The sequence below is a fragment of the Muscardinus avellanarius genome, assembly GCF_963383645.1.
Source record: "Muscardinus avellanarius genome assembly, chromosome: 20".
NCBI lineage: Eukaryota > Metazoa > Chordata > Mammalia > Rodentia > Gliridae > Muscardinus > Muscardinus avellanarius.
The window spans coordinates 11,927,261-12,747,260 of record NC_137806.1 but is presented as its reverse complement, the minus strand read 5'-3'; the positions used below and the strand labels follow the sequence as shown (position 1 = coordinate 12,747,260).

Sequence of the window (820,000 nt, the reverse complement as noted above, 5' to 3'; positions counted from 1 at the left end):
CACTACTTGCTGAGACTGTCCTCGAAGCTGTGATCCGCCTGTCTCAGTCTCCCAAGTACAGGGATTATAGGTGTGGGTTACCACACCCGGCAGGGTCTTACTAAGTTGCTAAGGTTGGCTGCAAACCTGCAGCAAGACCCTTGGTAAACCATCCTGTCTCAGCCTCCTAAGTACTGAAATTACAATCATGAGTACCTCCACACCCCACCGCCACTGTGGTTTTTCTTTTTTCTTTTTCTTGGTGTGGGGGACTGAATCCTAGGCCTCTTGGAAGCTAGGCAAGGCTCGCTACTATATTTTCAGTCCTTTTCATTTTGAGACAAGGTCTTACTAAATTTCCCAGGCTGGCCTAGAATTTGTAGTTCTTCTGCCTCAGACTCCGGAGGAGCTGGTATTACATGATTGGGCCACCATGCCAACTACTTTCCGTATTTTGTTTTATTTTATTTTATTGTGGTACTGAGGATTGAACTCAGAGGCATTTTACCTCTCAGCTACACACCCAGTCCTATCTTACTACATTGATGAGATTCTCACTACTTGCTGAGGCTGCCCTCAAACCTGTGATCCTCCTGTCTCAGCCTCCCAAGTACTGGGATTACAAGGGCGCACCACCACACCCAGCTCTAGAAGTTTTAGATCAACAAAAATGGATTAGGTAGCAGACCAGGCGTGGTGGTACAAGCCAGTAATCCTAGTACTTGGGAGGCTGAGACGAGGATCTTGGTTTGTGGGTAGCCTCAGTTACTTAGTGAGACCCTGTTTCAAAATAAAAAAAATAAAAAATAGGGCTGGGAGCGTAGCTCAGAGGTTAAATGCCCCTGGGTTCCACCCCAAGTACCGTCAAAAAAACTAATAATGTTTTTGGATCAAATAACAGAGTTTCACTGGGCAAGGTGATGCGTGCCTGTGATCCAGTACTCGGGAGGTTGAGGCAAAACACCCTTAGGTTTGAGGCCAGCCCCAGCAAATTAGTGGGATCCTGTTCCAAAAAGAAAAAACAAGTAACAAAAATGGCTGGAGGTATATCTGGGAGATAGAATGCCACTGGCTTCAATTTTCAGTACAAAAAAAAAAACAAAAAAAACCCAGCAAATTTTCTGACATCTCGTGATCTGTCTTGAATATTGTTTGCCTGTAATTGGCCTGAGGCTTAATACCTGAGGCTTAATAGCTGAGGGTATTAAGAGGTGGAAACTAACCCACTGCACTTGTTTGTTGGTTTGTTTATTTATTTATTTATTTATTTATTTATTTATTTATGGTACTGGGGATGGAACCCAGGGGCATTCTACCCCCGAGCTACAGCCCAGCCTTGGTTTATTATTTTATTTGGAGGCAGGGTCTCTCTAGGTTGATGATCTGTACTTGCTGAGGCTGTCCTTGAGCCTGCGGCCCTCCTGTCTCAGCCTCCCGAGTACTAGGATTACGAGGATGCGCCACCACGCCCGGCTTTAACCCACTAAATTTAGAGGAGGGACTGTGGAAAGTGCTTAGGATAAGATCCTTAGGTGGAGCCCAGCATTGGATGTTCGTAGTTTAATATAGTGGGATGGAGACTCCACACGGAGTCTGAGTCTCACTCCCGGCCTCTGTCTGAGAGACTCTGGCTGGACACCGGAGGACACCGCGCGACCTTGGACGCCCAAACTGTGAGTTAAATGCACCTCTTCCTTGTGACAGCAGCTGTCTCGGTGTGGTACCTGGGAAACAGAGGCAAGAAGATGACCGGCTGGAGGACAGCTTCAGACACTTTGGCTCCTAGCAACCTAGGAGACCCAGATTCAAAGCGAAAGAAAGAAAGAAAGAAAGAAAGAAAGAAAGAAAGAAAGAAAGAAAGAAAGAAAGAAAGAAAGGAAAAGAGAGAGCTGGGGCAAAGGTTGGAGGTAGAATGCCCCTCGGTTCCAGTAATACCAGAAAGAAAATATTTCCACCTCAGGTATTATCATTATAATGGTGGAAAAATTGAAATGCACCCTCCAGCTTTGTCTCAAAATAAAAATATAAAAAGAGGAGTGGCTCTTTTTACAAGTGGCTCTTTTTACAAGTGGCTCAAATTACAAGTGATAGTTTTTTTTTTGTTGTTTTTTTTGTTTTTTTAGTTCTCTGAGCTACACTCCCAGCCCTTTTTTTTTTTTAAATCTATTTTGAAACAGGGTCTCATTCAGTTGCCAAGGCTGGCCTTGAACCTGTGATTCCGAGTCTCAGCCTTCGCATACTGGCATTACAGTGTGTGCTACCTCGCCTGGCCGAATGCATATGGGGGTTGGAACCCAGGGGAATTTTGCCTCCGAGCTACACCCCAGCACAATTTTTTTAAAAATATAAATTCTTTATTTTGAAATAGGGTCTCACTGAGTTGCAAAGGACCTATGTAGCTGAGGCTGTCCACAAACCATGATCCTCCTGTCTCAGCCTCCTAAATGCTGGGGTTACAAGCCTGCGCCGCCACACCGGGCTTGAATGGATCTTTTATTGATACGTGACTTTGCACCATCCTGCCTCCATCGTTTGGAATTAATAGTTCAGTGTCATGTAGCTCTTCCGGATGTGGACAAAGCCATCGTGTAATATCAGAAGGCACATCGTGTCACTGTAGTCTCTAGAAAAAGCTGAAGTTTGGGGGAAACACAAGGTTTCCAAAGTTTCAAATTTCACTTGAAAGTTAAAATTTTATCATTGGCACCAAATACTGCCAACTGTTTGCTTGAAATGTTAGGCTCACTTGGCTTATTTTGGAGAAAATATTTGTGAATTCCTAGGTCAGAATCACAGTAGCTTATCAGTTCTTTCAAGGAAGATGGCGGCCCATGAACAAAGCGTTTAGTTGAGAGTATATCTCGACCTTTCTTTTCTTTTCTTTTTTTGGCCTTACTGTGTATTGAACCCAGGGGCATTCTACCTCCTAGCTACACCTTCAGCCCTATTTTTTATTCCTTATTTTGAAACAGGGTGTAAATAACATGCGGAAGGCCTCAGTGAGTAGCTGAGGCTGGCCGCAAACCCGGGATCCTCCTGTTTTAGCCTCCAAGTACTGGGATTACAAGCGCGCGCCACCACGCCCGGCTCCGATTTTATTTCGAAGCAGGGTCTCCATCAGCTGGTGAGACTGGCCCGCAACCTGCGATCCTCCGGCCTCTCCCCGGATTCTGGGATTGCAGGCTGGGCGACGAGCGCGCGCCGCACGGGCTGGAGGACTGGGCGCGCGGGCGGCGTCGGGGGCCGGGCGTGTCGGGAGCGCGCGCGGGCGGCGTCGGGAGCGCGCGCGGGGCGGTGTCAGGGCGCGGGGCGTGCCGGGAGCGCGCTCGGGCGGCGTCGGGGGCGCGGGGCGTGCCGGGAGCGCGCGCGGGCAGCGTCGGGGGCGCGGGCGCGGGGCGTGCCGGGAGCGCGTTCGCGCGGCGTCGGGAGGCGGCGCCGGCGTCTTCGCGCCGCACAAGCGTGTCCTCGGCGCTCGCCGTAGCGGCCGGCCCACGGCGCAGGGTGCGCGGTCCCGGCGCCCGCGTGCGGCTCGGCAGCGCCCTCGGCCCGCCCGGCCTGCCCTGCCGCCCGGCGGCGGCGCGGAGCCTCGTCCCGCGGCAGGTGAGCGGCGGCCCGGGGCGGGCGGCGGCGGCGGCGGCGCGGGCCGCGGGGCGGCGGCTGGAGGTGACCCGGCGCCGGGTCCCGCCCGGGCGCACTTTGTCTCGCGGAGGCCGAGCCGTGCGCGGCGGCGGGGAGGGCGGCGGGTGTGGGCAGCCCGCGGCCTCAGCATCGCCCTCGCCGAGACAGCCGCGCTGGCGGCTGTAACCGGGCCCTTTTGCCCGCAGACAGCGTTGCGGGCCTCCAGAGGAGTTCCGGATGGAGTACTTGTGCACGGGGCTTCCCTTGCCCGTCTTCAGATGCTGCGTGCCCTGCAGCCCGGAGAAGCCGAGTGCTGAGACGTTCACGTGCATCAGAAACGCTCTGCCTGCCGTCCTCGTCCTCTGGTGATCGGTGTAAATATGGCAGTGGCCTGTTCGTGTCTGTGCCTTTACCAGGCTGTCAGCAAAGGTTGATCCTCCTCCTGCTACTGGGGGTGGAACCTAGAGGCATTTCCCCCCTGAGCTACATCCCCAGCCCTTTTTATTTCTTATTTTGGAGCAGGGTGTCACTAAGTTGGTGAAGAGGGTCTTGCCAAGTTGCAGAGGCCGCGGGGAACCTGTGATCCTCCTCTCTCAGCCTCCCGACTACTGGGATTACAGGTTGTGCCACCATGCCCAGCTACTGTACACCCTCAGAGTTTCACCCCAATTACTGAGCGCCTGGTCAGTAGGCCAAGCACTGATGCAGGAGTGAAGTACACCCAGCGGGAGCTTCAGTTCCCGGTGGGAGGGAGAGGTACTAAGAAACAAGTACCTGGAGAAAATAAGTGCTATGAAGGAGATGAGATAGGAGAAGGTTGTTTCAGATACTGTGGTCAGAAAAGACCTTCGACTTTATAATCTGAAAAGGAGCAGTTTTGAAGGAGGAGTGCTCCAGTGTGAGGACCTCACTGAGAAAGCCTGGAGGCTGACACGATTCCAGCAAACACAGCAGCCAAATGAGGGTGGGCCTGGTCGGAGCAGTTGCTGGCCTTGCCAGAGCGATGGCCAGCCATGTATTATATTTAAAGTTATTGAAGCTGGAAAGTCAGGTGTGGTCATGCACGCCTGTAATCCCAGTACTTGGGAGGCTGAGACAGGAGGATTCAAGATTAGCTACAATTTAGCCAGACTCAGCAACCTAGGGAGACCCTTTTTCAAAAAAAATAAGACTGGGGGCAGAGCACAGATGAAATGCGCCTGGATTCAATCCCCAGTACCACAAAAATAAATGAAGTGCATTGGAAAGCTTTTGAGTTTTAAAAAGCTGGGGGTAAGCCGGATGAGGTGGTGCAGGCCTGTAATCCTGGTTGTTGGGAGGCCGCGGTAGGAGGATCACAGGTTTGAAGCCCCCCCTCGGTGACTTAGGGAGACCCTGGCGTACTGAACTGGTCCTAGACTGTGCATGAGTGCGGGAGCGGTCCTGGGTGTCTGGCTTGGTTGGAGGATGGTGGTGCCTGGGGCTGGGCCTGTCAGAGGGCAGGGAAACAGGTTGTATGGGAGTGGAATGATTAGACATGCTTACTTCAGTGGGGGTGAGAAGCAGGCATTGGGTGTGCATGTCCGGAGTTTAGAGAAAGGTCATTCATTCATTCAGTCTGCGGATGTTTCACAGGCACCAGCATTGGGCCAGGCGATGTGGAGATACTATTGAAAAAGTGGTGTGGTGGCGCACGCCTGTAATCCCAGTACCGTGGAGGCTGAGACGGGAGGATCTCAGGTTCCAGGACCGCCTCAGCAAGTAGTGAGACTCACCAACCTAGAGAGGCCTTATTTAAACATTTACTAATAGGGCTGGGGGTGTAGCTTGGAGGTGAGTGCCTCTGGGTTCAAACCCACACACAAGATAAGAAAATGCAACTTATATACCCCACTATGTTTGTGTGTGTGTGTGTGTGTGTGTGTGTGTGTGTGTTTGTGTTACTGGGGTTGGAACCCAGAGGCTTCCTACCTCTGGGCTATACTCCCAGACCTATTTTCTATTTTATTTGGATATAGGGTTTCACTGATTTGCTGAGAGCCTCTCTCAGTAGCTGAGGCTGGCTTCGAACCTGTGCGATCCTCCTGTCTCAGCCTCCCAAGCGCTGGGATGACAAGCGTGCGCCACCACGCCTGGCCTACTGTGTTTTGACCAAAAAGCTATTAACGCTGTCCAAAGCGTCAGTGTCATTTGGGTGCAGAATTAAGATCTGTCTCCACTTCTTGCCCTGTACCCGGTGTTCCTCGATTGTAGACAATGCTAGCCATTTCTTAATCTTTCCTGAGATGTGTCTTGTGGGTCCAGCACAAGTGTGTGCACATCACTCTCCATACCTTATAAACGTGGCAGCATATTTCACCTGCTTGCACGCTGCTGTTGTGGTACTAGGGCTTGGAGCCGGGGACGATCTGCCTCGGAGTTGCGCCCCAGCCCTATTTCCTTTTTATTTTGAAACAGGATCTCACTAGGTTGAGAGTCTCAGTACTTGCTGAGGCTGTCCTTGAACCTGGCTCCTCCCGCCTCACCCCCCCCCCATGTATTGGGATTGCACGTGTGCCTGGCTTATGTTCATCTTTAAGAAGGTGTAGATTCATCTGATTCACGACTTTCTACTTGGCTTTTAATTGGGAAAAGCTTATCAGAGACTTTAGAATGCCGTAATTCTTTTAATTCTTAAGTCTGAAGACATTGAGTATGCTGGGATTGTGATTTTATCTATCTACCTGTGCAGTACTGGGAATTGCACCAGTGGCTTTCTACCTCCGAGCTACACCCGCAGCTGTATTTTTTGGTTTTTATTTTGAAACAAGGTCTCACTGAGTTGCAGAGGGGCTCACTAAGTAGCTGAGGCTGTCCGCGAACTGCGATCCTCCTGTCGCAGCCTCCCAAGTACTGGGATTACAAGTGTGTGCCACCATGCCCGGGTTGATTGATTGATTGAATTGCAGTACTGGGGATGGGGTTCCATCCTGAGTTCTGAGCTATATCCCAAGCCCTATTTGTTTATTTTTTATTTTTCTGTCTATTTTTTTCCAGTAGTGGGGATGGAATCCAGAGGCATTCTACCTCTGAACTATACCCCCAGACCTGTTTTTTATTCTTTTTGTTGTTGTTCTCGTACTGGGGGTGGAACCCAGTGGCTTTTCTACCTCCAGGCTATACTCCCAGACCTATTTTGTATTTTATTTGGAAACAGGGTCTTACTAAGTTGCTGAGAGCCTCGCTAAGTAGCTGAGGCTGGCTTCGAACCTAAGCGATCCTCCTGTCTCAGCCTCCCAAGTGCTGGGATTTCAAGCATGCACCACCACGCCCGGCTTTTATTCTTTTTTTTTTTTTTTTTGAAATAGGGTCTCACTGAGTTGCAGAGGGCCTCACTAAGTAGCTGAGGCTGTCCTTGAACCATGATCCTCCTGTCTCAGCCTCCCAAATGCTGGGTGTGTAAGCATGTGCCCCACGCCAGGCGTGAGATCATAATTTTAGATCTCCAACTTCTGTGGCATAATTTGAGCCTTGTTGATTGAGTCATATGAAAGAACAGGTATGATTTTTCTTCAAGTTGCTTTAAGTTTTATTCTTGCCACTGGGGATGGAACCCAGGCCATTCTGCCTCTGAGCTACACTCCCAGCCTAATTCTTATTTTTTATTTTGAAATGGTCTCCCTCAGTTGAGAGCCTCACTACTTTCTGAGGCTGTCCTTGAACCTGCAGTCCTCCTGTCTCAGCTTTCCAAGTACTGGGATTATAGGCATGTGCCACTATGCCTGGCTAAGTTTTATTATTTTGAAAAATTAACTAATTTCATCGTGTTTTCTGCTGAATTTTGTTGTTGGTACTGGGGGTTGAACCCCAGGGGCATTTTACCTCTGTCTCTGTCTCCCAAGTACTGGGATCACAGGTGTGTGGTCTCTGCTGAATTTCTAGCACTTTTTGTACTGGTGACACTTTGATTTCCAGATAACTTTCCTTAGCCAGTTGGTTGGGTTTTGGTTTTTGGTCCTGAGGATCAACCCCAGAGGCATTGTACCTTTGAGCTACACCCCAGCCCAATTTTATTTCTTATTTGGAAACAGGTTTCTCTATGTTGATGTGTCTCATGCTTGCTGAGGCTATCCTCAAACTTGTGATCCTTCTGTCTCGTCTCTGAAGTGCAGGGATTACATGTATGCACCACCACACCCAGCTAGCCAGATCTGGTTTACTTTTAATGTAAACCAAGCTACCTATTTTTCTGAGATTGTTCTTGATTTAGGAACCGTTTAGCCTGGCATGGTGGCACAAGCCCGTAATACTTGTTCTTGGGAGGCTGAGACAGAGAATCACGGATTTGAAGTCAATCTCAGCACTTTCACAAGGCCCTCGGGAACTTAGTGAGACTCAGTTTCCAAATAAAATAGGTCTGAGGGTGCAGCTCAGTTGTGGAATGCCCCTGGGTTCAATCTCTAGTTCCAGAAAAGGGAACTATTTAAATCAGTTTGATTTTTGCTGTTATTTCTGTTGCTGTTGTCTTTTTTGTTGATCTATGAGTGATTAAAGTCAGCAGCCAATTTCTAAAGAAACATTTCTAAAGAGAAATGTGGCCTCTATTAGGTAATACCTAGTACTCACTGACAGTGTGTAGGACAGTGTGAAGAGCTGGGTGTGGTGGCCACGCCTGTGATCTAGTGCTTGGGAAGCTGAGACAGGAGGATCCTGTATTTAAGGCCAGCCTCAGCAACTTATCGTGACCCTATTTTAAAATAAAAATAAAAGTCAGGTGTAGTGGTGCACAACTGTTATCCCAGTACTTGGGAGGCTGAGACAGGAAGATCTCAAGATTGAGGACAGCCTCAGCAAGTAGTCAGACTCTCATCAACCTAGTAGGACCCTGTTTTAAAATAGTGCTGCCGGCTGTGATGGCGCACGCTTGTAATCCCCACGCTTGGGAGGCTGAGTCGGGAGGATCACAGGTTCGAAGCCAGCCTCAGCTACTTAGTGAGGCTCTCAGCAACTTAGTGAGACTCTGTTTCCAAATAAAATATTAAAAAGGTCTGGGAGTATAGCCCAGAGGTAGAAAGCCTCTGGGTTCCACCTCCAGTACCACCAAAAAATAATAATAATAAAAAAATAAATAAAATAAAATAGGGCTGGGGGTACAGCTTAGAAATAGAATATTCTTGGGTTCAATCCCCAGTAACACACACAACACACACACACACACACACACACTCTCTCTCTCTCTCTCTCTCTCTCTCAAGTAAAATAGGACTGGGGCTGCAGTACAGGCCAGAGGTAGAATGCTCCTGGGTTTGATCGGTACCATACACACCGCCATAGGAAGACTGCCATGTGAGCTCTGAGCTGGGCTCAGGGCACTCGGCTTGTGCAGGTCTTAGGGTTCTGCGTGAAGGCTTGAGTCGGACAAAGGGCTTGGTGGGCTTTCCCGCCTAGCCACTGGACAGCGGCCCCTGTGAGGCCTTCTCTTCAGTCAGGTGCTGGTTTGTTTTGAGCATCGTCACACCTGTCCCCGCACCGCTGGAGGTCTAGAATATGGCAAATCCTTAATCCCTGCCAGCTCAGAAGTTGGGTCTGACTCCACTGTGGCTGGCTTGCAGGGAGTGAAGTGTTTGAGTTACCTGTAAATGTCTTGTATGTTTCTCACCTTGGTCTTATTTCTTTCTTTATTTTTTGCGGTACTGGGGATGGAACCCAGGGGCATTCTACCCAGTTCTATTTTTTATTCTTTATTTTGAAACAGGGCCTCACTGAGTAGGTGAGGCTGGCCTGGACTGTGATCCTGCCTGGGTTTGCCAGCCGCCTCCACCTGTGGCCGGCCTCTCTCTTCCTTCACTGTTTCCTGCTACGTGTGCCCAGGTAGTTTGTAGAGTGCCTTTCAATTAGGTTTGTGTGGTTGCTTTTTCTTTTTTCTTTTTAGCTGGTATCAGGGATTGAACCCTGGGGCATTCTACTTCTGAGCCGCCCCCCCCCAGCCCTATTACCATTTATTTATTTATGTGATACCAGGGATTGAACCCTGGGGCATTGTACCTCTGAGCTACACCCCCTGCCCTATTTTTTAGTCTTATTTTTGAAACAGGGTCTCACTGAGTTGCAAAGGGCCTCACTAAAGTAGCTGTGGGTGGCCACGAACCGCGATCCTCCGGTCTCAGCCTCCCAAATGCTGGAATTACAAGCTCGAACCACCACACCCGACTACCCCCAGCCCTTTTTAAAAAATTCCTTTATTTGGAACAGGGTCTCCTTTAGTTGCTGAAGGCGTTGCTTGATTGCTGAGGCTGGCCTCAAACCTGCGACACTCCTGTCTCAGCCTCCCAAGGAATGAAATTATGGGGTGCGTTACCACCCCAGCATGGCACTTGGCACCAGTATTGCTGACCTTTCTTGAGCCCCGCCCAGCCTTCATATTGCAGGATGCAGGACGTCACAGAGGCGGTTATGAGGAGGCTAACTCTTGTTTGATTAGTGTCGTATCTACCAGAGTGTTTTTGTTTTGCTTTGTTTTGTTTTTATTTCTGTGGCACTAGGGATGAAACCCAGGGACGTTCTACCACCAAGCTACAGTGCCAGCCCTGTTTTAGTCTTTTATTTTGAAATAGGGTCTCATGAAGTTGCAGAGGGCCTCACTAAGTTGCTGAGGCTGGTCTCAAACCTGTGATCCTCCTGTCTCGACCTCTAGTGGCTGAACTACAGGCTCCTGCAACTGCCTAGCTCCTGCCACTTTCTGTCACTGGTAAAGTTACTATCTTCTTGTAATTGGTAGATACCCAGGGGAGGGTCTTTAACTGGGCAGAGACCTGTTCTTGTCTCCTTCGCCCAGGGTCCAGCACTCTGGTGATGCTCCCATAGCGATTGCAGTGAACTCTGAGTAGCGTTTGCCTGAGGCTCGTGTTGTGTTTTGTTACCGCCCCTCATTAGCTGCTGTGCGTCCTACTGGGCACGGTGGCAGCCACACACACCTGTGAATCCAGCTGCTTGGGAAGCAGGAGGGTCCTTTGAGCCCAGGAGCTCAAGGCCAGCCTGGACAAGGTAGTGGGACCACCCTGTGATAAAGAAAGAGTGAAATAAGGAAGAGTTGCTGGCTTTTTGCATTTATTTATTTAGTACTTTGTTCTAGCCAGTCTCAAGTTGTGGATGTTTATTTCATCCTGTGGTTTTTAATCTAACGCTATCATTTTGTTGCTCCAGCTGTTTCAGGTTTGGCCTTTCGGTTGGAGCTTTGCCCCTCCTCCTTTATTTGGAGAGCACTTCCTGGTTCCTGGCATCGCAGGGTGGTCCTGGCTCAGCCTGTATCTTTAACTCACTTTCCCAGGGCCTGTTTCTTTGACTGAGGAGTGCTCTTTAGAGACCAAGGTCTGGATGTTGTGTGCATGGATCACTAGAGGTTGTCTTCTAGGTGATGGACTCCCAAAGTAGGCGACCCATGGGGGTGGCAGCCTTAGGTGCGCCTGGAAGTGCCGAATAAAAATAAGTGCTCAGTGAGGTGTTGGGGGTTGTTGGGTTGTTTCTTTTTCCTGGAAAATGGGTGATAAACCAATACATAAGGGAATCTGCTCTAGGCTTTTCTCAGTGGATAGCGCTAGAAATACATAAGCAAATCCATGCATGCACAGACATCTGTGTTTACCTGTGTCTGTGTGGGGCACATGTGTGCATTGAAAATCACCGCTCAGTCGAGGTGCAGAGGCACACGCACGCAATCCCAGAAATTCGTGAGACTGAGGCAGGAGAATAACAAGTTCAAAGCCACAACTTAGCCAGATCCTGTCTCAGAATAAAATAAGGCTGGCTGGGAGTGTAGCTGGTGATGGAGCCTGCTAGCATAGCACCAGGGCGTTGTGGCTCCCCTTGCGTGGAACTCTGTGACTGGGAATGACAGTGGTGCTGCAAGCAGCAGAAGGTATCAGAAAGAGTAGAGGTCCCTAAGGAGTCCCAGTCTTGGGACACAATGAAGCTCTCGCTCACAGCAGTGCTCTTTGACTTGGTTTTAGACTGCCTGAACCAAAAATAATAACACACTGACTTCATAGTTCTCAGGATTGTTGTTGTTGTTGGTGGTGGGGTTACTGGGGGTTGAACCCAGGGGATTCTACCTCCCAGCCACATCCCTAGCCCTATTTTTTTAATGTTTACTTTGAAACAGGGTCTTGCTTGGTTGATGAGACTCGCTGCTTGCTGAGGCTGGCTGTGAATCATGGTCCTCCTCTCAGCCTCCTAAATGCTGGGATTAAAATGTTTTCATCACGACCAGTAGAAACTTTGTAACAGTTAACTCTCCATATCCTCACCTTCAAGAAACTTGTTTATTTATGGTACTGGGTGTTAAACCCAAGGGCATTCTCCCCAGACAGATTTTATGCTTTATTTGGAGATGGGGTCTCACTAAGATGCTGAGGCTGGATGTGAACCTGTGATCCTCCCATCTCAGCCTCCCAAATACTGGGATTATGAGTGTGCATCACCACGCCTGGATCCATCTTTATGGGTGTGTGTGTGTGTGTGTGTGTGTGTGTGTATAGGTTGAACCTAGGAAGGCGCTACCTTTGAGCCACGTCCCCAGGCCCCAACCCCTGTTTTTGGTACCTGCAGTTGAACTCATAGGCAGTCTGTCTACCTTTGAGCCTCACCTCCAGGCCTGGTTTCCAAATTATAGAATAGGTCTGGGAGTATAGCCCGGAGGTAGAACGCCCCTGGGTTCCACCCCCAGTACCACAGAAAAATAAATAAAGTGCAGAAAATAATCTCATGGCTATGTCAGGGTGATCCCGAGGAGTTAATGAGGTGGTGTATGTGCGTGGCGGGGTTCTGGACCTGTGCGGTCCAGCTGTACCACTCTCATCAGTGACTCTGGTCACTGCCGTGCTGCTGCGGGGCAGAGGACGCCCAGCTCGTGTCTTCCTGTTAGAGGGTGAGTCAGTATGTCTTACCGTTTGCATAACCTGCAGTATTGCTGGGCTCCCCTTATTCTCTACCTCCTTGGACACTTGTGAGAGAAAGGGTTTTGGAATGGTCTCCTCCCCTGGGACCTGGGAGTTTGCACAGGGGAGTCTACAGAGTCTGAGGGGTCATTAATATGTGTCCGATTAGCTGGATCACTTTTTATTTATTATTTATTATTATTATTATTATTTATTTTGGTGGTACTGGGGTTCCTGGAAGCCTTTCTACCTCCGGGGTACACTCCCAGACCTATTTTATATTTTTTTATTTGGAAACAGGGTCTCTTAAGCCAGCGCAGCTGGCTCCGAACCAGTGTGATCCTCCTGTCTCCACCTCCCAAGCGTGGGGATTACAAGCGTGCGCCACCATGCCTGGCTGGATCACTTTTTAATTTTGTACAGCAAATTTTGAACCCAGAGGCATTCTACCTCCAAGCTGTACCTCAACCCTGTTTAATTTTTTGTTTTGAAACTGTCTTTTTATTTTTATTTTTTTTTCAGTTCTGGGGCTGGAACCTAGGGCATTCTACTTCTGAGCCCCCCCCCACAGCCCTATTTTTTATTCTTTATTTTGAAGCAGGGTCTCACTGAGCTGTGGAGGGCCTTGCTGAGTAGCCGAGGCTGGCCGCACCGCGGTCTTCCGGTCTCGGCCTCCCGAGTGCTGGATCCCAAGCGCACGCCGCCGGCCGCCGCATCGTTTTGAAGTTATCCTCCGGCGTGCGTTTTGTGTGGCGTCGGGACGTAGCAGGGGTTACTGCCCGCGTGAAAGCTGGCTCATTCATCTGTCCAGAACAGAGAACCAGCTGAAGTGCTAATAAAGCTGTAAGACGTGAAGGTGGCGCAGCACCCTGAAGTGTGCTCTCTCAGGAGCCTAGCCCCATGCGCACACACGCACGCACCGTGCACAGTTCAGTGCCTTTCCCTCCCCTGCCACAGTGGTTAGCTCGCCCAGGAGGCCTCCAGCAAATGGTGGTTTTCTCCCAGAGCCAGGGTGTGTGGGTCGCTGCAGCTCTTTCCTGGCTGTACTGGGAATTGAACCCATGGCCCCATGCTGGCTGGGTAGGTTAGGCACTCCTACATCCACAGCCCACTTGTCCCTGTTTTAAAAGGCTATTAGTTTCTTAAATTCCCTATTTACTAAAAAAAGTGAGAAAGGAAAAGAACGCTAAACCTCAAGCTAATAAGAGCAATATGAAAATGGTAAACAGTGTAGCCGCACGCGGGGAGGCAGGAGGGCTGGCTGGCTGCTCTGGGCAGACGCCGCCGCTCGCCACCCCTCCGGCTCAGGCTGAAGGTCCCTCCTGCCCGCTCCTCGCTGAGAGTTGTGATAGACTCTACTTCTTTTTACTACTCTCCCCAACTTTTTATATCTAAGAAAAAGAAAAGGAAAAAGAAAAATATACATTTATTTATTTACTTATTTTTGGTATTGGAGATTGAACCCAGGGGCATCCTACCTATTACCTGCACCTCTAGCCCTATTTAATAGTTGTTTTTGTTTGTTTGTTTTTAAACAGGATTTCTAGCCAGGCGTGGTGGTGCACACTTGTGATCCCAGCATTTGGGAGGCCGAGACCAGAGGATCGCGGTTCACAGACAGCCTCAGCTACTTAGTGAGGACCTCTGTAACTTAGTGAGACTCTGTTTCATAAAATAAAGAATAAAACTAGGGCAGGGGCTATAGCTCGGAGGTCAGATGCCCCTGGGTTCCATCCCCAGACTGGGCGGAGGGGTAATAAAACAGGATTTCACTGAGTTGCTGAGGCTCACCTTGAACTTGTGATCCTCTCTTGTTAGGCGTGTGCCACCATGTCTGGCTCTTTTTATTTTCTGTTGTTTTTATTATTATTATTATTATTATTATTGGTAGTACTAGAGACGGAACCCCAGGGGTATTCTACCTCTACACTACATTCCCATCCCTTTTTTTCCCTTTATTTTGAAACAGGCTCTCGCTAAGTTGCGGAGGGCCTCACTAAATAGACTGAATCTGTGGTCCTCCTTTCTCAGTCTCCCAAGTACTGGAGTTGCAGGCATGCACCACCATGCCCAGCATCCCCCCACCCTTTTAAAAACAGGGTCTTGCTCAGTTGCTGAGGCTTCTCCTGAGCAGCCCCCGTTTCAGCCTCCTCCTTCCCTTCTGTTCCCATAAATAGTTTTACACAAGCCCGGCTGTCCTGCTCCTCCACTTGCTGCCCAGCGCCTTGGTGAGGGAGGGCTCGGCCAACACACTGCCCCTCCGTGCGGGCAGTTCCGCTAGCTTCCGACCGCCCTCAGTGCGGCTGCTTTCCTGGAAGTCCTGCAGAGACCCGGTGGTCCTCGGCCATGTCGCACCCTCCGGGAGGCTGTCCTCCAGGAAATCCCTCTATTCCTTCTTGTGGTCTGCCGTCAAGCTACCCCACCCCGTACCTATAAGGCCAGTATAGCCACGGCAAGTGTCCTGCGGGTTTGCAGTCTGCGTGGCGACAGAGTGACACCTGTTTCAGGATGAACAGTGGACAGGAATGGGGAGGAAGCCAAGTGGCGCGGTGCTGCCGGCTCCAACCCTAATACCACCAAAAAGTGGCAAACCTGCTTGTGCATAGACTTCGTCCAGGTGGGCTTTGCTGGCTGCAGGCCGAGGCTTAGCGATACCTGTTGTCTACAGTGTGTCTCCTGACGGCATGCAGAAGGCCCTTCAGTGGGAGTTGTGGGTGATGCTGACATACTGTAGTTTCCTCTTGTCAGTAAACATGTGCAGCAATTAGAGCATAAATTGTGTTCTTTTTGTTTGGAGTACTGGGGAAGGAACCCAGGGGCATTCTACCTCTAGACTACACGCCCAGTCCTATTTTTTATTCTTCATTTTAAAACAGGGTCTCAGCTGAGCATGGTGGAGCACGCTTGTAATCCCAGTGCTTGGGAGGCTGAGACAGGAGGATCGCACAGGTTCCAAGCCAGCCTCAGCAACTTAGTGAGACCCTGTTTCCAAATAAAGTATAAAATAGATCTGGGGGTATAGCCCGGAGGTAGAATAGCCCCTGGGTTCCACCCCCAGTACCACAAAAAAATAAAAAGAATAAAACAGGGTCTCACTGAGTTGCAGAGGGCCTCACTAAGTAGCTGAGGCTGGCTTCAAACCCCTGCGATCCTCCTGTCTCAGCCTCCCAAGCGCGGGGATTACAAGCGTGCACCACCACGCCCGGCTTAAGTTGTGTTCTTAAACCTTTAAAAGAACACCCCTTTAGATTGGTAAGTGTAGTGACCCTTTCTTTACTTGCACTGGTGTATTATAGTCTCACATCCCAGTGCAGGTCACAGAGACAGTGACACCCATGCACACGCCCATGGTGGGCTCTCCCCACTCGCCCTCCCGTGCAGTGTGTTGAGATGGACATCTCACACGTGCACAGAATGTCCATGGACGTGGTTCCTCGTTGGCCCTCCCTCCGCCCAGCCCTTCCCTGGTCCACCTCCCTGACTCCAAGGGGCTTTCCCATCCGTTATCTGAAGCCCTTCCGTGTCCTGAGTGAGAGAAGGCGCAGGCCCTTCGCTTGTGCCTGGCTGACCTTACTTAACAGTGTTGCATCCGCTTACCTGAAATGACATTACTTTGCTCATTTGACTGCTGTGTAGAATGCATGTGCGCAGAGCCCACAACGTTTCAGTCTGTTCATGCTGATGGATAGTGAGGTTGGCTCCATAACGTGGCTTTGTGAATTGTGCTGCTATAAATATGGGTATGTATGTACCACTAAAATGATTTCTGACTTCAGGCTCTTTGGAAAGATACCCAGGAGGGCTATAGCTGATTTTTTTTTTTTGTGTGTGTGTGTGTGTGTGTGGTACTGGATTGAGCCCAGAGGCATTCTACCTCTGAGCTACACCCTCAGCCCTATTTTATTCCTTTTTGAAACAAGGCCTCACTAAGTTGCTGAGGCTGGCGGTGAACCTGTGATCCTGTCTCAGCCTCTCAAGTACTGGGATTACAAGTGTGCGTCACCATGCCTGACTAAACATCTTTTTTTTTTTTTGTACTGGGGATTGAGGCATTCTACCTCCACACTGCCCCAGCCCAGTTTTTTTTTTATTTGGAGACAGGGTCCCATTGGGTCCTGAGGGCTGCTCAGCTCTGAATCTGCCCCGCCCTATTCCTGCCACTCTGCTTGCCTATCCAGAAGTGGGGATTAAGGGCTGAGCTGTGCCCAGGGAGGCACTGAGGCTGGCGCAGGGGGCAGGCTGCAGAGGAGGGGCTCGGCCCCAGAGGCCGGGGAGGTTGTGACCTGTGCAGGTGCCTCCTGCCTCCCCAGCTCAGGCCACCCTCTGCTGGCCGGGCTCAGCCTGCAGTGCTGTTGAGAAAGCGTGTGCTCACAGAGCTGCATGTTCCGAATCAGGGCCTCGAGGTGCTCCTGCCTGTGTGTCATAGCCCCATCGCAAGGCAGTCCTAGCGATGGCGGCGCAGGTGCACAGCGTGTGGCGGCTCCCCTGCGCCCCCCCCCCCCGTGCAGGACGAGGTTGGCAGTGGAGCCCTCACACAGACAGGGAGTGCGGAGGCCATTCCTGCACTGGCACTCCTCCTGCATTATCTGTGCTGTCGCCCGTGGGAGCGCCGCCTGCCCAGGGTGTGCCCTGGGCTTGAGTCTTGGTGGTGGTATGGGCTGCCTCCCTCCTCTGCTCTGTACACCCTCCTCCCCCTCCATTGCTTCTCCCCATGGTGGGGCAGGAGAAGAGGTTTCAGTTTCGCTTGGCTTTGGCTGTGGATTACTTTGAAACGTTGAAATGTTACAGCCCTGGAGGAAGAAACGTTGGGGATGATGTGACCCTGTGCCAGAAAGGACTTTCCTCATGCGCTGGGAGTGCACGTAGAAGGTCTCTCTCTCTCCCTCCTTTTTTATGGTACTGGGGATGGAACCCAAGGGCATTCTACCTCCGAGCTCCCCCCCACCCCTATTTTATTTTTGTTTTGAAACAAAGTCTCCCTAGGTTGATTAGAGTCTTACTACTTGCTGGGACTGTCCTCAAACCTGCAATCTTTCTTTCCTCAGCCTCCCAAGTGTACTGGAATTACAAGTGTGTACCACGCCTATATAGAAGGTTTCTCTTTTAATTCTCTTCATAGGATCTGGGTTGAGCCAGGTTATAACTTGGATCTCTTGGCCCTTGGCCTGGGAGCCCAGCACTACCCATGGCTCCTGGGCCCAGCAGGAGAGGCCTGGCACCCCTGACGGCCTTCGAGGACAGTGCAGCCAGGGCTCCCTCCTGGACCTGCCTTCAGTGAGAACAGGGGCACAGGCCCAGGAGCTGAGGAGCAAGACTTCCCCGTGAGACCTTAGCTTCTATCTTAAAACCTTACAGGGACGTTGTGCTCCACTCCCCACTCCACAGTCATCCCTGTTTTCATGTAAACGCAGATCTCCTCCCTGCTCTTGCCAGGGCTGAGGCCCCGGGAGGAGCGCCTTTGGTGCTGAGGCTTCAGGAGGAGAACCTTTGATACTGAGGCTCAGGAGGAGGAGCGCCTTTGGTGCTGAGGCTCAGGAGGAGCACCTTTGGTGCTGAGGCTCCGGGAGGAGAGCCTTTGGTGCTGAGGCTCCGGGAGGAGCGCCTTTGGTGTCCGTCCTCATATCCTTGCACACCCATCGCTGAGTGCAGACCACAGGGATTCGTTGCCATACCTTCTGTTGAGTGGCCCTTGCAGCTTTCCTGGAGAGAGGCAGCTTTTGGGGAACTGGAACCCACCTTTCCTTGAAAGTATCTAATGAGGAAGGCTTAAGTCTTTGAAGTGGCGCCCTTCATTGTTTTGTGGCTTTGAGGGTTGGCAGACACAGCTATTCTTTTTTTTTTTTTTTTTTTTCGTTATTGGGGATGAAGCCTGGGGGCATTCTACCTCTAAGCTACACTCCCAGCCCTATTTTTTACTCTTATTTATGTACTTATTTATTTTGCGGTACTGGGGATGGAACCCAAGGGCATTCTATCTCTGAGCTATACCTCCAGCCCTATTTTTTTTAATTCTTTATTTTGAAACAGGGTGTTACTGAGTTGCAAATGGCCTCACCAGTAGCTGAAGCTGGCCTCCCGTCTCAGCCTCCCAAATGCTGGGATTAAAAGCGTGCGCCATCACGCCCAACTAGTCTTTATTTTTCAAACAGGGCCTCACTGAGTTGCAAAGGGCCTTGCTCGAGCTGAGGCTGTCTGCGCCGCCGTCCTCTGTTCTCGTCCTCCTGAGTGCTGGGGTCACAGCTGAGCCGCCGCGCCCATGCTGAGCCGCCGCACCCACGCAGCTGTCGTACTCTCACCTTGCAGTTGCTCTTTCCTCCTGTGTAGCAGGCTGGTTTTCTGTGGTGCTTTACAAGCAAGTCACTGAGCTTGTAGTACTCATGCTAACACCACTGTGTTTTTAATTAACAGAGTTCAGCACTAAGCCTGCACAATGTCTTTGAAACCAAGAGTAGTAGATTTTGATGAGACATGGAACAAGCTCCTGGCCACAGTTCAAGCCGTTGTCATGCTGGAGCACGTGGAGAGAGCGACCTGGAACGACCGCTTCTCGTATCCTTTGCATCTCCATAGATGGTCTTGAAACGGGATTTCTTGAGAAGAAACTCGGCGTTTCCTTACCGGATTCTTGTCTGCGGTGAGCAAAGAATGACACCCGCAGACCGCAGGAAGGGGAGTAAGAAGTTTATTGGAAACATCAGGGAATAGGAAAAAGTGGCCGAACACCCCTAAGGGCTGTCGGGGCTCTGGTGCCCAGCAGCTGCCTTCAGGACAATACTTGAGAGGGTAGCCCAAGCCAAATGCCTTCAGTTGCAAGCTGCTTTCTTCCAAAGTCTACGCGATCTGCCAGAAAAGAATAGGGAAAGTGGTAGAACAGCCCTAAGGGCTGTTGGGACTCTGCTGCCGAGCAGCTGCCCTCAGGACAATACGTGAGGGTAGCCCAAGCCAAATGCCTTCAGTTGCAAGCCGCTTTCTCCCAAAGTCCACGCGATCTGCCAGAAAGGAAGTTCAGGTCACTACCCGAGTGTAGCCCAGGCCAAGTGCCTTCAATTGCACCCCACCTTCTCTCAAAGCTAACACGACCTGTGAGAGAGAAAAGCTCCCCAACCGGGAGGGGTTCCCAAAGTGGGTAACCATCCTGGTGACTGGTCTAGGGGGTTATATATTTTTGCATGTCTTCTGTTGGTTGGAGTCTGGAAGGCAGTTCTTAAAATTTGCATAGGGTATTTGCATGTCCTTTGAGGGATCTCCTTCCAGTAAAGGTGTGAGACTTGCTCCAGGGATGTCTCCTGGGTTTGTTGATTAGTAAACAGATGGTTTTGTGAAGCTTTGGTTATTCTTATCTCTGAACCTTGGAAGAGCTGGTCTCTTTTAGGAGCCTTAGAAGTTAATTAGTAATCATTGCTCCTCAGGAAATTAAGTTTTTCTACTGAGGCCTCTTCCCTATCTGCCTACTTCCTTTTTACCTCTTCAGTCTGAAATTGATGCCTGCAGGCCATGGCGCACTGTGATCCTAGCACTTGGGAGGCTGAGACAGGAGGGTTGCAGCCTCTGAAACTTAGTGACCCTGTTTCAGAGTAAAAAATAAAAAAGGCTGGGATTATAGCTCAGAGGTAGAATGCCCCAACACCAAAAAAAGTAAAACTGATGAACTTGTTAAAGTGAGAACAGGTGTGAGCTTGTTGAAATGGAAGAATTTACATGTAACTAAGTAAAATGCTTAGTTGCTTATCCAAGTTTGTCACCTGTGTGTGGCAGCCAGTATTTCAGAATCTCTCGATTTTGGCAACTGTGTTCTGAGCACTAAGTGCATCTGGCAGGCTTGCGAGCAGTTGAGACCAAAGCAGACTTCTTCACCCGTTATCTTAGTTTTTATTTTTGGGGCGCTGGGGATCGAACCAAAGGGCATTGTACCTCCCAAGTCACACCCCAGCCCTATTTTATGTTTTAATTTTGGGGCGCTGGGGATCAAACTGAAGGGCTTTGAACCTCTGAGCCACACCCCAGCCCTATTTTACTTTTTATTTTGGAGTAGGATCTTGTTAGGTTGATAGTCTTACTACGTAGCTGAGGCTGGCCGTGAACCTGTGACCCTTCTGACTCTGCTTCCTAAGTACTGGGATAACAGGTGTGTGTGACCATGACTGGCCTTTTACTCCCATTATAGTAGGTAAAACAGAAACCATTCCATTTTGGGCCCATGGTGGCTCTGCATGGTGGCAGCAGAGTAGAGAGGAGGCCTGCCCACCACACGGCCAGGAAGCAAAGCCAGAGGGGCCTGGAGCACTTCAGGGGGAGGGTGGGGGGGTTACCTGCCTCCAGGATGCCCCTAGAGGCCGGCTTGCTGAGAGCAGGCAGCGCGCTGGGCCCCGGGCATGCCAGGGAGAGCAGGGAGCTCGGAGGCTGTGCCGGGCTCCAATTTCTACCCTCCTGCCCAGCCCATGTACTGGGGTTACAGGCCTGGGCTGCCTCACCCAGCCCAAAGCAGGGTTTTGATTGAATGATGGTTGTCCTCATTAGTAGACAGGGTTTTATATGAAGTGCAGTTCTGAGGCTCTCTGGGTCCCTGAAACTCGTGTCCCGTGCCTCCTGGCCTCTCCTGCCCAGCACCGCCCTGGTGAGCAGCCTTGGGTGGGAGCACAGCTCTGCTTTTTGTCCCGGGGCGTGGTCCCGCCAGACTTACTGCTCAGCTGAGCTGAGCTGAGCTGAGCATGGCCAAGCAGAGCAAGCCCTGGCTCTGCCGCGGCGGGGCCAGTGAGGACGCTTCGGCGGCCTGCAGCGTGGCGCGGATGGAAGTGCCGAGCCCGTGTCTGGCTGGCCTCCTGTGTGACTCGACCAGTGTCGTGTCCTCAGTTTTGAACTCTGTACAGCTGGAGTAGCCTTGCGACGTTGCTTTGTGTCATCTCTTTCCTTGCAACACACGTGTGAGGTTAGTTTACTTCAGACGATGTTGGATGAGGTGTTGCTGCTGTCACTGGAGCGCTGAGAAGGATGTGTGCCACGGGGCTGGGGCCCAGTGCAGCAGGCCCCAGCGGGAGGCGAGCCCCGTGGCCGCAGCCACGGGAGGCAGAGGTTGCCTGCTCCACTCAGCTGCCCCAGCCCCGCTGTCCTGTTCATGGAGTGGCCCAGACCCAGGTGCCTGCTGCCCGCTGGGCGCCGCTATGTGAGGCTGGCGTGCAGGTGCAGCGCAGCAAGTGACGGGGCTGGTAATGAGCAGGGTCCTCAGCAGTGACAGCTGGCCGCTGTGAGCATGGCCAGGGGGTGATGTCTAGAAATGGTCTCTTTCCTACCACAGGACAGCCAGCACATTTGGTGGTTTAAGAGAGAACAGCTCTCTTGTCTCAGAGCTATGTAGTCAGAAGTCTGGTTTCAAGGCAGGAGTTAAGGGTGCAGGTCAAGGCCCTCACCTAGACGCCCTGTGCATAGGAAGGCCCTTCCTTGTCACCTGGGCCCCTGGTGACCCGTGCTGAGTCCCGTCTGGTACCTCTCCATCGCAGTCAGTGAGCTGCGTGGCCGACCTCTTCGTGCTGACTCCTAAGTCCTCCCTCCCTGTGGACCGAGGGGTGAAGGTGGGCGGAGTGGGGAACCAGGCTGCTGATTGGTGGTGGTGACTGTGCTGAGGCCCTGGGCCCTGTAAAGGCCACATGGCAGGAAGCTGGTGCAGCCCACACACTAAAGCGGGAAGGCCTGGGGGAGGCTCCAGGGTCTGCCCGTTACAGCGCTGACAACGCTAGGGTTATGTATACTTGTGAAAAGTTTCAACCACTTTTATGTAGTCAACCACTTTTTGTCCCTTGCTTGCTAATTGCTGATTTCATAGATAGTATATTTTTCACATGTTGTATTTTTGTTCTTTTTAGAATGTCAACGAGTTCCTCCTCCTCTTCCTCCTCTTCCTCCTCCTCCTCCTCCTCCTCTTCTTCTTCTTCTTCTTCTTCTTCTCCTCCTCCTCCTCCTCCTCCTCCTCCTCCTCCTCCTCCTCCTCCTCCTCTTCTTCTTCTTCTTCTCCTCCTCCTCCTCCTCCTCCTCCTCCTCCTCCTCCTCCTCCTCCTTCTTCTTCTTCTTCTTCGTGGTACTGGGGGTGTAATCCAAGGCCTTTCTACCTCCGGGCTATACTCCCAGACCTATTCTGTATTTTATTTGGAAACAGGGTCTCACTAAGTTGCTGAGAGCCTCACTAAGTAGCTGAGGCTGGCTTCAAACCTGTGCGATCCTCCTGTCTCAGCCTCCCAAGCACGGGGATTATAAGCGTGCGCCACCACGCCCAGCCTTTATTACTTTTTGTGTGTGTGTGGTACTGAGGATTGAACCCAGGAGTAGTCTACCTCTGAGCTATATCCCCAGTCCTATTTTTTTTTTTTTCAAACAGGTTCTTGCTAGGTTGATGAGATTCTTTCCTACTAGTTGAGGCTGTTTTAGAACCTGCGATCCTCCTGGCTCAACCTCCCGCATAGGTAGTTTTAGGTGGCTGCGATTGTGCAGTGGTGAACTGAAAACTCCAACACAGGATAAATACGGTGGATGCTGTTAGATGCTGCGTGAGTGATAAGACATTGGTATATGGAACGGGCCGGGAGTGTCACCCTAGTGGACACTTCCCACCCATCCTCTTCCTAAAACAGAAGAAGGTAAGTCCCATTGTGGGCCTGTTTCCAGTAAGCATCATGTACGTTACCCATGGCGGACACACTGAGATAGATAGTAATCTCAGTACTTGGGAGGCTGAGGCAGGAAGATCAGAAGTTTGAGGTCAACCTCAGCAACCTAGCCAGACCCTCTTTTAGAAAAGAAAAGGGCTGGGGGTATTGCTTGGAGGTAAAATTCCCCTGCTTTCAGTCCCCAGTTCCAGAGAAAATAAAAAAGAAATAGGGTCTTGCTTTGTTGCTGGAGGTCTCGTTTAATTGCAAGGCTGTCCCTGTACCTGTCAGCCTCCTGCCTCTGCCTCCCAAGTCCCAGGGTCACAAGTGTGAGCTCGCACCCGGCGCTGAGCCCAGATTTCTTTGTTTTTCTTTGTTTCCTTTTTGTGGTATTGGGATCGGAACCCAGGGCATTGTACCTCCGAGCTGTACCCTCAGCCCTATTTTTTAGTCTTCTCATTGTTGAAACAGAGTCTCACTGAGTTGCAAAAGGCCTCGCTAAGCTGCTGAGGCTGTCCGCGAACCGCAGTCCGGTGTCAGTCTCCCAAATGCTGGGATTACAAGTGCGCCACCACTCACACCTGAACCCTTATTTCTGAGCGTATGTTTTGTTCTATAATATTTTCTGATCTTTGTAATAAACTCACTTGGCTCCATCCTGGTTTCTCCTCTCCCACCGTGCGTGCCTCTGGCACGGGGTGACGCGCACGGGGCTGTTGGGTTCCGGCTCACAGGTCGCTGATCGGGGACATGTGTCCTGTTCCTCGAATGCCTTTCACCCTTCACAGCAGCACATCAGACGCCTTTCCGGCATCTACGCATGTGTAGAGGAGGACCGGGGCTGACTTTGCCTTTGCCTTTTTGTTCTTGGTGTGATGCTTTTAATTTTGGAGGCGCGCAGAGGACTTGATAGCAGTGGAGGGGATTAGGAGAGGAGATGGAGGGGAGAGGCCCCACAGAGGCTGAGTGGCAGCCAGCTGCATCCGGCCCTGCTCTGTCGCCACACGGGCCCTGGTGGCCAGTGCCTGTGCCTCGCAGAACCTCAGCGGAGTAAGAGCGGCCCGCGGGGTCCTGTGAGGGGGCGAAGGCGCTCAGCATGGCTAGCTCTCTGCCTCTGCTGGGCAGGGTGAGGCTCAGCCCCACTTTGGGAGATTCTGGGCGACTTGATGTCCCAGAAACAATGTGTGGATTGTAACTTCTCCAAGGGATCATTCGCCTCTTAGTGCCTTCAAAACATTCTCAGTAGGAGCCTGTTGAAAGAATACAGTAAGTGAATCTTTCAGTGCTTTTTAAAATATGGTTATGTATTTTACCTTGGTATAGATATAAAGCAATATCGCAATATTATATGTACTATGACAATATTATGTGTATCATGAGCTTAAATAAAAAATGTTTTTTAATATTGAGTTTGAGTTAATTCTCAAGTTTAGAATTACAGCACTAGCAAGTGTGAGGACCTTAATAATTTCACTAGAGATATCTACGCTTTATGTGTGGCCTACCCTGAGCCGCTTGGAGAAAGACTTTACACAGAAACCAAGATTTTTTTGGAAAACCATGTTCGGCATTTGCACAAGGTAAGGAATCAATGGCATATGTACGTAGGCTAAGTATGTTCATAGCTGCGGTATATCAAAGTCAGGCTTTTTGATCTTGGCCCTCCTCCTCCTCCCGTATTAATGTTTGCTGTACTTGGAGTGAAGTCAGGAACACGCGTGCGCGCTCTTCTCTCCCACCCCCCCTCTCCCTCCTCCCCTCTCCTCGGTGTGTTTTTTTGGTAAATATCTTACTGTTAACCTGTTATCTGCCTTTTCAAACACTATATGGTCTTCTAAAAGCCTAAAATTAGAAAGGGAAATCTTAAGGTAAAAAGTATGGTCAGCTAGGTGTGGTGGGACACTTAATTCCTCCCACTTGGGAGGCTGAAACAGGAGGCTTGCAGGTTCAAGGACAGCCTCCTCAACATAGTGAACCTCTCAGCAACCGAGGGTGACTCTGTTTCAAACTAAGAAATAAAATAGGGTTGGGGGTGTCGCTCAGAGGCCGAACTCCCTGGGTTCAATCACAAAAATAAAGAGCATGGTGGAGAGCCTGCCGAGTGATGGCTGTGCTCTTGCTCAGAAGTGCTGCAGTAGTTTTGCTAAGTAGCTGTCCTGACTTGTAAGCATGGGAAGCTGGGAGAGACCATGGGCTGCCTGGGCTGGAGTGTGCGTGTGTGCGTGCGTGTTACTGGGATGGAACCCAGAGCATTCTACTTCTGAGCTATTCCACCCCCCAGCCCTTTTTTTGAAACTTGTATTGAATTTATTAATGAATCCTTTTGTGGTAGTGGGGATTAGACCCAGGACCATTCTATTTCTGACCTACACCTTTTTATTTTTTTAATTTGAAACAGGATCTCACTAAATTGCTAAGATTGAATTTGGACATGGTGGCACAGGCTTGTAATCCCAGTGCTTGGGAGGCTGAGAAAGGATTGAAGGTTCAAGGAAGGCCAATCTCAGCTCCTTAGTTAGGGCCTCTGTAACTTAGATCTTTTTCAGAATAAAGAAAAAGGGGGTGTAACTCAGAGATGGAATGCCCTTGGGTTCAATCCCCAGTTCTGCAAAAAAAAAAAAAAAAAGAAAAAGTAATTTATAATGCTTGAAGTACGTGTTATTAGAACATTCATTTTTACAGTCAGTAGTTTACAGTATAGAGTATTAGCGCTTCCTACGTAAAAGCATCCCTTCTCTTTCCCAGCGAGTCCTGGAGTCTGAAGAACAAGTACTGGTCATGTACCACAGGTGCTGGGAGGAGTACAGCAAGGGCGCTGACTACATGGACTGCCTGTACAGGTAGGGGGCCGCCCGCCCACTGGATGCCCGGACTCCCTGCTGCTGTGGAAGGCCGGCCGGCGGTGTGGCGTTTGGGCTGTGACAAGTCACACTGCTTGTTGGCATGACCCTTCCCTGAGCCCAGAGCACGAGCTAAGCTTGACAGAAGTCAGTGTGGAAATTCAGCTTGAGACCACTGGGCGACGGCTAAGTCCTTGTGGTGTCTCCCTCTCCCTCGCTCTCTCTCTCCCTCCCTCTCTTCCTCTCTCTCTCCCTCTCTCTCCGGGACCTCACGTGCGCTAGGCAAGCGCATTACTGTTTAGCTGTATCCCCAGACCCATACCTTGGATTTGACTTTAGCGTTTTGTGGCAATAGTAGCTTCCGTCCTGGTACCTTTCCTCTCTCTCAGCTTCCTAAGTGCTGGGATTACAAGCGTGCACCACCATGCCCAGCTTCTTTTTTTTTTTTTTTTTTTTTTTTGGTGGTACTGGGGATGGAACCCAGGGGCTTTTCTACCTCTGGGCTATACTCCCAGACCTGTTTTATATTTTATTTGGAAACGGGGTCTCACTAAGTTGCTGAGAGCCTCACTAAGTAGCTGAGGCTGGCTTCGAACCTGCGTGATCCTCCTGTCTCAGCCTCCCAAGCGCGGGGATTACAAGCGTGCGCCACCACGCCTGGCTTTGTTTTTTATTTTGAAACAGGGTCTCACTAAGTTGCTGAAGCTGGCAACCTGCTGTCGTCCTGTCTTGGTCTTCCAACTACTGGGATTACAGGCATGCACCAACTGTCTTAAGCTTTGACTGTTGAGATTAGAGATCAGGTTCATTGGACTTGACTCTGTGAGAGCAAGTAGCAGCTGTCCTACCCGATACAAGACATAAGGCCGCACCCATCTGTGGTGGCTTGAACACGTGCGGGGCCTGGAGCCGACGACTGAGGACAGGCCCCAGCCGTGGCTCTAGCAGCTGAGTCCAGGTTCACAAACCCGGGGCCACAGGGCTCGCACAGGTGTGAGGGAGGGAGCTGGCATCTCAAAGCAGAATTCTGAGAATACAGAGGCCAGGGCTAGAAATGCACCCTAAGGGCGCGTGTGACCGTGCAGAATGTCACAGGTGCGTGGAGGGCCGGAGTCGCTGGGGGCAGGGAGTCCACGGTTAAAGGGAGTGGCCGAGGCCCTGACGTTTCAGGTGGGGTTACTGGAACAGCGTGGGGGCGCTGACCCCGGGAGACCTGGCGTGGAGCAGAGGGGAGTGGGGGACACGTGGAAATGGTAAGATGGCACCTACTCCCTTCTCCCATCAGGGAGCGCGTAGACAGAGTTGCTTATCTGGGATTTACACACCAGGTGTGTGAGCTCCGTGCACAGACAGGCTTTTATTTCTTCACCTTTTATTTTTGGTACTAGGAATTGAACCTAGGAGCATTCTGCCTCCCAGCTACACCCCCAACCCCTTTTTATTTCTTTTTTCAAAACAGGGTCTTCCTGTTTTGAATTGCTGAAGGTCTTGCTAAGGTTGCGGCTGGCAGCAAGCCTGTAATCCTCCTGCCTCAGCCTTCCAAGAACTAGGGTACAGGGGTACGCACTGAGCCCAGATTTCTTTCCTTTTTTACTTTTGGTGGTACTGGGGATTGAACCCAGAGGCATTCAATGTCCAGGCTACATCCCCAGCCCTGTTACTATCCTTATTTTGAAACAGTCTTACTAAGTTGTGGAGGGCCATGAGGTGGTTTTGAACATGACCAGGGTAATAGTGTTTATTCTACTCCAGAAGTCTTATTTCTTGTCCCTCAGGACTGATCCTTCCATCTGCTTACTGTGCTTCTTTTTCTCTTTTTTCAGGTCTGGGGATGGAGCCCAGGGGCATTCTACCTCCAAGCTACACCCCCAGCCCTATTTTTTATTCTTTATTTTGAAATAGGGTCTCACTGAGTTGCAAAGGCCTCACTAAGTAGCTCAGGCTGTCCACGAACCGCGATCCTCCAGTCTCAGCTTCCTGAATGCTGGGATTACAGGCGTGCGCCCCACGCCCAGCTTGCTGCTTTCTATATTTCTAGTTTCTACATAATTTTTGTTGGACTGGCACTGAACTGCTCTGTAGCTCATGTGTAGCCCTGGCCTGATTGTCCTAGCCCCGCCCTCTTGCTGCCGCCGCCTGCCACCCAGGGATATGGTGTTTGTGTTCCAGGTACCTCAACACCCAGTTCATCAAGAAGAACAAGCTGACTGAGGCTGACCTGCAGTACGGCTACGGCGGCGTGGAGACCAACGAGCCGCTTATGGAGATCGGGGAGGTAAGACGCTCGGGTGATCGCAGATGTGCGTTATACCTGTCTTTTTTAAGGACACCATGGTGAGTCTTTTTTAAGGACACCATGGTGAGTCTTCTGGTTGTCAAGGTGTAAAGCATACTAAATGTTAAGTGAATTAAACACTGAAATACGCAGAGCAAAAGATGACATTACTTTTCATTCATTTTATTTACGTGCTTATTGGTTCTGGGGGTTGATCTCAGGGGCATTCTACCTCCAAACTACATCTCCAGCCCTTTTTACTTTGTATTTTGAGAGTGTCTTGCTAGGTTGCCTCCCACCTGCACTTTCCCTGTGTCTTGGCCTCCTGAGTCCTGGGATTACAGGTGTGCACCGGAGCTTCCCGCTCAGATGATAGCTGTCCAGTGTGTTAAGGATACTGCAGCATGGAAAACTCGAACTTATTTAGACGACGTTGAGACTCCTGGAGTTAAAAAGCACAAAGGCCAGTACTTAAAAGTACTACAGAGGCCTAGTAGAGAAAAGACACAAATTTTTGGCTCTAACAAGTTTATTATAACTTTGTATAAAAAGTATTTAAAGCAATCAATAGTAAAAGAATAAAATGTTGAGTTGAGGTAATTTAAGTTCTCCTATGTTTAAATGTTTAAGTTACTTATAATGTATATACTGATTTTGAAATCCTCCCGTACAAGTTCATTTATTTAACACACGGAGTAACCAGACACTGGGGACATAGTGGCAGACAAACAGGAGGTCCTGCCTGTTACAGATGGAGCGTGTGAGTCCAGGGAGGAAAGAAGACACTAGACAAGAAACACGGTGCCAGGTCGTGAAGAGCGCCAGTGAAGGCACGAAGCAGCTGAGAGGCATATCAGTAGAAGCGTAATTAGCATGTGCCTTTTTTCCGTTTTCTTTTCCCTGGCACTGCGTATTGAACTTGGGTATTCTACTCTGAGCTACACTCTAAGCCCTATTTATTTATTTTGAAAAAAGATCTCACTAAGTTGCTGAGGCTGACTGTGAACCTGCGATCCTCCTGTCTCAGTCTCCCAAGTACTGGAATTACAGGCATGTGCCACCCCACCTGGATATACCTCTTGACCAGGTAATCACATGGCTAGTAATCTGTACTTGGAAAATAAGAAGGTTTAAGTATCCCTTGCAGTCATTGTGAATTGGCTTTTAGTGGGTGAGCAACCTAAATTTCTAACATCCAACAATAAAAATCATACAGAGAAGAGTAACTGCTGTGACCTGCTGCAGAGACAGAGTGCAGAAAGTGGTGGGAACAGCTCCCAGGGGGCTGCACCACGGCAGTGGGCGTGGCCTTCTGCCTCGTCCAATGGCTGCAGAGGAGAGGCACATGGGAGATGCCGAAATCTCAGCAGTGGTTGCTTTTCATTAGCAGGTTTATAAGCGAATATCTTACTTAAAATTGTCCCCATCACCGCACCAGCTAGTCTATTCATCTTCCCAGAGGAGAGCACCATGAACACTTTGGTTTGTAGCTTTCCTGAGCTTTACTCATGCATTCATTTGCATAAGAATATACGTACACACTTTATGGTTTTTTAACAATGCTGTCATACTATGTAGAAAGCCTGTAGCCTGTAATTTCCTGCCTTTTTGGTTTTGGGGAGGTTAATATGTCTGGAAATCCTTAATTTCTGCAGTAGGAAAATAGCATAATTTGTTAAACTAGTCGCCTTGGTTTCCAGGAGGCTTGCTACGTTGCTGGGGCTGGCTTTGAACCTGTGACCCTCCGTCTCAGCCTTCCAAGTCCTGGGGTTCCAGCTCTGTGCCACCATTCCCTGCTTCCAGTTCTTGTTACCGTGGCACTGTGCTGAGCATCATTGTTCATTCATTTTTTTGAATTTTTTTAATACCTCTCTGTGCTGAACACCGTTCTGCACGTTGAATACGGCGGTGTGCAACAGAAACGACTCCCCGGGCCTGTGACCAGAAGGCGCCCGGGGTGGTGCGCAGGCCAGAGTCTGTCCAAGCGCATCTGGATTGTTAGCGCTGCGGCCTGGCCCTTAAAGCCTCTGCCGTTGCCGTTTCCCAGCAGGCAGGAAGCCTGGGTGTTCATGGATCACCATCTTTTTCCCTCCCACCTGTGATAATGAGAGAAAACAAAGGTGAGACTTGAAGTACATTTCTTGAGGAGCGGCAGATACTTAGAGTAAATGTAATTACCAATGGGTGAAAATAACGTAACCCTGGGGACAGAATAGAGAGGCCTGGAGCAGCCTGTATGGACACGGTTGTATCAGGAAGAGCACAGTCGATGCAAAACCAGTCAGTGAGTGCAGCCGTGCAGGGATGAATTTCCACAGCCTATATAAAGAACTCCTAGATTCCGCCACAAACAAGGCAGACAGAATAATGGGGCGAGGGATGGATGGACATTTCACAGGAGAAAATTGGGGACAGTAGATGTGAAAGGAAACCCAGTTTCATCCAAAGAAATGCCAGGGTCGGCCCCAGGAATTCCGCAGGTGCCATGTGATGCCATGACACTGGCAGAGGCCTGCTGAGTCCTGGCAGGACAGCAGGCGGCAGGCGTGGGCTGACGGGCTTCTGCCTCGCCTGTGAGCAAGGTTGGAAAGCCAGGCGCCTTCCCACAGTAGGGCTCCAGGTGCACCAAACTAGGAGTCCAGCACACCAAGCAGCAGCCTGTCTCTCATAGCAGAAAACGAGCCAGAGCCACAGAGCCCATGTCAGCAGTGGGTGGAACAAGGAGTCATGGCGTACTCATAAACAGGGCACGGGACGCAGGCAGCAGCCAGTTGCAGGCTGTCTCAGTGGGATGAGCTGCGGTGACAAATGTCAGTTTTCAGGAATCATGTAGAAGACACGATAGGGTTTTGCTCCTAAGATCAGCAAAGGCCAACTTCAAGCTATCATGTGGCTTGCACACACCTAGAGTACAAGCAAGGGCGTCACTACCACACACTCAGAGTAGCAAGGAATCAGGAGAAGAGGACGTTCTGACCGCCGTGGTGGCCAGGTTTGGCTTCGTAATTTAAAGCAGGCAGTGAATGCAGGCTGTTTTACTATTCGTTAAAACAACCTACCTACACTTTTTTATATTTGTGTGAGATAGTTCCTAACTTTAAAAATCAGTTAATACCATTCCCAGACCCACACACACAAAAAAAATAAATAAAAATCAGTTAATAGCCAAATAGCCTGTCTATAGTACAGAGCATTTAATAATCAGTAAAGTTTTTATAAAAGTCAAAGTGAAAACCTTAATTATATGCTTTGTACAGTCTGATATGATGGTCATTGGCATTTAAATCAAATCTGTTGTACTTGGGAGGCTGAGACAGGAGGATCGCAGGTTCAAAGCCAGCCTCAGCTATTTAGGCTCTCAGCAACTTAGTGAGACCTTGTTTTCAAATAAAATATAAAATAGGCCTGGGGGTATAGCCTGGAGGTAGAAGGCCCCTGGGTTCCACCTACAGGACCACCAAAAAATAAATAAAAATAAATTTTTAAACAATTTTTTTCATTTCCCTTCAGTTTTCATTTAAATTTTGAAATCGTATTTACGAGTATATCTTTTGGAGGGTTTTTTTACTTTAAAAAGTCGTGGACAAGTTTTGTCAAGACTAAAAGCAGCAAGTGACTGAGGCCTGTGTGCTTCTCTGGCAGCTAGCACTGGACATGTGGAGGAAGTTGATGGTTGGGCCGCTTCAGACCATCCTCATCCGCATGCTGCTCCGAGAAATCAAGAGGTAAGTGCCGGCGCGTTTCCTCCTGAGGCAGTGCGGCTGTGTGGCCTGCGGGCAGCGGCACGGCTGCACGGCTCACGTATTCATGAGCCTCACGCTGCTCGGCACGGCTGCACGGCTCACGTGTTCATGAGCCTCACGCTGCTCCTTCCTGGCAGGTCGTTGGTCCAGAGCCTTGTGTGCTTACTGCAGATGTGAGCGCCTGAGGTCGGTGGCTGCTGCTACCGTCCTGAAGCCTCTGGGCCTTCCAGGCTGCGCTTTTGATATTTTACATATGCACTCAGGTTAGGTCCTAAGGAGGGCCACTGCGTGGTGAGGCACACCTATGGTCCTAGTACTTGGGAGGCTGAGCCAGGAGGATTGCAGGTTCCAGGACACCCTCAGCAACCTACTGTGACCCTGATTCAAAACAGAAAATTAAAGGGCTCTGGGATGCCCTGGGTTCAATCCCTAGCACTACACACATGCACGCATACAGTTAGAAGCAGGAGTTTCATGACTTCTGGACAAAGTTGTGCTTGGGTAGAGTTGGCTCTACAGGAAGATGAGAAGAAAGTCTAAGGATGCAGACAGCTGGGCGTGGTGGCGCACACTTTAATCCCAGCATTCAGAAGGCTGAGACCGGAGGATCTCAGTACCCGGACAGCCTCAGCTACTTAGGCCCTCTGCAACTCAGTGAGACCTTGTTTCAAAATAAAGAATAAAAAGTAGGGTGGGGGATGTAGTTCGGAGGTCGAATGCCCTGGGTTCCAGCCCCAGTTCTAGGGGGGAAATAAAGAGTGTGTAGACGGAAAACCAGATGGTAGTGTGATGTGAGGGTGGGGGGCGATGACCGTTGCATGTGGGCCAAGCACGGCTGGCTTCCAGGTGCACACTGGGAGGTTAGTGCTGGGGAGACTGAGTCAGGAGGGCCACAGGTTGGAGGACAGCCTCAGCAACCTACTCAGTCCTTGTTTGAACATAAAATAGGATTGTGGGTGTAGCTTGGAGGTAGAATGTCCCGGCTCAATCTCCAGTACCAAAAAGAGTTAAGATGAAATTCTCTCTTCACCATTGAATTTTGGGAGTCTAAATGAGTACGCAGTTGCTGTTTCTGTTCTGATGACCATTTGCTAGGTAATCTAGCTCTGCCAGTCATTGTATGAGGTGGGTCTTTTCTCTATGGGTGTTGTTGACCAGCTAGCAGGTTGTTATCGTCACAGGTAATTATCAAGTACCCTCAGATAATAATCTCCTCTGGCTTTAAGAGGGCTTAGTGTGCCCTCAGGCACATGTATATTCTAAACTTTTTATTATAAACTGGAATGCAGATACAGGAATCCACATGTGAATGTATAGCTTAATGAAATGCCTCTGGCTCTTTGAGGTTTTTTATGGTTCCATACAGATTTAGAGTTTTTCTCCTATTCTGTGAAGACTGTCATTGGTGTTTTGATAGGGATTGTACTGATTCCGTAAATTGTTTGGTATAGTATGGATTCCCCCCCCCCCATGGTGCTGTATACTGAACAGAGGGGCATTCTCCCTCCAAGCTGTAACCAGCCCTATTTAATTTTTATTTTGAAACAGGATCTTGCTAAGTTACTTGCAGTCTCACTAAGTTACTGGTGCAGGTCTCGAGCCTGTGATCCTCCTGTCTCAGCCTCCCACATACTGGAATTACACATACATGCCACCATACCTGGCTAGATAGCATGGACATTTTAATAAAATCAATTCTTCCAGGCCACAAAGGAGAGATAATCTTTTTGATTTGTGAACCTTTCAATTTGTTTCATCAGTGTTTTACAGATTTTCTTTTTGTTTTTGTTGTACTGGTGTTTGGTGTTTGAACTCAGGAGTATTCTACCTGTGAGATACACCAACAGCCTGATTTTATTTTTCGTTTTGAAACTGAGTCTCACTACTTGGTGAGGCTGTCCTCGAGGGAACCTGAGATTTCTTGTATCAGCCTCCCAAGTATTTGGATTCTAGGCGTGTACCACTACCTGCAGCAGGGTGTTTTTATAATTTTTACTGTAGAGTCTTCTACCGTTTTGATTAAAGTTATTCCTACTCCCATCCCCCTTGGAGTTTCTGTAAAAGTGAATTAACTTTCTATTTCAAATAATTTGCGCTTGGCATATAGTATGCTGCTGATTTTTGTATGTTGATTTTATATCCTGTAACTGCTGAATGGCTCTGTTCTGACAGTTTTAGTGGAATCCTTGGAGTTCCATACGTATAGTTATGTCATGCGTGAACAGTGACGGTTCAGGTTCTTTCCTAAGTGGACACCCTGCTCTTTCTCTCTTGCCCAGTGGCTCTGGCGGGGACGTCTAGAGCTGGGCGAAGTGGCCGTCCTGGTCTAGTCCCCGATCCAGAGTGGAAGCTTTGAGCTCTCCCCGTTTGGCAGGTGGTAGCTGTTGGCATATTATAAGTGGACTTTACTATTAAGGTATTAACAGATTTTCTCTAACACTAGTATTAGAGTCCATGGCCTCCCATTTGCTTTGTTAGAATTAAAGAAGTAGCGTCTTAGTGTTGGCCTGTGTTTAGCTTTACAATCAAACCTTGTTTACTGAGATGACTCTGTGTATGTTAAGTATGATGTGTATTAATTAAGCTTGTACTATGGAAACATGTTTTCTAAGCTTCATGTACATATTGCCCTTGAAGCGCTTTATAATTTGGTTTGTCTACTGAAAGAAGCGGCCCTCTCGGTGTACTTGGGCTCTTTTTCCATAGATATTTGCGTTCTCAAGAATATTCTGTGTTCTGCCCTATTTTAGTGATCGTGGTGGTGAAGACCCAAACCAGAAAGTAATCCATGGGGTTATTAACTCCTTTGTTCATGTTGAACAGTATAAGAAAAAATTTCCCTTAAAGGTAAGAAGTCTCCTTTAAAAACATAACTAATAGGCCTTTAATTTCTTAATTAACATGTTCTAAGTTTTTCCTAATGTGCTTTTTAATTGGTTTGCCCAGTTTTATCAGGAAATCTTTGAGTCTCCCTTTCTGACTGAAACAGGAGAGTATTACAAACAAGAAGCTTCGAATTTATTACAAGAATCGCACTGCTCTCAGTATATGGAAAAGGTAAGAGGCCGCGCCCCGCTGTGCTTGGCCCGAGGCCTGGCCACGTTTCCTCTGGGGGATGGGCTGCGTGTCTGGCCGGAGCTCCGCGTGATGGCTGGCCGTGATGCCGTGGCCGGGCCCCGAGCTGCGCGTCCTCCGGGAAGCGCTGAGCTGCTCCGCGTCCTGCTCCAAGCGTTTTGGTCATTCTCCATTACACATTGTGATCATCCTCAGAATTAATGTATGTGCACAATCCTGGCAGAATAATAGATTTTTGTGCGTAGTGATTTCTTTAGGAAACGGTAAGGATAGAAGCTGTTTGCATTTGTGTCTCCTTTGCAATTGAAAGGAAAAAATGGAGGGAGAATTATTTAGGTATTTGTATGAATAGTTCTTTTTCTGTATCAAATTCTTGGAAGTCTGAGTAGGAACAAAACCTCCAGAAAGAACTTTTTTTTTTTTTTTTTTTTTTTTTGGTGGTACTGGGGTTCCTGGAAGCCTTCTACCTCCCAGACCTATTTTATATTTTTATTTGGAGACAGGGTCTCTTAAACCAGTACGGCTGTCTTCGAACCTGTGCGCGATCCTCCTGTCTCTGCCTCCCAAGCGCGGGGATCATAAGCGTGCGCCACCACACCCGGCTCCAGAAAGAATTTTAATCACTAAATCAACATGTCAGTCACCATATTTCTCAGTAGTAAAAAAAAAAGTTATAATAAACATTGGAACTTTTAACCAGGTTTTTCATTTGAAGTGCTGGAGTTAAGCATTTTTTAAACACAGGGACATTCTACCCTTGAGCTATACGCCTAGCCCTTTTTCTTTTTTTGTGGTACTGGGGATTGAACCCAGAGGCATTTGACCTCCAACTTCTACCCTTAGCCCCATTTTACTTTTTATCTTGAAACAAGGTCTCACTAAGTAGCTGAGGCTCTGCAAACCTGTGATCCTCCTGTCTCAACCTCCCTAGTACTGGGATTACTAGCATGCACCACCACGGCCGGCTTTATTCATTTATTTATTTATTTTTGAAACAGGGTCTTGCTAGGTTCTGAGAGTCTCTTAAGTTGCTGAGGCTGTCCTGAGCCAGTGGTCCTCCTGACTCAGCCCCCAGATACTGGGGTCACAGGTGTGCGCCACCGTGTCCAGCTGGAGTCGAGCAGTTTATCAGTGATGGCTTTTATTTGTGGCTGGACGAGAAGAGAAACCTGGCGGAGGCCTAGCGCTGCCCCCCGCCCCCAGGTCGCGGAGCCCCACGGTCCCCGGCCGGAACGAAGGCTGCGCTGCTGAAGCCTCTCTCAACCACTGAGGAGCGCAGGCTCCGCCCGCTGCTAAGCACGCTCAGATCTCCCCTTGTGCTGCAGCCCAGCTCTGCGCACGTCCTCTAGATCCACAGCTGCAGCCACACCGGAGTGTCCAAGTGCGCACACGCCCTCTGTGTGAGCAGGACAGCTGTGTGCGAGACTCGAAAGAACAAGCAGCCCGGCATGGGGCACACGCTTGGACCCACCCCTGGGCTTGGGAGGCTGACACAGGAGGATCGCAGGTTTGTGCTCAGCCTCAGCAACTTAGGGAGGCCCGTTTCAAAATAAAAGACTATAATAGGGTTGGAGGTGTATCCTGGAGGTAATATGGCCCTGAGTTTCATCCCTAGTGCCACAAAAGAAAGAAAAAAACAATCAGAACAAAGTATGACTCGGCTCTAAGGCATGAAGCGTGCCGTGTGCCGGGACACGGTGCGCCTGAGGACGGCAAGGGCAGCGCGCTGGGCCGCTGAGAGTGGGCAGAACATCAGCAGCGGGCAGCGGGCACGCGGCCAGGGACCTTCCTGCTCCATGTTATAGTTTCTCTTTATAGTTTTTAGGGTGAGGAAGAAGTTTAAAAATAGACAGTGGGGACGGCCATGAAACACCGAATGTGATCAGTGCCGCTGAACTGTGACCTGAGATGTTAAAGTGGCAAGTCCATTGTGACCACTGAGATGTTAAAGTGGCAAGCCTGGATATACATTTTGGATGCAGGTTACGATTATAGCTCAGTGGTGAGTGGAGGTGGCGGCAGATCACATCAAAACAGATGATTTAGCCAGTGTGTGGCTCCTGCTTGTGATCCCAGCACTCGGGAGGCTGAGACCGGAGGATCGCAGTTCACGGCCAGCCTCAGCTACTTAGCGAGGCCCTCTGCAACTTAGTGAGACCCTGTTTTAAAATAAAGAATAAAAAATCGGGCTAGGGATGTAGCTCAGAGGTAGGATGCCCTGGGTTCCATCCCCAGTACCGCAAAAAAAAAAAAAAAAAAAAAAAAAACAGAACAGAACTGATTGTGAACTGTGGGCTTGCGTTATTTACGCAGACTTCGTTTATTACCTTTGCTGTGTTTAATGGAGCTGATCAGGTTCGCCCACCCGAGTTTCTTACTGATGTTGTAGACTTCTCACAGACAAGCCTGGTAGTTCATAATTTTAAGCATGTATTTCTATAGGTCCTAGGTAGATTAAAAGATGAAGAAATTAGATGTCGAAAGTACTTACATCCAAGTTCCTACACAAAAGTGATCCATGAGTGTCAGCAGCGGATGGTAGCCGACCACCTGCAGTTCTTACACGCGGAATGTCACAGCATCATCCGGCAAGAGAAGAAGAACGGTGAGTGGCCTGTGCTGCAGGCCCAGCTCCCCGCCTGTCCTCCGTGGCCCCTCAGACGCACTTTGCGGTAGCCTGGACACTCCCTGCGCCTGCCGCCACTTGCAGATTGTGTAGTTACGAAGACAGGCCGGTAGTGAAGTGGAGCGGGGAGCCCGTGCTACGTGAGCTGTCTGTGAAGCAGCACTTGGTGCTGATCCGCCCGGGTGTCCCCAGTGAGACAGCTGACCGCTGCCACAGGTGCTTGGACACACAGACCACGTAAGAGGGTATCTTTGTAACTGAGGCAGGAAAGACGTTTCTAAAAGATCACAGAAAGCACACAGAAGAAAGGTTGATCCAGAGGACAATGTTAAAAATTTTGGATCACCAGGCTTGATGGCACACGTTTGGAATCCCAGGGTTCAGGAGGCTGAGACAGGTGAATCATTATTCGTTCGAAGCCAGCCTCAGCTATTTAGTGAGGCTCTCAGCAACTTAGTGAGACCCTGTTTCCAAATAAAGTATAAAATAGGTCTGGGAGTATAGCCCAGAGGTAGAAAGCCCCTGGGTTCCACCCCCAGTACCACCAAAAAAAAAAAAAAAAAAACCAACTTGGGATCATTAGGACAATTAAGACCACTTGGGTTTGAAAAGACAGCGGTAGTTTATCGCGGCGGCTGGGGAGGGAGGTCAGTCTGACAAGGCGAAGGCAGCTGAGCAGGGCCTGCTGAGTGGAAGCTGAGCCGTCAGGCATGCAGATGACCTCCAGAGAGCCATTCGGACAGTTCAAAAGACTGAAAGGAGGGCGGACTGGAAGTGTGGAGGACCGAGACTTTGTTATACACTGGGTGAGAGAGTCAGTTGGAGGGTCACTTTGAAAAGCAGAAACGGCCATTCTGGCAGAGTGTATGTACACTTGGGGCCCAGCAGACCTCCCAAGCATGCACGCAGGAGTGTACAGAAAAGATAGGTACAAGGCCGCCAGCCATGCTGCCTGTAGTCACCACACTGGCACAGTCAAGTGTCACATCCCCGGGTGGGCAGCGTGCCGCCTGCCGGCCAGTGGAACAGCACAGAGGCATGGTCAGAGCACAGCAGGTCCTGGACCTGTGGAGATGGTATGGAGCAGCAGAGCCCAGGATGGAGGCAGTGGGCCTGGTCCCCAGGGCTGCCCACTCACTCAGATCTGTACGCCTTCTCTAAGTGTATTATATTTCAATAGAAAGTTTACAGCAAAACCACCACACTGAGACATCCCACTTCTCAGTGTTGGAGATCAGAGCCTTTTCTGACATGTTTTGATCAGGGGAGCTTCCGCTGATGGGTTCTCTGCTTAGAAGGGTCTGCTTCAAGCCAGGCATGGTGCCACATGCTTGGGATCCCGGTACTGGGGAGGCTGAGACTCGGGGATTGCAAGGTCTCTGAACCAAGTGAGACCCTGTTTCCAAATAAGAGATAAAATTGGGTTGGGCTAAGTCTTGGAGACAGAATGCTCTGGGCTCAGCACCCACTACTTTCCAGCATGGACACAGCCATCCACTCTGGGGGTTTGTGCTCAGATATTCTTGCCCATGTGGAAGATTATTAATTGCAAAATTATAATATCATTGGAAACAATGATATTGTTTTATCCACTTTTGTGTAATTGTGATATATCCACATGAAGAAGTGCTATATGGTTGGAACTAGGTGGAAGTGGCTGTGTACTTACACAAAGTACCTCCAGTTAAAATATGTTTTGCAGCTGCGAATGGTACACGAAATGCCTGGCACGATTTGTGTAAAAGGAGCAGAGCAGAGTGTTCTGTTGAATGTGTGTCCAGCATGGCTGTCCTTGGGGGCTGCCCACCTGCTCTTCTGGACCGGACATCTGAGCTGTGCAGCTCCTAGGTGACGGCTTTAGCACTGTAACAGCGGTCCTCCTTTCCTGCAGACATGGCCAACATGTATGTCCTACTCCGAGCTGTGTCCGCCGGTTTACCTCACATGATCCAGGAGCTGCAGAATCACATCCACGACGAGGGCCTTCGAGCAACCAGTAACCTCACTCAGGAAAACGTGAGTGGTGTACGAGGCGCTGGAGCGGGCTTTCCCAATCAGGTTTATTGTGGGCTTTTTTTATTTTTTATTTTTTATTTTATTTTTTTGTGGCACTGGGTTGGAACCCAGAGGCTTTCTACCTCCAGGCTATACTCTCAGACCTATTTTATACTTTATTTGGAAACAGGGTCTCACTAAATTGCTGAGAGCCTCACTAAGCAGCTGAGGCTGGCTTCGAACCTGTGTGATCCTCCTGTCTCAGCCTCCCAAGCGCGCTTTTTTTGTTTTAAAAGATTAAAGAAGCTGGGCGTGGTGGCGCACGCTTGTAATCCCAGCATTCGGGAGGCGGAGACCGGAGGATCATGGTTGGCAGACAGCCTGAGCTACTTAGCGAGGACCTTCGCAACTCAGGGAGACCCTGTTTCAAAAATAGTAAAAAGGACTAGAAATTAGGGCTAAGAGTGTAGCTCAGAGGTAGAACGCCCCGGTTCCATCCCTAGTACTGTAAAGAAAAGAGAAGAAAGAAAAAATTTTGTAGGGCCAACAAATGAGTTATTCAAATGTTTTAAATCTGTGATCTGTTAGAATTTTTTTGAATTATCAAAATATTAGAAAACCATTGAATGAGATTGGCTGCTTCCGTGTCTATGTGTTGTGTTCCTTTGTAACTTGAAGATTAACAGTCTTCCCTATTCAATAAGCTTTCCAGCTTTGGGGAGGTACTGGTTTGTATTGTTTAGGTTTATTCCTGTTATTACTAGATGTACTAGTGTTTATGGTTAGACTTACAGGTTCGCGGTGTTGGATGACATTGCGCATAGAAACTGAGTCCGGAAGTCAGTCAGGAGGTGGGGATATAATAGGCGAATGCGTTTGTCGTGGGGCCCCACACCACCCACATAGTTGAGTGCAGGTGCCAGTCCATGGCCCTCTCCGCTGAGGGGGCTCGCTGTCAGGAGGGATCTCCCCTGAGGCGCTGGCCTGCTGCCTGCCCGCTTCCTGGGGAGGGGTCTGTTCTGTTCTCACAGTGCCCCCCACCCTCAGCTCCGAGGACTTTGCAGGCAATCTGTGTTTATATGCTCTTCTGTGAAAGGGATAGGCCTGGAATTTCAAAGATTTATCCTGTGGCCCCTTCCCAAACATTCTGTTGGATTGGCCCGGGGCATTCACGGCCGCGCCAGGCCCGGCCTGTTACTGAGTGCTCAGATGGCAGGCTCTGGACAGCCGCTTTTGAATGACGGCAGATTTCAGCAGCAAAGTTGTAGATACTTTTTTTAAGTTTCAGGGTTTTTTGTGTTTGTTTGTGGGGATTTTTGGGGGGGTTTGTTTTTTTTTTTTTTTTTCCCAGTACTGGGGCTGGTATCCAGGGCATTCTCTATCTGAACTACCCCCAGCCCTATTTTTTATTCTTTATTCTTTATTTTGAAACGAGGTCCCACTGCGTTGCAGCAGGCCTCACCAAGGAGCTGAAGCTGTCCGCAAACCACGATCCTCCTTCTTGTCCTCCCAAATGCTGGCGTTACAAGTGTGCTCCACCGTGCCCAGCTAAGTTTCAGATATTTAAGACCACCTTAGATAAGAACATTTCCTAATAAACAGGGGTGGGGAAGTAGAAGTGTAAGTGTGTGTGTGCGAGAGGAGGGACGTCACTTACTTGAGGCACATTTGACCCTTGATCGTTAATAAGACTAATTTAATTTTGGATTTCTTTAAATGTGGTTTTATAGTTCATACTTTTATTTTTAGATGCCAACGCTGTTTGTGGAGTCGGTTCTGGAAGTGCATGGTAAATTTGTTCAGCTTATCAACACCGTCCTGAATGGCGATCAGCACTTCATGAGTGCACTGGACAAGGTAAGTTGCGTGCGCGTGTCTGTGCCTGGATTCTCCCCATCGTGAAGGCAGATCCAGATCTAGACGCGGGGATTGACCTGAAGGAACTAATTTCACTGTGAAAGTCAAAATAGTAATAATAATTTATGGATTTATTTATTCATTGTTTTGGTGGTAATGGGGTTCCTGGAAGCCCTTCTACCTCGGGGCTACACTCCCAGACTTATTTTATACTTTTTCATATGGAAACAAGGTCTCTTAAGCCAGCGCGGCTGGCTTCGAACCTACGCGATCCTCCTGTCTCCGCCTCCCAAGCACGGGGATGACAAGTGTGCACCACCACGCCCAGCAAAATAGTAATAGTTTAAAATTACGAATTGAGCTGGGCGTGGTGGCGAACACTTGTAATCCATTAGTGGGGAATCTGAGACGGGGGCTCACAGGTTTTTGTGGCTAGCCTCAGCAACATAGGAAGGCCCTCCACAACAATATTGAGACCCTGTTTCAAAATAAGAAGTAAAATAGGGCTGGGGGTATCGTTAGGAGATAGAATGCCTCTGTGCCCAACCCCCAGCACCAAAAAAAGTCAAATTGAATATGTGTGCAATTTTCCATTACTATGCTAATAAGCAGAATTGTTAATAAACTATTATGTTTTGAAAATACATACACAATTTTAGTATTCTTTTTTGTTCTGGGGATTCAACCCAGGGGCATTTTACCTCCAGTTAAACTCCCAGCCCTTTTATTTAATATTTTGAAACAAAACCCCCATGGCCTTGAACCCATGTTCTTCTGTCCCAGCCTCCCAGGGAGTAAGGATTACAGGGTGTGGGCTGCCATGCCTGGTTTTAGTATTTTTTAGTACTGATTTTTCCTTCACATACAATATTTAGGCTGTATTGAATGATATTTGCAAGAAAACAATATATTTCACAAACTTGTTTTTGGTATTCCGTGTAGGAAGTTTGCTTGTAAGGTTGTAAAGTTTAAACACAGCATTAATTTATATGTGAGATTTCAATAATGCATTATAAAGAACACCTTGTAATAGAAACGGGATATATAATTATTACCTGAGCAGAAATTCAGCTGGAGGGAGTGCTCCCTGTGGTAGATAAGCAAACAGTAGGCACGAGCTTGCCCCAGATGCCAAGGCCCTGCAGCGAGAGATGCTGGCAGAGGGCACAGTGGGGGCGGGCGGTGGAGGGGACCCTCGCCTCAGCCCCTGGCGGGCAGCTGGGGAGCCTTGTGGCTACACAGCCTGGCACGTGTGTGGCGTGCGCTCGCTCAGTACCCTGGTTTTCCCCTCAGGCCCTCACGTCAGTTGTGAATTACAGAGAACCCAAGTCTGTCTGCAAAGCACCTGAACTGGTAAGTCTGATGATCATCTAAATTGTCTTATGAAAAGTCCACATTTGAAAAGGAAAATTGAATGGGATCTCAAATCAGTCTTTTGTAGCATTTTCAAAAACGTAGATGAAAATCTGTATCCTCTCTTAACTGGCATTTATGTAAGAATGCGGAAGGAAGACTGTGCCCTTAAGTAACTGAAGGAAAACATTTCATTTTACAGCATTTTGGTGTGCATAGACTTTTCGTGAAGATTTTGTTATATCTGAAATCTGAAGGAGACCTGATAGATTTTAGTAACCTTTGAAGGAAACTTACTTTGAAGGTTGTTGTAAGTAATTGTTAATGTCAGGAAGTCAAGGGCCACTCAGAGCTCACCCAGGTGTTCTTGCAAAAGTTGGTACGGCTCGGGCCCTCTCGTGGTCTCCAGGCGTCGGTCCGCATTCCGAGCTGTTTCCGGGGTTCTGTGGGCTCACCTCGTGCACGAAGCGCGGCGATTGTGGCTTGCAGCACCGGCTTGGGGCGCGGCCCGCCTGGTGACCCCGTCACCGCTGCTGGCTCGGCTGGCCTGTCCCGACACCTTTCCTAAGCTCTCTTACCAATTCCCTTTTGAGCTTGCGAAGTACTGCGACAACTTACTCAAGAAGTCAGCCAAGGGCATGACCGAGAACGAAGTGGAAGACAAGCTCAGCAGCTTCATCACGGTCTTCAAATACATCGACGACAAGGACGTTTTCCAAAAGGTGAGCGTGAGGGGCATTCAGGTGAGCGCAGCTTTGCTCTGCTTTTGAACTTTGAATCGTGAGAAGGAAGTAACCTTTACGATTGTTAACCTAGTTCTACGCAAGGATGCTGGCGAAGCGTCTAATCCATGGGCTGTCCATGTCGATGGATTCCGAAGAAGCCATGATCAATAAGCTCAAGGTGAGGCGAGCTGCGATCGGCACTAGCCTGGGAGTGCTGCCGGCACACAGGCGCTCCTGTGCGCAGTCACAGGGCCGCCAGTGGGTACGGCACGCCGGTGCCGCTGGATGTGTAGGTCCTCTGCTACCAGGACAGATGCCTCGATGTGTACATTGCCAGAGAACGATCTTCACGGTAATGGGTGAGCCAGGTGTGATGGCGCACGCTTGTAATCCAGCATTCAGGAGGCCAAGACAGGAGGATCGTGGTTTGCGGACAGCCTCAGCTACTTAGTGAACCCCTTTGCAACTCAGTGAGACCCTATTTCAAATAAAGAATAAAAAATAGAGCTGGAGGTGTAGCTCAGAGGTCAAATACAGACAAACCTGCAAAAAAAAAAAAAAGAAAAAAGATTAATTGGTTACTACCAATCTTTGTTTTTCTTATGGTGCTGGAGATGGAGGAGCCCTGGGCCTCTTGTAGAGGTGGCGGGTGCTTTACCACTGGGCTATGTCCCCAGCCCCAGTAGTAATTTTAAAACAACTAATATTATTGATATACCAAAATACCCTTAACAAGTTTTGGAGTGCAGTTAAACTTCAGTTCATTTACTTTACTTTCACTTGTACACTGATAGAAGTAGATTTATCTCTCACTGGCTGTTATTACAAATATGTTTAATTTCCCAGCTAATATTCTTTCTTTTTTTTTCCGGTAATAGGGGCATTCTACCTCCGAGCTACACCCCCAGCCCTATTTTTTTAGTCTTTATTTTGAAACAGGGTCTCACGAGTTGGAGAGGACCTCACTAAGTAGCTGAGGCTAGCCACAAACCACAGTCCTCCTGTCCCGGCCTCCCGAATGCTGGGATTACATGTGTGCGCCACCACACCTGGCTTTAAGTCACCTATTTTTAAAACTTTTTTCTTTTTTTTTTTTTACAGCAAGCCTGTGGTTATGAGTTTACCAGCAAACTACATCGGATGTATACAGACATGAGCGTCAGTGCCGACCTCAACAATAAGTTCAACAATTTTATCAAAAACCAAGACACAGTAATAGATTTGGGAATTAGTTTTCAGATATATGTTCTACAGGTGTGAATGTGTTTTTCATTGACATTTACTTTTTTAGTGTGCCCATATGAAGGATTAAAATGGGACCCTGATTACATTTGTTTCAGTTAGTGAGTTAGGGTTTCCTAGTTACCTGTCGTATTGGTTTGGAATGAACACACCACAGTAGTAATGCGGACGGTTCCATCCACATGGGGGAGGGAAACGGTATTGCATCTGCCTGAGTCTCCCTGCTCTCAGGTCAGAGGTTGAATGTAACATTTATTCCCCTGTGCTTCCAGGCAGGCGCATGGCCTCTTACTCAGGCTCCTTCGTCTACGTTCGCCATTCCCCAGGAACTAGAAAAAAGTGTACAGATGGTGAGTTTGCGGAGAAGATGGAGAGTCGAGGGAGTGGAGGGGTGTGCGTGTGCGCGTGTGCACGTATGCAGGGGTGCGTGGGGATGGTGCCCAAGGGCCTCGGCATGCTAAGCACACGCTCCTCCACTGGGTTGCAGCCTGGCCCAGTGAGTGTTTTCATATTATATTTTCATATGTTCTCATATTTTTAGTACTTCCCTTAAGTCTTAATGGCACAGGTGACTGAAAAATATATGTACAAACTATAGTCTCTCTGCTCTTTAAAAAGAATGTGATTTATCCTGTTTTTTTAAGAGTAAGAAATACATATTGCCAAAGACTTCTGTTGCATCTTGGCACTGTAACTTCGATCTCCCAAAACAGGATAATTTACATTACTCTTAGTAAATACGTGTTGTCAAAGAACTATGTGGAACCCTTGGCACTATAGCTTCGACCAGTTGTGTTGTGTTTTGTTTTGTTTTTTTGGTACTGGGAGTGGAGCCCATGGGCTTTCTACCTCCGGGCTACACTCCCAGACCTACTTTATATTTTTATTTGGAAACAGGGTCTCACTAAGTTGCTGAGAGCCTCAGTAGCTGAGGCTGGCTTCGAACCTGCACGATCCCCGTCTCAGCCTCCCAAGCATGGGTATTACAAGCGTGTGCCACCATGCCCGGTGCTTCGATCAGTTTTAAACTTCAAAATACTGATGTTAAGACAAAGTTTAGAACATTTAAATATCATAATTTCATCTTTCAATTTGAGTTTTGAGTCATTTTATACCTCATTTATCTCATGTAATACTTTTATTTCTGTCTTCTAATTTTGGTGAATATATGTGGATTGTGAAATAATCCTAGGAAGCTGTATTGAAGCCAGAAATTTCAAGTATATTTGCTTTCAAATATATTTGCCTGAGTAGAAATCCTAGAATGCTGACCAGAAAGTTTCTAAAGGAACAGGAGATAAAACAGCCATGCGGAGACACGACTCACCCAGAGTCCTCTTTACGCTGTCAGTGGTCTCGAATCCCTTGTCCAGAATTCTGAGGGCCAGAAATCTTTCCAATTTCCATTATTTCTATCATCCGGAGTTTTGGACACTTGTGTGCACATAACCCACTGTCTTGGTTGCCCCCAGCCTAGCCCAGCGCTTGTTTTGGCGTCCTGAGCCTCGTACTCCTGGCCTGGCCGTCATTTCTCACCCCATTTCTGGCGCACCTGCGTCCTCACTGATTCGCCAGGCAGGCGTGTGGGTTCTCTAGTTGTGCCTTGTGGTTCTGGATTGTCAGATTGAGGGCGCGCAACCTGTGGTCATCGTTAGTTAATTTGAGGCTATTGCTGTTCACCCCACAGTTCTGCTCATTAGCAGTGGCTCCAGGTTTCCAGCTCCCTCCTGCCCTCCTCACCCCAGCCCAGCTACTTCCCGGCTCTCTAGTCTTTTGTCTGCACACTGGCAGTTACGTTGCCGACCTTGGTGGCAAAGGTCACGTGTGCATTACTGTGGGTCAGTAGTCCTTGGTGGCAGAGGTCATGTGTGCCGTAGTGTGGGTCAGTAGCCCATTCCTTTTTATTGCCAATAATACTCCATTTTGTGGACATGCCACATTTTGTTTATCTGCTTATCCTTAGAGATCTGGGTTTCCCCTTTCTGGCATGTGAAGAACACTATCTTGAATATCTGTTTACAGATTTTGTGCAAACATGTCTTCCTCTCTCAAGAACTGATCGCCTCTGGATTCTCCAAGAGAGGCTCCTTATGTCGTGATTGGATGGGATTCTGAGCGGCAGTTTTTTCTAGAGAAAAGTGCATCACCCTTTAGCAGTCCCTCATTTGGGCAGTGGCCGGAGGTTGTGAGCCATGCACAGTTAGGAGCTGTGGAGTAAAAACGTGCCAGGACGGTGGCCCACAACTGTGATCCCAGTACTTGGGAGGCTGAGACAGGAGGATCACAGGTTTGCTGTCAGACTCAGCAACTTAGTGAGACCCTGTTTCAAAATAATATAGGACTGAGTGTCCGAACTCAGTCCTCAGTATGTTAAATAAATAAATAGGTAGATAAAATAAGAATTATAAACAAGTAGTGGAGGATCTAGACTCATACTTCCTGGTTTCAAGTGCCATTTTCTACTGTCTGACTTTTAACCTTCTGTTAAAATGATAATTGTAGCCAGGCATGGTGGCATGCACTCGTAATCCCTGCGCTTGGGAGACAGAGACAGGAGAATCACGCTGGTTTGAAGCCAGCCTCGCTGGCTTAAGAGACCCTGTTTCCAAATAAAAAATATAAAAATAGGTCTGGGAGTGTAGCCCGGAGGTAGAAAAGCTTCCAGAAACCCAAGTATCACTAAAAAAAAAAAAAAGAAAGAAAGAAAAGATAATTGCATCCCTTTAGAAGAATGAAGTGAGATGATAGAGCTAAAGCACTTTCACTTAGTATATAGTAAATACTCGAGAAATGGCAGCCGATACTAGAAGTTATATTAGTTGCAGAGAAGCGTAGTATCATCGGCCAGATAAGAGTTTCAGAATAGGCATCTCATTCTTTTAGAACGTGTTACATCTTCTCAGAAAAGAGATCATGGCACAAACTGTCCTGGAAACTACCTGAAGAGCACTTGTGTGGGGAGCAGGTGTCGAGCCAGGCCATTAAATGTGCCTCAGCAGGGTCGTTACAAGCGAGTGTCAGGTGAAGCGTTGGGTGGGTTTGTAGCTCTCTGGGAGACTCGTGGCCAGCACGTGCTGCGCTGGGCCCCTCGCACAGAAGGGGTCTTGGTGTATTTGTGAGCAAGCAAGAGAACGGTTGTGATTTCCTCTCTTAGGACAGCCTTAAAACACTGATTTCTAAAACCTCTTTCTCAAATTGAAATTGGGGGAGAGAGAATTTTCTTTTAACTTCTTCTCTTTGTGTGTGGTACTGGGTATTAAACTCAGGAATGCTCTACCACTGAGCTACACCCCCAGTCCTATTTTTTTTGTTTTTGGTACTGGGGTTTGAACACAAGGGCATTCTATATCCAAGCTATACTCCCAACCCCTTTTTATTTTTTATTTTGAAATAGGATCTCTCTATGTGGCTGAGGGTTTTGCTAAGTTACTGAGGCTGGCCTTGAACCTGCGATCCTCCTGTCTCACCTTCCCAAGTGCTGAGATTACAGGCAGGCACTATCAGCCTGGCTTTTTTATTTTATTTTTTTTTTTTTTGCAGGTCTGGGGATGGAACCCAGGAGCATTCAGCCTCCAAGCTACACCCCTTGCCCTATTTTTTATTCGTTTTAATTTGAAACAGGGTCTCACTAAGTTGCTGAGGCAAGCCATGATCCTCCGGCCTCAGCCTCCCAAATGCTGGGATTACAAGCGTGCTCCACCACGCCCGGCTTAGCCTGGTTTCTTTAACTTTATGTCTTTTCTCTTCCTGTAGGAACTGTTTGCCAATAATAGTTTTTAGTCTTTGACCTTTTTTTGTGTGTGTGTGTGATACAGGGTCTTGCTAAGTTTACAGGCCACCCCAGTGCCAGGACTTGCCAAACCCAGGGTTTTGTTTCTTTTCTTCCTGTGTGCGCGCGCGCGCGCACGCGTGTGTGTGTGTGTGTGTGTGTGTGTGTGTGTCTGTGTGTGTGTGTGTGTTACTGGAGATATTGAATCCTGGGCATTCTGTCTCTAAGCTACATCTCCAGTTCTGTTTTATTTCTTATTTGGAAACAAAGTCTCACTAGGTTGATGAGAGTCTCACTACTTGCTGAAGCTGTCCTCCAAGCTGCAACCTCCTGCTCGGCCTCTCTGGTCCTGGGGTCACAGGCCTGTGCCACCACGCTCCCTCACACTCAGGGTTTCTGCCGTGCTTGGGGCTCCTGGTTGGAGCTGTTCTCTTGCTGCAGGAGGAGCAGACGGGCAGCAACTAGATCCCATGTTGCTGATTGGTGCTTAAACTTGGAGACAGTTAGAAGGTTAGGCGTGGTGTGCAGGCAGAAGCTTCGCAGCCCTGAGCTGGCTTGACGAGGCTGTTCCGTCTTCTCAGAACTCGTGGCTCAGTGTCACTTTCCCACCACGCATTTCGCGCTAGCTCTTAGGGGCTCAGGTTCAAATCCCAGGGCTCTATGCTAAAACCGTGCTCTACCACTCAGCCCCAGCCCCAGCCCCGTAACATCTCTGAACTCTGTGTTTTTAGACTAATGTCCTCTAATACACATTCACCAGGGAAGGGGTTTTAAATTACAAAGCTACATTGCGTAGAATGTAAAGATTCCCCATAAGGTCAACCACTGATGGTCCACAGGAAGCCCTGGCGCTGGCTTGCCTTGGTCCAGCCCAGCACTTGTCGGGTAGCTGTAGCGCATTCATCGGCAGGTCACTTCAGCAAGGCTACGTACTGGCAAATACACGGCCAGAAATAAAGACACGATTTACATTTTCATGCTAAAAATATGTGCTGGGCTCTTTGGTCCAAATTAATATCATTAAAATAACCATAGATTGCTGACTATGTCATTTCTGAATTAGTACAAAAAGTCAAATCTGCAAGTGCTATGGTTTACCAGGAAACGCTCTGGACAACAGTATCCATGAAGAGAGCTGGGTGGGTGGGCAGCATCGCCCTGGGAGATGGCGGCGCGTGCCATTGGGTGCTTGGGGAAGAGCCGCCTTGGTGGCGGCTGCACCATCCTGCGGGCATTGCCCTCAGCCACACCAGCAGGCCTTGCTGTGCCTGCCTGGCATGCCCTGGGCATGTGTGCCGTGAGGCCTGCTTTGGGCCGTGCGTGCCGACATGCTTCTTCACCATCTGCCAGGCACCTGGGTGAACCCGAGGTGCAGTGTCCTGCCAGGAACGTTTTAGTGTGGTGATTACTGGATAAGGTGTGGTACAGCAGCTGAGAATAATCTGACTGTTTTTCTTTTCACAGTTTGAATTATTTTATAGCCAGCATTTCAGTGGAAGGAAGCTCACATGGTTACATTATCTCTGTACAGGTAAAGTACCTTTAATTTTAGCTGGATTAATGAAGTTCACCTGATAGAATTGTGCCATTTAGGAAGATTTTCTGTGTGCTAATTCTAGTTTTTAACCTTTCCTCCATCTGCCTTTCTAGTTTCCATTAAAGAGATTGACAGGAGGATCACAGGTTCAAGGCCAGCCTCAGCTACTTAGTGAGGCCCTCCACAACCTAGGGAGACCCTGCTTCGAAACAAGGAATAGAAATAGGGCTGGGGTGTAGCTCGGTGTAGTGCCCCTGGATTCTGTCCCCTGAACCAGAAAAGGAGATGTAGCCGTAGAGTGTGGTGCCTGGGGCGAGTCACAGGTGGAGTGGGTGGCTGGGACGAGCTGGCCGAGGCTGGGACTTGGGGGCAGCAGGCCTGGGAGCTCCTGGTGGGAAGCTTGTCTGAGGAGGCCATTCACTGCCTGCTAGAGGGAGGGCTGGTGTGGCAGTCGCAGGGATCCAGTCAGCTGCCGGGCGGTCATCTGAGAAACCAACCAAGGGCCCTGCACGCATCCAGATACTGCAAAGCTGAGAACCGAGCGCCCGGTGTGAGCTGTAAACCACAGCACAGTTGCATAGTGACTGGAACGACCAGAATGAAGTCAGTGCGCGCCCTGAGGGTCAGGATTCTGCTAGGCGCGCTCTAGTCTCAGTAGCTTAGCAAGACCCTGAGTAATCTAGTGAGACCCGGTTTTAAAATAAAAATTAAAAACGGGCATCTAGGCTATAGCCCAGAAGTAAAACACCATCTGCAATCCCAGCCAAAAGAGTCGAGCCTGTTGGTGACTGAACTCTCGTTGCTTAAACAGCTGCACCGTGTGAGGCCGTCCCCAGCCACAGCGTCTCCCCAGGTCTGGCCGCCCTGGCTGTGCAGGTGGCTGCGGAGGTGGTCACCCTGAGGGTGACAGCGGAGGTGGTCAGAGCCCTGGCTGGTTGCGCCTGGTTGTCCTGAGCCCCACCCCTGTCTCCCAGCATCGTGCTGCATTGAAAGGGCCAGGTGGGTGGCCAGTGCCCAGGCTGTGCGCTGCCCAGGCTCATTACAGGTAGAATGGCGTCCTGAGGCCAGGCGGCCGTGGTGGGTCGTCGTGCTGGTAGGGGCCACCTAGGCCGTTTGGAGGTGAAGGGCCCAGGAGCCCCTTCTCTGACACCTCGCAGGTGGAGACCAGCCGGAAACGCCTCCCAATGCGCATCACTTCGTGGCACTCCACTGCCCTTCAACCTTCGTTACTGAGCCTCTCCTGAAAGACGAGATGTAGCTCCAAGAGCTGAAACCTGCAGAGGACGGAGGGGCTTGGAGCCCTGCGGAGTCCTGCCCGCCGCCACTTCTAAGGGGACCCGCCTGGGGAATTATGGCGGCCCTATTTCCGGCAGTATGCCGGTATCAGTCTTTGTGTGTGTAGCTGGGGGTTGAGCCTGTGTGTTCTACCTCCAAGCCACACCCCAGCTCCTTTTACTTTTTATTTGGAAACAGGCTCTGGCTAAGTTGCTGAGGCTGGCCTTAGACCTGCGATCCTATCTCAGCCTTCAAAGTGCTGGGGTGGGGCGTGGCGGCAGGCCAGCGGATCGGGTCTCACTTCCTACGTAGTCCCAGCATCTGTCGCCTGTCGTGACTTTTGTTGGCTCCTGTGCTGTCTGGCCAGCCCTGAGCACCTCCGGGCGTGAGTGTCCTCTGCCCAGCGGGTCCTTCGCACTTTTGGCTGCACCCTGACTAGTAAGAGAGTAGAAGTTGATGCACCCGATCCCCAGCGATGGCTGAAGAGGAGCCAGGAAGAGGCGGGGTGGAAGCCTAGTAGCTTCCCCTCTGGAGGTGGCGCGGAGCCCCCGTGGGCGGGGCTGCCCTCAGCGTATCCGGCTCCCACGCTCCCCGTGGCGGTCGGAGACTGTCTGTAGCCCAGAGCTACTGCGTCTGGAGGGATGCGAGTGCTCATAGAGGTGGTAAAGCCATTGTAGGCAGTGCTTTGCTGCCTACCTCATTTCCAGACGTGAAATTGAATGAAGCAGGAAGCTCTGTGTCTGGAGTAAGAGGTGTAGGCGTCACAGAGACGAGGTATAGTGTATGAGGCTCAGCGCTGCTTACCTCATTTCCAGACCTAAATAGTAGTCAAAGCCTCGGCAGCATCTTGACGATTAGCAGTACTGGGGTTGAACTCAAAGTGTGGGCTCGCACACTGAGTGCAAGAACACGCCCGGAGCCAGGCAGTGAGCTACACACCGGGAACCCCGGCGGATGGCAGGCGTGAGGACAGCCTCAGCAGGTTGTGAGGCTCGTCAACCTCTGAAGAGCTGCTTCAAACTAAAAATAAAGTTGGGCTGGGCATAGCTGGGAGGTAGAGTGCCCCTGGGTTCAATCCCCAGTACCACACACACAAGAAACAAAATGGGTAATTGTAGGTGTCACTGCCAAAGACATAGGTCTGGCTCAGGAGGAAGGGGACCTGCCTGTGCCCCTCCTGTTTCTTTTTGCCCCAGTAATTGCTGGGAGAAAGCGTTCTTCATGAGGCAGGCAGCTCTGTGGGGAGCTGGCAGACACCTCGGCACAGGCAGGGCCACGGGAGCACCAGGCTGGGCCAGGTGTGCTAGGCCCCTGCCTAGGTAGGCTGCCCAAGAGCCTGAGCGCTCCTGGGCAGATGCCTGCCTGCCCGCTCCCCTCCAGCTTCCTCTTTATTGTCTGGGTTTTTTCCATCTTGGCCTCCCCTTAATATTTAAAGACATGTCTCAAGCCTCACGGTGAGGTTATGGTGTCTTAATTGTGCAAAGTGGTCTTACAATGATTTAAGAAGTCTTGATTCCCTCAGGAAAGAAAAACCAGAACAAAGCAATTATTGCATGAGTAGTTTTGGAAGGGTTTTTCAGACGATCGGTTTTTGTTTTCCTGTAGGTGAAGTGAAGATGAACTATTTGGGCAAGCCATACGTCGCCATGGTTACAACGTACCAGATGGCCGTGCTGCTGGCCTTCAACAACAGCGAGGCGGTCAGCTACAGAGAGCTTCAAGACAGCACGCAGATGAACGAGAAGGAGCTGACGAAGACCATCAAGTCCCTGCTGGACGTCAAGATGATCACCCACGACTCGGAGAAGGCATGTGGCGCCCCCTGAGGCCCTCCCTGGCCCCTGCTTGCCTTTCCTCTTCTACCTTGGTGCTGGGTGAATCCGGGCCGAGGGTAACCCAGCCACACCCTGGCCTTTTTATTTTACTTTGAAACATGGTTTTACTGCCTGCTGAGGCTGGCCTTAAACCTGAGATCCTCCTGTCTCAGCCTCCCAAGTACTGGGATTACAGGCATGTGCCCCCATGCCTCGCTGACTGAGGCAAAAGATGCTGTAGCCTCTCATAACTTTCAGAATTTTTCCCCATGTGTTCAGTTAATTTGTTTCATGGCTCTGATTTGGAAATGACAGCCCATTGGTGTCATGTGCACACACATTTAACATGTGTGACATCAGCCCAGGTGCTCTCCACAACACCTTAACATCAGGATTCAGTCACCACCTTTTTTTTTTTTTTTTTTTTTTTTTTTTGCGGTCCTGGGAATGGAACCCAGAGGCATTCTACCTCTGAATTACACCCATAGCCCTATTTTTTATTATTTATTTGGAAACAGTCTCACTGAGTTGCAAAGGGCCTCACTAAGTAGCTGGGGCTAGCCATGACCCAGGTCCTCCTATTTCAGCCTCCCAAATGCTGGGATTACAAGCGTGCACCACCACGCCCAGCACCACTTTTATTTTTTGTCCTGGGAATTTAACCCAGAGGCATTCTACTTCTGAGCCACACTTTTAACCATTTTTATTTTTTATTTTGAAGCAGTGTCTTTCTAAGTTGCTGAGGCAGTCCTCAGCTGTGATCCTTCTGTCTCAGCCTCCCAAGTACTAGGATTACAAGCATGTGAGACCATACCCAACAACTTAAAAGTTTTTTTCTAAAACATGTCATTTCACTTTACAGAAATTTACAAAATACAGATTGCTTGTTTACACTTTAAATTTTAATTATGAATCTGCTACTTACTTAGCAGAACTACTTATGTTTTATTGAAAGTTAGTCCACCTGCCTCTGCCAAGGGATTCTTGATCTTATGCAGAGGAATTCCACCGTATGGTGGCAGAGGCTCTGGAAGCCTCCACAGAAACGGTTGCTAACATTGGCTTCACGCCCGGCTGAAGGCCTGTCACTGTCCACTGTTCGCCGAAGGGCCATCCTCACATCACCACGGCCTGGGAACCGCGGCTCATGCACCTGGTGCAGCTGCACTCTGGTTATGTCACGTTAGTATTTTGTTATTACAACATTTAAAAATGTTGGTTGTCACCGGGCATGCACGCTTGTAATGCCCGCGCTTGGGAGGCGGAGACAGAAGGATCACGCAGGTTTGAAGCCAGCCACCTGGCTTAAGAGACCCTGTTTCCAAATAAAAAAGTATAAAAATAGGTCTGGGAGTGTAGCCCAGAGGTAGAAGGGTTTCCAGGAACCCCAGTACCACCAAAAAAAAAGCGTTGGTTGTCTGCCAGGTGTGGTGGCGTACACTTGTAATCCCCAGGCTTCGGAGGCGAAGACAGGAGGATCGCACAGGTTTGAAGCCAGCCTTACTGGCTTAAGAGACCCTGTTTCCAAATAAAAATATAAAATAGGACCTGGGCGTGGTGGAACACGCTTGTAATGTCCACGCTTAGGAGGCTGAGACAGGAGGTTTGCACAGGTTCGAAGCCAGCCTCAGGTACTTAGTGAGGCTCTCAACAACTTAGTGAGACCCTGTTTCCAAATAAAATATAAAATAGGTCTGGGAGCATAGCGCAGAAGTAGAAAGCCTCTGGGTTCCACCCCTAGTACCACCAAATATATATATATATATATTTTCAAGCTACGCCCCCTCTCTTTTTATTTTGAAACATCATCTTTCTAAGTTGGGGAAAGTCTTGCTGAGACTGGCCTCAAACATGCAATCCTTCTGTCTCAGCCTCCCAAGTACTAAGAGTACAGGCCTGTGCTACCACACCTGACATAAACTCATTATCTTTATAATGCTTAAAGTTATAAGTTTAGTTTTTTACATGATCATTAATACCATGTAGTCATTGCAGCAAACTCTGATTTAATTAATTATTCTGAATGTAGGAAGACATCGATGTAGAATCTTCATTTTCATTAAATATGAACTTCAGCAGTAAAAGAACAAAATTTAAAATTACTACATCCATGCAGAAAGATACACCACAGGTAAGTGCTTTTTAATGGGATTTATTCTTGAAATACCTAAGCATTGAACTTTACAAGTCAAATTTACTCTGAGATTGTTTTACTCTCAAAATTAATAATATGATATGTCTTGTTTTGGTTTATAGTTAGCAATTATTAATCTTACAGTTAAACAGAAATCTCTGCTAGTAATTCAAGTTTTAAAAAAGTAGTAACTGGCCAGGCTTGGTGGTGCACGCTTGTTATCCCAGCATTCGGGAGGCTGAGACAGGAGGATTGTGGTTCGCAGACAGCCTCAGCTACTTAGGCCCTCCACAACTCAGTGAAACCCTGTTTCAAAATAAAGAATAAAGCCGGGCGTGGTGGCGCACACTTGTAATACCCGCGCTTGGGAGGCGGAGACAGGAGGATTGCGCAGGTTCGAAGCCAGCCGCGCTGGCTTACGAGACCCTGTTTCAAAATATTTAAAAAAAAAAAATAGGTCTGGGAGTGTAGCCCGGGGGTAGAAGGGCTTCCAGGAACCCCAGTACCAAAAAAAAAAAAAAAAGAATAAAAAATAGGGCAGACGGTGTAGCTCGGAGGTCGAATGCCCCTGGGTTCCATCCCCAGACACACACACACACACACACAGTAACTAATGCCAGGCGTGGTAGCACACGCGTGTGATCCCAGTGCTTAGGAGGCTGAGGCGGGAAGATCGCAGGTTTTGAGTAGACCTCTTCAACTTAGCCTAGACCCTCTAGGACGCAGTGAGACCCTATTTCCAAATAAAAATAAAATACAGCTTGAGGGGTGGCAAGGCCCTCGGGTTTGATGCACCCCCCGCAGTAATAATGGATCACTGAGGAGAAAGGTTGTTGCCTCGTCTCGTCTGGCCTTAAGCCATCTTAAACGTGGCTTGGGCTGGACGTAGCTCAGTGGCAGAGCACTTTCCCAGCGTCTATAAATCTCTGGGCTCCACCCCACCCCAGAGTAGCTTTGCTTTATGTCCTTTCCAGAAATTTCTATCTCAAGTATTAGAATCTCTCAATCTTTGTATTTGTAATAAGGGAAAAGTTTGCTTCTCAAACCCTGGGCTGCGGGCTCCTGGGTCTTGGTACCACGCAGCCGCTACCCTGGCCAGCTGGTGATTCGTAGCCCTGCGGCTAGGACTGCCCGTGCGGCTCCCAGCGCCTGTGTAGGAGCCCACCCGCAGGTGAGGCAAGGTGGTGACCTGGCGTGGCGTCCATGCCACGGCGCTCAAAGGAGGAGTGTCTGGGAAGTGTGACGGCTGGCTGGCGTGGCTGGCAAGGCCCTGCCGCGCCCGCTGCTCTGTCTGGGCGCCTGGCCCGGCCCATACTTGGGCAGCCATGCCTGCTGCCAGCGTCCCTGGTCTTGGCCGGTTCGGTGTGGTCTTTAAAGCACCCTCCCAGCCTTCACCTAGAAGCCCAGCGACACCCACCACAGGTGTCCTCGCACTGGTCCTGCGGCACGGCGCAGCCACTCTGGGAAGAATGACGCTCACTGTTGGTGGAATTGTTTGAACTTTGACAAAATGCTAGAGTTCAGTCGCGTCTCACTTGCTAGTTTTGCAAACAGGAAATGGAGCAGACGAGAAGCGCGGTCGATGAGGACCGGAAGATGTACCTCCAGGCGGCCATAGTCCGCATCATGAAGGCCCGGAAGGTGCTGCGGCACAACGCGCTCATCCAGGAGGTAAGCCCGGCACGCCTCGGGCTCCCGCTTGAACCAGGGACCTTACGCGCGCCAGTGCATCGAGTCTCCTGTCCACCCCTGAGGGACACGGGCAGAGCGGCTGGGCCGTGGCAGCCCCTTTGGGGTTTGCACAGAAAGGGAAGAAGCACATTATTTAAATAATATGCAAATACAAGCCAAGTGTGGTAGCACACACTTACTATCCCAGCACTTGGGAGGCTGAGACAGGAGTATCGCAGGTCAAGGCCAGCCTCGGCCATTTAGTGAGGCTCTCAGCAACTTAATCTGTTTCCAAAGAAATAAAATAGGACTTGGGTATAGCCCAGAGGTAGGCCCCTGGGCTCCATCCCCAGTACAAATAATAATATGCAAGTACACGTCTGGCTATATCCCATGCACGGGGAGGAAGGCGCGCGGTGCTGTGAGGGTGCAGGTGGTGTTCTGATGGTGCTGGGGCGGCCTCCTGGCTCGAGTGAAGAGCCATGAGAGCCGAGGCCACGGTCCACGGAAGCGCGCGTGCCTGAGTCTGTAGACACGCTACTTCCAGCTCCGTGTCTGCGCTCGGTTTCTTCACCGTGTACACAGTAGGCTTTTCCCTGCTCTGCATAATAAGCCCCCTGGGGCCACGGCCCAAGCCCATAGGTGTGCCGGCCCGCCCGCCCTCGAGCCCGTCTGTCTGGACGACTGCTCGGTGTGTGACGGCCCCATACCCACTGCGAGCGCCGTCCGTGTCTGCCGCACAGGTGATCAGCCAGTCGCGGGCGCGCTTCAGCCCCAGCATCAGCATGATCAAGAAGTGCATCGAGGTCCTGATCGACAAGCAGTACATCGAGCGCAGCCAGGCGTCGGCCGACGAGTACAGCTACGTGGCCTGACGCCGGCCCGGCCCGGCCGTCCGCGCAGCCCCTCTGCTGTTTACATCACCAGTGCCACGTCACGCGCGTCCGAGAAGACGCCCAGACATCGAGCCCACACGCGCCGCGCTCGCGGTGTGGGGCGCCTTGGGCGCCATGCTCGCTCTCCCTCCGCGTTTGCAGTTGATGTGGTTTTTTTTTTAATGTATCTTAAAGGACATTAAATAAGAACTTAAATATTGTAATATGACAGATAACTAATAATTGTATCTACATTAAAATGACAAACATGATATTGCTGCTTGTCGAATAAAAAAATAAAGAAGTGGAAAGTCTCTTTGAATGAGGGTGGGGCTGCAGGCTGCAGGAGGGACGTGCGCGGAGCCCCCGAGCCTCCGGCAGCGTGCGGCCTTGTCCCTAGTGCTGCCTGCGCCCCGTGCAAATGTCTGGGGCGGCTCTTGAGCGCACAGATGCACTCGGCATGAACATGCCTTATTCGTATGGGTTTCGGGCGCCACTGTGTGTTGAGGGCGTGAGCTGTGGGCAGGGCCATCCGCTGTGGGCGGGCCGCTCGAGAGCCTACAGGCATGGTCTGCTGAGCAGCACTAGGCCTGCCCAGCCCGGGCCCCGCTCTGCTCCCTCGCCCTCTCCGTGTGCCCCGCGGTCACGCCTTGCTCAGGGCTGCACGCAGAGCGTCGCCTAAATGCCTTCTTACATCTGTGCTCCTTGACACGGGCTGCCGTCTACAGAGACACTCCTTCCTTGGTTTATTCTAGATGAGTAGGATGGGTGAGCACCCTGGCCCGTCACACACTCGTTACCTGGCCCCACAGCACGTGCAGGGTTTAAAGCTGGAATATTTTAAGACCTATCCTGCCTACAGGTCACAATTCTTGTTCAGTTTGTATCTCTAACATATAAGGCCCTTAAAACAGAACCAAACAACCCCACAATGATTTTATTCCTAGCAAATAAAACACCATTCCTCAAGGCCACCTTACATATGGCTCCATATTTAAGTTTCCCTGTGGTGGCGATGGCGGTGATGATGGTGGCGATGGTGGCGATCTGCATCGGGCACTCTTCCGACTCATGTCTCAAGTGCTCTAGAAACCTCCTGAGCTAGCGACTCTTGTTGGACGTTTCTTCCCAGAGGGGGTAATGACAAACCCTGTGGTATTGTACATTCACTGTCAAAAACGAAATCCTTGTTTTGATAGTTTATTGGTAAGCTTTCCAAATTGGTTGTGTCTTTCTTAAATATTTATAAATGATCAAATAACTCTTATCCTGGTATTGAATTGTCAAGAAAATATTTTCGGTTGGAAAATACAAAATACTTGTGCTGAGTCAAGAGAAGGGACTGGCAAGAATTGTCTTCACATCCTCCCCCTGACCTCTGAGGAAGCCTTTTGCAGAGACGCTGTTCCTGCAGAAAGGGAGAACGGGCCACTGCGCCACGCCCGGCGCCCGGGAGGACGAGGAGGGGTCCTGCGCTGCGGTCAGACAGCGGCGGGAGCCAGGCTCGCACCTTACGAGGCGGCTTCCACCAGCACGTCGATGGATGGAGCCATCATGTGCTTCACAGCCAGACACCAGCCCTTGGCAACATGCGACTTTCCCTCTGCAGCCAGGTATCTTAGTTGCCACTGTGGGTGTGGATTGATTCCATGGTCACGTCTAATGTGTTAGAAACATTTGCTTTAATAAATACCACAGGCGCCCTGGGGGTTGTGTCTTATTTATTTTATTGCGCATTCCACGCTGTGACTGGGTTTTGGCAGCTTTCTTAACCTCTGAGTACAAACTGACTGCTGCTTGCAAGTGTGACTCTAATGATTGGATATCACCCCGGAGGAGCGGTGCTGCTGTGGGGCGGAACCGAGGTGAGTAGACCGCCACAGACTGCGGCTCCTGGGCTCAGATACCACTCCAAGCTGGGCCAGGCATCACCGCCTCTAGAACAGCCCGTACAGCCCATTGGAATAACTCCATTTATATATAAGGAGGGTTTTTGTTTTGTTTCTGGTTTTGCAGGTCTGGGGATGGAACCCAGGGACATTTGGCCACCAAGCTATAGCCTCTGCCCTATTTTTTATTCTTTATTTTTGAAACAGGATCTCACTGAGTTGCGGAGGGCCTCACTAAGTCGCTGAGGCTGTCCGTGAACCGTGATCCTCCTGTCTCACCTTCCCGAATGCTGGGATTACAAGCGTGCACCACTACGCCAGGCAAGGAGGGTTTTCTTGACTTCAAAATAAAGCGTCAATTCCAATCAATGTGTAGCAAACAGTTCATATTTTAGCTTCTTTTTTGGTACTGGGGATTGAACTCAGAGGTGTTCTTCCTCCAAAGCTACACCTCCAGCCCTGTTTTATTTTTATTTTGAAACAGAGTCCTGTGATTCTCCTGGCTCAGCCTCCCAAGTATTAGGATTACAAGTGTGCACCACCATGCCTGGCTCAGGTTTTGGGGGTTTTTTTGTTTTTTGTTTTGCGGGTCTGGGGTTGGAACCCAGGGGCATTCGCCCGGCTTGGTTTCTTAAAATGCTTTCTTAAGCCAGATGTGGTGGTACATGCTTGTAATCCCAGTGCTTGGGAGGCTGAGACAGGAGGATCGCACAGGTTTGAAGCCATCCTCAGCTACTTAGTGAGGCTCTCAGCAACTTAGACCCTGCTTCCAAATAAAGTATAAAATATGTCTGGGAGTATAGCCCAGAGGTAGAAGGCCCCTGGGTTCCACCCTCAGTACCACAAAAAAAAAACAAAAAAAAAAAAAAAACCTTATTTAATTTGGGAGGCTGAGACAGGAGGATCATGGTTCATGGACAGCTTCAGCTACTTAATGATGCCCTTGGCAACTCAGTGAGACCCTGTTTCAAAATAATTTAAAAATGGGGCTGGGGGTGTATATCAGAGGTAGAATGCCCCTGGATTCCATCTCCAGTACTGCAAAAAAAAGTACTTATTTAAGCTGATCTAAATATTAGTGATTGTGGGGCTTGCCACTGACTCATGGAAGAAGGTACTGGTAAATTTAATATTTTACATTCACATGTATGACTATTAGCTGTTTCACAGTGTATATATACTTAAAGTTATCAGTTAAAATGTTTTGAACTATTTAGTAGCAATGGATAATAATTCAGTTTTTATTTTATTGTAGCACTGGGGATTGAACCCAGAGGCATTCTGTCTCTGAGCTACACCCCCAGACCAATTTTATTTATTTGGAAACAGGACCTCACGAAGTTGCAGAGGGCCTCCTAAGTAGCAGAGGCTGGCTTCGAATCTGCGATACTCCTGTCTTAGCCTCCCACGTACTGGGGTCACAAGGGTGCACCACCACAACCAGCTTCTTAATTTCAGAATAAAGACGCAGACTTTAATATAGTGCTTGTTCACAGCCAGTCTCGGCTACTTAGGCCCTCTGCAATTCAGTAAGACTGTTTCTAAATAAAGAATAAGCTGGGCATGGTGGCACACGCTTGTTATCCCAGCATTTGGGAGGCTGAGACCGGAGGATCGTGATTCACGGACAGCCTCAGCTACTTAGTGAGGTCCTCCACAACTCAGTGAGACCCCGTTTCAAAATAAAAGAATAAAAATTGGGCAGGGGGTGTAGCTGAGAGGTTGAATGCCTCTAGGTTCCATCCCCAGTACCCCCTCCCCAAAATATAGTATAGTGATGCTGCGGGCCATAGTTTATAGCTAAATGGATGGAAATTAGTATAGCTAAATGGTTGAAAATTGTTGTTTTGTACCATGCTGAAGGCCAACATGTTAGATGAAGCATCCTTAGATGAGCCGTGAACCCCCATAGGCTAGATGCAGGGAAGCTGGATTTCCCGGCGGGGGCAAGTTGGTCCCCGGTTGCGATCCCTAGGAGACTGCCCTTCCCTGGTGCCCTCAAGTCGGGGGCTCCTGCTGTCCACCGCCTCGGACATCTACGCTGCTCGTGGGGTCTGCTTGGTACAGGAGCTGCTGTGACCGGAAAGGACAGGTCTGTGTCTGTGTGAAGCTTTAGCCAAGCCTTAATCATGGCATTCCAAATGTGAGTGCGTCTGGGGGCCCTGGCCATTGTGAGGAGGGTTTTGGAGAAGAGGCTCGAGGTGGGGATGGGAGGGGGCATGTTCTGCCCAGAGGAAGGGCGCCCAGGGTCCTGGGAAGAGCTCCGGGCTCTGAACCAGAGGGCAGGGTGGCTGGATTGCAAAGCCTTGAGGCAGGGCAGGACACACTTGCACTTAAGAGCCTGGGGACTGCGGTGCTCTCTAGCCAGGTAGTGAGTGTGTGAGTGCTCCTGGTGCTTTCCCGTGCCATGCTCACACATTTTTTTTGCTTTGGTGTTTGCAGACTATCTCATTTGCAGATTGTAGCAAAGAAGGAAGGACGTCCGTGCCCATGGAGCCTGGCAGCCCGAGGCGACCTGTGGGAGGACCACGCAGGGCACGGGGTGACACCCCGTGACCTGGCTGGTGGCAGGGGCCGCGTCCAGGAGGCCTGGCCTGGCTCAGCGAGACCCCAGAGGGAATGTGGCCGGCAGGTCGCAGATCGACGCCAGCCTCAGCAGTGGTGGGACTCATCAACCTAGTGAGACCCTATTGATGGGCTGGGTAGAGCTCAGAGGGAGAATGCCCCTGGGTTCAATCCCTGGGTCCACAAAACAGTAGGGAAGAGAAGGGATGACACCTAGGCTTTTGTCTCTCATACCTGAGGCCGTTCTGTGAGAGGGTCATGGAAGGCTGATGGAGAGGGAAAACTAGCCTGGGGGTGTCAGGTTATGAGATACTGCAGGGCTGCCCTGGGGCTGTGGCCTGGAGGCCATCTCTCCTCTAATGCAGGCCACTTGGGAGGCTGAGGCAGGACCACAGGTCGGAGGCCAGAGGCCAGCCTGAGCAATTTAGACCCTGCTTGAAAATAAAAAAGACAGCCGGGTGTGGTGCACGCTTGTAATCCCAGTGCTTGGGAGGCTGAGACAGGAAGATCACAGTTCACAGCCATCCTCAGCTACTTATTGAGACCCTGTTTCTAATAAAATATAAAATAGGTCGAGGAGTGTAGCCCAGAGGTAGAAAGCCCCTGGGTTCCATCCCCAGTAACACACACACACACACACACACACACACACACACACACACACACACAGAGAGAAAGAATGAGTGAATAAATATAAAATAGGGCTATGGTGTAGTTTGGAGGTAGAATGCCTTTGGTTCAGTCCTCAGTACCACAAAAAAAATTAAAATACATAAGCCCAGTGTGTAGCTCAGAATTAGAATGCCCCTGGGTCCAATCCCCAGTGCCAAAGAAGAGGGGCAGTCGGTGCTTTGGATTGTGAGTTAACGTCGAGATTCAGTGTGGCCAGAGGGCAAAGCCTTTGCTGCCGTGTGAATGCACAGCGCAGATTCCCAGCCAGAAGCGGAGCACAGTGGGAAGGCCTGGTGGCCCTTGATCCAGGCGCCACGTGGAAGAGGGCCACGGACAGGTGCTGGGAGGCTGGGCCGGCGCCAAGGCAGCCACAAAGACTACTGCTGGTAGTCTTTGGGGACCAACTGTGGGAAAGGATTTGAATAAGAAGGGGACATTTTGCCAGGTTGCACCTGTAATCCCAGTACTTGGGAGGCTGAAATGGGAGGATCATAGGAATGAGGCCAACCTCAGCAATTTTGTGATAAACATAAAATATTTAAATAAATTAAAAGTATAAAATGAAAAGGGCTGGAGGTATAGCTCAAAGGTAGAAGGCCCCTGGGTTCAACCTCCTGTACAAAGAAAGGAAGAGGGAAGGAGGAAGAAAAAATTTTAAATTTTTATTAATGTATTTTTCTCCAATTTCAGCAGCTATTTGTAGTTACAACAATGGTTTACAGTTCCGATAACTGAAGGGTTGCGCCTGGCGTGGAGGGAGGCAATTTTTAGGCGGGTGGCCCGATGGGCCTTCCGCGGACCTGCCTGTAGCCACCCGTGAGCCCCCTGTGTCCTGGCCGCACGTCCTCCGCCCCGCGCCACGCTTCTCTAGCTGGGCAGTTCAGTTGTCTTCTAGGGAAGAAAGGAGTGAGCCCTGGTAAGCACGGCTTGCTTTCAGGGGAGGCGAAGCCGGTTCCGCATAAATTGTACCAAACACTTGGCCAGAGGTCGATGGAGCAGCAGCGGGTGTGTGGGCAGTAAGGGGAAGCGGAGGGAGCACTTCACAGACGACGCTTTTCTCCAGTATTAGTTCTGTGCTGCTGAAGTAACAGGTGGTCCTGGGCGGCCCCTTCCCTGGTCTTAGCCAACGCCCTTGAGGCTTGCGTTGAGGCCTCCGCTAGAGGCGGTCAGAAATGCGGGGCCGGAGACGGGCCCTGGGGAGGCCCGAGGTGGGAGACACTTTCCCACTGAGGAATGAAGCGGATCGTTATATCATGTGTGTTACGTCACGGTGAATCCCACGATCCTGTATAATCTGAATCCACGATCATGTAAAACCACGCGCGCGCTTGCAGGCACACCAGCTCCCCACAGGCCCGGCCGGGATCTTTGTCTCCCTCTAGTGGTGGCAAGTGGAGTCATTCTTTGTAAGTAACTTACATGGGGTGCAGCGCGCACACCTGCCATCCCAGTACTTGGGGGCTGATAGGCTTGAGCCACTCAGCAACTTGGCGAGCCACTGTTTCAAGAGAAAAAATAAAAAGGGCTGAGGGCGCAGCTTGGAGGCAGAATGCCCCTGGATTAAGTCTCCAGTACCCTCCAAAATAAGTAAGTAAACAAACAATAAATAATAAATAACTGGGGTGAGCGTTTACTCTTTGGAGGACATGGAGTTTTCTCCCGGCCACCAGAGTGAGAGTGATTTTTCCTGTTGTCATGGTAACTGGTGTGTGCCGCAGGCTGCCAGAGCCAGAGCTGCGGGCCACGCAGGAGGACTGTCCTTCAGTCCCCACCCCAGTGCTGCAGTGCGGACACTTTCAAGACGCCGGGAAATCCTGGTCCATTTACAAGCTCGCCAAGCTGACTCCAGGCAAATTACTTCGTATCTCTGAACAAACCAAAAGGGTAGCATTGCTGTGGAGGTGGAATCAGATCATTGATCTAAGCTCCTGGAGGCTGTGACGTTTATATTCTGAGTTACCTTTGCTTGTCTATGGACTCAGGCCCCCTGGGTACCAATTTTAAAAAATACTGCTCTAAATATGTTTTTTTTTTTTTTTTTTTTTGGTATGTGGTACTAGGGATTGAACCAAGGGCATTCTACCTCCAAGCTATAACCCCATCCCTATTTTTTTTTTTGTTTTTTTTTTTGGTACTGGGGGCAAAACCCAGGGGCTTTTCTGCCTTTGGGCTACACTCCCAGACCTATTTTATACTTTATTTGGAAACATCTCACTAAGTTGCTGAGAGCCTCGCTAAGTAGCTGAGGCTGGCTTCGAACCTGTGCAATCCTCCTGTCTCAGCCTCCCAAGCGCTGGGATTACAAGCATGCGCCACCACGCCCGACCCAGCCCTATTTTTTATTCTTCATTTTGAAATAGGGTCTCACTAGTTGTGGAGGTCCTCACTAGGTAGCTCAGGCTGGCTGTGAACATGCGATCCTCCTGTCTCAGCCTCCCAGGTACTTGGATTGCAGGGTGAGCCACCAGAGCCCAGCTACGTGGAGGCAAGCTTGTCATCCCAGTACTTGGACGGCTGAGACAGAGTCGCAGGCTGAAGCCTCATCAAGCATCCTCAGGTGGCTCCTATTTTTTTTCCTTCCTTTTATTTTGGGGGATGTTAGAATTGAACCCAGGAGCACTGTACCTTCAAGTTACATTCCAGCCCCTCCCTCCCTTTCGTCCTTCCTTCCTTCCTTCCTTCCTCCCTTTCTTCTTTCTTTCTGCAGTACTGCGGAGGGAACCCAGGGGCATTCTACCTTCGGGCCACACCCCCAGCCCCATTTTATATTCTTTATTTTGAAACAGGGTCTCACTGAGTTGCAGAGGGCCTCACTAAGTAGCTGAGGCTGTCCTCAAACCGTGATTCTCCTGTCTCAGCCTCCCAAATGCTGGGATTACAAGTGTGCGCCACCACACCCAGCTTAATTTTGAAATGGGATCTTGCCAAATTGCTGAGGGCCCCACTTTGGCAGAGGCTGGCCTCAGATCTGCCTCAGCCTCCCAGGTGCTGGGGTGGGCAGCTGCACACCGGCTCTGCGTTCTGATCTTGGGATCGTTCTGTCCTCACATCTGGCTCTGCTCCCGTGGGCGCTCCTGGGAGATGAACAGGGACGCACAGGGCAACAGCCCTCTTGGCCCCTCAGGGCCCTCTCCAGCGTTGCAGGAAATGCAGGCAGGAGCTGCGGCCTTGACTCTTCCTCCTCCTGCACCTTGGTGTTGTGGAGAGTTCACGTTTCCTTTCTTTTTTTTAAAATTTGAAGCAGTCTCCAACTTATGGAGACTCTGGACTATAGTATTTTTTTGTTTTTTTTTGGTGGTACTGGGGGTGTAACCCAGGGGCTTTTCTACCTCTGGGCTACACTCCCAGACCTATTTTATATTTTATTTGGAAACGGGGTCTCACTAAGTTGCTGAGAGCCTCACTCAGTACCTGAGGCTGGCTTCAAACCTGCGCGATCCTCCTGTCTCCGCCTCCCAAGCGCAGGGATTTCAAGCGTGCGCCACCACGCCCGGCTGTCAAACCCCCTTTTTCTAAATGATTTGAGAGCCTGTTGCTGATCCACTTCTCCAAAATATTTTAACATGTTTCTCACAGTGAAGATATTTCCCTGCAGAATCACAAAACCCTGTGAGGGCATATTAACGCGTTCCATCACTGCTGTGCTCCCCCAGCCCCAGGTAGGATGAGCTGGCTGGCCTTTGATCTGAGTTCTCCTGCCAGGGATTGAGCTCCAGAGAGCTGCATCCCCAGTCCCCAGTACTTTATTTTTTATTTTTGGTGGTACTGAGGATGGAACCCAGGGGCCTACTACCTCCAGACCTATTTCATATATATAATTTTTTTTTTTGGCAGTACTGGGGCTGGAACCTGGGGACATTCTCCCTCTGAGCTATACCCCCAGCTCTATTTTTATTTCTTGTTTGAAACAGGGCCTCACTAAGCAGCTGAGGCTGTCTACACCACAATCCTTCTGTCTCAGTGTCCCAAATGCTGGGATTACAAGCATGCATCACCATGCCTGGCACCAGTACTTTATTTTATTATCAGAAATTCTTAAATCTTGCTGGGCATGTACCTGTAATCCCAGTGCTTGGGAGGCTGAGGCAGGAGGATCGCGGGTTCAAGGCCAGCCTCAGCAATTTAGTGAGACCCTCAGTAACTTAGTGAGACTTCGTTTTACAAAAACTAAAATAGGGCTGGGGGTGCAGCTCAGAGGTAGAACATAAAGTCCTGGGATTGCAAGCGCACACCACCGCGCCTATCAAAGGTAGAACACCAAGTCCTGGGATTGCAAGAGCACACCACCGCGCCTATCAGAGGTAGAACACCAAGTCCTGGGATTGCAGGTGCACGCCACCGCCCCCTGTGGCATTATCTTGAGTCTTCTACCTGATAGAGCAGGTCTTTTTAGTTATTTCCTCAGAAGTGCTTGGGAAAGTTTTGCTTTTTCTCATACATTTGTTATGTTTTACCTTTATTATTATTTTGTATTTCTGTAGTCCTAGGATTGAACTCAGAAGTGTTCTACCTTCAAGCTATACCCCTACCCCTATTTTATTTCTCATTTGGAAACAGAGTCTTGCTAGGTTGAGGAGAGTCTCCCTACTTGCTGAGGCTGTCCTTGAACCTGCGATCCTCCTGTATCAGCCTCTCCAGTACTGAGATCATAGGCGTGCGCCACCACGCCTGGATCTATTTGCTATGTTTTATAAAGCAAACAAGCACAGACTCTGTTGTGACTTTGTATTAGAGTGGTGTCAAACCTCTAGACCATTATGTGAAGATCTAATGGTCTTCGGTGAAGCCTTCTTGCCCATAATATAAAATATCACTTTCTACTTAGCTCTTTTTAACACATTTCAATAAAAGTACATAGTTTCCTATGTAATTTGCATATTTTTATTAGATTTATTGATAGATTCATTAAGAGATTGGTGTGTGTGTGTGTGTGTGTGTGTGTGTGTGTGTGTGTGTGTTGGACCAGGGATTGAACCCAAGGGCATTCTGCCTCCGAGCTACACCCCCAGATCTACTTTTTCTTCTTTATTTTGAAGCAGGGTCTCACTAAGTTGCGGAGGGCCTCACTCAGTAGCTGAGGCTGGCCATGAACCTGTGATCTTCCTGTCTCAGCCTCCCAAATACTGGGATCACAAGCGTGTCTACCACACCCGGCTCTCATTAAGCGATTTTAATGAAACGTTCTCATTTTTTATTATTAGTGACCTCAGTCATGGTCAAGTTGATGTAAACCAAGTTACACGTTGATGTTCTATCACTGTGCTAAAGTCCTGTCTCTGGAGTACTTCATGAATCTCTTTTAGTTTTCTGTTAAGACAATCACATCATCGTAAAGTAATTATAATTTGTGGGCTGGGAAGGTAGCTCAGTAGTTAGAGCACTTGCCCGGCATACATGAGTCCCTGGGTTCCAACCTGGAGCCACACACACACACACACACACACACACACGGCCGCTCCAGCAGGTGTGATGGTGCACACCTGTCGTCCCAGTGCTTGGGAAACTGAGACAAGAGGATCTCAAGTTTGAGGCCAGCCTCAGTAATCTAGCAAGAAACTGTTTTCAATTTTTTTTTTTAAAAAAAGGGGGGGGTACGGAGGTGTAGCTCAGAGGTGGAATGTCCCAGGGCTCAATCCCTAGTACCAAAAAAAAAAAAAAAAAAAATCTATTCTGCAATTCCAGGCTGACTTTTTGTGACTCCGAGTTCAGGTCTAATGGTTTGCTCTGACTTGCTGGAACACGCTCCCGGGAGAGACAAAGGCAGGCTCTCTAGTGGAGATTAGCTCCTCGGGAAAGAGGCAGCGAGCCCGGAGCCCGCAGCAAGCCCAGGCAGGCTCCGTGGGTCAGGTACTCTGAGAGCCAGTCCCTGAAGAGGAGGCTGAACTCCTGCTCCCAGAGATAAGATCAGCACTGTGGAGGAAATGTCAAACTTTAAGAAATCAAAGCAAAGCCTGTGTTACCATCGCCTACTCAAGAGTCTTAGCAGGTATCGTGTGTGTGTGTGTGTGTGTGTGTGTGTGTGTGTGTGTGTGTGTGTTTTGATGGGGATTGAGTCCAGGGGAGTTCCTACCTCTGACTTGCACCCCAGCCCTTTTTATTTTTTATTTTGAAACAGGGTCTCACTAAGTTGCTGAAGCTGGCCTCCGAGCCCATAACCCTCCTGTCTGAGCCTCCCATGTACTGGGTTATAGGTGTGTGCCAACGTGCCCAGCAGCCACAATTTACCTCTATACATAACTGCAAAATGGAATGAGCCTTCCCGGTTGCAGAGAAGCTGACCACAGCGAGGGTGTCCCCTAGGGGCTCTGCTGCAGAGGGCCGTGGCAGGAGGCAGGGGCGCTGCTGAGGCTGGCGTGGAGGAAGTCGAGCTCCCTCTAGAGGCCGGAGCTGGGAAGGCCTGTGCTCTACCAGAGCAAGCAAGGTCTTGTTCCTGAAGAACCTTTCCAGAACATTACCGAGAAAGCTCCAGGCCAGCTAGCATGGGCAAAAAATTCTGTAAAGGGGAAAAACGCCTTTTTCATAAAGCAGTCTAAAGAGGTCAATGTGGAACTGAAAGGCAATAAATAATAACCATCTTGGAATTTAGAAATAGAGGTAACCTAAATTAAGAACTTAATAGATGGGCTAAGTGGTAGATTAAACACAACTGAAGAGAGAATCAGGGAAATAGAAGATAGATCAGAAGGAGAGCATACAGAGGAGAAGGTGAGAGGCCGTAAGGATAGAGCTAGAAGGTTCTAAATCTGCTCTGCCCAACATGGCGGCCACTGGCCATGTGTAGCCACTTAAAAACTTACAATTAAACTTGGAACTTGGTTCACTGATCCCTCTAGATGCATTTCAAATGCTCAGTAGCACCAGCACAAGTACAAAACATTTCTGTCATTGTGGCAGGTTCTATTAGTGTGAGTTTATATATTTAACTGAGGTCCCATGAGGAGAAAATTGGGCAGAGGCACTACTTGAGTGGTTTTGGACAATTTTCAAAACTGAGAAAAAGCATCAAGATGGTTTTCAGAAGACCCCAAAAAATTCCAAACAAGATCATCTCAGCTTGGTTTGTAACCCCAGTACTTGGGAGGCTGAGAAAAGAGGATCACAGGTTCAAGACTGGCCTTGGCAACTTAGCAAAACCCTCAACAACTTAGACCCTCTTTTAAAGTAAAAAAATAAAAAGGGCTGGGGTGTGATTCAAGAGGTAGAGTGCTCTGGGCTCAATCCCCAGTACCCAAGTTAGACAGCACTGAGTCAATGCTGATGGGTATCACAGTGAAGAGTGGAGTAGAACAGAGAGCCAGACACAGACCCTTGAGGATGTGGATACTGATTTTGACAAAACTATTACTGCAAAGTAATGGAGGGAAGATGTGCTTTTAAATAGTGGTTCTGGCTTGGCGTGGTACCACGTTCTTGTAACGCCAGTACTTGGGAGGCTGAGAAAGGAGGATTGCAGGCTCACAGCCTCTGCAGCTTGAGACCCTCAGCAACCTAGCAAGAGCTGTTTTAAAAATAAAGAATAGCCAGGCGTGGTGGTGACACTTGTAACCCCAGAATTAGGGAGGCTGAGACAGGAGGATTATGGTTCACAGACAGCCTCAGCTACTTAGGCCGTCCACAACTTAGTGAGAGCCTGTTTCAAAATAAAGACTAAAAAAAAATTTTTTTTAAATAGGTGTAGTTTGGAGATAGAACCCCCTGGGTTCAATCCCCAGGACCACAAATTACATATATACATACATACATACATACATACACACACACACACACACACACACACACACACACACACACACACACATAGTCCTGGAATAATTGGGCATTCATGAGGACAAGAAATGAAACTTGATCGCGACCTCACACCATGCATAAAGGTCAGTCCCAGATAGGCTGAGACCTAAGTGTGAAAGGGAAAATAATAAAGCTTTCAGAGTAGACTAGAAGGCCGGGGTTGGCGCTCAGTGCTTGCCTAGCATGCTGAGGCCTGGGCTTCCTCTACACTTGCGTTTTTAAGAAAGATTGAAGCATTTTCCTACATTAAACGTAAGAGCATCTGGGCTGTGGGTTTAGCTCAGTGGCCAGGAAGGGCTTGACTGGCATGTGCAAGGCCCAGGGTTAAATCCCCAGCACCAGTGCCACAGAGAGAGAAAAAATAATAAAGACTTCTGTTGATGAAAAGAGAGGACAGGCAGAATAAGGAGTCAGGCACAGCCTGGGAAAGGATGTTTGCAGCATGTATAGCTGACAGATGTCTGTAATACTGTTACAAATCAGTAAGAAAAGGACAAATGGTGTCATTTTAAAGGTTGGCAAGAGATTAAAATTTACAAAAACAGAAATCCAGATGGCCCCCAAAACAAATGACACGATGCTCAACTTCATTAGTAATGAGGGAAATGAAAATTTAAAACACAATGAAATGTCACTACCCACTCACCAGAAACGCTGAAATTTAAAAATCGAGCAATTTGAGGATTTGAAGCCATCAACAATCCCATGCAGCACTCGTGGGCGTGAGTGGAAACGGTCCCTTTGGAACACGGTGTCACAGTGTGCTGCTGTTTTTTGTGTGTGCACATTGTGTGTGCGTGTGTGTAACTGGGGCTGGAACCCAGGGGCATTCTACCTCCAAGCTAAGCCCCAGCCTGATTTTTTATTCTTTTTTTGTGTGGGTCTGGGGGTGGAACCCAGGGGCATTCGACCTCCGAGCTACACCCCCTGCCCTATTTTTTTTTTTCTATATTTTGAAACCGGGTCTCACTGAGTTGCAGAGGGCCTCAGTAAGTAGCTGAGACTGTCCGCAAACCGCAATCCTCTGGTCTCAGCCTCCCAAATGCTGGGATTACAAGTGTGCGCCACCATGCCCGGCTTCTACTTTTTATTTTTTATTTTGAAACAGGGTCTCACTAAGTTGTGGAGGGCCCACTAAGTGGCTGAGGCTGGCTGTGAACCTGTGATCCTCTCGTCTCAGCCTCCCAAGTACTGGGATGACAAGCGTGCCCCACCACACGCAGCTGGTAGTGTCTTATAAAGTTGAAACTATGCGCACGCTGTGGTCCTGTGAATCTACTCATATACATAAATACATATGCATACATATGTATAAATAGTGGGGAAATATATGTATCACATCAATGCAAAGAGACGCATATGAAAGAATATAGAAGAAACTTTGAAATAAAAAATTATTGACATAGCCCAAGACTGAAAGGAACCCGAGCGCCCGTCAACAACAGCACGGATAATTTGCTCTGCTGCACAGAAGCTTTTTGAATTGAATACCATTCCATTTATTAAGTCTCACTTTAACCCCTGAGCGCCGGGAAGGTCTCACTGAGTCTCAGCACATGGGAGCCTTGGTCCTGTACACTCTTCTAGTAATTTCAGAGTCTCTCGTCTAATTTCTAGGTCTTTGGTCCATCTTGAGTGGACTCGTGCAGGGTCAGAAGTTGGAGCTTAATTCCATTCTTCTACAGAAGAGTGAGCAGTTTTCCCAGCTCCATTTGTTGAGAGGTGTCTTTTCTCCAGGGCTTCTTTTGGCCCCTGTGAAGCCATGAAGAGTCTAAAGAGAAAGCCTACAAAAAGGGGCATTGATAATCTCCGCTCCTCTTCTGAGAGAGGCCCACTATCTAGAATATACAAGGATCGCAAGAAAAATTAACACCGAATCACCCAAACCAAAAAAATGGGAGCCTGAGCTGAATAGACACTACACAAAAGAAGAAATACAAATGGCCAGTAAATATATGAAAAAATGTTCCACATCGTTCGCCATGGAGGAAATACGCAATAACGCTGCACTGGGATTCCAGTTGGAACGGCAGTCAACACAAGCACTACCAAATGCTGGCGAGGGTGTGGGCCACGGGAACTTTATACACCGCCGGTGGGAGCAGCCGCGATGGAGGTCATGTAGAGGGTCCTCAGAGGCCTGGGATGGACCCCCCAGGACCCAGCCCGACCACCCCTCGGGAGCTTTCAAAGGAATTAGAGTCACAAGAGTCAGTTCACAACAGCCAACTGGACCGGCCTGGTGTCTGTCAGCAGGTGAAAGAATTATGCAGCTGTGTCTAGATGCACGATGCAATTGTGCTCGGCTGTAAAGAAGAACACATATGTCATTTGCAGGAACGTTGAGCTAAGAGATCAGCCAGTCTTAGAAAAGCCAAGCTATGTTTTCTCTCATAGGTAGCAGATAGAAATTGGGAACAAAAAGAAACTTCAGACACAGGAAGAGAGGAGACTGCAGGGGGCCGGGTGGGTCTAGGGAGGGGAAACCGGATGGAGGAAACAGTTCAAATGATACTGCATGCTCAGACGCGATTGTCAACACCCATGCCAAAGGCGGGTACGAGATGGGAGGAGGACGAGCGACCTGCAGGGAGACACCCCGCGCTGTGTCTGTCCCTAAACTCCGAGCCTCACTGTGATGCATTACTACCGTACACCAGGAACAGTATATTACGGGAGAGAGACAGACCGAGAGACAGAGAACCCAGAGCAGGGATAATGGCGGTGCATTCATGGAGAGGCGAGGGGAACCCCATTCTTGGAAAGCGAGGCGGGTGATCAGCCGCTGCTCACAGGTCCGTGGACAACCAGGCTCCAGGAACAACCGAGGCGCACACACTCAGCCCAGCGAGCCGCCCAGAAGGGAGCCGACGCTGCGCCGGGTCCACCTGGCACCCCGTTCTTCCTCCTCTTTCTGGGGGTGAGGGGGTTTCTTTATCCTGCACCCCACACTCTGGATTCCTGTGTATTTCTAGGCCTTCCTCTTGCCCTCCATCTCGGTGGGACCCCTCCCCCACAGGGCTTACCGCGGACTGCAGCTGCCCCCTGGCTGGTACCGTATCTGCTTGGAGTATCCTGCAGGGCCAGGGCCACCCACCTGAGGTATCAAGACCCTGGATGGCTGTTTATCTGAAACCGCTCACCTCTGCCTTGGTGGGCCAGGTGAGACCAACAGTCCTTATTTCTTTCTTTTCTTTTCTTTTCCTTTCTTTTCTCTTCTTTTTAATGCTGGGGATGGAACCCAGGAACATTCTACCTCTGAGCTACACCCCCAGCCCTTTTAGTTTTTTTATTTTGAAACAGGATCTTGCCAAGTTGTGGAGGGCCTCAGTAATTTGCTGAGGCTGGCCTCGAACCTGCGATTCTCCTGGGTCAGCTCCCAAGTACTGGGAAGGCACTCAGGTGCCTCCATCCCTAGGGCACCCACTGCCTTTGTTCACAGCATCTCCGCCCACCTGGTTTTCTACTCTAGCCCCTCGCACCCTCGCAGATCCCCTCCAGCAGCCAGCCTTTGTCCAAGCACAAATCCCTTTGCCTCTGGGTCTTTCAAGAGCTCCAAGCCACCTGGGGATAAGCCAACATTCCTTTCCTGTTCCACACCTCCCGCTTCCTGTTTCCCGCCACCACGCGGAACCATCGAGTTCCAATCCGCAGTCCTTTCTGGCTCAAGCCCTGGTCAAGGTCCTGGGGCCTGCCCTCCCGGGGCCACGACGCCCCGGCTCCCACTCCGGCTTTCTGCTTGGAAGCTGCTGCTCAGTTCTCGCCCGCGCTCGGCTGCCTGGATTGTAGTATCTGTGTCCCGCGGCCGCTCAGAAGACAGCAGAGATTCACGTCCTCTGCTGGGCAGGAGGCCCCACGGCCTCAGGACAAAGTCTTTGCTCTCTCTCTTCCCTTGTTTTTATTATTTTATATTATTTTGGCGAGGGTGGGGATCGGACCCAAAGGTATTCTACCTTCGAGCTCTACCCCCACAGCCCGATTTTATTTCTTATTTGGAAACAGGGTCTCACTAGGTTGACGAGAGTCTCACTACTTGTGGAGGCTGTCCTCAAACTTACAGTCCTGTCTCAGCCTCCAAGTGCTGGGATTGTAAGTGTGTGCCACCATGCCATGCCCGCCTTCCCATTGTTTCTCTGCCCCTAATTCTGCCCAAAGAAGAGACTGCGGTGAAGTTGAAATGGCCTCACAGCTTGCACAAGGGTGTGCACCTGTAATCTCAGCACGTGGGAGGCCGAGGCAGGAGGATCATAGGCTTGAGGCCTCAGCGATTTAGCAAGACTCTGTTTCAAAACAAACAAACAAAAAAGACCTGGGAGTGTAGCTTGAGGTAGAGTGACTGAAGTTGATAGGCTCACAGGTGGCCACTCTTACCAGCACAATTAATTAATCCAGCAGTGTGTGCCTGGGCTGCCCCGACCAGGCCTGGCGTAGTTCTCTCCCAGAGGGCGTTCTCAGGGTGGAGACCACTGCTTCACAAACAGAGGCCTGCTCCTGCTGCCCCGCCCCACCGGCCACCTTGAGGCCCAGACTGCTCTCCGCCCGGTGATCCCAAGCAAAGCGGTAAGAAACAGTAGAATCAGTGCGCGGATGGCACCTTCAAATCCAGTCCCGACGCCAGCGCCCAGGTTGATTTCTGTTATTTGCTCTAGGATTCTGGCTGGTCATAAATAATTTGTAAATGTCTCTTAGGTGCAAATGTGCACCTGTTGTTGCTGTGTGTGTGTGTGTGTGTGTGTGTGTGTGTGTGTGTTGTACTGGGGATTCAACCCAAGGACATTCTACCTTTGAGCTACGCTCCCAATCCTATTTTATTTTTTATTTTGAAGCAGGGTCTCACTAAGTTGCTGAGGGCCTTGCTAAGTTGCTAAGGCTGGCTATGAACCTGCAGTCCTCCTGTCTCAGCTTCCCAAGTACTGGGATTACAAAAGTGTGCCACTACACTCAGCTTGACCTGGTTAAAACACACACACACACACACACACACACACACACACACACACAACCAGAGATGGTGGCACATAGTTTTAATCCCAGTACTTGGGAGGCTGAGACAGGAGGATCACAGGTTTGAGGCTAACCTCAGTAACTTGTGAAATCCTCTGCAACTTATTGAGACCCTGTTTCAAAATAAATAATAAAATCGGACTGGGGTATAGCTTAGAGGTAGAATGCCCCTGGATTCAATCTCTTATACCACAAAAAAAGAAAAAAAGAAAAAAAAAAAGAACAACTTGGGTGTGGTAGCTGATGCCTATAATTCCAGTATTTAGGCTGAGAAAGAGGATTACAGGTTTGAGGGCAGACTCCGCAATTTAGTGAGGCCCTCAGCAACTTACTGAGGCCCTGTTTCAAAAGAAAAAATAAAAAGGATTTTGGGGTGTAGTCTAGAGGTATTCTGGTCCTGGGTTCAAACCCCAGTACCAAAAATAAAATTAAATACGGGAACAGCTTCAGGTCTTCCTGAAGTGCAGACCTCCCCACACCTCTCTCTGCCTCCAGCAGCCCGCGGGGCACCGCCAGCTTACATAGTCTTAGCTAACACTCATTTTCTCTGCGCTCTATCCACATGTTTATCCCACGCTCCCAGAACGGTGCTTGTTACGTAAACGTCCAAGCCTGTTGTGATCTTTTGGCTGGCGCTCTCCAGGGCTGTGTCGACGAGTGTGTGGTCGCCCAAGCCAGCTCTGGCAGCCGCCCAGTTCCCTCCCATCACCCCTGCGGTGGCGGGCATCCACGCAGGCAGCAGCAGATCCCCACCCGTGAGGCTCCCCATCCCGCACGACCTCTGGAGACCAGCTTTCCAGGCCCCACACAGGGGCTGAGCAGCCGCCTGGGAGTTGGCCACCGTCGGTGTCTTGCAATAGAAACCGGGGAAGGGGAGGCTCAGGCGGGAGGCTGGCGGAGGTGGAGATCCAACTTCAGCTTAGGCGCCGTGCCTGGTGACCGACGGTGCACACCTCACCTGGAACGTCCCACGAGTCTCCTCTGAGCGGTGCAGCAAGGTTCAGAGGTGTCCGGGCCACCACCGTGTGGAGCCCGGCTCTCCTCCACCGCCCCCTGCCGCCTTGACGGCCGCCTGGAGTCGGCCGGCTCTGGACTGCACCTCTGGAACGGTGGCCCAACCAGCTTTCCCTCCTCTAAGTTCTTCATGTCAGGTATTTTTGGTCACAGTGGTGGAAACGGGAACCAAAAAACACCATCCTCCTGCGTAAGCAGCACAGAATAAATAATGATTGCCAAAAGATATCAAAGGTGCATCTAAAAACACCCCAGAAGCCAGGCATGGGGCACACACTTGTAATCCCAGTACTTGGGAGTCTGAGACAGGAGGATCGCAGGTTTGAGACCAGCCTCATCTACTTAGTGAGGCCCTTCACAACTTAGTGAGACCATGTTTCATGATAAAGAGTTAAAAAGCCGGGCGTGGTAGCACATGCTTGTAATCCCTGCGCTTGGGAGGCGGAGACAGGAGGATCGTGCAGGTTTGAAGCCAGCCTCAGTTGGCTTAAGAGACCCTGTTTCCAAATAAAATATAAAATAGGTCTGGGAGTGTAGCCCGGAGGTAGAAAGCCCCTGGATTCCATCCCCAGTACCACCAAAAAAATGAAGAGTTAAAAATAGGGCCAGTGTATAGCTTGGAAGTAGAATGCCCTGGGTTCAATTTCTAGTACCACAAAAGAAGGTAAGAAAGAAAGAAGGAAAGAAAGAGAGAGAGAGAGAGAGAGAGAGAGAGAGAGAGAGAGAGAGAGAGAGAGAGAGAAAGAAGCCGGGTGTGGTGGCACGCGCTTGTAATCCCAGTACTTGATGGAAGAGGATCGCACAGGTTCAAAGCCAGCCTCAGCTACTTAGTGAGACCCTCTTTCCAAATAAAATAGAAAATAGGCTGGGTGTGGTGGGCACGCTTGTAATCCCCGCACTTGGGAGGCAGAGACAGGAGGATCGCACAGGTTCGAAGCCAGCCGCACTGGCTTAAGAGACCCTGCTTCCAAATAAAAATATAAAAAATAATAGGTCTGGGAGTGTAGCCCGGAGGTAGAAGGGTTTCCAGGAACCCCAGTACCACCCTAAATAAATAAATAAATAAATAAAATAAAAATAAATAAATAAATAATAATAGAAAATAGGTGGGAGGTATATCCCAGAGGTAGAAGGCCCCTGGGTTCCACCCCCAGTACCAAAATAAATAAATTAATTAATTAATTAATTAATTAAAAAATAAAAGTAGAAGAAGAAAAGAAAGCAAGCCGCAGAAATCCTTTGCCTCAAGTGGTAGCTGCTGAAGACAGTGGTGCCCAGGGCGCAGCAGATGCAAACCAACAGCACAGCGCGGCGGCCTCGGCCTCGGAGGCCGTGAGCCGGGACTGAGGCTGCTCCTGTCCCTGTGAGCCTTGGCTGTTGGCAACTCCACATCTGTGACCGTGAGGTGCCCCAGGGGAAGGTCCTGGGGCAGGAGCCTCGCGGCTGGCTCGTGGTCCCCAGCAGGGCTTAGATGGATGCTCCGCCCTGCCCCATTCCCAGGAGATGCCTGCCTTCTGTGCTCCAGCTGATCCTATTTCCAGCAGGCCTGGCCAACAGCTGCAGACCGACCTTGTCTTCAGATGCCTTTTTTTTTTTTTTTTTTTCCCAACTACAGTTTCTGGAAAGAATTCCAGCTGTCTCCATCCTGCTTCTCCTGGCTGGAATTTTTGAGTTTCAAGTTATTTTACCTTTCCAGGGTGAGCCAAAAATAATTATTTCCCTTTTATCTTTCTTCTTTTTTTTTTTTTTTTTTTCAGGACTGGGGATGGAACCCAGGGGCATTCTGCCTTCAAGCTCCACCCCTAGTCCTATTTCTTATTCTTTATTTTGAAACAGAGTCTCACTGAGTTTCAAAGGGCCTCACTAAGTACCTGAAGCTGTCCTCAAACCACGGTCCTCCTATCTTAGCCTCCCAAATGCTGGGATTACAAGCGTGCACCCCCATGCCCAGCTTTGTTCTTTATTCTGAAACAGGGTCTCACTGAGCTGCAAAGGGCCTTGCTAAGTAGCTAGGAAGAGAGATCACCTGTAGTATTCATTTCCAGGAGAGGCGATGGAGCAGATTCTGTGCTGAGCCTCCAGCTCCAGAGGCCACCGCCAACTGGGTCCCAGGGTTTCGGCAAGCAGTGTGTGAAGCCCGGAAGCCTCCCCTGGAGCAGCTGGTAACGAACCAGCCTGGCTCAGCCACAGAGCACCCGCAGCCGGGACTCAGGCCTGCTCACTCTGAAGTCCTCTCTAAACCCGGATCTTGCATAAGAGCATCAAACTAGCAGAACATTATTATTAGTAGTAATGGTCATAGTTGTGTGTGTGGGAAGGTGGTAGTGGGGATTCAACCCACAGGCATTCTACCTCGGAGCTACAATTTTATTTTTTATTTTTTCTACCCAGTCCAATTTTATATATTTTAAAATTTTATTTATTTATTTATTTATTTATTTATTTATTTATTTATTTTTGCAGGACTGGGGATGGAACCCAGGGGCATTTGACCTCTGAGCTACGACCCCTGCCCTATTTTTTATTCTTTATTTTGAAACTGGGTCTCACTAAGTTGTGGAGGGCCTCACAAAGTAGCTGAGGCTGTCCGCAAACTGCAATCCTCTAGTCTCACCCTCCCGAATGCTGGGATTACAAGCGTGCCCCACCATGCCTGGCTTATTTTTTGTTTTTGACACAGGGTCCTGCTACCTTGCCGAGGGTCTCACTACTTGCCTAGGGGTGTCTTTGAACCTGTGATCCTCCCATGTCAGCCTCTCAAGTACTGGGATTACTGGACCTCACCACCAAGCCAGACAGCAGATTCTGCTGCAAAGCCCTAGCTGCTGAGGGCTTGTGAAATGTCCTTCTTGTACTTCAGGAGGGAGGATGCATTAGAAAAGGCTGGAAGGCGGGCGTGGTGGCGCACGCTTGTAATCCCCGCATTTGGGAGGCTGAGACAGGAGGATCACGGTTTGAGGACAGCCTCAGCTACTTAGTGAGGCCCTTTGCAACTCAGTGAGACCCTATTTCAAAATAAAGAATAAAAGCCTGGTGTGGTGGCTCATGCTTGTAATCCCAGCATTCAGGAGGCTGAGATCTGAGAATCACGGTTGACAGACAGCCTCAGCTACTTAGTGAGACAATCCACAATTTAGTGAGACCTTGCTTCCCAAACAAAGAATACAAAATAGGGCTGGGGGTGTAGCTCCAAGGTAGAATGCCCTGGGTTCAGTCCCCAGTACCACAAAAATAAGTAAATAAAAAAATAAGGCTGGATTTGTAGGTTAAATGTAGAATGCCCCAGGGTTCAATCCCCACTACCTAAAAAAAAAAAAAAAAAAAAAAATTAAAAATAACCACAAAGTGAAAAAGCTGCTGGTGTAGGTGGAGGTAGAATGCCCCTGGTTCCATCCCCAGTGCCAAGCTAATCCAAGCCATAACAGAGTGTGCAAGGCGAAGGCCCTTGCGTGTGCCCAAGGTTAGAGAGCGGTTCGTCCTGTGAGCTGGAGCCTGGGTGTGTAGCCTGACTCGGTGGGAGCCAGAGGGCAGCCCAGGCCGCCAGGGCGGCGGTGGGCGTGTTTGGAGGAAGCCTGCCATTTGAACTTTATAAAGAGCGCCCTAAAGTGACTGTTCATCTCACGACTGAAGGCTCTTTCTTTTTGGCATTTGAACAACTGAACTATGTATTTATTTAAGACAAAAAAGGTGGGAGTTGGGGGTGGGAACTGACTTAAATAATAGAGATAGCCAGCCTGCCTTGATTCTAGTCTCTCTGACTTGAGGAGGAAGCCGTGAGCGGCCTTCGCAGACTCCAGCTGGAGGCCGCCAAGCTGGGCCCCTAGGCCCTGAGCCTGGCCCCGTGGGCGCCCACAACAGTCCAGCAAAAGAACAATAGGAGACTTCTGGGAAGATGGCGGCTGAGAAAAGCAGGGCTTAAGAGCCCCGCTAACAACCAATCTCCATTACCACAAAATCAGTGCCTTTCATAGCCAGAAAACACCATCACCAGAGAAACAAAAAAAATCACCAGGCTCCAGAGAGAAAGCGGACTGAGAACAGAGCTCAGAGCCACAGATGAGATACACTGGCCTCACACCCAAGGACGCGGCAGCAGTGGCGAATTCACCGGACGGCTACAGCAAGCCGAGGTGAGCCGTTGTGGAACAGTCAGGCGGGATCTTTTGGCGCAGGGAGCATCTAAAGCTCCCAGTGGCTGAGCTCAGCACACGCTGCAGGGACGCAGAGTGGAACTCAAAACCAGAGAAGAAAAAATACGCCAGCCTCACGGCCGAGGGCGTGGCAGCAGCGCCATATTGCCACCGGCGGCAGCAGCAGTGACTTCACCGATTCCAGTATAGCTAGCTACATCTGCGTACTCGAGAACAGTGAATCAAATTGCGGGCCCCAGAGGAGAAATCCCAGTATTGTACTCCCTGGGACTTGACCCAAAGGGTGAGTGGTGGTGGCAGAGATATCACACCATAGGAGAACGTGCAATCTGGCACCCCCCATAGTCTAAAGCAGCCTCTATTGACACCCTGGGTCGGAGACTCTGTGATACAACCCAGTAAAGGAGTAGTGGGGTCAGAGATACTACAGACTCAAGATCCAGAGCACCTTAAGTGAAGTCATAGTGACCCAAGGGAAGAACCCAGAGAAGGCACAAACTTCCGAAATCATGGGAAAGAGGAATAACACTGGAGCAATGAATGCCCACAACCCCACAACATCAGAACCCGATAAAACAGAAAATCAGAGATTTCTAGAAGATCAAATCAGGAAAATAACTGTAGAAATAATAGAGGTGCTTCGAAAAGAACTCAGAGAGAGCCAAAAAGAGATAAAGGATGCAATTAATGAAGTAAAGGCCTCAATTCAAAGCATGAACAACCGATGAGACCACATGGAGAACAGAATCTCGCTCTTAGAAGATGATCATTCCAAAAATGAACGCATAGTTTCTAATCTAGAAAAAAATATCCAACAGCAGGAATCTGACATTGAAGAAATATGGGCCCATTTTAAGAGAGCTAACCTAAGAATAATTGGAATAGAGGAGGGAAAAGAAAGTGAAACCCAAGGGATCAACAATCTCTTCAAGGAAGCAATAGCAGAAAATGTTCCAAACATAGAGCAAGAGGTTGATACACAGGTCCAGGAAACTTATAGAACTCCCTTTAGACAGGATCGGAGAAGAGGATCCCCACGCCACATAATTGTCAAAATGACCAATGTGGAAGCCAAGCAGAGAATCTTAAAGGCAACAAAAACAAAGGGCCAACTGACATTCAGAGGCAAACCAATTAGAATCACTCCAGACTTCCCAAACCAAGTCATGAGAGCCAGAAGGGCTTGGAGTAGCATATTCCAAACTCTGAAAGAAAACAACTTCCAGCCAAAAATTTCCTACCCAGCAAAACTTTCTATCAAATTAGATGGAGAAATAAGAAGCGTCCATGACAAACAGAAACTGAAGGAATTTATGTCTTCAAAACCAGCGCTAGAGAAAATACTCAAAGAGATTAACTACAAAGAAGAAATAGGTAACACTCACCAGAACCAGAGAAACAAGAGTTTCCATCCAACAGACAACTAAGATTGGTTATCTGTGGAGATTCATTATTTATGTTAGTCTTTTACCTACCTCTAAATTGTATTGTTTGCCTTTATTGTTGTTAATTTTTAGGATTTCTAGTTGGAATATTAATATACCTTCAGATATAGCATTTGGAAATATTTTATCCCATTCTATTAGTAACTTTTAACTCTGTTTACATTGTCTTTGTATATACAATACTTTTTTATTTTTTAGGGAGTTTGTATACTCTTCTATTGCCTGTGCCATTGAAATCATATCCAAGAAATCACTGCCAATTTCAATGTTGTGAGGTTTTATGACCCAGATTTTCTCCTAAAAGTTTATAGTCTTAAGATTTATATTTAGGTCTTTTATCTATTTTGAGTTAATATTTGTATATGGGATTAGGTAAGGGTCCAATTTTATTCTTTTCCATGTAAGTATTATTTTTCAACAATATTTAGTTAAAAGATTATTATTTCCACCACCAAATGTTCGTGGAAACCTTGTCAAAAATAACTTGACAATATAGGGAAGAATTTAGCTCTAGGCTTTTATTTAACTCCAATGGTTTATATATCTGCCTTTAGAACAGTACTACACTGTTTCAATTATTGTAGCTTTATATGGTTTGAAATCAGAAAATATATATCTTCTAGCTTTGTTCTTTTTCAAGATCGTTTTGGGTATCTAGAGTCCATATTCCATATTAGGATAGATTTTTTTCTGAAAAATAAATATATAAATATATGATAGTTTCACCTAAAAAAAAAAAAGAAAAAATATTCTCTGGTAAGAAAGAAAGCAAAAAGAAATATTGAAATGTTATCTTTATGTTATCAAAAGCTTGGTATCAGACAAATGAAACTGTTATGTGAGATTATCATTTTTAATTTTGGATAAATTGCTATAATACTAGATGTCAACCACTAAGCCAAGCATGGGAAGGAGGGATGGGGAGGGAATGGGGTGGGGATCGGGTGGGGGTTGACTGGCAATGTGTGCATGTATGTCTACAAAAGTTTGTATCCCACTATGATGTATGAATACAGTGCACCAGTAAAAAATTAAAAAAAAAAAGAACAGTAGGAGTTACACATCTCCAAACATCTGCACGGAGCTGGGCGTGGGGCACTTGCTTTTCATCCCAGTACTTGGGAGGCTGAGACAGGAGGATCGCAGGTTGGAGAACAGCCTCGGCAAGTAGTGAGACTCTCATCAACCTAGGGAGACCCTGTTTCCAAATAAAAATAAAATAGGGCTGGGGTGTACCTCAGAGGTAGAACGCCCCTGGGTTCAACCCCCAGTGCCGCCAAAAATAAAAACAAACATCTGCACAGAACGACTCAAACTAAAGCAGCCCAGATGTGGCTCTTACAGATTGGTTCTAAGTCATGGTTGGGGACACTTTGCAGCTGTGTTAGGGGAATGCTTGTGGCCCTGTTCTCCGAGGTGCTCAGATGCCCCCGGTCAGCCTGGTGATGACTTTATTTATTTATTTATTTACTTATTTATTTATTTTTATTGGTGCATTATATTCATACGTCATATTGGGGTAAATAACTTGTGTGTACAGATATGCACACATCACTGATTTAACCCCTACCCAATTCCCATCCCATTCCCTCCCCGTCCCTCCCTCCCTTGCTCGGCTTAGTGGTTGACTTCGATATGTTTAAGTACATTGTGTGTTTTAGAGATTTTCCTCTTCCTCCCTCCTTTCTCCTCCTTTAGGTTGTCTTGTTTGCTCCTCTATAGGATTTCCTTTTTCTTTTTTTCTTTTTTTTTTTAGCTTTTATAACTTTTATTTGGCTTACAGTGGTTAGTTCTCATCCACGTTGACTGTCTGCAGATTTTTAAGGTGGTAACGGGAACGTAGGTGACCAAGGTGTAAAGTTTGTTGGGTGAGTCTTCATCCTGATTCCGCTTTCTGAACAATCACACAGGAATCCGATATGGAACGTGCCTGATTCCTTTGGCCCAGACGGCTTTGTTGAGCCTGGTATCAATGCGCACATCTGGAGTCCCCATCTCCTTCATGGCAAACTTCCGGATCTCCTCGAGTGCCCAAGGGGCACGCTTCTTAAAACCCACTCCGTGGATGCGCTTGTGAATATTGATGGTGTACTCCCACGTCACCACCTCGTTGATGGCTGAACGGCCCTTCTTCTCACCACCCTTTTTTGCGGGAGCCATTTTGCCGGGCCCAAGTTGGAAAGGAAGAGCACAAGTGATTGTTGTCTAGGATTTCCTTTTTCAAGAGTTCCTCCTATGACCCAATTCTCCCTAACTCTCACATATTAGGAAAAGCATCTGATTTCTTATTTTTTGTGACTGACTAATCTCACTTAGCATAATGTCCTCCAGTTCCATCCATTTCCCTGAAAATGATGTAATTGAGTTTTTTTTTAATGGCTGAGTAAAATTCCATTGTGTACATATCCCACAGTTTTGTAATCCATTCATCTGTTGATGGACATCTTGGCTGGTTCCATAGTTTGGCTATGGTGAATTGTGCAGCTATGAACATAGATACATATGCATTAGTTTGGTAGTTTGGTTTCTTTTCTTTTGGGTAGATACCCAGAAGTGGTATTGCTGGATCAAATGGTAGATTTGTTCCCATTCTTCTGAGAATTCTCCATACTGTTTTCCAAAGTGGTGGCACTAATTTGCAATCCCACCAACAATGTCTTAGAGTTCCCACTTCTCCACATCCTCGCCAGCATCTGTTGTTGTCTGTGTTTTGAATGATTGCCATTCTAGTTGGAGTTAGGTGAAATCTCAGGGTAGTTTTGATTTGCATCTCTCTGACTGCCAGTGAGGTTGAGCATTTTTTCATGCATTTATTGGCCATTTGAATTTCTTCTTTCGTGAAGTGTCTATTTAGTTTGCTTGCCCATTTTGTTATTGGATGCTTTGTTTCCTTAGTGTTGAGTTTCTTGAGTTCTCTGTATATTCTAGGTATTAGTCTTCTATCAGTGGTGTAGGTGGCAAAAATCTTCTCCCATTCTGTTGGCTCTAGATTGAGGTTCTTCATAGTTTCCTTTGCTGAACAGAAGCCCTTCAGTTTCATGCAATCCCATGTATTGATTCGCCTTTTAATTTGTTGTGCTTTTGGGGTCTGGTTGAGAAAGTGTGTGGACTTGTTTCTCGGTCTTCTATTCCGCTCCATTGCTCTATGTATCTTTTTTTTTTTTTGCCAGTACCATGCTGTTTTTATTACAGTGGTTTGTAGTATAGTTTAAAATCAGGTATTGTGATTCCTCCTCCATGGTTTTTGTTGCTAAGAACTACCTTGGCTATTCTGGGCTTTTTGTTATTCCAGATAAATTTAAGGACAGATATTTCTATGTCTGTGAGGAATGATCTTGGTAGTTTAATGGGCATTGCATTAAATCTGTAGATCACTTTTGGAAGGATGGCCATTTTAATGATATTTATTCTGCCAATCCATGAACATGGAAGATCCTTCCATCTTCTAAGATCTTCTTTGATTTCTTTTTTCAGTGTTTTATAATTTTCTTTATAGAGATCTTTTACCTCCTTAGTCAAGTTTATTCCTAAGTATTTTATTTTATTTTTTTTTGTGGGAGATACTGAGTGGAAGTGTTTTCTGAATTTCTTTTTCAGTAGATTTATGGTTAGTGTACAGGAAAGCTTCTGATCTTTTAAGATTGATTTTGTATCCAGATACTTTGCTGAATTGGTTGATCAGTTCTATAAGCCTTTTGGTTGAGTTTGTTGGGTTTTCTAAATATAGTATCATGTCATCAGCAAATAGTGAAAGCTTGAGTTCTTCTTTTCCTATTTGTACTCCTTTGATTTCCTTTTCTTGCCTTATTGCTCTGGCTAGAGTCTCTAGTACTATATTGAAGAGAAGTGGTGATAATGGACATCCTTGTCTCATTCCTGTTTTTAGGGGGAATTCTTGAAGTTTTTCCTCATTTAATATGATATTGGCAGTGGGCTTATTGTAGATTGCCTTAATAATGTTGAGATATGTTCCTTCTATTCCAATTCTCTGCAGTTTTTTTTTATCATAAATGGATGTTGAATTTTATCAAATGCTTTTTCAGCATCTATTGAAATGATCATGTGATATTTGTCTTTGATTCTGTTTATATGGTGAATTGCTTGGATTGATTTTCGTATGTTGAACCAGCCTTGCATCCCTGGAATGAACCCTACCTGGTCATGGTGTATGATTTTCTTGATGTGGTTTTGAATGTGTGTTGCTAGTATTTTGTTTAATGGTTTTGGATCTAAGTTCATCAGAGATATAGGCCTGTAGTTTTCCTTCCTTGAACTGTCATTATTTGGTTTTGATATTAGTGTGATGTTGGCTTCATAGAATGTATTTGGGAGAGTCCCGGTTTTTTCTATTTCATGAAATAGTTTGAGGAGTATTGGGGTTAGTTCTCCTATAAAGGTTTTATAGAATTCACTTGGGAAACCATCTGGTCCTGGGCTTTTCTTTGCTGTTTCAATCTCTTTGATTGTTATTGGTTGGTTTAAGTGTTCTATATCTTCTTGACTCAGTTTAGGAAGGTTGTATGTATCTAGGAAGTTGTTGATTTCCTCCAGATTTTCCATTTTGTTGGAGTATAGTTTTTCAAAGTAGTTTCTGATAATCCTCTGGATTTCTACACTATCAGTAGTAATTTCTTTTTTTTTAATCTCTTATCTTCATAATTTGGATTGATTCTCTCTCTCTTTTTTTTAGTTAGGTTGGCTAGTGGTTCCATTAGGATGGATTACCTTGCTTCAGCCCTTTACCTTGAGTTTTTCCTATCTTTACTTGTAAGGTGTATTTCTTGTAAGCCGCAGATGGATGGATTCTGGTTTTTAATCCATTTTGCCACTTTATGTCTTTTTATTGGGAAGTTGAGGCTGTTTACATTCAGTGTGATTATAGAGATATAATTTTTAATTCCTAACATGTTAAGATTTTATTTCTGTTTGAGATACTGTTTATTCTTCTATGCTTACTTGTATGCTGGATGGAAAATCTTGTTTCTTTGGTTCTGGCGTGTATTACCTATTTCTTCTTTGTAGTTAATCTCTTTGAGTATTTCTCTAGCGCTGGTTTTGAAGACATAAATTCCTTCAGTTTCTGTTTGTCATGGAAGCTTCTTATTTCCCCATCTAATTTGATAGATAGTTTTGTTGGGTAGGGAATTTTTGGCTGGAAGTTGTTTTCTTTTAGAGTTTGGAATATGTTACTCCAAGCCCTTCTGGCTTTCATGACTTGGTTTGGGAAGTCTGGAGTGATTCTAATTGGTTTGCCTCTGAATGTCACTTGGCCTTTTGTTTTTGTTGCCTTTAAGATTCTCTGCTTGGCTTCCACATTGGTCATTTTGACAATGATGTGGCGTGGGGATCCTCTTCTCTGATCCTGTCTAAAGGGAGTTCTATAATTTTCCTGGACCTGTGTATCAACCTCTTGCTCTATGTTTGGAAAATTTTCTGCTATTACTTCTTTGAAGAGATTATTGATCCCTTTGGTTTCACCTTCTTTTCCCTTCTCTATTCCAGTTATTCTTAGGTTAGCTATCTTAAAATGGGCCCATATTCTTCAGTGTCAAATTCTTTTGGAGTGATCATCTTCTAGGAGCGAGATTCTATTCTCCATGTGGTCTAGTCGGTTGTTAATACTTTGAATTGAGGCCTTTACTTCATTAATTGCATCCTTTATCTCTTTTAGACTCTCTCTGAATTCTTTTCGAAGTTCCTCTATTATTTCTACAGTTATTTTCCTGATTTGATCTTCTAGAGATCTCTAAATTTCTGTGTTATCAGGTTCTGATGTTGTGGGGTTGTGGGCATTCATTGTTCCATTGTTATTCCTCTTTTCCATGATTTCTGAAGTTTGTGCCTTCTCTGGGTTCTTCCCTGGGTCACTACGACTTCAATTAAGGTGTTCTGGATCTCGAGTCTGTGGTATCTTAGTCCCCACTACTCCTTTACTGGGTTGTATTGCAAAGTCTCAGACCCAGGGAGTCAATCGAGACTGCTTTAGACTATGGGGGTGCCAGGCTGGGCGTTCTCCAACGGGGGCCTGCGACTATGGTGTGATATCTCTGCCACCGCCACTCCCCCACTAGCTTGGACTGCAAAAATCTTGGACCCAGGGAGACTATCTGTGCAATTCCCTGGAAGTACAGTACTGGGATTTCTCCTTTAGGGGGCTGCAATTTGACTCACGGTTGTTTTGTGCGCTGGTGGAGCTATAGTGGACTCGATGAACTCGCTGCTGTCGCCGCTGGCAATATGGCACCACTGCCACACCCTCAGCTGTGAGGCTGGGGTGTTTCTTTGGTTTTGAGCTCAGCTCTGAGTCCCTGCAGGGTGTGCTGAGCCTGGCCCCTGGGAGCTTTAGATGCTCCTTGCGCTGAAAAAACTGTTGAGTTACACCCGGCTGTTCTGCAGCTGCTCACCTCAGTTCGCTGTCCACCCCTCCTCTCTGGAGCCTGGTGGCTTGTTGAGTGTCTTAATCTGGAGCCGTCTGGTGAACTTGCCGCTGCCACTGGCAGTATGGCACAGATGCCGCGTCCTTGGCCTTGAGGCTGGCGTATCTCCTCTCTGGTTTTGAGCTCAGTTCTGTGTCCCCCTCCTCTCTGGAGCCTGCTGCTGCAAGGGAAGATGGCACCGCCGCGGCTTCGCGCCGTGGTTCCGGCCGTGGCACTGCGGGCTGGTTTCTTTCTGGTGTCTGGTTGTTCTTCCAGCCCTCTTTTTCTCTGTCCCTTGTATTTACAGTTTTTATTTCTCTGCTGATGGTGTTTTCTGGCTATGAGAGGTGCTGATTTTGTGATAATAGAGATCAATTGTTAGCGGGACTCATAAATGCTGCTTTTCTCCGTCGCCATCTTCCTGGAAGTCCTGGTGATGACTTTAAATGTCCCCAGGCCCCTGCTTTCTACCCCTTTACATATGCTCACCATTTAGGAGAGAAATAGATAATACCATTTTTAACTCAAAATAGACAATGCCTTTTTCAATTCAAAATAGACAATGCCATTTTCACATACATGTTAGGGTGAAAAAATCAAACTTTAGAAGCATACAAAGAAGCTGAGTATGAAGGCACATGCCTATCATACCAGTACTTAGGGGCTGAGACAGGAGGATTGCAGGTTTAAGGCCAGCCTCATTAATTTTGTGAGACCCTGTTTCAAAAAGGAAAAAAAGATTAAAATGGCTGGGGGTACAGTTGGTAGGTAGAATACCCCTGAGTTCAATTCCCAGTACCAAAAATATAAATAATAACAGGCTGTGCACATGTGTGTATATGTGGATATATGTATGTATGTATGTGTACACACCCATATATGCAGAATCTAATTCTTACATTAAATAGCTAAGCCCTTTATAAAGAGGAGGCTGTAACATTGGAGATCATGACCTTGGCTGCTGTGGCCAGCCAGGTCAGGCCTCGGGGGCGTGCAGTGGCCACCACGCCTGTCCCTACATGGCCGACGCTGACAAGGTCCTGTCCCAGCTCACCATGACCTCGTAACTGCCATTGCTCAAATCCCAGCCTCTCAATAAGGTGCTTATTACTGCAGTCCTTAAATGATTTAAATTAGGTGGAAAACCATCTCCTGGATTCCATTTGATAGAGCCTCAGGGTTGTGAGCCATGCCATTGTAAGTCCTGCTAAATGCACCGGCAGCCAGCCCAGAGCTTCCCGGGGGCACGGGAAGGGATAATCCTGAGTAGAACCACTCAGCCTGGAGTCTTGGCATCTGTTTATGTAAAAGACTCTGAGCACATCTCCCTGGTCCTGCAAATGGGAACTAGCACGCAGCTTGACCTCTTGCCAGCGTGCTCTAGATGTCACCGACCCAGCCTGGCCAGGGCCAAGGGAAGCGAGCCGACCATCACAGCCAGCTGTGGGTGAGCTCCATGCTACAGCGCTGGCCTGGGGAGGCCCTGGGCCCCAGCCCTGCCATGAAATAAATAATGAGCGAGAAAGAGAAGAGAAGGTGAGAGGAGAGGGAGAGAAAGAGACAAGAACATTTTGAAAGTTCAAGAACTCATTCCTTTGTCATAGAACTTGATCTGCTATCCTGCCAAGCATGGTGGCACACACTTGTAATCTCATACTTGGGAGGCTCAGACAGGAGGATCGTAGTGCCTGGTAACTTAGTGAGACCCTCAACAACTCGGCAAGACTCTGTTTCAAAGTAAAAACTACACAGGGCTGAGAGTGTAGCTGGTATAGCACGCCCTCGGGTGGGAGGGCCGGGAGGGAGGGGGATGAGGGAGACACTCTAGGGTAAACTGGCTTTATTGAGATAAAACTTATGGAGGGTCTCCAGGAAAGGATGGAGCCGTGTCTGTTCGCATGCTGAGGGTTTGCATTGGTCAATCAGGAGGGAAACACATTCTGGCGGGTAGCGCTTAAGGCAGGCGAGGCGGGAAGAGGTCGCGAAATGTCCCGTGTGGGCTGTGCCAAGCCAGATTTGAGGACGTCCTTGTCAGCGAGGGGCTGGTCAGCAGGAGCCTTCAGGGAGTGGAGTCGCGTTTGCTCTGGCCCGTTGTTTACAGAGTGTTGTGAGTGTTGCCCGGTGTCGTTTGACAAACCCATCTAGGCTCGTGGCCTCTCAGCAGCCTCTGCCAGCAGTCCAGACGCATCAACGGTGTTGGCCCTCCAGAGGTGCGAAGGTACCCCCACAGTCCCCACTAGCCGCTGCGTGCCACCATGTCTAAACGCGTTCTCTGTGAGTTCCTGAAACTGGTTTATATCCCATGCTGTGTACAATGTCCCCAGTTCAACTCGCAGAACCAAAATTAACCAATAAAAAGTCTGGGGGTGTAGCTTGGAGGTAGAATGTCCCTTGGTTCCCTCTCTCTCTCTCTCTCTCTCTCTCTCTCTCTCATACACACACACACAGTAAACAGAAGGATTGTTTATGGACAGGAAAAAAGGCTCTGTGAAGGAATGGCAGGTGGGGCTTGTGTCTGGCAGTGTTGCGGGCTGAGGTATTTATTTATTTATTTATTTATTCATTTATGCGGGTCTGGGGATGGAACCCAGGGGCATTTGACCTCCGAGCTACACCCCCTGCCCTATTTTTTATTCTTTATTTTGTAACCAGGTCTCACTGAGTTGCAGAGGACCTCACTAAGTAGTTGAGTCTGTCTGTGAACCGCAATCCTCCAGTCTCATCCTCCAGAATGCTGGGATTACAAGCATGTGCCACCAAGTCCGGCTTTATTTATTTAATTTTTTATTTTTATATTTATTTATTTATTGATTGATTGATTTGGTGGTACTGGGGTTCCTGGAAGCCCTTCTACCTCCGGGCTACACTCCCAGACCTATTTTTTATATATATTTTTATTTGGAAACAGTGTCTCTTAAGCCAGCACGCTGGCTTCGAACCTGCGCGATCCTCCTGTCTCTGCCTCCCAAGTGCAGGAATTACAAGCGTGCGCCACCACGCCCGGCTATTTAATTTTTTTAATTTTTAATTTTTTGCAGTCCTGGGGATGGAACCCAGGACATTCTACCTGCAAGTGACATCCCCAGCCTTCTTTTTCCTCCCTCCCTCCCTCCTTCCCTCCCTCCCTCCCTTTCTTTCTTTCTTTCTTTCTTTCTTTCTTTCTTTCTTTCTTTTCTTTGCAGTACTGGGGATGGAACCCAGGGGCATTCGTCCTCCAAGCTACACCCCCAGCCCAATTTTGTATTTTTATTTTGAAACAGGGTCTCACTAAGTTGCAAAGGGCCTCAATAAGTAGCTGAGGCTGGCCGCAAACCATGATCCTCCTGTCTCAGCCTCCCAAACACTGGGATTACAAGCGTGCACCGCCATGTCCGGCTTATTTATTTTATTATTTTAAAGCAGGGTCTCACTAGTTTTCTGAGGGTCTTGCTAAGTTGTTGAGGCTGGCCTCAAACCTGTGATCCTCCTATCTCAGTCTCGCAAGTGCTGGAATTACAGTCGTGAGCCACCATGCCAGGCCATTAGCATCTTGATAGACTATTGAGGTGATGGATATTGGGGGGACCTGACTTCTCAGGAAAGTAGATGGGGAGAAAGTGTGTGTGGGTGCCTTCTGGAGTAGCTGGGCAGACCTCAGCGGTCCTCTCTGGCAAACAGCTGAAAGTGCGGGGGACAGCTGCTGAAGTGAGACCTCGGGGCCACCATCCCGGAGGGCCATGACCTGGTGGCCGGGACGGCGAGCTCAGCTGCCAGTGACAGGTGCAGTGGGCCCGCGGCCCCAGGGTCATCCTGTGTGGCCGCAGCTGTCTGGGCCGGGTGGAACATTTGGCGCCACATCTGGTGTCAGCGAGGCGGTGACCACAGCACATGTTTCCTGCTTCCTCGGGTATTCAGGGATGAAGGCAGTGGCCTTGGGAGCCAGGAATGTGGGAGGAGCCCGTCCTGTGGGGGGGTTAGGGGGTTAAGGCACCTGGAGCCTAGGACCTGCTTGGAGGGAGGCAGGGCTGCTCTCCCCAGCCGTCACTGGGCTGAACCCTGCCTCACAGCTCTGGTTCTTATCTATTTTTTGTTTTTGTTTTTGTTTTTTGGTGGTACTGGGGTTCCTGGAAGCCCTTCTACCTCTGGGCTACACTCCCAGACCTATTTCATATTTTTATTTGGAAACAGGGTCTCTTAAGTCAGCACAGCTGGCTTCGAACCTGTGCGATTCTCTTGTCTCCGCCTCCCAAGCACGGGGATTACAAGCGTGCGCCACCACGCTCGGCTCTTATCTATTTTTTGGTTCTGGGGATGGAGCCCAGGGGCATTCTACCTCTGAGACATACTCCAGACTTTTTATGTTTGAAGCAGGGTTTTCGCTGAGTTGCTGTTGTCTTGCAGAGTATCCAAAGGTCGCTCCGGACCTATGATCCTCCTGTCTCAGCCTCCCAAGTACCAGGGTTATAGGCTTGTGCCAATGTGCCTGGCTACTTATTTAATTATTTAGGATATTAGGAATTGAACCCAGAAGCATTCTATCTTCAAACTATACCCTCAGCCCTACTCATTTTTTATTTTATTATTTTGTTTGCGTGTGTGTGGGGAGTACTGGGATTGAAACCTGGGGCGGTCTACCTCTGAGCTACATGACCAGCCCTATTTTATGCGTTATTTGGAAACAGGGTCTCACCAAGTTACGGAGGGCCTCACTTACAATCCTCTGTCTCAGCCTCCCAAGCGCCGGGATTACAAGTGTGTGCCACCACGCCTGGCTTTTACTTATATTTTGAAACAGGTTCTTCACCAAGTTCCAGAGGCTGGCCTTGAACCCTCAATCCTGTCCCAGCCTCCCAGGTACTAAAATCACAGACGTGGGCCTCTGCGCGCAGCACAGAGTGGTAATAAATAAATAGTGGGTGGTAATGTCAGTCCATCACAGTTTCGTACTAGCTCTGTGGGATGAGGGAGTCCCCGCAGTGCCTGTGGCCGTGGAGTGAAGGTCACTGAGCGCCACACTCGTTCTTAGGAGGCTGTGCCGGGGTCCCTCGCGTGGCCAGCACTGGGTCTTTAGGCAAGAGATTTGCAGGCAGCCCTGGGTCTGGGCCCTGGTTCCGCCTCTCAGAAGCTGTGTGTCTGGAGACGAGTCAGCGTGAAGCGTCCTTGGGGATAGAAAGGACCTCGAATGGCCGTTGTGTGGCGGGTGAGACAGGCCAGGGTACATCTCCCGGAGAGGCATGCAAGCGGCAGGCATCCCTCTCATCTGACCTTCAGGACTGTCCTTGGCAGGGGCCATGTGGGGCCTCCCTGTCTCCCCACACGAGTGCCTCCCTCTAGTCCCGTCTCTTCTCCCTGGACTTCCAGACCCTCCTCTCCCTGCGTCTCCCCAGGAGCAGCCTCGCTGGCCTCCCTCTGAGGTACTGGCAGGAGTGAGAAGCATCTTTTCCTGCCCGCCTGGCAGCAGCCTACAGGCCCCTGGGTAGGTCCCGACCCCAGGGCGGGCCACGCTTGGCAGACCCGGCACGCCCTGGCCCCCAAGCGGGGCTCAGTGAGGACCCGAGCCCCTGTTTTTCTGACCACAGGACTGCAACGGTATTGTTGAAATAATGCCCAGAGTAGTTTGTGATTCTTACCCACAATGGTATTAAATTTACTTCCTACATTTGACCTTGGCCAAAAGACGGAGAAGCAAGGAGATTGAATTGACTTCCCAAGAAGGCCGTGGGGGCGCACACTTACAATCCCGGCACTTGGGAGGCTGAGACCGGAGGATCACAGGTTCGAGACCAGGCCCAGCTACTTAGCAAGGCCTTCCACAACTTAGTGAGACCTTATTTCAAAATAAAGAATAAAGCTGGGCATGGTGGGGCACATTTGGAACCCCAGTCCTTGGGAGGCTGAGACAAGAGGATCACACAGGTTTGAAGCCAATCTCAGGAACTTAGGCTCTCAGCAACTTAGTGAGACACTGTTTCCAAATAAAATATAAAAATAGGTCTAGGAGTACAGCCCAGAGGTAGAAGGCCCCTGGGTTGCATCCCCAGTAACACACACACACACACACACACACACACACACACACACACACGAATAAAACAGAGGGCTGGGGGTATAGCTCGGAGATAGGGTCCCCTGGGTTTCATCCTCAGTACTTCCAAAATAATAAATAAATCAATATATGTCCTTTGACAAAGGTGGTAGTCCAGCCATCGCCGAGGGAGCCAGGGCGGGCCGGGCACCGCCATGGGAAGGCTCCTTCCGGTGGCCCGCCAGCCTGGCCTGCGCCCCTGCATCTGACATTTGCAAACTTTTGGAAGTCTGGGGAGCCTGAGAGCTCTTTTGTTTTTCGGAAACAAGAGACTTATTGTGACTTTTCTCTTAATGCTCAAATATCTATGGCGCTTGCCCAAGGATCCAAGTACTATTTATAGGCCAGCTAATGAGGTGGTGCTTGCTCGCAGAGTCGGTTTTAAAAGCCGAGTAATCATAGTTTTTTACATAGTAAGGAAATTTGTTTTCTAAGTTCTGCAGGGCCCAGCCCCGCCCTGCGGCAGGGACCAGCTGAGCGCAAAGCCAGCGCGGCCTCTCCGCCCCTGCCCTGGCGCTGGCCCTGCTCAGCTCGCCAGCATCCCCACCGCTGGGCCAGAGCTAGCCTTGCTCCTGGGGCACCAGATCGCTCTTCCTGCTTCTCAGTGACTAGACGTGAAGGGACGTAGCTGTTCACCACGGATCATCCAAGTTAAGAGCAAAATACCTTACGTATCAGCAGCCTCGTACAGTCACCACCTAAGGGATGCAGGTAACAGGGACAGGCATCCTCACTCCAGCGGATGATGTAAGGGGGCGCAGGGGGGTTGGGAGCCCAGAATCCGAGGCCAGAAAGGCCCGGGTTCACATCCTTATCCAAGCCGGGCGTGGTGGGCACGCTTGTAATCCCCGCGCTTGGGAGGCGGAAACAGGTGGATCGCGCAGATTCTAAGCCAACCGCGCTGGCTTAAGAGACCCTGTTTCCAAATAAAAAATATAAAATAGGTCTGGGAGTGTAGCCCGGAGGTAGAAGGGCTTCCAGGAACCCCAGTACCACCAAAAGAAACCACAAACACAAACAACAAAAAAACCCCCAAATCCTTATCAAATGCAGATGGTGGCAGTACCTACCTGGGAATATTGGTGTGAAGATTAATTTTTAAAATGTAAAGGAAGCCGGGCGTGGTGGCGCACGCTTGTAATCCCAGCATTCGGGAGGCTGAGACAGGAGGATCGCGGTTCACGGCCAGCCTCAGCTACTTAGTGAGGCCCTTTGCAACTCAGTGAGGCCCTGTTTCAAAATAAAGAATAAAAAACAGGGCAGGAGGTGTCTATTGGAGGTAGAATGCCTCTGGGTTCCACCTCCAGTATCACAAAAAATAAAAGAATGCTACTAATAAACAGGCTTTTTTCTTTATTTTTGGTACTGAGGATTGAACCCAGGGGCATTCTACCTCTGAGCTACACTACTAGTCCTTTTATTCATTCATTTATTTATTTATTTTGTGAGTCTGGAGATGGAACTCAGGGGCATTTGACCTCTGAGCTACTTAGACCCCTGCCCTATTTTTATTCCTTATTTTGAAACAGGGTCTCACTAAGTTGCGGAGGGCCTCACTAAGTAGCTGAGGCTGGCCGTGAATCGCCATCCAGAGCTGGGATTATAAGCATGGGCCACCACTCTCAGCTTAATAATTATTTTTAAACAGAGTCTCACTAAATTGCTGAGGCTGGCCTCAAACTGATCCTCCTCTCTCAGCCTCCCCTACGCTAGGATCAGAGGCGTGCACCCCCTTCCTCGCTCCAACCTCCCTTTAAGTCACCCTGGGACCAGACTTCAGCACTCCTAAAACCCCTAACACCAGCTCAGAGCTCACCATACAAACGAAACCCCTCGCCAAAGCCGCGTGCTTACCACCAAGGGAGGCCTTCCCGAGCGCAGAGCCGGGTGGACAATCGGTCGCGTTGGCGGGCCAGCAGCTCCCTGGTCCTCTCGGCCGGGTTCAGACTGGGGCCTGCGTCGTGGACGTGCCGTGAGCAGGTGGTGTGTGGGCCTCATGTCGGGCAACGCGGGTGAATGAGTCCACAGCATGGAAACCATCCAAGCTGTCACCGAAGCCAAGAGGTTCCCCTGCGGAAGTAACAGAGCTACGTCCTCAGAGGGCCTGCAGACGCATCGGTGCAGCTAGAAACTTGTGCCGAGGTTGGAGCCTGGCCAGCCAGCCTGCCTACTGGTATTGGGGATAGATCCAGGGGCATTCTATCTCAGAGCCACAACTCCAGGGTGTCTCTAAGTTGCTGAGGGCCTCGCTAGATTGTTCACCACACAAATGTATGATCCCCCAACCTGTGATCCTCCTGTCTCAGCCTCCCAAGTACTGGGATTGCAGGGGCGCACCACCACGCCTGACTGTTTTCTTTCTTATTTACAGGACCCCAAGTTAGAACATGTCAGTCTACCTAGAGAGCTGGGTTTCATTCACAGATGCAGGACCGGAACAAAACTGGGCCAAGACTTTTTTAAACTGAGATTTAATTAAAAATCCCACTTGTTATGTGGATAGGTCACATCCAGGCAACATCTCTTCACAGACGCTGCTTCTGCTCCATGCGGGCTGCACGGGAAGCTCTGACTAGCGGCTTGAGGAAGGTTTTTAAGTCCTGCCTTTAAGAATCTATAGCTGGGTGCAGTGGCACACGCCTGTGATCTCAGAACTTGGGAGGTTGAGACAGGAAGGTCACACACACACACACACACACACACACACACACACACACACACCAACACCAGGACTAACCAGGTAGTTCATGCCTAAAACCTGAGTTCTTGGGAAGCTGAGGCAGGAGGATCATAGGTTTGAGGCCAGCCTCAGCAACTTAGCAAGTGTTTCAAATTTTAAAATATAAAGTAAAGTAGGGCTAGGGATATAGCTCAGAGGTAGAATGTCCCTGGGTTTAATCACCAGTACTCAAAAAAAACAAAAACAAGCCAGGCGTGGTGGCGCATGCTTGTAGTCCTAGTACTTTTTGGGAGGCTGAGACCGGAGGATCACAGGTTCCTGGCCAGACTCAGCAATTTGTGAGACCCTATACAACTTAGTGAGACCCTGTTTCAAAATAAAGAATAAAAAATAGGTCTGGGCGTATAGCTCGGAGGTAGAATGCCCCTGGGTTCTACCCCTAATACCACCAAAATAAATAAAAAAACAACAAAAACAAAATATAAGATAGAAAAAAAAAGATAAAAAAGAAGGGAAAGGAGAAAAAGAATCTGTGAGTAACCAAAGAAAAGGTCTTCCATCGTCTGTGTAGGAACCTTGGTATTCTGTAGCAATAAGGATGACTTGATTGACACTATTTGGATTTCTCTTTTCTTTCTTTTTATTTCTATACTAAGGATTGAATCCAAGGATGCTCTGCCTCAGAGCTACGCCCCAGCCTTACTTAACGTGTTTTTTTTGCTAAGCGGCTGGGTGCCCCCTTAATTGTGGAGGCTGACTGAGAGCCTGCGATGCTCCCGCCTCAGCCTCCCAAGTACGGGGATTATAGGCAGGCACCACCCCGGGTGGGCTCACAGACTCCTGAGTGTGTGTGTGTGTGTGTGTGTGTGTGCGCGCGTGTGTGTGTTGCTGGGCATTGAATCCAGGGCCATTCTACCTCTGACCTACGGGATCCTTGTCTCCTGATCCGGTGATCCGGTGTTGAGGTAGACTGAACCTAACACGGCCCCATCTTTGCGCAGAGCGGGGTAGGGCCGGCGCTGAGGACCCCGCTGTCCCGGCTGCCCTGGGGGTGATCGTGTGGCGCCCGCTCAGCTCGAGCCTCCGTTAGTGCCCCACTGGCCTGGACCATTTTCCTTGCTGACACGTTTCCCAAAAGCCAGTGATGCCCTGTTTCCGTGACGGCGCAGCTTTGGGATGGAGAAGAGCACGTGGAGCGACTCTCGTCCTTTGTCTTCAGAGACATTAATTATCAGAGCTAATGACAACGTATTATAGACGGAAAAAATGCCTTTAAATGTCTCGCCACAGTAAAGTGGTAAGTCCGCGAGGCCCCGGAGATGTTAATTAGCCCGATGCAGTCATCCCACAGCCTGGTCACCTAGGGAGGCGCCTTGCTTTAATGGTGGCACACACTTTAATCCAGTACTTGGGAGGCTGAGACTGGAGGTTCGCGGCCAGCCTCAGCCACTTAGTGAGGTCCTCTGCAACTTAGTGAGACCCTGTTTCTTCCTCTTTTTTTTTTTTTTTTTGGTGGTACTGGGGTTCCTGGAAACACTTCTACCTCCGGGCTACACTCCCAGACACCTATTTTTTATATTTTTATTTGGAAACAGGGTCTCTTAAGCCAGCACAGCTGGCTTCGAACATGCATGATCCTCCTGTCTCCACCTCCCAAGCACGGAGATTACAAGCATGCGCCACCACGCCTACCTTCTAGTCTTTATTTTTGAAACAGGGTCTCACTGAGTTGCAAAGAGCCTAACTAAGTAGCTAAGGCTGGCCACGAACCGCAGTCCTCCAGTCTCAGCCTACCCAATGCTAGGATTACAAGCGTGCGCCACCACGCCTGGCCCCAGAGATGATATTTAGAGAGCCAGCATTGCGGCCTCGGCGTGAGCTCGCTCAGCACAGAATGACTGAACGGCCATCCCGAGGACTGGCCGCAGGATCCCTGCTCCTTGCTCTGGTCCCTGCTGTGGAGATAAGACTGCGAGCCTGCCCGGGGAGGAGGGCTGGGCACCTCCTCCCGTGTGGCTTGAATGACCCGCACCCGGTGGCGAGGTCCAGGAAGCTGCTTCCTCCAGGCACCAGCTCCCGGAGACTGAAGTCAGAGGGGGCGCACGCCTTCATCCCAGTCCTTGGGAGGCTGAGACAGGAGGATCACAGGCTCAAGGCCAGCCTCAGCACTGTCTTCAGCAACTTAGAGAGACCCTGTTTCAAAATAAAAAATGAAAGGGCGGGGGTGTAGTTGGGAGTAGGAAATCCATGGGTTCAACCCAGTACAAAAAAATAAAACGAAATAAAAGACAGCCCGAGGATTACTAAATCATGGGGAGAAGCTCATCTATGGCCACTCCCTGGCCACCCTGCCGGCTGCCGCGGCTCAGGGCAAGAGAGAACCAAACAAACACTCGTGTCCCGGGGCTGCTGGCTTCTGGCAAATTAAATAGTCAGAAATACCACCATTTTTTTTTCTTTGAGCTTCCTAGTCCCCCACTACAAAGAAAATAGCAACTCTATACTTGGAGTTAGTGGTGCTGAGAATTGAACCCAGGGATAGTCTACCCCTGAGCTACATCTCCAACCTTATTTTATTTTTTATTTTGAAACCAGGTCTCACTGAGGGGCTCTCACAGATCCGCCGAGTTTGGCCTCAGACCTTCAGTCCTCTTGTCTCAACCTCCTAAAGTACTGGGCTAACGGGAGTGTGCCATCACACCTAGCTCTGCAAATATACACTGCTGTGCGTGTGCATGTGCGTGTGCGCGTGTGCGTGTGCGTGTGGTACTGGGGATGGAACTCAGGAGCCCTCCGCCTCTGAGCTTCACCGCGGCCCTGTTTTATTTTTCATTTGGAAGCAGGGTCCTGCGGCTCCTGCAGGTCTCCTGTGGCTGAGGCTGGCCCCAGGCCTGCCGTCCTCCTTCATCAGGTGCCGGGAGGACAAGCGTGCGCCACCGTGTCTGGCTAAATATATACATCTGAGCAGCAAAAAGAAAATATAACTTCACCGGTATTTTGAAATTACAGTGTGTGTCTTTTAGGTTTAATGTAGAACATTGAAGCCCTGACTTTTATTATAAGTCAGAGACTTTTTAGCTCCCATCGCTATATTTGGAGCTGACTCAGTAAATATATGTTTTGAATTTTTGCGTTTATTGTTCCTGACCAAAACAAAACAAAAGCACCCCAAAACTACAGAGGACTGTTTATTTTGGGTACTGGGGAGTGGATACAGGGGCACTCTACCACTGAGTGACCTTCCCAGCAAACTCCCCCCATTTTTTTTTTAAATGGGATCTCACTAAGTTACTGCGCACTGGCCTTCAAATCTGTGATCCTCCTGTCTCAGCCTCCTGGTACTGGAATTACAGGTGTGCACTCCCATACCCCACTCAGTAAGTCCTCTCGATATAGAAACCTGATGGTCAACACTCTAAGCCTAACTAGTAAAAACGTTCAATGTAAAGCCTTACTCTATCCACAAAAGGAAAGATTATAGAGTACACACACATACACATGCATGCACACACACACATGCATGCACGCACATGAACGCACACACATGCACACATGCACACACACGCACACACACGCACACACATGCACACACAAATGCACACACACGCACACTCCTCCTTTTTGCTGAAGTTCTGTAGTGTGTTTGTGTAATTAGCGAATAAGAACAAATAAGGAAATGTTTTAAACTCTGAGATTTTAGCAATAAAATGTTACAGTATATTAGAGCATATTTAAATGAGGTTTAAAAGAAACCTTCCCCTACCCTGAAAGGTAATCAATGTGGATACACACACATAGCTAAAATTCAGATGTACAGAACTTCTCTAATAGCTAAGGCCTTCTTAAACCATTAGAAATGATGGTCAAGCCGGGCGTGGTGGCGCACGCTTGTAATCCCCACGCTTGGGAGGCTGAGACAGGCGGATCGCGCAGGTTCGAAGCCAGCCTCAGCTACTTAGTGAGGCTCTCAGCAACTTAGTGAGACCCTGTTTCCAAATAAAATACAAAATAGGTCTGGGAGTGTAGCCCAGAGGTAGAAAAGCCCCTGGGTTCTACCCCAGTACTAAAATAAATAAATAAATAGTCTTTTCCCCCTCAGATTTAGGATATTTTTCTGAAATGAGGTCTCACTAAGTTACTGTGCACTGGCCTTCACCCATGAGCCTCCTGTCTCGGCCTCCCAGTACTGGAATTGCACTGGATTTAAGACTCTGTCACATGTCCCTGAAAGACAGGAACCCTTACTCGCTGGCTGACCTTCCGCGCTAGACAAAGGCGCACTCTCCTAGCCGCTCCTTCTGCCCTGGGTCGTGCCAGCCAAGACACCCAGCTGGTGGCAACCTGAAGCCCTCTAGCCCACAGTTTTCCAGAAGCCTCCTCTGGAACTCTGGTAAAAGTCGGTTCACCAAGCGGGCCGGGGGGGTCTGCAGAGGACGCTGCTTCGGGGCCTGTGGAGAGCTGGGGCTGGGAGGTGGCAGTGTGGAGCTGCCGGGCCTGAGGTGGGTGGCCGCAATGTCTCCTGACTTGGCCATCTGTCTCTATCTCTATCATCTATCTACCTTTCTATTGAGTTTAAACCCAGAGACATTATAACTCTAAGCTACACCCTCAGCCCTATTTTCTTTTTCTTTTTTTCTTTTGCAGTATTGGGGATGGAACCCAGGGTCATTCGACCTCCAAGCTACACCCCCAGCCCTATTTTTTGTTCTTTATTTTGAAACAGGGTCTCACTGAGTTGCAGAGGGCCTCACTAAGTACACTAAGTAGCTGCGGCTGGCTGTGAACTGTGATCCTCCAGTCTCAGGCCCGGCACCTCCACACCGCCGCTGCCCAGCTCCAGAGGTTAGCGCTCATGCCGGTCAGAGAACAGAGCCGAAGTCTGCACCAGCTTGCTCAGGCTGCAGGATCGGCCAGCGTGGTGGCGCACACCTGCATTCCCAGTACTTGGGAGGCTGAGACAGAAGTATTTGCAGATTTGCAGCCAGCCTGGGTGATTTAGTGAGATCCTCTTTCTTTCTTTCTCTCTTTCTTTTTTTCTCTCTTTCTTTCGTGGTTTTGGGGATTGAACCCAGGGGCATTCTACCTCCAAGCTACACCCCCAGCTGGTTTTAAAATTTATTATTTATTTATTTATTTATTTTTGGTGGTACTGGGGGTGGAACCCAGAGGCTTTCTACCTCCAGGCTATACTCCCAGACCCATTTTTATATTTTATTTGGAAACGGGGTCTCACTAAGTTGCTGAGAGCCTCACTAAGTAGCTGAGGCTGGCTTCGAACCTGCGCGAACCTCCTGTCTCAGCCTCCCAAGCGCGGGGATTACAAGCGTGCGCCACCACGCCCAGCTTAAAAATTTTTATTTTAAAACAGGGTCTTGCTAGGTTGATGATCTCATTACCTGCCGAGGCTGTCCTTGAACCTGTATTCGTCCTGCCTCAGCCTCCCCGTACTGAGATTACAAGCGTGTACCACCGTACCCAGCTGAGAACCTGTTTCAAAATGAAAACTAAAAATAGTGTTGGTGGTGTAATGTCCCTGGGCTCAGTCCTTAGTACAAAAAAAAAGTGGGAGATCCGTGAACATACCGTGCTGACAAACAGAAGATCTCTTGTGGGTTTAAAAATAAACTTCATCTTCTGCGCAGACCTAAGCATTCTTCTTTTATTATTTTATTTTTTCCGGTAGTGGGGATGGAACCCAGGGGCGTTCAACCTCCGAGCTACACCCCCTGCCCTATTTTTTATTCTTTATTTTGAAACCCAGTCTCAGTGAGTTGCAAAGGGCTTCACTAAGTAGCTGAGGCTGTCCGCGAACTGTGATCCTCCTGTCAGTCTCCCGAATGCTGAGATTACAAGTGTGCACCACCACGCCCGGCTTTTATTCTTTATTTTTGAAACAAGGTTTCACTGAGCTGTAAAGGGCCTAAGTAACTGAGGCTGTCCTCGAACCGTGATCCTCCGGTCTCAGCCGCCCGAATGCTGGGATTCCAAGCCTGCGCCCCACGCCCGGCACAAGTATTCTGATCAGACTCTAACTCGCTTCTATCTAGTCCAGATGTTGAAGCTGCGTTTCTAGGACCATCTCCAGCGTTTCTTTCACTTCTGAAATGCGCGTGTCTGTCTCCTGCGCAGAGCGGCAGCGGCTTCTGCGGGCCCCGGGGAGGGAGACAGGTCTGAGCGTGCCCGCCGCAGCAGCTTCCCAGGCTCTGAAGCCAGTGAGAAGCCGGGCTCTGATCCCGGAGAGCTGACACCCAGGGAGAGGGCCCGCTAGCGCCCTCAAAACCCAGTCCAGGCTTCCTACTTGTCTAAAAAAAGTCTGACATCTTTTCCTGAAAGCCCCCCTCGAAACCACATGCTGCTTCTGCACGCCTCCCTGCCTTTATTTATTTGTTTGTTTATTTGTGTGTGTTTTTCTAGGGATTGAACCTGGGGGCATTCTACCTCCAAGCTACACCACCAGACCAATTTTTAGTTTTTTATTCGGTAACAGGGTCTCAGTAAGTAGCTGAGGCTGGCCGAGAACCTGCGATCCTCCTGTCTCGGCCTCCCAAGTACGGGGATTACAAGGATACAGCTCCGTGCCTGGCCCTCCCTCTTGACTCCCGACACCTTTTGCCTGGTGCTAGACGGCAGCAGCCTGCGGACCCACGGGAGGAAGAATGAGCCGCACAGTTTAAAACCAGCCATTGAGCAGGGCCACCGTGCCCCACGTCTGCAATCCCACGATGGGAGGGTCACAGGTTCGCAGCCAGCCTCAGCTACTTAGTGAGGTCCTCAGCAACTTAGTAAGACTCTGGTTCAAAATAAAGAATAAAAAATAGGGAAGCCGGGCGTGGTGGTGCACACTTGTAATCCCAGCATTTGAGAAGCTGAGACGGGAGGATCGCGGTTCACAGCCAGCCTCAGCTACTTAGTGAGGCCCTCTGCAAGTTAGTGAGACCCTGTTTCAAAATAAAGAATAGCCGGGCGTGGTGGGCACGCTTGTAATCCCCGCGCTTGGGAGGCGGAGACAGGAGGATCGCGCTGGTTTGGAGCCAGCTGTGCTGGCTTAAGAGGCCCTGTTTCCAAAATAAAAAAATGTATAAAATAGGTCTGGGAGTGTAGCCCGGAGGTAGAAGGGCTTCCAGGAAACCCAGTACCACCCAAAAGAATAACAACAAAAAAAAAACAAAATAAAGAATAAAAAATAGGGTTGGGGGTGTCTCTCGAAGGTAGAGTGCCGCTGGGTTCCATCCCCAGGACCGCACAAACAAACAAACGTCAGGCAGGGCGCTGTGGCGCGGCCTGCAATCCCAGTGCGGGGGAGGCTGAGACAGGAGAGCATCCCAGGTTCAACCAACGAGCAGTAACGTAATGACACCCCGTTTTATAAAACTAAAAAAACAAAAACAAAAACCAATCCAGAGAATGTAGCTTAGTGGTAGAGTAGACATGGGTCCAATCCCCAGTACCGTGAAATAAAACCAGCCAGGCGTGGTCACACAAGCCTGTAATCCCAGTACTTGGGAAGCTTAGACAGGAGGATCACAGGTTTAAGGACAACTCTGCCAATTAGTGAGACTCTCATCAACCTAGCAAGACCCTGCTTCCAAATAAAAATGAAATAGGGCTGGGAGTGTGGCTTGGAGATAGAATGCCCCTGAATTCATTTCTGGTACAAAAAAAAAACCCCAAAGCAAACAAACAAACAAATAAATAATAAAACCAGTGACCTGGGTAGGGTGGTGCAAACGTGTAAATCCCAGTATTTGAGAGGCGGAAATAGGAGGATTGGAGGTTCGAGGCCAGCCTCAACAACTTAGTGAGGCCTTGTTTTGAAATAAAAAATATAAAGGGCCGGGGGTGGCCAGGCATGGTGGCGCACACTTTCAATCTCAGCATTCGAGAGGCTGCGTTCATGACCAGCCTCAGCTACTTAGTGAGGCCCTTCGCAACTCAGAGACCCTGCTTTAAAATAAAGAATAAAAATAGAACTGGGGGCGTCGCTCGGAGGTAGAATGCCCCTGGGTTCCATCCCCAGTATATATTTATTTATTTATATACATGTATATACGTATAATTACATGCATATATATATATATTTTTTTAACATAAATCCAAATGGTAGACAGACCCCAGCACCTCTGGTTGGGCCACAGAAGGCCCAAGCTCTGGGTCGTGGAGGAGCTGACCAGGGGCCTCAGGGGGCAAGTGGACAGTTTCCATGGGGCCAGTGACACCCAGCCCCGGGCAAGTCCAGCCTGTGGCAGGGACCGACTTGCGAAGCTGATTCCAGCGCTGGGGCCCTCACCCGCAGCCCTCTTGACCCCTGGGTGCGGGCAGCAGTGGGCTGTGGGCACCCGGCAATTCCTGGAACCGAGACCAGGCGCGACAGCACTTGCTCAACCTGAAAAGGGGCGAAGTCCTGAAATACTGGCTGGGCGACTGCCTGCCGGGACCCTGCGGTCAGGATGCGCTGAGCAGCTGGAAGGGCGCGCTGACGCAGCAGAGGCCGCAGGGAGCCCCGAGCTGTAGGAAGTCCCCGGAGCCTGTGTTAGGAGAGGCATGGCGCTTACTAATCCCCCAGGCTCCTTCCTCCTCTTACGTCAGATCACCTCAAGTGCGTGAGTCATTTATTGAAGATAAAAGTCAAGGAAACGTACAATTAAAACACAAATGTGCTACCTGGAAAGGAACCACAGAATGCCTGCCACATCTGGGACCTTAAATGTTTCCCCCAAAGGCCCGTGTGTTACAGGCTTACTTTCCAGGGTGGTGAAACTTTTAAGAGGTGGCACCAGAGCCAGGCCTGAGGGCACACGCCTGTAATCCCAGTACTTAGAAGGTGGAGACGGGAGGATTGCAGGTTGGAGGCCGGCCTCAGCAATTTAGCAAGACCCTGTTTCAAGATAAAAACTAAAAGTGCTGCGGTGTAGCTTGCTGGACCCCTGGCCCTTCCTCTCTGTTTTCTCCCTGGCCTAAGTGAGCAGTTTGGCTTTACCCCGCTCTCCCTCCAGGGTGCGCTGTCTCTCCTCAGGCCTCAAAACAACCACAGACTGAAACCTCCAAAACTGTGAGCCCACATAAACGTTTCTCTTTATAACTTGATTTATCTCAGGCATTTTGTTATAGTCACAGAATGCTGGCTAACACCGTACCATAATTATCTGTTAGAGAACATGGGAAATTTAGTTTGTCCGAGGAATCAGCCTGCCAAATGGGGGACCTGAGGAATGAAGGGGTTACCCAGTTTTGTGGGAAGATACCAGAACCTTCTGGAATTTTCTGATACTCTCTGAGGAGAAGAGGGAGGAGGAGCAGTTAGGGCTTGGTACTGCCTGGTGAGGAGCCAGTCTAGGAGGTAGTGTGCTCCCCGGCAGTTTCACTAAGGACTTGTTCAGGCAATGTGTAGAGAAATCTGGCTGTCAGCGGGGACTAGACCCAATGCCCAAGGCTCACTTGAATCCAAGACTTGTGTCAGGTTGCATTTTATTTTATTTTGTTTTATTTTATTTTAGGAACTGGGTGTGGAACCCAGGGGCTTTTCTACCTCCAGGCTGCACTCCCAACCCTATTTTATATTTTATTTGGAAACAGGGTCTCACTAAGTTGCTGAGAGCCTCACTCAGTAGCTGAGGCTGGCTTTGAACCTGTGCGATCCTCCTGTCTCAGCCTCCCAAGCGCGGGGATGACAAGCGTGCGCCACCACGCCTGGCTGCCAGGTTGCATTTTAAAAATAGTGGCCACAAGCTGGGTGTGGTGCCGCGTGCTTGCAACCCCAGCATTCGGGAGGCTGAGACAGGAGGATCCAGTTTCCCCGCCAGCCTCAGCTACTTAGTGAGGCCCTTTGCAACTCAGTGAGACCCTGTTTCCAAATAAAGAATAAAAAGTAGGGCTGGGGGTGCAGCTCGGAGGTCAAATGCCCTAGGTTCCGTTTCCAATGCTGGAAAAAAAAAAAAAAAAAAACAATTAGTGGCTACAAAATCATTCCTGAATAGTTTACGTCTTATTATTTACTTATTCGTTGTGACATTGGAATTGAGCCCAGAGCCGTTCTACCTTCTAGCTACACCCCCAGTCCAAGTTTTATTTATTTGGAAACAGGGTTTCCTAGGTTGATGCAAGTCTCACTACTTGCTGAGGCTGTCCTCAAACCTGTGATCCTCCTGTCTCAGCCTCTCAAGTACCAGGATTACAAGTGTGCACCATCATGCCTGGCTATGTGTTTGTTGGTAGTGGTTCTTTTTTTTTTTTTTTTTTTTGGGTGGTACTGGGGTTCCTGGAAACCCTTCTACCTCCGGGTTACACTCCCAGACCTATTTTTATACTTTAAAAAAAAATTATTTTTATTGGTGCATTGTAATCATACATCACATTGGAATACAAGACTTGAGAGGATATACAAGCACACATCATCCAATTAGCCCTCATCCAGCCCCCATCCCATTCCCTCCCCCTCCCTGGATCCCATGCTTGTTTGGTGATTAACTTTGATACATTTGTTTGTGTACCTCCTGCGTTTTAAAGAGGCTCCATCCTCCCCTATTCCATACCCTCTGATTGGTCACCTTAGTTGCTTCACTATAGGGCCCTTGCTATAACTCAACCTCCTCCTAGTTATTGCTCCCTTTCCTCCTAGTTATTGCTGATTAGGGGAAGCATCTGGTTTTTATTTTCTGCGATATTTCTCTGTGCATGCCGTGTTGCAAATACCGATTCCACTCTTGATGGCACCAATAGTGGCCTGGCTACCCAGTGGACTGATCTAGACCTTGCTGGCTCAAGCAGCGGCCTTGCCTCATAGGAGGCCCCTATTCTGGTCTCGCTGGTCCCGACACCGGCCTAACCCCTCAGCTGGCTCCGATCCCAGCCTCAGTGGCCCCAGCACCGGCCTAGGCTCACGGAAGGCTCTGATCCCGGCCTTGGAGGCCTCAGTAGCGGCCTTGCCTCATGGCAGGCTCCGATGCCGGCCGCTGGCCCTAGCACTGGCCTAACCCCTCAGCAGGCTCCGATCCCGGCCTCGGAGGCCCCAGCACTGGCCTTACCTCATGGCAGCCTCCGATCCCGGCCTCGCTGGCCCCAGCACTGGCCTAGCCCCTCAGCAGGCTCCGATCCCAGCCTCGGAGGCCTCAGTAGCGGCCTTGCCTCATGGCAGGCTCCAATGCCGGCCACTGGCCCTGGCACCGGCCTAACCCCTCGGCAGGCTCCGATCCCGGCCTCAAAGGCCCCAGCACTGGCCTTGCCTCACGGCAGGCTCCGATCCCAGCCTCAGAGGCCTCAGTAGCGGCCTTGCCTCACGGAAGGCTCCGATGTCAGCCGCTGGCCCCGGCACCGGCCTAAGCCCTCGGCAGGCTCCGATATATTTTTATACCTTTTTATTTGGAAACAGGGTCTCTTAAGCCAGCGCGCCTGGCTTCGAACCTGTGCGATCCTCCTGTCTCCGCCTCCCAAGCGCGGGGATTACAAGCGTGCGCCACCACGCCCGGCTTGTGTTTGTTTTTTAAATAATTGCTTTCGTTTTTGGTACTGGGGATCAAACTGCCAGCACTGAGCTTGGCTTCACCACTGAACTACATCCCAGCCCTGCAGCTTGGGTTTTGAAAGACTTGTTTATCATGATTTTCAAATTACTAAGTGAGATTATAGTTTTCTTTATTAAAGTACGCCACCTCAGGTTTTGAAATCAATGTAGTATTTCGGAAGATAATTCCCTTTTTATTTTAAAGATTTGGAACAATTTAAGCAGAATTTAAAACTACCTGGTGTGTGTGTGTGTGTGTGTGTGTGTGTGTGTGTGTGTGTTTTACTGGGGATTGAACCCAGGGACATTCTGTCTCTGAGCTACACTCTATCCCTATATTATTTTTTATTTGGAAACAGCCTCTCACTAAGCTGCTAAAGGTCTCGCTAAATTGCTGAGGCCGCCTTGAACCTGCGATCCTCCTGTCTCTGCCTCCCAAGTACTGGGATTACAGGTGTGTGCCACCACACTGGGCCGCTGCCTGCTCTTTAGAGATTTGTAGAATTTCCCTGTGAAACCAGGTGGGCATATTTGGAGAAACTCTTTGACAAAATTCTCCCTTTTTTTGTTGTTGTTTTTAGTATGAAAATCAGTCTGTTTTGATTTTCTTTCTCTTCAGGAGGTCCATTTTCCTAAATTATATTTTCCAAGAAAATTGCATGTTTTGTTCAAGTTTTCAAAATTCCTTTCATGAAATTAAACAGAGTATTCCTTGTGATTATTTTAATTTAATATAGTTTTTGTTATTTTCTTCATACTGTTTCTTATTTTATATGTTTGTACTTTCTACTTTTTCCCTTTATTATTAGGTTAGCGAATTCTTTTCTTTTTCTCCTGTCTGTCTGTCTGTCTGTCTGTCTGTAGTACTGGGGATTGAATTCAGTGCACTGTACCTCCAAGCTACACCCCCAGCCCTGTTTTATTTTTTTTATTTATTTATTTATTTATTTATTTATTTATTTATTTTTGGTGGTTCTGGGGGTGGAACCCAGGGGCTTTCTACCTCCGGGCTACACTCCCAGACCTATTTTATATTTTATTTGGAAACAGGGTCTCACTAAGTTGCTGAGAGCCTCTCTCAGTAGCTGAGGCTGGCTTCGAACCTGCGCGATCCTCCTGTCTCAGCCTCCCAAGCGCGGGGATTACAAGCGTGCGCCACCACGCCCGGCTGCCCTAATTTTTTATTTTGAAACAGGGTGTCCTAGATTGCTTACAGTCTCCCTACTTGCTGAGGCTGTCCTCACACCTGCGATCCTCCTGTCTCAGCCTCCCAAGTACCGGGGTGACAGGCGTCCCAGCTACAGATTCCTAAAGGCAGAACTTAACCGCCTTCCTCAAGCCTCTAGCCAGGCTTTCCCTGCAGCTCAGTAGGCGGCCGCCCTCTCCGTGTTTAGATTCTCTGGCTCTGGGAAGGACGGGCCGCCGTGTCCGTGTCTGATCGAGGAGGCGGCGCTGTGCACCCCTCCACTGGCAGGGTCTTTCCGTGTGTCCGGCTGAGCCGTGTGTAAAAGTGTACGTAAACACTTGGCTTTTTGCTCTCCCAGGAACTCAGGGAGACAGGTCAGAGCGGCTTCCCCGAGGGGAGGACGCGGCTCAGAGGGTTCAACCCGGCCGTGTCCGCACTCTGAGTCCAAGCGCTGGGTCCCACAGCCACAGCCTCACTTCTTACTGCTGTGCTTCTTCTGTGGCCGGTGTTATCTGTTATTGGCGCATAATAATTGCACATATGTATGGGGTGCAAAGGGAAGATTACAGACCTGTATAAATTATGTCATGAAGAAATCAGGCCGGGCGTGGTGGGCACGCTTGAAATCCCGCGCTGGGGACGCGGAGACAGGAGGATCGCGCAGGTTCGAAGCCAGCCGCCTGGCTTTAGAGACCCTATTTCCAAATAAAAATATAAAATAGGTCTGGAGTGTATCCCAGAGGTAGAAGAGTTTCCAGGAACCACAGTACCACTATAAAAAAAGAAAAGAAAAGAAAAAAAAATCAGGATAGCAGTCGGGCGTGGGGCCACGCCTGTGATCCCAGCATTAGGGAGGCTGAGACAGGAGGATCATGGTTTGAGGACAGCCTCAGCTACTACTTGGTGAGGTCCTCTGCAGGTCATTGAGGCCCTGTTTCAAAATAAAGAATAAAAATTAGGGATGGGGGTGTAGCTTGGAGGTAGAATACCCCTGGGATCCATCCCCAGTACCTCAAAAATAATAATAATTGAATTTTAAAAATAAAAAAATCTATCCCGAAGCCAGGCGTGGTGGCGCACACTTGTAATCCCAGCACTCGGGAGGCTGAGACAGGAGGATCGCAGCTCGTGGACAGCCTCAGCTACTTAGTGAGGCCCTTTGCAACTCAGTGAGACCCTGTTTCAATATAAACAATAAAAATTAGAGCTGGGGGGTAGCTCGGAGGTAGAATGCCCCTGGGTTCCATCCACAGTACCTCAAAAAATTAATTTAATTAAAAAAGTCTATCCCGGGGCTGGAGAGCCGCTGCTTAGTGGTAGAGTGACAGGCACAGCCCAGTACCCCTAAAAAAAGAGCCAGGGCAAAAACCCAGTTGTTTTTTAGCTCTCCAGTTACAGGGTGGATTTTATCAGGCCACTCCCCTGTGCTGATGGATCCCTCGAAGGTAGCCCTGTGACTGTTAAGGAAAGTCCAGGATCCAACATGGCAGAGCCTGCTCGGCAGCCTCAGCCTCCCAGCCTCCCAGCCTCAGCCTCCCAGCCTCCCAGCCTCAGCCTCCCAGCCTCCCAGCCTCTGCCTCCCCAGCCTCCCAGCCTCTGCCTCCCCAGCCTCCCAGCCTCTGCCTCCCCAGCCTCCCAGCCTCTGCCTCCCCAGCCTCCCAGTCTGGTCCGAGTCCTTCCTCCTCGCTCACTACGGGGTGCTGACCTTACTTGGTGTTTTGTGTGTTTTGAGATCGGGTCTTGCTGAGCTGTTCAGGCTGGTCTCTAAGCTGCGGGCTCCAGTGATTCACCCTGCCAAGGAGCTGGGACTGCTCTGTTTGGGGCATTATTTATTTATTTATTTATTTATTTATTCATTTATTTATTTTTTGCAGGTCTGGGGATGGATCCCAGGGGCATTCTATCTATGAGCTACACCCCCAGCCCTATTTTTTATTCTTTATTTTTGAAACAGGGTCTCACTGAGTTGCAAAGGGCCTCACTAAGTAGCTGAGGCTGTCCACAAACCGCGATCCTCCTGTCTCAGCCTCCCAAATGCTAGAATTACAAGTGCGTGCCACCATGCCCAGCCTTGGGATAGATTTATTATTATTATTATTATTATTATTATTATTATTCGGTACTGGGGATGGATCCCAGGGGCATTCTACTTCCAAGCTATAACCCCAGCCCTATATTTTATTCTTTATTTTGAAACAAGGTCTCACTGAGTTGCAAAGGGCCTCGCTAAGTAGCTGAGGCTGTCCATGAGCTGCGATCCTCCTGTCTCAGCCTCCCAAATGCTAGAATTACAAGTGTGTGCCACCACGCCTGGCCCTGGGATAGATGTTTTTGAATTAATGTATGTGTGTGTGTGTGTGTGTGTGTGTGTGTGTGTGTGTGTGTGTTACTGGGGATGGATCCCAGGGGCATTCTACCTCCGAGCTGCATCCCCAGCCCTAATTTTTATTCTTTATTTTGAAACAGGGTTTCACTGGCTTGTAAAGGCCTTCACTAAGTAGTAGCTGAGGCTGTCCTCAAACCTCCGCCCTCCCGTCTCGGCCTCCCGAGTGCTGGGATCCTGAGCGCGCGCCCCCCGCCGGCCTGTGCTGGGCTTCGTGGGTGGCTTCCCGCCTCTGGACCCTCCCCAGGCCGGTTCCCTGCAGCCCAATACAACACGAGGTGCCATGTTTCGTAGAAGGCAGCGGCTGTTGAAACCAGGGGCGCTCTGCCTCTAGGCCACACCCCCAGCCCTTTTTATGGTTTTTAATTTTTAATTTCATTTTATTTTGAAACAGGGTCTCACTGCGTTGCGGAGGGCCTCCCGGGGTTGCTGCAGCTCACTGGCCGGTGCAAACCTACAACCCTCCTGTCTCGGCCTCCCACGTCCTGGGATCCCAGGCATGCGCCACCGTGCCTGGCTCTTTTTTTTTTATTTGGAAACAGGCTCTTGCTAAGTTGCTGAGGCTGGCCTTAAACCTGTGATCCTCCCGTCCAAGCCTCCCAAGTACTGGGATTCCGGTTGTGTTCCACTGCATCTGGCAAACTATGGCTTTTTTAGACAGGCTTCCTGACCCTCTCTCCGGACCCGCACACACTTCCCTGTTCTCTGTGGGGCCTGGCTTCAAGCACTGCCCACCACTGGAAGGGCGTCCTCTCTCGGGATAACCGGTGCGACCTGCTTCCCCAGCCGCGCCCGCCTCTTCAAGCCAGGGCTGGCCCAGCCTCAACCTGAGCGGTTTCCAGCCGCCCCACCCGCGTGGGCCCTTCTCCTTCCCATGAATTGTCAGGCACTTCAGGTGTGTACTGAGCTCCCAGAAGCCAGTACTGACCCCACATATTTTCAGGGAGTAAGATAGCACCCTGTGTCAGACGCTGGTGTGTCGTTCTCAATTGGCCATCGCTTGCCTCGTGGTTAAAGCTGGCTCTGTGCGCCGGGGGGTCATGGTCCTCCGCCCCGAGCTGCCTTGGCTGGCCCAGAGCTCAGTTTGAAGCCCTGGCAGAATGGCCACATGGTCAGTGGCGGGCCCCAGCCAGTGTGGTGGCACATGCCTATAATTCTAGTACTTGGGAGACTGGGACAGGAGGATAGCAGGTTTGAGGCCAGCCTCGGCAATTTAGCGAGGCCCTCAGCAACTTAGTGAGGCCATGTTTCAAAATAAAAAATAAGCCGGGCGTGGTGGGCACGCTTGTCATCCCCGCGCTTGGGAGGCGGAGACAGGAGGATCGGGCTGGTTCGAAGCCAGCCGCGCTGGCTTAAGAGACCCTGTTTCCAAATAAAAAATATAAAGTAGGACTGGGAGTGTAGCCCAGAGGTAGAAGGGTTTCCAGGAACCCCAGTACCACCAAAATAAATAAATAAATAAATAAATAAATAAATAAATAAATAGGCTGGGGTGTATCTGGAAGGTAGATTGCAACCAGTACCGAAAGAAAAATATCTGACACTTAAAACGTATACAAAGTTGCACAATAAATACCAGCGAACCCACCATCTCTAGGAAATGAAACAAAACTAAAGTAATTGTGCCCCTCCCCTCTCATCCCGCCAGGATCCCGAGGTACCGTTAGAGGCTAAGGCAGGAGGGCCACACGTTCAAGACCAGCCTGAGCAACTTAGAGGACCCTGACTCAAAATAAAAAATAAAATGGGCTGTGGTGTACCTCAGCGGTAGAGTGCCCCTGGGTCCAATCTCCAGTCTTACCAAAAAGAAAATCACTAACGACGTGTGTGCTGGCGCACGCCTGTAACCCCAGCACTTGGGAGGCTGAGAGAGGAGGATCGCACGTTTGAGGCCAGCCTCAGCAAGTAGTGAGACTCTCATTAACCTAAAATGACCCTGTTTCCAAAAAATAAAATAAGGCTGGGGGGGTGTAGCTTGGGGGTTGAATGTCCCTGGGTTCAATCCCCAGTGCTACTAAAGAAAAAAATTACTAATATCGAGAGCCTGACTTAATTTGGTGTAATGAAACAGAGACAGGTTGTGCTAATTGTAGGGTATAGACATTTTGGGTGTGGACAGGAGCCCCGTGCAGGGAGAACCGTATAAATAGAGGGAAAGTAAAATGAGACGCAGCGCTCACAGAGGGGCAGAGGGAGGGAGAGAGGGGAGGGAGGGAGGCCGCAGACGTGAGGCCCTGGGTGGCTCTGCCTGTCTTTGTTTGGGACGGTCTTTGTAACCTTCCACGTCTCCCTTGAACTCGCCGGGCGACATCCTGAAGATGAGCTCTCTCTGCAGAGATTGTTCCTGAAGCACGGGCCGCGCAGTCCCTCGAATACTCGACCGGATTCATTCGTTCAGTCTCTGCTGAGCTCGGACCTCGCGCCGGGCTTGGCACAGCCTTTGGTCCACCCCGACTAGGAAGACACGTTGCGCTCGGCCTCCCGGAGACCCGTGTCCAGGCCCGGCCGGAGGGCGCGGGGCCGGGGTCCTGCGAAGGCGGGCAGGAAAGGCCCTGCCGGGCTTGATTCTATCTCCATACGGCTTCTATGACCAGACCCTCCTCCTCCTCGCTCTTCTATACTTTTTCAGTGTTTAAAATTTGTTTCTAAGTCTCTCTTATAATTTAGGCCAGAGCTGGGCACATGGACGCAGGCTTGTAATCCCGGTAGGCGGGAGGCTGAGACAGGAGGAGTGCGGGGTCCTGGCCAGCCTCAGCTACTTAGGCCCTCAGCACCTCAGCAAGCTCTTGTTTCAAAATAAAAAATAAAAAGGCTGGAGTGTAGCTTGGAGGTAGAATATCCCTGGGTTCCGCCCCCAGTACCACACACACACGCACGCGCACACACACGCACACGCACACACACACACACACACACACGCACAGCTTCCAATCGTCTGCCTGTCTGCAGGCCCGGGGACCACAGATGCTCAGCGGGCCTGGCAGGGAGGAGGAGGGGACAGGCCGGCGCTGGGGGCCCTGGCTGGCCGGGGGAGGGCGAGGCCCGCGGGCTCAGCTGCAGGCCGAGCACTCTGGCGTTAACCTCGCTGACCCTCGGGCGCCCCTCGCTCGGGGAGAGGGCCAGCGGGTCCTGCGTGAGCAGCTCGGCCGAGGCCTGGACGCTGCTCCCCGTGTGCGGCAGCCGAGCCGCCCGGTGCTGGGGAGCAGGCAAAGGCGAGGCCCCGGGTCTGGGGAGCGCGGCGGGGCAGGACGCCTGGCAGACGGCTGGTGGTGAGCCGGGTCACTTTCTCAGGAAATCAGGTTTTCAGACCTCCTGACCACAGAGGGGTTCTTGGAAAATCAGAAAACCCACTGCATTGCCAAGATGCGCTCGAAGCCATGCTGCGAGAGGCTCCTGGGAGGATTTCCCGCAGCCGCCCGCCCTGTCTGCTCCTGCCCAGACTCGCCCAGCCGCTCGGCAGGGTTGGCAGCAAGGTGGCTCACTAGCTGTCTCTGCTCAGAAGGCTGGGTCCCCACGCTTGTTTTGTTTTTGTGGTGCTGGGAATTGAACCCAGGGGCATTCTATCTCTGGGTTGTACCCCCAGCCCTATTTTTTATTTATTTGAAAACAGGGTCTCACTAAGTTGCTGAGGCTGGCCATGGATCTGTGAGCCTCCTGTCTCAGCCTCCCAAGTACTGGGAGGATAGATATGGGTCAGCTTAGTTCCTGTATCTTGTAGAGAAATGTTCCAGGGAATAGGAATGGCATGTGCAAAGGCCCTGGGGAACCAAGGGGGGCAAGAAAGGAAGTAGAAGGAGTCGAGGTGGTCGTGGAGGGCAGGCACTGGTGAGCAGAGTCCCAGGCACGACCTCTGCAGGGGGCTGGCCTGCTGCTCCTCGGCCCCATGCTTGAGCCAGGCGGCTCTCCTGGAGTATTTGTATAACTCCGTCCGTGTCTGAAGGGAGGCTGAGACCTCAGCCCTTTAAAAACTTATTTTTTTTCATATTTTGTTTAGAAACAGGGTCTCACTAAGTTGCTGAGAGGGTCTCGCTCGATTGCTGAGGCTGGCCTCAAACCCACAGCCCTCCTGTCCCAGGCTCCCAAGTCCTGGGATGGCAGGCACCACAGCACGCCCTGTGATGTCTCTCTCCTTACCCCTCGCCTTTTCTCTCCTATTTAAACTCAGAGTTCCAAAGGGAACGTTCAGAGCAATTTGGAGCTTTGTTAAGTAAGACCACACCAGGTGGCAAATAGCAATTTAATTCTCCTTGCCAACGGAGCTAAAGACTCAGAAAGCTCTTCATTAGAGTGGAAAGCTATTAAGTCTGCTCTGGGATGCAGGCGCGTGGCGATTGGGCTCTCAGAAGAAATTCTTTTAATGCACCTATTAATTCTCCAATTCATCTCCCGCCTGCTAGAAAGCCGGGTCCAGGCACCGCCAACATTTCCTTGGAACAAATATTTGCGCAGGAGCGCGGCGTTGGCTGTGGGGCTTGGGATTTCAGTGAACTGGTCCTCTTGGGCTGGGTGAGTGCCGGAGGCGGGGCCGCTGTGCCCTAAGCAGGAGCCTCTCCAGAGGCGGCTCAGGGAGGCCAGGGTGGGGAGGCTGAGAAGCCATGGCGGGGAGGGCCCGGGAGCTCGCGGCACCCACCCCGCAGAGGGGGGGAAAGCCTAAGACAGCTGGGCCCGTGGCCTGTCATCCCAGCACTGGGGAAGCTGAGATAGGAGGATCACAGTTTAGAGGCTAGCCTCAGCAATTTAGCAAGACCCTGTTTTAAAATAAAAAACTCAGAGCCAGGCGTGGTGGCGCACTCTTGTATCCCAGCACTGGGGAGGCTGAGACAGGAGGATCGCGGTTCGTGGCCAGCCTCAGCTCCTTAGAGAGGCCCTTTGCAACGTAGCGAGACCCTGGTTCAAAATAAAAAATTAAAAATGGGGCTGGGGGTGAAGCTTGGAGGTAGAGTGCCCCTGGGTTCCATCCCCAGTACTGCAAAAACTAAAATAAAATAAAATAAACAAAGTAATCAAGAGCCAGGTGTGGTGGCTCATGCCTGTCATCCCAGTACAGAGAGCCTGAACAAGACTGTCATCAACCTAGTAAGACCCTGTTTCAAAATAAAAGTAAAATAGGGTTGGGGTGTGGCTTGAAGATGGACTGTCCGGGAAACCGGGGGTCAATGTCCATCACCAAACAAATAAATAAAAATAAATAAAAAAAAATAAGCGAGGCGTGGTGGGCACGCTTGGAATCCCAGCCTTTGGGAGGCTGAGACCGGAGGATCACCGTTCGCGGCCAGCCTCAGCTGCTTAGTGAGGCCCTCTGCAACTCAGACCCTCTTTCAAATAAAGAATAAAGCGCCGGGCGCGGTGGGCACGCTTGTCATCCCCGCGCCTGGGAGGCAACAAGACAGGAGGATGCGCAGGTTCGAGGCCAGCCGCGCTGGCTTAGGAGACTCAGTTTCCAAATAAAATATAAAATAGGTCTGGGAGTGTAGCCCGGAGGTCTGAGGGTCCAGGAACCCCAGGACCACCAAAAAAAAGGATGAAAGAGGGCAGGGGGTGTGTCTTAGAGGTGAACACTCCTGGCTTCCATCCCCAGTAGTGAAAACCAAAACAATGGCTGTTAGTTAGCATTAGCATTTATTTGCGCTGAGGTCGTCCTTCCTGCAGCCCGGCGAGCTGTGCTCCACCCGCGGGGGCTTCGTCAAGGCCTCCCGGGGCGGGGTCTCGGTGGGCGAGGCCTGCGGAGTCGGGGGAAGGGGCCCTTTCCCGGGACCGTGGCTTGTCCTCGGGGCGAGGAGAAGCTAGAGCCCCTCCCGTCCATCTGTCCCCAAACAAACGCCCAGTGCCCCCCCCAGGGCACTTGCTGGCGCTGGGAATTCTGAGGCGCTGAACTTTAGGTGGGGGAGGCGCCTCCTGGACACGAGACAGGTGCTGGGAGCCGCCGCCAACTCGGGGTCGGAAGACTTCGTGGGGCAGAAGATATTTCTGCTTCTTCTTCTTGTGTGTGTATTACTGGGGACTGGACACAGAGCAGTTCCCTCTGAGCTACGCCTCCAGCTTGCTTGCTTGCTTTCCTTATTTATTTATTTATTTGCAGTACTAGGGATGGAACCCAGGCATTCTACCTCCGAGCTGCACCTCCAACCCAATTTTATTCTTTTATTTTGAAACAGGGCCTCACTAAGTTGTTGAGGCTGGCCTTAAGCCTGTGATCCTCCTGTCTCAGTCTCCCAAGTACTGGGATGATGAGCTTGTGCCATCATGCCCAGCTTATTTTATTTTTTTATTTTGATACAGGGTCTTACTAAGTTGCTGAGGGTCTGAATAAGTTGATGAGGCTGGCCTTGAATCTGCAATCCTCCCATCTCAGCCTCCCTAGCACTGGGATAACAGGCATGCACCATCCCATCTGATGGCAAAGGCTCTCTCCTAAAGCCGACCTAAGAAACTCCGGAAGGGCTCTCTAAATAACTGGGGATTATTTACAAAAGGCCGCATGCAGATTCTTGCAACATGTGGACAAGAAGGTCATAGATATAGTAGTGTTTTGCTATCATAATTCTATTGCCCTTTGAACGAGCGCACGTGGCTTAGTCTATACAATAAATAATAACAGCCAAAATCTGACTGTGGACATACATTACCTTTTATTGTTGGTGGTGCTGGGCGAGTTCTACCTCCAGACACATCCCAGCCCTATTTGTTCTTTATTTTTATTTATGTATTTATTTTCGCAGTACTGGGGATGGAACCCAGGGGCCTTCTACCTCTGAGCTCCACCCCCAGCCCTATTTTTCATTCTTTATTTTGAAACAGGGTCTCACTGAGTTGCAGAGGGCCGCACTAAGTAGCTGAGGCTGGCTGTGAACTAGGAGCCTCCTGTCTCAGCCTCCCAAATGCTGGGATGACAAGTGTGTGCCACCATGCCCGGCTTTATTCTTCATTTTGAAACAGGGTCTCACTAAGTTGCAGAGGGCTTCACAAATTGCTGAGATTGTCTTTGAACCTGTGATCCTCCTGTCTCAGCCTCTCCTCTACTGGGATGATGTGTGTGCGCCACCACGCCCGGCTCCTTCATTAGGTTCTAATTTTTCCCCCCTAATACCGGGGATGGAACCCATGGGTCTTCTACCTCCGGGCTACACTCCCAGACCTAATTTATATTTTATTTGGAAACAGGGTCTCACTAAGTTGCTGAGAGCCTCACTAAGTAGCTGAGGCTGGCTTTGAACCTGCGCGATCCTCCTGTCTCAGCCTCCCTAGCGCGGGGATTACAAGCGTGCGCCGCCACGCCTGCTTGTTGGGTTCTAATTTTGAAGTTTGTTTTCTCAGCTGACTGGATGTGTCTCGGGCACCCTGGGGCTGTGATCTAACATCACCATCAGATCAGCATCTGAAAACATTTGGCTAATTTTTAAAAAGTCGAGGTTTGAACGTGCCCCCCCTTCTGTCTGAGCATCTGCCGGGAGCCCTGGGGAGACCGTCTGTCCCCTGACTTGTTTTGGACCAACTGCTCATTCTTGCAGGCAGAGGGGGCTGCTTCAAGGTTGGACACTGTGAATCACAGCTTCAGAGGAAGGCGGCAAACGCCAGGCTCCGCCAAGCAGCCTGTGGGGCTGGCCTGCGGCCAGCGAAGCCACCTCCCGCACACATCTCAGAGGCGCCGCAGGGAGCCGCAGCCTGGCCCAGCCAAGCCCATGGAGGGGCAGGCGCAGCTCTGGGTCTTGGGCTGTTTGGGTTGGATGTGATTTGTTTTGGTGCTGGGGATTAAACCTAGGGGTGCTCTACTTCCAAGCTACACCCCAGCCCTTTATTTATTTATTTTTTTGGTGGTACTGGGGGTAGAACCCAGAGGCTTTCTACCTCCGGGCTATACTCTCAGACCTATTTTAAATTGTATTTGGAAATAGAGTCACTAAGTTGCTGAGAGCCTCACTAAGTAGCTGAGGCTGGCTTCGAACTTGTGTGATCCTCCTGTCTCAGCCTCCCAAGTACTGGGATTATAAGCGTGGGCTACCATGCCCGGTGACCCCTTTTCTTTAATGCATTAGTTCATATTTATTTTGTGAATGTATGGTACTGAGGATGTTCTACCTCTGAGCCATGCCCCCCAGCCCTTTTTAGGTTGAAATAGGGGCTTACTAAGTTGAAGAGGGCCTTACTAGGTTGCTGAGGCTGACCACGAACTGGGTCAGTACTGGGATTACAGCTTTCAAATAAAGTTTTTTTTGTTTGTTTGATTTTTTTTTTTTTTTGTGGTACTGGGGATGGAACCCAGGGGCATTCCACCTCTGAGCTATACCCACAGCCCTATTTTTTTTATTCTTTATTTTAAAACAGGTCTCACTGAGTTGCAAAGGGCATCACTAAGTAGCTGAGGCTGTCCGCGAACCATGATTCTCCTGTCTCAGCCTCCCAAATGCTGGAATTACAAGCGTGCGCCACCATGCCTGGCTAAGACTAATGTTAAAAAGGGCTGGAGCTGGGTATGGTGGCACAAACATGTAATCCCAGTACTCGGGAGTCTGAGACAGCAGAATTGTAAGTTTGTGGCCAGCCTTGGCAACTTGTGAGGTCTTCTACATCTTAGACCTTGTTTCAAAATAAAGCATTAAAAAGTAATAATAATTTCCAGGCATGGTGGTACATGCTTATAATCTTAGTACTTGGGAGGCTGAGACAGGAGGATCATGCAGTTTCGAAGCCAGCCTCAGCTACTTAGTGAGGCCCTCGGCAACTTAGTGAGACTCTGTTTCCAAATAAAATTGAAAATAGGTCTGGGAGTATAGCCCGGAGGTAGGAAGCCCTTGGGTTCCACCCCCAGTTACACACACACACACACACACACACACACACACACACACACACACTGTATCCTGAGCCTCGTTAGGGAATGGACGCCCCAGAAGAGCAGGGCCTCCTGCGTCTCTCTTGCCCACTGATGCCCCTGCCAACTCCTAGCAAGATGCCCGGTGCTCAGCGAGTGAGCAGGCGCCTGCTGGCCGGTGCCAGGAGCCGCGTGTTGGGATGACCCATCAGCCCTCACAGCGCGCTCCTGCACTCCTGCGAGCCGGCCTTGGCCGTGGCTCCCGTTTTACAGAGCAGTGGGAGTCCCGGCGGCTCAGCTAGCTTGGGGGCCACGGGTGTGGGCGGCAGGAGGAGCCGGCGGTCTGGCCCCAGAGTCCACCGCTCCAGGCTGAAGTTCCTCAGAGTCAGCCCTCAAGCTTCATAGTCCGCTCTTAGTATTTCTTTGATCACCTGACTTTAATTTCCTATAAACTATATTTTTGGGGGGAGGAGGACTGGGGATTGAATCCAGAGGCGCTCTATCTCTGACCTGTACTCCCAGCCCTTTTTATTTTGAAACGGGAGTCTAAGTTGCTGAGAGCCTCGCTGAGTAGCTGAGGCTGGCTTCGAACATGAGCGATCCTCCTGTCTCAGCCTCCCAAGTGCTGGGATTACAAGCGTGCGCCACCACGCCCAGCTGTATAAGCTATTATATTTTTCATTAAAAATATATCTGTGGAAGCCGGGCGTGGTGGCGCACGCTTGTAATCCCCACACTTGAGAGGCTGAGACAGGAGGATCAGGTGGGTTTGAAGCCAGCCTCAGCTGGTTTAAGAGACCCTGTTTCCAAATAAAATATAAAATAGGTCTGGGAGTGTAGCGTGGACATAGAAGGCCACTGGGTTCTATCCCTAGTACCACCAAAAAAAAAAAAAAATATATATATATATATATATATATATATATATATATATATATCTGTGGAAAGTCAGATGTGGTAGCACATGCTTATAATCTCAACACTTGGGAGGCTGAGACAGGAGGATTGTGATTGGCAGCCAGGCTTAGCTACTTAGGCCCTCTGCAACTTAGTGAGACTCTGTTTCAAAATAAGGAATTTTAAAAATTGGGCTGGGAGATGTAGCTCAGAGGTAGGATGCCTCCCTGGGTTTAATCCCTGGTACTGAAAAAAAAAAAATTGTATGGCTGGGCGTGGTGGCGCACGCTTGTTATCCCAGCATTTGGGAGGCTGAGACCGGAGGATCGCAGTTCACAGACAGCCTCAGCTACTTAGTGAGGCCCTCTGCAACTCAGTGAGACCTGGTTTCAAAATAAAAGAATAAAAAATAGGGCAGGGGGTGTAGCTCGGAGGTCAAATGGCCCTGGGTTCCATCCCCAGACACACACACACACACACACACACACACACACACACACACACACATACACACACACACACACACAATTGTAATCAAGTTTTCTCTGTTTTATAATATGAAAATTTATTATTATTATTTTTTAGTACCTGGGATGGAACCCAGGGGCTTTTTACCTCTGGGCTACACTCCCTGGGCTACACTCCCAGACCTATTTTATGTTTTATTTGGAAATAGGATCTCACTAAATTGCAGAGGGCCTCACTAAGTAGCTGAGGCTGGCTTCAAACCTGTGCGATGCTGCTGTCTTAGCCTCCCAAGTACTGGGATTACAAGCATATACCACCATGCCTGGCTAATAATTTTTTTTTTTTTTTTTGGTGGTGGTATTGGGGTTCCTGGAAACCCTTCTACCTCCGGGCTACACTCCCAGACCTATTTTATATTTTTATTTGGAAACAGGGTCTCTTAAGCCAGCGAGGCTGGCTTCAAACCTGCGTGATCCTCCTGTTTCTGCCTCCCAAGTGCGGGGATTACAAGTGTGCGCCACCATGCCCGGCTAATAATTCATTTTTAATAAGTAAGTCGCTGGGTGTGGTGGCACATACCTGCAATCCTGGTTTTCGGAAGGCTGAGACAGGGGGATTGCAAATTCAAGGCCAGTCTCAGCAATTTATCAAGACTCGCAGCAATTTATTGAGACTCTGTTTCAAAATAAAAGATAAAAATAACTGTGGGTATAACTCGGAGGTAGAGCACTTCTGGGTTCAATTCCCAGTACCCCCCAAAAAATAATTATAAGGCAAAATTGTATGTCTTAAAACTACAAATATAATCCTTTAATCCTTAATTTTCTATATCCTTAATAATTCTTCAGGGCAATTTTATCTCTTTGAAGTCATCAGATGTACATAAATGATACTGTGTTCATAAAGACACAGTCTTAGCGCTACACACATGGCTAAGTTCGTGCTCTGTGGCTACAAACCACACCCTCATATGTGCCAGAGTGTGTGTGTGTGTGTGTGTGTGTGTGTGTGTGCGCGTGCGTGTGTGTGTGGCGCTGGGAATGGAACCCAGGAGCATTCAACCTTTGAGCTACATCCCAAGCCCTATGTTTTATAATTTATTTGGAAACAGGGTCTCACTAAGTTGCTGAGATGCTCACTAAGTAGCGGAGGCTGGCTTTGAACCTGTGCGCTCCTCCTGTCTCAGCCTCCCAAGCGCGGGGATTACCAAGTCTCACTTTGCTGAGGCTGGCCCTGAACTCCTGGGCCCCAGCGGCCGTCCATAGACACTTGCCCTTGTGGCACTCAGCCAGCTTTTCTTGTTATGATTCTTTAAACTCAGGATATACAATGAGGACATACAATTAGGAAAAAGGGAGCCGAGGTGTTTTTGCTGTTGTTTTGCTTTGTTTGTTTGTTTGTGGTACTTTACTTATTTATTGCAGCACTGGGGATGGAACCCAGGGGCATTCTACCTCTGAGCTCCACCCCCAGCCCTATTTTTTATTGTTTATTTTGAAATAGGATCTCACAAAGTTGCAGAGGACCTCACTAAGCAGCTGAGGCTGTCCATGAACCTGGGATCCTCCTGTCTCAGCCTCCCAAGTACTGGGATTACAAGACTGTGCCACCACGCCTGGCTTACCCCCTAGAACGATTTCTTCTTTTTCTCTTTTTTGGTACTGAGGATTGAACCCAGGGGCATCCTACCTCTGAGCTGCACCCCCAGAACTTACCTTTTAATTTTAAAACAGGGTCTCTCTATGTTTCTGAAGGTCTTGCTCAATTGCCAAGGCTGGCCTCCAATTTGTGATCTTCCTGTTTCAGCCTCCCAAATGCTGGGATTATAGGCATGGGGCCCCTGTGCGTGGCAAGGCAGTCATTTTTACCAAGCGCTCCGTATAATTCAGGTATCCTTTTATTTCCTTCACTACTGAGACCAACGTGCAGATGAAAAAAATATACCCAAGTTGCCTTTACAAATGTGGAGGTTGAGGCCGAGTGAGACCCATTCGCGCTAATCGATAGGTGAGAGTTCTGGAATCTCCATGAGACTGGTCAAGGCCACGTTGCCCAATGATGTTCAGCTGCAGTTGGGCAAGACCCACCAGCCTGTCCCGCCCTGGGCTCCCACCTCCGCGTCACCAGAGACTGGGAGCTGACGGGGCGTCCTGCCCACCATCCTGTTCAGAGGCTGTCTTGTTTTGTTCCTGCTTGGAGTCATTAAGTATCTTCCCTGTGACTAAAATAGTTGCCATTGCTTCGGCCCGCGCTCACACACGCCCGCACTGCCTGAGCCACAGCCTTGTGGGGAGGGCTCTGGGGCGCGGGCGAGTCCCGGCAGGCCTTGGGTTATATATATTTTCTCCAGCCTCTTCCTTTGGCGTCCACAGACAACTGTGTGTGCTGTTCAATTGCGACCTGCTGGGGAACAGATTGTGTTTTTTACTGCTTTACGTTCCCCTCATTCTTGAGAGCCAGGGTGCTCAGAAAAGATGCTTGGTAGCAGAGTTGCTGCCTTTTTGTTTTAAAACAGGGTCTCACTGAGTTGCCAAGGGCCTCACTAAGTAGCTGAGGCTGTCCACGAACCACGATCCTCCAGTCTCAGCCTCCCAAATGCTGGGATTACAAGTGTGCGCCACCACGCCCAGCTTTCTTCCTTTTTAAGTAGCTTAATACTGCTGGGCATGGCGGTGCACGCTTGCCATCTCAGTACTTGAGAGACTGAGACAGGAGGATTGCAGGCTTGCGACCAGCCTCAGAACTCAGTGAGACCTCTCAGCATTCGGGAGGCTGAGACAGGAGGATCGTGATTCACAGCCAGCCTTAGCTACTTAGTGAGGCCCTTTTCAACTTAGTGAGATCCTGTTTCAAAATGAAGAATAAAAAATAGAGCTTGGGGTGCAGCTCAGAGGTAGAGAGAGTGTGGATTCCATCCCCAATACCAAAAAAAAAAAAAAGTAATAAATTAGCTTAAATTTTGCTTCCCTAAGCAATGTAATTTTTTTTTTTTTTTTCCTGAGGTGAGGCTGGTGTTGAGACCTTAGAGGCTGGGATTGGAGCCTTCCGGTCAGCAAGGCTGGTGCCGGGGCCTGCGAGGCTGGGATCAGAGCCTGCCATGAGGTGAGGCTGGTGCTGGGGCCTTCGAGGCCGGGATAGGAGACTTCTGGGTGGCAATGCCGGTACCAAGGCCTGCGAGGCTGGGATCAAAGCCTGCCATGCAGCAAGGCCGGTTCTGGGGCCAGCAAGATTGGGATAGAAGCCTGCTGTGAGGTGAGGCCAGTGCTGGGGCCTGTGAGGCCAGGACCAGAGCCTGCCATCCGGCAAGGCCGGTGGCTGGGCCTCCGAGGCTGAGATAGCAGACTGCTGGGTGGTGAGGCTGGTGGCAGGGCCTGCGAGGCTGGAATCAGAGCCTGTCGTGAGGCGAGGCTGGTGCTGGGGCCAGTGAGGCCAGGATTGGAGGCTGCCATGTGGTGAGGCCGGTGCCAGAGCATTTGAAGCTGGGATTAGAGCCTGCAGTATGGCATCCATGGGGAAATATCACACACACACAAAAAAAATCAGATGCTTTCCCTACTATGTAAAAACTAGGGAGAAATGGGTAATAGGAGGAACTCTAGTTGAAGAAGGGGCCTGTAGAAGAGCAATTAAGGTGATGTGTCTGAGGGGATGGGAGGGGGGAGATGCACATTAAAGGACATGATGTACTTAAACGTATAAAAGTCAATCACTTTTATATGTGGGAGGGAGAGGGAATGGGGATTAGATAAAGGCTGATTGGGTGATGTGTGCTTGTATATCCTCATAAGTCTTGTATTCCATTGAGATATTTGACTACAATGCACCAATAAAAATAAATTTAAAAAAATAAAGAAGCCAGGCATGGTGGTGCACGCTTGTAATCCCAGCACTGGGGAGGCTGAGACAGGAGGATCTTGGTTCACGGACAGCCTCATGTACTCAGTGAGGCCCTCCGCAACTCAGTGAGACCCTGTTTCAAAATAAAGAATAAATAATTGGTCACGGGGTGTAGCTCGTAGGTCAAATGCCTCTGGGTTCCATCCCCAGACCTGCAAAATAAATAAATAAATTAATTAATTAAAAAAATTAAAAATAATGAATAAAAAATAGGGCTGGGGGTGTAGCTTGGAGGTTGAATGCTCCTGCGTTCCATCCTCAGTATATAAAAAAAGAGTTTCTTCTAAAGCAGTTTATTTCTTGGTGGTACTGAGGATTGAACCAGGAGCATTCTGTCAGCTATTTTTTATTTTGAAGCAGGGTCTCACTAAGTTTCTGAGGCTGGCCTCAAATCTGTAATCCTCCTGTCTCAGGCTCCCAAGTACCGAGATTATAGGCATGTGCCATCATGCCTGGCTTCCGGGAGCAGTTTTATTTTTTATTATTTTTTATTTTTTTGTGGTACTGGGGTTCCTGGAAACCCTTCTACCTTCAGGCTATACTCCCAGATCTATTTTTTATACATTTTAATTTGGAAATAGGGTCTCTTAAGCCAGGGTGGCTGGCTTCGAATCCGCACGATCCTCCTGTCTTTGCCTCCCAAGCACGGGGATTAGAAGCGTGCCCACCGCGCCCGGGCCGGGAGCAGTTTAAACACATGAGTCTTTGGCCTCCATAGATTATGTGTTATCTAGGTAAATTATAGAATCTGTGCTAATTGATACATCTATTTATGTTGATATGAAAAAATATCCAGTGTATGTTAAGTGAAACATAAATTGGAAAACTATACCCACTAAGTAGCATTTGTTTAAAATTTTTATTTACATATTTATCAATCATACACACATGTATGCATGTGCGTGTGTGTTTCTGTGTGTGCCTGTGGGATTGAGCCCAGGGGCGGTCTATCTCCAAGATATACCCAAGCCCTATTTTCCATTTTATTTATGTATTTATTTATTCATTTATTTATTTATTGGTGGGACTGGGGGGTGGAACCCAGGGGCTTTTCTACCTCTGGACTATACTCCCAGATCTATTTTATATTTTATTTGGAAACAGGGTCTCACTAAGTTGCTGAGAGCCTCACTAAGCTGCTGAGGCTGGCTTCGAACCTGTGCGATCCTCCTGTCTCAGCCTCCCAAGCTTTGGGATTACAAGCGTGCGCCACCATGCTTGCCTTCATTTTTAAAATTATTATTATTATTATTATTATTATTATTATTATTATTGTTATATTATTCTTGGTGGTACTGGGGTTCCTGGAAGCCCTTCTACCTTCGGGCTACACTCCCAGACCTATTTTATATTTTTGAAACAGGGTCTCTTACGCCAGCTCAGCTGGCTTCAAACCTGGGTGATCCTCCTGTCTCCGCCTCCCAAGCGCGGGGATTACAAGGGTGCGCCACCACGCTCGGATTTTATTTTTAAAACAGGATCTCACTAAGTTGCAAAGGGCCTAAGTAGCTGGGGCTGGCTGCGAACTGCAGTCTTCCTGTCTCAGCCTCCCTGAATGCTGAGGTTATAAGCGTGCGCCACCACGCCCAGTAAAAATGGAGTTTCTAATACATATTTGTGTCATGCTTCATGGAAAACTAGGTTCACAAACAGTAAGACTTGGGGAAAGAGGATGTACCCGAGTGGATATCTCTGAAGGGAGGGGACTGGGTGTGTCTGGATTTCTCTTATCTGTTTCCATTATGTCTGGGTTATATAAACCAGCATGAAAGCAGAGAACTGTGTAATCAGAAAAACCAGGATGATAAACATGTCCATTTAAAACTGAAAAACTCATGACCTCTGGTGCTTCTAAAGCAGGGGCACAGTATAAAGAGAGCCAGCCAGAAGTGAGTCCGCCATCTGCTCCCCCCCCCCCGTGTCTGTCTGTCTGTCTGTCTGTCTCTCTCTCTCTCTCTCTCTCTCTCTCTCTCTCTCTCTCTCTCTCTCTCTGTGGTACTAGGAATGGAATCCAGGGCACTCTACCTCAGAGCTATACCCCCAGCCCTATTTTTTTTTTATTCTTTATTTTTTATTTATTTATTTATTTATTTATTTTTTGCCGGTCTGGGGATGGAACCAGGGGCATTTGACCTCCGGGCTACACCCCCTGCCCTATTTTTTATTCTTTATTTTGAAACCGGGTCTCACTGAGTTGCAGAGGGCCTCACTAAGTAGCTGAGGCTGTCCGCGAACCGCGATCCTCCAGGTCTCAGCCTCCCGAATGCTGGGATTACAAGCGTGCGCCACCACGCCCGGCTTTATTCTTTATTTTTTGAACCAGGGTCTCACTGAGTTGCAGAGGGCCTCACTAAGTAGCTGAGGTTGGCCGCGAACTGGGATCCTCCTAAACGCTGGGATTACAAACGTGCGACACCATGCCTAGCCTTTTCTTTTTCGTTTGAAACAGCATCTCACTAGGTTGATGAGAGTCACACTACCTGCTGAGGCTGTCCTCAAACCTGCGATCCTCCTGTCTCAGCCTCCCACGACCTAGAATTACAGATGTGCGCCATTAAGCCTGGCTTGTGTGTTACATTTCATACACCACTGGCCTTTGAACGATCTCATCCGATGTTCCAGCGGCTGAGAGCTGAGCACTTGGACCGCTCCTGCCACACAGATGGCGAACAGGAGCATCGCAGCGGCTCGTTACTGAACTTGGCCAACAACATACCGTTGGAGAGACGCTCCAAAAATAGGGCTGGGGCTGTATAGTTCAGAGGTAGAAGGCCCTTGGGTTCAATCTCCAGTCCCACAGTGATAATAATAATTAATTAAGTACGCTGGGGATATATCTCAGAGGTAGAGCAGCCCTGAGTTCCATCCCCAGCACCATAGTAAATTAAATAAATCAATAAATAGCTGGGCGTGGTGGTACACACTTGCTAAGACAGGAGGATCGGGGTTCGCGGCCAGCCTCAGCTGCTTAGTGAGGCCCTCTGCAACTTAGCAAGACCCTGTTTCAAAATAAAGAATAAAAAATAGGGCTGGGGGTGGAGCTCGGAGGTAATGCCGCTGGGTTCAGTCCCCAGTACTGCAAATAATAGTAGTAGTAGTAGTAGTAGTAGTAGTAGTAGTAGTAGTAATAATAATGATGATGATGATAATCTTTTGAGGCAGGGTCCCATGGAATTGCCCAGGCTGCCCTTGACTTTGTGATTCTCCTGCTCCAGCCCCTGAGCTGCTGAGATTGCCAGCACACACCATGCCCAGTGAATTTAAGTTATCCTTGATTTCTCTTTCTTGTTTTATTATTATTATTTCTTCTTCTTCTTCTTCTTCTTCTTCTTCTTCTTCTTCTTCTTCTTCTTCTTCTTCTTCTTCTTCTTCTTCTTCCTCTTCTTCTTCTTCTTCTTCTTCTTCTTCTTCTTCTTCTCCTTCTCCTCCTCCTCCTCCTCCTCCTCCTCCTCCTCCTCCTCCTCCTCCTCCTCTTCCTCCTCCTCCTCCTTTTGCGGTACTGGGGATGGAACCCAGGGGCATTCTACCTCCGAGCTACACACCCCCAGCCCTATTTTTTATTCTTTATTTTGAAACAGGGTCTCACTGAGTTGTGAAGGACCTGAGTGGCTGGGGCTGGCCTTGAACCACAATCCAGTCCCAGCCTCCCAAGTGCCCGGATGACAAGCATGCGTACCACGCCCGGCTTTCTCCTTGTTTAATTCCACCTGGTCGGTTTAGGTGTCTTTGGACCCCACAGATCCATCCAAGTCCATCCTCACCCTTCCTCTGCCCTTAGTTCAGTATAATTTCCTCTGAGGCTCCCTGCCAACTCCATTAAACAATTACCCTTATCAGGAAGCTTAGCTGCCACCTCTGACCTCAGGCTTCCCAGCCTTTGTTCCCCAACAATGGTACTTTGTATGGTGATGGCCTGTGGCCACCAGTCTCTTCTTCTCTTCAGAAAGAGAACACCCTAGTACCCGTTATCCATCATTTGGGAGGCTGGGCCAAGAGGCTTGCAGGCTCAAGGCCAGCCTCAGAAACGTAGCGAGACTCCATTTCAAAATTTAAAACAAGAGCCAGGCGCTTTTTTAGTAAATTCCAGAATTTGGGGGTTAAGACAGGAGAACCGGAGGTTCGAGGACAGACAGCCTCAGCAAGTAACGAGACGCTCATCGACCTAGCGAGACCCTGTTGTAAAATAAAATTGGAAGCCGGGCGTGGTGGCGCACGCTTGTAATCCCAGTACTTGGGAGGCTGAGACAGGAGGATCACAGTTCGTGGCCAGCCTCAGGTACTCAGTGAGGCCCTCAGCAACTTAGTGAGACTCTGTTTCAAAATAAAGAGTAAAAAATAGGGCTGGGGTATGACTCGGAGGGAAAATGCCCCTGGGTTCAATCCCCAGGAGCAAAATTAATTAGTGAGTTCATGAGGATCAGGAACTGGGTGGTGGGAAGCTGACTCGTCAGCAGCCTGGCTCCTGGGAAGCTGAGCAGGAGAGGACGTCCCTGCAGCCCACGCGCTGGAGACCGGGGTCTCGCAGGCTCATGGCGGCCCCTGCTCTAGCCCAGCCGCCCGCCTGAGCCTTCCCTGCCCAGGTCCCCAGTGCTTGAGGGTCTGAGAAGTTCACTCCATCTCCACGCAAACCTGTATTGTCCTAACCTGTATTATCCCAGTGCGCGGTCCCCCTCCGCACGGCTTTGCCCTCTCATTTCTGAATGAAGCGGCTTGGCCATACCTCAGCCGGTCTTCCAGAGCTGTCCTAGCCCACCTCCCTCCCAGAAGCCCCTGGCGCGAGCCTGGTGGGCACCCATCCTGTGGATTCAGTCACCCGCGAGTGTCCTCGGTGAGCCAACCTAAGACGTGCTGCGCTCACTTCCTCCAGGCTCCCACCCCAACGCACTTTCTCAAGGTGCGTGTGTGTTTTAAATCTTTTATTTTTGATAGCGAAAGTCACTGTGAGACTTCAAACCTTTTTCCTGTATAAATTACCCAGTCTCCCGTCTTCTGTTATAGCAACAGAAAATGGATTCTTTTTTTTTTTTTTTTTTTGGTGGTACTGGGGTTCCTGGAAGCCCTTCAAATCCGGGCTACACTCCCAGACCTATTTTTACATTTTTATTTGAAAACAGGGTCTCCTAAGACAGCGCGCGCGGCTGGCTTCGAACCTGCGCGATCCTCCTGTCTCTGCCTCCCAAGCGCGGGGATTACAAGCGTGCGCCACCACGCCCGGCTAGAAAATGGATTCTGATGGGCCTCTAAGCATCGCTGGACACCTTCAGGACTTTCTGGGAACTGAGCAGGAGAGCAAGGATGTGGTAGGATTAGAGCCGACAGAGGCGGAGGCTGGCAGGATGGGTGGAGGCTGGCAGGATGGGCGGAGGCTGTCAGGGGAGGACTTGGTCATGGATGGTCCATGAATAAAAGTAAACTTGCCGTAATCCTAGGGCCGCAAACGAGGTATATTTGGATCACGTTAGCCCCTACGATAAAATCGCGAGGAAAAGCAAAGGGCTGAGTAGCTCCAGCAGGTCCTCACAGGTCCTCCACGGTTACCTCTGCTTTCTTTTTTCTTTTTGGTACTAGGGATTGAACCCAGCTGCGCTCTACCACCAAGCTACAACCCCAGCCCGTTCTCTCCCTCCATCCCTTCCTCCCTCTTTTTATAAATCTTGAGCCCAGAGCCAGGCATGTTGGTAATCCCAGTACTTGGGAGGCCGAGACAGGAGGTTCGCAGTAGAACAGCCTCAGAAACGTAGTGAGATTCTCAGCAACCTAGCAAGACCCTATTTCCAAACAAAAACTTAAAAAGGGCTGAGGATGTAGCTTAGAGGTAGAACACCCCTGTGTTCAATCCCCAGCACCACAATAAATAAATAAAGTATATATTTAAAAATCCAGACAGGACCTCGCGAGGTGCTGAGGCTGGCTCCAACTTGCCGTCCTCCTGCCTCAGCCTCCTGTGCAGGGCTCACGTCCAGCGGCTCTTCTGCTCTGAATGTCCTCTGTGCCTTTGTCGATTATTGTTCTTACTCTACAGCTCACATGAGCTCATGAGTCATAGAAAATCCGTTGCTTCTAGAAGCCAGACATGGCGTGTGTGGGGGAAACATCTGTAATACCAGGAGGCTGAGATAGGAGGCTCACAGGTTCAAGGCCAGCCTCAGCATGTTAGTGAGACCATAAGCAACCTAGTGAAACCCTATTTCATAATGAAAAAATAAAAGAAGTTGGGTGTTACTTGGATACAGAAAGACTCAGTTTAATCTGCGGAACCAAACCAAAAAAAAAAATTTTTTTACAAACTTGATTACATGTTGAATTAATAATATGTAGGAGGTATTAAGTTAGATAAACTGTAAGCATTAAAATTAATTTTAAGCCGGGCAGCGCTTGTAATCCCAGCATTCGGGAGGCTGAGACAGGAGGATCGCGGTTCACAGACAGCCTCAGCTACTTAGCGAGGCCCTCTGCAACTCAGTGAGACCCGGTTCAAAACAAAGAATAAAAAATAGGGCTGGGGGTGTAGCTCGGAGGTCGAATGCCCCTGGGTTCCATCCCCAGATGCGCAAAAAAATAATAATAATAATAATAATAATAATTTTAGCCAGACATGGCAGTGTACACCTGTAATCCCAGTACTTGGGAGGCCAAGACAGGAGGATGGCAGGTTTGAAGACAGCCTCAGCAAACAGGAGACACTCATCAACCTAGTGAGACCCTATTTCAAAATAAAATAGGGCTGGGGGTGTAGCTCAGAGGTAGAACACCGCTGGCTTCAATCTCCAGTGCCACACACACACACACATCCATTTCATCTGTGGCTCAGAGGTTTGACATTATAAATGTGGTTCGTATCATAGTTCTCTTGGCCAACAGCAGTCGGCTTTCTTCTCTCCCATGAACAAGTGCTTTTCCTGGGTACCACGGGTACCTCTAATGCATGTAACACTCACCATGCTCTCAGCGGATGTTTCTTCACTTCTGAACCCTTTACCAGAGAGAGGGCCTGTGAGGGAGGACCTTCCAAACCCGGGGTGTAGTCCAAAGCCTGACACAGACTAGGTGGGGGCTGGGCGTGCGGCGCAGGCCTGGATCCCAGTCCCAGGAGGCTGAGACGGGAGGAATTCAGTGAGACCCTGTTTCAAAATAAAAATGGTGAGGCCTGTAGCTGGGAGGCACGATGCTGCTGGGTTCAATCCCCGGTACCCAAATAAATAAATAAATAGTTGGACAGCAATTCTCTCCTGAATGAATGATCCCCTTCTATTAAACCTCACGTATGCGAGGCCAGGTATGTGAGACTCTTAACATTACATTGGACGCAAAATGTAAGAGTCAGCACGAATAGGTGTGTGGAATGCCCCAGAGGTAACTAGACTCTCTACAGTGTAACTGAATTTTAAGAACTTCTGGACGTGTGTACCTTCTTTGATAATTAATTTATTTGGTACTGGGGTTGAACCCAGGGGCATTCTACCTCTGAGCTATACCTTCAGCCCTATTTTTTTTTTATTTTGAAACAGGGTCTCACGAGGTTGATGAAGGTCTCACTAGTCCCCGAGGCTGTTCTCAAACCTGCCATCCTCCCGTCTCTGCCTCCCCAAATACTAAGATTACAAGTGTGCACCACCAGGCTGGTGTTATTCTTCTTTTTTTTTCTTATTGGTGCATTTTAGTCACACATCTTTTTTATTTATTTATTTTTTTTTGGGTGGTACTGGGGTTCCTGGAAGCCCGTCTATCTCCGGGCTACACTCCCAGACCTATTTTATTTTTGGAAACAGGGTCTCCTAAGCCAGCGCGGCTGGCTTCGAACCTGCGCGATCCTCCTGTCTCTGCCTCCCAAGCGCGGGGGTTACAAGCGTGCGCCACCACGCCCGGCCAGTCACACATCTTAATGGGTACAAGATGGTAGAGGCTGCACACAGCATTCATCTAGCCCTTCCCCGATTCTCCTTCCTCCCCTCCCCGCTTTATTCTTATTTTTGAAACAGGGATTTGCTAAGTTGCTGGGGGTCTTGCTAAATGGTCAAGGCTGACCTTGAACCTGTGATCCTCCTGTCTCAACCTCCTAACTGCGGGGATCACAGGCGCACGCCACCACCCCCGCCTGGCTTCTTTGTTCTTAATTATTAACTTTCTCAGGGCGAGGTACTGGTAATATGATGCTGTGCCCAGAACACATGGGCGTGTATCTATTTCACCATACGCGTGAGCCGAAATTATAGTCTGTGCACTCACGCCTGTCCTTGTGCAGACAGGCCCGGAGCCCAGATAAACCCGAGTGCGTTCTCCGACTCACTGGGGTATTAGAAACCAACCGAGGCCACCGGCTGTGAAACAGAGCACAAGGACAGAGAAAGGTCCTAGTGTAAAAATCAGAAACGTGCAGAATTTAAGAAGGTAAACACATTACAGACACTTATGTCCCTTGACTGTGATCATTCGGCTTCTCATTGGAACTTGGTTTTTTTCCCTCCTTTTTGTGGTACTGAGGATTATTATTATTATTATTATTATTATTATTATTAGGAGGAGGAGGAGGATGGAACCCAGGGGCATTCTACCTCTGAGTTACATCCTAGACCCCCAATTCTGTTTTTAATCTTTGTGTGTGTGTGTGTGTGTGTGTGTGTGTGTGTATGATACTGGAAATGGAACCTGGAACCCAGGGGCATTCTACCTCTGAGTTACACCCTCAGTCCTATTTTTTATTCTCCTTTTTGTGTGTGTGGTGCTGGGCATGAAATCCAGGGGCTTTTCTACCTCCGGGCTACACTCCCAGACCTATTTTTAATATTTTATTTGGAAACAGGGTCTCACTAATTTGCTGAGAGCCTCACTAAGTAGCTGAGGCTGGCTTCGAACCTGTGCGATCCTCCTGTCTCAGCCTCCCAAGTGTGGGGATTACAAGCGTGCGCCACCACGCCTGACATTTTCCTTATTTTGAAGCAGGGTCTCACTGAGTTGCAGAGGCCTCACTAAGTAGCTGAGGCTGTCCACGAACCGCGATCCTCCTGCCTCAGATTAGCAAATGCTGGGATGACAAGTGTGCGCCACTACGCCCAGCTCCTATTTTTAATCATTTATTTATTTATTTATTTATTTGTTTATTTTTATTGTACTGGGGGTGGAACCCAGGGGCTTTTCTACCTCCAGGCTATACTCCTAGACCTATTTTATAATTTATTTGGAAACAGGGTCTCACTAAATTGCTGAGAGCCTCACTAAATAGCTAAGGCTGGCTTTGAACCTGTGCGATCCTCCTGTCTCAGCCTCCCAAGTACTGGGATTACAAGTGTGTGCCACCACACCTGGCTTGGTACTGGGGAATAAATCCAGGGGCATTCTACTTCTGAGCTACACCTCCAGCCCTATTTTTATTTTTATTTTGGAATAGGGGCTTGCTAGGTTGTTGAGAGTCTCACTACTTGCTGAGGCTGGCCTCAGACCTGCCATCCTGCTGTCTCGGCTCCCAAGTACTGGGATTCAGGGCATGTTCCGCCGGACTGGGCTGGGCTTGCCAAACTTGACACCTCACAGTTAGGAAGGTGGCTGGCCTTACCCATCTTTATGACTAGATGTTAGTTGGGAAGTTCATTAGTGAAAATAGTTCATTATTTCTCATGAAACTTTGTGAAATATACTCAAGACACCCAAGGGTCTGGCATCTAAAATTACAGAACGCAAGCCAGATATGGTGGCACACGCTTGTCATTCCAGTATTTGGGAGGCTGAGATAGGAGGACTGTGGTTCATAGATAGCCTCAGCTACTTAGTGAGGCCCTCTGCAACTCAGTGAGATCCTGTTTCAAAACAAAGAATAAAAAAATAGGACTAGGGGTGTAGATCGGAGGTAAAATGCCCCTGGGTTCCATCTCTAGTACCAAAAAGATAATAATCAAAATAAAAATAAGATTCCGGCGCATAAAGTGGATGCAAAGGTATACACCTGGGACCCCAGCACTTGGGAGGCCAAAACACGAGGATTTAAGATTTGAGGACACAGCCGGGCGTGGTGGCGCACGCTTGTAATCCCCGCGCTTGGGAGGCTGAGACAGGAGGATCAAAGCCAGCCTCAGCTACTTAGTGAGGCTCTCAGCAACTATTGAGACCCTGTTTCCAAATAAAATATAAAATAGGTCTGGGAGTGTAGCCCGGAGGTAGAAAGCCTCTGGGTTCCACCCCCAGTACCACCAAAAAAAAAAAAAAAAAAAAAAAAAAAAGATTTGAGAGCAGCCTCTTCAACTTAGACTCTGTTTCAAAATACAAAATAACAAGTGCTTGGGACCTAGCTCATAGGTACAGTGCCCCTAGGTTCAATCTCCAGTACCCTAAATAAAATAAAAATTTTAAAATTACAGCCAGGCGTGGTGGTGCAAGTTTGAAATCCTAGTACTTGAGAGGGTGAGACAGAAGGACTGCAAGTTACCTCTGCTTCCTGGGCAGCCCCAGCGAGTACTCAGACTCTCAGCACCTTAGCAAGACCCTGCTTTGAAATAAAGATAAAATAGCCTTGGAGGTGTAGCTCAGAGGTAGAGTGGTCCTGGACTCAAGCTCTAGTACTATAATAAATAAATAATAGATATAAAAATTACAAAGCCCAATTTTCATTATTAATTAGTAGAAGGGAATGATTGCATCTAGATAAACCAGGTAGATTTATTTATTTATACTTTTTTTAAAATTTGGAAACAGGGTCTCTTAAGCCAGCATGGCTGGCTTTGAACCTGCCCGATCCTCCCATCTCCGCCTCCCAAGTGCGGGGATTACAAGCGTGCGCCACCACGCCCGGCTATTTATTTATTTTTTGCGGGTCTGGGGATGGAACCCAGGGGCATTTGATCTCCGAGCTACACCTCCTGCCCTATTTTTAAATCTTTATTTTGGAACCGGGTCTCACTGAGTTGCAGAGGGCCTCACTAAGTAGCTGACGATGTCCGCGAACCGCGATCCTCCGGTCTCAGCCTCCCGAATGCTGGGATGACAAGCGTGCCCACCACGCCCGGCCATAAACCGGGTACATTTAAACAAAGCTATAAGAGCCAAGTGTGGTGGTGCATGCCTGTAATCCCAGCATTCGGGAGGCTGAGACAAGAGGACCGCAGGCAAGACCAGCCTCGGTATTAGCCAGACTCTCAGCAACCCAGTGAGACCCAGATTTAAACAAAAATAAAAAGAGCTGAGAGTGTGACTCGGATGTAGATGGCCCCTGGGTTCAATGCCTGGTACAAAAAAAAAGTATAAGGATTTTATTTTTATTGTTGGTTGAATAGATATTATCATTAGTAAAACCCTTATTAATGAAGAGAGGGGGAAATGATGTAAATAAAGTTATACACATATACTGTGTTGTTGTTGTTGTTGTTGTTGTTGTTGTTTGTGTGTGGTGCTGGGGATAGAATCCAGAGGCTTCTACCTCTGGGCTACACTCCCAGACCTATCATATATTTTTTGGAAACAGGGTCTTGCCAAGTTGCTGATAACCTCACTATGTAGCTGAGGCTGGCTTTGAATCTGTGCGAGCCTCCTGTCTCAACCTCCCAAGTGCAGGGATTCCAAGCGTGCGCCACCACGCCCGGCTTATACTGTGTTGTTAATTTTTTTTTTTTTTTTTTTTTTTGGTGATACTGGAGATTTAACCCGGGGACATCCTCCTTCTGAGCTACACTACTACTACTACAGCCCTTTTTATTTTGAAACAAGGTCTTCCTAAATTGTTTGAGGCTGGCCTCCAACCTTGATCCTCCTGTCTCAGTCTACCAAACACTGGGATTCTAGGCATGCACCACCATACCTGGCTGAGCCCAGGTGTTCTACCTCTGAGTTACACCCCCAGCCCTATTTTATTTTATTTTTTATCTTGAAACAGGGTCTCACTGAGTTGTTGAGGGCCTCACAAGTAGCTGAGGCTGGCCGCAAACCTGTGGTCCTCCTGTCTCAGCCTCCCAAGCACTGGGATTGCAGGTGTGCCCACCATGCCCGGCTTGTCACCCGTCTTATTTACGCATGCCTTCTTTCCCAGTGGTGCTAGAAACACTTAGTTGCCACTTCCTGTAAAATATTTTGAAATATATTTATAGGACTAGTTATCTAATTCTGACCTGTAGTCAAGTCAGTTAGTTTCTTTCTTTCTTTCTTTCTTTCTTTCTTTCTTTCTTTCTTTCTTTCTTTCTTTCTTGTACTGGGGATTGAGCCCAGGGGCATTCTACCTCTGAGCTGTACCCCCAGCCCTTTTTCCGTTTTATTATTTATTTATTTATTTGTTTATTTATTTATTTATTTTTTGGTGGTACTGGGGGTGGAACCCAGGGGCCTTCTACCCCCAGGCTATACTCCCAGACCTATTTTATATTTTTATTTGGAAACAGGGTCTCTTAAGCCAGAGAGGCTGGCTTTGAACCTGCGCCATCCTCCTGTCTCAGCCTCCCCAATGCTGAGATTGCAGGCATGTGCCACCATGCCCGGCTGTTCTTTATTCTGAAACAGGGTCTCACTGAGTTGCAGAGGGTCCTACAAGTGGCTGAGGCTGGCCGTGAACCTGGGATTCTCCTGTTTCAGCTTCCCAAGTACTGGGATTACATGTGTGCGCCACCATGGCTGGCTTGAGATGGACTTTTAATTAGAATGCTTTTCAGAAAGCCTATTCTAGCTGGGCGTGGTGGCGCACGCTTGCAATCCCCGCGCTTGGGAGGCTGAGACAGGAGAATTGCGCAGGTTCGAAGCCAGCCTCAGCTGCTTAGTGAGGCTCTCAGCAACTTAGTGAGACTCTGTTTCCAAAAATATAAAATAAATGTAGGGGGATGTAGCTCAGAGATAGAAGGCCCCTGGGTCCCATCCCCAGTACCAAAAAATAAATAAATAAAAAATAATAACGAAAGTCCATTCTAAACGAGTGTACTTTCTCATGTGCACAAACACGAAACCTACGCCCATCACCTGTGATGTTTGTGGACCCGGGCTGTGGGGCTTTGTGTGTGTGGTGTAGGCGGTGAAACTCAGTATCTCTGAGCTGTATCCCCGGCTAATTTTACCTTTTCATTTTGAAACAGATCTTACAGCATGGCCATGTGCTGTCCTTAGCAGCCTCCTGTCTCAGCCTCCCAAATACCAGGACTATGGGTGTAAGCCCCTGACACCCTGCTGGACCCAAGCATTTCCCCCCCCTTTTCTTTGGCACTAGGGATTGAACACAGGAGCACTGACTCGTCTAGCCAAATCCTTAGCCCTTTATATTTTTAATTTTGAGACCTGGCCTTGCTGTTTGCTGAGATTCTCACTAAATTGCTGAGGCTGGCCTTGAAACTACACTCCTCCATTCTCAGCCTCCCAAGCAAGCACTGGGATGGCAGGTGTGTGTCACCGTGCCCACTTGGATCAAGAATTAATAGAGGGAGAGGACCTCAGCAAGAGCCGCCAGAATTGAGACAAACTCCACTTACCTAGTAGAAATACTTGTTGCAGCCACCCTGGTCTAGAATGAATTTTCCCCAGAACATTCTGGAAGGAAACCTGGAGTCTTTGGAGGTCAGCATCACAGGAATGTGGGGGTGCCCTGGACAGTGAGGAGGGCATACAGCACACATTTATTCCCCGATTCGCTAGGACAGAGGACAGAGCGTTGGTAAGGGCTCGGATGAGTTTCATAAACTGCCATGTCTGGGCCGGGCCGGCTGCTGGGAACTGCGGGAACTTTGGAAACAGATAAACTTTGTCCGGTTTCCTTATTTTAAGGTGGGAGGTGGGGTGGGAGCGCCGGGTGGCCAGCAGCTGTAAACACTCAGGTCTATGCTGGCTCAAAAGGGCTGTACTGCCTTCCGGTGTTCTAGAAACCACCGGCAAAGGGGACTTGGCTGAGTGTGGGACGCGGGGGGGTCTGCGATGACTGCTCACAATTGTGGTTTTTTTTTGGTGCTGGGGAAGGAACCCAGAGGCATTCTGTCTCTGAGCCACACCCCCAGCCCTATTTTCTATTTATTTTGAAACAGGGTCTCACTGAGTTGCAAAGGGCCTCACCAAGTAGCTGAGGCTGGCCACAGACCTGCAATCCTCCTGTCTCAGCCTCCCGGGTGCTGGATTCCAAGCGTGTCCCACCACGCCTCGCCAACTGTCATTCTGTAGGCACAGTGGAGCCAGGTGTGGGGGCGCACGCTTGTCATCCCTGCACTTGGGAGGCGGAGACAGGAGGATCTCCATTCCCGACAGCCCAGCTACTTAGTGAGGCCCTCTGCAACTTAGTGAGACCCTGTTTCAAAATAAGAATAAAAATAGGGCAGGGGATGTAGCTTGGAGGTCGAATGTCCTGGGTTCTATCCCGAGACCTGCCCCCCCCCCAAAAAAAAAGCTATTATAAAACAAAAACAGGAGGAGAGTCCTTGGGAGGCTGAGAGAGCAGGATTGCAGGTCGAGGTCAGCCTCAGCAAATTAGCAAGACCCTGTTTCAAAATAAATAAATAGAGCCGGGCATGGCGGCTCACACTTGTAATCCCCACGCTTGGGAGGCTGAGACAGGAGGATCACACAGGTTCGAAGCCAGCCTCAGCAGCTTAGTGAGGCTCTCAGCAACTTAGTGAGACCCTGTTTCCAAATAAAATATAAAATAGGTCTGGGAGTGTAGCCCGGAGGTAGAAAAGCCCCTGGATTTCATCCCCAGCAACACACACACACACACACACACACACACACACACACACGAATAAATAAAAAAGGATATAGCTCTGAGGTAGAATGGCCCCTGGGTTCAATAAAAACAAACAAACAAACAAACAAACGGATGCAACCCTACAAAGCCACATTTAGTTACTCAGCGTGCAACTCTGAGACCAACTTCAGTTACTGTTCTTGGTCCAAGTTCTCCGTAAACGTCTTGTATTTCGCAGGTAACCATCTTCTTGCGGGATAGATAAGCTCGCGGCTCCCCTCAAACCCCACCCCGCGCAGCCTCCCCCAGGGCCTGCGGAGAGTATTTAAGATAAAGTTGAAAGAAACAGATTTGCATTAGGGCGGCTATCGTTGCAGACTTCTAAAGAAACAAAAGTGTTTGAATTGCCTTCGGCTAGCATCCGCGGTCCTAAGCGGGCGGCCGCGGGGACGGCGCAGGAAACCCCAGGGCAGACAGTGGCGGGGCTCCGGGCGGGCCGGGGACCCTCCCCCACGGGCCGGGGACCCCCCCACGGGCCGGGGACCCTCCCCCACGGGCCGGGGACCCCTCACCGCGCCCCGCGCCCCGCGTGCCCAAGGGCGAGAACCGGCTGCCCGGGGCGATGGCGGGCGCCCGCGCCCTGCAAGGGGGATGAACTCAACCAAGAGCGCGGCTCGGCGGAGGCCCCGGGCGCGGAGGGCGCGGCCCGGGCGGGGCGGGCTGGGCTCGGGCGGAGGCCGGGCGCGGAGGCCGGGCGCGGAGGCCGGGCGCGGAGGCCGGCGGCGGCGAGGTCGCGCCCCGCCCCGGGGGCGGCGCCTGCCGCCTGGCGGTGCCGAGCGGCCGCCCCGCCCTCCGCCCTGCGCCCTGCTCGGCCCCGCCGCCGGCCGCGCACACGGAACAGGTGGCCGAGGCCGGCGCCATGGAGGCCCGGCGCGCCCCGTAGCCCTCCCCGCGCCCGCCCGCCCGCCCGCCCGCCCCGGGCCCCGGGCGGCATGAAAGTGACCGTGTGCTTCGGGCGGACCCGGGTGGTCGTGCCGTGCGGGGACGGCCACATGAAGGTGGCCAGCCTGGTCCAGCAGGCGCTGACCCGCTACCGGAAGGCCATCGCCAAGGTGAGGCCGGGCGGGCGGCGGCGGGATCAACATGGCCTCCGCGGCCCGGGCGGGAGGCGGGGCGAGCGCGGGCCTCGCTGGCGCCCCCCGCCCCAGGCCGCCGGGCTCCGGGCCCAGGAGCCGCGGGCTGCGGCGGGCGGGAGGGCCGGCCCGAGCCCGGCCGAGGGTCCCGGCCCCGGAGCTGCAGCCCGGGATCCCAGCCCCGAGCCCGGCCGAGGGTCCCGGCCCCGAGCCCGGCCGAGGGTCCCGGCCCGGGAGCTGCAGCCCAGGGTCCCAGCCCCGAGCCCGGCCGAGGGTCCCAGCCCGGGAGCTGCAGCCCAGGGTCCCAGCCCCGAGCCCGGCCGAGGGTCCCAGCCCGGGAGCTGCAGCCCAGGGTCCCAGCCCCGAGCCCGGCCGAGGGTCCCGGCCCCGGAGCTCCAGCCTTTGCATCCCACCCCGAGTCCCAGCCCCAGAGCCGAGCCTGGGAACCCCAGCCCGGGAGCCCGGCCCTGGACCCCAGCCCGGGAGCCCCCTCGCCCCCTCAAAGCGGGACCCCGGCCCGGGACCCCAGCCCGGGACCCCGCCCGGGACCCCGCCCGGGAGCCCCCTCGCCCCCTCAAAGCGGGAGGCCCGCCCGGGACCCCCGCCCTGGACCCCGCCCGGGACCCCCGCCCGGGACCCCAGCCCCCGCCCCGCGCGGCTCAGCGGGGAGCTTTCCGGGCGCGGAGCGTGGGGTCCGCCCGGCCAGCCCCCTCCCCGCCGGCGCAGCCCCCGGGGCCCAGCGCGGGGGACCCGGCGGCCCGGGCCGGGGGCGGCCGCGGCGGGCGGCGTGGAGTCGGGGCCGCGGCCGGGCGCCTTCCCCGGCCCGGCGGGGGTCCGGGAGCCCCCGGCCCGCCGCGAGCATGCAGCATTGTGGCCGGGACCGCGCACGGCCGCGGGTGGCCTGTCTCGCCGCCGCGCCTGCGTTTGACCACAGCCCGCGCTGAAGTTTCTCCCGAGCACCTGAGGATATTTCCTTCGCGATCACGTTCGGGGGGAGTCTGTTTGCTTTGGGTTTCCCGTGTCCCCCGAGCGGAGTACCCCGGGCCCGGGGGGGCTCTGGGACCCGGGGAAGGGCCGGCGGCTTTGTCTGCCTCGCTGAGTGTAAGCGGGTTGCTCAGGGTGGCGTCGTCCTCCAGCTTTCTAAAATTACGGAGAAAAAATGTTTACCCTAGTTTTATTTTTATTTATTTTTTTTCGCGGTACTAGGGATGGAACCAGGGGCATTCTACCCCCGTGCTACACCCCCAGCCCAAATTTTAAATTCTTTTATTTTGAAACGGTTGCCCTGAGTTGCATAGGGCCTGAGTAGCTGAGGCTGTCCGTGAACTGCGATCCTCCTGTCTCGGCCTCTGAAATGCTGGGATGACAAGCGCGCCCCATCGTGCCTGGCTTTACCCTAGTTTTAGTATATATGAGGGAAATAGCAAAGATTCAATGGAGAGTTCTTTTTTCTTTTTTATATTGGAGATTGAACTCAGGGCCGTGCTACCTCTGAGCTCCATCCCCAGCTCTTTTTAATTTTTGCTGGGGAACCGTCTTGATTGGTTGCTGAGGCTCACCACGTGGCTGAGGCTGTCCTGGAACCCACGGCCTCCTGTCTCAGCCTCCCAGGTACCGGGATGACAGGCATGTGCCGCTGTGCCCGGCTCTGGAGGCAAATTTTGAGGGATGTTTAAGGACCCAGTGGAAGGTGTTGACTTTATTTAACAGCCGTAAAATGTTCCTTACAGTTGGTTGAACTCTGATTGAAAATCAAACAAAATGAGTGGAGATGGGCCACCCGTTTATCTTGCAGAGTTGACAGGGACCCACCTTACCGTTTGCAGTTTTAAGGTTTGTATAGACAAGTAGGTTCTGTGTATTCTGGAAACCAGTGTTGAGTGGCGGAAGGGGGAGAGACTCGGTAACCCACTCGAGTGTGCTCTGGTTCCCAACTGGAGAGAGGAGGAGGGACATTTCCTGCTATTTTTACATGTTAAAAACTCGTCAAACATTATCCCGTACACAATTGACATTGTCAGTTAAATTGCCCGTTTGGGAGATACAAATATAACGGGTTGATTGAATCATTAATTTGTTCTGCCCACAGAAATTAAGCACTTACTGTGTCTAAGGTACTGTTGGTCATTTAGGGGACCCACTGACTGCTTTGTGGAAAATGAACTGGAAAAGCCTGGAACAGACTCCAGGGTCCCTGGGTAAGGGACCAGTGATGCAGATTGTCATGCTCTGGTACCCAGACAGCTGGGTGTCCTTGGGATGCTGTGTGGGCAGGCTTGAGAGGCTGTGGCCGTCTATTGGGAGTGGTTTCACACTATCTTGGGAGCACAGGAGAGGGAGTCTGGGAAAAAAGAGCCATGTGGGTTAGGGTTAGTGCAAGATGATGGCTAGGTGGCTGGGGCGAGGATGGAGTGGGAACGTGGTTACATCGGTATCAGGGTGGTCAGAGGTGATTCAGGGCAGAGTTATTTTTATTTATTTATTTGTAGTGCTGGGGATGGAACCGAAATACATTCGACCTCCAAGCTACACCCCCAGCCCTATATTTTTATTGTTTATTTTGAAATATGGTCTCACCAAGCTGCAAAGGGCCTCACTAAGTAGCTGAGGCTGTCCGCGAACCGCCATCCTCCTGTCCCCGCCCCTGAATGCTGGGATGACAGGCGCGCCTAGATGGTCTTGAAATGCAGCCCGTTTAGTAGGGCGATTTTAAGTGGTCTTTACCATCCATAGACTTCCGGTGTTAGATCCCAAGACTGTTGACTCAAATGTTACCAGGGTACATACATTTATAAGTTTTAAATTGTTAAGGCTAAAGATTGTTAGATTTTCTTCACCTTTTCCTTTCTCCCGTCCTGTGTAAGATGATTATAAGACAAAAACATATTAACACTGTTTTGACTTATTATTATTATTATTATTATTATTATTATTATTTTGCAGTAGAGATTGAACCCAGGTGCAGCTCTGAGCTGCACCTCCAGCCCTATTTAATTTTTTTTTTTTTTAATTTTGAAACACCTTCTCACCTATGTGGCTAAGGCTAGCCTCACACCTGCAATCCTCTCGTCTCAGCCTCCCAACTACTCGGATTACAGGTGTGTGCCACCACACTTAGCAGCACTGTTTTAACTTTATTCTCTTATCTGTTCTGTTTAATAGAACAAGACAAATCCGGAGCTGGGAAGTTAGTTGTAAAGTAGCGATCTGGTTGGGAGGAGACATGTGGTGCCATGAGCCCCCATCTGGTGGGGAGAATTGTGGGCAGAACACATGGATTGTTTAGAAATCAACTCAGTTCCCCCCAGCCAAGAGAGAGAGAGAGAGAGAGAGAGAGAGAGAGAGAGAGAGAGAGAGAGAAAGAAAGAGAAAGAAAGAAGAAGGAGGAGGAGGAGGAGGAGGAGGAGGGAGGGAAAGAATCCCAAGCCCCCATTTATTTGTATATTTGAGCTGTTTTCTCTTCAGGTTAAACAAATTGATTTTTGTGGGCATTGAAATGGCATGACTTGGTGCCAGAAGTGCCCTCAGTGTCCAGGCTCACACTCTCACAGGCTGCATTTTGGTTCTTGAGTGAGAGGTCTTTGTGCTGGGGTTGCTGGTGGGTGGGCCCGCTCTTGGCCCTCCTCCCCGCCTCCTCCCCGCCTCCTCCCCTCCCCACAGGGCGGGCTTGTACCCACGCCTGTTTGTCCCTCTCTTCTCCAGCCTGCGCTGACCCCTGGGTTCCCGGTGGCCGGGGCCGCTTCTGGGGTCTGGAGGGAGCCCTGGCCCCGTGCGTGGCGGGGTGAGTGTCGCATGGTCTGAGTGTCGCGCGGTCTGGAGTGTTATCCGTGGCCCTGGGCAGATGGCTGGCTTGTGCTTTCTCAGTGAGAAGCGGTGGCCCCCAAAAGCTCCTGCCTGGTGGGCTGAGCTCTGGTTCCTTGGGGCCCCAGCATCGGCCGGTGGCTCTGGGGGAAACTCTGGGAAGTGGCTGGGCCGGCCTCTCGGAAGGGGGACGGTGTCAGCCCAGAAGGCTCAGGCTGGCAGGTGCGGTCAGGTTCCTGGAGGAGGGCAAGCTATGGAGCCAGGCGAGTCTCCAGGACCTCAGGGGCTTGCTGGTCCAGGAAGGGCTGGTGTATTTGTGCAAAGCAGCAAGGTTCAGGAAGACGTCTTCAGCCATTTGGAAGAGATTTGCCTTAAGTATGAAGACATGGTGGTGGTGGTATTATTATTACTATTATATTATTATTTGTGGTACTGGGTATTGAATCCAGGGCCATTCTATCTCCAGGCTACACACTCAGACCTGTTTTATTTTTCATTTTGAAACAGGGTCTCACTAAATTGTGGAGAGCCTCACTAAGTAGTTGAGGTTGCCAGTGAACCTGCGATCCTCCTGTGTCAGCCTCCCAAGTACTGGGATTACAAGCGTGCACCACCACGCCCATCATCATCGTCATCGTCATCTGCGGTGCTGGGTATTGAACCCAGGGGCAGTCTACTTCAGAGCCATGCCCCCAGCCCTGTTTTATTTTTCATTTTGAAACAGGGTCTCACTAAGTTGTGGAGAGCCTCACTAAGTAGTTGTGGCTGCCAGCAAACCTGCTATCCTCCTGTCTCAGCCTCCCGAATGCTGGGATTACAAGCGTGCGCCATGATGCCCGGCCAAAGACCTGGTTCTGACAGGGAGGAAGGGGAATAAATGGGGAGGGGCGTCGATGGTATCTGCAGGCTCCCAGAGGGGCCCGGCCGCTTCCTGCGGGACGATGCCTGTGAAGTTCTGTAGAACTGGGGCTGGTCAGTGAAGACTGGTGGAATCACTGATTCATCCTAATGGCCTGACCGCTGCCAACACTTTCCCAGGTGTCCCCTGGTCCTGTTGAGCTTGTCTTTGCTTAGGATGGCCATGCAGACTTGATTGAAGGACCGTGAGGTTCCCGTGTGACCCTTGGTCAGAGGGATGGGTGCACAGGAACTGATTGTCGGTGTGTTGTACAACAGACCAGAAATGATGCCCACAGCGGCTGTATATCAGGTAGATTATCTGGGCCTTTGCTTCGGGTCCTCAGACATACTTGCTTAGCAGCATTATTATACGTATGTTTTGTAGTACTGGGGATCGAACCCAGGGGTGTTCTACCTCCAGCCCTATTTTTTTTTTTTTTTGGTGGTACTGGGGTTCCTGGAAGCCCTTCTACCTCCGGGCTACACTCCCAGACCTATTTTTACATTTCTTTATTTGGAATCAGGGTCTTCTAAGCCAGCGCGCATGGCTGGCTTCGAACCTGTTCGATCCTCCTGTCTCTGCCTCCCAAGTGCGGGGATTACAAGCGTGCGCCACCACGCCCAGCTTGTTTTTTTGTTTGTTTGTTTGTTTGTTTGAGACAGTGTCACAGAGTTACCATGCGTGAGATTTGAGCCTGTGATTCTCCTGTCTCAGCCTCCCAAGGTTGCAGACATATGCCGCCATGCCCAGCTGAAAATGTGCTTTCTTTTTGGGGGGAGTTATTAATTACCTGAATCAATCACTCAAATCCTGATTTTTATAAAAAAACAATCTTGTTTTTTATATGGTTGGCATGAAATTTTTCCATGAATCAATGCAACACTCTGTTGTTACACATTTACAAGTTGAGTGAAGCCTTTAGGAAAATAGTTATACTGTAGCAGATTGTGAGAAAATAGAGACAAACTTAATAGTGAAACATGATAGCCGGTGTGGTGGCGCACACTTGTAATCCCAGCACTTGGGAGGCTGAGACAGGAGGATCATGGTTTGCAGCCAGCCTCAGCTACTTAGAGGCCCTCTGCAACTCAGTGAGACCCTGTTTCAAAATAAAGAATAAAAATTAGGGCTGGGATGTAGCTCAGAGGATCATGGTTTGCAGCCAGCCTCAGCTACTTAGAGGCCCTCTGCAACTCAGTGAGACCCTGTTTCAAAATAAAGAATAAAAATTAGGGCTGGGATGTAGCTCAGAGGTAGAATGCCCCTGGGTTCCATCCTCAGTAGTGTGTGTGGGGGTCTGGAGTATAGGTCAGTAGTGGAATCTCTGGGACCAATTCTTGGTACTGCACACACACAAATGGTCAAACAAAAGTCATGAACATTTTGTGTCTTTCCTCTCAGAAAGGAAAAAGAAGCTGAACGTGCTTCGAGGCTGTGTCTCCCCCCCCCCCCCCCCCCGGCTGGGTCCTGCGCCCAGCACCTGCTCCTTGTAGGGACCCTCTTGCTTTCCAGCTTTCCTCCAAGTTGCACACTGAGACTCCACGCACGGGGCGTTTAGTGCACTCTCTCATCTCCCCGCCACACTCCCTTTCCTGGACTGCAAACTGCCTCTCTGTGTGTGCCCAGTGAGCCTCCACCAGGCCTCCGGAGCAGCTTCTGGTTGGAGTCCCGCTCTTCTGTGATGCAGGTGAAGGCGCTTCAGGGCTCCGGCTCCCTGCAGGTGAAGGACCCCACAGCCCTGCCTTGGCCCTCTTGACCAGAGCCAGTGTCTGCCACACAAAGGCCCCGTAAATACAAAATTGAGAATGAACACATCCTAGCATCCCCCAGTAGGGACAGCTGAGAAGACTGTGGCCAGCACTTGTACACTCCAGGGGCATCAAGATTCCTAAATCTTAAAGCACAAATGACTTGTGAGTGGACTGGGTGCTGGTGAGGCTTAGCGCTCCTGCAAGACGCGGTTGCTCACCCGTCTCCGAGAGTTCCGTCTGCTGCGGACAGTCCTGGGGTTTGAGCTGGGTTCGATTCAAGGCAGGTGGCCAGGGCCCTGTGGGGTCTGGCGTGACGCACACCTATGCCTTGTCTGGCGCCTCTAGTTGTTGGCTGCGGCCTTGGGCCAGGGCCAGAAGTAGATAGACATGTTTAGGATCTGAGCTTCGCAGAGTGGGCCTGGCGCATGGGCCGCGCTTCTTGGTTTCTTGGCTCACCATGTGCGGGGAAGCGCCGGTTGTTGGAGGAACCATCCAGGCCCCACGTGGGCCGCTAACCTGCAGATGGAGCCTCCATCTGTCCTGCGGGGTCTGCCTCCCAGTCGAATTGGATGTGGGCTGTGATGGCCACATTCAGCAGCTGATCCCAGCCCTCAGTGTTCTTTTCAGGGCTGGAAAAATAGGCAAAATTGAGCCAGGAGGTGCAATTTTCCATCGTGTGGGAATCGCCCCTTGGTCCACACAATGCTCAGGCCTTCTCAGTTGGGGGCATGGCTGTAGAACATTTATACATCGATGCATACATTTATACATCGACTATTTCTGGTACATTTTCTGCTTCATTATATTTTTTTTGCTGTACTGGGGATGGAACCCAGGGACATTTTGCCCAGGGCCTACACCCCTAGCCCTATTTTTTATTCTTTATTTTTGAAACAGGGTTCTCACTAAGTTGCGCGGGGCCTCACTAAGTAGCTGAGGCTGGCTGTGAACCTGTGATCTTCCTTTCTCAGCCTCCCAAGTACTAGAATTACAGGCATGCACCACTACTCCTGGCACAAATAAAATTTTAAGCTCTACATCATATCAATTGTTTAATTTTCTTTCTCTTACTCTCTTTTTTTTTTTTTCTTCAGTACTGGGGATGGAACCCAGGGGCATTTGACCTCTGAGCTACACCCCAGCCCTATTTTTTTATTCTATAGTTTGAAACAAGCTCTCACTGATTTGCAGAGGGCCTCACTAAGTAGCTGAGGCTGGCTGTGAACCACGATCCTCCTGTCTCAGCCTCCCAAATGCTGGGATGACAAGCGTGGGCCACTACGCCCGGCTAAATGGGTGAATTTTATGGTGTGTGATTCTATCTCAATAAAGATGTTAAAATGTGGATTGCATAAGCCACTCTGAATACAAGTCCATTTTTAGGTATTTTATAGTTCTGAGAATCCTGTAAAACAACACGTGTCTGTGTGTCAGAGATGTTTAGCTGCCCTCAGTGGAAACTGGCTGTTTTTAGGAGTTTTCTGCTCAGTGTGTGGGTGCGTTTCTTGCCCTCCTGGTGTGTCCTGTTTCTCTTCCACCAAGCCCTTGTACCTCCTTCCGCCTCGTCGTCCACCTGTCCCCTGCAGCCAGAGATGCCTTCCTGCCCAGCTCCCTGGCGGCCTCTGCTGAACGCAGAGTGGGAGAGGAGGAGGCTTGGAATGTCGAATGTGGTAGAAGAGCCCGTCCGGTGCTGGCCTAGGCTCTGGGCGAGCTTGAGGCCGGCGCATCTCTGAGGCCTGTGAGCCTCCATTCCTGAAAGTTTTCGCCTCTGAGGCGAAGTTGTTGGGTAGGTGCCAGCAGTTGGGTAGGTGCTTCTGGGATCGGGAGGCAGACGAGGCAGACAGGCACCGGCCTTCGAGGGGCAGGCAGGGCGTCCAGTCGGAGGCCCCTCCTTCCCTTATTTGAAATGACCGGACGCCCCTCAAATGTGTGTCGTGTTGAGAGGGCGAGTTTTGCCTGGAGTGTCCTTCAGACTTTCTGTTGCTTCATGATTAAGTGTCTTTAAGGAATATCATGCTCAGAAATGATGTCCTAGCAAGACCATTTTGAATTATAACTAAATGGTGCATGTTCACACACGCGTGTGCGCACACATACGCACGTGCCGTGCTGTGCGGGTGGTTGACAAAAAATAGGTATTTTGTTCTCCTTTTTTGAGTATGTTTTTTCACATTTGTGTTTTGGTTTTTCTAAATCCAAAATGAAAACATAAACTCTTTCCCAGGGAACACATCTGTTCTATCACAAAGGCATTTGAGATGTGGTATTGGGGATGGCACCCATGGGCCTTCTGCCTCCAGGATACACCCCCGGACCTATTTTATTTCTTATTTGGAAACAGGGTCACGCTAAGTTCTTGAGAGCCTTACTGTGTTGCTAAAGTTGGCGTTCAATCTCCGATCCTCCTGTCTCAGTCCCCCAAGACCTGGGATTACGAGCATGCCCAGCTGCGATGTGTAATTTATGGTGGCTTTGAAGCAGTGTGCAGTCACTGGTGGGAGATGGTTGACCAGCTTCCTGCCTGTGGGTTCACTCTGGACTGAGGCTCCATCCTTACAGCTGCCAGCACCTGCAGAAGGAGGCAGAACGTGCGGGGTATTGGATGGGGTGCACCATCACCTGGGAGGTCACTGATCATCAGCCCCATGGAAGCTGAATATTGGTTTGGGTCCTTCACCACTTTTCAGGAGCTCTGGGAAAATCTCTTTGGACCAGTCAGGAGGCTGTGAGAGTGTGCCATTGGGCTTGGCGACAACTTAGACAGCGGTGTCGGGAGGGTGGCGGCGCTTCACCTCTGTCTGTTCCGTGGAGGGCATAAAGCGAGTGTCTGCAGCCTTGTGAAGATAGGCTTTTTCCAAAAAGACCTGGAATGCTAGCGGAGCCCTGGCCTTTCAGTGATTCTATTTTTCTTTTTTACGGTACTGGGGATGGAATCCAGGGGCATTCTGCTTCCAGACTGCACGCCTATCCCTATCTTTTATTCTTTATTTTGAAACAGGGTCTCAGTGAGTTGCCAAGGGCCTCACTAAGTAGCTGAGGCTGTCTTTGAACCTGTGTGATCCTCCTATCTCAGCCTCCCAATTACACGAATGCGCCACCATGCTTGACTTTGGGGGTGTATTTTGGAGGTAGAAAACCCCTGGGTTTAATCCCTAGTAACACACACACACATACACAGGCAAGTTGACATTTTTATGGCTTCTGTAATCCTTCATTATATAGGCCTGATAATTCATGTGCCATAACCATTCTTTACCCTTCTTGGGATCTTAAGCTGGTGATCTGGGGCTGGTGGGGCAGCAGCGCGGGGGCGCAGAACACCCTCGGCCTGGTCCTTGGTTGGGAGGGACAGCAAACCCAACCCATAATACCTTAGTTGAGCTGAAGGCACCGTTGCCAGTCGCCGAAGACTTCTCCCAAGACTTGACCTAGTTACCCTCCTGGACCGGGCACTATTCCGGGAGCGGCGTTGTGCGGGCTCGCCGGGGTCCTTGGCAGGCACGCAGCCCTGCGGGTCGGGCCTGCGCAGCCGGCACCACACCATCCTGCACACCGTCCTGGTCTTTGAGACGCTCCTCCCCGCCGTCCTCTGTCCATACCTCAGTGTCCATACCTCAGCGTGGAGAGTTGTCTTCCTCTGTCTGGAGGACCTTAAACATCTTGTTAATTCAAACAACGCCTCCTTCCTCCTTCCCCATGTGCTTGGGAAGTGGTTAGGTGGTGATTAAAGCAATTAGCCTAACTGTTGCGCTGTTTCTATTTCGACTCCCATCCCTCCTGGTATTTGTAAACATTGTTTCACAGGAGCATCTTGGAAATGCCTGCTTCGGTTTCCTACAGGCTGGGGACAGAGCGCACAGCACTGGAGATGAGACTCACTCCCGTCTCGTCCCTCCCACAAGTGTGCTCTGCTAATGGGAGCGAGGCACGGTGCGCCCACAAACCCCCTGGAACGCGCGAGCACCACAACACAAGACTGCGGAGAGTAACGGGGACTCTAGATGGGTCTTTTTATTTATTTTTTGTAGTCCTGGGATGGAACTGGGGGCATTCTACCTCCAAGCTACACCCCCAGCCCTGTTCTTTTATTCTTTATTTCATTTTTTTGGAGGTATTGGGGATGGGACCAGGGACATTCTATCGCTGAGCTACACCCTCAGCCCTATTTCTTTTCTTTATTTTGAAATAGGGTCTCAACTGAGTTGAACCGCGATCCCCCTGTCTCAGCCTCCCGAATGCTGGGATTACAAGCATGTACCACCATGCCCAACTATTTTATTTTATTTGTAAAGAGCCTCACTAAGTTGCTGAAGGTCTTTGCTGGCCTTGATCCTCCTGTCTCAGCCTCCCAAGTGCTAGGATTACAGGCATGTTCCTGCACGCCAAGCCTTATTCTTTAATTTTAATTTTAATTTATTTATTTTTGGTGGTACTAGGGGTGGAGTCCAGAGGCTTTCTACACCTTTTTTTTTTTTTGAAACAGGGTCTCACTAAATTGCTGAGAGCCTCACTAAGTAGCTGAGGCTGGTTTCGAACCTGTGCAATCCTCCTGTCTCCGCCTCCCAAGCACGGGGATTGCAAGCGTGCGCCACCACGCCCGGCCTTAGATGGATCTTTCCATGGGTGGGGCTGTGTTCCTGGTGGTTCTTTTCACCCATGAGAAGGGAAGCTGCTTTCTGCCTGGATGGAGGGATCGGCATTACGAGCCCAGTGACTGCTCTTGGTGACCTAGCGCTTCCTGGGTCGGGGCTGATGGTGAAGGTCTGGCTCACCCCTGCAGGGTGCTCTTGGCCCAGCTTGGGGAGCTGTCGGAGTGTGCGGGACAGCAGTACCTGTCACATCTTCTCAGCCCCAACTGCTTGAGGAGTTCCAGCCAGGCAGGAGGAGTTGCGGGCGGTGGTGTCAGGAGCCGGTGTTACACTGTCATCCTAACCAGGACGGGGTGTGGCGCGCCTGTGTGCTCACTTGTCTGCTGGAGTGGCCGCCAGGATGTGGACCTGAGCTTCCAGCGAGGAAGCTTGGGCTTAGAGGATGCGGCCCTTTCAAGAGCTGGGGCTTTTGAGGCTGCGGCCCCTCGTCTTGCTCTGGTTGAGTTTTATCTGGGGAAGCAGTCGGGAGCAGCGTGCTCGGCTAAGACGCTGCCCACTCCTAGTGACGTCTAGTCTGAGCTTAGTGACTCCTGACCAGTGGGTTAACGAAGGTGGGCAGTAAAAAGAGAGCAATGGAGATTGGAGATCTCCAGACTCCAATCTGGGAGGGCGCGTCAGTTAAGATAAGTTAGAGCTGGGCGTGGCGTCACACGCTTGTCATCCCAGTACTTGGGAGGCTGAGACAGGAGGGTTGAAGATAAAAAATAAAGTTCAGAGACAGCCATGGTGGCACATGCTTGTCATCCCAGCATTCGGGAGGCTGAGACAGGAGGATCGCAGTTCTCGGACAGCCTCAGCTACTCAGTGAGGCCCTCTGCAACTCAGTGAGACCCTGTGTATATATATATATATATATATATATTTTTTTTTTTTTTTTTTTTGAGCAGGGGGTATACTCAGAGATAGAGTGTCTCTGGGTTTAACCCAGGGTTATTGGTCTTCTCTCCCCTATCATTTATATATTTATTTAATATGAAAGGGGAGAGAGGACCATGACCCAGAGTCATGATAAGCGGCCTCTGCTGACCTCTTTTTAGGGGTGCCTGAGGCTCCTCCCCTCAGCCCCTGCCCCGGGTCCCCCGCGGTGCTGTGTGTACTTAGCAAGCGCAGAGCCCAGCACTGAGCTCACAGCACTTGTAGCATGCCTGCCAGAGGCTATTACAGCAGAGCACACTTCCTCAAGGGTTCTTTCAAACTGCAAAGCGCAGTTCTTTATAATAATATTTACAAAGATTGTCTTCAGATCTACCCCAACTATAAGAACATGCTAATATGGAATTTTATAGGCCTGATGGAAATCACTGTAAGTGCACAGTGTATCTGAAGGAATGTCCGCGTAAGAATTTTTTTCTATTCAGCAGTTGGAAATAGCACTTGAGTATCAGTTGATTAGTAAGTGTTGCTTAAAATTAATGTACATTTGTGTACTGCTGCCTAGAAACCCCAAGTGAGGGCCGTAAGTGAGCACATTTAGCTAGATCTCGGCGTCGTGGGTAGCAGTTTGGGTGGACCCAGCTCGGTTTTTCTTCTGTATTTAGGGTGACGGGGGCTCTGCTGCCGGGCAGCCTGGCCTGGAGGGTTTTCAAGTGCACTGTCCACATGCTGGGGTTGGTGGGCTGACCGAGGGTGGGCTGGGTCTACACTGCACTACCTGGGTGTGGTGTTTCCAGCATGCAGTTCCCAGGGCACTTGGGTGTCTGTATTATTATTATTATTTTTTTTGTACTAACGGCTGTACCCAGGGGCATTCTACCTCCAAGCTACATTCCCAGCCGATTTATTTATTTATTTATTTATTTATTTATTTATTGCAGTGCTGAGGCTGGAACCCAGGGACCTTCTACCTCTGGGATATACTCCCAGACCTATTTTATATTTTATTTGTAAACAGGGTTCTCACTAAGTTGCTGAGAGCCTCACTCAGCAGTTGAGGCTGGCTTTGAACCTGCGCAATCCTCCTGTCTCTGCCTCCCAAGTACTGGGATTACAAGCATGCACCACCATGCCCGGCTGTTCTTTAGTGTGTGCGTGTGTGTGTGTGTGTGTGTGTGTGTGTGTGTTACTGGGGATTGGACCCAGAGGCATTCTACCTTTGAGCTGCACTCCCAGTCTGATTTTATTTCTTATTTGGAAGCAAGGCCTCACTAGGTTGATGGGAGTCTCACTATTTGCTGAGGCTGTCCTTGAACCTGGATCCTCCTATCTCTGCCTCTCAAATACTAGATTACAGGCATGTGTCACCACACCTACCCAGACCATTTTTTTCATAGGGTCTCACCAAGTTGCTGAGGCTGGGCTCCTATCTGAACTCCTGTCTCAGCCTCCAAAAAAAACTTATATATATATTTTTTTTGTTGTGAAGCTGGGATTCGAACCCAGGGGCAGTCTATCTTGGAAACTATACTCCCAGCCCTCGATTACTTTGTATTTTAAAACAGGATCTCGGTGAGGTACCATGCTGGTCTTGAACCTGCTATCCTCCTGTCTCAGTCTCCCACATGCTGGGGTTTCCAGGCGTGGTCACTGCGCCCGTCTCTGGCCTCAGTTTGGAGCACGCACACTCTCTCTTCCCTGTTTTTGGCTGCCCGTAGCCCTTATCTGCAGGCCTGGCTGAGGAAGTGCCTGGACCGGGGTGGACACTTAGATCAGGATCCGCGGGCCTTGCTGGCCTGGAGCTAACAAGGCCCCGCGCTGTCCCCTCTGGAGGGTGCTTGGCTGCCGGAGCTTCCTTCAGCCTCTCCCCACTCGCCCCTGCACGCCTCCCTGGGATCTCGGCGCTTGGTAAATCAGTGCTGACGGAGGGATGGATACAGCGTGCACGCATGCTTTATTTAGACAGATACACTCTACAATTTGCCTACTGGGTTCTGTCCTCTGAATGAGAATACTTTCCATTATAGTGTCAAGGCTGCACCCACTGGATCGCAGCCGCCGAGGCCTTGCCGTTCCCTGTGGAAGCACATCGGTCTTTAATAAGTGAGGCAATTTCCAGACTTGTCAATAATTAAGCAGGAAGATGACAAGCTCTGGGCCAGCCCGAGCTGCACGGTGTTTCAGATGAGAAGTCTACGGTCCCCACTCGGTGCCGGTGACATTTTAATTGTGATAAATGAAACACTGTGCAGGAAACTTGGAAGTAGAGGTGATTCTAAAGAGGCTCACACAGAATCTCATCACTCAGAATAATCTACAATTTAAGAGAACTATTTTTTCTTCATTTTTCTTTTTGTACTTTCGGATGTTTGTAGACACGTATTTGGAGGTGGGGCTGAGCATTGAACCCAGGGCCTCCCAAATGCTACATATATATTCTCCCTCTGAGCTGTAGCCCGCCACAATTTTTCTTTTCTTTTTTGTGATACTAAGGATTGAGCCCAGTCTACCTCTGAGCTACATGTAGCCCAGCCCTCTTTATTTTATTTTATTTTATTTTATTTTATTTTATTTTATTTTATTTTATTTGGGGTACTGGAGATTGAACCCTGGGGCAACCTGCCTCTGAGCTATACCCCTGGTTCTATTTTTTATTCTTTATTTTGAAACAAGGTCTCACTTAATTGCACAGGGCCTCAGCTGAGGCTGGCCACAAACTGTAATCCTCCTGTCTCAGCCTCCCGAATGCTGAGATTACAAGTGTGCGCCATCATGTCCAGCAGCCCAGCCCTATTTTATTTTTTATTTGGAAACAGAATCTCACTAAGCTACCGACAGCCTCACTGCGTTGCTGAGGCTGGCTCTGAACCTGCCATCCTCCTGTCTCAGCCTCCCAAGTCCTGGGATTCCAGGCCGGTGTGCGCGGTCACAACTGGCACAGTTCACAAGGTTTAGGTTCACAAGGTTTAGATTGCACAGTATTCTGAGGAGCTTGGCAGGATCTCATGCCACTCTGCCGTGTCCCGTTAGGGAAAGAGAGTTGTCTCTGCCCAGTGCAGCAACACACGTGGTGTACGCCATCTACCCCTGGCTGCTTAGTAGCCATCTTAGCTGTCAGGGTGACTGTGTGACCAAAGTACTTATAACTCCCTACCTGTGTAACAATGTGTCGGAGAACAGGAGCAGTGAGGAGGAGGAGGCTCTGTTTGCAGAACTTGAGGCAGAGCTGGAGCCTGTGGCTCTGCTGCTGAGCAGGCCGGGAAAGCACAGAGTGTGGGGTTTGGTACCCGCGCAGTCTCACCTGTCACCAGTGATCTGGAAGGTCTCCTCTTGGGTGAGAGGGCTGAGGCTCATGGGAAGGGCCTGGCCCGGAGCGTGGCTCAGGTCGGCGTGTGTGGCAGTGTCTGGTCTGCGTCTGTGTGGCTGCCCACCTGGCCTGGTTTGTGTTTGTAAATGTGTGTTGGTGCCCCTCTGGTTTGCACTTGGGTGTGTGGGGCGGCATTTGCTACAACTGTTTTGCCAGTTTGAGTGCTTGACGGCTATAAACTATCTTTTCTTCAGTTTCAAACTTGTGTATCTCCTTCCTTCCTCCCTCCCCTCCTTCCTTTTTTTTGGTACTGGAGATGGAACACTACCTCTGAGCTACATCCCCAGCCCTATTTTTTATTTTTTATTTTGAAACAAGGTCTCACAAAGTTGCAGAGGGCCTCACTAAGGAGCCGAGGCTGACAGGGAACCTGTGATCCTCCTGTCTCAGCCTCCCATGTATTGGGCTTACAAGCGTGCGCCACCACATTTGGCTGTGTTTCATGTTGGATTTCATTTCTCTACCTCTTTCTGTCTACTGAAGTCATCTCTTGACCAGCAGCATTCCACAAGTGCGGGCAAAGAGGATGAGGATGTTCAGAGTGGCAGAAATGCAGGAGAGATGCTTTTTGGGGGGTTATTAAAACGTATATGCTGAATAAAATGTTCTTCTTTTCTTAAAGATTGTCCTTCAAGAGTATGAATTTCAAAGTGTAATATTAGGGAAAGAAGGAGAAAACCTTGGGTTTATATTTCTGGGGTTGCAAAAACATATCTGTGTAAAACGTGCAGGTTTTTCGAGATTGAGGTTGTTTGAGATGTGAAAAACTGCATTTTCATCTGTGTGCTTATATAAAGATGTAATCTAACGTCCCGGGCAGCTCTGCTGTGTGGACTGGAGGATCGATGGCATTCCTAGAAGCAGCACTAGTAACGATTTCCCCCATGAGCACTCCGAGGGCCTGTCTAGTGGTCGACGTGTAGAATTCTCCTGCAGCACCCGGAGTGGGCAATCAGGTTAAAATTTGTCCCCCTAAGTCAGTGTGCGCAGATTCCAGGGTCCGTAACCACCTCCAGCAAGTCGTGCGGCGCAGAGGGACACGGCAGGTCACTGGATTTCTGGTCCACATTGAGAGGCAGAACGGGAGCGAGTGCTGGAAAACGTGCTTTGGGAAGACATCGAGGAAGGGAGAGCTCGTGCTGAACAGCAGGCGTGCTCCCACCCGACGGCCGGGAAAGCTTAGCTTACTCCTCCTGCCAGCACTCTGACCACCTAACTTAGGGGACAGAAGGCGTATTTTCTTAAGGTTTTGGGGTCAGTCCATGTGAGGCTGGGGACCGCGGATCTGGGGACATGGTGGCAGAGAGTGGAGAGGAGAGAAGGGCTGTGCCTCACATCATGGGGGCCAGGAGTGAGTGAGTGAGAGAGAGAGAGAGAGAGAGAGAGAGAGAGAGAGAGAGGACGAGCGTGAGCAAGCGAGCAAGCAAACGTGCATGTGTGTGTACAGGGGAGGAGGAGAGGAGCCATTTAAGTCCTCTCCAGGAGTGAGTGAGAGCGCGCGTGCAAGCGTGCATGTACGTGCGTTCCTGTGTGTGCGTGTGTGTGTGTGTGTGTGTGTGTGTGTGTGCGTGTGTGTGTCCAGGGGAGGAGGAGCCATTTAGTCCTCTCCCAGGCCGCACCCAGGGCCACCTCCAGCCCCGCCCGCGGGCTCCCTCACCCAGGTAATTGCTTCACAGTGCGCTCACCCACTCCTGAGGTGACAGCCTCGCGGCTCAGTTCACTCAGCTCCAAGCATTAGGCTCTTCAGGGGACAGTTCGTATTTAACTATGACACGTAACTGTCCTAGAATTCCTAAGATGAGAAGCAGTAAAGAGGAGAGGGAAGGATGTGCGAGAGAATCCTGTAAAAAGCACATTTGGAAATAGGAGAAAGCTCATCTGTGCTCAGCCCCACTCTTACTAGTATTTGATTTTCAATGGGTGAATTGAAAGACCACAAAACCCTCATATCAATGTTTTTTACTGGTTCACAGGGGTAAGAGTGCCTCCCCACATATCCCACCCTCCATACTGGAGATTGAACGTGGGGCATTTTTATTTTGGAACCTCCTCTTGCTAAGATACCACGTGTTAGCCTCAAACCTGATATCCTCATAGATCAGCCTCCCAAGTACAGGTATAAGCCACTACACCTCCTCTTCTCTCTCTCTCTCTTCTCATACAACCCATGGGCTGTCTACAACTCTGGGCTATACTCGCAGACCTATTTTATACTTTATTTCAAAACAGGTCTCACTAAATTTCTGGGAGCTTCACTCAGTAGCTGAGGCTGGCTTCGAACCTGTGTGATCCTCCTGTCTCAGCCTCCCAAGCACTGGGATTACAAGCGTGCTCCACCATGCTCGGCTGATTTCAACATTTTTTTTTTTTTTTTTTGCGGGTTTGGGGATGGAACCCAGGGGCATTCTACCTCCGAGCTACACCCCAGCCCTATTTTTGATTCTTTAATTTGAAACTGGGTCTCTAAGTTGCGAAGGGCCTCACTAAGTAGCTGAGGCTTTCCGTGAACCGTGACACTCTGGTCTCAGCCTCCAGAATGCTGGGATGACAAGCGTGCGCCACCGCGCCCGGCTTGATTTCAGCTCTTTGAACCTAAGGAAAGATGGCTAGTCCTCTGGCAAGTTTATCTGCGGGTCCCAAGGGCGGCCGAGCAATCCGGCTCCCTCTGAGGATGCCGGCCGTCCAGGTGCAGCGGGCGGGAGGCTGGCTTCTCCCTCTGCTCTGGGGAGCTGAGGGATCTTGAGCGCCAGCGCCCTGATTCCTGCTGCTTGAGGAATGTGTTCTGGCTTCGCGCCGCCCTCGGCCGCCCGCAGTTTCTTGGTAGCTTTATTTTGCTGTGATGATATTTGCCGTCCAGCAGCCAGTTACAGTGACATCTGAAGGGAAACAAAGTACATACGGTAATAGTTGGGCCAAAGTACATTTCCTCCCCTGTTCTCTTAAGTTAAAAATATCTGCCGGGCGTGGTGGCGCACGCTTGTCATCCCCGCGCTTGGGAGGCAGAGACAGGAGGATTGCGCAGGTTCGAAGCCAGCCGCGCGCGCTGGTTTAGGAGACCCTGTTTCCAAAATGAAAATGTAAAAATAGGTCTGGGAGTGTAGCCCGGAGGTAGAAGGGCTTCCAGGAACCCCAGTACCACCAAAAAAAAAAAAAAAAAAAAAAAAAAAAAAATCTAAAAATTATAGCTACCAGCCGTGTTGCAATTTCTCAGGAGGTGCCAGATGTTGGTACTACTTTTCACAGCATTTGAGACTCGGAGAGAAAAATTCCAGTCACTACATAGACCGGACCACTCACTGTCCTCACCCGCTGGGGCTTGAACTGGAAATGTTCTGCTGCTGAGCTGCACCCATGGTCCTTTTATTTAGTTTACCTCTGTGTGTGTGTGTGTGTGTGTGTGTGTGTGTGTGTTTGTTTGTTTGTGTGTTTGTGTGACTTTGGGGGGTTGAACCAAGACGCATTTTACCTCCAACCTATATTTTAGCCCTATTTTGTTTTGTTTACCTTTTTTGCAGTACTGGGGATGGAACCCAGGGGCAGTGCACCTCCGAGCTACCCCAGCCCTATCTTTTTGTCTTTATTTTTTGCAGTTCTGGGGATGGAACCCAGGGGCATTCGACCTGTGAGCTACAGCCCCCGCCCTATTTTTTATTCTTTATCTTGAAACCCGGTCTCACTGAGTTGCAGAGGGCCTCACTAAGTAGCTGAGGCTGTCTGCGAACCGCGATCTTCCGGTCTCAGCCTCCTGAATGCTGGGATTACAAGCGTGCGCCACCATGCCCGGCTTGTCTTTTTCTTTTTGAAACAGGGTCTCACTGAGTTGCAAAGGACCTCACCAACTAGGTGAACCGTAATCCTCTGGTCTCTGCCTCTCGAATTACAAGTCTCCTGGATTAGAAGTGTGTGCCCGGCTTCCAGCCCTATTTTATTTTTATTTTGAAAATGAGTCTCACTAGGTTGCTGAGATTCTCACTACTGGCTGAGGTTGTCCTTGAGCCTCTGATCCTCCTATCTCATCCTCCCAAGGACTGGGATTACAGGCCTGTGCCACTACACCCGGTTTATTTAACTTACATTTATTTATTGTTTATTTATTAATTAATTAGTTTATTTAGTGGTCCTGGGGATGGAACCCAGGGGCATTCTACCTCTAAGCTACACCCAGCCCTATTTTTTATTCTTTATTTTGAAATAGGGTCTCACTGAGCTGCAAAGGGCCTCACTAAGTAGCTCAGGCTGTTCGAGAACTGCGATCTTCCCGTCTTAGCCTCCCAAATGCTGAGGTCACGAGCATGCACCACCATGCCCAGCTTTAATTTACTTTTATTTTTAGACAGAATCTTGCTAAGTTGTCCAGGCTGGTCTGGAGCTTGCGATCCTCCTGTCGCAGCCTCCCGAGTTCAGGGGAGCGGCTGGGGTGACTGGCGGACGCTGGCTCATGCCCAGATTTGCTTGTCTAAAAGGTACAAGAGCATCTCCACGTGGTAGACCACAGGTTCAGTCCTGGGCCGCCCAGCGGGCCCGGGCTCCCTCCTCGGCTCAGTCCGCTCAGCGTTTGGCTTCTTTCCTCCATGGAACTGTGAATTGTAGTCAGGGTGACGTTTTATACATTTTTACGTTGTGTAAATCAAATGCAGTGCTAAGCACTGTAGGGTAGAAGTTGTAAATTTATTTCTACTCTTCTCTCCCAGAATCCTCGCCTCCATTTGGGAACAAATGATTGAAGATAAATGTCTTTTAGGAAAGGCTGCGGTGTTTAGAGACCCGCTCTTTCAGCCTTGCGCTTTCCCCGGAAGCACCCCCTGGACTTGCTTTTACAAGATTTTGTTAAATGAATTTTCCTTTGAAGCAAGCGTTGGCTGTATATATAAAAGCACCGAAGCCTGGTGGACGTCTTTATTCTGCCCTGGTTCCTCAAATGTAGAAACCACCAGAAGCCAATAAAAAAAGAAGGGGAAGTAACCGAGGGGCAGACAGGAAATAGCAGCCCCCCTGGCGAGCCGCGGGAGTCGGGGTCACCAGGGCAAGTGAAATAGCACAGCTGCTGGCTGGGCTGCGGCCTTCACCAGGGAGCGCCGGCGCAGGCCCGAGGTGCGCCCGACGCCTTGATTTATGCCCACGCGAGCCTCCCTCCACCTGTGGGTGCGCACGGGCGGGGACGGCGGCCGAGCTGCATTCCCATGCTGGGCCTGCACCGAGCAGCCACAGCCGAGGCCTCTGAACTGCTCCCTGCAAACACAGGAAACCCCAAGCACAGGTGGCCTCCCCGCCGGCCACGTGCGTGCAGGGCACCTCGCATCCAGCCCCGCGCCCCTCGCGGCGTTTCGCAGCGTCTCCTGATGACCGTGCGGGACCGCGCGTCCCCGCTGATGTTGCTTTGGTAGTTGAGAAGTCTTGTTCTACCCGGAGAGGCAGAACCGGGGATTGAGAAGCAATTTGGGGTGCCGATCTCCTCCTTTTATTTTGCTTTTTAAGTGTAGCTTCTGTAAGAGCTGTGGCAGGAGGGAAGAAGGGGTGCACTGTTGTCCCTGGGGTAAAATCAGCACGAGACCAAAGACTGAGTTTCAGCCTCGCAATGAGGTTATTAATGAGTCTCAGTAGGGCTCTCACGGATTTCCTCCTATTGTGAGCCCCGCTGACCTGCAAGGAATAATTCCTTAGTGGAGTGTGTGTATGACAGCGTTCTGATTACAGGCTCGTAATAATTAGATGTTTATCCCTAGAAAATGTTGCCAGCAAAAATGTATTAGTAGAGTAAGAGAAGTGCTTATGTATCTAATCATGTAAATCGCAGTTTTACTTCCCGCGTTACACGCGAGTTGCTCGCAAGGGCTAGTGAGCCGAAGCCCCGAGAGGCCAGCCCCCAGCCGGGGCGCTGTCATCATCGTAAACGTCCAAGTCTGGGGGAAGAAATGGGGAATTGGGAATATATTCAGCGATTGGTTTTGTTTTCCAGGTTAGTTTTGTCAAGGACAAAATAATGCCTTTGTAAGATAAGTCTCCGTAGTTTTAAAACCATTTGTACTGAGCCGGGCGCGGGGGCGCACGCTTCTAATCCCAGCACTGGGGAGGCTGAGACAGGAGGATTGGGGTCTGCAGACAGCCTCAGCTACTTAGGGAGGCCCTTTGCAACTCAGTGAGACCCTGTTTCAAAATAAAGAATAAAAAATAGTCTGCATGTGTTTCTTTGAGCCCTGGGGAGTCTCCCAAGGTTGTAAAGTAAAGTAGAGCCCTTGAGAATCCCCCTGGCTGCGCGCGTGTGTGTGTGTGTGTGTGTGTGTGTGTGTGTGTGTGTGTGTGCGCGCGCGCACGTGTGTGTGTGCACGTGTGTGTGTGTGTGTGTGTTCTATTGTTCCACCCACATACGTGCCCCTCCTGGAGCTGAAGGAGCCTTCTCGAGTCGGAGACCAAGCAAGGCAGTGACTGATCTCAGTGGAGATAATCTCCTCCTGCCCCAATAGAGCTTCAAACCTTACTTTCCTCCTCGACTTAAAGAAAAAAAAATTGTGAGTTCCAGGTAATCCTGGGCATTCTGGGGTTTCTCTTCCAGACAGGGGTCTCTGGATCTGCCGCATTTTTCTTTCCTTCTTGGCTGCCTGCCCACCCTTGGGTTTCAGATCTGTGCTGACTGCAGAGCTCCGCAGTCGGTCAGATTAACTGCCCCAAGTGGTGGAATATTTCCTGTCTCAGGTGTCTGACCTCTTGTAAGTGCCTGATAGCGATTTTCCTTGGACATCTCAGTTAGCCCTCAAGACGGAGCTCAGAGGCGGTACTGAGCTGTGTTTATTACCCGGCTTGCTCTCAGTTCTGGAATCCACCTTCATCATCCGGGGCCCTTGGCTGCCTGACGGGTTGATTCTTTTCTGGTCACAGCTGTGGGTGAGTTTTACTTTCTTCAGAATTCCTACAGAGCTGGCCCGGGTCTCGCCACACACCCCTGCAGTCTTGAGCGGTGCAGATTTGTGGTTGAAAAGGGAAAGGTCCCCTCTGTCCTGCGGCCCCTTGCGACAGTAAGGGGCAGTGCGCCATCTAGCCGGGGCAGCGCGGCGTCTGGCTGGCTTGCCTTTCATTGGTACCACGGTCCTTCCTGCCCTCCCATGGCCGTACAACCTCTGCACTCTAGCAAACTTCTTGACCAGAGGATGTCTTCTGTTGGCAGCCTGTGTCCACTGCCCTGTCTCGGTCCAGTGAAGAGATTTGTTCTTTTGATGGTCAATCTTTGCTTAATGGCACAGCAATTTAAAGTTTGGCTGTATTTTGATCAATTTCTCTGTCATATTTCCCCACCTACGTAACTTTTGTGTCCTACAAGTCTCTAAATTAAAGGGATTTTGGACCTTAATAAAATGCCCACTTTTCCCTGGGGATTCTCGAGTTTCCCTTGTCCAATTGTCCCTTGTCTTCAAAGCACATTTGCTGCGGGGCCTGGGGTGTGGCTGCTCATGGCCCCTTGGGCTCCTTCATTCAACACCATTAACAACATCAGCAACAACAACAATACCAACAGCAGCAGCAGCAGCAGCAGCAAAAAGTAGAATTCCAGGTTACTGAGCGTTGGTATCCATAAAGGAAGCATCGCTGTGTTGTTCCGTCACACCAGTGACTTCAGTCAGCGTTCTACAGTTTGGGTGCCACTTGCTATTTAGTGTGATCGGCTTCAGTCAGTATTCTGAGGTTTGGAGGCCACTTAATGCTTGGCGTGGTTGTAAAACAGCGACAGACGCGTTCGTGCGGGAGTTGTCATTCACATCCATTTGGAGAAGGAAGTTTTATCTGTATCCGTATCCCCCCAACCGTGGTCTGGAGTTGGTTTTGGTTTTTTTTTTTTTGGTGGTACTGGGGTTCCTGGAAGCCCTTCTACCTCCGGGCTACACTCCCAGACCTATTTTATATTTTTTGAAACAGAGTCTCTAACACTAGCGCGGCTGGCTTGGAACCTGCGCGATCCTCCTGTCTCCGCCTCCCAAGCGCGGGGATGACTGGCGTGCGCCACCAGGCCCGGCTGGTTTTGGTTTTTGATGGCTGCTTTTGTTTTGCTTTTAAATGATGAATTAATTCTGTTGGCGTTAGCACAATCATTGACATTTGCATTGTGTCACGTGCATTTAATTAATGCATATGCAGTCCACTATAAATGTTTGCTGAGAAATAATTAGCACTGTTTTTCTTTTTGCAACATTTCCTAAAATATACTCCAGACCCATTTCTTCTTGCACTCAACCAGGCAAACGGCAATCTGGTCCAGTGCTGCTGGGGAGCTGGGAGTACTGGGCTCTGCACAGAGAGGGAGCGCTGAAGGACCAGGGGCTGCGTGTGGGCCACATAGGTGATGCTCAGGGGCAATTTTGCGTGGAGCGTTGTCTTTTGAGAAGCCATCTCTGTGTCAAACCCCCTGCAGTTTGTTGTGAGTTCTTTGGTTAGCGAAGTGCTTCATTATTGACTGTGTTTTGGCACCCCGCTTCTCTAATAAGAATGGAGACCAAGTTCCCTCTGCTGTTCACAGATGAGTCATTCATGACCTTCTTTCTTAAGGAATGTTACTTTTCCTCCCTTGTCGGTTTGCATGGAGACTGTGCGTGTTTATCGAGTTTTTTCTTGGAGAGGGTTAACGGGTGGCCTGTGTTAACTAACGCAGAGCCCCGGCTTAGAGTCAAGGAGGTGGGGACCCCCGGGAGCAGAGAGTGTTGGTTTACTTCTGAACATTTATTCAGCTGGTCACTAATACAATTAAGTCTGGAATTATTCTAATGGGAAAGCTCCTAATTGGAAATGCGGAGCACTTATGGGCTCTTGGACTCCATCAGACGTAGGAAAAGAACACCAGGCCCAGAGGACGCAGGGTTCTCAGCGGAGGGCATTGCCAATGAAGAGGCATGGACAAATGTCAGATAAACCTCATATATTAAAAATGAAAATATTTTCCTTTCTCTTATTAAGTTGGCAAAAGCACAAATCATTAGAATTTTCAGTGCTGCAAAGTCACAGTGACCTGGCGCGTTTGGACGTTGCCAGCGAATTTGGGCAGAGTCCCACATCTCCTTTGAACGGCAGCTTGGCAGGATTATTAAGATGTACAAAGATGTTTGTGCCCATCCAACCGTCTGACACGCTCTTGATCCCGAGGAACCCGAGACCGTGGGCAAGGATATTCAGTCTAGCATCACTTAATTTCTGAAACAGTCGGAATAGCTTCAAAGGTCCGCCCACAGGAACGTGGCTAAATAGCCATGGCTGATCTTCACAAGAGGTGCCGAGCGTTTTGTTAAGTGGATATATAAGGCCTCAAGGGCAGCCAGGTGCTAGGGCGCATGCCTCGGGTCCCAGGTCTTGGGGGGATGAGGCAGGAGGGTCTGAGCAGCCCGGCCAGCATGAGGTAACTTAGTGAGACTTTGTCTTCAAATTGAAACCTCAAAGGGCTGGGGGTGTAGCTTAGAGGTGGGCCACCCCTGCATGTAATCTCCAGTACACACACACACACACACACACACACACACACACACACACGCACGCACGCACACAGTTAAAGAAAAGATGAAATAGTAAAGGGAGAAAGGCCATAGGAGCCAAATAGAGCGCAGTGCAACTTGAGCACCGTCAACACAGGGTCACTGAGGTGGGGCCAGGCCACCCTTAGGGGTGGAGAGTTTGTGGACAGACACCTTTCCTTTCCTTTCCTTTCCTTTCCTTTCCTTTCCTTCCCTTTCCTTCCCTTTCCTTCCCTTTCCTTCCTTCCTTCCTATTTTCCTTCCTTCCTCCCTCCCTCCCTCCCTCTCTCCCTCCCTCCCTCCCTCCCTCCCTCCCTCCCTCCCTCCCTCCCTCCCTTCTTCCCTCCAGTACTGGGGATGGAACCCAGGGGCATTCTGCCTCCGAGCTGCATCCTCAGCCCCGTTTTCTATTCTTTTTTTCGAGACAGGGTCTCACTGAGTTGCAGAGGGCCTCACTGAGTAGCTGAGGCTGTCTGCGAACTGCGATCCTCCTGTCTCAGCCTCCCAAATGCTGGGATGACAAGCCTGCGCCGCCGCGCCTGGCTACGCACTTTCTTTTCTACTTTTTGTTTGTGATGCAATTTGTCATGAGGTAAGAGGACACTGAGGGATGAGGTCGGGCTGTGGAAGGCCGGACGCGGGTGCTGGGATGGTTTCCACCCAGACAGGTCAGCTTTTGGAGCGCCGCCTGGCCTGGATGGAGCTCTCCTAGACGCCTTGGAATGAGTGCAGGCACTCTGGTAGCGTGTCTTAAAGCTCAGATTCCATCTGTCGCGCCTGTCTGTGTTTACAAAGGTATTTATCGCAGCCTTGCCAGCTCCAAGAATTTACGCTCCGGAAGCATGCAGAAAGAGATGGTTTTTGGTTAAGCATTTTACAGTAAATCTTCTACTCATCCAATGTTTTGACTCATTTTAAAGCTTTGGACCATATTTATTTACTCTGCTTCTAAAGTTCTGCCGTATTTGATATTTTCAGTTGATATCAACATTTAAAAATGGGTTTACAATTGATGTATTGACTCATGCTTGTAGCAAGTGTACAGGATTTACTGTCTTTTCCTGGAGTACCAAACATATCCCCAAAGGTTCCCAAACAGACCAAGTTCCCGCCTGAGATAACTAGTTGAAATCCACATACAGTGTTGACGTTTACATGCAGGCTGTGAGCTGGTGGTGGATCTTTTTATTTTTATTTTTTTGTAATACTGAGGGTGGAACCCAGAGACATTTTACCTCTCAGTGACACCCCCAGCCCTCTTTCTTTCTCTTTCTCTTTCTTTCTTTCTTTCTTTCTTCTTTCTTTCTTTCTTCCTTCCTTCCTTCCTTCCTTCCTTCCTTCCTTCCTTCCTTTCTTTCTTTTTCCTGCGGTACTGGGGATGGAACCCAGGGGCATTCTACCTCTGAGCTACACCTCAGACCTATTTTTTATTCTTTATTTTGAATCAGGGTCTCACTGAGTTGCAAAGGGCCTCACTAAGCAGCTGAGGCTGTCCTCGAACCACAATCCTCCTGTCTCAGTCTCCCAAATACTGGGATTATAAGTGTGCACCTCCATGCCTGGCTTAAAGGTGGATCTTTTTTTTTTTTTTTTTGACTGGATTTTTTTTTTTAATTGGTGTACTGTATTCATACATCATAGTGGGATACAAACTTTTGTAGACATACATACACACATCACCCAGTCAGCCCCCACCCGATCCCCACCCCATTCTCTCCCCATCCCTCCTTCCCATGCTTGGCTTAGTGGTTGACATCTAGTATTATAGCAATTTATCCAAAATTAAAAATGATAATCTCACATAACAGTTTCATTTGTCTGATACCAAGCTTTTGATGACTTAAAGATAACATTTCAATATTTCTTTTTGCTTTCTTTCTTACAAGAGAATTTTTTTTTAGGTAAAACTATCATATATTTATATATTTATTTTTTAGAAAAAAAATCTATCCTAATATGGAATATGGACTCTAGATACCCAAAACGATCTTGAAAAAGAACAAAGCTAGAAGATATATATTTTCTGATTTCAAACCATATAAAGCTATAATAATTGAAACAGTGTAGTACTGTTCTAAAGGCAGATATATAAACCATTGGAGTTAAATAAAAGCCTAGAGCTAAATTCTTCCCTATATTGTCAAGTTATTTTTGACAAGATTTCCACGAACATTTGGTGGTGGAAATAATAATCTTTTAACTAAATATTGTTGAAAAATAATACTTACATGGAAAAGAATAAAATTGGACCCTTACCTAATCCCATATACAAATATTAACTCAAAATAGATAAAAGACCTAAATATAAATCGTAAGACTATAAACTTTTAGAAGAAAATCTGGGTCATAAAACCTCACAACATTGATATTGGCAGTGATTTCTTGGATATGATTTCAATGGCACAGGCAACAGAAGAGTATACAAACTCCCTAAAAAATAAAAAAATATTGTATATCTAAAGACAATGTAAATAGAATTAAAAGTTACTAATAGAATGGGATAAAATATTTCCAAATGCTATATCTGAAGGTATATTAATATTCCAACTAGACATCCTAAAAATTAACAACAATAAAGGCAAACAATACCATTTAGAGATAGGTAAAAGACTAACATAAATAATGAAGCTCCACAGATAACCAATCTTAGTTGTCTGTTGGATGGAAAATCTTGTTTCTCTGGTTCTGGTGTGTGTTACCTATTTCTTCTTCGTAGTTAATCTCTTTGAGTATTTTCTCTAGCGCTGGTTTTGAAGACATAAATTCCTTCAGTTTCTGTTTGTCATGGAAGCTTCTTATTTCTCCATCTAATTTGATAGAAAGTTTTGCTGGGTAGGAAATTTTTGGCTGGAAGTTGTTTTCTTTCAGAGTTTGGAATATGTTACTCCAAGCCCTTCTGGCTCTCATGACTTGGTTTGGGAAGTCTGAAGTGATTCTAATTGGTTTGCCTCTGAATGTCACTTGGCCCTTTGTTTTTGTTGCCTTTTAAGATTCTCTGCTTGGCTTCCACATTGGTCATTTTGACAATTATGTGGCGTGGGGATCCTTTTCTCCGATCCTGTCTAAAGGGAGTTCTATAAGTTTCCTGGACCTGTGTATCAACCTCTTGCTCTATGTTTGGAAAATTTTCTGCTGTTACTTCCTTGAAGAGATTGTTGATCCCTTTGGTTTCACTTTCTTTTCCCTCCTCTATTCCAATTATTCTTAGGTTAGCTCTCTTAAAATGGGCCCATATTTCTTCAATATCAGATTCCTGCTGTCGGATATTTTTTTCTAGATTAGAAACTATGCGTTCATTTTTGGAATGATCATCTTCTAAGAGCGAGATTCTGTTCTCCATGCGGTCTAATCGGTTGTTCGTGCTTTGAATTGAGGCCTTTACTTCATTAATTGCATCCTTTATCTCTTTTTGGCTCTCTCTGAGTTCTTTTCGAAGCACCTCTATTATTTCTACAGTTATTTTCCTGATTTGATCTTCTAGAAATCTCTGATTTTCTGTTCTATCAGGTTCTGATGTTGTGGGGTTGTGGGCATTCATTGCTCCAGTGTTATTCCTCTTTCCCATGATTTTGGAAGTTTGTGCCTTCTCTGGGTTCTTCCCTTGGGTCACTATGACTTCGCTTAAGGTGCTCTGGATCTCGAGTCTGTAGTATCTCTGACCCCACTACTCCTTTACTGGGTTGTATCACAGAGTCTCAGACCCAGGGAGTCGATAGAGGCTGCTTTAGACTATGGGGGGTGCCAGGTTGCACGTTCTCCTATGGTGTGATATCTCTGCCACTGCCACTCCCCCACTGGGTCAAGTCCCAGGGAGTACAGTACTGGGATTTCTCCTCTGTGGCCCACAATTTGACTCACTGTTCTTGAGTACGCAGATGTAGCCGTACTGGACTTGGTGAATTCGCTGCTGCTGCTGCCGGTGACAATATGGCGCTGCTGCCATGCCCTCGGCCGTGAGGCTGGCGTATTTTTTCTTCTCTGGTTTTGAGCTCCACTCTGAATCCCTGCAGCGTGTGCTGAGCTCAGCCACTGTGAGCTTTAGATGGTCCATGCGCCGAAAGATCCCGCCTGGCTGTTCCGCAGCGGCTCACCTCGGCTTGCTGTAGCCGTCCAGTGCCGCCGCAGTAAAGCGCTGCTGCCGCGTCCTCGGGCGTGAGGCCGGTGTACCTCCTCTGTGGCTCTGAGCTCTGTTCTCAGTTTGCTTTCTCTCTGGAGCCTGGTGATTTTTTGGTTTCTCTGGCGATGGTGTTTTCTGGCTATGAAAGGAGCTGATTTTGTGGTAATGGAGATTGGTTGTTAGCGGGGCTCTTAAGCCCCGCTTTTCTCCGTTGCCATCTTCCCGGAAGTCCTTAAAGGTGGATCTTAATCAATGAAGAGGCCTATCTACTTTGTACACTAGTGACTTGTGTTTCTCTGTATATTTTCCTAGAAAAAACTTGAAAGTACTTTATAGAGAAAATGTTCTTTTGAAAGCCAGGCCATTATGTTATTTTGAAACCCTGGGTCATTCTACCTCCGAGCGACACCCCCAGCCCTATTTTTTATTCTTTATTTGGAAACAGGGTCTCACTAAGTTGCTGAGGGCCTCACTAAGTAGCTGAGGCTTGTCAGCTTGTGGTTCTAGGGAGTGAACTGAGCTGTGTGCTACCTCTGAGCTCACTCACTGCCCTCCATTTTTTTTTTTTTTTTGAAAAAGGGTCTTGCTAAGTTGCCCAGGGTGGCCTTGAGACTGTGATTTTCCTGCATAGCCTCCCAAGCACTGGGTCACAGGTGTGCTCTGGTAAGCCCGGCGAATCTCAGCAGGCATTTCTGAGCATTGTGTAGGTACCACACACTGCGCCGTGCTGTCTCCTCTGTATTAGAGAGGGTGCTTTACCATGTTATATTAACCTTTGCTTTTACAATGTAATAATAGGCACATTGAAGACTTAAAAGTCTTAAAAGATTAGCGAGGGGTGCAATACCCTTGCAAATATAACGTTTGATAGGAAAAATTCCCACTGAGGGGTCCCATCCCTCCGACCCCCATCCAGAAAAGAAAGGGTTAACTAATCTTCAGTTGATTTGGGTACCAAGCCAAATCAACTAAAAACTAAATATTTTGTTTTCTTAGACTTAACCAGTTGTTACTTGTTCCCCATTGTATTTTTTATCCCTTTCTGGGATTAAAAATATAAAAGGATGCCAGGCATGGTGTTGTATGCTTGCAATCCCAGTACTTGGAAAGGTGAGACAGGATGGCTGGTTCACTGACAGCCTCAGCTTCTTAGGCCCTCTGCAACTTAGTGAGACCCTGTTTCAAAATAAAGAATAAAAAATAGGGCCGGGGGTGTCGCTCGGAGGTAGAATGTCCCTGGGTTCCATCCCCAGTACCATGCAAAAACCAAACCAAAACAAAACAAAAAAAAAAACACCCAAAAATGTCCCCCAAAAACCAGATTAAAAATACAGCTCTTACACTAGGCTCTCTTCTCTTCTCTTCGTGGGGGACTGTTCTTCAGCTGTTCTGACCACTGAGCTGTGTCTCTGTCTCTAGCATTGCCCATTCTGGTTTTTTTTTTTTTTTTTTCTGTACCAGGGTTGGAACTCAGGTGCATTCTACCTCGGAGCTACACATACAGCCCTATTTTTTATTCTTTATTTTGAAACAGGGTCTCCCTGAGTTGCAAAGGGCATCACTAAGTAGTAGTTGAGGCTGTCTGGGAACTGCAATCCTCCTGTCTCAGCCTCCCAAATGCTGGGATTACATTTTTTTTTTTATGTACAAGTGTAGCTACCGCTGATCCTCTCGGCCCTCCTCCCTATTCTTTGCTATTTTTCCTTTCTTCTCTGAAAAAAGGGCACATGGACCTTAAAGAAGTCTTTAGTTGTTATTCCTAGGCAGTGCGGGGATGGAACCCAGAGTCTTGTGCATGCCAAGCCGCCCTAGCCCCACCTCAGAGTTTTAAGCCACGCGGAATTATAGATGAGTGTCCATTTGAAAAGTCACACAAGGGACAGCTCTTACCCAGTCAAAACAAGACCTCCGGCTCCAGGGTCTTCCTGTCAGCCTGCACACCGTTTCCTTATCTATAAACGGGGGCCTTAGTCTTCAAGCTCCCTGGAGCTTGAGTGCAGTGCTCATTCACTTTTTATGGTAATCACATGCCTTATTTTCCAGAGACAGCACTGATTTGAAGTTGGAGGGTAAATTAAGGCCTTGCACCTTCTTATTTTTGGTTGCAAACTTTGTCATTTGAGTGTTGTAGTAAGAATCTTATGGTTTTAGCCGGGTGCAGTGGCACATGCTTGTAATTCCTGTACTTGGGAGGCTGAGACAGGAGGATCGCAGCTTTGAGGACAGCATCGGCAAATATTGAGACTCTCATCAGCCGAGAGAGACCCTGTTTCCAAGTAAGAAATAAAATTGGGCTGCGTGTGTAGCTCGAAGATAGAATGCCTCTGGGTTCGATCCCCAGGAACACACACACACACACACACACACACACACACACACACACACACACAAATGCGCGCGCTGATTTTCTCTGACTCTTTCATCTGAAGGATTTTCCTGTCCGTTTTCCATTTTGTTTCTGTTAGCACTGTACTCTTCTGAGGCAGCATCTCCCACCGTCCCCGGGAGCCTGGGAAGATGGAGACTGTGGCTCAGCAGGCGGGGAGCGCGGCCTGAGGTTGCCCGGGAGCTGGGAGGCTCCGTACGTGGCGCGTGCCTTCTATGCACATCACTTATCTTGAGAGTCACTGATTTTTCTGAGGAAGGAAGTTCATGCTACTAGTCTTCGTGTAATTTTAACATCACTACGAGACCAGGTTGTTTGCTGTGCTTTCCAGATTGCTGACAGATCAAAAAGGCGGCCTCCCCTACCCATTCTTTTTTTTTGTGTGTGTGGGTTTAGGGATGGAACCCAGAGACATTCGACCTCTGAGCTACACCCCTGCCCTATTTTTTACTCTTTATTTTGAAACCGGGTCTCACTGAGTTGCAGAGGGCCTCACTAAGTAGCTGAGGCTGTCCGCGAACCACAATCCTCCTGTCTCAGCCTCCCGAATGCTGGGATTACAAGCGTACCACGCCCAGCTAATCCCCTACCCATTCTTGAGCTTGCACTAATACTAATTTTTTTTGGTGTGTGTATGTCATATTGGGGATTGAAATCAGGGACATTCTGCCTCAGAGCTACACCCCCAGCCCTTTTTAAAAATTTTTCTTTTTGGAAACAGGGTCTCACCAAGTCATGAAGCCTCACTGAGTTGCTGAGGCTTTGAATTCATGATCCTCCTGTCTCCCTCTCAAATACTGAGATTACAAGTGGGTGCCACCACTCCTGGTTATAAATACTAATTTTTTGCAGAAAGCTTTACTTACTCAAATAAGAATCTTGTCTCTGAGTAGCTATACTTTTTATTATTACAGAAACACACACACTGCATGATACCAGCTGGAGAATACTACACATTGTTAAAAGACTTTAAGTAACCCGTTATTGAGAGCAATCCCTAGAAAAATAGCAGGGCTTAATAGTTTCAAAGACCAAAAAATGGCCTCCTTTTAGCTTGAATTCCGACAATTGGGTGCAGTGGCGCACACCTATTATCCTGGGATCTGGGAGGCTGAGACAGGAGAATATTAGGTTCAAGGTCAGCCTCAGCAACTCAGTGAGAACTTGATTCAAAATAAAGAATGAAAAATAGGGCTGGGAGTGTAGCTTGAAGGTAGAATGCTCCTGGCTTCCATCCTCAGAATTGCAAACAAACAAACAAAAACCCCAAAACCCCAAAAGGACTGGAGGTCCAACTTGGAGGTAGAATGCCTCTAAGTTCAGTCCCAGTATGATGTTGGGGGGGACTTAAAACCTTAAAAGGTTGGCCTTATTAATTTGATATTTGCTTTTTGTTAACAATTTTTAAGAATGTGTACACTGAAACAGGAATCATGTCTTTGACATACAGTGTTGGTAGGGCCATTAGAATTATTGTACATTCAGCCGGGCGTGGTGGCGCACGCTTATAATCCCCATGCTTGGGAGACAGGAGGATCGCGCAGGTTCGAAGCCAGCCACGCTGGCTTAAGAGACCCTGTTTCCAAATAAAATATAAAATAGGTCTGGGAGTGTAGCCCAGAGGCAGAAGGCCCCTGGGTTCCATCCCCAGTACCACAAAAAAATAATATTGTACATTCATGATTTTAATTTAATTGGGTGCAACTTTGTTACCAATTTTCTTAAAATTTCCTTTGCTCAAAGATCTAGTGTCCTTACATTTGTCATGGCGATTTGATAAAGTGTCTTGCTCAAATCATGTGTCTCCCTTTAGCAGGAGCAACAAAAGTCTGTAAATAACACGAGTGTCAGTCCTTTAACCTGGTGGGACTCTCCCCGCCTGGCGTCGCGGGGTTGCCGACTCCTTTAACAGATGGGTCAGTTGTAAGCGTGGAGGATCTCCCGCAGCCTGCGGGGTGCAGACCCCGGCTACCGGAAGGGCGGGCTCTGCACCCGACCCTGGCGTGTGCGCTGTGCAGGGCTGTGCATATCTGGACCCAGCGGTATTTGCTCAGCCAGTGTAAGTGCGACTGGGCGGCTGTTTCTGCCAGGCATCTAAGTCCAGTGTGAGTTGAGCATGGATTATGCATATGTTTTTTCTAATATATATCCTATTATAATTTTTATAATATATATAAGCATATATATTTCCCCCTTGATACAGGTTTATTTAAAAAATGGGGGATCCATGGTCAAGGGAGAATGCGGGCCTCTCAAGAGGGAGAGACTGCTTTGGTGTCTGTAAGTTCTTATTTATAGGAGACCCTTGTGAGGGGGTGTGGGGCACACAGCAGGGGTCCTCAGGCTCCCAGCGTGCCTAGGTGGCACCTGAGCTTGGCCTTCCTTATGGAGTCTTTGTTTACTGAGCATTTCAGGAATCTCAGGTGGGAGGGGGTCATTGTGATTAAAGTTTTGGCCTACTGAGGACTTTTGCCTAAAAAGAAGTGTGGAGATAAGGGTTATGAAGTTTCTAGATTTTAAAACTCTAATTTCTGCTGCTTGTACAGTTTGTCTCCTTTTATACCTGTGATTAATTATTTTTCCTATTCTGCCTCGTTTCCCCTCTGAGGGTCGGGTTGATGAAGAGTGAGGCTCCGTCTTCTGTAGCTCCTTCAGGTCCCCTGCCAGAGACCAGAAGTCTTACCCTAACTGACCCAAAGGAGACACTGGGAATCTATTTTACAGTCAGGTCAGAAGCCAACATCACTGAAGGCCAGGCCCCAGGAGTGTGAGCATCAGGAGATGTTGCCTGAAGTTTCTGTTTTACCCATCATGCCAAGCCTGCCGCCAGCTGTGGAGTTGACATTTGTAAGCCTGGTTATCTGGTCAATAAAGCCATTCATCTGCTTCTTGAAGATATTGCAGTGGGCATCTACACGAATAATTGCCACGTTAGGGCATTGTACAGTAACTCAGATGGATCTTTTTTTTTTTTTTTGGTGGTACTAGAGATGGAACCCTTCTATCTCTGGGCTACACTCCCAGACCTATTTTATATTTTTATTTGGAAACAGGGTCTCTTAAGCCAGTGAGGCTGGCTTTGAACCTGCCCGATCCTCCTGTCTCCGCCTCCCAAGCGCGGGGATTACAAGCGTGCGCCACCACGCCCGGCTCTCAGATGTATCTGTACCCTGGACCATCCGCTGATTAGCATTTCAAACTGGAAGTCAGGTAGCAACTTATTTGGTTATATGTAACATTGTGGAGGGTGATTTTAGGATATTCCTATATCTAGGATATTTTTAGGGACTGATCTGGGCAGTGGAGTGGTTAGTAACAGCAGAGACCCCTGCAGGTGTGCATCCTTGCATCCTGCCAGTTGGTTGTGAGGAATGAGGGCAGTCCTTCCTCCCAGAAGAGAGGGTTCTTGGCATTTCCCTTCCTGGGAGGGACACAGGTGGGTCTGAAGTTGTTTCCAGGTGTGACCAGCCTACCTTGGCTTTTTGTGCTAGGCTGTTAGGAAATTTCATTTTAATCTGGTATGTTCCTGCGAGGCCTCAGGAAACGGGTCTGCACCCACTCTGCTGAAAAACCCCATTGTTTCTGCCTAAAAGGACAGAATGTTCATTCCTGTCCCCTCGGTCCTTCTCAGCGTACCAGCCTGAACATGCGGACGCCTTCGCCCGGGCGCCTGTTGCTTCACGAGGTGCCAAGCGGTGAGGAGCGGAAACGGCTCCTTGGCTCTGAACCCAGACACCAGCAGCGGCAGTGACCGCAGGGCTGCGGGCAGCTCCACAGTGCTCCTTTCCTCTCTGTTTTGTCTGTTTTTATTATTTTCTGGTTTTCTAACTATTTTGCACTAGCACCATGCTCCGCGGGTTACGTACCGACGGCCTCCGTAATGGTGTCGATGGTGGTGGCGATCTTTAACCGTGTCTGCCCTGTGCCAGGCCCCGGCTGCCCGTCGGTGGTCTTCTGTCTGTGGGTGTGGTCACTGCTGTTGGCCTCAGAAGAGGAAGTGGGGGGACTGCAGAGTCCAACAGCTGGCCGGGCAGAGCCGCGCTCAGAGCCGGGCCTGATGCCTTCGTGCCGGGACCTCGGTGTTGGCGGATTGGGCTGTGGCAGTTTTCCATATTTGCTTTCAAAGGCCAAAACACTTTAGTCCAAGGAGTATAAACTTTAAAAAACATGATAAATTTCCTTTCTTTGTACTTTCCTAATGAGCATCCTGAATGTGTGTATGTTTTAAAATGACAAACTTTAATACGGGTCAACCCCCTCTCGCCCCTCCCTTCATTTCTTTCCCTGCGGTGCTCCCCGCTCGGCTGCAGAATGACCTCAGCTTTCTGGGGCTGTAGTTCCCAGGGGAGCCTCTGAAAACTGCCCCAAATGTGAGCTCACAGGCCAGGGAGCGCAAGCCTGGGGCCCACAGACCTCCCCAGATCCGTGGTGGATCCTGAGAACACGTCACTATGTCACTGCAGGGAGGCCACTGGGACTTGGGACACATGGCTTCGCCATACTAATTTTCTCTCAAAGCAAAAATTCTAGGTTCCTGTGGTCCATGGTGGGTGAGACCTGCGTCCCAGGTCCCTGTGTTCACGAGCCACCATCACCCGATGCCAGTCTTCCTCCAGGCTGATTTTCCATCTGCCCCCACCGCGGATCTTCCGACAAGTACTTCCCTGTGCCTCCGACACAAACCATCCCTTCCTGCCTGTGCCTGCACCTGGAAAATGGCCGGCGAGTCTTGAAGCTGAGCCCCACGGTTCGCTCTGCCAGGCCTCGCCGTCCCTGAGAGTGGCTCAGTCACCTGATTCATCTGCCCCCAGATGCCCATGGCTCCTGTTGCTTTACACACTTTCTTGCAACACCCAGGGGAAGCATGCCTAGAAGTGGCTTCATCACGTCCAGGTAACCCTGGATGTGGGGGTTGGGGCTCGTGGGGAGCTGAGAAGGGTCAGAGCTCTGGCTTGCAGGTCGGCGGGGGCTGGAGAGAGCAGCGGTTCAGGGATGTTCACGGCAGCAGCAGCAGAGAGTGGTCGCTTTAATCCTACGAGATAGACGCGCTGTTGCGGTTCAAAGGTGTGAGAAGTACTGCTCGTGGACTGGCTGTAGCTAGGAAAGACCTTGGGAGCAGATGGGGCCGGGGTCCCCAGAGAAGAGGGAGACTTGTGTGTGAGGGCCGGGAGGGGTTTGGCTGGAGGATATAGTTGACAGGTTCTATGAAATGGAGGGTCTTGGATATAGGGCCATGAACAGATTCTTAATTTAGAAAGTAATGGGGAGCCAGGCGTAGTGGCGCACGCTTGTCATCCCAGCATTCGGAAGGCTGAGACAGGAGGATCACCGTTCACAGACAGCCTCAGCTACTTAGTGAGGCCCTCTGCAACTCAGTGAGACCCTGTTTCAAAATAGAGAGTTAAAAATAGGGCTGAGGGGTGTTGCTCGGAGGTAGAATGCCCCTGGGTTCCATCCCCAGTACTGCAACAAAACAAAACAAAACAAAACAAAAACGGGGAGTGATTGGAAGTTTCTAAGCAGGAAATTAAGTGATGGAGCTCTCCTGTAACAAGATCAAGCTGGCTTGATGGCGGGGTGGACCAGAGCAGGGGCCTCCCTTCCTCCCGTTCTCAATTCATGTCACTTAGGGAAAGAATCTTGGGAACCGAGTGGCTGGAGAATCGGGTAAAATGGCACTTGGGGCTCGCCACCAATTCCAGACCCAAGTGGACCTTGTCAGTCTGGGATGGACTTACTGGGGCCAAACTAGCCTTCCTTCAAAACAAATGGCAGCAGCGGAGACTGCGAGCCGGCACCTCGCAGGCTCATCAGAGGACGGTAAAGGTAAAGGGCGTTACGTTCTCACAGGTTAGGCCAGGAGTGGCATCACCGGGCGAGTGCGAATTGAGTTCAGCTGTGTAGCGACACAGCGCCGTGTGGTTTTACACAAAGAAAAGCACACTCACGATTCTCGTATGATGCGGCTTAATAGAATTCTCGGTAGTCACCCTGTCAGAGCTGATGGCTACGTGGATGCTGGCCTATTCCTAATAGGGAGTTTACAGTCGCTTTTCATGGTCTTTATTTGTTTTTTAACTTTTTTGGTGGTACTGGGGTTCCTGGAAACCCTTCTACCTCTGGGATACACTCCCAGACCTATTGTTATATTTTTATTGGAAACAGGGTCTCTTAAGCCAGTGAGGCTGGCTTCGAACCTGCGCGATCCTCCTGTCTCCGCCTCCAAGCGTGCGCCACCACGCCCGGCCTGTCATGGTCTTTAAAGTGCTGAAGTAGTGTCCTATTTTAATACTGAGATTTCCGAGAAGAACGGGGCCAGTTCATTGGTCTCGTTCTCCTAGAGTTGGAAATGTTTCATGGAGAGGAGATCCACTTCATGGTCTCGCTCTTCCGCCCAGTTGCTCCCTGTTTGGTTAGGAAGCCTTTTTGGCACAGCCGGCTCTGCCCAGGCCTCCCTCCCTTCCTCCCGTGTGTTCTACTCAGCCAGGCTGACGGCTCTTGAGTGAGGTAGCTTGTCATACTATAAGCACTTTGCACCCGCATTTGTATCCCTTAAACTCCCCGAGAACGAGGCTCCTGCTTGTCTGGTCCTCTGCTGTATTCCACGTTCCACAGATATAAAAAAAGTGAGTGAACCAATACACAGTTCTTTCTAAAGCATTGATGTTGGGCTGGGTTTCTGTTGAGTGAGGTGAGAACTCTCGTCATTGCTGTAATAATAGCCACCTGTAGGGGGATTGGCGGTGTTGGCACACTTCCGCCCCTGGTCTGTTAGGACGAGACCGAAGGAGCGGGCCCAGGGGACGGGAGGGTGCCTGTGCACTCCTGTAGGAAGCCGGCAGGTGGGTGATTGTGTGCACACCTGGCGTGTGCAGTGAAGACCGGCCGTGGGCTGGACTCCAGGGGCCACCATGATGGCCGCCGAGTGCAGAGACACAGAGCTTGTACTAATGGCCAGAGTCTGCGCTGGGGTCAGAGTGCGGGTAGTTGCTGATGTTTGGGAGGGCCAGTTCCTGCTGGTGGTCACGGTTCAGAGGCTTGGACAGAGCAAGGCCAATTGAGGTGGCCAGGCTGAGTTGAGACTTGTTTTTGCGATACTTGGGATGGAACACGGGCATTCGACCTCCGAGCTACCCCCCCACCCCCAGCCCTGTTTTTAGTCTTTATTTTGAAACAGGGTCTCACTGAGCTGCAAAGGGCCTCACTAAGTAGCTGAGGCTGTCCACGAAACCGCGATCCTCCTGTCTCAGCCTCCCAAACACTGGGATTCAAAGCGTGTGCCACCATGCCCAGCTTGAGTTGAGACTTTCTTTGGCCATGGTTAGATTTGGTGCAGGGCCTTCTAGACTTCCAGAAATGCCACTTGAAGGCAGTGTCTTGATGACTTGGCTGTGGGGCGGGTGTTGGTCAGCACTGAGGCCACCCACCATGGCCGGCGGTGCCCGGATCGCGGAGCTCAGTGATATTGGCAGTCGCCAACATCAGGCATGAGGCAGGCCCCGAGCTGCAGCATGCCTTCACCCTGTGTGGAAGCTGCCAGGCGTGGCGACTGGCAGAGACCTTGTTGGAAGCTGGGTCACGTGGGCAGTGCCGGCTGGCCAAGGGTCGCCTCTGTTCCCTGGTTGGGCTGCGGTGGGTTGATGGGGTTTCCTTTTGCAGGAGGGAGGGGCCGTGGGAATTTGCAGAAGGGGGTGACGAGCATCGCTCTCGGGTGTGCTGGAGTCTCATGGGGTACTCCGCGAGGACCACAGTGAGCGGGGTGCGGTGCTGGGAACCGGGGACTGCCCTGCCTGCACTTAGGGGAATCACACCCTATCTGAGCCCAAGGACCACACCCTGATTAGGTTTTGCAGGTCCTGGCGTGTGAGCTGGGCTTGCTGCAGGCTGGTGCTCGCAGAATGCAAGTGGCCCGGCGCCAAGGCAGGTTCCTTTCACCATTCCAGGGCCCAGCTCTGCCAGACCTGGACCTAGAATGTCCTCAGAGAACTTACCAGGGGAGCGTGGGACTGCACCAGGGGCCCAGTTGATGAAGAGTGTCAAAGAGGGACAAATTTTCACACACGTTTTTAAAAACAAGTTTATGCTTTTTTTTTAAAAATAGAGGTTGAGGTTGAAATTGCATTGCTTACTTGGATTTTTCATCTTCAAAGAAATCTCATTCCAGCCGGGCGTGGTGGTGCATGCCTGTAATCCCAGCACTTGGGAGGCTGAGACTGGAGGGTTGCAGCTTTGAGGCCAGCCTGTACATTCCAGTGAGAGCCTGCTTAAGAAAGAAAAAAGAGGCCGGCTTGTAATCCCAGTATTGGGGAGGCTGAGACAGGAGGATCGCGGTTTGCAGACAGCTTCAGCTACTACTTAGTAAGGCCCTTTGCAAGTCAGTGAAACCCTGTTTCAGAAAAAATAAAGAATAAAAAATAGGGATTGGGATGTTGTCTGGAGATAGAATGCCACTGGGTTCCATCCCCAGTAACACAAAAGAAAAAGAAAATAGGTCTGGGAGTCTAGCTCAGAGGTACAACGCCCTGGGTTCAATTCTCAGTACAGCAACAACAACACAAAAATCAAATAGACGCTGGGCGTGGTGGCACACACTTGTCATCCCCGCGCTTGGGAGGTGGAGACAGGAGGATCACGCAGGTTCGAAGTCAGCCACGCTGGCTTAAGAGACCCTGCTTCCCAATAAAAATATAAAATAGGTCTGGGAGTGTAGTCCGGAGGTAGAAGGGCTGCCAGGAACCCCAGTACCACCAAAAAAAAAAAAAAAAAAAAAAAAAAAATCCAATAGATAAAAGAGGGCTTACAGTGCCCCTCCTTCCTGGACTCTGGGAATTTTGCCTGGGATTGCAGAAGAAACAGGGTGGGAACTGTCCATCAGTCAGCACCCCAGGGAGAACCTGGTGCCACTTTTCCAGATAATTCTGCTCCCATCTTAGCAAGTGTGCGTGGCGCAGGCAGGTGCTCATTAGCTCATTCATGGGGCTGGCTTACAAGATGTGGAGTCTTCCAGGCTGCTCCCGAGTTGGGGCGCCCTCTCATTACCTCTCCCCTTAGCCCCCGTCCCTCCCTCGCCCCTGCTCCAAACACGCCTTTCCCAGGAGCCCCAGCCATGGCGGAGCATGCTGGCCGCGCTGCCTGGGCAGGCCGTCTACCGCCCCTAGCCCTTCTCGCTCCTCACTGTGCCGCTCCCCAAAAACCCGGTCACACAGGTCGGCTTTGGTTTCATTCCCCAGAACCAAAGCTCTGTTATGAGCGCCCGTTGGCTTTTGTAGTCGGTGCCCAGTGCCCGGTTTCTGGCTCCTAACAGGCACCGGCCGTGTGCTCACTGCGGCCTCGGAGGTTGCCGGCGCCCGCGGGAGGGTTGCAGACCTCGCTCACCCGTCTTCAGTTTGCCCAGGCAGCTTTCTCGGGCCACCTCCGCGAGCGGCCCTGGTGTGTCCCGTCTTGCTGCTCCCTGGGCAGGATCTTGGCAGCGTCTGGGTCACTGGAGGAAGTGCGGGGTCCTTAGGACCCGACTCACTTGCTAGTGTCCTGTGCAGAATCTTTCCTGGATTCTTTCCTGGCTCTAGGGACTCTGAGCGTGGTGGCGCACGCTTGTCATCCCAGCATTTGGGAGGCTGAGACAGGAGGATCACAGTTCGCAGACAGCCTCAGCTACTTATTGACCTCCTTTGCAACTCAGTGAGACCCTGTTTCAAAATAAAGAATAATAAAAAAAAATAGGGGTGTAGATCTAGCTCAGAGGTGGAATGCCCTTGGGTTCCATCCCCAGTACCTGAAACAACTAAAGAAAACAAAAGACAAAAGAATGGTGGCTCACATTTGTAATCCCGGCGCTTGGGAGGCTGAGACAGGAGGACCGCGGTTCCCATCCAGCTGGCGCTTGGGAGGCTGAGACAGGAGGACCGCGGTTCCCATCCAGCTTCAGCTACTTAGTGAGGCTCTCTGCAACTCAGTGAGACCCTGGTTCAAAATAAAGAATAAAAAATAGGGCTGGGGAGCCGGGCGTGGTGGCGCATGTTTGTAATCCCCGCGCTTGGGAGGCAGAGACAGGAGCCAGCCGCGCGTGCTGGCTTAGGAGACCTTGTTTCCAAATAAAAATGTAAAAATAGGTCTGGGAGTGTAGCCGGAGGTAGAAAGGCTTCCAGGAACCCCAGTACCACCAAAAAAAAAAAAAAAAAAAAAAAAAAAAAAAAAAAAAAAAAAAATAGGTCTGGGCGGGGTATAGCTGAGAGGTAAAATGCCCCTGGGCTCACAATTTCTAGTACCTCAAAAAATAAAAAATAAAAAATAAAAAAGAGAAAGAAAGAAAGAAAAGGAAGAAAGAAAGAAAGAAAGGGGACAGCGTGGCCGTCTTTACACAGTGGCCATGCAGCCTCTGTTGCGGCCCCGTGGATGCGCTGGGCTCGCCCCCCCGCAGCCCTGGTGCTGAGCTCCTAGGAGGCCCTAGTCTCCCACCCATGGCCTCGCTTTCCATACCTCCAGTCTTCCCCTTCTGAATTTTTCCTCATCATTTCTCATCTTTCCACCCTACCTCCTCCATTTAAATATTTAAAATGTGCCAGCTGGTAGGAATCCCGGCTCGTCTCCGCTGGCGTTCAACGTGTACCTGTACCGTGGTTTTTCCATTAGCTTTTGCCCCAGCAGTTTCTAATCAGCTCTGGGGCTGGTAGCGGAGTCGGTAATTGTTTCCTGATTAGGAGTCAGATTTGACACTTCTATTGAAATGTTTTGCTGTCTGGATATGAAGCAGATGGTCGCTTGTGGCGGAGCAGATGTCTGTCGAATCAGAGCATTTGAAATCTGTGCTTGTACCTTGAAGTGTTTTTCTTGGCAGATGCCCGCTTCTGACCTGCTTGTTTAGCTTGGGGTGATCTCTCTCTAATATCGGGCTACACAGACCCTTACAAACATCTGATCCGATACGTCTCATGAAATATGCAGCACCGGTTACCTCACGATGCTTTAGTCTGATGCAGGAAGCCAGTGATTCGGCTCTGCATTCCCAGTTAACAGGAACTCTTGGTTCATGGCACTGGAAGTAGGTGGTTTTGATTAAAGACAGTTCATTCATGTTCTCTGGCCAGAGTGGCATCCGTGTGGTGTTTCATTGCCCAGACTGCATGAAAGCTGCCTGGGTCTGAGATTCCTCTACCACCCAGGATCTGGTAGCCTGTGTGCAAATTACCAGAGCAGCAGCGCCTCAGTTTCCACACCTGTGCAATGGGGCGTAAGCAACAGAAGCACGGGGGATTCCTAACTCCTGCACAGCGTGAGCTGCCTCTGCCATGATGCTTCCTGTATTTCTCTCCTTCCCATGAGGAAGAAGGGCTGGAAGAAGTCCAGATTTTTTTTTTTTTTTGGTGTGTGGTACTGGGGATGGAACCCAGGGGCTTTTCTACCTCTGGGCTACACTCCCAGACCTATTTTATACTTTATTTGGAAACAGGGTCTCACTAAGTTGCTGAGAGCCTCACTAAGTAGCTGAGGCTGGCTTCGAACCTGTGTGATCCTCCTGTCTCAGCCTCCCAAGCGCGGGGATTACAAGCGTGCGCCACTACGCCTGGCTAGAAGTCCAAATCTTAACAGAGCATGGCAGTGCATGTCTGTGATTCCAGTACTTGGGAGGCTGAGACAGGAGGGTCGTAGGTTCAAGGCCAGCCTCAGCAACTTAGTGAGACCCTCAGTAACGTAGCCAGACCCTATTTCAAAATAAAAAATTTAAAAATAAAAGAGGTTGGATTGCAGCAGAGAGGTGAAACACCCCAGGACACAATCCCCAGCACTAAAAAAAAGTCCAGATCTTAAGTATTTTGCTTTTATAAATGTACAAGTGGATGTGAAGTCGGTAGACCTTTTAAAGATTGGACCCAGGGGCATTCTACCTCCAAGCTACACCCCAGCCCTTCTATTTTTTTTTTTATTTTGAAACAAGATCTCACTAAGTTGCTGATGCTGGCCTGGAACCTGCCATCCTCCTGCCTCTGCCTTCTGAGTACTAGGGTTACAGGCGTGCACCACCACGCACAGCTAAGGTTTCTTATTCTTCAAAACATTTTACGCCCCAGCGGCACATCATATTTGCACAGGGGCGGTTTTGTTGCGTGGGAGGCGGTGAGCAGTCATCTTCATGGCTGATCCTGCTGCGGGTGCAGCTCGAGCGTGAGCAGGGAGGCTTGTTAGGGCCAGCACAGTCCTGCTCTCCTCCCCTGCTCCCTAGGGGATAGTGAAGCTATTCTGTGGAACATTAGAGTTTTGATCAAGTATGTAACATCACATAGATAAAGCCCTTATTTATTTAATTTATACAGTAGTGCTAGGGATTGAACCCAGGGCTATCTACCTCCAAACGACATTGCTAGCCCTTCTTTATTTCTTATTTTGAAACAGGGTCTTCTTAAGTTGCTGAGGCTGTCCTTTTCCTTTTTACTTTGTGGAACTGAGGGTTGAACCCAGGGGCATTCTACTACACCCCCAGCCCTATTTTTTATCCTTTATTTTGAAACAGGGTCTCACTGAGTTGTGGAAGGCCTCACTAGTAGCTGAACCCGCATCCTCCTGTCTCAGCTTCCCAAGTACTGGGATTACAGATGTGCTTTAACCTGCCTGGCTTTCAGACTTTTTTAAAAAGTCGGATGCTTGGTAAAGTAGGCCATAACATTCCAGGATTCTGGATTCTGAACTGTTCGTGGATGAACTGGGTGAGCTTAGGGTTGGAAACAATATTAGAAATGTCTGTGTTATCATCTTTTTTAAAGTTGTTTAAGCGGCAGTGAATGTATGAGCTCGACACAGAATGTGTGTAATGACTTTTTTTATCTGCAAAATAATAATCCGAATTGGGATTGCCCTTTAATAAGGCTAGACATTCAAATGCATAGGTCCTAAACTTAAGCTTAAATAATGTTATCTTTTGCTACAGGCACATGTATATAGATAAGGATATTATTTGATTTGCTTGTTTGTCTAATTCATATAATTTATCTGTGGTGGTATAGCACATTATCCCTACACTTAAGGGATAAGAAACCAAACACATCAGACTTTTACTGACTCAGTTTCTTGGACCTGGACCTCAGATGTGGTGGGTTGGAGCCCCAGTGCGTGGTGTCTTGGGAGGGGTAGTTCTCTGATGGCCTGTGGGGTGGGGTGCCCTGGGGCACAGTATCTTGGAAGGTTGTTGTCTGATGGCCTGTGGAGTGGGGAGCCCGCTGTGCTCAGTGTCTTGGGAGGATGCAGTTGTCTAGTGGTTCCTGTGGGGCGGGGAGCCCTGGTGCACGGTGTTGGGTGGGTGGGGACCTGCTTCCAGGCGCTCTCAAGCAGCTCTTGGCAAGAGGCTAGGCCCTGCCATGTGCAGTTGGTCATTGGGAGAGCCAGAGAGACCCAGGGCGGACAGCTTCTGCTGCACCCAACTTATTGGGAGCCCATTGGCCAGGGGTTGCTCAGGGACACAAAGACCAGGAGGGAGGGAGATGTTGGGGCCTGTGGAGAGACTGCCCACATTAAGTTTATACTAAAACATGGATTATAAAGCTTGGAGTTACACTGAAATCCATACACCTAATGCTCAGCTGAGGATTTTGATAAGTAAAGTTTTGTTTGCAAAAAAATAAAGAATAAAGAAATCCTGCTCCAAGGGAAACGAAGTTCTTTTTATTCATAAATGTTCTGAGCTGATATTTAAAGTAATGGGAAAGAGGAAAACTCAGCTTTTCATTGTATTCAAAAATAAGCCCTGAGACTTTCTTTTATTTCATAGTGAGATGTGGCGACTTGTGAATTGGCACCCCGGCTTCCTTTGTTCACTAATCCTTAGCATTGCTTTTTACCTGAGCACTTTGAGTTGGCTGAGGTCCCTGTGCTTATTAACGAGCTGCCTGCTGGAAGTTTTGCCCTGTGCTGGGTCAGGGACTGCAGAACTGGCTGCCTCAATCAGCCTCCTCATTCTATTTTTGGTTAACAGTGATAATTGTTTTTTTCATGTTTTTTTTCCTGGAATTTCATGCCTGAAAGTTTCATGTCTAAAAAGGCAGGTTGGTCTTAAGAAAATTTTCACTGGGCATGGTGGCACATGCTTGTAATCCCAGCCCTCGGGAGGCTGAGACAGGAGAATTGCAGGTTCAGAGCCGGCCTCAGCAACTTTGTGAGACCCTGTTTCAAAATAAATGAAAAAAAAAAATAGGTCTGGGGTGTAGATTGGAGGTAAAATGACTCTGGGTTCAAGCCTCAGTACAGGCACATTTACACGTCACACTTTAATGCCGGGGGAAAAAAAGAGGAAAATTTTAGACCCGCATGGTGGATGCCAACAGCCAAGCTCTTCCAATGCGAAGGCAAGACCAAGCCCAGTCGCCAGACAAAGTGTGCTCCACACACCACCCGGAGGACCAGAGTACTGGGCGCGGGCCTCTTGGTACAGCGGAATTCCCGGTGATCCTCAGCATACATTGTTTCTCGTATTTTCCTGGGCTCTGCACATGTTGGGCGTGCTCTGGACCGCTGAGCCGCATCCTCAGTCCTTTGTATTTTATTTTGAGACAGGGTCTTGCTAAGTTGCCTACAGTGGCCTTGAACTTGGGTCCTCCTGCCCCAGCCCGCAGGCGCTGGGTCAACTCTAAGGAGTGCCTGAGGAGAGACCCGTGGCGCCTCCACGCCGCCGCCACGCAGCCCCGCTGCTGCTCCGGATACTGATCTGCGGCGCAAGCTTCGTCCTTTCTGTTCAGTTACGACTACTAGTTAACGATCGAGTTCAGTAGTGCTCGCTGTTTTTGAGTCTGTCACACAGACGCCCTGGAAATGTGTGTTATAGATCTGTGGAGGTTTCAAAGTAAGTGATGGCTCACAGCGAAGGATTCGAAATGGCAGCCCAACCTGAGAGCCCTTGACTTAGCACCTAGCACCGGCAGCGCTGCCAGATCCGCGACTTTTCTTACCTTGCTCCTTTGAAAGGAACGGCAGTGCCTTTTGTTACTTGAGTCCACAACTTGAAACTCAATCCTGCAGAAAAGATAAGGGGGTAAAAGCTCTGGGGGAGAGAGCAGTGGGTGTCGGGAACCTGTTGCCAGGTCCCCATCCCTCCTCTGCTTCAGGGACCGGGAAGCTTGGTGCTGCACACGGCTTACGGGCTCCAAAGGACAGAAAGCGTCTGTAAACGGTCGGTTTTGTTTTTGAGGGAAGAAGGGGCAGGATGAGGGGCGCTATGTGCCTGTACAGTAATACTGATCCCGATCAGCGCTGTAACTCCTGCTGCTTCTGCGCAGCATCTTACTGTGGGAGGGGCATTTCCTTCTGAGCCCAGAATAAGGCTGGTTGATTATCTGCAGGATTGCAGGGGAGCCCTGCTCCCAGGACGAGCACAGGCGGGGCCGCGAGCGCGATTCCCATCACTGCCTTCACTCAGGGGTAAGCACATCCGGCTCGAGCCTTGGGATTAGTAGCTCCCCTGTTGTTTTCTCAATATCATTGACTTCTTTAAAGAAATTTTTTTTTTTTTTTTTGGCATGGTACTAGGGATTGAACCCAGGGGCATTCTCCCTCAGAGCTACATCCCCAGCCCTATTCTCCTCCTCCTCCACAGGGTCTCTAGGTTGATGAGAGTCTCACGACTTGCCGAGGCTGTCCTAAAACCTGCAATCCCCCTGTCTCAGCCTCCCAGGTACTGGGATTACAAGTGTGTGCACCTGGCCTGTGATTTCCTTCTGACATTAGCGACCAGGACAAAAGAACAGCAGGAGGAAGGGCACTTTGCACGATTCAGGCGCACGCCGTGCTTTACAACCACCACATCACGTGGCTCGTTCCAGTGGCAGTTCTTTGGGTATCCCCATCACTGAGGACAGACCATTCTTGTACATCACTTGATTTAAGAAGAAAACGCCCATTAGGAAGCAGGTGCCGACCTTGGAGTCCAGCTTCAGCTGTTACCACCAGTGACGCAGGCCGGCACCCCACAACCCCAGCCATGCGCCCAGGAAGGGCTTCTCGCCACGAGGATGTCTGTGCTCCTGGGCCCTGGCGTGGCCGGGGGTTCTCAGCCACGCTCTCTCTCATCCTGGCCCCATCGGAAACCTCTAGACCACTGCACTTGTTTCAGATGCTCTGGAAAGTGAGGCCCTTGCTTTGGTGGAAGGCTCCAGTTTGTCCTTGGTTTTAAGGATTTCCTATGTGGCGTTCCGTGTCTTTGCAGTGAAAGGTTAGGGTCCTGGCTGATGAGCCTGACTCCTGTTCTTACCACCACCAGGTCTTTGGATTTGGTGACGTGTCCTTCCTGCTTTTAGTTATCCATAAACTCCACTTGTTGAGGGGGATGTTTGTTTCTGTGGGGATCATTTTTTTTTTTTTTTGGTGGTACTGGGGTGAAACCCAGAGGCGTTCTACCTCCGGGCTATACTCCCAGACCTATTTTATACTTTATTTGGAAACAGAGTCTCACTAAGTTGCTGAGAGCCTCACTAAGTAGCTGAGGCTGGCTTCGAACCTGTGTGATCTCCTGTCTCAGCCTCCCAAGTGCAGGGAATACAAGCGTGTGCCACCACGCCCGGCATTGGGGATCATTTTTTAAGAGCTGTTTACATACATGCAGTTTCACTTGGGGGATTGGCTGTAATCTAACAGAGTCTGAAATAGTGTGTGTGTGTGTGTGTGTGTGTGTGTGTGTGTGTGTGTGTGTGTGTGATGCTGGGAATTAAACTCAGAGGAATTCTACCCTTGAGCTATGCCACCAGCCCTATTTTTTATTTGAATACGGGGTCTTGCTAGGTTGCTGAGGCTGGCTTCCAGCCTGTAATCCTCCTGTCTCAGCCTTCCCAGCACTGGGACTCTGCTGTGCACCACCACATCCAGCTTGAAATAGCTCTTGAATTTAGTTCCAGCTCACCTCTTCAGAGAATGCTAGAATTCATAGATGTTACCAAAAGAGAGAAAGCCAGCGATTTCAAGCAGGCTTATTGCAACAGAATATTTTTTTTTTTTTTTTGGTACTGGGAATGGAACCCAGGGCATTCTACCTCTGAGCTACACTCCCAGCATAAGGCTTAATTTTTTTTCTTAATTTTGAAATAGGGTCTCACTGAGTTGCAAAGGACCTCACTAGCTGAGGCTGTCCACGAACCGCGTTCCTCCTGTCTCAGCCTTCTGAATGCTGGGGATTACAAGCGTGCAGCACCATGCCTGGCTCTTGCAACAGAATATTCCATACTAAAAGAACATTTCTGTACATGATGTGTGGGCCACATAGGTGCCTACAAGATCGGTAAATAGAAAATGTGGCCCTTGCTTTCAAGGACTTTGCTTATTTGGGGAAGGGATGAGAGAGAAACCGGGTGTTACCCGAAGAAGACATTGCAGAAATAGCCGCTGAAGACCTGGAAGTTTTCATTGGCACTGGGAACAGATGCTTGTAGAGTTCACGCTAAGGAGCGGCCCGGCCACAGGGCACATTCTGCATGCGGGTGTCCTGGGATGACTTGTCTCCTCCTCCTCTAGTATTTTGGGAAGCCATGGTTGACAGTTCTCAGTACCAGTGTGAGCCTGCCGTTAGCTCCCAAAGCCTGCTCCTCTCAGGCTCCTGACAGCACCTGCCCTGGCTCCTGTTAAGTGCGCCCCCTTCCTTACTTCGCACTCGGAGATGGCTCTTGTGATCCACCCCTTCGGTGGCTCGCCCCTCCTGACTCCTGCCTCTCTTTGGAGGCTGGGTTGGCTTGTCTAGAGGCAAAAGGACTTAAAGCAAGTGTGCTCCTGGGAGCCGGGAGTGGTGGCGCACGCTTGTAATCCCAGCATTCGGGAGGCTGAGACAGGAGGATTGTGGTTCATGGACAGCCTCAGCTACTTAGTGAGGCCCTCTGCAACTCAGTGAGACCCTGTTTCCAAAAATAAGAATAAAAAATAGAGCTGGGGGTGTAGCTCAGACGTAGAATGCCCCTGGGTTCCATTCCTAGTAACACACACACACACACACACACACACACACACACACACACACACACACAGAGCTCCTGGATTTCCTTGCTCAAACTTCAGAGAGCCCAGAGCGCACACGGCGCTCTGCCCTGCTCTGCAAGGCTGGGCTGGCGGGCGCTCTTTTGTGAGTAGTCAGGCGTTCCCTTCTGTCCCCGGGCCGAGAGGCAGCCGCGGAGCACAGGGCCGCCTTATTCTCCAGAGCGTGGGTGCTGTTGGCCGTGCTGGGCGCGTGGCAGGGCCTCAGGAGCACGCTGTGGTTGCCACTTTGAGGGCCTGCATCCCTGGGTTTCCTTTGCTGCAATCTGCTCGCCCTTACACCGGTAAATGGAGAGGCAGCTGGTGCGGCAGAGGGACTGGCACCAGTGGGGTTGCGCCTGGCACCACTCTGCCTGGGCTTGTCTGCCTGCTCTTACAGCTCCCTCTTCTCTGCGCTGTTGACCCACCTGCCCCGGGGTGCTGGAAAAGGTGGCGCCCACTCCGGCCTCTCACTGGGCACAGGGCCGTCGGGCCGTCGGGGCTGGGCGCCCTGCGGTTCTGCGAGTGCTCTGAGTGGCTGAGGGTCAAACACCCGCTGCCCTGGCTTTATTCTGCCATGATAAGACAGGGTGAAACATTTGGAGAAGGAGGTAGTGCCAGAGGAAGGAAGGATTTCACCGTGAAGGAGCTCTGCGGTCGGGATGGTGGCCATGGCCCTGCCCTTGGCGGAGCCCTTCCTGACCACCCGGCTTGCAAGCGGAGAGGATCGGCACGGATCAGCCGCAGCCTCTGGAGATTAAGGTTCCAGCTCTTTATTTCCTTGGCGAGGCATAAGTGCGGCACGCACGGCCTGGCGCTTGCCTTTTGTTTGAAGATTTTTTGAAGAGAATCCCCCAATTGAGATACGATGTTTGGTCACATCTGGCACTTTAAAGTGCTGGGACTGGTTGTGTATCTGTCAATTCTGACTTAAACTCAATTTTTTTTTTCTTAACAAGACTATTAGCTTTTTCTCTGTCTTTGAGAACATTTAAATGGAGACTGTTCTTAAGATCTAACAAATAATACACAGGAGCTGGGCGTGGTGGTGCACGCTTGTCATCCCAGCACTTGGGAGGCTGAGACAGGAGGATGGTGGTTCGCAGACAGCCTCAGCTACTTAGTGAGGCCTCTGCAACTCAGTGAGACTCTGTTTCAAAATAAAGAATAAAGCCGGGCGTGGTGGGCACGCTTGTAATCCCTGCGCTTGGGAGGCTGAGACAGGAGGATTGCGCAGGTTTGAAGCCAGCCATGCTGGCTTAAGAGACCCTGTTTCCAAATAAAAATATAAAATAGGTCTGGGAGTGTAGCCCAGAAGTAGAAGGGCTTCCAGGAACCCAGTACCACCACCAAAAAAAAAGGAATAAAACTAGGGCTGAGGGTGTAGCTCAGAGGTAGAATGCCCCTTGGTTCCATCCTCGCTCTCTCTCACACACACACGCGCACACACACCACGCACACACACATACCACACATGCACACACGCACACGCACCACGCAGCCTCACTGTCAGTTGTGCAGGGGCCTCTGCTTTCCTTCAAGTGGGTGATGTTTCCAGAGATGCCGCTGTCTTGAATGAGTTCTTTTGAAGTTTCCTCCTGAGTTGACCTGGGAATGGGAATGAGATGGGCCTTCGCACACTACTTCTTTTTGTGGTCCTGGGGATGGTGGCGGGCGAGGTGCTGTGAGAGTTTGTGCAGGCCTGCGCTGCCCAGGGCGTGTTGTCCCTGGGGGAGAGCAGAGCTGGGCCGAGAGGACCTGCTGCAGTGTGGAGGGGCAGCAGCCCCAGCCCCTTGGCCCATGTGTTCTTTTCCATGATGTTTAGAACAGAAAAGATGGCTTTGCCTGGGCTCTTTGCTGGCTGGGAGGTGAGTGAGGTATGGCTGGGCCAGCTGTGAGGGCGCAGGGCCGTGGGCCTGGGGTCTGTTTTCCAGACACCTTAGTGACAGCAGGGACGAGGGCCGGGAGGGAACGAGCTGGCCAGCGTGGCGACCGTGCAGAGCCCTCCTGTGAGGTCGGATTCTGCAGCGCCTGCGTGTTCCCTCGGTGTTCTGTGAACGTGCCTTGACATCTTTCACGAGTGGTTTTCAAATCAGGGTTAGTCATGGAACCTCTGACTAGAGGACCCCTTGAGGGAGCACGGCGTGACGCACACGCTGTAGCCCTGCCTCTCTGGCAGCAGCGAAGGGCGGCTGGAAATGGAAACTGTCGCTTTTGTTGAAATACAGGGCAGGTGGCAGTGGAAGTTAGTTTGGTGGGGATTTGGCTTTGCAACCACAGTTCTCAATTTTGCATTTCTTTATTTTTTATGGTGGTGGGGATTGAACTCAGTGGCATTCTACCTCTGAGTCACACCCCAGCCCTATTTAATTTTTATTTTGAAACAAGGGCCTCACTAGATTAATGAGTCTCATGACTTGCTGAGGCTGTCCTTGAACCTGTGATCCTCCTGTTCAGCCTCCTAAGTACTGGAATTACAAGCTTGCACCACTCTCCATGCCTGTCTCTCTTTTTATTTCTCCTCCTCCTTCTCCTTTTTTTTTTTTTATGGTACTGGGGATGGAACCCAGGAGCATTCTACCTCCGAGCTACACCCCTAGCCCTACTTTTTTTTTTATTTTTTATTTTTTTGCGGGTCTGAGGATGGAACCCAGAGGCATTCGACCTCCGAGCTACACACCCTGCCCTATTTTTTATTATTTATTTTGAAGCTGGGTCTCACTGAGTTGCAGAGGGCCTCACTAAGTAGCTGAGGCTGGCCGCGAACCGCGATCCTCCGGTCTCAGCCTCCCGAATGTCAAGCCTGCGCCACCACGCCCAGCTCCCAGCCCTAGTTTTTATTTTTTATTTTGAAACAGGCCTCACTGAGTTGCAAAAGGCCTCACTAAGTAGCTGAGGCTGGCCATGAACCTGTGATCCTCCTGTCTCAGCCTCCCAAGCACTGGCATTACAAGTGTGTGCCACCACGCCCAGCTAATGCCTGGCTTCATTTCTGATTTTTAAGTTAGGGAAAAAACAAAACCCAAGAAAATTAGCCAGAATTTGTAAGCCAGAGAAATATACAATTTCAAAAAACAGATTTCTATCCTTAAAATGTTAGCAAGAGCTGCAGTGACTGTCAAGCTCTTTTTGTTGGAGCTGTTTGGGTTCTGTGATAGGCAGGGTTTCAACAGAACAGCACGCAGGCGCCTGCTGGACTTCAGGTGTGGAGGTCCTGCTGGAGGGCTTGAAGGGCTTGGTCCCAGCCTGTGGTGCTGTTGGGAGAGAGCGAGGTCATTGTGCATGCGTCTCCACGGGGTATTGGGAGCCTGGCCTCTCTCCCTCTCTCCGCCGTGAGGTGAGCGGGCATCCTTCCCACACTCCCACCTTGGTGCACTGAGCCACCACAGACCCAGAGCTACAGGACCACGTGAAGAGCCCAAGTCCTTTTCTGCCCCTTGGAGCTGCCCGTCGGGCATTTTGTCGCAGTGGCAGACAGCTGACTGTGAGCAGGAGCCTCTCCTCCGTCCAGTCCCCAGTCCCTGCACTGTGCAGAGGTTGGAGCGCCCCGCCCGACACCCAGAGACCGCCCTCCTCCCAGCTGGAGGACTTGGCTCTCCTGCGGTGGGAATGTGCAGGGATTCACTAGTGCTTTGCAAGTCAACTTCCGGCTGGCTCCTCAGAAGAAAATAAATTCCTATTTCTCTCAAGATTCTGGAAACATAGAAACTTAACCTAGAGGGCTTTTCACTTTTCATGGTTTTCTTTTTTTTCTTTTCTTTTTTTTTTTTTTTGGTACTGGGAATGGAATGGAACCCAGGGGCTTTCTACCTCTGGGCTACACCCTGACCTATTTTGTATTTTATTTGGAAGCAGGGTCTCACTAAGTTGCTGAAAGCCTCACTAAGTAGCTGAGCCTGGCTTCGAACCCGTGTGATCCTCCTGTCTCAGCCTCCCAAGTGCTGGGATGACAAGCCTGCGCCACCACATCCGGCTTAAGTAAGTATTTTAAGAAACTAAGCTGGGCGTGGTGGGCACGCTTGTCATCCCAGCATTTGGGAGGCTAAGACCGGAGGACGCGGTTCGTGGATGGCCTTAGCTACTTAGGCCCTCCGCAACTCAGTGAGACCGTTTCTAAATAAAGAATAAAAAATAGGGCTGGGGGTGTAGCTTGGAGGTGGAATGCCCCTGGATTCCATCCCCAACCCTGCAAAAAAAAAAAAAAAAAAAAAAATTAACAAAGTTGGCATGTTTTTAGGCTTGACTTTCTTTTTGTCTTCTTGTCCTGGGGATCAAAGACCAGAGTGCTGTGCTTTGCCACCGAGCTACATCCCAGCCCAAAGTCGGCAGTTTTTAAACCTGAGACGCTTTTAGTTACATTTATTCTACATTATATGAAACTGGCTAAAGTTTGGGGGTTCCTTATGGACATGCTTAGAAAGTCTTTAGAAAACTCAATTTGAAACATTTGACTCCGTGATCTAAAACAGTAAGTCAGAGCTGAGCGCAGCGGCTCTCGCTGGTCATCCCAGCGCTTGCAAAGGTGAGAAGGGGGCTGCTGGACGGCTGCATCTGAGAGCTGGACGAGGTAGCGCACGCTTGTGATCCCAGCACTGGGGAGGCTGAGACAGGAGGATTGCGGCCCGTGGACAGCCTCAGCTGCTTAGGCCCTTTGCAACTCAGTGAGACCCTGTTTCAAATTAAAGAATAAAAAATAGGGCTGGGGGGTGGATCTTGGAGGTAGAATGCCCCTGGGTTCCATCTCTAGTACTGCAAAAAAAAAAAAAAAAATCATCTGGGCGGGGTGGGGGGAGCCCAGCTTTATTCTCTGACAGGCAGCATGTGCTTTTCTGTGACTCTGATCACCTGGGTAGAGTGTGGGAGCCGCCTCGCCTCGCAGTGTCCCGCTGAGCACGCATGCCCGCGTTACTCTGTGGGCGTGGCACGGAGCTGCCTGGAGAAGTACCTTACCATGCACAGCACGTTTGGGCAGCTGCTTGTCTAGCTGTTCCACCGGGCGAGGCTTTGCAAACAGGACACCCTCGGCTGACCCTTGGACGTGGCATGTGGTCCCTATTTTGAGAGAAGGCTGCGTGAAGCTGTGGAGGCCCAGCGGCCCGCACATCTCTGCACCTGCGCTGGACCGGGTTGTGCTGGGAGGAGGGTGGGCTCTCAGGAGAGTGGCCTGTGGCGTTGGGAGGGAGGAGGCGCCCGGCTCTCCCTTCCTTTACTTGTTCTGAGGTGAGATGCCACTCAGCAGTGGGTGGGCAATTGGTGTCCTAAAACCCCACGTAGAAGCCCAGGGCTCAGGGAGGGGCGCGGCTCAGTGGTAGGGCTTGCCTGGCGTGTGTAGGGCCCTTGGCTCCATCCACACCCCCAGAGCCCCACCGAAGGAAGGAGGACAGAGCTGTGAGGCTGACCAGACAGCTCCTCTGTCTCTTCCCATGGGGCAAGAAGATACCGTGATTCAATCATAAACAGCCAAGTATTGGATTAACTTAAAAAGCTTTTATTACTTTTGAGATAGTAAATGTAATATCCTCGCTATTGAATTACTCTTGATTGGTTGGGCATGGTAGCACAGCCCTGGAATTCCAGTACTCAGGAGGCCAAGATGGGAGGATCGCAGGTTTGAGACCAGCCTCTCAATTTAGGCAGACCCTCAGCAACTCACCAAGACCCTGTTTCAAAATAAAATAAAAAGATAAAAATATAAAAGGGCCAGGGGTGTAGTAGCTTTGAGTTAGAATTCCCTGGGTTCAATCCCCAGTAAACATCCCCCCCAAAAGAGAGAATTCCTCTTAATGACTGTGTTTTATTTTTATATTTTATTTAAAAATTAACAGTAGTGTGTTTTTATCACAGATAACTTGCTTTGAAACATCTGCACACTGGAGTGTTCAGCCAAGCTGATTAATAAGTATATTATGTGGCTTTCTGTTTTGTGGCTTTAGCATCTAATGTCCACTTGCGCTTGGTTTGTGACCCATGTCTTGAAGGCGTTCCTTCTGCCTGACTCTAGTGTGTCTTCTGCCCAGAACCTTTCTTCCCCGCTCCCTCCTAAGCACCCCCATGGCCCTCACTGCTCCCTCCACTGGTCAATGTGTGTTATTACTGTTTTTGTACTAGAGATTGAATGTGTCACTACGTCCCTAAATTTGTGTGTGAGTGTGTTTAAGTTTTGAAGCAGGGTCTTGCTAAGTTGCCACGCCTGTCTTGAACCTGTGATCCTTCTATCTCAGCCTCTGTGGTACCAGGATGACAGGTGTCTGTCACCACCCCGGGCTTGAATGTGTTTTATTTTATTTTATTTTTTTGGTGGTACTGGGGTTCCTGGAAGTCCTTCTTCCTCCGGGCTACACTCCCAGACCTGTTTTATATTTTTGAAACAGGGTCTCTTACGCCAGCATGGCTGGCTTCGAACCTGCGCGATCCTCCTGTCTCCGCCTCCCAAGCGCGGGGATTACAAGCGTGCACCACCACGCCCGGCCCTTTGAATGTGTTTTAAAGTTGGAATTTGACATAGAAAATACCACCTAGGTAATAATAATTAGAGAAACCCGGCCATCTGGCCCATTGCCTTTTGACTGTAAAATGAAGTTGTGCTCTTTGTTATTATTTCTGAGTGACTCTGGAGAGCCACGGGCCGTGCGATCGGAAGCGCTGCGTTGTGCCGCATCCACCTGCCTCCCTTCTGTTTCCCTCACAGGCTCAGGGCATCTGGATCCCTTAGTAGCAGAGACATGTAATTTCACAGGCTGCCACGATTGCGGGGGGGTCCACACCGGGGCTGTGCTGCCGTGCCAGACAGAGGAGGGGTGCAGGGGAGGGCCTGACAAGTCCTAGCCACCGGCCCAGAGGGACAGGGCGCACAGGCTACCAGCGTCCCTGCGCCCTCCCCAGCCTGGGCGTTGATTCTAGCCCTCCCATGGCCTCCGTGGTGGGAGCACTCATGGCACCTTCTGACACCCGGCTCCAGCCAGTGCTCTGGGTAAAGCTGGCAAAGCTAGGTAGGATGTCGGCGAGGCCCGGGAATGGATCTCAAACAGGAGCGTTTGCCTTGGAGGTACTGTGGTTCTGTGCTGTGTCACTAGGTGTGGGTTTCACGATCTGAATTCCAGTGGAAGGCGAGTGAGGTGTAGCCCTGGGCTGACTTTAGGGGCTTCTGCGAGGAGAGACCTGGGCTGTACTCTGCGCATATTCTACAGCCCGAGGCAGACCGCCCCTCCTCCACGATGCCGAGCGCAGCAGCCGCCGGCAGTGGACGTGCAGGTGAGAGACGGCTCCGTGGCTGGCTCAGTGTCCGGTTCCTCCAGCGTCTAGAGCGGACCCGCCAGGCCTTTGCTTGTGCAATTTGTCATGAAACTCTGGTCGGCCCCAGGGGCTGTCTGGCTGGGGGACAGACGTAATGGAAATGTGAGCAGGGATACGAGGACAGCGCCATCTAACGGAAGGTCGGCCAGGTCCAACACACAGCCCCTCCTCAGCAGAGCTTTGCAGCCCAGGAACCTCCATCTCATCTTCATTTCATACGTAAGGAGACTGAGCTCGGGGATGTAGTCGGTGGAGGAGCGCAGTCTGGGACCCCAGAACACAGGGCTGCAAGGCTCCCGCTGTCCTTGAGTCACCGTGCCGGCTCTGAGGGGCCCGCCTGTCTTGTTTCCTTTCTTCTTCTGAAAAATTGATTTTATAAATAATAATAAGAGCCGGGTGTGGAGGCGCACACTTGTAATCCCAGCGTCTGGTAGGCTGAGACAGGAGGGTCACGGTTCGTGGCCAGCCTCAGCTACTTAGTGAGATTCTTTGCAACTCAGTGAGACCCTGTTTCAAAATAAAGAATAAAAAATAGGGCTGGCGGGTGTAGCTTGGAGGTAGAGTGCCCCTGGGTTTCATCCCTAGCACAGCAAAAACAAAACAAAACAAAACATTTTCAAAGCAGTGAGAAATGCATTCTGTTCTTGCAGGCCTAGCTTCCTGTGGGTAGGCGGCACGGGAGCGCCTGGGCGTTCCCAGAGTTCTCTGCGCAGGCTGGAGGAGGCAGGTGGACCGCTCTGCATCGTGGGGTAGCAGGTGGCTCATTATTACATCACCCGTGACGATCTCGGGTTTTGTTTGATCACAGTGAGACCCTTGGTCTTAGGCTACAGCTTTCCTGCCAAGAACCCCATGAACAGGGAACCCCGGGAGAAGCTGTGGAGTCTGGGAGGTGAGGACGTCCTGGAGCCGTGCTGTTCACGGGGCTCCAGACCCAGCGCCGGGAGCCGCGGAGGCTCTGGTGTGGCGGTCGCCCGTGTCTTCTGCATCCTTTCTGTTTCATCCTTTCTGGGTTCCATCCCCAGTACTGCCAAGAAACAAACATATATATGTGTGTGTGTGTGTGTGTGTGTATGTATGTATGTATGTATCCCATAGTTTACGATGGAGACAACACACGTATGTTCCTCCTCCAAGGTGAGATAGGAAAGTTGAGGCAGAAGAGAAGAAAACACCTTAAAAATGGAAGGGGTGGCCGGGCGTGGGGGCACAGGCTTGTGATCCCAGCATTTGGGATGCTGAGGCAGGAGGATTGTGCTCAGCTACTTATGAGGCCCTTTGCAACTCAGTGAGACCCTGTTTAAAAATAAAGAATAGCCGGGCATGGTGGCGCACACTTGTAATCCCCGCACTTGGGAGGCAGAGACAGGAGGATCGCACAGGTTCGAAGCCAGCTGCGTTGGCTTAAGTAAAAGTCCCCGTTTCCAAATAAAAAGAAGTATAAAATAGGTCTGGGAGTGTAGCCCGGAGGTAGAAGGGCTTCCAGGAACCCCAGTACCACCAAAATAGAATGCCCCTGGGTTCCATCCTCAGTACTGGGGAATAAAACCGGGGGCCCTTCTCAGCTAGGGCGTGTGGTGGGAGCCTGTCATTGTTGCTAAGGGTGTGGTTCCCATATCTTTCGTTATGGAGTTGCCTTACTGTTCACTATATATTCTAAGGACTCTTAATAATTCCAATTCTAAGGACTCTTATAATTCCAGCACTTTCAAAAGCTGGTGAGTTGTCCTGTTCACAAACAAAGACCTGCACTTATTTTCCGGATGGAGGTGTTCCAGCTGAGACTTCAGCCAGCTTGTCTGTGTTGCGAGGGCTTTGCTGACTTCTGTTAGGCCGTAATAGGTTTGCCAGTGAGCTGGAAGTTGACCGAGTGTGTTCACGATCAGGAATTATGTGACCCGGGATCTTCTGCCTGGAAAACGGGCATCTTGGTCATACTGAGCAGCGGGGAGGAGACTTGCCTGTGTGGTGTGGGGCTGCACTAAGCCGCATGGCTGCCACTTCTCCAGAGGATGAAGACAGCTGGTCAGGAGTTTGGGTGTCCGCAAATCCCAACACAAGCTAGAAATAGCCGGCCCCTTGTTCATTGAGACCTCCCTCCTGCCCTCTCTCCGTCCTCCTCCCTCCCTCTCCCACAGGCGTTCTACCACATGTTCTAGGCCTTTTCAGTTTTTATTTTGCCTCCAGAGTCTTGCTAATTTGCTCAGGCTTGCCTTGAACCTGCCATCCTCCTGCTTTAGCCTCCCAAGTACAGGGATTATAGATGTGTGCCACCGAGCCTGGCTACTGAAATTTTCCTTTTTTTTTTTGTGTGTGTGTGGTACTGGTGGAACCCAGGGGCTTTTCTACCTCCGGGCTATACTCCCAGACCTATTTTATACTTTATTTGGAAACAGGGTCTCACTAAGTCGCTGAGAGCCTCATTCAATAGCCAAGGCTGGCTTCAAACCTGTGCGATCTTCCTGTCTCAGCCTCCCAAGTGCTGGGATTACAAACATGCATCACCACGTCTGGCCACGAAGATTTCCTTTTAAAATAAATGTGGGCCCTATAAAAACACAGCAATAGGCTTTTCCATAGGCAGTTGCCGTATTTCTGCGTTTGACATTTTATATCGTTTGGGAAATGTAGTATTGAAGAATCCATTAGCCTCTTGGTCTGCTCATCTGGGAGTAGACCAGATCCAGGAAGCCTTTATACTCCGTTTAGGGGTAAAAGTCCTTGTGTAAATATTCCGTGTGTTTGCACTCTTGCGTGTTTTAGCAGGTCAGGCTGATCATTTACTGGTTTGAACATCAGCAATGCTCTGTGCCCTCTCTACTGTCCATGCAGTGATGTCTAAAAATTTTTAGGGAGATTTTGTTTCAAGATAAAGAATAAAATAGGGCTGGGGGTGAAGCCCAGAGATAGAATGCCCCTGGATTTAATCCCCAGGACCAAAGAAAAAGAAAAAGAATTTTTGGACTACTGCTTATCAAACTTGGTATAATTAATTGGTAGACTGCATTGTTTTTCTTAGGCTGTGATCTCTGGACCTCAGAAAGAGAAAAATATGTCAATTCTTTTCTGTTCCAGATATAGAGTCAGTCTTTGAACCACTAGAAGAGGGTTGGGGGCATAATTTGTTGTTCTTACAATATGAAAGAGGCTGGTGGAGACACCCAGAAGTTTCCGAGCAGACCTGGGCATGGGTGCATGCTTGTCATCTCAGACCTGGGTGTGGGGCACACGCTTGTCATCCCAGCACTGGGGAGGCTGAGATGGGAGGATTGCGGTTTGCAGACAGCCCCAGCTACTTAGCGAGGCCCTCTGCAACTCAGGGAGACCCTGTTTCAAGATAAAGAATAAAAAATAGGCTAAGAGGTAGAATGCTTCTGGGTTCCATCCCCAATACTGCCAAGAAACAAACATATGTGTGTGTGTGTGTGTGTGTGTGTGTGTATGTATGTATATATCCCATAGTTTATGAAAAATGGAATTATTCATCTGGTATGACAAGATGGGTCTAGTCCTAGCTCTTAGAAGATGAAAATAAAAGGTGCTTTTAAAATAGCCTTATCATGCCGGGCGTGGTGGCACACGCTTGTAATCCCCGCGCTTGGGAAGTGGAGACAGGAGGATCGTGCAGGTTCGAAGCCAGCCGCACGCGCTGGCTTAGGAGACCCTGTTTCCAAAATGAAAATGTAAAAATAGGTCTGGGAGTGTAGCCCGGAGGTAGAAGGGCTTCCAGGAACCCCAGTACCACAAAAAAAAAAAAAAAAAAATAGCCTTATCATTCCCTCCAGTTACTCTCTGTAGCCAGGCATGGTGGCGCACGCTTGTAATCCCCACGCTAGGGACACTGTGACAGGAGGATCCCATAGGTTTGAAGCCAGCCTCTGCTACTGAGTGAGGCTCTCAGCAACTTAGTGAGACCCTGCTTCTCAATAAAAAATTTAAACTAGGGCCGGGAGTATCCCCCCCCCAAAAAAAAAAAAAGCAAGATTCTCCTTAGAATTATAGATGTGTGAATCATGGAGGGTCACCGTGTGTGTGTGTGTGTGTGTGTGTGTGTGTGTGTGTGTGTGTGTGCTCGCGCGCGCGTGCGCGGACACTTACCTCTCTGTAACCGGATCTAGGCGTTCTGCTGTGGACGGTCTCGGCTGCTGCAGAGGCGCAGAGGAGCGTGTGGCTTCCGTGGAATGTTTAACCTCTTCCCTGGATTCCTAAACAGCCACGATCTTTCCTCTGTGCTTTTCACTTTTTTGGGGGGTAAATAGAGATAGATTTATTTAAGCAATCGATTTCTCATTTTTGTTAGAGCTCACACTGTTTAATCACACACACACACACACACACACGCACACGCACACACACTCATACACACGATAACTTTTAACTGGATTCGACCAAGTACATATCGTAAGATTCGTGGCCGGGTGTGGCGGCCCATGGTTGTAATTCCAGCAGTACTCGGGAAGCTCAAAGAACATAATTCCAGCAGTACTCGGGAAGCTCAAAGAACGTTCCCGGGTTTCTGCTTCACTCTCTTTGGGGAAATCTGGGCTCCCCTTGGGTGGGAACAGGCAGCAGTGGGCTGGGTCCTGCCTCGAGGTCAGAGGAAGGAAATGCTTCAGGCTGAAGGCAGTTTGGGGGCTGGCAGGCAGCTCTTTGAGCTGGAACGATGATTTGAGAAGGAAGAGCGACAGAGGAGGCAGAGAATTTGGACCGTGATTGGTTACGCTGGGGGTCAGTGCCACACCGAGTCCGGGTTCCAGTTTGTATGTAGTGAGCATCCCGTGAGCATCCCTGTGCCCCGTAATGTGGCCCTCCCCCGTTTTCCACGGGGATCCGTCCCAAGATCCCAGTGGACACGTACAAACAGAGGGAACCAGCCCTGGGTGTTCAGGGCCTCTGCCCATAGGCTCTGCTTCTGCGTTCAAGCAGTCGCGGGTGGAAAATAGTTGAAGAAAAATATTTCAAATACAGTACAGAAAGAAATACTCTGTGCTGGACGGGAACAACTTTTTCCTTGTCATCATTCATTAGCGATACAGTGACCACACGGCTTCCACGGCAGTCACATAAGGTGCTTTACATGATCTAGAGCTGACTTAGCGTGCGTGGCAGCCGGGCGTGGTGCCGCACGCCTGTAGGCCGGGCACTGGGGAGGCCGAGCAGGAGGATCGCGCTTCACGGACAGCCTCAGCGACTTAGTGAGGGCCCTTTGCAAGTATTTGAAGTTCTGTTTCAAAATAAAGAATAAAAAATATTTGCTGGGGGTGTAGCCCTGAGGTGGAATGCCCCTGGGTTCAATCTCCAGTACCGCAAAAACAAAACACCCACAAAACTCAAGTGCACGGGAGGGGACGTGTGAGCCCTGTGCTGTTTTGTAGGAGGACTTGACACCGGTGGAACTGGTGCGGATGGGCGAGGCCCGCGCCAGCCCTCGGGAGCCCTCGGGAGCCGCGCTCTTTCTTCTTACGCACACATGATGAAGAGAATGTTGAATTTATAAGTTAGGCAAGAGATAAACCACACCGAAGATGAAACAAAATAGTTATAACGAGATTCTGCCATAAGTTTTGTGAATGTGGGTTTTCTGCTGAAAGAATCAAGACAAATGTTACTAACCTTGGGCCGTGGCTGGCATAGGTGGCTGAGAACACAGAGCGCAGGCCACGGGCGCGGACGAGCCGGCGGTGGCCTTCCCCTAGCGATGGTGGCTAGCAGTTTTCAAAGATCCTGCTAGTAGTAACTCCTGCTCCAGCATCTTCATCGAGCTGCCCACGGGGGTGGGATTTTCCTGCACGCTGTAGATGAGTGACCAGGGAAAGGAAAGGCCGTCTCACGTTGGAGTAGATGCTGGTGAGTTACATTGAGAAGGAGAAGCCGTCCCTGGCTCTCTGGGAATGCTAGGTTATTTTTGTCAAGTGGTTAGGTAAAAAAGAAGTCATCATTGATTCAGTTTTTCTTAGCACTGGTGAGTCTCACTTTTTTTTTATGGTGCTAGGGATTAAAATCGGGCAAGTTATCTCTGAGCTATACCCTAAGTCTGCCCTCCCTCCCGCCCTCCCTCCCTCCTTCCCTCCCTCCTTCCCTCCCTCCTTCGGGTGTGGGGATGGAACCCAGGGGCATTTGACCTCTGAGCTATACCCCCTGCCCTATTTTTTATTCTTTATTTTGAAACAGGGTCTCACTAAGTTGCGGAGGGCCTCACTAAGTAGCTGAAACTGGCCGTGAACTGCGATCCTCCTGTCTCAGCCTCCTGAATGCTGGGATAACAAGTGTGCACCACCACACCTGGCTGGGCAGATTGCTATTCTTTTTTCGTTGGTTACACAGAATCCTTTTTCTTTCTTTTTACTCTTGACCTGTCAGTTCTGAGGTTTGGAAAGCAGTAAGCCTTGGGTCCTTCTCCATGATGGCTGTCTCACCGAATTTAGTGGGCTTACTTGACTTCTTTGCTCTCCTCTTGCAAATATTTGCAAATTCATTTCAGTGTTTACTCTTCCTGTGGTTTAACGTGAAAATATAGATCTGGACAGGCGTGTGTGGAGGGGCTGGGATTTCGCGCAGAGGAGGAGTGCTGGCCCAGCGTGCACCGGGTCCTGGGTTCACCCCCAGGTGCTGCGAGGAATGAACACGTGTGTAGGATGACGAGACAAGCGTTGGGCTAAACGGCCAAGAGAAGTTTTGGTTCTTGCTATCCGGCTATTATTTGAGTTAAAAAATTGTGTTTGATTTTAAACCTTATCTTTTCTCAGCTGTTATTGATAACTTTCAGAGTCTTTGTATATCTCTCAAGGATTTTAATGGCAGATTATTTTATCTGTCTGTCTGTCTGTCTGTCTATCTATTGGGTATTAAACCTAAGGACATTCTACCTTTGAGCTACACCCCCATTCCTATTTTATTATTTTTTCTCTTTTTTGCTGTACTGGGGGTTGAATCCAGGGGCATTCCACTTCTGAGCTACACCCCCAGCCCTATTTTTTTATTTTTTTTATTTTTGAAACAGGGTCTCACCAAGTTGTGGAATGTCTCACTAAGTAGCTGAGGTTGGCCATGAACCTGCGATCCTTCTGTCTCAGCTGTTACAAGTGCTGAGATGACAAGCGTGCGCCACCTCGCTCGGCTCCTATTTTATTTTGAAACAGGGTCTCAGTACTGTGCTGAGGGTGTTGCTAAATTGCTAAGACTAGCCTGAAGCCTCTTGAATCCTGATATTATAGGCACATACCACCATGCCTGGCTATTTTATATTCTTTTATGGTCTAAAAGATAAAAGGTGTGGTCCCCCCCCCCCCCATACTGGGGATTGAACCCAGGGGCATTCTACCTCTGAGCTACACCTCCATCCCTATCTTTTATACTTTATTTTGAAATAGGGCCTCACTAAGTAGTAGAGGCTGTCCTTGAAATGTGATCCTCCTATGCCAGCCTCCCGAAAGCTGGGATGACAAGCGTGTGCCCCACGCCCGGCTGGCACAGCCTTATTTCAGAGAACATTTTGCTATAGGTTTTTGTGTTGCTTCCAAACAAGCCTGGGGCAGTTGCTTAGGCAAAGCGGCCTCTGCTTAGCGCTAAGGTTGGTGGTCACTCGCGCAGTGTCTGCCGGCTGTCAATGCGGTGCTTAGCGCAAAAGACTACCAGAACAGACCACGGTGGGAGCGCGTGTAAAAGCCACCTCCCGCACTGCAGGCTGATGGCCTCAGGCTGACGGCCGCGCAGCCAAGCGCCACTCATTAGCCTGTGTGTTCCGTGCCGCAGTTTAGAACTCAGACCTGTTCTGAGGAAGGGTCCCTAAAAGATGACCAGTCCTCATTTTGCATCGAGCCTTTTTTCTGAATAAGAAACCACGACGAAACAGAGAGAAACCGTGGAATAAAGAAGCTGCTCGGAGCGTGTTGTAGGAATGCCGACGGCGACGACCTGTCACTCATGCCTACATTCACGGAGCCGCGGATACCGTCGCGAGGTGGACACTGCCCATGGCGTGTGTCTTTGCAAGTTTCATAAGTCTGGAGAACAGACTTAGGATACTAGAGCTGGGTGCTGAGTGCCGTGGCGCAGCCCTGTAATCTCAATACTTGGGAGGCCAAGACAAGAGGATCGCAGGTTCAAAGCCAGCCCCAGCAACCTAGTGAGGCTGTCAGCACCTAGCAAGATCCTGTTCCAAAGCCAACAAACAAATGAACAAACAAAAACGGCTACGGGTGTAGCTTGGGGGAAGATGTCCTAGCCCAAGTACAACAGCAAAACAAAAAACACCAGAAAGCTGGGCGTGGTGCCACACACTTGTAATCCCACACTTGTAATCCCTGTATTCGGGAGGCGGAGACAGGAGGATCCAGGTTCATGGACAGCCTCAGCTACTTAGTAAAGCCCTCTGCAACTCAGTGAGACCAAGTTTCAAAATAAAGAATAAAAGATAGGGCTGGGGGTGTGGCTGGGAGGTAGAATGCACCTGGGTTCCATCTAAAGAGAGAGGGGGGAGGGAGAGGGAGAGGGAGAGGGAGAGGAGAGAGAGAGAGAGAGAGAGAGAGAGAGAGGAAAGAGAGAGAGAGAGAGAGAGAGAGAGAGAGAGAGAGAGAGAGAGAGAGAGAGGGGAAGACATCTAGAGATGCCTCAGGAGACCACACTGGCGGTTGCTTTCCTCTCCCGTGGAGCATGGAGGCTGGCAGCAGACAGCTTCCCACACTCAGAGACCTGGAGTGAACCGCTTAAGCACTGGATCTGAGGCATGGCCGAAGGGCAGGGTTTACTGACTACCCAGCATTCTCCTTTACCCTTCTGGTGCTAGGAGGAGCCGAGGCTCTCTTCTTAGGTGTGTGTGCTTACTGAAGTGGCCCCCTCCCCTACTGGGAACAGGATCTACTAAGTTGCTGAGGTTGGTTTCAAACCTGCAATCCTTCTGTCTCAGCCTCTGAAAGGACTGGGATTACAGGTGTGTGCCGCCAGGCTCAGCTGGATACCCCGTCCCTTTCTCTGAGTCTATCCAGCAAAGGAGAGACAAGTCGGGCTGGGGACAGATTGACTTTGCTGCGCAGGCGCCTGCTGTGTCGTGGACAGTCCTGTGCTTACACAGTGCTTGCTGAGTTGCGATGTAAAGCAGGGAGAGATTCCAGGTGTAGAAGGAAGAGTAGTAATTGGGCCTTTTCTCAAATTCTAAATCCACTCACATGCTTTAGGAAGCTCAAAAAATGATGGAAATCTGGCTTATTTTACTAAAATTTCATTTTCTAGCACCAAGGATTTTTGTATAGTATGCATAAAGATTCCAGAGATGACAATTTCATTGATAGATGAACTCAGACAATATTGTTGTGAAATGACAGATGCCCCACAGCACATTTTCCCATGAAGAGAAATATCAAGAGATGACACTTCGATCCCTTTGTCTTAAAATTTTATAGCTGAGCCGGGCATGGTGGCGCACATTTGTAATCCCAGCATTTGGGAGGCTGAGACCGGAGGATCACGGTTCGCAGCCTCAGCTACTTAGTGAGGCTCTCTGCAACTCAGTGAGACACGGTTTCAAAATAAAGAATAAAAAAATAGGGCAGGGGGTGTATCTTGGAGGTCATATGCCCCTGGGTTCCATCCCCAGACCTGCCAAAAAAAAAAAAAAAAAATTTAGGCCGGGCATGGTGGCGCACGCTTGTAATCCTCACGCTTGGGAGGTGGAGACAAGAAGATGGCGCAGGTTCGAAGCCAGCCGCGCTGGCTTAAGAGACCCTGTTTCCAAAAAATAAAAAAGTATAACATAGGTCTGGGTGTGTAGCCCAGAGGTAGAAGGGCTTCCAGGAACCCCAGTACTGCCAAAATAATAATAATAATAATAATAATAATAATAATAATAATAAATTTTATAGCTAGACTGAGGCTGGTAGCAGCAGCACCCTGGCACAGCTATAGCACTGTGTTTGCTTGTAGGTTTGGGCCAGCAAGGACTTTACCGAGTCCACACAACCACCTGGCGACACTGAATTTAGTTTTATTTATTTATTTATTTATTTATTTATTTATTTATTTATTGGCAGCACTAGGGATGGAACTCAGGGGCATTGATCTCCAAGCTACAACTCCAGCCCTATTTATTTTGTATTGTTTTTTTTTTTAAATTGCGGGTCTGGGGATAGAACCCACAGGCATTCAACCTCCGAGCTACACCCCCTGCCCTATTTATTATTCTTTATTTTGAGACAGGGTGTCACTGAGTTGCAGAGGGCCTCACTAAGTAGCTGAGGCCGTACGCAAACTGCGGTCCCCTGTCTCAGCCTCCCGAGTGCTGGGGTTACAAGCGTGCCCACCACGCCCGGCTAGGAACATTCTTTATGAATTGCTGTCTAGTTCTGGTTCAGGCCACAAATTGGAGCCCTCCATTTTGATGGGGCTTGAGGGTGCTGGATGTGTGTTTTGTATTTTTTCTTTTCTTTTTTTTGCAGGTCTGGGGATGGAACCCAGGGGCATTCGACCTCCGAGCTATTCCCCCTGCCCTATTTGTTATTCTTTATTTTGAAACAGGGTCTCACTGAGTTGCAGAGGGTCTCACTAAGTAGCTGAGGCTGTCCGCAAACCGCGATCCTCCGGTCTCAGCCTCCCCTCCCGAATGCTGGGGTTACAAGTGTGTCCACCACGCCCGGCTTGGCTGTGTTTCATTGGAAGGATCGTTCCTCCTTTCCCATCCTTTTGAACTCGATCTCTCCTTGGGGAAGGCCCCGGTGCAGCTCGGCCCGCAGCACAGCGAGCCGCTGGCCCGCTGTCTGATGGGTTCCGGCCCGCTGGGAGATCCTTTATGTTGATTTGTTCCGTGAGGCTTCCCCAGTGTTCTTGTAATTAAGTGGAAACTTTCTGAGCACTTAGTTGTCAGATTGGTTTATTGTGGAAAACTCTTCAGCATTAACTCTTCAGCATAAGTCAAGCTGTACTGTTTTGAGAGACGTGGTGTCCGCTTTCCATGTACAATACCTCCAATGCTTATAATGACACTTTAAAAAAATAGCTTTCTATCTTCAAAAAAGTAGGCAGGTTTCAGCGTTTTAAGGATTTATATGAGGATGCTTTCGGCATGTTGGCTGCTGTGAAGCCCAGGGTTACATTACATAGCACACACGACTTCGACAATGAACATATCACATCAAGTTCTTGACTGTTGCTTCCAGGCAACAAGAAAGAAGATTTATGTCCCACTGGGCAGTAAATCTGTCTAGTTGGCAATGACATCACCTCGACTGAGAGGACTTAAAAATAGGCAAAGCTTGTTATTTACTGTCAGCCAGCGAACAGCGTCAGGACAAACGCCAGTGTGTCCTTTGAACAGCAGGCGAGGTCCTCGGAGGCAGCACCATCCTCGCGCTCCTCAGGGCGCACGCTTCAGGAGTGCAGAAGTCTTGCCTTCTTTTTTCTTCTCAAGTGCCACCACATTACTCTAGTTTGGGAGAGGATTCAGGATGTGGGATTAGCTGACTGCAAATGTGACCATTTTTCTAATCTAGGAAATATTAACAATAATAGTAGCCGGGCGTGGTGACGCACACTTGTAATCCCAGCCTTTGGGAGTCTGAGACAAGATGATCACAGCGTTGTGGCTGGCCTCAGCTACTTAGTGAGACCCTTTGCAACTCAGACCCTGCTTCAAAATAAAGACTATAAAAAAATAGGGCTGGGGTGTAGCTCGGAGGTATAATCCTCCTGGGTTCCACCCCCAGTATTGCTAAAAAAAAAAAAAAAAACAACCCAAAACCCAAAACCAAAAACCAAAAGGTAGCAAGTGCCGAAGCCCTTAGGCATTTCATTTGATGCTGAACACACAGGTTTCCTGAAATGTGCTTGTGTGCATTGGAAGCGCTGTGTAATTCTGTTAAATACACGAGAGCCTCAGTTTGAGAGCGTTTTCTAGAAACTTTTTATTGTAAGTTCTTGACTGAGGACAGAGGAGAGCGAAGCGCTTTGGGGTATCTTCTTCTCACCCACATCTAGCACACACGAGCCTGGGCATCTGGTGTCCGCTACTGTAGACCTGATATGTTTGTTCTTTTAAACTATTTTGGTAGTGCTGGAGATTACACCCAGGGGTGTTCCACCTCTCAGCCACACCCCTGGCCCTATTTTATTTTTTTCAAACAGGGTCTCGCCAGGTTGCCGAGAGTCTCACTATTTGCCAAGGCTGTCCGGAACCTGTGGTCCTCCTGTCTCAGCCTCCCGAGTGTTGGGTTACAGTGCATGCACCACGCCTGGAATGCTTGCAGGGGTCTCGGGCTGCCTCAGGTGGGCAGCTTTCAACATGGTGCATCAGATGTCAAGGTGCAGGTGGGCATGAGGGGCCAGACAGGGATGGGCCTGTGCTGGGGATTGCATGGGGTGTGTGTGTGAGAGACAGAGAGAGGGGGAGAGACAGACAGACAGACAGACAGGAGAGTGGTTACCAGCGGGGCTGGGAGGGTTTTATTCTAACAGCAATGCTTAAGGCAGAAAGAAAACTTCAAAGGCTTCAGAGCCAGATACAAGTCAGCATACACATAAACTTGGATCCTTTTTTATTTACTTAAAAATCACCTGTGCTGTGCTCAGAGTTGCTTCAATGAAGTGATCACGACCTCCTTATAATGCGAGGCTGGGGCGTCGTGCCTTCAAGTCAGAGTCCAGGGGGGCTTGCGTGCCTTCTGAGGGGTGGTTTGGAGGGCAGTTTATTATTTATTTATTTGTGGTACTGAGCTGGACACAGTTTCCCGGAGGGCTTTGGCCTCAATGGAGCTAGGGGTGCCCTCTGCAGGTCGGAGCGAGGGCTGGGGCCCAGAGCACCCCAGCCCTGGGTAGAACGGGGTGGGGAGAGGCCTAGTGCTCCTCTGCCGCACAGAGCCCAGGGCCAGAACCCCTCAGGTCCTTGGCAGCCTGGCTAAGCAGCTCGGGTGCCCACGGCCCAGGGCCTCTGCTGCGTCACTGCGATCGATACTCGAGCTTATTTTAAAACGCCGTGTCCGAGGGCGATGCAGAATTGATGAGGTGGTTTTTTTTTTTTTTTTTTTTTTCCCCTTCCCAAGCTGGGAAGTGGCTGTGGAAGATGGGAAACAAAGTTTTCTGACAGGTCGGAGACAAGATTACTCTGATCTGATTGCTATCTAATACACGTTGGCTTTCTAAAACATTGTTTGAAATAAGTAATCGTGGCGCTGAAAGGCATTTGTGATTTTATCTGAGACAGATGCTGGCTTACAATTTGGGGTGTTGGTCATCAAAGTTCCCATACTCCTGTATGTCGAAAACGCAGTTATGTCCGCATGGTGTGTTCACTGTGTCTCCTGTGCGGGGTGTTTCTTTATGGCCTCATCGGATGCCGCGCCTCAAAGGCGCCTCTACCCCTTGAGTCAGTTTAGGCACTCGCCAAACGAGAATATTTAGTGTCTGTTTTGGGAGGTGATTTAAAAATGCTGTGTGATGCCGGGCGTGGTGGCGCACGCTTGTAATCCCCGCGCTTGGGAGGCGGAGACAGGAGGATCACGCAGGTTCGAAGCCAGCCATGCTGGCTTAAGAGACCCTGTTTCCAAAAATAAAATAGGTCTGGGAGTGTAGCCCGGAGGTAGAAGAGCTTCCAGGAACCCCAGTACCCCCCCGCCCCCCAAAAAAATGCTGTGTGCGCTGCAGATGCGAGAGGTCCGCGCCGGCCCTGGGATGTGGAGCGGCAGGCTTGTCTTTGGCCATCCCGCTGGCTCCGAGCGAGTGCTTTCTCTCGACTGCCCACTCGCCAAGGGCGACTCCTTTGCGGTCTCCTGGGCTGCCGAATGCAAACACTGATGGAGGTACTGAGGAGGGGCTGGCTTGGGCGATAAGCGTCTGCTGGCTGTAGAACGGGCTCGATTTCTTGTGGTCGCCACGGGCCTGGGTAAAGTGGATTTGTCTCCACTCAAGCCCGGTCCTGCCTTGGGGTGCTTTTCAGACCTGCTCTTTCAGGGGAACCCTGTTTCCATTCTGGTGCTGGGGATGGAACCTGTGACCTGTGCTCTAGCTCTGGCCCTAGGGCCCAGCAGGTCCCCATGCAGGGTTAGAACAAGTGACCCGGGTTTCGAGCTGCACCTGCTGCTGCCTCAGCTCCGAGGGGCACGCACATCCGCCCGGTGCCCTCTAATTAGCCTGGAAAGTGTTTGCTTTTCCTGTCATTGTTGCTTCCAATCGTGGGTGACGGCCCTCAAAGACAAACTCATCTACTTCAAGTGGGGTGGATTTAGACTTATTAGGTAATTTGGGGATTTTTTTTTAAACTTCAGTGTGTTCCCAGGCCATCTATTACAGATTTTAATTTTTTTTTTTTTTTTTGGTGGTACTGGGGGTGGATCCCAGAGGCTTTCTACTTTGGGCTATACTCCCAGACCCATTTTTTATATTTTATTTGGAAACAGGGTCTCACTAAGTGGCTGAGGCTGGCTTCGAACCTGCACGATCCTCCTGTCTCAGCCTCCCAATCTCGGGGATTACAAGTGTGCGCCACCACGCCTGGCCTTACAGATTTTACTTTAGGTGAGTTAGGAATCGATGCGGTACGAGGCCGGGATCATTTCTAAGGAAAGGAAGTTTCTAAAAGCAAGGAAAAGCAAAAAAAAAAAAAAAAAGAAAAAAAAAACAAAAACAAAAAACAAAAACAAAAAACAAAACAAAACAAAACAAAATAACAACCAAAAACAAAAAAACAAAACACCACACACACACAGCCAAAGAGGGTCAGGGTATGCATGCGATTCAATTACTTGAGGGCGTTGTTTCCTATACTTGCCTGTTCCATGGCTGAAGTTCTGGGACCAATCACATTCTTCCTTTGCCCAGTTAAGAGACAAGTTCCAGCTGGGCGTGGTGGCACCCGGTGGCAATGCCAGCCTTTAGGAGGAGGAGACGGGAGGATCGTGGTTCACAGCGATCGTGGTTCACCGTTGCCACTCAGACCTTGTTTAAAAATAGAGTAAAAAATAGGGCTGGGGGTGTAGCTTGGAGGTAGAATGCCCCTGGGCTCCACCCCCAGTACCGAGACCAGCAAGTTTTGGCAGGAGGATCCAGCGACCATGGGGCAGGCTCCCCCGGCAGCAGACAGGCCTCGTCAAAGCAATGGCCACCTCAGCTCCACCGACGTTGTGCCGCGGGTGGCTTGGCCTCAGATGTCCAGGAGGGGCGAGCTCTGGTACCGCATTTGCCCTGCAGAGGCTGCTTTTATTGGATGGCAGGCGGAATGTGTACCACTCAGCTGAAAATCGAAGGTTTTGAACTCAAAGCTGATGAACGTGTGGCCCGCAGCGTGGCTGCCATGGGGGTGGAGCACCTGGGTGCTGGTCCCCTTGGTAGCACCTGCTGGCTGCGCTTTGGGAGCAGCCCCCCAGGAAGACGGGAGGTGGCCTCTCGTGCTCAGAGGAGCAGGTCTGTGGCCTCAGCTGTCAAACAGGCCTGTGTTTTTCTCTTGCCTGCTTGGCCGGCTGTTCATTTTGACATTGGTAAGCAGGATGAGCTGCTGCACTCCATCGAGGGAAGGCTTTGAGGAGTTACTGGACGGATTTGAGGCATGAGTTATACCAGGAAGACTTAATTAAAACAAAACCCAAGCCAGTGGACGGAATGGGGAGGTCATCAAACGCCCTTCAGGTCTTAGGGTTGAAGTTTGATTTGGGTTCCCTTGAAACGCTTTTTCTGTTCAGACCCCAAACACGGGGTTCGCACTGGCTGCTTCTGGGGCAGCTTACCTCATTTACTGGTGGTTCAGATCAGGGCTGGCACTCGGCCAGGCCCCGGCACCAGGTACAGGGGACCAAGAAGAGTCCTGTCCCAGTCGCCCACGGGGATGGCCCCGCCGAGAGGGGCTCCTGTGGCGGTGAGCCGGCGCGGGCGTGCGCTGCGGTGGGCGGGCTCCTGCCTGGCGGCTCCGATGCTCGCTCCTCACGTGTTCTCGGTCTTCAGTGTTTCCCATGCTCTCCTAATTGCTCTCCTACTTGATCGGCACTGAACTTTTATGATTGGGGATTAGAGTGAACTTGACCGCATCCCGTGGCTCGCCTCCCAAACTGACTTAGTCTCAGGACAGGAGCGCCGTAGGCTTGGTTATACCTCCTGCGTTTAAAGCACAGGTAACTTCGGAATAGGTGTTAAGAGGTTTTGGTTTTGTTTTGCCTTTATTTTATTTTATTTACTTTATTTTTTTTGCGGTACTGGGGATGGAACCCAGGGACATTTTACCTCTGAGCTACACCCCTGGCTCTATTTTTTTTTTATTCTTTACTTAGAAACAGGGTCTCACTAAGTTGCAGAGGGCCTCACTAGGTAGCTGAAGCTGACCACGAACCGCCATCCTCTTTCAGCCTCCAGAATGCTGGGATTGCAGGCGTGCGCCCCCACGCCTGGCATGTTTTGCTTCTTTGGAGGTGCTCGGGTGGGGCCCAGGGCCTTGTGTGTTTTCAGCAGGCGCTGCACTGATGGCGAGACACGCCAGTCTTGTCTCCAGTTCCTCTTAAAGTGCACTCGGCCTCCCTGGGGGGCTGTTCCTCTGTGTATTTGGCTGGTTCTTGCTGGCAATCTGGACAGGACTGTGACCCCGCTTCCCGCAGCCTGCTTCTCTGCTTTGGAGATGCATGCTGAGGTTTTAATACCATTAGGACTCGGGTGTGGACAGCTTGTCCAGATGGATGGTGTCTACACAGCTTAGAACTCTGCTGTTGCCAAGGGCGCACATGTTTGTGCTTGTTAGGTTTAACAGGCTGTTGTAGGGAGATCGAGGGCACTTTTAATTTTGCATTACGAGTTGTTTTCAGAATCAATTTATGTATTGGTAGGAATGGTTATCTTATACTCAGAAAATCTTTGTGGAGTGTTTTTTGATGCTACACAGGGGATGTAGCTCAGTGCCAGAGGGCTTCCTTGATGGACTTGATACAAGGCTCTGGGTTCCATCCCCAATACTTGCAAAAAGGAAAAAATAGAAAAAGATGTTTCCGGGAATGGTGGCTTCAATCCCAGCATTTGGGAGGCTGAGACGGGAGGATTACGGCTCACAGACAGCCTCAGTTACTCAGTGAGGCCCTGTTTCAAAATAAAGGATAAGAAATAGAACTGGGGGTGTAGCTTGGAGGTAGAATGCTTCTGGGTTCCATCCCCAGTGCTGTAAAAAATGTTAATTTTCGTTCCACAGCACCATAGACTGCAATGATGTACGAACCCTTCACGGTGGCACAATTGGCTTTGGGTGCCACCAGGTAAATGGTGAGCTCAGCGCAGTGCCTTCTGCCATGTGGAGCCGCTCATGGCTGCGCGGAGGCCCCCCAGGCAGCACACCGCGCGCGGCCTCACCAGCCGCTGGGTGGTCCGTGGGGTGGCACTGGCTCCTTAGGCTCCTGTTTTGTCCCCTCCTGACCAGACGGTTTTGCTGTTTGAGGTCGTCCATTCCCCTAACTACTAGTGGTGTAATTATATTTTGCTTGTTTCTTTGCCTCTTTGCAGGATTTTTATCAAACTTTTACATGCCCTATGGGCTACTCCAGTGGGAGCCGGCTGTGGGTGTGCGCCTGCCTTCCGTGGGCGCTGAGACTGGGGGCCGCGTGCCCCTCCCCCCCCCGAGATGCATGTAGTGTCATTTCTTACAAGCAAAAGGGTAAACTCTGAGGACAGAGAACCATTTGCGTATTTCAGGCATCTAGCCGCTGTGGAGAATTAATATACGTGTTTTACATATATATATTTCACAAGATATCATGAAGCCTTTACTTGGAATTCCCCCATTTCAAATGTCCCTTTTGGAAACCAACCAGATGGCACCAGAGAACAGCTTGGGTCCCATTAGGCCATTTCAGGGGTGTCTGTCAACACATTTTGAAATAAATGGGTTAGGGACAGGATGCGGGCTGACTTTTGGCCAGGGGAGCTCGTAACGGACAGCAGTGGGTGTTTTGGGGCGCGGGGCTCTGTTGGGGAGTGTCCCTGCTCTTCTGGATGCTGGCTAGAGATGTCTGGAGGGAGGGACCATTCGCTGTGTGACCCACATCTAGCTCTGTGCCTGCTCCTGGAGGCGTCTGTGAACGTTTGCTGACTGCATGGGTATCTTAGCTGGACACTCATCAGATAATAGCCCGTGAGCGTTGTCACGATGGCCTTTTATTTTTTGGTGGTACTGGGGTTTCTGGAAGCTCTTCTACCTCCGGGCTACGCTCCCAGAGCTATTTATACTTTTTATTTGGAAACAGGGTCTCCCAAGCCAGCGCAGCTGGCTTCGAACCTGCGCGATCCTCCTGTCTCCGCCTCCCAAGCGCGGGGATGACAAGCGTGCCCACCCCGCCCGGCTCACGATGTCCTTTTAAATGCCCTGGGAGCTCGAGTGGAAGCCGGGGTGCAGCAGAAGACAGGCCAGGTCTGTGGTGGGGAGAGCCCCCTGGGCGAGGAGACGCAGGCTTGGCAGGCGTGGGCACTGGAACAGCTCGCGGCTGGATGCTGGGAGTGTCATGGACGCTGCCTGTCTCTCTACCTATGGAAGGTGTGTGTGGCCACCAGGCTAGGGAGCACCTCTGGTCTTGGGCAAATCTTTTGAAGATGGCATCATGGATCCCTCCCTTGACCGGGGCAGGAATTTCCTGGGAGGAGAAGCGGCCCCGCCTCTGGCAGCAGCCGTCCTGAGGGACACTGGGCGCAGGTGGCGGTGGCCGGAGCCACGCTTGGGGCAGGCACCCTGCCTGGTGCCCGTGGCACTTGTGTGGGCATGATGTGGTGCTGCGGGGGCCTGGTGCGGCCCCCAGGCCGTGTGGGGTGTGTTGGATTTGAACACAGGGGACCTAAAGGGATGCTGGCTGGCTGCTGGCACGGGCTGCCGAAGAGGAGGCCGCAGGTGGGTGTCTAGTTCTGCCCCAGCTAGGTTTTCCTTGTATTTTCTCCTCCTCTTGTGTGTCTCCCCCCCCCCCCATCCCCTTCTTCCTCCTTCTTGGAGACTTGAAGCCAGGGGCATTCTACCTACAAGCTCCACACTCATTTGTCTTTATTTTGAAAGTCTTGTGTTGCTGAGGGCCTCGCTACGTTGCTGAGGCTGGCCTGGAACCTTCCATCTTGCCGTCTCAGCCTCCCAAGAACCGGGATCACAGGCGTCACCACCTTGCCTGGCTCCTTCCTTCTAGTTTCTTCTTGATTAGGGATATTTCTTCGGGTTTGGTCATGTTTAGTAGAGCCAGGTGTAGGGAATTATGGCTGTCTGGTTAAGTAACTTGAGAGAATTTCTCTTAAGTAGGAAAAAATCAGGAGGAGAAGGTGGATTAAGTGATGTGAGGGGCCTGGGGAGCTACTTTGAGGCCCGATTTTTGTTTCAGAATTCGGAGCTGTTGAGAATCTATCGTATTTCAGCGAGGTTTCCTTTCCGGGTCGGAAGGATTCCTTTGGGTCTATGTCAGCCTCTCTTTCCTGGTTAGTAAACAGGGAGAGGAGCTTTCTCTTTTGTTAGGCAGGATGAGTAACTTCAAGCATCTCCTCGGTTGGCTGATTCGGGCAATTTCTTTTATGCACATAAGAGAAGCCGGCAGTCCTTTTACTTTGAAACATAGCACTCAACACCGCTGACCCCGCACGCGCTGCGTCCCAGGGGTGTAGACCAGCCTCGGTCTCCCGGACTGCACTTGTGTTCCTGGGTTGTTTTTTGTGCCCCCCTGCAGCTTTGAACCCATTTGAACCCATTTGCTGTCTGGAACAGGAATAATAGAATGAAATGCCCCCCCCCCCTTTTTTTGGTACTGGGGGTTAAGCCTGGGGGTGTTCTGCCTCTGCGCTACGCCGCAGCCCTTTTTATTTTGAGGCAGGGTCTTAAGTTGCCATGATTGGGCTTGAGCTGTCCATCATCCTGTGTCTCAGCCTCCCGCACATTGGGATGACAGGCATGCGCCACCGTGCCCGGCTTACAAGGTGATTCTTGAATCTATTTACCCTTGACGCGGAGAGGCGGTCCTCTCTCCTGTGGACCTTAAGTCTGCTGCCTGGTGGGTGACGCTTTTTATTACTCCTTAGTTTTCCACTCTCATCTAAAAGTTATTTGAGCCAGGTGTGCTGGCGCACACTTGCAATCCCAGCATTTGGGAGCCAGAGACAGGAGGACTGCGGTTTGAGGACAGCCTCAGCTACTTAGGCCCTTTGAAACTCAGTGAGGCCTGGGTTCAAAATAAAAAAATAGGGTTGGGGGTGTAGCTTGGAGGTAGAATGTCCCGGGGTTCCATCCCCAGTACTGCAAAAGCTTTCCTCTTGGGTCTATCCTGTACACCCGTCCCTTGGCCAGCCTGTTGGGCTGTCCTGGGAGAGCTGCGCATGTCTTCGGGGGAACAGGGTGGATTCCAAGTCGAGTGGCATCTAGCTGGCATTCCCTGGCTGGCTGCTTTCCTGTCCCCTCTCAGGCACGTCAGTTTCCGGCTCCTCCGGCTCCTCATGCTCTTGGTGGAGCTGAAAGCCTTGCCCTCGCAGGGTGGTGTGAGCGGTACTGGAAAGGTGCGGCCAGGGACGGCTGGGGTGGCGTGTCACCAGCGGCCCGCTCGGGTGCCTATGGCAGCGAAGCTCACGGAGAGAGTTGGAGCTTTGGGGCAGACTGCCTATAGATCCACAGTGATTTTAGGGACTTGGGCCCAGGCGGGTCTTTCCCCACTTCTTCCATAGTGCCTATCTTGTGTGAAGCTTCGAGTCTGTCTCCAGCCCTCAGGGGTGCTGCTGGCGCCTGAACCCTGTGCCTCCCCAACTCCCCAGGATGTGGTGTGGTGGGAGTGTGGCCGGCCAGGGTGAGCCAGGGTGAGCCTCTGTGTTGCCCTCCTTGCCTGGGGCTATGGGCACATTTATCTGGCTGTTGCTCCCTTCTGTCCAGAGTTCCTGGACTCTTGCCTGGGGACTCGGCTGGGTGAGAGACGTGTTCACCTGGGGTCTGGGCTCCTTGTCCTTGCAAAGGACACTTCTGGAAGTCCTTTTCCATCTAATCTGTCATTTGGAATGTAAGCTAGTAACGTCTCGGAGCCTTTCTGGAACCAGCCCCAAGAGGTGGACGATAAAGGGCCATGAGTCTCCATCCTGGCCTCACAGGGCAGGTCCCAGGTCCTTTCTACAGAGGATAGCGTGATGGGTCTGTCCTGGTACTGGATGGCGGGTCTGTCTTTTCTGCAGAGGATAAAGGGTGATGGGTCACTGTCCTGGCACCGGACAGCAGGTCCATCCTTTCTGCGTTGGCAGAGCACAGCCTGTGTTAGCTGGAGTTCTCTGAGAAGGCCTTGTTAAGTCTTTCCTTCACCCACTAGGGTGATTTTCATTTTTTCTTCAGTACATACTATTTATACAACAGTGCTTTGTTCTTTGTTCTCTGCTCAAAAAAAGCTGGAGATGGTCCCTGCCTTTTAGAATCTTCTCTAGAGAAAACTGCCACACATCTCGGGGAAAGGCCGGGCAGTGAGCAGCTGTGTCCAAGGCCAGCAGCAGGTGCTAGGGCACCTCTCGTGGGGAGGCGGCTTTGCCCAGACCTGGATGGACACGCACCCTTGGGTGGTCTTAAGATGTGCTCCAGATGTGTGGGGGAGGGAGAACGGAGCCATGGAGGTCATTGTTCAGTGGCTCTGCCTCCAGCACTCTCCAGCACTGAGGGGTGATCAGTAAACAGAGTAAAGGTTCAGTCCAGGCCACGGGGCCCGAGCCAGAGGACGCGGGGCGGCTCTGGGAGCCACAAAAGCGGCTTGGAGTGAGCTTTAAGAGCCTGGCTGAGGGTATTGGAGTTTGACCTTTGGAATAGTAATGTAAAAAACGTACGTGTGTGTGTGTGTGTGTGTGTGTGTGTGTGTGTGTGTGTGTGTGTGTGTTTTCAGTACTGGAATGGAAGCCAGGGGCTTTCTACCTCCAAGCTAATACCCCCAGCCCTATTTTTAAAAATATAATGAAACAGGATCTTACTGAGTTGCAAAGGTCCTCACTAAGTAGCTGAGGCTGTCCGGGAACCGCGATCCTCCCGTCTCGCCCTTCCAAATGCTGGGATTTCAAGCGTGCACCATCGTGCCCAGCTAAAAGGGATATTTTGTGCTGGTTTATGTGGTCGCAAGATGCAGGGCAGGATTGCAGGCTGGGGATTTGGTGGTGGGGGTGAGCTGGATGGTTATCATATTTTTGAGAGCAAGAAATGAATAGGAAAGGAAATCAGTAGTTAAAATGGTAAAATGAACATGTGTGTAGAAAAAACAGGCCCTCTTGCTCGTGGAGAGCACTTGCTCTGACCTGAAGATGCGATGATTCTGTCTGTGGCATCCTGTGGACAGCATTAGATCGCTGCTTGGTGCCTCGTTGATGGGACGAATTCAGCCGTATTGTTACATAGCTGGCTTCCCATTCTGTTGCACATCAAAGCACCTATTTACTAAGCTTATTTCCCCCGCATGTTCTTCACGTTTCTAATTACTGGGTAAATGGTTATATACAATTTTAAGCCTTATTCTTTTGGGTCATGGTACCCAAATCCATCCCTCACGGGCTGGTGGTATAGCTCACTGGTAGAGCACATGGATAGCGTGCACAAGGCCCTGGGATCCATCCCCAGCACTGTAAAAAGACGAGAAGAAGCCATCTCTCCCCCACCCCGCCCCCAGTGTATGTGATAATTCAGTGCCAGGGCGATGAGTGGGGGGTGTGCGTGTGTGCACACTGGCTTCCTGAGAACACGTCTGTTATATTTAAAATTAACCTGGCTTCCAATTTGTTCTGAAAACTCAGATTCTTTCAGTTGAGACTTACACACAGTTCCGCCGCCTCCTCCAGGGCTGGCTTCTTCACGGTCCCCAGCCCAGGGCTCTGCGGCTCCCCGCCTGTAGCCTGGGGCGCAGCGAAGCTCCCTGAGGCCTTTCTCCTGGTTGGAGCCTAAACTCTTCCTCAGCTTTGTGACCAGCTCCTCCTGTTTGCTCCCGCCCGAAGTACTTGCGTGGTTTGCATTTTCTCGGTCACACTTTTGCATGGTATATGTGTGGATAAATGTTTGCGTGGAGAGAGAATATGAGCCTTTTAAGGCAAGCGGCACCCATCACTTCATCTCCAAGTGCTTTGAGCATACCTTCTAGGAGTGTCTTTAAACATCTGTAAAGCTATTATCACAACCTGGAAAATTTCTTAGAATCAAAGAGTCCCTATCAGACTTCTCAGATGTCCCCAGGGTGTCTTGACCCACACCGGGAGCCAGCCAAGTCTCACCTGCGCTCTGCCGTGCCCCCTCAGTCTCTTGGATCCAGAGTAGTGCTCCATTGATTTTTAAATAAAATCTGAAGACTGGACTAGGAAATGAACCCCTGACATTCCTTGACCTGGATTCACCCGTTGCTAATGTTCTAGGTCATCTGCTTTCTTCCAACCTGTACAAACACTTAAGCACCTGAGTACTGCAGGGGCCCTGAGGCCAAGCAGGCTGTCAAAACACTTCCTAAAGGAGGAAATTTACATTACACGGTTCTGTGGCCCAACATGGAAGTCTTCGCTTGGCCTTTCTCAGTTTCTGCGCTTTGCAGATGCTGCATAGATTCTGGGCCTACATTGTATTTAGCTGTCAGATAAACTTAAAAAGTCAGTTTAATTGGGCTTGGTGGTGCACGCTTATAATCCCAGTACTTGGGAGGCTGAGACGGGAGGACCACAGGTTCGCTGCCAGCCTCAGCTACTTAAAATGTTTCAAAATAAAAACTCATGCTGAGGTCTTAGAGTTGAACCCTGGGTTCAACCCCTAGTATCTCCCCCCAAAAAATCAGTTTAGTAATAAATGAGAAAGACCAGCAAACCAAAAGTAAAGCTCAGATTCCGGGTTTGTCTGAGGATTTCCTTGTGGCCATCGACTTTGGTTCTCTACCCCCTGATTTCTCCGTTTTCTGTCAAGATTACAGCCTGGATAGGTTAGGTTAGAGGTGGATTCTGGCAGCTTAGAGGAGAGTTCTGGGTAGCTTCAGTTACAGGAGGACTGGGTGGGGGCTTAGACTAGAGGGTTCTGGTTGGGTTAGGCGACAGAGCTTGGCTGGGTTTGGTGACCAGTGAGTTGTCTTTGGGTTAGGCTGGTACAGGAGGGTTCTGGATGGGTTAGTTAGTAGAAGGGCTCTGGGAGGGGCCTGGAGGGTTTCTTTTGCTGCCGGTAGGGATGAAGAAGACAGAAGGCTGGATCTAGAGAGATGGACGGGCAGCTTAATAAACTTGTAGTCAAGTAGGATTTGATGAAAACGCTGTCCATTCGTGGTTCCCAGATGCACATCCTTCTATTCAGTGTAGTTAAGTTTCCTGGCGGGCTTTGAAGAGAGGTCCTGGGGGGGAGTCTCTCGGCTCCCCTGGGGATGTGCCCTGAGGAGTGGAGGTTTGTGGCCGGGCTCTGGGGATGGCTCTGGTCTAAAATTGTGGCAGAGAGAGGACAAGCCACTCTGGCTCTGCCTCATGGGGGCTACGGTGCATGCCGGCCATACCAGGGATCACAGGTTCAAGGCCAGCCCCAGGAACGTAGCAAGACTGTCTCAAAAAACGGGCTAGGGGCCAGGCGTGGTGGTGCAGGCTTGTAATCCCAGCACTTGGGAGGCTGAGACAGGAGGATCGCGGTTGGTGTGCAACCTCAGCTACTTAATGAGACCCTGCTTCAAAATAAAATATAGGGCTGGCGGTATAGCTTGGAGGTAGAATGCCCCTACGTTCCATCCCCAGTACCGTGCCCAAAAAAAGACTAGGCATGTAGCCATCGGTACAGCTCCTGTGGGTTTAAGCTCCCGGACTGCAAGAGCAAACAACGAAATACACCAGCAGCGAAATACACCAGCAGCGTCAGCTTGGGCGGCTCCAGGTGAGTGGCAGGATGGGCTGGAGCCCTGGTTGGCTGCATTTAAACCAGCCTCTTGGCCCCATCGTGCCTGAGAATAGGGCTCAGGTCGTACCCTCCCCTGCTGGCTAATGCTCCCAGAGGCCCTCGGGAGATTGTTCAGCGCTGCGCTGTGACTGAGGCTGCTGCCTCCCCCTGCTGACTGCCTTTTGAAATCTGCTTTTCTTAAACCAGCTTTTTAAAAAATTTATTTATTAATTTTTTTGTTTTTGTGGTACTGGGGTTCCTGGAAACCCTTCTTCCTCGGGGCTGTACTCCCAGACCTATTTGTATACTTTTTTAAAATTTGGAAACAGGGTCTCTTATGCCAGCAAGGCTGGCTTCGAACCTGTGCAATCCTCCTGTCTTCGCCTCCCTGCGCTTATAAAGACAAAAGACAAGCTTGTGCCACCAGGCCTGGCTTTAAACCCGCTTTTACCTTCATGCTGCACTGATGGTCCTTGAGGGGTGGGAGCTGTTTCTCCCAGGAATCCTATAGCACTCCGGGCAGTTGTGGAGGGCCTCACTAAGTAGCTGAGGCTGGCCGTGGACCTATGATCCTCCTGTTCCAGCCTCCGAGTACTGGGATTAGAAGCGTGCCTTATTTCTTAGTTTGAAACAGCTTTGGTAAGCTGCTGAGAGCCTCACACCTGCGTCTTCTGTTCCAGCCTCCAGGTATGGGGGTGACCGACGTGTGCCGCTGCGCCTGGCTTTTGCCTTTCTCTTCCCAGTGCCTTCTCTTATTTAGCTACTTGACTGGACTGTCTTGTAATTTTACTGCCCTTCCTGTTTTATTTTGTCTTTTGTCTTTATAATTTTTCCCCCCAAACGTGCTGGGATTTTCAAGTGTTCTCAACTCTTGTTTGGCTTCTCATTCTTAGTATGTTCATCCTCTCGTCCTCTCTCCCTTCCGTCTTCCTCTGCCACCTGGCGCACCCGCCTGCCCTCCCTTGGGGTCCCAGTGAGGGGCTCTAACCGCATCTTCTGAGGAGCCTCTGCGCCTTTCAAGTTGTGCTGTTTGTTTTGGTTTCTCCTGCATCCTTGGCCGGCCCTCAGAAGTCTGTGTCTTGGGTGTTGGCTCTGATTTCAGGGACACCAGGGAACTGGAGGCTGGGAGTCCAGCCAAGGGCTCACTGCTGTGAGCTCCCGCAGCATCTGTGGGCAGGCGCGCTCGCCCTGGCTCTCCTCACTGGACGGTCAGAGGCCCAGGGAGCTCTTCCCCCTCCAGGCTGCCTGCATTTGGGGACAGGTGGAAAAGGACTGGATTCCTCGGGGCTCGGCACACAGGCTTCCAGGCGCCGACCCACTTCTTCAGCTTTGACTCTCAGTGGCCCTGCAGCCTGGAACTTCCTGTTCAGACCCACAGTCGCCCTCTAGGAACCAGCCTCTGGGAGGCCAGGAGGGAGGCAACCTCGCTGCCTGGGGTCTCAGGCCACTGGGCTCCCCTGCGGCCCCTGTGCCTTCCCTGTCTTTGTTTTTGGTGGGGTGCACTCGGGGACTCCTAGGGGGAGATGGTACTGCTGCCCCGCTTCCTGCAGCCCCTGGCTTCCCCACTCATCTGGAAGATTCCCCAGCTTCCAAAACCCAGGCTTTCTTCTGTTCTGTGTCTTGTGCCTGGGAATAGCCAGCATCACGCAGCCCCCCATGTGTTGTGGTTTCTTTGGGCTGCCGGGGGCGTGAGTTTCCATCTGGCCAGCTGTCCCCTCTGCCCCCCTCACGGCCGGATCCCTGCCTGCTCAATAGCCATCCCTCTCGGCCACGGTTGATAGGTGGCATTCCTGCGCAGCAGCCTTTTGGTGGCGTGGTGATGTCGGGACCCCGGGGCAGGAGTCCATGGTTACGTCTGAGTTAGCAGAGCCTCAGTTGGCTCAAGGGGGCTTGTCAAGCCTCAGCTACGTCATGAGTAGGGAGAGCAAGATGGGCGGAGAGACCGAGGCAGAGGACGGCGGGAGTGTGCTGGGGGTGTGGTGACAGGAATGGGGTTGAGGGAGGAGGGGACTGGGAGATGGCTGAGACTTCTCTAAAGGACGCTGCTGTTGCTGGGCATTGTGGTACCCACCTGCAATCCAGTACGTGGGAGGCCAAGGCAGGAGTGTGGCAGCTCAGGCCATCCTCTGCAACTTAGCAAGACGCTGCTTCAATAAAGAAAAAAAGAATAACCCCAGCGTGGTGGTGTATGCCTGCTTGTAATCCCCAGTACTTGGGAGGCTGAGACAAGAGGATTGCACAGCAACTTAGTGATACCCTGTTTCCAAACAAAATTTGAAATAGGTGTAAGAGTGTAGCCTGGAGGTAGAAAGCCCCTGGGTTCCATCCCCAGTACCACAAAAGAAAAAGGCTGGGGTGCAGCTCAGAGGTAGGATGCCCCCTGATGACTTCCTTGCACACTGTTAAGGTTCTTTGGACTATTAATAGTGAGCTGGAGGTGGACTTCTGGTGTGCCCCAGGGCACCGTGGAGCAGAGGAAGCCTCCAAGGGGTGGCTCTGAATGTTCTAGAAAGTCTGGATGAGAGTCTTTGTGGGGCGCGCGGTCTGAAGGACCAGGTTTTCAAAGCTGCGCTTCAGGGGCCAGTCTGCTGGTGCGCAGACTGTTGTTGTTGTTGTTGTTGTTTTTTGTGGTACTGTGAGTCCTGGAATCCCTTCTGCCTCTGGGCTATACTCCCAGACCTATTTTTATACTTTTTAAAAATTTGAAAACAGGGTCTCCTAAGCCAGCGTGGCCGGCTTCGAACCTGCGCGATCCTCCCGTCTCCGCCGCCCAAGCACCGGTTACAAGCGTGCGCCACCACGCCCGGCTGTAGAAGTGTTTTAGAAGCGAAGTTGGTGTTGAGGGTGTGCAGCTCTCATCGGAGCTTGCTGGGGCGGGGGCGAGGGGAGGCCAGAGGCCTGTTCAGGGGCCAGCTAAGGGACACTGTGCCCGCTTGTCCCAGATGGCAGTTGCTTCCCGTTCCCTTTGGAGAATTCCATTTGGTTGGGAAGGCTGGACACAAGTGGCGGGGCTCGCGTGGGTTTTTTCGTTGGCAGCTCAACAAATGTAGAAACGACCAATTCAGAGCAGCCTCCACCGTGGGTCCCTGAGGGCTCTGGAGTTGTTGATGTCAGCTCCCTGCCATCAGATGGGTCCAGCAGAAGAGCAGATTGCCCGGGTGCTTGTGGCCCCTCAGCGCGGTGGTGCCTAAGTCCTCTCATAGAGGCCTGGGTGGGCGAGGGTGCAGGGGCACCAAGGTTATTAGCCTTGTAGCATTTTTTTTTTTTTGTACTGGGGATGCAACTTGGACATTCTACCTCCGGGCTACACCCCCAGCTCTATTTTTATTCATTTTTGAATAGGGTCTCAGAGTTGTAAAGGGCCTCACTAAGTAGCTGAGGCTGTCTGTGAACTGTGATCCTCCTGTCTCAGCCTCCTGAATGCTGGGATTATAAGCATGTGTAGTAGCTTTTATTTTTTCTTTTTGGTGGGACTGGGGGTGGAACCCAGAGGCTTTCTACCTCCGGGCTATACTCCCAGACCTATTTATATTTTATTTGGAAACAGGGTCTCACTAAGTTGCTGAGAGCCTCACTAAGTAGCTGAGGCCGGCTTCGAACCTGTGCGATCCTCCTGTCTCAGCCTCCCAAGCGCGGGGATTACAAGCGTGCGCCACCACGGCCGGCTAACCTAGTAGTTTTTATAGTAACATTTAATAATGTTAGCCTGAGCCGCGTGCTCCGCTAAGTGACAGGAGCTAGTTATGCTGCATTTTTAGAGTAAGCATTCCATCGAGTGGCCCTGCCTTCCTGGCCTGAGGAATCGCTCTCTGGCGCGGCTACGGGGACCGTGCGCACGGTCTGGAGGAATCTGTTCTCTCACTGACCGTTTATCTTCTTTCCACTCTTTCCCCGAGAAAGAACCCTAACAGGCTTCCCTTCTTGGAATACACAAAATGCGGAGTTAAGGGAGCCCCCTGGTGGCGGGGAAAGGAGCAGCTGGCGTGGGCTCCTGTAGGCTCCCTCTCCAACAATATTCAAAACAGGGCTTTATGGTTTTTAAGATGAGGATGCCCCTTTCCTTCCTTTGTCCCAAGTTCTACTTCTCAGGGAGGACCACTGCTAGATACTTATTTACTTATTTTGCAGTACCAGGCATTCCACCTCCGAGCTCTACCCCCAGCCCTATTTTTTATTCTTTACTTTGAACCAGGGTCACGCTGAGATGCAGAGGGCCTCACTAAGTAGCTGAGGCTGCCTGGGAACCACGACCCTCCCGTCTCAGCCTCCCGAATGCTGGGATGACAAGCGTGCGCCCCCACGCCCAGCTCTCTTCTTTATTTTCAAACAGGGTCTCACTGCGTTGCAGAGGGCCTCACTAAATAGCTGAGGCTGGCCACAAACCCAGATCCTCCTGTCTGTCTCCCAGAGGCGGGGGTTACAAAAGTGCGCCACGCGCCCAGCAACACACACATTTTCAATTCGCATTCACACAGGTCACTATCAGTTCAACGTGCCAGTCGGAGGTGCGGTCTGGAAGTAAGTGGGAGGCTAAGGCAGTTGGCCCGGCCAGGCTGTCCTTGTTGGCCCCGGGAGGGTGACTTCTGGCTCCATGGAGCTCTTAGTCTGAGCGGCGGGCCGGGGTGGCTGCGCGTCTTGGGGCAGGCTCTTGGTGCCCAGTGATCATGGTCACTCCCTGTGTGCCCTCGGGATGTCTGGGCTCAACGGAGTGGAGGGTCCTGGCGCCGTGGTAGTCGCGTGCTTAGATGCCGTTTAGCTGGCTTCTCTAAATAGGGGTTTTCTGTGCTCACCTTCTCACTGGCTAGTGGATTGAGCAGGTCACTTTCTTCCAACTGGTCACGTATGCTTACAGGATTATCCTGTAGTATTCCGTCCATACTATTTGTTGACAACTCTGTATAATATTCCACAGCACACTGTTGAGAAGCACGCTATGAACCAAACTTACCGTTAATGAAGTTAATCAGATTTTGTCACGGTGCTTGTAACATGGATGCCATTTTGCCTGTGGTGACGGTGCTCGCCGCACATTCTCCTGGTCCGGCTCTGTCCACCCGTGGTCTTGCCAGCAGTCTTCATCCTGAGCATCTCTGGTGCTTCTGTAAGGAGGACTCTGAGCTACCATGATGTGCGACTTAGGTTTCAGAGATTAGCAAAGATATGGGGTTTTCAGACAGACTACATGTTGCTTGCTTTTTAGAATATTTATGTAGATTGCACTGAAGGACTTCATAAGTACACTAAAAAAATCACTTCTTACGCGGTGAATTTTGCTGGTTTCTGCAGTTCCTGTCATAAGGTTTATCAGTATCTGAGCCCAGAGAGAGGATGCACTCATCTATAATAAAAGGGAAATTAACTCAGCAAAGTTAGGGAGCTGCCAGAATTTATCCTTTGCAGCAATACTGTTGAATCCTGTGGATATGGTGTATTCTGTTCAAGGGGCAGGAAGTTCAGTCAACCTGTTGGCTTTCCTGGGCGATGCTGAGGCTGGCCTGTTACATTTGCTCCCTCTGTTCTTGGTGTAGGATGCGAGCTACTGGATTCAGGTGCATCGCTTGGAGCACGGAGATGGCGGCATCCTAGACCTGGACGACATCCTCTGTGACGTGGCGGATGACAAGGACCGGGTGAGTTCCAGCCTGGCGGCTGCTGCTACATCATTCACCATTCGCAGGGACTGGGAGGGAGGGAGGGAGGGGTGCGCACGTGGGAGGACTTCCTTTGTGCTCTGACCACGAGTCGCTTTTGTTTTACAGGGAGTCTCAAGAATCTCTGGTTCCTTGAATGCCAGGGCATAATGCTTTTCTCCATGCCTGGGCCCTAGACCCCAGGTTTTGGAATTCCTAAATTGAAGCCTTGTATTTTTATTTATTTATTTTTGCGGTACCGGGGATGGAACCCAGGGGCATTCTATTTCCAAGCTACACTCCCAGCCCTACTTGTTATTCTTTATATTGAAGCAGGGTCTCACTGAGTTGCAGAGGGCCTCACTAAGTAGCTGAGGCTGGCCATGAACCTGTGATCCTCCTGCCTCAGCCTCCCGAATGCTGGGAGGACAAGCGTGCACCTCCACGCCCGGCAATTGCAGCTTTTAAAATTGAAATAGCGTTGCAGAAAGGTTTCCTTGCCCCCTCCCCATTTCCTCCAAACCCTATCTCCCTTGGCCACTCAACCCCTCACTAGGAAGACTTTGTCTCCGCGTGGGATGTCCACGGTGTGAGTCCTGGCCCCAGGCCAGGCAGGACTCCTGGCCGCTCCTTCCCAGCCCTCTCCCTTGCTTTGCCTGTTTCTCAACACGGGGCGGGCGGTGCCTTCAATGTCACCTGAGGCTTTGGCGTGAGGAGGGCGGATGTGGTTTTCCTGCTGCACCCTGGGAAGGAATGAGGAGCATTTGTGGCGGGATGTTTGGCTTTGTGTATGAAGGTCAGCAAATTCTTGCTGGCCCTGAGATGTGAGGCTGGGCCGGCTTGCAGAGCTGTGGGCCTCATCTTCTGCGTCTGACTGGACTGAGGCTGCAAAAGGCTGGCCAGCGACGTGTGTCGTCCAGCTGTGCCGAGCTTCCTGCCTGGGACATCCCCCTGCTCATGTAACGCCCTGGAGCAGCACAGGGTGTTGGTCCTGCCTGGCCACCCCAGGAGGGTGGAAACCGGCCTGGCCTGCGGGACGCTCGTTCAGGCAAGGTGCTGCTGCTTTGTCTCGCCCCGGCCACTGCTGTGGGTCTGAGAGCTGCGAGAGCCCAGTTGTTGGGTCACATCCATGTCTGCATTTCTCTTTTTTGGTACTTGAGATTGAACCCAGGGGCATTCTACCTCCAGCCATGTTGATTTTTGTTTTGAAACAGGGTCTTGCGCACAGAACCTGAGGAGCTGAGGCTGGCCGCGAACCTGCGATCCTTCTGTCTCAGCCTCCCAAGTACTGGGATTACAAGCTTGGGCCACCATGATCAGTTCTTGTGTTGGCTCTGACCCCGGGGATCCTTTTGTCTCGACCTCCCCAGTCCTGGGATGACAGTCATGGGCCACCATGCCCGGCTTGATTTTGTTATTTCTTATATACATTTGTGAATATAGCGCAGGCTGGCGAGTGTATACACACACCTATAGATCATATGGGGGAGGGTTGTACCCTGGAGGCCGAGCCAGGAGCGTAAGTTTAAGGCTACTTCAGCCACTTAGTGAGACCCTATCTCAAACAATAAAAAGAACTAGGATGAGCCGGGCGTGGTGGCGCACACTTGTAATCCCAGTGCTTGGGAAGCCGAGACAGGAGGATCGCATGGGTTCAAAGCCAGCCCCAGCTACTGAGTGAGGCTCTCAGCAACTAAGTGAGACCCTGTTTCCAAATAAAGTCTAAAATAGGTCTGGGAGTGTAGCCCGGAGATAGAAAGCCCCTGGGTTCCATTCCTGGTACCACAAAAAAACAAAACAAAAGGGTGTGACTTATTGGCAGAGGGCCCGTGGGTTCACATCCCAGCAAAGGGTCAGGGGTGGGAGAATATTTATATATATTTGATTAAAAATACCGTGAGTGATTTACAACCACAGAGGAGTTGTTCCGAGTTGCCGTTTCTGGTAATGAGATTGCCGACCCGCACCTCGTTGCCATGTCTGGTAATGTGACTGCCGACCCGCACCTCGTTGCCGTGTCTGATAATGAGATTGCCAACCCGCACCTCGTTGCCGTGTCTGGTAATGTGACTGCCGACCCGCACCTCGTTGCTGTGTCTGGTAATGAGATTGCCGACCCGCACCTCATTGCTGTGTCTGGTAATGTGACTGCCGACCCGCACCTCGTTGCCGTGTCTGGTAATGAGATTGCCGACCCGCACCCAGCGCCCGTTCCCACAGGTGCTAGATGCATGGTTCACGCCAGCACCGTGGGGCAGGCAGCTGTCTCCATGGCTCTGAAACGTGACTCCCAGGAGCTCCTCCTGGAGTGCTTTCAACTCTGGGCGCCACTGCGAGGGGGATCTTGACACCTGTTTTGTTTTTAAATTCAAAACAAAGCGTTATGCTTCTCCTAGATAATACAGTTCTTCTAAAAAAGATTCTGTTTGGTGACGACCCCCCCACCCCCCAGGCAGGTTTAAAAGGAAGATTTCCAGCCGGCGGGTGTGGGGCCTCAGCATTCTGGAGGCTGAGACAGGAGGATCGTGGTTTGTGGCCAGCCTCAGCTACTTAGACCCTTTGCAACTCAGTGAGACCCTGTTTCATACATAATAAAAAAAATAGGGCTGGGGGTATAGCTTGGAGGTAGAACACATTTGGGTTCTATCCCTAGTACTGCAAATAAAATAAAATAAAAAAAAAAATAAATGAAGATGCCCAGCTCCGGGAGGGAGACTGCATCCCTCCTGCCACCTGCACTATAAAACTCTCCCCGGTGGCCCTTGAGGCCCACCCAACTTGAAACCATGCCTTGCATGGGAATGTCTCCGAGGCGCGTGTTTTCTACCTGGTTGCCCAGGCGGGCTGAGCTCTGTGGCCAGGCCGGCAGGCTCGGGGTCCGCTCCGTGGCTCCAGTGCCTCTGAGGTGTCGGCCTGGCCTAGTCCATGACGGAGGCGTGGGTAAAGTTGTGAATTGGGTGGCTTTGTTGAAAAGCTGGTTGGAACTGTGTGTAAAAGTGTGGTGGAATTGTAACAGAAATATGCATATCCATTGGGAAAGTTTGAAGGGTCAAACTAAGAAGTGTCCAGTGCTAGGCCATCAGGGCTTCCCTGTACTATAGTACTTGAGAGGCTGGCGTAGGTGGCTGGACACTTAGAGTCCAGCCTTGTTTCAAAGTACAGGGCTTGAGGTGTAGCCCAGAGGTGACACCCCTGCGTTCAGTCCCTAGTGCCAAAAATAAAAAGAAAAAGTATCAGTGATGTGTCCATTTATAATTTTCAATAGTTCTGCCTAATTCCAATATGAAGATTGTATTGGGCAGGTCTAAATATACCTAAAGAATAGAAACCTTATTTTTTTTAAGCTTTAATCTTAGCTGGCATAGGAAGGGGATGATTTTAAGTCTGATAACCTGGAGTTGAAATCATTTGTAGAAATTTCAGCAGCAAGATGACTTGATTACTTTCCTCCTAAACAGATTTGAGAATCTAAGGGCGAGAATATTGAAGTTACACTGTCAAGTAGAACACTAAATGTCAAATTTCAAAGAGATTATTTCCCAACCCCGAAAGGTTTTTGCGGCCACAGTTCGTCCTACGCGGGCGGGCAGCCAGGCGGGCGTCGGCGGGGGGGAGTCGTACCATCTCTGGCGTGGGTGACGGGAAGGGCGAGCGCCTGGGGCGGCCCCTGGCACGGCTCCTACGACCTCGCTGGACCTGCCTTGGGTGAAGCCTCAGAGGCTCGCCGCCCGGTGCTCCCCAGAGCCAGGGCAGATCGTGCTTTTCTGGCCGCGTTAGTCGTAGGCGTGGGGGTGGGTGTAACGCGCATGGCCCGGGTGTTGCCTCACAGGCCGCGGCTTCTCTGGTGGGACCGGAGCACGCTGTCTGCCTTTGCATCGCGGCCCCATAACTTCTTTACGAGGCTAGGCAGATTACCTAACCTCTCTGGCCTCAGCTTTCGTATCTGAAAGCAGTAGAATGTGGTACCTATCTTGTCACGGTGGTGTTTCTGTTTTTATTTTTGTATCCTAGGGACTGAATCCAGGCGCATCCTACCTCTGAGATATGCTCCCCTTTTTATTTTTATTTTTTGTGGTACTGGGGATTGAGCCCAGGGGCATTTTACCTCCAAGCTCTGCTCCCAGCCTTATTTATATCTTGAAACAGGGTCTCTGTAGGTTGTCTCACTAGTTGCTAAGGCTGGCCTCGAACCTGCAATCCTCGTGTCTCAGTCTCCCAAGTACAGCTGGGCAGAGGCTGTGGGCGGAGAGAGGAGCAGATTAAAATCCCTGCTCTGGACGGAGGTTGCGGGTTGGCGGCTCAGGGGCACCAGGGTGTCCGGGATGCAGGGGGTGGACGGGGTGGGGAGCTGGGGCACACCGGGGCGTCCAGAGGCTGTGCTAAGGATCTCTGGACCCTGATACTAAATGCAATACAGTCAGCTAGACTTGGTGGGCTGCCTGTGGGCTTGTCCTGGCATCGCCAGATGTATGCTTTGCAGTTTGCTTGGAAGAAGGCATCGCAGCTGGGCAGGAGAGGAGGCAGGTGTGGGAGAGGGTGATGTGGAAGTCGGGGCTGCAGAGGGGGCCGAGTGTGTTGGAGACGGGAGCCCCGACGTGAGGCCGAGGGTGCAGGAAGACTTCCGCGTGTCAGTGGATGCCCCGAGGACAGCCACCACGTTCCTTCTATGGGAGGAAGAGGAGCGAGGATTCGTGCTGGGGCTGAGCCTTCAGCTGGGACCTTGACTGATGCGGAGATGCTGCTGAGACCCCGGGCCAGGTGTCAAGCAGTCACTCGACGTGCCATTCTGATGCCCGGGGAGAGACCGGGGCTGGAGATTTGAGTTTGGAAACCGTAGGTGCTTCCGCGCGGCAGGAGTTCAGACACTCCAGCCAGTACGCTTGCTTGGTTCCGCTGACGGTCACACCCTTGACTCGACACTAGCCCTCGACAGGATGGAAAATACTAGTACATTTTTATACCAATGAGGAGCACAAAACTTAGTTGTGTTTTTTTTTTGAAAGAAAAACAACTTGAAAATCTGTAAACAGATTACTCTTTCAGACTTGAGGCACTAGTTGTATCTCTAAAACATATATATGTATGTATGTATGTATGTATGTATGTATGTGGTACTGGGGGTAGAACCCAGGGGCTTTTCTACCTCTGGGCTTTACCAGACTTTTTTTTTTTTTTTTGGCCAGTCTAGGGGTGGAACCTAGGGGCATTTGACCCTTGAGTTACACCCCCTGCCCTATTTTTTTATTCTTTATTTTGAGACAGGTTCTCACTAAGTTGCAGAGGGCCTTACTAAGTAGCTGAGGCTGTTCATGAACCAGTCTTCCAGTCTCAGCCTCCCAAATGCTGGGATTACAAGTGTGTGCCATCACGCCCAGCTCCCAGACCTATTTTAGACTTTATTTGGAAACAGGGTCTCACTAAGTTGCTGAGAGCCCCACTAAGTAGCTGAGCCTGGCTTCGAACCTGTGCGATCCTCCTGTCTCAGCCTCCCAAGCGTGGGGATTACAAGCGTGCGCCACCAGGCCCGGCCTAAAATATATTTTAGATATATACTGAAGGTTTACTGAAACATTGACGATGACGTTCAGAAAGCCAGCCGGCATTTGCGGCAGCCGTCGGCCTGTGGTATGAGAGCGGCAAGCGCTTGCTGACCGCTCAGGGAGCACTTAATTAATGTAATCAAAACATGGGACAAAAGCAGAGACTCTTCCAGAACGAGAGCGGGAGATGACTCTTCAGGATTCTGAGGTTTGTGGTGTCAGTGCATAGAGTACAGGCCGGCCTGTGTTCTTTCACAAGATTACTGAGCGATTGTCCTTTCCAAGGGCACAGTCCGGTGGCAAGTGCTTGCTCTCGGGTGCTTAGTTTTCTTTTCTTTTTTCTTTTTTTGGTACTGGGGATGGAACCTGAGGGCGTTCTATCTCCAAGCTACACCTCCTATTTTTTTATTCTTTATTTTGGAAGCATAATTTAATTCCAGATGCTTTTTAAAGAGAATTGTGTGGAGGTGGGGCATGCAGGCCGGCTACCTGGCAGGTGAGTTCAGGCCGGCCCAGGTGTGCAGTGCTCCCTGACCCCTGGGGCTGGCTCCGAGGCCAGCCTTTGTGTGCAGCCTGGAACATTCCTCCTTCAGTGAACACGCCTGGTAGGTGCTCCTCCTGCTGCCTTTGCAAAGGGCTGAATTTGTTTTTTTTTCCAACCTCTGGCGGGGCAATACTGTTCATTGCAAAAAAGTAGCTGAGGCTGGCTTTGAACCTGCGGAATCCTCCTGTCTCTGCCTCCCAAGCGCCTGGATTACAAGTGTGCGCCACCGTGCCCGGCTGAAAGAATGTTCCTTTTAAGTGTGCTGTGCCTCAATTCCTGGGTTAGGGTCAGTGCGTGGCTCTGGGATTGGTGGTGCTGTACTGTGAATATTCACAGAATGCTTTGCCGAGACCCATCTCTGTACTGTCCTGTGTCTTCAGAAAACTTCTTTCCCCCGTGTGCTAGGGGTGGAGCCCGGGCCCTGCGCACGCCGTGCACGCGTTCTGCCAGCCGTGCCATCCTGGGTCCCCTTCCCACCGTCTCTCCCCTACCAGCGGCGCCCTGGGCCCCCAGAAGTAGAGGGAGGCTGTTCTTGCTGCCTTTGGGAAGGGCATGGAAGCGGGAAGGACGCGCGGGAAGGTTCTTTTGTGTATTTCTGAGTAAATTGTGTGCACCTGGGCGTCGGCTCCACCACTCCTCTCACTGGAAGAGAGTCACGGAGCGTAACCAGCCAGTCCCACGATTGGCTCCTGACCCGTGGCCGCCATCTGTCTGGCAGCGAGTGGGTTAAAGAGACGTCTCTGAACCCGAGGTATTTACTCACACCCAGCTGACTCCAGGTGTTGCGACGCCCTGTTTTTCTCCAGGCCTGTTGGGCTGGTGAGGGACGGGCTGCCATATGCTCTGTGGGCCGTGGAGGCTTCCGTGGCGCCGGCTCTCCCAGTCTCCGCCCGCCCGTGGGCCGTCGCCCTTCCCTGGAGCTTGAGCCAGACAGTGAGGACTGTTTCTTGGGATCCTTTGAGTCTGGTTAGTGTTGAGGTCGGGACAGTGTGGATGCGGCCTTGCTGAGGGATGGAGGCGGCAGACAGGGCCAAGAGGATGCCTGCAGAGAGGTACCACTCCTTCTCTGGTACCTCCAGGAAGGACTCGGTGAAGGCCCTGAGGGCTTCACGGTCCCTGAACCTCAAAAGAGCCACTTCAAAAACCAGCAGAAGGCAGGTTGGTACTGAAACTTGACATTTTCTTAGGGGTGGAAAGTAACCGCCCTCGCGTTTATTCCATAGGATTATCTTGAAAAAGTCTCGGGATCAGTGGCTTCAAATTTCTCTGTTGTTTGAAACATCAGTCTACTCGAGGAGTGGAGTATTCACGTGTGTTTATTTATTACAAGGGTGTTAACACATGCGTCTCAAAGCTAACATCTGCTGTGTTATCTAAGGTCGTGAACCCAGGCATCCCAGTAAAAGATGGGTTGACTTTTGTGAGCGGACAAAATAGTAGAATTAAAGCAAATTAGTGTTTATGTAAGTTCCGTAGGGATATTGTTCCATAGGCTTGGAGTAGCGTGCCTTTCTAAGGAGGAACTGGTAGGCTACTAGACAGAAACGAGAGGAGGTGAGTCTGATTGCGCCTTCTTGGTCTGTTGCTTTACTGTCTGTATGTAGGATCTCTTTAGGCTGTTAAAACTATACACACACACACACACACACACACACACACACACATATATTTAAAAGCACCATCGGTTACAAGTTAAATTACTCTTCTTAATACCTTTTATGCTATTTTAATCACCCAAGTCAAATAATAGGTTAAAGTAAAACCCTGCCAGGTCTGGTGGCACCTGCCTATAATCCTAGTGGATGGGAGGCTGAGGCAGGAGGATTGCAGGTTTGAGGTCAGCCTCAACAACTTGGTAAGACCCTGTTTGAAAATAAAGTAAGACAAAGGGCTGAGGGTGTAGGTTGGAGGTTGAAGCTTCCCCCTCCCCTGGATTAAAATTCTACTACCAGAAAACAAAACAGGAAAAACCTCACCGTGACGGCCCTTAAACTATTTTCGGGTGAGTGGCGTAGGTTTTGTGCGCCCCCTGTGGTCTCTGGATAGAAGGGTGCTTTGTTGAGTCGCGAACACTGATGATTCTGAACCATCTCCTCCTACAACCCGAAATCAGCCCAGCTGAGTGGCAGGCTTCTGGCACTTGCTTAGGGATGGTTATCTTTCAAGGTTTAGGGCAGTGGACACGAATGTGTACGATCAGTTCTGTGCTTTGGGCTTTGCGTGTCTGCTAAGTCTTGTTTTATTTCAGTATTCTTCCCCTATTTCCTTATCGCCGCAGAGAACACGAGCGCACTGAAAATCAAAGCTGCGCCAGGCTGGGCCTCCATTTCGGAAGCACCCCTGACCTCCACAAGTGACAGCTCTTGGGTGTTTGCTGATTAAAAATTCTCAAATCCTGATTTACTTGAGTGTGAAAACGTTTTGTTCCAACCAGTGCACTTTGATTACAGACACAGTAAAACTTATTTTTGGGAAATTAACCCTTCCACGTAGAGAGTTTGGGAAGTGGAAACGCAGAGACGAGGAGGATCGCAAGGAACTTCCTGCCAGCATGGCTGTTGCTGTGGGTGGTGGAATCTGCTCCTGTGGGGAAGCAGGAGGTGAAGCCCTGCGTCTGAGGGTGGGACCGGCGTCCTATGTGACACTTGAGTTTCAGCAGGAGCGCCTTGTTGCTAAGGAGTCCGCAGCATGGTTCCCAAAAGGCGGCCTCTGCGGGCCCTGCCCGAACCCACTTTAACTAAACTCCGAGGGCGTGTCTAACTTCCTGCCCGAAGAGGTTCTGATCGCTTGTCGGCCTAGCGTTGGCAGGGAGACCAGCGATACTCAGCTCTTGCAAACACGCTTTTAAATTAGGAAGTCGGGAGCCGCACAGGTGAGGTGTGCTCCTGGGGGCAGGTCCTAGCGACGCCCATGGAAAAGGAAGGTGTCGCTCTTTTTCTCAAGCACGACTCGTCCCTCTGGGTGCTAGAAGCAGGTGATGCCGTAGCAGCCACATGACTTCAGGTGTGCACCTGACGTTCGAGGACAGGTTTCCTTAGAAGCAGTAATTCAGCACGAGTGCTCTTTCAGGGCCGGGGGTGGGGGCAGGGGGATGTAGTTAGAACTGAGCTATGATCGCCCAGCTGAGATCTACTTGAGGTCAGGTGTTAAATGGGGAGGGGTTAAGAAAATTGAAACAAATATTGGGCAGTTTTGGTTCATTCAGTGGGAGTTTAGTCGCTAGCCAGAGTGACTAACCCTATCTTAACAAAAATCATAACATGGCTTCTGAAAAGTTTGAATTCCCACATAGCACGCCATATACGGTCTAGTCAGTCCATGGGCTTCAGTCGTTTGACACCTGGGTGGTGATTAGGTACATATCCAAGTCTCCATCTTGATTATGTAGAAAATCTCCCCTAGAACGCTATCCCGACAAGATTGCTGAGCAGTGGACCAGCAGGATCGCCAGCCCAAAGTTAATTTAGGGAACTCAAAACAGCTGGGTGTGGTGGCGCGCACTCGTAATCCCAGTACTTGGGAGTACGAGACAGGACTTAGGCCTTGTTTCAAAATAAAGAATAATTGGAAAAAAAAAAGTAGGGCGGGGGGTGTAGCTCCGAGGCAGAATGCCCCTGGGTTCCATCCCCAGTGCTGCAAACACAAACAAACAAAAGAACCCAAAAATCAACACATGAACTTTTGAAAGCAGTAAGTTTAAAATATAGCTCATCTGTTGGAAACCTTCCCTCTACAGGGAGTGTGCAGAGAGCACAGGGCCCGGCATCCTAGGACTGCCCTGCCCGTGTGGGCCGAGGTCATTGTGAACCGAGTCCAAATGTTGGGGCTGAGGCGCCCGGGTGGGTTTGGAATGGAGAGGACCTGGAGGCTCGGCACGTCTCGTGTGCGTGCGCGTGTGCGTGTGCGTGAGGGCCACGTGCTGAGCGGTGCTGTCTCAGGAGTTCACATCCCCGTGAAGGGCGCGGCTGGCCGCAGCAGAGCGGCATCTTGAGGCCCGCTTCCTCTGCACGGTGATGCCGACGCTTCTTGTTAATGAGAAAGACGCAGGCCTGGCTCGCAGAAGCGGGACGCGCCAGTTTGTCATGAAACCCTAAAACACGCGTGTTCTGAGTGCTGCCGGAGCCCTGGGGAAGGGCCTGTCGTGAGGCGGGAGCAGCCGTCTCCTCCCTCGTGTCTGGGGTGCCGTATCCAGTGTGACTCGGAGTGCGCGGGCGTGGCGGGCGTGGCTGACTTGTGGCTGACTTGTGTTTCCCGCGGCAGGAGGAGAGGCGCTGTGTTGTCTGGATCGCACGGGGAACGCTCGACATGCTCTTTCTCGGTTAAGAGCTGCGAAGTCACCTCACTCTGACACGGGAACTTGCACAGTTAGAACTCAGTCCACTATTATATCCTAGAACGACGCTCTTAAATATTTTTCCAGCTTAGAAGCAAGCAAGATGGACAGATGACTTATTACACGTGTAACCACTCACAGAAAGGGACGGGGTTTCTAATGCATTTTATAAATGTCTTAACAGGGATTAAGTAAAGTTAACTAGACTTCCTCATTATGGGGCAGCGTTAGAGCCTAAGGTGTCTCTAGAAGGAAAAAGATGGGCGGTTTCTCTAAACCCTGCTCAGCGGCTTCCCAAAGCCTCTGGGGGAAGGTAACTTGCACCTTCCTTCCCGTGCTGAAGATTGAGCCCAGGGGCATTCTGTCTCCTGGCAGCATCTCTGTCCCTTTTTGCTTCTTAATTTTGAGGCAGGGCCCCGCTAAATTGCTGAGGCTGGCCTCAGGTTTGTGATCCTCCCATCTCAGCCTCCCAAGTACTGTGATTACAGGTGAGCTCAACCATGGCTTGGTGGGAGCTGGCATTTCACCAGACCTTTGGGAGCGTGGTAGACACGATATGCTCTTAGGTTTTGTGATACTACTTTGCTCTGTCAGTATTGAAACGTTAGATCTTCCTTTCTTCTTCCTGTGTCATGAGAGTTGTGTGTTCTTTAGCATTTCAGTTCCAAACTTACATACAGCTCATATTTCAAGTATAACTTCTGATTTCTATAATATCAAACTTAGCTCTGCCCTATCTAATTAGGTGAAAATTTGCATACTACAGTAGTCAGTGGTAGTTTAAGAGCCAGGTGTGCTGATGCATGCTTATAATCCCAGTATTTGGGAGGCTGAGACAGGAGGATCGCCAGTCTCAGCTACTTAGCGAGGCCAGCCATAACTCAGCGAGACCTGTTTGAAAATAAAGAATAAAAAATAGGGCTGGGAGTATAGCTCAGAGGCAGAATGAGGGTTCTGAGGATTCAAACCTCAGACACACACACACACACACACACACACACACACACACACACATGTGCGCGCACACACACACAGGTTTTGGAAGGAAACTGGGAAGTGAGAGGTTGGCTAAGACTCTTTGGTGCCTTTGCTTTTGGGGGCTATCCTTGGCGAGCCCCCACTGGGTGCGGTAGGCCTGACTCCACTCTCATGCTCAGAAGAGGAAAAAGCAATGGCTTGGAATGAGGACCCATGAGAGCGTCGGCAGTCTGCTCAGATGGCCGAGCCATTCCTTTCTTCTCCTCTTTTTTTCTTTTTTTTTTTTTTTTTTTTGGTGGTACTGGGGGAGGAACCCAGAGGCTTTCTACCTCCAGGCTATACTCCCAGACCTTTTTTATATTTTATTTGGAAACAGGGTCTCACTAAGTTGCTGAAAGCCTCACTAAGTAGCCGAGGCTGGCTTTGAACCCGTGCGATTCTCCTGTCTCAGCCTCCCAAGCGCGGGAATTACAAGCGTGCGCCACCACGCCCGGCCTCTTCTCTTCTTTTCCTCTTTTAAAAGGCAAGGTTTGCCCCCAGGAGCACCCTGCCCGCTGCACCTGACCTCTCCTCGGTGTGTCCCTGTGGGACCACGCTGTTAATCCTCCTCCTCCTCCGTACTGGGGATGAAACCCAGGGGCATTCTACCTCTGAGCTACACCCCCAGCCCTATTTTTAAAATAAATTTTTATTAGTGTATTGTAGTCATGCATCTCAATGTGATAAAAAACTTGTGGAGATATACACGCACACATCGCCCAGTCAGCCCCACCCGATCTCTAACCCCTTCCCTCCCATCCCTCCTACCCCTGCTTGGCTTCCTGATGGACTTTGATGTGTTTACGCACGTCGTGTGCTTTAGAGTTTCCCTCCTCCCCCTCTTCTCCCCTCAGATATGTCACCTTCACTGCTCCTCTGCAGGGTCCCTTCTTCATCTAGAGTTCCTCCTGTTACCCATTTCTCCCTAATACTTGGCACATTAAGAAAAGCATCTGATTTTTTATTTTTTGTGACATTTCACCATAAATGCCATAATTTTGTTCTCCATTATGGCTGGGCAAAATTCCATTGTGTACATATCACATGGTTTTGAAATCCACTCCTCCATTGAAGGACATCTTGGCTGGCTCCACAGTTTGGCAATGATGATCTGTGCAGCTATGCACATGGTTGCTCATGCATTAGTTTGGTATTTCGGTTTTCATTCTTTTTGGTAGATACCCAGAGGTGGTATTGCTGGATCATTTGGTAAGTTAGTTTTCCTTCTTCTGAGGATCTTCTATACTGTTCTCCAAAGTGTTTGCACCAACTTGCAATCCCACAACAATGTATTAGAGCTTCTATTTCTCCACACTTATTCCCACTTTCTGAAAACCTGAAGCCAGAAAGCGAGTAACTTTTTTTTTTTTTGCGGGTCTGGGGATGGAACCCAAGGGCATTCAACCTCCGAGCTACACCCCCTGCCCTATTTTTTATTCTTTGTTTTGAAACCGGGTCTCACTGAGTTGCAGAGGGCCTTACTAAGTAGCTGAGGCTGTCCGCAAACCATGATCCTCCAGGTCTCAGCCTCCCAAATGCTGGGATTACAAGCGTGTGCCACCACGCCCGGCAAGGCGAGTAACTTTGACAAGGCGATGCACTCACTATTTTTTCTTTATTTTGAGACAGGGTCTCACTGAGTTGCAAAGGTCCTCACTAAGTAGCCGAGGCTGTCCGCGAACCTGGAGCCTCCTGTCTCCGCCTCCCAAATGCTGGGGTTACAAACACGCCCAGCCTTTCTGTTAGGCCTTCTTTGAAGCCCGACTCCAGTATAAGAGTTCACATCTTGCCTGCTGCTCTGGTCAGTGATAAGGAGCCTTTACGATGCTCATTGGACTCTCTGTAAGGTTTATCTGAAGGTCAGAGACTTCTTTCTATGTTATCTCACTGGGAGCCGCTCCCTGGTGTCTGTTTCTGTCTGCTCTGTGCTCCTTCACTGGGTCTGGCTGGAGCCCTGGGTGACTCATAACCCAGGCCCAGTTTCAGCTGTGGATGAATAAATGGGTCATGTTTATTCTTTCCCTGGACTCTGCAGACTGAGGTACGGTAATAGCTGCACTTGCTGGTGACCTCTGAGTAGGGCGCCGCCCAGCCTGGCGATGCTCTGGGCTCCCTCCCTGCACACCCACGTGCCTGGCCCGTTTCTCTGCTGCTCGTTTGCTCAGTGTTAACTAACCCCAGGCCGCAGAGCGGTAGTTAGCCAACTCATTCCCCTCCGTCCAAAGTGAGCCGTGTGTGGGGAGTGGCCGGCCGGCAGGCTAAGGAGCTTGGTGTTGGCCCTGAATGAAAGCCCCAGGTGTCCTCTGTGCATCAGGCTCGGAGTATCTGAAAGTAGATATTATTGTACAATAAAGTGCTCTTTTATTAGTTAGAGATTAGCTGACTTTGTCAGCACGTTTGGTACATGAAATACATCTTGTTGTTCTCTCTTTCTCAGGTAGAGTAATTAAAGTTCCAATTAAAAAACCCCCAGCATGTCCTGAAGGACGGTGTAGAAGACTGGAAAGCTCTGTCACAGATGCTTTCGACCAACCGTCCAGTAATCATACTCCCAGCCTTCCTGCTGCGCGGAAGGCAGTCTAACACGTGAAGGGGTGCTGGCCATCCATGTAGGGTTTGAAGTTGGCATTTACTTAAATCGCCAATTCCTTAGGTCAGTAGATTCTTCTCTTTAGTGCCAGCTTCCAGAATGAGGGCAAATTGGGGCATGACAAAAACTTTAAAAATTGTAATGGAACCTGATGGTTCTGAGTCCTGCTTTAAAACGCTCTCCCAGCCTGGAGCGCTGCGCCCGCTTCTGCGGAGGGCCGAGCTTCCTGCCTGCTTGCCGCGCACCCATCGCTCCTGTTCGCCTCTGATCCAGAACGGGGCTGCGGTTCCAGATGGGGAAGCCAGCGTTGCTGGGCTGCGCACTGCCCCGGGGACTGTCTGTCCGTCTGCGGTGCTGGTCAGCGTGTGTGGGGCTGTGGGCAAGTGAAGCAAGGGACACTGCCCACTCGGGTCCCGGGTACTGAGTGTACGGGCCTCCGCTCCCGAGTTTCCCTGTCCTCTGACTTGGGCACCACGGCCCCCAGAATGCGCCTGTGTAAGCTTCTCTGAACTCCTCCGCATGTCCAGTGGACCTCAGGTTTGACGATGTTATTCTAAATTTCCCATTTAGAAGCCGGGCGTGGTGGCACACTTATAAACCCAGCATTTGGGAGGCTGAGACTGGAGGATCGCGTTTCTCGGACAGCCCCGGCTACTTAGTGAGGCCCTCTACAACCCAGTGAGACCTATTTTCAAAATAAAGAATAAAAAATAGGGCAGGGGGTGTAGCTCGGAGGTCAAATGCCCCTGGGTTCCATCCCCAGACCCGCAAAAAAAAAAAAAAAAAAAATCTCATTTAGCAAAATATGCACAGATATAATATTGGCATTTATGTAGATATTACGTGTTTCACCAAACTTCTGTGCTATCATAAGCCCTATTTAATGTCAAGGAAGTTTTTAGAAGTTTCATCTTGGAAAATTACTTCAATTATTAGAATTGGAAGAGGAATTCTGTGAAGGGAAAGTTGTTTTAATATATCTCATATATATAACTTTAGTTTTTGGTGGTACTGGGGGTGGAATCCAGAGGCTTTCTACCTCCGGGCTACACTCCCAGACCTATTTTTATGTTTTATTTGGAAACAGGGTCTCACTAAGTTGCTGAGAGCCTCACTAAGTAGCCGAGGCTGGCTTCGAACCTGTGCGATCCTCCTGTCTCAGCCTCCCAAGCGCGGGGATTACATGCATGCGCCACCACACCCGGCTCGTAGTTATATTTTGGGCCGCTATTTTTTTTTTTACTGATGTTATGGGTTATTTTGACATAATGGGAAGATTTGGAGTAAAAAAGGAATGCGCTTAAAGATAATACACAGTTGCGTGTGTTGGTGCCTGCCTGCGATCCCAGCAGTGCGAGGCTGAGATGGGACTGCAGGTTTGAGGACAGCCCCGGCAACTTAGTGAGACCCGGATTCAGAGCAACCAAAGGGTTGGGGGCGTAGCTCTGCGGTACAGTTCAGTCCCCAGTAGAAACCAAAAGTAATATGTGTTTACACGCTCAAGCCCCGAGTTAGGTAAATTCTGAAAGATTCACGAGCACGTGAGCAAAATGCTTCCCTACAAAGTACTAGTTTGTAGCTGGAGTAAATAGCCTCTGAAAGGACAGTTGTCAGTGTGTGGCTTTTTGAATAGGCAATTTCTAGTGAGTGTGTGAGCAGAAGTGATTCGGATTTATCCTTAAAGAAAGACCATTACTGTACCTTGACTCACTTAGGCTGTTTGACGTCCCGATCCAAGTGTTACAGCCTGCCGTGTTAGCACAGGGCTGCGGGGGCTAAGCCTCCCCCTCCCCCAGCCCTGCCACAGGGCAGCTGGTGGGTCCTCTGCATATACCAGTTCCTGTATGAGAACACTGGGATGAGAACACTGAGAGCGCCAGGCGGCACATGCTTGTAATCCTAGTACTTGGGAGGCTGAAGCAGGAGGATCGCAGGTTTGCGGCCAGCCTCAGCAACTCAGACCCTGTGTCAGAATAATCCCAGGTGTGTAGCTCGGAGGTAGATTGCCTCTGGGTTCCATCCCCAAGCACCACACATGCGAGTGGGCACGTACACACACACACACACACACACACACACACACACACCCAGTGCGAGATACACAGGGGTCTGTTAAATTATCCTCTCAGTGTTAGTTGCATTTAAAAAATGTCATGGGAGCCAGTTGTGGTGGCGCACGCTTGTAATCCCTGTACTTGGGAGGCTGAGACAGGAGGATCGCAGGTTCACAGCCAGCCTCAGCTACTTAGTGAGACCTGGTCTCAAATTAAATAAGAAAAATAGGGTTGGGGGTATAGCTCAAAGGTAGAATGCCCCTGGGTTCTGTCCCTAGTACCACACACCCGCACACAAAAAAGTCATAGGAGAAGCTGGGCACACTTAAAATCCCAGTACGTGGGAGGCTGAGATAGAAGCGCGGGTTCGCAGCTAGCCTCAGCTACTGAGTGAGGCCCTCTGCAACTTAGACCCTGTTTCAAGATAATAAAAAAGGATAAGGATGTAGCTTGGCGGTAGAATGCCCCTGCGTCCCATCCCCGGTATCGCCAAAATAAAGCCATAGGAAAAGTGAAAAGATTTTTGTAATCATTATTTCAAACTCTACCAGGAACACTAGGAAATTTTATCTGGCTCCTTTTCGGTGGCAGGAACTCCGGGTCAGGTGCGGAGTGCAGGTGTGTGTGGGCCCCAGGGCTCGTGGGGGGCTGCAGGCTGTCCTGCGGGGCAGGCCTCCTGCTTCCTTGCTTGGGGGTCTGAGTTTGGGGTGCACTTAGGTGGGGTGCACACACCCGGGCTTGCTGATCTCCTGTATTGCATTAATTCTTACTAATAAATGGATTTTGTGGGTAAAGCCAGTGAATTTGAAGAAATTAGACACTTGGGAAATCTTTGTGTTGTAAGCTTGGCCTTGGTGCCGGACTGGCTGACCAGTGCTTGGCACGTCTGTGCACTCGCCCACTGTTACGGACTGGGAGAGTATGGTTGTGGGGAAACTGTTCCCAGGAACCCCTGCTAGGGTCCCGGACACACTTCCTCTCAAACCACAACAAACCCAAAACGACCCAAAACAGAAAAAATTCGCGGGTTCTTGTCCTAAGCTATGAATAAATATGCATAGCGTGGACAGTTGCTGTAGATTTAAAGAAGTTTATTAAAAAGATAGAAATATAGGAGATAGTCACAGCCCTGTGCCCGAGAGTGGCACAAGGGGGCAATTCGAATGAATATACCAAAGAACTCCAGTATACTGAGTGTTTTTATCCTGATCAAGTCCGTGCAGGTCCTCTGATCTGTAGATACGCTGCCCTGTCTCTAGCCCAGTTTCCTGCTGTCTCCAGCGGATTTGCCCGGAAGGGGGGGCAGCCCTGTCTTCCTGCCTCCCATCCCTTAGGCCATCTGTCTCTCCTTAGAAATGTAAAGAGACCTCTTCCCTGGCTCTGGCTTTCTATCCTTCTAAATTACAAGTCCCTTCTTCCTGCCAGTCCTGGCTTTCTTTAGTATAAACGATATATTTTCAAAATTGGAAATTTTCCCCAATACTGATACATTAATACATTTTAAAACCTCTTCCCAATACTAGTACACCCACCGATTGCCTTGCTGAATGGGTCCATGGCCTTCTCCTTTCACAGATAAGGCCCAGTGATAACTCACCAGCCACAGATCCGCCTAGCACTGGCTGTGACTCCTCCCCATCCCCATCCCCATCCCCATCCCCATCCCCATCCCCATCCCCATCCCCATCCCCATCCCCATCCCCATCCCCATCCCCATCTCCATCATCTCCTTCTCCATCGAGGGCTGTGACCTTCTGTTCGCATGCAGCCCAGCTCCCAGGGACTTTTTTTTTATACTGGGGATTAAACCCAGGGGTGCTCTACCACTGAACTACATCCCTAGTACGTTTTATTTTGAAACAGGGTTTTACTAAGTCTGAGGCTGTCCTTGAACTTGGCCTCTTGAACAGCTGGGAGTACAGGAGTTGGCCCGTGCCCTGCTCAAGTCTCCGGGTTTGGATACCTCTGCCTTCTCTGCTAAGTTCCCATCACAGGCTGGGGGGCTCGCCCGATCTGCCTGTAAACCCTGTTTCTTAGGTTCAATTGTGTCGTGGTTTCTCTTTTCCTTACTGGATCCTTGACTGTACTTAGTATATAGTAAGTCACATCAGGATAGAGAGCACGCTAGATAAATTCATCCTGTGTAATTTTGTGACTTAAAGTAGGTACCAATCCTTAAAGCGAAAGAGTGGAGTGCTGCTTGAGTCTGCTGCTTGCTTTGGGATCCAGAAAAGTGGAATGAAGCTGAAAAGCGCGAGGGTGGCAGAGACGTGTTAATTAGTGAGATCTGTGGCTTTGGGGACAGATGCAAACACAACTACAATCAATGGCGTCCGTCGATTTTAATGAGACCAAGTAAACTTTGTTTTCCTTCTTGACAAAGATTCTTTCATCCCTAGATGAGTCCCACACTCCCACAGACATCTTTGTCTTGGTTCCCACTTTTCAGTTCCCTTCCTTCACCCTGAAACTTAGGGAGCCAGAACATGGCGTTGGAGGCTGGCGTCTGTGTTCTTAGTCTGGCACAAGCCAGACTCTTGCCGGAACTGTCAGACCTGGGCTTTAGGTGCCGAAAGCTCAGGGTCAAAGTTAACATGGCTCCATGCAGGGGAGAGAGAGAGTGGGGGGCAGCTTGGTCACCCCTGGCCGCAGCCCTGTTTCAAATGTTAAACCTGTTTTCGCTGGGCATGGTGGCGCACACTTGTAATCCCAGCATTTGGGAGGCTGAGACAGGAGGATCGCGATTCATGGACAGCCTCAGCTACTTAGCGAGGCCCTCGGCAACTCTGTGAGATCCGGTTTCAAAATAAAGAATAAAAAACAGGGCAGGGGGTGTAGCTCGGAAGTAGAACGCCCCTGGTTTCCATCCACGGTAACACTCACACACATATCCCAAAAAACAACCATTTTCTCCCAGCATGCAGCCCTGCAGCCTGCTTTCTGCTCTTGCAGTTTGCCCGTGGCATCTGCTCCCGGACCCCAGGGTGACCCCAGACAGGTGGGGCAGGTTGCTGTGTCCAGCGGGAGGGGTCCCTGTTGCTTCTGACTTCTCCTGCTCCTTGTCCCGGCTATTCATAGTGCGGGCTCTCCCTCAGTCCCCAGTGCACACATAGTTAACGGGCAAAGCCACCGAAGGCAGGTGGGCAGTCACAAGTAGGCCACGGTGGCCACCATCAGTGCCTGTCCTTCAGGGCCTTGCGAAGTGCCTGCGGGTTCTCAGGGCAGGACAATAAGCGATCGCGGATCTCAGTCTATTGGCTTTTGTACTGAAGGACGACTAAAGCAATCACAGGCGTGTGCTTTTCTCCCTGACATCCTTGTCAGACAGAGGTAATGATTACGCCGTGTGGTAATCCACGGCACCCTCCTGTCTGCCTGGGCCTCCCCTGGTTTCCTTTCGTGGTGCCAAGTTTTAATTAATATACTTCAATAGTTTGAAAACTTGAGTATGTATACTTACATCGTTAGTAGCAATATTGAAGATTGTTACTGACAATATATTTATCATGTGCCATTTCCTGGAATTAAGGTCAGTTATCTGGAGTTTGAGGAAAACGCAAGAGGAAAATGGTTCCAGATGGTCTTCTGGTGAAAGCTAAAACCGGGTAGGAGAGGTCTGGGAGAATAGGGAGTGAACTCTGGGCGCTCAGCAACGCCATCCCAAGTCTTAGGAGGGACGGTGGTGAGGAAACTTGATAAGGGAATTTAAAAACATTACTCCTGGTTTTTACTTTTTCCTTTCAAACCTCCAGTCTGCACACGCTAGAAAGTTTTGCCATTTTGCTAATACCTGAGGTCCGTCTCCACACCATCTTTTTCAAGTATCTGGTTTACAGTTCACTGAGTATTTGACTGGAAGCCTTCTTAGGGCGTTTTACTTGATTTCTAAAGAGCATAGGGATCTCTTTTGCTCAGCCCCACGACAACTCTTGGTTCCTTCTCATTCTTGTGGCTTGTCTTTGTGGAATTCAAAGTTCTTAAAAACCTAATTTCCAGTCTTACTTTTAAGCCGGGCCCTCTGGCTCCCCCTAGTGCCCGCTCCTCGCACTGCCGTTCCCGTGGCCCTCGGTCCAGCTGTGTGTTCCTTCATCGCTGCCCTGGAGAAGGGACAGTGGTCACACTCCTGGGGTTCTCGTCCTTCTGTGTGCCCCAATCCTCTGCGTTCCCTTTTCTGAAGGCTGGCAGTGCAGTCAGTCGAATGCACTCCACACCATCAGGAGAAACTAAACTGTTCAGACACAAAGAAATCAGGGCGAGCCCTAGCTGTGCAGACCCTGCGCCTCCCAAGCAGAGACGCTCATACGAGGCTCTGCGTTGTAACAGTTCAAATGCCGCCTTTTATCTTTTATTTTATTTTGTGGTACTGGGGTGGAACCCAGGGGCTTTCTACCTCCAGGCTACACTCCCAGACCTATTTTATACTTTATTTGGAAACAGGGTCTCACTGAGCTGCTGAGAGCCTCACTAAGTAGCTGAGGCTGGCTTCGAACCTGTGTGATCCTCCTGTCTCAGGCTCCCAAGTGCGGGGATTACAAGCGTGCGCCACCACGCCCGGCTCTCCAAACACCACCTATTAGAAGCCTGTAATGGTCTCAGACAAGGCTAGGTTTACTTGTTTGAACAAACCTGTTTTCCAGTTGCCCGTGTAGTACAGGCAGGCCCATTGAAGCCCATACAAGTCTTTGTTACCTGTGGGAAACCGCCGTTTTCTGAACAGGCTTGAACTGCGGATATGGTGGACCCTCCCTAACTGTGGGTTCCAGATTAAACATATTCTGGAAACAAAATTGTGCTTGTCTTGAACAGGTGGACTTTTCTTGTTATTGCCTAAGTGATACCGTGTAACAGCTATTTACCTAGCATCTACGTGGTCTTGCAAGGTATTAAAAGTAATCTACAAGCTTATGAAGGGGCTACAGCTGGCATGGCTTCACCTACAGCTCCTTATTGGCCTGTTGGCCATGTGTCTGTGGGAGGGGGGCTCGGCTCTCCATCACAGCAGGGCTCTCTGTGGCAGGGCACTCTTCACAGTAAAATCAGTTTTGTAAGTGATGGCACCTCTGTGCCCAGTAACTGGTTTCTCTCTTTTTGTTTTGGTATCTGCAGATCATTTCTCATAAGCCCGCAGCAAATGATCTTCACGCTAGTTCTTTGAACTGTTTCTCACGATTTTGCCAGCACCAAATGTGTTTATCCTCACCTAATCCCCATTAGGGCCCTGCCGTCACTTTCATATTTTTATAAAAGTTGTCAGCTTAATATTAAAGCAATTAATAAAGACAAGGTGTGAATTGTTCTGTTAACTTGTGCCTCCGTGTTGACGGCAGCAAGTTATAAGCTTGGTGCCGTAACTGGTGTACATGTCTGTGTACATGTCTGTACATGGCACAAATGTTTCCCTCCTGGAATTCTCGGCTTTGGGCCCCATAATTGCGTCTCCAGGAAATTGGAGTCAGAGACGGCAGAGGCTCTTCACAGCCCAGGCACCCAGGGTGCAGCTTCCTCAGGGCTTCTGGGATGGCTTAGATGAACTGTGTCTTCTGTAGCGTTGTGCTGGCCGAGCTCCTTCCCGTTCCTTTTCTCCTTCATTCATCTGTTTTACTAGAGATTGAACCCAGGGGCTTTCCTAACCAAATTTTCATTTTTATTATTTTTATTTTTGGTGGTACTGGGGCTGCTGGAAGCCCTTCTAACCTCCAGGCTCACACCCAGACCTATTTTCATATATATATATATATATTTTTTTTTTTTAATTTGGAAACAGGGTCTCTTAAGCCAGTGCAGCTGGCTCTGAACCTGGGCGATCTTCCTGTCTCCGCTTCCCAAGCGTGGGGATTACAAGTGTGCGCCACCACGCCTGGCCCTAACCAAATTTTTAAAAAGTTATTTGCACACATTTAAAAAGTTATGGTGGCGCACACTCCTAACCCCTCGCTTGGGAGGCAGAGACAGGATCACAAAGGTTCGAAGCCAGTTTGCTGGCTTAGAAGACTCTGTCAAATAAAAAAAATACAAAATAGGTCTGTGAGTGTAGCCTTGAGGTAGAAGGGTTCCATCCCCAGTACCATTAAAAAAAAAAAATTATTTGCTACTGGGGATTGAACCCAGGGGCATTCTATGCCTGAGCTACAGTGTACCCCAAGGCCTATTTTTATTTTTATTTTCAAACAGGGTCTCACTAAGTTTCAGGGAGCCTCACTAAGTTGCTAAGGCTGCCCAGGATCCTGGGAACCTCCTGCCTCGGCCTCCCTAGTACTAGGATTATAGGCGTGCGCCCCACACCCAGCTACCAGCCCTTTTACTTTGAACCCGGGTCTCACTAAGTGGCTGAGCTTCTCTGCTTAGCCGGCTGACCTTGAACCCCAAATTCTCCTATCAGCTTCCCAAGTATTGGGATTGCAGGCAAGTGCACCACGCCCAGCCCCCTTGTCTGCGCCTCCTGGTCCTGGGGTCTAACACCTCAGGCCGCACCCGGTACTTCACATTCCTTTGTGGGGATGCTCTTAGAGGAGGGAAAGTGTGTCTGAACAGGAAAAGATTACGTTTTTCCTGTCCGTAAGGACCTGGTGACCACCTCTTCACCAGGGGCCAAGGGGCGACACGGCCCGGCCTCGCCTCCTAACCAGGGGCCCGCAGCGGGCTCAGGCTCAGGTGGGCACCGGTGTCCAGCCCAAGCGCCTGGACGGAAGCTCGGCCGCGGCGGCACCTTCCCGAGTGCTGTTTCCACGTTGGGACAGTCTGTTCCCTCCTGAACAGGGCGGCCCCGGACGGCAGGGGCCCGGGTCCTCAGCACTCCACAGGCCCTCCCCGCCTCTCTCTGCCAGTGCACTTTCCCCTGCCCACGGCGGGGCGGGCAGCGCGCTCCTGGCCCCGCAGGCCCCGGGGGCGTAGGTGGACACTCTTCCACTCGCTTGAGCTACGGACGCGCCATTCCAAATGCAACTGGTCAACGTCTAATTCATGCTGTTTGTTATTTTTATACTCAAGTTCCTCCTCATGCCTAGAGAATTCGGGTAGTTACTGGAGATGGTTGTAATAAACCTCGGACCGATGCATTTCTGTTCTGTGGAATTTGGCTTCCCCCCAGGTGGGATGTTCTAGGGAGCTGATCAGCTCCCGAGAGAGGCAGCCGTTTTCTTGCTACTCAGTGAGCTGCGCCCCATCCCACAAGTGTGCACTCTGGTGACTGCGGCCAGGGTCCGTGGCCACGTGTAGGACAGCGCCGTCTCCTCCATCCCTGCCGCCGGCCTCAGTCACACTGCCACTGTTCAGCAGAACTGTGTGTGTGTGTGTGTGTGTGTGTGTGTGTGTGTGTGTGTGTGAGAGAGAGAGAGAGAGAGAGAGAGAAGGAGAGAGGAGAGAGAGGGAGAGAAAGAGAGAGAGACTGGGGATGGAACCCAGGGGCATTTGACCTCCAAGCTACGCCCCCGGCCCTATTTTTTAGTATTTTTATTTTTATTTTTTTGCGGGTCTGGAGATAGAACCCAGGGGCATTCAATGTCCGAGCTACACCCGCTGCCCTATTTCTTATTCTTTAATTTGAAACAGGGACTCTCTGAGTTGCAAGGGACCTAAGTAGCTGAGGCTGTCTTTGAACCACGATCCTCTGGTCTCAGCCTTCCAAATTGTGGGATTATAAGTGCGCACCACCACGCCCGGCTTTTTTTTTTTTTTTTTTTTTTTTTTTTTGGTGGTACTTGGGGTGGAACACAGAAGCTTTCTACCTTTGGGCTATACTCCCAGACCTATTTTATATTTTGTTTGGAAACAGGATCTCACTAAGTTGCTGAGAGCCTCACTAAATAGCTGAGGCTGGCTTCAGACCTGTGCGATCCTCTGTCTCAGCCTCCCAAACGCTGGGATTACAAACGTGCGCCACCATGCCCGGCTAGTCTTTTTATTTTTGAAACAGGATCTTACTAAGTTGCAAAGGGCCTCACTAAGTAGCTGAGGCTGTCCACAAACTGTGATCCTCCGGTCTCAGCCTCCCGAATGTTGGGATGACAAGCGTGCACCCCACGCCCGGCTTGGCAGAACTTCCTAACCTTTCCCGTGTTCTGGCATCTGGCGTTTGGGGCTCTGGGAGGAGAATCACGGCTTCTTGGCTCTCTTGTCACCACGGCCCGGTCCGCTCGCTCTCCTGGTGCGCTCTGTGATGGCCAGAGGGGACCAGCAGGGAGGCCTCCGCATTCCCAGATCGTCCATGGAGAGTGTTACAGCAACTCAGGACTGGGGGAGAAATGCCCAGCTTGTGGGTTGGGTGCTGGTGTAGACAGTCAGGACGACTGTTGATCAAGAATTTATATTCATCTGGGCGTGGTGGCGCATGCTTGCATTCGGGAGGCTGAGACAGGAGGATCACGGTTCATGGGTTGCCTCAGCTGCTTAGCGAGGCCCTCCACAACTGAGACCCTGTTTCAAAATAATAGAAAATAGGGCAAGGGTGTAGCTTGGAGATCAAATGCCCCTGGCTTCTATCCCCAGACCTGCCCCCCGCCAAAAAACTGATATTCCCCAACATTAACTGATAGAGAGTGAGCTGTGCCTAACCAGAGTTGCTCCGAGGCTGCCTGGGACCTTGGAAACGGCTCCCCTCCACAGCCCCAGTGGCACCTCAAAACCCCAAACCCCCACCTGCCCCTTTGAAGTCTAGCCATCGATCTCTCAGGAGACTGTACCCCAAAGATAGAAGTTTGAAGGAGGGGCAACTGCATGGTGAGCGATGGTAAAGGGATTTCACTTCGATCTTTCCGGGGAAAACATAAGGGTGCAGCTGAGTGTGGCGGTACGCACCTGACACTGGAGGACCACAGGTTTGAGGATGGCCTCTGCGGCCTTGTGAGGTCCCCTCAGCAATTTAACAAGGCCCTGTTTCAAAACAAAAACATAAAATAGGGCTGGGGTTGTAGCTCGGAGGTAGAATGCCCCTGGGCTCAAGCCCCAGTACAACACAATAGAAACAAGACTAGGTCCCCGGTGTCCTGGGATCTTACCCACAATGCCCGGCACCATCACCAGTGTGAAGAGAGGCTGTTCACCGCGCCCTTGGCCTTGGCTTCAAGACAAATGAGTCAATATTAAACTATAAACCATGCACGGAAGTTCCTGGATTCTCTCTCAGAAACTTCTTTGAAGCAACTCAAAGTTGCTGAGTTTATTGCAGTGCCTGCAGATCATCTTGGCTTTATGGGTTTTAGTCTTGGGTTCACATATGCGTTTTAAGACGCTCTAGCATCCCGTGAAGCTTGGGTCTGTTTATATAAGCCGAGCGCAGGCCTCAGACCATGTGTGCGCCACCTGGCACCGTCAGGAGGAACGAGGTCTTTGTTTATAAACAGATGTATCACGGGCACTTTGGGTACAGTCTGCAGTGTTTCCCTCTGGAGCGCACACGTGCCTGCATGTGCCAGGGAAGGAGAGAGACTCGGGAGAGCTCCTTCCACCCTCCTCTTTGCCACCGTTCTTGAGGTTTCCACTTGGGCCCACGGAGCCTCCAGTGCTCACCCAGCCACCATCCCCAGACACGCAGAGCTGCGCTTCCAAACGCGCTTACCAGTTTTTGGTCAAACACTTGGAAGAGCTAGCTCATTCCAGGATTCTGCTCAAGTAGGCCTTAAGCATTTGCTAGTAATGACTGGAAGAGGAACGCAGCCTTCTAGCACTAGTTCTCAGAGTGCTCGAGGCACATTCCAAGGATGTGGCACGTTCTCAGTGTGATCAGGTCCCTGGGTTTCTATTCCCAGTACTCCCTCTTCCAAAGAGATGAAAGAGTAATTAATAATGCTTTCTGCAAATACTTCCACACTTCCAAAAAACTGAATGCCCACGTGTGAGTTGTGTGGTTCTTGTTACTGTTGTAAGTGGTCTGTGGGCTGTTTTTCTTTATTCAACTAAAGTTTGTTGAACAGGAAAATTAAAACTAATAGGCAGATTGGTGCAGCTTTAACAAGTCTTTATTATAAAATCAGTAGGAAATAGAGAAGAGAAGGAAAAAGCAGCGTACTGGTACGCACATGGGAGAGCCTCAAATGGAGGTCTGATCCCAGCCATTAAATAGATTTTGTATTGGTCTCTTCTGATCAGCGTTACCAAGGCAATAGGCTAGTAATGTATTTCTTAGCCAAGTGGTGTCTCTTTGTCTCCAAAGTGCAGGGGTCAATTATCTACCTTGTTTCCACCTCTATTTTATGGGGCTCACCAGCTATGGGTGCGTTGAAGCACCCACAGAATTTACCTTTCCTGTACCCGGCCAGGTCACAAAGGAGAGAAGGTAGACAGAAGCACTGACTGCCTCTGCGTATTTTTAGGGCCAGAGGCTTCAATTGTCTCTAAGGCTTCTAAGGCTAAAGACCTTACTTTTCTTTACATCCTTACTGTAGGTTAATCATTAGGACAAAGGGCAGAGAGAGGGGAGCCCCTCTCTCTGCAGTGGCCCCTCCCTGTAGTGCCTGCAGCACGCGGGCTCCCCCTGCTTTGTGGGGATCAGAGGGCCACGAGAGGGGGTTGGGAATTCGGGGGAAACTTGTATCCAGAAGAGGCGGTCATTGAGCGGCGAGGGTGGAGGACGCTCCCCCAAGCTGCGCGGCAGGTGCACGTGAAGACCCTCCGAGGTCGAATGAGGTCCTGGCAGGACTTCTCTGGGGTTATTAGTGGCTGATGATCCGACTTTGTTTTATTGCCAAATTACTGTTCTGCTCTCTGAGGTATGAAGTGATATTAATGACCGTTTTCAATGAGAAATAATACTTTATAGCACTGCTATCATTTAAACATATTAAAATGTGTTGTAATGCACAAGAACCCCCTGGGGGGCAGGGAGATGAAAACTTAGGAGTTTAATTTGAAATGCAGTTGGGAAATTATTTGGACAGCCGAGAAAGCTTTAGGGCAAAATTTCAATAATAAAGTATATTATTTTCTAAACTATTCATGAGGGAGATGTCTGCTTTGCTTTTTATGTACCTGGACTTAATTATGGTTACAAAAAATGAAAAATAAATGTTTAGCTAATTGTAGTCAGTCATCTGTAAAAATCCAAAACAAAAATGAAAAATTATTGATGACTGTTATTTAGGAAGAAACATACTATTTTTTTTTTTTTTTTGGCTGCAGTATTCAATATTAACCACTAGCCCAGTATCTCTAACTTGCCTTTGCATAGACACAGCGCCTTCTGTTTTGGGGTGGGGTGTCTTGAGGTTACCATGGTACATACTATTTTTTTTTTTTTTTTTTTGCGGGTCTGGGGATGGGACCCAGGGGCATTCGACCTCCGAGCTATATCCCCTGCCCTATTTTTTATTCTTTATTTTGAAACCAGGTCTCACTGAGTTGCAGGGGGCCTCACTAAGTAGTTGAGGCTGTCTGCGAACTGCGATCCTCCTGTCTCAGCCTCCTGAATGCTGGGATTACAAGCGTGCGCCACCACGCCCGGCTTACCATGATACATTTTTTAAAAAATCAAAGTTCAGAATTAGTCCGGCCCTTCTTCAGAGAGCAGCCACTTAAAGAGGGGTTCTTTTTGTTCTTTTTTTTTTTTTTAGCCTGAATTTTATTCTTACTTGTAGTATTTAAATATAGGCTGGGGATGGTGGCGCATGCTTGTAATGCCAGCATTCGGGAGGCTGAGACAGGATAATCGCGGTTCGCGGGCAGCCTCAGCTACTTAGGCACTCTGTAACTTAGTGAGACCCTGTTTCAAAATAAAGAATAAAAAACAGGGTAGGGGGTGTAGCTCGGAGAGACGTCTCTGGGTTTCATCCCCAGCCCCCCCCCCCCCCGAAAAAAATATATGTTTGTATGTATGTATGTATGTATGTATGTATGTATGTATGTATATCAGCGGACACTTAGAACATGCCAGGCACAATCATAAAATCTGTTGGCAGCTGATTACTACCTCCTGCTTACATTTTTACTTAAAGGCGGTTTCTAATGTCTCAGCAAAGCAGGTGCCCACGAAGCCACTCAGCTGCTCTGGGCCGATGCTCGATGTCTTGGCTGAGCCTTTCATTTCTCCGCTTTGGGTTCCGTTTGTCTGCAGCTCTGGTCATAACAGGTGCCCCTTTTGGAAATGAGTGTACCTCAGTGTCGCAAAACAACTTCACGCACAGCACCCGCTTGGTCTTGCTTGTTTAAAATGCACAGCCAAGCCGGGCGTGGTGGCGCAATGCTTGCAATCCCAGCAATAGGGAGGCTGACACAGGAGGATCCGGGTTCACGGCCAGCCTCAGCCAACAACTTAGTGGGGCCCTTTGCAACTCAGTGAGAACCTGCTTCAAAGCAAAGAATAAAAATTCTGGCTGGGGGTGTAGCTCGGAGGTAGAATGCTCTGGGTTCCATCCCCAGACCTCAAAATAAGAATAAGAATAAACACACACCCTGACCTCTGCCACCTTCTCCTTATGTTTAAGTTACGGTGTTCTCTCTTGCCTTTTTAAGAAGGCGGTATTGAAGGCAGCGGAGACAGGTGTCTGGAGGACTGACACGTGCTGCTTCCTTGGTCGCCATCATCCCAGAATTCTCCTCTCTTCTCAGAAATGGACTTCTAGTGTCCAGGAAGCTCTCGGGCTGGGAGTGTCCCGGCGCCAAGTCCCAGTAGCGGAGATGGATTCAATGTGACCGCTGTGAGCACTTTTATTTTTTTGGGGGGGGTGCTGGGGATTGGACTCAGGGACATTCTACCTCCGAGCTCCACTTCCAGCCCTACTTTTTATACTTTATTTTGGAACAGGGTCTCACTGAGTTGCAAAGGGCCTCAGTAGTAGCTGAGGCTGTCTGCAAACCGCGATCCTCCTGTCTCAGCCTCCTGAGTGCTGGGATCATAAGCGTGCGCCACCATGCCTGGCTTGGCTCTGCACCTTTTTTGTCATCTCTGACAACCAGGAGACACCGTGCTCAGACTGTCTGGGGTGTGTCTTCGCCCTTACGGCTTCTGTGACCTAGCGATGTCCCTCCCGTGGTCTGGAAGACGGCCCCTTCTCCAGCTGCCCGGGGCCACGTCCGTGCCACAGACCCCAGGAAGCCCACATGTCCCAGTGGCCAGAGGCTTGCTGGAGCGAGGGGCCCTTGGGATTTAGCTGCCACTGCTGCAAAGCAGTCGTAAAACATCAAGCTTGGAAAAACCCCAGTGCACTGGGTGAAGGCTGTCTTCTGGGTCTCTCCACGGTACACTGTTTCTGGCTGCAGGGGCATGTCTTGCCTGGACTGACGTCTGGGGCCCGGGCCAGGAGAAATGGTTCTGAATTCTGTTTATTGCCTTTTCTTTGTTACTTTGGTTTGAGCGTCAAATCCCAGTCACCGTGGGCAGCCTGGCTGCACGTTCTGCAGCCTAAAAAGCCGTGCAGGCAGCACATGGCATCAAAAAGTGTCGCTCGCCTGTCCCTGTGCGCGCCCCAGCGCCTCTCGCCTGTGACTGTGAGCCAAGGTCACTGCAAAACGCTGGCAGACGTGGTGCCCGCTCCAGTCCTCGTTCCTGTCGGTACTGGATGCGTGGTGTGTTTAGACCCGACGGGCTTCTGTGGGACGCTTGCTCCTCGAGCTCTTCCTGTGCGCGAGCTGTGGGCGGCGCTCGGGACATCCCAGCACTCAGGCGCGGCCCACTGGTGCTCACAGGCCGATCCTTGCTGTGTCTCGTGGTCGGCAGCTGAGGCGTAGAGAGGACTGCGCCCTGGGCTGGACGCCCAGCCAGCTGTCCTTACCATGAGAGCCGTATCACTGTATTTTGAACCAGCGATTGGACCCAGGGGCGTTCTGCCTCAGAAACATACTCCTGTTTCTTTTTTTTTCTTCTGAAACAGTCTCACTAGGATGCTCAGGGTCTCACTAAGTGGTAAAGGCTGGCCTTGAACCTCTGTCTCCCCAGCACTGGGGTTTATGGTGTGCACCACCACGCCCGGCTGTGACGACCACTTTCAAACCAAAGAAATGGGGGGAGATCCACGTGAAGACTAGGAAGGGAACGTAGGGGGCCCGGCTGCGGGAAAGCGAGGCGGGCAGCCTTCCTGCAGGGGAAGGCAAGGCCAGCGGCACCCGGGCAGGAAGGAGGGCTCAGCGTGCGCAGGGAGGCTCCGGGCCGCCGGTCCATTCCCGTGCCTGCCCGCGCGTCCACTCATCTACTCGCCCACCCACTCACCAGCCCACTCACCTGCCCACCCGCATATCCATCCACCTACTCACCCTCCCATCCATTATCTATCCACTCATTCATCCACCCACTTACCCCCGGGGCCTCAGATGTGTAGTTGCCGAGGCTGGCCTTTAACCTGTGATCCTCTCGTCTCAGCCTCCCAAGCGCTATGCTTGCAGCTGTGTGGCGCCATGCCTGGCGCCTCTATGTGGTTTTTCCCTTTTTAAATTTGTTGTACAATTTGGGTCTCTTCCTTGGTGAGCGCATGCCGGGCCCATTCCATTCTTTTAAATGATCAGTAACTTTTCTTTCTTTCTTTCTCTCTTTCTTTCTTTCTTCCCCTCCTTTTTCTTTCTTCCTCTCTTTTCCTCTCTTTTCCTCTCTTTTCTTTTTCTTCAGTACTGGGATGGAACCCAGGGGCATTCCACCTCTGAGCTCCACCCCAGTCTTGCCCTCTATTCTGAAGCAGGTCTCACTGAGTCGCAGAGGCCTCACTCAGTCCCTGAGGCTGTCTGTGAACCACGATCCTCCTGTCTCAGCCTCCCAAATGCTGGGATGACAAGTGTGCGCCACCACGCCCGGCTTCCCTGTTTCTTAATATTACTGAATTAATGACCCTCGCTCTCCCTCTTCATTAAAAAATGCTGTGTTTAACTTGATGGAATGTATGCCACAAATATGCAACTGTGGTAAAATCGATGGGCCAGAGGGAGCGTGAGCTCGGTGTATGCCTAAAGACGCCCGTTGGATGCTGGGCTCCAGCCCTGCAGGTGGCTGACTCCTGCAGGGACCTCGTGGGCCGTCGACCCTCTCCACGGGCGGAGTGGACTTAGTCTGCTGCCTTCGCCTCAGTTGGCGCTTCCATGGCTCCCAGATGCCCTCCCAGGCCACAGCCCCGCTCACTCTTCCTTCCCTGAGTGCGGTGCGGGCGGCGGGGGCTGGCTTCTGATGTTGGGCGGCCCCAGGAGGTTCTGTGGAGGGGTGTCTGTCTGCTGTGTGTGGCGGGTGGTGTGTTAAGAGCTGACTGCTCGGAGCCTCATGCATTTGCACAGCCCCACTCTAGCTCTCCCTTCCCTGTTCCCTGGGTGGGTCGAGGTCCTGAGACTACTCGGGAGGGGCTGAGCTCTGACGCTTGCCCCCACGCCGCTGACTGGGCTGTGCTCCAGGGTGTGAAATGCTCCACTCTCCTGGGTTAAATGACCTGAGCATGGTGGGGCACCCCTGTACTCCCAGAACTTTGGAGGCTGAGAATGGAGGACTGCAGGGTGGAGGCCAGCCTCCGTAACTTAGCAAGACCTTGTTCCAAAATTAAAAAGTACTGGGGGTATAGCTTGGAGGTAGAAATGCCCCTGGATTCCATCCCTAGTACCAACAAAACAATTCTCCTCAACCCCAAGTGTTATATTTTTCTTGTATTTCTGTGTGTGTGTGTGTGTGTGTGTGTGTGTGTGTGTGTGTGCGTGTGTGTGTGTGTGTGTGTTACTAGGGATGGAACCCAGGGGCTTTCTACCTCTGGGCTACACTCTTAGACCTATTTTATACTTTTTGGAAACAGGGTCTCACTAAGTTGCTGAGAGCCTCTCTAAGGAGCTGAGGCTGGCTTTGAACCTGCGCGATCCTCCTGTCTCAGGCTCGAGGTGCGGGGATTACAAGCCCGCGCCACCACACGTGGCTTCCCTGTGTGTTTTAGAGTGGTCGTTATAATACATGCCCTGTGTTCCCCGCACACTTTCTGAAGAGATGTATTACCTTTCCCCCCAGAATTGCCTAATCACACCTTCTTTTACAGATTAGAATGGATTTGAGAGCAGAGGAAAATTGAGACATGCTAAGCATGCCAGGACCCTAGCCTAGTTAGAAACGATTCTTGAAATCTTATCCAGCCACATTTCATATTTCATAGTCCTCAGAATTGTGAAAGAGCTTAATTTTGTTTTCCTTGGAGGGGGAACTAACTGGGAATCATAAATAAAAAGACAAAAGATGTTTGTGGATGATTGAACTCAGTTTATAACTCCCTTCCAAACTCAAGCACTACCCCAGGAAGCACAGACATTCCTATGGCTTTTGCAATAGTTGATTAAGGATAAATAGTTGAGCTCTTTCTGTTCTTTGACCCAGAAACTTGTGGGCTGTGCGGGCGATCCGCGGGCTGCCCAGCAGAGGGCGCTGCGGGCACGCGCTCGAGCCTCAGTGCCGCCGCCCAGCCCGGGAAGCCGTGGGGTGTGGACGGGCTTTGCACTAGCAGGCTGCGTGCAAGTTACCACCGCGTCGCGATGACCTTGGTAAGGTGCCTCCGAAGATCCTCTCTCCTCCCTCACGCCCGAGCACCTCACAGCGGGGCCTCTGTCCCTGCGTCGCCCTCCCCGTGAGCTTGAGTTTTAGAAAGGGACTCTCAACTGTGGGGGAGTCCAGGGACAATTAAAATTTTTAGTGTGATTTCAACACCAAACAAGGAAAGCAAGAGTTCCTCGCTGGCAGTTCCACAGCTCCTGTTGATTCTTAGTTTTTCTGCAACACCAGGGGCTTCTTTGCCTGCTCTGAGCCCTGGAGAGCGGGGAGCCTCGTGGGGCGCCTCCCTCCGCGTGTCCACTTGTGTTCCCCAGCCCTGGGCCGTGTGTGTGTGTGTGTGTGTGTGTGTGTGTGTGTGTGTGTGTGTGTGTTGGTACTGGGGATGGGACCCAGGGGCATTCTACCTCTGAGCTGCACCCCCAGCCCTGTTTATTTTGAAACAGGGTCTCACTGAGTTGCAGAGGGCCTCGCCAAGGAGCCGCGGCTGTCTGCGGACCGCGACCTTCCTGTCTAAGTCTCCCAAATGCTGGGGTTACAGGCGTGCGCCCCCACACTTGGGTATCCCTTTTATTTTGGACTGGGACTGAACCCAGGGACATCCTCCTCCTGAGTGACCCTGTCCTTATTTGGCTTTATTTTTCTGGCAGCGGGCTCACTAGGTTGCTGAGAGCCCCGTTGAGTTCCAGGACTTCCCCGACGCTGCTGGCCTCGGCCCTCCTGGCACTGGGGGGTTGCATTTGTGTCCCACCAGCCCGGGTCGCCTCCAGTTTGGGGCGTTTTTCCTCGGGTTGCGCGGTTCTCAGACAGCCCGCCGCTAGGGGGCAGCAAGCGCGCACCGCCCGCAGGAGTGCAGGCTTGCCTTCGCCTGGCGTGGGGACCCTTGTGAGAGCAGAGCTCGCCATTACTGAATGCCCGAAACCCTGTGGCCCAGCGCCCTCGTGAATGCAAAGGCGCGGTCGGGACATTCTCGGAGGCCAGGCCCCACACAGGACCACTTGTAATCAGCACTGACACTTGTGGATGGCCTGGGCTCCATGCTCAGGGTCCTCTGTCCTTGTAGAACTTTCCAGATAGGTGGCAGGCCTTGGATAGGGAGCTTTTCATGATCTTGAATGGCTTTAAGGCATGGAAATAGTGTTAGTTGGGAGAAAGCTTAAATACTGGCTTTGTCTTTGTTTTTGAGAAGAATGGAAAAATACATGCAAATAAAGATATATGAGTTATTCATCTTGCAAGAAGCTATGTTCTTAGCACCTAATTGGGTCCTTGCTAGCAGGTTTATTTTACTTATTGATTTCTGGAAAAAAAGCAAAAATCCAGAACTTTTTATTTTATTTTATTCCGGTACTGGGGATGGAACCCAGGGCATTCTACCTCCAGGCGACACCCCCAGCCCTATTTTGCATTCTTTATTTTGAAGCAGGTTCTCACTGATTTGCAGAGGGCCTCACTCAGCAGCTGAGGCTGTCCACGAACTGGGATCTTTCTGTCTCAGCCTCTCAAATGCTGGGATTACAAGTGTGCGCCACCACGCCCAGCTTCATATAGTTTTAAATGAGTAAGGCAAAGTAGACATTTGTCTACTAGGTTTTTATAAGTGACTGCAAAATTAAAATTCTAGCCCTTTTCAGGTGTGTGTGTGTGTGTGTGTGTGTGTGTGTGTGTGTGTGTGTTACAGGGATTAAACACAGAGGCATTATACCTTTTGAGCTATACCTCCAGCCTGATTTTATTTATTTGGAAGCAGGGTCTCTAGGTTGCCTTACCTGGCTGGCTCTGTCCGCAAGCCTCCTGTCTCTGCCTCCTGTGTACTGGGGGGCAGGCACGCCATCACGCCCGGCTCTCTTCATTTTAACTTTCCCCGCACCTCTCAAGAGCCCCAGCGTCTCTGCACTGGCTGTCACAGCAGCTGGGTCTATCACAGGACCTCTCCACCTCCTCCATTCTGTCGTCCCTCCATTCCGTCACCAGGCAAGTTAGCGCAGAGACGCAGCCCATCACAAAGCCAGTCCATTTACCCTGCGCGTAGGTGGATACGCGCAGGCCTGGTGGGAGGTGCCTCTTTATCCCCAGCATGGCCGGCACCGAGACTCTCTGCGAGACGGCTCTGCTGTGCTTTGATTTTGCGCCCTGGCCGCCGTCCTGGTACGGTCAGGTCACACTTAGCCGCTCTTAGACTTTTAGAGCCTCTCGCGGCGGACCCCGTGTTGAGATGGGGCAGAGGGCAGCATGGTGGTGGGGTCAGCGGGAGAGGTGGCGGCTCCAGCCCCATGCCGGGTGGGGCCACTGGGGGCCGGATAACCGAGGTGAGGGACACGGGCGGGAAGGCCCGGCGGTGCCTGGCCGCGCCGAGCGAGGGTTTGTGCAGAGTCAGGGACCCGGGCTGAACCCCACACAAGAGGATCGGCCAGCACTGTGTCAAAATCCGGCACCTGGTCCACACTTCCCGTGGGTCCACACTTCCCGTGGGTCCACTCTTCCAATAGGAAGGGCTTAACCACACCTTCCTATTCTTACATCATCCTGTAGGACTGAAGGAAGAGAAAAGAACAGTATTTTAAGATAGATGGATTTTTTCCCCACGTACTGGTTGGTTGAAGCTGAGTGCGGTGGCCATGCCCATAATCCCAGAAACTCCAGAGGCAGGACGATCTCAAGTTCAAGGTCAGCGCCGCATACCTTAGACCCTGTTTCAAAATAAAAAGGGCTGAGGATGTAGCTCGGTGGCAGAGGCCCCTGGGCTCGATTCCCAGTAATACAGTAAATATAAAAGGGGAATAGAAGTGTGGAGAATCATGGGTGCCACAACCTTGAAGCTTACGAGGTACTAAGGACTTATCACCCTTAATTTTCTTGGGCCTATCAAATAGAGACTGGAGTGTCCCAGAGGCCCTTCAGAACAGAAATAGAAAGGCTGAGAAGCTTTCCCCACCGGGAAGAGGGACTGGAGTAAATTGTGTCCCCCCGCCCCCGGGCCCACAGCTCGGCTGCTGGGAGGTGAGCAGGGCAGGCTCAGCAGGCCCGCTTCCTCCGGCGTCCTAGACCCACAGGGTGTCTTACCACTCCTGCCGCAGCTGACAGCCCGCAGGCCACGCCGGCCTGCTTGGGCCCCGGTTATCGCCCCATTTGGAGCAGCGCTGGACCGTGGGATGTGCAAGCTTGCTCTGGGCCTGCCGCTGGGCGCCACAGCCTCGGGACCCGTGGAGGCCCGTCCTTCCGGTGGGCACTGGACGTGAAGCCGCTGTTTCTGGCCCGGGTGTTTGGTCAGCAGTGTCGTCTTGGCCTGCTGGCTGTGTTCACCCGTCCACAGCTCCATGGCTTTAATCTTAGAACTCGCCAGCACGCTGCAAGGGCTCTGTTCCTGGAGATGCTTCGGGCTCTAATATATTTGAGGGCGGCATCTTTAGGGTCTCTCTGGAGCAAAGCGCCTGTCCCCGCGTCTCAGGAGAGGGGTTTGTATTCGCTGTTGGCACCGTGCACGCAGGAATGCGTTTGTTCTGCTCTTACTGAACAGAACAACTCTTTTTTAAAATTATTTTTATTTTTATTTTTTTATGGCACTGGGGTTCCTGGAAACCCTTCTACCTCTGGGCTACACTCCCAGACACCTTTTTTTAAAAATATTTTTTATTTGGAAACAGGGTCTCTTAAGCCAGTGAGGCTGGCTTTGAACCTGCGCGATCCTCCTGTCTCCACCTCCCAAGCGCGGGGATGACAAGCGTGCCCACCACGCCCGGCGAAAACAACTCTTGAGAAACTCACCTCTGCCGTCCTCAGCGCTTCCTGTTCCTGCCTGTGTATTTCTTGTTTAATTATATCAGTGGTCCATGCTTATGGAAGAAGAAACTAGAAAAGTATTTTCAGTGGAAAATAAAAATACCGGCATACCTTACCTCTTCCCTCTCCTGGAGGGAAAATACAATGACCCCACTGCTTGCTTGGAGAAAGTCTCTCCAAGTGGACGGGCATTTTAAACACCCACAGGAATGTGTTAGGTTCTGGACCCCCATACGGGGCAGGGGCGGGGCTGACCCGCCTACCCTGCGAGACCCAGGATGTTCCCATGGAAAGCCACTCCCCTTTGATAAAAAGGGGACGGCGGGATCGAGGAACACAGAAGCCTGTGGGACAGAGAGATTTCTACATCCGTGGAAGGCTCTCTTCCACGTCTCTCCCACCCCCACCCCGCACCCGCGACACGGGGGTGGGGGAGGGAGCTGCCCGGGACTAATGGGCCGATCTAATAGAGGCTTATGGCACCTGCATGGGTAATCTCGCGTGTCTGTAGAACTCGCCAACCTCGCCAATCATACAGAATGGTTCCTGCTATACCTGCTGTTCTGCCAGGATATCTCGGAAATGTTTCTGCATCAGCAAATGCGCACCGACTTCATCTGTTAACAGCTCCTTAGTAATCAGGGGATAATTTCTCCCAGGTCCCCAATTTCTTTGTTTCCAAAACAAGCTGGGTTGAAGAGGGTCCGGGGGTTCTCCCCACACCACTTCCGGCGCTCAGAGCTTGGAATTCTGCTTCCCTTAGGGAAGAGGTTCCAACGCCGTCCACGCCTCCCCCATGGCAGCTCGGGCTGCCTGAGTTCTTCGCCCAGGTCCTCTTTGTGGTTGGGGCAGCTCAGAGGGCCGGCAGGGTCCCGGGCAGAGGCGCTGGAGGCAGGGGTGCTGGCTGCCCGTGCCGGCTGGGCCGAGCTCCAGGCAGGAGGACCAGGGTGCAGGGCCCCGCGTGTTGCTGGCCACAGCCTGGTCCCCGCCCCAGCCGCCGCCTCCCTGAGCCATAGGGGCCCCGGAGTTCGCGTCCCTATTTTTACTTAATAGGTAAAAACAAGTGTCTAGAGATGAGGGTGCGGATGCTGGGTGAGTGCTCACGTCGGGATCCTGAGTGCTGTAACACCGTCAGGACACCGCAGCTCACGGCTTCATTTTCTAGCTAATAACCATTTGTATTTGTATATAATTAGTACAATCAGCTTTCGACTGCATGAGATTTTCAAAGTACACGTTTTCTTTGTGTGAACCCAGTTCTAATTTCCCCTAAAAGCAGCGTTTCTGGATTTTACCCGGCTGCGGTAAATGCGGCGGAGGCCGGCGTTGGCGCCGGTGCTCCTGACCTGTGTCCAACTCTCCAGCCTCTCTGCCCACCACTGTTGTCTCATACCTTTTTTTTCCCTTGCACTACTGGGGGTAGAACCCAGGGGCATTCTACCTCCAAACTATACTCCCGGCCTGATATTTTTTGAGACAGGGTCTCACTGAGATGCAGAGGGCCTCACTAAGTAGCTGAGGCCATCCGCGAATTGCGATCCTCCTGTCTCAGCCTCCCGAATGCTGGGATTACAAGCGTGCGCCACCACGTCCAGCTGGGACATCTGGTGGGTGTGGTTCTGCAAGGGTCCTCTGGAGGGGTGGGCAGGAAGGTGGCAGGAGTTAGGCTAGAGACAGAAGCACAGGCCCAGTCTCTGAGGCCTGACAGACAAGCCCCACTTCCTCATCTCTAACTGACAGCGTTATGAATTTTTAGGTCTCTCCTGTTGATGTTTAAACAGAACTGCCTGATTATTTCCAGCCAAATACTAGCCCTCGCGCTGTGCGCTGGGAGACGCAGCGTTCCTTTGTGTACGGCAGATTCCACAGCGCTGGAGACCCAAGGCAGGCGGTGGGTGGACAGGCGGGCCGGGACCTCAGGCACGGTTCCAGCCGGACCCTGGGTGCTCCTGCTGCCGCGGGCCACTGCCCCCTCGCTGGGGCAGGCCGCCGCTCGGCCTGGGGAATGTTCTCTGCACCAATTTAGAGGAGAAAACGCTGGCCCAATGGCCGAGCAGGTACCATGGCACGGTTGCTCACGGGCTTCAGTGTGACCACTCGGATTTGGGTTGTTGGACAGTGAAGATCTTTGTTCCCAGAATCCCGTTCTGCCTTGGGCTTCCTTAAGAGAGGATGGGAATGGACCAGGTGCCCAGCCTGGGCTGGAGGGAAGCAGAGCGTCTGGGGTGCCTTCCTCAGGGGGTGCCTGCCAGGTCTGGGCAGGGTGTTTGGACCGTGATTTAAACTTCCAGGAGATTGACAGCTTGACGTACGCAGAGGGAGCCTGCTTTTCCAGGTGGGCCGAGGAAGCGGGCTCTGCAGGACTTGAGTCACTTGCAGATCCCCAGGTCCTGGCACGTCTTTGCTTGTCTGTACTTTTAGACCTTTGGTCCCATCTCGGGTTTAATGTACGGTGAGGTGGGAGGTTGGTGTAACAGGGCCAAGTTGGACTGACCGCAGGGGCCACTGTGTGCATTCCCACGTTTATTTGTGCTCCTGGGGTGGGACCCAGGGGTCTTCTACCACCGAGCTACCCCTCCCCAGCCCTTTTTATTCTTTTGAAACAAGGTTTCACTAAGTTGCAGAAAGCCTCACTAAGTTGCTGAGGCTGGCCTCGAACCTGTCTCCGCCTCCCAAGTACAAGTGTGCACCTCCACGCCTGGCCCGCATGTTTATTTTATTATGCATTAGATATTTATGTATAATCAGCTTAATTTTTTATAATTATAGTCAGATATTTATTCCCATGTTTCTTTTATATTCTACATTAGCTCTTTGTAAGTTTAGTTTTTTATTTATTTATAGTCATATTTATTTATATCCGGAATATATTCCATGCCTTATTCAGATATTTATTTATATTCTCGGTATATTTCCATGTCTAAATATACTGTATCTGCAATATTTGCTTGATGAATAAACACCATGGACCACTGACCTCGGGAAATGACAAATTGTCCAAAAATAATCTTCTAGTCAAAGTTGAGAGTCTCGACTGTTTCAGCGCGTGCTGTTCTGGTCAGAGGGCTGTGAGGTGTAGGGTGAAGCGTCCGTCCTGAGCGAGTGAGCAGCTGGGGTCTTCCTCATGGAGCCCATGTGCACAAAACCTGTTGATCTACACAGGGACGGGGCCTGAGAAGCTGCCCTGTGAGGTTTCCATCCGCACGCTGGAAGCGCTCTTTGTGGGTTTGCAGTCGGTGGTCCTCCCAGCGGGAGGACCCACCCCCAGATCTGTCTCCTTTGACCTCCACTCACTTGTGTAAAGAAAAGGGCATCCCCACCTTTGGGCTTCTAACTCCATTTTCACATGCGTGCGCACACACATTACCCTCCTCCTGCCCCCCGCCTGCCTCCCGCTCTCCTTTTGGGCAAGGGCTATAAAGAGTGATCACAGTAGTATAAACCTTTCCTTCCTCAGGTGCAGATGCATGAGTTGGGGTTGGAATTTAATTTTAACGGGTTTTGTCAAACTGCTAAAAGACACTGAAAATGTTTAATATGAGAGTCGGGTACAGTAAATCCCACTGCGGCTAGCTAGAGTGGATGTGCGCAGCGCATGGGGGCGGAGCGGGTTTGTGCCCGGGGTCACTGGCTCCTGGCTGCGCCTCCTGGCCCTGCCCTGCAGCCCCGATGCCAGGGGCTCATGGGGAGTGGGCCCAGCGCCCCCTCTCTATGGGGGCTTTAAGATCTCTTCTATCCACTCGTAGACTGCTTGGCTTTTTATGGGGTTAAGAAGTCCTATTTGAAGGAGGGAGGCGAGCCACCATTGGTGTAGACCGTCACGCCGATGGTGTTCCGTGAACATTGCTGCCTGGAACCCACGTTTTTCTTTACTTTTCGCCTGTTTTCCTTTCTTGCGGGGTTGATGCTCTCCAAGTTTTCAGTCTTGTTTGCCAAAGTGTCATGGGTTTCGGTCGCAGGTGTAGCCATGCCTTGACCTGCGATGCTGTAGGTGCCATCACCAAAGCCCTGTTTCAGGTCCCCGTTTTTCAGGCTAGACGAGACTGGGCAGCAGGGCCGCCCCCACTCCCAAGTAGGGCCACACTTGGCCCTTAGGGTGGGAACAGCCACACACTCACGCCGGCCACATCTGTGGCCGCTGTGAGCAGCGCTGGGCGCTGAGGATGCCTGAGCCCTGAAGCCTAAAGGACCCACTCTGGCTTTTCATAGGAAAAGCTTACCAACCCTCGAGCTAAGTTGCCTGATTAAATGATACACTGCTGAACATGGAAATTTGGGGCAAGAGTTTGGCCCACTAAAATGCCAAGAAAACCCCCGTTTTGGGCGCACGGCCGGCGACTGGTGCAGTTCAAGCGCACAGGTTCAGCCTCACACGCAGAGGCGTGGGTCTGCTTCAGCCGGCAGGAGCTACTTGCGGCTCCACGCGGGGAGCCGCCTCGGTGGGGTTAACACGGCGCGAGCATCAGTTGTCTCTTTCAGCCCGACTTGTGCTCCCATCCGCTCCGGGTGTGTTTGTCGAGGCTTCCGCAGCCGGACGGGTGTTCGGGTGTTCGCTATTTCACCATTTCTTCCTGAGCCTCCGGGGCCAGAGGCACCGAGTTGCACTTGTGGCTGCAGATGCAGAGCCCGGGCGGGGAGCGCTGGGTCCGCGTGCACGCCCGCGTGAGCACTCCCGGGGCACGGGCGGCAGGGCACGGCGGCAGAGGTAACGGGCGACACGGCTGTGCCCTGAAAAAGCGTGAACATACCAGTCATCAAACGATTTGACCACGCCGGACGTTTCTCTTACTGCTCTGTCCTAGTCTTTTTTCTTGTCTTTGTGAAAGAAATGGAAAATGACCGACCAAAATGTGTCCAATAAATTCATTCCACTGTAATTTATTCGGTGCACTGATGGAGCCTGATCGGTCTAATTCTAATTGATATCTTACTTCCAAATCAAAACTCACTTTGATATCTGGGACGACTTTCTCCCTCTCCCCCAACCATAGAAAGGGGAAGAAAATTTTATTGCTGCAATTGTTACCTAATTGTCCTCTTCCGACGATTAAAATGGAGTTTTTAGGCAAAGGTTCCAAGTAGAATTTTTTTGAACCCTTGAAGAACACACTGTTGACTTTGTCTTACTTATTTTTATTGGTGCACTGTAGTCGCACATCTTAATGGAGTACAAGATGGTAGAGGCACGCAGGCGCACATCACCCCATTCCCGCCCTCCCCGCCCCCTGCCCCGTCTGGCTTAGTGATTGGCTTGCGTGTGTGAGCGCACACCCTGCATGGTGGGGAGTTCCCTCCCCTCCCATCGCCCTCAGTCCAGTCGCCGTATTTGCTGGTCTGTAGTTTCTCCTCCTTCACCTAGAATTCTTCCTATGATTTCCTTTCAGATGCATAATTTGCTTACTTGATATTCCTTTCCCTGTTGACCCATGATATCTTGAGACTTTGGATTTTAATTTAAACCGACATCAGTTTGCAAATCCCCAATTAATATTTATGTGAAATTTATATGAAATGTAAAAATCAGAAAAATTAATTTTTCAGGTAAATGATACTTTTCCCCCAGAATGTTTTCCAGATTTAGTTCTAGAGTGTTTCTTTTGGTATGTTCCTAATACATGTGGGATATTGCCTTCTGAAGAGTTCTGTTTGCTGTTTTAGCAACGAATGTGGCACGAGATATAAGCTAGATTTGATTTCTTTTAAATTCTCTTTGAAGTTTTGGAATTGGCCATCTTTGGAAGTAACTGGGTCTTCTACTGAACTTTAAGAAACATGACATTTATCTTTTTTTGTGGGTCTGGGGATGGAACCCAGGGCCATTTGACCTCTGAGACACACCTCTGCCATATATTTTTATTCTTAACTTTCTTCTTCTTCTTCTTTTTTTTTTTTTTGGTGGGTACTAGGGGTGGAACCCAGGGGTTTTCTACTTCTGGGCTACACTCCCAGACCTATTTGATACTTTATTTTTAAACAGGGTTTCACTAAGTTGCTGAGAGCCTCACTAAGTAGCTGAGGCTGGCTTCGAACCCGTGCAATACTCCTGTCTCAGCTTCCCAAGCACGGAGATTACAAGCGTGCGCCACCACGCCGGCTTTATTCTTTATTTTGAAACAAGGTCTCACTGAGTTGCGGAGGCCTCACTAAACAGCTGAAGCTGTCCACAAACTGCCATCCCCAGCCTTAGCCTCCCGAATGCTGGGGTTACAAGCATGCGCCACCACGCCCGGGTCAGAAAAGTGAAATTTAAACGATTGATCGGCATGCGTGTATTTGAGAAGTCTTTCCTTCGTCTTGCACAGGGTGATTCGTTACTTGAGCTCCATGGTTTACGTAGTTGTATTATCAACATGCATGATAAACACAGATATGCTTGGGTACACAGTCCTCTTCAGCCTCAGAGAGAAATCTGATGTTTAAAAAATTGTTAATCCTGTGCATAATGTGATCACATTTGTGTTTGTTGGGATGGATTTTCACAAAAACTTGAAGAAAATAATGACTCCTTTGGAGAGCGTTGTATTTAATGTGCTGGTTTTATGACGGGTGGGGGGGGATGTGCTGCTCATATCAGCTCATGATGGGTTGTGGGCTCTGTCCTAGAAGCTTTCAGGAATGTTCTTGCGGTGCTAGAATTGAACAGACATGTCATCCTCGGCTAAGTGTCGGGAGGTTCTTGTGCCTCATGTGACCTTTCTCTGCAAACCTCAGAGCGGCTTCTGCCTCCTCTGTGCCAAGGCTCGGCTCCCAGCCTCTCCGCCTGACCTCCCGCGCCCTGGTGCGCACTGTCCTGCTCAGCAAGGCGCGGGGAGTTCTGTGCTCACTGTGAACACGGAGGGCTCTGGTGGGAAGGGGGTGGCGCCGTTGCGTGGTTCTGGTTTTGTTTTTGGGTCTGTTTTTTGGGCTTATTTTCAGGTTTGGTTGCAGCTGCTTGTCCTGTGGGTAGTTTTCATTTGGAACGAGAGCAGGTTATCATGATTTCAATTTCAGTCAGGACCCCCCCCCCCCCCATCAGCTTAATTATCGCAAGGTGAACTTTCTTCTGTCTATCTGTGCGGGTGTAAGCTGATCATGTGTAAGCAGAGCAGAAATATAGAACAAAAACAAGAGTCCAAGGTTGATATTAGAGCCCAGTCCCAGTTTATTTCAAGTGACTGTTTCATTCAGCATGCTGCCTCCTTGGTTTTCTCTGTCCTGTTTTTTCATAAGAAATGGCCTACATTCCCAATTAAAGGATAAGTTTCTGTGATACTGATTTTAGCTCTTTTCTGTGTTAGTGCTCTGTGACAGATTTTGTTTGTAAAAGTTTGTTCTCCTCCTGGGTCTGATGGGGGGCGTAAGGAGAATTGGTGCATTGTGAACGCCCTGTTGTCCAGTGATGGCTAACCTGGGTCACTGGAAAGAGGCAGGAAGGCCGGGTGGGATGGGGCTGCCTTGGTCCTGGCTGGACTTCTCCACAGCTCCGTTGCTAGCGAGGATTCCTTGATACCTTGGAGACCTGTGGAGCAGGAGGCGGCCGACAGGGAGGCCAGTTTGCGTGCTGCACGCACGGCAGTGAGCTAGGGCGCGTGACCATCTGAACAAGGTCTGCGTTTCCTACCTGCTTTGAGATCCAGGGAAGGGCACCGGCAGAGGTGGATGGGATGGCAGTGGGTTGTGCCCTTCATTTCCCCGGCGTCTGCCATGGCGGAAGTGGTTCACGGTGGGCATTCGGTGTGTTTGCTGTAGAAATAGGTGGAAGGCTGTTCTGGAAGTTCATCCTGGCAGCGTCCAGATAGGTCTGTGTGTGTGCGGTGCCGGGGGTCCCTGCGAGGGAGAACTTGGTAAAGTCAGGCCTCACACAGATGGCCAAGGCTGCCCAGGAAGCAGGGTGGTTCTGGCAGAGGGTAGTAGCCGGGGATATTGCAGAGGGCACTCAGAGATTTCTAAGGGGTGGTTAAACCAGGCGACACGCCAGTGCTCTTCGTACTCTGAGACTCTAGTAACTGAGCACCTCCTGTTTCCATCACGCTGCGTGAGCCCCAGGGGGAGATTCAGCAATGTGTGAAGCTAGATGCCCGCCCGGGCTTAGGGAGCCTCAGTCTCATGGTGGTGGTAAAATGAAAATCAAAGACACTGAGAGTAGACAAATAAATGATAAATCCACACAATAAAACCCAGGGTGCTTAAACCATTTCTTTCTTTCTCTCCATTTGTTTAGTAAAGATGTGAGCGCCAGTAAACATTGTAGGTGCAGGGGTTTTGTGGTGGAACGGCCAGCGTAGATTTCTAGAGGATGGCCGACTCTGTTGGTGCTATGGGAGTGCGTTCAACTCTGGCTTAGCTGGTCGAGATGTCACTCCGTGTCGCCAAGAGTTGAGGGGAAGCTATTTTAAGTGGGTGGAAAGGGAGCACATTTTTTTTTTTTTTTAAAGCAGGAGTCAGTGAAATTTAACCAAAAGCTAGATGAATTTCTGAAATGCGTGGACATGCGCACGTCTTTGGATGTTGGAGTCCTCAGGCTGGGAGGCGTCTGAGCTTGGGCTGGTTATTAGCAGGCGTTGTTAGCTGGACCTCACCGAGCGCTTCGTGAGCAAATGCTATATTGTCTTATGTTCTTAGGATTTTAAATAAAGATTAGGAAGCTTCCATTTGAGGGGACGTGGCAGAGGATTTGTGCTTATTAGCTCTGGGTTATGGCTTAGAGAAGTAGATCCTTGATGGTTCTTTGTGGCAATTGTGTGATTTTTTTTTTTTTTTGGTGAATATAGCTAAGTTTCAGTGTTTATGGAGAGGCTGTAGTTAATATTTTGAAACATACTTAAGATTTCAAAAGTGGGCATAGTGGCACATGCTTTTAATCCCAGTACTTGGGAGGGTAAGACAAGAGGATCCAGGTTCTTGGATAGCCTCAGCTACTTAATGAGGCCCTCTGCAACTTAGATCCTTTATTTCAAAATAATAAAAACTTGTGCTGGGGGTTTAGCTCAGGAGATAAAATGCCCCAGGGTTCCAACCCTTGTATTACAAACACACACACACACGCACACGCACACACACCAAGCTTTCAGAAAATGGTGCAAACTAGTTTTTTGTATATTGACTGCAGTTTTCCTTCATAAACTCAGAGGCTGTCTGCCAGAGGATATTGGCCAGAAAATTATTTTTAAACTTTTTGTTGTTGTTGTTCTACAGGAAATGAATTGGTTTGCCCTTTTCCCGTGGAACCGTTTTGTCTGGATTTCTGTTCTTGTGATGGGTGGGGAGAAGAGGAAAGCCACACATTTGCTAACACTCTGGCTGCTGTGTGGTGGTGCCATGCCGGGGACTGAATGATTGAGATTAATTGTAAGCTGGACCATGTGCATTTCAGAGTGGATGGTAATGAAATAAAGCGTAATGATTTTAGCATTGTGCTACTGGGCTGTGTTTATGGTACATGGGTCTATTAGGCCTACAAGATACACTTTGCATTTACATAGATGTTGTGGAGCTCAAATATCAAGCCATAGAAAGACTTCGGAGCTGTTTTCTAATGAAAAATAAGGAGTTAATAGGTTTTTGCATTTCACAGATTACCGTTTTTGCATTTCACAGATTACCCAAGAAAGGTGTAAGCTGACCCAGAAAGCCAACAGGTGGTCACAGCCTGTGTGCACGCATTAACCAGGGCCAAGAGCTGCTGCGTGACGGACTGTGTACTTCACTGTGTTCGTCTATTTTTACCAGTTTTATTGGTGCCCTGTAGACCATTAGACACCACACTGACCTTCAGAGTGATGTGCTCAGACATGCAGGTACTTAGTGTGCTTCCCTCTGTGTCCCGCCCCCACACATGCCGGTGGGATTGGTAGCGATACCTTCGTGTTTGGACATAACATGTGTGTGTGTGGTGCTGATGTGCCGTTATTAGCTGTCTCCTTCCGCATCCTCCTTTCCCTTCCTCCTGCCTCCACAATCCACTCATTATTCTCCTGCTCATCCGTCTCCCTCTATAGTTTCCACAGATGAGAGAAAGCACTGATATTCTGGGCCTGGCTGATGTCACGAAGGGTATTACTCTCTGGCTCCGTCCATGACCTAGTTTGCTCTTTACGGCTGAGTGGAATTCCATTGTGTGTATGTGCCACATTTTCTTTATCTGTCCAGCTGTTGATGGGCACCGAGGCCGGTCCCATAACTTGGCTCATGAATCGTGCTGCTATAAACACGAGGGTGCGTGTATCGCTATTATATTCTGACTTTAGTGTTTCTTGGAACAATACTAAGGGGTAGCATAGATGGGCCACGGAGTGGTCCCATTCCTAGTCTTGAGGAACCTCTGTGCTGATTTCCTAGTCATTGTATTAATTTACAATCTCTCCAGGAGAGTAAGAGAGTTCCTGTTTCCCCACACTCTTGCCAGCATTTATTGTTTGTATTGCCATTCTCACTGGAGTTAAACAGGACCTAAGTATACTTTTGATTTGCATTTCCTTGGTTGCTGATGTTGATCAGTTTTCAATTATTTGTTGGCCATTTGTATTTCTTCTTTGGTGAAGTGTCAGTTCAGTTGCCAATTTTCCTTTTCTTTCTTTCTTTTTCTTTTTCTTTTTTTTTCTTTTTTTTTTTTTTTTGGTGGTACTGGGGATGGAACCCTTCTGCCTCCGGGCTACACTCTCAGACCTATTTATCTTTATATTTTATTTGGAAACAGGGTCTCTTAAGCCAGCGCGGCTGGCTTCGAACCTGCGCGATCCTCCTGTCTCCACCTCCCAAGCGCGGGGATTACAAGCGTGCGCCACCACGCCCGGCTGCCCATTTTCTTTTTATTGGATTGTTTGGTTTTATTTTTAGTGTTAAATCTTTTGATTACTATTTATACTCTAGATACTAGTCCTCTGTCAGAGGAAGAGCTGGTAAACACTCTCTCCCATTCTGTAGCCCTCCCTCAGATTCTTGGTCTTATCCTTTGCTGGGCAGAAGCATTTTGATTTGATACTATCCCATTTATTAATTCTCGGATTTATTTTCTGAGCTTTGGGGATCTTACTGAGGCCAGTGCTTATATGTTGGAAATTTTGTCGTGTGTGTGTGTGTGTGTGTGTGTGTGTGTGTGTGTGTAATTGTTTTGCAGTACTGGGGATGGAACCCCGAGGCATTCTTTATTTTTTATTTTGAAACAGGGCCTCACTAAATAGATGAGGCTGCCCTCAAACCAGTGATCCTCCTATCTCAGCCTCCCAAGTACTGGGATTATAAACATGTGCCATCATGCCCATCTTCTCCTGTTTTTAAAGTAAAAAATGCATTTATGTTAGTGCTTTAAAATATTTTGAGGCCGGGCGTGGTGGCGCACGCTTGTAATCCCCGCGCTTGGGAGGCAGAGACAGGAGGATCGCGCTGGTTTGGAGCCAGCCTCACTGGCTTAAGAGACCCTGTTTCCACATAAAGTTAAAAAATAGGTCTGGGAGAGTAGCCTGGAGGTAGAAGGGCTTCCAGGAACCCCAGTACCACCAAAAAAAAAAAAAAAAAAAAAAAAAAAAAAATTTGAGATGAGTAGACAATCATAGGCTAGTTTTATTTTCTTCTCTCTTGCCTATAAATTCAGGGGGGAAGGTTATTTTTGGTTGTGGACTTTAAGTAGAAATATTCATATTTGCATTGTTTTGGTTGGTCTGTGATCACCAATGTAGGTTTAAGTTTTGTATAACAACTTGGAGAATTATGAAAACCACCTAGAAATCAGTTCAACTTCTAATACCCGTGAAGTACTGTTTACTCAATGGCTGGTCATCTCCCTCGGCCGTCGCTCAGCTTTGTAATAGTTTGAATTTATGGTTCTATTTTTCCTAAGGGGTAATTTCTTTTTGATTGATTGGGAAACTTAAAGTATATTGTATCTAAAGATTTGGGGATATATTTAGGAACCAGTGTACTTTAAAGATTTTTTATTGACATGTATATTTTGCATGCCTGTTTTAGACCACCTGGGTGTATATACAATAACAGGCAGCATTTCCAGCCCATAGCTGTATCACGTGTGGCCTACGGGCTGTGTTTAAGAGGCACACTATATTTGGGTTCTTTTATTCTCAGCATATGAAGTTTATTTTTTCATCTTAATGTACAGGGTTTAAAATAACTATCAGTTTTGCTTCAACTTTTGAAACTTACTATTTTATTATGGAAGATTGAGGCGCCGCCGAGGTGACGGGATTCATGTGATCGGTCTAGGGTGCAGAGTGTTCTTTAGATTTTCCTGTAATTTCATTCTGATTTGCGTTGGAAGAAAACCCAAAAATGGTTGAGGGGGTTTTTCTGGCCGTATTTGGTGTTAGATCTGAAAGGGCTTTGGAAGCCCGAGGTCCCGTGCTGTTTCTTCTGTGCGTCCACCTCGGCACCTGCGGCCTCTGAGCTTCTGTCCACGGTCGGCTCCCCACCTATTCTGTTTTTGTTTAAATCGCGCCTCTGTAAGGGGTCATGCTTTCTTATAAAATTGCTTTCTATTTCTAGAAAAATTCCACCTCTTGCCAGACTTCCTTCCTTTCTGCTATTAGGCTGAGACACCAGTTGTGTAAGAGTAAATACATTTGTTAGACAAAGTTATATGCAATGTCTTACTCCAGGTACACAAGTGTAATGGAAAACCTCTATTCGTTGTGTTTTGCAAGTAACTAGTAAATACAGAACACCTCTGAAGGCTCTAACGAGTCCTGCCGGCCACAGAGCCTTGCTGGGCCAGCGCTGAGAGCCTGCTCAGCATCGGCAGGAACTGGCCCAAGTGGACCTGGTTCTAGCTCTGGGCGTTCCGTCCTCTTGGGGCCGAGTTGGCCCCACATGGTGAAAATGGACTGATTTCAGCTCCTTAAGTTGCTCGAGGCCTAGCATGTTCCCAGCAACGAGGACTTTGCAAAATTCTGTTTCTCTGTCAGCACATGGATGTATTTTGCGGCACAGGGCTTAATCCTACCATTATTAGGAACAGCGAAGCACGGTCGTTGTTTCCAGCTCTGCCCTCAGTGCAAACACTTGTGTCGTGTGCACACAGCCCCGGTCAGTTGAATTTGCAGGTATAAAGAAGCCGCTCATTTCTGTAATCAGAAGCTCTGCAGGGGAGGATTGCTTCAGAGAAGTGCGTGCCTGCCAGTTGGTCGTTCCTTATAGTAGCGGTCAGCTTCATTTTGCTCAGAACCAATAAAGGTTATGAACTGAAAGAAAACACCACCAGCAACATCATCATCATTATTTTGGGTAATCAGGATTGAACTGAGGTACTTTCCCACTCTGAGCTGCAACCCGGCCCTTTATTTTTATTCCTTTTTTTTTTTTTTTTTTGGCCATACTGGGGTTGGAACCCAGGGGCATTGTACCTCCGAGCTCCATCCCCAGCCCTATATATATATTTTTTTTTCATTTTTAATTTTGAAACAGGGTCTTACTGAGTTGCAAAGGGCCTCACTAAATAGCCGAGGCTGGCTGCGAACCGCGATCCTCCTCTCTTAGCCTCCCAAATGCTGAGATTACAAGCATGCGCCACCACGCCCGGCTATTTTTACTATTGAAACATGGTCGTGCTCAGTTGCTGAGGGGCTTGATAAGTTTTTCAGGCTGGCATTCCACCTCCGAGATATACCCCCAGCTCAATTTTATGTCCAGTGGATTTTCCCTTCCTGTATTCCTCTGTGCACCATGGTGACTCTTTGGTATCTTTTCATGCTTTGAGAAGCGCTGTTGAGAAGGGGAAAAAAGTGCTGGGGTCTTCATCTCTTCCTGCCCCAGGAATCTCGTGCCATCTCAGGAGCAGGCGGTGGGGACCACGGAGCCCTGGGCCTCTTGGGTGGACCTGGCTGCCTCGCACCGCTTGGGTTTCCGTCTGCCGTGAGTCTGTCGTACATCTTCTGCTGGGCTTGCTGGCCCCGAACTAAATCCTGTTAAATTCATAGAGCTTGTCTTCATGCATTGGCTAATTTTAGCCTGGTGTTGGTAGAGGAATCTTGCTTTAATGTGTGAATATTAATGTTAGATTGTTATAATTAACTGACCAGAAATAACTATGGAGTTGAAAATGTACTTGGGCTTCCAAGTCAGGGCTGGAACAGTTAGGTTTAGAAATGTTTTTTTTCTACCATTTTTGAAGAAATACTGCCTTGAATCCCAGATCAGTCACCTTATGAATAACTCGCTGATGTGTGTGTCTGGGGTTTTCGCATGCTGGAACTGGGGGTTTATCCAGGGTGTCTTGGTGAGGCTCCTGGGTTGCAGAGATGAGTCGGGTACAGACAGGTCCGTGGAGACCAGGGAGGCAGGGTCTCCCAAGAGCTGCTGTTGGAAGGGAGTTGCGTTTTATAATGGGAAGACAGTGATTTCTCTCTTCCCTAGTTTCATTTTATGCTATAAACAGTGTTGGGGTGATGACGGGGTTGGGCATGGCGGGTGGGGGACGAGTGGATGGAGGCTAAGTGGAGTTTGTTTTACTGGTCTGGCCTGCAGAACAGCTTTGGCTTCTGCAATGGCCCGTGCTGGTGGGGTAGCTCAGAGAAGGCCTACAGTGTGCAGATAGAGCTGGGTGTGCAGCCAGAGACAGTTCGCCCCAAGAGCACAGGCGGCTCTTCCCGGGGACCAGAGGCCTGAGAGCTGGGGCCGGTGGGCAGGGACCAGTGGCACCAGTGGGTGGGCACTTTGTTCAAAACTAGGAACCTCATGACATGGAGCACAGAGCTTTAGAAAGCAAGCTTGTGGCTCGGGGTGGCCCGTGGCAGGTGGTCTTCTCCAGGCCGGTGCTTTTACTCTCAAAAAATAGATGAGCAAATAAGGCAACCTAATTGAGGTGGGTAGGAGGGGGGAGAGGGAACTTCCCTAGTGTACATGATGGACATTCACAAACCGAGCAGTCAATCACTGAGCCCACCGTGCAGGGGCAGGGATTGGGGAGGCGCTGATTGGGTGATGTGTTTATGTATGCCTCTTCCATCTTGCACACCATTAAGATGTACGACTGCAGTGCTCCAAGAAAAAATTAAAAAATAATTTTTAAGTTAATGCGCGCGTGCGCACGCACACACACACACACACACACACACACACACACACACACACACACGACCGTTCCCCCCGACATGGGTTCTTGATTCTGACCCCAGAGCAGCCGTGGGGAGGGGCTGCCTGGGTTCCTGCGTGCTGGCGATGCCGTGGCTCTCCTGCGGAGTGTAGATGGCTCCTGGAGGAGTGTGCCCGTGTCACGTTCAGACCCATCTATGGTTCCCATAGGGTGGGCTTGCTTTACCTCCCCTTTCCTACAAATTTGAAACAAATAGAATTATAAAATCAGGTATCACCGGGTATCTGTGGGGACCTTAGATTTTGTATAAAATGCGGAGCGTTGCCTCCTTAATCACTCCTCGTTGCTCACTGCCGCTCTCCCGCCGTCCCAAGAAGTTACTTCATAATTCAGCTGGGTTTTGAGCTGTTACACGCTAAGAATTCCGATCGTTGGCCCAGGCCCATCGCCGCAGCCGCAGCCTGGGAATGCGATCGTCGTCTCATTCTGATCCGAGTGTGAAATGCTGCAGTTCTGCGCACACTTGCACGCGCCCCGGAGGGCTGTTAGCAAACACAGCTTGCACGTGCTGTGCACTTATCTGGAAAACAGTGGGATTTTTTATGGTTCTAATGTAGTGACTTTGTGGGCGGGATTGGGTTGAGTTGTCAGTTTGGGATCTGTGTAAGGAAAGACACTTGGTGCTGCCTTTCCAGGAATTTCGATTGGCCACCAAAGGTTACAGTCGCTGCTGAGCACATATCTCAGTGTATCTGTCTACCAGTCCTGGCAAGTCCTCGTGTGCTCTGGCTGTGGAAGGGTGGTGCCAGGGATCCTGCTATTTTTTTTCTTTTTTTTTTTTTTTTTTTGCGGTTCTGGGGATGGAACCCAGGGGCATTTGACCTTTGAGGTACATCCCCTGCCCTTTTTTTTTTTTTTATTCTTTATTTTGAAAAAGGGTCTTACTAAGTTATGGAAGGCTTCACTATATAGCTGAAGCTGTCCGTGAACCGCGATCCTCCGGTCTCAGCCTCCTGAATGCTGGGATTACAAACGTGCGCCACCACTCCTGGCCCTATTTTTTATTCTTTATTTTAAAACAGGGTCTCACTAAGTTGCGAGCCTAACTAAGTAGCTGAGGCTGTCCTTGAACCGCGATCCTCCTGTCTCAGCCTCCCAGATGCTGGGACACAAGCGTGCCCACCACGCCAGGCTCTAATTTTATAGAGATGGCACTTCTACGTCTCTGAGGACCCCCTGAGAAGCCAGCCAATCATAAGAAGTCCTGGGACGTGATTCTCTGCAGCTCACAGACTGATGAAGAGAATCAGATCAGACTTGAGTTCCCCTTTTTCTAGACACATCTTTCGAGTTCTCCTCTGTGGCTCTTGGTCACTCACTCTGCTGAAGTTTGAGGTGCTCCCGCTCCGTCACTCCTCCCTCTGACCTGGAGCACGTGCCACGTTACACACACCCATGTGCTGTGTGCAGATATCTCGATCAGGTGCTCAGGCTGGGAGAGCACGGCCCTTGGGCTGAAGGTAGCCCAGGATGACCTCGGCTCGGGACCCCCAGGGCCCCATCTGCCAAGGTCAGAGTTGGGAGCCCTGGCTGCTGTGAAGCAGCTTCTTCAGAGGAGTCCAGCTCACCGTGGCATCTGAATGCCTCTGGGACTAAGGATGCTTGGCCCCGTGCCGCCCTCTTCCAGGGTATGCATACAGGGGTTGGTTCACATGACTCTGGGGTCAGCACTAGGGCCCTCGTCTCCCAGGGAAGTTAGTAGAAACCCCCAGGCGGGTTCAAATCCAGAAGGACCATGAGTGAGCACTGCCGGTGTTCCGCTGCTGGGGGTTTGGGGCGTTTCTGCTGCGTGCACTGTTCATTCTGCTGTCTGCCAGATGTGGGTGCGTTCTTACTCTTCTTTGTAAGGTCCCAAGGAGCCTGTGTTTATCAGCTTAAGCCACCTCCACCCCAAGAGGCTAGCAGCACCCAAAGCGCAGGATATATCTACAGTGGACAAGCGTGACTCGCCCGGCTCCTCTGTCCGCACGCCTGTGTCCTGGAGCCCAGCAGCCGCCGCCTTTCTCTTTGCTTGTGGTGACTGCGCTGAGATTTTCTGCTGCCGGGACGCACACTTCCTCTTTTACTTGGTTCTTCATGTCCTGTCTCTGCTGCTAACTGCTGGCCACGCTGGAATGGACATTACGGCCTCACGCGGTGCTGTGCGCCCCGAGGAGTTGGTGGAGCCCCCTTTGTGCTGGTTGCTTTGCGAGTTGCGGTTCCGTTCTGTGTGTTGAGCTCGGATGGACTTGGGAGCCTCCTTCCCCAAGCCCAGGGTGACACTCCCTCCGCTGTTCCGTGGGTTTCTTGTTCGCCTGCCTTTGGCATTGATCTGGGAAGTCTGCACGCAGGGGTAGCCCTTGCAGGCCCATCTGCACAAGCCAGCATTTCACTGGGGAAAGAGTAATAGGCCTGAGGTTCTTGGGCTGTGTCCTGTCTTCTCTGCTATGGGCAGGGTGCTACGGGACAGAGATGAACTCTTTTAGGGACAAGAGCGTGGCTTCATGGACTCCAGGGCAGTGGAGCACGAGGCCGGTGGTCCTTCCTAATTTACACCTGCAGCCCATCAAGGCACCCTTGCTTCATTCTGGAACAATCTGAACAACCTGCCAGCCAAGAATGATTTTCAGAACAGAGCATGTATTGTTCTAGGACGCTCACTTGGGTCCCATTTGCTGTCCTTAATTTTGAATGCCTTTGCCACCCTGACAGTGCACAGTACTTTCTCTTCTCTGCTAATACTCGTCTCAGCCAGACGGACACATTACAGCACAGAACACATCACATCTTGAGGTTTATCAGTGTGTCAAACCACAGCCTGTTTGTCAACTACCGTGAAGTCTATGTGACAATTTCTTACGTCACTAATGGTATCGAGGCCTCAAAAGATTGTTTTTTTGAACCTCAGGTTTACTATTTGTTTATTGTGTGTGGATAATGGAAAGGGTTTCTTTTTTTTTTAAATTTTATTTATTTTATTTTATTTTATTTTATTTTTTTAATTTTTTATTGGTGCACTGTATTCATACAACATAGTGGGATACAAACTTTTGTAGACATACATCCACACATCGCCCAGTCAGCTCCCACCCGATCCCCACCCCATTCTCTCCCCATACCTCCCTCCCATGCTTGGCTTAGTGGTTGACATCTAGTATTATAGCAATTTATCCAAACTTAAAAATGATAATCTCACATAAGTTTCATTTCTCTGATACCAAGCTTTTGATGACTTAAAGATAACATTTCAATATTTCTTTTTACTTTCTTTCTTACCAGAGAATATTTTTTTTCTATTTTTTTTGGTGAAATTATCATATATTTATATATTTATTTTTCAGAAAAAATCTATCCTAATAAGGAATATGGACTCTAGATACCCACAACGATCTTGAAAAAGAACAAAGCTAGAAGATATATATTTTCTGATTTCAAACCATATAAAGCTACAATAATTGAAACAGTGTAGTACTGTTCTAAAGGCAGATATATAAACCACTGGAGTTAAATACAAGCCTAGAGCTAAACTCTTCCCTATATTGTCAAGTTATTTTTGACAAGGTTTCCACGAACATTTGGTGGTGGAAATAATAATCTTTTAACTAAATATTGTTGAAAAATAATAATTACATGGAAAAGAATAAAATTGGACCCTTACCTAATCCCATATAGAAATATTAACTCAAAATAGATAAAAGACCTAAATATAAATCTTAAGACTATAAACTTTTAGGAGAAAATCTGGGTCATAAAACCTCACAACATTGAAATTGGCAGTGATTTCTTGGATATGATTTCAATGGCACAGGCAACAGAAGAGTATACAAACTCCCTAAAAAATAAAAAAAAATATTGTATATCTAAAGACAATGTGAACAGAGTTAAAAGTTACTAATAGAATGGGATAAAATATTTCCAAATGCTTTATCTGAAGGTATATTAATATTCCAACTAGAAATCCTAAAAATTAACAATAAAGGCAAACAATACAATTTAGAGATAGGTAAAAGATTACCAATCTTAGTTGTCTGTTGGATGGAAAATCTTGTTTCTCTGGTTCTGGTATGTGTTACCTATTTCTTCTTTGTAGCTAATCTCTTTGAGTATTTTCTCTAGTGCTGGTTTTGAAGACATAAATTCCTTCAGTTTCTGTTTGTCATGGAAGCTTCTTATTTCTCCATCTAATTTGATAGAAAGTTTTGCTGGGTAGGAAATTTTTGGCTGGAAGTTATTTTCTTTCAGAGTTTGGAATATGTTACTCCAAGCCCTTCTGGCTCTCATGACCTGGTTTGGGAAGTCTGGAGTGATTCTAATTGGTTTGCCTCTGAATGTCACTTGGCCCTTTGTTTTTGTTGCCTTTAAGATTCTCTGCTTGGCTTCCACATTGGTCATTTTGACAATTATGTGGCGTGGGGATCCTCTTCTCCGATCCTGTCTAAAGGGAGTTCTATAAGTTTCCTGGATCTGTGTATCAACCTCTTGCTCTATGTTTGGAACATTTTCTGCTATTGCTTCCTTGAAGAGATTGTTGATCCTTTTGGTTTCACTTTCTTTTCCCTCCTCTATTCCAATTATTCTTAGGTTAGCTCTCTTAAAATGGGCCCATATTCCTTCAATGTCAGATTCCTGCTGTCGGATATTTTTTTCTAGATTAGAAACTATGTGTTCATTTTTGGAATGATCATCTTCTAAGAGCGAGATTCTGTTCTCCATGTGGTCTGATCGGTTGTTTGTGCTTTGCATTGAGGCCTTTACTTCATTAATTGCATCCTTTATCTCTTTTTGACTCTCTCTGAGTTCTTTTCGAAACACCTCTATTATTTCTACAGTTATTTTCCTGATTTGATCTTCTAGAAATCTCTGATTTTCTGTTTTATCGGGTTCTGATGTTGTGGGGTTGTGGGCGTTCATTGCTCTAGTATTATTCCTCTTTCCCACAATTTCGGAAGTTTGTGCCTTCTTTGAGTTCTTCCCTTGGGTCACTATGACTTCACTTAAGGTGTTCTGGATCTCGAGTCAGTAGTATCTCAGACCCCACTACTCCTTTACTGGGTTGTATCACAGAGTCTCCGATTCAGGGAGTCGATAGAGGCTGCTTTAGACTATGGGGGGTGCCAGGTTGGGCATTCTCCTATGGTGTGATATCTCTGCCACCGCCACTCCCACACTGGGTCAAGTCCCAGGGAGTACAGTACTGGGATTTCTCCTCTGTGGCCCGCAATTTGACTCACTGTTCTTGAGTACGCAGATGTAGCCGTACTGAACTTGGTGAATTCGCTGCTGCTGCCGCCGGTGGCAATATGGCGCCGCTGCCATGCCCTCGGCCGTGAGGCTGGTGTATTTCTTCTTGGTTTTGATTTCCACTCTGAATCCCTGCAGCGTGTGCTGAGCTCAGCCTCTGGGAGCTTTAGATGTTCCTTCGCCGAGAAATCCCGCCTGGCTGTTCCGCAGCGGCTCACCTCGGCTTGCTGTAGCCGTCCGGTGAAGTCGCCGCTGCCGCCGGCAGTATGGCACTGCTGCCGCTTCCTCGGGGGTGAGGCCGGTGTATCTCCTCTGTGGCTCTGAGCTCTGTTCTCAGTCCGCTTTCTCTCTGGAGCCTGGTGATTTTTTTGTTTCTCTGGTGATGGTGTTTTCTGGCTATGAAAGGCGCTGATTTTGTGGTAATGGAGATTGGTTGTTAGCGGGGCTCTTAAGCCCCGCTTTTCTCGGTCGCCATCTTCCCGGACGTCCTGGAAAGGGTTTCTTAAATAATTCAAATGTGATATATAGGGAAAACTTGGAAAAATGTGTATTGAGCCATGAGGCTGACAAACCATGAAGCCAGACAGACGAGGAGGTAGAACTTCTGGAGGGCTGGCTTCTGCTCTTGCTCTGACCCATCACTAGACATTAAGTCCCTGGTGTTGTAGAACTTCATAAAACTGGAAGCAGACCCTGTGAACAACTGTTTCTGGATTCTCTTGCTCATTATTATGGCCCTGAGAGTCATCTGTGTTGGGTGTAGCAGGAATTCTTTCTATGTAGTATTCTATAATTTCAACATTTCATGGTGCCATCTTGATAATTCAGTCTACTGTGGATAGACCTGCACTGCTTTGAATTGGTGTTATTTCATACCAAAGGGAATATATTTGACACTTATCATGGATCTTTTTTGGGGGGGAGGGAGGGTACTGGGGATGGAACCCAGGGACATTCTACCTCTGAGCCACACCCCTAGCCATGTTTTTATTCTTTATTTTGAAATAGGGTTTCACTAGGTTGAGGAGGGCCTTCAGTAAGTTGCTGAGGCTGGCTGTGATCCTGTAATTCTCCTGTTTCAGCCTCCAAATTACTGGGATTACAAATATGTGTGGAATATCTCCTCCCCCCCCCCTCTTTAAACAGAAGCCAAAGCCCCATCCCTAACTCGCAGTGGAGGAGGTGCGGTTGTCCTCGGGATGCTGCCTTCTGGTGCTGTCTGGCCTCCTGCATCTGCAGATCCAGGCTGCCAAGAACACCAAGCCCTTCCCCACTGGTCTTTGAGTCATATTTGTGATAATACCCGTCGGCTACTAACTCGTTCCTGCCCCCAGGACCCTGGGACCTCTTCCTTGACCATTGCGTTGTGAACCTAGACACTTCTGCGGGGTTTTCTGTGCGTCTTTGATGAGGCAGAGCCTTGTGGGGTTGTATAATTTCCCCTCCCAATATTTAAACTCGACAGCTGGAAGCAATTCCCTGTTTGTGTGTGGAAAGCTAGTTAGATCCCACCCTCTCCAGCAGTGTCTCTCCAGATTTATTCAAGATTTAGATACTATATTAAAAAGCGCTGTCAGGAGGGCCTGATGGAACATAGTCTTGGGATGTGACTCCCGGAGTCCCTGGTCACTTGCAAAGCCAGGTGAGGGCGGGCCTTTCCCTACAGGCTTCTGTGACATGGGTACTGGTGTAAATGGACCAGAGTTAAGGAAAAAACCCCAGGAGAAACCCATTTAGGCCACTTCTTGATCACGGAAATGACTGTGCAATTTTATTAAGTCTTTCTAGTGGTTGGAAAGACAAGTTTAAAAGTCATAGTCATTAAATTAAGTGTAAATTGTGGGTCATTTCCAAGCCGCTGTTTTTAACAAACGGATGAAGCGCAGGCCGGCTGCTTCAGGGAGCGTGCTGTGATGGAACGGGGCGTCCAGCACGGGCGGGCCTCTGCTCCCTTGTCCTCAGCCTGTGGTTGGCTGTTGGAGCGTTGAGCCCGTTCGTCGCTCTGAGGTGCTACAGGAAGCTGTCGTCTGCGTGCTTGGGGGCAGAAGTCATCATTGGAGAGGCTCTGAGTGCAAATCCACGGCAAGTGGTTGAGCTTGAACTAGCCGAGGAGCAGAGGCTTATAAAATCACATGCGCTTTTCATCTTTTTAACAAGGAGACCTTTCTTTCTTCCAGTTGAACTGAGGGGTGTGCTACCAACATGATACACCTTAAGCCCTTTGTATTCTTTTCATTTTGAAACAGGATCTCGCCAAGTTACTGAGGGTGGCCTCTAACTACCCTCCTCCTCTCTCAGCCTCCCAAGTGGGGGGCTGCAGCTGAACGTGACGTTTCTCAGCCTTCTCAAAACCCTTTGGTCTCTTGGTTTCTACTGAGAGAACAGTATCAAGCCTCAAAAGACAGAAGTGAATTCCTCACCAAGTCAAACGTGTCTTTTACTTCTACATAATAACGCCGAGACTAGGCTTGCCGAGCCCTCCTTCCTGTGTGGTACTGAACCAATTTTCTGAGTCGGCACCGGCGGGCTTCCTGTTCCCTTCTGGGCGATCTCTGATAAAGCACCAGTCATCTCAAGGTTCCGTTCAAGTCCACTGATGGAAATTGCGAAATGCAATTTAGCTTGAGGAATTGAATTACTGTTTTCTAATAGCTCTGAGATATTCAGTGATTTATGGGCTTCGATGCTGGCAGGTGTGTGTAAACACACGCGCTAGTTAATGTAAATAAGTGATTAGAAATGGTACGCAGTCTAGGCCATAGAGACACACATTAACTCGCTGGCTGGCAGAGTAGCTAGGTTTGCTTGTCTCAGCCGTAGCTCATCCACCGTTTTGTACACTCAGTGCAAAGGGGGCTCGATGAAACAATGCCTGTTGTATTTTCAAAAACCTTTAAATAGGGACCGGGTAGGGTGGTATTTGCCTGAAGTCGTAGTTCATGGGAGGCTGGTAAGGAGGATCACACGTTTGAAGCCAGTGTGGGATAATTAGTGAGATCCTGTTTCAAAATTTAAAAAATAGAAGCCGGGTGTGGTGGCACACGCTTGCAATCCCAGTATTTGTGAGGCCAAGACAGGAGGCTTGTGCAGGTTTGAAGCCAGCCTCAGCTACTTAGGCTCTCAGCAACTTAGACCCTGTTTCCAAATAAAATACAAAATAGGTCTGGGAATGTATCCCAGAAGTAGAAAGCCCCTGGGTTCCATCCCCAGCACCACAAAAAGAAAAAAAAAAAAAAAAAAAAAAAAAAGAGCTGGGGCATAATCATTGGTAGAGCTCCTGAGTTCAGTCCCTTGATCAAGAAAAGCCAGCCAGCCAGCTTAGCAAAGCGTGAGGGCCTGGGGTGTAGCTCAGTGACGGTGTACACGCTGGGCACTGAAGCCCGTAAATCTCTGAATATCTCATAACCTTGAGTTTCAGCGCCAGAGTCCCTCCCCCACCAATGCCCTTTAAACATACATGCGTTCGCGCACGCACACACACACACACAGGTCTATATATGTGTATATGTGCATGTACGTGCGGCATGGCCTCGGATGTGTCTGTTTTCAGCTGGCCTGTCCTCCAGCTTATCACTGCTCTCATTCTCAAATGTCGATCAAAGGAGAGAGAGAATCTGAGCTGTAATTCTCGTATCTTCCTTCGCTTCACACCATCGAGTAGAAAACCAGAAGGACCACACTCGCTGGTTCCCAACACTTGCCGAGCGCTAGGTAACGGAGAACCTCTGTTTAGGTGCACATAAAGTAGGATGATTTGGCCTTTGCAGGTGCAGGCTCCAAAACAACCATTTTGCTACGGGAGGTAGATGGCCCGTGGGTGTGCGCGTCCTGCCCGCAGGCTGGTCCATGTGATGGGGCTGGGGCTCTGGGTAGGCGCGGTGGTGCACAGGCCTCACTCTCTCATTCCTTCCCGTCCCTGGACAGACAGACTTCTCTCTGGACAGAAGCAGGAGTTTAAAGGCATTCATTAGATCTATGGGGAGAAAACGTGGGGGTTTAAATGGTTACAATAAGGACAGAAAGGTTTTGTTTTTACTTAGCCGGTGCCTGTCTCTGCACAGTTACTTCTAAAAATGATTTTGGGACCTCGGGTCCCATACATTTTCAAGAATCAGGATTTCCATAGGAGATGCCCTAAGGGGCAGGCACACCTAGACTTTTCAGTAGTGTCTGCTTTTAGGAATCATCTTGGGGAGAACTGTCTTTGTAAACCAGGAAGAGAGCCCTGAACTTGCCCTTGCTGGCCAGGGAGCCTTCGCGGATTGTAGGATAGGAGGGGCTCCTGAGCGAGCCCTGCTGCACTCTCCTCCCTTTTCCTTAGCAGCTTTTTTTTTTTTTTTTTGGTGGTACTGGGGTTCCTGGAGGCCCTTCTACCTCTGGGCTACACTCCCAGACCTATTTTTACATTTTTATTTGGAAACAGGGTCTCCTAAGCCAGCGCGCGCGGCTGGCTTCGAACCTGCACGATCCTCCTGTCTCTGCCTCCCAAGCGCAGGGATTACAAGCGTGCGCCACCACGCCCGGCCTCCTCAGCAGCTTCTAACGCCTCCTGCACCCTTAGAAACCGAGCAGCAGGATGCACGTGAATCAATGAACATACAACCGTGTGGTCTGCGCGCACACGGTTTTCAAGTCAATGCTATTGTCTTCTCCCCCTTTCTGTCTCAGAGGGAAAATTGGAAATGAGGGTGGGGCAAACGTCAGGTGCAGCAGCTCGCGTGTCCTGAGAGCAGAGGCGTGCCTGCCGTGTTGACTTGCTCCATCTACCTAGCGTTGGGCTGAGTCTCACTCATCAGAGGGGCTGAGTGGCCCACAGCGTCCAGGCAGATGCCTCCCTGGCTCTTGTTAGCGAGGCTGAGACAGGAAGATAGCAAGGTCGAGGCCAGCTTCAGGAACTTAGGGAGATGCTGCTTCTAAAAGAGGGTTAGAGTGCACTTGGGTTCAAATTGCAGCACCAGACAACCCTCCTTCTCCCCAAACAGCAGCCAAACCAACAACCAAACCAGAACAGACAAGAAAAAGGAAGGCCGAGATGCCCAGTGTCGGTCCTGCTTTACCCCTTGGGCACCTGCAGCCCTGGGAAGGGTGTTTTCAGCGACAGCAGCGTCGACGCCCGTCTCGTTCTCTGCTAGGCTCCGTGGCCGTCCTTAGACCTCCCCCGTGTCTCTGCCTCCCTCCTCCACCGCAGCCCACTTCACATTAAAGGAGCTATGTGGGTATTTAATTCTGGAACTAGAAAGTGGTCTGGGGAGGAGTGCAGGTCTGCCGCAGGGTCCGAGGCCTGCCCTGCCTCACCTACAGATTGCGTCTTGGTGCTTCTGGGCCCTCCACACCTCTGCAGGTCAGGATTCGGAGAACCTGGCCGGGTTCCCGCAGGCCCATCTCTTCACGTTCTGGGTTCTTGTGATTTCCCAGAGCCTTGCTTTCACGTGTCTTATTTGTATGGCCGTTAGTCGATGCTTAAAACTGATAGGTATTAAAAATAGTTACTTTATAGGACTGATCTGTTTTTTCTTATGGTTATTGAAATAAATCAGTAAAAATCTTTTTGAAGGATTCTGATTCTCTGTCTTTGGCTGCTAATCTCCACTTTTTATTTTCCAGTACTGAGGATGGAACCCTAGGGACATTCTATCTACAAGTTATATTCCCTGTCCTATTTTTTATTAAAATAAATTTTTTTTGGGTGGTATTAGGTGTGGAACCCAGGGGCATTCTACCTCCGAGCTATATCCCTAGCCCTATTTTTTATTCTTTATTTTGAAAAGGGGTCTCACTGAGCTGCAAAGGACCTTACTTCACTAAGTAGCTGAGGCTGGCTGCGAACTGCGATTCTCCTATCTCAGCCTCCTTAATGCTGGGATTACAAACGTGTACCACCACGCCTGGCTTATTCTTTATTTTGAAACAAGGTCTCACTAAGTTGTGGAGGGCCTCACTAGGTAGCTGAGGCTGGCTGTGAACCGCGATGCTCCTATCTCAGCCTCCCAAATTCCGGGGTTATAAGACTGCGCCACCCCGCCCGGCTTACCATCCACTTTTTGAATAAGTGATTCCACATTCAAAATGCACACGCGACAACAGTCTCCACGAGCCATTTAGCTCCCGCCTTAGAAGCCAGCGTTGTTGTGTGTGTGCTGTCCAGTCTGTTTCTGTGCACACGTCAGCCAGTGCCTACCCTTACTTTGCAATTTGTAAAAGTCTACAAAACTGTAAGATTCTGGGGTTTAACGAAGGGCGGGGCCTTCAGGGCGGAAGATAGCATTAGAAGGAGATGAAGTGTGTGCACCTGGCCCCTCTGCAGTCCAGCCCGTGTGCCACGCGGGCCTTTTCTTCCTATGGAGCTGGTACTGCCCGTGTGCCACGCGGGCCTTTTCTTCCTATGGAGCTGGTACTGCCCGTGTGCCACACGGGCCTTTTCTTCCTATGGAGCTGGTACTGCCCGTGTGCCACGCGGGCCTTTTCTTCCTATGGAGCTGGTACTGCCCGTGTGCCACGCGGGCCTTTTCTTCCTATGGAGCTGGTACTGCCCGTGTCCCACGCGGGCCTTTTCTTCCTATGGAGCTGGTACTGTTTGTAGGTTCCCAGAGCCTTGCCCCCTCCCACCCTCCAAAAAAGGGGGAAGATTGATGGGTGGGCCTCAGTACTAGAAATGGTGAAGAGTTTGCAGGCAAAACTTAGTAGATTGTTTTTAAAGGAAAAATTAGCATCCAGTTAGTTTAATTTCAATTCCTAATAGACTGATGAAATAAACATTAACAAGAATGTGTAAACATCTATAAGATAATGGAAGCAGGACTAAAGACTTTAAAGTACTAATCATCATACAAAAACCTGATTGCTTTCCTTGATAGCTTTATAGAATTACTTGATTAAACAAGCCCGTCGTGGTTAGATATCATGATTTTGAGACAGCAATATTTTTGAACTCTTACGTGCCAAATTAGCGAAATTGAATGAAAAAATGGTAAGTGTGCAATAAACTGTTCAAGAGGTAGTGACTATTGAAAACATATCAAATTGAAGAGACCCACAGGATAATGTGTATATTTTCTTTAATGATCTGGAAGAATTAGTTCAGCAGTGTATTAACGAAATCTGTGGGTAATGGTGAATGGGTGCTTTTTTTTTTTTATGAGTATTAGCAGTGAGGTCAGACATGCATGTTTACTTTACCAGACAGACAAAGACGTTTTCACAAAGATCACTAATATGTCTAGAAGAGATACCAAACCCGTGGGATGAAGGGAGGGAAAATCTGATGGTCACGTTTTAGGAGATGACAGTAAAATGGCACTGAACTAGCCCATGAATTGGATATGGGCTCCAAGTACAATTACTCGAAAGTTTTCCAGTCCAAATAGTGAAAGAATGTCAAGCAGTCCTTTTGGAGTATTACGTTCTGTCTGCTCAGTCCAATTACCAGCCATTATTTGATGGCATCAAGATGGGGCACCCAATAACTTTGACTCACATAATGGATCAAAAGGCGTGTGTCTTTCAGTTGGGGGGAAAAATACAGAAGTAGAAACACATTGTATAGACACATGACAGTTGGCCGTCAGGTGACCTGAGGACCATCAGCCCTTTTCTGGGGTGAGTACGCCTCCCTCTTTTCCTCAAGGGCTCGAATGGGCAGAGGGGAGCCTCCGGTGCACCCTACCTAGGCACGGTCCCCACGCTGCACGCAGAGCTCGGGCTTGGACAGGCTGCTGTGCCTTACAGATGTGACGGGCAGCGCCCCGCTGCAGTAGAATTGAAGCCCTTGACCCCTCACACCAAGCAACGGCTTTCTTCCTGAATCTATTAGGAAGGCCTGCCCTCGGAGTACCGTCAGACCACATGGCTGTGCCTTCTTCATTTGGGGACGCAGGGAGGGTTTGTCTACATGCACAGAGGAGAGGTAAGCTTCTGTCCCCAAAGCAGTACCCTGGGCTGCCCTTGGACGTAACAGAGTCTCACACCAGGAAATGCTTTTGTCTACTTTGGACCAAGAAGAACTGACAGTTCAAAAGAGTCAATAGCGCAGGCCAGGTGACATAGCTTCACATTTGTGTATCGGGGGTAGGTTTTATGATGAGCTGTGCTAAGAATGTGCCATGATGTGATTTATGTATAGCAAAGGCTTTAATAAGCAAATCATACAGAAATTGTATCATTATCGATGTGAGTTGGATAGGTGGAGATGAAGGAAGTTAGTCCTTGATTCACATTGATTTATTTTTTTTTTTTTTACAAAAATACCAGTTTTATAGACAATTTTGGAGCATTAGAATGATAGAAAATTGCAAAGCACATTCTGCTTGTGGGAGGAAAATGGCCTGTTTTTCTATCTTGATTATTCCAACATACAGTCAATACTAATATCATTTGCATTGTGCTTTGGTGTTTACAAAGTAGATTCACATACATTCTCATCTTTCATCTGTGCAGTGACCTCTGGAAGACAAGATTTCCTAATTATGTTTTTTAATGTCTATTTCTTAACTCTGTCCAAAAGCAGATTGAGTGAGTTCCATCTCCTCAATTTAGAAGGCTGGACTGATTAGCTGTTTGAGAAAACATTAGAGAAGACAGAGGAACAGAGGAGGCAGGACTCCAAATAACAAACCTCACACCTGAATTGATTTGTGTAGCAATCTCATTTTCCCAAAGGCTACACAACAAAAATGAAAATGCAGCCCGACGGTTGCAGTGAGAGCAGACAGCGCCCGTGCCTCTGGTCTGTTATGTAGAGCAGCGTCTTTCATGACGATCTGTTTGCAAGGATAGGAAACCCAGGTATCGTGTTTTTATAAAGACAGCTTTGCTTTTCCTTAGTGATTTGCTGTCCTGCTGGCTTAGCCATAAACTTGATTTAGATTTTGTAGCATTGCACACTAACATGCCTGCATTTATGTCCTAGTTATAGTTAAGTGTTTGGGGAGTTTGGGATGTATATTGCTTTATTAGTGAAGAGTAAATGTGGTTTAGGAACCCACATCCCCCAAATGGTAATCGCAGCAGCTTGAACATGTTAGAAGTTTCAGCCTCCCAAGTGCTGGGATTACAGGCATGAACGGCCTCGCCGGCTCGCCCCTTCTTTAACGGACCTAATACTGCCTGGAGAACTTCTAGTGGGTTAAAATTCTAGCTTACCATTGCTAGACTTGGCTTTAGAGAATGGAAGAACATTCTAGCCACGGTCTTAAGACCGTCATTATTTTTTCCAAATGTTACTAGGGATAGCAGGAGACAATATGTTTTATAGCACAATGTTTAAGACCTCTGAGTTGGCAATAAATTTGCATAATGAAACTTACAGCAAGTCTTTGTATTCCTCCTGGGGATTCCTTGTTTTGGGTGGACGTCTGTCAATGGCTGATATCCTTTGGTTGTAGTGCTGATGGGGAGCAGCTTGCTGTAATTGAAAGCTTGCTTTCGTTGCCCAGTGAATTAGCTCCTGTGTGCCTCAGTTGTCAGGCGTGCTAAATAGTACTTTCCCGGCCCTGAGATACCGCCTGCGATACTGTTACTGTGGGGCTGTTTCCTATCCGCAACCAGCAAATCCCCTGCCTCTGAAGGCAACTCCAGCACCGGGCTTCTTCATTGAACTAAGCTCTACGCCCAGTGAGACAAATCTTGCCTTCCCAAAGACCTGGATCTTAGTGCTGGGTCTGCCGTGCTTGACATCACCAAATTGCTGGGTCTTTCAAGGCCAGCAAGTGTCCTTTTTATTTATTTATTTTTTTATGGTACTGGGATTTGGACCTTGGGGCATTTAATCCACCCTAGCCTGACTTTTTATTTATTTTGAAACAGGGTCTCATAAGTTGCAGAGGGTCTCACTAAGTAGCTGAGGCTGGCTGTGAACCTGCAATTCTCCTGTCTCAGCCTCCCAAGCACTGGGATTACAAGTGTGCGCCGCCATGCCCGGCTCTCACATTGATTTTTTTTTTATTTTATTTTATTTTATTTTATTTTATTTTATTTTATTTTATTTTATTTTATTTTTTGTGGCACCGGGGATTGAACCTTGTGGCATTTTACCTCTGACCTATACCACCAGCCCTACTTTATATTTTTGAAAAAGGCCCTCCCTAGGTTGATGAGTCTCACTACCGGCTCAGACGGCCATCAAGCCTGCGATCCTCCTGTCTCAGCCTCCCAAGGACACCCAGGATGTCCTCACAGTTAAAACAAAGGGTTGACTTGAAATATTGTTTTCTACTTCCAGAGTTCTGTAACTGTATAATGATCTTATTTGGCAAGTGGGAAGCCTCGTGTGTGTTGAGGGCAGACTGTGCAGGCGGAGAGTCTGGGTTTGACTCCTGGCTCTACAATTGTCCTGGTGACTCCCGTGAGCCTCAGTTTACCATATGTAGGTGGGCTGATGGAGCTCGCCTTAGGATGGCTGGGTTACACGGAGATGCTGAGCCTCAGTTTACCATATGTAGGTGGGCTGATGGAGCTCGCCTTAGGATGGCTGAGTTACACGGAGGTGCTGTATGTAAAGAACCAGGCGTAGCAGCGGACCCACCGTGTTGCTGGTGAACCCTGGTTGCTCTGGCTAACCTTAGAATTATTTGCGCTGGACACCGTGGCGCATGCTTGTGATCCCAATGACTCTGGAGGTTGAGGCAGGGGATTGCAAGTTTAAGGCCAGTCTGGGCAAACTAGTGAGAATCTGTCTCGAAATTAAAGTAGAAAAAGGCCGAGGATGTAGCTTAGTGGTAGGGTACCGCTGGATACAATCCCCAGCACTGCAAGGGAAAAATTATTTTATTCATTGGCATGAGAATACTGCCTCATTTGGTTTGTGAAAAATGGCCTATTTTAAGAATTCTTAAAATAAGAAAGGAAGATTTACCAGTTAATACTCAGGGTATTTTTATAGCTTCTTTGTACAAAAACAGCACTTTGGAATTTCCCTAAATATGACTGCTTTCAGTGTGCTCGGATATGATTCAGTTAGAGTTCTTCAGGCCGGGTGTGTTGGTGCGCGCCTTTACTCCAAGCGACTTGGGAGACAGAGGTGGGGGTGTGCGAGTCTGAGAAACTTAGCCAGACCCTGTCTCAAAAGGGAAATAAATAGGCTGGGGACGTAGCTCAGTGGAGAAGCGTCCTTGGTATAATCCCTAGTATCTTTAAAAAAATTAGATTTCAAAATAAGATTTTGCTGTGTTTTGGATAAAACAGGAATCCTTTTATTCCTGTGATGACTTACAGAACAGTGGTCGGAGTGTTTTGAGAAGGGTGCCTTATTTTAAAAACGTTTATTCTAGCATCAATCCACACAGCAGAACAACATTTCCTATCCACAAAAAACATAAAGCTTTGACTTAAAACTTAAAGGAAAATACTATTTTCTAGTAGTCCAGTGGAATTCTTATTGGAAAATTTATTTTTCATTGACATTTTGCAGATAGCAGACATGGCTTGTTTTACTGGCGGTGGATTTGTGTGGGGAGCGGGTGGAAGAGAGGAGTTCTTGGTGTCGTTCGCCCTGGGTTGACTGGCTGGGCTGCGTTGTCGTCAGTGGAGCGGCCGCCCTCGGAAGCGCCTTCCCTTCTGATTCTGGGTTGACCCGTAGCTCGGTGTGTGTGGTTCAGCGCAAGGTCTCTTGGCTGAGTCGCTCACTTAAGATTATCGTCAGAGCCAGGCACGGTGGCACCTCCAAATTAATTCAGTACTTGGGAGGCCGAGGAAGGAATATCACAGGTTTGAGGCCAGCCTCGACCCTGTTTCAAAATAAAAAAGTCTGGGGGTGTGGCTTGTAGGTAGAATGCTTCTGGATTCAAATCACAGAAGGAGACAGAGTCTGCTGTCAGTCAAAATGTCCCTAGGAGTAGATTAAGCAAATCCCACAGCAAATAAGTGGATATGTTTGAGATTTTTTTTCCTCTCTCAAGTAATTTCCAGAAAAGATCTATGAGTCATTTGCTAAACTCACTACACAGGCTTATTAACGAGCTGACCTCACACGAGTGGACAGGCGCTGGAGGGACGTCCGTGTAGGTTTAGGCTCTGCCATCGTGCCCGTGCTAAGTCTCAATTAGGATTTACTTACGGCGAGGCCCGGCGCCTGGCTTTCTCCCTGAAGTCAGTGGCGAGCCCGCCGACTTCACCTCGTCGTCATTCCCCGCGCCGTCAGCCTGCCACTCACTGGTTCTTTCCCTTGTTTTTGTCAGGAAAGATGACGGAGCCAGGCTGCTTAGAAACACAGCCACATTCTCAGCCGGAATGTCTGTTCTCGGTGCTCACCTCCACACGCAGGGGAGAAGACTGAGTCTCACCACTGACGACGTTAATTGATCGCGAGTTGTTTAAGACTAGACTCCCTTTCGTTTTTATGCATCAGACGCAGAGGGAGCTATGCAACGATGTGTTTTGCGGTGGCTCGAAGAGCTGCGGCAGTATCTAAACGTGTGCTGGTGCTTTAGTGTGCAGGTCCGGACACCGGCCAGCCTCCAGCATTGTCTTTGGGTCTTGGAGATGGCTTCTGTAGTGCTCTATTTAGTTTCTGGTAAAATTTCACATCTATCTCCTTCGGGAGAATTCTGATTAGTGCGGTCAGGGGTGACACACTAAATTAGGGGCAGGGAGAAGGGTAAAATGAAAACCAGCGCCAACCGGTTTATCCATAGTTTGTGTGCGTGTGTGTGTGCGTGCGTGCGTGTGTGCGTGCGTGTGTGTGCGTGCGTGCGTGCGTGTATGTGGTATTGGGGGTGAAACCCAGAGGCTTTCTACCTCTGGGCTATACTCCCAGACCTATTTTCTATTTTATTTGGAAACAGGGTCTCACTAAGCTGAGGCTGGCTTCAAACCTGTGCCTCCTGTTTCAGCCTCCCAAGCGCGGGGATTACAAACGTGCACCACCACGCCCGGCTTATCCATAGTTTTATGTGGTAAAAAAAAAAAAAATACTGCTGCTCTCCCTCCCCCAGTTCTTGTCCAATAGTCCGCGTTAAAGATATTTTGCCCCACAATGTAAAGAAATGAATACGTGTTTCCATGGGTGACTTCACTGGACTTGAATTTGTTTATTTTTATTTATTTATTTATTTATTTATTTATTTATTTATTTATTTATTTTGTGGTACAGGGGATGGAACCCAGGGGCATTCTACCTTTGAGCTATACCCCCAGCTCTATTTTGTTATTCTTATTTTTGAAAACAGGGTCTCACTGAGTTGCAAAGGGCCTCACTAAGTAGCGGAGGCTGTCCTCGAAGCGTGATCCTGCTGTCTCAGCCTCCCAAATGCTGGAATTACAAGTGTGCGCCACCACGCCCGGCTCTTGAATTTGTCTTCTGAAGAGTCCTTGGCTGTCATAGTTCTTGAGAGGCAGATATAAATGGCCAGCAGTGCTGACCAGGGAAAGCTCTGCCAGCAGACACACACGCCACCTCCCAGAGGTGAGTCGAGCTGGGTCCTTGGTTTCACAGCGTAGCTCTGGCCCTCTACAGCACCTCCACAATGTCTTTAGTGGTGATGTATTTCTTAGTCACGCCTGTTGAATCACGTGTTTTGAGGCTTTGCTGGAGCTTCCTCCTCAAATACCTGTAAGACTACTTCTTCCTTGTTGAGGATGATGTATAAAAGTCACCGGCGGGGTTTACGGATGACAGCAGGGTCCTGGCTGGCACCGTTTACTCTGCCTTTTTAGAAAAGCAAACTGCCATACCTAGTCAGCTTGGTGTGGCTGTGGCAAAATACCTTTCACAGTTCCTTTGCTACATAGGGAATTAAGAGTTTACCTTGGCTCACGGCCCGAGTCCAAGATTGGCTGGTCCCCTTGGTCTGAGCATTTGTCGAGGTGCATATCACCGCAAAAGTGGGTGCTTCCATCAGAAAAGAGGTATCGGGGAACACTTTCCTTCAAGAACATGCTCCCATGACTTGAGGACCTCCCATAGGTGAGGCCTTTTAAGCACCACAGCACCTCTGGACAGTGCTGTTCCTGGAGATGAAGGATACTGCTCTGGGCTGCAGCAGGTGCTTAGCGCCCATCACAGGCCTCACCCGTCAAACCCACTGGACAGACTCGCTGGTTCCCTTCATGCTTGGCGGTTGTCTAGCAGCCCTGCTTTTTAAGTTAGGAGGCAGAGATTTCAGACTGCACATAAATACAGGATGGGATCTCGAGTTATTTCTGTGTCAGTTTTCCATTAATGACTACTTTGAAGGGGGGGTTGGAAAGAAAATGCCTACTACCTAATGGCTATGTCCTAAGGGTTTAAACTCTAGTGGAAATTTGATACTGAAATCACAATTTTCTTTAATTAGATAATTTAAAAATCATTGGTTCTTGGTCCTAATTAGGAATAGTGCATTTTTGTGCACTATTAAGCTTCATATAATATCTTCTAAAACAAATATCGTCAAAGTGGAATTTAATTTGGGAATTTGAGCATCCTGGGGATTTTGTTTTACTTAATGTCCTCTAACCTTCCCCTTGACATTACGAAGGTGCGCACTTGTAGAGAAGTCTTGCATCGGCTGCTCTGGACGTCCTAGACACCGGCATGGCGGATGGTTCTGAATGGCTGCCTAGCAACCTGGCTATTCTGGCCTTTGTTGTTGACAGTTTTTATTACAAACTGCACGGAGGTCTTGAGGTTTAGCATTGGTTTTTCCCAGGTGTATCCTGAGGTAAGAGGGGAAGGTATGCCAAGACTTGGCTCTGTGATTCCCTGATGCAGATGCTGTATTCAATGGGCTACAGTTTAATTCAGCCCAAGGACATCTCATAGCTAATTTGGCTTCACTGTCTCACTCTTCATTTGAGGAAGCTAAGTCTTAAGTGGGGTCCCATGCTGTTCTTGATGAGCTTTTTTCTGGAATACACTACCTTTTCACGAGGGTGATCCCATCTTAGAGTTGCATGACTTTGAATTTTGAGTTTGCCTTTGATTCCTGGAAGATGTTGAGGATTTTTCCGGATCCTCCTTGTGGTAGGAACATGGACTTAGAGGTCATGCTGTATCATGTGGTCAAAGAGCCAGAGAACAGATTCCCAGAGGAATTGTGGACAAGCCCCTGCATCTGCTGATGGTCAGCTCAGAATCTCCGAATATATGTCTCTCTTAGTGAAACTCGATCTGTAGGAAGGCTTGCTACAAATAACTAATTAGAAACTTTTGCTTTTTATTGTTGAAAGTAGTTTTTAACCCTTAGACCCAATAACTCCTCTTTTTTTTTTTAATATATAATTTTTGGTGGTACTGGGGTTCCTGGAAACCCTTCTACCTCTGGGCTACACTCCCAGCCCTATTTTATAATTTTATTTGGAAACAGGGTCTCTTAAGCCAGCAAGGCTGGCTTCGAACCTGTGTGATCCTCCTGTCTCCGCCTCCCAAGAGTGGGGATTACAAGTGTGCGCAGGGACATTCTAATTCCAAGCTACACCCCCAGCTCTATTTTTTATTCTTTTTTTGAAATAGGGTGTCACTAGCAGAGGGCCTAAGTAGCTGAGGCAGTCGGCGAACCGCGATCCTCCTGTCTCAGCCTCCCAAATGCTGGGGTTACAAGCGTGCGCTCCCACACCTGGCTTTAATAATTACTTTATAAACTGTTCCTTTTTTGGCATCCTGAAGTGACATTCATTGATCATATAGGCTATCTATAAATATGTAGTTTCTTTTTGCCTGTCTACTTATGAGTTCTTGTAGTATATTAATCTATGCTAACATTATAGGTTGTATTATAGGCAAATCAGTGAACTACGAAATTAAAGTTAAATGTAAAAGAAATAACTTAGAATAATAAAAATATTATTCGAATATCCAAATGCTCAGGCACAACTAAACTGGAAGTAAATGCCTGTGCAATGTCAAAGCACTACCCACTATGTAGGACACTCATAAAACACGTTGAAGTTGACTGAGTTATTTTAGCCTGGAATACAATAATATAGCCTTGAAATTCTTGATGCTGAATACAAAGGTTACATTAAGTCTCCAGAATTTTGAATGCTAGTTTATTATATACTCACCCCTATATGTCAAGGTAGAAAATATTCTTTTAGGATATGAATTATAGGAGAACATGCGCGTGCGTGCCTACACACACACACACACACACACACACACACACACACACACACACACAAAACTTGCAGTACCAGGAATGGAACCCAGGGTCTTGTACCTCTGAGCCACACCCTCCAGCCCTAGTTTTTTTATTCTTTATTTTGAAACTGGGTCTCACTGAGTTGTGAAGGGTCTCGCTAAGTAGCTGAGGCTGTCTGCGAACTGTGATTACAAGTGTGTACCACCATACCCAGCTCATTTTGATTAAAAATTAATTACCAAAAGAAAATTAAAATCACATCACCTTTCTTTCCTAGGTTGGACGTCTTCAGTACAGTTTACTTTCTTTTTGAGACATGGTCTCAGCCCATTGCCCATAGTCCAGCCTGGCCTCGAACTCCCGAGCCTCCTGCCCCAGCCTCCCTCCAGCTGGGATCATAGGTGTGCGTCCCACTCCTCACTCATCATCACCTGCTTTGAATACACTACGTCCAGTGGTTAGATTTTACTAGCCTGGCTTACTTTTTCTTGGTAGAGCACAACGTGAGTTCACGAGGTCTCGTGTAGAAGCCAAGTGTAGACAACACCTGCTGAGCTGTGCTGGTGCTCAAGCCCGGCTGAACTCCGCCATGGGAGTGCGCCCCGCTCTTTTGAGACAGCGACCTTCCTTGGGCTGATCTTTGTATCCCAAACTTTCATTAGTAAACAAACCTATTTCTCAGTGCAATTCGGTAATATTTTCAAGATATCAACAACTTTGTGGAAAGCATTTAAAGCTAATAGTTGTTTGCTTTAGTAATTCATTGCTCCGAGTGTCCATATTTATCATAATTTGAGAAGTGATTTCTCTTTGTGGAAATTTGAGTTGCTCGTAACGCAAGAGCAAATAATTGCTTACCGACTGGAGCATAATGATACTTGTTTGCATTCTCTCACCAAGTCGGACTCCTACATTGTTATTATTTTTTCCTGTTATTATTTTTTAGGAAACATTTTTGTTTACCTGAATAACCGGTACAAGTGAAGCGCATCAAATTGGTATCCATATGAATTCTCACATGTAAATACCACACAGTGTAGCGAAAAGTTGAATCCCTGAGCCAACCATCAGCTCTTAGTTTTATTAATTTTATTTTGAGACGAGGGCTCTGTCACCCGGCTAGCCTCCAGCCGGCTGGCCTCTGGCCTCAGCCTCCCCAGTGTAGGATTACTGGCAGGTGCCCCAAACCCAGGTTTTCCATTAGCACTTTTTCAATACTTTTAACTGGTGCAGTATAGCTTCCCATCACTGTGATAGGGGCCTACAGGCATGCCTCATTAGCATTTTTAATTGAATGAATCATTGCTTTCTTCAACGAAAGTTTATATTCCATCTGTTCTTCTGGTTTATTATTCTTTGGCGTGCCATTTGCTTTATTTCCCAAATATGTAAGATTTTTGCTTTTGTCGTTTAGATTTATTGCTGGTGGTGTTCCCTCGTGCTGAAGAGGAAGCCTGGTGCTATTTATGTTTTAGAGTAGCTGATTTACAATGTTTAACTCCACCTTTCAGGGCTAGAAGGAGACAGTGAATTAGAGGAAATGTTAGAAAAATGCCTTTGCTACCTGAGTGCCGCATAAAGGCTGACTGCTGCTCTCCGCTGTCCTTCAAATGTCATCTCCATCCTAATGTGATCCCCATCGTCCTACTTGATAACATCGCCGCCCCAGTAAAATCACCAGCATCCCATTAATATAATCAATATGGATCAATTTTCTCCTCGCCACTCAGGAAGAGAGAGTTCATTGCTCTAATTATAAAGCTTTTGCCCCAAATCTAACCAATTGGATATTTTACGCTTGCTCCAGGGCGGAGCAGAGATGCTCGTGGGGGCATCCTGCTGTGGCCCGCTGCAGGAGGGGGCCTTCCACCCAGGTGGGCGGGCTGTGGGTCCCTTCCCCTGCGGCCCTCACGGGGTCCTCCTCTGGGGTTCTTGAGGTAGCAGCTACTTTTGCAACAATGCTAAGATGCCACAGGTCTTTTCCCTTTGATTCTTTCTAGAGCAAAAGTGGGTTTTTCTAGAGGCTCCTTGATGTGTGGTGACATTTGGCCGACAGTGTGCGTGTGAAAATACACATTTCATATAAGGTCCGAAGCTCTCATTTTTGATCTGAGCGGTGTTGGTGGCTGTGGCCCACATCCGAGAAACTGCATGTAGTACTCGGCCCCTCCCTGGAGAGAGCCGAGGTCTCCATCCTGCACACAGGAGGGATAGGAGAAAAGGAGAATCCTATCCTGTGCCGCTGGCCTTCACCCCAAAGCATTTTAATACCAAAAGAAGGCCGATTTAAGCTCACACTTTTCTATTTGTAACGATTAATATACCCCCCTCAACGTGGGACTCAATAATTAACTGTTGGAATTTTGAATAGAAACATAACCACCCATTACCAATGCCTTTCTCTAGACGAGCGCATTCTCCCCGCCGCCAGCCCGAGGCAGGCTAGCTGTGCATCCCTGTCGTCAGCGTGAGCGTTGTGCCTAGAAAGTAACCCACCAGGTGTAAAGCTGAGGATGTTTTTGAGTATTCAAACCGCGACTAAGAATAAACAAATTTGGAAAGCAAAAATAAAAATTCTCATTATGGGAATACATACTCTCCCCCCATTTCAGAAAAATCTCATTTGTGTCTGCGTGAGGTAAGCTAAAAGTGTATTGGTGGCACTGGAATCATTAGAACCACCACCTCCTATTTTCAACAAGATGCCAAGACTTCAAGAATGAACGAGGGGATGTTTATAATCCTGCTGTTGACAGCTGCTTGAATGAGGAGGGCAGACTTGCTTCACGTGGCCCCTTAGTTCTCATTCACCTAGCCATGGATAACCCGAGTTTTACCACTTTTTTCTATGTCAGTAGAAATTTTCTAAAAGTTTTGTTTGCATTTCGGCATGACAGCTTATTTTGGGTTGTTTATTTCCTTATTTTGGCAGTATTGGGGATTGAACCTAGCTGAGCTACATCCCTCGTTTTTTTATTTTTAAATTTAGGGTCTAAGTTGCAGAGGCTGGGCTCGAATTTATAAGCCTCCTGAGTAGTGGAGTTATAGCTGTGCGTGATCGTGCTCAGTGGTTTAAGAAAAAAAAATACGGTGACTTAAAACGCAGTATACTTAAACATTTAAGATTATCTTGTAAATAATTTCTCATAATATAAAAATATTTTAGAATCCAAGACAAATGTCCCATGTACATTTTCTTGAGGCAACGAGGTCAGCTGCTCCCCGAGCTGCTGTTCTACAGAATGACGTTTCTTTGCAGGCTCTCTGCGCTGATGTTTAGATATTATTCCAATATATCTGTGTGTGTGTGTGTGTGTGTGTGTGTGTGTGTGTGTGTGTGATTTTGCAATTTACTCTCTTTGCTTACTCCAAAGATATTTGCCATGCTTTGCTTCTGAAGGAAAATATAGTTATTCCTCAATAATTATTTATAAAAATGCTGTTCATCTGATATTACCAGAATCTTTTAGAGCTGTAGCTCAGTGTGTGTTGAACATGCACGAGGCCCCAGCACCAGCCAAACAACAAATAGACATGTTATTAAATATTACACATATTACACACACATACCTAAATATGAAGAGAGCTGTGGGCAATGTGAGTTTAAATTTGAATATTAATGCCTTTGCGACTGTCTTTGGATGTTTTCATTAGCATTTTTATTTGGATGTAATAATCTGCACTGTAAATGTAATCAGCCTGTATCAGTAGACGTGCTTCATAGTCAACACTATTAGGGGAACAAGTTAGGAGCAGCAGTTGGGCGGTTGAGATCGGAGGCGCCCCACGCACACTGGGGCCTGGAGTGCAGGGCTCACTTGCTGACGCCACACGTGCGAGCTCTGCGCGGGGCCGCGGCTGTTGGCTGTTCGGCGCCAGCATCTCTGTCTGTTCTTGACCTTCCAGCTGCCGCTTCTGAGCACGGCGGTCACGCAGTGCCTCTGCATCCCACCTGCACGATGCTGGGTAAGGCATTGTTCTTAGAACTTGGGCTTATTATTTCTGAAAGTAAAACGTCTCTGATTTTTCAATGAAGTCTATAGGCTTTTTATTTTTACTTATATGAAAGCTTTTAGAATCTGTTTTTATTTCCGTTTTTTCCCCCCTATTTCTCTAGACTCTATTAAGAGTCTATAAACCAGAGTGACGGAGACAGGAGGATTGCAGGTTCCAAGCCAGCCTCAGCAACTTAGGCTTTTACCAACCCAGTGAGACCTTGTTCCCAAGTAAGAAATAAAATTGGGCTGGGGATGTAGCTTGGAGGTAGAATTTGTCTGGGCTCAGTCCCCTGTACAAAAAATAAACACGATTTGATCCAAACAACATTACTTAAGACCATAATAATGAGGTAAATGTCTCATCTGCCAGTAATGTTGCTACACTGAGGGTCTTGAGTGTTCCCCAAAGGCTTCTGTGTGAAGGGCTGGGTAACCAGTTTGGTCCCATGGAAAGGTAATGGCCCTTTAAGAGGCAGGGCCTGATGGAAGTAAGGTCATGGGGGTGTGTCCTCAGAGTGGATATTGGGGCCCAGCTTCTCTTCTCCCTGCGTCTACCTATGAGCCAGAACAAATCCTCCTCCTCCTCCTCCTCCTCCTCCTCCTCCTCCTCCTCCTCCTCCTCCTTCTTCTTCTTCTTCTTCTTCTTCTTCTTCTTCTTTTTTGGTGGTACTGGGGTTCCTGGAAGCCCTTCTATCTCCAGGCTACACTCCCAGACCTATTTTATTTTTGGAAACAGCGCGGCTGGCTTCGAACCTGCGCGATCCTCCTGTCTCTGCCTCCCAAGCGCGGGGATTACAAGCCTGTGCCACCACGTCCGGCCCAAACCGTTATTCTTTAAGTTGACTCAGGTGTTTTGTCCTAGTCCCGCAAAGCTGACTAACCTAGGAAATACTCTGTTAAGACTGGTTGACTGTAAATGCCCAGCCCTCATGGCGGGAGGAAGCTGTTCACATTTGTAACCATCACTTGAGTTGGGCGAGTCGTGGTCCAGCTTTTAAGGTCAGTGCCAGCCCTCGCAGGATACACTGCAAGTTTTTGAAGGCAGATGCTAAAGCTCTTTGCATACCCACCACCCAAAGAAGACAACTGAGTGTTGCGTAGGGTGGTTGCAGAGGACCTCCCACAGGAAGGAGAGTGGAGAGGAGCAGGAAGACGGTTCCTCCTCTTTCTCTGCTTGCCTCCTGGTGGTGGTTCTCCACTGGACAAACTCAGTGAGTTTGCTGGTGCAGAAGTGTACATTGTGCGCCTGGGGGAAACTGGTTGTTGGGTAGCGCAGTCCTACGATAGTTGAAGCTTTCACATGGTTTGAGGACAGATGGCCGGAGCGTAAGCTTAAAAATGTTAATGTCAGATGTATTGTGCACAGCATCTTGGTAACGTGGTATTTGCTCAATGTCCAGCTGTAGCTGCTGGTTTCTGGTCTTCCTGTTTTTATCTTCTTGTTTAAAGGAATAATGTCATGACTATTTTAAAAGCCACCGAAAGTTTTTAAATTAGTCTGTCAAAGCACATAGCTGACATCGGTGGCCCTCCGTCTTTGTGTTCAATAAGATTTTGTAAGAAGTGCTGTGGATGAATCCAATCTCGGCTGGAAATTCTGAACAGACCAGTTGTTTGTTAAGTTAAACCCATACAAAAAGAAAACACTGCCAGAGCATAGGGTTCCTTAAAGTCCTTATTTCAGAAGCGACTTGGGGATTGACATTTACAGTACTGACAATATACAATGCACTCAGGTCAACTTTTACTTCCATATAGTGAATATTATTTAGAACGGGCTAATTTCATGAGTTTATAAGTGAATGTGTTGACATTGTTTTTTTTTTTTTTGTAGTGACTTATTAGTATTTGGTTTTCCGAATAAAATAACCCAGTGTGCAGTCTTGTAGATATGATAAGCGTTGCTATCAACGCTTGGGCTTTTTCTCTTCTGTGCTTTACCTAGCGATCCTGGCAGCAGAGGTTGGCTCCTGCTCAGATCTCATTAGGCTCAGGTTTTGAGTGGTGCACTCAGTTAACGGCTCTAAATTGCATTTCCTGTTATTAGCTTCCTGTGTAGCTGTCTTCCTTAACTAGTCAATACTCTTTATGTCCGAGTCTTTATGGAGGAAGTGCATGTAAATAGAGAAATTAAATTGTATCCTAAAATTTGCATAAAAACCCTGGAACAATCTGAACAGTTGAAGGAACGTTTTTCTTCATCCCTCAAAAGAGCACATTCACGAAAGTTTTGATGAAAACATTTCAGGAAAGGTCCTTCTCTCCCAGCACTTGTGGGAGCTGCCACCCGGGCTCCTGGGCACCGTGAGACGCCATCGTGGGAACATCAGGTCACTTTTTTTGTTATAAGAGCAGAACGTGGTGCTCGAGGAAGCTCCCAGTTCATATTTGTGCCCCGCTTTCTTGGGAAATGTCTCCGAGTCTCCAGCCTGTGTCTCATCTGCTCTGATGTGCTTACCACACCTCCCAGTGTCCCCCGAGTCTCCCTCTGGATAGTTTCTTCCCCTTCACAGGTGATTCTAGGACCGTCTCATGGAGGCTAAGGCTTGTTTTCAGGGAACTCGCACCAGTACACAGGCTTTGCTTCCCATTTCTGGCAGGAAATATAAGACTTTTTGCAAAGCAGATTTCCTGGTGGTGGCTGCAGTAGAATCTGACAGCATTTGTCCCCCACAAAGCATGGTTGATCTAGCCCCAGACCCACCGCAGTAAGAAAGATCCCGCCGTGTGTGTGTGTGTGTGTGTGTGTGTGTGTGTGTGTGTGTGTGTGTTTTACTAGGGGTTGAACTCAAGGGCATTCTACTTTAAGCTATACCCCAACCCTATCCTTTACTTTTTTTTTAAACAAAGTCTTACCAAGTTGTGAGGCCCTCACAAGTTGCTGAGGCTGGCCACAAACCTGTGACCCTCTCAAGTACTGGGATCACAATCGTGCGCCACTGCGTCCGGTTCCCTCTCTTCTTTTGATAGAATATGTTCAGTTGGATTGTCCGTGGTCAGTTCAAGCACAGCTTCAGCAAGTAGTGAGACTCATCAACCTGGAGAGACCCTGTTTCATGATAAAAATAAAATAGGGTTGGGGGTGTAGCTCAGAGGTAGAGTGCCCCTGGATTCATTCCCTAGTACTGGGGGAAAAAAAAAAAAGTACAACCTACAAAAAACAAGTACAACTCAAATTATGGAGGAGCAATTAAGGTGACCAATCAGAGGGGATGGGATGGGGGAAGATGGAATCTCTCTAAAGCACATGATGAGCCAGGCGTGGTGGTGCACACTTGTCATCCCAGCATTCGGGAGGCTGAGACTGGAGAATTGTGGTTCACGGACAGCCTCAGCTACTTAGTGAGCCCCTCTGCAACTCAGTGAGACCCGATTTCAAAACAAAGAATAAAAAAATAGGGCAGGGATGTAGCCTGGAGGTCAGATGCCCCTGGGTTCCATCCCCAGACCTGCAAACATGATGTACGTAAACAAATACATCAGTGTTAAACACTAGATCAAGTGTGGGATCGAGGGAGGGGGAGGGCGTGGGACGGGGACTGGATAAAGGCTAATTGGATGACGTGTACTTGGATAGCCTCATAAGTCTTATATTCCATTGTGATTGACTACAATGCACCAATGAAAGTATATTTAAAAAAGGCATAAAAAAAGAATTGGGAGCAAATGGCTTGCAGTGGCCAGTTGTTAAAGAGCAGGTTGTTTCCTGAGTGAAGTTGCTTAATTCTTCTATTATCATGCGTTTTATCTGGCCATATGGTCTTCCGTAGTGACCAGATGAAGAACTGTCTTGATATAATTAAACTAGCTTTCATAATTGGGTGTAATTGGGCAGCAGACTATCGTAGCTCTTTTTTTGGGGCAGCGATTCATATCACTGATGGTCTCCACTTACTGCCTTCGCTAGCAAGGCAGTCTTGTGAGCGAGGGCTGTGGGCCCGAGACAGCAGCCTCAGCTCAGCCTGGGCTCCTTAGGCCGCTGTTCTGCGCATGTGGGCAAGCACTTAGCTCTCCTGGCCTGAGTTTACCCATCTTTCAAATGAAGACATGTTATATAACTACCGTAAGCCGTTGTTGTATAATTAAACGACTTACATGAAATTTTTAGAAGTGTTTTATTTCATAAATAGATTAAAATGATCATACTAATGACTTGCAAATATAGAATGAGATAGTAACATGTGTTTACTACTTTTTTGTGCTGGGATTGAACCCAGGGGGATTCTACCTCTGTTGTACACCCTCAGCCCTATTTTTTATTCTTTAGTTTGAAACAGGATCTCACTAAGTTGCAGAAACCTCACTAAGTAGCTGAGGCCGGCTAAGAACCACGATCCTCCTGTCTCAGCCTCTCGGATGCTGGTATTACGAGTGTGCACCACTCTATACGGCTGGACCGAGATCATTTGAACTAGTTCTTCCTTATTTCTGCATGAAGGTGCTGACTTATTTCCAAATACCCGCACAGGACGAGCTGCGATGGTGATCCGCATCCTCCTAGCGCCTGCTTTCTGCTTCTGAGCATGAGATCCACGCTAACATTGCCTCAGAAGAAAAAATCCTCAAAGTGAACTTCGCAGCTGTCACTCCCTGCTACTCTACTTTCTCTGTGCAGATTGTGAGATCCAAGCCCCCATTCTTGAGAAGGCTTTGTCCACAAGGGACTTTTTAAAACATAATCCTTGTATCTGTTGATAGCCACCTTTCAGATGCAGGAATTATCACTACTGGAGCCACTTATGAAAATTCAATTGCCAAGTACTCACTGTGGAGGGACCAAAGCCTCCCAAATGCCGGGGTCACAGGTGTGCGCCACCACGCCCGGCTATTTAAGCCTTTTAAAATATTTTGCTCAAACAAAACCCTTTCTCCCCCCTTGGATTCACATGAAGGCCTGCTGCTGGGGTGCAGAGCCCTGGGCCAGCTCCCGGGACCCTAGGGCGTTGTCCGCTTGCTCCAGGGGAGACGCGTGGCAGGGCCAGCTGGGAGCTGCGGCGTGGCTGCCGGCCGCTTCCGTTCTCGTGGGTCATCTGTGCTGTGCGCGGATGTCTCTTTTGGGCGATGAATTCTCTTTTCTAAGCTGTGGAGACGGGTGTTGGCGAGTGGACATTCATACCCGAAGCTTGGTGAGTGGGTGTTGTCCCGTAGCAGTCCCTCTCCTCTTTCCTATGTCTAACTCCTCACTGATGTGATGCAGGCAGTGTTTGTCTCAGCATTCCAGGTTTTCTTTTAGAAAGTCTCTTGAAAGGCCTGGAGTTCTAGTGCTTATAATGAAATGGGGCTTTTTAAAAAATAAAGCTTCTCTGGCTCCTTCCCCAGTGTGTATTGATGACCTTGGCCCAGCAATGCGTGGGTAATTCTAGGCACTTCGTGGTTACAAGTAAGAGGGCCAGGCCTTCCCACCTCGGGCCTGGGTGAAAAACATCAGAACAGTTTTGTATCAATTAGCTGACAAGCCTTTTTAATCTTAGATCAATGAAAAGCACTACTTGGCCAATAAGATCAATTTAATCAAGTGCAGCTCTTGTAGGACTCGTTCACCATTAACTAAATAGAATGCAGAGTAAGGTGCCTGTGTTTCAGACACAGAGCCGGGGGTGGTGGTGCATACCTGTGATCCCAGTACTTGGGAGGCTGAGACAGGAGGATTGCAGGTTTGAGGCCAGCCTCGGCAATTTAGTGAGTCCCTCTGCAGCTTAAACACTGTTGCAAAGTAAAAGGTAAAATAGGGCTCAGAGGCAGAATGGCCTGGGTCCAATTCCCAGTACCAAAACACTACTCCATGGAGAAGTACAAAGGAATTAAAAAGGAGTGTTTAAGAGGGGCTCCAAGACATAAAAGGAGGTGGTTTTAGGACGCATCTTCCTTTTGGGGTAGACTTTGGATTCTAAGGGAGTTGATCCTGGGCAGAGAAGGCCGTACTCGTGGGTTTGAAAGCTCTGTGTGGCCGGGCCGCGGTGCGGGGGGATGGCGCTTGCTGAGCATGGCGAGGGGCTGGCTTCATTCCCAGTGGGAAGGAAAGGAGGAGGCCAGGAAGCAGGCCGAAGGAAGGTGCTCGGGACGGCGTCATGGAGGAGCAGAGGCTGCGCCGGCTTCTCCTGGGAATGGCGTCCCTCCAGCCTCTTGCTGGATTAGCTCGAAACGAGTGGAGGGCTTGTGAAAGGGGGTGGGACTCGACCCACTTTGTGTATCACTCAACACTTGCGGGTGTTGGTCGAAATGCTGAGTATTTTTTTATTCTAGAGAGCGAAGCAGCCATGGTGGTGGACTCTGCCAGAGTCCATACGGTGGCCAGCGGGATGGAGTCGGGTTTCTTTTGAGAGCTGTAGCAACATCTACGTAACAGCACCTACTCCAGTTGGTGTTGGGATTGGGGCACGCGTACAAGCCCCTAGAGGAGCACGACTAGGGATCCTCGGCTCAGCAGGGGGTGTAATGGCAGCAATTCAGAGTAAACAGGAGCTAAGAAATGTTTGGCATCTTCTAGAGAGGAGTGCAGACATCTCTCCCTGTTACATATGTAACAAGAAACACCAAAATTGTCTTTATCTTTGATTTAAAAAACAGTCCTGATAAGCCGGGCGTGGTGGGCACGCTTGTAAGCTTGTAATCCCAGCACTCGGGAGGCTGAGACCTGAGGATCACGTTTGTGGACAGCCTCAGCTACTCAGGCCCTCCCCAACTCAGTGAGACCCTATTTCAAAATAAAGAATAAAAAATAGGGCAGGAGGTGTAGCTCGGAGGTCAAATGCCCCTGGGTTCCATCCCCAGACCCGTAAATAGAGTCCTGATAAAATAGTAACCATCATCAACAAAATAAATTACACCTTTTGTATGTTCCAGCTACCCTCTTAATAATATTTATAATCTCTGGGTGTAGACTATATTCTATATGTTGCATTTAGCTTATGAACATAGTTTTGGTTGAGTATAACCTATTCTTCTCTCCAAGACAACAGACTTGGAAATAAACACACATTCTAACAGTAACAGTGACCTCCTTCATCAGAAAAGGATGCAAAAACAGATCCCAGAGCTGACAACAAGAAGCTCCATAAGTAATTGACCTTTGTATCCTCCTCCTCCTCCTCCTCCTCCTCCTCCTCCTCCTCCTCCTCCTCCTCCTCCTCCTCGCAGTACCGGGGATGGAACCCAGGGACATTCTAACTCTAAGCTACAACCCCAGCCCTATTTTTATTTTATTTTTTTTAAATTTTGAAACAGGGTCTCACTACGTAGTTGAGGCTGACTGCAAACCCACGACCCTCGTGTCTCAGCCTCCCAAGCACTGGGTACCTATCTTTACCACTCATGGGCTTTTAAAGGGGAAGGAATCCTGCTTGGCTTGGGAGAGAAAGGGTCAGGTATATCTGTGTGTCCAGAAAGATTCTGTAGGAGAGTATCCATGCCCTGCAGACCAGGAATATCTTTCTAAAGCTATTTAGGGTGTGAGCTTAGCGCAGCAGAACAGAGCAGATCGGGCGAGGAAAGCCTTGGTGCGGGGGGCTAGTTACCGCTGGATGTCACGACCGCAGCAGCCATGGACAGAAAGAGAAACTCGTGTTCATCTAAATCCTCTTAGAGAACGGGAGAAACGTAGTACAACTATCCGTGTTAAACCTGTTTTGCAAATAGAATGTCAGAGCATGTTCAGCTAAGTTTCTTCTGTTTCACCTCGCAGAAGCCAAATAATTTTAGCATCAGAATAAAAGAAGAGTGTGGCGGCGAGGACGCCCCGGTGGTCTCCGCAGCCTTAGCCAGCAAGGGAAGTTACTGGAAGCAAGGACCCTGTTGGTCGGCATCCGGAGCCAGAGCGCCTCCACTCCATCTCCGGATTCCTGCTTGCTTCGGGGCTTTTCTTTTGTTCCTCTGTGCCCTCGATTTCTGTGTTAAATCTGTCTGTCTCATGTTGCTGAATTTCCCTATGAGAGTTCCACCTCCAAATGGAGAGCGGCCCTTCTCGGTTCCACTCCAGAGTCTCTGGAGAGAGACTCCAGTTAATGGAGCGTGGGTGGAATGACCTCGATCTCAGTAGCACGCGTGGAGGCGCGGCGTGTGCTGATGGCCGTGGCCGCAGTTGGTGGTTGGAGCCACACAGAAAGCCTTTCTCACCAGGGCCCGCTCCTTCAGATAGGCAGTATGGTGTGGGCAGAGAGATTTTTTGAAAATGGGGGATAGCACCTCGATGTGAAGGAACTAGTTTTTTGAGGTACTCATGATTATAAAAGACTAAATGTAATGTAATATAAGCAGTCATACACAGAAGTTATATAATCTACCTTCTTGGTTCCATGCATCCTAATAGCTAAAGAAAAATGGATATATTCACGATTCTATGGTCATAAAAATTGTCATTTTCCCAATTATTTCTAGCAATAACTTTTGGGGAGATTATTTTCCCTGGCATGCAAAAATCGATGATTTTTGTCTTCAAAATGAATTTTAAAATGGAAGGAATTCACCGGGCGTGGTGACACAGGCTTGTCATCCCCACACTTGGGAGGCGGAGACAGGAGGATCACGCAGGTTTGAAACCAGCCTCGCTGGCTTAGGAGACCCTGTTTTTTTTTTTTTTTTTTTTAAAGGTCTGGGAGTGTAGCCCGGAGGTAGATGGGTTTCCAGGAACCCCAGTACCACCAAAAAAAAAAAAAGGAATTCTCATTTCCTTCCTGTAGAAACGTGACAGCATCATTCTATTGGTGTAGCCTGCAGCGCACATCTCATGTTTCTTAAAAGCTGACATTCACCTGTTATTTATTTATTTATTTTTTACAAAGTTTAAGTTATAGATGAATTTTAGATTCATAGCAAAATTGAGGGACAGCTACAAAGCTTTCTGGACTCTGCCCTTACAACTACTCAGCACAGCCTTCCCGCTGTAAACATCCCCAGCGGCGGGGCACTTGGGACGGAGAGTAACTGCATTTCCACTGAGTTTATGATTTAAATGGGTATTCACTTGGGGTGTTGTCCATTGTAGGTTTGAAACGACACCATTACGGTAGCCTACAGGACTCTTATTGCCCCCAAAGCCTGTGGGATCTACCTACTCTCTTGCCACCCACCCCTGGGTTGCTACCTGTGAAAGGCTAAGTGGGGTTCCTTTCATGCAATTAATAGAGTCTCAAACACTGGGCCAAATGTCTCAGTATCTTATTATTGATTTTATATATATTTTCTTTTTTTTGTGGTACTGGGGTTCCTGGAAGCCCATCTACCTCCGGGCTACACTCCCAGACCTATTTTATACTTTCTTAATTTTTGAAAACAGGGTCTCTTACGCTAGCGCGGCTGGCTTCGAAACTGCGCGCTCCCAGACCTATTTTATACTTTTTTTAATTTTTGGAAACAGGGTCTCTTACGCTAGCGCGGCTGGCTTTGAAACCGCGGTCCCCCGTCTCCGCATCCCAAGCGCGGGGATGACAAGCGTGCCCACCACGCCCAGCTCATTATATTTATGTAAGAATGCCTTTGGCTACATTTTTTTTTTTAACTGAGAAGAGTTAGTGAGATCTTAATAAAAACGTGTCATTTCCTCCTATTGGTTCTTTTGGTTCAATTTTAAAGCTCAGTTTAAACAACAGCCCGACAATGAGATCTGACTCCTGCTCAGCCATACGGTGGACATCGTAACTTTACCATTTTTTTGAGGCAGTTGTTAAAAGTTGGTACAAAGAATTGAGTCTTGAGCAATAAAGGCGTTTGCCAGCGTTTCATTAGTGACCTTGAACATGAGTTAATGGGGCACCGCGTTCCAAACATTTCTGTTCAATTAGAGGAATTGTGGGCTTTGAAAGCAGTAAGCAGTAATTGGCACTTACTGGATTTAACTAGGATCTGCGTGTTGTATTTCTGTCTTAGAGCACACATCATGTTGTGTTGTGAGAACTTTTTTTAAACTCTGTTTTGAGAGTGCAGCTACCTTGTAGACTTTCACCCAAAGTCTCTTCCTGATTTTAATGTGGAATATTTCCTCCCTTTAATTGCCAACATGTTTTTCAAATATTTACACGCAATTTTTTAAGGTGCTAATTGGCACTTGAATAGTTGATGGATGTTAAACCTTCGGAGTCAGCATTAGCTGAAAGCACGTTCGCAGTGCGTGTCTGTGTCCTGGCCTGGGACTGCGGCAGGCACGCGTTGAGCGCATCCTCAGTCAGCCAAACGCCCGCCGTAGCAGGCACAGGAGTGGCTGCCTGGAAAGCACAGGCCGCCGGCCCTCGGGCTGCCCCAGCGCTGGGTGGCGTCTCTGTGGGACTGTGATGGCGAGGCCCTTCGCGTTCTTTAGAACAAAAGCACTGCACAGTTAGGTGAGTGCAGCTCATTTGGTCCAGAGGGGCTAACCGAAAGAAGAGAAAAATCCCGGTATTGAGCAACGCACGCTCTTCTGTATCACACCTGCATCCCGGTCTATGCTTTTTAAATTCGGTCGTTGCAGTGTGCTGTTCTTAGCCTGTTCTGTCAAAGGAGCACACTCCTCCCCCAGTGCTCTGGTGACACCCTTCAGGTGTGTGCTGTGGGGGCCTCTCGCCCCCTTGGCCGTTACTGAGCTCCTGCCCGGGTTATTCTCCAGGGTTAGTCTGGAGGAGCAGAGGAGGCAGCCCCCCTGGATTGGGCTCCCAGCACTCTGAAGGTGCAGGAGCCGCTTCTCAGCCCCGCTGCTGTGTCTGCAGCCAGGGACGGGGGGCTGGGAAGCGCGTGCAGCCCTGGCCTCGGCTCATTCCCACTGAAGCAGCCTGGGACGTTCTGTTCTCTGTGGCCTCGGGGAAGCGGCTGTTCACATGTATGTTGTGTGCGGCTTTTAAGGTGTTTGGATGGATGGAGGTGTCGTTATATTAGCTGCTTAAAAATCATGAGTTTGTAGGAGCCAAAAAAGTTGAGATATTTTCCCTTTTCATCGTGAGGGCTGTGGTCTACGCTCTAATAAGAAACAAGCTAATGAGAAAAATTTGAGACTTATCTAAGTTTCTACGTGATATGGGAGCCTTCAGAAATGAAGACCCCAAGACACAGGGAAATTTGTCCTTGTTTACGCTTAGGTCTGATGAAGAGCTGCCAGTCATATAGAACTGCCATTGGAGCAAAGGAAACGGTAGCGGCCCAGAGGAAACGCACAGGGCTGAGCTTGTCAGGTCGGTGTCTGGCCCGCCAGGCACGCAGGGCTGTGCCCTCTGTCAGGTAGGTAGGTCAGGGAAGTTCTTCCTGGCAGCTCTTCCACAGAAGGAACAGAGCGGGGCCTTCGTCCAGGTGTCTGGCTGACTTGGGGGAGAAAGATTCAAGGTTCTGTGGCTCACCGTGGGGGAGAGGAGCTGTGGTTTCTCTGGGGAGAAATAAAAGCAGGAGAAGGTCACATAAAGATGGCTCTGAAGGCCACCCCAAGCTGTTCAGTCCGAAGGGCTTGGCCTACCGGAGCGCCGCGGCCTAGCCCTGAGCCCGGCCAGCCCCGTGGGCAGCCGTCAGCGGTGGCCGGGCCTCCCGCCCTCCCACCACGCACGCTGGAAGAACCGCAGGCATTTCTTCTCACCCCTTGACATGTGTATGTGCAAAGTTTTGTGACTTTGTTCACATCCAAGTATTTCTAGCCAAGCCATTTGCCACTTTTATATTGGGGTTTCATTTACAATTCCATTTGATTTAGGTCGCTTTTTTGCATGCATTTTCAAGAAGATAATTTTTAGCTTCTTCCTATAGTTGGGACTCAGGAGAGGCAGCTAAATTGGAGGCCATTGCCCAAGTGTTAACCGCATTAAATCAGCACTCGGAAGAGGGAGTCTTGGTGTATTGATGTGCAGGTGGTGTGCACTGTGGCTTGTGGTGTGGTGGTGTGGACCGCGCTGTGCAGGCAGGTGTAGGTGGTGTGCACTGTGGCTCATGGTGTGGTGGTATAGACCGGGCTGTGCGGGCAGGTGCAGGTGGTGTGCACTGCGGCTCGTGGTGTGGTGGTGTGGACCGCGCTGTGCGGGCAGGTTGACTTTAAAGAGTGCATAGGTACAAAAGAATAGATTTCTTAAAATGTGAAACACATTGTTTTTGAAGTGATAATGTCTTTTTTTTTTTTTTTTTGCGGGTCTGGGGATGGAACCCAGTGGCATTCGACCTCCGAACTACAACCCCTGCCCAATTTTTCATTCTTTATTTTGAAACCGGGTCTCACTGAGTTGCGGAGGGCCTCACTGAGTAGCTGAGGCTGTCCGTGAACCCGCGATCCTCCAGTCTCAGCCTCCCGAATGCTGGGGTTACAAGCGTGCGCCCCCACGCCTGGCGAAGTGATAACTTCTAATAGCATACTCCTTCCATTTAATTTTTAAAATACTTAAAAGTGCATAACAAAGGTTTCCCCCCTTTCCCCTCCAGGTTGGAAGAAAAACCTAATTATCCCCCAAATGGAGTCACTATAAAATCACATATGCCCCCAAGGAGGGACATTTGGTTTTCGTAAGCTCTTGTGAACATGATTTCCTCGAAACTTATGTGGCACCGTAATATTTTTTTCACAAGGAAGGGTTCCGTTTGTGTGTGTGCTTCAGGCTCACAGGTTAAAGGTGGAGCATATTCGATGGTGACGTACCCCGGGCCCGGTGCTGAGCAGGCCTAGCGCTGGGCGCGCCAGCTGTGTGCTCCAAGGGCCACGCCGCGTTCAGAGCCTTTGGTTTCTCTCTTAACCAAGTTGGCCTGGCAGTGAGGAGGTCCAGGAGAGCGCTCGCTCACTGTTACGCTCATGGTGACTTGATTTGAAGTTAGCGGGTTGCTTGCTGATTGGCCTGGGCTCGTGGGTCAGGCCGGGCCACCTGAGTGGTCTGGGCACGGTCTCCTTGTCGGAAGTGTGAGCTCCGGTTGGCTCAGCTATTTGTCACAGTGTATGCGCTAGAACCTTCTTTCAGGCCTGGGGGTCTAGCCCAGTGGTACAGCGCTTGCCTGCATGCACAAAGCTCTGGGGTTTATCCCACAACAAACAAACAAACAAACACCAACACAATGCAAACCAACCTTACGGAGAGGCCAGAGAAACCAGCCCATCTCACCTGTAGAAAGGATTGCAAGTCACAGAAGGACCGCTAGCTATTTTGTACAATTTCGGGAGAGAAGAAGCTCTCACCTCTGCAAAATGAAGAGGAAGGTTGCGGTGAGGGAACGTTTTGTGACATTTGGACTCAGAACGCTTCGTGGACATGACTTACACCAGAGCTGCTCGTCTTTTTCATCGGGTCCTTCCTGCTAAGGGCGGCCACCCAAGCTCAGTTGAAGCAGTCTCCCTTGTCCCAGCAGAGCTCCTCATTCTGAAGATTGCAATTGTAAGCTACTGATTTATTTTTAATTTTGGTGGCGCTGGAGCTGGAACCCAGGGCCTTCTACCTCTGAGCTACACCCTCAAGCCTATTTTATTCTTTTTATGTGTCAGCGTCTCACTAAGTTGCAGAGGCTGGCTGCAAACCCTAGATCCTCCTATCTCAGCCTCCCAAGTACTAGTATTATGAGACTGCCACCATGCCTGGCTTGAAATTTTAAAGACAGTATAGTTTTTCTATGACAAAAACATTCTGGATCAAAATTTCTTCTGTTGGAGGAAAGTCAGCTAAAACATACAAAACGAGACCCTGGGGCAGGGGTCTCACGGCGCCATTGCTTTTCTCTGGCCCCCTCCTTGGCAACGCTGGGTACTTACTTACCTTTCCTGAGTTGGACCTAGCTGAAGTGAGTTTACGAGCAAGCGGACCTGGGTTATTCCTCTCCTCGTAACTGAAAGCTGCCTGCTTCTGATAGTGGCGAGCAGGGTCTGGGCTTGGGGCGTGTTAGGACGTGTGGGAGGTGACTGGCATTTCTGTTTGAAGTGTTGGCTAAAGAGAAGCTGATCAGAGTCTGCTTTCGTGGTGGCCTTGACTTTAGTTCCTGCCATTGCTCCAGGAATCAGAAGAATGATATTCTCAATGGCAAAGATCCAAAACCGGGCAACGGAATTGTACAGACACGTCTCGAAAGAAGAAATACAAATGGCCAACAAATACATGAAAAAATGTTCAGCTTCATTGACAGCCAGGGAAGTGCCAGTCACAACTACACGAAGAGTCTGTCTAACTTGAGTTATAATGACAGTCGTCAAGAATAGAAATAACCAGTGCTGATGAGGATGTGGGGAAATAGAAACCCTTAGACACTGTGGGTGGGATTTTCAATCAGCACAACCACTGCGGAGACCAGTACAGAGGCTCCTGGGAGACCCCAGGATGAGATCCATCCTCGTGACCAGCGCTACCACTTGTCCATGTCTTTCCAAAGGAACTCAAGTTAGATGCTGCAGTGATCCATGCGAACCCATGCTTATAAGGCACCATGTTTATTCACTATGGCCACACTGTGGAACCATCCTAGTTTCTGTGTTTATTCACTATGGCCACACTGTGGAACCATCCTAGTTTCTGTGTTTATTCACTATGGCCACACTATGGAACCATCCTAGGTGTCTGTCAACAGATGATTGGAATTTTACTCATCCGTAAGGAAGAAGAGAATTAGGTCACTTGCAAGAAAATGGATGTGGCTAGAGATCGTTGTGTGTGAAAGCAGCCAGGTTCAGAACGTTGAGGCTCGTAGGTTTTCTTTTATATGTGGAATCTTGAGCGAGAAAAAAAGGGAAATAAAAGGACTTCGGATAAATGAAGAAAAAGCAGGAGAATTAGTAGAACGGGGTTGGGGAAGGGAGTTTGGGGAGAGGAAAAGGAAGCTTTAAAAGTTTAAAGACTGTTAATGTCCATCTACGAGGGTATCACTACCAGTCTCACGCGTGCGGGGAGCAGGGTGGGGCTGGTGGGACTCGGGGCAACACCAGGTGCTGTGTGCACATGTGCTGCACTTTGAACCCACTGTGGTATGTGATTAAATGCACCAACAAAAGTATATAAAAATACATTTAGTGTAAAAATCAGAGTGGTGTTGAGATTTTCCTAAGCAGTGTCCTTGCATGAATAGTTCATACTATTTGGATGATGGTCTCACTATTCTACACAATATGTAAGATATTATGTAAAACTAGGTTTCTATGGGAAACGAGATGGACAGATTGAAACACTGCCTGTGACCTGTAGACACTCCGGTGTCTACAGAAATCCCTTTCTAGGATTAAGGTGCGTCACTGGTTACCAGCGAGCTCTCCGAGTGCAGTCCTGCCCTCTGGGGCCACCTGAGAGCTGGCGCCGAGTCAGCCGTCGGGCCACTCTTAATGGGCGCCGTCGCGCTAGTTTTGAAGCTCGTAGCAGCGCACCACCACTTAGGACATCATGGGCAGCTTGTCTCACGTGGAGTTTGTAGGCTAATTTTCTGATAGTTTCTAAAACTGATGGTTAAAATGCTCTACCTCGTTAGCCATTCTTAAGCATAGTCATTGCCCCCAAATATTTTTCCAGTGCACACAGTGCATTTCTCTGACTATTGATCACTGTTTTGGCCGCTAAAGCAGGAGATGCCAGGTCCCGCCATTGACAGAAGCGGAAAGCTGTCAGTGCTGATGCTTCTGATTGGGAATGCTCCTGGTACGGATCGCTCCATCCCCCGGTCTTGTCGTTTCTATGTAAGGCTGAGAGCTAGCCATGTGGTATCCTGTCTGAGCTTAAACACTGCGCGTCTCAGCATAGTAAGTCTCTGGATGAATTCTCGGCAGTGATGCCTGTGTTTTGTGTACCATGATTACCTCCGGTCATGATTAATTTCCATGGTGTGTGTAACATTTATGATCTTCCCAAAGGAGAAAACGACGTGGCATGATTCTGACATTCACGGGTGTTTAATGTGTGCTGTAAAGAGTTCTGTGTCGCCCTTTGAAATTCCCATTGTTGTTTTTTTCAAAGGGTACCGTGAAAGTAAAGCAAACACAGTAAGAGATTCTGTTTGTAGGAATTTCCAGTGGCCGCGTGAGGTGCTGCACGGCTATAATCCCAGTACTCGGGAGGCTGAGCCGGGAGGAACGCAGATTCCTGGCCAGCCCCAGCAATGGAGCGAGACCCCCTGTAACTTAACGGACCCTGTTTCAAAATAAAAAGGTGTAGGGATAGGGGTAGCTCAGGGGAGGAATGCCTCCGGGTTCAATTCTCAATACCACAAGAGACAAAACCAAACCAGGAATTTCCTCGTGTAATGACTGTTCTTGGCTGAGGTGTTTTGAACTCAGCTGCTCCTGGGATCAGGCCGACAGTAGGAAGCTCCCTGTCCAGTCTCGAGGACCCCTCCAGCTCCATAAATCCACATGAATATTTAAAAGTTTCATTAGCCACATGGCCCAGGAAAATTTGTTATCATCAGGTAATGAATAACCGAATTTCATTTTACTTGTTAGAGCAAACTTAAACATTTAAAAAATAGTTCTTTTGTGTGCTTGAAAACTAGAGTGTAGGCCTATAATTCTTGCTTTTTCAGGTAATTCATTTGTGTTCTGACATGAATAACTTTTATCTGGCTGTCAAAAGTCCTTCTAAGATGGTCTTAAAATCTAATTTGCCTGTTCATTGTGTTGAGCATAAAGAATATATTAAATGTCTGAAACAATGTGTGAGAGGAAGAAAGCCAGCTCGGTTAATTCCAGTGAAAATAAAAGCCATATTTATTCCCAGAAGAATACGGAGACATGTCGACGAGATGGCTATCGATAATTGCTGTGACCTGTATCAGGCTTATTTTCCTTTATACAAAAATGTATTCAACCTGTGGGCGCAGCTTTTCACAATAGCGCCGTTAAATGTGTCATGCTCAAGTGGCTAACTCAGCTGAGTTTTAAAAAAAAACCTTTCACCGTTACTTTGATATTATCATTTGCTATACGTTGATAAATTGCTAGGTTCTAAAAGCATAGAACGTAGTACTTTTAACTTTATTGTAAATATACTTTTATATTAAAATGGGCTCATCATGTAAAGAACTGGAAAAAAATGGAAGTTTATATAAAGCAGAACATACAAACTCTACGATTTTATAATACTAAATATTTAATATTATTTTTGTGCTTTTTTTTTGGTGGTGTTACTGGGGGTGGAACCCAGAGGCTTTCTGCCTCTGGGCTATACTCTCAGACCTATTTTCTATTTTATTTGGAGACAGGGTCTCACTAAGTTCCTGAGAGCCTCACTAAGTAGCTGAGGCTGGCTTCGAACCTGTGCGATCCTCCTGTCTCAGCCTCCTTGAGCAGCTAACATCCAAGATGCTTAAAGTGGATAACATGTACTGGCCTTTCTCTCAAATAGTCTCATCTGAATGGTGTTGGATTAATGGAGCTGTAGGCCTAGAATTACCTAGCTATTTTAGGACTAGAATGTTCTAGACTTAAGATTTGGAGTATTATATTTAAATATAGGCATGAAATATTGGCTTGATTCTAATGGCAGTCAAATAAAAGGTTTTTACGTAGACCTTCTACATACACTTCAAAGGGATGTGATATTTTTAAATTTGTACCCCTCATGCCCTTTAAGAAAAGTTTTAGACTGAACTTGGATAATTCTTTTTTGTCTTTGCCAAATTTTTATTTTTTCTTACTTATTTATTTTGGTACTGGGGATGGAACCCAGGGGCATTCTACCTCTGAGCTTACACCCCCCAGTCCTATTTTTAGTCCTTTATTTTTGAAATAGGGTCTCACTGACTTGCGAAGGGCTTGCCATGTGGCTGAGGCTGTCCGAGAACCGCGATCCTCAGGTCTCCGTCTCCTGAATGCTGGGATCACAAGTGTGCACCACCACACCTGGCTGCCAGATGTTTGTTTTAAAACACCTGGAATTGTCATTGCAGTGTGGCTGTGCATGTCAGGTGTCTGCTGTCCCGAGAACTGGCCTCATGGTTTCCCTCATAAATGATACTGGGTATGTGATGTTGACACACAGAATTTCATACTTTTTCCGTAGAACTTCCAAATTGACCATTAATTGGCCTTTTTTTTTTTTTGCGGTCCTGGGAATGGACCCCCCCAGGGGCATTCTACTTCCGAGGCGCCCCCCCCCATCCCGATTTTTTATTTACTTTGAAACAGGGTCTCACTAAGTTGCAAGGGACCTCACTAAGTAGCTGAGGCTGTCCACGAACCACGATCCTCCTGTCTCAGCCTCCCGAATGCTGGGATCACAAGTGCGCGCCACTGCGCCTGACTTATTGATCGGCTTTCTGATAAAGCTTTTGCTTAATTCAAATGGCGAGGAAAATGGATCCCAGAATCCTGGCTGCCACTTTCTGGAATGATTCACACGCCCTCAGATCCCCTTAGTAACGACGCCTGCAGCCACTTTTCTTTAGGGTGTATGTGATTAGAGTTCTTTTAAGTATGATGACTAACATTCATTAGGCTGTGTATAAAAACATATTTTTGACAGAATTCCCAGCTTACACTTCCTATTCTTTCCTTTGCTGGGTGGTTACTCTCAGTTGTTCTGGAAGCCCAGAGAAGCATGTTGAGGTTTCTCCTGCCTCAGTCTGGGGCTTCCCATTACTGTCGCCCTGTCTGGAACAATTGGACACTGGTTTCGCCAGATCGAACAAAAACTGTTGTGGCTGTGCGTGGTGGTCCATGTCTGGAATCTCAGTACTTGGGAGGCTGAGAAAGGAGGATCACAGATTTGAGGCCAGTCTCAGCAGCTTAGTGAGACCTTCAGCATACACCGTGTTTTAATATAAAAATAGCTGGGGGGAGGTGTGGCTTCGAGGTAGAATGTCTCTTAATTCAATCTCTACGACAACCACCAACAAAAACAAAAGTAGCCAACATGTATGGTGATTAGGAAGTGGGTTTCTGCCTGTCTTTTTCCTTTTTGGTCCTCCCTATTTTCTTAAATTTTAGATTTCCTTGTTGTTTGAACATCTACCCCTTTGGCCCGTTGTGATGCTCGAGAGTAGTTTTATCATTGATGTTGTGTGAGAATTGCTGCCTCTAAAGAATTCTCAAATAAACGGTTTATTCCCAAAGTGCGTCTCACAGGGACCTTTCACTTTCTGGTAAAGATTTCCAAGTGGCAGTGTGTGACGGGCCCCGCCCATCAGCCAGTAAGTCCGAGAGCTAAGATGGCGCTGAGCGGAAATCTTCCCCAGAGCACTTAGGTGGTAAACAGCTTTCAGGAAGTGACGACAAGAGCATGAGATACACGGGAACACCGCATGCCATAGGGCAACAGCCAATGGACTGGCTGTTGCCATGAGTTGTGCACGTGAACAGTCTGCTGATTGGCTGTTGGGCTCTATATAAGGGGAAGATTTCTGGGGGGAAAGAGAGAGAAGAGAAGATTTACGGGAAGAAGATTTGCGGGAACTGTACAAGAACCTGGGGTAATAAAACTGCTTGAGGAAGATCGTGTAAGAGTCGTCACTGCGCACGACAAGTGGTTGGCCCGTACGGGGACCTTCGCTTTGATCAGAACCTCGGCAGTCCAGGGCAGCCGGCTGGTAAGTACTCCTTGACTCCGAAAAGGGAGGAGGAGGCTCCGTTTACGGAGGGTTATTTTCCCCGATCAAAGGGGGCTCCATTAAGGAGGATATTTAGTAAATAAGGCTCGCGGATAAGCGAGGCTCGCGGAAAAGCGAGGAACAGCGCTGTATTTTCCCCGATCAAAGGGGGCTCCATTAAGGAGGATATTTTTTAGTGTAAGTAAGTTAGAGAATCGGGCTGGTCCTGATTCGACAAGATGGGAAATAGTCCATCTCACCCATTGCATAAAGCATTGAAAGCTTTGTTGAAAAGTAGAGGCCTAAAGCTTAGGGACAAGACAATACAAGATTTTCTCGAACAAATAGATAGGGTAGCGCCATGGTTTACAGTATCAGGGAATCTTTCTTTAGCAAGCTGGGATAAATTGGGAAGAGACGTAGAACGCGCCGAAGAACAAGGTATTGTCACAGGAGGGACTCGGCCGCTTTGTCGGCTGATTCGTGCCTGTTTGGAAGAAAGGCGCTTTAGAAAATTTGTGCAGGAGGGCCAGGCAGCTTTAGACGGTGTAAAAGAGGAACGTTCAACTTCCTCTAAAGTGGCCAGTGAGGAGGATTCAGAGTCAGAGGGGGAGGATGAATCTGAGGAGGAATTAGAGGCCATTTGTAAACAAGTGAAAGCTTTTGAACTGATTAAAGAGGAAATTTCGCCTCCTCCGTATAACCCTTCTGCGCCCAGAGCAGGAGAAGGTGTCTCTTTTAGTAGTCAGATGTGGAGAGATGCGGGAATTTTTTTAGCAAATCAAGCTTTCCCAGTTTTCCAGCTGCAGGAGGGGGGAAATCGTTATCATGAGCCTTTGGACTTTAAAATAGTTAAGCATCTCGCAGAGTCAGTTCGCACATATGGGTCGTCAGCTGCTTTCACTATAGCAATAATAGAGAGTTTACATCGCTATGCCATGACCCCAGGAGACTGGCAAAATTTGGTTAGGGCCACCTTAAATCCTGGCCAATATTTGGATTGGAAAGCTTATTATATAGAATATGCCACTGAACAAGCTGCACGTAATCGAGCAGCAGGAAATTCAGCCTGGGATATAGACATGCTGATGGGCCAAGGACGATTTGCTAATCAACAGCTTGGGTATCCACAACAGGTGTATGAACAAATCAACAGACTCGCTACCCAGGCCTGGAAGGCCCTCCCTAACAAAGGAGAGGTATCTGGTAACCTTACAAAGATTACTCAAGGATTGACTGAACCCTTTTCAGACTTCGTTGCCCGTCTAGTAGAGGCTGCGGGAAGAATTTTTGGGGATTCTGACGCGGCCATGCCGCTCATTAAACAATTGGTCTATGAGCAATGCACTAAAGAATGCAGACAGGCCATCACTCCTTACAAACACAAAGGCCTAGAGGTGTGGATGAAGGTGTGCAGGGAACTCGGAGGACCCTTAACCAATTCAGGACTTGCTGCAGCCATTATACAGGCCTCCGGACAACAAAGTAAGAATAGTACCAAAAATGGCAATTGTTTTTCCTGTGGAGCGACAGGACACTTAAAACGAGATTGTCCTAAGTGTAGGGCGTCCCAATCTTATCCTTCTCCTCCTGAGTATTGTCGTCGATGTAGAAAAGGAAGGCATCCTACTTTTGAGTGCCGTTCGGTTAAAGATATCGATGGCAACCCCTTGCCCTATACTGGAAAGCAATCATCAAATACTCAGACAAAAAACGGGAGGGCGGGCCCTCGTTCCCAGGGCCCACAAAAATATGGGAACCCTCAGGTGTATGGGGCCATGGAGACACAGCCACCTCAGTGGCCCAATTTACAGCCTCCGGAACAGTCCGGCGAGCCACTCCAGGTTCGGCAGGATTGGACCTCTGTGCCACCTCCAGGCTGGTATTAACGCCACAAATGGGGGTTCAAATTATTGAAACAGATTTTCAAGGTCCTCTGCCACCTAATTCTGTTGGCTTACTTTTTGGAAGGTCTTCCTCTACCATGAAAGGACTTGTAGTCCATCCGGGGGTTATAGATGAGGATTATACCGGTATTATCAAAGTGATGGTTTCAGCGCCCCGGGGTATCGTTGCCATTTCCCCTGGGGATAGAGTGGCACAGTTACTTTTGCTTCCCAGTCTACATGGTATGTTTCCTTCAGCAGAGGGACGACGCGGTATTGGTGGGTTCGGTTCTTCAGGAAATGAGTTAATATCTCTTGCCTTTGATATGGGAACTCGTCCCTTGATAACCTTGGACGTGGAAGGCAAGCAAATCCTAGGACTTTTAGATACTGGGGCAGATAAAAGTGTCATCGCCTGTAAAGATTGGTCATCTTCATGGCCCACTCAAAAGGCTACCGGAGAACTTAGAGGTTTGGGTTATGCTAAAACCCCTGACCTCAGTGCTAGGGCTTTACATTGGAAAGATCAGGAGGGACATAAGGGGCAGTTTGAACCCTATGTGCTGGAGCTGCCAGTTTCCCTCTGGGGAAGAGATTTATTAGTGGACATGGGATATTCCTTACAAAATACATCTTATTTCCCCCAAGCCCATAATATTCTCCTTCGCCAGGGCTACCACCCTTCCTACGGGCTGGGAAAACACCTCCAGGGACGTAAAAGCCCAATTCCTACTAAAGAAAAGAGTGGTCGCGAGGAACTGGGTTTTGTGCAGTAGCCACTGAGGAGGCAATTCCCATTACCTGGAAGACGGGAGATCCAGTATGGGTTCCTCAGTGGCCTCTCTCCCGTGAAAAGCTTGAAGTAACAAGGAAATTAGTACAAGAGCAATTACAGTTAGGCCATATCCGGCCATCCACCTCTCCTTGGAATACCCCGATTTTTGTGATAAAGAAAAAATCTGGAAAATGGAGGTTATTACACGACCTCCGAGCCATAAATAGCCAAATGCAGATTATGGGGCCAGTCCAACGAGGGCTTCCACTCCTCTCTGCTATTCCGAAGGAGTGGCCACTTATCAGCATAGATATAAAAGATTGTTTTTTCTCCATCCCTTTAAATCCTGCGGATACTCCTCGTTTTGCTTTTACTGTTCCCTCTATTAATCAAGAGGAAATTGACAGTAGATATGAATGGGTGGTCCTCCCACAAGGAATGGCCAATAGCCCTACCCTCTGTCAATTATATGTAAATAGTGCTCTTGAGCCCGTAAAAACCAAATTTCCAGAAATTCGGTGTATTCATTACATGGATGACATTTTGTTAACCACAAAAAATCCCTCCATACTTGAGGAGGCTTATTGTCACCTTGTAAAGATTTTGGAAACTCATCAATTATTCATCGCCTCAGAAAAGGTACAAAGAGGAGAAAATATACACTTTCTTGGCAACATTGTTCTCCCCCATGCAGTCCTGCCTCAAAAATTAATCATCCGCACTGATCAACTAAAAACCCTCAATGATTTCCAAAAACTGTTGGGAGACATTAATTGGGTTCGACCCTTTTTACAAATTCCTAACCATGCCTTGAAACCTTTATATAATCTGCTCGTAGGCAATCCTCAATTAGATTCTCCTCGCGTCCTTACCGATGAGGCCCGCCATGCGTTACAATTAGTAGAACAAGCACTTACGAAAGCGTCTCTCCGTCGAGTGACCCCTGGACAGCCATTATGGGCTTGTATCCTGGCCACTGAAAAACAGCCTACTAGTGTTCTTTGGCAACAAGGACCCCTTCTTTGGATTCACCCCAAAGTCTCCCCTCAAAAGGTAGTTGAATATTATCCCACCAGTGTAGCAAGCCTTGCCCTTAAAGCCATTCAGCAGTGCATCCAACATTTTGGCAGAACGCCCGATAAGTTGGTGGTACCGTACACTGCTCTGCAAGTACAAACGCTGGTAGCCACTATTGATGATTGGGCTATACTTATGTGCTCTTTCAGTGGTGAAATAGACAATCATCTTCCCAAAGATCCATTGTTACATTTTGTTCTGGAACATCCTCTCATTTTCCCATTGGTCACTAAAAACAAACCTGTAGCTAATGCAATTAACATTTTTACTGATGGATCCAAAACTGGTGTGGGGGCCTACCTAATAGAGGGAAGCGATCCTGTTATCATCCAATATTCACATACCTCTCCACAACTGGTTGAATTAAATATTGTTTTAGAAATTTTTAAGAGAGTTTCTTCTCCTTTCAATTTATTATCAGATTCACAATATGTGGTTAATCTGGTTAGATCGCTTGAATGCGCGGGTCAACTCTCTTTACATACTCCTATTCATTCTATGGCTAGCCAAATCCAGATTTATATACATTTAAGAAAGACACCATTCTTTATCCAGCACGTTAGGGCACATACTGGATTACCTGGCCCTATTACATATGGAAATGATCTAGTAGATAAACTCACCAAGATACATATGATTTTTTCTCTTACTCAAATGCAACAGGCACAGGCATTTCACCGTCAATATCATGTAAATTCTAAAACATTACAACAGCGATTTAAAATCCCTCGACATCAGGCTCGGGAAATTGTAAAAACCTGTAATGCCTGTGCCCCTTTTTTACACCCCTCACATGTGGGCATTTGCCCACGAGGCTTGCTCCCTCTACATCTCTGGCAAATGGATGTAACTCACATATCTGAATTTGGAAAATTGAAATATATCCATGTTTCCATAGATACTGTCTCTGGAATTATTCATGCATCTGCTCATGCCGGGGAAAAGGCACATGACGTCGTCAATCATTGCCTTGAGGCCTGGGCAGCATGGAATATGCCTAAAGAAATAAAAACTGATAATGGCCCGGCTTATACTTCCCAAAAATTCACATCTTTTTGTTCACAGATGGGAATAACTCTAAAGCATGGCCTTCCGTACAACCCTCAGGGACAGGGTATTGTGGAACGCGCCCATCGTACTCTTAAAGAATGCTTGATAAAACAAAAAGAGGGAATTGGAACCAATATGAAACCGAAGCAGCGCCTATCCTTAGCCCTTTTTACTTTGAATTTTTTGCAATTAGATGTCAATGGCAAGACTGCTGCCGATCGTCATTTTGCCCCCTCGGGTACGAGCCAGGGTTTCGTGCGTTGGAAGGATGCCCTCACAGGGCAATGGAGGGGACCTGACCCAGTGCTCACATGGGCCAGAGGCTCTGTTTGTGTGTTTCCACAGAACGGCGCCGATCCTGTCTGGGTTCCAGAGCGGCTGACTCGTCTGGTGAAACAAAAGGATGATGAGCCATCGACTGATTCTTTTGGGGACCATGATACTGTGGAATTCCAAGGATAGGAAGTGATCCACAATGGGGGCTTTTGACTGCTTTTTCTTTTCTATTGCCTTTGAGTCATTCTGCTCAAGTTCTTCCCCGCTTAATCCTTTTACCTTTTCCCCTTAAAATTGGCACAGGAGCAAATTCTACTTTTGCAGGTTATAATTTTACTTATTAGAGCCTGACCATGGCCTTTCATTCTAACCTATTTGATCTGTGGCTTCTTTGTGGGATAAATGGCAGTTGCACGGATTTAGCTCCCCTTGTCATGATTAATGATAATGCGTTTATTGCCGCTAATCTTTCTTGCGAGCTTTCTGCATATCCTACAGATAACCGGTCATCGAAATTTGACAATTTGACAAGACGGTTGCGGTTGGAGATCATCAAAACCAATACTACTCAAGTTGACCCGGTGATGGCCCGCACCTTGATGTCCTGGATCCAACAAGCAGCTCGTCATTTAAAAGAGTGGGCTGGACTGGGTGCTCTTGGTCTTTGTCTGGTCTTACTGTGTATCTTATGTCTCTACTGTCTTAGAAAACTAATCCGTCAGCGCGCTACAGATCAAGTGCTCATAGCTCAGGCATTTGCAGCCATGGAGTTGGGACAATCCCCTCAAATATGGCTTGCGGCGATGGGAAAGTCTTAATGACAGGATGCCAGCTAGGACTGCACTCGGGACCCCGGGAGGGTGCATCCCGAGGAGGGCATGCTCAACTGCATACGGGTTGCCACTGATTCTTGTCCCGTCCCTGGCAAAAGGTGGTGGGCCTAGAAGCCCCTTCCAAACATACAGGGGTTGAGTCCTCTGTCCTCTCCTGTCTGAAAAAACAAAAAAGGGGGAACTGTGACGGGCCCCGCCCATCAGCCAGTAAGTCCGAGAGCTAAGATGGCGCTGAGCGGAAATCTTCCCCAGAGCACTTAGGTGGTAAACAGCTTTCAGGAAGTGACGACAAGAGCATGAGATACACGGGAACACCGCATGCCATAGGGCAACAGCCAATGGACTGGCTGTTGCCATGAGTTGTGCACGTGAACAGTCTGCTGATTGGCTGTTGGGCTCTATATAAGGGGAAGATTTCTGGGGGGAAAGAGAGAGAAGAGAAGATTTACGGGAAGAAGATTTGCGGGAACTGTACAAGAACCTGGGGTAATAAAACTGCTTGAGGAAGATCGTGTAAGAGTCGTCACTGCGCACGACAGCAGTGTTCCTCAGGCGGTGGCGGCACGCTTCCCTGTTCCGCAGCTGGGCCTCTGTGGCGAGCACCCACGATCTTTTATGACCAGGAAAACCTTCCTCTCATAATAAAGTCTTCACAGTGCCTCCCGAGAGCCTCTTTCTAAATGTTAGTGGCCGGCGCTGGGGGCCGTGGCCTTGGACCCACGTGTGTTATCCAGGAGGGGAGGGCGGCGCCGAGCCGAGTGGGGCCGTGCCCGGTGCTCAGCCCTTCCTGCCGGTCTCTGCGGCAGGGTTTCCGGGCGCTCGGGCTGGGCCGCGCTGCCCTGCTGCCCTGTATGCTGCCCTGTATGCTGGGCAAGCGTCTGCCGCTTCCCTGGCGGGCGCCCGCGGGATGCCAATGGCCCTCCTCCAGTTGTGACCGCTGCCTGGGTCTTTAGTGATCACCACTGTTCCCGGTGGGGGGGTTCCCTCCTCCTCGAGACCCCGCCCCACGGTGCCTGTGCCTCCCACACCCCCGCACCCCACGCACTGCGCCTGCAGAACTTGGTACCCTGGTGCTTCTCTGCTCCCCACGCCCGCCATACCGTTGTAACTGGAAACCATGGGAAGCCTCTTTTTGTGGCTTGGGCGACCTTGAAGGTGCCGAGTGTCTTAGGATTGCTGTGGCCTAAGGTGGCCATTTTCAGTCTCTGGGTTTTCTTAGTGCGAGCTCCCAGGGACTGCCACCTATGCCCTCTCCCGCAGGGACCGCTGCAGCTGCTGGGGTTGGGGGCCCGGAACCTGGCTGCAGTTGAGGCCCAGACTTGCACCGCCCTCCTCCCCGTGGGTCGCGATCAAACACAGGCGACAGGTGGTCCGTGGAGTGGCAGAAGCCTGTGGCTGCCTCTGTTTAGGAGCCCGTGGTCACAATCTCCTCGGGGCCGCGGGGCTTTGTGGGAGATTCCTAGGGAAGTGTTCCTGTTAGTTCAGAATGCTCCTGTCGATGGCTCAGAGGGAATCTGGGTGTCCCATTAGGAATCTGGATTGGATTTCAGTGCAGATGGCTTTGCCGTCTTAAAGGACAGATTAGGGAGATTTAAATTCTCATTTTTCTAAAGGAAGTATTTATGAGTTAGACGCTTGAGTGTTGGAAATCCTCTCCTTGTTTCTGCATTTGTGTTTCTTATACAAATACCATGTGTGAAATATCAGTTGTAATACACTTATGTGTAAGGATGAAGGTTTTTCTGTAGGCAATAAATCCTTCAAGTGCCTTATTAAATAACATGTTAATGAAGGCTTATTAATGTTGTTTTTTTAAAAAAATACCATGTATGTATATATATACACATACATATATGGTGACTTTTTAGAAAATGTTAATAAGCCTTTTATGTGTATATGTGTGTGTGAGGGGGGGGGAGGGGAGGGAAAGCAGGATTGGGTTTTATTAAGTTTCCGAGGCTGGCTTTGAGCCTATGATCCTCCGGTCTCAGCCTCCGGAGTGCTGGGATTATAGATATATATATGCCACCACGTCTGCCTTTAATATATCTTTATATAGCATATTTTGATTACTTTTTAAAAGTATTGATTTTTGCTTTACAGTTTTACCTACATCATAATTCAAGGCTACCTGGGAAATCTATACTTTCACCTTTGCAGTCCAGGAAGGGCTCTGTGCTCTAAAATGGGTTGCTGCCGGTTCCTGGTAATCTAGCTCTAGCGCCTGCTCATCCGTCTTTGGCTCCAGCCACTCTGGCAGCTCTACTGATTTCTAGAGTTGCTCAAGTTTCAAAAAGATCAGTATGTCCAGGGATGGAGCACCGCCTGTGCCGTTTGACCCAGAGCCTTCCAATCAGAATGCGGAGATCTCAGCAGCAAAGCCTGCGCATTTTCATCAAGGAAAGAAACACAAGTAGCTCTGCCTCATTCTGCCTTGGCCTTGACACCGCATGTGTTTCTTGCAAACTTAGGGGAAATCGCTTCGGTTTTTTGTGCTATTTGGTTTTGGATTTGTGGATAAGCCATCCTCAGTCAGATCATTGTTGGCTAGTCAAGTTGGTATCCCAGTCTAGAAGAACCTGTGCACTCGCAGGAGAGTGTTGACTGCACCTTTCTGCAGCCCCTTCCTCCAGAAGACTCCTGCTTCCTCAGAGACCCACACCTGGCTGCTCTCTTCTTGACGCCATGGCCGGTCCCCTCCCGGTGCCCCACGCCCATCCACTCAGGTTTCCTTTCTCCATACAACTTTCTGTAGTTACTCCTCTCATGCATGTGTGATGGATACTGCCAGCCGCCGATGCTGATCGAGAGGGCTCAACGTGAGAATGCCGCTCCTGAGCTCCTACAGAACGAGGGAATGACCTTGGGCTCCCTCGGATCCCCGCATCTCAGTGTGGTGGTGTACCCCAGCCTGTCTGGCACGTTGTCTTGGTGTCTTCAAAGGCTTCTTTGCTTTTAATTTCTAGGATTGAGATGGCCCAGGTGAGGTTCTAAGCTGTCACTACCCACATTCTTATGCACCCACTGTGTCCGATACATCAGAAGAACTTTAGCTGGCATTGCCACTGGGAAACCAAGCTCCATGAGGGAACAGGAGCCAGTGAGCCTGCCGCTCCCGGTGCCTGCTCTTACTAGGCACTTAAATTTCTGTATTCTCTGATGGCTTTTAAGGCTTCTCAAGGAATATTTGATAATAGGACTTCTGACTTAATGCTTTTTTCAGGGTTTTATCATTCTATGGGGGGGACTAATTAGCAATCTAACTTATGTTTTGTTTTCATCCAGCGGTCCCACTGCTGTGACACAAAATACCTGACGACCACAACTTAGAGGAAGAAAGATTTATTTGCTCACAGCTTTGGAGGTTTCAGGGGTGCGGTCTACGTTAGCCCAGGTGCAGTCTGTGAAGCTCAGGGAGGGAGATAGGAAGCAGAGATAAAAGTGGGAAAGAGCTCTCAGCTCACAAGGCCAGAAGCAGAAAGAGCTCAGAGAAGGGGCCCATGAACATATGTGTCGTCCCCAAGGCCCTACCCCACCTGCCTAGGCTACCAGCCCTAAATGTTACGATGGATTCACCCACTGATGTTGGTAATTCAGTCACATCATCTCTGAACATCAGTGAGCGAGCTCTTCAGCGGACATCCTGTATCCAGACCGTAACAATTTGCGTCACATCGTATACGAGTTTCACTCAGCCCGAGACCTTTCTTGGGTAACAGGATTGTGCGTGAAGGCCTCGCAGTCTTACCCCGTGGCATTCTCCCTGGTACACTGATTACACCTGTAATGAGATGTCACAGCTCGCGATGTCCTCTTCTCCTCCTCTTTCCACACTTGCCTAAGTGTGCTTCTCCATCTGACAGTAGCGAATTGGGTCAGGTTTCAGGTGGCAGCAGTTTATAAATAATGTTCTTTTACCCGAAGCAAAAGCAACAGCCTATTAGTGGTTTGTTTATGTCTCAGGTTTGTTTTTATTTTTAGGCAATCTTGATGTTGTTGATTGTCTGATCAGAGCTGTGTTTTACAATAAACACTAATTTGGCTAGTTTTTGCAGCTATATTTCCTTTTAGGTTAGTGTTTAAAGACATGAAATCTTTTAAAGACAAGCCTGGAATCCCAGGACTTGGATGTCTGAGACAGGAGAATCAGGTTTGAGGCCAGCCACAGTAATTTAGGGAGATCCTTGTTCACTTAGCAAGACCTGTTCAACATTTAAAAAAAAAAAGTTTCTGCAGTGTCTTTTTTTTTTTTTTTGGTATTATCACTCTTCTTTAAAATTGTGGTCTATGCAAACTGAATTCCATCCTCTGTATGGTTCTCAGCTTTGGGTCAGAATAGTATCTCCAGCATTTTCTGTGGTTTCAGAGAGAATTCTTGATGAGAAGTGTGGGCCCAGGGCCGGCGAGGTGGGCTGGTTGCCGTGGATTTTGTGAACACACAGGGTCTTTCCCCAGCTGGGGGAGCTCGTCTTGCTCTTGCCATTCTTCTGGTCCCATCCTTATATCCTTCTACAGCGCTGTCTTCCTTTCCTCTGAATCTTCTTACCTTTTTGTTCCTGATTTTCTTTACACATTATATGACCCGATTCAGGATGGACTGAGCTTTGAAGTAAAGGAAGGAATAAAAAACTTGGGTAGTTCCTTCGTTTCTACTTCTGACTGTGACCTTTATCACTTGTGCCCCACCCTAACTTTTCTTCAGATTCTATAAGTCAGGTTTTCATCACTATAACAAATACCTGGCATAATCAAATTATCAAGAGAAAAGGTTAATTGGTGCTTGCAGCCTGTGTTGTGCTGGCCTGTTGCTCTGGCCTGTGGTGTGGTAGGCAGGCTGCACAAAACCGCCCACCTCTTGGTCAGGGTGCGAGGCCCCAGGGAGGAGGAAGAGACCCGGGTCCCACAGTCCCCTCGCAGGGCAGAGCCTCTATGTCTTCAAACTTCCCCCTGGGGCCCATCTCCTAGAGGTTTCAGCGCCTCTCCATGGTGCTACACTGAGCCCGAACTCTTACACGGGGATCTTTGGGGGTGATGGATGTTCAGAGTGCAGCTCAGTCTCGGAGGTCTTGCACATCGGCCAGAGCCTCAGGCTTTGCTCAGGCCTGGAATGTCCGCAAGATGCCTCCTCCCCAGCGGTCACCTCAGCTTAGGAAGAGAAGTGCAGAGCCAGAGTCACTCTGGGCTTCTACGAACCTAGTTGTCATTTCTGGGAATGCAGATGTTTTCTGGTGGTTCAGATTTGTGGTTTTTTTTTTTTGAAAACTAGTTCATCAGAGGGTGATGGTGTGCTTTGGGAAGACTCTCAGCTCTAGTTCTTGTTTATATTGTATTTTCCATGAACACGAATGGCTTTTCCTTAAGTCTTGGGACTTGATCAGCCCGTCTGTGGGCCATGACGCGGCCACGTGCGGGGCCGTGTCCCGCAGGATCTGCTTGGACCATAGCCAAATGCCTGGGTCCTCTGGGTTTTCTGGGTTTAAGATAGCTGGCCAGTGGTACTCTCCATTTTGAGTATTAAACAAGGTAATGTTTGAAAGGTCTAACCATAGCGGTGGTAAGAAATATTAAGTGGCTCTATTGTTAAGATTGTTACCTTTTATTTTTGGCACTGGGTGGGGAGGTTGAACCCAACAGGGTCTCGAGGCTGACCTGGAACCTGTGACCCTCCTGTCTCAGCCTCCCAAGTACTGGTGCTGCTGTTGCCTCAGTCACACTCTAATGCTCAGGAATGCTGTGTTATGAGTCTTGTAATGCGTGTAGAGTGACTGCTTACACCTAGGGTAAAATGTGAACAGAGAGGACAATATCAGAAGAGTCTTTAGTGTGGACATGGGAAGATTTAGAAGATAGAAAAGATTTGCTTCTTTTACTGCGTAGCTTTCTGATATCAGAACAAGATGATAGGACTTTGGGGCCGCTTATCGGCGCTTGGATGTCAGAAAGTGCTTTTCTTCTCCTTTCTCTTGGGGCTGGCATCTGTGAACCTGCCAAGTCCACGTGGATTAAATATCTTTGTGTTTTCCCCCCTGTGGAGCAAGTTCACGTGTAGCTTTATTAAACTACTGACATAGTGTCTGCCTACGTTTTAGTAGCCGCTGGGACATTGTAGCCGTGTGACATGAGCTGAGAGAGTTGGTGCCAGAGGAGAGGAGGAATGCAGGCCCTGGGGTCCCGAGAACACGGGCTGTCTTTGTTCTGCATTTCCCCACTGTTGCCTCAGATTGTGGGCTTAGAATCCTTCACACCTACTTGGTGTTGAGAGAAAAAGCAAGATCCGGGTTTTACTGAGCGGGCTAAAGAACAGGAGACACTGACGTGGGGGCTGGTGTCCGTCCTCACCGCGGAGCGTGCTGAGGCATCCTCGTGCACAAGGAGAACGCGGCTTCCTGGGTCCCTGCAGGGGTGGCTTTAGACTGTAATGTCTGGCGGATTTCAAGTGTATTGGATGCTTATATTGACTTGCCTGTGTTTTTCTAAAGGATTATAAAGTGCTCTAATATTAATTCATCATCTATTTATTGGGCACCTGTTGGGCAGGAGCAGGGGCAGGGCACCCAACTTAATGAAATGGACCCTTTCACAAGGAAATCAAGAACTGTTTGCAAAATTTTCATGTGCTAAGCATATTGTGAAGATGAATTTGTCTGCTCAGTGTTGAACAAATATTTGTGCATATAATTTCTGCACATTAAAATTGCTTATTTGTATTTTTAAAAATATCCATTCTCAATTATTGATATTCTTTTAGGGCCAGTGAGAAATAATTTAGGCCCCACTTACTGCAAATATGTATTGACATAACCTGGGCTAATATTGACTGAACCTCTGAAATCTCAAGAACTGTGAGCAAATGAATCTTCCTTTTGCTATTTTGTGTTATGGTGGTGAGAATGACATGACTTTTCATGAGAAAGGGCTGACGTGTGTCCTCAAGGGTGCAGTTACTGGTGGTTGTACTTTATGACAGTTTCCTTTTCCTACTCTATGAAACCACATTCCTTGAGTAACTTAAATCTTTTTTTCTTCTCAAGTTCTTTTGAACATGGGAGGAAGAAAGAGAACCCACAATCTCAGCTGTAGTCCTAATTTCTATACATGCACCACATTTACATCGGGTTCCTTACGCTCATAGCCCCAACCTTCCCTCAATAGTGATATCTCTTCTGGTGTGTCCTTAGCTGCCAGCTCCCGGCTGCACCACACTCCCGCCCACAGCTGTCGGTGTGTGGGATCGGTCCACTTCTCCTAGGCCTGCTTGTCCTGGAGCTCCTCCTCTGCCCAGCCTCCCAGGCCTGTCTTGGAGGTCTCCCGGGGCACTGCCCTATTTCTGCATCTTAGCTGTCTGTCGTCACTGCAGCCTCTCTTTGTGTAGGCCATCACGACTTCATTATTGGCCTAAAGCTCCATGCGTTTTTAGCTTCTTTCCCTTCGCCCCTTGAAACCTACTGCAGAATAAATGCCAAGTACGCTGGTGTGCAACCCAGATGCCAGTTGCTGGGTGGAGTTCCTGAGGCTTCCCGTGGCTCCCACACTTCTCTACTGATGTGTTGATCGCCAGCATTTATTATGGGCTTGCTGCATGCGGGAACTGTTAGGAGCAGTTTGTCATCTTTAAATCAACAGCAGAGGTGACTCCTTTAACTATACTGATCCAGTGAGCTGAAGAAACCGCCCAGGAGCCCCCAACTGGCCGTCACCCCTGGACCCCTGGTGGGGATCCCAAGTGAGCCCAGTGGCTGCAACCACAGGACGGAGGGACACCCCCTCGACTGGCCCGGGCCAGCTGTGTGTGTGTGTTGTGGGTGCAGCCGATGAAAGAGACTTCAAAATACATTTAAACTTAATTTTTGGTGCTTGGTTAAATCCATTACATGGTATTTACCTTCCAGAAAATTTGTACTAAATTTTAGTATTTAAAATGATTTGTGGGTTGGGGAAACATTTAACTTCTATGTTTTTTTTTTAAACCTGTTAGGTATGGAGGTGGGGAGAGTTGACATGCAATGAGAATTTTGTGTTCAGGGTGTAGAAACATCACTAAACCGGTTACATTAATGAAGACTTGATAAAGGGTATTATTTAGCTACTTTTTGAATAAACCTGCCACCTGATTGAAACGGGGCTAATTTCATCAGCATTGTATGGCACGCTGAAGAGAATCTAGGCACATGTCAAGGACACTTGTCTTTCCTTTGTAGAAGGTATTGAAATAATGAGCGGAGGGAAAAAAAAGAGCTAGAAAATGTTTGAACATTTTTCTCTCTGCCCCGCGGATATTTAAAAACCGGGCTTTCTTTTTGCATGCAAATTGAACTGAAAGTCATTTTGTGTCATGTAACATTGGGTGTATGTTTTACAAAGCAAATTGACTGAACTTTGATCTTTTGTTATTATTGGCCTGTGGCTAGCGGTGTGAATACTGACTTTATTATCCATCTTCTGTGCTGAACTTCCACTCAGACCCAAGTGAACAAGACTAGTGACTTCCAGGGCGCCTTAAGTTGGCAATCACTGAGTACTGACACCCGGCTCTGGTGTTTTCTTGACTTAATTTTCTTATATTTAATACTTTTCTCCCACTGTGTCTTACTAGAATCATCTAGGCCCTTTTTTTCTTTAACTCAGTTAAGTTCTCATTTTTCTTTTTTTTTTTTTTTGTGGGTCTGGGGATGGAATGTAGGGGCGTTTGACCTCTGAGTTACACCCCCTGCCCTATTTTTTATTATTTATTTTATTTATTTTTGGTGGTACTGGGGTTCCTGGAAGCCCTTCTACCTCCTGGCTATACTCCCAGACCTATTTTTTATACTTTTTAAATTTGGAAACAGGGTCTCCTAAGCCAGTGCGATCCTCCTGCCTCTGCCTCCCAAGTGCGGGGATTACAAGTGGGGATTACAAGTGTGCACCACCACGCCCGGCCTTTTTTCTTTTGCAAAGGGCCTCACTAAGTAGTTGAGGTCTGCAAACTGTGATCCTCCGGCCTCAGCCTCCCAAATGCTGGGATTACAAGCGTGCGCCACCACGCCCAGCCAACTTCTCATTTTTCTGTGGGTGTGTTTAGAAGGAAGCTAAGTTACCAGTGAAGCCTCTGGTTCAAATCCGGAGGTCAGCAGCTACAGCTTTTACCCTCAAACAAGACCCCTGTACCAAAGGTGGTACCAGGCTAGTTCTTTGAGTTGGAAATATCACCTTGTCTTTAAATGCAGAGAGAAGGGTTCCTTACTCCTCCTACATCACCCATTGGTCTGACATTGTGTTGACACTTTGTGACTGAATTGCTTAGCGGCTCCCTTGTTTGGAACAATTGGAGTCTCGGTCAAACTTTCTTTTCTAACTGCTTTTAATTTTCAATTAAAATTTAGAACCAAGGAAGTGGTCCTTCACATTTCTACTTTAGGAAACAAAGTTTTCCATTACCAATTGCCATAATAAATGAAGTATTAATTGTTCACCAGATTTGACTGGCAGGAAATTTTAGTGATGATTCTCTTTTTTTAATTTATTTATCCCAGTACGGGAATGTCTAGGTTCTGGGAGATTGCGTTATTTCCGAAAACATATAAGCTCATTTTGCCGCCATCTCTGAAGATGTCTGATACAAAGTCTAGCACAGTGCTCCGTGGTACAGATCACGAGAAGGCAATGGCTGTGACTTCCACGGGTCTCCTTCGTATCCATTGAAACATACGCATCTTGGTGGCTGCATAGTGAGAAGGGGCTCTGCAGACGGGTGACTGGAAGGGGGTCCGGAGGTCTCTCCAGAAGCAGGGGACACCTCTACTCTGATCTTCCTGGCTTTTGGCCACATCACAGAAAATAATCTAAGGACACGCTAGGTTTTAGCAAAGAAGACAAGCTTTATTCGAAAGCCAAGGTGAAGGTTTGCTCTCCCAGAGAAGAATGTAGGCTATCTCAGGATCTAACGTCAGATTATCTTTCTAGTTTTAGGGTACATAATAAGTAAGCTATGTCCAATCCAAAGGGGCTGGACTTCCCTCGGGATTGGGACTAGCAATCATGTTTCCCGTCAGGGATCTGTTCTGGCATTTGGTTTCCGCTTACATCAATGTCTCTCGCAGATTGATGGTTGTTTGATTGTGTGATCCGGCCAGAGCCTCATGGACCAACCAAGCATTACATTGGTGTCTGTGGAAGTCTGATGTTTCTTGATTGGGTGATTCTCCCAGAGCATCATGGTTCAGTCAGATGTTAGTCCCAGCTTCCCCATGTTAATGGTCTCTTCCTGTTGCTACATTCCAGAAAACTCGTAGGAAGCTGAGAAGTCACAAAATATGCTAGGTTGTTCAGTGTGTCCAGCAGTTTGGTCCTTTTCTGTCCCTTAGGCTTCCTTCTCCTCAAGCTGTCCCCTTCCCACATCCTCACAGGGCCGTTTTTTCTCTAGAGACTCAGTTTTCTCTCTCCAGGCCTATATTCCATCTTGAAAGTTTCCGGGACCGTGAAACAGATGTGGACTTAACATTTTTCAGCTTCACTTGAAAGGCACAAGACCACCAAGGGCTTTTCTAGGTAAGAAAGCCGCTTTGCTTTGGTGTTACCACATGGAGGGAGAAGTCCCGTGAGGCCCACCTGGTGCTGCTGGACAGCACAGCCATGTCAACAGCTGTCAGAATGGGGATGATCTAGGAGGCCGGGGTGAAGGGAACAGTGGTTTGGGCAGCTTAGGAAGAAGGTAGAAGGAACACTGTGGTCATACCTGCTCCTTAAATCCAAGTACCATCTTGATTGGCGCTGTAGGATTTGGTAGGTTTCTTCTTTGGCAGGACAGGGGCTGAACTCAGACGCTTTTGCACGCTAGGCAAACACTCTGCCCCTGAGCTACCTCCCCAGCCAGGTGGCGTGTCTTTACACTTTAGATTAAGCGTGGAGAAGGGTTGTGGGTGTGCCCGTACCTGTGACATTGGCTTGTCTCACTCAACTCTATTTCTACTGTGATGTTGGATGTTTGATTACTAGAACACTTAAAAAAAAAAAAAAAAAAAAAAGGAAATCCCGGATCCTGGACTGACATCTATTGAACGTTATTCTTGAGGGATATTCTTATTCTTTATTGTGGCTGCTCCTGAATACATGCCACACATATTGATTTCAGCCGAAGTGTTCACAGACAGAGCTCCCTGTTGAGGTGTTGGGTTGAGTTCCCACTTGCACATGTTGCTTGCTGCTGGACATTGTATGTTGGAAGGTTGGCAGGGTGACCAGGGTTTGGGGGGCACTCAGATGGGCGAAGCCGTCTCTGAAGTTGTGGAGTTGGGGCCGAGGCAGTCTTGGGGCCAGGTCTCAGGCCACAGTTCAGAGAAACGACTCCCAACTCTCTACCATTCTTGGTTTAGCCAGAAGAAAAAGTGTCTGGTTTTCAGTGTGCGTATGTTAATTTTCAGTTCATTGTAATGCTTTGGGTCTTCTTATTTTAATCAGCTAAAATATATTTAATTCTTAAACTGCTGATGAAGCACAGACTTAATCTTGCGTACATAACATTTAGAGTTGTTCTTGGCAAGCCTCGGCTTCTCCTGCAGTGAGTTGGATTTTATTGGTTTCACTTGTGTTCCTACATTACAAACCTTCCTTGGTCTGAGTATTCTTTTACTATTGTTTTGCTTATTGGTCCAGTAAAACCCTAGCTGTATTTAAATGAGTTTTTAATGAAGCGCGATAGCAAGTAAGGCTCAGAGGATGATTAAGGACTTAGCGCTGTCCTCATGTCATTAAAGTAAGTCCAGCCATCAGAAAGCTTACAAATTGACTTTCTAGTTCCTTTTTTCCATGTCTACATAATAATTAGCTATCACATCGTTACATTAGCTTCTCAGGTCCCCGCTCCTCATTTCCCAGTCTTGCTGTGGGCTCTTAGAAAATGAAGTATTCCTCATAAGATCACCACTAATGCCAACTTCTCCAGTGTGGAGCCTCCAATTCTATCCGAGACCAGCCAGCTTCAGAATAACTTTGCTCCGCTTTTCCAAACTGTCCTTTTACTGTCACGTAAGCAGCAGCGCAGGCTTGCCGTGGCCTCCTGGGTAGTACACAAGGATGGGGGGAGGGCGGCAAGGAGGGGAACCAATGGCTGGGGATCGGCTAGCGGGATGCATTTGCATATTTTCATGTGGTTTGCGGGTGACTTACGAAGGGCTGTTAGTTGAGCGTAACTCTCAAATTGGGAAACTAATTAGTCTGAAGGCTCCAGGGGCGACAGCGCATGTCACCTGAGGGACAGCAGAGTTAAATCTCAGTTCAGAGACGTTTGCGCCTCAGGCCGGGAGCACCACAGGCAACTTTCTTCCACTCTCATTTCTAGCTGGAGCAGAATATTCTTAAGCATTGTAATGGAGTTCATCCTTCTTAAAGGATGCTCTTGGCTCCGAGGTCAGGTGACCTTCGACCTGGGACGGGTGGCCCCGGTGGCGGTGGCAGAAGCGAGGTGCACCTGCTCCTGGCGTGCGTGTGGGCTCCGGTGCTGGAGGCCTTCATACTGGCCACTGACCTCGGTCACCTGCCATCTTCCTTCTGAAGGCCGGCCTTGCAGGTTCTTTAGATTGTCTCTGGCTCCCTGGGTCAGACCCAGCGGACGCCGGCAGTAGGAGATTGTCTGCAAGCCTCTGGCTTCTGCTGGGAAATGTCCAGAAGCTGAGGTGGGGGTGTCAGAATCGTGTTGACTTGCAACCTTAGGTTGGTCAAGGAGAAATGGAGATGGTCAGACCTGGCAACTTCTCTGCAATCTCTCCAAGCCTGGGCATCTGGAGGGAGCAGGATGCTGGGAACCAGGCAGATGTAATTTACAAGCTTCGATCCACTCTGTCTTTGCAGCCTGACTGTCCTCTCGGAGCCTCGGATTCTCCATGGTACACTGGAGGCACCGAGGGGCGGCATGAACCTCCCATCGAAGAGCTTCTTTTGTGGCTGTGCACTGGAGGAGGCATCGCCCAGTGAGGCACGCCCCGCTTTCTATTCTGCGTTTGTCCTGCTTTTATTTGCAGCATCATTGGCTTGTAGAATCTGACACCAATTGAACTCTCAGCCTTCATTACGCTGGTTAATCCTTGTACTTACAAAAACGTGCCTTCATCACCCACCACAATACATTTTAGTCATAGCAGTGGTAAGCCTGTGCCCGTCGGGTTCTGAGGGTTGCTGGCTTCATCTCGTAAAGATAGACAGGCTGAGGTAGACGTGCCGCTGTTAGCTTCCTCTTTCTGCCACGTGAAGCTGGTGGCTTGAGACAAAGCAAGTTTATTATCCCAGATGGCACGCACTGACCGGTCTCACTGGCGAAAGACGCGCCTCAGAGCCAGGGTCCCGCCCGCGGTCTGGAGGACCGTCTCTTGCCTCACCGAGATGCTGTTGCATCCTCTGATTCCTGCCTCCTGTCTCCATCCTGAGAGCCAGTGAGCAGCATCTCTCCAGCCCAGCCAGGAATACTTGGTCCCCCCCCCCCACTCATTCAATCAGACGGGCTCACAGAATTACCCAGGATAATCTTTCCCTTTGGAGATTCTTGCCTTGAATCCGATCTAAAGTCCCTTTTGCCAGGGAAGGTAACACGGGCTGGTGCTAGGGATTCGGTTACGGCTCCCCTTGGCGAGAGGCTGTTGTCCTGCCTAGGGGACTGCCCACCTCTTTCCAGGTGAGGCGAGGCACCCACAGCCGTCTTTAGCACAGGACCAGAGCTGGGTTACAAGCAGCCCATGCCCAAGTCCCTGCTGTCTGCCACTTCACCACAGGCCCTTGTCGACATTCAGCTTATAATTTCCCCGTTAGAGGGGGCACTCTAAATCCACATGGCTTACAAGCCTTTACATGTGACATTTCTGTACCAGGTTTTCTTTTGGTTCTGAAGTTTCGGAGCGAGGAGATGATGTGCCCTCGATGAAGCAGGAGGGTTTGGGATGTTGTTCAAAGTTTATATTTTGAAGGATTAGGGGTGTCACCCAAGCACAGCTTATTTTTTCTCACGGGAACACAGGACAGATAAATAACTAATGGAAATTAAAAATCCACCTGCCAAAAATGATCTACTACATGGACAGCAGTACAGATCCCACCTGTTAAGATGTGGAGTCAACTTGTGGTCTGGAAACGCAAAGACCTTTCCTTTCCTTCTTGAGGGGCACAGCAGAGACGTTAGCATGTCATGTTCTTGCAGAGGCCCCTCCCGGGCTCTTCTGCTGCGTTACTCTCTGCATTCTTATTGAGTAGAATTTCTAAAATTACACATCCTTCCAAATTTAACACAACATTACGTCATATCTGCACCTGGCACTTAAATTTTGGTTTAAAAGAAAGCTGTAAAATTGTGTGTTATCGGCCTATTCAAATCACCAACTGTGAGTCCGCCACTGAGATTCCAGCAGCATTTGCTCATGCCAGCTCAGATTTCCCGAGCCTCCTGTTTGCTCAAAGTGCCGGAGATCATTATTGAAACGACTCCACGTGTGTACGCTCCTCCATCGTGTGCAGCATTTAAAGACGCGTGCTTTGTCATTATCACTGTTCAGAAAGGACTTGATTCCTGAAAGCAGATATCATTGCAGAGTTAATAAGAAACTTGAATTTGATTTGCTCCTATTTATTTATTTATTTATTTATTTATTTATTTTTTGGTGGTACTGGGGGTGGAACTGGGTGCTTTCTACCTCTGGGCTATACTCCCAGACCTTTTTTATATTTTATTTGGAAACAGGGTCTCACTAAGTTGCTGAAAGCCTCACTAGCTGAGGCTGGCTTCAAACCCGTGCGATCCTCCTGTCTCAGCCTCCCAAGGGCGGGGATTACAAGCGTGCGCCACCACGCCTGGCTGATTTGCTCCCAGTTAAACACCAAAATGTCAAAACTTCATATCTTCAAAATGCATTTTAAGCTACACACTTTCTAAAAGCTATGATTATGTGACCTTGAAGTTCAGAGATCTTAAATGCCCGTACTTAAAAATGGAAAAGCACAAAACTTGGCCCTCTACCTACATCTGCAAATAAAGTTTTATTTAAACATAGACATGCTCATTTGTGTGTGTGGTCTGTGGCTGCTTCGTGTTATGGTGGGGTGGATTAGAGCTGATGTGATGGAGGTGACATGAGCCACAGATCCACAGATTTTTATTTATGGTCATTTTCTGAAAGAGTTTGCTGATCCTTGATCTAGTGGAATGTCTGAGTGTCTGACACCCGGAGACACTGGCCAGTCAATGTCAGATGAGCAAGTGGATTTTATTACCGCACCTGGAAGCTGGTGTTTGCATAAAACACCTTTGCATTTCTGCAGTTGTTAAGATTCTCTTCCCCCTTCGTTGCCTCCTGTGAGGTCAAGAAACCCAAGCGCCCCTCCTGTTGTGCCTTCTAACCGTCCAGCCTCCCGCCAGATTCTGTAATCAGCCAAGCACACGTCCTGCCCCAGCTGGGTCCTGAGTTCACTGTTTGGTGTGCTTCCTTCACCAAGTGATAAGGTTCAGCGTTCATGAGGATAGCCTTTGTCAAAATGACCGAACTGTCTAAATCCTGCTCAGATTCTGTAAATCTATGGTGTTGTCCTCTCGCAGTAGGAGTGGGTAGGAGCAGGGCTTTGGGACGCCTGGGCTGGAGGCAGAAGAACTGGGTCATTTTGCCTGTAGGTTCATCCTTCCCTGGTCACTAGGCACAGGACGGCAGGTGATTGACCAACGTGATGGACATCATTTTCAAAGATGTGGAATCGTGTTTAAGAACTGTCTTAGTAATACGATGAAATAGAGTATTTTTTATGGAATTTTTAACATTGTACCCAGTGTTTTAAAATTTTCATTTGAAATCATGTTACATTTTAGAAAAGTTGAAGAAATAATTGCAGAATATTTCATACACTTGTCACTTAATCCCTGCTATTAACATTCTATATAGTTCAAGTACCATTGTCAAAAATAGGCCAGCACGGAGTCAGTGCTATCAACTGATCTTTTCACATTTTGGCTCTTTTCTTAAATTAACATTTTTTTCTTTTCAAATCTTAGATCCAGTTAAGAATTACAGTAGATGGAGTTCTTATTTTCCTCAGCCTCCAATTTACATAATTTCATCATTCTTTCTTTAACTTTCATGACCTTTGTACTCTGAAAGGGTATTATTTATTCTGTGGAATGTCCTTCAATTTGGGGCTGTCTAATGTTTCATGATTAACTTGAAGTTAAATGCTTTTGGCAGGAGTGCCAGCCACGGCAGTGATGCCATATCCTTGGTGTATTTTATCAGACGGCTCATCATATGCCGACTCTTAGCTTGCGTGGTGATGCTGACTCTGGTTAGCGTGGTGTCTGCCAAGTTTTTCCACTGCAAAAATAATTTTTATTTTTTCCTTCTTAGTTAAAATATTTCCTATTGGGAGACATTTTCAGATATGCAAATGTCCTGTTTCTCATCATATCCCCCCTCCGCCAACCTCCCCACTCCACGTCGACTCTAGCTTCCGCTAGGCAAGCCCGTCAGCAACACTTGATGTAGAGGTTGTAGAAGATGCCTAATGAATCTTCCATCTCTATTCCATGATTCCTCTGTCTTCATTATCTGGAATGTTCCCTACAGAGGGGCTCTTCATTCTCCACCATTCATTTAACTTTCCTGTAAGCCATTGTGGAAACTTGCGTATTGATACTTGGGGTTATCATCCAGTGCTTCCATTACTTACATGTTTATGAGTTGTCTCCGCTTTGGCCACGAAGCCCCTTTTGGTTGGCACCTGCCCCTTTGATGTGTCCCTAGCACTGTTGAATATTTGCTCACGCCTGGCATCACAAGGTCATTGCCCCTGGCCCTAAAAACAGCCACTTTCCCCAGGAGCCCTGGCTTATCTATTGGAGAATGATAATAGCAAGATTTGGGCACTAGGTGTGTTCACTGGTACTGAGATATCATGGCTTCTAGAGCCCGTGAGGGAACAGAGCCAGGAAACACGCTTGTGTACTCACGCACGTATTAAGACATCTACTTAGCTGTCTGTGCGTCTGTCTTGTAATCACTTACCACAGCATAAGGTTTCAGTCAGCAGTGGTGTGCATATACAGGGGGAATCCTTTAGATCAGAGGCAGCCAGACGTTTCCTGTTGCCTAGTGACGTCAAAGCGCAACACGCGACTGTGTGTGTGGTGATGTTGGTGTAAACATGTCTGGGCTGCACAAGAGCGCTGCCCAGGGGTTATGCGATACTTGAGCATAACAAAGACGACTGTTTCCCAGGTTGTGTTGGTGATGTTGTACTTTTTGTCATTGTTACAGAGTACAATCCTTATTTTAGGAATTGCGCCTTTCTATGCCAGTCTCCGGGACTAGTTGCATCCAGTGGCCAGTAGAGGGATCGATGTGTCCAGTCTAGGCGCTCAAGTGTGCTCCAGAAGGTCTATCCAGTGACACATTTCTTCAAATGTTATTTTGTTATTATGCAGCACACGACTGTACCTACTTATGGAAGCCAAGTTTGAGCCAGGGGTGGTGGTGTACAGTTACAATCCCAGTACTCGGGAGGCTGAGGTAGGAGGATTTACACGTTTGAGGTTGGCCTCAGGAATTTAACCTTAGCATTGAGTGAAACCCTGTTTCAAAATAAATACAAAGGGCTTGGGTGTAGCTTGGAGAGAGAATGCCTCTATGTTCAACCTCCAGTACCCAAATAAAACATAACCCCAAATCAAAACAACAACAAAATGAATTTTGAGTTGGGTGTAGTTCCACACCTCTAATCCTACCTACTTGGGAGACTCAGGCAGGAGTTGAGGTTTGAGGCCAGCCAGGTCAATTGAGACTCCATCTCAAAAACCTAAAGAGCTGGGGGTGTGCTGTTTAGTGGTAGAACAGCCCTGGTTTCAGTTCCCAGCACCACGAAACCAGACCAGACCCCACGAGTGTGTATTGACATCTGATTCCATTTCAACGCCACAGAGAGCTTTGCCACATCACTTTCGGACTGTGAGAACACTGGATGTCATTACTCAAAATGTTTTCACTCGTGGTAGGTGTGTTGGCGTGTGTGTGTGTGTGTGTGTGTGTGTGTGTGTGTGTGTGTGTGTGAACGTACTTGTGTTAGAGAATTGCTAAGCCATGCAGTCGTCCGAAGCAGATGGACTCGCTGGAACGCAGTCTGCGGGGCCAGCGCTGTCTGTCCTGAAATAGGATTTTCCAACCTAAGCTCCTGGATGCTCTTCCTGCCGGTTCCGCGCGGTCATGAGATGCATCCGCGGCACCTTAGTTTTGTTTGCGAGCTTTTGGACTCTCCTGGTGTCCCCTCCTCCACACTGCCATCCTTGTGGGTTCCAATTACCAATTTCTCTCTTAGATAATTGAGTCATTATTGTGGCCCTTAGATTTGCAGCTTTATGTAAAAATACTCAGAAAATGTCATTTCCCTCTTATATCCCGGTATATTCCCATCTTCCCTTTCTTTTAACCTTCTTCCTATCTGCTTCTTTTAATAAATAACCTATTTTACTAGATATTTTTCTTTCATATATTTTTATGCAGAAATCAGCAAATATGTGTAATTTTTAATACCTCCTTCCTATGTGAAGAGTAGCTTATGTGTATGCACGCACACAACTGTATATACATATTTACACATGGACATGCAAACATTTTGGCATTTTTCCTACCCATTTAACAGTATAAGCTGTGTTAAAGTCAGCTGGGCATGGTGGTGCACGCTTGTAATCCAGGGTCTTGAGAGTCTGATGCAGGAGGATCACAGGTTCACAGCCAGCCATAGCAACTCAGAGTGTTTCAAAATAAAAAGTCGGGCTGGAAATGTCGCTTGGAGGTAGAATGCCCCCTGGGTTCAATTCCCAGTGCCGCCCCCCTCCAATAGTAAAAAGATCTAAACTGATGCCTGAATTAGGATTCTGTGATAACAATGTTTTACTGTTTTTCACCTATAGGATTTTGGATATAAAATTTACAAGTTAGAAAATGTAGAGGTCAATCACCAATTTAAGGGCGGCACTCGGTTAACATTTTGTTTGCTAAAAGTTAACATTCGGGAGTGCATTGATAGTATTTTTCCTCTGCAGAGTTCTGTCCAAGTGGTATTCTTTGTTTGGTGCCTTTACTCACATGTGGACTCTGCCTGTCTTCCAGCTGGTCGCGGTGTTCGATGAGCAGGACCCTCACCATGGCGGCGACGGCACCAGTGCCAGCTCCACGGGCACCCAGAGTCCAGAGGGGTTTGGTAGCGAGCTCGGGACCAACACTGTGTCGGCCTTCCAGCCTTACCAAGCAACAAGCGAAATCGAGGTCACGCCTTCGGTTCTTCGTGCAAGTAAGTGGCAGCCCTTTGGTCTTGGGCTTGGCGCGTCTCATTCATGATTACAGGGACGCCAGCCTTTGTCGTCCATCGCTGCTCCCAGGACTGGAATTTATTACCATTTTTATCTGAAGTTCATTGAAGATGGACCTTTGTCGATGGCTTTGGCAAGAGAAGTAGACAGCCATGTTCATTTTTATAGCGTGGAGTTTTTTTTATTTTTAAACTATAGACAAATAGTTTTAATCATTCAAGGCAAATAAGGATGATAGTGGAAGTTAGATTAGCTGGATCTTTCCTATATATTTCATAATTCTAGAAATAATCGAAGAGATTCTCAAACCCGCATCCCGGAGTCTCTGCCCCGTCAGTTGTAGCCTTGACTGATGATCCGTGAACGCTCTGGAGAGCTGCAGAAGACCGGTCCTCAGGCCCAAAGCTACCTCCAGGCTCTGGGGGAGCTGCCGGGAAGACGCCACAGGAGTGGAAAGATAGGGACATAGGGAGTCTCTGGTAGGACCCTGTGACCTAGCGCGCTTGAAGGATGCTCGGTGGAGAATTCTTCCCCTTTCCGGATGATTCACTAAGAAAAGGAAGACACTTTTGCATAGTATTTCACGTGGACAGTTATAATTGAGCTGTGTTGTTAAGTGCAGGATGGTCCATTCCGAGAAACTTAGACCTTGAAATCTCATTTATCTTTAAGGCACCTCTGTAAACACCTCAGCTTTTGCAGAGATAGTTTGGTCTTGTATGGGCTCATTGGCTGGTCTTCAGTGGGTCTTTATCTAGATAGAGAAGATGTATAAGAGTATGCAATATGGAACAGCATCTAGAATGTCGATAATTAACAGGGTGCACAATCCATTCTTCTAGAATTCATCTCTTCCTACCTTTTTTTTTTTATTTTTAAAGTACTGGGGATGGAACCCAGGGGCTTTCTACCTCTGAGTGACACCCCCGATCTAGTTTTTATTCTTTATTTTGAAAGAGTGTTGATAAGTTGTAGAGGGCCTCACTAAGTAGCTGCGGCTGGCCATAAACCTGCAAACCTCTTGTCTTAGCCTCCCGAGTACAAGGGTGCACCACCACGCCTGGCTTTATTCCAAATTTCTTTTTGGCCACCTGGAGCATTTTAGTAATTTGCTTCTAAGTGTTTCTGATAGACTTTTTGCTTCTGCTTTTCCTTAAAGATATATATAAGGGATGGGATGGGTGGGTCCAAGGGTAGCTGAAGATGTATCTCACATGGGCCAGGCCCTGGCTTCCATCTTTTGCACTGGGGGAAAAATGTATAGGAAGTTAAAGTAGAGAATATCAGCTTCATAGTTAGCAAATCCCATGGCCCATTGGAGTCTGCCTGCAGAGGTGTGGGGACCCAGGAGCTGCATTGCAAGGGTGTTGCGAAGCCATGCAAGATTCTGTGCGGGTGTGGGCTGCTGCTAATCGCTGCCCGCAGTGGCCGAGGTTCTGGTACAAAGGAAAGCGTTTCGACAGAAGCCTGCGGGGGAACAGCTACAGTAAGTTGTTTTAGTTGAACACCTTTTTCCTTTTCATTTCTCTCCTTCTCCTGTCTCGCTCTGTTGCTCAGGATAGACTCCACCTCTTGGGCTCAAGTGATCCTGCTACCTGAGCCTGCTGAGCAGATGGGGCTTTTGGTGTGCCTGGCTGTGCCCAACTTGTTCATTTGGTCATACCTACGTGTGTGTGTGTGTGTGTGTGTGTGTGTGTGTGTGTGTAGATGTAGGTGTGCTTGTGCATGTGGATAAGTGACCAAACTGATTTGTGTAAATGACATTTGATCACTACCAAGAGCTCTTTAAAAAGTCTGGCGGATTTCCTTGAGCCAGGTACCACGCATGGTGTATGGGTGAACCCTAGTTTCTTTTATCTGGCACTAGCTCCTGAAGCCCATACAGTCATGAATACTTACAAGGAACTTAGGTACAAAAAGCACATTGTCTAAGCATGATTAAAGGGGCTTTAATTTGCAGCATCAATTCTAAGGTAGTGGAGGTTTGGGAAACAGTGGCTCTCTAGGTGTCAGACCACCGTAATGTCCGTACTTAAACATAGCACCTGTGGTTACATTATCTTTTGGTTTTGAATTTGTTTGCTAAAGCAAGGCGCACCTTTCATTTAGCTGGACCATAAAGCAGATGCTGTGGAAGCTGCAGACCTTGTGTGCGTGTTGGGAAGAGTCGGAATGACTTCCCCTCCATCAGCTTTTATCTTTTGCCGCCTCTGGATTCAATGTTTTTTTCATGTAAACACTTGCATTTGGCGAGTCCTGTGTGTTAAAATTTAAATGCTAACTTCAGCTTATATTCTCTTGTTTTTTTGGAGAAAAGTTATGTAAGGTGCTTTAGATTTTATGGCCTTGGCCGATGCTAGGTATGTATGTGTTGAGTGTCTGTTGCGTACAAGGCTCACGAGTATGTAAAGTAACCTCTCACACATTCTGTCCATCTATTTTTTAATATCTGAAAATTTCTAAATTTATTGGTGCATTGTAATCATACATCGTCATGAGTTACAGAATGGCAGAGCTTCCATGCCCACATCACACAACTGCCCTCCCCGCCACCCATCTATTACGGTGACTTCTCACGCTCTATTAGAAGCAGTCTTCAAGTAGAAAGCACGGTTTTGTCTGTGCTTGCCAGTGTGTTGGGCCGTGAGATTCCAGAGTGGGGTTACTGTGGTCCATTCCTATGAAGGATCTGTGTGGTCTTCCTTGTTTATAAATTTGAAAACCAGGAAGCATAGGGTAGTAGATTTTTCCTCAGTTGAGGAATAAGCAACTCTACTTTTTACTTCTTACAGGAAGAAACAGATGTGTGAAATATCTCACCATATATATGTGTCTAGTTGGTGGCCCCAACATACCAAGAATAACTATTTTCTTTCTTTCTTTCTTTCTTTCTTTCTTTCTTTCTTTCTTTCTTTCTTTCTTTCCTTCCTTCCTTCCTTCCTTCCTTCCTTTCTTCTTTCTTTCTTTCTTTTTCTTTCTTCTCCCTTTCCCTTTCTCCTTCCTTCCTTCCTTCCTTCCTTCCTTCCTTCCTTCCTTCTTTCCTTCCTTCCTTGTACTGGGGCTGGAACCCAGGGGCATTCTATCTCCGAGTGACACCCCACAGCCCTATTTTTTATTCTTTATTTTGAAACAGGTTCTCACTGGTTTGCAGAGGGCTTCACTAAGTAGCTGAGGCTGTCTGCGAACCGTGATCCTCCTGTCTCAGCCTCCCAAATGCTGGGATTACAAGCGTGCACCACCACGCCCAGCATCCATTCACTTTAAAATACCATAATTTGTAGAACCTCTGGGACGGGGGCAGTGAAACTCAAAGGAACCCCCAACTGGTCATGTAGGCGTCATCAGTCTTAGATTGTGGGTGCACGACTGGCCGAGTGCATGGAGACTAGTGCAGGTGGGGAACCTTTCATCTGAATTACCTGGGACCACAAGTGTTTGGGATTTTGGAATGTTTGCATATCTGATGTGAGAGATGGCACCTAAGCTAAGTACAAATATGGAAGCCATACGTGTTTCATACACACCTCATGCACACAGCTCGAAGGTAATCTGACAGAGTTTCCGTGCACCTGCGTTGACGGGCCCCGAGCTGTGCAGTCGGGGGTGTGGTTTTACCTCCTCACATCGTGGCGGAGCTGGAACATTTTCAGGTTTTGGAGCGTTTTGGATTTTCCCATCAGGGATTCTCAGCTGATAATGCATTCTGCCATTCCTGATGGCTAGGTGGACACAGGCTTCTGGGTACTAATGGGAAGGCATGCAGCTGTAAGAGTCTGAAACCCAGTGGTCCTCAGTTTGGATTCGACATAACGTAATAAATCTACAGTATGTTTTATTTCTAAAAAATGGAGTGTGAACCAAATGAAAAATCTGGCATGTATTGAGCGAAATGTCTAGACTTCACAACCATCGAGCCACTAAGCCTTTCCTGTAGCCTCTCTCTGTGCTGCAAATGGCATTTCCCAGGAGCAGAGGTCAGCCCTCCTTGGAGAAGTGAGTTCAGGACCAGTGGAAGGTGTGTGAGGTGATACTGGATCCTCCTGTCATACCAGAAAACGAGAAAGGAACTAACTCGGGGCCCCTGCTGACCAAAGGTGAACCGGTCAGGACATCAGGAAATAGAGTAGCAAAAGTAAAGAGTTTATGAGAAATAAATAGGCAAAGTAGAAGATGCCATCAGTCAACTTATTTGGAAAACTGAGAAAAAAAGAATCGCTTATTATGCATCTCTCATCATGTATCATGGAATAACCAAATCATTTCCTTTCATCCGTCCGCCCGTCCATCCATCCATCCATCCATCCATCCATCCATCCGACCATCTGTTCATCCATCCGTTCGTCTATCCATCCATCCATCCATCCATCCATCCATCCATCCGACCATCTGTTCATCCATCCGTTCGTCCATCCATCCATCCATCCATCCATCCATCCATCCATCCATCCATCCATCCATCCTCCCTCCGTGGTGTTCTGCCTCTGAGCCACACCTTCAGCCTAATTTTACTTATTTTTATTATGAAACATGCTCTCCCTACATGTTGTCTCCTGGAGTTGTTGAGGGTAGTCTCAAACCTATCATCTTTCTGTCTCAGCCTCCTAAGTCCTGGGATTACAGGTGTGCACCCACACTGGGCTGGAAGTTTCTTTTTATATGAGTATTTCAACTGATAAAATGCAGAAGTACCGATGGACTCATGGTGCCCTGTTTCTCTACCCCCAGTACTTTCCATGGCTCTGTGGCTCTCAGTATTATTGCTGGGGCCTGAACATGTCTCCCCAAATTCTCTCTTGGACTCAGTACATCGCAGTGCACCCCCATTGCTTGCTGGTCCTAGTGGGAGGTGTCACATCCTCAGGGCTCTACCGCTAAGGATGGGCGAATGTGGAGATGACAGTCGTGGGGCAGAGCTCGCCCCCCTCCCCCCACCTGCCACGTGGGAACCCTGCCCACCCTCGTCACTGGTTCACCTGGTGCTGGCCGTTCTTACCTGGGCTTCCTAGCCCACAGCTGCGAGAGAGTCAACTTCTGTTCTTTATGAATCGCCCCAAATAAACTAAGGCACCCATCAAGCAGCGCCACCACTAAAAAATAACCATCCTGTCCTAATTATCCCGACTAATCATCCCCAGAATACTTCAGAGAGGCCGTCTGCCTCCTGATGGAGGGTTGCACTGCCTCCCAGGAAGTTCCTGTGGTTAGAGAAAGAGATTATGACCCTCACCCGGCATCCAGACCCACCCGCCGGTTCGCAGGAATCAGAGAAGCGTTTAGCAGCATGGTGTGGGTGAGCCTCCTCAGGACTGGGTGAGCGTCCTGCCAATGAGCGCCAGAGGGCAGAGGAGGCAGAGCAGGTGCTTACAAACTGCTGGCGTCTTCATCGAGAGCTTTTGCCATGAAGCCTGGGTCTCATTTAATTTTTTTTTTATTTTTTTATTTTTTTGGTGGCACTGGGGTTCCTGGAAGCCCTTCTTCCTCCGGGCTACACTCCCAGACCTATTTTATATTTTTGAAACAGGGTCTCTTACGCCAGCGCGGCTGGCTTCGAACCTGCGCGATCCTCCTGTCTCCGCCTCCCAAGCGCGGGGATTACAAGCGTGCGCCACCACGCCCGGCCCTGGGTCTCATTTAAATCCTGATCAAAATGGAACTTAAAAAAACAGGATGTCACTCGTATGCCAGTCGGGCATTGCACACTAACTCTGGTATTTGATATTAAGGGATTATTATTTTTTGTGGTGTGGATTGAATCCCCGGACATTCTACCTTTGAACTATTTTATTTATTTTATTTATTTTTTTGTGGTACTGAGGGTGGAACCCAGGGGCTTTTCTATCTCTGGGCTATACTCCCAGACCTTTCTTTTAAAAATATACTTTATTTGGAAATAGGGTCTCACTTGCTGAGAGCCTCACTGAGTAGCTGAGGCTGGCTTTGAACCTGTGCGATCCTCCTGTCTCAGCCTCCCTAGCGCTGGGATTACACGTGTGCACCACCACGCCCAGCTTTTTTCTTTACTATTGAAACAAGGTCTTACTGAGTTGCAGAGGGCCTCACCAAGTATCTGCGGCTGGCCACGAGCCTCTGATCGTCCTGTCTCAGCCTCCCAAGTAGTACTGGGATTACACTATTATTTCCTCAAGTATAGAAATATTGTTGAAATTATTTGTGGAAGAACTTTATCTCTGAGTAATACTTCCTGAACTATTTGGTTGAGATGATGTAGCTGAACTTTAACACAATTCAGGCGCGGGGCGCAGGCCGTGGGGAACAGGGCGCGCTCGGGTGCAGGATGCTCTCGTCTGCTGTTGTATGTTTAAAATTACCCTTAATGTTGGGATCTTTAATGTCTTGGAAGTTTACTTGTTACCTGTTTCCATAAACTTCCGCCCATTTTGTATAATCTTAAATTTTTACCCAATATATTTTAAGACTCAAATATCTTTTATTGATCACTTTTTCACATTTCTCAACAAAAAAGAAAATTCATAAAAAACACCAGAAGAATCTCCTGTAAAGTTAAATATACTGTGGTAATTATTATTCATTCACAAACACATCAAAGCCAATCACTAAGCCAAACACGAAGAGGAGGGAGAGGAGGGATGGGGTGGGAGTTGGGGAAGGGCCAATTGGGCGATGTGTGTCTGCATGCCTCTACCGTCTTGTACTCTGTTAAGATGTACCACTACAGTGCACCAGTAAAAAATTAAATAGTATACAATCGATCAAAGTAGTATCAGGATACACATACGTAACAAATTTTTCCTTTTTAATGTGGGGGTGCATGAAGACCCTTCCAAGAGGGCTCGGAAGCCTGTTGACTGAGCGCTCGCTGGCGCAAGGAGCCGGCCATAACCCTCTGCCTTTGGCCAGGCTTCCCGGAAGGTGGACAGATGGGAAGGACGCCGGGGCGGAAGCGGTGGTTGTGGGCAGCTTCGGGCCGGCCAGCCGGAGGGCAGCGCGTGATGTGGTCACAGCTGGGCATGTGCGGCTTCCCGGGTGCTTGCTGGGCTGGGTGCATCGGCAAGAAGGAAGGAAGAGATGAGTTTATTTGAAGCAGTATTAGCCGATCCTGCTCATTTCCTCCATGCGAAATTGGAAACAAGCGCGAGCCTCGTCCGCTTGTGTTCTGCTGTGACCACTGAGGGATGCCATCCCTTCTAGACGCGGTGGAGCGGCAGGACCCTGCCCGGTGGCCGCAAGCCCCTGCTCCAGATGAGCACCCGGTCACTCTGGAGGCTTCTCCGGTGGCTGTGCCTTTCAGCAGTGGTGGCGTCCAGGAGAGGTGATGCCTACATTGTTTTAGGATTTTTTTTTAATGTTCAGAGTTGGAGAAGAGCCGCTCACGGCATCATCACGATGTTAATTCTAGGCACGTGGGCTCTCCTGGCCCCTCTATAACATGGCAATAATGAGATTGTATTTTATGTCACTTTATCTCCGTCTTTTATTTTTCTGTCTGTGCAAAATCTAATAGATTTTTATTGGGCCCAAAGGGATTATTTTCTTCTAATACAAGGAAATAATGCGCACATTTCCTTTGATCCTAAGAGTTGATTTTTGTTATTCTTATTTTAAAAGAAATTAAAACATTGTCAGGGACTCCCTAAAAGCACCGTGGACTTTGGACATGCGTGTCCTGGGTATGTCTAACCCGTGTCTCCTGACTGTAGAAAAATGGGTTTTCAGGCCAATAGGCGTTTTCTTGAGAATGATGCTAATTGTAGCTGCTCGTGATCTGTGATCAGCTCTCTTGATTGTTCAGTATTAACCTGGTCTGGCTGAGAAGACCTGATGTGTTCTGCGGTATGCAGTTCACAAGCAAATCATTGGCCTCAGGACGAATAGGTTTTTTCACTTTAAGATATTTTTCTTTTTGTAATACCCAAGCAGCGTGTGTGTATATGTATGTACGTGGGTGTGTTTGTTGTACTAGGGACTGAACCCAGGGTCATTTTTTACTACTGAGCAACACCCCCAGCCCTATTATATTTTTTGTTTTGTTTTTAAACAAGGTCTTAGTTAATTCTGTAGTCTAGCTAAGTTGGTGAGGCTGGCCTTGAATCTGTGATCCTCCTGTCTCAGCCTCCCAAAGACTGACTTTACCCATAAGCACCACCATGCCTGACTCAACAGGTTCTCTTAGCAGCCAGGCATCTGGGGACAGGCAGCCTGGCTTTAGCAATGTGTCAGGTTCCTTTGCATCCCAGAATTCTGTTCTTTTAGCGTTTGCTGAGATGGAGATTCAAGTTTCTTTGGAAATGTCATATGTAGTATTGACGGCAAAATTTCCCAAAGTGATATTAAAATTTTTTAGTGAAGCAGCTGATTTATTACATTTTGTTTTAGTAATTTTTAAGTGTGTGTATACATATGTCCATACATATGTATGTATGTATGTTTTGGCTGGGGAACCTGTGGATTCAACTTGGGTATTCTGAGTTCCTGAAGCTGACCTTGAACCTGTAATTCTCCTGTCTCAGCCTCTCAAGAACTGGGATTAAAGGCATGTGTCACCATCCCTCGCATGTTTTAACCTTTTCATATATACATATATACATACATACACACACACACACACACATATATATATATTATATATATATTTTTTTTTTGGGGGGGGTGTGTGGTACAGGGATGGAACCCAGGGGCATTGTACCTCCAAGCTACACCCTCCAGCTCCATTTTTATTATTTATTTTATTTAATTTTGTACTGGGAATGGAAGCCAGGGGCATTCTACCTCCAAGATACAATCCCAGCCCTGTTTTTTTATTCTTTATTTTGAAACAGGGTCTCACTGAGTTGCAAAGGGCCTCACTAAGTAGCCGAGGCTGTCCTCAAACCACAATCCTCCTGTCACAGCCTCCTGAATGCTGGGATTACAAGCCTGCGCCACCATGCCTGGCTCTTAACTATATTATTAAAATTAGTTTTATTCATTATTTCAAAATATTCTGAAATTTTCATAGTGACTTGTAAGGTTTAATGGCTTCCTAAGTTTTGGAATTTGAAGAAATATTGTTACAGAAAGCTTATGTCATAAAGCCAGTTTCCTTTCTTTTTTAATCTCTTAATTTTTCTTACCCAAGAATTTGCAGGTCGGTGTCCTCTTTCTGGAAGACCTAAGATCTTTGCTGTAGAGATCTACTCTCTTAACACTAAATGGCATGAGAATATTCTTCTTTGGATCTGATTTAAATATATATTGAAAATAGAAATACGATTCCTGTTGCATCCCTCTGAAGTTGTGAAGTGGAGCACGACATAGGGATGGTGTTTTCAGTATTTTAAATAATTACCTTCTTACTGTGCGCGTCCTACTCGGCAGAGAAAACCCATCCAGTTTTCTTGTAGATGCAATCTGATTATTACATGTTGACAAGGTCATATATCTATTAATTGGATTGGAGATGGGATACAAAATTGCCGTAATTATTGTAATTTTCTAGCTAATTGCAGGGTTGGTGGTGAATATTTTACTTCTGCGAAATGCAAAACAGTATTCTATCAGTCGTTGTTCTGTGGGCTTTCAGACACTGCTTTGGGTCTTCGGTGCTTTTTGCCCATGGCCTGTCTCTCTGCATCTCTTGGTCCACACCAGCTCCTGAGTGTCACAGTGCTGGTTGGCGGGCCGCTCCTCTGGTCTTTGCTCTGTCTTTTGCTCTGTCTGCCTGTTTGCTCTGTTTGCTCTGCTGTTTGTGAACTGATGTCCTCTCCCTTCAGACCTGCGACACAGGTTGGGGGGGTCAGAGCCATTTGGAAGAGGAATCCTCCGCTTTCTTGTCACCTGTGGCCTGCTTTAAATACGCTCTGAAATGAGCTTAAAGGGGAAGACCGCATGTGCTTTGTGTGTTCTTTGCTTGAGTAAAAATTAAGGAACTTGTCGAGCAGCCCAGCGAGCATCACAGCTCAGGGCGTGCTTGGCGTGTCCTCTCTCGGATTCAGCTTTCTTGGAGCTAAGCTTGTTTCCGAAGAGGGAAGCGGAATTGACATTTTAAAAATAACAGGGTGCAACAAGGTGCGTGCGTTTGGAGGATTGCGGAGGGCGCGCCGTGCCACTGAGGGGTGCTGGAAGCTCCCTGCAGAAGGCGGCAACAATGGACTGATATTTATTCCCTCCTGAAAGCTGAGCCCGAGGCGCAGGTGAGAGTCGGCAGACCTAATGAGCAAGTTGGCAGAGGCGACGCCGCTCCGCCCGGCTGGCCGCCTCGGCTGGGCTGTGGGTTCCAGAGGACCACGCCTAAATACCCCAAACAGAGCCGCTCTTCCCCACAGAGGCTTGGTACTGCGAAGAATATCTATCTTAATCTTCAGATTTCCAGTTAAACAACCACCAACTAACATATGGTGACTTAGGTTGTAAAATTATTTTTAAACTTCACATGTTCATTAAAAAAGAAGGTCAGATATATAGTCCTTAGATCCCAACCCATGTCAACACGAGGCTAAGCACACCACTCAAACATAATGAGCGCTTGCCCCGGTGGCCTGCGCATGGCCTGCTGCCCCCGTGTGGAACCCCCCGCCGCAGGGTGGTCTTTGCAAAGGATGGCGGCGATTGTCTAAGCTTTTTGACCAGGCCGCCTCACCTCCTGTGGCGCTCAGGGCAACCCAGACGTGTGCGGACACTCCATCCAGGCCGCCACTGATTTGTGTCCATTACAGACATTTGGAAAAGATTTTTGTACCTTTCACGTGATGGTCCTGTAGCAAACTCTCAGTTCCCCTTCCATATTTGGCCATTGGAAACTGAGGCCCGGTGATGGGAAATGGGGCTGGGCTACGTGCTCCAGGCGGAGCCACAGCTCAGGTCTAGAGACAAGCAGAGGCGTCGCCAACCTTGTGTGAATCCTTTGGTGACCCCTTTCTTGGTGTATTTGTGGCGTTTCCCAAACTCAAGTCAGAGCATCTTTGTACTTTCCGTTGGGCATCAGGACTTTACAATATCTTTAAGCAGAATAAGCATTTGACCTTTGCATCAGTTCTGCCCATATGAAACACTTAATTTTCCTTTTTTTGCTAGTGTACTAAGCGTACTCTCTTCTCCAGAGGTATTTCTCTAGCCTCTACATACTTAATTTTTCTGGATGGTACTGGGGATTAGATCCAGGGGCCTTTGACCTCCAAGTTATACCCCCAGCCCCTTTAATTGTCAAACAGGGTCTTGGTAAGTTGCTAAGGCTGGACTGGAGCCTGCAATCCTCCTGTCTCAGGCTCCCAAGTATTGGCATGACAGGTGTATGCCACCACACCCAGATAAATGCTTAAACTTTTAAAAATCTTTCCACATATGTAAAATACATTTTCTATATAACAGTATCCAACAGTCTGTTTTCCCTAGGAGCATTTTCTGTCGATTTTCTGCACTGTGTGATCAGGCGTAGACTTGGGCCCGTGGCCACACTCTTGGCATGTGATCCTTGAAGGCAGCAGGATCCTTAGACGTCTCTAGAAGTTGCTTTTGCATGTCCATAGAGTGGACCTGCACCCCTGTGCGCCCTCGTAGGTAAGAGGCATTCCCCTACCCACGAGACTCCTACCGCCAGTCACAGTGGGCCTCCTCCCCTTCATTCTAGCCTTTGTTTGACTTGACCGAGGTCTCACCTTGAACCCTTGCCTCTGCATGCTAATATATCTGGTATGTCCAATTATGCCATCTATCCAGTGCAGAAACGGTTGCATTGAGAATTTGTAGCCGTAATTTAGCTGTGGCTGTTGTTTAGGAAGTATCGTTTAACCAAAGGGAGGAGGCCTGTTTCCAAACGGCGGTGCACGGGCATGTGTCCGTCCCTAGACAAAATGATTCTCTGAAGTCTTTGTTTCTCTTGTGGCCGTGGTGAGGACGCACGGTTTGTTTTTATCTTCATCCCATCCACGAGCGGGCTCTTTGCCTGTTACTGTGTCAGAGACTCCTATTGAGGATCACTTTGTCAGCGTGAAAGCCGGGCAGTTGAAACGCTCTTTTCTCCTCTCCCTGCACTTGAGAGCGATCTCTTGCTTACTTGAATGTTGGCTTGCTTATTTCCTTGTTGCTTTTAAGGTTGGAGAAGGCTTTGCATTCCCGGTTCTCTTCGCTTCTGTCTGCAGTTGTTCCTCGCTAGAGATGAGCCTCGTAGCTCAGGACGGCTGTGTCAGGCCCAGTGCTCAGAGACCCAGGGAGAAGGAATCCAGGCAGCGGGGTGTTGGCAAGCGTGCCTTTGATGTTTTAACCTCCTCTGACTCTTGAGGCATGGACGCCTACTCAGGGAGGGTGACGTTAAAAAGAACAGCAAGCCGGGCGTGGTGGCGCACGCTTGGACTCCTAGTACTTGGGAGGTCGAGACAGGCCAGCCTCAGCAACTGGGGAGGCCCTCCGTAACCTAGTAAGACCCTGTTTCAAACTAGAGACTAAAAAATAGGGCTGGGCTATAGTGAAGCAATTAAGGCGACCAATCAGAGGGTATGGGATGGGGGAGGATGGAGCCTCTTTAAAACTCAGGAGGTACATAAACAAATGTATCAAAGTTAATCACCAAACAAGCATGGGATCGAGGGAGGGGGAGGGAATGGGATGGGGACTGGATGAGGGCTGATTGGATGATGTGTGCTTGTATATCCTCTCAAGTCTTATATTCCAATGTGATGTATGATTACAATGCACCAATAAATAAATTAAAAAAATAGGGCTGGGGGTGGAGCTTAGGTAGAATGCCCTGGGTTCCATCCCTGGTAACACACACACACACACACACACACACACACACACACACACACACTAAATAAAACAGATAACAAAAGCCAAATCAAAATTAAAACCTAAATCGGTTTACTTGATCATATAGTTGTGTGTTTACTCAATTGGTTTGCATTGACTTTGGCTTATCAGTTCATCGTGTGGCTTATTGATGCTCCAGCACTGACAAGTACCTGGCAGTATCAGCTTATAAAGGGGACAGGCTTGTTTTGGCTCCTGGATTTTGAGGTCTGGGTCCATGTTCTCTTGGCCCTGGACTGTGGTGGCCAAGTTCATCATGGTGGGAGCACGTAGCCCCCTCTTGTCTTCCAGAAAAAAAAGGGAAAAAGGCCCAGTCTTCCTTCCAGCGCACCTTGAGACCTGACTGCCCCCCATGAGGCTCCATGGGACTTCCACCACTTTCTAGGGGCTTCACAGGCTCACCGCCAAGTCTGCGACACATGGGACTTTGGGGACGGACCACATCTAAATTGTGGCACCTGCAGATCAGCGTGTCGCTGTTCTCCTGAGTGAAGACTCTTGACACTGACTCCACAGCGTGTGCACCATGTGCTCGTGAGGCAGACGTGGCCACCATCTGGGGTGTGTGCATGGGGACCTTGTGGCAGAAGGGGCTTGAGGGCGCTATCTCTGGACATAAGGGCATGGGTGTGCTCTGTAGACATCCTCCCAGCTCAGATACTGGGTGAGTATTTTCAGTGGTTTCCCCTCATATTGACATTCAAAAGCACCTCAACTTTAATCTAGAATATAAAGTCAAAGGTGGACGCCTTGGCCGCCCCCCATCAGCCAGTCTCCCTCTTGCTTGCTGAGCTCACCTTGGGCATCTGAGTCACGCTGTGTCCACCCGTTTGGACTTACCACCTTCTTATGTTACCTCTGTGGCCGTAGAATGTTTTCTGTAACCCCATTTCTTGGTTCTCCTAAGGACTCAGCAGCTCCTAGCCTTCATTTTTCTACCCTTTCTTACAGAGTTTGGGGCAAGGACTGTAGTCACAAGAGCTTTATGTATATGTTATGTGTGTATGTCTGTGCATATGTAGTTTATATAGGATTATAGAAGGATATAACTTCAGGAATATAATAAATTTTAAAGACAGCTCTCATGTTCAACACTGGAATAACTAAACCTGGCTCAGTGACAGGAGCCTCGGACCCACCATAATACAGAAGAAGCAGTAACCAAAGGGCATTTTAGAATCCTGCTTGCTTGCTCAATCTATCATTACTTTTAATTAAAATGTCAGCTTGGGCCATGCCTGATCCATTGGTTAATTTGTTATTTAAATCAGCTTAAGAAGTATTTATTTTAAATATAGAATTTGTGTTAATGAATTGGAAAAGAATATCCTGTTGCTTGGCAGAAATGTTACAGCCTAAAGATTTATGACTTAGAATAAGGAAACCCAGCTGGTGATGGGTTTGTGTAAGTAGCACATAAAGATCTACTCTAATAGTTTTCGACAACAGCCATGCTTTTGTGAGAGGGGTTAGGATTGAGAGGCAGGGAGAAGGTTCTCAAAGCGTCAGCAACCTAGAACTCTGTTGAAGTCTGGGCGTGCGTTTCTGATGCATGGACTTGGTGTGAGACCGTGCCCCTGGTGAGGCGGCCGGGGCGCGCCGGGTGGACAGGGCTGAGTCTTTGCCTTCTGCCTCTCTGCTTCAGCCAGAAACGCTGGTGGCTCTGCTCTACTTGTTTTCCCCCTCTTTAGAATTGAGAAATTTGCTTAAAATTGAATACAGAATTTATCTGCCCCCGATTTTAAAGAGTAGAGCCAGTATAACCCCGTGTTTGTGTATGTATGTATTCGCCTCTGTGTGTTTGTCTGTTGACGCTGTAACACATGGCCACAAATCTACTGGCTGCACTGTGGACAGGATGCAGTGGTGGATGTCAGCACGCCGTGTGCCTCTCACGGGGGAGATCAGGGGTTGGCGGGCCTGCCTTTCCTTTGGAGGCTCCAGGGGAGGACCCGTGTTTTTCTGTTTTTGTTTTTGTTTTTACCGTTCTGGGCTCTGGAAGCTATCTGCGTCCCTGGTGTGTGGCCCTCATCCACCTCTGCCCTCCTCAGCTTTGCACCCTGGACCTGTTGTCCCATCTCCCTCTGGCTCTTGCCTCCGACTCCCTCCTGCTTTTCAGGGGTCTCTGGATTACACTGGACTTTCTTTAGATAATCATCAGGGTCTCTGTTCTCTTCAGGCTGCTATCACAAAATACCTTGGGCTGGGTAGCATATGAGGGATGGAGATGTCTTTGTCCCAGTCCTGGAGTCTGGGGAGGGCTGAGAGAGGCCTGGGAAGCCTGCCTTGTTGCTGCCGCCTTACCTGGTGGTGGTGCTGGGGGCTCTGTTGCAGGGTCACGCATCCTAGCCAGGAAGGCAGCGCTGCCTCGGGGGCCCCAGCTCCTTACCCCTTCACCTTAGGGGATTAGAATTCCAATCAGAGAAGGCGAGGGGTGCACACATTCAGCCCGAGACACGGGGACGGTCTCCTTCTGTCTAGATCTTCATCACGTCTGCAGAGCACCTCTTGGCTCAGGACAGCAAGCGCTGGGGAAGTGGGTGTGAGCATCCCTGAGAGGCGCCCTTATTTTTGTCTACCACAAATATTTACAGATATTGGCCCATCAGGTTCACTCAATTAAACAAGCCCTCAGAGGACCGACCCTGTTCGGTCCGTCCCCTGCCAGCACTTCCCTTTCCAACATAGTTCGGATGGCTGTGAGTGTCCTCGGGTGAGACGCTGATTCTCTTACCCAGAGTCTCTGAGCAGGGGAGATAACGCCTTCATGTACAGAGTGGGGCAGGGCGCAGCTCAGCGCTCTGTGCATGGGAGTCTCCCCGAATCCAGAGAGAATACACTACCACTCCTGAAACTGGATAGCGCCAAATCCTATATGTATGCCTACAATAAAGCTTATAATTTAGACATGGTTAGAAATGAACAATAATAACAAAATAATTACAAAAATGTGCTTCCTAACGGTTTTGTGATTGTGGTGTCTTCAACTCTCTTACTGTACTTCATTCCTGTGCTGTGAGAGGACATATAAAGGAAGCACTCGATGGGCTCTCAGCATATCCAAATTACCTGCATCACAGCTCTTGCATTTGGGGGCCATTATTAAGTAAAATAAGGGTTACCTGCTAAGGCCCTGTGTCACTGCATCGGCCAGTCAAGGTAACCGCGGTGGGTAGTAAGTGGCTGGCGAGAGAGTAGCATATACCGTGTGGATCTCTGCTCAAAGCGAGACTTGGCATCCTGCAGAGGGGAGCGGTGGCGTTCACCACCTTACTCAGAATGGCATGCAGGCGTAAAGCTGTAAAATGGTCATTTCTGGAATTTTCCACCTTATATCTTTAGATCCCAGTTGACGGCAAGTAACTGAAACCATGGAAGGCCAAACTGAGGGCGAGTCTGGGGACCACGTGACATAAATTTTAATGTCTTAAACACCGGGTGTGGTGGCCCACGCTTGTAATCCCCGCGCTTGGGAGACTGAGACAGGAGGATCACGCAGGTTCTAAGCCAGCACAGCTTAAGAGACCCTGTTTCCAAAAAATAAAAAGGTATAAAAGTATAAAATAGGTCTGGGAGTGTAGCCCGGAGGTAGAAGGGCTTCCAGGAACCCCAGTACCACCAAAAAAAAAATTAATGTCTTACAGTGTGGAAAAGATACCACTTTCATTATTTTATAAGCTTGCTTATTTACTTTGGTGTGGAGCTGGACATGGAGTCTGGGCCCCCCGGCATGCTGGGCTGGTGCTGCTGTAGCCCAAGCTGTGTGCTTCCCGGCTATGTATATGAAGGCACCATCTTCCCTGGTCAGGTGACTGTGTGTGAGGATTAGCACCTGACCCGAGGGCTCAAAGGCTGGCCAAAGTACGTGGGAAAGGGACGCACAGGCGATGAGGTCCCCGGCGTCATCAGTATCTGAGAGCTTGTTTTAGTCAGGTGAATCCGATGGGGCAGTATTTTTAAAAATAAAGCTCTTGCCCTTATGGCCTAATTCAGTTTGCTTGAATAAAAATAATCTGTGGTAAGAATGTTGGTTGATTTTTAAGGGTCTTTTACATAATTAAAAGATTGATAATAATTGCTGACTTTCCTACTGTGTGAAATTTTGATTGGAAACCCCATACACCAGAGGGTCAGGGAGCACAGAGGCAGACGCGGTCTCTTACAAGTACTGTCTCGCTTAGCCAGGTATGGCAGTGCATGCTCGTACTCTCAGTACTCGGGAGGCTGAGACAGGAGGATCGCAGGTTTAAAAACAGCCTCAGCAACTTGTGAGTTTCAAAACAAAGAATAAAATAGGGCTGGGGGCATAGCTCAGAGGAAAAATGCCCCTGGGTTCAATACCCAGCACTGCCACACACACAAAAAGATGAAACTTACTGCAACCGAAGTTACTGTGTGATAACGTAACTTGTGTTGTTATAGTGTGTGTTAGTCATCATGGGATGCAATTTCCATTCCCAAAGTTCTTTCGACATTTGGTAGTCTTGGGCTGTTTTCGATGTTTCTAGTAACTCTGCTCTGAGCACTAGACCCGAACACTGACCTAAAGAGCTCTTTGTGCTTCTCAAATAGCTTCTTGGGCGTTTACCAACCTTTTAAAGAACTAAAGATTTTCTTATGCACAGCACCTTCTAGTTTGGTGTGTGTGTGTGTGTGTGTGCGCGTGTGTGCGCACACATGCTACTTTTTCTTTAGTATGTACTTTTCTAACATAAATGTTGTGGCACCAAAAGAAGCTGGGTGTGGTGGCGCATGCCTGTGGCCCGGCTCACGGGAGCCCGAGCTTTGTCCTCTGCCAGCAGCTGGCTCAGTGCTCTGCCTGTAAGTCCACGGGACGGCGGGGTCACCAAGGGCGGGGAGTAAGGTAGCCTGGCTCCAAATCATTAGACGGTAGACAGTACACGCAGGTGCCGTCCAGTCCTAGTGAATGCAGGCTGGTAAGAGACGATTGATCTGTATTGAATATCACATGTCCCCACACTCAGGTTCGAAGAGGTCCTTGATCTTTTCATTTTATTGGCTAAAGCCATTTAATATGAATGTGTTTTTACAACAAAGAAGTGTTTTCAATGTTTTTTCATGGGCTACAATTTTTATTTCATTCTTACATTCTCCGAGATTGGTAATTTACATGGAAACTTCGTAAACACTTTTTACATCTGTTTGAAATGGACGTGCTTCATTCGTGTCCAGTGCACACTCCATCAGTGTGGAAACTGAGACCCACTCATCAGCACACGTATCTACTGGAACGTCTCAAAGCAGCCGCTCACTCGGCTGAGGATCGGCTTTGTTCTTCTGATTGGAAGGAGCCGTGGGTGGCGCCTTCTGTCCAGGTGTCAGAACAGGTCGTATGGCTTCAGAAGGGAAGTTTGATTTAGCTGAAGCTTTATAGTTATGGGTTCGCCTTTGCCAGTGTTAACGAAGGAATATATACTTAAAGGAAAATTTAAACACGTTCGGTGATTCCTGGGGACCTAATTTCCTTTCAGGCGCCGAGCTTGTACACACCTTGGGTCCCCCTCGCTCACACACAGTAAGTGGTGTTCTGTGGCCCGGGTGATGTGTGTGTCTTGTGCAAGTGTAGGGGCCATCGGGACGGTAGTGTTCTAACAGGGAGTGTGTGTGTGTGTGTGTGTGTGAGAGAGAGAGAGAGAGAGAGAGAGAGAGAGAGAGAGAGAGAGAGAGGGAGGGAGAGACAGACAGACAGACAGACAGACAGACAGACACAGACAGACAGACAGACAGACAGACACCCGTTTTGCGGGGATTCCTTGCATCTACATTTATATATCCGCTCCAAGTGATTATCATTATTTAGTGACTGAACTCTGGATATGGGTGTAAGCCTTTTTTTAAAATTTCAAATCTCCATAGCAAGAATTAAGAATGACATGACATATGTGAATGAAAATAAAACCCAAACCCCTGTTCAGAGCCCCCGTGGGACTGGTCTCCTTGTCCAGTGTGATTAACAAGTCTTTATATGCCGTATCCTCTGGATATCTTTCTTGAGTTACTTTCCAGGATTCTTTTCTGATAATATATGTCACACACTCACCTTTCCCGCAGGCAGGGTCTTGCGGACATTATTAATCACATGAAGCTAATAAACGGGGCCGTCTGTCTGCTTTTGACTGCGCGTTATAACTTGCTGTCAGTTCCAATGAGCTTCAATCCGCTTTCTCAGTTTTATGCCACTCATGTTAGAAAATCTCATTTGGAAGTCTTATCTTTCAGAACATCTTTTAGTACTATACTTGAAGGGCATCAAAATCATGTTCAACTTTTTTTTTTTTTTTGTACTGGAGATTGAACCACCCAGGGATATTCTCTCCTGAGCTCCACCTCCTACCCTATTTGATTTTTTAAATTTTGAAACAGGATCTTAGTAAGTTGCTGAGGCCGGCCTCAAGCCTGCAGTCCTCCTGTCTCAGCCTCCCTAGTACTGGGATTGTAGGCAGGTGGTCCCAAGCCTGACTTGAGTTTCTTTAAAAAATATTTCCATTTGCTTCGAGTTGCTTCATTGCCTCTTGAATAATTTTTCAGGAAGCCCTGCTCACTTTGTGTGGTTAGGCCAACTGCTTTATGTCCATAACTCGTCTATGATCAGTTTTGCCTAATCATTCTTAAATAAATGGAAGAAGTCACATGACTGTAGGCTTGGCACTGGTCAAAGTGCATCTGAATAAACGAGGCTCAGGCCGCCTCTGGACGTGCTGTTCACATTAAATTCCACACTGCATCCAACTCGTTTCAGTTATGGGAGAGCCTTTCAGGAGGCTTGCTTTTAGCACCCCTCCCGCCCCCCAATAAAACCAAATTTCCCTTGGCTGAAAGACTTTCAAAGTCAGCAGAACGGCTGTAGCGTCACGGTGATGACGCAGCCTTCTTATGTTTGGTGCAGGATACTAAGGATTGGACCAGGGGCGTTCTATCCCTGAGCCGCGCTCTCGGACCTTTTTGGTTTTTGTTTTGACTCTCACTCAGATGCTGAGAAGCTCGCTACACTGCTGAGGCTGGCCTTGAACCTGCGACCCTCCTGTCTCAGCATTATAGGTGTGTGCACCACCACACCCAGCTACACTCTTGCTCAAAGCCCTTTATCCCATATCCTTATTTTTATTTTTTGCGGTACTGGGGATGGAACCCAGGGGCGTTCTACCTCAAAGTGACACCCCCAGTCCTATATTTTATTCGTTATTTTGAAACAGTGTCTCACTGAGTTGCGAAGGGCCTCGCCAAGTAGCTGAGGCTGTCCACAAACATGGAGCCTCCCGTCTGAGCCTCCTGCGTGCTGGGATTTCAAACGTGCCCACCACGCTCGGCTACCCCATGTCTTTACACATTTGCACTTCTTTTTATAATTTTGTATATTCCTGATTTTTTACTTTTTCTTTTTCTTTTCTTTCTCCCCGTGCTAGGATCCAATCCAAACCCTTTTGCATGCTAGGCAAGTGCTCTACCACTGAGCTACATCCCCAGACCAATTTCATTTTTATTATAGAATATTTAAATATATCCACATCTAAAGCGATGGCTACAACGAAGGCCCACGTGCTTTGCAGTCCTCCTGCCTCAGCCTGCCAAGTCGCTGGGACTGTAGGTATGTGCCCCTTATGATTGAGCTTTTAATAATGACTTCTTTTTAACCGTCCACTGTCAAATTTTTGAAAATTTAATAATCTGGTCTCCTGTAGCGGCTTGACCAGTCTCCCAATCCCCCGCATCAAGCAGAGACAGATCGTAATGTTTTAATTCTTGGAAGACATTGATAGTTGGTTCCTGCAGAGGATTCCAATGGCTAAGTCCCTGGAACAATTTTAAAATATCAAGGAAGAAGGGAATCCTAAAAATGGATTGCGCTATAGACTGCCAGAATCGTAACAGCGACTGGATTGGGTCAAGATGGTAAGGAAGGGCCATTGGAACCCATCTGCCCGCGGTCGATCGTGGTCCATGGCTACACTCCACCATGGCTTACGTGTTACCACATCGATCTTGACCAGTTATGCCTGGGAGTTTTGGAATTGTAAAAGACCACCGTGAATTAAGGCGTCTGTCTATCTCCCAGCTCCTTCTGAATACTGCCCTTTCTGGAAGAGGCTAGGGGCAGCTGGCTACGGTTACTTGGTAGGATACGGGTGGTGTGCAGCTGCCATCTACAGCTTCATAGGGATGGGGAGGAGGGGGTCTTTCCCCGTGTTACTCTTTCCTAGTGATTTAGCTGTCATATCAAAATATTTAATGTTTTAATATTTTAATTCAGTAGCTATGTTTTGACATGGAGCCAGTCCTCCCAATAACCAGTATATTCTTGATAATTCTTATGATTAAATTGTAGAGACTGAATACTACTGTTTCCCAACAGGAATTCAGCATTTCCCTTTTAGAAATGCAAGTTCAAAAATAGTGTGGTTTGTCAAAACATTGTTGAATCCTTTGTAAAGGAATCATATTTGGGTCATACTAATTCCTACCCATAGCTTGCTTTAGCACATACGAGACGTTACAAAATCTGAGATGTCAAAGATTTAGAAATTTTGAGATTATTTTTTCCTCATAAAAGAAGAGCAGGTTTTATTTTTTTCTTGTTTCTTGTGTATAATTGAAATGTTATTGTTTGGAATAAATTGATTATAATGATTAATTCCTTCAATATATATTTTGAGAACTAAGTTCCAGAGGTGCTGGAATAAGTGGCTTGCGTGTATGGAACTGCTTTGGATCCATCGACGCAGACATACTCTCCTGTGCATAAATGCAGTCGATGCTGCACAGATCCAGTAATACCACACGTGTGCTCTCGCGCGGTAAGTCTGCTGCTGTGTGAAAGAATAAAAACAGAAATAAAAAGGGAGCCGTGGAAAAGATAGACGCAAATCGGAGTTGAGAACTGAGCCCGAGGAGGAGAAGATGTTACCTATAGCAAACTGTCCACAGGACCTATTGCTCGATTCCCAAAGCTGTGGCAGTGCTTCCTGAGGCCTGGGGAGATTGGGCAGGATCAGTGTTCTGACCGCGCCCTCCTTACCGCCTTCCTGACCGACGCGTGCCTTGGCCCTCCGCTGGTGGACCAGCACACCCCTGCGTCTGTCTCCTTGCTAGACTCTGGGGACAGACTCCCCTCGGTTTTAAGTTTTGATATTGCATTATGTAGAGATGAGTTTGTTTCCGTGAAAGCGCAGTGCCATCCTGTTCTGAGGAGTCACCAGGTATGAGATTCTAGAATAAGATTAAAAGCAAAAAAATGACACCGAGTTTAAGTGAATTGGAACTAGTCCTTGGGAACACACGCACCTGCTATTTCTTGGAATTCACTTTGCTGCGTCTGAATTACCCTCTCCTTCTGCAGTTTTTATGGCTTTTGTTGCTTAAGTTTCACGTGAGGAGAGTGTATGTGCAAAGGACGTATGCCCAAGTGCAGCGGGGGTGCCCCAGGGCGCGTCACGGTGCCCCAACCCCCAGGCCCTGGCGTTGACTCCATGAAGCTCAGAGGCAGGGGGTGGACTCTGGAAAATGAATTGTATTCTATTAATCTCACTTCTCTATTGGCCATACATAGAAAAACTTGGTAAATGTTTTCTTTCTGGGAATTCTGATTTTGCTATTCATTCCCTCAACTTCCCAATCATTTAGAGGTAAATTATCAGAAAAAAAACTTGGGCTATATTTGCCTGCAACAACTAACTAGGGAGTTCTCACTAAATGATCAATTCAACTGAAGATCCTAAAGCATTTGACTGAAAATATTTTTTCAGATATTAAAATATATATTTTTATTTTTTATTTTATTTATATTTTATTTTATTTATTGGTGCATTGTAATCATATATCACATTGGGATACAAGATTTGAGAGGATATACAAGCACACATCGTCCAATTAGCCCTCACCCAGCCCCCATCCCATTCCCTCCCCATCCCTGATCCCATGCTTGTTTGGTGATAAACTTTGATACATATGTTTATGTACCTCCTGCTTTTTAAAGAGGCTCCATCCTCCCCTATTCCATACCCTCTGATTGGTCACCTTAGTTGCTTCACTATAGGGCCCTTTCTATAGCTCGACCCCTTCCTGTTGCCCCTTGCCTCCTAGTTTTTGCTGATTAGGGGAAGCATTTGATTTTTATTTTCTGCGATATTTCTCTGTGCATGCCGTGTTGCAAGTACCGATCCCACTCTTGGTGACCCCAGTAGTGGCCTGGCTACCCGGTGGACTGATCCACACCTCGCTGGCTCAAGCAGCGGCCTTGCCTCATGGGAGGCCCCGATTCTGGTCTCGCTGGCTCCAATCCCGGCCTCAGAGGCCCCAGTAGCGGCCTTGACTAATGGCAGGCTCCAATGCCAGCCATTGGCCCTAGCACCGGCCTAACCCCTCGGCTGAAAATATTTTTTTGAGCAAAAAATATCAGCTGTTTTACAGGATGGTGGGGCCATACTGTGTTCGAGTAGATTGAGTGCACCTAGGACTTTGTGATCATCTAAGTAAATCGTCCTGACATGGGTACAAGAGCAAATGCCATCATGGTTATCAAAGCTGGGCATAAAAGTTTAGACATTTGACTGCCCAGGCAGTAGGGCATTTTCAATATTGTTTTCTAAAGATTAACTGTCAAAATTTAGGTCCTGTAAAGAAAGTGTTTTAAATGGCTTAGAGCATACTGCTTATTACTGATGTTTCCAGACAAAACAGCCCGCCTGTACCTTCTTTGTTTTCATTTTGGTGCTGCGGACTGAACCCAGGGCATTCTTTTTCTGAGTTATAGCCCCCACTCACTAAGTTGCTAAGCGTCTTGCTAAGTTGCTGAGGCTGGCCTTGAACCTGAGACCGCCCTGTCTCAGCCTCCCAAGTACTGGGATTATAGGCATGGGCTGTCCTACCCAGCTTTCTTATTTCTAAAAATCAAAAGCTGAAAGTTTTTTAGCATAAAATCGGAGCCCTTCTTGTTACAGAGGAGGACAGTGGACACAGGTGAGAATCTGGGCAGCCCAGTTCTGTTTTAATCTGTGTTCAAGTGTGTGCCTTACTCTTTGAAGACGTGCACTTGCACGAGCTTGTCCTCACACCAAGTGATGCCTACACACCTTCTGTGCTGTCTTGTCATCCCGGGTGACTCCTCTTCTTTTTGTGTTGAGTCAACGTGTGGCCACATTTGCAGGAGAAGACAAAGTATGTCTTCCTCAGAATCTGTCCCAATGCAGATAAATTTTGTTAAGTCGAATGAGATTGATGACCATCCCCGCTTAACACAGAGCAGAGGGAGGGAATCTAATTTTTCTCTTTTTCCACACCTCGTTTGCTGTAATGAAAATGGCGTTCTGCTTTTCGTTTCCAATAAAATGATTTTCAATATTGTTGTCTGTGACGTTTGGACAATTAGAATGCATTTCTTCAGCCTACTGGAAATGCTTTCATGCTTTTTCTTTTCGGTTTCTTCCCAGTGGCCCTATCTGTGGTTGCCTAGGAAACCACTATTGGGTTGAATTTTGTTTGCTTGGCTCTCAGACTGGCAGAGTTATGGGAAAAGTTCTTGGTTTTAGAGTTGCAAAGGTGCTACTTAAGTATTAGAAATGTTTTCTCAATATTAAAGTGTTTTATCTCCTCAACTGAAAAGCAACCGAACATGTTTGATACTAATATAAGACTAAGTAGAGGATTATTATTTTCTTTGATTACTGTGGGGATTTTGTTTGTATAAAAATCTGCAATCAGATTTGAGGTTTCAAAGTAGGCTTGTTCCAAATATAGCACTTTAATAAAAAACAAAAACACCTTATGTAAATATTTGTTTACTTCCTCAGGGAATCGGGGAATGTATTATGATTCCCCAAAAGTGCAACTATAAAGGTAAAAGCATCTCATAAACATTCATTGAGATATTAGGAGATGCAGGTTATCTTGTCCTATATTTGATGACTAGAGAAACTATTCCCTTTATATAAGCTTTTCAAATTAAAGTTAGAAGAAGCAATAATTCTTGGGTTTTGTTCTTTCTAAGTGAGCAAAAGTAAAGTTGAGAGTGTAAAATTGTGTTTTCTTAATCACCCTTGAGCTGAGTTTGGTGTCCTACAAGCTTGTTTAACACACAGACCATTTCAGGGAGATGTACGGTTGCAGAGTCAGCTACCACCACCCCTGCGGCTACTGAGCCTGCAAATGAGGGAGGAGCCGGGACTTGAACCATCACCGCCTGCAGTAGCTGCTTTATGGGACGCGCCCCGGGGTCTTGCTACAGCAGCACAGCCCTAGAGGCTCACTAGGAATGCAGAATCCCGGGCTCTGCTTTAGTCCTCCTGGGCGAGGATTTGTGTTTTCATCAAGGTCCTTTGGACCTGACCTGCAGAGCTGTCCAGTCCAGAGCTGATTCCTAGTTTTGACTGCACATTAGAGTTACCTACAGAGCTTGTAAAGACGACTGGGCCCATCCTAGGCCAAATCTTCAGGATTTCTGTCTGAGAGCCCCAGGACCAGCATTTCATATTTTACTGCCAGGTCACCTTAATGACGCTTGAAGATTTAGAACCACCAAGGTGGTTTAAGGGAGTGTCCACACTCAAGTGAGGCTGAGACCTGGCTGCCCGCTTCTGCCTAGGCCAGCTGCCGGACACGAGCGGGCTGAGACGGAGCCCTCCGGGGGACTGCTTGCTGCCAGCAACCAGAGTGCTGAGCATGTAGTCAGTACTCAGTCGATAATTGTACGGACTCAGTGAGTTCTTATGCTTCCTTTTAAAGCTCTAAGCACCATGAACATTCGTGTTCAGGATGAAATTTCATTCATGACCAAGTCAAAGTATGGAGGCGTGGGCCAGGACCCTAGCTTCAGGGCAGAGCACTTGCTAGCATCCTCAAGCCAGGGCTTCCATTCCCAGCACTGTGCGTGCTCTAACTGAGTGAATACTAAACACACACACACACATAAGCAAATCAGCTCACCAGCCGGCCTGAAGGAAGAACAGTGCTTTGTTGGAAGTTTCCCATCTGAGAGTAAGGAAGAGGTTTACCATTGTGAAGTAGAAACATACGAATTATGGACTAATCACGAAGCCACATAAGCAGAGAGTTTCACATGCGAACATTCTTTACAGGAAATCAGCTCACAAAATTACACAAAATCAGCTCATGAACTACTTGGTCTACAAGTTAGAGGAGAATATTACACTTTTATGTAGTAATATGGAGTAAAGTTTGTAATAATAAAGGAACGGGAAAATAATGTTTTTCAGAAGTTAACTTGGCAGTTACTGAAGAACTTGAATCCCTAATCAAATAATAGAAGACAAATGTGCAAGGATAGGGCACTGCGCATTTGGAGAATATATATCTTCAGTGCAATCGATAGTTCATGTTAATTTTCGAGAGACGAATTACTTGTCAGATGAAATTGATAATCTAAAAATGTAATTACATGATTGTTGAACTAAACTGGTAAAGTGGAAGTGATAGGGGGAATTTTATGCAGCTACACACATAAAATCATACACGGAGAGTTGACTTAGATTGGCTCTCAGATATTCTCACAGGACAGTCGGTATTGCGTGATGCTAAACAGGGCAAAGTTAATAGTAAAATAGAAGTGTTATTGTTGGCTTTCTGGCTGGGGGATTCAGCAGCAGCACGTGAAGCAGCAGGTCTTTGCCCTCAGCAGGAAACCCATCCTTTTTATTTATTTATTTGTCCCCGTGGGCCACCCCATATCTATAATTGTTCTTCTTTGCCAAAGAGTTTACCCTTGTACTAGTTGGGACACTCGAGGTGAAAAGAATGGGTTTGGATGGAAGTCACATTTCTGCATCTCGTGTTCATGTAGGCTCAATTTGCAATCATTTCTAAGTGGCATTTTCTTCCCTGGAGATGGAGTTTGATCAGGGAGACAGACCAGCAAGTACCAGTGCTAACCAGTGACCTGGGCGGAGGCCTGCTTCCTCTGCTCCCCTGGGCTCTTGGGCTCCTTAGGGCACTGCCCCCCCAGGCTGACCTGGAAGAGAGGGCTCTGCCGAGCTGGGCGCCGTGGCCTTCTGACTGCCTGGTCACCGCCCAGCGGGGTTGGAGCACTAGGGCTGGAGGCATTGTTCAGGGTTTCATTGGATGGCACTGGGACCCAGCCTGACCAAGGATTCTTAGTCCCTGCATTTGGCTTGGGATTTGGGGAGAGATGATGCCTTTTGTTGGGTGATGAGGGGAGGGAGCCAGGTCCGGAGGTTTAGAATCCTGAAGGCGGGTTCTAACCTCCGTGGCGTGTGTTTATAATGTGGTTCTTCCCACGGTGAGATGTATCTTCAGAAAATTGGCCTGATGATGGGAGATGGTCTTCAGTTTTCATGAAGAGTAATTATGCAAGCCGGGTGTGGTGGTGCACGCTTGTAATCCCAGCATTTGGGAGGCTGACACCCGAGGATCGCGGTTTGTGGACAGCCTCAGCTACTTAGTGAGGCCCCTTGCAACTCAGTGAGACCCGGTTTCACCAATAAAGAATAAAAAAATCGGGCTGAGGGTGTAGCTTGGAGGTAGAATTCCCCTGGGTTCCATTCCCAGTATTGCCAGAAATAAAAACCACTCAAAGAAGGAAAGATGAGAAGCCCTGGTCAGTGGATGAGGGCTTGGGTGGGGTATTTAACAGTTAAATGTGTGTGTGTGTGTGTGTGTGTGTGTGTGTGTGTGTGTGTGTGCGTGCGCGTGCGCGCGCTTTGTAGTGCTAGCACCAATTCATTATTGGATTTACCCATTTCTTCACTTCCTAAAAAGCACCTTATCCAGAGAGACAAATCAATATTTACAGTGCATCAGTGCCACAGAGGATTGCAGGTCCTGTGATGAGGGTTTACTGCGGTTTTATCCACTCTTCAAAGCTGCATAGACATCAAACAGCCTCTGCTGCTGTCCCAGCCCGGTGACATCGCACGGTCCCTCTGTGCTTTATCCAGCAACTTAATTATTGAAGATCTTCCGCCTTTGAGTTTTCTTTTAAATATTTCAGAGGAGATATACTTTGAACATCTATATATTAAATAAATCAGAATTACGAGGCTAGAGAGTTTTATGATTATCTTAGCTTGATGCGTGCCAGTTTTCCTGAAGATTGAGGCTGAGGCATCTTAGTGATGAGGACTAAGTCGCCTTCGGTGTGAAGCGCCTGTCATTCCTAATTACCGTAAGAGACACGGCGGCCCGGGGGATTGGGGCTGCGGAGGTAGCCATCCTGATGGCTGGGCAGTCGCGGGAAGAGCGTCCTCGTGGCACCCGAGTCCTCCCTGGCACAGCAGGCGCGGTGGTCGCCTCCCTCCTGTGGCGGTGGGGCCGCGCCTGACCCAGGGCTTTGGCTCCGCACTTTGTGACAAGGTGGTTGTTCTTGTGTCTCTTCCCGTATAACCAGTGCACTGCGCCCACAGACTGTGACCTTTGTGGCCCTGGCTCTCGTGCCTGCTTAGTCTCCGCTGTCACCTGGAACAAATTCCTCAGCCTTTGGGAGCAGCTGCTGATGCTCCTGCTTTGAAACACATTTTTTTAGTTTGTTGCTCATGAGTCGCTCTTAATACGATGCTTGGTGATGGTCCCGGTGAGGGGTGTACGAGCACACATGGATTTGCAGGTTCTTAGCATTAGAGCGCTCTACCTGCCCCAGCAGGAAAGCCCTGACCTTATAGGCTGGGGACCGAGATCTGGAGACGGGAGCCCCCGAGCCAGGGTCAGGGCTAAGCTAGTGCCCTCAGCGTGTGGTCTGCAGGTCCTTAGATGTCACCGAGAGCGCTCAGGGAGCTCAGAGGCAGAACGGCCTGCAAGATATCAGTAAACACGTCCTGGGGCTGAGGGTGCGATCGTGCCAACGCCGATGGCTGACGGGCACGAGGCCCTGGGTTCTCTGCCCAGCACCGCAGAGAGACAGACACCAGCTCTGTGCTGTTGACGGGTCCGTGTCTGCACCAGTGTTGCAGGCCCCGGGGGTAAAGCTCTGCCCACTTGGCACTGACTGATAGACTGTAGCAGCAAGTACATCCTGCCCACCTCCCAAACACACACACACACACACACACACACACACACACACACACACACACACACACACACACGAGTTTTTGAACACCACGCTATTCCTGAGCTGGAGGGAGGCAACGTCCGCTTGGCCTGGAGCACGTGGATTTTCAGTGTTTCCTGACAGTGGGGAGTGGGTGAAGCTTTCCTGCTGTGTGTGGAGGAGTGGGCCCCTGCGAAGAAACGCTGTGGGCTGGTTGAATGCAAGCACGTGTCGTTTTTATTTTCTTTTTAAAATGGATCGCTATTTTTCTCTGAAAGGGCAGAAAGACTATGGTGGAGGGCGACTGGGAATCTGGCAGAGGGCTCAAGGAGGTGACATGTGCCTGTCCGTCACGGCGCACAGCTGGCACTGTTCTTGCCAAAGATAAAGTCCAAACTTTCCAGCCAGGCGTGGTGGCGCGCACCTGTGATCCCAGTATTTGGGAGGCTGAGACAGGAGGATCGCAGGTTGGAGGACAGCCTCAGAAAGTAGCAAGACTCTCGGCTACCTAGCAAGACTGTTTCAAAATACAGGGCGTAGGGAGCCCCAAGAGAGTGTGCATGGGCATCGTCGTCACATGGTTTACCCGAGAGACTATATTGCGTGGATGACGCACGAGAACTAGAGAACTCGGGGTGTAGCTTGGAGGTAGAATGCCTCGGGGCTCAATGTTTAGTGAAGGATAGATTTGGGGTGCTTTTATTCCACTGTGACCATGACAGGCTCCTCTCACGAGATCAGCGGAGGTCTCGGCACAGCTGATTCTCTGGTGTGAGAGGTGTCCACATTTAGAAAATGCACATAGCTCAGTAAGTAATATTTTTCCAAATGTAGAATTCTTCATGGGTAGGAAGATCCATTCAAAGTGTGAGGTAGCCGAGTAGATTTTAATGTAAAAGAGAAAGTTCCTATTCCTGTTGCAGCCGGCCTTTGAGAAACGACGCTTTGTGAAGTGTGGAGGTTAAAGAGCAGTAGCCGCGTCCTGCAAGGGACTAAGATGTTGTGACCTCTCTGATCTTCCTTCCTTCCTTCCTTCCTTCCTTCCTTCCTCCTTCTTCTCTCTCCTTCTTCCTTCCTTCCTTCCTTCCTTCCTTCTTCCTTCCTCCTTCCTCCTTCCTTCCTTCCTTCCTTCTTCCTTCTTCCTTCCTTCCTTCCTTCCTTCCTTCTTCCTTCCTTCCTTCCTTCCTTCCTCCTTCCTTCCTTCTTCCTTTCTTCCTTCCTTCCTTCCTTCCTTCCTCCTTCCTTCCTTCCTTCCTTCCTTCTTCCTTCCTTTCTTCCTTCCTTCCTTCCTCCTTCCTTCCTTCCTTCCTTCCTCCTTCCTTCCTTCCTCCTTCCTCCTTCCTTCCTTCCTTCCTCCCTCCTTCCTCCCTCCCTTCCTTCCTTCTTCCTTCCTTCCTTCTTCCCTCCTTCTTCCTTCCTTCCTCCTTCCTTCTTCCTTCCTTCCTCTTTCCTTCCTTCCTCCTTCCTTCTTCCTTCCCTCTTCCTTCCTCCTTCCTTCCTCCTTCCTTCCTCCTTCCTTCCTCCTTCCTTCCTCCTTCCTTCCTCCTTCCTTCCTTCCTCCCTTCCTTCCTTCCTCCTTCCTTCCTTCTTCCTTCCTTCTTCCTTCCTTCTTCCTTCCTTCTTCCTTCCTTCCTTCCTTCCTTCCTTCTTCCTTCCTTCCTTCCTTCTTCCTTCCTTCTTCCTTCCTTCCTCCTTCCTTCCTTCCTTCCTTCCTCCTCCCTTCCTCCTTCCTTCCTTCTTCCTCCCTTCCTCCTTCCTTCCTCCTTCCTTCCTTCCTTCCTTCCTCCCTCCTCCCTTCCTCCTCCCTTCCTCCTTCCTTCCTTCCTTCCTTCCTTCCTTCCTTCCTTCTTCCTTCCTCCTTCCTTCCTTCCTTCCTCCTTCCTTCCTTCTTCCTTCCTTCCTTCTTCCTTCCTTCCTTCCTTCCTTCCTTCCTTCTTCCCTCCTTCTTCCTTCCTTCCTTCCTTCCTTCCTTCCTTCCTCCTTCCTTCCTCCTTCCTTCCTTCCTCCTTCCTTCCTTCCTTCCTTCCTTCCTTCCTTCCTTCCTTCCTTCCTTCCTTCTTCTTTCTTTGCTGAGGATGGAACCCAGGCATTCTATGACTCTGAGCTACACTCCTGGTCCTATTTTTTAGTCTTTATAATTTTTGAAACGGGGTCTCACTGAGTTGTGAGGGGCATTGCTAAGTGAGGCTGTCCGCAAACTGCGATCCTCCGGTCTCCGCTTCCCGAATGCTGGGATTACAAGCGTGCGCCACCACGCCCGGCTTCTGACTATTTTTTTATGAAGTTATTTTACCTCATATTCTTTAGTAGATTGTAGCAAAGCCAGAAGAATCCACATGCCTTTTATTAAGCAGAACCTAGCAGACAGGCACATTCTCCCCGTCAATACACTTTGTTTTGTAAAATAGCTTCTATAAACTTCTGTTGTTGATGTTAACATCTAATGGGTTTATTACTGTTGTTTTACAGTGCATAAATATTTTAAATTCTCTCGTTCTCCCTTGCAGAATGGCAGTAGCACCAGCTGTATCTTGTGTAATTCAAGGTGCTTGGGTTCCTGAGATAGTTGGAAACACTGGCGTAGGCCCATTCCCTTTGGGCCTGCTTTATTATCTTACACGTGTACTCCCCCTTTTAACCAACAGACTTGTATCCTTCTCCCGTCTGAGTGTTTCTGAGGTTTGGAGCCGTCAGTGAGAGGCAAGTTGTGTAGGTTTTAGGCACTTTCTTCCACGCACCCATTGAAATGGCGCCGTGAGTTCAATCGTAGATGATGTCTCGGTGCGTATAATTCTTTTTTGAAAACAACAAAATTCTTTCCCCCTATAAAACTGAAATCGGCGTTGACATCCACTGGTAGCTAGATTGCAATTTGTTACACGTTGCTGAGTGGCAGAACTTACTTCGTGGTCGGTGTAGTGGCCGAGCACATGGGCAGGAGCCTCAGGTTTCCACTGGGACGTTGTTTTGTGACTCTCTGTTCTCCAAGGCGCCTCTGAGCCCCAGCCTACTCACCTGTGCAGTGAGTCACACATGGCTAACCATTTAAGTTATTATCTAAATGCCAGGTACCATTTAAATAATATTAGATCCCTCCAGGTTAAGGTATTATTCCCAATGCAGTGTCCTTAAACTTGTGTCTGTGTAAACTGGGTCAAAATACCTCGGAGTTTTTATGCAACCATAAAACCAAGAAGAAATTACAAACCCATCCAAACCCAAATGGGCTCCATCATGGAGAGAGGTGATGATGTCTTGCTGAGCCTAAATCTTTGACATCATGAACACAGGCTCCTGCTGGGTTCTCTTCTCTTTTAACAAAATTATATTTAATTGGCACATGGTAATTGTATGTATTTACAGGCCACAGTGCGCTACTTCCTTCTGTACACAGAGTGCGATGGCATAGACACGGGGTGTCGTGTGTAACCAGCACATCTGTCTTCTCACGAACTCATCATGTTGCATGGGGGATGTTTAATTTCCTCCCTCCCTCCCTTGTGTGTGTGTGTGTGTGTGTGTGTGTGTGTGTGTGTGTGTGTGTGTGTGTGTGTGTTTTGCTGGGGATTGAAACCAGGAAGGGCATTCTACCTCTGAGCTACATCCCCAGCCCTGTTTTATTTTTCTTAATATTTCTGTTTTGAAACAAGGTCTCCCTAAGTCGCGGAGGGCCTCACTGAGTAGCTGTGGCTGGCTATGAACCTGCCATCTTGTCTCGGCCTCCCCAGTCCTGAGATAACAAGCCTGAGTCCCCACGCCTGGCCTGGCTGGTTTCACTAACCTAGTGTGGGGTCGTCTTACCTGGGCTGGTGTAGGCTGCTCCTGTGTATTCCAGTGAGCTCTTCAAACTCTAAGAACACCTGGATTCAACGTCACTCTGTCCCTGAGGTGACAACCAGCTGCTTGCTTCTCTTATTATCAGCCTGGCTGTCAACTCTCAGACCCCTTCCTGACTTTGATAATAGATGCAGATGTCCACGTCCACTCTAAATCTGCACAGAGGTATGCAGAGAAAAGACCCAGACTATATTTTTTTTATTGATTTCACCAAAATGGAAACATGCTTTTGTGGCGGAAGCACTCGCAGGCCGGCTGCCTGGTGGACCGTCTCCCCGCGGCCTTCCCTCGCTGTTGATAGAAATACCGCTGGGTGCTCGGCCCCTTGCCTACCCGGCGCAGACGCCCTTCCTCGGGCTGTGGAAGCCCCTCATCTCTCAACCCCTTGCCCTGCAGCCACACTTTATTCAGAAAAGCCCCGGACACATCAAGAGGAGAGAGAGCAGGATGTATTTTTTTGTGTTTCACACAAGCCAGTTAAAGACGGTGTTCTTGTCTGGTCATAGGGAGAGTCTGTTGGAATCACCCATCTAACAGAAAGCATGGCTGCAGCCTGATCTCCCCAGGAAATTACAAACACCAGCATGTGAGCTGCCCTGTCGTGGCCAAGCAACTCACTGCGATTATAAGCCCTGGGTTTACTTGGGGGTGGAATAGGCTTTTATGTGCTTGTTAGAGGTAGTGGGTGGTGGACACTGCTTTTGGTCTTTATGCCTGTCCCTCTCTAGTGAGCTGTGTTCCATTTAGACTGGAGTACAGGGCGGGGCAGGCGGGGACTGAGCCACTTAACCCCCGGTCATTAACCCTGTAATTGAAAAATAGAACCATATCCAAGCAACGTTATAGTAATTGTCCAAAATATCTTAGTGCCCCCCCATTTTCACTACTTTTTTTTGCTTAAATTTTTCATTGATGACTCTGGGAATAATTTTGCTGCTTCTTGGGAGAGAACTTTCCATCTAATAAGAGCACTGTAATATAACATGCATAGATTCTTAAATGGCATGGTTGGGAACTTGTTCTGAGAATGACTGCACAGTTCTTATTCTTGTTTTTATTTATTTATTATTTGAGGTGCAAATTATAAGCGGTGATGGCTGTCACAGGTGTTTACACACAGTGAAAAAGCTAGAAACCATCCTTTCTAATTTTCGTGTATGCGCTTCTCCTTGCCAATGAAGATAACACTAATAATATCACAGCGTGGACGCAGATGTTCAGTGCGGTGTGAGTGATTCGCATAAGCCTGCTCTTTGCTGGTGATTTCTGATTTGGAGGCTGTTGGATTGACAGAGGTTTGTATATCGAGTTCAGGCAGTTCAGAGCCTGTCTCTGGGTCGACAAGGATCCTTGTCCACACCACTGACCAGCGCATCCAAGTGTTTCTCAGAGGGAGTGAGCTTACCACGTCATGGTTAAAAACATCTTTTTAGAGTTGTTTTTATTAATTTTCTTAAGTAAGCATTTGACTCGAATTTTGGTTCTTGACACCAGATTGCCCAGCATTTAATCTGGGTTTTGTCTCAAGTTTCCTGTTTTCGAGTAACTCCATCAGGGAGGGGGCTCTTCAAGCTCTTGAGGATTCTTGCAAGTCTTACTCTTCTTTCTGCTGTTTGTAGTTCTTTACTTTTCTCTCAAACGTTTGACTTGTATTTTTGGTCTTAAAAATATCTTCTACATAATTGCATCTAAATCTCGTGCCTTACGCTTCTTTGGTTTCGAGTGACTTTTCCTTCCGAGTCTGCCTGGGGGCCCAGGAGTCTTATCCTTCTTTCTGCTCTTAGAATTTCGTTCTTCTCTGATCCTGTCTACCAAGAAGTTCTCAGAGCTGCCAATGCCGATGCTGGCCTGAATTTGTTATTGGTTCTGTTACCAGCAAACTCTTCTTCTGTGTGACACAGTTGCTAACCTACTGTCTTTTCCGTAGCGTGTATGTGAGTTCATAGAACCGCCAGAGACCTCCTGCATCTTAGCACAGCGCTGTGCACGGTCCAGTTTCTTAAGGATAAATAGATTTGTGCTGTGTATTCTCTTGTAATATTTTATTGAACAAAAGAATTATTTTATTCAACAAAATATTTATAGACTAGGCAAACATTGCCTAAGTCCTGTATTTTTAATTCAGTAGATTCAACTAAAAGTTAAATCTGTTCTTAGGTTTCCTTTTAAATTACACGCTTATTTAGGAATGCAGGGCTAAGGAGCATTAACGATTGGCACTTTTTTGTGTGCGGACTCGGCACGGCGTCCTGTTATCTTCTTTGGTTCTCCCAGTACCTCGAGGTTAGGGCAACTCTTCCAGAGCCCCACAGGTAACCCCCAAACGATGCCCTGACACCCTCTCTAGAGCTAGCACCTCCCGCATCTCTTTAACCACAGAGCTCAGAGAAGCCAGTGGAAGTTGTATTTAGCGTCCTGACCCTCTGTCCACCTCTGCCTCCCTTTTGGTATACTGAGGATTGAATCCACGGGTGCTCTTCCTCTACCTACACCTCTATGTCTTTTATTTGGAGACAGAGTCTTGCTAAGTTCCCAGGCTGGTCTGGAGCTGGTGATCCTCCTGGCACCGTGTCCAGAGTGGCCTGAGGTCAGGCTGGGCCCCTCTGCCCCTTTCAAGGGGCGTCATGGCGGTCTCTAGTCTTCGATGCCTTGCCTGTATGTCTCCGTCCGTACGGTTTTCTGACGTCCGGGCCTCGTTTTCAAGCACGGTGTCTTGTGTGTTCACAGATATGCCTCTGCACGTCCGGCGGAGCAGCGACCCCGCTCTCATTGGCCTCTCCACGTCCATCAGCGACAATAACTTTTCCTCTGAGGAGCCGTCCAGGAAGAACCCCACGCGCTGGTCAACGACAGCCGGCTTCCTCAAGCAGAACTCTGCAGGCAGCCCCAAGCCCTGTGGCAGGAAGGTAACACCTCGCAGTGTGTGTGTGTGTGTGTGTGTGTGTGTGTGTTACAGGGATTAAACACAGAGCTGTCCCTGTTCTGTTGGTTAGCTGCTCAGTGAGCAGCGTGGAAGACTTGACAAGCATCCTTCAGTGTAGGCAGTAAATTAGCACAGTGTGTAATGAGATACGGAAATCATGCCACGCCCGTCATTGTCAGGATGGATGTCGCTTGGGATTCGCTTGGTTTCTCCTTTGTATCTGTGTAAAATTGCCTGGGAAATATTTTAAAATTTTATTTTGCATTTTAACATACTTTTCCTGCTAGTTCAAGCAAAAAACTTAATTCGTTTAATAAGCTTCAATAGGGAACAATGTATTAGGAAAATACTGTGTACTTTAATACTTTAGTTTTTTATTTATTTATTTTTTTAGTTAGGGATTTAACTGTTAGGGCCAAACTCGTCCTGAAATATTTTGTTCTCATAAATTCTATGAGGGACCACATTGGACTGATTTCTTGTTAAGATCACCTTGAAATTTTAGAGGATTTAATCAGGCAGTAGACGAAGAAGCAGAACCCAGTTTTTAAATAAGCCTTCTCTTCTGAATTTACATGGATATTCACAAGCGTATAAACAAGTCACGTTTGCAGGGTTTTTTTTTTTTGTTGTTTGTTTGTTTTTTTTTTTTTTTTTTTTTTTTGGTGGTACTGGGGTTCCTGGAAACCCTTCTACCTTCGGGTTACATGGCCAGACCTATTTTATATGTTTATTTGCAAACAGGGTCTCTTAAGCCAGCGAGGCTGGTTTCGAACCTGCAAGATCCTCCTGTGTCCGCCTCCCAAGCACGGGGATTACAAGCGTGCGCCACCACGCCCAGCCTATGTTTGCAGTTTTAAGCAATCCATTTGAAGCCCGGTTTGGGGAGGTTGAAGGGTGCAGGGCCCCAGGTGAGAGGGTGTGGTTTCCAGCGTCTTGGGGTTGTGAGCAAGCCAGTTTCACTTGCAGCAAACACAACCAGCTCTTTTAATTTTTAAAATTTTTTCTAAAATTTATTTTCGTCTGACATTGAGAATTGATCTTAGGAGCATTCTACCACTGAGCTGAACCCCCAGCACAACTACTTTAATTCGAAACAGGGTCTCACAAAGTTGCAGAGGGCCTCACTAAGTAGCTGAAACTGGCCGAGAACCTGCGATCCTCCTGTCTCAGCCTCCCAAGTACTGGATTACAGCGTAAGCCACCACACCCAACTCTTGCCAGCTCTTAACACATCTCCACCATGAACGGACCGCATGCTTAGAGATCCTGTTGCACAAAAACACGGAGTAAAATTCCATCGTGTACATAGGGAGAAAATGGAACACAGGAGGAACTCTAGACGGAGATGCTGTAGATGAGCAAATAAGGACCCCCCTGAGGGGAGGGGAGGGGAGAGGGGAACTCCCTGATGTACAAGATGCACGCTCACCAACATAAGGAGGCTAGTCACTAACCCGAACGTGAGCGGGAGGGAATCGGGAAGGGCTCATCGGGTGATGTGCGCATGGATACCTCTACCATCTTGTACTCCATTAGTATGACTACAGTGCACCAATGAAAATTAAAACACACTGGGCGGGCCAACAGAGCATGTCCCCAGGCAGCCTGGAGCAGCTGTGAGGACTGTCCTGCACCAGCGGCCTGCCATTAGGACAGATGTGCTGCCACGCCCACTCCAGCCTGCCCATCTTCCAGGTGTTCAGACCTTGCAGGCAGGGCCAAGACACCACCCTTTGCCCACCACCATTTGTGTCCAGCCTGGAGGGGCACCTGGCAGTGGGGCTCTGCCTCCAGCCTCTGAGCACAGGACATCAGGAGAGGGCGCAGGTGCTTACGGCCAGTTAACCTGCCCACTCCATTCCCAGGGTTGAAAATGACACGTGTCTGTCATTGTGAGACACTGGGGAAACTGGTAGAGAACCACAAAATAATGTTATCCCTGGTTTCCAAACCCAGCAACAACCATCAGTAGAACAGAGGGCAAGAACAAGACTCAGCCTTCCAGGCGCCCTTAGTCACCTGCCTCCTGGAACTGGGCCCCACTGCCTGCAGTCCACCATCTCCTCAGAAGGCCATGAAATTCCTCACCCCGATGAGGTCAAGGTGTCATGATGCAGGTGCCCCGCCGCCGAGCCCCACTGCCCTGAGGACAAGCCTTCTCCAAAGGCGCCTTCGGGTGCTACATTTCCCACCCAGGACACTTGGTTATAAGAGGATTTCTCATCTTTATATTTGGGAAGGAGTTTGTTAGAGAGATGCCCATGCTGGGCAGGCACAAAACATTAAACATATGCCTTCCCGTGGGGTCCGCGAGGACTCACCCATGCTGGGTAAGCTTAAGAGGTTACACGTTCCCCTCAGTCTTTCTTACATAACACGGGCATACATTTGTGAAATGTGCAGCCTTGTGACTCGTTGACCCTTAATGGTTAAAGTAAGTGATATTTTCAAATACCCGATGAACATAGTTGGTGCCTTAGATTCTGCCAGACTGAATTAGCAAACAGATTTATTTTGTAGAGCTGGGGATGGAACCCAGGGACATTTCTACCACCAAGCTACACCCTCAGCGCTATTTTATTTTTATTTTGAAACAGTCTTGCTAGGTTGACAAGAGTCTCAATATTTGCTAAGGTTGTCCTCATACCTCTGATCCTCCTATCTCAGCCTCCCAAGTACTGGGATTACAGGCGTGTGCCACCACCTCCAGCTCCACAATTCGTTTTAGAACCATGTTACCAATCATTTTAAATCTCATTTTTGGGCACGCTAGCTCCGTTCGGACGTGTGTGAGCATATGCCATCACTCCTGGGCTCTCAGTGGCAGTACCTCCGTGCCTCTCTGACGTGTCAGGGCAGCATAAGCAGAATGTGAAGACGCTGCCCAGCAGGAGCTTGCAGAGCCCAGGCCTCCACGGGCTTTTGGATTTCTTAAAAAGTGTTGGTACTTTTATTTGGAGGTGAGCTATAGCGGCCAGGGAGTCCGGCTTTCATCAGACTCCCTGGGACATTGCCCGCCTCTGCATCCAGTGTTGGTGGAGCACCACCTTCGCGCGTGTCTTAAAGGGCACTTTCTCCTACTTCTCACGGAAAGCTAGGTACTGCATTTCCATTTGAGATGTCTCATGTATCTAATATTTCATCTCGGGGAAGAGGATCTCAGCCAGTGTGAATGCTGACATCAGTTGGCCACCTCTGTGCCTCTGTGACTGAGGGTCCAGCGAGTCCACAGAGAGCCTTTGACTCGCCGCGTCTGGAAAGATTGGCGACGCACGTGGCAGGATTGAGGCCGGAGGATGGAGACTGTTTCCACTGCGCAGTTGACCCCCGCCGCGGCTCTGTCCCCTGCAGAGTGACGGACGTTGCTTTCCTAACTTAAGTACCCCTTCCCCTAAAATAACGAGACTTAGGTAGATTCAGAAAATGGCGTGTTGACAAATTTCCAACAGAGAGTGTTACCAGGCGGGGGGAAGCAGAAGATAGAGAACAGATTGCGTCGGCATCATTAGCTTTAAAAAAAAAAATCACAGAAACCCTGGAATATTTCTTACCCCCTGGGCTTATTATTTCTGTTTGATCTACTCACTGGGCATGTTTGGTGTCTCCTAGCACCCCAGATCCCCCTCCCTCTGGGAGAGATGCTCGTAGTTACAGCTCTGTCGTCTCTCCTTTCTATTCGTCAAGTGAGCTCCTTCTAAGTTTGGAAAGTTTCTTGTTGTTGTGCTGTGGATCCAACTCAGTACCTTGCTTAGAAATTTTTTTATAGACATCTCCTATGGTATGTTTTAAGGGCCCCAAACATTTTTTCTCCACTGGTGGTAATACTGCTTCTGTTTTTACTTAGCACATAATGGAAGCCGCGCAGAGGAATGTGGTCATTTGACATCCTGAGTAAGACTGGCGTAGACATCTCAGTATCGTTAACTCCAGCACTTCTGCAGAGCTCAGCTCCACACTATCCGTACGGATGCTGGCTGTCCTTACTGCGAATGAGGAATTGTCTTGCAGTATAGTTAAATTTCTAGCAAATCCCCCTAATTTCTGTTGTTTTGAGAGACATTTCCCATGTCTCATAAAGATGATAGCTTGCGTAGTGTTCTATCACGGGTTAAGCTTTTTATACTTGGTGTTTATTAACTTTATTTCCTGAGCTTTCTGTTGTTTGACATTTATATTTTTGCGAATTTTGTTTGCTCTTATAAAGTAACCTTTACACGTGCCCTTCAGAGACTATCCTTATATATCAATTGATGCTGACATCTCTGAATATTTTCTTAGACTAGATTTCTGGAGTAGACTTATTTGATCAAGGAGATGAGTACTTTCAAAGCCATTGCTGATTGTTTCAGGTAAATTCATGAATAATAAAATGTAAGTTACACGTGATGTATAAAGCACTATGAGAAGTCCCAGACAGGTTACAGGTGCGGTTTCGGGTGTGTGTGAAGAAAAGGAATTCACTTTTTTTTATTCGTGGGTTCCGGAGTTGGCTGTCTTACCAGACTTCAATGCTTCTATTTGAGCATGTATTAGAATTACCTGTGATATTTTAAGAGAGAAAACACTCAGGCTTTTTACCCGCTACAGAAAACGCGTTTGTGTTTCTTACGCTTTTCCATTGAGGCCAGGGCTCAGTCTCTCCTGCTGACACCTCAGATCCAGCTGAAATGGGCAGGTGTACACGCTTGCATCTTACGAAAGGGCAAGCGGGAGTCAACCAGGTATTTCAAGATATCTTCTTTGTAGACCTTTATTTTTGGAAATCATAGAATGGAATTGGGAATATTTATTGCATGTGGTGGTGTGACATTTCACCTCTCTTCATTTTGGGATTGCACAAATTTATCATTTTCAAATGAAACTCAATTAAAATTAGTTTGAGTGTTTAAAAGGACTTATAACTCATGGAAATATTGGCTTTTCCTATCGGCGTAGAACCAGAATTGCAGACTTAATTCTAGAGAGAAAAGCTGTGATGCTCACGGTCTTTCTGGCACACGGTGTTTCTGCATCCCCTCCCCCCAGTTCACTAGGATACACCCATTCGTGGTCCAGACACAAGTCCCAGGCTCAGCAGTGAGGTCACAAACCCTCATTCACAGTCACGGCACCTCCAGAAGGTGTGGGCACTGTTTCATTGTGAGCGAGAGGTTTATAGCTACTGTGCACACCATCGGTTAATAAATAATACCCAGCCCAAGTGCACTACTTCTCTAAGTAGCTTCTTACGTGTTTGCTTATTTATTATGCAATGATATTCTACACTTTAGCGCGCTCTCTCCTCTGTTCCCATTTCAACACCTGTTTTCCTGGTCTATGCTTCTCCTGTTTTATTTTTCATGGTTCTAGGGACTGAACCCAGAGGCATTCTCCCTCCAAGCTACACCCCAGCCCAGTTTATTTTGATGTTTGGAACAGCGTCTCTCTGGGTTGATGAGAGTCTCACTACTTGCTGAATCTGTCCTCGAACCTGCAGTTCTCCTGTCTCAGCCTCTCTAGCACTGGGATGTAAGCCAGGCACATCATGTCTGCCCTGACTTATTTTTTTCTAGCACATAAGCCCAATTGTCATGTTGGTAGATTTGAAAATACTATTTTACTTTTAAACTAGTGCCTTTGACCAGTTGTTCCTTGAGGGGAAAATTTTTTTCTCTTTGGTCATTCGTGAGTCAGGCACAGCTGCCAGCGTTACAGTGACTGTCCCAAATCCCAAAGGGTGAGCCGAGATGGTTCTTAAAGCCAAACATTCCCTCTTTGGCAGACCTATAGCTGTGTTTAATTTTCTGCAGCATTAGCTTCGAGGGAGACCCAGCTGAGACCTGGATCTTAGACTACTCTGCTGAAACATTTGTATTTTCTGTTCAATGTCTCGAAAGCCATGAATTTTACCCTTCTCTTTTACATGTTAAAAGACTTTAAATTGCACACAGTGAATTCCTGCTTTTAGTCAGCGGTGGTTCTGATCATTCCTGCACGTCTGCGCTTACCTAGCTTGATTTGTTAGTAACCTCGTCTCATCTGTTTCTGTGCTACATTTAGGAATACAGTCTGCTTCATGTACTTTCATTATTGTAACGTACGCTCAGAGTTTTGAATTCTAAGGTGCTATTGAGCAAGCTTTTATTTGAGCCTGGGTTTTTTTTTTTAGAGTTTGCAAATCACCCCAGGAGTGTAAACCCCAGATAAAGTCAGTCTTTATTGCCCCCCGCCCAAGACACCTGGAGGACAAAGGGAAGTGAGTTCATTACCTTCTCCATCCCTGCTCTACCCGCGTTTCTTAGAGCTGAGGGCAAAGACGTAGTGTAGACTAAATTACATTGGTCCAAAATTCACATAGTCTTAAATCTTTGGCGTTATTTCCACTGCTTTAAATTGATTTCTGTTTCCAAATTTTGGTAACTTAGGTTCTAAACTTAACTAGCTTGAGTCACAAAGTACTTGAATCACAATGTCCTTATCCACTTAGGTCTTTCAGCCCCATCTCATTGCTTTAAATTGACTTCTGTTTGCAGATGTTATTAACGTCGGTTATAAACGTACCTCGTTTGCATCACAGAGTTAGAGTTGGGCACTTGAAGCCCCACTTTAACAAGCAGTGTCAGATGGAATGATTTCCGTCTGCATATCCTTGGTTTGAGTTCACCTGTCTTCCCTGCATTGCTGAGTGCCCTGCGCCTTTGAAGGAGTGCGGCCCACTCAGACCTCTGCACAGTGGAGGAAGAATGGCTTCCATCTATATGAGTCAGCTGAAAGTTACTACGATGAAACACTTTCGGCAGTTACCTTGGACAGAGCCGAGATTGAGCTGGCGACGCCACTCAGCGGTAGAGAGCTTCCCAGCATGCTTCGCAAGGCCCTGGGCTCCATCCCTAGCATCGCCTGCAGGGGGCACGTTCCAAGAATCCCAGCGGGTGGGTGTCTCACACTGAGGCAGTGGGAAGGAACTCACTTCGTTCCTTCCCCATCTTAACCACACACTTATGTTGTAACTTTTGTAGTTTCAAAAGCAGAACAGCACCAATTTATTTTTCCTTCACAACTTTATGGGAAGAAGTTTTGTTCTCACTGTTGCATGCAATTTTCTGTCTCAGAAGTTCAGGATTCTCAACTTTTCACAAAGTAAGCCCTTCACAGCTTTCTTTGGCATATCTTTGTTGTCAGGAACACTACTTTTGCATTACTGAGTGAAGTAAGAGTTACTTGAACACAAGCACTTTGGTGTGGTGACAGTGGATACGAAAAGCTTGAGGCTACTTAGTTACTAGCAGGCAGGTAGCGTATACAGGGTGGACCCACTGAATGAAGCGATGAGTCACTGACTGGTATAAAACGAGAGGGGGCACACGATTTCATCTTTCTTTCGAATGACATGCAATTTAAAACTCATGAACCGGGGCCGGGTGTGGTGGGGCAAGCTTGTTATCCCAGCATTTGGTAGGCGGAGATTGGAGGACTGCAGTTTGCAACCTCAGCTACTTAGCGAGGCCTTTCACAATTCAGTGAGACTCTCTTTAAAAAAAAAAAAAAATCTCATGAACTGTTCCTGTAATTTCCTGCAGGTTTGTTGGCCATAGTCGACTGCTCTAACTAGAGCCTCACAAAGCTAAACCACAGGTGAGGGGAACCAGCTGCAGGACAGCCTTGCACCTAAAGTTAGTCATGCTGAACACAGGTTGAGGATCCCAGATTTAAATATCCACGTCTCATTCGGGAGGCGGAAACCAGAGGATCGGGGTTCACAGACAGCCTCAGCGACTTAGCAAGGCACTTCGCAACTCAGTGAGACCTTGTTTCAAAAAAGAAAAAATTCTAAAAAATAAGGCCGGGGGTATAGCTCAGAGGTACAATGCCCCAGGGTTCCATCCTCAGTACTGCAAAAAAAAAAAAAAAAAAAAAAAAAAAAACCAACCACCACCACCACAATAAAAAAACTGAAATATGCCACAATCCAAACCTTTTTGAACATGAGAACATAATACCACGGTTGGATATATCATTTCACACCATGAAGCTTTGGTCCATGTGTAATATTACTTAAATATTGTGACATGTAACATTTTTGCATTTGGACTTGGGTCCCATCCCTAAGATACCTTAATTCTGAATATTCACGTATTCTCTAATCTCCTAGGTCTAAAATCTGAAAAACTTTTTGTTCCAAGTATTTTGGATCTTGGGCACTCAACCTATACTGTGAGAAAAAAAAATTCTATTTATCAAAATGTCTTAATAGAATTGATTTGAACTGATAGAGACTGCCAAATATTCTGCCTTCTTTGACAAGTTGATTTGATTACACCTTCATTTTTTGGGTGTGTAAATCAATTCTTTTTCCCTTTTCTCTGCCGCCAACTTTCTCCCTCACATTTACTCTTTAGAGGATGATCTGAAGGCCAGGAACGTCCACTGAGGAGTTTTATTTTATTTTATTTTTGTGGTACTGGAGTTGGAACCCTTCTACCTCCGGGCTACACTCCCAGACCTATTTTATATTTTATTTGAAAACAGGGTCTCTTAAGCCAGCGAGTCTGGCTTCGAACATGTGCGATCCTCCTGTCTCTGCCTCCCAAGCGTGGGGATGACAAGTGCGCTCCACCACTCCCGGCCACTGAGGAGTTTTTTCATAGCTGTCTTCTTCTGAGTTTGGTCCTGGTGCTGTTTTGACACCATGCTCCAAGGAAACCATCAGGAGGCACAGAAATTAAACCCTGGCAGGAATGGAATCAGCAGTGTGGTTACTGAGGATTCTAGCACGCCTCTTGTAATTTTCTAGCACAAAATTTAGCTGAAGCCATAATTACTAATTTTCCTTGGGTCCTGTCATTTCGGGTTAGATATTCTGAAATAGTTGCTTTTGCTCCACGTGTGTCATTTCCAGGAGAGAGGAGAGAGTGGGAAATTGAATTCTTTCACCACAACCACAGTATTGAAAAATGTTTGAAGTGTGAAATCTTCCCATCACGGGGGAATGTTTGAAACCATATGATACGGAGGGCGCAAAGGGAGAACTCTGCAGGAAGTGTTTTGTGTTCCAAAAAATGGTGCGATTCCTCATGACCTTTAAAAAGGTGTTCAGGATTTTTGTGCTGAAGCACAGTCTCCGCGTAGTTGGTTTTCCTATACCAACACGGAAACGCTCATCGCTCTGTAACTATCATGAAATAGTCCTGAATTTTGCAGCGTAGGGATGTAGACTTGCCAGGAATCTGACCATCAGCTGAAGGAAGAGCTGTTTCTGGGGGATAAAGCCTGGAGTCTTGGCTGAGCGGCCAGCCATCAGATTCCAGCTCCAGGCTTCGGCTGGGTTCTGCGAGGAGATTTCTTCTTACTCAATTGGAATTGGCTTTTGGAGAGGTTGGGGCAGAAAGCACACTTACTTTGGGGACCCGCCGGGGAAGAGATTCACTCTCTAACCAGCATAGAGCTAGCGGGATGAAGGAAATTAGCATGCCTGTCCCCGCCTGGGCGGCTTCTGACACCTGATGATGTGGCTGTCCATTTAGATGATAAGGAAAATCCCATTCACAGCGGGGACAGCTGTTTCTTTCTGGCAAGGAAGTTTCCCCTGCCCAGCTGAAAGCTGAATGGCTGCTTGGCATGGTCTCTTAGGTAGAAGATTAACATTGAAAAATGAAAATTATAGGGTAATTCCTTACAGTATTTTAATAATATACTCTATGTTGGAAAAATAGTAAATTAGTAAATAGTAAATTTGGATTTTATTTGTTGAGATTACTGATAGATTTCTTTGTTTTTTTTTTTTTAATTTTTGGTACTGGGGTTTAAACCCAGGGACATTCTATCCCCAAGCTAGAGTCTCTGCCCTAGTTTATTTTGTTTTAATTTACTTTTGCATTTATATATTTTTATATAAACATATATATATACATACACACACACACACACACACATATATATTGTGTGTGTGTGTGTGTGTGTGTGTGTGTGTGTGTGTGTGGTACTGGGGTTTGAACCCAGAGACATTCTACCTTCAAGCTACACCTCCAGCTTGATTTTCTTATTTTGAAACTAGGTTGATGGAAACTCTCACTAATTTCTGAGGCTTTCTTCAAACCTGTGATCCTCCTGTCTCAGCCTCCCAAGTACAGGGATTATAAGCATGCACCACCATGCCCAGCTTGCTTTTGGAGTTTGGGATAGGATTTCACTAAGTTGCTGAGGCTGGCCGCAAACTTGTGATTCTCCTATCTCTGCTTCAAAGTGCTGGGATTAGAAGCCTGTGCCACTGTGCTCTGGCTCTGATCGATTTTTATAAGTCTAAGGAAAAAGATTTTTTTTATTTTGGATGTTTACCCATGTACAGATAGAGGCATTAATTTGATCATGGAATGAAATAGATTTAAAACCACTTCTTCCAATTTATTATAAATACAGCTTGATCTTGTAAAAGGTAGAGGAAATAAAATCTGATCATCTGCTTTTTCCTTATGAAATGTAGAATTGAAAATATATTTGATTTAAAATTTTTGACTACTTCACAGTTCTACCCATATATATAGTCCTGCAAAGTGTATATAGTCCTGCAAAGATGTGATCATGATTCTTATATTTTAAAAATTATTTACCTTTAGCTGGGCGTGGTGACGCACACTTGTAATTCCAGCATTCGGGAGGCTGAGACCTGAGGATCGCGGTTCGCGGACAGCCTCAGTTCCTTAGGCCCTCTGCAACTCAGTGAGACCTGGTTTCAAAATAAAGAATAAAAAAAAATAGGGCAGGGGTTGTAGCTCGGAGGTAAAATACCCCTGGGTTCCATCTTCAGACCTAGGGAAAAAAATTATTTACCTTCAAATATTTTCAAATGGAAAATAGATTGGTACTGTACACATTTTAGTGAGAAATAGTGAACATCATATATTGTGATATAGAAAATAGTTTTTTTGATCTCAGCATAAATGCAGAATCACAGCTTTTCTGACCACACTCTTTGTGTGATCCAAAGTCCACACAAGACTCTTTGGAAGAACATTGTTTAAAATCCTAGTAGGACGTGCAGATGATGCAACCGAGAAAATAATGTAGGGGTTTTGCTTAGTGACTACAGGTATATTTTCTAAGGTCCTTGCTCAACTGATGGTGATTTAAGATTACTGTAATTGTCGAGCTTTTACTCTACATTATTTAATAATGTGGGTTCATTTCTGACTTCACCGTGAACTAGAAGAACCATTGTGAGGATGCCTGTCAGCTTTATTCTTCTTTTCCATTAACTCCTCAAAGTTGGTTGCAGAAATTTAGAAATATTGAATTCAGGTACCGTGAACAAAGACAGGCCCTTTGACCGCTAGCCGCCGTCTTCCGTAATATGATTATTCTGTAGTGCTCGGCCCTATGAATTACATGTCATAATTGACTTGAATTTAATAATAGCACACCATCTTTAGATGCAATTAGCAATAATCACATTTGCCGCCGGCATTGCATACTGTGGGTGTGATGTTAAATTGAAAACCGCATACATCAGTGGTATACATCTTCTAGCATAAGTCTAAAAATAGTTTTTGCATTTCTGCGGAAATACACTTCACTGAAGTTTATCTTAATACCTCTAAAGTGTTCCCTTAACTATTTTTGAAACAACTTGTCAGAGTGTTCTTTTGAATTTCTGAATTCTGAAAACACATGAAAAGAGAAACATAAAAGTCATTTTTGCAAGGGGCAGGCGCGGCGCCCTAGCCCACGTGCACAGCGCTGGGTTTAGAGGTGAACGGTGCTCGCTGCCAGGCTTCACTCTAACGGTAGAAACAGCAATTTTAAAAATTAACTAAATGATAAGTTAGCACTATAATTAAAGTAAGATTAGGTTACAGCCGTAACAGAAGCGTGGTGTGAGTACTTCTACAGAGAAACAGGGAACGTTCTTTAGAGAAAGTAGTGTTTGAGCTGGGCTTTGATGGTTAACTGTTTATAGGGAGGCCACTTTTCTGAGAGCCTTGGCTCTCCAGAGCAATTGTGATGAGAAGACTGTGGGGTGCAGCTGCTTTCTGAAAGCTCCTGGGTCCTCCTGCGGTGTGGTCTGCAGGTAGGGGGCGGTCCAGCTCATACTTTAGCACCACTGGAGAGGAAGGGGTGGGGCAGGCCTCGGCTCAGCTGGAAGCTGCTGTTATAGGTTCACGTGAGAGGCATCTAGGCCCTAAAGGAGAGCTCTGGTCCAGGAGTAGAACCCTAGAAAAGATCGTGGATTCCCGAGATTGCTGAGATAAGGAGGGGGAGAGAGGAGAAGATGGGCGTCGTGTGTTTGCGGAGGGTGAATGAGGTGATGGTAGAAATACATTTCAGTGGTGTCATAAGAAAAGACACGTATAAAAAGCAGCCCAGCGAGGCGGATTTTATTTGTGCATAGGAGCTGGTGTGATAATCTACTCAAATGGTGGGAAATGAGCATGTGGCCAGGTCCCCAACCAATAGTGCCCGGGACCGTTGACATCAAAATTACACTTGCGCTCCACCGTGTTTCACATTGGTCCTCTCTTTGCAGTCATTTAAGCTTCTGTCCCAAGTGCATTTATCTGCCCTTTCTGATTTGCATTTCTGATCAGGTATGTCTGTGGGCTGAGGTATAGAACCAAATTTTCTTTGCTTAGTGCTAGAGCTGTTTTTGTTATTGTTTTTTGTTTTTGGTGGTACTGGGGTGGAACCCAGGGGCCTTCTACCTCTGGGCTAGACTCCCAGACCTATTTTCTATTCTATTTGGAAGCAGGGTCTCACCAAGTTGCTGAGAGCCTCACTAAGTAGCTGAGGCTGGCTTCGAACCTGTGTGATCCTCCTGTCTCAGCCTCCCAAGTGCGGGGATTACAAGCATGCACCACCACACCAAGCTTTTGAAAATCATTTAAAAAAAAATTCTTATTGGTGCATTGTAGTCATACATCTTAATGGAGTATGAGATGGTAGAGGCACGCAGGCACACCTCCCTCGTTTCGCCCTTCCCCCACGCCCATGTTTCAAGGGGGTCGACTTAGCATTTTGAGGTGCGGAGCCTCGGGCTGTGCACGTGTCTCCCTTTCCTTGGGCTGTGGCCTGCTCTTCATGTCCACGCCCACTGCGAGGTCATCCTGTTCGTCGATGCCCAGTGGGATCCTCATCTTCCTGGCCTTCTCCTTGACCTGTGGTTTCTTCCCTTAAAGCGGCCCTCAGCTGCAGTGACCAAGGTGGACAGACCTGTTCTAGTAAAAAGTTCTTGCTGCTCATATTTAATTTAGCAACCAAGAATTAGAAGAGGTTTCCAGTTGTAGGTAAATTCTTTTAAAAAGTTTATGAAATATTAAGTCAAAGTTTATATTGGTAAATTTTTGTAGATATCTTGCTATCTATTTTCATATGTCATAATTTGACATATATTCAAGACTGTCAAGTGATGCTCATCTTAGTTTTTGGTAGAACTCTTGAAGAGAGGCTCGAGCTAGGGGGCATCGCCAAAACCTGTTATTTGTGCTTCTTTGTTTCTGTAGTATTTTCATCTAATTTAAGGAATGAAGAGTAAGTACCGATTGTGCACTTAGTGTTTATAGTCAAAGTCTTCACAAAGGTATCAGAGAGAATATTACATTTAATGTTCCTTGACATATTGATTTAAGTGGATTGAACTGGAGGTGACATATTTAATTTGTTTTTGTAGGATTTAATTCAGATTTTGTTATTGAACTAATAATCTGACATCCTCATATCCTAGATTTGTTATCTTTTCAGAATGCTGAAATTTTGTAGCTCAAAAGTCAAAGTGAGTTGTAATAATTTATTAATGGAAAGAAACGTCAGATAGCATGGTAGTTCCACAGAAGGCTAAAAACTTGGTTAAAAGGCATTTATTTATGTAACGACATCGCTTGTCATAAAAACATGCCATAGTGAGCAAATTTGCATCCATTATGTTTCAATATTGTCAGGTTTTAGCTGTTTCTTTTCTTTTTGGGTATTTGAGCTCATCCTGGTAGCTAGCATGTGAGGTCGGTAACAGAACAGCCCAGAGACTTTTAACTCTTGATTCAAAGTTAAGAAACTTCAAGGAATTAAAGGGGCAAATTTATTAGACTTGCTTCTTATTCCATTTTTGATGAGTTTCAGAAGCTACCCCACAATATAATTATATCATTGGAAAGAATAAAGGAGGAAATGACATGATTAAGAGATATTCAGTCTCGCTTAGAAATATTTTCAACTTTTTGGTGCACATGGTTGGCCTGGGGAGACTGATCGGGACAGGCGTGTGCAGTGGAAGAGTGTTTTGCCCGGTGTGTGGTCACCTTAGAGTCTGTGGTCCGTAGACTTCCTGTCCTCGGCACGTGGCCACCTTTCTGCTGTCTAATCTCATTGGGTGAAATGTCCGCCATCAGCTATTTTGTGTAGACTTGGAACAAGATTTCTAAACTCTAGATTCATTTTTCTGTTACTTGTGGAAAAACCACAGTGTGCCATTAATTTGCAAGTTCTGATGTTTGACAAGATGCCTTTTTGTCTCTTTTTGAATAGAAAGATGAAAACTACCGGAGCCTCCCGCGGGACACTAGTAACTGGTCCAACCAGTTTCAGAGAGACAACGCGCGCTCATCCCTGAGCGCCAGTCACCCGATGGTGGACAAGTGGCTGGAGAAGCAGGAGCAGGTAACAGGAGTGGTCCTGCGCGTGCGACTTGGGTCCCACCCCCTACTCGTGTCTCCAGATGTCTGTCCCCTCGCCTGGTGATTGGAATTGGAAGTACATGATTTTGGTGAACTTTAAGTATCTAGCCTAAAGGCAGAGTATTTTTGTGCCGGTCACATCTTTCTTATGAATAGTTGTGAATATTTGCAGATTTCCTGGAGTGCTGGGCTTTGAAATTGGCGCTTTGCAGAAGCTCGGCAGTTGGCAGTCAATAGGGCCGTTCGTACGCTTCCAGGGCTCATGTCCTGCTCAGTAAGCACCAGCTCATGGCAAGTCAGAACTTCCCGATAGGTCTGATCTCCCTGAGCTTGTTAGAGGCTATGGTATTGTTTAGGTTTATAGGTTTTAGCGTTTCTAGAGTTCACTTGGTCACTTTGCAGAAAAGCAGTCCTTCCTGCAGTCAGAATCACTCACCATTCAACAGAAAGGACTTCTTCCAGCGTCTGTAGCTTAGAGTGCAGACTTAGCATGTGTGAGGCCCTGGGTTCCATCCTCGGCTCCGGAGCGAGGGCAGGAGGGAGGCCTGCTTCCTATCGGTGTTCCTTCCAAGGAAGACAAGGAAATTATTTGATAAGTTAATTAATTGTTTTTTGTTTAGTCTTTCTCCTTTCCTATGGAGAATCCCAGTGTTGTCTGTGTCACTTTAATTAGTTTTTTTTTTGGGGGGGTGGTCTCTGTATCAATGTGATGTTGTGTAGGTATGCATTATGAAATGACTATGACAATGAAGTTAATAAACACATCACCTCACATGGTTATCCTTGTGTGCCCCTTTGTGATGAGAATCACTGAGATATTTTTACTGGCGTAGTGAAATTCAAGGGTACAACACATTCATCAAATAAACTGACAAACATCTCTCACCTCCTTCTTCTTCTTTCCCGGCTCCTGGCACTTACCATGTACCTCCGTTATGGTGAGTTTAATTTTACTTTTGAGATTCTACACATACATGAGACCACGGGGAATTTTTCTTTCTGGGCCTGGCTTATTTCATTTAACATAATGTCCTCTGTGTCCATTTATATTTTTATAATCTTCAGGATTTCCTTAGTTTTAAAGGTTAAATAATATTCACGTGCGTGTGTGTGAGAGAGATACAGAGAGACAGAGACAGACAGATAGACACAGACATCTTTCCCCATTTATCTGGTGATGAACATTTAAGTTCCCATATCTTGGCGATTGTGAATAATCCTTTAATGAACAGAGGTGCAGATATGTCATTGACACATTGATTTCATTTCCTGTAGCTACAGACTCAGCTCAGTTGGAGCTGGATTTTCTCTTAAGTAGCTTACTTGTACTACGTTGGAGATTTAATCTTATGGCCAAACTGGTCTGTCCCTCTGTTTACTCCTCTAACAAACGTGACTCAGTGTAGAGACCCTGTCTCAGGCTGTGTTCTGTGTCCTGTGATGTAGAGGTTCTACAGTCAATCTGCCTGGTGTTTGAAAGACTCAGACACTGATAGATTAGGAAAGCCTTGGCTGCCAACAATGACAGCCTTGGTTCCTCATAAGGAAACACTGATATTCACCCATATGATGGGTGAGGAGGGAGGGAAGTGGGATACCGTTGGAGCTTAGCATCCTAAGGGAGCGTCTGGGTTCCCCATCATTTCAGGGCACCCTCCCCAGGGCCACCTGACTCCACACGCCTTCCTGGCCTTACCCCAGAACCTGCTGTCATGTTCTGCACAGAGCAGGGACAAGGCCGTTGCTGTCCTTGTGTCTTTTTAAAAGTAGTTAACCCAACCCGGATGTGGTAGTTCATGCTTGTAATCCCAGCATTTGGTAGGCTGACACAGGAGAATCGTAGTTCACGGGTAGCCTCAGCTACTTAGCAAGGTCCTTCGCAACTCAGTGAGACCTCTTTTAGAGTTGGGGGTGTAGCTCAGAGGTAGAATGTCCCTGGGTTCCAGCACAGTACCTAAAAAAAAAAAAGTAGTTAACCCTTCCCATAGTCCTCCCTATGGCGCCCTTGCTGTTCTGCCTGCTGAAATTGCAACTTGTTTTTGCTGTCTCCTAAAAACAAAAAGCAAAACAGAAAAAGAGAAGCGAAACCAACTTTTAGCCTAGGGGTTTAAAAAGATAATACTACTCTTAATTTTTAAGGATGTAACTTATCTTACTATTACAATTGTAGATCTGTTTTTAAGCAAGTCATATCGTTTTTCTTTGTGATCTTGATATGATAGATTTCTTTTTAAGCAAAAAAGATTTCGCTCAGAGGCCACAAACACACAAATTTTCCCTCAAAGACGGAGATTCGGTTCACTTCTGTTGACATCATTTGAAATATTTGTTTTATGATACAGAGGTTTTGGAAAACAGACATTCCTTCAGTCTGCGTAGGCAGCATTAGCTGATTAATTCCTGAGCCTACAACCATCTTCCGTGGTCCAGGCATGAATGATGATGATCGATCACTAAAGTTGGTATGATGATCCTGTCTAGCTGGAAGAGTAGAAGCCACTGATCTCATCAACAGAATTACACTGAAATCTCTTTAGTGGGACCAGCCCCCAAGACAATGAAGTCCAGCCGATGAGCCTGCTCGTGGGAGCAGCGCTGTCGTTGTGGTTGAAGAGGAAGAGGAGCAGGTGCCGCCTCGTGTACTGGCGATCTGCCCGCCATGCCCGTTAATTGCGAGTTTGCTCCGCTAACTCTTCCCTGAGTCTTCTGAAATCACTGACCTCATGCCCCTCCTCAGGCCTTCTTTTTTCTCTTTAGCTTTTGCCTTTAAAATATAGAAAAGGGATTTATGTCCATGCATAGAGCAAAGTTTTGAACAGTTGGCAGAGAGAAGGAAGAAGGGGAAGGGGAGGAGGGTGCGGAGAGGAGGAGCTGGTGGTAATGTAGTGGTGGTGACCCTCAATTTGAAAGCCTTCAGTCTCTGCAGTAGAACCACTCTGCCTCACTGCTGGAGAGGTCCAGAGAGTTCTAGATGTTAGGTGCCTCTGTGGCGTTGTTTTCTCTCTCTTCTCATGATCGCTGCTGCTCGAGGCTTTCAGACCCCATCAGCCTCGACAGTGGGGTGAACAGCGGAGAGGAAGGACGGGCTGAGCCTGTGCTCCTCCAGGAGTGCAGGTTCTGTTGTTCCCCGGACCCAACGAAGGGAAACTCTTTCCCTCTGTGCGTAGATTGGTTTAACTTAAGAGGTGCTGTCTCTTCTCCGACCTCTGCGTCATTGAGCAGGGGGCCTTGTCCTTCTCTGTGGGATGAGCTGGCCTCCCCCAGTGCTCCACCCCAGTCCTACAGCAGCCCCACCCCAGGTGGCCCCTTGTGTCTTTCAAAGAGCACCGATTTTACTACTTCTGTCCTGTGACTTGTTTTTCTTGAGATCCCAGAGGAAGTGCCGAGGACCAGAGCCTAAATGGTTCGTTGTATTCCTTTGAAAAAGTTTTCTTCTGAAACGTTGACTCTGAGACTCAGGAAACAAAAAGCAAAACAAAACCCCTGCTTTTGATGTTGAACCTTCTTTCCAGAAGTTCAATCCTTCAATCCATTAGAGTTTCCATGACTCTGCATGGACTATAATTTGATGTTGGCAGATAACGGATCATAACGCCACTTTGTTCTTATACCCTCTTGCTTTATTGCAACTAATAAATTCCACAAAAGATGAGACAGGGACTTTATAGGACACAATTGGGAGAATTTAGGACCAGAAAGCAGAGGGGCCTTAAGGCAAATGTAAGCTATTTGGGAGGCTGCTATTTTCATGACGTTCCTCAGTAAACACACCTGAACCCAATTAACAGAACCAGCAAGGAGGTGCAGGTCCTCGTCCCCTACCACGGCAGCGTGGTGGTGCAGATGGACCGTCCAGGCCTTCAGAGAGGACCCTGTGACGTAGGGGTCACTCCACCAGGAACAGCTTCATCCAACGGGCAGATTATACTGAAGAAGGAAAATTGACTCGTGTTGGATGAGGACACAGTTCTACTGTGAACTTAGGTGTCCTGAACACCCACCTTCGTCCCCTTGCTAGCTAAAAAGGAATCCTACCATCCAGGGGCATGAGTGGGAGTCGCAGAGCCAGGAGCTTTAGGAGCAGCGAGGAGGCTGATTTTGTTTTGCTCCTGATGCTGGGATGGAACCCAGGGCCTCGCACGTGCTGGGTGCGTGTCTCTTCTGAGCTGCGCCCCAGCCCCAGGTCCCCTTTTTCTTCTTGTTCTATGTACCTGTCACCCTCTCCAGCCAGGAAACATCTGCTCTGTACTTGAATAGTACATTCCAAGCTTTTGGTGGTGATCTCCTTCTGAAAGGAAGGAGACTGCTAAAGGAATGCCATCTGTTTTTTTTTTTTTTTTTTTTTAATTGTAAGTGGAATTTCTTGAGCCCTAGATATTGGAATATTAGCTGGGTATTAAATAAAAAATATCTTTATATAGAGTAGTACTATAAAGTAAAGACAGATCACTTGGCCCATTGTAATAAAAACCTATTCACACCTGTTTATTCTGATAATTAATTTTTTTTTTTTTTTGGTGGTACTGGGGTTCCTGGAAGCCCTTCTATCTCCGGGCTACACTCCCAGACCTATTTTTACATTTTTATTTGGAAACAGGGTCTTCTAAGCCAGCGTGTGTGGCTAGCTTCGAACCTGCGCGATCCTCCTGTCTCTGCCTTCCAAGTGCGGGGATTACAAGCGTGCGCCACCACGCCCGGCTTATTCTGATAATTTAAAACCTTTGAAAATATTTGTATTCACACATTATAGAAAAAGTTTGTTAATTTGTTTCATTTTCACTTTTTATTATAATTAGACCTTTAGACATTTTTTTTCCTTTTTTTGTTACTAGGTATTAAATATAGGGACTTTCTACCTCTGAGTTATACCCCAAGTCCCATTTATTTTATTTTATTTCATTTTATTTTATTTTTGTGGTACTGGGGATGGAACCCAGGGCATTTTACCTCTGAGCTACACCCCCCAATCCTATTTTTGTTTTATTCTTTAGTTTGAAACAGGGTCTAAGTTGCAGAGGGCCTCACTAAGTAGCTGTCTGAATCTGTGATCCTCCTGTCTCAGCCTCCCAAGTACTAGGATTACAAGTGTGTGCCACCACACCTGGCCTTTGCATTTTTGATTCTGAGAAAAGGGATCACTTGGGCAATGAGGTTTACTTTGAGCCTGAGATCCTGTCTCGACCTGCCAAGTTCCAGGATTAGAGATGTGTGCCACCTCACCCGGCCTGGACCCACTTTTAAATATCTCTGGCAAAAGTAAAATTAAAAGATAGTAGAGAAGCATTTTTAAACTTATGCAGGTTTTATGGAGGCAGTTAAAAATCTATTTCTCTCCCGGTCACTCGGTAAGTAATCAGGTGCCCGGTCTTGCGTGGTTCGATGTGGTCTTCTAAACTGGCGAGTGTCTGGGATGGTCCGGTGGAGGCTCCTGTTCAACACAGTTCAGTACAGCTGGGTTTTTCACGGATCTCCATATATGGAAGAACCCCCCCAACCCCCCAGCACTTGTTAAGACTTTGTAAAACAACAAATTCTTAGATTGAGAACTAGCCATATGACATAAAGAAGTTTGTTTCCAGAGCATGAAATGGTCATACTTTTGAATGAGAAGATTAGGAGATGGCTTATTCAGAAATCAGATGACTACACACTGGCCTGTGTAGTCACTTGGGTTACAGCCCTGGAACACAGGAACTGTAGAAAGTCATGTGTAGGGACAGATGGGCTTCGTGGCACGGCTGTCCTTGATGGGACCTGAGATTGGCATTGCCGTGTGGTCATCAAAATGTATTTTTTTTGTTTGCTCTTTAGCCCAAAGGCAATGAGTGCCCAAATGATTATTCGGATTATCTGATTAAAAATGACTTAAGTTTCCTTTCTTTAAATTGTGAAAGCCTATATTTTTCAGAGTCAGAAATTGATTAACATGATTTCCCGTTGGCAAGCCTTTAAAAAAATTCATGTAGAAGCAAACATCATTGTGTTTTTCTCTAGCAACACCAAATGTAGAAACTAAAAACATCATGATTGTTTTAAAATTAAATTTAGTTTTCATTATAAAATGCCAGAGATTTTTTTTCATAACGGAAATCTGTCCTGCGCCCAGCAACACCAAAAACAAAGCCAAAATCCAATCTTTTAAGAGAGTTGTCTTCCACCTAGGTATATTAATAAAAGAGTAGATTTTGTGCGTTGACACTAGGGTCACTGCTGCTTTACTGCTTGTTTAAAGTTGGCCTGTAATGACGGACGTGTGTGGCACACGAGTTTCTTCACGAGCCCTGTGTGCTTTCTCCTTTCTGCCCGTGAGTGGCGAGTGGGACCCTTGGTGGGCTTGTCCTTAAATGGACAGATGGACTTCCTGGAGAGGCCTTTGTGGCCTCACACATGGCCACCCTGCTAGGTATATTCTCCTGAGAGATGTTATCCTTACATATATTTTAGGACAAAAAGACACATCTAGTCTGAGCCAGGTATTCAGGATTGGGATGTGGGGGCCTCCTTTCTGGCCCTTGGCTCACCGATGGTGTGGCTGTATCCTAGGAAAATAAACTGCAAACTTCCTTTTGCTTGTGCACACAACGGGAGAAACAGTCCTCCTTAGGCAGGTGTGGCTTTGGGTTGTGAATGACGCAAGCTGCAAGGCAGCCTCAGGTTCTGATGTGTCGTCCACCCTCCGAAGGTGGTGCCACTCTTAACTAGTTTTCTTTCTCTTAAGAACGGGCTCAGTGGTACCACTTCAACAAAGCTCTCGTGTATTGAGCACCGTGTATGTGTGTGTTCCACCCTGGGGATGGAACCCGGGGCCAGGCGCAAGCCCACACGTGTTCTACCGCGGAGCTCCACCCTGGCCCCGAGGAACCAATTTACTGTCCTAACCACCCTTTGCTTGCTCCCTGGGCTTCCGATTTGCGATGCTGGCGGCTCCATTTTCATCCCTGGTGTATTTCCAATGCCCTCCCCCTCCTTTTGCAGAATTGGATTTTTGCTTCTGTGGCATCTTATCGGAATTAGAATAAAACTTAATCTTTTTAAATCATCTCTGGTTCTTTTCTGAAAGACATAATCTGACACAGAAATGACATTAGTGTTAATCTCTGTGCCTGCGTCCAGTTTCTGCATTTCCTTTGTTTTTGGCAACCCTGCATGGGTTTAACAGGATTAGATGGTGGAGTGCTATTTCAGAATGCTAAGTGTCCCCGCAGACGTCTGCCTGGCCCCTTGCTAATAAGCACGTGGCTTACTTTGGATGTGAGTGGGTCAGGTGGGCTCAGTGTTGCAGGCTTGCTTTTGGAGCTGGCTCCCAGAGTTGGAAGTTTGCACATCAATTTCTCCTTTTCCTTTATGACTGGTCATAGTTACTGGTTTTTTGGCCTGCGGAGCTCAAAGCCTGTGAGTCAGAAATTCCACTGTGTGAAAATTTGTGGGTGCTGTGTGGATTAACCTTCATGGGAATCTGTTAGTAGCTGGCGAATTCCTTGCCTGTGAATAAAGCGGCTAGAAGCAGACATTGAAGAGTCTGCACTGTGGATAAAGATGCAACTTCAATTTAACTGTGACCTTCAGGTGTCGCTCCCTATCTTCATCACAGGCAATCTTAGACTTCTCGGAAGCCGCGTGATTAAATACGATTGGCCGAGTGCTTGCTCATACCATAATTCTCTTTACTCGCCCATCTGCCTGTTGTTTGCTTTGGAGAACTTGGTCTTTATTCCTGTTTTGCAGGAGCGGTTAGAATTGCTTTTCTCTACAGAACATTGGGTAAGAGACTGCATTCCCATTTTTAGCCTACCACATGTGGTTTGCACTACCTGTCTCCTACAGCCTGCCTGTAGACACTGAGTCATTCGCAAGTCGTTGTTAATTTGGGGATTTTATTATCTAGGTGGATAGACCCTTTCCTGGTTTTTTTTTTTTTTTTTTTTTTTTTTTTTGGTGGCACTGGGGAAGCCCTTCTACCTCCGGGCTACACTCCCAGACCTATTTTTTACATTTTTATTTGAAAACAGGGTCTCCTAAGCCAGCGCGTGCGGCTGGCTTCGAACCTGCGCGATCCTCCTGTCTCTGCCTCCCAAGCGCGGGGATTACAAGTGTGCGCCACCACGCCTGGCCTAACCCTTTCCTGTTTTATTATTTATTTTTTTTTGTGGTACTGGGGTTCCTGGAAGCCCTTCTACCTCTGGGCTACACTCCCAGACCTATTTTTACATTTTTTAAATTTGGAAACAGGGTCTCCTAAACCAGCACGCGCGGCTGGCTTCGAACCTGCGTGATCCTCCTGTCTCTGCCTCCCAAGCGCGGGGATTACAAGTGTGCACCACCACGCCCGGCTCCCTTTCCTGTTTTAAACACCGCCCTGTGCGGGCTTTTCCCCGCACCTTGGCATAGTCTCCAAATGTTCCTACAAAGTTCCCCTTCTGAACACTAAGACATTTTGATCAATAGTTCTGTCTTTACCCCCCAAGGACTGCAGATATGTCTGTCTCCGTTAGACTTTTCCAGGTAGCAAATATGTGCTCAGCCACCCACTTTCAATGTCCTAAAGCAGCACGCCCTTTGTTGTTGGCTGTTTGAAGCCCCTACTAGCTTCCATAATGTTTTCTGAGTGATTAAATGTTTTCGCACACGACATACTTAAAAGGACCAAGCCCATTTAGGAATATTCCTTTTTCCTTTCCTCCCTCCCTGTCTGGTGCCAAGGATGGAACCCGGTGGTGTTCTACCAGTGAGCTACTCCCCCAGCCCTTTTTAGTTTTATTTTGAGAAAGGGTCTCATGAAATTGCCAAGATTGGTCCCAAACTTGTAATCCTCCTGCCTCAGACTCCTAAGTTGCTGGGATTCAGGCGTGCCCTGCCTGGCTGAACCTTGTTTTTTTCTAATACCATGCGTGATGGGTGGTTCTTTGAACTTTTTCTAATACCAGCGTGATGGGTGGTTCTTTGAACTACTTTATCAATGCCATATGAATGATTCTATGGTTTTTATGAATTGTGAGTTAAAAGCTGGACATTGTAGGCAAACTAACAAAAACTGGTGGATATGAACATGAACATTTGTAAAGCCTGTGCACAGGTGCTCTTACAGCCTTCAACTCCGCGAGAGTATGCCTTTGTAATTAGCATCTGCATAGAAAAGACTGAGGGATTATTGCAGACTGAAGGACCAAGAAAGGAGGGAAAGGGAAGTTCTTTCAGGGCAAACCCGCGCTCTCTTTGCAAAACTTGTGCAATGAGGCTGGGTCCACAGCTCAGTGGGGGCCATTTGGGTTGCTGCAGGCGCCCCTAGGTTCCAAGGCCTGGTGATAGGCAGCCAAGGTCTTTTTTTTTTTTTTTTTTTTTTTTTTTTTTGCGCGGGTCTGGGGATGGAACCCAGAGGCATTCTACCTCCAAGCTACAGCCCCTGCCCTATTTTTATTCTTTTTTTTTTTTTTTTTTTTTTTTTTTTTTTTTACAATGGGTCTCACTGAGTTGCAGAGGGCCTCAAGCCAGGGTCTTACCTGCAGGAAAATCCTGTGAATTTCCTGGGACCCTTTTTGTAAGTGTGCACATGTCAACTGTTAGAGAAGCTGTCCGTTCCTGTCTCCCGTGCTGTGAACCACGGGGTCAGCTCCATCACGGTTGAGGCCATGGTCTTGGGAACGCTGGGGTCTCGGGGCTCAACAGAGCAGCTGGTGGGTATGCGGGGCAAGGGCCGCAGATCACTCAAGCCTCTTATGAAGCAGTAGGAAAAAGCCCAGACATGTGGTTATTATTAGCCCAAGATGGTTGTCAATTCTATTATTCTAAAAAATGTAATGACTTACGTATTAAAATGTATAATTATCACGAAATATTGAACTATTCTTTGTGTTTATAAAGTGACATGAGTTTTCTGTTTAATTGGAAAATATTTGGACAAACTATTTGATTATGTTGAATAATATATAAAAACTTCAGTTGAATGTAATATAGTTAATAGTCTCTCCTGAAAATATTGTTTGGGAGATTTTTCCAGAGTTTATAGGTTATATTTGTTTTCATTTGAATGAAGATAAATTATGCTTTCGTTTTGAGACTCCAAGATGGCAAAAATTTCCTGTTAGGATGAAATTTTTTCCTTATTGTGAGAAAAATGGATTTTTAGTGCTTACATATTTAATATACAAAATGTAGATACTATAAATTTAATATACAGTCAATGTTATACATGATTTCTTTTTAATTTTATTACTTATTTAATTCCCTGAGTAAAGCTTGTTTGTCCTTTGTCTTCATCTTTTGTGTTTTTGTGTGCATGTGTGTGTGCATGTGCGTGCGTGCGTGCGTGCGTGCGTGTGTGTGTGTGTGTGTGTGTGTGTGTGTGTGTGTGTGTTACTGGGACTGGAACCCAGGGGTGCTCTACCACTGAGCTACATTCCCAGCACTCTTTATTTTATTTGGAATCATAGCCTTCCTAGGTTGTCAGGGCTGGTCTTGAACCTGCAATCCTCCTGTCTCAGTCTCCCAAGTCCAGGGATTACAGGTGGGCGCCACCAGGCCCAGCTTCTTGATTCTTTCTTTAACTTACATTCTCTTAGCTTTTTCCTCCTAAATTCCTAAGATACGGGGATGCTGAGCCAGTCCTATCAGAACTTGCATACAGGGAAATGTAAACATGCTGCAAACGTGTGTGTGTGTGTGTGCGTGTGTGTGTGTGTGTACACTCTTGCTCGCGCGCGTGCCTCTTTGTTTCCTTGGATTAAACCTAGGCCCCTACACATGCCAGAAAAAATGCTCTGTTTCTTAGCCACATCCCAGCATCCTCCATCAGGCCAACATCTGTCTTTAAGTGGTCAATATTCATTAAATTTTGTTTAATTGGAGGGCATTATATTAGTAACTTGACTGAATAATCGTAAGGGGAAAACGTGTATATGATTTTATGTTTAAGAAACGTTTTTAAGCTGGACGTGGTGGCGCGCGCTTGTCATCCCAGCATTCGGGAGGCTGAGACCGGAGGATCGCGGTTGGCGGACGGCCTCAGCTCCTTAGTGAGGCCCTTTGCATCTAAAAAAAATGGGGCTGGGGGTGTAGCTTGAAGGTAGAATGCTCCGGAGTTCCTTTCCCAGTACCACACACAAAAAAGAAATACCGAAAAAGAAAAGGTTTTTCTTCCTTTGCCTCACTCTGTGACTTTAAATAATACTTCTGGAAGTGATAGATCTTTGAAATTCACATAAATTAGACCTTTTGAAAATTTTTTCTATTTCAAACCTTAGATATTTGCATTCTTTTTCTACTCTGCTCTAGAACTGGAGCATTCCCCACCCCCTCCTCCTTTGGAGACACCTGGTCCGTTCTTACTGTGTAATTTACTAGAATCAAAACAGAACGTGGGCCAGGAGGAGTGTACGGTTTCTGAAGGGGGAGTGGCTCACCACTTCTTTCTGGAATATAGACTACTGTGTGTGTGTTGGAGATGTGTGTGCTGAGCTGAAACCCAGGCTTTGCTCATGCTAAGTGCGTTGCCACTGTACTAGCCCTGCCGCCCCAACTGTTTGGTTTTTATAACTTGGGTACATAAATTCTGTGTGAACAAAATCGTTTTCTAATCCCTTAATCTCTCCTGAGGTGAGGTGCTGTTATAATTTTTCTCTGTGTTAACATATCTTCCCCTCATGCCTTAGACTCTATGTTATATAAAAGCACAAGAAACCATCTGTTTGAAAGATTCAAACCTGTGGCATCGAATGGAATCTCTGCCAGTCCGCAGCCCGCCGCTGGAGGGCGTTGACGGCTGGGATTCATCTCCTGAGATGTAAGATGTGCATCTGCCGGGAGGGCTGAGATTTTTTTTTATTTAACAATATGTTTTATTAAAGCTATTAAATCCAGAATATCATCATGTCAACATGTGGGCATAAGAGAAAATTGCTAAGATGTTTTTCACTATTATTTTTTCCTACCGAGTCTTAGAAATCGGGAGTGGATTCTCCATGGACAGACATCTCAGTTTGGACTAGCTGTGTTTCAAGGGCTCCTTATCACCAGTGGCAAATCGCTACCACACTAAACAGAAAAGGCCTAGAATGTCACGGTCCCAGGTCCCGCAAGAGTCCGGACGCACAGTACTGTCTGAGCGCAGAGGGGAGGAGCACCGGGGTCTGCTGACGTAGGGCTGAGAATTTTGACCGACAGATCCTAGTGTCTCCTTTATAACCTGGCTCTTCCAGAAGGAACGCTGGCAGTCAGTATTTTCCTACTGTCTCTTTGGTTATGAGAGGTCTTGTTTTCTTTTTCTCTAGTTCTGCCACTACCCCCCCCCCCCTTTTGGTAGTACTGAGGTTCCTGGAAGCCCTTCTACTTCCGGGCTACACTCCCAGACCTATTTTATACTTTTTTATTTTTTGGAAACAGGGTCTCTTGAGCCAGCGCGTCTGGCTTCGAACCTGCGTGATCCTCCTGTCTCCGCCTCCCAAGCGCAGGGATTACAAGCATGCCCACCATGCCTGGCATTCTGCCACTTCTTTTGGCTCATCCAGTGTTGGGGATGTCCTGGCTAAGGAGACTCTCTGGGTGACTCTCCGGGTGTACCAACTCTGACATGGGAGCCGCTGGGTTTTTGGTAGTTCCTGATGTTTCTGAACTTCATTTCTGATGTGTCGGAAGTGAAGCTGGTAAGGTGTTGGTATCTGCAGTTACAATAGCAAATATCAGAGATACATAGAAGGGCAGAGATCTCCTCAATTTTTTCCTTTTATTTGCAACATCAAAAATGTAGATCCGAAGCCAGGCGTGGTGGCACATGCTTGTAATCCCAGTACTTGGGAGGCTGAAACCGGAGGATTGTGGTTCGTGGATGGCCTTAGCTACTTAGTGGGGCCTTCTGCAACTTTTGAGACCTTGTTTCAAAATAAAGAATGAAACAATAGGGCTGGGGGTGTAGTTCAGAGGTCAAATGCGCCTGGGTTCCATCCCAGTACTACCAAAATAAAAAAAAACATAGATCAGAAGCTCTCACTGGCACAGAGTATGAATACGTATTCTGTTGATTATGGACAAGAAACATGGAATTCCTAGAACTGTATTTAAGTGTCTGGGGTGATAGAATGTCTGTTGTGATTTACATATCTTATCATTCCAGCACCTATAATGTTGAAAATCTTTGTGACAGTAAAACCCTAAGTAAAGCTGCTTTCATGTATTAAAAACTGTGTTAAGACATGGAATTTGAGCCTCCCGTCCCGGGTCTGGTGAGCTGGTGCTGTACCGTGCTGTGAATCCGCTGGTGGCTGCAGTCTTGCGAGGCGGTTTTCTCTAGGACACCGCTGGGTCCTGGCTGCTGCGCCTTTCCCAGCAGTGTTTTTTGGGGTGTTTTTCTGCACTTCGGTAAAATTCCTTTTCTCAGCACGGCTAACCCAGGCGCTGCTGCTTCTCCATCCCTTCCTTCCTACCTCCTTTCCTTCCTCCTTTCCGTCCACAAGTGGCCCTCGCCTCACATGTGGACCACAGCAGCACAGCGTCCATCTTCCCTGTTCCCTGCGGCTGGAGCCACGTGGACAGGCCCACTGCTGGACTCCCAGGCTTTTCCTCCCCAGGGCTGGGAGTGCTAACATGGCTAAGGGCTGCGAGAAGTGTCCGCCATTTGGTGATCTGGCCTGGGATTCCATAGCAAGTGTTTCACGGTCCCTCCGCCCAGGGCCGCCTTTGTAGCTGTGGATGGTGAAACTCAGGCTGGTGGGTGTTGTGAGTGCAGTCCCAGCTGCTGGGCGATAGCGCAGCTGGCGGCTGGCCTGGCGGGTGCCTCTGCCCTCGCGGGGCGGGTCATCCTGATGCCCCTGGAAATCCCATCCCACCTTCTCCACTGCTGGACTCCTTCCTCTTCCAGGGCTCCCGTCCTCCCTCTCTGGGCATGTGTACACGCTGGCCGATTCTTCTCTCTTCCTAAGCCCTCTTCCGGTCTCTCCTCTGACCAGTGGTCATCCTGACTCGGTATCTTCCTGCTCGGCCGCTCAGCCACACACTCCCCACCAAAAGCAAAGCAACGCCTTGCGCAGTGCCGTTTTAGCCCCGCATCCTCCTTGCCTGATGCTATTTTAATTCCACATTCTCCTCCTGTCCTGCACGGGCCTCAGGGCGCTGCTGCCTGTATCTCTGCCTGTATCTTTGCAGAGAGGTGAGCCCGGGGCCGTGTCCCCTGGGTGTGCACCGGCATCCCGGCCTGACTGTGCTTTGATTATGTACATGACTATGTAGAAGTGTCTGCTTGTGATTTTTATATCTAAAAACACTTCTAATAACCTTTCTTATGGTCAGCACTTGGATAAAAATATATACAATCGATAGAATAATATATTTTCTTACATCAAATGTTTAGCTTAACAATTGTCTCTACTAGCTTGTGTTGGAGAAAGTTTGAGGAGTTAGGGCAAGGAATGCCAGTTTGATTATATCAGGAGAAATCTAGGCTTTTGGACTTACTCATATCTGACGTCCCTGGAGGGGACTAATTTTCCTGAGAACTTTGTATTTTAATCATAAACAGACCCAATCCAGTAATAGTTTCGTAAACCTTTGGCTGAGACTTTGGTATTAATGTCCTGACTTTTTAGGAAGAAAAACATATTTTTGTGGGTTGGCCAAGAAAAATAGGTCTCAATTCAAATAAAAATAATGTATTTGTTATTTTAAAGGGATTTTTCCACTGAGCAATGTGTTAAACTTTTTGCTGATTTAGTTGTCCAACACTGGACACGATGTAGGCTGGGGATCGATGCATTTCCTGTGGCTCAACATAATTATTTGAATTTAAAAGATTTTGCTTTTGACTTGGGGATAAGTTATATTAGATTGTACATGATTATTTAACTGTTGACTTCCATCCCGTTTGTTGAAGATTTTAATAAAAGGATGAATTCCGTGTGTTAATTTCTTAGCTATATTTGCAGTGGCAAAATGCACAGGCATATTGTTTAAGGGACTTAGTGGTGGCTCCTCTTAGACCCCTGCAGACTGTCCCCTGCTGTTAGCAAGGGGCCAAAAAGGCTCTCTGACTCTCTGGCATCCCTCTGGGCTTTCTGACATTTTATCTCTAAGCTCACCTGTGTTGGTGAAAGTCTCTTTTTTCTGCATGAATGTGGTCCTTGCCCTAGCTGAGGATTTATTTGCATTTCTTTGAACTTACATATTCCCAGCTTCTCCTGCAGCCCTCCAGGCTTGCGTGTGCTTGCTGGTTCCAGCTCAGCATTCCAGCTCAGATTCTGCAGGCAGGAAGGTTTTCTACCCTATCTTCCCTTCCCTGGGTGGGCGAGTGGCCCCTGAGTGGTTCCTAGGCAAATAAGGACAGCATGAGTGAAAACCGGTGGCTCTGGGCCTGGCTACGGAGGGAGCTGTACATCACACAACTGTCTCCCCGTGCAGGAGTCCTCCTCACCTGTGACATTATGAGTCATTTTCCAGTGTTTCCTAGATCTAGAGAATTCAGTGATGGCCTAGCGGTTCTTGCTTTGTGTAGTCTTACTGTGTGTCTTAGATTTTGAATTTCCTTCCTTCTCTCCCATCTTCTGTTGCCAGGTGGGTAAGTCACACCTGTACTCCCGCACAGACACACCTGTCTCTCCCGCTCCCGCTTGCTCTGCTGTTGGCCACGTTCCCTCAGACTGGACGGGTGTCTCTGTTCCTGTTGCCATCTGTCCCTTTCTAAAATAAATTCCACATATTCCTGTTCATTTTACCTCCCAAATTACCGGTTGTGCAGCCTCGCCCAACCATAAAAGCATGAGTGCATTCTCTGCTGCACCCCACCTTGAGCTCATTGTTTGGTATTCTGTGTTCTCTGCCGTCCAGATTCCAGTTTTATTGTTTTAGATGTGGCCTTGCGCCATGGTCTCATCATGCACAATCTCTGCTGCTGCAGATGGCCGTACCTTCTGGTGAAGTCAGTCTGGTTTCTTCTCCTTCAGGTTCTAGAATGCTAGACTCTTCCCATGTTGGCACCATGGTGTTCACCACTGAAACCAGTCTCCAGTCAGTGTGCTGCCTGCTTGCTTCGAGTGATGTGTGCACGTATGGCCTTCATCTTGTGCCCCATTAAGATGTATGCCTGCAGTGCACCAATAAAAAAATAAAATGCCACCCTCCTGCCAATGGAGCGTTAGAACGAGGCTCGCCACCTGCAGGCCCAGCAGGACCCCAGCCTTGTTCTTGCTCTATTGGCGTTCTGAATCAACTATGTGACCTCTAACTTCCAGGAGGAACAGGGACCTGGGCTAGGTGACCACACGATGAAAACTGGTATTCCAAAAGTCAGTCTGGGGAAAAAATGGCAAAAATTTGAGAAAATCTGAATCATTTATTTCAGTTAATGAGCTTTTCACAAAATGCAGCTGCTCACCATCCCAGGGCGAGATGTGAGGTGCTGCGTGGCTTTTGACTGTAGTGAGTGCTCGAGGGTCCATGCTTCCTAGGAGCAGGCGGCGATGGGCCCTCAATCAGAAGGTGCTGTGCCAACCCTTCTCCGAGGCTGTCAGCAGCCTGACCTCTGAGCCCCCGGGGCTTCTTCAGGGTAATTGGGGAAGCTAACTTTTTCTCCCTAATTCAGCTGGTAGAACCTTTACTGATCATGCCCGAGTGGTTAACAGCTTCTACTCTTGACTCAGGAGATAGATGTTGGGCTTTTGTGCCGGTCAGCCATCTGACTGCGGCAGTGTGGATGAACTCGTTCCTGTTTCGATTTTCTTATTTATAAACTGACAGATGATAGAACACATCTCAGGAATTTTGGAAGGATTAGATATAATTGAGTTCAACAACTAATAGTTATGTGAATACTATAGTCCATGGTCAATAGAAGCTAGTTATTTGATTACCATGTGACAGTCCAAGCTGAATGTAGAACTTGTTGTTCTTGGCCTGTACTCATCCTTACAATGGCTGCAGATCCTCAATTATTAGAAGGAAAATCGCTGCCTGGAATACAACGCCTTGTTGGATGGCATGACAACCAAATTATGTACAATGTTCCATTCTTCAATCTAGGCTATGATTTTTTGTATCTAAAATGAATTTGCAGTATATTATCAGTAGTTGTGTGTGTACGGAGCTGGGGATGGACCCCAGGGGCATTCTACCTCCGAGCTATACCCCCCAGCCCTATTTTTTATTCTGTATTTTGAAACAGGGTCTTACTAAGTTGCCGAAAACCTCACTAAGTAGCTGAGATTGGTCTTCCAGAATACCACACTGTAATGGTGGATGGTAATTTCACTAGAACAGGGTGCAGAGGACTGAGGAGAAAGGAGGGAACATGGAGTGCTTAGAGAAGGTCGTGGAAGGCTGTCTTGCTGGGTTCTTAAGTGTTATGGGAAGACGGCGCCCAGCTGCCCACTGCGGGGAAGAGGCCCTTGCCCACTTGATGGGGTTGTTTGTTGAAAATTGAAAGTTAGACCCTAATTACTCCCAATAAGAAGCCTGATTTCATCATGCTTTGTATTTGATTAGTTCCTTCTGGACTCTTTCAAAGACCTTTCTGGTTCTCACTGACCCAGATGGTTTTGTGTTACTGGAATATGTCTCGTTGTCTGTTTCTTCCAGTAGAGTATTATGGGTATATTTAATAACACGGGCCTTGATTCTGATCCCAAGGGAATCTGACATTAAAACGTCTGTTTATGCGAGGGACCTTTTTAGGTTTGTTTGATAGGAAGTACGAAAGGGCTGGTGATTTTGTTTTTACCTTCTGCACATGCAGTGTAGTTAGTAAGACAATGCAGGTGGCCAATGTCCACTTTTAGCTTCTCTATTACTTTCCCATTTTATTGGTGCTCTTAGGTAAGATTGCAGATGAATCATCACACCTTTTGGTATACAACACTTGGAAATACACCATATAAAAAGGGAACTGAAGGGTTAATCTCTGTGCCGAGCTGCATTTTGCTGGAATAATCCCACTGAGGGACTTTCCATGAATAAGGAGATAAAAATTGGACCTGAGTTTGCTGGTTTCCTTTCAATTCCCCATGTGATTATAAATTTAGCAGGTTGTTAATATTTGAACTTTAATAATGATTTCTGTGAGTTGAAAAACACCACTGTGATTTTAAGGTGGTCTGGAAGACCTGGGTGATTGTTGTACAATTTAACTTCTTAAAACTCCAGTTCTCATTACAGCAGTTTTGATGACAGTAAAAACACGAGTTTTTTCTTTTTTTTTTTTAACTCCAAGATTGAGTTGTGGTATTTACATAGATGTGAATCTTGGCACTGTATTTAGGATAACTTTTTGTTAGTTCATTTGTTACTTGTATTTTTATTTTAGTTAATGAATAAAAATTTTATTTGCCACATACAATGTATCGCTTTGAAATATGTATAACTTGTGAAATGGTTAAACTGAACTGATGGGTTAAATATTAGCTCACATGTGTGTGTGTGTGAGAGAGAGAGAGAGAGAGAAAGAGAGAGAGCGTGAGAGGAGAGAATTGTAGTGAGAACACTTTAGGTGTATTAGCAATTTTCAAGAGTAGAACACATTTTTATATTTTTATTAACTGTAAATTATTAACATTTTTATTAACAGTAAATCCTTTGGATGCATTCTTCCTGTCTTCCTGACCCTGTGGCCTTCAGCCAGCACACCCCACTGCCCCGCCTACTTGTGCCCCCTGGTGACTTTGAATTAGTTGCCGCAGTTAGTGAGATCCTGTGGCATCTGTTTGTCTGTGCTTGGCGTATTCACTTAACATCCTCTGTGATCATCCCTGTCATTGTAATTGGTGAATGTTCTTCTCTTTCGAGCCCAGCATGGATATATGGTACTTTTTCACTTCTTATTCGTTAGCTTGGCTACTGTAGATGATGCTTCATTTGACCTGAACATGCACACGGCTCTTTGATGCCGTGGCTTTGTTTCCTCTGGGTGTATATCATTGGTGGGGTTTCAGGAGCACAAAGTGAGTTCTAGATTTAATTTTGTAAGGAACCTCTTTACTGTTTTCTATAATGGCTGTACTAATTTATATCCTCACCAATTGTGTCAAAGTTCTTATTTGCATCCTTTCTAATACTTATTTTTCTTTTTGATAACCATTCTAACAGGTGTAAGGGAATATTATAGTTTTAATTTGTATTTCTTCACTGTTAGAAATATTAAACTTTAATATCTGTTGGCTATTTCTATGTCTTGTTCTGAGGAATATCTATCAGGTTTTGTATTCTTATTAAAATTGGCTTTTCTCTTTTGTTTCTATTAAGTGTCTTGTGCTTTGTGGATCTTACCTCCTTCAAACCATTTTGTCTCTTCACTTTTTGTTTTTGTGGTACTGGGGATGGAAACCACAGGTCTCTTACCACCAAGAACTAGCACTTCCTAACTTTGACTCTTTTAAGATGTAGCATTGTTCTGCTTGTTTTCTGCATTAGAGACCTGGGGCATGTACCAGTCTGTGAATTGCTGAAGGTTGCCCAGTAAGTGTATCTTGGTTTCAGATCCAGGGCTTTTTAGTTCTCAAACCCAGGCTTTTCTAGAAACATACAACTGTGTGGTCATAGGCGGCTTATTCATAACCTGACGTTCCAGGGCAGAAGGTGTCCTGCCTGTGCATCAGGTTCTCTTGAGGGTTGATCTCTGAACACGCATGGTGTCCTCGCTTGCTGCGTAGGCCTCTGCTCTTGCCTCTGACTGGGATGAGCTTTCTCTAAGACACTCGCTTGGTGTCTGCCGGACATCTGGCAGCTGTCGGGCTGCCCCGCCGAATGCCCCCTTTGTCACCTGTACCTTCTCACTCTCCTTACCTTATTCATTTTTGGCATTCACACCTCTTTCATGTGCATGTAGTTTGCATATTTACTGCCGCCTTCCATGTACATTTTCTGCCTGTGTCTATTCAAGGCAGACTTCAAGAGAACTGGAATCCTTTCTGTTTTGTTCACACATCGTCCTCAGTGCAAGGACGAGTTTGCGTGTCACAGGCATTCAAGAATTGAGCAAGGAAATAAATAGATGTGAGAACTCCCTGATTTCATTTGTCAGTTACTGTTTTTACAGTGTATTGATATATTCATAGCTTCTTTCAGATTTTCACTTTATCTGACTAGACCTGCAGTTTATTGCAAAGGGTAGTCATATGCCTTTAAGATAAATCAAGAAAACAGTAGACATCTGGTTACCGCTGCCTCAGTGTCATAGAAATGTATAATATCAAAGACTAGTAGACTGGTTCACTTAAAGCTTTTCCTTGGAATCATTTTGGAAAGAGTAAAATTAGTTTGAAGATAATCAGAATTCATATTAATGTGTTGATGGGCATATATATATTTGAGGCAATAGACTACATTGTGGAAGTTCATGCCACATACTTGTGACAACTATATAACATAGATGAGTGCTGTGGTCTGTCTTTTGGTACACACCCAAGTCTCCATTTAATCACACAGGAGCTACTGGGCATGCACAACATGTCTAAACCTGGACTAGGCACTGACTCTTATGGACACAAAGAAAGTATTGTTGCCCTTGGTCACGTTAAATAACCCTCCACAGTGTTGCAGGCCATGCAGAGGGCACTCGGGCACCCTTGGCATGCGGATCTGCAGAACCACACAGGTCAGGCTTGCACTCTGAGAATGTGCTCCACTGCTTCCCAAAGATTGGATACCCATCTTGATCTGTCTCCCATGTGTTGATTGCTTGTTAAAACATTGAATAATGTTGATCAGAGCCAATGTTTTAGTAAAACAAAGAAAAAAAAAATTCCTCTTCACTTGTATACATTGGCTTAACGATACACTTTTTGCTAAAAAGTGCTTTGGCTTAATTTCAAAGTAAATTAAGGAGAAATCATTTTCTTATAAAAAGAGATGTTCACCCTTACAAGGGTTCATGGGAATGCACATTAAGCTTCTTATAGTTTAGAGAAAATTAAAATTACTTTTTTTTGTTGTTGTTAAATAGTCCTTTACTGGGTTGTATCGTAAAGTTCCAGACCCAGGGAGTTAATTAAGGCTGCACGACACTGTGGGGTGCCGGGATAGGCATTTTCCAATGGGGAACTGTGACTAGGGTGTGGTAACTTTGCCACCACTACTCCTTCAATGGGTTGGACTGCAAAATCTCAGACCCAGGGAGATTATCAAAGCTGCGCAAGTCCCTGGAAGTGCAGTGCTGGGATTTCTTCTTTAGGGGCCGCAATTTCACTTACAGTTATTGTATGCGCTGATCGTGAGCCTTTGCCGGTGTGATGAACTCGCTGCCGCTGCTGGCAATATGGCACCACTGTTATGCCCTCGGCCGTGAGGCAGGCGTATTTCTCTTCTGGTTTTGAGCCCCGTTCTGAGTCCCTGGAAGGCATGATGAGCTTGGCCACTGGGAATTTTAGACGTTCTTTGTGCTGAAAGAACTGCTGAATTATATCCGAATGATCCGCAGCTGCTCACTTCAGCTCCTTGTTTACCTTTCTTCTCTGGAGCCTGGTGCTGTGAGGCATGATGGCGCCTGTGTGGCTCTGCAATGCGGGCTGGTTTCTTTTCTGGTCTCTGGTTGTTCTTCTAGTCTTCTTTTTATCTGTCCCTTGTGTTCACATTTTTTATTTCTCTGCTGATAGCATTTTCTGGCTATGAAAAGCACTGATTTTGTGGCAATAGAGATCGAGTGTTAGCTGGACTCATAAATGCTGCTTTTCTTGGTCTCCATCTTCCCGGAAGTCCTAAAATTACTTTTAATATAAACTGTTTGCAAGGACACACTCCAATAGGTACATTAATGTGCTGTATGTTGGAATGTAATTAATAAAGCTTTTGTGAAAGCCAATTTGGTATATTTATCTTTGATTTTAAAATTCTACAAACTAGAAAGATTGCCTACAGAAATAATTTTGTATGAATAAGTATACTAATTGTTGCACAAATAAAATGCTAAAAACAAGTTACATTAATGGAGGAATGACTAACTTAATTTTATATTTTTAGTATAGAATACTCTGGGGATATCAAAACAGTTGAGATAAAGACATATGTATAGATATTCAGAGATTTGCAAGACATGTTATTAAGTGAAAAGAATAAATTTTACATAATTGGTATAATATATTTTAATTCTTATAAAATTATACCTGAGTATATGGACATATTGGTTCTGGAAAAGCATAAGGAAATTAGAGGGATATTTTTCAAATCATAGTCATGGTTAATTTTAAAGAGAGGACTTAGAATTATAGGAGTGAAATATTTTATTCTATATACTTTAGTACTAGTTAAGACTTTTCTGAAACAATCTAATGATGGGGACATACTCCCCATAATATTTTCTACTATTCTTAAGTGGTTTCATTCTCATTCTATTTCTTTTCCTTTCCTCATTCCCCTCTCAAAACTCACATTTTCCTCTAATTGATAACTTACTTGGTGGCCAGTTCTAAAATCTTAACATATGTTTGATTTTATGAACATACAGTGTTTTTTCTATGCACTCTTGGGAACAAGGCAGCCATCCCTTTTCTCAGAAAAGGGGACACGATTAGGTCACCCAATTAGTCCTTTCTTTCTGAAAGCAAAGAAGTGCCCCTTGGTCCTCACGAAGGCTCCCTAAGCCCTGTCTTCCCGTCTGTGACGTGTTGGTGGCTTGACATCCTCCAGGGTGGGTGGTTCTTGGCCATGGGCACTATAACCAGGGCTTTTCCCTCTCTGGGGAGTCTGTGGGACATTTCTCATACCACACCTGTGTCACATCATGTCCTCACACTAATTCCTAGTCGTCTGTGGTCCTCCAGAGGCCGCCAGACCGTGTCCCAGGTCACTGTTGTGACCCTGTGCCCGTCCTGCTGCCTAGCACCTTTCACTTTTCTAGTGTCCTGTGGGATTCCTGTGGGTGAACTTGTATGTCTGACCCTCTGGGCTTTTCCATGGGGGCCTTGTGAGAGCTGAGGGTGCTGGGAACGTCTCTCTAGGTGACTCTCCCCATCCTTTCTTATTACCTTTGCTTTTTCAGAAACCCCAGGATTCTGCCCTGAGAATGTGACTTTAAGCTGGGCTTTTCCAACTGTTCTACCAGCTTTTCTCCCAGGTTTCATCAGCAGGGCAGGGTGGGCTTTGCTCTCAGGCTCTTTCATTACTAATGGTGACAGGGACTTAGGGGAGTTGAGGAGAAGCCCCGGTGTGTGGAGTGCAGAGCACTTCTGGGTGCTAACCCTGGGTGGTACTATACCATTATTAGGAATGGCCTAGGTTCAAGAATTGAGATAGCTCTGGTTGTTAATAAAGATATTTAAGATGAAGGGCACACCTGTGGAGGGACTTGGTTTTGGCCAGGAAGCAAGCAGCGATTATAATGTAAAACATCCTAGCTAAAAGTAATTAGCAAGTGGAAAGAGAAGGGGAGCTAGGACTTCCTCATTCTAAAGACAGGTTTACATAATAATTGATATCTAGTTAGGATGGGGGAGGGTATCAACCTTCATGAGTGGAGAAACCAGGGTGTAGACTACAGTTAGGTGGGAAGAATTAAGGGGACAGACTTTACCTATGTCAGAGGTAAGTAGGAAAGAACAAGATGGAGGGTGTCTTGTCTGTAAAAAGCTGTTCTTTGTTTTGTATTTTGGTGATTTTGTTCGAAGCACCCCCTCATGTTAACCTGGGTAGCATGAGGCTGTAACTGCTTTCTGTATTTCTGTCTTTTTAATAAACTTATTTCTATCTTTAGCAAGAGTCCTGACCAGTGTACATCTGTCATGAGTTGGGACAAGAACCGTGGTTTTTTTGAATTATTCCCGGGAGCCTAACAAAGGTCCCCAGGGACAGTTTCCCCAAACAGTAACACTTATCTTCAAACTGTAACAGGTACCTTGATGGCACTGCCTCTAAACAATCAGAAGAAATCAGGTCTGAAAACCCTGTTTCTTCAACCTGGTTATGTTTGACCCAGCTACTCCACAACTTTCTTACTGGTATTGTTACGGTTTAAGATGATTTGGTTTTGGGGAAACTGTCTCTGAGGACCCCTGTTAGGGTTCCGGGCACAATTTCCCTCAAAACACAAAAAAACCCCAAAACAGGAAAAACAGAAAAAACCACGTGTTCTTGTCCTGAGCTAAGGATAAATACACATTAGCCCAGACTCTTGCTGAAGATTTAAAGAAGTTTATTAAAAAGATAGAAATACAGAAGATAATTACAGCCCCATGCCATTCTTGGGGGGGATCCATGTGACTGCCCCACCACCAAAGATATAACATATGGACCAGACCTTTTATACCCATGACCTCCATCCTGTTTACGTAATTCTGATGTAGGTTCCTCCCCAGGCAAGGTGTCTCCTTTCATGAAGGTCGATCCCTCCTCCCATCCTAGCTAGACTATCCAATTATTACGTAAACCTGTCTTTAGAATGAGGATGAGGAAGTCCTTGTTCCCCTCTCCTGTAGACTTGCTAATTACCTTTAGCTAGGTTAATTTAAGTTTCAATAGCTGTTTGCTTCCTGACTGAAACCGAAACCAGGTCTTTCTTTCCCCAGGTCTGCTGCCATTTTGACACAATTATCTTTGAAATATATCTATTAATAATCAGAGCTTTTTCAAATCTTCCCTAGCCATTCCCGATACTGGTACAAGTATCACACATTTTCCTACCAAGTAATGACCCTTGGAGATTGGGATTTTATTAATATTTAACTTGTGGCCTTAAAGAGTGTTTATGGTCGGGCACTCCCTCACACCTCCAAATTCCATTTCTTTCATGTAGAGGTGATGTTCAAAATGACCCAGAACAGACCCTGATGGTGTCTCTAGACGGGAGCGAGTTATGATGTCCACTGGACTGGTCGAACCCTGAGAACCCCAGGTGGAATCAGGGGAGCAGCAGCCAGGAATTCTTGGAGATAAAGAGAAAGCAGGGATGAAAGCAAGGAAACTTATTTTAGAAATTGCCTAATGAGGAATTCAGAGGTTTGAATGGGAAATAGTATTTAGCATTCAAAAGGTTCTCAAATAAGTGAGAAGAGGTAGCCCTTGAAAGCTAATCTGAATAAGAAAGGCTGAGCATAATGGTTCCTATGTGCCCCCTTCCTTTGTCTCCCTTGAAGATGGCTCTCATTGTTCACACACAATTACACTTGTCCAGGAGCCCAGTCCTGTAGATGTTCAAGTTTTAAAAACTAATATTTTAAAATTTATCTTAAATAGTCATCAGTTACAAAGTCTATTTTTCTACCTGGCAGCAGTACTACCTAATAAGTTTCTTTATTTAAGAGGGAGAATTCCTGCTCCTGGCAGCCCACTCCACCTTGGCCTACCATTTGGAAGACAGATAAGCAGACATCTGACTTCTCTTTTGTCTGGATTTTTTTAAGAGTAAATGTTTCAAGCATAGAATACTTCTGACCCCTGAGTGTGACCTAAGTAAATAGTTCATTTTTTCTAAATGAAAGTAACTGACACCTGCCCTATTTTCTGTGTATATTTTGTTCTGTAGATCATTTATGTAATCATTTTTGCTAAAAACCATAATGAGTTTCATTCTCCGAAGGCACCTCTTTCTGGTAAATATTGATAAGGAAGCTTTTCATATAAAAGGAGCTGAAGTTTAAGTCCATCTGCAAATTATCAATTCTGGATTTAATTATATCTCTAGGGATAAACCGGAGGAAACCAAAAGTACTAACATAATTAGGCCAAATTGTGTAATCAAAAAGCAAATGGCCTGGTTATTAAAACTAATGAAACAATTTCCCAGCATTTAATTCATTTCTCTGTTTCGAGAAATTTTCAGAGAACCTAATTGTGTGAAGATGGACATTTGTGTGCGGCCCCTCCTGGGCAGCTCTCTCCTCTAGACCCTCTGTCCGGTGGATATTGGCTTTCTAAGTGGTTGTGTACGCGACAGTGGACAGCTCTCAAACATGGGGGAGGGGGAGAGTGCGGGGAGGTGGGGTGCGGGTCCTTGAGCAAAGACCACAACAGAGGGGGAGTTGCCCCTAAACCCCTCAGCTGAGGATGAGCCAGGGCTTGGAGGACAAGCTGCGCCCAGCTCCGTCCCAGAGCCACACCCCAGCCCAGTCTTTTTCTAAAAATGGTTATTCTCTAATATCATCACTTTCCTTTTATATAAAACGGAACAAACTGGTGAAATCTGTATGACTAAGATTCACATCACTAGTTTATAAGATTTTGTTAAAATTCAGAAGAACAAACAAGCTTCTGCTAGATAAATAGGTAAATCTGCCAAGAGCACAAATGACTGCTTCACAAATAAGATCTCATTCGTCACGGTTTTCCAGAGAGACAAAACCCAGGGATGGATGAGTGGGTGGACAGAAAGTGTGTATTAATTTCCAGAGCGGGCGTTATCTTTGGCAGGGGGATCTTAAACACGTCCATTGTTCTACCCCGGCCCAAGAGAGGAATTTCATATTAGGAGTGACTCACGTGATCGCGGAGTTTGAAAATTCCCAAGATCTGGAGTTGTCGGAATGAATTCCCAGGAACGCTGGCGGTGTAGCCATCCGTTCTGAAGCTACAGGCAGAAGCCCAGGGAAAGCTGCCGCGTCTCAGCCCAGAGACAGGAGGAGACCTAGGTCTTGTCTCAGATGACGGCCAGGACACCCCACCCATGCGCAGCCTTTTAGCTGTGTTGGGTTTTCAGTCCACTGGTTGAGGCCACGGCCTCATGCAGTGGCAGCCGTCTTCTCCACTTGTCAACTCCACACAACAACTAAATGTTCCTCTCATCCAGAGACGCCTTCCCAGACACACTCGGAATGTTTAGTCCATCACCTCACACCGTGTGACCCAAGTCAACTTGACACATATCATTAAACAGCTCAGCGATAGTATCTTTAACCTGACCTCTGCAATCTTAGTCAAACTTGAGTAACAACACAATTTCTCACTGGTCAGGTTAATTATCAGGTTGTGCATGTGTCTACTCATCCACCTGTCTGTCTACCCATCTGCCTATCTTGGTATCTGTCCAGTCAGGCAGCTAGGCAAGAACTCAGAAGATCGTGGCATGCTGGTGTACTTCTGTAGCCCCAGCTTTTTGGGAGGCGGAGGCAGGAGGATTAATTGAGCGCAGGAAACTCGGTTCGTTTACACTGGCATCAAGCTGGTGAGGGAGACCCTGGCAGTCTCCAAGGTGATCCCTGTACACATATTCTTGGAGGGGAAGTCCAAACACCAGCATCGTTTCCTCTGTTCTCAAGACCCACTGTCATACCAGACACCAAAGGAGAATCGTCTCTCAACCCAGAAAAGAGAGGCTATGAAAAGCAGGTCGGTTCACATCAATTGGCTTGGTCCTATGTGATCATCCTGTCTCCGCCTCCCAAGTGCAGGGATTACAAGCGTGCGCCACCACACCCGGCTATATTTCATTATTTAAATGAAGAAAATGTATATAATTTTAGAAACTGGAAGCAAACACCAAAACATAGTGGAAAATAGAAATTATTGTGTATCTTTTTGCAGGAAAGATGGACATCATATGTGCCAGGAGGGTATGGTCTTAGAGGGGTGGCATCTTAATCACTGCAGCCACACGTCACCGCAGGAGGCGGGGATGTTTGTTACATCTTCAGCTTTGCTTTTCTTACACAGCAGGCAGGGTTGGGTCGCTGCCTCCTCAGCCCCGCACATTCGGAAGGTCCGTATAAGGGCTTCGCAGAAACTAACTCATCTGATCACCATAGAAATAGGCAGTAGATACCGTCCCCCTTCCCATTGTTTGGGGAAACAGAGGCAGGCATGCGGGAATTAAGTTGGTCCGGTCCTGTTGTGACAGGCCACGTTTCTATCCACTGTGCCTGGCTGCCACATCAACACCACATGAGGCTAATTCCTTAAATCACTGCTTATTTAAATTTTAACTTGTCTGGAATTTTTTATCATATTCTGGGTATTGTGGGTAACGCAGTATTGCGTATCTAATGAGGTTTCGCAGTGTCGCCCACTAGCTTTATGGTAAGCTTCTGGAGCCCTAATTTGAAATCGAGCACTCAAGTAAATCATTGTCACCCTGCACCTCATGTCAGACGTGCTGTAGGCTTCATTTCTTTAGAAATCATAAAATCCCTTGATCTGCAAGAAATTGACCAACTAGGTTTTGCTTTGTTGACGTCAAGAACACTGAAAGCAAGACATATTATTTGCAGTACTGGGGATTGAACCCAAGGGCATCTACCTCTGAGCTATACCCCTATTCCTATTTTATTCTAATTTTGAAACAAGGCCGCAGATTGATAAGAGTCTCATTACATGCGGAGTCTGGCCTCGAACCTGCAATCCTCCTGTCTGTCTCTCAAGTACTGGGACTACAGGCCTGCCCCACCATGCCCAGCTTAAAGTTTTGGGTTTTTAATCTGCTTACTTCACCCCAGCTGTTAACCGGTTTCCAGCAAGCTCATGGCTACACTTTCTTTGTGAAGGCCTCATGATGCATCGGGAAATAATAAGCCCGCGTGAATCCTAGTAGGTGTTTATGTGGGTGGGCTGGACCCAAGACCCGCGGCGGTTCTCAAGGATCATGCTCCTGCGGTGATGTTGGCACTTCTGGGACCGAGACATTGTTTCTTACTGCTTTCTTAACAAGCCCTTCACAACTAGCAGCGCCAGCACATGTCTTTGTCACCCAGGGAAGCAACAGGAAGAGTGCGTCTGCGTTCCTGCTGAAAGCCCCTGTGAACTGTGGCGCCATGCGGCCAGGCCACTGCCTTGCTCTGCCTCCTCCCCCGCCACCTGTGCTCCTTCCAGTCTGTTTAGTGGATGAGTCTTCCAGCCCGCTTATCTATCTGATTACTTGTTTCTCGTTGTGAACTTTTCTCCCACGCAGGATTCTGGAGCGCGGCGTGGATTATTTCACTGCTCCTTGCCGACGGCAGGGACCGTCCTGCTCTGGACGCCCCTGCGATGGGCTGATTCTCTCTATGCCTTTGGTCCTTGCCAGAGTTGCTCTTCAGAGAAATTGCAATCAATATAGTGATATATTTATATGAAGTTATTTATTTATTTATTCATATATTTATTTATTTTGTGGTACTGGAAATTGAACCCAGGGGCATGCTACCTCTGCGCTACACCCCCAGCCCTCTTTTATTCTTTTTTTTGAAACAGGGTGTCACGAAGTAGCTGAGGCTGGCCGCAAACAAGCGAGCCTCCTGTCTCAGACTCCCAAGTACTGGGATTACAAGCCTGCGCTACCACACCCAGCTAAAAAGTGATTTATGAGGGTATTATTGCCTTTTAAAATAACTATGAAATGGTCTTTTTTCTTATCCATTTTTGTTTTGTTTGGCTGGGGAATTAAACCCAGGGGCATTCTAAATCGGAGTTATACCTCCAGCCCTTTTTTATTTTTGCTTTTAGACAGGGGCTGGCTAGGATACCGAGGCTTGTCTCCAGCCTGCGATCCTCATGTCTCAGCCTCCCGAGTACTGGGATTACAGGTGTGTATACCACACCTGGCTTCTTTGATCTCCCCTTACCCTCTTGTCAAACTGGGTTTCCAGATTCCAGGGGTATTCTACCTCTGAGGTACACTCCTGGCCCTATTTTATTTTTTATTTTAAAAACGTCTCACTAAGTTAGCCTGTGCTACTGGTAAAAATCCTGGGATCCTCCTGTCTCAGCCTCCCGAGTACTGAGATTACAGGAAAAATGGCTTTTATTTTGGAAAAAAAATTTTTTTTGCTCATTGTAAAAATACTTCAGGTTATAAAGATACAGTAAAAATTTCTTGTAAGTTCTGCCACCCAGTAAGCGCCAGGGCTAATGTGTCCCTTGATTTATAACTCTTGCTGTTCATTGTTTACATGTTTTCCTTAAATGGAAAATTCCCACAAAAAGTTTTTACTAGGAATGCTCACTTTATATGCAAGTACATTTATTACATGTTCAGAATGCAATATTGGTTTGGAACATGAATTTTATTTTCTCCCGGATCCTGGCCCCGCCACTAAGTGTCTTGGCTCACACGCACTGTGGAGTAGACTGAGTCTCCCTTCCGTGGGTAAAATGAGATGAAATGGCGAGAAATTGGAAAACTTAGTTCCATGTTTCAGATCTCAGCTCTGTCACTGCAGAGAAATAGGAATTATTTTCTAGACTTTATTTTCTCCTAATAAGGATTCTTAACCTGGCTGTGAGGTTGACGGACACAGAGAGTTTGCGCCGTCCGGATGTTTAGCAAGGCGGCTTCTCTCTTTTTCCTTAAAAATGTGAGTTTTATAGGTGAGGTGTTTGCCGTGTGGTAGTCGTGTTCTGTCACAGCAAGCTTCTGGGATAAGGTTGTGGTTCTCTGAATACAGAGGAAGGAAGCCGAGCTCGGGAAGGGCCCGGGGCGACAGGCGTCTGCTCTTCGTTACGGTACTGTGCGGGCCCATGGGTCGAGGATGTTTCTGAGCATAATTTAGCACAAAGTGTTCAACAGTCTGTAATAATGAATATTTCGCATTATTAGCAACGCAGCTCTGTCACCCAAATGATAATGAGCTCCGATCGTTGGGAGTTTGTTATCGGGCTCAGTCACGTTTGACTAGTGATGAAGGACACGCTTAACTCTTCAAAAGTTCTGCACATCTTGTTCATTGAAAGGCTTCTAAGAGCTTGATTGGGGCTGTGCGTGGTGGTGCACCCCACTGATAGTACTTGGGAGGCTGAGGCAGGAGAATGGCAGGCTCCAGGACAGCCTCAGCAATGCAGCAAGACTCTTGGTAACCTAGTGAGAGCCTGTTTAAAAGAAAAGAAAGGGCTGGCCATGTAACTCGGAGTAGAATCCCCCTGCTTCAGTCCCCAGTACTGTGCAAACACACATGTTGAGGACTGAGTTGAGGTATTGAGGATTAAGGAGCTAATGGGAACCTGGAGAATCCTTAATAGATGCTAGCAATTATTTTTAATTTGTTGTGTGTCTGATCGATCTATCTATCTATCTATCTATGTATCTATTGCGGTACTGGGGATGGAACCCAGGGGGTACTGGGGATGGAACCCAGGGGCATTCTATCTCCAAGTTACACCCCCAGCCCTATGTTTTAGTCTTTTATACTTTTTGAAACAGGGTCTGCCTGAGTTGCACAGGGCCTCGCTAAGTAGCTGAGGCTGTCTACGAATCGCGATCCTCCGGTCTCTGCCTCCCGAGTGCTGGGATTGTCTCTATTTTGATGCTTGCTATGGAACCATGTATTTTAAATTTGTAGGGTTTTTCTTTTCTTTTCTTTTTTTTTTTATTTTATTTTATTTTATTTTATTTTATTTTATTTTATTTTATTTTATGCAGTACTGGGTATGGAGCCCAGGGGCATTTGACCTCTGAGCTACAACCTCCAGTCCTATTTTTTATTCTTTAATTTGAAACAGAGTCTCACTGAGTTGCAAAGGGCCTCACTAGCTGAGGCTGGCCTCCAACTGCGATCCTCCTGTCTCAGCCTCCAGAATGCTGGGATTACAAGAGTGCACTATCACTCCGGGCTCAGATTTTTATCATCTTAATTGAAGTTTTTTTTTTTTTTTTTAAACAAGGGATTGAATTCAAGGGTATTCTACTTCCAAGCTTCATCCCTATTTTTTTTTATTTTGAAACGGAGTCTTACTAAGTTGTTGAACATTTTGCTAAGTTGCAGAGGCTATCCTTGAACCCATGATCCTCCTGTCTTAGCTTCCCAAGTACTGGGATTTAGGAGTGCGCCATTACACCAGGAAGAAGTTCTTATTGGTTATCAGAAAGTTTTAGATTTTTTTGTTATTGACTTAACTAAAATGAATTTTCAATCTTAATAATTCAAATTTTAATTTTAAAAGCATTTTTAAGCCAATGAGAAATTGAGCATTTTGAATGAAAAGTTATGTATGGTCTCTGAACACACTGAGTTAGGTAAGTGTAGTCTTCATGTCAGTGCGTTAGTCATCTCATTTCTAAAATAAAACATTTTTTGGCGGGGTGGTAATGGAGATTGAACTTAGGGGCAGTTCCTTCTGAGCTACCTCCCCCAGCCTTATTTTTATTTTGAAACAGGGTCTCACTAGGTCGATGAGAATCTTACTACTTGCTGAGGCTGTCCTTGAACAGGCAAACCTGATTTAGCCTCCCAAGTATTGGGATTACAAATGTGCGCTGCCATGCCCAGCTTTAAAATAATTTATTTTTTATGGTACTGGGGGTTGAACCTAGAAGCATTCTACCTCTCAGCTATACCCCAAGCTCTATTTTTTATTCTTTATTTTGAAACAGGGTCTCAATAAATTGCAGAGGGCCTAAATAAGTAGCTGAGGCTGGCTGTGAATATGAAATCCTCCCGCCTCTGCCTCCCAAGTATGGGAATACAAGTGTGTGCCACCACGCCTGGCTAACATCAAACATTTTTTAGACATCATAACAATGAAGTTTAGAATAATATTTTAAGAAGACAGGAGTTTTTTTTTTTTTCATTAAGGCTCAAATTAAAACCATTAGGTTTTATTCTGGTACGCCAACAACATCTGGGTCCAGACAGTAAAATGTGGTTAAAACACTTCAGCTCAAGGGCAACCACTTGGCCACTGGTGTGTGGTGCGGGAGTCCCTGACCAGGGAGAAAGCAGATCTTCCTTAGTGTATCACGGGGTGCGGGCAAATCAGAAGTGTGTGAATGAAGAGATTGTAGAATATGATTGGACATTGGACTGAATACTGTCCAGTGTGATTCCTCCAAGTCCCAGAGTCCTGGCAGCCAATGAGAGGCAGCCTTACATATTGGAACTTAGTTTTGAGATCCATCCTTCCAGTAATGGGTGCAAAGGAAGTGGAAATCTCACAGACTACAGTAAACGCTGTGTCTGATCAATGTTTTCTGGAGCTGAGGTCCTTTGGGCTCACAGGGATGAAGCTCGTGGCAGCTTTTGCAGCACAGGGACCGAGCAAGTTCTCGCTGAGTTTCTGTTGAGTTCCTTTAAGCAGGGCTTAGCTCACGCTACGTGAGCCTGGCTGTCCAGAAGCCTAGCAGCTATTAATTTTCTTCTCATAGAAGATAGGTTTATTTTAAAGGGTCTTATCATTATCTAGTATTTTCTATTCTCAAAAGAACTTGAAGGCAGGTATTTTCTAGTGACTGTTTTGCTCTCGTCACGGCCGTGAAGTCAAGGCGGGTTCCACATTCCGTGGCTCGTTTCCGGAGACGCTGCTGTAGGCTTTCACTCTCTTGTGAAGCCGCTGTCCCCCAGATGTTTTGAATTGTTTCCCATGTATGATGGGAAATTACTTTCCCCTGTGACTTGGCCAATTAATCAAGTTGTTCCAACATTAACACAGACGCCTTCTGGAATTCTATTTGTGATACGTAGGGGACTTGGAAACACATTCCTCCTGGGATTATTTTCCACCAAATGTAATCCAAAAGAAAACTGGCTTAATTCATTCTGTCAGCATCCAAATAAATATTTTTCTCTAGGATAATATAGCTCATTAATAGTTAGCATGGCTCTCATTAATTGAGGAAAATCTTCAAAGTATGAAATAGGGTACATGCTTGTAACCCCAGCGCTTGGGAGGCTGAGACAGGATCGCACAGGGTCAAAGCCAGCCTCAGCTACTGAGTGAGGCTCTCAGCAACTTACCGAGACCCTGTTTCCAAATAAAGTGTAGAATAGGTCTGGGAGTCTATCCTGGAGGTAGCGAAGCCCCTGGGTCCCACTCCCAGTACCACACACAAAAAAGTATGAAATAGATAATTTCATAGTAATATAGCTGAACTATATAACTTTTTTTCTGTTAATAATAAAACATGAGGAAAAGTACTGTAAATTTGTTTGAGCGACAACCATATGAATTACTTCGTAAGCATAAAAATCAAAGATGGGTAAATAGAAAATTCAAGTGGAGAAGTATAATAGCTTTAGTTTTCTACAAAGCAGTTTTTAGATGTTCAATTGGTTTTTTTTAATTGTAGGCTTTTCTCTTAGGTAATTATTAAAATGTTTAGTTTTTGAAACACAGAATTTGATCTTTTAAATATTAGTACTTTTGTTACATGGCAACGAATTAAGGCAGAATTCACTTTTAACTTTTCTAGTCATGATTTGTACAAGTTTTCAGTCCCATCCGTTTCTTTTTTCATGTGTGAAAGTAGAGAATTACTTAGTACTCAAATAGGGAAAAAAAACTGAACTAAAATTTTTCTCAAATTTAAATGACAATTAGGAGTTTATCTAGAATTTAATTTTTGACCACATGAATCTTTGTGATTTCAAAAGTATATTATCTCTTGGCACTTTAAGGGGTTTGCAGTTGATGATAAGCCTTTTTACTACTAGCACACTGGAAGAAATATTACTAACTTTTTTCTAGGAAATATAGAACAAATAGCTTCACATAATACTTCTACCTCAGCTGGGCATCATGGCACATGCTTGTAATCCCAGCATTCAGGAGGCTGAGACCAGAGGATCACAGACAGCCTCAGCTACTTATGACCTTCTCAATTCAGTGAGACCCTGTTTAAAATTAAAAAAAAATTTAGGGCTCTGGGTGTAGCTCAGAGACAGAGTACTCCTGGGTTCCATCCCCAGTACTGCAACAACGACAAAAACAAACAAACAAAAACAAAACTTCTGCATCCCCCTGAACACCATGCATCTGAGATTTACTTTTCTTCCTCAGTTCATCAAACCATCAAATGTTTACTTTCTCTTTGTTAGTAAAAGAAAAAACTGAGGCCAGTTAAATTTTACCAAAAAAAAAAAAAAAAAGTTTTAAAGCCAGGCAACTTTCCAGACAGAATATTCAGCTATTTTGTTATCAGGAAAAGAAGAAATAAAGTACAGAGATTGCCTGATGGTACAGTCCCATTTGCCTTATTTAGGCAAATCCCCAGCCTTGCTGGCATTGGCTGGGGGCTCCTGTGATTGACAGCGGCTGATGGCTTCCTCCTCCTGGTGTACTGGAGTAGGTTGCTCTGTGCCTCCATATCAAGGTAGGCTGTAGCGCACTGCACATAGAGGCCGCTTTGGGCCTCATCTTATCATTCTCCCCTCTCCTTTGGCTGCTTTGATTCTTCTTTCTCTTTTGTAATATTAACAAAATCTTTTCTCCTTTGTGAATGAGAATTCAATCTTTGGCTCTTTGGGTCTTCCTTTTTCTGGAAACCTGATAAGGTAATGTAGCCTTTTTTTTTTATGATAAATGTCACTCATGATTGGTAAGTCTACTGAGCTCAGCAAACTTCACCTGGGCAGCGACACCGGTGGCGAGGTTAGGAGAGACGCTGGCTTCTCTGGAGCAGGAGGCTTTGAGCCAGAGTCGCCCTTGCACCTGTTGATGTGAGCCCCTCCCCTGACCCGAGCTGTCTCCCGGGGTCCTGGCAGCTCTGAGCGCTGCTGGGAGCGAACTGCCTGTGGACAAGAGCAAGGTGCACCCCGGCTGGACAGCTGCGTTTTCTGCCTGTGCGCCTTATATCATTAGCGTGGACCTTTTGTTCTTGGCGTTGCCGGTTCTTGGAGTAACGAGGCAGATGCCATCCTCTGTTGGTTCTGAGGTGCCCTTTGTCAGGGGTTAATTCTCTTGCATTCTGCGTGAACTATAATGGCGGTCTTGTCTCAGGCCTTCTGTCTACCACACCGCCTTGGAGGACAGGCACAGCGTCTCCCTATGTATTTATTTAAAGTACTTGGCCGGGTGTGGTGGCACACGCTTGTAATCCCCGTGCTTGGGAGGCAGAGACAGGAGGATCATGCAATTTCGAAGCCAGCCGCACTGGCTTAGGAGACCCTGTTTCCAAAAATAAAATAGGTCTGGGAGTGTAGCCCGGAGATAGACAGGCTTCCAGGAACCCCAGTACCACCAAAAAAAAAAAAAAAAAAAAAAAAAAAAAGTACCTGCGTCCCTCAGCTCAGGGTTCTTCTGTGGTGCCAGCATCCCTGGCCTCTCCACGTCACCGCAGGAGGAGGTTGACAGAAGAACCGCTTGCCTGCGGGTGTTTCCAGGCCGATGGGATTGCTCAGAGCAGTCATCGGCTTTTTGTTTGTGGTTTCAGAATCTCATGACCTCTGTCAGTGGTCGTGAAGGAATGGCCGGATAACTTTTGAGTTTTTGAGGAGGCTGAGATCACGGCCCTTCACAGATGGCTTCTTATTCATAGACCCTTTACACGCCGCACAGAGACCGTGCATAGCCACAGGCTGGCACAGTTGTTGACATTTCCCTTTGAGCATACTCTCCACCACTGGCCCATATGTTTCCCTGCTTCGCCATTCGTTTGATTGGGCTGCATGTAGGATTTAGTTATTTTATCTTTTCTCGATTTGTTTTCTTATCCCAAAGATATTTTATGATGAAAATACTTTGTGTGCAGCAAAGCACAATAAATATCAGGTGTTTCTCAGTTTCTCAGTTCTAGAGAGTTATTTATTTGATCAGGCAGTATGTTTATATTAACTTTTTTGCAAGGTACACAGAGTATGTGTGATGTATATACATGGTTAAAACTTTTTTGGGGGGTACTAGGCATTGAACCCAGGAGCATTGTACCTGTGAGCTATACCCCTAGCCTTAATTTTTATTCTTTATTTTTAAATAGGGTCTCAACTAAGTTGTGGAGGGGCCTCAGTATAAGTAGCTGAGTCTGGCTGTGAACTCGGATCCTCCTGTCTCAGGTGCCACCACGTCTGGCTAAAGTGTTAGATATTTGTGTATAATTACCCTAAAATATTATCAGTGTGTATGGCTTAGGTACGAGGTACTTAACATTTATTTCCATTTTCAGAGATACTTATAAATTGCTATTTGTTCTGCAATTTCTGTGCTTCAGGGAACTTGTGTACTTGTGACATGGACCGTCTTAGTCCTCCCAGGAGTCCTAAGGAGAATGTCTTTATATTGTTCATATTTTACTAAAGAAGGACCGAGGTATAGAAAGGACGTGGCCTGTCTGTGTCTATCCAGTCAGCAAATGCTGGGTGTCTTGTTTGTGGTCCAGGGGATCAAGCCAGGGCCTTGCGCACGCTAGGCAAATATCCAGACGCCGGGCTGCTGTGCCTCACATCCTAAAAAGTGACCCCATGTTGCCTGGGCTGGCCTTGAACGTGCAGTCTTCATGGTGGAGCCTCCTGAGCTGTTGGAATTCCAGCATATTTTTTTTTTTTTTAAATTAAGGCTCTGAGCTCTTAATTTCTAGGCTGGGCAATAAAGTGGAGAAAAGGAAAACAAAAAGTGTATTGCTTCATGTAGGAATTCTTTTTTTTTTTTTTTTTTGGTGGTACTGGGGTGGAACCCAGAGGCTTTCTACCTCCGGGCTAGACCCAGACCTCTTTTTTTTTTTTTTTTGAAATGGTCTCACTAAGTAGCTGAGGCTGGCTTCGAACCCATGCGATCCTCCTGTCTCAGCCTCCCAAGTGCGGGGATTACAAGCGTGCGCCACCACGCTAGGAATTTTTTAACACTGCAGTTTAAGACCGTGGTCTTTAATATTGCTTGGAGGCATGTGTAAATTAATGCGCTTCATTCACTATGGAACTGCGATGGAATTCAATGTAGAACTCAATGGAATTTAGTGTAGAACTCCTGCTAAAAGGGGCTCTGGGGCCAGGCGTGGTGGTGCACGCTCTTAATCCCAGCATTTTGAGGCTGAGACAGGAGGAACATGGTTTGAGGACAGCCTCAGCTACTTAGTGAGGCCCTTTGTAATTCATTGAGACCTATTGAAAATAAAGAATAAAAAAATAGGGCTGTATGTGTAGCTCGGAGTTAGAATGCCCCTGGGTTTCATCCCTAGTAACACACACACACACACACACACGGATTGTGTGCAGTCTCAGCTTGGAGGTTAGTGCAGTGGATTCCACACCCTGGGTTCCATCCCTAGAAAAACACACACACACACACACACACACACACACACACACACACACACACACACAGACTGTGTGCAGTCTCAGCTTGGAGGTTAGTGCATTGGATTCCACAGAGTGGTTCCCTCAGCCACTGTCGCTCGGCCTTGGGGCTTTCAGAGCTGATCAACCCGGGCCGGTCAGCTGCATCAAGGGCTGCCCTGGGGCTCGGGGCAGATAATGGCCAGCGTGGGAACCGTGGACGTGGAAACGAGCAGTTACGGGTGCGCTCCGCCACCGAGGCATCTCATTCACGCAGCTACTTCAAGGGCGACATGGACGGTGCCGCATCCTGGGGGCATTTCGGTGGAGCGTAAATTCTTTATGAACCCTGAAACCAAGTGTGTTCAACTTACACAATACCTTTGATCTCTTAACCTTTGGCTCGTGAAGAGCGGTGCTGGCTCTCCTCCCCAGCCCCACTCTCGCTGCAACAGCCTCCTCTGGGGAGTTGATGTTTACATCCAAGTGCGGTTCTTCGGCAGGTTCAAGCTGCTGTTAACCTCGGAGATGGATTATGAGCTGGTGCTTAAGAGAGATAGATGACTAAGAAGTGCGTATCAGAGCCTCTCAGGACGCAGGGCCGTCCGTCTTCGAGGAGCCTGGCTCCACGCAGAGCACCGTATTCAGGAGGCGCTGAGCATAGCTTTGAGTCGCAGAAGAGCCCGGTGCCTCTTCTTACTTTGGTAGAGGCTCAAAAGAAATGAGAGCAGGGCATGGTAAGCTGCGGGGTCCTCCCTTCATGTCCCTTCAGCAGCTCGGTGCGCCGTCTTGTTCCTTGAACCTCTGGCTCTCTTCATTTTGTTGGTTGACATCTCTAAGACGGCACGTACATGTTTATGAAATTCTCAGATACATGGATAAAAATCCAAGTTTTTCTCAATGTGTACTTTCCTAATATAGGTGCTTTAATAGAGTAAAAATACAATCACTGTTGTCAAATTTGTGAAGTAGAAACATTAACCTATAAAGTACATGTGTATATCAATTATACCTATAAACTTCCAGGAAATACATGTTACACTTAATTTCTTTGGGACATCCCTAGAGATGCCTCAGGATGACTTGACTTTAATTCATTGTGATAATATTTACTGAGAGTCTAATTGCTGCCAGACACTGCAGATAGGAGGTCAGGCAGGCGTGAGCCTCTTAACCATTGTGTTTGGAAATTTGAGCCTTTTCCAAATATTCTAATTTGGTTAACAAAACTATTGATATTAGACAAGTTTATCTTTATTCAAATGATCTTGAAAAGCTAAGTTAACTTATGAACTCAAGTGGAAAGAGAATGGCCAATATTACGAAAAAGAACGTTCTTAAGTGACATTTCATTTATTTCTATGAACTGTCCATTTATTCCATCCTCGCCTTTCATACTACCAACATACTTAGCCAGTGTCTATGGCACACTGTAACCGATCTCCTGCAAAGCACTGCCTTTGTAAAATGAAAAGGAGAAGTGTTGCAGCTGATTGCATGGCTATTGATGCTTTTTCTTGATACGTAGAAGAAGCAAAAGTGGTCTTTTGTGGCTCTGGCCTTAATGCCTTTATAAACACCTCTAGATGATAAGTCTTTTGGGTAATACTAAGCGAAATTTCCCAGGATTTAATATGGAGTGAACGATTCCCAAGCCTGGGATTCTAGTCACTACATGCACCTTTTTACAGATAGTGGTAGTTCTCATGGATTATGGTAGTCTCAAATGTTTTGATCCATAAAAATGTGTAAACACCTGTCTCCAGTGGCACCGATATTTATTAATATATCATAACTTTGTAGAAATATATAATTACTTCCTGAAATGGAATCAAAATAATGAGATAAGAAAATTGGCAGACACTGAAGCTCAGTTTTCTTTCCTCATTGCAGCAGCATCTCGCTGAGCTTCGGGGATACGGCACGCTCTCTGCCGCTTTACAGTTCAGTCTCCACACCCACATACCCGCCTTGCCCTCTGACATCAACACCATCATCGCTAGAGCGAAGGCCTAGTTGTAGGACAGAATGCCTGCTCTGCTCCAGTTTTATACCATGATCTTGCTCGTTGGAGACCCCACTGTGTGACTCCTCTTTTCTTGTGCTGTTTGTAGGATGAAGATGGGACAGAAGAAGACAGCCGTGTGGAGCCGGTGGGACATGCCGACACCGGCTTGGAGAATCTGCCCAACTTTTCTCTGGAGTAAGTTCCTGATGGTTTAAGTTTGTAATACACATGTAGCTTCCTTATTGCAGCAAGTCTTCCAAAGGTACGTGGCATGTGGAATGGTTGTGCTTAGCTACGAACACGCCTGGCCTCGCTCTGTTGTCTGGAGAACATCTTCCATCTGTTGAGTTAATCACATAACATGAGTGGCCAGCATGGAGGTTCACACGTACCTGTCCCGACTTTCATGCCTCGGCAAATACTATTCCATTAGAGTACTAAAATAGGATTTGATAGAAAATGTCATGTTAACAGCACTGTAAATGATGAGCTCTTTTCAGAGTGCTGTGTCTGTGTCTGGGTCATTTGTTCTTCATTTTTGCTAAATTAAACAATGTAGATGTCCTTATTTACTTGAAAAACAATTTTGGTCATGTCACCTTAGTCACTATCGTGTGCATGTATATGTATATATTTTTTATTTAAAAAAAAAATAGAATCTCCCAAAACACTTGATGGAAAAAAGAGAGGTCATAGATTCATGTTCAAGGGACCTTGAACATAATTTTAAGTGTAAAAGGGCAAAGAAAAGGCATTTTTCTATATCATCACAACTCTCTAATTATTGCAAATAATAGCCAGTTTAGAGTGGAAGATGTTCTCGAACCTCTTCCCTTAATAGTTTAGAGCAGCAGGAACGCCCATCCCACAATCTTCCTTTGGCCCTGGGTACAAGTGGATCCCGTCCTCCTTTGCCTTCCCAGGGCGGGCTCTGGGAACACTCTCGGTGAGACGCGCACGTGCCCGGCTTGTCTTATATTTCAATATGTAGCAACCAGCCCTTGGCGCCTTTGCATGGCGAGTTACTTGCTGTGGCGCAGTTCTTTTTAGAAAATGTGTAATAGAATGAATTTGAAGTGACACAGTTCTTAGTTGACGAGCCAATAATTAAGCAGATTTTCAGATTGATTAACAGTGTCTAAAACAGGAGAGCCGTAGAGAAGGGCGCTCTATAAACACGCGCCCTCCTCTTACCGCAGCTCAGGAAACGGTGACTGTGAGCTCTCCCAGGACCCAGCCATAGGGGCAGTGGGGATCTTCACCTCTGCTTCCCTGAATCGTCACCGCCCGGGGTGAAACTCCAGCCTCGGTAGAGTAAGGAAAGGATTATCAGTGAGACCCATGTCAGAGCACTCTATCAACTATCCAGTGCAGTGTAGCTGCTATCGCTGCTGCACTTTCACGCAGAGTCCTTGAGATAGATACTGGCGTGCCGATGGTCAGTGGCGGTCCAGACTTCGCCCTTCAGCGCAGGGGCTCGCGGGATGGAGGGGAGCCTGTGTGGCCCGGGAGCAGGCCTGTGGCCTCCAGCGCAGTCCTTTCTGACGAGGCTCTCCCTCCAGGCCTCAGGCTAGCTGGCAGGTATGTGGTGTTCGCTGTCGCCTCCCAGGCCATGCTCCATCCCCGTGTGTGCGGCCGTGTGCGTGTTGGCTGGGTTCCTGTTCGTCCTCGTGTGTCGAGCGTGCGTCCGTGTCGTGGCGGTTCTGTTCTGTTCTGTTCTGGTTTGTTTACAGTCCATGTTCATGCTCCCTTCATTCATCATTGTCTCACAGTGATATGGTAAAGCTCGTCCAAGTCCCCAACGATGGCGGGCCTCTGGGGATCCATGTGGTGCCTTTCAGTGTGCGAGGCGGCAGGTAACGTATCTCCTGGGTTTGTAACTGAATCCTAATGTGGAGTGTCTTATGTTCATTCCTGCTCAGATGCAGAGTGGGGCTGGCTTAGCATGTTTTCGGTTGGACGCATTTGGTCGGGGCCACCGCCACTTCATTCATGTGGGGACGTCCTAATCATGGACACTTAGCCTATTGGAGAGGGCCTCATCAGCTCCAGGAAGAAACCCCACATTTAAGTCATCCCAGCACGTGGATTGTTCCTCACAGCCCAGCTAGCGTTTGACTCTCCTGCAGATGGATGGCTTTGGAGTCAGGCTTGCCCTGGAGTTGCAGAGTTAGGGAGAGCTTAAAGCAAGTATGTGGAAAAAGTCATTTCGTAAAAGTTATCTGGATACCTTAGGATGTTGACTCGCCCTCAGTTTACCGTTATGCTTCCTTAGTCCTTCAATTTTATACGACTCTGGTAACTATTTAAAGCTTAGAGTTTGAAAGCTGAGAACCCAAAGCAACTTAGAGATGTCTCGTCTATGTGTGACTCTGTCCCTTTAACACCCTACTGCGGGTGGCTCTGGATGCCATTGCGGGGCAGAACGTCCATGCATTCTTACAATCCCACAAGTTTTCTAGGAGCTTCCTTTATTCTGCTTTTTAAAAAATTTCTGTGAAATAATATTTTATTTGGGGTTTTAACGTACTCAAACAATGCGTTGGCTGTCCCGCTAGTGCCTGGTGGGCCTCTGTCTTCCACAAGTGGGGTGTGTTGCATCCATCGCCAGGCACTGCACCCCACCCCCATCATTGAGCCCACTGAAATCTAATTACACCTCTCCTTTTTGTCTATTTTTTACTTAGTGTAAAATAAAACACAATTATGACCTTTTTAGCATCTTAATGTTGAACTTCTCATTTTTTATTCTTATCACCTAATATTTTGTTTTTCATTTAGACTTGGTTTTCATGGGGAATAAAATGGGGAAAGTTGGAAAGTTATCTTAGACCATGACTGAGAACTACTGACTGATAGCTCAGACCAGTGACCGAGAACTTAGATCCGTGACTGAGAGCTTAGTCCAGTGGCTGAGAGTCTAGACCATTGCCTGGGAGCCTGACTAGAGACTTGAACTTGGACAGGAGCTTCAAGTTCAGTTAAAACTTGTACACACCTAGAGTGTTGTAAGAGGCCAGTGGAGTAGTAGCCTCAAGGTTCTGATAACACACGCTTTAAGTGTGCATTAGTGACTACAGTGAGTCCAACCGAGACCCTTGGTAACGCACGTGGATTATGGGCTGTGCTGTAGTGCGCTGGGATTTGCCCAGGACCTCTCTGCAGCCCGCGGGGTCCTGAGGGCCGAGCCACAGTTCATGTCCGGATGCTAAACTTGCCTTGGATTCTGGTGGTGTTAATGTGTGGCGTGGGGCTCTTTCCTCTCCTTTGCTTTGATTTTCAGTTCTGAACCTGAAGAAGTGTTCAAATTGCCTCCGAGAACTCTTGGTTCAACAGCACTTAGTTGTTTCCAAGTGGCCCTTGCCTTTATTTTCTTTAAAAACTAGAACTCAAAATCACCTCAAAGGTTAAATTTTTAAAAAGTCTTCCATGAGTAGGAAAACAGGAAGCAGGTAAGGAGTGTGGATGATAGCTCCCCAGCACTGATACGCCTTCACCTGCCTGAGAAGTAGGACTTTCACAGTAAGATTCGTCGATCTAGGGTTTCAACTTGTTGTTTTTATCATTCATTGCATATTTACTTGCATTATGTGAAAGAATATTAGAGTGAAAAACAATGAGAAAGCTTTAAACAAAAGGAAATAAGAGAAATCGCAAAGCAGTCGGATTAATGCACAGGGAAGCAGCCAAGCGTGGTGGCGCATGCTCGGAATCCCTACATCCCAGAGGCTGAGACCAGAGATCGGGGTTCGTGGACCGCCTTGGCTACTTAGGCCCTTTGCAACTCAGTGAGACCCTGTTTCAAAATAAAGAATGAAAAATAGGGCTGGGGATGTAACTCAGAGGTTGAATCCCCCACCCCGTTCCATCCCCCAAATACATCCATACATACATAAATAAAATAAAAGCAAGACGTTTCACAAACCCAGTGCAGGTGCTGGCTACCATAGTGGTTAGACACCTAAGCACACTAAGTCAGGACCTTCCCTTTGCAGAACAAGAAGGCTTTCCACAGCTGAGTCACTTTGAATTTCTTTTTCTTCTTCTTTTTTTTTTTTTTTCCGGTGGTACTGGGGTTCCTGGAAGCCCTTCTACCTCCGGGCTACACTCCCAGACCTATTTTATACTTGTTTACTTTTGGAAACAGGGTCTCTTACGCCAGCGCGGCTGGCTTCGAACCTGCGCGATCCTCCTGTCTCTGTCTCCCAAGCGCGGGGATGACAAGCATGCCCACCACGCCCGGCTTGAATTTCTTCTTAATGTGGTACTTACTCAAACTCTTGTGCAGCTTTTCTTTATAAAGGACAAAGACTTTGACTTAAGAAATAGATTCTCAGGAAGCCCTCTTCAGGCCTCTCCGACTCTCGGGTAGAAGCAGAACAGATCCTGTGGTTGGATTCAAGTCCCTTGTTGCCTCTTTGAGGGTCCAAGATGAGAGTCTCGTCTTCAGATTTGGCTCAATGGCGGGGAGCACAAGGGGGACCACTCAGATCCTTAGAAGCCCTCTTTGGAACCCAGAGACCCCTGGGGATCCTTCCTAGAGTCGCAGCCAGTTAGAACCCTTTCCAAGCCGGGCGTGGTGGCGCACGCTTGTAATCTCTGCGCTTGGGAGGCAGAGACGGGAGGGTCACGCAGGTTCGAAGCCACCCACCCTGGCTTAAGAGACACTGTTTCCAAATAAAAATATAAAATAGGTTTGGGAATGTAGCCCGAGGTAGAAGGGCTTCCAGGAACCGCAGTACCACCAAAAAAAAAAAAAAAAAAAAACCTTTCCAAGCATCCACCAGGTACTGACTCCCTGTGCTAGGTTCTAGGAGACAAAACGGGCCACTCCTTCCTCCCGGTCCTTGTGGTCTCCATGGAGAGGGAGCTGAGAGTCAGTTATGATTATGTGATAAATGTGGGGTAGTTCTGCAACAGGTGGTCTTGAGTAGCCAGGCAGCAGGTTAGCGTGAGGTCAGTTTAGGGAGATGCCATAGACACTCCATGGTAGCGGCACGGGCAGAGAGGAAGAAAAGAACTGGCCACTGGACAGGTGCCCCTGTGTCCAGAGCATCGCAAGACCATCTTCATGGCATGCAGGTTGAATTCTCCACCGGTAACTCCTGTGAGCCAGGTGTGGTGGCGCAGGCTTGGAATCCCGGTACTGGGGAGGCTGAGAAAGGAGGATCACGGGTTCAAGGACAGTCTCAGCAACTTGTGAGGCCAGCTGCCACTTAGTGAGACCCCGTTTCAAGGTAAAGAATAAAATAGGTCTGAGGGTGTAGCTCAGAGGTAGAATGCCCTTGGGTTCAATCCCCAGCATCGCAAAACAATAAAATCTCAGTCATCTTAGGCCTTCTTGTTTCTGGAGACAGAAAGAATTAACTCATGCCAAATACTTATTTTTATAAAAGTGACAAATACATGCTAGTATTATCCTCATTAGGTTTTCAAGGTTAAAGAGTCTAAGGTACAATTCAGAATTAGAATTACATATTGTAACACGGAGGAACCCCCTCCATATTCTCTCCGATGTGACATGGACTAAGGGACGGTCCTTTCCGTGTGTGAAGTCAGCGTCAGCATGCTAAAGCTCTTTGGGCCTGGTGTAAAACCAAGTTTTTCTAAATAAGCATGTTGACAGGCCTCCTGTGCAAAGCTGTTTTCTGGAGTACTTTGACTGCTGTTCTGGGTCAAGGGTATTTGTGACAATTAGCTCATCTGCCGCCTCCTGATACCCAGAGGAGAGAGTTATTTCCCCTTCAGTTCTGTTTCTTTGGCCACCTTCTTGTGCTTGTGGGTTATTAGAAAATACTTATAAGAGCCCGGCGTGGTCGCCCATACTGGTAATTCTAGTACCTGGGAGGCTGAAATTGGAGGATCACAGATTCACAGCCAGCCTCAGCTACTTAGTGTGGCCCTCCTCAACTTAGACCCTGTTTCAAAATAAACAATAAAAAATAGGACTAGCTGGGAGGTAAAATGCCCCTGAGTTCAATCCTCGGGACCACAAAAGAAACTGTCCAGCTGATCCCCACCCAGAACTCCTGATGCGCAGGCTCGTGACCTTGAAATCAGCTTCCCGTCCCTCCCGTCTTTTCGCTTTCTCTCTGATTTAAGTGGCCAGCATGGTGGCCTAAGTCGCAAGTACTGCTGCCCTCAGAAGGTGGACAACAGGTAACTCTCACTTCCTTCACAGAGGAACCATGTGATTATATATTTTTATATTTCAGGAACCTGGCTGTTGACATTGGGCAATCATGGGACCTTAGGTATTGCTTGATAGGATAGCTTACTCAGCACAGAAGTTAACTAACCTCTCACTACCCTTCCCAGAGGGGGCATCACCAGTTGAAATAGAACAGCAACGGACCCCCAGCCTCTGTTTTAATGAACTTTCCTGAGGCCTCCTAAATGATACGGAAATACGATTGTGATGTAATATTAAATTTATGGAGTATATGAACTTTTTGTTTAAAATTATGAATTATATTTAAAGGGATTTAATTTAGAAATAAGTATTATAGCCGGGCATGGAGGCACATGCTTGTAATCCCCACGCAAGGAGGCTGAGACAGGAGGATCCCGTAGGTTCGAAACCAGCCTCAGGTACTTAGTGAGGCTCTCAGCAACTTGGTGAGGCCCTGTTTCCAAACAAAATACAAAATAGGTCTGGGAGTGTATCCAGGAGGTAGAAGGCCCCTGGGTTTCATCCCCAGTAACACACACACACACACACACACACACACACACACACGTATTCTAAAAGGACACATGCCATGTCTTAGGAGTTGAGAGGAATTCAGGAATCTATATGATTATTTTTCTCATTTATATCATGAATCTGAGAAAATTCATTATTACATCATAATTGTGAGAATCTCAATACAGAGATGTTAACCGGTTATGTATGTCAATGAAGAATTAGTTACTTTGAACTTTATGGAACTAGCTCAAAATATGAGCTTGAACTTTGAGTAGTCAATTTTAATTTAATTACTTTTAAAGAACACATCGTAACTCTATTTGCTGAATCAATACTCTTTTGTTTGAAAGTTGTGTCCATTCTTGGCTGCAGAGTCGTTTATTATAATAAAGGACAGTAATACATGCATTTGTTTAGGGAGAAAATTTGATATTTTATATTTAGATAAATCCTGTTCTTTGAAATATAGTAGGATAGTGCCTGCCATTTCTGCCTGAATATGAATTTTTTTTTTTTTTTTTTTTTTTTTTTTTTTTGCAGTCCTGGGGATGGAACCCAGGGGCATTCTACCACCAGCTATACCCCCAGCCCTATTTTTATTCTTTTATTTTGAAACAAGAACCTGTGATGCTCCTGTCTCAGCCTCTTAAGTACTGGGATTACAAGCATGCACCACCATGCCCAGGAAATTCTTTTTTTTAATATGATTGATTGGTGATTGAACTCAGAGACACTCTATAGCTGAGCTACATCCATACCCCTCCCCCCTTTGAAGTAGGATCCAAGTTGCTGAGGCTGGCCTTGAGCCTGTGGTCCTCCTGTCTCAGCCTCCCAAGTACTGGGATCACAGGTGTGGCCACAGGCTTGGGCGCTTTATTTTTAGTTTCTATTTATTGTTATTATTGTATTATTATTACCCATTCCATCCCATTCGTTACCTTTCTTTTTTTCTTGTTCTACTTTGTTACTAGGGATTGAACCTGGGCCCCCTTCTGTATGTCATGTGAGTTGTCTGTCATCCCCAGCCCAGAGATATCTTTAAAATCTCAACTTCATTTTGGCTGGTCTGTCTGTTCGCTCCTTCCTTCCTTCCTTCCTTCCTTCCTTCCTTCCTTCCTTCCTTCCTTCCTTCCATTTTCTTTCTTTCTTTCTTTCTTTCTTTCTTTCTTTCTTTCTTTCTTTCTTCCCCCCCTTTTTTTCTTCTTTCTTTTGGTACTGGAGATTGAGCCTAGGAGCGTCTACCTCTGAGCTGCAGCGCTAGCCCTATTTTATTTTTATTTTGAAGCCAGCTCTCACTACATTAATGTTTCCCTACTTGCTGAGGCTGTTCTCGAACCTGCAGTCCTCCTGTCTTAACCTCCCAAGTACAGGGCTTAGGAGTGTTGGCCAGGCACGGCTCGGAATGCCTGCCAGCCGTCCCGTCCGGTTTCGTCGCGGCCCCCTGCCCACCCCGCGGCTCTCCCTCTGCGTCCTTCGCAGCTTTGATTAAGATGGGTCCTGGTCATCTCCTTACAGCTGGCTGGCAGTTGTGGAGTTTACGTTATCAAAGCAGTACTCAGACTAAGTGAGCCAATTTAGTGTCAATAAAACATTTGTTACTTATTTTCAGTTTTACCATTGGTTGTAATTTATACTCAGAATTGAAAATGTTAACATGTGTGACTGAGTTTGTTTTAATTAAGTGTATAATTAGGCTAATGAACCTTGTAAAAATGTAGTGGTGCAATCTTAATATAATCTAAGCAGTTTAATTACTTGGCATCCTGAGCCAGGGAGGACGAGCTGCGGGTCGGCGGTCCCCACCCCCAGACCCCATTCAAGAACGACAAGCTCAGCCTTGAAGGAAGTGGACATAGAATTGATTTTGTTTCTTGTTTTAGGAAAATTAGTTTAAAAGGAGGTTGTATGCAGTGGACTTAGTATTTTTTTTCCCTCCCTGAAATTTGAAAAAGCCATAGGAAACAGCAGAAGTGGGGTAGACTCGATTACTGTTTCAGATGGACCAGGAGGAGGCGATGCTCTCGGAAGCATCCAAGCCAAGTCGGGTTCATTGTGGCCACTGGAGAGGGGCGTCGTGTCCTGGGGAGCGAACCGGGGATCATTCTAACTCAGAGCTACGCCCCCAGCCCCCCTTTTTAAAAATTTAAACTGTGTCTCCCTAGGTTCTTGAGAGTCTCACTAACTTGAAGAGGCTGGCCTTGAACCTTCAGTCTCCTGTCTCAGCCTCCCAACTACTGCGACTGTAGGCGCAAGCCACTAGGCTGGGCTGATGACCAGTTCTTTATTACTGTGTGTGTGTGTGTGTGTGTGTGTGTGTGTGTGTGTGTGAGAGAGAGAGAGAGAGAGAGAGAGAGAGAGAGAGAGAGTGTGTGTGTGTGTGAGAGAGAGAGTGTGTGTGTGTGAGAGAGAGAGTGTGTGTGTGAGAGAGAGAGTGTGTGTGTGTGAGAGAGAGAGTGTGTGTGTGTGTGAGAGAGAGAGTGTGTGTGTGTGAGAGAGTGTGTGTGTGTGTGTGAGAGAGAGTGTGTGTGTGTGTGAGAGTGTGTGTGTGTGTATGTGTGTGTGTGTGTGTGTGTGTGTGTGTGTGTGTGTGATACTAGGGATGGAATTCAGGGGTTTCTGCCTCTGGGCTACATTCCAATATTGTCATTCACTGTGACCTTGGTTTCTCAAATACCTCTGCCCCATTCATTGGAATCATGGATACATTCCAATGATTTAATGATTCCTCCTACAGAACACTGTTCTATTGCAAATGGGAACAAACTTAAGCATTAGGGAAGCCTAGGGTGGTAGAATTGTGGCATGATGATATTTTAATAACTTAGAGATCGGTTTCCCATTATTAAATCTTATTCTTTCAAAGATGGGCTGAGAGTTAAGTAGCTCGTGCCCCTAAGTCAATGTACTTTACGCCTATCTGTGAGTTGAGATTATTATTATTATTATTATTATTATTATTATTATTATTATTATTATGGTACTGGGGTTCCTGGAAGCCCTTCTACCTCCGGGCTACACTCCCAGACCTATTTTAACATTTTTATTTAGAAACAGGGTCTCCTAAGCCAGCGCGCGCGGCTGGCTTCGAACCTGCGCGATCCTCCTGTCTCTGCCTCCCAAGCGCGGGGATTACAAGCGTGCGCCACCACGCCCGGCTCGAGTTGAGATAATTATTACAATTCCAGTTCCGATATGGTAGCAAGCAACTAAAAATAACATTGATTTCTTTACCACTCGCGGATATATTTAGATTCCAACCCTAATAAATGCCTGTCCTCAACTGGTAAAATTACAAAACACAATTCGAGTATTATCTCTTCTGTTCTTGCCAGTTGGTAGACTTGGCCCCGATATGATGCTTCTTTATTATGTTTAATAATAAGCATTAGAATGAACTTAATCAGTGGTTTCATAAATATTCATGAAAGGAACAAGGTAAAACTACTCCGTAACAAGTGAGACTGGATCCTCGCTTCACTTCAGTTCACTGGTGTCTCCAAACGGTTCCTTTGCAAAAAAGGCTCAGAATCTCCATGTGCACTTCACCCAGCTAGATCCAGTCACCCAGCTAGATCCAGTCACCCAGTTGTCATCTGGCAGACCCACTCCTGGCTAAGTGCTTGAGAGTGCATTACAGTTCCCATCTTCTCTGTCTTCTGTAGCTCAGGATACGGCAGGTGAGATAAGGTGCGTTCGTTGGAGGAGGAGGTCCGCGGATGCAATTTCTGCTGATGGGTCGAGGAGGGAGCTATCTGTTTGGGTCTGCTTCTCCTCAAGAGCAGATAGGCTAAAAGTTGGAATTCTCTTGTTAAATATATCCAACTCACAAGATCACGATGTCTTCCATTGTAGTGTATGTGGGAGGCTAAATTTTACTGTCTACGTATAGTTTGTCTCCTTATCGTAATTAGAAAACGCAAACTTTCAAAATCTCAAAAGTAACCTCATCTAAAAATTTGAACATAATTATGATGCAGAATTCTTGCCAACCACCAAGTAAAAAGTAGCAGTCAGGACTAGCTGAAGTCCTCGTAGGTCCAGCAACTCATGGTGGTTCCTGTTTGTTCTGGAAGGCGCCGACTCCCTGTTGGTTAAGGGGTAAGAGTTCCAGAGAAAGTGGATTAGGAATTCTAACTTTTTTCTCTAAGTCTCCAGAATTGAAGTCACACATTGCCTGACCTCTGAGCACACACCTGGCCCTGCTGAGTGGTGCCCAGTAGTGTTTGAGCTCCTTAATTTCTCCTCTTTTTTCTTTAAATGGAAATTCTAGGAAGGAATTATTTACCGTACTTGGGTTCCCTAATGGGGTCAGGAATTCAGAATGTCAGGCCCTATTGAGTTCAAATGGCAGGCACAGATACTTCCGTGTTTGAAGTCTTTCTGATTTCTTCTCAAACATCCAGTGCAGTGTGCTTAGCTCCTCCTTTCCTGAAACAAAGGCGGGGTGGCCATCAGCCACCTACCAGCTGGCTTAAAACAGAAACCCAACAAGCCTCTCAGGAGTCCCTGCCTAACACGCTGCAGCCTGCAGCTCCCACAGACCCACCAGGTGACCCCATTTGAGCACGTGTACTCAGCAGCATGCGGGCTTGTTTCAGAAACGGAATGCCGATGCGCTAAGAATGATTTCCTCTGTTTATTGAAAGGGTCCATTTCTCCACATTTTGATATGACTTTTGTCTGTGTTTAAATAGCACTAGTAGTAATGGAACATGCCCTCTTAGGAGGGAGCTGTAAAGACAAGGGCACCGTTAGGGCCAGGGAGAAGGAGCAGGCTGCAAACTCTGTGTGTGTAATCCTTTGTGCTCTTAATGTTCCAGAACCCTGGGGCTATTAGTAAAACGGTTGGAGAAAGGTGGTAAAGCCGAGCAAGAGAACCTCTTTCAGGAGAACGATTGCATCGTCAGGATCAACGATGGGGACCTGCGCAACAGGAGATTCGAGCAGTAAGTGTGAGCCGGTGCTGGGCGGCCCCTTCTGCATGGGGCAAGACGGAGGGCGTCACTGGGAGCCTCCGGGGGAACCTGCCATCTCCGTGTCTGCCTCTGTCTAGCTTTTAAAATTGTAACCAGACTCAGGTAATTCCTGCATTAGACTGTGTTTCAGAATAACCGTCATGGGCCCCATTTCAGCTCCATCGTCCTGCTGCGAGCACCCTGGTCCTGCAGACACTCCACCCGTGTGGGGTTCTGCTCAAACCCACACTTCAACTTTGTGGCACTCAGTGTCCCTCAGCTTAGATAAGCAGGAACTCTCCTTGGGACCACAATATCGTGCCTTACCCAGGATTGCTTTTATCCTTAGCACACATCCTCATTCACCATCAAACACAAAAAGAGAAGAATGCTTAGGACCTTGGGGTGAGGGTGAGATCGGACTGAGGGGCCGGTATGAGGTGGAGCTACCTTTCAGATTGGTCATGGTGTAGCTGGTAGGGTTCAGAACCCTTAAGAATAGGGTGATGGTCTTAACTGTTGAGGTTCTACCCTGGGCTTCCTACTGGCCAGACAGGGACTCTACCGCCCCGTCCCCTTCTTGCGGGATTAGGCATGAATGAGTTTTGCTGATAAGTAATAAACAGCCAGGTGCTTTCTGTAGCTCCTCAGTTTGTTAATAAAAATGTTTCTCTGAAAACTCAAAGGGTTCTTTTGCAAGGCACCATTCTATAGTTTTGCAAGTTGTATTGGATACATTTGACTTCAAGTAGTATTAAAATGATTTACAGTCATGAGAACAGTATCTTATCTGTATTTGGAGGTAGTGTTGGCCTTTTTATTTGGAGAACGAGAAACTACATTTGGAGAAACCTCTGCTGGCTCAGAGCTGGCGAACTTGATTGGTAACTGGGTTTTCAGACTTTGCCTTTGAGTTTCAGCAGACTGTCAGTTCTTACTGCTTAATTAGTGTACTTAATTATGCTGCTAATATCTCCTTGCCTGCCAGTCTTCATCTGATCATCTCCCATCCTTCTCCTGCCCAGAGCCCAGCATTTGTTCCGCCAAGCCATGCGCACACCCATCATCTGGTTCCATGTGGTTCCTGCAGCAAAGAAGGACCAGTATGAGCGGCTCTCCCAGAGCGAGCAGAGCAGTCAGTACCCCGGCCGCTTCAGCCCCGACACCCCGTATGCGGACAGCCGCAGCGTGGCCAGCGCTGGGCCCCACACGCTGCAGCGAGCCCCCAGGGCCGGGCCCCCGCCCGAGCAGACCGATGCTCTCAGACTACCTCACGCCAGCCACCCCTCCGCCAAGCCCCCGGCAGCCCCTGCCCAGGGCGGGCTCAGCACGAGCACCGGCAGCAGCTACGGCACCAAGAAAGTTGGCAAGAGGCTCAGAATCCAGCTGAAGAAAGGTGCCGCGCCTGGCTTTTGTTTGATTGAGTTGCTTTTAAATTGTTTGAGCAAGTAGCTTTTAAAAGTCAACCAGCCTGCTGGGCGCGGTGGTGCAGGCCTGTCATCCCAGGACTCCGGAGGCTGAGACAGGAGGATCACAGGTTCAAGACCAGCCTCAGCGACTTAATGAGATCCTGTTACAAAATAAAAAACAAAAGGAGATGGTAGCGCATGGTAGAGCATCCCTGCACACCGTCCCCAGCAGCACACACACAAACACAAGTCACCTGAGCTAAATCTCTCCAGTTGCTTATTCCCCAGCTGGACCTCTGGCCTCGCAGTGCTGGGCCGGTATGCTGCCCTGAAATACACCCAGCCCAGCATCTAGAGCAGTATTTCATGAGAATTCACAGAAAGTTTGTTTGTTTGTTTGAGGTCCTGGGGATGGAACCCACTGGCATTCTACTTCTGAGCGACACCCCCAGCCCTGTTTTTTATTCTTTATTTTGAAACAGGGTCCCACTGAGTTGCAGAGGGCCTCACTAGGTAGCTGAGGCTGTCTGTGAATCACAATCCTCTGGTCTCAGCCTCCCTAATGCTGGGATTACAAGTGTGCGCCCCCATGCTTGGCTTATTTTTTTAAGAGTGCTTTTAAACGTTTGAAATTGTGTTTTGTTGCTGTTCAGCTCCACTTGCTTTACAGAAATGAGTCGACAGGCTTCGGCTTTGCTGTGTAGGTTTGAGAAGCAGCGCTCCTCTCTGGGGTTTTTGGCAGTGACTGAAAAGGGCGTTGGGGTGTGGTGCCGACCCCAAGCCCAGCGAGGATGCCCTGTTCTGCCTGACCCACTCGCTGTCAGCCATGATCTAAAGACCTGGGTTTTCTTATGGGTTTCGGTGTAGTCATGTATGGTTGGGGACCGCGGCTATCAGGGCCTGGGGGTGAGGCAGAGAGAGAGCACGTAGGCTGCGCTCTTCACATCATGGAGGCTGACGCGAGCCCGTGGGAAAGGGAGACTCTGGGCAGCCAAGTCTTACTAGAACACTTTCCATATCCAGACACTGGGCCACTCTTCTCCCTCTTTACGACAGCCTTCACAGGCTAGAAATTCTGTGCCTGCTGTTTTCATTCCGAGTGCTAGCTCTTCATTGAACTTTATGTGAGCCACAGTTCCTTCTTGCTGGTCACTGGTATTTTAGGTCCAAATAGTTGGTTGATATGATTTTGGAGTTGACAGCTGGCCTGTAACTTTGCAAGTCCAGAGCCTGTGGGGAGCCCCTCTCTAGAACGCCCAGAGCCTATGGGGGATCCCCTCTCTAGAACGCCCAGAGCCTATGGGGGATCCCCTCTCTAGAACACCCAGAGCCTGTGGGGAGTAGAACCCCTCTCTCTAGAACACCTGGAGCCTGCGGGCAGAAGCCCTCTCTATCTTTCTCAGTTCCAAGATGAGAGGATCTTCTTATTTTTCTCAAATGGCAAGCCCTTCATTTTTTATTTAAAACTGCATCAGAAACCATAGCAACCAGCTATTTATACGTTCATACCTGGAATTTCTCAGTAAATGTATAATATTTTATTTGGCCATTGTCATCAAGGTATTTATAAATATATTTTTTTATTCTGGTAGAGGGATATTTCATTGAGTTAATATTTTTTTCCACACAATCTACAGGTTTAAACAAATTGTGATGTAATAGGAACTTTTAAAATGAAGTAAAATTTTACTTGCCAGTAAAAGAATCATAGTGTGTGTGTGTGTGTGTGTGTGTGTGTGTGTGTGTGTGTGTGGTGCTGGGGATTTGAACCCAGAGGCATTCTGCCCCCGAGGTACACCCCAGCCTGATTTTTAAAATTCTTTTTGAATTCTATTTTGAAGTGGTCCGTCTTCAATTGTTAAGTACCTCACTTAAGTAGCTGAGGCTGGCCTCGAACCTAGACCCTCCTGCCTCAGCCTTCCAACTATTGGGGTACAAGTATGTGCCACCACGCCAGCCTAGAATCATACTTTGAATACAGGGATTAATAGTTTTATTTTTGTAGCATTTGAAAAGAAATGATTGTATTTTACACAAGCTAATTTAGAAAGGCTATGTTTAGTCAACATTAAAAAGTAAAATGTATTTTTGCCTCCTAAATATTTTTCTGCTTTTGAATAATCTAAATGACATAGTGCCCGATAGACCTGCCCTGACTTAATTTACTAGCTCTGAGGGTGGACGGTGCAAGTGTGCACTGCCACGCACGCTGCCGAGGCAGAGGCATTTTACATAACCCCAATTGTTTTAAATAAATAGCAGGAAGGGTGCTGATTGTCTTTGATTAGGACTAAATACAGACACCCTAATAATGATTGTACAAGAATGGAACAAGAGTCCCTTGTAGCCACAGATAGTATATTTTCCAATTATTGCCACATTTAAGATTTTTAAAGACATGCATTGACGGTGTTAAACTTTAGATTCAGTTCAGCATTAACCCTGTGCTTGTGTGGCAGTTGCTGTTTAAGAATCGAGATCCACTCAGCCTTCAGCACGATGGCGCGCTGGCGTAAATTTGAACGGTGCCACATCACATGACAGGAGAGAATAGCCCCAATGTCCTTGCTCTCATAATTAAGATTTCTTAATATTTATTGCCATTTGGCATCCCCACATACCCTGCTCTTCTGTAGAAATTAGCTTTTTAATAAAGCCAGAGGAGAAGGTCAGTAATCTGTTTCAGTCAGTGCAAAATGTTTTGTTGGCTTTGCTAAATGAAAATTGATATCTATTTATCTTTCCTTTAAAGGTCATTGCCTGAACTTTGAGCTTACAGATTTAGGGGTTATTGCTGATAATTTAATAGTATTGAGGTTCATATAACAGTCTTTGTAGTTCATACAAATTAATATTGCAAGAGGAGAATAATTTAGAATTCTTTCTTAATAAATGTTATTGCGAGTCATTAGAGTTCTGTGAACACACAGACATATGGGAGGTCCCAGCAGAGTAGTTAGGAAAATCTCATAAAGACACGATGCTGTTCAAGTCTCCACCACGGAAGACTTCCAACATGGCGTTCCAGGCACGGTGAGGCTCCAGTCAGGAGTCAGTGCGTGTCGGGTTCGCGCTGGAGAGTGCTGGCCAGGGCTGTGGCTTCAGCGTGTGACACCCGCTGTGCTCACCTGCCGTGTTTATTAGGGTCTTCCTAAGGTCTCCATCCGTCCCCGCGCTCTGCTGTACCTCTCTTCACCTGGACGGACTCCTTCCTCCTTCCCAGACTGAGCAATGTTTGCCCTGATATTGAGTTGAAATGGAACCTAATATCCCAAGAAATAAGTTAATTAAAAAAAACAGCGAGGAACAAATGACTCATTCTTTGGAGCGTTGCATACATGCCCTGACTTATGAGGAATGAGTCTTAGCTTTGGATTCTTGCCTTGCCTCATTGTGGCGTGGTGACGGGTGCGACATGTGACCCCTGACTTCTGCTGCATCAAGTGTCTAAGAAAGGCCCCAAGGAAAAGCCGGGCGTGGTGGCGCACGCTTGGAATCCCAGCATTCGGGGGGCTGAGACAGCAGGATCCAGGTGTATGGCCACTCTCAGCTACTTAGTGAGGCCCTCTGCAACTCAGTGAGACCCTGTTTCAAAATAAAGAATAAAAACTAGGGCTGGGGGTGTAGCTCAGAGGTAGAATGCCCCTGGGTTCCATCCCCAGTGCCGCAAAATCAAAACAAACTGGACCCAAGGAGTTCAAAATTTAAAGCAAAACTCAGAGTCATTTATGAAGGCCTTAAGTGCAGTACCTTTAAGCATAATATCCTGATGTGCAGACTCAGTGACCATGATCTGAGGTGAATTTTTCCCTGAGTAATTTGCCTATTTGAGGGGGCTTTGGGGGAGGGCAATATATTTAGTAAGACTAAAGTTATTAGAAGAGAACGTGAGAAAGATATTATGGCGCCTGCTCTCAGTGAATCTCGGTACTGAGGTTGGGGAGGCCCGTGACTGTGGCTGGACGTGGTTTTGCCGTTGTTTCGCCCCTGGGACGCTTTCTGCCCAGGACCCTCCTTCTGTTCTTCAGGCCTGGAATCCATGATTGCACAAGAATACTGGAATTTTTGAAGTAATGTGGGTTTTTTTTTTTCCTTTTTTCATGCAGTGAAATTCACTTGACACTCATGGTGGGTTTACAACTAGGTAACTGCCTAGGCACGTTACTGCTTCTCCCACTGACACCTTTTGATAATGCCAGCCACTTAAACCTCCCTAATTCAGTCCATTTTGGAAATTTGCCGCAACTTTTGAAGCACTGGCAGAAGCGTTGGGCACTGTGGGCGTTACAGATGGCCCCGTCCTGGGAGTGGGCGGCAGGAAGCTGCTTGTGGACGTGCCGGTGTAACATCCGGGCTCGGGGCGCTCACCTGCCGCTGTCCTTGTTTTATAGGTTCAGAAGGTTTGGGGTTCAGCATCACCTCCCGAGACGTGACCATTGGGGGCTCAGCTCCAATTTATGTGAAAAACGTCCTCCCGCGGGGGGCGGCCATTCAGGATGGCCGGCTGAAGGCCGGGGACAGACTCATAGAGGTGAGTACCTGGCTGGCGGCGCTCCAGAATTCCCCCCGGCTCCCCCTGCGAGAGCCGGTCTTTAACGTACTCAGGAAAGATGAAAGTATATATTGCTGCATGATGACATATAAAATAGTGTTCTTCGTATCTTCCCGCAGTCTGTTTGAGGAAATGACCTTTTCCTGTATATCACCTGTGGATGTTCCTCAGACCCGAGGTTTACGAGGCTGTCTTCTGTCCTTATAGAGGAACCCTGTCTGTCAGGCTGTCTGTCTCCCGCCCCTATGTTCAGCAACATAGGAGTTTTCTCCTTTGTAGTGGTAAGAAAGGTGGCCTCTAGGAACCCAAGAGCTGTGAGGGGTCCTGGGGAGAATGAAAAGACAGGGAAGGCCCTGTGGGGAGGAGGACATGGCCCTGAGGACGCTCCTCAGGAACACCCTTCCTGCTTTTCCTTCCCGTGGTGTTCACGGCCATCTTGGAAATATATTCATAATTTCTGTTAGTGGAAAGATTTTTGCATATAGAAAAGAGACAGACTGAAAGTCAGCACACTTTATCAGCTATACTTTAATAGTGTTTTCTTTGGGAAACGTTTCCTCCCTTCCCCTCTCCCTCCCTCTTTTCTGTGCTGGGCTGGAGCCGGGGCCTCCTGTGTGCCGAGCACATGCTCTCCCCTCAGTCACACCCAGGCCACCCGAAGTCCGTATTTTTATTATTAGATGTCCTATTTTCTCAGCAACGATTACTTGAATACTAATGTTAAATTTTTGCCACCTTACCCATTTTCGATATAGATTTGAGCCCTCTTGGTTGAGCTTTCCTAAAGATATTTTCAAAAGTAATGCTGTAAAGGAATCACTTTCACTCTTTTCCCATGTCTGTAGTTTGGGGCTTGGTCCCAATAAATCTTACGCCTGGTTTTTTTGGTCCAGCGTCCGTGATGCTTTTTTAGTGGATGCTGATGCTAAGTTGGGGAAAGGTTCCAGCCCAGGTTATGTTGAGAGTTTTGTACTCAGAAAAAACCACTTGGCCTTGGGCGTAAACTAGAGTTCCTAGTCACTTCACTCCCAGATGGAGTGTGGCTTCTTTTATTTCTTCATTTTGGTTGCTGGGGATTGAACCGAGGGGGATACTGCCTCCCAGCTAGACCCCCAGCTCTGACTTTTAATTTGTCTTTGGAAACAGAATCATGCTAAGTTGCTGAGGTTATCACTAAATTGCTGGCCTGAAACCTGTGATCCTCCTGTCCCAGCCTCCCGAGTACTTATGGGAGGGCACCACCAGCCCAGAGGAGCTTGTTTCTCAGCTGGGACCTGAATCTTTCCTTCCTCACCCTCCCCAAGTGTTTGTGCTCTTCCTCTTCCTCCCTCTCTTCTCTCCTCCCCCATCCGTCCTCTTCCTTCCATATATATACATATATAATTAATATTGTGGCCTCAGCTGTTGAACCCTCCGCATTGTGCGCGGTAGGCAAGCTCTGTGCCGCTGAGCTACGTCCCAGGCCTTCCTCCTGTCTTGACCATCACTTTATCTGAGGCCATTTGAGCACACATGGGGAGGTTTGGCTTTCTTTGTCTGCCTTAGGAATGCCCCGGAACCTGTCTATTTTCAGAGTTAGACTCTATTTCCAGAAGCTGTTGGGTTGTTTTCAATCCAAAGCTTCATATTTGCATCCTTCAAACTGTATTCTCCTAGTATTTACAGTTGTTTTCATATAATGTTGACAATTCAGTGGACAGTTTTTCTGAGTATCTGGATATTTGAAATTATACAAGAAAAATGACAGAATAACTCCCCTTTTCCATTTATCAATTAGAATCTTCTTGCGTTCTGAACTTGTTACCTGGTTTCTGCAAGCCCTTAAAACCCGGAGTGTTGAACCACAGAAGATTGATTTTTTAATCTACTTTTATGTGTGCTTTGTAATTATGTATCATAATGAGGTTCAGGGCGATAGAAACATACGTGCAGGCACTCGGGCGCATTTCTGTCCAGAGGTGGAAGATTGTTTTAACAGGAGGGGCAAGGTTCCAGAACATATTTCGACTACAGGGAAATTTTGATGTTACAGTTTAAATAACGTACTTCTTTGCCTTGGGCAAAATGTTACTTTTAACCAAAAAGAATAATATAGAACTCTTTTGAAAAGGAACTTATGTTCCTATTTCTGTTAAGTGGATATTGCTTTCTAATATTGATGTCATACTATGAGACAAGACAATGAGTTCTGAGTTGTTCCAAATCTGTTTCTTTCTAGAATTCTCTTATAACCGTGAAAAAAGTTACAATGAAAAACTGCTTTCCTCCAAAATTATTTCTGTGTTTTAGTGATTCTTCAATTTGTAGTGTTCACCTTACCATCTTTATAATTTCCAGAAAAATGTTATTGAAACTTAAAATATTTATACTAAAATGTTTTTGGTATTTTTTTTTTACTACTACGTGTAAGGACAATACCTTTTTATGAGAAAACCTGGGATAAACAAGACCACTGGAAGGCTTCAGTTGGAAGCCAGTACGCTGTGTGTTGACTTGACATTTTAGGCCTATTTATTACTTGTCGGTGCCCTGCGGGCTGTGGCTTTGGGTTCCTGATGTACACTAAAGGATTTATTGCTTCCTACTATACTTCTAGATGTCTGGCCTGAGTTTTTTATGAGCACAGCAGTTTAGTGTTTAGGTCATGGCGACATTAAGCCTGCAAGGAGTCCCTTCCTTAGCAGATGTGGGCCCTTCCAGAACCTGCTTCCCCTCTTATCTGCTTGCCCAGGGTTATGGCTGAAATGTTGTTTGTTTTAGGTCAATGGAGTGGATTTAGCAGGCAAGTCCCAGGAGGAAGTTGTTTCCCTGTTGAGAAGCACGAAGATGGAGGGGACAGTGGGCTTGCTGGTCTTTCGCCAGGAAGACGCCTTCCACCCACGGGAACTGGTGTGTAAACCGGACGCGTCCTTTCCGAGGGCATGGGCGGGGCGGGGGCAGCTACCTGGTGGCCGGAGTTTACACAGATGTGTTCCCAAGCATTTCCGTATTCCTTTGAGGTCTAATTCAGTGCACACATTCTCGTCTCTACTGCTCTCAGTTATGGAAGTGAGTACCCATAGAAATAAATATAGGGGCGTTTAAAAAATCAGATTCTAAGGCTGGACGTGGTGGCGCATGCCTGTCATCCCCGCGCTTGGGAGGCGGACACAGGAGGATCGCGCAGCTTTGAAACCAGCCTCGCTGGCTTAAGAGACCCTGTTTCAAAAAAAAAAAAAAAAAAGTATATATATATATATTATACACACACATACATACATACATATATACATACATACATACATACATACATACATACATACATAAAATAGGTCTGGGAGTGTAGCCCGGAGGTAGAAGGGTTTCCAGGAATAAATAAATACATACATACATACATAAATAAATACATAAAATAATAAAATAAAAATCAGATTGTAGGGACAGGATGCTTCCCGAGGCATCAGCTGTGTGCCGCTGCAGGCTCCCAGGTGGACTGATTGAACACAGGACATCAGTAACTGTATCTCGCCACTGAGGGCTGCCATTCCAAGCTGCCACCTCTCCCTGGCATGCGACAAATTTTCTCATTTCAGATTTTCTCAATAGATGTAGCAAAGCCAAAGGAAGATGGTTGCTTACTGTTACAGGAAATGGAGTCCCTTAAAGTTTTCTTTGAAACTAAAAAATCTGATGACAGCAAGCTCCACAGCTATTCATTACAAACGTAGCTAGCCTTGTTCGGAATGACATTGTGCTGTGGAAGCCATTTGTGGGCAGCACGTTGACTGGACTTTCTGTACTAACATCAGTAAGTCAGTTGTTTTAGTGATATTCAGATGGCGTCGATGGGAATGAAATCCATATAGAATCTGAAGTCTTTTTTCTACAAATAGTTCCAGGATCCATTTATATATTAAAAATGACATAGATGAAGACTCATTATCTTTTGATGTGGTGAGAAAATTGTTTTATTTCTAGGAAAGATAGTGTTTAAAATATTTCAAAACCGTTTCTACTTGAGTCATGTTAGAATATTTGAAATCACGCTGAGTGAGCATCATCTGAACAGCAGTTAATCTGTATAACGTGGGCCGGTGAGGTCTCCATGGGTACCGTCCCCCAGATGGTCATGTAGACCCAATTCTCATAGGTTCTAGCTTCAAGCTTAGATGTGTTGTGGCTGATAAAATTTTTCTTTTGTTATAAATAAAATATTTTATTTTCCACATATTGCCCATATTTCTATAATACTTTGTAAAATAAAGATTAGTTTCAGTCATGAATACCCCAGCCCTCCTTGGTTACAGATCTCAAATTCCGTGTGATTTTTCTGGAAATTTCCAACTGGGATCGAGTTAAAAAGTGAACACTTTTGTTTTGGGTTGATTTTTGAATAAATCATGAAAACGTCTTCATATTTAAAAATGTTTAATGCATCTGTTCTCCATTTAGATTCAGTTTTCCATGTTCCCCCCACTGTTATCCAATTTTGTGCTTAGAGTGCCACCTGATCTAAATCTGAGGATGTCTCCATTAAATTGTAAATGAGCACTTTCCACACAGGCATGGGGCCCCCGCGTCCTGTGATGGGCTCCAGCCCTCCTTGCTCTGCGGGTGCCAAGGTTGGGGGCTGCTCCTGAGCTCCTGGGCTCCTGCCAGCCTGCACGCGGCCAGCGTCCTTCAGGTTCTTCTGCTCCAGCCCCCACGTTGAGGCTTCTGTCTCCCGTCTGCTGCCCCTTTTGTTCATTCCCTCCCTTTTTCCTTGGTGATTTAATGTATCGCTCGCAAGCTCTTTATTATTACGGGAGCCAGAAGGTGTCAGTTCACTGCGCCATTGCACCTGCTTTTCAAGACTTAAGAGAATAGAATTCCAAAAGCGGGAGTTAAAGGGGGCATTGAAAGTTATCTCAGAATCCAGTCGGCGTGGCTCTTCCTCCTAGCCTGGGTGTCTGTGTTTCAGCTTGGTGGGTCTTAATACTTTTATCAGTATGTGCCTTCTAGAAAAAGAAATCCTCCCAAGCACTGACCTATATTATTTGGGAAAATATGTTACATTTATTTCCTGTGTAGTAAATATGTAAAGTACAAAGTTTGTGTTTCAGATGTTTGCTTGGTCCATTATTATGTGTCTAGTTAGGAGACGGTCCTATACCTTAAAGCCTGGAATTCCTTGAGAAAATTGAAAAGCAAAATTAGAAACAGTGCCCTGAGCCGGCGCGGTGGCGCACACTTGTCATCTCTGCACTTGGGAGGCTGAGACAGGAGGATCGCACAGGTTCAAAGCCAGCCTCAGATACTTACTGAGGCTCTCGGCAACTTAGTGAGACCCTGTTTCCAAATAAAATAGAAAATAGGTCTGGGAGTGTAGCCCGGAGGTAGAAGTCCTCTGAGTTCCATCCCCAACACCACACACACACAAAAAAAAGGCATGATTAGGAAAGCAGTTCAGCGGTATTTGTTTTCCTGCAAATAAATGCATGGTGCACTATGAAGGAACAAGCAGCCTTGATATCCAGAAGCACTCCCGAAGGTCCACAGAACCACAGGTCCCTGGACTCTCGGGAGGTGGGCGACAGGTCAGGCACAGCAGTTTCGCCCGTCTGTCTTGTTTGTGGGTTTTAATAACCAACGAAATTCCCTTTAAGATAAATCAGTCTGTCCCTGTGTGTTGAAGATGGCTTTGGTCACTCTGTATTTGTTTTTCTTCGATTCTTCTAGAATGCAGAGCCAAGCCAGATGCAGATTCCAAAAGAAACGGTAAGAGCTTTGTCTTCTGAGGATGCAGAGACGTTGGACAGATCAATGGAGCTCTCTTCTTACTAATTAAACACGAGTTACTTCTCCTGCCTTTTTGAATGGTCTCATTTTAAAATGACTTACGGTTACTGCCTTAAACAGAGTACCTTTTAGAATTATTTTTGACCAGAGAGGTATAAAAAAGACATTTCCTATTGGCTTGTAGGATAAGCGGGGCGAGGCTTGCCGAGGTTAGTAGTTTGAAAGATATGCAAAGTATTTTATTAGTTGTGAAACGCGCATTGTTGCTCTAAAATGGAAATAAGAAAGGTTACCAGTGAGAGGTGCTTGGTTCAGATGCAGAAGGAAAGCAAGGGCCAGGAGAATAAAATGAAAATCTCTTAGAAACAAAATGATCTGTCAGTAGTAGGTTAAGCGTAGTTGTCATAATAGCCATAAATGTACTAATTTCTCTTAGCAGAAGTCACAGCCTCTCAGCTCAGATTAAGTCCTAATCAGACTGGAAATTAAGGGAGGCCCGAGTCCTGGCAGGCAGCGCTGCCCAGTGGACATTGTCCGGGCCCCTCCCGGCTTTTGGGCTGACGCTCTTCCTTGGGCCCAGAGAATCTGTTTCATATTGACACTGGATAGTGCTTTGTAGAGGTTCTGCCCACCCGGATCAAACAGCACAGCATGAAAACGTCTCATTCCCAAACTGGTGTAAATAGAAAACGTAACAAAAACAGCCATAGTTGGTACTATCAGTACACATCATTCAGAAAAAAAAAAAGCTTACATAGGCGGGCGACTTTGAACTAATAAATGGAATGTTGTTTTTAGATATTCCCCCATTCTGAAAATGGCTAGCCAGCTGGGCATGGTGGCATACCTTGTAATTGTAGTACTTGGAAGTCTTTCTCAGGAGGAGGAACTCAGCTTTGAGGACAGCCTTAGGGACATAGATTCTCAGTAACCTAGTGAGACCCTATTTCAACACAATTAAAAAGGGTTAAGGGTGTAGCTTGGAGGTAGAATAACCCTGGGTTCAGTCCCCTTTAACAATAAATAAATAATAAAAAATTAAAAGTGAGCCGGGCGTGGTGGCACACGCTTGTAATCCCCGCGCTTGGGAGGCAGAGACAGGAGGATCGCGCAGGTTCGAAGCCAGCCGCGCGCGCTGGCTTAGGAGACCCTGTTTCCAAATAAAAATGCAAAAATAGGTCTGGGGGTGTAGCCCGGAGGTAGAAGGGCTTCCAGGAACCCCAGTACCACCAAAAAAAAAAAAAAAAAAAAAAAATTAAAAGTGGATGGAAAATCAGACCTCCGAGGAAAATCAGTAAATAACCTTGAGAATATTGCATATTAATAAATGTAGATTATAGAAATTATAGCCTTAAGTTTTTGTTTCTGACGTAAATAGGTCAGTGATGTTTAATCAAAGCTCAGTGGAGCTGGGTGTGGTGGCACCGGCCTCTGATCCCTGCACTTAGAGACCGAGACAGGACGGTTGTTGGTTTGAGGCCAGCCTCAGAATCTTAGCAAGATCTTGATTTTTTTGTTGTTGTTGTTTTTGTTTTTGTTTTGTTGCTTTTTTTGTACTGGGGTTCCTGGAAACGCTTCTACCTCCGGGCTACACTCCCAGACCTAATATATATATTAATATATTAATTTTAATATATATTATATGTTAATTAACATATATTAATTTATATTAATATATAATATCATATATTAATATATAATATATATTAAGTTGGAAACAGGGTCTCTTAAGTCAGCACGGCTGGCTTTGAACCTGCGCAATCCTCCTGACTCTGCCTCCCAAGCACAGGGTTTACAAGTGTGTGCTACCACACCCAGCCTGAGACCTTGTTTTTAAATAAAGTCAAATGTTGGTCATGGTGGCTCACGCTTGTAATCCCCGTGCTTGGGAGAGGGAGACTGGAGGATTGAGCACGTTTGAAGCCAGCCGCGCTGGCTTAAGAGATCCTGTTTCCAAATAAAAATATAAAATAAGTCTGGGAGTGTAGCCCGAAGAAGGGTTCCATCTGCCCAGTACCACCAAAAAAAAAAATTAATAATGATAATAATTAATTAAAAAAAAAGTCTAACGGGGCTGGGGTGTAGCTTAGTGGTAGAGCACCTTTGGATTCCTCCCCCATACCACACAAACAAAAAACCAGAATGGTATTTGTGTGCTGGGGACGTAGATTAGGAGGTGTGGGGGCCATTGGGCAGAGTGGTGCCCGAGGTTAGAAGGAGGTCAGAAGATCCTGTCACTTAAGATGACGATGCTCTAGTGTCAAAGGTCGTATGTAAATGAGCATGGCGCTGCTGCAGGAATGGGCAGTCCGGTCATGTACAACAGACAGCCATGGCATGTGCATGTGTGTGTTGTCTGTGTGCATGTATGTTTAAGTTGGCAGTTGAGCCGGGCGTGTGGGTGCACACTGGTAATCTTGGGATGCTGAGACAAAAGGATCACAGGCTCGAGGCCAACCACAATAACTTAGCAAGGCCTTCAGCAACTTAGGGAGTTTCTGTTTTAAAATTAAAAAAAAGTAGAGTTGGGGATATAGCTCAGAGAAAGAATGCCCCTGGGTTTTATCACAAGTACCACCACCAAAAAAAAAAAAAAAAAAGCATTTAAAATGACTGGTTAAGTGTGGTTTGCTTAGTATTTAGAATAATTTGCCATTCCCTTTTAACTTTTTTAAACCCGCGGTGGTGACCGACCTTATGGTACTATCTCCTTTCTGAGGTCGCTGACACCTTTGCCCGCTCATAGGGATAGGTAACTTCCAAGTCTTACCCCTTTCCTAAGGCTGTCCAAGATGAGAGAAAAACGAGTTTTTTCCTGCTCCAGTTCCTCATCACATTTGTCTTTGTTGCTTATATTTTTACTTATATTTTATATTCATATGTCTTGCTGAATTGTTCAAATTCACTGATATATTTAAACTTGCAGGCTTGTTAAGCACCTGGAAAACAGGTATGTTCCTAACTACTTAGCTCTGAGACTTACCCAAAGTAAACGTTCAGTGAATTTGCTCATTGGTTGATTATGATAATTATTTAGTTCAAGAAATAAAATAGTTCAGTAAGGTTAGATGAACAAGGTCAGTGTTTCCTAAACCTCTTGATTTGTGAGACATAAATTTTCTGTACATTTACTGAATACTGCACAAATTAGCAAGAGATGAGATTGTTTCAGATTACCCATTCACAGCTGGAGAAGGCTGACTTTTTTTAGCAGAGGACACTGGCTCCTTGTTCTCAATAAAATCCTTTGTCTTTGAAAAGCCAGTGAAGTTCACGCACTGGGAAGGGGCTGATCAGTGCATCTGCGCTGGACTTGAGAGTCTCAAGTACATTAGAGTGCTCTAGAGAAAGAACCATTAGGGCTAGCGTGTGTGAGTCTGTGTGTAAAGAAAGTTGTAAGGAATTGTTTCCTGCCGCTCTGGAGCTGGCAGCCCAGATCTGCAGTGTGGGCGGGCGGGCCGACCAAAGACTGAATAGATGGTGCAGTTGAGTGCTGCGGGCTGGCAGGGGAGCCCCAGGGCCCGGGGTGCAGGGGTGGGATGAGGCCCCTGCTGAGAGCCCTCTCTGGCCTAGGAGCCTGGGATTCTCAGCCTGATTGGCTGGGCCCCGTCCTGCTGAGGAGGTAATGCACTGTATGTTGACCTGCCTGATTTAAGTGTTAAACTCCTCGGGAACACCCTCCTAACTGATGTAAAATTACCCCCTGAGGTATTTATCAAGACCACCAGGCCTTGGCTCATCAAAGTGCCAGTTACTTTTTAGCCTTCCAGTGGGGCCAGTGCACCCAGGTTTCAGTCAGGACCATAGAAAGATGTCCTTTGTATGCTAAAGGGGTTCAGAGCTCTTGGGTAAAAGTAGATCTTTAACAATATAAAGATGATTTGAGACCACGGAGATGAGGTGTAACACATACTCAGATTTCAAGGATTCAGAATGCATTCCAAAGAGTTATGGGGCTTTCCTACCAAACATGCCAGGAATACATTGGGGTGATCTTGATAGGCCACCCTCTTGATGGGAAGGTGAGGAGACCATCACGGTGAGCCCGGGCGAGCAGGGTCCTCGAACTGTGGTTGTAGCACGTGAGTGAGTCAGGCCGGGGAGGTGGGGCCTGTGCAGGGAGCTTGGGTTGTCATCGCAAACCCTGCAGGTTCTTTGGGATAAACTCTTCACCAAACACATCTTTTGGTCCAAAATTTAATTTTAATACTATAGAGAATCCCTGGGGAACCAAACATAAACTAACAATATAACTATACGTTGACTTCAGTAGTTTGGTCTTGTGCATGAAAAATAGGCATTGTCATGATGGATTTTATAATGTGTGCTGCCCCTGGTGCTTTTAATGTTGATACAAGCTTAATTTAAAGCAATCTTATTCCCAAATGGAGATATAATGATATTTTTATAATTTTTAAGGAAATAGTAATGATTCTGTAAAGTGAAAACTTGGACCGGTTTTTAAGGACTATTTCTGAGATTGCTTCCTATTACTATAGGCAGGTGTTTTCTTAATATTTGGTGTTTTCCTTGGGGAAATATTAAGTTACTTTTCACTCTCACTCTTCTGCAGGATAGTAGTAAAATTGATATCCTTATCATCTATTTGGGTTTTTTTTTCTTTTTTGCTATTGAACTCTTAAGTTAATAGTAAAGTACAGAAAAGCTATTTTGGGTTAATTATGTAAGTTTTCCTGAAATGTCAGAACTCGACTTTTCACCCAAAATTCCCTTGGTTCCTATTTTGCCACAATTGACATCTATTTTCTTCTCTCCCAACCCTCTTTTCCCCTTCTTTCTCCCTGTACTTACTTTTGAGCCGAGAATAAACTATAAACATAATTTCCCTTTATCCTAAACACTTCATGTGTGTACATCCTCATAACAAGGATATTTTCTTCTGTCATTACATTTTATCACCTTCAGTACACTTTAATTATCACATCAGCAAATTAGCATTGATTAACATTGATTTAAAAGGATCACTGATGTTCCCAATGAATGCCCTTTGGAGCAGAAATGAATGCAGGAATGGGTAAACAAGTATTAAATGATCACAGAGTCCTGGTCTGTTTCCCAGTAAGTTACAAGTGATACTGTGGCATCCTTTTTCTCTAGTCTCCTTTCATCTGGAGCACTTCTAAATTTTATCTTGGATTCTCACTCTTGAAAAGCAAATTTTTAATTTCTAGAAGAGCAAATCACTTTTAAAATGTCTCTGTTTGGGTTTGATTCTTTGATATGTAGGTTTCTTAATAAATATTAGAGGTGAACAATAAATAAATTGTTTTTCTCATCAGCATTACTATCAAGCAGAAATTTAAGAATTAAGAAAATGTTTGCCATCTACTGTTAGAATGAGGAGAGAACACAATAAAACCAGATGTTCCTTTTTTTTTTAAACTTCAGAATGATTAGGTCAGGTGCAGTTGCTCATCCTTATGATTCCAGGGGCTCTGGAGGCTGAGGCGGGAGGATGGCAACTTCTAGTCCAGCCTCTGCAACTTAGTGAGAGTCTGCCTCAAAATCCAACGTCAAACTAGGGCGGGGGATGCAGCTCAGTGGTAGAGTCCCCTGGGTTCAATCTGTAGTGTATCTGGGGTGGGGTTATGAATGGTTAGCTTTAAAGTATCAGAGCCCAGCATGGCCGTGCAGGTTTGTAATCCCAGTACTTGGGAGGCTGAGACAAGAGGATCCAAGATTCAAGGACGGTCTCAACAGCACAGCGAGACCCTGCTTCAAACCAAAGAAACAGGGCTGGGGGTGGCTCACAGGTAGAACTCCCTTAGATTGAAACCCCAGCACACACCCCTAAAATTAAATGAAATATCAGCACAAATAGCATGCATAAATGTTCATTTCGCATATGAAATAAATGCAAATATAGAGCTGAAAGAAACTTTGAAGTGTGGTTGGAGGGTTATTTTCTGCAAGAAGATAAGCCAAGATAGTTTCTCTTTAAAAATTCTCTTAATTAAGAGGATTATTATTTGATTAAAGAGGATTGCTCACATTTGACTGGAGCATGCGCAGTTTCATCTCGGCAGGGGCATGCGTGCATTCTCTCCTGAGCTTCTGGAACAGTCTGCTCAGAGAAGCGGACGGAAGTTGCCTGGCACCACTTGGAGGGCCTGGGCCTCTGAGCTCCTCTTGCCGCCTCCTCAAGGCTCCGCCCTCCCACAAGGCTTCTTTGGTTGCCCTGAGGTGTGCCTGTCTGTCTTCCATGTTGTGTTTTTGCGAAGGAGCATTAAATGGCACACTAGAGATTGGCTGATACTATAAACATGACCCCTATTGACTACAGAAAGTTCGCTTAAGAACACAAGGAAACTCACATCCCTCAGTTCCTTGTCCAGCATCATCGTTTTGATGTATTTTTCATCGTTCTCTTCTTCTTTCATATCTACTATAGCTCACATCTCAAGGTGCATGTCCTGTTCTAATAAATGTTGTGTCCCAGGCACTACTAAAGACTGACATGGACCCCAGAAGACAAACACTAAACAATTTACTGAAACAGTGTGTTGAGTCTTATTACGGATGACATTCTGGAAGTTATAAAAATCTAATTTTTTGTTTGGAATTTTGTTGATCTCACTAAGTATTTTTCTAAGACTTTTTTTTTTTTTTTTTTTGGTGGTACTGGGGGTGGAACCCAGGGGCTTTCTACCTCCAGGTTATACTCCCAGATCCATTTTGTACTTTATTTGGAAACAGGGTCTCACTAAGTTTCTGAGAGCCTCACTAAGTAGCTGAGGCTGGCTTCGAACCTGTGCGATCCTCCTGTCTCAGCCTCCCAAGCCCTGGGATTATGAGAGTGCGCCACCACGCCTGGCCTAAGATATTTTAATAGCTACTGTGTAGGTGCATCTTAATTGACCTCACTTAGCGTAAGACATGCGGGTTCTTTTTAGTTTTTAACAATGGTAACTAAAGCAGCATCCTCATACTTTAATCTTGTGTGTGATGGAGTCAGCTTCTTAGGCAGTATTACTGACAGAATGCGTTAATGCTGGCCACCATTTTAGTGGTGAATCTTAGTAGGCATGATAAAGTTGTGCTTCCATACATGTCCTGCCTTTTTATACAATGGCCAGGACTACAAGAACATGCCCTTTACCACACCTTCTGCATTGTCAGGGTTCAGTGTTTCAATGAGAACGTTTAACAAGATGGTGGCTTTTCTTGATAGATTAATTTGTAGGCTTTCAGGAGCGATGGAGCCTTGGACTTGAGAGCTTATGACGCCTGCCCTCCACTCTCCTTTCGTGAGTGGCTTGTTCACCTCCCACTCTCCTTTGGAGCGGCGGGCATCATCTTCTCATTGTTACTATCTCAGGGATTTGTCCATTGACGATACCTGTGCTTAGTGGACAGGAAACTGTGAGCGAGGCATGGATGAGTGTCGGGGAGTGGTGAAGTATTTGCCGTGTCTTTCCTTTCTTTGCTGACCCCCAGATCAGGCACTGTGCTCAGTCTGATTTCATGGTCTTACGTGTCAGTGGCCCTGGTTTTTTCTTCCTCTCTCCTCGATATTTTATACATTCTTAAAACAACGTTCCTATCTCGAGGCCCCGAGTTTACCTTGTGATTACTTTTCTGGTACGTGACTTCACAGCCACCGCTCTCCTTGTGCAGAGGTGTCCTGTGCCTCTGGGTCTCCGTGGACTGAGCCTCACGTGGGGACTCCTGTCCCCGGATCTCTTGGGCCCGCTGTGGGCGGAGGAAGCAAGCCTGGGCCACGCCTGAGGCCACTGGGACTCTGGATGGTAAAGTCTGTTTTTCTGCCTTTCTGAGTACGGGTGGAGAGCAGACAGCTTCCACAATACCCACTCAGGTCCCTACTTCTTACATCCTCAGCAAAAATGCCCTTTGCCTTGTGGGCATTTAAATATGAGCATACCCATGGATAAGCAGACAGAGGAAGAACTCACAGGTTGGGATGATGGAAAAAATGCCGGCACGTCTACATGCCTGTACATACGTGAGACACGCCCACACGTGTGCGCCGGAGTGGTGTGACCTCTCATGTGCGTCGAGGCTCACATGGGAGAAATGGCATCGATTGCTCGTCTGTAGAAGCTTCGTGGCTCCAGGAACGGTTGGTGGGTCCCGAGTCTGGATCATCAAGGTGCCTGAAGACAATTTGCTCCTTGTCAGGCGGTTGCGATCCCCACACCGGTCCGACTTTGAGAATGTTCTCCATAGTGTAGCAATTCAGATACTTTTTTCCGTGATAACGGCGCTGTCCCACGCAGAATGTCATTGTCTTTGAAAGAGCTTTGGGCAAGACTGTCGGGAAGGAGGCTAACATAATTTTAAGTTTCCTTTACATATTCAGTTGGCTGGTGCTTCCGATTTTTCAAGCAGAAAAAGCTGAGTGTTTTAAGCTGTCATACAGCATTATGGAACCATCAGGCGTAGTCAACATGAGTCAGTCACACTGAAGATTCAGATCACTGACAGGAACCTTCTAGACTCGAGCAATCGAGCATCGCCATGGCTCCTACATTGCACCTAAGCACCATCGCTGGGTTCTGTATCTCCACTTCAGCTTTTTCTGGGATGGATATATTTTAAACTATTTTTGAATTTCAAGTAGTTGGGAGACAGTGGTATGTTTTGATGCTCTTGGTGCCATTTTCTATTTCAAATATCAAAATTTACCTACATGGTACATTTTTATTCCGTTGTGTTACACTTTCTGTTTTTGTGTGTGTGATTGGGGGTGGGACCCATTCTCACAAATGCTAGGCAAGTGTTGCCGCTGAGCTACACCTCTTCCCCATATGGTACGATTTGCAGCAGATTTTATGTTGAGGTGGTGGTATTAATTCACACAAAATCGTTATTTAGTACTTTTTAATTGTTTTGAACCATATGGATAAGATATAATCAGTGACTTGAACATTTGTTTTTATAGAGCAAAATGTGCATGTAAAGCTACTTCTGCATAATGAGTGTGTAACAGGATATCAGTGCTTCAATGTATTTGTTTTTTATTTCTAATACATTGATTTTATTTGAGTTATTATTCCCTGGGAATATTTTAAATATACAAAACTTCTATAATGAATAGCCTTAGGCTTTCTTTGGGTATTGGTTGGTTGGTTGATTGTGCTAAGGATTGAACCTAGGGGCATTCAACCTCTGAGCTATATCCACAGCCCTATTTTATTTTTTATTTGGAATCAGGATCTTACTCTGTTGTTGAAAGCCTAAGTTGCTGAGGCTGGCTTGGAAGCTTTGATCCTCCATCTCCCAGGATGCAGATGTGAGGTGCCACCCTGATTTGGATTTTGATTTTAACATATATTTACTTTACACAAGGAGCGTATTTCTTGTCCTGCCATTTTTTAAATTTTATTCATATTTTATCACAAAGTTTCTGTCTTAAACTCATCAGCGATTTTATTTTATTGAATCATTTCTCATCCTTAACTATGAGGCTATCTTCTGAGATCGTACAAAAACTGTCCTCCCTTGGGGTGAGGTTGTAATGTCAGAGCACTTGCCCAGCACACACAAGCTTCTGGGTTTGACCCCAGAACCACAAAACAACAACAAAAACCGAAACAAAAAAATGTCCTACTATAAAGAGTTTACACTGAATGTTAATGAGTTAGAAATGTTACTTTACAAATCGTATTATCAAGCCAGGCATGGTGGTACACACCTGTAATCCCAGTACTTGGGAGGCTGAGACCGGAGGATCGCACATTTGAAGCCAGACCCCGCAAGGCCCTCAGCAACCTAGTGAGAGACCTAGGTTCCAAGTAAGAAATAAAATAGAGCCGGGCGTGGTGGGCACGCTTGTCATCCCCGCGCTTGGGAGGCGGAGACAGGAGGATCGCGCAGGTTCGAAGCCAGCCGTGCTGGCTTAAGAGACCCTGTTTCCAAATATAAAAAAAAGTGTAAAATAGGTCTGGGAGTGTAGCCTGGAGGTAGAAGGGTTTCCAGGAACCTCAGTACCACAAAAAAAAAAAAAAAAAAAAAAAAAAAAAAAAAAAGCTAAGCTAATGGTGTAGCTCAAAGGTAGAATGTCTCTGGTTTCAGTTCCCAGTTCCATACACACACACCCATGCACATACAGACAAAGTCATCAAATTATTATGGATTTGAAAACTTAAAAATAAAATTGGATTATATGATCATCCAAAAAGCATTACTTGCAGATAAATACAATTCCAGACATTACTTTTTCCAATTGATATATTTAAGGTTATGTGTGAAACGCCCAAATTTTTTTATAAATAATTTTATCATTGATAGGTTGACAGTAATTCTTAGAAAATTTCAAAAATCTGGTAGAGTGCAAAGAAAAAAAAATGAAGTCAATCCTTTTCCATTCCCCACAAGAGCCAACTTTTACATGTAATTTGGAAGTTCAATTATATGTCTAACCATTCAATCATAATTTGATGCTACTTTGAATGTTAAATGAGTGTTGAAGAAATATTTCAACATCGGGAAGAGGAGAAAAAAAGGTTTCAAGTGCAGGTGATGCATTTAAGTTTAGTTTTTGTTTTATTTATTTTTTTTTTGCAGTACTTAGGATTGAACTTTCAAACACTCTACTAGTGAGCTACATCCACTGCCTTTTTAATTTTGAGATAGTCTTGCCAAGTTGCTGAGGTTGCCCTTGAACTTGAGACCCTCCTAAATAGCAGGGATTACTGGCGTTCACCGTAACACCCACCCAGCAAGGTCTCTAGTTTTGTTGCTCCATGCCAGTGATGTGGGCAGAAAAGGGGAGGTGGTGGGCTTGGCAGGTGACCATTAGGCTGGGTGGAGGGGAGTGGAAGGGGCCGCTTTTACTTCTAGAGCAGAGCATTTTTTTGTTGACAGGTGTGTCTTCTCCCCCGTTCCCTGGGATACCTATTAAACTCACTTCTTCCACTGATTTTTAAGAAAGAAAAGCAAGAATTTCTTTATCCTAAAAGTTCATTCATTCATTCATTCATTCATGGCACTGGGGATGGAACCCAGGCGCATTCTACCTATGAGCTACACCCCCAGCCCTATTTTTTATTCTTTGTTTTGAAACAGGGTCTCACTAAGTTGTAGAGGGCCTTACGATGTAGCAGAGGCTGGCCATGAACCTGCAATCTTTCTGTCTCAGCCTCCCAAGTAGGATTACAAGTGTGCCAACATGCCTGGTTGTAAGTGTTGTATTTTAAAGTCATCTTTTGTACTTGGTGGCTGCAATGATAAAATTAAAGCTTCCTCAATCACTAAGTAGTTAAAATGGCTTTGTCGCGTGTGATCCACTATTATGTAGATTTTCCCTGGATGTGGCTTCTCTTGACATGGGCTCACAGATATTGACAATTAAAAACTCTTGGTCTCTAAACCTGAACCCGCTTTTCTGCCAACTTTACGTCCTCAGGACTTGCTATTGTCTGTGGGTAAAGATCCCCGTTAGTGAGTCTTAGACTGTTCATAATATTAGGTGCCATTGGATTGTGTTTCTTTATTTTGACTTCTGTTTACTAGTTTCCCCCAATTCTCCATGTCTTTCTATTTCCCTCCCACCCCCAGCACATTGCACAGAATGTGCTTTAGGTTTGTTTCAAAGTTGAAATCAGCGTCTCATGACAGTCTTAGCATCTGTCTCTAGGAATCCTCTGGAGGGTGCAGACTCCATTAACGTGGGTCTTGGGGGCTTGCTGCAAGTATGGCGCCTGCTCATAGGTCTTCAAAGCAGCAACTGAGAAGAGCTGCCCGGACATAATGCGCTGTGCAATTTTCTCCCCTCTTAGAAAACGGAAGAGGAAGACATGGTCCTCACTCCCGACGGCACCAGAGAGTTTCTGACCTTTGAGGTCCCGCTCAACGACTCTGGATCTGCCGGTCTTGGTGTCAGTGTCAAAGGCAACCGGTCCAAAGAGAACCACGCGGACTTGGGCATCTTTGTCAAGTCCATTATCAACGGAGGGGCAGCTTCCAAAGTGAGTGTGTGCCAGTGTGATTGGGCGCCGCCCACCGCCAAGCCTGAGTATTCCTTACCACACTCCTGTTTTGCAAGCCTATTCTGTTAATAGACATTCTCAGGTTTCTTTACAAAGCCTCCCTCCTGATCAAAAGACTTAGAAGTCTCGATGGTGTGTCATTTTGGGAGGCAGCCCATAACTTCAAGTCTAGTAAGGCCAACCCATTGGTGTGTGAGTTAAATGGTGCTAATCTATGCAGATTGAGCCTAGGTCCTGGGGTGCAGCAAACCCTAATCCCTCTCCCTCCCCTCTCCTGCCTGTGGATCCCTTGTTCTCTTTCTCAGCCTGGAGAAAATATCCTGGCTGTTTGCAAAGGACCACTTCTTTGCGGTTGTCTAATAGCCTTGAGCTTTTCCATGTCCTGGGTGGTAAATAATCTCTTCGGATGTTTCTGGAAGCAAGAAAGCAATCACTTTGTGTTCTTTGAATTAGTATGCTATTTTAGTAAACAGATTATGGTAATGACTTGATTTACAAACATATGAGTGATTCCACTAGACATGGGCTTCAATGCCTGCTTAGACTATATTGTGCTGGTGTTGGGCATAATCCATTAGGATTAGGGCCTCCCATGCACTGTGTTTTGTTTTAGGTTTTCTTTTTTTTTTAACTAGATGGGAAGCAATTTCTATGGTAGCGGACTATTTAATGGCATTCATTTTTCCTGTGTTCTTCCCAGGATGGAAGGCTGCGGGTGAATGACCAGCTCATCGCAGTGAATGGAGAGTCCCTGTTGGGGAAGGCGAATCAGGACGCCATGGAGGCCCTCAGGAGGTCCATGTCCACCGAGGGGAACAAGCGCGGCATGATCCAGCTGATCGTGGCCAGGAGGATAGGCAAGCGCCACGAGGTAACCTTCCGGCACCGCCAGTCACCTGCGGGGAAGCTCAGGCTCTTCGGTCTGCCCATACCGGGCGAGGACAGCAGGCCCTGGCCGTCAGCCCGCCCTGCCCTTGGGTGCTGTGCTCCTGGACTGTGGTTTGCGTTCTCAGGCCTGTAATCAGCGTAGTTCTACGTGTGCATTAGAGTCTCTGTGTCACCAGACGGGAAAGCACAGCTCTCCCGGGCACTTCCAGATGACTGAGTTCTCTTCAAACAGGGCTACAGCAGAGTCCTTCAGGTGGGGATCATTCTGCGCCATCATCTCCCGGGAGGCAGCTCCTGGTCATTTGTTAGCTTTGATGGAGGGACCGGGCTGGCCGGCCTCCCAGGCTCTTCCCCCATGAGAATGTCAGGAGCCCTGCCCCTTGCCCGGCCTCGCCTGTCCCCTGTATGGGGCTGCGTCTTTCTCCCCGAGTGCCTGCTTCGCCCAGATGGGCCTCCGTAATACATGGTTGGTTCTAAATGATGCTACTAGCATACCTGAGGTCTTGGCTTTGAGTACCAGCTTTGGGGGGGGGGGTGCAGCATGGAATTAGAAGTAAGCAGGAAGACGTGGGCTGCTTGTTAGAAGGGCTTGATCAGCTTTCTCAAATATGTAAAAACAATGGCACATTTGAAAGGGAAGAAAAGTTATGTTGATCTGGTAACTAATATTTCACTGTCCCCCCCTCCCCCAGAAGGTAGCTTTCATAGCTCAGATGAGGAACCATTGATAGAAAATAGGCCAGACTGGATGAACTGCCAGCCCTAACTCGTTGAAAATGCAGAGTGGGGGCTGTTTGTGCTGTCGCACATAGTCCAACGTTTTAACATGAACAAAGGTAAAGTTGCTAGCAGATCATACAAACTGAAAACCATACCTACATTATTGGTTCTTTTTAATTTTCAAGCCTCTGTTTAACAATTACCTAATGCAGTGGCCTCTCATCTGAGCCTACATCCAGTGGTGTTGGCCTCGAGAATGTCCTCTCCAGCTGCATGTGTGGGCACTTAGAGGGGCCAATTTTAAAGGACCGTGGCCTTAATTTTATTTCGCTTTTATTTGCCAACTCTAGACAGCGCCAACAATAGTTAACAAATTAATTTCTCCAGCAAGAGAACAATGAAAGCTTACCTCAATATTTCAGAAACAAAGACATAGAGAGGACACTGCTGTCTGTGTGGGTGTACCGTGCGAGGCGAGGCTCAGCGCAGATGCTCTGATTTTATGTTTTATTTTATTCTGGGTCTGGGGATCAAACCCAGAGCCTGAAACATGCTAGGAAGCGCCTTGCCGTTACTGTGCCTCCCCAGGCCTGTGTAGCCTTTTCTGGTTGCCAGAGCCTTAGCTGGTGTCTTCAGTCTGAGGCCTGCAGGGTGCTCCAGCAGGGATTCTCAGCGGTGAGTTTACGAGACACATTTTCTACCTAGATCTTGTCTAAGGAAACACTGAATGTGCTCATGGTCCAGAGCTCAGCATTCCTTCCACAGATGTTTACTGGGGTATCAGCGACAGGACACCCAGTGTGCTGGACCTGGAGATGCCATGGCGATAGAGCAGATGGTTGCCTTCTTTTACCAGACTCCTCTTCTGCTGGTTTCGTTTCACAGAAAACATGGACTGTTATGGCGGGAAGGCTTGAAAGTCAGGCGTGCGCTGAAGAGCAGCGCCCGCCTCCGTCGGATTAATATTTTCCTTTTGTTCTCCAAACAGCAGAAAGGAAACCTGCCCTCGCCTGGCAATGTTTTGATAAAAGCGCTGATTTTATTCCCCGTTGCCCTGTAAGAGACATGAAATTGGAATCCCATTGAAATATTTCTGTCGCATTTACTCCTGTGTGTGAATTTATGTGAATGAAAGTGATTTAAGTCAGGGAACAGCTGCAGCAGACAGTAATCGACTTTAATATTCAATATTCCTTATGGTGTCATTTTCGAACATTGCCAGTTATTACTATTTCTTAGGACGGAGTAAGCTTATAAGGCAATTATATATATAGAAAATCGTGAGTGCCGCGCTTCTCTAATACTAGGGCGAAGCCTTTTGTACTGACAGGGTTTAACTGCAGAGTAACAGGAGACATTTGCTCAGCGAGGCTTCCGCCGGGCAAAGGCGCGATCCCCCTGTTGCTGTTCATATATGGCTTGTGGAGATGTTATTCTAAATGCTGATGTAAGTTCAGGGCATCTTGCTGTTGTCACAGATGAACCTTGAGCCCAAATACTGCGCGTGTCCTGCCCTGGCCGGTGCCCGTGTGGGGCGTGGGATTTGCAGCGAGAGCCGCACAGAACTGGATTTTACCATCTCGCCCTTAAATCCAGGCTGCGCGTAGGTGATTTCAGTGTAGAGGAGAGGAGGGCTGCAGCGGAAAGCCGCGTGCACTTCATCGCTTTGGGCCTTTACTTACACGCGGAGGTGCCGCCGCTGACCTCAGTGTGCTCGCTTAGGCGTTCCACCCCCAGCCTCATCTCAGCGCCCTGCACTTGCATCCCGCTGGGGGCTGCGCAGCACCTGGAGGCCCGAGGCCCAGCCTCTCCCTGGACCTTGCAAGAGCAGTGGGCAGCGACGGCCCCGCCTCTGGTGCCCCTCACCCGCCCTCTTTTCTGCTACTAGATGTTGCCGTCTCCTCCTTCCTATTCTTTGCTGCCTGTGTTTCCAAGGCTGTTCCTGGCTGTCCTTATCTTGGACACATCCCTCGTCCCCTCCACTCACTGGCCATGTGTCACCACCTGTGTAGAACTGGGAGATTGCATTAATCCCTGCCGATCTCCCACGGGCCGCTCCCAGGGGCCGCTCTGGCCAGTGTCACCAAGAGGCGCCTGGTCTGGATCTGAGCCCTGCCTCCCGCAGCCGGCACCTCCCACCATGTCTGGACCTTGCCCGTGGATGGCGCACTCTCCTCCAGGCGCCACTCGAGCAAAGACTCTCCTTTCTTTCCATTTTCTTTCTCTCTCCCTGCGGTGTCTCCCGTGGCCGCAGGTCCCTCCCTTCACCTCAGGTACCCTCTCATTCTCATCCTGGAATTGTGGATGGCGGGACTGCCAGGACCTGGTCCTTCTGCCGCGCCCCCGTCTGGCTGTCACTGGTATGTGGTTACTGTTAGGAACTGAGGTTCTGGAGGAGCAGTCAGTGAGCAAGCTGAGCCGTCCCGCAGCCGGGCTGCATCTCCTGTGTTCCCTCAGCTACGTGTTGCAACGCTCCAGGTGTGGTGGAGCAGGCTGGACCCTCAGTGCTGGGAATCGGAGGCGGGACGGTGGCATGTTTAGGCCTCGTGGGCCACTTAGCCAGACCCGTCTCGAGATGGGATGAACAGGGAGGTGTGCAGCCCATGGCAGAGCGCTCCTGGCTTACGGAGGCCCTGGTTCAGTCCACAGCTCTGAAAACAAATCTAGAACCAGTCCTGTCATTTCAAAGAAACAGAAATTTGCCACTGCTGGTTTTGAGCTCCTGAAAAGATGGATTAAGTTTTTTAGTGATATGTTTTCCTAAGTCCTGACATATTTTCCCATTGTTCCAGCTTTTGATATACACAAAACATGAAGAGAAAAATTGGCTTCATGCTCCCCAAAGGATAAATTTGTTGATGTCTGAAGGAGGGTGGGGGCTGGTACAAACACCTGGCACCCTTCCCTAACATTGAAAATAACCCACATATGAGAATTATGCTAGTTTTCAATATTTTAAAGGCATTATAACTCGTAGAAACCACTGTGATTTAACATGGCTTCCAGTTATGCCATTATTTTGGTTTTAGAAGAGATTTTATAGACAGCCTGTCTGAGTAGCAGCAGCGTATGCTACCCAGTGAACTTTTGTCTTAGGGCCGCATATTGAGGGATTTAGTTATCAAGAACCACTTCAAAAAGACTCATTCTCTAGGCTTAATCCTCTTAGCAGTGGAGCTATGGAGAATAGAAGAGGACCCAAGGTATCATTTATAATTCTCTTTGCTGGGTATATTAAGAACAAATGTGGGGGCCAAATGATTTGCATAAGGGCCGCAGACCAAGGGCGTGGCTGTATGAGAAGGAAGGTGTCCCTCCTGCCCGGTGGCCGAGCAACGTCCAATGCCTGGGGCTGCGTCCTTCCAGCAGTCGCTCTCCCAGCTGTGCTGGGAAGCCTGGACGCGAGGAGCAGGGGTCCTAGACGCAGGCAGGATCCATTAAATTTGGGTTCTGCAGTGTCGGGACGCCAGGGCTTAGGGAGCCTCTTGTGTCTGATTCTTGCTGCTGCTGAAGCAAAGGAAGTTAAATAAGGTCCTGCGAATGGCCACAGAGTGGACGGAAGGCCCCTCCGGTCTCCACACAGCGGGCATCTCCAGTACTGTGAGGGGTTCTTGGCCCCGGATTCTCCCACTTTCTATCGGGTGTGACCGCGATCTGGGTTAGCTGCACGGAACGCCAGCCCTGTGCTGCGCCTTCCGTTCTAAAGGCCGCCTAGCCTGTCGTTTAAAGGAAAATCCGAGTCACTCACTTTTCTGAGGAATGAATTTATTGAGCTAATTCTTGGGCCAATGCCCGTTCTATGCCCGGCATGGGGGATTAAATAGAAACGAATATTCTCATAAAGACGGAAATATCAAATAGCAATAAGATCTTGCCAATTACTTGCTAAGATCCAGTTTAAGTTTGTTGATGGGGATTCGGGCTGTAAGCATGCCAGCTTTTCAGTGTTTATAGTGGAGATGGGGGGATTTTTTTTAAATGAAGAATGTCATTTGGCCCACTAATGCCGACTTAGAACAAAATGAGATTTTACTAATCCCTACGGAAATTGTGTTAGTTTCGTTAAAGAAACCAAGATTTAAACTTTTCTTATGAAGAATATGCCAAGTATATAATGAAAAGCATATTCATTGGATAATGCCCAGTTTTTTGTTATTAAAAAAGCATTTGTTATGTTCTGATTATGAAAGAGATGTGATTTGAATATCTGATTTCGAAAGCATACTACGTTTACATTGTTTTAGATATCAAGGTTATGCCAGACATTTATTCCTCTGTAAATGACGTCATGACAAGTTATGATTTCTGTGAATACTGTGACTCATCTCGTTACTTCCGTGGACTAGTGACTAGCGTGGCGTGAGAGCCCGGCCAACGAGTCACATACTGCAGGATGCTTTGACCTGTGCCATCTGTTCCCAAATTGCTTAGCAAAAGAGGGCACCTTCCCAGGGCTCCAGAGCGGATAACCTGCGGCAGCCCCTGCTTGTGTTCTTTGAGAGGTTAGAGACGCGACCCCACTCAGACAACCCTGGCCCCTTGGAACTGGACCTGAGTATGGAAGAACACTTGCCCTTTAGCAAAGAGACAGTGACATAAAGAGTGCAGTTCTGTCTACTTTGATTTCTTCTTCTAATTAGACGTCCATTTAGTAAGGTGTTAACCTAAGAGTCTGCAGGGGTGAGGGAGGCCCTCTTCCAGAACCCCCTTCTTGGACTGTTCTATGTCACCTGATACATGTCTCTTTCTGGACCTCCTTTTTTTGTAGTAAAAAAAAAGAGAGAGAAAATCATCAAAAGATTTAAAACAAAACTGTGTACTCCAATCAGTTTTTTTTTAACTGCAGAAATTAAAAGCCATTGTATGTTCTGTTAAATATTTATGTAGTAGACTATTGATGTCTTCATTTAAATTTGCCTTTTCAGATGCAAATTAGACATGGGCAGAGGTGGGGTGGTGTAGGATTTTTCCCATGAAAAACATTCAAGTGCATGGTGGTTCCTCTGAACAGGCATCTTATTGTTTTTTTCTTGAAAGCTTCTGTGTGCTATTTTTAATGGAATTTTTAAATAGCTGCTTGAAATATTTAGTAATTGTTTTAATGAAGGACGCTTATAAAGGCTTTATTATTTAGAAAATTGCCATTTTATATATACATATAAAATATCAATTTGAATTATGTGTATTTTTAAGCCAGCTTGAGGATGAGTTTGTCTTTTGATTAAGTAAGCTGAATAGCAAGCAGGATTTATAGTCTTACATCCCCAGTGTCTTTAATATATGTACTCACTTAAAACCTCAAACTTTTTAAAAACACAGTTGTCCTTAAAAGATACAGAGCAGTAGTTTTATTTGTTTCTGGTTTTTACCTCTCTAAAGCATCTTGGATTTTAGGCCTTATATTCTTTCAGAAAATGTTCTTATTTATGTATATCAGAGACCTTGAATATTTAATTTAGTTTTCAGTAAAGCTGTCAGTTGTAATCTGCAGTTTTTTAAAAAAGGGAGCCTAATAAAACAAATCCTCATTTCACAATTTGAGCCTTATTGGGTCCAATTCACCAGTGCTGCAAGTTTATTATTCTCCTGCAGTTTCCGGAGCCCCCAATTGTAATTGTGTTGACCCTTCAATGCATTCAATCTCCCCAGTGCTTATCAAACTGGGAGAAATAGGTCTACATTCAGAACTTCATTAAATGTCTCATTTATATTAAATACAAGATAGCTTCGAACATGAATAATGATTTGTTTGGATGAAGGAACACTCCAGTTTTAGTTTGTGCATTCGAGGGCTTGGCTCGCGCCCCGCGTGCCCGGGCCCAGGGCTTGTCCTCGCCTGGGACTGGCGGAAGTGTGCTTCGTTTCCCTTGAAGCAGAGTTGTTTCACGATCTTTTTAACCTACATGCTTTCTTCCTGTAATTGCTATCAAGAATTTGACCTGTGAGCGCACGGCTTGAAGGATGCCGCAGACACCTTTAAGTCGCGGTCATAGAAACTGACCTAGCTTGTGGTCACGTACGCACGCCTGTCATCCCTGTAGGAGGCTGAGACAGGAGGATCACAGGTTTAAGGTCAGCCTTAGCAAGACTCGCAACTACTTAGAACCCGTTTCAGAATAAAAATAGGGCTGGGGGTGCAGCTCAGAGGTAGAACGCCCATGGTTTTAATCCCCACTACTGAGGGAGGGGAAAACAGGTAAAAGAAAAGAAAGCCTGTACCGCTGCTCGGGGTTCATTAAGTCCTGCTGCCTGTGTGTCCCTCCAGAACATTCCGTCCCTATTTCCGCGTTATTCTGAGCCCTGTTAGAGTCTTTACCTCAGTTCCCACTGCTTCGTACTTAAACTTTGTACTTAAAGATTGCGGCATGACACCGGTTGTCTGTAATTTCCACCGGAGGAAATTGCGACCTTCGTGTTGTGGAAGACCCTTGAGCTGCCAGATAGGGGAGGGCGTCAGTCCACAGCACACGCCACGGGCTGATGGTTAGATGTCTTGACGCTGTGCGTGCCGGACCCTCCAGGCCCAGCTCCCGAGGAAGCCTCCCGTCAGAGCCGTGTCTAATAAAGACCTCTGGGTGAAACCACAACTTAGATTAACTTCCACAGATACTAGCAGTCAGATTGAACAAACGAAGCAACCAAATAAGACTTTCTTTAAGGCGCTCTTAATATACATATTTTTCTTGTGACGGCTGAGATCTGACAGGACTTCGCGGGAGGCCCGGTGTAAAGTGGCACGGAGCGCGGTCCTTGGGCAGAGCTGTCATCACAAATTATTTTGGTACGGGGTGAAAAGTTCTAGTTCATTTGCTACCCGGCTGGATACAGTGTTGGGCAGGTCGTTATCTTTCTCCCATGCTGTTCAGAGGCTCCAGCGCTGACTTTCTCCTGCCCCTTCCTCCCTAGCCAAAGTCACCTGGGAGCCCCCCCGGGCCCGAGCTGCCCATCGACGCGGTGCTGGATGAGCGGGAGCGGCGGATTTCTCACTCACTGTACAGCGGGATCGAGGGGCTGGACGAGTCTCCCCCGAGGGGCGCTGCGCTCAGCAGGATAATGGGTGAGTGGGTCCACCCTCCCCGAGCCGGTGTTGTCTGCGTTTCCCCTGGTTCACGGAGAGGTTACTAATGTAATATTAATGTCAAGGAGGCCCAGGTTTTCAAGAGGGAAGCAAAGAAAACAGAACAGGTTCATTATACTCATCCGGGAAGCGTTAACGTGAGAGGAGCAAATCTATACATCGAGCTCTGGAGTGACTTTTAGATGCCATCACATGGGCAGCCCCCAGACGAAGGGACCGTGAACCCATCGGGGAGCAGGATGTGCTTAGCTCCTTGGAGGTAGTCAGCGAAGGATTCAACATGGGATCTGCTCCGAGCAAGAGGAAGAAAATATGTAAATCCATCTAGATGTGCGTCCATAGGAGATACTCCTGTTCGCTCATTTGAGGATGGGGCTGGGGTGCACATAGCTGCTCATCTTGGGATTAGCTTGTGAGCGTTCAAATCTGAAACACAGGAGACAGTTTCGATCAAAATAATACCCGGCACAAAGCGTACACGACAAGGCTGTCCTTTAAAGAAAAACCTTCAGTTTAACTTTTTGAGTGCCTTTAATGCCGAGTCAGTGCGATGCAATTTTCCATGCTGGAGCTCCATGGGAACAAGTATGGGTTTAGCTCATCCGTGGGTCTTTCTGGAAACCCTGCTCTGTTCAGGACGTTGTGTGTGGCTTCTTACTGTAGATGCAAAGATGAATAAGAAATAAAATTCTTCCTTGGAAGAACTTTTCTCCTGGGCAGACAGGAAGAAGCATATCATTATGACTTAGCAGAATTTCCTGTCTTTCTTTCTCTAATTCTTCTAGCTGTCTTTGGAAGAATTGCTAAGTTCTAGATTTCTTACCTCGTGACACATAGAACTTAGACATCCGCGCGCTGGTGTCATGCTGCTGGCGTGTCTTGATCTGCTTGGCCAAAGGGAAAGCCGGCCGGATGGGCTTTGCCTGTGGTTTGAACAGAATGGGTGAGGCGTCCTGCAGAGCTCGCCCCGTGAGGCCTTTGCCTCCTAGTCACGCCACTCTGTCTCGTCCTGCCAGATTCTTCACTCTGGGCTTTGGTGTCCAGCTCTCTCTTTGTTCAGTTTTTTTCTGTTGGTGAGACGTCAGACCTCTTGAGGGTGAGTGTGTGGGTGTGTCCCGGATCCGTGTGCACCCCAAGTGATGCGCTGTAATCTCCCCTTTATTATAGGAACGTAGGACTTGTCATACTGAATCAGACCCTTGGTCCACCAGATCCTGTAACCTGCGTCCTGCCTCCAACCCCTGGCGCTCCAGAGGAAGGCGAAAGCTAACGCTTGTTAAAAACAAACAACCCAAACACCATTTTTCACCCAGTGCCGGGTTGGAATGCCGGATGTGGGCGAGGAGTCCTTTGCTTCTCTGTAACCATTCTTCCGCCGGACCTGCGAGCCGGGACTGTGCTCTGAGTGTGTTCTAGGGGTTTCCCTCCCTCTGCTGGTTTGAGAGGGGCTCTTGTGATCTCGATGCCTCTGCTGGCTGGAGCTCCCGCACCCAAGCTCTGCTCTGCGGTGTTTTGCCCACACCCTTTTGCATTGGTGGCTGGGGAGAGACAGCTTCATTACTGTCTAATTGTAGGCCAAATTGACGTGTATGACTGCTCATTTTCTGAGACAGAGTTTTTTACATGTTGTACTAGAAAACAAGGCTTCACCCTGAGAAATGTATGTGCTTAATCTGCTTTATCTTACGTTTTGCAAACCTGAGAAATTACGTGTTTGTCAGTTCTTGTCCTACTTCCATTGGTCCTAAGAATCAAATGCTGTTGATGAAGTCAGTTAACATCCTAGGTTAAGGCCGGGCGTGGTGGCGCACGCTTGTAATCCCCGCGCTTGGGAGGCAGAGACAGGAGGATCGCGCAGGTTCAAAGCTAGCCCCGCGCGCTGGCTTAGGAGACCCTGTTTCCAAATAAAAATGCAAAAATAGGTCTGGGAGTGTAGCCTGGAGGTAGAAGGGCTTCCAGGAACCCTAGTACCACCAAAAAAAAAAAAAAAAAAAAATCCTAGGTTAAAAGTCTCGTAAAGGATGCTACCTTACAACAGTACCAAAATGGAGAGGAGGACACTGAGTTTTCAGTAGCACACACCAACAGCAAGAGTGTTGATTGACTGGCACAGTCCGTCAGCGCAGACATTCCTCAGTTCCTGTTTTAAAAAATGGCGATCTTCGTATGTTTAGAATCACCCCTCCCTAGTGGCTGTGGACACAATGGTCCTCTTTCCATGGTCTGATCAGATAAGCAGAGAACTTTGTGTGGAGATTCCAGTGGTCACAGTAAGACCTCATTGATTTCATGTGCACAGTACAAGTGTTGCCTTAGAAAATTCCCTGTGGCAGACGCTAGACCTGGGAGAACCTTGAGACCTTGTGATGCAGGAGAGAGGCTGCTATAAAATAACACGAGAGGAGCAGCCTCGTCCTGCCGGGGCCTCGGCCGCATCGGTCACACGCTTTGTCACTGACCACAGAAAGTCACCGCATCCCAAGGTCCCACGGCGGTTTTGTTTTCTTTGGCTGTGTGCCACGTCCTCTTACTAAAAGTGGCCATTGGGAGTGCCGAGGCCCCACAGAAAGTGGAGTCAGGCTTCAGGAGGCGCATTCCCCACTTCCTGTGGTTGACAAGTGCCTGGGCTTACAGCAAAGGCCCTGGACAGTCCCCACAGCCTGTCTGCCCCAGGACCCCATGACCTCAGGATTCTCGCAGTCCACCTTTGAATTGACCTCAGCGGTGGGTCCTCAGGGGACTCCCAGACCAGAGACTCGGAGACTGGGTGGGAGCTGCTGTTTCTGTACCAAACGGTGGCTGTCCAGTTATTCACATCAGACAGGGCTCACACGGTCTTCACACCTGTCTCCTTAGCCGTGAGTGTGGTCAGTCAAAACATGACCAAAGGCAAGATTTTCCCAAGCGCCATTGGCTTTGAGCGAGTTTCTGCTGCCGTGGACTTTACAAGCATGGTCCTGCACATTCATCTGACAGTGATGTAATGCGCCACCTAGGAAGTTTCCCTTTGAGAAAGCTTGGAAATGTTGTTTAATTTTTGGACTGCCTTATTAGTTCATAACAAAAAGAAAATAATAAGCACAGTTAATTGAACCAACATGCTCACCCTGTAAAATATATTACAAGTTGATTCTTGGAAGCATACAGCTTTAAAATTTCCCCCCTCAATTATTTTTTTTTTTAAACAATTTTGGCTTAAAGCAAAACGTCCCTTGAATCCGTTTTAGAGCTTATCTCAGTGGGTCAGGAGTCCTACACTTGTCGTCAGTTTCAATAATAATCAGGATCGGACTGTTTTCATCTTCCTGGGAATGTGATGTGGAACGCTGGGAGCTTTGATTCTGAGTCGGAACGTGTGTTTCTGGTGTCAGGCATGGTGTTGCATTCTGTGTAAAGTTACCAACAAATAAATGTCGAGTAAACAATCATTTCGTATCTCATTGTTTCTCTCCTCTGCTCGATATGGAGATGGGTGGGTTTGCTTCTGCGTTTGCACTCCCTGTTAGTGGGAGCGAAGAGTCAGCGTCTCCTTCACAGCCAGAGCGTGAAGCCCTCGTGAGGCGCTCGGAAGGCTTCGCACTCGGGTTGTGCTGAGTACCGACTACGAGCAGTCGTAACCAAGAGACGACAGAGTCATCTTGGGGGACACATTGGAATGTGTGGTTAGGGTCAGAGCCCCAAACTCTTCCTCACGCACGCTGAGAAGTTCACACCTGAGAACAGGAGCCTGACCGGGTCCCGCGGGGCGCAGCCTCCACAGTCGTGGGTGGGCGGAAGATGTCCGGTCGTCTCATTAGAGGGACTCCTTGCCGCTCACTCACACATGTGCACAATCCACGACCATTCAAGGAATAGGTTTCTTCCCAGAACAACATATTACAAAAAGGATTAGCATATGATCCACTCCGTGGCCCAGACGGAGAATTAAGCTTCACTCAGAATATATTGTGTCAATGCAAGGCGTTTGGCGTTTGGAAATGTACACACACTATGGTCACTCTGAGATCTTTCAGTACATTATGCCTGGGTGAAATACACCTCAGGCAGATGGTTGGTCAGTATGGGTGACCCTCATTTTATAATTCTCTGTACTTCTTAGGGGAGCATATATGTGTGTCTTTGGCCTAATTGATGGGTATTTTGGCAAACAAGTTTCTAGTATCTTAAGACTCAAGGAGTAAGAAATGGTTTGAAATCAGGAAAGGGAAATGGTTACATGTTATATTTACTTTACATGTGTATCAGAATCCTTTATCTAAAGCTGCAAGTTTTCAGTTGTCAAAAATGATGGAAACTCCATTTGATTTCAAAATCAAAATGGAAAGGTCTTTGATAAGATGTTAGAGATTTCAAAAAACAGGTAGCTTTTCCATAAGAAAACAGATGATATTAAATATATTTGTAATTTCCAGCAAGTTTCCCTTTTGTGGGGGTCCTGGAAAGACACATAGGGACTACATCTTCTTTTGTTTCTTTGCTAAAATGCCTAGGAAACTATATTCTTTAAAAAAAAAAAAAACCCTTCAAGCCCCTCTGTATCACACCCAGCATTCTTAAGAACATGTACTTTCAGAGTTAGATCTAAGACTTGTGTTAAAATGTCAAGCCAACTACTTGCACCTTGCGGTGTGCTCTGTAGAAATGAAGACAGCTCCTGCCTGTGTAAGATGTTGGTGGGTCTAGAGACAGCTCAGCACAACTTTTATTTGGGGAGGAGCCTGGAGAGTCAGTTGAACAGATTGGACATGGGGCTTAAAGCAGGAGCTGTCCCGTCCTCCTGTGGCAGGGGACCCACCTGTGAAAGCACCTTGCTCTGCTGGAGACCCGACTTCCTGGCCTGCGCCATGTATGATGTTCCTGTGAATACAGTTTTTTCCTGAGAAGCCACGTGGAATGAAACCTTCCCAATTCGCTCTTTCTCCGAAGTGTGCCATGACATTTCAAGAAGAAGCCTCGAGCGCTTCAGATGGTTAGAGGGAAGAAGATGGTACTGAAGATTCAAAGCACTGAAACAAGATTTTGTCCCAAGAATTGCTATGACAGCTAAATGGTTGTCATGCTGACCTTGAGCCCAAGCAGATTTTCTTGCAAAAACTGGACAGTGTAGACATGTAGACAGGTATGGGTGTTTCCTTACTATGAACGCTGCTTCTCAGCCAGGCCCCCGAACTCCCAGGGCAGTCAGAGCTCTTCTCCTTAACCTCAAGGTCAGTCTGCCTCTCCCCTCTCCCAGCCTTGAGTCTGGGGTCCTTGTCTTCCAGGTGTCACCTGCGTGCACCGAGGGCTTTTCTCCATCATGCATTAATGATTTTGGTGTCTAAAAGTAAATGCCATCATTTCTTCTAGCAGAAAGAGTATTCTTCATTCAAAGTCCACCTCTGCGGCTAGCTTGCTGAGGTCCCTGGCTCCTTTCCTTCAGGTGCCCATGCAGTTACCAACACACGTGAATCCCCAGAACGCTTGGCAGAGCACTCGAGCCACACACTTATCTGTGCCGTTCTCCACCTGCATTAATGTGAGGTCTTTAAGCAGAGAGGAGGTCTCGCAGGGCCTGCCTGCCCAGTTCCTCCCTTGCCGTAGGGCAGGACGCATGAGTGGTACAGTAGCAGACTGCCCTCTCCATCTCCTGGGACAGTTTCCAAAGGACTTTCTCTGTTTAAAATGCACACAGCACTTTCACCTTGGAAGAAATTTTGGAGATCGCCTTTGACTTGAGGACTTGCACACTGTGCCGCGTCGATAGCTGTGGGTCAGGAGTTAAGATAGACTCGGCCTTGACAGTCACTTATGAAAGCTGACCGTGCCGAGTTCTCTTCTGTTCTACTAGGGTGGGCAGGCGTGTGAGTGCAGATGTTTTCTGATTCAGCAAAGTATCACGACAGACGCACAGCACTTTGATCCATGGCTGGAATATCTTTCTTTTTTCATCGGACAGGTAAATACCAGCTGTCCCCCACTGTGAATATGCCCCAGGATGACACCGTCATCATAGAAGATGACCGGGTGCCGGTGCTTCCGCCACATCTCTCTGACCAGTCCTCGTCCAGCTCCCACGACGACGTGGGCTGCGTGACCACTGCCACCGGCGCCTGGGCCAAGGCTGGGCTTGGAGATTCCGCTGACTGGTAAGCTCCGCGTCCCGGTGGGACATCGCCTCGTGACAGCCCTGCCCTGCAGCTCGTCGCCAGCACAGCTAGTCGGTTCCGTACAGCGGTCCTCTGTGTTGACGGTTCCCACATTCTCAATGATTGCTGTTTTAATAAAAGGCGAAGTTCCCACCCTCCACTGTACTTCGCAATCTAGCCCCAACAACAGCAAAACTGCCACTCGCTCATTTTGTGTTTAGGTTTTGCTGTTCATTAATTTCAGATCCATGTTAAATTAATGAGTTGCATTTCTATTAGCTAAATTCTGAGCAAATTCCCAAGTAGATTGCAACAATTACATATGAAGCTAACGGTTCTGTGTTCTGGGAGTTGGATGAGGCTCTATTAACTATTATAAATATGCTGTTTAAATACTTTGTACTTCTAACATAGGGACTTTTGGGACACTCATGTTGTTGTTTTTTTCCCCCTTCCCTGTGTCTTTTAAATTATAAGAAAACTTTTAATATTACTGAGCCAAAGTGTGCCCCACAGATGTGGATGGGACCTTAGTCTCATGCCTAGTAACTCTGTAGTAAGCCAAAGCCCTCTTAGGGGTGATTTGTAAGGTGAGAGTGGTCGCCACCACAAAGCAGGTGCAGTTTGAAAGCAGGTTCTGCCGCCCCGTCAGGGCCCAGGACTCTGGCAGTGCACTGCCTTTCAGCCGGATGATATTGTTCCTTCCCTCCTTACCCTCGTACCCTCCGTATCCCCGTGTCGACACTGAATATTACAGAGGAGGCGTCCAGGGGCATTTATTTGTGTTAACATTTAGCGATGATCTCAAAGTGAAATCCCCCCACCGGGCCCTCTTTCCCCACGCCACAGGCGCTCACAGAAGTACAGTCCGCGCAGCGGCCCCTGCCGCAGACCTCCTGGAAGAGCTTCACCTGGCATTTGGGGCCTCGGAAAGTTCATCTCTGCTTTTCTTTTCTTTTTTAATTCTCCTTTGGAAATATGGGATATAAAAATAGAGGTTGCACGATCGCTTAGCTTTGAGTGGGTGTTTCAGTGAGTGTAGAGGGGGCCACGCTGTAGGTCAGCACTGATCTGACGTGCACGGGGGCCGCCGTGTTGCTGTGTCTGTGTCTCCCTGCAAGTGAGACCGCCGCCGAGAGCGGGGGTTCTGAGCCCTGGGCGTGCGGGGGGGATCTCAGGGACGGAAGCCTTTGAATTTCCGCCGTGATGAGGAGTTGCGGGGTGGTCGTCGGGAGAGGCGTGTTTAGGGCTTTGCAGAGCTCTGCCTTGTGCAAAGAAGTATGTGCAGGGCTCTTCTGTGGCATTCATTCCCTCAAGGGGATTTTCAAAAAACAGCTAGGACCAGTGCGATTTTGCCGTCGGGAACCGCGAGCAAGGGAGGAATATGAACGAAGGGTTATCCAAACCGGGTGGCAGCTGTTCTGCATCACAGCGGAAGATGCACGCTTTTCCTGCCCGACAATATCTCCCTCATCTTTGATGAAAATGTTAGAAAAACAGACGGGCAATAAGACAGGATTAATAACTGGAATTTTAATAACATCGGGGTCAGGGTATGGTTACATTCCTCACAGAATCATCTGTCAGCCTTGCGATCTAACTCAAATATTCCAGTATATTGTTTATTATTATGTCTGAAAGTAGTTTAAGGGGTGTATTGGTAGGGTAGAATTAATTATGTCATGGTTTAAGAACAGTTATTTTAGGACGCTTATTAACTCACAAACTCATTTGATATTTTAAATTGTGCGTGTTTACAGCTCACTGTGCATTGTGAAAGACTAAATGTGTTAAGTGGCTAAACTTCTAATTTGTGAACTAATAGAATATACTTTTTTCAACTCATTAATTGATTTGGGAAACAGTAATGTTTTTAAGGGAGGGGAAAGGGCCTAATGGAAATGCTAATTTTAATGGCAGCATAATTTTAGAAGATAGAAAATTCATTTGGAAATACACTACGTGAGCTTTATAGGCAACGCTGGCAAGTAATGATTTCTAGTTCTTTAAAAAACTTTGTTGCTGATTTCTTAAAAAAAACTATAGTTCAAACTCAGTCTGTCCCAAGCTTCAGGCCCTCTTGAAGTTCAGGTTTTAAAGTGTTCAGATGATGCCAGCATTAAAAAAAAAGTTGCTGCCGGGCGTGGTGGCACAGGCTTGTAATCCCAGAACATGGGAGGCTGAGACAGGAGGATTGTGCATGGTCGAAGCCAGCCTCAGCTACTTAGTGAGGCGCTCAGCAACTTACTAAGATACTGTTTCCAAATAAAGTACAAAACCGGTCTGGGAGTACAGCCCAATGGTAGAAAGCCTCTGAGCTCCATCCCCAGCACCACAAAAAAAGAAAAGTTGCTAAGCATGTGCAGAGTAAGCGAAGACTTCTGCCTTCCATATCTAAAACAATCACTGTTGTCGGGCGTGGTGGGCACGCTTGTCATCCCCGTGCTTGGGAGGTGGAGACAGGAGGATCGCGCAGGTTCGAAGCCAGCCTCGCTGGCTTAAGAGACCCTGTTTCCAAATAAAAATATAAAAATGGGTCTGGAAGTGTAGCCCGGAGGTAAAAGGGTTTCCAGGAACCTCAGTACCACCAAAAGAAAACAAAACAAAAAATAAAACAATCGTTGTCATTGGCAACGTGTTATTTAGAGCTTGCTACTCCAGAATTAGGGATAGTTTTCACCACGTTGACCTAGTTCTCCCTTTCAGAAACCATGTTTCTTGACTGGGGCACTTCTGCTCTGGAAACTCTAGCCATCTCTGTGTGCTAGAGTGTGGCATCCAGTCTGCGAAGGGCCATCTGGAATCTCGTGAGAAACATGGCCCGACTTCTTCGCAGAGCATCTAGTCTATCAAAAGTTTTAGAGAAGAAATACGTTCTTTTAAATGAAAAGGGTTACTGGAGAATGCAAACGGAATGACTGGTATTAAGATACAGCATCTTACAAAAATATCAAACAAAAATAATTTTTTTCTGCCTGGGACTAAACTCGTGGTCCCGGTGGGGTTGTTTTTCCGTCTTCCGCTGTATCCCACATTGAGGCGAGGGCAGCAAGCAATTTGCATGACCTGAGAGCGAAGTCTTCTTAAATTCCCAGCCCCACGCAAAAAGGGAAGGAAAGCTCAGCTTCGCGGGTACTTTATGTGGACGTAGTTTCTCTGAAATAGTGAGCCAGCTGGAACACCGTGGTTCAGCACACCTCCTTCAGAACCCACTTGCTTTAAAGCACTTTGCGTGGATCCCACTCTACCCGGAGCTTAGTTCTGCTTGGTGGAAAATCCCGGAAGGACTTGTTGTCTGGTCCCCTTCTGGGCTCTGACAGCACCTGACTCTGCATCGCTTTGGTGGGAGAGTAGAGGAGCGGTTTTGGTTTCCACATTGCAGTTTCGCCTCACGCCCCTGAATTCTCTCATTATCCTTGAAGGCTAGAGCACACAACTCTCCTCTTGGTCAGTGTCTTAAGGCATACTTTTAGAGGATATAAAATCTGAACCAGCGGTAGAGCCCGTCCCTTGGCGTCCTCCGTTCCCCTGCTCCTGGCTGAGCCCTTCTTGAAGGTCACCTGCCATTCTGTGCAGAGTTGAGTTGAAGCTCAATTTCCGAGCCATGCCACCCTCCTCGCTACCCGTTTACCATGTGAGTGGCGAGTTTCACCTGCCCTGAAGGCTCCGGGGAGCTTGTTGCTGTCAGAAACACACCTGTGGACGTCTGTGTCTACCATGGACTCAGCCCCTGGCGGGACCCCACCCCCACCGCAGCGTGGTGTCTGGTTGCTGAGGCGGGGCGGTCTCCTCCCTGCCCGGTAGGCAAGCTGGCTCCATCCCAAGCTAGACAAGCTGCTGGTGATATTCATTGACTCAATGAGTTGGACACAGAGGAGAAACCATTTTCATAGCTCCAAGTGTGCTCAGAACACCTGGTGGTGCCTTTAAAAATGTTCACAGATTTTTTCAAGTAAGAGCGATTCTGTGTCATCTCCAGCCACTTCCGCTGGAAAGCGCCTGGGAGCAAGACTGCCAGCCATTCGCCATCTGCTTCCGAACATCTCCATTTGAACCACCGCGTTGGTGTCACCAAATCAGTTGCCAACTAAACTTAGCTCTGCCTTTCCTGCCTCCTGCCTGTACAGTTCGCATTGGCACGGCCATGACATCTGCTTCGTACTCGGCTCAGCCTTCTGCCCTGAACTGTAGAGAAGGGAGCCCGTCCTCCCGGGCGCTTTGGACCTTTGTCCCCAAGCTTAACACTCCCCCAGTGGGTTCTGATAGACGGTGTAGAACCGACTTCTTTCCAGAGGGCTGGCAATTTCGGAGAAACTGCACCGTCATAAAGTTACTGATAAAACATGTTTTTTTCCCTTCTTTATTCTTTTCTGAAATACAAGATAAAGATATTTAAGAGGGCCAGAATACATCTCTTTGAAACTTCTACCCAACTGGCAATTCATATGGCCAGTTGTTTGTGTCAATTTATGTATATAGTGATAGACGTGTGTTTCTTCAAGTAGTCCTTCCAAACATTTTAGTTTTTATTCAATCCTTGACAAAATTAAGGTTGTTGTTTTATAATTATATGTTTACTTTGTGGCTCTAGTGTGAGGCTTTGTGCCTATTAGGCAAGAGCTCTACTGCTGAGCTACCCTCCCTCAGCCCTTCCTTTTAAATAATCGCTTAGAAATAATGAGTTTTTGTCATAGAGAATGGAGAAATAAAGGAAGTACAGAAAGGAAATCCGCACAGAGAGGGCTCCTCTGGATGTTAAATTACTTTTGCATTCTATCTCCTCCTATCTTGCTACAGCTTCTTACATGAACCTTTAGCTTGTGTCTTTCATTTTAAAGTGTTTTGAGGACCATATATTTACACATATTCACACACACACACGTCTGGATTTTCCTCCATCGGATGCCTTGTATTTTTAGTAAACACTTTCTCTTTTTCTTCCCCCTAGCTCTTTGAGTCCAGATGTTGATCCAGCTCTTGCCTTTCAACGGGAAGGATTTGGACGCCAGAGTATGTCAGAAAAACGCACAAAGCAATTTTCAGATGCCAGTCAATTGGATTTCGTTAAAACACGAAAATCAAAAAGCATGGATTTAGGTAGTGAGTACAATCTCCATGAATCTTTATCTCAACAGGGGTTAATGCTTTCAGGATAAAATCAGTGGTCCCCAACACATGTCTGTTTATTTCAAGCAATAGGGAAAATAAATGTGAAATGCAGTAATTTGGCAAAAATTAGTTTTTCTCTCTGTGTTTGAGATAACCGTCTTATCCGTAAGTGGCATGTTGACATAACATGCAATATGCTCATATATGTTTTCTTATGAGAAAGGAAACAAATAAATGCACATATCATGCTATATTTATGTATCTTTACTTTAAAAGTGGAAGTGTCTTAATACTTTGGCTTTTTTAAAGGCAAATTTTTTGAAGTTGTATTTGGTTTGTTGTGGGATTTTCTGTACTGGAATATGAAATTTTGGAGAGGAACCATTATCTCAATCCATGTCTGGAACTTGGTTACTTTACAGCATCTTCCTTTCGTTGGCATTCTTTTTTTTAATCGGACCATTGTGTTTTGATGATTAAGACATTGAGACATTTAATCAAACTAATAATTTAAGAACATCTATCGTAGAAAATATTTGGGAGCAAATGCGAGGAAGAGACTAACCATAGTTGTTAGTCACACACCAATCAGGTAGTGTCTCTTTAAATCCAAATTCACCACTCAATAAAAAAAGGGAAGCAATTAATTATATGTATAAACTGAGTGATTTTTTTTTAAAACAAAAAAACCCTTTGTTAATCAACTGTAACCTTTGCTGTTCTCTGGTGGCTGTTTGTACTTAAAGACTAAAAGCATTAATTTGTCAAATGCATAGAAGGAAAATTTGGCGATGCCTTTCCTCACTGCGCCACGCTAACACGCAATAACACCGTGTCTGTGCAGGGAAGTGACTGGCGTTTTGCATGGACACTCTGCTTTTTTTCTTCCCTTGGTTTTTGATTATGAATGTCTGCTTGATATTTCATATTATTTGCATGAAATGTGCCCCAAGACTCGTCGCCTAACTGTGAAGGTCTGGGGATGTTTGAAGCATGTGGGGCTGTGGGCACTAACTGGCTAACCAGTATACATTTACCTTTTAACAGTAGCTGACGAGACTAAACTCAATACAGTGGATGGCCAGGAAGCAGGTAAGCACGGGCCGGGAGACCGTTGCCATAGAAACCGTGGTCCCAGCCGCTTATCACAATTATAGAGCTGCCAGTCATGTCGGGGTAAACACGAGTACTCCAGTCTGGCACAGGTGGTTTACTTGAAGGAAATCAAATTATAGGTGAAAAGAAAAATTTTCCCTTTAAAGAAATTTACCGGTGGTAGGAATATTAAATGGAAATACAGTGTACTCCATCAAAAATCTTAAATACAATTTAGATCTAGGCTTTCTTCCTTCCCTTCTGCTTTCTCTCTACTCATTATTTTGAGTTGGGGGCTTCCCGTGTTTCCCAGGCTGACCTCGATCTCCTGGGTCGCGTGGTCTTCCTGCCACATCCTCTGGAGTAGTTGGGGCTCTGGGCGCACACGGGGCGCAGGCCACCGCGCCCGACTCCTAGATTTGAATTACACTTGCGTAGGAATGTTTTGTCATGATTTAAACATCAAAATCCTGAATATGTGATCATAAGAGTGACCAGAAGAGGCAGACTCTTGAGTCACCTTTAGGCATTTATCTGATTTCGAGGTCGCATCCAGTTTTCTAAGTGGTGATTTTGATTTGAAGATAAACATTGCCCACTGAAACATATTTTCACTAGACAACAATACCTAGTACAGCTGTCGTTGATAAGCCTACGTTGATTTATTTTTACTGATGCTGGAATTCACTTATAATTGCCCTGACATTGGATTAGACAGAATAACACATATGGCTCCATGTCGTAGATTTGAGAACTTGTTCAAAATTGATTACTTCTAAAACAGTGCTGGTCCCTCCATGGAAGAAGTGGATTGTATTCAACTGGGTTTCGCATTATAGTATCTTTTACTTTTTATGGTCTTGTATGAACATCAGAAAAGTCTTTATAGATTAAGTAGTGGGCCTTTTCCACTTGAGCACTTGTGATGAATTATTATAAGTCAGAATCAGGTTTTAATTATTCTAGAGCCAAGATTATGGAGTTACATCTCTTAGCACTAATTAGCTTTAATTCACCTTTTTAACCTATAATAATAATTAGTTTTAGCTTGCTTGAAAAATGTGTATCCCACACACATATGTAAAGATTATCATAGACACGTGAGAGTTATCATTTTCTGTAGAGTAAAAGATAGATTGTAAAAATTATATCCAATAAATCATAGTATTAATTGTATCACAAGGCAATTAACTGTAGCTTCAGCCCCTACTGAGTAGTTACTTTTTAATCAAGCATAAAATTCATTGAAATTCTAAAGCAGGCCTATAGGAAAACATTATTTGGTAGTTCACATATGCAAAAGAGGAGTTAGTTTTGGGAATTAGTAACATTCAGTATTTTTTAGAGAAGTGACCCCTACCTATGTTAATGTCTAAAAACCAAATTGAGCTGTTCAGGTCCAAAGACATGACCATGTACTATGCCAATTAGGTAACAAAAGAAAAACATTTAACTATGTCAAAGCTACTACGATGACAAGAACAATTTATTGTGGCTTGAAAAATAAGGATATCAGACTTAGACTAAAAGCATCTCATAACTTTGTGGTGAGTAGGTAAATATATAATATAATTCAACAACGTTTTTGTCTTTTAAAATGTTAGCTCTTAGATAAAGAAGAATTTTTTTTGTCCTGTGTGCAACCTTATTAAACTAGAAAATCTTGTGACAAAAAAAAAAAAATTACTGTGGAGACAGCAGTGCTTTTGTCTGTTGGGTTTGCGTGTCTAGGTGAGCTTTTCCCCACCGGGGACAGAGCTTTTCTTTTCTTGCATTTTCAAGATTGTCACGGCTGTGTCCGTCCAGAGGTCTGGGCAGAGTCCAGGGTCGCCTTAGCACAGGTCATCCGTCTCCCCTAAGCCTTTCGTCATGAAAACTGAACTGCATTTCCCTTTGACTCTGCAAAAGGCATCCTCACTTTTACCTGTTTGTGGCAGGAAGGGATAGGAAAGCTGGTTCAAGGCTGAGTTATCACCCAGTGGTAAAGCTCTGGCCCCACATTCACGAGGCCCTGCATTTGATCCCCAGGACTGCAAAAAACCCAAACAATAAACTAAAAGCAGACCTAGGGGCAATAGTATGCTTTGGTATTCCCCCTTTATTCTCAGACTTAGGGTTCTTGTGTTGACATTTTGGGTTAGTTTATTTTCTGAAAGGAGGAGGAAGACAAGAATAAGAAGAGAATTAGATGTTTCCCCCTTAGTACTGGGGATTAAACTCACGGGAGCTCTACCACTGAGCTACATCCCTTGTTTCATTTTTGAGACAAGGTCTCACTAAGTTGTTGAGGCTGGCCTCAAACTTTCAGTCCTCCTGCGTCAGGTTGCTGGGATTATAGGCGTGTGCCACCACGCCTGGTGAGAATTGGATCTACCACTGAGCTATACCCCCAGCCCCACTTATAAAATTTTTGTTGAATATTTAACTTGCATGATTATTTTTCTGCAGATTTTCCTGTGTTTATGCTAAGGGACACTCATTTTTAATAAGTGTTCATACCATTTCTGAAGTTCACTATTGTAGCTTTGTCACTCAGAGTACATTAAGAGTAAAATATCAGCTAACTTTTTTCATTAAGAGGCACTTTATATATCTAGCCAGTGGTATTTTTGTGATAATCCTTAAAAGAGGCACGGAGTCTTAATTGTAGTCATATGTATTGGACATGCAATTGAGATGTATATGGATTCTTTTACACACGTGTCCCTAATGAGCCCAGGAAAGCACTGGATATCACCCTGATACCCGCTTTATGGAACCTACACACAGGCGGACATTTGTGCAAATTGATGGACATGATATAGTTAAAAAATCTAAAAAATAAGTTCCTGATGCTAACTTTAGAAAGTATAAAGATAAATGTCCCTGCCCAGAAACGGAAATGATCTTGTTCTGATATTTTTATTCCTTGATTTTTTATTTATTCATTTTCCTTTCTGTGCTATAACTTTTATGAGTTGTTTAGAAAATGTCCATTGTCAAAATGATAGTTGTATGAAGAGAATAAAAAGAATATTTCTCTGTCTGTCTGTCTGTCTCTCTCTCTCTGTCTCTCTCTCTCTCTCTCTCTCTCTCTCTCTGTGGTAATAAAGATTGAACCAAGGTCATTCTACCTTTGAGCTCTACCCCCAGTTTTATTTTTCTTTATTTTAGATCCCAAAGCCATTCTATCCCTGAACCACACCCCAGTCCTTGTCTTAATTTATTTTGGTGCACAGTCTTACTAAGTTGTTGAGGCTCCAAGTTCCTGGGGCTGGTCTTGAACCTGTGGTTTTCTTTCCTCAGCCTCCCAGTTACTGAGATTACTGGCTTGGATCCCAGTACTGGGCTTGAATTTTTACTTCCAAACAGGGTCATGCCACGTTAGCGTGCACTGGCCTTGAACCTGTGATCCTCTCCTAGCTCTCGCCGTACTGGGCTTAACAGGTGTGTGGCACCGTACCCGGCTACTGTTTAATCTTCTTGAAAGAAAGAGACTGCGTGAATTCATGTCATGAAATAAATAATGAAACACACGCAGGCCTGCCTCGAGGAAGCTGAATGTATCATCATCCCCCACGCACAGTGGCTTATAGAGCGTCATCTCCTCATTAGAACCCCGCGTCGGCCTTTGTGTCCATGTCAGCTCTCACCGCCTCTCTCCTGTCTCCGCGCCCCACCCCGCGGTGAGGATGAGTCCGCAGGTGTAAGGTCCATTTCTCTTAGAATCACGGCTCTTGTTTTGACCCCTAGTTTGATTTTCCTTCCGTTTTATACTCTGAGCTATGGAAAGCCCACGCCACAGCCATTTGTCTTCTAGGTAATAACAGGAGCCTACTCCTTATTGATCAGCATACTGTTGGCCCCCCTTGGAGAGCTGAGCCATTGTTTCTCCTCTCTCCCAGCCTTTTCATCTGTCTTTTTAACAGGATAGGGAGGGTGCAACCCCACCCCTTGCCCTGCCCTGGAGAGGCTAAATTAGGGTAGTTTAGAGAGCCGGGCGATGCCTCCGGTCTCCGGGATCCCTGTTGAATCACCTCAGGCTTTTGCCCCGCATCTTCAAGAAATACAGCCAATCTGTTGACTCTCCTGCCTCATTCTGCTGAGCTTTTCTGGGTAATGTTAGTTTTCCTTCTTTTTCTTCCTCTGTCCCTCACCTGTTTTTTCAAACAGGTATTGTCCCAGGCCCCTAGGTGTCAGCCCACAAGGCCAGCGCTCGGTCTCCCTAGTGTTGTGGGAGAGAGCCTCGTGGGCCCTAGCACTGTCCAGCCTTGAGTCACTCTGCCCTGTCCACAGTCCAGCCCTGTGTTCCCGGGGGCCAGGGCTGGTTCCTGCCTGGTGCCAGCTTGCTCGGTGTTGGGGACTCCGCAGGTGTCATGGGAGGGGCTCCTGGAGCTCTTGACCCAGTGTCTGGCTCCAGCCGCAGATGATCTTCCATTGCCAGGACAGGGTTTCCATTACGATAAAGTGCTCATGCCTGGTTGCTTACTTTCTCCTCCTCATCACTTTTCTCTGTGTTTAAAATGAGCTTCCTGTTTATTCTGGTTCTTTTAGATTATTACTTGGAGCAAAATGATTTGATAAAAATTTTATCTGTCGAGATAAAACAGGAGACCAGTAACTTGAGTTTTTCACAATGGAAATACAAACAAAAACTAGCGAGGACTCTGCTATTTTTTACCACCTTCCCACATTCATCATTGTGCAAATAATTCATGTCGCAGAAGTTTCCTCCAATGCGTAGACAATTGGCTGTGTGGTGTTCAGTGACCTCTAACCATGGTGTTGCTTTTGAAACCTTCAAGGTTCCCCCAGCAGAGACGTGGGACCGTCGCTGGGTCTGAAGAAGTCCAGCTCGCTAGAGAGTCTGCAGACTGCGGTTGCCGAGGTCACCTTGAATGGGGACATTCCCTTCCATCGCCCTCGGCCGCGGATAATCCGAGGCCGGGGTTGCAACGAGAGCTTCCGAGCAGCCATCGACAAGTCCTACGACAAGCCCACGGTGGATGATGATGACGAGGGCATGGAGACCCGTAAGTGGCTCCCAAAGCGGGTCCCAGGGCACCCATCACGGGCAGGGCGGGGTTCCGGGCTCTCCAGGGACCTCTGAGATCTAAAGGCTTTTCGTAATGGGAAGTTGACATTTGCTCGGGTGCGTGGATTCCCTTGCAAGCGTACAGTGGGGTTGTGCAGAGGCCATGCGCCGTGGGATACTGTAGGAGATTGAACGCCATGGCAGGAGAGAGAAGCAGTGTCTTCGGCCAACATTCAAGTGAAGATTTTGTTAAAAATGTAAAACCACTTTTTCTCTCACCGTTTTTTGAAAGACACAGCTACTTTTTATGAAAATGTCATTTGAAATTCCTCTTTGTTCTACTACCTTTGAGCTACACCACTAGTTGTATTTTTTTTTTTTTTTTTTTTTTTTTTTTTTTTTGCAGTAATGGGGATGGAACTCAGGGGCATTCTACCTCAGAGCTGCACCCCCAGCCCTATATTTTATTCTTTATTTTTAAAGAGTCACACTGAGTTGCAAAGAGCCTCACTAAGTAGCTGAGGCTGTCCTTGAACCATGATCCTCTGTCTCAGCCTCCTGAATGCTGGGATTACAAGCGTACACCACCATGCCCAGCTTCGCTAGTCGTACTTTAATCTTTAGTTTGAAACAAGGTCTCATTGAGTTGGAGAGGGCTTCACTAAGTTGCTAAGGCTGGCTGAGAACCTGCAATCCTCCCATCTCAGCCTCCCAAGTACTGGGATTACAGTGTGTGGCACCACACCCGACTTATTACAAACTGTTTTAAGCCAAGTTGATTGAAATGTTTTTCCATCCTCTACTGAGGAAAAAATACGTGCTTCATAAAACTACTTCCTGGGAGTTATCTTTATAGTTAAGCATTTGTTACACAGAAATAGTCATTGCATTTAAAATAATGGAAAAACCGGACTAATGTACTTACTCATAGGTGGAAGCCGATAGGAAACCTAGTGGTAAAAATTATCGATTAGCTTATATTGCTAATAGTTGCTAATTCGCATTTTAGTTTTTGACATTTTTGTTGTTGTTTGTTTATTTTTAAGAAAATCTGGAGGCCCTGCAGTCCAGCATGGAAGCAGAGACCAGACATGGTTTTTGTGGGTTGTAAATCTCCTGCGTTCTAACCTTTGGGTAGACCACATCCGTCACACATACCTAAGGAAGATTCTGATGGGGACAAAGAGCTTTATATAAAAAAGAACACATTCGGAGATTTAAAGCAAAATTATGTAATTTCCCCCCGTAATGTGTCATGTGTTCAGAAAGATGAATATTTCTGCCATAATGTAATATGCAAAGCAAGATGTGGGTGAAGGCTGGCGACATACCCCCGCCCCCCTAATCCCCATCTAAATCTGGACAGATTGTCACTCTCATCAGCCAATGGTTTCAAATAGATGCAGCCTCCTCTCGCCAGAGGAAGAACACATTTCCTCTCTGCGCTGCCAACTCTGGTCTCCAAGACCCTGAATCATCTGAGCCCTGGACCCCACGGAGCTCACGGCCCCGTAATGATGGCGCCGCGCCATCCTGTTCATGACACTGGACATCTAGAGATTTTACTTCTTCTGTTCTGGGTGTTTATTTAATAATATTAAATATACAGTCCTTTGGCCCCTCAAGCCCTATATTTTTAGCATTTCTACTTTAGGATGCTTCTGAACGTTTTCTTGTTCTACTTAAATGTTATTTAAGTCCCTTGGTCCAATCCAGTCTCCTTACATGATGCGTCACTCATTTCGAATAGAACAGGAGTTGGCACGCTTGGTATGTTCTTGTATATGTCAGCTTCATATTTCGATAGCGTAATACCCGGGGCAATTCACTTAAAAAAGAAAAGGTATATTTAGCCCGGCGTGGTGGCACACGCTTGTAATTGCTGGGCTTGGGAGGCTGAGACAGGAGGATGGCATAGGTTCGAAGCCAGCCTCAGCTACTTAGTGAGGCTCTTGGCAACTTGATGAGACCCTGTTTCCAAATAAAATATAGGTCTGGGAGTATAGCCCGGAGGTGGAAAGCCCCTGGGTTCTACTATCCCAGTACCACCAAAAAAATAAAAGAAAGAAGGAAAGGGTTCATTTAGCTCCTGGTCCTAGTGGTTCCAGTCCCAGGTTGGGCGGCCTCATGCCTTTGGTCCTCTGGTTAGTAATCGGCATGGTAATGGCAGAGTGAGCTTACGTCTGGAGCTCGGGAGGGGAGGGGCACAGCCCCTTGAGCGAACTCCGCCGGTGGCCCAAGTCCCTCCCGAGAGGCAGCATCTCTCAAAGGCTCCGCTGTCTTCTACTAGTCCCCACCCAAGGAGACCAAGTCAGGGGCACTTTAACCTTGGGGAACACCTACCCACCCTCAGGAGCTCTTAGCCCTTGCGGAGGCCGCCGCAGGCGTTCCTGCTAATGTGACACCGCTCTCACCTGGTGTGAGCATGGCTTTCTTTTAGAATGTGAAGTAGTGTGCATCTAAGTTAGCGGGAATCCAGGGTAGTTTTGATTTGTATTTTCCTGATTGCGAGTGATGTCCAACAGTTTTTTTTTTCCTCATAGATTTCTTGGCCATTTGTATTTCTTCTCTGGAGGAGTTCTGTACCCATATTTATAGCAGCAGAACTCACAATAGCCAAATTGTGGGGCCACCTAGGTGTCAGTCCGGAAAATGTGGTCTGGACACACAGTAGAATTTTACTCAGCCACAGAGAGCACTGTTTTGCTATCTGCAGAAAAAATGGGTGGGGCTGGGGAATATTATGGGGGCTAGCCAGTCCAGAAAGTAAAGGCCTCTTTTTCCTCTCATATGCGGGAACTAGGGAGAATATAAGAAAGAAAGGGAACTTCAGAGAAATGAGGAGAGAGATCAGAATAGGGGAAGGGGTCGGGAGGAGGAGGAGGAGCAGAGGGAGGACTGAGGCCAGAAACTGTTCAAATGCCGCTCAGTCTGTTTCTGGAGGTTTCAGGACCAGTCTCAGTAAGGTGTGTGGGGAGAGAGGAGGAAGTGCTCCAGCGCTGCGCCTTACAGGTGCATCGCTTGAATCTCAGTGTGATGTGGAATTACGATGCACCAATAGAAGTATTTTAAAAATTAAAAAAACTTAAACTGAAATAATAGATTCTTAATGGGAATCCCAGTATATTAAAATAGCTGCTTTTCTTTCTTTCTTTCTTTCTTTCTTTCTTTCTTTCTTTCTTTCTTTCTTTCTTTTTTTCTTTCTTTCTTTCTTTTCTTTCTTTCTGTATTGGGGATGGAACCCAGGGGCCTTTTACCTCTGGGCTACACTGTCCAGACCTATTTTTTATATTTTATTTGGAAACAGGGCCTCACTGAGTTGCTAAGCTGCTGAGGCTGGCCGTGAACCTCCCAAGTAGTGGGATTACACCTCCCAAGTACTGGGATTACAAGCGTGCGCCACCACGCCCGGCTAAGGGTGCGGTTTTGGACAGGAGCTGGAAGGCGCTGGGGTGGGATGGATGCTCGGCGCCGCCGTGCTGCAGCCACGGAGTGTCCCTGTGTTTTCAGAAGTCCCGCCCTTGACATTACTTTTCAGTTCCGTCTGCAGAACTTTGGATCTGGCCAACACGATGCACCTGCTGTAAATTTTGAATATTTGCGTGTAGAGTTGTGGGACTCAGAGTTAGTGCCAGGAACCCCGGGGTGGGAGACAGGCGACGTGCTTCCTCCACGCCCGCGGCTTGGTCCACCCCCTCAGCCCTGGGCCTTCAGCTTCATCATTTGTGAAACGGCAGCTTTGGGCAAGTCGGTCACTCCCTTCTTCCCTGTGTGCTGCGACCTCCGGCAGGAGCGAGCCCAGCAGGTTTGGGGCGAGCGGAGCCCCAGTGCCACCTCTCCCTGGGGTTCCCATCCTCGGCCTCAGCTGTTGCTTATTGGGTCGCTGGAGGAGTGTCTTAGCCGTATTCACATCGGGGCTTTTATAAAGGTTAGACATTGTAGAGGCAGTGCGCAGTTTGGGTAAAGTTCTGGTTCTGTTTTTCTGTGTTTCTGGGGTTCCTTCTAGTTCGACATCCCGCGACTGCTTCCTACCCCTAGGCTTCCCTACCCGCATCCTGCCCTTGAGCCTCTCACGCCTTCTGTGTGGCCTGCAACGGAGACCTGTGACTGTTTTAATCCCGCTTCCCAGGCCCAGGGCCTAGAACAGTGGAGGGGCCGCTGGGCATCCTTCGAGTCCTTGAGTGCGCTCCCGGCCCACACCTGCCAGTGTGTGGCAGCAAGGGCAGAGAGGTGGTGAGCGTGCCCGAGATGCTGCCCTGTGCCCATCCTGTCCCATCGGACTTTGCACGCCTCAGGCTCCGTAAACCCTTGGTCTTAAAAAGCATCGGGTGCCCTTTCTACAGGAGGTCATGTGACTGTCAGCATTACGTCCCACTGGAGGCCAAAGGTACCGGCCTGTTGCGAGCTACCTGCTGGCTCCTTCGCTGCTCTCTGGCTTCCTTCCCAGACCTTCTCAGGTCTGGCCTGTGCACTTCTGCTCCTGGTCCCTTGTCTCTCGTCGCCAGCCCTGTTCACAGCCCATGTCCCTAGGCAGCTCTGGACCCTGTCTGGCGGAGCAGAGGCCTCTGCCGGGGCTGCGGTTGAAAAGCTGCTGCCCAAGGTAGTGGAGCACGGTGAGGAAGCAGAGCTCGGCGCTTCAGGGCTGCGGGCACCCAGACCAGTGCAGCCTCCTGTTTGCTTCTTCTTCTTCTTCTTTTTTTTAGTGGTACTGGGGTTCCTGGAAACCCTTCTACCTCTGGGCTGCACTCTCAGACCTATTTATATTTTATTTGGAAACAGAGTCTCTTAAGCCAGCGAGGCTGGCTGGCTTCGAACCTGTGCGATCCTCCTGTCTCTGCCTCCCAAGCGTGGGGATTACAAGCGTGCCCACCACGCCTGGCTCCCTTTTGCTTCTGGCTCTCCTCCTTGCAGGGAAGACCTGGGCAGCCTGGTGATGCTCTGGTCGGCTGGGCCCTGCCCCGCCCCCGCCTCTGTGTTTCTCAGCCCCAAACAGGTGCCCCTCTTCTGTGCCTTGCTGAAATGGAGGCTGGGACGACAGCCAGGCCAGGAGGCTGGGCGGCGGGCGGGGGCCGCGTGTGTCTGGTGTCTGTCATCTTCTGCCACACTTCTGCGCTTCCTGTGGAGATGGCAGAAGCCAGAGTTTTTGTCTCTCCTTGGATCCATCTGGCTGCTTCGTGTTGTGCGAGTTGTCGGAGCTCTGTGCTCTGGGACCCATTATCTCAGAGGCCACACCTGTGTTTGACAGGTCAGGGCATCCGCAATCTGCTTCACCCTTCATGCAAATGACGCACCCAGCCTGGCGTCGCAAGCGGCTCCTGGCCCCCAAGTAAACCAGTTGCCTTTGACCAGGGGAACGCTTGGGGATGCTGATTTTTTTTTTCCTCTTTCTAAAAACCCAGAATCCCTTAATTAAAAGTTGCCAAGAAATGTAAGCCCTGTTATTAATTTAGTAACAGCTTTTTCTTGGAGTTTGCGGGTATAAAATACAGCAGAACAATATATCTCTTCATCGTGCTGCTGGATTTGGGATCTATTGAGTTGAGGATTTTAAATGATGACTGTATGTCTCACAAGCCGTGGGCGAGTAGCCTGCTGTATTTTCATACTGTACACCTCTTAGGAGACAGGAAAGCATTGCTGGAAAATATGCATAATTTTGTTTTGGGGTAGGAGATTTGAAGACTCTAAACTTATATTATTAAATTGATCTGAGGGCTTCTGGGGAAATTGTGTTCTTTTATTTGCCGCACAGTTGACATATGGTGTATTTTTTAATTCTCAAAATTCTGCCCACTCCTAGCCTCTTCTTGTCACCATATTTGAGTTAAAATAATATGAACTAATTTTCTCATGACCAGAATTCATTAGATTATACTAACTCAGTAAGAAGTCAGCATATAAGTTTCAGAGTCAAGGTATCTTATCAACTGTTTCATTTAGTGAATCCATTTTCATGAATAATTTGGATGTTGACCTATAAAATACTTGTTTTGAAATAGTAGGAAAAAGAATAATACATCATGTCATCTTATGCCCACTTATACCTGCAGTTTAATGAAAGAAGCCTTAAGGAAAGGAACTGCCAAATAACCAAAGCTCCTGATTAAATTTATTTTCCAAATGAAAAGTAATGTAAGAGAATGTCGCAGTGCAAAATCACGTCAAAAGTTGCTTGAATTATAGAATCTTCATTTCTAAATGCTTTGTAGGGAGAAAAGCATTTAAATATCTACCACATCATAGTTGGGAATTGCATGGTAGAATGGGCCTTTGCTGGTTCTCAGTTCTGTAATCTAGAATGTGTGCCTGCGTGTGTGTTTGTATATGTGTGTGTGCACATGCGTGCTCTGTGGAGTAAGCCCAGGGATATTCTCTACCTATGAGCTATACTTCCAGCCCTATTTTATTTAGAAACAGGACCTCACTAAGTTGCTGAGGCTGGCCAAGAACCCATGATCCGCCTATTTGAGCCTCCCAGGTGCTGGGATTACAGGAGTGCGTCCCCACTCCCAGCTCCACGTAGAATAGCAAACAAACTTCCAAATGGTAAAGCCCATCACACTGTAAGTACTGTGAAGTATCAAGTGTGTATGAATAAATCATGACACCTAGCCTGATATTTGACTTGTAATTTCCTGAGGAGTTTGACCATTCAATCCATTGGTAACCAACTGTGTGTGTGTGTGTGTGTGTGTGTGTGTGTGTGTGTGTGTGTGTGAGAGAGAGAGAGAGAGAGAGAGAGAGAGAGAGAGAGAGAGAGAGAATATGAATGAGAATGAAAATGGGGATTGAATTCAAGGTTCCTTTACCACTGAGCTATGCCCTTTTATTTTTAAAAATCTTTATACTATTTTTGGCACAATGTAATTGTAGTGAGATTCAAAGTGATATATTCTTACATACACTTTTTCAGATGGGGTTTCACTAGGCTACTCATATTGACCTCCATCCCGTGATCCTTCCATCTCAGCCTCCCCCAAAATATTGGGACTACAAGTGTGCACCGCCATGCCCGCTGGCAGCCAACTCTTAATCGGGCTTGTGGATGAACACAGGCTGCGTAGCACCCGAGCGTAGTCCACCCCACCTGTGTGGATTAGGGTCGGGGAGTTTCCCAGGTTTGGCGCTTGAGGAGCGCTGGGGCCTGAGAGTCCTCAGCTGGACGAGGGAGACACATGGAGGATGCGGACTGGACTGGCGCTGTCCTGGCCATCCACAGTGGACCATCGTTTGGGAACCAAAATCAAATTTACAAGTCTTCAGAGACTCAAGTTTCTCCCGTTATTCCTGTTCCCTGCCTTGCGCTGAGGAGCAGGGCGATGTGGGTGGGTCCTGCCACCATCTCTGGGAGCCTTTTTCCTACTTCAGGCGGGACGGGACAGATCAGAGCGCAGTTCAGATGCCAAGAACAAGTGAGCTAGAGTTTTGATAGCATCTTAAAATCTTTGGAAGAAGGATTGTGTCGTTTCTGTTCTTCCACGTATTCTAAGAACGTGTGTGTGTGAAGTACACCTGCTTTAGAATGTTTCCTCTTTAACTCCCAGTTGCCGAAGCCCCTCTCTAGAATCCCTCCTGCACGCTCACCTGGCTCTCTGTTCATGGGCGTACTTTGTTTGTTGCCACATCAGTTATTATTCCTAACCTACATTTTATATAAAAGCTCCCAATGTCCTCCTGTTGCATTCCAGCTTTGTGCATGTGTGTGGTATATATATATATTTTTTTTGTTCAGCCAAATGTTTGTCTTGCCAGAAGCTCATCCTTCTAATGTTAAAAGTCAGAGTCCAGGACAGCAGATCTGTTACTCGGCGCCATCTGTATCACTAGCTGTTCATTTTCTACATCTTTCTTCCTTTTCCAAAGTCAAAATATTCAACTAAAATAAAAAAGAAAAACAGTCTCTATGTCCCCCCCCCCACACACACACACACTTCCTACGGAGACTTTCCTGTGCCCCGAGCCCAGTCCTCACCGAGTTTCACTGTGTCGTTATTTATCTAGCATCGCTATTGTAGATTTGCAGAGTTCAGTGGAATTTTCTGTTACTAATATCCAGTTGTGACTCACTTAGATTTTGTGTTAAGATGATAAGCTATGAAGACTGTGAATCACCCTTTGTAGAGTTTTTATTGTTGGTTCCTTGTCTTCCAGAGAAACTTAGAAATTGCTGAAGAGGCTACATCTGCATCATTCTGGTTTCAGAGTCCTTTATAAATAGCAACAAGTGACAGGGCTTCGTGCCTTTGGTCCTTGTTAATTGGGTCACTAATCAGCACGTATTTACCAAGGCTGCTTTCAACTTTGTCCTCGCAGAGTACTGGTTGAGTGGTGAATAAGAAATAATGTTGGGTTATCACTTTAGTTTTGTGTTTTTCTTATGCCTATCCAGTGATTCCTTTGAATCCAGGAAACTTGTCAAAGCTGCCTAAAATGACATTAACTGCTAAGCCTTCCCCTTGTGATAAGTAAGTGTAGATACTCCACAGCTGCTTTCCAGTTTGATTTACACGGTGTACCTGCTTAGGAGGCTTTCAGCTATGTTTATTGGCAAATCCAACTCAGACCAGCTTCATCCATCCCGAAGGAAAGATGTTGTCTTATGAGTTCCAGAGCCGGGCAGCTTCTGGGCTCATTACTTAAATAGCCCAGTGAGGTCATCAAAGACCCAGTGTATTTCTGCTCCAGCATCCACAGTCGATAGAGTAGAGCCAGAGCTTTTGGCTCTCTTTTCCAACTGAAAGGAGTTAGTCATGGCTCCAAGCAAGGACTCTGTCCATTCTGGGTCTAAGAACCGTGGCCTAGCAAGTCCACAAGGACAGGGCACCCACAGGATGGCTTACACTTACGGCCCTCATCCCTCGGAGCCAGGGTGCATGCCTGAATGCAACCAGAGTCCCAGTCGAAGAGGAGGAAGAAATGCATCCTGTGTAAGCAACCTGCAGAGGTCAATCCAGGATCAACCCTGGCATCGCTTCTCCACGGGAAGAAATCACTCGTGCCCACATGGCTTGGACTGAACTCTTTTGACAGTAAAGTGTGTGATGACTGGGTACAAGTGTTTTATGGATGGCAGAAGCTGCCGAACTCAGAACGCCACCCAAAACCCCAAGCCGCTTTCTCCATAACCATCACCACGCAGGGCTCCATTTTCCCAAATTACTTAGTGGCCCAGGCTTACGTGATACCTTTCAGAACTAACTAGCTTAATTTGTAACATGGACTAGAATTTTAATTGAGCCAGATTTGCATCTGTTGAAAACATGATAATTAGGTATGTCTTAATTGTAGAATGGCGGTGCTGCGTGAAAGATAAAGAAACAGCTTCACACTCTGCGTCCTTTCAGACAGGAAACTTGAAAGTCCCTGTCTCTCTCGGTAATCACGTGCCAGGTAGTTGGGAGTTCAGTGCTCAGAACAGGTTAAAACAGGCAGAGATGTTGTCAGAAATAGACATTTCTATTTGTTTGGAAAGGAGGTAATCATCTTTCTTTGTTCAGGCTATCTGTAAAAGGAAAGCAAATAATCTCTAAAGATGATCAAAATTAAAGTGGGAAACATCAAAATTTATATAGCATTTAAATAGTAAATGATCTAAACGCAACTGTGTGATTAGCTCTCACTTTGTAATTTATTGTCTGAGCACAGTGGAGCAAGCTGTCCACCGCTGATCCAGCCAGTGCTGTTCTTAGTTGAGAAATCATCTACAGGAATACCTTGTGTTCTCCTGGGAATAAAAATATTTTATGGTGCTTGCTATAAAGCTAATATTAAATGTGCAAAGATTGATTTTAGAATCTGACTAGCTATCAGTGACCTTGAATATATATGTATGTATATATTTTTGAAAAAATTAAACTCATGCAACTAATTTATTGGGACTTCTAAAAGCCATAGCATTTTTATATAGGGGCAGGGTAAAGGGAGGAATTCTTATTTTTCCCTATCGAATGTTTCCTGAGTTTGAAGCATATATAATGTTATACTATAAAAGAACATCTTATGTTTGTGCATATGAAGCTCCATATTGCTAAATATTTTTAATTAGTTGGCATTCAGAGAGATTAGTTAGATCAGTACCCACCCAGGAGAGTTCGTATGATAGTGCATTATCTAAATCAGAACAAGCATGAGGAATTCTGAGATGTGGAGGTATCATTCCACTGGCTCAGGGCTGCAAAGTGAGGTCAGGGGTTTTCGTTTGATAAAAAGAGGTCGCAGAACACAAAATTAATAAATAATACTTCCCCTATCTCACTCAGTTCAGAAAATAAGTGGCATCACATCCACCAGAAAACGACTGTGGCTAGGAGAGGAATTGGCACCGAGGGACTGCGCATACAGTGAGCGGCATGGCGCCGCATTTACTCTGTTGTGGAGCCAGGCTCACACATATGCCCTTGAACTTCTGCCAAAACTATTAGGCAGAAAACTCTCAGGATCGCGCCTGACACTCCCATTCATGATTTATGATAATGCTTGCTGCGGAAGACTGAGGCGTTTACATCAGTTGAGCTCACTTTTGTGTTTGTAGCTGGAGTCATTGGAGAGGGTCATCAAATCCATTAGAGGGGACGTAGCACCAGCAACCGTAGCCTAGACCCGGGACGTGGACCGCGAGCTGCTGCTGCGGGTGGGCTGTGGCCACTGTCGGGCTCCCTGGGAGGGAGCAGGCCTTCTTCTGGAGAGAGAAGATTGGGGAGACTAGAAGTTGGGTAAAAGTTGGGCCGCGGAAAGTCTTTGTCAGCTTGGACCATGAGTCTGTCCTCGCGGTAGCGTGGCTTTGCAGCTGCTGTCTACCCGACAGTCGTAGTTGGAGGAGCATAGAGACGGACATGTGAGATATCACTGGAACAGACTACAGTGGAGGCTGTGCATGTGCAAAGTGCTGTGGAGTTAAAGGGAACGGTGGTTTCCTTGCAGGCACTGGGGAACGTTGGCCAGCTTTAATCCAGCTGGCTGGCGTATACCAAAAGACCTGTTTTGTAGCTTTTGAGAATTGTTTTGTAATGACTTGGTGTCTTGAGTTTGGGGCCGCATCCATTTCTGCAGGGTTGAAGCAGTGGTGTGCAAGGTGCCAGGCAGGAGGCTGAGCTCCTGCGCAGGCCAGCAGGCCACGTTTGCATTCCCTGGGGGCTCTCCTGTGAAAAGACTGCACACTCTTAGCAAGCCCTTGCTTGGGCCAGTTGGCTGGGTTTTTCTTCCCTTCCTCTGTGTATGCCTTAAAAATGTGCAGCCTACATTTAGTAAAACTATGGGTCTTTATTATGTCTATCCAAAAATAGCAACTGGCTTCCTCTTCCAAACTTGGAATTATTATTTGTATATTAATTGACAGAAAAGATAAGCCCATTTTCTAAAGCCGTCTGTCCTTGCCCCAGCAGGTATGTCAGGGGTGGGGCCATCTGGGCGGGGCACCTGTGCAGAGTCCCTGGTGCACGCTCCATCTTGCATCAGTTTCTCAGATGGAGTCACAAGTCACAGCTTCTGGTGACCGCACAAGATTGACCACAGATGGGTGTTTGAAATGCTGTACTGACTCTGGAATTTATCTCTGGGCAGACAGTGTAGTGCCTGGATGGTAGATTCCCAAGCGTGAGCTTTGTGAAGCATGGAATTTGAGCAGTTACGGGGCTGATCAAAGGAAAGCATGGAGGTCTTGCCCACATGCAGCTGTGTCATGGTACACGTGGCCCCAGGCTGTGAGGACGCGGCTGCCAGAGGGACGGAGTTGGTCTCTATGACCTGCAAAGGGCCTTTCAGATGTAGACACAGCGACATCCTGTCTTTTCAGCTGTACCTAGGGCACGGCCTGCTGGAAGAGGAACCACGCTGGCTTGGGTTTTTAGCCAAATATGTCAAGAAAAAGAATCATACACCTGGGTTTTCTGTGTTCTCCTAAGTAGCTGGCATCTTTAGAAAAAGAGAAACCCAAACACTCCTACTTGTGCGTGGTTGTGCCATCATTTGGTACCTCCTCTTGAATTCGTGAGGATGCAGAGGTAGATGGGGAAGACACTGGGACTGTCTCAGCGTGCTGCAGGCCCTGGATGCGGCTGTGGTGGTCGTTCCAGTGCCTCGCTGGAAATGAGCCTGACCGGGTTTCACCTGATGCCGTATTAGGGTCAGTTCTTGGGAAAGACTGAGATGAGGCCCGGCTGCTCATTCGGCCTCAGGTTACGAGAAGCTCAGCTGGATCCCACCATAGCTTGATTCTGGAGAGAATGGCGTTGGGATTCAAGGTGGATTCCCCCATAATTCATACAGTGTTTGGAAGACAGCTATAGGCAACCAGTCTCAGAAAAGACTTCTGAGAATTCCTGTTAATAATGTGCACCCGTGCTTCCCACTCAGGGCAGTCCTTCGAGTTCTTTTGGGAGGTAGAAGCCAGCTTTCGTTCCTTGTCACTCTTCCACATGCAAAGAGTTTGGGGCACAGACAAGTCTTTGCCCCGTATGTCTGAAGTGTTGCTTGAAGGGAAAGAATATTGTCACTAAGCGGTTTCATCCACAAGGTGGAAGGAGGGAAGACTGTCGATTTCCTCATTTTCTGAACCTCTGTTCAGCCGCCTTTGAGCAGCTGGGCATGCAGTTCCTGAGGGTCTGCACCGCAGAAGGGGGTCTTGCAAGTCCTGTCCCAGAACATGTCATTTCGCCAGGAGGCTCTGACTGGGGACAGCCACACCGCCCTGCCATGACACTGCTGGCTCTCTAGCTGGGCAGAGGCTCCACCTAGGTAGGTTGCACATGTACCAGGGGTCATCCACGTCACGTAACCTCACAGGGTTCTGCTCAGCGTTCAACATCATCACCATCCACGTTGATGGCGGGGCCATCCTGCTGTAGAAAATCCAGGAGGGGGAACCCTAAGCTTTTCAGTTCCCTTGCTTTGGTGCCTTGACTCACTATCTCCAATACCCCTTTTTTCTTTCTGTCTCTCAAGTGGAAGAAGACACAGAGGAAAGTTCAAGGTCAGGGCGAGAGTCTGTGTCTACTGCCAGCGACCAGCCGTCCCACTCTCTGGAGAGACAGATGAACGGGAACCAGGAGAGAGGGGGCAAGACTGACCGGAAAAAGGACAAAGCTGGGAAGGAGAAGAAGAAAGAGAGAGAAAAGGAAAAGGAGAAGATCAAAGCCAGGAAGGGCATGCTGAAGGGCCTGGGAGACATGTTCAGGTAAGCCTGTCCCAGTCCCCGAAGCGCACTGCCGGACGTACAGTCACGCGCCACCTAACGGTGGGGTACGAGCAGAGGGAGGCAACTTTAGGAGATGCAGTCGTCATTGCAACATCGCAGCATGAACACAAACGCACCTGGATGCTGCGGCCTACTGCATGCCTAGCACGATGCCTTTGCTCTCGCCCTTGTGGTCCGGAGTTGGCCAACGTGCTAGGTGGCGTGTGACGGTATGGGACCGGGAGGTAAAACAGATACGCCAGAAGCCCTGCTTGGAAAATAGGCCTCTGAGGTCAGCCACGTCTGTGCCAGTCCCAGCTCAGCTCGTGCGTTTTTACTTTCGTAAGGATTTCACTTTAGTTCCTTGGGACCCTTTTGGCCTCCTTCAAGATGATATTTTCCAACTTTGTAAATAACCACACTGTGCAAGGCGGGAGACCACTGTATTTTTGCTGTGCATTGTGGTAAAAGGCCCGTGGAGACAAAGGGCTATTAAAGCAGTGTTTGTTCTTTTTTGTGTGGGAACAATGGCTCATTATTTAAATTTAACATGGAGCTCAAGTTAGTGGTAGCATTTAAAGGTTCATTAATAACAAGTCTATTAAAAATGGTAGAACTCAAGCTTCAATTAAGCTGTGTTGATTAATTTAATACTTCAGTCTGTAAAGACTTCATTAAACGTAGTGTCTGGTTGTTTCTTGACAGTTGTTTTTGTGTCCCTAAATTATACTCCAGGATTACGTGGCATATCATTTTTTACAAATCATTGCTATACAATAAAAGTGACACGTTGTTCAGAAGTTTCACTGAAACTCCTCCGTAAATGTTCATCTAAAGTGATTTATAATATTCAGGCATTTACTGTTAAATATAAAGATTGCTTGATTGTCCCATAAATTAAAGCCCTAAACACATCAAGATGATGGTTTAATATTGAAAACATACAGCACAGCCTCTTGACTTTTCAAAAAGTAGATATCCCGCATTATGACTCCTTTCCCCTTAACTTGTTTTTAATTGCAAAATGTGAACAAGAGTTTTTATGTTCCAGGAATGCTTTGATTTACGAGGCTGAGGCTGACCTCAATAACTCAGGGTGTTATAGACATGTCAGGCCCGGAAAGTCGAGGGATCGGGGCCAGCCTGCAGGTTGCCCGGCACAGCAGATGTGTCCTGTAGATGTCTGAGGAAGCCGGGCGCACGGGCGAAGGAGCTGTGGATTCTTATTAGCACAGGGCCTGGCCTCCTGGCAGCGGCACCTGTGGTTTGATCGGGGCTGTACTCCTGCCTCTCCAAGCTCCACAACATGGGGCCGCTCCTCGATTCTAGGCAGTTTTCTCATCTGTATGCTGCTCCTTCTAAAGCTTCTCCAGTCAAGACCGTCTTTCTTGGTTATATTCACATCCAGGAGGCTTTACAGGATGAACCTGCTCTGAGTGCTGCTCTGTTTCAGCCGAGTCAGCCAGGGCCCTTTCACTCCACACACACAAAGTGAGAGCTCACGGACCGGCCCTCTATGGAGCGCAGGCACTGCCTGGCAGGAACATGGAGGGCCTTTGTATTCCTGTCCTCTTTAGGAGGTGGGTCGAAGCCTCCCCGAGACGTGTGGCACAGTCCCCAGAGTCTCCTGGAGTCTTACTGAAAAAGAATGGCTTGCTGGTTTCCACTCGTCGACCAATATTTACCTGATAGATGCAGGGCTCTCTCTCTGTTCTTATTAAGGGATAATGGATGAACGAACTTCCAGTCCCCTAGAATTGCACTAATTCTAAATGATCTTTGCCTACAACTCGCAGCCCTAACAGCAGACTTTGTATTTGGGGCCCAAGGAGCGTCGAGCGTGAGGGAAATGCACGTTGTACCCAGGAGGCTCAGAGCAGCACGCCGTGGCCTTGTTCTGCTAGAAGTCCTGCCAAGCACGGCAGGCGCTTCTCTAGCTGCAAATCCATAGGATTTGCCTATGGTCTGTAGTGAAAGCTAGCTTGGTGACACAGACACTGACCCATGAGTAACTTCAGAAGTGTGCACACCCTTGAAAACCTTGAGAATTCTGTCTTCAGGGGCAAGAGCCGAAGGGTGGTTTTGGCATTTCTTTTTTTAAATTAGGATAATATTCTCCCAGTGTCTAAGAATGACTGCTAAGAAAGTCACAGATGCTTATACTCCTCTGGGCATCTGGAAGGAGAGATTTACTGGACACCACCTACATTGGCTTATGAGAGTCACTCGTTCAGTTCTTAGAAATTTTACACCCAGTTGTTAAACTTGGCCATTGCTAAAGCTAAATAGATGATATATAAAATACCTAGCTCTTTAATACTCAGACCTGCGCGCTTCCTCCTTGCCTGTGTACTGCGGCCCCTGCAGGCTCTCCCCAGCCCCAGGACCAGAGCCATCAAGCTCATAGCCCAACAAACACCAAAGGGGGTGGTTGACACACGGCATCTCCGTATTCTACAAACAGCTCACTGCCCAGCAGAAGCACATGGCGCCTCAGCGGGACGTGTGAGTGCGTCTCCCGCAGAGTCACAGACCTCCCCTCCTGTCTCCACTGGTTCAGCCCTGGAGGACTAACGTGTGCCATCCTACTCCTTGATGATGAGGTGACCATACTCTCTTCAACATGAAACGAGGTCTCTGCTGGGCAAAGCGATGACGCACGCCTGCAGCACTTGAGAGGCTGAGATAGAATGATCACAGGTTTGAGGCCAGCCTCAGCAATTTAGTGAGACTCTATTTTGAAATTTTTAAAAGTAGCCCAGCTCGGTAGCACATACCTGTAATTCTAGTACTTGGGAGGATGAGACAGGAAGATCATAGGTTTGAAGACAAGTAACTTAGCAAGATTCTCTTTGAAAATAAAAACTTTTTTAAAAGGGCTGGGGAAAGAGTTCACAAGTAGAATGCTCCTGAGTTCAATCCCCCGTACCAAGAATAAATAAAATTAACCAAAAGGGCTAGGAAGCCAGGTGTGGTGGCCCACGATTATAATCCTAGCGTTTGGGAGTCTGAGACAGGAGGATTGTTGTTCGCCAACAGCCTCAGCTACTTAGGCCTTAGCAACTCAGACCCTGAGTTGCAAAATAAAGAAGAATAAAAAAAAAAAAAATAGAAGCCGGGCGTGGCAGAGCACACTTGTAATCCCAGCATGGGGTGGGGGGGTGGAGGCTGAGACCAGAGGATCAGTTCGTGGACAGCCTCAGCTACTTAGTGAGGCCCTCCGAACTTAGTGAGACCCAGTTTCAAATTAAAGAATAAAAAATCTAGGGCAGGGGGTATAGCTCAGAGGTCAAATGCTCCCAGGTTCCATCCCCAGACCCGCAAAAAAAAAAAAAAGAAAAAAAAGAAAAAAAAATAGAGCTGGTGGTGTAGCGCAGAAGTAGATTGCCCCTAGGTTCCACCTCCAGTATTGCAAAAATCAAAAGGTATAGCTGGGCGGTAGAATGTCCCTGGATAGAAACCCAAGTGCCAAAAATCAATCAATCAATTAATTAAAGGGCCTGGCAGTATAGCTTAGAGATAGAATGTCCATGGGTTCAATCTCCAGTACCAAAATAAAAATGAATAGCTTTTTGCTTCTTTTTTTGAAGCTGGCTCTTAATCCTGCCTTTACAATTATTATATGTCCTTACATTTTAAGAAGACTTTTAAAACATTGTTAGAATTTTTAAAAACACTTTTAAACAACCGTCCATATCTACTGTATCTAATTTGAGACTAATAAACTCACAGGTCAGTTCTTTTATTATTTCCTTCTTTTAAGCTACAGAGTGGAATGTAGCAAGATTTTTAAAAAATTCCTTTCCTCCTCCTTCCTTTGAGGAGAAGAGGGTGTGACTTCCTTAGGAAGTTCTTTGAAAGCACTTACTCAAAGGTCAGCTGGGATTACAGACATTCTTCCTAGTCTCTGCTACCTTTTGGGGGGGTTGGGTGTGGCAGCGGTGTAGCCCTGTGTTATTTCTGTTTTGTGGTTCAAATGAAGAAAAGGCTGAGGGCAAGGTTAGAGGTTGGGAGTCTAGTTTATTCAGGCACACATAACAACATATAAGTTCTCTTTATACAACAAAGTCATGTGTTTTCCCTCAAAGACATGCTCGCGGAGTCCACCCCTTCCCCTCCCTCCAGGTTGCTTGGCATTTTGGGTTAAATGTAAAGATAGAGTGGTCCATTGAGCATGTGCCTTTAGTGTTGGCATACACCGGTGCCGTTTCACACACTGCCGGTAAATGGCCCCAGAGATGACTGTGGCTTAGTAACCGATGCGCGGCATCCTCTGCGCATCATGTAATTGTGTTTTCCAGTTGTGGAGGGTGTGATGTGCAGAGCTGCCTTCATGCCAGTTTTCAGCCACAAATTCAAATCTGTAAGCAATCAAATAACAAGTTTAAAGTGTCTCCTGTTCATATTACGTTCTCCTTGTACACGCTGCATCTTCTCTGGCATCTCAGGAGCTCCTATTGTCTTAATTAAAGTGGCTGCCACTGAGAAACCCAGTGTGCTGTGGGCAGGTATACAGCTCCCACTGCGGGATCTTGCTGTGTGAGGCCGCAGAGCTGGGGAGGGAGGGCCTGGGCGCCAGGTCTCAGCACACCGGTCATTCTGGGATGCTGAGCTATTCAAATTTCAGACTAAGAAGAATGTCTGAGAGCCCTGCAATTAGATGAAGTTGTCAGTAAAGAGGAAACTAAATCTGCATGTTGGGAGGTCAGCTTGATGGTGTGCATTTTTTAAAGGAGCGCAGTGGCTTTTTTTTTTTTCTTCTAGGTACTAGGGATAGAACCCAGGTGCATTCTTCCTCTGACCTACACCCCGTCCCTATTTTTTATTCTTTATTTTGAAACAGTTTCACTAAGTAGCTGAGGCTTCCTGCGAACCGTGATCCTCCGTTCTCAGCCTCCCGAATGCTGGGATTACAAGCATTTTTGAGCAACGTGTTTGGGGCTTAGTTTCTATCTCTAGATTGTAATTACCAATGACATAATAAAAAGCCTGTCTTCTCAGATATTAAGAACTTAAAAAAAAATTGGCTCCTTTTTCTCCATCCCTGGAGTAAGTACAGCTTGAAGTCGCTTTGCTAGAAAACTGGACCTCCTGTTGTTTGAAGGTCAGAGAACTCCAGGTGTCCGAAAGCTCAAGGTTCTTAGGAGCGGCCTTGCTGTGCCGTCTCAGCTTAGCTGTCTCTGATAGAAAACCTGGGGCCCTAGAATCTGGAGCAGAGTAGCAGTGTAGTATTACCCTTAAAACTGAATTGCCTTTAAAATAATTACCTGGGCCCCTCGGCCTTGCTTCATTCAGTTCTGGAAGAGGAAACTGGTAACTGAGTTTGAAACCCCGGGTGGAATCAGATACACCGCTAGCGTTTCTTTTTTAGATTGTAATCGTTTTCAGGACACCAGGCACAGGACCAGATCTTAGGACTTAATACTGTCGTTTGGCCGGAGCGTCTTAGGCTTGAGAATAACAGAGCGTGTTGCTGTCCCTCCCTTGCTAGACTTTACTAACCCTGTGTCTGTACCGTGTTTCTCGTTTAGCCTTGCCAAACCGAAGCCCGAGAAGAGATGAACACCCCACCAGATAAAAATGCTGTGAGCAGCGCGTGTGGCACGGTTGCTTTTAAACCAAACAATAAATTGACTTTCGATGGATTCCTAGCGGCTGTTGACGGATTTTGTATACACCATCAGCAGTTTTGACGTTTTAAGAATTTCCATGCTAATCCATTTGGAACTTCCTGATCCTCCTTTCGGGCTTGGGGAGGGGCCGTGGGGTTGAAATGACCACTCCCAAAGGCAGAGGTGCGGGTTGTTTCCTAGCTTTTTTATTAGCCCCTTTTTGTGGAAAACTGTAGTTCTCCACAAAAAGATGCTGGCGTGTGCAGAAATCCTCAGCGCACCGTCGATGTCAGAGCCACTTCTCCCTAGATGCTGCCTGGCCCTCCCCGGACGTGGTTTCTGTGAGACACAGTAGCTTGGGGACAGAGGCTGGTGAAGATCAAGGAGGCAGAGACCCAGCGCGCGCGGTCGCAGGCGCCCCCAGGAGCACAGACTGGGCCAAGCGGGCCAGCTCCAAGGGCCTTTGGGGCCACAGTTAGTGCCTTGTTGGGTTGCAGACCTTAGGCAAAAAAGTGGGAAGCGTTCAGAAGATGTCTGTGCTTAGGGATGGGTGGACAACAGGTTCTCCAAGACCGTCAAAGCAGAGCTACTTTGCAAATAGTAATCCCAAGGTTGGCCGAAGCCACAAGTTACAGGACTATACCCTCTTTGGCGGACCTCCCTGGAGTCTGCCTGGCCAAGCATCCAATCTCATGTCCAAGGGCTAGTGCAGAGGATTTCTGAGGCCCTCACCAGAGAACCGAATCTTCTGCTTGTTGGGAAGACTTGGTTCACTTCCCCTCTGCACCAGGCCCCTCGGGATTGCAGAGGCTGGTGCAGTTAGCTCTGTTGCCAGAGAACTGGCACCCTGATTTACAGGCTGTCGAAGGTCTTGTGGACATGGCCGGGTGGCTTTGGGGAGGATTAGTCAGCTCTGTCTGCAGCCCAGCCAAGCCCCCAAACCCGCACAGGGAGCCCTACCTGTGTGAGGGGCAGCACACCCGACGCTGCTTACCTGCACACACCAGAAATACCAGACCTGGACTTCTTTATGGCTGGGCTAAACTGCAGTGCGGGCTCTAGTGACCAGACTTGTGTTGGTACATTGAAATCCCGTCGTCCGCAGCCGCTGGGGTGGGGATGCAGTCAAGAAGGAAATCAGGCCTCTCTGTGAAACACAGGAGGCACTCTGCGTAATGCAAAGATTTTGCATAATTCATTTGTCCCCTCCTTCGTCTCTAGGACAGAACAGCTGTTTCCTACATGCACATCTGAGAGATTTCTCCACTAAGTTCTGAATTTGCAAATCCCAGGGATTTAATGTAGGCATCTTTAATTTGAACGGATATAGAGGTCCCCATTTTTTTTAACACCAGAAAATAAGTGTCAGGCTGACCTGACAGCAAAGCTATATTTTTCAGATGTTCGTCTCTTCCTTGTCAGTGCTTTTAAGTAGAGACCCCTGGGCTCCGAGGAAGCGCCGAGCCCGTGGCGAGGCCTCTCTGGGACCTTCTGGGCGCTCTTCGAAGGTTCCTCTCCCAGACCTGCAGCCTGAATGCAGACCGTGGGTGTCAAGGATGACACTTAATCTGTGGTCTCCGTAAAGCAAAGCTTTTCACAAAAGAAATTTTTGACAGTGCCGAGATGCTAATTCCAGACCAGTGTAGAAAATGGAATCTCTTTTTTCCCCACTTCAGTTGATGTGAAAATTGAAGTTTAGTGACTATTCACTTTCTAATAGTGTAGGGTGATAACTCCTATGCACGGGGAGGGTACTGGAGCACAGTCCCAGCAGCTGCAGCACCTTCTGGAGCTCACCTGTGACTGTTAGAGGGTCCTTGGCTTCTGCATTATGTATAATGGATCAAGTTTACATTATTCCAAAATGTATTTTTATCAAGCCACAAATTATACGTTAAGATCACCGTTTTATCCTTTCAAAGGTCTTTTAAAGAATTCACTGGAGGCGTGGCTTCTGGCACAATCCAGTGTCAGATGGGTCTCTTCTGACCCGTGTTTAATAACAGCCAATTTAGCAACAAGACTAAAATCAGGTTGAGTTTCAAGTCCTGGTGATAGAGCCCTGTCGGCGTCGACCTTTGTACCCGGGTTTTGTTTTTGTTTGGGATCACTGAGGCCGGGCCAGCCCTGCTGACCTCTGCTCCCTGCATGCCTTCTCCCTCCCCCGCCATCCCTGCTGCTTTGCCACAGCAGCTCTGCCACCATTCCCACACTGTCCAGAAAGACCTCTCTTGGCCCCACCTCTCCTCCAAACCCTCTCTCTCTTTCCTCTGGCCCTTTACAGCTAGCCTCTCCCATCTTGTCTGCCATGTCTTCCCAGGCCTCTGCAGGCCTTGGCCCTTCATGGCGGGTGGTTCTCCCCTGGCACTGCACTGGCCCTGCTGGGTGTTGTCTTCTCTGAGAAGCTGTCACTCCGTCTTCCTGGTGCCCTAGTGCTCAGTCCACAGTCTACCACAACACAGGACACAGCCTTTGGGGTCTGAGTAGAGGCAGGGGAGTTACCTCCTTCCTGGCCCAGCTTCCATGTGTAGGCTGGGTCCTGGAGACTTCCCCAGACCGGCTCCTCCCCTCTTTGCGCCCCATCCCTGCAGTCGGTCAGTTCTGAGCCTTAGAGCAAACCTCAACCGCTACTCTCCCTACACCACACAGCCAGCTTGGTAATGGGCAAAGCCCGTGGGTTCTGTATTCGCCCGTCTATGATCCTGGCACTCTCCCCACCCCCGCTTCCCCCCGCTGACACCGCTTGATGGCCCCTAAGTCAACTGGAAGAGTGGAACAGAGAGGCCTTGGTAGAGCAAGGAGACGATCCCTCCCCAGCCCAGCCTGCTCAGGCCTGCTCAGGCCTGCTCAGGCCTGTGCTGGCCAGGCCCCACACCCACACCGCCACCCTCTTGCCCCAAGCCTTATTCTTTTGGTGTGTGTGTGGTCCTGGGGATTGAACCCAGGGGAGCTCTGCTGCTGAGCTACAGCCCAACCCTATTTTATTCATTAATGTGTGTGTGTGTGTGTGTGTGTGTGTGTGTGTGTGTGTGTGTGTGTTGTACTGGGGATTGAACCCAGGAGACATTCTACCTCTGAGCTATTTTTTTTTTAATTTTGTTAAACTGCTGAGGCTGGCCTCAAACTACCTGCCTCAGCCTCCCAAGCAGTGGGATACACCTTACATGCTCCCCAAGCTATATTCTTCCCACAGTATTCCAGAGCCTTCCTAGCCATTTAGCATGACAGTGAGAACCCTGCTGGGGGCAGCCGTCCTCCCCACTGGCCTCCCCAACTCCTGCCCCCAGTCCTTCCTTGGCTGGCTCCTCCCTGAAGCTCCCCGGCCCCAGATCCCTTGACCTTGTACATCCTCTTGAAGATCACTCTCCTCTAAGACATCCGTGATTTGCCCCCCCTCCCCCGAGCCTTTGATGTCTTGACAGGTGCGAGAGCGTCCTCTTTGGCCACCAGTCCAGAATTCCCGCCATGGCGTCTCTGCTGAGTTGGCGGGCGATCCCCAGCTCTGCTGAACAGCTGGGGCGGTTGCTGCGGGTGTGCTGCTGGCTCAGTGGAGACCAGGCAGAACATGTTAGTTGAGCCAAAGAGATCGATGCTACATATCTGCAGCGAGCGGTAGACGGCACACGCGCGGGCCTGCATGTGCAGCAGTGCTGCGGCGGGTGTCGAGCGCCCGGCTGCTGCTGGCGCCCCACTTTGCAAGTCTCTGCCTCCGGTGCGTCTCTGCCTGAGACTCGAGAGACGGTCCTCGCAGGCCAGCCCTCCTGGCTCTGCTTTCATGGTGCTTTTCTGGGTTTATTACCAGTGGTACCATTTCCTCTGCTAATAGAAGCCAGAGTGGTTTAAGAATTTCCTAGTACATCAGACCCAAAAAAGATGATGGGGTTGCCAAATTACGTCCTGTGTCGGGCAGTTCTGACGCCCAGGGCTCAGGGCTGTATCTTGACTACGGAGGCCAGCAGGGAGTCAGTCAGTACTAATAGCACCCACGGAGCTGGGTGTAATTGTTATGCCCATAACCCCAGTACTTGGGGGGCTGAGATGAGGACCCCAGGCCTGAGGCCAGCCTCAGCCACTTAGCAAGGCCCTGTTTCAAAATAAATAATAAAATAGGGCTGGGGGTAGCTCAAGGTGTGACGCCCCTGGCTCAATCCCCACAATGCCACTGCTCTGGAGATTCTTCTAGACTCACAACGTGAGGGCCTGCGAGATGGGGCCGATTGATTCTGTTCCTAAATCGGGATCCTGGTTCTGCCCCTCGTGGGCAGTGACCAGAGTTGGTCTAAAACCTTCCCCTGAAGCCAGGGCTCATGCCACCTCCACCTCACCAACAGGGGGCGCTCAGTCGCCGCTTTCCCCGCGGGCCTGGGATCCTCCGGGGCACTGGGTCAGCCTGCGCCCACATCTGGAATCTTCTGTGATACTCCTAAACAGAGTGTGCTTGTACAGGGCGATGACAGCCTCACCTCGTTAGTTTCTTCTTCCATAGCATTTATAACATTTACCTTGTAACGTCCACAGCCCTCTCCCGCTACGTAAGGATTTCAGTCTTTAGAAAGGGAAGGGGCCGCTTCCCATTCCCGCCCGCACACAGTAGCAGAGACTGAGAGGTGCCCAGTTGACCACAGGCAGCCCCTTCCTTGCCCTGGTCTGTTCTTCCCGTGGACCTCATGGGAGGGGTGTCTGCCGTCACTAACCCCCCATCCCCGTCCGTTCTTCTGATTTTCTGGGTGATCGTCTGGTCATGCCACCCTCAGGAGCAATGTCCCCCTAGAGGGCTGGCCCTGGCCCCAGCCCACTGGCCCCGTGCTGATCCTGTGAACCTTACCAAGAGCGCTGTGCGTAACCCCTCCGTTGCAGTACAGCCCTGAAGGCGCTTTTCTTAGCCTTGTATCCTGGAGGAGGAAGGCAAAGCACAGGTGAACCTGAGGCCGAGGGTAGAGCCAGCCCCGGGCTGTGCTCCTGCGTCCCAGCCGGGGTGATGTTTAACCCGGACCCGCAGGCCTGGCACTCACGTGACGGCCACTGCAGCTGTGTGCTCAGAAAGGCGCGTCCTCTCCGCCTGGAAACACAGAGCTGCTTGCTTCTGAGCTGACCTGTAGGTTTTGTCTCGACTTGATTTCTGTAACTTCCGTCTGTGGTTTTTCTTCCTCTCCCCCAGCCTACTCTATTTAATTGCCTGCTTGCTCGCTTAGTTATTTACCTACGCAGCACTGGGGATGGAACTCAGCCCCTTGTACTGCTGGGCAAGCTCTCTGCCACTGAGTTCACCCCCATCTCTCCAAACATGTTCTTAAAGATTTTATTGCTTCCTCAGAATTACCTGCCCCGTCCCATCCCATTAACTGCCTGTATAGCCTGTGATTCCAGAGCTCCTGTCCCAGGTTACCAGCCATGGTGGCAGGGTGATGCTCGCTGCCGCCCCCTTCAGGTTGGCAGTATAGCCAGGTACATGCTCGGGCGAAAATAGCCATTTTATACACTTTTATTTTATTTGCAGTACTTGGAATTGAACCCAGGGGCATTCTACCTTCAAGCTACATCCTTAGCCCTATTTTCTATTTTTATTTTTGAAACAGAGTCTCCCTAAGTTGCAGAGAACCTCACCAAGTAGCTGAGGCTGGCTGTGAACCTGTGATCCCTCAGTCTCAGCCTCCCAAGCACTGGGATTAACAAGCGTGTGTCACCATGCCCGGCTTACATTTATTTAAAATGTACAGAGCGCCTGCTCCATCCTGGTTCCCGTGATGGGTGTCAGGGACTCTGTGGTGGGCGGGTGGCACCGAGAAGAGACCGGCACAGCCTGCCGATGCTCTGGTCGGCATCTTGTGAAAGGCTACGGACATTGTCCTGGGAACTTACCATAAGCGGACCTAGTCCAGGCTGGAGTCGGCCTGCCTCTGTCCAGGAAATGGCTTTAACAGGTTTAAAAGCTCTCTGTCTTCAGAGAGACAGGAAGATTTTGCATCAATGGGATGCAAACTGTTTTTCTTTTTAAATATGATCCACATCTCAAAGATTCGTGGCCAGCGTCAGCTACATAGTGAGGCCTTCCACAGCTTAGTGAGACCCTGTGTGAACATAAGACAAAAAAAAAAAAAAAATAGGGCTGCGGTGTAGCTTCGAGGTAGAATGCCCCTGGGCTCCATCCCCAGAGCCGCAAGGAAATACCATTGACAGCAAGAAATGTGTTCTCTATTGCAAATCATTGCACACAGGGCACGGACAGATTACTAAACCATCTCACAAAGCTGGGCTTGCTTCTTTGGGTCAGTGTGTGTGTGTGTGTGTGTGTGTGTGTGTGTGTGTGTGTGTTTATTTCTGTGTGCGCACGCACATACTGCAGATTGAACTCTGGCATTCTATCTCCAAGGTATACCCCTAAACCTTTTAATTAATTTTTTATCTTTTTTTTTTTTCTTTTAGTGGTACTGTGGGTGGAACCCAGAGGCTTCTTTCCTCCGGGCTATACTTCCAGACCTATTTTATATTTTATTTGGAAACAGGGTCTCACTAAGTTGCTGAGAGCCTCACTAAGTAGCTGAGGCTGGCTTCAAACCTGTGCGATCCTCCTGTCTCAGCCTCCCAAGCGCGGGGATTACAAGCGTGCACCACCATGGCCGGCTCTTTTTTTTTTTTTTTAATCTTGAAACAGGATCTAAGTTTCTGAAGCTGTCCTAGATCCTGCAATGCTCCTGTCTCCGTTCCTGGGTTCAATCCCCAGTACCAAAAAAGAAATAAAAGTAAATAAAATGGCGGGGGGTATAATCTTGGAGGTAGACCACCCCGGGGTTCAATCTCCTAGTATGAAAAGTAAATAAATATGAACTTAAATAAAAAATAGTTGGCAAATCCCACCAAGTGAGCTTTTTGATCTTTGGTGGGTTCCAGCAGTTTGTGAAACACAGTTGCAGTGGTGGAAACTGCCTAGGTTTGCAAGAGTGACCTTGGAAGAGGTAGGCTGGCTTCTTTTAAATGACCCAGGACCTTATCCTAAGGACCAAGGTAGCCACTCAAGCATATCTTGAAAAAAAAGAACAATTTTAAGGAAATTCCAGTATTCCTCTCTCTCTCCACCATGAAGGGTATACCAGGGGTCTGGCTGAGTGAGCCTGGGAGCTCTTAGTAGGGGCCACTGGCCAGACGCCCTGGGGGCCTAGAGTGGAATCCAGGGGGGACCGTGTCCTTGGGCCTCGTGGACGGGGCAGGAGCAGCCCCTCGCTGCCTGGGCAACACTGCAGGCGACCTGGCGGCCTGCCATGTGTATGTGAGAGACCCCGAGGGTACAGAGATGCAAGGTGATGCTGGGGAGCGCGGCTCCTTGGTGCGGCGCTGTCTGGGAGCTGTGTCCCAGGAAGGAGCAGCAGGCAAAGGCCATGGACCCTGTCCAGGCTGGGGGACAGCATGAGGCAGGCGGGCAGCTGTGGTGCCTGAGGAGAGGCTGCCGCAGAGAGCAGACCCGGGCGCATGGTCACAGGGCCACCCTGGGGGGCATTATTATTGCGGATGATGTGGTCCAGGGTGTTCCTGGCCTGTCGTGTGGTAGAAGCTGGTCGGCTGGGACGGCTGAGCTGCATCTCGGGCCTGCCCAGCACCGTGTGACATCTGCCCGTCGTCTCTGCGCATGTGTTTGCCCCGAGTTGAGAATGTGGCATACCAGCTATTTAAGAAGCAAGCTTGCTTTCCTTCCCGGTACTCCGTACACACAGACCCAAAGCCCGGGCCAAATTTCCACAGTTGTTGAGTCATAGAAATGACGTTTTCAGAGACAGAGGAACCCCAAGGCAGATTCTGCCACAAAGAATTGAAGAATTGAGGACACAAGGAACTCAGTTTTTAAGTAAACCGGTACCACCGTACAAGCTGGCAGCACAGTAAGCAACCTGCTTGGCGGCCACGCTCGGCCCCCCAGAGCCCAGAGTCCCCCTTCCTGCTTTCCTTTCGCCTTCGGTGTTGTGGCAATGGCCAGTGTGTGACCTTCGGAGAGGAAGGTCCAGGTTAAGTCTCCTGGTGGCTTAGACTATAAATGAGCCGCCTGGTTCCCAGCGCCCCTCATGTTTACACACCAGCAAGGGACTGAGGTCAGATAACTAACTTGTTTTGTCAAAGTGCCAGTTAAAATGACCTTTTTTTGAAAACACTGTGATATTGAACCACTGTAGCGTATGCTTGGGAGCCCTGGGGCTGGGAGTGCAGCTCGGAGGCAGCGCCCTTGCCGGGTGCTTAGCACCCTTGAGCCCCAGCCCAAGTGGAAGCCCGGAGGCCCTGTTCTGGACACACATTTTAGACCGTGCTTTCTCAGGGCGGGTTTTCTTAAGACCCACAAATGATTCTATTCCTTTGGCTTCAGTAAACAACCGTAATCAACTGTGTCTGCAAAGTCTCCATTCCCCAGATCACAGTGTTTATCTTTTTCTACCCAGGGGAACATAAAGTTCTTAATGTAGTCAAACGATCAGTGTTTTAGATACTGCTGGAATTGGCATCCATAACTTGCTCATGAGTTTAGCTGTTGGTCCTTTATAGGACTTCCTACCTTTTTCTTTTCCTTTTTGCTATTGGGTATTGAACCCAGGGGTATTTTACCTGTGAGTTATACTCCCAGTCCTTTTTTACTTTGAAACAAGGTCTCAATGAGCTGCTGAGGCTGGCACCCTCCTATCTCAGCCTCCTCAGCAATGTTGTAACAGGTGTGCTCTGTCTACCACGCCTGGCTTTTGTTGGCTCTAAAGGGTTCCATGGCAATCCCTGCCTACCTGAATTTAACAGAAGGAAACTTTGTTATTTGCCATATGCATTTTTAATTTCAGGGACCCTTCTAAATATTATGTGCTTCATTATTATCGGATTAAAACCTTTATCTAGATTTCTTTCTGGAAATGTATTTTCCAGGAAAATATAGAATTATACGTATTTCATCTGGCAACACAACTTTGTTATCAATTGTTAGAAGTAAATACTATGAGCTAGGTGTTACTGTTAAAAAGGTAGAAAGTGTAACTTGTTATCTTGTTTGGTAATAAGTATCATTCTAATCTCCAAGTGAGTTACTACTGAGACTTTAGATCTTCCTCTGGGGCTTTAGGAACAAATAGAAAACATTTAAATAATGCCTTTCCTATGAAGGCTCTTTTGAAAAGGTTCTATATCTACTGTGATCTTATCCATCCAGACGTTTCTGGTTGTAGTCTCAGTTCTCCGCCTCCACTATTTGAGCAGGCCCCTGTTGGTTTATAGAAAGACAAGGCTCCTTTGAACATCACTTTTCTTATGAGTTCTCTAACTTGCGAAATAGAATTTTCCTGTCACTTCTTTTGGCACGGTTAGCGAGGAAAATGGCCTTTTCTTTTAGAAGTGCACTATCCCTGGGCACCCATGTGGCTGATAGGCGGCCACCACACTAGAGAGCGTGCTCTTACTAACAGCTCAGGTGACCGGCGCCTCACTCCGGCTGGAGAATGAGCCACGGAACAGTGCAGAGGTTCCGCAGATCCCAGCCGACTCCTGGAGTGTGGGTTCCCCGTGAAGAATTGTGGGGACAGCAGCGGCTGCTGGTAGCTGGCTCCTCGGGGGTTTTCTTTCAGCCATTTCAATTCTGTTCATACACCTGGGAAGCCTGTCTCCTCCCTGCCCTCCAACTGCTGACATGGATTGGCTTCCAGGGCAGCGTCTGAGCAAACAGTCGCCAAGAGCCAAGGGCCTGGGATGTCGAGGTTAAAGAACTCTGGAATCCAGATGTGATATCTCATTTCTGAAATCCCAGTACTCAGGAGGTTCAGACAGGAGGATCACAGGTTTGAGGTCAGCATCAGCAACTTAGATCCTGTTTCAAATACATAAAAAGGGCTGAGGTGTGGCCAGGAGGTAAAATGACATTGGGTTCAATCCAGTTCCCTCCACAGAAGAAGGCCAGAGACACAGCCCAAGGCGGTATGGGACGGGCCTGAGTGTTGGCAATATCGCCACCGCCGCCTTCGGACCCATCCCTAATGTTTCTTTTGTTATTTTTAAAAGCCTAGTGAAGTACACCTAGTGCATCTAACCACCTTAACCATTCAGACATGTCCAGTTCAGTCGCACTAAGTACACTGATGCTCTCAGGCACGGCTCCGTCCCTTCCCGGATCTCATCTTGCAGAACTGACCCACTCCCCAGTTCCCTCTCCCCAGCCCCAGCGAGCACTGCTTGGCTTCCCGTCTCTACGAATTGATGCTAGGTGCCTCAGAGTGTTTATCTGCTTGTCACTGGGTCCATCCACAGTTAACTAGTACATCAGAGTTCCCTACTTTTTAAGGCTGAATACTACTCCAGGCTATGGGTAGAGCACGTTTTGTCTATCACTCCGTCCATACCTGCGTGTGTGCTGTAACGAGTGTGGATGCACGCGGTGCCCATGGCAGCCTGCGCTACCATTCTGCCCTCTTGGCGGGAGGAGGAGGAGGAGGGAGGCACCCCCGTCAGTCTCCTTCTCGGGGTCTTTTCTGAGTTCTCTGAACCAGAAACTAAAAATAACAAGGACTCATCAGTCAGTTCACATTTACCGAGCGCCGAGAGGTGTCCACAAGCAGCGGTGTGTGATTCATTGAATCCTCGTGACACGTGAGGATGGTTGCATTTGACCAAAGGGGAAATCGAGGCAGAAAGAGGGCGGGCATTTCACCAGCATGGCAGGTAGCGAGAAGCTGGGCTGTGAACCTTCCGCGCTGGCACCCTATCTGCTCTCTTCAGTCTCTCCCATTTCCCAGGGAGGCTGGTAGTGAAGTTGTTTTTTTTTTTTTTTTTTTTTTTTTTAAATCTCCGCTGGGTCCATTACCTCATCCACCGAACCCAGCTTCTACCTGCAAGGGGGAGTCCAGAGAGCATGTCAAGTAGCAGCTGGCAGTGCCTGCCCCTGGGTCTGCCTTCACAGCCCTCGGTGCGGGAGGCTCAGCGGCTCAGGGCCCTGGACAGACCCACCCTGAGGGCCAGAGCCAGCAACTGCGGACAGGTCATTTTTTCATTTAACTCAAAGACAGGGAGCTGGCCATGTATGTCTGCAAGCATTAGATCTGCCACTTAAACACGTATTATCTTCCAAGCTTAGGGACGGTAGCGTGGCTACCTGCAGGTGAAGGAAGGCTGGGCAGAAACAATGTCCACTAGAACCGGGTGATGATGTCTGCTGGCTGTGGTTTAAAGCATGTCGCTTTTAGGTTTATTACGAGGAGTGCTAATGGTCACGGATCACGTGAGCCACATTTTTCTGCCTTTGGAGAGCGAGCAGGGAATGATGGTCCTTGATGGTCTTTGGTGCAGTGATGAACATGTCTCCTGATGCTCCTGATGGATTCCGTTCTTTTTTTTGGTGGGGGGCAGTACTGGGGATGGAACCCGGGACATTCTACCTCTGAGCTACATCCCCAGCCCTATTTTTTCATTCATTATTTTGAAACAGGGTCTCACTAAGTATCTGAGGCTGGCTGAGAACCTGGGATCCTCCTGTCTCAGCCTCCGAAGTACTAGGATTGCAAGCATGCACCACCATGCCGGACTTCCTGATAGGTTCTTGGTCTAGCATGCTAGACCGTATTCTATGTTTTGATGTTGCAATATCCTAGATCTTGTCTTCTGGGACTTAGATGGCCATCTCCAGCCATCTCAGTAGAAGGAGACTTCCGCCGAGCATGGTGGCGCACGCTTGTAATCCCAGCGCTTGGGAGGCTGAGACAGGAGGATCGCATAGGTTTGCGGCCAGCCTCAGCTACTGAGCAAGGCTCTCAGCAACTTAGTGAGACCCTGTTTCCTAAAAGAGTATAAAGTAGGTCTGGGAGTGTAGCCCAGGGGTAGAAAGCCCCCGAGTTCCACCCTCCAGAATCCCCCCTACACACACACGAAGATACTTCCTTATCTGCGTCTAAGAAACAGTCTTGAAAATGTGCCTCTCTTGTGTGTGAAGCCCAACACACCTGCCGCCTTCCTCCGATCCACTTCTGCTTTATTAATAATGGGGCTACTGTCTTGAAATTGTTGTTTTTCTTAGACCTGAGCCAGGTAGTTCTCGATTTCCTGGGTGTTCCTCCAAGAAGGCCAGTGTCTGGGGATGCTTTGGTCGTCTCAAGTAGGGTCGTGCGACGGTGCCCTAGCAGAAGCTGTGCGAACATCCTTCCATGCATAGAGCCTGCCCGACGGGTGCCCCAGCCCAGCGTCGACTCAGCTGAGGTTTACAGTCCATGACACAGCTGATGTCGCCCGGACGCTTTAGTATTTCTATGTCTGAGTATTATCAAGCATACCATGCATTTGGGCGAATGTTTGTGGGTCATCATTTGATTTTTGGTTTCAAGTATTCAATGTTCTTGTTTTGTTTTGTTGGTGGTAATATTGGGGATGGAACCCAGGAGACTTCTACCTCTGGGATACACCCCCAGACCTATTTTATTTTTTATTTGGTCACAGGTTCTCGCTAAGTTGCTGAGGCTGGCTTTGAACCTGCAATTCTCCTGTCTCAGCCTCCCAAGTGCTGGGATTAAAAGTGTGTGTGTGCCACCACGCCCTGTTTCTTATTGGTTTTACAAATGTCTTATGTAGTGAACTTTTAAAGCATGCATTTTCTTGATTTATTTTGATACTGGGGATTGAAACCAGGGACATTCTACCTCCAAGCTACACTCCTGGTCTTTTTTTGTTTGTTTTGTTTTGAAACAGGTTCTTGCTATGTTGCTGAGGCTGGCCTTGAACCTGTGACCCTCATGTCACAGCCTCCCAAGTCCTGGGATTATAGGAATGTGTGGCCACATCTGGCTCCTAAAGTATGTTTTTAAACATTTTAAAGTAGTGTGATAAACATTTTTTTCCCCACTTCATGAGCTCTTGCTATGAAAGTCAACAGGAGGATTCTTGCCACCCCAAGGGGTCGAGGTCTCTCATGGCCTTAAAAGCGCAGCCCACCCCCCATCCCCCAGCCTGGGCCCTGCCCCTGGCGCAGCCCATACCAGCTACCCCGCTCCCTCTGGCCTCTCCTGACCTTGAATTTTAAGAACTAACTGGGAAAGCGTGAATGGAAGCCTTTGGAAGTGCAAGGCGCTGTTTATCTATCAGTTGATGTAATTTGATGTTCGTCTTTTCTTTCTCCTGGGCTTTCGTTCTTTAGCTTATTATTTCTGAATTATTTCCTATGTAGCTATCACAGATCTCTTCACTAAATGATGGGCCTTTCCTTGGGGCTGTTGTCAATAAAGTTACACTCTTGAATACACTGTGCTTATACACACTGGCTAAGACCAGACAGTTTCTGAGGGTAACCAAGGAAAGCCACACCACTGATGCCCCGTAAAAGCGGCTGTCCTGGAGACACAGGGCATTTAGACAGATGTTCGGTGGCACTGTCCCCAGCTCCAGAGCGATGTCTGGAGTAACAGGATGTTCTCCCACGGAGAAGCTATCTTTGGCTTGTGACCACTGGTCCGGACTCCGGGACCACACGGCAGGCTGGGAGTCAGTCGGGATGATAGGAATTCCAGGCCAGCTCACAAATCAACAAGTTGTGTGTTTGAACGCCCGTTGAACTGTGCAGGCAAATAAAGAAGAATGTGGTAGCTTGACGTTTGTGGAGTCTCAGGTTCCCTTTCACAGGAGGGCCCTGTGGGTTGAGGACAGACAATCAACACATACCCTTGTTCTCCTCCGCCCCCATCTCTGCGTCCCGGAGCCAGGCCAGGATTCCAGGGTCATAGTTCACAGCTGGGTTCCTAACCAGGGTCCAGTCACACATTCTGTTACTGTGCGTCGTAGGAGAGCGCAGCACCGTGCACCACAGGCAGGAGTTGGGCTGGGACAGTGCGGTGGCCATACCATGATTCTCTATTCATGATCAGCTCTCTGGGCCTGAGCAGGTGGAGGTGCCGTCCGGTTTTATTCTTTATGCGGGCGGTGTGATTTGGCTCCGCTTGGGGACCCCGAGGTCACTGGGGGGCTCTGCGTGATCTTCTGGGTTCTAAGATCGAGGTGGGTCCTTGTTCTTGGCAGTTTTCCACAGAGCTGCTTCATTGGGCCTGGGAAAAGCACCTCTGCCCCTTAAAGTAGAACTTAAATATGCAAATCAAAGTAAGATAACACAGGAAAAATCTACCCCTCTTAATTTACTCTGTAGAGAGCTTTCTTTAAGAAATGTGAATCAACAGAAATTGTTTTCTATGATCGACAGAAAAAAATTGCTGATGCCACCTTCTCTTCGTAGATAATGAGATCTTTGGGGACGTTTTCACCTTTCAGAGTTTCCAGGAGCTACACAAAATGTCTGAGACCTTTTTTTTCTTTCTTGAAACTTCTGTGACCATGTTATTGTTCTTGGTGACTTTCATCTGCTCCATAAACACAGAGTCAGAAAGCATTTGAGCGTATGTTAGTGACTGCCATGAGCCTATCTCTTTGTATCAGTAGTGCATTGACTCGCAGAGCATATTTAATTGAGGCTGGATATTTCTAACAACAACAAAGCCACCCTTGCGTTGTGGGTGCTTTTGGGGCGCATCATCAGTACTTCCAACCTGGATGCCAATTTGGGAATCGAATCCACAGACAGTAACGGGAGTCCGGAGGCCGATTGTTATGACGTCTCAGCCTTTGTCCTAGAGAACAAGGTGTGCAGTAAAATGTCTTCTCCCCCTTCCTTTTTCTCCTTGGAGTGCCATTTTAAATGGCTGTTTTTGTGACTTGGGTCTCATTAGCATTTCTTGTGGGGACTGCCTTAGGGGCAGGACCACTTACTAAATTGTTCCTAGTCTTTCAGAAAAGGAAAACCATGGGAACCAGATGTAGGGTATGATTATTTGCCTCTGACCTGGCAAAGTGTTGGGCTTAACAAAAGGAGCTTAATAGAAATGCTCAAATTGACCCTTCTCATCACAGGGGCTGCCTGGAGCTCAATCAGTCTCTCATTATTACGAGAGTTATTCCAGGGAAGGCAGCAGCCAGGGCATTTTCCATAACCACTCCTTGAGCCAAATGTAATTTGCAATTTGTAGTATTGTATTATGAAACAATAATGCATTAAATGAACTGAGCAGGAATTAAGAATTTGATGGTAAAGAAAAGGCCCAGAGAAGAGCTGTGTGAAGGGCGCTCTCAAAAGCTCTCCAGTACACGCGTGCGCTCCTTGCTGAATTAGGCATTTTTGAAAAATCAGAATTGTGTGTTGCTTTTGCTCTACGTACACGTACTTGTGTGTGTGTGTGTGTGTGTGTGTGTGTGTGTGTGTGTGTGTGTAAGATACAATAAAGTCAGTGCGGTTCTGGAGAAAACAGAATGGAATTTGCACACCATTTGCATCTGGATGTTGGGGTTGTGGGTGAGTGTAGTGTGATTACCTGTGTAGGTATGACTTGGAAAAAAATATCAGGTGTAACAAGCCTTATAAAACCTGGTTTGGAGCAGCAATTAGCAGTTGACCTCTTTTTACAAAGGAGGGTTTATTTGCCCCGGAAACATGTGTGTGGTGGTCTGTGAGCTGGGAGGCGGGGAGGGCCTCCGCATCCTAATTCAGACGTGCGCAATCCTCTCGTCTACCAGAGTGACCAAGTGCAGGCTCCAAGCATCGCCCCACTACTTACGTATCTATCTTACATGTGGGAGAATTGCTGTGTTTGTTCCCTTCGTCCCAGTAGTTATGGTGACTCCCACAGAGCTTTGTTTATTCTCGTTGTTTCTTACATTTTAGGTCTTTGGAATTTGGAGCAGTTCTTATCAAGTCATGGTCGGGCGTGTGCGGGACTCCCTGTACCCTTTCCATGTTCAATTTCTCAATTATTGTTTTAATATTTCCTCGTTCCATAAACCTTCTAAGATTTCTGAAGTGTCAGTTTACGAGGCGTATCAGGACATCCTTGATTGCAGAGCAGAGGCTGTGGGGGCTCACAGGGCATTGAATGAGACTCCTGAAAGGGATATGTTCTCCACTGAGCGCACAGAGCTCAGTCTAGGCTCTGGTAGCTTGGTTAAATATAAGCTGTTTTTTCTTTAAAAAAAAAAAAAAAAAGAGTCCGTTCTCTTTCCCTGAATGCCAAGCAACACAAATTTACTTTATTAACTGTAATCAGAGTCACACTGATGAAAACTATACAATCAAATAATGATTCTCCAGTCTGTGAATTTCCTTTTTAAGAGAATCCCCGCTAAACACCAACCGAAAAGCGCGCCCCAGCCCAGCGAGCACCGTCGGGTAGACGTGCCGCCTCTGTCTCGGGCTCCTGCTCATCATTGTTGATTGCTGAGATTTTTTCCCCCTGCTTTTCATAATCAGGGAACAGCCCTCTTCCCTCATTCACCCAGCATTGCCACATTCGAGTACTGAGCAAATCAGGACGGTTTCATAGTCGCGATTGCTTAAAATGGCACTAACACACGGAAGAGCCTTGGCGAGAAGAATGTGTTAGGTGTGACTTAGCTTTTTCCTTTTCTTGTTGGCAAAATGGAGGCAGAGGTACAAGAAGTTGGGCCGAGGCCCTGAGCACATCATTCCAGAAGATAAATGCGCACAGAAGGTGCCTTGCTGATTTACCCCTGAATGGGTTTGGACAGTTTCTGCCATTGCCTGGCACGTTTGCGCACAGCAGACACGAGTCCGGCACTTGGAGTGTGACTGCACTGAGAAATGTTGGCCGTGCCCGGAGACCCGATGTGTGGGCCATGGCCACGACCCTTTTTAATGGACAGAGCAGTGTGTGACCCTACCCCAGATGTCTGCTTTGCACACAATTCTACTCAGGGGCAACATCCCCTGGACCCCAAACCTCCAGACTCTGCAGGATTTATCCCATTTACCCAGAGATTTTACCATCCACCTGCACCGAGTGTCAAAGCATGAGCCGCTGCCTCTGGTTCCCAGAGCGTGAGAGGCTCCGGGTGGGTGAGAAGAACCCCGGCTCTGCGTCCATTTCTGTCGGCCATTCCCTCTCTGATGCTCCTACGCACAGCCCATGGCTTCCCCTTAGCAGGAGGCCGGCGTCCCCCTGGAGTGCGGGCTCTGGGCTGAGTGAGATAAGGCACACACCAACTCGGCTGCATGCCTTCAGCAATCGTGAGCGTTCACTGGACGCCCCGTTGTCTTTCTCAGAGAGGAACAGCACAGGGAGCATCTCAGCGCCTGGGATTCTGTTCCTCTTGGGGATGTTCACGTTCTGACCCACAGGCATCCCAGACGTCACAGGTCTCGTCCCGTCCTCCGCCTTCCTGCCACGGCACCCAGGCGATGTGGCCCCTTTCGTCCTGCGCCCCGCGGCGCCGGCCCGTCCAGCTGAACTTAGCACCCTCTTCCCCGCCCTGCTCCCAGGGCAGCTCCAGGCTGAGCAGCACACTGCTGCTGACGGCAGCCACGGGATCGCCCGCATATATGCTGCTCTTGTTTTTTTTACTCTAGGATGGGCGACATCGTTTTTCATTCCTAGGCTTTATTTCATTTCATCAGGAAAAGGAGAGCTGAGGGACCCATTCCTGCCCCAATTAGACAGTAATATGCTGTGATTTTACAGTACGCCCTAACGAGATCGCATAACTTATTCACCAAAGCAAGTATTGAGGGAAATGTCCAGACGTTAACCTCTACGCGTTTTATCTTTGCGTTTGCTTTTCCATACGTTCATCTCAAATCTATAGACTTGAAAAAGGAAACGGTTCTGTAACTATTTGATAATAAAGTTACAAATAATACAGTGGTAACTCTGCTGATTAGGAAAAGCAGCACAGGAAACTAATTAATATTTTGCTACCAAACATAATGAGGATAAAAAGCATTTTTAATTCTGAGTAAGGATTCTACTCCTTTTTTTTTTTTCTTTTAATCATGTAAACAGAAGATAAAAAGCTGCGTGTTGATAGGGAATTTATGCATAGGAGATTTGGTGAGCAAACTGGAACTTTCTTCAGAAAACAAGATCAAGCATGCCAAAAGGATTTTGACACAACTAAACTTGGGTTTGGGGTGAAAATATTTAAGATATTTTAAACCACGGAAAATTTGGGCTGTGGGTACAGCTCCGTGGTAGAGTGCTTGCCTACTATGCACGAGGCCCTGGTTTCCATCTCCCAGACCACAAAAATAAATACCTAAAAAATATATATACACACACATACACATGATATTTTTGGATTGGAATTGAATGAACACACACACACACACACACACACACACACACACTTCTTTAAATTAGGCATTGACCCGAGGGACATTCTACTTCCAAGCCTCACTCCCAACCCTCTTTGTTTTTTTATTTTGAAATAAGATCTCGCTGAATTTGGACGATCTCGCTGAGTTGCAGAGGCTGGCCTCGAGCCTGCCATGCTCCTGTCTCAGCCTCCCAAGACTGAGATCACAGGCATGCACCTCTGCACCCCGGGAAGTTATAAAATGTAGTGTGAAGCAACACGTCATAGAAAGCAGAGTCAGTACGGCCAGTGTCGTCTGAAGGTGTCATGAGGGACAGCGGCCCTTAGGAGTGTCTGCTCAGCGGGAAAGGTGAAGTGTGGAGATCTGATTTGTGCTTTCTAGAAGTTAGGATTTGCTACTGTGGTGCTGTACCGCAGAATCCACAGGAGGAGAATGGAATCTCCTGGCCACGCGTGCTGCCTGTCCCCGACACTCGGGTTGCTCAGTCCCGTCCCGCGTGGTCCTGGGCCTCTGCTGGGGCCCCCACTGCCCCGGCTTGCCCGTCTCCCTCCCTGGCCCAGGGGTCCCTGGGTGCCTGGCTGGACCTGGGGGTCAGTGGCCTTTCTTCTTTGACCATGGCTGCTCCCTCCTCCCCAGGCCAGCCTGCTGTGCCCCCGCCCTGGCTCTCCCGGCCTTCCTCCTCTGACAAGCGGTGAGCTCTCACCACAGGCATGTACCCAGCCGACGCCTGTGTTCGGGACTCTTCCCTGGTGCGTGGCCTCATCCCCTGTGGTCAGCAAGGCCCTGCCTCCTCGGCTTTCTCCAAGCGGCAGCCTTCGCGTTTTCTGGAGGGATGGCTACGGGTGTGCACCTCAGGGCCCTTGCACGTGCTCTTTGCTGCCCCGCCATGTGGCAGGCCCCCTCACGTCCATGCCCAGGTCTTCTCTCCCAGAAGGAGACTCCGGCTCCCTCTGAGCTGGGGTTGCTCTGTTTTCTCCCTCAGATGTTCAACCCCCTTCGCTTCTTACACGTCCTCATTTCTTACCTAAATGTAAGGTGGACACGAGCCCTGTGATCCTGACTCCCTGTGCCCTGGCTGCAGCTCGAGCGCCGGGAATAAGTAAGCCTGCACCCCACAGTCCGCGGCGGGGCTGCTCGCAGAGCGAATGAGCAGTGTGTGTTAGTCGTCGGCTCCTCCTGGGCTGTGTGTTTACGTTCGTTCTTCCATTTATTGTTTGTTTATTTCTACAGCCCATCATGATGCTTAACTCAGAGGCATTATTGACGTATCGACGGCACGAGAGCAAAGTCTTCTGTTTTTAATGCTTTGTATTTATTAGCTTTGAAAGCGTAGTACATATGTTAATCCCTTGTGAGAAGTGTTTAGATTCTGGATTTAAATTCTGGGGCATTTTTCTCTTTTGCAATTGCAAAATCTTCCAGTGTCCAAGTAAGATTAAACGTTAAGGATAGATTTATTTCTTCAAGTTAATTTACAGCCTGTTTGGATTTCTCATAGTTTAGCAAGTAACTTTAAAATAATAGTGATTGGCCGGGCATGGTGGCGCAGGCTTGTAATCCCAGCGCTTGGGAGGCGGAGACAGGAGGATCGCTTAGGTTCGAAGCCAGCCTCAGCTACTTAGTGAGGCTTTCAGCAACTTGGTGAGACCCTGTTTCCAAATAAAATATAAAAAAGGTCTGGGAGTATAGCCCAGAAGTAGAAAGCCTCTGGGTTCCACCCCAGTACCACCAATAAAAATAAATAAACAAATAAAATAATAGTGATTGGCTGTGCGTGGTGGCACACGCTTGTAATCCCCGCGCTTGGGAGGCGGAGACAGGAAGATCACGCAGGTTCGAAGCCAGCCGCGCTGGCTTAGGAGACCCTGTTTCCAAAAATAAAAAAAAGTATACAATAGGTCTGGGAGTGCAGCCCGGAGGCAGAAAGGCTTCCAGGAACCCCAGTACCACCAATAAATAAATAATAAATAAATAAATAAATAAATAATTAACAGAGATAGTGAGATTCCACCTTCTCCTGTCTTACCACTCAGAGGCTTTGCCTCTTTATGAACTTGGCGTTTCCTTCTTCACCGTATGAGTTGTTCTCAGACACTTCCTGTACCACCAGGAATGTAAACTTAGATTGATCTGGAAAAAAAATTGACCTTTGCCACCAACTAAGCCATTAATTCAAATGTTTTTTTTTTTCTCCTTTAAGTCACCTCTGGATACAGCCCTTGTCTCTTTTCAATATGACATCACCGTAAGCCGCGTTCCCGGCTCCTACTCGGGTAGAAGTACCCCATATACCTTATTTATGAATGGTTAGGTGCACAACTCTGTACACGATCTGTGTTTGGACGCACTAGGCCGCCCTGCACATGGCCAGCCACCCGGCCCAGCTACGACAGTGCTCTTTCAGGACCCACGTCAGCTTCTCCTTAAGCAGCTTTTGGACTACTTTTGAGTCCTGTGTTTGTTTTTGCTCAGATACAGATTTCCAGGTCAGAGGCGCTGCGCTCAGCGATGGCTTTTGTCCCGCGTAGGGGGTTGGAGGAGAGCGCCTGGAAAGCGTTCACCGCGAGCCATGCCATGTCTGACCGCGTGTGAATGGTCCTCGGACGTGCCCGTGGTTGTCAGTTTTTAAACCGTGATGGATGTTTCCAGCAAGCCTGGACGTGAAAATACGGAGGAATAGTTGATTCTGGAGAGGCTAGGAAATGGATGATCTTAGATTATCATTCTTTCGTCCAGAGCGAAGCTCATCCTGTTCACATCTGGCTTTCCTTCCGGCATCTGGAGTACTCAGCGCTTAGTGCTTCACATTTATGGTTTCCTCAAGGTGAAGCACAAGTGTTGTTGGTTCCCAGAAATCAAACACGCGTGCGCACACACACACACACACATTCACACATATTGAGATTAGGCCATTTTCAAGAAAGGGTTCCTCTAGACTGTTCTACTAAAAAACAAACTCTTCTGATTTCAAATGGTCACTACTGGTGTCAGGAGACATCTGGCCCTCATTTTGAAGACGGGAACATTTAGCTGATTATGTGTATTCAGTGTAAAAGAAATCCGTTTTTGTATATATTGACAAATTAGAACTTTTTGTTATCAACAGGTTTGGCAAGCATCGAAAAGATGACAAGATTGAGAAAACGGGTAAAATGAAAGCCCAGGAGTCCCTCACGTCAGAAGAGGAGAGACGGCTCATGCAGCAGGAGAGGGAAAGGTAGCCTGCCGTTGCTGCCCCTCAGAAAGCGCCCGGCTTTGGCTTCCTCTTTCTAACTGCTGACATTTTGCACTCACTGTGTTTTCTTCATCAGTCCAAATACTGCTATACTGTTGCGAGTTAGCGTGAGGTAAAGAGAGATTTCTTAAAGAAAGAAAAAACGCTATATGTCCACGAGCCCCACAGTGAATGTTAATGGCTTTTAGCTCCTTTTACAGAGGAGATCCTATTATATGAACCAGTAAACACCACACTGAACTATTACTTTAAAAATCACAAAAATGTTTAGAATCTTGCCTCATTTCACGGCAAGCATTTAATATATGTGAAATACTCACCTGGAAGAAAAGGACGGCTTTTCCCTCTCGTTTTGAATGTCTTGATTCTGGAGGAGGACTCGACACGATTAGTTTTCACCGTGGTGTTTTCCTTTTCAACACGTGTGTTTCTGGATTCACCTTCTGCTTGACCATTTTAAGAGTGGTGCCATTTTTCTTTGAAGGCTTATTTCCTGTTATCAAGTGCCTATTGTCAAACCATTCCGTTTAAAGAACCAAAGCCCAGTGGAATAAGTTAAGAGAGTCCCTGTATACACCCGACAACCCCTTCATGGGGGGTAGAATTTTCCCTATTAAAATCCCAGGGACAGAAGGCTGTCCCACAATTTTATTTGAGCTTACAGGGCCCACAACAGCTGTCTTTCCAGGATCACTTTTAATTTCCTGAGTGGCCACAGGAAGGCACCTGTGCCCATTTACCTTGAATAATCTGGGGTTTGCCTGAGTTGCTGGTACCTAGACCGGGGCCATGCAGCCCATCCCACCCGTGGCTAGGACACCTGCCCGGGACCTGCAAGGTTAGCTTCAGCATTTGATGATAATTCTAGAGTTGAATACTTTCACTCATACATCACAAGGAATGAAAAACTAAAAAGAGTACTCCGTAGGCCGGACATGTTGGCACACGCCCATAATCCTAGTGCTTGGGAGGATCACAGGTTCGAGGCCAGCCCCAGCAATTTAGCAAGGCCTGTAGCAAACTTAGTGAGATCTTGTTTTTGTTGTAGAAGACTCAGTCTCCCCTTCTTCAGTTTCCCCTGATTCCTGAGACAGGATTTCCAAAGGCAGAAATCAGAGACAAGCTTGTTTATTTATCAGGAAATGGCCCAGTTGACAGTCATGGAACTGAGCCTCCAATGAAGGGCTCAGGTGATTCTTGGTCTCGCACTGTGGAGGGGGAGGGGCAAGCACGAGATTTATTATACCTAGAAGGTGCTCAAGTTACATGCCATCCCTGGCTCTCCCCAGTCTTGTAGCTGGCTCTCTCTGGGTTACAATTGGGAGGGCTCCTGGATCAGGTTTTGGGTTGCATGAGAAATCGCTCCCTTTTCTTTTAGAAGTGCCTGATGGTTTGCTCTTGGGAAACTAGGGGGAGGGGTTGAGCAACTCTTACTTTTTCCCTTCTTAGGTCTAAACTCCTGACAGTATTTCTAAGGATCTGACTGGGTTTCCTACCTCAGTTTCAAAAATAATAAATAAATAATAAATAAATGACTAGGGGGTGTAGCTCTGAGATACAATGTTCTTAGGCTCAATCCCCAGAACCAAAAAAAAAAAAAAAAAAAAAAGGAAAGGAAGGAAGGAAAGAAGGAAAAGAAAATTCCAGAACCATTTTCTTTAAAAGGGATTAGTAGTTGGATATACTTTTTTATTTTCTAATTCCTGTGATGGCCTTTTGTTTTTGTGGTTTATGTTTGAGTAAAATGATTATACTCAGTCTCTGTAGCTTTCCCAGGTACCTGGGAAAAATAGGGGTTCATTCTGCTGGTCTTCCCTTATTTTTACTTATAAATAGTTAATTTTTGCTTTTTACTGGTTTGGCAGTGCTGATTTAAGAACTCTATCACTGAGCTATGCCATCAGCCCCCAATTTTGATTTTATATTAGCTCTTGTTTTGGGGTGTTGGGTGCTGAGAATTGAACCACCCAGGGGCATTCTACCTCGAAGCTACATCTCTAGCCCTATTTATTTATTTGTTTGTTTATTTTGAGATAAGGTCTCACTAAGTTGCTGAAGCTGGCCTCGAACCTGCAATCCTCCTCCCAAGTATTGCTATTATAGGCATGTGCTGCCACACCTGGCTCCCAATTTTTATTTTTAAAACATCTGTCATATCTTCTTTGATAGGACCCCTGCTAATTAATTCTCATCAATTGAGATTCACCAAACTTTTAATTAATAAGCTCATTGTTTTTTGGACAATGCAGACGGTATTCCTTAGTGTGAGTAATATGACACTCAGTTGCTCAGAAGTATAGATTTTTGTCTATAAGAGTTTCTGGTCCCCAGATAACTCTCTGTACTTGATTCATCCACAGGCAAAAATGATTTTTTGATAGAGAGCAGTCAGAGCAATAGAAGGGAACATCCCACTTTGTCTCTCGAAACCTCCCGCGGGGGCAGCTTCGCCAATTCTGTGCCACGTTTCACATTCTGACATCCCTGCTTTGCCGCATAGCGTGACCTCTGTGTTTCACTGCAGAATTCTACCAACATTTTCCAAAATACTTTTATAAGGCACAGTCAGATATTTCCAGCCAAACAACGATTTTTACATAATGGTTTCGCTTGTATTATTAGTTTGCCTAAGGCACAGTTCACCTCTCAGTTTGGCTTTTAATCCCCCCTCTGTACCTCTAGTGATGCAATACTCCGGGGAACGAGGTTGGTCGTGGTGAATTACAAGGCACAGGAGGCCTCAGGAAGGAATCCTTCAGGGTCAAGGAACAAGTGCGGGTCCATTAAGAAAATCAGTTATCCTCCTAACTTAAGAAAATTATTGCCCTTTGTGTTGCAATAACAGTTTTTACAAGCATCTCTTACTTAAACTCATGGATTTTGTAAGAGAACAAACAAGTGAACACGTGAGACATACCGAGGCCTGTGAGTGCAGTGGAGTGCTTGCCGTTGGGCGGTAGATCTCCTAGGTCTTCCTTCCTCACATCTTCCCTCGTTCATGTATGTATGTATGTACGCATATATGTAACTTAGCAGGGATTGTACTTAAGGACATTCTATCTTCGAGCTACATGCTAGCCCTTTTTATTTTTTATTTTGAAACACCATCTCTCTAGCTTGCTAAGGGTCCCACTGAGTTCCTGAGGCTGGTCTCTTACCTGCGCTCCTCCTGTCCAGCCTCTCGGGGGCTGAATTACCAGAGTGCATCACCAAATTGTATGTCCTCCTTTCTGCCCTTTGACACTGCTACTGCAGTCTTGGACGGGAAGCCTGGAAGCCTTCGCTCCTTGGGAGGTACAGGAATAGCCCCGCGGCATCCATCCCCGCCCGTTCCTCTCTGCTGATCTGCTGACCAGCCCTGACTTATTTCCCGGAACATTATTTTCCACCAGAATTATTTGAGTTCCAAACATCATGCTGGCTAATTCTATATCAAAACAGAAAGGCTGACATGCCTTAGTTATGAGTTATGACATGTCCACAGACCAAAATATATGTATTTTTGTTCACAGGCATCTGTGAAGACTATTACTTAAGATATAAATATTGAAAAATCAAAAGGACTGTGGATTAAATTTAACATGTTTTTCCTACACTGTGAAGATTTATTCTGATGTGAAAGTAAATGAGGTTCTTCTGAGCTTCAGTCTCAGATTACAGTTGACTTCAGCCTCCCCCCCATCCCTCCCTCCTTCCCCTGCCCGCAGGAGCAGTGGATGGGGGACCACTGTGGGATCTATCCTTTGGCGTCACTAGCGCTGTCTACCACGATCCTTCGCCCAGGTCTCTTCCTAACAAGAGGTATCTGGGGCGATGCTCGGGGCCAGGCTTGGTGTCCTGAGCTGTGCTCTTTACTTTCTTGTTCTGAGCCCTGAGCCTCAGTACCCCAGCCTTTCAGAGTCCACCAAGGACAGGCTGGGCCCTGGGCGCAGGGGGAGCAGCGCCCGGTGCGTCTTTCATCTGCCCAGGGACAGCATGCCTGTTTGGCCCCCTCCGCCATGTAAAAGGTTTGATCTTCAGAACCAAAACACAACACGCTCAAACGATCGCCAGATCACCAAGCCAACTTCGCTTCCGTCATGGCCCACAGTGACTGATTTCTCTGTGGACCCAGCATCGGAGGTAATGTTCTGGGTTTCTGCCATGTGTCGCCTCCGATGATCTCTCCTGCTGTTTAGTGGTAGTATTATCGATGCACCGCAGGAGGCTCCGTGTGCAAAACACACGTGGTCCAAGTTGTTTATGCAGTTCACTGCCTTCGTTATTTCTCAAAACCCTAAGCAAGTTGATGTGCTGTGGATCCCCAAGGTAGAAGCAGGGAAGGGGCATTCCCCGACGAAGTCTCAGAACACCTTCCCGAGCGCCCGCTCTGTCCTCATGAACACAAGCATCTCTTGGAATTCATAGAGTCACTGGGAAATACTGAGGTTAAAGAGAGGCTGGGCTCCTGCCTCAGCCCAGCCAAGCCGCCTCTGGCTGGCTGCAGACACCTGACTTGACCGTTCTCTAGGCTGGTGAGCGGTAGATGTTGAAAGGATCCACCGCTGCTCATGGGTTTCATCTTGTATACTCACGGATCTTTCTACTGTTCATCCTTCTCTCTGAATCCTCCCTTTGCCATAGAGTTCTCCCCTACTTAAAATATACATTTTAAAACTCTTAATTTTAAGTTCTACTTCTAAAACTATAGAATATTGGGAAGAAAGCCAGGCGTGATAGCGTATGCTTGTCATCCCAGTATTTGGGAGGCTGAGACAGGAGGATCACGGGCTCAAGGCCAGCCTCAACTTCTTAGTGAGACCCTCCACAACTTAGTGAGACCTTGTTTCAAAATAAAGAAAAAAACAGGGCAGGAGATGTCGCTCATTGGTGTACTGTCCCTGGGTTTCATCCCTAGTACCACACATAAAAATAAATAAAAAATAGGCTGGGCGTGGTGGTGCACGCTTGTAATCCCCACGCTTGGGAGGCGGGGACAGGAAGATCGCGCAGGTTCGGAGCCAGCCGCGCTGGCTTAAGAGACCCTGTTTCCACAAAAAAAAAAAAAAAAAAAAAATAGGTCTGGGAGTGTAGCCTGTGGGAGTGTATCCCAGAGGCAGAAGGCCTTCCAGGAACCCTAGTACCACCAAAATAAATAAATAAATAAAAATAAATAAATAATAAAAATAGGGAAACAAAAATTTATCTGTATTGATTCCATTATTAACATATTAGCCCAAGCCATCCCAATTTTCCCTATAAAATACATATTTTCATATTTATACTTTACAAAGCTGACATTTTCCTTGTTTAAGTATTTTGCATTTTTCTTTGATCTTAGACCATCATTTCACATGGCTTCTGGACGAAGGCCAAGTCTACATGAACAGACAGACGGATGGCTAGGAAGGACAGTCAGTCAAAAAGATGATTATTAGCTGCTCTGTCTGGCCAGAGTCTCCAGATCTCAAATAATATTTACTTCGTATGTCATTCATTCGCTTGCAAGAGAACTTTTATGTTAACTGGCTCAAATCTTGTGGCTTCTCAGCAAGTGATGGCTGTGATAGTATTATTACCAGTCGCTACGTAGTGAGTTAGGCTCGGAGATATGTCCCAGGTATTGAATGTGTCTAGTGGATATATAATAAAGTTAATGAATTCCTTAGGAAATCCTGCCAGTATCTGAAAGGTATTTAGAAATCTACTAGAGAGATAGATGGCTTGAAATTCTCTGTTAGTCCGTGGTAGTTGCCCGTGGCCGCCTGTCTTCTCAGCTCTGTGTCTCGGGGTGGCTTTCCAGCCTTGGAGAGTTACTGCACAAGGTTTCGCGGTATTTTCCCACTCAGCTCCAGCTTGTTAGCACTCTCCCCCAAACTTCATCAGACAGTCTCGTCTGCTGTAATAAATCACCTGGAGTTTTGATAAGCTCTTTTCGGAGTAGGTATGATAGATGCTTGTCTTGCTGACTGTAGTCTTTGCCTTCAAGTAACAAATTATGCAAACAGAAGTTTCCTTTGCAAAGTTAACCTTTGCTAGGCATGGTGGTGCAAGCGTGTAATCCTAACACTTGGGAGGCTGAGGCAGGAGGATTACAGGTTCGAGGACAGTCTCAACAAGTAGTGAGGCTCAAAATAAAAATAAAATATTACTAGAGGTGTAGCTCAGAGGTAGTGCCCCTAAGTTCAGTCGACATTACTAAAATAAATAAATACATATATAAATAAATGTTTACCCTCTGGACTGAGGGCGGAGCTCAGTGGCAGTGCTTGGTTTGCGATGCCCTGGGTTCTATTCCTAATACCACTAAAAAAAATAAATGAGGATAAAAATTACCTTTTTGCTGGAAACTTTTTTTATCCGCAGCAGGATGTCTGTAGTTTCTTGGCCTCTTTTATTTTATTTGCTTTATTGGTGCACTGTAATTGTCTGCACTAGTGGGCTTGCTATTTTCATGCTTACATGCAGGCATCACCCACTTGGCCGGTTTCATTCCCAGTGCCCCTTCTTCCCTTTCCACTTCTCTTTCTTTGACCTCTGGAATCCTCCAGAAAAGCCAGCTCTAATCAGTGGGATTTGTTTCATCAAAGGATTTTCTCTTATTTTTGGCGCAAATGAGCAAGATTTTTAAAGAAGCTGTTAACTTGCTTTGTGGAAATTCATATTTAGACATGGCTGGGGAGAGGGAGCCTTGGGTACTCCACACATTAGAGGGGATTTTGTCGACAACGATTTCAACTGAAGAAGGAAGATGCCTGGCGTGGGTTTCTGGTGAGCTTGGCCTGCCTCTGTTGGCGTTGGGCATCTCTTTGAATTAGAAACACTTGTGGATGCTTTGATACTGGTGAAAGCAGAGCATCATTGGAACCCGTGTGTGTGTGTGTGTGTGTGTGTGTGTGTGTGTGTGTGTGTGTTGGTGAGTGAAATATTCTAGTATTTATTTATATATTTATTTATTCATTACTGGGGATTGAACCCAGGGGCATTCTATCTGGGAGCTAAACTCCTAGCCCTGTGTGTGTGTGGGCATTCTACCTTTGAGCTATACCCTCAGCCCTACTTTTTATTATTTATTTTTGAAACATGGTCTCACTAAATTTTGAAGAGCATCACGAAGTAGCTGAGGCTGGCCGTGAACCTGTGATCCTCCTGTCTCAGCCTCCCAAGCGCTGGGATGACAAGTGTGCGCCCCCACGCCCGGCTACCATTCTGTGTTTTAAAACGGGTATCGTCCCATTTGTCTGAATGAATGCAACTTAACTGGCCCCCACCCCAACTGGCACACTTGTGCAAGATGGCGCCGGTTGGACATGACCAACTCAAATTATTCCCTGAAATTGAAACATATGTTAAAATAGTTGCCCCAACTTCAGAACTATTTTTTTTCAGTGCCCACTTAAAATAGGAATGTTCTCGGTCAACTTTTATCCTAATATTACAGATGGTGAATCATTGAATTTTTTTCTTTTTCGTTTTCTTTTTTTTTTTCTTTTTTTCTTTCTTTTGGTACTGGGAATGGAACCCAGAGACATTCTACCTCCGAGCTACACCCACAGCCCTATTTTCCATTCTTAATACAGGGTCTCGCTGAGTTGCCAAGGGCCTCACTAAGTAGCTGAGGCTGTCCTAGGAAAAGGGCAACAGGAAGAGGTTGAGCTATAGAAAGGGCCCTATAGTGAAGCAACTAATGTGATCAATCAGAGGGTATGTAATACTGGAGGACGGAGCCTCTTTAAAATGCAGGAGGTACATAAACAAATATATCAAAGTAAATCACCAAAGAAGTGTGGGATGGAGGGAGGGGGAGGGAATGGGACGGTGGCTGGAGGAGGGCTAATTGGATGATGTGTGCTTGTATATCCTCTCAAGTCTTGTACTCCAATGTGATTGATATATGACTACAATGCACCAATTTAAAAAATAAATTAATTAAAAAAAAAAAAAAAAAAAAAAAAAAAAAAAAAAAAAAAAAAAAAAAGACTTGAGTGTGTCTGTCTGGCAGCACCAGGGATCCAACCCTGGGTCCTGTGAGTGCTCCTGAGGCCCTCTGCCATTGAGCTACTACCCCAGCCTGAATTTCGGTTATACTTGATGAATTTATGATACTGATTTTGTGGGGGGGGCACTGGGGATAAACCCAGAGGCCTTCTATCTCTGGGCTACACTCCCAGACCTACTTTATACCTTATTTGCAAACAGGGTCTCACTAAGTTGCCGAGAGCCTCACTGAGTAGCCGAGGCTGGCTTCGAACCTGCGCGATCCTCCTGTCTCAGCCTCCCAAGCGCGGGGATTACAAGCGTGCCCCACCATGCCTGGCTCATACTGATTTTTTAAAGAGGGGAAATACTGTTGGGAACGTTGTTCCTAGAATGAGGTTTCTGTATGGGAATGCTGGGGATAAGCTGGTTCCCAAAAAGTTGACTATATGGTCTTGAATAGTGGTTTGAAGACAGCTAGTGACTAGCTAGTGTGTAGAATTCTGAAATTTGCTCATTTTTTTTTCCTGATCGGCTAATATTCATATATTCAGTTATCTGCAAGGAGAACATAATTTTTTTCTTAAAATCACTAAAGAGGGCTTTGGGTACGGCCCAGTAGCATGCACGAGACCCCATGTTCAAGTTCCAGCAGTAAATAATTAAGGCCAACTCCTATTCCTTAGAATCCTTTTTGCTTGTGTGTTTAGGTTGCTGGGGATTTAACTCAGGGGCATTCTACTTCTGAGCTTCACCCCGGCCTTTCTTATTTATTTATTTATTTTATTTTTAAAATTTTTGCTAAATTGCTGAGTCTGACCTGGAGCCTGTCATTCTCCTGTCTCAGCCTCCCAAGTGCTGGGATGGCAACTGCGCGCTGGCTCCTGGAATCCTATTAAGAGGTGTAGCAGGGGCAGGTGCATGTGTTGAAACTCCGTGTGTGTGGACACGAAGCCTTTCGAGATGGTGCTGAGTAATTTGGGTGCCGCGTTGGTCTTCCGTCCTGGGAGCCGGCCACGCAGTAGCGGTGCTCACACCTGGTGCCGTCTCTTGATACGTAAAGACGATACGTCATAGTCACAAAAGAGTTCTGTTCATTTCAGTCTACCGCAATTAGTGCTAAAAGCCATTGATCGCAGAAGCAAAAGTACTAATGAACAGAAATGTCGCAGGAGCAGAGTCTCACGCGTTCTGTCTCCTCGCACATCATCCATTTTAATTAGAGAAGAGGGTGGCGGACACTGTGACAAGAGTCTGGAATTAAAATCATTAATTGATGTCAAGCTGGAGAGAGACTGTTAGCATGAATTTAGTGACAGCAGGAAGAAATTAACCTTATTACTTTATTTAGTATATTACATTATTTTGTGTATTATTTTCTGTGCAGGTTCAGGCAATTTCATTATCATAATGGAAAAGACTATTTTTTTAACAGAAGGAAAAGGTGTGAATATTTATGTTTGGGCATAACAAATTGAAACGATATGTTCTTCACTAATTTGTTTTTCTTTTAAGTCTTGATAAAAATTTTTAATTGTTATTTCAATCTCCGTCCTTCACATTTTCAGGACAGAGAAATAGTGCGTGGTGACGTCCGTCCAAGTCGGTCCGCACAGCTGCTCGCGCTAATTCAAACCTCAGAATAGTTCTTTTGTTTTATAGCAAAGAGGACTCCCTGAGATGCATAAAGCCATAGACATTTATTTCTTTTGCTAAATTTTGGGCTAATGGTTACATCTGTCAACTGCTGGGGGCTGGCCCGAGATAAATGGGATGGATATCGCCGAACAACGAGCGGACTGTTCAGGAAAACGACGACTCCCACATCCGAGTGATCATTTGTGACCTCCGGTCACCATAAAAGAATAGAGGGGTGGCCTTTTATAGCATTGGCCATCTGGAACCATTAGGGATGCAATGCAAGATACCATCTTTTTGTACAGTTTCCTTAAGAAGCCATGCTATTTTTATTAGGACACTGAAAATATTTTCCCCCTGAGCCAAATATTTTTTTCTAAAGTAAGCCTCTCTACAAGGAATGGAAGTATGTAACATGTAAGCATAACCTTTTGGTTCTGTTAAAACAGTCTCTTTTCAGTAAGATATTGGAGTTTATAATAAAGGAGAGCATAATAAAGAAAATCATTTGTGATTTTTGTGAATTACCACTACAGTTCACGAAAGCCGCAGCGCATTTCTCATTTTCCAAGTGACTTTCCCAGCCCCATTGGCCCAGCGAGGCTCATTAGCGTTAGTTTTTAGGATCAGCTTGCCAGCGGTCAGTGGTCCAGCCTCACGGTCGCCCTCTGGGACGGAATTCCCACCCTGGCTCACCCCGCCACTCAGCAGTTTTACGCTCAGGTTTTCTTTACCAGCCTGAACTGCCAGGGTGGAAAGGTACCAGGATCACCTTTCAGAACTTGGGAAAGTTGGGGGCAAGATAAGCAACAACAATATGATTTCTCATGTTATTGGAGCTTAACAGCAGCAACAACAATATCAGTGTCTTCCGGAGGTCATATAGAAGGGACTGTAATGTTTATTGGGTTCCATTTGGCAAAAGAAATCAAGAGAGAGCTGGGCTTCATGGTGTTTCTTCTGAGATGTGGACTTGCTAGAAACCGACCCCCAAGGAATATTTTTTTTTCTCTGTACTTTGGGAAAAGAATTTGAATCGAGGACTCATGAGTAACATAACGAAAGTGATGTGCAGGGTGTTCGGGGAGATGATTTGGGCAACTCCTTTGAGAAACCCCGCGTTTCTGACCTCTTGTACCATGCCTTCCTCTCTACCTGTGTGAGCTGGGCTCATCCCTCATCCAGTTACACCAGCTATCCCAGTACTTGCAAGGCTGAAATAAGAGGGCTGGGGTGTAGCTCGGAGGCAGAATCCGGGGCTTATTCCCTATGACCACAAAAATATATAAAGCAAAATAAGGCTGGGGTTGTAGCTCAGAGGTAGGATATCCCTGGGTCCAATCCCCAGTCACTCTCACACACACACACACACACACACACACACACACACACACTCTTCATCTAAGCAACTGCCTTTAATTTTTTAGGGTTCCCAAATTCAGAACTTTCATCTTTATATTATGTAGTTCTATATAACACAGCATTATATATTTGTATCTGTATTTTTATCTAGATTGTATCAGATAAACTTCCAAACTTAAGACTTATGTGAGTGCCAGGACCCTAGATATTAAATATGAGTGGTGACACTTTGCTGGTGATGAAATAGAGTTGTGAAGTGGGCTCTTAGAGAAGTGGAAATTGAGCTTCAGATTAATACCTATTGAATTAAAGTCAAATATCCCTGTGTCTGATACATTTCCCCCCCCCTTGACTGAATCCAGAGTCAAAAACACAGTGTGGTGAAAAGGGTAAAATTTCCTCTCCGTAACTGGGGTTTCCCATCATGGAAGTCCATGCAGTCGTCAGTGATCATGGGCTTTTATAATAATGCCCCTCACCATCGTAATTGCTCTCGGAGAGATGGAGTAGAATAAAAAAAACTGATGGTAATTGTAGCTAAATTTGCCATTAGAATTTGAGTTGCTATTTCTGTTCCTGGGACTTGTATTTATGAGGAGCTAGTGCTATCCTCATAAAGATCTCTAATTTTCCAGTGTTCTTCCCATTTAAGGAAATCACTGGTTCTGAGCTCAGGAAGTAAGTCTAGCGGGTCTGGGGGAGTATGAGGAGCACTGATTCCTATAGCCAAGGGGCGCTGTGGGCGCTCGTGGCTGCTGCGCTGGGTGCCGCGGTGTCCCTCACGACAGCTCAGCTCCCCTGGTGCTGTGGAGACACAGGGAGGGGTGTGTGTGTGTGTGTGTGTGTGTGTGTGTGTGTGTGTGTGTGAGAGAGAGAGAGAGAGAGGGAGGGAGGGAGAGAGAGAGAGAGAGAGAGCGCCCTAGGCAGGCAGATAGACACTGGGAATAAACCCAGAGGCATTTTACCTCTGAGCTACACCCCCAGCCGACTTCTTAGTTTTTGAAAAAGGGTTTCGCTAAGTTGCTGAGAGTCTCAATAAACAGCTGAGGCTGGCCTTGAACCTGCAACCCTCCCATCTCAACCTCACAAGTACTGGGATTACAAGCGTGTGCCACCACACCAGGCTCGCAGGGAGCTTTCATGGCCAGAAAACCAAACTAGAGAAATCTGACCCTCTGGGTCCAACAATCAAGAATCAAAACTGGAGTGATGGTGATAAGCTGAATGTGAAACAGAAAGCAGGGAAGGGAAACGCCAAGCGTGCTTGTGGCCGTACTGACAGCCTCCTAGACTTAAAAGAATTAATTTATGTATAACTTTGGATCAGCAAGAAGCTGCAGGGATGGTGCAGGGAGGTCGCGCATACCCTTAGGTCTCCCAGCGGTGACAACTCCTGCCGCTGGTCCAGACGCAGCTGTTCCGCCTGGACTCTCCCCTCAGTGCTCCCACCAAGCACACCCCTGGCAGCCACCGCCTCCTGCTCAGCACGTGGCCTCTGAGATCAGCCATTTTTCACATAACCCCATGACGAGATGGAGCCAGGGCACACAGCTACGTGGCAACCATTTGTCCCCCTCGCATGGCCAAGTGCCATTCTGTGGCAGGGAGGGACCCGATTTGTTTACCCATTCACCTCTTACACGACACTTTGGCTATTTCCAATTTTTTGAATAAAATGACTTTGGACAATTGTGTGCAGGCTTTTGCGTGGACTGCAGTTTTTATTTTTCTGGGAGAAGCGCCCAGAAGTGCGGTTGCTGGCTAGGATGGAGAGTGGCTAGTTAGTTATCTCTCGGAGACTGCCAGGCTGGCTTCCAGGGTGGGCGCGCACGAGAGACAGTGTCCCTTCGCCCTCGCCTGCGTTGGTACTGTCGCATTTTTTATTTTGGCCGGTCTGCAGCTCGTCCCGCGGCAGGTGGCCGTGAGCGTCCTTTCCTGGGCTGATCTCTTCCTGCTCTCTGCCCGTGGCTGGCTTTCTCATAACGCTTTACCCCTTTGTCAAGGAAGTGGTGTGCAGATAGATTCTTCCTGTTTGTACTTATCTTTTTATTTATTTTGGAACTAGAGCTTTTGTAGAGAAAAAGGTTGTCATTTTGACGATGTCGGTTTTGTATAGTGTATATTTTATGGAAAGCACTTTTTGCTCAATTTCTAAGAACACTTCCAAACCCCAGGCTTTAAAGATGCTCTTCTGTCTTTCTAAGTATTTTTTTTTTATATAGTTTCTACATTTTACATTTTAAACCGGTGGTGCAGTTTGAGTTGGTTTTTGATTGAGGGGTAAAGTTTCAGTTAAGATTATTTCCCATTTGGCTCCTAGATACCCGATGGCTTCGTTATCACCTGCTGAAATTTAATTAATTTATTTATTTTTGGTGTCCTGCTGGGGATTGAACTGAGAAGCAGCCTGCCTCTAAGCTACACCCCCAGAACCTTTTGATTTTGAAACAGGAGCTTGAACCTGCAATTGTCCTGTCTCCGCCTCTCAAGTTCTGGGATTCCAAGTGTGGGCCACCACACCCAGCTGCATTTTTAATTTTAAAAGACATGACACAATTGTACTTAGTTGTGGGGTTCACAGGAACGTTTAGATCAAGTGTGCGTCATGTGATGGTCAAGAAAGGGTCACTGGCATCTCTACCCCTCAGACACTTGTCATGGTTCAAAACCCTTTCTTCCAGCTCTTTTGAGATTTACAATATATTATTAGCTTTATTCTCCATACTGTGCAGTAGAACTAGAAATGATTCTTCCTCTAAGCTTGTGATTTTAGCCCCGTTCCTGCTGGGTAAGCTCGTCCCCCTCCCCTCCCTCTGCATACTCTCTAGAAGCCGCTGTTTTTATTCCTTTCTTTCTTTGAGATCAACTCTGTTTCCATGGATATGTAAGAGCAGCCAGTAATCTGTCTTTCACTTACTATAGTGTCCTCCCGGCCCATCCACCGTGCTGCATCTGGCGCAGTTTCCTTATTTATGACCAAGTAGTATTCCATTGGGTATAAATACCACATTTCTTGATCTATTGTCATCTGTTGTCAGAAACTTAGGTTGATTGCTTATCTTGGCTTTTGTGAATAGTGCTTAAGTCACCACACACATGCAGATGTCTCTTTGGCAGACTCCTTTCTTTTTGATACAGACCCACTGGGGTTGCTGGACCATATGATAGTTCTAGTTTTAGTACTTTTAGGATCCTCCATACTGATTTTTGTAATGACTGTATAAACTTCTATTCCCACCAGCAGCACATAGTGTTCCCTTTTCTCTACATCTTTGCCAAAGTTTTATTGCTTCTAGGTAAATTTATTATTATTATTATTATTATTATTATTATTATTATTATTATACAGTGCTGGGAATGGAACCCAGGAGCATTCTACCTCCGAGCTATACCCCCAGCCCTATTTTTTTTGTTGTTGTTCTTTAGTTGAGGCTGGCCTTGAACTGTGATCCTCCTGCCTCAGCCTTCCAAATGCTCCGATTACAGGCATGTGCCACCACACCGGCTTAATATTTCATTTTTTAAGGATATAATAAAAATTTTTCTGTGAAAAAAGTCATCAAAACTCTACCGAGACTCAATTATTTTTAGATAACTAAAATTGAATTAGGGCATAAGTTATACCAACATATTATAAATAGAAAGAGACTTTGCACTAAGTACTTTAAGAAAATCTTAGTAAAGTGAGTATATTTTTAGTATAAATGATCACATAAGATTGTTTTTAGTTTTTATGCAGGCAAGTTTTATTTCAGAATTCGACTGGATACTGAATTTGATTGTCCTTAATCTCTGTTGAGTTTTCTGCTCCTACATATACCACGTAACGCCGAAGCCAGTGTAATTAGACTGAGTCTATTGACATTAATAAAGAATATGGTTTGAGTCCATATCTAAGCTTCATAGTGTGTGTAATGTTTAAGGCTTGTTTATAATGAGTAAGATATATGCGTTATGCCTGTATATCCATACACTATAAGTACGGATGGATCCACTATGCGTAAGTAACACTTTAGTGTTTGTGCCTGATGTGTATTTAGTGGTGTGTATGTGTGTGTATGCTTGTGCAACTTTCTAAAAAATCACTTCTTGCCTTAAAAGAAATTCATGAGCCATATCCAAGTAAAGCCAGCAACTATCTATTCCTGGTGAAATATTAATGCTAGGTGCAAGCTAAAATTTAGGATTTAAATTATGGTCCTGGTGCTGGGTGTGGTCGCGCACACTTGTAATCCCAGTACTGGGGAGGCCGAGACAGGAATACTACAGGTTCTCAGCCAGGTCAGCTACTTAGTGAGGCCCTCTGCAACTTAGTGAGCCCCTGTTAGAAAACAAAGAATAAAAAATAGGGCAGGGGGTGTAGCTCAGAGGTAGAATGCCCCTAGATTCTATCCCCAGTACTCCAAAAGTAGATAAATAAGTAAGTAAATGTGCTTTCTGCCATGAACCGAGGCAGGCGAGTGGACCGTCCCGCCGTGCCATTACTTGGCGATCAGCATGGTGAGTAGCTCAGGGCTCCGCTCCTCTAGAGCTGCAGGCATCCCATGCTGTGCACCGCTGCTTGGAGCATGCGCCCGTGTGCAGTTCTTAGGAATGACGTCTCTGGTTTCTCCTCTGCTGCCCCTTGACAGGATTCAAGCCAAAACTCGAGAGTTCCGGGAGCGGCGCGCCCGGGAAGGCGACTACGCAGAAATCGCAGACCTGCGCCGCACCTTCGCCTGCGAGGACGAGCTGGTGTTCGGGGGCCTGTCCTCCTACGAGGGCTCCCTGGCCCTCAGCGCCAGGCCGCAGAGCCCGCGGGAGGCGCACCTGATGGACGTGCTCTACGCCCAGGTCAAGAAGCCGCGGGGTGCCAAGGCGTCGCCCGCAGACAGGTAGGCCCCGCTCCGAAGCCAGGTTGCTTCCAAATCCACCCGGCTGTGGTTTCTGACCAGAGACCGGATCGCGTGTCAGTCTTGGACCTGCGCCGCCGGTTACGAATGGCCTTTTAAAAGCTGTGTGTCTAGAAGTACTGGGCTTACACAAATCGAAGCCTAATAGAGCGGCAAGAGGTTTTGATGGCTTTTCTAATGATTCTGGCATATTTCATTCTGTTCTTCAGTGGATTCAGGCCTGAGCACCAACCTTTAGTTTATCACTCAAATAAAAAGGAAACTTAAAATTATGGCTCTTCTGCCCAGGCAATGTTTGCTTTGATTATCAGGAGAGCCTCCTGTGAGGTAATTAAATAGATGGGAAATGACATGATTTATCCCAATTATGATTTAGAAGGGCCACTTATTTTTTTGTGGCATGGTTTTATATTATGAAGGCCTTAGTGCCTGAGAAGGAGTGCAGCCAGTCTTCAAGTTGCTGCTTAAGAGCTGCAGGCCACAGGTTGGGATTGTGTGAATCAGCAAGGCACACAGAGGGGGCGCGTTGCCAGAAATTTAAATGGCTATATAGCTATGCAAACTCTAAATGACTATGGCAATGCATTCCTTGGTTATGTGCTTATTAAGGGCTCTATATTGCTAACCGTATACTCATTTCAGACGCCTCGGTATATATTTCAAGTTTCAACTGAAGTAATCTTAAGTAGATCTCTTTCCACTCCTCCATTTGTTTAATCCAGCACCATATGGGGTTTAGCTCATGAAAAAAAATAATACTCATCTTCTTTTACATCAAGCCTATGCAAGGTGTTGTCGTAAACAGTAATCTGTTTTAATCACCGCTCTGTCTGGGAGCTGGGCTTTGTATGTTATAAGTGGTTTCACTTAAAACCAGTGGTTCTCAATCCTGTGAGCGTCAGGGCTGTCTGAGCACTTCCTAAGGTGTCAGCTGATTCACTCTTCCCTGCTTCTTGACTCTGCGCATCCTCAGGGGCAGAGCCCAAGGATTTGCCTTTCTTACAGATGCCCAGAGTTGGGGTGGATAGCTGGTCCTGGGGGCTGCGTGTGAACCTGAGCAAGAGAAAAGATACGCTGCAGTTCCTTCTGCCCTTGTCATTTGGCTGCGGCGTTTTTTGGAAGCGATCAGTTAATTACACACTTCAGCTGTTTGTAATAAGGCTCGACAGGGCAACAGGTAGCCCTCCGCACACCCACAGGAAGCTTCTTTTTCTCTTTTCCTTTAGTAGTAAGTAGGGCAGCACAACAAAAAAGGAGCAAATGAAGACGCGGATCCTCTTCTGTTTTATTGGTGCGGTGTAGGGGAACGTCTTAATGGGGTGCAGGGTGGCTGCGGCTCACAGGCGCACGCCACTCTTAGCCCATCCCCATTCTGCTTCCGTTATTGTTCTGGTGTTTCCCGTTGCTGCTGCTCTTATACTTCAGATTTTCTTTATTATCTTAGAAACCTATTTGGCATTGACTGTCATGGCTTTGACCTCTATAAACCTTGTTGGTGCGCTCATCTAGAAGGTTTACTCACTTAGTAACTAACACAGATATGTCAGGGCTCAATGAAGTTAGTATCAGTGATGGTGACATTTTCTTCAAAGCTCTTTGCTTGTTTCTGTCATAGTTATGAAAGCTGCTTGTAGAAGGTCAAAACCCAGCACTTGGAGGTCATGAATTCCCCATTGAACATGTTTTCATGGAACTGGGCAGAGTAGAACACACCTATAATCACAACACTTGGAGGCTGAGACAGGAGGATCGCAGGTTTGAAGTCAGCAACATAGTGAGACCGCCAGAAACTTAGACCCTATTTCAAAAGAAAAAGTAAAATGGGCTGGGGATATAGCTCAGAGGAAGAACACCCCTGAGTTCAATCCCCAGTTTACAAGAAGAAAATGTTTTAGAGGGGACAGAAGGGGCACCAGAAAGCTTAACAGGGTCACTATGGAACTTTTGGAGAAACTAAAAGTAAATAAATAAGTAAATAAAAGTTAGCTTTTGTCTTATTGCTAACTGACCAAGGTGCTCTTCTTTTCACATCTGCCGCCCCAGTTCACACATCTGACAGTAATGAGCGCCCTGAGGGTCCAGAGGTAGCGCCCAAGTCCTCTTGTGAGAGAGCCGGAGCTCGCGGGGCTGTTGCAGGAACCAGTGACCAGGACCGGCTGCGTCCAACCCCAGTGTCTTCCTGCAAAGTCCTAAATCCTGCCTGGAGATTTCTGCAGATTTTGCAAAAGGCCCTGAGCTCAGAAAGCTTCTCTGCTCTTGACCACAGCTTTTCCCCCCGGGGCCTCTGCTTTACATCACACCAAAGAGGAATAGCCTTCTAAATAATTTCTATCAAAAATCCACTCCATAGCCAGGTGTGGTGGTGCACACTTGTAACCCCAGTTCTTGGGAGGCCAAGACAGGAGGATCGCAGGTTCAAAGCCAGCCTCAGCTACTTGGCAAGGCTCTCAGTAACCTAGTGAGATTCTGTTTGCAAATAAAAAATGAAATCGGGCTGGGGTGTAGCTTGGAAGTAGAATGCGTCTGAGTCCAATCCACAGAGCCTCACTCAGTAGCGCGCCCCAGGAGAGGCTTCCGTGCTGGGGACGAGTAACTTCAAGCAAATTCTCAGCGTGGACATTGCCGCTTTCCAAAGCCCATGCCGCCTCACCCAGCGAGAGGCGATTTGATTTTTAAAAGTATTACAGAAACGTGACTGTGGTTTACTTAATTATTATTTCTGCAGAAGATAAGCATTAAGTAACAGACAAGGTCACTTACGCATTAGACAACACATGATGTCACTGATTCCAAAAAGCCCGTGACTGCTGAGCCGCTCCAGTACGCCCTCCCGCCTCTCACTGGATGGGAACTCGGTTTGGAAAAATGGCAGCGCCGCCACGCCACCATCTTCTCCCGTCAGAGAGCACCCTGGAGAGCGCGTTTCCCACGAGCTGGCTTGCTGGTGCAGGCCTGGAATCGCTCCTTGGGTTTGAGGCCAGTCTCTGCAACCTAGCAAGACCCTGTTTCAAAAAAAATAAAAAAAATAAAACGGGCTGGGGTGTACATGGAGGTAAAATAACCCTGGGTTTCTTTGTCCCCCGCCCCCACAAAAGAAAACATGTTTCTCCGACTTGAGCAGTGTAAAATTCTTTTAAAAAGGAAAGACAGTCTCTGGATACAGCAGCGTTGGTTTAATTCGTTTTGAATATAACATTGCTTAACTATGTATAAAAATAAAATACAGCTAAAGTCCCTCTGTTTATCACCATTTTACAACTAATAGACCAAGCATTTTACAAAATTAAACACAAACAAGATGGCAGAGTCGTTACATTCAAATGATCAGCGTTAATTTGATATGGCCAACACTGTTTAAAGAATCTAAACTCACAAATCAGACACTGGGGCGGCGGCTGCACGGTGAGTCCTTAGAGTTCGCCCTCGGCCGGGAGCTCCATGCTGGCTCAGCCCACCCCTCGAGCGTCTCCAAACTTCTGCGGGCTTTGGGGTGCTCACGCCCTCGGCTTTTCGCCTGCGTGTTGCAGAGGTGTGCAGTTTCTGCGTGAGGTCTCCTGCTTCCGCTCTCGTTCAGCGAGACAGTAAAAGCGCACGGTTCTCTGTGTTGTCGTATTTGTGAACGTTCATTCTGATGGTGAAGGGACGCACCTGTAAGATGACCTAGGGGATGCTCGTGTTAATACTAATTAATTAACCATTTAATCAATTAATTTATTTATTTAGTGGTACTGGGGATGGAACCCAGGAGCGTTCTACCTCTGAGCGACACCCCCAGCCCTATTTTTTATTCTTTATTTTGAGACAGGGTCTCGCTAAGTTGCAGAGGGCCTCACTAAGTAGCTGAGGCTGGCTACGAACCGTGATCCTTCCGTCTCAGCCTCCCAAGTGCTAGGATTACAAGCGTGCGCCACCACGCCCAGCATGCCAATTCTTAAAAAAAAAAAAAAATCATCCTAAAGGAAATACAAGCCGAGAACCTCCTCAGAGATTGAGTCCTGAAGGACAGTTGACTAAATGTCACCGGGATTCGCAATGCACCCATGAACTTTACTATTCAAATCCTTGGATTCAGGGACTTGGCAGTCCGAAGCACAGCCTGCTCCCTTCTCAGATTTTCTTTGTTCAGCAAGAAAGCAGGATGCACAGTCTTGTTACTTAATCATTTCGATGGATCGGGAATGTGGGTTTGGTAGCTCCACGTGGAAGCAGCCATGGATAATTTATTAAATGCTGTGAATCTGATGTCAAAATGGAGACTCTTTTCTCAATTTCCACGTGTTGGTCATGAGGCCCTTTGTGTAGGCTAGCATCATTCTTATCTCTGTAGGTATTTTTGCACCTGTTTAGTTTTGTGGCCCATGAACTTTTCTCAGCCTATAGGCTTTATTTATGGGCTCTGATGACTATTTCTTGCTCGGGTCCTTGGCGACCTTTGGCTTGCTCATGTTGGATGGAGCTGAAGAGACCAGACCCGATCCTGTGTTTCATATCAATAATCTTAAACACACAAGAACGTCAGCGTGCTTATTTTTTACCCTGCTTATAAGCTGCAACCTCTACAACCAGCCATAGTGACCCGCGACCCCTGTGTCTTTGGCATAGGCGACTTCCCGTCTTTACTGCATCTCGGCTCTAGTCCTTTGACCCTGAGCCTGTCTCCTCTGTGCAAAAGCTGCCAGCTGTGACCGCTAGTGGGACTGGACGTTTTTTGGATATATTTATTGGCCATTTATTTTTCATCTTTTGCGAAGTATCTGTTCAGCACACTTGCCCATTGTTTTTTTTTTAAACAGGCTCATTTGTCTTTCTTGGTGTTAAGCTTTTTTAATTCTTTCTGTATTCCAGCTCGGAGCCCTCTCTGAGGACTACCTGGTGACGGTTTCCCTCCCGTCCTGTGGGCTCTTCTTAGACTCTTGGTTGTCTCCTCTGCTATTGCAGGAGCTTTTTATTTGATAGATTCTTGCTTTTATTTCCTGAACCTTGAGGGTCTTATTTCAAGACACTGCCCATGCCTAGATGTCGGAGAGTTGGTCCTGTGTTTTCTTCTTGAAATTTCACAGCTTCTGGTCTAATATGAACCAATGGCAAGAAAAATAAAGATCTACAATTTCAAGATGAGTTAGTTTACTGGGGTGTGCTCCCAGGGGAGTGGCCCCGCCATGCCCAGCATTTATGATGACCGTCGCTCGCCTGCGAGTCGTTTTGTTGAAAGGGTCGTCTCGTGTGCCATTATTCCCAAACTTTGTGCAGTATTTCTTGACACCCAAAGGTTTCTTTTCATCGGAGTTACGCAATTACAATATAGAAAGTTTTGTATGCCGTGAATTCTAACAGGCGGGGTGCAGTTCCTTATTTTTTTATTTACTTACAGGCACCGTGCACTTTGTATTTTTATCTCGAGATTCCAGAATCTGTTATTAAGAGCTGCACAGAAAGACGGCTCTCCTGGACATTGGCTGAGTGTCACCGCAGTCACTTGTCACCAGGAGCGCATTGTTCTCAAATATAATTGAAATAAAGTAAGAACTGTGCTGCCATAAATCTAAATAGCAGGAAAATAGTAGGCTGCACTCCCCTCGCTCGCGGAGGACGCCTTAATGGAGGCATAAATACCATAATCATATGCTTTTTGCATGCATTTTATCACTAAAGAGAAAATGCCATTTTTAAAAGAAAAGACCTTTGTGAACTTGCTTTTCGCCATTAAAACTGGAATCCAGTTGTGTCTAGGGGAGGCCTGGCAAACACAGAAAGAAACTAATTTCCTCAAATCCAGGCAGTTATGGAACTTGTGCTCTCCTAAAAATGGCGGGTTGGGTAACCAGGCTGCACTTGCCGCTCGGAGAGTCAAAGGCCGCTTTACCACGTTGCATTCCCTCCCGCTCATTCGTCTCCCTCGTCCGAAGCGTGCGGAAGCAGTTGGCGAAGGTCCTGCACCTCTTTGTGATGGACGGCCTGCGGGCCGGTGCCGTTGATATTCGGGGCCCCACCAGCCAGCCGCCCCGTGTCCTGGCCACACTTCTTTTTCTCAGCACTGGAGGTTGAACCCAGGGCACTGTACCCTGAGCTGCACCCCAGCCCCATCTTACTTTTTGGTTGGAAACAAGGTCTCACTAAATTGCAGAGGGCCTCACCAAGTTCCCCAGGCTGGCCGCAAACCTGCAGTCTTCCTGTCTCGGCCTCCCAAGCACTGCATTGTGGGCCTGTGGCACCATGCCCATGGGTGAATTAATTGGTATTTTGGTGCTACACGTTCTGCAAATGTTAAATTTTGGTGAGGGAAATAAACAAGAAGTGGCGCTCACCATTCATTAAGCTATTCTAATACAGTTAGAGACAAAGCAATTAAATTAAAGGCTGGGGCGACATACATAAACAACCCAGCAAATGAAATCGCAGAAGTAATGGAGCCATAAATAAGGTCACGGCTAATTTTAAAGGCTTCTTGTTTAATTCTTTTTGTTGATTAACATTGCTGGAAACCACAATTTGTTTGTAGGAGTAATGCGTAACGGGGATTGTTTATTTATATATTTATTTTAGCCTTTGGGCAAGTGGAGATACTCTGCAGATATATGGGGCTGAGAGAAAACTGCTTGAGACTTCGGTGTCGATCAGCAAACAGTGCCCAGTGGGGTGAGCGCTTTCACTCCAGCTTTAATACCCCGCCTTTGCAGGGAACTGGACTCAGGACTTTGAAGATGAACGGGCCATGCCATGGCCAGAGCTCCTTGAGCTGCCTGGTATTTCATTTGATTTTAGCTCCACGATCCTGCTTTCCCTGCAGCTTGAACAACAGCTCATCTGTCTGGACCTCACCGCCTGGTTTTCCTGGTCCCTTCTTCAAGCCAAGCCTGGGGCTTCAAGTCCCAATCTTACTGGTATTTAGTGATCTTAGGCTGGCATTCTTTTCTATTTTGCACCTGTATAAGGATGGAATACCAATCAACTATTAATATAAATTCATGAGGATCATGCGAGACCCGTTGTGTGATGCATTTCCTACTTCTTGGGAGACGTTATCAAGCCTCGCTCGAATCCACAATCCATTTTTAAATTAACTTCGCAGATGTTCTAGAGCTTTCCCTTGGGCACCCTGCATCCTCAGCGTGGGAACTGTTTGATCGCCCTCTCTGTTTTTCCTTCATTCCTTCCCCTTCCATTTCCCCCACTGGTGGATCTTATTGAACTAAAGGAAAAGCGTTTTTTTTTTTTTTTTTTTTTTTTTTTGGTGGTACTGGGGGTGGAACCCAAGGGGCTTTTCTACCTCCGGGCTATACTCCCAGACCTATTTTATATTTTATTTGGAAACAGGGTCTCACTAAGTTGCTGAGAGCCTCACTAAGTAGCTGAGGCTGGCTTTGAACCTGTGCGATCCTCCTGTCTCAGCCTCCCAAGCGCGGGGATGACAAGCGTGCGCCACCACGCCCAGCGTGGTTCTTGATTTTCAAAAGATAGTTTCCTGTCATGGTCTAGGAGTAGTTGTGATGCTTTACTCAAAGTGCATACTCAGAAATGTGAAAAAGTATTAGGTTTCTGGGTTGTTACAGAACAGAAAATGACTAGGTGATTCCTGTATTGGATGGCTAGGTAGTAATTATTTGAAGATGCATTTGAAATATCCTGAAATGGGCGTTTCTGTAAATGTTCTTAAACTGCGTTTTCTGTATCAGCTTTTGCCTTTCGCCGTTGATTCTGCCCCCAGACACCATCTCTCTGAGTTACATGGTGAGTCCCTAGGAATACAGAGATGTGAAAATATTTCTTCCCTGAGCAAACTGCCTTGGGAGCGGGTCATTGTCTCCAAGGCGATTGCTTCCTGTGACTATCTCTTCTTATTCTAAGAAAGGTGGCCTTTCTCTTCTTATTCTAAGGTAGACAGTCAAGTTAAACAAATGCCACCGGCCAAGAGACTCGCCTTCCTCCAGGTGCGGGCTTTTCACCCTGGCTCCTCTGAGAGGCTGGCCTGGCCCAGGCTCAGGGTTGGTGTCCTGCTGGGGCTCTAACCTGATTGCGCGTCACCAAAGGCCAGGCACCCAGCGCCAGACAGATGCACCGAAGAAACTGGTCCAAACCGACCACGAATACCTCCTTCCCAAGGACTTACTGGGTGTGCGTGCCTGCGGACTAAAACTTTATTATTTAAATCCTACAGAGTAAGAATTGTAATGCAAAAGGAGTTGGGAGATTTGGTGTTTCTTTTTTTTTTTTGGTATGCTATTAACATAATTTTTTAAAAAGTTACCTACTTTGCAACAGATTCTAAAGCTGATTGAAGATAAAGACTTCTGTCTCGTGATTCTCCTCCTCCTTTTTTGTCTTTATTCTGTATGCTTGATCCCAGAGAAACATCCAAGGGTAAACCTTCGAATGGGCCCAAAGTTTCTCGCACGCATTCCTCTGCCCGTATGGTATTCAGTGGCGGCAAGCGCCAGGCTTGCGGCGGTGCTGGGGGGTAGAAGGAGCCTTCACAGCCGACTCGTGAGCACACGGAGCACCGTGAGGAGGACTCTCCTGCTGTGGGACCCGAGTTCCTGATAGCACAGCTTAGAGGCGGAGAGGTTTATCCAGGTCCAGGGTTTCTGCAGCGCAGTCCCTGTGGGCACACATAGTCCCGGAGACCCCGTACCTGCTTACTGTACCGGCCCTAAACCCCTGTGCCCCATCAGCCCTCCACAGGCTTACCCACGGCGGGAGGAGAGCCCTCCTGAGCCCAGAGAAACCTTGCTTCCTTCCAAGTAGATGGCCACGGGTGCTTTTTGTCACAGTGCTGGATAGTAGCCTGATGGTGCTTCTGCTCACACCACCATCGCTTATTGTGTTTGCTTCTTAAGGTACTGAGGATTGAATCCAGGCCGTTCTACCTCTGAATCACACCCCCTTTTAAACTGTCCTATTTCAAAATAGAGTTTCACTAGGTTGCTGAAGGTCTATGAAGTTGTTGAGGCTGGCCTTGAAATTGCAATTCTCCTGTCTCAGCCTCCGAAACGCTGAGACTACAGGCGTGCACCACCATGCCCAGCCATTATCATCCTTATTCTGGAGTTCTAAGGATATTTAGATGTTAAAAAGTTTTCTGTGCTGATTTGTGTATTTGACAGATGATGATTTTGTATCTTATCTGCAGCATCTTTCGTGTGGAAAGCCTTATTGTAAGGCTCTTAGCATTTTATTTTGATGCCACAGTTAATGTCTGCAGGTCTTTATCGGTGCTAAATGTGCATTGCTGTGGACATTTGATTAATCCCTGTAATTAGGAAGCAAAGTAATCTGTAGTGATTGGCGTAGTATTTAACTTGAGGGCCTAACATGAATTCCCCAAACAGGAGACTGAGAGGGGGAGGAGGTCTTGATACTAGAGGGCGTGTGCAAATCCTGCAGGCTTTGGACCTGGGGGGGGGGGGCTGTCCCCAGCCTACGCTGCCGTGTAAGCTTCCCCTGGTGACCCTAACCATTGCCTCCCTCCTGTGAGACCCAGAGGAAGGAGAGTCCATTTTAAACAGCTCTGTGAGCTCAGTGCAGTGTCCTGGGGAGGCTGAGAAGGGAGGATCTCAGGTTCGAGTCCAGCCTTAGCAACTTAAGGAGACCCTGCTTCAGAATAAAAAAGTAAAAAGAACTTGGGGGGATGTCTTGGAGTTAGAATACCCCTGAGTTCAATCCCCAGTATCCCCAAAACAAAAACCAAAAAAACTGCAATTAAATAAAAACCACATAATTGCATGATACTAGTATTATAAATATGTTATATTCATTACCTGATGTTGAAACTAGGCAGAATTTTGGTAATTATCCTAAGGGATTTTTTTTTTTAGATTTCCAGATTGGAAATGAGAACTCAAACATGAGGATGCCATTTTGGTTCTCTGAGCCTGTCTTTCCCGGCACTCCCTGCCCGCCGGCCGGGGCTCAGGGACCTCCGCGCCTGGCGGAGGAGCTCACCGTGCCCAAGGAGAGCGAGATGCCCGTCAAAGAGGAAATGAGCGCGTTTGAGTCGTTTTAATTAGCTAGGTGTGATTTAAAGGTTGCTGAAATCAAAAAGGCCTATTCATTTTTCATCAATAATCACTTACCTTAATATTTCATTAGAGCCTGCTGGTGCGCACGCCTCCTCCTGGGCTTTGATCCATTAGCGCTGCACCTGCTCGGACTCTCCTCGCTCGCCTTCCGCACCGCGCCCTTTCATCTCCGAGGCCCTGAAGATGCTTCCACGTACGCGGGGCTGCTAATTGATCCAACTTTTTTCTCTTTTAACTGTACTTAAAACTGAAGGTTTTAAGCTGCAGGACATCAGTGTATGTGTGTGCGTGTACGGGCGTGCGTGTATTTATGTATGTGTATGAGTGTAGGTGCATGTGTTTGTGCATTGTATACATGAGTGTGTGTACGTATGGAAGTGTGTGTGGCTGTGTGTAGGTGGATGTGCGTGTCCATGTGTGTATGTATGGGTGTGCATGTGTATATGTGTGTGTGCATGTGGGCACATCCATGTGTCTATGGGTATGTGTGTGGGGTATTGTTTGTACGTGTGTGTATGCATCTGTATATGTGTGTGAGTGTGTGTGGTGTATATGTATGTGTATGAGTGCATGCGTATTTCCATGTGTATGTGTGTACACGTGTGTGTGCCTGTGCATATGTGTATGCATGCGGGTGTATCAGTGTGTATCTTTGTGGGTAGGGGTGCATGTGCATGCATTGACTACGTGTGTGTGTGGGTGCATGTGTTTGTGCCCATGTGAGAGTGTGTGTGTACGTGTGGATGCACATGTCTATGTCTGGGTCCCTGCCGTCTTTCTTCATTTGAACAACTGGTAATGATGGTGTCGTGTGAGTTATCCTTGTTCAAGTCCTGAGTTCAGAGTCACAGCTGACTGCTCCTGGGGAGTCAGACGAGCAGCCGGGGAGGTTCCCAGGCCCGCCAAGAGGGAGGAGGAGCGCCCGCCAGGCCTGCTGGGTGCTGCGGCCGCTGCTGTGTGTGCACCTCCATTCCAGGGCACCAGGTTGCCGGCCGCAGCCCGCCCGCTCTCCCTCTGCTGGGTCCAGGCTGTGCTGCCTCCTAGGGAGAGACTGGGGGTGGGGAGGCGATGGATTGCACACGTACCGGAAGTGCCCCACTTCCCCTCAGCCTGGCTGTCAGAGCCAGCCAGCCAGCCTCCAAGTTTGGAAAGGCTTAAAATCCAGGTGCACACACTCCTCTTCTCTCTCTTCCCTCTTGTACTGAACCCAGGGACATGCTGCCTCCAGGATGTACCCCCAGCTCTTTTCTCTCTTTTCCTTTGAAACACGGTCTCCAGATTGTTGAGGATGTCGCACAATTGCTGAGGCTGTCTTCGAACTCACAGCCCTCCTGTCCCAGCCTCCCAAGTACTGAGCTTACAGGTGTGGGCCACCATGCCCAGCCCCAACCACTTCTCTTGAAGCACGCAATTGGTCTTGGGTCTGTTGGGGGGGTAACTAATGGAAAACATGAAAACAGCCTCAGCATAGCCGGAGATGGAGAGCAGCTAGTGCTGGCAAGGGAAGAAAGGATAGACAAATGGGAGGCGCTTCTCATCGCTTCCAGGGCGGCGTGCCGTGCCGCACACCTGTCATTACGCCATGTTAAACAGTCTGTCTAAAGCCCAGATTAGCTTCTTCCGCTAGCTCTACCAGTGTTGATGCTGAGTAAAAACAACTGCAGGTTAGCAAATAAAAATATGGTGTCCTTAAACACTGACTATATGTATATGCATTTGGAGGTATAAATAAATCCATTGGGCTGGGCCGTTTACTACCTTTGAAAAGAAATTAAAACTGCCAGGCGTGGAGGCGCACGCTGGTAATCGCAGCATTCAGGAGGTGAACTGGAGGATCACGGTTCGCAGACAGCCTTAGCTACTTAGGCCTTTTGCCACTCAGAGAGACCCTGTTTCAAAAAATAGAAAGACTGAAAAATAGGGCTAAGGGTGTAGCTCGGAGGTACAGTGCCCCTAGAGTCCATCCTTGGTACCGCCAAAAAAAAAATTAATAGATAAAACTATTTTTGGTGCTGAGGATTTAATCTAGGGGCATTCTACCTTCAGTCTACATGTCCAGCACATATATATTTGGTATTGGGGCTTAAACCCAGAAGCATTCTACCTCCCAGCCACACCTCCAGCCCAATTTTTTTTTTTTTTTATTTCTTATTTGGAAACAGGGTCTCAGTAGGTTGCTGAGAGCCTTGCAAAGTTGCCGAGGCTGGCTTTGAACTTGTGATCCTTCTGTCTCAGCTTCCCATGTACTGGGATAGCAGGCAGGCACCACCACACCAGCTTATATTTTTATTTTGAAACAGGGTCTCGCTAGGCTGCTGAAAGCCTTGCTAAGTTGCCGAGGCTGGCTTTGAACCTGCGATCTTCCTGTGTGCCGCCACGCCCAGCCCGTTTTTTTATCTTTTAAATGTTTCTCAGAAAACCTAATGGGGCCTCTTGTGTTCCCGATTCTGCTGAAGAAGCAAGTCTAAAAATGTAAGAAGCCATCCATGGTTATATAAATACTTAGATTTAAAAAAGGGCTTTATTTATTGATAATGCTTTCTGTAAAATAAAGATTTGATTCTTATGCACTGAAGGTAACATGAGCTGCTTTGTCTTAGTGGTTTTTTGCTCCTGACAGTCCTCAGGATTCCTGGAAGAAGTTGTAGGGCACGTATAAAGTGTCTGAAGGGCTCGTCCTCTCCCGCGGGGACCAACAGGCTCACAGCGCCTTGGCCGGGCGCTGTGTTAGCAGGACCAAGTGCGGCCGACACGGCGGCTGTGGATTCAGATCCCGGCTCCGCCGGGCGGCTGTTGGGCCAGTGATCTGACTTCCGTCAGGCTTGTTAGAAGCATCTGTATTTGCATCTTTTTTATTTTTTATTTTGCCCATTGTTAGACCATATGTCAGCCATGTCCTGATTTTTAGAGTTAGAAAATAGTTCTTTGTGGCCACGCCTCGGGACCCGTGCTAGGCGCGAGCGGAACTGAAAGAATCACACTCCGTTCCTGGTGTGGGCCCTTCCAGTCTTTTGGGAGAACAGACGGGCTTAAATAACACAACCAGTTGTATTGACCAAGCTGCTTATTTTAATAGCTAGGCCAGAATGGTTTGATTGACTTTTAAAAAATCTGGTATGTTTTTTACCATATGGACGAGGCCATATCCGGAGTGCCAAGCTAATAAGCCTTCTTTTCTCTGCCAGTGAACCGTGAAAGTTGTTAGCGGAATGTTTTATCTTGAATGGATCCCTTTTCCAGGCTCTTGGTAATATAAACACCCTGTCCTCAGGGATCGCATTGTCTTCCATCAGTCTTCCGAAATGTGTAGCATCAAAGAACGGTAGGCAGCCAATATGTGAGGTGATCTAGACAGGATGCTCTCCGTGTGCTTGGAGCGCCCAAATGTCAGAACCTACCCAAAGTCACTTAACTGGGGAGCGAAGGGCAGCTTACTTTCTGCTGAAAAAGAAATAGGAGTTTAGTAATATTTAATACTAACATTTTAAAGCATAGTTAAGGAGCCTGGCAGGGTGGCAGATGTCTGTAATCCCAGTATTTGGGAGGGTGGGACAGGAGGATCGCAGGTTCAAGGCCAGCCTCAGCAACTTTTTGAGCCCCTCAGCACATCAGTGAGACCCTGTTTCAAAATAAAAAATAGGGCTGTGGGTGTAACTCAGAGGCAAAAAACCACTGAGTTTGGTCCCCAGTACCAAAAATCTTGTCTTGCCGCATCTATTGATTTTTGACTTGTTTGTGCTTTTGTGGTTACTGGGGTTTGAACCAGGGGCATTGTGCCTCTGAGCTACACCCCAGCCCTAATTTTATTTATTTATTGATTTATTGCGGTACTGGGGATGGGACCCAGGGCCATTCTACCTCCGAGCGACACCCCCATTCTTTAGTTTGAAACAGGGTCTCACTAAATTTCGGAGGGCTCCACGAGCTGCTGAGGTTGGCCGGGAACCTGCGACCCTCCTGTCTCAACGTGCTAGGTCCTGAGCTTACAGGTGCACACCTCCACACCTGGCCGCTACCGCCTGAGCTAACAGGTGCTCCTGGCCCGTCTGTTACTTCTAAGTCGTCATTTCCTCCTAGGTACCCTCAGAGGACGGCATCTTTAACATTTTCCCCTCTTTATATTCATTTTGCTTTGGGGGTGGATACGGGGAGTTGACCCCCAGGTGCATCTCTACCTCTGAGCCACACCCCAGGCACTCTTTATTTTCTGTTTTGAGATGGGGCCTCACTAGGGTGCCGAGGGTCTCAATAAGTGGCTTTCATATCCTGTCTTAGTCGGCTTCCCGCTGCCCCCAGCGCAGCACCCCAGGCAGGGTGAGTTTGACTGGGCTTCTGTTTCGGAGCCCACGGCTGAGGGCCACGTCTGATCATGGCCTCCTCGGCTTTCTCCCCCTCTCTTATACAGCCTCCAGCACTCAATCACGGGGCTCAGCCCTGAGGACTTAAGTCCTATCACCTCCCGGAGGCCCAGAGCTAAATTCCAAGATTCGGCTAAGTTTCTGCCCTCTGATACCTTATTTATTTATTTATTTATTTATTTATTTATTTATATATTCATTTATTTATTTATTTATTGTGCTACTAAGGCTGAAACCTAGGGGCATTCTACCTCTGGCACACCCAGCCCTATATTTTAGTTTTTATTTTTGAAACAGGGTCTCATTAAGTTGCAGAGTACCTCACTAAGTAGCCGAGGCTGTCCACAAACTGTGATCCTCCTGTCTCAGCCTCCCGAATGCTGGGATTCTGAGTGCGCCATCCCGCCTGGCTCCTCTGACACCTCTTGATGGGGCTTAGGTTCCAGTGTGAGTTTTGGTGGGAAGAAACCAGGTCCAAAACATAGCGCATCCCTTAACACACACAGAGTGCTAGGAGCACAGGATTATTTTATTTCTTGTTTTTAAGATGTCTGCCGGTTACAATTATACACGGTAGTGAGATTCGTTGCTACATGGTTGTATACTCACATAGGCTTAAAGTCCCTTTTCCTCTATTTGTTATCGTAGCTGAACTTCTACCAACTAACTTCCCCTCTCTCCCTCCTTACTTGCCTCTTCCCTTCCTTCTTCCCTGGGTGCACTAAGCTCGTGGACACCACTCAGCTGCCTTGGCAGTCATTCCACTCCTTTTTCTCCCATTTTTTATTTTTGTTTTTGTTTTGTTTTTTTGCAGTACTGGGTTGGAACCCAGGGGCATTCTACCTCCGAACGATACCCCCAGCCCTATTTTTTATTCTTAATTTTTTTTTCTGTGTGTGGTACTGGGGGTGGAACCCAGAGGCCTTCTACCTCCGGGCTATACTCCCAGACCTATTTTCTTTTTTATTTGGAAACAGGGTCTCACTGAGTTGCTGAGAGCCTCACTAAGTAGCTGAGGCTGGCTTTGAACCTGCGCGATCCTCCTGTCTCAGCCTCCCAAGCGTGGGGATTACAAGTGTGCGCCACCACGCCCGGCTAATTTTGAAACAGGCTCTCACTGAGTTGCCAAGGACCTCACTAAGTAGCTGAGGCTGGCCGCGACCTAGATCCTCCTGTCTCAGTCTCCAATGGCTGGGATTACCAGTGTGCGCCATCACGACTGGCTCTGGAGTGTTTAAAGGTTGGTGTGTGTGTGTGTGTGTGTGTGTGTGTGTGTGTGTATTGAATGACTTGATTTATTTTATAAGGTTCCTCTACATAGCACTTGATCTCAGCATGCATGATCACTCAGATTTAAAATTGGGCATACAGAATTTTTTTTTTTTTTTTTTGGTGGTACTGGGGTTCCTGGAAACCCTTCTACCTCCAGGCTACACTCCCAGACCTATTTTATATTTTATTTGGAAACAAGGTCTCTTAAGCCAGCGCGGCTGGCTTCGAACCTGCGTGATCCTCCTGTCTCCGCCTCCCAAGCGTGGGGATGACAAGCGTGCGCCACCAGGCCCAGCAGGCATACAGAATTTTTAAGCAACAAAAATCACTACAACTCAGAATGGATAAAACCACACCTGTGTGGGTGTGATTGTGTATTTTTTTCTTTTTAAAGTTTGTTGCTGTTGTTGTTGTGTGTGTGTGTGAGCTATGCCCCAGCCCTATATTGTTGTTGCCTCAAAACTGTTTTTCTCCAGGTTGCCAAGGTTCTGAGTTGAGGAGGCTGTCCTCAAACCTGTGATCCTCCCATCTCAGCTTCCCAAGAACTGACCTTACAGGCACGCACCCCCACACTTGGCTCTCTTTTTTTTTGTCTTGAGCCACTGACCATTGTAAATCGTTCTCCTGACTGGCTGAATTTGAGAGCAGCCATCAAAGGGAACAAAGAGGGTGCTGTATCTCAGGCGCTCTCTCTAGGGCCTCTCTCTTGGGCCTCTCTCTAGGACCCCCCGAGCCCCTCTGGTCTCGGCTCCTGTGCAGCCATCCAGCCATGCTGGGCACCAAGTTAACGAGCCACAGTATTTTGCTGATTTCCTTTGAACGTTTCCTGAGTAAGAAACATATTATCCCTTAATCAGCTTCTTTTGAGATATCTGTTTACACTAAACAAAGTCCTATTCCAATTAGTTTCAAATCCTAGGCAAAAGCACTGGTAATTAAACATTGTCTGAAGGAACATCCTGTTTCTGTTCTGTAATATGGAAGCTGAGGTGCTTCGGTAGAAACAAATATTAAGCTTATTAGCGCATTTATCAATTTCTGGGCTTTCGGCTCATCCGCCACACAAGGACTGGCGCAGTGGTGTGGATTCCGTCTCTCTCAGACGGAAAACACTGTGCTGTGTGAATTTGGAAACTTAGCCACCTCTTCCAACATCTAGAAAATGGCTGTATGAAAAAAAAATAAAGTCTCTATCTTACTGGGCTATGGTGTAGGATGCAGAGGCGTTACAAGTAAAACATTCGGCCTAGTGACTGCTGGCAGTTTTATGTTTATATATTTAGCTGTGCTTTGGGTAAGGCCTTAGGACAAAATACATTATGGTTAAAATAAGGTCCAGTTGGGCATGGTGGGCAAGCTTGTAATCCCCGTGCTTGGGAGGCGGAGACAGGAGGATCACGCAGGTTTGAAACCAGCCTCACTGGCTTAAGAGACCCTGTTTCCAAATAAAATATAAAAATAGGTCTGGGAGTATAGCCCGGAGGTAGAAGGATTCCATCCCCAGTACCACCAAAAAATAAATAAATAAGGTCCTGCCAATGAGTAGAAGCGGAACGCAGCGGGCATCACAGATATTGAAGACGTTCTGTTTTAACACATCCTGATTGCGGACAACCTCTCCGAGAGTGATGGATTGATTTTTGTGCTGGGGATGGAACCCAGGGCCCTGTACATACCAAAGCTGCATCTCTAGCCCTGGAGCTATTTAAAATGGAATTTAACCTATGTAAGACAGAATGGGATTGTTCAAGAAGGTGCCGTGCTGGGCTATGCCCATCGAGGTCGCAGGCGCTCGTGGAGGATGGCGCCGATCGGTGCTCTCTGGGCGTTTGCTTGGCCATCAGCTGGTGAGACTCGGCCCCACATTCTGACTGTCCATCAATCCTCAGTTACACCTTAGTTGGTGATAGAATATACTTCGTAATGTGTGTGATCTGGTGCAGTGGTGAAATTGATTATTTTTATATTCTCGATATGAAGTTATTTTCTCACTAGATAATTATAATTGGCTCTGTGTGTAACACACAATTTAAATATTTTATGTTATTAGTAACACCAGTCTAACGCAGGAATTAACAAGATAGAAACGCAAAAGGATTTTCCTGGTTCTTAAACCGTTGCTGCAAACGACAAACCATCTGAGAAGCCCGCTGAATGGTCACACTGTGTAGCGAGGTCTGGACGTGGTCATCGTTCCTCAGTGTCCAGAGCCCGGGATGGCGCTGGGGTGCCGCCGCTTGCGTTGTTGATAGAACATTGACTTTCGCTGAATTATATTTTATTAAATGTACTTAGAGCAATGGATTTCTGCTGTGCCAGAGCTGGAAGGAAGCTGATTCCACAGCCCCTGGAGTTCCAGAAGTAGCCACGAGGACAGAGGGGCTGGCGGCCGTCTTCCTGTCTGCCCTCTGCCAGAGTCATGGTGGCGCCTGGTGTGGAGTTGGAGACCCCTGGGCTGGGGAGACCATTGCTGTCAAATAGGCCTGTTGCTTGGGGCAGGAGACCTGCCTTTCTACAAATTTGTGAACAGGAATAATCAAGTGTGATTTGCCAATCACAAAAGGAAGATCTACTAATTAGATTAAGTGTAGAGGTGAAAGCTTGCTCAAAAATATGACTTAATTCTATGTTTTATAAGATTAGTTTCATAAGATTAGTTTGATTGTTGGTTGGTTGGTTGGTGCTGGTGATTTATCCCAGGGGTATTTAATCTCCAGGCTCTATCCTGAGCTTTTATTTTAATTTTATTTAACTTTAATTTTTTTTTTTTTTTTTTTTTTTTTTTTGGTGGTACTGGGGATAGAACCCAGAGGCTTTCTACCTCCGGGCTATACTCCCAGACCTATTTTATATTTTATTTGGAAACAGGGTCTCACTTACTTGCTGAGAGCCTCACTCAGTAGCTGAGGCTGGCTTCGAACCTGTGCGATCCTCCTGTCTCAGCCTCCCAAGCGCAAGGATTCCCAGCGTGCACCACCACGCCCAGCTTAACTTTGAATTTTGAAGCAGGGTCCTGCTCAGTTCCTGAGGGTCTTGCTACGTGACCAAGGCTGGCCTGGACCCTGCGAGCTTGTTGTCTCAGCCTCTTAGGTGAGGGTGCCCACGTGCACCGCCGGCCTGGCTGGTGTTAGATGCGCCATCTCCCCTGCACGTTGAGCTTTGTCAAGGTCTCTAGAATTATGTGTTAATTCATGTGAGAAGATTCTTATTTCTTAGCACATGAAGGAGGACTTCTGAAAACCTAAACCCCAGAATTAACATCAACAGTGTGTTTCCTTGGACCAAAATTTAAATTATCTTCATAGGAAAGTAACACTTTTTTTGTATGAAATGTAAAAAAATATAAAAAATACAAAGAGCATCCAACTCCAGAGCAGCAGTGCTCGCTTGTTCAGGGCATGGAGCGAGGAAGATGCGGGTATCTGCTTCTCTGTGCTTACTCAAGAGCAGAAATAAAACCGCATTGCACCTCCCTCTTCAGGGATGTGCCAGTGCCTTCCTCCGCCCTCAGTGCTCTCTTGTGTAAGAACTTTTAGAATGGCCACGGAATGTTAATTTCATAGATTTACCTGGTCAAGTTTCCTGGCCTCCCGTGCCTCAGTTTCCCCACCTGCAAAGGGGACAGAAACGCTGCCCGGGCGCAGGCAGGGCCTGCCACAGAGGTGCTCGGCGACCGTGACTCTCACTCAGAACTCCCAGTTTCTCGCCAACTGCTAACAACTTCACGTGTGCCGTGGGCCATGTCTGTGATCTGTCCTTTTACCTGCAAATTCAAATGTGTAAATTCGCCTTATCCATAAAATAATTTTATATTATAAATTAAATTTAAAATTTACATATAAGCTGGGCAAAGTGACGCATGCCTGTAATTCCAGTACTTAGGAGGCTGAGACAGGAAGCACGCAGGTTCAAGGACAGCCTTAACACCTAGTACCCAAAAAATTTACATATGACATTATCAAAAATGGTTGGATGCTTCTACTTGTGGCAAACCAAACGGTGTGTGGATGTGTGTTGATATTCGTGGACTCTCACTATAATGTACAATTACACTGCACCAATAAAGGTATGTATGTCTAGATACCTTGATCTCTAGAAGCGCTTCCGTTCCCCAAGAGAGTTGGTGCTGCGTCAAGCGGAGCGGCTCCATCCGCGTCGCCATCTTCCTTTGCTGTCTTCGCACCACGGTTCATTGCCACGTGGGCACGAGTTCTGCCGCGTCATCTCGGAGTGTCTCCATCCAGGTGGGACTCGCTCTCCAGGGGCGGCTCTTACAGGTTCTCTGGGCGCTCCGGGGGCCGCTCCGCGGACGGTGGGAGGCTACGGTTGCTTTCAGAAGCCAGTCATGCAATAGTACTCTTTAAGAAGGCACACAACCTTAAATAAAACTCTGATTTAATTTTTAAAAAGCTTTTATATTTTTGACTCTTATCTATCATTAAGTCAAGCAAACACATTTAGAAATTGTTGAACTGTTTCTTGGTTTGGATTTAAAAGGATATTACCTCTATTTCTTTTTACTTTTCTTTTCTTTTTCTTTTTTTCTTTCTTTCTTTCTTTTCTTTTTACAGTACTGGGGCTAGAACCCAGGGGCATCCCATCTCCGTGCTATACTCCCAGCCCTATTTTATTATTTTTTATTTTGAAACAGAGTCTCATTAAGTTTCCTAAGAAGGCCTCACATAAGTAGCTGAGGCTGTCCGCGAACTGTGATTCTCCTGTCTCAGCCTCCAGAATGCTGGGATGACAAGCGTGGCCCCCACCCCAGCATTACCTCTATTTTTAATGCACTTCAAGTCAACGCTAAATTTCCATTCTGACATTCTGCATTGGTGTATTTACTTTTGGTTACTGTGTGGTGCAGTTCAGAGTTAAAAACAGAATGCAAGTTAACAACTGGATCTATCACATTTTTACTGCGTTTCAGAAGTTGCTCCAAATCTTCTTTTTACTGAAAGTGGGGTGGCTCAGGGGAGAACATTTTCTTGCAAAGTAGTTTCACAGAGTCTCTTGACCACTGTTTCTCAGAGACCATTTTAAAGTGCTCAGCACTACATAGCTTGCTTTTTTCTTTTTTTAATAAGAAAAGCATTTTCTCTGATTTTGAAACTCCTCTCATATTTTTCTTTCTAATGCACTTTTTTTACGCACATCTTCCTTGGTCTAGACCAATTTCAGTCTACACCCTGTGTCCCTGCCTGGTGTGTGGGAGAGCACTGAGGGGAGTCGCCCCTCCTGACCTTTGTGTTGTTTAAGGGGAACTGGTGTTTGACAGTTTCCCACAGGAAACCCCAGCCACCCCTTTCTAAAATCTACAAAAGACCCTGGCCAAAGTAAGCAAGCAGCAGAGCGTTGTGAGCCTGAATGCGTTTGGCTACGAATGCACCCCGGGTTTTGAGGAAAAAGTGAGCGCGTTTATGACTTTAATTACTCATTTGGGGATTTCACAGTCTGTTGCCAAAGCCAGTGATCATCAGCTTTGATTAGAAATCAGGAAAGACAGATGCTGGATGGCGGAGGGAAAGGAATTATATCGGCTGAGAGAGGCGTCCTTTTGAATCTAAAGAGAAGGAGAACGTCTTTGGGAGACATCTGAACTTGCGTTCATTTTAATAATTCAGTGGCCAGCGGTCTAGCTCAGGGCGTCGGAAGGCGAGGCACTTCCATTATTCAATTAAGTGCCTTTGCTGAGCTCCTCTGGTCCCCTGGTTTCCTCCTTTAGCTCTATTTTGATGCAAAATGACTTCCCTGTTTGTGGGTTGAAATGTGCCAGGATTCATAAACTAAATTCATGAACCATCCTTCCAGTCACAGGGCTGATGAAACACAGTTCACCTGGGGTGTGAAGTTATGCAGAGAAGGCGTAGAAAATAACGTTCTCAGATATGCTAAGTTTAAAAAAGACAGTGTTCTTCATTCCTGACCCCACGTGCCTTATCATTTTAACAATGCGATGTGGAATTAGAACATTTATCAGAGTCCTGTCAAATGCTACTGAAACTGGAATGCCAGAGGCAGGTTCCCTAGCAAGAGTCCTATGAAGTTTGTAGAGTGAAAAGACGGGTCAGGTCAGGAAGCTTTATGTCTTTTGTGTGTGTGTGTGTGTGTGTGTGTGTGTGTGTGTGTGTGTGTTACTGGGGATGGAACCCAGGGGCATTCGGCCTCCGAGCTGTGCCCCCGGCCCAATTTTTTATTCTTTATTTTGAAACAGGGTCTCAGTAAGTTGCAGAGAGCCTCACAAAGTAGCTGAGGCTGTCCGAGAAACATGATCCTCCTGTCTCAGCCTCCCGAATGCTGGGATTCCAAGTGTGTGCCACCATGTTCGGCTCTACACTCTGTCTTTCGAAAGCTGTTTTGGATATTGTATGGAGACTTACACATAGCAACTTTCTCATATATTTAGTTTAAATATAAATGGCATTTCTGTAAGGGTTTATCATGTTCGTGCACACACGCGCACACACACAAATATATATATGGATATATAAAGATATATTTGGTATTCATAAAAGTATGCCAACCCCTAAATAACTTAGTAATTAGAATAGTTGTATTTATATTCATAATCATGGGAGAGTAAACATTTGTGCAAAAACTCTAAGAAAAATTACTAAGTACTTTGTCTCCATGAGCTCTGGCTTCAAAGTTAAAGCTGGATTTTTTTTCCACCCAATTATTTACCTCTGGGCAGTGTAATGCTTAAACAAAACCAAGGTAACATTCTGTTCCTACACAGTGGATCAAAACAGCTTCCTGCATCCTCACTCTGGACCATCTGTTTAAAAGAAATTCAAAACCCCCAGGAAGGGAGCCTCTGATCTGTGGTTAGGAGTTTAAAGACACAAGCTCCTCCCTATTCAGCAAAGTACACCCAGCGCTATAATGGCTTTTGTGGTAGCTGTGGGGGCCGACCTCAGCAGCTGTCAGTTACAGCCTCTCTGTTCTTAGTAGGAATTTAACATTCTTTTTGCAGAGGATTGAAGTGTACACTATTTTGACATCAACTTTAATAAATATTGATAATAATATTTCCCTGGAACTAAATTATTTGTAGTTTCTCTATGGATTTTTTTTTCTTTTATTTTTTTTAGTGCTGGGGATGGAACCCAGGGGCATTCTACCTCCAAGGTATACCCCCTGCCCCAGTTTTTATTCTTTATTTTGAAACAGGGTCTCACTGAGTTGCAGAGGGACTCACTAAGTAGCTGAGGCTGACCGTGAACCATGATCCTCTGAATGCCATGAGCCTTCCGAATGCTGGGATTACAAGTGTGCGCCACCATGCCTGGCTTCACAGTGTTTAAGAGCCCAGTTTTTGCCCTGTCCTGCACGCTCTGGATGACAGGTGGAACCAGGCTGCGATGCTGGGCCCCACGGAGCTCACTACTGGGGACAGATTGGTGGGTAGAGAAGGTCGTGAGCCTTGTATTGTTTCTGGTCAGATCCCATTAAAACTTGTGGGAAATTTACATGGGTTTAAGAGCCTTGTGCATCTGCTCACATGTCCAGTCTTGGAGGCCCAGCACAGACTGCCAGACAGTCAGGGTCCATTTTCATCAAACCAAACAGGAAAAACAGTAGTGGCAACACAAAGGTTCCATTTTTTTAAAAAGTGAAATAATACTTTTCATAAGTAAAGTGTTTGTTTATTCACTGTGTACTCATTGTAGGAGGGAAACGGTATTGCCTTTAGTCTTCTGTTTGACACAGTTAAATAAATTACCTACTCTTTATTAGGATAGCAGAAAAACCTGTGGCAGAAGTGGTATTACAGTGGCCCCAATCCGGCCACCCAAGGGATGGGAATGGAGAGTGAAAGTAAGCTTCAGTCTGTGGGCTAAAAGAAATCTACGTCTGTAATAGACAGTATTCCACTACTGTAACAAGCAGCCGAGACAATCAACTTATAAAGAAAAGAGGTCCTGGAGGTCGGCCCATTGCTCTGGGCCGTGGCGAGGCGCAGGGACGTTGGCCGAGCAGAGCAGCCATGGCGGAGACTTGGCCAAGCGCCAGCGAGGCGCGGGGTCCTCCGCACCGCATGCCCATGGTGACCTGGGCTTCCTTCCTCCTCTGCGGCTCCACGCCGGGGCCCTCGGGGACCGTCCAGACCCAAGCTGCGGTAGCGTCTATGATTGCAGACTTGGTTTTCTGACTGAAAACTGCCCATCACTGGGCAGCAGGCTGTGTAGACGAAAGAATTCGGGTAGAATCCGTCACCGACCTTCCAGGAAGTGCTTGTTCGCCCTGTTTTCTGGAGTCGTGAGCTGTAGGCTCGTCTGCAGCCTGGCTCACCCAGCCCCCGCCCTCGACTTCAGCAGATGGCTGCATGGGGTATGACCTCCTTGATGTTTCCTAACCAGAATCTCTAACGACCACGGCAGCGATGGCCAGGGGCTGGCCGTGCCCTCCGGCCGCGCAGGCTGTCCCCGTGGACACCTGCAGGAGGGTGGGCATGTTCTGATCTGCGCGCATCCTTCTCTCTTAGACACTGGGGCCAACCCCGAGCCTCAGGTCCTGAGCACCTGGTCTGCCTCAGCTACACAGTATCCCTGTGGTTGGATGCTGAACAGGGAGGTGTTGCCTCTGGAAGCATTTCATCTGGAAAGTGCATCCGACTGGATATTGTCAGACCTTTTGGGGAGCAAATCAAAATCATTTAATACCAGGCAAAATGTAAAAGACACATGGAAGCAGAAGCAATTACCACAGACTTGCTCTTGCAGATGCGCGTTGCTGCCTGGCGTCCAGGCAGGAGGAGCAGGAGGAGCAGGAGGAGCAGGGGGAGCAGGGGGAGCAGGAGGCCCCAGGCAGCGCCACGCCGCAGGGCTCATGGCGCCCGGCACACCCGTGCAGACACACCTGTTCCTTTATGTCAGTCCTCGGGGTCCAGGAACTACATGGACCTGGGGTCAATGTGGCGTGTTGTGAACTCAGACTAATCGAGAAGAGGCAGCGTATTATGCGTGAATAGCGGCCAGTGGTAAATAACGCCATATCCATCCCAAAATACCTGCGAGTAAAAGAGGACAAGGTGGGGACGCAGGAATTGAATGAGGGTGTGCAAAACCTCGACATGAGGACGGGAGAGAGGGGAGCGTTCTGCCAGCCCCCGGCCACCCTGACAGCGCTGCGCCACCCACAGCCTCTAACCCGCTTGCCGCATAAGCTCCTGAGGTTTTTAGGAAGATTGTTTTGAATGACAACCTAGCAACTAAAGGAATAGTTTTATAACTTCATAATCTTATATTTCATTAATTTATCACAGGAGTTGGAACCCAGGGACATTCTATCTCTGAGATACACCCCAGCCCTACTTTTTAATTTTTATTTTGAAGCAGGGTCTTACTAAGTTGCTGAGGGTTTTGTTAAGTTTCTAAGGCTGGCCTTGAACCTACGATCCTCCTGTCTCAGCCTCCCAAATATTGGGATTACAGGCATGTACAACCACAACCGGCCATAATCATACCTTTTTTAAAAAATGAAAAAAATATGGCAAGGCTTAAATTTACATTAAGTAGAAGAAAAGCTTACTTAAATTAGTGGTCTGAATTATAGAATCTTTTAAAATTAATTGTAATTTAATTACTTGCAGCTTCATGGAGTTCCTTGGAGAAATTACTTTGTTGAATAGATAAGAAAAATATGCAAAGAACACAATGGTTGGTAAATAAAGCAGTGTTCCACAGAACCCACCATGGACTAGTGCTTCCAACCTGAAGTTTATTTATGATAGCAATTTGCCTTGAGAATTCATATTTTATCTTTCTTTCCTTCTTTTGTCTTTTTTTTGATATGCATTCTGCCTCTGAGCTGTATACCCCAACACGATTTTGTTTTTATTTTATTTTATTTTATTTTATAATTGCTACTTGCTGAGGCTGCTCCTGAACCTGTGCTCCTCCTGTCTCAGCTTCCCAAGTACCGGATTACAGACGTGCACACCCAGCTTTGAAATCTTTTTTCTTTTTTAATAAGAAGTAAGAAGAGCAGTTCATGATATTTCAAATTACTTGTGGTGTTTAGAAGCGATTTATCATTTGGGGCCTAGAGGTATGTCTCAGTGGGAGAACACTTGCCTAGCATACATGAGGCCCTGAGTTCATTTCTCAGCGCTGAAATAAAAAGGTGATTATTTACCAGTGTGTTGGAGGAATGATACTCATTTACCCATTGGATACATATTTTGGTGTATATTTTTTGAGGCCCCGGTCTTGCTGAGGTATCCAGGCTGGTCTCGCGCCCTAGGCCCGAGCGATCCTCCTGCCTCAGCCTCTGGAAGGCTGCGACCACAGGCCCGCAGCACCGCATGCTGCCCCAACAAGGCCACTGTGTCCGTGGCGCCCTTGCGTGGGTACGTAGTGGTGACTTCAACAAAGTCCCTGCCTTCTGGCATGTCGGGGATGGGAGTTAACTTAAAAATAACAGAATGAACGAATATGTCCTTACAGTTTGTGGTGAGGGCATAATCAGGATAATGAAATAATTTAGATAAATAGTTTTCTGAGAAGTGACATTTGGGCTGAGTACTAAGGGATACAGAGAAGTCAGTCAGACATGGAATGAAAAAAAGCGCCTTCTAAGCCAGGCATGGTGGACACCTGGAGTCCCAGGACTCAGGAGGCTGGGACAGGAGGGTCACAGGTTCGAGGCCAGACTATGGACAGGGTGTGGCTTAGAGCTCGAATGCCCTGAATCCAATCCCTAGTGCCACAGAAAGAAGGAAGGAAGGACGGACGGACACAGAGTATCTTATGAAGCCCCCCAAAACTCCAAAGCCAGTGAAGCCAGGACGTGGAAGATAGTGGGGCTCTTTTCTGAGTCACCCCATCTCTGTCAGAGCCACGTTAGCGCTATATTATTCTTCATCTGACTGACATGTTTCCAGACGCCTCCCGTGGCCTCACTCGGGGTCGGGGAAGCCAAGCTCAGCGACTCGGAGAGGGAGGTCCCCGTCTCGGGTGCGGGGTGTGTGGATGTTGGCGGCAGAGACGTGGCGGCCGGTGGGGGTCACCGCGCCGATGCATTCAACCCTGTGGAAAGGAAGAATACTCTATGCAGAGAGAGAAGGAAGACGTCTCCTCCGGGCTTCTGCTCTCCAAGCTGGAAGGGCCAGCCGGGAGTGGGTGAGAGCCAGCCACGGAAGCCGAGCCGGGGAGCGCAGTGGTGGACGGGCATCGAGGAGCGTGGTCGGGTGGGAGACAAGGAGGGAAGCCTGGTGTGCTGTGCCTAGAGGTGCGAGCGAGCCCTGAGCAACTGTGGACACAGAGATGGTGGTGTTTGTGAAGATAGTGGGCGTGTATATGCCTGATGGGCTCGACAGCGAGGAATTCTCAGGAGGGGGCACGCCGTCCAGACAGAGATCTCGAGGCATATGTGAAGGGTCAACTGTCCTCCCAGCTCAGGGTCCTGCTCAGAGCTGAGCCGGAAAGAAAGAAAAGAGAGCAGGAGGTATAATTAGGACACATGGATATATTTGAATATGGATAGCTTTCCTAGTGCCCTTTGACACCTGGCTTGGGCAGATGTCCCTCAAAGCCCCACGTATTGCAGGACTGTGGCACTTTGGGGAGGTGGCGGAGCCCTTAGGAGGCCTAGCAGGAGGTGGTCCGCTGGGCGTGGCCCGGAGGGGTCGTGAACCCCTGCCCTTTGCCCTTGCTCTCTCTGCTCCTGGCCACCAGAGGTGAACGGCCCTTCTCGGCCATAGGAGTCTCGTGTGTACTGTGCCAGCACAGGCCCCAGCAACCATGGATGGAGACCGCTGGGGCCAGGGCCCAGTGGAAGCCTTTCTTCATTTTAAGTGGATTGTCTTGGGTACGTTGTCATAGTAAAGGCACGCCCTGACTCACCTGCCAGGGAGCGAAGAGCCCCCTACTCTTCCAAGTTGCTTTCTCTGCCAAGTGTTTACAGGGCCTGGTCTCCCGTACTCAGCATTCTTTATGCCCATCTTCTGTTGCAGTGGTCGATGGCAGGAGGAAAAACCCATTAGTGTCTAAAAGTCATCTTGCTTGAAAACACCCAGGTGATGGGCTGGTAGGATTTTACTTCTTCTGAGCCTAATTAGTGGTCTGCCTTTTTCGGGTGCCGGCGCGAAGCCCGCGTGGCCGTGTTCTAGCGTATTTCCTGAACTTTGAAGGTCTGCGCTCCGAGGCCAGAGATCATCAACGTCTCTGTAACCTTTTCAAGCTGCGTCTCCTGTCTGTCATTTCCAGGTCAAGCCTCCTGGCTGAAGAGATAGACCGAGAAAATTGCAAGTGATCTGAGTCCTCTGAAGCCTTTATTAGTCGAGTTCCTCTGGACTCAGAGTGTAGTTACAGGTTGTTACTGTAGCCCTAGGAGACATTTTCTTTAGGAATACCATCTCAGCACAGCGTCTGGCTCTGCTTGGGCCAGGATTGGGAAGGGGCCTTTTGGCTAAATGATTAGTTAGTATTTGTGCCTTCAGTAGGGTCTGCAAGCTGCCCAACGTGTTTGGACGACTGTCTTTTGCTACGTAAGTTATCTGCCAGTTTGCTTTGCTGCCGTAATTAGATAGGAGCTAAAATCCTATTTCTTGGGCAGAGTGCTATTCTCATGGAAAGACAAAACCCATATTGTCTTACTTTCCCCGAGCACAGACCACACTGCTGTTCACTGAGGTGGTGTTTAATGAGTGTGCTCTCTTGGTCAAATGTCAGCTGTCTCCCTAATGAGCCGCTGACGTCACTGGGCCACTCTGCTCTCGCCAATGGTCGCCTTTGTTGGCGCCGCACAGAGCCGTCCTCGCACTCGGATGCCGGGGTCAGGGCATTAGCTGGCGGGAGAGCTTCGGGGAAAGATGTGGATTTAAAGCAAAGCCTGTCCGTGCAGGAGAACAATGGGTGGCTGTTGGGGGCGCGGACTCGCCTTCTTCCCTGGGCTTCCCGTGGAACCCGCAGGAGGCAGCCAGGGACATCTTCAAGCCGACCTGCTACTGGCGATGTCCAGTGTGGGAATCCGCTGCAGACAGCTCTGACATTCTAGAATTGATTGGAACTTTATGACCTTCTAAAGTAACTAATAAATCTCTAGTGCCTGTGACTTCTGTCAAGAATAGAGTTCAGGAAGCAAAAGCTGACTTATGAATTTCATGGGTGTAATATGACGATGCATCACAGAGAGATTCAGAGCAGTGTGTTCACGTGTGCGCACAGCATTTCTCGGTGAGGTTCCCTCCCAGCCCTGTCCTTCCCTGCACATGCTAGTAAGTGTCCCAGTGCGTCCCTCGTGGACGGACGTGATGTAATTTGGTCTGTTTCCTTCCTCCCACCCCTGTCCACTCTTCCACGCATCACTCTCCTTTTTTTTTTTTTTAAGTACTAGGGATGGAACCCAGGGGCTTTCTACCGCCGAGCTACACCCCCAGCCCCCTTTTTTTCTTTATTTTTAAACAGAGTCTCACTAAGTTCCACAGGATCTCACTACGTAGCTGAGGTTGGGCGTGACCCTGCAGTCCTCCGGTCTCAGCCTCCCAAGTGCTGGGATCACAAGCGTGCGCCCCACGCCCGGCTGGGCCCCCTCTCTGTTCTTATGAGGCTCTTGTTCTTTGCTGTTTTCTGTCTCACTTCCACATAGGAGAAGCAGCACCGTCCTGTTGGCTCTCTGGGGCCAGCTGATCTCATGTGGCATAATGTGCCTTGGGCCAATCTGGTTGCCACACACTACATCAAGAAGACAAGTGACTCTTCATACAGACATTTCATGAATAAGTTCTTTTGTTGCCTTTAAGATTGTAATGCTAAAGTGTATGTCAAAGAAAAGGAAAAAATCACATGAAATTCTTTCTTGTAAGCATGAAGTATCATTTCATTAGTCTCACAGTCATCCGACCGGTGTGTCTGCACACAGACCTAAATCTCATTTGAGAAACTCGCAGACTTCTGTGGCTAGGGATGGGTCTCCCCTTTTGGATACAGCTGGAGTAACTTAAAAATGGCAGGTAGCCGGGCGCGGTGGCGCACGCTTGTCATCCCAGGATTCGGGAGGCGGAGACCAGAGGATCGCAGTTCTCAGACAGCCTCAGCTGGCTAGTGAGGCCCTCTGCAACTCAGTGAGACACTGTTTCAAAATAAAGAATAGAAACTAGGGCTGGGGGGTGTCGCTCAGAGGTAGAATGCCCCTGGGTTTCATCCCTAGTACCTCAAAAAAAAAAAGAATGGAAGGCAATCTTAGAGGGCATTTTAAAATGTTTATTTCATTCATTCATTCATTCATTCATTCATTCATTCATTCTTGCGGTGCTGGAGATAGAATCTAGGAGCTGGGCAAGTGATCTACTGAGCTCCAGCCCCTGTGTTTTTATTTTTTAAATTGTGGCTCACACACTTTCTTCTCCACTTTGTAAACGTTTTTGAGGGCAGAGAAACAAGGGTTTTTGTTTATCTGGGGCTAGTTCCCGCTGAGTACTGAAAGGCGCCCACAGAAGATGTCCTCCGCCCACAGCTGGCTGGAGGAGCAACTCGGGAGGCAGAGGAGTCCAGAGCTCCAGCCCAGCTCCGAAAGCGTCCAGACCGTTTCTTCACGAAAACACCCTCCATATTGAGTCCGTTGAAGAGTCTTTGTATTCTTGAGTTCTGAAAAACATAAACTACGGAGCTTTGCCAGCACGCACTAGGAGCCCTCAGCGTAGTGGGCAGACCGAGGGGGGACCGAGGAGCCACGGGACAGACGGGACACTCTGCTCCCCGCACCCACTGCGCCCTGGCGTATCTCTCTACGCTCAGGAAATCGACAGGCTGAGGCTTTCCTGGTTTCTGCGGCTGGCGCGGCTTCTGTTCTATTTATTGTATGTATTTGCTTATTAATTGTGGTCTTGGGTTTGTGGTTGTTCAATGTATTTAATGGAGCCCAAGGCCAACTTGTTTCCTGAGCCAAGCAAGGAAAGGTTATTCGTAGTTGACACCAACGCGCTTGAGTTTTCTGTCTCCCCTCTTATCTGACCAAGTGCCTGGGGGTTTTGAGGCTGCCCATGTGCAAATAGGAATTGCTGTGAGAGCCAGGAGAGGAAGACTGGCCACGGCCAAACGCTTATGCTACAAAAGTTACCCAAGTGGGAAAACTAGAAGAACAAAGGCAAGGAAATGTTTCCTTCTTTTTGTCCTGGGCATCCTGCCTCAGAGCTATGTGCCCAGACCTTTTTAGTTTTTATATGTTTTTTCATATTTCTTACATCTGGCCAAGTTGCTGAGTGCCTCGCTAAGTTGCTGAGGCTGGCCTCGAACCTGCGATCCTCCTGTCTCACAGCCTCCCAAGTCCTAGGATTACAGCTAATGCCATGGAACCTGGCAGGGAAGTTTCTGTAGAGCAGCAGCGGCAGCAACTCATTCTTTGGCCCCTTGCTTATTCGTTGCCCAGCAACAAAAATAGCAGCAAAACTTGCTGAGGTCCATGGGCGGCCGAGGGCTTCCTCGCTGTGGGATGTGTTCAAGAGTTTCCAGCCAGCCGTGCGAGGGGCGCAGGCTTGTCATCCCAGCACTCGGGAGGCCGAGACAGGAGGATCGTGGTCCACGGACAGCCTCAGCTACTTAGGCTCTTGGCAACTCAGTGAGACCCTGTTTCAAAATAAAGACTAAAAAATAAGGCTGAGGTGCAGCTCAGAGGTAGGTAGAATGGCCCTGGGTTCCATCCCCAGTACTACCACACACACACACACACACACTCACACACACACACACACACACACACACACACACACACACACAAGTTTTCAGCCACAGCAAGAGAAGTGGACGTGAGCTGCTACACAGACACAGAGAAAAGGGGAATCCGTGTAGAAAAGGTCCTGGAGCTGATGTTGCAAAGCGGGTGTGGCCCAAAGACCAGGTGCCTCTGTGGAAGGGGGTTGGTGTTTGGGGAACAAGACGGGATACAAGGAGCTGAAGGCTAGCGGTCCTGATGTTGTCCTTGTTGGTTAGAGGGATGACCCCAGGGGCGTTCTGTCTCTGAGCTCTACTCCCAGCCTTTTTATTGTTTATTTTTAAATAGGGCAGACTATGTCGCCAAGGCTGGCCTGAACCTGCGACCCTGGGGTTAGAGATGTGCGCTGCCATGCCCAGCTTGAGATCAGTTTTGTGTATGATGCGAGGTAAAGATGTAAAGTTTTCCCTTTCGTGTGTGAATATCTTAACCCATAATTAAATCAAAATAAACAACCTTTGGCCCGGGAACACCCCAGCTCCCCTGTGAGCCCGTCTTGGATGATAAGTTGTGATGCTTCCCATGTCACCTGGATCCCACTCGGGTAGAACTTGTTCCTGCACTGCGTCTCGGTACATTGTCTGCTGCAGAACATGAAAACCCTGTATTGTAGCGTGTACCATAGTGGTCTGGATATTTCTTTGACCCTTATTGGAATATGAGCGTATTCATCCTTGTACTCTCAATGGCTGAAACATAGTAGGACCTAAAGGATTGTGGGTTGAGTTTGATCGAGTACCAGCCTCTGCCGACCTTCAAGATCTTCCCTCTCTTCCTGTTTTCTTTTTCTGCTTAATATTTAAAGCACAGCCGCATTTGAAACAACAACAACAAGGATGCAGTCCAGGCCAGGAAAGGAAGTCCAGTCCAGTCAGGAAAGGAATAAATCATTGTAGCCGACAGCGCCTCGATTTCGGCAGAACTGCTTTGTAGTGTTTCGAGAGATACAGATGCAAAAGGATTTGGTGGCTTGAGCAGGGTCCTAACGAAACCGCAGAGCCCAGAAAACCTGGGAACGGAGGCAGCAGCCAGCGCGCACCCTGGTCCCTGAGGGGCATCGGCCCCGACCCGTCACAGCCACGCCCTCTGTCTCCTGACCCGTTCCTTCCTGCTGTGCACCTGAGACCCAAGTTTCCTGCCCACGGCCGCAGTGTCTCATGAATCCAGTTTAGATTTTCCTCTGCCTCTTTATATTCAGGTGGGAGAGAATCTGGCCTTTCTCCACAGATACTTACTGAGGATTTAGCATGTACAGAGCTCTGTGTCCTGTACCCTGTGGAAGTCACACATATATTCTTTCTCTCTCGCTCCACCTGGCCCTTCCCCCAGGGGGACTTTCAATATGTTTTAAACATTGACGAAAGAAGGAGAGAGATTGCTGCAATTCCCCGGGGCCCTGTGCAAAGTCTTGTGAGATTTCCCCAAATCTAGCTGAGAATGAATCTTCCTACAGTGTCAACTTAAGCAAGAGTCAGAGAGCCATGCATTTGGATACTGACCTTCTTAACTGTGTCTTATGAAAAGCTCTTACGTCAATCTCTTCGTGTTCCTTGCTTTGAGGCAAGAGGAGAAGGCAGGGCCGATTATAGGATTTGGCGCCGACTCTCAGAAGCCTCCCTCCCGAGGCTGACCGGCCTGGGAGAGGGACCCATATGGAACAGGAGGGACCGAGCATCTGCACAAGGCTTAAGAGCAAGCTTCTTGATATCCACCTTTGTCACCTCACCTTTCCTGTTGTTTAGGAAGATGGTTAGGCTGGATTCAGAGCCGCAAGACCAGGTGGGACACCAGTCCTGCCACGTCCAGGCTGGGCAACCTTGTGCGTGTTACATGATGTCCCCGAGCCCTCGTTCTCTGTCCTTTAGAAGTCGTGTCCCCCACCCCCGCCGACTCGCAGAGAAGTTGTAAAGGTGAAGAAATAAATGGAAATTGTAGAGCTCTCCTCCTTGCAGGAGTTTGTGATCGATGGCTGTCATTACCGTTTTTAGCTACTTCTGTGGTGACATGCGATCCCCCCATCATCCCCTGCGCATTGTATGGGGTCCCTTGCTCTAGTTTTTTAAAATGCTTTAAATTTCATGCTAAAGAAATCGCACGTTATGGCTATGGTTGCATTTTTCTCCTATTCCCTCCTCTCCTCCTCCATCCTTAAAGAGGCCAGCCGTCTTCTGAAACTGGTCTGTGACTTCTTGTTCCTTTGAAAGACTTCAGCCAGCGGTGGGTGAGCGTGGACTCGGCGGTGTCTGGCCTGTCATCTGCGTCCAGGCGCCCCGTGGCTGCAGCTGTTTGGATCCAGGATCAGTCGCTCTTCGGCGTCGCATTTGGCCACCGTGGCCTTTTTGCTTTCTTCTCGTCATCATTGCAGAGGACCAGCCATGTATCCCTATAATGCCCCGCGTGGATGGACTTTCATGGCCGTGACCGAATTCCCCAGATAGCTTACACTTCAGAGGAGAGGTTTATTTGGCTCCAAGGCAGAAATCTCAGGGCCGCAGGGACCCGATACTCCGCGAGGATTCGCCCAGAGACCCGCCAGCCCCACCCCCCAGTGAGACCATTCGGACGATTCCCCCACAGGGGCTCACACAGCGATGAGTCCTGGCTCGGTTATCTCAGTTTTGCATTGCCAACATGTGAGTTTTTCCACGGAACGTTCCGTGGCCAAATGACAACCTGGCCTGTGTTCCAGATCTGCCTGGTGGCTTCCTCCCACCCCTACCCAGGAACACTGTGGCAGATGGGAGAGGGTGGGCAGCAGGCTGTGTGCGACTCCGCCACCCCTACTCTCTCATGTCCCGTGATGTTCCTGGGTTTCTCAGAACCTGCTTCTCTCAGAACTTCGTGAGAACCTGTTTCAAAATAAAAAAGAAAAAGTGGCTTGTGGTGTAGGTCCAACATAGAATATCCCTGGATTCAATCCCTAGTAACACACACACATTAAAAAAAAGAAAGAAATAAATAAAGGAAGAAAAGAAAAAGGAAAGAAAGAGAGAAAAAGAAAGGGGGAAATTACAGAGGGCAGAGGATGCACGCAGGGGCCTGGGGAACCTGGGGTGGAGAATGCCCAGGCTGAGGGCCAGAGGCAGTGGTGCATTCAAGGCTGGCCTCATTGTGTGCTTCTCGGACTAGTGGTGCCGTGACTTGGATACAGAAAGAGCGCGGCACCTCTGGAAGTCGAGGTGGCTGACTCAGGAATGCTGTGGGAGCGAAAAGGCTCCCCTGATGGACAGGAATTTGGTAGAGAGCTGGTCCCGGCCTGGGCGCAGGCTGCCCTTTCTAGACCTGGCAGATGCTTGCAGCCTGGGGTTGCATCAGGTAGGTGAGCAACACCTCTCTCTTCGCCGCCACCAGGTGGGTCTCTCCCCCTCTCGGTGCATCATCTGCCTGGCTCTGCCAGGAGGCGGCGGCGGCTGCTGCTCTGTTTCTTAATTATTGCAAGAGCTGCAGGGCACACCCATGGAGGCCCTGAATCCCTGGTGTTGGGGTCTCCCCCTTAGGGTGTAAGCGTTGGCCCCTAGGAGGAGAGACTGCTTACTACAGAAAGTGTCACATGATCTAATCCGTCTTGGGCAAGCCTTGGGCTTCCTGAGGTCATGCCGGGGAGGAGCTTCCACGCCTGCTCAGGGCCAGCTCCATCCACGGGAGGCCGAGGCAGAATGAAAAGGCTGGACCTTGTGCAAAGTGCAAGAGAAGAGTGCCAAGAACAGTGCCCAAAGTAAACCTGGCTCCTTTCTTCCGCGGCCTCTAATCCCACTTGTCTTGATGTTTTAATTTGCTCTTGAATGTCATTCTACAAAAGAAACACAGTTTTAATTGTTGTAAAATTTTTACCCTTGGTCTTTATATAATGCAAGGTCAGGTTGGTTCATTTGTTGTAAGAACCACAAAACAAAATTTACCATCTTGACCATATATTCCCCCTCCCCCCTTGGAACTAGGGATAGACTCTAGGGAAAAAGTTGCTGAGAGTGTCCCTACGTTACTGAGGCTGGCCTCGAACCTGTGATCCTCCTGTCTCAGCCTCCCAAGTACTAGGATTACAGGCGTGCTCCACCACACCTGACTCTATCTGTTCCATCTTTACAGACGCAGTTCAGTAGTGTTAAGGACATTCCCACTGTTGTGATTCAGACGAGGGCTGGTTTTAAAAGCCAGCACATTTCCCTTGTCTGTGGGATCGCTGAAGTATAGTTTGTGTTTCATAGTGCACACATGCATATGTATCGTGGTGTCAGCAGAAGGCTGAGTCACCGCACAGGACCAGCTCAGCCATCTTCATCTCATTACGTGTGCACCCGCCCACTCGCTCTACGTTGGCTGACTGATACGTCGGGAAGGATGAACAGGAAGAGCTGCAGGTGGCCTGCCTGACTTCTGTGCCTCGGTGGTGGCAGAAGCACTGGCTGACTCAGGGATGCAAGCCACTTGGGAAGAAAGGACGCACGAGGGCTCCTCAGGGTTCGTGTTCTTGGGGTGCTGTTGCCCTCTTTCTGCACCCAAACAAGTCTGGTTGTCCAGAGAGTAGATTGTCAGGGTTCTTACTTATCACAAAGACGTGGCCAGTGTGTCAGTCGCTGCGGAGGTCAGTGGGGAGGGTCCTCAAAGGATCAGGAGGGGAACCACCAGGTGACCCAGCTGTGCTTCTCCTCGGCATCTTTCCAAAAGAATTAGAACACTGTGGTGACATGTCCACACTCACGCTCAGTACAGCACAGTTCACAATAGCCAAATTGTGGAGCTAACCCAGGTGTCCCGTCAGCACACGAACGGATAAAGAAAATAGGGTCTTTTCACAATACAATTTTACACACAATACAATTTACACACAATACAATTTTACTTAGCCATAAAGAAGAATAAAGTTATATCGTTTCCAGGAAAATGGCTGGAGCTGGCGAATGTTATGCAGATCAGAGAGTGAAGGGTCATGTGTTTTCTCTCATATGCAGAAGCTAGGAAAAAGCAGAGAGCAAGAGGGCTTTCAGCTAAATGAGGAGATTGACCAGTAGACCGGCGGGAGGGAGCGGAGAGGGGAAAATAGACTGAGGAAGGAGAGGGTTCAAATGAGGCGGCGTCCCTGCGTGACAGCACCGCTACCAAGCTCACCAACGCGCACCCACGGGGAGGGGTGCAGGGTGGGGCTCAGCGGGAAACACCAAGCGCTGCGTGCAGGTATGGATGTAGCATTTTGAATCTCACTATAATAATAATTTTATTGCACCTAGAGAATTGTATGAAAAAGAAACAAGTGTGAAATAACACACATGTTGAATAACCTGTCATTTCACAACGTAAACGAACATCTACTTGTACACTATAAGTAGACATAAATTTTATCTTTCAATTAGAAATCAAGACAAGTTCTCATTCGACGGTATGGGTGGTCTCTTGGCCCACTGCATGGCTGTGCTTCCTGGGCCCCTGGGGTGTCAGGGGTGGTGGTCAGTATCCCCACCCCTCCCGGGTACCCCTGATACAAAGAGGCAGGCCATGAAGTGGGGCGGATAGGACTTCTTAACCAGAATCCACTTAACTAATTCAAATGGACCATCATTTTATTTTATTTATTTTTAATTTTTTTGTAGTACTGGTGATGGAACCCAGGGGCATTCTATCTCCAAGCTACACCCCACCCCCAGCCCTATTTTTTTATTCTTTATTTTGAAACTGAGTTGCAAAGGGCCTCACTAAGTAGTTGAGGCTGTCCGTCAACCGCGATCCTCCGGTTTCAGCCTCCCGATGCTGGGAGTACAATCATGCGCCACCACGCCTGGCTGGCACCGCTTTATACAATTTGTAAAGCATGAGTCACCCTGTGAGTGATTTGCTGTGCCCTCTGTGCGCGGGCACATTCACGATTATGCTAATAGCGGGTAGGCCATACATCCTACCCGGGCCTAACACCCTTGTCCACTTGGTAGCCGCAGAGATGGAGGCCCCTGTGGGCAGGAGGAACTTGGCGCTCCCGGGCTCCGTTGCAGGTCCCCGTTCTGATTTCAGAATGCTGCTGACCACCCCAGAATGCACCATGTCAGAGGGTGCAGAGAAACACTCTCTGCTAAGACCCACCCCAGGAACAGCTGAGCCTGGCAGGACGGTCTCCAGGTGCCAGGCCCTCGGGGCGCCCGGCCCCAGCTGTGAGCCGAACAGAGAAAGTGCTCATTATTTAAAGGTTGCAATGGATTTTCAAAAGTGAAACTGCCTGTTGTTACTTCCGCAGATGAAAGCGCATGATTTTCACAACATATTTTTTCAGAAGATAATATGTATATATATATTTTTAATGCAGGATGTCACTCCCCATCGTCTCTGTAGCCGCCCTGGGGTTGAACATTTCAGTCAGCCGTTTTGTGCCTTCGGGAGCTTGCCCTGTGATTTACAACTTGTCGGAGTGGGGTGGCGGTGAGCATTCAGGGACGAGTGCTCTGAGGGGAACAAAGGGAAGGTGAATCGGGCGTTAATAATTTAGCTTCAACAACCTTAAAAGGTTTACTGCTCACTTTTAACCTCGCATCCCCAAAGCAGGCTACAGCAGTGAGTCATAAGGATGTGTCTTTTCCTTTTCAAGTCCCTTAGCTGGGCTCTCAGGGCTGATGCTTTCTGGCAGCAGGAAGGTGGATGGGACCAGCTGCGGCCCCGTCTCCTGGATGGCAGAGGTCACTGCGCCTCCACAGGGAGTCGTTGGGCAGGACTCCACGGAGGCGGGCTCCCAGCACTCCGGACCATGGCCATGCCCGGTGACTAATTTAATGGCATTGTCCTTAGTAGCTGAGCAAATCAAGAGATTCACACTGGCAGAAGCAGGAAGAAGCTGGAAGTGTTCTGTGATAAGGACAAAGTAAGACTGAGCTGTGATATTTAAAACCTGTTGTCAAGCTGGGCGTGGTGGGCACGCTTGGAGACAGGAGGATAGTGCAGGTTCAAAGCCAGCCGCACTGGCTTAAGAGACCCTGTTTCCAAATTAAACAAAACAAAACATAAAATAGGTCTGGGAGTGTAGCCCAGAGGTAGAAGAATTTCCAGGAACCCCAGTACCAAAAAAAAATCTGTTGTCAAAACTAGGGGATGGCTGGGGTCAAGGTGGAGAGGGGCTTTAAAAGGCCTGCGGACTAGAATTTTAACGTCTCAGGAAGAGGCTAGCAAATGAACGGGGAGGGTTTCTCACCCTGACCCATTTCCAGCCCCATCAAAATGGTCCCTGTTGAACACTGCCCAGGGAAGCAGGTGCATGGAGCGCTTTGTTTCTAATTGGGGGCGGGTCTCTTCCATCTAAAGGGGCAGAGCCCGTGGCACAGTTCTTCGGGATTTTTTCTTATCTTTAATTAAGAACACCTAGCATAATAAATTGAACCATTTCTCCCCTAGAATTCATATTTTATTTCTGCTAATAGAGTGTGCTATATTCTTGTTTGGGTACTAGGGATCGAACCCAGGGGGCTTGTCCCTCTAAACTATACCTCAACCCTTTTTTATTATTCTTATTTTGAAATGGGGTCTCACTAAGTTGCAGAGGGCTTCACTAAGTAGCTGAAGCTGGCCACAAACCTGCGATCCTTCCTGTCTCAGCGTCCAAAGTACTGAGATTACAAGCACCTACCACCATGCCCCGCTTTTCTTTTTCTTTCTTTTGGCAGGTCTAGGGATGGAACCCAGCAGCATTCGACCTCTGAGCTACACCCCCTGCCCTATTTTTATTCTTTATTTTGAAACAGGGTCTCACTAAGTTGTGGAGGGCCTCACTAAGTAGCTGATGCTGTCCGTGAACCCTGATCCTCTGGTCTTAGCCTCCTGAATGCAGGGACCACGCAACCATGCCTGGCTTTTTTTTTTTTTTTTTTTTTTTCGTGGTACTGGGGTTCCTAGAAGCCCTTCTATCTCCGGGCTACACTCCCAGACCTATTTTTTACTTTTTTATTTTTGGAAACAGGGTCTCTTAAGCCAGCAAGGCTGGCTTCAAACCTGCACGATCCTCCTGTATCCACCTCCCAAGCGTGGGGATTACAAGCGTGAGCCACCACGCCAGGGTGGCTTTTTTTTTTTTTTAAACAGGTTCTTACCAAGTTGCTGAGGCTGGTCTCCAGCCTGTGATCCTCCTGTCTCAGCCTCCCAAGCACTGGAATTATACGTATGTGTCATTACACCTGGCTGTCTTTATGATTTTTAAGGGCAGCACTTAAAGGAGGCTCTTCTTCTTTTCTGGGCCTTTGAAGGTTGTTCTGCTTTTGGCCACCCCCCAGATCCTGTGTTGACTTGAGCTGTGCGTTCAGTGTCGGCTGGTGGATTTCATAGCACACACTCAGAGACCCAAGGTAGACCAGGAGCTTGGACAGGCAGTCTCCGGCCCCGGTGTGTTCCCTGGTCCATTTTTTCTCTGCATCTTCTAACTGGGCTACCCTTGTAGTCAGGTCTCTGATATAGCACCTCTATACCGTTAGCAAAGGCGCCCCCTTTAGGAAACTTCAGTCCTCTCTTACCAGGGTGACAAATTGAGGCTTTGACTCTAACTGTGCCCAGTAGTCACAGCGTCATGATGGGTGTGGCTGGTATCAGGAAACCCAAAGTTGCTGCAGAAAATCCTCGAGAAGCAAGCCAGAATTCAGGTTCTGACACTTCCGGGCCGCATAGCCCCAGGCAAACAGCTGCGACCTCTGACGCTGTTGCTTGCTGGTGGGAAAGAGGGTAGCGTATCTGGTGTGATGGGTACAAGTGCCTGGCAGGGTGGTCAGGCGATGTCCAGACCCTGAATTTTCCTTCTCATGTTATCCTTGAGCTGAATTAGGGGGCCTGCAGGCTGTGGTGGCCTCGCTGACCTGGCCCTTTCTCGCTAATGTCTTGTTTTTGGTGGGACTCGGCATGCGTGCGATGTCACTGTTAATCCTCACGCGTGGTCACCTTGGTCCCGCTGCTGACAGTGACGTTCAGGTGCCCATCAGTCAAGCCAACCTGAGGATGGGCGTGCGTCCTGTAAGGAGTCAGCGCAGGTTAGTTTCCGATCCACACAGCCGATGGATCGGGAAGTCCAGGTTACTACATGCCCACGTGCTGCTGGAGGGTCATCGTTTCTCTGTTCTCTTCACATTTATGGTTGTAAGGATTGAACCGGGGGCGTTATACTTCCAGCTGTACCCCCCAGCCCTTTTTAATTTTTATTTAGAAACTGGATCTCACAAAATCGCTGGGGCTGGCCTCAAACCTGCGATCCCTCATTTCAGCCCCCCGAGTCTGAGGATTACAGGAGCCATCCACTTCCCGGCTGCTCACTGCTCTTCTAGAAGCACTTCTCAGTGTCTGAGGCTGTGTGAGTGATTTATTTTCCTGTTTGCCGTCTACCTCCCTCTTTCCAGGAGTGGGCCACAGAGGGAGGCCATGCCTGTCTTTCTCGGTCCCGCAATTCCAGTACCTAGAGGAAAGCCTGGCTGTCCTAGGAGTTGAGTGAGTGGCTGGAACGTAGATCCCACAACTCACAACTCCAAGTGTCACCCTCAGACCACACGAGCACACGGCACCCTGCCTCCCTCATCTTTCCACCTCACAGTTTACTTTCTGTGGGGCTTCGTGGCTGCACACCTCTTCCTCTTCATCTGAGTGTGCTGCGGGGGATCCCAGCGCTGCCCCGCCTCCGTGTGACCCCAGGCCTGGCCCCAGCACACCTGGCCCTCCCTGTCCTGACCCACAGATGAGCTTCCATCTCTGGGACAGCTTTGCTGGAGTCACTTTAAGGAGAATTGTCCTGGATTGCTTTTGCCGGGCATGGTGGCGCACGCTTGTAATCCCCATGCGGAAACAGGAGGATCGCACAGGTTCGAAGCCAGCCTCACTGGCTTAAGAGACCCTGTTTCCAAATAAAAATATAAAAAATAGGTGTCTGCAAGTGTAGCCTGGAGGTAGAAGGGTTTCCAGGAATCCCAGTACCACCGAAATAAATAAAAAATGGATTGCTTTGGCTGGGCCTGATGACCACACACCTGTAATACTAGTACTTGGGAGGCTGAGGCAGGAGAACCCAGGTTCAAGGCCAGCCACAACTTAGGAACAAGACACCCTGAGCAAATTAGTGAAATCCTGTTTCCAAATAAAAAAATAAAAATAATCCTGGTAGTATAGCTCAGAGGTAGAATGCCTCTGGGCTCAATCCCCATTACCAAAGCAAACAACAATTTAAAAAAAAAGTGTTTTGACAAGTGTAGGAATCAATACATGCCCTTCCTTTTTTGATAATAGCTTACATCAGTACTGGACAATATTGGGCAGTTAACACTTGCTATCTTCCAAGTGATGATGTGTTCTATCAGGCTCTGCAGAGAGAGAGAGAGAGAGAGAGAGAGAGAGAGAGAGAGAGAGAGAAAAGAGGAGGAAGAGGAGGAGGAGGAGGAGGAAGAAGAGGAAGAAGAAAGGAGGAGGAAGGAGGAGCGAAGAGGGAGAAGGGAGAAGAGGGCGATCAAGCGAGCAGGCAACAATGACAGGATTTACCCCAGCCCAAGATAGTAATGTCCGAGGGGCAGCATGGTAGATCCCGGCCCTCAGTCTTCCATGATGGTCACTTCCTGCTGTCCCTGTCGTCCATGCCATTCAAGGAAGAAGAACGGTGCTTTGCTGAGTAATCACTGCAGGATTCGTGACCACAGAAGCCATTTGTCCAAGCCATAGGCAAGGAGAGACATTCCTCTAAAAGAGCTCCTCTCCCCAGCAGGAGGCAGTGCACAGTAGTTTACAGACCCCACTGGCTCGGAACACCTGGACCAAAGTTTCTCTAAAGTGACTGGCTTTGGTGTTAATTCCTACGTCCCTAGTCAAGAAAACACCCTTCTAGTCTTCACACGGGACTGTTGGATGTGCCTTTGTTTACATTACCGCCGTTTATAAAGCATTTAAAGCAGCCATTCTGCTGAATAAACACTCAAGAGCCCCACGGATAAGCATATCACTTAAACTTCTTAAGACTAAACTTTCCCAGCCATTTCCTGCCAGAGGGACCCAACAGCAAAATTGCAAACCCTGTGCCCCGAGATGCGATAGGCCGAATCAGATTAGGCAGCTTAGTGCTGACATGTCTATTGATCTGGGCCCTGGGCAGCTTCCTGTCTCTGCCTGCAGTCGGATGGCTGTATACAATAACAGTGGCCTGGTTTCTGTGAAATCAGGGGCTCCCAGCATCAATTACTCCAGGAAGGCCATGGCTCCGGGAGATAAGAATAAGCTGTGTGCAGTGTTTAAAGCAGCCGAAATCCAAGCAACATATTTGCTGTCCAAAATGTTGCTTATAAATTTGACAGTGTTCCATTTATAACATTTCCAAAGAGATCGATCTCGTGTGACTCTGTGCAGGTAGTCATACAGATAGCATTCTGAACGCTTGTGGTGGAAGAGGTGGATTCCACCGGCTCAGTTTCATGTATGTTTTTTAAATATTTGCATGCAAATATTGAACCAGGTGGCGTGGATTCTAGGCTGTTGCAGCCATCCCAGAGCATCGGCCGTGCCCGCGCCGGGGGGTGCTGTTGAGCCAAGAGATAAGAGCTGAGTATCTGACTTGGATATTTTGCGTTCTTTTTCTCAAGGGACTAATCAAGTAGATTAACTAAGCTGCCTTCTCTACATCCCTGATACTCATTCATTTGTTTTTATTAGTGCAATTATGTTTTAAAATACTAAAACATCTTTAATGCAGAAAGTATGGCAAATATAGAAAAGCAAGTGAAAAACGCAAAGGTCACCGTTTGGTCACAATTATTTTGAGTTCTTTGACACAAGTGTTTCAGTAATTTTGAAGAATACATTTTTCCCAGCCGAGCCTAGTGGCACACACCTATAATCCCAGTACTTGGGAGGCTGAGACAGGAGGTCACAGTTTCAAGACCAGCCTAAGCAAATTAAGGAGGCCCCAGCAACTTAGTTTAACTCTGTTTCAAAATTTAAAAATGAAAGCTGGAAGTGAAGATCAGAGGTAGAATGTCCCTGAGTTCAGTCCTCGGTAACACACACACACACACACACACACACACGCACACACACACGCATACACACACGCACATGCCTCTCTCTAGACACATTTACACTCTTCTTTCCTACGCATACATTTAATTGCAAATATAATTTATTTTCATTTTCTCTATTCATTTTTAGGGTAACAGAAACATGACTGTTCTTAGAAGAATCTTCTCAGTTTCAGATAGTTTGAAGGATGAAAGCTGTGTTTCTATATTTCTGAAGGGGTGACCAGAGGTATTTTGATAACCTGTGGAGTTCGACGCTTCAAAATTCCTGATGGGTCAGCTCCCTGGGTCCATTCGGATAAGTTCTGAAGTTTCACGCTTAAAATGCAGCTCCTTGTTCTCAGGGGTTTATCAGAGCAAATCCTATGCTTTCTGGTGGAGCACGTGTGCTATGAATTGGATAAAAGGATGGATTTTTGAAAGTGACATTGCAGCTTGTCTGTAATGACATTTTATGTATTTTTCAATATACATTTATCCCAGAAAGATCTCCCTCGACTTTATTACAGATGGAAACAGAGTTTCACATAAAACTGTGGAAATCCCTTAAATACAGGATGATGGAAAGCAGATCCCGAGATTTGACAGGTTAGGGCACACTCTGCTAATTTAATTGGGTTCTTCTACTCGACCTCCTCGGCTTGCCGTCCTCCTCGCGGTCCTCCTCGCTGTCCTCCTCGAGGCTGGCCACATCACAGCATCCTCCTTGCTTGCGGTCCTCCTCGCTGTCCTCCTCGAGGCTGGCCACAGCCGTCCTTTTCATTGTATACCTTCCAGCAGGGTGCACAATGAATGCATTTAAAGTGTGTGTAGCATTTATTGGCATAGTTTTAGGTTTTATCTTTTAATGAGATTTTAATTGGTTTTTACGGCAGTATTTATGCAAGGTGCCTGGAAAGCCAATAGAGAAGAGACCTAATAAGTAAAACGAGCCCTTCCAGGTGCCGCTGGCCTGGCACCCCCTCCAAGAGCAAGGGCCCGCCTGGGTCTGCCTCCCAGAGGAAACCTGGACTCATGTAGAGTTTTCTGTTGGCCTACACGTTTGGAAATACAGTAAAAAGCCATCGCACGGTCTCCTGTATTGGAAAGTCCTGACTCTCTAGAAGTTTTAATTATCTCCAGAATGTCACCTTCTGATGTCCCATTTTTTCCTGACACTTGTTAAAAGGCCCTCTCCTTTAAGTGCCCAGGCCTCCGTTATCCAAGAGGAGCGCAGTCTGAGTAGCTGCGCCTTTCTCCGCGTCCCTCGTGGTGGCCAGGTGTCAGGAAGAGCCGGCAGGAGGCTCACTCCTGTTGTTTCTTTCTGTCTGCTCAGAAATGGGCATTGGCACTAGCGTCAAGCCACCCTGGCCTTGGCCATCAGTTTAACCTCTTTGATGTCGAGGAAAGAATCCATGAAAGAATGGCTAAACTCTGGATACACGTGTGCTCAGGTTATTAATGGCGGTAAGTTCACCATGGTGCTTTGAAATCGTGAACACTCACCCTCTCCCAGTTTGTGGACCCCAGAGAGCTATACGGTGAGGCACTCTTCTTATCAAAAGCGTCCACATACAGGAGCTAATACAAAAAGGCACCCTGTAAAAAATCAAAATAAGTTGAATAATGTAAAATAGAAAAAAGCAAATGTTTCCCCTTTGGAAGGATGAAAGTCATAAAGTGTGGCGGGCATTGCTGGGCTCACCCCGTCCTCCAGCGCGGCGGCACAGTTGTCTGTCCCTTCCTCTGTTCCTGTTATTTATGTACCTATCTTATCTCCAGGATAGGATCTGAGAATGCTTTGAAGGTCTTTCTCTTTCATCTTTGTGTCCCACACACAACCAAACAGGGGCCGTGTACTCAGAATCCTCAGTAAACATTTATTAGCCTCTGACTGGAATCAGGGTAGACCAGTAGGTTTGCCAGACCCCAGTACAACATAAGTAGCCCTGGATGCCTGTAACCCAAGTACCTGGGAGGCCGAGACAGGAGGGTCACAGCGTCTAGGCCAGCCTCAGCAACTTAGTGAGACCCTGTCTCAAAATAAATAAGACTTGCGATATACCTTGGAGGTATAATACACCTGGGTTCAATTTCCCAGTAAGTAACTAAACACACACACACACACACACACACACACACACACACACACACAAAGTATGAACAGAATCAAGGTTGGCATTCTCTGCTGAAAGACCTCAGAGGGTTTGGTAAAGGTCCAATGTCATGGGAAGGATAAGGATTAGCCAGCAACAAGCTGAGTCATCTGTGGTGATTGGAGAGGAAAGAAGGATGCTGGGAGGGCTCCCAAGAGCCAGGCCCTGCTGGACCTCTGAGCTGAGGGTCATCAGAGTGTAGGCCAAGGGGGAACGGGCAGTATCCTTCCCTTTTTTATGGAAAATTGAGCTCAGGTGCCTTCGACCTCTGAGCTACACCCCAGACCTATTGTTTTTATTTTGAAACTGGATCTTAACTTGCTGAGGGCCTCACTACATTTCTGAGGCTCTCCTGAAGCTGTAATCCTTCCAAGTACTGGGATGACAAGCCTGGGCCCAGCTTCTTTCTCTTCTGTGTTGGGAAATCCTCGGAGCTGGCCTTGCACTGAGCACATATTACCCGCGGCCAGGATCATGCGATGTTCGCTCCTTGATCTGAAAAGTTTTCTTGCCCATGCGGAATGTGGCTGATCCCAGAAAAATGTGTGTTAGAAATTCAGTAAATCTGATCTTCACTGGGTAGGAATTTGGGCAACTGAAGATGAGATCAACACATGCATGATAATCAAACTGGGTCCCTATTTTGAATTTCTATTCATAACTATCTTAGACTGATCGTTTTATCATTACCACAATTTTGTGATAAAAATAATGATGTTAATGATCACTAATAATAGCTAGCATTTATTAAATACCTCTCTTGCAAGAATTTGCATGCATTTTCTTACTGAGTTTCCATAGCATCCCTGTGAGATGGCACCTTTTCCCTCCTATCTCTTTCAATACTCAGTGTATACAGAGGGATGATTTAGCCAAGGCCCCATAGCCACGATGTGGCATAAGCAGAATTTGAGCCTGAGCCTCTCTGACTCCCATTTCTTTGCTCTTGTCTGGAAATCTGAATTAAAGAATATTTTCGCATTTTGTAAATGATGTTTTTTCTCCTACCCCCACAACCCATTAATATTTGACATTAATTTTAATATCAGCTCACACGAAGACAGGAAGAGCGGTACTGGCTCCTCAGTGGGCCAAGCTTGGGGTCTGCCACTGAGCGGCCGCCATGCCAGGCCCACCCATTGACCTCAGGACACCGGATGGCATGATGCTAAGAAGTTGTGTAATGTGAGTCCTCTGGACTGCTGGTAAGCACCAGCCCAGCTGCTGAGTACTCAGTTCGACTTTTGATGAGACACCTTTGGTGAGAAATGAAGTGAATTTCTCATTAGAACAACTAGTGGTTCATTCACTTGGTGTTGTTCTTGGGCCCAGGAAACGGATTTGGAAGGAATAAGGGCTTCTTAGGTAACTGAAACAGAAGGAAAATCTGAAGTCTTCTTGCCCAACTACCTAATTTAAAATGATAGGATTAAAATTTGCTAATATTTTTCTGGTCAAAATAGCATATGTGAAAACATAGTTTGCATTAAAAGGTCATTGTCAAATAATATTACTTCATTAGCCATGATGTGTGTGTGTGCGCTGTATATATGTATTTGTGTGTATATATGTGTGTATACGTATAGATATGTGCATGTGTATATATGTAAGTGTATACATATGTTCATGTGCATATGTATGTGTATATATATGTATGTGTTAATTTGTATTATGTGTTCATCTACATATATCCACATGCATACACATGCATATTGATATTCTATACGAGTACATTTATTAAAGTAGAAAGAACTTGGTGTGTAAGTTTCTGGGGAAGTGCTAAGCTGTATTTATAGAGGTTGCAAGCGTCCAGTCTTGGGCTCCCTTTATCATTTCGGGGAGTTGTCAAAACCATGGACGTCCGGCAAGGCCTGGGGTCTTGTCTCTGGCGGGAGCGGCCCAGGACCCCGGGGGCCCCTCGAGGGTTGTGTGTGGACTCATGGCTCCGAGCACCGATGCTGGGCACTGGCCTGCTCCTGAGGAGTGCGGGGAACCTTGCTTCCTCCACGACACCTCCCGCCGCTGTTCCTGGCTCTCCCGTGGTCTCTAACCCTGTGCCAAAAGAGACTCAGGACAGACCAGCTCTAGGTGGGCCTTTGCCACAAGTCGCCATCTGTTCATAAAGAGGCTTGTTAAAAATGCAGGGAAGGTGGCCTCCGCTGGCCAGGAGGGGCTGGCCAGGCTTGGGACGGTGGGGAGCAAGGGGCACCGTGAGGACCGTGAGCTGAGAAGTCGCCAGCGTGGCTGTGCTGAGACTGAACGGCAGAATGAATCGTGGTGCAAAGCCTCTGTGATTCGGCCCCCGCCGCCTGCGCCCGAGCCACCTGCCGGCCAGCTGCGCTTCCGCCTCGCCCTCATTGTCAATTACTTTCCTTTGCTAAAATCTTCTTTAATGAATGCTATTATTTGCACTTTAGAGAATGGCTCATTATTTCTGATTTGACTTGTACTCGTGACGGAATCTGATTTTTTTTTTTTAGAAGATACACAGAAGAAAAAGTAAATCCTGTGTTCCTGGCTCTATCTCCAAAAAATGCAATTCTGCCAATTTATGGCCAAAAGCTGCTCCTTTGTTAGCAAAAGTCTTTACAATTGTTTTACACCATGGAGAATACTAAACTGTGAAGAACTGGAAAAGTGTGTTCTTTGCAGGAGAATCCCAGACATATTTTGTCCAGAGAGGGCTCATTACTTTTTTTCTTTCCCTTACAAAAAGATAGCAGCCTCTTTTGACAGAAAACATTCTGTTTTCTATAAAAAGACAGGAGGCACATGTTTTTAAAAACCACCCATTTCAAATTTTCTAAAAGCCGCAATGTCCATTCTAAAGCGAATTGATGTGGCCTTAAAAACTAGACTCATACTGGCTCTCTTTAAAGCTGGGAGTGAACAGTTTAAAATAAAACTCTTTGGGTTCGCATCAGTTGGGAACGTCCATGAACTTCACCATGTCTCTTTATTGGCGTGTGTTGTTTGGGGGATTTGGAAAGCATCTTGGTAAAAGAAAAAGGCAGTTTATGCATTAAAGGGTGTACGCATTTAACCTGATTTATGTAGCCTGCTTTGTCCTGCGATGAACAGAACCCATCACAGTGTCCTCGCCTAGGGTGATCCCCCAAGGACAGCGGGGTTCTGTTTCCACCCATACGGTGCACCTGCTGTCACTAGGAGCAATGCACACACGTGCACGCATGCGCGTGTGCACACACACCTCACTTTTTCAGTCCTGACTTACTTACTCTATGTTACCCTTCAGGAGATCAGCCACCTGACTCACCATTCAGTGGAAGGGTTGCCCATGGAAGGCACTTGATACTGTTCTTATCTTCTTTCTTTCTTTCTTTCTTTCTTTCTTTCTTTCTTTCTATTTCTTTTTCTTTTTCTTTCTTTCTTTCTTTTTGGTGATACTGGGGTTCCTGGAAACTTTTCTACCTCCGTGCTACACTCCCAGACCTATTTTAAATATTTTTTAAATTTGGAAAAAGGATCTCTTAAGCCAGCGTGGCTGGCTTCAAACCTGTGCAATCCTCCTGTCTCCGCCTCCCAAGTGCGGGGATTACAAGCGGCCACCACGCCCGGCTGCTGTCCTCATTTTTAAATATCATTTTGCCCTTTCCCTCCACCCAAGAGTGGAAAACCCAGCAATCTGATTGGGAGGTCATTGGGAGGCTGGATCTTCACTAACCACCGCCCCCGGGGCAGGAGAAAGCGGGGATGTGTTTCAGGAGTGGGTTGCCAGTGCGAGCTTAGTGAGTCTGGTGTCCCAGTTAAATTGTGAGCCAGGAGACCTGGTGGCCAGATGCCCGGGCCAGTGCCCACAGGCTCACCCACACCCTCCTGCAGAGGGACAGCGAGGTGGGTGAACCCTGTAGCCCAGGGTCCAGCGTGGGTCCTCCAGCATGAAGGGGTGCTGCTTCTCTTTGACTCTGTGGATGAGACCTGGGTCTGGGGACCCCAATAAAGCTCAGACGCTGCAGGACGGACGTAAGAAGGCCCACGTCCAGTGCCACCGACCTCCGTTGCCTCGCCGTGTTGGGTTGGCTGGTGCGCTCTCCCCATAGCCGATGACATCTGAGACCCGTGGTCCAGGTTTGTGTCCCAGTGTGCTCGAGATCGGGCGCAGGAGCAAGGTGTCATGGGTTGCTAGGCGGCTGCGGGCTGTCCTGTTTGCTTGCAGGCTGTGTGCAGCTCGGCAGCTCAGCACGGGCTTTGCTCCTCCTCTCCATAGCTGCCCACTCACCTTCCTCTGACCTTCTCATTCCTCCCACAGCCATCCTCTTCTCTTCCACGGGGCTAGAAGGAAGGTTCCGTAGATCAGTACATGAGACTGAGTCGACCTGAGGTATGTGCAGGGCGTTTTGAAATCACGCTCCCGCCCTGCCACAGAGTGGCTGGCCCTTCCCCAGCCTCAGCCACAGTCCTCAGCCAGCAGCTGCCCAGGCCGAGGGGACAGGGTGGCTATCCAGAGTACGGGCCCTGGTGTGCTGCCCGCCACCAGCTGAGGTGGCCACAGCAGAGCAGGTGGAAAGGGGCCGGACGTGGTGGGCACGCTTGTAATCCCAGCATTTGGGAGGCTGAGACTGGAGGATTGCAGTTCGCGGACAGCCTCAGCTACTTAGTGAGGCCCTCTGCAACTCAGTGAGACCTGTTTCAAAATAAAAAAAAATAGGGCTGAGGTTGTAGCTCAGAGGTAGAATGTCCTTGGGTACCATCCCTAGTACTGCATTAAAAAAAAGGTCTAAAGCCCCTGAGGTCTCTTGCTGTCACAGACCCCAGAGGAGGTTAGAGCAGCCAGGGCCGGTCCTGGGGTGGGTCCTCTCGCTGTGTCTGGGCTGCCCCTCGCCTTCGTTTCTTGACCTGTAGCACCCAGGCTCCAAGCGTGACATCCTCGCAGAACCCAGGGCCTCCGCTCACCTCTCTGCAGCCCTACGGAGGACGGTTTCTGAATTGGACTTCCAAAAACTGATAATGTGAATCAAGTTAGCAGAATATTTTTTCTTGAAAATGTTTAGCTGGGCACCACGATGCACACCTGTAATCCAGCAACTCAGGAGGCCAAAGTAGGGGGTTGTAAATTCAAGGCCAGCTTGGGCAGTTTAATAAGATATTGTCTCAAAATTCAAAAAGGAGCAGGGGATGTAGTTCAGTGCTAGAGTTCCCTGGCGTCAATCCCCACTATTGCAAAAATAAACAAACAGTAATGATTTTATAAAACACTCCTGAAGGATTTGAATACTTCACACATTTATTTTCTAACCCATTAAAATGTTTTCCTCATTGCCCTTGGTCTGTGTTGCATTTGAAAGGCGTCAGACCAGGCCAGGAGTGATGCACTGTAATTCAGTACTTGGAGGCTGAGGCAGAAGGGTCGCAGGTTCAAGCCCAGCCTCAGCAAGTTGGTGAGACACTGTTCAAAAAAAAAAAAAAAAAAAAAAGAGCTGGGGGGGGGTATAGCTCAGAGGTAGCATGCCTCTGGGTTCAAAAGAGAATCAGGCCAACAGAATATTTCTTAACTGAGAGCAGATATCCGTATAAGACACTAAATATAATCCTATCAGGCAAGTTCATTGAGCAGGTGTTAAAGATCCCAGTTCTTGTTAATTCACACCTAAAAATTCCAATGACTTCAGCATCAGCTGCCTCTCGGTGGAGAAACACGGTGTCAGAGTTTTCTGCCGTGTTAGGTGCGGGGCACAGGGAACCGATTTCCCCGGAGCCCGAGGCTGCCGCTGCCAACATGCCCGCATTGCGCTGTGTTGGCTCCAGCTCCCTGGAAGAGTTCTCTTCCCAGACTCGAATTACACTTTACATTTGCTGTAATGATGCATGTACGACTGTTTCTGCTTAATTATGGCTGATTGTCTAACGCTACCTTTCCCTTGAGTCATGGAAAGTTTTATTGGAGTCCTTTAATATGATTATAGAAATCAATGGGCTTGTAATTAGATGTAAGAAAAGCACATACAAACTTTGCAAAATAAACATTTGTCCTTCTCTGCACATGAGGCCTAGACAGGTAGCATGGACTCAGACTCGGAGGGTGCCTCATGTCCATGATGAGAAAGATAATCTGAACATTTCACAGAAAAGATAATATATGTCAGACGCGGTGCTGCGCGCCTATAATCCCAGTACTTGGGAGGCTGAGACAGGAGGATTGCAGGTTAAGGCCAACATGGTAACGTAGGAAGACCCTGTTTTCTTTCTTTCTTTCTTTCTTTCTTTCTTTCTTTCTTTCTTTCTTTCTTTCTTTCTTTCTTGGTGGTACTGGGGTTCCTGGAAGCCCTTCTACCTCTGGGCTACACTCCCAGACCTATTTTTACATTTTTATTTGGAAACAGGGTCTCCTAAGCCAGCGCGCGTGGCTGGCTTCGAACCTGCGCGATCCTCCTGTCTCTGCCTCCCAAGCGCGGGGATTACAAGCGTGCTCCACCACGCCCGGCGGAAGACCCTGTTTTAAAATAAAAATAAGAGAAGGGTGGGGGTGTAGCTGAGTGATAAAGTGCCCCTGGGTTTAATCCCCAGTTCAAGAGATACAGAGAAAGAAAAGAAAAGGAGACAGGAGAGGTCTACAGAGAGACAGGCAGACAGAAAGGCAGAGACAAAAGTGTGATGTGTTATCATTAAATCAGTACTACCAATAAAAACTTATGTTTACCTTCTGTTTTCTAAATGAGATCCAGGCTTAGTCAACACATTCGCTATTCAGAAATTTATAATCAATTCATAGCATCTTCAATTTATGAATATTTTCACTATAATTTAGCTGCTTTTGACTTATCCTAACATGAGGGATATCTCAAAGGCATGTAGAACGTTCTCCAAAAGAGACCAAGTGTGCCCCCAACTTTTCTTTTTTTGTTGTTGTTTTTTTGGGTTTTTTTTGTGTGTGGTACTGGGGTTCCTGGAAGCCCGTCTTCCTCTGGGTTACACTCCCAGACCTATTTTTTTGTATATTTTTACTTGAAAACAGGGTCTCTTAAGCCAGCGTGGCTGACTTCGAACCTGCGCGATCCTCCTGTCTCTGCCTCCCAAGCACGGGGATGACAAGCATGCGCCACCACGCCCGGCTGCCCCCCAACTTTTCTTGCCTATAAAAAAGGTGTTTTCACAGTATCGGTGTTCCTTGAGTGCAGTTTGTCTTTGCAAAGCTGGTTGCTGCTGCTTGAGCTGAGCCCAAGCCTGCGATTGCAGCAGGCTGCTCCCCAGGATGGGCTTGGACTTGTTCACCGCGGGAGTTGTGCAGACAGATGTGGAGGGCGGAGAGGTGCCGGGGCTCCCGATTCCCCGATCTGCATCTCGGATGCGAATTTCTCTGTGGGACGGGCTGGCCATTCATCTCTTTTGCTTTCGTTCTTCAATGGCTGATGTTTTAGACTGAGGTGCTTTGCTCTTTCGTCTGTTGGCAGAAGTAATAGGCACAGAGCTAGCTCTCTTTGGAGTGTGCTTACACCCCAGACTGCTGGGGAGTGACCTTCGGGATTGAACTGTCCTGTTCTCTTGGCACAGACCCTGTAAGGAGCGGGAGACTTGGCCCCTGGGGCTGCAGCTGGCGGGTGGTGGAGGGATTGTTAGTGAAAATGGCCGCTCAGCAGGCTCGGCCTTGGGGAGCTAGGCAGGGCTCCCTGTGTGGTCATGGCAGCTCATAGGCTGCTTGGTTGTCACTGCTTGGTTGTTGTCTGGACCTAAGCTGCTTGTGTCTCGACTGGATCACCATAGCAGAGATTAGATTCATGGATCTGCCTCAAGTATCACCAGGAAAGTAACGTGAACACGTGAACACGTATCGAGACCTGTTTTTCCCTTTAGCTTTTGTTATAGTTAGATATGAAATATCCCCTAAAGAGCTCATTTAGGAATGTTTGGAGCTGTCGTCCCAGCAGGGATCAAGCCTTTGTGATGGGTTTCCCTGGGTGGAGACCCAGGCCCTGGACTGCGGCTGCAGGGTCCCGGGGTGTGGCCTGAGGGATGCTCTAGATGGTCCCTCCTCTCGGGCCTCCATGATGGAGGACCGCAGCCTTGAGCTTCCGCTCTGCCCACCGCCTGCCCTGAGATCTGTGGTCCTTGGCCTCACAGGGACTGAACCCGAAACTGTAAGAAAATAAATCTGCTTTCTTCTAAGTCGCGTGGTCAATCTTCAGATTATGGCTGCAAGAACTCTGACTGGAACGGTTTTCAAATTGGAGTAAACACACGAGGAGTGGATTCTGCAGTCACTTGAAGTAATTATAGAAACACTGCTGCCAGACGCAAAGAATTATCACTCGGAGCAAAAGAGAGTGTGTCTGACTGAGTTCTCAGATTTGCTGGGGGCGTAGTTCCGGCTGCTCCCCGGCCCTGGGCCTGCGTGGAGCGTGGCGGAGTCCCTTCCCTCTGTCCCGCTTTCCTGTTCTTTATTTGTATGACGGGACTAGACGTGTTATATTCTTCTCCCACCGAGTGGCGCTCAAATGGTGGCGGGCTCTCGCGCATCAGGAAAAAGCTGAAGATATGTAGGATGAGTCTGCTTGCAAAGCCTTTCAGGCTTCCCCTGAGCTCAGCGACGCCCCGGGCTGGGGACCTCACTCTGTGCCATCCTGCCTGGAGCCAGCGCGGCGGCAAGCAGAGGTCAGGGCTCAGAGAGGGTTCGTGGGAGCCAGGGCTCAGATGGGATGATGGCTCAGACATCTGCTGGAGATTGAGCCCAGGGGGTAGGTTCTCTCTCCATGCTCCACCCCCAGCCCTTTGATTTGTTACTTTGAAACTGTTCTGCTAAGTCGCTGAGGACCTCAGTAAGCTGAGGAGGCTGGCCTCAAACCTGGGCTGTCTCGGCCTTCTGAGGACCGAGACTAAGTATACGCTCCTGGCCTGGTGCAGTGTATCTTCACAGGTATAAACTTATATACTCACTTGATTTTTTTGGCATCCAGTGGAGTTGCAGGTCTTGAGGATGGCTTATGAATGTTAACGCACAGAGATCCACTACAGTCGGGTTTATTGTTAGTTTATTTACAACTGCAGTGTGAAGGTCTGTCCCCTAAGAAGATGAGCCCGCCCTCCAGAACATCTCGGGCCTCTTCAGGACACGGCTTTCATTTGTTTGTACTTTGTGTTTCTCCTTGGTTTTCGAATAATTTATTTAAATAAACTTTTGTTTATGCTATAATCAGGCTTTGCCTGTTATAATTTTTTATTTTTTATTTTTATTTTGGTACTGAGGAGAATACAGGGGCATTCTATCTCCAAGCTACACACCTAGTCCTTTTATTATTTTATTTTAGAAACGGTCTCACGAAGTTGCTGAGGCTGGCCTCGAACCTGCCATCCTCTTGTCTCAACCTCCCAACTACTGGGATTACAGGTATGAGCTACCAAGCCCAGCTTTATATTTGCATAATGAGAGAAACCCTGTTTTCTCCCAAAGAAGGTCTTCGCGGTGGAAGTGGGATGGTTTATCCATCCTTCTGAGAAGCGGCTGCTATCATTGGCCTTCATGAGCGACTGTCATTGAGTGCAGCGTGCCACTGAAGCCTCTCTGTCCTGTAGCCAAGTAGGGGACCGCATCCTTCTTTGACAGATGAGGAATTCGACTCCACATCCCAGTGCAATGTGACAGGTGATGGGAACCCAGATCTGTCTTTATTTCTTGTGCCCTTCCTGTTCAAAACAGCACTGTTGTAGCCAGTAGCTTAGAGAGAACACCACACACACACACACACACACACACACACACACACACACACACAGCAGTCACACAGTTTGGACAGGTAGGGGGATGGCGGGGGCTTACCAAGGAGCTACACAAGACTCTGCTCAGTGGCTCAGTGTCCACCCTGGCCCTCAGGCGCCAGAGACGAAGGCCCAACGACAGCCATGGTCAAGATGCCTGAGTGGCCACTGCAGCCAGCTCTGTGCGGTTGTGTGGGGCCCCAGCCTTGCTCCGTGCGGGGCCACGTCCACGGTGCGGGAGGAGCCACAACCTCGTCCCCTGGCCGTCTTCACATCATGCTGCGACCCCGGCTGGTCCTTGTTCTTCATCATACAGCTAGCTGGGAGGCTGGCCTCCACCAGCATCCTGCTGACCTCTCGGTGGGAGTCCAAGAGCGCCAAGCTCGGACGACGGGCAGAGCGCTGGTCACATTGCCTCTTCCTGACTCAGGAAGACGCTCAACTAGAGGCGAGGCAGAGAGACGCCATCTGCAGCCACCCGTTCATGTCCTGATTGTCATTTCTTGCCTTCCCTGGGCTTTGTCCATCTCTCAGTCTTTGGCAAAAGTTCCACTGGGCGGCAGCCACAAATACTGCCTATCTCTGAAACACGCTAACCATTTGTGGGAAACGTAAGATTTCCTTTTCCTGGGGTTGCCAAGGAGATGTTAGGAGTGTGCACTCTTAGGCCCTTCCTCTTCCCACCTCTACCTAACCAGTGTATTAGACCAATGACCTGGCCTTTGGCCTGTCTATCATATCCCATCTCCTGGGTTGTTTTCAGGATTCATTGTGATGCTGAATAGACACCTACTTAATAATGCTTAATCACCACAGGGATCATTATTTGACTCTACCTCTCATTCATAAAAACCCACCTTCTTTGGTGATGACCTTCTCTTACCATCTTCTTTATGTCTGTCTAGATAGCTCTAACAGATACAGAATGGCTTCCTTGGCTCTAACAGACACAGGATGTTAACACAGTGTCCTCGAGGCATGGGACCAGTGTTCATGAACATGGTATTCTACTTTATTCAGGTTAGACAGCTGCTACTCACATTTGGACAATATTCTTTGCTATCAAACCCTAGGAGGAAGCCAGATAAAAATTGCTATAACTAGGGTTGGGGGCATAGCTCAGTTGCAGAGCACTTGCCTAGCACCAGCCTCCACCCCAGCACTGCAGAATAATAAAAAAATTGTCTGTTTAGTAACATTCCTCTTTCTTTAAGTCCTAGATAGTCTCCTGATTAGCCAGAAGAGAAAGTTTGCTTTTCTAGTCTCTACTTTTTTTAATTGAGAATGGAACCCCAGGGACCTCTTACCTCTAAGCTACACCCCAGCTCATTTTATTTTTTATTTTGAAACAGGGTCTTCTTAAGTTGTTGAGGTTTTTGCTAAGCTGCTGAGGCTGGCCTCGAACCTGTAATCCTCCAGTCTCAGCCTCCCGAGTACTGGGATGACAGGCATGTGCCGTTAGGCCTGGCTCAGGCTCTATTTCTGGTTCAGTTGACTGCTAAACAAATGATAGCCAATGGAAACTTTGCACCAATGTAAAATAATCTTTTATGTGAAAAATAGGACAGCATTCATTATGGAAATTCAAAAATGCAGAAAAGCATGGGGAAAGAAAAGAGAGTAACCCCATAATCCATTGACATCCCTCTGTGTCCATCTTTCCTAAGTGTCTTGTGCATGTTCACGCCGGCCAGTGGTTCCCAGTGGGCTTTCTTCTGCATCCTGTATCAATTTGAGTTAAAATTGGTACCCAAGTGGAACTTCTTGGAACACAGCAAATCTCTCTTTTACTGAGTCACTAATTGAATGTTGACTATTTGCAGGAGAAGCTGTGGAAGCCATAATCTCCAGGATTATATGTGATTTCTCTCTTCTTCCTTTTTAATAGCTTAATTATCTAAACTTAATGCTTCTCCTTAAGACTCAAAGAAATGAAGTGATTTTAAAATTGGCTAGAAATTATGCATTTGTTTGGCTTAAATAATTTTATTTTACAATCTTAGTTCCTGTACCATCTGAGAGATCACCACTACGATTGTCATTAGGAGCTGCACTCTGAATTTTAAGGTCCAAAAGCATTTCTCATTTTGGTCCTTTTCAATAAAACAACAGATTAGCCAGGCGTGGGGGACACACCTGTAATCCCAGGACATGGGAGGCTGAGACAGGAGGATCCCAGGTTTGAGGGGAGCCTTAGTCACGTAGTGAGACCCCCAGCAACCTAGTGACACATTACTTCAAAATAAAAATTTTAAAAATTTAAAAAGATGCACCTAAAGTAAGCAAAACCCAGCAGATTCGCATTCTCTAGTAGAAGCTATGGTTGCTTAGCAAATTATAGTGAAGAAGTCAAGCAAATGAGTAGTTCACTTATGCTAAGAATCTTTTGATGTCAGCTGGAGGCCTGAACTTGCTAGTTTGCCCAGCCGTCCTTGAACACGAAGGCTGTTTTCATCTGTCCACCGTGGTGAATGTGCACACGCTTTCATTTAGGAATAAAACTTGGTGCTTGCAGATTTTACACCCTTCCCGTTAACTTAACTGGGTTTCAGCCTGAATATTCCTGCATCTACGAAGGGCAGCTGGGAATGGTGACTGTCTCTGCCTGGCCTGCAGACACCCACCGCCTGTGTGGTGGACAGGCAAAGCTCACACTGCAGTGACCCCCATAACAAAGACACCAGCTTTGGGGGCACGCAGTGGGGTGACACCTGGGTACTCTGAGGTCTGGTCTTCCTCTTAACTACATCAGGAATCAGAACAGAGGGTGCGGGAGATTTGTATCTGAAGGTATCAGATACCTTCTTGCAGGAGCAAGCAGGACAAAGGGAAGGACTCTAAGCTCCCCCAGCACGGGACTCCAGCCAGTTCTCTGAACTGGCTTCCCCCTGTCAATTCAGAAATTTTCATGGACACAAGAACCAGAGCGTGCTATAAAGAGATTCCAAGCTTTTAAGAATGAAGGGGGTTTGGAGAGTGACGCTCAGATCATGGGATGCGGTGACCGCGGGCCACGTCACCTGCGGAGCACAGAAACACTTGGAACTCAACCCGGGTCACTTGCGTCTAGAAAGCTCACAGTCCAGGGTCGGGACTGCTAAGGGGAGGGGAGGAGTCGTTATGAGAGGGATTGAGGACATGGTGTGTGCCTGGGCTTTCAGGGTGCGGGCAGTGTAGAACGCACAGCAGCAGGCCTCCTGACAGCTCTCACCTCTCACACATGTGCCCCGGGCTCGGTCACCGCGGGTATTTCCATGGACCCCCCTCTCACATGCCCCTGGCAGCTCTGGTGTGAGACCCTGCTGCTGCCCACACCAGGAAACCGAGTCACAGAGGGACAGCCAGCTTGCCCGAGCTCCCACAGCCAGCGGGCGGCCGGTGTTCCTGGTCAGTGTGATGGCGAGGGGGACACAGAACCTGTCCTCGTCTCCTTCACGACAGCACATACCCCTTCCCCAAGTTTGGTTCAGCTGTACCCCGCGTGGCTCTGCACACTTCCGAGGGCCCTCCCTACTTTTCTGTGCACTATATTGTGTATTCCTAGCTGTGTGAGTGTATCCTGTCTCCTGAACCAGGGCTGATTGTTTTAAGGATGGTGGGTGTGTCTCCTGTTCAGCGGACTCCAACAGAACCCTAGAAGCGTTGTGTTCTGACTCGTGTCCATGGGCTCCTCACATGCATCTAGCCCGGCACTTTGATGTTTTCAGTTAGCGGATATGTGTGTGCGTGGATAGCAGGCATCTTATTAATGTTCATATTACACAGGACGTTAAAGAAATGCTAGCTCTAAGACCAGGCGTGGTGGCCCACGCTTGTAATCTTGATACAGGAGGATTGCTGTTTGCAGACAGCCTCAGCTACTTAGTGAGGCCCTTTGTAACTCAGTGAGAGCCTGTTTCAAAATAAAGAATAAAAACTAGGGCTGAGGGTGTAGCTCGGAGGTAGACTGTTCCATTCCTGGTACCACACACACACACACAAAGAAGTGCCAGCTGTAAGTGCTGGCCACTGCCTGAACTACAAAGAAAACTCACTTTCCATCCTGAGAATCCTGCTTAGTACCCAAGCCCCACAGTGCAGACACACATAAAAGAAGTTTGTTTTAAGATGAGGATGGAGTAAGATAAATTTTTTAAGCAAGAAAGCCTAAGTGTTGGGTTAATTGTATTCAACTTTTTTGCAACTTAATTGATTAATTACTGCTTGCCATATTTATGTATGAAATAAAGTGGAGCGTCTCTCCTGTTACTTTACGTAGGGAGCATGCCTTGGGACATCTTCAGGGAGTTGAGGACCATTTAGGATGTACAGAATCAAGACTGAGGGTTCTTTTGATACACCGAACATCACAAGTCTAATAAATAAGCACATGAGAAAATTTTATTACTAGATAAGTTCATCCAGTTTTATTTTCTCTTGTACAAGTAAAATGTAAGTTACAGTGACAGCTAACTAGCATGCATGCCTACTGAGCAGTATTGGCTTTTGAGGGGCTTTTTGCTTGTTTTTGTTTTTGGTGCTGTGGATTTATTTATTTTATTTTATTTTATTTTTGTGGCACTAAGGATGGAACCCAGGGACTTCCTACCCCTGGGCTATACTCCCAGATCTATTTTATATTTTATTTGGAAACAGGGTCTCACTAAGTTGCTGAGAGCCTCACTCAGTAGCTGAGGCTGGCTTCGAACCTGTGCAATCCTGTCTCAGCCTCCCAAGTGCTGGGATTACAAGTGAGCGCCACCATGCCCGGCTGGTGCTGTGGATTTAACTGAGGGGTATTCTACCTCTGAGCCACACCCTCAGGCCTATTTTATTTTTTATTTTGAAATAGAGTCCTCCTAGGTTACTGAGGTTCTCAATAAATGGCTGAGGCTATCCTCAAAACTGCGATCCTTCTGTCTCAGCCTCCCAAATACTGGGATTACAGGCATTCAACATATAAATATTTAATAATCTCTAAGTGGTAAGTGACCTGACAGCATGCTTAAGCATTTGTTTTACTTATTTAATTTTATTTTTTGTGGAATTCGAGGTAGAGTCTAGGGTCTTGTGCTTGGTAGATGTACACTCTTATCACTGAGCTAAACCCCTAGCCTAATTACTCTTCAGTATTTACATTAAAAGCTATTTGTTGCCCACCACCATCCTGTTGGTATTTTTGGCAACTCCAGATAGTAATGTAGACGCATTTCCTCGCCCATCTGCAGCCAGTCTCCCTGCCATCCACCTAAGGGTGGCTTGACACTGGAAGAAAGTGCTTAAATAACATAAAAGAAAATGACAGTAAACTAGAATAACTACAAACCTCTGGCATGCTGCAGGGTACTCTTGGCCATCTCTCGCATTATTTTAAGAGACTCAGTCCTTACTGATTGCAGAGATGAGTTGACATAACCCCCCCCAACTCGTTTCCTTTGGCGAGACCATCTCCAGCACAGCGTCCGCCTTCTCTCTGAGGCCTGCGTTTTCCCTTGGGAGACTGAGGCACGGAAGGAAGGTGCGGACGACCCTGCGCGCCCAGCCTCCTCTGACCTGCCTGGGCCTCCCAACTATGCCGGAAGGCCGACTTCCAATATCCGGCTCCTCTCTGGTTTTCAAGGACAGACTCCATCTGCCAGATACCATGACCATTGAGCTAGGAGGAGGTGAGGACTCCAGTTTTCCCGAGTGTGTCTTATTTTGGACAGCCGCTTTCTTCCGCGAAGCCCAGGGCAGTAACTGGAAATGGCCTTTTCCCTGTGCCGAGTGGAGAGTCTTTGGAAAAGCCTGGTTATTTCTGAAGCCGGACAGGGAGTGCCCCGCTATGTTCAGTGAAATCATAGATAACGTTTTAATATCTACAGGACTTGCGTTTGGAGTGCTTTCTACCATTTTGCCCCTCGGCAGTCCTTGCTTTTGGAATCGGTTTCCAGGGCCCTCTCTGAGCCAGGCCAAGGTCACAGGAGAGGGGCACCCCGGGTTTTGTGATCTTAGTAGAAAAAAGGGCACAGACAACCAGGGAGGTGTCAACCACACCTATTTTGGAACACAGCCCACGGTCTTTTCTTGTAAGAGTCACCCCAGTGAGGCCTTCCGGTGAGGTCTTGTGAGGATGGGCCAGAATTACTCTGAAACTCCATTCCAGCTCAAGAGAAGAGAAGATTTGGAGAAAATCCAATTAACTAGAGTGAAACTCATACAGAAGAAACTACCCATCACTAAAAGAAATCGGTTTTAAGTGGAATGAATCTTTGGGGTAGAATGGATCAAATAAGTCCTTATTGTATGAGAAGATGCACTTTGCAAATACTGTGTTTCGGGAGGCCTCGGCTGCCTAAAGATTTTCATCTTCTGAAGAAAGTGGTTAGAAGTTCGGAGCCTCATATGTCATTGTTACTGACTTGCAGAGGAAACATTCTAGCATTCATTAAACGGATCTCTTTGTGTATACAAATATTAAAGGTAATCTTGAAAGTACTAGAGATAAGCCAGAAAAAAAAAAAAAAAAACACTGTTTGTTTCCTCATAGAACTGACATTTTTATTTAGGGAAAAATCCATGAATTTACAATCTTCCCCTTTCTAGGTTTTTCAACATTTCTTGCAAATTGTATGTAAATGAATGCAAATAAGCAATCCTCACTGCAAGCTGCTTAGAAGTGTAAAATGCATAAAATTAAGATGCTGAGAGAAACGTGCATCTAATTAAGGTGGCATGTAAAGAAATGTTTAAATTCAAATTAGATACTTCACTGGGAAGAGTCACTTGTTTAATTCAAAAGGTGTTTTGTATAATTCAGGAAAGACTTGTCCTTAGCAACAGTCCTATTTCCTTCCAAAGTCAGTTCTAGGAGCTTTGGGTTTGTTGAACTTTAAAATTGGGCTTAATCTAAGAATTGGGATGTCATAAAAATACATCATCCTTGTTTACCTCGCAAACAGGCTCCCCGGGCACTTGTGGCCGCTTTAGAGTGGGGACGGGAGCATCACAGTTCCTAGTTCATGAGACCTTTATTCCACATGTCCTTGGAAAGCCCGGAGAGGCCAACCCATAGCCATCCAGTTTCCCCTGGATCCAGGGAGCTGGGGGCCGCCCACAGCCCCTCCTCACTCCCCATCCTAGGAAGCCTCCTTTATTCTGGTGGGCAACTGTAGTCATCTTCCAGGGATGCCAGGGGCCAAAGAAGAGACCTAATTGATCTCAATTAGAAGACTTTAGCTTAAGTAGATGGAAAGACATTTTGCAAGGCATGAAACAACAAGCAGACTGCTGGGGGGAGATAGATACTGTGTTGACAAGCTATGCACTATAAGATTAGTGTTTCCTGGGCTTGGTGGTGCATGCCTGTAATCCTTGTACTTGGGAGGCTGATGCAGGAGGATTGCAGGTTTGAGGTCAGCCTTCCCTGCTACTCCAAAAAGAAACAAAAGCATATTCTGGTGGGTGATATCTGACCTCAAATACCTGGCGTCTTCACGTGTGAGCAGGGGTCACAGTGGGTTCTCCACCCCCCTTCCCTGGGCTGCAGGTGTTTCTGGCCCAGGACTCGAGCACGGTGCTGCCTGTCTGCTGCGCTCTTTCCCTCTGCTTCCTGATACTTTCAGTGAGAACCTCTCAGTCAAGGACTGCTGGTCTCATAGTGCACCCTTCTCACCTGGCCTGCCTCCCCAGGCCCTGCCATCTGCGTTATCCCAGCCCCCCTCCATGGCTTGCCTCCAAACTGGAGGAAACCTGGCCATTCCCAGTCTTTCCTCTTCTCCTTCCAAATTGCCAGCATCATGGTATGGACCTTTTTATTTCTCAACTAAATATATTGTTGCGGTCTTTCTTAAAACATAATTCTTTATCACATCCCTGCCAAAAGGCTTTCTGATGCCCATCTGTGTGTGTGTGTGTGTGTGTGTGTGTGTGTGTGTGTGTGTAGTACTGGGGATTGGGCATTCTATCTCCAAGCTGCACCTCCAGCCTTTTTGTTTTTTTATTTTGAAACAGAGACTCACTAAGTGGCTGAGGTTGGCCTTCAACCTGCAATCCTCCTGCCTTAGCCTCCTAAGTACTGGGATTCCAGGCACGCACCACCAGCTTCTTTCGTTAATCTTTTAAATGGCCCGGGCCCTACCCGTCTTTCCAGTTAAGTTTCTCTCTTTCTTCCTACATTCTGGGCCATAGTCTATAAACTGCAGGGCCTGTGAGATGCCGCACCAATTCTATTTTTATACCGTGCATTTGCTATTTTCTCTGCCTGAAGTGCTCCTTCTATGGTGGTGTCTTCCTCCTGTGCCTAGAAAACCCCTCGTCTCTGGCCCCAGGTGAGTTTGTCTGCCCTCTGGCCGCACGCTGGTCACACCTGCTCTGCAGTGTTGTCTGGGGCCTCTCCAGCAGGCCAGCAGCCCCCAGGCAGAGATGCCAGCGGGCAGGTGCCCGGAGGCTGGGCTCTGGCTGGGGCAGCAGCTCTCAGGTGGTTTGGTCTCCGGGTCGCTTGGTACTCTTAAAAATCACTAAGGCTCTGAAAGAGCTTTTCTGTTTATTTGGGTGAATACCTGTGGATATTTACAATATTTGAAATTACACTGAGAAATTAAAAAGTGATTATTCCTTCAAAATCAGCAAAGTCGGGTGTAGTGGTGCACACCTGTAATCCCAGTACCTAGGAGGCTGAGACAAGAGGATCATAGGTTCAAAGCCAGCCTTAGCAACTTAGCAAGACCTTCGCCAATTTAGCAAGACTCTGTTTCAAAATGAACAATAAAAAGGGCCGGGGTGTAGCTCATATGTAGAATGTAGAATGTCCTTCAGTTCAATCCCCAATCCCAAAAGAAAAGTGGTGTGTGTGTGTGTGTGTTCTGAATGAAAACACCTAGTGAGAAGAATGGCATTGCTTTACATTTTTAGAGATCATTTTAATGGCTGGCTTATTTAGAGAAACAGCCAGATTATCTTATCTGCTTTTCCAGTCATTCTGGCTTATTGTGTTGTTTTGTTTAAAGAATATGAAAACAATCTACCCTAATTGTGGGTTTAATTTTGTGTGTGTGTGTAGTACAGGGGGTGGGACTCAGGGGCTTTTCTATCTCCGGTCTATATTCCCAGACCTATTTTATTTATTTTATTTTATTTTATTTTATTTTATTTTTGTGGTACTAAGGGTGGAACCCAGGGGCTTTCTACCTCTGGGCTATACTCCCAGACCTATTTTATATTTTATTTGGAAACAGGGTCTCACTAGGTTGCTGAGAGCCCCACTAAGTAGCTGAGGCTGGCTTCAAACCTGTGTGATCATCCTGTCTCAGCTTCCCTAGCAAGGGGATTACAAGCATGCACCACCACGCCTGGCTACCAGACCTATTTTATACTTTATTTGGAAACAGGGACTCACTGGGTTTAATTTTAACCCTCCACTGGACAAGTGGTCATTTCTGACATGCTATCTTAAGGTGAAACCTGGCCTCTTTGGGATGAACTTTTTATGTTTTTGTTAACCTTTTTTCATTATAGCAAAATACCTAAGATAACTGTGTAGAAAGAGAAAAGGTAGCCCAGAGTGTTGAAGGTCCCAGTCTATGGTCTATAGCCCCCTGATGGGAGCTCAGGGCAGAGCTAATGTGCTACCCTCAGGCACCAGGAAGAAAAAAGAGGGCGAAGGCCCCGGCCCCACAGTCCCCTCGGGGGATGCCCCTCCTAGCTAAGGGCTGCTGCCCGGGACCCAGCTGCTACAGGTGCTACCAGCTCCCAGAATCGCCGCCCTGCAGACCAAGCCTTCAACACACGGGCCTTCAAGTCTCACTCCGCCAAGCCACAGCAGTGTTCGGTCAGGATTAAGTTACACCCTGTGCCACTCACTTGGAAAACATGAGCCCACTGAGCCAGGTAAATCTTCCAAATGATGGGACATTATGTTACACAATAAGAAAAAAAAAAAAACTACTGAAGTGTAAGGAGTGTCTGACTCACTGTGGCGGGTACAAGGTTTTCAAAGCTCTGATGTTCACCCCTCAAATTTTACCATTGGCAACAAATACTGCCAATGGTTTTTCTCAAAGAGGCAGGCTTGCTTTTTCCACTTCATTACAATGCCCTTTAAATAGCCACATATGAGTAAAAGGTTCACCTGTTCTTTTTCAGTAAAAACAGTGTTCTGAGAAAAAAGTGGCTAGTTTAGCTGGTAACTTCACCGTACCAGTTTCTCTGAGACAAGTATCTTCCTCAGCTAACAGAAACGTACTCTTTCTTAAGTTCTTGCCCCCCAAGTAAACAGAATTAAGATTTGTAAAAATTAATACTGACTGCTTTGTCCAGGGCTTGTTCAAGTGAAACTGGCATTTATTTTCCTCCGGTATTTGAAGGGATGAATATGGTAGCCTAGTTTTATGTGGCGCCATCTGCTGGCCGGCCTTGTGCCTTCTGACAGCTGTCATGCTCGCCCCTCCCCTTACCTTTGTACCAGTGACATCCAGTTAGAAGGCCAGTGGTCTCCTAGTGTTGGTGTAAATACTTCGGACATCCTCAGGAGGGATGCCGGAGCCCGCAGAAGTGCCTTGGCCTGACTGGAGAGCCATGCGCAGCTCATGTCCCAGCCTACCGTGTCTGTCAGGGCACTGGGAGGGAGGTGTGGCCGGCCGGTTTTGTACCTGCACGACCATGGTGACGGGAGTGTGGAACACTTCTGGGGAGTTGGGAAATTTGAACCAGATGTCATTTTTGGTTGTTAATAAGAAAGACCCAAACAAAACTGGATGTCATTTTGTTTTATCAACAACAAAAAAATGAATGTATAAGATTAGGTCCTGAAATCTTAAACATTGTCAGGGTGGCACTTCTATTCAAAATCCCATTCCGTTCATGAGTAAACAGGGTTGCGGCCCTTTCTGGGTGTCCTTATTTCTATTCGGCAAATGAGTCTCGGGCACACAGCCACATGTAGCTGTTTGTATAAAGCGTGTGTGTGTGTGTGTGTGTGTGTGTCTTTGGTCAGTACTGTCTGGCCCTGCTTCTGTCTTGTCAGCAGCGGCACACTCCTTGGACTGTGCACACTATCCTTATCATATGTGGAAACATTTGTGTACTGGGAGACCTCCCAGCGCGTGGAGGCCTGGGAGCGCTGTTGCTTGGCCTAAAGGTCCAGGCCGGCGTGATACTCTGAACAAGCCACACGTCATCCCAGCCCGGCCTGCGGGGCTTGTCTGGCATTCTGCTCCAGAACCTTGTTTCTTTCTTGATTCTTTAAACATGCTAAGCAAAAGACAGCGAATCTTAGACCCAGCTCACTCCACTGTGATTGATCTGAGCCAATTTTTAAGGTAATTGATGGTATTGCCTTAGTTGAGTCTGTTAGTGCAAATAATTATTAATCAATATGTTCTTAGCTCTTGCTTCAGAAGATAATTCGAGCACATGATTTATCCTGAACATTTCAATTGAGCAGCTGGGCTCAATTGGCAAGTGGCCTAAAGTCCTGTAAAGCGGGAGCTGCAGGTTCGCCTCTCAGCCACACTCCCAGGTGACTGTTGTTCCCTCGGGCACCGGCCACAGGAAGTGTTCCCTGGCCACGCAGAGAGAAGGTGCAGCTCTCCTTGCCCTGGCCAAGTTGGGAGTTGGTTTAATGAGACTTAGTTAAATGCCTTGAAAACCAAGCATGGTGACTTTCCTTTGGAGAGATTGATTAAGATCGCCCTGGAGAAAGAAGCAACTTGTTCCTCATTGACATCCAGGTGAAGGTCTGCTAATACCTGAGGTGGCAGTCGCCTCCGTGGATTTGCCCTTAAAACCTGGGGAGACCAGAGTCGGGGGAGGGGACCTCGCTGCACAGCCTGGGGCTGGGTTCTACCCCGCTCTGGCATGACTGCCTCGGCCCAGGGTCCCCAGTGTGGAGCCGTCACGTCACCTTCTAGGCAGCATCTTGATGGATGCTATGGTTTGGATTTATTTTCTTTTTTCCTCCCATGAGAAAAGTTGCTGAAGAAAGGAATCCCCACCAGGCACGAGCCTGCCTTCATTCCGAAGCGGGCCTTCCAAGCATCTGTTTTTGTTGAACTGTGGGGGGCACAGGAACGCGTGGGCCTCGCCTGCAGCTTCAGACATGATTATAACGCATGAAAAATGTAAATGACAGTTCCCTGGATTGCCGCTAGCGTCAGATGCTCTGCAGCGCTCCTTGCCCCATTCTGGCCCCGGGCTGCTACGCAAGTGTGCCTAACAATAAAATGTCGCAGTGTCGGCAACCTCCGGGGCCAGTTATCCATCTCTGCTCCCTGCCCCATGCATTCCTGGTACCCCCAGGACTTGAGCCAGAACACCAGAGCACTGGCCCCAGAGTCCAGCTCATGGTGGACGGATGAAGTCCTGGTTAGGCATGTCAGTCACCATCTGCCCTATCTTTTTTCTACCAAATGTCGTTGAGCTGGAATATTGGATGTAAAATATTTTAAAAATAAATGCCACATCTGTGTTACAGAGAGCAGGTCAATAAGTATCCAGCAGGTGAAGGCATACTTAAAATATTTATTTCCTCTTAAGACTTAAAATATTTCCTGTTCTTTCTTTCCCACCTTTTCTTTTTGTTCGGCTTCTGATAAACATGAACCCAAATTTAAACCCTTTTTTGCTGAGCACGTTTGGAGACCTTTATGACAAATCAGTTTGCCCCACCACTGACGACGTGCTGTGAAAGATGGTGTTCCTTAGTGTGAACCACAGGATTCTCAGAGCCCAGAGTTGCCCTGCATGTTGGCAGATGTAAACCCAGAGCGATGCTTGCACCACCCCCAGGCTCAAAGCCAAAACAACAGAGATACAGGACAGAAAAGGCATGATGTATCTGCATAGCCCAGCCAGTCTCCGTAACAAAATAAACTGGGCCCAGGTCCTAACAGGACAGACACCATGTGGGGGCACCAGTCTGTCTTTATTCCTGAGCAGGCTTTGACAGAGAGAGTCCTGCAGAAACTTCCAGGACAGGAAGAGGCAATGCATCCTCCCTGTGGTGGTGCGGCAGGAGGCCTGGGGGTGAGCGGGCTGTGGTCACCCCAAGTGCGGCAGGAGGCCCGGGGGTGAGCGGGCTGTGGTCACCCCAAGTACGGCAGGAGGCCTGGGGGTGAGCGGGCTGTGGTCACCCCAAGTGCGGCAGGAGGCCTGGGGGTGAGTGGGCTGTGGTCACCCCAAGTGGAATCTGGCTGCGGCCTCAGTCCCACCAAGGCCCCAAGAAAACTTTCTTTTTTAAAAAAATTAATTAAATTTTTTGTGGTACTGGGGTTGGAACCCAGGTGCCTTCTACCACCGGGCTATATTCTCAGTCCTATTTTTATTCTTTTCTTTTTTTTTTTTTTTTTTTTTTTTTTTTTTGGTGGTACTGGGGTTCCTGGAAGCCCTTCTACCTCCGGGCTACACTCCCAGACCTATTTTTACATTTTTATTTGGAAACAGGGTCTCCTAAGCCAGCGCGGGGCTGGCTTCGAACCTGCGCGATCCTCCTGTCTCTGCCTCCCAAGTGCGGGGATTACAAGCGTGCGCCACCACGCCCGGCTCTATTTTTATTCTTATTTGGAAATAGGGAGTCATTAAATTGCAGAGGTGCTGAGGCTGGCTTCGAACTTGAGATCCTCCTATCTCAGCCTCCATGAGCCACCACACCCAGCTTCCAGAGAGAACTTTCTAAAGAGCTCTGATCCAGCTCCTGAGGCTCCTTCTGGAACTGTGTTTTTTTATTTTTTTATTTTTTGGCAGGTCTGGGGATGGAACCCAGGGGCATTCTACCTCTGAACTACACCCCTGCTCTATTTTTTATTTTTAATTCTTTATTTGGAAACAGGGTCTCACTAAGTTGCGGAGGGCCTCACTACTTAAATAGCTGAGGCTGTCCGCAAACCGTGATCCTCCGGTCTCAGCCTCCGAAATGCAGGGATTATGACCATGTGCCAACATGCCCCGGCTTGGGGTTTGTTTTTAATGATGGGTTCTGATCTCTATGCAGGCTTTGAGCATAAGTACCAAAAACACAAAGCTAGCTCCTTAAGGGAAAAAAGCGTAAGAAAACCCGCAGGACCTGGGACACGGGCTGATATGACTGGTGACCCAGGGTTGTAAACCCACTGTCCCACCAAGAGAGGAAGACCTTGTTAAAGAGACTCTGGTTTTCTTATAGGAAAGGCTTGGATAAGTGCTCTGGGATCTCAGCCCCATTGCAGAACAGAATAATGCCATAATTTGCATTTCTATAATACCCCTTGGCTTGTGGTCTACAAGCACTTTGCAAACATTAATTAATTCTCATGAACCCCCATGAGCCCGGGGTGCCATTGGTAACTGATCACACAGGAAGGCCACAAGGCTCGCAGGGGTTGATGGGCTCTCAGAGAGCAGTGGGCTTGGGAGCCCAGGAGGTGGAGTGGAATTTTTATGAGGAAGCCGGTAAAGGTAGAATGTTGATCAGCCCGTGTGGGAAATCAACCTGGACGCTGTGGGCAAAGGCCCGTCAGCTAAGAAGACGCAGCTTCTCTCCTGTGGTCCCCAGCATCTGAAGCGAGGGGTGCTACCCCATGGCAATCGGTTTCTTTTGCATTTTCAAAGTCCCGAGTGGAGATCTGATCTGGGTTAATTTATTAACAGGGGCAGCCAGAGCTTACTGAAAACTGATACTTCTCTTTGCTTTTTTGCTAGTTAATTCACAGACTCATCCATTCATTGGCTTATCCAGTCACTACTTTACTTGGCAAAGGCAGGGGTTTGAGTTCTTTTTCCCTGTTAGATATCAGGGCTGGCCTCGGAGACCTCTATATGAGGCTGGGATTGGCGGCGCAGGCCTGTAATTTCAGTACTTGAGAGGCAGTTCAAGGCCTGCCTTGAGAACTGAGTGAGACCCCCCAGAGGCTTAGACCCTTAAGCAAATAAAAGTGGTTGGGGGTATAGCATGGAGGGAGAATGCCCCTGGGTTCAATCCCCAAGATGATATGATAATCTGATTGTTTTTGCAATGTCAATATAATTTACCAATAAACACCAGACACTTGTATTTCTTAGCTACACCATACATAGAAAATAGTAATGATGTGACATAAAATAAACCAGCACTTGGTTAAATCTCACTAATTCTGGCCTGTTTGGTAATGGGACTATAGGAATTCGTGACTTATTTTTCTTTAAATGTCTCTGAGCCAGGTGCATGGCACACACCTGTAATCCTAGTACTTTGGAGGCTAAGACAGGAGGGTCACAAGTTTGAGGACAGACTTAGAAATTTAACTAGATCCTCAGTGACTCAGTGAGACCCTGTTTCAAAATAAAATAAAATAGAGCTGGGGGAGTAGTGTGCAGATGGCTGCCCCTCGCACCAGTCCTCAGTCCCACAAAAAATAAAGAGAGATATTTGGAGCTCGACCAACAAAGTACTACTTGTCAGTGGTACCCGGGGAGTTAGTGTTTACCAAATAGGTGAGATTTGTTTCATGCTGGACCAGACAGGTCACTTTTAGAACACTCACAAGGTGGTTGTAACAGTTGTTCTCTTAATTAGACACCCGTTGCTTTCAATTTTCTAAAAATTCAAGTAATGTACACAACCCCTTGTAAGTGAGTACAGAAGCCAGCGTCTCTCCAGGTCTTTTCAAGCCACAGGAGTTAGTGGTGTGGGAATTCCTGACGGTGTGGGAATTCCTGACGGTGTGGGAATTCCTGACGGTGTGGGAATTCCTGACGGTGTGGGAATTCCTGACGTGTCTTAACTTTCACTCACGTATGCGTCCACTACAAAGTCAGATAAATGGTTAAATACCTTTTGGCTAAATCATGTTTATGTCACTTCCATATGAACTAATATGTAGTAAGAGATTTATTTGGGGAAAAATAAGTAAACCAAGTACTTTTGAACTGTAGGAGAAAGAATGAAACGAGGCTTGTATTCACCAGCTTTTCCATTGCTGTGAAATTGGCAGTTATCCAAAATAACCAACCAGAACAACTTAGAGGACGGAAGATGTATTTAGCTCATGGTTGCAGAGATTCCATCCAGAGTTGGTCAGCTTCAGGCGTCATGGTGGTGGCGTGTGATAGAGGAAATCCACTATGGGCAGCTAGGGAGGGGAGAGGAGAGAGATCGGAAGAAGCCAGGGACATGTATAGTCCCCAGGGCCACGCCCCTCCTGACCCCACCTCTCCAGCCACACACCACGTGCCTACAGCTACCACCCAGTAGGTCCCATCCATCCATCCATCCATCATCCATCCATCCATCCATCCATCCATCCATCCATCCATCCATCCACAGATCCATCCACTCATAAGCCTGAGCCCTGATTCCATTAATTTACCTCTGAACATTTCTTCATTGCCAACACAGAAACTGTCTGGAAGCACATTCCATATCTAAACCATAACTATGTTATTGGTGGTAAAATGTATCTGCTTGGGCCAGCTGTCAGGATGGGGCACCATGGGTGGCCTCGGGGAGGCTGGACTCCTCCCAGGGAGACACACACTTTCTTTTAGGCTGTTACCAGCAGGTTTGCAGTGCAGGAGTGTTAGCTTGGCAGATTGAAAACATCTGTCTTTTCACCGGCCTGTGTATTTGGAGGGAGAGTCAGGTCAGCCGAAGGCAGTTCACCAGATTCCTATGTGACACATTCAGTTGACCCCGGGGCCACAGCTTGCCCTGCGTGGCCGACCAGGCTGCACCACTTCCCCTTGTCTTGGGGAGAGCCTTGGTGTTCAAACGCAGAGGTGTGCCTGCCTCCCTCGGGAGCTTTAGATGTACCCTCCCTAGTGAGTTCTGAAAGGCAGTCATTTGTAGAGAGGTCAAAAGCAATGTTTCCTGCGGCAGCTTCCTGACATGGGAAGTTTCAGGGCGACTCCAAGTACCAAAGAGGACCGCTACCTGTTGCTGCACCAGCAATAGACTTAGTGTTGACTTAGTGTTAATGATTTCCTCTGAAACGAAGACACTCTGTAAGTAGCAGAAAGTGGTGTTTGCTTAACACATTTTGGGGAACCCTTCTGAATTAAAGTGATGTGACTCTTCGGGCTGGGTGGGCCTGTGCCTTTTGCATACAGGCTTTATGATTCTGTGGCTCTTTTTTCCATGAGACTTGACAAGGCGTGGTGGGGAACTTCTGAGGCCGACTACTGATCTGACAGTCTTAGTTTTCGCCTATGAATGTTTTTTAACTGGCAAAGTGGACATCATACAGATAAGTATTTTTGAATGGCAGCGGTGTACAAGCCAGTCTTTTGCTGATTGGATCATAGCTTCCCATAGAGTTCAGAGTCTAGCTCTGGCAGATCAGGGTTTATAATTGGTCTGATGTTGTCTTGGGTCTTAGCCCTTTATCTTGAAGTACCTCAAGATGTTAATGGCCTGTTAAAACAGAACCCACTAGAGAAAGTTCTCCTTAAGAGATACTGGTAGAAGCCAGGGGTATTTATATGTCAACAGCAATGTCACACCCCTATTTTATGCCAGGTGCGTATTTCTCAGCTCTGTCGCATATGAAGATATTAGCAATTATCCTTGACTTACACAGAAGCTCAGAGAGGCAAAATCATCACACAGCTAGCATTAAGTATCTTTGATATTTATTTCTCTAGTGACTAAAGGTACATAGGCGCCTCTGTAATAGTCATGGGTTGCTTCTCCTAGCCCCCACCCCCATTTCTAAAGAGAATAGAAGACAGGAAGGCATAACTGTTAAGCAGCCAGAGTAGTATATAAGCCCTGGCCATTGCCCCAGGCCTTCGAACTTGCCTCTGTCCTGGCAGGTGGATTTTCTCCCAATAGAGCGGGCGTTTTGCCACCTAGGACTCAGCCCCCTCAGTGGAGCTGCTCATGGAGCCCAGAGAGGCCGCACCGCACTGATCCTGGATCCCGCCTCTCCGGGGCTTGCCTGCCTGAGCTCCGCCGTCCTGCATTAGAAGGGGCTAAGCACAGTCGGGTCTAAGGCATGCCCGTGCCCCACCTGTGTGCCGGTTCTCCTGTTCTGTGTCCCTCGAGCACATGGCTGAACACTGGTCTCTGTCGAAAGGGGAAAGTGGGTCGGTCCCGGGGACGATGGCAAGTATGTGATGGCTTTTTTCCTCGCCTGGTCTTGTCCTCTGCTAAGCCCACCTGCAGGCTTGCTGGGTTTGAATTAGACAGCCCCACTTGAGTGTCCAGCTTAGCATGTGCAATCCCTGGTAGTCAAAGGAAAGGTTCAAGGTAGGCTGTGCACCAGTCAAGGTGAGACTCTTCCCAGCGAAGGGACATTTATTTATCTTGGACGGTTACAGAGATTTTCTGGGCTGTTTTCCTCTGATTACCTTGATTAATACTTGAGTGGTGTGTTTACATATGACGCTGGCTCGGCCCCCACCGCAAGGCCCGGCTGTCTCTCCTTCCTGTGGTGGTGGAAGCCGCGCTCTCTGCCTTGCGAGCCTCATCCAGAGGTGACCTGATGGGAACATCTGGAGAAGGGGCAGCAGTCCTACGGCCGGTATGTTCCCCTGAGGGCCCCTCTGCAGACCCCAGCTATTTATAGAGACTTCCACTTTGGGCCTCTGTGACCTACCATAAATCTGAAAGCACAGTGTACATTTCTGTGTGTCTGTATGTGCATGCCGTCAGCGAAATTCATGTTATTTCTGTGTTCGAAGAGCAGGGAGAAACATGGCATCTTTCCCCCCCGGCATGGTGTTTTTCCTGGCTCTCCTCCTATCCTTCCGCAGTTCCAGAGGCAGGGAGGCCTTTGGGCGGGCCCGCGTGCTGCCTGGGCTTCCGGGAACGCAGAGGTGGTCGAGCACCCCCAGCCTCAGCATGCGACACCGAGTCCCCACCCGACTCCAACGCCTGCTTCCCTCCTGCCACGTCCCAGCCACGTTTAGTGTCGACTTCTTGAAATCTCAATTCCACCATCAGCAAAATAGTTACAGTGATGTCTTGGGTTCTTGTCAAAACTGTGAAAGGTTCTGCGGATGTTATGGAGTTCAGTAGCACTCTGTTACCGTGTTTGCGGCTCAGTACTGCCCCTGTGGAAGTCAGTTCAGAGGTTCCGCAAAAGACTCAGAATGGAACCGCCGCGCGACCCAGCTACATCGCTGCTCTGCGTCTTCCCAAGACTCAGAATACTGTAGGGATAGCGCATACCCATGTCTGCAGCCGCTCAGCCCACAGAGCCAGTGTGGAACGGGCGCAGGTGTCTGTCGGCAGACGGATGGATAGAGACAACGCAGACGCACAGTAGACTTTCACTCAGCCAGGGCGCGACAGCGGCGTGGCATCTGCAGGAAGGGAGATGGACCTAGAGAGGGTCACGCTGAGCGGCCAGCCCGGCCCCGAAAGCCGGGGGCCGTAGCTTTTCTCCCCTATGTGGAAGCTGGAGAGAAAACTAGGAAAGAAACGATACTTCAAGCTGGGCACGGTGGTGCACGCCTGTGAACCCAGTACTTGGGAGGCCGAGACACGAGGATCCCAGGTTTGAGGCCAGGCCAGCCTCAGCAACTGGGTGAGATCCTGTTTCCAAACTAAAAGGAGCTGGTGATGTAGCTCAGAGGTAGAATGCCCCTGGGTTCAATCCCAGGGGATTTTACAAAAATGAAGAGACTGGTATAATAGTGGGGAGGGGGAGGAGACGGGAAACAAAGGAGGTTTGAAGGAGGAAGCAGCCAATAAGGTTCCGCTTATATATGACGGTCCTCACACCAATGTCACTAGCGTGTGCCGGGGGGAGTGTGGGGGTTTGGAACAAAAGGACCAAGAGACTTTGAATCTCACTACGGTGCATCATTACAAAACACTGGTAACATTCTAAAACACCATGGGAAGCTAAAATGATGAGGTCGGGCGTCGCCGACGCACCCCCTCATCCCCCTCGGGGTTTCTCTTTGGAGCGGCGAATGCCAGCCTTGAGACCAGCCTCTGTGCCTCCAGGTCCACTGTGTCTACGATGCGGCGGGCAGGCAGGGCCAGTGCGCACGTCCTGGGGTCGAGTCATCCCGTGAGTAACGTCGGGAAGTTGGTTTCTTACCCTTTCTGTTTCTTAGGAGAGATTCTTCTGATAAACTTCAGAGTTTCAGAAACATGCTGGCCCCCGTGCATTTCTCTCTTACCCAGAGACGTTAAAAGTCACTGTCATGCTTTAAGAAGCAGAAGTTGGCACCGTGTCTCCTGTGGTCCAGCGGAGCGCGCTGAGGCCAGGTGACTCCGTCCCGGAACGCTGGGACCTGTATTCATCTTTTGTTGCTGAGATTCAAGGGTTCCCACCTGCTGAGCTTAGAGTTATGAAAACCAGAAACCAGCTCGGCTCTAGGTAATTATCTTGGAGAAAGGTTTATTGGCCTCACTGTTGAGTGTATTAGAGAAGGCGCTGCTTATTCACGATACATCTTTACCCCCGTCTCCATAAATGCGGTCTTCAGAGGTTTGCAGCCAAAAATGGACCATGCTTTGGTCCAACGTATAAGCTTCACGTGTGTTATTTTGTTGTTGTTTACAACAGAGTTGGTAGAAAATACTTGTGCAGACCTTGATAGGTAGACTTGAGGCTATGTGCTATTCTAATAATACGTCTCAGGATTTTGTGTATATAACTTCCTAAGGTCAGAAACACTTGAAGTCATTGCAGTGGCTAAGGGTTAGAAGTCTGCGCGGAGGAAGGACTGTGGAACAGATTACAGGGAAAGCCCAGGCGACCCAGCGCCGGCTTCTGCTGCTGCTGCAGGAACCAGAAGGGCCGTGTGTGCAGCGCAGGCGCCGGCCTTTGAAGGGACTGAGACTGGCCTGGCCAAGGGCTTCCTCCCTCTCCAGGGAAGGCCTTGTTCTTGCATTCTATGAAAGGAGCCTGCACAGGCCGGCCTGCCTTCTAATTGCCCAGTGGTCTGGGGTTGGGGCCATAGGAGAGGTCAGGCTTGAGAGAGGACGGCCCAGCCAAGGCCGAATCATAGCAAGTAGAGGACAGCTTCCTTCCTTCCTTCTTTCCTTCCCTTCCTTCCTTCCCTCTTTTTCTTTCTTCCTTTCATTTTGTCTAAAAGAGTTTCTTAAATGTTTTGAAATGTTGGGGCGTGCTTGTCAAATTGCTGTGGGAGGTATTCCTCTAAGTATCTTGTTCAGTCAGATCATGAATGAACACGTCAGCTCTCAGAGCGCGCTGGACCAAGTTTATGAGCAGCACAAAGAATGATAGTCCAGGAGCCTCGCTGGGAGGGCACAGGGCAGGGCCGAGCTCGCAGGGCTTGTGAATTTTCACTGCCTGTTCATCTACTGGGTAAAGTGCGATTTGAGATATTTGAAGTATATTTAAAATATATATCCTTTTGCTATTTTTGTTTCTTCAATGCACCTGCACACGTGCGCGCACACACACACACACACACACGCCTTACTTTTTTTGTTTTTTTACGTGTTGAGATGAAACTAGACAAGTGCTATACCACTGAGCTATACACCGAGCCCCTTAAATCTTAATGTTTATAATAAAAGCAAAATAGTGGCTTGGGTTTCCTCCATGAGAAGGCAAATCATCTAGTTTAAACCCAAACACCTGCACCTGTACACACGTGCGCAGACGTGAGTGCACTCGCACACACACACACACACACACACACACGCACGCACGCATACTGTGAGGAAGGGTTTGAAAGGGCAAAAGAGACGAAAGGGCACCAGTTGCCAGTCACTTCCTGGGAACAGTCCTGGGCCAGGGAAAGCTGTGAATGCAAGACTGGCTGACCTTCCTAGCAGGGCTTCTCCGGCGCCGGCCGCCTTTCTGCTACTGTTTCCCAGAGAGGATTGCACCAGCAGCCATGGCCGCACCTCAGTCCCTAACCCCAGAGTAGAGGCCTCTTCCAAAGCCCCTGGTGGACCGCAGAGGGGAGGCGGGGAGGGCCGTGGCGGGTACAGGTGGCAGGAGCCGCCCCAGGGACGAGGCCAAGGCCACTGGGGCCCTTATTTTGGTTGGAAATGCGTAAGGAACCTTTCCTCCTAGAGGAAACAATAAACAAATTATCCACTCCCCCATCAGCTAATTGAGGCCGGCTCTCAGTAAACAAGTGGATCTTCTGCTAATGAGCCGAGCTGTCACCTCCTGGCGCTTCGCCCTCCACTTTTATTTATGCTGGCTTCAATTTTTCTTAATAACAGTGCATATTATTTTTGCATACCATTTTTGCATCTTTTTGGCTTAGAAGTCTATGACTGTCACTTGATTTCAGGACAGGTTTTATTTTTTTAATTGGAATTAAAATTAAATGGATTCAGCTCCCTTTTTTATATTATTTTGGCTCTAAGTCAAGGAAAGGACGTGACAATCACAGACGCCCTAGGCCTACAAAACCCAGAGATTTTAGTAGCACGATAATAGCCTCCTTTTAAAATTAATACACCTCATTTCAAAATCACGTCAACTCAGAATAATGATGCCTTTTAGTCCAAAAATGTGAAGTTTCAGAGAAGTACATTTGCTGAATATTTGAATGACACCTAATTTGATGTATTGTGGGCAGTGACTAAATGGTGATGGAGACCCTGGCTGGAAGCTGCCGTAGGGGTGGAGAAGAGAATGACCTGGGCCATGGCGGCAGGAGCTGCGTCCCTCCTTCTTTGTGGCAGTGTGAGGGGATTTGGATAAATCTGTGGGTGGGGATCGGATTCACTGTCCATATAATTTTACTTTAAGATCCTCAATCCCCTAAGATTGATTGTTTCAGGCTCTCTTTCCTCTATCTCTTGTTTGAGCTCTGTTCTCTTCTACTACAAGGAAAAGTCGTGTCCTTATTAGACTCCGTAAAGATCAGAACGTCCATCTATTCTCAATTGTCTCATCCCTGGATGTCTAAATCAAATATCCCATTGCTTGCCTGAGAAATATTTTTCCCTGGGTGAAAGTAAATTTTACTTTATGCGGTGGTGATGATGAAATTGCTTAGTGCACTTTTTGAACCAAAACTGCACTCAGACAATTTAAATGTGCAAGTTTACGGTCGAGTCTCTGGGGCCCTGTGCGGGCATATGGAAGCAGGTTTGAGTTTGTTTTAAATTTTCTTTATGGCAGCTGCCATGGTTTCTTTCCATTTATACCCCTGCACGTGTGGGCACACGCACATGTGCGCACGCGCACTCCCTCTCTCTCTCTCTTTCACACACATACACACACCAGCAGAAAGTATAAACAGAGCTCTCCCAAGTTATCAAGGCAATTTTCTGAATGAGCTGCAAAACTGAAATTAATGTATTTCTTTAGAGTCATCAAGGACAAAAATACATCATCCGTGGTCCCTGCTCAGTGCTCGAATCCCCACAAAGTTAATGTAGATTTTGTGTATCTAAGAAGACTTGGTGGGGAAGCCAAGCAATTCTTCTTCAGCGTGTGCAGTTAAATCCCATAATGGTCCGTGCTCTGATTTAATTAGTTCTCATCATATAACGAGATGCAGCCAGATTGACATAATTAATAATGATGATGCTCATAATAACTTTCCTATTATAAAGACCAGGAACTCCAAGTGTCAGACGAGAGTTAGTATTGTTTTAACATTAGTATTGTTAAATACTAATGTATTAGTATTGTATTGCTTTAAAAATGTGATGAATTTTACATTAATTTTGAAGTGATTTTTTATTATGCATAAAAGAAAATTTTGTAACTAATGCTGTGTTTCCTGTGATAATTAAAAAGACAGTTTTCCTTTTTAGTGTCTTTTTTGCAATACATTTTTATATAGAAGCTTAATAAATACCCCTTCTCAGCCTTTTGGTCAACATCAAGTGAAATATGTAAAAATGATCACAATTATTTTAGTTGACTCATCAATTTATTTTAAGCTCCACGTGATTTATTTGTTCTAGGTCACTTCGAGATGGGGAAGGTCTCTGGGGTCTTAGGATTCTGAGAAGCGTTGCTTGCGAAACAGCCTTTCCCTGGACGGAGCCCGTGTTCTGGGCTGACGACCTCCTCCCTGTATCCACAGCCTGCGTTTTCACCTGAAATCCTTCTGTTCACACCAGCCAGTCAACTCAACTTTGAGTTGAGTCAACGCAGAGCCGGCGTTTGGCTGTACTCTGCACTCCGGGGTTTCAGGACTCTGTCTCCAATCTGGAATGCCACCCCTCCTGTTCCTCTGCACGTTTCCTGGCTGCAGCCTCGTGACCCAAGCATCTCTTCCCTGTAGTTGGTCCCATTTCGCAGCGTGCCTCGCGTTAGCGTCCTTGGTTCTGTGAACTGCTTGGCTGCCCAGCTGTCCATCTTTCTTCTCATGGAGATTGCAAATCTCTTTGGTAAAAGTTAGGGAAAAATTTTTGCGCCTTCCTTAGACAGCCTTGCATGGGACTAATGCGTTGAGTTACTAATTCTTCCAGGATGAGTAACATCTTTTTAGAAATCTGTTTCGCGCAGCTCTAGTGGAACAGATAGCACTTCAGTTGTTTCCAGTTGGCCATGTGTAAGATAGAGCACATTTCCTAAAAAGGCATTATTAGGCTTGGTGACTGTTAGGGTTTGAATATAGAATGTCCCCAGAAGGCTCGTGTGTTGGCAATGCAAAATTGTTCAGAAGGGAAGTGATTTCGTGGGGCGCTGGTCTCATCAGGTATGATCTGAATGGATTTATTAGGTGGTGATGTCTGCAGGTGGGGGTGGTCAGAAGAGGCAGGGCTGTGGCTCGTGGCCTGGGGACTGTGTCTGTCCCTAGGTACTTCCTGCCTGCCCTCCTGTCTGTCTGTCTCTCCATGAGTGGAGGTGCTTGCCTTGGCCATACTCTTTCTGCCGTGGAGCTGAACAACTATGGACTAAACCTCTGAAACTGTGAGCCAAATAACCCTTTCTTCTCTGAGTTGTGTGAGTCAGGGATTCGGGGTGCGATGAGGAGAAGCTAAGACAGTGATGTGCTGGACAGAGACGCTGATCAGCCAGCCACCCAGCGCCTGCGACGTCGCCTTTGTGACCAGCGTGTACTGCACCGGCGCGGGGAACTTCTTGCTGTCTGTGCCTGACGGGAGTCTCGGGACAGCTGCCTTGGTTTTAAGAGCATGTGGCCCAGGGGCTGCAACTGCAGGAAAAACTCAGAGCAGGGATGGAAGGCGATGGCTAAGATTCTAGGGCACATGGCTCCCTGGGGCACCTCCTTGCTTTGCCTGTGAGAAGGCAGACATTGTGTCCGGCTCGGCCCCGTGCTCTGTTGTGGAGCTGAAGGGCAGGGGCAGGAAGGCCTCCTTGGTGGCAGCATGTGTGAACTGGTTTCCGGAAACTGGGAAAAACCCGCCCTTAGAGAGACCGTCAAACATATGTTTTACTGTTAGACAAGTGAGAATGGGCTGGGCGTTGTGGCGCATGCCTGCAATCCCAGCATTTGGGAGAAGGCCGAGACAGCAGGATCGCAGGTTCAAGGCCAGACTTAACAACTTTGTGAGACTCTTGCTTCAAAATAGAAAATAAAAAAGCCTGGGGTGTAGCCCAGAGGTAGAACGCCCCTGCGTTTCCACCCCCAGTTTCAAAAGGAAGAGTGGAAATGACAGTGTGGCAGCCGAGAGGTCAGATTGAACACACACTACTTCCTAGCGTGTGTGCATGCATGCGTGTGTGTGTGTGTGTGTGCGTGTGTGTGGTCATAAAAGCGAGCTGCTTCTATACTTTAGATGACCCACGAGCAAAATAATAGCAAAATAATCTGCATCTCAACAAGATTTCTCTGATGACGCATAGAGGAGAAAGGTGCTCATTCACGTCCTGGAGCAGGACAGGGGCTCAGATCCCTCCCGCAGCCTGTGGTAACCTTGAATCTTTTCTTAGAACGTGGGGTGTTCCCTTCCCCAGCTCCACCTTGTCCCTGCCCTCAGCTCCAACCCTACTTGGCAAGTAGAAACAGACTCACCACCACCTGGGGGGCACGAAACCAGCACAGTAGGAATGGCTTCGGCCGTGTCTGTGGTCTGAGAAACCCCACGCTGGGCTTGGCGGCTCTCCTACCTGGCGCTACAGGGTGAGCCGGTTATTTCGTAGCATGGTGAGGGTCTTTGAGGCGTACTTGAGGAAGAAGACCCCTGCACGCTGTCCCAGGGATTAGGATCTAGTTGAAAACATAATTCACCCATCTGCACAGAATTGATACATGCGTGAGGGCCGGGTGATTCCTGGCTAATTAGCCATGTGGTAAGCAAAGAAGCTCTTGAATTCCAAACAGGCAATAACTCTGATGTCTGAAGTGATTTACAAGACATAGACTAAAGGAGGCCCGGTTGGAGTAGACTAGGGGGGGCAGCGCTGGAGTTGTTGAATATTTACTGTTTCTTATTTGTTTTCGCATCGTTCCTATGTAACAATGAATACATTACTCATTACTTCTAATCAGTGGATATTGTGATGAAAATTTCACAGCAATTATCTATACCTTTTTAGCAGGGAATTTTAATTCTCATTGATGTAATTTTGATTAGATTTTCTTTTTTTTGGGGGGGGCTTCAAACCAATACGAATCTCAGGCAGCTTGCTTGAAGTAGGTGGCGTGGGGAGACTGGCGTGGCAGTGGGTCGTGACGTCAGTCCTTGCTGCCCACAGCGCGGCTCCGCACCAGCAGCGTCAGGAGCACTCGGAACCTGGGTCGGAATCTGAGTCGCAGACCCCCCCCGGCCTGCTGGCTCGGGGGCTGCATTTTCACACGATCCCTGAGCAGCGCGCGCACGACCCCGGGTGGGGAGCATCTCGAGCACCGAGCGTCTAGCGCGCAGGCCCAGCCTGTTGGGTTGGCGCTTCCCACACAGCTGTGGAGGTGGGCGCTTAATCACCAGGCATGCAGTTTTCTCCAACCATGCCATATTATTTCATAGGACGAAGTTTTATCGTGCAATGGATGAGTGCTTCTGGCCATCGTTAAAAGTTAAGTTGAATACCTAAGCCATTTTCCCAGCACTTGGAGTTTTTCAAAACTCCAGCTATGTTTTGGAAAATACCATTTCCTCTTTCATATCAAAGCCCATATGAATTCAATTTGGGGGGAAATTTAAGCCACATGTTTCTGATTCATTTACACTTAACCCTTCAGAAGGTTGCGTTACAACAGTGATTGCCTGTCTGAAGACATCTCCATCTTTTAGTAAATCCTTCATAAGGGCAGAAAGACGGAGAAGAGAGAAAAGGAGGGATGTCAGGGGAAAGACCCTGGAAGTCTTGGTTTGGCTTCAGGACTCCGAACTTGGAGGTGGCCTGTGTGCTGCTGTTTTATGGATCTTTGGCAGAGACAAGGTAGGTTACTACAGGCATAACCTCATTGAAAAGAAAAAGAACCAGGCATGGCGATCTCAGTACTTGGGAGGCTGAGGCAGGAGGATCACAGGTTTGAAGCCAGCCCCAGCAACTTAGACAGTTCAGATAAAAAGGGCTGGGGGTGTATCTTGGAGGTAGAATGCCCCCTCCAGGTTCAATCCCCAGTACCAGAGAAGAGGGAAAGAAATGGGGACATGTGTAAAGCGTGTCGCATCAGTTAAAATTCGCATTTTTCTCTCTCTTCTAAGTTATATCTGTATCACTGTGAAATGTTGCGAAACGCCACGTGCAGTGCTGGGGAAGCGTGAATGGGTGGTAAACTAAGAAAAGCAGCCTTGATTATCTTTCCTTTGAGTGTTTTATTTGAGCTGATTTATAAGCAGGGATTTTTTTTGTAATACATTAAGCTTTTCTTAGCTTTGGGGGAAAAGCTCGAATTCTTGCTTGTCAAATCGAGCATTTGACATGACAAGTCTCTCTGACTGATGGGTCGTCTGTATACATGTCCGTGTGTACGCACGAGAATATATGTCACGGATAGAGTGAGTGTTTATGGTGGAAGGCAACTGGGGTAAAATTAATCCTGTTTTCTGTTTAGACAGCTATCCCTGAGTTTAGCGAGTTTGTTTAAGTAAGATGATTTGGCTTGATTGCGGGTCTTACTAGCCATTGGGACCTAAAAGGGCTTTTGAATTCTGGCCCACCACCCTCTTCCAGGGAGCCAGCAAATACATATTCATACGACAGATGCGCTAATCAAGGCTGAAGGTCTTACTTAAATATTTTAAAAAGCAACCTTGGCACCAGAAGGCAGCCGGCGCTCCAGCCTGAACTGTGACTGTGCTGGTGTGACCTGCTCGGCGGCTTTCCCATGGCGCTTTTGTGTGGTGAGGGGCAATGCTTTTAAGCCCCCCATGCCCTCTATCTGGGAGGGAGGCCTGTATCCCCCATTGCCAGCTCGCAGGATCAACCCGGCGTGGCCAGGCGTGCCCCCCCCCTCCGTCCAGGGCCAGTGTCTACCGCCCGTGCTGCCCACACATGCCAGGCTGAGCTCTACCCCAGTCAGTGGAATATAGTTAAACTGCTCACGTGCCTCTCTCCCCGGGAGTAGCCAGTCAGTTTTCTGTAGCTTTATCCCTACCTCTTAACTCAGATCAGCTACTCAATAAAGTTGCCCAGTGAATAAACCCGTTACTAAAAGATTAGCCCAAACTAGCTCTGCAGAGCTGGAGTCTCACACTGCAAGCAGGAGCCTTGGGTGGAATTTGTTAGGATTTTGCAGGTGACTCCCACGCCCGCCCAAAGGGGGCTAATGCCCCGAGGAACCAGCCCTCACTGCTGTAATGAGCTCCTGGGCTCCTCCTGCTGGACACCTCTCAGATGCCCCCTTTGGGCCGGGAAGGCCACGGGAGGGAACACGGCAGCTCACGGTGACCGTTGTTACTATAAAAGGGATCCCCAGCAAGTGTGTATGAAGAGGCTTTGTCCGGTCCCCGTAACTTAATGCAGTGTGGCTCCGTGCGGCTGGTTGGTACGCCCCATCTCTTGCCCATTCTTTAAGCTGTAGGAAGTGCGTCCCAGATGGAAGGACGTCCACAAGTGAGGCTCTCAAAGCTTTCTTCTATAATCTGTCCCGTTATTTGTGTAATTAAGTCTTGCCATCACCTGGCTTTAGTCTGAATCCCCCAATGCTCGGCTCGCTCCATGTGGTCCCCAGTGGAGAGCAGGAACAGCTAGCCACCTGGCTCCCTGCTCTCGTGTCTGATTCCTCGGGGGTTTCACCCTTCTTATTATGTCTGTGCATAAAACTAAGACTTGAGCTGGGCATGGTGGCGCAGGCTTGTAATCCCAGTACTTGGGAGGCTGAGACTGGAGGATCATGGTTCCCAGCCAGCCTCAGCTACTTAGTGAAGCCCTGTGCAACTTAGGGAGACCCTGTCTCAATAAAAAAGAATAAAAAATAGGACTGCGGGTATAGCTTGGAGGTAGAATGCCCCTGGGCTCCATCCCCAGGCTCACAAAAGAAAAAAAGAAAGAGAGAGAGAGAGAGAGAAAGAAAGAAAGAAAGAAAGAAAGAAAGAAAGAAAGAAAGAAAGAAAACTAAGACTTGAACTTTGAACCCATTTATCGCCAGCTATCCAGCGTCTGTTGTTGCTCCCGGTCTCCTGCGCCCACCTCTCCCGAGCTGTTCTCGGTGCCATTTTGTCCCTGCCGGGGGTCTGAGCTTGTTCCTACGCTGCGCACTGCACTTGGGCTGCTTGAGAGCGAAGGTCCCCAGCTCTTCCTTGTGTTCTCGGCCACACGGAATTTCTTACCAGCCGCACTTCCTGCCTACATATCCAACCTCGCTTTGAATCAATCAAGAAATGTAGCCCATAAACATAATTCCTACTCACAGGGAAAGTCTGTATGGATGTAGAAGAAGCCTTCGGAAGGTAGCAGGAAAGCGCTAGAATTCAGGGAGAAGCGTGGCGTGGAAGAGCAAGTTCCGCAGTGTACATCTGAAGAGCACTTTGTGCGTGGAGAAGGCAGCTGTCCCTGGGGAGTGTCACAGCATGTCCCACTAAGTCCCTTTCCATGGTGCAGTCCAATAGAGGAAGTGCGTTGGTTGGTATTACAGATAATGAGGGCAGCAGCCACGTCAATAATTACTGTGAAAGGATTGCGCGTGGCATAATTAATGCCCCCAAACTATTTAGAAATTCTTGGATGAAAGAAAATACAGAAGTGGGAATTTTGGTGTTGAAAAGACAAAGGCAAACTGTTTGAAATATGTTACCAAACATCATGTTTTATGAGCACAGATTGGCAAAACATCAGGACACAGCTGTTGATTATCGATGCTCTTTTCTGTAACTACCTCGGAGCCAGCGAACCCCGAGCAGAGAGACGGTGTCAGGACAAATCTCATCGCCCTTGCGACGACTTGCAAGACGCACGCCCGTCCTGGAGATTTCCCCTGGTGTCTTAGGAAGAGCGTGGCTGAAGAGAACCACAGAGAAATGTGTGGGCTTGAATATTTAACATCAAAACCCAGCTTTGGCAAGATGGCTGCTATTGCTCATAAACATGTTCTCAGTTCTCCGGATGAAAGGAGAAATCAGATAAATTATAAAGTTATTTTAAAATTAGTGTTGGCTAAAACATGTTTTATGTTAATCTGATTTAGCAGGGGGGAGGGAATAAGGCCATTTAAAATCAAAGTATGCAGCAGGGGGAAATTATCTACTAAGCTTTCATATCAAATACAAAAATGTCACTACATAACTATTTCTGAAAGTTGGTGTCAAGTTTATCATATTTTAAATTATTAACATTTCTGTTTCAGGAAGCATTTTTCATAAAATATTTAAGTTATGATTCTCAGAACTCTATTTTGGCTACTGATACCAAAGCTATAAAACAAAGATAGCTCACGCGCCACAGTTCCATCAACACTCAGCCTTTTCATTAAGGAAAGAGAGAGAGGATGAGAGGGAGGGAGGGAAGGAGAGAGAAAGAAAGAAGAAAACCCCCACATCAAGCCATTACTGGTGGTGTGACCTTTGCTCAGAAAGCCCATGTTTCAACACAACACGCCTGCACCCTGGGAAGAGGAAGGGCAAAGGGCAACCCTTGCCACTAATGGTAGTACATGATTTGGGGACACGGGGTCAATGGACATTTCAATTAGTACTGAGACTCAATCATTGTACCCAAGGACCTAAATATGTTGCCATGAAAATAATTATGTTAGAAAACAAAGATGAAATTAATGTCATACAAAATGACCTTCCAATACCTAGAGGCTGGTACAAGTGTAAACAGATTATTCTGCAGGACGGCGGTAGAGGAAGTCTACTCTATGAGGAAAAGTCCTCCAGAAAGACAGCCTCCACCCACCGCGCCCCGTTCTGCCTTCCGTGTGTTTTTTATTTCTTTCATTTCAGGTGGTCTTTTCATTTGCCTATTCTTTCATTTCAGGTGGTCTTTTCATTTGCCTACATATTGCTGACTTCTGCATTTTCAGTTGCTAACCACAGGGGAGCAATTTCTTGGCCAATTTTCTTTAATGTTTCATGTTTCTTTAGAGAATGAAAAGGTCTTCCTGTTTTCACGAACATCACCGGGAGATGTCTCTAGGGTAGACCGTTTGTTTCGGTGAGGTGCCGCTGCTGCGAGCCCAGCGTGCATGCGGGCACTGTGACCCACCGCTCAGGAACGCGCCTGCCACCCGCCGCTGGTAGAGCTTCGCAGCAACGGCGGTTGATGTTCAACAGGCGACCCTCAGCCTGTCAGACAAATCTGGGGCTAACGATACTTTATGGTCGTCACACTTTGGAGAGGGCAAGTCGTATGTAAACAATTATTTGCAAACAATACAAAATTGGCCGCTCTAGATAACTGGAAGGTTTTCTTGGCAGGTCATGGCTTCAGACCTACACAGATGCGGATCTGTGAGCAGCAGGTTCAGAGAGCAGGAGAACCGAGCCCGACGCGGTAGCAGGTGTAAATCTTGAGAGGCGTGCCAGGTTTACACCGTTACTGCCGGATGAATGGGTCGCGCTGGTTTTGTTATCGTAGATCACTCTCTTAATCGTGTGGTGGTTTTGTTTTGCAAACAGTGACTCCAACATATTATGGTTTCAGGTGAAATATGCAGAATGTTGATAGTGGATTACACCAGCCACTCTTCCCTAACTAGACATAGAGCTGAAAAAGATCTCTGAGTTGGGCTTTTTGTCTGTGTTCTTAAAAAAGATGTAGCTGGGTATGGTGGCACACGCTTGTCATCCCAGTATTGGGAAGCTGAGACAGGAGGATTACAGGTTATGGCCAGCCTCAGCAACTTAGCGAGACCGTGTTTCAAAATGAAAAATAAAGAAGGAGATGGGGGTGCAGCTTGGAGGTAGAATGGTGAATGCCCAGTACTACTACTACTACTACTACTACTAATAATAATAATAGTAATAATAATAATAATAATAATAATAATAATAATAATAATGCTGCATTGGGAGCTACCAAAGCCAACTGACCAGGTTTCCAGACAGCAGAGTGGGGTCAAGGTGTGGGGCATCAATGATTAGAAAGCTGGGTAGAGAAGAGTGGAGGTGGAATTTGGCATTTTAACTCTGTTAAATAAGAAGGTCAAGGAAAGGTTAGTAAGTGGTAATAAATGAACCACCAATGAAGGGGTGATAGAAGAGGGAGGTCCCCGGGGATGAAACTGATTGCACATCGGAATGGGGTAGAGAGGAAGGTATGGGGCAGGGTGGTGGTGGTGAGGGTTATAAGGTGGGAGACATGAAATAGTGTGACCCAAGCCAGGTGCAGTGGTGCATGCCTACAATCCCAGGACTTGGGAGGCTGAGACAGGAGGGTCCCAGGTTCAAGGCCAGCCTCAGAAACTTAGAAGACCCTGTTTCAAAATAAAAAGGGCTGGGGGGCATAGCTGAAAGGTACAGTCCCCCTGGATTCAATCCCCTGTACCTCATCCCCCCAAAAAAATAAATAAATGGTATTTGCATAGAAAAGGAAGTGGAAAAGCTGGAAGTCCTACTGTTCTGAAGGGGTGGATGAGAGGAATTTGTGCATGAGGAAGGTCAAGAAGGAATGAGATTTATTCAACTCATAAGAGAGAAGACCAGATGGAGACCTAGTTCATATCTTCAGGAGCAGAGAGAATTTGTGAGGATGAGCTTGAAAAGTTACCCACCATTGCAGACAGCTAGGAGGAAAAGGAACAGCAGTGCCCAGTAAGCTTGGTCCCCAGAACAGCTTTTTACCTACAACTTAGTTTGGGATTGTTTACGCACATCAAAATTAGGTGTTGCTTTTTTGCTGTAGCATAAAACCTGCCCGTGCCAGTTGTCGCTGGAATTTGCCGCGGTGCTTCTGTGCTGAAAGGAAGCCTGGTCTCTGCCTGTGCAGACCCCTGCTATGACCTCAACCTCGCTGTCTTGTGTTCTCTCGTTCTGCAGAGAATAATTGGTCAAGTGCTGTTCTTTATGGAAGTCTTTAGCATATTCCTTTCTAGCATGGAGAGACATTGCACAAGGCACCTGTTGTCAGTGTGTGATGGGAGTGGATAACTTGAAATCACACGCCTCGGGTTAGTTCCCGCAGACGACAGCGTGGCTGGGGCGGTGGGCTCAGAAGCCAGGTAGGGCGGCTGCTGCAGGCACAGTGGACGGGGCTGGGCTTGGATGCGCTTAACTGTGTGCGGCTCAGTGAAGAAAGTCCATTTGAGATGAAGGAGGCTTGCCCATAACCTTTGAAAGTCCACCTGAGACAGAAGGAATGTCCTTCACGCCCCTCTTCTTTGTTATTTGGCGACTCCTGTTGTGCTCTCTGCAGAGCAGCTACTTATCTTTCTGCTTTAAACAGAAGCTGTATGGGGATGCGCTTCTTTGTCTTCCACCAGGAGAACCGGTGCAGCATGTTAACTGTTAAGTTACCTGTGTTTACTCTCTATAGACTAAGACGGGGAGTGTAACTGGGTAAACTAACAAACCAAACCCCACACCTGCTTCCTACGCCCTTCCTGGTCCCCTCCTTCCCACAGGTGCCTGGTTTTTGAGCCCTTTGGAAGGAGTCTTAAGAATCCTTCTTTCAGAGCACAATGGTTCTCTCTGGACTCCTGCCTCCACCATCACCGTGTCCAAGCACCTGTGATTCTCATCTGTTGCCCCAGCCACGCCACCCTCCCACAGAGAATCAGACCCTACTGAAATCCTCCAGCAAGAGGGTCTGCAAGCTGGGCCTGGTGGTGTACACCTCTCATCCCAGTACTTGGGAGGCCTAGACGGAAGGATCCCAGGTTTGAGGACAGCCTCAGTAACTTAGCCAGACCCTCAGCACCTTGGCCAGACCCAGTTTCAAAATAAAAAATAAAATAGGGCTGGGTGTGCTTTGGAGACAGAACGCTCTTGAGTTCAATCCCTAGTCTCTCATCCCCCAAAGAAAAAGGTCTGTGAACTCTGGACTCAGACCAGGCATCCTGCAGTGCTGACCCTGTAGCTGTTTTTCGCAGCTGAAGGCAGAGTGGGCAGTCACAACAGACTGGCCTACGAGGCTACAGATCTAATTGGCTTTTATTTGTGATTCATGAAACCAGGCCTCCTCCGTTCTATAAAACAGAATGTGAGCTTCCACAGGGAAAGGGCAGAAAAATGGGTTTTATGAAGCGGAAACAGAATAATAGCGAAGAATTCACTGGTTAGTGTCAGGTTACCTTACGTTACTTTTTTGAGATTAAAAAAGGAGGGACGCCGGGCGTGGTGGGCACGCTTGTAATCCCCGCGCTTGGGAGGCGGAGACAGGAGGATCACGCAGGCTCGAAGCCAGCCTCACTGGCTTAAGAGACCCTGTTTCCAAATAAAAATATAAAAAATAGGTCTGGGAGTGTAGCCCAGAGGTAGAAGGGTTTCCAGGAACCCCAATACCACCAAAAAAGAAAAAAACAAAAACACAGGAGGGACAGACTCACGTGGACTGGATTCTTCTCTTTTGAGAAAAAAAAAAAATTAATCTCTTAGCTAGGCTTGGTAGCTAACACTTGCATCGCGGCCGGCCTCAGCTACTTAGTGAGGCCCTCTGCAACTCAGTGAGACTCGGTTTCAAAATAAAGAATAAAAAATAGGGCTGGGGGTGTATCCCCCCACCCCCAGTAATGAAAAAAAAAAATCTGATGTCTTTGGGACTCTGCTTCCTCAGAGTTTCAAAATGACGATGTGGTTTTACCAGAGTGAGTCCATTTTGGCTTGTCCTGTCTGGCCTGTCGGGGTCTGACACAGGAGTCTGATCCAGAACAAGGGCCTCCAGCAATTTCCACGTAAGGAACCTACACCCTAACTTCAGCCTTGTAGGTGAGATGCTTGGCATTTGTTTCTGAATTAAAAAAAAAAAAATTCAGCTGCGCATCCTGAGAGGCAGCGATGGAGGATTTCAGGTTTGACACCAGCTTCAACAACTTAGGCCATCAGCAACTTAGCGAGATCCTGTTTCAAAATCAAAAATAGGGCTGAGCATGGTGGCACATGTTTGTAATCCCAGTACTTGGGGAGGCTGAGACAGGAGGAGCGTAGGTTCACAGCCAGCCTCCGATATTTAGGCCGTCTACAACTCAGTGAGACCCTGTTTCAAAAATAAAGAATAAAGAAATGGGATCTGGGGGTATAACTCAGAGGTAGAATGCCCTTGGGTTCCATTCTCACTACTGGAAAAAAGAATACATTAATTTAAAAAATACAGCTGGGGGTGGTACACATGCTTGTAATCCCAGTATTTGGGAGGCTGAGACAGGGGGATCACAGTTCACAGCCAGCCTCAGCTACTTAGTGAGGCCTTCTACAATTTAGTGAGACCTTGTTTCAAAATAAAAAATAAGAAAATAGGGCTGGGAGTGTGACTCAGAGGTAGAAAGCCAAGCAAACCCAAAACCTGATAGTCACAAAGCACTAAATGAACATAGAGAAATGTGAAAGGCGGACCCTCCCTCACTGGGATCCGAGGGACCAAGGGCTCCTGGCTGTTGTCAGCCGTTCACTCGGCACCTAATAGCCTTTTAGGGAAGTAGTCTAGCTCTGAAACTCTGGGGTTCAGATTCCTGCCTGCCTCTGACAGAGCCCCCAAGAGCGTGGGCACCAGGGCTGACTAATCCCAGCCATCAGAAGCCTGGGGGAGGCCCCTGTGGCTCCCAGCCGGCAGGCCAGCTGCAGGGGTGTCCCTACAACCGGATCCTGAAGGCGGGACTCGGGAGGGGCTGCCGCTGAGCTCAGACAAGCCACCTGGTGGCCCTGGCCTGTGCCTGGCCCTCATCAGCTCTGTGCGGGAGGGAAGCAGACCTGGTATTTACCTGGTACCTAGTGTGTGGTAGAGGAGGCTCTGGCAAAATATATATAATTGCCTCTGTGTGTGTGTGTGTGTGTGTGTGTGTGTGCATGACTACATACGTGTGTGTACATCGTGTGTGTTTGCACCCCAGTGACAAAGCTTTGTCTAGCTCTTTACTCCCAGAGGCATTACGTAATGTCTTCCTATCCTGTGAACACATTTGAACGACTCCATTCCTAATATTCTCAGCAGCAAAGTTTCACTCAGGTTGCTCCCGTTCTTTTTATTTTTGCATTGGGAATTGAACAGGGTGGCATTCCTATCTCCAAGCTATAGCCTCTCCCCCCACCATTATTTTTTTTTAATTTTTGAAACAGGGCCTCACTAAGTAGCTGAGGCTGGCCTTGAGCCTGCAATCCTCCTGTCCCAGCCTCCCAAGTACTGGGATGACAGGTGCGCCCATCACAGCAGGTTCTTGCTAACTCGCTTGCTGATGGGGCCTAGGTACTGGAATCAGGCCCTAGGGGGCTCCGCTCCTTCTCCGGTAAGTATCACAGGAAGTTGACGGGCGTGGGTGCTTACGTACAGTGGGTCTATAGCAGCCTGCTGTGAGTGTCCAGGTGTGTGTGCCCACCATGGGTCTGGGATGAACACCGCTGTGTCCCCGCTCTCTTCCCGTCGGACAGTAATAGCTTTGAACACCTCAGAAATAAATAAAACCACCGCAGAAGACTCTACCTCGTCAGACCCTCTCTGCATCGAGTTCAGGGCGAGAACAACCTGGAAACGTGGTGTGACTTGCTCAGCAGTAACTCACTTCGTGAGGTCTGATTGCAGAACGCCTCGATCGACCGTTAACACTTAAAAAAGGAAGAAAAGAAACATAGCTCAGAGCTGTGTTGAAGCTGCATTGCTTCTGCGTGCCGATGGCACCCGCTGTACGTCCTGTTTGGGGATAAACCCTTAGAGGATGGTGAATCCAGTCTTCCCGTTACTTCTGAGACTCGCCTTAGTTCTGCGTGGTACGTGATTTGTTCACTATAGTGAGTCTTTCGAGTCACTAGCGCTTACCACTTCTGTGAGCCAGAGCCGTCCCCGGTGTTAAATTTAGTGCTTAATGATCTGCCCTCTCCACACTGGGTCCGAGTGTCGCTGAATCGTGTGTTATGGTTCTAGGCCATTTATTTCCCTTGAATGTTTCTTGGGGTTAGTAAGATATAAAGACCTGAGTGCCTTATATTAAATAACTCCAGATTGATAGAATATTCTAGTCTGTTATTTTAAGATTCTATTCTTCCCTAGTCATCTACAACTTTTCGTCCATACCACTGTGCCCCTGATGTTATTTAATGTGCAGTGCAATCTTCTTTTAGAGACAAGGTTTGGGATGAAAATGCTAAGATAACTCCTCACATGGAGCCCATTTTTTGTATAAATGGTTAAGATTGGTCGCCCTCTGGCTTAATTCCGGCTCTGCTTCCTCCAACGAGCTGTCCATCTTGCACAGTGACCAATCTTTCCATTTCCGTCATTTTGCCAGTGAAGTGGGCGCAGGGCACGGCGGCTCAGCTCTCAGGGTTGCCATGGGCACAGGTGTGGAGAAGGGAGCCTGGCACACAGGCCAGGCCACGCCTGTGTCTGCTGCCTTTGTTGCGGGTCCACGAACGGGGAAACAGCTTGTCATAACTGTCTTGTAGCTCAGACACCCTTCTGATTTCGCTCATTCTGAATTCTAAGGCTGGTGGGTGGTTCTGTAGCTACCTGGGTTTGAAGACGTGGACAGTTTCCGCTTCCACTTCTTCTGTCTCCTCCAGTGTTTTTATGCCCATCTCTGGTAGGAGTTGCACAGATACAAATGCCTAAAGGCAGCCCTCTTTCTGCCTTTGTGATCTGATGGTTGTCCCAAGCTGGAGCCAGCGTTGATCGTACCTGTGCCTGGGTGTGCACACCGTGGGTGGTGTGAATAAGTACTGTGCTCACCTCCCATCAACCACAGCACCCAGGGCTCCCCTTTCTTATGCCAACTCAGTTATTGTTCAGACCAGCCCTGGAGTCTCTGTGGGAGGTCAGAAAGAACCTTTATAACTTGCTCCTGGTCTTGCAGCCAGGAAGTGATGGACCCAAATGTGAACCCAGGTCTCCCCAAAACCTGACGATGAACTCCCCCTCCACCCTCAGAGTTTACGCAGCTCTGTGCAACACCTTTGGCCACAAGTCGGCTTGAAAGGGATTATTTATCACCAATGGAAAATAATTCTACAGTTGAAATGCTGTGGTTGTTCGATTCCATAAGCTGTTTGTCTTTCGAGATCTGCAAATTCCAAATGCCATGATCCAGCCCTTGTGGTTAAGAAGAGCTGCTGGGATGGCCAGCACCGGCAGCTCACGCCCTGCCCCACGCCTCCCACTTTGCCCCTTCTCGTCTCGTGTAGGTCCAGGGCCTGCGCCGTCCAGTGCAGAAGCTTCTAGCTGCACTCGGCTCTCTAGCTTTTGGTTCTTAAAATGAAATACATTAAGTTCTTCCCTTGAATGAACATCTCAAGGGCGCAGGGGCCTTCTGTAGCAACCACAGCAGATCCGGCGTGGACTGGTTCTTCCATGGCAGAACGTTCTGCTGGGCAGCGCATGGGAAACAGGCCTGCCCTGTGGGTCTTGAGTCTGTTTTGCCTTTGAATCATATGAATCATATGAATACGTTTCTCTTGAAATAGAGACACGCAAGTGTCCAACGACGCTGTTTAAGCCATAGTTGACTACCCAGCATCGGGTAGTAGAATGTCTTAAGTCAGCATCAGCAACATTTTGAAGGCAATGTGGGGGCTTGGGGTATAGCATGTGCTGAATTTGTATGCGGACTCCAGGTTCAATCTCCAGTATGAGAGAGAGAAGAGGAGAGAGAGAGAGAGAGGGACAGAGAGGAGAGGAGAGAGACAGAGGGGAGAGAGAGAGAGAGAGAGAGAGAGAGAGAGAGAAGGGGGGCGAGAGGGAGAGGGAGGAAGAAGGGGAAGGAAACAGGGATAAGGAGACAGAAGAGACGAGGAGGGGAGGAGAGAAGTATAGAGAACAGATTAGAAAATATTAGAATGCGTTGGCCACAGAAATGTTTTTATTCCATGGGCTTTGCTTTAGTCTTGTATTTATGAACATGTAGTCCTTTTTCTACATACACATAGAGCAGGGAACCCTCTACAGAAGACAAATACTGGTCACAGGTTTTAAATAGGAGTAATGAGTAAGAGAATGTCAAGACAATCTTTTTGTGAACTCTGCGGGTTACAGTGTAGACAATCCTTTCTGGCTGGTTTATGGGGAACATATTGTACATTACCCTTAAGTATTTCCTTATTGTTGTTGTTGTTGTTGTTGTTGTTGTTGTTGTGTATACATATGTGTGTACTACTGAGGATTGAACCCAGAGGCATTCTACCTCCAAGCTACATCCGCAGCCCTGTTTTTATTTATTATGTTGAAACAGGATCGCCCTAGGTTGATGAGGGCCTCACTACTTACTGAGGTTGTCTTCAAGCCTGCAGTCCTCCTGTCTCAGCCTCCCAAGTCCTGGGATTGTAGGTGTGTGCCATTGTGTATGTATGTAGGTGTGTGCCACTGTGCCCGGCTAAGTTCCTTTCTCTTTAATGTTTTGTGGCACATGGCGGTGGAGCATGCCGGTGAGATGCAGTGACACCTCACATGGTATCCTTTGGTCTGTTTCCTTCCCCGGGTATACGTTCTCTTGGTGTTCTATGTCGGGTGGTGCAGACACAGAATCTAACTACAGGTAAAAGAACATTAAAACAGAGAAGGGACCGTGCCACTGGACAGCCTTGGCCAGAGGTCCTCCATCAGTCAGCAAGTCTGCGAAGGGCTCCTTTGTCTGGCAAAGGGGGTCCCGGTGAACGCAGCAGGCTCGCCGCTTTCGGAAAGCGTTTGTCCCCATTGCAGGAGAGACAGGTGAACCGCAGCACACCGCAGAGGAACGGCGGCTCCTCGGGACCTTGGCTCGTCCCACCACTCCTCTGCCGAAACCTCTGCCCTGGGGAGCACCCCTGCCTGTCTGTGTGGTGTCCGTCTGCTGAGATGGAGGCCTGGCTGTTCTCAGGATTTCGAGTGGCTGCAATCTGCTTTTAAACCCATTCCGAACCTCCTCATGCACCAACCGCGTTCATGATTCAGCACGGGCTTTTTAGGGCTGCATTCATCCTGTGGGGCTAATGTTTTTCCTCCTCTGTTCTTGCCCCCACGAGGGTGCCATCAAGCATAAATGAGGGGGGTGCCTTCGCTGTCACCTCTTTCCTTCGCTGAGGTATTTATAGTAAGGATATTAAGTATGCAGGAGCTGTGTTTCCCATTCATGTAGAGCAAAGATATACGGGATGTAATAAGCGCCGGGTGCAGGTTTGATTTAACGAGAAGTGCGAGCAGGGAGGCTCCAGGCTGTCTCAGCTCTGCCCGCCACCCCGCCCCAGTCGCTTCTCCATCAGAGTGGGTGGGAGCTTCTGTGCAGAGCTCTGACCTGCTGCCACCGCCACCTGCACCCGGAGCTCTCCCAGGAGCCCTTGCAGGGACACGCCTCCCGTCCACTCCTCGCCACTGCTCCCCGTTTTGTTCCAACCAACAGACTTCAAACGATTCATTCTGGGAAGGGCGAGGTGGCACGCCCCGGCCATCCCAGGACTTGGGGGGGCTGGGACAGGAGCCGCTAAGGCAGCTTTGAGGCCAGCTTCAGCGACTTAGCGGGACCTTGCTTCAAAATAGTAAGCCGGGTGTGGTGGTGCCTGCTTGTAATTCCAGCATTCAGGAGGCCGAGACAGGAGGATCGAGGTTCATGGCCAGCTTCAGCTACTTGGTGAGGCCCTTCGCAACTCAGTGAGACCCTGTTTCAAAAGAAAGAAAAAAAGGACTAAAAAAATAAGGCTGGGGGTATAGCTTGGAGGTAGAATGCCCCTGGGTTCCATCCTCAGTATATCACAAAACAAACAAACAAACAAACAAACAGTAAAAAGGGGCAGGGTAAAATGTCCCAGTACAAAAATTAAGAAATAAAAAAAAAACTCATTCAGTTTGACCAAATCAGACAACTTGAAATGATCGCTGTTCTTTAAAATGAAGGACTTATGAAGGACATGTGTCTGCCTCCAGCTTCATGCCCGCAGGCCTGCCCCTCACGGAGCCTTGCTCTCTTCCAGCTGTAAGCTCCCCCCAATTCCAGGGTGGGCAGCAGGCACGGGCCCGAGTGACCCTTTGGTCTGAGATACACAGCTGCGTGGGTCCCTTGGCACCAGGACCCCAGCTCATCACCTGGGCCTGCCTTGTGAATGAGCTGCGCTCTGCTGCCCCTTCCTACTGAGTTCCAAGTCCCAGAATGCTGCGCTCCAGGGGCAGAGCCACTGCTGGCCCCCAGCGGCCACCGGTTCTCCATTGAGTTACATTCACAGGCTCTGTTGCTGTTGTCATGGGAACCAGACACCATATATCATGTATATGCATATATAGGCACACATACTTTTTAAGGGTTCTTAGCTTCTGGAGATTAAAGGGGGGGCAGTGAGAAACAAAATTGCAAAGGGACAATCTCTTGCCACATCCCACCACCCATCTTCAGCGGCCGGAGCCTCCAGTTGCCGAGCCTCCCCGGGGATCCGCAGAGGCGAGGCTTGGCCTTGCGGGGAGCGCCTGGCATAAGCCTGGGCATCCCCTACCCCAGCGTGCCTTCTTATCCAGAGTGCATCTTTCCTGTGTCACGGTCAGCTCTGTTATCCTTGTAGTTTCAAGACCTTTCCTTCCCGTGCTGCCTTGGGGGTTAGAGGGAGCCGGGGCTACAAGGACGGGCTCTATCTGCCGTGTTCAGTGGGACCCTCCATAGCATCCGCTTCCGGATCATCAGAACCCAGCCCAGAGGAGCCTCCTCGGCCACCTACTGCTAGGCCCGCCTGCGACTGACCTCGCAGCCCGAGCAAGCCCCTCCTGACTTGGCCAAGCCCAGCTCCAACTGAAGAGATCGTGAAAACGTACCTGGCCTAGTCGCTGCCACAGCAGCTCAAGAAAATGGCCACTCCTTCCTCCTGTTTTCACAAAAAGCACAAACATTAACTTCATCACTTAAGACTCTCGTTATGATGCTCCCTGAGCACCGAGTGGAGAAACCCCTGTCATCTCCGCAGAGCTCTGCGCAGTGCCCGCCATTGAATGGGAACGTTTCTAATTGTGGCGATTGTTGCCACGAACCACAAAAATCCATACCAGCCGTTTTCAAGTCTCCATCTTCCCAAATTAACCAGGACAAAAAACACTCTCAGGCAAACCCAGAAGTCTCCACACCTGGACGTAGTTACTGCAATGGCGAATAGATTGTGTGTGAGCAGAGGGCAGGGGGCGGAAGAAGGGCCATCTACTCTTACTGCCCTTTGCCTGAGAGGTGCTGTGCATGGAGAAGTGGAACCGGGGCATCTGCTTCTGTACCCGACGGGGAAGCAGGGAGCAGCTGGCCATGTTCCGAAGCCCCGGAGCCCCTCGCCCATCTGCCCTCCGCCCTGCCCGTCAGGACCCCGCGGCACCTGCCTGGGTTATTTGTAGTATCTTACTCAGAGCCCAAACAGGCTCCATCCTTTGCATTGGCATCTCCACAAAAGCTTATAATGTGGGTGCAAGGAGACTCAGACACGGAAACCGGCAGTCTTTCTCTTCATTTGAATCCATTAGGGGGGAACAGCGTTGCTTGTATTTGTCCAGCATATATTATCATTGGATATTTCTGCAGAGAGTCCTTATCATTGGATATTTCTGCAGAGAGTCCTTGTCACCTTCCTCCTCTTCCTCTATCTCCGTCTCCTCCTCTTCCTCTTCCTCCTCTTCCTCCTTCCTCTCTTCCTCCTCTTCCTCCTCCTCTTCCTCTTTCTCCTCTCTTTGTACTGTGATTGGACCCAGGAACATTCTACCTCCAAGCTACACCCCAGCCCTTTTGAGTTTTGATTTTGAAACAGGGTCTGGCCAAGTTGCCGAGGGTCTCACTGAATTGCTGGGCCTGGCTTTGAGCGTGCGCGCCTCCCATCCTGGCCTCCCATGCACTGGGAGCAGAGGCCTGCACCATCGTGCCCAGCTCTGCAGAGCTTTCTGCGGAAGCCTCATCGTGTACTTTTGTCTCCGACAGGCCACGCGCACTGCAACAGGAGCCATCCTGTCCGTGGCGAGTCTGTTTGTCAGAAATCTCTAATTGCTTTGTGTGTGAGAACATTAAAACGCAATAAATTTTTGAATGCAGGCGCCCCATTACTGGAGAACAAGTTTTATCTCCAATAAATCGATGTTTCTTTTTAGTGTCAGCTAAAACCAAAATTTACACCCGAGGAAGTGAACCTTAACATTAAATAATTACTTCAGTGCCACTAGTGGTAAGAAAGGGTATTCACTACCTAGTGCTAGCTGGAGCAGGAATGGTTTTCCTCTGTTAATTATTTCTTGAAAGCATAATTGCACAATGGCTGTAACTGAAGCAGGAACAGAGGCTAAGCCGTTTAGAGTGGATACTGTAAACAGTGTCACTGGGTCCGAGTTACGTGGTAAGACGCAGGGCGCTGATCTCTGCGGAAGGGAAGGGCCAGGAGGTTTGCCTTGGTGGTTTGTCTGGAGTCTCACGTATGATCACAGAGTGGACGCTTACAATTCTCCGAACTTAAGATGATTATTTAGCACATCTTCCCTACAAAAATTTAAATTAAACCTACTACTGATAAAAGACACAGTCTGGACGATGGAGTTACCTAAAATTCACTTGCTTTTAGGGGAACTGAATTAAAATGGCTGCTTTTTCTTCCTGTCTGAATTGAGACTTTTCTATGTGTGGGTTAGAGAGGTCTTCCCGGATTGAAATATGGCACAGATTAGGAAGCCCCCCGCCCCAGTTCCTGAGCTTCTGGAAGACATTCACAGCGGTGTTGGGAGATGAGTGAGGGTGGGGGCCTGGCCAGGGACCCGGGCCCCGGCATCCTCACCAATAGAGTGAGGGCTGGTCCTCACAGCTGGAGTAGATGTGCTTCCATGGTGAGCGCATGGCCCTGGGATCCTGGGGAAGGGCCTTGAGCCTAGGAGCCTGTCTGAGCTGCCAGTCTTGACCCCACACCATGTACTTAACACCGATACCTCACCCCACTGCCTGGAACCTAACACACAGTGCCATTAGTGACCGGAGCCGGGCAAGAGGACAGGAAGACACATGGTGTGAGTATTGATTGGACACGTTCTCTGCCAATTATGCCAATTATCTGGGAAGTGATTGAATATTCCCTTTTCAAAAGCCAGGTTTTGTTTTTAATGGCATTTTAATAAAATACTAAATGCCATCCTAGAGATCAACACACACTCAGAAACTTAATTGAAAAATCTGTGGTCTCTTGGCGCTAATATTTTGGAATAGTCCTAAAGTATATGGAATGTTGTTTTGAAACTCTCTACTAGCTGCAAGGAAATTTTTCCAAAGTAAAAGAAAGAGCCTGTGAAAAGTCACATAAAAAGTACATTGGGTCTCCAGGGTACAATTGTAATGGGTTTAATGAGAAGATCTTCTTCTTCTTCTTCTTCTTCTTCTTCTTCTTCTTCTTCTTCTTCTTCTTCTTCTTCTTCTTCTTCAGGAAATGTGGTCTACCTTCTCTGTAAACCCATATTAGATATTTTAAAGGCAAAAGTACAAAAGTGTTATGATATCTTAAGTAATTTAGGCATGTTTTCATCAGCATGTTCATTTAATGCCAAACGTCTAAACTTCCTGAATGATGTATGTGTACCTGCTGTGCACATGCCGTGCAGGAGACTCTGGGTTCTCCTGTGGAAGTAACACAGAGAATAAATTTAAATCCGTTTTTATGGTATTTGAAGTCGACTTCTACCATTGACATTACTATAAAGATTTAAAGTTACTACATCTCTGGTTCTGGACCCATTGCTGCTGGGTCTTCCAGCCAAGTCCTTGGTGAGAAACACGGCCTCCACTGGCAGCCTCGCTCCTACGGGAAAATCGAATGTCTGTCTGTCTGTCTGTCTTTCTTTCTTTTTTTTTTTTTTTTTGGTGGTACAGGGGTTCCTGGAAACCCTTCTACATCCGGGTTACACTCCCAGACCTATTTTTATATATTTTTTATTTGGAAACAGGATCTCTTAAGCCAGCAAGGCTGGCTTTGAACCAGTGCAATCCTCCTGTCTCTACCTCCCAAGCGCAGGGATTACAAGCGTGCGCCACCACCTCCAGCGAATGTCCACTTTAGAACGTGGCTCCTGAGATCACATTGTGGTAAAAAGCAGAGGATGCCTGGAGTTTTTAAACCTCAGCTTTCCAAGCCTTTATGGCACCAGCTATGAGGTGGCCAGACCTGAGCAATGTGTCTTCAACGGACCATCATTGATGGGTCGCATTTGTGTGTGGTCTCAAAGGCGCCCCCAGCCGTGTGCACAATGAACATAGACAGCCTCTTCAGCTTTTTAATAATTATGTACAGCCTTATTTTGGAAATGTCTAAGTACATTGAAGTAATTATTTTGGAAATGTTTAAGCCAAATGAAGGTGTCCACTTAGCTTTTAAAAAATAACCTTTTTATAATGATGTTTGAAACCATATGAACTAAATATTTCATCTACAAAGAAAGGCTGAGATGATAGTAAACCACAGCCCTGGTCAAGACAGGGTACAAACTCACTGTCTCCTTTGTTCTTTTCGTGAGAAGAGTAATCCAAGCTCTAAAGTGAGCCAAGAGCATCCTTGATAGCAGGACTTCATCTAACAAGGAAACAGGAGCTTAATCTCCGAGCCTTGGAAAGGATGATTGTGGCAGTAACGCACCATAGCTGTCATATTTAGCTTGAACAAAATTTTAATTTACTTTCAAGTTTCTTTTGATTAGTGACATCGTAGTGCTCATAAAAGGAATTGGGTCACCAGCCCCCAAGGATGTTCTTCTTGCTAACCAGCAAGGCAGACGCCCCCAGGGCTGTCCAGGTGCCCTGGCCCCACAACGCAGCTCGGGGGACAGGAGGTTTGTGTCCCAGCCTCCTGCCTCACCCTGTGGGAGCCCCGCGGGCCTCCTGGCACGTGTCCACACCCAAGGCATCTCATGTCCCAGGGTGCCTGCAGCGTCAGCCACCTAGACGCCCTTTTGACTAGGGCTTGGATGTGACAGCTACAGTCCTTTGTTGAAAAGAGTATTTGTGCCTGGCAGGAGGCCCTCGTCCTGTTCTTCTTGTGCTCTGTCAGCTCTTCTACTCTGAGTGCTTAGGACACGCACATACACTCATGCGTGTGCGCGCGCACACACACACACACACACACACACACACACACCTCCTTCAAAGCCATGTCTTTGAGAATCCTTTCCATCCCGAGCTGTGGCCGCGCATGCCCATCTCTGCATAGACATCTCCTTCCTCCGTGGCGATAAGGACGGGCCCTGCCAGGTGCAGCCCCTGCTGAGACGCTTCCCTCCCCACAGCTCAGCCGTCCACACACACGTGGGGCCCAGGGCAATTTCTACTAAAAGACACTGAAGAAATGGCTTGGAGAAGATGGCGGCTCTGTACCCCACACTCAGGAGAGGGGCCGCAGCGGCCTTCTAGGGATGAGTTGCGACCACCTTAGTTGCTTTCTAAAATAGCATTAAAACCAGTTCAAAATAGCACAAAAGGATAAAAAGCGGCATCAGGAGGTTGAACGTTACATTTGTCTCCGAGTTTCCTGGCAGCCAGGGTATAAAGGACATAGCAAAATCTTCCGGGTGATAAAGGGGAAGGAATGTATCCCTGGAGAATGCGTCCTCCTCCGCCACATCACGGGAAGATTTTGAGCGTATGTTCTCAAATGGGACATCAGGTAGCAAAGCGACCATTTTAACTGAAGGACTGTGGAAGGCTCCTGAACTCTCTCATGGTCAAGTATTTGTGAGATAAATGGAAATATATGAGACCACGTATAGGAATGCTTTTTCTGGAATTGAGTTTTAGGTATAATTGTTCACAAATATGCTTTGTAGAAGAAAAACTATATAACAACTGGAATATTTTATAATATACAGTTTTAAAAAAACATAGATATGCTCACATCAGGACCATCTGTCATACTGGGGTTTGTCGAAAGCCAAAGATATACCATCATAGATATTTTCCTGGGAGTTTAAACTAATATAGACTTGGCGTAAGTAGCCTTTGGGGTCGATATTCTTGATATTATTGTGAACAGGAAGTATTTGTAGGGCCAGGCAGTGTTGTACACCTGTAACCCTAGCACTTGGGAGACTGAGACAAGAGGACCACAGGTTTGAAGCCAGCCTCGACAACTTAGACCTTATTTCAAAGTAAAAAGGGCTGGAAGTATATAGCTCAGAGGTAGAACGTCCCTGGGTTCAATTCCCAGTACCAAGAAAATGAAATGAAATGTTCTCTCAAGAACTCTCTGAATATATAAGCTAAAAGAGAATCGGGAAAGTGGCGTTTTGTTTCGAATCGTTCCCAGGGTGTTTACCAAGTGATCTCCACTGAAGCTATAACACTCAGAGATTCATATTTTTATCCTATGATTTATTTAAAGACATTCAAACTATCAACAATTACTTTTACTGCTATTTTGACAGCGTTGGTTTTATCAAATGCTACATGCTACACATCACCATTTTCAATCAATTCTAAGCTTCAATTTTTCCATAATTTGAAATCTCTGATATTGAGGCGCTTCTTATTATCAATGACAGTTCCATAGACAACTTTTCTTTTCTTTCTTAGAAATCTAAAAAAAATGTGTCAAAATCAATGACTTCTCACATTCAGTAATTGTGGGACATTCTCGTTGTTTTCTTCATAAGTATTTCCTACAGTTTGGCAACACAGAAAACCAGACTATATTACTTTTTATCAGTAACCTCATCCTGGCGACAGAGAGATGGAGGATTAAGTCCCTGAAGTTCTTGGTAGTAGATAGAAGACTACAGTTCCTCCTTTTATTGGAAAGATGGAGCATGAACTCCTAAACTGAGTCCATATTGTAATAAATCCTAGTAAACCCTAGGACTTGGTGGAAACTCTACAACCCGTGCATTACAGAGCATATAAATTTGAGTTTATCAAACCATCTTCAAGTTTGTTAAACGTTCTGTACCTGCTGTCTTCCCCTCTACCCCTCATCGTAAAGTTCTCTAGACAATGTCACGCACACACCGCGCAGATAGCATCTTAATGTCAAAGCAAAATAATGTAGCAGAAACCTATAGGAACCCCATTGGAGTGACAAAATGAAATGTCAGCGGAGGTCCTATTGTAACATAATGTCAAAACAAAATGTCAGCCAAAATCCAGGGAGACACTATTAGGGTTTCAAAACGACGCTATCGGTGCCAGTCTGTGGAGACATGACACTCTGCAGAAAGATGAAGCAGACCCTGTCGGCAGAGGCCCGGGACGTCTGCGTCTCAGACCGTGGCCAGTGATGGGCACCGCTTCCCTGTGACCGCCGACACTCCTTTCTGCAACCCTCCCAGTCCCACGGTCATTCTTTAGCGTGAATGCCTGGCTCGGAAAATTGCTGAGATTGATGTCATAGTCTGTGCCCCGTCTCTATTACGTCAGTGACTTTGTCAGCATCTCTCCCTCTTCCTTCTGGGCTTCTGATGGTGCTGAGCACGTGATTAGTTCTGTTTGGTCTTGGCTTACCTTCCCTGCACACTGGTACTTGGGCATCGGTTGGAAACGCACTGTGCAGGAAAGGCCGTACCACAGTCTGCTCATCGGCTCCCACTGCCTTTGCACGGGTGCCTCTTTTCTCCTCTGTCCTTAGGTAGAACTGGCAATGGTCTCGCCTTCCTGGGCCTTCAGGCATCCGGGCTGGTTTTGAAATGTGCTTCTGAATTCCAGGGACCGCCATCCATGGACTCGTGATTCAGAGGCACTTGGCTGGGCGGTTCTTCTGTCTTCTCAGCCCTTTCCTGTTCATGGACAGATCTAACTTTCCACATCTAGACACAACAAATCTTTATTGAAATCGATAGTAGTGCTGAGACTTTTTCTTAAGAAAAGTTGAAGTTAGCAAAGTGTCTAGTTCACCTCTGAACATTTTAGACATGGAGAAATGTAAATTTCACTGCATGGAGCAACATATAAAGGCCCAAAGGTTTTATTTATATTTTAAGCAATCTGTGTCTAAAATTCAGCATCATTTTATAGCTTATTTATTTATTTATTTATTTATGTGGTACTGGGGGTGGAACCTAGAGGCTTTCTACCTCTGGGCTATACTCCCAGACCTATTTTCTATTTTATTGGGAAACAGGGTCTCACTAAGTTGCTGAGAGCCTCACTAAGTAGCTGAGGCTGGCTTTGAACCCGTGCGATCCTCCTGTCTCAGCCTCCCAAGCCAAGGGATTACAAGCGTGCGCCACCACGCCCGGCTTTACTTTTTATTTTAAAACAGTCTCGCGAAGTTGTTGAGGCTGGCCTTGAACCTGCAATCCTCCTGTTTTAGCCTTCAAAGTATTGGGATTATAATCATGCGTCAAAGTGTCTGGCTTCAGAATGTTTTTCAAAAGTGAAATAATATCCATTGTTTCTTCTTTTCAAGATCAGAGTGTCACTAATGGCTTTCTTGAATTTTCAAACATAAAGATTGAAACCAAAAAGGGCTTTTGTAACCTTTTAGGTCAGATCAGAAACAGGTTCCTCTAAGACTGTGGTGGCTCAGAATCTTGTATCGGGTTCACTTTGCTTCTATCGGTCCCTGTGGATTGGCCACAAGAGCTCTAGTATCTCCTAGGAAAATGGGCCCCACCACCTCGTGTGTGGTAGGACGTGGTGGAGGCTGGAGCTGTAATCTCAATGCTCGTTGCTATGGGAAAATTAGGAAGCATCCTTCCCCATCATCAGCAGTGGGATGACTTGGCGACATCTGAAGGGAGCTGGTCGTTCTTTGGCAGGAAGATTAAGAGCAGAAGCCAACAAATACTGACCCAGAGGAGTGAAGCTGCATGTAATAATCACATTGACCAGTGGGAGAAGGCTGGGATAATAAACACCTAAAGACAAAGTCAATTTCATCACATGTCAAGGACAGAAAACCTAGTTTAAGTACAGCACCAGAAGATGCTCTTGGGAGAAAAAGTTTGGAAGACTTGGCTAAATCTTCAAAATATGACTCAGCTCTTTTGCTCCTCATTATCTTTATCTTCCTGGAAGAATTCAAGCCAGAAAACTATAGCGATGCACGCACACCCGTGTTTCTAGCAGCACAAGTAAAAATAGCCAAACTGTGGGGCCAACCTAGGTGTGTTAGGTGAATGGACAGCAGAACGGTGCGATGTATTCATGGGGGTTTTGCTCAGTCGCACAGAAGAGCAAAATGATGCCTTTGCAGGAAAGTGGGTGGTTCTAGAGAGGATGCTGGTCCCAGCCAGTCTCAGAACGTCAAGGGGCCTATGTTTTCTCTCATATGTGGAAGCTAGGGAGAAAATGGGAACAAGGAAATTTAGAGAAACGAGGAGAGGGAGGGAAGGAAAGAGAGAGAGAGAGAGAGAGAGAGAGAGAGAGAGAGAGAGAGAGAGAGGAGCAGGTGGGATCTACAGGGCAGCACACCAAGGGCCATCTGTGTACACGTGTTTGTATCACTTCAAACCTCACTATGAGGTGCAATTATAATGTGCCAAAAAAGTATTAGAATCATATTTACATGTGGAGGTTTGTAGATTAAAAATTCAAAGCTTTAGCAGCCCAGTCTTCAAGTTAACGTGTATGCTCCAATGAGGTCATGTGGAAGCAATTCCTAGTGTGTGTTGGGTGGTGGTAAACACAATCCTGCTACTGAAACTACACCTGCCATCTTTTTGAAGTTTATATCCGTATTCATGTTCTTGAAAAAATACTTGACTTAATTTGAAAATAATTGAGAATTAAGAATGGCACAGACTAGAAAGCCCAACGGTAACAGAGAGAGAGTAAAGGCATTTCTTCCTCTTTTCTTCTCAAATCAATCTAAACAACAAAGAGAATGAGAAACAGAGATAGAAATTATGCCTTGCTCAGTGGGCTCATTTCTTTACGCAGGCCATGGCAGCAGGAGGACCTCAGCACGGCAGAACCAGGGCTCTGCGCCCTACACCAAAGATTGTTGGGTTCTCCTTGGAAGAAACGGAGCTGGGGTTCCCCAAAGAAAAACTCTCTTGCACTGATGAGAATTTCCAACCAAACACCTGGCCCTCTGTCCAGCCTTCCTACAGTGGTAGAGCACCATTCCGGGAACCCCATCCACGCACAGTGGCGAACCTGCGCATTGGTACCTCGCTCTGCCGTATAGAAGGAAAGGGAAGCAGTTAAACACTGGGGGAACGCCTTCATCAGGGAAGACAGAACCTGAAATTAGTCACTTCAAACAGGAACTTGGAAGAAACAAAATACAAGGAAGAAAAAGAAAATCACTAAAGAACTAAAAATAATACCCAATGTGAAATAAGAGAAGATATTACAATTGCCACACACGAACAGGTATTTATTTGAAAGTATTACTGAGAAAATTTGAAAGGCTCTTTGGAAAAGAATAAATATAATAACAGTATTAAGAGACAATATAAACTATTGGGTAGATAAGGTTGAGAAATTTCCCAACAAGTAAAACATGAGACAAAGGGTGTAGAGTGAGAGATTGCGGAGAAAAGGAAAAGAGAATTGAGTTTATTCTGAGAGGGTCAGCATAAGATTAAAGTGGTTTCTGGAAGTAGAGGACAGAGTATGTAGGGAAAGAGCATTAGAGAAACAACGCCAGAGATCTCTCTAGAACTGGGAAGCCTAAATTCTAATAACTAGCAAAATCAGTTTTAACAGAGGAACAGCATCGTGAAGAAATTTCAAAACATCACGAAGAGACAATCCTATAAAAATGCAATAAAGAATTGGAAATCAGAATATCATTGAATTTCTCCACAGTAACATTGGAAGCAAGAACGAAACTTCAGACATTGGAGTGTGATTTCTTTTTCTCTGCAGTTCCAAACCTAGCCAAACTTTCAATGAGCATAGATATTTTAAGGACGCAAACACACAAAATATTTTATTACATCAATTTGTTCCTTGTGGTAAGCTATAATATGTGCCCTCTAGTAATCTCTAGAGTAATGATAAAGGAGCTGACAGGGCTTGTGTTAGACAGAGAACTAGGAAGAAACCCATCCGTGTAGGAGCGCAGAGGAAGGGCGCTTGAGGTGGAGCAGGTGGGGCGCCCAGAAAAAAATGGGGGTTGATGAGATATGATAGTTCTGATCGTGTGGGAATTTGTATTATAAGGCTACAGATGTGGAAAAACTCAAGACAGGTTCTATGAAAATGAAGCAAAAGAAACACCAGGAACATCATAGGAGAAAAGCAGTGTGATGGGGTCCACTCGAAGTAGCAGTGGGCAGTATTTGTATACGTAATGTAAGCACTTAAAAATCATTTTCATTCTTTTGTTTTTTGCAGTACTGGGGATGGAACCCAGGGCATTCTACCTCCAAGCTACACCCCCAGCCCTGTTTTTTATTCTTTATTTTGAAACAGGGTCTCACTGAGTTGCAAAGGGCCTCACTAAGTGGTAGCTGAGGCTGGCCGCAAATCAGGATCCTCTTGTCTCAGCCTCCTGAGTGCTGGTGTGCGCCACCACGCCCCGCTGGAAAATCATTTTCAGCTAAGTAGTGCTCTAAGTAGCTGGGGGGATGTGGGGATGGGAATGGAGTGGGAGCTGGGATTGCAGTGGGACTGTAATGCTTCATCACAGCACTAACAGGAAGCCAGCAGATGTGCGTGAAGTGTGGCAGAGGTGGTAGTGAACACACGCTACTTAGAGACAGCTAGATACCAGAGGAATTTGGATAAATGTGGGCTATCGGGAAATCCTTAGCTTTTGTTTTATATAAAGGATTCGTATTAATAATTTATACTCAATTATACTAAATGCAATATTCAAAATCACCATCTAAATGAAAGAGAGGTAGGGAAGGATCACTGATAAGAGTGTATCACAAACCAGGAGTTATGGCTGATCTACTCTGAGTATCTCAGGTTGAGTTCAAAAGGAATATCTCAGAAAAGAGTTGAACATCATAAACGTTTCTTTGGGCAGTCAGAGAGACAAGATGAAATGAAGTAAAAGGCCCTTAAGCCTTTTAGTTGGCACTTTAAAACATAAACACATGGAAGTATTGCCTTCGAAAATGTTAATCTGTTTCATAGGTTTCAAAATATATCAGTAAATCACTGGGCGTGGTGGCGCACGCTTGGCATCCCAGTACTTAGGAGGCTGAGACAGGAGGATTGCAGGTCTGAAGCCGGCCTCAGCAACTTAGCAAGACCCTGTCTCAAATAAAAAATAAAAAGGGCAGACATGTAGCTCGGAAGTAGAGGGGGCCCTTGGGTTAAATTCTCAGAACCCCCAAATAATTTTTTTTTTTTTTGGTACTGAGGTTCCTGGAAACTCTTCTACCTCTGGGCTACACTCCCAAACCTATTTTTATATTTTTATTTGGAAACAGGGTCTCTTAAGCCAGTGAGGCTGGCTTCAAACCTGCGCGACCTTCCTGTCTCCGCCTCCCAAGTGCGGGGATTACAAGTGTGCACCACCACATCTGGCTTCCAAATAATTTTTTTAAGACTGCATATAGATAGATAGATGTAGCTAATATATAGATATATGTATATATTAATTTTGAAGACTGCATATAAATAGATCTGCGTGGATATATAAAGATTGATACATACCAGTAATTCCAAAGCAAGCTGATCACGTTCTTCTTTGCACCTCCCTCATAGTATTCTTGTAAGTCTAGCTGAGCGTGGTGGCGCACACTTGTAATCCCAGCATTTGGTAGGCTGAGACCGGAGGATCACAGTTCGCGGACAGCCTCAGCTACTTAGTGAGGCCCTCTGCAACTCAGATCCTGTTTCAAAATAAAGAATAAAAAACAGGGTGGAGGGTGTAGCTCAGAGGTAGAATGCCCCTGAGTTCTATCCCCAGTACCGCAAAAAACCAAAAACCATGTAAGTCTAAAATGAGAGGTGGGACTGATTGGCATTTCTATTCCATTGATTTTTCTCCATCCAGATGGGTAACTTGTTAGCTGGGACCTGACCAAATCATGAATGGAAATGAAACTATTGAGAAATAACTATGAAGTTAATCAAAAGCACAAACTAAATAGATGTTAAAAATCAAAGCCGGGCGTGGTGGTGCTCGCGGGTCATCTCAGTCCTTGGGAGGCTGAGCCAGGAGGATCGCAGGTTTGCAGCCAGCCTCACTAGTGAGGCCCTTCACAACTCGGTGAGACGCTGTTTCAAAATAAAGAGTAAGAGTAAGGGCTGGGGGTGCAGCTCGGAGGTAGAATGCCCCTGGGTTCAATCCCCAGTACTAAAAAAAATCAAGAAAAATATTTTTAATGATCTTTAAAGTGTTTTCAAAGCAATAGTATATGCACACTTGTAATTTGAGCACATCTATGCTTTTAGAAAACTAGTTAATAAATATATATCTTCTTGCTTTGCCTCGGTTTGCCTATTATGGAATTTATAGGCAGAGCAACCCCCGTTGCATTGTTTTTAGCTTGAGTCATTTCAGAGAAACTATATAGGATTTAGCCCTGACTTACAACTAAGCCCAGGGTTGCACTAAAATTTTTTCGTACAAAAAAAAAAAAGCAAGAGAAAGCCTAGTTTAGTTTTGTATAGCATTTTACAATTATGTTGTCATTAAAGACAGAAAATGCAGAAACAAAGAAAATGTTAGCATTGAATTCTATGTAATCATTCCATGATTAAAGAATTAAAATAATGGTCCTATAATTAGTTTCTATGCTTGTATGATAAAACCTCTCTAATATGAACAGGAACATGATAATCACTTTATGTTGTCGTCAGAATCCATCAGGCTTTCTAAGTTAATTTCCACTGTTTCTCGAGTGCAAAGTCCCCCATATCTTCCTGCCTGATTCACACTTTATTTTTTAGCCCATCGTGATCTTCACCACTAATGCTGGCTTCCGTTTGCCTGTTCGGACACTTAGGCGTAGATTTAGTTTGAAGCACAGACTTTGACTCTGGATCCCGACCACTAACCTTTGTGTCCCCTGAGGTTTTATCGAATGAATAATACAGTCCATAAGCGGCTCAGCTCGCTAGCCCGTTAGGATTCCTCACGTGCTTGCCAGTCATTAGAGAGTGCAAGAAAATCGCACATATTTGAAAAGTATACTTTGGACGTTAACCTCAAATTACGAGGGGTTCTAGCACTGTGCAAGAAAAATGGTGTATGCGATTTCTTATAGGCAGTAGCATTTTACAGGTATATTCTAGAATGCATTTAAGTTCCTAGGTACGTCTAGAAAGCACCTTTCTTTCCCGCCATATACTTGCTTAAAGCTATGGCAGGTTTACGCAGCGCTTCCTGACGCTTCCTGGGCGTCTAGAAGCCCGAGGGACAAGGAGGTTGAGTTGAGCTTTCAACACTCTCTGAGGTTTCAGGTGCTAGCAGACCCTCAGGATCCTCAAAGGTCATTTATTAGAAAGTGATTTCTTCCTTACATGCTAAGATTGTTAAGTCACATTGTTAATTTTCTAAAGCACAGTTGGACTACAAGTCCCAGCCGCCAGAGAGGATGAGGCAAGAGGTTCTCTTGAGCCCATGCGTGGACGTGAGGCCAGCCGAGACCAAGGTCTCAGGCTCACCAAGCTTATCGCCTGTGCAGAGTGTTAAGCGGGTTCGCAGTGTCCGTGTGACTACAGCGAAGATAGCAGTCCCGTGGGCTAGAAACCAGTTTGGGTTGTTCTTATGGCACCAGGCAGAAGAAGCCGTCCAGGGCTCAGAAGCCAGTGCCCCTCGCCACGCTCTCCCAAAGTTACAGATATCTGTGCAGTGTGTGTTCTGTCGCTGGAGGAATTCTCCCCGAAGAGTTAAGCTACATCTTTGTCCTCCTGCCTGAGAGCACTGACAAGCCAATAGGAGAGAGTGATGGTGGCGATCAAGTGGGCGAGGGGGACCTGCTGCGGTTTTGCGGCTTAGGAAATGATAGGCCAGTTACCAAGAACACCGCAGAGGGACCCGGGCGACAGTCCTGCGGCGGGCTGGGGAGCGCGACCTCCCTGCGATGGGTCATCGGAAGCAGGCGTGGGATTCGCGGTTCTGGCGGACGCCTCTCCAACCCTGAGAACGTAGCGGGGTGTTTTTAATTTGTTATGATTTATGGTTCTGGAATTGGTGTGAAATGGACGACAAATCATGGGTGTCAGGATTTGGAAATGAATTTTATCAGCTGAGAAAAGTGAGTGCCGCTGGGATTTGCATAAGTTTCTCATAATTCTCTTCATATTACCCATGATGAGCAAAACTGTGAAAATAAACTGACGGCGACGCGGTATTTCCTAAGCAGCTAATGTCGCGGGGACCCGCAGCACCCCTGGGTACGGCCGTAGCCTCGGTGGAGGCTTTAGGTGATTGGTGCGCAGATAGAGATGTGTTTGTCGAAGAACCTGAAAATCAATATCAAGAACACTCGTTCCGTAGCACAAATGTCTGGGATTGTTTGCAGAAAAAATGGAAGCATCATAACAAGATATTTACCAATTAGGATTTTTTTTTGTCAGCACTCAAATTTGGAAGAAGGAATTTAGAGACACATACCAGTATAAGAGTGCTAAGATGAAAGAAAGCCTCTTTCCCCAAACATCAGATGTTAAAAATACCCTTCAGCATCACACAAAAAAGCTGCCCTTGTGAGGAACTAACTCTGCATGCATAATTAATGTGATGCTCACATTCCCAGCTCACAAACAGAAGAGAAATTGAATTCAGGTGTTTGGTGAGCATATGGGGGGACTGGCTGCAAATTTATGACCTGTGGTTTGAGTGTAAAACCCCAAGATGCTTGCTGATAAAATTTAACAAACCTGGTCTCGAGGAGCCACTTCTATTGGTCGATTGGTAATTGATCCATCTCTGGTTGGACCCTCCCAACCCTGTCGCCCATTCTCATAAATCTTCTCAACTGAGAGAGGCTAATGGAAACCCTGGTCTTCCCGGCCCATGGGGCCTACGCGAAGCTCATCGCATTTGAAAGTTCAAGGGTTTGCTTTTGCGCCGAGTGTCAGTGGGATCCTTCCCTTCCCTTTTAGAAACCCCAGTGCAGTGAGAGATCTGGGGAAAGAAACTCTTCAATTCAGCTGACGGACAGACGGGAAATTATCAGTGCCAGTCTCGATATTGTGTAAGGGAAAGATTGTTGGGAGCCAGGGGACTCAACAAGGGAGTTTCTAAACTTCTCTCTCGCTCTGAACTTGATCACGAAGCATCATTACAATGCACCAGTAAAAAATGAAGTAAGTAGCTATTTAGGCTTTTGTCCTTCTCTGGGGACCGGTGGCGAGCCCGTATGCCCTGAGGAGGCGCCACAGGACTTCACCCTGCAGAAGGAGCGAGCGGGCTCAAAGCGTGATGCAGCACTGCCTCTTTTTAAGAAAGCAAAGCCGGGAGCAGTGGGCATGCCTGTCATCCCTGCGCTTGGGAGGCTGAGACAGGAGATCGCACAGGTTCGAAGCCAGCCTCAGCTACTTAGTGAGGCTCTCAGCAACTTAGTGAGACCCTGTTTCCAAATAAAATATAAAATAGGTCTGGAAGTATAGCCCGGAGGTAGAAAGCCCCTGGGGTCCAGCCCCAAGACCACAAAATATATATAAAATAAAAAAGGAAGCCAAACTGTAGAAGCCCGGTACAGCTTTTTTTTTTTTTTTTTGGCACTGGGGTTCCTGGAAGCCCTTCTACCTCTGGACTACACTCTCAGACCTATTTTTACATTTTTTAAAATTTGGAAACAGGGTCTCCTAAGCCAGCGCGCGTGGCTGGCTTCGAACCCGCGCGATCCTCCTGTCTCTGCCTCCCATGCGTGTGGATTACAAGCGTGCCCACCATGCCCGGCTTCCCGGTAGAGCTCTTCATAGACTCTCAGACCAGCCGTTTACTCCCGAGAACGTGCAGCCGGCGGAGGCCCCGGCCTGCTGTGCCTCGCTGCTCAGACTCCGGAGCTGCGTGCCCGGAGGGAAAGCAAGTGTCAACCTCCACCGTGACATACGGGCGCGATGGCTTAATGAGAAACCCGTGTTCGCTCACTAATTTACCGCAATTAAGAACTTTGCCCTGGCATCTGTAGATGAAAACTATTTATCTGGCGATTACACGATCAGGAATATATTATGGAATTGCTAATCAGCGTAGAAAAATACGAAGCGGCAAAAAGGTTGTTTACCTTCTGGGAGTGATGTCGGTCCCCGGGGCCGGGCCTGGATCCCGTTTTAGATCAGTAACATTTCTTCCCAGGACGCTGCAGTCGTCCCTGTGCAGGAACTTCTTTGTAGCTACTTTATCTTGCCGACAGTCTGTCGGTTTTGAAAGGCTTACAGCTCTGTCCGCCGTGCGCGACATCGCAGCGGGCCGTTTAATGACGTGGGATGCTGGTGGCCACTGCGGTGGCCTGCTCCCGAGGCTGGGGAAGGGGCCGCCCGCGTCTGTCCCCCAGAGTCACTGTTTGCTCTCATAGGTCCCAGGTCGGCTTCAAGAGACATCCGTGAAATAGAGGGATTCCAGACTTGCTGCTGATGCCGATGGAGGGACCCCCAGGCGGGTGTAAGGAGGGACCCCCAGGCGGGTGTAAGGAGGGACCCCCAGGCAGGTGTAGGGAGAGCCAGTGCGAGGCAGGGAGGGAAAGCCCACTCACGTTTCTCTCCAGTGGACATGTTTTTAAAAAATAGAGCTGCTTTTGGAAGGGTTTTGTTTTGTGGTACTGGAAATCGGACCCAGAGGCATTCTGCGTCTGAGCTCTACCCCCAGCTCCTATTTTACTTTTAATTTTGAAACCGGGTCTTGCTAACTTGCTGAGCCTGGGCTTGAACCTCTGACCTAGCCTCCCAAGCACTGGGATTATAGGAGTGCACTGTTGTGCATAACTCAGGAGCAGATAATTTTTTAAATGCTATCAGTAGTATGATAGGTGTGTGTGTGTGTGTGTGTGTGTGTGTGTGTGTGTGTGTGTGTGTGTTTTGTACTGGGGATTAAACCCAAGGGCATTCTACCTCTGAGCTGAAACTTCAGCATCCCCACCCCCGTGCAGTACTGAGAATTGAACCCAGGGGCATCATACCTCCAAGCTATACCCCCAGTTCTTTTATTCTTTATTTTGAAACAGGGTCTCACTAATTGCAGAGGGCCTCAATAAGTGCGGAGGCTGGCCTTGAAGCTGTGATCCTCCTGTCTCAACCTCCCAAGTACTGGGATTATCTGTGTGTTCCACCACACCTAGCTCTCAGTCCATTTTATATTTTCTCTTGAAACTGGATCTCGGTCTTCCTAAATTGCTGAGGCTGGTCTCTAACCTGTGATCCTCCTGTCTCAGCTTCCCAAAACTGGGATTACAGGTGTGCGCCACCATGCCCCCCTGTTCTGATTTTCTTCTTTTCCTTTTTTTGCAAAATGGAATGAATCTTTAGTCCTTCCATTTCTACAACTACACAGGAAGTCAACAAGGTGACACTTTTCCCTTCAACGCTTGGGTAAAGCAGTTGGGTTGTCCCTGAGGGCATCTCGAGTCGTGAAGAGGTCAGGGTTCAGGAATATAGACTCTTTGCTGGTAAAGGAATCAAGTCCACAAGCTTCAGCCTTTCGTCTTTCTCAATGCTGGGACGTGGCCATACTGATGTTTTAGAAGTCAGGTGACCTTGACGTATTAGCAGCGGGAGAAGACAGAGTCCCTTGGGCAGAGGCTGGCGGGCAGCAGAGCCGCCGTGTGAGCTTCACCTCGGTGTGTGTGTGGGAGACCTGCCTGTCGGGGAGCTGGAGAGCCACAGAAAGCTCCCTCCAGCGCGGCCTCATATCCAGGATCTCACAGAAGCTAGAAATTGACCTTCTGTGTTTTTCAATTGGGAGGGGATCGTGCCCCTTTTGCATTGCCAGTAATTGGATGCCAGGTACAGGTGTGAAATTCACTAGCATTTGGAAGAGAATTCTGTACTTAGGCCAAAGAATAAAATTGAGAGGGACTGGGAGGTATGCAGCAAAAAAGAAAAGGCTCAGGTATCAGCTGTCGTGGCTCATGGAAACCGCCATTATGTCCTGTTCTTTTGCAGATTGGGGGTTTCCGGAGCCTTCCAAAGTAAAGAAAACAAATTTTAACCTGGACTTTCTCCTCAGAGGGATATGTCTGCCTAGATCTCAGCAAGTCTTTAATCTCCTGAAGAAAGACCCTGGCCTGGGCCTTGAGTTAGGTTTTGCCAGAGAACCTGCCCAGCCAGAATGCTTTGCCACACTGCAAAGACACCTATCTGGACATCAGAAGGCAGGTTTTCAGAGTGGGTGTCTTAGGAGATGTAGTGGAGAAGTTGACCAAAAGAAGCCACCCTGCGCCCCGGGCATTCTTAACCCCACACTGAAGCCCAGCAGGACTCACAGTGCGGGGGTCTGTAGCTTAGGACCTGGCAGTTAACATCTCCAGGGGCATCTCTTGCCCCAGAATACCCCGGATGCAGTTTCTTTCCGGCCAGAGCTTTGGAGTGGCTCCCCTGTCAGTGCTAGTGCTAGGACTCGCTTGTAAACATGGCACCTGACTGGGGCTGTTTGTGTTTGGGCCTCTTCTGACCAGCTTGCTTTTGCAACAGGACGTATTTCTCCAGTTCCGATTGTGGGCAAAGCGTGTGTGTTTCCAGGCCAGTTCATCTCACTGAGCTTAACAAATACACACTCCATCCAACACTAAGGTGACACGGCCGGTGGCACTGCTGTGTGTGCACGTGGGTCTGAGCGAGGGAAGTTTAGGGGGCTTATTGAGGCAGTGCCGTTGCAAGCAGACCGCCTCAGATCCAGTGCCACTGGTGACTGGCTTTCTCTTCTGCTCCTCCGTCTGCAGACAGGCTGGGATTGCATGAGCTGGTGGAGCTGCCTCGGCCTGGCTTTGTCCTAAGGCCTCACATGCACCCGGTGCGTTTGGTGTCCTTACACCAGGCACACCTCCTTGTCGTGGTAGAAGTGAGGAGCACGAGGAAGCCACCGACCGTGGATCACGTTTATAACACCTTTGCATCTCACCCACCGATTCCTGTTAGCTGAGACACACACGGCGCCACAACCCACACCAGTGGGGATCAGCTCTCTGTTGCTGCCTAACAAACTAATTCAGGTGTAGCAGCTTAAAACAATACACATCTGTTACATCACAGTGTCCGTGGGTCTAGCTGGCAGGAGACTTAACTGCATGGACCCCCACCCACGGTGCCATGGGGTGCAATCGGGGTCGGCCAGGCTGAGTTCTAAGGTGGAGGCTCCTCTAGGGAAGGCCCAGCCTCCTCACTCCAATCCTAGCGCTTGGTAGGACTCTGTTTCTAGCAGCTGTGAGATTCCGAGACAAGCAAGACAGACACCACATTCCCGACACATTACACACGTGTAATCACACACATTCCATGACTCTCCTCCTTGTCCCTGATTAGAAGCTGGCGTGGACCTCGCCACACCCAGAGGTCTAGAGGAGCACCAGGAAACAAGGACCGTGGCCGCCACCTTGGTGCCTGCCCATCGCAGATGTCGGCTGCACTTGTTACACCACAAGCAAGAGACAGACAACCGTGGTTCATGTTAAACAGTCATCACAGTACACAGGCGTCAGAAAACCACTCACATGCGCAGGTTCTAGTGAGCGGGAAGACGGAATTCAAGTCGGAGGACCACTGCAGAAGAATTGAAAAGATGGATGTGGACCAGAGTGGTTAGGCAAGGCTTCTGCAAAGTGGGATTGGGTCTCTCTGACTCAGTGGTAGAATTTGGAAAAGTAAAAAGAAAGGGAGAGGGTATGCAAGAGAAAACTCTGAACGAGTGTGTCTTCTCTCCCTTTGGCGGTTTCTCTTTGGGGGGACCTGACACTGGAGCCCTCTCCCCTTCTGAGTGATGTGGACACCAGCGTTCCCTCCCTCCACCTACCTCCTCCTTCCATTCGGTTCTTTCTCCCACAAGAAGGAGAACACATCCAGACGGCGCCTCCTTATTTTCAAAAACTTGAGTGGTTAGCTCTTCCCTCCTGTTGGATCCTGGGTCCTAAAGCCCTGCCCTGGCTTCCAGATTCCCAGATTCCTTTTGCATAATTAAAAATGCAAATGTTAAAGTATTTTTAATCCATAAAGATTTAATCAGTCACATCACAAATTCCTCTTTCAGTGTCTGCTTTTCCGAAGCCCGCAATGAAGGGCATCGGGTTTGTTTCTAGACAGATAGGATGTGGGGCTATCTCGACGATGCCCAGGAGGCAGATTTTAGCTCATTTGCCCTTCAGCGTCCACAGGGCATTGGCTCCAGGTCCCTACTTTGATCCCCAAAATCTGTGAATGCCCAAATCCATTATATAAAACGTTGTAGTGTTTGTGTATATCTTGCACGGAACTTCCCGTGTGCTTTAAATCATCTCTAGATTACTTGTAATACCTAATACAATGTCACTGTTATGTAAATAGTCATTACTCTGCATTATTAAGGAGTTAGGACACAGGAAAATGTCTACACATGTTCAACATGAACAAAATTGGGTTTTTTTCCTCCCAAAACTCTTCATCCAAGGGCGGTTGAATCCAAGGATCCGGAACCCTTGCACATGGACAGCCAACTGTGTTTGCTTCCTGGGACTGTTTCTGGGAGTGTTTATGCAGCAAACATGAACGGCCAATAGCCCGGGTGAAGCAACACGCGAAATAGCATCTGCCGAGTATAAAGTAGGACTCCGAGCTCGCCAGCAAGAGCCGTCTTTGTTCAGTTTACCTAGAAATAAAAAATACAGGAAGTAGCGAGGCATGTGGTGCACGCTGTATCCCAGTACTTGGGAGGCTGAGAGAGGGGGACCACAGGGTCAAGACCAGCCTTGTCAAAGTAGCAAGACTTCCAGTAACCTAGGAAGAACCTGGGGTTTTTCTGGGGGGTGTTGTTGTTTTTGTAAATTGGGGATTGAACCTAAGGGCATTCTACTTCTGAGCTGTATCTAGAGCCCTTATTTTTATTCTTTATTTTGAAATAAGGTCTCACTAAGTTGTGGAGGGTCTCACAAGTATCTTGGAACCTGTGATCTTCCTGTCTCAGCCTCCCAAGTACTGGGATTACAAGTTTGTGCCACCAAGCCCAGTTGACCCTGTTTTAAAACAAAAAATAAGGTCATGGCATAGCTTGGAGGTAGAATGCCCCTGGGTTCAGTTCTCAGAGTCTCTTCTTGTCTCCACCTCCCTGTATTGGGATTACAGGTATGCACCACAGCGCCTGGCTACTTGAATTTTAAATTGGGTATGTGGGGGCAGTATTTGTGGCTTCTATTTAAAGAGGGAAAAAAAAACCTTGTAAAACAACACCTGGCCTGTGTCACTCCAGGACACCAGTCCACTGGAGCTGGGGGACACCCCTCTCCACCAGGCACATCACCCTGTTGTCATGGGGTCTCTGCGGTTCCGCCAGTGCCATGAATGCCCGTCTTCCAGGTCGAGTGCCACAGAGGCGCCAGGGCTTTCCCCCGTGATGAAGCTTGCTCGCGACTGCTGGGGCTCCTGGCTCTTTGAGTAGGCCGATGAGAGGAGAAGAGCCGAAGGAGAGCCAGGATGACCACGTCTTCACCCTGGCCCTGGGGGCGCGAGACCAGGTGCAGGCAGGAGAAGCCGTCCTGCGTCCCTGCGTGGAGGACGGAGGTGTGGCTTAGCAGGCCCGGGGAGCAGGGTGCGGCCGAGGGCCAGGGCCTGCCCGCCTGCGGGTGGCTGGCATGGGCACTTCAGCTTCCGTGGGAACACACGCTGAGGTGGTGTGTCATCTGCAGGTTCTAAACAAAGCCCAGGGCTGTGCTTTGCCCCCTCGGGGGCAGCTCCCACCCTCATGCTAATTACTGATGAGAAAGACTCAAGCTCCTGGCTTATAGGGTGCTGTGCACACTGGGTGAGGACTCTCTAGTGTGGAATCCAAGGAACCCTTCCTTAACCCCATCAAGGAAAAAAGACCATTATGGAACCCCAACCATTCTTTCTTATTTAGTTAACACACACACACACACACACACACACACACACACACACACACACTTCTAGTTGAACTACAAAGATCAGTGTGCAAAGAAAACAAGTAGTCAGACACGGGGGCACATACCTGTGATCCCCCTTCTTGGGAGGCTGAGACAAGAGGTTCTCAGGCTGGAGACCAGCTTCTGCAACTCCATGAGGTCTTCAGCAACTTAGACCCTATTTGAACATAAAAAATAGAAAGGGGTAGAGTACAGCTCAGAAGTAGAATGCCCCCCCCCGGCTTCAACTCCTAGGACCATACCACAAAAAAGAGCAGGGGTAGGGAGAGGCGAGGTGTTGATGTTGAACTAAACCTGTCTTTGTGTCTGTTTACACAAAAGCTATCTCTATAGGCCCCATCATCGCTCTTCAGATCCTGGTCAGGCAGGGAATGTGGAAATTGTCATTTTTAATAACACTCTAAGAGTTTTAATGTCCCACTCATCCCTCTGGTCAACTTAGATGGTATTTTTTATTCTTCACCAAGGAAAGGAAACAGTAACTTTCTATTGGCTTTGAATCCAATCTAGGTGGATGGGGCTGTGCCGGGATCAGCTGCTACACCAATGAACTTGTGAGATTTCCTTTGGCTTTCTCAGCAGAGGAGCTCACCAGGAGCTTAGAAGCCCGTGTTGGAATGATTGGCCCCGCTTAGACAGGCTTGGGAGCCCCACCGAACCGTTGTAAAGGTTTTGTCTCTTGAAGCCAGGACTCCAGCTTCAGAGGGCCTCCTGCTGCTCCCAGGGGCACTGGCGGCCATCATCAGTCACTCAAGCGCTGCAGCCGAGTCCCAGCTCCCTCCCAAGCTGCGGAAGGGCCAAAGTGACTTCCAGAACGAGACCACTGTGATTTAAGATGAAGACGCTGGGCCCACTTCCTTTGTTGAGAGAATGAACTTCACTCAATCACAGATAGTAGGAGGCTGTTCTCATCAGGGGCTTGGTCTTCATGAACCTAATAATTGTAACGTTAAAACTTTGCAGCAAGCTGGGTGTGGTTAATCCCAGTACTTGGGAGGCTGAGACAGGAAGATTGGGGTTCACGGCCAGCTTCAGCTACTTAGACCCTCCACGACTTAGTGAGACCCTGTTTCAAACAATGGACTGGGGGTATAGCTTGGAGGTAGAATGCATCTCTAGTACCCCACCCCCCAAAAAAGAAACTTTGCTACAGCAGGGCATGGTGACGCAGGCCTGTAATCCTAGTTCTTGGGAGGCTGGGGCGGGGGATCACAGGTTCGAGGCCAGCCTCAGCAACAAAGCAAGATCCTGTTTCCAAATTTAAAAAAAATGGTGGGGGTGTAGCTTGAAGGTATAATGACCTTGGCTTCAGTCTCCAGTACCCAAAACAAAACAAAAGAAAACACTGCTGTATAAAAATTAGAGAAATAATCCCAAGCAGTCAGGGATATGAAGTTAAAACTACACAAAGATTTCATCTCACTCCCGTTAGGGCAAGCATCAGGAAAACAACAATAAATGCTGGCGAGGATGCGGGGAAACAGAAACTCTTCTACACTGTTGGCGGGATCCCAACCAAGTACAGCCACCCTGAGCATCTGTGTGGCTGTTGTTCAAAAGACTCAGAATGGAGGGGCCATGTGGCCCAGCTTCTTCTTAATGTATTTCTGGTCAGGCTTATAAAATACTCTGGCAGTCGCCTCCCACCATCTTGAAATGAAAAGCTGGGAACGCGCTAGGAACAGCAGGCTCGGCTGGACAGTGGTGATGGCATGGAAGGCGCCCACTTCCCCGTCCCTGGGCGGTGTGAGTCTGGCCAGCCTCTCGCCTACCCCACCCCAGGTTCACACCGAGTAAGGCACTTTATAGATTGGACGTTTCACCGGCCAGCTGTTACTGAAAACTTATGTGTTAGAATTACATAAGAGGCTGTATATATTTTTCAAAAGCCGGCAGACTACCAACCTGCCTGCCCCAATGTGTGGGGGAACTTTTGAAGCCGTAGCCATTGTAGACTGAAACCACACACTGTCAAACAGCATGTTTGACAGACTTATTAACCTTTAATGTTCTCAAGCTGATCAGCCCAAAAGATTGGCAAAGGAGGACAAGCTTTTATTGACTGAGGAAATAATCAGTTGAATGTACTGACAGGATGCTCCAGAGTGCTAATGAAATCTCTGGAGCCGTGCGGGTGACCACCCTGTGCACGCTGATGAGTCGCTGTCCTGTGCACTCTGGGAGATGCTCTGATTGCCGTCCTCTCTGTGCACGTCTCCTGTTTGAGAATTTTTTTTTTAATTTGAGATTCTTCATAATATGTGGAATGATACATAGACATTTATCTAAAGAATTTTGCAAACTTTACTAGAAGAGGTCTTTCTCTTTCCAAGCTACCTCTCACAAATTATATCTGCCAGGAGAGAGTGCAGCCAACCAAAGACACACTCTCTCTCTCTCTCTCTCTCTCTCTCTCTCTCTCTCTCTCTCGTAACCAGGGCAACTGTTTCCAACGAGACCCGAGCCTCCCAATAGCTCGTAGTTTTCCATTTTGCCTGCAGCTTGGTGGATAGAGTTCTTGCCCTAAAGAAATCCAAATAGACACTTCCCAAAAGACGAAATACAAATGGTCAACAAACATGTGAAAAAAATGTTCCACATCATGAGCAATCAGGGAGATGGAAATTAAAACCACACTGAGATTTCATCTCACTCTTGTTGGGGTAATTATCAAGAATATGAAGACAATGATACATGCTGGTGAGGACGTGGGGAAGTAGAAACCCGTCTACACCGTTGGTGGGGCTGCAAACTAGTGCAACCACCCTGGGCATTTGTGTGGATGTTTTTCAAAAGACTAGGAATGGGCTGATCACATGACCCAGCTACGCCACTTTCTTAGTATCTTTCCAAAAGAATTAAAGAATGCTATAATGACATGCGATATCCTTGTTTATAGCAGCACAATTTATAGTAGCCAAATTCCAAATTATGGAGCCAGCCTAGGTGTACTCGAGAGAGGAGAGGATACGGAGCGTGTGTTAGATACAGACAATGGAATTCCACTCGGCCAGAAAGAAGAATCAAATTGTCCTTTGCAAGAAAATGGTTGGAAGTAGAGCGTATTGTGCTGAAACCAGCCAGTCTCGGGAAGTCAAGAGGCATATGTCTTCTATTACATGTGGAATGTAGAGGGGAAATAGGGAACAAAAAGGACTTCAGATAAGTGAAGAGGGCAGGGGGAGTGGAACGGCCGGGGAAGGAGGTGTGGATGGGATGGAGGGCTGAGGAGGGGACCATCCAGCCATGCTCTGTCCATCCACGAAGGCATCGATCGCCCCAGTCTCACCAACAAGCGTGAGGGGGTGGGACACTGCCCTCTGCGCCAGTAAAATTACAAATTTAAATTTGTTTAAATTCACAAACTTGAAGTCTCAAGTTTCCTCAGGGGAGACAGTATATGCCTGATGTGTTTGAACTAGTGCCTTTGTTGAGCAGAACCAACTAGAAAAGCTGTAAGATGTAAGGGTGACTGGATTTTGGTCACTGGGCTGTAGTATTCTTCGTATAAAAATACTGTTCTTAAAATGTGTATGATTTTACAACGTGGGGGCTTTGGAATCTGGTGTGTATCTTACCACGTGTGACACATGGCACCAGGGTTGTGAGAGCTGGACCCGGAGCCAGAAAGCCTGGATCCAGTCCCACTTCCCTGCCGGGCACGGGGAGGCCTTGCACAACCCCTCCCTCCTTCAGAAGTCAGTTTCCACCTGTGTGCGTTTGTGTGTGCGCGTGCATGTGCTCACGTGTGTGTTTAACAGCACTGCCGTCTTCACAGATCTTATAAACTCTTTTTAAGTAAGTGTAAAGCAAACTCCATTGCTGTACAAAAACAGAGTTGCGTCCCCCTAAACTAAGTGGTTAAGTCAGAAAACCACCTGAACTTCTTGCTAAGATGCTTTTCCTTCGCGCTGCGAGAGTCGTGTTTTATGCACAGACCTCTGATTACTACTCATAGATAGGGATTTCCTGTAATGACATTCTGAAATTAATTCGCAAGTCTACATTTTATGGTGTCACCTAAACTTGGTTATTATAACTATGCTATCACAAATGAAATTATTACCTCCATTCATATGTGTGTATATATGTTAATATACATATACTTTAAAAACAGTAACAGAAGGATAAAGTGCCCTGGTCTGAGGAAGCGGAGGGGTCCAGGTCAGACCCGGCATCTCTAAGGTCTGACGCCTGGTTCTTTCCAAACACCCGTCACTGCCAGCACTTTGCCAAATTAGAGAAAGGCAATGAGGTCTTTAAAGAAGAGTGTTTAAATAGAAAAAATGCTGATCTCAGTTACTGCTCACCCTCCTAGATCTCTGTCGGAAATAACTGTAAGAAGTGTAAGTCCCTAGAACAAAATGAAAACATATTTAAGTGCGCACCCTGATTTGAAGACCCACTTCCTCTCGCCTGATGTCTTCTCCCAGCAAAGTCCCGCTTTCCTGGGAACTGCGCCGCACAGGTGGTATTTCTGAAGGGTCTTTAATTATCATCTGGTCTCTCCCAGCAGCCGATCAACTCCGAGCAATCATGACCGGATACAGCGTCTGCGGCAAGAGTTTCAGCAGGCCAAGCAGGATGAGGACGCGGAGGACCGCAGGCGCACCTACAGCTTCGAGCAGCCCTGGGTGAGCGTTGCCCTCGGCACCGTGGCCAGCCCTGCCGCTTCCCCGCAGGCCAGGCCCCGCGCGATGACCTCAGCGCCTTCAGAGATGAGACAGGATGGAGCCAAATTCCTTTGACCTTTACCATATTGACCTTTCCCTCGTTTCCGTCTGGGTTGCATCACTGCTAATTTCATTTTCTCTCTTGTTCCACCATCTGTCCATGTTATAATGGGCTTAATTAGCCTTCTGACAAGACATAGCACAAGTATTCTTGCTCTCAACTGCACATTTTTATTAAGTTTAGTAAATATTTTTCCAGAGATAGATCTTTCTTAGAATCAGCGCCAACAGGAGTTGAGCGCATGTCTACTTGTGTCTCGAAGGCACAAAATACAGCGTGGAATAATTCTTGATTGTCCAGTCTTCACTCCCCTCCTCCCTCTTGGTGTGCTGAGTCCCTCTCATGTATCCATCCACCTCTATTCTAGCTCATCCTCCCCATCCTCCCGGCCACCACAGTGGTCTTTCGGGAACAAAGCCTTGAGCGATGTTTTCCGTGCCAGGCTCATGTCTTGATACTGCGCTTCCCCCAAGGGGAGCCGATGCCTCTGGGAGCGGAGGTATTGCAGCAGATTCTCTACTTGGAGATGATGGGCATTTTGAAGACTCTCTTTGGAAAACTTGAGCATGAGTCAGTTTAAGGACAAATTCATAAGCTGCTTAAGGCAGGAAAATCTCACTCTGGGAATTAGAAAGCCCACTCATTGTGATAACATTCACATAACTAACAATACATAGAGGTCTGAGAATCTATGGTGGAGGTTGGTAAGGCAGGGATGGCAGAGAGGGAAGGAACCCTAAGTCCTGGAGAGGATACACTGGGAGACCCCCCCCCCACGCCTGGGCAGGAAAACAGTGGTGTTGTCCTGGGAGCTTGGGAGTGAGCGAGAGGGGTCCTAAGTCTACAAGGTTGTCATGGAGACGGTATATGAGCTTGGATCTTGGAGGTGGCAGAGTTCCAGATAACGTAAAGATCGGCAGCATGCCATCCATGCATACAAGGTACGGCAGCAGAGGAGAGACCCGTGAGGTTGACGAGTCCAGCTCCAGCCGAGCGTTGGGGATAGATTTAGTTATACTGGATTTTTGACTTGATAGTATAGATGGTACAGTGGTGTTAGACAAGACTCAAAATAATGCAAAAGATCCTGTGTGTTGGGGAAGGATAAATCGCCCCACTGAAGTAGAACTGGGAGGCTGGTTGTTTGAAGGGAAGTGGAGGTTAAAGGTAGAAATGCCCCAGGAGACTTAGATGGAAGGTTGAATGTTGGAAAAGAAAGGACGTTGGTCCAGCGGCTGAGTGACCTGGCTCTCCTGGCTTCTGTTTTCTTCCTTGTAAACCAAGCGGCCTCGAGGAGCAGATTGCCAGTTACTAAGCCCTGTGTTAATAGGAGAACTTTAGAGCAAGCTGAGGAGGAGCAGAGGCACACAGGTTGACGCCAGTCCTCTGGTTGATGCAGAGGCCTCTGCAGATCCAGGTGTCTCTGCTGCAGATCAGAGCTTCTCCAGGTGTGGTCCCCAGGTCAGATCTTAGCATCATCAGGAAACTGGATATTAACACACATCCCTGTGCCATGCTGCAGACTCGCCTAGTCTGAGCCTCTGTGGGTGAGGGCCCAGGAATCAGTACTGCAACAAGCCCTCCAAGTCTGTGTAGACATGTTCACTGTTCTAGAGTCCGCAAGTCTCTGAAGTCCTTTTTGGTTCCAATCCCCAATCCCCCCAGTGCATTATATAAAGCAAGAAAGCTTTAAAGTTTTCTAATTTTCCTTAATGATCATACTGGGGTTGAGGAAGATTAACTTGGGGCACAAAAGGAGAAGAAGGGAGGTTGGGATTTGTAGTACTGGGTTGGAAGTTTCGCCTTCTTTGTTCAGGTAAGAAAGATGGAGATCGAGGGGGCGGCGGGAGCCCAGATCTCAGGAGTACAGAGCCCCGTGAGATCAAGCGCTGGCCCGACCTCTACAAAACGAGCTCAGTGAGTTGCCTGTCTGCGCAGACAGCCGCCTTCTGCAGCAGAACCGCTATCAATGGCATTTTCTCAGGGCGTTCTGTTTATTTTTCTAATCAAGTAAATCAAGTCATTCCCAGGGTGGCAACAAGACAGAATTATGTTAGTCTACTCTGTTGTTGGGCACAAATGCCTGCACCCAGTCCTACTACTTTTAGTCTTTAGTTTTTCTTTAAAAAAAAAAAGGAAAAATGACTTTTATTCAGCTTGGTCAAACTGGGGAGAAGTTTCTAGATTGCTTCTCCACTGCTTTCTCAGAAACAGTTACAATTCATAGAAGTAAAAGTAGATTTAGCTAGACTGCCCCGCAGAGAGTATGACTTCGACAGCCGGCGGAGGAAGAGGGCAATCTCTTGTTTTGTTTTGTTTTTGGTACTGGGGACCAAAATCAGGGGCACTAATCCCCTTGCTAAGTTGCTGAAGCTGGCTGGCTTCAATTTTGTGATTCTCATGTCTCAGCTTCTCAAGTACTGGGATCACAGGTGCACGGCTTAGGGGCAGCCTTTATTCTCAGTCTAAGGAAGTTCAGGGCTTTCTGTTTTAGTTTCCCAACTGGGGGGCTCTTTTTTCTTCTCTCATTGCCCCATGGACATTGGGCAATATCTGGATGTCTGGAGATATTTCTGATTAGAAGCTCTTGGCATCCAGCAGGCAGGTAGGGCCAAACTTGCTGAGTGTGTTACTGTGCATGGGATGGCCCCTCAGCGGAGGGGAACCTGGCTCCACTGTCCGTAGTACCAAGGTTGAGTACCCTGGTGAATGAGCGCATTGCTCAATTAAAAAGTTGGGGTTGCCGGGCGTGGTGGCGCACGCTTGTAATCCCCGCGCTTGGGAGGCGGAGACAGGAGGATCGCGCAGGTTCGAAGCCAGCCTCGCTGGCTTAAGAGACTCTGTTTCCAAATAAAAATATAAAATTGGTCTGGGAGTGTAGCCCGGAGGTAGAAGGGTTTCCAGGAACCCCAGTACCACAAAAAAAAAAAGGTTGGGGTCTTTTCAATACTTTTACTGGTGCATTATAGTCTCACATTATAACGCGGTGTATATGAGAGTAACAGACGCACACAACCCTCGGTGGCTAAAACATGTTTAAATTCATCTTTCTCACTGAGAGAACTAAAACTGTTTTAAAGGTTGTTTAATAAGACTTTTAAAATTGAGGACAGTGAATATGTTGACCTATTGTTCTATGCTACCTACCTAATAGGAAGTCATAAGAGGGAAAATGCTTGAGAGAATTTTGTACATTTGGAAACTCGACTACCAAAGGTCGGGGCCAAGTGACTGGGCGTCCAAATGGCATCGGAGCTTTAGACAGACAGCTTGGCCTGTGCTGTTGTTTCCTGTAACGAGTGAGCAGGGAATTACTTGGATGACAGGCCTCTTGCCTAGGAGGGGAATAATTTCCCAAATTATGGATCAGAAATGGACCTTTTTCTTTTCTCCCCCCCCCATCTTCAAACAATTGCGATCCTGCAGCAGATGTTCTTCTGATCATGGAAATGAGTTTGCAGCGACTAAGTCTACTTGCTGAATTAATATTCAGACCAATTCCCACCATTGACCTTCCTGAGAGCTGCGCAGTTGTTCAAAATCCGCTTGGCCTAGGGTTTCTTATTATCCATTTGACAGAAAGAGCTTGGAGTGTGTTGGACACTCTCTCTCTTCCCGCCTGTCTTCTGACCATGCAAGGTCGCCAGGCTTGGAACGGATGAGAGTGTGATCTCATTCCTCGGGCTGGTTTGCAATGATCACTTTAGCTTTAAAGGAGCCACACACCCATCTGCAAGCTCTGTGTACAGCTTAGACCATCGCAGACAAAATTGTCCTGCTTGTTAGAAACATTCACACACAAAGCATAACCAGATGTGCGGCAGAGAAGTCTCCCAGCCGATTACTCCACGCGCGGGGCGGGGTGCTGCCGAATGCCGGTGCAAGGAGCCCATTTTAGTGCATCTAAGTTGAACATAGCCTCTCTCAACCCTAGCAGTATGGAATGCACCTGCTCGTGGGCCTTTGTTCGAAATAATGCTTGGGCCCGAGGGAGCTGATTTGTGGCACAAAAGGTCTTTAGATGAGCAGAAGCCCAGAAAATTTCCTTTGCTCCATAATTGGGGCCAATTCTCCTCCAAGTTCAGTAAGAGGAGGAGGGGAAGCAACTGGTTCCTCGCAGAGTGCCAGGTGAGACCCAAGTAAAGCGGAGAGTTGCTTCAAATCCGCCTTGAGATACTGGACATAGCTGGGGAGCCGCGTTGTCAGCCCAGAGGTCGGCCGTGAGCAGGACTGAGCACTGCCTTTAGGGGCACTAAATTGCAGGCTGCGCACATCAGTACAGCGCTGCCTAAACTTCACGGGAATCCAGTGTTGGCCACAGGAAGCCTTGCGGGCTCCGGCCTTTGCTAGATGGGATGATGGAGCCTTTAATGGCCATGCTGCTGAAGCCTCACCATCCTGGGTTGGTGGTGACTGAATGGAGCTTAGTCCTTCAGGTAGGAAATTGACGTACTGCACTGTGACTCCCTTCTTCCCCAATTTTTTTTTTCTCCCAGTTGTCTTTAAAAAACAAAATCGACCCTTTTCTCCATTTTATTGTTCCTGATTTATGTTTGGTACTGGGGATTGAACCCAGGAGCTTTCTACTCTGAGTTATAATCCCAGCTCTTCAAAAAAAAAAAATTTTTTTTTTAAATTTTGAAACTAAGGATCTCTCTCCGGTGCTGAGGCTGGCCTCAAACCTACCATCCTTCTGTCTCAGCTTCCCAAGTACTGGGGTTACACACCCCAGTGTACACACCCATACCCGGTTCCTGACTTTTAAAATAGCTCTTCTTACCCATATAGGGGTTTTCCTGCTTTAATTGACGAGCCAATCACAGTGAACAGTTGCCCTGCCACTCTACCTTGCCTCTGCCACACCTGGAAAATTTGAGAAAATGGTGTTCTTTTGTGTTCTTTTTTTTTAAGACTGTCATTCTTTTTTTCTCTTATTTATTATTATTATTATTATTATTATTATTATTACTATTATTATTATTACTTGGTGGTACTGGGGTTCCTGGAAGCCCTTCTACCTCTGGGCTACACTCCCAGACCTAGTTTATACTTTTTTTTTTTTTAATTTTTGGAAACAAGGTCTCTTAAGCCAGATAGGCTGGCTTTGAACCTGCACGATCCTCCTGTCTCCACCTCCCAAGTGCAGGGATTACAAGCGTGCGCCACCACACCGGTATAAGACTGTCATTCTTTATAATGTATTCATTGGCAAACCCGATAGTGTAACTCCAGTTCAAAACTAGCCTGAAGCAAAGGGGCGTCCTTTACCCTTGGAGAAAGCCTCTGCCCCTGCAGGGAGTTGAGGCCTCTCCCAGCCCCGTGAGCCACCCCAGCCCACACCGGACCGGCTCCTCCGTGAGCTGGTGGAGCGGCCTTGGCCGCCCTTGGAGCCCCAGGCTGGGAGGCTCGTCTGTTCTATCCTGTTGAGCTCCCCGTTGCTAAAGATGGGGAAATAAAACAGACCCAAGACTAAGGAGAAGGACGAGGCTCCGCTTGTGCTAAGACAGAAACATCGTTTCTGAAACTTCACGAGGGAAGCGGGCACGTTCTTGGCTCGAGCAGTCGCACTTTTCAATTCCAAACCCACAAGAGCCCGGTGGGTGTGATGGGCGCAGCGCTCAGGGCCAGGGTGGGTACACGAGAGCAAACTTTGAGCAGAAGTGTCAAGCGGTCTACCACAGGAAACCATCATCAATATACCAAAAGCCACTCTTCACAAGATTCGTTGGCATCAAAATTATTTCTAGCCGGTTCCAAATCTTTAAATTGCCACCCCAATATGAACATGGAATTCATATTGGGGCCGTGACACATTGGATTGCTGAAACAAGGGTTCTCACTCTTAAAGGGACCCATGGTGTGTTCAATGTTATATGCTTCGTTATCATAGGTTGTTAGCAAAGCGCAGAAACTTTTACTATTTTATGTTTTGTTGCTTATCTATGCCCTTGGAAATAAGTGAAAATTTTAATTTTTTTTTGTATGTGTGGTAACTGGGGAATGAATCCTGGGGCATTGTACCTCTGAGCTACCACCCCAGCCCTATATTTTATTTTTATTTTGAGACAGGGTCTCACTAGGTTTTTGAGAGAATCTCACTACTTGCTTAGATGTCCTATAACCTGCGATCCTCCTGTGTCAGCCTCCCACGTTCTGGGATTTCAGATGTGTGCCACCACGCCCAGCTATTTGTAATTTAGATGGCAAACCTACTCCAAATGATAATTCTTACTTGTTGTGTATATTATATGTCTGTATATGTGTGTGTGTGTGTGTGTGTATCCACACACAGGTGCTCGAGCACATGTTTACAGAGTATTTTCTTATCTATGTGAGGAAAAATTGACATTTTTAAAGATGTTCTTTTTGTTTTCATTAATGACTGTCATTCTTCATAAAGATGTTGAATATTTTACATAAATTTTAATAAACTAGTAATGATTCTGTATAGCAAAATACTTTTATTGTACACTAAGAAAAAAAAGCCTTAAAATTTTACCTAGTTCTAATTCGTACCAAGACTGTTCTGTTTGTACTTATTATTCACTAGTTTATTAACTCAACTATTTTCTATTTTTTTTTTATGTGTGTGGGTCTGGGGATGGAACCCAGGGGCATTCTACCTCCGAGCTACACCCCCAGCCTTATTTTTTATTCTTTATTTTTCAAAAAGGGTCTCATTGAGCTGCAAAGGCCTCACTAAGTATTAGCTGAGGCTGTCCATAAACCACGATCCTCCTGTCTCAGCCTCCCAAATGCTGGGATTACAAGTGTGTGCCACCATCCCAGCTTACTATTTTTATTTTGAGAAAATAAAATAGTTTTAATTAATACAAATGCTTCGTGAATGACTTAATTCAGTGAACCATTATATGAAAGGTAGTTCTTATTTTGTTTCCCACTAAGTGATACCAAACTTGTATAGCTCTCTGCAGTTTTAGGTAAGCATCTCTTTATAATCATGATAAAATCCAGTATCTTTCGGATCACTTACAAACCAAGGAGCATATTTTTAATTTGTAATGTTTTTTAACAGTCTTATTGGCACATTGCAATTGTACAACATTGGTGTGTTTTCCTCTGGATCCCAACTGCTCCGTCTTCTCCCTCCCCACGCACGTTAGTGAGGTTGGTAGTGATAACCCCAGCCCTATCCAGATCAAATCATCGTTATGTTCATGCGTGGAAGTCTCTCTTGTGGTTATAGTCATAAGCCGTGTAGAGATCCCAGTGTACCGTGTGATAACTATACACTTTGTCTTACAGCTTCTATGGTTACCCCGCCTTGGTGTGCTTCTTTTCTTTAAAAGGTTATTTCTCATAACCAGCCTCATCACATCACACCTGGGCTATTTGTAATTTGCACTGTTATAGTGCAGACTTATCTCATTATCTGAAGAATCCCGGGATTACTGCGGTCGTGCCTACCCGTGTGTCTCCCGGGATTACTGCAGTCAGGCCTACCCGTGTGTCTCCCTGTACAGTTGTTACTTTGTTGTGTAGCTGGTGGTCCTGCTTTTATTTGAAAATGTGAAAATATTACAAATTCTTTTCCTGTGTGTGTGTGTGTGTGTGTGTGTGTGTGTGTGTGTGAATTTGCTGAGATTTGTGATTCTGTTTCTGCCATAGGGATTAAACCATAGGATTGTCAACTGTTAAACTGCCCCCATAATGTTCGTGTGTGTGAGCTCTTCGCTGAGAGGTGATTTTCACACTCAGGCTCAGTGTAAAGCTTTCTGCAATGGTTCTATCAAGTAGTTACTATGGGATGGCCACAGGTGCGCTCTGCCTTAACTCATCACGTGGACAACTAGAGTTCCACCTTCAAGATAAAAGCAGTTCTCTTTGCTAATCTACCCTGTGGCGTGCTCTGGAAAGAGAAATATTAATGGTGAGGCTAATGTTTATATTTTTCTTTTTTTTTCTAAACCCAATCCTAAGCCTAACCTTAACTCTAACCAAAGCCAACACTCAAACCAAAATGTTACCCGAATAAAAACCCTAATAAACACTAATAAAAACCCTTACACTTGTCCTCATCCTAACACTTACACAGTAAGCACAATACAGGATCTATGTCACTCTGCCAACACCCGGCCCATTCACCAGATGAAAGTCAGGGCCCATTGCCCGACGGCGTCATTACCAGAGCTCGTCAGGATGTGCGCAGATGAGGTTTGAGCAGAACCGGGTCAGAAATCCACGATTGCGAAGCGAGGCCCTTCAGCCTTTTTCAGGCTAGTGGAGTAACAACGTAGAAATATACCCGCAACATGCTCACGATCATACGTTTTCGCATCTCAGCAAGCTGTGTCACGGAGCAGCCTGAGCTGGGGAAGCTGGCTCCTAACTCTGCTGCAGGGTGCCAGGCCCGCGACTGCCTGCCGCACGGAGGAGAGGGAGTGTCCTTGGAAAGGCGCAGTGTGAACTTGGTCGTACCTCTCGCCGTGCTTTCTCTGTCCGGTGGCTTCCTGCAAGCTTCCCACATCGGGCCCTAAGTCCTGGTCCAACCCGGTGGCCCGGGAGGCCAGCCTCAGCAGGTGTGGTGCAAGTGAAAGTCTGTCTCTCTGATGGAGCTGATGAACAATTGCCTGATGTTCTGTTTGCATAAGCAGAAACTCTGAGCACAGAGTCTTCCCGAAGGCCCCACGGATGTGTTCTTTGAATGTATTGTGGAGCGGGTCTCTGAGCACACATTTGTCGCAATGAGTGTGGTTATAAACATCCGCTAGTAGAGACCGGGGGGTTATAAAGCCTAATCTCTTTGCACATTATTTTTGTATCGGGATATTTTTTAATATGCTCACTGACTATGCCCATATGCTTGGAAATTTTGGACCTGGATATTACCTCTTTATTGCTTCCCAGCAAATAAGGTAGCGCTGGCCCGGCAGGAGAGAGCGATGGCTGCTTGGTCTGTGTTCAGCAAAAGCCAACCCAAGGGGCCATTCCTGAGGTAGCGAGGCCCCCGATTTCCTTCCACTCTCCAAATGAACGCAAAGACTCTGTTATTTTAGACAAAAACGATCAAGTCAGAAACTGCCACTAAGCCGGGCGTGGTGGTGCACACTTGTAATCCCAGCATTTGGGAGGCTGAGACTGGAGGATCATGGTTCGCGGACAGCCTCAGCTACTTAGTGAGGCCCTCTGCAACTCAGTGAGACCCGGTTTCAAAATAAAGAATAAAAAATAGGGCAGGGGGTATAGCTCGGAGGTTGAATGCTTCTGGGTTCCACCCCCAGACCCGCAAAAAAAAAAAAAAAAAGAAAGAAAAAAGAAACTGCCACTAGCTTTCAACTCTGGAAGGAAATCAATACCGTGTTCTTTTTTTTTTTTTTTGCGGGTCTGGGGATGGAACCCAGGGGCATTCAACCTCCGACCTACACCCCCTGCCCAATTTTTTATTCTTTATTTTTGAAACAGGGTCTCACTGAGTTGCAGAGGGCCTCACTAAGTAGCTGAGGCTGTCCGCGAACCGCGATTCTCTGGTCTCAGCCTCCCAAATGCTGGGATGACAAGCGTGCGCCACCACACTCGGCTTCAATACCATGTTCTTAACAGACATTCTTCTCGTGGAATGCCCTGTGGCGCGGTGGTGCTCGACGCAGGGGAGGACCCAGGGTAGCGGGTTCCAAAGCGGGTGCCTCTGGGGCGGCGTCCACCCGCACGGTGACAGACCATCGCTGGGCATCGTGTCTATGTCGAGCAGAGTTCCTTTCCTTTCAGAAAGGCCGGATCTGGAAGAAAGGCTCTGACAGCTTTGGGGAGAAGTCGAGACCTCCCCAGGGTCTCGATCTGTGCAGGCAGCGGTGTGCAAGCTAAGTCATCTGGTTCTGAAGAGACCTGCTGGCCAGAGTGCTGGGCCAGAAGGAGTGGGCCTTTCTCTCTAGGTCCTGGGCCACTGAGTGAAACGCGTTCTCTAAGAGCTCAGGCAAGACGCACTGCTGATGGCCAGCACACGTCTCTCTTAGCGTCTGGGTTCCCGCCTTTGGCGTCTCTGCCCTCCTGTGGCTGCTGTCCTTGGCTCCAGAGACCTGTCCGTGGGCAACACCGCATCCGCCCATCATCTTGGTTTCATTTCCTGATCGAGCTTTTATCCTGTAGGAAAAAGGAGAATCAACTGTATTATATCCTACCACTAGGCTCAAATAGATAACCACCCAGAAAGCTCACCAGCACAGCCACCTGCCTCACGCACGGCTTTCCTGCTCTTGTGTCCCCATAGCAAGTTTCTCTGCATGCATTTATATTTATTTTGGCATCTGCTGTTTCTAATATTCCAGGTAGCCTCGCCCATCTTTTCTTTGCTGTACGTACGAGGGTCACAAACTGGTTACCTCCTGTCAGTGTTTACCCAGCCTCCTTAGGAAGACCAGCAGGCGTGGCCCCCCTCAGTCCACAGCCGGAGCCAACACCGCAACTAAGACGGAGTGCTAGAGTGCCGAAAGAGTGGGTTGGGATTCACAGAACCTGCCAAAAACGTTTCTGAGTCGTTTGTAGGAGCTGGCGTTGGGGGCTGGCGGGTGGCCGGGGGTCGAGCGCCTGCCTCCGGCCCGGCAGTGGACATCCGGCGTCTTGGTAACGGCTCTCCTTCCCTTGCAGCCCAGCTCCCGGCCGGCGGCGCCGAGCGGCCGGCACTCGGTGTCCGTGGAGGTGCAGGCGCAGCGACAGCGCCAGGAGGAGCGCGAGAGCTTCCAGCAGGCCCAGCGCCAGTACAGCTCCTTGCCCCGGTAGGTGACCTGGGGTCTCCGAGCCCCGGCTGGCCACCCCGCTTCTTCCCAAAGGCCCTGGATCCTGCATCCTGCACTGTGGACAGGGGCTTAGCTCCGCGAGGGCCTCTTACCATATAGGGAAAAGGGCATGTTAAAGATGCCTCCCTCTCACACACGTCGAGCCTGGGTCCTGAGATCGGCTCGGCCATTTTCCATGTGACCGTGGAAAACAGTGTCCCTCCTCTGAGCTCCGGGGAGGCTGCTCTTGCTCAGCTCCCAGGATAACTAGGACCGGTGATGCTGTGCACCGCGGAGCCCTGGAAAGGCAGGGTGAAGGCTCACCACACTGCCACAAACCCCACTCGCACTGTCCTGCCATCCCTGTCCTCGCTCAGGGTGGGGCCGCAGAGTCCCAGGGCCGCTCAGCCCTTGAGCTGGCCAGCAGGCTGGGAAGGTTGGTGCGCTGGGCTCCCCGGGGGCCAGGTGTCCTCTGGCAAGTGACAGAGCCCCAGTACATCCAGGTACGAGCCACGGAGACCCTCTCCAGACAATACAGTGAAGAGTAATCGTATTGGAAACCATTCTGATCTCAAAACTCCCCAAACAACTCACTCTTTAGTTACAATCTTATAAGCATGTCTTGTCCTGTTCAAAACCAGGTGACCGGCACTTTTTTTTCTTTTGTACTGGGGACTAAACCCAGCAGCACTCTACCTCTGAGCTACACCCCCAGCCCATTTTATTTTCTTGCTAAGTTGCTGAGGCTGGTCTTGAACTCGACTGAGATCCTCCTGTCTCAGCCTCCCAGGGACTGGGCCTCCGGGGGTGCACCACTGTGTCTGGCTGGCAGACGCTTTGAGTGCCAAGATCTGGTCTCTCCACATTGATGTCAAGTGGCTCCTTCTAAATGTGAAGGAAATCGGGAGAGGCCGATGCTTATCTGGGTATATTTGACCAGCCCGTGTAAAAGCGATCTTGACTCTCTTCCTAATGGAGGAGTGCCCCTTTAAGCAGCACCCAATCACGTGGCCACCACGTGAGGCCACAGGGGGCTTCACACTGGGGGTGAGCCGAGGCCGTGGTCGTGGATGGAAGTGTCCACCAAAGGGCGGCCCGGCTGAGGACCTGCGCACTCAGCTGTCCTCAACCCCGAAGGCTGCGTCTCCTTTGAGCACAATATTTTCTTTCAAATAGCATCTCCCATAGCAGTTTTATAGCCCACTGTATTGTCGAGTTCTTGAAGTTTAGTTCCGGACAGGTCTTTGCACATCATCTTGTCTTGCAAGGAAACAGCTCAGAGACAGGAAGCAACTTCCCCAAGGCCACACAGCTAGCAAGCCCTTTGGTCAGAATCCAAACCCAAACCTGCGCTAAAACCACCATTTCATAAAGCCCATGACTACCAACAGCTTTTATTCTTTCCAGTACTCAGGGTTGAATCCAGGGCCATTCTACCTCAGAACAGCAACCTTAGCCTTATTTATTTATTTATTGTAATAGAATTTGAGTAAGTTGCTGAGGTTGGCCCGGAATCTGCAATCTTCTCGCCTCAGCCCCCCAAGTACTGGGATTACAGGCACAGGCATGGTTCTCCATACCCAGCCGACCAAGAGCTTTTGCTGCTAAGAACGGGATGGGCTGCTGGGGTACGCTCTCCAAGGGGTGCCCCGAGAGTGTGGGGGTACATGGTTGCTGGGGAGAGCCTGCAAGATCAGTGTATGCTGCAGGAAGGGTTCAGTGGCGACAGGCTGGCTTCTGGAACTGTAAGGGCTCAGTCGGGACACAGTGCGCTCAGAGAGGACACACCTGTCACCGGCTGGCCTGCTCCCCGCGCTCTCCCGTCCCTCAGCATTTGGAAGAAAGGGCCACCGTAGGAACGAGCCGATGAACTCCACGCAGAGCTCCTTGAGGCTTGCGACAGCGGGTCTTCTCTCTGAGACCCTTTCTGCAGCCCGCGGGCTCGCAGCCCATCCCAAGGTGCCCGCGATAGCGTGGGTGAGGGACACGCACCCCGTGGCCCTAGCTTGAGCGTAGGGACCCGCGGGGGCCTGCTCCGTGGCCACTGGCAAATCGTTAGCGTCGTACATTTCAGCTGCCGTGTAAGAGCAGAAGAAATGGAGGTCTCTGACAACGTTTATGTGCATAGGGAAGGAAGCTGGGAGGTGGAGGGGCCAAGGGGAGGAGGGAGGAGGGGCCAAGGGGAGGAGGGAGGAGGGGCCAAGGGGAGGAGGGAGGCGTGGCCAAGGGGACCAGGGAGGCGGGGCCAAGGGGAGGAGGGAGGAGGGAAGCGGGGCCAAGGGGACCAGGGAGGCGGGGCCAAGGGGAGGAGGGAAGAGGGGCCAAGGGGAGGAGGGAGGCGGGGCCAAGGGGAGGAGGGAGGAGGGGCCAAGGGGAACAGGGAGGCGGGGCCAAGGGGAACAGGGAGGCGGGGCCAAGGGGACCAGGGAGGCAGGGCCAAGGGGAGGAGGGAGGAGGGGCTAAGGGGAGGAGGAAGGCGGGGCCAAGGGAAGGAGGGAGGAGGGGCCAAGGGGAGGAGGGAGGCGGGGCCAAGGGGACCAGGGAGGCGGGGCCAAGGGGACCAGGGAGGCGGGGCCAAGGGGAGGAGGGAGGAGGGGCCAAGGGGAGAAGGTAGGCGGGGCCAAGGGGAGGAGGTCCGGCACAGCGGTGGTTTGAGGGCCACATTGGAGGTTGCAGGAAGCCTCAGGAGAACGCCTTCGCCAGCCTGGGCATGTGTATGGAGTGGATTCAGGCATCCCCCGATGCAGGACGAATAGACCCAAGTATTGGTTGTAAAGAAACCCAGTGAGAGGAGAGAGGCCCTGCAGCGGTTGTCACTTGAACCTGGAGGGGTCAGGCCGGGCGGAAGAACGTGGGTCTCCAAGCTTTGTCCAGTCTGCAGAAGCTGCGTGGCTTCGGGTGTGGGCTCCCGAGTCCCCCTCCGCGGGCCCCCGAGTCCCCTCCGCGGGCCCCCGAGTCCCCTCCGCGGGCCCCCGAGTCCCCTCCGCGGGCTCCCGAGTCCCCTCCGCGGGCTCCTCTGCTCCCTGATCTCTCCTCAGCCCCTTGACCAAGGAAGGGAAGGCTCACACCATCGCTTAGTTCGTTTCTTTGGTCCAAAAGACCTCTTGAGGCACAGGCCTACTCTTTGAAGTCCAAGCGCCCTGTCTTCAGGCTGCCCCTCCAGCTCCCGTCAGTCACGTGTTTAAAGGATATCGCTTTTCTTCTTCTTTTTAATGCTTTTATTGGTGCATTAGAGTCTCACATCGTGATGTGAATCCTGTTGACGGTGACACGCATGCGCACAGTACTGCGTCCCCGCCTCCCCGTTTCCCTCCCTCCCAATCCCAAGTGCCCAGATTGACACGTTCTCCTCACCTGTCCGCACACAGCCTCAGGCAGCATCTCCAGTAATGGCCCTCAGTCTCCCTCTTCCCCTCCCCGTCCTCCTGACCCCACTGAGTCCTCCTCCATTATCTGGAGCCCCTGGCTCTGCCACTGCCCCCCAGCCCCGCAGTTCAGGGAAAGCACGTGGCCTTTGCTGTCTGTGCCGGGCTCGTCTCGCCCACCGTAATGTTCTCCGGCTCCTTCCATCTCCTTGCAGATGATGACATTTTATTCCTCTTTATCGCTGAGTAGAATCCCGTTGTGAGGACACCACTTTCCCTGTGATACAGTATTCCTCTCGCCCCACGACCTTCTAAGGCCAGGTGTTAACCCCGCTTCCCAGATGGGGTAACCGGGGCCCACAGGGAGGAACTGCCCCAGGACCACAGGCCGCTGGCGGTTCCAGTCTGAGCCCGGCGGCCTCTGCGCCTGGGTGTCAGGCTTCCTGATGGAGGGCGCTGCTTCCCCTGCTCCTGTGCCCGTCCCACTTCTCATCTTGGCCTTTGTCAAGCTTACTGCTGCAGGAGCTCTGTGTCTGTGTGTAGATAGGTGTGTGTGTGTGTCTGCGTCTGAGTGTGTGCCTGTGTATGCGAGTGTCTCTGTATGTCTGTGTACACGTGTGCTGCTGGGCGTGTACGTGCGCGTTCTCCCACACACTTTGTTTCAGACCTCAGGGAAGTCTCCCCCCTTGCCTCTATACTGGTTAATTTGAAATAAATTTTAGCCACAAGAAATTCATTCTCCTGCCTCATTATAATTTCCATCCCTAATAAACCGCAGTGAATTTATCAATAAGAAACTCTTTTCTTATTGATAAATGGTGACTTCTCAATGGCTTTAAATATAGAAAGGCGCGTATCATTCTGGAATGATCTAGACTTGAGCTTGTGGCACACGGCTGCCAGTGTGAGACCCAGGGCCTCCTGGGGCGGGCAGGGAGGTGGGGCTCGTGGTCTCAGGAGGATGAAGATGCGGAAGAGGCAGAATTTCTGCAGTCTCGTTCTGACTATCTCTGAAATGATAAGTAACTCCTAAAGGGATTAACCCGTTGCTGCGGTGACACTAACAACAAGTCCACCTACCCCCTTTCCCGGCCCCCTCAGTGCTAGGGATTGAGCCCAGGGACCCTCGACCACTGAGCTGCACCCCCAACGCTTTTTATATTTTTTGTTTTGAAACAGGTTCTCACTAAGTTGCTGAGGCTGTCCTCAAACCTGCGATCCCCCTGTCTCATCCTCCCAAAGGCTGGGATTGCAGGCGTGCACCAGTACGCCCAGCTAGCAAGTTATTGTTTTAATTAAAGTTTCAGGATTAATGCCAGATCCTTTTATATTCATTGACACTTCTCGCCATTCACATCTCTAAGCAGATTAACTTATGACTTTGTACATGAGGAGAAGCAGTCTTTAAGCAGAAAAACTCTCCTGCCAAATGTAAGGATGCTTGCCTGGGCCTGTGGTGCGTGCGGCCCAACTCCTGCTTATCCAGACCCACTGAGACTGTCTCATAAATCATAGGTCCAGGAGTGATGCTGGACTTTAAGTTTATTCTCCATCTTGAAAATATTCCCAATACCTTTTAGGCCATATGGAAAATGGGCAGGCACTCCAGCAGGTTCAGAGATGCAAATGGCCCCACCCCCTGGGGGCCCCGGTGGCACAGGCAGTCCCCTCCAGGAGCCCTTCTGCGCTGCGGCCCTGTCCCCCGTGCTGCCGCAAGGGCTGAGCAAGCCAACCTGTCGCCGAATGATTTTCTTATTGATAAATGGAGCAATATATTTTGCTTTATTGCTCAATGGTTTCCCCTACCGCCGCCACCACCCGCTTCCATTTCCAAAGCGAAAAATTAGGGCATATCTTCTTTCCTGGCGCAAAATTGTTCCATTTTATCATAGCCAATCTTATTGTGTATTCACAAGGGCACGGAGGGATTTGATAGTAAATTAAAGATGTTTCAGAACAATGATGTTTCCTGAAAATCATGTGCCACTTATTGCAGAAGTGATAAGAATTTGACATTTCTGGATGACTCTGATCGATCCCCTAGACAGCAAGCGAGTTCGGCGGGTTGTCCGGGCCGGTGCCTGTGTGCAAAAGAGCCCCCCATCCAGGAGCTCCACCCCGGTGAGCTGGCACCCCAACAGCCCAGCTGCTGAAACGCAGGCCTTGAGAGCTGGGCCTTTCTGAGACCGCCTGTTGCATTTTGAATCGCAAAGGAGTTTGGACTTAAATCTTTCATGACTGAATTCATACTGTAATGCATTACGTGTACTTTATATTAGCTAACATTCCTGGCATTATGGTGGCAGCTGTGTAAAGTATTTGTTTTGCTTGTTTAGAACTGAAGTGTACCATTCCGATGCTAGCAGCAATGACTGCTGCCGCAGAGGTTGCCAAATCTCTAATATTCTCTCCTTGCCAGCGTATCTCATTGCCAGAGGATTGCCACGCTGAGCAGAGCAGACAGTCCTAGCCAGACCCAGGACGAGGGCCCTATTTCTGAATACTGCCGACCTCGCTCCTGTCCAGCCCGAGTCTCCGGGCTTTTCTGAGCCTGTGGACTCCCTGAGGACAGGACTTGGCGATTAGCGGCCCCGTTAGCACAGTGACATTGTTGAGACCTGGACGCACATGTCCCACCGGCCCCGCCACCTCTCTCCTCTCCCCTGTCCTGGGCCGCACGCTAACCAGCCCGTGTGCTTGGCTTTCAGGCAAAGCAGGAAGACCGCCAGCTCTGTCTCCCAGGACTCCTGGGAGCAGAACTACGCCCCCGGGGACGGCTTCCAGAGCGCCAAGGAGAACCCGCGGTACTCGAGCTACCAAGGCTCCAGAAATGGCTACCTGGGGGGCCACGGCTTCAACGCCAGGGTCATGCTGGAGACCCAGGAGCTTCTGCGGCAGGAGCAGAGGCGCAAGGAGCAGCAGATGAAGCAGCAGCCACCGCCCGAGGGGCCCAGCAACTATGACTCGTACAAGAAAGTCCAGGACCCCAACTACGCCCCGGCCAAGGGGCCCTTCCGGCAGGACGTGCCCCCGTCCCCTTCGCAGGTGGCCCGGCTCAACAGACTGCAGACCCCGGAAAAGGGGCGGCCCTTCTACTCCTGAGCTCTGTGCCAGGCAATAAAGGACATGCGTTTTCCTACGGAGACCCACACGGGAGTTTTTTAAAGCCTCGATGGTACTGTGGAATGGTTTTGTTGTTAGTATCAGTGCCTTTAAGCAGTCCGGGCAAAGAAACGGGGGCCTTACTGCCTTGGCCGCCACGTCTCAGGAGCTCTCGTGGAAGGGCTTCCTGCCACCTGACAATCTCGTCCACACTGTCTCTGCGTCTCCCCGAGTCCGGGCCATCTTCCCCCGAGATACGAGGGACTTCTGGTCTCTGGCGATGAGAGCAGGCGGCGCACACCAGGACCCGGGGCTTCCAGGACGCGGCAGCACATCTTGGCCATGCTTTGTGATCGGCGTGGGTTTCCCTTTTCTTTCTCAGCTCCGGGTCTCGGGAAGGTCCCATCATCTTATTGAAGAAGCTAAGCCATATTACAGTATTCAGCAATGCCATTTGTTTTTTTTGTGTGTGTGTGTTTTTTTTTTGGGGGGGGTCCTTTTGTAACTGCCTTATAACTCAAACTTACCAATAAAGCGAAGAGTCTAGTCTGTTTATACACACACTTGCTCCATCGTGTTCCCAGCACCTGTGTTCCACACGGCTCTAGGGCCTGGGCGGGGCCTGGCTTGGGAAGGGCGGAGTCTGGCCATTGGCCATCACACCACCCTGCAGGGGCAGGGAGTAGGAGCAGGGAGAGTGCTCCCAGGAAGAGCCACGGGCCAGTCTGTCCGTCATTATTTTAACTAGTTTTTATTGTGACAATTTAGGAAGGAGGGCAGAGAATGCAACAAGGGTAAGTCAGGTGGCCATTTTGGGGTGCTCTGAAAACGGATGTCTACGGTCTTCAAGGTCGTTCGGAACTGATACCTTGTTGAGTACATCCACGTACTGTACCCTCGCCGGGTGAGCCCACATTACTAAATCATTCTGCCACGAAATGTAAGCGAGAAGCCATCCACGTGATGCGGGGAACACCTGGGGTCCCGGCGGTAACAAAAGGGCTTGTCTGTGTCGCTCTTTTAACTCACGCGTGGGTCGCCGGGCCCCGTGGCCTCCATCTTCATCCCTCAGCCTGAGCGTCCTGGATTGTAAGCCATGGCTGGGGAGCTCAAGTGCCTGCGATTCCCGAGGCGAGAAAATAGCTTGGGATAAGCGCTCAGCATCACATGTATTAACAAAAAAGAAAAAGACATGAATTGATATGCCTATTTTTTTTTTTACTGGCACATTGTATTTTTGTGTCTACTTGTTTTAGGAAATGTGTGAAGTGTCCCACGTACGCGCGTCCCTCTGCTCTCTGTGTAGCGGGCCTGTTTGTTAATGCCACACGGCGCTGTGTACATTCTGTTTCAGTGGACGCGTGGTGACCTCCGGTGACACGAGCTCTTTCCCTCAGCCCTCCCTGGGCTCCGAGAAACAGCTTTCCCTGCACGTTTGAGACTTCCAATAAAAGGCATATTTCTTTCTCTTCTTTGTGGTGGCCGTAGTTTTCCTGTGGAATCTCTCCTTCATGGTTTCTTTTTTAAGTATATTTAACAGCTTTGTTTTCATATTTGGTGAAATTGGAAGTTTTCTTCATCTCTTGGTGTGTGCTAGCCAGGACCGAGGTGATGGATGACTGGTTTGCACACCTCGGGGAGAGGGACAGGGAAGCCCAGAGCGCCTTCCTTAGACAACTGGAAGACCCCAGCAACCTGAGGATGCCCAGGGAGCGCCCACCGAAGCAGCCAGACGCTAGAACGCAACACCCTGTAGCATTTCCGCACTGCCCTCTGTCCCCGTGCATCCTGTAGGCAGGCCAGACGTTTTTATTGCATCCTAACCATGCATGCTGTGAGCCCAGAGAAAGGTTCAAATTCTAGCCTACATTTACTATTCACCTGCTAGTTTTCCAAATCACACCATAAGGCCTTGCTATTTCTTACAGGTAGACATTAACAGTTGCTAGGTATTTCAAAGGCATAAGAGGCAGTGCATCCCTTGATATGGCTTCTGCACACACCTAGACATGGTGCCCACCGGGAGGCCCAGCTTCCCAAGGACCCATCCACTGTGCCCTGTGTATGGGCTGCCTGGCGCATCGGTTCTCCTGGTGGCCCCTTGTCCTGTTATGAAATCCAGGTTCTAGCACCTCGAGATCCGTGAGGAGAGGTGTGTGGCCAGCCAAGAAGACGTCACTGTTTGGGTTCCGACCCGCACGCCAGGTGTGGGAGTGGAAGAGGGAGGATGGACAAATTTGCTAATTTTCTCTCTGGCCAGGAGTCCCATTGCAAATGCCAGGACTCACAGACTATTCATCTCCCTGACAGGCGGCGGCAGAGCGGGAGAGGTAATGTCGAAGGCTGTGCGGCCCAGATTACAAAGGGATTTGTGGATTAAAACTGACAATTGGAGCCGCACTGGGAAGAGACATAAGAGGAGATGTGAGTCAGCAGAGGAGGGAAAATACACTCTATCAATCAATCTCATCTAAATGAACTGACTTCCAGGGCCCAGAACCCTTCACAAGGACTCGGGGGAACTGCTTAGGAGAGACTCTTCTAAGGACCGAACTGGTGCTTCTTGGAGGAAATCCCCGGGTTCAGAAAGGGGCAGGTGGGATGCAGGGCTGGCCTTTTGCTAGGGATGGAGGCGGGACACTTCACCCTTGCACAGGACAGCTCCACCGTGATGTTGGAACCACGCTCAGACTTAAGACTTTAAATATAAGCACAGATAAGAATGTGATGTGACTGTTAGTATCACATCATTATAATCAAATACCTGAAGCAGGTGACTTAGGAAATCAGAGGTTCTTGGAGACTTAAGTCCATTGGAGCTGAGCCTCTGATGAGCCCCAGGCACATCATGGTGTGAAAGTGTGTTGAAGCAATGCTCACATCACAAGCCAGAAAGAAGAGATGGGTCCCATCACCCCCTTTATTTATTTTTTAAATTATTTTATTTATTTATTTATTTATTTATTTATTTATTTATGGTGGTACTGGGGGTGGAACCCAGAGGCTTTCTACCTCCGGGCTATACTCCCAGACCTTTTTTATATTTTATTTGGAAACAGGGTCTCACTAAGTTGCTGAGAGCCTCACTTAGTAGCTGAGGCTGGCTTTGAACCTGTGCGATCCTCCTGTCTCAGCCTCCCAAGTGTGGGGATTACAAGCGTGTGCCACCATGCCTGGCTCCATCACCCCCTTTAAAGGTGCACCCCATCACCAAGAACACCTGTCAGGGTTTGCCTCTCAAAGGGTCCGTAACCACGGAGACCCAGCCTTCAATAAGTGGCCCTTTGGGAGAAGCTCATTAAACCCCAGCCACTCTCTATTCACACCACCCTGAACTAAGGAACTGGCTCCCACCTGCTGTCTCTGAGGTTAAAGTAGGAGCTGGGCTTGTCGGTGCTACTGAAGAGGTCAAATCATGGAGAGTAAGCCAAATTGACTGCTCCTCTGTGATGAGTGGGGAGGCCACTGCCTTTATTCTGAGGTGGGAAGTGCAAGCAGCCTGGCCACTCTGCTGGCGGAGTCCTCGACCGTCGCCGCCCGTCCCTGTGGTGCGCCTGAGAAATAGGTGGCCCGGGAGAGCCTGGAGCATAGCCAGCGCACTCCTGCCAGGCGTTGGCCCTCCCCACCTCTGTCAAAAGCCAACTAAGACTTAGCAGAGAGTACTTGGTTTCTGGTTTTGGTCACTATTTCAGGAAGAATAAGTTGCCGAGGCCCTATGGAGTACCTCTGCGGCATAGGCATCCTCCCGGGGACAGCACACTGCGCCATAAATTTAGACGTCTGTTAAATAGTCGGCCCTTTTTTTATTTTTCTGGAACAAAGATTACTCCAACGGTGACATGTCAGGTAAGGAGATAATCTTCCTTTCTCGCTTCAGAGACAGGATATCATCTTAATAAGGCAGCTAATAAGAGCGTTCACAGGTCAGAAAGCCGGAGGAGCTGCTCTGATGGAAACCCAGCCCTGAGTACTGGTGAGACCGTGGAGCAGGTGAATCAAGCGGGCTTTTTTTTTTTTTTTTCAATGCGTGGTGGTGGGTGTGATTTCGAATGTAAGCTTTCTTTTTCTCTTTTTAAAAACAGGAAACTGGTCTTGGTCATCTCCCAGCTGGCTCTGCTCCCCGCCCTCCCAGCCCTCAGCTAAGTAAACAGCTTCCCTATGCTGCGTCCAGAGATTTCTTCTTTTTTTTTCTATTGCTTTTTTTTTTGAGGGGGAATTCTGTTTTATTGGTGCATCTCAATTATACACAGTGGTGAGTTTCCTGGTGACATATTTCACATGCATAGAAACCCAGTGTGTGTGTGTGTGTGTGTGTGTGTGTGTGTGTGTGTGTGTTGGGGGACAAGGGTCCTGGAGACTGAATAGGGTGCTTTCTGCCTCCGAGCTACAGCCCCAGCCCTATTTTATTTTGAGACAGGGTCTCACTAAGTTGTGCAGGGCCTCACCAAGTCATTGAGGCTGGCCGAAAACCTGAGATCCTCCTGTCTCAGCCTCCCAAGTCCTGGGATTCCAGGTGTGCGCCACCGCGCCCGGCAGAACAGTCTGGTCAGTTTTACTCTCCAGCACTCCCCGCTGCCCTGCCTCCCTCCCCGGCCCCTCTTCTACCTGAGTGATGGCCATGGGGAGAATCACGTGGGACACTTGCTCACGGGGAGATCAAGAATGCCGCGTCCCTCATCACAGCGGTCCCAGCTTCCTGTTGGGTGTGTTGAAAACAAACCATTCCATTTTATTTTCTTGATACTGGGGATTCCACCTAGGGGCATTTTGCCTCCAAACTAAACCCCTGCCTGCCTACCTTTCTGTTTTAAAACAGCCTCACTCAGCTGCTGAGTCTGGCTGTGAACCTGCGATCCTTTCTCTACCTCCAAAGTACTGGAATTACAAGCATGCCTCAGCATACCCGGCCATAGATTTAATTTCTCTGGGTTACATTCTCTAGTGGGGAATTTCACTTTATTACTTATTTTATTGGGGTATTATGATTATATATGCCAGTGAGGTTTATTGTTACCCATTTATACATGCACATAAGACAATTTTACTTTTTTCCTTTTTTGGTACTGGAGGTTGAACCCAGAGGCATCCTACCTCGAGCTACACTGTATTTTATCTCGTAGTTTAAAACAGGGCCTCACTAAGTGCTCCAGGCTGGCCTCACACCTGTGACCCTCCTGTCTCCCAAGCACTGGGATCATGGGCGTGCCCCCTTCCATCTTAAAGGATTCTGTTGTAAATCCTATGAGATTATAGTTCTTGGTTTAAGACGTCACAGTTTCAAAAGTAAAATGTCCCCCACACCTTATGTATCCCTGGGGTGTGGCTGGTACAAGGTGCCTGTGTGTCCCAGCCCCGCCCTGCTGGGGCTTGTGGCTCCAGCCCACTCTCCATGACCTTTACTTTCTCTCTGACCTTGCCATCATGCCCTGAAGACCTACCGTCAGACTCCCATGTGGCAGCCGATATAAAATGGAGATATTCCATTTTATACTGGAATCTAATCTGTGAGCAAATAAGTTTCCCCTGAATTCTGTGTGGCAGGGATGCGGACGGCGGCAGTGCTGGGCTGACTCCAGCACCTCGTTTCCCTTTCTTGGTTAAGATATCTATGTATTGTGTGTGTGTGGTACTGGGGGTGGGATCCAGGAGCTTTCCTACCTCCGGGGTATCCTTCCAGACCTATTTTTTATACTTTATTTGGAAACAGGGTCTCACTAAGTTGCTGAGAGCCTCACTCGGTAGCTGAGGCTGGCTTTGAATCTGTGCGATCCTCCTGTCTCAGCCTCCCAAGTGCGGAGATGACAAGCGTGCCCACCGTGCCCGGCTCCCAGTTAAGATCTGGACAATCGGTACTTACTTCTGACGGTTGTGTTCTGCAAAGAAAGCCCAAAGGGCCTTAGCCTGTGGCTCTGCAGATGAGTCTCTGGAATACTGAACACGAGAGCAAAGTACAAGACACCAAGTGCTCCCCTCCCACGGGAACGAGAAGCACTTACTCATTTTCCTTGCTTAGCACTTATTTGCTCTGAGGATCAATTAAATGTGTGAAAAACATTCTTTCTGAACTGCTCTGCAAACTTCCGCCTCATCCCACGGCGACTAGAGGATGGGGGTCAAGGAGCCCTCGGTCTGAAGGCGAGTCCCCCCGCTTGCTAGAAGGCTGCTTCTGAAACCCAAGCTTGGCCTCCAGGAAGGATCTTATGCTGCAAATATTTGAAGGTTTTGCCATTAAAAACAGCCTCCCATGGCTCAGAGCCCAGCCGACCGCAAACTACAAAGGCACAAGTGCCAGGAAGGAGAACGACCCTCATTTTTACCCAGTCGTGACCTTGGCTAATGATCGGTTGCTGAGTTCAGTTCCTCTCCGCTTGGCCTCTCCGCCTCCGCCCGCCATCCTGACCCCATCCTCGGCATAACATAAGCATCGAGGTGGTTCATGTCAAGACACGTGGGCAAAGATCAACGCAACAGCCCAGAGAAGGGTCAGACTTGGGCTCGCCAACTAAGGCATCCTGTGAAGCCAAAAATGAACTCGTCTTGCAGGCGTCAAGGCTTCGACTTCCTTCAGGCTCCTCTTAGCTGGACTTCCATCAGAGCCCGGAGAGCCTGGGTCACGCCAGTGAAGCATCCCTCAACACTTGAGCCCCCGGAACCTGAGTCCATAGAGCCTGAGCCCCCAGCACCTGATCCCTCAGGGCCCCCAGAACCTGAGCCCCCAGCCACCTCCAGCATCCCACCACATTTGGTGTGCTTGTGTGTGTCGCCCTTGAGGAGTTGCAAAACGTTCTCTTCTTTTTGAATCCTGGGACTCGCAGACGCAAGGTAGAGAAATGATAGTCCGTGTTTACACCTGAAGGACCTGGGACTCCAGAACTTTGGGACTTGTTTGTTGGCCAGATACTCAGAACACAAAATCTGTTTCCTGTGACCGACCTTTTTTTTTTTTTTTTGGTGGTACTGGGGTTCCTGGAAACCCTTCTACCTCCGGGCTACACTCCAGACCTATTTTATATATATATATTTATTTGGAAACAGGGTCTCCTAAGCCAGCGAGGCTGGCTTCGAACCTGCGCGATCCTCCTGTCTCTGCCTCCCAAGCATGGGGATTACAAGCGTGCGCCACCATGCCCGGCTGTGACCGACCCTTTTTATCTAAATAAAGATTGTGAGGATTCTTGCTCCTGGCAGCATTCTACCTTTGAGATACATACCCAGCCTCCCCCCCCCACTTTTTTTTTTTTTGCAGTACTGGGGATGGAACCCAGGGGCATTCTACCTCCAGGCTATACCCGCAGTTACAGTTTTTAGTCTTTTTATTTTTTGAAACAGGGTCTCACTGAGTGGCAGAGGGCCTCACTAAGTAGCTGAGGCTATCTGCGAACCGCGATCCTCTGTTTTCCACCTCCCGAATGCTGGGATTACAAGTGTGCACCACCACGACCGGCTTGTATTTTATTTTGAAACAGGATCTTGCTGAGTTGCTGAGGCTTACTTAGAACCTGTGATCCTCCTGTCTAAGCTTCCCAAGTACTACTGCAATTTCAAGTGGGTGCCACCACTCTCAGCAGAGATTTGTGTTTTAGCAATTTTAAACTCCTTACTTGATGGTAACAGTACTTTTTTATTGATGGTGAAAATAAATACAACATAATAGCATAATGTATAAAGAGTTACAAAACTCAACCACACGCATCTGTCAAAGCTCACAGAGCTGTGCATTCCAAAGAGAAAACTTAATTATACATAATTTTAAAAAACTCAACCAATATGTCAGCGAGATCCAGGAAGAAAAAAAATTAAGTTATGAAATTAGTAATGCCTCGAAAACACACAATACTATTTATATGCACTTGAAAAGTATATGTGTGTGTGTATATATGAATGTGTGCCTGTAAATGTGTGCCTACGCATTGTGTATATACACAAATGCACACATGCATATGTACATGTGTACACACATATACACGGATCATGACTTCCTCACCCATCAGGCGCCTGCCGTGTATTCACAGCGTTCATTGATACAGACGATCCCCGGCCGCAGGTGATTTGCAGACCTGCCGCAGTCCCTTACGTGCCAGCATTCCCCTCACGTGCGGGTTTCATTCTTTTACAGCAAAAGCTCTTCATTCTACACCAGGTTTTCATGTTGATAAGATGAAGACGCCTATGAGATTGAAGCCCGTGCACATGTGCTTAAAGATACATGGGAAGGAGGACGGGTGGGGCACAGAATAGCGAGACGCGGGCTGATCCCAGCGGAGACGGCTCTCCTGAAGCAGATGCGGCCGGGCACAGAATGCTAATCCAAAATAGAAAAGCTGGTCGGAGATTGCGAAACTAACAATTTGCATGAACCCATCAGCGGCTTCAGCACAGATGGGGACCGCCTGACAAAACGTCAGAAGACATTCGCAACGGGTTGCGAGCTGGACACACATTAAAAACATTCCTGAGTGTTTCACGTCGGGGATAAAAATGGGAATCATTTTTAGTGCAGATTGGTTCTCTACATCTTCCTTTTCTCTTTGTATATCATCTTACTTTTGGTAAAGAGATGGCACAGGGACAGCCGGGAGGGAGAAACGATCCATTGGCAGAGTGGGCAGATAGACTTTATCTTCAAAGAAGTAGGATATTAATTATGCAGAGAAAGAAACTTTGAACTCGCAGACATTCCCATGAAGACTGGCTCATCTCACTCAAGACCCTTATCACGCACGGCGGCCTGTCTCCGGCCGTGTGGCTGAGTGGCCTGCTCGGGGCGAGCCTGGGCTCCCGGGAAGGGCCTCCCGGGTCTCCTCTGGCGGTCACAGTTGTGTCCAGCTTCTGCTGGCAGAGGCCCCTCCCCTCCAGAGCTCCTTTTTAATTAATCTTTCTTTTTTGGGGGGGATGGAGCCCAGGGGCATTCTATCTCTGTGCTACCCCTCCCCAGCCCTATTTTTTATTCTTTATTTTGAGACAGGGTCTCACTGAGTTGCAGAGGGCCGCACTAAGTAGCTGAGGCTGTCCGTGAACCGCGATCCTCCTGTCTCAGCCTCCCAAATACTGGGGTTACAAGTCTGCGCCACCACGCCCGGCTTCTTTAAGTGGACCTCGGGGTTGCGAGGCAGGGCCAGGGGCTGATCCTGTGAGCTCACTTCCTCCCATCTTACTCCCCTGGAGAGGACGCCAGGCAGACACTGTTTTTCTCTCTCAGCGTCATGGGGGAGAACTGGCTGACCTGGGAAAGGCGCTTCCAATAATGAATGCCCCGGATGAGGCACTTTCTCTGGCTTCGGCCCTCCTTCCAGGAAGCCAGGAAATGTCTCCCCCCTCATTAGGGGTGGCTCAAGAGGGACTGCTGGTCGGAGTGGTGGCTTCACAGGCTAGCAAGGGTCTTCAGCTGCGTCTTGGATTCTCTTAGGTGCTCCCTTGGGATTAATTGGGAACTGTGGATATCCTGTTTGTGAGATTTGCTCAATGTAATTGTAAGGCCAGGAAGAAGCCGATATTGATTTTTTTTTTTTTAAGATGCTGTTAGCCGGGTGTGGTGGTGCATGCTTGTAATCCCAGTACTTGAGACAGGAGGAGTGCAGGCTCGCAGCCAGCCTCAGCAAGTAGTGAGGCAACTTAGACCCTGTTTCAAAATACAGAATAAAAGCCAGGCGTGGTGGCGCACGCTTGTAATCCCAGCATTTGCGAGGCTGAGACCGAAGGATTGCGGTTCGCGGTCATCCTCAGCCCTCTGCAACTTAGTGAGGCCCTGTTTCAAAAGAAAGAATAAAAAATAGGGCTGGGGGTGTAGCTCGGAGATAGAATGTCCCAGGGTTCCATCCCCAGTACTGCAAATAATAATAATAATAATAATAATAATAATAATAATAATACAGAATGAGAAATTGAACTGGGGTGTAGCTCTGAGGTAGAATGCCCCGGGCTCAATCTCCAGTACCACACATACACACACACACACGCATGCACACGCACACACACAAAAGATACTATTAGCCAGGCATGGTGGTGCACACTTTTAATCCCAGTACTTGGGAGGCTGGGACAGGAGGAGCACAGGTTTGAGGTTAGCCTCAGCAATTTAGGGAGACTCTGTGTCAAAATAAAAAATAACAAAGCAATAGGGGTGTATCTCAGAGGTAGAAATCCTCTGGGTTCAATCCCCAGTACCAAAAATGCAAGGTGGCTTTGGTGGTGTATGCCTGTAATGTTAGTAGTTGGGAGGCTGAGGCAGAAGGGTGGCAGGTTCGAGGACAGCCCCAGCAAGTAGTGAGACTCTCATCAGTCTACTGAGACTGTTTCAAAATAAAGATAAAATCAAGCTGAGAGTGTAACTCAAAGGTAGAGTTCCCCTGGGTTTAATCCATACACCAAAAAATAAGAGCAACAAAAAAACCACTTTATGTGGCCCGAATTTAGAGTGAGTTCAGGAAATACAGCGCTCTCTCCTGCCTCTCTCTCCCTCCTTCCTCTGCTCAAGGCTCAGCGTCAAGGGCTGTGAGAGGTGCTGGGAATATTCCAGAGGGTGACGGTCCTGTTTGGTGGGGTCTCTGTAACATGCGGAGGGAGTGCTCGGCATGGAGAAAAGAGAGCAGGTGTGGGACAGGACGCACTGAGCAGCGGGCTGCCGTCTTTTGTGGGCTGAGCGGGCGACAGCTGAGCGGGTGCTGGAGGAGGCGGGGGAGCCATCGGCCCGTGGAGGAAGCAGGGCACCTGCTCGGTGCTGTTGAATCCCAGTAGCTAGGAGACTTGAGACAGGAGGCTGAGAGGTTCGAGGCCAGCCTTGGCAACTTGGCGAGGCCCTCAACCAAGGTCTTAGTGAGACCTTGTTTCAAGATAAATATATAAGGGGCTGGGGGTATAGCTCAGAGGTAGAATACCCCCAGGTTCCATCCCTAGAAAGAAAGGAGAAAGGACGAGAGAGAGGAAGAGGAAGGAAAAAGGGAAGAAAAAGAAGAGCGGGTGGTAATGGGGTCAGGCCTCATGTTTGTTTTAACAGGTGAGCGGGACCGAGGAGGAGAGGAGAGCTTATTTAAACATGAGAAAAGGAGAAAGGGGAGAGTGGACATGGAATAAGGCCAGACACTGCTGGTCAGGCTGGTCAGGGCCGCTCGGGGCTGGGGACGCAGCGTCACCCATAGAGAGGGAAAGGGAATATTAGCAGGCAGGACACTGGGGTGCGGCCGCGGGGCCAGGCCCAGAGTTTGAGGAGAAGCGGAAGGCAAGAGCAGTCCACGGAGGGAGCAGTGGGTGAGAAGGATCCTCCTCTGAGTTCTGGAATCTGCACTGACGAGGCGCAGGGCTGCAGGACAGGGGCAGGCGCCGGGATCTTCGCAGGAGGCGGATCTGCAGGGAGGTCCGGGCGGGCGAAGTAGCATGAACCTAATTATGCAGCTGCAAGGGAGGGGTGCGGGGGGCAAGAATGACACCCCAAAGTGTCAGGAAGAACTTAGACACTTCTCCCGCTTCCAAGCCCAAAATACGCACCGCGTGATCCACAAACAGCCCAGCCGCCCGGGGAGCCGTGGGTGTCAATTAGAGCGAGGGAGGGCCAGAGAGACACAGGTCCTGTGGGAGGTGAGGCCCCAGTGGCCTGGCGCTCTGGGGCAGCACAGGTGTCTCAGCCAGTGTCTTCACTGCCTGACCCGGAAAACCTGACAACCGCAACGTAGAGGAAGGGTTCTTTGCTCACAGTGCTGGAGATTTCTGGGGTTCAGTCTATATTAGGCCTGGTGAGGTCTACAGAGCTCAGGGCACAGTATTGGGGGGGAGAGAGAAAGAGGAGAGAAGGAGAGATGAGAGAGAAGTGGGAAGGGAGAGACGGAGAGAGAGAGAGAGAGAGAGAGAGAGAGAGAGAGAGAGAGAGAGAGAGGACACATACACAAGGGCTCTGCTCTCATCATGGTGGCTGGAAGCAAGAAGGCTCGTGCAGTGGCGCACGCCTGTAATCCCAGCATTTGGGAGGCTGAGACAGGAGGATCTGGGTTCAAGCCTCAGCTTCTTAGGTCTCTGCAACTAGTGAGACCTTGTTTCAGAATAAAGAATAAAACATAGACCTAGGGGTATAGCTCAGAGGCAGAATGCCCCTGGGTTCTATCCCCAGTACTGATAAAAAAATTTGCATTTAAAGAAAAGGTCAGTACCTTTAGTCCTTCCCCATGCTGTGTGACAGGAGCCACGCACGGTGACAGCACTCCATCAGTGTCTGCTGAGGACCCGGGGCGCCCAGGACTCGCGTCTGTGGAGGGAGAGGTCTGACATCAGAACAGGGGCGCCTCGGGCTGAGGTGACCCAGGGGCCTCGGTGGGGCGCAGGGCCGTGGCCGGTGCCTTCAGGACGGTGGGTGCTGGGAGGGGCAGAGAGAGAACAGCGGCAGTAAGAAGACGTCCACGGCGTGACATGCACAGAAGCTGGACTTCTCCAGCCTATGGAGGGGCCTCTGTGGAGACAAATTCCCAACTGGGCTGACGCAGGCAGGGAGACGTCGGCCAGTGGAAAGGAGCCAGCGACGAGACGTCTAGACTCCAGACCTGCCCGACGGCAGGTGCTCGCAGGCTCCACAGTGGCCCTGTACTCATTCCTACGCACAGTGTGTGTGTGTGTGCGTGTATGGTGTTGGGGCCTGAAACCAGGGGTGTTCTACCTCTGAGCCAAGTCCTCAGCTCTATTTTATTTATTTTTGTTTAGAAACAGTCTTGCTAAGTTGCCGAGAGCCATGCTAAGTTGCAAAGGCTGGCCTCAAATCTGCCATCCTCCTGTCTCAGCCTCCCATGTCCCAAGATTGCAAGTGTGTGTCATCGCCCCGGCGGTCCTTGCTATGTCTTTTCTAAGCATGTCAGACATAGTTTGAGGGACTTGGGACCCATCAGTGAAGGAGTCACATGCAGTGACTTTCGAGTATGTCTTGGGGAACTGTGGGGTTGAGGAGAGATAAACAGTACAAACCAGCAACGTGGAAGGGCTCCTGGGGCCCTGCTTACCTCTATAAGATAGTCATCCCCGGAAGACAGGGCAGGCGCTGGTAGGAAGTCTAGACTGTAACCACAGGGGTGCGTGGCTCGGGCGCTTGGAAGATTGGATCACTGGGATGGAGCCATTTAAAAAATAGAGGGGTGAAGACGCTGGAAGAATTTTCATCATGAAAAGGGGTCACCTTGAGTGAGTGATACTGAAGCCACTGCACCAGGGCGGGGGTCCCCATAACAGATGGGGACAGGACAGGAGAGTCACAGAGGAGCCCGCTGCGCTGGCCCATGGCTGGAGTCCCAGTACTTGGGGTTGAGGCCAGCTTCAGCAACTTAGAGAGACCCTGCTTCAAAATACAAATTAGAAAATAGGGCTGGGGTGTATCTCAGAGGTAGAATACCCTGGGTTCAATCTCCAGGACTACAAAAAAAACAAAAAACAAAAACAAAAAAAAAACCCAAACGACAGGTTTTTCTGACTTTCTTCGCAGGCTCTCACTGCCCTGGAGCTCATCTGGCAGTGGCGTGCTGGTTTGCGGCTCTGTGGCAGGAGGGGCCTCTGCTGTGTGAGCGTTAATGCCTCTTCTTTGCACAAATGTATACACTTTTTATTATACAAGGTCGTGAGGTTCGGTGTGATTCCAGCAGACGTGCACATAACTTAGTAGCTGTCCTTCTGCTCTGAACTCGTCCTCCTGCAGGTGCTGGTGAATTCGGAGGAACGCCTCTACCTACGGCCTGGTCTTACTTGACGCTCCTCCCTGGAGCCTCGTTTTCCGGCTCCCCGCCCCTCCCCCGAGGCCCGGACTCCCTCGCGCAGGTGTCTCCAGCTTTCGAAGCCCACTGGACTTCCTCTTTCCTCTCTGGCTTCCACACCCGAGAGCAAACAAGCACCGTCACCCTCTGCAGCGCTGGCTCCTCGGCTCCGCAGGCTCCCGGCCCAGCCCTTGTCCTCTGCGTGGCCGGGCAGAACCCCGCCATGCCCATGCCCGTGCGGACCGCAGTTTCCTATCCGTTATCTGTGGACAGGCACGGCTGGGTGGGCTCCCTGATTTATCTCTTGTCAATTGTGCTGCTGTAAGCATGGGTGTGCATGTATCACCATTGTGTGTTCTTTCTTTCTTTCTCTCTTTCTTTCTTTCTTTCTTTCTTCTTCCTTTCTTTCTGTGATACTGGGGCTCCTGGAAGCCCTTCTATCTCCAGGCTACACTCCTAGACCTATTTTATACTTTTTTAACTTTTGGAAACAGGGTCTCTTAAGCCAGCCCGGCTGGCTTCGAACCTGCGCGATCCTCCTGTCTCAGCCCCCCAAGCGCGGGGATGACAAGCGTGCGCCACCGCCCAGCTAGGTTCGGTGTTTTTAGATGGCGGCTACAGGGGCTCTGCAGCAGCTGTGTTTGATGGGCGTGGAGGAGTCGTCCCAGGGCCTCCGGGTGGAGGCCACCACAATTCCTCCCCCCTACTGGGCCCAGACCACTGTTTCTCCAGAATGTGCTCACCGGGAGACTAGTTTTCACTAGAGTGCAAATCGAGGGCGGCCCAAAGGCTCTTATCACTTACTGGGAACTTTAGGACTCAAGTTTCCCAGTTCATCCAGGGAAGTTTAAGAGAGACTGGACCAGAAGCGAGAGCCGGGCACTCGGGCTGCCCCTCAACCCTGCAATGGCGAGAAAGGTGGAGTCCAGAGCCGCACGATGATTAGTCACGCTGGCCCTTAGGAGAGTGCCAGGCTCACGTCTGCCCAGGACTGCCAGCTTCCCTTCTGAGCCTCGGAGAGAGAGAGGCGGCAACGTGCCGGCCCTGGCAGACGGCCTCCTGGCCCAGGTGTGCGCACCGTCGAGCGCCCGGGCGGGGAGAGCTTCTTCGTCTCTGACTAAAAGTTCCGTACAACACAGGGCAAAGGTGACCGGCATGCTCACAGCCTGCATTAAGAACATCTCTGCATTAAGGGGCCGCTACTGCCAGAACGTGCGCGCTCACCGCGGCCAGCGCCGGGCACAGGGGAGCTTTAGCAAACCTCTAGTTTTCTTGATTTCTTTTCAGATTTGATCTTCATTTTTTTCTTTTTCCTTTTGACTTTATTCCTCCTCCTCCTCTTCCTCTTCTACCTCTTTTTCTTCTCTCTCTCTTTCTCTTTCTCTTTCTCTCTCTCTCTCTCTGGTACTACTGAGGATTGAATTCAGGGTCATTCTACTTCTAAGCTACACCCTGAGCCTATTTGTGTGTGTATATATATTTTTTTCAGACAGGGTCTCTAAGTTGCTAATTGCTAGGTTGCAGAGCCTGGCCTTGAACCTGCGATCCTCTAGTCTCAGCTTCCCGAGTACTGGGATTCCAAGTGTGTACTGCCATGCCCGACTATACATCTTCTTCAGAGACTTTTCAGTGCTAAGATCTGTAGCCGTCCTGTAAAAATGTGCGGAGGGGAAAACCCAGCATTACCAGGATTTTCTGGATATATCTTTTGAAACTCATTTTGGTGAGTCCAAAGATCAGATTCCCAAAGGAGTATCTGGACCACCCTATAAAGCGACACCCCACACCCAGGATCCCTTTAAATCTAGAGATTTCAGAACGTTGTTTTACAAACAGTTGGGGCCCTCCAAGTCCTAGTGAAGCCCTGTCCTCCCTCTTGGGCTAGCTCGGAGGCAGGATTAGGATGCTCGATGCTCCGTACTGATCTTCTCACGGTTCACCTCAAGGATTTGTCTGATCCTGGTCTTATGTTTGAGGCTTATTTCTGCCTTCAGCTTTTAAGCAAGTCTCTCTATGTTCCGGCGCTCCGGCGTCCCTCGGTTTAACCACATGGCTCCGCCGTCGCTCTCCGGGGCTCTCCAGGCTCCCTGGCACCGCCTTGATGTCCCCAGATGGCACCCGAGGCCCTACATACATCACTTCGGATAGGTTGACTTTGCAAAATTAATTGACCGGGAAATTAGTCTGGCACTTTCTGCCTTTTTTTTTTCCTCAATAAAAATTTTTTACTCAATAAAGTTTTGTTGAATGAATGCTTTGTCGAAATGCTGAAGAAACTTTAAAGTTTTTTGTTTTGTTTTGTTTTGTTTTTTCGGGTCTGGGGATGGGACCCAGGGGCATTCGACCTCCGAGCTCCACCCCCTGCCCTACTTTTTATTCTTTATTTTGAAACCGGGTCTCACTGAATTGCAGAGGGCTTCACTAAGTAGCCGAGGCTGGCTGCGAACCGCGATCCTCCGGTCTCAGCCTCCTGAATGCTGGGATTACAAGCGTGCGCCACCACGCCCGGCTTGCCCCAACATCTTTCTAATTCTCCTTTGTTGTGCTTAAAGGGAAAACCTGCAGAGTTTATTTTCCCAGGTATTTGGGGACTTCCGATGCAGGACAGTGGTGGAGAAGGGCACACTGTGGGGACAGAGATGTTGGTGAAACTTGAAAGCAGAGGAGTTTAAGAAGACAATCTCCTGGCTGCTGAGCACCTGTCCTGGGGAGTCCTCCTGACCAGAATTCAACAATTAAAATGACGTCGGCCTGATGGACTCTTCAGCCCCCTTTCCTGGCCTTGTTCTTCAGACCCTTCCTTTTCTTGTCTCAGAAGCTGGTGTTCCTCTGAGCTCTGGCCTCACCCTGGCTCCCTCCTTTCGCCCTGTGCGCCTTGAAGACCCCAGCCCTCAGTGTGTCCGGGGCCCTCCTTACTCGAGGTCCTCACACTGGCTCCCAGAGTTCAGGCCTCGCTGCTGGCCCCGTTCAAAATCGCCCACGCCCATGCCTGGGTCCTGGTTTCCCAAAACCCTTGTTACCTCTCTTAAGCTCGGGTCCCCTTCCAGTGCCCCGTGCTGGGTGTATGACTTCCCAGCCTTGCTTACGGCACAATTCAGTGCAGTGTCTAAGAATGTGGACCCTGATATGGATTTAAGTCCCAACTTGGACATCACTGGGTGGCCTTGGGCCAGTTAACCCCTTCGAACCTCAGTATCTCTGTTTGTGTAATGAAATTTACTTAATCAGATTGTGAAAAGGATCGACTGAGCCGGGAGTGGTGGTGCACACTTGCAACCCCCATACGTGGGAGGCTGAGATGGGAGGATTGCAGGTTCAAGGTCAGGCTCAGAAACTTAGCAAGACCCCCATCGACTTAGCAAGGCTCTATTGGAAAATAAAAATAAAAAGGACTGGTGGCATAAATAAAAAACAGAACATCCTTAGGTGCATAGCGTCGCACGCGCACGCACACGCGCACACACACACGTAATGCAACTGCTTAGTTCTATCCTTAGACCCTGATCAGTGTCCCCAAAACGTTAGTTTTATGTTTATAGATTTCTTTATGGAAAGCACCCCTCTAGGTTTTGTTTTGTCGCTGAGGCTTAGTGGGGTCTTCTAGGGGTGCTCGAGAGTCGCATCCTAGACTGTCACGCATATGAGCCAGGCTTCCGCTCACCTTAGCGCTGCTGCGATCCAAATGCCTGGCGCACCAGAGCGCAGAGGAACGAAGTTTTCTTGCCGCAGGTCTGGCGATTTCAGCCCATTGACACTGGCGGCCAAGCCGAGCCAGGCCTGGAGGGCCTCAAGGATTGATCGTCCGAAGCGGAGACAGCCAGGGGAGGGCTCACACGCCAGGGCCAGGCCGGGGCCCTCCCAGACGGCCCGCCCCGCCTCCAACACGGCTGCCTAGTCTACCACGCGGTCTGGCACTGCAGATTGCCATGTGCGCGTTGACTGTCTGGAGGACGTGCGACTCCTCGCCCGACGTTCCCAAGACAGTCTTCCCTCCACCCCCAGCCAGGCCTCCTGGTGACCACGGTGCTGCGTCTGAGAGGGAGGCGAATGCAATTAGGGTATTTACTCTGACTCCTTTGTGGGTCTGTTAAGCTTCTTGGGGAGTTTTCTGACGCGGTAGTTGCATAAATAACTTCAAAATCATAATTTGTTTTTTAAGCTTAGTTCCTTAAGTTCCTTAAATCATTAAGATTTTCTGGTTTCCTGGGACATTGCTGTGTTTTAAGGTAATTTAATTCTATACTATGGGGAACAGTTGGGTGATGTTGAGGGGGACAAGCTAAAAAAACTATTAAGTCTATCCATTCTTTAATTTCCCTGGCTCTGCAGTGGTGTGCGGTCCCAGGTAAGAGATGATCTGTGCGTTCCCCGGCTGACACAGGTGAGCAAGAATTCCTGATAAATCCTTTCATCCTCTCTGCCTTTACTTGTGCTCAGCTGCTTTTGCAGCCAGGGGGCGGCCTCCATGAAAGCAGGGACAGAGGGGGGATGATGCCCACTGTCAGCAGCAAGTGTCCACGAGCAGGTGGACTCACCAGGCCCGGAGGGTCACAGCGGCTCCCACACTGACAAGGCCCCAGCGGCCAGGACCGGGCTGTTCCAGGGCCACTGGGCAACTCTCAGGACCATTGGTTGGACTTTCCAGTGTGGACTGCCCACTGAGCCAGACCACATTCCTGAGAGCTGACACTGTTAAATCATTCTGCAGCCCGAGAGCGTCAGGCCTTCTGGCGCCCGTGACCACAGGTCCACCTCCCTTAGCTGTGCTCCGAAGCCTTCTCTGACCCACGCTTCCTTCCCCAAACCACACCTCCTATCGAGGCAGCCTGCGGTCCTGTCCGATTCTTAGTTCCACCGCATTTATTTCTGCACTAAAAGATGTCCCCAAGCCCCAGCCCCCAGCCAGCTTTCTTGCCTGAATCCTGCTGAGCCCTGGCTTCCTCCTATAAAGCTCTCCCTGGCCACTGTGGGCTCAGGAACTGCGACCACATGGACCTCTTGACATTCCACCCCCGGCCCTTCTGACTGGCTGCGCTTTCTTCATGGAGGGCTCTCTGACAAGCTTGTCATGGTTTGGGTGGGGATATCCTCCAAGGCTCACTTGCCAACAGCTTGGTCCTCAGCACAGCAAGGCTCAGAGGGGTCTTGTGGGGCGTGGCCTTGAGAATTATATCTGCTCCTGCCCCCTCTCTCCCCCCCCACTCTCTGGCCGTCATGAGTCCAGCAATTTCTCCCACCATGCCTTGCAGCCATGAGGTCTGTGCCTTGGAGCCCGCCAGCCATGGACTGAACCCGTGAAATCATGAGCCACAAAAAGCGATTCATCCTCTCAGTGTTCTTGTCAAGAGTTTTTGGTCCCAGTGACAGAAAGCTCAGCAGTACAACGTTAGGGCTTGTGACTAATTTAAAGCAAGTCCAGAGTCTTTGGAAACCTGTCCGTTTGTCAAGCCTGGGATTCCCCGAGCATAGCGCAGGAAGGCCACGTGACTGAGTCAGTTTTGTTCTGACTGAGGGCTGAGAATTATTTCAAACCAACTAAGCAGGAGTCGAGTCAAGATGACGGGATAAACAGGTGCCAAAGGTTTGAAAGAAAGATACCTTGGTCGCATTTCCTGTTTTCAAATAGCCGATGTTTAGGAGGAAGCATCCTCTTCAACATGAAAGAATTAGGAAGCAATTGGCCCAGAAGAGAAAACCGTATCCATTAAAGTGATTAAACTCTAGAGCTGAGAGGCTTGGAAAATGTGGTGGGTGGTAGAGCTTCCGAGATGAGAGAGGAGAACCCAGGAGAGAGGTCTGGAGGGCCAGCAGGGCAGCTGCTGGGGGGCCATGCATCTTAGGGAGAAAGGCAGAGGAACAGCAAATGTCTCAGAGCGATTGTTGAGGGCGTGTGGACGCTGCCTCACTTGCCTCAGGACCCCTTGAAGCGCACCTGCTCTCACACCGCAGAGGCAAAACAACGCCCCCTGACGGCAGGTCAGGCCCGCAGGTGGGCAGATGTGAGGGAGGCAATCGCCCCAGAGCGGCGCGCAGGCGCCCAGGACTCCCCGCGCCCTTCTTCTCGGGGGTGACTTAGAAGGTGAGACTTGTTTTAGGCTGCTTCTAAGCGGCTCTCCATCCTCCTGGTGCTGGAAATTCTGACTGTTTTCTATTCTAATTTCTGGAAAGAGGCTAGAAATGGTAGTTCACATGAGGCAACGTCCTGCTGTGGTCTGGACGGTCTTCCAGCATCCTTTCTGCTCTTCGGGAGTCTGTTCTGAGCCCCCCGGGGTGGCTGGACCCGCGGGCAGCGCGGAGCCCTCAGTACACTCTGCTCGCCTTTCCTACGCGCTCACGCGCCACTTAACAAAGTTTGGGTCAGTTGTGGACCACGTACACCAGACTCGCCTCGTAAGATCCCTGGTGACATGGCTGACTTCTTAGCTTTTGTGGTGTTTGCACACGACAGATTTTTTTTTTTTTTTTTTTTTTTTTTTTTTTGCGGGTCTGGGGATGGAACCCAGGGACATTTGGCCTCCGAGCTACACCCCCTGCCCTATTTTTTATTATTTATTTTGAAACCGGGTCTCACTGAGTTGCAGAGGGCCTCACTAAGTAGCTGAGGCTGTCCACGAACCGCGATCCTCTGGACTCAGCCTCCCAAATGCTGGGATTACAAGTATGTGCCACCATACCCGGCTACATGACAAATCTTATCTCAGATCTTATACTAGTCTTTAAGCAATACACGACCGTATGACCATTTTCTTGTGTGTGTATAGTGCCGGGGACTAGGCCTAGGGGCATTCTACCTCCAAAGCTACACGCCTAAATATATGTGTAACTTTTTACATTATATATAAAATATAAAAATTCTATAAAATTATTATATATTAATATATGAATTATATAAAATTATATATAATATAAATATAAATTGCATATAAACATGTAAAATTATAATATATAAATATAAATTACATATAGAATATATAAAATTATATATAATATATAAATATAACTTACATACAGTTTTTTTAAGCGAGCTCTAAGTTGCAGAGGACCTCTCTAAGTTGCCGATGCCACCCTCCAACCTGCAATCCTCCTGTCTCAGCCTCCCAAGTGCTGGGATTACAGACACGCGCCACCACGCCCGGCCATGCATATGTTTGATAAAGTTTACTTTACAAACCGGGCACAGTAAGAGGCTAACCACAACACTGAACAGTAAAGCACAACACTATAGCAATATGCCGCGCCGTGGTTTAAATACAGAATGTCCCCGAGAAAAGCTCGCGTGTTGGCAATGCAGAAGCGGCCCTAAGCGGATCAACTGGACCGGGGCTCTCATTCCTCAGTGGAGTGGACACTGGCTCTGTCTGCGCCGTGGTTCAGTTGGAGCCCAGCCTGCTCATGCCCCGCGCCTGAGCTGTCCCAGCAGGCCCTTCTGCCCCACTGCCATCTCAGCCTTGACCCCAGGGCGGAGGCTCCCTAGAGGAGCCCAGTGGAAGCAGGAGGGGGCCCAGGCTCCTTTCTCTGGCTCCGGGCACTGGCTCTCCTAGCCCGGGCCTCCGTGCATCTCTGTGAGTGGCCATGTTTGAGGGCGCATCTGCTGGGTAGTTTCCTCCTGACTGTGGGCCGCAGGCTCAGTTTCCCCTGTTTGCGGGTCCGCCCCAAGGTCAGGGCGTTCCCACGGGTGGACTATCCAAGTCGGTTCCAGAGTCCGTCCTTTGCAGGGCCCCTCCAAGGACCGAGCACCCAGCAGGGTCACCGCCATTTCCCATTGCTTCCCTAAGACAGCTCCCTACGTCTGTGGGTCCCAGAGTCAGATTTGGCCTGGCTGAGGGGACACTCGGAGTCCTCCCTCCTCAGCACAGTGCTTGGGGTCTGCGGCCTCACCCTGCAGACTCCGCCCAGGTTCCCTGCTCTTCCATGTGCTGTTTGAATGTGTCTCCACGTCCATGAGTGGGTGTCAAGTGTCAGAAGGAGGTGGGACCTTTAGGAGAGGAGGACAGCAGGGTCTCTGTCCTCTTCTTGGAAGTGGGCCCTTGGTATATTCAGGGTTGATGTGGTGGAGTCATGAGGGCTGTAATCTCAACAGTCAGTACATCTGTTGTAATGGATTCACCTGGGTGGTACTGGCTACCCAGCCTCACTAGTAATGAGAGGCTGGAAGAGGTGTGGCATTGGGGATTCTATATATGGTTTCTCCTCCCCGCTCTCGCTCTTGCCTGGGCCTCCATGATGTGAGGTGTTGCGGACTGGGGAGAGTATGGTTGTGGGGAAACTGTTCCCGTGGACCCCTGTTAGGGTCCCGGACACACTTTCCCTCAAACCACAACAAAACCCAAAATGACCAAAAACAGAAAGAAACCGTGGGTTCTTGTCCTAAGCTAAGAATAAATATGCAGAGCTTGGACAGTTGCTGAAGATTTAAAGAAATGTATTAAAAAGATAGAAATACAGGAGATAGTTACAGCCCTATGCTCGAAAGTGGCACAAGGGGGCAATTCGAATGATTTCTCCAAAGAACCCCAGTATACTGAGTGTTTTTTTCTTGACCAAGTCTGCGCAGGTCCTTTGATCTGTCTCCAGCCGGATATGCCCCAGAAGGGGGGGACAGCCCCATCTCCGAACACAGACCTCTACACCTCTTGTTACACCTCCAAGATGTGTTAAATTGCTTCTCTGGGATCTGGGATCTCCCTGTTAAGTTGGGTCCTGCACTCATGTGACTTTGTGTCACATGACCTCTGCAGGGCAAGGGAGGGGCTGAAACCCCCGCGAGAATTGGGCGTTCCCGCGAGTAAACCCTCCTCTCGCGAGATGCATACCTTGAAAAGGAGAGCCCGCGTCCTCAAGCTTCGGACAGGAGCGCGGGCCGCATGGTGCCTCGCCCTGATCCCCGGGAGAGCCGTGCCATTAAAACTTTACATGCCACGTGTACCGGACCTCTCTCGTGTTTTTCACACTCCGCCGTACGCACATTATTTTTATTTTACTCGCATTTAATTTTTTATTTTACTTATCACTTCCCCCTTCTCCATCTTTTAGGCCATTTGTCTCTCTTTAGAAATGTAAAGAGACCTCTTCCCTGGCTCTGGCTTTCTTTCCTTCTTTTTAGAAATGTAAATTACAAGTCCCTTCTTCCTGAAAGTCCCGGCTTTCTTTAGTATAAATGATATATTTTCAAAATTGGAAATCTTTCCTAATACTGGTACATTAATACATTTTAAAACCTCTTCCCAATACTAGTACATGAGGAGCGCAGCTATGTGCTCTTTCTCTGCCTCCTGCTGCCATGCTCTGAGATCCGCGGTCCCCGGCCTCACATGGACGGAGCCCAAAAGTCTAGGAAAATATATCTTCTTTCCTCTAAGTCACATGATTAATCTCTTAGACTTCAGCTGCAAGAATGCTGACTGGAGTAGCCCATTACCTGCACAGTGGGCTTGAGCTATAAATGTGAGCTTGAGCCCCTCTTGCTCTCCAGTGGTCTTTGCCCTTCTGCAAGCCCCCTGCATCCTCCTCATCAACCATGGCGCCCCAGGCCAGCAGCCCAGGTGCTTGGCCTCTCCCAGGCACCCCAGGTTTCTAGCTCAATCTTGCTTGTGATATGGTTGCAAGGACTTTTTTTTTTTTCAGATCTTCCCAGATAAATTTTTTTACTGAGAGAATAGTTCTACTTTGTTATGGTAGAGAGTGGGGAAAAATGGAATTCATTATTCTTGTCTAATGTCTTCTTTTCTCTCTAATAAACTCCACCTTTCCAGGTTATAATTAATTGGGATTATAATTCTGTGGGGATTATAATTCTATAGGATGGTGTAGCAGAAAAACCTACAGCCAGTGGGTTGAACCCAGGGGCACTGTACCACTGAGCTACACCCCCAGCTCAGTAATTTTTATTTTTGAAACAGAGTCTTGTTAAGTTGCCCAGGCTAGCCTCGAACTTGCAATTCTCCTATTTCAGCCTCCCAAGCCCTGGAGTTAAAGGGCTTAAGCTATCAGCTAGATGTGGAGATGCTGATCCTGGATTTCTTGTCTGTAGAATGATGAGCAATTAATTTCTGTTGTTTCTAAATGACCAAGCCTGTGATGGTCTGATACAGCATCATCAAGAGAGGGATGAAGAGAGAGAGAGAGAAAGAGAGGAGAAAGAGAGGAGGAAGAGGAGGAGGAGGAGGAAGAGGGAGGGAGGGAGGAAGGGAGAGAGAGAGGAGAGAGAGAGAGAGAGAGAGAGAGAGAGAGAGAGAGAGAGAAAGAGATAATATCAAGATGTCTTTACTTCTGGCCTAGACTAGCAGGTCAGGCCTGCCTGGTCCTGGTTCCTAGAACCTACAGGTCCATCTGCTGGAGCTTGGAGCTCACATGTACAGATTGCCATCTTCCTCTCTCGGCCACCCTTACAACCCCATGTCCCCACCCCCAGCCTTCCAGGAGCCACGTGCTGAAGTTCTCAGGGAGTATCCCTGCCCACAGGAGGATGCAGGAGCAATAGCAATTGCCCTACGGCCAGGTTACACGCAGCTTCAGGAAGCTGTAAAGAAGGGAACTTCACAGTCATTATCCAGAATGCTAATTGTGGTAGATTCTTGTGCTGAAGGGAATCATTGTTTTCTGCCCTGAAACTGGCCAAGAGAAGTATAGAGAAATTCTTTTGTGGGTAACCATTCACAATTTCTACACTTGTTCACCCCTGCTTCTGAAACTCTTTTTGCATGAGTAAATTTTCCATTTTTATGCAAAATTCCCCCCCCACATTTTGTTGACTAAAATATTACTAATCTAATTTCCCATTAAAAAACTCATTTCCAGCATTGCAGAGCTGAAAGGCCCTACCAACCATTTCATCTTCAATTTACATACAACAAATCCTGTAATCTGATGGAGGCTTTTACACAAGGGTGGCTACGAGCAATTACATGGGCGAAGAAATATTTTAGTCCAGAGCTGTGTGTGTGTTAATTTCATCTGTTGAGCTCCCACTGAGATTCTTCCTATTGTTAAACTGCCTATTGATGTGAATGTAGAAAGGGGAGTCCACCAAACACAGCAGTTCAACAGCATAAGGCTGTTTGCGCTCTAATGTTTCCCTTTTAATTATAATTTGGGAAATTGGGGTGTATTAGAGAGAAAAGAAGGTGACAGACTGAAATAATTTATTCCTCTCCCCCTCCTGAACTGTGACAGAGTAGAACATTTTCTAGGTGAAGTCCTTACGATCATACACAACTGAGATTGAGCTGGGGATCTGTGGTAGGCTGAACTGAGGTATTGGGAACGGAAGGAACTAAGTATCTTAAGAATCTGCGCTGCTGGCCTGGAGGCACTGTGGCCATAGGGAAGGCCTGGAGGGGACTTGGAGGTGCTAACTGTTAAGTTGGGTCCTGCACTCATGTGACTTTGTGTCACATGACCTCTGCAGGGCAAGGGAGGGGCTGAAACCCCCGCGAGAATTGGGCGTTCCCGCGAGTAAACCCTCATCTCGCGAGATGCATACCTTGAAAAGGAGAGCCCGCGTCCTCAAGCTTCGGACAGGCGCACGGGCCCCACGGTGCCTCGCCCTGATCCCCGGGAGAGCCGTGCCATTAAAACTTTACATGCCATGTGTACCGGACCTCTCTCGTGTTTTTCACACTCCGCCGTATGCACATTATTTTTATTTTACTCGCATTTAATTTTTTATTTTACTTATCATTTGGTGCCGAACCGGGAGAACTCTTGGGTCCCTCCCCATTTTTTTCCTTTTTTTTTTCTGTTTTCTCTTTTTATTTTTACTCTCTTTTTGAGCCCCGGACTCTCCGACCCGCCAGCAGCTCGACTGTGAGGTCCCACACCAGCGCTCCGCTTGCAGGCGTTGCTCCCACCACTGCCGCCGCTGCCGCCCCGTGCCTGCCCGGACCGTAAGCCTTCTTCCCCAGCCCCGCGCTCTCCGGGAGAGCCGGCGGCCTTCTTCCCGCCCCGGGCTCTGCTGAGAGTCCGCGGCCATCTTTCCAGCCCCGAGCTCTGCTGAGAGCTCGCGGCCATCTTTTCGGCCCCGCACTCTGCTGAGAGTCTGCGGCCATCATTCCAGCCCTGCGCTCTGCTGAGAGCCAGTGGCCATCTTTTCCTGCCCACGTGCTCTCTTCTGGAGCACCGACGGCCATCTTCCACTGCCACTGCGGCCGCAGCCACCACTGCTGGGGCGTGCAGGCTCCGCCGGCCGCCAGGCTGCCAGTTCCACCCGCCCGGAGCCAGGCTCCTTGGGTGATGCTGGCACCTGCTCTGCTCCTGCCTGCCGCTTGGACCTCCTAAAACCGCCGTTCCCGCCTGCCCACGCTGCCCGCCGCTGGAATGGGACCGCGCCGCCCGCGGACTGCGCCACACCGCGCGCCTATGTCTTCTCCGCGCCTGGCGTTGCTTAGACCCGCCTGCCGGGGCCGCCTGCCTCCTCCATCTAGGCGGCCGCCACTCTGCTAAACAGCCCCCAGCCCGCCAAGTCCAGCCCGCGCTCCAGCTGGTTCCTCCACTCGGACTCGCGCCCTGGCGCCCTTCACCCTGTGCCTGCCCACCCCTGCTGCCTGGGCCTGGCCATTCCGGTAAGCAGCCACATGGGATTACTGGGGGAGGGGGTCGCCAGCTTTGGACTGCCATCTTGGACACGTGGAATCACTGGGGGGCCGCCATCTTGGCCCCATCATCTTTAACCCCTCCCACCTCATGGCCTCACTGGAGGCCTCGCCATCCTTAACCCCTCCCACCTCATGGCCTCACTGGAGGCCTCGCCATCTTTAACCCCTCCCACCTCATGGCCTCACTGGAGGCCTCGCCATCCTTAACCCCTTCCACCTCATGGCCTCACTGGAGGCCTCGCCATCTTTAACCCCTCCCACCTCATGGCCTCACTGGAGGCCTCACAATCTTTAATCCCTCCCACTTTCCACTCCTAACCAATCCTAGGAGTCGGCGGCCATCTTTCCGGCCCGAGCCAGGCAGCTTGGCACTTGCTCTGCCTGCCAACTGCCTGCGCGGGCCAGGACCTCTGCCTGCCGCTTGTACCTCCTAAAGCACCGTTCCAGCTTGGTTCTCCGGTCACCGCCGGGACCTCTGGCTGGTTTGCCCCACCTGCCCTGAGCCAGGCTCACTGGCGGTGCTCCTCGGGGCCCAGCCTCAGCGTCTGGCGCGTGCCTGGAAGCCATTTTGTCTCCACGCCGCGGGCCCGGCAAGCCACGTCGCCTGCGCGCCCCCACTGATCCCGCCAGCCGCCAGTGCCGTCCACACCAGCCACCGGCATCCGCGCGCCCTGGCTCCACCGCGCCCCCAGCAGCTTCTCAGCGCTTCTGTCACAGCCAGCGCTGGCCGACATCACTATACTCCGGTAAACTGCCTCCTTCCCTTGGTTAGCGGGTTCCGGACTTGGGTCTTCTGGTCCACTGGGACCCCAAAATCCAAGCGCTTGGTGACCCATTGTCCCATGGTCCACTGGGACCACGCTGCGGATGACCAGGTCATCCTCCGGTCTTGAGAAGGAATGAAGACGTTCTTCCCTATCTCTTAACCTCCGCTTCCGAACGATTGAGCAGGGAAATCGGGGACGCCCATTTCCTGTTCTTCGTTTCCGCCCGTGAACCAATTATGGGAAGTCGAACCTTTATACTAGCAGATGCCCTGAGAGCCTGTCTTCCTTGATACGAGTTGGGAAATGGGTTGTGGTGGCCCAGGAAAAGTTAGGAACTTTTATAAGCGGTCTGGTATCCCTCCAAATGCTCTCCCCCATCAGCTTCCATTTATTTTCCCGCCAGCTGCCATTTTGTGATGGCGCATAGTCGCTGCCTGGTGATGTCACAGTCGCCATCTTGGCCCGCGCCAGACTGCAATTTTGCTGGGCGGCCTGCGTGGGCGCGCCCTAGGTGCTGTGGGAAATGCCGGGGCTGGGGTGACACCCTCTGTCTGCCTATGGGGAGTCTGCGTTGCCATTCTTGCCGGACACCCGCCCTGGGACGTGCTCTTTGTGTGTGAGTGTAGATCCGTCGCAGCTGACAGAACCTTAACATGGCATCTAAGTTTTAATTCCAGAGAGAAACAGGCGGAAATGGAGCGTACACTCCGACTTTGCCAAAAAGCAGATCCCTGGTAGCTGCCCTTCGGCTGGCGGTGGCAGCTCAGCCCCCTGGAGCGCCACCTAGGTGTGGAGGACTGCAACAACAACTGCCTCCAGGAGCCTGCCTCAAGTGGGGCAAAGCCACGCCCACCAATCAGACTGCTCGGCGTGTGGCCAGGAGGGCCACTGGAACAGTGCCCTTGGAAAAGGGTGAGCCCCAGGTGCCTCAACACAGGGGGAGCACCTTTCCAGACCAGGCCCCGCCGCTGGCCCTACTCAGCCTGGCTGAAGACTGATGGCTCCTGGATCCCTCAACCTCCATCCTCTTTGCCAGCTCAGGGTAGCTCTCCAGGTACTGAGTAAGCCAGTCTCCTTTTTGGTCGCCTGCTCAATCTCATGATTTGTTTTTTTCTTTAATAGCCTTTGCCTGTTCAAGCCTCCTCAAGCGCACATCACTAAGCTGTCCAGGGTAACCTCCAATTCGCACTGCAGCTATGCACCCACCTGCACCCCCTTCTGGGGGACTGGACTCCCGACTCCTCCCGGCCTGGGGCCCCTGACGACGCCCCTTGACAGCAGGAAGAAGCTAGAGGGTCCAATCGTCATCCATTATCCCTACCATCAAAAGGCCGGAATGTTAAGTTGGGTCCTGCACTCATGTGACTTTGTGTCACATGACCTCTGCAGGGCAAGGGAGGGGCTGAAACCCCCGCGAGAATTGGGCGTTCCCGCGAGTAAACCCTCATCTCGCGAGATGCATACCTTGAAAAGGAGAGCCCGCGTCCTCAAGCTTCGGACAGGCGCGCGGGCCCCATGGTGCCTCGCCCTGATCCCCGGGAGAGCCGTGCCATTAAAACTTTACATGCCACGTGTACCGGACCTCTCTCGTGTTTTTCACACTCCGCCGTATGCACATTATTTTTATTTTACTCGCATTTAATTTTTTATTTTACTTATCACTAACTCAAGGTTAAAGGGATATGTAGTCTTAGATGCTGAGAACTCAGAGTCAGGCCAATAGACATACATCTGTCCATCCATCCATCCATTCATCCACCCATCCATCCACCTACCCACCCATTCATTAGTCCATCCATCCATCCATCCACCCACTCATCCATCCATCCATCCATCCATCCATCCATCCATCGATCTATCCACTCACCCACCCACCCACTCATCAATCCATAAAACCATCTATCTATCCATCCTCCTACTCATCAGTCCATCCATCCATCCATCCATCCATCCATCCATCCATCCATCCATTCATCCTTTATTGAATGTTAGGTATATATTACTGTCCCTAGTTTGAACTCTATTTATTTATTTATTTTGAGGTACTAGAAATTGAACCCAGGGGCAGTCTACCTCTAAGCTTTACCTCCAGTTTCATTTTTTATTCTTTATTTTGAAGCAGGGTCTCACTAAGTTGCTGAGGCTGGCCACAAACCTGTGATCCTCCTATCTCAGCCTCCCAAGTACTGGGATCACAAGCACGGGCCACCACATCTGGCTATAAATCTAATGTTTTAAAAGATTTCATCTAAACATTTTAAAATTCATTAATTCATTCAACAAACACTCTAAACATCTCTGTGTCTGGAATCATGTCATTCAACAAACACTCTAAACATCTCTGTGTCTGGAATCATGATAACCATAGTAGGTGCTAAGGGAACAGATAAAAGATGGAGTCCTGCTCTGATATACCTATCTCTTCCCCAAGGTGGGTCATACCTAACCCCCCATTGCATTTCCATCTTGGAGCTGGTCATGAAGAAACTCTGACCCACCTTGTCCTTGCACGTTATGGGTCATAAGTCCCTCCTCATTCCAGAAGGAGCCGACTCATCCCCTGAAGAGGGGGAGGGTTCACAGAGAGCCCTGAAGAACAGCCAGGCCTTGCTGGGTATCCCACCCAGTCTATTGGCAAGCATGCTATTATGGTTTGAATTTAGAATGCCCCCCATAATCTCACTCTGGAAGCCCGGTCCTCAGTGCAGCAAGGTTCAAAACCCCCAAGGCTAAGGGGTGGGGCTTTTAGACAATGATTGGATCACGAGTGCACTCACCACATCGGGGGATTGACCCATTGGGTGGATTAATCCACTGATATCTGCATAGACTACTGGGGATAAGACCTAGTTGGAGGATATGGGTACTGGGGCATGCCCTGGGAAGGCTTATCATCCCCTGGCCCCTCTTCTCTCTCCTGTGAGCTGAGCTGAGTAGGTTTTCTTCCACCATGTTCACTGCCATGGTACTTCTACCTTGGAGCCAGCCGGCCATGGGCTGAACCTCTGAGTCCAGGAGCCAAAGAAACCTTTCTCCTCTGAGTCGTTCTCGTCAGGTGTGTTGGTCCTAGTGAGGCACAGCCAACACACACAACTATGTAATGAAGCCTCCGCCAGTCCCCAAAGGGCACAGCATGGTGGCACGCACCTTAGTCTCAGCTACTCAGAGGCTGACGCGGAAGGAGCTCCTGAGCTCAGGAGTTTGAGGTCAACCTGGGAAACACAGAGGGACCCCATCCCAAAGAAACAAAATGAACAGAACCACCGAAACGACAGGGCCCCTGGAGCTTCCAGACAGTGAAACACGTGGAGGTTCCCAGAGGTGTGACCAGAGAGGGCACGGAGGCCCTGAGCCGGGGGCCCACGGCTCACCTGTTTATCTCGCCATCTGTATCCTTGGTCATTTTTAAAAATAATAATAACCAAGCTGGGTGTGGTGTGCACACTTGTAATCCCAGCATTTGGGAGGCTGAGACCGGAGGATCATGGTTCGCGGACAGCCTCAGCTACTTAGGCCCTTCGCAACTCAGTGAGACCCCGTTTCAAAATAAAGAATAAAAAATTGGGTAAATAAAAAATGCCTCTGGGTTCCATTCCCAGACTACTACTACTACTACTACTACTACTACTACTACTACTACTAAATAGGTAAACACAAGTGTTTCCTGAGTCCTATGAGACACTTGAATGGGCTAATTGAACCTGAACTAGGGTCGTGGGAATCCCAGTTTATAGTGACAGGTATCTCGAGTGTCTGTAGAGGAAGGCCACGTGGGGACTGAGCCCTCAACCTCTTGGACCTGGCGCTACCTTCAGGTAGATGGTGGAGCCGACCTGGCTGAGAGGACACCCAGCCGGTGCCCACCATTGCCGGCTCGCTGGGGAGAAGCCCCCATCACTAGAGCCCGCAGAAGCGGTCTGTGTTTCCTGTTGTACGAGGGCATAGAAAACAGTTTCCCCCAACACATCTGCCCTTCAGTTCTATGCGGGACGATTGATCATTACGGCACATGCTAATAAGCGCTATTAGCGAGGGTTGGGTGAGCAGAAGAAGGAATGAACTGTTTGTGGGGGAGAGAAGGGGGCCGAGGCCAAGAAGCTTCCAGGGAGACCGGAGGACGAGCTGAGACTTAAGGTCAGATAGAAGGCGATTCCAGAAAGAAAGGAAAAGAGACACAATAAAAGAATAAAAAGAAGCTGGGCGTGGAGGTGCACATCTATAATCCCAGTACTTGGAAGGCTGAGACAGCAGTGTCACAGGTTCAAGGGCAGCCCCAGCAACTTAGACCCTCAGCAACTGACACCCTGTCTCAAGAAACAAAATAAAATAGGTCTGGGGGATGTAGCTCAGAGGTAGAGTGCTCCTGGGATCAGTTCTCAGTTAAAAGAAAAGATTTTGTGTATATATATATATGTGTGTGTGTGTGTGTGTGTGCTTGTGTTTAGAAAAACATATATATTATCAACTGCACATTTTCAGAGGATCTAAAACGAGTGGGATTTTAACGCGCACGTTCCTGTGAAGCCATCGTTAGCATAAAGATACTGGACACATCTCTTACCCCTCAGTCTCCTCGTAGTTTTCCTTTGTAATCCTTCCTTGCTGTCTGCACCAGGCAGAGAATCCACTGGCAGACTTTTGTCTTCATTTTCCAGAACTTTATATGATCAAGTCTGTATAATATGCATTCTGGGTCTAGCTTCTTTACTCTGCACAATTATTTTGAGATTTACCCATATTTTTTGTGCGGTTTGTTTCTATTTGGGTTGAGTACTCTGCCAACAAGCCTGCGGTAGAATGCCCCTGGGTTTAATTCCCAATATTACAATGAATAAATCTTAAAAAATAAAAAGAGAGTTGGGTGTGGTGGCGCACACTTGTAATCCCTGTACTTGGGAGGCTGAGACAGGAGGATTGCAAGTTCAAGGACAGCCTCAGCAAGTACTGAGACCCTCATCAATCTAGAGACCTTGTTTTCAAATAAAAAGGACTGGGATATGGAGCTCGCAGGTAGAATGCCTCTGGGTTCAATCCCCAGTATCCCCCAAAAGGTACCAATTTTTCTGAAAGCATATGGAGGAGACATATCTGTAAAAATGGAGTGCAGAAAGGGGCCCCAGGGGCCTCTGTCGTATTCAAGGAAAGGAGGAAATGGAGCGCGCAGCCATCCTTTCTCTGCCTGCGCCTCCTGCCTAGGGAGGAGAACCCCTCTCCGCTAGGGGCCTTCTCCATGACAGTCATTCCCCAGCTCGGTTCCAGCAAGTTCCCACAGGGAAACTGAGGCCCCGGCTCCCTGGAGGAGGCACTGGAGCCGTCAAAGGGCAGATCTGCAAGGACATTATGTTCCACCCAGAAACAGAGTCGGGTGGTGCGGGGCGTCCCACGGAGGGTGTGCAGGGTCCGGGCTCGCGTGCGGACGTCTGGCCCTGAGTGACTGCGGGCTCTCCGGGCCAGCTCCTCAGGCCGTCCACAGCCTACTCCATCTGCTGTCCCCGCCGTGGGCCAGCTGTGGCGCCCAGAGCAGAGCCTGCCTTTAGCCAGAGCCCTGATTCAGAACTTGGAAGCTGCGTTTTCTGTTGCTCTGGTGTGTTTCCTCTGGTGGCACAATAATACTGTTTTTGTTGCTAAGAAACCCCTTTTGAATTGCACGTTGGGGCCAGCAGCTCCGGGACTATCGTGTGTGTGTGTGTGTGTGTGTGTGTATTGTGCATGTATCAGGAGATGTTAAAAGCATCCAGGACCACTTATCTCAGACTTATCACGATACACAAGTTCTCGGGGTGCTGCTGGGCGTGGACTTGTGGTTGCACATCCCGGGTTCTCGCTCCAGGTCTGGACAGACCCTGCAGCTCACCCTCCAGGCCTGTAACTGAATCAGCTGTGCTTTATGGGCGTATTTCTCCTGGGCTATTAGTCTGAATGAGCCACTATCCTAATGATCAGATCATTATAGTGGTGCATTAGTTTGATGCGAGGTAATGAAATATTGTTACCTCCAAAGGGCCGGCTGTCTATTACAGACCTTATCTCATAATCCCTGCTCAACAGAGGCGTCCTCGATGACTTTCATAGCACAGAATGAATACCTGATTGAAGATCTCTTTGGAGAAAGGACTTTCGTGTCATTTCAAAAGCATAGATTAAAGTTCAATATTCCTAATAGTAATTGCTTTCTACTTTATTTTCCACAGCCGAGAGTCACTGTTTGGCTAAATCTCCAGGGGGAGGTGCGCGAGGAGGGCGACTCATCCCAGTTCTGAATGGCCCAATAAAAGTAACGTGTTCTTTAGCTTTAGAGACAGGAGGAGTTTCCTGCATCATGCGCCTGGCAGTTTCCTAGCACGGGGTTAGAGTGGGATGTAAGAGTGGGTTCGTGTGTATTTGCTGAGAAATCAGAAAGGAGCGTAGGTTGAGTTCAGGGTGTTGATTAATACAAGACCTTAACTGGATGTTGTGTGTTTCACCTCAGTGAGCTGATTTCAGTGCTAAAGCGTGCCCTGAATAACTCCCAAGTCGTTTAGGAACCTACTTTAAGTCATTTTTTTTTTTTTTAGCTTGGTGTGGTGGCGCACGCCTGTAATCCTAGTACTTGGGAAGCTGAGAGTAGAAGATGGCAGGTTCGAGGCCAGCCTCAGCAATATAGCAAAACCCTCAGCAACTTAGTGAGACCCTGTTTCAAAACTAAAAAGGAAACGAAAAGGGCTCGGGATGTAGCTCAGAGGTCGAATGACCCTGGGTTCAATCTCTGGTACCAAAAATATATATATTTTTTTTTTTAGTAGACAGAGTTAGAGTTGTGAGATTTTTTTTTTAATGGGAATTGAGAATTGTAGCCCTCTCTTCTCTCCGATGATCCAGTCGCAGAGGGTATCCCGTCTGTGAGAGGCAGCGTTCTCTTAAAGCAGGCAGCAGCAAATCCACTGACAACCAGGTGGCTCCCATATCTGCAAAAACCCCTGGGCACAGGGACACAGGTGAGCTGCACCAGGACACCCAGAGGGAGGACGCCCAAGCCCCAACACTAAGCTGCTGCTGTTGTCTACATTTTCATGACTTTGCTTTGCGATTCAAGTATCAGGAGGGCAAACTATTCAGCTGCTCCGAGGGCGAGCCCGGGATTCCACACAGGAGGGACGTCCCGCGGGGGCTTTGGTCAGAACGGACAGGGATTTTGTGGCAGAGGGAGCCAGGAGGCTGATGGGGGATGCTGGAGTGACTTGGAACGCCTTGAGGGACCCGAAGTCACTTCTCAGTGCCAAACGCACACGCCCGCCCTTGGCCCCTGCGCACAGTACACCTGGGTGATTGCTTCAAGGTTGGGTGAAGAAAACCACAGATTCTTTCTCTCCGCCTTCTTGAAGGATGCAGGTAAATTCTCAGGACCCAGGCCTGGGCAGTTTTTAGGGTGCCTAATGGCGGCTGCTCCTTTTCTATAGAGCGCAGCGTGGCTGTCCCTTCTGTAGGCACCGTGGGGTCTATTCAACAACTGCTTCCAAATTCTTCTTCGTTGACTGAATCCTTTTCTTACCGGAGGTCTAAAAAAAGGCCAAAAATCTACACTGCCATCTTCTTCCACGGCCAGGTCACAGGACCCCAATTCTGGCCAGTTGGATTCCAGGAGGACGTCTGAAAAAACCTTTTCTCTTTAATACAGATGTGATGGCACCCACCTTGGCAGCCATTTGTGGATTCTGAGGACAAGGTCACAGTAGAAAGTCAAAAATTCAGCATGGCTGACTCATGTCATTGATGGCTTCCTGTCCTGCGGAATCAGCTAACCTGAAATAACACCGTCTCTATGCCTCTTGCTAAGAGAAATAATACAGTCTCCTTACAGCGAAGCCATTTGTCTTAGACTGTTCCAAGTTTGGACTGTTAAAATCAAAATACCATAGACTAGGTTTTTTTTTTTTTTTTTTTTTTTTTTTTTTTTTTTTTTTTTTTTTTTTTTTTTTACAACCAGAGAGGTATATTTTTCAATTTCTGTGTCCAGTGAGGTTCTGCTTCCTGGTTTTCCAATGGGCCCCCATCTTTGCATATGGCAGAAGGGCTGCGGAGGCTCTCTGGGCCTCTTTTATAACAGCACTAATGCCATTCAGGAAGGTTCCATCCCCCTGAAAGCCCCGTCTCCTAATCCATTGTGGCTTAGGTCTTCACAGATGAATCGGAGGGAGTGTAATCATCTGACCGATAGCATCCTTCGAGTAGCAAATGATGAAACCCCCCAACCCACAGGTTGAGAACGTGCCTGGCTTCCCCAGGGAAACGGGTCCTCCCGGCCCCTAACAAGAAGGAGCCACACAGACCTCCATGGTGGAGGGGCCGGCACGGCCAGCAGCATCCCTTCCCCAGGACCCTCGTCCTGACTCCTTGAGAGCCCCTGGAAGCTCCGGGCTGTCTCCCTCGTCTGCCTCGGCCCCTCTAAGGTGAGAAATAGGCTGGGGATGGAGGTCCAGCGATCTCCCGGGAGGAGCCGCGTGGGAAGGAGACGGCTCTAGTGGCCTGGACACGCTGCCGCGCCCCTCTCCCCAGCTGCAGCCGCACTCCATCCGCCCACAGGCAGATCCCCGCCTGGTCTCTGGGCCAGTCCTGACTCCAGACGGAGGGGCTGAAGAACTCGGCACCCCCTCTTTGCTGCTTAGACGACGTGGACCTTGGGCCACATCTGGTCCTGATAACCCTGTTTTTATTTGTTCCTGGAACTCTCTTGTGCTTTTGTGCACAAGTTCTGGAAGCTGGATGCCGCCTCTTTCCCTGGACAAAGTTCCATCTGGGCAATCCTGGGGGCCTGGAGAGCGCCCTGCAAAGCACGCAAGGTGGCGGGAAAACTCGGCCCAGGAGGGACCTTCTTCCCTGGCGTTGGCAGCTGCTCCCCTGTGTGGGCCTCTGAAAGTCCCTTGTCCCTCCGCTGGTCGTGTCCAAAGCATGAGGGAGAACTGATGGGCAAACAGGCTCCAGACACACATCCCTCTTTTCATATGCAAACGCTCAGAGGTCAGCTGGCTGGGACCTGGGCCGGCTTTGTGGTTTGCACACCGCGCTCCTCCAGCAAGGATCTCATAGCGTGGGCCTCATCAGATGCCTGCAGGAGCTGCAGCTCTTAACTCTGCACTCCATACGGGGAGGGGGAGCTCCTGCGTGGAGAGGGGCTTTCCCCGACATCCCACTCAGTGATCTCCACCTGCGCACACGGTTAGTGCGCTGTGCCCAAAGGAGCAGGGACCTCGTATGCTGGCGAGTGGCCGGCAGTCTCTGGGGCATCTAGCTCTTCTTACCCGTCGATGCTGCTGCTGGATGGAGACCTTCCTGCGCTTTCCTGCTTGTGAACTCTGGACCCTCCTCTCTTCCTCCCCACTCTTCCAGCAGGGCAGGTGGCTTCTGCATGAGTAGACCTCTTTCCAAGGGTCCCGTCCTCTCCTGGTCTCCAGCCCCAGTGGCAGCTCACTGAGCTGCTGTCTCCTGGCTGCCCAACTCACTCAGAGCTCCAAGCGTCTTTGCCCGTGATGGCGCCCAATTCCGGCTGAGTGACAGCAGGCGGCTTTGCCGGGCACACTCCTGTCAGTGACATTTAACTCTGCACAGATGACCTTGACACTTGACCTCATTGAGAGTCAAGCAAAGCTCAATTGTTTTGGGTTGGGGTTGTAGGTAAGTTGCAAAGCGTGTGCTGAGTGTGACCCAAGCCCTGAATTCAATCCACCTCACCAAAAATAAGGCTGCATTACAAATCCTCCTTGCTCCCAGAACCATGCCAGGAGCGTAAAATGACCAATGGTGTCTCCTTGGCAGAGCTGGAAAAGCAAAATCGATGAATGGCAGGGTCTTGTAGGCTTCCTGGATTTATTGACAGCGCCACACAGCTCACCTGGATCTGGTGCTGATAAACACAAGGCACGCCACACGCCCTACACAGCTGCAGACACTTCTTGTTTGGTAATTATCATCACAAACAATACTACCTTAAGTTACTTTTTAGGAGAATTGAGATTGTTTTTCCAAAATGTGTGACTAGAGCCAGGTGTGGTGGTGCACATCAAAAATCCCAGTACTTGGGAGGCTGAGACAGGAGGTTTGCAGGTTTGAGGCCAGCCTCAGCAACTTAGTGAGGCCCTCAGCAATTTAAGGAGAGCTTGTTTCAAAATAAGAATAAAAGGATCTGGGGTTATAGCTCAGAGATAGAATCCCCCTAGATCCAGTCCCCAGTCATATATATATTATTAGACTGGGAGATGTGGACCTACATCAAGAAGAATAAATAACTTTTCTAGCTACCTGCGATGGATATTGTATCCCTGGCCACCTAGATTCTTAACCTTCCAGTGGTGGAGGCCCATGGTAGTAGCCCAGCACTCCTAATGGAGTAAGTTTCAGGAGGCACTCCATCCCTCTCCCCATTTGCTGGCAAATGGGGAGCAGGTGGAAGTCATAGGCCTGGGATTCCCATGCTGTCCCGAGTGAGTCAAGACAGGAGGAGGGCTGAAGGCGCCTGAGGCCACGTTAGCACTTCCCTGGGGCCGGGAGGCCCACGGCGTGTGCGGATCTGCTCACAGGTGAGGCCGATGCGTCTGAGGGGAGATTTTGGGTTCCTGGGCTCTGGCCTCGCTCGCTGGCTTCCAGCCCATTTGCCAGCCGCTGCACTTAGTTTTCATTGCGGATCCTACGAGCTACTGATAATCTTATGTCTCTGGGTATTCTCCCCTTCATGGCCTGAAGGAGCCGTGGGGTTGGGTTCCGTGGCTCTCGTGAGGGGCGGTCACGGCCACCTTGCAGTCGGCTTTGTGCAGTGCGTGGGCTTCCCTGGTGGGTTCCACGGTGGCCTGCCTTCTTCCTCCATTGTGTCTGGAAATGTTCACAGAGGAAGTGGACGCTGCTTTGAGTCTTGGAGAAGAGACAGGAAGAGGTGTCAGGAAGAAAGCAGTGTGGGCCGAGACAGGAGACAGCACTCGAGTCCAGGACCAGTGGGCCGAGGGGACAGAGGACAGGGTGTGTGTCGGAAGGGGCCAGGATGCAGGTGGCATGGAAGGCAGGCAGAAGAGGCAATAGGTAGCCGGCATGGCGACACGCGGCTGTGATACTAGTACTTGGAAGGCTGAGACAGGAGGATCACAGGTTCAGGGCTAGTCTCAGTAACTCAGTGAAATCCTCAGCATATTAATGAGACCCTCCCTGTTTCAAAATAGAAAGGGTTGCTGGGAGTAGTGGTGCACGCTTGCAATCCCAGCATTTGGGAGGCGGAGACCCAAGGATCACGGTTCGTGGACAGCCTCAGCTACTTACCCAGGCCCTTCACGACTCAGTGAGACCCTGTTTCAAAAAAATAAAAAGACTAAAGCAAATTAGTCCTATTCCCTCTTCTAGCAGTTTCAGTTTCTGGTCTAATTTCTAGGTCTTTGAACCATCTTGAGTTGACTTTTGTGCAGAGTAAGAGGTTAGGGTTTAATTCCATTTTTTCTACATATACATAGGCAGTTTTCCCAGCACTATGTTGAAAAAGCTGTACTCTCTCCAATGTGTCTTTGGAAATTTGATCAGAGATCAACTGGTTATAAATATGGGGCTTTTCCTTTTTTTCCTGAGTCTTCTATTCTCTTCCATTGGTCTATGTGTCTGTTTTTTTGTGACGATATGGTGCTATTTTTATTACTAGCGCTCTGTAGTATGATTTGAAACCAGGCGTTGTGAGGCCTCCTGCGTGGTTCTTGTTGCTAAGAAGCCCTTTGGCTATCCTGCGTCTTTTGTTACTGTTCCTCTAGGACTGTGAAAAATGACGATGGCATTTTGTTAAAAGTAAAAACAAAACAAACAAACAAATATCCCATCAAAAAGTAGGCAACCAAACTGGGCGTGGTGGCTCACGCTCGTAATACCAATATCTGGGAGGCTGAGACAGGAGGACCTGGGTTTGCAGCCAGCCTCAGCTACTTAGTGAGGCCCTCTGCAACTTAGACCCTGTTTCAAAAGTAAAGAATAAAAAATCAGGCCGGGGATGCAGCTCAGAGGTAGAATGCCCCTGAGTTCAATTCCAGCAGCACACACACACACACAAAAGTGGGCAATCAAACTCAATAGACTCTTATCAAAAGAAGGAGTACGGATGGCCAATAAGTATATGAAAAAAAATACTCAACATCTTTGGCAATCAGAGAAATACGAATTAAAACTACACTGAGATTCCCTCTAACTATAGTTATAGAGACAATCATCAAGAATACAAATACTAATAAATGCTGGTGAGGATGTGGGGAAATAGAAGCCCTATCACACTGTTGGTGGGACTGCAAACTAGTACCGCTGCTAAGGAGATCAGTGTGGAGGGTCCTCAGAAGACTGGGGATGGGGCTCCCATCCGACCCAGCGATAGCGCTCCTGGGATCTTCCCAGAGGAACTGAAATTAGAATATTATAACACATGCGTGTCCACGTTCATAGCAGCACAATTTCCAATAGCCAAATATGGAGCCAGCCTAGGTACCCAGCAACAGATGAATGGGTCACAAAACTTTGGCATAGACACACAATGGAATTTTACTCAGCCATAAAGAAGAACAGAATCTGGATTTTTGCAGGAAAATGGATGCAACTCAAGGCTATCATACTGAGCGAGTATAACCAGTCTCAAAACACACATGGATGTATGTCCTCTCTTGTAGGTGGAAGCTAGAGAGATTTTTTTTTTTTTGAAATAAGAACAAAATCAGGGAGGTGAACAGAGACTCCGGAGGATCGAGGAAGGTTAAGAGAGGGGGCGGCAAAGTCACAAAGAATGTCACAGTTGGAATAATGTACACAAAACCTCCAATTCCAACCTCAAAGTCACGCACAGGAGGGGCAGAGGGGAAGGGACGCAATGGGAAGGGAACCGAGACCTGTGTGCTTGTTACTTTTCTTTTCTTTTCTTTTCTTTGGTGGTGCTGGGGTTCCTGGAAGCCCTTCTACCTCCGGGCTACACTCCCAGACCTATTTTATATTTTTGAAACAGGGGCTCTTAAGCCAGCGCGGCTGGCTTCAAACCTGCGCGATCCTCCTGTCTCCGCCTCCCAAGCGCGGGGATGACAAGCGTGCGCCACCACGCCCGGCTGCATTTTACTTTTCTGACACTCTCTACCCCCAATAGGATTAAAATGCACCCCCCAAAAAAGTTTTTAAATGGGCTCTGCAGGTGTAGCTCAGAGGTGGAATGCTTTGGGCTCAATCCTCAGTAACTGCCACTCCCTGACCAAAAAAAGGTAAACACCTGAAGTTCTGAAAGGGAGCATGAGGGGCCAACTCCAGGGAGCAGGGGGCAGAGCTCTGAAGGTGATATCAGGAACTGGGTCGCCAAGGCCCGAGCCTGGATCTCAGCTGGAGAACCAGGGACAGCACCGTCTCTGATGCGGCGCCCACAGGTCGCAGTGCTGCAGTGACCTCTGCTACCACATTAGCCCAGGTCTGAAGGAGTTCTGGCTTTGACCATGGGACCGCCCCCTTCCAAAGCCGAGATTTCTAATATGCAGGGGATTTAGGGTTGTTTTTGTTTGCTAAATTTCTGAATCTTTTATTTCATTGTTATGCTTTTATGGTGCATTGTAATTATACATCATACTGAGATTCAAAGTGACATAAATGAGCTGGGTGTGGTGCTGCACACCTGGGATTCCTTCCGGTACCTAGGAGGCTGAGACAGGAGGAGGATCACAGGTTCAAGGTCAGTTTCAGCAATTTAGTGAGAGCCTCAGCAATTTAGAGAGAACTTGTTTCAAAAATAAAAAAGTAAGCTAGGCATGTGGTACATGCTTGTAGTCCCAGGACTTGGGAGGCTGAAACAGGAGGATCGCGGTTCGTGGCCAGCCTCAGCTACTTAGTGAGGCCCTCTGCAACTCAGTGAGACCCTGTTTCCAAATAAAGAATAAAAAATAGGGCTGGGGGTGCAGCTCAGAGGTAGAATGCCCCTGGGTTCCATCCCCAGTACTCAATAAATAAGTAAAATTGGGTTGGGGGTTTGCTTGGAGGTAAAACTTCTTGGGTTCAATCCTCAGTACCATGAAATATAAATAAATGGATAAATAAGTAATGCAAAGTGACTCAAACACACGCCCACGTCACCTGATGTGCTCTCTCCTCTGCAGTCCCTCGCCACGGCCTCCTTCTACGTGCTAGTGACACTGTCGTGATACCTTCGTATGTGAACAGAGCACTATTTGAATTTTTCCCCCTCAGTCCTCCTTTTCCCCCTCTCTGCTCCCTCCACAACCCCTTCCGCTTTTCTACTGGTCTCAAGGCTGGCTGACTCACTCGGCATCATTCCCCTAGCTCCAGCCATTTCCCTGCAAATGGCATCATTTTGTTTCTTCCTCATGGCTGAATATGACTCCATCCATTGCGTGTATATGCTATATTTTCTTTATCCATTTGTCTATTGATGGACATCTAGGTTGGTTTGAAATTTTCCCCAAAGAACTGGAGCGAGAGCACCACAGTCGCACCTGCGTACCCATGTGCCCTTGCAGCAGAGTTCGCCACTGGCAGAGAATTTCAACCAGTCCCAGAGCCTGTACGCCATGGATCATGTAAGTGAAAGCTGTTCCAGGAGGAAGCACGCATTTCACTCTAAACGTCAACTTAATTCCCATGAAGCTCCGAGTCAATGAAATACAGATCTCTCCAGATTTGTGAACTACACATCACAATGCCACATGAATATAATAAAAATACCTGCGTACAAAACAACCACATACATGTTATAAGACTGTATATACACAAAACACAATCAAATGGTTGTGAGCAGGAAGCAGAGAAGTAGGGATAGGTATGAGGATAAAAGGGAATTAAAAAAAACCAAACACAAACACAAAACAAATCTAGACAGGGAAGTACAAGATGGGATCCGAATACATATTTTTTTAGTACTCTTATATAAAGTTCATAAAATAGTGAGATGCCAGTTTCTGGTTTAGTTGGGTAGGGTAAAGTTCTCAGTTACCAGCAGAAGGAATCTTATTTTTAAGCTCTCATTACTTTGAAGAATGCTAGACTTGAGTTGCAATTATTTCTTTTATATAGGGACAATATTATTTATGAGGTCAATCAAAATCGAACCATGACTCCTGATACTGTCCTGTCCGCTGTGTCTCTTCCAGAGAAGTCTGTCACCGGTATCGCCAGAGCCGTGGTTCGTTTAAGCTGGCTATTCAGTGGTAGCTTTGGAAAGAAAACATAGTTGTTTTTTGAATTTGTTTCGGTAGGATTTTCTGAGACAGTTTTCTCGAGTGGTTTTTCATAATTACCTATATCATCATGGAAATGTAATAATCCCTAAAAGATTGTGTGTGTGTGTCATTACACAGTGGATTTGATTTTAGAGAGAGGAGGAATATTCTGTCTCTCTTTTCTTCCTCTCGCAATGGGATTCACTCTTCAAATAGGAAGAGCTGGATTGTGAGATGGTTGTCAGGAGGTCCTCACCCACTAATGCAGCTCTGGTTAACTTCCAGTGCGATGAGACGTAATTTGAATATAGAACTTGACACTTGGATGCCCTACTAGTGCGTCCCCGACAAGCACAGTCACTTTCTTGGTTCTTTGTCCTTTCTTGTATCTCCGCCCACTCTTACAGGATCGCTTTTCCTCTTGTCTGAGGTGTGCTCTCTAAAACTTTTGCTGAAAATGTCTATGGAATGGTTTGTCAGTCTTCAAACCGTCATTATACCATCCCAAGACAGGTCCGGAAAGGAGAATCTAAAATGTGGGCAGCAATCTGACGCTGCAGTATTCAAGTGCATGACTCATGTGCTTGACTTGTTGAGCAACGTTTAGACCAGACCCCAAATCTCTGGCAGACTGGAGATTTAAAAAATAAGCAAAACCCCGGGTGTGGTGGCGCACGCTTGTAATCCCTGCACTTGGGAGGCTGAGACAGGAAGATCGCGCTGTTTCGGAGCCAGCTTCAGATACTTAGTGAGGCTCTCAGCAACTTAGCTAGACCCTGTTTCCAAATAAAGTATAAAATAGATCTGGGAGTATAGCCCGGAGGTAGAAAAGCCCCTGGGTTCCACCCCTAGTACCACCAAATAAATAAATAAGTAAAACTAAGAACTTGGTCTTTTGTCATGAAAAGTTTGCAAAATGTCGCCTTGGGATTTCCGTTAGTAAAGGTCTTCTAAGGACAGACTCGTTTCTATTTCATCCACATATTTGGAGAATTGTCGTCCTGCCTATAATTCTGTTGATGGTGATTTTCTTTAAGGCATAATGTTTTCCATTGAGTTTCAGCTGGTAGTGTTGCTTTTGAGTAGTTGGCTGTCAATCCAACTGCTCTCTTTTGATCTTCCTCCCTCCCTCCCTCCCTCCCTCCCTCCCTCTGTACTGGGCATTGAACCCAGGGACAGCCTACTGCTGACCTACACTCCCAGCCTCCTCACCTCTTTAAATTTTGAAACACAGTCATGCTAAGCTGCAGAGGCTGGCCTCAAGCCTGTGGTCCCCCGTCTCAGTCTCTCAAGTACTGGATTTACAGGCCTGCACCCCTTACCCAGCCACTTAGTGTCTGTAGATTTCCTCTTTGCCTTTAATTTTTCGCCATTTCGCACACAGGTGTGCGTCTTTCTATTTGTTGATCCCTTATGCCTGTAATTAATTTGTCATTTTTGTTGTTTTAGAAAATTTTTGCGATATTATTTTTTTCTGTTTAAGGTATTCTCTTTTCCCTTTTGGGACATCAAATAAAAATCAAGTACACATTAAATATTTCAATATTTTAGCCTCTATACTCTGTACCCTGTGTGTTTATGTATACGTGTATGTGCTGCTGGGGATTGAACCGGGGCGTTCTACCTCTTAGCTACACTCCTAGCCATTGTTTGTTTATTTTGTTTTGCAATAGGGTCTCACTAGGTTCCTGAGAGTCTTAGTGAATCACTGCAGTTTGGCTCAAACCTGTGCTTCTCCTGTCTCAGCCTCCCAAGTCCTGGGTTACAGGCGTGTGCCATGCCTGGCTTCTTTAGGCCTCTTAATACTTTGCTCTTGCTGTTCTGGAGCCTTTCCCTCCGGATTTCAGTATTACGAGGACCACACTCACACAATGCCCAGTGGCTGAGATCCGAGGCTCTTTCTGGGCCTCTTCCTCCTGTTGGTTTTGCTCATGGCCTCTTCCCTCCTCGATTGCCTGGTAATCTTTGATTGAGTGCTAGCCATTGCGTCTGAAAATTATTTTTAGAAATAATCTGAGGTCTGGCCTAAAGTACTTTCCTCTACGGAGGGTTTATACTGACTTCTACAAATACTTAAGGTTATTACCAGCCTCTGACACTTACATCAAAGGTAAGGCCTGGGGTGATCTGAGTGGAGGTGAGGATCTTTAGGAAGGCTTGGTTGCATATCCTACAAGTGTGTCTTTTGTGGGAGCCAGCTGACTTGGGGCCACCACACACTGTAGATTCTGGACCATGATTTGTGTCCTCCATCACAAACTTACTAGGATGAAAGCTCTCAGTTCCCTGTTCAGCAAGTGCCTTCAAGGTAAAAGCGTCCCTAAATTTTTTTACTTTAGTTACCGAATTTCTATTGTTTTTAGCAGGTCAACGGACAAAAGCAATTATATTTTGCTTAACAAAAATAATATGTCTGGAGGTGACTTGGGGGCGCATCAGTCTTTGAGAAGCACCCCCATAGAGTTCTGGTGCTCGTGGACTATAATGTTTTGCTTAGTCTCATTGGAGACAAATTTGTTTATGTGAGGAACCAGTTCTGAAATTAAAACAAACTGGCTAACCAGTTTGCAAATTTTATCCCACAGTCTGTGGTCTGAGAAGTAGGACACCTTTGCAGATAGACTCTTCTAAAGAAAGTGTTACGGTTTGGACGTAGACTGTCCCCTGGAACAATCTCACATATTGGCAATGCAAGCTGTTCAGAAGTTAAAGAACTGAGTCAGGAGGGCTCTTTGATCAAGTGTCCACCTTCCCCTTCCTCTACTGCCCCACCCGATCTTTCCTCCTCATTATCTGACGTATCTTTTGCTTTCCAAATTCTTTCTAGTTTCCACACAGGAGAGAACACACAGCCCTTCACTTTCTGAGACTGGCTAATCTTACTTAGTATAAGACTCTCCAGTTCCATCCATTTTCCTGTAAATAACATAATTTCACTTCTCTTAAGGTTGAATAAATTTCCATTGTGTGTATAGACCACAGTTTCTTAATCCATTCTTCTCTTGACGGACACCTGGGCTGGTCCCATAATTTGGTTATTGTGAAGTGTGATGCTATAAACATGGATATTCATGTATTGCTGCTATATTCTGACTTCAGTTTCTTTGGAAAGATATCCAGGAATCACGTAGCTGGGTCATACTTATGGCTGGGTTCTATTCTTAGTCTTCGGAGATGCCTCCGCACTGATCTCCATAGCGGCTGCACCATGTTGAGATACCACCACCAGTGTATGAGGGTCCCTACTTCCCCACATCCTCAGCACCATTGGTTGATGTTGTATTCTTGTTTTTTTTTTTTTTTTTTTGAGGGGATATAACCCAGAGGCTTTGAGCCTCTGAGCTACACCCCTGCCCTATTTCTTACTCTTTTTTATTTTTGAAACAGGTCTCACTGAGTCGTGGAGGGCCTCTCTAAGTAGCTGAGGCTGTCCACGAGCTGTGATCCTCAGGTCTCCGCCTCCTGAATGCTGGGATGACAAAACCTGCGCCACCACGCCAGCTTGTCATTTGTATTCTTGATGATTGCAATTCTAACTGGAGTTAGATGAAATCTCAGCAGTGCAGTTTTGATGTGCAATTCCCTGATTGCTAGTGGTGTTGAACATTTTTCACATATTTATTGGCCATGTGTATTTCTTCTTCTGTCGAGAATCTATTCAGTTCACAGGCCCATTTATTTATTGGGTTCTTTACTTCTATTTTGGTTTTTTTTTAAATTCCTAACACGCTCTTCTTCATTAACATGCACATTAATGTCCTAGAAGAGCTGCCCTAGAAAGCAGGTGCACTGTTCCACATGAAGACGCTCTTCTATCAAGTGTGGGGACGAGCCTGGGGTCCAGCCAGGCAGGCAGGTGCGGGCCTTGGGTCAACTCTTCCCTGACACAGAAGGGCCAGTCGAGGAAACGCAGGGCTCTCAGTCGACATTTACAATGGGCTTATTCGCATGTTGCAGCCTGTGAGTTTTCCTTTGATGTAATGAGATAAATCTTTGGTTTTGGATTCTTCTACTCTCTGTTCACTCTACTGTTCCAGAAATAAAGAGCCGTCCGTAAGCCTGAGGGGAGTCGAGATGACAACTTTGGAACATGAAATTTTGGTCCAAATGGGATTTTTGCTGGTGTTGCTAATTAAGATTCGCTTCAGAACTGGGCCAGCGCCTTACGCAGCATCCCGTTGGCAGCCTGCTTAGAATCCCTCCGTAAACACGCGGCGGCGTGTACAAATAGGGAGGCTTTCTTTCCATCGTAGAGAGGGCCTGAAATAAATCCCAGACAACTCTAGAAGTTTGTCCTTGCCATGAAAATAGTGGAATTCATTGAGAGCCACCCCGCCGCAGGCAGGCGGGCTACAGGCTGGCCAGCGAATTGGCCCTGGGCACCGGCTGGTGGTGGGTTTCACTCAACCCCGATTGCAGAAGGGGGGCAGCCTTTGCTCTGCTTTCCAGGGTGTTCAAACCTTCCACTTGGGCGATGCTCGTGCGCACAGAAGTCGAACGAGATGGCAGGACTTTCAGCCAATGATCCTGGGTGGTTCCAGAGCTTTCTATGGGTGGTGTTTGCAATTGCCAGAGCTTCTCCTTGATACAGAACTCACAACTGGCACCTCCCGATTTCCCGATCCCTGGTCTAGGGATTGGAGGAAGACATTTCCCTGTGTGTTTGGGGATCTTCTCAGTGTGTTCGACAGGGAGGTCCCGGCTTCCATTCGTCCCACTGAGGTGAGGTCTACTTTGCTACTTGATGGTGGAATCGCCAGTTGCCTCAGCATGAAATTTATTCTTCTACCTTTGCAATCGATAAGCAGTTTGAGCAGAACAATTAGAAAATGTAAATATCCTGTGAACTTGGACTCACGTTTTAACAATATGGATGCATGGATTAGTTTTTTTTTATTTTGATGTGTCCCATTTCTAACCTTATTTGGATTGCCTACTTGCCCTAGACCTGACTGAAGGAGCGCCTCAGCCAGCACGTCGCCCTCGACACGCCATTACTGAACAGTTCATTCTTTTCTGGCATCATGAGATGTTCCCAACTCAGGATTGCTTTTCTCACCCTGGCCATGGAATCCTTCATTTTCCTAAAAAGCTCTGGCTCAGCTGGTGGAGAAAGCATTCCAGGCCTCTATCTGGGTGCTAGCTGCCCGCCCTGATATTGGAATGTTGCTTTCTCAGTGGACTGAGAGGGTATGTATTTGTGCAGGAAACACAGGCATGTACATGGACACGTGTGCACACAATTCACCTCTACTTATTTATATGTCTATTTTTATATCTATTTTATATCTAGTTATCTATGTGTTTTAAAGACCTGGGGGACAATCTCAAAATCCCCAATTCCAATACAATACCATAGAATAAAACTAGTTTCCTCTCTTTTCTCTTTGTAACTCATTTTCTTTAAGAGCACAAAACAAGACACCCTTGAGTCCCATTGTCCTTAGCTCATTTGCTTATCAGCTAAATCCCTCTGTGTGCATCCATGTGTGCGTATGGAACAGCCTTTTCTTGGGGACCACTCACTCAGGCACTAAACCCCTGGGCTGGACCACACCTGAACCTCCCATGTGAGGCCACCCACCTTACCCGCCCGAGCCATGGCACCCTCGTAGATGGCCCTGCTGAGCAGACATCTCCTAATCCTTGGCTTCCCATCACTCTGGACCATGGTGGTCCCTTCTCTCCATCCCTTGCTCTCTTCCTCTAATGGCTCTAGGGCTGAATAGTTCAGGTAAAAGGAGAGAGAGGATGGGCCACACTGGGTTTTTATGACCCGGATTGCAAGTCTTTTCTTACTTTGAGAGATTGTCTCAGTCAGTTTGAGTCAGCTCCAAACCTGAGCCTGCGTTGACCCTGTGCCTGTGATGGGATGGATTTTTCCCTGTCTCCCCCCCTGCAGGATGCTGGAGGCTCCTGTGCTCTTCTTTCTCTGTTTCTAGCTGAGCAGAGCTCTAGGGCAGAGCCCTTGTCCCTCAGCCCCAGTGTTCATCAATTGCATCAATAATTGCTTTTGTTATTTATTTTTTACCTGGTCTCTCCAAACCCAACCTAGCCACAAAACATCCACACCGTGCAGGGCCTCCAGCACTTGGGACAGAAGTATAATCCTCTGGTTTTAGGTGAGAAACAACCAACCAAAGAACAAAACACAGCTCCCTTCTACCCAGATGTTACTTAAAACATAACGATTTCACTCAGCCTCTCTTCCATCTCTGGCTGTTTGCTGGGTCTCAGTACAGCCACACTCTGTTAGGGTTTGAACATGGATTGTCCTCCCAAAAGCTCAAGTGTTGTCAATACAGAATGTTCAGAGGTGACATAATTAGATCAGGCTGTCACTGAATGCATCTGAGTGCACTTACTGGGTCATCACTGTAGGCAGGTAGGGTGTGCCTGGGGGGAGAGACAACGGGGGTGTTGCCACGGGCATTCTGTCCATGGTTCCTTCCTCTCTTGGTTTGTTTCTGAACAGCTTATCCTCCATGACCCTCTGTTGCCATGATGTTTCTGCCTTGGAGCTGGCCACCCATAGACTGAACCTCTGAAACCCTGAGCCAAATCAACCCTCCCTCCTCTAAGTTGCTCTTGGCAGGCATTTTTTTTTTTTTTTTTTAGTGGTACTGGGGTTCCTGGAAGCCCTTCTACCTCTGGGCTACACTCCAAGACCTATTTTTACATTTTTATTTGGAAACAGGGTCTCCTAAGCCAGCATGCGCGGCTGGCTTCGAACCTGCGCCATCCTCCTGTCTCTGCCTCCCAAGCGCGGGGATTACATGCATGCGTCACCACGCCCGGCTTGGCAGGCATTTTGGTCACAGAAACAACAACAGGAAACCGGCGTGGTGGTGCACACTTGTAATCCCAGCATTCAGGAAGCTGAGACTGAAGGATCCCAGTTCGCAGACAGCCTTAGCTACTTAAACTAGGCCCTCTGCAACTCAGTGAGACCCTGTTTCCAAATAAAGAATAAAAAATAGGGCTGGAGGTGTAGCTTGGAGGTAGAATGCCTCTGAGTTCAATCGCTAGTAACACACACACACACACACACACACACACACACACACAACAAAACCAGAAAGAAGCATACTAACGCACCATCTGTAAAAGACCCTTCTGCTTGTCTTGTTATTGAAAACCTTCACACCTTTTAGGGTGGGCTATTTAGGCACGTAAGCTGCCCTAAGTGGAGTAGGAACACGCGTCCTACCAACGCAAGGACGGCCTCTCGTTCCAGGTTACATTTCCTTCTTTGCTTCCCATCAGGCCTTGTTTCTTGGCAACATCCCATCCATCGGGAACGGAGCTCACACTCAGAAGTGTGGCCACGGCTCCTCGTGTTCAGAAGTGTGAAATCAAAGTCGATGTTTGGTAAAAGCTTCCCGAAATAATAGAAATGTTGGCCAGTCACTTTGACATCATTTCTTCTAGAAGCATGACCAACACGGGGTAAGTGTTGGTGTAGGCGGTGCTGCTCCCAGTGGGAGGGCTGATATTTACACAGCCTTGTGGGTTGTTGACGTTAGCTTCCTGAATGATGTGCGTTTTTTTTCTCTCTTTTAAACAAACCATAATGGCACAAATGACATGACAAAATACTCAGCGAGCATCCGAAACACGAGCACCACCTACGCATGCCGCCCAGTCTCACGGTGACAAGTCTGAACTCCTGTTTCCAGTGGGCGTCTGCAGCTGACTCACGGCTCGAGCTCGGGCTCCCCACCGCGCCCGGGGGGAACCAGAGCCCTCTCAACTGCTCTGGACCCTGAACTCCTGGCAGATGAGTTTGGCTTCTGAATGGTACCCAGAGGGAAGAATTTCCTGCCACTACATTTACATTATTTTCCTGCTGTGCCTTAGATATCAGTTTTAAGATTCCATTCACACCACCAGAGGAAATAGTTTCAGGGAAATAAAGGGGCAGAGACCTACTTCCTCCACATACCGGTAATTCCCCCTTCACTCCACTGTCAACGAATCAAAGAAGCCATCCAGCCGGTGTTCGCGGGAGTGACCTTCTCTGGAGGGGTCAAAGAGGGTTTCTCTTTTTAAAAAAGAACACAGCATTATGCATCTCAAAATAATTAGAAGACAGGATTTTGAATATACTCACCATAAGAAAATGATAAAAAGATTCAAGTGAAGGATATGCTAATTACCCAGAGTTGATTGGTACCCAGGAATCAAAGTGTCAGACTGTATATCATGAATATGTACAAATATTATGTGTTGCTCAAAAAATTAAGACATATTGAAAAAAATCCAGGCTGCGAAGAGTTCCCGCAAATGTTCTGTTCCCTGTAGAGACAGCAAGGTTGTTCCTCGGAGCTGAGCGGTGTGTTTAGAGTCTTGGGGACGCAGTCTTGCCCACTGCTGGTTGTCGAGGGATATGTGGACAGCAAGACAGCATGGCTGATGGTTGAAAGAGTGCTAGAAACGCAGGATTCAGCCAGATGCGAGGGCCAGCTTACCAGGAGCCCTGCACGGAGCCCTGGAAACGCAGGACACGAGACATCAGCGCGCAGTGTTCCTCAGGGAAGCTGGGATCATAATGTCGTCATTTCCACAAAGCGTCATGGACAGAATCTGCAGATAGCAACGCGCTCAAATTAAAGTCTGCTCAGCGAAGTGTGTCTGGAGAGTTCCTTGAAGAGATGCCTGGAGAAGTAATCAATAGCGGTCTGATCATGAGTCTTCATGGGCCTGATTTTCGAATGGCGTGGGAAGGAAAGCATGGTGGTTTCAGAGCTGGACGGCTCCTGACAAAGCACCCGGCTTTGTGTGTACGCCTTCCTCTCCCCGTGGGCGGCCAGGTCAGCGGCCAAGCTGCCCTCGCGGGCTGGTCCAGCAGGGTCTGGCCACGTGGCATCCCCGTATCACCAGACGATGGACCAGACGGGGGGCTTGGGGATGCGTCCGTGATTCTGGTGTCTCCTAGCGCCTTGCCCTTCCCAACTGTGAAAGGATTTGATTAAATCTGTAGAAACCAATTTAATATTGCAAATTCTAGTTTTTAAGAGTCAACATGAGAGTACATCAGGTACTTTATGGTCACTTTCTAATATTATATTGATTCTCCTTTTTTTTTTTTTTTGGTACTAGGGATTAAAGCTGGGGGCGTTCTACCTCTGAGCTACACCCCAGGTCCCATTTCCTGTTTTGTAAAGTTTTGAAACAGGGTATCACTAAGTTGCTGAGGTTGGCCTCAAACTTGCAATCCTCCTGTCTCAGCCTCCCAAGTACTGGGATGACAGGCATGCAGTACCATGCCTGGTTTATGTCGACCATGTAAATATTTCCCTCCCTGGATAGCTCTCCCATACATCTCCATCCTTAGGGAACACTTTTGGTGTTGAGACATTGAAGGTATTATATAACTTGGGTCAGGTGACAGAACCCAGACACTTTAGTGATATTGCTTTATGAGTCAATTGGTCACAGTAAACACCCAAGGAATGCTTCAGGAGGTGGGAACTGTTGAGTCCCAGGAAGGGAGGGAGGGAGGGTCTGCACGGGTCACACGAGGCCAACCTTCCTGACAGATGCTCGGAATTACAGGCATCCTCGGAAACAAGCTCCCTGCGCGCTGCCTGGGCCCAGGTCATGTAAAACCTGAGCCTTCTGCCAAGGTGACGCTGAGCAGAGACAAGAGCTGGTTCCGTGGAGGTGACCCGCCCTCTGCCTTCCGCCCCATCTGTCTCTGAGTGCCGCTAGGTTCCGGGTGCGCCCTGCATTATCAATGTAGAGCGTATCGTGAGAGTGCTGAGAAACCTACGTAAACTTGAGGTTTCTAGAGCAGGGAAGGAGAGTGGAGCAGAGTGAAGGGGCTTCTCTGGAAGAGAAGTGTCGCAGCATCTTTTCCTTCGCCAAGCCTGGGGCTGCGCTCCAGGACACGAGGCAGGACCCCGCGGCAGAGGAGTCTGGTTTGGATGGAGGAGGAGGAGTTTGGTAACATCTCGCCCCTGGGGGTGTGTGTGAAGGGAACACCAGGCCAAGTCTTTTTTAGCTCTGGCTTCTGAGATTTTGTGGAGACGGGGCGCCGTCAGTGAGCTGTGGCCGCCACGCCGTGGGGCTGGAGGCGGGTGGAGAGAGCAGAGGGGACAGGAGGCCCCCGCGCTGGCTATGGCTCGGCACGCCCTCCTAGGCCCCGAGGTAGCGACCTTCCCAATGGGCCGTTGCTTGGGATGCTAGAGGGAGAGTGGCTGGTTGAGTTTACACAGCTCGGGCCAGAGAAGGAAAGGGCGTCTGGGATTCCCGTGGTCTGGGCATCTCGGACCTTGGCTCCTTAGGAACACTTCGGCTTTGCTTGGCCCCCTTAGGAATGGTGGAACTTTAAGAGAAGATCTCGGAGCCGTCTTTCTGTTTATCAGAAGCACGCGCTAGGCTCGTCTGCTTGCAGGAGTCTAAGCGAGGCTGAGCTGGGACGGAGCTGCGTGCCGCCGTCCCCGGCCCCATCTGGGGTGTGGACGGCGCGGTGGCACACACTGTGTCTGTGGCAGATGGCCAGACTGCTCTCAGGGCGCGGCGCGCGGATATGGATATGGATATTTACATATACACAAACATGCCTGGAGCAGCTGTCTGTCTGCGCTCTCCGGCAAGAGGGGAGACGTGACCCACAGGTCAGGAGCCGGGGTCACGGTTACCCTCCCCCGTGTGTCCTTCTGACCATGACTCTTGGGGTAGAAACATGGCAGGGTTGCCTCCCTGTAGCCCCTGTCCAGACCTTGCTCTAAGGGTCTGAGAAGCCGTCTCTCAGTTTTTTTTTTAATGCTGGGATTTAAACCCAGGGTCTCCTGAGTTCGGGAAGCACGCTAGCTCTGATCTGCACCCCACCCAGCCAGGCTCTTCATTCTCTGATCGCAACAAGCCGCACAGTTGGGGAGACAGATTGGAGATGGGAGGTCTCGTGAGAAAGGCTGGTTACCGATCACAGAGAACACAGGCTCTCGGGAACACCCTGCGCCTCCAGAGGTCAACTGTGGCTAGCCCGTCCCCCCTTCCGCTCTTTTCCTTCTGTCTCTTTTCCTTCCACAGCCGTTTCTTTCCTTCACTTGATGGTAGCTGCTTAAAAAACAGGCAGGGGCGGTGGAGGGAGGGGCCTTTCTCTAGGATGGAGTCTAAATGAGAGACCAGGTCTCGCTGGCGGAGTTAATATCACGGACATGGACCCTGCTGTAGGGAAGGATTTTAAGGTGCCAACCAAGCACTTGTTCATCCATGTCTTCTTCAACAGGTGCTCCAGAGCCAGGGTGCTGAGCAGCCAGAGACGCTTCTAGAAAGGCCATGAGGTCACAGTGGTGGGCACAGGTGTGGGCCTACGGGCTCTCTCCTCAGTGGGAATTCCATGGGCACAGCAGGGCCTTTCCAGCTGTTGGCACTAACTGAACACCACCATGTCTCCACGTTCAAACACAGCCTCTGCTACCTTTAGGTCTTTCTGCTCAACACACTCCAGTTACCTTTCACAGTTAGAAATTGTTTTGTAAGAATTGTTTAAATGATCAATTTTCTGGGATGTGAATTTAATTTTTTTTTTTTGAGGTAGGATTGAACCCAGGGGCCTTCTACCTCTGAGCTGCACCCCCAGCCCTATTTTTTATTCTTTATTTTGAAACAGGGTCTCACTAAATTGCAAAGGGCCTCACTAAGTAGCTGAGGCTGGCTGAGAATCTATGATCCTACCGTCTCGGCCTCCCAAATGGTGAGATTACAAGCGTGTGTCACCATGCCTGGCTTAAAATATTTTTATTGAAGCAGGGTGTGGTGGCACATGCTTGTAATCCCAGCATTCCTGAGGCAGAGACTGGAAGATCGCAGTTCGCGGACAGCCTCAGCTACTTAGTGAGGCCCTCTACAACTTAGTGAGACCCTGTTTCAAAACAAAGAATGAGAAATAGGGCAGGGCGTGTAGCTCTGAAGTTGAATGCCTCTGGGTTCCATCCCCAGACCCCCCCCCCCCATTATATATATATATATATATATATATATATATATATATATATTTTCTTTTTTTTTTATTGAGCTGGGCATGGTGGCACATGCTTGTTATCCCAGCATTTCGGAGGCTGAGACAGGAGAATTGCAGTTTGGGACCGCCTCAGCTACTTAAAAGTCACCTGGAACCTGGCCCTGTGCTGTCTAGGGCCCTGGCCCGGCGCTGCCGACCGTCCTGCACTAGTGCAGCTCAGACTAGCTGAGTCCCAAGCCCTCGCACCAGGTACTTGTTCCCAAGTGCTGCGCTGGGGACCCTGAGCAGTAGCCCCTACTGTGCTGGGACCTGTCCTCTTACACAAGGCTCAGGCACGAGGCTGAGCTCTGAACACTAGTGCAAAGCCCCCTCGCCCCCCATGTAAGCTTCCTGATGGGTCCCTGGTGTCTACTTTGGCCACAGATTGTACCAGTCATGAGCCCCCTGCCTATGACAGCTGGTGTCTCTGACTTTGCACTGGAGGCTGGGCCTGAGCTTCCTGTGGAGACTTGGGCCTTTCTGCAGAGCTCTCGCTACCAAAAGGCCCTTGGGAAGCCGCCCTACAAACACACACGCGTCCCTCTGGATTTTCCTTCTGCTAATGGATGCATCCTGGCTCTGTAGTTGCTTACAAAGAGAAGCAATGTGCACTATCCTTTTTGTAAGAGTGAAAAATCAGCTTATTTTTAAAATTTATTTATTCTTTGCTGGGGATGGAAACCCAGGGGCATTCTACCTCCAAGATGCACCCCCGGCCCTATTTTTCTTAATTCTTTATTTTGAAACCGCATCTCACTGAGTTGCAAAGGGCCTCACTAAGTAACTGAGGCTGTCTTCTAACTGCGATCCTCCTGTCTCGGCCCCACAAATGCTGGGATTACAAGCGTGCGCCCACCACGCCCGGCTCTCAGCTTTACTTTAACTTGTGGGCTAAACCCGGGGGAAGAGAAGGGGTAATGCTCCAAGTTAAACACACTGCCCTTCTCTGTACCGTGTTTTGACCTCAGAGAACGAAGCAGAAGTTTCCTGATGAGAGGCGGCATTTGCATTCGGAGTCAAGATAAGCCTGCCCACTTCACAGACCGCTCACCCCGTCTAGGCAGGCCCCAGATGTTCACGCTCCTTCCTCCTGTAACACACTCCTGTCCCTCTGCCATCTGTCACCGTCCTGTGGCCTCCAGGGCCTTCTTAAATCACCGCTCTCCTTGGGGAGCCGTACGAAGCCTTTCATCTCTCGGTGAACTGGTCATGGCACCTTGCTTTGTCTCTCTGATGCACCATAAATGTCAACCCTGTTCTTGTCTAGACACACTAAAATATACTTGCCTTGAGGAAGGGATATTGTTTTGCTCATCCATGTCCCCCCTCTCACCCCAGACAGAATTATCCACCATGCCTCGTGCAGCTGGTGTTCAACAAATGTTCAACGCCACGAACGGAGCACAGTCCAGGGGGCTGTGGTGGCAGCCAGAGGGACCAAGCTGACATCAAGCTGCACGGGCAGCTCTTTCGCAGGGGTCTAAGGCAGCCTGGTGGATCCTGAGATGGTGTCCACAGCTGTTGGACTGGAACAGCATTGCCGTGTGGCATGACATTCTACACAAAGTGTTTGTCACACAAGGATAGGAAGTGTCCCCAGAAAAGCTCACGGTTCAGAAATGCAAGGTGGCCGGGCGTGGGGGTGCACACTTGTCATCCCAGCATTCGGGAGGCTGACACAGGAGGATCGCGGTTCACGGACAGCCTCAGCTACTTTGTGAGGCCCTTTGCAACTCAGTGAGACCCTGTTTCAAAATAAAGAATAAAAAATAGGGCTGGGGGTGTAGCTCAGAGGTAGAATGCCCCTAGGTTCCATTCCCAGTACTACAAAAACAAACCAAAACAAAACAAAAGGAAATACCAGGTAAAATAATGGAATTAGGACTCTAACCTCATCAGTGGATGAACCCATGGCTGGATTAAAAATTTGATGGACTTGGTTGGTGACTGCAAGCAGGTGGGTGTGGATGGAGGAGCGAGGTCATTGGGGGCATGGCCTTGGGGGTCAGCTCTGTTCCCCTCTCCTTCCTCTGGCTCTCTCTCTCTGCTTTCTGGCCATCATGAGTTGAGCATCTTTCTTCCACTGTGATGTTTCTGCCTTGGAGCCAGTCCACCATGAACTGAACCTCTGAAACCATGAGCCCAAATGACCGTCCTCTAAGTTCTTGTCAAGTATGCACCTTAAAATGTGCAGCTGCTAATTGCAGAACCAGGATGTAGCTACCTGTGTGTCTCTACTGTATCAAACCACCTCACTCTGGCTTCTTTGGGGCCCCGTTGGCAAATCATCTCTGTTTCCCAGGTTCTAGTAGCTACCTTAGTTGGGGTGGCTTGGTCAGAAAGGGTACCAGAAAAAGGGGAAGGGCTCTGAGTCAAGATGGCGGCCTCCACAGAGGAGAGCTCGGTCGACTGAGAGAGTGCTTCCCGGTGCAGAGCTGGCCTTCGGATCTGTCTCCCCGGTCCATTCCTCCTCTTCATAGAATTTATTAATGCAAAATTTTACCGAGATAGAGATAGACAGACAGACAGACAGACAGACAGACAGGTGGACAGATAAAGAAAGAAAGAAAGAGAAAGAAAGAAAGAAAGAAGGAAAGAAAGAAAGAAAGAAAGAAAGAAAGAAAGAAAGAAAAAAAGAAAGAAAGAAAGAAAGAAAGCAAAACATGGAAGCCAGCGAGGAGGCACACAGAGCCGGCCCTGTAAACCGAGAGCTCCGGTTCTGCATCAGCTGACCTGCCTGTGGCCTCACACAATCAACATTTGCATAGTTGTGTCTTAGTTTCTTGTCGCCGTGTAACAATCCTTCAGACACTCCACGGCTTAAAATAGTGCGGAGCGATGCCCCTGTGGTTCTGGGGTTCAGGATCCAAACCCAAGATGCTGGTAATGCTGGGTCCTCCCGTAGACACCGGAGCGGAATTGCTTTTTTTTTCTTTGTTGATACTGGGAATTGAACCCAGGGGCTTTCTACCTCTGAGCTCCACTCCCAGCCCTTTTTATTTATTTTTGAAACAGGGTCTCAGTAAGTTGCTGAGCGTCTTGGGAAGATGCTGATTCTGACCTCAAACCTCAGAGCCTCCATCCCGGAGTCTGTTTCTTGCCCCCTCCCCTGGCTAGGGCCCAGCCTCTCCCATCTCGGCTTCCCTCGTCCTGTGGTTCGTGCGCTCCCTTTTGACCTCCCTGCCTCCTCTTCCTCGGAGCCTGGAGACACTACTCAGCTCCCTCAACAGATCCAGGGCAGGCTTCCCACCTCCACACCTCTACCTGCACCTCCATACCTCTATCCGCACCTTCAGAGCCCCACTTGCCATGAAAGGTAGCGCTCACAGTCGGGGGTAAGGACTGAGTAGCTCTGAGCAGCAGTTATCCCTTGCTAGGGTGAGTTTCTGGTACTTATTTTGAATTCCCTCTCCACTGAGGACTAGGAAAACGATAACCTGCGATCTCTGGCTAAGAGAAAAGGTCCAGCCCCTGCAAACTTTCTGTCCCACTGTAATTCTTGCCTTCGGCCTCCGGCGGGGATGCCCCGTGCCAGCTCCTCGGCGTAGTTCTACACTGAGGAGTCGTGTTTGGTATCAGACTCACCCTGAGAATGCATTTAACCACCGCGGCGTTTATTACGGTATTGCTAACAAGAGCCAATAAGCTCCACAGTCTTAGCTGCCTGATTGACAGAACAGCCCATAACGGCTCCTGGAGGCTGCATTTCAGCTGTATGTATACTTGATTTTTTCTTTTTTTCTTTATCTTATCTTTTTTTTTCCTTTTTTTTTTTTTTTTTGCAGTACTGGGGATGGAACCCAGGGGCGTTCTACCTCTGAGCTACAACCCCTTCCCTATTTTTCATTCTTTATTTTGAAACAGTGTCTCACTGTGTTGCAGAGGGCCTCACTAAGCAGCGGAGGCTGTTTGAGAACCCCGATCCTCCTGTCTCAGCCTCCCGAATGCTGGGATTCCAAGCGTGCACCACCACGCCCAGCCGTATACTTGGTTTAGAAGGCTCTCGCCCGTTGCTCCTGAGTGCTCTGCTTCAATAGCAAGGAGCCTGGGGCCTCAATAGCAGACGCCAACGCGGAGATGTTTCTTAGAACATTGCTAAACCTCTCTTCTCTGACGGTCAGGAATGTTTCTGTTCCACCTAAATGTCCATCCGCTGGTGGATGGATAAAGAAAATGTGGTGAAATACAGAGTGGAATACTATTCAGCCAGAAAGAAGGATGGAGTCCTCTTGTGACAAAATGGGTGGAACTAGAGCTAGCTCCTCCTGTTAAGTGAAGTAGGCCAGGCTCAGATAGACAAGTGCGCCGTGGCCTCATCCACAGGCAGACTATGAAAGAGTTGAGCTCACAGACGCTGGGAGTAGAATGGTGGTTTCCAGAGGCAGGGAACGGTAGAGGGAAGGGAAAAGAGGAAGACATTGGTCCGTGGGATGCATGTGTGAGTGTGTGTGCGTGTGTGTGTGTGCGTAGAGTGCACACACACACCAAGATGTACTCTTAGGATTTAATCCAGTGGCTCCTGCACTTTGGTATTCTTTTTTTGTGATGCTGGGGATTGAACTCGGGCACACTCTACCTCTGAGCTACATCCCAGTCTTATTTTCTTTTATTATCTTAAAACAGAGTCTCGCTAAATTGAGACTGGCCTCAAGCCTGCAATTCTCCTGTCTCTGCCTCCCAAGTACTGGGGTAATAAGCGTATGCCACGGTTCCTGGTGACTTCAGTGTACTTCAGAATCACTTAGCGTGTTTCTTAAAAATATAAATCCTCGCCTCTGCTGCCAGAGATTTAGATTTACTAGGTCTGGGTAGGATCCAGAAGGCTGCACATTTAAAGAATATTCCAGAGGATGCTGGTACTTGAAGAGTGATGTAATCGGCGGGACTGCTAGAGGTGCACTTTAGAAAAAAAATTCTCTGCCAAGATCAAAATATCCGTAGCTTTAGTTTCAAGTGAGTAATTCATTAATGATGAGCTTTTAGGCAAAACTGAAGAGCCTGTTCACACACACACACACACACACACACCCCTGGGTTGGACAACTGGCAGAATGGCAGATTTTCAAAAGTATATGTAATAGGTCTAGAAACATAAATGCAGGCAAGAATTGCCAGTAGGTCACTCCAGTGGCTTCTCCTTACTCCTGGAAAAGTTCTCACCAGACATGGTAAGGATTCACAATTTGGATCCATCTCAAAATGGAAAAATGTTCCTGTCCTGCCCTAACTATGTTCTTTTTTTTTTTTTTTGGTGGTACTGGGGTTCTTGGAAGCCCTTCTACCTTTGGGCTACACTCCCAGACCTATTTTATTTTTGGAAACAGGGTCTCTTAAGCCAGTGAGGCTGGCTTCGAACCTGCGCAATCCTCCTGTCTCCGCCTCCCAAGTGCAGGGATTACAAGCGTGCGCCACCACGCCCGGCCTGACTACGTTCTTAATAGGACAGTTTATAGATGTTGCTGGGGAGAGGCCCTGAGGTAGATTATACTGACAGTGATCCTGTTCCAACATTTTGGGTCATGTCACCCAGCAGGGCAGAAATAAAGCCTTCTGGCACTTTTTAGGGGAGCTAAATATGGTGCCAGCATAGCCCTAGGGGTCTTAGCAGCAGGCTTAGCCCTTCAGGGGTGGAGCGGAGTCTGCATCCTCATAGGTCACCTCACCCCATCATCCCTAGGGGAGAGAACACCATAGCTATGTTGGCATCCGGGACAGAATTCATGGGATCTACCCGGTGTTACGCCAGCAGAGGCATTATTTAGAACTGAACAATTTTTTTTTTCATTGCAAGAAGTGATTAGAAAGCTTAAGGAGCCCAAAGAGACTATTTAAAAGACATATGAATATATGTAGACTGGATTAGGATTTAGAGATGAAGGGTGAAATGAATTATCTCTGTATCTCATGTTTTTTTTTTTTTTAAGATGATTTACTAAAATATTTGTTGCACACGGTTACTCATTGCAGTGATATCATTGGGGAGGAACCAGGCAGCGGGTTGAATGATAGTAATAAATACTCTGAAGTCTTATCTGTGTGGCAATACCATATTAATTAAGATTCAGATGGATTTACGAATATATGCTGGCTTATTAATACCTGTGCTCTAGCGACTTGGAGGAGTTTAAAAGCCCATAGGAAAGTAGTTGATGAATTTTAAGAATTTTGCTTTTCATGCATGTAATAAATAGATTAATAAAACCCAATAGCATTCTAAAAGCCCCTTTACCATAACATAATAATTTTGAAATATGATACAAGTTTTCTCCAGTCTTTTCTTTTTCTATTTTTGTCCTCATGAAATCTGCTGAACTATTTTTTTGAAGGGGAATTGAGGGTGGAAGGGAGAGAAAAAGATGCTTCTTTCTGGGATTTTTAGGACAAGTTTACAGAAAAGACAAAGGGTCGACCTGGCAGGGCTCATAGGAGAACCTCGTGTACAAGGAGTTTTCCCACCCTGGCCCCTCCCCATCAGCCTCTCACAGCAGGACAGATGCCAAGGGCCAGAGAGAGGGGCAGGATGGAGAAGAGGCTGGGGCTCCTGCGGGGAAGGAACCAGGAAGACAGGGCTGGAGTTGGTGTAGGTGCTGTGCAGCCTCCGCTGGGCATGGCCGGCTGCAGCCAGCACCCCTGCCTTGGCTGCTCAGCCAACGGGGAGTATCTGCACCCCAACCAGCACTTCTCAGCCTGATTAGCCACAGATAGAGAAGCTCCTTTAGAATATCCTGGAAAAGCTGGGCATGGTAGCACATGCCTGTAATCCTAGAAACTGGGAGGCTGAGACAGGATGATCACAGGCTCCTGGTCAGCCTCAGCAACTTAGCAAGACCCGTTTCAAAATAAAAATGTAAGGTAGGGCTGGGCATATGGCTTAGAGCTAGAATGCCCCTGGGTTCAGTCCCCAGTATTAAAATAAAAAATAAATAATAAAATAAAATTAAAGCCAAAACCATACCAGAAAATGCCTGCAGGAATAAGGTGGGCTCTGGACCACTAGCCAGGCGATGAGCAAGAAAGGATGTCCCTCATCTCTGTGTGATCTGGGCCAGTAACAAGCTGAGGAGTCCTGAGCCAGGTCAAGGGAGGCGGGGTCCAGTACAGAGGCACCTTGGGACCCTCAGCTTCCACTGCTGGGTGCCAGTTTGTGTAACACGAGGGTTGGTGCAGAAGGGGACGGAGCAGATACATGTCTCCACTAGGCTTAGCTTTCTAACACTCAGATGCAGCCAGGTCCTTTGCAAAACATATCTTCTGAGGGCTCCTGCCTACACAGCCTCAGCTGAAGGTGGACACAGGCGGCGCCTCTGTGCTCCCCAAGAGCTGGGTGTCCGTTCACCCTGCTGTTTCTTGGCTCTAGAATGTTCTCTGCCAGGAAAACCAGTTCCCCCACGCTCACCAACTCTGTTTCCCCTAATTCCGCGCACACCTGCTGTCCAGAAACATCCTAGCCCTGGACACATCACTGTCTAAACTCCCCCCAATAATTATGCTAGAGTATTACAGTACTTGGACCTACACACACACACACACACACACACACACACACACACACACACACATGCATTTATTTGACCAAAGAATGATCAGAGGGGGCTCAGGGGTCTACTGGTCAGATGACCTGAGGTAAGCTTTTACACACCAGCCACAGAAGCAAAGCAGAGGACTCGCCCTTGGCCAGAGCTTGGACATGGGCTGGTGAGCTTTGCCAAGCCCGTGTGCTTCTGCAGGGAAGGGGGGTTTCTCAGGCACAACATCAGGAGAGACCTGAGCATGGGTGTCCTGAGTTTCTGGGAGGGAATGATATTCCACATCCTTTGAAGATCTGAGGGCTGGCATGGCAGCCACCCAGCTGACATGGTGGGGTCTAATGGAAAAAACTGGGAAGTAATTATTTGATATTTACCTACTGGGATGCATGTATGTATGAGATACTTACTGTCTTCTTTTTTTTCTCTCCCTGTGGTACTGGGGATTGAATCCAGGGTTATTCTATCTCTGAGCTACACCCCCAGCACTTTAAAAAACATTAAAAAAAAAACCAAAACAGGTTCTCACTAAGCTGCTGAGGCTGGCCATGAACCTTGATCCTCCTGCCTCAGCCCCCCACATGCTGGGATTACCAATGTGCACCACCATGGCCGCTCTTCTTGTCTTCTTATACTTGGCCCAAAAGTGGTCTTCTAAGCAGGACTCCAGGAGACATTTGGATAGCAATTTGCTACACTTTGAACTCACCAAAACTCACTTAGAGAATTGCTACTTAGGTCATGGTGTTGAGAGGCGGTGAAGCCTTGCAGAGGTCTTTAGGGTCTGCAAGGGTCCACGTTCAGGAGTGACCACGGTGTGAGCCTCATGGTAGTGGGTGAGCTGCTGCAGAAGTTTCAACCCTTATCTCTCTCCTTCAGACACCTGCTTCCGCTTCTGCTTCCGGCCACACGTGGAGCCGTAGCGACCTTCACTGGAACCTGAACAGTGCGCTAATGTGATCTTGGACTAAGAGCCAAAGTAAACGTGTGTGTGCACTTGTGTGTGTGTGTGTGTGTGTGTGTGTGTGTGTGTGTGTATGTGTGCGCGTGTGTGTGTGTGTGTGTGCATGTGCATGTATGTGTGTGCGCTACTGGAGATTGAACCCAGGGCGTTCTTTCCTCTGAGCTGTACCCTCAGCACTTTTCCCCTTTGTTATCTTTTATTTTGAAACAGGCCCTTGCTAAGTCGCTAAGGCTGGCTTTGAACCTGTGATCCTCCTGTCTCAGTCTCCCAAGTCCTAGGATGACAGGCGGGCCTTACCACGCCCAGCTCACAAAGCCCTTCTACCTCTGGGCTACACTCCCAGACCTATTTTATATTTTTATTTGGAAACAGGGTCTCTTAAGCCAGCGCGGCTGGCTTCGAACCTGCGTGATCCTCCTGTCTCCGCCTCCTGAGCGCGGGATTACAAGCCTGCGCCACCATGCCAGCCTGGCACGATAAGCCTTTTTATTGTAATAAATGGTCCAATCTCTGGTGTTCTGTTACAGCAACAAACAAGTCAAGGCCCACGCAGTAGACGCTGTGTGCTAGAAACTTCCCATAATTACCCTGGTTTGTTTCTACTGTGCCAAAGAAAGGTTTGGTGGTGGCAAGGATGTTTGGAAGAAAGTTGGGGGAGCTCAGCCACATGCAGGCCTTTCTTGGTATCATTCCCATCCAGTTCCCAGGGTCCAAAAATACTCCAAGGTGAGAGGAAGTTTGGGATGATCTCCCGGGACCAGGAGGGGACATCATGGTGCGGAAATCTGTGGCTGCTGGCGATGCTGGGCCCAGCGCGAGCCAGTGCCTTTGCTCCGGCGAGGAAGGTCGTCTGAGAGCGGAGGGGGCTCCTGGGCACAGCGTCAGCAGTGGGCAGCCGGAGCGAGAAGGAGCTCACATCCTGCGCTTGGCAAGAGGCCCCTAGAAGGGAGACTGTCCAGGTCTTTCGCGTAATACCCGATTGAGTCATATTTGGCCAGAGAAAAGCTCTGCAGCAGGGGAAACGTTGGAATGCATTCCGGCTCCGTTGCCACAGATGGACGTCAGTTTCACAGGTAGCGGAAAGTTAGACGGTGGAATTGGCTCCAGCAGAGAGACCTGAGGCCCAGCACCCACCCACAGCTTCTCTATGTCCTCGTATAGACCTGGCACCCAGCGTGACGCCTTGTGAAAGTCACCATGACTAGGTCATGGTCCTTATTCTACAGAGTCCGCATAACAAGCCCGGCGTGGTGGCCCGTGTCTGTAATCCCAGTACTTGGGAGGCTGAGACAGGAGGGTCACAGGTTCAGGGCCAGCCTTGGCAATTTAGGCCCATGGCAACTTAGAGAGACCCTATTTCAAAATAAAAAAATAAAAGAGGGTGTAGCTCAGGGGTAGAATGCCCCTGGGTTCAAGTCTCAGTTACACACACACACACACACACACACACACACACACACACACACACACAGTCAAACCACCACTTGGTTCTTTCAGAATCCATTCTCTCTTCTCCATCTCCCTTGGCCTTCAGGCCTCTTTTACCAAATCTCTTACTTTGTTACTGCGGCCCTTTCCAGCATCATTTTCAATCCTGCCCCTTTCAGAACAGACGCAGGAAGTCACAGGCCACCTGTTTTCTCTTATATGTGGAAGCGAGAGAGAAAACGGAACGGAAGGGACTTTAGGTAAATGTGCAGAGAGAGCCGCGGAATAGGAGAAGCTGGGGAGGGTGGGAAGGAACCCGCTCAGGAAGGCTTGGGCAGTCTACACAGGCATTGCTACCTGACTGGCTAGCATGTGTGGGGAGGGACACGAGGGGGGACACCAGGTCCTGTGTGCACATACATCCCATCACACGGAACCGCACTAGGACGTATCATCGCAATGCACGAATAAAAGCATATGCAGGTTGGGTGTGGTGCACACGTCTGTAATCCCAGGACTTGGGAGGCTGAGACGGGAAATCGCAGGTTCAAGGCCACCCTCCGCAATGTAGTGAGACCCTGTTTCTAAATAGCAAAGAAAATAGGGCTGGAGGTGTAGCTCAGAAGTAGTATGCTCCTGGGTTTCATCCTCCATACCAGAAAAAGTGTATATAAACAGGGTGGAAATAGTTTTCAGGACTTGATACTTAACAGTGAAGGGCAGAGAAGGAGAGGAAGAGAGGGGTTTTTACTTAATTATCCAGCCCTCAAGGCAAGGTTGAGATGGTTGTGGAACAAAGCCACCTAAGTTCTTTTCTAAAGCTCAGGGCAATCCAGAGGGGACAGAGGCAGTACTTGTCCCAGCATGGGGAACAGGTGCCATGTTTGTAAGTCTAACAGAGAGCAAAGATGTCCCTTTCTGCTAGTTTTTAGTTTAATCTGCTCTCAGAGCTGTGCTGTTCCAGGCAAGGACCAGCTGCTGCCGGGTTTTGTGCCAGGGCTGGGACGCCCTTGCTCACGGGGTGCGCATGGTGGAGGCATGCTGGTCCTCCGTCCCTCCTTCCTTTCCTGCTGGCGGTCACTCAGTAGGACAGGCTTCTGTGGGCTAACTGTGGGGATTTGTACAAGTTCCTTTCCTGAGTCACGGCTCCCCAGAGGCCACCCTGGCGTGGGCTGTGGGTTGATCCCAGAAACTCAGAAGCAAGGGCCAGCTCCCTTCACAGAGTTCATCTTGCCACTCAAGTCCTGGGATGCCATGGGGAGTGAGCAGAAGGGGTGGTGCTGTGTCTGCTGACTCATACTCTTCTTTCTGAAGGACAGTGTGAGGTGCGGGGATGACTCTGTCCTGGCTTACGGTAGACACATGGTCATGCATTCACCTATCCAACTAGTAAACACACCTCAAGAGAGCCTCACGAAGAAGGTCTCCACGCTCTGGGGGCACCGAGCACAGTCTCTGGGGGCTGGCAACACTGTCAGGTGGGGCAGAAGGTTGGAGGAGAAGCTCAGGGTGAGTGCTGAGATGCTGCTGGCAGGCCCAGGAGGGCGGCAGCTGGATGGGGAGCTCGGTGATAAGGCCCCAGCCACTAGCTCGTCTCCAGAACCTACCGCGTGCCACTCGGCTCTTGGAACCGCTCGGGCGGCTGGTGTCTCTTCATTCTGAAGACCAAGCTACTGAGGCTTCGAAAGGCCAACTTTCCCAAGACTACATTTGTGATTTTTTCCCCAGATGTTTTACTCTCCTTTATTTTTACAAATACTTTTAGTGGTACGCTGCAATTGTCCATCACAGTGAGGTTCAGTATGATCAAAACCAGCCCTTCCATACGACCTTGCTGCACCCTCTTCCCCGCGCCCTCTTCCCACAGGGGTTGGTGAGGTTGGGGTGATACCTTCATATGTTACCCCGGTATTAATCAGACACTCTCCTCCTTCAATCCTCCCTCTTCCCCTCCCCACGCCCCTTCCAACCTCTTTCCCTACTCTGCAGGTCTCTTGGCATCATGTGAAGTTCCTAATGTTTTGTTTTCTCTCTGACTTTCACAGAGGAGAGAAAGCATACAACCTGTGACTTTCTCGGACTGGCCGATCTTACTCGGCATAATATTTTTTAGTTCTATCCATTTTTCTGCAATGCCATATTTTTTTCTTCTTTATGGCTAAGTAGAATTCCATATTGTGTGTATACCATATTTTTTATTCTTTCATCTGTTGATGGATGCTTGGGTTGGTTCCATAATTTGGCTATTGCAAATTGTGCTGCTATGAACATGGATATGCATGTATCAATATGGTATTCTGTGTGTGTGTGTGTGTGTGTGTGTGTGTGTGTGTGTGTGGTACCGGGGAAGAAACCCAGGGGCAGTCTACCTCCGAGCTACACACCCACCCCTATTTTTAGTCTTTTTATATTAATTAATTAATTAATTGATTGATTGATTGATAGTACTGGGGCTCCTAGAAACCCTACCTCCGGGCTACACTCCCAGACCTATTTTTTTTTTTAATACTTTTTTTTGGAAACAGGATCTCTTAAGCCAGTGTGGCTGGCTTCAAACTTGCGTGATCCTCCCATCTCCGCCTCCCAAGCGCGGGGATTACAAGTGTGCGCTATCATGCCCAGCTGTCTTTTTATTTTTGAAACAGGGTCTCACTGAGTTGCAAAGGGCCTCGCTAAGTAGCTGAGGCTATCCGCAAACTGCAATCCTCTGGTCTCAGCCTCCCGAATGCTGGGATTACAAGCATGCGCTACCACGCCCGGCTTAGCAACAGATTTCTACACTGCAGACCTGCTTCTCCTACAGGCTGGGTGCCATGGCCATGGGTGGCTTCCAGGGTCCACTATAGAGTGCAACGACTTATCTTCTATTAGTGAAAAGTCAGACTTTCTCAGGGAACGGCTCTGATTGGCTGGATGGTGTGCAGGATGCACTCTGTAACTTGGATCATGCACAGGATGGATGCTATGATTGACAGCCCCTAAGAAGTGGGTGGTGAGTGGGGAGGACCATCATCTCCCAGACGACACAGGGAGGAAGGCTGGGAGGGCATTGGCAAGGAGGTGCTGCCCACTGAGGCCTGGACTCAAGTCCTCTGGTTCCTGGTCCAGGTGCTTCCTGAATTCCATCCTTTTTGTTGTTGGACTTGGTTGCTTCTTATTCCCCATTGGTGATATCCGATGTAGTTAATTTGGGTTCGATTCGAGCTGTGGTATTCTAAGTCCAGCAAGGATACAGGCAGTAATCCCGCTCAGCCCGGTGAACCGGTTAGCTCTGCTAACAGGCAGAAACATTAACATGTTGACACTCTCTTAGCTACATAATCCGCTGGCAGCCAGAGCTCGACTGATTGATATTCGACCCAATGGAGCCGCTCTGGATAAGCTTCCCTGGTCTCCAAGGACATCAGTGTAACTGTAAGGATTAAAAAAAATTGTTGAAGTAAGTTTAATATCTTTCCAGAAGCGTACTTTTCAACCATCTTGCCGGACTTGGCTACTGTGAGCATCTTCTGTTACAGACTGTGCAGAAAGCCCTAGGACCCTCTTCATCAGCTGGTGACTGCCTCGGCGAAAGGCCCTCGACTCTGTCCACCAGCTTGGAAAGAGTCAGCGGGTCACTTCAGACATCCAGGGGGCTAAGGAGGAGAGCGAGCGATAAAAGTCCAGACAGAAGAAAGGAAGCGCCAACAATAAAAGGTGGCAGGAAGGCTCCCGAGCCATCTGCAACCCATTATGATGCTGTGAACCATTTTCCAGAATACTTTTCTGGTGTTTCCAGCTTCTGTGCTTGTTAGGAAGAGCCCATTTGGGAACAAGGACAGTGCAGTTGAATAAATGAGCTTCTTTATGACACATCAGGTCCTGGGAGGTTCTCTGGGCCTATCTGGTATCAGTAGTAAATGATAAGTAAAATAAAAAATTAAATGCGAGTAAAATAAAAATAATGTGCATACGGCGGAGTGTGAAAAACACGAGAGAGGTCCGGTACACATGGCATGTAAAGTTTTAATGGCACGGCTCTCCCGGGGATCAGGGCGAGGCACCATGGGGCCCGCGCGCCTGTCCGAAGCTAGAGGACGCGGGCTCTCCTTTTAAAGGCATGCATCTCGCGAGATGGGGGTTTACTCGCGGGAATGCCCAATTCTCGCGGGGGTTTCAGCCCCTCCCTTGCCCTGCAGAGGTCATGTGACACAAAGTCACATGAGTGCAGGACCCAACTTAACATTCCGGCCTTTTGATGGTAGGGATAATGGATGACGATTGGACCCTCTAGCTTCTTCCTGCTGTCAAGGGGCGTCGTCAGGGGCCCCAGGCCGGGAGGAGTAGGGAGTCCAGTCCCCCAGAAGGGGGTGCAGGTGGGTGCATAGCTGCAGTGCGAATTGGAGGTTACCCTGGACAGCTTAGTGATGTGCGCTTGAGGAGGCTTGAACAGGCAAGGGCTATTAAAGAAAAAAACAAATCATGAGATTGAGCAGGCGACCAAAAAGGAGACTGGCTTACTCAGTACCTGGAGAGCTACCCTGAGCTGGCAAAGAGGATGGAGGTTGAGGGATCCAGGAGCCATCAGTCTTCAGCCAGGCTGAGTAGGGCCAGCGGCGGGGCCTGGTCTGGAAAGGTGCTCCCCCTGTGTTGAGGCACCTGGGGCTCACCCTTTTCCAAGGGCATTGTTCCAGTGGCCCTCCTGGCCACACGCCGAGCAGTCTGATTGGTAGGCGTGGCTTTGCCCCACTTGAGGCAGGCTCCTGGAGGTAGTTGTTGTTGCAGTCCTCCACACCTAGGTGGCGCTCCAGAGGGCTGAGCCGCCACCGCCAGCCAAAGGGCAGCTACCTGGGATCTGCTTTTTGGCAAAGTCAAGAGTGTACACTCCATTTCCGCCTGTTTCTCTCTGGAATTAAAACTTAGATGCCATGCTAAGGTTCTGTCAGCTGCGACGGACCTATACTCACAAAGAGCGCGTCCCGGGGCTGGTGTCCGGCAAGAATGGCAACGCAGACTCCCCACGGGCAGAGGGTGTTGCCCCAGCCCCGGCGTTTCCCACAGCACCTAGGGCGCGCCCACGCGGGCCGCCCAGCAAAATTGCTGTCTGGCGCGGGCCAAGATGGCGACTGTGACATCACCAGGCAGTGACTACGCGCCATCACAAAATGGCAGCTGGCGGGAAAATAAATGGAAGCTGATGGGGGAGAGCATTTGGAAGGATACCAGACCGCTTATAAAAGTTCCTAACTATTCCTGGGCCACCGCAACCTATTTCCCAACTCGTATCAAGGCAGACAGGCTCTCAGGGCATCTGCTAGTATAAAGGTTCGACTCCCCATAATTGGTTCGCGGGCGGAAACGAAGAACAGGAAATGGGCGTCCCCGATTTCCTTGCTCAATCGTTCGGAAACAGAGGTTAAGAGATAGGGAAGAACGTCTTCATTCCTTCTCAAAACCGGAGGATGACCTGGTCATCCGCAGCGTGGTCCCAGTGGACCATGGGACAATGGGTCACCAAGCGCTTGGATTTTAAGGTCCCAGTGGACCGGAAGACCCAAGTCCGGAACCCGCTAACCAAGGGAAGGAGGCAGTTTACCGGAGTGAAGTGTTGCCAGCCAGCGCTGGCTGCGACAGAAGCGCTGAGAAGCTGCTGGGGGCGTGGTGGAGCCAGGGCGCGTGGATGCCGGTGGCTGGTGTGGACGGCACTGGCGGCTGGCGGGATCAGTGGGGGCGCGCAGGCGGCGTGGCTTGCCGGGCCCGCGGCGTGGAGACAAAATGGCTTCCAGGCACGCGCCAGACGCTGAGGCTGGGCCCCGAGGAGCACCGCCAGTGAGCCTGGCTCGGGGCGGGTGGGGCAAACCGGCCAGAGGTCCCGGCGGTGACCGGAGAACCAAGCTGGAACGGTGCTTTAGGAGGTACAAGCGGCAGGCAGAGGTCCTGGCCCGCGCAGGCGGTTGGCAGGCAGAGCAAGTGCCAAGCTGCCTGGCTCGGGCCGGAAAGATGGCCGCCGACTCCTAGGATTGGTTAGGAGTGGAAAGTGGGAGGGATTAAAGATTGTGAGGCCTCCAGTGAGGCCATGAGGTGGGAGGGGTTAAAGATGGCGAGGCCTCCAGTGAGGCCATGAGGTGGGAGGGGTTAAGGATGGCGAGGCCTCCAGTGAGGCCATGAGGTGGGAGGAGTTAAGGATGGCGAGGCCCCCAGTGAGGCCATGAGGTGGGAGGGGTTAAGGATGGCGAGGCCTCCAGTGAGGCCATGAGGTGGGAGGGGTTAAGGATGGCGAGGCCTCCAGTGAGGCCATGAGGTGGGAGGGGTTAAAGATGGTGAGGCCTCCAGTGAGGCCATGAGATGGGAGGGGTTAAGGATGGCGAGGCCTCCAGTGAGGCCATGAGGTGGGAGGGGTTAAAGATGGTGGGGCCAAGATGACGGCCCCCCAGTGATTCCCCCCAGTGATACTGGGGGATGGCGACCCCATCCCCCAGTAATTCCATGTGGCTGCTTACCGGAATGGCCAGGCCCAGGCAGCGGGGGTGGGCGGGCACAGGGTGAAGGGCGCCAGGGCGCGAGTCCGAGTGTAGGAACCAGCTGGAGCGCGGGCTGGGGGCTGTTTAGCAGAGTGGCGGCCACCTAGATGGAGGAGGCAGGCGGCCCCGGCAGGCGGGTCTAAGCAACGCCAGGCGCGGAGAAGACATAGGCGCACGGCGTGGCGCAGTCCGCGGGCGGCGCGGTCCCATTCCAGCGGCGGGCGGCGTGGGCAGGCGGGAACGGTGGTTTTAGGAAGTCCAAGCGGCAGGCAGAGGTCCTGGCCCATGCAGGAGGTAGTCCACGCAGGCATGGGGCGGCAGCGGCGGCAGTGGTGGGAGCAACGCCTGCAAGCGGAGCGCTGGTGTGGGACCTCACAGGCGAGCTGCTGGCGGGTTGGAGAGTCCGGGGCTCAAAAAGAGAGTAAAAATAAAAAGAGAAAACAGAAAAAAAAAAAAAAAAGGAAAAAAAATGGGGAGGGACCCAAGAGTTCTCCCGGTTCGGCACCAAATGATAAGTAAAATAAAAAATTAAATGCGAGTTAAATAAAAATAATGTGCGTACGGCGGAGTGTGAAAAACACGAGAGAGGTCCGGTACACATGGCATGTAAAGTTTTAATGGCACGGCTCTCCCGGGGATCAGGGCGAGGCACCATGGGGCCCGCGCGCCTGTCCGAAGCTAGAGGACGCGGGCTCTCCTTTTAAAGGCATGCATCTCGCGAGATGGGGGTTTACTCGCGGGAATGCCCAATTCTCGCGGGGGTTTCAGCCCCTCCCTTGCCCTGCAGAGGTCATGTGACACAAAGTCACATGAGTGCAGGACCCAACTTAACAGTAAAATTATATATAAGAACACCAGACTACAATTATGTATGTGCCTTTAAACCAAGTTCCATAACACTAATTTACCATTTAAAATTGAAAATAGAGTTTTGAGGTGACCTAGGAAAAAATATAACGTTTTCGCTGTGCTAAATATTTAGCCTATATCTTACTTAATGATATGGGAGAAAAAAATCTTCAAAAAAATTTTTCCTTGTGCAGAGATAATGTACATCTCCTGACCTAAAAGCAGGGGGTTAAATATGCTGGCTGAGACCATTTTTTGGTGTGTGGTGTTTGTGCATGTGGGTGCTGAACCCAGGCTCCTTCTACCTCTGAGCTTGACCCTCAGCCCTTTTTATTCTGAAACAAAGTCTTGCTAAGTTGCTGAGGCTGTCCTTGAACCTGAGATCCTCTGTTCTCAGCCTCTCAAGTACTGTAATGACAGGCCTGTGCCACCACACCCAACTAAGCTGGGACCATTTCTATGAAATTCACCCAAGTCACTTAGCTATTTCTGGAATTTAGCTAGAATCATTAAGGAATATTGAATCCAGCTTGCATTTCATAACTGGGAAATTTAACTCACATTGTGAAAGAATGTAAAATAATGGGCTTACACTTCTTTTGAATTAAAAATTCTGTTTTAGAAAAGAGTGCAATTATGGGAAATGATCATCAGGCAAGCTGCTCTTAAGAGGAATGTGAAGAGACTACTTTATATTCCTGCTTAAAAATCGGTGCCCATTAAATATGTCCCAAGATATATCTCCTGGGAGAAAAGGGATGCGGGGGTGGGGTGGGTGGGTCATTTTAAAAATAGAATGCTATGCCAGGTGTGGTGATATGTCTGTAATCTCAGTACTTGGAAGGCTGAGACAGGAGAATGGTAGGTTTGAAGATAGCCTCAGCATCTTGGCAAGGTCTTCAGCAACTTAGCATGACGCTGTTTCCAAATAAAAAATAAAATAGGGCTGTGAATGTAACTTAGAGGTAAAATGCCCTTGAGTTTAATCCCAGCATCACAATAAAAAAGAAAGAAAGAAATTAGGGCTATGAATATAATTTATAAATGACCTTGAGTTCAACCCCCAGCATCACAATAGAAAAGAAGGAAGGAAGAAAAGAAAATAGAAAGAAAAGATGTGGCAGCCCATGACTGTAATCCCTGTACTTGGGAGGCTGAGACAGGAGAATCACAGGTTTGAGGCTAACCTCAACAACTTAGTGAGACCCTCTACAACTTACTGAGTCCCTATGTCAAAACAAAAAATAAAATAGGGCTAGGGTGTAGCTCAGAAGTAGGAATGCCCCTGGGTTCTATCCCTAATTCTACCAACCAACCAACCATCAAACAAAACACAAAGAGAAAGGGGCATGGGAATGAATTAGAAGCCCGCACAATGATACAGATTAGTTTGTTTTCTGTTAGATGAATACTTTCATAGGCTGTGGCAGAAAGAAGGCAGAATTTGGCCCCAGACCTCCTGTTTTCCCTGGTGCCAGCAGTGTGGTCTGATCCTGCGTAAGGTCTGAGCCCTCGGTGCCTCTGAGCCACTGTCTCCTCCCTGGTGGATGGGAGCAGCTCCTCCGTCCACCTGTCGGGGCGCTGCTGGAGAGGAGGGTCTGCTCTCTGCTCCCCGCTCCCACGGGCACTGGCCGGGCAGCTGTCTGCAGTTTCCTTCACACTCCCCTGGTCCGCTTGGCTCTGCGCCTGACAATCCCCGCAGCCTGCCTTGCTCGGTTTCCTGCCGCCACCTTGGATGTCATTTGGACAATCTCATCTGCCGCCCACGTCCTCCCTCCTGGTGCTCCTCCTTCTGTCCCCGTCTCAGTCCCCAGCCTTTTCCCTATTCAGAGACATCGAGGTGGAGAGAGTGGTGTTGTGCAGAGAGAGGAGGCTGCACTGGGCCTTCTCACACACCGCCGTGGGAATCCTGGCCCTGTGACTTGCCCCGGGCATTTGAGTGAAAATCAAGGTTCCCAGCTTCTACAATGAACAGTCGCTTTTTACCTAGCAATGGAGCTTCCTGAGAGCCACAGGGATCAGGGGTCACGCCGAACTGATCCAATCCTATTATTTAACCCCTCCGGCCCAAGTTCCTTCATAGGGAAAGTCACAAGGACCCGGCACAGCGCTCGTGCTCGTGAGAGGAACAACGCGTAACCTGCCTGACCATCGGCAGTCACGGTTCTTCAGAGCAAACAGAACCAGTAGGCTAGACAGATGGAGGGCTAGATCGATTGATCAATAGCTCAATAGACAGATTCAGTACAATAAATTGGCTCCTGCCATTATGGGGGCTGAGCGATCCAGGAACAGCAGTCCTCTGGCCTGAGAGCCAGGAGTCGATGGTCTAAGTTCAAGTTTGGAGGCAGAAGACTAAAGCCCCTGCATAAGTACTGCCCAGCAGAGAAGGAAATTCAGCCTCTTATTTATTAGAGCACCAGTGGTTTAGATGAGGCCCAGTCTTTTAGGGCAATCGCCTTGCCAGTCTATTGATTCAAATGTGAATGTCTCCCAGAAACCAGCCCAGATGCCGGGCGGGGCAACACACGCTTGTCATCCCAGCATTCGGGAGGCTGAGACAGGAGGATCCTGGTTCATGGACAGCCTCAGCTATTTAGTGAGGCCCTTTGCAACTCAGTGAGGCCCTGTTTCAAAATAAAAAATAAAAATAGGGCTGGGAGTATAGCTAGGAGGTAGAATGCCTCTGGGTTCCATCCCTAGTACCCCCCCAAAAAAAAGAAGTCACTGTTAAAGCCAAGCATCAGGGAGGGATCAGGCACATTCAGCAGTTTCTCCCCCTTTCTCCTGCCCTCCCTCTTTCCCTTTCCTCTTTCTTCCTTCATTTCTTTCTTTCTTTCCTTCTTTTTTCTTTCTTCTTTCTATTTCTCTTGTTCTTTTCCTGCATTTCTCTCTCCCACCCCCCTTTCACCTGGGGATTGAATCTAGGAGCATTCGACCTCTCAAGCTGACATCCTCAGCTTCCCTCTCCTTTTTTCTTAAATTTTGAAACAGGGTCGTGTTAGGCTGCCGAGGGCCTCGCTGTTCCCGAGGCTGGCCTCAAACCTGCGCGGTCCCACCGTCTCAGTCTCCTACGCTCCAAGGTTACAGGCGTGCACCACCATGCTTGGCACCTTTTTCCTCAATCCCCTCATTAAAACCGTACCTGTTTGCTGTAACATTCTTAGAGATTAGAAGGAAGCCGGTTACTTACACTGGAACATTTTATCCTAGAAGATTATTTATACTTAAGAAATTGAAGCCGGGCGTAGTGGCGCACGCTTGTAATCCCAGCATTTGGCAGGCCGAGACAGGAGGATCGTGGTTCGAGGACAGCCTCAGCTACCTAGTGAGGCCCTTCACAACTCAGTGAGACTCTGTTTCAAAATAAAGAATAAAAAGCACGGCTGGGGGTGTAGCTCGGAGGTTGAATGTCCCTGGGTTCCATCCCCAGACACGCCCCCCCCAAAAAAAAAGGAAATCGAGTGGTGGTCTACCAAAGCCTCCATTACTTTAAAAGGCATTTGCGATGAAAATCAAGATTTTTCAACTTACAGAACTAATAGTCCCTTTTTACCTAGTAAACAGTTTACCGAAAAATTGAGTCAGGTTCATTACATTGGGGATGATGCTGAAGTAACCCGACCCTTAGACAGTGTATGACCATCTGTGGGATCTTCCCTGTTTTTCTGCCTCTGAATTCCTAGAAATGGATTTAGGTTTTATCACACAACTACTTAGAAAGAGCCCATGAGCCGAGCAGTTAATGTTGAGTTATTACCCAGGCCTGACTCTTAGAAATAGACATTGATCCTGCCCCTGAATGTACCACCGGGAGGAACAGGGGCGCTTTCTGTTTGGGGGAGAAGAGGCCATGCTTGCCCGCCTCTGCCTCGGTGGCACAGGGTGGATGAGCGGTGGCACACAGCTCATTAAGCCCTCGGCCGTGTCCCGGGGAGCCCACCACGCCGTCCTCAGAAACAAAAGGTGCAGTTTCCTAACCCACTTCTCCTGATAATCTCTTTCCAAATTAACACTGATAAAGGTCTCCAAAAGCTATCAAGGCTGCTTTATGACAGAGATGAATGCAAGCAATACTCCGTGAAGTAGAGCCATTAATCATTATTTTTAGAATTTTTTTCTACAAGCACGTATTTTTTCTGTATTTTTGTGTGTGAAAGTGTCCCTTCCATAAAACTTATTTGGTTACTGTTAAAGTAAAAGGAGATGCTTTTAACCCTCTCTCGCCTGTGGATTCGGCCTCAGTGCTAACGGGACTCGGCGCGTCTTAGGAAACTGGCTGGAAGCCTATCATCGCTGTACTGACCGTATGTTTCTTGCATTGCACCGGAATCATTAAAACACATTTAAGAGGCGGCACGTTGTGCGACTTGGCCATGTGGAAGTCGGAGGTTCTGGGTTCTCTGGGGAGGTACCCTCCATTTTACCACCTTTGAAAATCTAGCAGAAGGCAGGACTTGTACTTCACCGGGAGGTCGACTGGAGTCAGCCTCGTGTTGCCAGACAGCGAGGTGCACGATGGTTCTGCTTTATTGCCCGTCATTTGCGTCCCAGTCCAGCTCTCAGCCGAGCCACGCCACTGCCTAGTGTGGACGTGCGGCCCTGCGCCTGGCCACCTTTCGAGCAAGCGTACTATTCCTTCTCAGCCCCGCTGTACTTACGGCTTCTCAGCTCGGGGACATGCCAAGCAATCGACTGCCAGCATCCTAACAGCACTGAAGACCGTAGACAACATTTCGTGTGTGACTAGGAATCTCCAAGAAGGGCCCTGAATCTGGGGCGGTTTCCATCGCAACGGGTCCCCATCATTCTCCCCGGGGACGCATTCTACGATGGTTCCCACCTTTAAACTTGGGGCTGCAGTTGCCGTGGTGTCTCGTAATGCGTCAGGAAGCACAGCGGGGCTGCAGAGTGACTGAGGGAATTGATTCTCCATTTTATTTCCTGAGCTTTAGGGGTCTTGTTGAGGAAGTCTCTACCGGTACCTATGTGCTGGAGAGCTGGCCTTACCCTATGCCCTCTTCTAGCGATTGCAAGGTTTCTGGTTCAATTCCTAGGTCTTTGATCCATCTTGAGTTGACTTTTGTGCAGAGTGAGGGTCTATTTTCATTTTTCTACACATGGCCCTGTGGCATCATGTGATATATAATGACATCGTTTATATGCCATTATTTTTGACACAGATCTGTCATATCCTTACAGAAAATTTTATCATTATTAATTCATCAGTGTTTGAATACATATTAATCATGCAAAACAACACATAGGAGGAATTTTTTCTGAGGATTAAACCCAGGAGCATTCTACCTATGAGCTACACCTTCAGCCCTTTTTATTTTTGTTTTGAAACAGGATCTCCCTAGATTGCTTAGAATCTTGCTCTGCCACCCACCCTTCCTTTTCAGCCTCTCAAGTAACACCCATTTAGCCTCTCCATTTTAGCCTCTCTAGGTTTGCACCTGCAGACCAAAGACACTGTAGGATGGAGGTGTGGGCCAGCCCTCTCATTGATAGGAGGGAAGACAGTGCCATGACTGGATTCCTTTATTCCTCAAATTCCGTTCTAGGAAGGGCTGTAGGCTAGAAACAAGGGTCACTGTACGTTCCACAGCCTGCCCTTAGAGGATGGTAAGCCAGGGCTTGCAGACTCTACTGCCTTCAGTAGGTGACCCTGACGGGCTGTAAGGCCATGCTGAGGGTTGTGGAGCAGAGATCTGGAGAGTACACATCTTTTCTGAGGTGCGGATTGGACCCCAGTGTCAGTCATTTTCTGCCTGGAATGAATACGGGCTCTGTGTTTCCAAAACAGTCTCCTTTTACAGAGAAGCTGGAAAGCTGGCATTTGGTGTAAAATATTCCATTTAAAAATGTTGACTCAATTAAAAGATATAACTGTGGATTCAACAAGACACATCTGTGGGCCAGACTAGCTTCCAGCTGCCAAATTGGGACCCTGTTCTCTATGCCACTAGAAAAGAACACAAAGAGGAAAAGCTCTATTAAAAAACGCTGACAAGCTGGCTGCATTGGTGCACACCTGTACTTTAAGGACTTGGGAGGCAGAGATAGGAGGATCACAGGTTTGAGGCCAGTCTCAGCAATTTAGTGAGACCCTGTTTCAAAACAAAACACAAAAATAGAAAGGGCTTTGGGTATAACTCAGAGGTAGAATGCCCCTAGGTTCAATCCTCCCCTCCAATAAAACCCCCAAAACAACAAAAAAATTGAAAAATTAAAAAACAAAACAAAATGAAAGTACCATATGCTTATGTGTGTGTAATGAAATCTTATTAATTCAGCCAGTGGATAATTACAGCCACCCAAAGCCTAGAGAAGCAGATATGTATGTGCCTCTTACCAAGATTCAGATTATAGGAGAAAGCGGTCATTTCTGGACAAAAATCATTGTAATTAAGATAGAAACGGTGCGTGTCGCCATAGAAGCACGATTAAAAAGCCGTGAGAAGTTTGTGGGGCGGTGCACAGGGGCAGTTTTGGTGGGAAGGAGTTGGCGATTGCCATCGATAGCGTTGGAGGCGGGCATTGTGAAGTGGAAGGGTTTCCAGAGAGGAGATACGGTGGGAGATGCTGAGCGGGAAACGCGGATCTGGCTTGTTGCAGGGTGAGCTGGGACTGGTGAGCAGAGAGGGGAACAGGAAGCTGTAAGGTAGGATGTGACATGTCCAGTCCCGGAGGACCCACGGCACAGGGACGGTTCGCACTGTTGAGTCAGTACCGGGAGGTGCTGAACTGGCGGGGAAAGCTCTGAGGCTGGAGGCAGGGACATTGAAGGCAAGGTATAAAGAGACTCTAGCCATCTGGATTCAAGTTTGGAAAGAGTTAGCCCTGAACTAGACTAGTGGGTGTGTAACAGAAGGAAGAGAAAGAAGCGGGGAATAGTGGGGAGATAAGTAAGTTCTCACTAGATTGGAAGCAGAAACCTAAAGAAAGAAAAAATGATCTCCAAGAGGGGGAGAGCCAGATGTAATGGTGCCCATCTATTAGCCCAGTACTGGGGAGGCTGAGACAGAAGGATCATAGATTTGAGGCCAGCCTCAGTAACGTAATGAGACCCTCATCAACTTAGCAAGACCATATTTCAAAATAAAAAATAAAACAAGGGCTGGGGGTTTAGCTCAGTGGTAGAATGCCTCTGGCTTCCATCAGAGTAACCTCCTCAATTGGGGGGCAGAGGAATTGGGAAGTGTGGAGAGGAGAGGTTGGGGGAGTGTGGCCAGATTGTCTTGAATGCTGTGCTGAGACGCTGGAAGGCAAGCTCTGCATTTAGCTTTTAATAATTTCTCTACTAAATTAGTCTCGACAGGGTCCCCGATGACCTCTTTGGCCCTGACCTTAATGCCACTATTATTTTGTGTTTGTTCTTTGTTTTTGTCTGAGCGACATCCCTAGCCTTATTTATTAATTTGTTTTTATTTTGAAATTGGGTCTCACTAAGTTGCTGAAGGTCTCACTAAATCGATGAGGCTGGCCTCTAACCTGTAGTCCTCCCATCTCGGCCTTCCCAGCACTGGGATCGCAGGAGTGATGTCCTTGTGTTAATCACTGGTTACTGGCAGCACGTGGCACCCTCAGCCTCTCTCTTCCTTTGCTTCCTGGGAGCCACACGCTCCCCACTTCCTCGGGCTCCCCTAGATTGCCTGGCGGCCTTCTTCTCTGCCTTCTCTCTTCAGCCACTGGGAACCATTACTGTGGCCCGCCCGGCCTCTCCTCTCGATTTCCTGTTCTGCCCTCCAGTGACTTAATCGGCACCTGCTTGTGACGGGCTTCCAGATCCTGTGTGAGCTGGTCTCCGACCAGCACCTCAAACTCAGCACCCCGAAAGCTCAGTGTCTCAGCTCCTTACCCGCTCGTTCCCCTCCTCACCCCTGCGGGACCACCACGGCCTCTGTTCTCAGCGACTGTGAATGGTGCTGTTGACTTAGTTAGGCCTCTGCTTTCAGCAGCTATGAATGGTACTGTTTACTTAGTCACAACTCTGCTCTCAGCGGCTACGAATGGTGCTGTTTCCTTAGTTACCCCACTGGATCACTTTACTCCCAGGTTTTAAGAAACATTGGCGGATTTTCCCATACCTAGACGAGAAGTCTAAACTTCTTAATATTCCACACGAGACCTTGGGCTGGTTTTGACGTGGCCCACATCTGTCTCTGGCCAGCTGTGTTCCCTCCATCTCCTCCCCTCCGCTCCCCTCTCCTCTCTCCTCTACCCAACCCCTTCCTTCTTTCTTCCTTTCCATGATCTATACCTTTGTACTCTTTGTAGATCAGTTTAGCCGGGCGTGGCGGCGAACATTTGTGATCCCAGCATTCGTGACCTGAGGATCGCAGTTCTCGGCCAGCCTCAGCTACTTAGTGAGGCTCTTTGCAACTCAGTGAGACCCTGTTTCAAAATAAAGAATAAAAAATAGGGCTGGGGGTATTGCTCAAAAGTAAAATGCCCCTGGGTTCCATCCCCAGTACTGCAAAAAATAATAATAATAATAATAAAAATTAAAATAGACCAGTTTACGACTTCCGGGAAGATGGCGACCAAGAAAAGCGGGGCTTAAGAGCCCCGCTAACAACTAATCTCCATTACCACAAAATCAGTGCCTTTCATAGCCAGAAAACACCATCACCAGAGAAACAAAAAAATCACCAGGCTCCAGAGAGAAAGCAGACTTAGAACAGAGCTCAGAGCCACAGAGGAGATACACCGGCCTCACCCCCGAGGAAGCGGCAGCAGCGCCATACTGCCGGCGGCAGCGGCGACTTCACCGGACGGCTACAGCAAGCCGAGGTGAGCCACTGCGGAACAGCCAGGCGGGATTTCTCGCCGCCGGTAAAATCTAAAGCTCCCAGTGGCTGAGCTCAGCACACGCCACAGGGATTCAGAGTAGAAATCAAAACCAAGAAGAAATACGCCAGCCTCACGGCCGAGGGCGTGGCAGCGGTGCCATATTGCCACCGGCGGCAGCAGCAGCGAATTCACCGAGTCCAGTACAGCTACATCTGCGTACTCAAGAACAGTGAGTCAAATTGCAGGCCACAGAGGAGAAATCCCAGTACTGTACTCCCTGGGACTTGACCCAGTGGGGGAGGGGCAGTGGCAGTGATATCACACCATAGGAGAACGTGCAACCTGGCACCCCCCATAGTTTAAAGCAGCCTCTATCGACTCCCTGGGTCGGAGACTCTGTGATACAACCCAGTAAAGGAGTAGTGGGGTCTGAGATACTACAGACTCGAGATCCAGAGCACCTTAAGTGAAGCCATAGTGACCTAAGGGAAGAACCCAGAGAAGGCACAAACCTTCAAAATCATGGGAAAGAGGAATAACACTGGAGTAATGAATGCGCACAACCCCACAACATCAGAACCCGATAAAACAGAAAATCAGAGATTTCTAGAAGATCAAATCAGGAAAATAACTGTAGAAATAATAGAGGTGCTTCGAAAAGAACTCAGAGAGAGCCAAAAAGAGATAAAGGATGCAATTAATGAAGTAAAGGCCTCAATTCAAAGCACAAACAACCGATTAGACCACATGGAGAATAGAATCCCGCTCTTAGAAGATGATCATTCCAAAAATGAACGCATAGTTTCTAATCTAGAAAAAAATATCCGACAGCAGGAATCTGATATTGAAGAAATATGGGCCCATTTTAAGAGAGCTAACCTAAGAATAATTGGAATAGAGGAGGGAAAAGAAAGTGAAACCAAAGGGATCAACAATCTCTTCAAGGAAGTAATAGCAGAAAATTTTCCAAATATAGAGCAAGAGGTTGATACACAGATCCAGGAAACTTATAGAACTCCCTTTAGACAGGATCGGAGAAGAGGATCCCCACGCCACATAATTGTCAAAATGACCAATGTGGAAGCCAAGCAAAGAATCTTAAAGGCAACAAAAACAAAGGGCCAAGTGACATTCAGAGGCAAACCAATTAGAATCACTCCAGACTTCCCAAACCAAGTCATGAGAGCCAGAAGGGCTTGGAGTAACATATTCCAAACTCTGAAAGAAAACAACTTCCAGCCAAAAATTTCCTACCCAGCAAAACTTTCTATCAAATTAGATGGAGAAATAAGAAGCTTCCATGACAAACAGAAACTGAAGGAATTTATGTCTTCAAAACCAGCGCTAGAGAAAATACTCAAAGAGATTAACTACAAAGAAGAAATAGGTAACACACACCAGAACCAGAGAAACAAGAGTTTCCATCCAACAGACAGCTAAGATTGGTTATCTGTGGAGATTCATTATTTATGTTAGTCTTTTACCTATCTCTAAAGGGTATTGTTTGCCTTTATTGTTGTTAATTTTTAGGATTTCTAGTTGGAATATTAATATACCTTCAGATATAGCATTTGGAAATATTTTATCCCATTCTATTAGTAACTGTTAACTCTGTTTACATTGTCTTTGGATATACAATATTTTTTTTTATTTTTTAGGGAGTTTGTATACTCTTCTGTTGCCTGTGCCATTGAAATCATATCCAAGAAATAACTGCCAATTTCAGTGTTGTGAGGTTTTATGACCCAGATTTTCTTCTAAAAGTTTATAGTCTTAAGATTTATATTTAGGTCTTTTATCTATTTTGAGTTAATATTTGTATATGGGATTAGGTAAGGGTCCAACTTTATTCTTTTCCATGTAATTATTATGTTTCAACAATATTTAGTTAAAATATTATTATTTCTACCACCAAATGTTCGTGGAAGCCTTGTCAAAAATAACTTGACAATATAGGGAAGAATTTAGCTCTAGGCTTTTATTTAACGCCAATGGTTTATATATCTGCCTTTAGAATAGTACTACACTGTTTCAATTATTGTAGCTTTATATGGTTTGAAATCAGAAAATATATATCTTCTATCTTTGTTCTTTTTCAAGATCGTTTTGGGTATCTAGAGTCCATATTCCATATTAGGATAGAGTTTTTTTTTCTGAAAAAGAAATATATAAATATATGATAGTTTCACCTAAAAAAATAGAAAAAAAAAAGAAAGTAAAAAGAAATATTGAAATGTTATCTTTAAGTCATCAAAAGCTTGGTATCAGACAAATGAAACTGTTATGTGAGATTATCATTTTTAATTTTGGATAAATTGGTATAATACTAGATGTCAACCACTAAGCCAAGCATGGGAGGGAGGGATGGAAAGAGAATGGGGTGGGGATCGGTTGGGAGCTGACTGGGTGATATGTGCATGTATGTCTACAAAAGTTTGTATCCCACTATGATGTATGAATACAGTGCACCAATAAAAAAAAAAAAAAGAAGTAGGAAAAAAATAGACCAGTTTCCCCACTTTTTTTTTTTTTTTAATATGGTCAGTTTCTTCGGTCAAGAAAGTTTTCCTTGGCATGCATTGCTTGTTACTGCGGTGCTTGGGACGGAGCTGGGGCCTGTGCTGCCAGGCAAGCGCTCTGACACTGAGCTCCGGCTCTGGCCCCCAAACCACTGCATCCTCCTGGACGCTGAGACCCCTCAGGCTCCTTCTGCCGGACACTTTGCTTTGGGGAGATTGTCCTGAGAGCCAGCTTTCATCCCTATCATGTGACCTCCCGAGCCACGGTCGACTGTACCCTTCTGCCTAGCTCTTTTCAACTATAATCTAGTTTATAATTTTTTAAATCTAGTTTGCAGTCCACTGACTGAAATACAATACCTCTTTGCAAATGTTTATTGGATTTTTAATCAATGAGCTAAGTCTGGCAAATAATAGGCAGATGATGACTTCAGCAGCCAACTGGACAGGGTGGTGGGTGCAGCTTACACCTGGGAAGGCTTTTCAGAAGTTGTGGATCTTGGTCACGTAAAGTCATGAATGAACACTAGTGTTGTCACTCAGTATCTAGGCTGGGGTGAAATTTGTTTCAGTAAAGCAATGCATAGAATCATAGATTATATATTTTTTTCAAGATTTAAAGAAGTTTATTAAAAGATAGAAATACAGAGGATAGGTACAGCTCCATACTAGACTGGCATGGAGGGACGACTCGAATGAGTACACCATAGATTATATTTTAAAGAAATATTGTTTTATGCTGGGCATGGTGGCATATGCCTAGAATCTCACTACTTGGGAGGCTGACACAGGAAGGTCATGGGTTCAAGGCCAGCCTCAGCAGCAAGGTGAGACCCTTAGGAACTTAGCAAAACCTTGTTTCAAAATTTATAAAAATTAAATATATAGTTTTATGATTTTCAAGTACCAAAAGGTTACAGAAATCAGTCAATAGAAAGGAATTATAATTAACTTATGATTTAATCAAATAGCACCCAAAGTGCCCCTTCTTCCAATAAAACCCACACAACCTTCATGCAAACATTTTTTACTGAGGGCCATTTGCTCTATTCTATTGCTTTTTAGCACTATTTTGTCTTATATATTATGCTAAATATTAATATAACATTTGATTGCAAATTAATGAGTAAGAATCAAAGCTCAAAAGATTGTGTGTGTGTGTGTGTGTGTGTGTGTGTGTGTGTGTGTGTGTGTTGCTGGAGATTGAACCCAGAGGCATTCTATCTCTGAGCTACACCCTCAGCCCTATTTTATTTTTTATTTTGAAACATAGTCTCACTAACTTGTGGAGGGCATTGCTAAGTTGCCAAAGCTGGTTGTGAACATGTGATTCTTCTGTCTCAGCCGCCCAAGTATTAGGCTTATTACAGGTGATCATCCCCATGCCCGGCTTCAAAAGAAATTTAAAGATAATCTAATCTTAACTCCTCATTTTGTAGTTGGGTAATGAAGTTTCACTTATTAGCAAAATACTTCTAAGATATCAACAAGTATTTACTGGATTATTTTTTTGGTGGTACTAGGGGTGGAACCCAGGGGCTTTCTACCTCTGAGCTATATTCCCAGACCTATTTTCTTTTGTTTTATTTGGAAACAGGGTCTCACTAAGTTGCTGAGAGCCTCACTCAGTAGCTGAGACTGGCTTCGAACCTGTGCGATCCTCCTGTCTCAGCCTCCCAAGCGCGGGGATTACAAGTGTGCGCCACCACGCCTGGCTGTATCTACTGGTTTCTATAGGAGGCATTGTGCCGGGCTGTCGGAAGGTGATGGACACTTGTGACTTTATTCACGTTACGTCACCTCGTCCAAGGGCTCTGTATCCCTTGCTTTGCCATCACCTCTGGAAAACACGGTACGTTTACATAAACAGCTAACTCTGCCGCGCAGAGTGAGTCTTAGAGGAAGGAGCTTTTAGAAAGGAGAGAGGAAGGTGTTACCCTGGGTTGGGCTGGTCAGGAGAAACTCTTGATGACAGGGCTTGATTGTCGGGGATGTCGGCATCAGTAGCGGAATCTACCCTCTTCTCCTTGTCTCTTGCCCCTGAACATTAAGCCAACAATCGAGTATTCTCAGAGGGGCTGGATCAACCCTGGGACAGAATTGAGGCTGAAATATTGTCTCCGAAGAGGGCTGATGGGAAGATAGCGCGGGGTGCCGGGGCTGAGTCCTTGGGGAAAGACTCCTCCAAGGTGTGCAGTCATTAAGATGCGAGGAGAGTCGCTCCTTCTGTTTAGACCAGAGCAGGCAAAGCTTAATTCCCTTTCTCATTTTGCCTCTTAACCCCAGGTCTTTTTCTTTTCTCAGTTTGATTATCTGGACCCTCTGACAAGTCGGCGCTGCTTTCTTCTCTCTTGACCTTTCCCTCCATCTTTCTCCTCACTAGTTAGAGACAGAAATATATTCTCAAGGAACGCAGTTTAAGGGCTCTCCATCACATCACAGCTCCAATTTGTGAGGGGATGTGCACATCTGGATTTTTGTAGTTTTGCTTTCCGGGGCTGACATTCTGAAGATCTGGGTAACTGGGAAGCAGCGTACTCTCAGCTCCTTTGTGATTGTGCAGGACTTAAATGTCCCAGGATAAAGAGAAACAGTCGTGTTCTGTCCCAAGGTCCCGCACCTTGATTTTATAATCAAGTTATGAAAAGTACCAGAGCCTTATCTATAGGTATGAAGCTAGAAGTAATCCTTCAGGGAAATTGAGGTTTTAGTTATTGACTGCTTTGTAGACATGGTTAATACATCACTCTGGCTCAGCTGTCAAATCCTGTATATCTACCAATTCTTTTGTTGTTGTTACTGAGGATTGAAACCAGGATCATTCTACCTCTGAGCTACACTCCCAGCCCTATTTTATTTTTCATTTTCTTTCTTTATTTATTTGCTTATTTGTTTTGGTGGTACTGGGGGTAGAACCCAGGGGCTTTCTACCTCCAGGCTATACTCCCAGACCTATTTTGTGTTTTATTTGGAAACAGGGTCTCACTAAGTTGCTGAGAGCCTCACTAAGTAGCTGAGGCTGGCTTTGAACCTGTGCAATCCTCCTGTCTCAGCCTCCCAAGCGCGGGGATTACAAGCATGTGCCACCATGCCTGGCTTATTTTTTATTTTGAATCAGGGTCTCACTAAGTAGCTGAGGCTGGCCATGAACCTGTGATCCTCCTATCTCAGCCTCCCAAGTACTGGGATCACAGGCATGCACCGCCACACCTGGTTTTTCTGGAAACTGTTTTCCCTGGATGGTTCAAGAGTGGAGCGGAGAATGTTAGGTTTGGAGATGCTGAGAGTCGTTTTTATTTATTTATTTTTTATTGCTGCACTCTAATCATACATGACATTGGAATACAAGACTTGAGAGGATATACAAGCACACATCATCCAATTAGCCCTCATCCAGCCCCCATCTCATTCCCTCCCCCTCCCTCGATCCCATGCTTGATTGGTGATTATCTTTGATACATTTGTTTATGTACCTCCTGAGTTTTAAAGAGGCTCCATCCTCCCCTATTTCATACCCTCTGATTGGTCACCTTAATTGCTTCGCTATAGGGCCCTTTCTATAACTCCACCTCCTCCTGTTACCCCTTTCCTCCTAGTTATGGCTAATTAGGGGAAGCATCTGCTTTTTATTTTCTGTGACATTTCTCTGTGCATGCCGCATTGCAAGTTCTGATCCCACTCTTGATGGCCCCAGTAGTGGCCTGGCCACCCGGAGGACTCTGATCTCAACCTCGCTGGCTCCAGCAATGGCCTTGCCCCATGGGAGGCCCTGATTCTGGCCTCGCTGGTCCCCGCACAGGCCTAACCCCTCAGCTGGCTCTGATCCCAGCCTCGGAGGCCCCAGCACTGGCCTTGCCTCAAAGCAGGCTTCAATCCCAGCCTCCCTGGCTCTGGCACTGGTCTAACCCCTCGGCAGGTTCCTATCCTGGCCTCGGAGGCCCCATGCTGAGAGTCTTAATGGTGGTGGAAAACACTAAGGGACTCTCCTATCTTTGGACCTTTTTCTGTGGTCATATTGGCCTTTTTAGATGTTTCTTGCTTTCCCCATGTGGGTTAGTTTTTTAATTGGTCTATGAGATTTTATTATTTATTTATTTATTGAGGTATTGGGAATGGAACCCAGGGGCATTCTACCTCTGAGCTACACCTCCAATCCTATTTTTTATTATTTATTTTGAAACAGAGCCTCGCTAAGTTGCAGAGGGCCTCACTAAGTTGCTGAGGCTGGCCTTGAACCTGTGATCCTCCAATCTCAGCCTCCCAAGTACTGGGATTACAAGTGTATACCACCAACCCCGACTTATTTATTTATTTTTTTATGTTGGGTTTGAACCTCAGGGGCATTCTACCTCTGAGCAGCACTCCCAGCCTTTTTAAATTTATTTTGAAAGGACTCTCACTCATTAAATTAGTATATATATATATATATATATATATATATATATATATATATATGGTACTAGGGATGGAACCCAGGGGCATTCTACCTTTGAGCTACACCCCTAGCCCTATTTTTTAATTATTTATTTTGAAACAAGATCTTACTAAGTTGCAGAGGACCTTACTAAGTAGTTGAGACTGGCCTCAAACCTGTGATCTACCTGTCTCATCCTCCCAAGTAGTGGGATTGCAAATGTGCGCCACCACACCCGGCCGATTTTTTGTTTTTAAGAGGGATTCTTCTCTCCTTAAAACATTCATGCTTCTGGCCCTAAATTCCCAACTATCTCTTCTCTGATCTCTTTGGCAACAGAAGGTAAAAGTCAGCTCATTTTCCTCTCTGTCTGTATTCTGCGCTGATGAGATTCTAACCTGTGCTTTCTTTTCCGGGGTCATGTTTATTAGGTATAATTAGGCAGATGGAAATGATCTTTTGAACTCTTTCCCAGAACTGCTTCTGGGTTTTAGTGAAGTCTTGGTGCCAGATCCCCTTGTAAGGAGACTCCTGAAGCACAGATACCCGTTCTCCTGTGACTCCTGGTCACAGATACCCATTCTCCTGCTCCAAAGACAATTCACCCATATGGGGTTTGACCCTGCACCCCTGACTTCATTAGAGTTGGTTTTGAAACAACCAAGCTAACCCAGGCACAGGGCGTTCATGATTCTGCTATGCTAGTCAACTGCCCCAGAGAGGAAATAATATCTGCTCAATTGCTTGTGAATTGCAATTCCTCTGTCCAGCAAAAGGGATCAGAGTCTGTTGGGGTCACTGACCTGCCTGCTAGGTCGCCTGTAACACCGAGAGTCTGGGGCTGGTTTTGCACCTGGTTTCCAGACACTTAACTGATGAGATTAGGAAGGGCTGTGTGCCGTGTCCCTTCATTGGCTTCTGCACTGGTTAATATACTCATTATAGGATTGAGTTCTTTCTTTTTACGGATCGAGTTTCTGCTTTTTTATTTGATTAATCTGAGACTGCTTTTCGGGTTTGGCCTCAGAATCGAGGGCGTGCATGTCTCGCTGTGGTTGGTGGGGCTAACTTTCTTTGTGTAGTGGTTTTTCTTAAACAGACCATTCACGCGACTTTGTTCAAAACAATATGCTTTCCAGTACTGCTGGAAACCAGGAAAGCATTGAACACTGGGGGTGTTGGTGTGAGGAAGCAGGTCAGGGCTTGCTTTCTCGTCCTGTGGGAAGCTGTCTCTCTAAGATGCAGTGGTCGATTTCAGGATGGAGACCGGCCTAGGGAGCAGCCAAGACACCAGGGTGCTGGGCTGAGGGGTTGGGGGACGTTGTCCCTGCAAGCTTTTCTCTGTGATTTATGCATGATAAGCAGCAGAAACAGCGTCTCCTTCACTATCATGAGGGAAGAGTCTGCTGGATCCTTAAGAGGCCGGCACACGTAACTGGGCTCAATTAAAATGCTCTGGTCCCATAAAATCAAGAGCAGTGTCACGCAAAGCTCGCCTGACTTCTCAAGGACAGTGGGTGGCAGCCACTGGGCTGGAGTTGGGAGTCACTTCTGCAAGGACCTTGTGTTGCAGCCCTTCACCAGGAGGGCGGCTTGCCCGGCGATGAATCTTTCCCTGGCACGGGACGGATGATGCCCACGCTTCAGCCTTGCTTGTGGATTATTCTGGCTGGCTACGCTCTCTTTGTCTCGCTTGCTGATGGGGAGCAGAGGCAGCTTCCGTTTATCATATACTGCTCTGAGCTGTCTTTTTACAAATACTCGTAGGCTGAATATTGATAAGATACCTTTGGAGGAGATAAAGCTCGGCTAAGGAAGCGTATCTTTCAAACGCGATAAAGAACTTTAAAAGATGTGATTAAACGTGATAAAGATGCTATGCAAGGCCATTATCATGAGACATGGCTGTGATGTGTCTTATACTCTGGGGGGAGACCTATTGTCTGTATCATCTGTTTCAAAGGTTTGCGGCTTTTGATTCGTGTTTCCAGGGAAAAAGCTCTTTGAAGGTCATGTTTGAATTAAAAGCTGTGTTTATTATCTGCTTCCCTGTGTTATCTATATTACAATTGCATATCGAATTTGGAAGCCCAGGATCTCCTGGAGGTAGTGACATCCTAGCTCCACTTTCATCCTGCCCTCGGGTGTAGCATTTGTCAGCGTGTGTCGCATCTGTGGGGACCGATAAGGCGGGATCCCTACCTGACTAACATGGTTTCCGTTCTCGCCTCCCCCTCTCCTGGGTAGTTTGAAATGATTATCGCCTCTGGACTCTAGTCATCTGCTTAAAGATAACGTAGCTTCTGGAAGCAGTGTCTCCTCTCACTCTGAAGGGACGGTGGGTCCACGGACCAGTCACCGGGACAGGATTTGAGGAGGGGCTGGATTGGAATTAAAATGAACAGGCCGAGCACTGTTTTTATAACCCAGGGCTGGGAGCTCCCTTCTTGCTCAGAATTCAGAGCAGGCAATTAATCTCCCTCATTTGAGTGGAGCCACTTTCCTACAGGGCTTCTGCCATGGTAGGTCCAAGAAGAAGAGGTGGGCGCGGGGCCAAGTCGGTATCCTTGACTTGACCTCATTATGGAAGCATCTTCTGAGTGCCTACATGTCTGACTTTTGCAATTGGAGAGAGAGATGGTAATATTAATACGAGTAATATTTATTGCAAGGCTGCCACGGGCCAAGCATTAGAATGAAACAACCAATGACATAGATTCTGCTAAAATCACCGCTCGCTAAGAGAAGAAGCAGAGACTTGCTTAAGGAGAGGGACTAAGTCCTAGCCGCAAGGTTGTGCCGCGGTGGTGGTCCCTGGAGCTGAAGGCCTGTGTATATCTGGGCTGCTTTTCTTAGTGGGATTTCTCTGTTTGTGTGAGGGTTCTCCAGAGAGACATGTTCCATGGGATATTGTCTTAAATATTTGGGACTGCTAAAACAAAAATGTCTGATATTATAGACAACAAGCTCTTATTTCTCACAGTTATGGAGGCTGTGAAGTTCAAGGTGTTGGCAGAATCTGTCTTATGAGGGCTGTGTCCTGAATGTGTCCAGAAGGTATCTTGGTTCATAGACAACCTCTTTTTTGTGTGTCCTCACATGGCACAAAGGGTAAGAGATCTTTCTTGGGCCTTTTTTTTAAAAAAAAAAAAATAAGGACACTATTATGGTTTGGATTTGGTATGTCTCCCAAACCTCATGTGTTAGGCAATAGGACTAAGTTTAGAGGTGGGATATGGCAGAGGAAAGAGGTTGCTCATGGGGGTGGCATCAGGGACTATCTCTGACCTTGAGCAGCTTTTCTCTGCTGACCAAGGTTTATTCCATGGAGCTGACCAACCCTGGATTGGCCTCTGAAACCGTGAGCCAAATACACCTGCCCTCCTCTAAGTTGTTTCCATCAGGTGTCTTGGTCACCTCAGTGAAGACGCCAACTCATACAGGCACTAATATCACCCACGAGGGCTCTGCACTCTTGTTCTAATCACCTCCTAAAGCTTCCAACTCCTAGTCCCATTCATCACCTTAAGAGGTGGGATTTCAAAATGTGAATGGGAGGGGGAGTTTGCAGTGTTCAAACCACAGATATTGAAAGACACATAGAAAGAGATATATTATGAGGAAATTGATTCACACCATTTTGGGGGCTGAAAAGTTCCATCATCTACTGTTTGAAAGCTGGAGGCCCAGAAAAGCAGGTAGTGTAGTTCCATTCCAAGCCTGAGGGCCAAAGAACTGGTGGTGCAGACACTGGTCAGAGTCTGAGTGTTTGAAAATCAGGAACACCCATGACTGAGGGCAGGAGATCATAGATGTTCCAGCCTATCATGAGGAGCCCTCCTCCGCCTTTTTGTTCTGTTTGGGTCCTTGGTGAATTGGACAAGGCCCACCTACACTGGTGAGTGTGTCAGTCAGCTTTGCACCACTGTGACAAGGACCTGTGAGAACGAGTCAGAGGAGGGCAGAGCGATGTGGGCTCATGGGTTCAAGGTTCCAATGGCCGACGGCTCCATTGCTCTGGACCTGTGGCAGGCTCTGAGGTAAGGCTTCCTCATGCTGGAGGAAGCTACTCAGCTCATGGCAACTGGAAGCAGAGAGTAGGAGAGAAAGATGGAGACTCATACACACAGATGAGGAGGATCCAGGGACAGGCAGAGCTGAGGGACCCACTCCTACAGCTCCCACCACCTCCTGATAATCCCTCCAGGGCTGAATCCAGTGATGAGGTCTGGCTTCAGGAATTCAGTCTCTTCCCAAGAGCCTTGCCCCTGACATTCTGACTTGGGACCAGGCCTTCCACACAGTGTGGGTGATCTTTGCCCCATGTTATCAATTCAAATGGGAATCTTTTCTAGAAACATTCTTATGAACACAACCAGAAATTATTTTTTAGCAGTGTTGGGGTATCTTAACCCGTTCAAGTTGACACACAATATTGACCACCACCGGTGCCTTCCTTGTCTGGAGAGAGAATGCTGCTTCTAAACATGACCTTCCACAGGTGTGGGAGGGGTCCGTGGCATTTGTTCATAGGCTTTTGAGACTCTGGGGGAAATGCCTCTTCAGGTCAAGGACAAGTGATAACCTCTGTCTTATTTCTACATCCCATCCTACCTGACTATGGCAAAACAATTAAACTTAACTCTCTACTGAGTTGAGGGTCTCTAATTGCTCATGGCAAAATTTAAACGTGCTGTGAACCAAAAATCATTTTTATTTGTTACAATAGAACTGGCCTCTTTATTCCTCGTATATCCCCCTTTCCTCTTTTTTTCTTAATGCTCACTGGCTCGAGTCAATCATTAATGTAGAACAGTTACTGAGCACTACCAGCTAGGTGCCCGGCCACGTGATCTAATTTAGTTCCCATTTTAAAGGTGAGGAAGTTGAGGTCTACAGATATTAAATGACTTTCCCCAGCCTGGAAGTGAAAAACCTGATCCGACTTCTGAGGCAGTGCTGGATTGCTCTTGCGACCAGCTTTCTCGTCCCGGGCTGAGGAAGCAAACCGTCTGGTGATGGAGACTGTGTTTGTGTAGTAACTTGGCCAGAATACACAAAAATCATTTGCTTTTGTTCTGGTAACTCTTTTCTTTGATAACCTTTTCTTTCCCTTGGAGGTATATACAGCTAGAAGCACGGATAACATATCTATAATCTTGGTGACAATTTTGGTGCTGGGGATGGAAACCAGAGGTACTCTACCCTCAAGTTATACCCCCAACCCTTTTTTATTTTTTATTTTAAAACAGGGACTCACAGAGTTGCAGAGGGCCTCACTAAGTTGCTGAGGCTGACTTTGAACCTGTAATCCTCCTGTCTCAGCCTCCCAAGTACTGGGATTACAAATGTGGGCCACCATGGGCAGATTTTGAAAATAAAAAAGAAAAAGAGAAAGGAAAAGAGATTCTTGTTTCTTTTAAGATAGAATTAAGAGTCTTCTAGAGTTTTTGATGTGTAGGAAAAATATAGCCACTAAAGTGTGTCTCAGCGTAAGTAGAGAAAACACCAGGCAAAGAACAAATTCACTTAGCTCAACCAATGGGCACTCTCGTGTTCAAATCCCAGACAATACTCAGCAAACTTGGCATGGGTCTGAGTCATGGGGTCGCCGGAAAATACCTGGTGAACCTGGTATGGGTTTGAAGTTATGGGGTCCCCAGGCCATACATGGGGAACTTGGCTTGGGTCAGAGTCATGGGATCCCCGACCATCCCTGGTGAACTTGGTGTGGGCTTAAAATCATGGGGTCTCCTGACCATCCATACCTGGTGAACAATGGGGCGGATTTAAGTCATGGAGATTTCTAAAGGACAACTAGTTGGATTGGAGGGCTTTTCATTTCTACCTCCCTCTTCTGTGTTGGTCCAACAACTCAGACATATCCTAGCAGGAGGAAAAATAGGGCAAAGCCGGGCAGGAGTGTATATCCAACACACGCACGCACACATACACACACACACACACGCACACACACACACCGCGCGCGCGCGCGCACTCTTCCGTCTTGGCCTCCACACACCACGTCTGTTTTGTTCTGTGCTTTGAAAGAGTGTGCAGAGTTCAGAAATCCCACTGAGAACCTGTCTTCAAAGACAACCCAGTTGTCAGAAGTATGAAGTGTGAGGCAGAAAAGAATTCCTCGGATTTCTCTTCCTCCTGGAGTCTACTTCTCTCCGCGCAGGTGGCAGGGAGGTTCCACCCTGGGCCTTTCTTCCTGCGTGTTATAATCATTTATTCATTTGCCTTTAATTCTCAGTCCTAGACGCTAGGCATTTTAGACCTGTAGTGTATTTGCTCTTAGTGTCTGTCGTTACCTGTTTTTAGAAGTTCTTAGCAGTGTTCATGTTCATCTTGTTTACATTTCCTTCCAGTGGCTCATTTTGGTAAAATTCCATCATAATTTACATGTTCCCTGATCCTTTACTACTGAATGAGTTACTGTAATGAAAATGGAAATAATTACTGCTTCTCCTCAAGAAATCTTATTTCACTCAGACCTGTCACATCTACTTGTGAGACAAGATCATTTTAAATGGAGTGAAATTTGGCAGTGCTGTCTGCACTAAGAAATACCAACACACCGTCATGAGAGGGAAGCCTTTATTTCTGGCTAAAATCAAAACACTGAGCATATATTTTGCTGGCCTTAAGAATAATTTAACAAAGTAATGCCACAATATTTGTTTTCTCTTCTCTCCTCCCTGGAATGTTTTCAGTCAGTTCACCTAACACAATGCTGAAAAAATTAATAAAAATATAATAAGTAATAGTAACAGAATGTTATCTTGTATTTTCTGTAAGGAACCATATATTGTGTACATATGTTTATATGGTTCTTTATATTTATTTATGTGTATATATATGTGCATATACACATATGTATATATGTCTATATATACGTATATGTGTACAGAGTTGTTCCATATATATGTGTATATGTGTATATAAATATATATAATTGCAGAGAGCTGCTGGATCTGTTTGTGGTAACCCAAGTTAACATAAGTTGTTATGATCATATAACACAGTAACTTGTCTGCATTTTGATTTGTTTGCTTACTGCACGCATGGTTTAGAGCTGGCTCCCAGGCTGGTAGATGTCAGGGAAGTTTCATTAAAACACAAGGTATGGAGTTTTTAGTTATGGGGAAAAGTCATTCCACGTTTTCTGTAATGATTTTGTAAGAAACGTTGGAAATGAATCAGAGTCTGTTGGTGGTCAAACAAGTCAACTCACTTCTGTAGAGGGGTCTAAGGACCATAGGGCAAGAGGGGGTGGGGACTGTCCCCTTTAAGATCAAACCGATGACCCCCAGCGTGCTGCTGCTGAGCACCGTGGGGAGGCTGGTTTAAACAGAAAGATGATTCCTCGAGTGGGGAGATAGACCCGTGGTTTTCTAGGTCTTTTAGAGATGTTACCATTTATCTTGGTGTGTCTACACCTCTCATCATGATGGCGTTTAAGGAAGACGACCTCTAGTCGTGCGAACCCGCTCGCCTCGAGCTGTCCTCCACCATCCTGCATTCTCTCCTAAGTCATTTCAACTCCCTACGCATCCAGGACACACTGTCTGGTGCTGAATAAGAAGTGAGAGCGAGCGAAGTGAGTAGACGCGAGAAGGCTTTTTACTCACATAATGAGGATGTCCGGGTAAGATCACAGTGGTCCCCAGGCAAGTCTGACGCTCAGATACCCTCCAAGGGGGGAGGACATGGAGGGAAATTTTAGAGGGGTAGAAAATGATTCTTATAGAAAAGAGGAACCCAGAGAGCGCACTGGAGCAAAGTCCCCTGGGCGTCTAGGTGTGGCTTCTGATTTTGCTTCTCTTCCTCTGTGATTTAAGTTTCATCTTCCTTGGTTAATAAATTTCCAGTAAGAGGATTAAAGGCAACTGCGCCCTTCTTTGGCAGATCCGATCTTTAGGTAAATAAATAATCTTTTGTGAAAGCTTTTGTCTGCAATTCAGCAGAGAAATACAATGAAAGGAGACAAGGAGATGGGGACCACGGCAGGGTCAGAGAGACCAATTGCTAAGATTGCTTCTCCAGCTCAGCATGCTAAGGTCTCACCTTTTGGGGTTTTATTCTCTGAGTCCCAATATGCATGGAGAATTTTCAGGCTGTGTATAGAGCTCAATAGGCTGATTGGTGGAGTGGTCTATTCAGTCAACTAACACTGAAGGAGGTCTAAATGGAGGAGACAAATCTCGTTTTGATATAACAAGGCGTAGGTACTCCAAGTTAAAGGGGTGACGAGGGGATGGGACAGGACAGGACACAGTGGGCAGGCTGGTCCTCTAAGCGTTGCTTTCATAGTTGGCGCCGTCAACATTTCTTGAGTATCTACTTTATATATACTGCTGCTGGTAAAAGTAATACAATGATTAGCATTTATTATGATATCTATAAGCCAGACAGCACATTATATATTACAGGAGAAAGAAGTATCACAACCCATTTTATAGGAAAAAGAACTGAAATGCACATGAACCAAGAAGGCCACGCAACCAGAAATAAACCAGTTCAATGTGACTTTAAGTAGACACTCCTGCTTATTAGAGGACGTGGCTCTGCCTGAACTTAGCAGCCAAGACAAAGAAGGGCAGTTTCTGACTTGAAGAAGCCGTAGTCCTGGCTGAGGGTGAGGTCTTCTCATATCGATCACTGACTTCAGCATGTGTAGGGATCACTTGGGTAATATTTGCCCTGATATCATTAGCCCTTTTAAAAATTTTATCCCTTAACTAATGGCCTTCTAAAATATCTTTGTATCTGGCGTTTGCAAAGCCAATTCCCTCCATAGTCTGACTATCACGCAAATAAGAGCATCGATTTCCTCGTTTCATCACCTCCAGAGAACAATTCATAAAGCACGGAAGTCCTAACTAGTCAATCAATAGTCGCTACTTAAATCGGAGACTCAAAGCGTAGTCTATTATTACGAAGTGTTCAGCTGCAGACGATGTTACAAGAAAACAAAGGGACCGATCCAGCCTGTGCGCCTTATTCAGCATCAGGAAACAGTCTGGAGGAAGGAATTCTGTCAACCAGATTTAGAGTTTTTCCTGTGTTTGGTTCCTGCCCGGGGAGAAGTAGGGAAAATCCAATTTCTCAAAATCCACTTAACTCTTATTAAAGCAATAACACTTTAAAAAAGGGTAAGCAGTGTAATTAACAGGCCTCCCCCTCAACTACTGTGCAAACCAAAATCGGTGTTCAGCTGTCTTATTGATGCCCGCACTTGAACACAGAAGAAATACGGAGCCCTACGAGACGTCAACCGCACGGACCAAGGCAACCGGACCCACTAATTATTGGAAATGCTATTATCTCGCTCATTGTGCAACCCCTGTCCCTGGAGTTAGTTATGTAATTTCACCCAACTCTGAAAAGGCAATTCTGACCCGAATCACATTAAAAAATGGACCTTTCACTAAACCAGGAAGAGAGATTTCTCTTCTTAATGAATCATAATTGGAAGGCTGTAATAAATGTGTGAATACAGATGTGGGAGAGGAAATAAGAATGCCATTCATTACTGCAAGTAATTCAAATATTTAAAGTCACACTTTATCATTCGGAGTTGGGGTCTGAATTGGGCCATTACTCATATGGCATTCTTAAATTCAAAATATTTTTAGTGCTGGCAGAAACTTTTGAGGTGGTGTCTCCTGTGAGAGGGACCAGAGCTTGGGCATGATTGGAGTCTCACAGAGGCAAGTTTATGACCTGAACTCGGAACCTGGGTTCTTATCCCGTGTCCAGTCCATCTGCGCTCCCCTTTCTACGGGATTATTCTGAAAATAGAGGAGGAACATGGCAATCCGGTCCTTAGCAATTCTATTTTTCTTTCTCATCAATAAGACGTGGGTAGATAAGGAGACCAGCGAGTTTGTCCAAGTCTAGGGAATTTCCTCTCTTCTTCAGTTTGTAGAAATTTCTCCTAGATAAACAAAGAACAAAGGTGTGTTGTGTCTTGCTTTCTGTTTTTCAGAAGGCACGGGGGACAGGAAACTTTGCATTCACAGATCGTAAAGCAATCCTACAATGTGGAATCGAAACATCTACTAGAGTGAGAACTACAGTTAGATCTAGGTTTCAAATCTAGTGTTTTGCTGTTATTTTATGGTTCACTTATTTATTTGGTTTTAGGGCTGGGCACGTTCTGTACACTGCAGCCCTTATATCTTCGTGAATCACCTTCACACCAAGAGGCCAGGCAGACGCCACTGCCCGTTAGGTAGGGGTGCTGCCCAGAGAGCTCTGAAATCCAGCTGGCCCCGAGGGTGTGCAAGCTCAGAATCAGAGAATCACTGGACGTTCAGGAACCTGGAGAATCCCTTTTTCAGGCACAAATACCCCTGGACGAGGTGCTGCTGAATGTTTTGCTGCATTAGCTACAAACATCTGCGAAAGTAGGAGCCTGGTTTCCCCACCAGGGGAAACTTCTACTGAAAGGGAAGGCACCAAAGATAAGTTTTGCCTATTTAACAATTTTGCCTCCAGCTGAACCTGAGTCCTACTATGAATAATAAGTGAAAATGGCTTAAATTCCATTAGTAACATGACTCTCATCAATAGATCCTCGACCAGGAGGGAATGCTATTATAAATCATTATTATTTTATGTTCTGAAAATGAACACACCGATGTTTACAGTGGGGGAAATGCAAGTCAGCATTAGTCCGCCCCCCTCCCCGCCGGGCAGCCAGTTTCCAAAGTGCTGGGCGTTTTCTGAGCCTGAGCCCCCCTTCCCCCTCCTCGGAGGCCCACGTGTGAAGCAGTTACTTTGCCAGACATTTATAAAAATTCATCTTAAAATGAATTGCTAGTATGAAAATAGACCTTACCTTTAGGAAAACATATAAGGAAAGGTATGAACAGAGCCCATGATGTGTGTCTGATACAGTAGAAGTGGCTCATCTCACCCAAAGGGTTCATCTCTCTTTTGTCTCTCTTTCCACCTTTTCTTCCCTTCCTCTTCCTTCTCATCCTCCTCTCCACTTCCTCTCCTTATCTTTTTAGTAACTCAGAGTAACATGTAATGCACTTAAATAGATATATAATAAAATACCCTCCCTCGTGGGATCTTTCTTTCTCTCTCTCTCTTTCTTTCTTTCTTTCTTTCTTTCTTTCTTTCTTTCTTTCTTTCTTTCTTTCTTTCTTTCTCCTTCCTTCCTTCCTTCTTCCTTCTTCCTTCTTTCTTTTTTTCAGAACCGGGACTGAACCCAGGGGCATTTTACCTCCAAGTTATAATTTTTTAATCTTTATTTTGAAACAGGGTCTCATTAAGTTGCTGAGGGCCTTACTAAGTAGCTGAGGCTGGCCTCGAAACTGCAGTTCTCCTGTCTCAGCCTCCCAAGTACTGAGATTACAAGTGTGCGCCCCCACAGGTCTAACTGACCTTTTTCTCTATTGCGTTCTTCCTAATAGTACCCTACCTTTAGTTAACCATACTTTTGCAGAAGGAAAGGGTTAAGCTGAGCATGGTTGTGCATGTTTGTAATCCCAGTACTTGGGAGGTTGAGACAGGAGGATCCAGGTTCATGTCAGCCTCGGCTACATAGTGAGACCCTCCGTAATTTAGTGAGATCCTGTTTCAAAATAAAGAATAAAAAATAGGGCTGGGAGGTCTGGCATGGTGGCGCACGCTTGTAATCCCCGTGCTTGGGAGGCGGAGAGAGGAGGATCGCACAGGTTCAACGCCAGCCGCGCTGGCTTAAGAGACCCTGTTTCCAAAGAAAAATATAAAAATAGTGCCTGGGAGTGTAGCCCAGAGGTAGAAGGGTTTCCAGGAACCCCAGTACCACCAAAAGGAAAAAAATAGGGCTGGGAGTATGGCTCGGAGGTAGGATGCCCCTGGGTTCAATCCCTAGTACCACACACAAAGGGAAGGGTTAGTTCTGCGTCATTTCTAGTGTGAGATTCTATTAAGCAAAGACCACAGTGTTTCTTTTTCTTTTTAAATTTCTGCAACTCTGGGGGTGAAACCCAGGGCCCTGTTAGGCAAGCACTCTACCACCCAGCTCTGTACCTAGCCCAATAATTTTTCTTTGATGCCCATTTTTTGATGTCTAATATACAAAATAGATAATGAATCTGATAATATAGTTTTCAAATACTCAACATAGGATAAATTCCCAAGTTTAAAAATAAATATGTATATATTAAAAATCAAGAAGGAAAAGTTAACATTATTTTACTGGTCAATGCATGTTTATAAAACAACAAATCATTCTGTGGGCGAGAGAACACCTGTTAGATAACCATGCCACGGCATAAATAAGGTCTTCAGTGATCCATGTGTCAAAATGTGCACGACTTGAAAACCACAAGAGACTTCCAGGAAGATGGTGACCAAGAAAAGCGGGGCTTAGGAGCCCCGCTAACAACCAATCTCCATTACCACAAAATCAGCACCTTTCATAGTCAGAAAACACCATCACCAGAGAAACAAAAAAAATCACCAGGCTCCAGAGAGAAAGCAGACTGAGAACAGAGCTCAGAGCCACAGAGGAGATACACTGGCCTCACGCCCAAGGACGCGGCAGCAGCGCCACACTGCCGACAGCAGCGGCAAATTCACCGGACGGCTACAGCAAGCCGAGGTGAGCCGCTGCAGAACAGCCAGGCAGGATTTCTCGCCGCAGGTAAAATCTAAAGCTCCCAGTGGCTGAGCTCAGCACACGCCACAGGGATTCAGAGTAGAAATCAAAACCAAGAAGAAATACGCCAGCCTCATGGCCGAGGGTGTAGCAGCGGCGCCATATTGCCACTGGCGGCAGAAGCAGAGAATTCACTGAGTCCAGTACAGCTACATCTGCGTACTCAAGAACAGTGAGTCAAATTGCGGGCCACAGAGGAGAAATCCCAGTACTGTACTCCCTGGGACTTGACCCAGTGGGGGAGGGGCGGTGGCAGAGATATCACACCATAGGAGAACGTGCAACCTGGCACCCCCATAGTCTAAAGCAGCCTCTATCGACTCCCTGGATAGGAGACTCTGTGATACAACCCAGTAAAGGAGTAGTGGGGTCTGAGATACTACTGACTCGATATCCAGAGCACCTTAAGTGAAGTCATAGTGACCCAAGGGAAAAACCCAGAGAAGGCACAAACTTCCAAAATCATGGGAAAGAGGAATAATACTGGAGCAATGAATGCCCACAACCCCACAACATCAGAACCCGATAAAACAGAAAATCAGAGATTTCTAGAAGATCAAATCAGGAAAATAACTGTAGAAATAATAGAGGTGCTTCGAAAAGAACTCAGAGAGAGCCAAAAAGAGATAAAGGATGCAATTAATGAAGTAAAGGCCTCAATTCAAAGCACAAACAACCGATTAGAACACATGGAGAACAGAATCTCGCTCTTAGAAGATGAGCAATCCAAAAATGAACGCATAGTTTCTAATCTAGAAAAAAATATCCGACAGCAGGAATCTGATATTGAAGAAATATGGGCCCATTTTAAGAGAGCTAACCTAAGAATAATTGGAATAGAGGAGGGAAAAGAAAGTGAAACCAAAGGGGTCAACAATCTCTTCAAGGAAGTAATAGCAGAAAATTTTCCAAACATAGAGCAAGAGGTCAATACACAGGTCCAGGAAACTTATAGAACTCCCTTTAGACAGGATCCGAGAAGAGGATCCCCACGCCACATAATTGTCAAAATGACCAATGTGGAAGCCAAGCAGAGAATCTTAAAGGCAACAAAAACAAAGGGCCAAGTGACATTCAGAGGCAAACCAATTAGAATCACTCCAGACTTCCCAAACCAAGTCATGAGAGCCAGAAGGGCTTGGAGTAACATATTCCAAACTCTGAAAGAAAACAACTTCCAGCCAAAAATTTCCTACCCAGCAAAACTTTCTATCAAATTAGATGGAGAAATAAGAAGCTTCCATGACAAACAGAAACTGAAGGAATTTATGTCTTCAAAACCAGCGCTAGAGAAAATACTCAAAGAGATTAACTACAAAGAAGAAATAGGTAACACACACCAGAACCAGAGAAACAAGATTTTCCATCCAACAGACAACTAAGATTGGTTATCTGTGGAGCTTCATTATTTATGTTAGTCTTTTACCTATCTCTAAATTGTATTTTTTGCCTTTATTGTTGTTAATTTTTAGGATTTCTAGTTGGAATATTAATATACCTTCAGATATAGCATTTGGAAAGATTTTATCCCATTCTATTAGTAACTGTTAACTCTGTTTACATTGTCTTTGGATATACAATATTTTTTTTAATTTTTTAGGGAGTTTATATACTCTTCTGTTGCCTGTGCCATTGAAATCATATCCAAGAAATCACTGCCAATTTCAATGTTGTGAGGTTTTATGACCCAGATTTTCTCCTAAAATTTTATAGTCTTAAGATTTATATTTAGGTCTTTTATCTATTTTGAGTTAATATTTGTATATGGGATTAGGTAAGGGTCCAACTTTATTCTTTTCCATGTAATTATTATGTTTCAACAATATTTAGTTAAAAGATTATTATTTCCTCCACCAAATGTTCGTGGAAACCTTGTCAAAAATAACTTGACAATATAGGGAAGAATTTAACTCTAGGCTTTTATTTAACTCCAATGGTTTATATATCTGCCTTTAGAATAGTACTACACTGTTTCAATTATTGTAGCTTTATATGGTTTGAAATCAGAAAATATATATCTTCTAGCTTTGTTCTTTTTCAAGATCGTTTTGGGTATCTAGAGTCCATATTCCATATTAGGATAGATTTTTTTCTGAAAAATAAATATATAAATATATGATAGTTTCACCTAAAAAAATAGAAAAAAATATTCTCTGGTAAGAAAGAAAGTAAAAAGAAATATTGAAATGTCATCTTTAAGTCATCAAAAGCTTGGTATCAGACAAATGAAACTGTTATGTGAGATTATCATTTTTAATTTTGGATAAATTGCTATAATACTAGATGTCAACCACTAAGCCAAGCATGGGAGGGAGGGATGGGGAGGGAATGGGGTGGGGATAGGGTGGGGGCTGACTGGGCGATGTGTGCATGTATGTCTACAAAAGTTTGTATCCCACTATGATGTATGAATACAGTGCACCAATAAAAATAAAAAAAAAAGAAAGAGAAAAAAAAAAAAAAGAAAACCACAAGATACTTCATCAGCTGTCATTCTGTGGACCCTTGTGAGGGAGAGAGAAAACCAGTAAGCTGCTTTGTCCTTTATTCAATGGAATCAACTTTACCTGGAACTCTTACAACAAATCCAGATCAAAAGAATATTTCCAGAAGCATTTCTTCTGTCCTCGATATTTACCTAGCACATCATTTTTCCTTCTGAACAGCACTACCAATTTGTCTTTGTGTCACGTAGGCCCTTCCCCAGGTGTCTGAAATAGACGAGTGATGTATGACGTCATGCCTCAACCATTCCTGTAGTTAAACCCAAGTAAACATTCAGCGATGCAAAGGCACCTCCCCCCCCCCTCACATCCTAGGGTTAGGAAAGTTCTTCCAGGGGTGTTATTAAGACGTGTTCAGCAAAGGCACAGATGCATTGATTGCCTGACAGTGATAAGAATTGGAAGATGGTCTTCTAATTCTTGTTTTATCTCCTGCGTTCAAGGTGGGGTGTCGACAAGTTTGTCCACAGCTGGACAAACCCAGGCTGGGGAGGGAAGGCCACCATCACTGATAACGTCAGCTAACTTTGTCCATGTTATCGGCACCCAGTTGTCACTTTCTGCTCTCTCTGTAAATGCCCATCATGGTATATCAGATATCAGAACACCTCATATCCACGAGGCCCAGAAACTTCAATATTTTCCTTTCTGGAAGGGTAAGTAGAGTCAGGAATGACAGACATAGCGTTCCTTAAAAGCATTGCCATTCTAAGGGCAAAGACCACAGTGTGAAATGGGAAGACGGAATTTCTTATCAGAGAAGTATTTGATCAACCGATGGTATCTGTGACGGCCGGAAGCTGCCTCTGGTTCGAAGCCAGTTTGTAGAAAATGGGAAGGCTTGGCATTCCACCAGAGCCCACACACAGGTAAAAGTGAGGGCACCAGGCGCTTTGTTCAAACAGCAAAGGGCAAAAATGTGTGTACATTGTCTAGTCCAGGGTTTCTATTTTTGAGTGTGTAATACTTTGGGCTGTGTGATGTTGTTGTGAGATTCTTTTTCTGCAAGTGGTTTCTGAAACACACACACACACACACACACACACACACACACACACAGAATTGAAATTAATTTTGCCCTGAAAATATGAGGCAAGCACAGATTAGGTTATCGTCCGTGACGTCTCCCTTTAGCGTATGCCTTTTCCAGAAGTTTCTCCCGTTGCTGTGCTTGATTGACTTTTTGAGGAATATTTGCAACCACAAAGTAAACATCAAGAGAAGTGTTTCTCCTTCATGGAGATTTTAATGCCAAACCTGCTTTGCTTGACTCCCTTTAATTTAAATATTCGCTCTCTGTAGAGAATGAAATCCTATCTTGGGCTCAGCCTGGTACCCAGGAATTTTGCTGACAGGGGGTTGTTGGGAAGGAGTTGAGAGGGGTTATCTGGTGGCTGAGGAGATGGACCGCTTTTGTTGGGGCCCAGGATATGCGAACTTGAGTTTAATCTTAGTGCTTGCATCAGTTTTTAAATAAAAGGACCATCTTCTAGTGGGAAGAGGAAATGGGATTTTTTTCAGAGTTGAATCAAATTAAATGGTTTCTGGGAAAGAGTATCTTTGGCTTAAAAAGATAAAACACATTTATTTTACTCTGCAAACACAAGTTTCATTCCTTTCTTTGAGTTAATTACAGGCTGTACCCTTTATCAGAATGGATTAAACTTCTGTGTTATGAGAGAGTGAGCTATATTCTGTCTCTGGTATGGTAAAGATGGTTCAGATAATAAATCACAGACCAATGTAACGCAAAACACTGCTTACCACAATTAAAGATTGGTCGATTTCATGGCTCTTCAAGTGAATCTCAGGAACTAGAAATAAACATAAAAAATGAAGTTTCCAGAGGGGGGAAAAATTTGCTGTTTATGCTGAGTGAGGTGAAAACCTCATCATTTAAGGCTATTTCTACTGACATATCACATTTCCAAAAAAAGGCTGCTTGGATTATCATTCATGTTCACCGCTGGTTCCCAAAGGCAACTTTGAGCTGTACTTTCATTTGTGGTTCCCAGCTGCAGTCTTCGTCGGCTTAAACGGCTTTCTGAGGCTGGTGGCTCTGAAGCCGGACACCGTCCCCAACCCTGCCTCTTCTCCAAGTTCCTACATGTTTCTGGCCCCAACTGTTTTCGAATATTAGCCAAGTTTTTTAAACCAAAGTGTCTATAGAACACTTTCTTCTATGCTCAACAGATGGTGTAGGACTACTGTTGGCTGTCTCTAACCACGTCCATGGTCGCCCAGGGGGAAGTCTTTGTGGCATGTGCAGGAGTCAAAGGAGGGAAGAAGGTTCTAGAGTCAGCAGATACAGTATTGGGTTTTCTGGATGTTGGGAGAGGGGGGTGTGAGATAAATCAGGAGAGGAAACGGAAGGCTTTGAACACGTGCACTTAAGTACGTGCTTTTCTATTCCTCGCCACAGGCTTGCGCAGGATAGATGGCAACTTGAGTGGAAGCTATGGCGGAGACTCAGGATCTGATCGTGCCCTCTTCGGCTTTTGAGATCTGCGTGGCTTCTTTGTCCTGTCAACTCTCCTCTCTGTTCCCTTCTGTCATCAATGTGAACTGACCTTTCTCTCCCTGTCCAGTGCGCATCCCAGAAAGCCACATAGTTGACTATTTACCATGGACGCTGTTGTCTGGGGCTGATCATGACACAGAACTGAGCTGGGCCGGATCGCCTGTGAGGTGCTGCTGTCTGTCCAATCGCTGGTCATCCCGAGACAAAGAATGGCGTAGCACACGCTCCTGAGCACTGTGGAGGGCGGGCGGACGGCTGCCAGCGGGGTATAGCTGCGATCGGCTTTGTCAACACTTCCACACTGTTGGATTCAGTGTAGATTTGCAAAACAAAGAAACTGACAGAGCACAAGCCTTCTAGTATTTTTGTCAAAGGTGCAAATGTTGGAAATTTTGGCAACAAAAGGGGTGAGAAATCTGTTGAGGCACATTTTGAAAAAGGAAAAGAAAGTTGGATGGTGTTTTAGTTAGCCTTTTTTTTTGTTTGTTATTGCTGTGACCCAAAAACTTGACAAGTCCAATTTAGAAGATGAAAGGTTTATTTTGACTTGTGGTTTCAGAGGTTCAGTCCATAGTTGGCTGGCTCCAAGTTAGAAACATTGTGGCGCCGGAAGCTGCTCAGCTTACGGCCGCTGGAAGCAGAGGGGAGAGAAGGACACCAGGGCGCAGTGAACTCTGCACGGCCGCACTTCAGCGGCCTCCCTCAGCCGTGTCCCACCTGTCTACACCTGCCACCCAGTCAGTCCATTCACGCCAATAAAAGTGGCTTTCTAGGTCCCATCTTTTCTCCCAAACACGAAAGCTAGAGAAAAAATAGGAAACAAAGAGGACGACAGATAAATAAGTTCTGACATCAGTTCTTCATTCAGGAGTACAACTTGAATCCGGGGAAGTTAAAAGGTTTGAGTCTGAATATTACACACTTTTTTTTTGTCTCTTAAGAATATTCTGAGGATGACATTTTGGTGGAAAAAAGAAAATATTTTATTAAAATTTACTTTGCACTTGATAACTGAATTCTGTGTGAGCACGGCCTGATCTTTGCACAGTGTATCTCTTGAAGGCACTGACATTTGTGTCTCCTCAGACACAGGTGACCTTGGTTTGGCTTACTGCAGAGCCAGATGTACAGGTGGATTCTTAACAGATACCCTGTGGTGAGCAGCTCTGCGATAAACCCGTAACTACCTGGACTTACTTCCTCCACATTAAAATACAGAGTTGCAATGCAGGTAATTTTTTTCTCCTTCTAAGCTGAGTAATAATTTTCATTACATGGTCACTTGTGTAATGGTTTTCTGGACACCCTAAGAGAACAGGTGTACAGCCTAGATGGAATTATGTCTGTGGGGATCCACGGCGGAATTGGCACCCCTGAGTAAATATGCTTACATTATTTTATTTTTCTATTTTGCATCTTTAAAATTCAGTGCAAACTGTTATAAAGCCTATTTTAGTCTTACGTGAAGCCAATTAAATGTTTAAGCTCAACCAAGTCAATAAAAATGAATTTGAAAATTATAAATTAGGGACGCTAACTGTGCATTCAGTAAAAAAAAAAAAAAAAAAAAAATCCACATTTTTCTTTCTTGCTATGCTGAGAGGCTGTGGGGACGGGATATTCTTGGCATTTGTTCAGTTAAAGATAAGGATAAGTCTATTCACACCATCCTAAGAGCAGGAGGCTATGAGAATTTCACCAACGGCTGTGTGATTGAGTAAGCGCATTCTGGTGTTACAGAAATTCGTACCCAAGCCGCACGTAAGTGTGCACGCAACCTCCGTGTCTGCTGGATGCACGTTGTCTTTTTCTAGTTAGCCAGATGCTTCGGTTTTTGCTGAGACCGAGAAGACAGTGTCTAACTGAGCCTTTTGTTGTCTCCATTGTTGTTTCTGTTTGGGAATGGTGCTAGAATGAGCCCTGGAATGTAGTCTCCTCATTGACTTGGGTTCTAATTAAAACCCAATTCCATCGATCCTGCTTGTGCTTTTCCATAGGAAAGGCTTCCCAGATGCCGCGCACGTTGACTCCGCGGAGTCGGCGTGTCCCGACTTCCCAGGCCCTCCCCGGAGCCCGGCCTGCCAGCACCACGACTCCTCTTAGCTAAGGGCAGCGCGTCACCCACCCCACCTTTCCTGTTCCTTTGTAACAATGCGCAGGAAATACAAAGGCAAAAGGGGAGCGATGGCGCCAACCTGGTGATACTCACAGTTGCCGTTACCTTAATAGTTGACAGAGAGAGAAAACTCACTTCCAGCACTCAAGCAATCCTAGGAAGCCCTCTCTCTCTCTTGCCTGTAGCTTTGAAGTCTTGGAGAATCCTATTATCCTAAAATTAAGTTGGCTTGTCTAATGCATACGGATGGCAATGGCTTGTGCTAAATACAGATGTCATTTCCAGCCCCCAAAGAAAGGAGAACAAAGTATCCTCAGCCTACTCACTGCCCAGGACTTCAGAGGAGGGTCTTGCTGAGTTGCTGAGGCTGGCCTCAAACTCGTGGTCCTCCTGCCTCAGCCTCTGGAGTACTGGGATTCCAGGGAGGCTCCACCAAGCCTAGGCTAGATCTCGTCTTCTTTTGTGAAAAAAAATTTCAGTTCCACTCATCACCTGGAATATTCCAAACATGCTTTCAGTTTTAGGGAAAAAGATTGTATCTCTGTTAAAGGTTCTACCATCACTTGAAAGTGTTGGTGTTTGAATAAGGAGGGCAGGGTGTTTGCAGGAACCCCTGGCTTGATTCCCCCCTATCTTTTTATGTCCCACACAGGAGGAGGGCACTCTCTGGCCCCAGAGAAGATCATCTTCTTGTCTGAGGTCCCAGCCATTATTGTCTGGGCCTGGCCACCTCTCTATCCTTTTTTTTTTTTTTTTTTCTTATTCTTCAGTATTGGGGATAGAACCCAGGGGCATTCTACCTCTGAGCTATGCCCCAGCCTGATTTTTTTTTTTTTTTTTTTTTTTTTGCGGTACCAAGGATGGAACCCAGGGGCATTTTACCTCCAAGCTATACCCCCACCCCTATTTTTTAGTTTTTTCATTTTTTCATTTTTTAAGATTTTAATAGTCATTTAATTTTTAAAAATTTTTTGTCTTTTTTTTTGAACCGGGGATCAAATCCAGATCGCCACACCTGAAAAGCAGGCGTTTTGCCACTGAGCTACATCCCGGCTCCTAAATTTTAAATTTTTTATTGGTGCATTGTAGTCATAATGGGATGCAAGATGGCAGAGACATACATGCACACATCACCCAATTAGCCCTTACCTAATTCCCGCCCCATTCCCTCCCCATCCCTCCTTCCCATGCTTGGCTTAGGGATTGACTTTGATATGTTTGTTTAAGTACATCATGTGCTTTAGAGAGTTTCCCTCTCCCCCCTCCCATCCCCTCAGTTAGGTCGCCTTAATTGCCCATCTATAGGCTCTCCTTCTTCATCTAGAGTTCCTCCTGTGACCCATTTCTCCCTAGCTTTCACACGGTAGGGAAAGCATCCGATTTCTTATTATTCTGTGACTGACTAATCTCACTTAGCATAATGTCCTCCAGTTCCATCCATTTCCCTGAAAATGATGTAATTGAGTTTTTCTTTATGGCTGAGTAAAATTCCATTGTGTACATATCCCACAGTTTTGTAATCCATTCATCTGTTGATGGACATCTTGGCTGGTTCCACAGTTTGGCTATGGTGAATTCTGCAGCTGTGTACATGGATATACATGCATTGGTTTGGTAGTTTGGTTTCCTTTTTTCTTTATTTTTTGAAGCAGGGTCTCACTGAGTTGCAAAGGGCCTCACTAAGTAGTAGCTGAGGCTGTCCGCGAATCGTGATCCTCCTATCTCAGCCTCCCGAATACTGGGATGACAAGTGTGCGCAGGGAGGAGCTGCTCACGTAGGGAGCACCCCTGCCTGCATGTTGTGTGTGTTCTCTGTTTCTGTGTTTCTCTGCCGGAGTTCTTTACCACTGTGCTGAGGAGAGGCAGGGAGGAGACCCGTGCCAGCAGTCGGGGACAAGGCTTACGTTGATGCCACAGAGCCAGACTGCTTTCTTTCTTTCCTTCCTTCTTTCTTTCTTTCTTTCTTTCTTTCTTTCTTTCTTTCTCTCTCTCTCTCTCTCTCTCTCTCTCTCTCTCTCTTTCTTTCTTTCTTTCTTTCTTTCTTTCTTTCTTTCTTGATCTATTGGGCTGTTTTTCAAGACTGCACTTATGTCTGGGTCAATAATGGGGGAGATCTGTTGTTAATTACTGTATTTTGAAAGGAAGTTGAAATCGACCTCCAGCAATTTGGCAGGATACAGACTTCTATCACTCACTTTTTTGCACCTTACCTTAGCTCAAATGTTATCTACTGATCGTAGTGGGAAGAGTTTTATTTCTTTAGTTAGTTTTGTGGAGAAGTACCCAGCTCTATGGAAAAACTATGTTATAGGAAGGGTGGTATAAAGTTTGATTTTACAGTGCGAAATAAATGTGCTTTAGCAAATGGAGTCAAGTCCTATATTTTTTGTTTTTGTTTGTTTGTTTGTTTTCTTTTTCTTTTTCTTTTTTCCCCCTGGTGCTAGGGATTGGAACCCAAGGGCATTATATCCCTGAGCTACCCTTCCAGCCTGATTTTTATTTACTTTATTCTACTTTTTAATTTAATTTAATTTTTTGTATTGAAGGTTGAACCCAGAGAGAAATTCTACCTCTGAGCTATAGGTCTTGCTAAGTTGCTTAGGGCCTCACTAATTGTACAGCCGGCCCAAACCTGTGATCCTGCTGTCTCAGCCTCCCAAGTACTGGGGTTGCAGGAGTATGCCACCACACCCGGGTAAGTCCTGTGTCTTAATAGCAGTTCACCTTAGTGTAATTTTAGAATTCCAAGTATCAATTTTACCTTGAAGTGACGATAAATAACTGTTTGGCTACAGACAGCAGAATTAAGTAATTTCAGGAAATGAATTGCCATATTGACCTTGTGAGGACCTGGCATGACCGCTCGCCAGGATGGGGCCGTGGCCAAGTTCCCGTCTCCTCTGTGTAGTTTAGACCCCGCCTCCTCTTCTGATTTATGATCAATTTGCCTTAATAAAACAGATTGTTCAAGTTATATTTAATTTCATATTCATTTCTCCTACTTTCCCTTTAAGTGTGGGTAACTTCAAAACTCCAAGAGTCGGCTGGGGTTGCAAGCTAAAGAATTCTTACCTTTGAGCACAGACCCAGGCTCGGGGTCAGAACACGGAGCAGTAGATGGTGGTGCTCAGAGAGGGGGCCGCAAGAGACGGTCCGCCGCTCCCTTGCCCTGGGTACTGACCCTCTGTTTCAGAGGGCACGAGAAGCCTGTCTGTAGCCAGGTGTGACCTGCTCGTGCACAAGCCCGGCACTGGTTGACCTCACTGTAACACCTTTATCCCGCCCGTTTGGGCAGGGCGGATGGAGTGCGCTGTGGGTGCAGACATTCAAAGCTGTGTGCAAAGCTGTGGATGCCGATGTTGCCAGATGCACAGCCGTAATCAACCCCTCCCCCAAATCTCCCGATGCTCTCCCGTAACCTGCCCTGCCCTGGACCCGGGCATCTTGTTTGAGCCCCCGGGCAGCATCTCCTGAAGCCCACCGCATACGAGCTGCCTACACGTCTGTCTGTCTGTCTCTCTTTCGCGCTGCCCCAGGCAGGGCCAGGGCCCGCTCCTCGCCGTCCTCACAGATTCTGGGAGGCTGTCTCTTCAGCAATAGGTGCTCTGGAAATGGCAAAGCGGTTTTCATTTACCTCGTTCTTCCTTCTTTATCTCCAGCCTTCTTAAAAACCACGTGCAAGGTATTTTCATTGCCGTTGAATTCTGAACAGACAACCTGCACCAAACGCAAGATTTCCTTCCTTCTTGGGAACCATTTCGACTTGAGCTGCGCCACGCAGGGAGCAGGGCAGGCCCTCGCTCTTACCACCTCCGGATCCTTCGGCACGCGGCGGGGCATCTGAGAGGTGGCGGCGGCTCGACGCCTAGCGAGTGGCTAAGTGAGGGAATTGAAAGACGCTGAGTGCCAGGTGCCCGAGAGGCCTGGAAACGGGACGTGCGCAAAATGGGCAGGAAACCGGGCAAAGACAGTCAGCAAATGAGACACACAGAAAACGGGCAAGAAACTGGACTCATGGAAAAGAGCCAGGCAGTGAGACACACGCAAGACGGGCAAGAAACACACAAATACAAGATGCAGGGAAATGGGCAAACACGGACGCTCACACAGAAAACAGGCGGGGACCGGACACAGCGCAAAACAGTCACGATGCGGGACAAACAGAAAATAGTAAAAATAAATAATAGGAGGCAGAGAAGGAGGTGAAAGAGAAGAAGAGGATCTAGAGGGATAACCAAAATAGATTGTTCAGTGGGATGGAGGGGCTCCCTGGAATTCTAGAAATCAAAATTCAGAGGAGCCCGGGTGGCGGCACGTGCCCGTAATTGCAGGCAGCGCTTGGGAAGCTGAGACAGGAAGATTTCGGGTTGAAAGCCAGCCTCAGCACTTTAGGAAATCCCATCTCAGAATATAACAAATGCTGGAGGGTGTTGCTTGGAGGTAGAATGCCCCTGGGCTCATGCCTCAGCAACCCTCACTGCCAGCAAAACACAGTGAAAACAAAGATAGCCGCGGTCCAGGTTTGTGGAGGTTCACAGTCCTACAATCAAGTGAGTCGGGAAGACCCAGCAGAACGAGGGTGGGCCAGCGTGTGACTCGGGTGCAGAACTGGTCCTTAAACAAGTCGAAATAGCCAGACACGCGGCAGACAGCAGCCGGGAGGCGGCGTGGGCTCGCACCCACCATCTACGTACTGAATGTGTTCTAATATCGCCGATGGTTTCCTCATCATTTCTTCAGAAACGTAACTTGTAACCGATAGTTGTAACTGTGGTTGTTATCATAATCTCTGGCCCCCCTGCTCCATTTAAATGTTCCCAGTTTTTCACTGTTAAATATAATTGAGTCACATTTGTATTTGCATATATGTTTGCAAACAAAACCGAAAATGCTGTTTGAATTCAAACAATTGCTTTTACATATTTTTTTAATGAACCATGGATCAAGTTCAGTCAAAGCGCTTTGTGTGACTATGTCAATCAATTTCCCTTCTACCATGGACGAGGGAGGCTCTGCTCTGGTTGTAGGGGGAGAGCCCTTGTGCTGGAGGAGTGAGAGATAAATAGATGAACAGCCGCGGTGCCCTCGGTCCAAAGAGTAGGTTGGGCCCCTTCCCATTTCTAGATTGAGAAAGGTGTTTTCTATTTTCTATTTTCTTCTTTTTATCATTTTCCCTCCCTCCCTCCCCTCCTCTTCCTTCCTCCCCCCCTCCTTTCTTTCTTTCTTTCTTTCTTTCTTTCTTTCTTTCTTTCTTTCTTTCTTTCTTCTTTCTGCAGTATTGCCATGGGGATTGAACCCAAGGCTGCTCTGTCACTGAGCTGGAACCCCAGTCTTTTCATATCCATTTTATTTTGAGAGAGAATCTCTCTAAGGTACCCAGGCTGACCTTGAACTTTGGCCCTCCTGCCTCAGCCTCCTGAACCAGTAGAGTTACAGGTTTGTGTCGCCAGGCCTGGCTGAGGAGACATTTTTCCTGCCTGGAGACCAGACAGGAAATCCATTTTATATCCATTTTATTTTGAGAGAGAATCTCTCTAAGGTACCCAGGCTGACCTTGAACTTTGGCCCTCCTGCCTCAGCCTCCTGAACCAGTAGAGTTACAGGTTTGTGTCGCCAGGCCTGGCTGAGGAGACATTTTTCCTGCCTGGAGACCAGACCACTAGACCTGGGCAGCGAGGCATGCAAACTGGGGCACAGATAGGTGAGGGTGTGAAAGCTCTCTGGAGCCACGTGTGATGAACAAGTACGTCCTGATGATACATACTCTGAGTACATTTTTGAGTTAATTATCAGAAAAATCGGAATCGATTCTGGTGTCCCTGAGAGAGGCATGTGGGTATAGAAATCTCAGTAAATCAATAGAAACCTGGGCTTCAAGGCAGAGAGCAGAGGGGTAAGATGTAGCAATTTGTGCCAAGGGTTTAACTGCTGATATTAAAAGAAGGGGAGTGGGAGGGAAACAGGAAGAGGAGGAGGAAGAGGAGGAGGAGGAGGGGAGAAAGAGGAGGAAGAGGAGGAGGAGGGGAGAAAGAGGAGGAAGAGGAGGAGGGCAAAAGAGGAGAAGAGGAGAGGGAGAAGGAGGAAGAGGGGAAGGAAGAGGAAGAAAAGGAAGAAGAGGAGGGAGAGGAGGAAGAGGAGGAGGAAGAAGAGAAGAAAGAAGAGGATGAGGATAAGGAAGAAGAGGAAGAGGAGGAAGAAGAGGGAAGGGAGGAGGAAGAAAGAGGAGGAGGAGGAGGAGGAGGAGGAGGAGGAGGAAGCCTTCCTGCGCTTTCTCATTAGAGGTCTGGACAACAAAGGAGAGGAGGCCACCTGAAGGTTGCTCTGGGAATAGAGACTGGACACCACTGGATACGAAGGGCCGGCCTCTGGCTCCCTGGTGGACACGTTAATAAATTACTATATCCTCACAATGACTATGCAATAGGGGTGTTCTCGTCATTTAAAATTATGTTTGCCTGCCTAGAGGAGGAATCACAAGACAAGGTGTGCTTAACCACTCACGGATTATTCTCTCAGCGAAAACCACGTCAACCTGGGAGCCGGGGGCAGATGTGGCAGCTCCAGCCTCCACGATGCCGCGCAGGCCCAGACAGCTTTTCTTTCCCAGTGTTCTAGAGCGTGGCTTCATTTCTTCCTGGTATAATTGCACGAGTTCCAGCCATCACGTCTGCCTTCCAAGCACTGGGACGGAGGGAATGCGAAAGGATGTTTCCCAATTATTTCTGATTCTAAGAAAAAGTCTCACAATCATTTTCCCTTGCCGTCTGCCTAAGGGCTACCCCACAGGACCACAGCGAGCTGCAAGGGAAACTGATTTTGCCATAAATCGACTAGGCACAGCGCCTCTCAGAATGGGGTGGGTCAATGGCAAAGGAGAGTAGGACACATTTGGGATCGTCAGCTGGCTTTCTCTGGCACAGTTGTCTTTGATTTCATATTTTTGGAAAGTGGGGCTCCACATACTACCTAGGGGTTACAGGGGGAAATGAGAGGAAGTATCAGAATTAGAACCCAGGCTCATCTGACTTCTGGGCCAGCTCTCTTTCCTTACTTACAAGTCGATGGAAGTTGGTCTTGTTCTTTATTTCTCTCTCTTTCTCCCTCCCTCCCTCCCTCTTTCTTTCTTTCTTTTTCTTTTTCTTTTCTTTTCTTTTCTTTTCTTTTCTTTTCTTTTCTTTTCTTTTCTTTTCCTTTCTTTCTTTCCTGTGGGTCTGGGGATGGAACCCAGGGGCATTCAACCTCCGAGCTAAAGCCCCTGCCCTATTTTTTATTATTTTATTAATTAATTTTTTTGGTGGTACTGGGGTTCCTGGAAGCCCTTCTACCTCCGGGCTACACTCCCAGACCTATTTTATACTTTTTTTAAAATTTAGAAACAGGGTCTCTTAAGCCAGCGCGGCTGTCTTCGAACCAGCCCGATCCTTCTGTCTCTGCCTCCCAAGTGCGGGGATTACAAGCGTGCGCCACCATGCCCGGCTATTATTTTATTTTGAAACTGGGTCTCACTGAGTTGCAGAGGGCCTCACTAAGTAGTGAGGCTGTCCGCGAACCATGAACCTCCCGATCTTCCTTCCTTCCTTTCCCTCTCTCTCTCTCTCTCTCTCTCTCTCTCTCTCTCTCTCTCTCTCTCCCTCCCTCTCTTTCTTTCCTTCTTTCTTTCTTTCTCTCTCTTTCTTTTTTCTTTCTTTCTTCTTATTGGATGGAACCTAGGGGCATTCTACCTCCAAGCTACATTCCCAGCCCTATTTTTTATGTTTATTTTGAAATACTATCTGTCTAGGTTGATGAGAGTCTCACTGTTGGTTGAGGTTTTCCTTGAACCTGCAACCCTCCTGTCGCCGCCTCCCCAGTGCTGAGATTACAGGGGTGCGTCACCACATTTGGCTGAAGGTGGGTTTTTTTCACAGACCAGAAACGCAGTCCATGAGCCTAAAACCTGGGTTCAATGGTAGTAGCTTCGAGCCAGCGCTGTTACCTGGTTATCCTTAAAGGGGTGAGGTTAGATCCCAGCTTTTGTATTATTTTTAATTTTTAAAACACTTTTGCTTTTTAGCGTTTGAGCAATTCTGCGTGTAGAGATTTCACATATGAAAATAATTAAAATGGGTGCAAAGATTTATGCACTAGGATCTTCCTTGAAGCTTTATTTATCATAGTAGAAAATTGAAAATAACCAAAATATCCAACAAAGGAAACTGGTTAAATGACAGAATGCTGGAAAGCCCATATGGAGGAACACATTGCAGCCATTAGAAATCATGTTCTTCCAGCATATTTAAGGACATGCATGACAAAGCTAATAAGTTATGTTAAAAAGATTAAATAGAGTAATCACTAGGGCCCCAATTTGGTAATATCTATATGCAGAAGCGTGTAGCGTACAGACACCTCAAAGAATAAACCTCTAAATGTTAACTGTGATTCTTTGGTAAGACGATGAGATTATTAATTATTGTACTTTTTATTGATGCTTTTCTGAACTCTCCAAATTTCTGTAATGAATATGTATTACTTTCGTAATCAGAAAAAAAGCTCACAAGTGTCATTGGAAAATATGCTTTCTCCTTAGGAAAACAGTTTTTGTTATTCTCAAGTTGATTGGCTGGGCTGTTTGGCGCTGTCAGAGTGTTAGCATGAAAGAGGTCACAGCAGATTGACTGCCATAAATATTTATGGAGCGCCGATTATGTATACGCTGCTGTTCTTGCCGGGCGTGGCAGTGCACACCTGTGATCCCAGTACTTGGGAGGCTGATCCGGAGGTTTGCAGGTTGGAGACCGGCCTCGGCAACTTAGCAAGTCCCTCAGCAACTGAGACCTTGTATAAAACTAAAAAATAAAAAGGGCTGAAGGTGTAGCTCAGAGGTACAATGACCCTGGGTTCAATGCCAAGTATAAATAACAAAGCCACCATTCTGAATTGGAGGAAGTGGCTTGGGGAGGACCGTGAGCTACGTTTGGCCGTGGTCCCTGCCCGCAAGGTCTTTCTCTGAGAAGAGCTGTGGTTGGGAGCTGAAGGTGGCGGGACCGGCAGCAGGCCTTCTGGGAGACAGCCAAGGCAGCAGAAGACCAGGACTTAAGACTGGTCTCGGAATGCAGCAAAGCCTATCTTGTTCTCTTTCTGCGCGCGCTCTCTCTCTCTCTCTCTCTCTCTCCTTCTTTGTGACTATGCTCTCTCTCTTTCTCTCTTTGGTACTGGGTACTTTACCTCTGAGTTTTATCCCCAGCACTTTTTATTTTGAAACAGCATCTTGCTAGTTGCTGAGAGTCCCATATGCTGCTGAGGCTGACCTCGAGTCTGTGATCCTCCTGTCTCAGCCTCCCGCGTACTGGGATTACAGGCATGGGCCACCACTCTTAGCTACTCTTTTCTTCCTTTCTTTTTTTTAAAAAATACCTTCATGGTATTTTATGAAGCATGGTGGTGCATGCTTATAATCCCAGTTCTTGGTAGGCTGAGCCAGGAGGATTGTGGGTTCATGGCCAGCCTCAGTTACTTGGTGAGGCCCTCTACAATTTAGTAAGACCCTGTAAAAGTCAAGAAGAAAAATAGAGCTGGATGTGTAGCTCGGAAGTAGAATGCCCCTGGGTTCCACCCCTGGTACTGCAATAAAAAAATACTTTAATTGGTAAGCTCACACCACTGTGAAATTCAAGTGCAAGTGCTGCCCACGCAGGGCACCCAGTGCGCCCCCCGGGCGCTCCCCACCTCCCTTTCCCCAGGCACGGTATTGAGATCGGCGTTGGTGACATCACGGACACAATGTCGGTGGAAGTGGCGTTGATTTTCTGACTGTCGCCGCTCCCTGGCCCCGCTGGGGTCCCCCTCCATTATCTGAAGCCTCCGGTATCCTGATCACTCCGTAGCTTCCGTATATGAGAGAAAACATACGGTCCTTCGCTCTCTGCGCCTGGCTGATCTCACTCAGCGTAATGTGCTCAGGACCATGCACTCCCTGTGAATACACCAATGTCTTCTTCTTTCTTGCGGACTAGAATTCCACTGTGTGGGGATCCCATAATTTGGGACCCACTGTTGTCGGCCGCCTAGGCTGGTTCCACACTTTGGCTGTGTGAACCGCGCTGCTGTGGCATGGATGTACATGCATCATTTTAATATTCCGATTCCAATCCTTTGGGAAGACACCCAGGCGTGGTACAGCCGGATCATGCGGTGGACCCATCCCCAGTTTTCTCAGGACTCCTCACCCAGACCTCCATGGCGGCCGCACTGGTTTGCAATCCCACCAACGGTGTAGACGAGTTCCTGTTTCCCCACGCCCTCGCCAGCACGTACTGATGCTGGACTTGGCGACGACTGCCATCCTGACCGGGCTTAGACGGAATCTCACCGCAGTTCTGATTTTCATCTCCCTGGCTGCGAACGCTGTTGAGCCTGTTTTTGAACATTTATTGGCCCTTGGTCTTTCTGCGTTTCTGAAGTGTCTGTTTAGTGTGTTGCCCGTTTCTCACTTGGCTTACTTATAAAGGCTTCCTCTTGGGGATCCTGCAGACGCTGGGTAGTGGGGCAGCGAGAGGTCGGCCTTACAGGTGGGTTAGCGAGAGGTCAGCCTTACAGGTGGGTTTTTCTTTTGTCCACTTCTTAGAAACTGTGGGATCCTGGACAAGAAAAATCCGCTTCCCATCCCAATAAAGCACTGTCACACTTCCAAAAGGTTCTGCGGTGGCCCTCGCGGGCTGGGCGTGAGCTATACAATTCCATGCGTGTCTCTGCTGAGAAAGCCTTAGGCCTCCCGGCCCTGCAGCTCCCTGCAGCCTTTGGGCCTCTCTCTCGTCCACAGGGAGGACAGCGACCTCAAGCCCAGGGCTCCGGGAAGCCGCTCGGCTGGGCAGACAATCCTGTTGGAAATTAACCCGTGCTGATTGTGGTCTGGAGTCGCATGGTCTTTATTTGAACAGGTATAAAAATGGCATCTCGACAGCAGGAGGATTGACGAACTTGACAGCTTCCGCAGGGGGTTGACGGAACATTTGATCACCGCGGATCATCGTCCTGTTCTGTTGTCCTTCAGCCAAGTGTCTTGTGATGTGTTCCAAACAGAGAGGGGGGAAGGCGACGGGAGAGGGGCCCTGGGAGGGAAGCTTCCAAGTCAGTTTGGCGAAGGAGGCTGCACATGGCAGCTCCAGAGAGCATGTGGCTCCCGTCAGCGCCCGGTGGCTGCTGGCACCCTCTGGGCCATCTTGCTTTCTGTCTGCTGGGCGCGCCGGGCATGGCGCTCCTCCACAGCATCTGCCCGGGACATCTCAAGCAGCCACTTAGTGGGTGCGGAGACAAATATCTTTAATTGAGCGATGCCTTTGACTACTGGTGTAGATGCATTCATCGATTGTCAGTTCTGGGCGTGGAGGGACTGGGGTTACACCCCGGGGAAGTGGCCAGCGTCAGAGGCGGCGGGGGCTGTGATGAGCCCGCTCCCGGTGCTCCTTGCCCAAAGACACACGCTGGTCTGTGCTTTGCCAGGGCACAGCGTTGGGCGCTGCGGTGGCGTCAAGATGAACCATAAAGAAACCAGTGTTGTCTCATTCAAGCGGATGCTTCCCAAATGTGTGGAACCCTGAGAGCCTTTCTTAGGGTCCCGTGTCAGAATGCTCTGGAAGGTTTCTCGCAAATGACTGCACCTTGGTCTCCTTCCTTTTTCTCCTTTGTCTTCATCTTCTTTTCGGTGCTGGGGACTGAACGCAGGGGCATTCTACTTTAGTAGAGGTACACCCCCAGTCCTTTTTATTTATTCCTTTTTTTAAAATTTTGAAACAGGGTCTCGCTGCATTGCCGAGGGCCTCATTAAGTTGCTGAGGCTGGCCTCAAACCCATGATCCTTTTGTCTCAGCCTGCCTGGTACTGCGATGACAGGTGTGCATCACCACACCCGGCTGGTATTCCTCTTAAAGCCAGAAATAGGACAAGAAGATTCGCTGTGTTCTGCAGAGCTTAATGCTCTCATGTGGCAATTTGGGGGAGCAGGTTAGTGGAAGGCGAGGTAGCCACCGAATCAGAGAAATTAAGTGATTATTAGTTGCAGAAAACCCAGGAGAATTAGCTGGGGGAAAATTAGGTGTAACAATGAATACTATTGCGAGGTGTTGAGTTACAGCCTGATTACCGAAGCCAAAGGCTGTGTGTACCAAAAAGACAAGGGAATAAAAGATACACTGGAAGATACAATGTGTACCAACCAGGAAACACTGCCCCTAAGAGCCAGCCTTGCACGTGGGTTCACACAGAGGGAAGGCCAGGACTGCTGAGCGCCCAGAAAGGCGTGGACACGACTAAGGGCCAGCCACTCCAGCTCCAGTCGAACGAAACCAACGCTGGCCAAAACGGCGGCCGCCCCAAGTCTGTTCACAGGCTCCCCGCATCCTGATCGAGGGCGCGGTGCATCGTGGGTGCCGGCGTTTCCTTTCTAGTCTCTGTGTCTCTAACACCACCCTCCTTCTGCCCGCCAGGCAACCATGGTTCTTGAATCCTCTCCTAACCGCTCCCTTCTTCCAACCCCCGCCGGTGTAGCCTCAATTCCTTTATGTTTTCTGAGAGAACGAGAAGGGGAACATTTGATCTTGTAGCTGAACTGCCTAAAAATCCTCCTTCGGTGTCTTATTACTGTTTTAAGGAAGAGCTAAATCGTAGTGAGGTGTGGTAGTGCACACCTGGAAATTGTGAGGCTGAGATAGGAGGATCACAGGTTAGAGGCCAGCCTCAGCAAATTAGTGAGACCCTCAGCACCTCAGTGAGACCCTGTTTCAAAATAAAAAAGGTTGGCGGTAGAATTCCCCTGGGTTCTATCCCCAGTACCAAAACAACAAGGACAAGAGCAGCAGCCTGAATCCTCCCGAGGTCTGCGAGGTCTCCTGCCGCACGGTCCTCTGCCCTAACAGCGCCTCTCCCTCCTGCTCTGGGCTCTGGGCAGGATGCCTCAGTTTCCCGTACATCTCATGTATGTGAACTAAAGACCTCACCGTCCTCCTGCGACCATCTCTCTTCCTCTTCCTCCTACCCCGGTTATTTCTTCCTTGTCCGCTAAGAAGCAGCTCAAGAGCATTTCAGGGAAGACTGGAGTACATTCCTTCCCATTTAACGTCCTCCTTCTTCATAGAAACATGAATATTGTGATTGTTAATTTGCATAATCAATTATTCAACAGCTGTACATTCCGCTAGACTATAAACTTGTATAGGTAGAGGCTCCTACCCACCTGTTTCTGTTAGATGATCTTCTTACCACAATTCCTGGAATTAGTGGCTACTCTAGTTTTATGGAAATCAGGAAAACTTTGTTAAAGAGTAGCAAAGAACTTGTAGTAGTGAATACACAAACACGATAAAACCACAATAATGAGAATAATGTGTTGTTTGTATTGCAGCTGAAAAAAAGCTAGTGAAACACAGACCTCAGAAATCATCTCTAGCCTAGATATAAAAATTGGCACTGGATAAAAGCAAAAAACTATTAAAGTAAACTTATTTAATACATATAGTGCCAGGGCTTTTTGGATTGAGACGGTAGAACTCTGAGTCCTGAAAAACAAAGCAAAATTAAGAGAAAATAGCATTTTCTAAATGTGTTAAAAAAAAAAAAAACAACACTTAACCTGTGGGCTATTAC

General features: G+C 48.1%; 2 protein-coding genes and 1 pseudogene across 18 annotated transcripts; 2 read left to right on the top strand and 1 right to left on the bottom strand.

Annotated features, from left to right (window-relative positions):
- Positions 1–18,918: 18,918 nt before the first annotated feature.
- On the top strand, positions 18,919–57,928 carry CUL2 (cullin 2; the record flags this gene model as incomplete). 2 transcript variants are annotated; one of them, XM_080716886.1, is made up of 20 exons in its annotated part: positions 18,919–19,037; positions 24,600–24,702; positions 25,868–25,962; positions 28,132–28,237; positions 31,880–31,962; positions 34,731–34,827; positions 34,927–35,037; positions 37,498–37,660; positions 39,573–39,697; positions 41,426–41,533; positions 42,827–42,886; positions 43,480–43,608; positions 43,703–43,789; positions 44,713–44,865; positions 45,126–45,203; positions 50,087–50,153; positions 53,040–53,242; positions 55,278–55,379; positions 56,937–57,053; positions 57,797–57,928. In XM_080716886.1, the coding sequence occupies 20 exons, from the start codon at positions 18,919–18,921 to the stop codon at positions 57,926–57,928; spliced, it is 2,238 nt and encodes a 745-aa protein (XP_080573012.1). The 2 variants fall into 2 exon arrangements, with proteins under 2 accessions (XP_080573012.1, XP_080573013.1); XM_080716887.1 differs by lacking the exons at positions 28,132–28,237; positions 31,880–31,962.
- Positions 57,929–84,242: 26,314 nt separating this feature from the next.
- Positions 84,243–84,640, bottom strand: LOC308277661 (large ribosomal subunit protein eL31-like; annotated as a pseudogene). Its single transcript has one exon. The product of its transcript is annotated as a large ribosomal subunit protein eL31-like (transcript).
- Positions 84,641–142,371: 57,731 nt separating this feature from the next.
- On the top strand, positions 142,372–699,303 carry PARD3 (par-3 family cell polarity regulator; the record flags this gene model as incomplete). 15 transcript variants are annotated; one of them, XM_080716990.1, is made up of 25 exons in its annotated part: positions 142,372–142,491; positions 229,418–229,519; positions 350,551–350,731; positions 386,089–386,267; positions 400,778–400,909; positions 440,816–440,904; positions 442,482–442,565; positions 452,218–452,343; positions 453,378–453,748; positions 458,153–458,292; positions 461,074–461,202; positions 464,011–464,049; positions 475,833–476,021; positions 476,743–476,913; positions 484,557–484,707; positions 490,664–490,853; positions 495,802–495,863; positions 497,010–497,054; positions 501,842–502,069; positions 515,011–515,242; positions 542,097–542,207; positions 557,813–558,055; positions 681,886–682,006; positions 692,709–692,836; positions 698,910–699,303. In XM_080716990.1, the coding sequence occupies 25 exons, from the start codon at positions 142,372–142,374 to the stop codon at positions 699,301–699,303; spliced, it is 3,957 nt and encodes a 1,318-aa protein (XP_080573116.1). The 15 variants fall into 15 exon arrangements, with proteins under 15 accessions (XP_080573116.1, XP_080573112.1, XP_080573111.1 ...); XM_080716986.1 differs by having other exon boundaries at positions 495,802–495,950; XM_080716985.1 differs by having other exon boundaries at positions 495,802–495,953.
- Positions 699,304–820,000: the final 120,697 nt, after the last annotated feature.